The following is a 1047712-nucleotide window of genomic DNA, read 5'->3' on the forward strand; positions in this document are numbered from 1 at the left end:
TAAACTACTCATAGATTTTAAATCACGCAATGTTCTGAGTAGCATAGTGAAATCTTGTTCTGTCTCACTCCATCCTCCCTTTGTCTAGCATACCCATGCCATAAAAGCTACTTACCCACCGGTCACATGGCAACCATCCTGGCGGTCAGATAAATTGTTGCAATATCACGGTGATCGTAGTCAAGTAAAAATTAAATGAAACTTTATTATACATGGAATTACTAATAGCTCTTCAGGATTCTGACTTTCAACCAGAAAGCAAAGAAGAGAGTTATGGTTGCCAGGGTCTGGGAGAGGTTTATCGTAAGTATGTATGTATACGAAAAAACATAGTACATGAGGTTCCATATTATCTGTGGTTTTAGACATCCACTGGAGGTCCTGAAACATATTCCCCATGATCAAAGGAGGATTACTATATTACAAAACAAATAAATGGTAGGTGTTTAAAGATGGCCCCAGGTTTGCTGTAACACACTCTTCAAGACCAACATTTTCATGTCCCTGAGGTCTCAGTTTTCCACTATTGGAGAGACAGCAACCACAACCTGCCCTGTAACTCTACCTTGTCTCCTTGCTTTAAAATTCCTTTCTAACCAAACCCTCTTCCCTGTCCAGGCACATGCCCCTGAATGCCTCTGCCGGTGACATTTCATTCTTCCCACTAGACCTAGGACATTCTGCCTTAGAGAAACCCAAGAGGGACTGGAGTAGGGGCAGCTCCCCTTGGAAGAGATATCCCATCTACAGGAGGAAGAAGTCATTTGAAAACGTGTGTGTGTGTATACGCTGTTTTTATTTGGAAAAGCATAAATTACATACTGTTGTACAATATAAACCTGTATGAAATGTAGTAAAATCATCTTTGGGGTGGTCGGAAGGTCTGCAAGATTGGTGATTTTCAAAGATCAAGGAACTAAGTTCTGATAACAAAAGCTAATTTGTTTTATTTTCAGAACAGCTCTCTTTGAGGTGGGTTCTTCTCCCAGTTTTGGTGCCCAAACTTATCATTGGGGTGCAAATGTTGGGAAGTGTTCCTATAGCTGATGAAGGTGGAGAAGGAAGAGAGACAGTGGGAGAGGGAAGGGAAAAAGTCAAATAAGACTGTCATACACGCCAAGTCTTATTTATGGAAACCTCTCAATCTGTCAGGGAGCTCTGGGGACGGTGTAGGCAGTGATTCTCAAAGGGTGGTCCCCCGAACAGTACATCAGCTTACCTGAGAACTTGCTAGAAGGGCTAATTTTTCAGGCTCCCCCGAGACCTGCTGAATGAGAAACTGTGGAGTGGAGCCCGGTGCATCATCTCTGAACAAGTCCTCCTCAGATCCTGAGACATGCTAAAGAGCAGGTGTAGGGCACCTCAGAGCTGTTCCTCAGCAACTGGTGTTGGTGCTGTAGTAAGAGATCCAGTGGGCTTCGGGCGGTGGGCATTGACTCTTTCCCAAAGGAGTCACTGACACCAGTGTGACTTGACAGAGGTGCTACATGGCCCATTGCTGCCAGTCAAGATTCAAATCTAGGTCCATTTGATTCCAGAACAAATCTTTTAACCAATATACTACACTGCTTCAAGAGGCGCATGGGTGAAAAACATTGAGATGCATATGTCCCTGCAGACTGCTGGGGAGTGGGAAGTTCCCTCTCTTGCTCCTAGGCCTCTTTTCCTCAGCTAAACAAGTTCACTGAATGAACCAATCGCTTATCAAAACATCAGTTACATCAATTTGCATAACCACCAGGCTATCAGGGACAAAGCCGCGCCTTTCATTTAAAGTGCCATCCTCTCTAACCTAACAAATCACTAGAGGCAGAAGGATTTCTTTCTTAGAATTTTATGGCAATTCTACATAGAATATCTAAAAAAGTGGAAAGACCTGCCTTCTAGTCCAATCTGTAGTGGTATCTATTTAGATACTGATGAAGCAGATAAAATGGAGATTATATAAATTGGTTTTTCAAGCAACCCAACAGAATTACTTAAAAAGAATCGTGATCCATGGAAAGGTTTCTAAATAATAACCTTACTTCCATTTTTTTCAGGTGTGTGTGTGTGTGTGTGTGTGTGTGTGTGTGTGTGTCATACTGGAGATTGAACCAAGGGACACTTGATCACTGAGCTACATCCCCAGACCTTTTATTTGTTAAGTTGCCCAGGCTGAACTGGAACTTCTGATTATTCTGCCTCAGCCTCCTGAATTGCCTGGATTATAGACATGTGCCACTGTGCCTGGCCAATAATAGCCATTCTTTTTACTAATGAAGCAAAACCTTGAAAAACCTGGAGAACAGCTACTTCATAATAATTATTTGGTGCAACTCATCTACATACTACCATGTAACATACAGTGGACTATTTCTCAATTTAGGTTTCACAAATAAGATTTTGTAAATTTTATACTGCAGTTCTTAAATTATATAAGCATTTTATATTATCACTTATAATTTTTTTAAATCTGATGATTATAAAAAGGAAAGTAAACTTTGGTTGTTAATTATATTTTCTAATAGATAGTTTAATAGAATTATAGATTAACACAGGTATCTCTTTGGTTAAAATCTTCAAATATATTTCTGGGGGCTCATTGGTTTTTCCCTTTACAAAGAATCCATAAAGTACTCAAACATAAAAATCACCCTTGCTCCTAAAGTATGTTCCTTGGGGTACCTGCATCTCTTGGGGAACTGTTAGAAAATATAGAGTCTCAGACTTCACCCACATCTAATCAATCAGAGTCTACAATGGATTCTTACCCATAGCTTGTGATCTGATTCCAGTGCCAACACTTACCAAAAGTTATTTAACCTTTCTGAGTTTCAGGATTCTCACTGTTTAAAGAAGAAGAAAATATAAATTCTTACTGTATAGGTTTGCAGTGGGGGTGAAATGAAAGAATACACTATAATGTTGTCAATGATACAATGTAACCCCAAGCACTCAGTATAGATTAGCTATTACAATATTTCTGTCAAAACAGTAAGAACAGAAAAATCTTATCATGAAAATAGTTTTCTGTTTCAGCCAATAGAATGATACATCTTGGATGGTTCAATGCTGACATTGCCTTCAATGTTCGGAGAATACACACTCGAATTTCCTACTAATTTGTTAATGGATGATAGACCCAATATTGATTTCCTTAATGGCAATGTGTAACATGAGAGTTTATCAAATTCTCTGTGCAGTGAAAGTAGATTTCCAGAAACAGCGTTTAAGCTCTGCTTGATAGAAAAAAAAAAAAAAAAAAAAAAAAAAACTTCTGTTTGCTACAGAAATGAGGAGAGGAAATTGGAAATGCTCCTACTGGCAGACTTGCATTCAGAAGAGGACTCCGTCCATAGAATTCATATTTACATCTTTTCTCCAAAAACCCTAAAATATTGACTCATATTTTAAAACACAACGTCAAGTCCAATTCAATGTGACTGAAAGAAGCCCCGTGGACAGCCTTATCATGTTGTTATGGCAACTTCTCCTACAACATCCCTTTCAGTCATTGAACAATTGCTAATTTCCTTTCTTTGCAAGGAAGCCCAGTTGCTTTCTCAGAAGCCGCATCCTGATATCAAAAGAAATCTTGCATGATAGTGACAGAAACATTCCCAACAGTAACTTTTGGAAAAATAACATTTTATCATTAGTCCCTCTGCATTTCAACTTGTTTTCCCCCTCAGCATGCTGTTTGTGGTGTCCCTGATTTCTTCCAGATCTGCCGACTTTTATCAATAAAGGGACTGGTTGGAACTTTTCTTTCTTTCGAAAACTCAGGATGGCACAAAAAACCCTAAACCGTCTATAACTGAAAGGGATTTTTAAACAAAAGCTCTCTATTCTCTGTTCTTCAAGTCTAACTAAACATGATTACTGGAAGAATAACAGACGATCACTGAAGTTTTGAAGTGTATTTCTTTGTTATTTCCACCTTTTCCAGAGTGTGGGAGAATCATGTTAATGTCTTACTTTTTCAAGACAAAAATGGAATAATATATGAAACACATCAGATATTGATGCATAGTTGTACCTAGAATTGTGCCTGGAATGAGTGAGGCTCAGTGAAGACGTTTAAAACTGAGACTTTTATTCATGAAACACTAGAGATAAGATAACTAAAGGCACTGTGGGAATCCCAGTTGAATCCTGGATTAGGGAGGAATAAACAGTTATAAAGGATATTATCAGGATAATTGGAGAAATTTTAATAAGGGCAGTATATTAGATAATGATCTTAAGATTAAATGGCCCAAATATAATAATCATATGGTCATACAGGAAAGTTTCTTTGTTATTAGGAGATGATTGCCAAACTATTTGCTATGATGCCTGTAACTAATTATTAAATGGTTTTAAAAAGTTATTATAGCCGGGCACAGTGGCCCATACCTATAATCCTGGAGGCTCAGGAAGCTGAAGCAGGAGGATTGAAAGTTCAAAGCTGATCTCAGCAAAGGTGAGGAACTAAGCAACTCAGTGAGACCCTGTCTCTAAATAAAATATGAAATAGGGCTGGGGATGTAGCTCAATAGTTGAGTGCCCTGAATTCAATCCCTGGTACTTAAAAAAAAAAAAAAGTTGCTATATATGTGTGTGTATGCACACAAAAATTCACAACACAATTATATACACAAAGATAAAGCAAACAAATGTGGCAAAATTGTTAACAATTGATATATTTTGGTGAAGAACATAAGACACTATTCTTGAAATCTTTGTAATAATAAAAAACAGAAGTCCTTTATAATGTCTCAAATCTGACAGCAGAGAAACGGCCAAAAGGTAAAGATGTGAGAGCCAAGACAATATGATAATCTCACAACGTAGGAAATGGTACAAAACCTCTTTGGGGACCAAAAGTTTCCACATTAGAGCCCTATCCAGAGAGACAGCATTTGACCTTAAATGTATAAATAGATTTTATTACACATAAGATCAGACCTTTAAAATAACAGAAATAGAGCAAAATGATCCAAGAGAGCTTAGAAGTGGCAGAAATAGTCATGAAAGCAAGTGATGAAGAGAGAGGAATAGATACCTTGGACCTGTCCTCTTGGATGACAAGCCTGTGGACGGATGACTGGCGGAGCTGGGGAGCCTAGCTTTCAACCACTCACGTGAGTATTGGCATCAACTGTGTGACCTCTTACTGAAGTGAACAGTCCCACTCAAGGGCTGGACCCATCGACTGACAAGCTTTCTAAATGGCCGAAAAGATCCAATAGGCCAATATAGTTTCTTGGATCCATCTTAATAATGGATGCAGATCTGACAAATATGCTTTTTACTGATGTCTATTGTTCTTATCCTGTTTTTAAATTTGAAAAAAAACCCGATCAATCTACTTCTTTCTACATTCTTCAATAATCATTAATGCACAGTGTAATGCACTGAGATGACCAACTGTGAGTACAATGTCTACCATACTGCAGCCACTCAGGAAATGGTAGCTTCAATTGCTCTCATTCAGCCAACCTCCTAAACAGGTATGTTTGCCCAATAATATAAATATCTGTGGATATGTACCAAATTTTTAAAATAACAGTATTTCAAATAGCTTCAGTCATAGTCCATAGCTATTTAAAACGTTACAGCTTCCAGCAAATGACTTTGTAAACACATTGATTTTTTTTTGTTTTGTCTGACTTTTTATAGGGGTATAATCATGCAATAAAATGTACTAATTCTCTAAAGCTCACCAATCACAAGTGCACAGCTTGAGGAACTTGTATACACATGAGTTCTCCTCATACCCGCCACCCAGGTCAAGACATGAAACATTTCCAGCATCCCTGGGATCTTTCCAGTCAAGGTTCGTCCCCAGGGGGAGCCACTTCTCTGACTTCTGTCACCACAGCTCAGTTTGGTCTCTTCTTGAACCTTCCTAAACAGAATGACACAAAGCAGACCCTTTTCTTTTTATTTATTTCCTTATGACATGCAATATGTTCTCTTTCGAGAACATACAAAACTTCCCGTGCAGTTTCTGTTGAGCTAGATTCCTGGGCTCTTCCAAGAATCTTTTCAGTAATTTTTTTTTCATTATTGGAAATCCCTTTTGTTGGTCTTGTATTCACTTTGCTGTTTGTTTCAGATCAATTTTCTAGACATGCTCTGAAATTAATGGACTGTATCCAACCATCTTTCAGGAACTAAATGATTATGACTTGTGTTGTTCTATTGAAAGGAAAAACATGGGTGTGGGCATTCAAGTACATCCTTTTGAGAAAGAACACACAAGAGGCTGCTGGGTGCTGTTACATAACCAACAAGCATATTCTGATATACGAGGCATAAATGTTTCCTGTTGGGGTGTGGGAACAAACATCCAATTGTGGAGTTTGGGGGAGATGAATACTCAGTAGGAAAAAGTCACTCCGGGAAATAGCTGCTACAAGAGCAGGATTAGAAAAGCAAAAGAAAGCAAGAATTTATGGCAAAGGCTTCTAAAATTACAATAGGATGTTATGCCCAGGAAAACAAAGGCTACTTTTGCTCAACAAAATGACGAGAGCATATAATAAAAGATGCCAAATAGACTATAAAGATGGAGGGACTATGTTGTCTCCACTGTTAACACAAAGAACGAAGAAGGCAGGAATTCAGTAAGATAAATATTAATGAGTCCCAGGGAATTTCAAGAAACAGAATTAATATGAGGCAGGTAAAAGAATACTTACACAATTTAAATATTTATAAATCAGAAGAGCTGGGTGAAATTCATTTGAACATATTTGATGAACCGGCTAAGGCAAGGACGCACCTCTGATACTAGTATTTGTTGTAGAGACTTATATACCAGAGAAATTTAAGCAGGCTGATTTAGTGCTGGAAATAAAGCAGCCAAAAGCAGATACGGGAAAAGGTGGGCTAGTTAGCGTATCCAAACTACCAGTCAAAACCATAAATGAAATCATAAATCAGTCCACGAGTACCTTGAGGAAAATAATATGGTAAGTAATAGCCAAGGAGGTTCATAAAAAATAGAGCTTGTCAAAGCAACTTAATCCATTTTTTTTTTGATACGTTAAGAAATTTGGGGAAGGTAATGGGTGTTACAGACATTGCTTAGGGAGTCTTCACCGATGCCACCAGACAATTCATCTGGACCCTTCTTGTTGATGTAATGGTTGCTGCTCTCACCATTTCCAACAGAGAAGGACAATTTCATTTGCACACTTAATATGCAGGAATAGGACTCTCTGTTCATTCCTCATGGCACCCCAGCATGGAATTTAGCTACTGAATAAATCCAGTCAGTGCATAGAACTACCAACTAAATGTTACTCAAATGACAGTAAGAGATATTGATAATTCTGGAGCTAAACTGGACTGATATCTTTTGGAAAAACTCTATGTATGTCTCTGTGTGTGTGTGTGAGTGTGTACAAATGTACATGCAAATAGCAGGATAATTCAGACAGAAACAAATGTTTCTGCTTCAGTTCTCATATTATGAAAAATATGAAAGAATGTGAAAACAAAGATGCTTTTATAAAGTATGAAAACCTGATTATGTCACCAGGTTGTGCCAAAACTGTCCAAAGACTTCCCATTGTTCTCCAGTGAGCACATCTGGCCTGTGCTCACTTCTCTCATTCCACACTCCTCTGCTCTCTGGGCAAGCTGGCTAATCTTATCTTCTTTCAGTTCTTTCAAGACTTCCTGTTGTTGTCACCACTGGGCCTTTGCACATGTTATTCTTCCTTTCACTTACTTAAAATATTCCTTCTTTAGCTTTCTACTTAAATCCTCTTTAATCTCCCATACCATATGATTTCCAGTGTATTTTACCATAATATAAACACATCTCCTTCTCAGATACATTTATTTTGAAGGGCAATTTTACATTCATTTCCCAAAAGAAAAAAAATTAATATATTAAATAATTCCCCACCAGGCTTGAAGATCCGTAAGAGCAGGAACAGACCATGAATTATTTCAAGATTATATTTCCAGAATCTTGCACAGTGCTGAGCACTAGATATTTTGTGATGAAATTTAAAAGCTTACATAGATAGGTTCTGTTCATAAAAGGTTAACTGGTGAGGATATCTCTCCATCCTGGATAATATAATATTCTCTTCAGTTTTTCTTTCAAGTACAATATACCAGGAAAAAGTCTTTAATGAGGGTCTTGTTGACAGAGGTGTAAAAAACATGAGGCAGCTAAAACTTGAATTGTTGAATCCTGCATTTGCACATTATATGTACCTCTGATGTGTTCCAAAATTTCATTTCATGGTGATAATGAATCTGTGGGAAATTAGCATTCTACCGCTCTTCCCATGAGAGTGTTAGTGAAGGTTTTCTAAGCTCGGTATCATGCAGAAAACAAAACATTTTTCAGGTATCCAGCTTTGTAGCTCACCCTTACAGCATGAACACATCTTTACACCTTGCAGATAGCTCAACCTTGAATGGAAGACAGCCAAGAAGTCAGAGAACAACATTTTCCTTCTAAGGCCAGTCACTGACAGAAACTTTCTCCTTTTACTAGAATACTTGGATTATTTTTAAATGAAAATTTGTACATTAGCAAGTAACCAGGTTTTGGTTTTTTTTTTATTTTTTTTTTTAGCAGTAAACAGTTTTATTTGGATGCAGCCAGGTTCAGAGAGCACAAGTAACCAGATTTTGATCCATCTGAGCCCACACAGAAATTTGTGACCCCACAGGTTCTAGAAAGTAGGTTTCTGATTTTTGATCTGTTGTTCTTTTATTAGTTCCTTTGTTTATTCAGCAAAGGAAACCTGAATGGTTCCCATGAGTCCAGTGCTGCATTAGGCACTGAGACAACAAAGGTGAGGACACGGTTCTTGTGGAATTTATTAATTGACAAGAGGAAGCAAGCAAAGACAACTGACTACCACAGGACAGCCTCTCAGCTCACCTCGGATTTCAGCGGTAGTGGTGCTGGACAGTTCCCGTGCCTGCTGCTGGGAGTTGCTCAGCTGTGGACAGGACAGCCCAGCAGGGACTGAAGTGACTTTCAGTCCCTGAGAGCAACCCTCAACCAGAGTAGGTGGGAGTTGGTGGATAAACGCCCAATCCCCATCCTTCAAAAGGACAACTTGAAGGGTCAGTCTACGTTCTGTCCACTTTACTAACCACCTCAAGAAAGTACCTTAACTGGCTACTTCTCCTCACTCCTTCACTACTGGTTCTTAATATCACCTACCAATTAGATTTCTTGCACCCAAACTCTTGTGACATCAACACACCACATCACTGAAGGAATGAATGCAGGGGAGACCCTGGCACCTCAGTTGCAAACTGGAACATCTTTTGTTAATTACCCATGAAGTCACTGTCTGTGGTGCCTTGGTCAGAGTGGGGTTTTGGTTTTGTATTCTGTACTTGAAGATTGTGTTGAAAGTGTTGGGTGTGGGAATAAAAAACTGCGGCTTCCGGGTCAGAGTTGAAGAGTTTCACTCAATAAATAGAGATATAGGGTGTGGGGGGGGAGAAGGATGTAGGAGCAAAAAAATATTAGGCTGGTGCACTTGGAGTCTGGGCAGGAAAGGAACAAAGAGTGGACACAAGACAGGTGGAGAAGATCTGGCTCTTGGGGATTGCTTTTGGAAAAAGGAACATTGGGCTGGTGTAACAAATTCCTCTGTGCTCTCCCTGGGCTTACGCTGAGCCTCTCAGGCTTCTGAGGCTATAGGCACATGAGCATGGTTTCAGAGTCACTTCTGGGACTCTCATCTGAGCTCCTTCTCCTGGAAATGCTGCCACTCACACTCATACACTGTCATCAAGCAATGACAGTGAAGGAGAAGCCAAACAGGAAAGATAGAGTAAAATGTCTACGTAGGGTAGCATTCCTTAGGATGTTCAATGAAAACCAAAACTTATTTACAAGTTATGCTTTACAACGCATGCATAAGGATTTGGAGTAAGGGAAATATCCCCAACCAATGTAATTTAGATTGTTTCATTCTACCATGATGCTTCCCACTGTATGGGGACGACATCTGTGTTGGAGCCTCAGCACCCAGCATAGTGCTGGCTAAACTGGTACTCAGTACATATTTATTAAAGAAAATCAAGAAGGCAAAGGAGGAAAAAAGGGAATTATAATTAGATATTTGATCAATGAGTCATCAAAGATTTTAGCAATGATGTGAATTCAGGATTGGTGCACAGAACCCAGTAAATTAAATCTTCATGAGGATGAAGACAATAACAGAATTAAGGCTCTCCCTGGATCTTTTTGGTTAGGAATGTTATAGGAACTGGGGAGTGGGTGGAGAGAACACTGTGTTCCTATTGAGTAGTGAAAAAGAAAATTTTTTTTCGCCTTTGGAAAACATCAGTGGGTAAGATGATGCTCTCTTAGTAATGAGATATGGGCTTCCTTCCAGAAAGTGACAGAGATTCTTCCAGCAAATCCTGTGGCCTTTGATAGGAGCACTGCTGAGAAAATATCTTCGGCTGAGCAAGAATGGAAGAGAAATTTGAAGAAGGCATTTCATGTTCTTCTCTGCTGTGTCTTTGATGTACACAAAAGATTTGGTCCTAGAAGATAAAGACCTCATTCGTTTTCCTTTCCCCTGAGAAAAGCTTTGTTCCCTAATACCCTGTTGGAACATAATCCCATTAAATAGGTGGCAAATAATAAGGTGGTCTCATTATCCAAGTATTTATTACCCAAGTCCCCATAGGCAACAGGTTGCACAGAACAATAGTTCTCATAACACAAAAATATTTACCAAGGAGTTTGCCATTGAGAATGTTATCCCTGACTTTCAAGTTCCCTGCCAATCACACAAACCTATATTACACTGTGCAGCCAATCAACTGCTAAGAAAAATTGCAATTCTTATAAAGGACACAGTTTCATGAAGTCAATGGCAATGATCTAGGAGAACTGCTCTAAGTACATCTGTCTAAACTTTGGCCAAAGACAGTCTTGCCTAGTTAAACCAGCTACCAGTGGGAAAAGGAAGAAAACCCATAAGAACAATGACATAATGGCCCTTTGGAAAGAAAATGGTCTGAATATCAAACGAACAGATCCTTGGAGAAATTGACAAAGCCTGAATATTTTTCTCAAAATGATTTTTATTATGGATTTCTCACGCAACTGAAGTACGAAGTGAAAGATGTCATTTGACTGCTTCCGTAAAATTTGTGTCGAAAAATTATGGACCTCAAACTCCTGATTCATCCTTTATCTGAAACATTAGTTTATAATTGTGATTATACCCTAAATAATTACTGGTAATATAAAAATGTGGGTTTGAAAACTAATTTCAGCCTATTTTTTTTTCCTGGTGAGTTCCAAACAAGTCATTCACCCTACTACTTACTTGGAAAAAAAATGGCCCCTATACTAAAAGAGTTCATTCACTTTCAGGTGTCTCTTCCAGGTGTCAATCATCCTTGCATAAAGAAGGCCTCTGTACTCTTGAATCTGTCTTCTCCCATCTTTACTGCCACCACCTTTATCTAGAGTCCATATTTCTCATGTGCATTACTACAAAATCCTTCTACTGCCCCTGCCTCTTGGTTCACCATCTTAGTTGTTCTCTCCACTTTAACCACATGTGATCTTCTCAAATGCGAGCAGCCATATCCCTCTCCTACCTGTAATCCTTTCACCAGGCCCCACTTGCCTCAGTGCATACTTTTTAGCAGATCTTACAGGGTTCTTCATGAGTGAACTCCCTTCCAGATTCAAGTCTGTTCTCTTTCCATTGTCCTCAGTCCCTGCTCCTGTACAGTGTCCCCTTGATTTCACCCTCCCATCACTTCTTGAAACCACTACTATTCTTTAGCTCTGGTGTTTGCACCAGTCTAATACCTACTCAGCCCTCAAGTCTCAATTTAGAGGTCACTTCCCACTTCCCCCAGGATCACTGGGGTTAGGTGGTTCTCTGTTGTGGAACCACAGCATCCTTTACTGACTGACTATAGTGAGGCCTTCATGACACAATATTATACCTCTCTCAGGAGAGAGGGCAGAGACTGGGTCTGACACTTCCAGGGTCTCTGGCATCTCACTCAGAACCTGGCCCACAGCAGCTATCTGGTAAACGCTTAATAAAGGAATGAATGAGCTGGGTGTGGTGGCACAGGCCTGTAATCCAGTGGCTTGGGAGGCTGAGGCAGGAGGATCAAGAGTTCAAAGCCAGCCTCAGCAACTTAGTGAACCCCTAAGTAACTCAATGAGACCCTGTCTTAAATAAAATACAAAAAAAATAGGGCTGGGGTAGCTCAGTGGTTGAGTGACTCTGAGTTTAATTGCTGGTACCCAAACGAACAAGAAAGGAATGAATGAATAAATGAATGACTGCAGCATGAAAGAAATCACAGCAAAATGACTATATGTCACTAAAGGAAGGAAACCATACAGTTAGTCAGAGAGGTGTTCAAACCTGATGGGTAAAGAATAGAAAAGTTAAAACATCAAAACTATTCCCACTGGTAATTTCTGAGGAGTGAAGAAATTAGGGGAATATAAGAAAGGAATTCGTTTATTTTACATACCTAACAATTGTTTGACATTTTTTGTGAGTATGCATTGCCATCTTAATAAAAAATATTTTAAAACATAAATTCCTATAACAGAATGTTTACTGTTAATTGTAAATGGCAAATGATTTTAAGCTTCTTAATCACTTTCTTCTTAATTTGAATATTTCTATTTATTTTTTTCTCCCTAAATTGTTTAAATATAGAAAAACTTAAAAACTATCAAAAAATGAGTTGTTCTTAATATTTTCGATTGTTATCTGATGTGTTTACAGGATCTGTGTTTACAGGATTTTTGCTGAGCACAGTGGGACACACCTGTAATCCCTGCAGCTCAGGAGTCTGAAGCAGAAGGATCGCAAGTTCACAGTCAGCCTCAGCAAATTTGCAAGGCCTTAAGCATCTCAGTGAGACCTTGTCTCTAAATAAAAAAATAAAAAATGCTAGGGATGTGGCTCAGTGGGTAAGTGCCTCTGGGCTAAATCCCTGATACCAAAAAAAAAAAAAAAAAAAAAAAAAAAAAAAAGGGTTTTGTCCATCATGGAATCTTAGGATGTTTTTAATAATAAAATCTTAGGATGTTTTTAAATAATAAAAGAATTTAATGTTAGTCCTTCAGTGAAGTGAGACTGGCTGGAGGGAAGAACAGGGTACAAGCGGAGAGAAGGGACATCTAATTTTTACTGTATCTCCTTCTGTACTGTCCAAAAATTTTACAAGAAGCTCATATTACTAATGTAATAAACTAAAAACTCATTAAAAATACAGAAGCAAATATTGGCAAACATTTTATGAGGCTTTAAAAAAATACATTAACATTCTGGTAACAGCAAGGTAGATGCTATCTTCATTTTAAAGATGAAGAAACTGAGACTCAGAAGTTCTATGACTTGTCCAAGGTCCTAAAGTTAATTAGTGGCAGAATGAGAGCTCAAACACAAATCTGATTTTAAGGCTAAGATATAGCCCTTTAAAAATGTAATACACAATGTTTTGTTTTGCTTTATTAAACGGCAGATAGCCGTGTGCTTAGAGGATAAGCATGTTACTTTAGGGATGGAGAAAGATTTATTTTCCTGGTTTAGGGTAGTAATAAAGCTTAGGGATACAAAATAAATGCCTTCCTGGACTAAGGTACCCAAAGAGGAATTATATTAGCTGCCAAATTGAAAAGAAATTTCCTCCTAACACTATTATTAGTATCTTAAGCATTATAATGTTTCCTAAATATTATCTCTCAGCTTTGGCAACAATAAAGCCTTAAACATAGAGCTTTGTACATAGGAAGCAATCAATAGTTATTTTAAATTTGTTAAAGTATCAACGCATGTGTATATTTATATACATATATGTGTCTCGGTTTTCATATTTGTTTTTTACCAGAAAAAATGCACACTAAATGTAACTTTTAATATACTCAATAAGAAAATTATATGAATTATAATTTCTCTGGAATTTTCTACACTGTTTCATTTGCCTAAGATGAATATTTGTTATTTTTGTAGAAATTATTCTAAAAGCTAAGGTGACTTATTATAAAGCCAGAGTGACCATTTGTATTGATTCATGAATAGACAAACTGATCAAAGGCCCAGAATACCATGGATAGCCCAGAAATACACATGAAAATTTTATATATGACAGAAGTAATGGCAACAGTGTGTGTTGGAAGAGTAGGAGATAGGAAGAAAACAAATTCAACAATTTGAAATGGAAAATAGTATTTTGTCTCAGCACTTCAAATAATACTCAAAAGTCAATAATACATATATTGGAGGACTTAAATGTTAGAAGTCAAACTTAAAACTCTTAGAATATTGAGAGAGGGCTAGAGTTGTAGAGTGCTTGCCTAACACATGTGAGACACTAGGTTCAATTCTCAGCACTACATACAAATAAAATAAAGGTATTGTGTCTAAAAAAATTTTTTTAAGTATATTGGGAGAAAGTTATTAAACAAGAGATAAAATAATATTAATCCTTAAAGAAAAAAATTGATAAACTCAACTGCATTGAAACCAAGGATTTATGCTAAGAACACTCTAAACAAAGTAAATAAGCAAGTTACAAGCAAGCAGAAAATATCTGCAAGGGTATGACCCCCAATACGTCACTGTGAAAATAATATAAAAAAATAAAAGAAAGCAAACAAACCAACAGAAAAATGGGCAAAAGACATGAACAGACATTTCAATGAAGAGAAAACAGTGGCCAATTGCAAAAGGAGATTGCCAATCTCCTTAATAATCAGAGAAATACAAATCAGGGCCAACCAAAATGCCACTTTATACCCATTAGCTTGCAAACAAACAAACAAAATAACAAATGCAGGAAAAGATGTGGCTCAATAGGTAGGTTGACATGTTCTGGCAGCAGGATAAATGATTGCATTCATTTGGGCAAATAATTTTACCTGTTGAAGTTAAACTTCCACATAGCTCAACCCAGGAGTTCTACTTCTGAGTTCACCCACAAGAAAAAATCCAGCTCATGTACCTCCATGTTCAAGAAGGTGTGTGGTAGTGTCTCAATAGTGGGACACAAGATGCCCATTGACAAGAAAATAGATCACCATGCCTAAGGTAGTGCCCATAAACAGTCACTAAGCCGTGGTCATTGTTATTAGCCCTGAGCATGGGTTTCTTTGTGTATAATATGGCAATAAGACCTATTGCATGGAAAGTGTAAAGAATTAAATGAGAACCAAATGTAAGCTCTTTTTTTAAATTTTTTTTTTTTTTTTTGATACTGGAGATTGAACCCAGAGGTACTTAACCACTGAGTCACATCCCCAGCCCTTAAAATATTTTATGTTAAGGCAGAGTCTGGCTGAGTTACTTAGGGCTTCACTAAGCTGCTGTGGCTGGCATTGAACTTGTGATCCTCCTGCCTCAGCCTCTCGGACCACTGGGATTACAGGTATGTGCCACCACACTCAGCAAATGTAAGCTCTTGACAGAAGACATTTGATAAAGGATACCGTCATCTGTCAGACCTGAATGAGGGCTGGGACTGAGCCCTCCATTGGCAATGGAAGGAATCATGTAATGCCATGTTTCTAGTCAAGGCCCAGGCTTGGCAGGCGTCCATTGCTATCAGTTTTTATTATGAGTCAACATTTGCATGCCTACTCTCTGCCAGGAAAGCACTTTCTGAGGTGGTATGCTATTGTTCCCATTTTCCACATACGGGAATTGAGCCTTTGGGGGCTGGATGACTTGCCCCAGGTGACCTACTTTGGAAAGAGTAGATCTAGATCTCAACTCAGGTTCTCTGATCCAGGACCCATTCTCAAAATCCCAAAGCCCTCTACTACTTATCTAATGCTACCCAGAGCTCAACATCACCTCTAACAGAAAGTCAAACAAGATCTCAACCTGCAGGGATTCCAGATCCTCATTCTGTTCCCCACTTCTAACTGAGGTGTGCATGTATGTGTTTATGTGCAAGGGTGGGTGGGTGTGTATGCGTGGGCTGGGCAGGGGACACCCAATCCTGACAGCCTTTGGGAGACTTAGGAGCCAACATCAGCTCTGAGGGGCAAAAGCTACAAATGGTTAACAGCAGTTCTCTATGAAGGGCACCAGAAAGTCAAATAAGCAGTTCTTGACCTTTCAGAAGCTATTATGAAGAAACAATTCTGCAGTCTTAATGAAGGAACGCTGGGAAAAGTGTAATGGGCTATTTGTGCACATCTCAAAAGCATCATATAATTTGGCACAATTGGCAGCCTATTCTCCAGCATGGCCAAGCAGGGTGTTGCTACTTAGGCCCAAAGTGCTTTGGCAAAGCCAATCCCCACCTCCATCCCTTCTCTAAAACCCAAGGTGTTTCTCTAGAACCCAAGGTGTCCATGATTTAATTTCCGAGGCTTAAACATCGGTTGCTGAAATCACACATGGCACCGGCTCATTCATTTTCTCCAAGTGCAAAAATATTTTTAGGCTTCAAAATAGAAGTCCTATTTTGATTCAGTTTTTTTTTCCCCACTACAAATACAGAGGTTGTTTTTTTTTTTTTTCCTTTTAATAACATTTTCAGGCCATTAGTTCATTAGGTTGATGCAGCTCTTCATGATTTTGGCGGGGAATGGCGGGAGAGTGAGGTGGTAGAACACTTCATTATTTTTAAAAATGGTTATTAGCCATGTTCGGCTCCCATATTTCATTCCCAATTTCATAAGGGCATTTAGTATGCAGAGTTTGTGCATAAGATCATCAGCTGCTACATTAGCACAATGGCTCTTTTGGAGCCATAACAGTCTACCACGGAAATGATCCGTGGATTATATAAGTTTATAAGGTCCAATACATTTACAAACAAATAATTTTTCCCTCTTTTCTATTATTATTTCCTCATTAGGCCCCCCTCCATTTTTTTCCTGCTCTTTAATATAAATGCAAAAATAACACCCAACGCCAGGAAGAAACATTCCCAACTATGTTTAACTAAAACTAAGAGAAGGCTGAGGAAATGAGTCCACCAAAGCAAAAATGCCAGTTATCTCTGGGCTGCAGCCTATGTTCTTGGTCCTAGAGTTTCTGTTAATCTTTATTGCTTTCCCATACATAAATAAGTGTGTGGCTTTGGGAATCAGCATTTTTTGGGGGTGGTAGTGGTGGTGGTAATGCCCATATTTGGAGGACAATCACATGATTTACACACAATGTTGCTCTATTTGCCATAAAGGACCTGAATCTATTTCAGGTTCTTGATCATGCTGAAACTGAGTGGCAAACATAAGAAGCAAACATGGTAACTGTGCATCCGGAAAATGTGGCATTTTTAATTAATTTATGGAAAGACAAAATTTTTTTTCAAGCCGACAGAGTTCACCAGGCAGAGAGCAAATTGAAATAGCTTCAGTGAGTCGAGTGACTCTGGGCTTAGAGCCGATGATTGGTAAAGTCATAAACAAAAGCACAGCAAACAGAATCTAATGACAACAGAAACGTGCCCTGGATAACTGTCATGGCTCCTGTTTGAGTGGATAATTTCTTACTAGAAGTACAACTTTGCCCTTCACTTCTGACACCAGAAAATAGATTGTTTTCTTAGAAATGGAATCTTCCAGTGAAAGGTATTTTAAATATTAGTAGCAATGTATCCATTTGGAACAGAGAAATGATCATAAGCATTTATTGTCTCTCCCTGCCAAAACCCAATAAATGATAGTAAAAGAATAAACCCATAACCAAGATAGGCATGGAGGGGAGGCCATCAATGAAGAGGGCAATTTTCTGATGGGTGGGTATAGATGAGGAGTTTATTGGTGGATGAAAGAGAGGGCACAAGGAAATAGCTATAGAGTGTGTTGGAGGAGAACACAGGAAGAAGGACACAACTGGCTAGGAGAGCCCTAGAGAAGCTGAGAGTCAAGATGGGCAGATCCTCAGGGGGTAAACATAGGAAAGGGGTTGATAAAAATTACCTTTGGAAAAGACAGTAGAATGAATGTAACATCACTTTCTTTTGTTCATATAGGAATACATGACCAGTGCAACTCTACGTGGTGTAAAGCTAAAAGAATGGGAAGTTATGCTCCATATATGTACGGGGTATCAAAATACAGTCTACTGTTATATAAAATTAAAAAAGAACAAATTAAAAAAAAAAAAAGAAATTACCTTTGGAATTTAGTTCCCTCTCTCACCTTCCCTTTCCTAACTCCAGAAGGTAGCATTTGGTTGATGGGACAACAGTGGCTTTCACAAGCCCCACCCAAGGCCCCAAGCAAGCAAAGCTGGGTTTCACCTTACCGCTACTGCCATCCAAGCCCAGCATGTTACCCCCATGCGGAAAACTAGATGAAAGTCAGAAAAGTCAAGTAAGAAATTCTTTCAGAATCTATTATGAAGAATAAAGCAGCAGAAACAACTGCCTTGGAGAGGAGGGAATATTAGAGTGGATCCAGGTTCTTCCTCAGTACCAGCCCCCTCCTCTGGCATTTGGGAGCCTCCCATCAAGAAACCAACTCCCTGCCTTCTTATCTTGAAGTCAAACCATCTGAGTAGTAATTCTTGCATCCTCAGAACAATCAGGCAGCCTGCCCACTCACAGATTAACAGCATGGAGACCTAGGAGGGCTGTAGTCCATAGTTTGTCATTGCTGTTGTGTTACCATTATCATCATCATCAACCACTTATTGAGTGACGTCACTTCCTGGATCTCTCAAAGGCATTGTATGCTTTTCCACCAAACCGGTAACATTCTCCTCCAATTCCCTCCCTAAACTGCTCAACTTACATATTTCCTCTTTCCAAGAATGGGCCTACCAATCATCATAGTTAAAATCTGTAGAGGACTAACCTTACGCCTAAGCACATCACATATACATAAAACAACTTGTTTAAATCTCACAGCAACTCTAGGTGAAAGAGAAGACCCAGCTGAAATCAACAAGTCTCCCCGATTGATCAGAAAAAGAGATCACTGAAAAGAGATTCAAATCTCTAAAACTGAAGTGATTTGGTGTTATTGTACCTCTGATTCTGCATAAATTCCATACCAAAATTTTTTATGGTATTATTTATGTGTTTAGTTCTACATTATTTTTCACATAAATTTTAGGTCCCTGAATCTAAGATTTAGCCCTGAATCCAAGAACCTGGATACAAAGAATCAGACTTAGGTGAGAATTCTCACTGGCAGCATTGATATGCAAAATGTGTGTGTGTGTGTGTGTGTGTGTGTGTGTGTGTGTGTGTGTGTGTATAGGCTCATGCAATTTTGAAGGCTGAGACCCATGTAATTGACATGAAGATCATTTTAAGCTAAAAATATTTGAGATTGAACAGATGCAGAAAGAAGTCTTCTTGGAGGTCCCTTAATCTGACTAAATACAGAAACTTCTGGAATTGTCATGAATCCCCTCTTCAGGGTAGTTTCACTCCCAGGAAAGAGAATGAGAATGAAATTGACATAAATCCCCTCTCCAGGGGGTTTGTACTAGCCACAAAAAGGATACAGAAGACCACTGCATTTGCATAAACAAACATTATCAAACCTTATCTCTGGTTTTGTTCTTAAAACCCATTTGTCTTTGCTAGAGAAAACTCATTTGTTCTTCCCATAGAAGCCTGTCCTCCCTCCCCACTCCTTTCACCTTCTTATAAAGGTTATAAAGCCCCTATCTCTGGCTGCTTGAAAAGTCAAAATTTCTGTGAATTCCCCTGCACATACATGAATATAAATCTGCTTTTCCTCTTGCTAATCTGTCTATTGTCAAACTGCAAGCTCCCAACCACTGAACATAAGAGGATAGAAGAAAAGTTTTTTTCCCTCTGAGAGTCAGGAAGACAGAAAAAGTCTTGCTCTTATGAAAACTACTAGAGAACATATTCAGAAAGAGAAAATACGATAACTATTTACAGATTTCAATTTTTGCCATAAACCAAACAATCAGGTGGATCAACACAAGCTGCTATTCACTCCGTTAGCCCCAGTTATTTGTTAACACTTTATGCTTTGAATATAGCCCTTGCTCCTTGGCCATCGCAACTGATTTTTTAAATGGACAGGTTTCTTTCTCTTCCTCTCTCTCTGCTCTTCCCTAATCTGCTCCTTTCCCTTATCTCAGGGGAAACAGGATTAGGTTTCTTTCCCATCCCAGTCAGATTTATCTGTCCTTGAATACACACCCACCAGGAATGAGGTAATCCAGACTTTGGGAGATGGTACCAGAAGAACTCAGAAAAGATTATCTCCCAAATTAACAACAGAATAACAACTTCAACAGAGAACACGTAAAATGGAGCCTTTAAATCACCTCCTTAAAAGCCCCCTGTTCCTGCTGTTGGGCAGAATCACAACCTTTGGGACAGGAGTTCCCTGTGTTTCTCCTTTGCTAGCAAAGCAATAAGCCTTCCTTTTCCTTTTTCTCAAAACTGTGTCCTCCTTATTGGATTGGCACTGGGGACAAGGACCCAGCTTTCGGTAACAAAACTATGAGACCAAAATAACTTTTCTTCCTCTAAGTTGTTCTTGTTAGGTATTTTGGTCACAGTAATGAAAACCTACCGCACTGGGGAAGAATGTTCTAGGCAGAGGGAGGAGCACACACGAATTCCTCCTGCCCTTTAGAGCACAAAAGTTTCAAGCATGAGTAGGGCAGAGGCAGGCAGGGTGCAGGGGTGAGGTGAGTCATGTTGCAAGGGACATGGTCCTGCCTCTGTCTACGCAGGATTTCAGAAATGGCCATGGTAGCCACTATAATCATTCTTTGTGTTGGTGTTGCCAAAACTTGGTTCATGTCCCAGATGCCAGTCCAGTGATGAAGGACACGGTTTTGAGAAAAAGGAAAAAGAAGGTTTATTTCTTTGCTAGCAAAGGAGAAACACAGGTGACTCCCATTGTCAAAGGCAGTGACTCAAAGGCTACATTCCTCACTTTCTCTGTTATAATTCACTTGTTAGTTTGGGAGACAGTCTCAGATAGTTTCTGAGATCTCTTACCATCCCCAAAGTCTGGATGACTTCATTCCTATGGGGGGTATGTACTCAGGACAGATAAATCTGCCTGCTATGGGGAAGAAAGGTAATCCTATTTCCCCTGAGATTAGGGAGGGGGGGAGGTTAAGGAAGAGCTGGGAGAGAGGAGGAGAAAGAAACATGTCCTTTTTAAAAATCAGTTACAGTAGCTGAGAAGCAAAGACTACATTTGAAGCATAAATGGATCACTATTACAGGAAGTGGTGGATGAGCTGAATCTAGAGGCAGAAATACAAAACATAGGGCATTTATCAAGTCATGGATTATGGTTCGAAAACCTATCTGACTCACTGTGTTTTAGTTTTCCTTTATAGGAACAGTAAAACAAACAAACAACAAAAAAAAAACAGGGTCACACATTAATTTTTGTACTCATGAGAAAAAATATTAGAAAGATTTATCCTTCATCAAGCAATTGATGGCATGATATCCCCTGGAGATAGGTATCAACATCCAGGCCCTCCGAAAAGGTAGGCAGAGCTGCTTTAAAACAATATTTATTGCAGCAATGAATGGGAGAGTTTCTACATTTACATGACTCTAATATTCTTATAATTCTGTGTGGCATCACTCACTGAGGACTTGGATTAATTTATTTTTTTTCTAAAGGAGAGTAAATTTTATGTCATCCTGGAGGAAATACAGTATTTAAAGTTAACCTTATTACAGGAGGAATTCCTGGAAAGATATAATAGAATCCAACAGTTGGTGGTCACTCTAATTAAGAAAGGAAAGAGTAAATGGAATGCAAACAATCCTATTTCACACTAAACAATTCAACGTGAGGAATCATTTTAACATAATGACTCAAGGGCAGATTACATTCTCGGATGCACCAGCACAGCCCCCATTGACATCCACCGCAGACACTGATGCATCACTAGGAACAGTTTGGGGCCTAGAGGCTGGTGAAATAAATTGTGTGAATCAATTTAAAATGCAGCCAGATGTTTTTGATTCAGAAAATAAAAAGACACAGGATAAAAGGAAGAAAAATCCACAGATAGCCTTCATGGCTAAAGCTGGCAATGGATGTTTTAAAACATCAAGGGAGGGTGGGAAGGGGAAGAAGAGAAGCCCATTGGATTATACAAAGGGGAATGAAGGGAAGGGAAGGGAGGGGAATAGGAAAGACAGTAAAATTAATCAGACATAATTTTTCTATCCTTGTATTTGAATACATGACCAGGGTGACCCTATGTCATGTACAACAACAAGAATAGGATCCTAAGTAGAATAAGTTATACACCATGTGTGTATAATATACCAAAATACATTCTTCTGTCATGTATATCTAAAAGAATAAATAAAATTGAAAATTAAAAAAAAACCACCATTGTTTCTGGGTGCAGAAACAGCCTATATAGATAACAGCCTATAATCCCAGCAGTCTGGGAAGCTTTGGCAGGAGGACTGCAAGTTCAGAGCACCCTCAGCAACTTAGCAAGGCCCTAAGCAACTTAGTGAGACCCTGTCTCTAAATAAAAATAAAAAGGGCTAGAGATGTGGCTTAGTGGTTAAGTGCCCCTGGGTTCAATTGCCAGTACCAAACAAAAAACAAAGAAATCACCATTGTTGATTAACTTAAATTCTTTTCAATTCTTGCTATCCTTTCGCAGTTAGTCCCTTCTTGTCTGTAGTATCACCTTCTGACGTTTCAGTTCCCAGACAACCACAGTCTGAAAATATTTAATGGAAGATTCCAGAAATAAACAATTTGTAGATTGCAAATTGTGCACCATTTTCAGTAGAAGGATGAAAGGTAGCAGTGTCCTATTTCTTCCTTCCTGGGATATGAAAGCACATCCATGTGGTATACTCTACCCACCCGTTAGTCACTTGCCAGCTCAGTTATTAGATTAACTATCTCAGTAATAAGCTGCTTATGTTCAAGTAACCCTTATTTGAATTCCAAAGTGCAAGCATAATGATGCTGACCATTTGGATATGCCACAGAGAAGCAGTAAAGAGCTTCAACTAAAAAGGTGAAGTTTATCATAGGCATATATGCATAGGAAAAAATATAACATAGATAGGGTTCAGTATTACTGATGGTTTCAGGCCTCCACCCCCTGGAAGTCTCGGTAATACCTCCATAGATAAGGGGGGAACACTGTATTCCATTTCAGGAGAGTTCATTCCAATAAATTCTTTCATCTCACAAGCATTTCAGAAGACCTCCTGAGTTTAGAATACCCTGAGAAAGGCAAACATGGATTGGCCTGAATTTAGATCTCTATAAACTCAAGGTTGGGTTAAGAAATGATTTGCACAGCTGGGCCCAGTGTCGCATGCCTGTAATCTCAAGGGACCCAAGAGGCTGATGCAGGAGAATCTCGAGTTTAAAGCCAGCCTCAGCAAAAGTGAGGTGCTAAGCAACTCAGGGAGACCCTATCTCTAAATGAAATACAAAATAGAGCTGGGGATGTGGCTCAGCGGTCAAGTGCCCCTGAGTTCAGTCCTCAGTATCTTCCTCAAAAAAAAAAAAAAAGAAAGAAAGAAAGAAAGAATGAATGATTTGTGCATCTGTAAGCCAACAAGATTATACAAAGTAGGGCTGGGGTTTTGGCTCAGTGGTAGAGTACTTGTCCACCAAGGGTGAGACACTGGGTTCGATCCTCAGCACCACATAAAAATAAAGAAATAAAAATAAAGGCATTTTGTCCACCTACAACTAAAAAAAAAATTAAAAATATTATACATTCATGAAATAATCACAGAGATATGAAAAAAAATGGCCTATATGGATTTTGTGAAAATTGTATGTTTTAAGCATATATCCTAAATAGGGATTAACTAAAAATGATACTTTTCTCAAAAAGTACCTATTAATGGTGATGAAATAATTTGAAATGATCATAAAGGATGTTAGAGAAAATACTTAAGAACTTGGAAAATTGTGGATGAAATATTACCAAGTGAAAAAACAAATAAGCAAATATTGTCTACAATATAATTTCATTTCTGAATAAATAGAAAAATATTTTTACACTGGTCTGTTTGTAGGAAGGAGGGAAATATTTATCAAAATATTTACAATTCTTATCTCCTAGTGTTATAGTTATAAATATTTTCTGCAATAAACACCCACTAGCTTATATAACTAAGAAAGAAAAATACTAAAATGAGGGTTTATAGAGAACAAGCATTCCTCTACAACAAAGAGAAATTTAGAAGAATGTCAATTGACACCAGGTGTGGTGGTGCATGCCTATAATCCCCATGACTTGGGAGGCTGAGACAGGAGGATCACGAGTTCAAAGCCAGCCTCAGCAATTTAGCAAGGCCCTGGGCAACTCAGTGAGACTCTGTCTCAAGATAAAAAATAAAAAGGGCTTAGGGTATGGCTCAATGGTTAAGCATTCCTGGAATCAATCCCCCATCCCAGAAAAAGTAAAAGAGAAAAAAAAAAAGAAGAATGTCAGTTGAGAGAAACTAAAACTAGAGAAGATGGCATTAGAGTTGGTCAATGGAGAAATAATAGAGTTGAAGCTAAAAAAAATATAGCATTGATTTCTTTCACCAATTTCTCACCATTCACTCTGCACAGCCTTACCATAGAATAAATAAGTATACTCAGCCATCGGTATCAGTGGGTTCCATACTTATGGGCTCAACCAACAGCAGGTGAATTTTTTTTTTAAATACAGCTGTACTGAATATTCACAGACATTTTTCCTTGTCATCATTCCTTAAACGATATAGTGAAACAGTGGTTTACATTGTTTTTATACTGTATTAGCTAATATTGATATGCTTGAGTTCAGGACCTCCAAGAGACCACCAGAGACCAAGATTGATGTAAGCAGCAAAGAGGCATTAATTGCGAGCTAGCTGGGTTCTCTGTACACACAGCAACTGGTTACGCTGAGAGGCCCCGAGCCCAGGGTTTGCAGCAGTTTTAAACACTCTTTGGGGAAGGCAGGGACTTCATATTCATCATAGCATCTCTCAGGAAATCATCACACACTTCGGGAAAATCATAAAACAACTCTAAAACATGATTCACTGTGGGCACAAGTTGGGTAAGGGTGATTGGTCAGTACAAGAGGGGGATTCGTTTGAACTAATTGGTTTAAGCCACGAGGGGTGTACGGACTGAACTACATGGTTTCCCAACATGTTATCAACCACCATAAACTACTGGGGGGTCATCTGGCATCCCAGGTATTTTCCCTGTCTCATGCTGATTGGTGGTTGCTAGGTGGTTGCTATGGGTCCTCACCTAGCCTAACTGGATCAGGGACACCTGGTGCAGCAGATCTCTCCTGTTACTTGCAGACAAACAACTCAGCAGGGTGGGTATGTGCCTAGGAGTGCTCTGTGGGTTTTCCAAGGACAATGGCCATGCCCCCTTCCTTGGACAGGCTTTGCTCTGAGGTAGAGGCTGGTTTCTCAAAACTGGAGTCACATCAGTTTCTCAATATAAGTAATCTACAGCTGAGTTTTAAAATATGGGAAGATATGCATTGGTAATATGCAATTTTATATTAGGGACTTGAGCATCCAGAGATTTGGGTATCCATGGGAGGTCCAGGAACCAATCCCTCATGGATACTAAGGGACAAGTGTAGGCCAGGCCACTGTGCTGCGTAATTTTTTTTTTTTTTTTTGGTACCCGGGATTAAACTCAAAGGCACTCGACCACTGAGCCACCTCCCCAGCCCTATTTTGTATTTTATTTAGAGACAGGGTCTCACTGAGTTGCTTAGCACCTCACCATTGCTGAGGCTGGCTTTGAACTCAAGATCCTCCTACCTTAGTTTCCTGAGTGGATGGGATTACTGTCATGTGCCACTGTGCCTGACTTGCTGCATAATTTTTGATGGGCATCATTAATGTAAATGGTGCCCTCTTTGTGTGTGTGTGTGTGTGTGGTACTGGGGTTTGAACCCAGGGGTACTCTACTGCTGAGCTATATACCTCCAATTCTTTTTTATTTTTATATTGAAAAAGGGTCTCATGAAGTTACTGAGGCTGTCTTGGAAATTGTGATCCTCCTCCCTTAGCCTCCCAAGTCACTGGGATTACAAGCACATACCACCATGCCCATCTAATGGTATCCTCTTAAATCCTACAACCTGTCGACTTAAAGGCAATACACTCTTCCCCATGGGACTTATAGACTTTGTTTGTTTGTTTGTTTTTGTTCTGGGAATTGAACCTAGGGGTACTAAACCACTGAGCCACATCCCCAATCCTTTTCGTCATTTTTATTTTGAGTTGGGGTCTTGCTAAATTGCTTAGGGCCTCACTAAATAGCCGAGTTTGGCGTCAGACTTGCAATTTTCTTGCTTCAGTTTCCTGAGTTGCTGGGATTACAGGTATAAGCCACCATGACTGGCTTGTGGTTCTTGCTCAAAAAAGAAAAGAAAAGAAATAGAAAAACAAACCAGGGAAAAACCCCACAAGTTTATTGATCTAGATAAGTAGAGGTGTAGGATTCTACCAACATACCTCCAGAGCACCTAATAAAGACAGGTTTACTAAGTGAGATCCTGGACTTTTCTACCTTCCCTGCCCCATTTCCACAGGCCGTTACATAATTTGCAGTGTCTATTGCAAAATGAAAATATGAGGCCTCTTGTTATAAAAGCAGAAAAGACGTACAAGACACGCGAAGGGATCTAACATAGGTCACATGGCACAAAAAGTGTTCTGTGCTGACGGCATTTGAAAATCAGCAGATGCAAGAAGAGGCTTTGTTTGAATAACCCTTCCTGCCTAAAATCAGAGCTTCATAAAAGAACTTAAGTGCCATAAATCCCCCTTCAAGGGAGGCTTCCTATACCAGAAGAAGAGTGACTCCTGTCACCAGAGATGAGAAACCAATGCCAAAAAGAGAAATTGCATAGACAGACCTTCCCAAAACAAACCTTGACTTCCATTATTCCCCTCAATTATTTTCCTCAATCATTTCTGGTCCTTTCAAATCCTGACCCCTCCCCTCGTTAAGATGGTTTGTAAACCCCTATTTCTAGCTAGTCCTTTGAGTCACATTTTTCTATGAATTCAAGCATACCCACAGGAATTTAAAAAAAAAAAAAATCTGTCCTTTCTCTTGCTAATTTGTCTTTTGTCAGTTTAATTCCAAGGCCCCCAATTAACCAACACAATAGGGTAGAGAAAAAGTTTCTCCTCCGCTGTCAGTATTATAATATATAATTCTTTCCTTTCTTCTGTGATTTCTCTCTTGATTCGTCTCAATGGTTTTTAAATTTGCCTTTCAATGTTGTTCTAGGTAAGGAAAAATTAAAATTTTAAATTATTACCATCAGTTGTACCATTTATCTTTATATTGTGCGATACACAGTTTTAAATGCAAAGAGAACATTTAATTGATATACAAAAAAATCACTGAAATTACTCTAACTTTGTAGCTTGTATATGCACACATATTTTGTTCTTACAAGAACAAGAATGCTGCACAAATCTACCTCAATTGTTTTTTTTATTTTACTTTTTGATATGCACATATTCTTCTAATACTCTTCACCACTGGTTTACAGATGAGTTAGGAAGGACTGCAAGGAAAAGAACTAGAGGTTACTTCTTATTTTCCTTTTCTTCCCCTTCCCCCCACCTTTTCAGCCTAAGTGGTTGGCTGTTAGAGACAAGTAACAGGAATAAGGAAAACTACAATAGAGTTGGGGTTTTAAAATTTTTTTATTATTATTGATTGTGTCAGAATGTCATTTCCTTCTCAGTGTTAGAAGCAAATTCTGGTTTAAATGAAAAGTGTGGCTTCTCTGCCTATGCCCACTCAGTTGTAGATGTGACATATTTATGTTAAGATGGCTTTGAGTCTCCCTAACTCCCACACATAGTGGGTCAACTAGAATTCTATTCTCAGGGGATATTATCCAACTCTGTATGCAATGACACAGCCTTATGCAAATGAGGCAGCCAGGAACAGACAACTCTAATACTGCACCTACTCCTGTTCCCTGAGCATGTTCCATTGGCCCCTAGGACATCTTTATAAAACATAAGTTCACAAATAGAATTAGAAAGGATTTCAGGCAGTAATAGCAGATCTCTAACCTGAGCTTGGGGAACTTCTGAAAGAGGGACCCTGTGCCATTGCCCAGGTCACATACCCACAAAGTCAGCCCCACCCACTTCCACCAGAACAGTTCCACGTGGGATTCCACTTGAAATTCCATTGGAAAAGAAAAAAAATATTAGTCTGGATTAAGAGACAAATTCAAAAACCTATGGAAGTAGGAAGGTAATGGAAGGCCCCTATTAGGAAAGTGCCCTCCTCCTCTTGCTAGCTAATTGAAATTTAACTTTAAATAACTGTCCCCCCTCTTGCTAGGTAACTGAAGCCTAGCTTGTAGTGAGAACTGTCCTTGAACACAAATAGAAACTTACCCTTCCGGAAAGAAACTTCCCAACTATTACAGCCAGACCAAGAATGTTAACCCCACCCTTTGTAGCAATGGCTGTTCCAACTAAAGACTGTCCCCCACTTAAAAACAACAACAACAACAACTTGCTTTATCCATTCATCTATTGAAGGGCACCTAGGTTGGTTCCATAGTTTAGCTATTGTGAATTGAGCTGCTATAAACATTGATGTGGCTGCATCACTGTGGCATACTGATTTTAAGTCCTTTGGCGTATAGACCCAGGAATGGGATAGCTGGGTCAAATGGTGGTTACATTCCAAGTTTTCTAAGGAATCTCCATACTGCTTTCCAAGAGAGGTAAGCCAATTCCCCAAAACCAAAGGCCAAATGTTCTCTCTGATAAGTGGATGCTGCTGATCCATAATGGTGGGGGAGGGGCATGGGAAAAATGGAGGAACTTTGATTGGTCAAAGGGGATGGTGGGGTGAGGAGGGGCATGGGAACAGGAAAAATGGTGGAATGAAATGGACATCATTACCCTAGGTGCACTTATGACAGCACATATGGTGCAACGTTATATCGTGTATAACCAGAAAAATGAAAAGTTGTGCTGAAATTGTGTACAATGAATCAAAATGCATTCTGCTGTCATATATACCTAATTTAAATAAATAAATAAATAAATAAATAGTTAAAAAATATCTTGCTTAAAACCCCCTTGCAAATTTTCTTTTTTAAAAATGTTTCAACATATTTTTTATTTGTTTTAATTAGTTACACATGACAGTACAATGACCTTTACATATCATACATTTGAATCAGATGGGATATAATTTCTCATTTTTCTGAGTGTACAGGTTGCAGAATCACATTGGTCATGCAGTCACATATATGCACACAGCAATAATAATGTCTGTTTCATTCTACTATCCTTCCTATCTCCCCATCCCCTCCCCTGCCTTCCTGCAAATTTTCTATAGGCGCAGCACTCTGCTAGGGGTGTCTGCCTGAAAGTCTGCTCCAATAAAACATTTTATTATATGCAGTGTGGTCTCTTCTCCACAGTTAACCTTACAGCACCAAGCTGACTTTCTCAGTCCCTCTTTTCCCCACTGATGACAGATACAAGAGGGTAATATTATTCCATTTCCTCTTAACTCTACATAAGAAAACAACAATGATCATGCCATGATAACTGGCTTCTGACCCTCAGCTTCACTGTCTGGAGTCAGAACCACAAGGGATTTCTGCCCCTCTGAAGGAGTAGCACTTGCTCAGGGCCAGCAGCTGACCACCATGAAGGAAATCAAGCTCAAAGCTGATGGTGCCTCCAATGTTGTTGTAAAATGTACTGAAAAATCCAAACTCTCAAGTGAAATCTTCCAACTGTTCAATGTTATCCTCTAATTAAACTGAATTTTGCATAGGGGACCTTAACATACAATAACATACCAACAAATCAATGGGGAAAAGATTGCTTGCTAGAGTGTTGGGAAAACTGGCTTAATTTTATGGAAGAAAATAAAACTGGATTCAAAGAAGAATAAAACTACATCCTGAGGCTAGGGTGCAGCTCAGTGGTAGATTAAGTGGTGGAGATCCTGGGTTTAATCCCTAACTGTTGAGAGCCACAGCCGAAGGGGCCCCAGCAAACTTCCAGCTGCCAGCAAACTTCCAGCTGCCGGCTGATGATTGGCTCACAGCGGCCCCAGCAACATCTAGTGATTGGCTCCTCTGTGGTGATGCTCATTGGGCTGTTTCCCTGCCCTTTCAGACCACGGAGCTGCTCATTGGGGGACTTCTTTGGCTCCGCCCACACAACCCAGCCAATCGGCCACAAGAGCAGGAGGATTGTGGGTTGGTGTGAGAGGCTTGTGGGAAGCCGGTGGTGGCATTTGGGCTCTGAGGGTTTTTCCTGAGGAGCTGTTTTGTTTGGCATGTGTGGTTCTAAAAATAAAGTTTGTTTCTTTTGACAAGTGGCTCCTGAATCGTGCCCAGCCAGACTGCGGCACCTAACATCAAAACAGACAAACAAAAAACTGAATCTTAGCCAGGTTGGTGGCACATGTCTGCAATCCCAGGGGCTTGGGAGGCTAAGGCAGGAGGATCAAGAGTTCCAAGTCAGCCTCAGTGAAAGGGAAGCCCTAAGCAACCCAGTGAGACCCTGTCTCTAAATAAAATACAAAAAAGGGGCTGGGGATGTGGCTCAGTGGTTGAGTGCCCCTAAATTCAATCCCTGTTATCACCCCCCATAAAAAAAAGAAAAAAACTGAACCCTGATGTGATTCCATATGTGAAGGATATAAAAGCTAACATAATAAAAATAACAGAAAAAAAATGTAGGAAAAGATCTTTGTGACTTAGGCATAGAGGAGGACCTCTTTAACAAAACTTCAGAAACACCAATCAGAGCAAAATAAGTGATATGTGCCATTACAATATGTCATCACAAAGTTAACAGATGTGCAACATATCAGGGAAGATGTTTGCAATGCATAAATCAGGAGATTTTTATGTGGAACAGCATTGACCAGTAGAAGCATAATTTAAGGCACATATGCAATGTTAACTGTTTGATAGCCACACTAGAAGAGTAATTAAAAACAAATTAACTCAGCCGGGCATGGTGGTGCATGACTGTAATTCCAGCAGCCTGGGAGGCTGGGACAGGAGAATCGAATGTTCAAAGCCACATTTGACAACTTGGTGAGGCCTTAAGCAACTTAGTGAGATTCTGTCTCAAAAGTAATATATAGGGCTGGGGATGTGGCTCAGTGGTTGAATGCTCCCGGGCTCAATCTCTCGTACCAAAAACAAACAAACAAAACCCAGATTAACTTTAAACTGTATTTTATTTCCATCCATCTTTTCAACATGTAATTTCTATAAAAAAATTGTTGAGGTCTGTTAGGTTTCACAAATACTAAATATACCAACCAACATTCGTGTTGGGATTTCACGTTTAGAGCATGTGTTAATTCAGACTAAACACATTTCAAGGGCTGGAAAGCCACATGTGGCTATAATCTCCCATGTTAGACAATACAGGCCTAAAAAAACACACGAGGAATTCCTTCAGATCAATAATAACAACTTCTGGTGTCAATTCCCATAGGAAAATGAAACAAATAATCTGGAAAGACACTTTATTTATTTATTTATATTTTTTTGGTACTGAGTATTGAACTCAGGGGCACTTGATCACTAAGCCACATCCTCAGCCCTTTTTTGAATTTTATTTAGAGACAGGGTTTCACTGAGTTGCTTAGGGCCTCACTAAGTTGCTGAGGCTGGCTTTGAACTCATGGTCCTCCTGCCTCAGCCTCCTGAGTGCTAGGATTACAGGCATGTGCCACTGTGCCCTGCTCGAAAAGACAAATTATGATAGGGGAAATACTACTCAGATATAGAGAGATGCTCAGAATTGTTGCTAATTATAAAACCATCAAAATAAATCTGTATACTCAGAAAAAATCATGACATTGCCTAATGCTAAGAAAGGGTGAGGATATAGGTATAAAGAATTCATCTGCCAGCAGGAGGCTAGACGAGTAGATATCAGGAAGGGTGAGTTCATCAAGACATTTATTTTTTAGTTGATTATCTTCCTCACTGAAAAATAAGCCTCATGAGAGCATGGATTCTGTTTAGCCCTTCTTTGTACCTCCAATGTTATGTTCAGGGCTGGTGCAGAGTAGGTGCTCAGTAAATATTTATAGAATGCATGGATTACATGGTAATCATCACAGAAGCCCAGTGACACATAGATGAGGAAAATGAAACACAAAGCTGCCACCCCACCAACATTGCATCCAGTGGCCAATGGAGACATCATTAACATGAAGTCCAACAGCTCAGACTAACTCCCATGTATCATCTATTCATTATTTCAACACTCCTTGAATGAGCACCTCACAGGGAAAGTCAATCTGTAACTGGAAAGAGCAACTACAGCACTTCAATTTCAAGGTTTAAATTAGTGCATGTCTAAATACATAAAGGGCCATTTGGTAAGATTTCCTTTCAACTCCTTTAGATGTGACTGGGTCATGCCATTTGCATGAGGATTTCTTTAAAAAAAAAAAAAAAAGAAAGAAAAAAGAAGAGAGGAAGGGAAGGCAAAGAGATTGAAAGCTTTTGTTCTGATACACAGATTTAGCCAGTCAGTCACAGAATAGGCAGGCTCAGAGAGAAATAAATCACAGCTTTATTTTACAGCTTGAATGTTAAAAAAGGGTTAACACTTCCCCATTAGCTTGCAGGCTTTTGATTTTTGCCTTTTTTCCTCTTTCTCTTGAGAAGATCATTCTCAGTACTCTTTTTGTTTCCTCGGTTCTTTTTGGCCATCCATTCCTTGGCAGGTTTCACCCTATTGGGGTGTACCGGCTCTCCATCCCCACTCCCATCGCTATTTCATGAATCGAGTGTTAACTAACTTTGTAGCAAAACAAATCCATCTGGAAATTGGCATTTCTACGACGTGTTTTTTAAACTGCTGTTCATCATTCCCGGCGTGTACGCATGTGTGAAAAATTCAGAATACATTTAAGCACAAAGCACTGGAAAGGCTGGGTGTGCATTTAGAAGCCAGACTGTCTGTCACAAGGGGAGGGCATACTCTTGAGCACTCGAGGGCTGACAGCGGATTGCATGGGGCATGCTAAATATTTGGCCATTTTGACTAAATGCTGTTAGTTTGAACACATTCCACCTTCTCTGTCTACTGAAAGATTATTTCCTAATTGTAAAAAAGGATTATAGTTACACAAAGTTAAAACCGAGTGCTTTTTCTTCATTAGTTAATTTATTTATATCCATCTTGGCTTGTTGCAAAAAAAAAAAAAGAAGGATTTAAGGTAGCTCATACATGATTTGAAGGACTGTATTATCTGCGGGGAGGGGGAAATTCCTTTTTTATGCTGATTCCTATTTACAAAAACATAATAGTAATAAAATTCATAACAAAGTAATGATTCCAAATCAATAACATCCTTTGAGTGTCCACCATGCGCTGGATTCTGCACTAGGTATTTCAAGTACATTTTCTCATTAAACTCACACAATAACACTTTGAGGAGACTTGAGTTCTATGCCCATTTTACTGATAGGGAAACATTATAGCAAATAAGTAAGAGGGATGAAGCCAGATTTGGAATCCAAGTCTGTTCCATAAAGTCCCCTCCTTATCAGTTCTTACCTACTTCTTTTCTCATAGGTGTCCTTACTGGAGAAAAAATTCCAATCAGCCACCTGAGTCCAGTCCTTCTCAATGAACTGAGAAGATGGGTGAACAAGACAAAATGTGTGATGATCTTAAGCTGCTCAGTGCAGGGGACAAAACAAGAGTTCCCCCACACTGTTGTGCCTCAGGCTTCCCCCTAGATTTCAGGGCAGTGACCATTTCTATTAATTTACCAGTCTATACCTGTCTATTGCACATGCTTGGCAATCCAGTAGGCAATTACTGAGTATTCTGAAATAAATGAATATACCATTAGGCCACCAGCTCAGGAAAAAAAATATCTAAGGAGGTGAGAATGTCTAAAGAGACCCTGCCTTGAAGAATTAAAGCACAGAGCAGGAAGATAAATGAATTTACCTGTGGTAAGCCACTTCTAAGATGCCTCCAAGGATTATGCCCTACTGTTATGGTTTGGATGTGAGGTGTCCCCCAAAAGCTCATGTATAAGATAATGCAAGAAAGTTCAGTGGAGACATGATTGACCTATGAGAATCTTAACCCAGTGAGTGAATTAATCATTTGATGGGATTAACTGGGTGGTGGCTGGAGGCAGGTGGGGTGTGGCTGAAGGACGTGGCATTGGGGGTGTGGCCTGGGGGTATATATTTTCTCTCTGGAGAGTGGAGTCTCTCTCTGCTTCCTGATCACCATGTGAACCTGCTTCCCTCCACCACACTCTTCCTCCATGATGTCCTGCCTCCCCTCGAGCCCTGAGGAATGGAGCCAGCTGTCTATGAACTGAGACCTCTGAAACTAGTGTGAGCCCTCAAATAAACTATTCCTCTGGTACAGTTGTTCTGGTTGGGTCTTTTAGTTGTAGCAGTGAAAAAGCTGACTAAAACACCTACCTAGCTAATCCTCTCCCCTTGACTGTAGGCCAGACTTACTGATTTGCTTTTAACAAATAGCATCTGGCCCCTAATGATAGGCTATCACTCTAAAAATTAGACAACAAATAGACTGTAGCTTCTGATTTATTCTTTTTCTAGCATGTACATTCTTTCTTCTTTCCTTCTTCTTCTGTTATGCTTGAATTCAGGACCCCCCAAAACCACCAGAGACCCAAGATCGATGTAAGCAGCAAAGAGGTGTTTATTGGGAGCTAGCTCGGTCCTCCGTGTGCACACACAGCAACTGGTGATGCTGAGAGGCCCCGAGCCCAGGGTTTGCAGCATTTTTATACATTTTTTGGAGAGGGCAGGGACTTCACATACATCATAGCAAATCATCACACACCGCGGGAAAATCAAATAACAACTCTAAAACATGATAAGCACATTCACTGGCGGGAACAAGTTGGGTAAGGGTGATTGGTCAGAACAAAAGGGGTATTGGTTTGAACTGATTGGTTTGAGCCAAGAGGGGTGTACGTGCTGAACTACATGGTTTCCCAATATGTTATCAACCACCATAAACTACTGGGAGGGTCATCTGGCATCCCAGGTATTTCCCTGTCTCATGCTGATTGGTGGCTGCTAGGGGGTTGCTATGGATCTCCACCTAGCCTGAGTCAGGGACACCTGGGGCAGCAGATCTCTCCTGTTATTTGTAGATAAACAACTTAGCAGGGTGGGAATGTGCTTAGGAGTGCTCTGTGGGTTTTTCCAAGGACAAAGGTCATGTCCCTTTCTTGGACAGGCTTTGCTCTGAGATAGAGGCTGGTTTTTCATTTCCTCTCCTCCTCCTCCTCTTCCTCCTCCTCTTCCTCCTCCTCCTCCTCCTCCTCCTCCTCCTCCTCCTCCTCCTCCTTCTTCTCTTTCTCTTTCTCCCCGCTCCCTCTCTATCCTACTGTCACTCAGGGAGCCTATGGAGAGGCCCATATGGTGTAAAAATGAAGGCCTGCCAACAACCATGCAAGGAAGCTTAGAAGTGGATCATCAGAAGCCTATCAATAGCCACAGGAGTGAGCTGGGAAATATTCTCCAGCCCGCCCCCCATGAGTCTTGGTTGTAGACAGGTTGGTGGCAGCCTTATGGGAGGCCTGAGCCACAAGCACCCAACTAATCCATGCCCATATACCCATAAGAGCGTTTATTGTTTAAGCTGCTAGATATGGGGGCAATTTGTTATGCACCAAGAAATAGCTAATACAGTCTCCAATAACTCTCAAGAAAATGAGTCAAGCAGTATCAATGAGGAATTGCAGCTATTGCATATATGGTGTAAGAAAATGTAATAAATGGCCCTTGTTACAACCTGGCAATGAGATATAAATATTTTTACAACAGAAAAGGATCATGTTCATAGCCAGGAAAAGAGTGAGAAGGACTGGAGACACTTGGTCTCATTCCACAGCCAGTCCTAGGAAGAGACTGATTTTTTTTAAATTTGTAGTTAGTTGTAGTTGGACACAATACCACTCCATTCACTTAGTTTTATGTGGTGCTGAGGATTGAACTCAGAGCCCCGCACATGCTAGGTGAGTGCTCTACAACTGAGCCACAATCCTAGCCCCAGAGAGGATCTTTAATAAGTTCAACATGGGGTTGTAGGTTTGAAGAGGGAAGACAGGCAGGCATGGGGTACATACTCAAGATTGATAGCCCTGTGGAAAATTCATCTTGGATTCCTGTCTTAATCAGCGTTTTGTTGCTGTGATCAAAATACCAGACAAAAACAACTTAGAGGACAAATATTTTATTTTTGTTCATGCTTTCAGAGGTCTCAGTCCATGGGCAGCTGATTCTGTGGCTCTGGGCTAGAAATGAAGCAAAACACCGTGGGGGAAGGGCAACTGGAGGAAAGCTGCTCCATACACACCAGCCAGGAAGCAGAGAGAGAGGATGGATCCAGGGTCAGATGTAGTCCAAGGCCACACCCGAGGTGATCTACTTCTTCCAGCTGCACCTCTCCTGCCTATGGTTACCATCCAGTAGTTCATTCAGCTATCAACAGAGTAATGCAGCAAATGGTTTCATCACTGATGAAGTCAGAGTTTTACTCATTGCCTAAACCCTCACCTCTGCACTAGCTGTATTGGACACTATGTTTCAACATAAGTTTTGGGGGAACATTCCAGATCTAAGCCATAACAATCCTCAACACTCATAAGGCTGGATTTGAGTGACAGATGAATTGTAATTAGGTTCAGCTGTAAGAAACAGCAAACCTCCAATACCAAAATATTAAAGGAAAAGAAATACTTCTCTATTATGTAGAAAATCATTTGAATATGGATCTGGCTTCTCTATGATGCCATCTGAAGCCAAATTCTTTGCATCCATTCTTGAGGACATGCCTAAAGGGCAGCTCAATGGTTCAACATGGCTGCTTCATATTTGCACTTAGATCCTCATTCCAGCAGTGAGTGGAGAAACAGACAAGAACACATCCATCCTTTTATTTTATTTTATTTTGGTACCAGGGATTAAACTCAGGGGCACTCTATCACTGAGCCATATCCTCAGCCCTATTTTGTATTTTAGTTAGAGACAGGGTCTCACTGAGTTGCTTAGGGCCTCACTAAGCTGCTGATGCTGGCTTTGAGCTCATGATCCTCCTGTCTCAGCCTCCCAAGCTGCTGGAATTATAGGCATGTGCCACCACACCCAGATAACATCCATCCTTTTAAGTAGACTTCTTGGAGTCTCATGAAACACTTGTCTATATCTCACTGACCAACATCTATTCAGAGGCTACACCCAGCTACTAAAGAGGCTGTGTCATATGCCCAGCTAAAATCCAAGGTTCTGTTATTAAAAAAAAAAAAAAAAGGGAAAAGAGTTACTCAGGAGGCAGAGGCATTAGGACTCACAACGGGGTTATGTCCTGATGATCTCATTATAAAAACTGAAAATGTCATGTCAGAAATGCATTTACTATGCCTGACTTATGGAACATGATAGCCTAGCAACACAGTGTCCCAAAGAGTTTTGGGTGAGAATGTGGCTCCCTGAGAACTGCAGCTCTTTGCCAGTGCCCAGCGTTGTGAGAGGTACCACATATGGTTACCTGGGAAAAGATCACAGTTAAAAAATCCTACTGTGGTTCCTACTGAACAAGTATTGCCTTTTTTTAGTATTTATTTTTTAGTTGTAGTTGGACATAATACCTTTATTTTATTTACTTATTTTTATGCAGTGCTGAGGATGATTGAATCTGGGACCTCACACATGTTAGGCAAGTGCTCTACCTCTGAGCCCCAGCCCCAATCCTCAAGTATTGCTTTTGCACCATCAAAAAGTCAAAAAATCACAAATCAAAAACTTAAGTCAAATCACTGATAGTTGGTAACTGTCTGCAGAAACCTCTGCTCTAGGGGATAACATCATTAGAAGCTTTGTCATTCTAAGATTTCCGTGGTCTAACCCGTGTTACAGGCTTCTCTCTCTTTTCCTTCAGTCAATCAGGACTAAAAGCTTCTCTTTGTACTTTCCCATCTTTTTGTTGTTGTTGTTGTTCTTTTTAGATACACATGACTGTAGAGTGTGTTTTGGCATATCACACACACGTGGTATAACTTATTCTAATTAGAACTCCATTCTTATGGTTGTCCATGATGTGGAGATTCACTGTGGTGTATTCCTATATGAACATAGGAAAGTCGTGTCCTGTGCCTTCCTATCTTTAAACCTTTGCTCCTGCTGGTATTGGTGCTGAGGCTCAGTCCTTGCCATCCCTACTAACCCCATTTCAACACTGCATCCTCTGGGATTCTGTGTTCAGCCTCTTTCCTCTGAAAACCACCAGTACTGATTTGCACCTTTGTCCAACTTAATAGAAAATATTATCATATACTTTTCAACTGCCAGACAGTGTGCTTGGAATGCCAATGTGAGCAAAATAAGGACCTGGTCCCCCCAAAATCTATAATAGTCAACTGATAAATGTTTGTTGAATAATGGATGATTAATCTGGTTTGCAGTATGGTATCAAGCTTTTATTATAGATGGTGTTCATAATCATAGAAATAACAAAGGATAGAATGTGGCCCATGCACATCTAATTCAATAGGATTTCCTCCATCCCTCTTGTGTGCTTGCTGTTACGTTTCAGACACGATCCTTCTTACATTCACATACTTATTTAATATCAAGTGTGTTTCTGACATTGTGCAAATCACTGTACATTAAATGACAATCTAGGGCATGCCTGTGATTCCAGCAACTCAGGAGGCTGAGGCAGGAGGATCACAAGTTTGAGGCCAGCTTCAGCAATTCAGCAAGACGGTCAGCAACTTAGTGAGACCCGCTTTCAGAATAAAAATTAAAAGGACCGGGATGTAGCTCAATGGTAAAGCACCCTGGGGTCAATTAAAAAAAATCCAGGTCTTCATTTTCAGAGGGAAAGATAGAAACAGAAAAATAGAGTTTTACAATGCAGTACAATAAAGAACTAGGTTAGAGATGTATATGGAGTGATAAAAATACTAAATCTAGCTGAGAAAATTAAGAAAGCTTCTATTGAGAAGGTGGCACTTGAATGTGAAAGATAAGTTAGAAGTTAGCAGGGCTCAGAGGAGAAGGAATAGCATTTCAGGGCAGAGGAAGCATCATCTACAAAGGGGTAAAAAATAGAACATGGTTTTTGCAGTACATGTAGCATTTCAGTATGGCCAGAATTTAGTATACAAAGTTGGGAAGGTACAGGATGATGTTGGAAGCAGATATGTTTCCATGTGTCAGTAAAGCACTGCATTTGAATATGAACAAGAGATCCCTTAAAAGAGCATCTTAAACACTTAAAAGGCTGTATTTTTCTATTACAACAATGACTCCAAGAGTAGGCAGTTTAGGTCTGGTGCAGACGTCACCATGAGGCACTTAAGGGATGTCCTTCTATTACTCTTTGAAGACACTCTGGGTATATACTTGCCCCTGGTGGTCACAAGATGGTTACTGAATTTTTCAGCATCTTACTTGGATTCCAAACAGGAAGAAAAGGGAGGCCAGAGGTTCACCTTTTCTGTAAGCACATTGTTTGAGTTAGCTTTTGCATTGCCGTGACTGTATACCTGACAAGAACAACATACAGGAGAAAAAAGGTTTATTTGACTAATGGTTTCAGAGATGCAGTCCATAGTTGGCTGACTCGATAGCTCTGGGCCTGAGGGGAGGCAGAACATCATGCAGAAGGGCAAGGCAGAGGAAAGCAGTTCAAGACATGGCAACCAGAAGACGGAGCGAGTACTTTGTACACCAAAGGCACACACCCAGTGAGCTGACCTGCCTATGGTTATAGCCTAGTCAACCCACCAGTGAATTAGTCCACTGATGACATTACATGTCTCATCATCCGATCATTTCACCTCTGAGAATTCGTGAATTATCTCACCCTTGAGCTTCTGGGGACACCTCATATCTAAACCATAGCACCCATCTTATATCTTACTGGGTAGAAGTCTGCCACGTGTCCCCAATAAAGCAACTGTTGCACTGGCTGGTAATCAGGGTCTGAGCTGGACCTACTGCTGCCCCTAACCATTAGGGCTCTGTTAATAAGGAAGAGGGTAGAGGGGATGCTGGGAAGAGAGACAACAATCCATGTCAACCAACCAACAATATATGGAGAACCACAGCTTAAAGACTGTTCCTCTGGCATTGGGGAGGAAGGAGCCTGGTTTAACCAGAAGAACAAGGAAGTAGCCCCGTTTGTATTTCAGAAAGTCCTGAAAATTAAACAAAGGGAGAATTGGGGTTAGGAGGAAGACAAAGTTAGAAATGAAAAAAAATGTCAGGAGGCTTTTCTGGGAAGGAAAAGAATATAGAGTGTGATCATGGGATAAAAAGGCTGGGAATGGATTGAAGAGTACCCCTCACCCCAAGTTCATGTACAATCAGAACCTCAAAATGGGATCTTATTTGGAAATAGGGTCTTTGAAGATGAACTTAAGGTAAAGATCTAGATGAGACCAGACTGGATTAGGGTGGATCTGAAAGCCAGTGACCATATTTTTATAAGAAACATAAAAGACCACACAGAGACACAGAAAAGTTGCTGCAAAGATGGAAAAATACTGGAGTTATGCATGTACTAGGCAAAGAACACCCAGGATTGCTGGCAATCATCAAAAGGTAGCAGAGAAACATGGGACAGGTATTTACCTCCAGAGTTTCCAGAAGCAGCCAACCTTACTCACATTTTGCCTTTGGACTTCTAGACACTTGAACTGTAAGAAAATACATTTCTGTTCTCTAAAGCTTACAACTTTGTGGTGATTCATTATAGTAACTTCAGAAGACGGATATGAAGTTAAAACAAAACAAACAAAGGAGACAGAATCCGTAGGACTGAGTGGGCATGAAGGCAGAGACCTTAGTTTCTGGTTTGGCCATCAGAGCAAATGCTGGTGCTTTCACTGAGATGAGGAGTACAGGAGGAAAGACAGGACTGGGAGAGGAAATAATAGGCTCGGCTATAGACAAGTTGCTTTGGAGGTGCCTAAAGGACATTCAGGGAACAGGTCTGGAATGAAGATTAGACCTAGCAGCACTTGCAAGATCCATTAGAGTGGATCATGCCCTCAAGTCACCTAATATTCTTCCAGGGCAATGAGACTTTCAGATGGGAGACAATTTGGGAATAGTATAAGAGAGTTTGTGCTAAATGGCCAAAATGTGGAACACAACTATTTCAGGAAGCCTGAATTAAAGGAAATTAATGAAAGGTGGACAAGATGACCCACATCTCTATAGTAATGAGCAGGGGTTGCTCCATTTTTATTATTAATTGACACGAACCTGCATTAGCCTCTGACTAAAGAGGTTGTACCAACTCAGAGACTGGTTTTCATTACACTGGTTTTCATTACACAGAATGTTAGAAATAGAAAGGACATATCCTGTCCAACCTCCTTTCATACAGATGGAAAGCAGAGGCTTTGAAGGATAACCAGCTCAAAATCAGTAATGACCAAGTGAGATTCCAATATGGGTTTGGCCTCCACCCTGAAATTCACATAATAAAGTGCACCATGAAAAACCTCATCTAAGGGAAAATGAGGTGTGGTTTGCTCTATAAAAGTCAAATGATGAAGAAAATGAGCAGATGAAAATGTCAGTCTCCAGAGCCAGAAAGACTTGGTTCCAAATCCAAATGCCATCCAGGCGTATCAGTATGGATGCTTTTTTGGCTTAAAAAAAAAAAAAAAAACTCAGCAGGGGTCGAGGTTGTGGCTCAGTGGTGGAGTGCTCACCTAGCACGTGTGAGGCACTGGGTTCGATCTTCAGCACCACATAAAGAAAAAAAAATGAAATAAAGATATGGTGTGCACCCACAACTGAAAAAAAAAAAAGTCTAACAGTGGTGAGGGCTTGCAGTGTGATTGAAGCAGCATTTCAGTTTTGTTTTCACTCTTTTCCACACTCTTCTCTGTTCTTTGCAGCATCTCCTTTGGACTGTTTTCCCCTAGTATCCTTATGTAGGTGTATCTTGTTCCAGAACACAGCTCTAGTACAGAGGTCTACCAAGAACAAGATGGCGGGAGTTGTCCACACTGGGAACAGATAATGGGAGGCATGCTATTTCCAGAGAATTTTTACACAATTATAGAACTGAGAAAACTGGATCAATCATCCCCTGCAATGGCAACCTGACATAAGGTCAGTGATAAAATGCTCCTCTTCACAGCTAGGCCAGCTGGAACCATACCCAATGCTTGGCATGCCAGTGCATCTGTGCTCCAGAATTTCAAATGGAAGTCTCTAGAGCCACACTGTTGGGATAACTGGCTAGATTAAGTCATGTGCCCACTCTTAAGCCAGTCATGGTGGGTGGAGCATGGAACGTGATAACTGATTCTGCTTAGGTTGTGGGCTCATCCTGAGAGGGAGAATCAATTTTCCCAGGCCCCTAGAGGTTTCTAATTGAAACTTTGGATGATGGGATAAAGAAAGATGAGTAGATTTGGGTTAACCAGCCACTAGTTGTTTGCCATTCAGGGTAATGAAGGCAAATTATTGGACCCAAGTCTCAGTTATATGTCAGACACCATCCTAAGCATTCTACATTTAATCCTCATATCAACCATAGGATATAACTCTTCTGGTTATCTCCATGTATCAGCCAGGATCCCAATAGAAAACAAATAGCATTTTCAAGTTGAATCTCTTTGAGGAGGACTTGTTTGCAAAGAGGTTAGTTACAAAGGTGTAGGTTGGGTGTAGGGAACTACAAGGGAGAATACAGGTACCTGAAGCTAGGAGTGATAGCTGATACCATCCCTGGGCCTGCAGGGACATTGAGGTATGTTGTTTAAATATATTCTCAGCAACTTCACAGAAATTATTTGGCCAAATGCACAATCAATCCAAGACCTCTTCTGAGTGAGGAAACATGGGAAATAAATACACTAACCTCACTCTCCTTCCTCCCTCCCTCCAGCTATGGGAAGTGCTCCCTATTGGCCATCCTGAACAGGAAGCAGAGGACACAGTTGCCTGCTGATCACTGCCATCCAGTCTTGGAACAGAAGTTTGGATTTCTAGAAAGAAGTAGAAAGTAGATCTGGAAGGTCATAGAAAATATATCCAACACATCCCATGTGGCAGATGAAGACACTGAGATTTGGAGAGGTTAAGCCACTTGAGTGATCCAGAGCACATGTTCTTAATCACTGTCCTTGACAACCTCTTGGAGCAAGTAAAACACCAAGTGGAGCTCCTTATATACAATGCGTGCTTCACAGAACTTCGTTTCCACTTCATTGCTGCTTTCATTAGCAAAAAGAAACTACGGATAAAATCGCAGTGTCCAGACCCTCACCAGGCACGATGCTCTCCCCAGCAAATGAACAAAGCCTCACCCTTCCCTGCCAAGGGAATAAACCTACATCTTACAGTCCACACGGTTTCATAGCACCCAGGAGACCACGCTATAAATGTAAACGACATGCTGCTCTTCCTCTCTGCCTTTCTAAACTAACTTGAATCACTGGCGGTACCACGAAAATAAATCAAAATGTGAGTCTGTGAACAGTTTCCATTCAAGGTGCAATTGATTTGTTACACAATGCACACGGTAACCAGAGCCACAGAGACTAAGTAAACAGGGTGACTGACAACGTGCACGTAGCCTAGCAGGCAGCGCCTGCCTATCCACTCTCTCCAAGAAAATCAAAGTGTTCGACTGGCTTCCTCTTCATCCAATTCATGCTTGCCTCACTCTTGTCAGAGAGGTGGGTGGCAGATATTATTTATCATTCCAATGTCACTGGTGGGCTCAGAAGGGTGACATGATTTACCTATTGTCAAACGAGTTTTCATAACAGCTAACTCCGTTTGACACATTCTTTTCAGCAAGCCAAATATGCTGTCGGTCCATCCCTTGAATGTGTCAAAATAATTTGCAAGCGACACCCACATCCCCATCCCATTTGATAGAGTTGGGTTAGTCACTTGGGAGAGTTACTAGGGAGGTGGTTCAGAGAGGAAGGATGCTGCAGAGGCTTCGCCTCACCTGGATGAAGGTGGTAATTAATTTGATAATTACAATACTGTCATGTACCGAGCGCTGATGGTGGGTAGGGTGCTGCTGCCAAGCTCTGTGCTTATGTGATCCCCTTTACAGCTCATAAGCACCCTGTGAGGGGCACTACCACTTTACAGAGGAGGAATTGAAGTCTAGAGAAATAAAGTAGCAAGCGACCCTGAAAGGGCCCTGGCACTTGGTTTAATGGTCCCTTGTTGCTAGCTTGAAATTGTAATTTTTACACAAGGGGACCTGCATTTTCATTTTGCACTGGGGACTTCAAATAACAAAGTTGATCCTGCCTGAAGATATCTATTTTACAAACACAGAGTATGGACCGGGTGCTGTTTTAGGCAGGGGGTGAGGAATAAATAGTCACAAGAAGTGCAAGATCTCACTCTCACGGAGCTGCCATTCTACTTAGGGGAGAACAATCAAGGGAACAGAAGTTAACTATAGATTAGGGTGGATGCTAGGAGGCAAATGGGGTGATAAAGTAAATGAGCATGGGGTGCCACTTTCCACAGAGTGCCTTTGTTGGAAGAAATGACACTCAGGTGAGGCCTGAGACTGGGATGGAGCCAGCCTGGCAGGACCCTGGAGAGAGCTCAGGCCAAGGTTAAGGTAAGCAAGGGCAAAGGACACAAAGACAGCAGGAGCTAGAGAGGCTGAAAGACTAGCAAGAGGCTGCAGCTGCTTCATGCGTCTGGGGGGAGCTGAAAGAGAAAGACAGTAAGGGGAGGAAGTCAAGGTGAAGTTGAGAATTAGGCAGAAACCAGACAGCACGGGCTCAGTTAGGAGATTGGATTTGATGCTCCTGATGTGAGAAAAAAGGGCATGACAGGGACTGACGCATATTTTAAGGTGATCACTCAGGTGACCAGATGGAGAACAGATTAGAGAAGGGCAAGAGACTCAGGAGCAAACTAACTATAACCTGAACCACAGAGCATAGTGTCCTGCAGGACACGTTGGGTAGTGTGCAGGGATTCCATGTGGGCATCCAGAGACTCTACACATAACAAATTCATGTCCTGTGTCTTGGTGTGTGTGCATGTGTGTATGTACATATACACATATGTCTATTTATAAGGCATGTGGAGAATACATATATAACTGATTCACATTTCATAGATGTGTATATACATACACATATACACCTATACATAAATTTTAAAAGAGATATTTAAAAAAATATGTGTGCACAAATATATCATATTCCAAGTTTACATTTAATATATGAATTTGTGGAGTCAGATAAACACCTTTCTGTATAATGTAAGATTTAAAATTCCTTTGCCATCCCTGCTTATTTTAAGAGTCTCCTGAGATTGCAGGATGATATCATTAACAATACTGTCACTATTTATTTATTTATTTATTTATTTTTTGTAGGGCTCAGGATCAAATCCCAGGCCTCTTGTACACCAGGCAAGTGCTGTCCCTCTGAACCACACTCAGCCTTGTCACTATTGAAACCCACTTTCAGGCTCTTTCTACTAGGGTACAACAAAGGATGCTGGGACCAATAGTTGTTAACTCTCACCCAACACCCACAATTTCATATTTGGCACTCCTCAGCTTGTCTCTGACAACCTTGAAAGAAAATAAAATGTTATGCATTTAAGAAGGTGTTCCTGTTTTACAGTCTGAAAGAATGATTTGTTTATTTAATGACTATTTTGCAAACCATACTAATAGTGAATATTGATACACAAGTCAGGTCCTTTAAACATATTCACTCATGAAATCCCCGACGACAATTCCAGCAACAGGATTCAATTGTGGGCCCCCTGTTCACAGAGGAAGAAATTGAGCCACAGAAAACTTCATAGCTCCCCATATGAATAACTTAACAATAAGGTCATACTGCTAGTGAGTGGCTCTGCCAAGGTACACATCCCAGTGCTGTAGCTGCAGAGTCCCTGCTCTGAACTGAGTTGGCAGAATGGATTGGTAAACCACAACCCATGGACCATCTCCACTCCTTTGTCTGTCTTTGTGAATAAAGTTTTATTATTAACACAGACATTTCCATCTAGCCAATGCCTGCTTTTGCTACAACCTGAAAACGCTAAAATATTTACTGATTCTCCATAGAAAAACCTTGCTGGACTGCTCTAAACCACCATCCTCTACTGCATCTATGATGTTCCAGACATTGTTCTAGACATTGGGGAGATTGTGATAAACAGAACTTTACAGAAGTTCCTGCTCTCATGGTGGCTATAATTCCATCATGGATTTCACGAGATTTTGTGTATGTCTACAAAGGGGGAAACTTCTGCTGCTAAAAATGCTAAGCATTCAAATGCAGATAATCACTTACTTCTCATTCTTTTGTTTAAAGCAAGTATCTAGTGATAGCAGATCCAACGGTGTCCTAAAATTTCTTTAGAAGGGAAATTGATATCATTCTAGGGGGCTTCTGTTTCAGGCAAGCTACAAAGAGCATGGATCTGACCCAGCAGGGTAAGTCTTATGTATAAAATACACCTGCCTGTTAGAATTCTACAGCTGGCTTGTTCTTGACAAGTATGCCAATAAAAAGATAATTAATAGAAACAAAGATTGCTGAAATTGATAAACGTTTATAAAAATCAAATCTGAGCTTGCAACTAAAAAAGAAACCTGGCTAATACCATAGGAATTAAAATGTTTCTGAATCAAAACTCTACCTGCAATATTTATTTTTCCTCCCACACCTTCCGTTGTCCCTATTAAGAGTTTGTGATTGTCAACATTACTATGGCAACCTGTTTGTAAAGGGCTGCAAAGAGAGGTACCTCGGGCTTCCTTATAGCTGATATACAACAATAATTCCCATCTTTGACTAAATGGGTGTAAACTCTTGATGTAACCAGTAACATCTACCAAAAGGCTTGCTTTTTTTAAAAAAAAAAACAGTTTATCAGATAATTAAGAAATTCATTGCATTCCTAATATGAGTTGAATCCTGGTAAGATTTCACATTTGTAATCAAAACATGGTGAAATCCATCAATAGAGAACCGTTTGCTGATCATATTATCATAATTGTTGATTGAGTGATAGATGACATTAACAGTCTAAACACAGATTTCCTTCTCTTTTGAAAAATTCATTCTTAATTCTAACTTGTGGTCTTATCTCATGAATTTTGAAGCCACTAATTTGGAATTTGTGATTCAAATTCAATCAAAATGTATTGAATGCAGGTGCCTTCACATGCATCTTTCATTTAATTCTTGAAGCTACACAACTATTCTAGAAAGTACATATTATCACATCTATTTTGCAGATGAGTAAACAGAAGCTCAGAGAGGTTAAGTAACTTGCCCAAGGTCATCTAATTTAAAAAAGGAAGGCCAGGCACGGAAACGCATGCTTGTAATCCCAGCAGCATAGAGGCTGAGGCAGGAGGATGGCCGGGTTCAAAGCCAGCCTCAACAATTTAGCAAGGTCCTAAGCAACTCAGGGAGACCCTGTTTCTAAATAAAACACAAAAAAGGCTGGGAATGTAGCTCAGTGGTTAAGTGTCCCTGAGTTTAATCCCTGGTATGAAGAAAAAAGTTTAAAAAGACAGAACCAAGAGTCAAATACTTGTGTGCTTTTGACATTTTCAAACCTAAATTGATATCTACCATTGCTTAGCAATATTTCCCTCATAGATTTGATTATTATAGTATGAAGATAGGACAGGCATTAAGATAAATAAGGCAATTATTTTCAAGTATCTCAAGTTCTTTAAAATATAACATCTATACTCAAATCCCTACAAATTTGATTAGTACAAATAACTTTCTATGTTATTAAGGTAGTTTAGAGACTTTGTAGAAAATATTGGGCTTATAATTAAAATTATTTCATAAGCTTGAAAGAAACTGTGCTGAATATTCTCCATTTGTCTTTCCAACCCCACTTGTACCCTTCTTCATCCTATTCAATGCTCTGGGAGGCCTTCCTGAAAAAAGGAGGTGTCTTTGCCCTCTGCCTTCCTAATGGGTTCAGACAATGGGGGGCCCTGGAGAAGACCCACAAATCAACCCCTGGATCCTCCCTGCAAGCTGGTCAAGATTCTCTATCAATACACCAAACTCCTACCAGACTGTCTTAGCCCAGAGCTTCAGTTCTCACTACATTTCAGCAAAAGCTCCCTGTTCTCAGACTGAAGACCTATTGGTGGCTAACGCTTTCCTTTACTGCAAAACCTGGGTGCACTGATTTCTTTTAATCCTCCTCTAATTTTTTAAATTTTATTTAAATTGATTTTTTAAAAATACATGACAGTGGAATGCATTACAATTCTTATTACACATATAGAGCACAATTTTTTATATCTTTGTATCTAACATGTGTTCATGCCAATTCATGTCTTTATACATGTACTTTGTTTTTTTGCATTACAATTCTTATTACTCATATATAACACAATTTTTCATATCACTGGTTGTATATAAAGTATGTTGACACCCAATTCGTGTCTTCATACATGTACTTTGGATAATGATGTCCATCACATTCCACCATCCTTGCTAATCCCCTGCCCCCTCCCTTTCCCACCCACCCCCCTCCTCTGATTCTTGTTAGTGATCTTCATGAAGCTCTTTTCAATCTAGTCTCTCAAAGTCAGAGTTTAGACTATTGATTTGAGACTTGCCTCTTTTTTATTCCATGTTAAGTTGTTGCTGTACATATTTATGGGATACAAAGTGATGCTATCATTTTTTTTAATACATTGTAGAATAAACAAATCAAGTCAATCAACAAATCAAGTCAATCCATCACCTCAAACATTTGACATCTTCTGGTATGACAGCATTCGGGATCCAATCCCCTCCCCCAGCAATGCTGAAATGTATAGTACTAAACTATTAGCTATATTCACCATGCTGTGCAACAAAGATCAAAATGATTTTTAAAAGAAGGAAATCAAACTTAGGTCTCCTATCAAATTGAGGCCTTTCACCTTTTGATGATCATCCTTATCACTCCTAACCCTCAATCTCTGGTAACTACATTCTGCTCTCTGCTTCTATGAGTCCGATTATTTTAGACACCACATGTAAGTAAAAACCTGCAGTATTTGTCTTCCTGTATTTGCCTTGTTTTTCTATCCATATTGTCACAAATGACAGAATTTCTTTTGTTCTTAAGGTTGACTAGTGTTCCATTATGTATACAAACTGCATTTCTGGATCCGTTTATCCACTGATGGACACTTAGGTTGATTCCATGACTTGGCAATTGTGTTTTCATTCCTTAACTTTCATTGGTAAGATAAAGATTTTCGATGGGTGGTTAATCAGATTGTTTTCTTCTATAGAGTTTATTGAATTTCTTATATATTTTGAATACTAATCCTTTATTAAAAATGTGGCTTACAATTATTTTCTCCTATTCAATAGATTGTCTCTTTTTTCTTTTAAACATCTCGATGTTAGACCAATGTTTCATTTATTTTTATGGGTGCTGAGGATCAAACCAAGTGCCTCACATGTGCTAGGCAACTGCTCCACCACTGAGCCACACCCTCAGGTTATCTTTTATTCTGTTATTTCCTTTATCATATAGAAGCTTTATATTTTGAGGTAAGCCATTTATGTATTATTTATTTTGTTGCTTGTGCTTTTGGGGACATATCCAAAAAAATCATTGCCCAGAACAATGTCTTGTAAATTTTTCCATTTTCTTCTAGTAGTGTTATAGTGTCAAGTTTTATATTTAAGTCTTTAAACTATTTTCTGTTGATTTTTATATGGTATGATAAGATACCGGTCTAACTTAATTCTTTGCCGTATGGCTATCCAATTTTTCTGATGCCACTTATTAAAGAAACTGTTCTGTTTTCATTGTATATACTTAACAATTTTATTGAAAATCAACTGATTGTGTAAGTACATAAATTCACTTCTGGGGTCCCCTCCATTGGTTTATGTGTCTATTGTTATGCCAGTACTTTATTATTGCTTTATATAATGATTTGAAATTAGATTGTATGATGCCTCCAGCCTTCTTCTTTCTTGCTCATGATTACCTTGGCTATTTGAGATTTTTGTAGTTCCATGTCAATTTTAAAATTATTTTTGCTACATCTGTGAAAATGACTTGGGAGTTTTGATGGGAATTTCACTGAATCTGTAGATCACTTTGGGTAGTGTGGACATTTTAACAGTATTAATCCTTCCAATCCATGAACCTGGGATGTCTTTCCATTTGTTTGTGTCTTCATCAATTACTTTCATCAATGTTTTAAAGATTTTCATGTATAGGTCCTTCACCTCCTTGGTTACATTTATACCTGAGGTTAAAATTTATTTATTGTTATTGTTACTATTGTTTTGTTTTCCTTTTGTTGGAGCTATTATAAATGGGATTATTCTCTTGATTTCTTTCTCAGAAAGTTCATTGTTAGTGTAGAGAAATGGTATCAATTTTTGCATGTTGATTTTGTTTCCTACACATATACTGGATTTTTTAAATCAGTTTTAACAATTTGGGGTAGATTTTTTAAAGGGTTTTATATATATAAGATCATGCCATTGGCAAATAATGAGTTTTACTTCTTCCTGTCCTATTTGGAAACCAATCTGACTTCTCTCTACCTCTCACAGTCTTCTTATGTTTGTTTTATATATAACATTCAGGGGTTTTAGTCACATGTAGCCAAAGGAATAGCATAAAGTATGACCATTCATCTTGGAAACAGAAGTGTTCACATCAGGTAGTTTTATAAGTAATATTATATACAGGGAACTAATTAGAGAAGGTTAGATGAGTTGAAAAGACAAATGGTATAACAAGGCAACCCAAAGATCTGCAACATCAGGATGTGGCTATTACTTTAGAGCCAGAGTTAGACAAAGAGTATGTAGGTGGTGTTAACAAAGCCCAGAGGCTGAAGCTCTCTGGTAAGAGAGTCAATGAATGAGGAAGAGATTGTACAGCATTAATTTGAACAATAAAGGCAAAGCAGCCAATGTTGGACTCCTAACCCTAACAACAAGTAGGAAAAAAACATTTTAAAAATACCCTGACTTTTCCCCTCTTCTCTCCCTCTAGTCCGTTTCCAGAGTCTCCTAATGATCAAACACAGCCAAATATCAGTTGGCAAGGATGCCCTGGAAATTTGCAGGGATTGATAGAGACTAGGTCTGAGAGGAAAAAAGCAGAAAACCAGCACATGGATAGATAGTTATTTCAGAGCTGTTATGGATTTGGAATTGAAATGGCCTTAACAGAATTACAGGATAACAGCAATAACATAGTAAACCTATCAGAAGCCACAGGGAAAAAAATGTCTTTATTGGGTGGCCTTGTGTATGCTTGAAATTGGAGGAAGACGAGTCCATCATACACTAAAACATCCAGGTAATTCTCTTAAAATCTAACTACATTTCTCCAGCTGTAAGACTTCACTTGAATAACATCATACCCCAAGTGTTTGTTCTTGTAACTGTACTGTCCTTAGAGTCCAGTGTTCTGATAACCAAGGGGGAAAAAACATAACCCAACATGTGTTAGGAATGCTTCCCTCTGTCATCTTCTTTGTGGGACTAAATTCTTTATAATACATTTTCATTCATTAGTGAAAGCGACTGTCTGTCTAGTGGTTTTCATTTATTTAGGTGATTTGAGTAGAGGTTAGGTGGCCTTCCATTTTCAGATGGATACATGAACTTAAAAAGATCATTATAAGGGACTGGAGGTGTAGCTCAGTGGTAGAGACCTTGCCTAGCATGAAGGATGCCCTGGATTTCACCCCCAGCACCTCAAATAAAACAAGACCCAAACAAACAATAAGATCATTGCACAAATGTTTTTCAAACGGAGTAAGAGAATAAATAGATATTCTACACCTAGAAGTCCCCTGAATAGATGAACCCACACAAAAGAGCAACAGAATTTTAAGGGACACTACCACTGTATCCATGATGCTAATTTAGTAGCAACCCATGTGAAATTTCTGACACGTTGAAAAGAAGTTGGAAGAAAATTTTGTTGGCGGAATCTGTGAAATTAACAATAAAGAATGATGAATAGAAAAGCAAATATTTTAAAGATTGCTTTCAAAGAATCAATTTTAATAAACAAACATTGTGTTCCTGAAAATTCTTTGCCATTTCTTATATTTTGGAAACCTATTTCTAAACCTTAGAGGACTAAATCAATATTTTTATAAAAAATATCTCATAACTCGGATTTGTTAGTATACTTCTCTCAGTAGGGTGGAGGGTCAGTTCTATACCATATAAAGGAGTTTATGTCCAAGACAAACAAGCTGTGTCTATTCTCTCAAGTGAGTAACTTCTTGGATTGACAGGTTTTTCCTAATTAGCACAGCAACCATAGCTGACCATACTAGTGTTAAAAGCCCAGTGCAATAAATTACCCTTCAATTGTCATTCAAAACAAAGTTTGAGAAAGAACTAAACATTGAGTGGTAGGGGGTGTGAGATGCACAGGGTGCATAGTTTATTAATAATGTACAAGGATGGCCAGCAGAGTGCTTGAATGAGATGGGGGTGACAAAAGTCAATTAAAATCTTGAGACAGTTTTTGAGATATGGAATATTAATTAGAAAAAGTAACCACAGCACACTGGCATAACCAGGCACACATTTGAAAATCTTGTTTGTAGTTCAAGAAGCCATTTTTTAAAGAGCACTTGAGAGACTAAAAAGATGCATCTAGAAAAGAAAGCAATTAAAATAATTCAGAGTTAGAAGACATTAGGTCAACTCGGCATGCGTAGTATAAAAGGATTCGGTGGCTAGTTCTCCAGGAAAACTACTAGAACATTTCCTTCTAGGAAAGTCTTTAGTGCTTTTTGCTTTTTTTTTTTTTTTTTTTTTTTTTCTGGCAAAGGCCACTTTATGAGTTTTGTTTGTTTGCTGTTTGTTTTTTTTCAATGCAGGAGACTGAACCTAGGGATGCTCAACCACTGAGATACAACCCCAACCCTTTTTATTTTTATTTTAAAAATTTGAAATAAGTTCTCACTGAGTTGCCCAGGCTGACCTCGAATTTGTGATCCTCTTGCCTCAGCTTCCCAAGTAACTGAGATTAGAGGTGTGCACTACCGTGCCCAGCAAGGCAGAGGCCACTTTGAAAACACAAATGTGGAGAGAGGCAGCCACCAGTGAGCAGAGTTGCAAACTATTATGAATTGCTTCTTTCAAGCATAAGTGAACGAAAGGCCATTTCTGCTCTGGTTAAGCAAATCACATTTGTCTACAATAGGATTAGAGATGCTACAGACTGGGGAGCTTGGCTCTATTTCTGTGACAGGATGTCTGCCCTGCAAAAATAAAAATAACTAACATCTTTTGAGAGGCTTCTCGTGTACCAGGCCCTATAATAAAATTTCTGAAATGGTTTTCTTCCTTCAAAAAGTATGCTACACAAAGGCAGAGAGGTTTGCACGTTTTGAACATTACTGTATTCCCCCTGCCTGCTACATAGTAGAATAGTAGGCACTCCAAAAACATTTTGCCAATGTTTGCTTCTCTAGTGGTTGGATGTGTGTGTGTGTGTGTGTGTGTGTGTGTGTGTGTGTGTATTACTTTTATAATCTGAGAATAAAAAAGAAAGAAATTGGGTTGGACTGCTTCTTGGTATTCATGCCCTTGTGCAAGCCCCTCCATCTGAGGGCAGGCTGGACCTAGAGACTCAGAACTTCATCTTGTCTGCTATTGGTCCCTCACCTGCTGGTTATGATGGTAGTCAGCCACCATCTTTCCAGCTGCCCTATGAAGAGTCCCATGTTGCAAGGAACTGAGGAAGGCCTTTGACCAATAGCCAGTGAGGAAATGAGACCCTCAATTCATTAGGGACAGACTACATCCTGCCAATAACCACGAATATGACCTCAGAAGTGATTTGCCAGCCCAGGGTGAGCCTCAAGATCACTGCAGCCCCAGTCATGTGATCTTGTGAGAGACTCTGAGCCAGGGTTACCCACTCAATCCATGCCTAGATTCTTGGCACACTGCAACTAGGAGATAATAAATAGTTTTTTTAAGCTACAAAATTTGTATATAATTTGTGATACAGCCATAGATAATTAATATATAAATATGCAAGAGTAGGGGCAGTTTTTTATTCTTCTTTCTAATGGCATTATCATTTTCCACTTCCTGTTCTTTATGGGATGTACTAATATTTCTCAGAAATTAACCCTCCTTTGGCTAGTGATCTAGCTGCTTTTTACTGCCACTGGATGGAGATGGAAAATTACAATGGAAAATTTATTGTCCCATTCTATAGGATACCCTGGCATATTGACAAAGGGATCCTTCAATGGTTCCAATAAAATTATAAATTGGGTCAAAGTGGGAAAAAATAATTTAAAATCCATTAGGTTTATTCAACACAGCACTGTACATATCATAACACTAAAATTAGTCTCTGGACACCCTCCTATTGAAGTTAAATGGGCTCTCTATATCTGGCTCCATCTATGAGTCTTATGGATTTCCACCAATTCACCATTCCATTCTTTTATATGGCACCTAGATTCCAATTATATGTGCACATTAAAAAATTATTAATTTAATTTTGTGCTATTTATGTATAAACTTTTAAATTTTCTAAGATGCATCCAATAATAAATGGAAACAAAATAAATTATTCTTTGAAACTTGAAGAGTCCTATAAGCTACCATTATGTATAGCAAGTACTGTTTGAGTCAATTAATATGAGCCTCTTATCATGTAGTTTCATCTTGGCCATTTATTTATCATCTCCTAGACAGCAGATCTCCTGTTTTACCCCTGCAGAGCACCTTGCACACAGCAGGAAGTCAGAAGTCTATGTCTAATGAAATAACACATGAACTCCACCTACATTTATCCATTCAAAGGTAGTTCAGCATGATACTACATTCAAGGACTGATGGGAGGAAGAAGAAATATTAAAATAATCATGATACAAAACAGTAATAAAAATTACTTTAGAAAACATTTCAAATGATATTGGGTATTTATTTTGAAATATTCAGATCCTTGGTCCCCAGGCTCCAGCTGAATATTTAATTTAATATATAATGTTTAAATTTAACTTGGCTTAAGAACCAAGTTATAGATCAGAGGCTGATAAGCTTTTTCTGTAAATGTCTAGATAGTGAATGTTTGGGGCTTTGCAGGTCATACAATCTCTGCTACCATTGTAGTACAAGAGCTGCGGTAGATAATACATAAGTGAACGGATATGGCTGCATTCCAATAAAACCTCAAATATGGACACTGAAATTTTAATTAATTAGTTTCATATCATTTCCCCACATTAAGATATATTCTTCTTTTGATTTTTTTTCAACGATTTCATAGTCATTCTTGGCTCTTGGGCTATATAAAACAGGCAGCCTTCCAGACTTTGCCAACCTTTGGCATAGATAAAAGAACACAGACTACACCTTCTTAAGTTTGCATTCATCCCTACTCTATGTCTTGTAGCTGGTGACCTGAGCAAGGTACTTATTCTATGTGAGCCTGTTTCTGCTTCACTTAAGACATAAAGAACTTCAGTTCTTTCATTCATACCTCCTCCATCCTTGAGGTGGCAAGAATCCTGAAGACCAAAAAAGACAGGGAGACATGGCGGGCAGGGGCAGGGGGGTGGCTGAAATGCCAGTGTGTTAAAACAACAACTGTGCAACTTGAACTATCATAGTAAACATGTTTTCTTCTTACATGCCAATCAGGGAACTAATTTGGACATGGGATTTAATTAAATGCAGTTGGCTGCATCACTAATAGACTCCTCTCTCTTCATCATATTCTATTACACAGTAGTCACTTGGCTTTGGCATTTGTTATTGTAATGTGATGAGACCTCACCATAACGTGTCGTGGAGTGCACCAGGCAGCATCTTTTATTTTTATATGACTAGGTTTTAATGGGATTTTACGATTTAGCTCTAGGACGTCTAGCCTGCCAAATCATTCAGCAAATGCTAAGGAAATTGTCTTAACTAGCACACTGCAAGGAAATGGTTCAATTTAATACATCATAAAAATAATAAAAAGAGGAAAATAAAATGGATAGGGAAAATTATTTTGGGGAAAAAAGCCTGGCTTTCTCCAAAATTAAGATTTTAGGAAATGAAGTTTATGGATTTTTTTTCCTGATGGGGGTTATAGCTAACTGTGATCATGATTTCTCATCACCACCACCCCCAAAAAAGACATGTCCTTAGTTTAATCACATTTACTTCATATGGTTCCTAACAAGTAGTCAGTCATCCCACCTGATTATAGCAACCTGTCCCTGATCAAGGAGGATCATAAAGGAACAATGCCTTAAGCCAAGAGAATGAGTATCTAAATAATATAATAAAATGCATTAGACTAGGGGCAAGTGGGTAGAGGTCGGGAGTTGAAGCAGTAGACTTGTAGATAGAAAATAAGCCTACCCTATTATTTGAGGAGCCCAGGGCTAGAGAACCCACGGTGACTGCATAATATGTGGAAATAGAAGTCAGAAATCAATCCAAATCCTGCCCAAGGCCCTGCAGCCAATATCTGGGAATAGTCCCCCAGACTGAGTGTTAAAAGCCTGCTGAACTGCACGGTGGCAGAGATATGCTGCGCACGGTAGGACGTGAGCTGGTTTTGGGCTTAAGCCCAGGGCTTCTGAGTTGTGACCTCATAATCAAGTCCAGCAAGGTTGCAGGATAAAAGATCAATATAAAAAAATCAATTGTATTTCTAGACACTAGCAATGAACAATCCAAAATCAAAATTAAGAAAATAATTCCAGGGGGCTGGGGCTGTGTCTAGCATGTGTGAGGCACTGGGTTCGATCGTCAGCACCACATAAAAATAAATAAATAAATAAAGATGTATTGTGTCCATCTATAAATATGTATGTATGTATGTATGTATGTGTGTGTGTATATATATTATATATATAATAATTGCATTTACAATAGCATTGAAAAAATAAAATGTTAACTGTAGACTTCAGAAAAGAAGTACCCAATCTAAACTTAGAAAACATTTTTCAAGAAAATGAAAGACCTAAATAAATAGAAACAAATTTCACATTTATATATTGGGAGATTTAATTTATAGATGGCAATACTTGCCAAATTGATCCACAGATTATACACAACCACTATGAGAACTCCAGTTGGAGTTTTATTGTTTCTGTTTGTTTTGTTTCGGTTTTTTTGCAGAAATTGATAAACTGATGCTAAAATTCATACAGAAATATAAAGGACCCAGAATAGTAAAAAAAAAAAAAAAAAGAAAGAAAGAAAGAAAGAAACTTCCTTGAAAAATGGAAAAGTTGGAGTACCAATTTTAAAATTAACCACAAAGTCACAGTAATCAAAACAGTGTGATATGTGTCTAAAATGATAGATGTAGATCAATGGAATAGAAGTGAGAATACAGAATTGAAACCTCACTTTTTTTATTTATTGTCAGTTAATTTTCTGCAAGAGGGCCAAGGCACTTTGGTGGGGGAAACAATAGTCTTTTCAACAAATAATGTTGGGACATCCACCTACAAAATAGAATAACACTTGATCCTTACTATTCAGAATATTTAACTTAAACTGGACCATAAACCTGAATTTAGAAGTAAAATTTAAAAACTCTTAGAAGAGAGTATGGGAGTAAGTTTTCAGATCATGGGTTAAGCCAACCCATCTTAGATAACACACCAAAAGTATAAATGACAAAAGAAATACCAAGTCAATTGGACTTCATCAAAATTGAGACTTTTGTACCTCAAAGATACCATCAAGAGCATGAAAAGACAATCCACAAAATGAAAGAAAACATTTGCCATTGAAGGATGGCAGAATTTGCTATCTTAAAATGTGTCACTTTGGCATAAGGATTATTTTGAACTATAAGCAACTGAGAGAAAATTGATATGCCTGAAAAATGGGACCTAAATTTGTATGGAAGTTAATCCCTGACAACCCTAGACTCTTCTCAGCCCAAATGCTGCATCCCAGGAATCTACATAACAAACTTTACCGACTAGCCCTTATTTCCCATTAGACTCCTATATTTTGACATTCCCATAAATTGCTGCCCTAGAAACGCAGTCATTTTCTATTGTCTTGTAACTTCTCTGAAGATATATTGCTTTTTGTTGAGTTGAGATGCTGCATAAGATCAAGTTTTAGCCACTTCTTTTAGTTACTCATCCCTGAGTTTCTCCTTTGTACAAATGAGATAAGTTTATTTGTTTGTTCTCTTATTAATATGTCTTTGTTACAAAACTCCAGTCAAGAACTTAAAAGAGTACAAGGAAAAGTATGTTTTTTCTCCCCTATACTATATACATCTGATAAGGGACTTATATCCAGAAATATATATATATATATATATATATATATATATATATATATATATATATATATATATATTTTATTTTTTGAGAGAGAGAGAGAAAAGTTTTTTATATTTATTTTTTTTTTAGTTTTCGGCAGACACAACATCTTTGTTTGTATGTGGTGCTGAGGATCGAACCCGGGCTGCACGCATGCCAGGCAAGCGTGCTACCGCTTGAGCCACATCCCCAGCCCCAGAATATATATATATTTTTTAAAAAAACTCTTACAATTGAAACAGAAAAAGAGCAATAACTCAATTTTACAATGGCAAAGGATTTGTAAAAATGTTTTGTTTTGTTTTGTTTTTTTGCAAAGGAACAGTGAGTAAGTTCATGAAAGGATGCACATCATTACTCATCCTTTGAAATGGAAACCCAAATTATAATGAGATATCAATTCACACCCACTAAGAAAGCTATGATTGGCAAGATGATAACAAGTGTTGGCAAAGGTGTGGAGAAAAAGGTACGATGCGCCCACTTTGGAAAACAATTAAAATTAAACTCAGAGTTAGCATATGACCTATCAATGCTACTTTCAGGTACCCAAGAAAAATTGAACTATTCATGCACACAAAAGCTTACATATATTTATGGATAAAAACATTATTCATAGGAACCAAAAGGTGGAATCAACCCAAATGTTCATGAGCTGACTAGTGGATAATGGAATACTATCTGGCAATGAAAAGGAAGGAAGTACTACTCCATTCTATGACATAGATGAACTTTGAAAGTATTATTTGCATGTGGTCAAGTGAAAGAAGCCAATCACAAAAGGTCACATGTTGTATTGCATGAAATAAATTATATGAAATATAATACAATATATATGACAATATATGAAATGTTCAGAACAGGTACATCTATACAGACAGAAAATAGATGAATAATTTCCTAGAGCTAAGAGATTTGGGAGAATATGGGGAATGGCCATTAACAGATATGAGTTTGTTTGGGGCATGATTAAATAATTCTAAGTTTGATTGTGGTGATGGTAGCGTAAGTTTAAAATACTCTAAAATCCATTGGATCATACTTTTTTTTTTTTTTAAATTCCTTCCAGTGCTGGGATGGAACCCAGGGCTTCAAGCATGCTAGGCAAGTGCTCTACCACTGAGTTACACGCCTAGCCCTGGACTGTACATTTGAATAAGAGAATTCAGTAGTATGCAAAAGGGCTGAATGTTTTCTCTAATATGTGGATGCTAATTCACAAAAAGGCGGGGGCACTAGGGAAGAATGGCGTTACCTTAGATTAGGTAAAGGGAAGTGATGGGAGGGGAAGGGAGGGGATGTGGGATAGGAAAGATAGTAGAATGAAACAGACATTATTACTGTATGTAATATATACAGTATATGTGACTGCATGACCAATAGGATTCGGCAACATGTACACTTAGAAAAATGAGAAGTTATATCCCACCTATGTATATCAAAGTACATAAATGTATTCTACTGATTCTACTCTCATGTATAATTAAAACAAATAAAAATATTTTATTCATATATATATATATATATATATATTATATGTGTGTGTGTGTGTGTGTGTGTAAAACTGTTATAAACACACAAAAAAAATTAAACCACTCAGTTATCTGAGGAACCCAGGCTGTGTCTAGACATCTGCATAGGCTGACTAGGAGCAGACACCTTGAAACAAAAGCCACTCTGGTCCTCAGCAGGCTGTGATTTTCTCTCCTGTCTGGCCACTCCACATTTGCATACATCCTCAGGCTTCCATCCTCAGGCTGTGGGGGCTCAATTATGTTCAAAGCTCACTCTTCATTCCTTGCCAGTCACCATTCACTTTCTTATAAAAATGAAAAGAAAGCCTACCTGTATACCTGGATGTTTATAGCATACAGGCATATTATAATATTCTTTAAAAGCTGAGTTCTTATCTTGACCATGTCTAAGGGCAGAGCCTGAAGGGCCTTTTAGAAGGTCCACCACAGCACATGGAGGAGACACTGGACACTCCATGACTCTTGCTTATTTCCCATCTGTGCTCAGACAACCTGAAGGATCCCTTGATGTTCTCATGCGCAAAAAACTGAGCATCACAGAGTGTGATGTAGGCAATTGATTAGTTCCTCTGACCACCATACAATTCACCCATGTACATGGCTAAAGATTGGGGATTTTTATACTCCATGTATGTGTAATATATCAAAATATACTCTATTGATCTGGGGTTGTGGCTCAGCAGTAGAACGCTCACCTAGCACGTGCAAGACCCTGGGTTCAATCCTCAGCACCACAAAAAAATAAAAAAATAAAAATAAAGGTATTGTGTTCAACTACAACTAAAAAATAAATATTTTTTTAAAAATACAGTCTATTGTCATGCATATTTAAAATAATAATAATAATAATAATAATAATAATAATAAGAAGAAGAAGAAGAAGAAGAAGAAGAAGAAGAATAGATTGGGGATTTTTATTTCAATGTTCTTTTAACTTAAATTCTAAATCAACCTCAATGGTCTATCTCTAACTTTCATACTATTTGTTTTCTTCCTTATGAATAACCCAGGAGAGAGTTAAGACTGTCTTTTTAAAAGCCTCAAATTATAAAGCAGTATTATGATCATTAAAATAATAGCTGACATTTTCTAAAAGTTTACTAAGTGCCAGGCATGGTGTGAAGAATGTGACAGTCACTTCAACCTCACCACACGTTTATGTAATGTGACTCATCGTCATTCCCATTTGCTAGGAAATTGAGGCTTGGGCAGATCTGAGGCAGAGACAGCTCTGAGAAGAGCAGGATTTCAATTTGGGAAGTTTTAACTGCTATGTGTATTAGAATGTTAGAATCGGTTGTGCCATTCGTGGTTTTAAAACTGAAGGGAAGGAAAGTATCTGATCCCACGGAAAGTTGGATTCCCCCAAGCCCAGGGGAGTGGGGCGTCCAATGAAGTTCCCATACCCCACTCCCACCTGAACCCCGCCTGGCTGACAAGAGTTTTGATGGAGTGAGTATTTGGGTCCCTTGGGACTGAGTGCCAAGCTTCCTATTGTTAAAAGACGGTATGGAGTCCCCAGAGCCAAGTCTGGCATGGAACAGAAAGAAAAGGAGACTCCAAAACTACATCCACCTCAATGAACTCAGGTTAGGGAGAAACAGAATAATCACCGCGAATGGACACTATGGAGACCATTTTCCAGCCCTGGAGAGACGGGTTCCCCCAAATAACTCTAATGAGACTTGGTTCCAAGGAAACTGGTGAGGTCTGAGTTAGAGGTAGTTTAATTTGGCAAACTAAAGAAATGAGGGGCTGGGAATGTGGCTCAGCGGTAGAGTGCTTGCCTCACATGTGCTATGGCCCCAGGTTCACTCCCCAAAACAAATGTGAGTCTCCTTGTAACTAAGATCCACTGAACAAATCCAATACTAGAGTTGAAGGCGGAGGAAAGGGATGGTAAAAAGACCTTATCTTGGGGTGACCGGACCAAAAACTAGAAAGTTTACGTTTCTTGTTTGAAGTTAGTGATCAGAGGAACTGGTTTTGAAGGATTAAGGGGGAAAGCAATATAAAGAATCCAATTCAATCTTCATGATCATAGTAAGAAATTACTTTAACACAGTTCTAAGAACTCAGACTAAATCTGCTTTCTATTTCTGTGATGAACAATACTGGGACCAAAACCAAATATAGCTTATCTGCTTACTCCAAAGTAGACCCACGCCTGGAAGATAAGACTGGGGACTATCTAAACAGACTAGTATCAACATTTGCTTCAAGATTTCACCTTTTGACCACTGATCCAAATATTGTGCCATTAAACTCAGCCTGGTTTCCATCAGTTTCTGCCTTGCAAAACTTGCTTTAAAATCACCTTCAGCTCTGTAAGGATCTAAAAGCCTGAAGGTGGTCTCCCCACTGCAGTAAATTTTAAAAACCTAGCTTTGCTTCATCAACAGGTTTTTCTGGAGATCTTTGAGAGCTGTTGGCAGTCAGCAATACAAAGCAGATCAATTAATAACTTGTAGAAAATGAATATCATGTAGAGATAATGAGGCAATATTGAAGTAAATACCTGAAAATGAAAATGATTATTTTAAAAAAATGGCCTCCCTCTGGTGAACACAGGGGACAGAGAGAACACACAGAAAACTAGACATCATGATGTTTTTCTGGATGAATTAATTCTTTGTTTCATTTTTATTAGTTCATTTTTGTTCTACATAATGTTGGGGTTCATCTTGACATAATTATAAAAGCATGGAATAAAATTTGCTCCAATTCAGTCCCCAGCTATACCCTTTCCCTCTCCTCCTCCTTCCCTCTGTTCTCTTTTTTCTACTGATCTTTCTTCTATTTATTTATACTTCTATTTAATATTAGTGTTATTACGTATGTACACAAAGGTGAAATTCATTGTAGTGCATTCATATATATATACTGGGGAAAGTTTGGTCAGGTGCATTCCATTATTTCTGCCTTTTCTCTGAACCAATAGTTTTTAAAAATTTGCATGTGTATTCATCTGATAAAAATATCAAACTGTTTAAATATTGTTAGCAGTAATTCAGTGACGCTTAAGCCATTCTCACAAGAGAGCTAACACTCAACTTTTTGTATTTAGTCTAAAATAATATGATACTGAGTTAACAAAGCATTAGAAGTTACATCCTTTCCTGTCACATGGACATAAAAGCCACAGCATAACAGGCATATTTTGCAGGAACTAAGATGAGGCTGAAAAAATGGAAACTATTTCCAGGGTCCACCCTTCATCTGTTTCCATAGGATTTCCTGGATAATGATTAAAACTATAAATTGATCTGCATAACTTTGGGACTGGGTCCCCCTCCACCCTACAACCACCCCTGCCGGCTCCGACACACATTTCCAGACAGCTCCTACTTTTAACTTTCAACAACAACAACAACAACAACAACAAATCACAAGGTAGAAGTCATTTTTCTTGCAGGGGAGACCTTGTTCCTGAGCCTCAATTATTTTTTACTCTTAAACCTTAGAGAGAAAATTACCTTCTCAGATTGGAAATTACCTTTTCAGATTGGAAACCACCATTTCTGCCCAGCTTCAGCTTGAGTTTACCTGTGAAGCACTTTGCTATGAAGGCACAGCGTTCAGAGGGAGTATTTGGAAGATTGATGGGAGAATTTAGAGGTAGGTTATGGAAGTTATTTGAGAGGTCTTAACAGACCAAATGTAGACACATTCTTATTCGAAGAATAAACATGTATTGTGAAAGCTTCTCTTAAAGTACACATCTAGGGATGCAGGTACAGTGCAGTGGTAGAACATTTCCTAGAATGCATAAAGTCCTGGATTTGATCCCTAGCACTGAAAAAAAAAAAAAAAAAAAGAGGTCCTTTGGAAAGTACATATAAAGACACATGCACATACACATAGGCCATGTTCAAAGAGCCTTTTTCTCTACAAAGACCATAATGCATGTTAAATCTGGGGTCCTCTTCCCACAGACCTTAGAACAAAAGAAAGTATCCACTGAATGAAGCCTGTCACCCCTAAACGTTAGAATCCAACCCCAGAGTTGGTCAAGAAAAACTTTTATGACCATGATGTGACTCTAAAACAAAAACAAAACAAAACCCCTCAACCCCTGCTTGGGGTAAGGGTTAGTAGAAATATTAACCAGAGTTCACTCAATAAACATCTGCTGAGCATCTAAAAGCCAGCCACAGTTCCGGGCACTAAGGGTAAGAAATGAATAAGACCATGTCTATGCCTACAGAAACTTTCAGTCTAGCATTTGGCACATAGAAGGCCATCGTAAATACTTGATAACAAAACGAATAGTTTTGTAAGTCCAAAATAAAATAAAAATCACACTTGAGCAGCAGATGTTTCTAATTCTCTTAAACTACATTTTCAATGTCAATAAAGAGTAACTAAATTAGAAAAAAATATACAATGATAGGAATATTGATGATACTACTTTAGGGAGAAAAGACAATGTGAAACTATGTGCACAGTTGTGATGTTAACAAAAAAAAAATTTAAATCTCCATAGGAGGGGGAAAGATTTTTAATAAAACAGTCTAAGATGATAGTGCAATTTTATTTAGAATTAGAAATGATCTGCTTTACATTTTCTATTTTTCCATATTTTCCAATTTTTCTGTATAAACTTACATTTTCTCATAGGTAGGAAATTTATTATTATTTATTTTATTATTATTTTGAGGGTACTGGGGATTGAACCGAGGAGTGCTTTACCACTGAGCTACATCCCCAGCCCTTTTTATTCTTTGAGACTGGCCTCAAACTTGTGATCCTTCTGCCTCAGCTTCCCAAGTTGCTGGGATTCTAAGCGTGCACCATTGCACTCAGCCCAGAAATTTGATCTTTAGCCGAGAACAAGATCAGTAGTAATTTTGCATGTAAAAGCCCTTCAGAAAGTGAACTGGACTGACAAGCTAACTAGTTTCTATCAACTTATTCTTGATACTACAAGACACTTTTATTTTTGCTTCTCAAGGCTTCTCTCTGGGTGGTGTGAGAGTTGCCCAACAAGAGAAAAGAAACCAGAAGCATCAGCTACAGGAAGAAATCAGAAAAAAAACTGCTACAGCTGTGCCATCCAGGAAAACATCAGGAACTCATGTGAGGCAGCCTGCACCTGGTACTAAAGAGCCCTTAAAATGACACATATATGGAAAGGTCGTTAAATCAACTCTTGATATTTTCATTCACCAGTTCCCAAAGTCATGAAACTTGTAATATGATGTTTCATATTTAGTATCTATCAAAGGATATGGTCCTTAAAAAATAAACGGTATCATAGAATAGGAACAAACAATGAGAATAGCTAATGATTTTTGCACAATTACATGTTCCTAAACTTGTGCTATACCTTGTACATGTGTTATTTCATTTAATTCTGAGTCCTAGGAAATGGGTACCATTATCACACTTGAGAGGAAATGGAAGAGATGCTAAGGAACTCACAGAGATCATAAAGCTAGGTGAGACAGGTGGTCTCTAACCCAGGTCTGACAGCATTCTGTATCCCTAAGGAGTACACGTCTGAGTTAATGACTGTTTTTCTTTCCCTGTGCCACCAAGAAATTGAGTGAAATATCTTCAGCTATGATATGTAATTTTTTTTTTCCAAATGCTAGGAGGGGAAAAGATGTGAGGTTTAAGTTTTAACAGCCTCTATTTAGACATTTACCCATCTTCCCCTCCTTTTTTCAAGAAAATAAAGCTTTAGAGAAGGAAACATTCTAAAATGATTTCTTGAAGCCCAGCATGGTGATGCACACCTGTAATCCCAGAGCCTTGGGACACTGAGGCAGGAGGATCACAATTTGGAGGGCAGCCTCAGCAACTTAGAAAGGCTCCAGTAACTTAGTGAGATCTTATCCAAAATTTTTTTAAAAAATTAAAGGGCTGGAGATGTAGCTCAGTGGTTAAGCATCCCTGAGTTTAATCTTCAGAACCAAAAATAAATAAATATATAATTTTTCTTTAAACCTAAAAGAATCAGTCATTACATCCTATATGATCATTTCTATATCACGTTTTGCCTCATATCTTATATTTTTAAAAAAATACCCACCATATCATATTTGTTATTTTCCACCAGTCTCAAGAGGTTCGATAAAGAAAACCATGTAGACAGAATAATAATACTTCTGACGAGTGTATTGCTTCAACTTTATATTTAGAATGTGTTAGAGAGAATCAGTAGGCACATACTCTTCTTGGGAACCATACGTGCATATTTAAACCAGCTCAGTACTTCTTTTGTGGAAACATATCAACAGCTTGCAAGTGGGTAGAAAAGGATCTATTTCACTGAAAACCTCAAGTGAAATAATAGTGAAGGAGAGAGGGATTGTACCAGACAAGAACTGTATGTACACACTCAAGGAGCACGGCTCTCTTCTATTATGCGTGATACGGGTAAACTCCAAACTTGGAAGGTTGGGTTTGAATAAGATGTCACCTTCCTATTCAAAGTCATTAGAGCAAAAAGCAGTGCTTCTTAATCCTCAGGTCCTTTTACAAAAAAAAAAAAAAAAAAAAAAAATGAGGCTCCAATTTCAAATATTCTACCTGCCCCGGCTTCCTGGAGATTTATACCTGACACGATTTGAAGTATGTGGCTCATCACTCATACTTTGAAAAACACTGCTGTGGATAAGTGTGAATCCAAGCATGGATTCGAGTCAGTATAAATCTAAGTTTGAATCATGGCCCTTCTATGAATGGACAAGGCAACTTGTCTATTTCTCCATCTGTGAAATGGGAGGATACCAACTATCTTTTACAGCTGTGACAAATTTTTAAAACACTTTTATATTTTTATAAAAGTGAATTCTTCACCTGCTATGCTTATGAAGTCCCCAAATTTCATAAAAGCCTTATTAGGTATTCAAATAGTCCTCTCTACATTTCAAAATATTAGAACATCAGGAGAGTCTATTGCCTAATTTGGTCTTAGTTGGTATGATAATTGTAACTGGTCTCCCTGGATCCCCTCATGCAGTGAATAAAATAAATCCCAAAGCACAGAGAACCAATTAATTAGTTATCAAAGTATTGTGCAGATGTTTTCTAATAAGAACATTCTATATCGCTATTTGATTTTTAAAGAATACACATATACTAATTAACTATAGTTTGCATTTTAAATCAGGGTGGAAACATGTTTTGATATTAAAATCCAAGTTTCTAGAAGACCTGTGCTTTGGACTCTTTCATGGATCTCTGATGTCCGCACAGTTAAGTGCACAGTCTTCAGGCACACACTCTGGGAATTCTGACATGGCAAATGTACTCCTGTCCCACAGAGGAGATGCACATACAAAACACCGCCAGAGTGACCGCTGGCCCCTCATGCCCCTCCCAGTCACTACCTGTCCCATCTACCTTATCACCACCCATTAGTTTCATCACTTTCAAATTTCAAGTAAATGAAACGATAAAAGTACATGCTGTTTTCTGTCCAGATTTCCCTCTCATCTTTATGCCTTTATGTCTGAGATTCATCTATACATATTGTTTGTAGCAATAGTTTCTTTTCTGTTCTTTTTTTTTAAATTAATATAGAGTATTCTATCATATGCCTGGTCACAAGGATCTATTTATAGACATTTGGGTTGTTTCCAGTTGGGGGCTATGATACATAAAGTAACTGAATATTTTGTCCATGATTTGTAGCCAATGTGTACTTACAGCAGAATTGCTGGGTAGTAAGTTAGGCAAGTGTCTAGTTTTAGTTAACACTACCGTCTAATTTTTTTTTTTTTTGTACCCAGGGATGAAATCATGGAGCCACATCCCTGTTCCTTTTTTGGGGAGTGGGAGTGGTGTTGAGAATTGAATTCAGGGGTACTTGACCACTAAGCCACATCCCCAACCCTAGTTTTGAATTTTTATTTAGAAACAGAGTGTCATTGAGCAAAAAGCTCAATACCTCGCTTTTGCTGAGGTTGGCTTTGAACTCATGATCCTCCTGACTCAGCCTCCTGAGCTGCTGGAATGACAGGCTGTGCCACCACACCTGTCCCTTTTATTTATTTAATTTTTTTTTTTTAGAGACAGAGTTTCACTAAGTTGCTTAGGGCCTCACTAAGTTGCTGAGACTGCTCTTGAACTTTTGATCCTCCTGACTCAGCCTCCTGAGCCGCTGGGATGTCAGGCATGCACCCAGCTAACCCCTAAATTTTAATGCAATAATTTTATCAATTTATACTCCCACCAGCAGTGTATGGGTTTAGATATTTTAACGTCATCAGATTAGCAATCTTGTTATCCTCTATCTTTTCCATTTTAGCTATGATGGAGCATCTACAGTGATGATGTGTTAAAAGTTTTAGTTTGCATTTTTCTCATAATCAATGAAGTTAAACTTCTTTTCTTATCTATACTGTGCATTTAAATATCTTTTTTTTAATGTTCCTCTCAAGTATTTTTGTCCATTTCTCATTTGAGCTACCTATCTTTCTTTCATTTTTATTTTTAATAAATGTTTTAGGGGAATATTTTACACTTACAGATATGCAGGGCATTCCTGTATACCCCTCATGCACTTCTATTTAATGTTTTATATTATGGCACCTTTGTTAAATTTTAGAAACCTACATTGTTATACATTACTAACCAAACTTCAGGCTTGATTTGGATTTTTCTCATTTTTCCACTACAAAATTCTTTTTCACTTCCGTAATTCAAATTAGAATATTGCATTGCATTTAGTCAATATTCCTTCTTAGTCTCCTCTGGTCAAGAACAACTTCTTGGGTTTTTTTCCTTGTTTTTTATGACCCTGACAATCTAAAAAATTATTCACATTAGCCAGATAGAATATCCCTGATAGAATTTATAGAATGTCCCTATTATGGTTTAGATATGAGGTAGACCCTGAAACTTCTTGTTAAGAGTAGGAATGTTCAGAGGTGAAGTGATTAGATTTTGAGGGCTGTGAACTAACTACTAGATTAATTCATTTGATGGATTAATCCATTTGATGGATTAATGATTCTAATGGACTAACTGGGTGGTAACTGTAGGCTGGAGGAGGTAGGTGATGGGGGGTAGCATGCCCATGGGGTTATATTTCTCTGGTGACTTACTTGTGGGTTCTTTCTCTCCCCACCCCCTGTCCTTCCTGGCAGCCATGAGCTCAGGAGCTTTCCTCTGCCCCTCTATTCTGCCTCAAGTCAGGTCCAGAGCAATGGAGCCCGCCGACCTTGGACTGAACCTCTGAAACCGTGAGCCTGAAATAAACTTTTTCTCCTCTTACTTGGTCTTGGGTATTTTGGTCACAGCTATGTAAAGCTGACTAACACAGCCCCTCAATTTGAATGGGAGCATGTGATTAGATGGGAATTACAGGTTTTGTAAAGAACACCACACACAGCCTGAGGGCCCTTTTCATCCTATCCCATCAGGGTTACCGAATAGCCATATAACTCATCCTGATGATGTTATGTTCTTGGTTAAGGTGATGTTTAATCAGGCTCCTGCTCTTCTGTAAAGTCATTATATTTCACTTTCCATACACTATTTCATGGCAGTGAGTCATTAAATCCAGTGAAAACTGGACATCATTACTTTTTGATCTATGGTTTTAATGAACTCAAGATATGGACCTCGAATTGGTCATATACATGTACTTATCTTCTGTATCATCAAAGAATATACTCCATATGATTTTAATCCTTTGACATTTGTCAACACTTGCCTTATGATCCAGCATATAGTTTATTTTAATAAATGTTCTATGTGTCTATAAAAAAGAATGTGGAATGTTTTGCATTGTTTGATACAGTATTATATACCCCCACACATACACACATTTGCTCACTGTATTTCTCAAATATTATATGCTTTACTGAGTTTTTTTTTAACCTTTATTTTATTTGTTTATTTTTATGTGGTGCTGAGGGCCTCGAACGTGCTAGGTGAGCGCTCTACCGGTGAGCCACAACCCCAGTCCCACTTTTACTGAAGTTTTGACAAGAAAGATTTGTTAAAAATCTCTCACTATGGAGCTGGGGTCATAGCTCAGTGGCACAGTGCTTCATGTGTGAGGCCTTAGACTCCATCCCTAAAGGTAAAATAAAATGAAATTTAAAAAAAAAAACTCTCACTATAAAGATTATGGATTTGTTTATTTCTCTTCTTATTTGTATCTGGGCTTGGATTTATTTTATTTTATGTATTAAAAATTTTTGTTGTTGTTATTGGACCTTTATTTTATTCATTTATTTTTATGGGGTACCGAGGATTGAACCTAGTGCCTCACAGATGCTAAGCAATCACTCTACCACTGAGCCACAACCCCAGCCCCTTATTTTATATTTAGGATATTTTATTTTTAACCTGTTCAGGATTTATAGAGCTTCATGACTCTTCAGTCTGATATCCTTGATAAGTTCCAAAAATTATTTTGCCAGTATATTTTCAACTATTTCTGCTGTTTTATTTCTTCTCTCCTCTTCTTATAGAACTTCAAATAAACATTGATTACCCTTACTACAATTTTTATCAAGTTTTATATGATATTATCTGTATTTTCCATTCATTTTTCTTCTCTGAACTTCAAATATAATATTTGCTACTTACCAACTTCCAGTTTCTCAATTCTCTATTTTCAGCTCCCTAATTCTATTCTGTTGTCTCATCTGCAGTTATATTTTGACTTCTTGTTTTTTTCTCCTATAGAATTTCCATTTAATGGTGTTTTTATGCATTCTAATGTTTTGATGACATTCTTTTGTTGTTAATCTACTTTCTTTAACCTACTGATTATATTTAAGATTATATTTCTGTTAACCCCAAATCTATACCAGCTATTTCGTTTTGTTTTGTTTTGTTCCTGTTAGCTTTTGTCATTTGGTCCTGTTTCCTGGCACACATGGTCTTTTAGATTGAGCACTGACATTATGCATTAGAGGTGGCAGAGATTCTGGATGATCTTATATTTCTTCAGAGAAGATGTTACTCTCCTCTGCCTGAAAAACAGGAAACCCTGATAGAATCAGGAATTAAAATAATGGTAGTCTTTTATTGGGAGGGAACTATGATTGAACTCAGGGTTACATCCCCAGCCTTTTTTTTTTTTTTTTTTTTTGTATCTTACTTAGATTCAGAGTCTCCCTAAGTTGCTTAGTGCCTCGCTATTTTGAGGCTGGCTAAGGATCCTCCTGCCTTAGCCTCCGGAGCCTCTGAGATTACAGGCATGCACCACCACACCCAGCAAAGGAAGCCTATTGTTAAGACTTTGTGAAAGCTGATCTATTACTGGTTTATCCCTACCATCAGCCACAACACTTCAGAAGTGTCATCTAAAAGCCGGGAAATTTTACTTTTGGCAGGTTCTAAATTATATTTTTGCTTGTTTGTTTTTTCCCCAGACTGCCAAAAGCTCTGATAAGCTTTTTAGCCTCTTAACATTTTTTTTTTCTGGATTTCTTAGCCTTTTACTCTATTCATGCATGGTTCAGGAATTAGCTAATGCCTTGAAGAGAAATTTTGTAAGGAATTTTAAGAGCACTCCTCTTCAGGATCTCGACTCCCTGTAAGTTCTGTCTCCTTCACTAGCCCTGAAGTTCAAATTTGATCTCTTCATCCTAGTGATATTGCTGCAAGTTCTAGATCTCTGCTTCCTGTTCAATCCTTGCCTGACTAATTACTCCATTTTTCAGAATAAAAATTTCACTGGAATATACAATATGCAGAATAAAAAGGTTTAATTTATAGTAATATGCATATCTTAATATTAATATTTCTTCTGTTTACTTGCATATCTGACATACTACTTTTGGGAAACCAAAGAAACTTTTATTTTTAAAAAAATCAAGATTTGCTCATCTTTAAAACAATTCCAATGTCTACAAACTTATCATGTCATGCATGCAAATGTAATATATATTTGAGTACAAAAAGCCATTCACAAAAGTCAAATATTCTTCTACATATATAATTTTCATAATATCTTAGGGATAGAAGAAATTTTAAGGATGATTAGAGATTATATATGGAGATAGATGGATAGATAGCTATCTTCTCTCAATAAAGACACAGAGCTCCCAAAAGTTATCTTAAGGTAACCTAAAAGATATATCCAACATCATAGGTAGATCCCAAATTCTCCAGACTCCCACTACAATACAATTTCTCCTTTACATACTCCCCAATACATAGTTTTCCTATAGCAAACTCCTGTTCCTACAGCAACAAATACCTCCTGCTTCTATACCCTAGTACATAAGAATTAAAGGATTTGGAAACTCTTTCATACTAAGATCTAAAGGGCAAGATATTTCCTTCTTCTGAATTTCATGTAATAGCCATTTAGATTTTTATTCACTAAGCATTTGTTAGGCTACCTATTAGGTAGCCCCCAAGGATTTGGAGATGCAGATGGTTCATTAGAATTCTTTGTTTATTTCAACTGGAAGAATTTACCGAGTACATGATTTATTAGGTAGCTGCAGCAGACACATCTGGTGCCCCGAGTCATATCCACCTAGCCTTACATTTGATTTTGACCAGATTGGAATAGTAATTCACGATAGTCTTAGATTTGCTTCAAATGATAAGATCTCACCTCTAGTCCCTACTGAATATCTTTACTTTCTGCCCCAAGCCTGTTTTGGGAGCTTGAAAGAATTCTCTTAACACATGCATACATGGAGAGAAAGAACAGAGTCCAATCTTGACCAATGGACAAGAGCTAATGGATATGCACTCCTGCCTCCCAGCCATTGTGCTGAAGATTGGAAGAGGGGGCAGTCTATGTGCTACTTAGTAAGTTCCAATAGAATTGAGCCTTATTGCCCACAGCAAGTTAAAGTGTCAGACTTATGTTTCTCCTTTGTTCCTCTTCAATCTCATTATTCCTGTTCTCTTATGACTACTTCCAAGACCAACTTTTGGAGGAACCCAAACTAAATTCTCCCACTTATAAAATATCCCTATTCCAAAGCCCTCTCTTCTTCAGTTTCACATGGGCCATTCCTCAGCTCCTGTTTCTGTGGCATGTCTTCCTAGACAGGAAAGAATAACTATAACAAATGTGTTCTATTATAGTGCCATCTAGTGGCAAGGATGAATCAAAGCTCATGGCACCTAAGTGGCCTTGGTGTAAATATTAAACTTGAACACTGGCAAATTCACATTACATGAGATAGATAGATGTATTCAACAGCAGGCAATCCTACTACAATTCCACTGAAGGTCAAAAAGATAAATGTTTGTGACAGGATATTAAAAGGTTGGGATAATTTTATGATGTGTAGGTAACACAAGCTAAGACAATGATAAAGATAATCAAATCTCACGCATGAAAAGGCAAAAGCTAATCGCCGACAAGGTCAGGTGGAGCTTTACCTCTGTTTTGATTTAGCTGAGCATGAAGCCATATTAAACACACAAAGTTGTTTCTCACAGTACAGAAATCAGCCCCAATAGCCACTACTAAAGAGATCTTTAGATAGGAAAAGAGTTCTACCATGACTAGCAACTACTATTTAATGAGTACATACTATGTTCCCAGGCTCAGTGCTAAGCATTTTATTCATATGGATTCATTTAATTTTCACTACAAACCTATGAGGTGGTTATCACTGATATCCTTACTTTTTCAGATAAAAGCAAGACTTAAAAAAAAAATTGAAGTTCCCAAGGTCACATACTCAATACAAAGAAATGGGTTCCAAGTCAGGTCTATTTGGCTATAAAGTTGGTTTTTTTTAACCAAATACATAATTCATACAGCATCAGAAATCATAACTAATTTTATGCCAAGTATACTGTTAGTGATCAATGTTGTCTCTAATAGAACCTCTCCATTTTGCAGATGGAGGGCTGAAATAGGGCTGGTTATTCTTTGCCTTGGGTTATCTAGAAAGCAGTAGCTTGCATGAATTAAGTCTTTCTGCTCACTGGACTCCAGTCAAAACATATATTCTTTTTTTTGACTGACTTCTGCCAGCAATTAATTTATATCCTCAAGCAAATTATCTGATTGCCTTATCTTAGATTGTGTAACAGAAAATGCTATTATTAGATAAGATATTCTACAAAACTATGAAAAATCTCTATTCCAGAGAATTTAACTTGATTCCATCTTCTGACAGTGAGTCTCATAGGTTAGTTAAGTTTTGGGCGAATCACAACTTGATGGTCAGCATATATCATCCTGGCTGTTCATTCTAACACAAGAATCAGGGACAAGATATATTGACTACCACTGCTCATATGAGCATCTCTGCAGCTAGAGACATGTCTCTCCCCTTAAGAAAGAAGAAAAAAGCTTTTGGATTCTGTAGAGCAAACTTTAGCAAAACCTTAGATAATTTAATCTTTCTGAGACTTTTCTTTGCATCTTTGAGTAAGAACAATGAAACCAAGTTCAGAATGGTAGGGAGGATTCATCTACATAAATAATCAAGGATGACACATGATACATAGTAAAACAATTTGTTTTTATTTCCTTCTTTTATTTAGTAAAGAATTTTGAATTTGCTTATGAAAATGATCTCCAAAATGTTATCTCTTCCTCCTACCTCTGATCTAGTGAAGAAAAATCTTTATAGCAAGTTGAATGCTGTAAAGGACTTTTAAAATGAATACCTTTGAGATATTTGGGTTTGCCAATGGAGATCAATTTAGCAACATCTAACAACTTACAAATTCAAATACTATTTCATCTAGCAGTCCCATCTATGGGAATTTAACCTACAGATTAAATAATATATGTACAAGGCTATTCATCACAGCATTAATTTCAAAAGGAAAGGAATTTTTAAATCTAAATGTCCATCAACAGAGGATTGGCTATATAAATTATGATGCACAGTAATCCATACAAGGGAAAATATACAACTAGACAAAATTCCAGGAAAAAAATATATATACTTTTTCTTTAGTTGTAGATAAATGCAATACCTTTAATAATTTTATGTAGTGCTGAGGATCTAACCCAGTGCCTCACATGTGTGAGGCAAGCACTCCACCACTGAGCACAACCCCAGCCCCTAGAATATATATATATTTTTTCTTAAATATGGAGTACTTTATGAATTTGTGTGTCATCCTTGCACAGGGACCATGCTAATCTTCTCTGTATTGTTCCAATTTTAGTATATGTGCTACCGAAGCAAGCACCTAGAATATATTTTTAATGGAGAAAAGTAGGATATAGAACATTATAGCCAGATATAGTAGCACATGCCTATAATCCCAGTGATTCCGGAGACTGAGGCAAGAGGATCACAAGTTCAAAGCCAGCCTCAGCAACTCAGCAAGGCCCTAAGCAACTCAGTGAGACCCTGTCTTTAAATAAAATATAAAAAATGAGAGGGATGTGGTCAATGATAAAAACACTCCTGGTACCAAATCCCTGGTACCAAAAAAAAAAAAAAAGAAGAACATTATGTATAATATACTTCCTTAATATTCCAAAAGAGGAAAGATAAATATATTTTAATATTACTTTCATAATCATAAAGAAATTGAAAGATAGCCAAAGAATGTGTGGTTCTGGTGGGAAGGGTGGATGAAACTGAATCCAAGGGTAAGATGGATGGGGAGATTTTACTCTATTTCACATTTTTTTAAAAAATGGAAAATTTTAATAAATGTTTTAAATGTTCAAAAATATTTTAATTGGACTTTTATCTGCTTCCTTTCACTAATGCCCTTTGTTCTCACACAGCTTCTAATAGACAAATGGATATAGTGAACCAGAATCTACCATCCTGTAGACAGAGTTACTGCACCCATGCCTATTTATATTCTTTCAATTTTGGTTACTATTTTCATATTCTTATGCTTTTCCAACAGGACAACATGGTAGCCAATCACAGGTGGAGCAGTTGTACCACTGGCTTTTAGCATAACTAAGAACACATGCCATGTGCCCTTCAGGTCATCTTCAGCAAATTCATGACACTTAATTGGACTGTGAACCACATTACTGATTATTTATTTATTTATTTATTTATTGGTACCAGGGATTGAACCCAGAGGCATTTAACCACTGAGCCACATCCCCAGCCCTTTTAAAATTTTTATTTAGAAGCAGGATCTTGCTGAGTTGCTTAGGGCCTCACTAAGTTGCTAAGGCTGGATTTGAACTTGTGATCCTCCTGCCTCAGCCTCCCGAGTCCACCTCTGGAGTCACTGGAATTACAGAGATGTGCCTCCACACCTAGCTAAGAATGTCAATTTTAACTATAACTTAAAGATCTTCCTGCAATGAAAACTCCAGATCCAAATTATATATATATATATATATACACACACACACACACACACAAATTCTATCAAACATTTAAGGAAAAAAATAACAAACTGAAATTCACAAAATAGAAGAGGAATGAACACTTCACAACTCTCTTTATCAGGCCAGGATTACTCTGATACCAAAACCTAGCAAAGACATTTTGGGAAAAGAAAATCCAGGCCAATATCCCTCATGCCTACAAATGCCAAAATCTTCAACAAAATATAGATGGTCTCTGATAGTTTGACTTAATATTTTTTATTTTGTGATGGTACAAAAAAAAAAAAAGGCTATGCATTCAGTAGAAACCATACTTAGAATTCTGGATTTTGATCTTTTCCTGGGCTGGCAATATGCGGTATAGTGCAATAGTCTTCTGTAATGCTGGGCAGCAATAAGGAACCTCAGCTCCCAATCGGCCATATGATTGTGAGGGGAGATATGGGACATTCTGCAGTGGACCATGTTGCTAATCTGGGATGGTCAGTAGGTTAGAAACAGTAGATGCATTTTCAACTTATGATGGATTTATCAAGACATGACCCCATCTGTATTAGTAAGTTGAATCTAGAAACACATTAAAAAAAAATTCTATGCCAGGCATGATGGTTTACACCTGTAATCCTAGAGACTCTGGAGGCTGAGGCAGGAGAATCGCAAATTCAAGACCAGCCTCAGCAACTTAATAAGGCCCTAAGCAACTTAACAAGATCCTGTCTCAAAATAAAAAAATAAATAAGGACTAGGGATGTAGTTCAGTTCAGTGCCCCTGGGTGCAATCCCTAGTACCAAAAAAGGGGGAGGGGAATTCAATATTCAATTATTAATCCGTTCAATCAATGTAGTTTACCACCTTAACACAAATATAAATCCAATGATCATCACAACAAATATACAACAATTATTTGGTATGATAAACACTCAGAAAATTATTAATAGAAAGGAAATTCTTCATTTTGTAAAGGCTGTCTATGAAAAACATACAGCTCTATTAATATATTGAAATTCTTTTTTTAATAAAGGGTATCTATGAAAAAATGCAGCACATGTTAATATATTAACACTTTGCCTCTAAGATCAGGAAGAAGGCAATGGTTCTCTCGCTGCTTCTGTTAAAGCTAGTACAGAATGTCTTGGTACAATTAACCTACAAAAAGATATAAGCATACAAGTTGAAAAGGATAAAGTAAAAGTCTTAATTTACAGATGAGTTCACCATCTACACTGAAAATCAAAAGCAATTCATTTTTTAGAAAACTAATTAGTAAGTGAAGTTAGTAAGATTATAGCATACAAGGTCAATATACAAAAATTAATTATATTTCTGTATACTAGCAAAAATCAGAAAATTATACTTTGAAATGCTATTTATAATAGCAACAAAAATATAAACATTTAGGAATTAATTTAGAAAAAAAGTAAAATCTTTACACTGAAAACAGAACAACACTGCTAATAGAAATTAAAGAAAATACAAATAAATGGATACAGATCTTCATGGATTGAAAGAAACAGTGATATTAAAATGTCAACTTTTCATTTGGATCTATAGATCTAATGCAAGCTCAATTTAATCTCATCAAGATTTTTTTATACAAATTGACAAAGTAATTCTAAAATTTACATGGAATTTCTAAGGTCTTGGAATAATCAAAACAACAGTTACAAAAAAGAAAACTAAATTGAAAAATTCATATCACCTGATTTCAAGATTTACTATAAACCTGCAGTAATTAAGACAAAAGTGGCAAAATAATTCAAAAGAGAAAGAATTCCTGCAACAAATTGTTCTGGACTAAATGTATATTGTATAAAAAGTTAAATAAAAATCAACCCCTGGGGCGGGGGATATATCTCAATTGGTAGAGTGCTTGCCTCACATGCACAAGGTCCTGGGTTCAACCCCCAGCACTAAAAAAAAAAAAAAAAAAAAAAAAAAAAAAAAAAAAAACTTAGACATGACCAGAAAATCATGACTCACATTATAAAAATTAACAAACTAATTTAAAATTTAAAACATCAACACTTCAAATGACCTTGGAGAGGAATGAAAAGGCAGATGACTGGATAAAAATATCTGATGAAGATATTGAATCAAAAATTTATAAAGTGTCACTGAAATGCACACTTAAAATGATTAAATCATACACTTTATGTTATATATGTTTCTCACAATAAAAAGGTAAAATATATAAAGCACTTTTAAAACATCAATAAAAAAGACAAAATGGGCAAAAAATTTGAACAGACATCTCACAAAAGAAGATATACAAATGGCCAATAAGTACATGAAAAAAGGTATTCCACTGCCAGGTATGATGATGCATGCCTGTAATTCCAACAGCTTGGGAGGCTGAGGCAGGAGGATCACAAATTCAAAGCCAGCCTCAGAAACTTAGTGAGGCCCTAAGCAACCTTGGGAGACCCGTCTCTAAATAAAAAAAAAATACAAAATAGGGTTGGGGATATGGCCACTGGGTGGAGTGCCCCTGAGTCCAATCTATGATATCCCTGCTTCCCCCACCCCCGCAAAAAAAAATAAGTAAAATGGTCTGGGAATGTGCCTCAGGTGGCTAAACACCCTTGAGTTCTATCCTTGGTATAAAAAAGAAAAGAAAGTTCAACTAAATTAATCAATAAGGAAATACACATTAAAACCGTAATGCATTATCTTTGTAAAGTGGCTAAAATTAAAAAGACCAACAACAATACCAAGTGTTCACGAGCATGGGGAGCAACTCTCATGATGTGCCAATGAGAATGCAAAATTGGCTATTTAGAAAACATTTTAGGAGCTTCTTTAAAAATCAAACACAGACTGGTGGTGTAGCTCAGTGGTAAAGCATACACTTAGCATGCATAAGGCCCTGGGTCCAATCCCTACCACCCAGAAAAAAAGGAAGAAAGAAAGAAAATTAAACATGCAACTAACTCAAGTTTTACATCTTCGATGCGGTCGACACTTCAGGCCTGATAGTCTTTGCTGTGAGGAGTGTCCCAGGCGCTGTAGGATATTAAGAAGTATTCCTGGCCTCTACCTACTAGACGCCAGTAGCACCCTCACAGGCATGACTAGGAGAAATATCCCCTAATATTGTCAAATGTCTCAGAGGACCAAACTGCCTCCTGTTATTTTGGAATTTCAGAAAACAGATGCATTGAACTGCATATTTGTGTCCCAACAAAATTCTACGTTGAAATCGTAACCTCCAATATAATGGTGTGAGGAGGTGAGGCATTTAAGTCATTAAGGTGGTATATCCTCAGGAATGGAACTAGTGCTCTTATGAGAGGGAACCCAGAGAGCTCTGGTCCTCTTTTCACCATGTTAGGATGCATGAAAATGTTAGCAGTCGACAACCCAGAAAAATGACCTCACCTTGCTCTTGCTCTGTTGCCACCTTGCTCTTGGCCTTCCAATCTCCAGAACTATGAGAAAGAAATGTTGTTTAAGTCACTTAGTCTGAGGGACATTATTACAGCAACCGGAACTAGGACAGAGACTTTTGCACAAATGTTCCTGTGAATTCTATTCTGGGGCTGGGAATCTAGCTCAGTTGGTACAGTGCTTGCCTCGAAAGCACAAGGCCCTGGGTTCAATCCCCAGCACCACACACACACACACACACACAAAAAAAAAAAAAAAAAAAAAAAGTTTGAATTTTAGTATGAATAACTCAAAAAAGCTGGAAACAGCCCAAATCTCCCTCAAAAGCTAAGTGAATGAACAGATTTTAGTAACTCCATACAATGAAATAATGAGTATATTTTTTCACTTTTCTCACTTGTCACCCCCACCTAATCCCATGCCTAAATGAAACTTCCATAAGAAAAAACATGGCCAGTTTTCTTCATCAGTGTGTGTGCAATGTTCCAGTGGTGCCTGGAACATTGCAAATATTTATTAATTACTGAATGAGTGGATCAGCTATAGTCAGTCGTATGACTTGAGTTAATGCTCTGTCTCCTTCTGGACTTTGTCCCCTCTCCTCCCTCTGCCTAGTGGCTTCATAGTTCTCAAAGTCTTGGGACCTCTGGCAGTCTATAAGGTCAAAAGAATTTTCAGGGTTGGGGTTGTGGCTCAGCGGTAGAGTGCTCGCCAACAGGAGTGAGATCCTGGGTTCAATTCTCAGCACCCCATAAAAATAAAATAAGTGAAATAAAGGTATTTTTTAAAAGAATTTTCATAATAGCAGTAGGACATTTGCTTTTTTTTTTTTTTTTTTTTTTTTTTAACCACATTGATATTGGCCTCGATGGTGGGTAAAGCAGTGGTAGGTAAAGCCACAGGTGCTACTACATGAATTAAGGCAGGGACAACCGTCTACACTACAAATTATTGTATTATTATTCAGTTGTAGTTTTATTTAAAAATACCAGTGTCACTTAATATCTCAGCTGAAAGACCATAAGCAATTAGTGTTATTAAATCTTGATCCTGGACTAGATATCATTTTCATAGTCTATATGACAAAATGGGAAATAGGCACAAAGTACTTTGCATAGCAATGTTGAGTGGCCATGCCCAGGATGGGGAGGTGTCATGGGATGGTTTGAGTTGCAAGGTGATCTAGATGCTCTTCTCATGGAATAAAGTATATAAGTAAAAAATCAGAAATTTGGAAAATTTGTATCCACCACTTAACATCCCTTCTGATGAGATTGATGGTCACTATTTTTATATGTGATTTTTTTTATTAACATGTTAACATTTGAAGGTCTGCAAAAGCTAATGATCTACCTCCCTAATTACTCCATGCGTGATGTTATAAAATTATCAAAGTGCAAAGAAGATCAATGGATTGTAATGGGCTTACAAAAATTGACTGATAAAAATAAGTTTTCGAATCTACAGGACCACTTTTAAAAAACTGACACTTATTCGGTTTTGATATAATACCAAAAAAGAATGTTCACAGCTCTCTGAAAGCCCTCTTTTGCACCCAGAAAAGGCTAGAGTTTCTTCTTGTATTTCCACCAAAACAACATAGCTCAATAAACTGAATACAAGAACCGGAGAAAAGCAACTGGATTAAGCCTCAACCTTACAGAGATTTGCAGAAATATAAAGCAATACCATTCTTCTCATTATTTATTTGTTTTAGAAAACAATTATTTTCACAGAAAATGTTAACATGCAAGGAGTTTATTGAATTTCTTTCTAAGGGCAATAGTAAATTTTTTTTTAAATTTGAATTTTGAATTCAGGCAAATCTTTGTCTAGGCAGGGGACAGAACCTGAGGAAAGGATGTTCTAAGTCCGGGAAGTGATTCTAACTGTGAGTGGGAAAAGACCCTGTAGGAGTGCGCCTGGGCTTGCCTTCCAACATTTAGGGATCAGGAAGACATTCTGAAGAAGTCTAGGGAGTGAAGGCTCAAGATACAAGGCGAGGAAGGAACAGTGACCCCTTGATTAATGGAGGTCTTTGGAGATCCCAAGAGGAATGGAGTACAATTTCATGGGCTCATTTTTGTATACTCCTTAGGCTGCCATGCACTTCATGGCAAAAGCCCTGTGCATACCTGGCGTTGTGTGCTTAAGTTTGTGTCATGCAGGCCAATGTCCTGGCTGAGTCCCTCAAGACACAGGAGCTGAAGTCCAACAGCTCAATGGCACAAGCCATGAAGGGTATTACCAAGGCCAAGAGTACCATGAACAAACGTGTGCACCTCTCCCAATCCCCCTTTACACTCCCATTGATATTGAGGGACCAAACTCACCTTTCCCTAATTCCAGCTGAAATTGCCCCAAATCCAGAAGATCGTGGTGGAGTTTGAATGACAGGCAGAGATGATGGATGTGAAGGAGATGACAGAGGATGCCACTGAAGATGCCATGGGTGATGAAGCAGATGAAGAGGGGAGGTGTGGGGAAATGGGTGGGAAGGTGGGATCTTCTCCTGGTCCTCAACCCTGCATAGCCCTCATCAAGTTCTCCCTCTTCCTTAGGGATGCTGTTGTGTCCCAGGTCCTGGATAAGCTGAACTGAGCCAGACAGTAAGCTATGAAGTGACAGCTCCCTAATGGGTATTTCTGTGAATGATGTTTGTGAATCCTGGTATATCAGAATCTATTTACGTGTGTACTCTTAATTCTTTGGGGTATGTACCTTAGAGTGGAGTTATTGGATCATCTAGTAGTTTTGTTACACATTTTAAGGGATCCTCAGCAAAGGGGGGGCACGTGGCTCTGCGGCAGAGTGCTTGCCTTGCACATTCGAGACACTGGATTCGATCCTCAGCACCACATACAAATAAACAAGTAAAAATAAAGGTATTGTGACCAATTACAACTAAAAAAAAAAAAAAAAAGATTGTAAAGGGTTCCAAGGATTTAAAAAAAAAAAAAGTTGATGACTTATTCTAGAACATTCAAACTTTGCCTGGGTAACTTCTTTTGTTATAAGACAAAAACAGGCATCCTCTATAAAGAAAAACATTTAATTCAGCTCCAGGTTATGAGACTGTCCTAAATATTTATATTTATATTACATTTATATTATATTCATATTTCTCTTTTAGTCAGCTTTTTTGCTGTTGCAACTAAAAGACCCGACCAGCACAATTGTAGATAAGGAAAGGTTTATTTGAGGGCTCAAGGTTTCAGAGGTCTCAGTCCAAGGACTTGGTTCCATTTCTCAGGGCTCAAGGTGGGACAGGACATCATGGCAGAAGAGTGTGGTGGAGGGAAGCAGCTCACATGGTGATCAGAAAGCAGAGAGAGACTCCACTCTCCAGAGACAAATAGAGACCCCAAAGCCACGCCCCCAATGCCCCCTCCTCCAGCCACACCCACCTCCTCCAGCCACCACCGTTAATCCCATCAAGGACTCATTAACTGACTGGTTTAAGGCTTTCACAACCCAATCATTTCTCCTCTGAACCTTCTTGCTTTGTCTTACACGTGAGTTTTTTGGGAACACCACATCTAAACTATAACAAACTCCATCATTGCCTTTAGTACACTGTGTTAAATCCTACTAACTTCTATTTTTCTCTTCCCAAACAGAAAATCCTTTGAAGGCAGGATTCAGATCTCTTGTATTTGGGTATATGCCCAATATCTGGAACATATGGTTCATGGGAAATAGTTGCAACATAGTTTTGAAGGAAATGAAAGATGATTATTTGAAAAGTTCCATAGGAAGATTAAATAAAAATTTCAATTATATGTCACCTCTAATGGTCTATTAAAGCTGCCCTGGAGGGGCTGGGGTTTTGGCTCAGCAGAAGAGTGTTTGCCTCACATGCGTGAGGCACTGGGATCCATCCTCAGCATCACATAAAAATAAATAAATAAATAAAGTTATTGTGTCCATCTACAACTAAAAAAATTAAATTAAATTATTAAATTAAATTAAAAAGCTGCCTGGAGCACTGTGTTGAGAGGGATTCTGAGATCATATAGAGGCTTAGAGGAAGGAGTGCAGGGACTAATTAGCAACATAAGTGGGGTGTGGAAATACCTCTTCCTAGAATAGATGCTAACCCTCTTGTAGTTCTAATATTCCATGTAGGGAAATATAATTAGTTTTGTCTTCAAATCTCTTCTTCAATACTTTATCCTAAAAATCTGATTGCTCTTTTTTAAGTAAATTAGATGTGACTATTCCCCCCTTCAGTCTGTATCCCTAGCCCTGGAATCCTCCAAGATCAAAAGTTCCTTATAGAATTCTTCATGGGTTTTTACAACTACATCAATGCAATTTTATGATAATATGAGGCTGTTATATTTGAAATGACTCACACTGCTTTCATCTGGGGACTCATTTCTTATCCAAGCAGCATTCAGAGGCAAATATATACAGCCCACATTTTCATTTTATTTCTAGTTTCATGTCTTTGGTTTTATTTACAAAAAGCTATACATTGTTCGAAAATGAAAACTGTTCAAACATGTATTATTGCATTATTTTTTCAATCTTTCTTTTGCAAATGGACGGCTGTCTGATATCTAAGAATTTACTGGCTAGGCTTAAAAAAAAATTAAGGATGACTCAGAAGAAAGACTAACAGGATACATTTGAATGAGGCATCTGTAATCAGAACAGCCTCCATCTCAGGAAAAAAGGAGACATCTATAAATTAAGTGCAGGTATATTACTATCCATGTGGGTGACATAATATGTTGGCATATCACTGTATTAATTTACCCACAGATTGATCCATGGAGTTGGAAGTGGACTGCAGATGTCACTCCCAGAGAAATCCTTTCATTTGTGCCGTTTAGATACGTTCAAAGATTATAAGGCCCCAGAGAGCACATGATGTACTTATCTTAAGCCCACCTTGGAAGGTGTAGAAACAACAAATGAGAAATTGAAATTTTTATTAAAATCTAAGTGATACTACCTTCATAAAGAGAAGAAATTCCAATTTCTCGAGGAGAGCAAAAAAAAAAAAAGAACTATGAATGCCCTTTTTCATATGCATGTATGTGGAGAAGAGTCAATAAACAAGACAATGGAAAATAATATTGCAACCAAGGCATACAAAAATACTATGTCGAATTTTATAACACTTTTTTTTTAAACACGCTCATATCCATTATTTCATGCTTTCCTTTCAAGAAACCTATAAGGTAGGTATGTCAGGTTTCATTACTCCAAGATTTATCTCACACTCTTACCGCTACTATTTTATGATAGGGTTCATGGATCCAGAGAGAAATACTATATGTATGGTGGCTATATCTGGTGACTCACAAGAATCAAAAAAAAAAAAAAAAGAATTAACCATATTATGAGAGCCAGGGACACTCTTTCTTACCTTGGCAGTAAGATTTTCTTTATAAATATTTAAACAGAAAAAAAAATTAGCAAAAAATACATTTGTTTTACTAAGTTAAAATGGGCATTTTCAGTCAAATCACTTTTGACCTGCCAGGAAAAAGGGTAACTCTAAGACACTATCCCAATGACTATGTGCAACATTCCACTTTTGTTGTTTATTTTAAAAAATAATAATAAAATCAATTTTTTAAAAAAGAAACTTCCACTGTACCCATTCAAGTTATAATCCACATGGAAGTAAGAACTTTTCTGATTTCCATAGATTTTTTTCACCTTATTCAAAATACTATCTGGTAGAATTTAATAAAATAATACAATATAAATAAGTAAGTAAGTAAGTAAATAAATAAAGCACTGCTCTTAATTTCCTTACCCTCTTATTAACTCTCATATTTAACTCATCTCTGGCCTTCAAAAGATCAAGAGTCAAGAGGAAAGGATAGGGGAGATGTAGACAGAGTGTGTGTTTCTATTTAACTTAAAACTAATACACGTGTGTGACTGGGGTTGTAGCTCAGTGCTAAGGTGCTTGCCTAACATGTGTGAGGCACTGGGTTCAATTCTTAGCACCACCTATAAATAAACAAATAAAATAAACATCCCTTGACAACAATTAAAAATATTTTTAAAAACCTAATACATGTGTTATTTATTCTAGGTCTTATTAGAAATACAAATGAAAAACATTTATTGAATGATAGCAGTATACTCAGCAGAGTCAATAAATTTGCATATAAAGACACTAGCTGGATCTCCATGTGTGTTCTTCTGTTATGGAGTACAGAAGCATCCTCTAGGAGTGAGGGGCTCACACTGGGCCATGATGATCAGGGGAGCCTGTCCCCTGGAATGGACTAACATTCTTCTGACCATCTGATGACTGAAGACGGTTAAATATTATACCTACCATCCTCAACATTAGTGTTTGTTATTTTATTCTCTTTTGTACAAGCTCAAAATCATGTATATGGTGTGTATATTATATGTAAATAGTGTATGTGCATATGTGTGTGTATATATATATATACATGTATGTACACACACACATATATATACACATGCATATTTAAGATAAACGAGTATTTGGAAGCATTTCAACTCAGCTTATGAAATGAAGTGGACACACAGCATCAGGAGTCCCACAAGCTTCTGAACTCCCAAAGCCCCTCTCACCATGTTAAGACCTATCTAGGCTAAGAATCTGGCCTCTGCACTGAGTCTTAAGGCCAAATTCAATTCTTCCAGTCACAGCTGTCCTTTATTTTGAGGCAGTAAGAATGTGAGACAGTATTACTTATTAAGATACAAATTTAAATTTGACAGTATGGCAGGTGCCTCTACTGATTGTTGTTACAGGTAGTAGACCAAACCTGACCAAAAGGTTTTCCTCCTCTGCTCTTATCTTGCGCTGCCATTTTCCCTTTTGATTGGGCAACTGTTTGGGGTCCACTGTGCAGCTAGAAGTATGTTCCATTTATCACCGATTTACTGTTCAATAATGAGAGGGCAACTCCTTCTCCTCTCCTGGCTCCTGGGAGTCACAGGAGCTTGGTATCCGTACCCTAATCCCTCCTTTTTCTGAGTGACCTTAGAAAAAGTAATTTACATGAACAATAGTGTCCTAAAATGTAAAATGAAAGTACTAAAAACCTACTTTAGAGGGCAGTTGTGAGAATTAAATGAGGTAAACTTAAGACACCATGTGTAGAAGCTCCAGTGGAGCAATCGGTTAGCACGCAGTAATCATAAGACACTGTGTGTAGATGTTAAGTTCTCAGGAGATGTTAGGAGGTTCCCATGTTTGTACAGTTATAAAACATTGTACTTGACCATGATTACAGGCAACATTATGAGAGATGAGATATAATAGTCGGGAAGGTGGTTTGTTTCATACCTTCACTAATGATCTTTTCAAACAGAGCCCAAGATAAGTGTACATCTATATTGACTTTCTGAAGTCACATTAAAATATAATATCGAGAGTGAGGGTGTAAATTGGTGGTAAAGGGCTTGCATAGATAGCATGCACAAGGCTCTGGGTTCAATCTCAGCAAGGGCAGGAGGAATACATACATATATATAATATGTAATATATATGTGTATATATATAATATAATTGTATATTAGGTACAGTGGAGGAATAGAGATAGGACATAATTGCATAAGATATAAAAAGGTATCACATTTCCTACCACTATTCCACTATTGTATCTAACATTCACTATGTATCATTCTGCCTTTTTTCTTTCTTTTTTTTTTTTTTTGGTGCCAGGAATTGAACCCAGAGGCAATTAAGGACTGAGTCACATCCCCAGTTCTTTTTATTCATTTAGAGACAGGATCTCATTGAGTTGCTTAGGACCTTGCTAAATTGCTGAGACTGGATTTGAACTCGTGATCCTCCTGCCTCAGCCTCCTGAGCTGCTAAGACTGCAGGTAAACACCACGGCACCCAGCTTCATTCTGCATAACTTTATTGCCTTGTCTTAGAGAATGGGAGCTTGAGAAAAGAAATCTTTAACTTAACATTAGCTCTGGCTCCTCTAGGTCTACTGAGAGATTCTTACCTGGATGGTCCAGGACTCATATGGTGCCCCTGAAAAAACATTCTTCAATCCTGATTTCCTTGGGTCTACTTCTCCATTGCACCTACTGAGGGTCTTCTAGAAACCTCCCCTTTCCAAGATGCTGTTCCTGGCCAATTCTCCTCCCATCTCTCTGAAGATTTCATCTTCTCCTTCCTCTCTGACTTAACCTCCAGACATTTGTTTTCCCATTGCACTGTGGTTTAAAGAAAGATACGATTCTATATTTGCTAATGTAGAAAGATTTTCAAAACATAGTGAAAATTTAAAAGCAAGGGCTTTTACTTATTATCTGCTGTCTTGCTATCATCTTTAAAATTTTTTAAATATTCTTCCCATGGATATGTATGTTAGTTTCCTGGGGCTGCCATAACAAAGTACCATAAACTGGAAGGTCCAAACCACAGAAATTTATTCTGCCCTAGTTCTGGAGACTAGCCATCCAAAATCAAGTCAGTGGCAGGTTAGGTTCCCCTGGAGGCTGGAGGGAGAATCTCCTTCTTGCTCTTCCCTAGCTCCTAGTACTCCTGGCAATTCTTAGTATTCCTTGGCTTACACCTGCCTGGCTTCGGTCTCTGCTCATGTAGTCACATGGTAATTTCTCTGTGTTTCTGTCTGTGCATGACTTTCCCTCTCTGTGTGTCTGTGTTTCAATTTCTCTCACTTTAACGAAGATACCAGTCTTTGGATTAGGGCCCACATCCCTAATCTGGGATAACCTCCTCTGAATTAAGAACATCTTCCAAGACCCCTACTTTCAAATACGATCACAGCCACAGGTTGCAGAGGTTGGAATTTCAACATATCTTTTTGAACAATACAAATCAACCTACAGCATTATGTTTTAAACTATTTTAAGTGTTAACAAAAGAAATCTGAGCAGTACATCATTTTCTTTTCATCTTTATGCCTTGTTTATTTTTCTAAATCTAACAATTGTCACATATACACACAAATATAAAAATATAGATATCAGAAGGCACACAAGCACCCCCAAATATTTATTATATAACTATATAATAATTGTAACTTTCTGTCCTGGATTACTAAGGTCTCTATTCTTGAGTCATGTCCTTCTCTTTCTATCCACCCTGTGTTGTGGACTAACTTGTGCCTTCAAATTTACATATTGAACTGGGGGCAAGGCAAATGGCTTAGTCAGTTTGGGCAACTATTTAAAAAAAAAAAATGGACTGAATGGTTTCAACCCCAAACACATGTTTCTCAATTTCTCACATTCTAGAGCTCAGAAGTCCTCTTCCAGGTGACACAGAGACAATTTCTCCTTAGTGCTTATATAGCCTCAAGAAGATAAGAAAGCTCTCCAGTGTCCCTTTTATAAGGGCACTAATCCCATTCATAAAAGCACCACCCTCATGATCCATTTTTTATTCCAAATGCCCCCTCATAATACCATTGCATTGGGGTTTAAGATTTCAATATGTGAATTTTGGAGGCACATAAAAAAAAAATCAGTCCATTGCAGTGATTCAACAGAGGACCTTTAAAGAGGTATTTCAGTTTAAATAAGGTCAGAAGGGTGGAGCCCTAATGCAGCAGTCCTTGTAAGAAGAGAGAGAGAGGCATGAGTGTTGTTCGCACACAAAGAAAAGGCCAGTTGATGACATAACAAGAAGACAGCCATTTGCAAGCCAAAGAAGAAAGTTGCAGGAGAAACCAATTCTATGGGCACTTTGGTCTTCTAGCCTCCAGAACTGTTAAAGAAAGTAACTCCTTACGTTTAAACCCTTTGCTATGTTGTTTTGCTATGGCAGCCCTGCTGTGTTTGCACGGTTTTATTATTCTCATGAGTTTAATTCCTCCCTCTGTGCTAAAGTTTCCCACATTGACACCTCTAGTCCCAACCTCTCGGTGGATTCAAATGTGCTACCCGATGGAGGGATCATTTAACATGTCCACAGAAAAATATCACGAGCTTTTCCTATTCAACTCCCATCCTGTACTCAGACTGCTCTGCCCAGGAGCACCCCATTTCTGGGAGTCCTTCTCCCTCAGACCTCACATCCAATCACCACCCTGCTGATTCTGCCTCATTAATAACTCTCAATCCAAGTCCTCTTCTCCATCCTACTGCCATTGCTTAAATCCAAGTGCTCATTATCTCTTACCTGGGCCACCACTAATTGGTCCCCCTGCATCCAATCTTGACCCCTTAAGTCCATCACTTCCAGGTAACTGGAGTGATTTATATAAAGTGCAAGTTGGATCTTGTTGCTCTGCTGGTTAAAACCTGTGCCTTGCTACCCCATCCCTCCAGCCCCTCAACCTGCTCACAAGACCATCCCTCATCTGTCTTATCCACTCCTTCAATTTGATCTCTTACTTCTCTTTTCCTTTAATGCTATGCTACTGATATCAAATTGCTTGCAGATACTGGTTCACATGTCTCTTCTTCTGTTGGATTAGTCCCTCTGCCAAGAATGCCCTCTCTCTTCTGCTGCCTAACTTTTATTAACTTTAAGATGCAGTCCAGGTAGACATTATGTCTTCCAGAAAGCCTCTTTGAATCCCAGATGAGGCAAAGTATTCTTTGCCTGTGTGACCCGAGCTCTTTGAGCACTCCAAAGCACACTTAAATCGTGTCTTCCTCCCTGAATCTAAGCACCTAAGTGACAAAGACTTTGTATTTTGAACCATGTATCTGTAGTGCATACCCTAGTCCTTGGCAAGAAATAGTTACTAAAGAAATGCAGGTTGAGTAAACACAAGAAGTCGTCCTTTATGATTCAAGAATTCCTGTAGCTGGGCGCATACCTGTTATCCCAGCAACTGGGAAGGCTGAGGCAGGAGGATCATGAGTTCAAAGGCAGCCTCAACAATTTTTCAAGACCCTATGCAACTCAGTGAGACCTTGTCTCTAAATAAAATAATTTTTAAAAAGGGCTGGGGAGGGGCTGGGCTGTAGCTCAGTGGCAGAGTACTTGCCTAGCATGTGTGGGGCACATAAAAAACTAAACAAATGGGGGCATGCTGTCCATCTACAACTATAAACAAATAAAATTTTAAAAAATTTTACCAAAGAGCTGGGGATGGGGCTCAGTGGTTGAGTGCCTTTGGGTGCAATCCCTGGAACCAAAAAAGAAAAAAAAAAAAAGAGAATGTCCATAAACTGTTCATACATGAAGGAATAAATGACCATTTCTTTGTGACTTAATAACATCTGAATCATCATTTTGTTTGGTAGAGCACAGGGTTTCTCACCTTAGAACTACTGACATTTGAGCTGGGTGACTCTTTATAGCAAAAGCTGTATCCTTGGCCTCTACCCTCCAGATACCAGAGGCTCCCTGCTCCCCTATTTGTGACAATAGAAAAGTTCTCCAAATTTGGCCAAATATCCCCTGGCCAGGTCAGGGATGGAGATGAGAGAGCCGGGGAGGGGTGAGATTGCCCACTGGCATAGACCGATGTTTAACATCAGTTTTGAATTTCATGACAGCTCTAAAGGCAAGGATTCCCAGAACATTTTATTGAATCCCCCAGGATATCAATTATTCTGGGTAAGAACAGATCTGCCATAGTTTATCATATGTTTTTAAAGGCATTTTAAATCAACTATGTAAAACTTTTAAGAGTTTTTCTAATATAATTACCTTGTAAAAAGATGAGATCATGTCATTTATTGTTCTATAAAAATGTAGGTTGTTTAAAAAAAAATATATATATATATGCTGATTCTCATATGGAAAGAAAAGAGGTCTATAATTTAATTTGAAAACCGCTCTCCTTCTGTCTAGGAAGAGAGGGAGGGTTTGAAGGAAGAAGAAAGAGGGAGAGGGAGAGAAAAGAAATGAGGGCTGTTTTAATCTAAATGGGGGGGGAGAGGGCCTTTTTCTGTTAACTCCCTATTTCCTTTGCTCTCTGCATGATTTTTACCCACTACTATTGATCATTGTGGTCAACATTAAACAAAGAACAGTGCACTCAATTACACAGCCTGGTCAGACAAAGGTCAATCCAATATTCTGGTTGACAGAGTTTCCAATATTCAAAGTTTTCTATTAAAACATGAAAACTGAACTAAAATATTTTAGAAATTCTTTGAGACAAAGGGACCGACCACCTCCTCAGTGCCAGGAAGTATGGACTTTTTTTTTATAAAAATGAATCACACAGACATGAATTGTATTCTCTGAAAGTTTATGATCTAGTCGGGGGATATAAAAATTAATGAAATAGTCACACTGATGGGGGTATAATTACAAGTTGAATAAATGCTGTGCCGAAAAGTAATTAAGGAACATGACCCAGACTTGAGGAAGTGACACTTGAATTGAGATCTGAAGGAGGAATCTAAGAAATTAACTAAAAGAGACAGAAGAACAGCCGCCCATGAGGGGCTGCCCTGAGCTTGCGGGGTGCAGAACTGTGAACTGAAGCGAGACGTCAGGAAACCTGATGGATCTGGGGAGGTCAATCAGGATCTAGGGGGTCATGCTAAGGGCAGATGGATGGGCCATCCACAGATGTGCAGTTTAAGAAATCATTCTGTACCGTGGGGAATGGATTGATTAAGCAATAGGGAAGAGATTCAGGGAAACTCTAGCCTCCCCCACTATATCAAGGTCCTTCAAGATCAGGCAAAAAAGAAAAATTCCTTTTGTACACCATGTATGAATTTTGACAATATTATGCTAGGCAAAAGAAGCCAGTCACAAAAAACTCCAATTGGGTGATTCCATATATATGAAATGTCCAAATAGGCAAATACATAGAAGAGCTAGTGGTTGCCAAGGTGGGGGTGAGGAGGAATAGGAAGGCACTATTCATGGGGTATGGGGGGAGACGAAAATTACCAAGATTGAGTAATGATGGTTGCACAACTTTGTTAATATATTGAAAATCAATGAGATGAACACTTTAAAGGGTGAATTTTATGGCATGTGGATTAGATCTCAATAAAGCTGTTATAAAAATAAAAAACTTATTATGCCTTAGGACAAAATGAGCCCTAAATTTCCTAAGTAAAAACAAGGTTAAGAGTTGACTTTCAAAATTCTTCGAGTCGTGTTCTTTAAAACGTTCTTGCATCTTAAAATTCAGTTAGTTAAAAATTTAAAAATTATATTGAATCAGAAGCATTTCAACCAGACCAGCCGATCAGTGATTGAGAGAGCTCCATAATTCTCAAATCATAGTTTTTGTTAAGAAGAATTATAAGAGCACCAACCCCTGGAAATTAGATCAATTGGAATTTTACTATTTTGTCAATTCTGTCAAACAGCAGATTTTAACTCTTAGCATGATTTTCACTTTCTACCTAGACAGTCACTTTGTAGGTATGGGATATCAATCTTGATTTCCAATCTCAGCTTTCTGTTCAAATTTAATGGGGAAGTAATTGTGCAAGAATGTGTTTTAAAACACAAATCTTGACTACCCTGTTATTACATTTACAGATGATTACCGTGTGAACTGCCTTCATGCGATGCTAGAAGATCACTAACACTGTTCTCTGGAGGCCAAGGTATATGGAATAGCTTCTAATGAGAATGACACTGCCTAGTATTTATTCTCAAACTTAAATTTGTTTTAATTTCTTTTTTTTTTTTTTCGGTATGGGGGATTGTAACCAGGAGTACTTAACCACTGAGCCACATCCCCATCCCTTTTTTGTGTTTTATTTAGAGACAGGATCTCGATGAGTTGCTTAGGGCCTCGATAAATTGCTGACACTGGTTTTGAACTAGCGATCCTCCTGCCACAGCCTCCCAAGATGCTGGGATTACGGGCATGCACCACCATAACACCCAGCTAAAATCAAAAAAGAGAGAGAAAGAGAGATTGAGAAAGAGCATCATTATATAGGGTAGTTACCTATGCTAGGACACCTTTGGGTGTGACAGAAAATCCAACTCAACAAAATGTAACTGATGACATGATTTTCTGGCCTACTTAACTGCCAAGTTCAGGGTCGTGCTACCTATAGGCACAGATGATACAGGGCTCTTGGGTCTATTTTCTGCTAGCCTGCCAGGTTTTCATGTTCATACTCAAATGTGTCCCTCCTGACTGTAAGATGGAAGCAGCAGCCCCTCTTTTTCCTCCCCTGGGATTCTTAGCCACACACTCGCTGTGTCTCGGGACTTCTACTTGAGCCTGTGCTCAGCCACAGACCTATTGCCGTGGCTGGGACAACAGGGCAGCATGACTACTTGGGCCTAGGACACATGCTCACCCTGGCAGGACAGAATTCCATTTGAAGCATACAGATTGAGCGGAGGGAGTGGATGGACCCTTAGATGAAAAGTAGATATTGTGCCTAGGAGAAAGGAGAACGGTGGCTGTCAGAAAAACAACAAAGTGTCATTAAAATTTCCAGTGAAAAGACAGGATACAACCAGGGCAGTGAGTCAAACCAGTCCCAATGTAAAGCCCTCTAGAGAGAAGCAATGAACCCCTCTGGGGTATCTTCCCAGCCAATGACCTGTCCTGAGATTTTCTCCACTCACCTGGTGGGTTGACTAAATCTCTTCTACTCACCATTCAGAGCCACTCTTCACCCTTTGAGTCCTGCTTTCTCTCCTAGGAGACTTAACTTGCATGGAGGAGAACATTAGTTCCTGGTCCTTAGGACTTCTGGGTGGATTTGGGAATTGAGTGCATCAAAAGGAGAGGGAGGGAGAAGAGGAGGGAAGGAAGGGTCCCTTCCGGCTAGCTACATCAAAGACCAATCATCACAGCTTATTTTAATATTTTCCTCTCTACTGGAACTTTCATTCATGGCTTTGGGAACTATTGACACTGCTTGATCTTTTACGGGTAAAGAATCCCTCTGTTTTGCAACCTGGGGTGCCCTGCCATTTGTCATGGTTTGAATCTGGAATGTTCCCCAAAGGCCCATGGGGTTCCCAAGCTGGAGCTTTTAAGAGGTGGGGCTTAGCAGGAGGTATTCAGGTCATGGGTGATGTGTCCTTGGAGGGAAATGTGGAACCTCAGTACCTTTCTTCATCTCTCTTTTGCTTCTCACCCATGAGTCACTGGTTTTGCTCTGCCGCATGTTTCCACCATGATGTGCTGCCTTTCCACAGGTCCAAATGTCATAGGAGCCACCAATCATGGACTGGAACCTGCAAAAGAGTGAGCTGAAATAATCCTTTTCTCTTTATAAGTTGATGATCTTGGATATTTGTTATAGCAATAGAAAGCACACTAAAGCATCATTCTTTGTGGGTTTCCCTGAACCCTGCTGATAGCTTTTAAAATAATCCCTTAATTAAACCCTTTATGCATTATGGTAATTTGATTGCACCATCTATTTCCTGCTGGGACTCTGACAAACACACATACGGAGAATAGCAGCCATCCTTTTACTGCAGGCCTTCACTTCATATATTATCTCTAATCCTTTCATTTATCCTATGAAACAGGTACCTAACTTCCCTTTTGGCAGATGAGGAAACTGAGACTCAGAGAGTTTAAGTAACTTGCTTAAGGTCTGATAGCTAGTTAGAACCCAGCTGACAACGGAAATGAGGTCTCATTCCTCATTCTGAGTGTGTCCAAGCTCTGTAATCTCCAGCCTGAAGCATAGCTTCCATTCTTGCCCTCTTACCCATTTTCTCCGCCCAACAGCCAAAATATCATTTGCTCTGTAGATCTGGCAAGGCCAGTATGAGGAGCCAGGGCATAGGCAAAGACAGCTTATAAATGCAACACATTAGCTCATTTAATATCTAGGTAGATCCTCTGGTCACTTTCAGAATTTGATTCCTTGGGATTGGAGGATTTTGAGACAGTAAAAGATTGAATCTAGGGATCTGGTCCCTCTAAACTTAGCTTACCCATCCTCATTTCCAGAATATCTTTCTGATACTCCACATGTCAAGGCACCCACTCTATACTCCCACAGTATTTATCCCTACCATAGTATTCATGCCATGCAATGTTATTCTTATTGGATTTCTCTTCCCTATCCCACATTCTACTCTAATTATCCATTTGTCACTCTCATATGGGGACACCAGTTTCTAGAAGGCAAGAGAGATACCTATTATTCATATGTCCCTCGTGCCTGAAACACACCTGTAGCTAGATGTCAAATGTGTTAAATCAATGACAACAATGTTCTGACCAAAAACCCTTCCTGAAGGGATCCCCTCTTGGCAGTTCCATCCTGCAAGATGGGTTGTCGAGGACAATAATAAGGGGATCCTTCAACAGGAGGAGAAAGGGCCAGAACTGCTGAGATGATACGTTGTTATGGTTTAGATATGAGGTATCCAAAAAAAAAAAAAAAACATGTTTGAGACAATGAAAGAATATTTGGAGGTAAAAAGATTTGATTGTAAGAGCTGTAAACTAATCAGTAGATTAACTGAGAGGTAACTGTAGGCAGTTCGAGTGTGATTGGAGGAAGGAGATCACTGAGGGCACGACTTTGGGGTTTGTATTGTGTCCCTGGTGGGCAGATCTCTGTTTCCTGAATGTCATGTCTGAACTGCTTCCCTCTGCCAGGCCCCTCTCTCATGATATTCTGCCCCACCTTGGGCCCAGAGCTATGGCGTCAGGCAGCCACGGACTGAATTTCTGAAACCATAAGCCAAAGTAAACTTTTCCTCCTCTAAGTTATTTTTGCCAGGTATTTTGGTCACAGCCACAAAAAGCTGACTAAAACACATCCAAAATCTAAAATTCTGTCATTCTGGGTAACCGGGGTATAACTTTACGAGGAAATGAGTTTCTCACAAGGGTATGTGTCAATACATCTTAAACTACCTTAGGTAGTTTCTACTAGCAGTGATCAAATAACTAAATATATCATAGATGATAAGAACCAGACTTCTCACTGTTAGAAATAAAGACTTTAGTGAACAAACTGATGAAAAAGAAGGTCTTTAATCTAATTAATAGCATCCTATCAAGGCCAATTTCTAAGCATGGTCATGTAAGTCGTTCACATTAGGAAAAGAAGGCTGAGTGGTACTAAGGAACTTCTGTACTATTTTTATAATTTTCCTGTAAATCTCAATTTTTTTTAGTTCTCAATGAAGTGGACCTATGTCACAGTCTTTTAAAGCCAGGCTCTTAGAATCTAATATAGTTGGTTAAAAAAAAAAAGAAAAAGAAAAGAAAACCTTCACCAAGAAGTTCAATGGGGTGCAACACATTAATAGCTTGTTGTGTTACAAAGGATCACAGGCTATTTGAGCTTGGATGTCATCTTGGCAGTCACAGTCCATCATGATGCTCTTGAGGGAATCCCCTCAGTATTGTCCCTGACAGCCTGAAGTCATTGCTGGGACATCTTCAGAGGGAAAGTTAGGCACCACACGGCCCCAAAATGAATTGCTAGAAACATCTTTCTCCTTCTATACATCATGAGAAAATGTGCCCCTGGCTGATTCCTCTGGACTCACAGGGTGACCCTTCCAGATGCCCAAGGAGAATTGGCATCGTCCCTCCTGCAGCTTCTCTGCTTCAAGAAAAACAACCCCACCGTCTCTTCAGATGACATAATGATGATTTAATAGGGACTTCTTTGCCTTTTGGAGTTTCCGAATTTTTTCCTTCGTCATAAAACTCGGTCAAGGAAATGCTCGCGTGAGGGGCAGACTGTAAAGCAGATATACCAGCAAAAGGACTCCACCACCGGAAACGGCAGGGAAGGACTATCTGCTCTCTGACACCTCCCTTTCCTTAGGGAAGTACAACCTTACAACCTTAAAACTTCCCAGAATAAAATTCAACAAACTTTCCTCCAACCAGAGGTATGAAAGGACAGGGAGTCTTAAATACCCAAATAGTTTGTAGGAAAAATGTTCTAAGTATATTCCCTCGACTGTCCCCCAGGGTTGATCACATGTATAATTTCTGACATAGCCATTTGTTAGGTCATACATGGGGATAAGCATATCAACAACTAAGATCTAAGATTTCATATGTATTAATTCAAAAACCTTATGATATGGATGTTGGGATCATCTCGTTTTGTAGATGAGAAAACAGAGACCGGGAGGGAAACCAACTTATACTAAGTCAATAGAGACAACAGAGCTGTGCTTAACCTGATACCAAACCCTTAACTACTGTGCTCTCCTGCCCATTGGGAATGGGGCTAGAGAAGAATTGATGGAACGTCAGCCCTCTCACCTGTAGCCATACCTACACTACTTATCTTCCAACCTGGAAATCCTTCCAGAGGAGATTCCCTAGAGAATCTGTCTTAAAACAGTGTGTGTCCCTAAGACCAATTCTCTCCAGATATAATGCCAGCCCTTCCTTCAGATACACCTGAGGTCTCATTTAAACAGCATCACCTGGGAAAGAATGGCTCTGAGGTCCTGAGGATAAAGCATTCTTAAAATGGCAGAGCAGCTCCTGGGGTGGGGTCATCTCCGTACACTCACGCTGCTGTCCTGCACAGCCAGGGGCTGAACTGAGCTGGGACTCCATTCTTGCCTGTGACCTAAGGCTGCTCTTTCCTTCTGTGGATGGCAAATGTTTGGTGAGCCATTATCAGCAGCCTCCATTCTCTAAGTGAGGACTAGGATGGTGGTCATGTGATCACTGTTGGTCCAGCACCTCCCTTTGCTGAAAACCCATATTTCCTTTTGATGGGATCCCTCCTGCTACCTTCAGTCCCTGTGGTTTGGGTTAGCAGAGCTCACTTATATGGGAGGCCACCATGTCTTGGGACCAGTGCTTTTCCTCTCCTGATTGGCTTGAGGCACTGTCAGTCATCCCACCCTCCCATGATCTGGCTGCTTTTAAGTAGTCGTAGACAATAGCCCCTATCTTGATGGTAGAAATTTTGCAACCAAATGTGTCTTCATGCATGGGCGTGCCTTCCTACATTCCCCAGAGATCAAGCTAGGCTCACCTGTTCCTTTGTGATATTACCCCTTTGCCCTATTTGGGATAGAATGTTATGTTCCATGGAAACACCCTTTGTGTATCCCTCTTACTGTGCCCTTGGGTGTGGCCTTCCGGGACGTCAGTCAACCTGCTGACAGCGGACATCATGAAGCTAGACTCAGCCCCCTGAAACCTGACCCCTTGTCTCATTTGAGTGCCCTCTCCTCAATAAAAGGGGACAGCACAGGCTCACTCGCTCTCTCTTTCTGCGGACACCTAAGGTCAGAGGAGCCACCACAGCACCCCCAAAGAAAAAGGTATTTCTGTCTCTTGTGTGGTTATTTCACGCAGCCCAGTTTCCCTGGAGTGGCCCTGAGTGTTTTGGTCACACGCAACGTGACAGGCGGCGTCCCTGGGTGGGCAGGTTTGAGTGTTTAAGTCACTGGGAACGCGACACACTTACCCAGTCCTGACCCGGGAGCAAATACCTGGATAAGCCTGATGATCAGCACATTTCCAGTTTCATGTGATCTAAGTCACATCAGTGAGACTTGTGTTGGAACCAGTGGGGAAGGTGGTCTCTCTTCCCTAGAGATTGCTTGTTGAGCAGTTGCTTGTCACTGGGAGGGAACCAGCCATGGGTTGAAACCAAGGAGAAGAAGACAAAGCCAGGAGAAGAAGAGACAGAGACCAGAGAAGTTCAGTCTAGCCCTTGCATGCAGCTGGCTCTCCAGAACTCTGCTGTTAGCGTGACCCAAGTTCTTCTGCTCTGCTTTTCCCTTCTTCTTCCTTCTTTCTTCTCCTCTGCCTCATCTGTTCGGCACCCTCTCTCCCATCCTTCCATAGCTTCACTAAGTTATTTAAAATTCAATTTTAGAGGCTGGGGATGTGGCTCAAGCGGTAGCGCACTCGCCTGGCATGCGTGTGGCCCGGGTTCGATCCTCAGCACCACATACCAACAAAGATGTTGTGTCCACCAAAAAACTAAAAAATAAGTATTAAAAGAAAAAAATAAATAAAATTCAATTTTATAAGTTTGACATATGTATACTCCCATGAATAAATTGCCACAAACAAAAGAGCATGTCTATCACCCCCAAAGTTTTGCAAACCCTATTTTTTTAATATTTATTTTTTAAATTTTAGATGGACACAACATCTCTTTTATTTTTATGTGGTGTTGAGGATCGAACCCAGTGCCTCATACATTCAAGGCAACACGCTACCACTTGAGCCACATCCCCAGCCCCATGCAAACCCCATTTTAATCCTCTCCTCAACCTTCTCCATCCTGCCCACTGTCCCCAAGCAATTATTGATCTGCTTTTTGTCATTATAGATTAGGTTACATGTACTAAAATTTTTAATAAACAAATCACACAGTATGTACTACTTTCAACTGGTTTCTTTTACACAGCATACCTATTTTTGAGATTCTTCCATGAGATGGTCTGTCTTGTATTCTACTGTTTCATCCTGCTGAGTGGCTGTTCTACCCCAATTTCTTTATCTATTTAATAGCTGTAAATTTTTAAGAAACTGCCAAACTTTTCCAAAGTGGTTGTTCCATTTTACATTGCCACCAGCCGTGTATGAAAGCGCCAAGCACTTCACATGCCCATAAATACTGGGTGTGTCAATCTTTTAAAATTTAAATCATCATATGTTAATAGGTGATTTGCTCATGGATTCAAATTTGCATTTCCCTAAAGAACAATGATGTTGAGCATTGTTTATGTGCTTGTCTGCCATCTTTACAGCTTCCTCAGTGAAGTCTCAGTTCGGATCTTTTGCTCATTTTTATAAGGGTTGTTTGTTTTCTTATGAATGTATTTTGCAAATCCTTTTAGGTATAAGTCTTTTCTAAGTTGTGTGATTTGCAAATATGTTCCTCCAGTCTGTTGGTTTATCTTTTCATTTTTATATCAGTATCTTTTAAAGAGAAGTTTTTAGTTTTGATGAAGTCCAACTTATTGATTTTATTATGGATTATGCCTTTGGTGTTATATCTTAAATTATTTTGCTTGGTTCAAGTTCACAAAGATTTTCTGTTTTCTTATAGATGTTTAATAATTTTGGTTTCATATTTAGGTCTATGATTTATTCTGAACTAACTCTTCTATGTGGCATGAGCTATGAATTAGAGTTCATTTTGTTGCCCATGAATGTACAATTGTTCCAGCACCAATTGTTGGAAAGGACTGTCCTTTAAATAGCCTTTGTCAAAAATCTATTAACTAAATACGTGTAGGTCTATTTCTGGAATCTCTGTTCTGTTCCATTGATCTATTTGTCTCCCTTAGTACTGGTACCAAGCTATTGTGATTACTGTAGCTTTAAAATAATTCTTTCTTAGCATCAAGTAGTGTTATTCCTTCAACTTTGCTCCCCGTTTTCAATTTTAATACATGTGCTGCCAAAGGGAGTCTGTTCCCCATTTTCAAAGTATTTAAGGTTATTAAAAAAAAAAACAAAAAAAAAAAACACCCTGTTGGCATTTTGGTTGAGAGTGTTAGAAATCTATAGATTAACTTGGGAAGAATTGCACCCTAATAATATCAAGCCTTTCCATCTATCTAAGAATATACCTCTCCATTTATTTGTATCTTAAAAGGTTCTCTTATGTTGTTTTATAGTTTTCAGTATACAGGTATCAATTTTTTTTGCAAAGTTTATCCCTAAGCAATTAATCTTTCAGATGTTGTTATAGTCTTACTTAAGGAAAGATTTTATAAAACCAGGAAATCTTTTGAAGTGCTGGCTTGAGACCTTGTCATAGGCCAGGAATCAGCCAGTTCAATTGTCTATAGCTGAGTCCAGAGTCATAGGGCCTAGGTCATGTTCCCACCAGCTAGGATCAGCCTAGAGTCCCCAACCCTCTGTAGGGATGGCCCTTGATTAGCTTATTCACACACAGGGTAAAACTAGCACTGACAAATCACTAAAAGGGTCTGAACCAAATATTCATGTTATGCTTTTAGATTTTGCAGTTAAAAAAAAATTACCTTATCTATGGCTGTGGAGGAGGACCATCAAAAAAGAATCCTGGGATCCAAGATGGTGGGCCAGAGGGAGGCACCATTCTGTGTTGCTCTGTGACCTGGGACTCAAGTAGTGAGAATACTGCTTCTCTGCCAGTGATATTCCTTCTCCCGCACAGCCATCATAGCCACCGTGCTGTCCAGGGCTCCAGGCCTCAGCATCAGAGTGGGTCTCCCACACAGGACTACTAGGTAACTGAGCGGGACCATCAGCATCAGCACCTGCACAGAACTTTAGGCCACACACCTGAGCAGAAATCACCATTGCCACTCCCACACAGAACACCCAGCAGCTTCCCACATGCAGGAACTCAGGCCGCCACTCCTGTTTGGACCCCCATCTACCAATGTGGGGCTTGCCCAGTAGCTGCCATCTTGGGACTCTGCAGTGGCAGAAATAGTACCCTATGTGCACTAGCCTGCCTGCACCCAGGAACCTCACACAGGCTCTGAAGTCAGCCAACAGCCACACACTGCAAGCCACAGAGCTCATCTCTGAACTCACCATCTAATGCCACCACCCAGGTCCCCCCACCCAACCTAACACCCCACTGCTGAAAGCAAGCACCTCTATCTTGGGCCACCTTCATCACCATCTTCAGTGGGGGGAACTGCCAGTTTTGGAACTCCGGCTGGCCAGGCACCCAGTTTGTGACTCCCCCTCTCCCCAGCAGCCACTACCCCAACACAGTGTCACCCTGGTTACCTTCATCATCCTGAGGGCAGAGATACCAGTTAACAACAGATGACCCCACCTCTTGGATGAGAAAGGAAGCAGGAAAGATACTGATCTCTAACCAAAACAATCCCTGTTTTTTCCTTCCAGATTTTCCCCCTCCCTCTCTATTCTCTCACCCTCAAATCCCCAACATATATGAAACCAAGTACTTTGCATGAATTAGGATTTTGAGGACTGGCACATCTGAATAGTATATTACAGTTGTGTTGTATATTCTTTTTATTTTTTCTCTACAATATCTACTATTTTAACATTTTTTATTTTTCCTAATATATATGTGTGTTTGTTTTATGTACTCTAGTGTCTTCCCACTTACTTGTCTACTCAGAATTATTTTCTCTCCCTTCTCCTGCTACTCTTATTCCCTTTAGATTTCTCTTTCACACTTCCTAAGATATAACAACTTTATATCCTCACCTCCTACCTCCTCAGCATATCTTTCTACACCTCACCCTTGGTTCTGTGTCCACCATCAGAAACTGTAAACCCTTTTACAAATCTACTGAGTTTAATTGAATTCACCATTTCTGTACATTGTGACCAAATTGTAAATGACTTACTAGCAAACATTTGTTTGATTGGATAACATTTTTCTTCATCTCAAAGGAGAGATATTGGATTCCTACAGAGGCCCCATAAGCCTATAGGGTAAAAATGGTAATGCCTAGGATCCACAGTGCTAGAAGGAAAGACACAAGCACCTCAAATAAATCAAAATACCACATTATTAGAATCCATGGCCAGCACAGCCCAAAAAATAACAGCAAAAGTTCAGGATGTACATAATTAAAATGTTCTGTGAATTAAAGGATGATGTAAGAGAGCAAATACAGGCAGTAGAAGATGATTTTGACAAAAAGCTAAATAAGCAAATACAGGAAGCAAAAGATTAATTCAATTGGGAGATAGAGGTTCTAAGGAAAAACAAAACAGAAATCCTTGAAATGAAAGAAACAATAAGCCAAATTAAAAATTCAATTGAAAGCAGCACCAACAGATTAGATCCCTTGGAAGACATGACCTCAGACAATGAAGACAAAATATATAATATTGAAAAGAATGTAGACCACACAGTGAAAATGCTAAGAAACCATGAGCAGAACATTCAAGAAATATGGGATAGCATAAAAAGACCAAATTTAAGAGTTATTGGGCTAGAGGAAGGCACAGCATTCCAAACCAAAGGAATGAGCAATCTAATCAATGAAATAATATCAGAAAATTTTGCAAACATGAAGAATGTGTTGGAAAACCAAATTCAAGAGACTTACCAGACACAAAATGTACAAAATCACAACAGATCCACATCAAGGCACATTATAATGAAAATGCCTAACATACAGAATAAGGAGAGAATATTAAAAGCTACAAGAGAAAGGAATTAGGTTACATTTAGGGGAAAACCAATTAGATTATGTACAGGTTTTTCAACCCAGTCTCTGAAAGCTAGAAAATCCTGGAACAACATATATGAAGCTCTAAAAGAAAATGGCTGCCAACCAAGAATCTTACTTACATCCAGCAAAATTAAGCTTTAGATTTGATGATGAAATAAAACCTTCCATGATAAACAAAAGTTAAAAGAATTTATAACGTGAAAGCCTGCATTACAGAACACCCTTGGCAAAATAGTCCATGAAGAAGAAATAAAAAACAACAATGAAAATCAGCAAAGGGAGGTATTAAATTGAAGGGAAAACTAATCAAAGGAGAAAACAAGTCAAGTTAAATACCTAAAATAAACAAAAATGGCTGGGAATACAAATCATGTCTCAATAATAACCCTGAATGTTAATGGCCTAAACTCACCAATCAAAAGACATGGAGTGGAAGATTGGATTTTTTAAAAAATACCCAATAAAATGCTGCCTCCAAGAGACTCATCTCATAGGAAAAGACATCCACAGACTGAAGGTGAAAGGTTGGGAAAAATCATAGCACTCACATGAACGGCAAAAGCAAGCAGGGATTTCCATCCTCATATCAAATACAGTAGAATTCAAGCCAAAGTTAATCAAAAGGGGTAAAGAAAAATATTTCATGCTGCTTAAGGGAAACATCCATCAACAAGACATAACAATAATAAATTTTTTGTGCCCCAAACAATGAAGCATCTACGTTCATCAAACAAACTATTCTCAAGTTCAAGAGTCAAATAGAACACAACACAATAATTTGGGGTGACTTTAACACACCTCTTTTGCCACTGGATAAATCATCCAAACAAAAGCTGAACAAAGAAACTACAGAACTCAATAATACAATTGATAACTTAGACTTAACTAACATATATAGAATATTTCATCCTTCAATGAACAAATACACTTTCTTCTCAGCAGCAAATGGATCCTTCTCTAAAATAGATCATATTATCCCACAAAGCAACTCTTAGCAAATATAAAAAAGTAGAGATACTACCCTGCATTCTATCAGATCACAATGAAATGAAATTAGATATCAATGATAAAATAAAAAAATAATAACTACTCCAACACCTAGAGACTAAATAATATGTTACTGAATGAACAATGGGTTTCAAAAGACATCAAGGAGATTAAAAATTTCTTAGAGGTAAATGAGAACACTAATACAACATATCGAAATCTCTGGAACACTACGAAGACAGTACTAAGAATAAAGTTCATTGCACAGAGTACATTCCTTAAAAGAAGAAAAGGTCAACAAATAAATAAATTAACATTACATCTCAAAGCCCTAGAAAAAGAAGAACAAATCAACACCAAAAGCAGTAGAAGATAGGAAATAATTAAAATCAGACCTGAAATCAATGAAATTGAAACAATTGAAAAAGTTGACAAAACAAAAAATTGATTCTTTGAAATAATAAATAAAATTGACAAACCTTAACCATGCTAATGAAAAAAAGGAGAGAGAAAACTCAGATTACTAACATATGTGATGAAAAAGGAAATATCACAACAGATACTATAGAAATACAGAATGTAATTAAAAATTATATTGAAAACTTGTACTCCAATAAAATAGAAAATATCAAAGGCACTGAAAAATTTCTAAAGTCATATGATTTGCCTCGCGATTCAATCAGGAAGATATACACAACTTAAACAGACCAATATCAAGTGATGAAACAGAAGACGCCGTCAGAAGCTTACCAACCAAGAAAAGCCCAAGACCAGATGGAAACACAGCTGAGTTCTACAAGACCTTTAAAAAAGAACTAATACCAATACTCTTCAATTTATTTCAGAAAATAGAAAAAGAGGGAGCACATCCAAACCCATTCTAAGAGGCCAGTATCACCCCGATTCCAAAACCAAGCAAAGACATCAAAGAAAGAAAACTTTAGACCAATATTTCTAGTGAATATAGACACAAAAATTCTCAATAAAATTCTGGCAAACTGAATATAAAAACATATCAAAAAGATTGTGCATCATGATCAAGTGGGATTCATCCCAGGGATGCAAGGTAGGTTCAACATACAGAAACCAATAAATGTAATTCATCACATCAATAGACTTAAAGATAAGAATCATATGATCATCTCAATAGATGCAGAAAAAGCATTTGACAAAATACAACACCTCTACATGTTCAAAACACTAGAAAAACTAGGGATAACAGAAACATATCTCAACACTGTAAAGGCTATCTACACTAAGCCTCAGGCCAACATCATTCTAAATGGGGAAAAATTAAAGGCATTCCCTCTAAAAACTGGAACAAGATAGAGATGCCCTCTTTCACCACTTCTATTCAACATTGTTCTTGGCCAGAGCAAGTAGACAGATGAAAGAAATCAAAGGGATATGTATAGGAAAAGAAGAACTTAAATTAGCACTATTTGCTGGTGATATGATTCTATACCTAGAAGATCCAAAAAGCTCCACCAGAAAACTTCTAGAACTAGTAAATGAATTTGGCAAAGTAGAACTACAGAACTCAATAATAAAATTGATAACTTAGACTTAACTAACACCCATAAATCAAAGGCATATCTGTATATCAGTGACAAATCCTCTAAGAAGGAAATGAAGAAAACTACCCCACTTATAATAACCTCAAAAATATAAGATACTTGGGAGTCTGCCAAGGCCAATGTCTCGGCTTGGCACCAGAATCACGAGGCACTCACAGCTTTGTAGGTTCAAACAGCAATTCTTTATTCCAGCTCTCACACCACCTCCACACAGGTCCAGGGGCAAACGTGTTCTGCTGTCTCCCGCACCAACCACCTACTCCACGAGGCTCTCTCCAAATCCCATTTTAATCTCACGAGAACTCAATGGGAACAAGCAACAGGAACACCCTAATCCCAGCAATAATCTTCAACTTCCAACTTCCCTAAAACCCATTATCTTAAACTGGCAACGCCTTAAACTCAAGGAGCCAGTTACTTCCTCAAACCTGATCAGCTCTAAACCCGGATCTGCCTTGGTCCTTGAGCAAGGTCACCTCATTAAAGCATGCATGCAATGTTCCATCAAATGTCCTCTAAGCAGCATGGGGTACGCTTGGCAAGGAAATTTCGATGCGTCATTCCTACTTGGTAATGGCCCTCAGCAGGAGTCAACTTAATTTAGAGGTGAAAAATCTATACAATGAAAACTATAGAACCCTAAAGAAAGAAATCAAAGAAGACCTTAGAAGATGGAAAGATCTACCTTGCTCTTTGATAGGCAGAATTAATATTATCAAAATGACCATACTACCAAAAGCACTATACAGATTTAATGCAATTCTGATAAAAATCCCAATGGCATTTCTCATAGAAATAGAAAAAGCAATCATTAAATTCATCTGGAAAAATAAGAGACCCAGAATAGCAAAATCAATCTTTAGCAGGAAGAGTGAAGCAGGTGGCATCACTATACCAGGCCTTAAACTCTACTACAGAGCAATAGTAACAAAAACAGCATGGTATTGGCACCAAAACAGGCTGGTATACCATGGTAAACAATAGAGGACAGAAAGACTAACCCCCAAAATTACAATTATTTTATATTAGATAAAGGTGACAAAAACAGGCATTGGACAAAAGATAGCATCTTCAACAAATGATGCTGGGAAAACTGGAAATCCATTTTCAACAAGATGAAATTAAACCCCTATCTCTCACCATGCACAAAACTCAAAGTGGATCAAGGACCTAGGAATTAACCAGAGACTCTGCATCTAATAGAAGAAAAAGTAGGCCCTAATCTTCATCATGTGGGATTAGGCTTCAACTTCATTAATAAGACTCCTATAGTGCAAGAATTAAAACCAAGAATCAATAAATGGGATGAAATCAAATTTTTAAAAAATTTCTTCTCAGCAAAAGAAACAATCTGTGAGATGAACAGAGAGCCTACATTCTAGGAGCAATTTTTTACCCCTCACACATTAGATAGAGCACTAAACTCTAGGGTATGTAAAGAACTCAAAAAGCTAAGCACCAAGAAAACAAATAACCCAATCAACAAATGGGCCAAGGACCTGAACAGATACTTCTCAGAAGAGGATATACAATCAATCAACAAATATATGAAAAAATGTTTATCATCTCTAGCAATTAGAGAAATACAAATCAAAACTACTCTAAGATTTCATCTCACTCCAGTCAGAATGGCAGCTATTATGAAGACAAACAATAATAAGTGTTGGCAAGGATGTGGGGGAAAAGGTACAGTGATACACTGCTGGTGGGACTGCAAATTGGTGCAGCCAATATGGAAAGCAGTATGGAGATTCATTGGAAATCTGGGAATGGAACCACCATTTGACCCAGCTATTCTCCTCGGACTATACGTAAAAGACTTAAAAACAGCATACTATAGGGACACAGCCACGTCAATGTTTATAGCAGCACCAATCACAATAGCTAACTTGTGGAGCCAACCTAAATGCCCTTCAGTGGATGAAAGAATAAATAAAAATGTGGCATATATACACAATGAAATTTTACTCAGCAATAAAAGAAAATAAAATCATGGTATTTGCAGGTAAATGGATGGTTTTGGAGAAGATAATGCTAAGCGAAGTTAGCTAATTTCAAATAACCAAATGCCAAATGTTTTCTCTGATATAAGGAGGTGCACTCATAGTGGAGTAGGAAGGAGAAGCATGGGAGGAATAGATGGATTCTAGATAGGGCAGAGGGGAGAGAGGGAAAGGGAGGGGGAGGGGGATTAGCAAAGATGGTGGAGTAAAAAAGGGAGTAAAAAAGGTGGTGGAATGAGATGGACATCATTACCTAGGTACATGCATGAAGACATGAATGGTGTGAATATACTTTGTATATAACCAGATATATGAAAAATTTTGTTCTGTATGTGTAATACGAATTATAATGCATTCTGCTGCCATATATAACAAATTAGAATAAAAATTTTTTTAAAATTTTAAAAAGAATCCTTCATTAAAAGTCAAGTATTTATTTCTGTTGCCATCTCAGAATACCACCACGTGGTCCTGGAGGCCAGAGTGTTACAAATTCCACGTACTACAAGAAAGTCTTCATTCCTGGGAGACCACATATCTAACGATGTGTCCCAGCCCTTTAATTCATACTTTGGTCTGTCAACAATTCTGCTTTTATCTGGTCTGCTGAGCATGGAAGGCAGTATAGTTCAAGGGACACTCAGAGAAAATAATAGGTATCTCTGATGAATGCCTGTCTTTGAGGAGAATTGGAATTTTGTGACTTGTCCACCACTCGCTAAAAAATACATCTGAAGTCTGCAGCACTTTTAAAGACTGCATTTGAAAGCTGAGTTTTCTTGGTTAATTATGATGGTGTTCGTATAACTCCCGATTCCTTGATTTTTAAAAAATTTCCTTTCATTCCTTCATTGAACAGGTATCCAGGAGGATTGACTTTGGGTTTTGATGCCAGGGTGGGAGTAAGGATAGAAAGAAATATCAAGATTCATAGTAGAGGATACTAAATGATGGGGGAAAGATACACTTATACACCATATATAACGGTACAAAGTGAGATTAGTTGCTGTGATTTGTAACATATAAAGCACACTTCAATGTTTGTTATGTTATTACTCAAAAGATGAAATGACCCTACAAAGAATTGAGGGTAGCCTCTCAGAGGATAGAGTGTCGGGTGAACAGGTCTTCATTCTTTCACAGGATGAGAAGATACAGAAAGAAGCCTTTGTTTTATCTGTCATCTTCTCCAAAGAGTTTAGTGAATTATAAAGAAGGAAACTGGAGAAGAATATCCGGTAGAGGGTTGCTGTAGACTCTAATTTTCAAAGAAAGCCAGGTTCTCCATCAAGAGAACAGAATCTAACATTGGTAACTTCAGCCAATTGAGTACAGCAGACATAACCGTGCACTTAGACCTTTTTTTTTTTTTTTTTGCCATAATGGAATGGCTGAGACTAGGTAATTTATAAAGAATAAGGGTTTCTTTAGGCTCATGGTGCTGGGGGCTGGGAAGTCCAAGTTTGGTGTCTTGTGAGAGTCTGAAAGCATCATAACTGGCAAAATAGCAGAAGGCCCAGGGGCCACAGAATGGGCATTTTAAAAGACAAAACACAAGGGACAGCCTTACTACTTGGATTCACATAACAAATCCATTCCCGAAAGAAAGACATTTGTCTCTCTTAATCAGTGCTTAAAGACCCCCCACCTCCCAACATAACAATCAAATTTTAACATTATTCTATGATCAAAGCAAAGCATTTTCTTTTTTTTTTTACAGAGTATCAGATAAATTTGAATATTATTATCAAAATATATAATATGTATTGTAAATATACACCTAAAATAAAACTATGATTATAATTATGTCCACCTGAAAAAAAAAATTTTTTTCCAACATGAAATTTACGGGGGACAAATCACAGCAACTTCTGACAAGGTTAAATCATCAAATTCTGTCTTTTTAACCAGAACACTCATGCAGGGGCCTCAAGATACCATGTAAGCATTTCCACTGTCCTGAGGATGTCCTGTTGTGAGGAAGCCCAACCTGGCCCAGGCAGAGACCACACAGAGAAGCCCCAAGCTCCCTAAGAGAGGAATGCCTGGCTAGCCCCCACCTGGCTAGCCTAACCATACTCTGATTGCAAATGCACAAGAGACCTCAATACAGAACTGCTCCGCTAAATCCTTTCCACACTTCTGACCCATGGAAGCCATGCAAGATAAAATAACTATTGTCATCAAAGTCACTGAGTATCAGGATGATTTGTTCCATAGTGACAGATAACCAGAACAAGCAAATGAGAAGTGACTTGGATATTTCCACTTTTCTCATCTCATATCAGATGAGTTTTGGTGTAATCAGACAAGGTCACCTAAATAGAACCTAGAGATGAGCCTCCCCCGTGCCGTGCAAAAGAGGCTGTCAGGGAAAACCCAAGAGCAGAGGCAGAATCTAGGTAAGCGGGCCTGGAGACAGTAGGTGACCAGGCCCTGCCAAGCCTGGAGGTCAAGAGAGAACTGCACTAAAGCAGGCTGCTGAACAGACACTCAAAGCAGGGACCCAAGCACCAGGCAAGGGCAAGGCCCTTGCTCCACTAATAAGGTGACATGAAAATAAATGAGAAGTGAAACTTGAACAGGAACGAGAAGGGTGACTTAACACAGACTTGTGAAGCTTTGTCGCTCCCAACTAGGGAACCCAGAATGTTCTCAGAACCTGAGGTAGGGTGGGAGATGGGGCTGATAAAGCTAGATTACTTTATTCTCTGCCTTCCCTGATAACTGCCTAACCTTTTCACCTGCCCTTTAACAAGAGGAGAGAAAAGGAAACCACCAGAGCCATCTAAAAGAAAAACAAAGTGGGCCCTGTGTGGTGGTGTGTACCTGTAATCCCAGCAACTCGAGAGGCCGAGTCAGGAGGATCTCAAGTTCAAGGGCAGCCCCAGCAACTTAAAAAGGCCCTAAGCAACTTCATGAGACCCTGTCTCAAAATGAAAAAATAAAAAGGACTGGCGGTGTAGCCTAGTGGTAACGGACCCCTGTGTTCAATCCCCAGTACCAAAAATAAAACTAGGAGTGAAAAGATCACTGACGGTGCCCTGGAATTGTTTACATCCACTGAAAAATCACTTTAGGAGCCCTCCCCTAATTTGGCAACATATATCAAAATATGCTTGAAAATATTTTTAAAAGACAGAACAGCATGAAACAAGTAACACAGAAGGATGATCATCCAACAATGTTTACAATAGCTACATCCATCCCAATATAGTATTCTCTAATTCTGAGCAACTGAACTAAAGAATGCTATTCAGCCTGTTTTTTTTTTTTCTTAAATAATGTTTGGTAAAGTGAAGAAATATTGCCAAGATATTTTTGGTAAAGAAAGTTCCTTATAAGCAGGTTCTAGGATTCTGTATCTTTAAACCTAACATGATTATTCTATGATCAAAGCAAAGCATTTTGAGGTCACAATTCCTTGACCTCAAGACATGCTGGATATCCATAAAAAATATTTCAAATGTATTCTCCTGGGGTCTTCTGCTTCTGGATGCATGTTCTCTCCTTACTTAACTGTACTCGTTATGTCTTAGCCCCAATTATCCAGGCATCGTTTGTTATAAATTCATTTATGTCTGTCCAGGAAAAATCTTATCAAGAATAAAAAGGAGAGGAAAATAGAAAAATAGAGGATCGGCCCCCTTCTCAAGAGATTTTGTCTCCTAACACTTCTCAGTTGTTTCCAGCCTCAGTTAAGACCCCCCCCCCCAACTCTGAAGCTGAATTAGTGCTGCGTGCACATTTGCCACTTGAATTGGGGACAGTGCCAGCGAATCGTTATTTCCCTCCCACTCCTCCGTTTTCTCTGACAGCCCTGGGAATTCGGACTGATTTGAAGTGTGGGTGGTGGGAGAGTGGGAGGTGTTAATCAAAAGCCCCCTCCCCCCAACTGCTGCATCACACAGAGCTGCTGCAGAGATCACACCACCCGGGCGGTTCTCCATACCGTCCGAGGCGGGAGCATATGGAGATCCTTCATGTGTTTTCTCTCATTTCTTCCTCCACACTCATGCTCAGAAGGAAATGGGTAAGGTTAGATAAAATTGCTACTTAATAAGGGGTTACTGAGTGTGTAATTGCTCCCAGAGTGTTTTTAGAGTGATAGTCTGCTGGTAAGAGCCAATCTGGCTATAAAGAATCTCACTAAACTGCCCAAAGAATGCAATTCCATTCATTCACGGCTATTTGAGTAACACACCAAAGATTAAGGAGCATCATTTGCTAAAAGGCTTTCCCTCCCACCTCATCTCAAACGAGTCAGCAAATTCAGGAGTTCAAGGTTTCCATCCTTGAGCTGCAGAATGATGAGGGTCCTAAACTTAGTCCTGAGGTGACCCTAGGCTCTTCCTTCCCACAGAAGAATATACTAGCAAGTAGAAAGTGTTCTTTGCTAGGGTAGAAGACAGAATCACTGCACAATAAAATTTTCGTAGAGCTTGAGAGAATCTTCAGGACCATAATCGTAGTCATGGGCTCCATTTCACAAACCCGGTCACCAAGCTGGGAGTAGAAGTTCTGCTGTGTCTAACTTACTGTTCTTCCCAGGACAGAGGTAAGGCCTAACCTGATCTCTGGTGAGGTGGTTCCAGAGCACTGGGACAGTCTGACATGGTAGGTAGTTTCTGCCCAAAGTGCCCGTGATCCTGGTGTTCCCTTTGGTGGAAACTGCCAGTTTTCCACTGTCCCAGAATTGGTGTGAGGTGTCCCCAGCACCATCCACCTCATAGCTAGTCTCCTCAAGTGGCAGGTGGATACTGTCCAAAGCCCCTCCCTTTCCCGTGGGTGCTCCTGGGATCCTGAGCTGCACACTCCTCTCTAACATGGTTCAGTCACAGGAACCCACCTCAGGGTATCCATCAAAAGGGCATCGCCCACCCTCAGATGAACGTGTTCAGATCCTGATATTTTCTCACATCCAGTCTCAGGGTTTTAGCTTCTTCTTCTGGGAGACAGAGGAGTCAAGTCAAAACCAGATCACCTACTTTCCCAGCACCACTTCAAACCTACTGTGGTCAGAAAAGCATCTCCTCTTCAGGCCTTTGGAGATGGAGTTCCATAAGAATTCTTGGGTTTTGTTGTTGTTGTTTGGTTGGTTTTGAGGGGGTGGAGTTTCTGTGGGCTCTCTATTCAGCTTCTTGGGGAGTCAGACAGGTTTAGGGGATAAGATTTCTGCCTGTCCCCTATCCCTTCTTTCTATGGAATGCTCTAAAAATGAACCAAGGACGATACATGCTACAGCATAAGAGAACGGCAAGTATGTCCCGCTGAGTGAGAGAAGTCGGACACAAAAGACCACGTTATTGTATAATCACATTTACAGGAAATGCTCGTAAACACCAAGCCTACAGAAACAGAAAGGAGATCAATGGTTGCCTGAGAGTGGGCGTGGAAAGTGGATGTGACTGCAAATGAACATTCCTTTGGGGACTGATGAAAATGTTTGCAAATTAGATTGTTACTGAGAATCATTGAATGGCACACTGAAAAGGAGTGAATGTTATGGCTTGTCACTTAGACCTCCATAAAACGTTTTTTTTTTTTTTTTTTTAAACCGGTGTAACCGAAGACAACCATATAGATTATCTTAGACAACCAAGACCTCTTCACCCATCCTTGACTTTATTTTCTTCTGTTTAATGAAGAGATTTACACCAATCCGCTATTAGTTTCGCATCCTCTGTACCAGTCAGCTTGTACAAAAATGATCCTCACAGGATCAGAGTGCTCAACCTATTCATTTGGGGCTATGATGAAGAACTGGAATAGAGCTAGAAAATAACACCAGCTAAAGCTCAGGTAGCATTGATTGTGGAAGCCTGTTCATCTGCATGGCTTGCACAACCAGTGAAAACATTCCACCCAATACAGACGACTTACTTATCTGGGGAGGTATTACATACTGCTATGACATGGGCCATTTGCTTGCCTGAGAAAATAGAGCCAGCTGGTCATTTTAGGCATCGGTTAAAACTATAATATAATTGCCTGGTGCGGAATGTAACATCACGGTGTGGAGAATGCTTAATGCAAATTTCTTCGCCCAAACATATCATGATGTTTCTCTAATCTCTGTAACATAAATAATCTTTCCGTGTGGGAGGGGCTGAGGATGACTTGACATAAAGATACAGAAGTAGCCAAAGTATTTCTCAGCCAATAACCTCCTTTTTCTCTGAGTTGTAAAGGAAATATAATACTGAGGAATGGGTGATTTTTAAAATAACAATATCATGGCTAGGTCTTTGTATTTTATAGAAAGTACTCCAACTTAGTAAAAAAAATTTCCTTATATACATTCAAGTGACTATCACTCCAGCCTGCCATTCACAGGGTGCCTGAATGCATGGTTTGAAGCGAGACATCACGAACTGCTGCCCCATCTATTCTTTTCCAAAGAGACAGCTGTTCAAAAACACTTTAAAAAACAAATTTTTAGCTTTTTTGCCAACCTCCAGTATAGCTCATAAATTATGCCCAGGTATGCTTTAAAGAAAACTGACTTCCTTATTTTAAAAAAAAAAATTCCCCTATGAATTTCTTAGGCTGATTGGTTAAAAATAATAACCATTTTAAATGCATATGTATATGTGAAGTTCATATTTGCTTTACACACCTGCTCTGGATGGCTTAATACCTCTAAGATTTTTTTTCTTCTGATTTTTTTTTTCTTCAATGGATTGTTTGATGAGTCCCTGTGTGTCACGTTCTTCGAGACAAAAACACTCAGGGTCACTCCAGGGGAACTGGGTTGCACAAAATAACCACACAAGAGACAAAGATACCTTTTTCTTTGGGGTCCTGTGATGGCTCCTCTGACCTTAAAGAGTCCAAAGAAAGAGAATGCTGAACCCTTTTATTGAGGAGAAGCCATTCAAATGAGGCAAGGAGTCAGGTTTCAAGGGGCTGAGTCTAGGTTCATGATGTCTGCTGTCAGCAGGTTAACTGACATCTACGAAGGCCACACCCAAAGGCAGAGCAAGAGAAGGGGACACACAAAGGGAGCTTCCATGGAACATTCTATCCCAAACAGGGCAAAGGGGTAATATCACAAAGGAACAGGTGAGTGTAGCTCAATCCATGGGGCTACAACCCTACGTCTGAAGACACATTCTGCTACCTGGAGGATCCCAATATCCAGGTCACTACAAAAGTGACTGATAGAGCCTGTCCAGTCACAGGAAGGAGTATGCAAATTCATTCAGACTGGCTGCCCACACCTGTGGTGCACTCCTTCCACCATAAAGTGCAGCCATTTGTGGGTAGGGTAGTGATAGGAACCCATAGGTACTGCTGGTATTGCCAGAGCAGCTATGTAAGGCAATTTTGCAAGGATTGCATCAGATGGGAGGGAGGGGGAGCATAAGCACCAACAAAGCAACCCCACCCCCCCATACCCCCCCCCCGCACCCCACCCCCCCACCCCCAACACTGATGAGAGTCTGTGGATGCTCGGCAAAGAATGGGTTAAGAATTATTTTCATGGAAAAACAAATGATTAAATGTTTCCTAATTAATCAGAGCACCTTGTAGGTATTGATTATAACTTAGGAAAATAATAAACCAGTGCATCATAAATCAAGCAGAACATATTCCTTAGGGCATGATGGATGGAAAACAATGGATTGAACTTATTAAAAGTTCACTGCAAAAATAAAAGGGTTTTGAAGGTAAATTGTTTATACTTCCTATTTATCATATGATCTTCCTAAGTGAAATGGATCTTGAAGCACATTTTTGAGAAGCTGAGATTCTGATCTTACAGCACTAATAGAAAAAAAGGAAAAAATATCAATCACCCCAAAATATTACATGATCCAATGTCTGAGGGACATAATTGGATTATAAATAATGAGAATTTGATGGACATTTTTTTTTTGGAACTGTAAACAAAATAAAGCCTGAAATTTAGGTGTGTGTGTGTGTTTAAGAGTTTATTTGCAAGGTATTTCTTTATTATGATGCATTTAAAAGATACCTGAGCTTAAAATGGAAGACTGAAAAACTCTTATTTTGGGTAAAATAAAGAAAATAACTTTTGAGTAGTGTGTAAACAAAGGAATAAGTATTCAAGAGTGTGTGTACTGTAAAATCACACTACTGTGCACAAGGCCAGTGTATATTAGTAAATTATGAATAGGAAAATATTTGAAAAGAAAACAAATGCTGTTATTTTTCTAGTTCATGCCTCAGAAATTGAAAAAAACAAAAGCCAACAAAGTGCCGGACCTGATGTTAGAGGCTAGTTTCAATGGGTGTATGAGACTTATTTGCACCTAGATCAACAAGCACTCACTGAGCACCTTACTGCATGTCCACCCAGGTGTAAAATGCTGGGAAGGACACCGAAGATACTTAGGATGACTTTATAAATTTGGCTTTCCTAGGAAATCAACAAATTTATTCAAAGCATTTCCAATTAGAGACCAGTATAATTTTTTTTAAAAGTCAGAAACCCTTCATTATTACAAAAGAATGTATTTCATAGAGGGTCATTATGGGGAAATTGGGGCAATTTGTTGTTGCCCTGTCCTGTTATCCCGTGACATTTTCAGTAACCGGTGAGAACAAACAATCCTTCAGTTATTCTTCAACTCAGGATCTGCTTCAAGTGCTGCTTGTAAACCCTCCATAATGACCCTGATCCTTCCATATTTTTTCTTTTCTTTTTTTAATTTGTTCTTTTTCGATATTCACGACCGTAGAATGTATTTTGACATATTATACACCCATTCTTGTGGTTGGACATGATGTGGAGTTTCCCTGGTCGTGTGTTCATAGATGAACATGGGAAAGTTCTGTCCCATTCATTCCACTGTTTTTCCCATTCCCACACCACTTCTCTTTCCTTCATCCCCTTTCACTAATCCAAAGTACTTTTATTCTACCAATCTGCCTTATTGTGTGTTAGCATCAGCATATCAGAGAGAACATCCAGCCTTTGGGTTTTTTTTGGGTCCCTTCTAATTTAAGGCTTATCTTTGCCATTGTAATGGGAAACTTAATCATTATTTTCATTATAATCATTTTCAAGGTGGTAATTATAATATCGAACATTTCTCATGCCAGTTAATCTGCTCAGGTAGATACCTGATTTTTTGCCTACTGGTATCCAATTCCCCTTCTTTGGAAATGAAATCCAGATCTTTGAGGAAGTCCTCCTTCCCTATCTCTCTTTCGTATCTCCTCAACACACGTGGTTTCAATCAGTGGTCCTATGACCAAGGTGGTAGGATTTCTCAAAATGTTCTGTCTCCCTGACTATGGTCATGGGTCAAGATGACACAGACTGATCTAATGAAGACTAGATCTGGTTTTGCTGGAACTTTATACTGTGCTTATTAGTTAGACGATAATAGTGTAGATCTAGAAAGACCTCTTAAGAATCAAGTTGAGAGAGAATAAAGCAAAATAAAATCTTGATACCTGTATTTAGTAATACCCCAAATCCACTCCTAGACCTTTCAGTTACATGAGCACAGCCTCTTTTTTACTTGTGCTATTTTAGGTTCTACTCCTAACCCTTGCAAAGAGAAATATCTGCCTAATAGACATTCCGTTTCATTTGACTTGTATAGAAATCCTCTGGAGATGATACTGGTATTCTCTACATTTTATACGTCAGAAACCTGAGGCTAGCTATAGTCTCAGCTACTGAAGTAAGAGAATCACCTGAACCCAAGAGGATCAGTCCAGCCTGGGCAACCTAACAGGACTCTGTCTCTAAAACAACCCCTTCCAAAAAAAAAAAATTAAAACAATAGTAAACACTCTAAGGATTACAAAGATGAAGAACTTTTTCCTTTGACACAGACATGAAATGATAGAGCTGGGTCTCATATCTATGTTCATCTAACACCAAAGTCTTATCCCCTGTCGTCATTTTCTCCCATGCCTCATTTTTCTCTGTGACCCCACACTTAACACAGACTCCAACACATGCTAGGTGCCCTGTCAATGTTTTATGTCTTAGTTGGCATTAGAAGAGAGAGGAACAGGCTTTCCTGCTCAGTGAATAAAGGCATAAAATCAAAGATCTGGGAGATAATAAACCAGGAAGCGGGGAATTATACCAGGTAAGGGAGAGGAAATGAGGTAAATTTGACTAGAATAAAGGATTTTGGAGAATTCCTAGAAACTGGCCCAGTTAAATCCTTGATAAAAAACAGTTAGTTCTCAAAAGCGGGTTAAACATTTACCTGAAATATCTTATGCATCGGGTGCATTTACTTAGTAACCCATGCTCCATAGATAACACAAATTGTTAAATGTGCTCAGATTCCTAATGAACAAATGCAGATCAACATGTTTTCCACGTTTAAGGCAAGCTTTTCCACTTTGCTACTCTTATCATTTCTTTTTTGAGTCACACGAGTCAGTGATCCCAAAAGGACCCCGCTTCTGTTCATGTTCCAAGAGCTGTGATGCTGATCTGAGGACAAACCCCTTGCAGAGTTCAAAGGGAACCCTACCCTCAGATATGCTCTGTGGAATTGCAGAGCAAGACAAGAAACAGCCTCTTACATGAGAATGCAGACGTGTGTGTCCTAATTAAATAATACCCCTGTGCAACCTCTGACTTAATCATATCACAAAACGTGCCCCAAATATCATCAGCCCAGGCACACCAGGGCCAGGATTGCAGTGTGACACAAAAAATGCACAGTGGAAAAATGGCTGCTGAGTTATATCCATGCCATGGATTTCTGCCAAGGATGGCTGCCAAGCCTCACCTATCTGGTTTGCTCATCCTTCGCAGGTCTGAGTCCATTAGGCAGATGATGGGGGAGTGAGGCTAAAGCAAACCAAAGACATTAAGACTCTGTATGTCCCTGCCAATGGATGACTGCACAGAGATTCCATCCCAGGCAATAGCCCAGGAGGCAAAGAACTCATTGAGAAACTCCATAAATTGTCCTGATTATTTAGCATATGTCAAATATGTGAAATCACCATAATAGCTTCAATTTGCTCAAGGCCTGCTGTAGTTCAGGCACTTGCTAAGATTTCTGCAGTCCTGATCTCATCCTCATAACCAGACCTACAGGGTTTTTCCTACTGTTATGCCAGTTATCAAGCTAGGGAGATGGAGGCTTGGTGAGCTCAGTCACCTGCTCAAGGTTCTACGGCTCCTAAGGGAAGTTCAGTTTTATGGCTGGCCATCTCTGGAATTAGGGCGCTTAACCCAATGCGTTCCACCACCACCAGAGACCACAAGGAACGTTACAGATGTCCTCTGTATTGTTTGATTCAGTTGCCTTTCTTCTGATATTTTTAGGGTGGCTAACTATACATAAGACTAAGTCTGACATTATAGCCATTTTTAAGATCCAGTTTGGTGACATTAGGAACATTCATACTGCTGTGCAACCCTGATCACCAGCCATCTCCAAAACTTTTTCATAGTGCCAACCTGGAACTCTGTATTCATTTAACAATAACTCCCCATTCTTTCTCCCCCTGCCAGCTGCTTGTAATCAATATTCTACTTTCTGTCTCCATAAAGTTGACCACTCTAGGCTCCTCATATAAACAGAAACATAGCACATCTGTCCTTTTGTGTCTGGCTTATTTCACTTAGCATGATGTCTTCAAGGTTCATCCACGTTGTAGAATGTAACAGAATTTCCTTCCTTTGTAAGGCTGAATAAGATTTCTCTGGGCCAGGCGTAGTGACACAGTTGTGATCCCAGTGGTTCAGGAGGCTAAGACAGGAGGATTGTGAGTTCAAAGCCAGCCTCAGCAATGGTGAGGTGCTAAGCCACTCAGTGAGACCCTGTCTCTAAATCAAATACAAAATAGGGCTGGGGATGTGGCTCAGTGGCTGAGTGCCCCTGAGTTCAATCCCCAGTACCCCTTGCACACACACACACAAACAACAAAAAGATTCCTCTGGGCTGATACAACACATTTTGTTTATCCATTTAGCTATTCATGGACATTTGGGTTGTTTCTACCTCTGTCTATTACTAATAATGCTTCTAGGGACACCAGAGAATAAATATCTGTCTGCATTCCCTACTGTCAATTGTTTTCAATGTATACCCAGAGGGGTAATTACTACAGTATATGGTAATTTTATATATAATTCTTTTTGAGGAACCTCCATACTATTCTCCATAATGGTTGCTCCATGTTGAATTTCACCAACAGTGCACAAGGGTTCCAATTCATGCACATCCATGCCAACACTTATTATTTTCTAGGATTTCTTTCATTCTTTCTTTCCTTACTGCTGGGGAGGAATTTTTCATAATGACGATCCTGATGATGGTAGAGTGATATATGGTTCTGAGTTTGACTTGCATTTTCCTAATGATTAAGGATATTGATCATCTTTCCATGTATTTATATGTCACAAATATGTCTTCTTTATAGAAGAGTCTGAGTCCTTTGTCTACTTTTTTAATTGGGTTATTTGGATTTTGTTTTGTGTTGTTGTTGAGTTGCAGAAACTCTTTGTATATTTGGAATATCAATCACTTATTAAAAACATGATTTGCCAGTATTTTCTCCCATGCTGTAGGTTGCTTTTTCACCCTGTCATTATTGTCTTTTGATACAAAAGTGCTAATTTCAATTGCACTTTAATGAAAAGCTGTCACCTGTGTACACGGCATTGTGGTCAGGAAGAGATACCAAGATGGGTGACTGAGATCTTCGACATCAGAGAGAGAAGCACATAAGAGACCGCAGGTGATTAAAGACACAGGGACATTAAAAAGTGCTGAGGACAGAGGGCGGAAGGAGAGGTGGCTCATATCAACAACAGAGACCTGGAAAGATTTCCAAAGAGGAGAATGTGGGAAAGGGACAGAACTAATGATGACCACCCGGAAATTCCTTAAGGGAAAAGGATCAAGACATAGCCGGGAGATTGAGAAGTCAGAGAAAAGGAGAAGCATCTGCTGACTGCTGTAAGATATCGCTAGGTACATTGGGAATTAAAAAAAAAAAAAAAAAAAAAAAGGCCCAAGTGTCAGAAGACCAGCATGAAAATCCCAGCTCTACCCAGGTACCAGATGTAGGATCAGAAATAAGTCATTTAACATTTCTAAATGTCAGTCTGATCTCTAAAACGGGGGTAGAAGGACCTGTCCTTTCTACATTCATATCTGCTGTAAGCGTTAGGTGAGTTCATGTCGTTGTCATAAACTGCAATGAACCGCTCTTGTAGAATTCTAAAAGTCAAGAGATATCAAGCAGAAGGGCATATTCAGCTGTTTAAAATTTGACCTAATATCTGAGAATTTAAGACAAAGATGATGTGGCAATCTGGAGGTCCTCAGTGTCCAAGCAAGTCTCCTGAGGGGCAGGGGAAGAATAGAAGCCATTTGCTGCAGATTGACGGAGAGAGGAGTCATCTCTGCAAAAATGGGGAATGCTTTCAAGTTATTTGACTGGCGATCGGGGAGGGAAAAGGGATCTTGGTAAAGTTGCTTTCTCCCAATAGTGGATGGGTCATCGCAAATCCAACTCAGTTGGAGTTGATAGAAGGACCCTTTTCTTTAGAACAGCTTTCTTTACTAAGGAACAGCTTTACTGAGATTAAAAATTCACATCCAATAAAAATCATTGTTTAAAGTCTACTCCTATACAATTCTTAAAAGAATATTATGTCCTTCTTGCAACCTACTCTTTTTCCTTCCACCACCCCGTCACCAAGGTCATTAGTTCTGATGGGGATGGCAAATGCATAGAATCTGCTCTCCACTGCTATTCTAGAGATAGGTGGCCATAAGACTTAGGGCTGGCGCATTGGAATATCCTGTCCATTTATCCACAGTGGTTGACTCAGGATAAACACACAAGCCAAACCAATCCAGTCAGCGAGGACTGTACTTCAGACACTGGAAGACAGAAGAGGCACTCCTTCCTGAGAGGCAACCCAAGTGGACTGGTAAGACTGTAGTTCTCCCTGTGGACCTCACTCCCTGCCCCTCCTCCACTCACCTGGTCACATGGAGGAAGTCCATCTGCACTGAGCAAGAGGGAGATCAACCAAAAAAAAAAAAAAAATGGACACAGCCGGGTGAGAAAGAAACATACACAGAGACACCAATACCTAATGATCTGCCTCCATAACATAGTTCACCAAATCAACACCCGCTGTGGAACCCAGCCCTGCCCTGTTTTTGCATGGTGAAAGAGCTAAGTGTGGTCTTACACATGTATGTGGCTAGAAAAAAATCAAAAGAATATTAATAATTTGTGACACATGAAAATGATACGAAACTCCTATGAGTCTTGCCCATTAGTGAAGTTTTACTGAAAGACAGCCAGGCTGTCTTTTACTGAAAGCTGAAAACATTTACTGCCTGACTATTTCAGAAACAGTGCGCTGACCATTGCTCTAGAGTAAGGCCAGTACCAGCCCTGAGACCCCCCAAATTCTCTTTATTGTCTATACCAGTAGGGGTTGGATCTCTGCCTGAAAGATATCCTCTTGGCTTTAAGGATGAGGACACAGGCTGGCTTCGTGGATATGTACCCTGGGTAGCCAGCCAGGACCCTGCGCTTAGAAGGGGTCTGTGCTTGGTGTAGTGGCCTCTTATCACAATCTTGAGATTCTTTTAAAAATTTGAACAAGAGTTCTTGCATCTTTGTTTTGCAACTGGGCTCTGCCAATCACTAGCTGGTCCTGGTGCTACCCATGCCATCTCCCCAACCCTTACAAGCCTTTCCCTATTCTAACCACATTCGACTTCAACATTATAATTTTCAATCACCCTAGCACATTAATATTAGAGAAACCAATGTTAGAGTAGCCTCAGTGTTTTAATTCCAATATAATTCATAGTCAAAAGCACACGTTTTCCCACCTTTATAACCAAATGAAGATTCTCCAAGGTTCACGTAAAATAGCTATAATTTTCTTTTTCATGTGATTTAGTCATTCTCCTTGGTAACTGTTTTGTATTTATTTTGTACTTCACTTGTGCCCTGGGAGTGGTGTGACAGTGATTCTGCAAGTTCATAAATTGTGCACAAGATCTTTAGGATGGTACTTGTTATTGAATCATTTGGTTTTGGTGATAATTGAAATGAAACTATATATAATGTGCTTAGATATCCCCAGAACAGAGCCATGTTTGGGTCAAGTAATTTATAACACGGGGCAAACCACATTGTTTAGGTGCTTAGTCCAACCTTAATCTCTGTCCAAAGCAATTTAGTCTGCTAAAAAAATAAACCTAAGAAATACAAGAGGAAGGAGAAGTTAAATCACAGGGGACAATATTGCATTTTCTCCAACATTAATCTATTCAGTTTATGTTAGATTTCATGTTACCTGGGCTCCTCATTTGTCTTAGACCTTTAACTAGCTTTTACTTCCTTCTTTTTTTTTTTTTGGTGATGTTTACTATTTTTATAAATTACCAAAATAATACAATAATAAAATTGTTTATTGTAGGAGATTTTTTTTCGAGGAAAGGTAAGAAAAAAACATGAACATAAAACCATCCATTGTCTTACCACCCAGAGATAACTATGGTTAACATTAATTCTTGTTATTGCTAACATTTAGAATATGTCTTTTCTGATTGATTTTCTATGCACACAGAAAACTTTCAAAATTGGAACCTCGGGGCTGGGGATGTGGCTCAAGCGGTAGCGCGCTCGCCTGGCATGCGTGCGGCCCGGGTTCGATTCTCAGCACCACATACCAACAAAGATGTTGTGTCCGCCGAGAACTAAAAAATAAATATTAAAAAATTCTCTCTTTTCTCTCTCTCTCTCCTCTCTCACTCTCTCTTTAAAAAAAAAATTGGAAGCTCATTGTATACTCTGTTAGGAAAGAGTTTGTGTTCCTTTTCCAACTTTTTCATGAGTATTCTGTATTCTCAGCTTAATGTCTTCATTCTGGGGCATCTGTTGAATAAATCCCTATCATTGGACATTGGTGTTGGATCTAATTTTCAGACATTCAAAACAACACTTCAGAGAATCTCCTGATAGTTATATTGATGCATACACCTGTTTATTTCTTGATTTCATTTTCTATTAGAAACTAAGAAAAACAATCTTTTAAATTCTGTAATTACACAACTTCTCATTTCCATAATACTATTATCAAGGAAGCATGGATAAAAGTGTTTGTGTGTGTGTGTGTGCAGGATCTCAAAACAGTTGTATAACATAGTATCTGCATAGTATCTAGTGCTTGCTCCAAGACAGCATAGCTCCGTGACATCAAAGTTTAAGAGCAGTTTATCTTAGCTACCATTTATAAACCTCAATGCAACCTTTTCAGAGAGATTTAAATATTCGTGTTGTACCTTCCCATAGAGTATAAGTTCTACTACTTTTGCAGCCATATTAAAAAAGAGAGAGAGAATATCCTTTGATCTCACTTATTTTTTTAGTGTGGTCCTCCTTCTATTATTTTAGGATTAGATTAATCCATCTGAACTAAAACTAGACACAAAATTTACAAACTCATAAGGATATATTTATATACAAAGCAGTTCACTATGTTCTTTTCTAAAAAAGTGCAATACTTGTAGAAACAAAGATCCAATTCCAACTTCACAAAAATTAATGAATGGAACCCAAGATTTTCCATTTTTATGTTAAATACATCTAAGCTATTTTATTATAACTGGCAGGTAATTTTAATTTTAAAAACTAGATTAAATACTAATAAAAAGTGGATTAAATTTCTTCCCCACTTGGTTCAATATTCTACACAGCACCAGTCTCTTTTAGACTTTCCAATAACCAAACTTTCAACCTAGCAAATTTTCATTTAGGTGTCAACAGAGATGTCCCGTATATTGCAGGTTTTCTATGAATGTCTAAATAAAATAGTCATCACTCCAAGCACACTAAAGATGGCTTTGGAAAGTGTTGCAGTTGTTTCTCAACTTAGAGCCTGGCATATAGATTATAATAAAGTCTTCACTAATCCATCAATGCCATCAGATATTGTCTCTGTTGCTACCATTCAGGGTAACTTTTACTTCTCTTTCTTTTAATCACCATTGATTCATAACTTCTCTTGGTCCTCTCCCGTGTAAAATGAGAGTAGTTATGGTGCATCATGGAGTGATGGTGAGGATTTAGTGTATGGTGAGCAACTAATGCCAAACAAGGCACTTAATAATTCCTCAATGAATATTAGCTATTCCCACTAAGAGCAGCATGATCGCCATCACCACCAACATCACTAAAAGCAAATGCCAACTGTCCTCTCTCTTTTAAGCAAGACTTCTTTTCCCCTTGAGAATGTTATTCTGCTCTAGTTGTGTTTCTAATATCTTCTTCCCCTGGGGGTACCATGTGGAGAGGAGTCAGGGAGTGGCAACTGAGGGAGAGAAGGTGCCAGTTAATTTGGGGAAAGCAAGATATCCCAGAAAACCTTGGCCTAGCATAGGAGAAAACGGAGTTGGCAATTACAGTTGTTATGAAACTTGTGTTTTATGAAGCCAGAGGCTGGAACTGTACAATGAAACAACTCCAAAATATCCAAAGACCTCTTTGGGTGGCCTGCCAGTGGATTATAGACATGACTTTTATACTGAGAGGAGGTGTCTGGCATTGAATCAGAGGAACTATATGGTTGGAGCAGCAGGATATTGGTAGCCAGTTTGGGTTTAAATAAAAAAATCAAAAGTGGCACATTGATACAGCATAAGCAAAGCCTAAGAGATTTGTTCTGTACGGTGTAAAGAAAGTGGATTCTGTAAACATCAAACTCTGGAGGAAAATGCTGCAGATTTTCCTTATTTCTCTCAGTGCACTGAAACTTTTCATGGACTTAATTGATTTTTAGGAAGACATTTAGCATTACAATCTAGATGAGAACATCCTTCAAGGTAATTTAAGAACAAATTCATCATAAAAACTCGGTTTTTTTTTCTAATTATTGAAGGGAGAATAAAAAAGATGGCAGGTTAGAAAGAGACATGTCAGAAGGGAGTTGCAGTGGGGGGGGCAGGGGGAGATCTCTCTAATTTCCTCACATAAAAGAAGGGAAGGCAAAAATTGTCCTTTGTTGAAAATCATACCTGCAAATGCTAATGGGAATATGGCATCACCATCAACATGTCTGTTTAATTGCAATGACTGAAAAGTAGCTAGTCTTGTCAAAGCTATCTGTTCAACATGGAAACCAAAGCATACATGAGTTTTAGCTCCAACTTGGTCAGACTACAGCTGATTCCAAAACTCAGATGCTTGCTGCTCCCTCCCTTCAAGACAGATTACTGATCCACATGCAGTTCAAGTTCTAAATTCATTTTTGCAGCAACCACCGCCATTTCTCATCTGCCAGAACGCAACATATACCAAATGCACAAGCCCGCAAAATGGAGTTATGTTTTAGGCTGTTTAAGAGCTAAGTCTTCTGTGAAAGCAGGTAAATGATGAAATAGAAGAGAATCCCAGTGCTAAAACTGAATACAAACAATCTATCATTTCTCCCTGGAAACTTCTAGAATATTTTTTTCCAGTGGAGTTAATCCATACGAAGGAAGAGGAGACTTCTGGGTATTATAAATGACATTGCTGTATCTGCAGAAAGCATCTTCCAGAAATGGATTGTTATAATATTAACAGATTTTAAACGTTTGTGTTTGGAGTGTGATCCACGTGCTGGGATTAAAAACAGAAGGCTTCTTTCTGTCACACACTCTGATGCTTCAATGTCCTGCAAACAGGACCTGTTTGGCTGGAGGTCCTGCCATTGGCTTTCCAGTGGTTCTACAGAAAATGTCTGAGACCTAGATTGCAGCTAATTAACTCAGCTCCAAGCAAGGTGTTTAAACGTACCACGGGTGCTGGAGTTCTCTCTCTCTCTCTCTCCTATTTTTTATTGATTGATTGATTGATTTTAGTTTTAGATGGACAGCATGCCTTTACTTTATTTGTTTGTTTTTATGTGGTGCTAAGCTCAAACCCAGTGCCTCACATGTGGTAGGTAAGTGCTCTGCTGCTGAGCTACAGCCCTAGCCCCTAGAGTTCTCTTGTTAAGCTCAGACTGATCTTGCTGCTCTCAATTCAATCAATCCTCCACCGCGCCATCAGAGACACCTTTCTAAAACATAAATCTGATATTGTCATTACCCTGTTTTAAAAATCATCAGTGGCAAACCTCTTTCCTACTGGATTAAGTCCAAAAATTCTTATAATAACCATTTTTTAACTATGTGCTGGACACTTCATAAGCATTCCATCTAATAGTATAATAATTATAATATTTCAAAATTCTTAAAGATTTTTTTTTAAGGTTAGGCATGGTGCTTACAATCACAGCTACTCCAGAAGCTGAGGCAGGAGGATCCAAGTTCAAGGCCAGCCTTGGCAATTTAGCAAAACCCTGTCTCAAAACAAAAAAGACTGGGGAATATTGCTTAGTGGTAGAGCACCCCAGGTTCAATCCCCAGGACTGATAAAATTATTTAATTTCCCTTAAATCATCTACCCTATGGCTTTCATCTATTGAGTATACAGTTCTAATTTTTCCTGAGTAGAGCAGATATACACCATAGTTGTGGTTTTTAACCAGAAACAATTTGTCCTCCAGGGGACATTTGGCAATGTCTGCAAACGTTTTTGATGGTCACACTGGGAAGGGATGACTGACATCTAATGGGTGGAGGACAGGGGTGCCCCTAAACATCCTTACAGTGGCACAGGATAGCCCATTATAACAAAGAATCATCTGGCCCCCAAAATGAATAGTGCCAAAGTTGAGAAACCCTGACATAAAACAATAAAAAAATACTGCTCAATCTATGACCATGAAATTCAGGTTTAGAGTTTCAGACTATAGAAGTGGACCTTCGTGGCTGATAGATGGCTGCTTCTAGGAATTGACTTTGGCTTCACTTAGGGTTGCTGTGAACACTCAAGAAGGAGATGGGATTATATTGCACCAATATATGTATTGTATACCTGGTGGGCCAGACGGTTTAGATGAGTTAGGCAGAGAAAGGGATCAGGATGAGTTACAAATAAAAATAAAAGAATGGCAAAGGAATTTCACCGGCCTATCAGATTTCTCAGCACCGACAATATCATTCATGGCTGGATGCCCCTAGGAAGAATTTAAGGGACCTGAGAAGCCATCCGTCTGAGAGCAAGCAATGACACATTCTGCTCTAGCTAACCATCTGTTTCTATATTCTTTGCCATTTAAGAGTCTCACATCCTCCAACTTCTTCTGTCGGTGGCTCCATTAGACAAAAGCATGTCAGGCAAACAATGATCTTGGGAGCCAGACTGAGTTGAACAAGAAAAAGGAACTGTGATTCTCCCCTTAACATATCAAATATGAATAAGATCTGAATCTGCATATATTTTATCGCAAACCAGGAAATTGAGATATAAGACAATTTCCCACCTTCCCAGACCGCAAGCGGAAGGTGTTTGCATAATAGGGGGTCTGAGAGGAAGTGGCGGTAGGGGAAGGTTAGGTCTAAGGGTAGTGACTTCCCTACAGGCCCAAGAGCCTGGGTGGGGCCTCAGGAGAGGTGGTAAAATAAAAAATGCCCTAGCACAACTGAAACCTTTGGGGATTTAGGATCAATATTCCATTTGTAATTCTGGAAAGGGAGGGCCTTTCAGAATGCCTCTAACAAATATTCAATAATGAAGGAAAAGGAAACGTTGGTGAGCTGGGGGCAAAGAGATAGCCAGGAGGAATCCAGATGTTTCCACATGCACCCAATGAGGAATGCAAAAGTTAGCTATTAGGTTCAGTCAGCAGTTGAAGGAGAGGTGACCTTAGAGTAGAGACTGAGTGGTCAACCAGAGCCTGGGCCAGAAGGAAGGATGCAATTGAGGGTCAGGGGATCTGCAGAGAGAGAGCCCATGTCCACATGGGAAGGAAGGAAACACATCATCGAAAACTAATCGAGAAAATAAATGGTTTGCCATTTCTGAAACCCAGCAGCTCTTGCCAAGTGAAACCAAACACATCTTCGTGAGGTCAGCAAAGACCTGGAGAGACCAGCAGTGCGTCCCAGTGGACCTGGACCGGGTCAGGGACAATACATGTGTATTGTCAATGCATGTCATGGACAATGTAATATGTATTGTAACGGGCACCAGCTTAGGAAGAAGGACAATTTTCTGAGAGAGAGGAAGAATGGAAGGTCATTCAACTTTGTGAGCAAGAGAAAGGAATGGACACTCTTGAAATTGAGACAAGTTCTAGAAAATAAAGAAGCTACCGCATTTTTGCCAACCCAAAGGGTAGTATTTAAATGTTGATGCTCGTTTCAATAGGAAACTCCTAGATACACAGCCTAATGCCAAGGAAACCAAAACACAAAAATAAATGGAACTGAATTCACCCAAGGTCACAGAGCCAAGAAGAGGGGGAGCCCTGGCTCCAAAGACCATGACCTTCCCTCTGTGCCTCACGGAGTCACCACAGAGCAACACACCCTGGACAGTCTGGCCCCACCCTCAGTTACTGGCCAGCTAGGTCATTGCCTCATACTCTCTTTGTTTCAATCACAGGATTAGTTCCCAAACAGGTCATGTTTTTTCCTCCACAGTTTTCTGAACAAGTTTCTCCTGCCCCATCCATGTACTCCCAAGCCACCCTCCCAACTTAACACCTTGGGGTAAGCTGGAGCCCTCTTTGTGGATAGCTAAAGGTGGGAAATACAGAGGAGCAAGCTGGCAAATGGCCTTACCCAAGCCAAATCCCAGAGAAAGGGCTCTATTGTCTTGCCCTGTCTGCTTTTCCTCAGGGCAAAGAAGCTGCCAGGTTCAACAAGCCAGGAGGTGTGAGTTTACACTCCCTTACTTGATTTCTGCTGGCTGCAACCATTTCAGCAGTTACACCAAGAAGCTCTCCAGCTCCAGTCTCTGTTCAACCACCCTCTGTACAGTCCCACCATCCCCTTGATATCCATCCTTGTCCCCTGCCCCCACCCCGGCACACAACCTTCCCCACTTTCTCCCCAACTTTCCTCCACACGGAAGCTAGTCGGCCCTATCCCAAATTTCTGTTTATCTTATTTGCATGTTTTGGCTTTTCTCAGTATCATGTCATTTAATGAAATGAAAATCCCTCTAACCAAGATAATTGGAAATGTTTCTGCCGAATCCTCTGACTCGATTGATTTTGTGGTTCCCAAGAATCTCAGTACCCTGCAACTTCTTTCCTTATTGACTTTCACTAAGGTTTTCCTAAAATTCCAGGTCAATTCATGTTCTCCTGTTGTAGGGACAAACGAGGCAAGGCACCGAAGATAGCAGGAAACAGTTTTATTTGGCTGCATCCAGGTTCAGAGGGCACAGCTTTGGCTGTAATCAATCAATGCCCTGAATCCCAAGTTCAGGGAGTTTCAGAGTTTTATACCCAGCATGTAAGGGGAGGGGCTCAGAAGTTCACAGTCTGCAGAAGTTCACACAAAAGCAGCTTTTTCTTTCATTATTTTGGGCAAGTTAACCCTTCAAGGACAACACCTGAGAAGGGGAGAGCTTCTTCTCCCCTTTCTTTCCTCCCCCTGCCAGCTGTTACCATGGAGCCCATTTGTAACTTATCTTAAAAATGTAGAGACATCTCTGTGAAGCCCAGCTCAAGGCCAGAGGCCTTGTTTGCACATTTCTTCAAAGTACTGTACTGGATACATTTATGAAAAACTAGTAAGGGGGTGTCCAGCACCTGGAATGCTGGTATCTTCTCAGCCAGTGGCCAAGTAAACAGGGCGACACGAAAATAGGAAGTTTATCTACATTGGACTCTTTTGCAGAGACTCTTTTGCTGACAGTCCTAAAATCAGCCATGGTGAAGAGGGCTTTTCTGTAGAGAAAGGGGGTGCCACTTCACTCCTAAAGCCAGTTTAAGGATACTACAGAACTTTCCAATAGGATTTTTAGGTGATGATGGAATATTCTACATCTGCAGTGTCTGACATGGTCCCTGCAAGTCACATGTGGCTACTGAGTCCTTGAAATATGGCTAGCATTACTAAAGAAGTAAATTTAAAATTTTACTTCATTGTAATTCATTTAACTATAAATCATCAAATGTAGCTGGTGGCTGCCATACTGGGCAAGGACAAGATTAGAACATAGTGTTTCTACCAAAGTAATGTACAGAATGTTCTCAAACATGTATTCCAAGTACACCATATGACTATGTACATTAATATATATATGACCACGCACAGTGGTGCATGCCTGTAATCCTAGCTGCTCTGGAGGCTGAGATAGGAGGATCATGAGTTCAAAGCCAGCCTCAGCAAATTAACGAGGTCCTAAGCAACTTGGCAAGACCCTGTCTCTAAATAAAAAAATAAAAAAGGCTGGAGATGTGGCTCAGTAGTTGAGCACCCCTGAGTTCAATTCTGGTATAAAAAAAAAAAAATATATATATATATATATATATATACACACACACACACATACACACACACACGTATACACACTTATATATGTATATGTATAAATATATGCTGATATATTCATATACTACCCACTAACAAAATTCATTTTATATACTAAATACTTAATCTAAAGTACAGTAGATTTCCATTTTGTTCAATAAAAACTACCACTTATTATAACCAAGACAAGTTCTTCCCTGACAAAACTTTCTCTTGTCACCTCTATGGAAGCCATTGTCACTTGGGTGTATTTCTCCCATGCACATCATGGAACCCCTCCCTGAGGATCAGTTCATCATTTACATCTTGATCTCCCTTCCTGTCAGAATGGAAGGAGAGATGGGATTCTGATTCACTTGACCCTCCAACACCTACAGCAAGAATAGTCGTAGGTACATGGTAGTAGTTGTATAAATAAACAGTAGCAGTTGGATAAATAAATGAATGAAAAATAATAGTGGAAACTTGACAGAAAGGTTGCAACTTCTTTTTTTTTAATGAACATAGGAATGATGAAACTCGGCTGGGACAGAGAGGATAAGTGGATTATCATCCGGGGTCTTTTTCTTTCACATTTCTTGTAATGGCAGTAACTGTGATCTATTTGAGAGATGATACAGAATTCTAATTGCTAATAAGGCCTCCATAGAGGCCAGCATTAAGCAGTATTTGAGTTGTCAGTTATCAAATGTTGGGAGACAACATGCCTGGTGGAACAGTTCTCGCCACAGTTGTCATCTGCTACGCACACCAACCCAGGACATATTTCTGCAGGCTTCTGAGTCACAATTACTATGCAGAGTGTTGCTGTCACTCAGCCCCCTCCTATCCTTTGCCAAAGCACAGCTTCGTTTTCTTTTTAAATGCAAATGATGTTGGGTCAAGCCCAGGATTAAAATCCATTTCCCACCCAACTCCTTAAGGTGACCTACAGGACCCTGAGGGCTCTCACACCCGCCCCTACTGCCCAGTACCATCTCACAGCATGCCCTGCTCCAGCCACGATGGCCTTCCCTCCCGACATCAAGGTCTCCATCACGGTCTCCCCCACGTTCCTTCTGGGCCCCAGAGCAGGAGCATTTTCTACTCATGCCCCCTGGAGCCTCTCCCCTCTCTTTATGCACAGTTCATAATGGCAGCTCTCAGCTCAGGACCCACTTAATTGGGGAAGTCTTTCCTGATGTCTGGACAAGGCCAACTCTTCCCTTTATCAACAACATATACCACTTCAAAACACTCATCACAGAGAGTTTTACACCTTTTCATGAGTACTTGATGCATATCAGTCTTCACCCTCAAATGCTGAGCTCCGGAAGGGAGATATGTTTACTTTTAATTACCATGTGATTCCCTGGCCCTTAGCTCTGCCCTGATGGAATATTCTACATCTGCACTGTCAGATATGGTCTCCGCAAGTCACACGTGGCTATTGAGTCCTTGAAATATGGTAGCATGACTAAAGAAGTGAATTTAAAATTTTACTTAATTGTAATTCATTTAACTGTAAATGGAAATCACCAAATGTAGCTAGTGGCTACCATACGAGACAAGGACAGGGTTAGAAAAGCAGAAGATCAATAAATAACTGTTGGATGAATGAGATCATGAATTACTGGTAAAGGCACAAATATTTTTTCTTAAGAGCGTATGCCCAACTACTAAATATTATCAAAGATCACAACTTGCAGTCCCCAAAGCTCACCAGAATTAGGTCCCCAACAAAGAATAAACACATTCATTACAGGCCTGACTTTCTCAACAACAATAATGACTCTCACACAAAAAATAAGGCACTCAGATCAGTTAACAGATTCTTTCTTATTCTAGTGCCCCTATATGGAAGTGACTAAATCGTCACACATATACAATCTGCAGTGACAGGCCAGCTGCGTCCAGGGGTAATTGGAAACAGTGATATTAAATTATACAGAAGCTATCATTGTGAAATTTAATGCAGGGGTCAAGGATGTAGACTTTTTAGCTTAAATGTTTTTCTTATAATTAAGACGAGCCAAGGGAAATGGAGAGTTTCGCTTTGCACATTTTGGGTCTGGTTTTAGGTACTGCCATGGTTTGGATTGTGGCTCATGCCCCAAGGACTCATATCCTGGAGGACTCTTGTGCTGAAGCGGTGGTCCTCAGTTTCACGGTGTAGAGGTGGTAGGGAAAGTTTAAGAGGTGAGACCTCATAGGAGGTCTTAGTTCCTGGGAGGGGCCATTGTCCTCAGAAAGGATTAAGGTAGCTCTCCTGGAACCCCAGAGCTCTTGCAAGAGCATGTTGTTATAAAAGCAAGTCAACCCCTGAGTTGGACCCTCCCTTCCAGGTTTTGGGGTTTTTGTTGTTGTTGTTGTTGTTGTTGTTGTTGTTCTAATTAGTCATACATGACAGTAGAATGCATTTATGCACTTTGATATATCACACATAGATGGGATATAATTTCTCATTTTTCTGAGTGTACATGTTATAGAATCCTATTGGTCATGCAGTCATACATATACATACAGTAATAATGTCTGTTTCATTCTACTATCTTTCCTATCCCCACATCCCCTCCCCTCCCCTCCCATCACTTCCCTCTACCTAACCTAAGGTAATGCTATTCTTCCCTAGTGCCCCCCCCTTATTGTGAATTAGCATCTGCATATTAGAGAAAATATTCAAATATTTGTTTTTTGGGGACTGGCTTATTTCGCTTCCAGTTTTGAAGCATAATCTCTTCCTCCTGCATGTGCCCCCTACTGTTTGTGATATCATCCATGAGTTCCTCACCAGAGCCAGCTTCATACCCTTGAATCTCCAGAACAATGAGCTAAATAAACCTCTTTTTCTTATAAAGTTACCCAGCCTCATGTATTTCATCAGCACAACCAAAAACAGTTTCATGCCAACTTATTTCATAAATGTACAATAAAACATTTTGATTAAAAGCTGATAGTTACTGAGTCATTCGTTGCTTGACTATTTTGTGACTGGCTAATATGTGCCTGGCAATGGTGGATAAACCCAGACACAACATCTGACCTTAGGGAACCCACAATCCAGGGAATAACTATAGCTAATATTGATTGTGTTGCTACTCTTGTGCCAGGCACTGTATTGAGAGTATGACATGCATTATCTCATTTTAATGCTCACAAGAAGCATATAAATTAGTACATTGGGCATTTTTTTAATTTGGGGACTCCACAGAACCAATAATTGTGTGTGTGTGTGTGTGTGTGTGTGTGTGTGTGTGGTGCTGGGGACTGAACCCAGTACATGCTAAGCAAGCACTCTACAAACTAAGCGATAATCCCCGCCCAGAACCCACAATTCTTAACTCACTGTTTTCCCTTGTGCATTGTCCTTCCTGTATGATACTCCCTAGTAGAGACTGTTCCACCAACTCCTCACCTGCCCTAGTGAAGTTCAAGATGTATAAGTGGTGAGGCCAAACCTGCTCCCTGCTGGAATCTGGATATTGGGCAGAAGGAAAGGAGACTGAAAGTGGCATTTAAACCAGACTCCTCTGGCCAGGAGACCCTTTGGGTCGTCCTTCTTCCACACTGCCTTAAAACCTATAAGTCCCTGCTACCCTAAACAAACAAACAAACAAACTGTTCCTGCTTAAGCTAGAGTCTGCATTTCTGATGCTTACGGCTTAATACAATTGTCACTGAAATGATGGTAAAAACAAGTTGAGGAAAAAGATCATAGAATTAGAAAATGGTAGAATTAGGATTAGAACCCATGAAGCCTGATTCAGAGTTGTTGACAAACAAGGTAATATGTCCCCACTAACATGACTCCATTGAGTTAATTCCAGAAGGTTCTCTGCCATCTCACTTGGAACAGGGCTTCATTAATGTGCCAACATCAGCCCCCAAAGTGTCCATGTTTCGTTTTCTTTATTTGAAGGGTTCAAAGGACCTCCTAGAGTAGAAATAGGAGGGTCACTGACAAGTAATGGGTTGGTAGAGGTGCGAACGGAGAATCTGTTCCGGGACAACTACAGCTATCAGCTCAAGCTGGAGACGTAGCAGAAGGGCTGGCCGATGGTGGTTAGAGGTTTTCCCTGCTTAGTACCCCCCAAATGAGCCAACCTGAGTTGGCTTTCAGTTTGAATAGTGTTCCCCTTTTCCCAGCTGGAAGCTTATCTGATTGTGGGAAGTAAAAAAAAAACACACTCGCCTCTCTTGCGTGCCTCTGAAATCTTTGGGCTAGAAGCCTCTTTCAGGGAATCTTCAAGTGAATGTGTGGATGCTTCAAAGTGAATGACTCAGTCCTGGGGGAAGAACAAGTCCCCTTGGGAACAAGTGAGACAGCACAGCGGTAGGTAGGGACACTACCCAGTTGGAGTCCTAACTGTGCCTAATGACCTTGCCCCAAAGAAGCGTACTGATAAGTGTTCCCTTATACATTTTATTCTCCTATTCTTACAGGAGAATAAAATGTATAGAAAGACATTCTTGGGGTCCAGTGAAGAATCAAGAGCATTTCTTTGACTATGTTGGTTATGGATTTCTCACACATACAATAACAAGTTTCTAGCTTCCCCGGCACATATGTTTGAGCAATGTGTTGCAGTATCTCTGACAGTTGGTGACATTTCCTTTGCAGTCAGCAAGACTTGTACAGAGGCTGTTTGTCCAACGAAGAAATTAACATCCTGAGTCCCTCTATTTGTTATCAGTCATCAATGCGCCTCTGTTCAAAAAATTGTCCCTGAACACCTACTATGTGTTCAGCCCCCGCAGACACAGAGATGAATCCCAAGTAGTCACCTGTGCCACGAGGAAACTACACGTGGGCCTAAATAGTCGTATTACCCTGTGACTTTATTAATTAGAACAATTGCAATTGACATTTATTAGAGGACTGACTTTGTGCCAGGAACTGTTCTAAATATTTTGCATGAAATAGCTCCTCTAATCCACTTTAAAGGAAAGGAACATGGAAAGTTTTATATCCCAAAATCATACTAGGACTATGATAACAGGGCAAAGTGCTTCTAGGTTTCAGGAGAAGGGTTTTGGTCCCTCAGAGGCGTGCCAAGAAGGTTTAGCAGCAGAGACAGTGCGTGAGCTCATCTAGCTGCCGCGCAATCTGTGAAGTCTGTCTGAAGGAAAGGTGAGCACGTGTCTTTTTTGAGTCTCACCTTCAGGAAGCATCATTAACCTGCGTCCTTCATCCCAATGTAACTTATGAATCTGCAGGTCCTGATAACATGAAGACCTTGGGCTTATATTGATCTCTTTTCAAAGCTAAAAAAATAAAATAAAATAAAAAATAAAAAAAGTTCATTCTATTGGTCTATTGTGTTGGAGAGCTGAGATTTCAGTAAATCGATTATACACAGGGGAAAAAATAAAACTACTACCGAGTTAGGAGATCAATTGAAGAAACTGATATCTTGATAAGTTACCTATTGGCTGAAAAGGTCATTATATAGTCAAAATTTTTCACATGGGTGAGACCTTAGACATAACATAATCTATCACTTTTGATTTAAAAATGAAAGAATGATCCGGGCACAGTGATGCACACCTGACATCCCGGCCGCTTGGGAGGCTGAGGAAGGAGCATTGCAAGTTCAAAGCCAGCCTCAGCAACTTAGTGAGGCCTAAGCAACTTAGTGAGACACTGTCTAATAAAATACAAAATAGGGCTGGGGATGGGGCTCTGTGGTCGAGTGTTCCTGAGTTCAATTCCCGGTACCCCCTCCCCCAAAATGAGTGTATAAAGATACATAGTGATAAAAAAGGCCTGTCCAAGACTTATCCAAGGGCACAGCTGTCTTTGTATAGGAATCAAGATGGCAACCTCATCTTCTGATTCCTAATCCAATGTTCTTCTTACTTAAGAGAATCATTCTATTGAGCTGAAATTGATTACACTAAATCACATGTGTCTAAAGTATACAATTTAATACATTTAAACATACATATTCAACTGTGAGATCATCATCACAATAAATATAAATAATTTCATTGCCCCCCCCAAATTTCCCTTATGTTTTTTAATCCCTCTGAATACCTCCATGCTTAGGCAACCACAGATCTACTTTCTATTCACCTAAATTTATATTTTTGACAATTTTATGTAAATAGAATAACGCAGTGTATATTCTTTGGAGCTGACTTATTTCACTGACATCATTATTTTGATATCCATTCGTGTTGTGTGTTCCATAGTTCATTCCTTTTTCTTTTTCTCTTTTTTTTTTTTTGTTTAGGTATTTAGTTTTTAATTTATTAGGTACGTAGTCCTTTCTTGTTGAATAGGATAGTCCACTTGTTGAGTTATTTGATCACAGTAGCTACTATTTAATTACCACTGACCACATGTCAGGAATTGTGCTAAGAATTATCATTACAGTTGGATCTAGATGACCCCCACTAGCTCATGTGTTGTAGGTTTGTTCAAAGGTGGGGCTTATAGGAAATGATTGGATCATAAGGTCTCTGACCTCATCAGTGGATGAATCCATTGAGGGATTCATAATTTAAATCGACTATTGGGAGGTGGTGGAAACTGTAGGAGGTGGGACCTAGCTGACGGAGTAGGTCTTTGGGGGCATATCCTTAGGATTTTGGACATCTTGGGTCTTTTTCTCTCTGTGCTTCTCAGATGCCATGAGGTAAGCAGGTTTCCTCCATCCCACTCTCTCCGCCATGATGCTCCACCTTCCCACAGGCCCAGAATCAATGGAGCCAGCAGAAACCTCTGAAACCATGAACAAAAACAAATCTCTCCTCCTTTTAAGTCACCTATGTTGGGTATTTTGTCACTGTGACGAATAGCTGACTAACACAATTTCACATCCGTGATCTCATTTTAGGTCTCATGTAACAATCATTGGAAGTCAGTATTACTAGTTCTGCTTAACACATGAAAAAAAGTGAGTCATAGAGATGATAAGTAACTTGTTCATGATCCCCAAACTGACTAGCAGAGACCTACTTGAATCTAATTCTGTCTGATTTCAAAACCCAAACTAGCCAGGCTTGGTAGCACTCACCTGTAATCCCAGGGGCTTGGGAGGCTTAGACAGGAAGGTTGTGAATTCAAAGCCAGCTTCAGCAAAAGCAAGGGGCTAAGCAACACAGTGAGATCCTGTCTCTAAATAAAATAAAAAATAGTGCTGGGGATGTGGCTTGAGTTGCCCAGTGGTTGAGTGCCCTGAGTTCAATCCCCAGTCTCCTCCTCATCCCCCCAAAATACTATTCACCATTAAACTCTACTACCTTTTGAATAACTGAATATGAATGTGAATGTAAGTGAATATGAAACCCCCTTCAACTCTCAATGAGTCTATCCCATAATATCATGAATTGATTGCAGACATCGCAGCAATTGACATTGAAATAATTCAAGAAATTCCTGCAGTTTTTAAATGTTCCAAAAGGAATAGGTCCTCCATGCTCCTGAGCAAATTCTGGAAGGAAGAGGGAATCCATATTTAGAACTTTGGCTACTAACTCTATTAACTTTTCCCTTTCCTTTTCCTTTTTTGCTAACCCATGCAAGTTAATGTTTCAGCAGTTAATACCCTTTCTCAGAGATATGTAAATGTCTTTATAATTTTTTTCAGAGATAGATGAATATATATATCTACTATGGTTTGGATAAAAGTCTCACAAAGGCCCATGTCTTAAAGACTTGGTCTGTAGCCCACGGATGCTATAGGAAGGTGGTGGAATCTTTAACAGATGACACCTAGTTGGAAGTCTCCTGGTCATTTGAGGGCATGCCCTTGAAGGAGATATTAGGACCTGATTCCTCATCTTTCTGCCTTTGCTTCTCAGCTGCCATGAGAGTAACAGTTGCTCTGCCACATGCTCCTCACAATGATGCACACCTAGCCACAGTCTCAAAAGCAATAGAGCCACATAACTTGGAATCTCCAAAACTGTAAGTCAAAATAAAACTTTTCTATTTTTAAGTTGATTTTCTCAGAGATTTTGGTATAGTAATGGAAACCTGACTAACACAATATTCTTCCCCACCATGTCCAGTGTTTTCTCGCCTTTGCCGTGTACGAGTCTCAGCTTTGGAACTTATTAAAAACAGAACACCAGGGCCTTGCACTCTGATAGTCTGGTTCAGTAACGTTGGTTCTGAGCCTAGCATCTGAATTTTCAACAAACACTATACCTAGAACACACAATTTTTTACCTGTAAGCTGCTTATCACTCATTCTGTGACCTAAAATCAACACAATTTTTTTTTGTAAAAATTGTCCCTCTGGGCTTGGTCCTGGTAGGAGGGAAATTCCAGGAACTGACTTCCATAGAGGCCAACCCCCTCTCCCCACCATCCATTAATCTAGATAAGAAATTGGCATGGGACCTAAGCTGAGACAATTTTATGTCTTCTCCCAAGACATTTTGATGCAGCTCAAAAAATGGCATTCTTTTTCAACCACGCCTACTTTTTGACCACAGGCTTTCCTTGGTACCTACCTGGTTCCCTCAGGATCCAATCTATTCTGCAAACTTTCATTTGACTTGCCAAAATATTTTTCAATAAATATCTTTCTTTCCTCAAGTTAACTGGCCGGTTTTTAAGGCTTGCAACCAAATAGTTGCACAAGGATACCTCAAGCAAATCTGAGGCAAGGGAGCCAAAAGCCAGCCCTGGGGAAACACCAACATTAATTTTTAGTGCTTCCCCACTTGACATCATTTTGGAAAAGGGCTTACTACCTCTGCTAGCTATATCCAGCTATCATTGATACAGAAGAAAAATTCAAATGTTTTGCAAATCATAAGGGAATCCTATTATAATGTTTTATTCTTGTTTATCGCACACGATGCATGTAATCTCAACATGGAATAAGGATCTCTTTTGGACCAGTACATTGGAGCTCCAGAATGCATTTCTTGGGCTGCCAAACCCAGAATCATCCTCACCAGCTTTTTCTTTACGTGTGCACCTCAGGGGCCTCTGTTACAGTGGAAGGAGAGTTGGGAGAACCAAGTAGACATCTGACAAGCCACTAATTAGCTTCCTGGTAGTGTGCTGATGTGGGCCGTGACCTCAGGGAACTGATTACAATGTGAAGATCCATAGGAAAGCATGGAAAAACCAAAAGAGCACCATTATTAGCAACTCCTGATGAAATGATGACATTCCAATGATAACAACAGATGCTAATTGTCCCCTCAAAGGAAGTTTCTATGGTAATAAGCCCTTGGTCACAGATTCGTGGCTAAAGAGTTAGTCATTGTAGAACAAATTATAGCAGAAAAGAATAAGGGTCGTGACCTTCTTTTCCCAACTAAGGCAATCTTTGTGTACTTTGGTGTTATGTAGCGTTGTTAGCAAACTAGTTCTGGATGTAGCCTTTAAGTTGATCTTCAGAAGCATGGACATCTGGTGGGATGTGGACGTCTGAGGCTTTTGACTATCCAGAATCATTATTACCTCCCTTCCATTATTATTTCTCTTTCTAAGGATGATATCCCGATGTGTCTCTGAGAGCCCTCCATTCCCCATGGCAGACGATGTCATTTCAGTGGAATTGACACTATCTCCTTAGTTCAAGGTGGGCACAGAACACATTCCGTTTCCCTGTGCACACTGACCGAGCCAAAGTGGGCATATGAGGTAACCAGACCGGTGAGACTCAGAGCTGGACTTTTTCCTAGAGCTATTGAGAAAAACCTGCTTTTGCTGAGTTGCTTAACTTACTTTATCTAGGCCAGTTTTGCTGCCATTAAGGGAGAGTCCATCTAAGGATCAAGCCAACTCAGGAGAAAGCAAAACCAGGAGACTGAAGAAGACAGATTCCTGATCCCATTGCGGGAGCCCTTGATTCCGGCCATGACGGACACAGCACTACCCACTGGCCTTTTCAATCACAGCAGCCAATAAAGTCCCTTCTGGTTTTACCTAAGTTGTTTCTGAATTGGGTTTCTGTCACTTCCAACCACCAACATCTTGATGAATCCACACAGGAGGCAGGAGATTAACCTCCACAAAGGTGATTTGATCAGTTCGTTAATCCATTCATCCGGAACTTTCTGATCCACTCTTTCTGGCCTAGGAGGGAAAGTGATATAGTCATAAGAAAAGAACACAAAGCTCTTATAATTGAATCCTCCTGTTATAAACACTTTCCCACACATTTCCTAAGCTATGCAGCAAAAATCTTGTTTCCCTGCCTTCCTTCTGTACAATGTTTCCAAATTCAGAACATATGCTGAAACACTCCAAATGAACTTGTCTTCTGCTGTTTCTCTTTCTTCAGGAAACCATTTCAATTTCCAATGGAGTGGCGGGGCCTTTCCTGTCACCTCGATGTCTTTCTTCCAGTTGTGATTTCTTAAAGAGACCCTCCGAGGTCAAGGTCATGAGCTCTCACACTGCCACTCAATATCTTGAGCCTGCTCTCCATCAGAATGAATTCAAGACTGGTCAGGTTTGCCTGCTCGACCCTGTGCACACACTCTTCTCCTTCATGAATTCACACCCAGTGAGGGACTCCAGTCCATTAATATTTAATCACCTTTTGGATGTGATGGGACAGAACTATTGAGTATCCCAACGCACCTCACTAGCATGAAGTTATAAAGTCAATTTGCAGCTTATTACCATCCTTGACTCGTCACAAGCAATTTATTGCCAAACCCTGTGACTTATATCCACAAGGAGCTTAAAAAAATGAAACTCAGATTGGCTAAAAGACAACTCAGGGTTTTCAATATCACCGGGTCAGGGTGTGGATAACCCCATGATCAAGTGCATTCGCTACAGGACAAAAAATAAGGTCTAAAATCTTGTGGAGACTAGCCAGGAACAAAGGAGAAGATTAAGAAAATGTGAATAACAAAAATCAAATCAAATCCCTGGATGGGTAGATTCAAAGGAAGAGACAAGTGGAAAATCATTCTGGAGTTTCTTGCTGAGGAAATTTAGACAGCAGAAAGTAGTAAGAGATGAAAGTCGGCAAGTGAAAAAGTATTACTTTTTTTGTGTGCAAAATAATACTGTTTGATTGTAGAAATGGAAATCACCTGAAACCACACTGTCCAAGTATAAACACAATTTAAAGTTTAATGGGTTTCTTTCATACCTAAATACATGCTCTGATTTAGAAAATCGGCATGACATTGTTCGTACTATTTATTACAACCTGTTTGCTTAGGCATAATATTTTATGATTATTTTGACACATCGCTAAGTATTCTAAACACGATTTTTTAAAATTTCATTTTTCACCTAATTGCTTAATAGTTTAGACATATCAAGAGGTATAAAGAATGAGATAATAGGACTGGGGATGCAGCTCAGTGGTAGTGTGCTTGTCTAGTGTGCATGATGCCCCCGGCGGGAGCGAGGAAAGCATATGAGATAATAAACACCCAGCTCAAGAAAGAAATCATTACCAACACGGCTGGAGCTTTCCATGTGTTCCTCGGGATACATTCTCCTCTTCTCCAGGGGTAACCACTTTATGCATTAAAAGTGATATTGTCCTGGTTGCAAAATGCTTCATCAGAGAAATGTACCGTAAGCTATTTAACCAATTCTTTATAGTCAGGCATTAGGATGGTTTTCGAGTTTTCCATTGTGATAGCCAACACTGCAATAAACATCATCGTATATACGTTGTTGCACACACATCTGTGATTTTTTTTATCCTGAAGACAAATTCCTAGAAATAAAAATGCTCTGGCCCAATGGTTAGCACAATTTAATGGAGGGCAACATTGCCAAGTTGCTTTCCAGGAAAGTTCTAACCAACTGTACCCCATCCCACCCTCAGCCAGGTTTGGAGGGAATTCGTCCAACAGCAGCTGCATGAGGAAGCCTGGGGAAGTGTCATAAAGTGTGCTTCTAATCCACCTTGTCAACAGACAGGCAGGATCTGCTCCTGGCCTTGGGCTTTCTGCCAGGTACTGAGAATACAAAGGCCAGTAAGCCACCCCCTCCTACTCCCACCCCTCGGATCTAACTGGAGATGGTGCTGCTGTGGGAGCAGAACTGTGTGCAGTAGAGACACAGCCTGGCAGAGCACTTTGGAGCACTGCTTCTGGAGCAGGCGTTGACCTTGGCAAACTGTTTCACTTCTCTGTGCCCCAGTTTCTTTATCTGTAAAAATAGGTGGCATGAAACTTGCCCAACTTCACCCATAAATCTGAGGTTCCAAAGGTGCCATGCACAGAGCCAATCACTTGGAACATAATGTCCTTAACTCTCGCTTTTGCATGAAGTCTTAGAAAAGCAGGAAAAGGAGGTCAGATCAAAGAGTCGAGATGAGTCAGGGAATCTGCCCAAGCTCATCTCATGGAAGGGAAGAGTAGAAAAGTGGTTGTCCAGGGCTGGAGGAGGGTGGAGGGCAGGGAGGGATAGGAAGTGACTGAATGAATGATGGAGACAGAGCTATGGTTCGACAGCAAGAATAAGTCGTTGAGTTCTATTGCACAGCAGGGTGACTACAGTTAATGATATCATATCAAATATTTCTAAATAGTGAGGAGTCTGAATGTTCTCACCACAAATAAATGATAAATGTATGAGGTGATGGATGGGCCAAATACCCTGATTTGATTAGTACACAATGCATACGTGCATCAAAACATCAGGATGGGGGTTGGGGATGTAGCTCAGTGGTAGAGCACTTGCCTACCATGCATGAGGCCCTGGGTTCAATCCCCAGCCCTCCAAAAAAAAAAAAAAATTAACAATGTACCCAATAAATATGTTCAATTATTATGTATCCATTAAAAACAAAATTAAAAAATAGAAACAAGGAAGGAAAACAGTTAGGGAGGAGAGCAACGAGATGTGGGCTCATGGCACAGAAATACAATTACCATCCTAAGTAAGAAGGCCCAGTAAATAATCCATGCCAGGTTTCCTGTGTCCCTGCTGGTGTGTCACCCCTAAAACGGATTAACAAAATGCTTCCTGACTGTGATCCACTCCACTAGCCCGAGGCAACATCTGAGCTGTACAGAAGGCCAGTTACTAAGAGGGCCCTGGCTACTACACAAAAGGGTGTGTTTTCTGTGGCCAGAATGGAAAATGCTTTCTCCCCTCATACCCTTCCTTTAGTTTATGTTTATTAGCACATACAAGAAAGCACACTGTGGGGCAGACAGAGGTAGAGGGATCGGAAGTTTGAGCATAGCCTCAGCAACTTAGCAAGACCCTGTCTCAAAATAAACTATAAAAAGGGCTGGGGATGTGACTTTGTAGTAGAGCATCCCAGGATTTAATCCCCAATACCAAAAAAAAAAAAAAGAAAGAAAGAAAGAAAGAAAGAAAAGAGAAGAAAAAGCACACTGCAGAATAGTAGATTGCAAAAGATACCATAGACACAGATACAGCATGCAGTAGTTCATTCAGAAGTATTATTGAGGAGCCAGGCATTGTGGCACACGCCTATAATCTCAGTGGCTCGGAAGGCTGAGGCAAGAGGATCTCAGGTTCCAAGCCAGCCTCAGCAAAAGCAAGCCCCTAAGCAACTCAGTGAGACCCTGACTCTAAATTAAATACAAAATGGGGCTGGGGATGTGGCTCAGTGGTCAAGTGCCCCTGAGTTCAGTTCCTGGTACCCATTCCTCCCCCCCAAAAAAAGAAGTATTACTAAGGATTTACAATTCACCAGGTCTTATGCTAAGTGCAGGGGACAAAACACGAATATGGTCCCTTGCCCTCAGCGAGTTTCCAATCAAGTAGCAGAGGCTGGCATGGGGTATATTTCCTTAGCATTTGACTTTTTTTCCCCCCCCCAAGGACTAGATATTTCTTGTCTAATAAAAATACGTAATTTTTGTTTTTAGAATAGTGAATGAACCAGGCGTGATGGTGCACACCTAAAATCCCAGTGGCTTGGGAGGCTGAGGGAGGAGGATCGAAAATTCAAAGGCATCTTCATCAATCTAGTGAGGCCCTAAGCAACTTAGCAAGACCCTGTCTCAGAAACAACAGCATCAAAAACAGGCTGGGGATGTGGCTCTGTGGGTAAGCACCTCTGGGTTCAATTCCTACCCACCCACCCCCCCAAAAAAACACACACACAATCGTGAGATCCACAACGGCCATAAAGGCAGAGGCATACAGACTAACAGAAACAGAAAAATAACCAAATAAACAAGCTCAAAGAAAGCTGAGAAAGAGCCAGGATGAAAAGGGGAATTAAAGACACTTCGGTACCAGAATGAAACCGTTCTGCTTAATAATCTCATTTAATGATCTGTTGGAGACAGAGGTCAGCAAACGTTTTCTGTCCGGGGCCCAACAGTAAATATTGTAGGCTTGGCAGATCTTCAGGTCCCCGCCACAACTACTCAGCTCTGCCATGGCAGCCTGAGAGCTGCCAGGGACAACACGGAGATGAAAAGGCAGGCTGTGTTACTACAGGACTTCACTGAATGATGGGGGAATTAGAATTTCACAACACATTTTCACCTGTCATGAGATATTATTCTTCGTTTAAATTTTTTTCTTGACCATTTAAAACAATAAAAATTATTCCCAATTCTTGGAGCACATTTGGCCCAGGGGTCATAGATTGCCAACCTTGACTGAAAAAGCTAAAGCTACATGTAAGTCCATTCATGAATATTTCTTTTTTTTTTTTTTCTTTTTCCCCTAGTCCCCAGGATTGAACCTAGGGGCACTCTATCATGGAGCTACATCCCCAGTTCTTTTTATCTTTTATTTTGAGACAGAGGCTGGTTAAATTGTAGAGGCCTGTGTTGAATTTTCAATCCTCCTGCCTCAGCCTCCTGAGTGGTTAGGATTACAGACATGAGCACCTGGCCCAGTATGCTTTTTTTTTTTAAATATTTTTTTAAAGGGGGGGGAGGGAGAGAGAGAAAGAGAAGAGAGAGAATATGAATCTATGAATCTTTTTTTTTTGTAGATGGATAGAACACAATACTTTTATTTTTATGTGGTGCTGGGAATCGAACCCGGGTCCCCACCCGTGCTAAGCAAGCGCTCCACCGAAGAGCCACAATCCCAGCCCCAAATATGCTTTTAACTAATCCCCGGCTGGTGATGTTAAACTGGTTTCTGGATTCTCCCTATAACACACAGTGCTGCGATGAATGTCCTTGTATGTGCAACTTTGCATCCTTGAATGCATAAGCGAGTGTCTTCTATCTCCCGGTCTCAGTCCTCTCCCATGTCCCCAGCACCAGCCTACTGGAAAACATTAGATGAGAGGGCTTCCTGAGACAGTCCCGATGCAGTCCACATGCCGAGGCCCATAATGGCTCTTTTATTCACCACCCTAATAATTCTCTTTTTAAAGGGCTGTCAAATTGCCTGACATGAGTTATTCCTTATGAACCCTGCTGCTTGTTTTCAGTGATTCATCGTCCTCAATATTTACCAAAAGGTTCTCAAGATGGCCTTTGCAGTTTCCCCAGGAGGATGCTAGACTCACTGGAGAGCCATTTGCCAGGCCACCCTGCTTCAAAGAGAGACCCCTCCTCCCAGCGTATTCAACAGGCTACCCGCCCCATTTTTGCTTTAGACACTGAATTTGATGTAAGATTTCTTCCCCCTGCTGCTGGAACTCAGGCACTTGGATAGAGTTTGGGTACATTTGTAGATTTTTTTTTTTCTACGTATGCATGGCTATCTCCAACCTATTTCGTCCCCTTCCCATTTTTATTTTTAGATCATTTTTGCAAAAAGGTATACATACTTATTGCAAGAAAAACAAAAATAAATACAAGCTAATTAAACCCCACAAAGCGGACAGTAAAAGCTTTTTTTCCTATGCCCCACCACTAACCTTATCCAACAGCCCAGTGGCAGCTATTTTTCAGACACACTGAGATCCTAACTGCAGAACTGCCTATCTGTGTGAGCTTAGACAAGTCACTGAACTTCTCTGAGCCTTAAATTCTTCATCTGTAAAGTGAGAATCATGCTTATGAAGCATTTAACATTTAGAAATACAATGTCTAACCATGCTAAATGCTCAATAAACAATAGATGTTAGTACTATTATCAAGAACATTTCTTATCCTTTCTCTATTGCAAATATAGTCTTAATTTTAACATAATACATAAGATAAATGATATCATTCTATGCATAAGTTTGGTATTTTTTGAGTCAATTCATCTTCAATATCAATCTTATTCTTTGTAATGATTATAGAATGCCAAAGTACTGGTACCTTATTATTTGTTTAATAATTCCATTATTGATGGTCATTCCAGTTTTCAATTCGAATTTTGAAGGCTAAAAGGAAAATCCTTGAACATTCAATGCTGGGTATTGATAGGAGTATTTTCATAGGATGAATTCTCACAAATGGCCTTGCTCAGTCAATGGGTATAGATGTTTTGATTTTAATAGTTATAGCCCAAGGTAGGCATCTGCCCAGCTCTAAGAATATTTCCAGTTTTCTGCCTTCCAGAGCCTCATAGAGCTGCACCTCCTTGTCCCCTGGCCAGTAGAAAAGCCACAAAACTCAGTCAAAACATCATGTTTATGAGGGACGTGTACCTTTACCATTTTATTGCCAATTTGAAAACTTCCAGAGTCTCTGTCAGCTTCTACAACAGTGATCCTCGACATTCCAGGGAGTGGCTTCTTAGTAGCCTGAGTTCTGCAGTGATTTCAATATGGACCAACACCTCAGCTGACCTGCCACAAAGACTGAATGAGGAAGAAACACGTTTTAAAGCCACTGTCATGGGGTCATGGTTGGTTACTATGGCCCAACCTGATGGATACTGCCAAAGAGTTCTCCAGAAAAGTTTCTGCCAATTCACGCTCCTGTTTTCTCACATCCCTTTTGCAATTTTTTTTTCTGAATTTTATAGATTTCTCTCTTCTGTTAGACTTATTAGAGATGCTCGGAGAAAAAAGGTGCGTGATGTCTCTGCCACTTACCAAGGCTTTATTAATTCTATACCCCTTATTAGCAAATCCCATTTTCTCAAAAATCTCCCACCATGCTAATATGCAACTAAAAGCCTTTCTCATGCTTTTTAATTCCTTGTCTTTTTTTTTTTTTTTTTTTTTGCAACACTCCTAATTCCCTTTCTGCTGGCCTCCTCTTAGGTCCAATAGTCTTAACAAGTATATTATAATCCTATCCACGTCTCATCTCACTATCTTGATTTTTTTTAACCCCTCCAAAGAGAAATGAGCACTATGTTTTATATGTAACTGTCTTGAACGTGTTGGCCTCCCGAGTGACCGTAACTACAGGTATGATCTACTGCACCCAGTCTTCTACCTTTATTTAACAAGAGGAAACAAGGATGGACATGCATCCTACCCTAACCACTTTCTTTATTTTTTAAATTTGTTCTTTTTAGTTATACCTGAGAGTAGAGTGTATTTTGAAATATTATACACACTTGGAGTACAACTTCCTGTTCTTCTGGTTTCACATGATGTGGAGTTTCAGTGGTCTTGTATTCATCTATGAACATTCATATATAAACACAGGAAAGTCCTGTTCATTCTACTCTTTTCCTATTCCCATCCCCCTTTCCTTTCCTTCATTCCTCTTTGTCTTATACAAAGTACTTCTACCCTCCCTATCCCTCCGCCCTTATTGTGAGTTAGCATCCTCTGGAGCAAGCATCATAACCCAGATCTAATACTGCTGAGAATGGAAGCTGCGAATCAGCCCAGCCATTCTTTAAGGATCAACTAAGTGTCACCTTCTTCGTGGAGATATTCTTTGTCGTTCTCAGCTTAAGTAACAGTTCTCTCCTCTAAAGTCCCACGTATTTATCTTTTTCACAACACTTGCTTTAGTGAATTGCAGCGAGAGGGGCTGCCTTATGAACTCACTCTTCTTCTGTCTGTTTTGCGATCGCATTGTTGGTTTACCTGGAACACATTTTTCTGTTCTTGAATTATCAGTTACATTATTGGGTAGCAACTCTCCCTGGGAGCCAAGGAGGGCGTGTGATCAGAGCACTAGTGTATAAAGCAAGACCTTCCCAAGAAGGATTTGGGAAAGCCTAGAAGCCTTAAAGTAGCTCAAATTCTCAAACCCCAAGTGCATTCTTGTATTTTTTTTTCTATAAGTCATGATTCTTCTACTGACAAAATTCAGGACAAAGGGATTTATGATAACCTTTGGTGTCTGAACAGTCTCTCTGATGGGATGTCTCTGGCTTGGAAGGATCTAGCAGGACAACGTGAACTAACTGGATCAAGCTTGAGTACAACTACTAGGTTTTTTTCTGTTTTGTTTTTTTTTTTTTTTCAGACTGAATGTTCCAAGAAGAAACATAATAGTTGTTCATTTATTGTTGAATACATACTTGGAGGTAAGTCCATGTAAACTACCTCTTCCTTGTCTTGTTGCTATAAAGTCTGGCCACAAAAGCAAGTCCAGCATCAAATTCTATCACACAAACATTTATTGAATAAGCATTTATCAGCAAACAGGTCCAAAAACAGTCACAAGACATCCAAGCTCAACTTCAGCTCAGCCTCGGCTCTCTGATCTTCTGTGTGCTCTGACCATTCTCTGCAGGAAACTTTCCCTTGAGATGGACACACCCACATTCTTTTAAACACTGAGCCACACCTCTAGCCCTGTTTTGTATTTTATTTAGAGACAGGGTCCCGCTGAGTTGCTTAGCACCTCGCTGTTGCCAAGGCTGGCTTTGAACTTGCGATCCTCCTGCCTCAGCCTCCTGAGCTTCTGGGATTACAGGCATGCACCACTGCACCCCGTTCACACCCATATTCTTTTTATTTGTTTACTTACTTAATTACTTTTAGTTGTATTTATTTATTTACTTATTTATTTTTAGATGTAGATGGACAACATGCCTTTATTTTATTTTATTTTATTTTCTAATGTGGTGCTAAGGATTGAACCCAGGGCCTCACACATGCTAGGCAAGTGCTCTACCACTGAGCCACAATCCCAGCCCATGCCCACATTCTCAAGGCACAATTCAGTGAACCTCAGAACCAGCATCAGGCAACCAGAATCATATGTTTGTGGAGAGAGGTAGGACCAGTTTAAAATCATGCCTCAGGTGCCGTTTGAACATCAGAGGCTATAAAAAGCACACTCAAGTGTTATGTCCTGTTCATGCAAGATTGAGAAATGTCTCTAAAATATTTTAACCAATCTACATATCCTGAAAACCAGCCACTTTACAGCTGAAAGCCCACTTCTAATATTTATTATACTAATTAACATGACCTTGGATACTGGTCAAGGATGAATAGAGCTAGGCAACTGTGGTTAAATTCATCAGCATTGTGGTCTTTCAAACAAACAGGTGCAAATGTCCATCTCTGGAACATATTCCCAATCAGACTGTTGGGCACTAGGGTGTAGCTTAAAACTTTCTATCGCTTATTTAGACCACCATCCCTCCACTGGAATAATTTAAGATCAGTTACAATCATCAAGACACAGGTGTTGCTCACATAAGATTCTATAGCACAAAAATTAGGGTAACAAATCCAGCTCTGGAAATCTGGGGTGGCGGCGAACAACAAGCTCCATAGGGATCTCTCTGTCTATTTCCAGTCACATTAACTTCTGTGACAATGTGATAAAATGGAGAATTTGACCCACCAAGAAGACATCTCTCCTGGTACAGTGGGAACAGCTGTCAGGTAAGGCTCAGCATTCCAAATCTATCAGAAAGACAGATGTCTCACCCCAATGCTCCTATACCAGCCTTGGAATGCTTCCAATACATTGTTTTATTCCTTTTATTAAAAAGATTTTCCTCTTGCCAGGTGCTGTGGCACAGGTCTATAATCCCAGCAGCTTGGGAGGCTGAGACAGGAGGATCGAGAGTTCAAAGCCAGCCTCAGCAGTTTAGCAAGGCTGTAAGAAAATCAGTGAGACCCTGTCTCTAATAAAAATACAAAAAAAAAAAAAAAAAAAAAAGGACTGGGGATGTGTCTCAGTAGTTAAGTGTCCCTGGGTCCAATTCCTGGTACTAAAAAACACACAAAATTTTTTTTTCTTCTTTGGAGCAGTTTTTGATTTGTGGAGAAGAAGGTACAGAGGTTTCCCACACATTCCTTTTTTTCATGTGAACAGCCTCCCTCATTATCGAATCCCCCACCAGAGGGGTCCATTGGTTGCAAGTGATGAGCCTGCAGTGACATGCCATTATCACCCAAAGTCCTTAGTTGACATTAGGGGATACTCTTGATTTTGTACCTTCTATAGGTTTGGACAGCTTTGTAATGACATCTACCCAACATGATCGTTTCATACAGAGGAGTTTCACTGCCCTAAAGTCTTCTGTGCTCTGCCTGTTCATCTCTCCCTGCAACCACGAGCAACCATTGATCTTGTTACTGTCATCCTTGACCAGTATCAAATGTCCTGTTAATTAGCATAATAAATATTAGAAGTGGTTTTCATTGGTAAAATGACTAGTGTTCAAGAGATGTAGGCTGTGGTTGAGAATGTTGGTGCACAACTATAATCCCAGTGGCTCCAGAGGCTGAGGCAGGAGGATTATGAATTCAAAGCCAACCTCGGCAATTTATTTTTTCTATTTTTATTTTTTTATTAAAAGTTGCAGATATATATATATATAAAACTATGCTATATATATATATACACATATATATGCTGTAGATGGACACAATACCTTTTATTTTATTTTTATGAGGTGCTGAGGATCGAATCCAGTGCCTTCCATGTGTGAGACGAGCACTGTACTACTGAGTCACAACCCTGCAGAGTTTATTTTTATATATGATTTGCAAAACATTTTATTTTTTTAAATTAATTTATTCTAATTTGTTACACGTGACAGCAGAATGCATTTCAATTCATAGTATACATATAGAGCACAATTTTTCCAGCCTCAGCAATTTAGCAAGATCCTAAGCAAATTAGTGAGACCCTGTATCAAAATTAAAAAAAAAAAAAAAAAGTCTGGGGATATGGCTCAGTGGTTAAGGATCCCTGGGTTCAATATCTGGTACCAAAAGAAAAAATAAAAAACAGATGTAGATTGGCTGAAAATATTTTAGACACATTTCTTTGAAGTCTTTATGATAGAACTGGATTTTAGTTGTAGATGGGCACAATACCTCTTTATTTTATTTCTTTATTTATATGTAGTGCTGAGGGTCAAACCCAGTGCCTCACACATACTAGGCAAGTACCCGACCACTGAGCACCACCCCAGTCCCTTTTAGATACATTTCGACCGTGCAAGATTAGGATGTAATACTCGAGTCTTCTTGGTGTTACCTTTTCAAGAATGACTTACAGTTGGAATCCTACAGTAGTAGTAGCCTTTCAAAACGGGCTTATTTCTTCTGTATTGTTTTAAAGAAGACTGACTATAAAGGAAGTGAAAACTTCTCTTGGACTCTTCCTAAATTGCTCCTACGAGCCCCCAGTCTGCATCTCTCCTCCTCAGTCTGTATGTGGAGGTGACACAGATTTAGACGCAGGTGGATTTGACCATCTTGACTCTCCCCTACCTCTTCCTCATTATCACTCCCCTGTTTATGGCCATGGCATTTTGCACAACATCTTATTGTGTCCCCATTATTCCTCCACCAAGCCAAGGGTCAGCATTTAAAGGTACAAATGATGGTACTTGGCCTTCTATTATTTCTTCAGTATTTACATAATGCCTCTTAAGTGTTTTTTAAATGTGTTTTGGGTCAGTGTTAATGGATAAAAAGTGTTGGATGGTGTGGCTCAAAATATGTATCTTCTTGTACAATAATTCTTATGGAAATAATTTCCCATTATAAGTTCTATGAGTTGCATTTTTTTCTCCCCAGGAAATAGCTTTGACATGCGATATGGACCCCTCATGTTTTCAGGCAAATTTCGTCTCCACATTAGATACTCTAAGGGCAGGATCTGCATCTCTTTAATCTCTGCAGGTCCAGTATTTAGCTCAGAGCAGAGGAACATAACAGGATTTCAACAAGCATTTCTTAAGCAGGTGGATGGGAACTTGGGTGCTCATGAGCAACTGGTGGCTATTTGAGCTTGATTTCACTGTGCTGTTGGCAGTATTGAGACCTACTTTGTTCTGAAATTCTGTTAAAACTTCAGTGTATTTAATTGCATCCTAAGCACATATAAAAGAAGTTTAGAGTCTAACTTATTTTATTTTCCTCTGGAACTAATTCTACATTTTTACAGAAGGATGGTAGGCATGGCGCCAACTCTGCAGAAATTTTGCCTAAAATTAAATCAGTAGTTGCCATTTTTTAAAAGACTAAATTGTGGGGACAAGTGGTAGCTAAGCAATTTTTGAACAAGAAGAAACCTTGGAGATTATTCAATAATTCTGGTTTATGTTTACTGTAGACTTACCATGTGCAAGGCTTGGTGCCAAGTACCTTACAAGCATGATCTCATTTAATCCTTTTCCATTTTTGCCTCAGGCTACAGTATGGTTTGGCACAGCACTGTTACTGATCTTGTCTTTATTGAAAAATGTGGATAGGTTTTTCATCGTGAATTTTTTTGCATTAATTTTGACTTTTTAAAAATATGGTATTAAAATATTATTGATCTTGATTGCTGAGCTTTAGGGCACCTGCCTACATTTTGTGCCCTATTCCCAGCAGCCGTCTTAGGAGGTGGGGAACTTTTTTTTTTCCCCCTTTAGAAATGATGAAACTGAGGGTCAGAGTGGTTGCATTTGCCTGAGGTTTACAAGTGCCAATAATATTGGAGTAAAAAAATCAGAATCCCCATGACCTGGCGTATCATCCCCCAGCACATAATTTCACAGATGGGGGAACTCAGAAGCAGAAGGTCTGGAGGATTTTCAGAGTAACTCAACAGCTTTGGGGCAGAACCATACAAAAGCCCAGGATTCCTCACCTGTTACTAAAATGTAGCAAAAGGAGCCATTCATGGTGAATGTGTCATTCTGATTCTCCAGGCTGCACTAGGCTAAAGAATTCATTCTTTCCATAATTGTATTAATCATCTCCTAGGAGCAGCATACTATGTACCAACTGCTTGCTGATCAACTTCTTGGCAAAGAGGCTTGGGGAAAGGTATTCTTGGAAATCACTCCGTCCTTCATTCACTGTTTTAGGCGGAAATACACAGCAGAACATGATTCTAGGAGGTTCACTGAAAAAAAGGATACAGATATAAAAGATGATAAGCTCACCTGTAAGAAGTGCTCAAAAGTTATAGATCCCCTGTTGCAGATTCTGAAGGCCGAGTAGCTTCAGTTTAGCAAAACAGCGCTATGTGCTGGCAGAAGAGAATTCATAAAAATATAAAGTAACGGGCTGAGGCTGTGGCTCCGTGGTAGCGCACTTGTCTGGCATGTGTGAGGCACTGGGTTCGATTCTTAGCATCGGATTTAAATAAATAAAATGAAGATCTGTCAACAACTAAAAAAAAAAAAAAAATTTTTTTTTTAATATAAACTCCCTTTCTTTGAGGCATTTCCATTCCACTTGAAGAAAAACTTCATACACATTTGACATGTCCAGCACTTACCCAACCTCCTACTTAGGCAGGTGACCCTTTTAGAATTCTCAAAGTATCCAGATTTGTCTGTTGTAAAATCATTCATTTCTTCATTCCTTAAAAATGTGTTGCCTGCCTACCATGCGCCAGGCATTTTTCCAGGTGCTGGAGCGGTATGTGTGTAAAAGGTGGAGCTGATATAAACAAAGAAAATAACTTCATAACAAAAAAGACCTAAGACAGGTTTGTTATCAAAAGATTGGTCCTTAGCCAGGCATAGTGGTGAGTATCCGTAATCCCAGCGACTCAGACAGGAAGATTGTGAGTTCCAAGCCAGCCTCAGCAAAAGCAAGCCCCAAGGCAACTCAGTGAGACCCTGTCTCTAAATAAAATACAAAACAGGGCTGAGGATGGGGCTCAGTGGTCAAGTGCCCCTGAGTTCAATCCCCAGTACCCAAAAACAAAAACAAAAGCTTGGACCTTGTCCCTGATGCCAATCCAATAATAAGGACACCGTTTTGAGAAAAGGGAAAAAGAAGTTTTATTGCTTTGTTAACAAAGGAGAAATACAGGGGACTGACTCTTGTGCCAGAGGCTGTGATTCTGCCTGTCATGGGGAACAGGGGGGTTTTAAGAGATGAATCAAAGGCTACCCTCCCCGTGTTCTCTGTCAGAGTAGTAATTCACTTGTTAACTTGGGAGACAGTCATTTCTGAGATCTTCTGGAGCCATCCCCAAGTCTGAATTCTTCTTTCCCGAAGTGAGTGTGCGAACAGGTAACTCTGCCTAGGATGGGGAAGAAAGGTAATCCTGTTTTTTCAAGATGAGGGAAGAGGAAAGGAAAAGAAAGAAACAGGTCCATTTTTAAAATAAGTCACAGTGGCAGAGCAGGAAGGGCTATGTTCAAAGCGCAACGTGGACCACTGTTGCAGGGTGACTGGATGATGGACAGAGGAAGGTTTCTATCGTGGAGCCAGGCATGGTGGAGCACGTGTGTCATCCAGCACCTCGGGAGGATGAGGTGCATGTCAAGGCCAGCCTCAGCAACTCAGTGAGACCCTGTCTCAAAGTAAAATACAAAATAGGCTGGGGATGTGTCTCAGTGGTTAAGGGCCCCTGGGTTCAATCCCTACTACCAAAAAAAAAAAAAAAAACAAAGATGATATAAAGCCAAAGCACAGGGTAGTAGCAGGTGCAGAAGAGACTCTGGGTGGGAATGACCTGGACTGGGAAGGAAGGACGGTTCAAGACAAGGTCAGAGACAAGCCACACCCAGATCATGTTAAAAATAATAATTTTAATCTAAATGTACTCCTCATGTAATTATTTCACAACTGCCTTCCAAATGAGGAGAGAAGACCCCCAGGGCAGGGGTTTTACTGCTTTTGTTCTCTAGGCCTGGTCCAAATGGCAGAGAATCGGTATTCACTAGGTGTTTTGGAATGATAAGAACTGTAGAAAGAAGCCCTTTAGGAATTGTGTCATTTTGGACACATGTTTCCTTAGAAGTTCATTTTGATGGATTTATTTTTAACATCTTCTTCTTGCCCTCAATCACCAACTTTAATCATCCATCTGTGCTCCGTGGGCACAAGCTATCACAGATAGATGGCAGTGGGATTAGAAAGGATCCCTGATAAGATGTTTGTACTGGAATTTGGCTGAAGTAAAGAAGTATATGGTACCTTCTCCAGATGAGGTGTTCAGCATCTGATAAACATTCTGTCGTGTGGGGTAATGGAATCTAGATTAATAAAGGCCCAACTCTGGTGACTTCTTTAATTTGAAGAATGGATTATTGAACTAGAACTAACTTCAGTGAAGCTGCTTTAGGATGATTATGAGGGTTACCTGGGGTAGGTTTGTTGTTGTTGTTGTTGTTTGTTTGTTTGTTTTTTCCCCAGTGCTGAGTATCAAATCCAGGGCCTCACACATGCCAGGCAAGATCTCTACCCCTGAGCCACATCTCCAAACCCTTGCTTGGTTTTTTGTTGCTGTTGTTGTTGTTTTTTAATAAAAAAACTTAAGACAGATTTAGAAACCATTGCTGGATATATAACCTCAGGGAATCCAAGAGTCAGATTATTTGTAAACAAACCTTTGAAAAGACCATTTTAGAAAGCAATTCAGGGCTTTCCTGTCAGCAGGGCAGACACTAGATAAACAACACTGCTGAACAAAACAAGTAAAAAAGCTGGATTAGAAACATAAAAATGTCTGTTTAAGTGCTTCAGTGGACTGGGAGGGAAAGAAGGATTCCCCAGAGGCCAAGAACAGAAAAGCAAAGTTCCTGGGAAACATTCTTCTGAGATGAGAGACCTTGAACTTGGGCACACACAGCTGCTCAGAGTGGGCACCCGAGCTGTAGGGGTGCAGAGGGTGCTCATCGGACATCTCCACACCAAGTTGAGACCCTCTGTGCAAGACGCAAGGAGAAATAAATCTAGAGTATTGACAGAAACCAAAAGAAAAGAGCTCTGGGCAAAGATAGGGAATTAAAAAAACCTTCCCCTGAACATTTGTAACAAGGCAACCTTCACCTTCCTGGGTGTGTGGTCTGCATTCTACCTGTAGGATCCTAAAATACTTTCAGAATAAGATTTAATACAAAGTAGGACGAGAGAGTTTAAGGTTGTGGCTTTTTACACGTTGAAATGCAATTCTTTAAAATCCTTTCTTTTCTTTATTATACAGGTACATTTAATTATCATATGTGAAAAAAAAAGCAGGAAATGTAGAAAAGAAAAAAAAACAAGAGCAGATTTCAACAAACTCTACATATTCTGAATTAATAAGAAATTGGAGAGTTTTAAGAACCGCCGGCAAGGAGTGCCATGGTAGCAAAATGCTTAAAGATCACACAATCTAAAGAGTGACTTGTTTTAATTATTGGCCTGTCTTTTTTAAATCTTTTTTTTTTTTTTTGGCTTTCATATGAGAAAAAGGAAATGAAGCTATGGGGGGATACGTTGGAACCAGGTGATGGGACAATCCTCTTTAGTTTGCTAAATTAATAACAATCAATAGTTTTTTTAAAATTATATCAATATTCAAGCTCAGGGGGACTATAGTAGACTTTCCCTGGACTTAGTCAAACACTGAACACGGGAGCCTGGTGCAGTGACGCTCGCCGGTAATCCCAGTGGCTCAGGAGGCTGAGGCAGGGGGAAATCAAGTTCAAAGCCAATCACAGCATAAGTGAGGTGCTAAGCAACTCAGTGAGACCCTGTCTCTAAATAAAATACAAAAAAGGGTTGGGGATGTGGCTCAGTGGTCGAGGGCCCCTGAGTTCAATCCCTGGTACCCTGCCAAAAAAAAAAAAAAACAACCACATTTGACATGGAAGATCTAAAAAGCTACTAGATAAATGGGCAAAAGCCTCAGATCCTGGTACATCGTACTGAGATCACTAGGGGAGAAGTAACATAAAGGGAACAATTATCTTGACATATCAGTGTTTTCCTCTGATATTCAGCCTCAGTCTTCCAGATGTTTTAAATTTGCCTTATTTGTCCAAAGGGAACCGAGGAAGTCTACAAAGCACATTGTTTAAATAGGCTCCATATTTTATCCAAATTGATTTGTCCCCTATCCCATTCTTTGCCTGATCTATCTTTCTTCTTGGAAACATCCCTCCTATGTAGTATATCAAGTAATTCAGGCATTGCCATAAATTTAGCTATTGAGAGACAAGGAGATGAGACTGATACTTACCAATGCCTAAATAATTAGTAGCTTGATGTTGGGAACAGGGCTTGGTAGTGAGACTGGAACTATTTTAAATCTCCAATCAAGATGTCTCAGCATGACTCCTTTCAAACTATGAAAATAGGTCTCTATAGTATTTCATTAACCATAAAGGCACTTCTTCTACCAGTCAAAATGATTCTCATTTTTCTGAAGGACGCCTTCAATAGAAAGAGCTAGAGCCCATCTTTTTATTTCCAAGCCAGCCTGTAATAAGTTGGAGGATGATTATTCCTCTAACTCAAGTTCCACTCACCAAAAACTGGTAAAAAAAAAATTATACTGCATTGAAATTTAGAAAATAACATAAAAGAATATGCCTTACATTATAAACATTTTTTGAGAGAATAGTTATTGGCTGCCTGCCCTGAATAAGTTCTCAACCTTATTCCTTTTTATCAGGAACCCAAATTTCTCAGTCAAAAGGTCTGGCTGGAATTGAACTCTCCCAAGAATCCAAGGGTAGGATTATTATCAAGGATTATTAATCAACACTTATTGACATAAGCCTTGACTGGCTTATGTCAATACATCCTTCTCTCAACCATTGTGAACGGCCTTTTGGAGGAATTCTGGGGGAAAAAAAGTATCTTCTCTTTTCTGTGGAAGCTGCCAAAAGAATACATTCTCCAATCTGCTGAAACAGAAAAATAATGGAGCTTCTGTTTCTACCACCAGCCTTTTGAGGTCATGAAGAATTCCAACCTTTAAATGGAACTAATGATAAGGAAGATAATATGGAGAAAGGCAAAAAGCACTCTAGTGATAGGAGTAAACCACTAGATCAATCTACACCTGAAGTCTTAACCTATCATGGAATTTCTTGGTTAAATAAGCTGATGACTTCCTCTTATTGTTTGAGCTAGTCTGAGCTGGGTTCTCTGTTACCTTGTAAACAAATGAATCCAGTCAATTATTAATGGAAGTTGAAATCTCCAAGGTAGGTAAGTGTCCTTTCAAAAGTCCAGACTTGAATATAATTATCCAGGTATCTTAGGGATTCACAACTTAATTAAACAGTATAGGGCATCTTACTCAACTGTAGCCTAGTGTTTAGTAAAGTTGAATCTATTATGAAGAAAAGACTTCTAACACTAACATGTAGAAAAATCTATTACTCCTGCCAGAGTGGCAGATTTTGTTAAAAACAATTCACTGTGGGAAGAGTGAAGGCTCATACCTCTCCGTCCATGCTAATGAATAGGCAATGAAGAAAGAAAGGGAAAAAAAAGACCCAGTATATTATTTCCTTCATTATCTCCATGGTAGCTTTCAAAGTCTCCATCACAAAATGTTTAATCCAAGAACACAGTTGGCTGGTTGATGGAAAGATTGGTTGGTTGGTTGGAAGGTTTGAAGAAGAAAGATAGGAATTCACAGAAATATTCTTTGCACATCCAAGTTAAAGCAAAGAATTCTTTCCCACTTTTCCTTCTGAACGCCAGCAAAAAAGCAGCACATCTAGAGATTTCCTCCATGTACTGTACACTTCTCCGTTTGTCCAGGTAGTGCCTACCCCTGGCTCAGTCTCCCTTTCTTTGATGCACGTGGTAACACTGGATTCCCAACAGCCATGATTATTTACAACTAGTCTGTACTTACTGGCTTCTATTTATTGCACCAGGAAAGAACTCCTATTCCAATGAGCCAACCAATATCTTTTCTAGAAATTTGGATTTGAAACCAAGAGGTTGTCAAATTACTATGTCTACTGAAACTGAACTGGGACATTCAAAATCTATAGGACTGTGCAGGTAGGCTAGGAAGTTAAGAAATCAAGTATTCAGTGGTATATTATAATAAGAAGAAGTCAAAGAGCTATCAGTCACTCTGATCAGCCCTTTTTACATGTGTAACCTGCTTAGGGCTCAGAATTACCTGTGAGGACACTACTGTTATTTCCCCTTTACAGATAAGCATATGGAGTGGTTAAGTAAATTATCCAAGGCCAGAGGGCTAATGTCAGAGCAAAGGTTTAAATTCCAACTATGTGACTTTAGACCATTTGTTTTGAATTTCTAAGTCCCATCCCTGGTGCCATTTTGTGTCTTGAGTTTCAGATGTAACTCGGTCTTTCAATCCTAAAAAAAATCTAGGTTTTTGTTGTTTGCTTTTTGTTTTGTAGACCTGGGGATTGAACCCAGAGGTGCTTTACCACTGAGCTACATCTCCAACCCTTTTAATTTTTATTTTGAGACAGGATCTCAGTAAGTGGCTGAGGCTGATCTAGAACTTCCGATCTTCCTGCCTCAGCCTCCCAAATTGCTGGGATTATAGGAGTGCACCACCCTGCTTGGCACCACCCAGCATTTCTATGATAAAGTTTCTCTTTTAGCATAAGTTGGTTTCTGCTTGGAAAAAAAAAATGTCTTAAGGAGAATATTACTAACAATCAGGGATCCGCATTTATAGTTCCCAGGAACTCAATAAGCAGTGAGCCCCTCTGCAGTGGGCTTCTGGGCATCTTAATTCACGACAACTCCGGACTCTGAGTCGCTGAGCAATGCATCCTGTTTGTGCTCTGTACGCAGCAGATGCTCGGTCCCTGGGCATTTTGGTGGTAGGTGGATAATTTCCTGGAACTGGAACATGTTCGAGAGGAAGCACAGACAATACCCTCCTCTTGGCATTTTGAAGGACAGATGTAGGACTCAGTCAGTAGTTAGAATCCAGGGGAAAATTGCATTGAGATTGAATTTTTGAAAAACAAAGCCATACTACTTATGGCAAGATTAACTCAAGGCTGAGAATCGAACTTTGGAGTCAAGCAAATCTGAATCCCAGCCCCAGCCAGTTCCACTCTGAACAGTTTTGTGACATTGGCTGAGCTTCTGAATGTTTCTCTAAGTTTCATGGATTTTTAATATATTACCTTGGGAATTGAAAAAGTAACCCAAGAAAATTAAAAAAAAAACAAAACTATATTTCCCCCAGGACTAATTGTCATTATATCTCAGCATATTTACCCCTCTGTGCCACTTTTTATTATTATTATTATTATTATTATTATTATTATTATTATTATTGCTTATTAGACTACTTGGTTAGAAAAAATCACACAAAGCTGTTTATAAAAATAATACATGTTCATTACAAGGAATTCAAACAGTGCAAAAATTAAAAGGAAAACTTATTTTTATCACCAGAATTCTTCCATCCAGAAATTACTATTATTTATATTAGAAAATTACAGAAAATTTTCTAGATATAAATGTACTGATAGAGGGTGGACCACATAGATAATTCATTGTTTGATAAATAGATTAGATAGATGGATAGAAATATTTTGCTAAAATCTGATCTGCTTTAGATGGTTTTAAAAATAAAAGGTTGAATTTAATTTTATTTGGCTTTCATTTAAAAGGAATAATATATTTTTAAAAGTGAAAACATTTCAAAAAAAAATAAAATAAAAAAGAACAATGAACTTCAAGGATACTAAGAGCACTAGTACTGAAATTTTTAACTTCTAATTTTCTTCTGTGGTTTTCTTTTTCTTCTATTTTAAGTGCCCATGTCCTGGCTGATGCTTATGCAAAACTTCTCACACTCCCCCAACATCTGGGTTGCTTACATTTCAGAAGGAAGATCCAGAGATCATGCATGTTTTTTAAAACTAATAAAATATGTAGAACATAAAATTTTATCATTTTCACCATTTTGAAGGATACAATTCAGTGGCACTTAGTATATTTACATGTTGTGCAAACACCTTTATCTGGGTCCAAAACATTTCACTACCTCAAAAGAAGATTCTCTATGAGAATAATAAATTCCCTCCTCACTCTCTCCTTCCTCCTTTCTGACAACCATTAGTCGGCTTTCTGGATTTGTCTATTATGAGCATTTCCTATAAATGGAATTATGCAATATGTGAGCTTTTTGACTGTCTTTTACTAATCATGCTTTCAAAATTCATCCATACTGGAGCACATATCAGTATTTCATCTGTTTTATGGATGCATAATATTCCACTGCATGGATATACCACATGTTTATCCCTTCAACAGTTGATGCGCATTTGGGTTGTTTCCATCTTTTCTGCTATTATGAATAACGCTGCTCTGAACATTCATGTACAAATTTTTGTTGGGAGACTCTTCTTCTGTTCTTTTGAGAATATATCTAGGAATGGAATTCTGGTCACAGGGTAATTCTATGTTTAACTTATTCAGAAATCACCCAACTATTTTCGATAGCAGCTGCCCCATTTTTCATCACGGGTTTTGATTTTCATCACCTCAATCCACACCTCTCAAGACTTCCTATTGAACAAGGTTAAAAAATCCCCAAGGCCAGTTCTAATACTTTCCAACCATATTCTGCCCATTGCTCCTACTGGACTTAGAAAGACACAATCATAGTCAATTCAACTGCTATTAACCAAACACATGATCCTTTATCTGACTGCCAGTCCAAAGCACACACTGCCAATTGATCAGCTCCCTACGACCCAGCAACGGCTTCAGAATTCCCACCCTACCCCCACTGCCAATCAACTAATGGGGAAACAATAACTGAGCTTTTTATCCTCCTTGCCTCAGTCTCCCCTGTGTTTCCCTCCAGGTATCTTGCTCACCAGGTATCCCCTTTTCTTGGGAGTCTCAGATGTCTGTTTGCAACACCAGATCTTCACTCTTTTCATGAGGATACCAGTTTCCCCACTGAGAACTCCCAGAGCCACCAGCCTGTGCCCATTGGTGCCCATTTCGCAGCTCTTAGCTTTACACCTTTTGTTTTATTGTATAGATATTTTCTACCAAACAAACATGTTCCTTGCACACTGTGAGTGTGATACAGACAGGCAGAGTGAGCAGAAACCAGGTCATCTGGGTCACTTACAGGCTGACCTCACACTCTGTTATCATGAGACAAGCCCCCTGCCTGTCTGGGCCACCTCTCTTTTCCCTCCTATGAAATTCTGACATTGCATGTTTTCATCCTTAGAAATGATGCCTATGAAATTCATGGGAGGTGAGCAATAATTCCGGAGGGTGCAGAGCAACACCATCTATATTTTTACATCTACCTCTCATCTGTCACTGACAAACACTGCACATAGTAGGAGGTCAGACAAGATTAGACTGTTGCCTTTGCACTACACTCATTCACCACCCTTGGTTGGAGATTCAGAACCAGCAGAGCCATGCATTTCCTAGTTTTTAATATTCATTCATTTTCTTATCTATTTATGCTCATCTCTTGCCCCCCAAAAAAGTTGACGGGACACATCTCTTGTCTAGGTAGGCTTTTTCCCTGTGAACTCTCAGCATAGCCCTGTGACTCCATTCAGCAGGTACTACTGTCATCCCCCTCAGGTGGGGACATTGAGGATCGGGTCAGGGTTAGCCCTACAGCTCCTCAAAAAAAATGGCAGAGACGGAGTTTGAGCACGCTGTCTGACTGCCTGGTCCTCCATCTTAACTCTGACACTATGTTGGGTCCAAAAGGAGCGGGTTTGTAGCATACGGGATTTTTGTCCCATGGAGCACAACACAAACTTAAGAGAAAATACATACACACACAAATATTTTTAAGGAGTAAATAAATAAAAAACAAATGATTTAACTTTCAGGCCCATCTCCCACCAACACATTTCAAACATTAATAAAACCTGATGTGATTATACAGTCTTTAAATCATTTAACCAGCATTCACGGATCATTACTCTGCACTAAGCACTGTGCTTGGTGTGGTATCCTTTTGAAATTGTTTTAAAAAAATTTAGCCCATAAATTTAACCATTAGATGTGCCCTGTGTTTCAGAGAGACTACTGACTTTGCTGTAGGCATTGCTCAGTTCTTCTGAATGGACCTGGTAATTAGTTACTAAGAACAAGATTAAAGAGGAATCTGAGCTTTTATTAAAAATCCTAGCAGTATCTTCATCAATATTATTAAAATTTGACTCATCCTTATCACTTCTGTGAAAATTAAATGTCATTTAAGCCTAAGGATTTCACATAGTTTAAAAAAAAATCAAGTCAACATGGATGATTCAAGCATATTTTTAGAATGAGACCACAAACACTCCATGTTCTCACATCTTTGCTGTGGGAATCAGAATAATGGCCCTTCAAAGATGTTCACATCTTAATCCCTGGAACCTGTGACTGTGGTACCTCACATGGCAAAAAAAGCACTTTGCAGTTGAGATTAAGTCTCTTGAGAAGAAAGATGATCTCGGAATACCTTGGTGAGCACAGTGTAATCACAAGTGTCCTTAATAAGTGGGAAATAGCAGATCAGGGAGACAAGAAAAGAGAGGGTGAAGTGATGTGGGGCCATTAGACAAGAAATGTGGGCAGCCCCTAGAACTAAGAAAGAGGAGGAAGCAACCTCTTCTAGAGCCTTCAGAAGGGATGCGGCTTTGCTGACACCATGATGTTACCTCACTAAGACTGACTTGGACTTCCAGAACTGTGATGTAATAAGTCTGTATAGTTTTAAACCAGGAAAGTTGTGATAATTTGTTACAGTAGCAGTAAGAAACTTACAGACAGACCTTTCTGAATCACATAGTAGATGTTAAGTTACCTCTGAATCCAAGATCTGACACCATAAAATGACATCATTAAAATAAAAAGAAATGCATTCTCTTGCTACTAACCTTTTTGCAAGCTCAAGAAAACTAAACCTAAATTATAGCATTTTCCAGAAAATGGATGGAACTGGAGAATATCATGCTAAGTGAAATAAGCCAATCCCCGCCCCAAAACAAAGACCTAATGTTCTCTCTGGGATGTAGATGCTAACCCAAAATAAGGTGGAGTGGGGTGGGATAGAAGTTCACTGGATTAGACAAAGAGGAACAAAGGGAAGGATAGGGGAATGGGAATGGGAAAGACAGTGGAATGAGTGGGACAGAACTTTCCTATGTTCATATATGAACACACAACCAGGGAAACTCCACATCATGTCCAACCACAAGAATGGGGTTTCTAATTAGAATAAGTTATACTCCATGTGTGTAGAATAGGTCAAAATACATTCCACTGTCATTGTACCTAAAAAGAACAATTAAAAAAAAAAAACACTAAATCTGGGCCTTTTATAAAGGTAAAGGAAACAAAGATGATACAATGTCTAATTTGACCTTCCTCAGAGTTCAGTGTGTCAACTATAAACACAAGAAATAATGGCAATTCAAAAGTCTAACCCACATAAAACCCACACACACCCCTACTGCATGGTCCAGTTTTAACACCAGAGTCACATTCAGAGAAACGACAATCAGATTTAAAAAGCACAATTCAGAGCTACTCAAATCTTGTTTAAGAACATTCTAAAAGGGAAAATTCATACCATCAGCTGAGGAGGCTGAGGCAGGAAGATTGCTAGTTCAAAGCCAGCCTCAGCAATTTAGCAAGACCCTAAGCAACTTAGTGAGACCCTGTCTCAAAATAAAATATTAAAAAAGGGCTGAGGATGTCCTTCAGTGGTTAAATATCCCTGGGTTCAATTCCTGGTGTCCCCAAAAATAAAGAAGAAAATTCACTTTTAACTGATAACTTCTTAAAAGTCTTCTTGAGGTTTATCTCATTCTCTATTTAAAGCATAGCAATGGCTCCCCAAAAGTTTCTCTTTCTTGCTTTCTCCCAGAATTGTCAACACCCAGATTTACCTCCTCTCTGGTCTTGTTCCCCATCCTCTCCAAGTCTCAACCCTTTAATATGTAGATCTGTGATTCTCAAGGAGGGGCTAAAATGCACAGGCCAGCCTCACAACAAAGAACTGTCTGCACAAAATGTCCAAGTACCAGGTAGCTCCCTGACCAATGAGGTTTCTTCCCTGCAGAAATGAAGAGAGGGAAGACATTTACAGTATCTTATGATTTCAGTCTATTTTCTTTTATATCTGTGCCATAAGAATTCTATGTGATAACATATATAAAGTTTCCAGAATGGTGGTTCAAACCATGAATGCTCAAAAAATATTAGTTCTCATCCTTTTTTTCTTGAAGGGAATGAAGAACCCAATTTATTCTAAATACAGTATCCCTAAAATAAAATAGCATCTCACCCTCTGTGGCCTTCCACCTCACGGCTGCCTCAAACTTCTGAATATTTCAATTATAAAAACTATTCACCTACTAAAAGGGAGTAGCACATTCCTCAGGAGAATTAGGTTTGGAGAATAAGAACATCAGAAAAACAACAGATAAGAGGATTATTAAAACCCAGCATTCTATTGCTGAATACTGAAGACTCCAATTAATATGTTTCAAACTTAAAATTTTTATCAAGTAGCATGCCCAATTCATTAGAAAGAAAATGACTTCTACTTGTTTTTTAAAAAATGCCTCATTTTTATTGTTATGACCGGGAAGACCTTTGCATTTTGGTTGGATATATAGAATTTTAATTTCTCTGCATATGTTTTTAAAATTATGGAATATATATATTATTAAAATTACCAATTTAACCATATTAAATCATGCTGTTCAGTGGCATTGAGTATATTTGCATTGTTGGGCAACCATCACCAGCATTATCTCCAGAACATTTTTCAATTTGCAAATCTAAAACTCTGAGCCCATTAAACAATAACTCTCCATTGCCCACTCCAGCAGCTCCCGCTGACCACCATTCTACTCTCAATGCCTATAAGTTTGATTGTTTTAGGTCCCTCATACAAATGGAATCATGCAGTCATTGTTCTTTTGCATCTGGCATATATTATTTAACATGACATTTTCAGGACTCATCCACATTAGCAAGTGCTAGAGTTACTTTCCTTTTTAAAGTGGGATAATATTCCATGGTATGGATGTAGCACATTTTGTTTATCCACTTATCCATCAATATGCTGTTGGATTGCTTCTACTTTGTTGGTTCTTGTAAAAATAATACTGATATGAACATGGGTGTAGCATGTATGTTTTATAAATATTCAAGTCATGGCAACTGAAAGAATCATCTGTATTTACTTTCGTTTGTAATTACTGAATGTATTTGTTAGACAGCTTTGCATTGTGGGAACCAATATGCTGAAAAGAATAACCTAGAGGAGGAAAAGCTTACTTTCAGCTCGTGGTTTCAGAGATTCAGTCCATGGTCAGCTAACTCCACTACTCTGAGCCTGGGGTAAGGCAGAATATCAGGGTAGAAGGGCTGGTGGAGGAAAGCTTCTCAGCTAATGGCAGCCAGGAAAGAGAGAAAGGAATGGATGGATGGATAGTTAGACAGACAGATAGACAGATAGATAGACACACACACTCACGCACGCAAGGGGGGGAAATAGCACATTAGGAGCCAGGAAGAAGATGAAGTCCAATGGCAGGCATAACTTACTTCCTTCGGCCATGGATCACCTGTCTACAGTTACCACCCAGTAGCCCATTCAAATTATTAATTTATCCAATGAATTAATCTAATCATCATTTCCACTGAAAATCTAATCATCTCACCTCTGAATATTCCTGTATTGCCAAACACATGAGCTTTTCAGGGGATCTTAACTGAACCATAAAAATGTGGAACTCAAATTTTACTTTTGCAAACCTGCAAAAATAAACCAGTTAAGGTTTTTGAAGCAAAATTAAACAAAACAACAACAAACTCATTATTTTAAGGACTAAAGGTGCCATGCTCTTTTGTCAACCTAGCCATGTGCTACTTTAGGAAAGTAACTTTGTCTTCCAATAGTAATTTTCATTGAGTGTCTACTATGCACCTAATATTATGGCATACTCATAACAACTCTATGAGAGACAGATCATCACTACCTCTAGCCAGGAATAAGGGTATGGACTTGAGCCTAGCAATTGAGGATATGGACTTGAGCTACATTACTAACTCCTCTATTTACTAGCTATGAGTCCTTAAGCAAGTTAATTAACTATGTATTAATTTCCTCTAATGTAGAATAGAGGTAGTAGTATCTACTTCAGAGTGCTACTGTCAGGATTAAGTGAGATGATATATGTGAACATTTATCTTGGGACATTGCACATAATACTTACTCATAAATATTGCATGTTAATATTTATATCTACTTTTCAATTCAATCCCAGCACATTTCTTTTCTACATCTGATAGTCATATTTGAAAAATGAGCTCAGACTTTACAAACTAATGTTAATATTAGCTTAAGCCAAAAAAATATATAAGAAGTCAGCTTTTCTTTTAAATTATATAAAAGCAGAAAAAGGTGGTATTAAGATCACATTCCAAGTTCAAGTAAAATCAGTTGAAGCTATTCATCAAATTCTTCTCTTCCCTAGTATGGATAATGACTGAATTGAAATTTGAGGGACATCAGTTTGAGATCAAATTGTTTGCCAGTCTTGCAGAACAATCTTGGACAAATTGTTTCAAATACTGTGGCTCATGGTTCTCTTGAACTCCATGTTGGGGGAAGCCCCTTGTCTCTCATTCAGCCTAACAATGAGGACCCTGCACAGGTCAAAGCAGGATTATTTCCTAACTTCCTCAAACCTGTTAACAGAGAAATCAGGTGCCCAGTTTTGTGTGAAGGCAAAATCTTTACATATAGTTTATATTCTTCTGCATGCGTATGCTATTGTTTAATAAAGAATATCTGTCTATTTCCTTAAATGACCCAGGCCCAGTGGTACAGGCCTGAATCCCAGCGGCTTGGGAGGCTAAGGCAGGAGGATCACAAACTCAAAGCCAGCCTCAGCAACAGTGAGGCCCTAAGCAACTCAGTGAGACCCTGTCTCTAAATAAAATACAAAATAGGACTGGGGATGGGGCTCAGTGGTTGAGTGCCCCTGAGTTCAATTCCTGGTACCCACCCCCACTGCCGCAGTGCAGCTGCAACAAAATAACTGGGGGGTCACGAGCAACTTGTGTACATCGATACATCAGGAGTGGGAGCCATTTATTGTAGGACAACAGAGGTATTTATACATTCCACACAGCTTATCTTAATTAACATAAACTAGATACAGCAGTCAACCAATAAGGAATCTCCACACTTAATGGCTCGCTGGCATTACTTCACAAACTGCTTCCTCTGCAAAATGCCAGGCGCCATCTTGACTTGTTTACAGACTCTAACACCCCAACACCAAATTTTTTTTTCTTCAAATGAGCAATTCCTGAGTGGCTCCTGTAACCCATCAACTGCCTCCTGTTTCTTCACTTTTATGAACGAAGTGGCTGGCATAGTGAAGTTTTGCTGACCACAGCACCATGCCTATAGCCCATGGCTTTCTGACTTAGCATGTGCTATTTCATCCATAGGCATATCCTTCCTTCCCAAAGGAACAGTTATCTATTCTTAATGGTCCACTTCAAATGCCATGTTCCCCAACGATATTCCCTATGGTCTGACCATTTGTAATGTTCTTTCCCTTGTAGTTCCAATAGCATTCATATTGCATTAGTTTGTAACTATGGATCTTTATCATGTACTCCTCTGCTTGGTCTGCATATGTGCATCTGGGGACTTTATCTTTTTCATCTTCAGAATTCTCACTTAATGCAGCATATCACAGATGTTCAACAAATATTTGATGCTACCTGTAAACTGCAGCATCCACCAGTAGATGAAAATGAATCTGATAACTCAATGCACGTGACTTGTTTTTGTTCCTGGCCATCCACAGAGTAGACAGTGCTGAATAGATTTGTCCAAACAGACTAATTGTTTTGCATCACCTTGACATTGTCTAAGTCTTCTTAATCAGAAAATGTAAGAATGAGAAACGCAGAAAACCAAAAGGAGCATCTTTTTCTATTCTGGATGGGAAAAGCTTCTTATGCTTGGATTTGGTGGTATTCTTAATGACCTAATGGAAAGAACAACAGGCTTTGGCAGGGATGACTTCCTTAGTATGCTGTGAAGATTCTAGGAGATAAACAATCAAAGAAGAGATGATTTCAAAAGCCATCATGGATAATCTCATTGGATACTAAACTAGACCAAATCTCATCACAAATAAACAACTTTGGGTAGGAATAATGGTTGGAAATATGCAAACATAGACCGATACCAATTTGCAACTTTTGTTAAGACAAAGTGGACGGTCTTTTGTATTTCTCACAGCTATTTATAAAAGTCCAGAGGGCTGTGGATTAAGAATAAAGTACTTGAGAATTGGCAAGGCGTAAAATTCATGGGCTGATATCCAGAACTGAGGTCACCTTAAACGCTCAAAAAGGGCCCTCTGTCTCACTTTGGAGAACTGAGTTATGCGTAATGTTAAAGGAAGAGAAGCCATATGCAATTGAAGACCAGAATCATCAGAGTCAATATGCACAAAGATGTCAATTGGCAAGCAATATTTATCATGAATAATTAAATCTAGGATTGGCTGAAGCCAGACTCCAAGTAATTCCTTAATGTAAAACCAAACCCACTGAATAACCTCAAGGGAAGATGCCCATGTATTCAATGGAAACCTCAGTCCCAAGGATCTGGACCTGGATCTTGGAAAGAGAAGAAACTGGCTATACTTGTGACATTATCACTAAAGAGCCCTGCCCACTTGCTCAGGAACTGAGATGCCCAATTTTTCTCAAATCAAAAGCATATAAGTACAAAATGGCAATTTCTTTTCTTTTTTTTTTTTTTTTACCAGAACTACACTTTTTACCATAAATATTTGTGCTTGTGTTAAGAGACACAGAGATAATTAAGTCATGGTCCCTTTCCACAAAGAGCACACATTATATTAATAATAATTATAGTAAAAGGATGAATACAATAGAATCATAGACAATTCTCATTCAATATATGGAAAGACCTTTAATCTTGTTCTTTTTTAAAAAATTTTTTTAGTTGTAGATGGACAGAATGCCTTTATTTTATTTGTTTATTTTTATGTGGTGCTGAGGATCGAACCCAGTGCCTCACACATGCTAGGCAAGCGCTCTGCCACTGAGCTACATCCCCAGTCCCTCAATCTTGTTCTTTAATTGATTTTGCAATTGTAGGTTGCTTGCTTCTACATTTAATTTTATAATCTGTTCTGTCAGTTTTTACTGAAAAGATGACTGAAATTTAGAATGGAATTGTGTTGAATCAAATATCAACTTAGAGTGAATTGACGTTTAGCAATATTTAGTTTTTCAACCCATGAACATGGTATAATATCGGCTTTTATTTGGATCTTCTTTAAAATTTCAGCCATACTTTCAGTGAAAAAGTATTGGTTGATTTTTAAGTATTTTGTATTTGCAGACATTACTATAATTAAAATTTAAACTTTACTTTCTTAATTGTCGATAGTGTATAAAATTCATCTGACCCATATCTAAATATATTTTATATGTTACATACACATATAAATACATATTGTGATATTTTTTGTGGTTTGTTGATATGAGGGATTGATTCAATTGATTTTCAAAAATTGGATAAGCCTCACATAACTCCAATAAAGCTCCCTGGATATGGTGTATAATAAGACATTATTGAATTGAGTTTGTTAATATTTTGTTGAGAATCTTTATATCTAGATTTATAAGAAATATTGATTTGTAGTTTTTTTTCTTCCTCCTCCCTCCCTTTTTTTAAAAAAATTTTTACATTGTCTTTATCTGCATTTAGTAATAGTAAGAGCCTCCAACGAGTTGAGAAATTTGCCTCTTCTGCTTTCTGCAACAGATTACATACATTTGGGATTAATTTTTCTTCCAGTGTATTTTAGGACTCTCCAAATGAAGCCGTCTAGGATAGAAGATTCCTTTTTCTGAAAATTTTAAAATTATGACCTTAATTTCCTTTGTACTTAAAGGATTAATCAGAATGTCTTTTTCCTGTTGTGACACTTTGGTAGTTCACGGTTTTTGAGGAATTGATTCATTTCCTCTAAGTTGTCGAATTCATGAGGATCAAGGTGTGGACAGTATTATTCTATTACTGTATTTTTAATGTCTGCAAGACATGTAGTGATAGTTTTTTTTTTTCATTCTGACATTGGTGACTTATTTCTTCTCTATTTTTATTTTTTCAGTACTAGAGGTTTATATGTTTATTAATTTTTGAAGGACCAGGGTCTCTTTTTTTCCCCATAGAGATTCTCTTTTGTTTTTCTATTTTCAATTTCAATGATGTCTGCTTTTTTTCTTTGTTATGTTCTTTCTTCTGATTTCCTTTGAGTTTACTTTGCTCTTGCTTTTCTAATTTCCTGAAGTAGGAATGCAGTTTTATTGATTTCAGATCTTTTTCGTTTCTAACGTAATCACTTGTGCCTTCAATGTCCTTCTCAACACTACTTTAGGTGCATTCCATCAATTTTGATAAGTTGTGTTTTCTCTTTCCTTGAGTCCTGGGTATTTTTAAATTTCTATGGAGACTTCCTTTCTGAGTCATGGATTACTTAGGAGTGTGTTTTTCAATTTCCCTGTTTTAGAGATTTGCCTCTTGTTTTTTTCTGTGATCGGTTTCTAGTTGGATTCCTGTATGTTCAGAGAAGACATTATTTAATTTCAATTATTTTCCATTTATTGGTGTTCATTTTAAAACTCAGGATATGGCCTGTCTTGATGAATGTTCAATAGACTCTTTTGTGATTATGTTCTACATATCAGCTGGCTCTGTGGGTTGATGGTGTTGCTGAAATCGCACGGATGGCCTCTGCCAAGATGCATGTAACTGAGGATTTGTCTATTTCTCCTTTCTACCCTGTCAATTTTTGTTTCATGGGTTTTGAAGCTCTGTTCTTCGGTGCATATACATTTAGGACCATTTTGTCTTCCTAGAAGATTGATTGTTTTATCATTCTGTAATGCCCCTTCTTGTCTATAGTAATTTTCTCTAGTTGAAACCTGCCTTATCAGATACTAATAACATTCCTGATATTACTGATTGTTTGCATGGTGTCATGTTCCAACCCTTTCTTTCGACCTATCTGTGTCATTGATTTGGAGTTTTTTACATGCTCCATAAGGTTGGGTCGCATTTTCTTATATTGCTCTAACAATCTGTCTTTCTGTGCATATATTTAGATCATTTACATTTGAGGCAATTCTTATATGATCACACAAATCTGCAGTTTTATTATTCACTTTTATTATTCATTTTATCTATTTCCTCTCAATATCGTTTCACTGTTTCTGCTTTGAATTTCTGTGTATTGGACATATTCTAGGATTCCATCTTGACTTAACTTATTTTGGAATTTTTGAATACATACCTGTGTATATTGGTACTCTGGATATTTTAATACATATATGTGACATAACATTGACCGGTATCATTTAGCTTTTTGTGCAGGGGAGGGGACAGGGGTTGAACTCAAGGTCTTATGCAGGCTGGGCAAGCACTTTACCACTGAGCTACACCCCCAGCCCATTTTTTTAGGTATTATTTTGAGACAGTCTTGGTAAATTGCCCAGACTGGCTTTGTACTCGTGATCCCCCTGTTTCAGCCTCCCACGGAGCTGGAATTATAGGCATGCACCACTGTACCCAGCTCATTTTACCTTTTTAAAATTTTTTTCTCTATTGGAGATTTAACCCAGGGGCACTTTATCATTGAGCTACATCCCCAGCCCTTTGTTAAAATTTTTACTTTACACTGTTGAATATAGACATCTCAAATCCACTTAAATCCTTTGACTTTTCCCACCTGTGCCTTGAACATAAAATGGTGTTATCATTTGGATGTTGATCATTAAATAAAAATCTATTAAATTCATGAGAAAAAGAATATTAAAAAGCAAAAAAAAATGTGTATTCATGTCTTTGCTCTATCTGTTCTTCATTTTTCCTTCCTAACCCTCCAAGATTCTTTCTGTATCGCGTCCTTCCTATTTGAAGAAACTCCTTTAACTAAGAAACTAAGAGTAGCTCTAGCAGTAACAATTTTTTTTTTTTTAGTTTTTCCTATTTCCCAGTGTTCCTGAATAATAGTTCCACCAGATTTAGATTTTATGGTTGGTAGTTGTTTTTTCTTTCAGCACCTCAAAAATAAGGTAACACTTCCTTCTGGCCTCCATGATTTCAGATGAGAAATGTGCCATCATTTGAATAAATGTCCTCTGTAGGTGAGGCATTGTGTCTGACAACCTTCTTCATTTTTTGTTTGCAAAGGTTTAATTATGGTATGTTTTGGCAGGGATTTCTCTGGGTGTATTATGGTTTGGATTTGATCAGCTTCATGGACCTGTTTGTATCTTTAGCCACATTTGGAGAGTTTTCCATCATATCTCTTCAAATAGTCTTTCAGCCTCACTCTCTTTCTCCTCTTCTTCTGGAACTCTGATGCCCCAAATATTAGATCCTTTATTATTTCCTACAGGTCGCTGAAGAGTTGTTTGTTTTTACCTATTTTCCTTCTTCTGTTCAAATTAAGTGAATTCCGTTGTTTTGACCTCAAATTCACTGATTCTATGGGCTGGGGATGTGGCTCAAGCGGTAGCGTGCTCGCCTGGCATGCGTGTGGCCTGGGTTCGATCCTCAACACCACATATAAACAAAGATGTTGTGTCCGCTGATTCTATCCTCCTCACTGATTAAACCTGATCAGCAAGTTCATAATTGAGAAATTGAATACATTATCATAAAACCTTCCACAAATAAAATACCCTCCAGGTCCGGACGGTCTTACTGTTGAATTCTACTAAATATGCAAGGAAGATGCAGAGCCACTGTTACACAATCTATTGGGAAAAGAAGAGAGAGTCCACCTCCATCTATTTTATGACACCTAACCCAGAGGAGAGTCAGTACAAGAAATTATAGGTGGTATCCTTGAGAATACATTATATTTTCCACATTATAAAAGAGAAGATATTGGATTCCCAATATCTTCTCTTTTATAATTTTGATTTCTTTACCGAGATTGTATGCATTTTTCATTGAAGTTTGTTTCATGATAATTTGTATTTGATTGCTGAAACATTTTTATGATGATTGTTTTAAAATCTGACTTATCGAAGTATTGCTATCCCTTGATTGTCATTTCCCATTCAAATTGTTATTTTTCTTCATTCTTGATTTTGGGGTGATTTTCAATTGTATTCTGTATGTATTTCTATATCATAAAAGACTCTGGATCCTATGTAAATCTTCACATTTTAGTGGTCAATCACTTATTTAGCTTTAGAAAATGGATCAAGGATCATGGTCTACTGATCATGGTCCAAACTATGGTTTCAATGACAGTTTAATATTCAGAGACTTTGGGATGTAATTTTGCTCTGCTTGGTTTGCCTACTGACTCCGGTGCCGTCCAAATTGACCAAAGAGTTTTCCCCACACTGGGCTACCAGATGTCTCTTGGTGAGAGCGGAATGAGGTGGGATTTGATTTTAGATCTTTTTCAGCTGTTGCTTTGGTATCTGTAGGTGAGGGAAGAGAGTGTGGGTTTATGGGGACAAAAAAAAAAAAAAAGAAGCTTCTAGACTGGGTCACCTAATATACTACAAGCGCTCCTGTAAGCTCCATATACCCATTTTGGTATCTTTGGGCAGAAATGGATAGTCTCGGGTATGTAATAGAAAAAGAGACGTCAAATGCATTTTTTCTTTTTTTCTTTTTTCTTTTTTTTTTTTTTTTTGGTGGTGTTAGGATTGAACCCAGGTCCTTGTGCATATGAGGCAAGCACTCTACCAACTGAGCTATATCCCTATCCCTATCAACTAAATTTTAGGTGTTAACTCAATCTTGTGTTTCTGGAAGATGGACTCAATTTCCTTAATTTTTTTTTTTGCTCAGGATTTGCTTCAGAGGTTCTCAAGGATACCACCTATAATTTCTTGTACTGACTCTCCTCTGGGTTAGGTGTCATAAAATAGATGGAGGTGGACTCTCTCTTCTTTTCCCAATAGATTGTGTAACAGTGGCTCTGCATCTTCCTTGCATATTTAGTAGAATTCAACAGTAAGACCGTCCGGACCTGGAGGGTATTTTATTTGTGGAAGGTTTTATGATAATGTATTCAATTTCTCAAATAGCTATAGGGCTATTGAGATTTTCTGATTCACCTTGTATCACTTTAAGTCAGATGTATTTTTTTTTTTTTTAGGAAACCTGTCATTTCTGTCCAGTCTGTTAAATTTCTTGGCATAAAGTTGTTTGTGATATTATATTACCCTTTTAATGGGTGTAGGATTTGTAACTAACATATTTGATTCCTGATATTGGTGATGTGTGTTTTGGTTTTCCCTGACAATTCTACCTGGGAGGGTTGTTAATTTTGTTAATTTCAAAGAACCAAAGTTGTAAGTAGTGAATTTTTCTTGTTACGTCTCTGAGTTTCATTTTGTTTTTCTCATTCATCTGCTCTTAATTTTATTATTTTCTTTCTTCTACTTATTTGGGCTTACTCTGTTCCTCTTATTTTAGCTTCTTGTGAATGCACAATCCTGTTTCTTAAAATTTGTTCAAATTAGTTACACATGACAGTAGAATACACTTTGACACATCATACATAAATGGAGTATAATTTCTCATTCTTCTGGTTGTACATGATGTAGAATCACAGGGGTCATGTAGTTATATATTCACATAGGTAATAAAGTCTAATTTATTCTACTGTCCTTCCTCCCCCCATACTCCTCTCCTCCCTTCACTCTCCTCTGCCTAATTCAAAATAGCTTTATTCTTCCCTAGAGCCTCTTTATTGTAAGTTAGCATCAGCATATCAGAGAAAACATTTGGCCTTCAGTTTTTTGGGATTAGTTTATTTCACTTAGCATGATATTCTCCAGCTCTATCCATTTACCCGTAAATGCCATAATTTCATTCTTCTTTGTGGCTGAGTAATATTCCATTGTGTATATATACCACATGTCCTTTATCCATTCATCTGTTGAAGGACACCTAGTTTGGTTGCATAGCTTAGTTATTTTGAATTGAGCTGCTGTAAACATTGATGTGGCTGTGTCACTATAGTATGCTAATTTTAAGTTGTTTGGACATAAACAAGGAATGGAACAGCTGTGTCAAATGGTGGTTCCATTCCAAGTTTTCTGAGGAATCTCCATACTGCTTTTCATAGTGATTGCATCAATTTGCAGTCCCACCAGCAATGTACGAGTGTACCTTTTCCCCACATCCTTGGCAACATTTATTGTTGCTTGTATTCTTGACACTTGCTGTGAAAGCATAATCTTGATACACAATCTTGTGATACATGCCTGTAATCCTAGTGGCTCAAAAGTCTGAGGCAGGAAGATCACAAGTTCAAAGCCAACTTCAGCAACTTAGCAAGTCTTCAAGTAACTCAGTAAGACCCTGTCTCTAAACAAAATATAACAAAGGGCTGAGGATGTGGCTCAGTGGTTAAGCACTTCAGTACCACCCCCACAAAAAAAGTTGGCACCATCATTGATATAAGAATTTAAAGTTCAATCTTTTCATCTAGAGTGATTTTAGTTTCACCTCACAAATTCTGACATATGTGTATTTTTTATCATAAAGCTCAAAAAGCTTTCTAATTTCCCCACTGATTTTTTTTCTTTAAAACATGAAGTTACTTTTTTTAAAAAAAAAAATTAGTTGTAGTTGTTGATGGTCCCTAATTTTATTTATTTATTTTTATGTGGTGCTGAGGATCGAACTCAGTGCCTCCAACTGCTAGGCAAGTGCTCTACCTCTGAGCTACATCCTCAGCCCCTAAAACAAAAATTATTTAGAAACACAATTTCCAGATGTTTCAGGTTTACTTAGATGGTGTATTGCTAATTAATATTTTATTCTTCTGCAGTCAAAAGTAATACTTTATATGACTTAATTTAATCTATGGCAACTCTTTTTATATCCTAGCTTATGCTCTGTTTTTTTAAAAAAAATATTTATTTTTTAGTTTTTGGTGGACACAATAACTTTATTTTACATTTATGTGGAGCTGAGGATCGAACCCAGTGCCTCCTACATGCTAGGCGAGCGCTCTACCACTGAGCTACAACCCCAGCCCTTATGCTCTATTTTTATTAATGTATGAATGAAAAGAAGGTATATTCTGCAGTTCCTGATACATTATATATATATATATATATATATATATATATATATATATATCAGATCAAGTTGACTGATAGTGCTATTGAAATTTTCTAATTCTTTATTGATTTTTTTTGGTCTAGTTTTTCTATCAGTTTTGATGGGGTATTATAACCCAGTACTACAATTATGGAATTATTTTTCCCTTTAACTCTGTCAATTTTTCTTCACGTACTTTGAGGCTCAGAAGTAGTAAGCAGCATGATAGAGTCAGGAAATATAACAACTGGGACTCACAACTGGGCAAGGCGGAGCATAGAGTAATGTTGGAGCTATTAATTTTCATCTTTATTAAATCATGTCTGTGTGGGTAGTAATAACAACATTATCATGCTGTTTCCAGCTCATACTGTAAGACTTTATTACAATAAAAAATAGTTATCAGGAAAACCTCCAGGTGCTTCCAGAATAAAATACCATTAGATGACGTTTAAGTGTAATCCTTTATAGAAATTTGTCTTAAAATACATACACACAAGTAGGAAGCTCCATAATGGTTATCATTATTCTATCAGAGGTAGAGTCCCCTTCTAACCAGTTCCATGCCAGAGAAGGTTGTGTTCTCTAAAGTTTTTTGTACTAAAAAAAGTTCATTAGAGTTGTTTTAAAAACTTTTTATAGAGTCTCTATGGTGTTAGTGAAAGGGAACTCTTTTCTAAGGGAAAAAAAAAAGATTTGGGTGGGAGATAAAAATATTCTGAAAATATGTCTTAATGAAGAAGAATTAAGTCTGTCCATAAGCATATGGAAAAAAAATACTGACCAGGATGTACTGTTAAATGAAAAAGAAAGAAAGAAAGAAAGAGAGGGAGGGAGGGAGGGAGGAAGAAGAAAGAAAGAAAGAAAAAGAAAGAAAGGAAGGAAGGAAGGAAGGAAGGAAAAGAAACTCCACCGGAATTGTCTGTATTTAACAATTTCATTCTTGATCTTGACCTGTGCAAATACATATACACATGTATAATTGCACGCCTTTAAAAATCTACATTATATATTGCTCTATATTGCTCTTTCGGGGGAAGAAAGGGGGCTTTCACGTTTTTTTTTTTTTAGAGTTCTATATTTGCATCTTCTTTTATCATCAATAACTACTGTTAAACAATAACTTCTTTTTTAAGTTTGAGCATCAAATAACTAATCAAAAAATCAGGGCTCAGTATATTAATGGTGGAGCACTTGCTTAGCATGTGCAAGGTCCTGGGTTCCATCTCCAGTAACACATTCGCACACACACACACACAGACACACACATACACACACACACACACACACACGGTATAAATATGGTTACACTTACTAACACTGGGAAAGAACAGAACCTCAAAGAAAGATAAAGAGGCACTCTCTGGTAAGTTTTCTTCTATAACAGAAGACTCTGATAGATACTTTGGGAGTATCTTTTTTCCCACAAACTCACAAAAATAATCTTCTCTGGGATTAATGATAATTATAGATTGTAACTTATTTGATCTATTGGATCTTTAATCAAAATTTAAAAAAAAATACAACTCAACCTCCTGAGCAATGTAGCACCATAGCAGCCCTCTCCTGTGCTGTACTTTATAAGGTTAATTAAATGAAATTGGTTGTTGGGGGTTGCAAATTCTACGGAAAGCGAACGGACAGAGACGCAGGGGGCTCCCCAGCCACTTGGAACACAGGATCAGGACTTGATTTGATGGGCTGGTCACCTGGAATCAGCAGCTTCAAACAATAGCCTCCTTAAACAAATTCATTTTGTTCCAAATAGATATGTTAGGCCACTCAAGTGGGGTCATTCAGAACGCAAAGCAATCCTCTACACCAAGCGGCAATCTGGTTGTGTCACAGACGTTGTAGGTGCCAATCTAATGGCCATTTCCCTATCCTTTTTTTTTATTGCTGGCAGCCCCTTTCCTCAACTTCTGAGAAGCTGAAAATTCAGATACTCAATTTCTTAGCCTTCTTAAGTGAGGGCGTAGTTATGTGGCCCTGTGCTGTTCGATGGGATTGGACAGGAGGAACTTTCCTGGAATAAAGAGATAAAGGAATGAAATGCCTCTCCCACCCCAACTGCTTTTGAACATTGTAGGTTTTTTTTTTTTTTTAATTGGTTGTTCACAACATTACAAAGCTCTTGACATATCATATTTCATACATTAGATTGAATTTGGGGTAAAATTGGGAGTTCAGAACATTGTAGGTTTTTGCTGCTACAGCGGCCACCTTGCAGCTACAGAGGGACACGTGTCATTGATACACTGAGGGTGCCAGAGCCATATGAGGGAAAAGACCTGGGCTCATCATCAGATGGGAACCCCTCGTTGGAGTCGCCTGCCTGTGACTTTCTGTGGGCTTTTCCTTGGGACATGGAGAGGTCTGTGGTCTGCTGAGAAGCTGAGCAGAAAGAGTGGACAAAGAGGAGGGGTCGGTGGCGTTCACATCTGTGGCAGAGATAGGAGGATGGCCGCAGTGTGGCAGAAGTGTTAGGCATGCGAATAGGAAAGGTTCTGTGTTATGCTGCGTGATCTGGGAAGGTGCTAGAACCATGGCGGCTGGAAATAGAGGGTGAAATCCTCCTTGGGAGACTCACGGCTCTCCCCAGAGGGAGCTCTATTTCCCAGAGGGAATCCGCATCCGCCAGGCCGATTCGCAGGCGGTAAAATAGAACCCATTCAGCTGTTCCAAGCAGATACCCAGTCCATCCAATCTGTCTCTCATGTAAGTCATTCATTGTACAGAATTTCTCATTGTTGGGCATCAAGGCCACGTATACTCCATGGTTCTACCAAGGATCCTCTTCAGAGACTTCTATCTATAAGGACCTGAAGAATTCTGTACTGACCTGCTATTCCAACTGAGGACATTAATTCCTAGGCAATAATAATGAAAGAGCTGAAATAAAGAAGATAGTACCATTTTCCTCCATTCTATAGACAGGAGGCTGAGGCATTAGGTAAGTCAGCATCTGACATCTTGTAGGAAGCAGAGCTGGGCTGTGATCCCTGGCACTGTAGTTTCAAACACTGTGTGCCCAACTCTTACGTGAAACTTCCTCCCCCTTCCCATTAGTACTGGGAATTGAACCCAGGGGCACTTTAATAGAAAGAACCAGGGATATTGAGCCATATCCCCAGCCCTTTTTATTGTTCATTTTGAGACAGGGTCTCACTAAGTTGCTTAGGGCCTCATTAAGTTGCTGAGACTGGTTTTGAACTTGTGATCCTCCCAAGCCACTGGGATCACAGGCATACACCGCCATGCTCAGCGATTTTTTATTTTTTTGAGATAGCGTTTTACTAAGTTGCTGAGGCTGGTCTCAAACTTTCGATCCTCCTGCCTCAGTCTCCCAGGTCACTGGGATTACAGGTGTGCACCACTGCACCCACCCGAAACTTTGGAAGTTTCCTTCCAAATCTAAGGTGAAGGCAGGAAAGAAGAATTAATCTGGAGAACAGATGGGTAGAGGACAGCGTAGAAAGAAAGAGAGGCCACAAGTAGAAAAGTGATCAACAACGCAAGTGACTCTCCTGTGTCACCCAGTCATTCCAAGTCCGATACCCTTGTATTTCCTTCTTTTTGGAAAGAAGCAAAAGCATCACTCTAATCAAAAGACCTCCCTCACCAGCTTGCCGAGGTTACTAATCTCTCTTCCCAAAGCTCCTACTTTCACTCTATGCAATCCCTCATTGCATTTTGTTTGTTTAATAATGTGTTTGCCACATGGTAGATCTGAGCTTGACGGTTGCTCTTTTTTGTGGCGGGAGGCACTTGCTTGGAAACCATGACCCTTTTGGTGGCATATGACAAGGATGAAGTTTCAGTTTTCGTAAACAGAGATGAGCCACAGTGTGGAATGATATACAAGAAAAATACCTCCTTTCCTAGCGTTCCTTTTACTTAAGGACACTCACAGCTAACAGAATTCTGGGCTCCCAATACTTCCTCTCTTCGTGGCCACTTTTCCCAGTGAGGATCCCCAGCATCACCGAGACTACATCAGAAATGGTTTAACCAGAACTTTCCCCTAAGACAGTCGTTCTCCTGAGTACAGTTAAAATCACCTGGGGAGCTTAAAAAACAAACCAACAAAACCCCCCAGGAGCCACACTGTGCCTCAAAGCAGTTACATCAGAATGGCCTAGAAGTGCCACCCAAGGAACAGTATCATGTAAAATACCCCCGGTGATCATAATGAGGTTGAGAATCACTTCCCTAACAGAACGTGTGACCTCATTGTTAAAATATCATTTTCAAAAAGGTAAAATCATGACTCCTATGCAAATATAAAATGAATGTGTCAAGTTTGTTCAACTCATCAATGAGTGAGCCAGTAATATGTCAAAACCAGTTCAAAGAGCATTTGGGGAGCTAAATATTTATAGGCGATGTTAGAAAAAGGTTGTTGTATTACATACAAAATTCATTCATGTCACTCCCTGAAGCAAGTTACAGATTCAATGCAATCCCTATTAAAATCCCAATGGTGGTATTTTGTTTTTTGGTTTTGGTACTAGGGATTAAACCCAGGAGCGCTTAACCACTGAGCCACATCCCCAGCCCTTTATGTTTATTTTGAGACAGGGTCTCGATAAGTTGGTTAGGGCCTTGCTAAATTCCTGAGGCTAGCCTTGAATTTGTGATCCCCCGCCTCAGCCTCCCAAGCCACTGAGATTTCAGGCCTGAGCCACCAGGCCTTGCTTAATATTCTTTTTTTTATTTTTTTAAATTTTTTTTTAGTTGCTGATGGACCTATATTTTATTTATTTATATGTGGTGCTGAGAATCGAACCCAGTGACTCACACATGCTAGGTAAATAGGCTACCACTGAGCTACCACCCCAACTCCCCCAATGTCCTGTTTTGAAGAAATGAAAAAAAAAATATGAAATTCCAAGAGACATGAAATCACCAAACAAATCTTGAAAAGTACAAAAAAGTTGACGGGCTCACTTGCCAATTCCAAATATTATTATAAAGCCATAGTGCTCAAAACAGTATGGGACTGGTAAAAGATATGCACACACTACTGGAGTTGAATAGAGTCTGGAAATAGACACACCTATAGACATTTGAAAAATTTTTTAAATTATTTTTTTAGTTGTAGTTGAACATAATACATTCATTTTATTTATTTGTTTTTATGTGGTGCTGAGGATCCAACCCAAGGACTCATACATGCTGGGTGAGCACTCTACCACTGAGCCACAACCCCAGCCCCAGACATTTGAATTTTGGCAAGGCCAATAATTGAGAGAAGAACAATCATTTAAACTGATTAAGCCAAAATAATTGGTTATTACTGCAAAAGAATGAAATTGGACCCTTACCTCAGATCATATACCAAAAAACCCTCAAAATAAAGACCTAGAGGTTGGGGTTGTAACTCAGTGATAGAGTGCTTGCCTAGCACATGTGAGACACTGCATTCAATCCTCAGTACCACATAAAAATAAATAAGTAAAATAAAGGTATTGTGTCTATCCATAACTAAAAATATTTTTTAATAAATAAATAAAGTCCTAAATGTAAGAGCTAAAACTATATAAAGCTTGGAAGAAAATAAGGAAATAAATATTCAAGATTTTGAATTTAGAAATGGTTTCTTATGCCAGGCCTGGTAATGCATGCCTATAATCCCAGCAACTCAGAAGGCTGAGATAGAAGGATCACCAAGTTTGAGGCTAGCCTCAGCAATTTAGCAAGATCCTAAGCAATTCAGTGAGACCCTGCCTCAAAGTAAAAAATAAAAAGGCTGGAGTTGTGGTTCAGTGGTAGAGCGCTTGCCTAGCATGTATGAGGCACTGGGTTCAATCCTCAGCACCACATAAAAATAAATTTTAAAAAAGAAGGAGGAGAAAAGAAATAGTTTCTTATATTTGACACCACAAGAACAAGCAACAACAGTAATAAATAAATAAATAAATAAATAAATAACTCAAGAAAGTGAAAAATAAAATCCACAGAATGAGAAAAAAAAATACTTGCAGATTATATATCTGGTAAGGATTTAATATGCAGAATACATAAAGAATTCCTAAAATTCAACAAGAAAAAGACAAATCAACCCAAGGTAACACTAGCAAGGGATTTGAAAAGACCTTTCTCCAAAGAAGATACACCAGTGGCCAATGAGCATATGAAAAAGTGCCCAGTGTTTTTAATCATTAGGAAATGCAAGTTAAGACTATAAGCACATGCCACGCTATACCCACAGGGGTGTCCATAAACCCTCCACAAAAGGAAAGTAAGTGTTGATGGGATTTGGAGAAGGAGGAATCCCCATACACTGCTGGCAGGAATGTGAAATGATATAGTTGCTATGGAAACAGTTTGGTACTCCCTCCAAAGGTTACACATAGAATCATTGCATGACCCAGAAATCCCACTCCTAGTTATATACCCCCCAAAGAATTGAAAATGGGTATTCAAATACTTTAATGTATCACTGTTCACAATAGCCAAAGGTAGAAAAAACCCAAATGTCCAAACACAGAAGAATGGCTAAACACAATGAGATAGAGCCATATGTGGAGCAAATATTTAGTCATAAGAAGGAATGTAGCACTGGTATATCCACAGGCACCACAGAGGAACCTCGAAAAGGTGGTGCTCAATGAAAGGTACCAGACACAAAAGGCTACATTTTGTATGATTTCACTTATGAAATATTATATTTCATAAGTGAATATAAATATTATATTTTATAAGTTTTTTATATTTTTTACTTGTAGTTGGACACAATACCTTTATTTATTGATGGATTTTTATGATGTGCTGAGGATCGAACCCAGGGCCTCACACAAGCTAGGTGAGCGCTCTACCGCTGAGCCACAACCTCAGCCCAAAATATTATGAAATGTTCAACATAAGTCAATCCACAGAGACAGAAATCAGACTCATGGCTGCAAAAGCAGTAGGGAGATGGTGGGACTGGGATTCCTTCAGAGTGTTGAAAACTTTTTAGAACTGTAGGGAGATGATGGCTGCACAATATTTCAAATCCACAAAGTGGCCCTGTATTATACACTTTAAAATAGTTAATGGAGGGCCAGGAATATAGCTCAGTTGGTAGAGTGCTTGCCTTGGGTTCGATCCCCAGCACCACAATAAATAGATAGATAAATAAATAAACAAATAGATAGATAAAATAGTTAATGGTTGATTTTACTTTATAGGAATTTCACTCGTATTTTATAAAGAATTAGTTAAATGTCCAACAAGACCATAAATGGGAACCTTTATGTTATCTGTTCCACCAGACAGAAACTAATTTCTTCTGGCTAAACTCAAACAGAAAAAAATCTACTCGCTCACCTTTGTCCCTGTGGGTTGACAAATGGCCCCAACAATAGGAAATCAACCCAGCACTGCGTTAAAAAAAAAAACACCTCGTAATCTCTACCCTATTTCCAAGGTTTGGATATTTTTGTTGGCAGAGTCCACGTTACTGATTGAGACTTCATCCTCACCCTTACTGGGGATTACTTTCACGTTTAGAGAAAGCGCCTTTATATATATATATAAAACTTTATTTTATTTATTTATTTTTATGTGGCGCTGAGGATTGAACCAGTGCTTCACACATGCTAGACAAGCACTCTACCACTGAGCTACAACCCCAGCCCCCTTCCTTCTTTCTTTGTAATGGGGATTTAACTAGGTTTACCACAGAGCTACATCCCCAGCAACCACCCTCCTTTTTTTATTATTATTAATTATGAGAAAGGGTCTTGCTAAATTGCTTGGGACGTCACTCAAACTTGCCATCCTCCTACCCTAGCCTCTGGACTTGCTGGGATTACAGGTATGTACCACCATACCTGGCCAAGATTTGTTCCCTCCCCTTTTTGTTTTCTTTAAATCACCTGGTCTCATTCAGAGCCACCCAAGTCCATTTGAAATTTTGTATTTAAAGCAGAAAGGGAAAGTTCTAGGATTTAGATTCTTTTTTCCATAAAGGTTTTTTATTAGCCCCTGTGTAAATCTGCCCTCTCTGGGCAGGTTTATCTATTTACTTATCCATAGCATGTATTTATCTGTGTAGGCCATGGGTCAGGAATAAGCATCTTTCACTCAGCATTTTGCAAGTAAAACAAATGGCAAATCCTACCAAACCCTTTTGCCAAAAGATAAGACAGACAGGGTCCAGGAAGAGGGGCAAGGAGAGGTCAGGGAGAAGGGAGAACTCAAGAGCTCACAAAAGCTGGCAGTCACTAAGGTGCTTCTGTGTGTCGCTTCAAATGTCGCTAAATGTTTTAGGAATGACAGAACCCTTTGAGAATTTAAAGAAAGCTGAGGATATATTTTTTTCTCCCTTGCAAGAGAACACGCATGGGTATATCAGAAGTCTGCAAATAATTTCAGTTGATTTTATTCCTCCAGAAAGGTTTCTAAGAATGCCTACTCTCAGTCCCCCCAAAACCAGCTGAAATGGTCAGGGTAAAGCATTTTAAGTTGCTTTGGTGTGATCTGACTAACCTGTCTGTAGACAAAGCCTCCAGCCTGTAGCTTTCATCTTAAAAAAAAAAAAAAAGATGCACAGAATATATGAAATTGCTCCCTTTATTTGTAGGTTCCTGAAATGAGGTACTGTTTCGAATTGTGATGGAGAAGAAAACATCAAAGAGGAAAACTTCTGCATAGACTCGCTTTCTGGAGCTCTGTTATTTTAACTAATTAGTCAACTGCGGTTAAAAGACATTATTTTGAGAAACGTATTTATTTTGCTCTGCTACATTGATTTGCTCCGTGTTACTCTTCTGTGCATAGATTAATGGTTAATGAATTCCAGACCCACCGTACCCAGCACGCCTTGCCGGTTCAGGTGAAAGTGCAATGAGCTATCTCAACCTCTCACTGAAATTACTCATCCTCACTTTTTTTCTCAGCTGGAATATATTTTTATGGCCCCTTTTGCCCCTCCTTCTCACAAACTCATTATTTTCATCTGCTAATTTACTTTTTAATTACTTATTTCTACCCTCGCAATATTCAGTGGTTCTTAGTAAACCTTGAGCCATTTCAGAGAAAAAAGGGGGAGAAAAAAAATGTCAAAATGGTATTTTTTCAAGGGGTCTAAAGTTAAAAATAAGATTGACTCTGCATGCACCATTAAGTGTGATAAATCTCTCAACTTCAGTTAAGAACATAATAGCATCAAATGTCACAGAAATCCCTTCTCTATGCTACTTATGTCATTATGAAGTTTAAAGTAGAATTGAAGGTCTTTTTTTTTTTTTTTTTTTTGAAATGTCATAGAGTTGATGAACAATGCTTCCAGAAGGATGAGGAAAGAACTATACAACCAGAGCTCGTAATCAGTCGCCATGCATCGGTACCTAGTGCAGGGTTTTCACAGCGAACGTCCCTCTCTTTGAGCCTGTAGTCACTCTGATTGGCAAAGCACCTTGTTTAATCTGGGGTAACCAATTTATCCCTGATTGCCTGGGACTTCTCCCGCTTTAGCACTGAAAGTCTCACATTCCCTCTCAGTACTAGGAAAACTGGGACAGTTGACCACCCTAATTACCCCTTTCAGTAAAACCCAACATTACTAATTTAAAAGCACCTCAAGTCTACGTTTTATAAACAACTGTCCCTCTCCAGGTTTGTGATATATGCCAGAAAAAAAAATGCCTTTAATATACCCTACTTAAAACACATTTAAGACCAGAATGGAAATTACATGAGTATTATGTCAGAAGAGTCTTGTAGCAGAAAGACTAATTTGCATTGGCATTTACAATGGAGGAAATTTACATATTACTTGTGAAATTAAAAATAAAGATCTTAAAAAGAGGCAGATTTGGAAATCTGCCTATAAGATGTTAATCTGAGAACAGTACAGAATGGAATTTTCTTCTATAGCTCAGATGTGTGTTGTTGTTGTTGTTGTTGTTGTTGTTGTTTTAATTGTCAATGGATCTTTTATTTTATTTATTTATTTATATGCAGTGGATCGAACCCAGGGACTCACACATGCCAGGCAAGTGTTGTATCACTGAGCTACAACCCTGGCCCTGTGCTGATGTTTTAAAATCTGAATTGTATTTATTGGAATAGGTAATAAACATATAGAGTATGAAAGTTCAAAAGAAACACTTTGTATGCACCATGAATTATCTCCCTTCCACCCCATCCCTTAGCCATTCAACCATCCAAAGGATTGTTGATTTTTAGGATTCGTTCAGAGGTGATCTATGCAAATATAAACAACTGGAATTTTTGGAGAGTAAAATGATATTTACTGGATGTGGAGTTGGACTTTTACAGAGGGCCTAACCTGGAGCAAGGGTTGGGGAAATCTGCCCTACAGGTTTGCTTTAGAGTTGAAGGGCAGGGATTGCCAAACTGGAAGGGCAAGGAGGTGCAGAGGCACAGCATGCAGGCAGCTTTGGAGCCTGCAGGGAACCACCTTGGGTTCAGAAGGGTCACGGCAAAAGGTACAAAAGCGGTGGGGGCAGTGAGCAATTAATCTGGAGAGACAGGAAGGGCTGGCAAATACTCTTTCCTTTGGTAGGAAAGCAGTTTTTGTTTTAAATGAATGTGAGCCAAAGAAAAGCAGACTAAGTCTCTAGCAGGGGAGGAAAAGCAACAAAAGGTCTTGAGAGACAGTTCTCTTATCAGTTGGGACCAACCTCTGCATGATGTGTCAAATGGCAGAGTGTGGAGGAGGGAACAAAGGGATCCACATTCAAGAGGGTATCTACATTGACATGAAATGGAACCATCATTTCACCCAGCTAACCCACTCCTCGGTTTTTGGCATATTCAAGAGCTTAACTAGGTGGTTTTGACTCAGGATTTCTCATGGGGTTAGTTAGCCAAAGGACTTAAAATCAGAGTACTACAGGGACGCAGCCACATACATCATTATTTATAGCAGCACAATTCACAATAACTGAACTGTGGAACCAACCTAGATGCCCTTCAGTAGATGAATGGATAAAGAAAATGTGGCCTATATACACAATGGAATATTGCTCAGCAATAAAAGAGAACAAAATCATGGCATTTGTAGGTAAATGGATTGAGTAAGCTAATCCCAAGAAACCAAAAGCCAAATGTTTTCTCTAATATGTGGATGCTGATCCGTAATGGGGGGGCAGGAACATGGGAGGAATGGAGGAACTTTGGATAGGGCAAAGGGGAGGGAGAAGAAGGGAAGGAGCATGGGGGTAGGAAAGAGGGTGGAATGAGATGGACATCATTACCCTAACTACATGCATAAAAAACACGAATGGTGTGACTCTACTTTGCATACAACCAGAGACATGAAAAATTGTGCTCTATATGTGTACTATGAATAGAAATGCATTCTGCTGTTATATATGACAACTTAGAATAAATAAATAAATTTAAATTTAAAAAAAAATAAAGGTATCTACATTCAAGACCAGGCTGAGTTGCCTCTAAGACTGGTGTCCATCTCCATGAAATGAACCACAAGGAAAACTCTGACAAAGGTAGGTGACAAAGTTGTTTCAGTAAGTGCCTCCACTTCTCCCTGGACCTCTGGGACAAGCAGGTGGGTGGTACGGGCTGCTTTAAATGGGTCTCATCAGTGCTGCCTCCTTCAATCAGGGTTCAGCCGAAATCAAGGCTGCGATCTTGCTAGGGTATTCTCTATAGGAGAAACAACTGGAAAAGCTTAAGAAACACAGTCCTTCTGGGAACATTCCTCTGCCTATCAATAGGCTTCTGGCAACTGTGGGTATGTTCCCGTCGCTGAACCAATAAACAGGGACTTCTATTCTAGAGAGAATGACCTGCAACACTGCATAGTAATTTCCAAGTCAAGATAATTCTCAAGCAGAGCAAGGCTGTAATTCCTTGACCTGGCTCTGTATTGAGGCATCTTGAGAACTTGGAAAAATAAAAGGTTCAGGGACCCAGCCTAAATGTACTAGGTCAGAAGAGGGGAGGGATGATAAAGGAGTTTGTCTTAAAAAAAAAAAAAAAAAAAAAAAACCCTGTGATTATCATGATAGATTAGATTTGGGACACTCCATCTGCCAATGCAGAATAGGACAAAGTCCTCAACTTGTCAATCATTTGTAAAAATAGAACTTGCTTTGAATTTGCAGGGAGGCTGTAGGAAGGTTTCTGATGATAGTTTGGGGTACTCTTTAACCCCCTGGCAATTTGTCAGCTTCCACAGCAGAGAAGATACTAACAGAAACCCATTGGTGGTGGGTCATTTAACCACACTGGTGTTCCTTAACGCAGATGTGCTTCAGAAACAGGAGTGACTAATCAAATATTTCAAATGGAATTTTTTTTTTAATTATGGGAGAACTAGAGATTTAAAGGGATTTTATGCGGCATTTTTCAATTTTTTTTTTTTTTTGCAGGGATTGAACTCAGGGGTACTCGACCACTGAGCCCCATTCCCAGCTCTATTTTGTATTTTATTTAGAGACAGGGTCTCAATGAGTTGCTTAGGGGCCTCGATTTTGCTGAGGCTGGCTTTGAACTCACCATCCTGGTGCCTCCAGAGTTGCTGGGATTACAGCCATGCACCACCACGCCTTGCCAGTATTTTATTTTAAATGTTAAAATTCACACAAGTAGAGGAGGAAAATAATATGAGAGGTTGAAGTCACTTCTGCCCCTTCTCATTCCTTCAAAATAATCAGTTTTAACCGTTTCTTATTTCCCAACCATTTTTTAAAATATTTTTTAGTTGTCGATAGAACTTTTTTTTTTTTTAGTGAGAGAGGAGAGAGAGAGAATTTTTAACAACATCTTTGTTGGTATGTGGTGCTGAGGATCGAATCCGGGCCGCACGCATGGCAGGTGAGCGCGCTACAGCTTGAGCTTGGAGCTCCCCAGCCCCAACTTTCTTTCTTTTATGAGGTGCTGAGAATTGAACCCAGTGTCTCCCACATGCTAGGCAAGCGCTCTTCCATTGAGCTACAATCCCAGCCCTTTCCAGCCATTTTAAGTGCCTGTCCCATCATGATTTTATCTTTTCTTCCCCACCTATTAATACATGATGGGCACCATTCCATGTTAGGAGACATACCCCGCCTTTCTTGCAGTGACAGAATGAATGCATCATAGTATCTATGGTCTGTGTAACTTGGATCTCTCTCTCATACACACACACACACACACACACACACACACACACACACACACACAAATGTTCCAGTGAACATCTTGGTAAATATATTCTGTGAATATATCTTTATACATATATTAAAATGTATTAGTCTGTTTTCTGTTGCTAAAAACACAATGCCGCAGACTGGTAAGTTATAAAGAAAATAGGTTTATTTTGACCCATGCTTTTGGTCCAAGATCAAATCTATGAATGGTCTTCTTGCTTGGCGGAGTCTTGAGGTGGCCTAGAGCATCACATGGTGAGAGAAAGAGCACACACCCACTATGTATTTGTCCCGATCTCCCTCTGTCTTCTTATTAGGACACCAGAATTTAATCATGAGGACGTTATCCTGATGATCTCCTTTAATCTCGATACCTCTCAAAGGGCGCCATAGATGGATTAAGTTTCCACCTTCTCAATACCCCTTATTGGGGATTACATTTCCATATAGTCTCAGAGGGGGCAAACCATACTCACACCATAGCAACAGATATGCATATATCCATGGGATAATATATAGTATACTCACCAGATAATTGTAAAATTGCTAGGTGGACTATGTGCACATCAAATGCAGTAGACATTTTCAAAATGTATTCTCCCCCAAAATGCACCCACTTCCACTCCCGACAGTATGGGTGATGGTGGCCGCCTGCCCACTTTCTCACCTCCTGTCTGTCCTATCACACTGTTTCCTCTTGGTCAATCTTATCAGCAAAAAACGGCCTCTCATTCTTCCTCAAAGTCATGCTTACTTTACATGGAGGCCGAGTGTATTTTTTCTGTGTTCACCAGCCACTTTGATTCTATGGAGAATTCTCTCGAGAAGGAGAGTCATTTTTCAAAGTGATCCTTCAGCTGCCATGATTTATCCCTTTCTAAGTTTGGGCTGTCACGAATCAGCCAGAACAAGTCATTTCCAAGGGGTAACCATGCACAGGTCACCCTTATTTTGAAAAAGCCATCGCTGGATCTGCTCCTGTCCCAGTTCTGCCTTGCCTCGCTGCCAGGAGGTCGATGCTCATTTCCTCCCGCCCACACCTTCCTTAGTGACCAAGCCCTGGCATCTGTCCCCACCACTCTCCTGAAAGGGCCTTTTGGAAGGTCACCAAGTGCCTCCTTATTGCTAGACCCCTTGACCTCTGCTCTGTAATGATTCTCCTCCGTGTGTGGGAAGCCCTTACAGGGCTCAGCCATTCCCTAACCTCTCCCGGGATAACTCCAGAGACACTAATAAGAATACCCTTCTTGTCTTGGGTTTGATGGGAGTTGTAAAAGAAAGAATATTAGTATACTTTGTAAGTTATAAAACACTACATAGACACAAATTGTCACCATTGTTCACCTGGACCCCCACAGTTCCCAGGACAGGGTTAGGCTTCAAGGAGACAGTTCATTCTTATTGATCAGCTGATGAACTGTCACTCTTTAGTGTACTGTCTCTCTGAAGAGGTTTTTATTGAGTACCTACTACGTGCCAGGTAGCATACCGGGGGAATGGCAGTAACCACTTTCAGGAATATAACCAGTATGTCCCACTGTATCTAGCAAGCCCCCCCCTGCCCTTCCCCCCCCCATTAAGCCCTATATGAATTCTCAGAGGCAAGTGTTTTTACCTGTGTTTTAAAGATAGGAATCTGAAGCCAGCCAGGGTGGTACACACCAGTAATCCCAGCTAATCGGGAGGCCGACACAGGAGGATTGCATGTTTGAGGCCCATGGGGGCCACTGGCCAAGACCCAATCTCAAAATAAAAAAATTTAAAAATGGGTGAGGATGTAGCTCAGTGCTAGAGCAACTCAGATGATGGTTACCTTGATGAGTCCTTGTTTCCCCAACACCAGAGAAGAACACCCAGGCAAGTGGGGAGTAGAAACCGACTTCTCCCCAGAGGAAGAAGGGGACCTGAAATCCATGGGATAGGAAGTCCCTCCCTTTTATATTTAAGGTTTGCTTTGTCCTTCTACATTCCGGTCTTTATCTTACTTGGGATGGGGGATGCAGGAGGGAAGACCAAAGGTGGGAAACAGGTGGGCCCATGCAGCTGGGGGAGGAGTGATGGGGCAGGAAGGGCCTGGGGTGAACTGATTAGCACCTCTCTATCTGCTGGGAGCTGCATCATTAACAGTTCTTTAGGACGGGCCAGGGGGCCTTGGGGACATTAACATTTCAATCTTCCAGATGCAGTTTCTGATTTCCCGGACTCACACCAGACTCCATTTTCTTTATTAGACTGACTCCTTTTTTCTCTCTATTAGACTGGATAGCAGACCTGATTTCCCTAGCTACACTAACTACCTCTCTTTAAATCTGGCTTTACAGGGTTCAATCCCCAGTACTGTCAAAAATACAATCAATAGAAAACTGAAACTCAGAAAGGTTATGTCATTGATCCAAAGTCACACAGGAGAGAAGCTGAAATTTGAACACAGGTCTTGATAACTGCTCCTCCACAAAATGCTTATGGCATGGTACATACACCTGCCTTACAAAGCTGGTCAGAGAGTTCAGTGAGACAAGGTAGGTGCTGAATGAGATGATGTAGCTAAACAGGTGCTTAATAAAGTTCAAGCTCCAGGACCAAGAATGTCAACATGGATAACTCAGGCACACTCAGGTCCTAGATAGGATGGACGCGAGCCAGCGCACTGGGGGGCGGGGGTGGCGGCACTTTGATCTTCCAGATGAGCACAATAATGGCTCTGAATGGTGATCAGCCTGTGCCACAGCCAATTACCCAAGCCCCCCTCCAGCTACAGGAGACCGCTCCTGCTTTCTCTCTCTATGGCCTGTTGTTGGAGAGAGCAACATGGGCTCAGGTGTCATGCTGTCGTGTTAAGCCTGAAGAAGAGCTTTAGGCTCAGGTCTCTGCAGGCAATGAGAGCAGTCAGCTTCCACTGGAGATGAACCAAAGCACTCCTTAAGGATGAGGATAATATTCTCTTGAACAGGGCACCCTGAATTAGTGATCATTGTGGGTCCTTTTGCACATTTATCAGAGCCAAAGAGAGACAAAATTCATTAATAAACCATCATATCAAAAAATGGGCCGGGCGCAGCGGTGCACACCTGTACTCCCAGTGGCTTGGGAGGCGAGGTAGGAGGATCAAAGCCAGCCTCAGCAATGTCCCTAAGCAACTCAGTGAGACCCTATCTCTAAATAAAATACAAAATAGGGCTGGGGATGGGGCTTGGTAGTCCAGTGCCCCTGAGTTCAATCCCTAGAACCAAAAAAAAAAAAGAAAGAAAGAAAGAACAAAATGTCAAGTACAGTGGCGCACACTTGTAATCCCAGCGGCTGTGGAGGATCTCGAGTTCAAAGCCAGCCTCAGCAACTTAGTGAGGCCCTAAGCAACTGTTTGGCAAGACCCTGTCTTTAAATAAAATATTAAAAAGGGCTGGGGGATGTGGCTCAGTGGTTAAGCACCCCTGAGTTCAGTGCCCAGCACCCCTCCCCCCCATACACACACACACAAGTGCCTCTACCGTGCTAAATTGTTCCACCAGAGAAATACACTTGGCCCCACAGGCCGCAGATGCAAGTCCTATCATGACCGCTACGATTGCTGCCATCTCTCACCCAAACTACGACAATAGCAATTGTAGAACATGCCACTTTTTAAAGAACGGCTAAGAAATCAACACTTCCAGCTCAACTATGAAATGCCACCAATTGCAAGAGGCTCCCTCATTTTAAAAATTTGAAATGTGAAAAAAAAAACGTTTCTCAAAATTGGTAGAAATAAAAACCACTAAAATGTGGGTGTTTTCCACCTGCTGGCACTCCTTATATCCTCTCCTATTCATTCTTCAGAACCCCATGAGGTTAGGTTTAACCACCCCCCCCCCACCACCCCCCCCCCCCCCCCCCCCCCCCGCTCTTTCACAGGTAAAGATGTAGAAACCTAGAGACCTCTATACCAGTCACACAGGATGGTAGAAGTGTCCCTGGGTTCTAGATCTGTCACACCCAACCAAGTGCTTTCTGTGACCGCCTGCCATCAATTTGGAAGAGGTCAGCCTGTTCTTGGGCACGCCCACTGGGCACTCTGGAGCCATGGAGACCAAGTTGGAGATTGAGTGTGGGTGGGAATGGTGCCCAGAGCTGCCACCTGCCAAAAGAAGACACGGGAGGCGCCTCTGGCTCCCTGAATGGTTTCACCAAGGTCATCTGACATCAAAGAAGAGGAGAAAAGTTCAAGGCAAGTTCTGAAATGGAGCGTACCACCAGGCCTCATTTATCTCCTGTAGAAAGCTGACCTAGGGAGGGTGACAGGAAGCACAGTGGAAGGGGCTCTCTCCGCCTGCTTCCCTTCACCTCATGTGGCTTCATTCTGGAAAGTTCCCTGCGCCCAGACAAGGCTGGCTGGCCAGGTCAGAAGCAGAAGAGCCCCTTTTAGGCATTGGCTCTGAGAAACCTCTAATGAACATTCGAGAAACACTAGTTTTCTAGTCATATGCCCTTTGATTATTAAATGCCTATTATCAGCCACAGCTGCTCAACCTCCTCACACCCCGGCCCAAGGCCAGCTTACCCCATCTGCAACAGCTGAAGGTCTGAGGCAGGGAGAGGTCATGGTCAAGTAAAAAACTACCCCCCACCCTGCTCCATCCCATTCATACCAGTTTGCCTCAGCTAAATGTTTTTACCAGGTATTGTCAGCCAGCTTTTTGTTGCTGTGACCAAAATACCTTGACAAAAACAACTGACAAGAGAGAAAGTTTATGTTGGCTCCTGTGTTGAGTCCGCGGTCAGCTGACTCCCTGTTGTTCTGGGCCCAAGGTAAGGATGAAACGTCATGACAGAAGGGCGTGGAACAGGTAAAGCTGCTCTGCTCAAGGCAGCTAGAAAGCAGAGATAGGGAAGGAGAATGAACTGCAGGGGAGATGCACCCTTCCAGGACACACCCCCAGGGACCTCCTCCTGCAGCCAGGCCCCACCTGCCTCCAGTTACCCATCAGTCTGTCCATTCAAACTAGGAGGGAAGGATTAGGTGACAGCTCTCATATTCTAATCATTTCACCTCTGAATATTCCTGCATTGACACAGGAGCTTTGGGGAAACACCTCTGCTCCAAACCATAACACAAGGGAAATCAATTTTGTGACTAATAAGGGACAGCAATGTCCTCCAGCGACATTTTCAACAGATAAGGATTGCCTGGGGACTCTCATTAAAACAGGGATGCCTGCCTCTTTCCCCACACTACTAAATCAGATGAGGATCTATATTTGTATTCTAGATCTAGAATTTGTGTGGGTTTTGTTGTTGTTATATTGTTGTTGTTTGTTTGTTTTAAGCACTCTTGGTGAGTCTTGAGCAGGAAAGTTTGGAAAACTCTGCCCCGCAGGTCCTTCTTGTTTTAGTGGCTAAAAAGCCACAGAAACAGGAGGCACTTGGGTTAGCAAGCTGCTGAAATGCAAATTCACTTTTTGAGACAAATGTGTAATTGGAAGAGTCGTGGTTCTTATTATTTTCTTTAAGAATAAAGTTCTCCCAGCTATTTCCTGACGTTGATGGAGATGACTTGTGCTCTTAGTGGCTACAGCACAAGATGGAAACTCAAGAACTGCAGTTCAGGGACCATAATTTTCGTGGCTACTGTTAAACTTCTTGAAAGCAAGAATAGGTGTGCACTGTTATTTTTCCCATTTCACAAGATGAAGATTCCAAAGCTCAAAGAGTTTAGCAGCCTGCACAAGGAGTCAAATAGTAGGAGAGCTAATGGGAGCTGAAGAGATAGGAAGGAGTCTAAGCTTAAAACTGTCATTTAGGTAAATCTAATCTCTCAATCTGGAAATGTCACTTTAGGCCTTTTAAAAATCATTAGATTTTAAGATATGGAATCAAGCTGGGCACGTGGGTTCTTGCCTGTAATCTGTGACTCAGGAGGCGGAGGATGGAGGATGGCAAGTTCATAGCCAGCCTCAGCAATTTAGGGAGATTCTCTGCAACTTGGTGAGATCTTGTCCCAAAATAAATAATAAAAAGGGCTGGGGATGTAGCTCCATGGTAAAGCACCCTGAGTGCAATTCCCAGTAAACACACACACACACACACACACACACACACACACACACACACACACAATAGAATGGGAAGGGGAGGAGTGGGAAACAAGTTGGTTAATGGGTACAAAATTACAGTTGGATGGGAGGAATAAACTCTAGTATTCCATGGCACAATCAGGTGATGATAGCTAACTTCTTCTTTTTTTTTTATTTCTTTTTTTCTTTCTTTCTTTCTTTTTTTTTTTTAAACCAGGGGCACTTTACTGCTGAGCCACATCCCCAGAGTTTTTTATTTTGTATTTTTGAGACAAGGTCTCATTAAATTTCTTAGAGCTGAGGCTGGACTCCAACTTGTGACCTTCCTGCCTCAGCCTCCCAAGTTGCTGGGATCACAGGCCTGTGCCACCACCCCCGGCGAAACCCATTTTTAAAAATAATAATAAGTGCAAATTCATTGCACTTCAGTTGCACCCATTCATGGTTCTAATTGTAAAAGGTCAAATCGACAAAAATGGGCTTTCATTTTGTACAAATGCAAACAAAATTTCTCTTTCTTTGTGCTATTAAAATAAGTCCTTCGCTCTGTGATGGAATGTCAGTGTGCAGAACACCTTTTGCAGCTTGTTTGCAGGGCAGGATCAATTCAACAGATGAGGTCTAGGGTGAGACTGGGACATGTACATATTCATAAACAGCCCATTTGAATCCCAGGGTGGGGATCCACCTATAAGACTCTACATTAGCAAAACTTCTTGGTAACTGCTTTTCATTCTTACTGTCCTCTTTTGCTCCAAGAGAAACAATTTTTTCTTTCTTCTTCTTTTTTTTTTTTAATTTTATTCATTGAATACAGAATTCTCAGAGGTGGCTGAGTTTCAAGAAAAACAGGTGAATTACCAGCAGTGATTTACGAAATGAAATGGCTCACTCATTTAGGCAAATCGGCTCCCCCTGGTGGAACGTCTTCTATGGCAGGTATTGGCCTCGGTTAAGGAACCACAGGTCTTGATTCTGAGCTGCCTGACAGAACTCCACCGATAATATTCTTGTGGTTGTAGAAGCTGGAATTCTGGAAACTCCATTTGGTTTCCTGCCTCCTCCCTCACTTGACTTCTTGCATCTCATCCGATGGTCACAGTTCCTGTCCCACTGATGGTATGAATAGAAATCAATGGACTTACCCTGGGTCCAATGTTTTCACTTGCACAAACCCACTTAGAATTTAATTCTACCGTGTCTTCTTTGCTCCAAGCCCTCTCTTTCAGAGGTAAAAATCCCTAGACAAACAAACCACCAACAAAAAAAGGTTTCCCCTTGGCTATTTCCAAAGATAGATAAGCTAAATGAATTTTACATAATAGCTTCCATCATCATTTCTAAAACAAACATTTTTTTTTCAAACTCTCTTAATTCTATGATAATCTCTTGTAATGTGTGTTTGCCATATTATTTAAGATTATTCAATTCTGCAGTAGAAAATAAGAGACACAAATATATAAGAAAAAAAGAGATGAAGTTAAACATAAAAGCAAGTAGCTTATGAGACTCAGTAGAGCAAGACACAGGTTTAACATACATAGGAGGGGCAGGAAAGATCAACAAATACCAAGTACCAAGTACTTCTTCTACAGTAGAAGTTAGAGACAAGTTTTTGTTGTTATTGTTTTGGTTTGCTTTTTTTGGGGGGGCAGGGGTGTCTACTGATTTAAACCAGCAGTACTCTACCATTAGCTACATTCCCACCCCTTTTTATTTTGAGAAAGGGTCTCCCTAAGTTGCCCAGGTTGGCCGTGAACTTGCCATCCTCCTGCCTCCGGACTCACTGGAATTACAGGTATGCACCGCTGCACCCAGCATTAGAGATGAGCTTTTTAAAAGAGACGTTGTGCAAAAAAAATTGCATTCATACAATTGGACTCCAGAGAGAGGAGGCATTCCGTACTCAATCTATGGGGTCCTAAGTGGGCTCCCATGGGTGACACCCTTTCTAGTCACAAGGTGTATGCCCAAGAAATATCCATGGCTGCTCCCCAGGATTTTTGGCAACCTACAGGTGTTGGCCAGGGGTACTTCCAAGTGTGATTCGTTTTTATTATTATTATTGGGTTTTTTAGTTATAAATAATAATAGAATATTCTATGACAATGATAACAGCATGGAATATAATTTGTTCTAATTCAGTCCCCACTATTTCCCCTCCCCTTTCCTTCTTCCCTCCCGTTCCCTATCCTCTCCTCTACTGATCTCTCTGCTATTATAGTTTTGGTTTTTTTTAATTAGTGTTTGTGGATGTCCATGACGGTGAGCATTTCACCGTGGTATATTCTTATATGAACACAGGAAACAGGTCAGATTTATTCCACTGAATTTCCCTATACCATCCCCTCCCTTTCTTTCACTCCCCTCTGTATACTTCACAGACCTTAGTCTTATTCTTTCTTTTTATACTCCTGTTATTTGAATTAGCTTCTGTGTATCAAACATTCGACATTTAATTTGGGGGGACTAGCTTATTTGGGACTTAGCATGATAGACTGCAGTTCCATGCATTTACCAAATGATACTATAAATTCATTCTTCTTTATAGCTAAGTAATATTCCATTTTGTATAAATACCACAATTTTTTTAATCCATTAAGCTGCTATAAACATTGATGTGGTTGTGTCACTGTAGTATGCTGATTTTAACTCCTTTGGACATATTCTAAGGAGTGGGAAATCTGGGTCATAGGGTGGTGATTTCATTCCTAGATTTTTTTTTAATTATTATTATTATTATTAGTTAAAGATGAATACAATACCTTTATTTTATTTATTTATTTTTATGTGGTGCTGAGGATCAAACCCAGTGCCTCACACATGCTAGGCAAGTGTTCTACCACTGAGCCACAACCCCAAGCCCCTCATTCCAAGTTTTTTGAGGCATCTCCATACTGCTTTCCAGAGTGGTTGTACTAATTTGCAGTTCTACCAAAAATGTACAAGTGTATGCTTTCACAACATCCTCGCCAACATTTACTATTATTTGTATTCTTGATAATTGCCATTCTGACTAGAGTGAGATGAAATCTCAGTGTAGTTTTAATTTGCATTTCTCTAATTGCTAGAGATGTTGAACATCTTTTTTTTTTTTTCATGTTTGTTGACCATTCACATTTCTTCTTTTGAGAAGTATCTGTTAGCAATTGTGAATTAAGCTCCTCTATCCATTTCTTGTTTGGGTTATTAGTGTTTTGGGTGATGAGTTTTTGAGCTCTTTGTATATCCTGGATATTCATGCTCTACCTGAGGTGCAGGAGGCAAAGATTTCCTCCTGTCCTGTAGGCTCTCTCTTCATGCTCTTCATTGTCTCCTTTGCTATGAAAAAGCTTTTTGATGTCATTCCATTTATTGATTTTTACTTTTACATCTTGCACTTTAGGGGTCTTGTTAAGGAAGTCAGTCTTTGAGCTGACATGTTGGAGTGCTGGGTCTACATTTTCTTCTAGAAGATGCAGGGTTTCTGGTCTAATTCCTAGGTCTTTGATCCACTTTGAGTTGAGTTTTTTTGCAGGATGAGAGATAGGGGTTAAAGTTTATTTGACTACATATGGATTTCCAGTTTTCCCAGCACCATTTGTGGAAGAGGCTATCATACCTCCAACATATATTTTGCGCCTTTGTCTAGTATGAGATAACTATATGTATGTGGATTTGTTTCTTTGTCTTCTATTGGATTCCATTGGTCTTTGTGCCTGTTTTAGTGTCACTACCATGCTGTTTTGTCACTATAGCTCTGTAGTATAATTTGAGGTCTGATATTGTGATGCCTCTTGCTTCACTTTTCTCACTAAGAACTGCTTGGTGTGTACTGACCTCTTATTTTTCCAAACAAATTTCATGACTGCTCTTTCTATTTCAGCGAAGAACATTATTGGAAATGTGATGGGAATTATATTGAATATGTATTGTCTTTTGGTAGCATGGCCATTTTGACAATACTGATTCTGCCTATCCAAGAACATGAGAGATCTTTCCATCTTCTAAAGTCTGCAATTTCTTTCTTTCTTTCTTTCTTTCTTTCTTTCTTTCTTTCTTTCTTTCTTTCTTTCTTTCTTTCTTCCTTCCTTCCTTCCTTCCTTCCTTCATTCCTTCCTTTCTTTCTTTCTTTCTTTTCGTAGTTGTAGATGGACAGAATGCCTTTATTTTATTTGCTTATTTTTTTGTGGTGCTTAGGATTGAACCCAGTGCCTCATGCATGCTAGACAAGCACTCTACTACTGAGCTACAGCCCCAGCCCTACAATTTCTTTCTTTAGTGTTCTATTTTTTTCACTGTAGACATCATTTTGCCTCTTTTGTTAGATTGAGTCCCCAGTAACTTTTTTTTTTTTTTTTTTTTGGTGAGGCAATTGTGAATAGGGTAGTTTCATAATTTCTTTTTCAGCAGATTCATCACTGGAGCTTAGGAACATGATTGATTTATGGGTGTTTATTTCATAGTTCGATACTTTGTGAAATTCATTTATGAGCTCTAGAACTCTTCTGGTAGAGTTTTCTTGGGTCTCCTACAGAGAGGATAATGTCACAGGCAAACAGAGATAATGTGAGCTCATTTTTTCCTATTTGTATCCCTTTAATTTCCTTCTCTTGCCTAATTGCTTGTTCAAGTTTCAAGGATTATGTTGAATAGGAGAGGTATCCTTGTCTTGTTTCTGTTTTTAGAGAAACAGCTTTCAGTTTTTCTCTGTTCAAAATAATTTTGGCCTTGAGTTTGTCATATACAGCCTGTCATATATAGATGTTGAGGTAGCTTCCTTCTATCTCTAGTTTTTCTAATGTTTTAAACATGAATGAGCACCAACTTCATCAAATGCTTCTTCTGCACCTGTTGAGATAATCATTGTTTCTTGTCTTTAAGTCTATTTATGTGATGAACTACATTTATTGATTTCTGCACGTTGAACCAACCTTACATCCCTGGGCTCAATCCCACATGATCATGGTGAACTATCTTCTAAATGTTTTTGTATGCAGTTTGCTACTATTAAGAATTTTTGTGGCTGGGTAGGGTGGCGCATACCTGCAATTCCAGCAGCTCTGGAGGCAGAAGGCAGGTGGTTTGTGAGTTCAAAGCCAGCCTCAGCAAAATCGAGGTGCTAAAAGCAACTCAGTGAGACCCTGTGTCTAAATAAAATACAAAATAGGGCTGGGGATGTGGCTCAGTGGTCTAGTGCCCTTGAGTTCAATCCCCACCCCTTCAAAATAAAAACAGGGTTTTTTGCATCTATATTCCTCAAAGATTTTGTTCTGAAGATTTCTTTCCTTGATATGTCTTCGTCTTGGTATCAGGGTTTTGGTGTCAGGGTGATACTGGCTTCATAGAATGAGTTTGGGTAAAACTCGGCTGAGAATCCATCTGGTCCTGGGTTTTTCTTTGTTGGAAGGCTTCTGATGGCTGCTTTGATTTCATTAATAGAAATTGATCTGCATAAGTTTTCTACGTCCTTCTGGTTCTATTTGGGAAGGTCATACATCTCAAGGAATTTGTCCATACTTTGAAGCTTTTTTAGCTTGTTGGTATATAAATCCTGAAAATAGTTTCTGATGATCCTTTGAATTTCTGTAGTGTCTATCATGATATTTTCTTTTTCATTTTGGATTTGGATGATTTGAGGGTTTCCTCTCTCTCTTCATTAGTTAAGAGTTTATCAGTTTTGTTTATCTTTTCAAAAAGCCAACAATTCCTTGTTTCACTGGTCACTTTGTATTTTATTTTTTAAATCTCAGTTTCTTTGATTTTGTCTCTAATTTTAATTATTTCCTATCTTCTACTGTTTTGGGTGTTGTAGTTTTCTTCTTCTTTTTCTAGGGCCTTGAGCGGTCCCGTTAGGTTATTTATTCGTTCTTTCCATTTTTGTATGAGCTCAACGCTATGAAATTTCCTCTTAGAACTACCTTCATATTGTCCCAGATTTTGATATATTGTAACACAGTCCTCAGTTACCTCTAAGTATTTTTTTTTATTTTGCCCTGATTTCTTCTGCTACCCATTCATCATTCAAGAGTGAATTGTTTCGTCTCCAGGTGTTAGAGCGGTTTCTATTTTTTATCTTATTGTTGATTTTTAATTTCATTCCATTATGATCTGATAGAAGTCAAGGTATTACCTCTATTTGTTTGTATTTGCTAAGAGTTGCTTTGTGAACTAAAAAAATGGTCTACTTTAGAAAATGTTCCATGTGCCGCTGGGAAGAAAGGGATGAATAAATTATTCGAAAGATGTCTGCTAGGTTCAGATTAGTAATTGTATTTTTTAGTTCTAAAAATAATCTTTATTTAATGTTTGTTTGGATGATCTACCAAGGGATAAGAGAGGCGTGCTAAAGTCACCTAGAATTATTTGATCTATTGGATTGTTAATAATGAGAAGGGCTTGTTTGATGTATGTAGATGCTCCATTGTTTGGGGCATGAATATTTATAATCATTATAGCTTGTTGATGTGTGATTCCTCTAAGCGATATCAAATGACCTTCTTTGTCTCTTCCGATTAATTTTGACTTGAAGTCCACTTTATCTGGAATGAGAATGCTGACCCCTCATTGTTTAGATGGGTTGTATGTTTTTGTTTTTGTTTTTTTTCTTTTTCTCCTCATCCTTTCACCTTCCATCTGTGGATGTCTTTTCCTATGAAGTGAGTGTCTCATAGATAACATATTGTTGAGTCTTTTTTTAGACCCAATCTGTCAACATATGTGAGTTTAGACCATTACATTCAATATTATTATTGAGAGAGATTATTATTTCTCCTGCCATGATGATTTATTTATAGTGTTTACATTGGATTTCATTCTCCCTTGATTGACTATTCTTCTAATGTAATGCCTCCCTAGGCTGGTTTTCATTTATTCTTCATGAAATATTTTCTGGAGTATGTGTTGTAAAGCAGACTTTCTAGTTATGAATTCTTTTAGCTTTAGTTTATCATGGAAGGTTTTCATTTCATCTTTAGTTTTGAAGTTTCATTTTTTCTGGGCACAGCATTCGTGGATGGCATCCACTATCTTTAGAAGCTTGGTATATATTTTTCCAAGCCCTTTGTACTTTCAGGGTCTGGATTCAGAAACCAGTTGAAATCAGGTTTGATTGACCTCTAAACCTGACCAGTCATTTCATCTTGCAGCTTGTAGAATTCGATCCTTATTCTACATGTTAGGCCTTTTCATAATTATGTGTCTTGGAGAAGATCTGTGGTGATTTTGTAGATTTGGAGTTCTAAATGCCTCTTGTATTTAAATTTCCATTTCGTTGATAAGTTTTGAAAATTTTTCTGACTTTACTTCATTGAAAAGATTGCATATTCCCTAGTTTGTGTTTTTCAGCCATCATCTACCCCAAAGAATCTTAAATTTGGCCTTTTAAGGTTATCCCAGAATTCTTGAATATTCTCTTAACATCTTTTCTCCGTGGTCAATTTTTATTTTCAAGATTATATACTTTGTCCTCAAAGTGGTCTAATCTATTGGTGATGCCTTCCGCTGAATTTGTAGCATGATTAATTGATTTCTTCATTTTGAGGATTTCAATTAGATTCTTTTACCGAATCTCTTTTTATTTAAGTGATCTTTCACTTCGTGTATTTTTCTTTTCGATTTAACTCCCTACATCATCTTTTAGCTCATAGAACAGTTTAGCTATGAATTCCATCCCTGACATTTCTTTTACTGTCCTGTCAATGGAGTCTGTTGTTGAAGCATTATGGGTTGTTTGGGGTGGTTTGTTCCCTTGCTTTTTTTCATACACCCATCTATCAGTATGGTTCTGACTTCTTCTTTTAAGTGAAGGGCTATTATGTGAGCTACTTATTCTTGAGAGCCAGAGGTTGGGTGGATGTCTAGACGAGGATATTTTAATTCAATGTATGACCTCTGCTGACCCCAGCATTAGCTCCACTTGAAGAGACACCACTGAGCCCTATTTACTGTAATCACTTCTGAGCCAAGCCTCATACTATTCAACCTTGTAAGAACAAAAACTGGTTGCAGGTGTTCTCTGCAGTCCCTCAAATTTTGGCATCATAAAGTTCTGGAAGAGGTCAGAAAATTAGCAGTTAAATTTAGTAAGCTTAAACCATAAACCTTAAATGAGTGTTTAAGAGGGGCAGGAAGAACGTTTGGGCAAATGGGGGAGGAAAACAGAAAGAAAGAGAAGACAGATGGAGATAGAGGGAGAGAGAAACTATAATAAGGTAATTTACAACAAGGTAGAAAGGAAAAATAGATGAATGGGTGTTATCTGAGGTTGTAGCAGGATTGTGCAAGAGGATGAGTGGGAGTAAGAGAGGCAGGTAAAACTAGAGTAAGGAAAACAGAGACAGGAAGATTGATTCCAATTAATGCTTTAAACCATTAGATGAAGTACATTCAAATGGGTTGGAGACACACACCGTTGGCTATTGAGTTAACGATGATTATCCAAGTTAAGGAGTTATTTAGATGATCAAAGCTGACATTAGAGTTGTGTATAGTCTTGCAGCGCAGTGAGTTGGCGGATTCTAAGGTTGCCAAAATTTGGGATGCAGACTCTGAAGTGCCCCCCGAGTTCGCTGTGGGTGTGGGGGGGTCTACCTCTTCTGCTCTCTCAAATCCTTTTCGTGGTAGTGAAGAAACTGGTAGCTGTACAGGAACGGTGGCTGTGGGTTTTCCCACAGTCATTCTAGTTTTGCCCCTGCTGCCTCTGCTGTGTGAAGTGCCATAGTGAAGGGTCTCTAGTGGTTCATCCGGATTCTAGTTTCCAGTGCCCCAGGTTATGAATGGTGGATGTTGATTCCCTTTGCTTAGTAAGTCTGGTGCAAGGTCCCACAAGTAACTAAACAATGCCCTGTCGCTTGCCAGTTGCAATCACTGTTCAGGCTGGTATCCAACCCCCTCTGCTGTACAGCCTCTGGCAATTTCCCGATGGGTCTGTAGTCACTGGGTATCCGGGAGTTTCCCACTGGAATGGAGCTGCAATCCCAGAATCCCATGGTGCCTCCCCTGCAGTGCCAGTGGTTGGGACCTGGTGACTCAACTTTCCTTCGTTCTAGTTCAAAGTTGCTTCATTGTGGCTTCTGAGTTGAGGGAACCTATGCTGAACTTTCCACCCTCGCTTGGCCCTCAGAGGCTGAGGGGCACTAGCCCTGCACTTCCTTGGCCCAGGTCCCCACCAGCCCACTCTGTTCCCCTGGTTCATGGTGAGGGGGCTGGTGGACAGGGGACTTGCAAGATTTACAGCCAGTAGTGGTCCTTCTGAGATAGGAAAGGACAGGCAGTAGAGAGTAGGGAAGGGACAGGAAAGGTGGACAAGAGGGCAGCACCAGGACACCCATTGTAACGTGCCCAATATGTTATAAAATAGTTCTTCAGAAGGGGTGTCAAATGCCATCCCGCCAAAAGTGCGTGCACAATCCATCCTCCATCCTCCATCCCGCACCCACCACGGGACAATTGAATTATCAAAACCCAACAAGAGCAGTTTATCAGTCTCCCCTCACGTGCCTTTCTAAGGAGGACTGCTACAAGACTTACCCAGCTCCCTTGCCTCTCGAAGGCATGCTGGACTGGGCTTCTGGATCTTTCTCTCACTTTAATTCTTCGTAAAATTCCCACTCACTTGTGTTTGCGATGTATGTCCTTTGACTTATGGAACCCAATCTGACTCCCGCCAGTCACACTTCAAGATGGTCTTTCTGGCTACATTCTCAAGAAGTACCACTGCAAAGGGCTCCTCTCTGGTTTCCAGTGTGGCTGTCCAGATGTGGGAAGATGCCCAGATGATTCAAGAAGGTGACTGGTTGGCTGTGGCCTGAGGGCCATCTGCTCAGCTTTCTCATCACAGTTTGGTTTTAAGCAGTTTGTGCTCTTTTTAAATTAATTAATTAATTGATTAATTTATTTTTTAATGCGGTGCTGAGGATTGAACCCAGCGACTCACACGTGCTAGGCAAGCGCTCTGCCACTGAGTCACCACCCCAGCCCCCAATGTGTGCTGTTTTAAGGAACCTTCTGCATTTCAAATGTTGCTGTCTTTGCAACGCTTTTCCGACAGTTTTTAAGTGGGTGAGTTTAAGAGAATGTCCTCTCCCACCCACTTTCTTTTTCTCTCTCTGATGCCCTCCCCTCTCCCATCCACAGGTTCAGGTTAGGGCACTCTGAGTTTTATTTCCTCCTCTGGTAACCTATTTTCTAGTCTTTCCAGATCTCCAACTATGTAGCATCGAATCCCAGAGTATTTATCTTATCACAGACCTCTCAATTCTGCTTTTATTCACTGCCTCCTCTCCATGGTGGGCAGAGATCTGGACTTGCTGCCTAGTTTGCTTCCACCATCTTCTGAGAGCAAAGAAAAAAAAAAAAGGCAAATATTTGAATCAAGAATTTGAAGCGGAAAACTCATAATCTAACCAAATACCCTCTTGGTTCGAATCCTGTGATTATATCTACAAAAGTCATTCACTTTCTGAAGCTATAAAAGTCATTTCACTTCCTGTACCCACTCTGCCTCTTGTACAGAACATCAGTCATTGCAATGAGTTCTTATTTAAATTTAAAAGTATGGTGGATCCAATCTTTTTGACTTCTACAGTTTATGTTATTAAGGCAGCATGTTGTGCAACAATGCCATTTCTGTTTCTCAACTGTAAACTGCCAAACGAAAACAGAATAAATAGTTCAGGGGCGTGAAGAATGAATGACCAATTAAGAATATTGAAGCTTATTTGTTTATTTATGGTACTAGGATTGAATCCAGGGCTTTGCACTTGCTGGACAAGTGAGGGCTCTCTACTGTTGTACTGCATCTCCAGCCTGATAGTTTTGGGTTTTGTTTTGTTTTCTTTTGGTGCTAGGGATTAAATCCAGGGGCACTCTACCACTGAACACTGAGCTATATCTCCAGCTCTTTTTATTTTGAGACAGGGTCTGGCTACATTCTGTAAGGCCTTGCTAAATTGCTGAGGCTGGCCTCCAACTTTCCATCCTCCCTGCCTCAGCCTTGGAGCAACTGGTATTAATAGTGTGTGCCACCACACCCAGGTTAGTTCTTACTTGTTAATCACCAAATGCAACAAGCTAGGTTTAGGACATAAATATACCTCCAGTTCTCTATTGCTATTTTATTCACCATAATTGTTTCTCCTTCTCTCCCTTCCTTCTTCCATCCTTCAGTCCTGTTTTCTTCTAAAGGGTCAGGACAAAATGTAATTCAGGATATTGCCCACTTGATTGTGAACTCACTTTACTTAAATGAATACTGTCCTAATTTCCTCCACTATACCATTTTTTTTTCTACTCTATTTCTTTTTTAGAGATCTTTCTTCTTACACTTTACTAAAAATACTAATATTATTTTAAAACATAGGAATCAATTAAAATTCAAGTTTCTCAGTCGCACTAAGACAATACATTTTTTTTTTAGTGTTCGGGGGTACATATCAGGGATTGAACTCAGGGTCCCTCGACTACTAAGCGACATCCCCAGCCCTATTTTGTATTTTATTTAGAGATAGGGTCTCACTGAGTTGCTTAGGGCCTTGATGTTGCTGAGGCCGGCTTTGAACTCACGATCCTCCTGCCTTAGCCTCCTGAGCCACTGGGATTATAGGCATACACCACTGCACCCAGCTAATGCAGCTCTTAAGTGAACTTTTACCTGAGCTTTAATTAATTTATATGAACACTTTATTTGATGTTTGTGTGCAAGGGCTCATCTTTCAGTCCTTAGCTAAGTGTTACCTTACCACTTAGACTTGCTAACAGCTCTGTTATTTTTGCTCACATCATCCTGAAATCTGAGTTTTCTATTTTTGTTTGCTTTTAAGATTAGACACAGTAAAATGGAAAACTTTGGTTAAATTGAGCCTGAAGGTTTTTTTCCCCCCTCATAGTATTTTTGTAAAAATTTGAATTAATTGCTAACTTAAAACTAGGGAAATTTTTGCATATTTGTATATATTTGTACCTTCTCGTAAAAAATCAGAAGGCCTGGAAATGTGCCAGGCCTGTCTCCTCCATCCTGTCCTTCCCCAGGGTCTTCTGTTTTGCTGAGAGATGCATTCCTAATACCCATCACGAGGCCTGGCACATATGAAATACTTGTAAGAGTATTTACAGCAAGAATATGGATGGAATGGGAACAATTCCTTTTAACTTATGAAAGAATCAAGTAAGTGTGTTATGGATGGTTTTTGTTTTTTTGTTTTTTTTGTTTGTTTGTTGTTGTTGTTTTGGTGCCAGGGATGGAACCCCACGGTTCTTAACCACTGAGCCACATCCCCAGCCCTTCTTATATTTTATGTAGAGACAAGTTCTCACTAAGTTTCTTCAAGCCTCACTAAGTTGCTGAGGCTGGCTTTGAACTTGTGATCCTCCTGCCTCAATCTCCCAAGTTGTTGGGATTACAAGCGTGTACCACTGCACCCAACTTCTTATGGATGCTTTTAAATAACACCACAAATTCCATGGGCACTTCTTCCTATAAAAGGTGGAGACCAATCCTCGTCCCCTTGAGTGTGAGACAGAGTGTGCATCACTCACTGCTAATGAGTTGATTGTGGTCGATACAGTGTCTGTGATTCTTGCGTCTATACCAAAACAGATATTAATACTTTACTTTGCTGCCTTGGCTGAATGAAAGGCAGGCTCAGTATCCTGAGGATTGCTTACCTGGGCCTTTAGAGAGATTCACATGGTAGGGAGCTAAGGCCTCCTGCCTCCAATAGCACCATCCTGCCAGGCCTGAGGGTGATCTGCCTTGAAAGCATCTCTGCACCCAACTCAAACCTTCAGGTGACTGTGGACATGGCTGCAGCCTCCTGACTCTGAACCAGGACCTTCCCATGCCCCAGCCACCTCTGAATCCCAGATCCAAAGAGTCTGTGAGAGAATCAATGCTTATTGTCCAAACTTAAGTTTGAGGATACTTTGCAAAAAGCAATAAATCACTACTATCTCTCAAGATAATCTAAGTAAATTTGATTGTTCACAATTCATGGGTTGTATTTGATGGACACATGTCCTAATAGTCTGGGTAGGGGGAGGACTAGCAGTTCTTCCTGACATAATTACTGAATGGAAACAACAAAAGGCGAGGCTGCAGTTTGATTTTTCCAAGCAAACAAGCAGATACAAAACTGTCACACATTCAAGTGTTTGAACTCAGCTGTAGCCCTGTTTTCTGTCATTTCAGGCACCCTGACAGCATTTTGCATGAAAGGTTTGTTCGGAGACAAACTGGACCCTGTTGTGACCAGGTGAAAGTTGGAGCAGATGAAAGAGTCTTCCAGTCAGTAAGCAGACATGACATGGAACTGAACTGAGTCCTAACCTCAGGGTGATACACCCAGGAGGCGTTAGGCTTCTGGACTCAGGCTCACCAGGTAAAGATACCTCAGCCGTGCCAAAGTGAAGACGCTGGGGCAGTTTCCTGCCAACTTCACATCATTCCACAAAAGAAAACTTATTTTTAACACTTCTTGTGTTAATTAATAAAACTTCTGGTGCTGATTCAGATAGGGATATTTGAAGCTCTTGGTGTGCTGATTCCTGATGAGAAGTCTCAGATGCCAACACGTGTAGATTCTTGATCAGGGCACTCTATTAACATTTAATAGGGTGATGGAGTAATGTGAATGTATATTACATGTCGGCTTTCGTTATTTATTTATTTATTTATTTATTTATTTATTTATTTATTGCAGTGCTGGGGAATGACCGAGGGTCTCTCACATACTTGGCAAACACTCTACAACTGAGGTACATTCCCAGCCCTCTTCTGACATATTTTATTCTATATTTTTCTTTTTTTACTTGGGATCAAACCCAGGGGCACTTTACCACTGATCTATACTTCAGACTCTTATAATTTTTTATTCTGATGCAGGGTCTCACTAACTTGCCAAGGCTGGCCTTCAACTTGTGATCCTCCTGCTTCAGCCTCCTTTATCACTGGGTCACTGGAATTACAGTCATATGCTATCATGCCTGACTCCTGATGTACTTTAAGTTAGGCTTTAGAACTGGGGTCATACTTCAGTGGTAGAGCTCTTGTCTAGCATGTGTCAGGCACTGGGTTCCATCCGTAGCACTGCCAACAAACTTTAGACAAAGTAAAATTAAGAGATGTGAGAGAAGTTACTATCATATAATGTAGTTTCAAGTATGCTACCAAGTTAGGTAACTAGGAGGTCACTTACCTGGGAGTCTTCCAACCAAAAGAAGATGTTCAGAGTTGGGCGCAGTGGTGCACGCCTATAATCCCAGCTGCTTGGGAAGTTGAGGCAAGAGGTCGGCGAGTTCAAAGCCAGCCTCAGCAAAAAGTGAGGCCCTAAGCAACTTAGTGAGCCCCTGTCTCTAAATCAAATACAAAATAGGGCTGGGGATGTTGCTCAGTGGTCAAGCACCCCTGAATTCAATCCCCAGTACCCACCCCCCGCCCGGCAAAAAAAAATATGTTCAGATCATAAGGTTCATTATAGTAATTAAAAACATAGTCTCACTTGGGCATGGTGGTGCACACTTATAATTTCATAGAATCAGGAAGCTAAGGCAGAAGGATTGAAATTTGAGGCCAGCCTCAGTAACTTAGCAAGACCCTGTCTCAAAATAATATATATGTGTATATTATATATGTAATATATGTGTATACACACATACACACACACACACATATATATACATATATATGTATATATATATTATTTTGAGACAGGGTCTTGCTGTAAAATAAAATAAGTAAAGTAAAAATACAAAAAAATAAAATATAAAGTAAAATAAAAAAAATATATATATACATATATATGTATATACATATATTATTTTGAGAGAGGGTCTTGCTTATGTGTATATAAATATAAGACTGGGATATAACTCGGTGGTAAAGGGCCCCTAGGTTCAATTCTCAGTACCAAAACAAACAAGTACCCTGCCCCCCAACAAACTAAACAAAACAAAAACAACCACACACACAGTGTCAAGCAAAAGGGAAAAGATAGGGTATGTTAACACTTAATATAGGGTACTGATGGGGTGAAAGGACACACTATCTGAACTCTGGGGATATTTATATATTTTCCCAATCCCCTCTCTCTGTCTCTCTCTCTCTTTCGTTCTCTCTCTCTCTCTTATATCTGTCTTCCCTGAGATAGTGTATTTATGAGGACCAGAAATATGGTATGAACAACGTACCCAACAGACAAGAGATACCTGAGACCCCATCTCACGCTTGCTGAATTAGAAGTACAATCACGAGAACTGGGAGGAGAGCTAGGCAGTGAGTCCCGATCTGACTCTATCAGATCATAATGGAATGAAATTAGAAATAAACAATAAGATAAAAAGTAGAAGCCACTCTAATACCTGGCGATTAAACAATAAACTCTTTTTGCTTAGTTATAGATGGACATAATATATTTATTTTATTTATTTTTATGTGGTGCTAAGGATCAAGCCCAGTGCCTCACATGTTCTAGGCAAGCGCTCTACCACTGAGCCACCTAGCCCCAAACAACACACAATTGAATGATGAATGGAGAGCAGAAGAAATTAGGGCAAAATTTTAAAAATATATTTATTTTTTATACTAAAGTAACTGAGAACTGTGATGCAATATATCAAAATCTCTGGTAGATTATGAAGACAGTTTTAAGTGGAAAGTTCATAGCATAGAACCCATACATTCAAAGAATGGAAAGATTGCAAATATCCAAGGCCCTAGAAAAGAAGAAAAATATCAAATACCAAAATCAGTAGAAGACAGGAAATAATTAAAATCAGAGCCCAAATCAAAGAAATTGAGATTAAACAAGTGACAAATGAAACAAGGAGTTGGTTTTTTGAAAGAATACACAAAATTGATAAACCTTTAGCCAAACTAAAAGAAAGAGGGGAGAAAACCTCAAATTGTCCAAATCCAACATGAAAAAGGAAATATCATGACAGATACTACTAAAATTCGAAAGATCATCAGAAACTATTTTGAAGATTTATACTCTAATAAAAAAGCTTGAAGATATGAACAAATTCCTTGAGACATATGACCTACCCAAATTGAATCAGGAGGACATAGAAAACTTGACCAGATCTATTTCTAGTAATGAAATTGAAGCAGCTAACAAAAGCCTTCCAACAAAGGAAAACCCAGGACCAGATGGATTCTCTACCCAGACTTAAAAGAAGGATAATACCCATCCTCCTCAAATTATCCCATGAAATAGAAAAGGAAGGAACTCTATCAAACTCATTCTATGAAGCCAGCGTCACCCTGATACCAAAACCAGACAAAGAAATATCAAGGAAAGAAGACTTCAGACCGACAGCCTTGTGGATCATAGATGCAAAAGTTCTTAATAAAATAATGGCAAAACTCATCAAGATAGTGTACCAGGACCAGGTGGGATCCATCCCAGGGATGTAAGGTTGGTTCAGTATACCCAAATCAACAAATGTAATTCATCACATAAAGAGACACATAAAGAGGTAGAATCAAATGATTATCTAAATAGATACAGAAAAAGCATTTGATGAAGTCAGCTCTCATTCATGTTTAAAACACTGGAAAAATTAGGGATAGAAGGAAGCTACCTCAACCTTGTAAAGGGTATATATGACAAACCCAAGGCCAACATTTTCCAAATGAAGAAAAACTGAAAGCATTTTCTCTAAAAACAGGAACAAGAGAAAGATGCCCTCTATAACCACTCCTATTCAACATAGTCTTTGAAACTAGCCCAAGCAACTAGGCAAGAGAAGGAAATTAAAGGGATACACATAGGAAAAGATGAGCTCACATTCTCTCTGTTTGCCTGTGACATTATCCTCTGGGTAGGAGACCCAGAAAAACTCCATCAGAAGACTTCTAGAACTCACAAAAGAATTTTGCAAAGTAACAGACTATGAAATAAACACCCATAAATCAATCATGTTCCTATATTCCAATGATGAATCTGCTGAAAAAGAAATTAGGAAATTATCCCCATTCACAATATCCTTAAAAAAAAATACTGGGGTCTCAATCTAACAAAATAGGCAAAAGGACCTCTACATTGAAAAAAAAAATAGAACACTAAAGAAAGAAACTGAAGATGAACTTAGAAGATGGAAAGACCTCTCATGTTCTTGGACAGGCAGAATAAGTATTGTCAAAATGGCCATGCTACCAAAACCACTACACATATTCAATATAATTCCCATCACATTTCCAATAATGTTCTTCACAGAAATAGAAAGAACAGTCATGAAATTCATTTGGAAAAATAAGAGGTCAGTACACACAAAGCAGTTCTTGGTGAGAAAAGTGAAGCAGGAGGCATCACAATATCAGACCTCAAATTATACTACAGAGCTATAGTGACAAAACAGCATGGTAGTGACACAAAAACAGTCACAAAGACCAATGGAATCCAATAGAAGACACAGAAACAAGCCCACATACATATAGTTATCTCAGACTAGACAAAGGTGCCAAAATATATGTTGGAAGAATGATGACTTCTTCCACAAATGGTGCTGGGGAAACTGGAAATCCATATGTAGTCAAATGAACTTTAACCCCTATCTCTCACCCTGCAAAAAACTCAACTCAAAGTGGACAAAAGACCTAGGAATTAGACCAGAAACCCAGCATCTTCTAGAAGAAAATGTAGACCCAGCACTCCAACATGTCAGCTCAAAGACTGACTTCCTTAACAAGACCCCTAGAGTGTAAGAAGTGAAATTAAAAATCAATAAATAGAATGACATCAAAAAGTTTTCTCACAACAAAGGAGACAATGAAGAGCATGAAGAGAGAGCCTACAGGACAGGAGGAAATCTTTGCTACCTGCACCTCAGGTAGAGCATGAATATCCAGGATATACAAAGAGCCCAAAAACGCAACACCAAAAACACTAATAACCCAAACAAGAAATGGATAGAGGAGCTAAAAAGACACTTCTCAAAAGAAGAACTACAAACGGTCAACAAATATATGAAAAAATGTTGAGCATCCCTCTCATTTAGAGAAATGCAAATTAGAACTACACTGAGATTTCACCTCACTCCAATTAGAATGTTAATCATCAAGAATTCAAATAATAATAAATATTTTTGAGTATATGCCTAAATAGTACACTCATATATTGTTGTGGGACTGCAAATTGGTGCAACTGCTCTGGAAAGCGATATGGAGATTCCTCAAAATGACTGTACAACCCAGCTATCCCACCCCTTGGTGTATATCCAGAGGAATTAAAATCAACATACTGGGGCTGGGGATGTGGCTCAAGCGGTAGCGCGCTCGCCTGGCATGCATGCGGCCTGGGTTCGATCCTCAGCACCACATACCAACAAAGATGTTGTGTCCACCGAGAACTAAAAAATAAATATTAAAAATTCTCTCTCTCTCCTCTCTCACTCTCTCTTTAAAAAAAAATAAATAAAATAAAATAAAATCAACATACTGTGAGGCAATCACAGCCATGTTTACAGTAGCAAGTTTCACAATAGCTGAGCTATGGAGCAACCACGTGCCCCTTCAACAGATGAATGAATAAAGAAAATGTGGCATATGTACACAATGGATTATAATTCAGCTATCAAGAAGAATGACTTTATGACATTTGCTGGTAAATGGATGGAACTAGAGACCATCATGCTAAGTAGACGAAGCTAGTCCCAAAAAATTAAAGATCAGTTGTCTTCTCTGATACGTGAAAACTAATTCAAAATAAGAGGGGGGTGGATTTTTTTTTTTTAAAAAAGAATAGAAATAAGATCAGAGGAGTTGACAAAGGGTACTGAAAGGAAGGGAGGAGGGATGGGATAGGGAAATTCAGTGGAATGAATCTGACCAAACATTCTCATGTATGTATATGAACATTAATCTCACCATCATGTACATCCACAAGACACTAAGTTAAAAAAAAATTCTAAGTAAATAGCAGAAAGATCAGCAGAATTGGGGGAAGGAGACAGGGGTAGGGAAAAAGGATGGGGAAATGAAAATACTAGAAACTGAATTAGAATAAATTATATTCCATGCTTTTATAATTATGTCATCGAATATTCTATTGTTATGGAGAGCTAAAAGGAATGGATAAAACCAAAATTAGCCTTTGACCTTAGAGAAGTTATTCCATCTTTCTAAACTTTTTATCTTTTAATCTGCAAAATGAAGATGATTTTGGAGATATATGATCCTTAGTGCTTTGTGTCAGCCGTTGTCATTACCAGGTCACGTGCCTTCCATATGGCTGTCTGTGGAAAGGAGTCAACTCACCCACCTCTTGATTTTTCTTTCCCTTAAAACCACCTGTTCCTTGTAGGCTACAATTTGGTCCAACAGCTACTTTCTTTCTTTTTCTTTTCTTTCTTTCTTTTTTTTTTTTATGGACACTGTACCTTCATTTTTTAAAAAATTTGTATGTGGTGCTTAGGATTGAACCCAGTGCCTCATGCATGCCAGGCAAGCGCCCTTACCATTGATCTACAACCCCAGCTCAATAGCTGTTTTCTTCACTTCTTCTTTAACATCACAAGGTATGTGTTTTTTAAGTCCCTGACAAACTACCCCAACCGTCTTCCCAGAGGTTCAAATCCTGGTCTTCTGTCCCTGACCTCCTCACTTAAGCTCTCAGCTTATTTGCCTGGACAGAGGAATAAAGTCACTTTCCCAGCTGTGATATTAATTAGAACAAGTAAAGTGTTTTGGAAATGCAAAATACAGTTAATTTTTAAAGGGTAAAACATAAGTGTTAAGTTCACTGAAAATTTTAATCACATTGTAGAGGGAATATAACTGCTTTAATGCTTTTTTTTTTTTTTTTTTTTGCAGGAAAACTTTACATGGTGGTGGTAATTCTGAGCTTTCAGAGACCTGGGTTCATATGGAGCACAGCTAAAAAGAGGTTTGGGAGCTGAACCAAGTTCTTAAAAATTGGAATAAAAAGAAACCAGGAATTTTATAGGGTTACTTTCTCTATGAGATCTCCTTAGTTAAAATGAATGTTTCTAGTTTCCAAAAATTTCCACTATTGAATATCTCTAGTTTTAATATGGACATAATAGAATGCAACTTTTCTTCTCTGTGTCACTAAGGGAATCTCGCTCGGTTCAGTCTGAAACTGTTCTTTCCACTTGTGGAAGTGAGGGCCCAGGCCTGAGTCACCAAAGAAGTGTCACAGATTTTATGAGCTGGTTCCTATCCATAAGGTGTTGTAGAATAATGATTTGCTTAGAGAACTGTTTGGTTTTGCTAAATGCAAGTATGATCCCTTTGACTAATAAAATTGACATAGACATTCCTAATGGGGAGAAAAATTGTTCATGACCCACGTAGAAATCAATGTTGATAATGACCAAGGATGCTGGCTCACTTTTATTTTTTTAAAGACTGCTAATTTTTATATATTTATTTATTTTTATTCCAACCTTTGAAGATTCCCCCATGAGGCAGAAGAAGAACATTATCTCCATGGATGGGAGGAAATGGAGGCAGTTGGTTGAGCTTGGTGACTAAACTTTTCCTGAGTTTGGGATTGAAGCTAATGAAAGAACCAAAATTAGATCACTGAGTTCCTGCCCACTGTGCTTGCTCCTCTAAGCCCACTTCATTCCAGGCAAAAGTGCACTCCACTTCACATTTCCTGTTTGGTCTCCAAGGAACTCCACCCCTCCCTGTTCTTATTTTTTTTTCCTTTTGTCTGGCCTTCCAGACAGGAATATTTATCAAAGTCCTCTTTCCAACAGTTCTACCCAACACCAGCCATTTTTTAAATTTTACTTAAAAAACAAGCTGGGGATACCCAGCATTTGTTGAATTGTTTTGAGGGGTACAGTGGTGTGCCTCTGTCAAGGGACAGAGGATGATTAAAAGGGCTTAGAAACAGTGGCTAGGGAGGCTGAGGCAGGAGGATCGCTAGTTCAAAGCCAGCCTCAGCAATTTAGCAAGGCTCTAAGCAACTCAGTGAGACCCTGTCTCTAAATAAAATACTGGGGATGTGGCTCAGTGGTTGAGTGCCCTGGATCAAATCCCTGGTACAAAAAAAAAAAAAAGAAAAAAGAAGAAGAAGAAGAAGGAGGAGGAGGAGGAGGAGGAGGAGGAGAAGGAGGAAATGAGTCCCATGTGATGAGGACGAAATTAGCTGAGAAAAAAAGAAAACAAAATCTAAAGAGGACCTTGAACAGGAAGTATTAAGAAAAAGAAAAATAGTAACTGGTGCTCTACAGTGATTGAAAGCAGAGCTGGAAATCCAAGTCTCAAAGTGCAGGAAAGAGGTTGAAAGAAGAGGAAGTTTTTTGCTTCCTGGCTCTGATTAGAAAGGTGGGTAATTTGATGATGTTGATGTACTCGGGGAGTTTGGATGCAATGCTGCCTGGGAAAGGGAATGGAATAAATGAATCTGTTAGACCTCTTTCTCTCCCAGTGTTTCAGACTGAGAGTCTGAGGCAGGCAGAGGCAAGGCACTTGCTCAGTCAAGTGCATATTCTAGTTCCCTGTGCCTAGATGGGGTTCAAGTTTACATTTCTATCTTTTTTTTTTCTTTTTTGGGTACAGGGCACTTGATTACTGAGCCACACCCCTACCCCTATTTTTTTTGAGGGGGAGTTACCAGGAATTGAACTCAGGGGCACTCAACCACTGAGCCACATCCCCAGCCCTCTTTTGTATTATAGGGTCTCACTGAGTTGCTTAGCATCTTGCTTTTGCTGAGGATGGCTTTGAACTCACGATCGATCCTCTTGCCTCCTCCTCTGAAGCCGCTGGGATTACATGCATACGTCACCGCACCTGGCACACATTTCCTCTTTCTTTTTCTAGTACTAGGGATTGAACCCAGGGGCTCTTTACTATTAACTACATCCCCAGCCTCCCCCACCCCCTTTAAAAAAAAATTTTTTTTGATACAAGGTCTCACTAAGTTGTTGGTGCTAGCCTAGAACTTGCAATCCCCAATTCCTGGAAATCACATGCATGTGCCACTGCACCTGGCTTTCAATTTACATCTCTTTTTCTTTTTTGGTACTGGGGGTTGAACCCAGGGCCACTCTACCACTGAGCCACATCCCCAGGCCTTTTTATTTATTTTTATTTTGAAACAAGAGTCTCACTAAATCACTGAGGACCTCACAAATTGGCTGAGGCTGGCCTCCAGCTGGTGATTCTCTTGTCTCAACCTCCTAAGGCACTGGGATTACAGGTGTGTGCCACCAGGCCCAGTTTTCAGTTTACATTTCTAACCAGCTCCCAGAGGCTGCTGCTGGTCCCTGGAACCCAGTTTGAGTATCGAGGCTCTAGAGTTATGCTGTTAAATAGACATGTGAGGTGAGCCACAAATATTGCTTTCAATTTTCTCATAGCCATCTTCCAAAAAAATAGATGAAAGTAAAGATAATATTTTATTTAATACAACATATCTAAAATAACTCCTACTTACTCTGTAATCAACCTAAGATTATTGATGAAATATTTTCCTTTTTTTTCCATATGGAATGTTTGAGATCTGGTGTGTATTATATACTTACATAGCATCTCATCCGTGTACTGGGTGCGCAAGTCTATACAACCCCAGCAAAAATTTAAGAAAAATACAAATGATATTGGCCAACTGAGGATAACTGTGATTTTAGCACTGGAACCCTTTTGGGTGAGCTCCAAGTCAGTCCAAGTGTATAATGAATTCTCTAGTATACAGCAGAAGCCTTCAAAGTGGAGTGATTCACCAGGATCCCCCAGAAACAGGGTTAAATTACAGATTCCTGGGCTTAAACCCGAGAGATTAAAAAGAAAAATAAATAAATAAAAATTTTGTCATTAAAGTGTGAGCATCTATACCCAAAAATAGAGGAAGAAAAACATCGGACCTCTTCCCTTTCTTTAATGCCACTGACGTGTTTGTTAGAGAAACTGGGTCATTTGGATTATCGGGGTTCTTTGTCCCTCTTTCTCAACTTGGCGTGATTGCTTCCCCATAGTGTTGTTTTCACTCATTCTTAGGTTCCCCATATTTCCTGCAAACTGGCACTTATTGCTGGAAAACTGGTAAGATTCAGAGTCCCTGAGATTCTAATTAGAAAGGGGGTTTTCAACCCTGGCTCCATATGGGAAATGCTTGGGAACGTTACAAATTGCTGATGCCTGGGTCCTGCAGAACTCCGGATTTCATTGGTACGGGGCATACTCTGTGCATCCGGACTTTTTAAAAGCTTTGGGGTGGTTCTGGTGTGTAGCAAGGGTGGAGAACCACTGAATTCCACATGCTGGCTTGAAATAAGGCCAGGGCTTCATATGAGCCTCAAATACAGGCCTTCCCTCCTCCTTATATCATCCTACATCCTTATCCTGAAGGTACCTACCTTCTATTCCCACAGAAGGAGAAATCCCTGAAACACTCCTAGGGCACAGCCTAGAACAAGTTGACAACGTTTACTTGCAAAATAAACTTTCGTTTTCCATTTTAGGATTTGCCTTGCAAAGGAGCTTCAGTCACAGAGCTTTGCTGGGAAGCTTACCCAAAAAAATAAAACCAAGTCCATACTCCACCCTCAGAGAATTTGATAGAATTATTTGGGGTGGTCCCTGAGTTCTGAGGTTTTAATGTCTCCCCTGGTGATTCCAAGGTATAGCAAAGATTGACGTCCAGAACGTGCTTCTCAGTTTGAATGAGCATACGAATCATCTGAGGATCTTGTTAAAAAGCAGATTCTGATTCTGCAGGTCTGGGTTAAGTCCCAGGTTCTTCATTCCCTTGAAACCTTTGGGTAACGCTGATGCTGTTGGTGCCACCCTTTAAGTAGCAAGAGTACAAATGGATAATGCCCACTATTCCTCTGTGGCTAATCAACACTATCCTGTAAGAAAGAACAGCGTTTGATTTCTGCTTTTGCGACTTTCTATCTTGTGTGACTTTCAGCAAATCATTTCAAAACCTCTCTGGTCCTTTTTCCTCACCAGCAAAATAGGGATAGCAATAACGCCTACCGTTAGCCCATCCCATGCCAGGTGTTTAGTAAATGGCGTCCCATTACTGAGGGATGTGAACAGCCCAGGGAGCCCAGTTGGATGTGGGGTCCCTTGAAGTCTTTTCCCAATGATGCTCAATCATTTCCAGGAATCTGTTTGGCTTCTAGCAGATCCCTTGCTCATATTGTCAGATCAGGGCACTTAAAAATAAGTATTCTGAGACCAGCAACCCTATTCCTCTGCTTGGTATCAGGCTCTTTGCTTAGCAAAGCAGAATTTGAGACCATCCATGACCTGCACCGCCAATGCCCTCCTTATCCTCATTACCTCTGATGGGCATCCCACCCACTTTGCTTCTCTCCGGTGCTCTGGATTAATCGTCCTCATGTCGTCATAAATCACAGCCGGCACCACGCATTTCTATGTCTACCTTGAAATAAAACGCCTCTCTTCTCACCACCCGCCTCGCTGGCTCCACATCTGAATCTCAGCCAGTTCTCCAGGTCCTGACTTTCAGTGCTCAGAACACTCGGCCAGAGGAGTACCAACCATAGGTTGAGAAAAAATACCCCTGATTACCCCTGATAACAGGATTTAGGAACTACAAGGTCAGATCCTCTGCATTTATCCATATGGGACAAACTGGAAGTTTATAAATCACACGACTGTATGAACTAAACCAAAACAACCTTTTTATAGTAAAATAAAAATAAAAGTTTTATATATATATATATATATATATATATATATATATATATATATATATATTTTAAGTTGAAAGTAAAAAAAAGTTGCCATGGCTTCTTGACTTGACAAATGCACTGTCCCAAAGTCAGGTGAGGTTGTGCACACCTGCAATTCCAGCAGTTTGGGAGGCTGGGGACAGGAGGATCATGAGTTCAGTCAGCGTCAGAAACTTAGTGAAGCCCTAAGTAACTTGGTATGACTCAGTCTCTAAATAAAATATAAAAAGGACTAGGGATGTGGCTCAGTGGTTAAGTGCCCCTGGGTTCAATCCTTGGTGCCAATAAATAAATAAATAAATAAATAAATAAACAGTGCCCCATTGTTCTTTGTCATCGTTAACCATTCACACGGGAAACTAACACCATGAAGAGTTTTTTAGTTCGATAGCCCTCTCGCATCTGAATTACTCTTAACATTTGTCCATTTTCCTCCCATGCTTCCAATTCTGGTACCTGAGTCTCAATTTCAAGTTTCTATTGTCTTTTGAGGGATCAAATAAAAAGGCTTTGTATTTGTTTCCCGGTGGAGATGTCCTTATGCTAAACAAAGTGATTGGGGGAAAAAAATGTGTTTTCTATTAAAATTAGAGAAGAAGAGATTCGACCTCTCTACATCAGTATTTTTTTTTATTTTTTTAAGTTGTAGATGGACACAATACCTTTATTTTATTTACTTATTTTTATATGATGCTAAAGATCGAACCCAGTGTCTCACACATGCTAGGCAAGCGCTCTACCACTGAGCTACGACCCCAGCCCTCTACATCAGTATTTTAAAGCAGTATTTTATTATCAGTATTTTATTAACTATATTAACTGATTCAATAAGTCATTATTGAGTGTTTGCTGTGTTAAAGATACCGTGCTGAGTACTGTAGAAGGAACCTAAAGTGAGGAGAATATAAAGTGTCTGTCCCAAAGGACTCGAGATTCTAGAAGGGAGAATAATCTACATATATGAGCATCTATAATATGGGCACAATGGGAAAGATGTTTCTGAAAGCGTTCAGGTCCACTGGGAGTTTGCTTGTATTCTCTGTTCACAATGCAAATACTATCCGTCTTGTTATAATTAGTTGTCCACTGCCGGGGACCTTGGGAGGGCTAAAAAGACTGGGAGGTCAGAAACCTTATCTCAGTATCTCTATGGCCTAATTGTGGGTCTGGAACACAATGGGCGCTTGAGGAATGGATGAGAGGAAGGGAGGGAAGTGTGTGTGTGTGGGGGGGGGGAAGAGGCCAAGTTGGAGTGAGTGGACATTAAGGGTGAGAAATGGTTCCTGTACTTCTGGCATTTAAAGCCTGTTGAGGGAGGTGAAATTAAGTCAGGTTGGAAGATTAAGAATTACATTGAGTAGGCCAGGCACAGAGCGCACACTTATAATCCCCATGGCTACCGAGGCTGAGGCAGGAGGATCGCGAGTTCAAAGCCAGCCTCTGCAAAAGCGAGGGGCCAAGCAACTCAGTGAGACCCTGTCTCTAAATCAAATACAAAAAAGGGCTGGGGATGGGGCTCAGTGGTTGAGTGCCCCTGGGTTCGATCTCCAGTACACAACCCCCCAAAAAGAATTATACTGAGCAAACATGTAAAACATATTCAGGCTCTGTAAGCCAAACTCAGAAGGTCAGGGGTAGTGTTTTCTCTCATATGTGGAGGCGAGAGAGGAAACAGGAAAAGAAAAGGGGCTGGAGGCAAGGATCTCATGAAAATCAAGAGGAGATCAATAGAAGAAAGGGACCCAAGGAAGGGAGTAGGGGAGGGAGGGGGAGCCTTGGGAAGTGTTACTGGCCAGCTTATATTGCTATGTGGTGTGTGTAGGGATATGTAACAAATTCCATCACTAGGTACAAACATAATGCACCAATAAAAATGTGGGAAGAAAAAAATAAATAGGGAGGAAATTTCAGGCTCAAGAAATGCTAGGAGAGGTCTGGGGTTGTGGCTCAGTGGGAGAGCGCTTGCCTGGCACATGTGAGGCCCTGGGTTCCATCCTCAGCACCACGTAAAAATAAATAAGTAAAACAAAGGTATTGTGTCCATCTACAACTAAAAAGGGAGGAAGAAAGGAAGGAAGGAATAAATGCCAGGAGAGCTGAGTACAGCAGCACACACCTGTAATCCCAGAGATGGAAGGCAAAGGCAGGAGGATTGCAAGTTCCAGGCCAGCCTGCACAACTTAGTGTGACCCTGTCTTAAAAAGGGGGACAGCAGGACTGGGGATGTAACTCACTAATTGAGAGTCCAGGGTTCAATACCCAGCACCAAAAATAAAATAAATAAATAAGTTAAATGTGATGGCACATGCCTGCAATCCCAGCGGCTGGGGAGGCTGAGGCAGGAGGATCAGGAGTTGGAAGCCAGCCTCAGCAATTGAGCAAGGCCCTAAGCAACTCAGTGAGGACCTAAGCAACTCAGTGAGACGCTGTCTCTAAATAAAATACAAAAAAATGCTGGGGGTGTGGCTCAGTGATTAAGTACCCATGGGTTCAATCTTTGGTACCAAATAACTGAAAATTTTTAAAATCTCCGAAAAGCTGAAACTCTCCGCAGTGAAAATGATAAAAGAATGAACTGGTGAAAGTCCTGGTGGCATAACCACCCACTCTCTTTGGTTCATTAACCCAACATTGAATGCATTGAACCTAATCTTTCTGTGCAGGCTCTGCTCCAGGTTCTGGGGACCAGAATAGTGCGGATGAGGTTCAGGGTGGATGGAGAAGAAGGGACACTGATGGGAGAGAGCAACAGGGTCAGGCACATACATGATGGAGTGAGTTCCTGCGGAGGGGTCTGCGCGCTGGGATTGAAAGTGACCGGTTGGTAGGGTGCTCAGGGACGCCTCTGTGAAGCTGAGCTTGGAATAGTGCAGGTGGAACCACCCAGCGTCAACTCTGGCGAAAACAGTCATCTCCACGGCGCGCATTTTGTCCCCACGGAACATTAGGCAGTATATGGAGACATTTTTAGTTGTCACATCTTGAGAGGAAGGAGGGTGGCTGCTAACATCCAGTGGGAAGCAGCCGGGGACGCTGCTAGACATTCGGCAGAGCACCCGGCAGAGCCACAGCCCTGAGTTATCTGGCCTCAAATGTCAGTGGTGCCTGGCGTGAGAAACGGGGTAACCGCTAAGACCCTGACCGGGGTGCTGGGGATTGAACTCAGGGGCACTCGACCCCTGAGCCCCATCCCCAGCCCTATTTTGTATTTGATTTAGAGACAGGGTCTCACTGAGTTGCTTAGGGCCTCGCTTTTTGCTGAGGCTGGCTTTGAACTCGCGAACCTCCTGCCTCAGCCTCTGCCTGCGCCACCGCACCTGGCCAGAATGAACTACCTCTGACAAATGGGCACAAGGCTAATATGGATGGAAAAGGAGGGAGGGTCTGGGAGGATTGGAATGTGAAAGAGGGGTGGAGAGGCGGAAGGCCTGGGGAGCAAATCATATGGGACATTGTTGGGCGTGAGTGACAATGAGTACACCTCCATTGTGGTAGTTTGGAACAATTAACCTGGATCCCATAATAGCTACAATTTAGGATTTCAGATGGATAAGTTATTTCCTTTTTCTCTTTCTTTCTTTCTTTTTTTCTTTTTCTATTTTGTGGTGCTGGGGATGAGACCCAGGGCCTCGCTCGTGCTAGGCAAGCGCTCTACCACTGAGCTGCACCCCCTGCCCCAGGGTACTTCCTTTAATAACTTTAAAATAAACATGTCATTCTATGCCGGTTGCTATTCCCAGCTCTCTGCTATTCCAATAACAGAGGGAGAAAAAAAATGATTTCAGTACAATTTTCTTCTAAGAGTTTGGGGAAAAAAAAGAACTTGCAAACAATTGGCCCCTTCATTCTGTGGATCAACAAAATTCCTGCAGCAAAGAGGGACCCAGAAAATGGAATCTTGTTTAACCTTGTTTAATCCAATTCTCCAGTCTTCTGTCATACATCTTTATGGCTCTTTCGCCCACCTAAATTGCTAATGTGGAAAGAAAGACACCTTCATTACCGAGAGCTCAGACATGATGGATGATGATGTAATGATTGATTGGCCCTTGTTGGAAAACGGAGCTGTACATGTTAAAACCTCATCGAGAGAAGCAAGATTGAACGGGAACGTAGCTATTAATGTGGTTGCAGAGAAACATGAAATAATGTGCCTTCAGAGGTTTTTTTCGTGTTCACACAAAGATATAGCTTTATAAACATATTCATAAATGCTTGGTTCTCTGTCATGCATGCTGCTAATACTATGGGACTACTACTCTGCGGAGGAGAATGTGTACAGTATTCAAAACTGAAAGGAAAAATAAGGCAGAGTCCTTGGTTTCAAAGAATTTGTGGTTTACGTGGAGGGCATCACAGAGCTGACAGAGCCTCGTGTAATGCAGAATGTAAGAAATGCCAGGTGGAAGCCAGAGATATCTCTAGTTTCTGATCTGTCTAGCACATATTTGTTCTAGTAAATAACAGCTTATTTCTTTCCTATTTGGAACCACCTCGCCCTCACTCTCAGTCCATATAGGTTGGATCCGTTTGATTCTCACTTACCCTTATACCACTGGGTGTGGGCACAGGACCCGAGCCCAGCCAAGAGCATATTCCATTCCTTTGGCCACAGGTGAGCATGGTCCCTGATCCCAGGATGTACACATGACCTACATTGGTCCAAAGACAATCAACCCCATTAAAAAGAAAGTCTCTACCTCCCATGCCCCTCCCTGCCCCTCCCACCCCTCTGCCCTATCTAGAGTTTGTCTATTTCTCCCATGCTCCCCCTCCCTATCCAATGAATGAGCCTCCTTATATCAGAGAAAACATTTGGCTTTTTTTTTTTTTTTTTTGGATTGGCTAACTTCATTGATCATTATTTTCTCTAACTCCATCCATTTACCTCCAAATGCCATGATTTTATTCTATTGAGATTGCCATGTGGTTCTCTTTAAGTCTATTGATGTGATGAATTACAGTTGTTGATTTCCATATGTTGAACCAACCTTGCAGCCCTGGGATGAATCCCACTCGATTGTGGTGTACTATCTTTTTAATGTTTTTGCATTTGATTTGCCAGAATTTTGTTGATAATTTTTGCATCTATATTCATTAGAGATATTGGTCTGAACAAACAGAATCTTTTTGCAAAGGCAATTTAATGTGTACTTATTTTAATTGTGTGTGCATTGGTTTATATTTGCTACAGTGAAGCGCTTACAAATAACCCTTCAATAAATTCATATTGAAAATAAGTATATAAAAAAAGAAAGTCTGTCTTAGACTATAACTTAGAGCAAAAGAGACAAGAGTTGGAGGAGGTTAAGTCTTATTGGCATTGTTTAAGTTCCTGGATTCAGCCATGCCTGAAGTCAGTATCCCATTTTAAAAAAAAAAAATATTTTTTTAATTACATGCAGGAAAGCATCCATAGTTCTAATGAGTTTTAACACATCATATATTCATGTAGCTACCACCACAATTAAGATTCAGAACAATTCCATTACCCTCTAAAACTCCCTCCCTCGTGATTTTATAATCAGACTCTTTCCATAGCCCTAACCCTTCTCGGCTACTGTTCTGCTTCTTTCCTTATAGTTTTATCTTTTCCAGAATATTACATAAATAAAACCATGGAAATTTAACTTTTTGAGACTGATGTCTTCCCCCAAGGATGACACCTTTGAAATTCACCCAAGATCTTACATATATTCATATTCATATCTTTGTATTGCTGAGAAGTATTACATGGGTAAGACATATCACTGTTTATCTGTCTCCCTTTGAAAGGAATTTGGGTTGTTTCCAATTTTTGAGTGGTTATGAGTAGAGCTTGTGATCACATTCACATACCAGGTTTTGTGCAAACATAGGTTTTTCATTTCACTTGGGTAGGTGCCTAGAATGAGATTGTTGGGTTGTATGATAAAAATATATTTAACCTTAGAAAACTGCCAAAATGTTTTCCAGAATAGCTGTGCATACTACATTCCCACTAGCAATGAATAAGAGTCCAATTTACTATGAATCCCAGGCAACCCTGGGCTTTGTCAGTCTTAAAGCCCTTTTCACAGGTGTGTAGTGATACTGTGAATCAGCTTGCCTATATCTATGGAAAGTCCTTCTGGAATATTGTTAGGAAATGCTTACATCTGTAGATTGATTGAAAAGGGACTTTGGAACTATAATGAGTCTTCCAATCCATGAGCATGGTATAGTTATCATTTGTTTAACTTGTATTCTGTGTTTCATCAGCATTTTGTAGTTTTCAGTATACTGATCCTGTGGATGGGTTGCTAGATTTGTACCAAAGTGTTTGATTGAGAGGAGGGAGGGGGTGTTATTGTAAATGTGCTTTAAAAAATTTCAGTGTCAAATTATTTTCTGTTCATAAGTGAACATACAACTGGTGTGTACAGATTAACCTTGTATCCTAGACCCTTGCTAAATTCACTAGGATATTTTTTATAGATTCTTTGGGTTTCTCCATGTAGATAATCACGCCATCTGCAAACAGGGACAGGTTTATTTCTTCCTTTTTAATATATATGTCTATTTATTTATTTATTTGTTTGTTTGTTTATTTATTTAATTTTGGTACCAGGGATCGAACCCAGAGTTGATTAACTGCTTAAGCCATGTCCCCAGCCCTTTTATTTTATTTTATTTTGAGACAGGATCTTGCTAAGTTGCTTAGGGCCTCACTAAGTTGCTGTGGCTGGCTTTGAAATTTCGATCCTCCTGCCTCAGCCTCCCCAGCCTCTGGGATTATAGGTATGCACCAAGCACCCAGCCATATATGACTTTGTAACTTGTGTTATTGTACTGGTCAGCATTTCTAGTGTAATGATGACTAAGAGTAGTGACAGTGGATATCCTTGCATTGTTGCCAGTTTTAGAAGCAAAGAATTCAGTCTTTGACAAATAAATATGAGATTAACTATTAAAAAAAAAAAACAGATGCCCTTTACCACATTAAGGAACTTCCCTTCTGTTCCTAGTTGGCTGAGAGTTTTTGTCATGAATGAACTTTGAATTTTGTCACATCCTTTTCTGTTCTAATGGATATGATCATATAGTTTTCTTTAATCTGTCAATAAGATAGAATAAGCTAGGCACAGTGGTTCATGATACCAGCTACTCAGGAGGTGGAGACATGATGATCACCAAGTTCAAAGCCAGCCTGTGCAACTTAGTGAGAACCTATTGCAAAATAAACTAAAAAGGGCTGGGGAAGGCTGGGATTGTGGCTCAGTGGTAGAGCACGCCCCTAGCATGGGCGGGACCCAGATTCGATTCTCAGCACCACATAAAAAAATAAAGGCATTGTGTTGTGTCCATCTCCAAAAATGATTCTCTCTCTCTGTCTCTCTCTCTCTCTCCTTAAAAAAAAAAAAAAAAAAAAGGGCTGGGGATGCTGCTCAGGGGTAGAGCATTTGCATATATATGAATGATGTAATATATTGACTTACTTTCAAATATTGAACCAACCTAGATTCCTAGCGTGAATCACAATTAGTTATTGTTAATTAATCACAATTAGTTATTAATTCATTTTTTTGTTATATATCGTGAAACTCAATTTGCCATTATGTTGTTGAGGATTTTAAAGTCTCATTATTTATTTATTTGTTTGTTTGTTTATTGTGTGGTGCTAGGGATTGAACCCAGGGTCTTATGCATGCAAGGCAAGCAACCTACCAACAGAGTTAGATCTCCAGTCCTTATTTATTTATTTATTTATTTTTGTTTAAGCCAGTTAAAGTTATATTTCTGTCACTTACAACTATAGGTTCAAGAAACTAGTGTGAGGACTAAGAAGAAAGTAGAATAATTTCTGAATGTTATATTCAGGGATGATTACTCAGAAGAGGTATGTAATACCTGTCACAAAATAGTAGTTGGGTACAGTGGCACATGCCTTTAATCCCAGCTACTTGGCAGGAGGATCACAAATTTGAGGTCAGCCTCAGCAACTTAGTAAGACCCTGTCTCAAAATAAAAATTAAGATGTAGTTCGTGGTAGAGTGGTGGGTTCAATCTCTAGTACTGAGAAAAAAAAAAGTAATAAACAAAAAAAAATGTGATGGAATTAAATTATTGTAGAGTTTCTTATAGTTGTTTTAATTCATATTCTTGGACTTACATCACAAAAGTAAGTTGTTTTTATAATTGAAGTAGCATTACTTTTTGAGATTGTACAGGTCATATGTACAGGCAGCATAAAATGTCCAGAATAGGGAGACATTTCTGTAGGACAGAAAGAAGATTGGGGGTTTTCAGGAGCTGGAGGGTTGAGAAATGGGGCGTGAATACTTATTGGGCATAGGGTTTGTTCTGGGAGTGATGAAAATCTTCTAACAATCTTGTAACTATGTCAAATGCCAACAAATTGTGCATTTCTGAATTTTAAATTTCATAAGTTTTATAATCTGTGAATAATATTGCCGCAGTCTGGCTGGGCAAAACAACCGGGTGGGTGACAAGCAACTTGGGTACATTGATGCAGCAGGAGTGGGAGCCCTTTATTGTAGGACAGGAGGGGTATATATACATTCTACACAGCTTATTTTAATTAACATAAACTAGATACAGCAGTCAACCAATAAGGAATCTCCACACTTAATGGCTCCCTGACATTACTTCACAAACCACTCCCTCTGGCAAAATGCCAGGCGCCGTCTTGACTTGTTTACAGACCCTAACATAATATCTCAATAAAAGTGTTATTAGAAAAAAAAAAAAGAATACAGAGAGATTCCAGGTGTCTAAATGGTAACGTCTCTCAAAAATATATCATGATATCACAACCAGGATATTGACGGGAAAAGCCCATTGGCCAGACGTCTGTGGGGCCTTTTCATGTCTTTTGCCCACTTTCTAATTAGTTTATTGATTAATTTTTTGTGTTGAGCTTTGAGCAGTCTTTAAATACTTTAGATACTAGTCCTTTGTTGGATAATTGGTTTGCAAATATTTTCTCCTACCCTTGTCTTTTTGACCTTTCTATATGAACTTTTGCAAAGCAAACACTGTTGATTTTGATGAGGTAAATTTTATTCAGGCTCTTGTGCTTTGATGTTGATTCTAAGTACTCTTTGCCCAGCTCTAGATCCTAAAGATGTTCTCTCTTTTTCCCTCCAAATTTTTATAACTTTACCTTTGACATTTAAGTATATGATATACTTAGCTAATTTTTTTTATATATTGGAGAAAAATATATATATATATTTATATATTTGTATCAGAGATTGAACCCAGGGACACTTAACCACTGAGCCACATCCTTAGCGCTTTTTTATATTTTATTTAGAGACAGGGTTTCACCAAGTTGCTTAGGGACTCAGCTAAATTGCTGAGGCTGGCCTTGGACTTGTGAATCTTCTGCCTGAGCCTCCCAAGTCACTGGAATTATGGGTGTGCACCACTGTGCCTGGCTATCTGTTTATATATTTAACTGCAGATGCCCAATTGCTCCAGCTCCATTTATTGAAGAAGGTATTTGCTGAGAGCCACAACAGAGTCGGAATGACCCCTGGCATTTTGCCAGAAGTAATGGTTGAGAGGCGAGCCATTAAGATGATGATAATTAAATTAAGCTGTCCATAATTGCTATGACTGGATGATCCTGGATTGAAACAGGCTGTGTATTCAATTGTATATAGACACCTGCTGTCCGCCTAGGGAGCCCGCTACTTTGGAGTTCTCCCCGGGGATTCCTGAGGAGTTTGCATTGGTTGGTGAAGTTCCGGTGGAGGGGGTTCCAGTCGGTGTGTGGTGTCCCCGTATGGGCCACCAATTGCCCAAGTCTGGCTGGACAAAAATCACGAGCCATTCAAGCAGGAACATCATTATTACATCTTTGTGAAATAGTTCTGGGACTGGTGCTATTCAAGAGGACTTTCCTGCAGTAACGGAAACACTCTAATCTGCACTCTCCATTTTGGCTGTCACTAGCCCCTGATGGCTACTGAGCCGTTGGAAAGTAGCTAGGAAACGGAATTTTTAAAAATATGTATTTAGTCACCATGGGTGACTTTGGGCTTCCACATTAGATAGCACAATTTTGGATGTCTTCCCACATCAGAATTTACACCTCTACACCTTAATTTTTTAAATTAAGCAAAAATTGATATATTTTGTGTATTAAATCTCTTTGTCTAAACTGTTCTTCCTAACAACCAACTCTCCATACCAAATTCACTCACTTACTCATTACCACCTGTCTTCCTTCCTTTCTTGCAGTACTAGTAACTGAACCCAGGGACTTGCAAATGTTACACAAGTACTCTACCACTGAGCTCTGTCCCCAATCCCCAAATGTATATATTTTAAAATAGATATTTTTATAAAGAAGTTTTACATTCCAGATAATGGTGGGGAAGGACATGGAAACCTCAGTTTTGAGAAAGATTTATTACATAGCAATTATATCAGAGTTGCTTTGGACAATAACTAACAGAAAACTGTTGCAATAGTAGCTTAAGCAAATACAAATGTGTCTGCTATAGGAATGCTGCTATAGCTTCAACATCACATCCATTTCCAACTGAAGGGAAAGGAGAGAAAGGAAAATATCAGCTAAATCCACCTGCCACGTGCACTTTTAAGACATTCTGGGAAATTTCAAACTTATGCCAAAGTATACAAATAAATATAACAAATTCCATGTATCCATCATGTAGTTTCAAGGAAGATCAACTAATAGGCAAAATGGTCTAATTTATCTCTCTATCTACTTCTCCCACTCCAAAGATATTCTGAAGCAAGTCTGAGCCTTCACTATTATTTCATTTTCAAACATTTTAGTATTCATCTCCAAAACCAAAGGTGAGGCATGAACAAAATGCTAAATATCATCACTACTCTTACAAATTTCATCCTTTTTCTGAATTCGGGGCCTCTGCTAATGGTTGATATGACTCTCAAGTCACTTTTAAATCTACAGATTATATTGTTTTTCTTCCTTCCCAACGAGTTTGCTGATAAAATAAGGCTTTCCCCTGGTTTTCCTTGGTCAGGGTTCTGATGTTATTGATGTGAGGTCATGAAATCAATTTTTCTTTGTTCTGTATTTGCTATAAAATGATAGTTGAATCTACAGGCTCCATCTGATTCACAGATTCATATTTAATTTTTAAAATTTATTTGCTTCACTTTTTGGACTGGGGATTTAACCCAGGAGCATTCTACTACTGAGCGACATTCCTGGCCCTTTTTAATTCTTCTTTTGAGACAGATTCTCCCTAAGTTGCTGACAGTAATCTTGAACTTGAGATCCTTTTGCCTCAGCCTCTGAAGTTGCTGTGTGATTATTACAAGCATGTGTTTCTGCGCTGGGCCAATTTTTTAGAACATTATTTTATAAGTGGGGGTATAGTCTTCTCTCAGGAGGCAGGTTAAACTTAAGCTCCACCAAACACTCTGTCTCTGCCTCTCCTGCCCATCAACCTTCTGCTTCAATCTTATTGATCAGAACTAGATCATATGACTATGCCTAGTTGCAAAGGACACTGGGAAGTCAAATATATAAAGTGAGGTGCTCACAGTAGTGCACACCAGTAATCCCAGCTACTCAGGAGGGGAAGGCAGGAGGATGGCAGGTTGGAGCCCCGCCTGGCAATTTAGCAAGACCCTTTCCAAAAAAAAAAAAATTAAAAGGGCTGGGGAGGTAGCTGAGTGGTAGAGTACCCCTGGATTCAATTCCCACTACCATTAGAAAAAAAAAAAAAAAAGCTGGGTGGGGTGGCACAGCCTGTCATCCTAGCGGCTTGGGATACGGAAGCTGGAGGATCGCAAGTTTAAAGCCAGCCTCAGCAAAAATAAGGCCCTAAGCAACTTAGCGAGATCCTGTCTCAAAATAAAAACTAATGCCAGGCTTGGTGGTGCATGGCTGTAATTCTAGCAGCTTGGGAGGCTGAGGCAGGAGGATCTCAAGTTCAAAGCCAGCCTCAGGAAAAGTGAGGCCTTAAGCAACTCAGTGAGACTCTGTCTCTAAATAAAATACAAATAGGGCTGGGGATGGGTTCAGTGGTTGAGTGCCCTGAGTTCAATCCCCAGAAACACCTCCCCCCCCACACACACACAATAAACAAATAAAGAAAAAATAAAAGGTGTTGGGATGTGGCTCAGTGGTTAAGCATCCCTGGGTTAATCCTTGGTACCAAAAAAAAAAAGGGGGGGGCAAGAGGTGTTGTTTGGGCCATGAACATTTGCCATAACATAAAAATCCAGTATTACCCCAGCGCTGCAAAAACTAAAACTAAATACAGGATTGTGCAATGGTAAGTATTGTTTATAAAGCATGACAAATGACACTTGTAGATGGCCATTAGATGTTAAAAAGAAGAGAATAGTTAAGGTTAATGATAACTTGTCATAGTATTCTTTATTATGTGTCTCATACAAGTCCGCCTATATTTGGTGGCTTATTAAGTACAGTACAAAATGGCAGTTACAGATAATTTTTCTTAAAACAATTTGATTTCCTCAAATGATCCCTTAGTTTCTCACTCTCCTCCTGTTTGATATGCTGAAAGGAATATGTTTCTAGGGTCTTTGAGAATCTTCTAATGAGGGCTGGCTGAGCAGCAAACCTCATATTTTCACATAAAAATAAGAATTAAGTGGGTTTATTGTACAGTTGAAGAGCTGTTATTTGACTTTCTAATTTTCTCTGTTCAAACCAATTTCAAGGCAACAGTCTCTTAAATTTTTTCAAAGTAAATGTTTCTGTGTTAAAATTTTCATTGTAGAAAAGTTAAAAAAAAAAGTAAGAAATTTAAAGAAAATAAAATCACTGGGAATTTCACCACCCTGAGATGATCATTTTTGTAAATATTTCAGTGTTTTTCTTTCTAATGATTTAAATATGCGTGTAGCTTTTTTATAAAACTGAACTACAACCATGTGTTTAAATTTATGCCGTGATTCTTACCTGACAGAGCAAGTTAAGCTATTTTCTCTGTCTTCGTAAACCTAATTTTAATGTCTGTGCAATAGCCTCTTATATGGATAGTAGGTTTTAGTAGGTTTTTCAACATATTGTTGAGCATTTGTAATTTGCTATTATAAATATTGTTGAAAGGAACATCTTCCTAAGTATTTTTGAGGGACTTCCTTTCCCTCCTCCCTTCCCTCCCCCTTAGTAAAGGGAATTGAACCCAGGGCTTTGTGCATATAAGGCAACCTTCCTACCACTGAGCTACACTTCCAGACCTTTTGGTTTTCATTTTGATACAGGGTCTCACTAAGTTTTCAAGATTGGCCAGTAACTTGTGATCCTCCGGCCTTAGCCTTCCAAGTAGCTAGGATTAGAGGCATGCATCACCATGCCTGGATCCATTTGCAATTAACACTATTTTTTAACAAATTTTTTTATTTGTTCTTTTTGAATATACATGATAGTAGAATGTTTTTTGAATATTACACATACATGGAGTATAACTTCCCATTCTTGAGGTTGGACATGATGTGGAGTTTCCCTGGTTGTGTGTTCACATAGGAACATGGAAGTTTCTGTCCTATTCTCTCCACTGTCTTTCCTATTCCCATCCCCTCCCTTCCCTTCATTCCTCTTTGTCTAATTCAATGAACTTCTGTTCTGTGCCCCCACTTGTTGTATGTTAGCATCTGCATATCAGAGAAAACATTCAGCCTTTGTTTTTTGGGGACTGGCTTATTTCACTTAGCATGAAGGTCTCCAGTTCCATTCATTTACTGGCAAATGCCATAATTTTATTCTTTTTTATGGCTGAGTAATATTCCATTGTGTATATATACCATATTTTCTTTATCTATTCATTTATGGAAGGGCATCTAGTTTGGTTCCATAGCTTAGCTATTGTGAATTGAGCTGCTATGAATATTGAGGTGGCCGCATCACTATAGTATATTGATTTTAAGTTCTTTGGGTATACACCAAGGGGTGGGATAGCTGGGTCAAATGGTGGTTCTATTCCAAGTTTTCTGAGGAATCTCCATACTGCTTCTCATAATGGTTGCACCAACTTGAAGCTCTACCAATAATGTATGAGTGTGCTTTTCCCTGCATCCTCACCAACATTTATTGTTACTTGTGTTCTTGATAATTGCCATTCTGACTGGAGTGGGATGGAATCTCAGTGTAGTTTTAATTTGCATTTCTCTAATTGCTAGAGATGTTGAACATTTTTCATATATTTGTTGATCAATGATCAATTGTTTTTCTTCTTCTGTGAAGTGCCTGTTCAGTTCCTTTGCCCGTTTATTGATTAGGTTATTTTATTTATTTATTTATTTATTGATGTTCAGTTTTTTGAGTTATTTGTATATCCAGGATGAGGTGCAGCTGGAAATGATTTTCTCCTGTTCTGTAGGTGATCTCTTCACATTCTTGTTATTATCACTATCTTAAGAGAGTATGAAAAGTATAGTTATTGGGCAAAAACATATGAAGATGTTTGAGGTTCTTGATACAGACTTACTGCAATGATCTGAATATGATTTGGCTTTCTGGATTCATGCAGAAATTTAATCTCCATTGTGATCTATTTAGAGGGTAGAAATTTAATTTGACTGAGATGTATAGAAGCGTTCCCTTCAGGAGGTGATTAGGATTCAATAAGATCATTACAATGGAGCTCCTGTGATTGACTCCTCATGGCTTTGTCTCTTGCCATGTGATGCTCTATACCACTTTTCTGTCAGCAAAAAGACTTGCACCAGATGAGACCTCTAGATCTTGCATCTCCAGAGCCATGAGCCAAAATAAACCTCTTTTGTTTATAAAGTAGCTTGTCTCGGGTATTTTGTTATAGTGATGAAAAACATACTAATTGTTTTTCAGAGCATGTATGTAAATTCATATTCCCCTTTTACTGCATTTTTTTACCAGCATTTAATATTATCAATGAATATTTTGCATGAGAATCCCCCACATACTTTTGTTTGTTTGTTTGCTTGCTTTTTTTCGGGGGGTGGGCAGGTTGTTGGTTTGCAGAGATATTATGTGTTTAGAGATCAATCATTTCAGAAAAATATTTGGGAACCTTCTTTTTCTTCACTAACACGGAAGAAACTTAAACAGAAATCCTAAAAACATTGTTTTCACACACTTCATTTAAAGTCCCCTGATCTTCTGCAATTGTGGAAAGCATTGTTGTGGCTGTGAAAACTGTTTTAAGTTTTAACATGATCAATTTTAAAATCCTCATCATGAATAGCAGCATAATTTTCCACTAAGTGGTTACACAATGATTTGTTTAAACTGATCCCCAATAGTTGGAGACATTTTAGTTTGAAATGCTATGAAGAAGATGCTTCTCTATAAATTGCCACTATATCTGGTCATGCTGGGCCTATGATATTTATGTGCCATGTTTTAATGACTTAACTCTGACTTTAGCGTTGAGGTCTGGTAACTAGGCCTCACAGCTTATTTCTGAGCCTTTGGTATCCAGCAACTGAGTCCCTGGAGATGAATGCTTTCTCTGAGGTGTTGGTGGCAAAGATTTTTTTCTCCAAAGCTTCTCCTTGGAAGCTTCATTTTGAATTACCTAACTTCTCAGTGCCTCAGCTTCCACACCTTCAAAATAGGAATAATAACAGTTCCCACCTCACAGGGCTGATGTCAAGAATTAAATGAGGAGCTGGGGATGTGGCTCAAGCGGCAGCGGGATTGCCTGGCATGAGTGCAGCCTGGGTTTGATCCTCAACACCACATAAAAATAAAATAAAGATGTTGTGTCTGCCGAAAACTAAAAAATCAATCTCTCTCTCTCTCTCTTTAAAAAAAAAAAAAAAAGAATTAAATGAGATCACGGTCACTGTCTCCCATCGGACTTTTTCTTATTCCTTGTCTGTCTAAAGTGCTGAAAACCAGGAGTGAGTTTTTCTTTTGCTACCAGGTTAGCCAATCCTAGGACCTTGGTCCAGGCAGGGTTATAGGACCCAAGATCAATCATGACATCTTGGGGCTGAGGTTATGGCTCAGTGGTAGAGTGCTCGCCTAGTATGCACGAGGCACACGGTTCGATAAATAAAGATATTGTGCCCACCTAAAACTTAAGAATAAATATCTAATGAAAAAAAATCATGACATCTTTTGGGGGAATCAACACTGAAAATATTTCAGGAACAGCAGTCACTAAGAGTCAGGGAAGGAGGGCAAGGAAAAGGATGGTTCAGTATTAGTTTCATGGTGCTGCTGTAACAAAATGTCAGAAACTAGGTTTCTCTAAATGATAGAAAATTGTTTTCTTACAGTTCTGGAAGCTAGGAGTCCAAAATCAAGGTGTGGATGGGGTTCTGCTCCCTCTAAAACCTTTAGGGAATTCTTGATCTCTTCTTGACTTCTGCTGGTGGCTGGTACTCCTTGGTACTCTTTTGCTCCTAGATGCATCACTACAGTCACATAGCTGTCTTCTTTTTGTGTCTTCACTGTGTACTACTGGCTGGTATCTAGGTCCAACCTTTTTCTTTTAAAAGGATACCAGTGATATTAGACTATGGGCCTACCTTAATGATTAACTTAATTACCTCTGTGAAGATCCTATTTACAGATAAGGTCACATTCTGAGAAACCCAAAGTTAAGACTTCAACACCAAAGGTTAGCACTTTCAATCCCTAACAGGCTTGGAAAAAAAGCAGTTAGAACAGGCATTGTGGTGTACGCCTACCATACTAGCAACTTGGAGGCAGAGGCAGGAGGATTGCAAGTTTGCAACCTCTTGTCTCAAAATGAAAAATACATGGCTGGGAATGTAGCTCATTGGCAAAGTCTCCCCAGGTTCCATCCCCAGTACTACAAACAAACCAAAAGCGGTTTTCTTTCTTTCTTTCTTTCTTTCTTTCTTTCTTTCTTTCTTTCTTTCTTTCTTTCTTTCTTTCTTTCTTTCTTTCTTTCTTTCTTTCTTTCTTCCTTCCTTCCTTCCTTCCTTCCTTCCTTCCTTCCTTCCTTCTTTCTTTCTTCTCCTTCTCCTCCTCCTCCTCCTCCTCCTCCTCCTCCTCCTCCTCCTCCTCCTCCTCCTCCTTCTTCTCCTTCTTCTTCTTCTTCTTTTTTCAATGCTGGGAATGATCCCAGGGCCTTGCACATGCTAAGCCCCACCAATTAGTTTTAATAACAGTTGGTAGATAACGGACCTCATTTGCAAAGAAGGTCACTACAATTCCCCCCAGTCTTACAGCCACGTCCCTTTGTGATGCAACTCTGCTATTCTTCCCATCAAGAGCCAGAGTCTGACCTGGTGGTGCAACTTGCTTTGACCAATAGAATGCAGTGGAAGTGATGTCGTACGGTTGCTAAGCCTGGGTCTCCTGATGTCTGGTAGCTATTGGCGTGGATCTCCGTCAGTCCTAAGACCTTTTTGTGAATGGATCTAAGATGGGCTGCTGCAAAGACAAATGATGTGAGCAGCCAGCACCACACTGCATAAACAATGAGCTTTTCTGAAATGATGTGGCCCCAGCGGAGCCTCAGCATGCTGGAACTGTCATTGTACGAATGACCTCAGATGAGGCCGGCAGAACTGCACAGTTGGGTCCCGCTCAAACTCCTAGTCTAGAGCATCAAGAACAAGCAAAACGGTCTTGCTTCAAGCTCCTAAATTTTGGAGTGATTGGTGAACCTGACAATAAGTGATTGACACAATAGATCTGGTGTCAGAAGCTCGAGTCTTCTGTGGTTGACCATCTCAATCACCTCAACTAAATCCCTTAGTTCTATCTGCCTCCTTCTTGGTAACATGTGGGCATTTTACGTACCCGTCACTCTTGGTTCCAGATTTCAGGTTTTTTTGTTTTTAAAACTTCACTCAAAGAGGAATGACCAAGTAAGAGGAATTTATCAGCTCAGGTAATTGAAAAGCCCAGTTGGTTCTGGCTTCAGGTATAACTTAATTCAAGGACTCCAGCGAAGATATTGGGGGTTCCTTGGCCCCCAAATCTGCTCTGTTCTGCTTCCTTCTGTCCATTTCATCTTTAGGCAGCCTCAATGCAGCTGGGTCCCTCCTCTCTGACTTCAAGGCTTAAGTTCATCCATCCTGGCCAACCCAAGAGAAGTTTGACTCTCCTTGTACCAAGTGGAAACAGGGCTGGTCAGGCTGCGGGGCTGAGATGCTTGCTCCCCACAGCAAGTGAAGTAGGGAGGCAGAGAGTAAGGGGTGGGGAAAAATTGGAGGAGACTCACCAAGACCATCTGGGGAGATTTGTACATAGGGAAACCAGGGTGTTATTACTAGAAGAAATGGAGGCCTGCGCAGCTAGAAAATAACAGATGTTCGCTCTCTATCGCATTGCTGGGTGAACAGATAACAGTAATAGCTTACATTTATTAAATGCTTATTAGGTGCCTGGCACCACTTTGAGTACTTTATGTATATTAATTCCTTTTAATCCTCTCAATTTGGAAGTAGATGCTGTTATTTTCCCACTTTACAAATGAGAAAGCCCAGGCACAAAGAGGTTAAGTTTGCTGTTGGCAACACTTAAATAAGCCACACCAGAACCCAGCTAAGGTAGCTTGAGAACCAGTGCTTTTAACCACCAGTCTCTAGAGATGGTCCCTGACTTAGGAGGGCTTGGCTTTATGATGGTGAAAAAAAGTGATCTGCATTCAGTACAAACTATACTTTGAATTTTGAAGTTTAAACTTTGACAGGGGCTAGCGTGAGTCCTTAATTAGCCATGTGATCCTGAAGGGAACTGCTATTCTACAGTTGCTGTGTTGCTGGGTTAGTATGTTCAGTAGGTGTACTAAATGCTTTTTTTGCCTCATGGTATCTGTGACTTACGGTGGGTAAGTCTGTAACCCCACCTGGCTGTAACCCCATATGTTAAGGAGGATCTGTACTCCCCATAGGTCACTAGCAGGATGGTCCCTAAATTTCCCACTGCCTTATATACAATCCTCTTGTCCTAAGAGTGAGTTAGTCGTTCATATTGCAAAAGTGACAGATAGTTACTCTCAAGCCAATCACACGGGGTTCTCTTGCCAGCTTGGAAGAAGGAAGCTGCCATGTTGTGTGTGGAATTGAACTTGTAACGAAGAGCAACCTGGGCCAAGAGCCAGCAAGAAAATGAAGATCTCAGTCCCACAACAACAAGGAACTGAATTTTGCCAGTAATTGGAAGAGGACCCCCAGTTCCTAAGGAGAGAGCCTGGCCCACACTTTGATTTCAGATACATGAGACCCTGAGCAGAGGATCCGGCTGTGCTGTGCCCCAAACTCAGGCTTTTAAATATATATATATATATATATATATTTTAATTGTAGATGGACACAAAACCTACATTTTAGTTTTAAATTCTTTGGTGGTTGTAGATGGACATCATGCCTTTATTTTATTTATTTTTCTTGTATGTGGTGGTGCTGAGAATCAAACCCAGTGCCTCACACATGCTAGGCAAGCGCTCTACCACTGAGCCACAACCCCAGCCCCAAACTCAGACTTTTAGATCTGCAAGATAAATGTGTGCCGTTTTTAGCTGCTAAATGGAGGGTAATTTGCTGTGGACTGCAGCATCTTCTCCTTGAAGCCTTCTCATCTTCCCATCAAGGAAGTGAGCTCCTCTTTCCCCTCCCATCCCCAAGACATTCAGGCCAGTTCTGCTCCCTGGACTGTGCAGCAGCCACATGGGGTGGGGACAGTGCACAGTGTAATCAAGTGGGAGCATGGCAGGGCCACTGCCTGATAATCTTGGGGCACCAGTATTGAAAGAGTGTCTGGTGCTTATGCTGTGTGGTTGGTTGTAGAATGAATGGAAACATATCTGTGTAATGTACCTGTAAAACTTTTTAAAACAAGAACAGATGGGCCCTGGTTTGTGCTTCTGAGAGCAGTTTGAGGTAAACTTCAACCTGGAGCCTGAGGGCAGTCAGGCCTAGACCTACTATGAGATGAAATTTTAGCATGAGGCCCCTGCACAGTGGTGATTCACTCTCCAAATCCGCCCTGGGGTTTTTCTGGGACTCTGAAGCCCTGTCTTTTCATTATCAGAGTTGCGTGTGGTGTTCCCGGCATGCTCTGCAAGGTCAGTGTTCAATAACTTTGTTGAAGCAGCGAACAGTTCATAGAAGGAATTTGGCACGGTGCCTGGTAGACAGTAAGCGCTTCACAAAGGGCAGCTTTTATTATGTCCATTTTACAGATGAGGAAACTCGCCTCAGGATGCTGATCTGAGCGTTCTTTAAATTCAGCAGATTACCCCCATGGTATCACTTAACCTTTAAAGAACTAGGTTCGCTGGGGTCATTCCACCCTGTCTCAAACCTCTACTAACACAGGAACGTCCCTTAAACACAACACTTCCAAGAAAAAGGGCCCTCACAAGCATTCAAAAAGGATTCAGGACTCCAACAAAACCAGGAAGGACCAAATTCCAAAGCAAACAAACTGGCCTCATTCCCCACCCTGCGCAGGGTGTTCACCCCGTTCTGCTAAAGATAGAGCTTGGGCCCTCCGCAGGAACTTCCTGGCTTTTATTAGTTGGTCATCCCAAACCTAACTTTTCAAAGGTTTTGCTTTGGAAGCGTGGGTGTGAAATTGCTTCCCTAATCACATCTTGCGGGAGGATCTCCGAACATCTGTATATTATTTGAAAACCGAGCATCCGGTTGGGACGTTTGGGCGTGTGTGGGACCCTGCCGGGGTGGGATGAAACTGCAGGGGCACGTTAAAAACATGTCAACGGCGCTTTTAAACAGAGGCAGAAGAAATTAGGCAAAAATTACAAATGGCTAATTATCTTGGCTCAATTACACATTTAATCAGAAGCCCGCCTCCCCCACTTTTAGTATTAGCGTAAGAAGGAAAATAGGGCGCTTAGAAGTCTAAGCGATAAAGATCTTCTCACCGAGAGCCAAGGGACAAAACTCATTACAGATAAGCCTAGTCCTCCCATTTCCCCCGGATGCCTCTCCCCATTGCTAAAGAAGCAGTGGCTCCCCGGGTAGCTGCCAGGAAATCAGTCCAGCCCCGCGGCGCTGCTTTCACCCCGCCAGGGGTAAGAGGAGCACTTCCTGTGCCCTCCCCGCGGTCAGACTGGGGTGCACGAACCTGAGGAGCTGCGAGTTGGGAAAACTCCGCCACCTATTCTTAGTGGCTCCGGGAAAGCGGGTGTGGGACTTGGAAGGGCTAGATTTTGTAAGCCTGAGATCGATATCCCTCCCCTCCCCCCTCTCCAGTCGTGGACTCGGCCAATGGAAGCTCGAAAAGGGGGGAAAAATTAAATCTCCAGGCAACCCCAGTGCAAAGGCCGCTAGGCTTTGTTTCAAGGCGGGGGAATGCGCTGGGCTGGGGGCGCGAATAGGGGGCGCGGATGGTGCGCCCCACCGCGGCGCTGTCAAGGCAGTGAAGCCGAACAGGAAACCCTCTCGCCTTAGAATAGGCAGCTGGTTGCCTCTGTCTTTTCCCCAGACTCCGGCCAAGCCACCCCTAACCCCACCCCACGTCCGGGATCAGCGAGCTACGCGGACTAGGGAATCTAGCCAAATGCGCGGAGCGCGCAGCGTCTTTGAGACCTCGCACAACGGGAATCTGGCAGGCACGTCAGCCCCTGAAGGCTGCCGCCCTCCTCTGTCTCCGAGAAAGAGCCAGAGTCACCCCTAGCCACCAAAACTCTTCCCAGTAGAGCTCGCAGCTCCCAGGGTGCGCTTGCAAAGCTGAGCTGTGGGACCTTTGGAAGGCGGGAGCCAAGCGTGGCCGCTTTAAGAGCGCGGAGCGCGCGTTCCCGTCGCCGGCTGCCCCGGGCTGCGCGCCCCCGTCGTCACAGCGCGTCCCCGCCGCTGCGCGCCCCCTGCTCGCTCGCTCGCCCGCTCGCCGGCTTTAAAGTCTCTGCCAGGATCCATGCTCACATGTTACTTCCTGTATGGAGGCATGGCCAGTTTCCAGCCCCGCGCTCCCGATTCCTCCCCAGCCTGCGCCGAAGCCACAACTTTCAGGAGCATGGACTGAAGGCGCCCTCGCCCCAGCGCCCCTCTGAGATCCTTTGTGTTTTCCTGCGTTTCCTCCGGCCGTTTCTATTCTGGGGGGGCCCTTCGATCCCCCCGCCTCTGCCCTCCCCTTCTCCGATCGCAAACATGCCTCCTTCCTTCCCGGGGCCCTGGAAGGAGCTGCCTGCCTGAAGCCCGGAGACACCGCGCCGCGATCAGCCCGCCGCCGCCCGCCGGCTCTCCGGCTGCGCTGTGCTGCCGACTCAAGTTGGAGATCCTCGGCTGCTCGCCGTCGCAGCCCGCGGTCCCTGCCTGCCCCGGGCCCCGGGCATCGTCGCCGTCCGCCCACTCCTCGCCCTGCCCGCTCCGCTCGCTCCTGTTTGAACGGCAACCAGCCCTTCTCCGCTGAGAGGATCGTCCGTCCCCAGCGTGGCTTTGCATCCTCAGTCACTTTTTGAGATTTTCCGGGGGGGCGCTCGGCGGCTTCCCGGATTCCAGGGGGACTCGCCGCTGAGCGTGGGGGGCCCGTGGAGCTGGCGAGCCGGGAAAGCGCCCAGGCTTAGCGGAGGCTCGCAAGGAAGCAAGAACTTATTCAACAAGTTTACCCCCCCTGCTTTCTTCTTTTCGATGTGCGTTTTCGGACATGCGGAGGTTACTGGAACCGTGTTGGTGGATTTTGTTCCTGAAAATCACCAGTTCCGTGCTCCATTATGTGGTGTGCTTCCCCGGTGAGTGCCGGCGGCCGAGGGGACGCAGCCCCGGCCCGCGCGCGCTGGGTATGCCGAGTTGTTGCCGGAGCGCGGAGCTTGGGCGCCAGTCCTAGAGACCCTGGAGAGGGTGGTGGGGGGCCGGGCTCCTCGGAGAGGAAAAGGGGATCTGCTTCACTGGTTCTGGCGACGTTTGGCGGGGCTGGTGGTCTGAGAGGGTGAAAACAGGGGCCAGCCGGGTAGGAGGATTGTAAACCAGGGGTCTGCTCCAGCTCTGGTTTGGGGTGTGGGGGGAGGAGGCTCGGGAAGCTGGAGTCTGGAGAAAAGGGGACTTGCTTTGCTGATCCGGCGCCAATCGGGAGGCTAGAGTTGTAGGACGGTTGGCGAGACTAAGGCCATGAGAAGGATGCTTCTGTAGGTTTTGGGGGGTCCTGGGTGCTTCCCTCGCTCCAATGGGGATTGAAAGAGCTCTTAAAGGGAGCTCGTTTTGCAGTTCTCCGACCCCTTGGAAGCGCTGTGTTCGGGGATAGTAGCTGGAGGCTGGCCGCGTAGCATTAGGATATGGGGAACAGCCCACGTTCTGGTTCCAGGGGCCGGGGGCGCCTCTCCTTACCCCAGCTTGGGTCTGGGGCGCGGGCTACGCCTCGGTGCTGGCGCGAGGCAGTTCTCTGGGCGTGGGGGCCTGGGCACAGTGGGAGGGCAGAGAGTAGGCTGTTAAGGGAGATCGGTTCTCTCCCGTCCCGCGACCCCCTTTCCTTGGCTGCTTTGCCTTGCCCGGCTGCCAGGGTCGGGGCGCAGGGGGCGGGTCGGCGTCTGGGTTGCCGTTCGCGCCAGGGAGGATTTTTTCCCTGCCTCGCACGCCCTGCCTACCTTCATCTTTGCCCTTTTGCAGGCTGTCCGCGGCTGACAGACCCAGACCCGCTCCTTTCTGGCCAGGTTAAGACAGGAACAATATTGGCCACTGGTGACAATAATAAATCACTGCACGTAACGGTGTGCACCTCGGCGACCCTCCACTTCCCCCAGCCGGCAGACACCCTCCCCGCTTCGGGAGGGCAGAGGCCAGCTGCCTTTCTCTCCCTTCTGGCTGGGCCCCCGTGCTGCATCCCCAAGCTCCCTCGAAGCTGTCCAGCTCCTTCCCTGGGGATGGAGGCCACGTCCTCTGCCCTAGCCTGAGGGAAAGAGTGGGGGAAAAGGAGGCGACTCTTCATTTCTCACTCCCCTAAGGACATAGAATCTCCCGTTTTTTTCTGCCTTCTCATCCACCAGTTCTTGGGTACTTGGAGGTGGGGGTTATCTGAATCAAAAAAAAAAAAAAAAAAAAAAAGAAAGAAAAAAAGAGGCTTGTGTCCCGATGTTTCTGCTTTCCCTGGCAACAGCCGCCTGTCCCCGGCAGTCAGAGCGCCAGGTTTTGGTGCAGCGGGTCCCGTAGCCCCGTTGTGCGCCCCAGAGCAGGGCGCGGGCGTCCTGGTTGCCCTCGGGGACCCTCTCCAGAGGGACTGGCTGTGAGTGCACCCTTTGCAGGCTCCGGGGTGGCCTTGAGGGACAGAGAGGCAAAACACTGTCTTTTTTTCAGCACCCCCTTTTTTTTCTCTGCGCATCCTTCAGTCCCCGGAGCTGCACTGAGCTCTTGCCACAGTCCAGAAACCCAGTCCTGAGGCTGAGAGAGGATGTATGTCCACAGTAACCTGGAGGCCTGGTATCTGCCCACCAAAGTCCTGCCTCCACGGGACTGGGGACCATGGGGCATCTCTCCTAAGAAAGAGCCACCCTTTCCCCCTTAAAGGCCACCGGTCAGTGTTTGTATTAGTCGTCTCCCCTTGCTAGGAGCTCCTTTGGCACCGACTTGGTGACTGAGTGGGTTCAGGTACACACAGGGGCTTTGTGAGGGCCACGCTTAAATAGGGGAAGGGGAAAGACAGCGGAGGGCAGCCTTGAGAAACCAATTCCCAATGTCATTTCTGGCCTTCTTATTCGGTGATGGAGTTAATGTTCCTACCGTGATTTTCTTTTTTGTTTCTTTCTTTCTTTTCTTTTCTTTCTTTCTTTTTTTTTTTTTTTTGATGTCTAAGGAAGCTTGAAATCCAAAATGGGACTTGTCTGGGATGCTGCCTTGGTGGGGCTTGGACCACTTTCCTCTTCCTTATTTATTTATTTATTTATTTATTGTGCCCGTGATGCGAGATAAAGAGTCTTTATCCTTGTCTGGGAGCCGAGGGAAGGGGCGGTGGTGGGAGGCATGTTTTGGAAAAGTGCAGCCAGAAGAGTGTGTCGCGGCTTTTAGAACCAGGCAAAGTTAAAATGTCAGAGCCCTGAAAGACACCGGTTTTCGGTTTTCCGAGGGTGCCGCGACGCCGGTGGACCTCAGGGGGCGCCCCCGAGCCACTCATCGTGTTCCTGCCACCTCCACTGGTGGCCTCCGCCACCTCCACGCAGCGGGGATGGGGCTCACCCGCCCAGGTTCGAGGCTGGGGGGCTGCGACGCCCCTGGGCGCCAGGAGGGGGCCACTGCTCTGCTCTGCAGCTCCTTGGACGTCTGAAATCGTGTGTGTGTGTGTGTGTGTGTGTGTGTGTGTGTGTGTGTGTGTGGTGCAGGGTGTCCAGAGTTCTCTGGGGGACTCCCATGATACCTTTGAAGCATTTCAGTGTTTGACCAGAGGGATAAAAATGCTTCTGGTATTGGATTAGGGTCTTCTTTGTGAGATCTTAACCCAAATCCAGTTCGGGATTCAGGGTCTCTGTAGTTGAAGAGGGCTTTGAAAACAGCCCCTGGCATAGGTCTTTCCCCAGGGGATCCGAATCAGCAAAGGGTGGCTTTTACTCTTTGAACAGCAGGGCAGGTGTGGAATCCGCCTCCCCTTTAGTGCTTCAAGTGATGGCTTTCAAAGCGCAAAGCGGAAGGATTATCAAACCTGATATTGTGCATCTTGCATTCTTCTATATCTTTTTTTCAAAAAAAATTATTATAAAAAACATAAATACAGAAGACTATAATGGACCTCTATTATCTCACTGGGCTTCCACAATTGTCAACTCAGTCTGATTTCATCTATGCCCCCTTTGCACCCCACCCCACCCGGTCCAAATATTTTTTTCTTCTTCTCCTTTTTGGTGATTATAATTATACACAACAGTGAGATTCTTGTTATATTTGTACATGCACATAATATAACAGTTAATTTGGCTAATTTCATTCCCAAGTACCTCCCAGTTTCCTCTCTCTGGTCATGCTTCTTTACTCTGCCTGTCTCCGCTCATTATTTTAAAGCAAATCCTACTTACAATTCATTTAAATATCTAGTATGGTATCTTCAGTCACAGGATGTTAAAATCATGTTACCTGGAAGGGTTAACCTTTTATCTCTTTTGCATTCTCCAGCTATTCAACACAAACTCTTTTTAAAAATAGATTTCTCTCTTGGCCCTCCGAGTGAAACTTCTTTTTCATTCCAGTGTTTTGTACCGTGATTCCTTTGCATCCAGGTGGCTGCGTTCGAAATACTTCGGATGGACAAGCTCAGCTGTATAGCCTAATATATCAGAATTGGAAGATCCATGATTGATGTCCTGTGAATCTCAATTTCCCCTAAGCCATCTCTTCCTGCATTTGCATGTTTTTGCATGCTTTAGTCCTGATGGGTGTCCCTCCTGGCCTTCTTAGTAGAAGGCAAAATAATATTAGGAAGTTGGCCATCTTACCCTCAGATACCCTGTGAGGGATCACACAGGGTCTCCCTATCCTCCATGTCAAATGTATCGTTAGAAGATACACTCTTTACTCAGTCTCTAAACTAGGTCTTTTTTTGGACAATGTTTATGAAATAAGTTTTTTAATATTCCCTCCTAGACAGTGTTCATGGGAGAGGCAGGAACATTAATACAAATAGGTGTTACAGGATCTTTTGAAATAGAGGGAGTAAGGGTCCCTGGAGGAAGAAGGGGTGTAGGAAAGGTTTGTTAGCATATGAAAGGTGCTGTCCCATGGTGAAGCTGAGAACAGGTCCCTGTTTTCACTGGACACAAATTATGTTGTTTACGTGAAGCTGTCCAGGAAATGCTGACAATTTAATGCAACAACACAAAAAAACCTTCCAGATTTACTTTTCTTCTGAAAATCTCCTAAGATAAACATCATGCGTATGGGGTTATGATTGTGCACCAATTCCTTGCTGTTCATGTAATAATATCATTTTAAATGCCCTAATGTGATCATTATTACTTGTTCTCTTTTCCTATCTCTCCTCTCCCATTTTTTTTTTGGGGGGGGCAACTTCCTACCCCAAAAAAGAGTCTAGGCATTTGAATTGATCTGATCTGGGTTAAGCACTGGTAGCTAGTAGGTTGTTTTTACAGTTAGCCTTTGACTGTGAAAGGTGGTGGTGGTTGCTTTTCTTTTTTTGGTAATACTATGGATTGAACCCAGGGATGCTTAACCACTGAGCCACATCCCCATCCCCCCCCCCCTTTTTTTAAAAATTTTGAGACAGGGTCTTGCTAAGTCACTGAGGTCTTGCTAAGTCACTTGCTAAGTCATCAAACTTGCAATCCTCCTGCCTTAGCCTCCCAAGCCCCTGGGATTATAGGCATGCACAACCACTCTGTGTGGTGGTGGTTTTTAATCTAATTTGCATCCAGTGTTTTACTAGCAGTATGTGGGGCTATGCATGTTGTTTCTAAGCAGGTTGAAGATTGTGTGTATTTGGAATCTGGAGATTAGAAGTTACGATTGACCCTTTATCCTGGGGGCACACTTTTCTAGAGGTCATATTTTATAATGAGGAAAATTGGAGACATTTGAAGTTCCCTCAACAGTATTTAATGCCCTTCAGTAAGTCCTTGGTACACCTTGGTTACAGGTTGGCTGCTATCAGATGATGAGTGGGAATCCCTTGCGCTGTGTTCTTGGCTGCGCCTGTGTAGGGAATAAAATCTAATAATGTAGTAGAAGCCAAGAAAGAGGGTCCCAACTCTGAATTCTCCACCAGGGCTCAATCTGGGTCAAGCCAGCAGCCACTGCTGAGGTAGAGGGAGGGGCTCAGGCAAGTGAGAAATGTTCCAAGACTGTGAGACCTTCTCGTGGAATTTGGCAACTGTCACTGAATATGTCCCAGAACAATGTGGCCTGGGCACATATTAGGCCAAAGTTGTCTGTGCAGGCTTTTGGCCTTTGGCAAATATTTGCAAAGGATTAATAGATCAAGTAACTCTATTTCCCTGTCTGAGCAATGGGGGCGACCTTCTTGCCTGCAAAGAACCAGATAAGTGCAGGGACTATGAGAATGTTCTTTGCATTTAGGAAAAAAAGATGATTGGCTACTGACTTTGCTTTGACTTATTTTAATGCTGTTTATATTAAGTTGTAACAAACAAAACAATAGTGATCCCAGGGCTGGGGGCTTGGCTCAATGGTAGAATTGCTTAGCATGAGGCCTGGTGTTTGATCCCCAGCACCACAAGCATGCACGTGGGCACACATACAGTCGTTCTAAAAATGATGTGTTTCACCACTCTGTGTTTACTTCCCCCTGTTTTTTTTTTTCCCCTTACAATGCTCCTGTCTCAAATTTCCAGAGCCAAAGAATTGTTAATCTCTTAGAAGAATAAAAATCTGGAAGTAACTCCCGTGAATCTCACTTGGAGGGAAGTCCATGATGCCAGGAGTATCTAGCAGGTGATTCACACTTGACCTCTATTCTGAGAAGGGTGGCCAGCTCTGTAAGCAGTGGCTGTGCAGGATTGGTGGGTTTAGCTAGAGGATGCCATGAACAATGTCCCCCTTTAGGGACACCTGTAATTGGAGGGGCCATTTTACTTGGTGTAAAAAATGTTTAGTGTTTCAGACAGAAGAAAAAAATCAACGGGATATGGCTTACTAGGTCTGTGCGGACTCGTGGTTTTTGATGGGCACGTGATATATGACTAACATTTAAAAAACATTTTAACAAGTGTTCTTTAGACAGGGTAATAAGAGCGCATCAGGTTCTCTCTACACAGTGCTCTCTTTTGGAAGCTCCAATTGGGCGATGTTTCTGTTTATCCTTGGGGTTGGTCCTGTGGGAGGTGATTCACACCAAGAATGAGAACTTTGGTATGTTTCGGCCAGTTTAGAAGAGTCTTGGCCAGCACAGAGCAAGAAGAAATCCTGTAGTAGTTTGGAACTTGTTAATGCTTTTAACTTTTTCTAAATCAGGTTCCCATGGAGAGTTGTATAGATTATTAGAGGACTAAGAACTTGGGCCTTTGGAACCAGCTTGCTTCCTTCTGTCCTAACTAGCTCTGTCACCTTAGACAAGTTACCTAACATCTCTGTGCCTCTCTTTTTGGTTTTCCATTTTGTGAAATGAGATGGTGATCGTATCCTGACTCCTCAGATCATTATGCGACTTGAATGAAAATGCATGTTAAGGATTTATCATTTATAAGTATCATACTTATCATTACATGATAAATAGTGAGTCTCAATACATTCACCATTTTCATTGTATGAAAGAGATTTGGATAGGAGTGTATGGAGAGAGAACGGAGCCAAAGACCATGTAGGTATAAACACATTTTTTTTTTTATTTGTATAATGTACATATAATGGGGTTTTTATGCCTAGCCTTGCTACTGGGGTTGGGAAAGAAGGACTGGCTGGAGATCATCCCGAGCCAAATGAGTAAAACTGTTAAATTTTGAGGTTGAAGAGATGAGATCCTCTGTACGAGGTGTAAGGTACTGGCTCGTCCGCATTGCAAAGAGTGTCTCTGCCTTTTCTGTTTCCAATGGGAAAAATGCTCCGTGTGCGTCTCCCAGGTCCCCTGCAAGAAGAATGGCTTGGTGCTGGCTCCTCTTCTGCGGACCTGTGCTCTGTTGCTGGCATTCTGGGGCTTTAATTTGGCGCCACCGATGGGAAGCAAACAGTACTATTGACTGGCTGCTCTCGCTTTGCGCCTGGGTGACCCTGGAACAACACATAGTGTCCCTGTCTCCCTGTTTTCACAGATCCAGACCTGCCAAGGGGTCTAGAGGGAACCCCCAGGTCCAGGTGCGGCCCCTGTCCTCTGATCACTTTTATTTTTTTCTTTCAGACTGAAATCAGCCTGATGGTTTTCTGGCCAAACAACAAAATGTGATTTTTAAACTACTCGGTTTAGCTATTTTTGGGGCGTAGCAAAGTGACACAGTTGGCTGCTGAAATCTAGCAACTGAAAAGGGAGGAATAAAAGCATAGTTCATGGAATATGTAACACTTCCATGGAAGAAAATAGGACAACTGGTCTTATTTTTGGGTCTGTGATACTATCTTTCTAACAAGGCGAGCGGGGAGCGGTTGTTGTATAATGTAGCGGGTTTGCTTTTGAGGAATTCATATCAGTTACTCTGTGAATCAAAGAGCTGAGTTCTCATGCTGCTGCCGCCTCCCAAATTCCTCGGCACACTTCAATCAGACAAATTCATTAATTTGGAATAATTTGGGTCGGGGGGGGGGGTGGTGCAGCCAGAAGCCATTTACCAAGCAGAGTCTCAATGAGTAGGGGACATGCTGTTGATGTCAAGATTGTCTTTAAAACTTTTTCAAAATTCTTAGGAGGGTCTGTTATGTATTAATAGTCCTGTCCATTTAAAAAATAATACCCCACCTGTAATCCTAGCAGCTCGGGAGGCTGAGGCAGGAGGATCAAGAGTTCAAAGCAATTTAGGGAGGCCCTAAGTAACTCAGTGAGACCCTGTCTCTAAATAAAACATAAAAAGGACGGGGGGTGTGGCTCAATGGTTAAGCACCCCTGGGATCATTCCTCGGTACCAAAAATAAATAAATAAATAGATAATAATACCCTTTTTTTCTGAAGTGTTGCCATTTGGGGACTGTGGAGGCTCAGGGCTGGTGGCTGTTCTTAGTGCTGGCACTGGGTGGCAACACTGCCTTCGGCAAGTGACCCAACATCTCTGGGAAGTGGGATTGGGTGGTGCTGAGGGTCTGGGAATTCCAGGTATATATACCTTTTATTTAGAAACCATACCAAGTCCTCACACCCTGAGGCTGGACTTCTAGGTCCATTGTAGCGGTTGCCTTGGGCAAACACACCTCAGCTTTTTCATCTCTAAAATGGGTGCAGTGGTCATGATAGCCCATACTCACCGAGCATGTGCACAGTCTAGACCCTGTGCCTGGGTTTTTTATATGCCTTTAATTCTCCTTGGAAATTGAAACCATGCCTATTGCCACTTTGGAATGAGCAAACTTGAGCAGGGTTCACTGCCCAGTTCGGGGTGGCTATAGTAGGTTTCTCTAATCATCTCTCAGGATTATTTTGACTTTCAGAGCAGTTGCTGTTTGAAGGCAGTTTGCAGTTTTTCCTAGTTGGCACGGGAGAGACAATTAAAAGACCCAGCTTTACGCCTTCTCCTATATTATTTTTCCTATGTAAGTCAGTCCCCTAAATGCTGGGTAGAATAGAGGTGTCTTCCTGTATTTGCTACAATTAAATAAGGAAGTAATGCAATTAGCATAGGATTTTATTTGGTTACATATAAAGGGACGACCTTTTAGCAAATTACTTCAGCTTCTGAATAAGCAGATAATAACTGTAGATAGAGTGAATTTGTTGGTGGTGAGGTTGGTTTTTTTTTTTTTTTTTTTTGACTCCTCTTAAGAGTAATGGAAATCGATTTGATTTGTCGTTTGAGAACTACTCTTTGGGGGCATTGACTATAGTTAGTTGGTGATAATGTGATATTTTTATTATTCCGTATATCATCTGAGTGCGGGCTACAGGCTCTGAATCATGTGTGACTACAGGCACAGGTCTGAGGGAGCTGGACATGAACTTGGCAAGAGATGGTTTGGATTTTGGAGTTTTTCCTCTGGAGTTTTGTCAAAGTGGCTGACTAGGCAGCTGTGGGAGCATGTGAAGGGTTTTGATTACTTTGGGGATGTTTTCTTCACCCTTAACTAAATAGCTTCTAAAATTCTTTTGGAATTTTAGAGATTATGGACCCTACACTCAGTAGTTTGGCAGGGTTGTGGCCCTTTTGCAATGTGCAAGTCAGGTGCCTGGTGCTTATTGTGATTTGTGAGGTGCACTTCCTGTTCCTTTTTCCTGTGAGTTTGCTTCCTACAGAGCTAAGATCCCTTCCATTATCTTGCTAACCTTGCTACCTCCAGGAAAGCCAGGTGTTTTATAAATCCCAAAGGGAAGAGAATATTGCCTCCACTTTTGTCGATAGGTTGTACAGTTTCAAGAGGGTACCATTGAGCTGAGCAGGTGTTGCACTCTGGTAATCCCAGCAGCTCAGGAGCCCCGAGGATCTCAAATTCAAGGTCAGCCTCAGCTATTTAATGAGCCCCTGAGCAACTTAGCAAGACCCTGTCTTAAAATGAAAACTAAAAAAGTGGGCTGGGAATGTGGCTCAGTGGTTAAGTGCCCCTGGGTTCAATGCATGATACAAAAAAATTTTTTTTTAAAAAGGGGAAAAACAAAATATCTTCAGGGAGTAGTAACAAGATGGTGGGCAGATTCTGGTTAATGGAATGCTGTAAGTTTCCCTACCCCCAGAAACTCATTTATTCAGCAACTATTTATTGAGCACCTATGGGCCAGGAGTAGTGATAGAGTGGTAAACAAGAAGGACTTCATATCTGTTTTCGTAGGGCTGGGGATCTAGCTTAGTTTTTAGAGTGCTTGCCTAGCATGCACAAGACCCTGGGTTCAATTCCCGGTCCCACAAAAAATAATAATAATAAACGGCGTCTACTTTCCGTATCTGCTTTTGTGGCATTTAATTACAGTAGTGAATAGTAAAGCCATTGCAGGGTATAATAGTAAGAGCTTGTAATCCAGGGACCTGACCCTGACTGGGGAACAGAGCTCTTTGTCTTTGAGGCTATAAATAAGCAGGAGGTATTTGGGTTGGTGACATGAATGAGCTAATGTGGGTGAAAAAGCACCAAGTCAACTGCAGAGGGTTAGTTGCGAAAAAGGAGAAGGTGGGTTGGAGTGGTGGTGCACACCTCTAATCCCAGTGGCCCGGGAGGCTGAGGCAGGTGGATTGTGAGTTCAAACCCAGCCTCAGCAAAAGTCAGACACTAAGAAAGTCACTGAGACTCTGTCTCTAAATAAAACATAAAAAAGGGCTGGGGTTGCGGCTCAGAGGTAAAATACCCTTGGGTTCAATCCTTGTTACTGAAAAATACATACATATGTACATACATACATATATAAAACGAAAGGAGTAGGTGACAGTGTGCCCTAAATGTCAGCAGAAGTGCAGATCAAAGGCAGTGACATCAGACAGAGATCAGGTTTATAAACTGATGCTGTTTGTAGGAGTTCAGGGACTCCAAGTTTGCCAAGGAAGGATACAAGAAAAATGCTGCTGTCAAGACCTGGAGATGAGGCATCAAGTCCCATTAGCATACCACTCCTGCCAATGAGGACTTATCGCCCATGATAACTTCCCATGTTAACTCCTGCCACAGGGTTGGGATTCTAAAAAGACTAATGAGGGTAAAGTGGACAGTATTTTATTTTATTTTTTGGTGCCAGGGATTGAACCCAGAGGTGCTTATACACTGAGCCACATCCCCAGCCCCTTTTTAATATTTTATTTAGAGACAGAGTCTCGCTGAGTTGCTTAGGGCCTCCTTAACTTTCTGGGGCTGGCTTTGAACTCGCGATCCTGCTGCCTCAGCCTCCCCGAGCTGCTGGGATTACAGGTGCACCATTGAGCCTGGCAAGTGGACAGTATTCTAATTAGGTGTTCTAAAGTAACCAATGGGGGAAAATTGGACACTCATCTCCTTCAGGTGTCGTAAGGTAATCAATGGGAGCAAACGGAGTAAGGTCTTCTATCAGGTCTCTACAGGGAAGAGAATGCCTCACAGCTCAGCATATGAAGTACCAATTTGCAGACATGGGGCCTTGAGCCTCTCTCTCTTGCTTGTCCCACTCTGCTATACCTTTTGGAGTGCTATTTCTGCCTTTGCCTTCAACTGATCTGTACTTCGCTATTATTTCTGTGTGTCTTGCTCCGTTCTTTGTTCATGACACCAAGGACTCGGATCCCAGCTGCACATCCCAAAGATAACAGCGCTGCTACAGAAGTCCAGCAGGAGTCAGAATGAGTTTTTTTACATTAAAACAAGATAATAATACCTGATTCAGGAAACATGACTACATGTATAATACCCCTCGTCCCAGGATTGCTTTGTTTTGTGTTTTTTAAATGAACATTCAACCTTATTTCTTCAAAACTCCAGATTAATAAATAATATAATAAATTAATAAATAATATAATAAATAATAATTGTGCATGCCAATGAAGTTACAGGATGACTTTTAAAACTGACTTTAAAAATACCCGTTGCTGGGTGGGGTGGCATTTGCCTGCAATCCTAGCAACTCCGGAGGCTGAGGCAGGAGGATCACAAGTTCAAGGACAGCCTGTAGCTACAGCCTGGCTCAAACAAACAAAAAAAAGGGCTGGAGATGTAGCTCCAGGGTTGAGCATTCCTAGTTCCATCCCAGTACTAAAATAAAACAACAACAACAAAAAAATCTAATGGTTGGGGTGGTGAGGAAGGAATCTCTAAAATGAGAAATCAAGGCTAGTTCTGGATTTTTTTGGTCTCAATGTAGAAGAGAGAAGTGGAGAGAGGACAGTTATTTCGATGATCTGGATTTCAGTAGAGGGCATTTAGCCAACGGATGCTCTGTTTGGCCAGACTGGGTTTAAATAAAAGAGAAAAAAAAATGGAGCCTTTCACATTCATGCCTTAGAGTGTCTTCCAAGAACCTCCCATGTGCCAGGTGCTGTTCTGTGCACTGGTAAGACAATGGTGACCAAAACAGATGGAACCTCCTGCCCTCGTGGGAGATTCCCATAAAAGGCTAGGTTACTTTGGAAAAATTGGGAGTTAGGCAGCCTCCTCGTTGGTTGGCAACATCGCTAAGCCAGAATTAAATAGCTGCTGCCCCTTGGGATGGGGTGCGCACCTGGCCCGCAGCGGTTATTTACAACAGTTGCTGATCCCTGGAGGTGTTGGCTGCCCTTGGATAGGTGATTACTACCTGAGAGATAGGTTTTTTTTGTTTTTTTTTTAAAATGCTTGTTCAGGGTTTATACTGCCTGGATTGGTTGCATGTAATGTGCACAGGCACTAGTGTAAGCACACATGGATTGTTGACTGTCAATCAATGGGATTTTTTTTGCTGTCATCTAGCCTATGAATCTGAAACTCTGCTGGGCTAGTTGGGCCCTTTTTTTTTTTGGCTCTGCAAATGGCCTGCTGCTTGCATGTTTCACAGTCACATGTTGACATCTGTTGATGATCTAAATAACTGTTAGCTTGATCAATGAAAAGAAGTGATTCAAATACTCTCTCCTTTGATGGAAGAATTGGCTCTCTTGGGACTTTCTTGTTATCAAAGTATGCAAGAAGGGGATGATGTGGGGGTGTTTTAGTCAGGTTTTTGTTGCTGTGACCCAATGATCTGATGAGAACCATGTACAGGAGGAAAAGTTTACTTTGGTTCATGGTTTCAGAGGTTCGGTTCATGGTTGGTTGACTCTTTAACTCAGGGCCAAAGGTGAAAATCAGCTCAGGATGTGACAACAGGAAGCAGAAGAGCACTGAGTTCACCAGGGACCAGATGTAAACCTCAAAGGCACGCCCCCAGTGGCCTACCTCCTCCAGCCACACCTTACCTGCCTACAGTTTCTGCCCAGTTAATCCATGCCAGTGGATTAATCCACCGGTTAAGACCCAGAGCCTAATCATTTCAATTCTGAAATTTCTTGCATGAGTTTTTGGGGGACACTATATTTCTAAACCATGACAAGGGCCAAGAAAGGAGGCCAGTGATCAGTATGGTCTAATTGGAATAGATCAGTATCGGAGATGCTGTATTAGTGGGTCCCTTGCCACTTAAATTTTTGCACCCCTAATTTTTGTAGACGGATTTCTAAGAAGTGATAGAAGTGTCACATACTTTAAAATTTCCAACACAACCTATGGAAGCCTGTGGTTTGTATTGAGTAGAGTTGCCCGCTTGTGACTTGGACAGACAGAAGACTTGAGGGAATGGATTCCTCATCTATGATTAGAAGGTTGGTGAGGACAGGCCCACGTCCCTTCTCCCATCTGTTGTATCCTCAGTGTCCAGATGGCAGTAGTCACATTTGAGGACTGATGGGATGAGTAGCATCATGCTCTCCAAAAGGACCACAGGACATTTTACAAGACACTGATATATTGCATGTTGTTCCCCGACACCTCACATTTGTGTATCGTGTCCTTTTAGAGAGATGATGATGTCAGAGGTGGACGTCTTCCTTAAGAGAATTTGGAGGGTAGATGTTGTCTTTCAAAACGGAAAAGCTCAATTTGTACCTCCGTGGCCGGCCAGCAAGGTTGTCTGTTGCTGATGACAGGCTGTACTCTAGTTCAAGGTCAGGGTTGTGGGGCTGGATGGTTGCTGTGGTAGCAAACCTTACCCCCCCCCCTCTGGAATAACTTAGGCTACATTCTCTTCTTCTGGTGGTCATTGTGTCACAAACGGCCTTGGCTTTAGTGTTACCTAGAAGCAGCACTTTCATTTCTGCTTTGGTTGTTCTAGAAACAGGACGGTGAGGTATGCAGAGGGCAGCAGAGCCTGCTGCAGCTGACCGGATGGCGGGAAGATGCATGTTCATCGGTTGCTTAGAGATAGCTCTGAGCAGGTCAGTCTAGGAGAAGGACACTACAAGTGACCATTTTTGCTTGGGTGACAAGTACTGACTGGCCTACCCACCTTGGCTAGTGCCCTCAGTTAGATACACGTTGGCCTGTGCGTCAGGCTGATTCCAACTGTGTTTGGGCAGAAACACATTTCTAGGAAATTGGCTAGTCCGTGCCTGGCCTATTTTATTCTTGATCCAGCTAGATTTTTTTATTTTTCCTTTTTCTTGCATGAGTGTAAAGATGTGAGTGGAGGGTGTGGACTATCCCTTGACAGTTTTAGGCATCAGTCCATCATTTTTCAATTGGTCAATTTTAGAAGAAACTGCTGAAATTATTTCGCGTGATAGGAGTTGGGTCAGTCTGGCATTAGAATTCTTTTTGAACTTTAAATTTTTTTTTTTAATTATAGACGGACACACTACCTTTATTTATTTATTTATTTTTCCTATGGTGCTGAGGATGGAACCCAGTGCCTCACACTTACTAGGCAAGCGCTACAACACTAAGCTACAACTGCAACTCTTAAACATTTTTAATGCTTTCTAGAAGAGTAACTTTTTAGCTGCTATTTTAATTTTTTAATTTTTCAGTTTCTTTGGTATTGGAGATTGAACCCAGGGGTATTTTACCATTGAGCCACATCTCCAGCCTTTTTTTTTTTTAATTTTATTTTGAGTCTCACTTAGTTGTTGAGACTGGCCTCTAACTTGTGATCCTCCTGCATCAGCCTCCTGAATCACTGGGATTACAGGTGTGTGCCACCGTGCCTGGCTGTATTTTATTAACTTTTGTCTAGTTACTTAGCCTATTTGGTTTCTTCATCTGTAAACTCATAATGTGAGTTTCAAATTCTTAGGCTCCTTGTGAAGATGAAATGAGATTTGTGGGCAAATCACCAGAAAAGCATTGGGGATACAGAATCTTATAAATTGTACCTGTTTTTAATAGCTGTTTTCAAGATATAGGCAACAAATATTTGCATAAAACACTCTCTTAATGAATGCTATGCAATACCACGAAGAGTCGAGGAGGCTGAAGCTCAGCGAGAGTGGGCAGCCCACAGATATTGAAGTGGCAGAACCAGGTTGGAACTGGCTCGCTGGATGCTGTCATGCTTCTTCTTTGTTAAGAGAGCTGATGGAAGATGAATTTAAGGCCCCCATGGCTACTCAGGAATTTTTTATTGACTGCAATTTAGCAGAGATGACTCTTGTGGGGCTCATTTCCCTTGCTGTAACAAAATACCTGAGATAATCAACTTAAAAGAAGAAATGTTTATTTTGGCTCAGTCCATGCTGGTTTGGATCTGTGGCAGGGCATTCCATCATGGTGGGAGCAGAGAGTGCAGGAAGTGTGTTCACCTTTGAGTGTTTGAGAAGTCACTTCCTAAAGGTTGAACCACCTCCTCAAAGTCCAAAGATTCAGCTACCTCCTCAAGGTCCTACCACAGGATGGTGATCAAACCTTTAACCCATAGGCCGTTGGAAGACACTTTAAATCCAAACTGTAACAGCTGTTGAAGTTTAATCTACTCTGTATGCCCCATAGTTTGAAGAAATGGGTTTATAGGTATAGGTTTTTCTTCCTAATACTGTTGGTATTTTCATTACTGAAATTATCTGGATGCATATGCCTTGTTACATAGCTCTGTGATAAAAATGGGGCCCATCATATCCTCTGGGTGCATAGGAACAGTGCAAGTGAGCAGCGCATGTCTTCTTCTTATTCTTGCATTATTTTGCAAGTTTTCTACACAGGGTTAGAAGTTGGCATTTGAGCCCAGGATTCCCAGTCCCTTAGCCATGGCAGACATTGCTAATCGATCACAGAGTTTTCTGTGCTCTAGTAAAGGCATATTAGCCTACCTTTGAAAATGCTGTTAACAAGGGGAACCACACCCAAAGTCTTTAACATCCTTGGAATTAGTCGTGCTGCTAAATGGGCGTGCTGCTAAATGGGCAATTTTTGAAGTTCTCTGATCTATGAAGTTGGTTTTGTGTTAGACTCACTCATGTTTATTCAGGGTTAAAAAACAAATTCAATCTATCTCTTGATGGTGGTTACATCATATTGTAATTGGTGAGATCTACTCATGGAGTTTTAGGGGATCTAAAATTACTTGGTTATTTTTCTTTTCTTTAAAGCCCTGCGGTTTTGCATCAGATTATGGCACTCCAGGACTGTTTGTATTCCAATGTGACACCATTCTGAATTCTTAGCTAGTTAAGTAAGTGTTAAGTATGGGGTTGGTGACAGCAGTTTTTAAAATTGTGACTGACTTAATGGGTCTCTTTCCTCTTGTTGTTTATACCTGGGTAAGTATCTTGTGCTTACTCTGAATAAGTTCATTGTTACCTTTAGGGTAGCTTGTTTCTCAAAATTTGAGTAGTCCTCTGATGAGTGTTATTTTTTGTAAGGGAATTTGAGAGTTGGGATGAAAGACAAAAGGTATTTTTTTGTGAAACTGACACGAGACCCATTATTAATGAATGGGACATACCAAATACTCAGATGGCATCAGGTTTGGTTTGGTTCCTGGATGTGCAGTTTTTCCTCCAAAATTTTCCTCTGATGGTAACATCTTGACCATTTACCAGGAAATGTCTGTGGAACTGCTGTGTCTACTTTGGTAGCCGCTAGCCTTCATGTGTCTATTACAATTTTGAAATGTGAATTGTCTGATTTTCTTTGTGCTTTATGTATAAATACCCATCAGATTTCAAAGACACAGGAAAAAAAGGTATGTAAAACATCCTATTAAAGTTTTATATTGATTGCCTATTGAAATGATAGTATTTTAGATATAACAGGTAGAAAAATACCATTAAAATTAATATCATCTGTTTCTTTGTACTGTTTTGTGGGACTACAATAAGGCTTAAAGTTTTAAATTAAAAGAAGCTTAAAATGGGGCTCGTATGCACAGCACGTGTCATCCGGGTACACACCGTGTGTTTTTATCTGCGTGATCCTCTGGAGTGCTCCCTTCTGCCTTACCTTATCTTACCTTGTGGATGAGTGGGTTAGAACTATAGTCCTGTGTAACCCAGATGACCTCTTCTGCCATCCTTACCCCCTCAAAACTTAGAGCCAAGAGAAACTCTTGGCCTCCTGGAAGACACTGTGGCTAGCAAACATGGGAGTCTGGGTATCAGGACAGGGTGCTGGGTTATTTAGCTTTGTGTCCTTGTTTATGAAGTGGGGTGATGGCCCCTTTTTCCTGAGGCTGTTTGAGTAATGCATTAAGTAAGGCTCTTAGGATTTAGATATGAGATGTCCCCCAAAAGTGCATGTGGGAGACAGTGCAGGAAAATTTAGAGGAGAAACGATTGGAGAGCCTTAACCTAATCGGTACATTAATCCACTTGAGTGGATTAACTGGGTGGTAAGTCTAGGCAAGCAGGGTGTGGCTGGAGGAGGTGGGTCTTTGGGAAGGGTCCCTTTGGGGCTTATATTTTGTCCTTGTTGAGCACAGTTATCTCCCTTTGCTTCCTGATGGCCGTGTCCTGAGCTGCTTTCCTCTGCCACATTCTTCCGCCATGATGTTCTGCCTCATCTTGGGCCCAGAGCAATGGAGTCAGCTGTCTATGGACCGAGACCTCTGAGCCTGAGCCCCCCAAATAAACTTCTCCTCTAACATCATTCTTGGCAGGTCTTTTGTTCCTGGCAGTGAAAAGCTGACTAAAACCAAGGCCACAGAAGGTGCTGTAACAGGCACAGGGGCACTGCCGGGGACAGAGAAAGCACTTGGAAATAATAGCCTTTATTGTCATTTTACCTGCTTGTGACTGAGCATTGAGCAGAGTTCCTGGCATTGATTTCTCCCTCTGGTTCCTGTTGATGATATGTCATGGGTCTTGTGGGGGATTGCAAAGCACGCTGGCCTCTGCTGCCCAAGAAATCCAGAGGCAGCAGGACACCTTGAGCATTCTAATGGAGTGCCAGTTCCGCAGTGTGAAACGCAGAAGGGACCTTGGAGCTCTTCAGACATTGCAAGTGGCCCACACAAGATCCTTGACAAAAGTGCCCCTGGGTAGCAGCCCTGGTCCCTCCTGCCTGATGGAGGATACTTTGTAATCTTTTCTCATATCCCATCCCAGACCCTGGCTTTTGCTTTCCTGGTTATTTTATTTTATCCAAGCCCAGGTTCCCATGTTTAGTGTCTTAAAGTCCAGAAGGATCTGAGCTCTGGACCCCACGTTGTTTCCAGGGGTCCAGGCTTTATTCAATACAGCAATGGGTTTATTTGGTCAGTAGGATCTGCGTCCCAAACTCCCTTTAAGGATGTTTGTTTCCTTTCTCCAACATAAATGAGTGGCTCTTTCAAGTGGAGTAAATATTCTGTACTTTCCACTTTGCTACAGGTATCCCTTGGTATCTATGGGGATCTGGTTCCAGGACTGCCCAAGGACATCCAAATCCACAAATGCTCAAGTCCCTTAAACAAAATGGTATAATATTTGCATACAAACTCTGTGCATCTCCCGTATACTTTAAATCTTCTCTAGATGACTTCTGATGTTCAATAAAATGTAAATACTATGTAAATAATTGTTATACTGTATAATTGTTATACTTTATTGTTTAGGGAATGTGATAAGAGAAAAAGTTGGTGCATGTTAAAAGAGTTGGAAATTTATTTATTTATAATTTTTTTTCAGATGGATTTATTTCACTTAACATGATATTCTCCAGTTCCACCCACTTACCAGCAAATGCCATAATTTCATTCTTTTTAATGGCTGAGTTATATCCATTGTGTATATGGACCACATTTCTTTACCCATTTATCTGTTAAGAGCACTTAAGTTGGTCCCATAGTTTAGCTATTATGAATTGAGCTGCTATAAACTTTGGTGTGGCCGCATCACTATAGTATGCTTATTTTAAGTCTTGGGTATATGCCGAGGAGTGGGATAACTGGGTCAAATGTGGTTCCATTCCAAGTTTTCTGAGGAATCTCCAATTTGCTTTCCAAAGTGGTTGCACTATTTTGCAGTCCCACCAGCAATCTATGAGTGTATCTTTTCCTCCCCACATCCTCATTAGCATTTATTGTTACTTGTATTCTTTTTTAAAAAAAGTTTCTTTATTTCTGCTATCAAAAATTCTCAAATTATCAAAATTCTCAACAGAATTATGACAGTGTAATTTAATAATCCTAATTGGCCTCATTTTTAATTTTAAAATCAGGTAACACTTCATTCCATAAAACAGAATCAGTTTTCCTATGAGCCAAGCACTCATCAAAAAAAATTTGATGAGTTAACATCAGATTATTTATTTTGCTTACACTAAATAAGGACAAGGGAACTTCTCTATTTCGCCGGTTGAGAATGGCTGTTCTCCCTCCAATCCAGATTTCTCTTGGAGGACCAGATGTGTCAGCTTGGTTTGATTGACTCCATGTTGTTCCCCCCCGCCCTCCAAATATTGTCTCTGTTGAAAAACTGGCTTCACAAAGAAGGTGGCAGCAGGAAAATTTCAGAATCCAAAGCTTAAAAATAAGTCTTGGGCAGTGTGGGGTTATTTTCTGTCTCTGGGAGGGATCATCCGGTGTCTGAGGCCTGGGGATAGAGGCAAAGTCCCCAGCCACCCATCCAGGAGATGTCACTCTCAGTAGCGTCTGGTGTCCTGACCTTTGCTCGCCCAGGATGACAGTGGGTAAGGAGCAGCAGGTCACTGGGGCCCCATGACTCTCTGGGAGACAGAGCTCTCCCTGGGCAGACCCCGGGGCTGAGGGTCAACGGCTCTCCACCTGTGGTCCCTGAGGTCCTGGGGCAGGGATGCAGGAGGCAGCTAGTGCCATAAGACGGGACATCCCCAGCCAGGCTGGGCGCCTGGCTAAGCGAGGAGAAAGTCTGTGTTCTTCCTCAGGGCCTGGCCCCTGCGCTTGGTCTCACTTCCTCCTGGAAGGGGAGGAAGTGACACCCAGGGGAAGGCCGGGAAGTGAGGCCACCACCGTCACATTTAAGTTCAGGGTGCGACAGCTCAGCTCCCCTTCATGGGCCACATCCCTTCTGAGAGTCACGCCCTGCCCTTTATAGGCACAAGGACCCAGAAGTTCCAGGGACACGTCCATGTTTAGGCCCTTGGATCTGGAAGTGCCTCAAGTGTCCATATTTGCCCTCCCCCCCAATCCGGAAGTTCCTCAAACATCCATGTTTAGGCCCCCGGATCCGGATCCAGAAGTTTCAAAGGTTCATGTCCATGTTTAGGCCCCCGGATCCAGAAGTTCCTCGGTCCCACATCCATGTTTAGGCTGTAGCATCCAGAAGTGCCTCAGGTACACATCCATGTTTAAGCCCCCATGTCTGGAAGTTCCTCAGCATCCATGGTTAGGCCCCCTGGATCCGGAAGTTCCTGAGACACACACCCATGTTTAGGCCCCCGGATCCGGAAGTTCCTCAGGTGCACGTCCATTTTTAGGCCCCCAGATCCGAAAGTTTCTCAGGTGCATGTCCATCTTTGGGCCCTCCGATCCAGAAGTACCTCAGGCGTCCATGTTTAGGCCGCAGCATCCAGAAGTTCCTCAGGCGCACGTCCATGTTTAAGCCCCCGGGTCCGGAAGTTCCTCAGGCATCCATGTTTAGGCTCTAGGATCCGGAAGTGCCTCAGGCGTCCATGTTTAGGCCCCAGGATCCCTAATATTTTTGATTCTTAGTTGCAAAACCCAGGGGTAAGGCACTGGTAAGTAAGGAACCCATGGACATAGAAGGCCAACAGAACTGACAGAAAGCTCTGTTAGATTTGTCCAGAAGCTCTGTAGCAAATCTACAGAGCTGTTGTGTTATTGTGCCAAGAATGTGGTCCAGGGTGGCCTGTGCTGGGGAGGGAAGCCAAGGGACAGCTGGGAAAAAGGCCATCCCTCTTTAATTGTTTTGCAGGTTCCCACTGGGAATACTTCCTTTGCAGGGAGATTGGCCCAGTGGATACCTACTCCTTTGTTTGGTGCAGGTGATAAGAATCTGGGTTTCACTTGGAAGTTCTCTTACAAGGAATAAACAAGGATGCTCAAGTCTTCCAGTGAGGGTGGCCGGTGGTGTGGGAGGAGGCTGCCTTGGAAACCCAGGAGAGGGCTCTCCTAGCAGAGCAGCTGTGCTGCCCACGTGGGAGGGGGGAAGAGAAGGAGTTCTCTGAGGACTTCCTCACACTCTGCAGCTCAGCCAGACTTCAGAGTGACTCTTAAAGGAGACTGGTTCCCCTGTTGGGTAGGTGGCAAACCCCTTTGTGGAGAGAGCTGTGTTGGCCTGTATCTTCCCCAGTGACAGCTGCTTTCTTCCCTTCACTGTCGTATTTTCCACTGTAAGCCCTGAGCCATCTCCCTTCCATCCAGCTTGTAGGGTCAGGGAAGAAGTCTTGAAATTCTGCTGCTACTCCTTGCACAGTGTTGTCATAATGCAGCTAAGGGAAACCACCATGTATCGAGCACCTAGTGTGAGCGTGAACCAGTAAAATAGAATGGCCTCCTTTTAGGTCAGGATACATACACCTTATCTGTTCACCCTTGCATTTATGGAAGTTTCTTAACTAAAAGTGCTGGCTTCCTAGCTTGCCATCTTTCAGACACCATGGTGCTTCTGTTCGTACATAGATAACGGTCTACACATTCTTTGTTTGTGAATTGCACTTACTGTTTTAAGCTCTGAGAACTTTGCTGGGGGCTGAGTTCTGAAAAGAGGAAAGGACCGAAGGCTAACTTGGACAGATGTTTTAATTCGGTGGCGCTTGGCCACCATCGGGATCCATAGGGTAGGGTCACGTCATTGAATATGCTTTAGGGGTCATGAAATGCTCGAATGCATTTGAAATTTAGTAAATGACATATATGTTAATAAGAGTTAAGGGAAAAAAAATAAATCTTGCTGGGTTTTTGGTTCCTTTGTTTTCTTGTACTAGTGATTGAACCCAGGGGTGCTTAACCACTGAGCCACAACCCCTGCTCTTTCTATTTTTCATTTTGAAATAAGATTTCACTAAGTTGCTTAAGTCCTGGCTAAGTTGCTTAGGACCTTGCTAAATGACTGAGGCTGGCTTTGAACTTGTGATCCTCCTGCTTCAGCTTCCCAAGTCACTGGGATTACAGGCATGTGCCACCCCACCCCCCTGCCCCCAGCCCAGGTAAGTGTGTTTGGTTCCTGTGTTCAAGAATTAGGTAAAAGGACTTAAAGCTCATTATTTTCTTCTGGCTGCAGAAACCCTTCCAGAGCTCTTAACGCTTTGCCTTGGGTAGCAGATATAATGACACCCTTTGTCTGCAGAGGGCATGTTAGTAAAAGGTATTGTGTGTTTTGGACTGGTTTCCGGAGGCTTCCAAGTAGATATAAAGAAGTCATGTCTTTTGATGGAGAGAAAATATTTGTGTTTCCTTCATTGCCATCTTAGTCAGGGAACACGGCAAACACATGTTCTTGGCCCTCTGACTTTTCTGTTTCTGGGGCTTGCTCCAATCAGGGGCTTTTGCTGATGATACCATGTATCTATAACCAAGGAGGCAACCGTGTAGCCAGGAATGAATTTTGAACTTCTGCTGGCAGTGGATACTTCTGAAGGCTGAATAGGTGGACACTGTTTGAATAATGAATCCCACCTCGGGATGCCAGCAGTTCCTTCTAGCCTGCAGGAGCTCTGTGTTGCAAACCCACACATCAATTCCAAGTGGCCAAGGTTGGTTTGTTTCTTTCTTTCTCGCCACACCTGTTAATTAGTTGCAGACTCTAGTTAATCGGACTGCAAGTGTGAAAGCCCAGGGGTAACTGGGAAGGTCAGACAGGTTGTCTTTCTGCACACACAGTGGAAGCCCTTGTTTTAATAGAAAGGTTTGGTGGGGGCTCCCCCCTCCCCCTGAGTTCCCTAATGCTGTGTGTAATTCACGTCTGAGTGCATCATACTGGCTGTATGGCATTTGTGTCCTGTGATGTTGGGTTTGTGCATACTGATTTAAGAATGTGACAGCGGGATGGGGGGGCAGGGGTGGTGGCTCAATGATAGAGCGCTCCCCTAGCACGTTTGAGGCTCTGGATTTGATCCTGAGCACCACATAAAAATAAGTAAATAAAATAAAGGTGTTGTGTCCATCTTCAACTGAAAAAAGAAAATAAAAAAGAACGTGAGCTGGGGTATCCAGAGGCCAAGGAGGGCAAGAAAGAGATGTGAAAAGCCGGGTTGTTTCTTTACCTTGGCAGCTGCCACACCTTTATTTTTATTTTGGCTGGGAGTGTGGAATACATAATGCATATTTACATGTGTTTGAGTGCAGTTTGAGGATCCATGATCTGAAATGCACACCACTGGCATCCGATCAGATGTCAGATTACCACCCCCCATTTTAGAATATTTGCATATTCATGATGAGGTAGCTTGGCTATGGGATCCAAGTCCCAGCATGAAATTCACAGATGTCTCATGCACTGTACACACAGAGCCTGGAGGTAATTTTTATACGCTATTTTCAGTGCACCTGCATTTTGACTGCGGCCCCTGGCATGCACTCAGGTGTGCACTGTCCACGGGCCACATTGACAGGCAAAAAGTTTCACATTTTGAAGCATTTTGAATTTGGGATTTTTTCAACCTGTATATAAGAGATGAAAATTATAAGGGTAGTAACTAAGTGTGACCAAAATCTTTATAGAGTTTTTTTTTTACACATACATATATATTAGTTGTATATGGACACAATACCTTTATTTTATTTATTTATTTTTACCTGGTGCTGAGGATCCAATCTAGTGCCTCATATGTGCCAGGCAAGTGCTCTATCACTAAGCCCCAGCCCCAGCCCTTGAAGAGTTTTTAATATATTGTTTCTCAGAAGCTGCTTCTCTGTGAGTAATGGGGCGAGTCTAGGGGCTAAGAAGTAGCACTATTTGAACCGAGGACATCTTGCCTATTTTGACAAGAGTGGGGTTAGTGTTGAATTTTGCTGTGGATGATTTTTTTCAGGGTGTAGGGGGGCAGGTACCGGTAATTGAACCCAGGGGCACTTAACCACTGAGCCACATCCCCAGCCTCCTTTTTTTTTTTTTTTTTTTTTAATAATTTTGAGGCAAGGTCTTGCTAAGTTCTTTAGGGCTTCACTAAGTTATTAAGGCTGGTCTCGAACTTGTGATTCTCCTGGCTACCATAGGCTTTTCTGTTTGGATGCTGGGAAGGGAGGCAGAGGATGACCAGACCCACTCTTGGTTGAAGCAGGTGACTTTGGGACACTTCTCTTTCTGGTCTGTACTGACAGAAATGAAGGTCTGAGCAGTCCGATGGGACAGGCTGGTTTTTTGACTGAGGTGACACTTCTCTTGCACATGATTCCAAGGAAGGAATCAGTCCAAGTCAAGTCTTAGTGGAAACTTCATGAATTAGCACTTTGCCTGGGGTGATGGGTGTGTGCAAATTGAGAATGTGTGCAAATTGAGAACTAAGATAAAGGTCCCTAAAACAGCTTGGGTAGCTGAAGATCATAAAGTGCTGAGATACTGATTCAGGTCGGAAAGTGTTCAGGAGCCACAGAGAATTGAGCTCCTATACCTCCCTGAGAGGAGGTTTTGTGAACTTTTGAAGGAACTTTCAGATGTGTGTATGAAATAGGGCAACCAGTAAAGGGAACAGTGGCTCAGCTCACAGAGTTGACCAGTGTGTGAATGCGCTTCCTTCTAGGGCAAAGTCAGATGCCTCTGGGACTTGAACCCCTGACTACATTGTGTCTCTGCTTCTTCTTCATGGAATGAGTCCTTACACAACTAGATTTACAGATGGGTGCTTGCAGAGATTTTTTTTTTTTGGGTACTGGAAGTTGAACCCACTTTACCACTGAGCCATATCCCCAGCCCTTTTTGTTTTTTATTTTTGAGACAAGGTCTTGCTAAATTGCTTATGGCCTCACTAAATTGCTGAGGGTGGCCTCAAACTTGTAATCCTCCTGTCTCAGCCTCTCAAGTCCCTAGAATTACAGGTGTGCACCGCTGCTCTTCCCTGAGATTTGAGAGACTTGGGGACCAGGGTTGGATGCTTTGTATGGCCCTTGACTGAGGGACCGTGTGCAGATCAAGGGGCTGTGTCATTCCTGATCGAGGGTGGTACAAAGCCCAGGCTAGACTGGTCACACTTTTTCTCCCCGGATTTGATTGTTCCAGCCAGGTGACACAAGGATGCCATTATCTCTCTCTCAGTTCCAACTCCCTGAAGCCTCACAACTGCTCTGATCCCTGCCCTTTCCGAAGGCGGCTTGTTGGGCGGATGATTGGATTCTTTGAGATGTCCAGGTTCCTTTCAGTGTATTCTTTCTCTGCCTGTATTATCTCTGGTTGATTCTGGTCATTTTCAATCAAAGGTCCCCAATCTCAACTGGAAGGAACAAAAAGATGAATGCCTGGATGTTGAGAAGGAAAAAGGAACCTTCTTCCTGCCTGACCCAAATAGCCTTTTCATAGTAGTTTTGTTCCTGTCGGCTGGGTGATTCGAGTTCATTCATTTAGACGTTTTTTTGTAAGAATCCAAGGACATTTCTTTTGCTGTTAGGGAACAGCCTCTCTTGAGGAGACACGCTGCTAACACTTAGCCTTAACTGCTTCTGTTGATTTTATTTGAAAATTAGAATCCTAAGGATCTGGAAGGAAATGAGTAAAACTTAATTGAACAACATTTTTGCAGCCAGAATTAAAAAATAATAATAATAAAAAGAGTCTGTAATGGTTAAGAGGCCCTCGGGGGATGAGAGGGACGAAAAGCCATGTGTCACACCTAATTCTTCTGGTCGTGTTTTAACTACTGCTTAGACTGGAGGTCAGCGGAGTGTCTGATTGCCCCCAGAGTCCTCCCTTATCATGTCGGGTCCTCATGAGCTGTTTCCTCTTCCGGCATTATTGGACAGCAAGTGTTCTAACCTAAATTAAAATCAATAAGAAGCAATTTCATTTGTGTTTAACTACGAAGATGAGCGTTTTCAGCTGAGCGCTGTACTTCCAAATAAAGTTCAGTTTGGCAGGGGGTGGGGGTTCGTTTTTATTTTTACTCCTTCTAGCTGGTGTTCAAAATACATTGATTTTCATCCAGGCACAATAGCGCACACCTGTAATCCCAGTGACTCAGGAGGCTGAGACAGGAGGATCAGAAGTTCGAGGCCAGCCTCAGCAACTTAACAAGGCCCTAAGCAATTTACTGAGACCCAGTCTCAAGATAAAAAATAAAAAGGGCTGGGGAGTGGCTTAATGGTTAAGTGCCCCTGAAGTTAAATTTCTGGTACCAAAAGAAAAAAAAAAAACATATATTTTCAGTGTAAACCCTGCTTTGATTTGGTTACAAACTGGGATTGTTGGCATCTGAATTGTTTTTGTGTTTTATAGATCCTTAGCAATCAAAGCACCATGAGGGTTGTGGGGCCCTTGCAAAGCATCTTGTTGGAAATGCAGGAGCCCAGCCCTGCCCTGGCCAGCAGAACTAGAATTTGCATTGCTACTGGCTCCCCAGGCAATTTGGTATACTGCAGAGTCTGAAGGCTTGCTCTCTGAATGGGAATGTTATTTTAATCCTCTTGTTTTTTTTTTCATCATTTCTTCACTGATTATTGAAGTGTAACAAATGTTCATTATAGAAAACAAAAGACTTCTTAAAGATACATGGGAAAAAATAGAAATCATCTGTAATGTCAACACACAGGGATAACTCATGGCTCACCACTAGCTCTGTGGCCTGTTGGTGGGTCAGGGGCATGTTAAAAAAAAAAAGAAAGCTATAGATTCATACTGTGAACATGAAGCTATCTTCCGCATAAAGCTTAATTCTCAGGAAGGTGAAGGTGAGAATTTTCGGGAATTCTCAGAAAGTTCTCTTTTGATCAGTGGCAGAAGATTTTTTTGGAGAAAGCTGACTTGTATCCAGATGTTTAGAGCCAGAATTTGAAACATAATAAAAAAGAGTCCACAGTGGTAAGGAGCTCTGGGGGAGGAGTGAATGTAAATCCGAGTGTCACACCCCATGTTTTAACTACTGCTTAGATGGGAGGTCAGTGGAGTGTGATCACCTCCAGAGTTCTTCTCTCTTTTCATATCTTGTAGTATTTATGGGGGACCTACTATGTGCCAGATGCTTCTCCCTGCCTGATGGAACCATCATGTCAATCAAGTGGATAATCTCAACTTGATTTCTTTAATGGAAATTGAGGCATGGATTGGGATTTCAATTTTTTTTCTTAAAATTCTCTATAATTTTAGTTGTAGATAGACCTTTATTTATTTATTTATTCGCTCATCTATCTATCTATCTACCTATTTATTTACTTACTTATTTTTTTATATGTGGTGCTAAGACTTGAACCCAGTGCCTCATACATGCCAGCCAAGTACTCTCCCACTGAGGCACAACCCCAGCCCCCTAGCGTGCATTTTTTTTTTTTTTTTATGAAGCCTCTGGACAGTTGAGGCATAGGAAATGATTCACATAGTTTGCTTTTTTGTTTAATTTTCCTCCTTTTAAAATCTGTTTATTGCCTTGTTTTTCCTGAATGGATTTTGAATTAATTGCATCTTTAATTGCTTTCATTAGGCGATAGATTCCTCTGATTGAGTAGACATTTTTCATCCCACTATATCCTGGAGTTGAAACTTAAGGTCAGCAAGGACAAGTTCTTCAGCAGGGAAATTGGAAAAAAAGAAGAAGAAGAAGAAGAAGAATATAGTTAAAAAGAAAAAAAAGGTGGTTGTCTTGGTAGCGGCTGCTTGCTAATTACACTGCCTGTTGTAGTATCTATTTATGATGGAGGCACTGGGGACCCAATTAGCAGGTCATGTTCATGTAAGGGCTTTGGGATTGGGCCCTGGTGTATGACGATGATATTGCAACCGGTGATTGCCTTCTCCGGGCAGGGGAGCTGGGGATGCTGTTAGATCTCCTTGCCATCCTTTGCTGACAGGAGACTAAAGCTCCACTGTTCCTTCTCATGGGTGCAGAGTGGGATGTTACTCACTTGGGGGCTGCCAAGGGCAGAGAGAGATTTGTGATGAGGCCACTGTTGAAAGGATGGGAGAAGATGGGTGTGGTGGTGCACACCTGTAATTCCAGTGATTCTGGAGGCTGTGGCAGGAGGATGGAAAGTTTGAGGCTGGCCTCAGGAGTTTAGCGAGACCCTGTCTCAAAATAAATATAAAAGGGGCTGGGAGAAGCACTTTGATTCCTTTTATTTTGCTCAGGGCAGAAATTAAGGGCCTATGGTGACATCAGGCACAATCTTGGTGTTAGCTTATTTGCAGTGTGAATGGCAGATATCACATTACCTGGTTTTATAAGGTAAAAACCTAGAAAGCAAACAGGTGTGCTCTCTCTACCAAGGGCTTTAATATTATTTGTTCTTTGTCTTTCAATTTTGAAATAATTTCAGCTTTCCAGAGAAGTCTCCAAAGGATTCTCCCAATATTAAGTTTCTCATATTTTTTTTTCTCGTTATATACACATATATCTCTCTTATTCCCTCTCCCTCTATCTTTTCTTTATGCATTCTCTCTCTCTCTCTCTCTCTCTCTCTCTCTCTCTCTCTCTCTCTCTCTCTCTCTCTCTCTCTTGTTTCTGGACAGTTTGAAAGTAAGTCACAGATACCACACTCCTGTACCCTTAAATACCAAGGTGTACTTCCTCAAAACCATTCTCTTACATAAGTATAATAAGGATACAGTTCTGTAATCTAATTGATAGTTTTTATTTATATTTGCTCAATCATTCCACTAATGCTCTTTGTATAAAACCAAGAGATTTTTAAAGTTTTTTTAAAATTTATTTTTTATTTTTTAACTTTCTTTCCCTGGGGCTGATGCTGTAGTTCCGTGGTAGTGTGTGTTCCTAGCATGCATGAGGCCCTGAGTTCCCTCCCCAGAATCTGGTCCCGGGGTCACAGCCATGGTCACATCTTCCGTTGCTGTATTTTACCTCTTTGGTCTCCTTCCATCTGGAACTCGCCCCATGACAAGGACCAGCCTCTGACATTTCAGACTCTCTCCCTTTACTGGGTTTGTGGGACACGTCTTCATGATTTGGTTCAGGTTGTGGTTTGCTCTGTACTGCAGTCAGGTGTCCTGTTTGAAAAGAGACACCTAGACCTCCCCTTAACTTTTTTTTTTTTTTTTCCCGTGGCACTAGGGATTGAACCCAGGGCCTTGTGCACTCGAGGCAAGCACCCTACCAACTGAGCTAGATCCCCAGTCCCCTCACCTTAACTTTTGGATCTGATTCTCTTTTGGGGGGGAGAAAAAAGTTTTGAAAGTAGACTCCTAAAATCCTTAATTTTATAAATTATACCTGTACCACTATACTGATATCATACATCATAGAACATTCCCCCAAAGAGGGATAAATTAATGTTTATGTAATGTGTTCATATGGATCTGTACAAGGACCTATGAAACTACCTGTATGTCTGAGCATTCAAATGCTCTCTTTATTTCTTTAAGTAGCCTGGTGCTGGAGGCTTCTGCAGGCACCATCAGTGACGGCTCTCCACATGATGGAAAAGCTTATTATGGGATAGTTTGGTAGTCATTGGTCTCTACCAATGACTCTACTCTAGTCATTGGTTATAGGATTTCTTCTAATACAGGGGTCAGCAAACTATAGCCAGGGGCAAATCTGGCTCATAGACCGTTTTATATAGCTAGTGAGCTAAGATGTATTTACATTTTTGAAGTATGGAAAATAATTAAAATTTATTATTATTAATTATTATTTACTGGGGATTGAACCGAGGGGCGCTTAACCACTGAGCCACATCCCCAGCCCTTTTTAGTATTTTATTTAGAGACAGGGTCTCACTGAGTTGCTTAGGGCCTCACCAAGTTGCTTAGGGCCTCACTAAGTTGCTGAGGCATGTTTTGAACTTGGAATCCTCCTGCCTCAGCCTCCCAAGCTGCTTACAGGTGTGCACTACTGTGTCTGGCTTAAAAATAATATTTCAGTAGAAAAAAAATGATGACATTCAGATTTAAGGCACATCAGGAAAGTTCATTGGAAACCAACCCTGCCCCCTTGTTGAAATGCAGGATCACAATGCTGCATTCCTGCATAGCCCACACCCCTGAAGTTGTTACAGAATAAGATTGCCAGGACCTGTACTAACACCGCCTTGTTCATTAAAGTGACATTTTAAGTGAAAGATGTTTCCAAGTTCTGGATTTGGCCTTTGGCATGTATTAATTAATGGCACTGCAACCCCTTGAGATAGGGGTCTCCTAAGCCAGTTCAATGAGAAATGAGAAAACTTAGAGGCTTCCAGAGAGAAAGGTCTTCCCCTACTTGTACAGCTGGTCATTGGTAGGGCTGTTTGCATTTTGACTCTTGGTGACTCAGCGTCATTGTGCACTGTTGAGAATTCAGGTGACAGGTGGACAGGTTACCGGGAGAAGCCCAGGCCCCTTGGCTGGTCTGCATGGTCAAGATTGCCCAGCCCATGTCTAGTTCCATAGCACTTTGGGTGGATGGCAGGTGCTTGGTGAAGAGCTGACCAATGGATGGATAGATGTCTCAACCCAGCATGAAAATAAAATGTGGAATAGGGCCGTGTGCAGTGGCGCACACCTGTAACCCCAGCGGCTTAGGAGGCTGAGACAGGAGGATCGTGAGTTCAAAGCCAGCCTCAGCAACTTAGTGAGGCCCTGAGCAGCTCAGTGAGACACTGTCTCTAAATAAAATACAAAATAGGGCTGGGGATGGGGCTCAGTGGTCAAGTGTCCTGGAGTTCATTCCCCAGTATAAAAAAAAAAAAAAAAGTGGAATAGGAACATAGGGTCAAGGTCAGCTATTAGATTAGATTAACAGAAAGGGACTAGAGCAAGATACTTGCAATCTCAGGGAGTCTGTGATAAGAGGTGGAAGTTAGGCAATGGAGGTCATGAGGGCCCTGGGATGAGGGAGGGCAGTGAGAAGTGTGGACTCATTAGAGAGAATCCTGAATATAGGATGTGCTCCCGATGAGAAATATTCTCGAGAATCCCATGATATAGTTTCAGAGGAACAGGGGGTGGGAGGGCAGGTGGTGGGCTTTAGAGCTGGGTAGGTAGATTTGGTTCAAATCTTCATTCAATGCACGACCAGACTAGCCAGTCAACTTGCTCTGAGCCTTGACTTCCCTGAGGATCCTTTGAGACTCATTCCTCAAAGCAGACATAACCCAGAAGATGATGGGCATCAAGTGCCACACACGCGCCTCAAACTTAGAGGTTTGTTAGTTATTAGTTCTCTGCCAGGTGTCGTTTACTCAGTAACTAAGACATGCTCTTGCCTAGAATGCTCCTGGTTACAAACTTCCATGTAAGGAGGGTGCCGTGGCACACGCCTGTAATCCCAGTGGCTTGGGAGGCTGAGACAGGAGGATTCCAAGTTCAAGGCTATCCTCAGCAACGTAGCAAGACCCCATCTCAAAATAAACATTTTTAAAAAGGACTAGGGGTGGGTAGGTTGTGGCTCAGTGGTAGAGCACTTGCCTAGCATGTGTGAGGCATTGGGTTTGACTCTCAGCACCACATAAAAATAAATAAATAAATAAAATAAAGGTCCATCAACAACTTAAAAAAAAAAAAGGACTGGGGATGTGACTTAATGGTTAAGCACCTCTGGGTTCAATCCCTGGTGCCAAAACAAACAGAAAACACCTAACACCCCCAAAGTTCCTTGTAAGTCAGAATTACTATTTGATGAGCATGAATTGCAGAATCTTAGGACTGTTTCTTACTGCACCTGTTTGGAGTGTGGTGTCTCCTCTTTGGCCTAAGTGTGGTGGCCAAGGGGACCTGCTGAAGGTGGTTTCCTAGGGAGAAGGATGCTGGAGGTCAAACCAGCAGAGGCTCTGTATGGGGATAGGGCATTCTGGGCTATGTAGTATCTCACTTCTCAGTCTCCACTGATTGGTTGTGTTAGCATCACTTGGGAGCTTGTAAGATGCAGCATCTCAGACTCTCAGCCCCGACACGGGGACCTCCTGGATCAAAATCCTATACTCCAAGTGATTCTTAGGCACGTTGAAACATTCTTCTTTTAACCCAGGGCCTTACTTATGCCAATGCTTGCTGTCCACCATGAGCTACTCCCACTCCACCCCCACATGGGAAATTTGAGATGCACCTGGTTGGGACCAGTCAGGGCCACTCCGCCCACATCCAACAAGCATGTCCCCTGCAGACACTTTGAAAGCATATAACTGTATGTCAAGAGAGACCCCATGTTGGGGAATTGCTTTCAGGTGGCCCATTCAGTGCAGGAATCAGCATTTTCTTTGTTAGCTAGGTAAAAACAATGGCACTTTAAAAAAAAAAAAAAGGCCCACATTTTCCTCATAGTCCAAATAACTGTGGTTTCTTGGGTGGGAATTGCTGCTTGAAAGGCTGCAAGTCTGTTCCTTCAGAATAAGCTGTGTATACAGTTCTCTTCCCTTAGCTAAACAAAATGAAATGGCTTTCAAAAATTGGAGATGAATGAGGTTTTTATAATAATCACTTGCATTTACTCACCAGCTCTTGTGTCTTCATTTCCTTTTCAGATGGAGGCATTTTTTTTTTTTTTTAAACCAGGAAAGGAATTGGAAGGGGGGGGAGGAGAAGAGGGGTCAGGGAAACCAACACACAGAAAGAAAAATTCTGCTGAGCTCCGTAGCCCTTCTCAGTTCTTTAAAGTGTTTGAAAAGTAATATTTTGTTGCTACTAAATCTAATTAATGGCTGGCTGGTACTCATCAAGGCCCCATTTATTTCAACCTTGAAGGCAATTGTAAAGATACACAGTTCTGTGTATTATCACAGCGAACAAATTCTCATTTTTCCTTAATCACTTAGAGCTTTATCAGCAAGGTAGACAGCAGATGGGCAGCTGTGTTTTAAAAAAAATAAAACACCTCTCAGGGTGTTCACTGTGGCATGTAATGAATGTGTATTGATGTGAGAATTACTTTTTTTTTTAAAGTGTGATTTTTTGAAAGCAGAGTCTAAACTATGTACTAAGCATGTTTCTTAAATTGAGTACCCAACGTGCTCCTGAGCATCTGGATGAAATGAACGAGTATTTGGAAGCCGGAACAGACATATCAGAATGTCATGGACCCAGATGGTTTTAAATATAGGGAGAGAGCCAGGTGTCCAGGTGCATGCCTGTAATCCCAGTGGCTCGGAGGCTGAGGCAGGAGGATTGCGAGTTCAAAGCCAGCCTCAGCAGTTTAGTGAGACCCTAAGCAACTTGGGGAGATCCTGTTTCAAAATGAAATATAAAAATGGCTGGGGATGTGGCTCTGTGGTTAAGCATCCCTGGGTTCAATCCCTGTTATTAAAAAAACAAAAACAGTGAGAGGATTAAAAAAAAAAAAACAATGCCAAGTAGATAGAGAACCACCTGGACCCCCTGCATCTTGGCCTGTGCAGGGTGCAGTTGTGAGTTGTTAGTTCTATGGGCATGTGTTCATTTTGAGCCCTCCAAGTGTGAATTGAATTGGTGGCTGAAAGTAGTCTCAATGAAAAAAACAGGTCAGGCCTTTGTTGTGGCTGTTCCACCCTGGGAATCCCAGCAGAAAGAAGCAGCTATTGCAAATGCTGTTTATTTAGAGGGTAAGCAACTTCAGAGGCTGGATGAGTGTATCCCCCCAATCCCCCCACCCCCCATCCAAATAAATTAATTCTGTCCAAGCGCTTAGAACTGAAGTTTCAGTTTGGCGGTTATTTGTTAAGGATCTACTTTGCGCCAGGCCCTGGGTTTGAGCCTCAGATCTGCTGCTGGGGTAGTTTTGCTGGTGGCATGGACATCCACCAACACTTTGCGTGCCCCTAATTTACACGGTGCTAATAATCTGGCAGCCTGCTTTCAAGCTGACTCTTATCAATAAAGCACGACAGGGAAATCTGCACAGTGTGTTCAAGGAAATAGTTTACAGGAAGAAACAAGATGTTGCAACAAAATTGGCCTGATCTAAGCAGAGCCAGGTCTGAAATCCACAGGGAATCGTTACAATTAGTGGTGGTTGTTTTGTTGTTGGAAAATGAAGGCCCTTTTCTTAATCCAGATGAAACGTGAGAAAGCTGGTCTGTTTGCTTACAGATGTTTGTCATTTAGTCAAAACACACAGATGATGGTCTACATTTTCCGGTTTCCATCTGGACATGCTGTTCAGGTCTGCCTACAGACAGCAGCAGTAATCTCCCCATCTCCCTGGACAGAACTGAACAATGTGGGGGTGTTTTCTTTGTACCCTGAAGGTAGAAGCTTTGGCCTCTGTGTGTGCTGATGGACCATTTGTTTCTACGCTGGATGGATGGTAGGGGCCGCCCAGTCATATTAACACTTCAAGATGTTCTGTCTCCTGCATGCAAAGAAGCTAACTAAATAAAACCGTGGGGATTGAAATTCGTGTCCTTATAGTCAGGAATATATCCTCATAGTTTGGGTGTTCTGCAAGACACATGGCTGGAGCAGTGTTACAGTTTCAAAGAAAAGTCTAGATGTCACAACTTGGGCAAAGCAGGCATTTCCTGCAGCTATGGGGGCAGGTGGAAGGTGGTAGAGATCTTCATTTTGATAGTTAAGTGGTTTGATCTTAGGCCTTGATGCTGCTGCTAAATGAAAATACATCATACTCATAACCTGGCAGGCTGGAGCACTGAATATTAATCCATCAGTTAATCAGTCTACATATATGTATATGTGCACATGTATACTTGTGTAATATGGATGTATATGAATGTAAATATGTTTATATGTAAACATGTGTTTATATTTAGGCAGCAGCTGCTAAGCTCTGTTGGGGCTGTGTTTAAGATCTACATATACAGCTGGACTTGAGTCTTTATCAGTTGTACAGATGTAAGTAATGGTTTTTATGATAGGCAAGAAGTCTAGCTAATGTTCACATGTGAGTAAAGGTATAGATAATTCATAAGTTGCTTTTTTTTTGCTTTTGTTTCCACTCATAAATGACGTTTGAGGCAGCGACTGGAAGGTTACCACCACTGTATACTTTTGCAAGATCTGGGAAAGTGGAAAATATTTTTGAAAAGGAAACTGTCCCTTCTTCATTTAATGTATACATAGCCCACCCTCAAGGCAACAACGTCTTTAGGCAGAGGGCAATTCATTTTGAAAATAAATATGAACCATCTCAGTTTGTGGCTGGTTTTAGAAATGGAAAATATATGTGTTTTAAGTCAGTTTTTGGTGACATTGGCCAGAAATTATTGTAGGGCAGAGAATATTCTGTAAGAGTTGCTTCTCTTTCTCTCTCTCTCTCTTTCTCTCTCTCTCTCTCTTTTCGGGGGGTGGGTGCTGGGTATTGAACTCATCAAAACAGCCTGCACTACATTGCCAATACACACACACACGCACACACACACACAACACTCACACACTCTCCCTAGCCTGCCAAGATTTGAAATGCAATGTAAAAATTTATGTTGTCATCTATATTCTTTTTTTTTTTCCAAAAAAGTACAATTTTTATTTTTTTATTTTATTTATTTTTTTAGTAGGGGATAGGAAAGGTAGCAGAATACAACAGTTACTAATTGGGCATTATGTAAAATTGTGGATGTGTAACCGACGTGATTCTGCAATCTGCATTTGGGGTAAAATTGGGAGTTCATAACCCACTTCAATCTAATGTATGAAATATGATATGTCAAGAGCTTTGTAATGTTGTGAACAACCAATAAAAAAAAAGAAAAAAAATAATCATCTGTATTCTTGAACCCTCTAATATCAGGCCCAACTTGTCTTTCTGTATCTAAAGACAGTGGATGTGCACATTTATATTAACATTGAGTGGAATTTTAGGTTATTTTCACATGTGAGTGAGGTAATGTGTACAAATCTGTTTATACAAATAACAGGATTTTTTTTCTTTTGGGAAAAAAAATCTAGATATTACCAGTGGTTTTCATCCTTTTTTTTTTTTCTTTTTTCTCCAAGTATAGAATCCCTTTTTTCCTTTTTTTTGAGAGCGAGGAAGTGGGGAAGGGTGGATTGAACTCAGGGATCTCAACCACTGAGCCACGTCCTCAGCCTGCTATTTATTCATTCATCTATTCATTCATTCATTCATTCATTCATTCATTCATTCATTCATTTATTTATTTAGAGACAGGCTCTTGCTAAGTTGCTTAAGGCTTCACTAAGTTGCTGAGGCTGGATCTTGATCCTCCTGCCTTAGCCTCCTGAGTCACTGGGATTACAGGTGTATGCCACCATTCCTGGTTCAGAATCCTTTTATTAAACCTTATTATTGTTATTAATTGAAACACAGTATGTGAACCACATTGCATCACCTCCCCTTTGACAATGATCTGGCAGCAGCAGAATGAGACCTTCGCTATCATAAGGCTTTAACAACACAGGTTTGTTTTTGAACTAGGGGAAACCGTCTCTCACTCCTGATGAGAGAAAAACTTAGGTCCAAGGAGTCTGAGACCCATCGTAGATCACAGTGAGTTACAATTGGATTTGAAACCCAACTCTTTCAGTTGCTAGCTCATGATTGTTTCTGTGTTGACAGGAAGATGAACAGAAATGGAAATTGCATGAATATGAGTTTAAAGTCTCTTACTTTATAGAAGCAAATAATTTTTCCAAGGTTCATGTAACTCTAAGTAACTGTGTCTTAAGTCCATTTTCTGCTACTATAACGGAATAACTGAGACTAGATCATTTAAGGACCAGAAACTTATTGGCTCACGGTTCTGGAGGTTCAGGTGGCTGGCATCTGGCATGGGCCTTCTCAATGCAGCCTCCCATGGTTGAAAGGCAAAGAGATGAAGGGCAATTGGATCCGTAAGCAAGCATACATGGTCTCACGGCCCTGAACTTGTCCTTTCATTTATTTACTTTTTCTATATTTTAATGGTGCATTAGAGTTATGCATAATGGTGGGATTCGTTGTTACGTGTTTGTACTTACACACAGTAGAACAGTATAATTTGACCAAACCATTCCCCAGGATTTTCCCTTTCCCTCCCGCTTCTCCTTCTGTCTGGTACCTTTTCTTTATTCTGCTGATCTCTGTTCAATTTTCTGAATTTGTCCTTTTATGAGGAACCCATTCCTGCCATCATGAACCCACTTCCAGGATGACAGTGACCCACTCGTGAGAGCAGTACCCCTACGTCCCAAACACCTCCCTTAGGCCTCACTTACCATTGTGGCTCCAGTTTCTATTCCATAAAATGTGGGGGATTCTTTCAAACCAGAGCAATGCATATATGATTGAAATAAATGATGGTGAAGGTTTCCCTGGTCTGTTAGTGTAAGATATCACCAGCTGCCCTTGTTGCCTAGGGTGACCAAGTTATTTGTTAAAGGGTCTGATATTATTATTATTATTATTACCAAGGATTGAATGTGGGGGCGCTTAACCACCGAGCCACATCCGCAGCCCTTTTTGTTTTTTATTTAGAGACAGGGTCTCGCTAAGTTGCTTAGGTCCTCACTAAGTTGCTGAGGCTGGCTTTGAACTTGTGATCCTTGTACCTCGGCCTCCCAAGCTGCTGAGATCACAGGCCTGCACCACTTCCCCTGGCCAAGGGTCTGATTTAATTGTACCATGTACAATTTCATGTCAGGTCCTTGTCTTCAACATAATGGGTTTGTTTTATCCTCTTATGTGTTGCATGCTCACGTCATGTTTCATTTAATCCGTTAAATAATTCGAAAGGACGTTGAAGATCCTGAATTTCTTGGACAGATTTTTGCGAACCCTTTAATGACTTTATTTTTTGGCCGCCTATTGATATTTACATGAAAAGGAAATGGAGTGGTTTGCATTAGTAGTTAGGGTCATTTCACTAATATGAAATTTATCCTCTTAAAGCTTTCATGGCCATTATCATGGAGCATAAAATAAAATAAAAAAACCAAACATCATCCCGGCATGGCCAATCCACTTCACAGGCGCAGTTTGTTGCCACAGTTTTGTTTTGTTTTTTTTTTTTTTTTAAACCACCTGAAGATACGACTTTGAAGATGAGTGGCTTTGGCCTTGGGAGGGAGCCATGGGCACTGAGGGATCGGAGCTTCTGCACAGGCTTGTTGTGAAATTCCACTCCCCTTGTTCGGAGTGGACTCGTCTCAGTGGAAACAAGCTTAAAATGAAATAATGCCCTTTTGCCAACACCATCTCGATTCCTCTTGTATGGACTATCTGGAGCCAATGTAACACATAATGTAGAGTAAAACAAGGAATCGATAAGGCCATTAAGCTGCTCCCTGTCTGGCGAGGAATGTTGATGAATGGGTCCGAGTTTCCCCTTGGGTGTTTTTATTCACCACAGCGAGAAAAGGAGAGGTTCAGCTCAGCAGAGGAATGGAGACCGGCCCTTCTCCACGGACTGGGGCCACCCAACCAGTTTCTCTGTCTTTTTACCTCGTCCTCTTACATGTGGACTTGGGTATGAGGTTGGCTGCCCTGTGCCGTCCCCTCCCTGTCTTCTTATTTTGGGGGGGCTCCTTACTGGATCATGAAACTCAGCCACCTGTGTAGTTGAAGACCGCTTAGGTAGACGGGAACAGTGCCCTAGAACTTGGGTTTGACAGCCATGGTAGACTCAAGCTGCAGAAGAAAGTGTGAGCTTTTAGTGTGTTTCAGGGACCCTGTAACAAGACACAGCCTGGGTGGGTTAGACAACAGAGGGAGCGTTTCATAGTTCTGGAGGCTCCGAGTCTGAGGTCAAGGTTGGTACAGTTGTCTAGGAAAGGCTGTTCTGTGCCTCTCCTTTAGCTTCTAGGGCTTTGCTGCCAGTCTTGGGCTTCTAGAAGTACCACCTCAGTGTCTGCCTTCTTGCTCATGTGACATTCTCCAGATTTCCCCTTTTTGTAAGGACACCGGCCCTTACTGGATGCAAGGCCTCCCTAATGACCTCATCTGAACTCATTGCATTTGTGGTTGCCCCGTTTGCAATTAAGGACAGATTTCAAGGCCCTCACTGAGATTAAACAATGGGAGTTAGGGCGTTGGGAGTTTGGGGGACACGATTCAACTCATCGTGGGTAAAAACATAACTAGTTTTGTATCTCTAAAAATCTACATTAAGAGTGACCCCAGCCCCGTGTGGTGGTGCACACCTGTAATCCCAGAGGCATGAGAGGCTGAGGCAGGAGGATGGTGAGTTCAAATCCAGCCTCAGCAATTTAACAAGGCCCTACGCAACTCAGCAAGACCCTGTCTCCAGGTAAATTTAAAAAAAGTGCTGGGGATGTGGCTCAGTGATTAAGGGCCCCTGGGTTCAATCCCTGCTACTAAAAAAAAAAAAAAAAAAAAAAAAAGAGTGACTCAAGCAACCTACAGATTCAAAATGGGGGACACCTGTGATGTCAGGATTTATTTTCAGGATTTTCACACACCCTGCATTCCTTACTACAACAGTCAACTATGTTCATGTGTCCAGAAGCTGCAGAGGCGTTCTTAGTAGAATAAAAGAGAACAACCCTGTAGGTGAATGGACACATTCTAGAATCTTCTACTCATCTTGTGTTCTCTTCTGGGTACCAAAAAGCAATTCTAATCCCCACTCTTTTACATGAAGCCTTTGATTTTTAATCCAGCTCAGTGGGTGGCAAATGTAGGCATTAAACAAAACATGTACTTTGGTGTGGGCTATTCAAAGGATTCGTCAAGGGTCATTTTGACTGTGACTGAAACCTTGTGTACTGTCTGGCTTTACTAGAGTTTGGTGATGATGTGTCTTTGTTTTGTTTTAAAAATGTCTTCAAGTTGAGTGTTTTCAAGACTGCCTTTAGCAGTGGAACCTTTAGCAGTGGAACGTGTTTTGCAAATAAAATCATATTTGAAATGTCAATATAAAAAACAGATTTTTAAAAAGTGCTTCATTGATGAACTCAGGGTAGAGGCTTCTGGTCAAGCTCTTCCTCCTCTTCATCTTTCCTTGGCAAGCTAGTGAGCTCACTTCATCCAGAACACCCTTGGGGAAGACTTAGAGAAATCTTGAGCTTGTTTGTCTTTGTGTGTGTGTGTGTGTGTGTGTGTGTGTGTGTGTGTGTGTGTGTGTTTTGTGTGTGTGATTTCTATTTTTTTGTTCATGTTTTGGTACTAGAGACTGAACCCAGGGGCACTTTACCACCGAGCTAATGCCCCAGCACTTTTTATTTTGAGACAGGGTCACACTAAGTCATTTAGTGCCTCACTAAGTTGCAGAGACTGGCCTCAAAGTTGGGATCCTCCAGCCTCAGCCTCCTGATTTGCTGGGATTACAGGTGTGCCGCACCAAGCCTGGTTATTTTTTATTTTGGGGGGATACCGAAGATTGAACCCAGAGCTTCATAAATGCTAGGCAAGTACACTACCACTGAGCTACAATCCAGCCCATGATCCAGCATTTTAATACCTAGGGGAAAATTGCAATAAGTACAAATATTTTATGCTTTGGGTTGTTGCAGGTTATTTATATTCTCAAATCAGTGTTCATGGTGTATTCTTTATTCAGCAAAAATTGAATGTAATTTGTGTAAGATGTTGGAGATCTGAAGATCAGTGACAATACATAATCTCCTAAGAGTTCCTATAGTTCATCCATTCATCCATCTATGGAGTGCGTCCTATGTGCTGTAGCCCTTTTTAGGTCACTAAGAAAATGACAAAACCAATAAATAACACCTGTTCTTAAGGGGCTTGTGTTTTATTGGGGAGGGTGGTAAGTGTCAGGAAAAAAGAGAGAAGGATAAGGGAGTTTGGGAGTTCCTGGAGGTAGAGAGTTGGGTAGGTTGTCACCTATTTTAATTAAGCCTCATTGGAAAAAGTTGACATTTGGCAAAAATACGAAGGAGGAAAGTAAAGCCTGTAGGATCTGGGAGCAGAGGGACAGACACCTCCCTGCAAGAGGGGGAAGTGTCACTGCCCAGGCTGAAGTTCAGTTGTCCAGGACCAGGTGGCTAGGAGACAGGGGTGGAATTGCAGCCAGTGGGTGGCTTTGTGCTAGATGCACCTGGCTAATGGGACAGAAGTGTCTGTGACTGTATTGATGGGAGCCTTCTTGGGGCTTCTATTTCAGGCTCTCTGTAGCCTTCTGCCAGGCCCTGTGTGTCAGGAGGACCGGGACTTTTGTGTCTGTCTTGCTCACATGGTCTTGAGGGTGCCTAGATCAGGGTCCTTGCTCACTGTACATGTGTGGATTGACCAAGAGAGATGGAATCCTCCCCATCCCCCGCCCCCTATGTAATTAGTGAGAGGTTCAAACACCCAAGGCAGCAGTGCGAAGAAAACAGTCCCCAGAGCCCCTGGGGAGTAAGCCTGGCTGCTGCCTGGTGCTACCAGTGGAGCATCCAGCTGTGCTGCAGCTGGGGCTCCTGTAGCTGCCTTACATAAGCAGGCCTCTAATTTTCTCTGTGGGTCACACTAAATAGTCCATTGTTCATCAAGGAGAGCGGAAATTGATTTCAAATTACTCCTGTATTGGTTAAAAACCGAACTGCCAGGAATGCTTTATGGGATCAGGGGGAAGATAGGCCCAGGGTTTTAGCTGCAGTAAAACCTGCTTAATTAACCGAACACTGTCTATTACCATGTGACAGCCAGCGTGACCCTCTTCTGCACAGGGGCTTTGTTTTGAAGACCATGTTCCCAGGGCCAGGTGTAGTTGAGTCCTGGGAGGGTGGGGGATTTGTATTGTGAGCTCTTCTTTTCTGATTTTCATCTCCTTGCTGGGGACACTGCTTGGGCTGGCTAATGAGGTCACCAGAGGAGTTTCTGGCCAGGAGACCTGGACTCAGGGCCAGTAGGGTCCTTGGCATATGTGATGGAAAAAAAAAATTCAGTACACACTGGTCAGAGACACAGGTTTATTTAGGAGGCAGATGCACACGTTCAAAGGAGGATGCCAGTCATCTCCAGAGGAAGAGACAGCAACTTCTTTGTCTAGGGTGTTGATATTTAAGGAGAGACAGGAACCCCAGCTTACAGGAGCCCCAGCTGCAGCTAGTGGCTAGGCTAGAGGTGGAATCAGGGTAGAGTTACATAATTTCAGCTCGTTTTTCCTGTGTTGGGGTATTGCCTAAGTGTGTTTTCTTTTGCTTGCCAAGACACCTGCTAAGGACTTGGGCTAAGGAAGGACTGGGCTGGGCTGCTCATGAGTTGCCTGTTTTGCATTTCAAAGGTTCATGGGTGTTTCCTGCAAGGCTTACTGGGCTCTTCCCCAATCCTCAGATTCTTGTCTCAGTGAGAACTGATTATTGCATATTCAGGAATGTTGAGAGCTGATTATTAAATAGTCTTTTAAAAAACACAGAATTGTGTAAACTTACAATTAAATTATATTTAAGAAGTAATGAATACCCCCAAACTCATCACTTTCTAATTATTTCACTACATTTTCTATCATCTGTACTCCTGAGGCTGTCTTGTGTGTGTGTATGTGTGTGTGTGTGTGTGTGTGAGAGAGAGAGAGAGAGAGAGAGAAAAGAAGAAGAAGAAGGAGGAGGAGGAGAAATAATAATAATGCTGTTTGCTACTGCACATCTCTTTCCTGCTTCACTTTGGTTTTTTGGTTTTGGCTTTCTAAAATTTAATTTTCTTGTTTTATTTTATTTTATTTTATTTTTGGTACTGAGGATTGAACCCAGAGTGCTTCACCACTGAGCCACAACCCAGTCCTTTAAAAAAATATTTTATTTATAGGCAGGGTCTTGCTGAGTTACTTAGGGCCTTGCTAAGTTGCTGGGGCTGGCTTTGAACTTGCGATCCTCCTGCCTCAGCCTCCCGAATTGCTGGAATTACGGGCATGCCCCACCACATCCGGCAATACCATGTCATTTTGGTAGCTTGAAATTGACCATGGAAAATGAGCTGCCTTGGGGCTGGAGTTTGTAGCTCAGTGGTAGAGTGCTCGCCTAGCCCAGGCAAGGCCCTGGGTTCAATCCCCAGCACCACATAAAAATAAATAAATAAAGGTAGCCAACTACAACTAAAAAAAAAGAAAAGAAAATGAGCTGCCTTCCAGAGCTGGGTGGTAAACATGTATCAAAACACCACTGACCAGGATCATCTTCTGTGTTCGTTTCCCACGGTGACCATAACAAAGTAGCATGACAGAAATTTGTTACCTTTTTGTTCTGGAGGCCAGAGTCCAAAGTCCAGGTGTTGGCAGGCTTGGCTCCATCTAGGAGGCTCTGGGGGAGGTTCCGTTCTTGTCTCTTCCTGGCTTCTGGTCCTCCCTGGCTGTCCTTGGCATTCCTTGGCTTGTGTGTGTCCCTGTGATCTCTGTCTCTGCCTACTCTTGACACTCCCTGTGTCTGTTTTCACAGGGGCACCTTCCCTCTGTGTCTCTCCTTAGCATGAGGACACAGTGACATTGGCTGAAGGACCTACCACTCTCCAGAACGAACTAAATATAACTATAACGACCCTATTACCAAATCACATCCCTCACATGGTGAGGCATTAGGGATTCGAGTTTTACTGTATTTTTTGGGGGCTGGGCTGCTCATGAGTTGTGCTCAAGGTTAACCTCTTAGATGCCCCTCAGTGGTCTTCAGTTGCCTGTTGGGATACCTTGCCTGTGTAGGAGCCCAGCTCAGGTAAGTAAATGTAAGAACCTTCCATGATAATTCAAGTGGGTTCCTGCACCCATTTACTCTCAAACTCCTGAAAATGAACTGACATCGGTCCCATTTAACAGACTAGGAATTGGGGTCTGGGTAAGGTGGAATAGATATTCTAGGTAGCAAGTGGCATATTAGGTATTTGAACCCAGATCTGTGACCACTATATTATCCTAGAGTCTGACATCAATTTGTCATATGAGGTTTTATTTTAAAATTTTAAAAATTGTAGATGGACACAATACCTTTGTTTTATTTTTTAAAATTTATTTTTATTTTATTTTTACGTGATGCTGAGAATCAAACCCAGCGCCTCACAAGTGCTAGGCAAGTGCTCTACCACCCAGCCCCAGCCTCAGCCCCAGCCACTGTCATGAGTTTTATTTCTCCAGAACCCATTAGTTGTGGCAAGTCCACACGAAGGGCCAATTATGGCAGAATAGGAGAGGTAGGAGTGGTGAGGGAGGTTACGCACACACACACACACACACACACACACACACACACACACTCTCTCTCTCTCTCTCTCACATGCATGTGCATGTATATATACACATGCACACAACATGTACAAATATGTATATATATTTTTCTTCCTTTTAAATTTTATTATTATTTGTTTTGTGTGTATGTGTGTGTATGTGTGTTTGTGTGTGTGTTAGTTACTGGGGACTGAACCCTGGGGTGCTCCACCATGGAGTTCTATCCCCCACACGGGTTTTGTTAAATTGCTGACGCTGGCCTTGAACTTGGTGATCCTCCTGCCTTAGTCTCCTGAATTGCTGAAATTACAGGCATGTACCACCACACCCAGCCTGCTTTTTAAATAAAATTCCTCATACTCTCAGGCAACAAGCTGAGGGCCTAGACATATATATTGCCCGGTTCAGTCCTCATGACAAGCTGAGATGGGCTTCAGGTTTCTCCTGACTCACAGACCCTCCTTATGGGATCCTTGAGCACATTCACATTGACCTTGAGCACATCCCACATCTGATAACCTGGCACCTCCCATTCCTGGTCTTTCTTCTTGGTGGAGGATTTAGCTACACATTTGTTTTCTCATTCTGTTAGTAAGTATTGAAGAAACCCTGTCCGTGTGCTCAGGCTGTTAGGGGATGACTTTTACCTTGAAAAGAAACATCACCAGTCCAAGTGTTAGTACTAGAAAACAGTCCACCACAGCCACATGCCCTTGTGAGGACACCAGGTCCCGCCTCTGTCTCTGCCATTTTCCTGCTGGCTGGCAACCCTCAGTACATCTGGTGTATACAGTTTCTTTTGCTGAGTCACAAGTGTCATTTTCTTTGGAAAGAGAAGTCTTTGCCAAGAGAAGAGGGCAGTATCCTTTTAGCATGTGAACGTGACAGATGCCACTTTAGAGAGACACGCATACCCATGCTTATCACAACACAGTGCACAGTGGACAAATTACGGGATCAGCCTGGGTGTCTGTCAGCAGATGAGTGGATCAAGACAAGGTGGTATATGTTTGCAGTGGAGTTTGATTCAACTATGAGAATAAATTTATTTGCAGAAAAATGGATGGACCTGGAGATCATTAAGTGGAAATTAGCCAAACTCAGAAGGTCAAGGGTTGTATGTTTTATCTCCTATGGGGAAGCTAGAAGGAAAAAATAAATGGTCATCATTAAAGCAGAAGGGAGACCACTAGGGGAGAGGGATTGAGCAGAGAAGAGAGGACGAGAGGATAGGAGGAGTGACTGGGGAGTGAAATTAAATAAATAATGTTAAATGCATGTGTGAGTATGCCACAATGAAAACCCACCATTCTGTATTATGACTATGTACCAATAAAAATGACAGATGCTGCTGGGCATGGTGGTAAATGCCTGTTACCCCAGTGGCTTGGGAGGCTGAGGCAGGAGGATTGCAAGTTCAAAGCCAGCCTCAGCAATTTAGTGAGGCCCTAAGCAACTCAGTGAGACCCTGTCTCTAAATATTAAATACCAAAAAGGGCTGGGGATGTGGCTCAGTGGTTAAGCGCCCCTGGGTTCAATTCCCAGTACCAAACAAAAGAAAGACAGATGCCCGCCTTGGAACCTGGGGTGACTGGCACATCTTCTACATGGACCTGACATAGTTCTATGGGTCTAGAATTGGAACTCTGCCCGTCTGGCCTCTACTACAGCTGGTGAAGATGGAAGCAGTGTGGACAGCCCCAGATGGCTGGGGGTTAAATGTTCATCCCTGCTAGGTGTTTGATTTGGTATAAGTCCTCTGTCTTCTTGACATCGGCATCCTTTTAAATACTTTTGAATATTGTCCTGAGAAAATACCACAGGACTTCAGAAGGCAGATTAAGCTGTGTTCCTTGGGATTCGTTAAATCCAGAATGCCCGGAGCCAAAAGCTAGCAAGATGCATCAAATGCTAAAGTCGATCTGGGCCACATCTCTATGCTGCTTTCATTTCACTGGGTTTCCTTCCCACAGTAAGGCTATCCACTAAGTCTTTACATTTTATTTTATTTTTATTTTTTATTTTTTTTTGGGGGGGAGGCGGGGGTTGGAAGGAGGATCTGAGCAAAGATGTCAGAATGTGGCTAGGAATTTGATTATTAACCTCAATGACCCCTCCTGCCTTTTCTTGGAAGTAAATGCTCCGGAAGGAGACCTAGAGGTGGGAGTTCTAGTTACTGGATTTTCTCTGTTTGAGGGCCCACTTTCTTCTGCAGATCTCTGTGGTCACTAATGCAGGGGTTGCCTATTCAAATAAATTCCGTTGTGTTCAGGAGGCTAAAGACAAGAAGTGAGGTAGGAGAGCAACAAAGAACTGGACAAGACTTGCCTCTTCTTAAAGGTGAGCTCCCTCAGTCTTAGGCTGGTATTGCTCTGTGGGTTTTTGAGTGTGGGCCGTTTTGTTCATTCTAGTACTTTTGTAGAACCTAGAGATCTGAAATTTCACCTAATTTTACTAACAAATTGTTTTTGTTACATCATGATGCCTGAAAATACTGTCTTTGGTTTAGGCTTTTCCTATGGGTAACCAATTTTGATCTCTGGTCTGTGTCTTTCCCAGGTAGGAAGGTTTTGGGGCATCCATTTCTGTTTGCCTTTTCCCTTATAGAGTCTCAGTTGATTTTTTTGGTACTGGGGATTGAACCCAGGGTTGCTCTACCACTGAACTACATCCTCAATCCTTTTTTACTTTGAGGCAGAGTCTCACCAAGTTGCCCAGGCTGGCCTTCGAACTTGTCATCCAACTGCCTCAGCTTCTCCGGTACCTGGGTTCACAGGTTTGTGCCACGGTACCCCACTAGACATTCAGGTTTGCACGGGTGCCCACCTTTCCCTGTGGAGCCCTTTAGCTAGGGAGGAGCCAAACCCCAGTTCTGCTTTGGATTCATTGGGTTAACATCCCTTATTCATGATTGGTTCAGTACTGATCATGTGGTTTGACTCTGTCCAATGAAAGGGAAGGTTTGCTGTTGGGCCGTCCCCTGGAAAACATCCACTTTCCTTGAATCCTGAGAAGCTTGCTCAAGTGGCTGTTGGGAGGTGTCACCTGCAGCTGACTGCCTGACTGATGGAGTCCGGAGTCCCGCCCAGGAAGGGAAGGGAAGGGAAAAACCTGGACTCTTGAGCTGCTGAATCAGCTACCTCTGAAACCTGTCCTCTCTTTGGACTTCTATTTGTGGGAGATAATAAATTCTTTATTGCCCTTCTTTATTGTTGAAGACAGCTGGAGATGACCTCAGCAGCAGACTTGGGGAGAGGTTCCAGTCCACTCCTTGACCTCAGAAACGTTTGTTGATAAAGAATGCCTTTCTTGATGCTGAGTTAGGGGCTAGATGATGGTGGAAGGATTTTTATCTTCTTTTTTTTTTTTTTTTTTGTGTGTGTGTGTGTGTGTGTGTGTGTGTGTGTGTGTGTTTGGTACCATGGGTGCTCAACCACTGAGCCACATTCCCAGTTCACTATCTATCTCTCTTTTTTTGGTTTGTTATCAGGTTCCAGGGATTGAACTCAGAGGCTCTTCACCACTAAGTACAACTCTCGCCTTGAGAGACAAGGCCCTGCTGAGTTACTTAGAGGCTCACTAAGTTACTAACACTGGCTTTCAACTTGAGATCCTCCAGCCTCAGCCTCCTGAGGTGCTTGGATTATAGGCATATGCCACTGCGCCAGGCTAGTATATTTATCTTATATCTTTACGCTGATCCTTTGCTGTTAGCTCTTTGGAAGATGATCCAAAGCAATATTTCATCCTTCTCTTGAAAAAGAACCCACCTTTCTGGACTTGGTGGAGAAGAGGAATATGATCAGTTATATTTGCTTCAGGGGCTCAAGGTGAGGACTGTCAGTGACATCTTGTGTTCACCATCTGTGATTCAGGATCTGGCCAGCCTGATCATGATCCCAAGAACTTGGGTCTCTGCAGAGGATTAGATAAAGATGAATACTAACTAAAAACTGTGACCTTTTCCATTTATGAAAATTATTCGTCAGGATGTCCCTTTATCATGGAAAGAGCCTCTCACCCTTCAAGGGAAGCTGAATTATAGTCAGTGCAATCCAAAAAATTTCAGGTACTTAGAAAAGTTACAACAGAAAAGCAATTCCTGCCTGACCATTGGTTCTCTATGAAAATAAATCAACTTGAAACACCCCACATCTCTGCACATTCCTGTTTCCTAATCTGTGAAACAAAAGTAATTCTGGGACCAACCATGGGGGGATATGAGAATTAACAATTTAATGCCTTAGTACATTTAAAGTCATTGGAACAGTGTCTGGTGCACTCTCTGTGCGTTTGCTGTTACGCATAGTCAAAAAATAATGGTAATAAAATCTGCTGTACTCAGGCTGACTGTATCATCAGTCTCGGTTAAGAGATTTTGGAAGACCCAAATCATTTGGTAGATGTATTGTCACTGTGTCTTAGATTACAAGTGATTTATTGCTATACATAAAAAAATGCCCTGGGGGGTGAGCCTGGGGGAAGGAGCATCCTTGGGACAAGGATACTGGGCTGTAGCCAACTGTCTTCATGGCAGATGGATAAAGAGATTATATAGTGAGTTTTCCTAGGATGGATTCGGCTGTCCTCAGGGTGATAGTAAGTACAGGAGCGAAATGTTACTTAAGAGCTCAACACCAAAGCGTGTGGCATTTAGCGAGACAAACCTTTCTCTGTCAGATGGCCATTCCTCTCAGAACTAGGTGAAGCTCTTCCTTTCATTTACTTATCATTATTCTTCTTCTGTCTCACCCACTCTCTTTCTGAATGTTAAGAGATGTGGAAGTGTGCGGTCACCAATCCTAATCATCTTGTAGTAGAAAAGGTGTGGATTTCAAATAGTAAAACCTGTACGTGAACTGACATCGTGGAGTGCTGTGACCCCGGGAGGAGGTTATTAATCTCTCTTGAACTCGGTCACTTCATCTGTGAAATGGGGACATGCATCTCTCAAGAAGCTTGCTGGACAAATCAAATGGAATCACGTATGTAAAGTGACCAGCACTGTGACATTCTCATTTTTTTCCTCCTCTTTTTTTCTGGTCTATTTCTAACCAGCATCTTTGGCTACCAAGTCAGAGAACCTGAAAACTTTTTTGGAGGACTATTATATGGTGTGCTATTTTTTTTTCTTTCTGATATTTCTGGTAGAGTTCTCTGAGATGGGAGCCTATTTTTAGGCTAAAAAAAAAAGAAAAAAAAAAAGAATCACTTTTTTTTCCTCTCTCATGAGTAACTTCATTTTTATCCTGTCTTTTTTGGAGAAAGGGTCTCACTGTTTCCTAGCAACTCCTAGGCTCAGGCCATCCTCCTGACTCAGTCTCCCAGGTAGCTGGGATCACAGGCAGGTACCTCTGTACCCAGCTAAGTTACTACATTTTTCTAAAGGGGCTTTTAGTGTATTTGGGGTTGTTTCTTGATATTTGTGGGTGAGTCAAGGCAGAGGTTGGCAAACTTTCTGCAAAGAACCCAGAGAGAAGACATTTAGGGCCTGTGGGCTGTCCATTTTATCTGTACCCACTCAGTGGGTTGCAGCACAAACCAAGCCACAGACATTCATCAGTGAGCTGGCCTGGCTGTGTACAAATAAAGCTTTATTTATGTACCCTGAAATTTGTATTTCATGTATTTCATGCTTTTGAAATTTTCAACCACTTAAAAATGCTAAAACAATTCTTCACTTGAGGATCGTACAAAAAGTGCCAACAAGTTGAAGTTTGTTACCTCCTACATTAAAGGGTTTGATAAATGGCATTGGAACCTGTCTAGGGGAGAGGCTGTCATTTAAAGACCTGGCCTGGCCGTGTGCTTGTAATCCCAGCGTCCTGGGAGGCTGAGGCAGGAGGATCGAGAGTTCAAAGCCAGCCTCAGCAACTATATGAGGCCCTAAGTAACTCAGTGAGACCCTGTCTCTAAATAAAATACAAAATAGGGCTGGGGATGGGGCTCAGTGGTGGAGTGCCCCTGAGTTCAATCCCTAGTACCAAAAAAAAAAAAAAAAAAAAGACCTGATGTGGTGAACATCTTGGGTGTAAAGCATCTTTCTGTAATATTTGTAGGGTCTCTGCCATTTGATCCTGTTGAGAAACTGTTTTCTTGGTCAGCCTTTGCCTAAAGTGAGATGCACTCATGCTTTCTTCCCAGTTCAATTCCAGGTAGTTGTGGGCAGAGTAGCATGCAGCGTGTTTCCAGTTACCAGTGCTCACACTGTGAGCCCCAGAAGCTGCAGATGGCCACCCTGAAAAGCTGTCAGCTTCCCCCCCCCCCCAGCTCCTCTGAAAGAGCTTCAGCTTTGTGCCGTCATTCCTGTGCTGGTTTTCTTTCTTTGGCGTCCCCCACCCCTCCCCTCATGCTCGCCTGTCTTCTCTACATTAAAGGTGTGTTCATGTATTCTCAGGGCGACACTTCAGAGTTCTTGGAATGGGCAGAGAGCAGTTATATCCCATAACAGCAGGATAATCAATGGAAAGAGATAGATCGCCAGGTTGTAAGTCATGTATTTGATGATATCAGCTTCGGGTGGTGTGGGGAGGTGGATTGTATTACTCTTTCTAGTTCTGAATTCTCTGGTTCCTGGAATTAATCCCCCCCCCCCCACTTGTAATCATCTGGTAGAACAGCCTTTGCCATGAACCAGAGGATGACTAAAGAACAGATCAGCTTTGTGCAGCACTTTCCCTCCATTTCTCCCTGTCCCCGTTCACTTGAGATGGGCAATGCTTCTGGGTGGCCACAGTCAGCACCGTGAGTGGCTTCTACTTGGACTGTCAAAAAGTAGAAAGCACATTTATTCCTCCACATTTAAAAATGAAGAAAATCACACCCTTCCGACCAGGACACTCAAAAGCCTGGCAGCATCCTAGCAAAATGCAGTTGCTGGCAATAGAAAGTGAAGGGCCTTTTCTGTTTTCCAGTGAATAAACTGTGCTTTTTACTTCCTGACTTAATGCGGAGAGATAAAAATATGCTAAAAACATGCTCTTTTTTTTTTTTTTAAAGAGATAGACCAGAGACATTCTGAAACCTTTTCATCTTGCAAAGCCAGCTTCCCTTTAAGCAAAGCATCAGGATTGCTTCAATATTTAGGTATTAATATTCCCTCGTGGCTCAATCAGCTCTTTGAAAATGAATTTCTCTGCACTGCTGTCACAATTAAAGACAGGCATGCTGAGGTGAATGGGAATTGGTGTGTTTCTTAGATTGGAAGAATGTGTTGAGTCAAATGAACATCCTCTCAAGGTTAAGTTATCTATTTAAATCCCTCCCAATTACAGTGCTAGGGACAATCTCTGATGAGATTCAGGGAGAACAAACGACTTCATCTGTGGGACAGAGATTCTCTTTGTGTGAAGGCGAGGCTATGAAATCAGAATGAACTGGACATTGTTTACTATGAAGGGAAAAATAGTTACATAAATTGAACACGGTGTAGTCCCAATAAGACACGAGCCATTATTGGGTGACTGAAGGCTTCACTATAGAAGGGGGGAAGTAGTGATTTCCTTGCTAGTTGTTAATGGTTTGGATTTTTTTTTTTTTTTTTTTGGTACTAGGGATTGAACTCAGGGGCATTCAACCACATCCCCAGCCCTATTTTGTATTTTATTTAGAGACAGTCTTACTGAGTTGCTTTGGGCCTCACTTTTGCTGAAGCTGGCTTTGAACTCTTGATCCTCCTGACTCAGCGTCCTCAAGCACTGAGAATATAGGCCTATGCCACTGTGCCTGGCTGGTTTGGGTCTTAAATGTCATCCAAGGGCTTATGCATTGAAGGCTTGGACCCCCACCTGATGATGTTCTTGGGAGCTAGTGAACTCCCATGGAAGGTAGTTAGCTCATTGGGAGGGGTCTCCTTGAAGAAGATATCGGGACTATGGCCCCTTCCTCTCTCTGGTTCCCAGCTGCCATGAGATGAACAGGTTTCTTCTGCCATGCACTCCTGCCTTGATTATTCTGCTTTACTATAGGGCCTGAAGCAACCAGGCCAATGGACCAAGGCCCAAACCTCCCAAACTCTGAGCTCAAATACAGTTTTTCTCAACTTAAGTTGTCTGTCTCAGGTGTTTTGTCACAGTGACAGAAAGCTGACCGAAATACTAGTTGTGCTTTTATGGGGGGGCAAGAATCATGAGATGAACAGAACAAAAACCCACCAGCAATCGATACTGTGACCCCTCTGTATTGCAGAGTGTCACTGAAGGAATTTGGTTGGGACTACAGTTTTACTTAAAAGATGATCTCCTGGTGTGACTTTTCCAGAATCATTACCTAAGTCCTTTGACTTTTTCCTCCAAAATAAATCAGGATCTAGGGCTGGGTTGTGGCTCAGTGGCAGAGGGCTTGCCTAGCATGCATGAGGCACTGGGTTCGACCCCCGGAACCACATGAAAAATACTAAATAAACAAAATAAAGGGATGTGTTCATCTACAACTATATTGAAAAAAAAAAAGTCAGGGTCTCTGTGGCCAGTGCTCTTTATCCCTACCACTACTGACTTGGTAGGACATTGTCTGTCCTCTTGTAGTTAAAACATGGTGACTTAAGTATGTTTCTGTATTCATTACACGTGCTAAAAATCTGAACTCTGTGCCAAGGATCTGCCTTCACCTTTTCTTTAATTTGCTCCTGCTCCAGACTTTGTGGCTGAGATGCTCCAATGGATCTGTTTCCATCTTGCCTCAAAATCCTTTGCAGTTAGTGACTTGGGTTTGCCTTGATGGTCCAGTAGTTGCTAGAATGGTAGGTTCATATCTGAGCTGTGCTACTAACCAACCTGTGACCTTGGGTGAATAATTAAAAACTTTCTGTGTCTCAGTTTTCTCATCTTTGAGAGTAATAATAATTCAACTTTAATAATAATAATTCCTCTTTAAGTAAATGATTTAACATACGGAAAGAATTTAAGCCATGGCTTTGTTCTCATTTGTAAGCACTGCTTAGATGCTGCTGCTGATTTGTTATTAAATATCTATTGTAATTATCATCTTTGCCCCTCGAGTTTTTATAGGGCACCTCCATCTCTTGCACATCTTAGCTCAAGTGCCTTTTTTTTTCTTTTTGACTTCCCTTTTTTACCTTCTGGAAAGAACCTCCCACTTCCAAACATACCTTGCATTCTATTTCAGATTAAAAAAGAAAATTAAAAATCAGCTGGGCATTGATGCATGGTGCATTCCTATAATCCCAGTGGCTTGGGAGGCTGAGGTAGGAGGCTCTGATCTCAAGTTCAGAGCCAGCCTCAGCAATTTAGTGAGGTCCTGAGCAACTCAGTGAGATCTTGTCTGGAAGTAAAAAATAAAAAGGGCTAAGGCTAAGTAAAAAATAAAAAGGGATGTGGCTCAGCGGTTAAGTGCCCCTGGGTTCAATCCTTGGTACCAAAAGAAAAAAAAAAAATCACAACAGCATGTAAGAATTCTTTTCTGCTGAACCACTTGGGTTCATTTGCCAACCTGGTGTCTTATCATCTCTGAGCACTTGAATATGTATTTCCTTCAAAGAAAGAACTCACAACGTATCAGTCAAAATTGAGAAATTAGCTGGACACCATACTATCTAATCCCCAGACGCCATTTAAATTTGTGCTGAATGTCCCAATCACAAGAAACGACTTAGAATCCTGTGTCACTTGTTAAGTCTCCTTCAGCCCTGGAGCAGTTTCTCGGGTTCTTCTCGATGTTTATGGCCTTGACACTTTTGGAGCTAACACGCCATTTCCTTGATAGGCTGCCCTTTGGTTTTGGTTTGTGTGTCTCTGTTCTTGATTAGACTCAGGTTGTGGGTCAGGCAGAACGCCACAGAAGGCCTTTTTTATTTCTTCCTGCTGCCTCCCATCACATCATTTTGCTTTTGCCCCTTGCTGGTGGCATTAACTTTGGTCACTTGATAAAGTCAGCATCTGCCGAGTTTCTCCACTGTCAAGTTACTTTCTTTCCCCGCTTTTGGTAAACATTTTGTTTGCAGGGACTTTGAAACCATTCTCTTCCAACTTTCAGTTTATTCATGTATTACATGTGTTTGAACTTAAAGTTATCAAAATATGGTACTCAGTTTGCCCCACATTTAGATATTGGAAATCCCTTTCAGTGGGGTTCTATGTCCTTTGAGACATATCTCCATTATTATTTGAATATTTCTTAGTTTCTGGATCAAGAAGTTCCAGGTTCATGTATCTTGCTGGACAATGTTGATTTCATGGCCAAGGACCTGAAGAGCCAAGGAGCTCTGATTTCTTTTAGAGAAGAATGGTATTGAGTAGCCAAGATGTGGGCATTAGGTATCCTCATTATTCTTGGAATGTTGCAGCTCCTAAACCTTTGAGTGATTAATAAACATGTCCATGCATATCTCTATACACACTCAAATCTGTTTTCCCCCCCTACCATTTTATGTATTAAAAATCACAAGTTCACACTGATACCTCCAATTCAGTTAAACACTGCATAGTTCACTTTGGTATATTCTCTTTTGTAGATATGTGTTTTAGTTAGTTTTTTCATTGCTGTGAGCCTAAGATCTGATAAGCACAGCTTAGAAGAAGACAAGTTTATTTTGGCTCATAGTTTCAGAGGTTCAGTCCATTGTTGGCCAACTCTATAGCTTTGGGTCCAAGGTGAAGCAAAACATGGGGAAGGGTGTGGCAGAGGAAGGCTACTTAGGACAGGACAGGCTGGAAGTAGAGAGAGTGCTTCACTCACAGAAGGACAAAACAAATCCCAAAGGCATGCCCCCAGTGACCCACTTCCTACAGCTACCCGCATCTGCCTATACTTACCATTCAGTAACTGGATTAATCCACTGTTTAGGTCACACCTCTCATAATCTAATCATTTAACCTCTGACCATTCTTGCATTGTCTCACACATAAGCTTTTGGGAGACACCTCCTATCTAAACCAACAATGTAGAAGTCCTTTTTGCAGCAGGGGAAAATCTTTCTTCTCACTGTGTATTTACCTCGTCAGTCCATTGTACCTCATGTTGTGCTACTTCCCTGTATAGACATCCTCCTCAAGTTTGCTAGACAGCAACACTTCACACCAGTTCTTCCTGCAGGGTACAGGTGCCCTCCTCACTCCACTTGGCTGTCTCTTCTGGGCAGAGAATGCCTTTGGGCAGTAAAACCCTTCTGAGTGGACAGCAGCGCCATGCTAATGTGTATTCAGTTTAGCAAGCAAGGTGTGGGGGTTCCATGTCATTTTCCTTAGCTGACCCTGCGTGTTTGTATTCTGTATAAAGCACCCAACTTTACGTGGCAACCCTGAAGACTCTTGGTCCCTGGTTTCAGTTGATTGGCCCATGGCGATGGGCTTCTGACCCACCTTGGGACTGAGATGCCACTGCTGTGGCTGCCATCACTGTGTTGAACCAAGGAGATTGGAGAAACAGCGGCTGGTAGTTGACTTCTTGGTCTTCACGGTGGAAGACAAAAATCTTGGCTCAGTGAGAAAGGAAATAAAACTGATAGGGCAGAGAAGGGACGGAGAAAGAGAACTGTTAGAAGCCTGGGTTTGTGTTTGGATCCTGGTTTGTGTCTGAGGCTCTTGGCAGGAACAATCCTGTATTCTTAAAATACAGTTATCTCGAAGTTAAACTGCCAAGACACATGGAAAGCCCCAAGACAAGGGACAGAGTGGTGCACTGTGTGGGAGATGCTGTGAAGGTACCTGGCCAAGGACCTGGACACAGGGACCAAGTATCCAGTCCACATAGAGAGAGGTCAAGTTGTTTGCCAAAGGCCAACTCTTCAATAAGTGGTAGAGCTAGGAATCCAATGAGGTCTGTTCAACTAGTCGATGGCATACACTCCTGCATGTCTTCTGGATAAAATACTCAGGGACTTGATCTGTATGTGGGTTTCTTGGGGTGTACAAGTGATTCCAAGGGCTTGTGTTCTCTCTCTCTCTCTCTCTCTCTCTCTCTCTCTCTCTCTCTTTCTCTCTCTCTCTCTCTCCCCCCTTTCTCCTGCCTTCTTGTACATAAGGAAGTTTACTTTCAAGAAGATGGTGTTAATCAGATACACATCTTCCAAGAACCAGATGGCTTTCATTTCTTTCTCCCTGATTAGCTATATAAAACTAATTGTCCAACTGAGAAAGGCTTAATTTTAGAGGCTTATAGGGGAGGCAAGTTTATTGTTTACAGCTTTTCGCCCCCTTCTTGCCTCCCTTGCCAAAGGGCTCTGCTCCAGCAGGGGGATCCGCATCTAGTAACTGAAGACTTTTGTTAAGAAGTTGGATTTTTTTTTTTTCAAAAAAAAAAAAAAAAAAAAAAAACGAGATCCTTCAATTCTGTGAAGTTCAAGTTTTGTCCATGAGGTTCTTCTTCCTCCATTCTATGTTCTCTTTTAAATGGCTTCGAGCAGCAGTGGGAGTTCCGAATGGTGTTTTTTTTTTTTTTTTGGAGAATGTCTGCATTCATGTCCTGTAGGCCCAGGCCCAGTACTGCCTCGGACTAGAGTTAGTAATTGTAATATAAAAATTATGCTGCATTGTAAATGTGCAGGAACACATTATTCTAACTAATTATTAAGCTTACAAAGAGGCCAAGTGGTACTTGGTAAATCTGATTATTTAGTGTGGCAGAAAAACCATTTTTTGCATCGTGGAAATATTATGCCAAAGCATTGTGCCTTTTATGTGGAGTGAAGATAATAGTGGCTAGAATACAGGATTAGCCATGTGCTGTGTGAAAGATGGTAGGCTCTAAAAATCCATTTGTATTTTTTTGGCAAATTATCTTAATAGAATCCAACATGCCTTTCTAATTTAAAATACAAAAGTTCCATAAAGTTTATGCCAGAGTTCTATCCATTAAGAAACCGGTAAAAGAGTTAAGTCATAAAGCCTGGACTCTCGAATTTGGGGTGTGTGGTGTGTGTGTGTCCTGCTAACATTTGAACTGTGAATTCACTTCGTATTCCCTTCTAAGGATATGCCATTTTTAATTAAGACTAAAACACGGCGGGGTATTCTAAATTAGGACTGATTATAATTGCAGATGGCAATTGAGCTTTTGGAAGCTGTTTTTTTTTTTTAACTCTTAAATAAAAATTGTCTTTTTTAGTAATAGTTTGCGAAAGTTCAAAAGTAGTTACTGAGGGAAGGATATCTTTCACCTCTATATTTCCAGTCAACTAAATATCACAGCATATCTTCCTACTAAGGTTGTTTGCCTCTGAAAATTTTTTTCTTAAGATTTTCTGAACAATGGATCAAGGAAGAAATCTTGGACCTTAAAACTGAACTTTGGCTGAGTGCTGTGGCACACGCCTGTAATCCCAGCAGCTCGGGAGGCTGAGGCAGGAGGATCGCAAGTTCAAAGCCAGCCTCAGGAACTTAGCAAGGCCCTAAGCTACTCAGTGAGACCCTGTCTCTGAATAAAATACACAATAGGGCTGGGGATGGGACTCAGTGGTAGAGTGCCCTTAGTTTAATCCCCGGTACCCCAAAAAAAGAAAAAACAAACCAACAAAATAACAACAAAGAAAAAAAAAAACCCAAAACCCCACAACTGAACACTTCTGGAGACTTTCTCTTGATGGATATGGAAAATTCATGATAAGTGTCATCCAGATGTTGTTCTCTGGATAATTTTTGAGCCAATGCAATATAAACTGGCAAATTTGGGGGATTGTACTGGGGTCTAAACTCATTCTACCACTGAGCTACATTCCCAGCCCTTTTTATTTTGAGATAAAGTGTCTCTGATTTGACCAGTTTGGCCTTGACCTTGCCAGCCTCCTGCCTCAGCCACCTGAGTCACTGGGGGAATCACTGGGATTCCAGGTGTGAGCCACAACTCGGGGCCTGTTCTTTTTTTTATGGCAAAGAGCCCGCTGGACCATGAGTACCCTAAGGATCACAGACAGTATCTTACTTTAGCCTTCGGTTTAGGGAGACAAACTCTTTGTTCCAGGTTCGAGAAAGGAAATGTGGGCGTGATAGGCTGTTGCCTGGGTATGGAATGGGTTTGTGCATGGAGTTCTCTGGGGATAGAAATGATTGATATACAGCGCCAGTTTCTACCTGTTAATGGTGTGTAAATCCACCAGACCCTCGGTTCACAATTGGGATTTCAGTTTTGTTCTGCCAGCATTTTCCATTGTCAGGACTAGGGGCTGATGTCCCTGGCATTTGCTAGCTAGAGGCTGGGATGCCTGGAATGCCACCAAATATCCTGTAGTGCACAGGACAGCCCCCTGCCTCCTGGAAGAATTATCTACTGCAACACATCCAGAGTGCAGCTGTTGGAAAACCCAGCACTGAACCCTGAGGCTACAGTGCCTCCCCTGGTCTCCACTGTACAAATGGACTTGGAATCACCATGAACCTACTGTATCTTATCCTCTCATTACAGTACCCGTGGGTTGTCTAGTGAATTAAATGTGACTTGATAAGGACTGGTTTTCTGGCTGAGGGTGAAGCTCAGTAGTAGAGTGCTTATTTAGCAGGCTCGAGGTCCTGTGTTTGGTTCATAATACTGCTTCCCACCCCCCAAAAAAGTGTTTTCTGGAAGAAGTCAACAAGGAAGTCAGAGCTGAGCCGTGAATCAGTTTTGAACTGGGTAACTGGTATCCTGGACCAAAGCAGAGGTTACACAGGCCAGGTGGTGGATAGATTTGTGGGCTCTGAGGAAACAGGATGCTTTGATCCCTAGAAGTTGCCTTTTTTTGCGGGGGCAAGGGGTGTTGGGGATTGAACTTAGGGGCACTCTACCACTGAGCCACATTCCCAGCCCTATTTTGTGTTTTATTAGGGACAAGGTCTCCCTGAGTGGCTCAGGGCCTCACTTTTGCTGAGGCTGGCTTTGAACTCACGATCCTCCTACCTCAGCCTCCCAAGCCTGTGGGATTATAGGTATGTGCCACCGCCCCGGATTTAGGAAGTTGACTTTTAAAAAAATTTTATTTAGTGGCTGGGGCTGTAGCTCAGTGATAGAGTGCTTGCCTAGCCTGGGTGAGTAACTGGGTTTGATCTTTAGCACCACATAAAAATAAATAAATAAAATGAAGGTACTGTGTCTATCTACAATTTAAAATTTAAAAAAATTATTTATTTGCAGGTGGGTACTGGGGATTTAACTCAGGGGCTCTTTACCACTGAGTCACATCCCAGCCCTTTTTATTTTATTTTATTTTATTTTTTTAATTTCAAAATAGTTAATCACTAAGTTGCTTAGGTAGGGCCTCATTAAGTTGCTGAGGCTGGGTGGTCCTCCTGCTTCAGCCTCCCTGATTGCTGGGGATATATGCCTGTTCCACTGCACTCAGCAGAAGTCAACTTTTTCATAGGGCCCATCTTGTCCCGGAAACATGAGTTCTCCTGAGTGCTGCATTCTTGCAAAGGTGCTATGAAAACATCCCTAGTAAATAACATCCCACAACTGTGTTATCCTTCACACTGAATTCTGCCTAATGAGGATTGGCTGTGTACGGCCACCACTGCTTCATTTTATTACACTTGGTGTACCCCGCTCAGAAAATTAAGAGACCCAGGGAACCAGTATTGAGTAGAATAATAAAAGGACTTTCTTGAATGGTGGCACTTTGGATACTTCTTTCTGCCTTCCGTGACTGGAGGAATAAGGATGTCATGAGGTTTATAAACAGCTGATAACAACAGGCTTCGTTTACATTTTGTAGCTCGTGTACCCGCCTCCTTCAGGCACGTGCTGAGGGAATTGAAATTGCAGTTTGCCTATTATGTGTTGGCAGTAATCTTTCAAAAAAATTTTTTTATGTTTCAAAATCAGGCAGCCAACAGCAGTAGCCAGTGATCTATGGGGCTATTGATGTGAATTGAATTTGCAGAGGGAAAATGGGATTTGGTTGCAGTATGAACTCATAATGAGGTGGCCCCACACATTTGTAATGGTCAGCCATTGTTTATGCCCAGAATCAGCTAGAAATCAAATATCTTCTGAGCAGAGACTGAAATGAGACTTGAGGGCTTTAAAAGAATTTTTTTTTTCCTTCAATGCAAATAAGTCATTCCAAGTTGATGTCATTTAGTTGGGCTATCAAAGATGTGCAAATTTAACAGAATGACCCCTTTTGATAAGTGAAGTTGGATCAGGGATCTTCACTAATCTCATTATCTTATTGATAAGGAAATGGGCCCCAGGCCCCCAGTATATGTATTCTATAGATATATAAAATACATGCATCATTTGTTGTATCAGTAATGTATATGTGTTCATATGCTGAAATCTTATGTAAAGTAAAAAACATTAAAAAATGCAAAGTCTGAAGGAAAAAATAGTTTTTACTGGTTATGAAGGGTAGGTATCTGTTCTCACGGGCCCAATGCACTTTCTTACGCACCCTTAGGTGCTCATGATGGAAATGACATTCGCTAGTTAATACTGCTTTAGGTGGTGACTGTGGCCGGTGAGGGAGGACCCTGGCCGGGCTGCCCTTCCTATCAGAGTGTAGCAACTGGCTGAGATACACGAGTTCATCCTGAGCCTTTTCTCTTATGATGTGGTGGGAGCTGTAGACAGGGGTGGGTTAGTATTGAAGATTCAGAAGCCATTCTCCTCCACTGTGGAGTGTGGGCTGGGAAGAAATTCAGCCAAAGGAAGTGCACCCACACCTCATGTGTTACCTGGATGCAGTGCCTAAAAAGTTCATTTCCTGATTCATTGCAATATTTTCTTTTTTACTTTCTCCCTCCCTTTCTTTCTGACTCCTTCACTCCTTTTTAAACCTTACTTCTTTTTTGTTGTTGAGGAGACTGGGGCACCGTGTTTCCTGTAAATATATTTCTTCTCTGAGGTCAGAGTTTTGGGTTAAGAGTGTGGGCTTTGAAGTTACAGTGATTGCTGTATTTGAATAAGTTGCATGAATGAATATTGGGATCTGTTCCCGTAGTGCACATTGTGATGCTTAGGCAAGTTGGTAAAGCCCTCTGACTTGACATTTCCTTAATGGTGGGCCATGTGAACCTAGGTGCTTCTCTGTGGGTTTAAGTAAAGGGCATGTGACGTAGCCAGCACAGGGTTTGGCATTGTGTAAAGGCTCATTTAATCTTGGTGGGTGTGATCATTCTCACTTCACGGTGGTTTTGTCCTTCCTATAAGTCTTCAAAGTGTTTCCTTTCTCTTTTATTTTTTTGGCACCAGGGATTGAACCCAGGGGTGCTTAACCAAATCCTTAGCCCTTTTGATTTTTATATTTTGTTTATGGCCTTGCTAAGTTGCTGAGGCTGCCTTTGAACTCACCATCCTCCTGCCTTGGCCTCTGGAGCTCCTGGGATTATAGGCCTGTGCCCACCGTGCCAAGGTTTAAAATATTTTTTAAAGCCTTCACTTAACCTCAGAACATCTTATATAACCAAGTGATAATTGAGACATATATACTGGGCCTGGGACATTCACTTTGGTGTTCTTGGTTTTTGGAGGGTTGGAATTAAATCTTAACTTTCTTTTACGGTTCATGTGTCTTACCTTTTCCCCAACACCAGGCCGAACTGGGAAATCAAACAGCTAATCCTTAGTTGTCAGGTGAAAAGGAATTTTTGATGTTTGAGTATGGCTTTAGATTGGATCAGAGGAGTTGTTTTTAGTATTACAGAAGTTGAATGAGGAAAGGAGGAGCAGGAAGGATCTCAGGAAGGAGATTTTGCTAATTGTAATTAGTGTTGAACAGAAGTTGGTGCATTTCTGTAGTTTTCTGATGTCAATCACTTTCAGTAAGAAAAAAAAATTTTTTTGCTATTATTTTTAAGTGACAGATTGCAGTATGTATTTTAGGACCTGCCACCCATTTTGATTGGAAAAATTATGTTGTTTGAATTTTAGATACTGCAGGTAAAGTCCTCATTTAACTAAATAACAGGGACTTAAGGATCTTAAAAATTACTCTTGTAACTGAAGGTGTTTTTCTCTGACTTATTATTCAGATAAGTGTAAATCCTATAACTGAGCAGAATAAAATTTTTCATGTCCTTTAGAATCTGTTTTCTGGCTTCATCTGAGGCGGTCTTACCTTAATAGGCAAGAAGTACAAGTTTTGTGGATTATTGAGCAAAGATGAAGGGCAGCATATTTTGCTTATTTCCGGTTTGCAGCTGCCTTTTAATGTATCAGATTGAATGCCGCAGCTACTTCCTTTTCTCCAAGTTGTCTTTGGTAAGGCATATTTGCACCTTTTTTTGGGAGGTATGATAAGGACCAGGGATTGAACTTTGGAGGACTCGACTGAGTCACATCCAAGCCCTATTTTGTATTTTATTTAGAGACAGGGTCTCACTGAGTTGCTTAGGGCCTTGCCATTTGCTGAGGCTGTCTTTGAACTCGTGATCCTCCTGCCTCAGCTTCCGGAGCCACTGGAATTACAGGTGTGCACCACTGTGCGCAGCACATTTGCACCTGAAATGCAAGACAGAGAGATTGATATTTTGCTCTTTTTTTAGTAGAAAGCAATAATGTCCTTATTTGTTCATTCTAGAATTCCAGGCATCAACCCCTGAAGCTGAAGGAGAATCAAATTTTGCACCATGTATGTTAATAATCAGGGATGTGTCTCAAATGCACCTCAAGCCTATGACACAGAATTCTTGGTTGCAGACAGAATTCTTGGTTGCAGGCAGCAGAGTGGGTTTTGACTGACTTGGCTTTGGAAGGGTTCTACAGACTTCTCAGGATGAAGGAAAAGAGTAGGATCATCAAACTTTGGAAAGTACAGGAGCTAGTAACAGCAGGGACTGAGGAACAATTGGTATTCGAATGAATTGTTCCCTACTATGTTGCCTTTTTAGGGATGACACTCAGCACCCAGATCCCTCTCTGGGAAAGCTTCTGACCAGCTTGGTGGTGGGGGACAGGATGCTTGCATGGATAACAGAAGGGAACATTGGGAGCTATGACATGGAGAAGTGGGGAAAGGACCATGGAGTTAACTACAGCTGGACCTTCTGTCCCTCCGGGCTTCTGTCATAGAGTGGCTTATCAACCATGGGTGCCAGAACAGGCTCTGAGCCTCCTCACTCAAGCTCTAAGGATGGACTTGTCCGGAAGGCATTGCCAGTTCTGTAACTGATGGCTTCGCCTCGTTTTTTTCTTTACCTTTGCCCCAGGCTAGAGAATTGGTTTCTGAGTGATGCTGTCTCAAAGTGGGAAAGAAAAATCTCTCTTAATTAGCAAAGATAAAGTATTGACAGTGCTATGGAGCAGATGCTTGGAAACATAGGCCTTCTATAATTAGAAAGGAGCAATTAAAGAAGACACATAGAAAACGTCCAGTTGCTGTTTGTAGAAGCCAAGTTAAGGTTTACCTGTGAAAGCCTTCAGCTATTTAAGGATGTTAATGATTCCTTGAACAAGGAGGGCACCTGAGGGCACGGTAGCATGCAGGCCTGTCTATTCCCAAATTTCACTGTCCAGCACCGATCACAGCCTCTCGTATTTAGTTGGAAAAAGCTCTTTTTAAGGTTGAGGCATGGGAGAGGGCTCTGCTCCTTCTATTCCTTCTTTGGACTTGTTGCCAAAAGGTTCTCATTTTACCTTGAAACCCCCAAGGAGAGGCCACTGAGCTCAGAAGCAGCTCTCGGGAAGCCAGACTCTACAACCCCCTTTCACATAGGACCACCCCTTTATACAGGTCTTGGGTTTTCTGGGGATGAAGTACAGTCTGGAGATTCTGAGTGTGTGTTGATGAATCCGACTTTCCCACTAAAGAGCTGGGCATGTTTTTAATCTCTTTGGGTCAGTTTTAGTCAGTTTTGTGGGTTGTGACCAAAAGACTATTGAAGAACAGTTGGGCGGGCTGGGTTGTAGCTCAGCGGTAGAGTGCTTGCCCCGCATGTGAGGCACTGGGTTTGATCCTGAAAATTCTTGCGTTATCTGGCACATGAACTTTTGGGGGACACCTCATAGCTAAAGCATAACTGGGATTTTTTTGCTGGCTTTGCCTAATCAGGAGCCATCACCTCTTTTTTCCTTCTTAATTGAATCAGCTATTGTGATGATAATGAACCCCTAAAAAGAATGATATTCACCAGCTCCCCTGCCAGAAGGGATGGTTGTTGAGTTACATGTAAAATTTGTTGTTTGGGGCATCCGGAAATATTATTTTTGATTTTTTTCACATTTTACATTTCAGATGTGAAACAGATGTAATAACTTGGAGCTGCAGCACCCATTTTGGGACCATGAGGCGAAAGGCCAAAGGAATTACAGAGATTGGGGGTTTCTTCACACTGCTGTGTATCAGTAGCTACTGAAAGAAATCAATCCTTAAGTATTGCATCCCCTATAATGGGCCTCCAATAGGGTTGACAGTAGAGGTAGGAGGGGGAGGGATATGGTTATATAGTTACAAGAGTTGGTTTTGTATTTTCAAGCCATCATTTTATTTTGATGTTGTTGCAGGATGGAAACCCTTTTAGGGTTTTTGAATAAATAAGTCGAGCAGGAACAGAATACAGCTCCTGATACCAAAACTCAAGGTTTCCCATTTGGAAACTGAGGATACCAGCTCTTACCTTCTAGGGTCATTTCTCAGGATTCATAGAAAACATGCAATCCGCCCCTGCACTGACAACCAACAGCTGGTACTTTTCACTTTAAGTTATTGTCACATAGCGCATAGTGACAAGTATTAGTTTGCTAGAGTTGCTGTAACAAAATACCACAAGCTGATGGCTTATTTATTGCTTTGCGGTTCTGGGGACTAGAAGTCTAAGATCAGGGTGTTGGTAGGTTTGGTTAAATTTGAGGACTTGGAGGGAAGGCTCTGTTTTGGATCTTTTTCCTTGAAAGAGATGGCTCACTAAAGGCAGATTACTGTCTTTTCACTCTTTTTACATCATATCCTTTCTCTCCTTGTCTTGTGTCCAAATTGCAAGGGTACCAGTCATGTTGATATAGGGTCCATTCTGAGGTCTCCTTTTAACTTGATTACCCAGACGAAAGCTTATTTCCAAATGTGGTCATGTCCTGAGGTTACTAGGTAGAGCAGAGAACTCCAGCATACCTTTTTTTCAGGGCACAATTGAACCCATAAATTGTACCTATGTAAAATATTGCCAGTGAAGCTTTATCTTTCACTCTTTTTCTGATTATAGAATCTCTCTCTCTTTTTTGGTAGTGAGAATTGAACCCAGGGGCACTTAACCACTGAGCCCTTTTTTAGATTTTTATTTAGAGACAGGGTCTTGCTAAGTTGCTGAGGGCCTTACTAAGTTGCTGAGGCTGGCTTTGAACTTGCAATCCTCTTGCCTTAGCCTCCTAAGCCCTGCTGATTATAGAAACTTTACAAACAAATCAAATACCTGTAATCCCAGCTCCTTGGGAGGCTGCAGGAGGATCACAGTTTGAAGGTCAACCTCAGCAAATTTGGGTGAGACTCTGCCTCAAAAATAAAAAAAAAAAAATTGAAAGGACTTGGAATTGTAGCTCAGTGGTAAGAGTGCCTCTGGGTTCAATCCCTACGATCAGGGGTTGGGGGCAGGATCAAATATCTGTCCATGAAAAATGTCCCTCCAAATGCCCAGTTTTATAAATGACTTTTAAATGTATATCTCTGGATTCTAGAATTTCAGGGCTTGTAAAAAGGCCTTTTATAGTTTTAGGGGTGATGATTATCAGCTTTTATGATGCTCCTGGGTTTGGGCACTGGTTTGAATAGGTTTCAAGCTCACAAGTGTATTTCATAAAGGATCAACACCATCAAAGTCATTCATATGGCCCAGTGGCAGGTGTCCTTGGTGTACCCCAGAGCCTCATGGTTCAGGATGCCCAAGACGGACTACCTCAGGATATTGGACAATGCTACTGAACATATCAGCAATATTACAAAATACAGGAGACTCCACGTTTGGCAGAATTCTTTAGTTCCCATTAAATTTGGAACCCAGGGTTCCTCCAGCTGCTCTCTTTCTCTCTGCAAACATTTCAGGTGTTGAGAACATTACCTCCTGAGTGCAGCACGGTAGCTTTTGCATTAAATAAATAATGTTCCTGTCCCTATTGGCTTTTTTTTTTTTTTTTTCAAAGATCACTTTGAGGCGACATTCTGTATTTGTAGGGGCTTGTCTGCAAATAAAAGGAGTAATTGAAATACAGCTGAATAGGAATCAAGAGTGCGATTCAAGTGTAAGGTAAAACTGATGACATCCCTTATTGCTGTGTAGATGAATTACTTTATGGTGGCCTATTTTCTGATAAAGCTTTTTTTTAAAAAAAAAAAACTAAAAAAGCATTTTTCTTTACTCTAATCGTCCATCCTGACAACAGGAAAAAAAAAAAAAAAAGAAAGAAAGGCTGTTTTCCCTCCCCTCCCTTAGCAACGATAGTAGAAATTGCTTATTGCTTGAAAATCTATATTTGCCTGCTGGTGTGCCATTAAAAAGGGATTTGATCGCCTGGATGACATTTTTTATTTAACATAAGATACAAAGGATTAGAGTTTCCATATTGGCAGAGTGTGGAATGGATAGGTAGGTGACTCGAAGGTTTTCTTTTTCAATTAAGAGAATGTTCAGATCCCACATATGCCAAGGAATTGGGCATGTTTAAATGTGAGCTCCGGAGGTGGCATTTGGGCTCAGAGTCAGGAGCCCAGCCAGGGAGGTAAGGTCACCACTTGCAACTGTTGCTCCGTGTCTCCTAATGCTGGAGTCCAAAGGAGGAAGCCTTTACAAGCCCTGAGATTCTAGAATCTCAGCTTTCTAGCCGTGGCCTGGGATAGGTGTGGGATGCGTGGGGGGTGGGGGTTGGGGGCGGGGAGTGCTGTTTGGCAAGTCATTAAAGGCATTTTACATTTGTTTCCCAATTTCATTTTCATGGCCCATGTGACCAACTATGATGTATTTTTGAGGGGGAAAAAAACCAACTCAAATCAGATCAAACCTGGATCACATGCTGGGAATGGAGCATAAAGTAAAATGAGACAACTCAAATGTAATCAGAAAGATCTAGAAGGAGGGGAATTGTACACTTCAAATTATTCCATTTGGGCTGGGGTTGTAGCTCAGTGGTAGAGCCCTTGCCTCACACATGTGTGAGGCACTGATCCTGAGCACCACAGAAAAATAAGTAAGTTAGTAAATACATAAACAAATACAATAATGATATTGTGTCCATTTACAGCTAAAAAAATGCAATAAAAATCATCTGTTTTAAGGAATTACCACTTTTTAGGTACAGATCAAATGAGAGAACAGTGTTGGCATTCTATTTTTAAAAGTCCCTATCTTTTAGGTAGATGCTGAATTATTTATAGGGGAAAATTTGATATCTAGAGTTTACTTTAAGATAATTTTGTTGTGTAATCCCATCAGCTGGGGAGGATGAGGCAGGAGGATTGCAGGAGCGCTGTGCCCCTGGGTTCAATCCCTAGTACCAAAAAAAAAAAAAAAAAAAAATTCAGTTGGAGTAGGAAGTGGTAGGTCGGGATACAAAAGAAATAAGGTTTGCGGTATGTGGCAATTTTTGAAGGTGTATGAGGACATTCTTCTATCTTTACATACTGGAAATTTTCATGGTACAAAAATTAAAAAAAAATAATCATGACATACCTGTATCCTATTCTTCATGATGACTGCAGATGTTGCAAGACTAACTTCTTTTTAAATAGTCTGGGGGTAATGAATATTTGAATATATAACCTTTCACCTCAGAATACTCTTAAGTTTAAGTCTGGCCATTTACTGCAGCAACCAAGTCTTGCAGAATGGACAGGTTTTATTTAATGACCCATTTTCCTTTATTTGAACTAAGCCCTATGGAATACAGGGGATGTTTTATTCATTAGACTCTTCCCCCCTTTTTAAAAAATTTTTAAATCTTAGCATGCCTTTGTAGGAATTAGCAGGTGTTTAATTATCAATAGGAGGATTCTTTATTTGCCGAATGCAGTAGAAAGTCATTAAAAGAAGTTTAAAATTTGAAAGAATCAGATGGAGGAACTTGGGGGGGAAAAGAATAAATCTGGGTTTATCAAGGTCAGGTGACTTGTGGCTCAGTGTCTTGCAGCTCCCTCATAAAATGAGCCAAAGTGAAATCTTTCTGCCTTTGGATCAAACATTCCTTGTGAAGAGAGACCACCTAGGATGCATTAATGCCAAGGTTTGAGGGTTATACCATAGATCTTAAGGTTTGAATATTTGTGGACAGATTTGTCCCCAGTCTCTGCATGAAACCATTAGTTCCTTTTTAATTTTTTTTGCATTTCATTTCATAGTCTAAGTACATTGTGGACTTCCTCTCCTGTATTCACCTGTGTTCTGGGCCCCCAGGGAAAAATACAAGTAAAAATTATATATATTTTGCCTTCTTTCTTGTTCCTCTTGTCCTGTCTTGGTATCCTTTTTTTTTTCTTTTTCATTTTTTAATTGATTTAAAAAAAATAAATGACAGCAGAATGTATTACAATTCTTATTGCACCTATACAGCACAATTTTTCATATCTCTATTTGTATATAAAATAGGTTGACACCCAATTTGTGACTTCATACATGTACTTTGGATAATGATGTCCATCACATTCCACCATCCTGGCTAATCCCCTGCCCCCTCCCTTCCCCTCCCACCCCTCTGCCCTATCTAGAGTTCCTCTATTCCTCCCATGTCCCCCCTCCCTCCCTTTCTCTTTTTCTAACAGCGCCGTCCTCTCCATTTCTGATGATATAATGTTCGTGTGACAGTTGTTTGGGTTTAGAAGAAGAAGAAGAAGAAGAAAAAAAAAGATGTGGTTAAGTTGAAGTGGTTTGCAGATGGGGTGAGGTAGGGGAAGCTGAATGGCTCCCATTCATCCATTTCTGATCCTGTGCCGTGTGCCTTCATTTATCTCATCCCCAAGTCCTGCTGTTTTATAAGGAAGGAAAGGAAAACTCAGAGCTTAAGCCAAGGCCAAGGTCTCATGGCTCATAAGATTGTTTGATGGTAACTACCAAGTCTGTTTAGCTGTGGGGCGATGGACAGCCTGGGCAGTTTTTAACAACACATCTTCCATTTTACGCCGTGATGTTGCTTTTCATTGATTCCATCATGGGAAGCAGAGAAGGAGGTAGGACGGGGACATTTAGGAAGTAGAGGCATTTGAGCCTTTCAGCAGTTCTCTTAGGGTACCCGCACGAAGTCTAAGATTTCCTCGGTTAGATTTAGAGCTCAAATATTTTCTGAGTAAAAGAAAGATGAACACTGATAGGTTTGGCTACTGTGAAATAACTCTGTTTTTCTACACGCTGCATTGTTTTAACCTCAAAGTTAAAACATCTCCATGATGTAACACAGAGAGATTTTCTGAACAAGTCTCCTTGCAAATCACAGGCATTGATAGGAGCATGCTCTCTCCTCCGGCTTGTAACTGATATTATTTTTGTGGTCTCGGGCAAATAAAGGATCACTGTAGTTTGTCTGGAAGGCGTGTGGAGTTGGTGGTGAAGCAGGTTGCAGCTGGTCCCTTGGAAAGATCTTCATGCTGTGAAGTGTCTTCAGCTTGGAGTTTTCTGCCTTTCAAGGGCCTCTCTGTCAGGCTGTGGGCCACCATGCCAGGGACAAAGTTGGATGTTAAAGCAAAATGTTTGCTAAGCAGTGTTGATGGAGGGTGCATTTCAGGCTAATGGGGAATAAGCCATAGAAGTAGAAGTTACTCAGGCTGCAGAAAAGGGCCCAAAGATGCAGAGCTCATGACAGATGTGCATTGATGTGGTGCTTTGTGGGTCCATGTAAGGTATGAGCGGTAGGAATCAGTCAGCTGGATGTGCACTTCAAATGGATGATACTATTGGTAGGAAATAAAACAGTGAGTATCGACTTGTGTGCTGCACCTTATTCTGGGTCCTCTATAGATTTTGGGTAACCTTTCATTTAGTTAGAGAGGTTATCTTGAGCTTCATTCTCAGGGAGTTGACGTGAGCTAACTTGTGTAGCATGAGCACGCTGGCCTTCCAGCTGTGTGAATACCAAATGTCACCTAGGAATAAGGCATGTATGTTTTCTTTAGTGTCTTAAGCACTAAACTATAAAGTATCTGGAATACTTAAGTATTCTGTGCTTCCTTGTTAAGAGTGACTTTTTTTTTCCCCGATGTCATCCACCTCTAATAAAAAAATTGTTTCTTTCTTTCTTTACAGAGGTCTTTAGGGGGTCTTTGTGTGTGTGTGTGTGATGCTAGGCATCAAACCCAGGGCCTGTCTCATGCTAGGCAAGGACTCTACTCAGGCACCCCTCCAGCTCATAGGGGATCTTTTAAAAGATTGGCTCAGCCAAAGGAGTTTTTCAGTTCAGTGCACATTCTTTGCAATGTGTCTGTGATCTGACGTGGTTCAAAATATTTATTATTTCCAATCTCTGGCAATGAGAATAGAATGAAATATTAGTGAGCTTTCCTCAAAATGTGGTAGTAATTTGTAGCTACTTCAAAATTTATATATCCTTAGTTAATAATATTCAAATCTTCAGACTGTTAGGGGTAGGAAACTGTTATTGGGAATGAGCAATCAAAGCTGGCTACTGACTGGTCTTACTTCCTTGAAATTGTACACTTAAACAAAGAACAAAACAAAAAAAGGCTGGGCCAGGCACATTGGTGCACACCTGAAATCCTACAGAGACAGGAATAAACGTTTGGTAAATAATTGCCAGCCTTTTTCTTTTTTTGTTACCAGGGATTGAACCTAGGGGAGCTTCATCACTGAGCTTCATCCTAACCCAAGTCTTTTTTATTTTTCATTTTGAGACAGAGTCTCCTTAAGTTACTTAGGGCCTCACTATATTGCTGAGGCTGGCCTTAGCTTGAGATCCTCTTGTCTCAGCCTCCCGAGTTGCTGGAATTACAGATACCCTACCAAAAGATGGATATTTAAACAACAATCAGTTGCAGTACAATGGTGTAGCTGTTCTGATTGTCACTTAGAGTCGGGGGTGGGGGAGCCAGTTACAGGGAGTGCTCAGTTCTATAGAGGTGAGATTTGGAGCAAGAATCTGTAGTAGAAGAAATTAGAAGACACATAGACAATGCACTTAATACTGGATAGGGAGTGCTGAGTTAAAGGAGGTAGGCAGGTAAAGTGCTCTTTGTTTCTAGAAAAAGAAATTACAGTCTTCTCTCTGTATCTGTGAGAGTTTGGTTTCAGGAGTCCCTGGGTATTCCAAAATCTGCATATGCTCAAATCTTTTATACAAAATTGTATAATAATTTGCATAGAACCTTCACACATCTACTCATATATTTAAATTATCTCTAGGTTACTTATAATATCTAATGCAATACTATTACTATGTAAATGGCTGTTTTACTGTATTGTTTTATGGAATAAAGACAAGAAAAATGTCTGTGCACATTCAGGACAAATGTGATCATTCTCCACTGGCGCCCCCCCCCTCCCTGCCCTTTTACCTGCCTATCCTCCTTCCCCCCTACTCACCGCCCTCCCCCCCCCATCAATCCCTGGTTTGTCAGTTCTGCTGTTAGTTGAGGCTGCGAATTTGATAGAGGACCACCTTATGAACGGATTATAGTCCCTTAGTCATATGAAAAATGTGGGAGGCAATTGAGATAAATTACTTAGTGGGTTGGAGAGGGAGGAAATAGACCCAGGGCCACACAGTGAGCAAATATATGAGCTTGCACCTGAGTTGAGCATTTCTGACCATTTAGTACACAAAGAAGTGGAGTGATCACCTTATGTCACTTCTTTTCAACTTCGCCTCCCCTATGCCACCCTGCTTCCTGCTCATGGCTTCATATAACGGATGGGGTGCAGCTGTCTCCAGTATGGGCACCCTTGCTTACCCTAGAGGTTAGCTGTTTTAGGAATATACTAAACTTATTTTCAACTCAGGGGTCTTAAGACACCTTGTTCCAGTTGCATGGAAAGCCATCCTGCCACCTCCCTTCCTGATTTGGCTCGTTGTCAGAATGGGTGCTTTTCCTGGCCTTCACATCTAAGCATGCTTGCCTTCTTACCAGTCCCCACCTCTCTGCCCTGCTTTATTTATTTATTATTATTTTGGGGTACCAGGGATTGAACCCAGGGGCCCTTAACCACTGAGCCACATCCCCAGCCCTTTTTTATTTTTTATTTAGAGACAGGATCTCACTGAGTTGCTGAGGGCCTCGCTAAGTTGCTGAGATTGGCTTTGAACTTGCCATCATCCTCAGCTGCTGATTTATTTTGGTTATGGCACTTAGCCATATGAGAAGTTATCATTGTTCATCTATTTGTTATCCCAGCATTTCCAACTATAGGTGAGTTTCATGCTGAGGGTTGACAGGGATTTTGTTTTGTTTAACATTATATATCCCCATTGCTTGGGATATAGGAAGCACTATATAAATCTATTAAATGGACAATTACTTAAATTACACTTTAGGGTAGCTTACCAAGAACCAGAAGTGAAAATCATTGGGAGGATTTTGGGGGGACAAGGTGATGCGAAGCACAAACTATTAATTTCATGATTGGACCATTCACTGCTGATGTATAGAAATGGGAGCACATTTTGTATATTTATCTTTTATCCTACAACCTTGATGTGTTTTATGATCTCGGAGACTGTGAGGGTGAGTGTGTGTGTGTGTGTGTGTGTGTATTCCTTAGGATTTTTTTTTAAAAAATTAAATTTTTTTTTTTTTTTTAGTTTTAGGTGGACATAAGATCTTTTATTTTACATTTATGTGGTGCTGAGGATCAAACCCAGTGCCCCGTGCATGCTAGGCGAGCACTCCATCACCGAGCCACAACCCCAGCCCCTTCCTTAGGATTTTGGATCATGTCATCTGCAAATGGTTTTACTTCTTTCTTTTCCATCTGGATGTCTTTCATTTTTCTCTCTTGCTATCACCCTGGCTGGATCCTCCAGTACAGGGGCGAATACAAGTGGCCTCCAGGAGAGAAAATAGGAGATCAGACAGCCTTATCTTGTTACTGATCTTAGGGGGAAGCAGCCTGTCACCAGTGAGTCTGATGTTAGCTGTGGCTTCTTACAGATGCCTTCTAGCAGGCTGAGGGAAATTCTCTTTTATTCCTGCTTTGTTGAGTGGTGTTGTTTTAAATCATAAAATGGTGTTGAATTTTGTCAGATGCTGGCTCTGTAGAAACCTAAACTTTTAGAGGAACATTATTTTATATATATATTTTACCAAGCACACATCGCATTGTAGAACTTTCCTTCCTGACCTGGGCTCGGCAGAGGTTTGAAAGTTCTGCCCTTGCCTCTGGTGACCTCACTAACCACCTGGAGCGGCATTTGTCTCAGGTTAACTGTCCAAGAAAGATGCTGCCCCCTGGGGAGAACTCTAACGACAGGGCGTTTCTCAGCAACCCCCAGAATGCGGTGCCACATGTGAGGAGCACAGGGTGGCTGTTTGTTTTGCAGGTGTAAGTAAGACTGTCACCACGCTGTTGAGGGAGGGATCTTGAGCTGTTGATATAGTTCAGACCTTGGCAGTGGTCTAATCTCCTTGAAGCTTTAGTGTTTGATTGAATTCGTTTGCCCTGCAAATAGTCAATGGTGTAAGTGATCTCAAAGTGAGACTATATCTAAAGCCTGTATTTATAATAGACAAGGTTCAAAGGAGAGCTGAGACCTTGTAAAATACACATACGTCGGACTTCCTGAGCAAGTAATGAGGACTTCACTTCCACCTGTGAAGTCCTCATTGGAACCTGTCAAACAGTCAGATTACAGGCCTGGCTTGGTTGCATGAGACTCTTTTTTTTTTTCTCCAAATTTATTTTTTTAACTGATACATAAAATTATAAAATTATACCTATTAATGACTCTTATAGTCACTACAATATCATCCATAAAAAAAGATTAGAATCTTAGTATCTTAAAGATAGTTTTTGAGAACCAAATGGAAATAAATCCCTTTGGTAGTATTCATGGTGTAAGTATTCATGACCCAGACTCAGGTAACCCTTACATGGATGCTTCTAGTACTGGGGAGCTCACTATTTCATGTTAGCCATCTTTTCTGTTGGTGGTGGTGGAGGAGGAGGAGGTGGGGGGAGGAGCTGGCTTTGAATTTGGCAATCCTCTGCCTCAGCCTCCTTAGCCGCTGGAATTACAGGAGTGTGTGCCACCACATCCAGCTGAGCATAAAATTTTCAAAGTTTGTCCATTTTATAGCAGGTATCAGAACTTCATTCTTTTTTTATGGGCAAATACTACTCCACTGTATGGATGCACTACATTTTTCCCCCATTCATTATTTTATGGACACTGTATTAGTTCTACATTTTAACTGTTATGAATGAGTGCCAGTATAGGTATTTTTGCAGGTAAGTTTTTTGACTGAGGAGTAGGTCTCTCCCTGCTTCTGCCCTGTTTACTTGTTGGTTCATCTGAATATAATATCATACTTGGTAAAATCAAGTATTGTTGGAATTGGTTCCATCTTGTTAGAAGTATGAAATTCTGGTTCTTTGGCCCGTTCTGTGATGTGTCCATTCCAACCTTTGTGCTATGCCAGTTGGTTTCATCTCCGTTCTCTGTCTTGAGCCAGCTCATAGATCACAGCACTGAACAGAGTGAGGTTGGTTCTCTGCCACATTCCTTGGTACTATGGCGATGGCAGGGTGGCTGTATCCTTCTAACCGTTGGCTTCTGTGCACTGAAGGGACTAGCACTTATTTATGCTGATATGAAGTATTTGCATTCTGGGTCTAGTACCACTGAGTACCAGAATGACCATGGGCAAGTTACTTGAAGCTTAGCTTAGTTAATTTTCTCATCTGGAAAATGAGGACAATAGTAGGGCTTACCGAACAAAGTTATTGAGAGGATTGCATGGAGCAGTCTGTATAATAAAGCTCACATCATGTGCCAGGTTCGTTGCTAGAGGCCGTATTTCAAGCAAGAAAATGGAGGCCAGAGAATTTTCTGTTCCTTTGGAGCCTTGTTCCCTAAAGGTTTCAGTTCCAGAAGGAAGTAAATCTGTTACTGATGCTGAAACACACACCTGTGGGCTCTAAGCTTTCTTAGGGGTTGAACTGGTTTGCTTTACGTGGCTTCCACTCTGCTCCTTCCTCAACATTGTGGTCAGTGGTGGGTTTGAGTGTGTGTGTGTGTGTGTGTGTGTGTGTGTGTGTGTGTGTGTGTGTGTTTATCCTTCTTGGCCATGCACCACAAACAGAGATGTCAGTCACATCTGAAACCCTGTAGGGCAGGGCTCCATTGTGCATACCTCTAATCCCAGCAACTTGGCCAGCCTCAGTAATTTAGCAAGGCCCTAAGCAACTTAGTAAGTCCTTATCTCTAAATAAAAATAAAATTAAAATTAAAAAAATAAATAAAAAAGGGGGGCTGGGGTTGTGGCTCAGTGGTAGAGCACTTGCCTAGCATGTGTGAGGCAGTAGATTCGATTCTCAGCACCACATAAATATAAATTGTCATTGTGCCATTTACAATTTTAAATGAATAAATGGGCTGAAACTCCACAGGTTTCGCCGTTGAGAAATCTCCTGCCCAGAAACATGGGCCAGTGTTTGGAGAACCTCATCTCCCTAGTGAGGTGGATAAATGAGGATAGCCATCTTCTCATTCAAGCCTGTGAATTACTATTTACTTGGCCTAGAATAATCTCGTTAAGAGAACTGTGTGGAATCTCTGCATCATAATCGGATTTCAGTTATCTCTTGGAACTGTGACTGGGTCTTAAGTAATTTTAAGGGCAAAATTTAAAAAAAATGTTGATTGCCTTCTAAAAAAGGGATTTGTTATCCTTAGAGCTATTAAACCTTCGGGCACTGCTTTCCAAATTGTGGTACAGAATTATTACAGGTTGAGTATCCCTTTCCTGAAATGGTTGGGTCCAGAAATGTTGCAGATTTCAGACTTTTTTGGACTTTGGAATATTTGCAGATTTTTACCCATTGAGCAGTCATTAGCTGAAAATCCACAAAGACAAAATGCTACCACATGCAAAACTTTTTAGGTGTCTTGTCAGTGCTCAGAAGATTTTTAGGCTATTTTGAATTTTTGAATTAGGGATGCACAGCTTATATTTGCAGGTATTTTTTATAAAAACCAAAAATGCCGAGGGAAGAAAGGTATCTAATTCTGCTAATTCTCTTCGGATGCTGATATGGAAATGCTCTTCTGTTCGGTATTCAAGAACACCCACCATAAGGATATTTAAATTAGTATATGTATACAGTTGTTTCCTTCTGTGTGGTTTAGAAAAATGTTGAGACCATACTATAGCAGTGTGTTCCTCAAATTTAATTAATGATCAACAGGAAAACACATTGGAAGAACCTGTGAATTTACCCACACCCTACAAGCCTACGGTAGGTATAAACACACACACACACACACTTTTTTTTTTTTTTTTATACTGGGAATTGTACCCAGGGGCATTTAACCACTGAGCCACATTCCCAGCCCTCTTTTTTTTTTTTTTTTTTATGTTTTGAGACAGGGTCTCCTTAAGATGCTGAGGGCCTCACTAAGTTGCTGAGGTTGGTGTTGAACTTGTGATCCTCCCACCTCAGCCTCCAGAGCTGATGGGAATATAGGCGTGCACTACCACATCCAGCCTTCGAAAATACCTTGGCTGCCAGCTTTCAAGGCTCTTCTCTGGTTTGCTCTTCACAAATGGGAGTATTTATTTGATTTTTAGAGTATCATGGAATTGAGAAACTTGAACCTCTGAACTCCAGAGGATTTCCAATCTCATTTTGAGAAACACTGCCCCTGGGAGAAAATGATGACCTGGTGAACCCTGAGGAGGAGAGACCAGGTTGTACCTTCTGGAAGCTTGGGTCAGACTGTGAGATGTTTTTTTTTCTTTTCTTGTGGGATTTGGTAATGTAGGGGGTGCTGGTTTGGAGGACAATTTTAAAAATAAAATTGTGTGAGTGTGTGTGTGTGTGTGTGTGTGTGTGTGTGTGTGTTTCAACTATGTATTTATCAACTTAACATCATGAGTTCTTATCTCCAGCCCTGCTTCCTTGGACCCTCTCTGCATGTAGATCTTGCCTCAGCTGCCTTGAGCTGGACTGCCAATTTGTCACTGTCTGACAGAATGTGGAACCTTCCTGGTTGAGTTTGTGCCTTCTGGATGCCTTAAGGAACAGGAGGTGACTTCTTGACTCTACTGCCTGGACATCCGAGATTCCTAGGGCTGCACGGCAAATTACTACGAACCCAGTAGCAGCGTTAAGCTAGAGAAATTGATCTCTTGCAGTTCTGGAGACCTGAGGCCACAAATCAAGGTGTTGGCAGGCCTCGTTCCCTGGAGCTTCTAGAAGAGAATTTTTTTTTTTTTTTTTTTTTTTTTTGCCTCTTGCAGATTCTGTGGTGTTGGCATCCCTGGGCTTGCAGCTCCCGCTCTGTCTCCTTGGTCCTACTGCCTCCTTGTCTTCTGCCTGTCTCTCAGCCTCCCTCTCTTGGGGGTAATTGTCATTGGGTTTAGGGCCCGCCTGGGCACTCTGGGATAAACTCCTTTCAGAATCCTTAATGGCATCTTTTGCCACGTAAGGAGATATTTACTCTTGTACCATAGAATGAGTATTTGCAAAATTCCAGGCCTCAGGGGCTTGGGAGCCCTGGTAAGCCCATGACCATGACCTCGACTACTAGATTGCTTAGAGCTGGCACGAGCATCCATGAAGACTGCTGTGCGCAGAGGAGAACTTTCTAGAGCTGCCACTTTTCCTTCTCAGGAAGGAGGTGATATTGTTGGGCTACTTTTGCACTATTCTTTGTTTTTCATTCAGTAAAAGTTGATCATGTTCTAGGTCTGGGGGGGCGGCGTGGGGGCCACCCTCTGTGTGCCATGGACACTCTGTGTCTCTTTATTTGAGTTTGCGTTCCACTGGAGAGTCCCAGTCTGTCGTCCCTCCTCTGTCCTGGCCAGTCAGACCTTTCTTTCCTTAGGGCTATCTATCCTTTGAGTCCTACCCATGGCCCATGATTGACAGCCCGGTTTTCTGATCATGAAAATTCATAGCGATTTTGAGGGACAAATGAAGCTCATGTGGTTGGTGGGCAGAGAGGGTGGCCATCCCCGTCTTGTCTTTTCCCCAAATAAAAGCTTCCCTGTGGAAAAATCGGAGAAGGATACGGGGGCATATAGCCCTCTATTTCCAACACTAAAATGGGCTTCTTCTCCAGTGTGGGGTAGGGGTTGACCTGTCCTCCTCTCTCCTTCCTCCTTAGAGGCACAACTTGTTGAATGTAAACCAAGGGTGGGGCTCTGTCCTGAGAGCCTGTATTCCCTTCCCCTATAACCCCCAGAGGGGCCATTATCATCCCATGGGTCAGATGAGGTGCACATCTTGGGGGAAAGAAACCACTGGGCTAGCAAGTGTCTGAGCTGAGTGGCCCGGAGCCTGAGGGTTACCAGTAAACCATCCTGCAAAAGGGGCCTTCAGGATTTAAGGAAACCACAGTTCTTTTAGAGACACTACAGTGACTTACTCAAGATCCACCGGCTTCTGGATATTTTACATTCTCCTTTCTGGTTTCTTCCCAGATCACTTCCTGAATGTGGTGGGTTGTGGAGGAAACAGTGGCTCAGGCTCTGAGAAGTTTTCTTTCCTTTTTGTGTCCCAAGTGTGGGGGGGTGTTGGAACATCAGGAGCTCCTGATGGGTTTGGGGGTGCCCCTTGCCTCCTGAGGGGTTTGCAGAGAACTTGGCATGGAGATGAGGGAACGAGTGTCCCAGCTTTGGCCAGGGGAAGTCCAGGTTGGTTATTTTTGATTTACAGGGAAGAATCTGAAGCTTGCCCATCATCCTCTCCTGGGGGTCCCCTTTTAGTTCTGAAGACCTCCTGCTTTTGGAGAAAGGAATGCACTTCTTCCTCTGTGGTGCTGGGATGTCACAGTGAGACAGCAGCAGGCAAACACCCCTGCCCCCTGGGCGGTTCTCTCTGGGGACAAGGTGGAAACTCCAGGAGGGCAGGGCAGGGCCTGCAGCATGAGTTACCCTGTGGACCACAGTCATGGCGCTCGGATTTGCTTAAGCAATAGTTCCCCTTATTAATCTGGGAAAAGGACAGTTGCCGGGTGTTACCCATTTTACCCAGTGTATTTTTTTTTTTTTTTTTTAGTTGTAGATGGACACATTATCTTTATTTTATTTACTTATTTATTTTTACATGGTGTGCTGAGGATCGAACCGAGGGCCTCACACGTGCTAGGCAAGCACTTTACCACTGAGCCTCAACCCCAGCCCTTACTGGTGTATTTCTAAAGAAAAATCGCAGAGTTAGTTCATACGTCAATGTTTCTAGTTCATCGGAGGCTTATCAGCTTTTGTGTCTCCTCCCCACTGCAGATGGACCATGTGGTTCTGTGGGGAAGATGGGCCTTCAGTACTTACAGGGAAACTTTTAATCCAGGTTTAAGAGTGTCCACAGATGTCCTTGGGAAATCTGACACAAAACAAAACCCCCACAATTCTCTGTGTGGTTTGGGAGGGGCCGGCCCCAATCCAGGAGCAGCCCACTGGCCATAATTTCAGTGCTTATGCCTTTTAGAAAAATTAAAATCAACAAGGAAACCTTGCCTGCCCGAGAGGTCTGAGATTTAGAATGGATGGCTCTAATTTTATTTTGCATTTATATTTAATGGCCTAGGCCCTTTTCCTGTGGTCTGGGACACATTTAGCTAATGAATGCCTTCGGAGGGGACCTTGGTGGCAACAGGGAGGGCCTGTCCCGCCTCACCATCTGGAATCCCCAGAGAGGCCACTGCAGGGTTTACCTGTGGAGTTGTTGTTATGCCTCCCATTTGGCTGGATTGTTAATTTATAAAAATCAAAGGACCAAGGCAGAAGCCCAAGTGCTCACCTTGAGTAATCTATTTATTTATTTATTTGGAGGGGAGTAGAACTGGGGATTGAGCCACATCCCCAGCCCTATTTTGTATTTGATTTAGAGACAGAGTCTCACTGAGTTGTTGAGGGTCTTGCTAAGCTGCTGAGGCTGGCTTTGAACTTGTGATCCTCCTGCCTCATCCTCTCAAGCTGCTGGGATTACAGGCTTCACCACTGAGCCTAGCCTCTGATTATTAACCCAGCCCCTCCAGCGGTCTCTGCTTAACCACAATGCTAGTAATCGGCTCTGATCCTGTGCTGTGGTGTGTGCCTGTCTACACCTCGGGCCTTCAGCCTTCCAGTTTGTAAGGCTGTTGCTCAATCAAGTTGAGACTGTTGATTTCATGTTTCCTGTGTGCACTTTGCACTGTTCACTGTTCTTGTGTGAGGACCTTCCCTGGCCCGCCTCTGGGATGCTCTGTTCAGGTCACCCATGCCTGCCTTGGGTGTGGGGAACAGCTCAGGATCCCCTGATGACTCTGGGAAAGTAATCAAGGTCTGGTCTGGTTCCCCCAGCAGGTGGCTGGGTGGATGGCTAGGTTGGCAACCCCTGGGAGAGGTCGGCATCATGCCCCAGGCAGCAGAATAAGAGGGCCTCCTGAGTTTTCTCCCACTCCACCTGTTTTCCTTACTGCCCTTTGTACCGAATGGACATAGACACATGTGTGTGGCCATCTTGTCTTTTTTTTTTTTTTGGCTGGGGGTTTCCCCCTGAACCTGAGAATTGACTTAAAAATCACAAGGCTTTTGGAGGTGGCTTCTGGTCATACTCCATGTGGTGGAAGTCTGGATGTATGGTATGTATGTATTTAAAAAAATATTTTAAAATAGTCAGAAGACTGAGACAGGAGGATCATGAGTTCGAGGGCAGCCTGAGCAAGACATGTAAAAACAAAACCAAACCAAAAAATCCATTAAGAATAGTTTTTGGAGCTGGGTGCAGTGGCTCACCCTTCTAGTCTCAGGCACTTGGGAGGCTGTGGCAGGAAGATGGCAAAAGCCGGTTTCAGCAATTTAGTGGGAACCTGTCTCAAAAAAAAAAAAAAAATAATAATAATTGGCTGGGGATGTGGGTCAGTGGTTAAGCACCCCGGAGTTCAGTCCCTGGTAAAAAAAAAAAAAGAATAGTACTTGGAGCTCGAGGTGTAACTCAGTGGTACAATGCTTGCCTGGCGTACACTAGGCCCTGGGTTCCATCATCAGCACACTCCGCCCCGCCCAAAAACAACAACCACCACCACCAAACCAAAAACCATACACAGCCTTTTAATTCTGGGTAACCCAAGCTGCAGATGAGGGCAAAGTTTTCTCTATAAAATCATCATAGCTACAAATGAAGACAGAGGATGGAAGAAGAGCCATTTTGTAGCCCCTTAATATAGTGCCCCATGTGGGCCTGCAATTTCCACAGTTGGTAATGTCCCTAAAAGAGACAGCCATGTGCCCCTGGTGGTGGAACACTTGATTATCTCCAGCCAACTGCAATGAAAGAAATACGGAGATAGGAAAACCTATAGACCAAAGATATTTAAGAGACATAGTAACCAATCCCTGTGTGGACCTCAACTGGATCCTGATTAAAATGAAATCAGTAAAGACCAGGCATTTGGAGATTTGAAAACTAATTGGAAATAAGGCCATATCAAAGGAACAATTGTTGAAATTTTTTAGGTGCAACAATGATTTGGTGTCTTTATTTTAAATATTTGTGAATGAGTTGGTGTGGTGGTTCAGGTCTATGATCTCAGCAACGTAGGAAACTGAGGTGGGAAGATCTCAAGTTGGAGGCCAGCCTCAGTGGCTTCTCGGAAACCCTCGGCAATTTAGGGAGATGCTATCTCAAGAAAATAAAACAAGTACTGGGAATGTAGCTCAGGGTTCAAGCGCCCTGGGTGCAGTCCCTTGTACTGCTCCCCCCCTATTAAATAATATTAGTGGATGAAGGTAATTGAGATTTGTTTCAAATTATTTGGAAGGCGAATGTGGGTAGGTATGCCTTGAAACAGGATTGGCCATGAGCTCATAGTCGTGAGGCTGGGTAGTGAGTGCATGGGAGTGGCACTTCTTTATAGTATTTATTTTAGCCTGTGTTGGAAATTTTTCATAATTGAAATGTACAAGGGAAATATGGCAAGGTATAACCAGAAAAGCTTTTATTGTTTTCCTAATATAAAACCACATGTGCCGACTGTAATAAATACAGATAACATAAATCTCTTTGAGTTACTTGCTTTGAATACCTTGATGTGTTTATGTGCATATACATATCTCCGTTTTAAAAAATGACAGCAAATACTATTGTATGCTTTAGTAATCTGCCCTTTTCATTGATCTGTTTATTTTGAGTGTTGTTGTAGGCTATTACATCTCTTTTGAAACCTTTAGAATTGACTGTAGAGAAATGCTTATACCATGATTTTATTTAACCATTCCTTTATTGTTAAGTAAATGGTGCTTACAATTTTGGATGTGATAATGAGCCCTGTGACGAAAGTCTTTCTAAATAAATCTCAACACATATCCATCTTTCTTTAAAATAAATTTCCTGGAAGTGTTAACCCATATTTATCCTTAGTAGCTTTTGCTCATGTGCTTTGCTTATGAGATTTTCTTAACTGCCTCTCGCAAGGATTTCACTTTCTTCCATGCATTGTACCAGTCTGGAAGCCAGGTCCTATATTTTCAAAATCTTTTGTGCTTTGTGAACACCTTGTCTAGATGTTCACTCCATTGCCTGTATTTCCCCGAATCTGCAAGGGATGGAATTCTTACTAGCGATTGGTGATGATGACATTGTTATTAATTGAGTGTGTCCATGTAGCATTTTAAAAATAAAATGAATAGTCAACATTTTCACCAAGCTTAAAAGAAAAATTGGAGACCCAACCTGTGCTCTGACATTTATGAGTCTGAAGGTAAAATTTTCCTTTGTAAGCATGGAGCACCGAAGGTCAATTGGTAAGGTAATGACTCTGCGGTGCTTGTCTCCCATGCATGTTTGAGGGGGGCAAAAACCTTACTAATAAATGCCACCACCATTGTTTAAAAAGCTTTAGTTTTGTTTGGGTGGCTTGGGTGCAGCTAGCTTTGAGGTTGATGACATGTCACAGAAAAATGTGTTTTGTGATCAGAGGGCTGCTCTACACCGCCCAGACGCCTGACCTGTATCCCCCTTTTCCAGTTCAAGACTGGATCATGCTTTATAGATGGACATGGAATTGCTGGTTTGCACTTCCAAATTCCATTTAAGAGCTCATCCTCTCTCCGTGGACCAGGGAAACAATACAATTTGAGCATCTCTAATCTGAAAATCCAAAGTCTGAATTGCTCTAGAATCTGAAACCTTTTGAATGCTAACATGACACCCAACGTGGAACATTTGCACCCCTAACCTCACGTGATGGGTCACAATCAAAATGCCTCAGCTTCCTCACTTGTAAAATGGCGAATGATAATAGGATCTCCTTCACCAGGTGGCTATGAAGGTTAATGAAATAATGAATGAAGCCATATATATATGTTTGAAATGGTTTGAACAGTACCTGGCATGTAATTAATTATTATGTTTACACTGGCTTTCTTTTAAGACATGTTATCTAACACGATGATTGTAAATGGCAGATGCCAGTAAATTCTTGTTAAATCCTTGGTTGGATTGTATGCTATATCATGCGTATTGCAAATGAACTGGAATACCCTTTGTTTTCTGAGTGACCATTGACACCTGTAGAATGGAACAAATGGCTCCTCCGAGTTTTTCTTCCTCTGGGATCTGTGGAACCCAATCCATTATGGACTCAGCACCCACCTAAGAGAGATGATGGTGGTCACACTTAAATTATCCTGAGCACCTCCAGAGTTTTAGCTCGTGTGAATGTCAAATTATTAATAACTAATTGGATGCTAATTGTGTGCCCTGAAGTTCTTGGAGCAGAAAAAGAAGTGTCACCTACTGTGTCAGGCCTCTGTCGTGTTAACTCTGGAAAATCATTTTTGGCAGATGTGCCAAGGTTAACTTTCAAGCCTTAGGTTTTGAATGTCATTTCCCCTAAGTTTTGGTTTTATTATTGGTGCCGAGTGAAACCTTCCTGTAAAACCAATGTACCTTCCCCTAAATAATAATTCCATGCACCATTTTCCAAAGCTGGCGAAGGATGGCCAGGAGTGTTTTATCTCTGCAGAGGGAAGGATTTTGCTGAAGGAAATTCAAGAATGATTCCAAAGCTTGGTGGTTTCTTGGTGGTTTGGTTTACTTAGGAGGTGTCCCCCCAAAGCTCATGTGTCAGATAATGCAAGAAAGTTTAGAGGTGAAGTGATTGGGTTTAGAGCCTTCACTTCATCAGTGCATTAATTCACTTAAATGGATTAGCTAGGTGGTAACTGTAGGCAGGTAGGGTATACCTGGGGGAGGTAGGTCACTGTGGGGTTCATATTTTGTACTTGGGGAGCAGAGCTGTCACTCTGCTTCTTGATGGCCATATTGAGATGGCCACACTCTTCCTCCATGATGCTCAGTGAGCGCCCAGAACAATGGAGCTGGATATCTGTGGACTGAGACCTCTGAAACAGTGAGTGCCGAATAAACTTTTCCTCCTCTCAGATTGTTCATGTCAGGTCTTTGGTCACAGTGATGAAAAAGCTGACTAAAACAGAAGATAACCATTTTTGAAGGGCCTTGAGCTTAGACCTTGCAAGACTTAGTTCCGGCACTAAAAATATGTGCCTCTTATTTGCTCCCTTCTTATTAGTTGTTCTGTCTCTGTCCCAATTGGAAATAGTGTGGCTTTAGTTAACTGGAAGCAATCCTTACTTTGGAAATCCTGGATACATGTTGGGAATGATTCTTCATATTTAAAAATGAAGGAACTCTGTAAAATTTAAAAGAGGTGATTTGTGTAAGATTATCATTGAAAACACTGCCCCCCACCTTCCTTAAAAATAATCTTTAGTTACTTGTAAGCTTTAGATCGTTGGGAATTATTACTTCTTTTTGAATGGGCAGAACATTCATTTGTCTTTAAGCCAATCCAATAAGAGGAGATGGTGTTACTTTATGATTGACAGATATCATTTTTTGCTAGGATGTTTCTAGAATATTTGGGTTGCCTGATTTCCTTTGTTTTTTTTTTTTTTTTTTTTTTTTTGGTACTACTGATTAAACCCAGGGATTTTTAACCACTGAGCAACACCCCCAGCCCTTTTGTAAATATTTTATTTTGAGACATGGCCTTGCTAAGTTGCTGGGGCTGCCTTTGAACTTGCAATCCTCCTGCCTCAGATGCCGGAGCTGCTGGGATTACAGGTGTGCGCCACTTCACCCAACTGCTTTATCTTTTAAAATCAACTTCATCCTAAAAACACACAATGGAAGAGGGTCTGAGCTTGGGTATTGTTATTTTGCCTCCTACTAAATTAAGGGTATTAAAAACTATAACAACAAAAAATGAAGCAGGTCTCACCCAGGAATAAAAATATAGTAAAAGAAATAAGGGAAAACTGAAGAGGAAAGTAAACAGATTAGAAGCCCAGGCTCAGCAAATATTGACAATGATGAACACCACCTCTTAGTGGTCAAGTTGGCAGAAAACCCCGTGTTCAGGTTGAGCCACAGAAAGTAACAGCTAATTCATTTGGGTGGAGGTTCATAGCTTTATCCACATTCCACACACCCCTCCTGTGCTGTGGTTTTGCTTGCTTGCTGTCTGGAACCCCTTCCTGGGTTTTGCCTGGCCTGCTGTGGGTCCTGGTTGGAGGCACAGAGTCTATTTATCTGATGTTCAGATTTCCAGCCTCCCTTGCAGCTATTTGGGCAAGGACCTGGATGCCACCAGTCGCTTGGATCTGCCCCAGAGGAAAAGACACTTTAGCAATGGCTGTATTTTATTGACAGGGACACAGTGGTGACAGAGGGGCCTCACTGCCTTAACTGGCCTGATTCTTGAGCTCCGTTATCTAGCCCAGGGGTTAGAAGATTATTTCTATGAAGGGCCTGATTGTAAATATTTCAGCTTCTGTGGGCCATACAGTCTTTGCTGAAACTACTCAATTCTGCTCTAGTGGTAGAAACACAGTTATAGACAGTACGTAAATGAATGAGCATGGCTGTGTTCCAGTAAAACTTTATTTAGCGGAGCAGGCAGTTGGGCTGGACTGGATTATCATTTGCCAATTCCTAATCTCACCCACCAAGTGAACCTGGGAGCTGGGCTGCTGAACTCTTGTAATAAATTCTTTTTCTTAGATCTGGTAGAGTTGGTTTATTTTCCTTGCCGCTAGGATAATAATTCCTACTTCCAGAGTCCATTGTCTCACTTACTGTGTGTAGAGGTACCTGCTTTATGGTAGAAAAATAGGGGCCACTCTATGCAGAGGTGGTTACTCTCCTAGGTGAAATATGACTCACTCCTGATTCTTTGCAGGGGATAATTTATTTCATTCCTTTTTTCCCTCCCTCCCATCTTTCCCCACCTGCCTGCTTCCTTCCTTCCAGCCCTGGGGATTGGCTACTGGGCAGTGTACTCTACCTCTGAGCTCCATCCCCAGTCCTTTCCCTGAATATTGGAGGGGACTCACTCAAACACACCAGGGCTGTCAGACTATTACAGCAAGGAGGCTTTATTAGGTTAACCATAGCACAGGGTAGTTGCCTTGTATCTTGACTCCTTAGAAATGGATCATCTTATTGTATAGATGAGCAAACTGACAGGAAAGTTTCTGGTTTTTGCAACACGTCCTGTGATAGGTGATAGGGCCTGTAACTGATAGAGGCTGTGTTTGGAGCTTGAACATTGCTTCTTCTTCTTCTTTTTTTTTTTTTTAACATCTCTAACTCCATTATTTCAGCAGGATGCTGTGTTCTAGTTCATCAAAAGCAGACTATAAACAACCCCTTTTATAGAGATTAGCCTGAAAGTCCTAGTAAACTGGCTACATTACTATTGAACTTATTATGAATCATCTCCGATTTCTTTCCATTTTGTCTGTCCTTAATTCCTCGCTCTGTTCTTCCCAAAAGGAAAAATGATGCCCACAAGCATCAGGAATTAAAATGCTTGGTGTTTTGTCCTCCTGTACAATTGCAGCAATACATAGTGAAAATACAAAAACCAGGGCTATACGCTGCTGCTGAGAGAGAGAGGTCTTTGTGCATCGGGGTTGCAAAACAGCAACCAAGAGTGGGGGCATCATGTACCGCAATCCTCAAAACATCGAATGCCAGCGAAGTATCTTGGAATTTGCCATTGCCACACACTGGGAACAGCAACAGGAATGTGTCATACAAGATTTTTGTGGAATGAGACTCCTTTTAGAGTGGCGAGTTCTGCACAAACCTTCTGAGAAGCAGCCAAAAGAGAGCTCGTGAATGAGGGAGCCCTGGCCAGGAGAAGGGGAATTTGGCACCTGGCTTTATTAGGATGCAATAATTATCCAACCTTTGGATGCATCTGCAGTTTTCCTGAAGAGGTGAGGTGTGTGGGATCTAGGATGATAATTGGGGAGGAGGAAGTTTTGTCTTTGAGTCTGTGTGTTTTTAACCAGTAGTGTTCTTTCCCTTGGAATAAATGTTCTCTAGCACAAGTGTGAAAACTGAATCAAATAAACATTTCATCACCAGCCACATAGTCAGGTTTTCGTAGTTGTTATTATTTTGTTTTTGGTACCAGGGATTGAAACCAGGGGTGCTTAACCATTGAGTCACACACACAGCTATTTCTAATATTTTATTTAGATACAGACTCTTGCTGAGTTACTAAGTGCCTCACCAAGTTGCTGAGTCTGGCTTTGAACTCATGATCCTTTTTTTTTTTTTTTTAAGCCTTGATTTTATTTATTTATTTATTTTTATGTGGTGCCGAGGATCAAACCCAGTGCATTACATGTGCTAGGCAAGTGCCCTACCACTGAGCTACAGCCCCAGCCGGAACTCATGATCCTCTTGTCTCAACCTCTTAAGCCACTGGGATTATAGATGTGTGCCACAGTAATCGGCCACATTAATTTTTTTTGAAGTTTTTATTTGTGTGATCATTTGCAAATGCTTCATATATATACTTGTGTGCTTGTGTGTGCATGTGTTATTTACTGGAGATTGAACCAAGGGTGCTTTACCTCTGAGCTATATTGCCAGAGTGCCCCCCCCCACCCCTTTTTTGAGAAAGGTCTTGCCAAATTGCTGAGTCTGACCTTGAACTTGCCATTCTCCAGCCTCAGCCTCCTGAGTGGTTGGGATTACAAACAGGGCCTTTACACTGTGCTAAGAGCTTCCTATTGTTTTAACTCTTAATTTGCAAATGAACTAATTTGTGAGATTTGTGCATCTGGAAGGGTCTTTCACCAGGGGGCTTATAACTTGGTTTTCTTCTTGATGTTGTAAACTAATTTTAACTACCCATAAAAGTTTTAGGAATCCCTTTTACATCTGAACAATGATTCAGCAATTTGAACCTATATTTTTTGCTCTGGAGTTGTCTAGTAAAAAGTTTATATGGCTCTGCTGACTCTAATGGCTCAGATAAATTACACATTTATCTTTGTGTATGTTTATATTTCTTTTCTCTCTGCCTACACTTTTAGAATCCTATTCATCAACCTCAATTATATGGGTGTGTTTGGACACTCTTTCTCTCTCTCTCTTTTTTAGAAGAAAACCATAATTTCTATGTGCTACCAGATGGGTATATTGGCTGTAAGATAAAAAAAAAAAAAAATCCTGAATACTTAACAGGCCATCTGGTACCTTGGTGAGGTTTAGTTGATTAAGTTCTTGGGTCTTGATTTTCAGCCTCAGCAGAGGTAATCTCATCCCATTTGGATTTCAACTTTAAAAAAAAAAAATAAAGGTTGTCATTTATGTTTTGTCTCATGGTTAATTTTTTATTTTTATTTTTTTTGTACCGGGGATTGAACCCAGGGGCACTTTTTAAAGACTCTTAGGCACAAAACTTATTGGTGATAGGTAGTAGTAGTCCTTTGTTCACAGGTTCATGCTGATGCTGGTAGACAAGCTGTAGGTCATTCTAAACAGGCCTATTGAGGCTAGAGAAGGAGGCTCGGGGATATAGCTTTCTTGGGGGGATATGTGAATGTGCCTATTTGGGAACTGAGCTTTTGTAGATTCACTGATGTTAAAGTTGAAACCAAGCAGATTCCATGCTCCAACATGTTGGAAGTCTGTACGTAGCAGATTGCTTCTTAACCTTGTACTTTTTGTGTATGTTGGACATGATTAGAGGCTTGATAGGCATTAACCCACGTAAGTCATTTAAGAGATAAATAAGTAGCACTCATTATGGGGCCCTTTCTGCAGAGGCAGACTGTGCTAGCCAGTGGCACAGTTCCTTGTCCCTTCTTCCCCGCCAAGCTCTGAAGTTGGAGCTGATGTTATTTCAAGAATAATGTTTCTTCTATCATTTATATTTAGGATAGGTAACTCAGACTCCCTGCTTCATAACAATGAATGTTTTTCATTCTTATACTCGCTCGAAACAGGGTTTCTCCTCAACCTCAGCACTATTGGCATTTTGGGGCCAGATAATTCTGCAGCCCTGTGCATTATGGGATGTTTATTTACCCATCCAACTCTCCCTAGACTCCAGCTCCTAGAGTCCCCTTAGGTTAGAACAACCTATTTGGTTGATGGACATTTAATTTAATTTTTAAAATTAACATAAAATTTTTTATGTTATGCTTCTATAATGCCTTTTGGGGGCTACACCCCAGTTCTTTTTAATTTCATTTTGAGACTGGATCTCTTTAGGTTTCTCAGGGCATTGAACTTGGGATCCTTGGGATCCTCCTGCCTCAGCTTCCCAAGTTGTGGGGGTTACAGGCATGTGCATAAATAATGCTCTGATTTACTCCCCAAATATTTAATTTACCCTGTACCGTATGCCAGTCACTCCTCTTGTAAGGCACTCAGGATGGAATGGTGAACTAAATAGATTTCCAGACTCGTAGGTCTTACGGTTTTGCTACACAGTTGTCACTGTGACTTGGCGTACATCTTTTGTTTTGGGGTTGAGGAATAATTGTGCCTTGTAGTTGTCCATAGGTGCTGTCCTGTACCCATCCAACTTTCCTTGCTCTCCAAGGCAAACTCTTCCTATGTAAGGACCCGATCTCTATGAAAAGAAAGCTCCAGAATCTGTTTGCCTGTGAGATTAGAATCAACCTTGGTTCAAAAGGCTCCCAGTTACTTAGTGTTACTTAGCAAGTTACTTCCGACCTCAGTTTGGTGTTGTGCTTCTTAGATTTGGTGTGAGAATTGAATCAGACATGGGAGAAGCATTCATCATGGGGTCAGGGGACTGGGGGCTCCTCAAGAGAACAAGCTCTCTCACCTCTAGATGGTCTTATGAGGGACTCTGAGAGAGAGAGAGAGAGAGAGAGAGAGAGAGAGAGAGAGAGAGAGAGAGAGAGAGAGAGAAATATTTATTGTTTAGTTTTCGGCGGACACAACATCTTTGTTTGTACGTGGTGCTGAGGATCGAACCCGGGCCTCACGCATGCCAGGCGAGCGCGCTACTGCTTGAGCCACATCCCCAGCCCATGAGGGACCCTTTGTATAGGTATCTGCCATGGGCCAGAAACTTGACGTGTGTTCTCTGATCTAATCATCTGAGCACACCTAGGAGATGTAGGTGGAGTTCTGTCAGGTTGTGCTTCCTGTATTTTGGGGCTCTGTTTGGTGAATAGACCTTGACACTGTCTTTCTGGTGTATTGGCCAATGTAGCTTGCATGCATACTGGGACCTCATGGGCTGAACTTCCTCCTGGTGACAAAGAAGGAGATTCACTCTTGCTTTTTGACCATTTTGTCCAGATGTGGGGCAGAGGTGTTCCTGGTCACCTGACGAGTCATCCTACAAGTGAAGTTGCTGAGTCTCTTGAGTGCCATGCACTTGCCTCTCAGTGACAGGAAATAGACATCATCTCTCCCTCTCCCTGTTTCTCCTCATTTCAATCCCTGATGATCATCATCCTGGCATTTAATTATAGTTGCAACTTCAATTCCATTTCTTTGTTGTCTCATTCACGATCTTCCTTTACCCTTTAGATGAAGATCTACAGGAGCTGTTATCAGTTGGTCATTGTCGTATCATATGGTCATAGAAGAGCGCCTGTGTGGCAGGCGCTTGAAAATGTATGTGGAATGAATATTGGGAATAATTGTCAGCTAGACTTGGTTGTTTTGCCTGAAGATGTACTGATTTGTGCTAATAGGTGGTTGTTCCGATTGGCTTTGTCCAAATGGATGGTGCCATTTATTTCATGGAAGTGTTTCCATGGAAGTGAGTTAGTGTTGCCTTTTCATGTTCAGGCTGGGCAATGCAGAAGTGCCCTGGATCTCAGGGATCATCACAAGCAGAGTGGAAATGCTTCTGCAATCCCCAAATTACAGGTGAACAATTAAGAGCTGACATTTCTAGGAAGTGGGATGTAACTGGAATTGCATTTTAAGGAATGAGTCTTAGGATGGGCAGCTTTCCAGAGGAAGGAGGAAATACCGGTGCTCTGGGCTGGGAACCAATGCCATTCACTCTCCTTTGACTACATTATTTAAAAAATCCACTATACAGGCTTCTTCAGGTATATTCAGCCTTGTAACAACGCATGGATACGATTTCTTTTGATGGATCTATTAAGACTCAGAATCTCTAGGATTCTGAAATGGCCAATTTTACCTTTTAGGAAATAGGTTCTCTGGGTATTGTCCAATATCCTTGAGTCTCTGGAATTACAGGTGTGGCCACCACGCCTAGTTTCTTTAATCTGTTTTTTGTGGCATGGAAGCCTCCAAAAATTAAGAGCCAAAGAAGTAGGGAAGCTGTAATTTATGGACCTTCATGAGAGTCTCTGATTGAAGGGCAAAGGTCATAAATCAGGGGTGGGGAGCTCAAGAGACCTTTGTTTAGATTCTTCCTGGCATCTCTGTGTCTCCAGAGATGACGACCCCCGTGGAATAGGGGTCTTATGACTTGTAGATTACAGTGTCAGCGGGGGCAGGGGGAGGGGACGATCACAGAGCCCTACCTATTCCTGCTGTTCTCAGTAACCTCAGTTACCCTATTTTGGGACACTGTGTCCTGGTCTCCTGCATCTCTTGTAGCTCTATCTTGGCATGTATCTTTCCTGGGATTCATTGTAACCTTGCATTTCCTGCATTTCCTCTCCTCTCTTCAACTTTCTTTGCTCACCATATAATCAGTTGATTAAAAATGAAATGGATACAAGAGTCTTTTAAAGTAGTTATTCACAACCGGAGCATTTAGATGTCCCCACTTAAAGAGCACCGTTCACAGGGCCACCCAGAGTTCTGTGGAGGCCGCTTCTCTTTGTCCTGAAGTGGATCGATAGCAGGCGGCCGCGGGGAATGTGCTTTAGAGTTTGCTTGTGAAGAAGAGGGCTTCAGAGCAGCTGGGGCCAGGGGGCCCCTGTCTCCACTGACCTGATGGGGGTGTGTGCCTGTGCTTGTCTAGACTGCGCTCATGGCGCTAGCTTTGAACAAGGGTCAACACAGCTTCATGATGGACCTGCTTGGGAAATCCAAGAGCTATGGGCTCTGGGAGGAAATGCAGACAGGACCTGATTCTGGATCCCAGATTTGGAATTGAAGAGTTTTTTTTTTTGTTTGTTTGTTTGTTTTTTTTTAATTAATGACTGTTCTGACAAGGACTTGGTGGTGTTGTTGTCCTCAATCCCAGAGGCTGCCCAAACTTCTGGGATAGAAGGGTTCTGGCCTGACTCAAGTACCAGTGCCTGTTCTCAGGACAGCTGAACATTGTGAATCTAGGTGGCCCTGACGGGAGTGTCCTAAGACAGTGAACAGGTTCAAGGGGTCAGCTTGCAGTCAGAGGGAGAACTTGGGTTGGTCCTGTAGCCGGGGAGCTGTGGTTTCAAATATCAGCTTGCCCTTAGCTATGTATGTGACCCTGGCCAAGTTGGACAACAATTTCATCTCATCTTTGGTTGTCATATTGTTACTGGGGCTTGAACTCAGGGGTGCTTAACCCCGAGCTACACCCCCAGCCCTATTTTGTATTTTATTTAGAGTTGCTTCGGGCCGCCAAGTTGCTGAGGCTGGCTTTGAACTCGCAGTCCTCCTTCCTCAGCCTCCCAAGCAGCTGCGATGACGGGTGCGCCACCGTGCCCAGCATTCCCCATCTTTGAAATAAGGGTCTGATATCTCACTCAGCTCCCTGGCTTCTGTTCTCTGCCTTCCTCCTCTGTCACCTTTCATTTTTAAACACTGTCTTCTTTCTATCACTCATCCTTGAAATAAGGTGTTTGTTTTGCTCTGTGTTTCACCAGCTAGCATACAGGTTTTTTGAGAGCAAGGGAACTGATTTGTCTTGTTCACTGCTCAGTCCCTGCACCTTGGACTTATCAGGGAAAGTGTTTATCAGATGAAGGATGGGTTCACTGCAAGCTCACGGCCACGATCCTGCCTGTGCACCCTGCCCTATTTCTTGGCCACATCTGGGAAAGATCATATGTACGTGGCACAGAGCAAGTTGAACATCCCTTGTTGGAGACATTTAGAACCAAAAGTGTTTCAGATTTCAGAGGTTCTTGGATTTTCTAATATTGGTGGATTCCTGGTGAGATGTCTTGGTGGCACCCAAATCTAAACCCCAAATTCATTTGTGTTCTGTCAACACCCCATACACAGAGCTGAAGGTAATCGAATCTAGTATTCTTAATAATTTTGTGTCTGAAACCAAAGCTTCACACATGAGCTCAGATGTGGAATTTTCCCCTTGGGGTATCTTGTTGGCTCTCTGTTTGGGATTTGGGAGCATTTTGAATTTCAGAGTTAGGACCTGGGGATGGGCAATCTGAATATGACTGTAAACCTTTTAGACATCGTGGATTCTGCCCCTCGTGGCCTTGGCATTCAACCTCTGTGCCTGTTTGCAGATGAATAATTGATCACTCTTTGTTGTGGCTTGCTTTGGAGGATGTCTTTGGGAATTGTCGCTGACAGCCATCAACTCAGGGGCATGAGCTCTGCTCTTCTCTACCTGCCCCTGTCCTGTTCCCCTTTCTCAGACAGTGCCCCCTGGGCCTGGAAGGGACCCCTCTTGGTATCTCCAGCTTGAAAGCCTTGCTGATCTCTGTTTTTAATGGTCCTGATCCCTGGTCCCATGAACATCAAAGACAGGATACTGGTTGCTTTATTCTGGTAGCCCCAAAGCTGTCAGTCTGATTACGTCTTTATATAGGCATAGAAAAATGTATGTTTTCTCTCATCGACAAAGGCTGTAATTGTGCAAGTCCAAACAGTGCCGCTCAGCTGTGTGTTTTCTAGTTTGATTTTCAGGAGCTCTTGACTGACTGTACTCTGCTCGTTGGAGAGGAGGATGCTTTGGTGAAGTTGCTGTGTGCACCTCTTCAAGTGGAGAAGGCTTTGCAGATTGTGCATGGTGGACTGCTGCAGGAAGCAGATTCAGAATAGAGTCCTGATTTTGAGAGCTTATTCCCCTAAAACACTTAAGCAGTTAAATATTTATTTTTAAGCCTTTGAGGGTCAAGTTTCTTCTTCTTCTTCTTTTTTTTTTAAAGTTTATTAGATTCAATGCAATGCAGCCAATAGACTTCATTTGAGTGTCATTGATGATAATTAGGTAGAGACTACTTGGAACCCTGTGTTGAGAAGGATTCTGAAGTCACACGTGGGCTCCTTGGGAAAGTGTCCTGATGAGACTTATAGGTGACTTATTTACCCAAACCAGATGTGACTAGTTTTTCATTCCTGTATGTGATATAAAGTTTCTTTTAAAATATATTCATTTAATTGAAAGACTTGATGCTGTTTTAAATAAGAGTAAGTTAGAGATTAAGGGCATAGAGATATGGCAGAGATTATGAAGGTCAAATGAGATAGAAATTCTAGAAATGCTAGAGATGAATGTTAACCTGTCCAACAGGATTGATTTGGGGTTTGGAAGCAGGTGGTAGCTTTTTTTTTTTTTTTTAAAGTAGTTGTAGATGGACAGCGTGCTTTTATTTTATTTATTTATTTTTTTATACATTGCTGAGGATAAAACCCAGTATCTCACAACGTGCGAGGCAAGCGCTTTGCTGCAGAGCTTCAGCCACAGCCCATGTGGCAGCTTTTTAAAGGTATCACAGAGATACCACATTGTTGTTAAACAACTTTATTTAAAAAAAATATTTTTTTAGTTGTAGGTGGACACAGTACCTTTATTTTATTTATTTTTATGGGGTGCTGAAGACCGATCCAGTGCTTTAAGTGCTAGACAAGCACTCTTCCACTGAGCCACCACCCCAGTCCCTATACTTCTTTCTTGTTCAGGAGGCACACCTGAAACTAGAGTCTTCTCAAAGCACATGGCATGGTGAGAATGCCTTGCTGTCCTGTGTTCACAAGACCAATAAGTGTGCAAATTCTCCCCTGAGCCTTAGTTTCCTTTGTATTAAACTTGGAATAATAATAATATCCATTTTATGGGTTTTGATGTGAGGATTAAAGGGCTAATTCAGAGGAAGCATCCAGAGTAGCACCTGGTTGGGTGTAACCCAGTGTGCCCCTGGTAGCAACGATGGTGATGTTGGGATCGGGTACCTTATACAGTTCATTAAACAGGTTTAAATATTTCCCCCTCGCTGACGTCCCACACCCCTTTTGGGCTAAGGATTGAGTCCAAGGCTTTGCACCTGCTAAGCACAGAATCTACCATTAGCTGTGATTGCCAGGACCTCTCCCTCATATTAAAACAGAGGTGGTTGACCTTCCTGATGGCTGAGACTGAAGTCTTACTAATATTATCAAATTTGCCCCCTTTATTGTGGGGAGGGAGAGAAGTTATTTCTGGGAGGAGGAGGAGGGGGAGGAGGAGGCGGCGACCTTGACATTGGCGAATATGTTATTTCTTCCCCAGTTTCTATGTGTTCCTTCTTGTGCTGTGTATGCCTTATTTATCTGGCTGCCCGAGGCAGTTTAGAATATATAAGCGTTCATGCAACTGAATATTTCTTAAAATCGCAGCGTCTTTGGTGAATGGCCCCTTCTAGGCTGAGACATTTTATCATGCTATAAATACCCCAAACACTAGGAACGTTTCATTTTCATTTATAAATCCCATCTCTTTTGTTTTAAATAGGGTAAATAATCTTTTTTTAAAAAAAATTATATTTTAGTTTTAGGTAGACACAATATCTTTATTTTTTACACTTATGTGGTGCTGAGGATCGAACCCAGTACCTTGTGCATGCTAGGCAAGCGCTCTACCACTGAGCCACAACCCCAGCCCCCCCGGGTAAATAACTTCTTTTTTAAAAAATTAGTTTTTACTTGTAGATGGACACAATACCTTTATTTTATTTATTTTTATGTGGTGCTGAGGATTGAATCTAGAGCCTCACTTTCCATTGAGTATGTGACTAGACTTAGTGACTGACTCACTTCTAATAGACTCAATAAGGAAAAAGGATTGCACCTTTAGAGATGAGTCTCTAGAAAGACTTGTGCTCTTGGGTCACTCATTTTGGAGAAGGCCACCTGTTGTAATGTGAGGTCAAGCAGGTTGCCCTGTGGAGAGCCCATGTGATGAAGATTTGGGGCCTCCTACTCTAGCCACGTGAGTGAGCCTGGAGTGTGAACCTCTATCCCAACTCACTTATTATAGCCAACCGCTTGACTAACCCCATGAGGAATCCTGAGTCAAAACCACCTAGTTAAGCTCTTGAGTCGGACTGCCAGAAACTGAGATGATAAATATTTGCTGATAGAAGCCCCTCTGTTGTGGGCTCATTTGTTACACAGCAATAGTCATGGGAGTCAAGTGGACAGGAGCAGTCACTGACCAGTGCATCTATAAGATGACTCTCGTTGGTGTACATACCCTATAAATGGACCAACCATGGTGGATTATCTGGGTGACATCTTCCTGGAGGCCGAATAGGGAGTGTTTTCAGATCAAATTTGGTATTTAGCATAAACAAGGAGGATCTGTTCCCATAGCAATTTTAGGAGTTATGGATGGTCACTTGGTACAGACGGCTCTCAGGATGCAGGTTTCGGGGTGAGCAGGGGGATTCAGAACAGGATGGAGAGTTCAAAACCAGGCTTCTGATTCATCTTTAAACCCACGTACCTTCTGATGTGCCTCCTGTCCTAAGTTTTCAAAACCCACTGTGAAGAAGCAAGGATGTTGGGACCCCAGTCGAGTTTTGTTGAGAAATTTGGCTTGGCCCTCTGAATGATTGACGTCTCTGTGCAGGGCATTGGGTGTCTGGTTCATGCCTGAGTACCTGTCATCATAGAATATGGAATGTTCTCTGTAGATCTTTGTTGAAAGAATGAATGGATGTCCTTGCATGATCTTGAGCAAATGACATCCTTCCAAGCCTGGGTTGCCTGATCTGTATGATGGGGATACCTCACCTCTACCTCTTGTGGTCATTGTAAGGCCCGGGAAAAGTGTGTTCAGAGCACCTGCTGCCACGTCTAGCCTGTAGTCGTCGAGCTTGCATTTCCCCAGGTGCTCGGAACTCACTCTGGTTGGGATGGTCAGAGAATGACCATGGAGCCTGGATCATGTTGCACTTTCTGTTGGGGCAGAAATGGTCTGAGTCATTCAGGTCTTAAAGTTGTCAGTGATGAATTCCGAAAAGGAGCAGTTGCCTTTGGCTTCATGGCTGAATCCTGTTAAGTGGATCATCGCCAGGTTCCCACTGTACATACTCCAGGCACTGAGGCTAATGTCACAGACCTCTCCCTTCCAAGGGGATAACTTGACAGCTCTCCAGCAGGAAGCCACATCCCCAGGACCGATTGGTGGCTGAGAATAGAGCTCTTGATCGGATGGAGCCCACTTCTTGTACAGACTACAGTCTTCTGTCCCCAAGCTTGTCATGGTCTTTTATTTCCTTCACTGTGGTTGTTCCAGTAAAGTGACCTAGTGTACATTTTCAGTAAAAACAACTCACTTTGAACTTTGTGCTGAAGATAGTAATTGTGAGCCTTACCTAATGCATGGGATGTCACCCATTTTTAACTTTTTTTTTTTTTTGTTCCAGGGATTGAACTCAGGCCACTCAACCACTGAGCCCCATCCCCAGCCCTTTTTAATATTTTATTTAGAGACAGGGTCTCACTGAGTCGCTTAGGACCTCGCTAAGTTCTTGAGGCTGGATTTGAACTTGTGATTCTCCTGCCTCAACCTCTTGAGCCAGTGTTTCACAGTCTTTCTTTCTTTTTTCTTTTTCTGTTTTTTTGCTAACGTTGACAAGTGGAGTTTGCTGATAAATCTTAGTGCCTCTCCCTGTCACCCTGTAAATAGAGAGTTATGATGGGATTCATGTTTAATGTCAGATTCCTTCTTGTTTTTGCTCCTGGGTGAAATTCTGAGGTAAGGTCATCTTGTGCTCTATGCAGGAGACAACCCTGACCACACTAGCTTCTGCCTGTCTGCCATCGAGGACTGGAGACCTGGATAAAGTAAGAAATGGGGATCCCAGAAATACATCATGGGGCCTTTTGTGATACTGGCCTGTCTGTCCATTTGCTGTCTGTCTCTTCCTGCTTAATGTGGTTTTGCATTTATTGCAGAGTCACATGGACTTCTGTGAGTCAGCAGTTATTTGTTGGGGGAGCAAGGACTGGAGATTGAGCCCAGGGTGCTATACCACTAAGCTACTTGCTAAATGGCTGAGACTGGCCTTGAACGTATGATCAGAGTCCTGTCTCAGGCTTCAAGTAGCCAGGATTACTTGAATCCTGTGTGCCCCACTGTTCCTGGCTCAATAGTTATTTTATAGAGATGTGCCTTCATTTTATGGAGGCTCAGAGTTTCCTTGCCAAGACAGGACCAAGTTAGGACTGAAAAAGTTCAAAGCAAAAGATACTAAGTTTTAAAAATTGAATACATATGTTGGGCATCTGGCTCATACCTGTGATCCCAGCATCTCCGGCGGCCGAGGCAGGAGGATCATGAGTTTAAAGCTAGCCTCAGCAAAACTGAGGCCCTAAGCAACTCAGTGAGACCCCGTCTCTAAATCCAATGCAGAATAAGGCTGGGGATGTGGCTCAGTGGTCTAGTGCCCCTGAGTTCCATCCTTGGTTTCCCCCATACATAAATATATTAATTAATTAAAGATTTAATTTTTTTTTCTAAAAAGGAACTATGCAGATGGAAGCTCTCAGTTTGGAATTTTATATGTGAATTTGAGCAATAGGAAGCTGGAAATGAATTTTTCCCCCTCAAATAAGATGGCTAATTATACTGGGAGTCAGAAACAGGTGGCTGTACATCTTACTTGGGTAAAATAAAGAATGATGTTAACCTTTCCTGAATGCTGGTGTCTGTTGAGTTTGGTGAGAAAATCCTATAAAGGAGAAAGAGCTGCAGCGTGTAATCAGCTCCCAGGTGCTCGATAAGGGCCTGTTCTTCCTGTGCCGGCTGGTCAAGATCAAGGGCGCTGCTGCAGCGCTGTTGAAGGCTCCTTCCCTGTGTTAAGGTGATGAGATCTCTCTTCTGCTATCTGTCTGAATTACTTCTGGGCTTGACAGCGATGGGGACTCATTTGATAGCAGCTCAGAGACTTTGGATATCTTATTTCCCTTCAGTTGAACCTACCAGTCTTGAATTGTTGAATATTTTCCACTTTGGGCCATGTGTGCAGCAAGCCCGCCAAGTTTTGTGTTCAGTTCCTGATGTTAGTCTGGGACTGTGCAGCATGGAACAGGCAGCTCACCCTCTCTGTGCCATCTTTCCTGGTCTCTGTTGATAGACAAAGAAAACAAAACTGTGTTGTAGGGTTGTTATGAAGGTGAAATGAGACGATTTAAAAAAAAAAAAAGAGCTGACAGGTGGTTTTCTTCTCAGTACTTTTCTCCAAATCTAAGACAGTGTTTTCTCAGTTTTAACTCTGTTGACATTTTGATCTAGATGATATCTATGGTGGGGCACCGTCCCGTGTATTGAAGGGTGTTAGGAGTATCACTGACTTCCTTGGCAGATGCCAATCGCACCCCACTCTACTTTGTCACCCAAAGATTCCTCCAGATAAATTTGGCCCTTATCATTGACGAAAACGTGCTTATGAAAACCTGCTGTCAGGTTTTCTCTTTATGAAAACTTGGTATAGAATAGTACTTGGAAGGCATGGGTGATGTGAATTTAATAATTGCTTTTACATGGAATGAATAAATTGTATAATGGCACTGCTTTCCCCACTCCCAATTCATTGGGATGCTGATTGAAAAGGTGCTTTTAAAACTTCAGCCCAGCCATCTCCTCATTCTTTTTGCTGGAAAGCAGCAATAAATGCTTTAGGATGATTTTGAAAACAATAGTGGAAATGGTGTCCTACCTAGATCACAACAAAAGAATTGAGATCCTAAGACAACCACAAATACCCCAGGAATAAGCCCCAAACTTCAGTGTGTCCTCAGTCATTTACATTTGGGGTGCGTGACTTATGTATTTGATTTGACATTTTAGCTTCTATAATTTTTCCTTGTTTGGGAGTGATCAGAATGGAACCCAGGCCTCTTGCAATCTAATGCAAGTGCTCTGCCATTGAGCTACCTCCCCAACCGTAACTTTATAAATTTCTTTAAAAAGTTTTCTGCTTTGAAGATGTATACCCATGGATTGTCAGAGGGATGGAAAGAAAATTTCTTTTTAAGTTTTTCTAGAAAAACTGCATCTTTGACATAATTCTAACAGAAAGAAACATATACGTTTGTTACTGGTTCTTGAGTAATGATATTAGTTATATTAAAAAAATACTGCATGTAGGGCTGGAATTATAGCTCAGTGGTAGAGCACTTGCCTAGCATGTGCGAGATACTGGATCGGATTCTCGGCACCACATATAAATAAACAAATAGATAAATAAGTAAATAAAATAAAGGTCTGTCAATAATTAAAAATATATTTTAAAAATACTGCACGTAGCTGGGTGTGGTGGCACATACCTATAATCTCGTCACCATCGGCTCGGGAGGCTGAGGCAGGAGGATCATGAGTTCAAAGCCAGCCTTAGCAACAGTGAGGCCCTAAGCAACTCAGTGAGACCCTGACTCTAAATAAAGTACAAAATAAGTCTGCGGATGTGGCTCAGTGGTTGGGTGCCCCTGAGTTCAATCCCTAGTACCCTATTCCCCCAAATATACAGCTTAATAATGTAACGGCTACTATTCCTTTCCTTGAACTTTCAGTTTCCTGGCTTCTCAGAATAAGCCTATGGGGAGGTTCTGTTAGGCTTTCTTCTCCCTGTTCATTTATTAGATAAGGAAACTGAAGTGAAGAAGCTAGGTGACTAGTCCAGGACTACCTAGCTCACAAATATTAGTTTGGCTACTAGTCATATTTTATTCAGTTGATTATAAGACTGGATCCACAACATCAGGGGTTGGCAAACCGTGGCCCACAGGCAAACAGCTGACCTGTTCTCTAGTTTTGTAAATAAAGTTTTATTGCAACATGGCCACTCCTTCCTATCAGTGCTGTTCTCTTGCTACAGAGTGTTTGCAGCAGAGCCACAGGACACCATCAGCCTGAACTGTTTACCACTGTATGGCTCTTCACCGAAAACGTCTGCATTCCTCTACAAGAATATTCTCATCCATATGTATGGTCTAGAGAAAATTAAAAAAAAATAATCTCCCAAATTCCATAAATTTAAAAATGCAATTTAGTTAAAATTCATCTTATACATTTTATGGCATGCATGGTGGTATAATGGATGTTAAAACATTTATAGTACAACCCTCTTCCTCAGGGCATTCCCAACAATTCTACCTGAGAAAAGGGGGAAGGAACAGATAAAGTGGAATACATGAAACATGGGAGTGAATGTGGCAAGACAGGTTGATAGACACTTGTCAGAGAGTATGCAATTAAGGTCTTGCAGAAATGGAAAGTGAGGGTGGACTGTCTTACTCTCAGTGTGGGGCTTGCCGTCTTTGCAAAATTTGAACATACTACTCTAAAAGTTTCCATTCTTCCTGCTGCTTTTCTGCAACAGGTTGGGAAAAGTAAGTGATTTCTTTCATAGAAAATGTCCTATAGAAAGCACCCAGCAAGCAAGTCTGGTGGTGCAGGCCTGTAATCCCAGCGGCTTGGGAGGCTGAGGCAGGAGGATCTCAAATTCAAGGCCAGCTTCAGCAACTTAGTGAGACCCTGTCTCAAAATTTAAAAAAATAAAAAGGGCTGGGGATGTGGCCCAGTGGTTTAAGTATCTCTGGGTTCAGTCTCTAGTACCAATAGAGGAGGAAGGGAAGGAAGGAAGAAAAAAAGAAAAGAAAGCAAGCAGTGTATGGGTGTTAGATCACAGCAGGTCAAGGTTGGGAAGGGGGAGACCAAGAAATGAGTTTCTTTTGTCAAATCTGAAATTATGCAAATTCTTCAAAAAGTATTAGAGGAAATGGGTATGGCTTTAATTGGTTTCATGGCTTTATCGCTTAAAAAAAAAATAGTGACTTTGCCCACATTATCCTCTGCTGCCTCTGCTGAACATTGTAGACACTCCCTGAAGTTTAATGAGATCTTGGAGGAGAGTCACCACAAATGCCACTCTTGAATATTTTCGAGAAGTGGTGTTATCTTAGGCTAAAAGGGTGTTACACTAGACTGTCCCTTATTAGGAGGATTCACTCCACCACACAAGCCTCTCTTTATCTGAAATGACTGACAGGTGCAACCCGAAGCCCTGAGCTCACACCGAGTCCGCAGACCTACTTATTTTAGTGTATACTAAACCAGTGGTGGCCTAGTTTTTTTTTTTTTTAAAGGCTCATGTATTATGCTGAACTTTAGTGAAATGGAAATTCTTTATAATTACAGTTCTGTCCCCTGGTAAATCTAATAATACTGTGCACGGCATTTTTATTATTGACATTTCCTTCTAGGCCCTCTGGAGTGAAGAAGTTGGGGCTGCTCCTGGGATCGGTCACCCTGCTCTCTGGCTTTTGTTTGGGAGTGGCCTGAGCTTCTGTGGATCCAGACAGGAAGGGTCTTTTCAGTGCATCATTTCCCGTGGGGTGTGGATGAGCGATGTTTGTGGTTTATAACTTGAGATATAGGATCAGGCCACAAGGACCAATTTCAGACGATGCAGCGTGGGGCTGGAGGTGTAGCTAGAGTGCCCAGGTGAGCCCTGGGTGGCCCTCCTCGCGCTGAAAAATAAATAAATAAATAATACATAAGTTAATTAATGGAAAACTTAATTTGGGTCCTGGGGATTGGTTGTAGAGCACTTGCTTCGCATGCATGAAGCCCTAGGTTAGGTCTCCAGCACACTGGTGTACACGTGTGTGTGTGTGTGTGTGTGTGTGTGTGTGTGTGTGTGTGTGTAATTCATGCACACCACACACACACACGCACATAGTGTACCATGCTTGAATGCTAATAGGGGATTAAGAGCTCGGGACAGTGACATGCAGCACATGACAGTGGCTACACAGTCACACCTGTAGCTGTCCTGTGACCTTCGGGCATCTACCCTGCCCCTCTGACTCTTCTCATTGTAGACTCGACCCCCACTGTTCATTACGGTCTTGTCTATTTCAGACTCAGAGTTAGTCTGGTTGCCTGTGGGACCCCAGCGCCTATAGTGTATTGTTAAAAGAACGGATGTTCTGATATTTCTTTAAGGAATTTCCTGCTTGCAGTTTCCTCATTGCACAGGTTTATCTTAACATTCCAGCTCTGGTGGTATATATTCCCTCCATTGTTGCAAAAAAAAAAAAAAATCTAAATCTATTGTTCTTCAGACACTTGTGGCATGCCATGGGGCTGAGAAGGGACCGGGGCAAGCCCTGGTTGGGTAATGTCATGGTAACTGGTTAGGAGGTTTCAGAGACCAGAGCCTGTGCTGCCTGTGTGTGCAGGTGGAGATCAATGAGTGCAGTCACAGGAGTTGCTGTTGGGGGAAGAGGCAGTTATTTAAGAGTTTCAGCTATGAAGTCTAGAAACTTAGATTTCTCATAGACGCACTTGCTCCAGGAGCACCTTGACCTTGGATAACTTGAAGCCCTTGACCATTCGCCTCTTCGTTCCTTTGATGGGGATAAATACTGGCCTCATGCATAGCTCCTTGCAAAGGTGTTACAAGCCCAGCGCTGGGTCTTGCTGGTCGGTACATTCTAAGTGTTAGTTTCCCCGCATTATATTTGAACTGATTGAATTGCATTGGGACCTTGTCTGCTCTCAGTGGCTAAGGTACAAAAACTTGGAAGACCTAGGATGGGGGGTTTGGCTTATCCTGCCATCAGGTGTTTTTTTTTTTTTTTTTAATATTTTTTTAATTCTTCCCAGCCAGCAAGGTCTCATCTCAGGCTGTTGGAGAATTAACTAGTTCCCTGGGGGTCTTAAAATGTCACTGTGGCTTCCAGACACAACTGAGTTATTCTTAAGAGCACCTTGCCTGGTAGGAATCCATTTTGTTGTATTTGTTTAAATTATGTTACAGTGCATTGTGGACGTGTAATCTGTTTTCAAAATGGTATTATCTGCCCCCATATTGATCAGCGCCACATCTTACACTTGCTTATCTCAGCTTCCCATATGGTCAGACTCCAAAGCCAGACCTAGAAGGGTCTCACTAACTCATTAACCTCCTTGACACCAAATTCAAACCTTCCAGAGGGGAACTCGCTATGGGAGGCTGAGGGTTTAAAATCTCTTTCTGCCCCGTTGCTTTTTCCTGAGACCTGGTGATCGGTGTTAGATTTGGTGCGAGTTTCCACAACACGGGAGGATTTGTCCTGGTTGGGTTTGTGTTGTCATTTGAAAATTATGACTCAGTTCTTTGAGAAATAATTAAGTTGAAACCCAGCAAAGAGCCCTTGATTGTCATCTCAGCCCTCAGCAGGCCTGCCCTGACATGGGGGCGGTGTGAAGCAGAAATTTTGCTAAAACTGGAGCACGCAGGCAGTGCTTAAGTTCGTGGCAGCCAAAACTGTGATTCAACTTGAGAACATGATTGTGTGTCTGTCTCCAGGCTGTGAAGGGGTCCAGGAGAGACCAATGGGGAGAAAAGAAAGGAAAGAAACGCATCTGTAGGAAAATCAACTTTTTCACTATGTCCTCATCCTGACATAGTGTGACCGTTTTGCAGAGAAAACTCTTTGGAAGAGCGCCTCGTATTTGGAGTCTGAAATGTTCCAAGTTGTTCCCACGTAAATCAGAAGTTGTCCTGCGTGATAACCAAGTTCTCTGTGCTTTCTGAAAAAATCATAGAAATTCCTGTTGGATTGACAGCCTGGGCAAAGGTGCTTTCTAAAACTTTAGGTTAGAGGCTTTGGTAAATGACAAAAGTGCTTCAACGTCCCAAGGGATTAAAGTGCCAGATTGAGACTTAGAAAGTTGAGCTCTTGAGATATCTGTCAGTGTGTGGAAGAAGGATGATATGTTGAAGACAATGAAGTTCAGGGCTGTCATTGATTGAGTCCTGGTTTGCCATTGGGCATCAAAATGAGTAGATAATAGATCCCTACAAGTTTTTCTTTTTTCAATAGAGATGAATGGATGAGCAACACTTGAATGATGGGGAAGACTGGAGTAAGAACAACGTAAATTCCTTATGTTAAAACATGGCAGAGGAGGCTGGGGCTGTGTAGCTCAGTGGCAGAATCCTTGCCTAGCATGTGAGGCACTGGGTTCGATCCTCAGCACCACATAAAAATAAATAAATAAAATAATAATAATAAAAAAAGAATTGCTATAAAAAAATAAAAAGAAAAACCAGCATGATAGAGGGGTAGGGGTGTTCAGTGGTAGAGCAGTCACTTAGTATGCAAAAGGTACTAGGTTTAATACCAGTACCCCCTCTACCCTGCAAAAAGATTTGGTTGGAAAAAACTCCACAGGGCTGTGCTTGAGAAAAAGACACATTAATGTTGGCTTCTGTAGAAAGAACTGGAACCTGGCTGGGTACAGTGACACACACAAAACTTCATCTTAGTAGCAACTGGGGAGGCTGAGGCAGGAGGATGGCAAGTTGAAGACCAGCCTGGACAATTTACTGAGACACCCTGTCTCAAAATAAAATGATAACGAAAAGTGTCTGGGGATGTAGTCAGTGGTAGAGTGTCCCCGGGTTCAATCTACACTACAACAATTAAAAAGAATAAAAAGATATGGGTCCTGATCCCCATCTCCCCCACCCCATTATTAGATTTTTACTATTACCTGATGCATTTACAGCCATAATGAGACTCTGTAACTATTCAACATGGGTCGAAGGAGGAGAGGATTCCCTAGTTCTTTAAAAAAAAAAAAGCGAGACTTGATACACTACTGAGTTCTCTTTTGTTTAGCAATGTTTATTGACTACTTAGAGGTCGAATGGATCCAAAAATAAATCCAAAATAATTTTTTCCTCAACCCTTTCTTTTTTTTTGCAATGTTTACATCACCTCATGAGGTCGCTGGGAAAGTCCTGGAATGTATTTCAAACTCTGGGTGGGGAATTACTGTTTAGAAGTTGTCATCCAGTGTCACTAGGTGATAATTCCCCTCTGTGTGAATGTCATGGTTACAGTCTGCTTTTTTTCTTTTTTTTTCCTCTAAAAGAACAATTATATTCCAGAAATTTCCTAGTGCATTTAAAAACAGCTGGGTGAAAGTCATTTTAAATCCCCAAATCCAACACATTAGTTCTTTTATGCATTTAATTAAGCAGAAGTTAAAATAAATTAGAACAGAAGACATTCAGTGCTGATTGTTGAATCAACAAAGCAAGAAACAGCCTAGCATTACCCTACCGCAGATGTCTGTCATTCAGTGCCGGTGCCCTAGAAATTTGCATCAACTCTTAACATTTTTTGAATAATGATTTCTTTTCTAGTAAAAAAAAAAAACTGGCACATGATGTACAGTGGGCAGTGTTCTTTAGGAAACTATTGTATCACTGGGTGTGCACATATGTTTGTTGTGTGTGTGATTTGTTCTCTCTCTTGATACCTTTCCATGGCTGACCAGGATAACTTTGTATTTGGAGGATGGGGGAGGGATAAGCAAGATTGACAAGTAAATTTGGGTATTTTTAATGGAAGTGACTCCCCGTGATGGTTTTGTTTCTTGCGTTCTAAAGGATAGAACGAGTTGGAGTTTAATTTTTAATTTAATGCCAATAATGTACTGTTTGTTGCAGAAAAGGTTGAGTAAAAACACATCATCTCAAAACTGGGCTCTGGGAGCCCATGGATATCATTGTTAGTATTTCTGCGCAAAGACTTTTCCCCTTGCATGTGTGTACTTTTGGCTAGTTTCTTAGGAACAAATATGCTTTCTAGATAGTCCTATGTCTTTTTCCCTCTTTAATATCATGATTGCTTTACTATTTCTTACTGCTTTCCATACAATCAGGGAGAGGACTGAGGGTATGACTACTGTTTTAATTCAAACAAGATTAGCTTTAAGATTAGGATAATTTTGTGGACGTAGCAACTTTGGAGGCTAAGGCCAGGGGATTGCAAGTTTGAAGCCAGCCTCCTCAATTTAGTGAGGCCCTGAGCAACTCAGTGAGACCCTGTCTCAAAATAAAAAATTAAAAGTGTTTGGGCGGATGTGGCTCAGTGGTTAAGTGCTCCTGGGTTGGATTTCTAGTATCCTTTCCTCGCAAAAAAAGATTGGGATAATTTTTGTAGCTGGGCAGTGGGAATATGAGGGTTCATTATATTCTGATTCTTTGGCACACAGTTTGAATTTCCCTTAATAAAAACATTTTGTGAGTCATGTAGTCATGAGCTTCTCCCAAGGTCTACACATTCACATCTATGTCCTTCCTTACTCTAGCAAGCTGTGTTTCCGTCCATTGAGCATGAACCATTGATTCAGTCAATATCCTATAGTCTGATGCCTCTGTCCTCAGACCATTCTTATCAATGGATGAAAATCTGTTGGATCATCTTCTTCAGGAGAACTTGTAGGTTAAAGTTTTATTCTTTCATAACCCAACAAAGACTCTTGAATCCTGGTAACCAAAGAGATTGGCTGGTATTTTACTTACTTAACTGAACAATAATCAGAAAATGTAGGAAAGTTATTAAAGTCTATGAAATTGTTAAAATGTCTGGGTACTTTGTTGTAATTCAAGTGCATCGTGTAGTTTCACTCACATACTCACACACACGCTCATATACACACCCATACGCACCATGCACACACACAGAAGTTTCGTCCTCTTGATGGTTTTTGTTAGCAGAGGTCATGGTGCCTTGGATATATTCTATCATGGGATGCAGTGGCTCTTCTTTAAACATCTACTGGGAAATGGAAATTGGATAGTTCATGTTTGATCTGCCTTCCTGTGGTTTTGTTTATTTACCACCAACAATTAATTCCCATTTCTCAGCAGAGAGCTTTACTGGGCAGTAGAGTCAGAGAGAGATGGGGTGACTCTCCCATCGTGGGCCAGTGATCTCTCTCTGTTATCTCCTTTCATGCGTAGGTCACAATGATCTGTTTTGTAAGACTCAGTCCAGCTTGGGTGACAGCAGTCCATTAATGATCACTACCTCTTACGTGTGTGTAGCATGGGACAGGTGCTATGTCACATCCGCTACCTACTGTATCCAACTGACTCTTTGCAGTAGCCTTTGGGGAGAGGCTGTGGTCTTCTCCCTACTTTATAAGTGAAGAACTAAGACCTAGAGAGGAAAAAATAACTTGTTTAACTAGGTACAGATTTTTGGAGACTGTTAACAACCCATTTAGTGGCTTCGATCAGGATCCTGATGTATCAGTGATAGATTTTTAATAGATGTGCATTTCCTTCTTGATTATAATATGTGCAAATGGAAGTTCTAGATATAGGCCCATGATTAAAATCTGCATGTTGGTGATTCTGAAAGTTTCTTTTCTATCCAAGCCCTCTATAGCTAAATTTTGCCAACTTTCCATTTTCTGTCCTTAATTTGATTCAGAATAAACAAATCTCAAATGCACAGGGTCCTGGGGGCAGTAGAGTGGTTTGCTTATTCAACATATCTCTTAAGTTAGGAATTTCTGAAAATTGGCAGCCCCCTTTGATATAGAAGACTTAGACCATAAGTCAATTATAGAGAACTTACAAAGCTGGGCAAGGTGGCACATGCCTGTAATCTCAGCAGCTCTAGGTCTGAGGCAGGAGGATTACAAGTTCAAGGCCAGCTTCAGCAATTTAGTGAGACCCTGTCTCAAAAAAAAAAAATTAGAAAGGTCTGGGTATATAGCTCAGTGTTAGAGTACCCTTGGATTTAATCCTCAGTACTGGAAAAAAAGAAAAAAAGAAAAAAAAAGTGTGCTTACGAGGGCTGAGAGTGGGGTTGGGAGGGGCAGGGAAATGACTGGTAGAGTTTCCATAGGCTGCTTGTATACAGCCCTTCCTCATGGATTAAAATTTATGAAAGCTGTTTCGGGAAATTCGATACCCAGGGGTACGGGCACTGCTCTTGCAAACAACATGCTGTGTGCAGAGCACAGTTTTGATGTTGAGTAGATTAGGATGCTTTATCATCATTAGGCCAACAGCACAGACCAGCCAGAAGTAGAGGCTGGGCTGGGATGAGCAGGCTCTATTCAAGCAAGCCAGGTAGGTGTGTTGTGTTCAAGGTGGATATAAATGACTATTGCTGCAAAACCAACAGAAAACTCCTCTAAATATCCGGATGGGTAGTTTGATGCGTTTTGTAAAATGAAGGAAGGGCTAGATCTTTAAGTTTGGTCCAGGGAAGACATAATCAATAGGTGTTTGAGCATGTCTGCTTATTTGTCTACAAGCACTGTCATCTGAATACACAAGGGGGAAGAAGACAGGTGTGAATGGAATTGGCACATACACCCTGGTGTTTCCCCTCATCCTCACCACCCCACCCCCTATTTTTAAGAAGTGGACTTCATGGTAGCTTTTCTCTTCTGTCTTTGTATCTTTGATTGCTCCAGCTTAAAGTCTCTCCAAATCAGTTTGCTACCTCCTTGGTAAAAATTATTCAATAATTTGGTGACAGACAAGGTGGCACAGAGCTTATCATCTCAGCTGTTCTGGAGGCTGAGGCCAGAGGATGGTGAGTTCAAGTCCAGCCTGGGCAACTTAGCAAGTCCCTGTCTCAAACAAACAAACAAAAGCCAAAAATTCTTTGATAAGAAAGCCCAAAGTGAATTTCCCATATTGGGTTTCCAGGTTATCTCATTTGTAGAAAGAGTCACAATCCTGTTTATAAACCATGTCCCATTTGGATCATTATCAAAACAACCCCAGATTCACCCGTTTTCTTTATGGTTATTTGACTAAAACATTTTGTTTTCCAAAAGTAGATGCTGATTGTAATAGCCAGTGTCCTCTTTCACACCCCCAAATTTTGGAGGACTTCCAATGCCTACCCCTCACGAAAGATCCTATAAAATACATTCATTTTTCTTTTTTCCTTTCCTGAAGGCTTCTCTGAAATAATGGATATTCCCTCCTCCCTACAGTGAAGACAATCACCCTAAGTTCAGTGTATCTGAGGTGGAAGGGGAGAGAATATCCAGCCTGTGGGATTGCAGACACGAGCCCGTGCCACGGTGAAATTGGATAGTTTGCAAATCGTGCTGCCTTAGGGATAGATGTACATACAAACTCCCAAATGGTACATTAATTGATTTTGATTATATGACGGATTCCAAAGCTGGAGCATTTCAAACTAATGGCCGCTACATTTGGCGAGGAGCCCAACGGCGCGCCGGGTTCATTATAAAAGGAGATCTTGACAGCCCATCAGGGGGACCGAATGCATGCTAGGTTTCTGAGTACTTGCTCAGTTTTGGAAGACTTTGTATTGTTCTTCCTTAAAAGACTCCAGAAATTTAGCATCTCCCGCTCCCGCAAGAGCCAGGCCTGTATAGGGCAGAGTGACCCCGGTAAGAATAGCAAGACCCTTACCATTTGGGCGTCAAGGTCCACTGATTAGATTCCAGCTGAGGTGCAGGGGTTTCTGTGGAATTGGATGGGAAGTCGAAGGTGATCCTCAGGAGGAGTAAAACCTGCGACACCTCGCCTATTTTCCTGTGTCCCACTTTTTCCTGACCTGGTTACTGGGACATTTGTCTCTGTTTTCATTTTTGATTGTCCCCTTCAGCAATTTACTAATTAGACATTAAAACTTCTATCCTCTCATTCCCAATGCCAAGTGGATGAGCACAAACCGGTTGAGCTAGAAAAGAATGAAGGCAGATCTGGTGAGCACAGACTGATAACCAGAGCCACAATGGGTCACCCAGGCAGGGTGGCCGACGTCCGGTGAGTGCCAGCCAGCTTGTCTTGTGAGTGCAGTTATTATCAGCTCCTCTTTCTGTAGTCAGAAGTGTCCATGGACAGTTAAATGACGAGGCCACCCTAGAGCCAGCATCAGTGCAAGGAGAAGAAGGGTGGTTGAGCAGGAGAGGACCTTATCTTACGGGGGTAGCTGGCAGCCTGCTCCAACATCCTTGTCACCAGTGAATGGTGACTTCACTGTTGCCCCAGATGAGTTTCAAAAAGACCAGAAGTCTGGATTTTTAGGTGAATGTCCTGGTTTTAAATGTCCAGATTAAAAAATAAATAAATAAAAGGTTGGCAGTTATCAAGTTTTATAAAAGCACCAGCCAAATATGTCTATGATATTTTGGTTGATTGGAATGAAGCTTTCCACTCATTCCTTTAAAAAAAAAAAAAAAAGGAGAAACCAGGAGATGAAGGGGGGAAATGGGATGTCATGGAGATCCGAGCCTTTGACAAGGACTGGACTGCGGTACAGTGGTGAGCAAGGAGACTGTTCCTATATGATGCTTCTTTTTTTTTTTTTTTTTTTTTTTAATATTGAGGATTGAACCCAGGGCACTTAACCACTGAGCCACATTCCCAGCCCCTTTTTAATATTTATTTAGAGACAGGATCTTGCTTAATTGCTTAGGGCTTCACTAACTTGTTTCGGCTGGCTTTGAACTCATAATCCTCCTGCCTCTGCCTTTTGAGCTGCTGGGATGACAGGCCAGCACCCCCTCCCGCAACCTCTTGTAGCCTTTTCGGATAGTGAGGTGTGGATCAGGGAACAGCAGGGGGAAGGAGCTGGTGGACCCTGCTGTCCCTGGGTTGGTGTTTGAGATCTAACGAGTGTAACTGGCTGAGGAATGGAAATCTGTATGGAGCACATCCCATGTGCTCTGTGGGATGTGTTTAACATGTGGGAAACGAGCAATACAGAAATCATCATTTGCAAATGTGGCCTTGGCTTTTAGGCTGTGAATTTTTGTACATTTCCACAACCAGTTTAGACGAACAGCTTTGGTTTTGAGTCAAGTTGAATTAATCTTATATCTTTATATTCTTCTAAAAAAGAGATGCAATAATGTTCAAGTTTCCTCAGAGCCATTTGTGTCTCTGCAAAATAGGCGATTTAAGGTCCATTCTATCCTAAAAGCTTTTAGCTTGTGCAAAGCTTCTTCTTGTTATTTTTTTCTTTCTTTTAAAACCTTTGCTCTGTGTTTAGAATAAATGGCAATCCTATATCTGTAAAATAGGCAGTTAATAATGCCCTGGAAGCTGCCCACTGCACACCCAACTATAAAACCTGCTTGGAGGGCAAGACATGTTTGGAATATTCTTTAAGGATCAGATGCTGAAACATCACAATCAGCCGTGATCCTCCCATCTGCATGGCTAATTGCAGTCTTCATTTACCGTGGGGTATTGATCTGCTTTTAGTTTGTCCTGAAGGTGACAGGACCTCAGAGATCTATTTGTGCCTGTGGGGACCAGCTTGAACTGAGCTTCTTAGAGGAAACATTGTCACAGGGAGAAGATGTGGCTGTTCCTTTCACTTTGATAGGACTTCCAATATAAGCTTCATTCCTCTCCTGCAGAATGTGGGTCGGGAAGGACTCATGACCCATGGAGTCTTCAAGGGGTTGAGGTAACTCCTGTGACGTGCTTGCTACGGGCACACAGTAAGCTGTAAAGAAACAGGAGCTGTTTTGAGTTTTGTTATGTTTGTTTGTTTGTTTATTTATTTATTTATTTGCCCCGGATTTTAATTTTTTAAAGTTCTAAATTTTGGATTAGCAATGTTATTAACAATGAAGGAAAGTTGACAAAGGATGATGGTTTCTTTTTTGTAATTATTGGGAAGTGATCGGGTCAGGAAAACAAATGGCATAAAAGAAATTTGGGGAATAATTGGTAAAATGCAGATATGGACTATAAATTAGATCACATCGTAGCAAGGTTCAATTTCCTGAATATCATTACGATCATTACATCAGAGCACATCCTTGTTTTAAGACATTCACTCAAGCATTTGGCATGGAAGGGACATGATATCTGCAGCCTACTCTCAGAGGGCTCAAGAAAAAGTGTGTGCCTAGAAATTTTAAAGCAGATGCTGCTAAGTGTTGACAGTAATGGCGTGGAGTTTGTTGGAATATTCAACCTTAAAAAAAAGATTTGGATAAAGCAGGCTGGCCAGGGAAAGTGTACCTGGTAATCGTTCCTTGTTTATTCACCAGGTAAAATTATCAGTTCAGTTCTCATAGAACTTTCTCTCAAAAGACGGGTTTGGCCAGGCATGGTGGTGCACACCTGCAATCCCAGCCTCTCAGGAGGCTGAGGCTGGAGGATCATGAATGAGTTCAAAGCATCCTCAGCAAAAGTGAGGCCCTAAGCAATTCAGTGAGACTCTGTCTCTAAATAAAGTACAAAATGGGGCTGGGGACGTGGCACTGTGGTTAAATGACCCTGAGTTCAATCCCTGGTATCACCACCAACAACAAAAAATAAAAAAATAAAAAGATGAATTTTTCTCAATTAGTCTCCCCATCCTGCTCTTTTCCCAAACCTGCAGTTCTCCATTCCTGGAGATGGTTATTTGACAAGAGGAACTTCCTCACCACAGTTAGTGCCCCTGCTGTTTTCGTTTCCAACTCCCAGCCATAATCCTTTGTTCATGACATTATAATCATCACCACAAGTGGCTAATTGTGATGTCACAAACGGAGGATTATGACTCAAATGAGGAATAAACAGCAGGGGCGGATTAATTCCTAAGCAACGTAGAGGAAGATTCTGTTTGGTGCAAATGCCCCAGGGTAATAAAATTTAAAACAGAAAAAACACAAGTGGAAGAAGACAAAGGCGAACATATGTGATCTATTAGCCAAATTGGCTTTAAGTGGAGGCACCCCCCCACCACCAACCACTTCCTTTTTACTAAATTTTCCACGTGGCAAGAATAACATAGATAAATGGATTTGTTTTCAAAGCTCAAGGTGTCTTGCTAACTAATTACAGGGATGTCACACCTGGGCTGAAAAGTGGGTCACTGTGGAGCCATTGAGGTGTTTCCATTTCCCATAAAGTTGGATTGCTCCATGCCTTCAGCATTGCCAAAGTCAGCCGGTAAAGATCTGCGTGATGGCTGCAGACAGCTGGGCTGATAATTGACATCAGTCCAGACCTGGAAGTCCTGGGTGAGGCCAGCAGTGCCAGAATGACATCCTTAGCTCAGGACAATTTTCTGAATGAAACACGGGTAACAGCTGTTGCTGTGGATTGGCCCCCAAATTAGTAGTCAATTCTCCCTGGGACTATAATTTTCAATTCCAAGTCGAAGGATGTATTTTTCCCCCCCCGTTTTAGGAAACATGTGGTTCCCATACTATTCAGTTAACCAAGCATCCAAATTCTCCTCTGCAAGTGACACTTAACAGCTCCTTTATCCCTGAGGGTTCTTTGGCGGTCTCAGGAGTACTCTTTAAGTTTGTGGCCTTTTTGAAAACCATGGTCTCAGTAGCCAAACTAAATTGGAAATCCCTTGGAGTTGTTTTCCTCTTCCTGGGACATAGCGTCCCCTTGTTCTGTCCATTATATTTAGTTCTTTTCTCATGCTCTCTTGAATTATGACTTAACCCTCCGCTTGGAGCCTTGGGAAACATCCGCCAAGGACTAGGGGCTACGGTCTGGCATTAGCAGTGGAAGAACTAAACCCACATCTTAGAAACATGGTAAATTGAGTTCATCGAGAAGCCTTTCCATTCGAGTCTAGGCATTTAATAATAACCTTTATGCACAAAGTAGAAATTATGTGATTATGATCTTGGGGCTGTGATTAGAATGTGTTGCTATATTGGTAACATTTAGAAATGTGTGACTTTATCCAGTGGCTTAGATAAAGCAGTTCTGTGGTATCGGCAGCATGGCTGGAACATGGTCTTGTAGATGCCTCTAGTTTGAGGTTCCCTGCAGGCAGAACAGCCACGGGAAAGTCATGGTCCCCTTGGTCACTGTTTTCTATGGGAAGAGTCTGGTTGCTCACCACCGTAATACCCCGTGACAGTTGGCTGTTCTCTGTAGTTGAACTTATGTTGAGATTCTCACTTTGGGTATTCTGAATGGAGCATTTGTGGCCCTTTAAAAAAAAAAAAAAAAAAAAAAACCAAAACCAAAACCAGTCATTTTGGTGTGAGTCCAAGCCAGAGGGGCTCTGTCTCAAGACATGATAGGAGCTCTCAAACTGGGTATAGTTTGGTATTGTGGGAAGTCTGTATCACCAGGTGCTGGGAAAAACACACACTGTGACCTCTGATCCTTAGGTTTTATACAACTTCATTCAGGAGCCATCCCTGCTGGCCAAGTCTTAGCAAATGCTTACAATGATTGCATTGCCATGTGTAATAGCCCAGAGCAGTTTCAAAGCCAAGAATGAGCAATGGTGACTAGAATAGAGTGAAACTTGCCTGTAAGATTCCAAGCAGCTTGGAGTTCTGAAGTAGTTAGGTTGGGGAACCAGGTTTTAGAAGAAGCAACAGAGGGTGGTGAATATGACCATGATCTTTGTCATCAGAAGCACTTGGGTGTGAGTTTCCCTGCCTCTGGGGACCTATCTTGTTTCTGGAGATGGATTCATCTCCCCGGACACCCTCTTACTCTTTTTTTTTTTTTTTTAACATTCGAGCACCTACCCACATTATCACATTGTCAAAATTCAGCGAGATAGAAGGGCATGTGAAGAATTGGACAAAAATGTCTGCATTTACTAAATTGAGATTTTGAAGTGATCAGTGGGGGCAGGAGGAATGCCAGGCAGGGAGACAAGCATACGCAGGCAGTCACGTGGACAGGGAAGGATTCCACGCAGGGCCCTGTGATGGATAGGATAGAGTACCAGAAAGGAAGGTCTGGGTCCAGGGATGCAATTCATGGCAGTGTGTGCTTTTAGCATGCTAAGGTCCTGAGTTCATTTCCCAAACATGCACACATGCACATATAAACACACACAAAAAAGAAAGCAAGGCCTCGGGAGTTCTGAGCAGTGAGAAGATTTCATTAAAATTAGGGGTGCTTATGGCCCCCTCAGGGATCCGACTACCCCATCTGTGTCATTGAACCAATTCAAGGAGGCAGGCACTAAGTTAGTGTTGCAGTGTATTTATTGGAGGTTAATGTCTGATACAGAAGAAGGGTTGTGGGGGCTCAGGATCGGGCAGGAGAGACTCAGAACAGGATGCAGATGTAACAGTCTCAGCCCACGCAAGGGGAAGCTCAGGAGCCACGGTTCCCTGATAGATGACTCCTCTGAGTCCACTTAGGCAGCCTTGGGGCTGCGGATGAACTTTGATGTGACCCCAAATGTTGCTTGGATCTTGGAGGCTCCTTACCGTGGAGCAACAAGTTCTTTCTTGAAAGGGAGCAGCAATTGCTGTCCCTCTAGGGCTGCATGTCAGTTGGGGCTCCTAGCTTATCATTTCTAGCACAGCATCATGTTTATTGCTTTTTTAGCATTTTATCAATATTAATAAAAATTTGCATAGTTCATTTCGGTCCCCAGAGTGTGGCGTCTGTCAGTCTCGGATACTTGCTCATGGAGGCACATGGATGGGGCTTAGATGTGGGCATTTCTTGGCAGCCTGCCCGACAATGTGTCAGGTCTCTTACTGCCACCGCCTCTCATTTGGGCTTGGAAAGATTAGATACCACGTGTTGGGCTGTGAGCGGCAATGCAATCGTTGTAAGCATTTGCTAGGCTTTGGCCAGTGCCGTGCATTTTGGTGAGTGGCTAGTGTATGATTTCTCATTCCAGCAGTCCATTCTGGGAAGGGACTGGCTTTTATTGGAAGGATGCATGCATACATTTCCACCTGATGAATGAGGAAACCAACCCTGAGAGAGCTTAAGACATTTAAGATGCTTCAGGAGTGGCAGAGAGGAGACCTCAGCTCTCTGGCAGGATCCCACCATGCCTGCCATCTAAATTGCTCCGCTATCGGGTGGCAGGTAGAAGTGGGAGTTAGTGAGCAAACAGAAGGAAAATTTGACCCACACCTGCCCTCCGATACTTCTCCGTGTTCTCTGTGCCAGAGTTAATGGCCTTTTAAAACTGGCCGGTGCCATTAATAGCTGGTGAGGCTATGGGGAAATGAGTCATCTTAGATGTCACTAGTGGGGACTTCCAACTGGTATAGTGTCTGTGAAGGGACTAGGCTGTGTCCATTGCAGTTGAGCGATATACCCTTTGATCTGGCAACTCTGCCCTCCAGGTGCTTACCTTACGGAGGTGCTTGTCCACAAGTACAAAATGACTCATGTCAAGGTTAGTCGTAGCAGCAGTGTTTGGATTTGGAAAAAAAAAAGAAATTGGAAGCAACCTGACAGCCCATTAATTGGGGCAGTTTTAATAAATTATGCTCTGCTAAATAGCGGCATATGTGCAGCTGTTACAATTAGCAAAGCCTCTCCCTATGAACAGATACATATGTTTACCCATATATCTATCCATATCTATTTCCCCGAGATATCTTGTTAATGGGGGTGGGGAACAAAGCGTACAACAGGATCTAGATGAGGGTAAATTTCTATGGGATTTACATATGCATTTCGCTGAATAGTATTGGGAAAGATGAGGGAAGAGGGTCTAGTTTGTATTGTCCGTCCTTTTCTACCTGTGATGTTGATTTTTTTAAAAAAAATTGTATATGCACGCATCGTCAAGTCAAAACAGGTCTCCAAACCCACTAACCCCAAATGAACCAGTTATTGGTCATTAGGACCCAGAAAAAGATGATTCATAGTTTACCAGTTAGATAACATATACCATAAACCAGCATTTGTTTCTTTCCCACCCAGAGCAGAACACCTGGGAGATTTGCCTCCAAGTTTGGAAGAGATGTTGGGAATGGTTTGACTTGAAAGTCGTATTTGGAATTTCCTTTAGGGCTTTCAGTGACACCCTGTGTAAGTCCTTGACCATTTGCCCTGGAACCCAGATGTGCAATGGTAGCCCTATGCAGGGTAAGAGCATCATATATTCATGTAACTGTGATTGGTGATTCTTCTGGAAAGTGCTGAGGGGGAAGCCCACTTTCCATATGGATTTGTCAAGGTGGTAAATAGTATTATAGATACAGATAAGATTATTATAAAATTTTTATGCAAAAGCAACTGTTTTAGAATACCCTGGGTCCAGACATCAGGGCTCCTGGCCCTTATCTGACTTAATGTGGCTTTGGGACCTTCTTGGAGGTTAAGTGATTGATATTCTTTCCTCCTTCAGAAGCAAATGATTGCCTTGAAAAGAAAACGAAACTGTTATCTTTTATATTCATACAAAAAGTAAGGGAAATAATGAGGAGTAAGGGAAGTGTGCCTTATTTTTTAAGCAGGACTTTGTAGCTTGGCTGGTCATAGAAATCTTTTTATTAACACATTAGACAAATTCTGTAGAGGCCAATTTGCATTCACTTAAGAGAAACGCGTGGGGGTGGTATATAAATGTGCAGCAATACCTGCTTCTTTTTGGGAAATCAATTTGTTAAATAGCCCTCAGAATATGACAGCTTTGTGGTAGGATTATGACTTTTTTTGTTCCCATGTCTGTTACAGGCCTAACAGAATAAGACAGTTTAATCACATGCCATTATGTTGATAGGGGTGTGGGAAGCTCAGACGTGCCTCGGAGAGAGAGGAATTGGATGCCCAGCTTTTGCTTCTTGGCAGAGGCCTGTAATTAACTCCATGGTTTAGGTATGTGCCCACCCAACCCCCCTTCTTCTAAAGGTGTTTGCTAAACTGTAGGTGACATCACTTTGACCACCACAAACAAGTCTGTTAAGGTGGGCTGTTAGGGAAGATGGGCTACCAAGCAAGGACTTTATTTTGAGACACACACACACACACACACACACACACACACACACACACACACTGACTTCCCCATATTTCCAGCCACAGGTCTTCACTTTACAGGGGTTAGGCAGGGACCAGGATTTAGGCAGGTGTTACCCTGGAAAATGGTTTTCGGTTCTCAAGCCAGAAAGGGCTTTGTGCTGGACTAGGGCTGTGTCCAGGCATTTGTCCTCCCGCCAGGGATCTTTGAGGAGTTACAGCTGATAAAGCCAGAGCTCATCAAGGCTCTCTTTTTTTCCTCTTCCCCTCCATCTTTCCGGAGACTCAGAGGCCACCAGCTGTGGCAGCAGGGTCTCAGCTTTGTCAGTGATTAGCTGCACTGCAGGGAAGGCTCTTGGTGTTTCTCTGTGTTCTGGAAAGCTCTTTGGTGGATTGGAGCCCTCTAATCTGGCCCCTCACCGGGCAGGATGCAGGCAACTCAAGGAAGAGAAAGGATCCAATAGCCCACCACCCCCTTGTGTTTTCCATACTAAAGGACTTAGTTTATGTTTGCAAAATTCAATTGTCAGTGCCCTTGTCAGCTGCTGCTTTAAATTCTGTGTCCTTTCCCTGTTTCTGGGTCACTGCCTAGTCCATGGTAAACATTTCCATATCCCAGCTTTCTTTTTCTGGGTTACTTGGTGCGTGAGCCTTGTCCCTAGCAGAAGCTTAGATAGGGAACCTTGACCTTGACCTGTCTGCCACATTCATATTTGTCCTGTCTCTCTTCTCAGCACATCAGGAGAAATAGCTCAACATGTCCAGTGTGATCCTGAACTGGACAGAGAGGCAGAGGTTGAGGAAGTTAGGCAATGATTTTGCCCTGGGCCAAGGAGCTGCTATCTATGAATCACACCTTACTTCTCTTGAAGGACTGTTCTTACTGTAATATTTTATCACTCCAGACTTTATGTTCTAGGAACGAAAATTATACTTACTATTAGCTGAAGGAAAACATTTTTGACAATTCATATTTGGAGCTGCTAATCACAAACATCCCTAACACCATTCCGAAGCCATTTGGTGATTGGAATTACCGATTTTGGGGGCAGTGATTCATGTGTGCAGACACCCATGTGTATAAACCTACCATCTTTTTTTTTTAAGTAGGTCTCACAAAAAATTCTAGAAGGATTTTCAGTGAAATGTGGATACATAGTTATGATCCTCTGAGTTAAAATGTAGCCTGCGTGGCATGTATGAAGTTCATTTTAGAGGGAACCATGTTGGTCAGCTTTTTGTTGCTCTGACCAAAATACCTAACAGGAATAACTGAGAAGAGTGGGCTGGGGTTGTGGCTTAGTGGTAGAGCTCTCACCTACCATGCATGAGGCACTGGGTTCGATCCTCAGCACCACATAAAAATAAATAAATAAAGATATTGTGTCCAACCAAAAAATAAATATTAAAACAAAGATATTATGTCCACCTAAAACTAAAATACAAGTATTAAAAAAAAAAGAATAACTGGGAATAAAAAAATTTAACTTGGGCCCACTGTCTCAGAGGATCAGTCCTTCTCTTTTCCTACATTCTCTGGGCCCAAGATGAAGCAGAACATCATGGTGGAAGGGTGTGGTGGTGGAAAGCAGCTCATGTCAGCAGGGAAGCAGAGCCAGGGAGAAGAGATAATCCCTTGGGACATGCCCCTCCTCAATGACATCCCTCCTCCAGTCATCCCCACCTGCCTACTATTACCACTCAGTTGTCTATTCTCATTATTAATCTATCAAATGGATTAATTCACTGATGAAGTTACAACTCTTATGCTCACTTCTCCTCATCATTTTTTTTCTGGAGACAGCTCACATCTAAACCATACCAAGAGCCCCGGGAGAGTGGGAGGAAGGGAGGGAAGGAAGGAAGGAGGGATTCTCTCGTAGGGCAGCTAAAATTGAGAGTAAGAGGCTGGGAAGATCTAATCTCTGCTCTAGGATGTTGAGGACCCTGGTGTCTCTGGAAACTGAAGCAACACAGCTGGAAGCGTCAAGGGAAAATGTGAATTCTGGACTTGGTTCGTTTCTCTCTGGTGCATTTCTGTGTAGCCCAAGTGCAGTGCCATTAGGAAGAGGACAGACTAACAGGATCATCACAGTGAAGACAAGCACTAGCAGTCTGTCTCTGTGATTATCCCCATCACCTCATTGCATGGATCCCAGAGACTCAAGTCTCTGTCGACTTCTGTTTATTTTCTACTGGAGACATTTCGGGAGTCTCAGCTTGTATTCTGATAATTTTCTAGGTAGGAAGCTCTTTATAGGGCTCAGAGTTATGTTCCTCTCAAGAGCTTTGGGCATACCATCAGGCAAGGAAGGGGCACATCTTCTTGCAAATCCTACTGTACTTTCCATTTGCTGCCTGCTTCCATATCTTTGCCTCCTCTGGGTGCCCTCCAAGCCCTCCCCTGGGTTAGGTGATGAGCCACAGTTTCACCAGACCTCATTCTGGCATTAGCTCCAACCAGGCGGTTGGGCCTTACTTGTTGTGACAGTGTCACCGGCTCTCACTGTAGGCCAGCAGATGGCTTGGAATGCAAAGCAGCGATTCCTGTGGTTATCACTTCTTGGAAGTTCTGAGACCTCTAGGTTCTTCAAGGCTACTGAACCCAAGAAAGGATTGGGGCTGGGATGGCAGAGACTTCCTAAAGGGGAAGCACCACATTCCTTTCTGACTGTTGCTGCTTCTCTCCAGGACAAAAGGTAACTGCCTAGCTGTCCCTGTGCTCCATGGGCACGTGTTTATATAGCAGCTGTTTTGGGACCCTCTCTGCCTCGATTTCCCTCTCCTGGACCTCTGATGCATGCAAAGTGGAGGGAATGTAGGAAAGGGTAGAAGACAGGTTGAAACAACATGCATAAGTTTAAGTAAGGCTTAGGTCCCTAAAACCCTGGAGATGCACCAAGGGATAAATTCATCCCCCTTCCCTATCATCATGCACCATGGCCACCAGAGATGTGCATTCACAGGTTGTACATCCTAAGAGAAAACCATTCGCTCACATCCTTTCTAATAGTTGACTCCTGTTCTCTTTGAAAAGTCCTTCTAAGTATTTGGCCAGAAACAAAGCTCTTTGAATAACAGCAACCCTCTGTTGGCTTTTGAGCATGTGTCAGGCTTTTTGCTAGAGAGTGATTTTTTTTTTTCCTAAGGAAATTAATAGATGATACATTCAATGCCAGACAGTTTTAGATCTCGGAGCCGTCTTCCTCGAAAGGCACATTATTGTGTCTTTACATCTCTCAGATGGAACTGCTTAGGATGGATTGATAGGTGGAAGGAACTGCTGTGTTTTTACATAGACAAAGTAGAATCGTGTCATCTGTCGATGGAGGAAAGGTTGAATTAAAATTATGGCATTCCCAAAATGGTGGAATATTATGTACCCTCAAGTGTCATAAATGTGTATAATGACATGGAAAAATGTCTGATGTGTTGTTGGGAGATAGAAGCAAGTAGCAGAGCTGTGTGGAGATTGATCTCATTTGTGTCTTATAAATGAATTTCAGGACCTGCCTAAATATGTATGCATATCTCTGCATATGTTTGCATATTTATTTTAAAAATTTGACAAAAAAGAGGAACAAAACTGTGTTCCCTCAGGGGTATGGGGCAGCAGTGGCTAGAAGGGGACAGAGGGTGATCACTGTGTTCTCTTAAACCTATGTGTCGTCTTAATCTCTCACAACAGGCGTATATTTACATGCCATAGATATACAAATTCTGGAAAATCTCCCAGCAAGGTCAGTAATGCAGACAGTAAGTACCTTACCTGAGGCTACCATTCTGGTTCTTATCAAGAGCAGATGTTAGCATTCAGTATTTCAGTAAAATGTGAATACTTTAGAAAGCTCGTGGCCTTCTCCAAGATCTGGCAGGTACAGTAGAGTCACATTAACTAAACATTAACTAAAAGGGCTTACGTTTGAATCCCTGATTCATAATGAACTTACTGATGGGAAGACAGAAAGGGATATTATTAGCATACACAAGTCACACAGATGAGCACATCTTAGGTTGTAGAGAGTAGATAAAGTAAGTAGAATGAGTATTCCACCCTGTATTCGCATATATTATTATTTCTGGAGTACATTCCAATTGTAAACATATTATGTATCAATGACAAATATTGAAATTTCTTTTCCTACCATGCCGTGTCCCCTTAAGGATGCAACTGCCCATCGGTAGGTACGGTCAGGTTACTGGCTTGATGAAGAGTTTCATGTTACAATTAAGTTGCAAATAACATTTGTTTTATTTGCATGCCCCATGGAACTGGACAGATCATTGTTCAAGTCTCCATCAGACAGCTGAGGACCAAACAGTACATCCTTGTGTTAAGCTTGCAGCTAGACTTTTCAGCTCTAAAAAGTAAATGACAAAATGACGTAGCACCGCAGAGTTGGGATGTATTAAATGAAAGAGTTCTGGGGGGCTGGGGTTGTGGCTCAGTGGTAGCGCACTTGCCTGGCATGCATGAGACACTGGGTTCTATTCTCAGCACCACATTCAAATAAATAAAATAAAGGTCCATCAACAACTTTAAAATATTTTAAAAAATATGAAATAGTTCATGAGAGTGACGAAAGTACAGTTGGTGGTGTGTCTTGTTGAATGGATATGAACCGCCTTTATTGTGTGTGATACCGTGGAAAAGCAGAGAACTGAAAATCTCATAGCAAAAGGTAGCTGCTTCTATGCAAGTGTGTAGTAAAATTTTTCTTATATATTGTTCATTTCCTTCTCAGCTCTTTTTGGTAATAAGTTGTTTTTATAGCAATTGGATTTGATGTGAGACTAAGAATTTTTATTAATTGGTTTCTATTCTTTGGAATAAAAATGAAAAAAAGATTAACAATGGAAGAATATTAAAAACGTGATTTGGCCATTCATTACATCAGCTGTTGCAGTTTTATAGAGACGTAGGCATCTTATTAAGGTCTAACTATTTAGCAAGATGTATAAATGATTAATATACAAGAAATTGTGAATTTAATACCTGTCCAAAACTTGTTAGAATAAATGATTTTTATGTTTCCATTAAGTTTTGTGATGGGAAATAATATATTTTCTGTGAGAGAAAATTCAAATTCTTCTAATTATTACCCACGATGTGTCTGTAGAGTTGGCACTGTCTTTTTCCCTAATATATTCTGAGCTCTTACTGTTCAACGCCTAGGTAATGTGTTGTAATTGAGTATGCGTTCATATGGGTGGTGTCTGTGAGCCCCTATCCAAAGGACTCAGCAGATATGTTCTGTCCATTAAGGTGTTTGGACTCAGTGCTCATGAGTGCCCTAAGAGGCTGAGACTTTTGCCCTACAAAGGTGTCTTCCAATACTCCAGAGGGAGGGATGAAGTTACAGGCTGCCGCAAAACAAAGGTCTTGAAAGATGTGTGCATACCGACCCGCGGTGCAAGCTAGGAATCCCAGTGGCTAGGGAGACTGAGGCAGGAGGATTTTGAGTTCAAAGCCAACCTCAGCAAGAGTGAAGTGCTAAGCAACCTAGTGAGACCCTGTCTCTAAATCAAATGCAAAATAGGGCTGGGCATGGGGCTCAGTATTCAAGTGCCCCTGAGTTCTATCCCTGGTACTACCCCCCGGCCACCCACCCCACCTCCCACCCTGCCCCCCCCAAAAAAAGAAAAAAAAAAGATGTGTGCATCTGGGTGTGAAAGGAAGAACTAATGAAACCTGACTCTAGGCTTGTGTGTGGAGAGAGATTACGAGAGGTTAAGACCGAAATATAATGGGTATTTGGGTTGAGTGGGGGATTATTCCCAGGCAAATGAGAACCAGCCGTGACATTTCAGAGTGAGGGGATAGCATTTTACATAGAAGACGATCATGTGCTAAGACGTGTGCACAAAAAAATGCCACTTAATTCTTTAATCCATTATATCCCAGCATCCATAGAACCCCTATAGAAAAACGGAGTACAGGTTAACGTATATATTTGTTGTGTACATTGGCCTAGGTGTCCTATATATGGCACACTGGGACATGGTGGTTAAGGAGTGGCTGAAGCTGTAATGAAGATGACTGTAGTTAAGGTAGGCGAGAGGCCAGTTCATGAAGGACCTGGCTGTGTCCGTGTGGTGGCACACACCTGTAATCCCAGTGGCTGGGGATACTGAGGCAAGTGGATTGTGAGTTCAAAGCCAGCTTCAGCAACTCAGCAAGGCCCTGTCTCTAAACAAAATAGGGTTGGGGATGTGGCTTAGTGATGGAGTGCTCCTGAGTTCAATTCTCAGCACCCGCACCGCACCCCCCCCAAAGACTATGGCTACTAATGAGCCCTCATAAGAATAGCAGTAGTAGTAATAGTTGTTGTTTTAAAGTCCCTTACATATCAAAACCACAACATTATTTATCTCATGTTGATTGGCAAAGATGAACACGTTTGACAAAACACTAGGTGGATAAGGATGTGGATCAAAGTACTTTCTTGCTGAATTACTACCAGGCTGCAACCATGCCAGTGGGAATATATATCAGTGATTTTTGAGAGGAAATTTGCCCATTTCCACAGACAGTAAAATTATGTATGCATTTTGATTCAGCGATGCTGTTTCTGGAAATTCATCCTGTGGACAAACCTACAGGTCGGTACCAAGGCTGAGGTTCAGAGAAGGCCATTGCGGCAGCTATTGAAAAAGCATGAGACTGGAAACAACCTAAATAACTGTGATTTTTTTTTTTTAATTGACCATACTTGTGTAATGGGGCATGAGGCAGGCATTTATAGGAAAAAGAGGCATTTCCATGTATTGATCTAGAATGGTTTTCAATCTGCATAATGAGTTAAAAAAAAAAAAGCCAGAGGTCGACTTGGTGTGGTATTCGGTTTGTTTCAGTTTATGGGAGACAGGAACATATTTGTGTGTGCATTCTCTTTCTCTCTATGCCTCATCCTCATTGGAAGGATTTGGAAGAACTGTTACTAAAGGTGGCTTCTGGGGAGGGGATCTACATTTTTTTTAATTACTACACTTTTATTTATAGTCTTTTGAACTCTGTTTTTTTTGTTGTTGTTATTGTTGTTAACAGAAATTCTCATCTCTTCATAATTTAGAAATTACTACATTGACTCGAGATTCTCTGATGTCGTAAAAGCATTGAAATGTGCCAACAGGTTATCTTGAAAGGCCCTGATACATTGGATTGTTTCTGTATCTCAATTTTCTTTTTCTGAAAACAATTCCCTTTAACTGGAAGATCTCTCTGTTCCTTTGCCCCCTGGGAAATCCATTACCTTGCAGGGTCCCACTTCATACCCCCTTGTATTTTAGGCATTTATATGAGATTTTTACAATTTTTTTTTCTTTTTGTGGTGCTGGGGATGGAACCCAGGCCTCACACTGTTTGGCAATTTGATTTCTCAGTTATTGAATATTCAAGAGATGTTTTATTTTTTTTAATTTTTTAAAATATTTATCTATTTATTTTTGCATTACAATTCTTAATACACCACTTATGATAATTTACCCTATAAGGTATGTTGACCCCAAATTATCAAGAGGTGTTTTAAAAATCAAACATTTCTATTGAAATGATGCGTTTTATAGCTAGTGTGATTTGTTCCAGTTCGTGGTGGGGTATCTCAGAAGGGACTTTCTTGTTGATTGAATCTTAATTTTCCTGTTTTTGTCATGTAAGCAATGATTATAATAAGGATGCTATTGATTATATGATGTGCAGAGTCATTTTGGAGATTTAAAAACACTGCTATATTAAATATATATTGATTTTAATAAATACACCCCACGTTCAAAATGTTAGAGAGAATGAGAGGAACGATCATGGGTTAGCAAGGGGGATGGAATGAGACAGGGATTTAAGGAAATGTTTTAAGCACATTTTATGGTGCAGTCAATATGGGGTTGGGCTGATTGGAATATAGCTGCATGAATTTTTTTTTTTTTTTTTTTTTTTTTTTAGCGGTCGGAGCCAGGTGTACCAGGGATTTAACTCAGGAGCACTCGACCACTGAACCACATACCCCTGCCCCCCGTATTTTGTATTTGATTCAGAGACAGGGTCTCACTGAGTTGCTTAGTGCCTTGCTTTTGCTGAGGCTGGCTTTGAACTTGAAATCCTCCTGCCTCAGCCTCCCTAGCTGCTGGTATTACAGGCATGTGCCACCGTGCCCGATTAGCTACATGTTCTTAAAAAAGAAGACATTTAAGATGTTGCCATGAGAATATAATATGGGGTTCTTCTATGTATCAAATTGTCCCTAAATTTCCTCTAATGCTTATGTGGTCCTGCTTTTTATTTTTATTTATTTATTTTTTTTGTAAACCTTCACAAATTGACATCTTAAGTACATATGCATTAAACAGAAAATTCTAACCTCAGGCTCATTTCTAAGGTGAGCCCGGGATCAGCTTTATAAGGCTTCCTCAGTGATGGGCTCCAGGAACATCCTCTGCTGTGTGTCCACACTGTCCAGATACCTTGGGGAGCAGGTAGCTGATGATGCTAGCAGCCACCCGTCCAGTGGAAATGCCTGGACTCCTGTGCTGTGGTCAGTGAGGAGGTTCCTTTCCTGGATTTGGGCAGTATAAATCGGAGTGCAAGAAGGCTTTATGAAAAGTTAACCATGTTTCCTTTTCATACTTGAATTGGCTCCTGGTTGATCTTGGAGTGCGTCTTGCGTTTGCATGGTGTGGACTTGTCCACTGGGACAGCCTTGGGACCTGAAAGCACCTCAACTTTGTGAGCTTTAATTTTTCTTTTTCTTTTTTCCTGTATGTAGTGAAGATGAAGACAGGGTCTCCCTCATGGAGTTATTAGGAAGATTGATTTTGTCGGGATTCAGAATACACTATTCAGAAATCTGGTACCTTGGCATTTGAGAGAACAGCAGCAGCAGAAAGGTCCCTCTCAGCTTTTGCCGTGTGCTTGTCTGGACTGGGTCAAAGGCCCTTGTCTGAGAGGTCTCCTCCCTTTACTCCGAGGGAAGGCACATTCTTACCACCCAAGACACAGAGACTCTGAGAAGGATCTGAGCAGACAGGCTGTGCTTTCTCCCCGTTCTGCATGGCTGTTGGATCACCTCTGTTCGTCCTCCAGCCTGTTTCCTGTGACTGTCACTCCCCGTCAAACCTAGGCATACAGTGTAGGCGTTGACCTGCATCCTAGGGCCGTCAGTTCCGTAGGAAGGTCTCCTTGTCTTTTATGTTTTATGGTGCTTCATCCATGGACCTAGGATGCGGGGAAAAAAAAAATATTTCTTTCACTTGCTATTGGGTCTGTGTAAACCGCCCCTGGCACACAGTGCTTGGCTCATGGAAGATGGCTAATTAGGGTGGCTTATCACCACCACTACCACCTTTATTATCATTTCTTTTTTTCTGGGCTTACCGGGAATTGAACCCAGGGGCACTTGACCACTGAGCCTCATCCCCAGCCCTTTTTTGTATTTTATTTAGAGACAGGGTCTCACTGAATTGCTTAGTGCCTCACTTTTAATGAGGCTGGCTTTGAACTCATGATACTCCTGCCTCAGTCTCCCAGGCTACTGGAATTATAGGTATGCATCCCTGCATCTGGCCATTATAAATTCTAAAAAGAGCCACATAGTCGATATTTAAGGCTTTGCAAGTAATAACTATAGCTATGCCCTTGTAGCAAAAAAAAAAAAAAAGGACAACATGTTAACCCATAGGCGTGACTGTGTTCCAACACAACTTTATTTAAACATACACATTGTATTTGACCCATTAATTGTATATGAAACAAATGTAGTTGTGTGCCAGTACATCCTGTTTTCCAAAATCAGACAGGTTAGATTTGGCCTGTGGGACTGATTCTTAGACCTTTTAATTCCACATTTTCTCCACACTGTTACAAATTATTGTGGAGGGGGCTGGGGCAATAGCTCAGTGGCAGAGCGCTTGCCTAGCATGTGTGAGACACTGGGTTCCATCCTCAGCACCGCATAAATATATAAATAAGGGTATAAGAAGTACAATGATATTTTAAAAAATTATTATGGATGGCTTTGTTGGGAAGTTGAGGCAGGAGTATCACCAGGTTGAGGCTAGCCTGGACAACTTAGGAAGACCCTGTCTCAAAAAAAAAAAAAAAAAAGAATAAATAAAACATGGGCTTGGATGTAGTTCTGAATTAGATGGCCTGCCTAGCATGCATGAAGGCCTTGGGTTTGACCTCCAGGACCCCTCTAAATATATCAATATGTACCCCTACCCCCAAGAGCTTTTGTTTACATGTATTCTATCCATTGATCTTTATCATTTTAAAAATCAAAACCAGAAACTTAAAATTTATTAACTCATTTAAATTAACGATATGAACACCATAGCATGTTAACATAAATGATCCTTTTAAAAAATTTTTATTCTTTTTAGTTATACATGACAGTAAAATGTATTTTGACATATAACATGCATTCATGGAGTCTAATTTCCCATTCTTGTGGTTGGACATGATATGGTCGTGTGTTCATATATGAACATTGGAAAGTTCTGTCCCATTTATTCCACTGTCTTTCCTATTCCCACTGTCCCTCCCTTTCCTTCATTCCCCTTTGTCTAATCCAGTGAATTCCTATTCTTCCCTTCTACCTTATGTTAACATCTACATATCAGAAAGAACATAAGGCCTTTGGTTTTGGGGATTGGCTTATTGAACTTAGCATGATATTTTCCAACTCCTTCCATTTTTCCAGAAAATGCCATAATTTCTTTCTTCTTTATGGCTGAGTAATATTTCATTGTGTTTATATAACATATTTTCTTTATTCATTCATCTGTTGAAGGGAATCTAGGTTGGTTCCATAGTTTAGCTATTTTAAATTGAGCTCCTATAAACATTATTGTGGCTGTGTCACTAGAATGCTGATTTTAAGTCCTTTGAGTATAGACTGAGGAGTGAGATAACTGAGTCAAATGGTGGTTCCATTTCAAGTTTTTCTGAGGAATCTCCATACTGCTTTCCAAGAGTGGTTGCACCAATTTGCAGTCCTATCAACAAAGTATGAGTGTGCCTTGTTCCCCATGCCAACACTTATGTCGCTTGTATCTTGGTAATTGCCATTCTGACTGGAGTGAGATGAAATCTGAGTGTAGGGCTGGGGTTGTAGGTCAGTGCTAGAGCACTTGCCCAGCATGTGTGAGGCCCTGGGTTCAGTCCTCAGCATCAAATAAAGATAAATAAATAAAATAAAGGTATTGTGTCCGACTAAAAATAAATAAATAAATACAAAACCCAGTGTAGTTTTAACTTGCATTTCCCTAATTTTTAGAGATGTTGAACACATTTTTTCATACATTTGCTAACCAATCATATTTCTTCTGTGAAGGGCCTGTTCAGTTCATTGGCCCTAAATGGCACATTTTTGTGAAAAGGATTTATTTGCCAAAACAGGGGAAAGAGTGCCTTGACTTTACAGTTTTTGCACATCTCAACATCCGGCTCAGCAGGAGATGGCTCCATTCTCATAACTGCTTTTGCATCCAGTCCCTTGTGATGTTCCAAGTCATATCATCTCTGGAAAAGACCCCTGTACCTACCTCCCCCACGCGTCTTGGGTTTCCCGACCACAATCCGAGCATCTCTGTTCTGTAGACATGATTAATGGAAATGAAGTGAGCCCTTACTTGGTAAATACCAGCTGCTTCTACCTGCCATTTCAAAGTTCCTTTGTCATCTTTTTTTCTGAGCTGGGAGGGAACCCTGCAGTGTGTTCCCTTGTCTGGTCCCCCCCACCCCCCCCTTCCTGCAGAGGGCATCTGTAGTCCTGTGGTAGGAGTTGATGAGAGCAGGAATGCTCTATTTTCTGAAATGACTGTCACCTTCACTTCCCTTGTCTGTCTCTGCATCACAATAGAGTTTCACTGGGGCCCAGAAACAAAAGCCAGGAGATAGTCTGAATTCAGAGGCCTGTGATGACAAGAGAAACCCCCAAAGAGCGATTTGCATAAAACGGAAACACTGGAAGAGCTCCCAGAAAAAAAAATCAGGTTAAGTACAAAAGACGCTCAACCTCCAAGTGGCGGCTTTTGAAATAACTTTTCAGGATTTTCAAGAATAAATGTTTCACATGGTAGTGTTGAGGGCCCTTGAACCATCCAGGGCAAAGACGTCTAAAATCTGGCTTCTATCTCTGTGGGCCTCTCAGAAGGCATCCTTATGTCACAAGCAGGTGGCTCTGAGACCTGGGGTGTTCTCATAGCGCCTCTGTCTAGACCCCAGGCATTTCCCCAGGCTGGTGTTAACTTGACTTTTCAACCAAGAAATAAGTTGGACTGGGCCTGGCTGAGATCCTGCTGTGAGATCCTCGTGGAAACCTACATATGTGAGGTTTTTTTTTTTTTTCCCCCTACAGAAAGGCAAAAATTATTTCATCCTATTTTCTTAGATATTTGTGAGTAAACAGATTGGGGGATAAAGTGGCAGATCAGTTGAGGTGGTTGAACCCTGAGATTTCTCCTAGAAGTCCTGGCTAGATGGGAATGATTGTTCAAAGTCACTCAGCACAGCGCTAAAAGCTTGTACCTAATTGCCTTTTCTTTGTATTTAGCTTAACTTTAAAAGAAATTTATAACTAAATTGGGCTCAATGAATTCCCTGGTTGACTACTTTTATTACCCATTATAACTTATTTCTATATTTCTGTTTAATCTACCTCATAGAGCCCTGTTCCTTCAGTGAGGATGTGGGGATGTATTTGGAAGATGGTGAAGGGTACTTGATGTATTTGGAGGTTGAATTCTAGGGCCTCTGGAAGGAAGGGAGGAAGGAAATTTGGACCTACAACAGTGGCCCATTTTATGCTTTGAATTTAGCCCCTGCTGCTCTGCCACTGTGACTTACTTTTAAAAGGACATATTTCTATTCCTCTCTCCCTCCTCCTTTCACCCTTTTCCCAACCCTAATCTCACACCCACCACTGGGCGGAAGTAATTCAGACTTTGGGGAGGACACCGGAAGATCTCAGTAATGGCTATTTCCCAAATTAACAAGCAAATTACAACTCCTGACCGAGAACATGGGGATCCTCACCTTTGAATCACCACTTTAAAAGTCCCCCTGTTCCTGCTGAAGGGCAGAGAAAGCACAGCCTCTAGAGGGACCCGAGTCCCCAGTGCTTCTCCTGGGCTAGCAAAGCAATAAAACTTCTTTTTTCCTTTTTCTCAACCTGAGTCCTCTTTGTTGGATTGTCATCGGGGACAAGGACTGAGCTTTTAGTAACAGGTGCAAGTTTATAGTTCCAGTGTCTCGGGAGGCTGAGGCAGGAGGATCACTCGTTGAAGCCCAGCCTCAGCAACTTAAAAGGAGACCCTGTCTCGAAATGAACCAATAAAAGGCTGGGGATGTGGCTCAGTGGTTAGGGCACCTCTGGGTTCAATCCCTGGTACAAACAAAACCAAACCAAACAGCCACAAAGCAACCTCACCTCGTTCCAGAATGTTCTCATTTTGATGTTTTTCTTTTTCCTCCTGAATGTAGGAGAAATGCCCCCCCCCCCATTTTTCTGTCCCTCCGTGTTCGGCTCTGTCATTTTCACCCTGTGTTGTACGCCCCTGCCCCATCTGTGTCACCTGTGACTTTTACACTCCACAGGAAATCCGCGTGGAACAGCAGCACCCCTCGGACTGCTGAGAAACAGATGTGCGCTCCTATCATTCGAGCCACAGCTGCAAGCTCTGCCTCCGTCCAGGTCAGAACATAGAAGGAACCCCAGCCGTGAGCCCCCAAGTGAAGACAGGCCTGTGGGGCGCGCTCCTGCTGTCCTGGGCCCACGCGCACAGGGAGATTCCACAGTCCCCAGCCCTGCTCGCTGGCCCCTTTGTTTGGGTGCCTGCTGGCTGCACCTTTCTGCCTGTGTGTTCCCTGTGCTCTCCCCATGGCACCATCTGGGCTCTTTCCTCTGGTGATTAATCAGGTGGCAAGCTGGGCTCTCGATTCCCCGGGGACCGTGTTTCCTCCTGGTCTTGTCAGAACATGCAGAACATCTCTGCCGCATTTCTCGCCTGGGTCCCCACTGAGGTCCCCACGACTCCTCCGGATCCCAGGGGATAGAAGACCCCGGGAGGCTGCTGGGCTGCGGGGCCTGTTTCATTTTCAGATCTCTAGAAGGTCCGAGTTGGAGGAGGCCCAGGTCTCCCGTTTTCTGATTTCTGTTGCATCTTTAATTTTATGTTGTTATGATACTTATTATTATTTTTATTTTGCACAAAGTGGTGTGGTGAGCAAAGCCTACATGCACGGGCTGATTCCCACCCTGGCGATATATGAACGAAGACAAGTAAAGAAATACAGAAGCATTATTATGGTCGTAGTTGGGCGTGGTGGTGCATGCACGTAATCCCAGGGACTCAGGAGGCTGAGGAAAGAGGACTGCAAGTTCGAGGCCAGCCTTGGCTGCTTAACAAGATGCTCAGCAACTTAGTGAGACTTTTGTCTCCAAAATTAAATTAAAAAAAAAAAAAGGGGGTGTTGAAAGGGCAGAGGATCTTGTTCAGGGGTAGTGTACTTCTGGTTTGAATTCTCAGTACCCCAAACAAACAAGAATTATTATAATGATAATCATGATAGAAAAAAAATAGCAGCCTGCATGCTGTCAAGAGATAAAATTACAACAAATTTAGTTATGAATTGAATTAACTTTTGTTCATGCCTGAACGGGGGCCGCCTCCTTCCTTTGGAATAGAATTCCAGCTCCCACTGGGCAGTGGCAGAACAGTGAGTTTTGCAAGTAGAAACAAGAAAACAGAAGAATAGGGAGGAAAAAGCTACTTGTTTAACATCAGGTTACACTTTTGGGAGTGTTCCAGCAGAAGGGACTTCCTTATCACAGGGACTGGGGTATACTGGAATCTCCTGTTTTCAGGAAGAATTGGCCCGTTTGGGGGTTCAGTTTGATGAGGTGCTGCTTAGCCTGAATGACTCTATCTTGGTTTGTTCTGGTCTGTTTGGGTGTAATGCAGACACTCAGACTTCCCATAATGTACTCCCAAACCTTGTTTTATATTTGTCCACAGGTGGATGTAGTGGCACATGCCTGTAATCCCAGTTGCCGGGGAGTCTGAGGCAGGAAGATCACAAGTTCAAAGGCAGCCTCAGCAACTTAGTGAGACCCTGTCAGTAAAGCAAATACAATAAAGGCTGGGGACTCAGTGACTAAGTGCCCCTGAGTTCAGTCGCCGATGTATTAAAAAAAAAAATTTAACCACAGGTTGATAGGATTAAAAACTATTGCTGTCTTCATTTTAGAAATGTTGAGGCTTAAGAAGTGAAGTACCTGGCCTTGAGTCTTTCAACTGTTAAGTGGTAGAGTCTGCTGGGCTTGGTGGTGCAGGCCTGTAATCCCAGCAGCTTGGGAGGCTGAGGCAGGAGGATCGCGAGTTCAAAGCCAGCCTCGGCAAAAGTGAGGTGCTAACCAACTCAGTGAGACCCTGTCTCTAAGTAAAATAGAATATAGGGCTGGGGATGGGACTCAGTGGTTCAATGTCCCTGCGGTCAATCCATGGTACCTCTCTCCTGCCAAAAAAAGTAGCCGTCACATGGTTTTTTTTTTTTTTTTTAAACAATTAAACTTCTCTGGTAATTGAGTTAACATGTACATATCTTTATCTATCTATAGTAAAGTGCACACATCTGAAGCTTGTGACTGGAGACACTTATGTAGGTGACCATTAACACTGCTATCATCCTAGCCACCTGGCTCAATCAGTGCTCCTTATCACCCCCCCCCCCCCTTCGCACACCAGGGAAGCACTATTGTGATCTCACTCATCATAGATAATACTGCCCATAGAACCTCAAGTAAGGGCAGCTGGCAGCATTTTCTTTCTTGTCCTTATGTCCCCAATGTAACATTGATGGGAATCACTCACTGGGGGGCTGTGGCTCAAAGGTGGAGCGCTGGCCTAGCCTGTGTGAGGCACTGGGTTCCATCCTCAGCACCACATGAAAGTAAATAAATAAAATAAAGGTATTGTGTCCAGCTACAACTAAAAAATATTTTGTTTTACAAGAGTTACTCATAATGTGGTGTGGGGTATTTACTCTTGAGTTGTCGGATTATGTGAATACATAGCCATTCACCCATTTCCTGTTGTTAAGCCTCGGACGTCTTTCTAGTTTTAGACTTTATTTTTATTTTGGTACTGGGGATTGAACCCAGCATTGTTTAACCATGGAGCCACATCCCCAGCCCTTTTTTTTATATTTTATATAGAGACAGGGTCTTGCTAAGTTGCGGAGGCTGGCTTTGAACTCTTCATCCTCCTGCCTCAGCCTCCGGAGCCACTGGGATTACAGGCATGCGCCACTGCACCCAGCTAGTTTTAGGCTTTTAGGAATAAAGCCGAAGAGTGTTCTTGTCAATCGGGTCTGTGCATGTTTGTGAGTGGTTCCCTTGGGTGCGTCCTGTCGGGAATTGCTAGGTAGAAACAGAACTTCACTTGAGCCTTGATTCTGCGTCCCCAAAGGTTTGGTACTTTATCACTATACCCTCAGTTGCTGGCTGTTATTTAAAAATCTGAACTTATCTTCAGCCAGAGATGTTTTGGGTAGTGTGTGAAAGGGTGCATAGATCTGAACTTTGAGGTAGGTGTTTCTTAGCTACTTGTCCCTGCCCCACCCATCATATAGGATGGTTGGTGCTTTGAGTGAGGGAGTGCCATTTCTTTCTACCATTTGACACTTTGTGCCACATAATTGTGGTGGAGGGCTGTCCTGTGCTTGTGGGGCATTTAGCGGCATCCTTGACCTCTCTCGGTACACTCAGTTCCTCCACTGTGGCCATGAAAAATGTCTCTAGGCATGGCCAAGTGTCCCAAGCAGGGGACAGAATTGTACCCCACTTCCCCTTCCCTTTTGAGAACCATTGGTCTTGGGTTCAACTAGCTTCTAAATGCTATGGCCCAAAGTGACTGTTACCCTCAAGAAAATGTCCAGTGACTCTGGAGACTGAGGCAGGAGGGTTGCGAAGTTGAGGGTAGCACCCTCAGCACCTCAGCAAGTCCCTGTTTAAAAATAAATAAATAAAAATAAAAAAGGGCTGGGCACATGGCTCCGTGTAAAGCATGTCTGGTTCAATATCCCCTCCCCCCACCCCCAGTTCTTTGAATAAGCTCCAATTCCCTGCCTGGTTGCCCCATTGATGGGGGGGAAAACCCCAGGTAGCACAGTCTGTTGAATTATGGATGTGCTTTCGCAGTGGTCATTCAGGTAAGGTAGGTACCCACCTCTTTCCTGTCGCTTCTGCTTGGCCCTTGCCCCTGACCTCTGTGACAGTGCTGCCCCCTGCCCATTTACAGTTCTGTTTCCCTGGCTTCCTGTGAACAGGCTCTGCTTTTGTGGTCCCTTCTCCAAGCAGACCCATGACGTCATGTTCAAGCCTGGCAGCTCTGCCAGGAGAGCACTCCCGCTGCTGGAGGTGTGGCGCAGGGGCCTGGCCCTGGGTGGGCCGCCCCCCCCCCCCCCCCCCCCCGTGAGGGTGTTTTTTTTTTCTTTTGTGTACCAGGGATTGAATCCAGAGGTGCTTAACCACTGAGCCACATTCCCACCTCCTTTGTATTTTATTTAGAGACAGGGTCTCACTGAGTTGTTTAGGGCCTGACTAAGTGGCTGAGGCTGGCTTTGAACCCTCAATCCTCCTGCCTCAGCCTCCCGAGCAGCTGGGATTACAGGTGTGGCCACTGCATCCTTTGCTTTTAACCTTTCCCTAAGTAGCTAGCATGACTGCAGCCACCTATCTAAACCTCTCAGTCTGCATCTTGTTTCCTGTTGCTGGCATGTGTCTCAAGGGACAATTATGTTTTCCCCATCCCCAACCTCATCATCCCTATCCCCAGGCCAGAGAGGGGCTGAGGATTGAAATGTGGGGCATGTGATCCCTGCCAACGCAGACAAGGCTAATTGCTTGCGGTCTGTCGACACTTTGAAATGCCTTGCCTTTCAGATTTAAGGAGAGCTTTTGGAATTGGGGGATACCTATTGTTAAAATATCCTATTTAAAAAAAAATATCTTGGGAGAATGCTGTATCTGGGAGAGGTCCCGATGATTAAGTGCCCATTATGAGCTGTGTCTGCAGTTTAAACCAAGGCTCTGACCTATTTTTCTTACTAATCATTGGAAAACATATAGCGATAGAAAGAACATCTATAGCTGGGATATAGCGTAATTTGGTGCTTGGAGAATGACAGTGAAAATTACATCCCCTCAGTTTCTTTGCATTTTATCTTATATGCCAGTATATTAATAGTTTTGTTGGATTTTTTAAATTAAATAAAGTGATGTATGAATACAATGATGTTTGAAAATTTGAAAAATATAGAGAAACACACTAAAATCCTTCTGATTCCAGAACCCTCTCAGAGAAAATTGTTGTGAATTGTGGGCATTTACCTATGGGGAAATAACTAATTTTTATGTTACACAAATAGTATGTTCATAATGTTAGTAAATTTTTTCCTACCTAATATCTCCTGGAAATCTGTGCAAGTTATTGTGTAGATAGTGGATAATAGTTGCATCATAGTTCACTGCTGCATAGTATTCCATAGCTACATAGTATTCCATAGTTTATAGAGCACATGATTGCAGTAGCATCATTCCAGTTCAAGTTCAATAGCCTTAAGACTCAAGTAGAGCTGAGTTTTCAATATCAGTCTGAAGGCAGAGGCCAGGAAGGCTCATAATATGAAGGTGATCAGGCAGGAGGAATTACCTGTTAGGAGAGGATTACCTGTTAGGAGAGGATTAGCCTTTCTGTTCTATCTAATCCTTTAACTGGTTAGATGAGGCCCACCTACACTACAGGTGCTCTGCTTTATTCAGCCCACAGATTTCAAATATTAGCCTCTTTTTATGTGGTGCTGAGGATCGAACCCAGTGCTTCACACGTGTTAAGTCAAGCGCTCTACCAGTGAGCTACAACCTCTACCCCGCCCCCCATTGGATTTTTGAAGAATGTTCTGGAAACTTCTTATTCTTCATGTTTCCACTTCAAACTGTCTTGGAAGGGACTTTCCCTAAGAACAGAAAGCCAATCGAATAATTAAAAAAAATATATCCAAGTCAAGTGGTGTGGCAGGTTTGGATTCTGTCCCAGGGAAGTCAATAGTTATAAGGGCAGCCGGCCCTAGTTCGGTTATTCCGGAACTGTACCTTTCTAGGTCTGGCACTTTCCATGCACCAGGTCCATCCTGGTGCTCAGTCCTTCCCATGGACTTGCTGAGCCAGAGCTATTTCTGTCTCATTTTGCAGCTGAGGTTCCTGAGGTAGTTGCTGCTCATGCACAGCATGTAGAAGGGAAGGTGGGTGAAGCCCGTGATCTGAATGGGCCTGACCCAGATCAACTCTTGGCTAGGTGTCAATCAGGTGGCCACCTCCTGCCTGGTAGAGCCCTTAGCTGGGAATGGCTTTGGCTTTTTTTGGTGATGGTGTTTTTTTCTTGTTGTGGTGCTGGGGATTGAACCCAGGGCCTTGTGCATGTGAGGCAAGCACTCTACCAACTGAGCTATATCTCAGCCCAGGGTGATTGTGTTTTAAATGGTTCCATAAATACCTGCAAATTTGGCCCACAAAGTGAGAGATGTGTACCATCTAACCCTTTGCCAAAAAAAATTCCTGCAGTCCCTCCTGTTGACTGGTGTCCCTTCTCCACTACCCAGGACTGAAATCTTTTGGGTCAGATGAGAAGTCATTGAAGCTGTTGCTTCGTCCACCTTCAGCACAGGTCAGAACACCCAGGAGGCTTTGTTCAAGTACAGAGGGGCAGGTCCAGCCCTGAGGTCTGGGTGGGGCCTGAGAATTGTCATTTCTCAGTGGAGGTAGGGGGCGCTGTTCCCCAAGGCCACAGGCTCCAGGACTGACCTTGGAGGAGGACCTGGGAGTTACCCGTATTTACCAAAGAGCTGCCAGCTCTCCCTCCAGTTTTGGGGGGACTGGGAGTGGCCCCTTCAAATTTGAGCTGTAGAGTAGGGTTCATGCATTAATCATAGAAGGCTCTTTTTTTGACACCAACAAATTCTACAATATGAAAATGGAGGACTTAACTACTTCAGCTTTTCCTTCTTAAATATTTTTTTAGTCACTGGAGTGGTGTAATACATATTTAAGCCTTTTCGTATTTAAATGATGCTCATTGGTGTCGATGATGATACTTTGCCAGCTGTAGGTAACACTTAGGTGCCAAGCTAGACTCTCTGTTGAATCTTTTGCACTGAATACAACAATCCTAATAGACTAGATTTTAGCACCTCCATTTTTGTTGTTGTTATTGTTGTTGTTTTGTTTTGTTTTGTTTTTGGTGGGGCTAGGGGCAGTGCTAGGGATTGAACCCAGAGACACTTAAGCACTGAGTCACATCCCCAGCTCTTTTTTTTGTATTTTATTTTGAGATAGGGTTTCACTGAGTTGCTTAGGGCCTCTCAGTAAGTTGCTGAGGCTGGCTTTGAACTTGCCATCCTCCTGCTTCAGCCTCCTAAACTACGCTAGGATGATAGGTGTGCGCCACCGTGCCTGGCACTACCTCCATTTTAAAAAGTAAACTGGAGCTTAGTGAGATGGAGAAAGGAGTGTCTGTCAGAGTCACTTGTTTATGGACCTTGTTTATGCTAGAACTTTCCCTTCCCTCCCTTAACATCCTGCCTCAATATTCCTCCCCAGCTACCACGTGGATTTATGTTAAGTGCATCCTGTTTGTCTCTTTAAAATTACAAAAGATTCATTCTGAGGGGGGAAAACATGGCTCCTACAGGTACAATATTATCAATGCCATTATTTTCCTAGACAAAGCCTCTACTCTTGAGTTTCACCGTCTTTGTTTTTCTTAAATTCGAGTTTTGTTCAGTTTTTACGTGGAGAAAATGTACCAGGCATGCAAATATTTTGTCACAGTTGCTTAAGAGGTTTTTGTTTTAAGAAATAGAAAGCACTAGAGATTTACTACGTTCCTAAATATCCACACACCCCTTCCTTCTCTAGCCCAGCGTGATCTCTCGTTTTATTTATTGTGGCCAGACTACAGGAGCATGTGTGGAAGATCCTGAGTGGTGGCTTTGGCATGTGATGTCATTGTTGTATGTGTTCACAGATGATGGAGAGAGTCCTTTGTGAGAAGTGATGGGAATAGACCCCTGGCTCTCTCTGCATTGCAATGGAATTTTTAGGCAGCACATTAACCTCGTGCCAACACCTAGAACACTCTCAGGCACCCCTGCCCTGCTGATTTACGTCAGATGGGATTTTTTTGGTTGGTTTGTTTGTTTTTGGTCCCAGGGATTGAACCCAGGACTGCTTAACCACTGAGCCCCACCCCCAGTCCATTTTGTATTTTATCTAGAGACAGGGTCTCACTAACTTGCTTAGGGCCTCGCTATTTAGCCGAGGCCGGCTTTGAACTCAACGATCCTCCTACCTCAGCCTATAGAGCCACTGGGATTATAGGCCTGTGCCACTGTGCCCGGCAGGATTTTGTGGTTGTTAGGTTGTTTTGTTTGGATTTTCCAGTGTCTGTCTGATTCCTACAGTGCATGTCTTTAGGGGTCAGAGCTTTAAGTTCTTGTCAGAGAGTTTGACCAGAATCTTGGAAGCAATAAAAGTTTTTAAATCCCGAGAGGCATACAGTAGAGAATGAGAGCGAGATGGACATCCCCCTTTCCCCCAAAGAAGTGGTATTAAGGTCATTCCAGTTTTCATTCTTTGCCCTCCATTTACTATCATAGGATTTTTCCAGAAGTGACCAATGCATGCAGTCCGAAGGAGGCCCAGGTCTTCTGTGTGGGCCTTGGGGTTTGGCCATGGTTAATGCCATCCTTGTGTGTGGCCGGCCCAGGTGTCCTGATTTTTTTGGTTCATAAAAGGTGGTCACCTTATCTATTACCCAGCAATGAGGCATCCACGCTCTTATGAAATGGCCTGCAAAAACTCAGTGCCCATTTGTTATTAGACATGGTGCTAATTGCACGGGTGATTTAAATGTTAAAAAGGCATTAAAGCATTTGTTGTAATAATTAACAAAGGGATCGGTAGGTCACAAATGAATGATAATGCCATATTTTTAAAATATAGCCTTACATTTCGGCATAAAGTAGGATAGTTATGAAACATTAATATCCAAATGAGAGGTTTGAACTGAATGATCTCTAAAATCCACTCTAGTACGTCCACTCTGGCTTTTCAAAGTACGAGCTGTACAGCTGTGAGAGAAGTCAACTGTGCCCCACTTCTGCACACCTCAAGGAGAACCCACATCTGACCTTTTTTTCATCATACCGCTGCATTAACTGAACCTCGGGCCCTGGTCTAGAGGCTGCTTATTGTCTTTATTTTTATTTTTCAATAATAAAAAAGTCTTTGTTTTTGAGGTGAGCACAGAGTTACCTGGAATAAAGACTAGACTTCAGCCTTTCTTGGAGTTAGCTCTGATTTAAGCTCTGGTTGGTGGATATAAGTGGAAATGACATGGAACTTTCCAGGAATTTTCCTAAAATAGGATAGGAGTGTATCCTTTTTTGCTGCTTCTTATCTGGCTCCGTTAGAATGTGGACTTGGTGACTGGATCTTAGGCAGCCATTTGGGATCATGAGGTTGGTACTGGGTGCACAGTCATAAAATGGAAACAGTTTGGAGAGGACTGTAATATTCTGTTATACAGAAAGACTTGGGGGGTTATATACGAGGGGTTGAACTTTGACCCAGGCTCTGTTTTCCAAGTTGTGTAGTTGGGTGGGAGCTATTTATTTATTTATTTACTTACTTACTTACTTATCTATCTGTCTATCTGTCTATCTACCTATTTATTTTTTGATAAATGAATCATGTGTTTGGTAAACCATGTACCTGCAGGGCTCTGGAGACCTTTTCCTAACTTTTTTAAGAATCTTGATGCTGTGGAATGACCCACCATCCCAAACATCCTACTTCTACACTACGTTGTTGGTAGAGAAAAACAGCAAGAAGGATCTTGTTTTGTCTTATATCGATTCTTTTTTGTCATTTTCTGTTATCCATACCTAGAGCCCAATCCTGATCCATATACCACTGTCTTTATGTTTGCAAGGGTCGCTTTGGGTTGATTTGTTGGTAAATAATAGGAAGCAAATATGGGTTGTTGAAGGCAGTGTAAGTTCTTGTCCTCAGGAGCTCAGGGATTAGAGAAGCAGAGTGAAGAGTCCCTGTTGGTCACAGGGAAGAGACAAAGAAATGGCACATCCCCCAGAACCAGGCTGGGAAAGGTGCTTGGTACTTGGAGTAGTGAAACTCAGAGTGGGGTGGGTCTGTCCACTATCGGCCTCTTCCTGCAGGTCAGCAGTCCCCAGCTCTGTCTAAGGAACCCGTTCTGACTCAGCAGGACTCAGTGATCCCAGGAGGTCATTGTCCACTCCCTGTAGCCTGGACCCGCTGCTGGGCTGGGCAGCGGAAGCCCCTGCCCCTTGCCTCCTGCTTCTGTAGTAAGGTGGCTTGCCTCTGGCTCAGCTGTCTCAGTGCCTGCAGTGGAGGGAACACATTTTCCCCCCAAAAAAGAAAAAAAAAATAGGAGCTGCAGATGGGGGTGGGGGGATGCCTGCCAAGCAGCCCAGAAGGAGAAACAAGGAAAGAAAGAAAATAAGTTGATAAAGATGATATATGTGATCACACCCCTGCAGCTCTAGAGTCAGAAGTGGAAAACCAGTTTCCAACACCCTCTCCCACCCCGATTTCTTTTTCTTTTTTGGTCCTTAATTCTCTACCATCAAGAGGGCAGTTCTGGGCCGGGGCTGGGGCTCAGCAGTAGAGCGCTCATCTAGCACCTGTGAGGCGCTGAGTTTGGTCCTCAGCACCACTTTAAAAATAAACATGTATATATATAAAGGTATTGTGTCTACCTACAACTAAAAAGAAAAAGAGAGGCGAGTGCTAACTCTGTCAACCCAGATCTATTAGTCCGCAGTTCGATCAGCAGATCCTCATCGACTGTTCCCTTTGTATGGGGTGCCCTGGAAGATAGAGAGGGTCACTGTGACAGTCTGGATGGGGTGGGCTCTCCCTGTCCAGTGTGTCTGGTGTCCTGTCTTGCAGAGACCCCTGGAAGCTGCCAGAGTGGCTCTGACCCCTCTGCCCACCTGCTCCTTCCCGCTCCCCTTCCCTTCTAACCTTTTGGGGAATGGTTGACCTGCTTTTGCCCCCAGAGTCTCCAGGATCAGGTCGCAACTCAGAGATTCTAGTCTCCTCCCCAACCCTGCAGAAGTACGGCTCTTGCCTCTGAAGTGCGTTGCGAGGTAATTTTATGGCTGTTCTTCATGAATAATTTACCCGTGGAGTCCTGATACCTTTGTGTAACAGTGGATCCCGTTGTTTATCAAGGATGTATCTCCAACTGCAAGAGCGAGATCAATTTCTTATTACGAAGCAAAACACACAGATGAAAGATCACCTGCCCTCTGGGAAAAACAGGCTGTTTTATAAGCATTTTGGATGATGATTATTTAAGTCTTAAGGCTATAGATATAGGAATAAATTACAATCCTGTGTCATAAAGAAAAGGGCATATTTGCTACTCTTTTTATATGTGTTCTTATGATCTGCTTGTGTTGTTGGGGGATGACGGACCCTGTGTTCCCAGGGTCTCGGGCCCAGTGACAGATCTGTACTCCACATGTTGTAAAAACACTTGCCTTCCCCCCACCCCCATGAAAACGGTGTATCTCTCCATTCATTTAAAAAAAGAAAAAAATATATAATATGCATATATAATATATATTTAATATATTTATATTATATATATTTATTTGTTGATAGACCTTTATTTCTTTTTGAATTTTTTTTTTAGTTATACATGGGCACAATATCTTTATTTTGTTAATTTATTTTTATGTGGTGCTGAGGATCGAACCCAGGATCTCACACATGAGAGGTAAGCGCTCTACCACTGAGCCACAACCCCAGCCCCAGACTTTTATTTTATTTACTTATTTATATGTGCCCCAAGTGCTCTACCACTGAGCTACAACTCCAGCTCCTCTACATTCATTTTTTTTAAATTATTTTTTTGGATCTTTCTATCCGTGCATTACAGTTACACATAATTACAGGGTTCGTTTTGACATACTCATAAATGCACATAACATCACTGGCTCCATTTCAGTGCCCGTACTGCCCATGTCCTTCCCCTCCTCCTTCTCCCAGCCCCCTTCCTCTAGTCTATGGATCTTTCTTCTGTTAATTTAGTTTTTAAAATCGGTGCATTATAGTTATCCATAAAAGTGTAATTTACTGTGATATATTCCAATATGCCTGTGGTGTAATTTGGGCAATCTCATTCTGCAGTGCCTCCCTTTTAATAATCACCTGAATTTTTAAAATAAAAATTTCCAGAAACATTGGCTTCATAAACTGATGACTTGTCTATTTTGCCTTAAGATTTTCTAGCTCTTTCTGGAAAAGGTACATTGATACTCCTGTTCATTGGTTTGTTTGTTTTGTTTTTGTTTTTTTTTTTAAATACCAGGGATTGAAACCAGGGGTGCTTAACCCCTGAGCCACATCCTCAGCCCTTTTTAATTTTCATTTAGAGACAGGGTCTCCCTGAGTTGCTCAGGGCCTCACTAAGTTGTGAGGCTGGTTTTGAACTCACAGTCCTCCTCCCTCAGCCTCCCAAGCTGCTGTTATCACAGGTGTGTGCCACTGTGCTCAGCTTCTTGTCCAATTTTTATAATCAGATTGTCCCTTGACTTGTGATGGGGCTACAGCCTAGGAAGCACATCGTAGGTTGAATATCTTGCCTATTGACAATCTTCCCTAACCTGGCTCCCATCCTCGCTGGGCCAGTCAGCATACTGTAGAAGAAAGATTTTTCAGCTCCTGATCTGCCTGGCTGAAGGGGAGCTGTGGCTTCCTGCAGCTGCACAGCATCTTGGGAGAGATTTACCACTCTGGGGAAAAGATCACAATTCAAATGCAAAAGTGTGGTTTCCACTGAATGCATGTCACTTTCACACCATTGTAAGGTTGAAAAATCGTGTCAAACCATCTTAACTTGGGGACCATCTGTATAGATTTCTTGGAATCACATGCTGCAAAATATGTGCCTCTTAAGCCCAGAAGCCCATAATGTCTGTTTTTCTGTGCCTTTTGCAATTAATCTCTGAATGCCCAAAGGAAAGGAGGCTAGTAATCATAATGATAATGGTTATAAATTTTTGAGTTCTTCCTTTAGACAGTATCTAATCCTGACCACTACCCTGCGAGGGCCATACGGTTATTATTCCCGTTCTACAGATGACGAAACCAGAGCCCATGTAAGTTCTCAGGGCCAAAGGCAAGGACAGATTTGCAACTTGAGAGATCTCTGTCTCTTGGAAACCCATACACTCCTCTGTTTCTCCATTCCTAGTAGATTGATGTCCACAGCACATTTTTACTTGAAGGAGAAATTGCAGATGTAACAGCAAGGACCAAATTATGTTTTTTTGGGGGGAGAAGGGGGATGTGGCATATGATGGATTGAACTTGGGGGCACTTAACCACTGAGCCCCACCCCCAGCCCTATTTTGTATTTTATTTAGAGACAGGGTCTCACTGAGTTGCTTAGAGCCTCACCCTTGCTGAGGCTGGCTTTGAACTCACAATCCTCTGCCTCAGCCTCCCACATTGCTGGAATTACAGGTTACCTGGCCAAATTACGTTTATTGTAGGGACAAGTTGAGCATCCTTACAATACAGGCTGATCCATGTGCTCAAACAGTTTCAGGTTTCAGAGCTTTTCTTTTCTTTTTTTTTAAATATTTATTTTGTTTGTTATACCTGACAGCAGATCCAGAGCTTTTCTGATTCTGGACTTTTGGATTAGGTGTATGCTCAACTGCTCAAGTCTGAAAATATTCCCCCCAATCTGGAAACACCCCAGAACCTGAAATACTCTGGGCCTCAAGCCTTGCAGTGAAGGAATACTCAACCTGCAACAGAATGCGTTAAACTCCTGTTTGACCCAGAGGATCTCCAACTCTTTCGATTGGCCTGTTCATGTCAGGGAAGAATGTGTTATAAAAATTCTTTCCATAGTCTTTCTTGCTATTTGCCTTGGCCAGCTATAATGGGTCACAGAAATTAGTTGGAAAGTGCCAAAGAGGACTCGTCCTGTAGTCTGGAGAAGGAAGGCATGGATCTGCATGTTGTGAATGTATTTTTACTTTAGTGGATTAAAAGAGTAAGAATGGTATGATGGTGTTTTGATATTGAGCTTTAAAATCTGATAATTTTTTTTTTGGGGGGGGGCGGTGCAGGAGTCCTTGGAATTGAACCCAGGGATGCTGTCTGTACGCCAGAGCTACCTCCCAGTCCTTTTTGATTTTGAGACATATCCCTGCCCTGGAAAAAGATCACAATTCAGATGCAAAGTGTGGTTTCTACTGAATGCATATCACCTTAACACCGGTGGTAAAGTTGAAATCTTGAAGCCAGTCTCTGCTACACGGTCACCCTCTGCCTTAGCCTCCCCAGTTGCTGAGATTCCAGAGGAGCACCACTTCACCTGCTAGGGGACTGTTTTATAATGGTTACTGGAGGTGAACACAAAGCGTGGAGAGTAGAATTTTTGCCTCTATCTCCATGGCTTTGAAACAAACTCAGGAATTCAGTGGGTCTCCATGAGCAGCCTGTATACCTAGCTTGCTTGCTATTGAGGTTCAGTAGCTCTTCTTAGGGGTTTAGAAACTGGGGCCTCTGGAAAGCAGAAGAATTTGAAGGGGCCCAGAGACTGAGGACAGGTGGGTAAGCTTGCCAAGTGGAGCCTCTGTGCCCAGGTTTTGATAACCTCTTGGCCTGGGGCTCTGCTTCCTGGAGTCAGTTTTCCATTAGGTAATACAAGCTTGAAATTCAATGCTGTTGACTTTGAATAGTCCTTGAATTGTGAGGCACACAGTGAATTTGGAGTTTGGTTCTTACCTTGAAAGAGCATACACCATCAGCTTTGAATTGTTACCTGTTAGAGCTTTGGTGGCTTCCTAAAATGCCCCCAGTGATCCATCATGAATGGTAGACACACCCCTCACCACCTGGTTTCTCAAAAGTCATAGAAATCCCAGTCCACTCGGCTCCTGCAAAAGTTTTCATGAGCAGCAAGGATTCCATATTTGAAATACTGTGTTGCCTCTCCTGCTGCTGAACCGTAAAAATGCTTTAAACAGGGCTGGGTTTATGGCCCAGTGGTAGAGCGCTGGCCTAGCATGTGCAAGGATCACTGGGTTTGATCCTCAGCACCACGTAAAAATTAGGTATTGTGTCCATCTACAACCAAAAATTAACAAACAAATAGATAAAATCAAAAAATAGCTATCACAGAGACCTGGGAGTGTGGCTCAGTGATGTTGCACTTGCTTATCCTGTACCAGGCTGTGGGTTCAATCCACAGGATTGCCAACAGTCAGACAAACAAACAAACAAAAGCCTGAAACAAAGCAAACTATCAGAGGGAGAGAAATTTTCATTTGATTGTGAATTGTAGAAGTTTAGGAGAGGTTTTTCCCTCCCTCCCTCCCTCCCTCCCTCCCTCCCTCCCTCCCTCCCTCCCTCCCTCCCTCCCTCCCTCCATTCTTCTTTTCAACTTGTGTTATAATGATGCAATTGAAGAATGTTCCTGGGGTTACTTTCTTCAGTAAAAGACTCTGAGCCAGGCATGGTGGTGCACACCTGTAATCCCATCTACTTGGGAGGTTGAGGCAGGAGAGTTGCAAATTTGAGGCCAGTCTCGAAAAAGTAAAAAAGGCCTGGGGATGTAGCTCAGTGGTAGAGCATCTCTAGGTTCAATGCCCAGTACAGGCATTTATCAAGCACCTGCAGCCTTGGGCCTTTACCCCAGGGGCCTCTGGTGACTGTGATGTGCATGTCTTTTCCTACTAGAGTACTGGGGACAGGCCTCCTCTGTGTCCTTTACAAGCTCTTCAGGGTCTCCAGGCCTGCAGTCACCTTCTGTTTACCCAGCTGTGGTTGGCTTCTGGGCTCTTCCAAGTCTCCCTGCTTCCTGACCTCCTCCATGACAGTGGGGGTCTTTGGCAGCTGGTATGGTAGTGTTAGAGACAGGAGAAGGAAGAATGAGCCAGTGGTGGCCTGCTTCCTTTGTTCTGACCTTGATCTTCTCCTTCCCACTCCTGAGCCTGTGTGTGTGTAGAGGGTGGAAAAGTGAAGCTAATGATTGGTTGGGTTCTGTGATGCTGTGGAAGAGAGGTGTCCCCCAAAAGCTCACGTGTGAGACGGTGCAGGAAGGTCCAGAGGAGACATGACTGGGTTGTGAGAGCCTTAACCCAACCAGTGAATGGACCCCTGATGGGATTAACTGGGTGGTGGCTGGAGCAGGTGGGTGTGGCTGGAGGAGGGGGCATTGGGGGCGTGGCTTTGGGGTCTCTATTTGTCTCTGGAGAGTGGAGTCTCTCTCTGCTTCCTGATCACCCTGTGAGCTGCTTCCCTCCATCCCACTCTTCCTCCTCCATGATGTCCTGCCTCCCCTCGAGCCCCGAGGAGTGGAGCCTGCTGTCTGTGGACTGAGACCTCGGAAACCCTGAGACCCCAAATAAATTCTTTCGCCTCTACAATTGTTCTGGTTGGGTATTTGAAAGATGACTAAAACAGTATCCTGATCCTCACTTTCATGGTTCTTTGAGGAATGACACAATGTGTCATGGGTTGGGAGGATCAGCGGAGCCCCCACTTTTTTGCATATTCTTGTTCTTATTTTTCCAAACTCTGAAAGGTCTGTTGTTTTCTGTATCTTGCAGCGTTTCTCTGGGGAGATCTTGTCACCCAGGGGACATTTGGCAATGCCTAGAAACATTTTGGCTTGTCTTTCTGAGGAGGGTTTTGCTAATGGCATCTAGTGGATAGAGGCTTGGGTTGCTAGTAGAATGACCCCCTACAGAGTCTTGTCCTGCTCCAAGCATTGGGGGTTCTGACACTGCAAACCCCCTTCCCCTGAGACATCTCACTGGGCCCAGCAGGAGCCCATCTTGCCTGGCACATGCATTAATTGCTGCTTTAGCTTTCTGAAGTGTGTAAATCTGATTTCCTAAACTGGTAATCATTGTCCTTTTAATTTGTATTGCAAACTCTCTTTTTAGACAAGGCCAATTTAATTGCTTCCCCAAAGGACCACCCGTTCCAAATTAGTGGATTCCAAATTGGAGGTGTTTTCCCCCCACCTCTGTTTGGCGCCAGGGATTGAACTCAGGAGCACTCGGCCAATGAACCACATCTTCAGCCCTTTTTTGTATTTTATTTAGAGACAGGGTCTTGCTGAGTTGCTTTGAACTCGTGATCCTCCTGTCTCAGCCACCTGGGCCTCTGGGATTACAGGTGTGTGCCACTGCACGCAGCTGAACTGGAGGCTTTATACCCTGGGAGTCATGATGCCAGTTATGGGTCATTGACAGAAAGTCTGAATGATCCATAGCGTGGTTGACTCGGGACTGAGAGTAGGGATTTGGAATTACTGGTGTTCCCAGGGTATGAACAATAGCTCAGATTCATCATTTATGCCAAATCATTTTTGTGCTGTGTTATCTTTCCAATCTCCTCTGCACTGTGCCATTTTGGGGTTCACCTTATCTGTCACTTTCCCCTGGATGCCACCTCAGTGCCTCAAGTTCAGCTTCAGGATGTTCATTGTCACTCAAAGTCCTTGAATCCCAGTGGCTTATTTGTGACTTCAAGGGTCAGAGCCTTCCGCCTGTCTTATTTCCCTTCTGCCGGACACATAGTGGAGCCTCTGTAGATACCTGCAGATCGTTGAAAGTGTGCTGCTTAATTGCAAAAGGAATGAAGGTAGGAAAAAATAGAAACTTGGTGTCAAAAAATGTATGTTGAGTCGATTCATGAATCTTCTTGCTTTACCAAGTAAGTGGGCTAAATGAAAAAGTTCTAAAAGGGGAGTCTTTGTGTCTCCTGTAGGCACCCTCACGGGGACAGTACTGTCAACATGAAAGTTGGTTCAAAGACAAAAGGATTCTCTGTCTTGGAAATCCCCGTGTGACCATTACAAGATGAATTCAGGTATTACCACTGGAAGACTTCTTTTTATTGGTCCCAGGGGGCACTTAACCATGAAGCCCCATCCCCAGCCCTATTTTCTATTTTATTTAGCAACAGGGTCTCACTGAGGTGCTTAGGGCATTGCTAAATTCCTGAGGCTGGCTTTGCACTCATGATCCTCCTACCTCAGCCTCTCGAGCTACTGGGATGACAGGTGTGTGCCACTGTGTCTGGCTCAAGCAAGAGTTCTTCCTTAGAGCACCAAGCACGGGGGACATCTGGGCCCCATCAGAGTCTGACTTCTGCTGGATCCCTTGCAAGCTTGGCTCTGAAGCACCCTGTCCCTGTCCCTGGGACTCACATTTCCTAAGCACCTTCATGCCTCAGCTCTTTATGCAGTCATCCTCCTAATCTGCAGGGAATGCATGTTGCAAGACCCCTCCCCACCCCCGTGGCTGCTGAAAAACTCAGTATCAAACTCTCTGCAGTTCATGAATTTTTTTCTCCCTGTACATATTTAACCAACGATCACCTTTAATTTATGCATTGACAGAGTAAGAGATGAACAATAACAATTGTGTGATGAAACTTATTTAATTCTTGGGAATTACTTATTTCTAGAATATTCCATTTAATATTTTCAGACTACAGTTGACCACAGGCACTGAAATCAGGAAGCAAAGCTGGGGAGTCAAGAAGGACTACTGTAATTGTTTTTTCTTTGCTTGGAATGTTCTTTTGCTGAGAGACCTGCATGGCTTGCTTTGAATTGCCTTGTGGCTCTTTGCTCAAAGGCACATTTCCATAAAGCCCAATGTGGCTACTCTGTCGCCAATTACAGCCCCCTTTTTTCTTGTCCTGTCTCCTCTATCCATTTTATTATTATTATTTTTCCCTGCCGAGTGCCATTTGTCATTCTATATATTTTACTTTTATTTTTTAATCTTGCTCCTTGTCTCTGACTTTCTTCCTCTTGAAACTGTAGGTGCCCAATGGCAGAGAGAACTTTTTGTTAATTTTTATTGAATCGTAATATGCCTATGAGAAAAGTGCAGACTTTACAGTGGACAGCTTGATGCAGGGCCGGAGCACACGAGTGTCACCAGCCCCTACAATTTAAAAAAAAAAAAAATATATATATATATATATATATATATATATATATATATACACACACACACACACACACTGGCAGAGAAACCTGCATGTCTGAGGTAGCTGGATTTTGGAAGCTGATCTCTATTTATGGATTAATCTATGTCTTTGGAAAATGCAGTTAGAGGCTTTTGAAGTTTTATCCGATGGCAAGACACCGGCCACTCTAACTCAGGGCAATTAGATTTGTCACTTGTTTCTGCTGCGTTGGCCTTGATTATTTAAGTATTTTACCTGTGATCTCTTTAGGTCCACTCTTCTGGCTCGTAATTTTAATTTATGGTCTATTCTATTTGCTGGGCACTTAATCAGACATCTCTCTGGTGATTGTCATCTTACAGGATTATTTAACTTCTTCTTACCTTTTGACTGCATTGTAAATTTAACAAAGCATGATAAATTTGCACCAAAATTTCCCCTTCGGTCTTGATTCTGTTCTAGCTGAAATGATTGTGCATTTCAGCTTCTGGTCACTCGCCAGTCTCTGGGGCTATTTGAGAGTTGGTTACTGTTCCACATGGCTGCCTGCATTAGAATTGCAACCTGAGTTGTTTTAGTACTTTAAGTAATAGAGTGTCATCAGATCTGATTATATTGCTCACCATTTGAGATTTGATGATGGGTTCAAGGCTGCAGTGGCTTCTCCAGCTGTAAAGTTGTCTGCAGTTTCAAGGATGTGCCATTCACTAGAGTCACTTTGTAAATGATGAATAAAGTTATTGGGCCTTTGTCCTGGAAGATGGTAGAAAAGTGTCCAAAGGAAGGAAACCCTTTTCTAACTCACAAAAAGTTCCATATCAAGTGACTGTGGATGGAATATTATATAGTCAATAAAAATCAAGAAGAAGCATTATATTTTAGGGCCAATTTTTGTCCATCAACACCATATGTCACATATTTTCTTAAGTGGGGAAATGCATTGAGAAGTCAGATTTTTTTTCTCTTAAAACCCCCCAGAGATTCCCCCCAACTCCAAAATCTTTCAACAAGTGCACTTTGATAGATCCATTCAGAACTTCCTAGAGCTCTCAACTGGGGGTAGGGGGCCGGAGAATCCAGGGACTGAATTCACTCTAATCTGGAGGAGGAGGCAAGGTCAGTTTATGGTGGGGAGAAGATACAAGACTGGCATCTGGCCCAACTACTGGTATTCACATAGGGCTTATGCATAAATCTCTCCAGGATTATATTTTAAGCTACTATATGAGATATCAAAGTTAATATCCGATTTCTAGTTCCATTTTTCTTTGATTTCATATTTTAGAGTTAAAAATTGCTATTTTGCTTAGGTAATTTAATAATGGTGAATTTTAAAAATCAATTTCTGTTTGATTTCAGTTGATTTTTTTGCTCATGGGGCGTGGGGGGGAGTACTGAGTATGAAACCTAAAGTTTTGCTTAAACTAGGCACATGCTTTCTTACCGAACTACACACTGAGCCACATCCCCATTCCCTGTTGATTTCTTTATTTTATTTTCAGACCGGGTCTTGCTATATTACTGAGGCTGGGTCTCGAACTTGTGATTCTCCTTCCTCAGCCTCCCGAGTCACTGGGATTACAGGTGTAGCTTGTCTTGTCTTTATAACTCCTCAGGATTCTGCTTCTGTCTAGGTGGAATTATTTAGGACTGCTTATGTGTTCTTTTCATGAAAAGACTTTTGTAAAAATCACGTAATTCATCCTTTAACTGGCATGTGGTTCAAAGGTCTGGTCATGTGTGGTAACCCACTTTGTTTTATATTTCTGTATTTTTGAAGATAATCAATAGTAAATACACATTTAAAGCAAGGTGGCTTTTCTACCCCACCCCAATCACAGCACTATTGATGTTCTTGATCTGATTATCTGTGGAGGTAGGTTTCTAAGAGGTTGCTAAGTGTCAGAAGCCCTCATATCCTCTTCCCTGAACTATCTTTCTATTGTGATCCTCCTGCCTCAGTCTACCGAGTCACAGAGAATATAGTCATGCTTCACTGTGCTTGGCTTATTTACGTGTATGGTTCTTTGCTGCATATTTTATCTCACGCACTGTGTAACCACTACTGAAATCAAGGTTCTGAGTGATGCCATCACCACCATCCCTCTTTCTACTCTGTGGCAGTCACACCTCCCCTCATTCTACTCTCTCCCCGTCCTGGCATCCACTAATCTGTTCCACTGTCTATAATTTTGCTATTTTGAGGATAGTGTATGCGTGGGGGGATCATACAGTGAATGACTTCTGAGATTGACTTTCTGTGTGCATGTGTGTGGTACAGGGGATTGAAACCTGGAGCATTCTATCACTGAGCTACATCCCCACTCCTTTTTATTTCATTTTGAGATAAGTGCTTGCTACATTGTCCAGGCCATCGTTGAATTTGAGATCTTCCTGCCTCAGCCTCCTGAGTAGCTGGTATTACAGGTGTGGGCCACTGCATCCAGAGAGACAGAAAAGTTGTTTTTTTTTTTTTTTTTGGTACCTCGGATTGAACCCAGGGATACTTAACCACGGAGGCACATCCTGAGCTCAATTTTTATATTTAATTTAGAGACAGGGTCTCACCGAGTTGATTAGGGCCTCGATAAGTTGCAGAGGCTGGCTTTGAACTTGAGATCCTCCTCCTGCCTCAGCCTTCCAAGTTGCTAGTCAGCACTTTTTGATTGTCACAACACTCCTCCTCCTCTCTCTCTCTGTTGAGTGTACCAGTAATCTGCAAGCGTCTTTGCGGAATAGGTCTTCATGGTGTGGATATCATACCATTTTTCAACCTTTCACCTTTTGAGCGAAACTTTGGTTGTTTCTACTTCCTTCCTGCTCCGAAGTCAGTGTTTAACAGCGTTATATAGGTTTTTGAGTGGACATAAGAGATTTCACTTCTCTGGGATAAATGCCCAGGAATATAATTGCTGGGCCATACGGTGAGTGTATATTTAGTTTTTTTTTGTTTGTTTGTTCGTTTTAAGAAACTTCCAGACTCTCTTTCAATGTTTTTTACTGGTCTAAATTCCCAATATGTCAGAATTTTCTTACTTTAGCTATTCTTTTTTTTTTTTTTTCTTGGTTCCCAGAATTGAACCCCGGTGCACTTAACCACTGAGCCACATCCCCAGCCCTTTTTGAAAATATAATATTTAGAGGCAGGGCCTCGCTAAGTTGCTGAGGCTGGCTTTGATCTCCAGATCTTCCTGCCTCTGCCTCCAGAGCTGCTGAGATTACAGGTGTGTGTCACTGAGCCCTGCAGATTTTAGCTATTCTGGTCACTTTATAGATACCTCAGGGCGGTCCCAGTTTGTATTTCCCTGAGGTTAATATTCTTGCTTATCCCCATTGCTCACTTTCTTATTGGATTGTTTATTAATTTATTTTTTACTGTTGAGTTTTGAGAGCTCTCTGTACACTCTAGATGGCAGTCACCTGTCAGATACATTTTTTTTTTCTGTTTCTCCTGCACCAAGGCCCTTCACAGAGCAAAAGCTCTAACTTTTTTTTTTTTTAATATTTATTTTTTAGTTCTCGGCGGACACAACACCTTTGTTGGTATGTGGTGCTGAGGATCGAACCCAGGCCGCACGCATGCCAGGCGAGCACGTTAACGCTTGAGCCACATCCCCAGCCCCAAAAGCTCTAACTTTTGATGAAGTCCTCTTTATTAATTTTGCCTCTTCTGCTCATGCTTTATTTGTCGGGGGAGGGGGTGGAGCGGTTGGGGGGATGATGGGGGCCAGCACAGGGGATCAAATCCCCAAACTCTTTCCTAAGCCCCAGGTCCAGATTTATTTTCCTATTTTATTTCCTAGAAGTTTTATATTTTACATCTGTATTTATGATCCATTTTGAATTCATTTTTGTATAAAGTTTAAGGATTAGGTGGAGATCCACCCCACTACCCCTGTTTGTTTTTGTTTTGGATTTTGTTTTGCCTATGGATCAGCCAATTGTTCCAGAACGATTTGTTAAAGTTTTTGCACCTCTTTCAAAAATCTTTGTTTTTGGTACCTGAGATTGAACAGGAGCACCTAACCACTAAGCCACAATCCCCAGCCCTTTTTATTTTATTTAGAGACAGGGTCTCGCTGAGGTGCTTAGGGTCTCTCTAAGTTTGCTGAGGCTGGCTTTGAACTCCCGATCCTTCTGCCTCAGCCTCCCAGGTTGCTAGGATTACAGGCGTGCACCACTGAGCCCGGCCAGGTCTGAAAATTGGACAGAGTGGTTCCTCCTACTTGGATCTTCCCTTTTGATGGTATTCCCCACCCCCCCACCCCCCCACCCCCCCACCCCAAGTTTTTGCTGGGAATGACTCTCTTCCTGTAAATGACCTCAGGGCCCTTTGATGTGGCACTTTTCCTGATGGCCAATTCCAAAGGATTAGCAATGTCTGCTTATCATCTGTTGCATTTCATTCTTTTTCTGGAATCCAATTTTGAGCCACATGGAGAAGACAAGACCCAGTTCAGTGGGAGACCGCTCTGATCCTTGAGTCCTACCTACTCGGAGTTTAGAAGAGGCCCATGGTGTCCACAGTGCTTGGTGTTTAACTTACAGACTTCAAACAAGGCACCGGCAAGTGGTAGCTGGAGAAGAGCCAGAAGTTTCGGACTGCTTTGGAGAGGAGCAGAGAAGGCGTCTTCCCCGCACTTTTAATTTAACCTCTCTGGTTTAAGCATTTCCCATGAATCATCTTCCTGCATGACCCTGTAACATAAATCTGCGTGGAGCTGCAATGCTTATCTTCAGACTTCAGTCAGATCTCATTATGGTGGTTGGTATGCTGTGGCTCTCTCTTCTGAGCCTCTGCTTACCCTGCTGGATGCTTGTTTACCATGTCTTTCAAGTGCAAGGGTCTCTCCATTGTTAACTGCATGGGATCTTTCTCAGCTTGGATAGAAGTGTGTATGGGATCATGACTGAACATGTTCCTTGTTCAGATGTTTCTAAAGCAATGGGGCAAATCATTCAGGAGGAAACAACACATCGGACCTCATTGGTATTGAGAGTTTTTATAATGGAAATGTACGGCCCCTTAATGGATGCCAAAAAATAGATGCTATTAAATAGAACGGTAAGGGGACACTTTCCTACTTAGGGTTTATGAGGTACAGTCAAGGTCATTTTATAATCCATTCCTTCCTGCTGTAGCACACTGTCTACTCCAGTGTCTGTTCTAAATTGCCTGTTTTGATGCCTGAAGTTTCCCCTGTGAGGATTATTATTATGGTATGTTTGCATCCCCGGAAATCTTGTTAGGTTGACAGTTGACCTGGGTTCATGATATAGTAAGCAGTTCCTACCTGAGATTGGACTATTGAATTTACTTTTAATTTTATGTAGCCTTTTTTATTTTTTCTCTTTTTTTAAATGTGCAGATGTTTGGAATGGAAGCGTGGAGAAGGATAGGCCTATTTTGGGAGAATGGTGGCAGTCCCTAACCTTGAAAAATCATGATTTAAAAAAAGTTAAAAACATGGCTTTTATACAAATAAAACAAATACATATCAAATTCAAATCATTAATAAAGAAAATATTAATATGATAAATCTGGCTAAAAGGGCATTTTAAACAACTGGCTGTCTATAGGCTAAAAAGGAATACTGGGATGTGATGAATAGATTCTATCCAACACTGGTTAATGTCTATAGGATAATAAACCTATAACCTGTTTTACTTCAAACTGAACTTAAATCTACACATTAATCTGTATCTTTATCAAGTCTTGTCTTTAATCATAGTGCACAGCAAATCAAACAAAGTCATGTTCTCGGGGGTAATTAAATAATTTGGGGGTAAGCTTGTACAGTTCTGACCCAAATGACATTGAAAGGGCATGCTTTATTCTCTTTATTTCCAATTTTGGGACCCCCCCCCCGCCCCCATCAGCGATTTGTGAATCTTCAAGGCAATAGCAAATGTCTGGATTTGACTGACTTCACCGTTTGCCTTTGGCTGGTACTGAAGGCTGGTCTACCTGTCTGCAGGGTGAAAGTCTGTCCAATCATGGAGCTGACCCATTTGTGAATTTTTTTTTTCTCCTTCTCTGTTGACACTTAGCAAATTCAGTCTCAGCCTTCATCACTTTTGTTCATCTTGATGAGTACTTTATGCCCCTCCTAGTTGCTGAGAGTGCTGGTACCCAAGACTGGGCTACTGGAGAAGACTGAATTCTAGAAACATCCCTCAGGGTCTTTGCTGTCTTGGGCTCAGCCTTGTGTGGACATGCCTCTGCCACCCACGACCTCTGTGACCCAGCCCGTCTCTCCAAATCGCCAGAGATGGGCCCAACACTGGTGCTTATTTTGAAGGGATAACGTGAGGATTAAAGGATTAAAATTAGTATTAAAAGTCCTGCTTAGACAGAGAAAGTTTTCAGTTACGATCATCTCTGAGAGCTCTGGACTGTTATTTGGATCTCTAAAGGAGCATGGAGGTATACTCTAGATTACTCAGAGGATTGGCAGAAGTCAGCAGGGGAGGGGACAACTGCTGATAACTGGAGTCCCCTTTGGGCAGAGAATCTTGCATGCAGGGTGATAGGGAAGGGGAATGGGAAGGTGGCCCACCCCTGGGGCATGTGAGGCAGTTGTCACCTTGTGTTGCAGAATGGCTCCCTATGAAGACTCAATGAGGCTTCGTATGAATTCTCACGTGTTCCTTCCCCTGTGTAAATGTGGACAACTGATAGACATAAAAAATGTGCCAGGTTTGTGGGTGCCCTGTAGTTGGCTTGAGCTTGCTCCATCTGCTCTGGGTTGATTCAACAAAAAGAAACATACATTATTTAACTCAGATCATGTCAGACCTTGAGTGACTGTAACAGTCATTTCCCCAGTATCCTGCTGTGGAGACAAGGATGTGAATTTGGGCAGAGTCCTCTGTCCCATTAGTGGTGAAAGTTAGTCCCACTGTTTTTTTATTTTTATTTTTTTAAAGTTTTGGATGACTGTTACTAGGAAAGTTAAAAGCATCTATGTGACTCAGTCATGTTAATTTCTTTGGAGAGTACTACTGGGAAAAAAAAAGGTGGAGGAAGAACCCACCATTATCTAACATGTCTAAAAGGTACGGAGCTGTGAAAGCCACATGTTTTTATGGAAATGAGCTTTACTCTTACACATCTTTCCATGGGGGGTGAGTTATAAAGGTTGGCACAGACTCATTTTTGGACAGTTTGCCATGCATTTAACAAATGAGCCTATTGATTATTGGAACAGAGGAGGGGAATGCACCCAAATCGGAACAGTGTTTATGGTTATTTTTATTTTCTCGTTTATGCTTTTTATGTACTCTCTTGTCTATTTAATGTACTCTGCTCATTAATGTACTTTGCCTAATGTGCTCCTATCATGAATATTTATTGCTTTTATAATCAGAAAAAGCAATAAATGCTCTTAAAAAAAGAGTTTATCATGGAAATGACTAGATGTGTGATAATATGATTATTGATCAGTTCCACCGCCCCAAGAGTGTTGCCAGCAAATAATGATTCACTATTTCATTTGCTCCAGAAAAATGATAGTGCATCTTGCTTTGTTCCTTAGATATGTTTGCCAGGGTCTTCCTGAGGTCTGCGGTTATTTCTTTGGCAGAATGGGTTTGAGACCACCACAGGGTGACATCTGAGTAGCTGGTGCCACCCCTGGGCAGCCTGCCCGCGGGGGATGCCGTCTGTTGTGGCAGAGCCAGTCCGTCCTGCTGGGCGGAAGCCTGCCAACTGTTGATGCCACAGTGTCCCAGCTGTTGTATTTTTACACTAACTGTTATTAGCCATGCAGACCTTTATAGTTCAAACCAGGCCACATCTGCTGCGAATTCTGTGACCTTCAAAACCCAGACCAAGAAGAAAGGCAAAGACAAACTTTTTTTTTATCTCCAGGCTTTTGGCAAACAAGTCATATAACAGGGGCTTATTAAAAAATATTTTCAAAGATTTTCCCTTTCTTTGTCTTCCTTTAGCAACGTTTTCCCTACATTGTCAATGATTTGAGCCAATGAATATTGCTTGGAATGTGGTTTGTGGACTACTTGTGTCCGATCAGAAGTTTGTTAGAAAATGTACTCTGGAGCCTCAAGAGAAATTTTATTTCTATTCTGGTTCTTGCTACGTTGCCGAGACTGACCTTGAACTTGGGATCCTTCTGCTTCAGCCTCCCGAGTAGGTGTGATTACAGGGGTGCACCATTGCACCTAGCTGCCAGTAGTACTTTATACTAGTCATTTGGGTATTTGGGACTCTGTGCCCATAAGAACTTTCTCTGAGAACGAGACATGAAGGTATAAAGTTGAAAATGAGATGTGCAGTCATGTGTGAATTGGGCACCTCCAGAAATGCCTGGTCTTATTAGAAGGTTTGCTGTGGCTAGGGCTGGTGATGCACACCTGTTACACCTGTAATGCCAATCACTTGGGAGGCTGAGCCAGGAGGATCACAGGGTCCAGAAGGCCTGGGAAATTTAGTGGGACTCTTTCTCAAAGCAAAAAGTAAAAAAGTGGATGGGACGTTGCTCAGTGGTAGAACACCCCTGGGTTCAAAATCAAATCTTTTTTTTTTTTTTTTTTTTTTTTTTGCTTGTGTTTGCATATCACATAATGGAGAAAGTAAGTTTAAAATTCAGGGTAAAGATCCTAAAAATCATGTTACCTGGGAGGTGCTCATGGTCATTGCTTGGAGCACTATATTTCTGGGTTGGGCATATCCATCTGTTTGGTTATGCTTTTCAGAAATAGTAGTGTGTAGTACTGGCGTGGTAGCGTGTGCCAGTAATCCCAGCAACTTGGAGGCTGAGGCAGGAGAAACATGAGTTCAAAGACAGCCTCCGAAACTTACTGAGGACTAAGCAATGTAGTGAGAATCTATCTCAAAATAAAACATAAAAAGGATGGGGATGGGCTTCAGGGTTAAGTGCCTCTGGGTTCCATCCCTGGTGCCCCCCTCCCAAAAAAAGTGTATGTGTGGGGGAAGGAAATAGTAATATCTAAATTAGAATTTTTTATTTACTGTGTGTCCCCTTAACTTGGCTCCCTCTGAAAAACTACGGACACCTTTCCTATTGTTCCCGTATTCTTCAAGACCTATAGAGCTCCTGATGGATTTATAAGCCTTACATTTCAGATGCTAACCCAGTGATAGACCAGGGACCATTTGGCTACATAAAATTCTTTCCACTCTTATGAATTCACAGTCTCCTAATTGTGGAAATAGAGTAAGTGGAAAGGAAGAGTTTGACCAAAGAGCTGTTTTCTAGGGCAGGCACACAAGTAGCCAGTATGTCACCAACCGGTGGCATTGGTAGCTGGCTTCCCTGGTGCCACTCCAGGATTTAGAGCAACAGGTTTTTAGACACATTAGATTAGGAAAGGGTGGTTTCTTTCTTCCACTGCTTTCCTAACTTTTTTTCTAGTGCTTTCCAATAGAAACCTAATGTGAACAAGCTGCACAGATGTGTTTAACTTTTCTTTTCTTTCTTTATTTTTTATTTTTGTAGTAGGGATTGAACCCAGGGATGCTCAACCACTGAGCCACACCCCCCACCACCTTTTTTTAAAAATTTAGGACCGGGTCTCACTAGGTTGCTGAGGCTGGCTTTGAACTTGGGGATCCTCCTGCCTCAGCCTTCTAAGCTTCTGGGATTATAATGCTACCACCACCAGCTGCTTTTAACTTTCCTAGCAGCAGTCATCAAAAAGTAAAAGGAAACAGATGAAATTAATAATTTATTTTATGTGATCCAGTAGATATATATAATCTCCAAAATACCACTTTAACATATAATCAAAATGAAACCCTGTAGGGACATTTCGCCTCCTTTCCTTGCTTAGTTTCGCGTGTTTTCTTAAGCCCTTGTGGCCAGGGGTTCTGTGTGGGATGGTGGGGTACTAGAGACTCCTCTCATCTCCAGGTCTCAGTGACTGTGTGAACATCTACCAGTGTGGAATATTCCCTTCCTGAGTCTTGTGTTCTCTGCAGCTAGTTGATAATTGTCATGCCTCCTGTGTGGGTTGTGGTGTTAGAATTCTCTTTGTGTGCCTTGTAATAATTTGCAGGAATTATCACTTTTATTACAGTATCTTTTGGTGCAACTAGAGGGACTTTACTGTGTGAAATCACTTAAAAGGATGATCAAAAGCACATTTTGTTTCTTCTGGGACATAGGGCTGGGCATCTAAGTGCCTTAGTGGAATCCTTGAGACAGAATATGTCACATTAGTATCATCCGGGAGGTTTCTGGTTTAAAGGTCACTTTGTTACATTTGGTCTGAATATGTTGTTTTGGAATTTTGTGTTTAGGTCTTTGTGTATATTTATTTGAAAAAAATCCCTAGATCTATACCATTCATAGTGGAGCATCAGTGGAGATTTATTTTCTTTTCTCTATCGGTATAGTGTCTGGGTTTGAATTCCTTTCGCATACAAAGTGCTTTGGCAAGGGACTTAGACCTTGGTTGCCTTTTTTTTTTTTTTTTTTTTTTTTGGTACTGGGGATTGAACCCAGGGGCACTTAACCACTGAGCCACATCCCCAGCCTTTTTTATATTTATTTTAAGACAAGGTCTTGCTAAATTGCCTAGGGCCTCCTACATTGCTGAGGCTGTCTTTGAACTCTAATCCTCCAGAGCTGCTGGAATCACAGGTGGTCACCACTTTGACCTGTGTTTGCCTGGTTTTGAACCTGGGAGTGACATTCTGTTGATGTCAGCCTGAGGTCATCTAGTTAAAGGAATCCCAGCACTGTCCCTCCTGTTCCACAGTAATTGAGATAAGAAATCTTATTTGTTCCCGGCATCTTTATAAATTTTAGAAATTTAAGCAGTGTATGCAAGAGAAATTTTAGGAATGGATATACTTCTTTGACATTGAGATGGAGTTTAAAAAAAAAATCTGTATTTCTTCCCCAAACATATGTTAAAAAACCCTTCCTTCTGGCCCAGTATCTTCAATCCCATTTCTCTGTTCCTTCCACTGTTTTATGCTGGAATTGAGTATCTCTTCATTTTGGGTGGATTATTTTAATAAGAACTTCTTGGTTAGAGTATCACCTTTAAAAAATAAAAGTTCCCCAATACATTTCTCCCACTGTGTTTTCTTTTTCTTGCTTTTTCTATAGCACTAATTCTGGAATAAACCTCAGATATCATCCAGGGGCTCTACAAGATCTAAAATCAGCAGAAGGTTTTCTCCAGTTTTGGGTTCCATTGTGTTAAACAACAAAGGATGGATTAACCAAACCTTGAACACACCAGCAGGAAAGAAAACCCCCAGGGTTTCTATTTGCTTCTAGTACCTCCCTGGCTCTTCACTTAATACTCCCTTGCGGATTATGCAGAGGTGATATTTAAGAGCCCATCTGTTGAATAGACCTTTGTAAGTAATATTTTAAAGGAGTGTTGATTTTTCACGATCCACTCAGAATCTCTGTCACCCAGGGCCCTGCAGTCTTAAGCCCACGTGTTGTACCAATTTGTTCCAGAATATTCAACTGCATATGCTACATCCTTATCGGCTGTGCAAAATCAAATGAGGAGTTGGCTTCATTCAATTTTGCCTGATACTGAGGCCCCCCCCAAAAGACATATAAAAGTTGCCTGAATATTTATTTTAAACCAATAGGATAACACTGTCTCTTTATTTCCCCTCCCGTCCCATGTTTGACTGACTTCCAGTCATAAAAAGAATTTAAATTTAGAGTAGAAAAGTCTCCCTGAAATTGATTTCACTATGCTTCTTGTATATAAATAGGTATTGAGGGCGGGGGGTGGAGGAGATATTGAACTGAAACTTTCAATTTTGGAGTTGAGCTTTCTAAAGTCATAAAACGGCTTTTCCATTTGACTCTTGATGGGTCTTGTAATGTAATTGGTCCGAGCCCGAGAAGATTTTAGAAGAAGCAGAACCAGGGAAGGAAAAAGAAACAAACCTTGCTTATTTAATTGCTGCCCTTTCTTCATCGGGAAAAGGACGTTTGGTGAAATAGCCCTTTTTCTAAAAACGGGGAATTTCCACCCCCTCCCCTTATAATTATTTAAGAAATTGCTTTTAGAGCTATCTAAATAGACTTAGAGATAAGTGCTTTAGCCATCTTGATGTGATCTGGTGAAAATTTTTATGTGGTTAGGATTTTTTAATTAAATCGTTTTATTTAAGATCGTAATAGCCCTCTTAAATTATTTTCCTCGAGACTTGTATTGTGTTATTTCAAGTTAATAACTCCTCTTCAAGCAAAGCAAAAAAAAAAAAATGCAAGATATTTCTTCTGAGGATTTCTTTGCTGCAATTGAAGAGAACAAAGCCCACCTCATTCTTGCTGGAATGGAAGCAAATCTAACACTTAATAAAAATGGAGATAACAAAAAAAATGAACTTGTAGCCCTGGGATATTCTGGCTAGTAGCATTAAAGTGGTTGCCTGGGCAATACTAACCCAGTTCCATGGGTTATTATTATTTTTCTTTTAACTGCCAGCGACAGGTGTCAGGCATTGAATCAAAGAAGGCCATCCCCTGGCCTGTTTTTCAGGGTTTCAGGAGGCAGAGAATCCTCCAGGGGGACTCCAAAGGAAGGAGGAAGCAGCCTCTTTGGTCATTTATCTCCCTATCAGTGCCTAGCATGTTTATCCCTGGGTGCATTTGCATGATTATAGATAATCTTCAACAGTTGCTAAAGACAAATCTTCATCATTGTGTAGAGATGAATTACCTTTGATTTCATTTATCAATTGGCCTTTGTCTAAGTTGCCTTCTGTTCCAGTTGCTCACCACTACTTGTGGAAGACTTTTTGTTTTCTTCTTCTCCAGAGCCATTTCTGGGAGAGCTGGGGTTGAGGCCATGCTTTCATTCCTGCTTAAACATAAAATGGGTTTTTAAAATATCTCCCTCTAGGGTCCCTCTGAAATACAGCAAATCAGTTCCTTTCCAAGGATCATACAGACAGGCGCTTATTATCATCATTATTTTTTTACATGATCTTGCAGATATGTAGTTTTATGCAGTAGGTAGCTCTGACAGAATATAGTGAGAAAGATCATTCTTGCTTCTTTCTTTTCCTTATTGTATTTGTAAATAATTGAATCTGCTTTGACTCTCATAACTGCTATCTTTTAAATTGCTATTGCATAAGCAACCCCTCACCCCTTCTGGAGAACTGAACCCAGGGATGTTGTACCGCAGAGCTACAGCCTAGGGTCTTGCCAAGTTGCACAAGCTCATCTTTGAACTTGTGATCCTCCTGACTCAGCCTCCTGACTCACTGGGATTATAGGCACGTGCCACTGCACCTGGCAACTCATTTCTAGATGGTTCTTAATTCAAGTGAAAAGGGTCAAAGTGATGTCCGCAGAAAACAACAGAAAATGTACATATTAGGGTAAAATGTTTGCTCTCCAACATTTAGCTTCTGGGAGAATGTCTCCGACTTGCTTTGCACAAGTGTAAGAACACACTTAGTGAATTTTCTGTCCTGACCCCCCTCTTCCCCGGGGGCTAGGGAGATCAGCTTTAGCTTTGACTCCCACCAGCTTTCCTCCAATCTGCTCCCTGCACTTCAGAGTCATGTTTTAAAAGCATACATGGGTAAAAATGCTCTAAAATTAGATTATGGTAATGGTTGCACAACTCCGTAATTACACTAAAACCCATTATATCTCAATACAGCTGTTTTAAAGGATATGATACACGAGACCACATTGGCTGCCACCATTGAGCTCCCCAGTCTCCCCCGAGGTTCTGGGGGATCCTGCCCTTCTTCTTCCTCTATTTCCCCCTACTAGCTCCCCAGCTGAGAAGCTTCCACCAGACCAGCCTCCTTAGGCCACATTTTACTCCGGTTTTACATCCTTATGTAGGCTGTTCCCCAGTCCACCCTCCCTCCCTGCCAGTGCCCTCCACTAAAACATCTCCTTCCCTGATCATTCTCTCCAATTATATTCCTCCCCCACCTGTGCCATTTGTTTCATTCCATTTTTGCATTCTGTTCACCAGGTTTATAAGTTAAAGCCCTAGAGGGCAGGCAGGAGGGTGTGTAAGTAGATATGGATAGACGCTCCATACAGTAGCATACTACCATGGAGAGATCCCAGACTCCACAGAAACTCTCTTTAACTAAGTGTGAAGGGAGAATAGAAACTTGTTGACCAGTTGTCCATATGTTTGGTGAATAGTCAGTCTCCTGAATGACTGCCCAGACAGAATTTAAAGAATGTCTCCGACCTAGCCCTGGAGGTCACAGGTCTCAAAATTGATTAGATGGATGTATGGAGTGCCTTCTGTATTTGATCCTCAAATGAAAGGCCTGGGCTTATACCTACAATTTACCATAGTTGGGGATTATCTCTGTAGATATTTGTGTTATTGTGAAGGTTACTGTCTTTGTTTTCTGTTGCTATAACTGAATACCACAGACTGGGTGGTTTATAAAGAATAGAGGTTTATTTAACTTACTTAGTGGAGGCTGGAAAGCTCAAAGACATGGCCCTGGCATCTGGTGAGAGTCACCTTGATTTGTAACATGGTGGAAGGGCCTCACATGGTAAGACACAGAGCAAGCGTGCCAGACACAACTGGCTTTTATAATAAAGTCACTCCTCCCTAACCCGTTAATGGGTTAATCTGTCCATGATGGTAGAGCCTCTTGACCCAGTCACTTCCCACAGGTGCTACTTCCCAGCTCCGAATACCACTAATGAATAGATTGGAGTCTTATGGCTCCAAAACATGAAATTTGGGGGACATTTTTCAAACCATTGCACTTACCTGCTCCAAGTTCTGGAGCTGTGAATCACCTGCTTGGTGATGTTGTATTTTGGTGGAGTTGGTGGATGTGGTGAGGTCAGCAAATGGTTGCCCAGCCACTTTTAAGTAGGATTTGTCTACTCTTTGTCCTTTTAAAAAATACTGATTGCATTTCAATATTTCACATAGAATGTGTGTGTGTATGTGTTGACTGGACTCTATAAAAGGCTCAAATTAATGTTCATTTCTTAAGAATAAAAAAAATATATCCGGTAGTCAGTTACACATTTTATGCAAAAGAATATGAAAGATGAGAATTTGTTAATCCATATATCACTTTTGTATTCCTTCCCCAAGTTTTAACAATATGTATTTCCACTTGGTATGGAAGTGGCTTTTTTTTTTTTGGTAGATCATAACCAATAACCAATGTTTGCCTAGTTGTAATTGGAGATCCTCAACAACATGGTAGAAAAAAAAATCACTCTTTTTTTATTTTTCTCCTTCTAGTATTGGGAATTTGCGTTTTTATCTTTGACATTCCCTTTGGTGTGAGGAGTTGTCTAGACAGCTTCCTTCTTTTGAAATTCTTCTATTTTTAGTTGTCTGAGGCTTATGTAGGAACTTACTTGTGATGTTATTTACCTTTGAGCAAGTGGAGTAGCTATTAACTCAAAAGACTTTTTGTGAATGTGAAAAATTCAGTTTTGTGATCAATATCTGTAAGAGGCCAGAGGTGTGGCTCAGTGGTGGAACACTTGCTCATCATGTGTGAGGCCCTGGGTTCCATCCCCAGCCACACACACACACACACACACACACACACACACACACAAATAAAAAGTAAATTTAAAAAGATTGTAATAGTGTTAACTCTCTACAGTCTGTAGAGTAATATCTGGCTCAGGTCTCTGTGTTCTTGGGCAAGTAACATATCTTTTCCAAATGTTGTACGAAAACTAGGATTATTGGAAGAATTACATGAGCTGGTGTATTGATTATACTTTTAACAGTACTCAACCCATGGGCAGTAATTGACTTACTAAATAAATCACAATTGTGCCAGGACACGGGGGCATGCTTAGAGGGCCATAGGTAGACTATTTAAGAAATATAATTGATCAACTGGGACTGGGTGGAGATAGGAGACAGTTGGAAATTCTTGGCTCTTCTCTATGGAGAAAATTCATGTAGCATTTTGTTGCTAATTGGAAATAAGGTCCAGATCTCCTGTTAAAAAATAGAAGACAAACTGGGCTTGATGATGCGCGCCTGTAATCCCAGCGACTGGGGAGGCTGAGGCAGGAAGATTGCAAGTTCAAGGCTAGCCACAGCAACTTAGGCCCTAAGCAAATTTGGGAGACCCTGACTCAAAAAATAAAAAACATAAAAAGGGCTGGGGATGTGGCTAGTGGTTAGGTGCTCCTGGGTTCAATCCCCAGCACCCCCTACCCCATACACACTCACAAAAAAAAGAAAATCCCCAAACAAAGATGACATTCGATTTCTCCCCTGCCTTTTCCTACTTTGGAAATTCTACCTGCTTGTACACACGTACACGCGCACACACACACACACACACACACACACACACACACACACACACACCACAGAGGATAAAACATCTGATGCATGGGTAGGATCAGTATGGTGGCCATGCAATCTCTGGGCTAGATCCCCCACATTTTTCAGATGTTGAAAGAGACGCTGCAGTTGTCAAACTGGAAGTACCTATCCACAGCCCGGGACATTTCCACAATGCTCCCCATGAACATGCTTTAATTTCTGGATAAATAACAGAATCAAGAGACTTGATTCATTTCAAACCACAGGATAAAAACAGACTGTCTCTGTGTGGGTCTGTCTGTGTGTCTATCTACCTACCTACCTACCTACTTAGAATACTCAGTTGAAACCAAGGGCACTTTACCACAAACTACAGTCCCAGGCTTTTTTAAATTTTGAGACTGTGTTTTAAGTTGTGTAGATCCTTGCTAACTGGTTGAGGCTGGCCTTAAACTTGGCAATCCTCCTGCCTCAGATGCCCTAGTCCCTTGGATTACAGGTGAGTGCCACTATGCTCGATAGGGTTGTTATATTTCTATGCGATGTTATACAGTTTTTAGAAGCTGGGGGCATATTTTTTTCTTTTTAAAGATGCTTTCTCTACGAAAGAAAGATATTTTCAGTTTCTTTACAAATGTATAATGAGCCCATTCATTATAAATCAATTTTCTCAGTGTGCTTTTACTAGACCTGTTGGAAATGTGTGTGTGGTGTGTGTGTGTGTGTGTGTGTGTGTGTGTGTGTGTGTTTAATTTCTTAAGTTTTTAAACTATGAGAGTTAAGAGCAGAGGGATGGATTTTTCTTTTTGTGGGGAGGGGTCCCTTTTTAGTCCTTATTTCTTTCAAAAATGGGTTCTACCTTTTTGGGTCTACATTATTTTTTAATAAACTCACAAGAGAAACTCAGTATTTTGCTCTCACACCTGACAACTCATTTTTACAAGGGCAATTTGTGTTTCTTTTGCTCCTTGGGATACAACATTGCTGTCTGATTCCTTTTCCCCTTGCCTCTGAGTTTTAGTAATTCATTTTACTTATCTTAAAAACAAAACAAAAAAGAAAGAAAGGAAGAAATCATGTCTCTATATTAGATCTCTTTATCACTTTAGATGATGAAAAAATTTTCTTAGTTGAGACAATAGAGACATTTGAATATGATAAAATTGGTAATCTACTGTAATATTATCTATTGTATTTGAGGTTAACTCAGTATCACAAACAGCTAGGAGGACTGTTTGTAATGCAGTAGTTGTAGAAGAACACACTTCTTGATCCTACTATTTGGGACACTCACCAAGTACGTTTTTAACACAATTAATTGAAATACAGGCACAAAGGAAATGAGAGGCTGATTGGAATATTTAATTACTTTTAACTATAATTTGATCCTTTTGCCTATTGTAGGCACAAAAAAAAGATAAAGATATATTCATTTCAGACTATTGTGTGGGATTTCATGTTCTTAAATGCTCTTTAAAAATTTGGAGAAAATTGTGCTTGAATGCAGATTTTGCCATCCTTGAGGGATCTTTAATTTGTTTGTTGTATGAGCAATTATAATAGATATAAACAGCCTGCTTCACTGCTTGTCTGCCATTCTGAAAATCTGTATTCCCGGACTCGAAAATGAGAGTGCCTATTGCTTATTTTTAGTGGGCTCGTTTTTTGGCAGTGACTCTGGAGGAAGAAAGAAAACTCCTGATGTGAGTGTGACCTGTCCATCATCCTAAGTAATTCTACATTCTGGCATAGGGGCCTCAACATTTCTGTGTTCTGCTGTTTTCCAGTTTGGTTTCTGGGAGTTGAATTATTCTGCCCAGCTCTTCATCCTGTGGAATGATCTAGAAGTGGCTATGGGGTGAAGTGGAAATAACTTCATGTATTATTGCTGTAGTTGGCTTCGGGCCCAAGATGTCCAGTCAAGGTGTAGAAGGAACTTTGGGATGTTCTGATTATCTGCCTTCACCCATGAATAACCTGTGCCGTGTGCCCACTTTTCCCCACGGAAGATCAAGACAGCAGAGATCAAGTGGATGTTGTGGGTCTGTCCGGGATGATGAAGGACTACAGTGAGTGGTTCTTTTGAAATCTTTGGTGGCCTCTTGTCTTCTTTTCTTGGTGGACATCTTGGACTTCTATTCCCATTCCCGTATACAAATGCACGTAGAAGTGGACCACCTTTGTCAAAAGAAAATAGGGCATTGTACTCTCTAATTTCCGTATGGAAGAAAAACGTTTTCCACCCCCATGTAGTGACTTTATTATAATCTAATCCGGATTTAGTGATTCTTGCTTCTTTCTGATGGGAAAACCTAAGAACTGTATGTCAAGAACATTATTTAATATGCCCAAAGGGGCAAGGCTCTTAGATGGAAAAAGGTTCCCTGCAAAATATCAAAGAGTTAACACAGCTTGAAGTACCCCCCCAACTCACCCACCCCCAAGTCAAAATATCTGTGAAACACTGAGAACACTGACTACACAGAATTCTCCTGAAGATCCAGTTAAGGCATATGGGTTACACATCTGCTTTAATATTCCCAGAATAAAAACATTTATTCTTATAAACTATGTCCGGTAGCTGTGGGAAATTAAATCATGCACATAGGAAGCAGTTGCGTTGATATCTTCAGTAGTAGGTAACTCTGAGGATATTTTTATAGGAAAGGATTGGGCCTTTGGGGCTGGAAACATTTTTATCTTTTTCGCTTCAGGCTGGAAATGAGGTAGGCTCCGTAGAAGTTCTGAGAGGAGATGGAGTTTCTGAAAACTCCCTGATGAAAATACCTGTCACTCATTTAACTCTCTGCCTAGCAACCAGGTTGACTTAAGATTCCTCTTGCTGAGGGAGATGTAAGCATCCCTGGCTAGTTAATACTATTGGTTTTGAAATCTCCGTTTTCATCTTGTTGGAATTGAGAGACCCAGATTCTCCTGGAGGATGGGAGTGGCTGGAATCTTCCTTGCACGTGATCCAACCCTCAAAGGCAACTTTAAGTTCAAAATTCCTTATGCTCTGGTTTGTCACCTCACCAAGGGTGTGTGTGTGTGTGTGTGTGTGTGTGTGGTGGGGTGGGGGTGGGGCACAAATAATACTAGAATTGACCGCTTTGAAGAGATATACAGCTGTGTATACGTCTCCATATATAACTGTTCTTCCAGTAAGTTGCAATGTTATAATATGATAAAAAGTCCTCCTGGGCTTTCCTTTGACAAATGAATTTAGCTCCATAAACCACAGTGGTTTGGTGCTGTAGAACCTGGTCGAATAACATGTTTGCATAACCCAGTCCTCCCTCCCATGATAACCATAGGCAGATTTACGCTTATTTTCTGTTCTGAAGTGAAGCTACATATTTTCATAAGCATGCTCCAGTTTTAATTGTGTAATTAAGTTGCTGACATAAGCAACTATGCAATTTCACATTAAGGTAAGGATTCGTAAAGGCATGCATTTGCATAATTTAATTTTCTGCACAGAAGATATTGAAAATCAATAGCATGATTCATAGCCATACCATATCATTGCCATGCCGCCATCGGTTGGCTGTTTGAGCTTAGGAGGGTACAAAGAGTATTAAAATTGATTGAATTTGGTGTGCTGACTCTGTAGCTTTACTTGGGAACCACAGACTGTTTCTATTTGCAAATCTTCTGTTCCTTGCCAATACAATATGAAGTTGTTTAATATACTCTATATACATTTTGACTGCTTTTCAAATAATAGTTTCTAGAAAATTGTTATTTTTTTTTTTAGAATCACGTTATTATTAACTGAAGTGCATTGAGGAGAGAACTGAAAATTTTGTTTTAATTTATGCAGCAATCCAGTAATACATGATGATGTTTTTATTGGGGGTTGGGGTAAGGAATCACACATTACTGACAGATGTAATAAAAGGGAAAACTAAATATAGACACCTTTAATGAATAATTTATGTGTTGAACAAAACAAATCTGGTGCCAAGTGATAGAGTCCTTGGCTACACTGTTCCTTTCTGCATGGCCGCCCTGAGGGTTTGCTTATTAGGTGGTCAGGATGGTTCCTGCTTCAGATCTTTCTGAAGGAGAAGGTGGCGTTTTTGTTATGTATGCACACACATACACATACACATACACATACACATACACATACACATACTGTTACATCCTCTACCTGCCAGAGTAGTCGCCTTGGACTTTTCTGTCATTCATTCATTCACTCACTATTCATGAACACACAGTATGTGGGGGAAGCTCCATTCTGGGGGTGTGTTGGCAGTAGTCCAGGAAACACATGCGCTTTTCCTGGGTCCCTTGAGTCCTTCAGAACCCATGGAATATGGCTTTCAGAAGCAAGTTTTCCTGCCCAAGCTGCCCTGGTTATGTGAAACACACCTTGTACTTCAGTACTTTGAGGGAGAGTGAGCAAGACAAGGGGGACCCATCTTTCTTGGGGTGGCCCTCAGCTCTTCTGTTACTACTTGTCAGCTGGGCTGTGTTCGACATTACCGCAGCTCCTGTTTTGTCCCAAGAGACCCATCTTTAGACAGGCAGTTTCTGCTGCTCAGCTCAGATCCATGTTCCCTATGTCACTTGGAAGGTGACTGCTCATTACGGGTATTGAGTGCATAGGGGAGGATCTTATGGTGTCAACTTCTCTGTTTCTTCAACTGGATATATCTTTGTGGATTTGCTTTTGCATTAATCATTTAGTTTGCTTCGGGAGCTGGTTAAGGGTGGGACCTCAAACCTGATGGCCTCCATGCAAACTTCTTCAAGGCTATTGGGATACAGGTCCTGATCTAAGCAAGGGGCCTGGAGATGTGGGCTCACCGGACTCAGCTGTGGACCTGCCACTGGGCAGCACTGATGCTCCTCCAATACGAGACCTTCCTGGCAGTCTCTGTGCGCCTTGCACTACCCTGATGATCCCAGAGGTTCTGGGAATCGGGGGTAGTGGGAGTTACGAGTCTGAGTTCCATCAGAGCATGGGGAGGAATTAATATCCTTGAAGAACACCCCATTCCTTCCTTAATTTCCCACCTGGTTTGTTTGTGAGCTTTCAGGTTAGAACTCTGTTCTTGCTCAGTTTGGAGCCATGTTTTGGTCAGTTCTGCAGCAGGCCAGCTCCCCTGTGCTCTGCCAACCCTGCAACAGTGTGAAGCCTTTGGCTGTGAAGTTACAGACCTTGAGGACAAGAGTTGGGAATGTCAAAGATAAGGGCGACCTTAGGCCCAGCTCCCTTGGGACATTTGCTGGTTTTTATCTCTGGCTTCAATGTAGAATCACACAGAGGCAGAAGCAGTATTTCATTCTCACAGCCCCAGCTACCCAGAAGACTGAGGCAGGAGTTTGGGGCTAGCCTGAGCTACATAGCAACACCCAAAACTGGTGTCTTAGCTCCACCCCAGACCAATTAAATCCAAGTTCCAGGGTATAGTTTTGTGTTTTTTCCCCTCCCCTTTTGATATAAGGGATTGAACCCAGGAGTGCTCAACACTGAGTTGCATCCACAGCCCTTTTAAAAAATATTTTTAAAAAATTTGATACAAGGTCTTGCTAAGTTGCTTAGGACCTTGCTAATTTGATGAGGCTGGTGTTGAACCTGGGATCCTTCTGTTTCAGCCTCCTAAGCTGCTGGGGTTACAGGCGTGCACCACCACACCTGGCTTTTTTGGTTAAAAGCAGTTCAGACCACTATTCTAAAAATGGCCCTTTATGAATGGAGAAATTGGCAATCAGAAGTTGAAGCAACTGTTTACAAGACACTGTGGGTCTCACTGGGGTGTCTTTTGCATGTGAGAAAGAGAAAAAGACACTTGAACAGGTAATTGGTTCATGAAGCTATAAAGCCACAGATAGGGCTGGCTTTAAATTGCCTTTGTCCAGGTCATAGACATTATCAAGAGAGTTCATCTATAGGTTTGCCTCCTCTGACTTGGTTCCATTTTTTATCTCCTCTGTTGATACCTTACTTGATCCTTGGCCACTCTCTCAAGGCTCGGGGCTAATGTTATAACACCTCTAGAAGGAAAGAAGAATCTCTGATTGGCTGATATCCCTAGGCCAGGATGCATCAGTGGGAACAGGGAGATGATATAGTGATTGACAGGCTGAAACCAAAGTCTTTCGCTAGAGCTGGCAAGATTGGGGATGACTGGGAGTGGCTGTCCAATCTGTAATACCCACTTAGGTTTATTATTGCAAATGAGGAGACTGTGGAGTAAATTTCTACTGTGTTGTGTTAAAAGGAACATCCTTAGGTCAATTGAATTTAGCAGAGTTTATTTGAACAAAACCAAAAATGATTTGTGGATTGAGTGGGTTCTGAGAACTCCAACCAACATGTGATCCGACGGCATTTGTAGGGAAATGAAGGTGAGACAGAGGAAAAACAAGAACTTAACAGGCTACAGCTTAGTCAGTCACCTGGTTGGCTGGTTACCCATTAATTGTTTGCAATCTAATATTAATTGGCTGCAGGTGCTTCTGCACCCAGCCAAAGCTCAGTTACTGTGGTTAAACTTACATGTTGGTGTGGTCTCTTGGCCTCAGTCTAAATCCAGGGCCACTTACAAAAATGTCATTCTTTACAGGCATTTAAAAAGCATTGTATAATCAGTCGTTTTTACTCCTTTTGTGTGGACACAACGAGAAAGAGTTAATTGACAGAACTTACTTAAAGCAGAGAAAATAGGCAAATAAAAAAGTTTCCCATATGCAAAGAACATAAATAATCCTAATGATTAATAATTCAGTTTTATTTTGTGGAGGGTTAATGGCTTAGGGGACTAGAATGTGAGAAACTTAACCTTTGACCTCTAGAAGCTCAAAATGGCCAACTTCCTGGGGGCTCTGAAGGGTACATCTCTACAATCGCAGGAGACATTGGATGATGGGTACCTAAGCCTTCATTGTAGTTTATGGATGGGTAGTAATTTAATCAGGACCAGTGAATAAATATGGGGATACTAGGTCTACTGTTTGGTTATGTTTTGGGGTTAATCAGATTTCCCCTTTCCTCTAAAGGGCTCATACTCTACAGAATCTCTCTGCTCAGGCATTACTTGTGTTAAAGCTTGTCTGTGCACTTGAAGTGGAAGCATAAAGTACTTCTTTTTCCTGATTTTTCTGTTCCAGCCTGTCACATCCTCATCAAAGCTATATCATAATATTATTATTATTGACGAATTTGGAATGGAAAATGTATTGTGCTTTCTCGTGGCTCTCTTCATCTTAAATTGAATATACAGTTCCTCTCCCCGTTTTCTTTTACTTTTGCAAAGCACTTGATTTTGTTTGGGTGGATTTGAATATTAACATCGTCAGGTGGTGGGTATTGTTGGAGTATAATTCTGTTTCATTTTGGATTCCGGGCACCTGTGATAGTTCTCATCTAATATATCAGTGCATTCAGGTGTGGATTCACAACAAGAGAAATTTGCATCCATGAAGAGGCTGGGAGAAGGGTCTTTGAACGCGGGAGCAGGCAGATGGGAACTCTCCATAATGGGGTTGAATATTTTTGCTTTTGCTTGACGGATCGGATTCATTTCTAGTTTTCCAAAAAATACATCATTAAGTGGTGTTTCTTTTCTGAGATTTTTGTGGGGGGCTTCTTGTTTCGGTGGCTCAGTACTGCAGGTGACTATTTGTGGGCCCAAGGGTGTGGAACACGGGTATTCACCACGGGAGTCATTCTCGTGTCACACTGTGCTTTCTTTGGGTGGCATAGGCCTTGATACCCTGGTCTGCATGCTTACCTACGGGTCCTTGAACCAGTATGTGTTTCTGAGTTTTTTCCTCTACTTATAAAACAAGTAGAATGAGCCCCAGCTCTGTGAAGATCACATAGGCCAGGGGACCTGGGCTTATTGATGTAAGTAGAACCAAAGTCGTAGATTCCAGTTCTACTATTTATCTGACCTTGGGCCAGTGACAGTTACAACCATTTCTTGAAACTTCAGTTGGCTTATTGTTTGTTCTACTGCACGGTGGTGTTTTGCAGACCAAAAAAAAAAAAAAAAAAAAAAAAAATAGTGCATACAAAAGAGTTAATGTCCTGTGCTTTTGCTACAAAGTGAAGGGCTCATGGTAAGCTGTTATATGAGCAGTAGTCATGATAATCTGTGGGTTCTCCAAGGTCTTTGCTTCTCTGAAGTCTCCCTGATCTGTTCATGAGACCCCCTGTGTGTATGTGGTGGGGTGATGACTTTGTCTCACTGTGGGTCTCCTCTCCCACTTGCAGCGTTGACGGAAGGCTACGTCGGGACCCTGCATGACAGCAGACACGGCAGCTCAGTGCAGATCCGCAGACGCAAGGCTTCAGGGGATCCATACTGGGCCTACTCGGGTAAGTCACGCTGTTGGGATTGGCACTACAGGCATCTGGTCAAGTCTGGTTCAAAATCCTGCTTGTATCACGTTCACACCTGAGTTCTGTTTATTGCACCCTTTTATAGTTCACTACTAGTGAAGTTGAAAATCTTCAAACCTGTTTTTCTCAAGGTTGTTAATCTTTCCCACCGGTTTTCTCCCTCAATTTGTGTTTATTTCTGAACTCATTCATGAGTTATTGTACCTAACCTGTGACTTTCCTGAAGATGCGCATTTTCTTTTCTGTTTCTTTGGTGGCTATGTTTTTCAGAGATCACAAATTGTAAGGCTGGTCTTCAGCTGCTTAAACTTCTGCTAAGTATTACAAAGCATTAGATATCTAAAACTAAGCAGAGAAATGCTTTATTTTATGCTTTATCTTTATTTTCGAATCAGTCTTGTTTGTGGAATTTATTGTAGTTCTGTAGACTGCAGTAGTTTTCATTTATATTTTGACTATTAGCCTTTGAGCCAGTGAAATGAGAGATCCTTGTTACAGCTGTGTTGACAATTATATTGGAAATAATTTTCTTTCATTTTAAGTTGGGGGGAATAGAGATATACCCAGTGGAGACATTTTTGCAGCAGGGTCCCCACAGTTAACCAAAATGTGGATTGTGATTTCATAAAGAGATTGCAAAGCTCAAAAATATATGGAAAATGGATTATAGCTAATTAAGAAAGAATACTTGAGGAAGATAGAGCACTTTGGAAATTACTTTGACACTGAAAAATTCGGATTGCTTATATGAAGGAGCTGAGAGTCATAGAGGATTAGTCTTAATAATGAATCTATGCATTATGCAATGTTGTTGCATATAGAGCGGAAAGCTCTCCTTTCATCGTGAATGCTCTGGTTTTAAATTCTGAATTTCCGCCTGCAAATCCTGTTAAATTTGTGTCAGTGTGAAATTTATAGGTCTGATCTTTAATTACACCTTATCTATTGGCTTTTTGCATCCTTTTGTCTATTGATAAATCTCCTGCCCCTACAGGGAGAAAAGCCTATCTGTTTTGTTTTGCTCCTAGCAGATAGTGATTCTGAAGTCTTCCATCACATCCAGTTCTTTGTGATTAGAATTATCTAATTAGAGCCTTTTTGTCACCATTTCTGATAAATGAAGGAAATTGGGAGATGAAGGCCAAAATTACATATATATATATATATATATATATATATATATATATATAGCTTCATGCCAAGAAACCCAAAGAAAATTTATCATTTTATTCTTTTCGGCTCTGATATCAGTCAGGAAGAAGTATAAAGTGGCCAGCTATTTACAGTTCGTCAATTTAGAATGATAATGCTGTTACTCAGGAAATTGGAAGTTATATCCCATCAGCATCTCCAGTTGCCATTGAGGCAAAGAAAGGAAAGGCCTAAAACTTCTCTCGTTATTCAGTTGAGAATGGATAGAAGCGGTGTTATCTTTGGGATGGAGGCATGATTGATGTCCTTCCTTGGGTGGGCTTAAGCAGCCTCTGGTCCCCGTGGAATGCACGGTGTCTGGATGTGGGTACCTCGTCTGGCAGTGGCATAAGTTGAAGCACTGGCACACTTTTTCTGAAAAGACACATCTTGGACTTTTCAGGTCACGTGGTCTCAGTTTCAGCTACTCAGATTGGCTGTGATGGGGTCGGAGCAGCCACAGAGAGTACGAGGCTGTGTTCAGATAAAACTTTATGAATTTGAGTTTTATAGAATTTGTCTGTGTCCTGTTCTTTCAACTTTTCCACCCAACCATTTAGAACTACAATAAAGCAGTCTTTCTTCACAGGCTGTGCAAAAACAGGTTTCTAGTTAGATAGGGTTCACAGGCCACCGCTTGTCAACTCTTGTTTTAATTGATATTTTCTCTCTGAAATTCAGATTAGGATAGTGGATTGAGGAATCCTTCAGAGGCTATGAAGTGGTTTGTTAGGTGTAATAGAGAAAATAAGGAGAGGAGACAGATATCAGATAATGGTACAGATTGATATCCATATATCCTTATCGAAAATGCTTGGGAGTATTTCAGGGTTTTTTTTGGGGGGGGGACAGTTTACCAGGTCAGCAGCACTCAACCACTGAGCCACATCCCCAGCCCATTTTTGTATTTTATTTAGAGACGGGGTCCTGCTGAGTTGCTTAGCACCTCGCTTTTGCTGAAGCTCGCTTTGAATTCGCGATCCTCCTGCCTCAGCCTCCCAAACTACTTGGATTACAGGAGAGCGCCACCATGCCTGGTGATTTCAGGTTTTGCAATATTTGCATATATAAAATGAAATGTCTTGGAATTGAGAACCAGGACTGAGCATGAAATTCATTTGTTTCATATGAACCTTATATAGACAGCTTGAGGCTGATTTTATAGAACATTTTTACTGTGTCCATGTTTTGACTGGGCTATGCCACAAGGTCATTATGGAATTTTTACTTGTTGCATCATGTTGGTTCTCAGTTTTGGGTCATGGAATCTCGTTTAGATTTTTGAGTCAGGGATGCTTAACTTGTATGCGATCATCATGGGTGAGATGGTGCTTGCTGAGAATTCCACGGTCCCAGTGGTTATCACATGCCAAAGTGACTGTGGTACTGATTTCCACAGCAAGAAGATGTGCGGTCCATCAGAGACACTTGGCCAATAAAGAAAGGGCAGGAAGAGTTGGAGCCTGTTGTTTTTTGGCAGTTCAACACCTTAGAACTATAGCACACCCTGAAGTAGGATTAATAGTTGCACATGTGAATTTCAAGGTATAAATGTTGCTTGGCAAATAAGACTGACAAATGAAGTCAGGCTCTTTGCTGGTGGAAATGTTCTTAAATTTAGCTAAGCTGAAGCAGGCCATTCTGAAAGGTTGGATTAATGGTCCATACTTTATTTTCCTGTCTTATTCTCTGATTTCATTTGGTTTCTCCTACGATACTGTCTTGGGTGGCTTTGGGGGGTGTGGTGTGTGAGAGTATGGTTTGGTTCATTGGTTGGTTGGTTGGTTGGTTGGTTGGTGATGCTGGGGATTAAATCCAGAGCTTTGTCCATGGTAGGCAAGTGTTCTTCCAACTGAGCTATATCCCAGCCTTGAGAGTCTAAATTTTGTATTCATATAGAGAGACCACAGTTTTATCAGTTAAGATTCTGCAAGTACATGTAGTTGCTCGATGCCTCAGTTTTCCCATCTGTGAAATGGGGAACAATTAACAGGACTTCCCTCATAGGGTTGTTGTGGGGTTGAGTTTAACATTATCAGTAGGTACCTATTGCTGACACTGTTACACGACTTGGCTGCTGTTGAAGTTGTTCATTGAATTCTCTTTGGGCAGTCGTGATTGACAGTGGGTCAATTACTAGGTAATACTGAGAGCTAGTACCCAAGATTCATTCAGCTGTTATTCACAAGAATTGTCTAGTTGGGATTTGGGGAATCTCAGTTTTTATCAGTTAGGATTTTGGAAGGACACCTAATTGCTCACAGCCTCAGTTTCCCCATTTGTGTTGAGCCTTTTCCACAGCATTCTCAGTGGGTTCTGGTGATCCTTCTGTTGGGATGGACTTGGGAGCAGGGAAGGCCAGTGGAGAGGGTGGTGTTTTGGGGACTGGGTCAAGGTGACCAGTGGTGTTGCCTGGTTTGGGTTACAGTGTTCTGCTCCTTAAGTTACCTTTGTGTGGAGTGAAGCTTGATTGATGTGGACTCTGTTATTCTGATGACATCCCTCCCAGACCTGACAGATGATTGCATGAGGTTCTGATCGTGGATGGCTTGGTTTTGGGACATCTTCCATATCACCCATAGTTCGTTAATATTGGGATAACACTTCACTTCTCACTTTAGGACGAGCCTAGCTATTTCATTTCCCCTGTGTCACTTTAGATAATGGAGACATCTACTTATCTTTGAAATGTCAAAAAAACTTTGCTTTCATAGTCTTATCCAAGTATTCCTTTGTGAACACCTGCAACTTTAGTAGAGGGACTCTGGATGGCAGAACCTGTTCAGTTCTGTCATGGTCATCTATATGGGTCACCTTTGTGGTTCTTAATTTAGTCTCCTATACAAAGGGATCATAATATCAGCTCAGTGGGAGAAAAAAATCATCCATCAGGTAGATAAGAAGATATTATTGTTAACTCTTAGTAATAGGAGTATAATTTCAAGATTGATTTATATGTCCTTGGATTTCTTTTTTCACATGCTAACACAGACGGGGAATCAAAGGGAATGATCCTTTAATATATTTCATGTAGAATGACATCAGGAAAAAATACAATAGTTTAAAAACATATTTCAATGGGAATATTAAAACAATTTCTCTTCTGTTCCTTTTACCCAGCTAAGATGTAGATACTTTTTCTCTGTGACTTGAAGTGATGACAGCTCATGAATTTTTGGAGTTTTCCCAGAACTTCTGTAATTATTACACGAAAAGTAACACATGTTGGGTACGTCACTGTTGCCGGAAAGAGGAATGAGAAACAAATCTGGGACAAGCCAACTGGAAATTCAAGGCATTTTTATAAAGCAGTTTTCTCTCTTCTCCCTCAGATACTTAGAGAAAAACAGGTGTGGTCTCCGCCACCCCATTTCCCCCCACATCTTTAATACTCTACATCTCATGTTCCTTCTGTGTTTAAAGAACTATAAAGTCAGGCAGGTGTGATGGTGCAGGCCTGTAATCCCAGCAACTTGGGAGGCTGAGGCGTGTTTGAGACCAGTCTTGGTAACTTAGCCAGTTCCTGTTTCAAAAAGAAAAAAAATTAGAAAGGGCTGGGGATGCATCTCAGGGGTAGAGCACCCCTCGGCTCAATCCCTAGTACCAAGAAATAAAAATAAATAAAATAAAATAGAAACTTAATCAAGTCATCATTAGAAGAATCCAAAATTGAAGCATGTATTGACCACAACTCTTTGCAAAAGTTCTGGCATTGGGGTTAGATGAAGGTCAAGTGGCCTAAGAGGCATTCCTTCCTAAACCAGGGGACATGCATGGTCCTGAGGTCGATGACTTGCTCAGCTGTCATCGGGAGATAAATGGGCACACTTGATGGGATGACTTGGAGGATTTGATGTATGCCAGCACGTGGTATAATTTTTGGCTTGCACCCAGCCTATCAATTATATGCCACCCCACTATGTGTTCATGTGAACATCTTGTTTTGTAGCAAGATGCAAGTGCGTGTGTTATTGCTCCTGCTAAATGTAGAATCTTTGAGGACAATGGTTATAGTTTAGGATACCTGGCTTCTCCTGCTGTGTCAGAACATCTCCTTTTGTGGATATTCGGGGCACAATTTTCAAATGGACAGAGGGATGGACAGATGGATGAAGATCTTGACAGTCTGTGCTGAGGCACTCACTCTTGGGGGCGGGGAGGTCCTGCCATGAGCTTCTGATACAATAGAGGGTGATTCTCAAAAGCTTTCCCTGTTGGATTCCTTCGAGTAACAAGCTCCCCTGGTGAACTTAAAGATATAATTAAAATTTCTTAAAATTTCATTTCCATACCTATTTTTAAGAAGGTCTGTGCAGGGTAAATCAAAATATGCATGCCTGCAGATGTCTGCCTTTGTCATTAGAAGAATGGAAGGCACGGCAGAGTCCCCAAGGTTTAATGTTAATATTGTCAGATTATTTGCACCCCTCCTAAAGCCTCCTACGAAGTCTCTTAAGGGAATCATTCCCTGGAGAGCTTCTCTTCTTTGCAGTAGACATCTCTGCTCCAATGGAGCCACATCCCTGGGTAGAGATCAGCCTTGCATTCACTCTTGACCATCCCAGCCCCAAAGCTATCTTGGCCCTCCTTGATCCATCTTTCCCGAGTCTCCTTTATATTTTACTTTCCATCTTCTTTCCACGTCCACATTAATCCGATGACACTTTGTAAGTCAGAGTTACTTGTTTGTCATGCTTGTTAACTGCTTATTCTCTGCCAGGTGTGCTATCACAAGAGGTACCAGAGCAGCTACTTTGCAGAATTGCTTCTGCCAAATCTCTACCTTTAAGGGTGGATAAGGAGGCTCACGGGCCTTTGAGACCTGAAACGCTCAGATGGTGACAAGGGAACTGGAAGGAGCTTAGTATATCCAGAGCATGTAGCAGGCCAAGGAAAGTTCAGGGATTAATGCAGAATATTGGATTTGGGATATGGAGAGGGTTGCAGTATTCCAGGGACCTAGAATTTCTTTCCAGAGGTATTAGGGAGTTATGAATGGATTTCATGGACAAACTGTTGCTTTGGGGTAAGAACACCGTTTGAGGATTGGTTGGAGGAAGGAAAAGTGTGAGAAGAAGAATGTTGAGAACTAATCATATCCCATGGGGATTTATTATTGCATGTACGCGGAAGAGAAAGTAAAAGGAATTGTCTAGCCTAATCCCCGAGGGTGACTGAAGATGGTACTGCATTTAATTTAAAATGAGTGAAAGGGAACAGGAGAGTGGGATAGTTGTACAGTTTGGACTTGAACCAATTAAGATGCGTTGTAGTGTTCTGCCCATCCTGTGTTCTTGAGTCTCGTCGTTCTTTGAGTAGTACCTTTGTCTGTAATTAATCTTCCTCGATCCATGTTCCTATCTCCATGTTTTGGGGGTAGGAGGCCCTTAAACTAGGGAACACATTGTAGGACAAACTGTCTTCCTGTTGGTATTCTTCTTCTTTTGTGTTCCATCTGTGTTAATAGGGATAAAAAGAATGAGTCAAAAAAACTACATGGTCCCCTATTTGTCAGGGCTTTCAGTATATAAAGGAAAAAAAATGTGCCAACATTGGCTTTGGGGACCTTGAACTTGTCTCAGTACTGGGCCACTTTGCCTTTTTTTTTTTTTTTCCTTACCATTTGAAAGAAGTTGTTTTCTCAGCTCAGGTATTTTTTCCCTTCCTTCTCCCGAGCTGTATTTGAATCCTTGCTACTCCTGGAGCTAGTTTCATAAGCGTTTGTAAAGTTCACGGATGCTGATGGGTAGGAGGAGGAACTATTGTCCAATGTGGTGCTGGTATCAAGTGCTTTGCGTCCGTGATGATGCAGCGGTAATGGGGCTTTTGAAACACCAGCGAATGGAAAGCTGAGAATTTTGATGAAGCCTTTTTGGAGGACTTTTTGGTAACATCTGTGAAAAAATTAAATATTGATAGTCTTTCCTCCAGCGCTTCTGCTTTTAGGGACTTATCTTTTAGATACACTTGTGCATGTCCCCTAAGTGGCACTGTGTTGAGCAATCTAAATGACCATCAGGAGGGATTTGGGTACTTATAGTACATTCTTATGGTGAAACACTTCCCCAACAGCCACCAAAACAAAGTAGGTCGAGCTAGAGGAGGAGTTAAGATAATATGGGTAAAATGGTCCTGTTCATGAATACAGTCGAGAATTTTGGAGACTGGCCACCAAAGTTAATTGTGGGGGTATTACTGAGAAGTGAGATGTATTGTATCTTTACATTCTTATTTCTAGAATTGTTGAATATTTTATGAAAGTATATTATATTTTATGAAAGTATATCAAGAATCAAGTTTCCTATTACCAATATATCCATAATATGGAAACTTATATATATATATAATTTTAAAAAATACATAATATATTTCATTTTATTAATATATAAAATAAAGTATGTATTTATAGTGAAAAAATTTTTAGTTGTAAATGGACACAAAACTATTTATTTATTTATTTATATGTGGTGTTGAGGATGGAATCCAGTGCCTCACACATGCTAGGCAAGAGCTCCACCACTGAGCTACAACCCCAGCCCCCATGTATTTATAGTTTGTATATATATATAAACTATATATGTGTGTGTGTGTGTGTGTGTAAAATGTATATAATTTTTTGAACAGGGATTGAACCCAGAGGCATTTATCCTCTGAGCCACATCCCCAGGCCTTTTAAAATGTTTTTATTTTGTAAAAGGATCTCACTTAATTGCAGAGGGCCTTTCTTAGGGTTAGGGCTAGCTTTGAACTGTCAGTCCTTCTGCCTCCCAAGCCCCTGGGATTACAGGTGTGCGCCACTGTGCCCAGCTTAAGAGGGAAGCCAGAGGGAAAGCAAAAGCCTTTTTCTCTCTTTAATTGGCTGTATCTAGTTTTTTTTTTTTTTTTTTTTTTTTTTTTAAGGTGGATGTTTTCACCGGCAATTCAAATTTTATAAAACGCTGATACGAACCATGCAGAAATTAATGAACTGATATTGACTCAGTGTGAAAATGAACATGGAGATTTATTGGGCAAAGCAGTAAATATTGACCCAGGCAGAGATAAGGTCAATATTTACTTTGACATTACATAAATCCTTATATTCATTAATCTATAAGTTTAGTGGATCTACAGAAGGCACACAGAGAGTTATATCTAAGTATATATTTTTCATATCTGTGATGGATCAAAGTCAAACATCTTTCTTTTTTTTTTCTTGGTTGTAAATTTGAAATGATGATTTTTCTCTCACCTTTGAAACTGAGTTCTTGGGGAGAGGCCTGGAGGAAGTGTGGCAGGCAGGAGGATGTGATTAATTTACATGTTGGGAGGGAAAGTATACCTGGCCCACTATGTGCCTAACAGATTCCCAAATGCTGTGTGATGTCCTTAAAGGCTGCAGGTCTTACTTTGTAACCTGACAAAATGTACTCGTTTATTGTATCTGATTTGGTTCACAAAACCCACTTTCTGCTGATATAAAACAAAGGAAAATTTTGTCTTTCCCTCCAGATATTGTTAAGCTACCTTTTGTAGAATTTTCTTTTGACAAATAAAATATCATTGGTATGTGTCATGCTGGGTACCACTTTGTTGGTCCTTGTCGAAATTATTAAGTTGAAGTCTTCCTACTTTTCTTGGCAAGGTAGTCTTGGTGGTAGTGTAACAAGTTAAGGGAGGGCCAGCCATAGTGACATACGTTTTTAATCCCAGCGACTTGGGAGGCTGAGATAGTAGTTTCACAAGTCTGTGGCCAGCCTTAGCAACTTATTGAGACCTTGTCTCAAATACAATGGAAGGGGCCTGAGAATGTGGCTCAGGGTTAGTGCTTGTCTAGTACTGCCACGAATAAACAAAATAAATAAAATTATGGGGGAGCTTTTTTACTGGATTGTGAACTTTTAATATTGCTAGAATGTAGCTGGATTAAGCATCTAATGTATGCATAAATTTTTTCTTCTATTTCAATGCAGAAACTAATTCAATCACAAGGTTAAGTTGCTGGGATTAAAAATGTGTCTTACATGGACATTCATCTGTTGAGTTAGTCAGTTGTCTGTTACTGTGACAAAAGGCCCAAGCCAATCAACTTACAAGGAGAAAGGTTAATTTGGTGCATAGTTTCAGAGATTCCTCTGTTGTTCTGGGCCCATGAGTAGACATTGCATCTTGGTGGTGGTGAGTGGTAAAGGAAGCCATCGAGAGGGTCTAGTATTCCCTTCATTGGCACTCCCTTAATGAGATAACTTCTTCCCAATAGATCCCAGCTTCTTCTCAATAGATCCATCCATCCATCCATCCATCCATCCATCCATCCATCCGTCTTTTGGTGACGATCAAACCCAGGGCCTTAAATTTGCTAGGCAAGCACTCTACCACGGAGCTGTATTCCCAGCCCTTAGACCCTCTCCTTTTAAAGGTTTTACCTGCTTACAGCAATGTCACAGGTTAGTGACCAAGCCTTTAATACATCAGCCTTTGGGGGTGTTCAAGATCAAAACCATAGCACCTGGAGTCTTCTTTGAGTGACAGTGCTATGCTCCAGGGGTTTGTTGACTGATTCTAAAATGATCCTCACCTTTACCTCTCATCCGGTGGTACTCTTTTATGACCAAACCTATTTGAGATCAGCAGCCTTCAGACTTGTGTATTTGGGTTAATTTTCATGCTGTTAAAACAGAAATGTTTCTTTTACTTTAAACCCCATTTCCTATTACGTAACAAAGACCTATAGGTAAAAAAAAAAAAAAAAACTCAACATTAGTATGCTCGTAGTTTAGAATCTTCCCTTTTTGTGAAATACTTGGTAGTAACTTTTGGAATACTCACTTTTTATTAATACCTCTCTACCATATATTTTCACTAACTTTAACATTGGATGTGACTATTGTGCTACAAGGATTTGACATAATAAATGTGATACAGTCATTTCTTCTTGCATGGATTTTTAATCAAAGAGAAACTCTGGTAGGGATACATCTTTAGCACCTTGTGATTACTTGCTGATAGCTCTTTCCACCGAAAAGCAATTGGACTGGCTCAGAGTCTTTAGCAGGGAGAGTATGTGAAAGCTTGACCATGTGAATTGCATCAGTTCCTGGTACTCCTTCTATTTAGCAAGCCCTGCTAGTTTTCCATTTTGGGTGTGCTCTGTTTCCTTTTAAAGTCTAGTTAAGACTTTTTAAAAGTGGGCCATTTTAAAGACAACTGTTATCTAAACAGTTGCGCAGCTGGTATTCCAGTTGGGTAGGTATAGGTTTTCTTCTGTGGAAAGTCTTCTCGGCATCCTGGAAGGACTTGGAAAAGCCACCTGTTTCCTGCCATGCAATCAAACTGGTTTGCAATATAAAAAAATACAAAGGGTATGGAGATTCCTTGAATCGGTTTATAAATTAAGGAAAATATTGAGTGTCCTGATTCAGAAACCACAGCTCATTGTAAGTACTGGCTCTAGTATGTGTAAATAGGGAATAGTTACAAATCTTAATAGTTTACATGTGACCCCTCCCCTCTGAATTGCTGCTCTGCCACTGCTCAAGAAAACTGCTTCCTCTATGGTGGGGTCTCCTCAGGGTCCTGTAGTGGACCCCCACAGGCATCCCCACCACCCATCCCAAACCTCTGGTTCCTCAAATGTTTTAAATGTCATCTCTGCATGTCACGATGGAGGGAGTTTCAGCGAGCAATAGGTTGAGGGTCCTGGATGTGTTTCCAACCCTGTCCTCCACGTCTGGGCTTGAGATTGACCAGGAAGTTGGGCAGGTCCTGGATACAGGTTTCTTGTACATGTTGCTTCACATTCTCCCAGTTTGCAGGCCATTCCCTGGGAGGAAAAATAAGCTCCTTTGGAAGCTGTGTGAAACTTTGCTGCTCCCAAAGGTACCATTTAGTAGCTCTGCTGGTTATCACTGGCACTTTTCTCTGTCCCATCCTTTCCTGTAGTTCCAAATATCAGGACGTTGTTCTTCCTTGGAGCAGGGTGTATGTGCCATTAGTACAATCAGTATCGATTGGCTATTGAGAAATTTTTAGCAGGGAAATGAAACACAAACCTCTGCTGAGCTGCTCCACTCACATCTGTTAAGGATGAGCAAAGCCATTTTGGGGCTTGTTTCTGCTTCTGCAGCTCATGGTGCTAATGGGGGGTACTCTTTTCTCACTGTTGTTAAGTACATAGTCCCCACTCTCCTCTTGGGGAGTGGTTTTGACACTTTTTGAAGGTCCTGTGGCTTTTATGTTCTTACACCACCTCCTAATGAGCTGTCTTATAACAGCCTCTTCATGTACAGATTGCCCTTGCTCTCACCATCCACTAGGGTGTGAAGAGGAAGTTTCCACACTCACAGCCAATTGGGCCGCTCACCTGCTGTGCCAGAAAGAACTAGTCGAGGTTCCACTTCCCTTTTGTCACTTGAGTACACTGTCTCTCGCAACGCGACCAGGATTTTTTTTTTCTCCTAAAATCTCACAGAAGTCATTTCCAAGAGCAGGTTCTGAAAAAATAACCCTGACAGATATGGCTTAACAAGGCCGTTTGTTATCACAAGGAAACTCTGGGCCACCTCTTTGTCCTGACTCTGTCATCTGTAAGGTACACTTTCGTCTTCTGGATACTTGGTCCTGCTTTCGCAGATATGCTTGGTCTTTAGGATCACTTGGCTTTAGGAGTTCTAGAAGTTAAGTAGGTGGCTTATCAAGCCCAGCGATAGGAAAGTGTCCCTTTCTTGGTTTTAATTTAAAAGCAAGTAATAAGCACTCCGCCCCCTGTGGAGTCAACCCATTGGCCAGACCCAGATCACCTGCTCAGGCTAACTATACCAGTTTCTGTCAAGAAGGAGGAGATTAGCATGACTGGCTTAGGCTGGTCAGGACTTAACTCCAAAGTCAGAGTAAATGGCTATTGGATAAATACCCTCTGGTTGCTGATACACTTGGCAACTTTTCCAGGTCTTTAAGGTTAGGCAACCCAACAGGGCTTCAGAATGAAGGAAGTTATAAATAAAGAAGCTTGTTTACTTTAGAAATAGAAATTTGATTTCAGAAGGCTGACCTCCTCATTGCAAATAATTTAAGTAGTAAATCTCTGAATTTGGAGTGCTTTATACTGTTCAAGTTTCTCTGTCTACTTATGTAGCCAGGGGTCATATAGGTTGCTATCGAAATTTAAACTAATTAAAGTGAAATGAAATTTAAAATCCAGTTCCCCAGTCACACTGGGCACGTTTCAAGTGGGTACCCGACTGCCCAGCCCAGGTGTAGAATGTTTTCATCCTTGCAGAAAGTTCTGTTGGACAGTGCCGTTCAGAGAATGTAGAAATTACAGAGGAGCCAGTAGGTGAACAGTTACTGAGAACTGACTCAGTCCCAGGCACTGGGCTGGTGTGCTGTTTCTTGTTTTTTCTTTTTTGAGACGGTTCTCTTTATGTTGTCCAGTCTGTTCTGCTACAACCTTGTGAGTAGCTGGGGCTTCAGGCACAGGTCACCAGTCCCTGGCACTCTGTCTAAATTGATGTTCTTATCAATCCCCAGAGCTGTGCTCTTTTTGAGGAAGGGAAAGTGGCTTCTTGGGCAGCAAGTGAGAAACCTCCCACCAACTGTCCACTCTACCTTCCCAATCACCAAGACTGAATTTGGGGAGTGGGACATTCTCCTCAATGGAAAGCATGAGGTCCAGATGTTGCTTTGTGATCTTCCCGAAAAGCTTGCAAAATGCTCCGAGTATGCAAACTTCTAAGATCAGGGTGGCCCACGTTGACCCCACCCCCACCCCCCTTTGTGGGACTCAAGAAGTAAGGCTAAATTATAGCTCCTGTGCATCATTTTCACCAAGGTTCTCCATCTTGGGCTGAATAAATCAGCAACTTAACAGTAAGTAGGGTGTTTTTGGGGATGGCAGTTTCTCTTGCCCATCTTCATTCATTGAGTCATTCACTGAGAAAGTATTGTGAAGCACTGGCCAGGTGGCCAGCTGAGTTCTAAACACGAGATGGCAACAGAGAACATAACATGAATTCCATTTCTACCTGATGGAGATGGACATTGTAAAATACACAAAATCAATGTGCAGTCTCCTCACATAGCGTGTGAAGTAAGTCAGGTCATGCTATAGAGACTGGCAGAGGCCAGCAAGGTGCTCTTGTAACCTGGAGAGATCTCTCTAATGAGAGCAAAGACCTAAATGTAATGAGGGACTGAGCCCTCTTATGCATCCCATGGGGTGGGCATCCCAGGCTAAGGGAAGGGGGACAGACACTGTGACCTTGGAAAGATTAAATGATGATGTACTGGAACCCTCTGTCTCTGGAGTTTGATTGAGCAAAAAGTTTTCTTTTGTGCTGAAGAAGTAGTTCTCAATGAGGGACTATTTTATCCCCCCTGGTAACAAACTTTTTTGTGTGTGGGGGGTGCATACTGGGGATTGAACCCAGGGGTCTCTTGCCACACAGATACACTGCCAGTCCTTTATATTTTACATTTTGAGACAGGGTCTCACCAAGTTGCTGAGGATGACTTGAACTTGCAATCCTTCTGCCTAAGCCTCCCGAGTTACTGGAATTACAGTCATGCTTTATTGAGGCCGGCCCCTGAAAATATTGTTTTTTTTTTTTTTTTTTTTTTTTTTGGTTGTGACAATTGGGGGTGACTGAGTAGGTAACTGGTATTTTGTGGTAGAGGCACAAAATCCTATTCAGCATCTTGAGATTCATAGAACGGTCCTTATTCGAAAGAATTATGTGGTCTCAAATGCCTAGAGTCCCAGGGTTGAGGAATCCTGGTCTAGAAGCTCACCAGAATTCATCCCTTCTGTGCACTTGGTCATCATGATGTTGTGAGAGTTAAACGTTGACTAACCAGTTATTGACCCAGATTTTTCCTTGAGTGAGTGTTGTGTGGCAAGAGCAAAGCAGAACTATATTGTGCAAGAGGGCTGATGCATTACAGTAGCAAGTGAGTGGCCTAGGATTCAGTCCAGTCTCTGGAGAATGGAGAATCCAAATGGAAAGTTGATAAGCTGAATATTGCAGAAGTCACTGCATGAAACCATCATGGCATGAATCACACTTCTGATCACCATGAGAATCCTTCATCTCCTGTCATGTGGAGGTGACAAAGGATGGTAGTGGTGAGATTGCTTTTATCATTGTTGTGTTATTTTTGAGATCCCTGATGACTACTCATGTATCAACTCTTTGATCTAAGAGGCTGTTAGAAAATAATATCCATTTTAGTATCACTAACCATGAAGGACCCTGAAGAATCAGCTGGCCACGTCGTTGCAGTACCGTGAGATAATTTATAGTCATCCAGTGGTAAACCTTGACAAGTCACTTCAGGGCTGTGCGAGGAATAGCCACTTCTTAAAGGATGTCTTTAACAAAGGGGGTGCAAAGGGAAATAGAGCTATGAATGGTGATTGACAGATCATTTGTTTTTTTTGGTCATGTGCCACCACCTTAATATTTGATGAGTTCCGTCAATGTAGTAATGGCCACAGATTCCTCTCAAAATCAAGTTTTCAACATTGTGTCCGGGTTAGACCAAAATTGCATCTTTCTGGGGTTTAAAGGCACGTCTGTTTATCTCTTCCTTTTCTAGTGCCTTAACTTTCCACAGCGCAGATTGGTCGTCATTGCCAGCCCTCTTGTACATGTGTGATTTTAAAGATGAATTCATCTGGTCACTGTTCCCGGAAGCTCAGAGTCTCTTTTCTTCTGAAAGTGAAATTTTATTATCAGTGATAGCCACTGAAGGTCAAACATACCAAGACCAAATATGTTTATCATGCAGTTAACAGATAGACCCATAGGTCTATCTATTTCCAAGAGCTTGACAATGTATAAGATCATTCATATACCAGGGCCACCCAGAAATAAACACACACACACACACACACATTCTCTCTCTCTCTCTCTCTCTCTCTCTCTCTCTCTCTCTCTCTCTCTCTCTCTCTCTTAATTGGAAGGATAGTATCATACCCAAGGATTGACATGTCATCTTAAATTGTATGTAGATGTGTTATTCTAGCTCTCTCTGTTCCTGCAGTTAAAAGCTGAAATCTGGAAAATTGATGATGAAGGTTATAGGAGATGCATCTTTCTCCTGCTCTGGATTTTTTCCCAATGCAAAAATTATGGGACAATTTAGTTTGTGCAATCCATACTGTTAAAAGAGACTTCATTTTTTGGAGACATTTTTACTTTTAAGTTTCTTCTATAGATTTTGAGTCTAACATCCCTATTGATACTGCATTTTCCAGGTCTCCATCTATATAGAAAAGGGGTAGGTTTGGGATATCCCATTTCTCTGATAGAAATAAAGACTGCATTTCAAAAGGAAAGATGGTGGCTGGGGTTGTGGCTCTGTGGTAGAGTTCTTGCCTAGCATGTATTAGGACCCAGGTTCAATCCCCAGCACTGTCTTTCACCTCCGCTAAGAGGAAAACACTTGCTTATCAAGGATGTAGTGTTCAACCCCATTATTATATTAAAACATTTTTTTTTAATTTAAATGCTAATAAAATAGCCAAAGATTATTAAAGCTTGCTATTTCAGAGCAAAAAGAATCACCACACTCCATTTCTTAAATGTTAATTTTTTAGTGGTCTGAGAGCTATCTCATGTTATTTTATTTTCCTCATATTTCCTTTTTGCTTTTTTAAATACATGGTGATTTTCTTGTACTAAATTATTTTTTTAAATTCTCCTCACACTGATGATTCTAAAATGTATAAGATTCCTATGTAAATAATTTTCCTTACGTTGGCTTCCCACGAGTTCTGCCATTTGTAGAATGCTTTACAAAATATTAAGAGCATTTGTAGTGTTCTTTAATATTAATTACATGGTACTTAAGTATTCTATTTTTAATTAGGTAAAGCTTTGATAGAAAAAGTGGAACACACACATTTTCACTGTTCAAAGACACTTTAGTGTATTGTGGAATACTTAACATGGGAGTAAAAAGGAATATTTGATACTTTATTTCTCTTCTCATTACAGAAAAGAATAGATTTATGTGTCAGGACAGGCAATATAATAATTAGAAATATATTAATTGATTTTAGATTTTTGTCTGTAAAATAGTAGTCATAAATACAGTTATTAGAATCCATGTTTATGGTCTTGGAATTTGATTGAGACAGAGAGTTATTCATCAAAAAAGCCGCCAGTCTCACCATTTATCACAACTGATCATGAATTTATATCTCTGCAACTCACAGGTGTGATGTATGTCTTCTTTTGGTAGGGACATTTACGACAGGAATTAATTTCAGACATTGGGAGACTTTTACAGTCATTTTAACTGTTGAGCCACCTAGATTTCAATAATTTCATTGGTTTCTTGGCATTCGTCTCTGGGAGGAGAGTCCTCTATACAAAACAGATATCATTAGTGCAGAATTGAGTCCTCCTCTGATGACCCGCCTGCACTACTGATTCTATGTGGAAGTTTCTGGCAAGGAGCTGGGTACAGGTGGTTGGTTGCTCAGGGTGATTTCCCCAGGTCTGCACCTGAAAGATTAGTGGAGTTGGCTGTTAATAGGCCTTTCATGGAAGGAAAGTTTGGTGACTGAGGAAGATGGGGAAATGCTGAATAAAGACAGTAATGCTGCTTTCTTTATTGGAGGACATCTTGGCGCCTTTATCTGTACTCCTCATACAGAATTTGATGCTCTCCTTCACTGTGCACTTAGACATTCCTTTAAGGAAGAAAGGAGGGCTGGGGTTGTAGCTCAGTGGTAAAGTGCTTGCCTAGCATGTGTGTGTCACTGGGTTCAATTCTCAGCACCACATATAAATAAAATATAAAGGTCCATTGACAACTAAATATTAAAAAGAAAAGGAAAGAAAGAAGAAAATGTGTGTGTGTTGTGTGTGTGTGTGTTCAAGTGTGCAGCAGGTGGGAGGTAGGAGGTTGATTCTCCTGAGCTGGGTCAATGTCTGCTTTCATTAGTGAATTCCCAACAGCTCAAAATTGTCCTACCCTTGAGGAGTGTGGTGACCAGGAAATTTCAGTCTGAAAAGATGAGTTTCCAGTGATTCCTACACTTAGCATAAAGTAGCTATAGGCAAGACTATGCCAGTGTACATCAGAAATGTTTTCCTCTTTTATTTGTTTGAAATGGAGCATTTGTATATTAAAGAATTCCTTGGGGGGTGGGACGCTGTTTAGTTTAATGTGATGAAAATCTGTGTTTAAATCACTATAAATGAAAACATTTACTCGAAATGACTATATTCAAATTTATGGACATGTTTTTATGTATTCCCTTCCTTAAGAGAGTGATGATGTATGAGAGTTTTATTTCATATTGATTTTGGGGATTATAAAATCATCGCCCCAAATGACTAGCTGAAAGGAATAATTCACCCCCCTCACCCAGTTGAATTTCTGATAACAAGAAATTAAAGACTTTAGTGAAGCTAGACCATGTGTGATTGGCTCTTAGTGGTGAGGGTCCCAAGGAAGATTAAGTTTGGAAATTTAATTTTCCTAGGGAAGAAATAGACTTGTAGATTATTTATAGAGGAAGAATACAGTAATGTGATTCTCTAATTTGTCCTTTCATTCTTTGTGACTGTGAAGAGTAGCACTTCCCTCCATTGGGAAAAGTGTGTCTGTTGCCCCATGTCCCCCAGAGAGGTAGGGGCAGAATCCCTCTTGGCGGAGAATCACAGGTATGAAATGCTAAGAAGTAACAATGACACAGGATAGTGTAGAATTTCTAACTGGTCAATGTGGTCATGATGTTTGACCTCCCAAGTTTTTGGAGATAATTGTAAAAAGCTCTTATTACATGTGGGCCAATTTTAACCCTTTCTTATCATTTGTCACAGCAAACGAGGTAGGTTGGTTTTTATTTCCCTTTAATTTGTGCTATGTCAGCTTGGGTGAGGTGGATTATAGTTTAGATGGAAAATGACTTTCATGTCAGAGGTGTCAGTCTGTGTAATTATCGTTTGAGTTTAATATTGTGGGATGAGTGAGTGGATTTGTTTTTCAACATTGGCTATGTTAGCAGGATTGTAGTTGACGGAATTTCTTCCCATTTATGGAAGAAATCTAATATTAATATTACAATATAATTAATATCACAATATAGTTAATATTACAATATAATTAATATTACAATATAATATTATAATATAATTGATATTAACATTACAATCCTGTTTTTTTAAACTATTTGAGTATGTTAGACGGCAGAATATGCATGTATATATACACGTGTGTATATGATATCCAGCTGCGTGTGTGTGTGTGTATGTGTGTTTGTATGTGTATACATACATTTTTTTTTGTGTGGAGATTGGGGCTTATTAGTTGAATGATTTTCTTAATTTTGCATAAATATTCCCTGCCTCCCACATTTAATCTGTTTTCTTTCAGATCATCTCTAATATCGGGAGGAGTGGCTTCTCCATAAAGAGTTGGAAATGAACTGTGACTGGAGATTTACTCTTAAAAATGGAAATTGATTTGTCTGGGTTAGAATTTTATCTGGAATTATAACTAAGAGCTCTTAAATTTATTTTCAAATTCTTATCTATCTCTTTTATCTCTCTCTCTCTTTCTTTTTTGTACTGGGGATTGAACCCAGTACTTAAACAGGGGCACTTAAACACTGAGCTACATTCTCAGCCCTGTTTTTGTAATTTTTTTTTTTTAGAGACAGGGTCTCAATGAGTTTGTTACAGCCTTGCCAGCCTCACCAAGTTGCTGAGGCTGGCTTTGAACTCCAGATTCTCCTGCCTCACCCTCCTGAGCTGCTGGGATTATAGGGATGGGCCAACATGACTGGCTCAAATTCCTATCTTAATGCAATCAAAAGTTAGCTGTTTCAGGGCACAAGGAAAGCTCTCCCCCCCCTCCTCCCGCCACAAACTCTTCTTTGTCTGCCAAGGGGTGCTACCACCTCCCCACCTGGGCATGGCTAGGGGTGCCCTTTGTCAACAATCTTTACTTAGAATCTTTTTGGTGTGCTGGGTCTAAAATGATGTCTGGCACAATTTCTGCTTTCTCCCTTTCTCTCCCTCTGGTGCAGATAAAGTCTGCCTTCCTCTGGCCCCAGATTGTATCCTAGCTTGGCTCCATCTCGCCATTGCTATGGTTGCTTCTGATTCTTCTGGACATTTTTCATTTGGGAGAGTTTGGCAGGTGGGGAGAGTTGAATTCAATGAAAAGAAATTGAACTCTTACCTGTTTTACACTAAGCAATGCCTTTAAAAATAAAAGAAAAAGAAAAGAACAAAGAAAATACAATGCATTATAATGAAGCTTTGGCAGTTTCCCATAACGAAGCTTTTAGTTTCTGTAATGTGGAGTTGAGGTCAGAAAAATCTGCCAAACCTCTTGCTCTTTGTGCAGCTTATGTTTATTCTGGCTTCTAATGGGACAGAAACAAGGGGCTGCAGAAACTTGAGAGCTTTCTCTTTGGGTCCTTTTATTTTTGTTGTTTCAAAAAAAAAAATCTCTGACAAGAGTAAAAAATGTGCATTAATTTTATATTTCAGTAGTTCTTTGAGTTTCCTTTAGACCGTACAAGCTGAGCATTCCATGTGACTTCTGTCTATGTGTTAACTCACATTTAAAGATCATTAACATGCTTAGGCTCATTACTAGAATCCTTTGGCATCCTCATAACTTGTTTTTACAGTTTAATTGCTGCAGAGTTGAGATATACAGCCAATACCAAAAATAATTATTATGCCTCCACATCTCCTATTTCCTCTCTCAGTTTAATGGGTTTCAGTGCGTTGTCTTTGTTTAGAGTAATTCTCCTTCTGAACCCCAGTAGACTGGAGGCAGCTTGAGCAGGTGGGGGGGGGTTGTGATGGCCTCTGAACCATCTTGAAGTTCCCTCTTTCCAGCTTCTCACCGGGACCCATCAGGGCAGAACCAGGATTTGCCTGAAGATTACACAATTGAAAGAGGGCGAGGGAGATAAGTAGGGAGGAGAGAAGTGTTTCCTCCTTCAGAATCCATGAAGCACATCTGGAGTGTTTTGTGGGAGTTGGGGAAAGCTTCTGTTTTATTGCTGCCCATCATCAGTGATAGGATTATCAAAGTGAATTACAAATATCTTCAGCATTACATCACTTCTTTTGCATAATGCCTGATTCTTGGATCTTTAATTTTCCCCCTTTTTTGGGGGGGGAGGGGGTACCAGGGATTGAACTCAGGGGCACTGGACCACTGAGCCCCATCTCCAACCCTATTTTCTATTTTATTTAGAGACAGGGTCTCACTGAGTTGCTTAGGATCTTGCCATTGATGAGGCTGGCTTTGAACTTGCAATCCTCCTGCCTTAGTCTCCTGAGATGCTGGATTTACATTTTTTATATTTTATAAATAACATGCTTCATTTAGTGAATTAATCAGTGGAATAATGGTTGATGAAATTGACCATCCCCTCCTCCCATCCTGCCTTCTTGGGATAGCCATTCTAATCTTGGTTAATGCATACCACAGAGCATGCTCCCTCCCTCCCTTCTTTCCTTCCTTCCTTCCTTCCTTCCTTCCTTCCTTCCTTCCTTCCTTCCTTCCTTCCTTCCTTCCTTCCTTCTTATTTGTTCTTTGATAGCATCATTCTCATATCCATAGAATCTGTAGTCATCAGAGTCAATATATAAAACAATCCTTTTGAAAAAAAATAACTCTGAATATTTCCTCTTGATAGACATTTAATTGTACATAATTCTTGGATATTTCCAAAACTCTGCAATGTGCACTCTCACACACTTTATTTATTTATTTATTGTTTGATTGATTGCCATTGATGGAGAAATGGTCAAAATGAGATTCCTGCATTAAAACGTGTTGCTTTCTCCCCTGCCATTCAGTATTGGGCTTTTCGGATTTGATGATTTTCTCCATCAGAGAATGGGAGGAATGAATGAATGGTACAACTAATATTAGACTAAAAATGGGAGAATTGATCAACCATGAAGGAATTGATTTTATAGGCAAAGGTAACATTTTAAATATCACATGTTGGTGTGCCGAGTTTAAAAATCAAAACACACAGGTGTGTGTCTTATAAAGAAGAGGAGTGAGGGCTGGTGTACATAGGTTAGAGGGCTGGGATGTTTGTCTTTGAGGGACTTGGTTGTACCCCATAAAATCTTAAGAAGGGTATCTGACAGATGTAGTCAGCCATGGAAATTTTTCAGAAGAAACTGACAAAGACTCTGTAGTAACAATTAACTAATTAACTAGAGAGATAGGAGATAGGGTTTTTACGAGAGAGAAAATTCGAGAATTGGAAGAGATCCTCTGGTTTGTTGCGTGTCTTATATGTTGTTCGTCTATTTGAAAAACATTTTTTTTACTTGAACTGAAGGAAACGAGGGAGCAAGAGGAAAGATTAATATATAACTCATGACCAGTGAAAGCAAGGTAATAAAAGACTCCAGTTCGATGGGGGAGGAAGTGGTAGAAAGTTCTAGGGATGCTGTGGATTTGAAAAAATACGATACCATTTGAGTAAAATGAGAGCCTTTTGGGATCAAGGACAGTTATTGGATAAATAATTTATGGCTTTGTGTAAATGTGTTTGAGGTGAATAATGTCTTTTAATATTTTGCAGCATTCTTAAGACAAAGATGTGGAAAAGTAAGACTCATAGAATTAAGAAACCTGCCCAACTATCGCTGCTTTGGCTGAGAGCATTTAGAAGGGCCTAGCACATAATGTGTGCTTAGGGGAAAAAAAAAATTAGTTTGAGAAGGAAGGTTTTATAAAAGCAAAATCCAAAGCCAGAAAAATAACTTGAGCTGGGCACAGTGGCACAGGCCTGTAATCCCAGTAGCTCAGGAAGCCGAGGCAGGAGGTTCTCAAGTTCAAAGCCAGCCTCAGCAACTTAGCGAGGCCCTGAACAACTTTCTCTATATAAAATATTAAAAAAAAAAAAAAAAAGACCGGGAATGTGACTCAGTAATAGAGTACCCTGGCTTTCAATCCCAAGTTTAAAAAAACAAAAAACAAAAAACTCAAAGGTTAATTGCAAATGAGTTTGGTTCCTAGGAATCCCTGAAGTATGAGACATTCATGCTCATCTTGCCAGTGTGTTGGGGAAGTGTACCTGGGCTCAGGTTGTGTGGTTAAGTGTTTGTGTGCTTTGGCTAATCACTTTTGCTGATGATTGTATTAATACTCCATTTAGAGCTTCTTCACTGGCACTTAAACATTTGGCTTCTACCTAAGTAATGTGATAGCGAGGACTGGAACTATCGCTTCAGAGTCTAGATGGGTTATGAAGTCCAGAGTGACACCTGAGGACAGTCAGGCTCTGGGATGCTGGCAGCCTGGATTCAATGCAAATCTGGTCATTTCTCCCTTATTTTCCTATTATAAGGCTGCATGTATCTTGAGTACTCTCCTGGGAGATTCAAAGTTAAAATCATTGTTTTATAATTAGGCAGTGTTAAAATCGTTGTCAATTATAATAGAGTCAGCATAAAAGATGTGTTTTCTGGCTCTGTACTCACAGGCAGAGGGAGGTGAAGGATGCTTGTTGGCTGGTTTCTCTGCCTCACTCCCCACCCCCAGGTGGCTGTTGAGTTGCTTCTCAATTTATTAAGAAAACAGAGCCCTAAAAGAGTTTTTGGTTGAAACAAGGTTAAAATGGGTGGCCAAGTGACCCAGGGATTGCATAGTGTCAGACTTGTCCTCAAAATGGAGAATCTATTCTTTAGTCAATGTCTACTCTGTACAATTCCAAATTAAACCCCTTTCTTGGGCCTTCTCTAGTTTCAACGCCCGAAGAAGAATGGCGTTCCCCACTCCCAGTTAACATGGTTGATTAGTTTGTGATCGTGTGACATTTTATTTCTTAATGTTCTTTCAACATTTTCAAACTTGCAAGACGCTAGCAAACCTCCAAAGCACCGTGGCCTGCCTTCCCTGCTGATGACGAGTCTTGTGTCTTTAGTAGTGCTAAAATAATGTTGCCTGAAAAATATGTTCCTCAGAATAGAAATCTCACTTTTTATCCTTTAGTGGATAGTAAAAATAGTCTTATCAAATGCTCAACCGTCTTAAAAATAGCTTCACATAATAGCTCATTGCTGTCCATGACAGACACTAAAGGTATTGGCTGAGAATTCGAGGTTCCGATACCATCTGTGGATTAGGTTGGTCTGACAACTTCATATCTTCAGATTTTTATCCCCCAGTCTGCATCACGGGGAGTGATGTGGAGCCTCAAGGTCACAATTTGCTCAGGGATTGGTATTGCTGGCCAACCCCAAAGTGTCCTGCCAGTGCTTTCTTGGCAGGGAGGTGAGCCACAAACTGGATTTTACTTCATTAAAAGGTTGGATGACTTTTTAACCCCAAGTTCTCATTATTACTGGGATTTTCAATTTAATTTCCTTGAACAGATTGTTATCAACACAGGTGTTTTCCCCTTCATTGCCAGGCATATTCAGAAATCCAAAGGAAACCCTTCATATTTATGAATCAGTTTGTGTCTTGCTCTTAAATTTTTTGAGAGTCCAGTTCCTCGGGCTCAGAAAATTTAAGTGGAGAGGTTACGATCCATAGGGAACTAGGGAGATACCTTCTCTCCTAGGAATTTACAGGCTAGTATCTGTTATGGTTTGGGTGTGAGATGTCTCCCCAAAAACTCATGGTATGAAATGCAAGAGTGCTTAGAGGTGAAAGGATTAGATTACGAGAGCTGTAATCTAATCATTGGATTAATCCATTTGATTGACTGATTTGAGTGCATTACTGGGTGGTAACTATAGGCAGACGGGGGCATGGTTAGAGGAAGCAGGTCACTGGTGGCATGGTCTTGGGGATTCTATTTTCTGTTTCTTGGCTGTCAGGAGCTGAAAGCTTTTTTTCCACGGCTTCCCTCAGCCAAGATGCTCTTCCTCCCCTTGGGCCCAGAGCTATGAAGTTGGCCAATCATGGAATGAACCTCTGTGAGTGTGTACCCCAAATAAATTTTTCCTCTGCTCAGTTGTTCTTGTTTTAGGTATTTTGGTCACAAGTGACAAAAAGCTGAGTAATACAGTACCCAGTTTCCTGCACAAGAAATTCTATCCTTTAACCAGAGCCTGTTGGAGACTGCCTGGTTACAATGAACTGTAACCTCCTATTTTGCCACAGTTTCTCTTGTACTTCATACTTGAGGACCAAAAATATTTGTCTCTTGAACATTCTTGGATTTTTTTTCTTTTTCCTGCAGCTGAATCTTAACTTATATAGACTTTCTGAATCTTGCATGGCTTCTTATTTTCTGTTAAAACCCTCCCTATCTTCAAGGAGTATCTCAAAAACTGTTTCCTTGCCTGAATGTTGCTAGAATTTTAAGTTTCACTCCATTCTCCATTTTGACTTAATAATTGCTTGTCCTCATAGCTTAGGAACTGGCTTTGTACTGAATTGTTGGTGACTTTTGGCTGGTGTATGGTGCTTTGTGAATAGGTGTGAGAAATTGTTTTTTTTAAATACTGGGGATTGAACCTGGGGCACTTAGCCACCGAGCTACATCCCTGTTCCTTTTTATTTTTTTAAGACAGCATCTCTTTGTGCTTCTAACGATGGCATGGAATTTGCAGTCCTCCTGCCTCAGCCTCCTGAATCCCTGGGAATCCAGGCATGTGTCACCACACCCAGCTGGTTTGTGAAATTCTTGAGGGTCAAGGTCTTACTCCTTGGAATCTCTGCTGGGCCTAATCTGGTGCCGCACATAGAAAAGTTCCTCAATATATGTTTGAAACATTTTTAAGTATCTCTGTGGAATGTTAGAAATAACAGCTCTTCTACGTCAATAACTAATAAAGTGTTTACTTGTGGGTTTATTGTATAAAGATCCATACCAACACTGGTCCAATAGAATTCTCTTTCATGAAGGAAATGTTCCATTCTATGCTAACACCGTAGCCACTGGGCACGTATAATCATCAAGCGCATTCAATATGGCTAGTGTAGCTGAGGAACTGAATCTACTTTCATTTAATTAACTTTAAATACCCACATACTGCTAGTGGCTACCGTGTTAGTGAAGGCAGAGGAGTAAGCTTTTTCGATCTTGATCTTTTCCTGCTTTATTTCAGTAATCTTTATGAAGCACCTGTTAGGTGGCAATTCATTTTCTAAGCCCTGGGGATACTGAGAAGCATTGGTTCATTCCAGGACTGGAGACATGTTCACAGTACTGTAGAGGGATTGCCAAGATTTTATCGCTCCTTAATGTTGGACAGTAAATGTAGTGCTGTCAGGATGGACAGGCAGTTTGGGAGACATAGAAGAGACTCGTTTATAGCCAAGGATTCTTTGTGGTGCAAACCTTGGAACTCAGGCCATGACAGGACAGGTCAAGGAGGTCTTCACAGAGAATAGTGAATACAGTTTACTGGCCATGGTGGCAAAGTCATTAGCTATAGGTTTATGAAACATGGCAAGTGGCAATCCAGTTACCTGTTTGTTTGGAAGAAAGTCTCCTGTAAAAGAGCATTGAGTTGCTAATACTTTGCCCAGTACAAATACCTAAAATCCTATTTGTGCATGGTTTGACTCTCAGCCAAACACTTTTAAATATGCAGAGTTCCAACGATGTTATAGTTGGATCTCCAGTGTCTAGTGCAATACCTGTCACATCCAACTTACAAAGGAAATTTTCATTTACTTATTTCTATAGCAAATGCTTACTGGCCTGCTCATTAGCACCTCGGCTGTACTGGAGAATGTAACCCATTTGGTCCCTGCTGACATGACACACATCTCAGTGAGGCAGTCAGGCAAGAAACTATCGGAACACTGTCAGTTTTGAGTCACTGTGACGTAAAGACCCAACAAGAACAACTTAGAGACGGAAAAGTTTATTTTGGCTCACAATTTCAGAGGTTCAGTCTATGGTTGGCTGACTCCAATATTCTTGGTCCAAGGTGAGGCAGAGCATCGTGGTGGAAGTGCATGGAGGGGAAAGTGGCTCAGCCCATAGCCACCACGAAGGAAAGAGAGCTCCACTCACCAGGGACAAAATTATAAACCCTGAGCTCAGTACAAACATCTAAACCCAATGACCTTATTTGTTCAGTTACACCCTACCTGCTGGTATAGTTACCACTCAGTTAATCCAGATGAGTGGATTAATCTACTGATAAGGCCGAAGCTCTCAAAATATAATCTTTTCACTCAAGTGAGCTTTTGGGGGACAACTCATATCTAAACCCTAACAAATGCATCAATGGATAAAACTCCTGTATTCTAGCCATAAGGAAATGAATGGGTCTGTGATAGGTGGCAGCACTGGGAACTAGTTTTAGATGATGACCCACAGTCACGTGATCAATTAAGGGGAAAGAATTCCAGGCAGAGGGGATGGCAAGTATTAAGTTTTGGCCGTGGTGGGGGAGGTCATTAGCTATAGGTTTGTGAAATATGGCAGGTGGCAATTAAGTGACCTGTTCTCCTCATCTTGGTTCTGAAGAAAGTCTCCTATAAAAGACAGAGCTCCGAAGTCCATGACTTTCCCAGTTCTGTGACTCTCAGCCAAATGCTATTAATTATTCAGGGTTTCCCAAAAAGGCTATATTTATCTGATAATTGCCACCACCGCGGCCATCGCTAAAACTTTTGGGGAAAGCACATGATGTGTTCCAGCATTTGATCGAAGACCAAGGAGGCTGAAGTGTGATGAAGTAGAGGGGAATAGTGGAAGATGATATCTGAGAAGGGAGAGGAGGAAGAAGGAAAGACCTAGGTCTTGCAGAGGACCTTGGAGGGAAGAAAATTCCAAAGTTGATAAACCGTTATTCAAGGTAAGGACCAGAGTTTGCATTCCTATCAAGGATGTTTGCACACACAGGCAACTCATTCTAAGGGAGGAAAGTTTGTAATGTTCTACTTTATCTGAGAAGTTACTGACCACTTCTTAGGGTTAGTCACATTGCTATTTTGAGGTACCCTCATTTTGGCCATAGTTTAAAATCCATTAGGAAACTGCAGAGTGCTACACACTCCTGGGAGTGCTTGAAGCTAAGTATGCTGGGGGGAACATCCGATGAATCCTTGGAAAGACAAAAGTGGAGGAGATAATGCTGCACAAGTAGGTTTTGACTCCAGGTCTAATTTTAAGAGTGAGCCTCCCTGTGAGAGGCAGTAATTGGCCAGAAGAGTGTGATTGCTCCTAATTGCCTTCCTAATTACACATTGCCGGTGTTGGGGGCTGGAGGCCTGATGCTTGGCACTGTACATCATGGTTTACTTGTCCCAGGAGAGCTGAGACTAAAATATCTCCCAAGGATGAGTCTATTTTTGCAACTCTTTGGCCATTGAAGAGGTAGGTAGAGATTGAGAAATGGAGGTTATATAAATATTCTTTTGTACATATGCACCATCCAGCTCTGAGAGGAGACGTCCCATCAAACCTTCTGGCATTAGGCATGGGGACTTCTCTTTTGTTAGCCCTTGCTCAGGGTCACTAGGGTATACCCAGAGTCCACATAGCATATAATCTGTTACTTCCTTACCCATCTTTACATTTCACTATCTTTCTTGTACATGCTGATCTGTTCTGTCTTTGAGTTTTCTGGAAAAAAATAGGAACCTACCATTTTTAGTTTAGGGGGGCTGGGGAGATCCATGTCCCTTGGACGACAACTTTGAACCAGTAATTGATCAGAGTTGGAAATCACTCATTTGCCTACTATTGTGGATTGGATTAGAGGTGCTCTCCAAAATTCTTGTGTTAATGCAGAAATGTTCAGGGGTAGGATGATGGATTGGTGAGGGCTCTAATCTAACCCATTCACCCTAGTTTGAATATATAAATGGTAAGGATAGGAAGATGGGGCATGGATGGAGGAGGTGGGTCCCTTAGAGGTGTGCCCCAGAACCCTGTGTCTTCCCTGTGTTACCATTCTGCTTCCCCATTCTTCCATGAGCTGAAGAGTCTTCCTCTGATGGCCCCTCCCACTATGGTGTTCTGTCTCACCAGTGCCCAGAACAATGGAGTGGCTTCTCTATGCCCTGAGTCCTCTGAAACTTTGAGCCCAAATAAACTTTTCCCTCTAAGTTGTTCTCGTCTGGTGTGTTTGTCACAGAGATAAAAAAGTTGACTGGAACTCCTACCTCGTCTAACCCACCCCTATTGTTTTCTGGGTCATCTCATAATCAGGTACTGGTACTTGAATCTTTGTTTCAGACCCTTTTGGGGGGGGGAATCCTGCCTAAGGTGCTCTACCTCAAGAAAAGTTGATTCAACAGCTTCATGGTCCACAAAGCTTTATTGACAGCCTTGGAAGTCACAAGTGAAGCCTAAGTGTGTTTCTCTGAATAGGACAGCCACGCTTTGTAAGGAAAGTATAATCAAGTGGTGACAAGTGGCTTCAAATCAGTCATTTAATCAGCACCTCTTGGTAATGATGATCACCCTTTGTTTTGTGACGGGATCCTTTTATGAAGGTGGAAAAATATTTTGACTCTTGGATTGGGGACAGGTGGATACTCAGAAGCTCAGTGAAAATTTTGGGAATGCTTAAGGAAGCCGTTGTGAATTTATGCATGGAACTAAATCACTACTGGTAAACTGGAATTGTCTTGAATTGTGGGCTGCATTTGCTCTGCAAATATTTTGTGTGAGAGTGTTTCATGTTTTAGAATTAGTTTCCCACATTTAAAAAAAAATTGGGAATGTTAATTTGAAAGCTCAATATTAATATCTCGTGTCAAAAATCACCGTGCACATTTTCATAAAGGAGATAAAAATCACACAGTCGAACTACAGGGAGTACATTTCTGCATGTCCTCAATTCCTCCTACCCAGTCCCTTCTGCTCAGGAATATTTTGAAGTATGCCATTCATACTATCTGCCTGGCCCCGTGAGACAGTAGAATTTGCATCTGTGATCTCAGAATTTGTTTTCAGTTCATTAACTCTTTGAAAAACTTAATTCTGAGGCATTCCTGCCAATTAGCTTTAAATATGAAGAGAAAAGATTTTTGGAATTAAAATGTGAGCCTGTGTCCATCCTTTTTATTGTAGAGGGTGGTCTACTTGATGAAGTGATATTAGAAGTTAATGGGATTCTGTTAACCAAACACGGATTAGCTTAGAGCTGTCCCTGAACGTGCCCTCCAAGGGAATGGGGAGGAACTTTTATAATTATGTAGTTCTGACTTGGGTCTCCTTAGTTATGTTAGCTAATTTCAGATGGCGTGGAGTATCTGGCGAAATGTTGAGGGGATCCCATAGATTTGAAAAGGATTTGGGTAGGAAAGGCTCATGGTGATCTCGTAGGAGGAAGGGTGCCCCATGACTGTACCTGGTGTGGAATTCAGTATGGATTCCTAAGCTCCCATCCTATTCACCAAGTTCATAAACCTTAGCAGCAGAAGAGCTAATGAATCGCGAATTGTTCCATATAAAATGATTTTAGTTATATGCTCTCCGCAGATGAAACATTGAAGGATGATGGGATATGAACATTTAGTCAATTTTTCTAAAACTCTAATGATAGATAAAAACTCTAACTCCAGTTTGATGACTGTCTGATCGATGATTATTTCTAATCTATTTTTTTTGAAACTCATGGGGAATACTCTATGTTGTGTGGATCGGTGATTTTGAAATAGTTTCCATCCCTTTATGTATCCTGAGCGAGTCCTTCGCTCAAAAAAATTTTCATTCATGATCCTTGTATTGCTTTTTATCAAGCATAACACTAATTCCTACTATAGATAACAATTGATTTTCAGTTCAACTATTATGTTGATTACTGAATGAACTGAGTACATTATGTAATTAGTCATTTTCCTCTATTTCTTTTTTAACATTTATTTTTTAGTTGTAGTTGGACACAACACCTCTAACTATCTATTTATCTATCTGTCTATCTATCCATACATACATACATACATACATACATACATACATACATACATACATACATTTGTGGTGCTGAGGATCGAATCCAAGGCCTCACACGGGCTAGATGAGCACTCTACCACTGAGCCACAACCCCAGCCCTCCTCAACTTCTTAATAAACATGATTTTAATTTGTCAGAGCTTCTGCTGAGCCCATGATGGTCAGCAGCACCTCACTGAATGAGCATCATCCTAGCCCCTAAGCAAAGTATTTTATTTTGGCTCACCATGCATGACATTGGGAAACACCACTGTAGAGTTCGGGTATAATTCAGAACTGAGCCACTTCTTATTTCCATCTTTCCTTGGCTTTCATTAAAGCTTGTGTTAAGCCAGGTTTGGTAATATGTGTCTGTAATCCCAGGGATTTGAGAGACTATGGCAAGAGGACTGCAAGTTTGAGGCCAGCTTGGGCAATTTAGTGAGACCCTGTCTCAAAATAAAAAAAAAAGGGCTGGGGATGTTGCTTGGTGGTAGAGCAGTTCCCAAGAATACCCCCATTCCCCTTCCCCCTGTCCTACCCTCCCCAACAAATGCAAACTTGTGTTAGGGTACTCAAGTGAACCTATCGCATTCAGCAGCTCCTCAATCTTAGGTGCTCTTAGTTTTCCAGGGTGTCCCTGAGGTAATTTGATGAACCTATCAGTGCTAATTTAATAACAGATGAAGACAATGCTCTATTCATTGGTTGAATCATGTGTTAAATCTGTCCATAAATTGAATATGAATCGTCAAGCCCGCCTGATGAATCTGCCTGTGGCAAAACATAGTTTCTATGAAAGACAAGAACCAAGTGAGTCTTGTCCTCATTTGTCGTCATAAAAGTGTGAGGTGTGCAAAGAAGAATTTTGGTGAACAGCTCAATGAGAGTGTTGAGTGGGCCAGAAACTAAAGTCTTCAGGAAGGAAGACATTGATGTGAAGCCAGGCGGCGTGATCCCATGAGATGAACTCAAAAGGAAAGAATGAAGAGGAATATGTAACCTAGTTACCCTCAAATCTTTCTTGGCTGATGTGATCTTTAAATCTGAGGGGTCTATTCAGCATCTGCTCTGTCTTCCCAGGTAATAATTGCATGAGTATGGTTTTATTTTCCTTTGTAATTTATTTTTTAATGTATATATACTTATTACTTATCCACTTTGTGCCAAGCGGTCTCCTGGGTACTAAGGAGCTGAACAGGCAAGAGGAACTCACTGAGGGAAATCTAGGGACAGGGAAATGCATCCAGTAAAGTCAAAAGAGTATCTGGTGAGCCCCAAACTGGCTTGGATGTTTTAAATAGGACTTTAATGGATGGGGTGAGTGGAGCCACACTTCCATTCCATTCCCAGCAGGTGATCTGACCAGCAGCACTGCACCATGGGGCCTGGGATAAGGTTAGGCAGAGCTGGATCAGGCAAGAAGCACCTGTCAATCAACAATTTTTTTCCTTTCTTCCATATTTTTTGAAAAGATAATTTTTTTCTTAATGTCTATGATAATATGTAAATACATTTTGATTCTGTAGAGACCTGTTTTTAACCTTGGGAATCCTGGGGTTTGTTCCTGGAAGCAGTACTGAGATTGAGGACATTGAGGCTGAGTTAGATGCTGGCAACTGATTCTCTCTAAATCCTCCTGAGGCATGTGCTACTTCTAGGTGGTTGTTGGCTTTTAAGTTTCTTGTGCATGGTACTACGTAATTAGGGGCCTGATAATTTCATTCAGTGACCATGATCTGTGTCTTTTGCTTTTCCATCTTCACGTGTAGAAGCAAATATCATTAACAACCAAAATGATCCATTTGCTCTCATTACGCGATACAATTCTTCTCGAATTTAGTATGCATATCCTTGACCTTTTTGGGAATTAAAAATTATCTTGCAAATTTACCTCTACATCTGTAATTTCTGTGGTGTGCTCAAGAACAGCTTAATAGTCTGAAAACGGATGAATTTAAAATTAGAGAGTTGAAGGTCGTCACCCAGCCGTGATAACTCAGCTAATGAAATATTCATTTCCAACTACAAAGTGGCACTGTATATCAATATGTTGTCACTGTCTGTCATCGTTACGTAGAGCACAGGTATATTTATGCATTTATAAATAGCTAAGGGGAGAAAAAAAGAGGCTAATTACATGCAGGAATGTTAAAGAAATTTCCAAGGCCCTGCTTCTCATCGCCAACCACGAACCATTTTTCCAACCCATGTTTATGAATTAAGTATGGGTTCTGCACATTAACCTCTGGTGTATTTGGTTTTAGAAGGTTGCAATTACAGGAAGGACAATTCAGGAGATATACTACTTTTTTTTTTTTTTTCCAGGTTGGGTCCACATCAGGGGTTTGTTTATACAAATATAAAATTAAGTGTGGAATGTAGCGCTTACCTGGAAAAAAATTGAACTGAAAACTCTGATTCGAAAAATCTAGAATATTGTGGAAGAGATATATGTTTATGTAATTAGCTTTACCAATTAAGAATGGATCCACTTTAGCAAAAATCAATGTAATTATCCAGATAATTCAGGCTAATTAAAGTCCTTCTCACATCCGTAGACCTTCATTAGCCATGTGTTTCTGGTAGCAGTCAATTTTTTGGTGTTAAATCAGCTTTATAATTTGTATTTGTCTTGCTCTATTTTGCTGGTGTAGACCTGGGTTCAACGGATAGTGCCTGTTTGATCAATAGATATCTTCAGGGGAGGAAAAAAATGGGAAGTATAAGAGATTGAATATTGAAGGTCCCTGTGGACTCATCTCAGAATATGGGGTCTTTAGATCCATAGACACATTAACCATGATGGAAAATTTTTAAGAAACCTTGAAAACTGGATTGAACGTATACATAGAATCGTGAGAACAATACTTCAATGAACAGTCTGCCTTAGAGATGAACAGATGGACAGATGGACAGACACACACACACACACACACACACACACACACACACACACTCTCATATGTGTATACATAGGATATACTTCAGGGAAGCATTGCCACTTTCACCCCATACCTTCCCTTTCTTTAATCCTGTCCTTTCCCCGGATCTGAAAGTAACCAACCCTTCTCCCCAATCTGACTTTTTGGATAGCCCCCTCAAAACTGAAAGTGACAGCCACTGAAATTATAAATAAATGCCACCTTAAGTAAATGTCATACGTAAGTTCTCTAAAAGTCATATGTGCCTCTGGCTTTTTCTTTACCCTTCACTGTGGGATTTTTAAAGCAATCCGCATCGTACCCCATGATGTGAGGCGGGTGGAGTAGGTGGTGTCAGATGTGTGCGTCACGGTGGTGGATCAGAAATGAAAAGACAATTTGCCTTGGGCAATTGGCACTTCTCATTTGAGCTCCTGAAAATTTCATTCTGCTCCCCCCCCCACCCCCACCCCTTGGCTTGACTGTTTCTGTCTTTTAATGGGAAAAAAAGAACACAGATTATGGTGTGGATTTGCTTTATGGCATGGCTTGATCACAGCTAAAAGATCTGAGTCCACTGCCCGGCTGTGAGCTGACATGGTACCAAGGGCTGTAGAGAGAAGTCTTTCCTTATCAGTCACACTTATGGCTCTTTGTCTTTAGAGGGCTTTGAGAGAAATTCTCAACCAACTAGGCTGGTTATTATAATGATTGTAGGAATTCAAGGGTGGTTGGAGAGACAGGGTAGGAAGGGAGGAAAGCAGTAGATTCCAAAGCAGAATGCATATCACTGGGAGTGTCAAGAACATCTTATTTTGGGGAGGGAACAAAAAAGGCCCCCTTTTACCTTTAGTGACCTTCTATTTTTATTCTCATGTCTCATGATTTTATTTTTAAACACCAGAGATGACATATGTCTATCAAGTTTTGGGACTAATATATTTTAAAATAATTATTCTCTGTCTGATTAGATCATGTAGATTTAGAATATGCTAAAAACTGAAGAAAATTAGCATTGTGTCTTTGAAATGTCCCGCTGGGAATAGAAGCTGTATTCAATGCAACTGTGCTTAAAAGACAGGGACAAAACAGATGTGTTTGAATCCTTTCTGAATTATACCTTGATTGTTCATGTCTCACTGCGGGCCTCCCTGATAATCTAAGTGCACTTAGAATTTTTAACATAGCCCACTATTTCAAGGGGGAAATAGTGATCTAATATGCTTCTTCAAGTGTGCTTTATAAAATAGGCTAAAAGAATCTCTAATATTTTCCTTTGTAAGAATCTGGATCCTTTGTTTGAAAGATTAATTGAATATATATATATATAATATATTTTGGTGCGAGGTTTTACTGGGATTGAACCCAGGGGTGCTTAATCATGAGCTCAGCCCTTTTTCATATTTTATTTAGAGACAGTCTCTTGCTGGGTTCCTTAGGAGCTTGCTAAATTGCTGAAGCTGGCTTTGAACTCAAAACCTCCTGCCTCCACCTCCCTAGCCACTGCGATAACAGGGATAACAGCGTGTGCCACCATGCCCAGCTGGAGAGATTGATCTTTAACCTAAGAAACAAATACCTTGTGGAGTTGACTTTTTAGCACATTTTTTTCCCATTACCCTAGAGGCAAAACACACTAAAAACTTAAACATAATATATAATATTTAACATTGTATGCTAATTAATCACAAAATTATAATAAAATATTAATTGATTGATTAATAATACAACCTCTAGATTGTGATTTCCAACCTATTTTAAACCATTCACGTCAATTTCTTTGAAACATTCATAGAATTTAATACTTGCGGGGGGGGGGGGCTGGGGTTGTGGCTCAGTGTAGAGTGTTCACCTAACATGCTTTAGGCACTGAGTTCAATCCTCAGCTCCACATAAATGTAAAATAAAGTGTTGTGTCCACTTAAGACTAAAAAATAAATATTTAAAAAAAAAAAGAAAACTTGGGACTTAAATAAGTTAAGCTCACCCATGTCCCCTCACCCCCCCCCCTCCTGATAAGGTGATTGGGAAAGAAGGAATTATAGCATTGAATAATTCCTGGTGGCCTCTTAGTGTTCGTTTGTGTTTTCCAAGGATGGTTAAAGTTAAGGAAAATTACTTTGGAAAGGGTCCAGCAAAATGAAAAACACCATACTTAGAATCACTGAATTATTCTCTCAGTTGCTTTTCTGACTTTTTTCTGAATGCATCTAAGGCAGCTGTGTCAAAATTACATTGTCCCTGCTGGAAAAACTTCCCCATGATTAGTTTTGGTGACTGGATCATCTTGTGGATGTTGAAAAGTTGGATCCCAAGTGATGTCCTTCCTGTTCCATTTTTTGGTGGGCTGTGACCTCAGAAGCCCCTGAGCAGCACAGACAGGAGCTCCATCAGCACAATCTGCTTGATTAGGCCCTTCTAGAAGGCTCCTCTGACTCCCATCACTGACCTGGTGGACTTTCAACATCCCTCTTTGCCCGTTCTGCACTTTAATGTCCATTCCTGATTTCCTGAAAGCCTGTAATTTCAGTACGGCGGACATTATATCTCAATAGTTCCCCTGGAGTTGTTAAAGTCAATTTGTTCTTAGAAACTTCTTAAAAGTCCAATTTATTGACTTGATGGGCTGTAAAGCTGTTTCCCTTCATTAAGAGAATTACCTTCTTAGCCAGGCACTCATGGTCACGACGGCTTTCATGATCATTCTCTTTATCCGGTGATGTTCCGTTAAAATTCTCAAAATGGGGCCACCTGTTCCCTAACGAAGGCGTCTCCATGACTGTCCTTTTGTTTTTGAAGACACATCCCAATTTAAGGGAGATTGTGAGTTGATCTTGAGCAAAAGATTGATGTGCAAACTATCCAAGTTTGAGAGCTCCAAGTTTGAGAGCTGCCTGTCCCTTGGTTCTTCCTCTGTCTTCAGGATTAGCATGTTGGTCACCTTGTGTCCCCACCCAGCTGTCACAATGATTTACCCTGATGGTTCAGACTTGCAATTTCCAGCTTCAGCATGCTCCACTTGGGGCCTTGTGAGTATCAAGGCAAGGAGATACACTTCACTGCTAGCTACCAGAAAGGAGTCCAGGCCCTTAGGATTATTTAGATTTATTATAAATATTTTTTAACTGTATCAACTAGAGTACATGGGATTACAGAGGGAACTAATTATATTGAGATTGTTATCCAAACATTTAAAGTTTGTGACCGACAATACATAAATGTTTTATTAACACATTACAAGATTCACTAGCCGGTCTAACAACTAGCCCCACATTGAAGTCATCATGAGCGCCTGTGATATTTTGAGATTCCTGTTGTAACTGTAAAGTAATGTCAAATGAGGACAAATTCTCAAGTACTGCTAGTAGTAGTACTTTGCCTGTTTCTACATTCATAATCTTAAGAAATGCTAATTGCCATAAGAAAAATTAGTCCTTATCTTCAATAACCTCAAATAGGTCTTGTTGAAGATAAAGACTAATTCTTTCTTATTGCAAGTTCATAGACCACTGGAATTTTAACTGCAGTTTGTTCTAGATCAGGAAGCACAAATTTTTTTCGGAAAAGGGCAAGGTGGCAAATATTTCTGGTTTCCTGCATCTCTGAAACTCTGCCCCATGAAAGCAGCCATAGGCAATTCTGAATTGATTGGTTTAGGCCGGGTTCTAATAAAACTTTATTTAGAATCACAGACACGGGGCTGGACTTGGGCCATGGGCTATAGTTGACTGACCTCTTTGTTAGGTGAAGGTTGTTCTTGCCAAGGCTTATTCCATGTCCTGACTTGCACATTCTCATTTGGGGCCTTAATCAGTGTTCTTTTTCAGTCTGCTTAGGCCTCTCAAGTTTGATATTACACTTAATTTAAAAAAACTTATAACTTGAGTACTCATAGGCCTGGTTTCTTAGAATACAAAGGTGACTATGACTGATTCTCTCACCTTGCAGAACCTCATACTAGTTGTGTGGACCAACATAGAAGTGCAATGCGTGGGTAAACAGATTATCATTGCTGTAATAGTTAGGCATACAATGTTTTTGAAACAATGGTGACTCCCCCCCCCCCCCCGCAATGCCCTCATGACGTTCCTCTGTACTTTGCATTCAACACTTTTTATAGGAAAGTGTTTTTCTGTGTTTCTTTCTATGACCCAGTACCCCTGAAGGTCATTATGAGTATATATTGGAGTTAAGTATTTTATTTGAATGGGTAAAAAGCTGAGAAATTCTCATTGTTTAGATTATGATAATACAAGTTTATGTGCAGAAAATCATGGATGTCCTTTCTTTCAAATGAGTTGACCCTTATTTTAAGCTTCTATTGTTAGGTCGATGAGATAAAGATAATGCTCAAAATCCTAGTCCTCTAACCTCAGGGGAGTAGATTTTGTTCTTGGAGGGAGTGTTTGCATCTGGCATGTCTACCCTGGTCGAGCCCTGTACATTGTATTATAAAAGATTTCATTTCCAGCTTCTAGCTACCATCGGGGTGAGCATGCCCAGTGGGTTTTGTTTCCTTGCTTCTTCTAATAGATGATGCCTTTCCCCATGATTGGCGCTTCCTGGCTCGTGATGCGTTTATTGCGTTTCTCATAATTTAGAAAATCCTTACCTGCTAATGTTTCTGGATACACTGCTTGCTGGTGGACTCTTGGAGTCATTGCCTTTGTTTCTTCCCCTTTTTTGTCCCCTCCTTAATCAAGCATGAGGTACACAGGAGAGCCATCTCATCTTCGTAACTGTCTCAGTCACCTATTCATTCTAAATTTGCAGTTGAACAAAAAGTGTTTTAGTCCAGTGGTTTGGAATAAAATCAAACTTGGTGACAAAACTGAAACTGTGTTCTTTTATTGAAAACATCAGTATTGAATTTCTTAGAACTTTGTAGAGCTAAATTATAGAACCATCATGAGCCGGGTAAAGTGGTACAGGCCTAGAGGCTGAGGCAGGAGGATTGGAAGTTTGAGGCCAGCTTCAGCAATTTATCAAGACCCTGTCTCAAAATCAAAAGGGGCTGAGGATGTGGCTCACTTATAAAGCAGCACTGGGTTCAGTCCCCAGTACAAACAAACAAACAAAACCAAAAACTAACCTTTGTGGAGGACATTGTTGCTGTGGGTGGTTTGCTGACCTTCATAGGTAACACATTCTTTTGCTTTTAACTAAGTTTATATATAAGATTATAACTTTCCTTACATGCTCGCCAAAGTGCCGGAGCAGAACCTTTACAGCTATTTACTTTGCCCTTGGTTCACAGCATAACATTACCCAAACCCCACGTGCCAGTTGCAAAAAATCACTCCCTTTTCATCTCTAAAATTCTTTGGTTTTTGAATATTTGGGGAGGGGGGGCTATAAATTTTTCATAACATTATGTATTCACATCATGATTTAATTATTTCATCTAGAAAAGTTCATCTGAATCAGTCATTTCACTCTCTCATAGATTGGTGATTGATTTGTTGATCTACCTTTAAAAATCAATAAGATAAATTATATGTAAAATCAGACTTTTTGAATTATTGTTTATCACCAAGGATATCCTTGGTTAAAATGGATCAGAGGGCCTGGGGACATAGCTCAATGCTAGAGCACTTACCTAGTGTATGCAAGGCCCTGGGTTCGATCCCCAGCACCACACACACACACACACACACACACACACACACACACACACACACACACTCAAATAAAATGAATTATAAATCAGTTCATTTTTCTCCTTTTACTGTGTTAAGATAAGACTTTGGCCATCTATTTAAAAAGATAGTCTAATCAATTGTTGTCATGTTGCTAAGTTATTAACGAACAGCAGAGAAGTGTGGTGTCATTTTTTTTTTTTTTATTTGACTTGACTTCTCCACGTATGTTTACACATAATTGGTCTTCAGCTGGTGGATCTCAAAACTTCGAGGACAGGTTTGGGAAGCCAGAAACCATTGTTTCTCAGTGGGCGTTCAGGAAAGACAGAGTCAACATTTGGCTTGAGTATTTAGAAAGAGTTGTTTCTTAGATTTCCCATGGAGGCTGAGGAATATCTCCCATTTGCAACGATGGGTTCCCAGAGCCGTGGTGTTCCAGCCTTTGATGTCACATCTCCCAGTTACTTTAGGAACAGAAAGGATCCTATGATCCTGTGACTTAGATCCCCTGTTTGAGGTCAAGATTGGTGAGGTATGTGTAACAGTTTTAGGTTCCCAAGCCCGCTCTATTTGCAACAAAATTATTTTTAATACTGAATGAGTGTTCTGTACATTATAAATCTCTGTGCTGAATGTGACATTTTTTTTTAAGGCATTCTTTTGTTTTCAGAGGTATTTAAAGTATCAGGCTTCAGGTACAGCTGGCTCCAGGGGCTGAGTTGATATCATCATGGCTCTCAATCTTTTTTTTTTTTTTTTTTGCCTTTTAGGCTAACACAATAATTAATGGTTGTCATGCTTGTTGCTAAATTATTAATGAAATAGGGGAACAGTGTGGTGTATTCTTTATTCATGAATTATCTAGGAACATATGTCTGAATAAGTCATACATTTCTGTCATGGATAGTTGGTTGATTTATTGATACAACTATGAAAATCAGTAAGATAAAGTATATGTACATTCAGAGTTTTTTGACCTATTGTATATTAGCAAGAATATTCTTGGTTAAAATGAATTTTAGGTGTTGCGGATTCTTTGTATAAATCTCATCTCATGGTTTAGGTTTTGTTAATGATTTTGTAACTTTACGTGCTTTGGGGTTGCACAGCAAGTATAAGATCCACTGCATGGTTGTGAATATTGAGCATGTCAGGACGTTTCTTTGTTGGGCCCTCCTACACCCTCTCAGGTTCCTTGCTGGTCCTCACCCTCCACAGCCCAGGGAGGGCTGTCGATTATAGTGACCACAACAGGAGCCGACCACGTGCCTCGTCTGTTCTCTCACAAGTGGATATTCTCACAAGTGGGTTTTTTTTGGAGTAACAGGCATGATTTCAAGACGGGTCATGTGCCTTGGTAAGGCTAATGAGTATCTTCTCTGAGTTTGCTAATCCCCTTAAACAGAGCATGTATCTTCTTAAGAATTTATGTCTCAGACTGGGGTGGTGGCTCAGTGGTAGAGTACTTGCCTTGTGTAAGGCACTGGGTTTGATCTTCAGCACCACATTAAAAATATATTGTGTCCATCTATAAAAAATTTTATTTAAAGAATTTATTAAATTTATTTATTAAATTTATTAAAATTTATTTAAAAAATTTATTTCTCAGCCAAAGAAGAGTTTGGCTTTGTGAAGGCAGCATATTAGCCTAAAAAAGGCACACAAAAGGGACCTGAGCTGTGGTGACACCAGCTGTACCTGAAGCCTTTTACTTTAAACACTTAAAATGTTTAAATTGATCAATTATTTTTTTCCCTTCTGTATACTTTTTAAAAAAAATTTTTTTAGTTGTTGATGCACTTTTATTTCACTCAGTCCCCCTTCTGTATACTTTTGACATAGATTTATGTTTGTTTTACTCCAAAGAGAAGTAATATCCTGGGGAAGTGGGTACAAAATACTGCTGATGCAAAAAACAGAACACTCTTAACTAACTCAAGCCTTCACCTACACAATAACAGGAGTCTGGATACAGACTTCAGGATGTTGTCTGCTTGAAGTCAATGCCACCGCACCCGCCAATCCCTGGTTCCTCCTACCACCCCTTGCCTGTCTTCTTTTTAGCTATGAAGAGCAAAATTAATTCCCAGATTGGTTAGGTTGTGAAAAAGAAACAGGGGATCAGCTGTTCTGTTTCTCCCCGCCACACAGAAATAAACATCGCCGCCTCAGTTATTCCGTTCCAGCCGAGCTGCTGTTGAGGTTGTTTCCACCGGATCTTTTTGGAGCAAACTGATTTTCCTGTGCAGGAGGTGATATTCCTGTTAGTGGGTGAGGCTACAGGTTTGGTGAATCTGCCTGTAGCTGGAGGCTCACCTCTCTGTTCAGTTGGCTCAGCTGCCCCATCATTTCAGCCCCGAAGATCCTTTTGCATTGATGCTTTTATCTAAATCCCATCTTTTCCACCACTTTCCCATCTTGCCCCCGATTTTGCTTTATAAAAATCCTAATAGTATTTATCACGATTAGTTATTATGGCCTGTATTTGGGTGTCCTTTAAAGGATGTGTTAGGATGACTATTATTTTTAAAAAATCCTCCTTGTCTTTATTTTCCCATTGCCATCTGTTCTTTCAAATATTCTCAGATTGTTTACGGTTGCAGTTTTCCCTCCATACATTTCCTGGCATTTGGCTCTCCTCTTCTGCCACGATAGGTCAGGCTTTTAGAAATCTGGCCCCTGTGTAATTTGACTTTTTTTCCTCCGTCAACACACCGCCTATGCCTTCGGAAATCTTTCATCTCTTAGGTCTTTGAGCAGATGTTAACTGTTTCAATATTTTGTTGTTTTGGTGTAAAGAAAATTGAAATATAAGCCGTCAGTGATAGCATGCGTTGCTTATACCAGACCAGATTGCTGCTTACAAGTGGAATATGCAAACGTCTTTAAAACATGGAACATTCCCTTATGCATTTTAACCATCATCTACAGGTTGTGTGCTCTGAAGATGGAGTGAACGCTCCAGGTTACGGTGACGGTTTTTCTTGAGCCACTAGATGTCTAGAAATGGGCATTTTAATTCTCTGAATTTAATTTTTAATTTTAATTTTTTTTTTTGTACCAGGGATTGAACCCAGGGGTACTTAACCCTGCGCCCCATCCCCAGCCCTTTTTAATATTTTATTTAGAGACAGAGTCTCACTGAGTTGCTGAGGGCCTCACTAAACTGCTGAGGCTGACTTTGAACTCTTGATCCTCCTGCCTCCGTTCTACCGAGTTGCTGGGATTACAGGGGTGCACCACCACACCTGGTTCTGAATTGGTTTCCAATGGTGGAATTTTACTTTGGAATAGACTCTGCCTTGTATATGAGAATGAGAAGGCAGTGGCTCTGTGTGTGTGAGTTATACCCCATAATTTCTGGTTCACATTTTGTCAGTGGTGGCATTTGGAATGGCATGGCCATCATTTTGGTATTGTTGGTATTGAAATGTCGACTAGGAATGTCCCATCGCACTTAGCACCAGCAATAGCAGCAGTGTGTTGGGAGTCGTGGGCTCCAAAGACTAACTTCTTCATCTGCCCCCCCCCAGCCGTCCAATGGTGAGCCCTGCTGGCTCACATGATCCTTACCCACCAATCAGACTAGCCCTGCTGGCTCACATGATCCTTACCCACCAATCAGACTAGCCCTGCTGGCTCACATGATCCTTATCCACCAATCAGAAAGCACCCCATGCCAACTGTCAAACCTTTCAACCGTTAAACTGTCATAACTGTCAAACCACTCCCGGCTCTATAAATATGCAGAGCTGTTCCTCAATAAACGGGCATTTTCTCCGACAACAAGCCTTGTTTGTACTTTCAGCTGGTATTAATGAACAGGTTAATTTAACACTTAGCATTTATTGCTGATCCTGTCCCAATGTCTTATCTAGACTTTCTCTCAGCTCTGGGTGTCCATCCCTATGATGTTTCCATTTTTCAGACGAGGGGACTGAGGCTCAGAGTAGTTAGCAGCTTTCCTAGGACCACAGGGCTTGTTTGTAATGGGGTTGGGACTGCAGTCTCCATGGTCCATGCTCATCACTTATGGGCTTGACCCCTGGTGAAGGGCTTTGTAAGAGTCCAGGCTGTGAAGATCAAGACGATGCATCTTCGTTATTTCCAGCTGTAAATGCAGACAGGAATTGCATCTACCTACGTTGAGAGGTTAAATGACAGAATGCCCATCCCCGGCTGGTAAGTGGTGAGTAAATAACCAGCTGCTGTTATTTTTGAAGCTATCAATTACTGTTCCACCGTGGAACTTTAGGTGTTTGTTACCTTGCCTCCACTATGAGGGGGCCTCTGGACAGTCAAAGTTCATTATGGTGTTGAGTGTAATCATATCTTTGGGCGGGTAATGCTTCACTACCTCTGTCTTACATGATATATTAAATAATTGAAGAATAGCAGATCTCTCCTTCACTTTATTCAGATTTCATTCTAAGCCCTTTCTCTACCAGCCAAAATGAGGAGAAATTTGTAGCTCAGGCCCTCACGTTGAAAGTGGACATTAATATTAGCAAATTCCCTTTAATAATCACCACATTAAATTTGATGACTAGAGGGGACATCCTCATAGCTTATAAGCAGGAAGTAATGTGTGTGGGAGACAAAGGAGCCTTCCTCAAATGCTAAGTCTTGAGCAAGATTAAAGGGACAGAGGACCCAGGAGGCCCAGGGTAGGCGTGTCTTTCCTGTAGTCTACACTTGGTAATTGCTGGTAGGTTTCCTGAGTACCCTGCAGAAAGAAGGTGATAGAAACCCATCCTAGAGCAAAGATCACTGACACTTTTTCTTCTACATGACTCAGAACAAGAGGACTGTGATAAATAATGACTCTGACCTTGGGGTTATTAAATAGGAGTCCTTGAATTTTGCCTACAGTGGAGCTGGTAGTTACCTAGGCAGGAGTCTGGAATGGCAGAGCTTGGTTCCTGGAGATCCAAGCTGCCTGGAAGAGATGAAATCTTGCATAGCACTCAGTGCAGGTCCAAAGGGTGATCTAGAACCAGAGGACAGTGTGGGCAACAGGGGATGGCTCCTTGGCACTTTGTGCCCAGATCTTTTGACCCTGTGAGCATCTTCCCTCTGCTTTCTCCTCCTCCTCCTCCTCCTCCTCCTCCTCCTATACTGCAGCAAGGAATTTGTCCATCTTAGGGCATAATCCAGGACAGGATGGTGGATGGTGGTGGGGAACTTAGTTCCCAAAACCATTTAGAGCATGAACATCAATTGCTATCTTATTCCATATGTAGTTAGGAAATCACTGTCTACATCTCTCTTCTCCCAGGGAAAGGAGTTAGTTTGGGGATCCAACTTGATCAGTTCGAAGAAGCCCATGGAGGGACTCTATGAAAACTTGCATGTTACACACCCCCGGGTGCTGTCAGGTTCTTAGACCCAGGGAGCAGGCGAGAGATCTTCCTCTCCCCAGGGGCCAAGATGGCCCGCATCTTGGAAGTACAGAAAGGGTGCTCCCTGGGTCATCAGTGTCCTCGGAGTCTTCAAGGATTGAGCACATTTTCTTGTTGCTGATTTTTTTGGTTAATACTTTGAAATCCAAAAGATAGTTTTCATTTCATCATGTTTAGGAATTGTTTTATATTTCATATGTTCAAACATTATGGAACTTGGGGCAAAGGCTGAATTCTTGAGATAAGGTAATGGTGGCAGGTGAGGTATGGGTGAGGCTAGATGTTATCATTTTATTCTGGAATAAAGGAGAAAAAATGTAGGTGCAGACCTTGCCCGGAGAAAGAGGACACCTTCCCATGGAGGAGGAGCTTGGGCCTGGTCCCTGAGGCGAGGCTCTTTCAGGTCTAGGGCTGGCACTAACCTCTTGTCATTTTACCTCCCTGTGTCCTCTATAAATCAGGGTTTTGGGTTTCGGGCAAGGGAAATAGGTTTCATTTCGGGTGCTGTTGATTGACAGCTGCTTATTGGAGCCTGGTGTTCAGAAAGATCATGCTGCCAAGCACTGAGGTTGTAGGCCCATGTTAGGATCATTAGTGCCTTGGGGCGTGGCGAGGCACACCTGTAATCTCAGTGACTTGCCAGGCTGAGGCAGGACATTTGCAGGTTTGGGGCTAGCCTGGGTCACTTTGCAAATCGCTGTCTCCAAATAAAAAGGACTGAGGATGTAGCTCAGTTGTAAAGTGCCCCTGGGTTCAATCCCCAGCATAATAACCCTTACCAGGGGGGAAATAAAAGAATAAGAAAAAGAAAAATCTGGAGGAAGATGCAGGGCAGGAGAATGCCTTACATTCCACTCCTGGATTAATTAGGCATTAGCTCCAATTTCCAGTGTTAAAAAGAGAAGAATGAGGAAAGGAAGGAAGGGATGTAAGGAAGGAGGGAGAAAGAATAAGAGAGAGCTATCAGAACAAAGAATCAGTGGCACTCCCTTCCCAGCATAAGATAAAGGAAAGCAGCGATTTTGAGTCTTCCTACTGAATCCTATCACGCAGTCATTCTCTTGGAACAGTTATGGGCACATAATTTTGTCCCTTCTTAGAATACATGTCTGCATTTTAATGGAGATAATTGTATTAATTATCTCTTACAGGAATACACTTTTCCCATAAAGACTATCTATACCCACATATGGTAGGTTCTCCCCCCCCCCAAAAAAAGGGTTTTTTTTTGGCTGTGATGTAGGAAAGAAAATTTTAGTTCCACTGCAGCAGGTTATGGAAGGTAGTGGACACAAATGTAACAGAAATACTAAAATACTAGCTCAACATTTGATCCCTCAGATACACTCCCTCCCCGAAAAATGTTGCAAAATATGATCTAAAATGATATCTAGTTAATTCTTTTGGTAGATTAAGAAAGACTCTTTGGATATTAAAAATAATATCAGGCATGAATTTTTCAGTGTCGTGTCCATCAAAATTGTCTACAACTCATTGCTCTTTGAGACTTGTATACAAAACATTTCCCAGAATGAAATAAATTCTTTCAATGTCACTTGGCTTTAGTAAGCCTGTTTATTACCAACATACTAGGGCATTCAAGTGGTATTTCAGCTGCTGGTTTTCTTTTTTTCTCCTTTCCTTTTTAAATCTCTGTATGATTTGAATCGTTTCCTTTTTACTTTTGCTTTGGCAGGGATGGTTGATGGAGGTGTTTTCATTTCTAAGGGTCTTCCCATGGTTCTTGGATCAAAACAGCTGGTCAGATGACTCGAGAGTTTTAGGAACAGACTTGACTAGTGAATTAAATGATCTGCTTTAATGTTTCAGTAGCAACTAGAGGGTGAAATGATCCACAGACCAAACCAGAAGCATCATGGGATTTTGACTGATGGGTGCCTTCCATTCCCTTCACCGTGAGGCCCAACAACTTTGAGGGTTTCTTAGGTCCCCTCTAGCCATTCAGGGACTTTTTTTTCCCCCCTGTACTAGGGATTGAACCCAGGGGAACTTAACCACTGAGCCACATCTCCAGCTCTTTTTTTTTTTTTTTTTTTTTACTATATTTTATTTAGAGACAGGGTCTCACTGAGTTGCTTAGAGCCTCACTAAGTTGCTGAGGCTGGCTTTGAATTCACAGAGCCTGAATGTGGAACCTGGCATGCTGGAGTGGCACGGGTGGCTTCAGAAGCCAAATTAGATTTTAACCTATCCAGCTATGTATCCCAAGAAGTTAGTTCACCTCTCTGGGCCTCAGTTTCCTCCTCTGTTAATAGGGATCTAATAAAGAGACATAGTGAATAGTAAAATAATAGTCTAGGAATAATCTATGGCACTGTGCTTAGGCCCCTCCCTGTCAAATTAGAACTGCTTATTAATATTGAGCTTATGTAACAAAGTGAATTGGCATGCGGCTTGGGTGGATGTCCTACTGGTTCTCAATTAATTTGTTTTCCGATTGAACCAGTTTTGTAGAAGATGGTGGGTATTCCAAGAGAGTTGAAGACCACTGATACCTGGCTGCAGAACCAATTTCCCAATAGAAACCAAGAAGATGCTGTGGGTCAAAGCTGCCCTGAGCACTGGTAGAAATTAAAAAGTTCCTCTTAGAAGACTAGTGGCTATAAGGACGGAGCAACAGTCTTAAGGATGCTTCTGCATATCTTTGTGGGTTCAGAGGTTGATGCTGGCTCTGGATTAGTTGCCTCCAGGGCCTAACGTTCCCTGTGAGTTAGATGGTGTTCTTATTCCTCTCTTGGGATTAGTGTTTCAGGCTGAGTTTTGCTAGGGTAACAGGAGTGGAGGAAGAAGAGTTAGTGGAGTGGCCACCAAACTCTGTGCAGAGGTCCTTTAGGAGGGAGAAGCCTGCTAGGAAGCAGAATCCATGGGAAAAGCTTTGTTTGCTGTGTTCCTGGGGTGAGGCCCAGCCTCAGGCCCTCCTGCTCCAGCTTTCCTCTGGGAAGTGACTTCCTGGTGAGGGGAAAAGTGTGTAACCAGATGCTTCTGGGAAACAGATGTCCCAGCAGCTCAGGGGAACACTCCTGTGGAGGGAAATGGCTTCTGACTGCTTAATTTTGCTTCAAAAGCACACATACATTTTCATAATTATCCCCCAGGGGTTGATACAACACACTGAGGGACCCACAAAGGACACAGGCAGGGTATCCACATATACCTTCCAGATAGAGACCCTGAAGTGTGTGCTTGTGTATCATTTTATTTTTTTTCACCCATATACATAGAGAGCTGAAGGGTGGAGCAGGGGAGGGGAGTTAGGAGACGAGGGGGATGGTTCTAGAATAATCAATGTCCAACACCAGCAATAGGTGCAGTTGGTTTCAACAATACAGCAAAAGACTTAACTTTGGCCTGGTCTTCCTCTTGGTAGGATTCAGCACCCCACGACTGTTAGGGTCCCTGTCTTCTTTCTGTTCAGGGCTTTGCCATCCATAGTACAAACACCATTTTAACTCTGGCTCTGCTTCCTGATGTGCATGTTGCTGTGTTTTGTTTGGAAGGAAGAACTTTCTTGGGAGCCCTGGGGTCTCAGTGTGTCAGAGGGCATTATGGTGCCATGGAGCTGTTTTGGTGTAGCTGGCCATCTTCAGGGTGAGGTTTGTGGTGCAACCCTCCAGTCTGGGTGGAACCTGAAAATATCTTTTTAAAAAACTTTATAGCAATTATCAGGAAAATATAAAAGTAGTTTTAAAAATACAGTGAGCTCCAATATGCGCAGTGCTCCTTCCCCAGCCTGGGTTCTTTTTTTTTTTTTTTTTTCCTTTTAATCATCAGTCCATGATTCAGACAAAGAATGTATGACCGCCTAGACTAAAATCAGGATTGTGGCCCAGGGATGCTAAAATAAAGCTTCCAAAGATGAGGAAAGAGAAGGTGAAATGAATGCTGGGAATGTAACCATGGTGTTTATTGCTTGGTTGTTTTGGGAGTCCATCCCTGATGGACGTGTTAGAGGAAGGGTTTTTTTTTGTTTTGTTTTTTTTTTGGTATTTATTTAGTGTGCTATAAAGAAAATATCATCTGCAGTTTCCTTCACTGTTGATGTCGGTGTTTTGAGGAAGCTTTATTGCAGATTTTATTTCTTTTATCAATAGTATCATTGGACTCATCCTTGTTGCAGTGTGTTCTCCAGTTATAATCATTAATGAGGCCCCTCCTTTTCTTCTCAAATTTGATTTCCTTTGGAGCATAAACTGTCTGGCCAACATCTTTCTCAGTCCCTGATAGGAATGTCCACGATCAGATTTCCCGACTGCCTGTCACCTTGGGGTGCCTCTTTCTGTACTACCAGCTCTACAGCAGAAATGCTAAGGCAGGCACAGGGTGTATCACTCAGTTTTCTGTCATTGGAACAAATACCTGAGAAAAATTACTTGGAGGAGGAAAGATTTATTAGGGCTCATGGTTTTCAGCGTATTCACTTCGTGGTTGGCTGACTTCATTGTTTTGGGCCAGTGATGAGGCAGACATCATGACAGAAGGGTTCCACAGAGCAAAGCTGCTCACCTCATGGTGGCCAGGAAGCAGAGAGGGAGAGAGACAGACAGAAAGATACTGGGGAGAAAAGGCATTGTCCCTAAGGGCATGACCTCAGTGATCTATTTTCTTCACCATTTACCATTTTTCTCTATCTCCCCAAATACCATCAAATATGAATCTTTCCACTGATGAGGTCAGAACCCCTTTGATTTAATCTCTTCCCCAAACGACCACCTTGAAACCCTGTTGCTTTGGGGACCAAGCTGTCAATACCCAACTTTGACAGACCATCTGGATTTTTTTTTTTTTTTTGAGAGAGAGAGAGAGAGAGAGAGAGAGAGAGAGAGAAGAGAAGAGAGAATTTTTTTTAAAAAAATATTTATTCTTTAGTTCTCGGCAGACACAGCATCTTTCTTTGTATGTGGTGCTGAGGATCGAACCCGGGCCGCAGGCATGCCAGGCGAGTGCGCTACGTCTTGAGCCACATCCCCAGCCCAGACCATCTGGATTTGAACTATCACACACGGCCATTGCTTGGAAGACCAGTTAGTTTTGTGAGTGACAGGCACTCTGGGGACCAAAAACACTAATGCCCAGTCCAAAGGCTTTTCTCATGTAGATTTGTCCAGAACCCAAGCTGGATACAAAAGTGTAGTTGCCAGCCACATTCAGACCATGGATCCCTGGTATGTCCATCTTCCTCTTTGCAGGAAAGTGCTGGTAGACCCCAGGTCAGCAAATGAGGGCACAAAGGCCAAGTTTAGCTTTCAATCCCTTTTGCAAATAAACCATGATTGGAAACCAGCCACGCCCGTTCATTGGCACCTTATCCGTGGCTGCTTTGGCACCATAGTTCCAGACAGAGGCTAGAATTTGTTTTTTTGTCAGATGTTTAGAGGAGATTGCTGACTCCTGTTCTGGAACATTGCTTTTTAATAGCTACATTCTTTGAGCCATCAGTGTGAGTCACAAATGTATTTTAAAATTTTCTAGAGGTCACACTTAGGAAGTGAAAAGAAACAGGTGAAATGAAGTAGTATTTTCTTCAACCCATTATGTCCTGATTATCAATCTAGCCTGCCATCAATGAAACTATCGGCAAGAAGTTGTAGTTCTCTTTTTCCTGCTTGAGTGTTTGAAAATCCAGAATAAACACATCTCAATTCTGACTATGCCACGGGTTGAGTGTTTAAGTGGTCACAGTGGCGAGGAGCCCACTCTGTGGACAATATGGTTTATAGAGATTGGGCCTGAATCATTACTCTGAGTTACTTTAACTTCTATTGGCTTTAAACTCCTATTTGTGTTTTATTACAGACATTAATTTTCTCTCAAATGATGTCTTTTTTTCATTTTATTTTTATTCTTGTGGAATGATGGTGGTTTACCCCACTCCAGTGCTGGGTTGTGAGTGTCTGGAGATCGGCCCGCCTCTCCCACTGGGTGACAAACCTCCATATACGAGATTTCTGGGGCTCCAACTTGTTTCTTCTTCAAGAGATTTAAAATTACCTATTTGTCTTGGCTCTTCTGGGCCTGTTAGAATAATCACCAAGCATTTGAAAAGTTAAAAGTTGCAGCGCCAGGGTCTTTTGTGCTTCCTCTAGGACATAGCTGTCAGGTATAAAAAATCTACCACGGCAAGATCCATTTGTTGTATTAATCACTACCTTTCCCTTAGAGTTGATTTACGGTTCAGTTGGAAATTTTGGAAAAATGCTTCCTGCAAACCACGCTAGGTTCCTTCGTGGACTGGAAAATGCATGTTCAAAGCGAAGGAAAATTCCAATTTCCCTGGGGAGGGAAAAGTTGAAATTCCCATGATAGGCTTTCTGTAAGTTTACCTATTTGCTGTCCTTCCTTGGGTTTCTAGCAACTCACACAGACATGTAAGGGAGCAGTGTTAATTGCACAGGGTCAACTCACTACCAAATGTTCTTTTGGATTAATCTCAGGTCTCTATTGGTATTTGAGGCTGATAAATAAAGACATAAGGTGCAGGATTTCCTTCTCTTATTGGAAAGGTGCTCACTTGAGGGGCAACTTGGGGTAAAGGGTGAGAACTAGTTAATATCCTCTTCCTGGATGTGAGCTATGTCACCTGAGTAGTCCAATTTCTAAGGAAAGGGAAGGTAATTTTAGGTCTTAGCTTTAAAGCTGCCAGACTTGGTTTGCTTTTATATCTCCCAAATGGAATTGGAACCCTCTTTATCCCAATGGTACTTTGCAATAGACTGTATTTGGCAACCTCTCCTGCCGAGGGGTTAAAATAAATCTGTCTCATCAGTGTCTTTTTGTTTAAGGATAGCATAAAAGTGCTGATGGTTAGCTTTACTTGTTCATATGCTCATTTTTTATTTTTACTGCAGGATGTACTGACTTTTCCCCCCTTTTCTCTCTCCCCCAAAAAAAGGAAAGACACACAAAAACCCTTCATTTAATATGTCAAAACCATGAAAAGATATTATAAACATACTTTGATTTTCTTCCGTTTCTTTGCCCTCCACCCCTCCTTTAAAAATAATGTCTCATAGCATTAGACATTTGCCAAAACAGCGGTTTTGAAGCCCAGATTTTCCCCTTTCCTGATGTATAGATGCCAGTTCTCCTTTCCCCTCTGCAAATGCACACATTTTCCACTTGGGGGTTCAAGTATTATGTTAAGACATTATGAAGAGTTTGACGGTGATGGGGAGACAGGTGACAGAAACCCAGAGAGGCAGGACAGATTGGCAACATTCTTCCATACAACATCATCAGGGCCAAACTTAGTCATTTTTAAGGGGCTATTTTCTTTGTCCAAAAGCAGTGCTTTATTGCCTTAGGAGTGTTATCCTCGTGGGGACATTTGGCAATGCGTGGAGACAGTTTTGGTTATTATAACTGGACTGGAGCCAGTAGTATACTAGACCAAGGTTCAGGATGCCACTAAACATCCTTCAGTGTTGAGAATTGTCCTCCCAGCAGAGAATAATCTTCACCAAGTTGTTAATAGTGCCAAGGTTATAAAATGCCAGTATCAGGAGTGCTTTCTAGAATCAAGTGGTGGCTTATATGGCTTTTTTTTTTCTTCCTTTTGCTCTTCAAAATGTGCCACGAAGTCAAGAGCCATCATGTATATTCATAATAAATTGCCTCTTAAAGAAAATCTCAAGTCTACTCTTCCTGAAAATGGGAAAGAAAAATCCAAGTAGTCCCAGGTTGCCAGATGGTGGCATTTCCGGAAGAGGGGGTTTAGCTTAAAACTAAAAGGTAGCAAAGTCTGTGTTCAAGGTTGTCACCGATTCAGCCCCCAGGTAAACTCCTTCATTGGGACGTGGGATGTGTAATTGCAGTTAAATCTCATATTGCTTTTGTGATTCGATAGAAAGGGTTGCTCTTTAGTCGTTCTTACCCAGAACACAACTCATATTTTGTAGTCTTATGTACTTTCTTGTGAAGGATAAATGTTGGGTAGTGAAGGGAGGCGAGTATTGAATTTACAAATACTGTGCTTTGCAAAGTATGACATGACCTTTAGTTTTTATACCTTGGACTGTGTCTTCTATTAAGCTGTCAATCATATTCTCTCTTTGCCATTTAAGGAAAAGAAAACCTTGGGCTGGGGATGTAACTTAGTGGTAGAGCACTTACTTAGCATTTATGAGATTCTAGGTTCATTCCCCAGCACCACAATAAATAAATAAATAACTAGATAAATAAACAGACAGACAGATAAATAAATAGAAATCCCTTTTTGTAAATATTAGTACACGTTGACAAATTTTGGTGGGATGATTGCTAAAGTTCCAGAACAGGCCTTTGGAGCAGATTTCTTTGAAATTGATGAGTATCAAATGAATTAAACAGAATTTTACGTGCTTAGATCTCTATGAGAACTTGATCTCAGGAGACAGGGGAAACTGAAATGATCTTGAGCATTATCATTCTGGTCTTTTAGAGTGGCTGTGGGGGCAGGGGTCAGGCAATCCAATTATTGCAGACGTACTTGATTGATCTTAGAATGGACTTTGTGGGAAATAACGGTGTTGGCGAGAAATAAAGTTGGGTGTTGAAAGGCAGTGAGCCCGTGTGCATCTGTCAGCACAAGCGCATCCAGAAGAAGTCTCCCTGGAATAATTCAGTGGATATTTGTAATGGATGGGTTAAAGACTTCATTTCACCTTCATCTTCTTCCAAGTTCTAAATACACATGCCCTACCTGCTCTGTGGTTCATTTTAGATACAGTAAGTGGAAAATTGAACTTAATTACTAAGTCCCTTTGGTTTCTGAATTTTAGATATTATGATTTTGTGTGTATGTGTGTTGGCGTGCATGCACTTCTGGGTTTACAGGGCATCTTAATGAATATCATTCCCCCCTCCTTTGATTGTCTAAAAAATGTGATAGAGTGTAGGGTCAGTTGTGCCGATTACATCTGTGGGCTAGTGAAGGAACACAGGGTGACAGAGCAAGGTTCCCGTGCGGGTAGGTACAAGCTGAGTCCCAGAGTGGTAATTATTCTTTAAATACTAAAGTAGAGTTCTACTTCTTAGTAAGAAGTCCTGATAAAACCAGGAGCTGCCATGTATCTGATTTCTGCTGTTGATGTAATTTTAGGAAAATCAGATGAACGGAGGTGAAAATGAGGTTTCATGCTCAGTGGCTGGTGTGCCCTTTCCTAAGTTCTGGTGGAATGTCATACAAGTTTTGCTGTGAAAACACAGCAGGATCCCAACTTTTATCACTTCAGAGAGCAGGCCCTTCATAAACAGAGAACAAGAGATCCTGCCTTTTATCTTGCTATTTAAAAATTCTTCATTTCCTGCACCCATGTTATTGATCATATGGTGCAGGGAGGACACTTCAGAATCTTGAGTTTTGAAAAAGGAAAAGAAAAGCTGTTTGAATTTCTATTAAAATGAATTGCGGGCTGGGCTGGGCTGGGGTTGTAGCTTAGTGGTAGAGCACTTGCTTAGCATGTGTGAGGCACTGGGTTTGATCCTCAGCCCCACATAAGAAAGTAAAAAAAAAAAAAAGTTATTCTAAATAAAATATTTTTTAAAAATGAGTCGCACAGGCTGTGCATCACTTTCTGATTTCTGAGGTGACTTGTACATCCTGGGGACAAAAGAGGTGATACCATTGGTCAGGAGGAAAATGGGAAGTCTGTCAAAGACTAATAAGAGAGAACTGCTAGTCTGGGAGACCCTGGCTTGGCAAACCAGTGCATTTTGAAATTCATCAGACTTATAAGCAAAGGGAGAGCTCAATTGAAGTTACTTGTCATTATTCCAGTTTGCTACACTATGGCTGGGACAGAGCGTTTGCTTGCTGGTGACCTTGTCAGAACTTGGATCTGACCTCCAGAGCTGTGTGTTTTTCCTCGACTCTATTCCCATTCCTCTTTCATCATACAGAAATTTGTAATCAATTCTGTGTCACAAAGTTGATCAATAGAAGTCCCAGTGGTTAACTAGATTGTGTTTTTCTTCATTTAAAAAAAACATTTTTTTAAGCCTGTAACTACAAAGTGGTTAAAATAATCTGAGTTCCAGGAAATGCCTGGTAGCATACACTTATATACATGTACGTAAACCCTGTAAATGCACACACCACTGCATATCTTGCATCGTGATTGATTGGTGGGTGTTTGTGTACGTGTGTGTGTGTGCATATATATGAATCATTGAATCTTGTCCAGATGATGGTTTATCCTTTCAAACTCTGAACCATGTCTTGAGACTATTGATGCTTTTCTTATAAGCGAACCCTTTCTTTCCTTCCTTTCTGCAAAGAGGCTCAGAGAGTGACTTTATCTGGGAGATGACATTTTTGATCTTGTGTAGAGCGAGGAGCACTCTGACATCTGCTTCAACAAAGTCTGGAAGGCTTAGGCATCCAGTCCTTGTGCTGCTGCTGTTAACGCCTGTTTATCAGATTATTGAAGGGCAAGCTGTTTGCCTCAGAATGTGCTTGCTGCTCCCAGAGTTTGTGTCATCCTCTCCAGGCCCAGGCCTGATAGCTTTGAACAAACAGAGCTCTCAACAGACTAAAGCTCTCAACCTTTCAGTATGACCAAGTAATGTAGGTGACCTAGTAATCGCAGTTTGCAGCTTTTCAAAACTGGTGGTGTGGTGTTAATCTCAGAGAAGTCGAGTGTAGAGTAATGGTTACCCAAGGCTGGGGAGATGGAGAGAGATTGGCCAACAGGTACAATGTCACTGTTAGGAAGAATAAGGTCTTGTGTTTCTGGTGAATAGGAGGATAACTTTACCTAATAAAGTTATATTTCAAAGAGGTGTAAGAAAGGATTTTGAATGTTGCCACAGCAAAGAAATGATAAGGGTATAAATTGAATATGTTGATTACCCTGATCTCATCCTTACATGTTATATACATTGCAACATTGTACCCAGTAAATACATAGTATTATTTCATGTCAATCCAAATAAAAATAAACTACTTCACTTAAATCAGTGGTAGTTTTGGATGGAGAAGCTAAAAATTCTGAGAATCTCTATTGGATTTGTTATTGTTGTTGTTTATTTGTTGGGTTATTTACAAATGGATGTGTTTTAGAGTCACTGTTAAGGTGTGGTATGAACTAGAATGGACTGGTTCTCAAATCTTCCATCTCACCAGAAAACTCTGGGGAGCTTTGTAAGTGGCTTCTACCTTTATTCCAACTTGGACACCTCTACCTTTTTTTTTTTCATCTATCAGGATAATTTTTGCCAGGTGTGGTGGTGCACACCTGTAATCCCAGTGTGTTGGGAGGCTGAGGCAGGAGGATCATGAGTTCAGAGCCAGTCTCAGCAAAAATAAGGTGCTAAGCAACTCAGTGAGACCTTGTCTCTATCTAAAAAAATACAAAATAGGCCTGGGGATATGGCTCAGTGGTCGAGCACCCCTGAGTTCAATCCTCAGTACCCACTAAGAAAGATAATTCTCATGGGACCTTGGTTCACTTTGGGAATCCTAAAATAGGTTATCCACCTCATCATAACCCATCCAAGTAGGAATCAATTTCCTTGAGCCATTTAAATTTTATGATGCAATATTGGCCCTTACAGCAGATTTTATTATATAGGACAGACGATCCTTGTTACAAAACATAGATATCAAGTGAGGCCTGAAGTTTTTGGAACATATAGTACGTTGGGCACAGATCCTCTGGCCTAGATAATACTGAATTAAACTCCTCCCTTTCCTGCCCTCCCACATGGAACTTGGCAAGAGAACCACTGGGAAGGCTATTCTTAAAACCAAGCCTGTTGTTCAAATCTGGCAGTGAAAAGGGCTTTAAGACTTGGGTCCACTCCTAATGGAGCCTCTTGATCCAAGTGCTTTAATGTCTAGACCTTTTGTGTCTTTGTTGATGAAGATCGAGGTGTAATATGCCATTTTAGAATGTTCTATTCTCTCTCCTGGTTCTGTCGGCTTTGAATCTGTGTTTGCTTCCTATGAGGGAGGGGGTGTGATGTGGAGCAGGTGACTTTAACCTTGCCACACTTTGTTTCTTTATGAGCTGAATGGGTTCAGTGGAATCCATAGAGTTATTGTAGGAATCAATGGAAGCACGCGTAAAGCGTTAGCTCATTATTTCCATTTGGCAAAGGCTCCACAACTGTGGTGTCACATTATCATCGTGGGGGGGTGTTGGGGGGTTACAATGCAAATGGACAGCAGCTATTGTCTTGCAGTGTCAAATTTGGGATAAGGTGGAATTATATACCCTAGCGCTGGTAGGCAGGACGACAGGCTCTCAGAATAGAACAGAAAAATGATTGCATTGTCTCCAAAGGAGATGTGACTGCTGGTGGCCTTTTGCTGACTCTTCAGGGGAGACATTCATCCCCCAAGGAAGGACTTTCTTTTCAAGCTGAAGTTAGAAGGGGAAGGGGCTGGGGTCACTAGAGGAAGAAACCGGAAGAGGAAATGATATGATGTGACAGTATCTGACACACAGAAAGTACCCTGCAAACAATGGCGGAAAAACATGGGGCTTGATGGGGAGAGAAACTAGTCTTTTCTTATAAATTTCTGAAAAATGGTTGTTATGATGAAGACTCCCGAGGGGCAGAAGCGCCAGGTGAATATCATGTGTGATGTACTCAGCAGGATATTTGACACACTGTAAGGCTGAAAAGACATTAATGTCATTATTCTTTGTTTCTATGATGGGGAAGAGAAGATATAGGACTAGAAATAAAAGAGTGGACCAGGCAATGGAAACATTTTAATACTGAGATTTTACTCATTAGGACTTGAGATCCATGGAAGCTCTTAGATGGGCTGTGTAGACAATGAGACTCTGCTCTCTGGTGATTTCAAGGTTACGTCCTCTGGGAACAGCAAGAAGGGACCATGTTCTCCCCCCACACCTCCTTTCCAACAGGGATGTATTGCTTGGGATTGGATCTGTGCCTATCTGATAGGTGCACAGGGATGCCAAGGAGTATCCTGATGAGCCTCTGTAGCTGGTAATGAGCTCTGTGTCCACTTCTTATGGCTCTTGGCTGTGGCCAAGCAACCAGAGACATGTGGGAGTGTACTTTACAGGGATTGCAGAAGATCAGAAAATCCATCCAATTGGCTCAGAGAGGAAGAAGGGAAGACATCTGTGTGGGAGGCTGGGGCTTTTGGCTTGTAGGCTCACAGTGAGTTCAGGTGCAGGTCGGATATGGTGGAGGAAGAGATCCACAGGTAGGAGTAATTTAGGAGCAGAGCACAGGTCTGGAAGTATTATTCTGACTATCATTCACTTGGACGGTTGTCAAAATCCCAACTAAGGAAAGATTATAGAAAAATGAATAAGAAAGGAATAACAAGCCTAAGGAAATAATTTCCCTAATGTGATCTCAGTAAAAGCAGCAGTTTGTAGATGATTCAAAGCCACTAGAAGGCAGGTTCTTGGGTTTGGCTGCCCACCCCACTTCCTGCCCCCATTCCTGTCTCCTTCTCCAAGCAGAAATTCAGTTGCTTTCGCTGGGCCTTTGATGAGAGAGTAACAGAGACCAGTTGAAACGAATCAGGACGAACCAAGCATTTCTTATAATTTAATGTAAGCAAATTCAAGGACGAATGGAGATCTCCATCCACAAGAAGATACTGCAAAGAGGGCGGCTGTTGGGCTTTACTTAACTTTCCGCTATGAAGGTGACACTGCAGGGAGAATGAGTGTCTGATTGGCCACCTGCCTGCCAAAGAATCATCTCCCCTGCATGAATCATCTGCAAGAATCATCTCCTCCTTAGCCTACTTGTGGTGAAGTATGGGTGAGTATTAGAGGAGGGTAGGTTAGGAGGAATTTGGAAGCCAAGGTGTGCTGAACCTGGTGGGTAGATTTGACACTCAGGAATAGTCCTATTATGATTCCCTTATTGGATGACTCTGCCATTCCTCTCACCTGGGCCTACTGAGGACATTTTCCTGGCCTGTTGACCTTGGACTGGGTTCTGTGATTCTCTTTAGTCAGTGGAAAGTTGTGGAAGGCATATGAAGAGAGAGCTCCAACGTGCTTTCTTGGCTTGACTCAGCCTCTCTGCTTCTGCTACCTGCCATGAGAAGACCATGACTTAGGGTCCCTGGTAGCTGCTGGTCCCAGAATGAGAGAGATGTGGAATTTCCAGGACCCAGCCTGTAGCACAGCTGTCAATCACCCCAGCGAATCCAAATACTAGCGAGTAAGAAATAAATGTCGCTTTTTGTCCACTACCAGTGTTGTTTTTTTCTTTGCCCATTCATTTTGGCCACACTGCATTATCCCAGCAGAAATCTGACCTAGACAGCAGCAAGCTGACTCTTCTATCTGCTCTTCAGCCAGAAGACGGAGAGGAGCCAGAATGGGCAGTGACGTGAGAAATGAATCCATCGTGTCTAGGGTCACAGAGCCCACCCTCCACTAGACCACCACTGATTGTCAATCATGCCTGTGCTTAGTATTCAGTGATCATCTTCTTTTCTTTTAAAATAAAACCACAACTTGTGCTTTCATATTCTGATTAACAAAGGCAATATATATCATTAGTGTTAATTTAAAGGTGTAATCAGCCGTGTCAGTCAGGTAAGGGAGAAAATGGTGCCATGGACCTTTTCCAAATTCCCACAGGCTTAAAATATAAAAAACTCCTTCAATAGTGCTGACAGCACACCTTGCCTGTTATTATAGCTTGGGTTTTGTTTTTGTTCCTGTGCCAGTAGGAGAATATCATTAGGTTACAAATCAGATCTAACGGTTTCGATTATTGTTCATCTTGAGCTCTGTGCTTTCTCTCCATTAGTTGTGGCATAACAGAAATAATTTAATTTATTAGTCGGCCCATCTTCAAAAAAGGCTTTTATTACCAAATGTGCTTGAGGACATGGCGGGGGGGGGGCAGAGGGGGGGCGAACCACAGACCTGTCTTCAGCTTCTCAGGAGGGAAAATTGCTACGATATAACAGGTTTGCAGATAGATGTGTGGTTTTGCCCAATGAAGAGATACTTGTTACCTGATATAGCACATCCTTGCTACAAAGAACAGATTTTCTGGCACCTTCTTTCTGGTAGCTGCAGTTGGTTGTTTTCAGCACGTCAAAACCATGATTTTAGATTTATTGTCTCGGGGGTAATTGAGCAATAGTTGCTGGCACTCATGCATCTCTTACCCTTTGTCAATCCGTCGGCCAGCCGTTCAGCAAATATTTATTCTCCATCTTTTCAGGGCATGGCCAATTTTTCTTTTATACCTAATAGTCTTTTACACAGGTTGAAGATTATTCAAAACGGATATGTACCTTTTAGCAGTACAATGAAAACTCACCAGTTGAAGCTCAGATTTGTTACTAAATTTTGTGTTGCCTTCTAGCGCCCGACTTAGTTGCTTTCCATAGTGGAGCCTGTGGCTCTTTCTGAATAGATATGGGGTGCCTATGTATACCAATTTAAATTCAGACTTGTCATTACATTTCCGTAGGATTCAGATAGTTCAAGCTTCTTTTCAAAGTAGAGATTTTGAGGGGATGGCAAGATTAGCTAAATGTTCCCGGGTCTTTATGGGTTTTGTTTATTTCCTTTGAAATACTAAGGGTAGAACCGAGGACCTCTTGCATGCAAGGCAAGTGCCCCACCACTGAACTTCATCACCAGCCCACATCCAAATCTTTAAAGAAGTATAAGCACTCTCAGGGTTTTCCTCATTCCCACTCTCTCCATATTGGCTCATCTGTGAGTTCCTTCAAAGATGTGCAAGGAGTGTGGGAAGTGTGGTGCTGAGGATCAGACCCAGTGCCTCACAAATGATAGGTGAGTGCTCTACCACTGAGCCACAACCCCAGCCCAAGAAGTAAAGTCTTATTTGTGTTTTTCTATGTGTGGAGGGGTTGACGTTGTTTTTTGTTTCTTTGTTTGTTGTTTTGTTTTGTTTTGTTTTTTAGCTATCCTGGTATGAAGAGTTCTGGATGCCTATAATCATGGTAGTTATAGTCGTAGTAATAGTAGCTATTTATTTACTTTTATTTTATTTTGGGGAGGGGGTTTGGTGCTGAGACTCAAACCCAGGGCTCTGTACATACTGAGCATGCATTTTTATCACGCAGTATTTGACTGGGTTGTACTTCCACCACCAATAGTAGGCATTTATTGAATGCGTAGTATGTTCCTGGTTCCTCCCATGGAACATCTTGTTTGATTTAGCCTAGTAGACCTAAGATGAAACAGTTATTACTTTTCTCATGTGGCAAAAGAAGCAAAGTCCATGTTCCAAGAAAGGTTCTGTACGTTCCATTTATATGTTGCTATAACACGCCCTCTTCATGTATTACTTTTTTTAAAAGTTTTATAGCTATAGATGGACAGCATGCCTTTATTTTATTTACTTTTTTATGTGGTGCTGAGGATCAAAGCCAATGCCTCACAGATTGTCACTGAGCTCCAGCCCCAGCCCGTATTACTTCAGTTCTTACAGAAACATCAGATACTATATTTAAAGCAATGACATTCAAGTGCAGTAAGTTTAAGGACCTGTTGAAAGTGGGGGAGCAGTATTTGAACTTGGTTAAGAGCACCTGCTCAGTAACTGTTCAATAAAACTTGTAAATAAATTATCAAACTGAGGGATGGGCTTTGACTGCTTCCACCCCAGACAGCTTATTTGAAATCTACCAGGAGACCTAAGTGTAATGGTCATTTGCATTGTTGGTATATGACCTTGCTGGTGTACAGTGTCTCTAATAAACACACAGTTTCTGCTTGCAACTGATTGATTGATTGATTTATATATATGAAGTGCTGAGGGTCGAACCCAAGACCTCACACATGCTAGGCAAGCATTCTACCACTGAGCCTCAGCCCCAGCACCACTTGAGTTTTTCTTTGTTTGTAACTTCAGAACTGCTATTGAGGTCTCCTCAAACCCCAGGGAAATGTGAGTCACAGAGAAGGTTGCTCACAATTCTAGAAAGTTGGGATTAGATACCTGGGGTGCCTCATCCATAAGCAACATGAAAAAAGTATATAGAAAAATGTGGGTGCCCCTATAGGGTGTGTCTATTGCTTTCTACCCGTGTCTCACTTTCTTCTTCTTTTTTTTTTTTTGTCTAGAGTGAGGGGAAAATTAATTTTCTTCTGGAAGGGCTTGGGAAAATGTGTTTCGTTCCATGGCTCTTCTCTGTCAGGTACATAACAAGAGTGCTTGGCATATCTGATCTCATTTACCCCTGGTGGCAACTATTAGGGAACTAGCAATTTATAGTTTTATAATGTAAATAAAGATGCTGAGGCTTAGACTAGCCAGTGGTAGAGACAGGATTTAAAGTCACATCTGCCTGGCTTTCAATGCGGTCCATTTTCCCCTCTGCAGGTTGGCCTCAGATTCCGATTCTAAGACCCGCCTGCTCATTAGGCAGATAATGGCTACTGCTTTCCTAGATTTAGTTTTGTTTAGTATTAAAAGAAAGAGATTTTTCTGTCTCTATCGGCTGCCACCCTGTTTCCAGTGCAATCTTGGAGATGGAATACATTATGATGGGGATAACCATTTCCCTGTGTCGCCTCTCATTTGAGCTAATCAGAGAATACGAGCTTATATCATGGCAAGATTGTTGGGACCCAGATCATGGGCCTTCCTTGTTTTACTGAGCAAAAGTAGTTTATCCATTCTTTATTGCAAGTGCTTATGGAGAACCATATTGCTCTGTGGTTGCAGTTATTACTGAGCAAGATGAAAGATACAGTAACAATTTATTAGGTTAAAGGAGGTCCATGCAGCCATCCAATACATATTTATAAAGCTCCTGCCGGTCCATGCTGGGCACTGGTATAGGCACTGGAGATACAGGAGTGAACAAAGCTGGTCAGGATTGTGATTTGCTATAGAAGCCTAATTAGTCTTTGGAAATTGTACAGGGGCCTTTTCATCCTATTCATTTTTATTTCAAGTTAGGCTGTTTTATATCCTAAGATCCAGATGACGACTGGCCACCTGGAACCCCTGAAGATATTCTGTCAAGAGCAGAACCCATGAGTGTCCTTGTGGGTGGCTGAACACCTCTTTTAAGGTTGTTGGTGAAGTCTCTAAGGTGACTTCAAGATCATCTTTGCCAAGTTCCCACATCTGTGTGGAGAGCACATTGAGGTCACGTTTAAATAACAAGGCTACTCTGTTCAGAGAAGGAAGGTTGACAGGCTGCTTTGGTAGGTTGACATTCCTGAGCAGAATCCACAATGCAGAACAAATGGCAGACTCCATTGGTCATTTACTGAACATTTGAGCTTTCCCGGTTCTGAAGGTTTTGAGGGCCAACAACTCCTTGGAAAACTTCTCCCCACAGAAATTGCCCCATGAACTCATATATTCAGATTGCTTATACAGTTTTTGAAGGTGGTTTGAAGTGGGATGTGGAGGGTTGTTTCTTTGGTAATTCTAATGAGAGATGATGACAGGTTGAGGATGAGGGGATGAGTGATTAGATTTGAAGTTTGGGTGGTGGTGCTGGAAGAACAGATTCACTTGTAAATTCTCATTGAAATGCAGCTTTTGGAGTAGAGATATTTAAATTTAATGGTAAGAAGCTTGTTGTAGTTAGTGTTTTCAGTGATCAATTTCCTATGTGTCTATTTGGGGATATATTTACAAACAGCTATTGATAATGTGAAATAAAAGTAATGCTTTTATTTCAAAGTAATGCTTTTATTTCAATCACTAACTTTTTTTTTTCATGGAATAAGCTCTTGAACAATTTCACAGAAAACATTGGTAGGTGGTGGGTTTTTTTTTTTTTTGCCTTTTGGAGGCAGTTGAGACATTTTTTAATGTACCTTTAAATATTTCTAAGAAAAATGAAATGTTTAATTGATTGTTTTGTCTTGAGAAACATTATAATTTGAGTTGTCAGTGTTTTCTGAAAAGAGAACAGCCCTGGTGACAGTTTTTCAATCTCAAATTCCTCCGTTAAAAAAAAAAAAATTGAAACAACTAGGGAAGCTAAATTATAAAATCACAAACATATCTGCAATACAACTAGGTCACGAGGGGATGCGGTGGTGAGTCAACGGGAGAGCACTTGCCTAGCAAGTGTGAGGCACTGGGTTCGATTCTCAGCACCACATATAAATAAATAAAATAAAATAAAGGTCCATCAACAACTAAAGACATATTTAAATTTTTTTTTTAAAATCTGGGTTATGAGGTATCTCTGTTCATCTCACAGTACATGTGGATGGGATAAATCACAGTCAGCTATGAGACTGTATGGAATTATCCCTGGAGGGAAGAGACAGAAGACCTGCACCCCCAGATCAGCTGCAGATTACAGGCACCCATGGGAAAGTGTGGTGTGCCCATATGGAATGTTCGTCTGAGACTGGGAGTGGTTCCACAGGATGCTAAGTTCCTGGATCAGGGCAAGGAGACTGTCTGTGGTATACAGCAAGGTTTGCTGATGCCAGGCTTCCCCCATTTCTAAACTAAAAAACTGAATTTCCCTTCTAAGGCAAAACACCCCACCCAGTAGGAACTGTTGGGAGTTGAAGCCCAACTGAACCTTTAGATGGAGGCTCAGGGTCCAGGGAAGGGAGGGTTCTGTCAAGAAGGGTGTTGAGACATTTGTGAAAGCAGAAGGTCACAGGTGTTAGAATCATTTTGTGAAAATAATGAAAATGCAGATGTAGATGTTTGCACATTCAGCAGTTGTTTTGCAATGTTTGTTTTACATTACCTTGAACAAAAGAAAAGGATTCTAATTGGACCCCCAACAAAGCTCCTATAAAGAAACAGTCTCTTAGAGTTGAAAACTACATTCCCTGATATATTAGTCTTAGAGAAGTGAAGAGATAAAAAAAAAGAAAAAAAGTTGGAATTCAGGCAAGGCAGAGAAATAAAAGAAAACAATTTTAGAAAGTGAAGAGTAAACTTGAAAAAAAATCACAAAAGGAAGTAAACACAAGTGGTAATTGCATTAGTAATTTTTCCATTACAATAATAAAATACTTGAGATTGGGGGCTGGAGGTTGTGATTCAGCCATGGAGCATTCACCTAGCATGGGAGAGGCCCTGGGTTCAATCCTCAGCACCACAAATAAATAGATAGATAGATAGATAGATAGATAAGTAAAAAGGTATTGTGGGTTCGATCCTCAGCACCACATATAAATAAATAGATAAGTAAAATAAAAAGGTATTGGGTCCAACTACAACTAAAAAATAAATATTAAAAAATACTTGAGATAATCAGCATATAAAGAGGCATGGTACATTCTGGTGCACAGTTTTAGAGGTTCAGTCTGTGGGTTGTTGGCTTCATTGTTTGGGGGCCTGTGGTAGAGCCCACTTTAGTGGGGCAAGCTTCTCATTTTGTGCTGGCCTGAACTGAAACAAGAAGATAGGAAGGGGTTGAGGTCTCATTATTGTCTTTGAGGATGAGCCTCCAGATGTTCTAAGGCCTCACCGCCTCCCAATAGTGTCAAGATGGGGGCCGGGTCTTTAATACATGGGCCTATTGGGGACAATTTAGATTCCAACAGTAGCACTACTACAAGAAAAGTCAAGGAACTGGTTCAGTAGCTTATATCTGTAGTCCTTGTGACTCAGGAGGCTGAGGCAGGAGAGAATCTGAGACCAGCCTCAGCAACTTGGTAAGACCCTGTCTCAAAAAACTAAAAGGTCTGGAATGTTACCCAGGGGTAGACCACCCCTGGGTTCAGTCTGCACCCCATACCCCTGAAAAAGAAAAGAACAGTAGAGCAAACAGATATAATTTCCTTTTTCTGTTTCCTCTCCCTGTCTCTCTAATTTTGATGGTATATACACTGCATAAGTGAGCTACATCCCAACCATTTTATTTTTATTCTTTTTTACTAACATTTTTATTTACTATTTTTTATGGAATGCTGAAGAGTGAACCCAGTACTTCACATGTGCTAGGTGAGCACCCTATAGGTCTATGCCACCACACCCAATTATGATGGATTATTTTAATAATCAAAGAGAAAATAGGTGCAATAAGACTATTCAAAAGAAAAAAACTTGAAAATAAACAGGAAATAATAATAATAATAATAATAATAATAATAATAATAATAATAATACCCTAAGAAAACCTGATTGGCATAAAAGTCTTTTTTTGGGAGTGGAGTTTGAACCCAAGGGTGCTAAACCACTGATAGCCCCACAAGATAGTTGGCACTATCAGGGTACCTAGCCCTTTTTATTTTTTATTTTGCGATAGAGTTTCACTAAGTTGTTTAGGTTCTTGATAAGTTGCTAAGACTGGCCTAGAACTTCAAATCCTCCTACCTCAGCCTCCTGAGTCACTGGGATTACTGCACCCAGCTGAAATAAAAGTCCTTGAAATCTACATGGAAAGGTTTATTGTATTCCTCAGAAAATCATCTCATATCACTTCTGAGGCAGTATAGTGGAGGGATGGATCTTTAACAAAAGGCAAAAACAAGCAAATCCTCTGAGCATCATGGGAAAAAAGACTATTTATCAGGAAAGGAAACTGAATTCTGATGAATTTTTTTTGACAGTGTTGTAATACCCCCAAAAACAAGAACAATGCAATATCAATTTAGGATGAGCAAGGACGAAAATATGGGCATGAATTTCATAATGGTCCAAGCTGATCTGCAATATAAATAGGCAGGTGATTATGAATATACCAGCAATCAAGAAATTTTATTTCTATGTTAATTTATTTTAAATATACATATTTTTTGTTTAGTTGTAGATGGATATAACACCTTTGTTTTACTTATTTTTTATGTGGTGCTGAGGATCAAACCCAGTGCTTCACACATGCTAGGCACATGCTCTACCACTAAGCCCCAGTCCCTCCATGTGAGTTTTTTAGGGATTAGTAGCAGCTAATCATCATGGACTTTTTGGTGAACTGGGGAGAGGTAGCACTGAAAGCTACATAGTTTTGTAACTATTATGGCGAAAATCATTAAGAGTCACTAGTGTCACCACTAGGGAAATATATATGGATCTTACATATTTCCTGATAGAAATATTCATCATTATCTGTTAAATAGTTCTGCCAGCAAAATGTACATGGTCTGATCCAGCTTCTGAATCTTACCAATTAACAGAAAATAAAATGGTAACATGTTTCTTGATAGGATGGGCAGGCAATTAAGCAAACTGGCAAAATCCTGAACATGGGAAGCTTCACAAAACAACGGGGTATAAGAAGATAAAAAGGGGACTTTTGGGTTGAGAGATTGAAGAACACATCGATTTATCATCATGCATGAATCTTATTTGGATTTTGATTCCAGCTACTGCAAATTGAGAAAATTATATAATTGAGAAAATGTGAATAATAGATTTTAAGGAAATGCTGATTCATATTTTTAATGTACCATGGTTTTTTAGTAGTAAGGCAAAAGAACATATTAAGAAATAATGTTTAGTGTGACCAATTAAAAAGTATGAAATGATGACTCATTCACTTGAGATCTTAGCAGCTACATTAGCCAGAGAAATAAAATTAGCAAAGAAATTTATTGTTCAGGTTAAGCAACCCTGATCAAAAAATCCAAAATCTGAAATGCTCCAAAATCTCAAAATTTTGGACTTTGATATGGTACCCCAAATGGAAAATTCCACACCATGATATTACTTTATGTAAGAAAATTATTAAGGCTATTACATAAAATTACCTTCAGGCTATGTGTGCAAGGTCCCGATAAAGCAGAAATGGATTCTATGTTAGCACTTGGGTTTCATCCCTAAGATACCTAATTATGTACTTGCAAATATTCCGGAGTTTGAAAAAGAAAAAAATTCAAAAATCTTAAACACATCTGTTCCCACACAGTTTGGCTAAGGGATACTAGGTCTGTAGGAAATTGTCTCATGTGATTATGGAGGCTTAGAAGTCACACAATCTGCCATCCTCAAAGTGAACGTATCGGAGAGCCAGTTGTAAGTTCTTATCTGAATTTGAAGTCCCAAGAAGACCAATGTCTCAGTTCACTCAGGTAGAGAGAAGGTGAATTTTTCCTTTCTCTACCTTTTTTTTTAATTCTGGACATTAGGAAATCGGACAATGCCTACCTACATTTGCTTTATTCAGCCACCAGTTCAAATGCTATCTCATCCAGAAATACCTTGACACATACTGTTTAAACCAAATACCTGGGTACTCCAGGGCCCAGTCAAGTTGACATATAAAATCACCCATCCTGGTAGAAAACACTCCATTTTTATTTTTCATTCCTGTGTTCCTTTGGTCCTTGGGGCTATAAGTGATCAAACACTTACTTATTGGTCTTGAATCACTGTGGTCATCAAAATGGAAAAGCAGATTTTACAGTTCAGTAGTGAGGCTCCTGACCACTGGGGATTGTTCAAATAATAGGCTTGCTATTCATCTTCAGTGGATCTGGGTTTTTTTTTTTTTTTTTTTTCACTATCTGTTATTGTGATGGAAAAGTGTATGTGAGTGGAATTTCTTGGGATCCCTTGGACACTCTAGAGAACTTAAGTACTTGTTACCTCTAACACCTTTATTAAACTTGATATGCTTTGATTCTCTGGGAATATTTATGGGATTATTCTGTTCCCTATACCAAGTATTTCAAATACTGCTATCCTTAATCAGGCTTTTAATTTTAATTTTGGGTACCAGGGATTGAACTCAGGGGTACTCGACCACTGAACCACATCCCCAGTTCTATTTTGTATTTTATTTAGAGACAGGGTTTCACTGAGTTGCTTACCACCTTGCCATTGCTGAGGCTGGCTTTAAATTCGAGATCCTCCTGTCTCGGCATTCATAGCCACTAGGATTACAGGTATGCACCACCATGACTGTATGTATGCAGCCTTCATTTCAGTGTCCATTTGTTCTAACTACTGGTAGCTGCTACTTTGTCGACATTTCTGACAGTAAGTAATAGCAACAACAACAAAAATCATACTCGCTGTGACCAGTTCTTGTCTGTATGACCTACCTAGGTTGACAGAAGAATTGTTTTACATGATGTCATCCTGGATCATGGGTAGGCTTTTTGCTTCCCAGTTGCATGCCAGAAAACTGGGGCTAAAATGATAAGTGACATGCTATGAATTATAAAGGCAATGAGGGAAAGCTAGGATGACCCAAAGGGTACAATAAAGAAGAGAAGGGTTAGGAGAAGGATAGACAGGTTAAGGAGGTATGAAGAGCAGTAAGTCATGAGCTGTGAGGGAGATTCATGAACAGCTGTATGAGAAATGACACATTTAACCATGACAGCAACAGCAAACATTCTTCTGGAAAATCGGGCTGAGATTTTCTACATTGTCCAGAGGAGTAAACAGTCACCTGGAGATTTTGTAAGTTGAACTGGGCAGGTGCTACCTAGTCAGTGCAGGGCTGTGACCCTGTAATTGGACTGCCTCTGGAACATACCTTAGTCTATGTCTTACTCCTTCATCTCCCTGGGTTTAGGTAACTGTGGTCCAGAGAGGTGAAGCAACTTGCCTAAGTACTTAAAATGGAGAGGCAGAGCCAAGAAGGGAATCTCTTATGTTCTTTCTGGAAACATTATGACTTTGCTCACTGACTTTTGTTTGTGGAACAGCTTCTGCAAGGCCAAATTCTTGTCCCTTCAGTTCTGTTTCTTTGACTTCCTGGCCTGTTTCTTATTGTTTCACCTCTTGTCTTTCTTCCCACATTCCCAAATGTGAAATAGAGAGATTGGCTTTCATGTTATAATTGGAAAAAGTAGAAGCCGGCCTGAAGATAATTCTGGCCTGAAGATAATTCTGGCCCCAGAGAAACCTCAGTTTGATGTTAAGAGAATTATTTTCTTTCTCATCCCTGAGTTTAGATTTAACTTTTTCATTAAGGAAGACTCACAAGTCAGCATTGCCCCTGAACTTCCTTTACAATAGCTCACTAGTGGAAGCATCCAGAGCCAGTCCTGGTTGTGAATGCAGAACACCAATCTTCTGTAGAAAAGGGGAAGGGGAAAAAAAAAAAAAGAAATTCTGTCTTCGCAGGGATCCTTCTTGTTTGGAAAAACCAAATGGACAAGAAAAATAAATCAGACACTTGAAGGAAAGGAGGGACATCTTTGAGAGCATTATATTCGTGAACATTCTCATTGTCCAGAGATTTCCTTGCCAACTGAAGCAAAGAGGAATTTTCCAGTGTGAGACTATTTTCACATGGCCATGAACAGGATATTTTTGGTGCAAAAGTAGTTGCTGGTCCTTAGTGTAGCAACCTTTTTACCCTTTTGAGTCAGATGTATTGCTCTTCCAGCCACACACAGTAGGAGACTTTTCTCAGTCACAGCCTCTTCAGACCTTCCCCATAGAAGGAGTCACAGGAAAGGAATATTTGTTTTGAGATGGAATTTTCCAAGCCTAATGGTTCTTGAGAATATGTTTTTGCTTCTGTGGACAGTGAAGGGGAAGGGAGCCGTCCATTCTCTGATGCTATTTGGGATAGCATCCCTTAGTCCTTGTGCTACAATCCCTAGTTAAGAATTCCTGAGAGCTTTCAGTCTCTAAGGGTATTTACCACCATCCACCCCAACCCATTATATGGCTTTTGTTATTCCCCCCCCCCCCCCAGTACTGGGGGTTGAACCCAGGGACACTCTACCACTGAGTTACAGCCCCAGTTCTTTCTTTCTTTATTTATTTTTGAGACAAGGTCTTGTTAAGTTGCTGAGGCCAACCTCAAACCTGCCACCCTCCTGCCTTAGCCTCCCAAGGAGCTGGGATTATAGGCATGCACTTTACATGTACTTTTTATCCCAAAGTTGGTTGCATTGGGAAATTAATGAAGGCAGAGTTAATGAATCAGTTGCAGAGGGGTTTTTGGTGAGTGAAATTATTTTTTCCAGTGCAGAGGAGCGAGTAGAACTTAATCATGGCAGGAATATTTGATGTATGATGTCTGTAATTTTTAAAAATGAATTTAATTTTATCTTAACACAATCTCTCAACTTTTGAGAGATTATTATGGCTATTTGTAGTATTTTTATTTGGTAGGGTTAGCTCTTAAGGTAAAGTACCTGTTCTTCGTGCAGGTAGAGTGTATGTAGATTCACAATGTAAAGAGGAATTGATAACAGAGAAACATTTATGTTTTTTAGAAATATCTGTCCAGCAAATGCCCCAATGATAAATATCAGTGATATAATGATGGAGAAAAATTGGTTGCTAATTATGAGATTTGATTCAGAGACCTTTAATAATTTTTGCAAACCAGTCTCCTGTTGAGTTAGTTTAAGACATTTTCCAGGCTTTTTTTGCAGATAAGACTTGTCATATTTATAGATGAACTTGTTAATTCTGCCTGAGAAACCAGGTTGCATTTTTATTCGTTTACTTCTGTGGGTGTTAAGATTTTGCTTCATGAAAGAGTAGGCAGCCTTTACCCATAAACCCCACCGAGGTTTCTGCCATGGGCTTGCTCAAGTAGGGAATTATGTGGAGGAAAACTAAAATTTACATTGAAGACGGCTCTCCTTGCAGCAGGAAAAACCATAGCTACAAGCTGATTCCACGTAAAGATTTGTAGTCTCATGGAATGTAATTTCTCCACAGCCAAGAAACCATGATACATGAGTTTAACCACAACCTTTAACTACCTGCTTGCCATGTTGATAAAAACCATTCAAGGTTCAACTGGATTCCATAGGTTTAACAACCCATGCAAGCCAGCGCCTGTTGGTTTAGCCACATGGGGTCCAGAATCATCCTTTGGATGTGGGTGGGGCAGAATGGGGAGTATCCTTGCAGAGAACAGGGAAGCTGCTTTTAACCCTGATTCCTGTGTCTGCTATGAGGGTGAATTGGTGAGAAAGGCCAGGATGGCGAAGACTTGCGAGTCAACGTATCTCAGGCTGGACACACGTTCCAAGTTATTGGTCTGAATTGGCTTAAACTGCAGTACATCAATATATCTCAGTGCTTTTAGGAATCACCAATGAAGACAAATCAAATAGGCTTATCATCCTCCTAGCTTTTATTTTAAAGGTTGGTAAGGTCATTGCTTCAGGTGTTGAGACTGTTCATATTGCACACCGAATAGTAAAAATATTGAAAAATGCAGATGGGGATTTATAATCTAAGAGATCAGTTTGTTTTTGGTGATGTCCCAGTAAAGACTAGAATATATGCAGGGTAAAAATAGAAATGTAAGTGTTGCATACCTATCGTTTTGGTAATTTTGTAATGTGTACCATAGTATTGAAAAAAGCTACATAGATTCTAGGTATGAAATAGGAGACAGTATTGTAGGAGACAGTATTGTAGGGTAGTTAAAGAAACATCATGAGCCTAGTGTAAGACCAATATTTGATCTCAGATCTATCACTTGCTAATTCCATGATCTTGGTAATAAAATGAAGCTAATAATAAGAATTTTGTAACAGTCACAGAAATCATGCATGCAGTGGGGTTGGCATATAGTGAATGCTCAGAAATCTTTAACCGTAGTTAGAATTAAAAACTATCCCCATGGTTTGAAATGATGTAATAAATATCTGAAATAAAACTCTTTTTTTTAAAAAAGTTTATTTTTTATTGATTTTGCATGATTTAGCTGAGGGAAAGCTTCTTTATTTCCCTTCTGGAAATTTAGTTTGTATTTGCTAAAGACGTTGATCCCCTCTGTCAAAGGGTCTACTGTCTCCCATGGTGCTTTGCATATACAGAATATCAATGCAGATCCACAGAAGTCCTGGAAGCACGGGGGACTGGCCCACGGTGATGCTAAGTGGATCTGACATGGTAATGACATGGAGGTTGTCATGGAGGTTACTGCCGATTAATCCAGGTCACTGGAGAATCATTGGGAAGTGCATTTGTCCTTTCACCTGACCCTCCCACCCCCATAAAAGTGCTTGACAGGAAGCTTGGGGTCACCCTGGCCATTTCTCCACATCTTCCAGAACTTAAAAATGGAATGTCTATACTTTCGGTGATTGCTGCTTTGTTAAATATGTAAGAATGGCTTGATGTTTGTGTTAGTGGCAGCCTGGATCTAGGTATGATCATCTTCTTTCGATTTTCCTATTATAGTTCTCTTCCCTTCCCTTCCTTGAGCTAGATGGTAGATCTTCCAATGTGCCAGGCAAGTACTGTACCACTGAGCTCTGCCACCAGCCCTAGGTGTGGATTTCTTGATGATTATGCAAATTGCTTCTCCCCAACCACCTCCATTGCACATCTCCTATAAAACTTCTTTTCATAAGCAAAGATAATTGACTCCTCTGTTCCTTATCTGTTAAGCACTACAGGTCTAGAGCTCGTGAGACGGAGTGGCCAGGTAAAAAGCATTCTGGGGCTGGGGCTGGGGCTCAGTGGTAGCACAACTGCTTGGCATATGTGAGGCACTTAGTTGTCCATCAACAACTAAAAAAGAAATTTAAAAAAATTATAAAAAATGGACCCTCCCACCACCCCCATTTTTTCCCCCCAAACCTAGTGTGTCCCGAAATCATTGGTGATCTGAACAGTAGTCACTATATTTCAAGAGATATTTGACTCTCCACTTCCACTCCTGTGGTAGCCTTGAACTTGCTATCTCTCCTATTTTGGGCTTGCCTGTCACCCTAGCTTAAGAGAAATGGAATTCAAGCGAGTATAAAGAATGTTATTACCTTTAGGTGGGAGCTTGAAGCCGGATGGTGTGCTTTGGTTGGGAAGACTTTTCTTTTCTCTGCAGATGGGGAAACTTGAAGGGGAGCTTCCCTGGCCTGGGGACCTGATGGAACATTGAGCCTCATCTTCCAAATGGTTCATTTGGAGCATGAAGAAGGAAACGCACCATATTGGTGCAAGTTTCTGTTCTGGATGACTGTTTGTTTTGGCCACATAATCTGGTTCACTCCGGAAATCTTGAGGCCAAAAGAAGACGTTTGTGTTTAGTCTTTCATATAATTTATTATGGTTTTGGAAAAGGGTTTCAGTCCCCATTTCCCACTATCTCTCTTGTGCCTCTCTTGTGCCTCCTCATGCTCTATCTTCTCCCTCTGTCCACCTCCATGATGGCCAAGTTCATTTGGGAGAAGAGATAAGGAAGTGAGAAGTTAGTACTGGCTTTATTCACAGATTAATATGAGAAATCTCTATCTATCAATCAACCAATTATCTATCTATTTGGGCATGTATAACCTTCCCAATTTTTAACTTCATTACATTGTATAAGTATCAAAATGATATAATGTCAGGTAGATAAAATACATTTTTCCCCCTCTTCTAATATACAGGTCACAATTGCTGGCTCTATCCTTACATAGCTAGTTTAGACATCTAAGGACGTAAGATATTATCTACTTTATAAAATTATTTTCAGAATAGAGTGCCTGCTGTGCTCATATTCTAGTACCTTAAAATGTTTATAATAAGACATAATATCATGTTACTTTATACGTACTACTTAAAGTGAAGTGTCTTCTGTTTATTGGTAAATTTGAAGTGCTTTCCTTAACATTAAAATGTGTTTTCTTTAGTCATTTCTTTCAATCAACTGATGATTGTTAGATCAAGTCAATTATTCATTATTGATTTATATTCCATGTTGTTTTGCTGTTAGTCATGAGTTGCAGCTACATTTTTCTTTGCCTTTGCTTCTCAGTATATAAAGGCATTTTTACATGTATTCTGTGTTCCAAGCCTTGCTAGGAGATTATATAAGTGTCATCACATTTTAAAGGTTTAAAATATTGAGGAGACAAAGGGAGAAGTTACTTTCTCATTTGCAGTCGAACCTGGAACCTGTGTGACAGTATGGAAGATAGTATCAGTCTATACCTGTGTCTATCCTTTAACATCTTTGTATTATGCAACTACCCTGTATCGAGTGTCCTCAGAAACATCTAAATACATACAAATTAAAAGGACGCCTGTAGACCAGAACAAGGTAGACAGATCAATTTTGTGCAGGACCTGTCCCCTTGTTTGCACGGCTGGCACATGATTAACACCAAATAGCTAGGAAGCTGGTGTGTGGATCTGGTACCTACAGCTACCCAGCACCACCACCAGGTGCTTCATCTGGATTCTGCAGGAGGTTCTGGGTGAACCCAGGGATGGAGGGACTGCGCCAAGCTGAATGTGATGCATTGCAAAGGATGCAGCTTGGGAGGTTTGGGACCCTAGCAAGTGGGATTGGGCTTGGTGTATAACTTGGGACTGGGGACAGCTTGTGCAAAGGCACCATGGCAAGAATCATGTGGAAAGAGGTACACTGTGGTTTTCATTTCCCTGAGGCATCTGTTTATTTGGACCAATATCATTTCCATTGCTCTGTTAGTTCTTCTTGGTCAAGAGTGACAGATAGTTACCTGTGACTGACAGTTGCCAAAAGAGGTCACATCCAACTACAGACCCCATCTGCGTTGTGTAGAGTGTGTGTTTTGCTGGCCTCTGCTTGCGTCATGTGCAGATCTGTGTTCTTTGCCTGTGGCATGCGTGTACACGTGTGACGGGGGTCAACTGGACTTAGTATGCCACGGGAAAGGAGGTATTCAGTATTTGTTGCGACTCATGTATCCCCACAAAGGAGAAGTAAATGTCGGTGGTGTCCCACATAAAACACAAAGCACTAAATAATATTGAGAGAGCCTTGCGGAGCCCTCCACAAATAGTACATTAATGTCAAGGAAGTGTTGAGGAATTCCCAGAGAGCATTGTCGTTCAATAATGACCGTTATTTATCACAGATGTGCATTCTGTTTGTTCACATTGGGTAATGAATGACCTTTCTGTTTCCACGGCCAGGGCCAAACAGGCCTCTGTTGACACCGGTGCAGGCTGGGGGCCATTTATCATGCCTCACTTAGTGGGATCACTGCCTTAAAGGATGCCACCCTGGAAATGCCCAGCTTAAGGGATCAGGCCAGGGGAAGGCCTTCAGGGGTTAAATACTCCAAAGCAAATACTGACCCTCCCTTCCTGCTATGAGCACCTCACTCTCTCTCTTCCTCTCCTTCTCTCTCATCCACACACCAACCTTGCAAGTGTTTTTTTTTAACTTTTTTTTTTTTTTAAATGGACACAATACCTATTTTTTAAATTTATTTTTATGTGGTGCTGAGGATCGAACCCAGTGTTTCACACGTGCTAGGCGAGCACGCTACCACTGACCCACGGCCTCAGTCCCCAGTAGAGTTTCCGTTAAGACCCTGGACATTGTGGACAGGGAAAGTGAATTAGCGTATTTCTCCATCAGAAAAGTCTATTTCCAATATTGATGCTACTTGTAGGATTTGGTCCATTTTGTTGTCATATGCCATAGCTTTATTTGTTTGTTTATTTATTTATGATATCTTCTATTGTCCTTGAAGTAAGAGACAGACACTTCAGAAATATCACTTAGCAGTGTTTTTTGGTGTATCATGGTTCTGAACCTGGGATGAAAGGACAAAAATGCCTGTGCATGTTGTGGGGAAAGCTGACTACTTCAAAACTCTAAGGGCTCTCAGATTTGCATGGACCTGAAGAGAATCCATGAGGTTTTTTATTTTATTTTTAAAGAATGCCATCAGGTTCCCTGGGGCACAGCTCCTGGAAAGGAGGAAGGAGAGGGTTTAGTTCTGATGATTTAAACACTGCAGTGTGAAGATGGCATCTTTTCCACACTGAGTAGTTGTCCTTAAAAGTTAGATTTATATCAGATGCTGGTCAAATTTATTCACTTAAAAATGCATTTAAAAGCCAGCTCTCGGAAAGGCTGTGATGTCATCTGGCACAACCCTGGGACTTATGCCAGTTCTAGAAACCTGGGTAGCAAATCAGAATTGCCATATTTTTGGAAACTTGACTGTGTGAATTTTGAGACTGTTATGCTTTGGAATTGTCTGGTGTGAATGATGTTACCGTCCTATAATAAAGAATGCTATCATTTTTCAGCTTAAAAATGTTTAATTTAGATGAGTGATTGAATTTCTACCATTAAAATAAAAAAAAAAAGAAATTCCTTTCTTTCAAAATCAGAAAGAAATCTCCTTCCCCTCCTTCCTCTTCTCTCCCACCTCACCTCCTCCCCTCCCTTCTTTTCTCCTTCCCAGGTTTGCTGACGCTTGACAGGTTTATTGACAGTCTTTTCTTCATCTTCAACTGGTGATAGTTCTCTTGATCAGGGTTTCATCATAATGCATGGAGTTAAAGTGAAGTTTGTGCTTCATTTTCACGCATTGGCATCTTTAATTTTGTTAAAGATGTAGTGAGACTATTGCGGGTTCAACACTCAGTGCCGTAGCTTGATACTAAGTATTTGAAGAACATCAGGGGTTTGATGAACATTTAGCTGTATATTCCTTCAGTCACGTGCATGCTTCATCTCTCTGAGCTAAGGCCTTTATGTGTATCTATCCTAGTTCTATGGAAGGATCGAATTCAGGCATTAACCCAAGATGCTCCTATCTGAAGGTGCAGACGTTTCCACCAAAATATATTATTTATACATATAAACATCTGTCTCACAACTTTTGAGAGGGAACATAATATGCATTTATGGTAAAAGAAGGAATTCACTTTTAAGAATTGAAACAGTGAACAATTTTATGTCACGTAACATATAATCATTGGGAGTAATTTTTGCATATTGTAAATATACACAGAAACAGTCTTTTGTTCCAGTTTTTAAATTTTATGTGACACCCCCCCCCCACACACACTTTTTTTAGACCTCTTATTTCTTCCCTTGCTTCATACTTAATCCAGGTGGAAATGAAATGAAACTCAAGCCAGTGTTTCTTTTGGGTCCTGGACGGCATCCATCTCTTATCTTCTCACTGTATGAATCCAGGTGACTTACCTACAGTTGTTTCTGTGTCTTCATAACTTAGGAATTTTAGGAATGGATGAGCTGGGAGAAAGCCAGTGATCATTTGAACAGAGCCAAAACTCTACCAAATTTTGGTTATTTTTTAACCTCTTCTTCTTACGGGAAAGGATGTTTTTGATTCCCACTGGAAATAAAAAAAAAAAAGAAAGATCATTTTGAGTAAGAATTATTGGGTGTCTAGATAAATAGCTAAACCCAAAGGTACATATATCCATGCACACACACCACAGATATTGATGTGATCAAAGTTTCTAATGACTTCAAATGAGAAGACCAGGAAAATGACTTGTTGGTCTTCGATCATAACTATTCTAGGTGGTATGTTTTTTTTTTAAATAATTTAATATTTCTATAATGTTTCTAGATGAGGGATTATATTTATACACCGATTTATACATTTGTATCTTATAAATATCCCAGAAAGAGTCAATCAAGAAATTATATCTGCCAAAATACGTGTAATCATGTTGTTCAGTCAACAAGGAGGAGGAGGTGCTTTGCATGCACAATTCCATGCAAATGAATTCACATTTCCATTTAGCTGTAATGGGCATATTCTTTCCACAGCTGTGCTTTTGGTTTTGACATGGTGATAGAAGCCCTGCTTTCAAATGATTGGATTTGGAAATGGAGTTTGGAATGTTGAATTTGCTGCCTAAAATAATAGCATTAAAAATTTTTTTTAAAAAAAAGCATTATTAGTTGCCAGGCACCACTTAAACCCTTTGCCTGTACTAATTCATTTAATGTTCATTGCCACCCTAGGAGATAGGTACGCTAGAATCTTGCAAAGGAGTCTGCAGACAGAGGGTGCACATTTGGGCCAGGGTCACACAGCTGAGAAGAGACTGAACTCCTACAGCTGAGCTCAGTGGTGTTTTGTGGAGGGGGTCTCCGGCCCTCATGTCATTTTTCTCACCCATTTCCCTCTGCATCCTGTAAGGTGGGTATTATTTTATTTATTTTAGGGCTAAGAAAACCCAAGATTCAGAATCTCTGGGATCAAAAAAAATTTAAAAATATAAATAAAAAATAAAAAGAGTGGGTGTTCTTCATATGTACCTGCTTCTTTTTCTTTTTATTATTTTTATTTTTGCAGTGTTGAAAATTGAACTCAGAGTCTCACACATGCTAGGCAAGCACTCTGCCTCTGAGTCACACCCCAGTTGTACCTGAAGCTTTTTCCTGGGCTGGTGGAATAGAGTGGGCTGGATGTGTGGGCAGAGTCTCTTGATTGAAAGTTTTTTCGTGGCTTCTGCAAATTCTATAGAATGTATACTTTAATGCCTTCAATTTTGTGGGGGCAATTTGGTACATCTGTCAAGTTAAGCATGCCTATTTTTGATATAGCAAATCTGCTTAAAAGCTAGTGGAAGAAATCTCAAGAGCTTTTACTGGTTTAATCGAGTTTATTTCAGAAATTTAGATTTTATGCTTGGGCCAGTGTTTGTGGCAGTGCTAGTCCCATTGGTCCCTGCAAGGACATCCTGAAAACTCATGTCCTACCCTGGGGAATTCCATTAACCTTTGCCATTTCTCTCCCAGTTCTCTACAGCTCATTCCTTCAGCATTGAAGTGTTTTTCAGGATCGCTCAAGGTGGAGTGCTCTGTCCAAATGTTAGATATTCTTATCCACAAGGTTATGGGTTTTCTTTCTTCTCCTCTTTATTACTCTTCAATTAGTCACAGCGCAGTAACTTGATAGGATTAATAACACAGAAGACAGCTTTAGAACTTTAGGAGGTCCTTTTCTTGGGAAGTAAACATCATAGGTCGATTGTTCCTATTTTCTTTCTTTGAAGTTATTTGTCTAAGAAGACATCTGCCTTGAAAAGAAATTATTTGTTATAGCGTCTTCTTTTGACATGTTGCCTCTCTGGAGTTGTTTCTCCACAAAAAAATCTCCTGCAGTTACAGTGTTAGATGAAGCTTTGATAAAAATCCATCTTGGAATCATCTGGAATATTTATACTGTCAAGTCAAGTATGATCCTTTTTTTTTTTTTTTTTGGGGGGCCTTAAGATGATTTTTCTCTCAAAGATATTCTCTTGGTAGGTGGGCAATTTACAGTACAGAACTGTCTTTACTGTTGAGCTTAATTTATTTAAAAATCTGGTTCTGATGTGAGGTGTGAATTTTGGTTTTCATCCTGAATGGCTTTTAAAGTGGACATATTAGAAATCTGGGGCTCAGGATTTAGACAGTTGGGTTTTATTTCAGCTAGCTTGTCAATCCAAGCCCATAAAGGTTTGCTTTTGTGGGCTTGTTATTATTATTTTATTGGATTTGTTTCATATTTACAATCTTTAACTTTGCATTCCATCTTTAATTCGGCTAAACGTATAAGTAAAATCTAAATACACCCGAGATCCGGCAGCATAAATGTCAGGGCATTTGAGAGATGATTTGTATTTGTAGTCCAAATGATGCTGTCAAGTGTGGAGGGTTCCCGGTGTCTCTTGTTCTGGGTGATAGGCCTTCTGCCTTGCTTTAGCTCCTTGTTGTGACTCTCTGCCTCTCAGTTCTTGGGAGAAATGGGCAGCCAGGCTTGCATCCGCTTCTAGTTATCCTTCTACCTCTTGTGTTTGCCTTCTCTGCTCCGGGCTTTTCCATAAATGGGGAAATCAGTATTCTTCCTTAATCAGATCGCGACATTGCCACCATCCATGTTCTTGATGATCAACCTTGTTTGCAACCTCAAGTCAACATCAGTGGTTCTTGAGCCTGCCCTGCCACCAAGATGATGTTGAGCATATGTTAAAAAACAAAACAAAACACACACATGCACACACATGCACCTGGGCCCTGTTTTAAGTTAATCTTTGGGTGACTGGAGCATTGAGCCTGGTCCATGCTCTGGGAACTGTTTGTGGGAACCACTGGCGGGTCTTCACCTTTATGGTCTCTTCTCTCCTTTCCAAACCGTTGGTCTTTGTTTATCATAGAGTGTATCTCTTGTGTGTTTCATATACTTGCCCTTGACCTCTGGGGAGTGGGCTTTCCTCCCCTTTCTCCTTGCTTCCTGAGTGTGTAGCACATTTCACAGGTTTGGACATGATTGACCTGAATATTTTCAAGGTCATTCCATTCGGGGCCATGGTATTAGTGTACAAGGATGCTCCGTTCCTGAACAAGCCCCTCACCTCATTCACCGTGCTCTGCTATCTTACACACACATTGCTTAATGCCTCCAAGACATTACTGAAATCCAGTTTTGACATGAAAGATATCAGATATCTATTGCCATCATTTTGTAGTTGAAGAAACAGAGGTACAGGATGAATAACATGCTCAATATGGTGCAGTTTGTACGTAGGCGATGTGCAGTATGAATTCAGGTGTCTTTGCCTTTATTTAGACCTTGAGGTTTTGACAGTTACCCAGGAAAACCTCCTGAAATGTGAAACAGTGGAAGACAACACAAAGTGTGACTCACAAGAGGGTTCCCATTTGCCCGCATCTTTCAGAATACCAGGGTTGCTCCGGGTACCAGACTGTCAGTGGCTGAGTACAGACTTGCAGTCTGAAAGGAAGTCATCAATCCGGGAGGGCAGGGACATCTTCCAGATCAGAGGAGAGTTTGAGTTTGGCCTTAGATTTTTAATGTGAGGATTGTCAAAAATAAATGAAGGCTGGGTTTGGTGGCACACACCTGTAATCCCAGCAGCTTGGGAGGCTGAGGCAGGAGGATCGTGAGTTCAAAGTCAGCCTCAGCAACTTAATGAGACCCTGTCTCTGAATAAAATATTAAAATACAATAAAAGAAGAAGAAGAAAAGGGGGCTGGGGATGTGGCTTAGTGGTAAAGTGCCCCTCGGTCCAATCCCTGTACCAAAAGAAAAACAAGTGAAAATATTGATACCAGGTATATTCGTCTCCTAGAGCAGCTATGACAAAGTACCACAAACTGGGTGATTTAAAGAGCAGGAATTTATTTCAGAAGGCTGGAAATTCAAGATCAAGGTGTTGGCAGGTTTGGTCTCCTCTGAGGCCCCTTTCTTGGCTTGCAAACAACTACTTTCTTACTTTGTCCTCATTTGGTCTTTTTTCTTCTTTCTCCTTTTATGGAGACATCTGTCCTTTCTGACTCAGGCTCTACCCTTATGACCTTATTAAACTTAAATTTACCTCTTTAAAAACCATATCTCAAAATACAGACGGTTTCTGACTTAAATGGTTAGATTTAGGATTTCGCAAACTTTACTGTGGTGCAAAAGTCATAAGCATTCAGTGAAAACTGCACTTCGAATTTTGACCTAGCCTCATGGTAAATCAAAGAGCATCCATAGATTGATGTTAGGGTCTGTGGAAGTGAAACCTGTGACCAGATAGTGTAGAACTGGGCCAAGAAAAAGCAAGGTTTCTATGACAAAGGATGAAGGTGCCAGAATGATTATTCCGCACTTAGTACCTAAGAAACTCTTGAGAAGTTTTGCTGTTGGGCTGCCTGTCTGAGCTCAATCCCAGAGTTATTTTTGGCATGAAATGATGGATCCTAGAAGTTGGGACTGACTATAGATTCAGGCCACTAAAAATACATGGATGTGCATGCTTTTATTTTTCCTTTAATCCTTTTGAAAAATGCCTTTTGGATGTAATTGCAAAATCATATTGTCAAATTTAACTTTGAATTAATAAGTTTCAGCATGCCTTGGAGATTTCGATGTGCTAGACTCAGTAAATTTAACTTTCTGTAGATGGCTGGCCTGAAGTGAATGAACAGAACCTGCAGTGTCATGTTCTGACCCACATGGTGATTAAACCAGGCTTTTCTTTTAAAAAATTCAACAGAATGGTTTATGGCTTCAAATCCTGTATATAAGTCTGATGTCTTAAATAAGGAATGCTTTCAATCTGTTGTCCTAGACCTTTTGAACTAAAGATCAAGTTAGAAAAACTTAAGAAATATAGGTGATCAAATTTTATCTCAAATCACCAGAATATCCTATGTTAAATGACTGGACCAGAGAGAGGGGACGGGGGGGGGGCACTGAGTGTCCTCACCACTCTTCCTGAGCATTTTCTTCTTCATTTGTTTTCTCCTGCTACAACTGTCATTTGGAATTAGTTCTTGTCTTATGTTTCTGTAAATAAAATTGATAGCATGTTATTACTGTCTTTGTTTCCAGAATTCTGAGAGTTTGCATTTTAAAAGGAGCTATATAAAATCTAAGCTTTTCATGTTTTAATGCGCTGGTCTTTATGTGAACAATAGTGTGAAGTTAGCAGATATTAATTAAAATGTCTGGAAAAACCAAAGCTTTATGAATTCAGTAAGGATCGAGAGAAATGTGTGAGTTTCTGATTTATATGCTATTAACAGAGAATTTTTAATGTTGTAAGCAAATCGCAAACCAACATATCCCTCCTTGAAGATAATGGATAACCTTTCATTTCTGTGCTTTAAAGTAAGAAATGTTGCTGAGAAAAGACATTTTCGAATAAACTATTTTTTATTGGTGGCAAGAGAAGTTCATTTGATGTCTGAAATATGTTTACATAGCTCTTGAGTTGAGTACACCTGAATACTATTTACCTTTAGATAGATATGAGTTTGGCCTTTGTAGAACAAATGTTATTTTAGATGCATGGAAAGCAGTAGGCACGAGAGAATGTTCTGTGGTTTTGTTTCTTTAAAAATATGTCCAGCTGCTCCAGAAAGTCCCAGATCAGCAAGGAAGATAAATGCAAAAACAAACCAAAGTCAAACAGTCAATGTTCTCTGGCTGCCAGGAGAAACTTCTAGGAAGGACCAGCTCTAAGAGCCACAGCCTGAATGACACTCCTTAACCCAGCCTTCACAGAGTTGGGGCTTGAACTACAAAGGCAGGAATTTGCCTTACAAAACAGTACAACCTTTTAAAGGCACATTGCATTCTTTGGGGAAAAAAAGTGCTTTCAAACATTTTTGATGCAATTGATTTTCAGGTTATAGAGGCCACACGTGCTCAGGAGAGAGACAAGTTAGAAAACAAAATTTTTAGAGAAATGAAATAACAGTTCATTAAATTCGGGAAAAAGAACCACTTTTGACATTTTGTGTCTTTTCTTTCTGTTCTGTTCTCCCACCCTCTCAACTTTCCCCCCTCCCCCTTCCCACACAGCAATTTCTTCATTATAAAACTCACAACCCCCGTACACTCAGTTTATTTTGTAATCCAACTGCATCTCAGGAGTTGTTGTGGTTTTATGTGGTACTATTTCTTTTTCTTCCAAAAAAGCTGCTATTAAAATGACTGTGTATTTCAAAATTCATGGAGTCTTACAATTTAGGGAATACAGCACACATTTATTTATGTCTACACTTACAGTTTATATCCACATATAGATTTAGATGTGTCTGCATTTCCCCCTTGATATGAGATCATAAGCAATTTCCTAGTAGTATGAAGGTCTAGGCCCTTTCAATGGCTAGATCACATTATGTGATTTATGTTTTAATTGATAGGATTTTGCTTCCGTCAGTCATCCTGATTGCTTTTACTCTTTTGACTAAATATAGGTAACTTTCTTAAGATTATTCTTGGATCATTTCTATATCTAAATATCCAGAACCCATTTTGATCTATATTCTTCTAGTTACCAAATCTTTAACATGTAAAATAGTGAGAGGTGGGTACCCATCCTGATCTACGAAATGAAAGTCTTACACACTGACTTGAGATCTGGGCAAATATTGTTCTAGGGCAACAATGACAATTTAAAAAAAAAACCAAAAACAATGCAGCTTTCCTCTCAAAGGTGGTGATTTAATAGGCAGGTAATGAGTGTCTAATGAGGATCATTTGGATTTCATTACAAATGATGTCAGAGTGTGAATTGTGTAAGACTTCCTTGCCTGGGTCATGCCAATCTGAACTCTAGGAATAAAATCTTTCTTTATTTGTCAAGGAATCTGTGAGTGACCTGTCACCCCCTCTGTGGGCATGATTGGGATGGGATGTGTTTTATGTTTTGAAGTTTACTCTGGAGGGAGCAAGAGGGCATCTGAACAGACAAGATGTAAGGTATACATGATATAGGTATCGGAGTTATACTTTTTTTTACTCAGTTCAATGTACAGAGACAATTTTAAAAGCATGACTGTTATAAAATTTTAAGCAAAAAAATGTTAAAGAGGTGTTTTATATGTAACTGTTTTATATGTTATAGTTGAGGGAGGGGTCTTGTATTTGAAAAACCTTTTGGCTTTCTAAGTCAGATGATTGTTGGAAAGACAGGAGCTTAAGGTAGGACTTCCAGTAGAGAAGAGACAATTAAGATCCTTTTGCTTTCTTTTCAATGATTTTCAGTGTTGTGAGGTTTCTTTCTTTCTTGTGAAAGAAAGGGAGTGGGGTTGGAGGGGGGGAACCTTTGTCCGGGAGGTATAAAGTCATTACAGGGACTAATGGGGCATTGAACTAACCTGAGGTACAAGGTGGAGTCTTTGTAAGCCTTTTTATTGAATCCTTTTCTCTGTCAGGTCAAACAAGATGTGATTAAACTTAGCCACCTCCACCCCCACACTGCTGTCCCCAAGAATTATTTTCATGCTAAGGAAGTGGCCCCACAAAAGAACCATCATGGCTTCCGTCTATTGGCAATTTACTAAATAAACTAAAAGTAAGGGAGAAAAGAGAAAGCTATGGGGTGGTTAAGTTATTCAAGTATAAGACAAACATGTGAATAAAGAAAGAGCCTTGCATGTGCCAGGTGCCAGGGGCTCACAGAGCTGTCTTCTTCCTGGCCACCTCTGTGTGGACTTGACTCAGGAGACACGATCTTCCTGACAAGCTGTCCTGGGGTGCTGGAGGCAGAGGATGCCAAAGCACAAGGTTGCTTTTAGGGGTGCAACTGGAAGGAATCAGTAGTTTTTGCGGGTCCAAGGAAGAAGTTTGTACTCCCAGGCAAGTGAGAGCCCGCAGCTGTGTCACTGGGGCATGTCAGGAGTCCTGTGGAAGGCAAGGCCCACCGCTGGGAACTAGATCAGAAGGCTGTGGCCCTCTGGATGCCCAGGCCCTCCCTTGGTCCATCCCAGCCTGCTGCTTTCAGGGCTCTGTTGAAATGCACAGTACCAAGGCAGTCAAAGGCAGGAGGTGGTTAGGATGGAAGGAGAACGCACCTATTAGAACCTTTTAAAATTAGATGCCTAGATTCTTGGTGAATCCAATCCAAATGTCAGGACTTTTAAAACTGAAATTTGGCCACCTGACTCAAAATGTGTCAGAAATCCAGATGGTGTAGACAAGCCAAAACAAATTGGCAAAAGAACAAAATTGGTGACTGAACGTATCTCATATGAAAACTTTGCATAAGGCTCCAGGCAACCAAATCACAAGGTCCACAGAAAACTTGTACATGATTGTTCATAATTGGCAGAGATTGGAGTGTCCATGAACTGATGAATAAGCATTTGTGGTACATCCATGCTCAGAAATCCACCTTGGCAACAGAAAGGAACTTGTAATAGGTGAATCTCAAACACATTATGTTTTGTCAAACAAGCCAGACATAAAAGATGATGTACTATGTGATTTCACTAATTCAAAATTCTACAACTAAAAAAAAAAATTAAACTATGATAAGGAAAATCAAATGAGTAATCTCCAGGAACTAGGTATAAGTTGGCATAGAAACTGACTACAATTTCATGGCATCAGGGAACCTGGTGGGGGAGGAGTGATGGGAGTATTCTATATCTTGCTTTTAATGTTGCTTATACAATTTTATTATTTTGCTAAGTAAACAAATTGTGCAATGAAAATGAATAGATTTTACCTTAGGCAAATTAGACTTTAATGAAGTTGGCATAAAATGAAAATGAGAGGTCATCAGGCCTCTTGCCTTGCTTATTCAAGTTATGACTACATGGAGAGTTTGGAAAGCTATTCCTTCCATAGAATATGAATTTCCTAAGCTCTTGATGTAAACAGAAACTATATTTTAATTACCTAAGTTTTGCAGTATTTTCGGTGCATGGAATTGATAACTTGGAAAACTTTTATTTTGAAGAAACATCTAATGTTTAAGAGGTTTTTTTTTGTTTTTTTTTTTTTTTTTGCTGTGCATACCAGGTGTCAACTATCACCACTGGAGAATAATCGTTTTACTGTAGCTGTGTCCGAGAAAGATTTGAGCTAAGATTTCAGAGTTGTAAATGAAAAACCCTTTCTGGTCAATGGAATCTTGCTGATAGAATAAACATTTGGGGTATGGTAATAAAAAAGGAGAAGGGAAATTACCCCAGAGATTTACCTCCTGGATTTGGAAAGGACTGGAGAATCTGAGAACTGCCAAAATTATTAAAATACCTGACATAAATGCTGAGTCAGCTAAATGCCACTTTTTTTTACCAAAACTTTTAAATTAATTTTCCCTATCAACATATTCCCTGAGGGGTAAGTTTTCTCTTACATTCATTCATCTTTCTCTCATTTTTCATTTATACATGAATCTGTTTCTGTATGTGTATGCGATCCTGGGGGTTGAACTTGGGTTTCTCTGTATCACCAGTCCTTTATTTATTAGTTTTTTAAAACTTAATAAATTTATTTATTTATTAGGTGTTGCTAAATTGCTGAGTCTGGCCTTGAACTTGCCACCTTCCTGTGCCAGCCTCCTGAGTAGCTGGGATTACAGTTGTATGAGGTGGTGCCTAGCTTTTATAGTGGTTTCTTTTGGCAAAGCATGCTTCTTCAGATACGAGCTTTAGAGTATGCTTTTTCTTGTAATAAGAACATTAATATTTACATTTGGTTATTCAACTTTTTTTTTCTGATGATTCCTGCTTCTTATGAGCTGTAGACCTAACTTACATATTTCCAGATATTGGTGGTCATGTAGCTCATCAAAATTTAAATCGACATATGCAGTCAAACTGGCTTTTCTTTGCAAAATGAATCAGTGTGAAAGCCAGAAAGAAGAGACTTTTTGCTAGGTGTGGTGTGGTGTGGTGGTGCATACCTGTAATCCCATTGTTTTGGTGGTTGAAAAGAAGGTCAGGAGTTGAAGGCCAGTCTGTGCAACTTAGTATCGCCTTGCTCAAGCTTAGCAAGGCCTGGCTCAGTGGACTTGGGATGTAGCTTACTGGTAGTATGCCCCTGCATTTGATCTTCAGTTCTGCCCAAAAGAAAAACAAAATCAGGAAAGAAAAGGAAAAACAACAACAACCAAAAAACAAAACGAAACAAAAAAACAGAGACTTTTCCTATAAAGTGGGAAGCATTATAGTATCCGGCTGGTGTGATCCAATTCTAAAAGAGATGCAAGTCGATTTATGAAATATAATTTGAGTCTTCATTTGCTTTGCAACGTCTTAAGCATAGGTTGATAATGTCAGTGGCTGGAATAGCTTCTCAGATCTTGATGGTTTAACACAGTAGAAGTTTGTTTCTAATTCATGCAAAGTTTATTACAGGTGTGTCTGTTCACCAAACTCCCCTTCAGGTTGTCATTTAGGGGCTCAGGTCCTATATGGGCTATAGTTCTGTAGCTCTGGTGTCCCTATTTAGCTTCAGAACATTATATGGGTCAGGTCCAGAAGTAGTGCCCATTGCACCACGTGCCAAAATTCCATTGTCCTAAAACACTTTTGCTGTCCACACCTTAACGGCAGTGAAGGAGTTTGGGAAACTGTGTGTGTGTGTGTGTGTGTGTGTGTGTGTGTGTGTGTGTGTGTGTGTGTGTATGTGTGTGTTTCTGGCCCTTGAACCCAGACCTGGGCCTACTGCATGCTGGGCAAGTGCTCTACCACGGAGTTAGACTACCAGCCCTACTTACTTCATCTTTGTCATAGGAAGGAAAAAAACAGATTTTGTCATAGCAGTAGAAGCCTCCACTATAGCATATTTGAAACATCCTGCATATATGTAAGTCAGTTGGCTTGGTTCAGTGTAGACCTGCACAGCTTTCTTCACTAGTCCTTGATATAAACGATGACCCATGTAGTGAATGTAGATCTGCACCATCTTCTCTTGAGGATATTGGTGGCATTGACAGTCCAGAATAAGGACTTGAGCCAAGCATTGCTGGCTCAATATATATGTGTTGCAGGGGATTCACCATCCTCCACGTGTGGCCTTCCTGAGGGATGTTTGCAGAAGCAGGGGGCCGACCTTGACTGTTCGGTACTAAATGTGGCATAGGGTGCGAGAGTCTGAGAGCCCACTGGAATACAGTCTGATTTTTCTCTTGCCCTTTTCAACACAGCTCTGGTTCCTGTAAGTGTATTTATCAAATACAACTAGAAATTGCAGTCTCACAAAGAAAAGTTCAGTTATCCCTTCCTTTTCTTTTTTTCTTTTTTTTTTTTTTTTGTTCAGGGTGGGTGTTTTGTACATCACTGGGGGTTGCCACTCGGAGCAGCTGTCATGGAACCATGTAGTGACCCAGGTTCTCCTGTGTCCCTCTCCCGTGCTGTAAACCGGATGATTTATGAGCTGATTTGCCTGTGGTTATTAATGCATCCAACTCTGGGAGTAAAATCTCTATTTCACATTTCCTTTTGACCAAATGATATGTCAGGCTTACCAGCTAAGATATAGATATGCTCAGTTAAATTTGAATCACAGGTAAAGGACAAATAACTTTTTGTATAAGCTGTCACAAATACTGAGTGGGACATACTAAAAAAATGATCTGATCTGAACTTTAGATTTAGTTGGGTATCTGTATTCTGTTTGCTCTAACAACTGTAGTTTTGAGAGCTGTTTTATCTTGTAACTATAAATAGACATAAAATGGTTGCATCATTTAGGGATACCTACATGAAATAATTGCAGTAGCTGGAAGATCTTATTTATTTATTTATTGGGCACCAGGGATTTAACCTAGGGACACTTCAACCACCGAGTTATATCCCTAGCCCTTTTTATTTTTTATTTTGAGACAGAGTCTCACTAGGTTGCTTACAGCCTTGCTAAATTGCTGAGGTTGGATTTGAACCTGTGATCCTTCTGCCTCAGTCTCCTGAACCTCTGGGTATTACAGGCGTGTGCCATCATGCCCCATAGTTGGAAGACTTATTGGCTCCATATACTAGGATGAGATGAGGCTGCATTGGCTTATTTTGTTGTTCTTGATTTTATTACAGAGTCTGTCACCAATGTCCAATATCCATTTCTTTTATGGATGTTGGTGAATAAAGGGAAATTCATTCATTCATTTTGTCATTCTGTTCGTTTTTATTGTGTCACACTCTCCACAGCAGTTGAACGGTCTTGTCGATGGCGCTTGTTTCCCATTCTTCCTAGTGTTTTTACAGTATTTGTGATTTCAAAGGCACTGGTAGGAGACTTGTGAGTGAAATATTCAATTGTTTTAGTGGGTGCAAGTACACTGAAGGATTATTTGAAAGAGCAGCTTGTGGTTACCATGCTGAAATTTGAAAGAAAGCATTCTAGGCTCCAGAGGAGGACCAACAGCCTCACAGTGAAGATGATTATACTCTCCTTTGCCTCTTGGGGCAAGCAGTAGTGACTGCTGCTTTAGGCAGTCAGAGGCAGATGTCTCCACTGGGAAATTGTCTATTGATCTTATTATCCAGGGACCTGAAATAACTTTTCAATTTTCCTCTTGAAAACCCTTGACGTTGCTTTTAAAATCACATTTTTTATCCTTAAACTTTCATGCAAAGCTATGACTTGTGCTAAAACTCTCTTCCCAGAAATGTCTTCAAGGAACACATTTAGTGTCTTTGTGTATATTGTGGAAGATGAGGGGGCAGGGGAATCCTATGTTGTTGTTGTTCCCAGTGTGAAACAGGTTGGACTCTTTACCAGTTCCCTCTGGAAGCTGTGAAATAATCCTGTCATGTTGCATTTTTCATTAATTTGTTGGTTTGTAAGCATATGTATAAGTTGTCCAAAATCAAATGGCAGAGAGGTCCTGGGAGAGAGGGTTTTTTTTTTATTCTTCCCCTGGGCAAACCCAACCAATGTGAATTTGGATCCTAGATGAGATGGACCAGTCACTTGCTCTGTGACCTGGAGCAAACTGCCTAACCTTTGAAAGCCTCAGCACATCTGTCAAACCAGGGTAACAATGGTAACTGTTGAGAATTGTTAAAAGGTCTATATCAAGCACTCACTTTAGTGTCTAAATGCTCTGCAAACTTGATCTGCTGTATTTTATTACTTCTACAGGTAATGTTTAAGAGATAATTATTGTTACATTGTTGAGACTCAAAACTACAATAGCAAGTAATTAATCCGTATGACAGCAATTAATATCTGAGTGATGAATTGTCTTCCTATAAGAAATAGCTAGGCAGTGTAGTCAACCTTGTGATTATCGTGTGTCCCAGGGCACTTTTAGAGTTAAATTGCAAAGGACAGAGCTAATGGGTGTAGCAGCTTCACATAGTCTTTGGAGTCAAAAAAGACCTACTGGGAATCACATCCTGACTCTGAGCTTGTCACTTACAGGCTTTTGGACCTTGAATGAAGTACAGGTACTTTCCTCCCTGAATTTGAGCTTCCTCCCTGGGTAGCTGGTGGTAGAAATCCTTCTGTGTATAGAGCTTGCCACCAAGCCTGGAACCGACCAAACCGTGGTCAGAGAACACAGTGAAAGAGACCACATGTTAGCCAGATGTGTGCAAATAAAATAAAATTTAAAATTTACTACCTCCTTGGTCGAGATTGAATTTGACCTCCCTTTCCTATATGCATGGCTTAAAGCCCAAATGCCCAGTACCCAGAACCCTAGAAAGGGACCTTATTAGAATAAATAGAGGTATGAAAGATAAAATGAGTTAATACAAAGTGTTACTGGAATCATATGAGCACCTAATCTGGCAACTCTGGTGTCCATACAAAGTGGGCAACTTTAGATGGAGATACTCAGGTAAAGCAGCACATGAACTTGAGGTCAGGGATCAAGATGGTGTATCCACCAGCCAAGACATGTCAAAGACTGCCAGCAAATTGTGAGAAGCTAGGACAGAGTCTTGGAAGACATTCTCCTTAGAGCCTCAGAAGAAATCAGCCTGGTGGCCAGCACCTTGATTGCATAACTGTGAGACTCTACATTTCTATTGTTTAACGCCACCCAGGATGTGGTCCTTGGTTCAGGCAGGCAGCCCAAGAACATTTAATACCCCGAGCCCAGCTAGCTGTATACAGAGGGCTCACCAGCCACCTGCCACTACCATCTTGGAAAGTGAAGACACTGAACTTGAGGATCACTGTAGAAAGTCCCTGTGGGCAAGATTCTTCTGGGGATTCCAGGTTGTCTATAGCCCCTAAAGCTGCAGTTTTTAAAAAGTAGGAAGGATTGGAATGAATTATATGAATTATATTCTTTGTCCTTAAATCCAGAGCAAAAGTAATAAATGGTTAAAAATAAATAAATCAATAAAATCTACCTTAAGCCTAGGGTGGTCCTTGTGGCCCATATGGACAGGGACTGCCTGCTCTGGAGGAGGTAGAGACAGCAGCTGAGATGGCCCTGTCTCCTGTGCGGGATGAATCCCTCATCTGCTTCCAGTGTTAAAGTCTTACATAATTGCGTTCTATATATAGAGCTCTGCTTTTCTCCCCTTGTCTTCTTCAGACTCTATAAAAGTGTTTGCAATCATCCCCCCCCCCCCTTGCTGTGGTTTGTAAATAGGCCCAGGGAGGGCCTGCTCCTCTGGCTAGTGACTGACTGCTCTGCCTTGGGAGACTTATGGAGCCTTCTCTGGTTTTGAGCTGTGGCTGAGGACACATGGCAAAACTCTGGTGCCCCCTTGCTTTTGCTGGAGCCCAGATGTCGCAGAACCTGTCCCCAGAGTGGCTCATGACATATAGCTGGCAGTGAAGGGCCTCCTAGGCCTGGATTTGAGGTGAAACCCTCTAGACTTGGCTGTCCACCTCCTCCTCTTTGGGATATGTATCTGCAGGTGGTCGTGACCTCTGCTGGGATGGAGGTCATGGGCCTTTCTGCAGGCTTGACCCGGTCACTGTCCTCGGTCATGTGTTGAACAGTTTGCGTGTCAGGCCTCCACTTGGCCCTGAAATGACTCTGTTGGCAAACTTGCCCTTTGGTGAGTCAGAATGTGCTACCTTTTCAAGTTCCAGTTGTACTTTTAAAAGTAGGCTTATACTTTAGAGGATCTCAATGTCTTTTATAGCAACTCATGATCTCCAAAAATGGGTCTTGTCTTTTCATGGTAGGAATGTAATTCAAGACTATTTTTACTCATTAAGGCTTTGGCTAAACTGAAGTTGTTTCCATAATGAACAAGGAACCTAAAGAGTTGCTTTTCCCTAAATAGCTCAGGACATTGTTATCTTTGGTTGCTTTAAACTTAATCTGATACTTAAGATAAAACATACATTCACATTTGTATGTACACAGATGTATAAAATAACACCCTACTATGTCGCATACGCACTCTGCAAAATTACATTCATTTTTAATCCTTCCAGTAAATCTTACAAAGAGACTGAAATTAATCCCATGTCATAGATGGGGACACTGAGGTTTGAGGGTCTCCTTAACAGTTCTCCTGGCTGAAGAACAGAATGAAACTTAGCTGACACTCTGGCCACCCCCCACCCTCACCCAGTGCCTGGGAAACAGTGATTTCATTAAATATTGTTCCAACCAAAATTGTGTCTGTTCTCGCAACCTTTGGAGCACACTGGGTCCTTTGGAGTTGGGACAAGCCCATTTCCTTTCTCAGCGGGAAATGCTCCAAAGTAGTCCTCTTGAAACAAAACACCCAGGATTATTTTTACAGACTTCTGTGGAGTCATTTTTGGACAACACCCTGGAACAGGAAACCGCAGTTTCTCCTAAATTTGTACGGGATGGAAATAGATAGCATTCTTCCTAAAACTATGGCCACAATTAGTGCTTTCAGATCAACATAAGGGCAGAGGGTTTGTCTTAGGCATTTTTTAACCTGAACATATTATTGGAACCTGCCTCCTGGGGAAATTTCATGAATCATTTTAGAGAGTTTTATTAACTAGAAATGTAGTGAAAATATACATTGAGTTGTGGAAGGAGAGTGCTATATAACTCAAACTGTTTGAAAGTTTTCCCTGGAAAATGGATTGGACATTAAATGGGATATAGCATGGTAAGTGATGAGGATGGCCCAGCCCTGGTATTGTTCAGTGATACTGGAGAGAATGTGATCAACTTAATGATGTTGAAGCTCCTTGTGGTGACAGCCTGCACAGCAATCAAAAGACACCTGTTCTTACCAGTTGAAGTTTTCTTCACTTGCCTCTAAGGGAGTAGCCAAAACTATTCAAGAGCAAATCCTAGGTACACCCAAGTTCGGATAGAATTGGGGTGCTTATCTTGTTAACCCCAAACACAGTGCCTGTAGTCATTTTTCTAAAACCTCCAGGGCTCCTTTAATTTTAGGCTTATTTTGGCCATGTTCCCATAGCTAAGTTGACTAAAGCTGGTTAAGTGTTTTGAGGCTACTCTATTTTCATGAATAGTTTTTAATTATTATAAGCAATGTGTGGTTCTGTTGTCCTGGTGAGAGATTGAAGGGTTCATACAATCCCGTCTCATTCCTTCTACATGTTCTCTAATCCCAGACCCTTCTTCCTACACATATGCTGGAAGCAGTGATATCAGCCTGTAATCCCAGTGGCCTGGGAAGTTGAGGCAGGAGGATTTAAAACCAGCCTCAGCAAATTAGTGAGGGAGGCTCTAAGCAATTTAGCAAGTTCCTGTCTCCAAATAAAAAATAAATAAATAAAAGATGCTGGGAATGTGGCTCAGTGGTTAAACACCCCGAGGTTCAATCCCTAGTACCAAAAAATCCAGCACTGGGTTGGTTTGTATATTACTTGTTTGCTTTTATTGTGTGTGTACATATCTATGTCCCCAAGGCAGATATTTAATATTGTTTTTCTTTTTAAATGTGGAAATGTTTGTGTGTACATGTGGGTCTGTATGAATAATATGCTTTTAAAAATTGACTTTACCTTATTTGTGCCTTTTCTACAGTAGTTTGTGTCTATTTTCTTCATGTTTCAAACTACTGCTGACGGTTTTCTTACTCTGGTTATTTTATGCTGATTTATTAGTTCTTTGTCATGAGACGTTTACATTGTTTATATTTTATTGACATTAACAGTGATACTTTCCTTAACATCTGTCTCCCTGCCGCCATTACATAAATGACAATGTTTATGGTAATCACATTTTAAATCTCATTTTGTTTTGGTATCCAGGATTCAACTTAGGGGTGCTTAGCCACATCCCAGCCCTTTTTGTATTTTTTCTTGAGACAGGGTGTCACTCAGTTGCTGAGGCTGGCCTTGAGCTTTTGATCTTCCTGCCTTAGCCTCCTGAGTCACTGAGATTACAGGTATGCACCACCATGCCCTACACATTTAAAATTTTAATTGTGCAAATTCGAGCACCATTTTAAAGCAAATCTTAGGGATGCTTTTTGCAAAGCAAAACATGTCTTTGTATGAAATAGGATATATTCAAAGGTGGATCCCAGGTTTACTTCCTTGTATCTGACAATAGATGCATGGGTCCCTGTGACTAGGTATCTTAGAGTGTACACTGCTGTGCAGGTTGTTACCAGGATAGATGGGTTCATAGTACTGCTCCCTTGTTTTTTCTGCCCACTGATAACAGAGTGTTCTGGCTATTGAACAAGCACTATGTGGAACTGAGTCCTCAAACAATAAAAAAAGTTGACATGGATCATTCACTGTTGCAAACAGCAGAATGCTCAGCAGCAGCAGGAATGTACTTTGTTGGAGAAAGATAAAGTAACTGGTGAAACCTGTGGGAAAACGGAAAAATCCAGGTCAGAAGAGATTAGATCAGTGGTGAATCTGACCTGAATTTTTTTCTTTTCCACTTACAAATCTCTTTAGGGTAGGACGGTCCTACTCTAGGGAGAGTGATTGCCTGCTTGAATGAAAGATTCCTACAGAAAGTATCTGGTTGGGAAAGTATTAATGCAAAAGAAAAATCCAACTGCTTTGAGCAGAGTGAGGAATGCAAATACTGAGTCCTCAGAAAAATACACAATAACTGTTTCCCACAAATACATTTGGCCATGTATCTCAAAGCTTTCTGTATCAGAGCTGCCTCACATTTTCAAAATTTGACTTTCACATCTAATTCTTGTTTCTTTGCCTGTTTGGCAAACAGGTTGTTAGGACTGAATTCATATTTACAAAGATTATAAAGTGGCCTCAGGATTTGAAATGTGGAAGTTGACATTAAGATGCAGATTTATGTTTAGACATATCCGCTTGCCCAATTCCGATTTTTTTCCCCTGAAGAGTTTTTATGATTTTATTTTAAGTTAGAAATTTTCTTTTAAAGAGAGAGAGAGAATTTTTTAATAGTTTTCGGTGGACGCAACATCTTTATTTTATTTTATGTGGTGCTGAAGATCGAACCCAGCGCCCCGCACATGCCAGGCGAGCGTGTTACAGCTTGAGCCACATCCCCAGCCCAGAAAATATATTTTTAATTGATTCAGTAGTGGGACATATTTGTGGGAGAGAGGGTGACATTGCAGTACATGTATACAATGGCATCATTATTAGGTCAGTGTCATTGGTATGTCGATCACCTCATTTGTCGTTTCTCTGAGTTGGGAACATTCAAAATATTATCTACTACCTTTTTTGAAATATTGGATTATTGGTTGTCTAATGTAGTTGTCCTATTATGTTTTAAAACATTGGAAGTCATTCCTCCTATCAACTGTATGCCTGAACCCATTAAGCAGACTCTGTTCCTTCCGGCTGCCCCAAACAAAGCCTTTCTAGGCTCTGGTAACCACTGTTTTGTTCTCTGTTTCTTTCAGATTAACCTTTTAGCATCTGCATTGAAGTGAACACATGCAGTAGTTGTTTTTCTAAACCTGATTTATGTCACTTCACATCCTGTGCTCCTGAGATGTTATAAAGTGGGGGTGAGACCAGAGTTATCAAGTATGTTATGTTTTACGTACATCAACGCAAAGTCTCATAGGAGGAGGTGATGAGTCTTCCTTGTAGGGGTAGAATTGAGACCAGAATTGGGCGCTCTTGGTTTCCACAATACTCAGTGCTTCATGGTACCTTTGTTTTTGGTCAAGTTCAGGCTGGCTCCTGAAGACCATGAGCTTTGAATATCACGTGTGCTAGAACTGTGGAACAGTTTCCTTTATGGAAATCGCCTGGTTCCCTCTTGTTTCAAGGTGTCTATTTAATAGTTTTCCTCACACTAGAGTCTAAGGACACGAAGTCAGTGTTTGCAATGGTCCAGAAGGCTGGACTTCTTCAAGACCTTGACTTCATGAGTGAAGTGGACATCTCCTGCTATCGCTCACCTGGCAGCCATTTCCCGTCTTCTCTTCATCTGTTTATCTGACTTCCATTTATTGAATGGCTTCTGCGTGCCAGCTGCTGTGTCAGATGCCATGGATAGAATCTTGAATGGAACATTCAAAAACTGCTGTCCTCGTGGACTTGCATTGTACAGTAAAAAAGAGTTTATGAGTCAAGTGAATGAATAAAATATGCTCCGCAGTGATCAGTTCTAAGGAGAGAAGGAGAAAGCAGAGAAGGGAACTGGGAGAAGGAGAAAGTTGAATTTTGAAAGAAGGCATCTGCTGGCCTTCGAGTGGCCTCCAGTGGGCCTTTCTTCTTGTTATTCATACCTTTCTAGTCTTTTCCACAAAGGATCGAAGCTGGTTTGCGGGATCAATACAATATCTGTGACTCCTGAGACCAGGCTTTGTGGCTTCTAACATGATCTCAGGGATTTTCCCCATGGATCAGGCCAACCATCCAATCACTTGGCCATCAACTGGCACTATTTGGCCCCTCATAGGAATTAATACCGCCAGGGCCAGTTTAGCCTTAGGTAACTTTTTGCCCAGGTGACATCTTTGCTGCAACTGTCTTAGATACCTGGAGTCTCAGCCTGCAACTTGGCCATCACTAAGTTACTGACCAGTGGAGACTGAGATAGATACTAAATATGTACTGAGGTGTTAAGTTACTGAGTTCTGGAGTCTTCTGCTATAAGACACGTGATGACTCAGAGAGAGGAAATCCTTTCTATAAAAAGTGCGTTTGGGGAAATGACTGTACTCCATGTTGATGTATTCTGGAATGAGCCATTTTCCCTCTGTGTGCTCTAGGAATGGACCCAGGCTTGGTCATTTAGGGTGTTAAGATTGCTTTTGTAATGAGAGATGCACTTATTGTGTCCAAGGCCCATTGAGTGAAACTTAGTTCTGTGGTTTTCTTCAAATTACCATGTCCAAGTCCTTTGTATCCTGGGGGAACATTAGCTAGGAGGCATGGGTGGACTATGCAGAGTGAGGTGCCTGTTTGACAGTGTTATCAACACTGGAATGCAGAACTGATGGAATGAGCAGATGAGAGAATCTGAGCTCTGTATTCAACACTATATACACCCAGAGGTGCCTCACCACTGAGTTATGACCCCACTCCTTTTCATAGTTTATTTTGAAACAGGGTCTTGCTAAATAGCTGAGGCTCTTGTAAGTTACTGAGGCTGGCTTTGAACTTGCAATCCTTCTACCTCACCATCTCAGGTCATAGGGATTACAGGTGTACACCACCATGCCCCACCAACCCCTGCATATTTTAGATTTGTTTCACATAGGCCACTTTCCAATAGGTTTGTCTCACTCTCAGCTCATGTCCTGAGTTCTTTGTTTTAATCTAAAAACACATCAATCCTCATTTTTCTCATCTATAAAACAAATGGGTCTGATTTCACCTACTTTTGGCGGTGAAAAGTTATTAGGAAAGGTATGTAGTTACAGAGTGGGGCAGAAAGTTAAGATTGGATGGGGTGTGTAGTTCAGTTGTTTGCCTAATATACATAAGGATGTGCATATTAATACCTAGCTCCACCCTCAAAACAGTTAAGATTTCTGCTTCTTCTTCGATTGATCCTCTACTTTATTTTAAAGAACCGAGACTGTTATTTCTTGAAGTTTCTGCTTCTTAAATGCAAACAGGGCTGGCAATGTGGCTCAGTGGTAGAGTGGTTGCCTAGCATATGTGAGGTCCTAAGTTCAGTCCCTAGTTTGCAAATAAATTAATAAAGGTATACATGTGCATGTTTACATACATACTTTTAGATTTTCCCTAATACACTGTAATGTGTGTGCTGTATTGGCAGTTACCAAAACTGTGCTAGCGGATCAGACATAGATAAAATCCAACAGGGTCTTTTCCTCATTTCCTGTACTTGGAGCAGCCTGCATGGAGGTTTCAAACAGTTGTGAGGGAGGAATATTGGTATTTGAGGATCCAGGTACCTTAACAACCTCTAATGTGAAATGTGTAGAGAAAGTTACTGCTGATACTGTGGTAGGGAGGGATAGTTTCTATTTCTGGTTCACCAGTAATAGGTATATCTCCCTGTTATGCTTCTGAATTTAAGATTCAAAATTCCACATGTTTTAGAATTACTTTTTTCTTTCTGCTGACTGTGTTCCTTTTTAGCATTAATTTTTGTAGTAAAGCTGGAGGGTTGCTGCCTTACTGTGGTATGAAATCTTTTTAGAGATTTAATATTTCTTATTTTCATTGCTTTAGAAGGTGAGCGACTCCTTTGCGGTTCTGTGTGTGACACCAGCTTTTCCTTGCTAGTTTTGTGCCCAGCCCAATTTGGTAGGATGGAAGAAATCAAGACAGGTAGAAAGGAGACGAGGGGCCACACAAGAGTGGCCACGATGTACAGTCCAGATTTAATATCCACTTTGACATGGATTAAAAGTCCATGTATAGCAGAGCATGATGGCCACACATATAATCCCAGTGGCTCAGGAGGCAGAGCTAGGAGGATCTCCTGATTCTGTTGCTGAGTTCAGAGCCAGCCTCAGCAACTTAGCACGGCCCTAAGCAACTCAGTGAGACCCTGTCTCTTAATAAAATACAAACTAGAGCTGGGGATGTGGCTCAGTGGTCGAGTGCCCCGGAGTTCAATCCCCAGTACCTGCCCCCACTAAAAAAGTCCATACTTAGAGGTCACCTACAGCACTATTAAATCAATTATATCTTATCTACAAGGTACACCCATGTAATGCTGTGTTCACAAAGCAGAATGCATCCAAACCAAAGAAGAGGATAGCATCTCATTCCAATAAAGGTGAATTCAAAAGTCAGTAAATGACCCCCATCCTGGTGATGGGCGACATGCCCAGTCACCAGCACAAAGAACTGTAAACAACCCTCTTCAGTGAATGTCTATGAACCTGTGGTTAGTGCGTTCTCTCCAACACCTGAGTTTTGCCCTGTCTCTAGGGGTGTGTTCTTTCTGTCTATAAATTTGGTCTGTGCCTTAAGTTGACTTGTCCTCAACTGACCTTTTTATTTGTACCAGGGATTGAACTCTGGAGCACTGACTACTGAGCCACACCCCCAGCCCTATTTTGTATTATATTTCGAGACAGGGTCTCACTGAGTTGCTTAGGGCCTCACTTTCACTGAGGCTGGCTTTGAGCTCCTGATCCTCCTGCCTCTGTCTTCTGAATTGATGGGATTACAGGCATGTACCACCAGACCTGGCCTCGAATTGCTTTTTGTGGCAACATCAAGGATCCTCGCTGCCTGAATCGAGGTCCCCCTCCCTTCTGGGGGACCTACTTGGAACCCTGTCCCAGAGACACCCCTACACAGGTTCCTGAAAGCATTACCAAGCTTTCTGGGACCCTGGCTGCTAGCCTTAAGTCATAGACCTAGAGGGAGGAATTAATGAGTGTGGAGCTTTTACCACTGTAGTTTGGTTCCGGTTCATCTTTCTTCTCTCCTCCTGAAGGCACTCATTTTCCCCAAACATCTCTCTGTGCCTCGGAGTTTAAAGTCATCTTGTTGGAGTTTACACCTCCAGACTGATAATGAATCCCTCTTTGCTTTCATGGTGTAAAGATGTTCTCACACCCCTTTCGACACAGTAAGACTCTTGCCCAGCCTGCCTGGTTCTTAGGGTGTTTGCGAGAATTCTATGGTTCCTGGGTGTCTTGGGGAATTTTACTTTCTGCATTTGGGACTTCCATGTAAAACTTCACAATGTAGTTGGAAGAAAGACTTAAAATAGGCTTTAAAAGTTCATGTGAATGTAGAGTTGTGAGATGTTTTTCTAGGGTTGTAAAGTAATCTGATCGAGTTGAGGCTTTTAAAGTAGAGCCCTATATGTGATGGTGATAATTTTCTTCCTGAATTCTGTCCTGGCACCCCTAAGTTCTTGGTTGCCTTGTGTGCTGGGCCTAGCATTAGGAGATTTGCAGAGGAAGCAAGGCTCAAGCTGTATGTATGACCACTGTCTTGCTGGGGGTTCTGAGACTTTGGCAGTTGATGGGTTTTAAACCAGGGAAGCTTAGAAAGTGTCTGCCCCTGGGCTTCAAGGAACAATGAAGTCAGATTTCCTTGCATTATGGAAGAACAGGTGACTCTATGACCTCTTGGGTGCATTTCTTTTCTTTCTGCCATATTGTCTTGCTATCCAGGAGTAGAGGTGCCTAGGGATGGTAGTTGATCTTGGTGATCTCAGTCTCTTCTACTTATGTAGAACATTAAGATCACGACATTATAAAATTGTAGACTACGTAAAAGATTTGCCATTTTAACAATTGAAGATGTGCATTTCAGCAGCCATATATTCACAATGTAATGAATGCATCTAGTTCTTCACCCCCAGTGGAGTCCCCATGCCCATTCGGCAGTCATGCCTCATTCTCTGCTCTGCTCAGCCCCTGGATCTATTGACATTAAGCATTTGTGTAGATGTTAAAAAAAAAAAAAGACATTATTTGCCTTTTAAGCTCCAGTGTAAGAATAAGCCAAGAGGAATGCTCATGTGTAGCCCACAGTCTTCTCTACCATGTTACCCTTCTTTTCAGCATTCCTGTTCTCCACCTCCAGCCCCAGTGCCAGGTGTGTGCTGGAATCTCCTTCCATTTTTCTTTTATGAGCTTGTCTCTAGGTCCTTATAAACAGTTCTAGCTCATTTCCTCTATAAAACACTGTATCCAGGTGCGGTTGCAGACTCTTGTAATCCCAGCCACTCGGCAGGCTGAGGCAGGAGGATTGGAAGTTTGAGGCCAGCCTGGGCAACTTACGGAGGCCCTGTCTCAAAATTAAAAAATTAAAAGGCCTGGGGAGGTGGCTCAGTGCTGCCCCTAGGTTCAGTCTTCACCTCACCTCCCCCCATAAAAAAAAAAAAACCCTCTGGTGTTTTATGATGGGAATAGTCCACAAATCTCTCGATCTTGCTGCTCTTGGAGGCCCTTTGAAGAAGTAATCATTAATCAAGGAAAGGTTCTGTGATGACAGCTGGCTCTTGACTATGTGAGGACATTGAACCTGAGAGGGCAAGTCATTTCCCTAACATCACGAAGATAGTAGTACTCTGTGACACTGTCACTCACACTCTTGTCTTCCAAATCAGTTCCTTCCAATTCCAGTGAGTTTTCTCCACACTCTGTTCCTTTGTTTTTAAAGATAAAATGCTGTTTTTCGTTGGCTCTTTGTCTGATTAATTCTGAACCTGCTCTCATATTCCTGCGTGTGTCTAATCTTTCTTCTTTACTCCCTCCAAATAGCCACATACATTTAGTATTTGGCAGTTTTGTAGTTGAGGTACAAATACCTCATTACTTCCCAAATCTCATATTGCAACATCTTATTTAGAGTTAGAATTAAAAAGTCCCCTCGAGGTCTCTTAGTGTCTGATGTTAGAATGTAAAGAAATATACCGAGAGTTGAAGTGACTTGCTCAAGTTCATACAGCCCTCCAGTGGCCATGGCGAGACTTGAACCCACCTCTCATGAATTCATTTCCCATTGTGGATGCCAGATACTGTCTGTCCCATGGAAACTCCTTCCTGTAGAGGGTACCTTGAGTACCATAGGAGAGTAAATCACAGCTTTGGATTGATTACTGATGTCTGCCTTGAATGGAGTCACCCCAAGAGACTGGTATGTGTGTCGTGGGTTGCTTTCACCCCAGCACAGCACATTGACATCTATGATTCTGGAGTGTGGCTGTAGAATTATCATATCTCAGTTAGCCCAGGGACCAAAAAGGTTGAGGTCCTGCATGTCTTAAGGCTATGGGACCAAATAGCTGACATTTTCTTTAATTTTATTTTTAAGTAGTTGAATTATAAGTTGCTAATTTGGTGCCATTATTAGTGTCTTTATATTACCCTCAGGAACACTAATTAGTTACTATTGTGTTTTCTATTTTTTTGTTTTTAACCACTGTAGTGCTGTTGACTATGTTGAGTTTGTGAAACTGGTTCCTTTCTTTCTGCAGTCGAATATGGCTGTCTTTTTTTTCTTTGGAAGAAATGGTATAGGTTGGCTTAAACATGGCCATCACTGTCTGCACCATGGATCTTGGGGCTAGATAAATCTCGATTGTGGGAGGGCTGACCTGGGACTTCTGGGATGTGGCCTCTGCCCACTGGCACCAGTAATATCTTCCTCTTCCCCCCACCTCCCCAGGCTGGGCTACTGAGAATTTCTCCAGACATTGCCCAATACCCCTGTAGGCAAAATCACCTCTGTCATAGAATTACTGGGTTAACTGGATATGTTTTTAATGGGTTATACTAAATGTTTTAAATGATTGTGTTCTCTGTGGTTCTGTTTGTATTTTAAGTGTTGGAATTGGAACAGAAAGGCACAGAGGGAAAATGAATACTCTTTACCATTAGGAAGAATAGCTGGCCTCCCTCCCTATTGGACGAGCAGGAAACCCAAGAATATAGAAGTTCATGTTACAACAATAGGTGGCACACTTCCACCAGAAGCCAAGTTCAGGAGTGGAGGAAGAAGCAGTATGCACAAGGAATGTGTTTCAATCCATTTTTACTAATAGTATTACTGACTCATTCTCTTATTTTTCTCAAAAGAATATTTTGCTTAACCGAATTTTGTTCTGAAAAAAAATGAACACCATTTACCATGTAGTTTACAAAATAAGCCTACAACCAATATTGTATTTATAATGGAAATGTCATTTAATCATGAGATTAAACCAAGTGAACTTTGATGTGCCAATTATTTTCTTAGTGCAGAACAGAAAAAGATATTCCCCCCACCTTTCCTGGGTATGTTAGGTGTTCTGTAGGTAAATTTGTTTGAACAAGTAAATGAATATTTACTCTCTATTAGTACTTTAATTAAGAAGCACACTATTATAATATATGGCTTCTCTAGAAAACAGGTCATGAGATGCCAGTTAGGGGGAACTGAAATTATGGCAGCTCAATGCCTCTGTTCCTAGTAAAATTGCCTTAACTTTTAATTATAATGCCTTTGTGTGTATTTGGAGAGGACTATAAATTGAAATTGAAATTTAAAAATTATATCCACAGTGCTAACAGCTAGCATGATAGACTGCTTCATTACAAACTCTCTTTAATAAACTGTCTACCAATAAATTTTAAAATAAATACTTTCTTTTTCTTTTTATGTATGCAGGGTATGATGAAAGAATTAGGAATTTAAGACCCTTCCCCTCAAAGTTGCTAAATGAACATTTAAAAAATTTTTTGGTATATGTCTTACTTTTTTAGGACTAGAATAAAGCTTAGTCTTGTGGAGAATCACGAATAGGAAGATCACATTTCCTTTGAAAATCATTACAATTAAAATGCATGTTAATATTTTTAAACATTTAGAGATGTGTGGGTTCTTTATCACGTGAATACTATTGATCATTTATTGCTTTCCTACTATATGCCAAATATTCTTGAAGACTTGAGAGACATTTTCTTTATTTCCTACAATGATTTTGTAGGAATGAACAAGAAGGATCATTATGTCCCATTGTTATTAAATCACACTAAAACCAAGATCTAATTTTGAATTAACCCTTTATATAAAGTCAAAGAATGTCATTAGAAGGAAAAATTAGGCCTACTCTTTAACCATTCCTATGTCCCTAACATTCCTATTTCTTAAAACCATATGGAAAGCCCAAGTAAAGTTGACCAAGGTGCTGTTTCTTATTTTAGGTCTTGTGTAATGATCCTTCATTATGGATGCTTGGCTTTGAAGACTTACATTTATCAACCTACTGAACTATTTTGGACTCCTATCTTTTATTTTAAAATAAGCAAAGAAATTTAATTATGGAAGGATTCATGATTGACCAATGAATGATTGAGCTGTTGTTAAAGAAATGACCTGAATCTAATAGTCTTGAAAAACGCTAGGAAAATGACATTTCTCCTGAAGTATTTTGAAATAACCAAACACTGCTGCCCATGACATTTAATTTGTGTGTCTAATTCCTGTCTCTTTACTTGTATATTTCTGAACTACAATGCAGACTTCCTTGTTCAGTGTATATTATTAGCACTTTATATAGTCCATGCCACATAGTATATGCTCAGAAAATTTTTGTGTAGATATATGAGTGTAGCATTAACCCTTTTTATGCAACTGCTCATCTTGGGGCATTCTCAGTTTTGGTCAACGAAACAGATCCTGTATTATGTAATCTTTCCTTTATAATTTAGCAAACTCTGGAAAACACTGAGCTATTCTCGCTTGTATGTCAGTTTCTAAAATCATGTATAATTGCTTAGTCAGGTCATGAAAGGAGGAATACAGGAGGAAACATTGCCATACAGGAGGAAATGTTCTATGTACATTTCAGAGTTAAAAGTTCAAGGTAAGGATCTGAAACTAAAACAGTTGGTCAGGAGTCCTGGACTGTGGAAGAATTTCTTCCCCTAAATCTTCCCATCATCATTTCCTATCTTTCTGATAGTTGGTCTTGTTCTTCCAGCCATCAAAGAGTCCTTTTCTGCCTTAGAAGGTCATTGATTGATGAACAAAATGTGAAGTTTTCCCAGGACATAGAAACATAGCTCACTTTTTACATTAAAACTTTTCAGATAACTATTGTTTTACAAATAGCTGGATGAAATAAGAAGTCTCTTGTAAAATTCTTACATCTCTGTGTGTGAGTGAGTGAGTGTGTGTGTGTGTGTGTTGTGCACAAGTTCATTACCTCTTAGGTTCACACATCCACCACCACAATCAACATCCTAAACAAGTTCCAAGACCCTAAGAGGTGTTGCCTTTCTACCAACCAGGCCTGCCTTCCTCCTGGTTCCTGATCTTTGTCTGTGATCTTGAGCAACCTCTCATCTGTCTTCTGTTTCTAAATTTTTGATGTTTTAAAACATTCCAACAAAAGGATAATAGAATAAGTAACTTTTTTTGCAATTGCCGTTTTTTTTTTTTTTTTTTTAATTCAGTCCAATTTGCTGGAGAATTGCCCAAATTGTTGCAGATGTCAAAAATTCGTTTCTTTTTATTGCTGAGTTTTAAAAATAGGCCTGCATTAAGAAGGTGCATCAGGAAGTGAGCCTCCAGTATGCAAGGTGCAGGGACATAGGTAGAAAGGCAGAATGTTTGTCCTAATTGCTGTTGTTTTAGAGTTTCAGTAGAGTATAGCTTTTAAAATAAATAAACAAATAACATAGGCATCATCCCTGAAAGCTTTTGTCAAACTGGGGGCTGAAAAACCCCATGAAGGTATTGATCAAAGGTATCCCTGTAGGAGTCAGTCCTGGAGGGGAGAGAAAATGCTGTCTTCCTTTTCCTGTGTCACTATTGTTGGCTGTGAGTAGAAGCCTATCCTTTGTCTTCAAAGCTTTGGAGAAGTGCTCCACATAAAAGGAAATGATGCTGGGGCCACCAAAGAGGCCTGTCTTTGTTGTTGTTTATGTGGAAAGTATTGTTCTCTGCTATTGGCAAAGTAATTTTCAGCTCCAGGTGAGCCCAGATCAGTCACAGTGGTTTTCACAAGGCTGATAGGGAGGCCTAGAGTGGTGTTAATTAGTCAGAGGTGGGCGATGGATGGCCTGGGTTGGCACTCTCCACCAGCACACTTCCTTTAAATGGTGTGAGAGCATTCCGCAGTGGTCGTTGGGATGGTAGGGCATTTAATGCATGCTGATGCCTGTGGGTTTTATTGCACTATTTAAATCTTCTGCCATCCTTACTGATGGTAGGAGTGCACTGCTGTTTCCGAGATGCGATCTGAGTTGTGAAATGAAATTGAAAGAACCTGATGGGGGCAGAATTAAGATACGGTACAAGCGGAGGCAGAAGGGGTGAATGTTCTGACACTCTGGAGTTGTAATACTCGATGAATTACTCATCTAGTAAAAAATGTATCGGAACTCTTGGATATTGGCACTGAGAATAATGGCCTCCCTTGGGCTTTAGCCAAAGACCCATAACTAGAATTAAAGGATTATTTTAAATGTGGATCTTTCACAGACCTAAAGAATGGAAGAGCAGCCAAGTGTGGTGGTGCATGCCTATAATCCCAGAGGCTGAGACAGGAGGATCATGAGTTCAAAACAAGCCTCAACAACTTAGGGTCTCGCTGAGTTGCCTAGGGAATCCAGGTCTTTAAATAAAATGTTTAAATGGCTGGGGATGTGGTTCAGTGGTTAAACACCTCTGGGTTCAATCCTCAGTTCCACCCCTTCCTCCCAAAATAATGCTGGGCATGGTGGCATAGGATTGTTATCCTAGTGACGTATAACAAGGAAAAAGACCCTTTAGGAACTGAAGTCTTACTTCTTAGCTAGTCCCATATCCCATTTTTGTTCTTTAGCTGTGGAAAACGTTGGTAAAGTAAAATCATATGGAAGCCCCAAGTACAGTTAACACAAAGGGCGGTTTCTTATTGGCAGCCTCCATTAATGGTCCGTGGTTTTATTTGTGAAACCACAGAACTGGTTCAGACTCCTGACATTTTTATTTATAAATAAGCAAAGACACTGAATCATGGGGAGCTTTGGGAGGACTCAGGAAGAGGATTGTGAATTTGAGACAATTCTCCGCAACTTGGCAAGACCCTCTCTCAAAATTAAAAAAAAAAAAAATTTAAAAGGGTCGAGAATGTCACTCATTAATAGGTTGTGTCTCTGTTCAATACTCAATTCCCCTGGGTGGAAGAGAGTTACCTATCTCTTATGTGGACTTTATTTTCTAGACCTTCTTGTCAATCTCTTAGGGACTTCCCTCCTGTTTGCTTTGCTTCAACCCCATTAGGATTAAGTCCTCTTGTATTTGTGACACTGAGCATGATAGCGAAACTCTCAGGGCCTTCCCTGCCTCTAGGGTAAAGCTAAAGCTTGGATTTTAGTAGATGCCCCCTAAATTCCCCTCATGTTGTAACAGTCTGTGAGATTGGAGAGTATATAATACAAGACCTGGCACCTTTTCTTGAAGAGACTGATTATGCATGAGGTGGCCTTGAATTCCTGGAGAAGACTCTGGCCCTGTGTTGTCCTCAGATACAGGGAATCTGCCTGTGTGTCTCCTGGGGCTGCCAGTACTTGGAGACACTACAGGCAGATTCCCTTTATCTGAAGACAGTGGACTGGGTTATGGTTCAGATCTGGAATGTCCTCACCAAAGCTCATATGTTGAACACTTGGTCCCCAGGGCAGCAGTGTTCAGAGGTGAGGCTTTTGAGGAGTGATAGATCATGAGGGCTCTGACCCATTAATGGATTAATCCCTTGGTGGCTGAATGGACTACTGGGAAATGGTGGAAACTGCAGGCAGGTGGGGCATCTGGCTGAAGCAGGTCACTGGGGATATTGCCTTGGAGAGGTTTATCTTTTCCAGCCCACACCCTTCTGCTTCCAGGCTTTCTTCACCTCTGGCCCAAAGCATTGGAGCCAGCCCAACCTTGGACTGAGACTTCTGCAGCCATGAACCGAAAAGAAATCTTTCCTCCTCTAAGTTGTTCCCTCAGGCATTTTGGTCATGGTGACCGGAGGCGGACTACCACAGAACTGTGTGGGGACTCACTTTCTTTACCTGTCTCCGTCAGTCAGAAGGGGTTTCACCTGCCCTCCTCTCATGCCTTCCTTGGTAATGTTAAGGCCGACATCTGAGTGGTAGGTATGAAGATGTTCACTGTAAAATTCTTTAAACCTCTTAAATATATTTGAACGTTTCCATAATGACAAGTAGAAAAACAATAACAAAGAAAAAAGAAAATCTAGCAGAAATTAAATTGCTTCAACTGGGGGAGGAAGTTAGAGCACGTGTTTATTAGCTGCAGGTTAAGTGACATAGACCTGATTCCTGGCTTTCTTGGACCCACATTCCTTTGGAAGGTCAGTTGTCTGCAGGGCAGGAATTAGTAAATGGGGAAAGGAAGGTTTCATTTTCTCTTTGGCTTCTTTTGCTTAGTTACTATGCAAGGCAATTATCCTGCCCCTCACCTCCCTTTTGGTACTAGGGATTGAGCTCAGGGTCACTAGACCACTGAGCCCCATCCCCAACCCTTTTTTTGTATTTTTTTTTTTTTTTAGAGACAGTGTCTTGCTTAGTGGCTTAGGGCTTCACTAAGTTGCTGAGGCTGGCTTTGAACTCGCTATCTTCCTGTCTAAGCCACCTGAGCCACAGGTGTGCGTCACTGAGCCCAGCCAGTTATCCGAGTTTTCAATGTGGGGCTCAGGAGTACTGTTCCCTCAGACTCTGGCTTTTTAAGAAGGGGTGCTGCCACCCTGCTGCTGTTTGAGGTTTGCATGAGTTAAGGCCCCCCTCCCCTGTCATTATATCATTTAAACTGGTAATAGGAGAGCTGAGCTTTACATGCATGGTGAAAACTTTTCCTTTCTCTAAAAGATTCTTCAGCAGTTTGGGGGGAAAGATTTAGAAGGAACCTCAGTATTGTCTTATGCATGTACAGAATTCACTTTCCTATACCAATTTTAAACAGGTTACCCATGCTTAGTTGGGTTGATGCTGTTTAAGGGAAATAGCAATGGAGCCTGATAGTTCCAGGTCCAAATCCCGATTCTTGCTTGCTTAGCACTGAATTATGGAACTTAGACAAGTCACTCAGCTTCTGAATTTCCAGTGCTTCACATTTATAAGAGTGAAAATACTTAACTTGTGATGTTATTACAACAAAAGCAATTTCTACAAGAGCGTGTCTTTGCACCTGTCTTGATAATTCTCAATCAAGGTGTCCTCTTTCTGTATAAGTAAAGCCTCTTCTATCATTACCCCTATATTTTCCCCCCAGACTTATTTTATTAGAACCCCAGCGGACAAAGACATCCTTATAGCTCATAGCAGTGGGGAGACTTTGTCTCTGGCCATTGATCTCTAGAGGTGATCTTTATATGAAGAATGGATAACTGGGTAGTTACTGTCATTTTGGGTGCACATTGAATATGCGCCTCCAGGAAGTTTGGTCCTCAGTGTTGGTATTGAAGTAAAGGAAACTTAAAGACATGAGGCTTAGTGGGAAGTAATAAGGTGCTACCCTCAGAAAGGATTAAAGCAATTCTAAGCACCTGTTATTCACCTTTAGAAATGTTGTAAAAGAGCAAGAGGGACCGTATCCTTGCTGTCTGGCTTTTTGTTTCATCTTGTGATCTCTCCTCCTCCGACATACTCCTGCCATAACGCCATCTGCCCTAACGCCATCTGCCATAAGACCCTCACCAGAGAACCAACAAATACTGTTGCCTGACCTTGAACCTTGGATTTTCAGCCTCCCAAACTCAGCTAAGTAAATCATTTTCCCCCTACAAATAGTTCAGCCTTGAGTAACTTGTTATAGCAGCGGAAAATAGACTCATACAATGAAATTCTCTAGTCCCTGATTGCAGGGTATGGAGTTTCCCAACCTTCTTATTCTGTCTAGTAACAAGAAAAATAAGTACAACCGAGTACCTTAAGAATTCTGGGACAATTAAAGTAAACTCGAGGGGGATAAGAAAATGAGAGTCGTTTGCTTGTCACATGATCTCTTAATAAATAATCAAGTTCAGCTTTGTAGGCTGAAAGGAATCTTATTTCAGCTCTTAATTTTTTACCTTATAGCTGTCATTCTCTAGTTACTATTGTTGTCTTTAAATTCGGTTCAGCAGCCACCCAATGCATTCAAATCTCCCTGGCATTGTCTCTATAATATCGGGAAATTGAGAGACCAGAATTTAGGAATACAATTGGGAAGTAAGGACGAATACCACAGGCTTCCTCGCCTTGCAACATGTAGTATCTATTTTCTCATTCTTACTAGATGGTTCCATAGTGATTCTTGCCGCACTTCTGTCTAAATGATTTTCCTAACGCTCTCTGATGGTATTTTGGTGTCTTGAAGGGCCTTCTGGTTCAGCGTGTGACTTACAGTTATTCTCTCCCCCTTCCCTGCTCTGAGACCATTTTATATTTGCTCCCTCCAATGTGACATGCTGAAGTGATGGTCTGTCATCGGGTGCCTGGAAATAGGGGGTCATTTGTGCTGATGATTGGGGATGATGGTGCTTTTGTCCTGACACATGCTGAGGAGTCGCTTTTTGTATGTGTCCAGGAGAGAAATGCCTTCAGTTTCTGTGGGTTTAATACCAGGCAAATTAAGAGTGCTATTCTCCACTCCACTGATGCTTGTCCAACCACCTCAACAATGGCGGTCGTGATGGTAATAATGGTAACAGTTTCCAGGCAGCCTGGAGTGAGGCCTTGTTTCAACATCTCATTTAATCCTTCCGAATTCCCATGGGGAATTAATTTTTCCCATTTTCTGGCTGGAGGTGGGAGTAGGACAATAGCACCCAAAACAAAACATGAGCATTAGAGATTCTATTCCAAGGCCGTGTCTTGTAAATGGTGCAGCCAAGACCTGAAGTCAGGTCACAACCACCTAGTAACCCGGTTAATACTGACTGTGCATCATTCACTACTATTATTATAAGCTACTGTGCAGTAGATAGGGTTAGGGGCCTGTCCCCCCTCTGATGGCCTCATACATGCTCATAATAAAATCATCCTGTCTTGGACCTGGTTGCCTCCCATGCTGACAGGACAGGTGGCTGCAAGCTGCTTCCTCCACATGAGTGTGGCAGAGCCCCTTGGCCTTCTCATCAGAAAAAAATCCTCTCTTTCCTTTGTGCACATGTGTCTCCTCCTATTTTAGCCAGATTTTGGTGTGCACTGCCCCAGGAGAAAACATATTTTCCCTGATGGCCACATAGCTGGAGCAGGCACTGATGGCCTGGGGCGTGAACTGCTCTTCATTTTCTGCTGGCTGCATCTGTAGTCTTCTAGAAAATGCGGGGATTCAGCAGTTGTTCAAAAGGCACTGACATGTAATTATCCTGTAGGCTCCTGCCAGAACAAGTCTCCGTAGTTGGGTCGGGGCTAAGACAGCCTTCTTTACAAGTCGGGCGGGTAGGGAGGGGGGTGGGCACTGGTTCATTCATAGGTTTCATCTGCAGCCCCTTTAAGGACCAGTGTGCTGAGGCCAGGGAAGTTCAAAGGTCAGACAGTTTCATAATTGAACTAGAGCGCTCCTGGGTGCCCGCTCCTTTGAGGCAGGGTAACAGTTCACACATTGCCTTGCTCATTGCGTCTACCAAGAAGTGGCTAACCTTCATCTGTCCAGTTTTTATTTTTAAACTGGGGATTCAACCCAGGGGTGCTTAACCACTGATCCACATCCCCAGCCCTTTTTATATTTTATTGAGAGACAGGATCTCGCTAAGTTACTTAGTGCCTCACCAAGTTGCTGAAGCTGGCTGTGAACTTGCGGTCCTCCTGCCTCAGCCTCCCAAGCCACTAGGATCACAGGCATGCACCACTGTGCCTGGCCATCTGTCCACTCTTGAGGGCAGCTGCTTCCAGCCATCTTTACCGGGTATCACTGTGTTATTCTACACTGTCCATCTAATAATGCCTGATTTCCCTTGTTCCTATTTGGATGAAGATGGAATACTTTCATTTTGCCATGGTAACAGGTGCTTCTTTTGGCATACCACCCAGGTCATCTTCTTCAGCATTCTTCCTGCTTCTCACAGAGGAGCAGCAGAAGGTTGTGTTGGTCAGGCTTCGGCAGGTTTTTTACTCTACTGTGCGGGCCAGTGTGGGGCTGGGGCTGTGGTATCCATTCTAGAAGATCTGTGTAAGAGAAATGAACCCAGCTCCTTTCTGTAGAAACCACTTTTATTTAGAGGGGTCCCTGTTTGGAATTGGTGGTTGTTTTCTCCTAACAGAAACTTGTTTGAATGGAAGACAGATCATAGGAAGGCTCAGGCCCTGTTCAGGGCAGGGTTGGCTGGGCATGGCAGGTCTTCTCGTTGGCTGGTAGAACCTCGTCCTCCGAGTCAGAAGTTGTCCTTCATCCCATTGCCTGGGATTGGAAAGGGATCAGTACCAGATGGACTCCGGGCCCCAAAAGTTCCTTCTGGAGCTGAGCAGGGCTTCCTTGTTGCTGTGATTTTGTGACAGGAGGCAGTGATGGTGGCCCCTCCGGGTGCCTGGCATGGCCTCCCACCCCCTGCTTCTCTGCAGCCCTCCTCTATGGCCAAGGAGCAGTTGCATATGCAGCCTTACCAGCGGCCTCCCTGTGGAGCTGACTTGGTTGCCTGAAGTGAGGATGGTTAAATCGTAATTGATGGAAACAAAAAGCCAAGGGAAGTAGGTGCCTGCTGGGTAACTGGTTAGCTTGAGAGGCTATGCACATGTAGTTGATAACCTTTTCAAAGTAGGCCTTTTCTCTCCTTAATAACATTCATAATGCATTACTTTTTTTTTTTTTTTTGGTACCAGGTATTAAACCTAGGTGCTTAACCACTGAGCCACACCCCTAGCCCTTTTTTATATTTTATTTAGCCACAGGGTCTCACTGAGTTGCTTAGGGCCTTGCTAACTTGCTGAGGCTGGCTTTGAACTCGTGATCCTCCTGAGCTGCTAGGATTATAGGCATGCGCCACTGCGCCCATTTAACTCATTACTTTTTTATAAGTCAGACCCTAAGCTCCTTAGTTACAATGACCTTTATATTAAAATTAAGGAATTAGGAAACCAGAGAGGTAAAAGGAAGTGCCCAAGGTCACACACTTTGATTAGTGGCAGAAACTGGGTCTCAGGGCAGGTCCTTCTAATTTGACTATCCAAGCTTCACTCTAACCCTCTTCTCTGTGTCTTTCTTCAGCTCCTTTTTTCCCCCCACTTCTTTAGAGGTTTTCTGAGCTCCTGAAAAGAGTTGTGGGTGGGGTGGGGTGGGGTGGGGTGAGGTGATCTAGTTCCAGAGAGACCTTCCTTTAAGGAGCTCCACATTTCCGATGAGGGGGCAAACAAGTCCTCCTGGCTCCTCATAAGGTGGGGAAACCCAGGGTTGCACAAAGCCCTTTGCCAGGTTTCCACCTGAGTTGGGGGAACTTGGGGTACAATATTAAAACTCAAGTGCTGTATTTCCCCCCTTGCAATCTGGGCTCAGAGCATTTCTTCAGTACACCAAGTATGCCTTAGGAGCCAGAATGTCCCCTTTCCTGTAGCTATCCCGTAGATGCGGTTGAACACATAGGATTGGCGAGTATAATATACATGGGCTCCTGATCTCCTTAAGTCAAGCCCCGAAGTTTCCCCTAACCAAGAAGAATGGGGAGACTTGTCCTGAGCCCCCATTCCGTGCTGGGGTTTGGACTGCATCTTTCCATTGCTAGATATATCATCTCTTCTTGACTCTGGATTCTGTTTTACCTTGTTACTACAGGTAAAACCCCAAGATTAGAGAGTTTTTGGTAGGTGTTATGTCACTTCTGTGCTTCAGGCCCCTCTCCCAATGCCTTGCCTCTCAGAATTGATTCCAAAATCCCTATGTGTTAGAGAAAGGCCTCATAAGATCTTGACCCTGTTATCTCATTGATCTCCTTCCCTGCCACTCAGCTCCAAGTGCCCTGGCCTCTCTGTTGTCCCTTAATACTCCTGTTCTGGCTTTCTCTGTTCATCTCTCCTTCCAGTCTTTTTTTCTGTTGAATTCTTCTTGTGTGAATTCAAATTCAGAGGTTTTTTTTTTTTTTTTTTTGGCAAAGTGAACACATTTGACCTATAGAATTGCCCTGAGGCCAATTTATAGCAGAAAATGTTTGAAAAAGAAGGTTTTTTTTTTTTTCATTGTTGTTGTTTTTTTTAAAGTCACAAATAAGGTGAACAATCCTAGGTTGAAGTCAAATACTACTTTTCCTGGTTTCTAAGGCCAGGCTCTCTAGTTCTTGTATTCTTGTGGACTCCTTTGGGCATGTGTCTTACTACCTGAAATAACCTCATATATTGAATTCATCACACACATTTATAATGAGGTCTAGTTTGATGAGTTGCCCAGATTTTTTTTTTTTTTTAAGAATTTTGGCATAATCATGGGGCCTTCTGGCCTTTTGAGCGTGTCCTCTCCAAGCCCTTTTTTGGTAAAGCAACTCTGATCTTGCCTCTCTTTCCTGATTTTCAGATCATTCGGAGAATAGAATTTCACAGCCTGTCCCTGGCCTTTCCTCCTGCTCACTGAATTTTAGCTCTGAGGGATCTCTGAGGGGTCCACTTAGCTGATCTGTCCCTTGCACCTTCCAACACTGAGGCTGCCCATGAGGGACTGGACTCACCAGAGGAGGATCACCCAGATCTCAATCCAAGGAGATTTTCCTCTTCTCTTGGGTGTTTGCATATAATTCAGAGTTTATTTCTAAATTTTGACCTAAGGGCGTCTTCCTGCCATTCTCTGGGTGTGGTTCTCTCTTTCCCTCGTTCTCAGTAACCTGTCTTATGCTCAGAAGCCATGGGTCTGTTCTGGACTGTGTCACCCAAGTATTCCTTGTCTCCTGTCTTTCTGCCCCTAGTGCTCGCTGTCCTCTTCCTCTCCTGTTCCCTCCACCTCATTACCATCATGGTTTACGGAGCTTCTACTTGGCACAGGCCTGACCTTCCAAGGACCCCACCTCCTAAGGCCATCATGTTGGAGGTTCATTTTCATCACGAATTGGGAGTGGGGGTGCAGCACAGGCATTTGGATTCTAACAGTAAGAAATATCCAGTGCTCCTGTTTCTATGACCTTAGGACAAAAGTGTTCATAGATGCTCTTGTATAAATCTTCATTCTGTTTTCTTTTTGTTCAGGAGACAGTTTTTATACAAAACCTACTTTGATGTTAAATTTTCCATTGCAAAATTGAAAAGATAATTTTTTTTCTTTTTCTTGGGGGGGGGTACCAGGGATTGAATCCAAAGGCGCTTAACCACTGAGCAATATCCCCAGCCCTTTGTTGTATTTTATTTAGTGACAGAGTCTCACTCAGTTACTTAGAGCCTCACTAAGTTGCTGAGGTTGGCTTTGAATTCATGATCCTCCTGCCTCAGCCTCCTGAGCCACTGAGAACATAGGTATGAGCCACTGTGCCTGGCTGAAAAGATAATTCTTTACCTCCCGGCCTTGGGCATCATCACACGGTCATGAAAAATCTAAGAAAGGGCTGCCTGTTGACACCTTCAAGACCCCCTGAGAAGTGTTGGTTAAAACTGAGGCAACCATAGGAGAAATAACTGAACCGTGCTAGGTTTCTGTTTATGCAGTAAGTTTGCCATTTACTGAAAGCTCCATTAATGAATGGTACTAGGAAATTTAAAAAGAAAAATGACTATTCATAGCCAACAGTGGGCTAGAGTCACATACAGATAAATATTCCAATTGGGCAATCTTAAGAATAACTGAGAGTGGTTTTTTGGACGGTCAGGCGGTATTCACTTTCCTTGTGTCGGCCTCTCTCCCCACACTACCTTTTACTGTTAAGAACCTTAGAAATGCTGACCATTCCACCGGTGTCTGATTCTAATGGACGAAGTATCATCCTGTGGGCTATGCTGGATCATGGATGATACTGTTTGGCAGAATCGCTGGTGATTTCCATGAGAGGAGGACAGTTTGGGTGATGTGAAGTTTTGTTGCTCTCCAGCCTTGTATTTGAGAATTCTTCTCGTGCTCTGCTTCCCATTGATTCTGGGGAAGTCGCTTTGATAGTCAGGGCAGCAGGGCCTAGAAATCTCCAAGGCCTTTCGGGATTGCAGCTCCCAAGCAACATTGCCTGCTTGCCTTGCTGTTTGAAGGAGATAAATTGCTCTCTCTCCCTCTTTCTCTTCCTGTTTCTCTGCAAGGCTGTTTAACTTTAAAGGCCCTGGGCATTAAGGATCCACGGATCTGTGTTTCAGTGCTGAGTGCTCTTGCCCAACCTTGTAGAAGCCCAGCTTAGAGCTAAAGCTCTCCACTGCTGAATTACCCCCTTGCTCTATTCATCCCGGGGAGCCAGGCCAGCTTCTAGGATAACAGAGCTTTTCTCCTATCCTCCAGGGACGGTTGAAATCCTCAGTAAAGGAGGCACTTTCCAAAGTGCCTTGTTATGGAAAGGATTGGGCCAAATAAGTGTATTTACTGTGGAAAGTAGTGTGTGCTTGCACAAAAGGGCGGTTTCTCTAGTGCAGCTGGAGTTTGAAATGCAGTCAGAATGTTAGATCTGGTGTTGGGATGAATTGGTGTTAGCGTTTGGCTTTGAGGCACACTTGTATTTATGATCTTGGACAATTTACCTTTGCCCATGTTTCCCCATCTGTAAAATGGGAATCACAGTTGTTTCTGAGCTGGGGTCATGAGGCAGGGGCATGATCTGGCTGTGTTAGCCTTGCCTGGCTTCGAGTCAACGCTCATTCATAAGGACCTGTTTTTTTTTTTTTTAATGACCATTCATATGGTATATGATCATATGTTTGAAAAGGGCCATAGTATCAGGCACGGTGGCACACGCCTGTAACCCCAGTGGCTCTGGAGGCTGTGGCAGAAGGATCACGAGTTCAAATCCAGCCTTGGCAAAAATGAGACCCTGTCCTTAAATAAAATACAAAAATAGGGCTGGGGATGTGGCTCAATGGTTGAATGCCTCTGATTTCAATCCTGGGTACTGCCCTGAACCAAACAAACAAAAAAACGAACAAACAAACAAAAAGAAAGAAAGAATAAAAGAAAAGGGCCATTGTTACTTCTCTTAGGGAGCTTTTAAAGCTATCTGCTGTGTGTGAGCTGCAGTAATATGGTTTTCTTGGGAGCCAACTATCTCTGAGCTGGTTTGGATATGAGGCTGTTGCAGTCCTGTATGCCCAGAATAATCCAGAAGTCACAGCAGAATTAAAGCCTGATGACAGCACTCCATTGATATGGAAAGATGTTGTTAGCATTTGGATATCAGGTGGGCCCCCAAAGCTGCTGTTGATACAGGAATAGTCAGAGGTAAATGATTAGGTGTGTGAAGGTGATTGTGGATCAGGGCCATCCATCAGTGCAATAACAAAAACTCAGAGAATGAATTAAAAGGGTTGTTTTTTTTTTTTTTTTTTTTTTTTAAAGAAGAGCCATTGAGTAGGAATAAATTGATAAAACCACTTGGGGCAACTATATGTAAAGTTGAAACTCTGTCTACATGGAGGATCCATGACACCATTAGTCACTTAGAGAAACTTTTGATACATGCAGCTGGGGTGACAGGTACAGAAGGTTTACAATTTATAATAGCACTTTGGGTGGGGGAGGAAACTGGCTACAACCTGAGCAACTATCAAAGGCAATAGGTAAACGTGCTGTGGTTTATTTATACCTTGGGAGACCACACAACCACTGAAATGAGTAAACAGGACCAAGAGATCAATGTGAGTACATTTTTATTTTACCTGTAAGATTTCATATCTTAAAACAGATCTCAAGCAAACATAGCAAAACATTACATTTTATTAAATAATGGTGACTTTGTGGCTGTCAGTTAAATTATTTCTGGGTATTTGAAACCATTTTTAATTTTAGATAGCTGGTGGAAAAGAAGAAATATTCTGTAAATGGGTTATGAGTTTCTTTTGGCATTGATTTTTTTTAAAATATTTTTTTAGTTGTAGATGGATACATTATACCTTTATTTTGCTTATTTTTATGTAGTGCCGGGATCCAACCCAGGGCCTCATGCATTGGAGGCAGGCGCTCTACCACTGAGCTACAACCCAGGCCCGTTGGCATTGATTTCTATGTTACAATATACTGTTTCCTTGAGGGAAATAAAATGGAGTATGTGTCCCAGGGAATGTTTTGAGGGAATGTGGGTATTTGGGGGATAGGAGATTGATATCACCTGACCCCCATTCTGAACAGTGGGAATGACTAGCCCTCTTTTCTGGGTTTATGTCTTAGTCACTGTTCTTCTTGCTTATGGGAATGGGTTGGGGAGACTCAATCCCCTTCCCACTGCTTGACCTATAAACCTGACCAGCCGAGTAGTGTGGATTGAATGAGATTATCTCTCTGGATTCAAGTACTGGACCATATGACTGTGTTCCGCACAGAATAAAGTCAGCTGGTTTTTATTGTAATGACCTGATATGAGAAAAGGGATTCAAGCTGCTGGCAATAGTACTGAGCTGCCTAGAATATGGAAGGTGTAGATACAGGTGGAAGCCTCCTTCTGTATTCTGGATCACCAGCTGGCACTGGGAAGGGTGTAGAGCCCATTTTTACCCTTTGCAGATGGGCCTGGACTACCTGGGTCCACGTCAGAGGTACTTGGTTCCATCTGAAAAGCAAAATGCTGAGGGGGTGAGGGACTCAACTAAAGGAATCATCATGTTTTTAATGTTAATTCTACAGGCTACTCTATTGATCAGTAAAGTGCCATCTTTCTATATTAGGGAAACTGGGATGTGTCACAAAAGGAAGGTTGCCTAGTGGCTCCAGAGAGATGCTTGCTTTGTATCTGTGTTTTATAGCGTGGGTAGCTTGTCAGATGGAGAGCTGTCCCTTTGGAGGCATGTCTCAGCCATACACACACACACACACACACACACACATACACACACACACACACACACACTCGGCCAAAGCCTTATTGCTTTTTAAGGGTGGCATTGTGCGTGGAGAACAAGGCTTACAGAGCTAGGTGAGTTCCTTTCCTACTCCCACCTTCTTCCTGGAATTAGGGTGAGACATAGGCCACAGTCCATTTGTTATTGTCCTGATTTGGTAAGAACCCAAGGTAAGGGACCCAATTAGCAGCACTGAAATGTTATCCCTATTTTTTTTTTTTTTTTTTGTACCAGGGATTGAACTCAGGGGCACTTAACCCCCAGCCCTATTGTGAATTTTATTTAGAGACAGGGTCTCACTGAGTTGCTTAGGGCCTACTTTTGCTGACACTGGCTTTCAACTGGAGATCCTCCTGCCTCAGTCTCCCGAGCTGCTGGGATTACTGGTGTACACCATTGCACCTGACATGTCCGTACTTTTGAAGGTCTAAATCATCATTGATTTAAAGTGTTTTTCCCCTTTTTTAATAAAAGCCTTTATAAATAAGGACTTTAGGATTTGAGTATTCAATAGCCCATTGTCTGTCCAAAAATAGTGGTTAGGAAAGACATAGGATGATTTCTTAGTGATCTTGACAAATGTACAACCTCACTCCCATCTTGAGACACATTAGATACACCCACATTGGGGCTTGTTCTATAATAATAACCATTAACCCCAATTCTTCTGCAAAGATTCTAATAGACCAGGAGACAGAGGGACTGTTACACAGTGGATGAAGGAGAGGAGAAATTGCAACTAAGACCAATTTGGAGTCGTAGATGGAATCCTGCATTGGACAGAGGACATTAGGGGGGAAATCTAGGACAGTTCAGATCACATCGGACATCCAGTTAATAGTGTCATATTGATGTGGATGTCCTAGTTTTGATCACTGTGCTGTGTTTATGTTAGGTGTCAGCCTTTGGGGACTCTGGGTCAGGGGTATATGGAAACTCTGCTATTGTCTTCACCTTTCTGTAGATCTTGACTTTTTTTCATGGGAATAAATATTCTTTTAAAATCAAGAATTAATGTGTATAATAACCAAATTAAGTTAAGCCATTTCTATTATTTTCTCATCCAGATAGGATTTTAAATAGCATTTCATATAAATAGTTTTCACACCTATTTGTCTTATGAATTGCAAAACTACGAAAGTATTGGTTCCAAATATCAAATGACAGATTAATTTTTAAAATCGGGAGGATACACTAGTAAACTTTTTGATGTTTAGTATCTGACATTTAAAAATGCAAATGTAATGGGCTTATTATCAAAATCTAAATAATGCAAAGTAGAAATGAGAATTCTATTGAATTCCTGTTTTTATTCCTCCTTACATTATCAGTATGCCCCTCCCAAAGGTAAGTTAGGTGCCATAGTTAACAGGATTTTCATTTCATACATGTTTATGTATATAATATATATTAAACAGAATGGGATCATCTCTCACCAGTGGTGATTCAAGGCTTTTTCTAGTACATACATTTCTGCCATAAAACATTACCTTTTAAACAATTTTGTTATAATGTGATTATTTAATTACAGCCCTCTCTTGAGTATTAATTTATAAAGTGTTAACCTCCTTGAGTTCCTCTTTGTCCACCCCCCACATTGAGCCACCTTGAGACTTGAAGAATCACCTTTGCAATGCACTGATATTCTTGTATCAGGAGAGAGCGAGGACTTTGTCTTTTGCAAGCTATACGTTCCTTTTAAATTCTTTGTTGATAAATTTAACTTTCTAGATGTCAAATATCTCGGCCCATCTCTGAGAACATATTGCATTTGAATCTGCAAATAGAAGACCCCCCTATTTAAATTCCATGGTTTTCTAGGTTTTGGACCACTTAGGTCGAATAGGAAGGCAGAATGGTGTGTTGGCATTTGGATATTGAGAATGCAGTTGCTCTGGAGTAATGGAGAGGTGTATGAACAGGCTGGCCTTGTCCTCAGAAGTTAATTTTGTGTTTCTAAACTCTGGTACAAATGCTTAGGCTCCCAGCAGGAGGTTAATAAGTCAACCACAGAGAAGACACAGAGGTGTCTTCCCTAGGGTTGGCTTGTAGTTTATCATTACACCAGAGAGGGTGCTGCAGAACAGCTGACCAGAGGGTTTACAGAAATGTATCATATTTGAGTGGTTAATAAATGCATATTTTGTATTTGCTTACTTAAATCTCAGAAATGTGCTTATAGGATGCCAACATGTTTTTCACAGTAGAACCAATGTCAGGCCAATCAGGATAGTAAATTGGAGGAAATATAAAATGACTCCTAGTTGGTGAAGAAAAATATCTCATCATCTGCAAAATATTTACACTCCAAACAATAAGTGTGTTGTGGAATTTGGGGGGTTAGTCAGGACGACACTGAACATAAGAAAGAATGAGTTGAAATTTTGAATCTAGCAGACTCACACGATTACTCTAAGTACAGTAAATGCCCCTATCGTTCTTTGGGTTTAATCTGAACATAATTAGCTCCCGGCAAAATGGAGTGTTTAATTTGAAATGCTGCCAAGGGTCATTAAGTGAGAGAAGTACTTCCTGAGATCTCTGTTGTTAAATTTGGGCCTTTTTGTATGAGATAATTTTCACTTGACATGTCAGGGTATCAGAATTGTTGCTTGTATGCTGGCATTTGTCACCAAAACTCACTGAAACACTTAACATTTTCAGTTTTATTGATGGAGCCTTTTATGAATATTGGGGAATTTGCTGGATCACATGGAAAGACATTAATTTCAGGAAGCTTGACAGCCCTTCTGAGGTTTAGACCCATTTGCTTCAAAGAGACTTTTGGGTACAATAGTAGTAGCAACTGTGAGCCATAGGATTTAATTCTCTCTTCTTATTGTAGGTTTCATTTAGGTGTTGATTGCCCAGGAATTCGCAATTTGAACACGAGTTTTCTACTTCTGTTTTGGTCAGTACTTGACTTTCCTCCAGCTTTTCAAACACAGTGGAATGGTCCTCCAACTTATAAATCTGATTATATGGTATTTTCACATGCTTCCACAGTCTATAGGTATGCTAAGAGGCCTTCATTGCACATCTAATTATATAAAGATCACTAACCTGTGTGTCTTAGAATCCCTGGGTCTATTCAGCTATGCCCATATAGAAACAGATAGAAAATCTAGTCTAGATCATGAGGATGCAACACTAATTCACCAGGAATACATCCTGTGACGTCAACCTCATTTTCATTTGTGATGAGAGATGAACCAAAGTTCTAAAAATTCCTTGCAAATGTCATCGACAGTGTGAGCTCTAGGACTGTAAGGCCTTTTCCTTTCCATGGTGATCAGACACCTGGAGTCTTGATTAATCACTCAGTGAATATCCTGAGGGGACTCTCTTGTGAGATTCTTAGACTATGTTTGCTCTGTCTCCTTATCGTCAGCTCAGACTGGAATATTGCAGCAATATGAAATCATCTGATAGATGAGCATGGGATAGCTTTCCAATTTATTTACATCTTCCATTCCTTCCAAGGTGTTCTATAGTTTTTCGTATACAATATTTGCATTTCTCTTATTTCTAAGCGTTTTACCTTATTTTAGGTTTTTTCATATTTATGTCTTTGCAACACTGAGGATTGGACCCAGGACAATTTGCATGCCAGGAGAGGACTCCAGCACTGAGCTAGATTTCCAAGTCCTGTTTTATCATTTTTGATGCTCTCTTCAATGGAAAAAATTTTTTTAGTTATTGATTGACCTTTATTTATTACTTACATGCAGTGCTGACAATCGAATGCAGTGCCTCTCACATGCTACGCATGTGTTCTACCAAATGAGCCACAACACCAGCCCAAATGGAATTATTATTTTTTTAAATATTGTTTTTAGTTGTAGTTGGACAAATAGCTTTATTTTATTTATTTATTTTTATGTGGTGCTGAGGATCAAACCTAGTGCCTCGCATGTGTTAGGCGATGCTCTCCCCCTGAGCCACAACCCCAGCCCCCAAATGTAATTATTTTTTAATTTCATTCTTGTATTGTTAATTGATCATATATACCAAAAAAAGCTTAATTTTTTTTATGTTTCTCCTGTATGCTGCAAACTTTGATGAGTTTATTTATTAACTCTAATAGTTGTTGTGGGTGCCTTAGGATTGTCTATATCTAAGATCATGCCATCTGCAAGTCGGGATAGCTTTTCTTTTTCTTTCCCATCTGGATGCCTTATGTTTTTCTTGCCTAATTGCCGTGGCCAGAACCTCCAGCACAGTGTTGAATAAATGAGGTGAGACTAGACATCCTTGATTTCCTAATGTATTCTGGGAGTTGTTTTCTTCTGCAGTTTATGTACAGAGACATTTTTAATTATAATACAGCTCAGGCTATATATACTCTCTTACCCAGTGCTTTTGTAAGCCTTTATGATAGAAAGATGCAAATAAAAATGCACTTTATAGTTTAGGATGTGGAAAATTGAATTGAGGGTTGTCTCTGCTGGTCCTTTTCATGGTCCTTCCCATGGAAAGTGACCCAATGGTAGCTCCATGCCTTTGCTATTCCTCTTTACTGGGCCATAGAGCCCCTCCAGCCTCTGGCTCCATTAATAGAATATTCTCTTCTGGCAAACTAATAAGGACATTTTAATTCATGTATTCATCACACATTTATTGAGTGCCTACCAAATACTGAACATAATTGATGGTCTGAAGAAACAACAATTTGTAGGAAACTTCGAGCCGAGTAACTAGAGGCAAAGTAAAAATGTTATAAACGTAAAATTTGTTTTGAATATTGTCTCCCCAGCACCATCTCTTCTACAGTTTGTGTTTTAAAATTTGTACAGAAATGGAACTATGGTTTGGTTAGAAGCCCTGAAGCCCTAGAATGGGAAGAGGAGTGACTACATGATGTTTAGCCATGCAAGTTGGGATAGAGGAGAGGAGAGAAGGGAGGTGTATGTTATGGTGATTGAGTAGTGGGTGCTCCTGTAAGAGACTGGGATCTCTTTATACCAGAGGATCTCCCGACTCAGTTTTCAATGACCTCTTTAGACAGGGTTTGCGTGCGTGTGTGTGTGTGTGTGTGTGTGTGTGTGTGTGTGTGTGTGTGTGTGTGTTCCTTCGTGACAGTCCCTACCATTCCCTATTGATCTCTTTTTCACTTACCATTATCCTTTTACAGGTGTTTTGTAGCCATTAGTGTTGTCAAAGAGCAAGTTAGTCACAAAAAGCAGCTGTGACTGCCCCATGGAATTGGCTAGATTCCTACAGAACACTTTCCTTACACCACACTCCATTATGAAGAAGTGAACATAGGACCGTCACTTCTGTCCATATCATATCCTCTTGGCTTCTCTTTCATGGTCTTCACTCCTGATGGGGCTTTTTTAGGGCCATGGAACTGATTTGGAGAATCCCTAGATCTGGTTATCTTTTAAGGTCTGCCTTTCTCTATAATCATGTTTCTCAATCTCAGCACTGTGGACATTTAGGGGGACTATAATTCCTTGTTGTGGGGTTTTCTTTATATTGTAGGGTCATCAGCAGCATTGCTGGCCTCTACATACCTGACGCCAGGATCAGTCATGACCATCACAAATGGTTGATGACATTGACATTATCCCCTGTGTGTGTGTGTGTGTGTGTGTGTGTGTGTGAAAATGGGCTCTGATTAAGAACTCCTAGTTCTATGTTAGGGGTTTGCTTCTGCCTTTTCGGTCTTAATCCCATTATATCCCGTCATCCTTAGTATAGGAAACCTTTGAAATTTTATAGGACTTCCCTAAATTGCTCAATAGATATATAGATCCTATACCGAGAAACATCAAAGGACATTTAGTAGTTTTGAATGTTGAAGCTTCAACTTTCGAGATTGATGCCTTTGAAGCTTCTCTGATGTATTCATAAGATGAATTTTAGTCACAACTTCCTCCTTGAAGTAAGTATGGGTGTAGCACGTCGCATTTGCAGATCTTAAAGATGGAATGTAAACAGGACAATGGATGATTTAGATTGTTTGAGAGGGTGTTTATGTCTGAAACTCCTTTTGCACAGCTATTTCCAAACATTCCAGTAACTTCTTTGAAAGAAATGTTTCAGAGATTTAGCAACCGTGCATTGCACCCACCCCTGTAAAGCATGGTCTTGCTGTCCCTATTGCCCCACTGCAGCCTCTGCATATGTGACTAAGCTGCCACTTCCTCACGGGAGCAGCCTGCAGGGGTAAGAGCACCACTTTTGACTACCACCCGGTTCATGGTGTTAGTAGTCACCATGTTTCCCCTTCTCGAGAATGTACATGCCAAGTCTTTCATTTCCTGAGAACATAAACTGGGAACCGTTCTCCAAATGCAAAAATCATTTGGCATTTTGAAACATAATTAAAGAGCATCTGGGTAACTCATAAATTGTGGGTCCGTCCACTGCATTTGTCGTTCATACAATGCCAGCAGAAACGAGTTGGAAAGCTGTTTCCTCTGAACCGAACGGCATGCTCGGATGGATTTTCTTTCCAAAAGGTTGGGATTGTTAAATTGGTTCCTATTCTATTTTCAGAAGCCAGAATGTCCTAGAAAGTATGTGGTTTTGATGGGGCATGTTTGGAAGTTACGCTCCTGCACTTAGTAAGGTATCCTTACTGATGTGAGAGAGAGGAGTCTGAACCTTGGAGAGGATGGTTTGGCTTGGTCCCGTCTTGGTGGCACAGTTAGTATGAGACACTAAGGGCTTTTAAAGTGTATGTGTCAGCTCTCTTATCTGTATTCTTTCTAGAAAAGTCCAGCACATTTTTAATAAAGGTCAACAGTGAAAAGAACCTAACCGTGAATCTCCACATCATATACATCCACAAGACTGGGCCCTAATTAGAGTAAGACATACTTGATGTTTGAATACATACGTCAGTATAGCTGGGCTCAGTGAATTAGGTCTATAATTCCAGGGGCTCAGGAGGCTGAGGCAGGAGGATCACGAGTTGAAAGCCAGCCTCAGCAACTTAGCAAGGTCCTAAGCAACTCAGCAAGATCCTGTCTCTAAATAAAATATAAAATAGTCCTGGGGGTGAGGCTCAGTGGTTGATTATCCCTGAGTTCAAGCCTTAGTATGCCCTCCCCGCAAATATGTCAATATATACTCTACTGTCATGTTTAACTAAAAAGAATAAATAATATTTAAAAGGAAAAGAAAGTGAGAATTCTTATAATTTCCTATCTCAGTTCTCCCCCACCTCAGGCTAGTTGCTCTCCTACTTTCTAGAATGTTCCTCTCTGGATTCAAGGCTGTTTGTGTTTTCACCTCAGAAGCCCTATTACAATGTGTGGAAGCTGCCTGTTCATCCATGTGTCTTTCCCACCTCGATCATTGGAATCCTTGACCACTGACGCAGGCACGGTTCTTAAAGGTGGGTCCCCAGGTTGTATGTCCTTCTTGGTGACTGATTTTATTTGACCCTTCCAATACCATTATAAAGAGAAGGAAAAAGAATTATTAATAAATTATATTCTGAACCCCGTGCGCTATGTTCTGACTAAACTACTCCTGAGCTTTTTAGTCTCTTTTATATATTAATGCGCCTTGCTGCTGTACCTAGCCGAAGCTCCTGGTGTTCCCCGTTACCCTGTGATTTTCTCTATGGTTCTTCATCTGGTAAGCTCCAACCCATCCCACAAGGCCTACCAGGAACAATGTCCCATCCTCCAAAAACTCTTCTCTGGTGGCTGCATGCAGATTAATGTCTTCTCCTTGAGTGTCCTTTTAAAATACTTGTGAAATAACAACCCTCCTTATTTAGTAATTAATAACTCGCCTTGTTCCAAAAAAGGAATTTAAAGAGCTTACAGGGATATGGAGGATTCAATAAGAATTCCATGGGAACAAAGAACTGTATCTCTATAATTAGGATTTTTAAAAAAAGTCCAGAAAGAAGATTTATATAAAAAAAATACACGTCATATATCCTGAAATACCTTTATGGATGATTGTACCATCTCATTGTATTCTGAGTTCTGTGCTTGTTATCTTTGCTTATAAGCTTTTGGTGATTAAAATGGCAGAAGGCAATGGCAAATCCATGACATCTTTAGGACATTTACATTCCCCTCTTTCTTCTCTCCTGTATTAAGTTATTTCAGAACTTTTTCATTGTTTTCTCCTGCCACCCCCTTTTTGGAAACCTTTCCTATATGGTTGCTAAATTAATATCTATATTGCACTCAGAGGCTATGGCAGGTAGAGTACTGATTTAGGAATGGGTTTAAAGTTGATGTCTTTCACTTGGCATAAAAGCACATGGCAGTACCACCTCTGTGAAGGGGATTTTAAGATGATGTGATCCGATGTAGTACATCAATTTAATCAGAGATGGTACCCAAGTCACATTTCTAGCACTGGGGCAAAACACTTGAGATAATCAACTTAAAAGAAGGAAACATTTACTTTTGCCTTAGGATTTTCAGAAGTTTTGCCTCAGAGTTGGTTGACCCTGTTGCCTTGGACTTGTGGCCACCTGGTACATCCTGGTGGGGAACCTGTGGGAGAGGAGGCTGTCATCTCATGCCAGCTGGGACATGAAAGAGAGAGAGGAATGGGTGGAGCATACCAGTGAACCTTCAAGGACCTGCCCCCAGTGGCTTAACTTAGTGCCTCCTCCCAATAGCACCACAGACTGGTGACCAAGCTCTTAAGTCTTGGGCTATTGGGGAACATTAAAATCCACACCATCATAGGGGCACTGCTAAAGGTAAGTAAAGAAGCAGATTAATTAAGTTACTAGAAAACATGTCAGGTATTTGGAGGGGAAGAAATTTGTGTGCCCCTGGATCCTCTAAGAAGGAAAGTTACAGATGGTCTTCAAGATAGCATTTAAACCATCATAAAAAATGGAAATTCTGTTGTGGGGAATAGTTCTTGGTAGGTGGAAGAGTTTACCCAAGGGCTTCAGGGATGCTATTTGAAGAAGTGAGTAATGTCTATGGAATCAGAATAATAATTGAACTTATTTTCCTTTGCGAAATTAAAATTCTCTTTAATGTCATAGGAACTTCGTTTATCTTTGTCCTTCTCTCTCTCTCTCTCTCTCTCTCTCTCTCTCTCTCTCTCTCTCTCTCTCTCTCTCTCTCTCTCGTTGGAAGAAGCAGTGAAGCAGTTGTTGATACAAGGCTGCATCTTGCTCCAAGTTTCTGACTTGCCACTTTTACTAAACTCTAAGAGAGTGATCTTCATATTTGATTCCTGGCAGACTTAAAATGCCCCCAGCTAAAGAAAACCCCAGAGGAAAGACGTGGTTAAAGCATAGGAAAGTGGGATGCTTCAGGTTTAATCAGAATCCTTGCTCTTGGGCCCAGAGTGGCTTCCGAGCTCTGTCCTGCGTATGTAGTCAGTAAATAATCTTGACATGTGGTGTTCGCTTTCATTGCCGGCTGGAGCGAAATGTCATTTATTTCACTCTGCCAAATTGAAAACCATGCTCTTTTATGAAAATACAAGTAGATGAGGTATAGAGGTGGAGTTTCTGCTGTCTTTTCAACCAATTTGTAAATTTCATAGATCATATAACAGGGTACACCGTGACAGTTTTGCTTAGAACCAGACGCTATGCAAAATGTGTTTTGAATTTTACCCACCAATCTCTGTACTGCTCTTTTCAAAAAGCAACCAACACAGAAAAACCAAAATACCTGTGTGGAGGTTTTCTTTCTTTCTTTCTTTCTTCTTCTTCTTTTTTTTTTAAAATACTGTGGGTTACTTGAAAAATACATTAAAGCCTAAATAAAGCAAACATGGTTCCTCATGCTTGTAAGACCAAGACCTAGCCTCTATTGGTGTATGAGCAAACTATCCATTTTATCAGTGATCAGGCAGGGTTGCACAAGACAGCTTAGATCTATAATCGAGGTAGAGCCTTTTTATATCTTTGCACTGAGTGTAAATCTTGGACCTCCTCATGCAGAGATGGAGTGTGGAGAGAAGATCCCTGTTGAGACAGGTACCCTGATGGTCATTTTCTCAGTGTCTCATTGCCTTCAGAGTAGAAGGTAATTAGAAGACACACACACACACACACACACACACACACACACGTAGAGAGATTCTGACCCAGGATAATGAGAGCTCTGCTCTACAGTGACATGTCACATGTCACCTGTAGAAAGAGAACTGGTCACATACAAGTTATTCAAGCAGTTAGAAAATCTGAAGGATATGTCCTGATATCCATTGGATCCCTCCTTCCTGTTTCAAATCAGAAAACCTCCTTGCTGTCTACAGACAGAATAGGCCATGAGGATTGAGATGGAAAATTACTGGGTTTTTTTGTTTTGTTTTGTTTTTCAGGGAGTGTCAGGTTAAAACCATGTATTTCCAAGCCTCCTTGAGGAAAGGCATAAAAGCAAGCCTTTCTGAATTGGATTTTCAGATGGTATTGAAGGACTACCCAATGGTTAATTTAATTTGCCTATAATTGTATATGCTTTTGTGTGGGAGGAGGGTTATTTTGTGTTTTTATTGAATAGTATTCTTTGAGGTCACAAGGAAATCATCTTGGAGATCTGTGACCTAGAGGAAGTAGGAGAGTCATCAGGAGAAGGAATATCTCATATTGGGTGGTCTACGTATTGTCCTGCTTTCGGGTTGGAGCCCACCCTATACTATTAGGATCTGCAGAAGTCAAAGATATGGAGGTAAAGAGCCTGAATCGGGCATAGGGAAGGGTTGTGGCTCAGTGGTTGGAGCACTTGCCTAGCATGTGTGAGGCACTGAGTTCGATTCTTAGCACCATATATGAATAAATAAAATAATGGTCCATTGACAACCAAAAAAAATCTATTAAAAAAAAGTTACTTGATACAAGCTATATTGCTGGGTTTATATTTCCTAGTTAGTTATAACCCAAGACCATTTTGAGCTCCATTAACTAGCCCTTCCTTTTGCTATTTCTTTTTAGATTTGTGTTTTATAGATAATCTTCTTCCAAATAGAAGGGTTTTATTTTCTGCTTAATTGAGTGTAAACAATTGATTACATGTTTGCTTCACTAGCTCTGTTTTTTGGTGTTTTTCTGCTTTGGGAGAATTGATCAGAACAGGACTGGACTTTTTTTTCCCTTAAGTGAAGTTTTGATTAGGAATGAAGACAAACAGTGCACAGTGTTCATGGACAATCAAGCAAACCACTGAAGCATCTTGTATGCTCTGCTAATAACAGGAAAAATCTCGGGTTCCAATTTTCTGATTGTTTTCCGCTGAAACACTATCTGTAAATAGTAGTTTTGAAAATATAACCATAGTATTTTATTTTTAAGTGCCACTATTAAATACTCATTTTCGTCTGGTAAAACAAATTCAGCTATGGGTGAGGAAAGGAAGATAGTTTTGAATAAAAATCTATAGGATGAGACTCTCCTGTGAATTCTAAACCCCTGGAAGTCATTTTCTTGACCTAACGAAGGGTCACTGAATTAATTTTAACAGAACCTCTAGACACAGTGAAAAAAAAAATGTGTGCTAAGAATCCAGCAAGATGTTGAAGATTTTCTCACTTAAAGATTTACTAATCCCCTTCAGTCTTGAAATGTATTCAGATAGGAAAACAAACAAAATCACACAAAATTTACCCCTACACTAGATGGGAAGTTTTTTTTTACCATTTAATGAAACTCTTTCAACTTTTGATGTGAGCACCTGATTGACCTTCTTTGTTCAATTGGGTGGTGGTGTAGAATAGTAAGGGCATTATGGAGTTTGACTACTGTTGTTTTGTGAATCCTAAGCCATATATTACCAGATCTTATTTATGGATATTGGCTTTCAGTAATTAAAAAAAAAAGAGCACATGTTTACATCATCCATATTTATTTAAAGCACAATAGGACCTCAGGATATTTTGCATACGGTCTTCTCTCTTAAACAAAAATTAATACACCATTTATCTGAATATTGCTGAGGTTCATTCCAGGAAATGCAAAGATATTAGAGGAACATTGCTCAAAATCTAATTTTTTTCATAGGGACCATATTATAGATTCAATCAGAGAGTTCTGGAGAATACCAAAATGGATTAAGGTAAGATCAAATAAGGGAAATATGTCTTTTTGAAAATGGAGCCAGGGCTGGGGTTGTGGTTCAGTGGTAGAGCGCTTGCCTAGAACTGGGTTTGATCCTCAGCACCACATTTTAAAAAATAAATAAATGTATTGTGTCCATCTACACCAATATATATATATTTTAAATGGAGCCAAACAGAGTCACGGCTACAGAAAGTTCCATGTAGGTCATTGCCTAATGGTGAATTATCTATGTCTTTCTCTGCACCCTAAGAGTTTTTTGAATGTCTTCATGTTTTTATATAATTTCAAATATTGAGGAAGCTTGAAAGAATAGTGCAAAAACCAACTTCTGATTCAGACTTTCCCGTTTTATATTTCTGTGTTTATCGAGTTATTTATAAAGTTGTATGTCTCCTTACAAATATTTTACCATGACCCTCCTAATACAACATACCCAACAACCATATGACTATGTATATTAGGAAATTGCTGATATGGTACCATCATCGAAATCCATATTCCAGAGTCACCATTTGTCCCTTATAGCAAATCTCTCCTCAATCTAGGCTCTAATGCAGGACCAAGCATTGCATTTAGTCTTCATGTCCTTTTAGTCCCATTCATGTGTCTTCCTTTGAGTTTTTGTGAGGCTGACATTTTTAAGAGTACTGGGTAGTAATTTTTCAGAATGCACCTCAAATGTGGTTTTGCTGATATTTCCTTATGCTTCCATTTAGCTCTTGGGGGAATGCTCAGAGGTAATGTTGTGTTTTTCTCAGTGCATTGTATCAGGAGGAACTGAAAGTCAGTTTGTAAATCATTGTTGTTGACGTTCATAGAAGCTTAGACATTCCCCCAGATTTCTCAACTAAGAAGGGATTCGTCAGGTGATGTTTTGCATATGTGTTAATATTCTGGGTTTTTTTTCCCTTCAAATGTTATTCACCTCTTTAAGGTTTATTAAAAAAATGTTGATGATACTGTGATGGTTGCCAAATGATAATTTTCTATGATTTCTTTGCATTTATTGCTTTACCTTCAGTTGGCATTCTTCTGAATGGAGGTACTTTCTTTCTCCTCTAACCATATATTTATTCATTCATTGACTTTATCATTAGGACTCACATATTTTATTCAGTGGATTATAATCTGTTACTTTATTCAGTGATTATTATGGTTTTGGTGGTTACACTGATTGTCTCTGATTGGGCTAATGGGATCCTTCAAGCTAATTCCTTTGCCAGATGTGATTCGGCAAGTTAAATTTTACCACAATGGGTGTGTGCGCGCATGCATGCGCGCGCACACACACACACACACTCATGTAGGCAGATATATTTATGTTCCATGATTCGAAAACTTGACCATTAAAATGTCTCTCCATTCTTTCTAACAGTATTTTGTTGTTGTTCATACAAAAGGCTCTTGCTTTTATTTCCCATTTGTATGCTTGAGCTGTGAGTTTGTTTAGACATTATAGTCTACTTAAAGTTAATTAATACTATCTTAAGCAGAATCCTCCAATAAGTGGGTCGTTCTTAGGGGGATGGCATTGCACGCTGCCCCAGAAATCTGTCATGCCCTGCTAAACTATTTGCATCATGAATTGCAGATGCCATTGAGAAACTTCTTTTTTGTTTTAATAGTTAGCTTATTTCCCATGTCCCTTCTGAAGCAGGCCAATATTCATAATCTGAATTTAATTATAAAAAAATCAAAGATAGCTCATATTACAAAGACTTACCTATAAACAAGTGAAGAATGTCAGAAAAACTGACAAAGGTGGGGGGGCATTCTCCCTGAAACACATGGAATTCTTTTCACAAGTATTCTGTTAAGAGGCTGCCAAATGGAGAGAATTCTGCACATAACTATTCTCATATTTTTTTGTAGAAAGATATTTTGAGTTTTTCCCACTTAAGCTTTTCTGCAGGGTATATGGGGACAGCTGTTGCTTTTTTTTTTTTTTTCCTTTTAGTAGCAGAGTATGATTCATTTTGCCATCTGAAGGTCAGACTTGAAACTCAATTGTTACCCCGAAGGTACTTAGTGGATGGAAAATAATCCATAGCTTGATATTTAAGGTTAACTGGATTGCCAAATTTAACTACCAGGACGATTTAGCGAAGAGTGTCACCATGTCTTATCTTCCCTCTCCTGGTTTCTCTTTCCTGAGGATGGCCTAGACCTTTGGATTAACCAGGCCAAGCCTTCTACCATCAAAGATGGTGAGTGATGGATGGATTTGTGGTTTTGCTTTTGTTCTTTGTTTTGCCTTTTTTTTTTTTTTTTCCTTTTCTTCTTCAGGTTTTTCAATTGTCTTTTCAGTTCCTAGCTGAATAACTCCATCATCTTTGGGCAAAGAAGCCTGGAAGTTTTGGCAAGAAAATTACAGGCATTCCTTGAAATAGCTGTCCCTGTGCCGTCTATCCCTTTTTGTTCTAAATGTGAAAGGAATTGAAATCAAGTCTTCATCTTGAACTCCCCCAATTTTTCCCCCCAATGTCAAGGGTTGAACTCAGAGGTGCTTCACTACTGAGCCATATCCTCAGCCTTTTTTGAAATTTTCTATTTTGAGACAGATTTTCACTAAGTTGCTCAGGGCCTTGCTTAGTAGCTGAGGCTGGCTTTGAACTTGCAATCCTTCTGCCTCAGCCTCCCAACTTCTGGGATTACAGGCATGCACCACCACATTTGTGGAACTCCTCAATTTAAGATAGGCTTTTTAAAATATAAAAAAAAGATGTTGCACAGAGGTCTGAATCCCACTTGAACTCCACTTCCTGTTTGAAACCCACCTTGCTCCTTGCCTTCTGAATGTTTGTGAACAGATTCTAACAGTTCTTGAATTTCTGAAGGAAGACTGTGTTCACCTAACTCTTCACCCTCTGAAATCTCATGAGCAGATTCCATCTGCTCTTGAATTTCTGAAGGAAGGCTGTGCTTACCTAAATGTGCTAGAGAGTGAGGACACCCTTGTGATTTGCATTCAAGTGTTCCTTTTCCTTGGTAGGAAAAGACAGCTCTTTTTTTTTTTTAAATGTGTAATACATATTTTACAAATGTTGAGTTTGGAAATTGATCTAATGGATAAGAGCTGGTGATTTTAGATGTCTGTCTTAATATGTTTAATATTTTTAAAACTTTAATAATATCAGTGGCCTTTCTTACCATCTGTCCCACCCTGCCTTTCATCTCAGCTGGCTTGGGTTTTGGAGACATATCTTCTGAAATGTGTAGACCGACCTGGAGATTTTTAATGTAGGAAACCTTTAATTTCTGTCTGATGGTGGAAACAGCTGTATAATCTTAAAAGTTGAACTTTTTTAGGTTGTTGAGTCAACCTGGTTAATTGCTTAATAATGGTGAACATTCCCTTGGAATGAAGTCCAAGGGAAAGAATAATAGTTCTAGCTAAGTGTGGTCACGCACAACTGTAATTCCAGAGATTAAGGAGGCTGTGGCTAGAGGATCACAGGTTCAAGGCCAGTCTCAGCAAATTATTGAGGCCCTAAGCAACTTAGGGAGTCCCTGTCTCTAAATAAAAATTAAAAAGCTCTGGTAGAGCTTCCCTGGGTTCAGTCCTCAATAACCTCCCCGAAATTTATATAGTCATAGGGTAACTTATGGAAACCTCATGGGGTAACTCCAGACAGGAGGGATGACCAGAAATTGGTTTTAAAGTGGAAAAGCCCTCCCATTCGTCCAGATTCTCTAGAGAGGCTAAGGTACCCTCTAAGCCATTACATACCTAGCACTTAAAATTCTTTGGACCCTTTTATGTGTTATGGAAATTTTCACTTTCTTACTTTAATGGCAGTAATACACATAAGATGTTCACCTACATGCATGTCAGTCCCTTGGGATGTTATCATTTCACTAATTTGCTAACACAAACTGCTAATTCTTTGAACTGTGAAAATATTCAGCTGAACTTTCACTTCATTGTTGCCACTGTAAGAATATGGCATTTTGGGTCTGTGCTCAGTGGTAGAGTGCTTGCCTAGCACTTGTGAGGAACTGGGAACAATCCTCAGCACCACATAAAAGTAAATAATTAAAATTTTAAAAAGTATTGTGTCCATCTACATCTAAAAAATATACTAAAAAATACTGCATTTTCCTATTTGCTGAAAACATACACTGTTCTTAAGAAATATTTTTTTTTCATTTGAGGTTCTTAATATTTCTATGAAGTACTATTAGTGGCTCCCTTTTGGAGATGAGAAAGGCTATCTCAGCTTATGGAACATTCTCCTGTCCATTCAACTACTTACAGTAGCAGACACCAGGTTGGCATTACTATGTCATAGTAATGCCGACTGAGGTCCTTCTATGCCTCCAGTCGATTCTCAACTTCTGTGTGTATTAATGATGAAATTAAATATTAGGGGCATTTAGTTCAGTTTTTTAAATGAGACCATCTTAAAGATTGAGGTTGGTTAGATAAAGAAAAGGCATAATACAGAATGAGAATGAAAGTCAGATGCATTGGAGACCTCCAATGCCTGCTTGGAACATAGGGCTGTAACAGATGTTCTCACATCTAAACTGTTACCTTGATCGGTGGCACATCATTACCAGCGACTGCTGATGAATCTCGGGCGACTGCTGCTGGGAGCCATGTGCGATCGGGGAGGAAGTTCTGATTGGAACCTCTGAATGTGGAAAATTTAAGAACTTATCAAGGTTTTAGGAGGTAGCATATTTTGGGAAAGTGAGTGTACTTGCAAGCTGTTGAGAGATGTTCGGGTGCACTCAGTGAAAATTTGAGATCTGCAGGATGCAAGGGTAGGAAATTCCAGTTCCTTTGTTAATTAGGATAAAAGCCCCTATTGAGAACTTGGTAGCATTCACGTGCATTAAATGTACTATCTAATTTAATCCTTATAAGAACCCCATGCAGTGAGTTCTGTTAATATTCCTTTTTAATACTCTGAGCATGTAAGACCTAAATGGGTAGATAATTTGCAGCGACTGTAGATGGAAAGAGCCATAGTCTAGATTTCATGTAGTTCTGCTGTCTCTGTGATTTTTAATGGCTCATGCTATTTGGAGACAGGGTGATATTTTCTTTAAGAGAAAAGTCTTCCGTAATCTCTTTAGTGTTCCTGGTGCATCTGGGAATCTGTAGATACAAACATTTCCTTCTAACCCTTGTCTTTATTGCGAGGAGGAGCCACCTCTGTGGGATCAATCTGGACAGCAGTATGGAGATTTCTTGGAAAACTTGGAATGGAACCACCATTTGACTCAGCTATCCCACTCCTCGTTTATACCCAAAGGACTTAAAAACAGCATATTACAAGGTCACAGACACATCCGTGTTTATACCAATGTGGAACCAAGCCAGATGTCCTTTAGTAGATGAATGGATAGGGAAACAGTGGTGTATATATACACAATGGAACATTACTCAGCATTAAAATCATGGCATTTGCAGGTAAATGGATGGAGTTGGAGAATAGAATACTAAGCGCACTGTGCCAATCCCCCCAAAACCAAGGGCAGAATGGGTTTTTTTTTCTTTTTTGATATGAGGATCTAGACTCAAGGGTGATGCAGTGTGAGGGTGGGGGAAACATAGGAGAAATGGAGAAACTTTTAGATAGGGCAAAGGTGAGGGAAGGGAAAGAAGAGAGGGGACAAGGGGTAGAAATGATGGTGAAATGAGTTAGACCTCATTACCCTAAGTACATGTATGAAGACATGAATGGTGTGAAAATAAGTTGTGTACAACCAGTGACTTGAAAAAATGTGCTCTATATGTGTAATATGAAATGAATTTCATTCTGCCAGCATGTATAACAAATCAGAATAAATAAATAATTTAATAAAGGAAAAAAAAAAAAGAAATGACCAGGTTTTATCTGGCACTGGAGGAGCAGAAAGTAGTTAAAAGAGTAATCAAGTTTATTCTGAAAAAGAGGGAGAATGAGAAATTGTTTACTCACTGGACAGCTGAGAAATGAAAAGATCAGTGAGAAAGAAAGAGTCCATTGGTAATAAAGATTCATGTTTATTGTCTGGGATCTACACTACATTCTTAGGTAGATCTTATTTATTTTCATTTTTCTAACAGCTCTCAAAAGAACAGTCCACTTATCTATAAGATAATGCATTCTTGCAAAAGACAATTGCCTTACTTAATGTCACCCATATATTTCGTATCAAAACCTGGATTCCAACTTGAGCTTAATGGTATCAGAATTGGTGTTCTTAAAATGCTTCATGATCACAGAGAAAATCATTGGGATGAATCCCCCTCAGCTTTTACTCCCCTGACATGCTTAGCCAAGTGTCCTTGAAGTTCACCATCACTAAGTAGCTCTAATTTATTAAGCTTGTTGTATTGTCGACTTTGTGTTACTATGATAAAACATCTGAGATAAACAATTTGTAAAGAGGAAAGAAGTTTCATTCCATCTTGGCTCTCTTGCTTTGGGCCAGCGGCAGACTAGCACACCATCACAGGAGTGTGTGGCAGAACAGACTGGTGGCTTTATGGTGGGCCAGGAGACAGAAAGGGGCAGGAAGGAGATGGGGTCCCAGTGTAACCTTCAAGGGTGCACCCCCAATGACCTAACTTTCTGTCATTGGGTCCCATCTTCTAAAGGTTCCACCATCTCCCAGTAGCTCTGGACTTGTGACCTGCTGTTTAACACGTAGTTCTCTGGGGGATACTCAAGATCCAGACTTTTACACTTGCTCTCATATCTTCTGAGTTTTCCTTTTACATCAATGCAAGAGGAAAACTCAATGAAAATATTCTTTTATATCAGGCAGTTTCAACCTCAGCACCACTAACATTTTAGACCCCATAAGTCTTTGCTGCACTGTCAAGTGCTGAGCCGTATCCCCATCCCCTCCATCCTCCTAGTTGTGACAACCATAATGTCCCTTGATAAGCATTCTAAAAGTCTCCTGGGGCAGAATTGGTCCCTGTTGAGAACCACTACTCTAAATGAAGAAGATAACAATAAATCATAAACAGATAAATATTCAAACAGGAGTTCTGAGACGTCTCTGTGGAAAAGTCACTTGATATATCTTGTCCAAGTGGTTCTTCCTGAGCATTACCCTGACTTAGCAAGTATAGGTGGGAGGCAGGAAATCTGCAAAGAGATTGGTAGTCCTGGGCCCTTCTTTGAGAGGAATTGGCCGTGAAAAGCTGAACCTCACATCCTGCCAGAGAAGGCAGCTCTGCTTCAGAGTGCACTACCTTCGTGGGTACCAGAAAGCTGTTCTTCCCCATCCTTTCCATCTTTCTTAGATTTGCTGGCCTGTCTTCTTGCAGTCATTAAGTTTACAGTTCAGCTAATGATTGGCTCCACGTTTCCCAGCTTGTTAAAGCGCGTGCTGTGCATATAAATGCGTAGGATTTTGACCTTATAAACCAAGGAGCAATTATCCATATGTCTTAAGACCTGGGAGCCACCTCTTGACTTTGAAAGTGTCACCAGGAGGGCGTTTTAATTTTAGGAAGTCAGGTTTTGTTTTGCTAAATATCTGTTTATTAGACTTGATGGTAGCAGTTTATAACAAGCTTTTGTAGGGAATAGGGGCTGGCATAATTGATAGAATTGAAGTTTGGGATTTTAGGATGGGATTTGGTTTTTATGTCACGCTGGTCTCCTGTTGCTGCCGATAAGCAAAAGTTGGCTCTCTGGGCGAGTTCTGCCAGTGTTCAGAGGGTTCTTTCCAAATCTCAATTTAGAAGGCATTGTATTAGCAGGTGATTCTTCTAATGAGTTCTTTGTTTTTCAAACACTGCTTTGGGGTTGGCTTTGATAAATTTGAAAGTGAATCCATTTTCTATTTCAGGATCTGTACCAATCAGCCACATCTCTAGCCTGCTCAGCAGCATATATTTTTTTAAACTTATTTTTTTAACTGATATTCATATTCAGTTGTGCAAAATAATGTAGTGATAATACAGAGTGATCCTTTAGATACTTTGCCAAGTTTCCCCCAAGATAACATTCTACAAAACAACAATGTAGCTTATCACAGCATATTGACAATGATATAGTCTTCTGACCTTATTAAAATTCCCTGAGTTTTACTTGTAGACTTATTTGTGTGTTCATTAGATTTTGTCAAATAATATGTATATGTTGGGTGCTGGGGATGGTTCTTAGGGCCTTGTTGCACATGTATTCTTCTAACCACCTGCACCCCCAGCCCCAGAGTTTGTACAGTTTTATCAATTTTTTATCAATCCACCACTGGGGTCAAGATATAATATTGAACACTCCCCATACCTAAGAGTCTCTCATGTTTCCTGTGTAGAAACAATCTCATCCATAGCCCTCTTCTATCCCTAGTTTCTGGATATCTATAATGCCCTGTTTCCATTTGTAAAACTTTCACAACTTCAAGAATGTTATTTACATGAAATCAAATAGTTTTTTGTTTTGGGGGTTTTTTTGGAGGGTGGTGGTACTAGGGATTGAACCCAGGGCCTTGTTATGAAGCAAGCACCCTACCAACTGAGCTATATCCCCAGCCCCAAATAGGATTTATATCTTTCAAGATTTTTTTTTTTTACCCCAATTCAGAATCATTCCTGGGAATTCAGCCAACCTCTATGGATCAAAAGTTGGTTCCATTTTATTGTCAAATAATATACCACTTTGGGGCTACTATCGATGAAGGAGCTGTGGACCTTTGTTTTTGAGTGAATGTTCAATTCCAGTACACTGGAGAAAATGTCCACAAGAACAATCTCTGGGTTATGTGGTAGTTGCATGTGTGGTGTTATAAAAAATGGAAAAATGGTTTTCCTGAGTGGCTGTACCAGTTTTTGTTCCTGCAGCAGCATTTGTGAGATTAAGCTTACCTGTTGTTGATGATGTCATTTTACCCTTCCTCATGGGTGTAAATGATATCTCATGGTTGTTGTAACTTGCTTTTTCTTCATGCCTAGGTAAAGATCTAGTACTCCTTTCCATGTGCTGTTTGCTATCTGTGTATTCTCTTGAATGTTCTGTTAATGTTTTATGTTCACTTTCCAATTTCATATAACTTTTTTCTTTTTACTTCTAAAATTTCACAATTCTTCATATATTCTAAATACTAGTCCTTCCTTGAATCTGTGGCTTGCAAGTATTTTTCCCACTCTGCAACTTGTCTGATTTTCTTTGACTTTGTCTTTATAAATGTTCTCAGAGCAGAATTTAAAAGTTTCATTCAGGCTCCATTTACCAAATTTTTCCTTTGTAGATCCTGCTCTTGAGGTTTAGTTTAAGAACTCTTTGCTAAGCCCTATATTCTAAAGATTCTTCATGATTTCCTCACAGGTTTCTAGCTTTACATTATACATTTAAATTGACGATCCATGGGTTAATTTTTGTCTAAGGTGTGAGGTTTAGGTCAATCGCCTTTTCTCATTTTTGGTCCCTGAGTGTCTTAGATACTTGAGCACCATCTGTTGAAAAAGACTGATCTTCTTTCAATAATTTTAAAACTTCAGCAAAAGGATGCAAGCGCATTTGTGTGGGTCTGTTTCTGAATTCTGTCTTCTGTTCCTTGGATTCCTGTGCTTATCCCTCCACAAGTCATGCTGTCTTGATTTCTGTAGGTAAGTGCTACCTTACCTATGTGGTGAGTTTATTGGTCAAAATTATTTTTAGCAATCCTAGGGCCTGTACTTTTCCATGTAAATATTGCAGTCTAGTTGATTCGTGTCAAATAAATAAATAAACAAATAAACAAAATTAAAACTCCTGGCATCCATCTATCTATCTCTATCTATCTATCTAGATATCTATCTATCTAGATATCTATCTAGATATTTATTTATTTATATTATTTGTGCTGGGGATTAAATTCAGGGGCACTTGACCACTGAGCCCTATCCCAGCCCATTTTTGTATTTTTTTTTAGAGACAGGGTCTCACTGAGTTTGTTACAGCCTTCTAGCCTTGCTTAGTTGCTGAGGCTGACTTTGAACCTGTGATCCTCTTGCCTCCACCTCCAGAGCTGCTGGGATTACAGGCATGAACCACTGTGCCTGTCTTTTTAAAATGTGCTGCTGGCATTTTAATGGGTTACCAGTGTAGATTAGTTTGGGGGAGAGTTGATGTTACTGTGCTGAGTCAGTCCATGAACACTATTTCTCTATTTATTCATTTGAGTATTCTTTGGTTGCTTTCAGTATCATTATAATTTTCAGCCACCATATCCTTAACTTTTTCTTTTTTTTTTTTTTTATACCAGGAATGTAAACCAGGAGCAATTAACCACAGAGCCACATCCCCAGCCCTTTTTATTTTTTATTTTCAGACAAGGTGTCTGTATATTGCTGACGCTGGTTTTGTCCCACCACACCCTGCTTTTTGTTGTTGTTGTTGTTATTGATACCTAAGTATTTAATTTTCTTTGGGATAGTTGTATAAAGAAATGTGAATGGGCTGGGGCTGTGGCTCAGAGGTGGAGCACTCACCTGGCATACATGAGACACTGGCTTTGATCCTCAGCACCACATATTTCAGCCCAGAACAGAAAAGTTGAGGTGCATACTGTTAGGTGGTGCATCAGAACCACCCACGTGCTCCTTCATGCCTAGCTCTTCTGATTGAGCAGTTGAAGCAGGTGACATGTAGCCTTGCCCTGTGTTTCCCTGACACACCTCTCTTCCTCCTCTGGTCTGCCAGTGGATTCTCTTTTGTCATTGGCCAAAGTACAGGGGGGAGAAGTCTCCTTTGGATGGTCCACCTTGCTGTTGAAGAGAATAAGAACAGAGGAACTCAGAAAGAAACAAAGACCAAGAGAAAATGATCTTGGTGCCTGTGGGGTCAGGTTAATCTGGGTTGAAACTTGGTTCTCAGAATTGGTCATAGTGTGTCTGTCCCTGGGCAATGTGCTCCACTCCTTGTGACCTCTCTCAGGGTGGTTTAAATGAAATCATGTGTGTCGCCTACTCTGCCCACTGCCTGGGTGTCTGGTATCCTCATGATCGGTGGTCAGTTTTGATCTCAATCCCTGAGTTACATATGGAGTGTGTCAATAGGGATTTTAGTAGGGATGGAGGATGGAAAGAAGAGGGAGGCTGTAGGATGGAGGCTGATATAAAACAGTTATTATTTTTAGGTCAATGAAACCTAAGAAAAATATTTTCAGAGAAAAAGCTCAAAATGCCTGAAATAGTTGTGTTTCACCAAGAACATATGGAAAACTTACATTGAATCATTATTTCTTACACACATATATATATTTTATGGTCCCTTCATGAGGAGAGCTGTCAGTTTCTGCTTTGTTAAGGTCTCAGTTTGGCTTATAACTTTGCTGTCTTCTCTTAATACTGCCCGTGGGAGAATGTGAACCTTCCAGAAGGCAGTAATTGGTCCCAAGCCAGACTTTCCTGCAGACTCATCTGGGGAACACCTGCTACTGTATTTTCAGAACCTGTTTCTTTATTCTAATTCAATAGATTTGGAGTGGGGTGAGGAATCTATATATTCACTGATACAACCACCCCAGGAAATTCTGATGTGGGGCCAGAGAATGAATGGGAACCGTTGGCGTGACATCATCATGTGGGAACCAGCGGCTGCAGTAACATCTTAAGTTCTGCTACCGACTTGGTGTGTAACCCCAGGAAAATCACTTAACCTTTTTGTACCTTCCTTGACTCAGCCTTTTGAAAGAGAAGACATAAGGGATAATAACTCTGACCTACTTTATATGGTGGTTGTTAAGAATGATGTTTAAAAATGACTGCAAAGCATTTTACAAATAGAAATTGCTCTATAAACGCCTTTTTGGGGAAAAAACCCACATAATTTTGTAACAGCTTTAAACACAAATAGTCTTATGGAGTGCATCTGCTCAAATTACAAGTACCCAGTGACATAGTATGATGGTTTGAACTGGTGTTTTCTTATATTTTTAATACCCAAAGTTGAAGGCAATAAGGAAACAACATAAAGTTGTAATCTCTTCTTTTATCCGTGTCTTTGTTAAAAAATAATGCTGATGCTAACCTCTAACATCCGCATTTTGTTTTGTTTTGTGATTTTAATAGGTTACTCCCACCAGTTTGAGAATTTAATTAGAAAAATAAATGACTTCTACCATTGCTGCTGTGTTGTTAATCTCTCCCCCCCAACCCCCATCCCAGTCTCTCAATTAAAGTCTCGCTCTTCTAGTCACAGGCACATCTGTGGATCTGTTAGAATTCTGCAAATTGGTGTACACCTGCAGAGCTGGCAAAGACACCTTTCATCCCTGTCCTCTGATGTGAAGTGAATTCTCCTGTCACTCATCCATTCCTATTGGAGTGCCTCGAAAGTCAACTCCTAAAATCTGCCAGCACAGATTCCCCCCCAAAGCCCATTCTCTACTACTAAGATGCTTAGAGGCCTATTGATGGTGATGGATGCCATTTGGATTGGGGATAGACAGATCAAAATTTTGTGGCAGGATTGTTAAGGTGATAACAAGTATCTGACAAGTTACAGGGGAAAGTCCGTCAGAGTTCAGAACTGTTTTACTGTAGGCACTCACCATTCTATGTACATATATGTACATATATGTACATTATATGTACATTTTTAAAAAATGTAGGTGGAAAGACTGAATAGTTTTTTCAGGGTTGGATGGGCCAGGTACAAGTACTAGCCCCATTGTGGCATAAGGCAAGCAATCTAATCTCATTCAGCCTCCTTTAACTCATCTTTGATGTTGGGATGCTAGAAGTAAAGATTTCACAAAGTTCCTTGAAGCTTCATGGGAAAAAGCAATGAAAATCCTTAGTTTGGGGCCAGGGATGTATTAAGTGCTCAAGTAGCTCAGCAGTCTTGTTGGCTGACAGAGGCATTGGTGCCCTTGTGGGAAGAGAAGGCAAAAGGGGTAGACTCATAAGTTTCAAAGGTTGTAGCTGTCTGCATGTAAATATCTTTAAGCACTAATACCAATACATTTATTTACACGTACAGCTTACATTTTACTACGTTTTCTTTGAAATTATATTTTGCTATTATCATGTACATATTTAGTTTTCTCTACAGATAACAGCCTCACTCTTGTGGTTTTATGGACATTACATTTCAACTATAAGAAAAACACGTGGGTGTGGTGTTTCAGCTCCCTTGGAAACTATTAATTGGAAGGTTAACTTGTGTGAGGCATGCAGAATGGATATGCTCCCAATGTGAACTGGAGATCCCGCAATCTATGCCGAAGCATTTGCCTTTTGTGCCCTCCTTGAGATGGGGCTGAGTGCTAACAGCATCCCGTACTATCCAGTGCAGCAAGCTTAGAGCCTTTTCACACTGTTCCTGAGATAAGCCAATTTGCCACCTGCTCGCCCTGAGTGACCACCTGCGCCTAGGGGCAGAACCATTCTGTTTTAGACAAATTCAAGATCCCCAGTTTAGGACTGCCTTTTGTTTTACTTGTATTTTGAAACACTAATATCACTGCCAAGGATCTACCCATTTAAAAAAGCAAAAGGAAGCTAATAAATTAAAATGACACTTACAAAGGGCATTAGCTGGTAGATATGATTGCCAATTTATATGCCTACTCCCTCTTTCTTAATGAATTTTTTTTTCTTATAATGAAGCTTGATAATGAAGGGCAGATTGCATGAGAAGGTCCTCCACTGTCCTATAAGCTTGGGATGGAGACAATGAAAACACTGACTATATACCAAATTATTATCATCCAGTGTGGATTTACCTAGTCCCTATATTTTGAGATTAATAATACTTTCATTTAGAGACAGGGTCTCACCGAGTTGATTAGGGTCTTGCTAAGTTGCTGAGGCTGGCTTTGAACCTATACTCCTGCTGCCTCACCCTCCTGAGCCTCTAGGATCACATGTGTGTGCCATTGTGACCAGCAAGACTTACCATTTTTTTTTTATGTACCACAAAGGAGGAAGAGTCATTACCAATCAAATTTTTCTGCATTGCTCAGATACCACCTACTATAAAATAGTTTTGATATCGGAGAGAGAAAGATGTCATTTGACAAACATGGAAGCACTTTCATCATAAATTTATAAGAGCCACAGTAGTTCACACCTGTAAAATGTCTGCTCTATCTAAGCACATTGTGAGCACTCAGTAATCATTTATGTTATTCCGTAAGCCATTTTTCCTCCTGTTATTTTCTTCTTCATTTGTTAGTTTTTTGTACTAGGGATTGAACCCAGGGGCACTCAACCACTGACCCACATCCCTAGCCTTTTCTAAGTTTTCACATATATAGTAGAGCATGCATCACTGTGCGCAGCTGGCTCAGTCTTTTTGAGTGCATGATATGAAGCTGGCATTGTTCTGCGAATTGGGCTGTATCAGCAAACAGAGTAGTCATAGATCCTGGCTCTGCTGGGTCTTATAGTCTATTCTGTTGGCTCACTCCAGACCCATCACAGTAGTAGCCCATATGATGATCCCTGAACTCAGCTCTCCTTTCCCATTATAACCTGTCCTTGGCCCCATTTTTTGGAGTTGAATGCCTGGATCATTAGCACCTGCACGTGGGAGACCTACCTGAATGCCCACAGTCTGAAGACCCTGCCGTCTTTTCTGCCTACCCATATTCTGACGAGGCTGACCGTGCATCTAGACTTCCAAGCCTTTCTCTGTGTTGTGCCTCCCACTCCTCATCTGATATTTCATTCTTTAGCCATAATGCAGCTCTTCCCAGTACTTTCCAGAAGCTGCCTCTTTGCTGATGCCTTTCCTAGCACTTCCACCAGAATTGAATTTACCTCCTGGGCCTTCTCTACCACACTGCTTTGCATTGGTTTCTTGGGTGATGCTTACTGAAAATTGCAGTCATGTGGATGTAGACTTTTCAAGGAAGCCCAGTGAACAATCATTGCAGGCCAAGGATACATGTTGTTATTTATGCACATGCATAGTTTTAAATAGCTTTCTACCTTGTCTCTCTGCCCTGTTCTTGCTTCTGCATGGTCTGTTCTGAATATATCATCCTGGCTGGTTTTATGAAAGCCAACTGTAGTCCCCTCTATCCTCAGGGAATACATTTCAAGACCCCTCCCTAGTAGATGCTTGAAATTATACATAATACTGAACCCTAAATATAAAATGTTTTTTCTCCTGTGCACACCTGTGATAAAGCTTAATTGTATGTGTGTGTGTGTGTGTGTGTGTGTGTGTGTAGCAGATTAAACCCATGGACACTTAACCACCATCCATATTCCCTGCCCTTTCAAATATTTTATTTAGGACAGGGTCTCACTGAGTTGCTTAGGGCCTTGCAAAGCTAAGGCTAACCTTGAACTCACAATCCTCTGCCACTGTCTCCTAAGTTGCTGGATTATAGGAGTGTGCCACCACACCCTGCTATGACATTTAATTTATAAGTTAAGCACAATAAGAAATTAACAACAATAATAAAATACAACAGTTATAAACAATATTCCACCATAAAAATGAACGTAGTTTCTCTCAGAATATCTTTTTGTATGTACGCTGCTTCTTTTAGGGATAATGCAAGATGATACTTAAAAGGAAGCGCTTTATACCTTCTCCTGGGCATATCTGAATTGCCAGTGTCACTGTTCTTCTGCTTCGGGGCCATTATAAAGTGAAGGAAGTGCTACTTGAACACAAGAGCCAGTGGGCCACTATAGCAGATCTGACATCTACTACATGGCCAGTGGGTGCGTGGCATTTGCAGCCTGAGTTTGCTGGATAAAAGACCGATTCACCTCCCAGGGGGGACAGAGTGAGATGGCATGAGATTTTATCATGCTCCTCAGAATGACCTGCAACTTGAAACGTATGAATTGCTTATTTCTGGAATTTTTCATCTAACATTTTCAGACCACAGTTGATGGTGGGTAAGCAACTCCCCCCCTACCCCAAAGAACAGATAAAGGGAGACTATTTTATTCCTTATTTTAAACAAAAGAAGTCCAGGGCCTTCCTTCCATGGAGGCCATACCGCAGTCTGTGCCTACTGAATTATTTTTATGTTTTATTAACTGGAAGCCGGCCATTCAATACCCACAGCTCTTCTCACCTCATGCCTTTTTATATGTATATCTGCTCTGTCTCCTCGAATTGCTGGACTGAGGGGAACTTGTCAGCTGGTGGATGGATGTCACTCAGGCTTTGGCAGGAAGAGGTGCTTCTGTTAATAGGCTCTTTCACATCTGGGTGTTCTTTTCTCCAGTTGGGGCTCAGGGAATCTGATGAGCCTTGGGCAGGAGTTTCCACACCCAGGACAGCTCCAGAGTGTCCCGCTTAGTGCTCTGCTAGGCCCTAACCTCATCCTGTCCTTCTGCGTTTTTAACGCCCAAGTGCAGCTGCAGGGCACTCAGCGGCCTCTGGCTTGCCAGTACCCACCACTTGAAACTGGGCCCTGCTGTGATTGTGATTCTCTATCCAGAAGGAGCCAAGCTTTTCTCCAGACTCAAGAGACTGTGAAAGTCTCATGAAGAGGAAAAAATGTGTGCCAAGAGGAAGGCGTGCAAACACCCTCTGCTTTCCGCCTCTGCAGCAGGGCCAGTGGTTGTGCTGCTGTGTTTTCGTGTGTCATTTGACTAATCATATCCTTACAGGCCCAGGCAAATGTGATCAGTACTGACCAAGCCTCCCAGGACTCTGGGAAGTATCTTGGATGAAGGATTTTCCTGGGTGAGATGTGATTCTAGACTCCCTTTTGTAGGTGTGAATAATCAATCTCCTTTTTTTTTTTTTTTTTTTTAGGTGAAGGGAAGGCAGGGGGTGCTGGGGATTGAATCCAGGGGTGTTTAACCATAGAGCCACATCCCTACCCCTTTTTATTTTTAATTTAGAGACAGGGTCTCACTAAGTTGCTTAGGGCCTCACTAAGTTGCTGAGGCTGGCTTTGAACTCTCGATCATCCTGTCTCAGCTTCCCAAGCTGCTTGGATTATAGGCGTGCCTCCCCCATGTCCAGCCTGTCTCCCTAGTGTTGTGGTCAGCTTTCTAGCTCTTACATAATCCCTAAGCATACAGTCGTGGTCTTTTTCCTGCCTTTCAATTGTTACTCAGAATTTTATGGAGTCTTTATTAAAAAGCTTTTCCCCAGGTAGTTAAAAAAAAAAAAAGGTGTAAATTCAGTCTGTAAAAGCTGTGAATGGCATATATATATATATATATATATGGGTACAGTCAGCATTTAAAAATTTTCAGACTTTTTTTTCCTGATTTTCTACAAAAACTAGCCTAATAATTTTTTCCTGGGTTTCTTCTATTTTACTTCTTCATTTTACTTTCTTGCATTCCCCTTCTCGCCCTCTTGGCCCCCCCCCCTTTATTCTTAAGAGCAGAGTTGTAAATGAATAAGTCATCATTCATTTGGAAATTGTCCTTGGCACTCACCTTTTCCCCCACATGGATGGTGAAGTCTTACCCAAGCCCATAGAAGACCTCCCAGGTGAACCCTATTTTAAAGAAATAGGGTTCTCTCTTTTTGAAAGATTGACACATTGTCAATAATCCAAGATTATATTTAATGATCAGAAAATTATTTTGATGACCTGATTACTCTGACTCATGTAGCTAATGTCACTCTGTCATGTCTGTTAACACATGACAGATATACAGGGTGTTTATACTTCAGTGGGATAAAATGAAGTTACAGACAGGAGGCTATGTGCTTGGGGTCACATGGCCAAGCTCTCAAGTATACTATGGCTCGATTTATCTTTTAAATAACCTTCTTGTGCCCATTTCAGCAATCACATGATAATCTTCTAAGACCACATCTATTACTGAGAAGTTTTTTTATGCTCCCTTCCCCTCTGTCTTTTGACATTGTTGATGCAACCCTTAGGGTGATTTATGTCCCTTCCAAACTTTATTTTCCAGGTTGAAGTTTCATCTTCTCTGGCTAAAGGTGGTATTTTTCCTTTATTTTTTCTTTTTCTTTCTTTTTTGGGGGGTCGGGGGGGGAGTTACCAGGGATTGAACCCAGGGCACTCAACCACTGAGCCCCATCCCCAGCCCTGTTTTGTTCTTTATTTAGATACAGGGTCTCACTGAGTTGCTCAGCATCTCGCTTTTGCAGAGGCTTCTTTGAACTCCCGGTGTTCCTGCCTCAGCCTCTGGAGTTGTTGGGATTACAGGAGTGCACCACCATGCCCGGCCAAAGGTGGTCTTTGACAGGGGCTGGCTGTATCTATTAGTTTGTTCTTTTCGCTGTTGTATATTTAGCATAAGTCCCTAGAGACTGAGAGTGTCTTATTTGCCTCTTCAGAACATTCAGATTGAAGAGCAAACTTCTGAAGTCAAACTTGGCAGCTTCCGATACTTGCCAACTTGGTCATTTTTCACTTTTGATATGGGCAATCAACAGGGATAGCTGAAGGTTCTACTAGAAAGCTCCTATGTGGTCAGTGAAATGGGCAGCAAATGTGGGAGAGTCTGTGTCCATTTGTCTTCCAAACACTCCTCTTCTTTAGGAAATAGGTTCATGTAAAGGGAGCGGTAACATTAAATACGTCCTATCAGGAGATCTCTTGTAGGTTCATCTCTTTTGAAGGAATCCTATAAATCTGACTGTTTTCATTAATACATTCCATTTTGGAGAGACAAATATATTAGGTTTTCCTTTAACTTTATAGTTGCATGTGACATCATTAAAGGTAGAAGACTTCTTTTGTTTTTCCATGAAGAAAATGAGGTCATATTTGAAGAGACTGACACCTTAATATCTGAATATGGGAAAATGATGGGGTTATATTCATGTAGAATATGTGATAGATATGTTACTGTTCTGGAATTGAACATATTTGGGTTAGGTTTTGAAAGCTCTGTCTCAATACTATTGCTCCTGGCTCTGAAATTAAGGAAAATTTCCCAGATTTCTTTTTGGGAAAGAGCAACATATAGGTTTTTTTTTTTTTTTTCCTTTTTCATAGAAAACTGAGTTAGTTGAACCAATAAATGAATTTATTGAATATTTTCGATGAGCAAAGTAAAACACACATGGTTGGAGATTTTTAAAGCCCTTTCTCAAAATGCATTGTCTGGGATATTTTATATTTCTTACTTTTTCTTTTTCCTCCCCAGTTTCTCCCCATTCTTTTTCATATTATTGGTATTTCATAGGAAATATTTATTATAGAATATAACACCGACTGGTCTGGGTTTGCTGCATGCCTTATTTGTATTCTTGTAAGAGAAACTAAAGGGTAACTCCCAAATCTCAGACTATAAGAAGCATTTTGAGCACTTGGAAAGCCTTCATTCTGGACCTGCAGGTGCTTGGTGAGTCTCTCTGGTTCCATGATCCTGGAAGACATCGATCAGGCAGTCTTCCCAGCAGAGCCCAGAAATGCCTGCCTGTTCTTCCCAGCACTCCTGTGCAAACTGCCTCCGTCAGTCACATTGAATTGGTACTCAAGATGAAGTCTGTTAGTCCCCCCTGAATGAAATGTTTTTATTGAAAGTCCTCTGATAGGCAGAACTTGGCACTGAAAGAAAGTACAGAAAATCTTTTCTTTTACGAATTTCTATTTCTAGTAAGGAAGATTACTCCCACACTCCGTAGAAACATAAGCAAACAGTAGATAGATGCTCCTATAATGAAGAGGCCACAGACACGGATCCTAGGAAAATCCTCTATTGCTCTGATATAACTGAAATCAGCCTGTCAGTGATTCTTCTTTCCTAATCATGGTGAAGGTGAAGTATTTGTTTCCTGTATAGCTCTCCAGCAGAGAGACCAAAGCACAAAGCAAATCAAGGTTTTAAATCAGTGTTTTGGGAGCAGAAATCTTGTAAAATATATGCAGGGAGGCCATTGGCCATTTGGCCCCAATTCTGAACCCACATAAGCTTTGGAGGACATGGTTAGAGTTTGAGCAATTTAGGATTCATGGTTCTATCTTGCATAATTTAGTGACTCGACACATTAATAAACCTTGGAACCTTCTGCTTCAGTGTTTCTTCTGGACAGAAATTAAGGAACAAGAGAAAGAAAGCAAATGTAAATTAATTTGATATTATACACTTAAGCAGACATAATGAGAACCTGTTGGTGAAGTAGAAGTTCCCACCATTCTACATAAAAATGAATAATATGGACATTAAAAGAAGAACATCAATTATGTTGCTGTGATTGCAGATCTAAATCACTTCCAGACTTCTGCTTACTCTTAAGAGTCTTAGGTACCTGAGTTTGTTGGACATGACATGGAAGCCAAGATATGGTGGAGGGATCTGGAATGCTGTCCTGCCTATACCAGGCAAGATGTGTTGTTCCTTTAAGTGACTTTCTTATTCATTAAATAGCCCTGCCTCAATTGGGAAAGCTAAACAGACTTTTATGGCTTTTCATAAACTAAGAATGAATTGGGTTTTTCTATCCCCTTTGATAACCAGGTAATTTTAATAGCAAGTTTATACTTTGCTTCATTTCTTGGCCAGTATGGAGATGATTTGGGGGGGCACAATAGAACCCACATACATTGTCACAGCTCCTCAGTAGAAACTTCTAAGATTACAGACAAAGAATCCAAGATTTCTTATTTTAAGAGTTCAAGCAAGTAATACAAGTTACACAATTATTTCTAAGGCTAAGTGGACCTCTTCTGGCTAACTAATGCAAATCCCTGTTGTTTTAGTCAGCTTTTTTGTTGCTGTGATAAAAAGATCTGACCAGAACAAGTTTAGGGAAGAAAAGTTTATTTGGAATTTCAGTTTCAGAGGACTCAGTCCATAGACAGCTGGTATCATTCCTCAGGGTCAAGATTAGGCAGCTCATCATGGAGGAAAAGTGTGGTGGAGGGAAGCAGCTTACATGGTAATCAGGAAGCAGAGAGACTCCACTCTCCAGAGACAAATAGACCCCAAAGCCACAGCCCCAATGTCACTTCCTCCAGCCACACCCACCTGCCTCCAGCCACCACTTAATTAATCCCATCAGGGATTCATTCATTAATTTGGTTAAGGCTCTCTGGACCCAATCCTTTCTCCTCTGAACCTTCTTGTACTCTCTCATATGTGAACTTTTGGGGAACACCTCACATTCCTAGTCATAACACCTGTCAATGTGGGTTTTTTTAAATGTGTGAAGAAATGTGATTAAATGTGAAGGGGAAGAAAATAACAATAAGAATGTATACCCTTTGTTTGAAAAATATAGATGCTGATGTTACTTTCATGATGTTCCGATCTGATAAAATATCAAGTGAGATTTATATTGATGAGAAAGAACGGTTTCCAAATTACTTGGATATTTTATTTAAAAAATGTGAATGCTAGGTTCTGAAAGTTAAGTCAGTATTTTTCATTTGTGAAGGGACCCTTGTACTTGTGTTTTACTTCTTTATGTTTCTCTTTCTCTCAAATTCCTTTCATTTCCCCCCAAAGATATTTACTACTAGTGTTTTTAATTCACCCAGTGGTTTTATGTTATAGAGCCTCATCTCTTCCTGCACATTTTAATGCAATAAATACCATCTTTCAACAGCTGAGTTGCCTTCTACACATCTCTTTCATTGCATTTGTTTGTTTACTTACTCATTTAGAACTGGGGATTGAACCCAGGGGCACTCAACCACTGAGACACATCCCCAGCCCTTTTAATTTTTTATTTTGAGACAGCATCTCACTAAGTTGCTGAGGCTGATCTCAAAATTTAAGTCCTCCTGGTTCAGCCTCCTGATCCTCAGGGATTACAGGCCAATGCCCTGCCCACTCCCCTGCCCCAGAGCCTGGCAAGTTTATTGCTTCTGATTGCCCTGTGGAATTCCATGCATCTGTTCTTCCATTTTACTTACTTATTGCTACAGATAAGGCCACCTTGTTTTTTTTTTTTTTTTAACAAATCAGATATCATATATTATTGATAATTCATCTTTTAGTTTTCAGCAGACACAACATCTTTGTTTGTATGTGGTGTTGAGGATTGAACTCCGGGCCGCATGCATGCCAGGCAAGCTCGCTACTGCTTGAGCCACATCCCCAGCCCCCACCTTGGTTTTTGAACTCAGTACTGCCATTCGTATCTTCACACCTACAGATCTTTACATATGTGCGTGCACACACACGCCCACACATTTGTGTATGTAACCATCTATTCTTGCATCCATCCAAAAATGGGTTTCTCGAAACCTATCCAAAAATGGCTTTTGGTGAATTGATGAAATTCAGTCATTTGGGTGGCTAGTCACAAACATCTGCTTTCTCACTTTCTGAAATGACTTTTTTTTCTTGGTCCAATATTCTTTGTATGTGAAGATTCATATGAGCATGCCAGTGATTGACATATATTGATTTCAGACAACTCAGTGGATATAAGATGGTAACTCAATGATGTCCTTTTTCTTCTATGCTTGTTGTACCTTTTGATATCCCTAACTACTAAATTTTCCCTTGGGAAATTGCCTATTCCATTCTGTCCTGTTTTAAAATTGCATTTTCTTGCCAACAATGACTGTTTTCTTAAATTTGTGTATGAAGTCTTGTGTGAGAACATCCTTCAGACTTTGAGGCTGTGAAATACCACCTGAAATTTTCTCCTCTTGTTACTTTTTATATTTTCATTTGTAGATGGACATAATACCTATTTTATTTAGGGTTTTTTTGGGGGGTGGGTAACGGGGATTGAGCGCAGGGGCACTGAACACTGAGCCCCATCCCCAGCCCTATTTTGAATTTTATTTAGAGCCAGGGTCTCACTGAGTTGCTTAGCACCTCGCTTTTGCTGAAGCTGGCTTTGAACTCACGATCCTCCTGTCTCAGCCCCCGTGCAGCTGGGAGTGCAGGCGTTTGCTCCTGTGCCAGAAAAAGTTATTATTTTTTAATGTGGTGCTGAGGATCAAACCCAGTGTCTCACATGTGCTAGACAAGAGCTCTACCACTGAACCACAGCCCCCTCTCATTTCTTTTTAAAAACCCAAAGTCCTGCTTGCACCTGTGCTCTTATTAGCCTCCTGCTTTCCCCAAATAGCTTCCTGCCTCAGGTGCACAAACCCTACAGGCTTCACTCTCTGAGCCACCTCCCTTGGTGCTTGGTGCCTGGTCTGAATCTTTGCAAGGTCTGGAGACCCCTCTATTCATGATTTCAGAGTTGTCTCTGATTCTGTTTCCCATTCCCAGTGTCTTCTCTAGAACCAGCATTCCCTGTTCCCTCTCTGTGCACTCTTTCATCTGGATAATGTCTACTCTTTGGCTTCTGGAAGCATCTTCAGGAAAGTCCTCCTTGGTCTTTATATTGGGTTAGGTCTCTCTGTGCTCCCTACCCCAATGGCAACCTTTACTGACTTTTTTGAAACATTTTCTATACTTCATGTTCATCAACTAACATTTAATATGTTGGAAAGGGGACAAAGGAGTTGAGGTTTCCTTTTGGGGGGGGTAAAAAAAACATAAGGTCAGTTCCTTACATGTGCTTCATTTCTCCCTACTGTATCCTAAGCATCCGGTCCACAATTAGGGTAAGATGAGCACGTAATATGTGTTAACAGGGGATAAAAATGTGGGCGCATGAGCTGAGTGCCGTGGTGCTTGTCAGAAATCCCAGATGCTCCAGAGACTGAGGCACAAGAATCACAAGTTCAAGGCCAGCCTGGCCAATAGAGAGAGACCCTGTCTCCAAATAAAACAGGAAGGGATTGGGATATAGCTCAGTGGTAGAGCCTGGCAAATGCAAAACCCTGGCTTTCAATCCCCAGTTCTGCAGAACAGCACACAACACCCATCCCCCCAAATGTGAGCACACTAAATGGTAATTTTCTCATTTTGTCTTCCTGTCTAAAATTTAGATTATTTTGTCCGATTGGACCTACTTTTCATTGTCTTTTACACTTATATATATGTCTATCTAATTTTATTTTTCATGCTGTGAACATTGTTTACATCTTTATTATTAATAGGGACAGACTAAGCATGTCATTAGAATAAACATTATTATAGACTGAGATGCTATATCATGTTTTTTATAATCATTTTCCTATTTGGAAGCACGAAGGTGTTTTAAGTTTCATTATTATTATAAGAAAATATGATATTTCTTGGTGTAAGTTAATTTCTTTCCCTCCCCCAGTTATTTCTTTGGGGTAACTGCTGTTCTTATAAAAGGCTGCTCCATGGTTTAGGAAGATTGAAGTTGGTTTCATTGCTGCAGTGTATACCTGTTTATCTAGAGCTCCATCAAAATTGATGTTTATAATTTCATTGTATTTTAATAGCTCTGAAGTATAACTTTCAAATTGTTTCCATTTGTGTTTCTTTCCCTGCTGATAAATCTGTGCATTTTTTCCTCCAGAATGATTTACGCCCTCAATTTCCTCCATTTAAATAGTCAAGGTGTGTTTTCTGATGTCCTCCTCATGCAATTAGATCTTTTCTTCTTGTGAGTGGGTCTAAAGAGCGAGAAGTCAGGATCTTATTGCACTGCACACTATTTTTTGAAGTGTGTTTGGAACCTCACAGGATTGGCTTTGCAGAGTGTTCTGTGATACTCTTAGAAAATATATATGAGATTCGAGTCAGCCTTCAAGTCTCCCTTCATTTATAAATAATTCCTGTTTAAATGTAGTTGTGGCCCCTACTACTTCTAAGACCCAAACAGTACAAAGAAAATGATTTCTCTCTTCATCTGATTGAGAAATGTCCCATGGAAAAGATAGGCATTTGTAAGTAACAGAGACTGTGTTCTTGGTTTACTTTTAAGTTCAAAAGTTATTTATGGGTTTGCATTCCACCAGGGCCTTGGCATCATTTAGAATTAGGCTTTGGTTACTGAACTCCAACTGCAGACCTCACTTTAGCATGACTCAATTACTCTTTCATGTAAAGGGAAAATAAGAAAAAAAAATCCATTGGAATTTGTCATTATGATTGATTCTTGGGCACAGAAGACTGGCAGTCTTTTCCAGAACTTTCATGGCTGATTTTGATCTCTTGCCTTTTTTGTTTGATATACTTGAATAATCTGCATAGTTTTGATATTTAATTCCCCTTATTCTTGTCATTTGGGATCTAGGTTTGGGAGGTTGGCATTTCTTTATTCTCCATGCAGTTAGAGGTTTCCTCTACAGCATTTAAATTATGTAAAACCTAGAAGCATTTCATGAGTGGTTTGATGTGGGTAGTTTGGTTTACTGGGAGGTATTGGGCGGCATGGATTTCCATCAAGTGAAAACAATGTTTAGGTATTAAATCATTTTTCTGTCATTGTTTAATTTTGTTTCCTTCCCATTTCTTTTCTCTTTATGGGCCATTCTCTTTTACAAGTGAAAGACTACAGTGAACAGCTGGGCCAGATGTTCACTGTGCAAGAGCACCAGCCATGAGGTGCAATCCAGAACAAGGGACACTTTTTTTTTTTCTCACTCACAGAAATGAACTCTGAGCTGGTAGCTTCCTCCTGTGGATGTGACTATAGCTGTCACTCAGTTTTCTGGGTCCTGCATTTCTATGTGGGGTTCCTTTCCTTGATCTCATTCCTGTTCTTGCCTTTGTGGCCTTTTGAAAGGGAAATGCAGTGATCCCTTTCCCCAAAATGGTGAGTTCCTTAGTAATCCAGTACTCTTGGCTGCATCCTTGTTAACCCACTCATTTAACCTGAAGTGAGGGCCCTCAGTTATGTGACTCATCTCTAAGGGAGAGCTCCTCAGCTGTTGGAGCTTCATATAGCTTTCTTCTCCCCAGGGAATGTCTGGTTTTACAAAGCTGTGTAAACAGAGACACAGGGTCTTATGGAAGACCCCAGCTTGCAGGGATTAGTACAAGTTGGCTAAAGAGACCTCTTTTGTGACTGTGCTCTAACAGAAGGACCCCCCACCCCCTTTCAGCCTAATTGAGTGTGAATCACAGTGGGAGCCCAGGAGCTCTGGTGTTATTTCCCACCTGAATGGAAACCTTGGGTCATGGAGTTGCCTTTATTCTCATACCCAGTTCCTCTGTAGTTCATATTTTGAGTGGAACAAGACTCCAGGTGAATGATCCCACCGTTAACATCCCCATCCCCAGTTAGATGAAGGTCAAGATCAAGATTCCATTGGTCTCCAGTTTCCTCCCTTTCATGACCCACTTTTTCTGTGCTAGAAAGGGTTCCTTTTACTTAATTTCTGTTTGCAATCCCATGTTGGCAGCTGGAGTAAGACAGGAAGTTTATTGATGTTCTTCTATCTACATCTTCTACTTTAAGCCTCCGGTTAAATCTGCCACACTCACCCCCTCATGGGGAGGGGGTTCTGCTCATTTTGAAAGAAATGTGCTGGGGACTCTCAGCCATATATGGTGGCCACTGGCCTCCTAATAGTTATTATCAATTATTTGTTTATTTTTATTTTTATTTTTTTAAAGAGAGAGAGAGAGAAAGAGAGAATTTTTTTTTAATATTTATTTTTTAGTTCTCGGCGGACACAATATCTTTGTTGGTATGTGGTGTTGAGGATCGAACCCGGGCCGCAGGCATGCCAGGCGAGCGCGCTACCACTTGAGCCACATCCCCAGCCCCTCAATTATTTCTTTTTCGTGCTAAGAATACAGTAAAGTGGGCAGTGGAGGCTTGCCCATCTGCTTGAATAAAGATGTTCTTCTGAAATAACATTAGTTTTTCTTCTTTTTTCTTCCAGTTTTTATTAGCTCAAATTTCTTCCTAGCACCTGACCAAGGATGTTGATGGTAAAGGGAAGGTATGATCAACCCAGCAATTAAGTTAGTTGAACTTAGGACCAGAAAGATATGTGAAAACCCAAGAGTCATTGTTACCTCTCCTCTGGTGAGGAGAAGCCCTACCTGGAGGACCCTGTGAGCTCTCTGTAGGATGCATTTTCTATTTCTCCAAACTTAATCTTAATGTGTGACCTATACAGTGCCAATCTATTAGTTATGTAAGAACAAAGAGAACAAGATTGTGAAAATCACTTGAAGACTTTATTTCCTTAGCCTTTGCACCTTCTGAAACAGGGCAGTGTTTCTCACCCACTTTTCCTGTTCTGTGTTTTCTGAATATTTCAGGACTTCGCTTTCACTTCTCTCCCATGCAATGTGGCAGTGGCGGGGGAGTAGAGCCGAAATCCTGATGAATGTGGAAGTGTTCGTGTGTCTTTACTGTTTTTAGCAAGAGATGGCTCCGAGTTGGAGGAAGGCGTTGTTGTTCTGTAATTAGAGCTGCAAATGCATCTTATTTGTCATTATTTTATTTCTCCGCCTGTTTCTAGTGCAAAAAGTTTGTGAGCCCGCTTTCAGAAGCTGTGGCTCCAGGCTTTTACAGAGGGAGGCCTTAGAAATTTTCTTCCTTATTGGGGGGACAGAAGTTCAACAAGCATATGCGTCTGGTTATTTTTCAGATACTCTATGTAAATGGAAATTAATTTTTCAACAAGAGCACTAAATCTTAGGAGGTATTATTGAAGTTTGCAAAGCATCTCATTATCACTTGATTTAAAATCAAATACCTGAACTTGAATAATATGGGAAATTGCAAATAGTGACACCCGGATGTGAGGCAGCTGGGGTTGCATTTATAACTCCTAGCCAAACAGCTCCAATAATTGCAGCCTGTTCCTGAATTAATGTGTCTGAGCCCGTGACTTAGCACCTAGGAGGGAAAAGTCATTTGGGAGGCCCCTGGACTGTGTTAATTCTCATGGATGGAAGGTATACATGGGTCTGTACAGTCAGGCAGGATTCTTTTGGCACCTGAATGCCTGAACCCCACCAAGGCAGTTGCATTTGCCACAGGAGAAAATTTAATTTGCCCTTGAGTCGGGACACTGAAGAAATACTCTCCTCTTGAGCCATTAAAAGTTGGCTGTGTATTTTTCTTTGTTGGCTTTTGCAAATTGAGTTTTTCACAGGATTCTAGACTTATTTTTGGCTGTGTGTATAGAGTCATAATATTTAATGAAAATATGGTTTGATTCAGACGTTGGGCAGTGGTGCTGGAAATTATTTAAGTAACCAGGTTAACATAGTTTAAACCTATTTTGCAAATCCTAATTTCAGTGCTAGAGAGTACCAAGAGACCATCTATTTCATGCCTTCCCCTGAACTATTTTAAATAATTTTTCTTTCTTTCTTCCTTTTTTTTTGGGGGGGAAAGGGGTATTGGGTACTGAAATTGGGACATTCAACAACTGAGCCACATCCTGAGCCCTATTTTGTATTTTATTTAAAGAGAGGGTCTCACTGAGTTGTTTAGTACCTTACTTTTTGCTGAGGCTGACTTTGAACCTGCCATCCTCCTGCCTCAGCCTACTGAGCTGATGGGATAACAGGCTTGCATCACCATGCCTGGCTCCCTGCACTGTTTTAAATAAATAATCTCTAAGGCTAGGGTGTAGCTCAGTGGTAGAACATGTGTTGAACTGGGTTCAATCCCAGTGCCAAAAACGAAAAAAAATAATAAAGATATCTAGACGCTATGGCTAAACTATGCTGAGAATAAAATCTCACTTTCAAATCAGGTATATATGTATTCTGATAGGAGATGGTGGTCATCTAGTTTAAAGGGGAATTTCATAGATGCCTGTTTAGTTATAATTTTTAAAACCTGTTGTAGAAGAAAACTTAAAAGCTTACTTTATTGTTGTTATTAGAGATCTTTATTTTATTATCATATATGTTTATTGCTATCTTGTTGTGAGTTCGAAACATGTACAAAATCCCTATAGAGTATGAGTTCTTAATATCCAGTAGATATGGTCTAAGGCCTCTATCAGATGCCTGTAAACCAAGGATAGTACTGATCTTGTATATACTATTGTTCCTATACATACAGTCCTATGATGCAGTTTTATTTACTGTTAGACAAAGAAATTATCAACAATAGCCAATGGCAAAATAAAGCAATCAATAGACTGTCTTAAAATTGCCATTATCACTCTTTTTGGAATTTTGGAGCTTGTATTAGAGAAAATAAGGATTACTTGAACACTGTGTCAAGCTGGTAAATGCTACAACTATTAACTGACTTTAACAGGAGGGTGGTATATCCAGGATGGATATCGTGGACAATGGGAGCGATTCATGTTTCGGGAAGGATGGCGTGGGATTTCATGATACTACTCAGAATGAAAATAATTTTTAAACGGTATGGATTGTTTCATTCCAAAATTTTCCATGTACTATTTTCAAACATGGTTGGTGATGGGTAACTGACACCTTGTGGCTAAGAGTGGCTACTGTGAATACTGACATCTCATAACAGAGCCACATGACTTACAGGTACTACTGTCTTTTAAAGAAACTAAGGTGTAGGAATATTTACAAAACCCTAGCCAGTTCTTTCTTTTTATCCTGGTTTTAGGGATTGAACTGAGGGGTACTCTACCTCTGAACTCCGTCCCCAGCCCTTTTTATTTTTTTTATTTTGAGACAGGGTCTTACTAAGTTGCTGAGGCTGGGCCTCATACTTGTGATCCTCCTGTCTCAGCCTTTAGAGTCATTGGGATAATCCGCAAACCCCAGCTAGCCAGCTTTATGTTTGAATATAATAACATTCTGAGAACGTCTAAATAATGGGCCTTATGGGGACAGTGAATGAGACTCTTCTGGTTAGTTCTTTCCATGTACTCTGAGCCATTGACTGAGGAAGCCTCTGACCTGTCTTGGTCCTGGTGATGTAGGGACTGGAATGCTGTGGAATCAGCTGTCCTGGCTGGTGGCAGATGCATTTTGGGTCAAGGTGGCAGCCAGTGCTTTTTGGGTCTCCCGCAGCTGTTGCAACAGGATGAATCTGCGCCATGGAGGTCTGCCAAGTGAGACTCGCAGCTTCTCATTATGCTCTGGAACTCACACTTTCCACAAACCTCCTGCCCTGCAGTGGCTCACATCAGTGCATTGCTATGTCAGGCTGAATAATTCGCAGCATTTAGCACTTAAATTGGCTCATTGCAGACAATCCAATTAGAATAAAGTCTATTATCGTTTTGGTACCTTGGAACGAAATGGGGTGTTTAAGCGATGAACATGTCACGTTGCCTAGCGGTTGCCGCACGTCTAACTCATCTTCGTCTTGCAGGTTCTTTGCGTCTAACTAAAATGACACCCTGCCGCCTTGTGAGCCTTGCATGAAGTTCAGTGACACACCTTTTCTCCGACAAGCTTTCTTGGGATGCGTCACTATCTGGAGGCTTCTGAGAGCAGGATGATCATCCAATGATCATTAAAATGATAGTTACACATCCTGCTAACAAGGGTCATTTAATTAAGGTGGCTTTTCGGATCAGAGTCAAGAATCCAGGTGCACTGATAGAGGAGGTAACAGCATCCTGTGAGGAACAGATCATGCAACTTAGTAAATTAGAAGTTGGAAGAGAGAAGCAACTTACGGTGGTTCTTGTATATGTTTCTCTTATAACTTAACCAGTGATGAGGGGGAAAGGGGAAGAAACTGGGAAAAAGTCATGATGGGGGAGAGATAATTTAAGGATGATAGTGAATAAAGACTTCCTTGAGCCCCAGGTAGAAACATGGCAATTCTGAGGTCTGTGTGAAAGCTAGGCATTCTTGGGAGACTAAGTCAGAAAGAAATGGGAACTAAGTACATCATTCCTAATTGATATCATAAAGACTCAGATATACTTAGACTGCTTAGGTTAATCAGTAAGAAAAAAATTCTTTATTGAATGGAATACACATGTTGAATATATGTGTATGAGCATTTTTAACTACCCAGGGATGGGTCATGGTGCTCTGAAAATATCATCAGGTGTTGTGATCGGTAGAGCGGGATATGATATTGACCTCTGTCGTTTTCTAGTTGTGTGACCTTAAGGTAGAGCAGTTAATCTTTCCAATCTTCATCGTAACCTGAGCATCATATCTTTCCCTCTGTACAAATGGTACTAAAGCAGGAAGAAATATGGAAAAGCAACTTGTATTTAGCAAAATTTATCTGCTCGTTTCATCTATAAGCTCTAGAGTCACATGGACAAGAACGGTGCTTTGAATAGCTTCCTTGCCACTTTGACTCTGAGTTGGACCCTGTGTAGGGATCATCAGGAGCAGGGCTGGGGAATGCCCTTGCCATCCCTTCAGTGTGGTGGCTATGTAGACCACTTCTCTTGATCGCGCCTTCCTTTTGATCTGATATAACTTTCTATTGCCTCTTAGATTTATTTTGTGCTATGATTCAAAAAGCCTGCCTCGTTTCCTGGGGACAGTGTTGTTCTGCAAATGCTTTTCATCCTTCTGTAAATGCTGTTAATGGCCTCTTAAGAAGTCTGCAGTTGTGAGAAGGGTACCGGGAGAGCTCTGTAAGTCTGCTGGCACGCTGTAGTGAGAGTTAGTTTTTAACTCTGTTCCATATTTCTGCAGTGCTTCCACAGGTTGGACGTGCCCTTGTGATCCCTGTATGTAAAGCCAGGGATTGGCATGATGCTCATGTTCTCCTTGGGAAGCACTGGGGTTTGAGCTGGAAAGGGAGTGCTGTTTTACATGGGGGGAATTGCCTTCTGATTTTTGTTCATCTCTGCTTCATCCAGGTGTTGTGAAGAGGGTTAGAGTGCAGATGTGATTGGTCACACACAGTTGAGTAGGCGAGTGTATGGGGTCTTTCCAAAAAGAAACAACAGTAAGTTTGGAGAATGGGCAAATGTTTGCTCTCTAATACTCAGAAAGCAGATTTAACACGTGCGTAGTATCCAGGTGGTCATCTGCAATGTGTGTTGCTATAGGTGGAATTCCTGGGTCCAAGTAACTCCACATACCTGTCCCCTTATGACGTCTCCTGCTTGATAATGGGCATGAACTTGGAACCCACAGCTCTTGTCAGACAGTAGGGGAAATTGCTCAGTCGAGGGTTGTGAACTTAGGTGAACGGGAATGGTTCTGAATCGTCCTGTTCTGTTCCCTGGGGGATCCCAGTGGCATGCAATCATGGAAAGAATTTTCTCTATTTCATGTACCCCTTCTAAGCAGCAAACTCCTGTCCACAGTGTGTTTAAATGCAGTCTTCAGGGATTGGATAAAGAGTGCTTGCCTATGTTCTCTTCCACCCTTCCCTTGAAAGTGCAGTCACCAGGGGCTCCTGTCTACTAATCCTGTTCACTACCCAGGAGAAGAAGAAAAAAAAGGATCTCAGGCATGGGGTAGGAAATTCTCTTGATTCTCACCATAACCAGAAGTGTGAAACGAGAGCCTGTTCCAGCTTCAGAAGTGATCTTAGGAGGGTGTGACAGTTCTGACTTGGGAAAGGAAGGTGGTCCTGGGGTGAGATATTTTCCTCTGGAGGGAGGTGACTCCTGGCTTTGCATCTCAGTTCTAGAGCAACCCTTGTCTCACTTCTCAGGGGTGCATTCCAGAGTCCATGCTGGTGGGAGGCCATGTCCAGAAATTACCCTGTTTATCGTTCCCAGGCCCCTCCCCAGTGTTTTAGTGCTACAGTTTGTGGTTGGATGAGCTTCTGCAGAGTGTTTTGATAGTTGCTAATTCTCCATTTTCAGGTAGACATTTTTTTAGACTTCCTTTTTTTTAAAACCATAAATTTAGGTCCAGTGAACAGCTGAGAGAAAGGCACAGAAATATCTTGTATGCCCCCTGAGATAGACATTTCCATCTTTCAACATTTTTAAAATTTGGCTTGTTGTTTATTGTAGGACTAGCAATATTTAAGACATTTTAATGTATATTTGATGAAGGTGAATTTCAAATTGGTAGGATCTTAGGTGAACGGTGACTTCTCTTGTTCAGTTGTAAACCTCCCCAAATAAAGAGCTTTGTTTATTTATTTTCTATTCAACATCCCAAATTTTGCCTTACGATAGGTACTTTATATTGCATCAAAATGAGGGTATCGTTATAATAAAAATATTAATATTTCTATTATTATTTTTGCAATGCTGGGGAGGAAAGAGACCCAGGGTCTCTCGCATGCTGAGCAAGTGCTGGAACCCTGGAGCTACAGCCTATTCTTGCTAAAATAAAATCCTTGAGCTGGTTCATTTCACTTCTCTCTTCTCCTCTTTTCCGAATTCCATCTCTCTCTTCTTCTTTCTCCTTGCCTGATTGAGAACAGCTTAGAGAAAAAGATTGGACAGATGTCTCATTTGGCTTTAGGAAGTTTGTATTTCCTTGGAATTAATTTCATCATGTGGATAGTGTGAAGAGAAATCTTGAGTTGGAGCTAAGTGCCGAAAACACAAGGTTGAAGGAAAGAATGTCAGAGGTGGTGGCGGAAAACCGAAATGGAAAACACTGTGCTGGAGTGCAAAGATTTGTGAGATGGATCGTTCGCCTTTGCTTAGAGGTTTTCCTGGCTTCTGTGCTTACAGGAGAGGAAATTGGTTTCCTTCCAGAATGTCTTCATAGGAAGCAAAAAGCCGAGTCTCCATGTATGTGGAGTTTAATTAAACTGCATCTCAACATTTGGACACATCGCACATCACTTGCGTTCCTATAGCCTCTGTGTGTTTAATATGATAAATTAAGCATCCAGATCTGTTTTTAATTGTATCAAGCATGACCCTCACCTTTAGTGTAAAGGAAGCTCTAAAATGTAAATGTTGCCCAATTAATTGAGCAGGATGTGCTGCAATCAAGCTGCTTACTTTCCAGGTGATCTTTTTTCCCCCAGCAACATGATGATTCTTCTTTGCCATAAGCAACTGAAATTCCCTTAATGGCTTTGAATCTTGGGTAAAATGTAATTTACAAATAATTGTGGAAAACATTTTCCTGGGATCCCCTTTCTGCATAGGGATCTGGAAAGTTTGCTCGGTCGTTCAACAGACATTTGGGTCTGTGTTGGAGTTGCATGATAGCATACAGGCTTTGTGCCTACAGAGGCTGTGGTCTAGGGAGGAAAATGGCTAAGCAAGGTGGAAATAGCAGACGGATACCCTGAGAACCAAGGGAGCTGGGAGGTGCATACACTTGAGCTGGTCTGTGTGTGTGACCCAAGAAGAAGCCTTCTTTGGCACAGGCTCTGGAACTTGCCTTGTTCTTGTCTGTGGCCTCTCTTAAAAAAAAAAAAAAAAAAAAAGAAAGAAAAGAAAAAAGAAAAAAATTCTACCCTGCTTTATATCTTTCTCCCATCTTTTAAAAAATATTTTTCATAACAGTTTTCCCACAGGCCTTGGTGTACCTGTTGTCCCACTCCTATAAAAATTAACTCTGTATACCCTGTTGTTTTCCCACTGCCTAGAGCTTGGTAGGTACTGATTGAAGTTTATTAAGTTAATTAATGCTGACAGAGCAGCTCACTCTTTACCATAATTTGAGCCCTTTAACTATTTGTGTCTGTTTTCCCCAAACATGGCAAAACTAATCTGGGTTTTTGCAGGTGTGTAGGTGGAAGCCCTGAGCTGTATGATATGCAATGACTTTAGAACAGTGCTGAGAGTGGTCTTACAGATACATGATATTTTCTGCTCCTTGGTATTTCTTTACTTGCTGAGTGATGTTGCTAGGGTTTTCCCAGAAGCAGAGGTCTCCCCTTGAAACTGTTTCTCAGGCATGTCTTTCTGGGGGGGAATGCCCACAGACAGTCTATAATAGATTATTAACTGATCCTATTATAAGTAATATTGTTTCTGATACAGGAAAGCGGGCAGGGAGAAACAGGAGGACGAAAATGCGAGTAGAAACACCATTTTAGAAATAGCAGAAATAACTGGGCGCAGTGGTGCACATGTAATCCCAGCAGTTTGGGAGGCTGAGGCAGGAGGGTCACAAGTTCAAAGCCAGCCTCAGCAATGGCAATGCCCTAAGCAATTCAGTGAGACCCTGTCTCTAAATAAAATACAAAATGGGGCTGGGGATGTGGCTCAGTCTTCCAGTGTCCCTGAGTTCAATCCCCAACTGGGTACTCCCCCCACCCCCGCAACCAGAAAAAAAGAAAAAGAAATAGCAGCAATAATGCTTTGCTGCCATATGATATTCATGCCATAATTTTATAAGGGAGTGCTCTGTTGTGAATGGTCCCCCTCCCCCAATCAATATACATGTCTGGGCCTAATTCTTCAATGCTGCAGTATTGAGAGGGCGGGCTTAGTGAGAGGTGTGGTCATAGCGGTGGAGCTTCAGAAATGAATGGATGAGTGCCTTTCTCCAATTTCTGCTTCTCTAGGACTGAACTGGTTACCACCCGAGCAGGTTGATATAAGGCAAGACCACACTCCTGTGCTCTTACCTATCGCACTACCTGTTTGCCCTTCTCCTCTGCACCATGATTTGAAATAGCACAAGGCCCTCACCAGATGCAGCCAACATATGTTTGGACTTCACAGCCTCTAGAGCCATGAGCCAAAATAAAGCTCTTCCTCTTACAAATTACCCAGACTCAGGTATTCTCTTATAGCAATAACACATGGGCATGGTCAGAAAGGTGGGGGTTTTTTTATGGCTATGTTATGGAATAGAAAATAGAGGCTCTTCAGAGCCCACATGATTTACCCAGGTCCCTTTGAAGATAGTCTAGCCAAGTTCTTACTGCACTGCCTGTTTTGTTTTGCTTATTTGTTTGTTTTTGTGTTTAATCTCTGTGATATTATTCTACAAAATTTAACAGGTACATTAACTTCTTCTTTAATCCCAGTGGCTCAGGAGGCTGATGCAGGAGAATCACAAGTTTGAGATCAGACTCAGCAATGTAGCATGGCCTTGAGCAACTTAGGAAGACCCTATCTGGATATTAAAATTCTAAAAAGACCTGGGGATGTGGCTCCTTAGTTAAATGGTCCTGTGTTTAATCCCTGGGGCAAAAGAAAAAAAAATACACACACACACACACACACACACACACACACACACACACACACATACATTGAGTCTTAATTTTATCAAGGAAAAATTTGTCTTTGAAAACAACTGGTAGATACTGATTTACAGCATTCTGTTTTTTCTACAAGACAATCTTATAAACGTCTATAGAACTCTCTTTAAGATATCCTGCAGTGACTCTCATGTTGCAGGAAGCTGGGACTTTGACCATCCTTGGATCTCCTGTTTGGTTTTCGCTTCCTTCCTTTCTCACAATTTATGTTTTCTCTTGGGCTCACAAGAGGCTGTCTGCTATTTTGTGCTCTTGCTGTGCTGTGGACTTGAGTTGGCTACATCTCAGGTTGCTGGTCCTACAGTTGCTGACCTATACTTCCAGGTCATAGGGAAAACTGCTTCTGGATATGACCAAGTCCAAATTGGAAAACTACACAGGAAGGAAGTGGGGTTTGTGGAGGATGAAATGGAGGCTATTATTATTAACAGGAGGTTATATTAAGACCAGTCATTTTTAGCCCTTTCTAAGTGCCTTATATCAAAGAGCTAAAGAAGGGAACGGAAACTGCAAAACAGTCTTTGATAAAACATAGGAGCCTAATTGCAATTTGTACACGTTTTCTGTCATCTTCTATGTGCCTTGCATTGTGCTGGGATCTGGCATATAGGACTGAGCTAGAGAGCTTTGGAGTTCACTCTCCAACATGGAAGATGACCGGATAAAATAATCATTCATTCTGGGAATCCTACAAAGGTTAAATGGGAGCGGCCATGAGGAATCTGGGTAGGTAATTTCATACTCTATGCCCAGGACCAGCAGAACATTTATTTATTTATTTATTTATTTAGGTGCTGAGGATTCAACTCTGGGAGACTTGACAGCTGGGCCACACCCCAGCCTTCGTCTGTATTTTGTTTAGATTCAGGAGCACAATGAGTTACTTAATGCCTCCATTTTTCTGAGGCTGGATTTGAACTCCTCATCCTCCTGCCTCAGCCTCCCATGCCACTGGGCTTATAGGTGTGTGCCACTGCGCCTGGCAGCAGAGCTTTAAAAGTTCCAGATGGTAAAAGTGTTGGACTGCCATGGCCATGTGTTCTGTTACAGTTACTCATCTTTATAATGTATCTGCCATGACTGAATATTGTGTAAGTCCTGAAAGTCATGTTGATGCCTTAATCCCCAATGCAATGATATTATGTGGAAGGACTTTTGGGGAAGGTCATTAGGTCATGAGGGTGGACTCTCAGGAATGAGATTTATGCCCTTTTAAAGAACAATTACAAAGGAGATGATCTCCTTCCCAGCCATGTCTGGGTCCAGCCAGAAAGTTCTCTCTCTTCTCCAGCACCTCTCCAAACATGCTGACATCTTAATCTCTGACATCCCAGCCTCTAGAACTTTCTGTGGTTTGAGCCCCTGACATGGTTTGGTTTAGTTTGTTTGTTTGGTTTTTGCTGGAGTAGCCTGAGCTAAGATAGCAACCATAAACTGGTTCATCAAAAAATGGCGCATGGGACTGGGGTTGTAGCTCAGTGGTAGGTCACATGCCTTGCAAGCATGAGGCACTGGGTTTGAATCTCAGTTTTACATAAAAATAAATATATTATGTCTATCTACAACTAAAACAATATTTTTAAAAATAGGACATGGCTGTCCTCTAATAAAACTTTATTGACAGAAACAGTTGGAGGCTTGGATTTGACCCCTGGGCTGTAGTTTGCTGATCTTTGATCTTGGCCACTTTTCTTCTTCTCTGCTGTCTCCCTCAGTGTGTGCCCTTTCACCTCCGTCCTTGCCATCTTGTGGTTCTATGATGGCACCTCAGCTCCTTGGAGCCTCACCTCACATGACCAATTACAGAGGAGGGACTAAGGGAAGAGCAGAAATGATATTTGCATCAAAGCAAGTCTAGCCAGGTTCTCCTGAAAATACGCTGTCCTACGTGGAATCGATCACCTGCACACTCTACACCAGTGTTTATCAGAGAGAATCGGGATGATCAGGATGGTGGGGCCAGGGTTGAGCACAGTTTGCTGTTCCCTCCAAAAAAAAAAAAAAAAAAATCAAAATTCTTTCCTCAATAAGAAAATGGATGGCTGCCAATGGGGCTATTGATGAGGTTTCCATAGGAACTGAGCTCCTGGCTACTCCTAGCATGGTTCCTGACCATCAGCCTCAGCATCACCTGCCATCTCATTAGAACTGCAGAACCTCAGAACCCCTGGGAGAACCCATCAGTTCCCCAGGGTGTGTGCACACGCAATCAAGTTTTGAGAACTACTTGTCTAGTGGAGTCAAAGCAGGCCATTTTCAGGAAATCCCTGGCGAAATCCAGGCTCCAGGAGATTCCACTGGCCAGCTTTGACTCCCATTCATGTAGTGTCATGACAGTTTTGTCAGTTTCCAATGGCATTTCAAATTGAATCCAAATCTTAGCACACTTGATGGTGTTTGATGTTCAAAGTGGACCACAGATATTTACAGGATCCTACTCATTCCATGTTGCCTCCAGCAAGTCCTAATGGTATTAGAGGTTGAAAATTCAAAAAGGAACTCCCCCTTTACAAGGTCCAGGGGGAGGAAAACAAAAGTCCATAAACTTCTTTTTTTTCTTTTTACTTTCCATAGTATTACAAGGTTTAAGGGTGACATGGAATTTCTTTTATTTAGAAAATAATTTGCTGTCCTTCCTGATGTGCCACTTCATGAATGCATGAGAGTATCAAGTGTCTGGATTCTATTTTCGTTTACAGGAGAACTCCACAGTTAAGCAACAGAATTCTATTTCAGAATTCCACTTCTGTTTGTTTCTTCTGTTCCTTTGATCCTTTCCATCAGCACACCTCCTACACCCCACACCCCCTGCCGTCCACCTGTATGTTCTGCTCAAAACACTGAAGGCTTCTCCTAGAAATAACTGCCTAGCTAATTGGAAATGGGGTTGATCTTAGGGTATATCTTCAGGTCCCAGAGCAAAGCTCTGTACCTCTGGGTGTCTTTGTGACATGGTCCAAGGTAGCGCTCTTAACCGTTCCTTGGAATTGCATTATCTGGCATGCAATTGTGAGCTAAATACAGGGAGAGGCCTATTGGAGATTTTCCCAGCCAGCTGGGCAGGTCTCCCACTTGGCTGGTTTGAGAATGGCTGCATCCTGTACTGTGGAAACAGGATGAACTTGGCCATGCGCGTGGGCCAGAAGCCCTCTCTCCTCTTTCTGTGCCCTTGCTGGCTGGTTCTGAGAAGTGCATGACTTCATTTGGAAGCTCACTGTGGTTTGCATCTAACCATCTTGACTCTGCAGAATGATGTCTTTTAAGCATGACAGGACAAGGTATCCCGGGGGCTGTATGTGGTATGGTTCGTCTGGAAGGTTTTAAAAGCTCATGATAGGATTTTCTTGCTTGATAAATTTGAAGCCTCCTTGAAATGTGGTGTCATTTCTCTGGTTTGGAAATAGGATTAGCGTCTGCTGGTAAGGGTAGTCTTTTCTCCAGAAAGTGGAAATCAAATTCCTCCAGAAAGATTTCATAATTATTTGTTTGGTAAAGTTGAACCTTTCTCCTGTCTCTTGGTGAAGTGGACTTGTACTCAAGGAGGTGTGGAATGTGGGTGTGGATGGCAAAGGTGTTGACAGTGTTGAGCTATCCTGTGTGGCTCAGGGGTTTTCTTTTTTTAGCCTATTGTGTGCATCAAAGGACAGTTTTCTGTGGAGGTGTGGGTGAAGATAAAGTAGGTGGATGATGGGAGTTTGGACATGTGGTATCCCCAAAACTCCTGTGTGAATGCAGAGATGATCAGAGGTGAAACAATTCGATAACAAGAGCTATAACCTAACCAGTGTGTTCCTTGTCGCCTTGTAAGATCTGGATGGTCAGTTTAAACTCCCAAGTGAATGTAGAATGAAATCCAATTACATTTTCCAAATCATAGTTATTATTTTACCTCTGTTTCTATTTTTTAAAAAATCCCTTCCTTTCTACCTGGAAAAGAAATTACATGAATTTACTGAAAGAAAAAAAAATATCATAGCAGTTGACAGATTGTATGAACTGGGGATTTATTCCTTTTTCATGGATAAGGTCAACATTTGCTAGACCAATTTGATGAAGTTTGTTTGCTTTTGAATTTTGGGATGCTGTTTGAAAGTCTCTATCCAATGAATATGTTAACACTGCTGTGATAATAGGAACCCGAGAAGACAAGGATATTGGTGATTTATTTTATTTACTTTTTTATCATTTTGCTTTTAACTGCTATATTCAAAGTTTTTAATTAAATTTCCAAAGATGTTGGAGACACAAGGTTCGAAAATATCATTTCTCTTTTTTTTTCAGCTTGATATGTTTATATAATAATATTCAGTATAATCCAACAGTTTCTAAATGTAAGAAATTGTCATTTCACTAACAAACAGTTGATTGGAGAGGTCCATTGGTTCTCAACTACAGGAAAGTTTTCTTTCACCTCTCACAGAGAATCTGCAGGGTCCAGAGAGATGTTTCATTCATAACTAGAAGATTGTTACTATTGGCACCAAGTAGGTAGAGGCCAGAGATGGCGCTAAGCATCCTGTGGTACACAAGGCATAGTACAACACACAATGCAGATTTTGTTGTTTTTACTTACTTAGTTATTTAGTTACGTTAACTTAGTAAATGGTACTGGAGATTAAGCCCAGTGAGTTACATCCCAGTTCTTTTCATTTTTTAAAAATTTGAGACTGAGACTTATGACGTTGCCCTGGCTGGCCTTGAACTTGTGATACTCCTACCTTAGCCTCCCAGTAGCTGGAATTGCAGACACACATCACCACGCCCAGGTGAGCACCATTTTTTAAAATAATAAATGTGAAGTTGATGTGCAATACTGTTTCCTAGAGGTAGCTTTCTCTTTGGGATTGAAGACTAAGGTGCTTTTTCACCTTCTAAAATTCTAATGTGCGTTAGAATCGGGTATGATTCTAAAAATTATACTGCTTTGACTTTTTTATTCTGATGATTTCCTTAATACAATTTCTCTTTTAATCCAGTAATTTTTCAAATCACCCAATGTGTAGTACTTTGATTCCTTTCCTAGATTGGAACTCAATATTTAATTTATAGGTTCCATATGCTTTTCATTCTATATTTCCTTTGAGAAAAGCCCATTAATTGAGCTAGCTTGTCCTTTTGGATGTTAGCTCTTTATTGTGAATTTCTACCTAAAAGGTGATGAATTAAATCATTAAACTCATTTTATTTGTGACCTGAGATTAATGGAAGTATATTAGAAAATACAGCCTAGATTTTTCTAGAAACAGGGTATCGGCATTTCCATCAGAGTTAGTGTAGATGTGTGGTTGTGTAGATGCCACTGCTGTGGGCTCCAGGGTACAGTGTTGAGTAGCAGGAGCTGGTGGTAGATTCTGTGCAACATGATATCCTCTTGACCTTGAATGGCATTAAAGGTTACATGTGTAAAGTTTTAGCTTCAAGATTTTTATTTTCCTTCAGCTTTGTGATTTTTATTTGCCTCCATTGTATTTTATGAACAGAATCATGGGTACCACTTCAACTAGATAAAGGGCATCAAATTGTCAGTAATGAAATGTCAGGTAGGCTTTAATTAAAATTATTAGTAATGTCCTTTCTCGCCCTGGGTAGTTGGATATTGACATGATTAATAATAGAATAACAGAGAATGTGATTTTTTTTTATTTTTAATTCCTACAAATTGCTTTTCAGTTCTCCATGATCTGGTTGACAATTGCAAGCATAGTATTTATAGAGAAAGATAAAGCTGGAGCTACCTACACGATGTCTATAAATACAGCTGTACATACCAGTGAGAAGATGACAGCCATCTTGTTTATATCAAATGTGTAAGATTTTAGGAAGATTTGAATATAGATTAGTATTTATTCAAGTTGGGTTTTTTTAAAAAAAAATTTCATGTAGCTTTCTACTTTCCAGGGTGGATTTTTTTTTTTTACGTTTTTTGTTCTTTTTACTTATATTTGGCAGTAGAACATATTTCGACATGTTATTCATGCATGGAGTCTAACTTCCCATTCTTGCGGCTGTACATGATGTGGACTTTCCCTGGTCATGTATTCATATATAAACATAGGAAAGTTATGTCCACTTCATTTGAGGGTTCATGGTGATTTTGATGCAAGGACACCAGTAAATTTGTGCCAATAACTTCTATTTGGGAGAATGGCAGTGATTTTCTGCAGGTTAGAGTTGTAGCTCCTTGGGTCCCCATAGGCGTGAACTCAGCAGCTCTTTACACACGAAGGGTCACATCCATTCATTCCGGTGCAGGACTGGATCTTACCCATCACCTCTTACTTGTGGCCTCTGTGAGCAACTGTTTCCTTTAGCAGCCACTTACGCACCAATTGCATGCAGGAAGGGAGAGAAGACTGAAAAGCTATGTGAAATCCACATGACCTCAAAGCTCTGGATGTTTGGTGGCCTGTGGTTCTGCTTTGTGAAGGCAGGCATCACCCTGGGTGTCATCCATGGGTGTTCCTAAAGGAAAATTATAACTGGAGAAAGAATCCTGGTGATGGTGCTATTGAAACCATACAAAAGGCAGCATGCAAAAATGGGTTGACTGTGACCCATCACTTAGAGGGTCCACAGCCTCTGCCTACCCCGTGTGCTGTGCGCTCTGGCTGCCCATGACCTCTCCAACTTGTTGCCTTCTGCTCTCTTGCTCTGTATGCCCCTGCAGCACCTGCTGCTGTGCCAATTTTCTCTCTCCTCTCCACGTTACCCTTGCTGACTTTTCAGTTGCTCTAGAATTGCTTTTCTCACTTCCTCCTCACAAACGTGAATTCTTAGAGGAAGAGACCCTGTCATCTTTCCTTTGCCCTCATGTTCTTCTACTCCCCTCCACAGAGTTCGCCATAAGAACTTGTTGCATGAATGCATACTCTTTTTTTTTACCCTACATTATTTAATTAAAGGTAATTTTCATATTTAAAGGGTAGCATTCATGTTTCTGAAATGAATTCTTGGAGATAATGATGAGTGGGATTTTGCAGACCAAAGGCTTTCCCAGTTTAATTTAGACTGAGATGGTGAAGCTTTGGGATTCTTGCTAAATTTTGACTCAGTTCCCTCCATGCTTCTTCCAGAATTCCGTGACTCTCATGGAATCTTTGAAATGCCCCTGCAGGCACAAGCACAAGCCAACCCCTCCCAGTCTGCTGGTCCTCAGCTTTCTCCACCTAGAGAGTACAGCATTGAAGCTCATGATCCACTGAGGTTATATTTTTGGGGTAGACTCAAATTAACCATGGAATCAATGCTGTTTATTTTCTGGTGGCTTATTAAAATAAGTAACCACTACTAAAAAGAAAACAAAATGCTAGTAGGTTTTTCAAGAATGATGATTATGTCATCATTTGGCAATAATAATTCACGTGAGGTCCCAGGTAGATATTAGCATGAACTTTCATCTTGGATAACAACTCAGTATTCCTATATTTGGCTCCAACTTGAGACCTATGGGTGTAATGTTTTGTAAGCTTATGCATGAAACATGGCCATTTATGTTGTCTTCCTTTCTTATCATCCAGCAGGGTTTCCTGTACCCCCATAGACGACATTTATTCACTATTTCTAATTTCATTTTATGAGCTTTATTTTTTTTGTTATTGAATAGGCGAGTTAGTTGTGGTTTAAAAATATTTTCCCCTATCAGTATCTGATAACTGTTTAAAAATGATGATCTGATTTACTCCATAGTTCAGCAGAATATCTCCTACTGAGAGCATGTAAGATGTAGTCTCCAGATGTGGGACTCACTTGCTTAAGCCAATGGTCTGGTAAATCCTTGCTGGCCTGAGTGCTGCATCTTTGGCTGGGGTATTGCCTGGATTCTTGTTATACAGCACGGCATGGAATTATCCTACTGTGGGCATCAGTGTTGAACACAGTGGACCATAAAATTCCATTTCATTTCTGTTGCATAAACATAGGATCACAAATAGTGTGATTATTTCTGGCCGCCTCGGGCGCCTTAGCCAAGAGAGAGATGTAGGAGAATATGAATACTTAAATATATTATAAGCTTCCCTGTGATAGCTGACCGAGTGCCTTTGGCATTAGCCTTTAAAAGGGTCAAATATAAAAATCTCTAATACTGTCATTTTCTGAGTTCTTACCACGTGTGCAAGGCACCATTTTCTTGATTCTATTTCTGTTGTCACAGGTAGTCTTCAAACCAACAGCATAGTCTGTTCTGTTCCCATTTTACAGCTAAGGGAATGGAAACTCAGAGAGCTCATGAGACTTGGCTAAAGTGTACCGCAAAGAAGAGAGATGGGCAGGGAACCCATGTGTTTGGACTCCAAAGCTTGTATCCACCACACCCATGCATATGTTGGTCTCATAGTCAGAAAGAAAGGACTTCTTTTGTCACTTTTTGATTTTGATCTGTTTTCCCTGGTGAATTTTTCAAGTGTCACCTGCTCATGTTCTCCCTATTACCATATCCCAGGGATTAGGCATGGCTTGGGACTCATAAGGGTCTCATATGGATCAAGAGAAGAGCAAGAAGCAACCAAGACCCCCCACCCACCCACCCACACACTCCTTTTACTTTTAGCTAAAGAAGCTGAAGTCCAGAATGGCTAAGCTGGCCGTCTGGAGAAGGACTGCCAATTAAGAAACCCATATGGCTAAGAATTTGTGGTCAGACAAGCAAAACTGAACACAGCCGCTGCTGCAATCCTATAATTGGGGTCCCTGAAGCATTATAAATATGTAAAACAGGGAAGGTGTAAGACAGAGGGAAATGAGGGTGCCCCAGTCCACATGGAACCATGTGTTCCCTCTTCACCTTCAGGTTTAAAAAGGAAAAGTATCAAGTGACAACTTGGTGGTCGGTCATAATGTTGCCAGGATATATGAGTTTGTGCCTTCTGCATTTTGGATGCAGGACTTCAAAGGCAGAGGCCTTATGTTTTGTTATTGTGCTTGGTGCTTGGCTGGCACTTCTTAAATATGTTGAGTAAATGCACCTTGGTTTCCTCATCTATAAATTAGCCACCATAACAGTTCAACACCTTAGTAGAAAAAAAATGAGACTCTTCTTGCTCTGTAGCAATGATGGTGGAATGTGATGGACATCATTTTCCAGAGTACATATAAGAAGACATGAATTGGTATTAATATACTTTATCTACAACCAGAGATATGAAAATTGTGCTCTTTACGTGTAATATGAATTGTAATGTACTCCACTGTCATGTTAAAAATCAATTAAAAAATGAGATTCTTCCCAAAGTACATTGGCTTATAGTCTGGCAAGTGTAGGTTCCAGCAGAAGTGTTGACCATTGATAATAGTTCGCACAAGTTGAATAACTGATTGCTATTGTATCACTCCTTTTGCTTTTTTTTTTGGAAGCAAATATCTTTTGGAAGAGATCATTAAAGTGTGATTCATATTGACATTGGAAACAGTCATTTATCTTTGGCTGTTTTTTAATTATTTTTGAAAGGTTGAAGATTGAACCCAGGAACTTACTTATGCAAGGTAAATGCTCTACCACTAAGTCACATCCCTGGCCCATGGCCACTCTTAATCCCATTGTTTCTCTACATTTTCTAGAGTGATTTTTTTTTTTTTTAAGGCGCTGTATCTCCCCAGTAGCCACAGAAAATGACAAGATAATCTAATTGATTTCCCCCTTGTCTCCTCAATGACACCAGTCTTTTCTTTCTCTGGCATTTATATCAAACATATAATCAGTAGATCAGCTAGTTTGAAAATAGTCTCCACTCTAGAAATTCACCCTGTTAGATATTTGTGCCATCGAGCCCAGGGAAAGCAAATTTCCTCTCTGCAAGGGAGCCACATGTGGGTCGTGCCAGGCCCAGTCTTTCAATCCTGCACCTGGGCTTCTGTGTCTGAATATTTTATTGACTCAAAGATGCAGTTATAATTACCTTGCTTTGTGAGAACATTTAGCTTGTTCAACTGGGTGTTTAGATTATCAGTGGAAGGGGGGATGCTCATCTAAGTTATGTATCCTAGCAGGAACCTCCTTTAAACAGGTTGTCACATTCAGTTCTATATATGCATGCATAGCGGTATGTGTGTGCAACACAAAGAAAGTGAATACACACACACACACACACATACTGTGAATTTGAATCATGGAAGGTGGAAGCTTAAGTAATCTGAAGATTAGATTATATTCTCGAATTTGCTGTAAAACTTGGATTTTTAAATATCAGTTTTGTCACAAATACGAGTATTTTTTTTAGGTAAGGATAATTGCAATGCTATACATCTGCTGTGATAATCCAAGGAACACTGACTTAACCAATATGGTGAATTTTGTTTTCATAGAATAGTCTGCAGCAAGCCATTCAGGGCTGATCTGGGAAATTTTTTTTTATTTTATTTTATTGGGTTTTTTTGTAATCCTGACTCTCCCTATCTTATTATTTGCCCATTCATCAAGTAGGAGTCTCAGTTAGAAAATGCACAGTATATGGTGTTTCCCATCCCTTTAAGAACATGTGCTACCCCCAGTCTCTTCCTATTGGTCAGAATTTAGTCACATGTATATACCTGGTTGCTAGGAAAGCGACTATAGAGCCTGGGTGGCCATTAGTCCAGGTAACATTTCAAAGTTCTGTTAGTTATTTCATCCAAATGAGTTGTTGTGGTTTATAATCTCACCCTGATAAGCCTGTTGGTCCTCTTGAGTGTTGGCTCCTGGATATTCCTATCATTGGGAGGCATATCATCGATACTTGAAATAATATTCCTTAAATAAATGAATGAAATGGAGGCCATTTCATCTTTGGAACTTCCTGAGTGTGGAGTTCCCAACAAATCCTGATTTCACCTCCTTTTCATTACTCTTCTTTCTATGCCATGGGTTTACACAACACCCCCCTCTTCCCACGTCCGTGCTTAACTTAGTTTGAAGACAGCTGCCATGTGCAGCCTCTTCCTCTCTCTGCCCCCCCCACCAGGCCCTGCACCCACATTCCCTGTAACTGTTGTGCACTTTTGTAAACTGAGGTCCTTCCCCCATCCTTGTCTCTCACTTCCAAACACATTCCAGTTTGCTCATTTCTCGTTTCAAAGTGTGATCTACAGAATGAAGCACAGCTTCTCAGTTTTGCAAGTTAACAGATGGACAGAAAGCAGTCTGCTCCATGTGCTTTTGATGGACACCCTGTCTTCTCCAAATTCTTGATTGCAGCTTCTCCCTGTGTGTCTTGGAGATTGGCAGAGATACACACATGCGAGCACACCCACCCTCACACCCTGCCCACTGAAAACACATTCAGTGAGCCTCCCAGGAGGTGGAAGCAATGAACTTCCCATGTGTGAGGGAGAGCTGGTCCCTGGTGCGTTGTGTGTCACTCTTAGCGTGTTGGGATCTGTGGAATTTCCTTTTGACTCCTGACTTAGCCTCTAATGTCATCTTTCTTTTCTTACTCTCATTCTCACTTTTTAAAAATAATTTTATGTTCTACTTTCTGCACATTTATAAAATGTCTCAAATCCAAGGAAGGGCTTTGGCTACTTATACATGTCTTTGAATTATTTTATCAGTAGCCACCCTCATCTAATCTTTGATCTGTCCTGGGCACTTTTTTGAAGAACTTTATATAGACTCTTTAATTGAAGAACCCTGTATAGTGGAAATCATTTTCCTCTTCCTTAAGAAAACTGAGGCTAAGAGAAGCAAGTAACTTGTGCAAGATTCCTTTGCAGAGATTCGATTCAGTACCAGGTGGACTGATTCCAGAACTTATCACCTTGAGCCATCATTGAGCGCTTCTGTATACACTTGTGACCTTGAAGTTCGATGTTAACCTAGGCTCGCTGTAACTGTTGTCATAGTTCATTGTGCATAAAGGAAATGAAAGTTGGGCTCGGATTGTGGCTCAGTGGCAGAGTGCTTCCCTCGAGCATATGAGGAAGTGTGTTTGATTCTTGGCAACACACACACACACACACACTAAATAAATAAATAAACAAAATAAAGATTATGCCCATGTATACATTAAAAAATTTAAAAAAGAAATGAGTTCCCTATGCACACATTCATATACACAAGCAACTGTGTACACACACGTACATACCCCAAAATAGAACTGTGCCCAGTAGAAAAAGGACCAATATCAGAGCTGTGTGTTTGGAAGGGCTGATTTGTATGGTATCTACATTGCGCCAATCATGCCTCTCTTTGCTTTTCCTTAACATGCCTGCTGTGAAATGGGGACAATCAATTGCATTTCAGGTCTTCTTAACACTGTGGGGATTCTGGATTGTATCTCAGAGTCTCATCTTCTGGATGTGGAAATTGTATGGTATTTGTAGCTGACACATGAAGAAAATTACCAGAAGTGGTAATGAGGAGGGAATACCCTTTGTGGTTTTACTCCATCAAAAAACAACCGCTGTGCAAACACCTCCTTATAAAAGCCATCCGAGGGAATAGGATAGTTGGCTCAGAAGCTTTATGATCCTTGAACTTCAGAAAAGTGATGTACACGTAAATGCTTTTAACCCTCAATTCCAATGACCGGACCAACAAGGCTTTCTTTTGAGACATCTCCCAGGATACAGTCGGCTAAAATAGGAACCGTTTTCTCTAAAAATAGTGCACTTTCATTTAGATGAGAGGTAGTATCCAAAGAAAGTTCTCATGATATTGCATTGGCTAAACTCTTTCCTGGAATGTTGCAATCCTGGAGGGGGAACCTAGCGTACGTGACGGGGTGCTTTCTGGGATGTCAGGCAAGGTAAGCAAAGAGATTGAGTGGGGATGCCCAGCAAATTTGGCTTCCCTGCCTGCTCCTCTTCATGGGAGAATCACTGGCCATTTCATTTTCACTCAGATCTTGTGAGTATTGTAAACTGGCCTTTCAGATCTCTGGTGAGCTTTACTACATTCATTCACATTCCTGGACATTTATGAGAGGCAGGTCTCTTACAGTTGAAACCTGTTTCCTGGGCCAGGATGTCTGTACATGTTGGTTATCAGATCTAGAGACTGAGAAGCTGTTTGAAACACTTAGGATTTAAACCCGATCGTATTTCCATTATTCAGCACAAACATTTAAAAATCTAAGACCAACTTGCTTTTGAAGGAGGCGGCTAAAGCACTCAGAGTTTGCCCTTCTCTTTTCTGAGCCCGGGAAACATGGAAACAATTTCACAGCTTCTTGCTTATTTTAGAGGCAAGAAACATGCAGTCAGAGAGGATGGCATTTTTAGATTTATAACAGGTGACGGCAAAAGGAGAACATTGTGCTCATGGTATTCCTAGTGCCACTTCCAAGTCCTGGCTCCCATGTATTTATTAACATCTTTTTGAGTAAAGTCTTAAAATTATCTATTAAGCACCATTTTTCACCCTTTCTGACAGATTACCAGTGCTGCCAAGAAGCTTTTAAAGCTGTAAATGAAAAGGAAAAACAATCTTGCATTTGATCTTGGACGCCCCCTCCCCTTCTGCAGTGAATTATCTTGGAATAGAATTGTGCCCTGAGTGCTTTTTATTGGAATTTAAAACTATAATGCTACCCTTTTTCTTCTGTCTGGACTTCAGATTTCCTACTGTTCTAAGACTGCATTTGAAGTTATCTATCTTATCTTAGTAAAGGTTTTAAAAATACTCTTCCTTTTCATTTAAATTTCTTTTCTCTATAGTTAACCAAATCTGAATGATTGATTTTTATCAAAGCTTTAATATGTATCCCTTTTACCCCCAGACACTTTTTTTTTTTTAACATTTTGCCCCCTTTTCTGTCTTTTTTTTTTTAAAGTTTTTTACTTTTATAAAACTTTCCAGATTTGGTTGGATTACCATATGGTATATGGGTGTATAAACTTTTTCTGTATGGCTATAAACTTTGAAAATGGGTTTTAAGGAAACATTTGCACCCTCTTATCCTGCAAATTAGAAACTTTCTCATCTGGAAAAGGATTTAAGGAATGTCTCATGTATTTCCCTGGAGTTTTATGTAAATTAAAATTTATTATGAATCAGATTCTATTTTAGGTGTTCTTGAGGAATCTGTAAATGCCAGTAGAGAAGGGAAATTGATTTAGCATTCAACACTTCGTGTTTGAAATGTGTAAGTTCTTCACTTACATTAGTTATTTTTCCTATAACCTTTCAGAAGAGTCTACTAATGAAAGCCGTTACCAATTGTTCATGGACAGTGTGCTCAATTGTAATATTTGCAGTTGCTCTAGACATTATACAAAACCAAGTCTAAAGTGGAAAATGAAACTTTTAATTACAGTTGTCCGTGTTTCTAGAGGAAATAAACAGATCTTTTGGAAGGAGATACCATTAGCGTTGCTTAACGTCTTCATCATCCAATAACCATTGGTCTTTGAATTTTTGCATTTGGGGTGATAACTTTTTTAAGTGGCTATTAATCCCCTTCAAAATTAATGGGAAAAACTATTCTTTATAAATGGAAAAACCAATTCAGACATCAGTAACATTTGCTGGAAATGGCCCACTGCACTTCATGGTAAATGTGTCATTTTAATTATCATAAGTAGAAATTCCTCAAGCAAGTGGGACCTGAACTTGGTTGAGAACTTGGGAAAGTGGTAACGTCCACACACAGGATTTTGACAGTTGTTTGGATACTGTGCAGAGGAGAATAAACTGGTAGTCACACTTACAGTATATTTTGGAGCAGTTTTCGCACAAATTAGGGAAACTTTTAAAATACCACTGTTTTATGACACAAAGCAGCTCTACATAAACTCACACGAGTTCTACAAAGTGCAGTGGAAAACTTGACATCTTGCACTTATAAGCAGACATCAGAGAATCTCTTCACCTCCAGTAAGTATCAAAAGAGGATGACTACAGAGCAAACTTGAGTGAATATATGCAAGACTCATAAAAGTCATAAATGGTGGACCCTAAAGAAAAAGACAATGTGTGATCCAATTGCATTGTGAGGATACATTGCTAAATCTGCCATCATAGGAAAACACCAGACAAATACAGAGAAAATGCTTGAAATATTATAAAGTTTTTCAGGCTTAGCCTGCATTTTGGAGAAGGCTATCCATACTCTAAAATGATGCACCTCTAGTATTTGTTAATAGTACAGGAAATATTTTGAAGGTTATGTTTGACTGTATTTTCTTGCTTTAATCTAAAAATTTTGATAACATGCTGAATTTTATTATTTGAAGAATACCGGTTACCTGTTTTGAAAAGCCGAATGGGAAACTCTATGTCTTTCATGGAGAGTGTTGAGTTTCTGAACCTAAAACTGCATGTACAGTTTCATTTGGGGCCTTCTGACCACAGTGCATTTGGTGGGTGTGCACCCATGTTAGATGCAGAGCTAGAGTAAAGCAAATTTCTATAAACCTTTTAGATTGACTGGAAAAAAGTCTGCACTGATTTCAGTTCTTGGCTTCATCAATAACTTGTATTTAATGCAGTTGCATGCATTAATTTTTTTTGATTTCTTGTAAAGAAAAGGCCATTTTCTAGGAAGAAGCCAATTAATCAGTTTATAGTTTTATGGCAACAATTGCAAAGGTTGTACACGAATGAATGAACTGCAAGAAATGATGTTGAACCTAGAATCTCACAGCCCTGAGAATATTCTAGAGGAATTTCCAAGATCTTATTTTATTTTTCCAACTTCACCAATTGCTAGTTTGTGCCAGGGATGTTTCTGCATCTGACCTGGGGTATGGGCTTGTGTGAATTATGATGATTTCAAGATTTTTTCCATCAGTAGGATTATATGTTTTTCTAGGAATGGGACCAAGTTGCATTCTGGTTTTCATAGATTTCTTTCTATTCAGTAGGTTGTTATTATTTGATGGTAGAACATAGGCTTTGAAGGGAGAATTTCTCTACTTGGGTGGATGGATTGACAGTCAGATTGCAACACTAGCAAACAGTTACTGTATTTTCTTAAGCAAAACGATAGCCCTGTCCAATCTTCTAAAAGTCCCATTTCATAAATATGCAAATCAGAACCCTGAAGTAAACACATATTTTCTCCTTGCATCTGTTAAATAAGAGGAAACAACAGTCATCCTAATAACATCCAGTATTTTCTTCAACACTAATTAAGTTTACTGTATGACTGCTTTTTTTTTTTTTTTCATTTTGACTTTATTTTGGGGTCAAATTCAGTCCCAGGACACACGTTCCTCGTCTACTCTGTGCCAAGAATTGTGCTGGGTACATTTTAATACCTCATTTAATTCTCTCATCCAATCTCTGAGATGGATGATAATGAGTATTATTTCATTTTTTCTGAGAAATGAAGAAAATGAGTCTCAGAGAGGTTGGTGAACCAACATTAATTTATACAGCTATTAAACAGAGGAACTAGGCCTTCACCCAGACCTAGGCAGACCTTATTTATTTATTTATTTATTTATTTATTCATTTAAATTTCTCTGAATTTTTGTTTTAAATTTATTTCAATTAGTATATATGACAGTAGAGTGCATTTTGATTCATTGTATACAATTGCAGCACAACTTTACATTTCTATGGTGTATACAATGTAGTTGTTGTACCATATGTGTAGTCATACATGGACCTAGGGTAATGATGTCTAGCTCATTCCACCATCTTTTCTACCCCATGCCACCTCCCCACCCCTTCCTCCTCTTTGTCCCATCAAAGTTTCTCCATTTTCCCCATGTCCCCCACATTATGCATCAGCCTTCACTTATCAGAGAGAACATTCAGCCTTTGGGTTTTGGGGATTGGCTAAGTTCACTTAGCATGATATTCTTCAACTCCATCCATTTACCTGCAAATGCCATAATTTCATTCACTTTTAATGTTGAATTATATTCCATTGTGTAGATGTACCAGAGTTTCTTTATCCATTCATCTATTGAAGGGCATCTAGGGCATCCACAGTTTAGCTATTGTGAACTGAGCTGCTATAAACATTGATGTAGCTGTTATCATTGTATACTATTTTTAAGTCCTTTGGATATAGACTGAGGAGTGGGATAGCTGGGTCAAATGATAGTTCCACTCGAAGTTTTCTAAGGAATCTACATACTGCTTTCCAGATTGGTTTAATTCTACGAAGCTAGTATCATCCTGATACCAAAACAAGGCAGAGTCACATCAAGGAAAGAAAATTTCAGACCAATATTCATGATGAACATTGATGCAAAAATTCTCAATAAAATTCTGGAAAATCACATACAAAAACATAACAAAAAATAGTGCACCATGATCAAGTGGGGTTTATTCCAGTGATGCAAGTTTGCTTCTACATATGGAAATCAATAAATATAATTTATCACATCAATAGACTTAAAGATAAGATTCATATGATTATATCAATTGATGCAGAGAAAGCATTTGACAAAATATAGCACCCTTTCATGTTCGAAACACTAGGAAAAACTAGAGATAATAGGAACATACCTCAACATTGTAAAAGCTATCAATGCTAAACCCAAGGCCAACATCATCCTAAATGGAGAAAAATTGGAAGCATTCCCTCTAAAACTGGAACAAGACAAGGACGCCCTCTTTAACCACTTATATTCAGCATAGTCCTTGAAACTCTAGCCAGAGCAATTAGACAGATAAAAGAAATTAAAGGGATATGAATAGGAAAAGAAGAACTTAAACTATCATCATTTGCTGATGGCATGATTCTATACTTACAGGATGCAAAAACCTCTACCAGAAAACTTCTAGAATTAATTAATGAATTCAGCAAAGTAGCCAGATATAAAATCAATACCCATAAATCAAAGGCATTTCTATACATGAGTGATGAATCCTCTGAAAGAGAAATTGGGAAAACTACCCCATTTACAATAACCTTAAAAAAAAAAAAGAGGTGAAAGACCTCTACAATGAAAACTACAGAACACTGGAGAAAGAAACTGAAGAAGATTGAAAGATCTCCCATGTTCTTGGATAGGCAAAATTAATATGGTCAAAATGGCCATAGTATACAAAGCTCTATACAGATTCAATGCAACTCCCATTAAAATCCCATCGCCATTTCTTATAGAAATAAGAAAGGCAATTGTGAAATTCATTTGGAAAAATAAGGACCCAGAATAGCAAAAGCCATCCTTAGTAAATAGTCAGAAGCAGGAGGCATTAGAGTACCAGACATTAAACTATACTACAAAGCTATAGTAACAAAAATGTCATGGTATTGACACCAAAATTGACATGTAGAGCAGTGGTACATAATAGAAGACACAGAGACAAACTCACAGTTCACTAGTTGTAGAGACTGACTTCACTTTGCAACATTCCATACTACAGCTGTGCCATTGGGTTATTCCAAAGTTGAAGGGAGTCACATGTAAACCCTTGTTTTCCTAACAAATACTTTTACTCATTTAAGGCACCAGATGTTGTAAAATGCCTGTATAAAACACAGATACATTATTTGTCATATGGAACAAATTGAATTCCTGGTTGGAGTTTTGAGGTTCATTTTATTGTTGACAGCCTGCTTTTCCAAAATCCTAATATGTAAATGATCATAAAAATACATCTACGGGTCTCAGTGATAGTGTAGTTGTTTAGCATGAATGAGGCCCCGGGTTTCATTCCCACACTGAGGGAAAACACACACACACGCACTGATTCTTACAATTCTTACCATTTAGGGTTGTAATGCTTGCATAGTACTGAAGAACACACTGCAAGTGACAAGATATATATTCAGCCAGGTACAGGGGTACATGTAATCCAGTGACTTGGGAGACCAAGGCAGGAAGATTGGAAAGTCATGTCCCTCCTGGGCAACTCAGTGTCTCCAACCATCAAAACAACCACAGCAATGAAAAATATTGGTCTGTGGTTGTGGCTTCATGGTAGAACACTTGCCTAGCATGTGCTAGGCCCTACCTTAGATCCCCAACAACAAACACAAGTGAAAACATTATCATTACAGGGGAACTTTCAACATGCCATTGATTTACCATCATTATTATCTTGAACTAAAATATTCTCATTCTGTTAATAAGAATAACTGAGAGGAGGAAAAGTTTATTTAGGCTCACTGCTCCAGATGTTCAGTCTGGGGTGGGCCAACTCCATTGCTCCAGGTGTAAGGTGAAGCAGACTGTCATGGTGGAAGGGTGCTTAGCTCAAGACAGCTGGGAAGCAGAAGAGAAGGGGCTCCCCAGAAGATGCACACTTCCAGAGCATGTTTCCTCTTCCAGCTGTTCTCACCTACCTACAGTCACCACCCAGTCAGTCCATTCAAACTAGGATGGACCGAATAGGTCACAGTTCTCACAATCTAATTGTTTTACCTCTGAATCTACCACAGGTGGTTTAGAGGGACATCTCACACAAACTAGAACAGACAGCAAAGGACATAGCTAAGTTTAGGATCAGGAAGTAGAATATCAATCAATGTATGTTACAAGGGGTGCAGACCTGGCCAGTGAGTTTTATGCACAGTACCAGGAACTTCCAAATCTAGTAGGAACTTTTATATACTTTTGGCAAACTTCTGTTCCAGCTGACACTGAAAGCCCTTCACTCAAGGAAAACTTAAATCAGGGCCTTGCAAGAAGATTTCATGAACTCATCTGAGCCAGAAAGGATGCGCCTACAAATCATAAAAAAAAATTGATTTAAATGAACAGATGGAATTTTTCCGGAAAAGGATATTGATGAACAGCAAACAATAATTTATCATCTCTATTCAAGAAATGTTGCTAAATTAATAAGATCAACAAAGGCTGCCATTTATTGAGCACTTAATGGGTACCTAGGCATTGTCCTGAGATCTGTAAATGTAGAGTAAAAACTGAGGGCATTAGCCAGGAAGACCAGCATTGCAAGAAGACAAGATTGCTCTTTTTATTGTATAGAGGGGAGAAATGAAGCTCAGGAAGATGAAGTGGCTTGCCCAGACTGTAGAGTTATTAAGCATGGCTGTCGAAGAGTGCTTTCTTTGGCTAAGTCAAGTTTCCTGACTGATTCCTTCAATCTTCATCATCATCATTGTTTTTACAATTGTTTCTCACTGTTTATTTGATTTGCCACTTATAATACTTTGCTGGAAGGTTATTAGCACCAATTGGGGAATCGTTTTTCTTTGTTGTTTTTTTTTTGGGGGGGTCATCATCTTAGAATTCCATAGTACATTTCACTTTGCCTAGCAGTGAATAAAATCATCCTGGATAATAAGGTTCACATTTTCTTTCTGTCAGATGAATGGTTAAGGCTGGGCTCTGCAAACAAATAACTCCACAATTGGCAGAAGCTGAGGAAACAACGTATATTTCTTAATGCAATAAATAAAAAAAAATGTTAATGCCTGCTATGCCTAAGAGGTTTGGATCTGGGAACAGAGAAGGATTTAATTTAGGGAGCACAGAAGGATTTAATTTGAAAATGATTTCATGAAGACTTAGGTTATAATTAAGAAGACTGAAGGAAAGGATCAGGCCCTGCCTGCCCCCCCACACACACTTTTTGTGGAACTGTTCGATAGTGAGCTGACTCCCACCTTCAGAAGGTGTCCTCTGAACCCCATGAACTGCTGTGAGCATATTTGAATCCAGATGGGATGCTTACCCACAGGTAAGCCAAGCACAGATACCACAGTCCGTGGCAGTGGATTTTAGCTGTCTTGATTTTGTAAATGAGAGGCCCGAAATACCTGTGCTCAGTAATTAGTGTCGCTTATAGCATCAGTGTTCTATTTTGGCACCCCACTCTTCTGTTGCAGAAATTCGAAGACATCTGTTTACTTTCAACTCTCAGAGACCTTTTTAAGCACCCTCAATTGGTAGGACATGAGCTTGTTCTTACATTAGAGTTCTTTGCGGTATCTTCTCTCTTCTAGAACATTTTTCCTAAATTGTCAGAAAATTAGTGAAAACATTTGAGCAAATTTAGACATAGCATGATGAGAAATGACAGCTTCTAATAATGGAAAGAGTGTTCTGCTGTGATCCTTGCTTGGGGGATGTGTGCTGGGGGTTAAGTAAGGAAGAGTCGCAGAGGGTTTTCAACAGAGATTCAGTTATCTAATAGAAAAGGCCCCTGTTGCCTTCCAAAATCACCCAAGTGGATCCACCAGGGTGACAGTCCTTTTATTAGCAAAGATAATTAGCCCAACCTAATTGCGTCTGCATTTGAGCTTTTGATCCCATGCTAATTTGTGAGCCTGCAGAAGGAGAGAGACTCTGGTGGGCTAAAGGTCAGCTTTGTGGTTGCCTGTGAAGGAGCATCCATTCCAAGCATAGAGGGTGATTATTTAATCACGAACAACAATTTATGAAACCATCTTAGATTGGAAAGGACAGTACATGATTTGCACCCTAGGAATTATACATAGAAAATACATGACACAGGGAAGGAATCATTTCTGCAGTTGTGGTTCTGACATGTGCCTGGGCACCGTGTTAATGATGGATTGAGGTGAAATTCAAAGAGATGCTGCGCGAGGGAATGTCACTGACCTGGGACTGAAGCACAGGAGGTTACCCAGATTAAGGTGAGGAGGTATATGTCTCTGTTTATTAGGACCCATCTGGAGCATGTACTAGAAAATCCAGGACAAACTGGATTGAAGCAAAAACTGAGATTTATTAACTAAAGTAACTGCAAAGTCTGAGGCGATTTCTGCCTTCCCCATCCCTGCACCTGCAGGGTTCTGCCTGATTTGGCTTTATTCCTAGCCAGCTCTTTCTTCATGGTGGCTTCCAGCATCAGTGGGCTTAAATCATCCTTAGAGCTTACAATGTTAGTGGAATGAGAGCTCCTTGACCTATACTTTCCTGCAGAGGTCTGATCTCTGGACCAGTCACACTCTACACCTGGTGGTCGGATGGAAATAGATAGTTGCTAGATCTGGATTTCCACCGGCTTCAATTTTCAGAGGAGACCCCTGACACCCTGCTTGCCTTTCAGAAAAGCTGAATATGGATTAAGGGAGTCACTTCCAAAAGGAATCTCAAGCATGTCTTGAAAAGAAGAGAAATTGATGCAGGCCATGAAGAACACCTGTCTCCCAGGGAATCAAAAAGCAATCTGTTCATCCATTCATTCGCTCTCTCCTTTCACCAAAGAAAAATTGAGCACCTACTATGGCCAGGCATTGTTCTAGGTGCAGGGAGTTCAGCAGTGCACAAAACACCTGCCGCCCCTTTCTTCTTGCAGCTCATAATGTCTTCATGCTATTATTGGGGGGTCAGGAGTGGGGATTGTTCCCAGATATTGAGTGGTTGGTTGCTATAGCTACAGAAAAGGGCAGAGGGGTGGACTAATTCTGTGAAATGAAATCGAGGGAAGAGGAGATGGACATGTTTAGAAAACAAGGATGGAGAGAGGTTTGAGGACTTCTGAAGAGGAAGCAGGCAGTGGGTACCTGGTGTATTTTATCAAGCACAGAGGGGTTTAACTTGGGTGCATAAAAACCTTTCTGGTTAATTGGGAGTGGGAGAGTTAATGTATTTACTTTTGAAAATGCAGTCATAATACTGTATTATTTTAGATGCTTCGCCTGCCCTGGAAGAAGCATGAGTTGGTGATCAAATAGCTTGTTACCACTGTTAATGTCTATGATTATCTTTGTCACAGTGGGAATATAGCTGTCAGGGAAAGAGAAAGGCATTTCTCCTTCACTATCAGTAACGCAGCTCAACTTGCTAAAGCAAAGGCACTTAGTGGAAAAAACAGAAGCTAAAACCTGCCTCAGGACCTTGACACATGGAGGCTTTTAATTCAAGTGTGCAAATGGTCTCACTAATACCTGGAGTTTTTGTCCCCAAAGGTCTCAGCTTTTCAGAGTGTGACCTGATGGCTTATAAGGCAAACAAACACAAAAACCTAAACCAGAGAAAACAAAAACAGGTGTGACGGGGGTATTTATAACTGAAGGAAAAACAGATTTAAACGAACAGATGGGAAAATAAAAATAATGCATTTCTTGTTGATGGTAGCAGAATGAGGATTTATTTTTTGAGGGATACCAACGGGAAGGAGAGCATCTGATTAAAAACTGTCTGAGGGACATCACAGCAGAAATCACAGAGGACAGGAGAATCAGGGACTGTCCCTGGTTGGCAGAATCCATTATTGAGACAAGGCTTTGGTGGGGCATTCATCACATGCTGCACCCCTTCACGAGGGTGGGATGTCTTACTGTTTTTATAACTCACCAGGAACCAGTATTGTCCCAATTTCACATGTGAAGAATTTGTGATAGAGGTTCAGGAACTAAGTTTGCTCAGTTGGCAAATGCTAACTCACAAGGTCACATTTTTATCCTACTTCTTGAAGCTTTTGATGTGTTGTTATGGTTATTGTTGATTTTTTTTTTTCTTTTTTAACCAGGGATTGAACCCAGAGATGTTTAACCACTAAGCCCCATCCCCAGCCCTTTTTTGTATTGTATTTAGAGACAGGGTCTTGCTGAGTTGCTGAGGGGCATCGCTAAATTGCTGAGGCTGGCTTTGAACTCACGATCCTCCTGCCTCAGCCTCCTGAGTTGCTGGTATTATAGGTGTGGGCAAATGTGCCAGTTTTTTTTGATTGTTTGTTTGGTTGGTTTTTTGCTTCTGGTTTTCCCCCCAATGCTTTCAATGCCATTGTCCCTTGGTATCCAGTGGGAATTGAGTACCAAGGATGGTATTCTATGATCTTTCACACATAACAAAAGATGCTCAAACGCTTTAAATAAAATGGCATAGTATTTGCATATAACTTGTGCAATTCTCCTGTATACTTTAAATCATCTCTAGATGACTTGTAAAACCGAATAAAATGTAAATGCTATGTAAATAGTTGTTATACTATATCATTGAGGGAATACTGACATAGAAAAATGTTCAGTACATATGGAGTTTTTAAAAAATATTTTTTCTGGCCATGGTTGGTTGAAAATGCTGAGGTATCATCCGTGGATACAGCGGGCTGGTTGTACTTCAAATTATCTGGTCACCATAGCAAATGAGGTCAGGATCCTCCAGAGAAACACCCTGGATGGCCCGGTGGAGCTGGTAAAATGGAGCCTTCCATTGCATGGATTACAAGATGCTTTCTGAGCCTGATCAAGCTGATGATTGACACTCCTGTTCTGAACCATTTCCTCTTTTCCATCTCCCACCTGCTGGTGTCTGTCTGTCTTGTGTCCATGCAATTTTGCTTATACCTGTGATGATATTTTTGCCTCCAAATTGCATTTTTTTCTTCTGAATGCTTGACTGCAGGAACTCTCAGATGTTCTGGTCTTGCAGAAATTGTATCTTCTATTTTTTAATCACCTTCATGTTTTACACGTGGTAAATGGACAGTGAAGTGAAGGCTGGAGGAAAAGTGCAAATGGAGGGTTTGAGAGGCTCATTAGTTATTGGTATCCCCCCCCAACACACACACACACACACACACACACACACACACACACACACACACACTGAGGATTGAACCCAGAGGCGCTTAAATACTGATACACATCCACAGCCCTTGTCTTCTTCTTTTTTTTTTTTTTTTTTTTTTTAATTTTGAGACATGGCCTTTCCAAGTTGCTGAGGTTGACCTCAAACTTTGGAGCTTTCTGTCTCAGCCTCCTAGATCACTGCGATTATAGGCTCACACCCAGCAGTTGTTAGTATTTCTTTTCGGAATGAAGTTCCAAGATGAAGTTTAGTAGGAGGAACAGTGCCTTAAATGATTTCTATTAATATTTTGAAAAACTCATTGGCTATAAGTTCTTTCTGTATGATTGTTTGAGGGAGAGTGGGTATCCTTGTGCCTCTGGTAGTTGGATGAAAATGTGTTCATTCACTTGGGAAGTTTTGATTCATAGTTCCACTGGCTGATTCAAGCCCCTTTTATTTTATCATATTTATGGTTGCCAAAGGATATGTGAAAATTACTATTTTTAGATCACTAGTTTGAAATTATTAAGATGAGGCATAACAACTGGGAAGAGGGCTTGGTTGCTACATGACTTGCTGTATTCACAAACAGTCTCCTATTAAAGAAAAAAAAAATTCTAGGTTAAATCGTGGTAGCTTGATAAGGATATAAGCCTTTTAAGGATAAATCAAGGAACTACGTAGTTCCTTCTCCTGCAATATGGAAGAGTCCTTTTTGTGTAGGTGAACCCTGGCATACCCAGGTTCTACCATCTCTCCCTCCAGCTCACTGCAGAATTTTCATTGCAGGAAATTGGAACTGGTTAAATGTAACTTTCCTGAGTAGCGCAGGAAGCCAAAGATTGTCCCCAACTTTGAGAGAGACAGCAGTTGGTGTCAGATGTGATAATATTTATCTGTATGTGCATTCAGACTTTAGAAATGCTTCTGAGTCTTTTAGCCCCTCCTGGTCATATATTTTATATTTGAAAAGAACCTTCTGCTGTCTAATCCCTAATTGTACTCTTTTCTCCCAGTTAGTAAAATTGGAATTGACAGTCAATTCTTGATTTTTTTTTTCTTTTTCTCTTTCTTTCTTTGCGGTCCTGGGGGATTGAACTTAGTGCTTCACCCATGCTAGGCAAATGCTCTACCACTGAGCTCCATCCCCCTGGGCCAACTTCCCATTCAGCTGCTGCAGTGTTTCCTGAGGTCTCTGCTGAAACTGTCCTTTTCAAGCAGATCAGAATACCTGCTTGACCTGCAGCTTTTATTAGTCTGAGTTTCATAAGAATTCAGTTTTTTCAAAATTTTCCTTATAGTTCTTTAGCCCACGGTGGATGATCATCTGCCTTTGTGCTGATTGAGCAAGATATTTCTCTCCATGTGGGAAATGTGGTACCAGGTAGTGTTACTTTGGGAGACTTTTTTTTTCCAGGAACATTCTTCATATTTATGTGTGCATAGGAAGTCTTCCCATGTTTGGTCTGGATTATTGGGCAGCATGATGTCTTCCAGTCTCCCCTGCTGGTCTTCTTAGGGCTGAGGATTGCCCTCCTTTTTATGGAGTATCTCCAGTTCCCCTTTCAGAGCTAGTCTGCAAATAGTGATGCTTGGGAAGGTGCAAGGGTTTCACCCAGGGAGCAGTTGAATGGCTCCTGCTGTCTTACTGAGCAGACAAAGAGTTGTTCATTTGGTTCTGTGAAGTCCTTTTTGTCTGCCTGAAATTAACATATAACTCAAACCCAAATAAGAATTGGTAGACTCCAGTGGAATCATACTATTCCTCAAACCTGCAGGCAGTGAATGCTTAGTAGCCCTAAGGGGTAAGATAGCACAGGGCTGCAGGGACCTGTTGATTATCACATAGAGCCCAGTGACACCCAGTCTCTAAGCCAGGAATCTGAAACTTCTGTGGGCAATGTTGCTTTAAGCAGTGGAGGGGCATACTCTGTAGATTTGTGATCAAGGAATGACAAATCATTAACCAAGTGAAGGCTTTGAATGATAAGAGGGTCAAATCATCCTCTTTCATTAAGTTCTTTAACTGTTGGAATTCCTCTAAGGATCATCTGGGGGCCCTTCTCTTCTCACTCTGTTCACTTCTTTCCCCAAGCTGCCTCCTCATGGCAAAAATTACTGTCTGTCCCAAGAGCACTCTCAAATTCTGGCTGAGATCTCCCTGATCCCTCCTTGACATTGGGGTTCTCAGGGTACTTCTAAATCTAACTCAGTACCTGCCCCTCCCCCTTTCTACTTCCTCATGTCCAACCTCCTCTTCTTCCTGTTCCAGTGAAAGGCAGAATCCAAGGTCCATTCCCTGTGAGCTAGTTCCTGTCAGTTTTCCTTCTCAGTTCCCCACCCCCAAGCCCACCTTTCAGTAATGGTCTCTCCAAGTTTACTCTTGGGACCTGCTGTTATCTGCACCGAAATCTGGAGGATTTTTTTTTTTTAATGGACACATGATGGTGTCAGTAACTGTTATGGTTTGGATCCCCCAAATGCTCAAATGCTCACCTGTGAGAAGGCTCAGAGGAGACATGACTGGGTTGTAAGAGCCTTAACCCAACCAGTGAATGAACCCTTGATGGGATAAACTGGGTGGTGGCTGGAGGCAGGTGGGTGTGGTTGGAGGAGGGGGCATTGGGGGCGTGGCTTTGGGGTCTCTATTTGTCTCTGGAGAGTGGAGTCTCTCTCTGCTTCCTGATCACCCTGTGAACTGCTTCCCTCCACCACACTCTTGATGTCCTGCCTCCCCTGGAGCCCTGAGGAATGGAGCCTGCTGTCTATGGACTGGGGCCTCTGAAACCCTGAGCCTCCAAATAAACTTTTCTTCCCCTAAAATTGTTCTTGTCTTGTCTTTACATCACAGCATGAAAAAGCTGACTAGGACAGCAACCTTTCAGGTGAAAAAGTAAATAAACAAATACCCTGTCAGTTGATTCCCATCTGTCTCGGGGTGCATTCCAGCATGGCCTAGCCCTGCTACCTCTCTTGTACCCTCTCTCCATGCACTTGGTTTGCATCTGCAGCCACCTCTACTGGGACCCTCTTTCACTCTTCCCAAGCTTCAATGCTCAGGTTAAATTCCTTCTTTAGGAGGCTTCCCTAGCCCCCAGGTAAGCCTTAATTGTTTGTTCTTCTTTGCTCTGCTATAAAACTGACAATGAAGGATGACCTGAAAGGGGCAGAAATAGAAGTGAGGTTCTGGCACAGGCATTCAGGCAAAAGGCATGGTTAGACCAGGAATTGAGAGGTCAACTTGCTGTAGTTGACTTTGTCCCTTGGTCTTTGCAAACCTGGGTAGAACACTGAATGTCGGTGTCCTCTGCTCCTGCAGAGGCACCTCTCCATGCCAAGTTCACTTCTAAAGCTTTCCCTAAGAGCCCCCTAGGAAATTGATGTCAGATGCAGTGGCAGGTATGCAGTGTAATAAATGGGGTTGTTAAGGTTATTCTGTGGGGCTAGAGAGACTCTTCCCACAAGCTGGGCTCCTTTCCTGCTGCTCCTCTCATTAACATAATTTCTTGCCTAGGGCCCATTGCAGCATTTCTCCTCCAGTATAGAAGGACATCAGATGGGTGCCATTTTTTTTCTTTAGCCCATAATATGTACTCTTATTATAAGGGGAAAGGAGGGAAAGGAAAACCCGCCCATAGATACAGTGCTCATAGTTGTACTGGTCTCTCCACCCTGAAGTACATATGCCCCAGAGAAAGTTCAGGGGACTGATAAAATCAGTCAGATATTGCAACCTGTTCATCCAGTGAGTTCCATGATTCTTCATTTCTGGCTACATCTATTTCCTACCCATGGTTAAATTGCAAGCCAGTTGCTGTCTCTCATACTTCCCTGGGCAGAAGGTTGAGTTGGAAATCTGGAGAGAGGGCAGACTTATGTGTCCTTCTGAAGGACTTTGGAGGGATAATTTTGATGATACTCTGCTTGGTTTAATAGTTTATTGACATCAGCACCGGATTCCATCCATTCCCAGCTCCCCTCCTCCACCAAATACCCTGGCCTTTGGTTAAGGTGGGAGGGTCTGCAGAAATCCCCATTAGTTCCTCTTGTATGATGCCCATTTCTGTATAACTCGGATGTGCTGGGAAGCCGGGTAGTGGCAAATTTGCCCATGATTTTTCACAAGCAAACGCAATGTTGAGAGAAACTGGGCAGGGAAGGGTGATAAAACACAGGCTCCCACACTTGGAGTGTTGGGGAAAGCTATAAATACCATCTGCTCCCATCACCTTGATGGTCTGTATAAGATAAAATGATAGATAAAGACAGGGTTGGCTTGTAGAGCTTTTCTATTTAATGAAGTAAGCAATAGGGACCTGCAGAGATTCACGGGGGAGATGTTTATTGCAGCCCTGAAAAATTGCACCATTTGGACAGGCAAGATTGGAGTGGGGAGACCGGACTTAAGAAAAGCAAGCAGGAGAGTGGCAGATGAGACTCAGCAGGAAGACACCTCCCTTTTAATCCCTTAGTAAATCTCAAACTACATCCATGATTCTTTGGTGAACTAATGTATCTCAGGGGTCCCCTGGAAATATTTTGTGGTGAAATTATGGGAATTTGGTGCCTTGAAGAAGGAAGATCAGGATGTACGGTGAGAACATCTCAGTGAGAGGTGGAATGCAGTTTAAGAAATCAGATGGGAAAGGAGAAGCTTGAGGAGAAATCAATGGAGGTGAAAGGAATGGTGTGCATCTGAGTTTGATTGAACAGCACCAACTTATCCTGGGGAAGGAACAGCCTTGTCTAATACTGATCTGATGAATTAACTCATGATTAATAGTTATAATCATAGTATTATTTTAATTTAATGACCTTACATAATAGCATCTCCCCACAATTAATCTAACATTAACCCCCACCGTAGTTCCTGGACATAAAGTATGGTTTAGGCTGAAAACATGATGGATAAGAGTCATTGGCTGCTCTGGTACTCTGGACCTATATATAATGTGTCATATCCTTGGACTTCATTTATTTATTTTTTCAGCTTCAGTGTTTTCAGACCTTCATCCCCGAAACTGAGTCTGTTATTTGTGGCTCAATAGGATGTTAAATGTTTTTAACTGGAAAATGTTAACCGCCACCTCCCCCTGACGCTTAGGAGAAGTAAATGAACTTTAATGCTTTTATGGTCCCAGAGGATGATAAAAAACTATTAGCTAATGATGGTGATATTCAAATTGTTTTTAATTGTAAAATAATTTTTATAACCTGCAATGCTATTCTGTTGCTTTTCAGACTTAGGAAGAATTTATGAACATTTACATAAATGTATGTAAGTTAGGCACCAGGCATAAAAATGGCTTAAATCTCTTCCTATGTGTGTTTGCATCCCAAGCAATATCAGTGTCTGGCTAAAAACCCGCCTGCACCAATTATACAAAATGTCAGATTCTCCTACAGTTTCCCATTATTAAAAATATCTGTGTCTTAAATTTACTTTGTCAGGGGAATGTGCTTGGTGATTATCATTTTGTGTTACTCTAGGGAGTTAAAAAATTTTATATTATATTTCAGTTTCACTAAAATAATGACATTCACCACCACACACATATCTACATGTATACATAAATGTATTTGAGACAGTTCCCCTTTAACAAAAGATGGTTCTAATATTGTCTGAAATAAACTTTTTTAAAAAGCTTTGTTTCCTATCACTGAGTAGTGTCATACCATTCTTATTTTTTTTCTGCACTCCTGAAATAGGTAAGACAACATAATATGTTATGCTCATTAAAGAACAGAGTTTCAATTTCAGGGATGAAATTGCCACGTTCATTATTTCTGGGAAAGGAACAAATACACCAACCCACTCCCGCAATGAAAGAGCATGTGAACAAATGAAATATATCTATTAAAAAATGGAATGTTCTGTCTTTGAGTTTCGTTGTAGTTATTTTCTTGCTTTTTCTTCTCCCCACAGCAGATGTTGGATTCCCCTCCTTGAAATGGGCCATGAGGAATTACTTTTAATTTTCTTTTCATTAATTATTTATATACTGTATATCAGTGTAATACCCAGCTCTTGAACACCCCCCCCCCGGCACACCCCCTCCACCACCCCATTACATCCTCATCTGTTTATTCTGCCAAGAAGAGATCACAGAAGGAACACTTCTAGAAAGTTCTATTCCAGCTATGTGGAGAACCATGTCAGAACATTCTTATCACATCTGTGGGTTAGAGGTAGCACTACTGCCCTTGGAAAAATGTTTCAGAAGGATGGAGTACGTCCCTGTCTAGTTAAAGAGACCAAGAAGGACCATCTATTTATTTACTAATTCCTATCTCAAAGCCAGGTCAACATTTAATTCAGTAGCTCTACCAGACAGTCAATCTACAGGGTAATGTAAGGAAATTGAAAGACAATAAAGAAGATGAAGCAGGACAGAAAGGATCTTACGAGGCGGAGTGACCTGTGCATGTGGTTCTAGCTTCTGGAGAGGCTGATGGGGGAGGATTTCTTGAGCTCAAGAGTTTGGAGCCAGCCCTGTGCAATATAGTGAGACTTTGCCTCTGTTTCACAAGAAAAGAATTACAGGGCTGAGGGTGGAGCTCAGTAGCCTTGGTTTCCATCCCCAGCACCCTCCCCACACCAAAAGAAAAAATTTTTAAAAAGACTTAGTATTGCTATAATGAAATGAAAAACTACACTGCCTTCTTATATCCATGTGTTGGGATTTTTCACTTGTCAATAGTTGAAGAAGACACTTTCATACTTCTTTTCAAAACCATTTTTGAATATAGTGTCCTTTCTCATTGACAGTGTGACATCGGAAGGAGTCTTAGTTATTCATGTCATAGCTATCTTTTTTTCATCCTGGAATAGTACCACAGTGTGACTCTTAACCTCCTTAAAACACTCATTAATGAAATTGCATTGGAACGTACCATTCTTCTGATTTTTCTCTTTTATTCTGTTGCCTTGTTGAGCATATACAGAAAGTTGAGTTGAAGACTTGTTAGGATTCCACATTAATATTAACTCGAAATCTCCCCCTCGTATCACTGAATCACTACAAATAAAAACTGGTACTGTGATGCATGTTGCTTGTCTATAAATACCACCTGAAAAAAGAGAGCAAATAAAACCATGTATGTTTAACTGGGAACAGTTGAGAATTAATGCTAAATTAAAATATTGTCACACAGATTAGTAGAAGCAGACACACACACAGTCAAGTCTCCGATGCCTTTCTCTTTACTGTGAACACTGAATAATAATTATTTTACGAAGGTAGTGCATTGTAAATATTTATAAACAGAAATGTAAAACAGTGAGACCACAGTGAATAAATTATTTTGAAATATTTTAAAATCCAGTTTTTATATGCTTTTTAGTAAAAAATTATTCATGGTGATCAATATTTCTTTCGCACTTGCCATCTGCTCTGCTTCTTTGGCTGTGCAGTTCTAGGTGAATGATGTACTGTGCTGTATAATTCACTCTACAAATTTATTGACTTGGATGCAGCATTGGTAGGGAGAGCGTGCAAACATGTAATCACTGAGCAGAGGTCTTCTGGTGTTGATGATTGCCAATTCTTTCCCATCCAGTGGACAATTAGGTGATGCTCTCTCTTCTCTTAGTTCTGGTGTACTTCCGTAATATCTATCAGATGGGAGGAATTTATTCCACTTCATCTGGAAACACTACTCAGAATATCATCTTGTGTCCTGCAGGCAATTTTTGTACTTTTCTGTTATATCTGTTTCATCTAAAATAGAAGATGTAAAGAACTCCTTGTCATATCAATTCCTTTTTTAAAATTTATTGATTGATTGGTTTTGACACCAGGGATTGAATTCGGGGTGCTTAACCACTGAACCACATCCCCAGCCCTTTTTATTTTTATTTTGAGATAGCAATGCCCTCAGCAAATTAGCAAGACTAACTTGCTAATACTGATTTTGAACCTGGGATCCTCCTGCCTCGGCCTTCTGACCTGCTGGGATTACAGGCTTGCACCTCTGCACCTGTCTTCATTTCCATTTTAATTGATTCTCAGCTGCCAGCCTTATACCCTGGATTCCGCCCCCTCCCACCTGGAAGCCTCAGTTAGGGTCTTTGGACTGAGACAATGGCACTTAAGTGGTTTGGCCACTCCTTGCTTCATCTGAAAGCAGTGTGTATAGCTGGTTAATAATCTGTGACTCTTTGTTTCTGTTGCCTGGCTTGGAGGACTTGCCTTAATGAGGTGTTATATGTTTCCTTGTTTTGTTGAACATCCTGTCCATCCTCCCAAGCAAACTATTATGGACTTTATTATTGTTTTAAATTTCACCCTGTTCAGGCTGAGGTTTTGGCTCAATGGTAGAGCGCTTGCCTAACAGGCCCTGGGTTCGATCTCCAGCACCACATAAAATAAATAAAATTTAGATATTGTGTCCATCTACAGCTAAGAAAATTTAAAAAAAAATCTGCCTGTCCTAGGAGGGTTACTAATAGTCAAGAACTTTTTTTGAAACTGGTAAGATGATAGCAAGGGAGTGGTGTTGATGGTATCTCTAAGGACTGATGAGGTTCAAAGGTCTTAATGAGGCCACTCTTGATTTTGTTCTTTAAATTAATTGCTGTCTTTGGTATGCATCCATTGTTAGAGTTTTTTTCCTCCCCTTTTATATGCTGCTTTACATACATTGCTGTTATGATCTGCTTCGCTGCTGGAAGGCAGAATCTACAGACACAGGAATGGAGTCCTTCTCATCTCTGTTTCCTGCTGCAGAGCATAGAATATACAGTTGATAATTACTTGTTAAGTTGGAGACAATCAAGTTCTTCAAGTCTAAATACCCTCTGGACCCTCATTGTATCAGTCAAGGACCATTTGGTGTTGAGAATAGAAATCAGTAGAAAGTTTCTTTAAAGCAAAGGCAGGAGTTTACTTGGAGAATACAGGAGTGGGTCTGTTGGATTCAGCTGGGCAGCACATCCACCCAGGACTCAGGGAAAGAGACAGTTTATGCCAGAGTCCTGAGATCCCTGCACTATCGCTCATGGACTGTCATGTGATTCATGATCTGTTGTCTCAGCATCTGTCAGTCTACGGAGACAGCATCTTTCCTTGTCCATAGAGCTCTGTCCTTCTGTCCCATTAAGTAAGGATCTATCCAGATGGCTGTGTTTCTTTCAGTTTCTATAAGCCTAACTTCAGATTCCCTGTAGAGACAATACTATGGGTTTTCTGTGAATCCGGAGTTTTTTGTTTTGTTTTGTTTTTTGTGTTTTGTTTTGTTTTGTTTGTTTTTTGGAGGGCAGGGTGGTGGATTAATCCAAAGCCTTGGGGAAAGAAAGACATCTAACAGAGGGTCATTCTAGCTGGGTGCAGTGGCTCACGCCTGTCATCCCAATGTCTTGGGAGGCTGAGACAGGAGGATTGTGAGTTCAAAGCCAGCGTCAGCAACTTAGTGAGGCCCTAAGCAACTGATTGAGACCCTGTCTCTAAATAAAAATGTACAAAGGTCTGGGGATGGGGCTCAGTGTTAGCATGCCTCGATTCAACCCCCAATACCAAAAAAAAAAAGGTGTCATCTGTTTTGGAGAGCTACCTTGCCCTCAGATAGATGGGTTCTCTAAGGGGTGACTATAGATGGACAGAAGTCATTGGTGAAATCATGTGCTCGGTATCTACAGTACAGTTCACCAAAGACCTTGGGCAGTGAACATATTCAAAGGGAGAAAATAATGCCCATGTTTGTTTTTTTTCCCTCAAATTTTTGTATCCTTGCCAAAGTCATGTTTACTTCTCTCAAATGTACCACCTGCAATATTTGATCCATATGCCATCCTATATAAGAAACCCTTCTGGAACACTGGAGCCCAGAGTGCTCTAGTTTTTTCTTTATGCTTTTAGAGAATGACCTATTCCTATTTGTGAGAGTCACAAATGCTCGGCAAGTGCATCCCCCTGAGTTTCCAACCCTGGGCCATGTTGCCCCTTGTTCCTGTTTTCCATGTGGCCTTCATATAGTCATCAGAGCTGGGCTGCAATGTCACTTCTCCAGATCCCCTCTGCTGTTGTGGATTCTCCCAGATAGTTACACCTCCCATTGTGTTATTTCATTTTCTTTTTCACAAGTTGGAGTTGTACAAATGGGTGCTCAGTTAATCCATTAATGCCTTTCTCTTTCTCTAGACTACAAGACCCTGAAGTCTCTTCTGCCTTGTTTCCCTTGGGGCTAATTGCTTGGTATACAGTGGGAGCTCCATATATGTTTCTTTCACGTGCATCTGTGTGGTTGTCATTCATCTCCCAGGGGCTCATCCTTTTGAACAACTGACACTGAACCCTCTGTTAGGCCATCTACATGACAGCGATTAATTCTCAGTCTGCTGCCCTGCCATGAATGTGGCACTCCATTATGAGCCTAATACAATCATTGAGCTTTTGGGGTTGTTTTTCTGCATCATTGGATCAAGTCATAAACCTAAGTTATGAAGTCTACTCTGGAGACTGAGTCTAAGTAAAATAGATCAATGCGATCTGTCTCGGGAAAAAGAAATTTAATATACTCTGCCTGACAGCTGACTAGAGTCATTGTATTTTGCCTCCTAAATGCAGGACTAATGGTCCATATATGACAAGGGATGGGGTTTTTATTTTTACTTTTTGAGGAGTGAGAGAGACAGTTTTGGCCTCCTTGTTTTGGGATCAGAGGACAAGCTGGTTTTAAGCTTGGCACTTTGGGTAGTGGAAGAATCAAACTTTTAGAGTGGGACTCCTCATGGAGCCTGGTGATGGCCAGTGCACAGGAAGTGAGAATCCACCAACACAAAGAGAAGCAATTAAGTGAGTTTGTTTATTGGAGGATGAGAAGCTGCAAGGTAAACACATCTGTGGGCTATTGCAGACTGAACTTGGGCTTTGAAGTTTTCCACAGTCTCCACTCTGCCCCGATGCCTTGCAGTAGTAAGCTCCTATCATTGAATTAATTACCTTCCTGGTGCCTGGAGACATTTTTGTGTGAGGTCTTAAGGATTTTAGGGTTGTGATATACTCTAGTTCTTTTGAGTTCTGCCTCAGTAGGTCTGATGCCTTAAGCTTCTTAACTCCTTTAAGCTCCTCTTAGCCCAAGTCAAAATACATGGTGGAAAGGACATGTCTCCAGGAGTGTGCTTAACACCCCAGAAGATTGTTGACAGGTATGCTGGCTCTCGGCATATACCCTGGACGGTGGACTATCTCAAAAGAAGGTCCTAATTTTATTCCCTAAAATAAAAGGTAATTACCTCTTTTTTTTCTAAACATACTAGCAAATTATAGGATGTGGAATCAGGTTACCTGTTTGCAAAGTCTTTGTTCCTGAAATTGCCTGGTTCGAGGAGCATTGTTATCGTCTCTGAGTATAACTTTCCTCATTTATAAAAGGGGTATAACACAACTCATCTTGGGGCTAGGGATGTGGCTCAAGCGGTAGTGCGTTTGCTTGGCATGCATGCGGCCCGGGTTTGATCCCCAGCACCACATACAAAACAAAGAAGTTGTGTCCGCCGAGAACTAAAAAATAAAAAATATTAAAAATTCTCCCTCACTCTCTCTTTAAAAACAAACAAACAAACAACAACAAAAAAAAAACACCACAACTCGTCTCAAGGAGAAATGTGGAGATTTAAGTGGTGTAAATAGAGAAACCACCTCCTTGGCTGGAAGGTTCACTTTTCCTATCTATAATCAAATTTATCAAAGTTTCTGAAGAATAAATGCACATTTTAGGAATCATAGACGAAAATGAGAAGCTTATTTGTAGATTATTTTAAAAAAACATATAGTTTGTCCTATATCAATCATGTGTATACTACATATGTCATGAATCATTTTGGGTTGTTTTGTTTTGTTCTGTTTTTGATAATAAGGATTGAACTCAGAGACACTGTACTGAGCTATTTTTACCACTTTAGTTATTTTTATTTTCCTAATTTTTTAATTTTAAGGCAGAGTTTCCCTAAATTGGTTAGGACCTCACTAAATTACTTAAGCTGGCCTTGAACTTGCAATCCTCCTGCCATAGCCTCCCGAATCACTTGAATCACAGATATAAACTACTGAATTGGGTAGGTAAATGGTTTTTGATGCTTAATATTTATGAGGCGCTGCTCTAGATAGGGGTGGGGACATCACAGAGGGCTACTTAGGAAAGATCCATGCTTTTTTGGTGCTCCTGTCCCACTTGGGAGATGAAGAGAAGAGACGATAATAAATTGTATGAGAAATTGTAGTGCATGCCTGTAATCGTGGAAGCTCATGAATTCATAGTCAGCCTCAGCAACTTAGCAAGGCCCTCAGCTACTCAGCAAGACACTGTTTCTAAATATTTTTTTTTAAAGGGCTGGGGATCAGTGGTTAAGCGCCCCTGTATTCAATCCCTGGTATCCCGTCCTTACCCCCCACCATGCCCCCCAAAATCAAATGTAATTCCATATGTTCTTTTAGATAGTATTCTATGTAGTACCTTAGTAACACTTACTCATTTAATGCCTCCAGGTAGCGTTCAGCCACCTGGAAAAGTATCAGTGGAATTGTAAGCAGTGGTGTGAAATGTGCTCAGTGCTTCTAACCCACGCTGTCCTGTGGGACAAGTTGGTGGGGCCTTGGGCACATGGTGCATTATCTTTTCCAGGAATGTGGAACTAAATTGATGGGACTGAGAGAACCATTTTATTCTATCATCAGTAAAGCAGTTTGGAGACTTTCCCAAAGATACTGCAGAAAGGCTGTATAATATCAACCATGGCTTAGGATAAAATTAGCCCTCTTCACTAATGTGGGGAACAAGGTAGGTAATGCCATCCTTTCTTGCCCAGGGGGGTATTGCTCGGATGGCTCACTCCTGGACAGTGTTGCCACAGTCCACATTTATTTATGGTGGGTTACAAGTTAATGACCCCCCTGCACCCTGATTCCAGAACTAAAGGTTTAGGAGAGATCAAAACCCTCCGTCAAACAAGAGTTGAATTCTAAATCGCTGCACTTCCCTTCCCTGGAGGGAAAAGCGATAGGACCTGTTCCAATTTTCTCCAGGAACCTCTAAAGCCAATAATTCTGCACTCACATGGATCTCCTCTTGTCTTGACTGCCTTGGCCCCTCTTTTCCGCTCTTGGTTACAGTTTCTTTGTGTCCGTGACTTCCCATGCATGGCTCAGCTTGAGCTTCTGACTTTATTCCCTCTGCTCTTTTTAAAGCCTTTTTGATGAGGTGCTCTATCCTCCAGCCCACACTATTGTCATCTGATTACGTGTCATCTCAGTGACCTAGAATTTCAGAAGGAATGCAGTAGAGATCAGTGCCTGAATTATGCAGCCTTTTCTTAAAAAAAAAATTAACTAAAAGGTAATGATTGTGTAGTTAGTAAAGAAAGAATCCACAATGACAATGTTCACTGAGAACCTTTGGGGTGGGCTGATATTATTAATGAATGAAGAATGTTTGAGTTATTGAAGTGGGTTTTTCTAAAGTCCCTGCAAGGATAGTTTTCGGTGTGCTCAGTCATTCCGTCATTCTTCCATGGGTATTTATCATGGTCCGACTGTGTGTTCAGCCTTGGGCAATAATAAAGCTCTGTTTTCGTCCACTTTGTGTCCCTGTGACCAATATAACTGGCCAAGAACAATGTAGAGGAGGAACCGTTTATTTTGGCTCTTGGTTTCAGAGGTCTCAGTTCATGGTCTGCTGGCTCCATAGCTCTGGGCCCAGTGTGAGACAGAACCTCATGGTGTGGAAGGCTGCGGTGGAGGGAAGTGGCTCGGGATATGACAGGCAGGAAAGGGGGAGAGAGAGAATAAGAGCACATGCATGCGCTCAGCTTGCCAGGGGCAAAAATATAAAAATATTTATATAAACAGTTCTGCATTGTCTCACATATGAGCTTTTGGGGGATACTTCAAAATCCTAACTGTATGCTCCAATTAATAACAGCTAATACTTAACCATATAGCATGCTGTTTGCAGGGTACCATTTAAAGCACTTAATCTCATCCATTGCTATGAGTTAGGTACGGTTATGAACCCCATGTTGCAGACAAAGAAACCGAGGTGCAGAGTATTTAGGTAACTTTCTCAGGGCTGCTTATACCACTCTAACTCCTGTATTCATGGTCATATGGCATATAGCTATATGATGCTTTTATTTATTGAACTTATCTGGTTGAACTGGATCTGTGCAGTTTTATTTTTAGGATTCTCGAAGCAAACCTGCCCTCTATAGCATAAAAACAGGTCTTTATTCTAGTTCTGCCTGTGTTGTCACAGGATTCAAATTAACAAAGTTTGAAGGAAAGTGATTTAAGCACGGTTACCATGCCTCTCCACCTGACTTGTGACTTGCATGTCAAGAAGGTCTTCCATATTGACTGGCACTTAGCATGTGATATTTGGTTATGGGCAGCACCTTGCATGCGTAGCTACCTGCTGGCGAATACTTTGATGCCCTGGGACGTGTCCGAGCCAGTGGAGCATTGCAAGTTAATTACCAGTGAGCACAGCAAGGTAGTGCTGGAAACAGGCAACCACAAGCAATTCAGGGATGTGATATTACTTGAGACATCTGATATTGGGTTGTTAATGAGTCATTTTGATGAGTGGGAAATAGAGAATGTGAAGAAGGCCAAGTACAGCTCTGATCTAAAGGAATGTTGGTTCTGATGGAAGGTGGATTGGCTCTGAACCAAATCATTGTTTTAAGCTCTGGCATGCTGCTGTGAGGGTGTCATGTGGTGGCACCAATAGGACAGGGATTCAGTATTGATAATGCCTCTTCCATCCCATATGAAAAGCATCTGTTAAAGGGATCAGGCACAGTCACTTAGTTTTCATTTATTTATTAGTTTTTGTTTGTTTGTTTTATTTTTTTACTTTATGAACTTGAGAAAGATCTATTGGCTATCTATTTAGACGTCCATCCAGATATAAGGGGAACAAGTGGGAGCAAAAAGGACAGGTGGCTCTAGAAGTTTTATTTAAGGTTTAGCTACTACAGTGTGGAAGTTACAGAATGTGTCTTGATTCAGCAGTGGTCTAGCAAGCAGTTTGCTTTTACTTACTTGCCTAATTATTATAATGCCATTTAAGGGTAGCCCCGTTAGCCAAAGTTCTCTCCTAGCTGTAAGAATTACAGTCAGGCCGGTAGGAGGTAGGAGTTGTGGCAAACTCAAAGGCTCAAAGGCTTTCAAGTGAATCAAGGGGATTAACAGTTTCAGAGGAAAGTGATAGTTTTCTGAAGCTTATGACAGAGTAGACTGATCTAGGATAAGGGTTCAAGGAAGTTTCTTGAAGAAGTGAAACTTGGGCTGAGATGTGACATGGATCCTATACCTGACCTGGGATGTCACTGGAGACCCCATACAGGGCTGGTCAAAGGAGGACTGTGGCTACTTGTCTCTATATTCCTAGTGGGGAGATGGAGGGGCCCTGTTAACGAGGGCCTCTGATTATGATTGGATATCTTGTATTGATCATAGAGGCTTTTTAACAAACTAGGGAGACTGGCGTGTTAAGACCTCCATTAGAAAAAAAAAACAACTGTTCTTAACTCATTTTTATCATCAAGACCTTCAATTCATTTCAGCCTTTTCAGTTCCCTAATCTCCTTGTCAGAAGTGGTGAGAAATATTAACCCACCCTAGGAATGGTCTCAAGCCTCATTTCAAATGTTAGTAATGCTTCAAAACCCTGAGTCTTACATTAGCTGCATTTCAGATGTCTTGATTCATTCCCTTCTTGGGAAGGAAAGGTATATACTTAAAAGCAGAAAAGGGCTAATGACATAATAATTTATAATCATAGCCTTCAGATCAGAAATGGGTGACATTCTGCCAGATTCCGTGCACAGAGCTGCCACTGAACACAGATTATAAATTTGGCTAATTTGAGCAGATGCTTCTCTTGCTGGGCTAAGATTGGCCATGCCTCTTTGACAGGTTATAGAAATAGTGGCTATAATGTTGTAGGAAAACATTTTTTAAAATAGAATTCCTGGGACAAGGAGAATGGATTTAAAAAAAAATTTTTTTTAAAAACACATTGATGGGCCTTTATTTTTATGTGGTGCTGAGAATCGAACTCAGTGCCTCACATGTGCTAGGCAAGTGCTCTACCACAGTCACAACCCCAGCCTGAGAATGGATGTTTTTAAACATGGTTGATGGATGTATGTCTAAGCAAAATGTTATGTTTTTGGTAATATGTATATATAAATTGATTTCAGATTTTTCTCTAAAGAGCATGCTAAACAAGCATTTTCCTAATAATGATGATATGAATAATTTTTAAAAAATTTCTTGCACTTCTATGGGGAGATAAAAGAGGAAGTTATATTCATTGTAAAATATATAAAGCAGTCCCAGTTGGAAGTTGAGTCAGAATAATGAAAAACTGTTCACAAGAACATGTTTATTTCTTCCATGAAATAATTGGTGCAGACTTTAAGCAAAGTGGTTGCTGCCTTTTGGATCTTGAACAAGTACTACATTTGACTCATAAAATGGTCAGAACCCTTAAGCATAAAACATATTTTATCAAACATTTGTAGAGTGGTGATTTTTACAATCGTGGATATATAATTTCATGCTCTGATTTTCTTCAATGGCCTTCACCTCTATATTTCAGAGCTCTGCTGGTACCATCCCACGAGGTATACCCTCTCATTGTTGGGACAGGCAGTCTATTATTCCCCTTTTCACATTAAAAATAGGGGTAGGAAGGTTATCTGGGCATAACTGCTCCTTTGCTTAATTGCATTTTCTTAGATTCTTATATTCCTACATGTGGACTCATCGGATGGAAGTGTGAAATTTGTTAAAAAATCTTATATACATATTATGACTAACTAGTGTTAGTCAGCATTTTGTTCCTGTGACCAAAAGGGGCGGGGCGGGGGGGGGGAGAATCCTAATAACAACATAGAGGGGAAAACTGTTATTTTGACTCATGGTGTCAGAGGATTTAGGCCAAGGTCAGCTGGCTCCTAGTTAGAAACATCATGGTGGAAGGACCTGGTGGAAGAAAGCTTCACCTTCATTCAAACCCTGAAGTTCTTTGAGAGATGGTGTCTGCACTCTGCATATTTTACTGAAAAGATGAGGTCATGTAGGATTAAGATCAAGAGCAAAACCTTGAGTCTTAGATTCACTAGGATTTGTATTCTCACCACATGTGCTATATTGCCTTGGTGCATGAGTTTACATACTTGTGTAATGGGAAAGTGATACTAGATTTGACTTAGGACAGAGTGAGGAATAAAATCAACAATGCAGGCCAACTACCTGGGTCTGTGAAGGGTTCCTGGGAGGTAGTGAAAACCACAGCAATGGTAGGAGCTGTGTGCACAGGAGTGTTCTTCATGAGCCAGAGACCATTATCCCTCATAGTCTAATGTATCCTGGATGCAGGTCCCAAGAAATATGAGGCCTGCCGGTTGTAATGGCTTGGGAAGCTGAGGCAAGAGGACCCCACGCTAGTCTCAGCAACTAAGTGAGGCACTTAGCAACTCAGTGACACCCTGTCTCTAATAAAATATTTTTTAAAAAAGACTGGAGATGTGGCTTTGTAGTTAAGTACTACTGTGTTCAATCCCAGGCACCAAATAAATAAATAACTTGAAAAATGCTTTGAATACTTGGATTAATGAATATATAATAAGAGTGGTAACAAATAATTATGTTGCAAATGAATTGATTATTTTCATGGGGAATGTTATTGAATTAGTAAGATAATTAAAAAGTTGGGCAAATAGTAATCTCATGTTGAATTGTGTGAATTATGTGAATTATCTTTCTCAGATTGATGAAAACAGGGTAGATGTCGTTCAGGGAAGCAGGGAGTGGGTGTGGTGGATAGTAGAGGATGAATGGGACTAAAGCAAGGAAGTGAGATGGCTCTGGGTTTGGCAAGATGAACCTTGGTAAAATCCCCCCCCACCCTGACCCTGGAAATACACTTCAGATTCAGGGTCCTCCACTCCCTCTATCTTGCGTGTGTTTTATGGACCCTGGTGTGCACATCTGGCTATTAGCACAAATACATTTGGCATCTTGCACCTGCCAAGGGACTGCCTGGGGAGCCTCTCCAGGGGTAACAGGAGAGGAGGAACACAGGGATCGTGATTTTCACCTTGGAAAGTGGCCCTGGATGGGTGGTACGTGGCTGTGTGCCTTCTCAATCACACCGGTGGGACAGATTAATTTATGTGGGAGAGCAAATTAATATGAAACCAATGAGGTTGTTTTGAGATTAATGCATTTCAAAATGAGCTGAAGATCATTCTGAGTTGAATTTTGAGGCAGAACCATCTTCAGTGGTAGATAGATTCCTATCATCCCTTTTAGCAAAGATAATTGTTCATTTGACTTTGGTCGTAAATATCCTTAAGCGAGGTAGTGAAGTGCTACTTTTTTTTTTTTTTTTGGAATGATGTGAGATCCATCTTCTGATTGTTTGTGTTTATCATGTCAACTCAAGTTATTTTAATTCACCAGCATAGGCTACCTGGGTGGCATTTTAAATTGTACTGAGAAACTCCGCATCTCAAGAGGAAGAGGAAAGAATGCTTTTAACTTCTATCATCTTCTCATCTGTATCTGTGTTTTATGTTGGGAAGTCTATATATTAGTCCATGTTTTTATAAATGACCACCAAAGTAATGAAGAAAACTGAGGGAAATATCTAAAGTGGCCTGAAGAAAACACAGTTGCCTTTTCAAATTTGTTGTTGCTACATTTGGAAGCTAATGTAATGTCAGAAATAATATCAAGTAGATCTTCATACCTTCATTACTCTGGGCCTGAGAGAGAAAGTCTTCATGTTTGGAAGTGGTCCTGCTCCAATCATGCCTGCATGTTCCTCCTGAGACTGGGGCTGAGTAGAGGTCTCACAAGCACTTGAGCCTGCCAGGAACAAAGAGCCAGTGGAGTGGTTTGATCGATTTCTCTTGGTGTCCTGCAATTTGCTTCTCTTTTGGATCTCAGAGAGAGGAACAACCTATACCGTATCGATCCTTATAGAAATTCCAAGTTTAATATTAAGCACAGTATTAAGTGATGCTTCTTTATGTGACCTGTCTCAGTAAACATGGTTCAGAGGTTCCTGCTCAAAGAATTGTCTGTTCTTTACCAAATATTTTTTTTTTCCTCTTGGTTTTCTGAGATGAGTGTTTTGGAAAAAAGTTACTGAAAAAAATTTGATGCTAATAAATAAAAACAAACTTGCCTAATTGAAATGCTCGAAAGGTCTCGATTTCCCCTTAAAAAGTAGTCCTGCAGTTGAACACCAAGGTTGCAAAGAGAATATAAACTGATTATAGCATGCTTCCTCCTCTTTCCAGTATCTTCTGAAAATGGTTATTTTATATTGAGACTTTGTCTGCATTAGCAGTTTTATCTGCAAGGAAAGGACTTCTAATTTGCTAATTAGAACACTTGTTTTTTTTTAAAAAAAAAAAAAGCAGGATCCAACTGTTTTGGAAATCACTAAGCATTTTTGGGGGGACCAGAGCTCTTGAACTAAAGAATTTCAGCTAGGTTCATCAATGTGGTGGACAGGAATTGACATATGCTTGCAGCTCTCGATGTTCAGTTCTAGGATCTGGAAGGAAAAAAAAGTATATTCTGCCTCCTGCTTAGTCACAAACTTAGATCTTCCCTATTAATCCTATTTTTTAGATCCATCTTGCCAAACATGTTTCTTCCTTGTATTGTCTCAAACAATTATTCCTTTCTGATATTTAACTGTCTTTTCTTTCCTTTTTCTTCTCTGTTTTAAACATAGAGAGATCACCATGAAATTGTCGATTCATGGTGTCAAAAAACTGTCGCCAGGGACAATTTTTTTCTTCATGATATTAGTGATACTTAAATAAAAGATTGAAGGATTGCAGAACCACACTATAGAGTCACATTTGAAGGCCACATTTTTTTCTCATCAATTCTAGTCAGCATGTTTTGACTGCAATTACTGACCATAATCCCTCATAACAGTCTTCATATAATTGGGTTGGTATTGTTTCTTAAGGATCTTATTCCCTTAAATTGGACAGAACCTGTTAGTACACAAAAGTCTATGATATTAGTTAATTTTCATTAAGGTAACATTTCCATCAATTTTTCCTTTCATCTTAATCTCTCCGTGTTTGTGGCATGAGTCTTCTCAAAGGTGGTGTGATAATTAGGGAGTATGTGTCTTTCTGTGGCTGGTTGTCTTCAGACAACAAAAACAGTTGCTAACTCACTTGTTTCTTTTGTTCCCCGCCTACAGACACATAGTTTTATTGAAAATACTACAGTGTTTTCACAAGTACTTGGGTAATTATCAGCGTCTTCTTATTTTCAAAGGTGCAAATAGGTGATTCTATCCAGTCTTTGATGTTGCTGAGTAATGGGCTCAGGTTTCAAACCTAATAAAGATCCAGAGTTGAAATTGACCTCTAGATTTAACTGACACCAGAACAGCCCAGAAGGACTTACTCATTTAAATGGGACTGTAGTAGGAATGTTAAGAGGACATCTGGAGCCCTCTGAGTTTGAATCTTGCCTCTACACTTTATTTATTTTTTTAACATTTATTTTTTTAGGTGTTTTTTGGTGGACACAACATCTTTATTTTTTTATGTGGTGCCAAGGATCGAACCCAGTACCCCGCACATGCCAGGCAAGTGCGCTACCACTTGAGCCACATCCCTAGCCCCTCTACACTTTCTTATGGTCTGATGTAAATACTAAAGAGCTTGATCTTTCTAGGCTATGGTTTCTCCATTCATAAAAATTGGAGATAATTTTTTGGCGGGAGCAATTAAGATCGTCGGTGGACCTAGACTATTATCACTGGCCTGTATATATTACCTGTTAATAAAGAATGGTTTTGGAGGGGTGGGGACTTGACACCTGTTTACTGGGGCAGAGACGTTGGACAGCTTATTCAACCCTCATACCCTCACATGCCCCATCTAAAACGCAAAGGTAATAGTGGAATTTCTGGCCTATAGTTGATTTGAGAATTATGTGAGATGACTCTTTTACTTTGCACAAATGTCTGCTAACAGTTAGCACTCCATGTCAGCTCACAGTTTCAAGGATATTTTCACTATTCTTAAGGCACATTTTCCTTTACCTTAACTGTTGGTGATGCTGATATGAGGCCTGAGGAATGTGGACTTTGTTGTAATGAAGTTCCCGGGTCCCAAACACCAAGCAACAGGCTTTGGTTCAGTGTTTAGAACCCTGTCTTCCTTATCCCCAGCTATGCTCAGTGTCTTGCCATATAAATCCTAAACAGAAAGTGTGTTTCACTTACAAATAAAATTTCAACTGGTGCATGCCTGTAATCTCAGCAGCTTAGGAGGCTGAGGCAGGAGGATCGTGAGTTCAAAGCCAGCCTCAGCAAAAGCGAGGTGCTGAGCAACTCAGTGAGACCTTGTCTCTAATTAAAATACAAAAAAAAAAAAAGGGCTAGAGTTGTGGCTTAGTGGTCAAGTGCTCCTGAGTTCAATTCTCAGTACACACACAAACACACACATACACACATACACACACACACATATTCCAGGGTTTTTCTCTATATGATACTTAGCAGAAAAGTGTTTAACTTTTTTCTGTATCAGTCTTCTATAAGTCTTGTAATTGAATTGTTTTTTTCTACAATGATCTGTTTAGCCCTCCTGTATTGGATGCCCACTCCGCCACCTGTTGGTCAACCAAAGCGAGCAGATTGAAGTGTCTGGTCCTTGGAGAACAGTGTTCTGATATTTCACTCGGGAAGTCTCTGTTACCCACTGCTTTGGAACCCTGCAGTGTGTTGAAAACACGACTTGATTTTCCAAGTTCAGCCGACATGGGTGTCTGGATTTCAACAAGAACCTTGACAGATTCTCTCTTGATATTCTTAGCATTGAGAGGGAGACGGGAGGATTCATAACAGATTGAAAAATCCTTCCCAGGGAATTCTGGAAAAAGCACCACTCTCATGATGAAGAGTTCTATCTTTGACCCTGGCCTTTTGAGAATTTTTTTTTTTTTTTATCAAACAACTTGACAAAGGAGATGGATTTATTAAATTTGCGAATGGCATGTTGCCGGGAGGGATGGGTCACAAATTGAAAGACAAAATCAGGATCTTCCCAGTTCCTGAAGGATGAGAATGATGACTAAAAATGAAATGTAGTAGAGGAGGGCAGCAACAGGCAGTACAGCAGACTGTGCTGCTGTGGGTTCAGATCACAGCCTCAGCCCTTGTTCAGCCCGTGAGGGAGGCCCAAGTGCACGTTTCCAGTAGTCTGTGAATAGGGAATTTGTCAGGTCTTCAGGTGGGATTAAAGTACAAAGCAAAAGTGAGCACCCTGTTGACCTCTCATAATTGTGGATTCCTTTGTCTCATATTTAGGTTAAAATATGATCCCACTTGACAGTCACATAAAAATGCCCAGGGTGCCTTTATGTCCCCACATCATTCCACAAGGTATTATTCCTCAACCCTGTGTTTTAATTTTTGCCTTGTCAGATACAGCTTTCCTAATCCCTGCCCCGTCTACTGGCCCAGCACATGAAACTTTGGTATCACAGGTAGATTGTATATCTGATGATGTACTCCAGATTTATGTGCTTTAAAGGTAAAAAATGGTGAGCTCTTTTAATGGTGCAAACTTCAACTCCATTAGAGACAATGCTACCCCAGGAGAGTGCATGCTGGGATGAAAGCAGAGTTTCAGATTCCATCCAGAGTGCTCAGGGGTCAAGGTCTGGCAAGTGTATTTTCCCACATTTTCAAACACTTTTTTTTCTTTTGGTTAATTGGGGAAATAACATATGTATCCTCAAAATGAATTGAATATTCACAGTTGGACTCAGGACTTTTTTTTCTACTTGAGAATGGTGTCAGATACTCCTATTTCCATTTTAAATTTCTGTGTACTGTTTAAAGTTAAACAGTGGGAAAAATGTTTATATAGTTCAGTGTTCAAAGAGTATAAAAGAATAAGCATTGAAAAATTGCCCCCCCTAGTTCTTCTTCATTGGTGGTACAGTTTTTTAAATATGCTTGCAAAGTATTTGATACATCTGTAAGTAAATACTTATGGTCATTTATTCTCCTCTTTTTTCATCTTTTTCCGTTTCATCATGCTAGGCAGTGAAACCTGGAGGTTTGCACTTACCTAGCAAGTTCTATCACTGATGTCATCTATTTTTTCTTTTTTCTCATTTTAAAAACAAGCAACAGCGTATTATAATACATGTTGGGTTTTTAACTTAAGAATATAACTTTTCCATTTTTAGCTTAAACAATTATCTCCTTTCCTCCCTCAAGTTTAGATTTTCATTGAATTGATTTGCCATAGTTTAGTTCACCAGCCCTTTAGTGACATGTATTTATCATGTTTCCAGTCACAAAAACTGATCTTACTACCATTATTAACTTTAACCTTATACAAATGCAAACATTTCTATAGAATTAACACCTACTGGGTCTTAAGTAGTTTATATTTTTAATTTTCATAGCTAGTACCAATTTTCCTTCTGTGAGGGTTGTATTAATATCTGGGTAGTGATAAATGAATGTAGTTATTTCAACACATCATTGCTAACTATGTGGAATCGAAAGTCTTGATGTTTGCAAATTTAGTATGCAAATTTTTTCCTATTAATTGTAGTATATGTTTCTCATTATTCCTCAGAACCAATTTCACCCTATGAAGAGATAATTTGTATTTCCTTTTTTAAAATTTTCCTTTTTTTAAATTATGGGTTCATATCCTTTGCCTACCTTCATATGAGGTTTTGGATTTATTGATTTCTGTAATCTCTTATTACAGTAAAGAGGCTTTTATTCAATAATGTGATATTTCCTTTGGTTACAAATATATTTTGAGTGTCGTTCACTTTTGTAATGTGTCTTACAATAGTTTTTGCAATGCAGAAATTTAAATATTATTTAATGTGTTTGATTTTACTAGTTGTCTAACTTTAGGGTTTAGGTAACATGTAGAAATGCTTTTCCTCCTCCATATTTTCCTACAGTTTCTTCTTGCATTTTTATTTATTTATTTTAAATATTTAAATGTGGATTCATTTGGAATTTTTCCCACAGTAAGCTTATCTACTTTTGGACGATTTGTATAATGTTATGTACTGAGCACAATCAGTTTAGCAAATCCCTTCTGGTGAATATTTACATATGTTCTATTTCTGCTAGAGAAGCAACATTTTATGGTATTCTAAAGCCAGGGAAAGGAAGCATTTCTTTTAAGAGTCAGAGGCTAAATATTTTCGTGTAGTATCTCTTTCATGACTACCCAACTCTGCTATGACAATTTGCAGCCACACACAATATGTAAATGAATGGAATGGTTGTGTTCCAGAAGAACTTTATTTACAAAAAACATGTGTTAGACCAGATTTTTGCCAATAAGCCATAGGTCGCAACCCCATTTTCTAGAGCAGATGAGACTTCCTGATCTGTCACTTACTACAGGAGGGCAAGTTTCTTAGCTTCTGGAAGCCTCCGTTTTCCCATCTGTAAAATGAGAAAAATGTAAAATATAGTGAACATTCCCAGTGAATATTCTGTCCATTGATGAAGCATGGTTGATGTCATCCTATTGCTATCTACTTTTAACTATCAGTCTCTCGATCAGTTAATACCAGGACTATGACTAAGGTTGCCAAACCTCGGTCATCAAGGTCAGTTTTATTTTAGAGCAACATTTTTAATTCCTCATTTTCTCCTTTGGCCCCAGACTCTTAATTATCTTTATTTAAAATTTTGATATTTTGCTTATAATAGATGTTTTTCACATGTGTTTTACAGTTTAAAATATAGTATATAATGTTGATAAGTAGGATTATGATAGGTGCTCTACTCCTATCCCAGTTGAGCAGATATGTATTGAAAGTGAACATGTCTGTGACCTCAGGGACCTTCTTTGCTACTGGTCCTTATACCAGGAAATGGAGTCAGATGGTGAAGTAAACAGAGAGGGTGGGATGCGATTTTAGTGGTCAAGGGGAGAGGCCCCTTCGGTGGCTGGGTTTTATCCCTACAACTTTGACTAATTTTCTCTAATTTTCTTTCTGTATCTCAGTTGTTGGAAGTTGCTTATACTATGAATTTATCAAAATAGAGAAAAGAACAACTTAACATCTAGTCCTCACCTGTGAGAGTGACACAGGGACTCCCTCATGTTGTTCTGGCTTCACCTGGTAAATGGGACACTTTGTTTCCTGTCATTGCCCTGATGGTGTTTAATAGTTAAATGTATTTTGGAACATACATCGCTTTTTTTTTTTTTTCTAGTTGACACAGCAAAGGTGTCAATCATCCTGTGCGCACCCTCAGCAGTGGCGTGGTCCGTATTTTTAATTTTCATTTCTGATGGGTTGGTATAAGACTTTCTCTTCTCCCAAACTCCCAAATGATGTCTCTGGGAATCCTCGCCCGCATCCCTGTCTTATTGTGAAGGAATTTCTGATGACCGAGAGTGACTTAGAATAAAGAAAGTATTGTGGCATAAGATATTGATGGTAGAGAAGCCGTGTGAAAAAGTCCTTTCTGAGAAAGACAAGAATCCCAGCCATGTTTAATCCAGACTCAACTACCACGTTTCATTTTGCACTTTGGGCTGCAGTTCTGACCTTGCAGAATAATTCATGGTCACCTTAACGGGTCTTCCCCACATAATAGCCTGAGCTGTGGCTGGTCTCTAAGGTGAAGAATTTCAGTGAGATACAACTCTTCCTATTTAGTCTCTCATGGGTTCTTATCCCATGACCCCAGTGTTACCTGAGTAAAAATTTATGGCAAGGGACCCGAGAGCCTATTTCCTATCCTTTTGTCTAAATGAGATCTTTAAATCCTTACCCTAGTTTATTCTTCTCTTATGGGGAAAGAGGATAGGAAGAAAGAGGAAGCAGGAGATGTTATCTGTGTATATTCCATTCAGCACACATTCCTGATTTTTATCTTTATAATTTGACATTTTCGTCTTTGTGATGAATGAAGAAAGCATTGAATAACTTAACTGTTGGTCTCTTAAACCAACATTCTGTTTACACCCTATGTTGTTAGTCACAAATACAGAGAGCTTACTCCAGTGGGTTTGAATGCAAAGACACTTGAAATAGAAAACTATAGAGATCACATTTAAATTTGAAGTATGGTTTCATTGGGTCCCTGCCTCCATTTCTTTTACCTTCCTTATGTTCCTGACTTTGCACTTGACAGCTGATTTAAGCTGATTCTCTTCTGTTTTCAGGTGAGTTCCTGCCTATTGCAGTCAGGTTTTTTGTTTTGTTTTTGTTTTTTTCTATGCTGTGACCAGAAGACTTGACAAGAACAATTTTGGAGGAGGAAAAAGTTTATTTAGTTCTCATGGTTTCAATGGTCTCAGTCCATAGATGGCCAACTCCATTGCTCTGGGCCCTAGGTGAGGCAGAATATCATAGCAGAAGGAATGCACCTCAGGACATGCCACCGGGAAGCAGAGAAGGAGGGGTATCAATCTGCAGATCTGTTCACCAGAGACAAAATATATACCCCAAAGGCACACCCCCAGTGACCTGTCTCCTCTAGCCACACCCTGCCTTCCTGCAGTTACCACCCAGTTATTCCACCAGTGGATGAATTCACTGATTGTGTTGAGACTCTCCTAACCCAATCACTTTGCCTTCTAATTTTTCTTGCATTGATTTCACTGCCCATTCTTCTTTATGTACCTCCTGGAAAGTAATTTCCTCCCACTGACTCTGAAAGTTCTCACTGCCTTGTGAATATTACCAGCCCAAAGTAGTTTCTCTGAGCAGGGAAATCTCAATGGATACCATACACTGTATGGACATGATATTGTGCCCCCATAGGGTTAGGCCCACGCTAATGCACTTTCCTGGCTCAGTCTCCCATCAAGAAGGATGATATTCTGCTAATTGCCAAATGCTATAGTGGAGATGGGTCAGGGTCATGTCTTTAAGACATAAAGGTTTAGAAGTGGTTATCCTAGAGGAAAATATAGAGAAACCTATTCATTGAGCATTTACTATATGCCAAGCACTATTGCCTAAGCTTTCTATATAATTATTTAATACTCATCATATCTTTGCAGTTAACTTTTAAGAAAGAAAGAGGAAGCAGTGGCGGGGTTTGGAGATTGACTGGAGACTATCCACAAATATCTTACATGCCTGATTGATTCTTCCGGTGTTACTGGAAATGCTTTTATAAAATTGGGAACTCTCAGGAGTTTTGGAGATGAGGTGATGTAACCTTGTAATTTACATATAAAGAAACTGAATCATTATTGAACTTGACTCCTTCCACTGTCAACTGCACTCTCCAGAATTGAAACCTGAGGGGAAAGAGCAATTGTGTGACATGCTGTCCCCACTTGTCCCTTGGTAGCCACGACAGGCATTGCTAGTGTATTGTGGCCCTCATGATGAAGGAATCCTTCAATCTGGGAGACATTGAGAGCCAACGAGTTAGTCAAAACTCACTTGCTACTGTTGAAGATGAACTCTAGTTGCTAGCATCTTTGACTGTTGCTCTTTTCTCTATGCTCTATGACTTTGTATGTGGGCGATTGTTATTGTTATGGCTTGTATAGATAATTAGAATTTTTAAAAAATTAGTTCTGTTGTCAGATACAAGGCAAGGATTCCTGAAGATGTACCTCCCTTGAAAGTTGAAAGCTTTAGATCTGGAATTTGCTTAGCTCCATTTTATACAAAAATATAATATGTTTGGCATTGGGACAATAAAACATGTGATGACCCTGTTAGTAACTCAGAGGCTTATTTTAACCAATTTCATGTTGCAAATGGAAGATGTAACAGTAAAGGCGCCCCAACTTGAAACCATAGTAGTTAAATTTTGAGTGAATAAATGGTCTGAATTAATGGTAGGATTTTTAAAAAATTTTTTTATTTGTTATTTATTCATTTTTTTTGGTTCTGGGGATTGAGCCCAGGCCCTTGTGCATGTGAGGCAAACACTCTACCAACTGAGCTATATTCCCAGTGCTTGGTAGGAACTTTCATTAAATATTTGGATGCAGGGTGGATGCAATTTAAAGTTACATCTATTTGTCTGAGATGGATCTGATAGTGCATGCTTTTAGACTATGACTTGGAAGAACCGAGAGTCTTTGGGTGTATGAACTGCAGGCATGTTCATGGTGCAAGTTTTACTACTCTCATCTACCCAGGTAATCAACTCATGGAGCCTCCACATAGGCTCCTGGTGGCTTCAACCTTTCAACTGACCCATCTTTAAGATATCCTCATTTTTCAAAATAGCAAAATAGAATCCAGAAAGCCTTACGATTAGAACTGGGACACACCCCCCCTTTCCTGCCCCCGCCCCCCCGCATTCCCTGCCCTGATTTTAAGGACTGTGTAACTAGGAAAGTCACACAGTATGGTGAAAAGAACACTAGGCAAAGAAGATAGCAACTCGGATCCTAGTTCAAGGGTGACACATAGCTGTGATTCACAGGCTATCTCTAGATGACTCACCTATCCTAGGATCCATGAAAACTAGATCTGTTAGCAGTGCCTAATATTAGGGTTAGGATATGTGGTGTCTCCCCAAAGCTCCTGGGTTAATGCAGAATTATTCATGTGAAATGATTAGAGTCTGAAAGCTGTAACCTAATCCGTCCATCCTAGTTTGAATGGACTGACTGGGGGGTAACTATAGGCAGATGGATTGTGGCTGGAGGAGGTGGGTCTCCCCCTGCTTCTTGGATGCCATGAAGTGTTCCTTTGCCACGCCCCTCCACATGATGTTCTGCCTTATCTTTGTCCCAGGGCAATGGAGTCAGATGTCCATGGACTGAACCTCTGCAACCCTGAACCAAAATAAACTTTCCCCTTCTCTTGGTTCTTGTCATATATTTTGGTCACCGCCCCCAAAAGCTGACACACACATGTCGAAGGTGAAGAGGGGCAGTTGGTGACAGCCAGGTCCTGCATTTGCTTTTTCCATTCCTATTTTAACTTTCTATAGAAAGAGTGGAGTCGAATGTAGAAGTTGTCAAATTTGATGGTCCTATATAAAATTTTACCTGAAATTACTTTTAACATCCAGCCCTCAAATAGGTACCCTGGGAAATTAGACAGATAATGGTGGTAAAAAATGAAGAAAGGAGCTCTCATTTCTGGTGCTATTGTCTGCTGGTATTTCTGGTATTATGGATAGTTATCAGTAGTTTCCTCAAAGCGCACCATTGATGTGGAATGGGAGAATGAAGTTTTCATACCTGTAATTTCAGAACCTCAAATTTTGGAAAATGTGATTTGTTATCTGGGGTCACTGTAGATTTTTTTAATTGATTCAACAGTTAACAATATTCCTATAAACAAAGTTGAACAACTTCATAATCATACATTAATAAAGTAAAAAACAGTGGAGAGTAACAGGAACGTGTTTTAGTGCTTTTCCCATTTTTCATTTGTATAACAATAAATGCATAAAGGAAATTAACCTACCAGTACTACAATATGCAAAGGAATTGTAAGCTAAATCCCATAAAGGAGTTTAATTAAAAAATGGAATAGTTTAAAGATGTATACTAGATTGGGAGAAAAAGCATTACTTATAATGCTAGGTAAAAAATGAATGCACATATTTTTTGGATTGTTGATGTTGGTTAAAAGTAGATTCCAGGATGCAGAGTAATAAGCCTAGATCCAGGTACTATTTTTAATAAAAGTTCCCTGAGGTGGGCATCGATAAGCATATTTGACTAGAAACAGCACATAACATGTATATTAGTTTTGTTTTTAATTAGATTTGGACAGAATTCATTATTTTTAATGGCTTTTCATTAGTGAATAGAAACCATTATTTGGATGTATTATGGTAAAATAAATTCAAGATGCATGCTTATTTTCAGCAAAATACCTCTTATGTATTTATAGAAAGTATTGTTTGGAATACAAATCATAGGTGGGTATTTGAAATTCCTTGGTCTTAGACAAAGATATGATTAATATGTTCAAAAAATACTTTTTCTTAAATTTTACAAAACTCTTGTTGCTGACTTTTTAAAAAAAAAATTTTTTGTACCTAGGATTGAACTCAGGGGCACTCAACCACTGAGCCACGCCCCCAGCCCTATTTTGTATTTTATTTAAAAACAGGGCCTAATTGACTTGCTTAACACTTTGTTTTGCTGAGGCTGTTTAACCGAGATCCTCCTGCCTCAGCCGCCCAAGCCGCTGGGATTATGGGTGTGCACCTAGCTTCTGTTTTTATCTGGACTTTTAGGAATGCTTCAGGGTATGGGTAGAGGTGGAGGTGGAACAAAATTTAGATGCTTCTCTCATACATGGCAACCAGATTCCTTGGGCTGAATCTGCCTAAGGAAAAAATAAAACATTGAGTATCAAATTGACTCTCAGACATGAGCCCAGATTTATAGTATTTGCTATTATTTCTGCATGGAGAATTGTGTCTGCCTTAAAGAGGCCAGTTGGAATTAATCTTCAATTGCATGATTTATGCTCCATACTATAGAAATATGTCTTTCTGATGCTAGTCAACTAAATTGTAGCTTCTCAAAATGAGAAAAACCACAGTGACTTGTTAATGGCACACCGAGGAGGAAAAGTGGGTTATTTTAAGGCACAAATGAGCTATAAATTAAGCTCATAATGTTGTTTCTTAACTACAATTTTTAAAGGTGAATTTCTCCAACTTTATATATTATACAATTTTATATAACCTTAAATAATGAAATATCACCTACCAGCTCAGTGGATTTTTTTTCTCTAGCTCAGTGGGTTTTTAATTTTTTTAAATTTTTTTCCTCCCTTCCATCTTTCTCTGTGCAAATTTCTTTCCTGCAGGAAAGGTGCTGTGATATCATCTCTCGTTTATCCCCCACCTGTTATGCCCTAGACACAGTCGCAAATTCATACTAACAAATGCAATCAAATAGGCATATTAAATTTTAAGTCATTTAAAAAAACGTACTTGGCCTCTGTTCAATTTTTTTCTTTTATTTATTTATTTATTTATTTTGGCAGGGGGGTGGGGTGGGGTACCTGGGATTGATCTCAGGGATACTTGACCACTGAACCATATCCCCAGCCCTATTTTGTATTTTCTTTAGAGACAGGGTCTCACTAAGTTGTTTAGGGCCTCGCTGTTGCTGAGGCTGGCTTTGAACTCGCCATCCTCCTGCCCCAGCCTGCCGAGCCACTGGGATTACAGGGGTGCACCACTGCACCAGTCTCTGTGCAATTTTTTTTTTCTAATATCATTTTTTTAGTTCTAGATGGACACAATACCTTTGTTTTTATGTGGTGCTGAGGATCGAACTCAGTACCTCACATATGTTAAGGAAACACTCTACCATTGAGCTACAAGCCTAGTACCTGTGGACGATTTCAAAAGTAGTTTTTCATTTTGTTTGCAGAATAGCCACTAAAAATAACCTTTGGACCGAGATCGACTGGGAAATCAACACTTGTGTTTTATTAACTGAATTTCAAACTTCATTCAGAGCTCATGAGTTTTTCCATTAATTCCCATTTTTGGTTTGACCCTTCAATCTTGAACAACACATTGTATTTATGATTACAACACCTTATTCTTCTCTGGTCTGGGACAGGGATTTACTCTTTCCATGTTTCCCATCATCTTGATGTTTTTGAGGAGGGATGGTGAATTGTTTTGTGCATTGTTCCTCACTTTCGGTTTATCATGTGTACTCCTTGTGATTGAGGGGTGTCTATAGACTTTTGGAAAGAGTACCACCCAGGTTAGCATATCCCATCAGGACGGCCACACTAGCATCATGATCTCGTCAGTGATGTCTCCCTTTACCTTTAGTTGAGCTGACATTAATTAGTCAGGCTGCTTCATTTGAATGAAGTTACTGTATTTATCTTTTCCTGCTTAAATCTTTGCAAGCAAGTCACTAACTAGCTGAAGCTGGGATTCAGCTCCATTTCCCAGTGGAATCAAGTGGCCTCTCCCCAAGTGGGAAATCCTTGAATTAAATGACCTGAGCTTTGTAAACCTGGGTGCACTGGAAGTAATATCATTCAAATGTCCCTTTTCTGCTTGTTCCCACTTTGGGAGGTGAGGCCCCTCCTCTTTCTTTGTATACCCCAAAATACCTGCATCCACCTCGAGAGCCCTTGGTTGGACTTCATGTCCATTTCTTCTATGGAATACAGCCTGCGGTATATTTTGTAACCCAGCAATAAAGAGCAATCACTTGGTGACATTTTGTTGAGTGATACTGCATATGAACTTGACTTACATGATTATCTTGTTTAATCTGCACACACAAGCACCCTCTGTACAGATAAGGGGCCTAAGCCACAGAAGGCTTAAGTTGGCCAAGGGAACCTAAGGAATCTGGGGCAGCCCTGTTCTCTAAACCCATTTCTCAGGATCATGCCTGGTACTATGCAACCATCCAATCAGTGTTTGAATGGAAACACTGATGGATTGGTTAATAAGACTAAATTTCCTCCTCAGTTGACCTTCTTTGATGAGAGAAGTCTTTGAAAGAATACATGAAATAAGAGAAGTTGAAATATGACTATGTTCTACAAAAATGTTGCAAACTAAATAAAAAAGAAAATAATAAGTCACCCTTGTTCAAATTATTAAATTTGCACATAGATTTGGATACGTGTATCCCATCTCCTCAGATAATGTTCTGACTCCCTGTAATAGTGAAAAAAAAGTTGCATTTTCTTCAGTGACGTGTCCTCAGAGAGATGGGTAAAATTAACACCAAATCACGCACAAAGAGGTTTCCGTAGTGCAGTTAGAAGACAGAGCTTGGCCACTCTTTGATCTCCTCCTGTAATTATCATTCATGTATGTAAATTGTTTTAGGGCCTTACTATGTGGAAGACCCTGTGTCAGGCATTGAGACCAAATTGAACAAAATATTAAAGGAACCACTTCTCACAGAATTTCCCTCTAGTGGGCAAGACATATATTTCGTACATATATTTATTAGTGTATAATAAACACTAAATTGCAACGATGATATAACTAGGCTCACAGGAAACCCACACGTCTATGCCAGGATAGCATACCACCCCTCTGTTCTCTGTGTCCCCGAGAAAAGGACATTTACCCTGAGATCAAAGGAATATTTCTCATCATTTGTTGAATATGAATCCTTGTTAGATTCCCCTGGTATTGAACGGTTGGCAGAATGTCTGTATCCAGATCTCATTCCTGCAAGGTTTATTTTTTGATTCTTTTTGATTTTTTGATTTTTGGATACTGGGGATTGAACCCAGGGGCACTTAACCACTGAGCCACATCCCTCGTTTTTATTTTATATTTTGAAACGGGACCTCATTAAGTTGCTTAGGGTCTTACTAAGTTACTGAAGCTGGCCTCAAACTTTTGTTCCTCCTGCCTCAGCTTCCTGAGTCTCTGGGATTACAGAAGTATGCTTCTGCACTGGCTCATTCTTGCAAGATTTGTAACAGTTGGATGGGAAATGGCTTTCAGCATCCCCAAACTGCCTCTAAGGTCCTACCTCTGCCCTCCCCTTTTCCTCTCTGAGAATGTAGGCTTGTCTATCAGGTAGTGAAGTCAGAGTTGGTTAGCTGTTCAGAATGAGATGGGCTGCCAATGTGCAGATATCCTGTATTCTAAGAAAGCTAGTAAGAGGAAACTAAAGTGTAAATGACTTCTTCTATTTTAGATGGATAACATCATACCTAAGGAAGGAAGGCTTCTTGCTGGGTTTTTTGTTTTGTTTTGTTTTGTTTTTGGTCCCCCATCCCTACTCCTAGATTTCAGCTAACCACAGTCTTTATTTAGTGTCATGTTTTTTACTTAGAAACATTTATTCAAAGTTCTCAAAAACAAAGCATTCAATACTAGGAGTCTCTGCGCAAGTGCAAATGATTAATGATGTAATTCTCAGCCCTTTATAAAGTGTCTTAACACCAGAGAGATTTATACAGTGTGCAATGGTGGTAGTGCTTGGATGTGAGAATAGGTAATCAATATCTGCAAGCTTGGAGAAACGGCTTCTATTTCCTCCACTAATGACATAGGGGTTTTTGCAAGGCAGGGGTGTCTGGAGCATGACGCGCTCCAAAGAAGAATTAATTTAAAATCTGAAGTGGAAGATCAGTTTCAATTAAATTGCACTTGAACGTCTATTGGTGCAAGTGTGAAAGCAAGCATGGCGTCAGCTTAAACCTTCAGATTGTTACCACTGAATAAATGAAACCCGTGAGTCCAAGCCCTGATTATACTTTTATAGAATGCTAAATTATATCTCACTCATATCTGGAAGGTTATGAGAAATGGCATGAATGGAAGTCCTTTCTGATACTGCAGATTATTGTTGTTGGTGGTGGTAGGATCATTATCAGGTATCTGTGTTTTTGTAAAGGATTACTTGCATTTATTGTTTCTTTGGAGTCATATGTGTTTGGGTGTATTTTACTATCTTCTGTTCCTTTTTTCCTCATTGAGTGTGATTTTATTATATTAGTAAATTCCTGTAAGGTATTATTTATTTATTCTTTTTAGTTGTACATGCCAGTAGAGTCAATGTTAGCATATTTATACAAACAGGGAGTATATGTTATTCTCACTAGTATCCCACTCTTGGGGTTGCATATGATGTGGACTTTTACTGGGTGTATTCATATATGAACATAGGAAAGTTATATCAGATTCATTCTACTGTCTTTCCTATTTCCCTTTCCCTTTCCCTTCCCTTCATTCCCACTTGTCTTAATCCAGTGAACTTTTATCCCTCCCCCCTTATCGTGTGTTAGCATTCACATATCAGAAAGAATATTTGACCTTTGGTTTTGGGGGATTGGCTTATTTCATTTTGCATGATAGCTTTCAAATGCATCCGTTTACAGGCAAAAGCAGAATTTCATTCTTCTTGATGGCTGAGTAATAGTCCATTGTGTATATATACACCACACATTATACACACATACAATATTAACAAATGAGTTCCCATGTTTTAGACGTACAGGCCCAGTTATAGCTAACTAAAATTTGTATTTCTGTCACCTTATTTGATTGGTTTTCGTTTGTTTAGTCTTTGGACATGTGGAAGAAAATTTAAACTTGTCCCTGTAATCGGAGTCCATCTTCACATTCTCTCACCCCACCTTTTTCTTAAACTATACAGATGCATGGGGCTGGAAATGTAGTTCAGTTGTAGAGTACTTGTGTAGCATGGGTAAGACCCTGAGCTCAATCCTCAGTACCTCAAAACAACAAAAAGAAGACAGAAAAGTGTGTGTGTGTGTGTGTGTGTGTAAGGTGAAAGTGAAGTTTGGGTAAGACATGGAAATGCACAGACTGTGCTTCACCTTCTTGGAAATTCCAGCAAGAGGTGATACAGCAGGAATAAAATGCTCATGATGTTTCCTAGTTTAGTTGGAGTGCTACTGTAAGGAAAGTTGACTTATTATGGCATTTGCAAATGACTTACAAGTGTCCCAAGATCGTCCATCTTTGCCATCCCCTGGGGATGTTCTTTATATGTATTTTTTTTTTCTTACTGTTTGGGATGATAATGAGGGGAAATTTTCAAATAGCACAAGCTTGGATGTGTACTAATGCACAGAAATATCAGTGGATGAGCGAGTTGATTCCCCTGGCTCTTCTTCTCTTCTGTCTGATCTGTGAAGTCATTTCTATGAGTGTCTGCATGTTTACATATATTAGCTTGTGTATTGACATATACTCAACATTCTTATCTGAAAACCTTGGGTTTTATCTACCTAAAGTTGTCCAGGTTAGACTTACTCTATGTCTCATTCTCAAAAGGAGATTCTTCCTAATCTCTTTAGCAAAGATTGTGTCTTTCCCTGCTTTGTTATATTGACAAGGTTAAAAGTAGAATGCAGAAAATCCTAAGAGCTCATTATCCACTTAACAGACATTGACCCCACAACATTTCATTTCCAAATAGGGCAGAGAAGAAAATATAGGGGTTTTTCTGTGTTCGCGTTGGATTGGGACCTATAAGAATCATACTGTATAATTGTACCTCATCCTTTATTTTTATGGCATATGGTTTCCCCAGGTTGTTTATTATTTCTATGAGCCCCGAATCCAATCTGAAGGCAATCTCATACTTCCCTCTCTGAAGAGAGAGAGGTTTGGAGAAAAAGAATAGTTTAACATCTGAGACCACAAACTAATCAAACTGGGAAATCTGTCACAATTCACCAAAAGAAAAGCCTGCCTTATTGTTTATATCATTTCTAATAAATCTCATCTAGTTTTCTGTGACTTACTTTATTTATTTGGTTAGTCAATTATTTTTGAGTGCCAGGGATTGAACCAAGGTGCACTTAACCACTAAGCCACACCCCCAACCCTTTTTTGTATTTAGAGACAGGATCTCACTTATTTGCTTATGGCCTCACTAAGTTGCCAAGGATGGCTTTGAACTTGCAATCCTTCTGCCTTGGGCTCCTGAGCCGCTGGGATTACAGGTGTGCGTTTCTGTGACTTTTAATTTTGATATTTTTTTTCCTTTCCTTTCTCTGTTTACAGACTTTGGTGTTAGAAAAAAATTGTGGTTCGGATACTGTTCACATCAACAAAACATGCTAAGTTGATTAAGTCAGTTCCTTGTGAATGAATGCTCTGCTTATTTTAAGAAACTTGTTTCAAAATTGTCAAAAACGTGAACAACTCTTGACAGCCCTTCTGTGCAACTCCCTGAATCTGATTACAGATTAAGTTAGCAGGGTTGTAACTTAGTGATAGAGCACTTGCCTAGCACATGTGAAGTATTGAGTTCGATTCTCAGCAACACATTAAAAAATAAAGATATTAAAGTTTTTTTAAAAACATAGCAAATGTTTTGATTGCATATCAGGAAGATAAACTATCTTGGGTCATACATCTTTTCTGAAATCAAACCAATGACATCAACCTATAACGTGTAATACTGCACAATACGATCTCTTTAGAGTTGGCATGTGTTGGAAAATGTAGTTTGGTAGATGTGGGGTCCATCTTCCTGAGTCTTATTCATTCCATCTCTGATCCTTGAGCCCTGAAGATTGAAGTGTTGCTTTCTTTCCACAGGTGCCTATGGTCCTGAGCACTGGGTCACGTCCAGTGTCAGCTGTGGGGGTCGTCACCAGTCCCCAATAGACATCTTAGACCATCATGCACGTGTCGGTGAAGAATACCAGGAGCTACAACTCGATGGCTTTGACAATGAATCTTCTAACAAAACCTGGATGAAAAACACAGGGAAAACAGGTAGGCATCTTTACTTGTCTGTGGATCAACAGGAAATATTTTGTAATCGCTTGTGTTTACCTTTCCCGGAATTTGCTCTTAAATAGTGCACATGGCCATATGGAGCCTAAATTAATCTTGTGACTTTGGGCAAAGAGCACAGCCACTCTGAGATTCAATTTTATCAAAAATATATAAAATGTGGCTGGGCGTGGTGGCACACACTTGTAATCCCAGCTGCATGAGAGGCTGAGGCAGGAGGATAGCTAGTTCAAAGTCAGCCTCAGCAAAAGCAAGGCACTAAGCAACTCAATGAAACCCTGTTTCTAAATAAAATATAAAATAGGGCTGGGGATGTGCCTCAGTGGCCCAGTGCTCCTAAGTTTGATCCTTGGTACCCTCCCACACAACAACAACAACAACAACAAAATATATATATATATATTTGGACAATGACATTGTTTTACCCTCATAGCATTGTAATGATTCAACGAGTTAAAACATGTAAGGTACATAGTATGATCTTTCCGATACCTATCCAGTGCGGTAGCTCCTGGCCACATGTGGCTATTTAAATTCAAGTTTTAATTAAGAATTAAATAAGATGGAAATTCAGCCCCTTGGTTGTACTGGGCACATTTCCAAAGCTCAGCAGCCACATTTAGCAACTGGTATCGTATTGCAGATATGTCAGATAGCACTGGGTCCTATGTGCAGATGGAAATAAAATGATTTTCTTTGAGGTTTGGCTTTGTTAACATTTCTTATGAAAGCGTGGGTGAACTTCTCCTCCCTTGGTGTGTTTTCTGTGTGGTTCGATCCCTCCACTTTCTTTTTACCTCTCCGCCTTGGCCTTTGGGGATCTGTGAGTAGGTGTCATCGTCTTTTCACCATGGCTAATGTGGAGAGTGGCCTCCCAGCTCATTAGTGTTGGGTAGCTCTCAGCTTCAGGATTTCCCTGTAAGTCGCTGTGTCCCCGGTGTCCGATCTGAAAATAAACACTGAGATGTGATATTATACTCCTGCTTTCTGCTGCCTGGGGTTACGTTGATGGCTAAAGATATTTTCTACATCTTCTTATTTCACTTCTTACAACTTTAACCCGTTGAAACACATTCTCTTTTCCTCCATTTCTTCCTTTCCCTGTACTTGCACCACTTTGAGCAATCCCTTTTAAATCCTGGACAGCCTGAGGCCCCATGCTGGGCTAAAATGACTTCACTTTCGACTCTTTGGTTTGAAGCATGTTGTGTGAGCCGCAGAGCTGACTTTTCTCTTAACCTGACTGGCTGCCCATGCAGCTTGGGGGATCCATTTTCTTCCTGTGTGCCCGCCATGGCCTGAGATCGTTCATGGACCATAGCCTGGCTTGTTTGTAGAATTGCTTCCCATTCAGAACAGTGATTCCTGAGTTTGGGCTTTTTCATAAACAGTTCTTCCCATCTACCAGCTGGCTACCCTCTCCTCTACCTTCATTCATCTGTTTCAGTAGCTGCTGTGGAAAAACTTTGTGCACCTGCAGTGTTTGCTGTAACCACTTGTCATCCATTCACCTCTGCTCCTCAGCCTGGGCTGTGCGCTTATCATTAGATTTCACAGTATCTACCCGTGCTCCTGGCTTATATGTCAGATGTAGCTGTCCCTTGAAGAACTGCAGTGGGAACACTCCTTTTTGACCATCTGATCATAGCGGAGGAGAGCTTTGCCACAATGGGTGTGATCAGAGCTCAGATCTCCGAGCCACCTCAGTGGCCCATTCTGGGGGCCTGTCAGTGGAATGCGCTGGGCTTTCTGATGCGGTTTTCTACTTGATTTACCACGCTTGACAGCCTTCTGCAAAGATAGCAAGTTTCACTGACAGCTGGGTATCACCAATGAAAGGTTTGAGACGTGCGTAGGGTTCACTCAGTGGAAGTTGATTCATGACCCTTGGTCTTCCAGATGCTGATTATCAATCTCTGTCACTCGGCTGACTTTCTCGAGTGATCCACAACTTGCTGCCTCTCTGGGAGTGCATGCTTCTGATTTAAAAGTCCAGCTAGCCAGATCCGTGCACATCTGTCTCAGCAAGCTCAGAAGCTCAGCGCTGAGCCGCAGGAATAAATCCCTGCTACTGTACTGATTCCTGTGAAAATTCTTGAAATTCCTGTGAAAATTCATACTACCTAGGCCCCCATGTCATAAATACTCTGAGATGGCTTTAGAGGAGGGGTTTTTATAAAGTGACAGCCAGTTATATGCAATTTAAAACAAGAACATGAAATTGTTTTCTTCATTTCACAAAGTGTCAATTCTCAGTCGTTTAGAAAGTTTGATGCAGAAATCAACTTATGGGTTTTTTTTGTTGTTGTTCTTTTTTGCTTTTTTTTTTTTAATATGCAGAAGGCTAGGAAGCTTTCCTTCTGTATATCTTGAAATGCCACATTAGCTCATCAATATTTGAGTATTTAAGAGAAACGAGAATTCATTTAATATATTAAATGAAGGCAACCTCAATAATTGCAGTCTTTTTTTTTAAGCACACATATCATTATGTGTTTTGAAAGATGTTATGAGTGAAGGAAATAGAGCTGTAGGAGCAAGGTGTTTCATACAACTGCACATGAATCTACAATTACCAGAAAAATTAAAAGTTTAAATTTTTAAATAACGCATCTGACAGGAGCCACATGGTCTTGTCTTGGCTGCAATCATTCATTTTATATCTGCCTCTCATACCTTGTTATAGAAAATGCTTCTTTTGCTTAAATCATTAATTTTTAAGCAACACAGATTTTTTTTCTCCTCTCCAAGTATTTTTGTGAACTTCATCTTTCCAGAAAGTAAATTCGAGAGGGAGTATTTATTTATTTATTTTTCCCTGATGGAAATTTACAGGTCACTTATCTGTAAAATAGACTCTGTCTTTGGATATTAAAATATGAATATAGAAAGTTAATATTTAAAGCAGCCTATTACATACAGACAGTAACTTTCCCATAAAACAGTTTTAATGTTCAGATCTGTCTTCACCCCCGAGACTGCTATATATCCCCATCCGGCAGAATCAATAGAGCGACTTCGTTTCACCTCGCCCACTTCTCGAAAGTTGTCTCAAATATCTTTACAAGACAGATAGCGTCTCTCTATTTCTTCCCAAGGAGCTATAACTAACTGTCCGTTGTGCCAGTACTCATTTCATTTTATCTAAAGTTATTTCTCTCTTTCATTTTCGAGGGATGAAAAGATAATGCATTCATCAGGAGCACTTCAAGATGATCTTGCTGTTGCTACCATTAGCTTCTTGCTAAACGCTTAGAATTGAAGACTTTGATGGCATTTTTTGGATGTATGTTAATAACCATGGTCCGTAAATTTTAACTATTAGTTGTGCTTTTTGATACACACACACATATATTGGTGTATATATATATATATATATATATATATATATATATATATATTTTTTTTTTTTTTGTATCAGGCACTGAACCCAGTGGCGCTTAACCACTGAGCCATATCCTCAGCTCTTTCTTATATTTTATTTAGAGACAGGGTCTCGCTGAGTTGCTGAGGGCCTTGCTAAGTTGCTGAGACTGGCCTTGAACTCGAAATCCTCTTGCCTCAGCCTTCTGAGCTGCTAGGATTATAGATATGTGTCACCACACCTGGCTTTCTACGACTTTTTCTTAAATTCTGCACTAAGGATAAAGAGGAAATGTTCTCCATGAAGTACTTCCCCCACATTCTGTTGGTTTGCTGTATTTCTTGTTACCTACATTCTGTTTTTTATTTTTAATTTATTATTTTTTATTTTATTTGTAGATGGATGCAATTCCTTCATTTTATTTTATTTATTTTTATGTGGTGCTGAGGATCGAACCTAGTGCCACACACAGGCTAGACAAGTGCTCACTGAGCCACTCCCCCTAACGCAGCCTACATTCTTTCCTATTGGAGTGCAGAGACCACAGTTCTATTCCAGAAATAGGTGTTAATTTAAAAAGGATGGATGGCAAAGAGCACGGGTGTAGATAGTTAGATCAGGAGCCATTTCCTAGTATGTTCCTCATAAAATTCAGATGAGCATCCGAAGACCACTGTACTCACTTTATTTCACCTGGCCTTGGAACTTTTATGGGAGAGTATCCGCACAAGAACATACACATTTATGAACAAACAAATTGCTGGAGAAACACAGAATCTTACTCCTGGTTATTTCTATACACTGTCTTCCCAAGTGACTGTGTGACCCAGGTTGAGTGGCAGAGAAACATGCGGCTTTACTCTTTTGCCCACACACTGCCCCACGGAGCAGTGAGAGTCTAATGCTGAAACTTGCTCCGTGGTCAGGTTCCTGCAGTCCTGAGCTGGAGCTCCTCTATTGCCTCTGTGCAGCCTAAAGGGTCACTGTTCTCTTCCAAGTTTCGCGGAGACACCGATCCAAGCCTGGCTCTTGAGTGTTAGCACTGGGCTGCCACAGTGGGCGCCCAACTGGGTTTTCAGGTGCATTCTTCATGATACATGAGCTCCCTCCCAAATTCCTGGGCTATGTTGCTTAGCCCCACCCCACCACCATACCAGCCTGGTCACCCTCATGTCACTTGCAGGCAAGAGCCTTTGCCATCTGGAGATTGGAAAGGAAGTGTTTTAGTCAGTTTTTTCACTACTGTGAGTAAAGGACCTGGACAGCACAAGTGTAAGGAGGAAAAGTTCATTTGGGGGCTCAGGGTTTCAGAGGTCTCAGTCCACAGACAGAAGGCTCCATTCCTCGGGGCTCGAGGGGAGGCAGGACATCATGGAGGAAGAGTATGGTGGAGGGAAGCAGCTCACATGGTGATCAGGAAGCAGAGAGAGACTCCACTCTCCAGAGACAAATAGAGATCCCAAAGCCACGCCCCCAATGCCCCCTCCTCCAGCCACACCCACCTGCCTCTAATCCCCACTGGGGGTTGGTACCCAGGGCCTTGCACACTCCAGGCAAGCGCTCTACCACCAAACTACACCTCCAGCCCCAAGAATCAAAGTTTTTTTAAAAAAATATGTATTAGGGCTGGGGCTGTAGCTCAGTGGTAGGGTGCTTGCCTAGCATGAATGAGGCACTGGGTTTGATCCTCGGCACCACAAAAATAAATAAATAAAATGAAGGTATTATGTTAATCTACAACTGAGAAAACTGTTTTAATTCATAATACCTATGGAGCAGAGATTTTGGTATTGACAGTACCCTAAATTCATTCTCATTTCAATAAGAACTATCTTTTTTTGTTTCTGGGTTTTTTTTTATTAGAATTGTTATTTATTTATGTGTACACAAATGGAGCACAGCTTTTCATTTCTGTGTACACAATGCTAAGTCGTACCAGTCATTCCATCATACATGTACATAGGATAATAATGTGAGTCTCATCCACCATGTTTCCCACTCTCTTTCCCCTCATTCCCCTCTGCCCAATCCATAGTTCCTCCATTCTTCCCTCATCCACCCCCATTATGCGCCAGCATCCACGTATCTGGGAAAACATTTGGCCTTTGGTTTTTTGGTATTGGCTTATTTCATTCAGCATGCTATTCTTTAGTTCCATCCATATACCTGGAAATGCCATAATTTCAAGCTTTAAGGCTGAGTAATATTCCATTATATACGATATATATATATATATAGTATACAAATATATATATCCATTAATCTCATTAAGATCTATCTTAACCCTAATAATCCTCTTGGCTGACCATGACCTGGATCATTTCAGTATTTCCTTAGGAGTTCCAACTTGCTTTGTGCCAAATCCTTACCTTTATTTTTATGACAACATCCCCAAACCCACTTCAATTCTTTAATGTCCATTAATTGGTATGAATGTGGGATATGGAAGAAAGACCAGTTTGGGGTTCATAATTCCTCATTTCTTTTTATCTCCAAGTTCTGTTGGTGTCGCTACAGATTGATGGCTAAGTAAGCTGCCAAGCTCCTTAGCCATCAATCCATATCGAAACAAACAAAAATGGATTTTTGGAAAAATCTCTGATTCAGCATCATTTGTACTTGGCATCCCTGACCCTGTGTGTGTATTACACTGGGTCATCTCTGCTTAGCTCAAGGTGGCCCAAAAGAGAAAGTTTAAGATTAAATTTTTGTAAGTCCATTCATGGATTAAGAAATTGTGACACACACAGACACGTGCACACACACTTGCAGTGGAGTTCTACTCAGTCCTAAAGAATAAAATTATGGCATTTGCTGATAAATGAATGGAAACAGAATATCATGCTAAATTAAATAAACCAGACTCAGAAACTCAAAGGTTGAATGTTTTCTCTTGTTATGTGGAAGCTAAAATAAAATAAAGGACAGAAGGGTTGATGGAAGGCTAGGGTCACATTCAGGCACAGGGAAGATCAGTGGTGTACAAGAAAGTGATCAAGATGGAGAGGTGAGATAGGAAAGGGGAGGTTATGCAGAATGAATTCTTTGAAAATCAAGTGTGCATCTATAAATATACCACAGGGAATTTTTACCTTTATGCATAAGTAGAAAGACCCAATCAAAAATATATAGACAGGCCAGGCTTGGTGGCATCCACGTAATCCCAGCAGCTCAGGAGGCTGAGGCAGGAAGATTGCCAGTTGGAGACCAATGTTAGCAACTTAGTGAGGCCCTCAGCGACTCAGTGAGACCCTGTCTTAACATAAAAAATCAACAGGGCTGAGGATATGACTTAGTGGTTAAGCACCCTGGATTTTATCCCCAGTACTAGTTAGGTAGACATACAGACAGACAGACAAAAGGAAGACTGGTAGAGTAGAGGAAGGATAACGGGGGTCTGGGGAAGGAGAGCAGGGGTCTGGCAGATGGCAAATGGGGTTCGTGAACTGAAATTGAATTCCATGCATGTGGGATTTTGTTGGGATGAACCCATTTACTATATGTAATTCTAATACTCTGATATAAAAAGTCATCCTCTGGTATACAAAAGGACTCTATTCTTTTGAGGAATACTAGGCATGATTTGGCTCTTAACTTTATAAATTATTTTGTTCCAGAAACCCCAAATCATTGTTTCCTTCTGCTTATTAACTATCTCATCTTAACTGAATCCTGGGATTCAGTTAGGACTGATTTCCCCGCTTTTCTGTTGAGTGAGAGGCACCACAAGCTCTGTTTCTTGTCTGCTAAGCTCCATTTCCTTTTTTCTTGTCCCCTCGGCCCCATACTCTGCATTCAGGTTGTAGGTTAGAGTAGCTGCAGAGACAGAAGCACAGTTAACCACTTGCCCTGAAATTCGAGGTCACTTTGGAAGTCCCCTTTCTTTTTTATGGTGCAGAATCTTCTGCGAGACTCCTCTCTGTCATATCCTCCATGGTCAGAGGGTTACCAAGTCCATGTTGTTCATCTGTGCTACATTTACTAGTGAGTTAACTGAGACCTAGGATAATCCGTGGCTTGTCATCTCTTGGATGTCTGTTGTTCCAACACAGCATGTCCAGTGTCTTTTCGAATAACTGCAGGAACCTCTTTTTTTGTTTTCTACTGACCAATTTTGGTTTCCTCTCAAGCCTTCTCCATAGCGTAGCCATAGGAATCTACCTAGTTCTCTAATCTGATCTTGCTCATCTCTCTTTCCTTTTCTCTTTGGTAACCATATCAATGACTTCCCATTATTCTTGGGCCAGAGACAGGTGGCTCACTATATCTGCCTCTTACTACATTCTGCTTTCTGGGTAGAAGTCACTCTGGCTACCTCCTCCTTAGTCCTACTCCCACCACTTCCACTACCACAGGACCTTTGCATAAACTCTCTCTCCCTTGACTTGGTCCCTTCTTGTGAGCATTTCCCCAGGGAGCTCTCCTGGTCAGGCAACTCCTATCAAATCTTGACATACCCTGAATTAGATGCCCATTTGCTAGTACCTTTGCTTCTGCCATCTGTTTAGTCCTCAGTGCCTGTCATTCCAATTGACCTTCAGCTCCACGAGGGCAGGAACTATGTCTGATATTCCTGACTTCTCTTCCTCAGCAATTATTCTGTAACTATTTTTTGAGTCTGTACAATGGCACACGCCTGTAATCCCTCAGGCTCAGGAGGCTGAGGCAGGAGAATTGCAAGTTCAAAGCCAGCCTCAGCCACTTAGTGAGGCACTTAGCAACTCAGTGAGACCTTGCCTCAGTGGGAGGCTGGAACTAGATCCCAGGCCTCCTGGCTTTCAGACCCTGGCCCTTCCTTTTCACCAAGAGCCCCAGGACAATACAGAAGTCAGTATGTTAGAGGGTGGTCTGTGGTCCTGTGTTCAGATCCAGTTTCGCAGGCTTTGCTGGCTGAACAGAGCTGCAAATGGGAGAGGGGGTTCAGATGGCGAGCAGTTGGCATGCCTCCCATTTATTTTTCTTTTAAATTTTAGCACCAACTGCTGTTTACATAGATTTGTGGTGTGAACATTTGCTTTAGCCCAGCATTATATACACACATTCAACTTCAGTTATCAACTCTTGCTGGATATCCTGTGAAAAACTGCCCCGAATGCCAGGGCCGAGGTCATCCTTTCAGAGATAGAAGGAAACCAATGCAATTCTGTCTTCACCCAGCAATCTGACTCCCTCACTGACCCTCGTTCCTGAGCAGAACCTATGGCTTCCTTATATTATGGGGGTCGCCAGACCCGGGGACAATCTGGGGAGAGCCATGGATCCTCTCCCTAGGTTAATTACTTGACAAACAGCACTTCCCTGGAGCCGGCTGTCGGCTGGGACATCCGTGTGAATGGCTTTTCTGAGTATTCTTCTTGTGTCCACCTTTGTGATCCTCTTTCGGAATCTGTGAAGTCCTTGCTGTCTTATTCCAGTCTTACAGAGCAGAGGTACCAAAAGATGCATTTTTTTCTTAAAACATGGACTATGTGCAATCTAGGTTTCCAATTCCGACTCCTGGATTCCTGAAGTGCAGCTGTGCTCAGAATGTGACTTCTCATTTCAAGGGTCATGGATCCAGAGCGCTGTAGGTGGCTGCCACCGTGGGTTTTTTGACCTCTGGGTTACGAGGCCCTGACCTGAAGCTCCCATCTTCTTCTGCTTTCTCCATCCTACTGCTTCCATTTTACCATAAGCCGTGTTAGTCCCCGGGGCCCGTTCTAGACAATCAACTCTCATGTACACATTTCCTCCTCCTCCTCCTCTCTCCCCATCCGTCCTGGACAGTTCAGTCTGCCATCTCAAAATGCCATTTCAGTGAGTTGGCTTCCACCAGAAATAATCCGCAGAGTTCTGGAGACTGGAGATCCCAGGTCCAGGCAGTGGTAGACTCTGTCTGGTCAGGACCTGCTGAGAAGAGGGACCTTCTCTCTGTGTCTTCGATAGGGAGGTCCTCTTTCAGGTCCTTGTGAAGGGCACTAATCCCATTCATGAAGACCCCACCCTCATGACCTGATCCCTTTCCCATGAGCCCCACTCCCTCCTAATTCCTTCATGTTGGAGATCAGGCTCTGAGTTTATGAAGTTTGTGTGTGTGTGTGTGGGGGGGTATATTAGTATATTAGTATATTAGTATATTTCTCCTGATGAGAACATTTAGAGGAGGGAAAGTTTATTTGGGGCTCATTGTTTTGGAGGTCTCATTTCATAGTTGGCCAGCTCCATTGCTCTGGGCCTGAGATAAGGCACAACATCATGGCGGAAGGAGGAACGCAGCTCAGGACATGGCACCAGGAACAAAGTATATACCCCCAAAACAGGCCCCCAGGGACCCACCTCCTCTAGCCACACTCTAGCTGCCTATGGTTCCACCCAGCTAACCCCCGAGGGGATTAATCTATGGATGAGGTTATACCTCTTATAACCCAGTCATTTCACCCCTGGACTTTCTTGCACTATCTCCCACATGAGCTTTTGGGGGACACCTCCTGTCTAAACCATGACAGGGGAGCTCGATCACAGGCTGTGAGGCCAATCTTGGACCCTCTTGCATATCTACGTTCAGCTGTTATGGCCCTTGTTTTAAAATCTGCTTTTGTTTATTATTCTTGTAATGTTATATACTCGCTTTTATTTTTCAGTTTGCTTATTTTGTTTTCATGAAGTCAAATGGATTTTAAAAGAAAGCTTTTTATGAGCATCATCCGTAGGAAAGAACCCCCATGCTCTTTGACATAGATAGAGTTACTGTGAGAAATTTTATGTGCATGGTTTATGGAAAATAAATCAGCTTCCCATGTTATCAAAATCTAGTTTAATACTTTCAGGGCAAAAGGGAAGGGAGTGTGTGCCAAGGATTTGTAGAGCACCAAACAGGAGATTTTCTTTTCCTTTACGTGATCCAAGGGATAGAAAGAATCCATAAGAGCAAATATCTTTTTAACAGCTGTGTTTTAGTGAACTAGAAGTATCAATCACCCCTTAAGTTCTGCTCCAAGAGAGTATTTGGGCTATACCTGGCCTTAGTGGTGGCCCTATGTCATGATGCCTCTTATTTTCTTTCTTTTTTTGAGTGGGAAGGAGAGAAGGGGATGGTGGTACTGGGGATTGATCTCAGGGCCACTAAACCACTGAGCCCCATCCCCAGCCTTATTTTGTATTTTATTTAGAGACAGGGTCTCACTGAGTTGTTGCTTAGGGCCTCGCTTTTGCTGAGCCTGGCTTTGATCTTGTGATCCTCCTGCCTCAGCCTCCCCAGCTGCTGGGATTGCAGGCATGTGCCACTGCAGCTAATGTGATTCTTATTTTCTTCCAAGACCATGTTGCTTTCATGCTGAACTCTATCTAAAGGGACAGTTCCACCTGAGTGGCCACCCCACTCCCTGTGCTGTACCCACGTTCCAGGCTTGATTCTAGAAATAGTTGACAGATCCCCCATTGCTCACATACCTTCCAGATTCCTGGCACTATACTCAGCTCTTTGGGAATGTGATTGCCTCTAAGTGTCAAAGGAGCCTCGAAGCGCAGGCAGGCAGTGTTGGTACTGCCATTTGATCAGTGGGGTAGGATACCTGCCTGAGGTCACGCCCCTGCCAAGTGGCAGGATGAGATGCCAGTCCTCTTGGAGCTGAAGCTCGTAGGACATACTGTGTTCTCCAGTAACTACCTTTGCTCCCTTCTGTTTTGAAATGATGGCCATCCTCAGGGGTCATTAGAAAATTGTTACAGGATAGCCAGGATGATGCCCCCTCCCCAGTTTTATAAGTAAACAAATATAGAATCCATTCTTGAAAGGGGCGAATGTGCATGAGGCACGCTGTGTGCTCTGGTGAGAAATACAAAAAAATGAAAAATGAGATTAATGTTTCAGATTGTACAGTTCCCTAATTATGCCTTTAATTATTCATATAAAACAAGTAAAATGACCCCTGACAGAGACATAAATGATTTAGGATAAAATCAAATATTTATAGGATGACGCTGTACTCCCTGTGTGTATTGTAACAGATGCACTCAGAATCTTTGCCTTCGTTCTCTGGATGTAAAATTTTATATATTGAATTTATAGCAGCATGAAAATAAGCAACAGTATTTAGGACTCTATTGAGTTAATACCTGGGTGTTTGACATTGGATTGAAAGGTATGTGCAACGTATTATCTGATATTTTGGAAGCTACATCTTTATATATATGTCATTTTAGATATTATCTTAGCTAATATTTTATCTTCCAAGATATTACATTTTCCAGGTCATGGAAGGATAATCTCTTTGCTTTTGTTTACCTTTTAATGTTTTAATTTGAGACAGTGTCATGCCAAGCTGCTTAGGGCCTCACTAAGTTGCAGAGGCTGATATCCAACTTTTGATCCTCCTGCCTCAGCCTCCCAAGTTGCTTGGATTACAGACATGCACCATCATGTCTTGCTGTGTTTTTTTTTTTTAATTTATTTTTTAGCTGTGGGTGAACACATACCTTTATTTTATTTTTACGTGGTACTGTGTATCGAACCCAGTGCTTCACGCATGCCAGGCAAGTGCTCTACCACTGAGCTACAGCCCCAGCCCACGCCTGGCTGTTTTGTTTCTGGTGTATCAGGGATTGAACTCGGGCATTGCACCACTGAGCCCCATCCCCAGCCCTATTTTGTATTTTATTTAGAGACAGGGACTCACTGAGTTGCTTAGCACCTTGAGTTTGCTGAGGCTGACTTTGAAGTCAAGATCCTCCTGCCTCAGCCTCCGGAGCTGCTGGGATTACAGACGTGCACCACCACACCTGGCTTGTTTATCTTCTTAAGTGGTTAGTAAATCAAAAGGAGGAAGCACTCTGTGAAAATCATATCAAATTCAGATTTCCATGTGGTTAAGCAAGGCTTCACAGGAGGCTGGCCTCAGTTATGTCATTGGGTAGGCCTTTGGCTGCTTCTGTGGCATAAAGCCGAGACCTCATAAGTGCACCAGAGAGGGCGACTACTCTGTTAAGCCTAAAATATTTACCAAATGCCTCTTAACGGGAAAAGTGTGCCAACTCCTGTTCTAAAACATGACCCAAACAGGAAAAAAAAAATTAGAATAATACCCTAGCGTGTTTAATTGGCACAAGAAACACTTGCTTTTACTTCATTTCATCCTTTAATTTGCTGTCCCGCTAATTGAACGTTCCCTGTATATTTTCTCAGAAGTTGGAGAAAAACTGCCTTTTGAATGCAATAAAAAGGGATTTATATGACTAGGGTTCCTTCTCTTGCGTTTAATGCTTCCTTTATATAGAAGAAGTACTGAAACTAATTGCCCTGTTTTAGAAATGGGTCATTAGTCTAGTCCCTATCTTTTATGGAGACCTCATTTGCATGCAGGGTTTTTCTCTGAAGCTCTAACTGGGATCTCTTCAGCAAGAGGAGACAAAGAGGATCTGAGAGCTTTCCCATGGCCCACACAAGCTTGGTTTTTGGTCATAAGCCATTCGGTATATTGGTTGGCATCTTACATGTACTTAGTAAGGATGTGTTAAATGAACTAATGGATCCACTTTAGGAAAAAGAAAATGTATCCCTTTTAAAATAGAAACTAATATGTACGCATTTAGATATTAAGATTCTTTTGCCAAAATAAATTTCTCCAAGAGCCTTAATCTAAGTTGTTCTCCAATTTTCTTTCTCCTTGTTCAAGAAGGAAAGATGTGTTTTTGCAATGAAGGCTGTGATCAGGTAGAGATCCCCAATGTTGTGCATGCTCTCACGATTTTGTTTTCCCTCGTGGACTAAGGGAAGTATTCATGTGTTTAGAATTAAGAGTAGAGAAGTTCTAATTTGCAATGTTCGAGTGACTTAATAAGTAGATTTTTCCACTGCAGTTTCCTGGGCATGTTTATCAAATGTCAAGACTGCCATTGCCAGTCCTAATTGTCTTCTAATTTTTGCATTAATATTGGGAAAACTTGCAAATTCCCTCCCTGATATCTTTCCTGTGTTTTCTGATCAAAGAAACATGCTTCATGCATCTGGCTCAATGTATACATTTCCTGTCTCATTTTCAAACCTTGAGTCTTGGGGTAGCCCCAGGAAACAGTGCTTAAAAAGAAACATCTCACTCTCCTGATAGTTTTGATTATCATGCTAATTTAGGAGACACTGTTGCAGACCAACTTAGTTTGTCATATATTCTCTCTCTCTCTCTCTCTCTCTCTCTCTCTCTCTCTCTCTCTCTCTCTCTCTCATATGTTAAATGGATAAAAAAATTCTGAGATTTCTCTCTCTGGGAATTGTCATGATGGAGAACCTACGGGTGATCTAAGCGTGTTCTGCTGCTAGAATGTCCTAATTTCTTCATGCCGGTGGTTTTGACTTGTTGTTTAATAGGTTGGTGAGGAGATAATTCCCACCATGACAATCATGAACTTTATTAGAAGCAACAGAAACAATCCTTCCTCAGGGTGTGAAACTCACAGTGTGTTCCCCTTCTCTTTTAGTGGCCATCCTTCTCAAAGACGACTATTTTGTGAGTGGTGCTGGCCTGCCTGGCAGATTCAAAGCCGAGAAGGTGGAGTTTCACTGGGGCCACAGCAATGGCTCTGCGGGCTCCGAACACAGCGTCAATGGCAGGAGGTTTCCTGTGGAGGTGAGAGAAGATCTCTAGAGATCTGCAAGCATGGCTGTCCTTTGAATGTTGATGTTAATCACATGCTCTTTCCTTACCTTAATTTTTTGTACAAATCAGACTGGATAAAAAGAAACATTTCTGCCAAGAAATCCTCCATAGGCTGGATATCGTGATGCATGCCTGTAATTTCAGTGGCTTGGGAGGCTGAGGCAGGAGGACCGCAAGTTCAAGGCCAGCCTCAGCAACTTTGCAAGGACATTTGCTCAGCAAGACCCTGTCTCTAAACAAAAATATCAAAACAGGGCTGGGGATGTGGCTCAGTAGTTAAGTGCCCCTGGGTTCCATCCCTAAGTACCAAAAAAAAAAAAAAAAAAAAAAAGCCCATATCTATAGCATGTTATCTGGATGCTTCCTACCAGGCCTCTCCTCCTTTGTTCAAGGGGAGAAATAGGGTAATTGCAGGCATCCTGGTTTGGTGGACTCTCCCCTGGTCAATGCAATTGATCATTTGTTGATTTGACAGTCTCTTTTCACAGTTCATTTCTGAAACGTTCTTTGCTCTCCGAAGCCAACATTTTGTGTGACACTTGGGTGACTTTCATTGTCACTCTTTGGAAAACTAGTGACATATGAAGAAGGGTCTCAAAACCTTCTTTCATTTGTGAAGTTGTTTGGAGGGTTTTCTGCTCCTGGTTGCTGTTGAGAAAGATGCTCTGCTAGTGGCCTGCATCCCTGTTAACTTTGCCTGGATGGATGGTGACATTTTGCTTTAGTCCTGACATACCTTACACCTTTTTACAGACCCTCGTTGCTGATGTGCAGGGAGGAGAGGGATCTGGTCACCAACTCCGTTATTAAGCTTAGCTAGGGATGCGACTTCCCTTCTGTGGCTGACTCATTGTTGTGAATATTCTTCTGCTATGATAAACGTGTTGGTTGGCTCCCGATGTGGTCAATCTTACAAGTGTATGGAAGGTCTAAAATGAATGTATTTCCTGTCTGTGATTCTACCCAACCATGGAGTGACTCTGAACTGGTAGCATGTTATCATCCAAGGAGCCAAGTGGCCAAGGACTATTTCCAACCTTTAACATTTCTTGTCCTGCTCTGTGAATCCAGTGAATATGGTACCACCTAGGGGTTCTGGGTTTATTGTCCCTGTTCAACAAAGAATTGAAGAACAGACACAGATAGCAAGCAAGAAGTAGGTTTATTGCAAAATTGACAGGGATAGACCTCTCCCAAGGGAAGGGGCCTCGGAGCTGGGAATCTAGTGGGGGAGTTCTGGCCTGTTCTTTTTATGGTCTCTGAAATTTCCTCCTTTCCTTATCTCCTCCCCTGTCCACGTGTGCCCCCCTGTCCATGTCTGTTTTAGTTTTTCTCTTGGATCCCTGCTTAGGAGCACGAGTACGGAAGTGTCTGTCTGATTGGGTCCCTGCTTGTGTCCAAGAGCACTTTGGTCCAGCAGGAGGCTGACCTCATCAGAAGACCCTCTCTGTGCTCCTCTGTTCTGGCCCCGCCCCAACCTCCTCACTCACCATCTTGCCCTGGCCTCCTCGGCCCTTCTACATCTCCCTCAAATACTTGAGGCTCCCTTCACAAAGAAAATACATGTGCGAATCCACATAGAGGTGTTCATTTGCTTCTAGTTGCTGTGAGCCTTTGGGGCACGTTCCAGATCCAAACCCTAACCACATAGACTTGCATGTAATTTCTCGGGTTTTATTATTCAGCCCCGCGCCTTATGTCTGTGTTTGGACCTTCTCTGTATCCTTGGAGCTTAGGTGAACGTGCCCTATAAGATGGGGAAAATCTTTGTTTATAGAAACTTTCAAAGATAATAGGGGGAAAAAATTCCAGGTCAGTTCTGTGATTCCCCAAATCTGTGATCCCAAAAAAATTACATAATCATTTTTGCAGCAGATTCTAGATCAGCATTCTCTCTATCAATTCAGTTCTGACACCTTCTACCTGATAGAGCTTCAGATCCAGTCTGGAGCCTAGATCTCTGGAACGTCTGTCCAACCCAAATTGGGGCTCCCTTAACCCACTCTTTGCATCCCATTAACTTGCTTGAGTGGCTCACAGAACTCAGGAAAATAGAAATATTTCCTTGTTTATTTTGAAGAATATCTTAAGGGATACACACAAGAAGGCAGATGAAGAGATACATAGGGCACCATCTAGAAGAGTCCTGAGCACAGGAGCTTCTGTCTCCATGGGGCTGGGGTGTGGCACCCTTCCTGCACATGGTTTACTCCTTGTTCACTTTCTTGTAAGATGCCAGGGATCCATCTGTCTTAGAGATCTCCATGGTCAGTTTTCTGTCACTCTGACAAAATACCTGAGAAAATCAACTTAAGACAAGAAAAGGTTCCTGGTTTTTTGTCCATGATCACTTGCCTGCATTTTTTCTGGGCCTGTGGTGAGGCAGAGCATCATGGCAGGGAAGTGCCTGTTGGAGCTTATCTCCTGGTCACTAGGAAACTAAAGGAAAGAATTAGAAGAAGGGACCTGGAATGAAAGGGTACATCTGCAGTGATGTGCTCCCTCCAAGAAGGCACCACCTCCATAGTTTCCACTACCTCCCACTAGGTCATGAAGTTATGAATGCATGAATGGATTAATCCATGAATGAGGTCAGAACCTTCATGATCCAGTCTCCTCCCCCAGGGCCCACCTCCGAATACTGCTGCCATGGGGACCAAGCTTTTAACACATGAGCTTTGGCAGACACTTTAGATCCAAATCCTAGCACTCTGCAAACCCTATCCCTTGGGATTTAATAGAGGATCCATTTAAACACGGACAGCCCTAAGGAAAGGTAACTGGACAAAAGGAATGTGAACCATTGCTGATCCTGTCTCTGTGCTCCTCTGCCTCTCTGTGCAATATTCTTTCTGCCTGGGTACAGAAGAGGTGTCTTAGGATCTATTAGCATACAAGGCAGGTTTATTAGCTCTTCATTTCTGTCACCAAACTACCTGACAAGACCACCTTAAAGGAGGGGATATTTATTGGGGGCTCATGATTTCTGAGGTCTCAGTCCATAGATGGCGGAATCAATGTCTCTTGGGTCCCATGTGAGGCAGCATATCAAGGTGGATGGGTCCAGAGAAGGACAGCTGCTTACCTCATGGCAACCAGCAAGCAGAGAATAGAGGGAAGAGGGGAAGGGGCCGCAGGGAAGATGCACCCTTCCAGGACATGTCTCCAGTGACCCATTTCTGCCAGCCACACTTCACCTGCCTACAGTCACCACCCAGTGAGTCCCTTCAAACCAGGGTGAGCTGAATGGTCAGGTTACAGTTCTCATAATCCAATCATTTTACCTCCAAGTATTCCTGCATTAACATGCCAGCTTTTGGGGGGACACCTTGTATCCAAACCATCATAACAGGTTACAGAATTTCTCCATGGGCAGCTCCAAGGCAGAAAGGTAGAGTTTCTCCGACTCAACTTGGGGAAGGGATTCTAGTTTCTGTGGTCTACCTTGGAGAAGGGATAAGGAATCCTGGATGGAAACCAAAATATGCATATCTTAAGACCACATGCTCATACTGACGCACAAAGAGATCTTCCCACCCACTGTTCCTTGAAGAAACCAGCGATTGCTACTCTGGGAAAACAGTTCATACTCTTTCTCATTGAGCTGACAGATTCTCAGTACCCAGATCCTCTCCCTGCACTGGGAGTTCTCTCTCTCTGGACTTCCTGTCCTAGTCACACTAATTATATATGTCTCCTGTGGAGGGATTCTACTTCTCCTCCCTTTGAATGGGATGAATCATTTCTTAGAAGTCTTGCTTTATTTATACTTGGAAAACTTGATTTCAAGAAGCCAAATGACATCATGCTTTTCTAAGTGTGGGGTTTCCCTTCTGGTCTTGCTGTCGGGTTCCCATTGGCAGTGAGAGTGGAAGGGGCAGTCTGGGTCCAGCCAGCTCTGCTCAGAAGCCTCTTTGTCTTCAAATTGGGTTACCATTTGTTCCATTCATGTTTTTCTGGACAAAAGACCTGTGCTTGAAAGCTTGAAAAAACTTAATCGGGCAGCTACCTTGGCAAGGAAAAAGTCTGTGGAGCTAGGAACTGGGAACCCCAACTTCATTTGTCACCACCTCCTCTAATACCTAGACAGCCCGTCTCCTCCTTATATTTTATTGTGGAAGAATGCACAGAATAGATGCATACTTTCATGAAATCTTATTACTTATTTTAAAATAAGCGTCTCAGTTTTCCATTACTTAAAACCATTGCATTCAGAAGCTAATCCACAGTGGCATCTACGACTGATTGTTTTGACCAAGTCGCTTAAGGTTTTTTTTTTTTTCTTTTTATCAGATGGTAGGTAAGGATGCCCATATTAATTGGGTTTCTCCTCCAAGCCCATCAGGTTGCACGCTTGCTTTCTGCAAATGTGATGATCATGTTCAATTTCTTAGTGGTATCTTTGGAGGAACTCAAATTTCAGAGATGAGAGGTAACGGAAGCAAATTTAACTTTAAAATATGCACAACCCAGTTGCTCACTTTTGTCCAAAATGTGTCTGCAATTTTTTATGTTAGGTTGCTTTATATGAGCTCTTTATTAATGCTATTTCTTTCTGAAATTTTTATACTGTTTGAACATCTCCGTGTGGATTATTTCTTTTCATGTAACTACATCATACTTCAAGAAACTAGAGTGAAAGTTTAAAAAAAATAATTAATGTGTGATGGAATAATTTAGCAGCATTGAGGATAGTATTTATCTTGTATGTACTGTGCATGAGGGCTAGGGGACAGTCATTGCAGGAGATTTCACTGGGACTGGTAGAATAATTCAGTGGTGGCTCTCAACTGAGGGTGATGTCCTATCCACTGTCACCCTGGCCAAAGTCCAGGAAGCACTGTCTGGAGACATTTTTGATCACACCATGTTAGTAGGGATATGCTATTTGATTCTAGTGTGTAGAAGACAGGGATGCTCCACAACTTCCCAGTATCCACTGCATATGGTACCCAGATGTTACTCGTGTTACCACTATGAGCCACAGGATCAGAGAGAGCAGGGTGTTGAGTGGAACTGAGTCTTTTAAACACATTTGGAGACTGAAGACTTGATGGGTGCAGTGGCACATGCCTGTAATCCCAGCAGCCTGGGAGGCTGAGGCAGGAGGATCATGAGTTCAAAGCCAGTCTCAGCTACAGCGAGGCCCTAAGCAACTCAGTGAGACTCTGTTTCTAAAAAAAATACAAAATTGGGCTGGGGATGTGGCTCAGTGGTCAAGTGCCCCTGAGTTCAATCCCCGGTACAAAAAAAAAAAGAGGACTTGTCTCTTGTGATGGTTAAGAGGAATCGTTCTTTGCCTTGTGCCCTAATAGAATGACTGGTCCTGCCTGTTAGACTCTACTGTTCATACAGTCACAACCTTGGGAATTTCAATAGCTGGCTCAGTCCTTCAGCCCCTACAGGCTGAATTTGAAGCTTGTGCCCCACATGAAGCTGGAGCCGCTCCCTGGGGGTAAGTGGCAACAAGCCTGCCTTGTAGGTTTTGATGCTTTCCAGGAATGCTCTCAGGTCATCTACAACGTGGGCATTCAGAAATTGGAGCGCTCCACATTTTCCTGGCTGAAATCCTGGATTTGGTTTTGCAGGGGCAACACTTAGAAACTTCCAGTTTGATAATTAACCAAAGACAGTCCCGTAAAGACGAAAGAAAACAAAAACTCGTCCTTTGCCAGTGTTCTGGACAGCTCAGTTAAAGTCAGAAAAGAGAGCCTCAGTAATTGCAATGCCGAGCCTCAGAGACTAGACCCTATTTGGGTCCTGAAACAGCCTCAATGCCCTAACTTTTTTGAGCTTGATTCTCTGCCTGAAGGTGAGCTTTTCCTGAGTCTTTTGTTGTGGAGGGGTGGGGACAGAAAGGTAAACCAGAAAGTCACAGACCATGCCTTTAGACTATTTATACATAGTGATGCCATAGAAATTGAACAGTCATGTCAATGCCTATCTAGTTCCAGGTTGACTAGTCTTAGAAGCAGAGGGACATTTTGCCACAGATGAAAGATTGTTTCATATGTCAAGAGCTTTGTAATGTTTTGAACAATTAATAAAAAATAAATAAAAATAAAACATAAAAAAAGAAAGATTGTTGTTGAGTTAATAATATTTACACAGATGGAAGAGATGGATTGGAGCCTTTTGGTAGGACAGGGATGTCCAAAGGCCCTGGGGCTGACCATGCCTGGTGGGTTTTGGTAAAAATCCAAAATATTTACTTGTTAATTCCTAGAACCTGTGAATATGTTCCTTCGCATGGCCAAAGGGAATTGTAGATGTGATTTAGCGTCCTTTAAGATCATAAAGCTTAGAATAAGATAGTGGTGTTATAATGGTAACTGTAAATGAAATGTTCCAGTTCTTTCATGACTGCTGGACGTTTCTGTGATATCTCCCACCACAGTCATCTCTGATAGCTCTTTTGCCCATGTGAGTCTCCTACCCATTCCTTGCTCTGTCCCTGTTTTGTGGTTGGTGATCTCAACACGGGTTCATATAGTGCTAATTGGAATTGAATTAGGCCATGTTTCCACTAATAACTGCAGTTGGATTTAATTCAAGGAGAAACCTCCAGGTAAGACCTCTGAGCTCCATTAAAGTAGAGGTCCTATGGGTGTGTGTTGACTGAGGTAATTAAAATCTTATTGATTATAATAAGAGATTGCAGGAGTTGTTGATTCAGACTTACTGGCGCTTATGTCTTCAGTAAGCCTCAATGATCCAAAATGATTGTGCCCTTTCCAGCAAAACCCACCAGTGGCTTATTTCAGCTCTGTTGAGAGCATCTTATCAAGTGAAAAGCAGCGGAGATGTTTTTCTTAATATATACCATGTACACATCACCATATGGTTCCGATCTAGAAGCCCTTATCTGAAACCTCAGAGGCCAGATGTTTTCGATTTCAGAATCTGTTTTTGGAAAGGTGCTGTCGCCTACATGCTTGGCTGTAGTGCAGAACACACACACGAGGGTCTGCAGACACCCATCTTAAAGGATTCACCATTTCACGTGGCCTGAAGACTGTAAAAACATCTTGACGTGTTAAAAAAGAAATAGTTGTTGAGTGTCTTTGTGAACTAGATGCTTGTTATTAAGTTGGGGGACTGGGCCATTTTATTAAAAATAACATTTGCGGTATTCAATTTTTTTCTTCTCATACGTTGTATACTTTTTGGGTCACTTTCTGAAATTGTTGCAGGCCACCTTGGCCAGCCTGGGTTCACAGAGCCCTTTGACAGTGGAGATGATGACCAGGCTGGTTGTTGACCTGCACCTGTCTCTTCATAGGATCTTTTCTTGCAGGTGTCAGAGAGGGTCCCATGGCTCTCTGGTGTTTGCTATCTGGTGCTGCATGGTTTGCTCTGTATTGACTTCTGTCAAATGGCCAAGGAATGAGTTGAAATTGAGTCAGCGACTTTATTGAAATAAAGATTCTATTTTGGAAAAGGGTGTTTCAGCCTTTAGTAGTAAAACATTTAGTTTTCATCTGGCTGATCTTTCATGCGCACGTCCTATGTTGATAAGAGGCACATTTGAGGAGGTCCCCCTACTCAGGGTGTGCTCCAGGAAGATGTCCCTGGCTGGTTGTGCAAAGGCAGGGAGCAGGTTTTTGTGAGCTAAAACCTGCCTTGGCCCTGTGTGGTATCTGACAGTCCTCACAGGTATCTTTAGATGTGACCTTGGCTTGGCACCGTTTGATGTTCTGTCCCTGACATTTGATATGTTGATAGCGGATGGAATTGTGCTGAGGACTGGTCAAAGAGATGACACTTTCTGAAAGGGACATTCGGTAAATTGGAGGTAGCCACCAAGGTAAAACCTGTGCACCTTCAGATAGCCCAAGAGAAGGCATTGGGTGGGTACTACAGTTGGGGTGGGGCAGTGACGGTGACCATGTTGTAGACATATCTTAACAAGCACTGCTTGGTCTAAAACTTTCCAGACGTTTGCTCCTGAGGTTTTCACATCAGTCTTATAAGCAAGGTGCTCTTACTCACTGAGTTTAATTTTTGCTTCTCCAGGATCCAGGCTCTGATACCTCCAATACCCGAACCACAATTTTTTTGTGATAAATAATCTCATTGTTTTTCTTTTTGGTGTTCAAGGCTATTTTGTTATAAACACCCATGCAATGGAAATAATTTTATTAGAATCTTAACTACTGTTTATTGTATAATAAGCAGGCAAGGAAAAAAAATAAACCCAAAGGGCTTTAAATGCTCAGACTGCTTAATCATAGAGAGGGGGCATGAAGGGGACTGGAAGTATTTGTCAGCTCTCTGCTTAGAAATATCTACTGAATATACTGGTTTTTTTTTTACCCAATCTCATCACTTAGAGCAGCTATACCTGAGAGCCAAGATGATGTTAGTCACACATTCTACTTCTGCATTTTATATGTATGTGTATATATATATATATTATATATTATATATATATAATTTGCTACTTCTAAATTTTTATAAGGAACATTAAAAGAGATAAAAGGAAACAGGTCGTTTTATTTGAGTTTTACAATTAATTTTATTTTCTATTTAATTTATATGATGCCATAAAAATACAGCTTATGCACACACTAATAATTGATCATCATGAAAGCAATTAAAATTGAACTGATTTTTAATCCATTATATTTACCTTAATGTACTCAAAATACGATGCCAACAGAAATTGAATATAAAAAGTTATTACTGAGATACATTGCACTCTGTTCTTGTACTAAGTCTTTGAAATTCAGTTCATATTTCATGCTGACAGCATGTCTCTCCTTGGACTGGCCACCTCCAAATTCTACACGTTTAGAAGCCACAAGTGGGTATGGGCTGCCATATGGAATCCGGCAGACTTATGGATTCCAGACATCACTAATGGAATTTAGATGGTAGACTCGCCAGGAGATGAAGAGAAGCTGATTTTTCTTGTTTTTTTTTTTTTTTTTTTTTTTGGTAGTTTTCCACTTCCAGCACCAACAAAAAGCAGGTGAAAGGATACATGATAGCAGGTATGGAAGGTGAATGATTTTAAAGATCTCATGTACAACATGAAGACTGTACAGAATTTTGTGTTATGCTCAGGATTTTTGTTAAATGAACAGACTTTAGTTGCTATTGGCCAATGGGGAAAAAAAATGGGGACCTATGTGAGATGCTGGATGTGTTAATATGATTCACTTTTGTGACCATATATGTGTGTGTGTGTGTGTATTCATTCTCTATATTTATCTCACAATGTCACATTGTGTACCTTAAACATACACAATAAAATCTGTTCACACCCACCCACATGCAATAGTTCAACTTTCCATTGGAACCACAAAGTGTTCACCTAGGTATATAGCAGGGTTTTTTTTTTTCTTTTATAAGTTTTTCATTTTTTTTCCCCCTTATTTTTTCACTTTTACAACATTGATTCCCAGAGCTTTGAACACTATTCTTCTCAGAATCCATTTCCAAGCTGAAGAACTCAAATAAAGCTGGCCAGGCAGACCTTTATACACGGAAGGTAGAGACCTCAAGCAGCTGGATCAGATGTATTGTAAGTTCAGGTCAAGAGGATTTATGGGCATGTGGTTCAGCAACACCCCTCGCCCACCGTCCACCCCCTCTTTTTTTTTGTCCTGTCAAGATTTGAGCAGAAAGGTTTCAAACCATCTTAAATCTAAAGCCTTTAGCAAGTTCTTTAGTGCCACCGTCACTCAGAAGGGACAGTCAGAAAGATTTACAAGGAATAGAAAGAAGGCAAGTTTAAAAGAAAGTCTATTTCTTTTCTCTCCTTTAAATCTCTCTGGTACAGAAACTCCCAGCACCCTCTTTATTGGAATGGGAAGAAAGTTCCTAATGTGTATCCATCTAGAATATATAGTGTTCTGGATACATTGACTGTGATACACAGAAGCCAGCCAGGCAAATCACCAAAAACCTATTTTATGTAAAAATATAAATTTCACCTCTTAAATATTTGAGGATATCTTAAAAGACAGGACTTTAACACTCAAGTTAATACATGGAAGATTTGGGGGGTTACTTGCAAAATAACTTCTTAATTTCAGCTTCAACTTCTGATTCTCCTTATTTAATCCTCTACTGCATTGGGTTAGGAAGTTCAGTATTTCAGGGAATTTCCTTAGTTTATGCCTCAGTATTTATTATTCCATGGTCCAGGTAGCCATTTTTCAGGCTCCCTCTGTGTTTGCTGTTGAATTTGCCTCTGTCTCTCTTTTCTCTGTTTATCACTCTTTGTCTCATTTATTAGTGGGCCTTGTGTGAGCTGAAATGACAGAACTAGGCACAGGAAAATACCTTTAAATAAGTGTGGCTCCTGTATAGTTTCTGAATTCTCATTAGTCTCTTTCATGGGTCTACATGAAATGTGAGCTGTGGTCAGTTATATTTAGGAAATTCTGCATAATATGTCTTTCTCTTACAGCTGGATAATGAGCTAACAGAAGAGACATCTTGAAAAATATTCTAGGAGAAAGAGGATTTTAAGGGATTTTCATTTGACTGGGACTTGCTCAAACCGAATTGACTATAGAACTTGTTGTGGTTTGGATGTGAGGTGTCTCCCAAAAGCTCACGTGGGAGACGATGCAAGAATGTTTTTAGATATGATATTCAGTGATTGAATCCTCTGATAGGGATTTACTGAATGGTAACTGGAAGCAGGTACGGTAGAGGTGGGTCATTGGAGGCATGCCTTTGGGACAACATATTTTATCACTGGAGAATGGCATCTCTGTTTCCTGGTGCCATGTTCCCAGTTGCTTTCTTCTGCCACATCCATCTGTCATGATGTTCTGCCTCCCATCAGGCTCCAAGGAATGCAGTTGACCTTCTGTGGAATGAGACCCCTGAAACCCTGAGCCCGCAAATAAACGTTTCCTCCTCCACGACAGTGCTCAGTAGGTCTTTCGATCACAGCTGGGAAATGGCTGACTAAAACGGGACCCTTCTTATTTGTCTATCTTGTGAGATTACTGTTGAGGAGAATACCCTCGGGAATGGCCGCCCCCAAATCATTCAGGGCAGGGCTTTTCCTTGGTTGACGTGACAGATATTTAGATTGTTTGTGAATGCTCTTCTTTTCCAGGTCCTGAATCTTCAACAGGGTTTCTTCATTCAGCAGGTTGAGGAGTCTTCTTTGTGTGGGACCCATAGGGTCCTGCCCTCAAGGGACTTTAACTTCAGTAGGTGCTGAAGGCCTGAGGCAGAGGTTTGCCCAGACTGTTGGTAGCACATCCAGGAGGACAGTGCTCCTGAAGGAGAGGCAGAGGGGATAGAAACAGGAAATGCACTCAGGCAGACCCTCTAAGTTCCCAGGCTGTGAAGCCTTGTGCATCAGGGGAAAGTCCTGGCCTGTACTTTAGGCTAGTTTGAAGCAGCTAGAATATTCTCAGCAGAGGAGTGATGTTATCTGGCTAATATTTCGGAAGCATCTCTCTTGTTGCACTTCAGAGTAGGAAATATCTGTGGATGTTTAGTGAAAAGATAATGGTGATCAATAGAAAGGTGACTGTTTAGGCCAGGAACGGCCAGCAAGAAGCCCAGTTTGGACTATTTTGAGTGAAGAATGTGCTCACTAAGAGGGAGATAGGATAGTATTGTTATCACAGGTGATCAAATTTGTATTTCTTGGTTACCAAAAATATATATAGTAATTATAATAATAATAATGTACAATTTGAAGCAGACTTCAGGATAACTAATCAGTCTAATACTTTGCAACATTTCATGTAGGTTTAAAATAAATCTTTAGAACTTTTGATTATGTAATATTCATATATATTATTATCTATTACATACGAGTTTTATTGCATAATAGATGCTGTATGCTGAAGAAGAATGAAACACAGAGATGTGATTGTTCAACCTAATATAAATAAAGCAAACCTCCTCCTCACGGTGTAAATTTCAGTTAAATCGAGTGCTTTGAGCCAGACCCCACATCTTCTCAGAGCTTATTCACTACAGATGGTCCCCATTTATGATGCTTTGATTTGGAAGGAAAGCCTGGAGAAAACATACCTCACATTTTGAATTTTCATCTTTTTGGAGGTATAGCCCTTTCTCTTCATGCTGGGCAGCCACAGCGGGCCACAGCTCCCAGTCAGCCCATGATCATGAAGGGACCAATAGCCACTCTGCTGTGGACCTTGTTATCAAGCTAGATGATTGGTGCATTAGACATATCAAATGCATTTTTTCACTTTTTGTTTTTGGTACTGGGGATTGAACCTAGGGGTTCTTAGTCACTGAGCCACATCTCCAGCCCTTCTTTATAGTTTCTGTTAAGCAGGTTTCACTGAGTTGCTTAGGACTTCACTAAGTTGCTAAGGCTGGCTTTGAACTCACAATCCTCCCACCCTAGCCTCCTGAGCTGCTGGGATTACAGGTGTTCACCACTGCGCCCATACATACAACACTTTTTGACTTATAGTGGATTTATTTGAATATAATCCCATTCTAAATTGAGAAGCCTCTGTAGCAGCCATTAGCATTACCTTGATTGTCTTCTCAACATGCTGATCTCCAATTCATCTATTCCCTACCACCACACTTTTCCCATCATTTCTACCCTGGCTCCAGCCATTACCATCTCTGATTTTCATTTTGTTACTCATTCTTCAAAGGTCTTTCTTGCCGCCAGCAAGTGATTCTATACAGTAATGAGAGGTTACTTTTAAATGCTTGGATTGCTTTAGCTTAAATTCTTCTAGTGCTTTCCAATCACATCTTTAATAAAAAGTTCATACTTTGACCCTCAGTGCCCTCTTGACCTGATTCCTATACCCCCACTCCCTTCCTAAACTCCTCGACACCCTGTGTTCATGCATTCTTTGATTGCAGAATGTTCTCTTCCTGTTTATTGCATCTCCTGGCTCATTCCTGTCACCATCTTGCCAGGTATAACATAGCATGCTCTCTCCTCCCAACTCAGTCCTTTCCAGTTACTTAGTTTTATTTTCTACATAGCAACTGCCACTGTTTATAATTACATATTAATTTGTTTACTAGGTTTTTTTAAACTCTCCTACCCCTCAACCACCCCCACTCGATGTCTATAAACCTATGGAGGAAAGGAGTCTGTCTGTCTGTTCACTGCTAAATCTCAGCTACTAATGAAGACAGTCCCGTCACAGCATAAGCAATCATATCTATTAGGAAAATAACATTCTTGTATTCTATCCTCATCTTGTGGGCACACTGGTTAAAGAGCAAGAAATGAATTCCTGAGAATGGAAACTTTTAATTCATTCATTATAAAGATATTTAAAGAAGCAAATCCTCCCCCTAAACTACCTCTTGTATGAAGAATGAGAATGACCCAAATAAGTTAGTTACTCTCAAATAAACACATTCATCCTCTTGCCTCATGCCGTGAGGCTGAGGGTTAGTTATGTGGCTCAGAAAAGGATCTTTTTAAGGTCTGTACTTCTAGAGTGTAGCTCTTCTATTAACAACCATTACGCCCAAGTATCAAGACAGATTGTTCCAATTAGTCAACGAGGTCCAGGTTTTTGAGAGCTGTTAATATGCGCACGAGCAATTACTGTTCAGAATTAAAAGGCACAACTTTGGGAATTTTAGATTGAGATTATCAGTTTGGGTCGAGAGCTAAGGCAGAAGCCATAAGAATGGTGTGCTGCCTTTTTCTGCAGCTCTGTCATGGGACGGTGCTCTGGTGCCCACACACAGAAGGTCCTGAGGTTGCTACATTCTCATGCCATACCAGATCAGTGTCTTCCTCTGTATTCATTGAGAATCAGTCATGGCTGTGTCAGAAGGAACAAGAAAAACCAGCCTCTTGAGCTCATGGAACCTAAGGGACCAGCAGAATGAATCTTAACCAGAATTCACATTAAAAAGAAGTAGACATTTTTTATCTTTTAAAAGCACATTCGAGTTTTGTTTTTTTTTTCCTGGTAAATGAAAACATTCTCTTCTTTCTCTCCTCCTCCTCCTCCTCCTCCTCCTCCTCCTCCTCCTCCTCCTCCTCCTCCTCCTCCTCCTCCTCCTCCTCCTCCTCCTCCTCCTCCTCCTCCTCCTCTTCTTTCTCATCTGCATTTCCATGTTTTAATAAAATGCATACATTTCCTATGAATGCCTCTCCATTGTTCTATAATATGCACTACCTTCTTTCCAAAATTTACTAGAATCCCACAACGTAAGCTGAAACTGGAGTCCTGGAGTCAAAGAATATGTGATTTGTAGACTTTGGAGGTGACACTTTCTTTTTCCAGTCAGTTTCCTAGTCAATCCCAAAAGTGCTTGATAATCTGCTCTTGGAGCTAAGGTATTGCTGCTTTTTCAGAGTCTCACCTAAGGAGGGAATGGAATGTGAGTTCTTGATGGTTTGGAAACATTAGTAGGATTCATCCCATAATGCCCCAGTGGAGCATTGTCAAGAGCAAGGCATCTCTTGGGAGAAGGTGCTTAGGACATCAATTGTGATAAATAAAGGCAGGCAGGCCTGGGTGAGTCACTTCCAGGAAAGGAGGACCCAGATAAGTTATGAATGAGGGTATGGATTGCAGAGAGTGAGCTGGCCTCATCTCCAGAGGAAGTGATTGGAATGGACAGCGGTGTGCAGATAGAGGGTTTTGACATTTTTTGAAGGGATTCGCTTAGAGAAACAATCTGCTTGGTCATTGATGTCCCAGAGGGAACCAAGATGTACAGAAGTGGTCTCTGCTGAAGAATCCGATTACAGTTTGTGACACAGCCCCTGGGTCAACAGCAGCTGTTAGCCATGGGACTTGTCCTGCTAGGGACCTACTCTATCATGTGTGGAGAATTAAAAGATATTGCCCAAAATGGTATGAAAAACAGCTCCTTGGAAGAGGAAGAAATTCAGGTCTATTGCACAACATGGTCATTGTAGTGAATATGTGAATATGTGAAATTTGCTAGGAGAAGGGGTTTTGTTTTATGGCCTTAAAACCAGGTCCTTGTGCATTCTCACGCCATCCCAGAGCAGTGTCTTCCACCACCAAGCCACACCCCAGCTCTGAGAGAGTAGATTTTAAAATGATCCCAGAAAAAAATAAGATAATAAATGAGATGATAGATATACTAACTTGATGTAGTCATTCCACAGTGTATGCATATATAAGAATATCATGTTTTATAACTAATTGTTTTAGTCAGCTTTTTTTGCTCCTGTGACTCAATGACACGACCAGTGCAGTTGTAGAGGAGGAAAAGTTTGAGGGCTTACAGTTTCAGAGGTTCCAATTCTTAGAAGGCCAGCTTCATTCCTCAGGGACTGGACATCATGAAGGAAGAGTGTGGTGGAGGAAAGCAGCTCACATGGTGATCAGGAAGCAGAGAGAGACTCCACTCTCCAGAGACAAATATAGACCCCAAAGCCATGCCCCTAATGCCACCTCCTCCAGCCACACCTTACCACTTCAGTTACCACTGAGTTAATCCCTATCAGGCGATTAATTCACTGATTGGATTAAGGCTCTCATGACCCATCATTTCTCCTCTGAATCTTCTTGCATTGTCTCACAAGTGAGCTTTTGGGAGACACGTCACATGCAAAACACAATACTAATATATGTAAAATTTGTCTTTGTCAGTTAAAAATTAAAAAGAAGAAACAATTCTTGAGATAATGATGATAGTTGACCTTCCAAAAAGTACTTGACTATGGTTCCTTACAGTGCTCTATATACATTCTGTCATTGAATTATCATTTATTAGGAAAAATATTAGAAAATAAAAAAGCACTTAATAACCAGTATCTGGGGGTGGAGTTGTGGCTCAATGGTAGAGCGCTCTCCTAGCACATGTGAGGCACTGGGTTCGACCCTTAGCATCACATAAAGACAAGTAAATAAAGGTACTGTGTCCATCTACAACTAAAAAATATAATTTAAAAAGTAACCGATATCTCTACTTTATGAATTTAAAAACAAAAATAAGGTAAAGGGATCATCCTGATAGACATCTCTGTATAACCTAATGTGGACCTGCTAGAAATCAGATATGGAGCCTGGTGAGTTAGGTGACATTTCTCATTGATCACAGAGTGATATGCTGTCATTATGGTGCATTTCCAGTATTTTGCAAAGGACAGGGGCCAATGTATGTAGAGCCATTAGCAACAGGAGTTGTGTTCCTAGCCTACTGTGTGACTTCAAATCTTATTTCTCTCTTCCATCTTTGTTAAAGTTCTCAGAACTTCTAAAAATTATATCTAATTTTCCTGCTTACACCTTACTGCATGCTACAGATTTTTTTTCCCGCAATTAGTGCATTTTACTTTTCAGAATAGGAAATAAAAAAAGAGAGCAGAACAATGAGTCTAATTTAATGTCATTTCTAAGACCTTATTTTGCTAAGCAAGAACAAGTACAATATAAAATCATAAAAGCAAATTGTCCTTAAAATGCAAATCATTCATGGCCTTCAGATTGTCAAAATAATATATATTCAGTATAAAATAATTTAAGCAAACTTGTGAGGTAAAGAAAGCATGTTTTTCTTGCAGACAGATAACGCTTTTATAAATGCCCAGATGCTGTACACAGTTTTATCATACCTCTCTGATGGGAGTTTTTATGGGAATTAAAATTGTAGTGTTTATGAAGTACTTAGTGTAGTGTCACATAGTAGGTAATCAATACATTTTTTGCTTCTCTCCATGGAATGCATGCAGCATAATTTATTTTTTTGCCTAACATTGTTGGTGGACATTTGGGCTCCTTCCATTGATCCCTGTTAAAAATGTCACAGCTGGGTTAATCATATATTTTGGATGAACCCAGGTCTTGTAGAGAGGCCTGGCTTAGGATGCCAGTGTGAAAGGTAGGGATGTCCTACAATACTATTTGACTCATCAATATTTGGAAAGATTAACCAACTTAGTCAGAACTTTAAACTTTCAAACGAAACTGGGAATATATTTGAAAAAGCCAGGAATTTATATTTGTACAGACATAGCCCCTTTCTGTTAATATGTACTGCATTGGTCTTCACAGGTTACCTATGGGTCTTTGGGGATCCCTTAGGGTTTCATATCTAGAACATTTCCTCTCAGTTGTAAAGGTTTTTGTCTTACAGCTGTCTTTGTTTTCCTTTACTTACTTAGGAATGTTTGGGATGCTATACTAAATATTGCCTGGGGTGATACTATATGATATAACTGTTATGGTTAAGCTATGACCCCCCCAAAAGCTCATATATGAGACAATGAAAGAATGTTCAGAGGTGAAATTATCAGTTTATGAAAACTCTAACCTACTCAGTGGATTAATCCACTGACAGGTTTAACTGGGTGGTAACTGTAGGCAGGTAGGGTGTGGATGGAAGAAGTAGGTGTATGTCTTTGGGGTTTATATTTTGTCCCTGGAAAGCAAAACTCTTTTTCTGTATTTCCTGATGGCCATGTCCTAAGATGCTTTCCTCTCCCACACCCTTCCACCGTGAAGTTCTGTCTCATCTTGGTCCCAGAGCTAGAGAGTTGACCTACCATGGACTGAATTTCTGAAACCAGGAGCTAAAATAAATCTTTCCTCCTCTAAGTTGTTCTTACAGGCCACAGCAATGAAAGATTGACTAAAACAATGGTGGATTTATAGGTGAATTCTGAAACTCTGTATAATAGCTTTTCTTCACCAGGATACCAAAGAAGGACACCTAAGAGAAGACTAATAAATCTCCTCTATTCATGTATGAAATTTTGTGCATATGCATATCTTTTTTTTATTGTACTGTATGAGAGGGGATCTAGTGCTTCATTCAGATTTCAATATCATTTTCAGTTTCTCTTCTGCAAGCCTCCCTCCAAAAATAAAATATCTAGAGAAAAAGGAACAGATCCTTCTTTTCTTTGGGACTAATTGTCTTTCTAATGTACAGAATATATCAAACTTACCTATAATTTAATTCAGCACCTCATTACTGATGTGAAATTTCTGAGCATTAAAGAGTCACAGGCAGGCTGCTGTAGGTGACTTTTCTAACAGCATCCTATGGGCAGGGAGGACCACGTCTGTCTCATTAATTTCCTTAACCTCAGTGCCAAGTAGAGTGGCTTGTGTGTTACAGGTGACCTATTTCAAATTTCCATTAAAAATAAACCCATTGCTTTTTCTCCTACTTCATTTCGACATTTGAGGAGTGTTCCAGCTGTGGTTTGGGACAATTGGATCATAAAATGTCGATACCCTATCATGACATTTAGGTCCAGCACGGGCACTTGGCATACCAGTACCCGTGCTAATGGGCATTTTGTTTTGACATCACTGAATGACAGGCCCAGTGCTTGTCACCTTCTGTTGGTTCAGGAGAGGGTAGAAAGTTCAGGAGGTCTTACCCAACAGGCTTTGTTCAATTTAAGTAGATTATGGTGTGAATGATGGAAGAAGAGATGAGAACTGGCAGGGAACTGGGATTTGAATAGGACCTTCAATTTATTTGACATGTCTAATGTCCCTATGAATGGGGACGGAACCCTGGTTTTTAGTGATAGGTAGAAAGATTGGCTCCAGGATTGATAGAGTCTTGGGTGGATTAGTGAATCGATTTGCTGCTGGAATGATATGCCTTGGGGGTCTGAAATTCACCTAGCAGTAGCTTAAGATAACAAACTGAGTGCTACTTGCATTTCAAAGGTATTTTGTGCATGAGCTATTGGTGGCTTTTGTGTTGGAACTATTTTTCTACAAAAAATAAAGGCTGTTATTTTACTTAGCAAAATATGTAATTAATTTCTTGGTGATATATCATTTATCTCAAGGTTTTTGTATTCCTTGGCTGTTCTTTTTTTTTAAGAATGTGTTCGTCACCTGTTGATTAAAATAATATAATAAATAAATTCAAAACAAAATGAACTCATTACTTAAGAAAACACTTCACTAATTAATCAAATTTAACCTCGAAAGGCTGCAGCTTAACTTTATACTGTATACTGTTACATATGTTATGATTAAATTACCCGTTGTAAATATTTAATAAAACGGGGGGGGGCAGTGAGCAGTAGGAATGCATATTGTCTTGCCAGTAAAGTATGCTTCACACACAACCTCACATCAACCTCAGATGTTGTGGAGATGTTAATAAGCAGAGAGTGTGGTTCACACCCCCATGGTACTAATGAACACCTCAGGAAATCACAACTTGTCCTTGGCTTAAAGATGGGATTGATCAACATCAGAATTACAAGGACATTTCCTCAACTGTGTTGAGTACTTTTAATGTGTTTTCCAAGGTATGTCTCCTTGGAAATTTCCGCCAAAGACCCTGTTTCTTTCAGTCTCTTTACACCTTCCTGCTGGGATTTCTCCAACCATTTCTGTTCTAATGTTGCTAGTAAGTGTTCCATCTGCTTTGGAATATTTCTTATCGCTATGCATTCCTCCAAGGGTTATTTTTGAATATGCATTACTTTCTATGTATCATCCCTATTTACTCCTAAACAAACAAACAAACAAAATTTTTTTTCCCCTGCACAGGTGCCAAAATGGTGTAACTGCCTGAATTAGGGATGTATATAAATTCTGCCTGTTTTGTTGATAGGGAATCCACAGTCAATTGAGTGAACATTCTGAGATCCCAGGGCCAACCTTGTCAATGCCAGGCCTTGAATACAAAGAAGTTAAGATGCAGGTCCCTGCTTTGTGGCAAATGGTGAAGGAGTTGCTGGTTGTGACAGTGTTTTGGAATGTAGTTACTGAACCCTGGGTAAATATAAGTTTATATAAAATATGAATAAGATTGTGAGATGCTGGACAATAATCCTTCAATAACTGTGTTATTAACCGTGATAATAGTGTTGTTAATTATTGGTGAATATGTGAGTCCTTAATGAAAAGCTTAGCTTAGGACATATCCTTTTTCTCAGACAAGGAGGGATTCAAAGAAGCCTAGCTTTCTGTCACTATTAGAAAGTGATGAAATAACCCTGTCCTTTTTTTTTTTTTTTTGAGAGAGAGAGAGAGAGAATTTTTTAATATTTATTTTTTTTGGTTTTCGGCGGACACAACATCTTCGTTTGTATGTGGTGCTGAGGATCGAACCCAGGCCTCACGCATGCCAGGCGAGCGCGGTACCACTTGAGCCACATCCCCAGCCCAATAACACTATCTTGAGGGTATCTGTTTACTGGTTCCTCCTCCCTCTCTCCCCCACCCCCTTCAATTTTACTTTTTGAATTTACAAATAAAGTTGTATATATTTAGGGTGTACATAATGTTTTGATAGATGGAGACATTGTAGAATGTCCAAATCAAGCAAATTAATAGATCCATTGCCAATTCTTTTCCTGAACATCCCATGTCACCCTTTCCCACGTCCGTTTTGCATTAATTCAGTCCTTTGGTTTCCCCCAACCTGGTCGTCCAGATCTCTGTACAAAAATGCTTTTGGAGAACTCGCAATACTTTGTTGAAATAATTTCTTTTGGAAGGAGTAGATAAAGCCACTACTTTATCTTTGTGAGGGTTTTTTGGTTTTTATTTTTATTTTATTTTTTTTTTTTTTAAATAAGGTATAGAATGTAGGTTCGGGTTTATTTTTCTATGCTGAGGATTGAAACCAGGTCCTTGTGCATACAAGGCAAGCTGTTTACTACTGTTCCATTCCCAGCTCTGAACATAAATTTTTTTTTTAAATACCTGGCAACTTCAGAAGAATATCTGAAACTGTTATTGTAATGAACTAATTAGGATTATTCCATCAGACGTAGGTAGTCTGTTCTCCTTCTATTTAAGTACAGATAGAATGGATACTTCAAATCAGAAGGGATCTGAACTTCATTGGCTATGAGTGGTTTACCCAGTTCATTCACTACTGCAGAAATTTTTGTTCATTTTATTATTATTACCCTTTATATTAAGTGGATTTTTGAATGAAGTAAAAAAATTTGGAGCCTGGCAGGTTGGCACATGCCTGTAATCTCAGCAGCTCAGGAGGCTGAGACAGGAGGCTTTTGAGTTTATAGCTAGCCTCAGCAACATAGAGAGGCCTTAAGCAACTTAGCAAGATCCTGTCTCAAAATAAAATATATAAAAAAAGGCTAGAGATTCATTTCAGTGGTTAAATGCTCCTGGGTTCAATTCCAAGAACCAAAAAAAAAAAAATAAAGGGGGGGTGGGGATACAAATCTTCCTTCTAACTCTAATGCATTATCCCATCGATTTGGATTGATCAGTTGATGAATTAATTTAAATTCCATAAATCAGATAAATGCTTTGGATTTGAAATCATTGTACTGGTTTTAGGGTCATAAATAGAGCTTTGTTTTATGGCTTTTGACATTCGATGTTTCTGTCCACCAGATAATGCAAAATGACCACATTTTCCATAGTAATCATTCTTGAAAAGCAGGACGATACCTCTTTCGTGTTGTGCTAACCTTAGCAGTTTCTCATTGTTCATTACTCCAAGAGTTATCTTTCTTGAGTCTGAAAGTCAAGCCTGTGACCTTCCTTAGAAGGGAGATCCTTATGTAATAGGCTGGGAGTTGGACCAGAAAGTTTTCATATGTGGGCAGTGAAGTCAGAGCTAGTGTAAGAAGGAGTAGGAAGAAGCACTAAAAATGTTAATATGTGGTGTCTTTGTTGTCACTACCCACCTCTGCACTCGAGAGATTTTTATTGTTTTTAAAAATTATAGCATCTGAATGCCTATGTAGAGAGAGCAACACTGTTTATTTGCCTTGCTTTCTTTGCTGGTGCTGGGGATCGAACCCAGGGCCACCTCCTTGCTAGGCAAGTATTCCAAACCTGAACTGCAATCCCAGTTCCAGTTCACATATTTGTGATGCGGGTGTGTCCACATTAAGTTGTGAAACTTTGCTTTTTCCTTTTTCATTGGTGTTGAAGAATTTAGTTTTGCAACCACAGAAGTCCTCTGAAAGTTTGCTGTTCCCTTGATCTACAACTGTAGATATTTTTTTAGGGATTCCACTTTGTTTGATGAATACTTTTCCATTTTTACAATAATCAACCTTATATCTTTTCTTTATTTTGATTGAGTGTTAAGGACCTCAAAGAGCTGCAAGGCTTTTGTTTCATTGAAAACTGTAAATGGGAACCAATTGTGAAATACTCTGTCTTGGAATTCTTTTCATGTGATCTCATTTTTTCTAATTTTTTTTTCACCTCAAGTATCTAGTTGTCCTTAAAAGCCACCAAATTTCAGAACAGTTGTCTTGTGAATTAATGCAAAAGTTATAAATGTTTTAGCATAAAGATATAGTAAAAATAATCCGATTTGAAAAAAAAAATTGATGGTATGGGCCATGCCTACTCTAATCTTTAATGATGGCCTAACCAATTTTTATCAAGTTAAGAGAGAGAATCTCTAGCAGTGGCTTCCTCCGTTACTGGCATTTAGAAGGCAAAACCATTTTTATATTCTTTCTCATATTTTACTGATACATTTCTAATCACAAGTTTTTCAAAAGGTTAATAGAAATTGCAATGCTTTATTGTCATGATGCTTAAATGATTTCTTTTTCAATAAAGGGTATGTTATTAAAGAGAAAAATGATTTTGCAACCCGTGCATTCAAGTATGCACTGCCATCTTTCTTAAGCCTGGGTAATCAATGGTGTAAGTGAGGCCAGTTTATTTCTCATAGATTTACTAGCATCCCTGCATAAGTAGCCATAATGGAATTGATTTCTAGGCTGAAGCAACTTTTATCATATACAAGGATTTGATGATGACTATATTAAGCATTGTCCTTTGATTAGTCTTGGGCTTTCTTGGATACAGAGGTTTCAGCAATTTTATACTTAAATATTAAAAGTGTAATATTTTGCACATTTGAATATGTTATATATTCACTACTTGTCCTTTTTATTTTTTTTAATTTCCTGTACAAATCCTTTATGCTCCATGATCTTGACTTTTCTATATCTCAAATTACTCTGGTTTCTTCCCATAGACATGTCCTTGATGCTCATCTCAAGAGACACAAAAGAATAAGGTAGCAAGTTAGAGCATGAGGGATACATGTGTCTGGGACCCTCTGCTCCTCTGGAAAGGCCTGAACATGTGACTTTACTTGTGCAAGCCTCAGTATTCTCATTTCAAAAATAGGTATAAAAAAAACCCCACTTAGATGATAGTTATGTAAAGCAGAATCAGTACTATGTTGATAGAACTTGGCAGGGTGCCTAACATGGGCAAATGAATGGTAGCAATTTTTACTGTCATCGTCTGCTCTTACTATTGTTACTACTGCTGAGTCAAAGCAACACTCTTTTACAGGAATCAATGAGAGTCCACATAGATAGTCTCTGAGCAAAAGGGCCCTGTACAGTTTAAATTATTTTCTCCAGAGTACCCCCACATCCCTCCACATGCCCAGGACTATTTAATAGGGCAAATTAGGGATGAAGCTCATTATATTAATCTAAAATGATCTTTCTGCAAATGATTTCAAAAACCACCAATGCATAGAGCAAAGAGGACCTCTAGGCAAATACAGGTATGGAAAACACTGTGAGGCTAAGGAGATCTGTGTTTCACCCAGCATCCTACCTGCCCCAGAACTGTCTTTCTTATCTGAACTCCACTACTAATGCTTTGTTCTGATTTGGGTCACAGATGGTAACTGGCAGTGTCACCTCTACTTGGAAGTCACAGCATTCCTTGTAACCCCCTCCCCCCTGCCTCTCCAAAATGCAGTGGGCTGTGGTCGGATCAGTCATCCCTCAGAGACCCCATGTGACAACTACAGTCCTACATGCCCAGGGTCCTGGCTCAAAGCAAGACTGGTTAAAAAATAATTTGTCACTTACCTGGAAAAGCCTGTATGCCGTGCTAAATCGAATTCGTCCAAATATTTTCAAGTGCCGACTCGTATTTTAAACCAAGCAGCTGACAAAAATTTACCTGTAGGCTTGCTTAATCAGATTTCACCCTAGTCAGAGCCTAGCCAAAGAAATAAACTTCCTTCATGAGCACAGATTTCCAAATCCATCAAAAAATATGCCCCAGAGCCAACATGACTTTTTTTTTTTTTTTTTTTTTTTTTAAGAAGGTTTTGCTAAATGATCACCCAGGAAATGTGTGTGTTCATCTATAAGACAGGGCCAGGGGTTAGGAAGAGAGGCACTTTTTTTGTGTTTCAGTAAGTAATTTTCCTTGTTACAATAAAAAATCACATCACTTGTTGGAAATCTGGTTGGTACCCAAATGCTCCGGGCAAGTGTTTGCAATTCCTGATTATTTATTCCCAGATCTTTTTAGATGTGCTATGTGTGAATCAGCCTAGCCTGCATTTAAGACTTGAAAAATGTTCTTTAGGACTCCTTGGTATCAAAGCATCCATTAATTACTGAAAGGATGAGACAGTAGTTTACTGGAAGTCAGAAGCCACATATTCTTTGTTCTAAAAGGGATAAAAAGAGTCTTCCATATAAAGGAGAGCCACTTTTTAAATATACCCTTTTAATATCCTGCTGAAAAATAGGCATTTTTTTCCCTATCATAAAGAGCTCTTTCAAAATGGTCTTTCTGTGGTGACATCCACATTCCACTAGAAAATATTCTCGTGTTTCTGGCAATGATACACTAATTACTGACTATACATTTTTAATAGTTTAATCTGTCATATTCTGGGAGAGGAGTGATTCTGATTCCAAACAAAACTGCAAGGCATGACCAAACGCATTATGAAATGTGTGGTTTCACAAGATCCTATTGTTAATTCAGTCAGAAGAAAATTGTTTAGTACAGATGGAAAAGGAGTGCTGAGATATTATGATCACTTTTCCAAGAGCACACGTATCTTACTTTTCAGAGCAAGTTTCCCTGCCATATTATGTTGGGAAGCATGTTGGCCATCCAGAAGAAATTCAGGTCACAATTTGAAAGCAGATTACTTCATATACCTGGCTTTGTTAGCACTTCTGGGTTGCTTGTAACAGAAACTCATTCAAGTCAGCTTAAGCAGATGAAAGTTTATTATAAAGATATAGGAGGGTCTTGAGGAGCTCAAGGAGACAGAAGCTAGAAAGTAGAAGTCTTTTTTTTTTTTTTTTTTTTTTTTTACATCTTTAGTTCCTATTTGTATCTGCATGACTCCTTCCTTTTTCTTTTAAGTGTATTGAGGGCTGAGCCTAAGGGTCTACTTTACTACCTCTGGGTGAAAGATAGGCATTTTTTATGGTATTCATAATTTATATTTTATTATTACTTGTAATATACAGCTTAAAGTAAATACAAAGTCTCATAAAAGAAGACCTGATCTCACTGAATAAAAAGGAGGAGCTAGATCAGAATTTGGACTACATCCTTAGTATTTCTTCTTCTGCTATAAACAGGCTCCTTCAGTCTGTGCCATGGCTGGTTACTGATACTGAGTTTGCAGGTTAAAGATTGATACTCACTGACATGACAGTCTCTTGGACCTAAAGCCAAAGACCCTGGTCCATCCTTGGGTCAGGTGGCTCATACCTGGTCTGGTTGCCTGTGGCCTTGGGATACAGAACAAACATGGCAGACACGATCTTCTACCTGTGGTCTCTCTGTGTGAACATTTCCTTAGAAAAAGTGGCAGGGCAGATTCCTTACCACATTCCCTTCTCACACACTAAAAAGGTTCGTATTCTAACTTCTGAAAGGCCAGATGCATCTGGGCCAGCATCAGCTCTCAAGAGGATGGTATTATAAGAGCTTCTATTCATCATCTGGTCACAGTTTAGTGTCTGCAGGAAGCAGGGCTGACAGAGGTGTGAGTTAAGAGTCTTTTCCGAGACGCTTCTTACTTCATTCGCAGGAATACACCTCTCACTTTCATGGGCTTCAAAGTTGCTTCCTAGAACAAGAAAATGTCTGTTATTTAAAGATGGGCTCATTATCAAAAGGTGACCAGGGGTGTCCTCGTCTTTCCTAGCATGTCCTTTAAAGACGGCTAAAACCCTAGATATTATTTATGAATGAGTCAAAATAGCAGCATGTCATCTGATGGGATGCTTGGGTTATTTATTTATTAATTTATCCCTCTCTATTGGAAAACTTACCATCTGGATGCTGTCCACACTTAACAAACCCATAAATTAAAACCCAAGGCAAATTGACTACATCAGGGGCGACCTTCAAACCTCCTCTTATTCCAACCAGCCATTTCCCATCCTTCCTGCACTAAAAGGAGAGAGGAAAAAAGCAGAAATATGCACAAATGCTGACAAACCTGCTCCTCTTTTATTCAATGAGATCAAGTTTTCTTTTATGAGACTTTGCATTATTTTCAACTGTATGTTACAAATGACAATAAAATGAGAATTGCCAATACTGTCCAAGAGTAGCATTCCTAAAATAATGCACCTCATTTCATATTGCCTGGACACCTTCCACCTGTCACAAAGTATTGTCCAATCTGATTTTCCAACTTGCATTTTTCTGGCTGCAGTCGAATGACTTCATAAATTGCTTTCATGATTATCCTCAGGTTTCCATGAAGGATATAGGTTTGATGAATAAATATATTGTTTACAATTTGCCACTATCACTCGTGTGTCCTGAGTTACTCAAGTTTTAAATTGCATGAGGCTTTTAGTGAAATCATGTATATCCAAACACAGGTTTAACTGTTTGCTGATATATATTCTCCATATATACACAATTCTAAAGTGATGGGGAAAATGTTTCTTGTGTTTTTAAAATTTAAGTTGCTTTCTGCAATTTTTTGAATGAAGGTCATAATGACACGTGACCACACAAAAAAAGGGGAGTATGGTTTGTTTAAAAAAAAAAAAACGGAGCTGGGGTTGTGTTTCAGCAGTAGAGCTCTAGCCTAGCATGTATGAAGCACTGGGTTCAATCCTCAGCACCACATAAAAATAAAATAAAGGTTTTAAAAAAAACTATGTTATTGATCTTTGTTTTTTTTTTTTGGTACCTGAGATTAAAATCAGAGGCACTTAACCACTGAGCCACATAGTCAGATATTTTTATATTTGATTTACGGACAGGATCTCACTAAGTTACTTAAGACCTTACTATAACTTGCTGAGACTGGTTTTGAACTTGGGATCCTCCTGCCTCAGCCTCCCAAACCGATGGGATTACAGGCATGGGCCACCGCACCCAGCCTATTATTAGTATGTATCTGGTGTCCCAAGGTCAAACTGTCAGATTTCTCACAAATGAGTTGCTTCTAAAAATGGTCTAATTGAAATACTGCCATAAGGAATTTTTAGTGGGAGGGATTCGGACAAAACATAAGACTAATTAGTAGTTTTGAACAGATGATAGAACATTTCTATTAATTAAAACCTCAGCCTAGGGATTTATTGTAGAATTGTGGTTCAGTGGGTATTAGTCAGCTTGAGCATGTTTTACGGGTAAAGGGGATCAGGCTTTTACTGGAAATGCCCTCATTGATCAATCAGTTGACCAGCAAGTGAGGATGGAGGAGGCGTGGGTCCTGGAGAGGTAGGGGACGCATAAATCACAGCATCCAGTTTGGGAGGCAAGATGCACTCATGCACGGTTAATGAACAGCATATACTACGAAATGAGGAATTATTGAGTTGCAGACAAATCTGAGGCTATGACATGATTTTCTATAATGGAATTAATTGCGCAAGATGCTAAACAAAACACAGAATTGTTATCTGCTTCATTTAGGATGAAGTGTGATTTGCCTTTGGAATGTACCAGAATGTACTGTGATTGACCCCAGCTATTTAACAGTCAAGAAATAGGTGTCGAGCATTAATATATTCCCATTTAATGAGCTAGGTGTCCGAGGTACGACTAATACCCTAACTGCCATTGTAGCACACTAAGTGACTTAGAGACCAATATGGAAGGTAAGGAAATACGAAACTTACCTGATTGGGAAGCTCAAGGACTTTTTTCTTAGAGATGCTATATATTCCCTGAAACAGAACAGAGAGAGAATTGGAAAGGAGAAATGGGGAAAAGTTTGTCCCAGGGAATCAAGGACAAGAGTTTGGGAGAGAATAGCATATTTGAGAAAGAGTCTTAGATGGCTGTTGGGCAGATTGGCATGATGAAAGAATATAGACAGGTAGATAGAGAATGTGACAATAATGAGCCTGGATTTTATCCTAAGGGAAATGAGACTCCTTTCCAACATTCTGATCAGAATGCTCCCTGAGGAAGATGACTGGACCGTGGATTGGATCAAAGAAGCCCGTGGTCTACAGTTACCTTGGGAGGCTCGGGAAGCAATACAACTAAGTGATGATGGTTAACTTCTCCAGATCTGACCCGAGGCAGGGTCCTGGAAAAGAAGTTGACAGATTTAGGGGATATTTAGCAAATGAGGTTGGCATGTCTTGGGGTTGGGTGTGCATGGAAGATATATAAGATGTGAAGGTTTTGTGGTTTGTGCAGTTGGCTCCAAGGTGCTGCTATGAGCAGAGAGCACTTGGAAGAACTGACACGGGAAGAGCAAGGTAAAGTGTACTTTAACATATGCAGTGTATCTAGTTGTCGAGGTCTAAGAAGCCAGTGGTGTGGATGGATCTGCCACTCAAGGACAAGTCAGAACTGGAAATGAAGATCTGAAAGGCATTAGCACCCACATAGGAATCCATGACTTAACACTTTTACGCTGTTGGCAAGTCATAAATTAGTTCAACCACTAGGGAAATCTGCAGGGCGATTCCTCGAAAGATTAGGCATGAAACCATCACGTGACCCAGCTATACCACTCCTGGGTATTTATCCTGAAGAACTGAAGTCATCAAACTACAGTCGTACACACATACCTATGTGTATAGCAGCACAATTCACAATAGCCAAACAGTTGAGCCTAGGTTTCTTCAATGTATAAAGAAAATATGATGTATATACACCATCAAGTTTTATTCAGCCATAAAGAGGAATGAAATTATAGCATTTGCAGGAAAATGGATGGAACTGGAGAATATGATGTTAACCAAAACAAGCCAAACTCAGAAGGTCAAAGGTTGTCTGTTTTCTCCCTCCTATGTAAAAGCTAGTGATGAAAAGGGAAATAAAGGCAGGGGGATCTCATGAAAATCCAAGGGAGATCAGTAGAGTAGAGGAATGGAACCCAGGAGAGGGAGGAGTGGAGGGAAAAGGGAAATACTGGGGAATGATACTGGCTAAATTATTATATTGTGTGCATGTACAAATATGTAACAACAAATTCCATTATTATGTGCAACTATAATGCACCAATAAAAAATATGGAAAAAAGGAATTGATGTCTTAGGGCTGAGGAGAGTGACTAGGGACAGTTGGGTTGAGTGTGTACTGGTACCCCTGAGTTCTGTAACCTTCAGGAGACACTTGGGGGACCAAGGAGGGAGCAGAGGCTACAGAGATGGGATTGCCAGAGAAGCGGAAGGACAATGTGTGCTCACAGAAGCCCAGGATCCATTTGCTTGGAGAAATGCAGGAATAGTCAGCAGGGCTGGGTACACCCTCCACATCACGTGGGGATAAGAAATAAAAAGAAACTCCCAGATACAAGCAACCTTACCAGTGACCCCTGCCCAAGCAATCGCTGTACATTTCGTCAAAATGGATTAGAATAAAAGTATTCAACACCCCATTGGCTGCACAAACCTGAATACCAAATGCAGTGTTATAGGAAATTCTCAAGTTTCCAGTGGCTGAACCGGCAACCCCAATAGAGCCTTTGTGGCCAAGGGAGGAAGGCAACCACTGGATTTTATTGAAGAACATTCCAATTTTACCAAAGTATTGAAGGAAGGAGGGAAGCAGCAAATCTGATTTAGTGAAGACATTTTCTTTGACAGCAAGATTTACTCCGGGGTTATAAATTTGCCGTGATCGAGACTAAAATGCAGCGAAAGTTAAATTTCACCTATATCTCATTCAACGCCTAACGTGATTTAAATGACAGGATTTCAGAAGTGACAACGTAGCCTTGGATCTAAATATATTTTTTATGGTTGGAAATTTTAATTTCAGATCAGTGAAAAATCATGACGCCTCTTCATGTGGAAGCGACTTAAAGAGTGGAGTGTGGGGCCCCGTGCAGATGGTTTTGTCAGGCAGAACTATTAATGCTGAGGGGAATCAGATGGCAGAATTTGCACAGGCTTATCTATAAATTCGCTCCCGCAAGATAATATTGAAATGGTTGAATGACCGACCTAGTTCTGAGATAGAGACACGATGAGTTCATCTTGTTTTAATCTCACATTGGATGTTCAATTTGCCTGTGACATGCTGGCATGGATGCCCTATAAAAGTATTATCCGTGCACAACCCAGCTCCTGCCTCCTATTCCAGCTGCATCTGGAAATATTCTCAATTTTTTTCTCAGCTCAGGCTCCAGCTACCACCTTCCTTCCAAAGCCTTTGCCTCTTTCCACCTCAGGACATTTGAACCTTCTCTCTCAGCTCATTCTGCCTGTGAGTAGACTTCCTGTCATATGCTACTTTTGGAGAAATCCTTTTCTCACTTTCTTGTTGACATCTAATTTCCTTGTTCTCTACTATCATTATCTCCTGTCCCCTGTATTTTTTTAGTAACAAGAATTGAACCCAGGGGCACTTAGTCACTGAGTCACATCCTCAGCCCTTTTTTATACTTTATTTAGAGACAGCGCCTCACTGAGTTGCTTAGGGCCTCACTAAGTTGCTGAGACTGGCTTGAACCCACAATCCTCCTGCCTCAGCCTCCCGAGCTGCTGGGATTACAGGCTTGCACCACCGCACCCAGCTCCCTATACTTTTTTTGAGTGAATGGAAATGAGGCAGGAGGTGAATGGACTAAACACCACCTTAGTACTGTTTTAGGTTTCCAGAGATCATGTTGACTACCGATTCTCGCAGAGAAAATGTTAACACAGGTGAACGTTCCATTCCATGTTTCCTGAGTGTGTTTGCTGAGTATATGGATGGTTTGAAAACTCATGGGAAACCTGAGTTGTCAGTGTTATCTCTGTGCCCATTACATGAGGATCCAGTGCTCATTCTGGCCATCTATTTGCGATGGGAAAACAGCCTGAAGGAGTAAGAGTGAAGGGGTACTGGCAGGGGTGCCAGACACAGGCACAAACTTAATTCTCCTCGAGGGCATGAGGAGTCATCCCTGTTCACAGTGTCAGGATCACATTCGTCATCTCAACCCATTAGGGCCAATTTGTGCCCACTTATATGAGGCATAGAGAGATCGAATCACCTGGGGTCACCCAGCCAGTTGAGTCATCTAGAAGAGCCGATGGAGCTCAGCTTCTCAGGGAGGTCTGATGGTGGGATGTTTTTGAAAGACAGCTGATCAAAGCCCTGTGTTGAATCTGCAGGTTGAATGTCTTTCACAGCCTTTTTCTTTTTTTTTTTTTTTTCTCTCTCTCTCCCTTCCTAGTTTGTCAGTTACAGTTACTGCCAGGTATGTATCTGTTACAGTTCTTACCAGGAACTGGGGCACACGCCTGTAATCCCAGCGGCTCAGGAGGCTGGGGCAGGAGGACTGGGAGTTCAAAGCCAGCCTCAGCAACTTAGTGAGGCCCTAAGCAACCTAGTGAGACTTTGTATGTCAATAAAATATAAAAAGAGCTGGGATGTGGCTCAATGGTTAAGCACCCCTGGGTTCAATCCCTGGTACCAAAATAATCATCATAATAATAATTATTAAAAAATCTTAGGAGCTGGGGTGCATTTCTCTGTTTTGATGATTGAAAAAGGTGGGCAAGTATTTGAGGGAAAGGTATTACAGCAGTCCTAAATCAGCATCCCCTGCAAAGAAATTTTCTTAGTGACTGTGCTAGCAGAAGAAAATAATGAATAATTGAAAAATAAATAAGAGCAAAGCCGTAACTTGGATGGGCTTTCTGTATGATCCTGTTTCATCGACTTGGTCTCAACGGCAGGTGCCAGATCTGTAATGTAATGGGAACAGTCACATTCTATTACTTTTAAATTAACTCGGTCCATGCAGCTATCATCATCCATAGCTCCTCCTTGGAGAGGAGGACTGCATCTCTGATTCCAGATGGATGAGAGTGTCCTGCACCCGGGGCTCCAAGGAGCGGACCCCCAAACCTCTGAGTCAGGTCCATTTAAAGTGCAAATCTGAACATCAAGGCTGTCTTGGGGCTTGAGAATGGCCCTGTTTTCAGACTGCATTCCGAGACCAGCAAAAGACAAAGCTAGGAGAGAGTGACATGAATTCATGGTCACCAGACCCTGCTAGTAGCTCAAAACCCTTAGCGTCCCCTGAAAGACGGAATGACACCTTGCAACATAAAACCAAACAGAAAGGTGACAGTTCTGCTTGTCAGCCCTGAAAAGTGGATGTGGTGGCATGGGGTGGGAAACTGTGAAGATTCTTCCAGGACATTTCAGAATAATTGTAACAATAATGCATTAAGGTGTCAGTCGGCAAAATGATTAATTGAATTTCCCTTCGTTTTTCTCACTTATTTGCTTTTGGTCCTGTCTTCAGTGTCCCCTATTTAAAAAATACAACGCATCCTGTTCTGCCCAGTCCTCAGAACTCTCTCTCTCTCTCTGAAGTCCTTTATTATTGCAAAGTGACATATGTGAAACCTTCCCACTGACATTCATAGACTTATAATCCTACTCCTTCAATTGCTTTATTAATGCTTTGGCTTTCAGCATAAAAGCCAGCACATTGAAAACCACAGAAAATTTCTGATTATGACAGTGACATTTATCATTCTCTAATGGAGAAGCTGTAGCTTCTAGCCAGGAAGTTGGCAGGTGCATCCAATGCGGAATTCCTCATTTTAAATGCAGCCCTTGCTGAGAAGAGCTGTGCTCCCAGGCTCTGGATAATTCTTAACCCTCAGAGAGATGTAGGCCTATGTCCAGTAATTGGCAGAGGCACTGTGTGTTTTTAACTGTAGTTTTTATGGATAAAGAATTGATGTCTTATTAATGTAGTGATGCCTTTAACACATCAAATGCCTTCTCTGTTTCAGACACTGCTTAACCCACTTGGTATGTATCAGTGAACAGAATAATATTCTGGCCACCATGGATCTCATTCTAGCAAGGGGGAGATCAGCTGGAAAACATTAGAAATAACTGTCTGTCTTGTAAAGCATAAAATTCTTTTGGGGGGAAAAATATTGTGTCCTTTCAGGTAAGTCTTTTGAGTCAGAGATTTGGAGAGGTTGTGGGTTATAGATGAAGAGACTGAGGTTTAAGCCCGGTCTCCAAAGAGGTGAGTCTCGTTTGGCAAATCACAGAAATCCATCAGGCATTCCAAATTAGGCATATAAAAAAAATAATAAAACCTGGGTTATTACAAATTAAACATGCTTTTTTTTTTCTTTCCAACTTTTGAATCCTCTTTTCTGCTATCTGAGCCCTGGCATTTGGGGGACCAGTGGCCTACCCTCATGCCACTCCCCCCTCTAGTGAGACTTGGATTGAGTCAGGAGAATTCTGAATGTGACATCTGTGTGTGACGCCGACAGCATGTCGTGAGATCTGTTCAAGAGTTAATAAGTGTGGGTGCTGGCTTGAGGCAAGCTTTCGCTTTACTTTCATTGCTGTTCCAAGTGATTCACTGACCTGAATCAGTTTTAAAGGTTCACTTATAGATGCAACTTCTTGAGAAGGAAAAAAAGATTAAAATGTCCCTAGAGCAATTTTACTGAGATTTTGGTCCAAAAGGAAACCGTGTAAATAAACAGCAAGAAAAAAGCAAGAGCTGAGGCAGCGGCGCTGCAGAACAAGCCAGAAGACAAATGCTGGGTAATTTGTACCATCCTCTGATTAAATGGCCATGAGCAAATCATCCGGGCCTCCGGGGCACACTCCATCGCTCTTTGTTGTGGCGGTGGGATGACACACGCCTGTACAGAGCTCTGCACTCAGATAACTCACACCCGATTGCCACCACGTCCCCATCACCCTGAGTGCTCCGTACACAGTGTTCCCTAGGAGTCAGGGATGGGCATTATTTAATGGAGGATCTAATCTCTCAGCAGCCTTATCAGCAAAGTGCCTATTTTGTCCTCAGTTTGCAGGTATGAACCAGGGAGGGGCCTTGCATGATTAGTGATGCCCAGGATATGCAGATAGTTGGGTGATAACAGGTGGGGTGGGAATGCCAGGCAGTACAAGAGGTGATACAAGAATATTCCATGTCTATACTGATAGGTCATTTCTAATTATTTGATGCCAGATAACAGAATTGAAGGTTTTTTGGGTTTTTTGTTTTTTGGTTTTTTTTTTTTTTTTGGTACCAGAGACTGAACCCAGGGGTGTTACCCATTGAGCCACATCCCCAACCCTTTTTATTTTTTGAGACAGAGTCTTGCCAGGTTGCTTAGGGCCTCCCTACATTGCTGACACTGGCTTTGAACTTGCAATCCTCCTATATCAGCTTCCCAAGCCTCCCACCCAGCAGGATTGATGAAATTTGTGTCTCATTATTGTCCTTCCTGATGGGCTAATGGATGTCTCCAACCCTCACCTCCTGTCTCTAATCTACCTCTCCCAGTGCATGTGTCCTGTGCACCTTGGATATAGGGCAACATCCCTCTATATGTCAGATGCCTGGAGCACCTTGTCTTGGTCATGACAACCAGGATGCTCTCAATATTGCCAAATACTCCCCGGAGGAGCAAAATCTCCCCTTTTGAGAACATGTAGTCCAGATGGTCAAGTAACACACACCTCCTCTCAGGTGTCCAAATTGAACTCATTGTCTCTACTCATCTTCTAATCTGTGTAGCAGCAGTTGTCTGTGGCTATGTGTATTACTCTGCCAAGAGGGCTGTGACCAAAGACCAGTGGCTTAACAATAAAAATGTATTTCAAGTGGTTCTAAGTGATCAAGACCATCCAAGGTCAAAGTATAGTTCAGGAAGGTAACTTGCCTTGTCCTCTTTCTGCACTTAGGGAGCTCGAGGGAGGGCAAGGTCTGTGGTACCTCTATTCAAAGTGCACTAACCCCCCCTGTGAGGTCTCGACCCTCCTGACCTCATCTACCTCTCACTTCCCCCCAGAGGTCCCAATTCCAGATACCATGAGGGTTAGGGGATGACATCTGAGTGGCAGGGAGAGGCCCAAACGTTCAGTCCATTGCTGAGCTTTGATCCATTGGAAGGATGGAACAGACAGTCCAGCTCTTTTAGAGTCTTTGGAAAAATTATTTAACTTTTGTTAGTGCATTTAGTGACTTGCTAAATTGGGATAAAATCAGTTGCCTCGTTGGTTGGTTTTGGAGATTAAATGAAATAATCTATCCCAAGATGTGTAATTTTTAACGTGAAATAAATTTTCTCCTATATTTTTGTTCCTCTAGAAGTCTAACGCCCCCTATGTGGGTGATGTAGGTTCACTTTAAAGATAGAAAAATATATTAATTTTTATAGTCTAATAATGAAGAAATACATATTTGGAGAGAGAAGGCGATTAAATTAAAAAACAAAACTATTTTTGGAAAGCCACTAAGAAACCTCTGGAAAGTTTCTTATCATCTCTGGTAAGAATTAAGTATTTTCCTGCAATAAGGACAAAAATCCTTTTCTCTAATAAAATTGTGGAAACAAGATGAGTCATAGCAATGAAAAAGCTTAGAATGTTCTCAGAATACCCCTGTACATGTTTTGTCCCACATTTCTCTCAAGGCCAGTCATGGTCTCATACACAAATGACAACTTCAGATCCCAGATTTTGATGGATCTGAAGATCCTCTATATACAGAATTACTATTTGCCATCCCGACACATTCTTTTCATAAATGATTGGTTAAACAAATGACCACACGTGAAATTGGACATTTGGTTGGTTTCTTTGGTACCAGCGATTGAACCCAGAATGCCTACATCCCCAGCCCATTTTATTTTTTATTTTGAGACAAGGTCTTGCTAAATTGCTGGGCTGGCCTTGAACTTGTGTTCCTCCTGTCTGGGCCTCCTGAGCCTAGGGGATTACAAGCATGCACCACTGCTCCCTGCTGGCTGTGTGTTAAATTTGATTTAAGAAGGATTTTGAGTGATCAGCCGTGGAGGGACTCCTGCAGCTGGTGAGCCTTAAATGTGCTTTGCAAGGATGTCACCGCACTGCCAACGCAGCTGTAAACACTTGGCGCCTTTGCTGGTAACAGTTACAGTGCTCGCCTTTCCCCGAAGCCTTACGAACAGTGCTAATCATTAAGTATGTTTAATAAAAAATATCTTCTCAGCTTGCGAGTGACTCTCTGTGTTAAATATTTTAAAAAGTTATTCCACACAGTGAGACACTCTTGACATTAAATAGATTTAATAGGAAATTGTTGGTTTCTGATGGTTTTCAGTGTTAAGTGTTTTTTATAGGTAGTTACTTTTCCAGCCGACAACCAGCTTTTTGTCTTTAATATTTTAAAAGTTGCTTTTATAGATTCTTGGTACATCTGTGTTTAAAATACAACGTGAGGATTGCCTCTCCATTTTGAAAGACGTCTTCCTAACGAACGTGAGAAAGAAAGCATTTTCATTTGCTAAGCATATTTAATTCAGAGACCAAAGGAGATTCCAGATTTCACAAATTGGAGACACCCCCCCCCAAAAAAAATATCAGTTTCAATGTCTTGTGAGATGCGAGATACCAAGGTGCACTTGGAGAAATATGTTTATCCAGCACTGAGCGCCTATGGAGAATGTGTTGATTAAGATGTATAATGCTTTGTCCCATTGAAACTCTCTTGAGACCTTGCAGAAAAGTCATTTCATCTTCATAGAAACCGCTCGTGGTTCTCCTAAGTAGTTTTTAGTTGTGTGTAAGGCAGTGACGTGTAAGAGTTTGTCAGAGGTTTGTTAGTGACATCAGGTAGATCTGAGAATACACCTTTATTTCTATATTAGGAGAACCCTTCTGTAAGGTATAGATCTGAAAGCCTGGGTTTGGGTAATTTTGCCATCTTAGATTCTTATGGGGGCTAAGCGCTGGGGTGGGTGAGCTGCACAGGCAGGTATAGAGGTGGACACAGGTGACGTTAAAGGGCCCCTGCATAGAGTCATGGCTCCTTTGCTTCTCTCATGCATTCTGGGTCATGCCCTTGAACCTCTTGGCGTCTCTGTATCTCCCTGTGTGATGTGGGCACCAGTGTCTGCTGCTTGTATTGGGAATCAGATAAGCTGATGCATATTGAATTCTTTGCACCCACAATCTATTCATTGTTCGTTCAATATTTACTGTTAGTATATTATTCTTCTGTGTAATTGAAGAGCAGACTTAATCCTTTGCAGAGAATGATTGACGTGGAGACTTAGAAGCCTCTCTGGAGGCTGAATTGGGTAATTCCAGAACTCTGAACATTGTCTCTTCCCTTGCAGCATCCAGTGAACAATGGCACATTTTTCCAGGGCTGAGAAGATTGTTATCAAAAGGTTGAGATGACATGGTTCTGAATTCTAGAAACTCCAAGCTGTAACTTTGAGCCTGAAGTTGACAGTGAATCGAGGGTGTCCTGGAATTTCTCCGTCTTTGTCACCATGGAAATTCTGCAAACATTCTTCCTCCAGATACAACTTATATCAGACCCCTGACTCTGATGTCTCCCACTTGTGGCTCTCCCTCTTCTGCCTCCAGACAGGTGTTCTGGGAGATGACCCAGGATTAAAGTGGAGACAGAAAGGAGCTTCTCATTTCTCCTAGCAAAATCTTCCCCCATACCCCATGTGCCCAGACAAAATGGTAACGATAGTTATGATGGTGACAGTGAAGGTGATGCTGCTGCTGTTGTTTTTAGATTTTAATGACAATGTTGTTGGTGGTCGTGGTGATGAAAATAGTGTTTGTGGGGGTGGCAGCTCCCTTGTGCTGACAACCATATGACCAGCCCAGAGCCTAGTGCTTTGTCTGTAATATCTCATTTAACCCTCATGGATGCTTCTTAATTCTGCATCATAACCCTTCCTCTTTATAATGGACAAGCTTTAGTTTCTGCATAGGTTACCTAGGAAATGATGAACTGAGGTCAGAACCTAGTCCTGCCTCTTGCTTTTAAGTGATTTTTGCTGCCTCTCAAGGAGCTTGGGAGATCTAGCAAGGCCAGCATGCCAGTTCCTTCAACACCTCATAGGTTTGGGGGGACCTACTCAGAGTCAGACCAGTTTGACTGGGACTGTCCACAGCAGTTATAGAGTCAGGGATGTGGGCAGTGTTTCCAACCTTGGTCTGACCTCTCCTGAAGCCATGTTTAGAGACCAGCATGGGACAAACCTGGGCTTCAAAGGCAGAATCCAGGTGTCTGTGTGCATCAGAGCAAGTCTCAGGGTAGCCATGTCCATGACCTGTGATTTTTGCCATGTGTCTTTATTATGCTGAAACCCTTTCCTAATTGAGCTTTTCTGATCTTCTGACATTTCCCAGGTCTCCTCCTCTTTCTGTACCACTGATCTTTTTAAAAATTTATTATTATTATTTTGTGTGTGTGGTTATAGATGGACAACATGTCTTTACTTTGTTTATTTTTATGTGGTGCTCAGGATTGAACCCACTGCCTCACACTTGCTCGGCAAGCACTCTACCTCCAGCCACAACCTCCAGCCCTCCCTGGCCATTTTTTTTATTGTTAATATCCCCGTGGGAAATGACCCTACTGGCTTCATCCTATAAGAGTTCAGATTTCGTTCAGCTTCCTCTCTGGGTGTTCTGGAAACTTCTTCCATGTCCTATACTTCCCTGTGTCTGTCATGAGCATTTAGTGTCTACCTTGGTGCAGGGTTAGATGTTCAGTAAAGATTAATTTCCTGCTTGAATGAATTCATGTTATGTTTGTATCTCAGAAACACATGAAGAAGTCTAGGATAGGATTAGGGTTCTGACCTTTACCTTTGACCCACACCTTCAAGGGGATCCAACTCTTTACTTTATGTATAATTAACCACTTGTAGTAAAAATAAATTCCCAACTTGAAAGATGCTTTTCAGGTTTTGTTTGTTTGTTTGTTTGTTTGTTTGTTTGTACCAGGAATAGAACCCAGGGGCACTTAACCACTGAGCCACGTTCCCAGCCCTGTTTAGAGCCAGGGTCTCACTAAGTTGCTGAGGCTGACCTTGAACTCATGATCCTCCTGCCTCAGCCTCCTGAGCCATTGAAAATTTCATTTTTAACAGAAGGCATAAGGAAAAGTAAAAACATTTTCCTATTCTAATTTGATCATATGAAAGTTATCCTAACAAATACAAGGAAACCCAATTTTTTTTCCATTCGATTTCTGTATTTATTTTGTAGAATCAGCTCTATAGACTCACTTTTAGTGTTTTGTTCTCCAACATACAATATTGCTTGTTCTCATATCCTATTTACTGTCTTCAGCTGCATCCATCAAGACTTTTTTTTTTTTTTTTTTTTTTTTTGGTGGTGCTGGGAATTGAAGCCAGGGCCTTGCACATGTGAGGCAAGCACTCTTCCAACTGAGCTATATCCCTAGCCCCACATCAAGACATTTTAAATCAATATTAATTGTCACTAAATGATTTTTCTATCATTTATTTCAAAACGATTTTAATGTGGTCGTGTTTATTTTATTAAGAATTTTTCTCTCTGCTTTGGGACAGTGCAATAAGAATATTTTCCACCTATGCAAACACTAGAGAACCCTGTGCATGAGAGAATAAAAGAGGCCCACAAAGAATGAAAGTTGTTGTGTTTTAAAAGGATGAGGAAACTATTATTGTGTATCTTTTGATTCATAAGGCTTTTTCCCCCCCCTTTCTGTTAGAGATTAGGTAATTCAGAGGATTACCTCATATGCATCCTGGCATCTCAGTTTCCATATAGAAAAACAAACTTTTATCATGGGTTGTGTTTCTTCTTAAAACTTCTCATTTTAATGACTGGGACCAGGATAAGCTCTCTTGGGTTCCAGTGGGTTCCAGAAATATTGAGAACCCAACCCTGGTCGTAATCTGGTTAGTTAAGAAAGAAATATGTAAATAAAGAAACCAAGTTGAGAGTGAAAGCAAGTTTGAAATCTCCATCAAAGGGCATTAGAAAGCAGAGCTGCTTATTAAAATCATAATGGCCCAGTGGTGAAGGTTAGGTTTTTTTTGAGGGGGCGGGGACTGGGAATTGAACCCAGGGGCACTCAACCACTGAGGCACATTCCCAGTCGATTTTTATGTTTTATTTAAAGACAGGGTCTCTCTAAGTTGTTGGGGCTGGCTTTGAACTTGCAATCCTCCTGCTTTGATGATTAGTATTTTGAAACCTCTAGTTGAAACGTGGAATATGAAGGTGGCAATTTTCAGTTTTCTATGCATTTGGAAGATAACTTTTGCTTTGATGACAAAGCACTCAATATCATCTACCATATTTTTCATTGTCTTTTGCTGCCTTTTTCCAGTGTTCCCCATATACAGAGTGCAATCATGAGATTGCTTTTGTAGGATTAAATGAGCTGCTGGGCGCGGTCGCACATGTCTCTAATCCCAGCAACTTGGGAGGCTGAGGCAGGAGGATTGCAAGTTCATAACCAGCCTCAACAATTTGGGGAGGCCCTAAGCAAGTTAGCAAAATAAAACATAAAAAGGGTTGGAGATGTGCTCAGTGGTTAAGTGCTCCTGGGTTCAATCCCTGCTACCCAAAATAAAGAAAGAAAGAAAGAATGATTAAATGAACTGTTACGTTCAAAGTAGTTAGCTGTGGCTATTAATGAAAAATAAAGAGAATCAATAACATATGTTTTGCCGCAACATTTTCCTTCTTATTAATATCCTCCTAATCTCAGACATGTCATTGCTCAGCCCAAATGCCAGCACTTCCATTAAAGCTTTTCCCCCGTCACCCATCAGAATTAATTGCCCTTCTATATTCTTATTTACTTTTCCCTATATGTTTATTATAGCCCTTAATACTTAATGGATTTTATTATGTATGTCCTGGAAACTTGGGACCATTTCTTACCCATCCTTTTAATCAAACCCTAGCATGGTAATTATTTTAAATTAAACAGCATTGTGGTGGAGGAGAGGATTTAAAAAAAAAAAAAAAGTGTGACCCTGATAATGTGTTTTAGTTTTCTTTTATTATCGGAAAGTGTGGGGTGAGGCCAGGGATCCAAGGAGGTGGTCCCAGAATCCTAGGATTCTTGGCTAGGCCCTGGGCTATGTGTTTGGAAGTAAAGCTAAGATTTTGGGTGCTGCTTTTCACAGGATGCAAACTCTGTCTGAGGTCGAATATTCGTTATCCAACTCACAAAGAAGTCTCCCCAGATGGGAAGCCTTGAATTATTTATGCAGTGTTTATCTCTGAGTTTACTTCCCATCACAACCAATTAAGGCTATTTGGTTTCATTAAAAATAGCATTTTCTCATTTGGGAAAACATTTATCTGAAGGAAATTTAAATTTACCCACTCAGAGGCTCGAAAGCTGGTGTGGAGTTAGCTCTTCCACCCTTAGCCAAGAAACAGAAAAGGAAACCCATGCCGGTTTTCTCTGCAATGGACATATATATATATATTTTTTTCCCCTTCTTAAATCTTTAACAGATACGAATTAGTAGAATCAAGCTTCATTTTTGTCCAGATTCTAGATTTAAATCTCTGCACATCAGAAATACATGTGGCACCTAAAGTAGATTGCATTGCTTCGTCCATCCTTCCTTCCCCCTCTCGTTTCTTTCTGTTTTGGTACTTGGGATTGAACCCACGGGTGCTTTAGCACTGAACTACATTTGCAGTCCTCTTTCTCTACATTCCTGAGGCTGGCCTCAGTCTTGCAATCCTCCTGCTTCAGCCTCCACTGGGATAATAGGCATGGCCAATGCCCCAGGCTGCATTTCTGATTTTTATACCATGGCAAGTGCCTTTAGTAATTAGTTCAAGTAGCTTTGTATACAAGGAATGGTGCCTGTCACCCAAGGCCATCATGACTGCATGAAATATGTTCTGTCTTCTTTTCACCAGCCTATAATCCATGTTTCGGAGCCCCTGCCTCCCCCGGCTGTGATGGGATTCCATTTATACCATGCTCTAGTTTTGCCAGATATCACACAAGGTTTGCATAAAGTCATTGATGCCATTTTTGAAACAAGACTTACATTGGATGGGCAAAGGGGACGACATTAAGGGCCAGGCAAGACTGAGTGACCTCTCAGCCAGGATGTCTCAAAAGCATTATTCTGGCAGGCTACAGTGGGTGAGACTGTGACCGTAGCAGGTGGTTAGCCTTTGCAAGGTGTATTTGCTGCTCCCTTCTTCCTAGAAGCTAGTTTTAGAAGGCAGCATTCACAGTCTTTCTTAGCTAAGAGTGAGGTCCTATCAAACTTTGGTAGTTATGCTTACCCTCTCCTCCCCGAGCACTCTCTATCTACTCTGAGTTTCATAAAGTGCCAATTATAACCCATTAGGCAAGAATGAAATTGGAACAAGCCTTATAAAACTGGCTGACACTGATGGATGATGACTCTAGTCTGTCCCCTGCCTCCCAATGTTAGGGAACAGACAGATGAGGATGGTGGGAACATGAGTTAAGAGAGTTAATTCTATAAAATGGGCCCTCGGTGCTGAGCCCCACATGCTTTCTTTTCAAGGAGCAATTCCCCTGCAGCCCTGCTGGCCTCTGTGGACAGGACATGTCACATTCCTTAGCAAACTACTTGTTCACTGCAGGAGAAACACAGGCCCAAGATAATGTCAATGGGAAGAACCCAGGAGACCAGATCCTGAAGCCCTGGGAGATAAGAATAGTTCCTCCTAACCATAAAATCTTAAGTGTATATAATTAAGAATCCAATTACAACTAGTCAACATGGGCCAGGGTGACCTAGAGTTGCCATGACAGTGGGGACTTGAAAGTCTGGTGTCACCTCCATCAGTCAAAAGCCAAAGAGTGGACCTGGGTGGGACTCTCTGGAAACTTCTCTGGGATCCTAATAAAACTGGAGTGGCGGAGACTTATGATCCGTCTCCTCTCTGAGAGGACCCACTCTCTGCCTTGAGAGTGTCCCCTTTCCCTTTTCGTGTATCTTCAATAAACTCATTCCTGTTACTCTGAGCGACATGTCTGAAAGTTTTCTGACTTGGTCATGAGAATCAGGGTTTGAAGAGGGGTCTTCATGCTGCCTCAGTTTCTCAGAAGGCCCTAGCTCTGTAATATCAGGATATCCTTGCCTCTTCTCCTCCTCTCTGGCCTACCATCTTGGAAAGCACCTGGAGGGGTGAACCCTCTAAGTTTTCTTCTGTTTTTCTCCCCAATTTTGACTCTCTACCGACCACTGACCTCTTTCTTCAGGGGAGACAACAGCAGATGGAGAAATAACAGTTGCCTTATATATTACCCCCTAAACGCACACCAGCTCTCACTCACTGATCCTAGAGTCCTTTCCCCTGAGTCTAATCAGATTTCTGAATCCTTGTCAAGGATTGGAGCCAAGCAGCCACCCCCCATTAGTCATCACTCCCATGCTAGATTAAACCTGTTTGCTGCCTTCCATTTACATTAATGTCTTACTTCCCTTTCACCTGGGGATCTTTCTGTCTCTTTACTATTCTGTGCCGATTTTTTTAAAAATCAAAAACTTTTAAGAGTTCACACACCATCTGCAGTCTGAACTGGTCACATTTCCCCACACAAACATCTTGGTATGCTTTTATTAGGAGCCAGGGTATCAAAAAACCCTTTTGGAAAGATATTAGATATTTCGAGGTAGATGTTTGCTATCTATCTGGATGGCCTGAGACTCTTTGAATGGCAAGAACCTGCACAATGCATGGAAAATAATATGCTAATGGCAACCACTGTCCTTCACTGGGCACTTGCAGGATACAAGATAGTGCACTGAGCTAATTAGGAACTTAATGCCACTTAATTCTCACCAATGTGTTAAGTAGGTAACATAAACTGCATTTGAAAGGAGTTTCTAGAATGCAGAGATTTTTTTTTTTGGATTCTTTGCTTCACACACCCAGCTTCCTATGATTTAAATAGTATTCCTGAATGCCTTGCTCACAGTTGCAACTTGCATGAAGTTCAAATATTATGTAAGCCTCCTCTACCCCATTCAGCTGTGACTTTATGTAATATGTATTTTCCCTCTTGTTGCATTCCTGGATGTCACTGCTGAGATCCTCAGAGATAGTACAGGCCTAGGGATGGGAGGACCCCTTTAACTTAGATAGAAATCATTCCAGCAGAGGCCTTTGAGTTCATAAATGAAGTAAGCTTTCCTCTTTTCCTTCCTTTATTATCCTTCCACCCAGCCTTTTCAAAGCAGATTTGAAGTTTAGACTTACATGAATGCAAAAAAAAAAAAAAAAAGCCAGCCTAGTTATTTAGCTCCAGTCTGCAGTTAAAACAGTGGGGTACATAGCTCATTTCACTCCTATTTTGTTTTTTTAATGTGCATTAGTAACCTGACACTCCATTAATTACTGTATTTCATATTGGGAAGTGAAACTTGCTTTTCTGAGAAACCTGCTGAAAGTAAGACAATTACCTCTGCAAGCTCCCTCCGAGTATTTCATATTTAATATAACATGTTAACATAATAATGCTGTTTTATGGAGAAAAACAGGTAAATTGTATGCTAATGAAAAAAAAGCCTAGTCCCATTTATGGTTTGAGTGTGAGGTATCCCCCAAAAGCTCATGTATGAGTCAGTGCAAGAAGGTTTAGAGTTGAAGTGATTGGATTATGAGACCCTTGCCCTGGGGTGTGCCTTTGGGGTATATATTCTGTGAACTGAGTTTAGTGTGCATATTCTCTCTCTCTCTCTCTCTCTCTCTCTCTCTCTCTCTCTCTCTCTCTCTCTCTCTCTCTCTCCCCCCCCCCTCCCCTCTCCCTCTCCTCTCTCCCATCTTCCTTCCCTCTCCCCTCTTCCTCCCCTTTCCTCTCTCTCTCCCCTCTCTTCTCTTTCTCTCTCTCCCTTTCTGACTTACCTCAGGCCTCAAAGAATGGAGCCAGTCATCTATGGACAGAGCCCCCGAATAAACATTTCTTCCTCTAATTGTTACATATTCATGTTTATTTATAAGTTGATGGACACCATACCTTTATTTTATTTATTTTTATGTGGTGCTGAGGATGGAACCCAGGACCTCACACGTGCTAGGCAAGCACTCTACCACTGAGCCACAGCCTCAGTCCCCCTCTAATTGTTTTTGTCAGGTCTTTTGGCCCTACCAGCAACAGAACTAACTAAAACATCCCCCCTTGCACCCCCCCCCACCCCCCAAAAAAGAGAATGACCAGAAATGTTGTTGTTAGAATTAGAGGAACTACACCTATGGGAGAAGCGGTATCCACAGATGCCCAGAAGAACACCCTTTCAGTTTCAGTGGGAATTGGATGTTGTGACTTGCTTACATGTCAGTCCTGAAGTTTTCTGCTACTTCCCTCTGAGTTTTTGAGGGGAGAAACCAGTCTAGAAGGTATCTTTATTTCTTATAAGATATGTATTTTGTGCCCTCTCTAAGTGCAGGAAAGATAGAAAATAAATGCCCCTTCTGAGCCACAGAGAACTGCAGCAGCGATCAGCAGTAGTTCGCCTCTTGCTCAGTCAGGATGCAAGGAAGCTCTAGCGTTATCACCAGCAAGGACAGTCTTTCTTAGGAAATCTTTGGCTTCTTATCACCTAGTTCACCACCGAGTCTTTTTCACTGTGAAAAGATCCCCAGAGTACTTGCAGGCTAAAAACTTGAACTACATTATGAGCAGTCTATTGCCATCATCAGAACATGTTGGTGGTCCTTCTTTGTCCACCTAGAATCCTGCAGGTTGCCTGCAATGACATCATTGCTGTGGCATCCCATTTTATTTGATCTCTAAAGGTGAGGCCGGTCTTCTCCCTTCCTGCCAGGAACAAAGCCGAAGAATATGTATAATTCAAAATTGGTCCAGCAAAGGCACATAAGTCTCATTTAATTAAAGAGGCTGAGTTAAAAGGAGTTTGAGATAAGCTTGACCAAGTGGCTCTGCTGCCTGTTTCCCTCTGGCCTTTTCAAAAGGGACACAATATAGAAATGAATACCTTGTGAACCGAATGAGAAGACACCAAGAGAAGAAATGACTTTGACACACATTTGAAGTTGATAACCTTGAATTTAGAGAAGGTGAAGTTCCTAAAAGTATTTTTTAAATCTTTTTTTAGTTGTAGGACACAATACCTTTAATACCTTTATTTTATTTATTTATGTAGTGCTGAGGATCGAACCCAGTGCCCCAGGCATGCAAGGTGAGCGCTCTACCACTGAGCCACAACCCCAGCCCTTAAAGGTATTTTTAAAAAAGGAAACACAGAAACGGGACGTTGACAACCCCTCTGTGCAGTTCCAAGGTACCCTTTTGTTGTCTCAGAACTGGAGCTGTTCCCTGTCCGTTCAAGGTCTCTGCTCCATTTTGCTTTGGAGATGAGTGGAACACACCATTTTCTAATTAATGAATGAATTGCTTTGCCATTGGTGTATGGGTAGAGAAGAGTTTATTCAGGAATAAATTTGAAAGTCCCCACCTGGTAAAAATATCTTTCCTGCTTCAAATAATTAAATTGCGTGTTTGATGGAAGTCTGCTTTGAATGGTGCTTGCTGTTGTCTGTAATCAAATGCCTCTTGACTCAGTAACATTCCAAGTGGTGTGTAGGATTTCATTGTCTTGCACCCATTGATATTATTGATTGGAGTGGAACAGCTAGATAAGTCGCAAAAGATGCTGGGAGGTGACTTGTACCTGTGGTTTTTGGAACACTACAACATATTGATGAGAAAACTTCTAGGGACACTTCCATGTACAGCATTTTATGAATTCCCCAAATACTCTGCCTCTGTGGCCAGTCAAAGGGCATTTAAAAGGAAAATATTACTGACCTGTCCAGATGAATTTTGGGAAAAGATAGAACTTTTCTCAAAAAGTTGAAATAAAGTGATGTTAGGAAGTAGTTTTTTATGTGGCTGTATGTAGAATTTCTAACATTTGTTGTTTCTCCTAGGCTCTGAAAAAATAACTAAAAGTAGTATTAAGTTGGGGGAAATAATTAAAAATTATTGAAATGAATGTGTGATTACAGTGATACAAGGGAGGTTTTTTAAGCTGTCAGTGGATGGGGAAATTAAGTTTGTTGAGTTTTTCCTTAGAAGTCAACAGTAACAGACAATATCTGAACAGGGAAGTTGTTAAAAGAGATTGCAACAGGTCAAATGGAATAGATCCGGGAATAAAAGAAATGCAGTCTTGGAACGGGCTTGAGAGGCAGCTTAGTGGGACACTGAGAAGCAGGTTTGTACAGCAGGCTCTCTCCTTGGGCTTGATTGGAATCCACTGGAGGAGAGGATTCTATACTTCTCTGAATGTTTCCAGGAAAGTTGCCATATAACCTCTGCCTTGTCAAAATGGATTCTGTTTACTCCTTGTAGCCCCAGGCTCTGCAGGCTGCTTTTCTTGGAAGGGTGGAGAAGGAATTGTTATCTATAGGATATCAGAACTTGATTATTGGAGATGAGAGTCAAACAACCAAGTGTCCTTTGTACAACACATAAAGCTATTTAAGACCACTTCCAGGTTTCCTGGCTACTTGGTCAACTACTATTTTTTTTTCCCCATCTGGACCATTAATCCAACAAATATTCACTGAGTATCATACATAAAGAAGATGCAGAAAGTACCAAAAGTCTCACTCTCAAATTGATTCCAGTGTGAATTGGAGAGGTTCTACATGCCAGGGTCCAAGTCCAAGAGCTTTCTGAATCATTTGGCATAGCTGTCCTGGACCTCCTGGATCACAGTTTCTGTCTAGGAGCCCAGAAATCTGATCTTTAAACAGGTCTCCCTGTGATGCTCTTGTACAGCCAGTTTGAAGAAAGAATGTGCAAGAAAGAAGCACTCCAAACATGAATAAATGTCTTTCGAAAAGGCTTTGCACATCATTTCTGTCACTCTTGAAAACCAAGTTAGAGTTTCTCAAAGCTGGGGCTGCAGAGCATGAGATATGGGATTGTCATGTCAAACTATAATGATCCCACTGCCCCAGTCAAAACTATTCACATTTCTTGTCTCGGATTTAGAAATCTATATTTTCTTCAAGCTACCCGTGTGAATTCTGATGTATGATCAAATGATTCTTCAAATTGGTGTGTACAACATTGAACCGTTGAGGCTCAGGGGAAAGTGTTTGTTAGAATGCAAGTTTTATGTTTCTTTAATTAAAAGAAAGCTCTGTTAATATTCAATACGTGCCTTGCAGCTAGCATTCTCATGTCATCTGAGAGCCAGGGGGTCACATGTCTTGTTTGCTAGGTATTCAATGGAAAGAAAGGGATTAAGAATATTTGAGCATCCAGTTGCTTTCTGCATATTGCAATCAATTGCATTTTATGTATGCCTATTATAAATAAATCTATTAATGTAATGTTTGTAACTAAACTGCTACTCCCCAAATAGACAAATGGCTTAATCAACATGCTCTCTAGTCAGCCATCTTTGGGAGGAGTATGTGGGGGGAGCTGGGAGACAAGAAGAATCTAATCAGATCTGACATGAAGCTGGCATGAAATTATAAATTACCAGTATGTCTTGATATGTTTGCATGTGCCCTGTTATTAACCAAGAACCTCACTTGAAGTCAGTTTTGTGTATTATTACCAAATAATGATGTAAATATGAGTATGATATTTGGAAATGATATTTTTTCCTGAATTACCATATCTATTTTTTGTTTTTATTTCTGCATGTAGTTTGAATGAATGTGCTATTACTGCAATGATATATGTATCCAATTTATCAGTAAACAGAATAAGTGCACATACAAACTGATACAATGATACATGTATCTGACATGTCAGTAAATAAAAAAATGTTGGGAATGCATGTACATACACAGGAATTGGTAGGTGAATGATCTAAAAGGTTTGGAGACCACTGCTTCATTAAATAGAAAGAAAGGACCAGTCTTTGCAGTTCTTATGCTGGAACATTTGATTAGCCTTTTATTTCCTTGTCACTTGACTTTAAGAGGACAAAGAGGAGCCCCAGCTATAACTGAATTTTAGAAAACCTTCCCTGGGGCTGGGATTGTGGCTCTCCTGGCACATGCGAGGCCCTGGGTTTGATCCTCAGCACCACATAAAAATAAATAAATAAAATAAAGGTATTTTTAAAAATCTTTTTTAGTTTTAGGTGGATACAATATCTTTATTTTATACTTATGTGGTGCTGAGTATCAAACTCAGTGCCTCACGTGTGCTAGGTGAGCACTCTACCACTTGAGCCACACCCTACCCCCCAAATAAAGGTATTCATAAAAAAAAAAAAATAGAAGGCCTTGGGTTCCATCTCCAGGTCTGCTTAAAAAAAATAGAAGTAGTAGTACTAAACTGTCATTTAGTGTTAGTTTTAAGCCCTAAGGAAAATACCCCATATGTATTTACATGTTAGTAAATTGCTTTCTTTTCTGTTGGTCAGATTCATTTACATATTGCTTTGTTCCTTGAAAGTGGGGAGATGTCCGAGTAGCCTGGACTCAGCTCTCACCACACATTAATTTTTAAAATACTTTTTATCACTCAGTCTTTGAATCCATTTGCTTTTTCCAGTTTCAATACCATTTGATAAAAGGAATGTCTTAGCGTGCATTCCTCTATGCCTTTGGGGAAAAAAAAAGTTTTTTTTTCCCCTAAGGGTACATCAGACTCTTGACAGATATTTGAGTGTCATTTTTCATGGTTTAATATAGACTGTATTCATATTTATAAATGTAATTGCTCTCCAAAGGAAATCAGTAATTTGTAAGTGATTATCTGTATTTTGAACTTGGCTGCCTGGCTTTTAATGCATTTGAAACTTCTTTGGCTGGTGCTTAATATTCTGAAGGCATGAATTTGTTTGCTGTGAGAGAGATAAGCGTGACATCTGCCTCACACCTGTGGCGCTGAGGATAAGGAGCAAGCAGTAAGTTATACTCAGAGCTGTTTGTAGGATCTTCAGAGAATGGTCTAGGTCTGATATTTCTTCTCAATTCAGTGTAAACTAAAGCATGGTCTTCCTCCATTCCTTGGGTCTTGAGGCCCAGTTTCTTGGCCTCAAACTGATGGTTAAATCACCTGACTTCTAGCTCTGCCCAGCTAGCTGAATAAATAAAAATAAATAATAAAAATAAATAAAAAATAAATAGTAAAGAATAAATACATATTAAAAATTAGCAAGTAATGCATGTATTTATTCTTTTTTTTTTTTTTAGTTGTAGTTGGACACAATACCTTTATTTTATCTAACTATGTGGTGCAGAGGATCAAACCCAGAGCCCCGCATGTGCTAGGCGAACGTTCTACTGCTAAGCCACAACCCCAACCCAGCATGGCTAATTTTTAAATCTCTCTGTTGATGTATAAGCTACATGGTGTTAAAGTGTTCAGATGTAAAATGTAGGGCCTGATAAATTTCTCATGTGTGTACATTCATGGACCCAACATCCACAGCAAGATGGCGAACATGTCCTTGACCTTGGAAGGCTCCTCCAGCCTCTCCCAATCAGTAATCTCGCTGTTACTCCAAAGCCAAGCAGACTTGAATCCTCTTTTGGCCCCTTGGGACAGTTGAAGATCAATGAAGGATGCCGCTGTTATTGTTGTGCCTTGTTAGAATATTATTCTTGAAATACTTGCAGAATAGTTCTCCAATTTCTTTAGCTTGGAAAGGAAGACCTGGCTCCCTCCAGAATCTTCTGGTGGATGGACCTTCAGAAATATTCAGGGGCCACTGTTATTCAGCTACTACTTGAAACAATTCTGTTCTTCCATTTGATCTTGTCTGTCTAGTTGGTCTTTAGGGTGTATGTTGCCAGTTCAGAGAAGCTTAAGATAGTACAGTCTACTAACCCATTTGTAAAGATAGTTGGATCTTCACTGTTTGCTGTTTCCTAACCGTGGGTATTCCAAAGGAGAGAGTCTTTGACCAGGTAATTTTATGCAAAGAAATCATCAGGAGGGGCTCAGGATATGGCTCAAGTGGTAGTGCGCTCACCTGGGATGCATGCGGCCCGGGTTCGATCCTCAGCACCACATACAAAGATCTTGTGTCCGCCGAAAACTAAAAAATAAGTATTAATATTCTCTCTCTCTCTCTCTCTCTCTCTCTCTCTCTCTCTCTCTCTCTCTCTCTCTCTCTCTTAAAAAAAAAATGAAAGAAAGAAATCATCAGGAAAAGTAGTCATGGTTCTTTCAGAGTCACCTGACATCACCCGCTCAGTAGGGAAGACCCTTTAGGAGGAAGAGAAAGTTAATATAGAGATGGAGGCAGCTGCCTGGCCAAGTTGGGAAATTTTAATTCATTCCAGCATGTGGAAATGGAAGCAAAAATGAGAATCCCTAATGTCTTTGTACTTTAGGGTCACATTTCTCAATCTTAATAAAACTGCATTAAGCCTTCACTTATGAACTGTGCCATAGCATGTGACAGGACTTTCAAAAGATGTGATTCAGACCAATACACAGGAGAAGCTATGTGGGTCCCAAATGAGTTTACAGGCCAGTTAGGAAAGCTGAATTGCCTGCTTTCCTTGGGGCAAAAAGTAGCCTGGGCTTCTAGCATTCCTTGGGGGAGCCATGGCAGGGGAGTGCTGGAACATTGGTCAATAAATGCTTCAGGTAGCATGTAGCACTCAATTTGAATCTTGAAAGATGTTGGGTGGGAGCATTCTAGGTAGAATTATATATTAAGCTTTCCTGTTTCTGGTTGTTCTGAACTGACACACTCACATCATAAATTGCTATTGTGGTTAATATTGTAATTAAGTCTCAATTATGTTTCAAGTATTAGCAGAATCGAGTCCATGCTTTCACTGCCTTGCAAAATCTAAAGCAATCATTATTATGGGACTATTATTACAGCATTATACTCATTTTAAAGATGACACCTTACTTAATTTTTTTTTATATTTTGGATTAGAATTGCAAAACATGTTAGAAACAAGAGCGAAGTTTCCTTCTGCAGAAGGAAAGCTAAAACGGCTTAGATCTTTCCTAATGAGGCAACAGCTACCATTTCTTGAGCTTCTAATGTGGATTAGTTGCTCTGATTCACTTTATCACAGTTACTTTTCTCAGCAATCATGAGCACTAAGCACGACTATATATAATCCTGTTTTTCAGATGTAGACAACTAAGACATGAACAGTTGCCTTCACAAACCACCACCAAAAGGAGATTTACTGTCCCATGCCGCCGGAAGCTAGAAGTCCAAGGTTGAGGTGTCAGCAGGGTTGGTTCTTCCTCAGGGCTGTAAGACAGGATCTCTTCTGTGGTCTAGTAGCTTCTGGTGGTTTGTCAGCAATGTGTGACATTTCTTGGCATGGGCCTGTGTGGCTTGCCTGTATCTTTGCATGGCACTCTCCCCGAGTCTGTCTCTGTATCCACATTTTTATTTTAAAAAATAAGGACTTAGTCATATTGGTGTAGAGTCCATCCTAAGGGCCTCATCTTCATTTGATCACCTGAAAAGACCCTGCTTCCAAGTAAGGTGATAATCACAGGTAGAGAGGGGTAGGACTTCAGTGTCTTTTCAATGGTGGCACAATCCAGAACTTAATGTTGCCCAGGCTGGCCTCGCTGGTAAATACAGGAGACTGAATGTTAACTCCAGTCCATGTGACCTTGCAGCGCAGGGTTCTAGAGACTGTGCCATCAATCATTAGGAAAATGAATTCAGATTCAAGAATACTGCACACTTCTTAATTCAGCAGTGAGTATCCTGATGTGAACTTCATGTCCAGATGGGATTGATTAGAGAGTATGTCCTGGTACAGACGGTTAATCTCGTTGTTGTGGAACTGAAGTTTTAGACATGCACCAACATGTGTTATGTGCCCTGTTTAGAGGGCAGAGTGTGTTTGCGATAACTCTTTTATGTGTGTGTCCCGTGTATTGTAGGATGTTTAATAGCCTTCTTTGCTTACCCTAAGATAGAATAGATGTCAGCAGTACCCCTGCTGCAGTTGTGACAACCCAAAATGCCCCCAGGCATGAGATAGAGTCACCCATGTTTGAGATCCACTGGATCAGAAACTGAAGAAAGGCATTGTGGCCAAACTGGGCCTGCCTGCCACTTGTCAGGCTCTGCCAGGACTTCATGTCTCTTCAGAGTGGTAGCTGGCAGAGTGTGAGGATGACATACTTGAGGCCAGGTGACATCCATGGACATGAAAAGGAGGCTGACAGGGAGCATGGAGAGCTGGAGACTGAAAGCACATTATGAATGCTCTTTGATCAACTTGATTTTTTTCAAAGCAAAGCAAGACAGTGATTTTTGAATAAATATAAAAGTAAAGATGCTGCATCTGAGCAAGGGATCATCCACATTTCCAAGGAAAAAAAATCAAACGCGTGAATGTTTGTGCTTGCTGTCTGGGGGAATATTTGCGGTTGCAATCAGGGTTTTAATATACTTTAGGTTTTAGGGAAAGAGCGTGATTGGCCCTGGTTACCCCTGCAGGAGTCTGAGATTGTTACTTTCACCTTTAAGGTGAGACGCCACTGTCATTCTCAGCCGCTGGAACAGTGTCAACAGACTCTGACTTAAGGCCACCCATGTTCTTCATCCTCCAATTCATCCTGTTTTCTACTGTCCACCAAGATAAGGGAGTATCCTTCTGCAGATGGCTTGGCTGGGACTACCAAACTAAACCATTTTCTCAGGGGTGCCTAGGTGTCTGCACCTTTGACAGTGTTGTTATCACCTCCCCACATTGGTCCCTATGTATTACCCCAGCCCTAGCCAGGAATGTGGTGATGGACACTGGTCACAGCTCAAAAAACTGAAAAATCAACTCAGAGTGTCTCTGCAAAGAATGCCAACTAGCGAAAATACCTCTGCCAAAGCAGTACCCAGACACGTTTGTAGCTCTATCAGCCAATGCTGATGGCCTCACTGCCCAGGAGAATGCTTTAAAAAAAAAAAAAAATCAATTGCCTGTTTAACATTCCAAAATGGTACTGAGACACAGGGAAGGGTAGATTCACAGACAATGGAGGGTAAGAGCAAAGTGTAAGAATTTATTTTCACAATGGACAGGAAGCATCTCTCTGACCAGGGAGGGGCACCCAGGAGGTTTCCCTTGGGTTTCTGCCTTCTAGACTTTATATGGTGTTGCTGCAGGTGACCTTTGAAGCTATTGGCTGATGACATATAGGGTGGGGCGATCTTATGTCCAATCAGAAGGAGACGCTCCTCAACCCTGCGCAGCCTGTCCAATCAGGATGTAGTGCGTGTGCTCTGCCCTGCTTGATCACATGTCCATATGAGGAATTGTTGCAGTTGAGGTCTTTGCCCTGCCTGCTTATGGCATTTCTGGTTCTTGCTCTCGGTATGAAGCCTGAGAACTGCCAATGAGTCCTATTGTGTCTTTGAAGACTCGGAAATCCCAGAAAGCTCTAAGTTCTGCATCCCTCTGTGCTCCTAGACTGGGAACAAAAAAATCAGGGTGTCTCCGTGAAGTGCAAATAGACCACCGTGTGGAGGAATCCGTGGGTAGGAATTATTGAGCCAGCGTGTCATAAATACTTGAGGTGTAGGCGTTTGAAGAAATAATAAAACCCAGGACTCCAGCCTTTGGGCCAGGGCTCATGCTATATTAAGATGGAATACAATGCTTTGAATAAAAATAAAACCCTCCACCAGAGACCCCTTTGAAAATACTATAATGCATGGTCAGATGTGTTTCTCCTAGCGTGAAAATTCCCAGAGATCCAGCCTTCCTGCCTTTCTCTACCCAATTTTGAAGGCAGGACAGAAAATTGTGTGTAACCAGCCAAGATTCTCCACTGTGTTTTGTGTCTTCATTGTGTAGAGTCTGGTACAAAACCCATTCCTAACCTCATTTTATTAAGTTTGTAATTTAATGTTTTAAAGTTACAAATTTTTTAAAGTTGTGCAAAGGGGCTGGGGTTTTGGCTCATGGTAGAGTACTGCTTTGCACCTTGTGAGGCACTTGGTTTGATCCTCAGCACCACATGAATATAAAATAAAGGTATTATGTCCACGTATAACTTAAAAAAAATAGAACTCTGGTAGGTTTTTTTTTTTTAAGCTTTACAAAGTTCTGGGTTACCAGGTGATATTTCAATACATGAGTATACTGTATACTAAATAATTTTTGAAGGGAGGATACATTGCTTTATGGCAGGAAGGAAGAGCATGATGTTTGGATGTTCACTTTAAATGTTGCAGTTCTTTTATTCCTAAGTCCATATCTCCATCCTTCTTTGTGTTCATGTCCAAGTAATATTGCCTATGGACTGTGCTGACCTCTGTTCTTGCCCTGCATTTACGGATCTGGGAAATCGATGTTCCAAGTGTGCTGATAGCAGTCTGTCCTGGGCTGAAGAAGGGTCAGCTGGCTTCTTAATGGGACCCTAGTAGACAGAGGGACTTGGAGTTTGGAGTCAGTATGAACATCCCACAGGTAAGAGTTTTATTCTGCCCAAAGTTGTTGAGACAAAAATGATCCAGGCCAAAAAAGAGAGAAAACAACCCCCACTTGTCAGAACTCATTGCCGTTGAGCTCTGGGTCCAGGGCCAGGCTCTTGCAACTTCTGAACTGCATCCTTGTGTCTCCTGGTGCATCCTGTCACCTGCCCATGAGTGGTTATCAGACCAGAAAGAACTAAGGAATCCCAGAACTCCATCCTTGATGGGCAGAGTCACAGATGAGCTTATAGTGTCTGACAGGCCTGGTGAAGTATGGAATCTATAGGGAAGACACAGCCTGTAAAAGGGCCCTGACTTCACCAGCATGTTCTTGCCTGTCTTCAAACTCAAGGTAGCAACAGTGCCCCCTAGTGTTGTCGTGGAAGTAAAATTCCCTAATCTTAAAGCACTAGTTCTGTGCGCTATTGCTTAAGTGAAGTGCACACAATTCCAGATGATGGTTTTGAGATTTGAGTCTCTTGAATTCTGTTTCCTTGGAACCCCCATTTCATCCAACTACTAGTAGTCATCTTGAAAATAGCTCTCACGTTTGTTTTCCAAGACTTTTATACCATTCCCCAGGTCCTAATGTTGGTAAAACAGGACAGGGAGTAAGAACCCAAGTTCTGATCTTACAGCTGTCCACCTTATTTAAAAAATGTGGACTGAGGCGTGGTGTGAAAGAGGATTTAAAGCATCATAGAATCTCATGTTTAGAGTGAACTTCAAAGTTATCTGGTCAGAATGGATCTCTGTGCTGAAAGTCAGGAAAGGTGATTCAAGGTTGGGGATATTGATGGTTGGGGATAATGACCAGATGAGAGCACTTGGTACATCTTGTGGACCAGAAGTGGCCTATCTCCTGTTCTGGATGTTGGTTACATGGGCTCTGAAACTTCACTGAGGTTACTCACAATTGCGCTTAGAACTGTGCACTCTTCTGTCAGTATTTAGTTAAAGTTGAAAACAGAACTTACTACTATCCAGGTGCTGTTTGGTTCCTGTTTCCATCCTTCTTTGAAGTTGTTGACTTATATTTATTACTTCAAATATTTATGAAGAAATTCTTTTTATTGACACATGTTTACTGAATTTGTGGAGTAAAAGTTGAAGTCATTGTTTTATCTCAGTCTCTGCATTCTTTGTTCTCAGAGATAACTGCAGTGAAATCTCTTATACATTATTTCAGGTTTTTCCGTGTGTGTGTGTGTGTGTGTGTGTGTGTGTGTGTGTTTTCTCATGCCTTTACTGGAAAAGTAGGGTGAGCATGTGTATACTCTTTCATAACTTGCCTTTTTTTGTTACTGGGGATTGAAGTCAGGGGCACCTAACCAACGAGCCACTTCCTCAGCCCTTTAAAAAAATATTTTATTAAGAGACAGGGCTCCATTGGATTGCTAAGGGCCTTACTAAGCTGCTGAGGCTGGCTTTGAACTCATGATCCACTTGCCTCAGCCTCCTGAACCTTCAGGATTATAGGCATACACCACTGTGCCTGGCTCATAACTTGCCTTTTAAATTTCACAATTTATCATGTGCCTCCTTACATATCAGATACAGAATTGACATCTTTCTTTTGTAACAGCTGCATAATATTTCACAGTATGGATGCCCCTTAATTAGTCTAGTCATTCTCCTATTGATAGTGAATCTGCCTGCAGTCTTTTGCTGTCATAAATAATGGCTTTTGAACTTCCTGAATCGCTCCTGTAACATCCACAGCACTGCTTGAAGCCCAACTGAGTCAGCCAGTTTTTAGCATCTTTTGATTTAAAATAGCTTCTTCATTAAGATTTTGGGCAGGAGGTTTTGTGAACACGGCTCTCAATGGTGGATGATTCTCAGGTTTATAGATAATGAACCAGGCCTGCTTCCTGGGCAGACTTTTGGGCGTGTTCACTTTTACATTATGTATTATAGATCCAAGACAAGTAAAAGAAACAAGTGTTTGAGCACAATTATTTAACATGCAGTCTTTTTGGATGTTTTCTATATTAGCTAACCAGGATAGGTCATGGATGGAGCCAGTCAATAACATGATTATTGGCTGACACTGTCTCCTGCAGATTCTGGGTTTCATAAAGCATGGCTTTGATATTTTCTTGTTTTTAATCCTCTCCCTGAAACTCTGTTTTTATTCTAAATTATTAGCAGTTGCCTGCTGAGATTTATCTATCAGAGTCTCAAGACGCCCTCATTAATAGAGTTATTAACCCCTTTACACTCCAGCAGTGCATCCTCTGGCTGGGACCCAAACCCTGCTTGGCTTCCTCTGGATGCCAAGGTTACTAATTTGGCACCAACTGGATGTTAGAATGTTAGAGTGCCAGTGGGGTCCACCCCACATACTAAAATTCAGTGCCCGATTAGATGAATGGGTAAGGGAATGAACTATTGTTTGAAAACCAAGTATATTAAAATGTTAATGGTGGAATTGATGTGGTAAATGTGTGTGTGTGTGTGTGTGTGTGTGTGTGTATGCGCACGCGCGCCTGCGTGTGTTGGCAGATGTTGCTATATTTAAAATTGTGTCACAACAAAATGTTGGAGGGGGAGAACATGAATCAGATTAAGAATAAAAAAATAAATATGACTTTAAAGTCATGTAATATATGATTCAGTATCAATTAACTGATTCCACAAAAATATATGTGTTTGTTTTTTTTTAAGATTTTTTAATTTTTATTTTTTATTTTTTGGTACCAGGGATTGAACCCAGGGGTGCTTAACCACTGAACCACATCCCAGGCCCTTTTTATACTTTGAGACAAGGTCTCTCTACGTTGCTTAGGGCCTTGCTAAATTTAAAGCTGATTTTGAACTCACAGTCCTCCTTGCCTCAGCCTCTCAAGTGGCTGGGATTACAGGTATGTGCCACCATGCCTGGCTTAAAAAATTTTGATGACAGTGTATTTTCAACTCCATCGTATGTTTTCTCTGCTTATGAGGTTCTGAAACCCAAAGTCCAATCTAAGAGGAATTCTTGGAAAGGAGAATCCTTTAGCCAAGAATATTTTGAACTATGTTCAAAGGTACCGTGATGGCAGACCTGTCCTCCAAACCACTAAGGTCTTCTACCACTTCTTCCACAGCCTGCTTCTAAATCATGTCTTCCATGTTTTACCCGCTTGCTGTGGATTAAAAATGAGGTGTCTCCCAAATTCTTGCGTGTGAGGTGAAATGATTGGGTTATGAGAGTTGTAACCTAACCAGTGGATTAATCCACTTAAATGGATTAACTGGGAGGTAACAATAGGCAGATAGAGTGTGACAGAGATGACTGGAGAAAGTAGGTCAGTGGGGGTGTGCCTTTGGGGAACTCCCTTTCTGCTTCTTGGTTGCCATGTCCTGGGCTGCCTTCCTCTGCCACACCCTTTCCCCATGAGGGCCCACCACACTCAGGCCCCTCTGAAACCATGAGCAAACATAAATTTCCTCCTATGAGTTGTTCTTCTCAGATCTTTTGGTCACAGCATCAGAAGGCTGACTTCAACACCCGTGTACTGGCAACACTGATGCTCTGCCCAGCTTTGAGGGGCCTTGTTCTGCTCCCTGATTCTCTAGTGTCTTTCTGACCAGAGATGTGGCTGGATAAGTAACCAGTGATTAGGCTAAATAAATAGACTTTTCAACAGAGTCAGTGTGTCAAAGGAATTAAACAGCCTCCGTGGATCAGAAATGGTAGCTCCCTCTTTTTCTCTCATTCTGCCTCCTTTGCAGTTTCAGTGTAGTAGTTATGTTTCATTGCAGTCAGAAATAAATGAAGAGTGAGTCGTGTCAAAGAGAGATCAGGAATAAAGGAAGATCACACTCCCAGTGATGCTGAGCTGTGTGTCACTGTGGCTGACAGATTCATTCTTTGGGAGCACTTTGCTGATGAGGCTGGTGCTCTGAGCCGAGTCCCCAGTTCCATCTATTAGCTTCACCTTCTCTCTCTCTCTCTCTCTCTCTCTCTCTCTCTCTCTCTCTCTCTCTCTCTCTCTCTCTCTCTCTCAATTTCAGTGTTCTTTTCTTTTTCAATTTCTCTCTCTTTCCTTTTTCCTCCCTTCTTCCTTCCTTCCTTATTCTTATTTCAAAAGGATTTTTTTTTTTAAACTAATGAGCTGTTAGAGCCAGCAGAGTATTTTGGGTTGTGATAAAATAAACACCTTTTTTGGACTCAAACCAATCCGCCTCTCCTCCCCTGAGATTTCTCCCGTTTATTTGTGTCACTTTCTCAGAGCCAGGCTCACCTCGCTTTAGCTCTGTCTGTGCATATGTGTGCTCAATGATTATGGCATTATCATGCTTGGTATTTCTGAAATCAGATGTGACCACCCAGTATTTATTTGGTATGTTGACTTCTCCATTTATGATTTATCTTTTAGAATTTTTCTTTCAATGTTAGCACCTGTAGTTCATTCTCTTTTCCCCTTTGATAAGTTATTTCATCAATTCTTTCTTTCTTCCTTCCTTCCTTCCTTCCTTCCTTCCTTTCTTTCTTTCTTTCTTTCTTTCTTTCTTTCTTTCTTTCTTTCTTTCTTTTTTTATCATACATACTGATGGTGGGTTGGTGGATTGGTTGGTTTTTTTTTTTCATTAGACCAAAATGATGGGGCAAAAGTATTTGTATATTTGCCTTTGTATTTTCAGCTTTGTGGCAAATCATTGATTTTTCTAAATAAATAGCCTCCTTAAACAATGGAAGGGGTTATCATTAGAAGAAACTTAACAAAAAAAAATGAGTTCTGGTTTTTATACCTATTGGTGGTTTTTATACCTATTGGTTGTTTTTAGGAAAATTTAAAATGAAACAGAAGTGTTCATCCAGTGGATGAAAATAAGAAGTTTATAAATTCAGTGTTATGGTTTAAATATTAAAAAGTCCCCTGAAAAAGTGCTTATGTTGCTGAATGAATGTTCAAAGGTAGAAAGATTTTATTCTTATCACCTAATCAGGGGTTCATGCACCTGATGGGTTAATAATTTGAATATAGTACTGGGTGCTAACCATAGGCAGGTAGGAAGTGGTTGAAAGAAATAGGTCACTAGGGGGCACGTCCTTGGGGACTTGATTTTCTTCCTGTCTCCTTGAGCTCTCTCTTTGTTTCCTGGCTGCAAGGAGCTGAGGAGCTTTCCTTCAAGATGCCTTTCCACCATGATGTTCTCCTTCACCTCAGGCCTGGAGCAATGGCATCCACCCACCCTGCACTGAGAAACCATGAGACAAAATAAACATTCCTCTCACCTCTGAGTTGTTCTGGTTGGGTATTTTGGTCCCTGTGATGGAAAACTGACTAACACAGGTGTGGGAAGATTGGCTTTTCCTTGCATTGTTAATTGAAGTGTACAAGGTGCATATTTTTCAGGAGATGGTTTGAGCCACGTCTGTGTATGTGTCCTAGAGAAGGACTTTTGTGCTCACTCTGGTTTTTTCAGAGCGTTTAACAGTAGTGATTCATAACTTTTCTGGCCTTGAAGATTCCAGGGAATGCCCCAGACCTTATGAGATCAGGGCTCAAAATGTATCTTAAAGGGGATCAGCATGTGGTCATAGACTCGTACATCTCTCGGATGAAAAGTGATAGATGATATCCAGCACACGCGTGTACCGCAGTGTGGAATATTTGGGGGGATGTGCAACCCTGCCGGAAGCCAGATCCAGAGCTCAATAAAGAAATTGCTCCTCTGACAGTCAGCTACAAATATTGCTTATGATATGGGAAACCGAATAATGAAAAAAAAGGACAAAATGGAGAAATGAGATGCATTTCCTCCTGTGTGACAGAATACCTCCCATTCACACATTCCACTGTCATTAAATGAGTTCTTACTGTGTGCTTGACTCTGAGGCCAGTGTCATTGAGCTAGTACTCAGAAAGGTCACAATACCGTATCCAGATGAGCCCATAATGAGGGGACCTCCAGAAGAGATAAAAAGATGACCTGGGGACCAGGGAGCTATTTTAAAGAACAGATGCTCTAGATTGGTTGACCCACCTCATCTGAATAATGCTTCATGGTGGAGGTTTTCCTGAGGACAGCAGAGTGTGTGGTTTAGATTTATAGAATTCAGAAGCCTTTGGGAAGCCTCCAGGTTGTCTTGCGTGTGTGTTCTCAGAAATGTTCTGCATAAACCTGTTTCTCATGAACACTGTAATTTGGCAATGTTCAGCAACACTGGGAAAAATTCAACTTTCTGGGTATCAGAGCACCCCTGGTTTTCTGAGCACACAAGCTTTCTCGGAAGCCTCAAGCTGGGAGAACGGGAGGGGATACAACCAGCTCGACACCTGTGTTAATTTTATTTAGCTTAATTGCAAATTGATGGCCTTGCCGTTTCCCCCAGAACCTCTTATGGGGTAGAAAATACAATATCGGAAGTGAGGAAAGAACTATAACGGGAATTTGGGTGAGTAAGTAAAAAATAAACTATATTTCAGGTTTCTTGTATTTCAAAACGGGAGACATATTGCTGATTCCTGGTTGGTTTTGAATGATTTGTAACCTTTTATTTGTGGTTGAGTGTCGAAGTCTATGTTGTCATGGAAATTCTATTGAATTTATAGGTCCATTTATCCAAAATGATTTTCCAGACTTCATTTCATGGTGAATCATGTGGCTGTTACTCCCAAGTACAAAGCAATTTCTAAAAAGTTTCATATTACAAAGAGCACAAACACTGCGGTGGTGATTTTTGTGTTTTTGAAATACAAATAAGTTCCAGATGCACCTAGAGAGCCCTCCCCAGCACGGTGTCCAAGGCAGTAAGCTCTACCACATTCCAGAAAACCAGGGGTGCTCTGATACCCAGAAAGTTGAATTTTTCCCAGTGCTGATGAACGTTGCCAAATTAAAGAGAGAGAGAGAGAGGTGGGGGGGTAGTGGGGGAGAGAGAGAAGTTGTGCAAGCACAGAAGTGTGGCTTGGATAGAAAAGAAAGTCTTCATAATAATCTCAAGAATTAGGTTTTTACCTCCAGGTAAAAGTCCTGTGAAGTTACTATTTTATGGATAGGGACAAAATACTCTTGATGTCTGTGAGCCCCATTATAGATGACTTGTTCCTCCCTTTGTTTTAATCAGAGTTTTCACTGCAGTGACTAAAAGACCCAACCAGAACAATTTTGTAGGGGTAGAAAAGCTTATTTAGGGGCTCATGGTTTCAGAGGTCTCAGTCCATAGACAGCAGGCTCCATTCCTTGGGACTCAGGTGAGCCTGAACATCATGGCAGAAGAGTGTGGTGGAGGGAAGCAGCTCACATGGTGATCAGGAAGCAGAGAGACTCCACTCTCCAAATACAAAATATAGACCCCAAAGCCATGCCCCCAATGCCACCTCCTCCAGCCACACCCACCTGCCTCCAGCCACCACTCAGTTAATCAGAAACTCATTCATTGGTTGGGTTAAGGCTCTCACAATCCAGTCATTTATCCTCTAAATCTTGCATTGTCTCACACATGAGCTTTTGGGGATATCTCATATCTAAACTATAACACACCTCAGTAGTAGTGGGAAGGGAAAGAGAAGCATAGTGTTTTAACTATGTGCATTGAAGATGTTTCATGTGACAGCATAGGGCAGGGTTTCTGTACCTCCGCACCATTGACATTTGCAGATAGATAATGATTTGCTTTGGGGGGGTCTATCCTGTGCATTGTGCAATGCCTAGCAGCATCCCTGACCTCTTCCCACTAGATGCCAGTAGCACTCCCCATAGCAAAAACCCACGGTATCGCTAGACTTGGCTAGGCGAATTTCTACTGGTCTATAGAATCGCCCCTAGGTTAAGATAACCACTCCTCTGGAAGCTTTGGGCTAGGATCCTAGAGATAACTTATTGGTAGTTCTCATTGTTGAAGGATAATTCTGAATAGGATGTTGTTTGGTAGAGCAATGTCAGTGAATTAAATGCTGGCATTCAAATCCCAGTTTTGTTACTGCTCAGACAAGACAGAGTGGTTCAGGCTTCATATCCTTTCTATAAACTAGGAAAAACCGTAGGACCTCCCCCTGAAAATGGTGATAAGGAATAAAGAAATTAATTGATGTAAAGCAATGTTAAGATTTAGGTTACATTAGCTGTGGGGGGGGGTGCACACCTGTAATCCCAGCCACTGGGGACACACTGAGGCAGTGTGACTGCAAATTTAAGACCAGCCTCAGCAACTTAGAGACACCCTGTCTCTAAAAGGACTGCAAGTGTCACTTGGTCAGAGAGTACTTGCTTATGCCTGAGCCCTGGGTTTAATCCCCAGTCTTTGGGGTGGGGTTGGGATATTTAAACAACCTCTTGGAATGTTTTAGGAATGAAGCTGCCTCTAGTCTTCTTCTGTGGTGTCTGCCTCCAAGGGAAGGGTGGACATGGGCGTGCCTGGTGCACATAATAGTTAGCTGGGTCCTCAGCTGGAACGATTCTACACATGGTGACCCGTCACTATAACTTGCTCTGCCAAGCAGATAAATTTAATCTAGCTCTACCCTTAGGTGTAGAGTTGCCTAAATCAAATAGAACCGGTGCAGAAGCGGGAAGCAGACCCTCTGGCCTTGCTCTGTTATCTGAGACGGCTCTGTTTTGTTTCAGAAAGCACAGTTTTGCTAATTTTGTTTACTCACTATTGAAGTGTCATATGCATGGAGGAAATAATACGTGTAAAGCTGAATGAGTGCTCATACCCTCATAGCCAATGCCTAGATCAAAGGAACTTATTAACAGCTCCAGACACCTTCTCTAATTACTGACTCTGTTGGGTTAACCACTGAGTTTTCCTCGTGCTGCATGAGTTTTTCCTGTTGGCCCACCTGCCTCTTTCAATCTCTCCCTTCCATCGGTTAAGGCTTGAATATGAGGGGGTCCCCCAAAAGTTCCTTTAAATGCAGGAATATACAGAGGTGAATGATTCAGTTGTAAGAACTGTAACCGACTCAGTGCATCCTAGTTTGAATGGACTCACTGGATGGTAACTGTAGACAGATGGGAGGAGTGGGTCAGCGGGAGGTTTCTGTGGATGGGGGTGGCCCCTTCCCATCTCTCTGCTTTCTTGCCGCCATGACATGGAGCCACTTTCCTTTGTCACATTGTTCTGCCATGATATTGTGCCTCAGTTTAGGCCCTGAGCAATGGAGTTGGCCAACCTTGGACTGAATTTCTAGAACCATGAGCCAAAATAAATCTTTCCTCCTCTTAAGTTGTTCTTATTAGATATTTTGGTCACGATGACAGCACATTGACCAAAACACCATGTATCCATGTGGCTTGATTCACTTTTGTGAGATTCATCTGTGTTCACTATATGTAGGCCAGTGTCTCTTTTGACCTTCTATGGTAAAACTGTTGTAATTTATTCAGCCGTTTGGTTGTTGGCTCTCGTGTGGATTGATTCCATTTTGGGCACATGGCTTATGGCCCTTTCACTAATTTATTTGTAGTTGAACAAACTGGTGACTTAGGGTGTGCCAGACAGACGTAGTGAATTGTGCTTTACTTGACTCCTTTTACATTCAACTTACTATAACCCATTGATAGAGTTTTCATTTGGTTTGTCATGGGGTTGATCAGGCTCAGAGAGGGTAACCAACTGGGAAACACGCTGTTAAGTGGGAGAACTGTAGTTTATTGTCCCCTTTCCTAAATACATGATATGGGAATATGGTCATGATACAGCTATACCTTGAGCCCCCACCCCCACCCCCACCCCCCGTATTTGTATCCAGACTTAGGCTGAACTGTAAGAAGTGACTTAAGTATCAGAAATTTGTGAATTCCCGAAAAATGTAACCTACTGTTGGAGTCAACAGCCTGAACTCTTCTGTATCAAAGGAAGAATGCCAAGATTAAGTATTTATTTGATTAATCAGATGCATCACTGAGGCAGAAATTCTGAAAATCAACTATTGAATAGACATAATGAAATAAACAAGTTACACACAGAGACTTTGTGAGGAATCCCCACATTGTCCCAGCACCAGTTTGTAGGGTTCATAGCCCTGGTATGTACTTTGGGTTCTTCCATTCCAAAACCTTGGATCCATGCTCTCAGGTAGTTGAAGATAATTCCACAGTACAGGGCAAGTGGAAAAAAAAAAAAAAAACGGAAATAATTAAGGATCCTTGCACTCTGTGATTAATGGTATTGTATAAAGCAAACCTTTCAGAACGTTTATTTAAATGCTGCATTGCCTGCAAAGATGCCAGATACCTACTGTTCTCAGGAGCTTGGTTCTTCTAAAATTACTCTTCCGATGAAGACTGCATGAAACCCACACTTGGTTTCTTTGCTGCTTGCCCTAGCATGACTTGGAACATTGGCTGGCCCGTGGAAAGGGATTGATTTCATCTTAATTTACATATTCCTTCTGCTCATTAAGTCATCAGGATCCATAATAATAGGAAAGGAAAGCTGTTTTGTTTGCTGTATCAAAAGCATGTGCTTGGTGTAAGTTTATTACAGGAGAGCATGACCTTGATTTGCAGAAGGGGACACTGAGCTCTAGAGAGCTCAGGCATCTTCAATATACAAATTGGGTGTGATCTTCCTTTCCTAGAATCCAATTTTGCCTACTTCAAGGCATTATTCCATAGTGTATAAGACAGTGATCTGGGTTGTAACAGGGGTAGTGTTCTCTAGGAGAAGCCTTTAGAAAGAGGAGACTGCAGTTGATAGAGATCAGAGCTCAAAGGAGCTCAGAAGATAACTGAGTCAGAATCATTTTATCAGGTGATATGCAGATGGGAGTATATATATATATCATTCTGGCTTGATTGCCTACTTTCAGCAGATGAGGTGAGACCCATCTACATCATGAAGGGTAATCTGTTCTCAACTTATAAAGTCAGCTGATCCAGACATCAATCACATCTACTGAATATGAGGGGGTCCCCCAAAAGCTCCAGATTTTTCGCTGCTGTGACTAAAAGACCTGAGAAGAACAATTTTAGGAGGAAACTTTTATTTGTAGGCTCAGGGTTTCAGAGGTCTCACTCCACAGACAGCTGACTCCATTTCTTGGGGCTCAAGGTGAGACAGAACATCATGGCGGAAGGGTGTGGTGGAGGGAAGCAGCTCACATGGTGATCAGGAAGCAGAGAGACTCCACTCTCCAGAGACAAATAGAGACCCCAAAGCCACACCCCCAATGCCCCCTCCTCCAGCCGCACCCACCTCCTCCAGCTACCACCCAGTTAATCCCATCAGGGGTTCATTCACTGGTTGGGTTAAGACTCTTATAATCCAATTATTTCACCAAAGCCTTCTTGTGTTCTTTCACACATGAGCTTTTGGGGGACCATGACCTCTACAAAATATTTTCATCAAATTCTATCATAATAGCAAAGATTCTTTAAAAAGGTGATAAGGAATTTTAAAAACTTCATATCATCTATTGAAGGACACCTAGGTTGCTTCCACAGTTTAGCTATTGTGAATTAAGCTGCTATGAACATTGATGTGGCTGTGTTACTATCCTATGCTGATTGTAAGTCCTTTGGGTATAGATGGAGGAGTGATCCCATTCAAAACAAATGGGTCAAATGGTGGTTCCATTCCAAGTTTTCTAAGGGTGGTGTATATAATATATATATATGAATATTATTCAGCATTAAAAGAGAATAAAATCATGGCATTTGCAGGTAAATAGATGGAGAATATCATGCTAAGTGAAGTTAGCCAATCTCCAAAAATCAAAGGCCAAATGAATGTTCTCTATGAAAAGTGGACACTGATCCAAAACGGAAAGGGGAAGGGGAAGGCATGTTTAAAATGGAGGAACTTTGATTGGGCAAAGGGGAGGGAGAGTGGGGAGGATGGGGGCGCAGGAAAGATGGTGGAATGAGATAAACATCATTACCCTAGGTACATGTAAGATTGTACATAGGGTGCCATGCTACATCGTGTACAACCAGAGAAATGAAATGTTGTGTTGCAGTTGTGTACAATGAATCAAAATGCATTTTGCTGTCATATATACCTAATTAATATAAAAATTTAAAAAACTCTAAAAAGTCCTGAACTCATGTTTATATTATGTATCTTCATGTAATGAGTGTGTTTTTATCATTTTCTCCATAAGTCAAATGGGCAAATCTTTTTTGAGCATTAAAATTTTAGGCCACAGGTCATCAGAAAATGGCTTGAATTTCTTGTAATTTAAAGAGAAAGGAAGAAACTTAATCTCTGTTTAGCAGAACCAAACTTGGGGTCACCTAGCCATTTCACAGTGATCTGAGCCTGAGTTTGTATCTTTGCAAGCATTCACTGCAGTAGTTTAAATTTCTCTGTTCTTTCAGTCTCTTGATGGCTCCTTGATTTGTGTTTTATTTCAAAAGATGGCAAAGACTTGCCAGGCATGGTGGTACATGCCTCAATCCCAGCGGCTGGGGAGGCTGAGGCAGGAGAATCGCAAGTTCAAAGCTGGCCTCAGCAACCTAGTGCAGCCCAAGAAACTCAGTAAGGGCCTGACTCTAAATAAAATACAAAAAAAGGGCTGGGGATATGACTTGGTGATTAAGCACATCTGGATTCATTCTCTGGTACCCAGAAATTAAAAAAAAAAAAATAGCAAAGTCTTAATAAAGGTGTTTGTGGGGTCATTGTTTAGGTATCCTTGCTTCAAGCCACACAGAGCCCCCATTCACTTTATTCTTCCCAGAAATAAACTAGTAGTACTGGTAATGAACACTACTGTGCCAGGAACATATTCTTGAACTAGGCAGACTTAACCCTGTGTACATAGAAATCCCTGTCTGAAGGCTTGATCAGAATTAGGGTGTAGTGTCATGTGCATGTGTGATCTGGCTTAATATTATTAAAGTTCCAACATAATTGAAAAATAAAGTTGGCTTAAGAGCTTATTTCACAAAGCCTGAATTCTGACATCACCCGATGCAAATCATCCAGAAAATGAAACCAGCAGATCCTTGACTGGGTGTAGACGTACCAACTGGCTGCCCACAGGTCACCACCAGTCATGATCTGGAAAATACGGTTCACTTTTTCAGTATGGTTACCTGCTGCCTCCTGCATGATTTTTAAATCTGTTCTTTACTTTTTTTTTTTCATCACTCTCCTTATCTCCTCCTGTGTATGCCTTGTCTCTAGCCGTTCTCTTCTGGAACTTTTGCCTGTGTCTTCTTCTTTGTCTTAAAACATCCCAGTAGCATCCTGGAAGGATCTGCTGGATTATTCTGTTAGATTACTTTTCTGCTGAGCTGTCTGTGTCCTGTTTCCTTACTTAATTCATCATGACTTTTTCTTGGGCTTTGTGTGGGGTGTGTGTGGGAGACATAAAAGTTTTCTAAAGAAAATGAAAATGTAGCGCTTTCTCAATCTGCAGAGAACACTGTTGGTTTTTCCAGTATGGCACTGAGAGCTGACTCAAGAATACAACCACAGACATGTACTATTGCACAAGCCTGAATCCCACCGACCTGGGAGGTTGAAGTATGAGAACTGCAAGTTCAAAGCTAGCCTCAGCAATTTAGTGAGACCTTGCCCCACAGAAAAATATGGAAAGAACTGGGGATGTGGCTCAGTAGTTAGGCACCCCTGGGTTCAAACCCTGGTACCAAAAAAGCCCACAAAAATCCAGAAAACAAATAAACAAAAAACTCTCATAGCCATGGTAGTAGAAAATTGAAAAATCACCTTTAAGAGAATATCCCTTTTTGCCCAGCACCTGTATTAATTCAGTGGTTACTAAATGTCTGTCTGTGTTGAGCATGGCCTTTTGTGATACATTTAGTCAACTTTGGTATTCAAAGAAAAAGTAAACCTTGTCTCATTAATGATATTTTAGCCTTTCTGAACATCGACTGCGCCTTCCTAAGTCATGGTATCTTTACGCCAAATAGGCAGTGAGCAAATATTCTTGCCGAGTAGAAAGACGCAAATTTTGGAAATTGTAAAATTTGAAAATCCTTTGCCTGTAAAATGAACAGTATCATGGTACCTACTTCACTAAGATTTTTATTTTTTGGATTGGGGTTGGTACTGGGGATTGAATCTGAGCTATATCCTCAGCTCTTTTTTAATTTTTGAAAAAAATTTTTGAAATGGTGATCTTGCTTCATTGCCCAGGCTGGTCTCAAACTTGTGGTCTTCCTGCCTCAGTTTGGACTTATGGTCATGTGGCCCTGCTCCTGGCTGCACTGACTGTTAATGAATATTAGTACAATACCAAACAGGAAGGAAGGAAGGGAGGGAGGAAGGGAGAGAGGGAGGGATATAGATATATAGACATGTCGGTATATAAGCATATGATATTATTTTAGTCAGCTTTTTGCTGCTGTGACTAAAGGACCTGACCAACACAATTATAGAGGAGGAAGAGTTTCTTTGAGGACTCTTAGTTTCAGAGGTCTTAGTCCATACAAGTCTGTTTCCATTCCTTGGGGCTCAGGTTGAAGCTGAACATCATGGTAAGGGTAGGTAGCAGAGGGAAGCAGCTTATATCACAGTGATCAGGAAGCAAAGAGAGACTCCACTTTCCAGATACCAATATATAGACCCAAGTCATTCCCTGATTCCCACCTCCTCCACCCACACCCCACCACTTCAGTTACCATTCAGTTAATCCCTATCAGGGGATTAAAACACTGATTGGTTTAAGACTTTTACAACCCAATCATTTCTCCTCTGAACCTTCTTGCATTGGGTTTTAGGGGGACACCTCACATCCAAACCATAACAGATATATGTATGTATATATGTGCACATAAATACACACACATAGTGTATACATATGCACATATCATTTGCTTATAAATCTGTATATTTATAGACTCTAATTTTCAGATTGGTTGCTTTGTATTCATTCAACTTGACATGGATGGTTACTCAAATTAGAAACTACATAGATAGATAGACAGATAAATACATAGATCTAGATATTGACATGCAGATATGGATATAGATATATATGATACACAGGACTCTATTGGCAATCGATAGATATATAGATGTATAAATATATACATGTATATCATATGCTTATATATCTATATATCTATCAGTTGCCAAAAGAGTCCTTTTACATATAAGGGGGAAACTGTACTCACACAAGGAAAGAGATGGGCTTTTGTGTGACTCCGCAAATGTCCCACCAGCCCCTCACCCTGGAGCACGGGCAGCACTGCCCATTCAGCCTCCTTCCCGGTTCTTGGTGGCACTGTCCTTGGGAGGGCATTCCCTCTATCTGTATTTTAGTCCACGCTTCCTGTTCAGCAAGGAGATGTCAATGTGATTTGATGTTCCCCTATGAAAGGCTTATTTCTAGCTATCAGCTTATGCTGTGGGAGACTCTACTTTTTCCATCACCTTGATCTGGCTAGAGAAATGCCCAGAGGGTTTTCTGGTCCAGCTGTTCCGGCAGGCCTAAGGGGACGATCCATACAGGCCTGTGGTCTTCACTAATGACTTGGAGAATGTTGGCAGAGCTGGTCTCATGGCTGAGCCCTGCTGTGCACAGCCTGTCGGTGGCTTTTCAGTTGAGCTGCCCGTAGCTGGTGTCTGTGGGCAAGGGGATGCACCTCTCACGGAATGCTGCATGATCCAGCTGTCTTTCCTCGGCAGAGAGGTTCAGGTTAGGATAGATTCACTGACCTTAAACTGTGGTGTGTTTTTAAACAAACAAGGACCCAAATCATCTATTCCCAGACATTTTTCAAAAATAGTGACTTAAGACTTTAAATAGCACTTCCCAATAAAAGGAACCAGGACTCCCTCGGATGGCTAATACTAGGTCTGGGGCAGGGAAAATACAAATTGAGTCCAGCACATCTGTGCCTGATGGTAACCAGATGCTAAAATTAAAAAAAAAAATTGATAGGAACATTATAGAATAACGGAGGAATCTTTTTAAAGACTTTGCTCCTGGGCAAGTCTGGGGCAATTTGAGCATCCGTGTTAATAATGGATATAATAGTGGCTTGAATAAAATAGAAACAAAAGGCAGTGAGTCCATATGGATATAAATAAATGAATAAATAAACTGTGGAGAAGGGAAAGCTTCTCCTTCTATGAAATGGCATTGATGAATAGGAAAGAAACAGTGGAGTTTAAAAATCACCACGGATGCTAAAACTAGTGGCTGAACATTGAAAGAGGATCAGGATGTTAGTGTCATCTGAAGAGTTTCCCTACAAAGTCCTTTCTAATTTCAAAAGGAAAATTAATAGCTTTACAGTGGAGAAGTTTCCAAATGTTACCCTAACTGTGTGGTCAAGATAAACACCCTAAATTCTGGGATAAACCCTCACCATATGCCTCTGATAAATGCAGCAAGAAGACACAATATTACTGCTGGGGTGACCTGCTCAAAAAGGTACCCCTGAATCTAATCATCAGAAACCATGAGATATGCACTACCCGTTGCAAGGGTAAGGAAGGACATCGGCTGAGGCACTGTTCTAGGTAAAAGCAGGATGTGGGAGAGGCCAGTATAAAGAAGGAGACCACCCAGTGCAAAGTTTAACCCTTAGTTGGATCCTGGACCCAGAACCAAGCAATGACCTCTAATGAACTTCCTCTGGGCACCTACCAGAATTTGACAATGAACTATGAATTAGATGATTGTATTACATCAACATGAAATCTGGTAATTTTAATAACTATACTACAGTTCTCTAAGAGAACATCATTATTCATAGAATTGACACACATATATTCATTGGTAATGGGATAGAGCATTTCCCAAATGATTGAGGGGGAATAAGGAGTGAGAGTGAGTGAGTGTGTGTGTGTGTGTGTGTGCCCACGCGTGTGTATGAGAGAGAGAGAGAGAGAGAGAGAGAGAGAGAGAGAGAGAGATACGATGGTACCAAACATAAATAGTTGACAATACTCAGCATGCGCTATATGGACTAGTTAATAAAACTTTACTATTGTATTCGCCAGATCTTTTTTTTAGTTTTGTTTAGCAGTTGGGTTATTTGAGAGTAATTATGACAGTGGCTTTTACTACTTAAGGTCTCTAACAGCCAGCCCAAACACCTACCAAAGATGGCTTTGAAAAATATATTTCCTGCCTCGGTCTGGATTTCTCTTTATCGAGAGCAACCAAATAATGCCAAAGTCCGGTTCACTCAGCCAAATCTCATCTCCTTATTTACTTTCATATTTCTGAGATAGCTTCAAATGTTAACATAATTCAGCAGGCTACAACTTGAGAGAAACAGCAAGGAAAATTGATATTTCCGACCTGTGCTTCTGTTCTCTTGATGAGACATTTTATTATCCAGGTGGGTGGAGCCCTGGCTCAAACATATTTTCCAAAAGTGCATTTCCTTACCTAGTTGTAAATGAAAATGCCCTTGAAGAGGTCTTAAAGTATTTTGTATCACACACTATTCAGGTGATGCATTAAACAACGCCATCCCTGTTCAGGGGAAAAAGCATAAGAAAGCCATCTGTGAACCTACTTAATTTGAGAGCCTGAGTTTTAAAAGGAAAGTGAAGTGTAATTTTCTCAATATACTTGTGTGAAGTTTCTTTCTTGGGTGACTAGCATTGTACCTAAAGCAATTCACCCAGTATTATGCTGTTTTAATCTGTACCTCATCCAGTGGAATCCATCGAATGGATTCATGATGTCTAAAGCTGTCCAAACCTACACACAACACATTTGTAAGAAACTGCCAGAATAGGTGGGCACAGTCTTAAGAAAAAGAATTTGCTTTAAGAAAAAGAAAATCTCCCAGAGGAATTAACCCGTTGTCGTTTAGATATGAGGTGGCCTCCAAAAGCTTATTTGGAAGACAATAAAAACATTTGCAGAGGTGACATGTGATCAGTGTATTAATCCTGATACGGGTTAACTGGGTGGTAACTGTAGACAGGTAGGGTAGAGCTGGAAGAAGTAGGTCCCTCAGGGTTTGTATTTTGTTGATATAAGCAGAGGTCACTCTTTCTACTTGCTTATTGTCACATTCTGAGCTGCCTTCCTCCACTACACCCTTCTGCCATGATGTTCTGCTTCACTTTGAGCCCAGAGCTATGAAGTCAGCCATGTATGGACTAAGACCTCTAAAACTGTGATTCCCCAAATAAACTTGCTCTCCAAGTCATCTTGTCAGGTCCTTTGGTCACATTGAAGATAACCCTGAGTAAAACACTAACCTTATCTACTGAGGTACCCAAATTTCCCTGGAAACATACCAGATCTGGGCTACCTGATTTCACTCTTTGGGGGGGGGGGGAATAATGATATTATGTTCCTAGCATCTTGGTTCATTCAGTCATCAGGACTCTATTACCCTTGGACCTGTGCCTCACCTAGTCACTCTGGGGCATATTTGCTTTCTGGGAATTTGTTGTCTAATGTCAAATCTCCAAATTCCCATCTAGGATGAGGTTGTTCAGCCAATTACAGAAGATGAAATCATGTCATTTGGAAAAGTGGTAAAATATTTAACGAGAAAGGAGATCTGCTTTTGTGTTAGGAATATGGTCATCCTGGAAGATTCATTAGAAACCCATTCTTATTAGAAATTTCAAGATGTCTGCCATATAGTCACTGTAACCAACAGCGGCCATGTTGGTGGCCTGTGGAACACTGATGAGATCCACCTGTGGTGCTGTTGTAGGGGACAGATGAGGCAGGGCACTGAAGATAGCAGGAAACAGTTTTATGTGGGTGCATCCAGGTTCAGAGGACACAACTTTTGCTGTAATCAGTTAATACCCTGAACCCCGAGTTCAAGTAGTTTCATAACTTGATACCCAGCATATAAGGGGAGAGGCTCAGAAGTTCCCAGTCTGCAGAAGTTCACATAAAGCAGCTTTTTCTTTCACTGTTCTGGGCAAGTTAACCCTTCAAGGACAACTCCTGAGAAGGGGAAAGCTTCTTCTCCCCTTTCTTTCCTCCCCCTGCCAGCTGTTACCATGGAGCCCATTTGATAGCTTCTCTTATCTTAGAAATGTAGACATCTCTGTGAAACCCAGCTCCAGGCCAGAGGCCTTGTTAAAGGATCTGCCTTATTATTATTATTATTATTATTATTATTATTATTTATCATCATACTTTGCATTTGCAAACACACTTTTACAAACTACTATACTGGATAAATGTTTGTGTAAAACTTAGTAAGAGTGTGTTCAGCACCTGTAGTGCCGATTTCTTCCAGGCCAATAGCTAAGTAAAATAGAGAAACAGAAAAATAGGAAGTTTAACTACATTGAACTCTTTTGTAGAGACTCTTATGCTGATAGTCCTAAGAGCAATTATGGTGAAGATTTCTGGAAAAGCTCAATTAAGATTTTCTGTGAAAAAAAAAATTTAAAAAGATTTCTGTGAATAAGGCAGTGTCACTACAGTGCTATATGTGACACCAACATGTTGGAGTCTCACAACCACCCTACCAAGTGGAGATACTTGACCTTATATGGAAGGAACCAGATACTGGCAAAATGGCTTTCCTAGGGCAAGCTAGACCTTTCATCAAATAGTTGGTCTCAGGGCAATGCTCTGTGCTCCACTGTTGTACTTGAAACCTTTTTCAATATCAAGGTATATTCAAGCATTCGACTTAGTGATATTAAGTTGATCCATTTGTGTTTTGCTTTTTGAATAAGCAGCAAAATATAAGAAGAGGTATTTTATTTTATTTATTCTGAGAGCCCCTAGAATTTACATTGTATCTGATGTTTAATCTTAGGCAACAACTTACTGTCAGATTCCTGAACCACTGTTTCCTCGCCTCTAGCTGAGTATAGTAGTGTCTGCCTTATCTTCCTAGGGTTGCTAAAATAATTAAGTGAAATAATATCTCAGGTAGCTTTTTGCAAACTATAAAATATAAAGCCTGTTGTTATCATTCCTCTCATATTTCTTTGTGGATTTACTGGAATATACGCTTTAGGTGATTTCTCAAAGCTACTGAAATACTCCTTCAAATTCCCATTTGTATATATGCAAGTTATTTATAAAAGGTGGCCCTATTTGAGTATGAAAATTTTAGCATGTGACTGAATCTCACAAACTTAGTTTTCTGCTTCAAGGTATTTAACTCCATTAAAAATTTGCATCTGATTAGGGAGATTGACCATGACCTGGTTAGTAGGTAATGAGAAGGCATTGGTATGATTTGTTTTGGAGCAGTGTGAATGCATTGTAGTTACATGAGAAGATGTGATGCATATGGAGGGGTAAAATCACACAGTATCTGGTCTCTGCTCTCAAATACTTTAGCAAAGAAAAATATGAATAAATGGCTAAATCTTAATGGGGAATATGGGTCCATCACACGCTTCTCTACTTATGTGTAAGTTTGAAAAATTTTCCTAATATATTTTTTAATTGTTGTTTTACAGATGCAGATTTTCTTTTACAATCCAGATGACTTTGACAGCTTTCAAACTGCAATTTCTGAGAACAGAATAATTGGAGCCATGGCCATATTTTTTCAAGTAAGTTAACAGTGGCTGAAGTACTTCAACCAAAGAGTTCTCTGAGTATTTTTTTTTAATTCGTCGAATTGTTCCGTGTTTAATGAATGCATCTGTTTCCTAGTTCACACCTGTCTAAATGAAAGATATTTCATATTGTCTAATGTGTGATTTAAAATGTAAATAAGTATGTTTAGAAACATAATGAAAATTTTTGCATGAATTATTCTGATTTTATTGCTACTTGACTGGTGCACAGATTGAAGAACACATTTATCATCTAAGTTACTTCTCTGCTGAAGCCTTTTGAACAGGTTCCTCCAGCATATTAAAAGGCTGCTGTTAAAAAAAAAAAAAAAGGTGGTTTTCTTGTGTTGTGAGCAACTTTAAAACTTGACATTACTTGCGACTAGATTAATAAATAGCATCAGTCACTTCTCTAAAGAGACCCCTTTTCTTTCCCTCCCAGAAATCACCATGGTAACCCAAGTTTTTGTTCAGACTCTTTCCGAGTTAGTACATTGGTGAACTCCTAGCCTTCCTTTCTCTTTTAATGTGCTTATGGTGATTAATGCTCATAGCTCATAAATCGATTATGCACATAGAAGCCAAATCTGATGTCCTGCCATAGGTGGTGATGCCCAGGTTTTTAATAAGTTAAATCTAATTAAAGGACTGTGGATCAGTGAGTGTCTTGACCATGTTCTGCTATGAGACATGATGCTTTTTTGTGTGTGTGGAAGGTAATTTCAGTAGTAGCCACATGATTTGTTCTTCCATCTTAAAATGTGCCTAAATTTTTAGAAATGCAGAGTTTTTCTTTTTCTTTTTCTTTCTTTCTTTCTTTTCTTTTTTTTTAAATTTTTATTTTAAAGCAGGGGCTCACTAAATTGCTTAGGGGCTGATTTCAAACTTGTGATCCATCTGCCACAGCCTCTGAAGTCACTGGGATTAGAGAGAAGTCCTGCACCCAAGCAGGTGTTCCTTTTACCAGGGATCAGTGTTGGAAAACTGTGTCTTCCTGACAGTTCAAAGGGACATTCATTAAAGGCCTCAGACTTTCTCCCACATAGGTCTTTCAGGTCTGCCTTTTTGAGTAAGCCTTTCTTGAGATGGGGGCATTCTAGTATATTAATTTTACTGCCCTTTCTAATGGGTGACACATGATTGACAAGTCTCTTTGTTGCTCACCTCTCCCTCCTAACTACCTCTCTCCCTTCCCTTGGAAGAAAACTCCAGTGGGAGATTTTATGCAAAAATGTGAGAAGTCTAGTATTGTGATGTCAGAAACTTTTGGTTCTGTTATGGCATCAAATTTTAAATGTTGGGTTCAGTTCTATTGATGGGCTATGAAATCATTTCATTGACTCCTGACAAGCATTTTAAATATAATGAAATAGAGAACATAAAATGGGTAAAAAAAAAAAATTTGGAAAATAGCAACATACATTTCACATAGTATGGATAATTTTTTAAATTAGTTTTTTAGTTGTTTAACATAGTAATGCATACCAGGTATGTTCTGGGTCATGATATAATGTTTTATTTTTTTAAAAAAATAATAACAAGGTGTTTTATTTGCTGTGGGTCTTGGAAGTTTGGGAAGTTCTCTGTTTATGCTGTATCTTGGGGTGATCTTCCCATTGTTCTTGAACGCATCTCTTTTCTCTTGACTTTCATGAACCACCGTTGAGTATCATGTTGAAAGAGATTATTTTCTTTGGGGTAGAAAGTATTTGCTTCTGATTCTCACCTCTTTCACCTAACAGCTGCATAAAGGTAATGTCATTTAACCTTCCCAACCTCAGTATTCTCATCTTTAAAGTGGGGATGACCACTGGCACATCATGAAGATTATAATGGTAATTGAACGAGTTACTGGTATGATTCCTGGTACATAGTATGCTCTTGGTAAATGCCACATGTTCTTTATCACACCATCCATCTGTTTCTGTGGGCTGGGGACCCTAAGATGTCCATGTGTTCTTTTCATGAGCAGAAGTATATTCTGGCACTACCCTGTTGGGAGATGGCCTGGATTCATCAGCACCCTTCTTGTTCCTAAACCATGATTGATTTGCCTTTGATAATACTGGCATCGTCTAAGCCACTTGAAAACAGTTCCCACTTACCTACCTAACCCGAGTTTTCTGTCATTTCCCTCTTGCATTCTGCTTTTTATGTAGCTGAGCCTCTAATCACCTCTCCCCTTTCTCTGTCACACCCATCTATGTCCAGACCAACCACGTCCTACTTTATCACTTTTCTTATACAAAAAATAAAAATTTTAAATGTTTTTACGAGTATTGGAAGGACTATTTCACAGCATGCTCTACCCAAGTGCTTTCTGTTTTTTTTTTTTTTTTTCCAGCTCTATAAACACTTGTTAAATATAAGACCAATTAACAGTCTTGGACAGGCAAACCAGCGAAATACTTCACTGTGAAATCTGGGTTTTGAATTTTTAAAGAATTTCTAGGACAGGCCTTCTAGTTTGCATATGAAGAAATTTTAATGTGTATTTCACTTGTTTGGTCCTTTTCTAAAATTTGGCTTGCTATTCTGTAGACACAAAATAGAGGGCAGATAATAAAAACTAAAACAGAATTTTATTTAGACAGCAGCTGTGTTGAGCTACTCCCTTTGTTTTCCTTGTAAGTCAGTCCACATGTGTGTTTATACACTTGGGTTCACACTGTGTCATGCAATGGAAAGAAAAAAAAGTATTATTGTTATTTTAATTTGGCAGTCTACTTAGTTCCCATATTTTAAGATCTTTGTATTTTGAATCTTTCTGTAAGAATAAGTTTGAGAGTTTGATATTTCTCTCCAAAGTAAAGAAATCTTTATATGCATGTATGTGTGTATGTGTATGTGTATATATTTATATATTCCAAATTCAAACCTGGCATCTTAAGTTTTGGCATTAAAGAAGTGTTTATTGTCTATTCAGCACAGGGTCTGTGCCAGAAATGGTGGTAGTTGCTACATTAAGTGTAATGAACATAACAGTCTACTAAGACCTGTCACAATCCCTTGTGACAATGACTGAAAGGAGGCAACAGAGACCTTCCTTTACCTCTAAAGCGGCTGGAGACTGACTTGGTGTTCAAAAACCTACATGTTCATTGCCCAGGGTTTCATGATGCAAATGGCCCTCAGATACGTGTCCAGGCAAGCCCAATTTCCATGGAGATCTTGGAGTCCAGGTGTTGACTGACACCATACCCAATAATGATTTTTTTTACACTTTCAGTTTTTCATTGTTTCTATTTTCTTCCTCCCCCCACCCAATGTATATTTATTGTTTGGGGTAATTTTGGTGCTCTCTCTGCCTTTTCTGTGATGAGAGATGATGAAGTTAGTCATGTTACCTGAACACTTTAAAAATCACAAACCTGGTGGGCACATGGTCGACAGAGGAACCTGATGTTGGCCTAGACTCGAGGTCGCCTGCTTGTGGCTTATAGGCATGATGTGTGGAACCTCTTCAGTGTTTAAAATTCTTTTCTTCAGTTAAATATGGGAGGTTTGACCTAAAAGGATCTTTATGATCTAGCAGTGACCAAGATCAGAGTGCTGGCTGCGTATGGTGGAGGGGGTGAGGTCTCCAAGTGGGCTTCTTCATTCAGCATGGACCTGGCATGAACCCTGGCTACTGTGAGTGGCAGCTGACATTTGTTGGAAACAGAGTTGAAGAGCGGTTGCAGTGTGGAAAGGTGGTGAGCCAGGATCCCTGTGTGAACACTGGGACGGAAGGAAGGACCCCTCCTGTGGTGGAAGGTGGAGAATCATGGCAGCCACATAGGGTTGTACACCTCTTGGCCCACAGCTATAGAAGGTGAACTCAATTCATAGCCTCTGTTGAGTGGAATATTCCTAAAGTATGACAGTGTGTATGGAGGAAGGGTCACCTTTAAATTTTTTTTTTCAGTTGTAAATGGACAAAATACCTTTATTTTATTTATTTATTTTTATGTGGTGCTGATGATCAAACCCAGTGCCTCACACATGTTAGGCAAGCTCTCTGACACTGAGCTACACTCCCAGCCCAAATTGTCACCTATTTCTAGTCTACACAAATCAGCTTTGTTCTATCAGCCCTCTTAAAGTAGGATAGGAGATAAGAGTAAATTTAAAGGATTTTTAATAAGAATTAAATTTGAAATAAACAACTGGCAAGGAATCGAGGCATTTGTTGTTACGCTACTCAAGAGAATGAAGGCACGTTTAGGTGATTAATATGTGTGCAAAAATTAAAATAATTGTGTTTTTTTTTAAAGTAGAGTCTCCATTATTCTTTCCTGTTAACTTGATTTGCATTCCTTTAGAAATGGAAAATACCAGAAGCTAAAGTGCTCTTTGGAAATATCCTATTATTCTAATATCCTACATGGTTAAATACAGAAACTGAGGTTTACATGAAATTCAGTCAGTGGGATAATTAAGCAATTTGTGGAAAGATGTATTTTGCTTTTAACATAATTCACAAAAAGATTTAGTTGTCTCTAATTTAGTTTATAGAATATCCATTTTCAAAATGGCCTTCCCTTTTAATAGGCCTATATTTTTTAGACCCAGGCATGATCGTCATTCTTTGAATTGAGTTCTGATTGTTTCTCTCTTCCAATCTGTTTCTTTTACCATTTCTCATTTAACACTCTTTTGACCATGACGTCTGACCATGCCACCATGTTGATGGGTTTGAAATCTGTTGCTTGTAGAAGTGTGGCATCCCTGTTCTACAGGTTAACATATCTGTGTTTCTTCATGAAGAATATTGATTATCACTGAGTTCATGATTTGGGGGGAAGGTCCCATCTGTTTCATTACCCGATTGTGATATGAGTACTCAACATTTATATTCATGGAATACATGAACCTCTGGAATAATAAATGCACAATTGTTTCAGATCATCTACATTAAGAGATTTTTCTCATGTGACCTTCTCTCTTTTTGGGTGTAGTTACTTCTGTATCTTTGATTCATATGCAAAGATATAAAATTATTATGATATCTGTATTTATAAGCATAGTTAATAAGTCCCTCCTTCCCCCACACTTTCTTTCTTTCTTTTCTGGATTGAACCCAGGGGCACTCTACCACTGAGCTACATCCCCTCACCCTTTTTTAATTTTTAATTCTGAGACAGGGTCTCACTAAATTGCTGGGGCTGGCCTTGATCTTGCTGTCCTCCTGCCTCAGCCTCCCTACTCACCAGGATTACAGGTGCGCCACCACACCCATCAACAGGTGTATTCTGACACAATTCAGAAATAAATAAATTGCATCTGCTTATAGATCACCTTTTTTAAAGTCTATCTTTTTAACAACCCATCTCCAGCAACTCCGTTGATCTTTTCATTTCTCATTAGTGTTTCTGGTTCTACTGAGCTGAGCCCCTTTTTGTTAGTATTTTTCCCTTTCTTTTAAATTCTACCCAGAATTTGACTGCAGTCCATTGGTTTTCAGTAAGTCTCCAGAGCCGCTTGCCCTCTCTTCATTTCTGTCATTATGTTGCCGTTTCAAGGAAACTTGAAGACTCAAATGTCTCACAAGTTGCTAACCTATTCTTTATACCCCGTTGTCGCTACAGACTGCTTAATTCTTTTCCTCCATCTGGAGAGGCTTCGTAATTAAATGAAATGGCAGCACCTGGGATTATTTATAGACATGGAGAAGGCAGGAGGAGTTCTCGATGACTCATCCATCCAGAGCTGGCAAGGGAACCTCGGTCCCCACTTCCCTGCCTTCCCCTCTTCCACACCCGCCTCTCGAGGTAGATGTGATTTGTCCTTCCTTTGACCTCTGCTGACTCCTAGCATCTATCTGGCACTGAACCTGTTACTGTTCTTGCCTTCACAGCCTTTATCCTCTGAGATCACTGAGGACCAGGTTTGCCTGTCACTGTGTCTTTTGCTTGTCCTTAACACTGTGACTTGATTGTGCAAATACTTAACTGACCTTGGTGGAAACATGTTTAGACTCTTTTCACCTGAGTTGGACTGAGACATGCTGATAGCCTACCCATGAAGGAGTTTTCGAAACAGGGACATGGAGAGGTAGGACCTGAGAAGGCTAGAACTTAGAGGTCTGCATCTTGCTCCTCTTCCACCCACATTTCCCTAACCCTCACACAATGGCTTGCTGTAAGGGTTCCTCGGGAAATATGTGCTCAGGAGGCTGGAGTTCAAGGAAACTTCTCAGGGTCCTGCCACACCATGAATGACGTGTAGTTTTGGAAAAGCACCATCTAGATGGATATGCAAACATCATCTCCCCCCCCCCAAAAAAAAATGGTGGTTTTCTTGAGATGGGTAAGGACATTAAACATGAAGGTACGCATCTGATGAGTCATTAGGATCACTGTGACCCAGGACTTCATGAGGTCTAACATTTTGAAGGAATGTTTTTCCATATTTATGTTTGTAATTGTGAAAAAGCAACAGGAATTTGGGGGGACTGAACCCGGGGGTGCTTTACCACTGAACAACATTTCCAGACCTTTTTAATTTCTATTTTGAGTCTTGGTGAGTTGCTGAGACTGGCCTTCAACTTGCGATCTTCCTGTCTCAGCCTCCCAAGTAGTTGGGATTACAGGTGTGCACCATCACGCCTAGTGAATTTAACAAATCTTAAAGTGGTATGGAATATTTTAGTGTCAGGAATATCTGGGTAAAGCCAGGTACTGCAGTGCATGCCTGTAATCCCAGTGGTGAGGGAGGCTGAAGCAGGAGGATCGCCAGTTCAAAGCCAGCCTCAGCAACTTAGCAGGGCCCTAAGCAACTCAGTGAGACCCTGTCTCTAAATAAAATACAAAATTACAAAATAGGGCTGGGGATGTGGCTCAGTGGTTGAGTGCCCCTGAGTTCAACACCTGATACCAAAATAAAAAAGAATATGTGAGTAGAGGCCCTAATGAAATAGTGTTCTCTTGAGAATATTTGGGTGTGTCTGAGAATGTTTTTATAAAGTTTCTCACATGTTATCACTTATGGGTACTTAATTCGTCATGAGCAAAAGACTGAGGGCTTGCTGCATACTATGTGATTTATTCCTCCCCGGGACCCTTCAAGATATTCTTTCATTTTACCAATGTGGAGGCTGATGCATGGATTTTCAGTAGGCTCATTTGCTAGTTCATTTGCTCATTCTTCAGTATCTTACAGGCACCAGGCTCCGTGAAAATTGCCACGGTACCCTTAGTCTTGTATCCTGCCCTCAGAGTAATTGGGAACCAATAGTGTTTAGAAGGGGTGGCATTTGAATTCTTTTTTTTCAGAGGTGGCCATCATTTTGTCACTGGGAGATGTGGAGGAGGATAGATCAGGTCAGGCAGATAAAATATCAAGAGAAGAGTGTAAGAATTGTACCTGGTGTATATTTTTACAATGATAAAAATTTCATTCGGAGAGCATGAAGTTGCCTCATTGAGAATTTAAAAATTGGACTCTCTCCAGTTTTCTTCTGTCTTCCCCTCCCCTTTTTGAAAAAGCAAAACACAGCATGAAAGCAGAAATTATTTCTTTTATTCATGGTGATCTATTTTGATCTTTCAACTCTTTACACCTTCCCCAAGAAGTCTTTTCTTGTTGTGTTTTTTTTAATAAATAAACAATATACATTTCATGATTGTTATATATAGCTCTAAATTCCACCTGCTTCTGGTGGCGTTGTGAAATCAGGGCCATTGGGCAGGGGGAGAAGGAAACGAATTTGTAATTTTACCCATTCCCCCCCCCCACAAAATACACCAATATTTTTGATTCTCAGAACCTGTGAGTCTGTGTTGAAGAGTGGTGGCAGATTATGTATTCCTTTTTAGACTGCTTTTCAGGATAATTGCAGTAAACTAATATGATCTTAATTTATTCCCTTCCAGTTGCTGCTATTTGAATATCAACCATTCCCACATTTTCCCCATCCTTGGTTTTATCTAGTTATAAATTCAATTCTTTCACTACATTACCTTGAAGTGCAATTTCAGAATGTTTGGGGCTGATTAAGAAGACTTTTTTTCATATACACACACAAAAATTAAAATACATATGTTCCAATTAAACTATTTTAACAGCTAATTGATTTCCTAGGATTTACCATTAAATGGAGGCCAGAGCTCCATTATATTCATCTGAATATTCAGATGCAATTTTGGAATAGATCTGTGCATACGCAACACCAAATTTATTGCCTATCAGGTGTTTCCATCACATCTCCTGTCTACAAATGGCCTGTATTTCAAATTTCCTCTCAGTGGACATTTCAGAGGACTGTTTAATTATTGGCGAAGCATTACATAATTAAGAGACTGTGAGTTCTTTGGATGTGACCATGTGAAAATCTATTTTAATTAAATCATTGCACTTCAAGGGCAGTTACCAAGTACTTTGCTGCTGTATATCCTTGGGTGTAGTTTAGAATTCTTTTCGTCTTTAGCTCTAACGCCTATCAGATTCTGACTGTCCTAGTCTTGGAGAAGATCTTAGGCACTCTGTAATAATCCACCCTACGACGACAGCTAATGAACCTGGCTAGATGGTTAGATGGTTGACCAGATCCTCTAGCTCTTTGCAGTCTCCTAAGCCAATAATTTGTATTTTGTAACTCCTGGTACAGTTGTGGCTTCTTCCTAAGCTGTGACCTCCCTGGGGCATGATTTTGCAAGCTGTCTAGCTGATGAGAGTCTTGAGAGGACTCCACACAAGCCTCCCACATTTAGAGGCGATTGGCGATTCTTCACACCCCAACTCTCCTCTCTTCTTAGTAGAATGTAAACACTACTGATAAGTTATCACTTATGGGGATTTAATTTGACATGAAGTTAAAACTGAGGGCCTGCCATATACTCTCTGATTTATTTCTCCCTGGGATCCTTCAAAATATTATTTCTCTCATTTTACAAATGCAGAAGTAGAGGTATGGATTTTCAATATAAATTACTCAAAATTAAACAGGCCAATAAATATGGGAGCCAACATTTCAAAGCAGCAGTGTGTCCCCAGGGTATGTGCTCTCTATGGAGAACTGAATCAGACAGTTGGATTTTCTGTTGAAGAGGGTGAGGGAGAAGTATATCGGGTTGTACCCTTATTGTCATGTTTTTATAAGCGCTTTAGGGCCTCTTCATTTTGCAGATACTAGAAGAGTTACTTTCTTATAACTTAAAATTATGTTTTTGTTCTTTTGTCCTTAAGTGAAAATACCTTTGATCCTAAATTCTCTTCTGCTTGTGCAGGTAATTATTTTATGTATTTGATGACGGCTTTTTTTCTTGAGCTTCCTTCTTTTCATGAAAAAGACTATAAAGAGTATAGACAGAGTGGTGTGATTAGATAAGAATAGCAAACGAACAGGGTAACCATTGCAATGGTCGTTCATTAACTTTTTTTGTGGCCATGGTTCTCATGGGGGTGGGGATGGGACAAGGGGTTTAGTTCCCCAGGGGACACATGGTCATGTCTGGAGGTGCTTTTGGTTGTGACACCTAGAGCAGAGGCGCTCCTAGCATCTGATGGATAGAGATTATGGAGGCTGCTGTGCCCTGCAGTGTGTCGTAAAGTCCCTGCAACACAGGATCACCAGGCCCCACATGCCAGTGACGGCTGAGAGTGACAGCCTCTGCCTCATGGTCATCTGCTGCATGAACGAGGTCACTAGAATGAGAGGGACTTAATCTACGCTGTTTGGTTTATGTTGCAGTTTAATGGGACATAGGACGAGCCAACCATCCCAGACCCAAGAAGTCCACTGGTCCCCGCAGCCAACTTAGACAGTAGGAAGTTCAATGTAAAGTGCAAAGATTCACCTGCTGACGTTTTTAAATCTTGTTTTATTTCTGAGGATCCTTGTTTGTCTCTATGTCCTTGAATCCCAGAGCCCAGGCGGTATCTGTTCCCAGATTGCAATAATTTTTGAAACCAGCACCAATATAATAGACAGTTCACGTAGGTTTGGAAAAGTAAGCAAAGGTAAGAGCATGTGCAAATGCTTTTGAACTTGGTATCAGGAAGAACCAGCTTTGAAAAATTCAAGGAAACTCTCTTATGGAGTTGCACGATACTGTTCCCACCACATTATAGAATTTTCCTAGGGCAGGACTTTAAAGCTGTTAATGCTGGTTTATTTTAGGGGTTTGTTATTGACTCTTCTGAACTCTTATATTTCCTGGCCAGGTAGACATTAATGGCCATAATAATAATAATAATAATAATAATAATAATAATAATAAATATTATTATTGCTGCTGTTGTTGTTGTTATTATTATTATTATTTGTACCAGAGATTGAAACCAGGGGTGCTTAACCACTGAGATACACAATATCAGCTCTTTTTGTTTTTATTTTGAGATAGGGTCTCTCTAATGTTGTTCAAGGTCTTACTAAATGACCCTGGCCTTGAACTTGCAATCTTCCTGCCTCTGCCTCTCAAACTATTGGGATTACCAGCATGCATCACCGTGCCCAGCCAGGGTTATATTCTTTATAATTTTGTGTACATCCTGATACTACCTTCCTTCAGTGCTCTACACAGCATTGACCATTTGAGAAGCTTGCAGTTCTCTTCTGATTTTATATTCAGGGTTACATTGAAGCTACTTTGTTCTCTCTGTTGCGTCTTTAGTATGTATGGTATGTTTTGAAGTCATCTGAAACCCAGAGCTTTTGTTTTCGGTATGTTCCAGGTGATGTCTACCTATCTCTGGGTGTCCCTATAGCCCATGTTCCAAAAGCAGATGTCACGTGCACCACATAGATTATATTTTAAGACGGGTTTACAGAGATCTTTCCAATTGAGTAAAAATCCATTCAACCATTTTTTTAATTGGTTGTTCAATACATTACAAAGCTCATGACATATCATCTTTCATACATTTGACTCAAGTGGGTTATAAACTCCCATTTTTACCCCAAATACAGATTGCAGAATCACATCGGTTACACACTCACATTTTTACATAATGGCATATTAGTGACTGTTGTATTCTGCTACCTTTCCTATCCCCTACTATCCCTCCTCCCCTCCCCTCCCTTCTTTCCTCTCTACCTCATTTGCTGTTGTTCAATTCTCTCCCTTGTCCCCCCCGCCGTTTCCCCTCACAACCTCTTCTATGTAATTTTGTGTAACATTGAGGGTCTCCTACCATTTCCATATGCTTTCCCTTCTCTCTCCCTTTCTCTCCCCCCCCACTCGTCTCTGTTTAATGTTAATCTTTTCCTCATGCTCTTCCTCCATGTTCTGTTCTTAGTTGCTCTCTTTATATCAAAGAAGACACTTGGCATTTGTTTTTTAAGGATTGGCTAGCTTCGCTTAGCATAATCTGCTCTAATGCCATCCATTTCCCTGCAAATTCTATGATTTTGTCATTTTTAGTGCTGCGTAATACTCCATTGTGTATAGATGCCACACAGGAGACTTGGGGAGAAACTGCATTTCATTCATGCATGTGTGTCTTAGTCCATTTTGCAGTCTATACCAAACTGCCTAATACTTGGTAATGTATAAAGAAAAGAGGTTTATTTGGCTCATGATTCTACTAACTAGAATGTCCAAACGATGTGGAACTTGTGTCTTGTGAGGGCTCCTGGCTACATTGCAACATGGCGGATGGCATCCCATGGTGATAGTGTGTATGTGAGAGTATCACGAGGCAGCCTGCTGAAGAGCTGACATGTTGAGGGGAGCCAGACCCTGTCTTTTATAAACAACCCATTCTTGTGGGAACTAATCCACTCCACTGAGAGGAGCATGAATCCCTTCACAAAGGCAATCATCACCTAGTCACCTCCTACTGCACCCCTCCTCTTAGCGCTTTTGCCACCTGTCATTGTGATTGCATTGGGTACCAAACCTCCAGCACATTTTGGGGGGCAAACCATATACAAACTTTAAATCACTCTTTATGATTCTGATCCCCAGGATCCCACTTGTTCTGGAACACCTTGATCTGGGCAGCACCATGTTGCCAGCTGTGACGTTTTTTAAAGACTGCATCTCCTGTGGTTTGTGATGGACTGGGAGACGGAGTCTATTGGGAGAACTCCCGTACTAGAAATACTTCATTCTTCTGGGCTTTTAATGTGCCATCAGTAAGCATCTAAATGTGGCAAAGGCACAGGGTTGGGGCTCACAACATTTCTTTATTTTAACTGTACAGATATCTTTAGAGGGAATTATTAATATCAAATTCCCCCCCACGCCCCATTTTGATATTTGTGGGAGCTTTCAAACCTACTTAGGCAATTGATTTATCTGGATACATGAATCTAGCAGATTCTATTTTTCTTAGCTCATGTGTTCTTGGAAAAGATACGTACTATGTGTATGCTCGTGCATCCGCCCGCCCGCAGGCAAATTGCTCCATAGCTATATATAAAATGATACAATAGAAGGGGCCGAGAGGTAACTCAGGGGTAGAGCGCACACTCAGCCTGAACCAGGCTCTAGGTTCCGCCCCCAGCACAAAAACAGAAACAATACAACTAGCTAATGTAGATCTTGTGTGTTTGGAATTTTTGCCTGAGATGATTCTGAGTTCTGTGCCCCTGGTAATTCAGATCTGGGGACATCTTTATCTGTATTACTGAGGTCCTGCTCCACTTGATGTTCTGTTTTCACTGACAGTTCGGCGTCCTTGAACGCCATTCTAATGAGGTTTCAGTAAAATATTTCTATTTTTAGGCACTCTTTAAAGGTGGCTGCCAGGCCACTAGTTTATTTATTTTTTTTAACTGAACCAATTATAGGATTTAGTGCCAGATGCTTGAAAAATACAACAAGCTGACTAACACGAAGCCACTTCCTAAATCTTTCAGGAGAGGAAATGAATGGTTAGGGTCATATTTGAACTTGGCAAGCCCAGTTACCACTACCCACCTTTTTTTCTTTTTTCTTTATTGGTAATAAAGCTGAAGTATTGAGGCTACTTTATATTTTGAATTTTACAGGTAAATGATGTCCTCCTCTCACTAAAACAGACCAGACAGGTAAAACTGAAAGTCCTTTGAAGAGAGGCTTTCAGTGTCTGATTCTCTTTGGATAATAATTTTACTGATAATAAGATATGAAGCTGGGTGTGGTGGTGCACACCTGTAATCCCCGAGGCTCGGGAGGCTGAGGCAGGAGGATCAGGAGTTCAAAGCCAGCCTCAGCAACAGTGAGGTGCTGAGCAATTCAGTGAGACCCTTTCTCTAAATGAAATACAAAATAGGGCTGGGGATGTGGCTTTGTTGTCAAGTGCCCCTGAGTTCAATCCCTGGTACCCCCAAAAATAAATAAATGAAATAAATAATAATAATAATAGTTGATGTGTATGAACTGTGCTCTCGTGTCAGGTTCTATGCCGATTCCGCAAAGCATTGTACGTAAATTATCCTATATAACACTCATAACAGCCCACCAAAAAGGGAACTTATGATTCCAGAGCCTTCCCCAGATCCTAAGAGTCCCTTTGATTATGAAATTGATGTCTGAGGATTTGGAGTGGTATGTCTGCTAAAATTCTGACTTAGTACTTCCTGGCTTGGTCCTTGAATCCTCCCCTCTGCCTCCATTCCTTTATCCCTAAAATAGAAATATTCATATCAGATTGATTGCTTGTGAATTTCACATGAGAAGGTGCATAGGAAAGCACTGTGGAAAAGTCTTTGAAGCACTTAATAAAAACTGACAAAATAATAGTAGTTTGGATATTGAGAAGACAGTGACAAGAGTCAAAATGCCCAAACAGAAGGGCTCACTTTTGAACCCTTCCTTTCCCCTGTCCTGAGTTTCAGCCTCAAATATAGCCACTGAAATAAGCACATCGCTCTGGACTGTCACATATACAGTGCTTTCTCCCAGATAACCTGAGATTAGGAGGAGGGTGCTTGAGGTCTCTGATTGCCTTGGCTGGGAGACAAGGTCTTAAGTGGCTGTTATTGGTGCTATAACTCACTAATTCAGGAGGAGGTAACCAAATTCAAATTTCCTCAAGGAACATCTACATGTCTCTTCTAGTGCTTTAAAGAGACGCTAAAGTAATTAGACGCAACACCTCGCATGGTGAAATAGATAGTTATCTAATTGAAGCAGCCAGTTGACTGGAAAGGGGCGAGTGACACACTGGTAGGGACCCAGATGCCTGCAGACGATCGTGAGGTCCCATAAGATCTTCCCCTCGACCCAAAGGGATCGTTTAATTCCTAGTCATGGGTGTGTTTGAAAGTAATAAACATGAGGAGTGGTGATGGTCAGATTATGTTGTTATATTGTGAGCATGTATGAATATGCAACAGTAAATCCCACCATCATGTCCAACTATAATGCATCCATAAAAAATGTGGAAGAAGAAAAATGTGTGGGGGAAAGAAAGGAAGAAAACAGAAGTCCTTCATGAGGTCTTATCTGTGCTGGGAATAAGGAATCTGTGATCTCTGAGTCACTGCTTGTTCCAGTGATGGATTTCATGAGTCCCAGTGTGGATGTGGGTGGAAGGTGGGATTGAGGGTACGAGAAGTGATGCCCTTCTGCTGGTGACAGTTTTGACTGTCTTTCCCTAGTCTGGAGGAACAAGATTCCCCCATCCACACACCCCTCTGTGCTTCTCTCTACATCCTTTCTCTTGCTTTTTTTCATATCTATGGTGTCCCATAGAGAGTGGCCAGCCAGCACAGCCACCAGAGAATTACTAGCATGACCCCTGTTACCATGGAGCATCCCACCCCATAATCCCTGGCCTGAGACAGACAGGTAGGCACATATGCATGCTCTACGCCCCTTAGGAAGAGATCTTTCCTTGTTTCATGTTGAGATTCTCAATCACAGAGACGGTAAATGAAAATAAGAGATAACTCAAGAGTCAACTTGGAGGAGAACATGGACTCTAGACCCCGATGGCTTAACTGAATCGCAATTCTGTTCATATAGAGTAGTAGAGATTGGTGAAATTCACTTAACCTTTGTGTGTGTCCATCTAAATGAGGATGCATCTGAAAAATGGGACCGATAGTGAGAGACCTTCTTGGGAAGGTTATTTTAAGGTTTGTGTGAGTTCAGACTGGTGAAATGAACCTGTGCTGAACCAGGGTCCTCAGTAACTGTTAGCTGTCATTACAATCTAAGCAGTAGTATGTATTGTCATAAATGCAGTGATAAAAATCAGTTACCAAGTACAGCCCTTGTGCCAAGGGAGAATCATTAACCTGCCTTGTGATAAAGAGGAAACGCATTTTCACCTGACAGTTTGTGATGTGCTGTCTGTTTTTTTTTTCTTTTTCCCTCTCTTTTTTCTTTTCCTCTTCCTCTCCTGAATCAGTGGGCTGAAAATGTATAAAATGATTAATCTCAACAGTGGCTCCACACTGGAATCACTGAGCAGATTTTAAATAACACTAGAGGCCCACCCGCTGCTGACCCTCCCTATTGGTGGGTTAAACATACCGTTAGTCCAACCAGAGATCAGAGATACTTTAAAAAAAAAAATCACATCTGCATTGAACGTGTATAGACTTTTCTTGTCATTAGTTTTAAAACAATGCAGGATGGCGACTATTTACATAATATTTGCATTTCATTAAGGCATATAAGTACTCAAGAGATGATTTAGAATGTGCAGGAAGATCTGCATAAGTTGTATGCCATTTCCTATAAGAGACGGGAGCACCCATGGATTTTTTTATTCCTTGGAGAGTCCTGGAGTCAGTCCCCCACAGAAACTGAGAAGCAACCGTAAATAACCTGGAGGTCCCCTGAACATCACAACCTGGAGGTCACCTGAACATCATGATTTTTTTATACCCAGGTGCATAGTGCCAAGTTGCGGTGCAGGTTGAAAATTCCTGGCACAGCCCTCTGCTCCTTCTCTACCCCAGCTAGCTCTATGGTGACTGAATCAGGCCTTGCTCTGGGAGTTTTGGTTTCTTTGAGACCGTGTTCTCAACTCCTGAGACCCTGCAGATCCTCCTTCCTGCCACATTTTGGAGTAACAACAGTGACCCATCCATTCTCTTCATTTTGCTGTGGACAGTTCCGGAAACTGATGGCAGGAAGTGCCAGTGTCTGTCTGTTGACCCCACTTTGTTTGATTATCAAAAATAGTAATAATCTCATAGGTGTCGGGAGCCTCTTCATGTCATTTGTCCTACTTCCTGGTTTGAGTTAGAGGAAACTCAGACATAAGATTTGATCATGATAAGGTGGATGGAAGGATGTGACAGGGACCTGAGGCCCTTTGTCTTCCTGTTCCTTCTTTGAAGATGCAGAACAGCCTGAGAGGGCCAGCCTGAGCCACTTAACCAGGCACAAGGGGTGAGGATTCTGGTCTTGACCTGGCCTCCTCTGGGTCTGTGGGCCTGGGTGTGACCTAGGAACTGGAGACACTGCCCTATCCTCCCCCAGAGGACTGCCTGGTCTGCTTTTGAGCAACTTAAGTACTAGGATGAACATAGCCTTGCCCTAAGGAAAGGCCTGTGGGGTGGGGGGAATGGTGTCAGGCAGTTGGAGGAAGGAGAGGGAGAGGATGCTTCCTGCCAGCCATTTGTAATTCCCACTTCTGGGGAGCCAAGGAGGGAGGGCCTGCAAGAGAAGAAGGGCTGACTCTGACCCCTCCTGGTCCTCTCTAAAGATGAGGAGGGGCAACCTGTGAAGTCACAACTTCTCTCCACAACTAACAAGTGAGGAAACCATAAAGCACAGGTGTTCTGTGATCTGCCAAAGCCAAGCAACCATAGAATGGCAAGATTTGAAGCCAAGACTTTCTTATCTAGAGACTCCTCCTCTTTTCTCAAGGTCAACATTAAGCTGCCTCCTATGATCCTCTAAATGACCCATCCAGAGCCCCTTTTTTCTTCCCCATTGTGGAGCTAGGAACCTAAAAGTTTTTATAATTGCTTTGGGGTGGGCACCATGGTGACCATACTGGGGATTTAAGCCCATTCTGAGGACTTTGAGGAAAAGTCTTTGGTAGGGGGAGAACCTGGTTTTGAACTATTCCCTCTGCCTATAGCTCCCTCCTGAAATTTGGATGATGCTAAGGTTGTAATGGCTTTTATCTAAACCTGCCTCCAGATTGCCACAATGTCCCATAAAAATTGGGCATTGAAGGCTGTCCACACATAGCCCCCGCAACACCCTTTGTCCCAGTGCTTCAGTAAAAGATGTCAGATACCTTGGGCTGCAGTGTTCCAGGCACTGGTGATATCTGCAAAGCAGCATAGTACCCAGAGCTAAGACATCCCAGCCTGATGTCCCCACTGAGGCCATCTGGAGCAGATGCTAAGAATCTATGCCTTTCATTCATTCATTCATACATACATTCATTCATATATACTGGGGATTGAACCCAGGGCTGCTTTACCACTGAGCTATATCTCCAGCCTGCACAGTTACCCTACATTTTTTTTTCTTGAGACAGGGGTGTTGAATGTCTTGCTAAGTTGATGAGGCTAAACTCAAACTTAGATCCTCCTGCCTCAGCCTCCAGAGTCGTTGGGATTACAGGCATGTGCCACCTTGTCAGGCTCTGAGAATTCATTTCTGTTCTGTGCTATGAAGGACATTTGTCTTGTGAGACTAGAGATTCTCAGGCCTCTCGGGAGGCAGGTGGACCCATTATCTGTTGAAACATTTTGGAAACCCCAAAATAGTTCTCCTCATCTTGGACTGCTTTCTGCCAAGAGGCTTTGTATTTTTTAAAAAATTTATTTATTTATTTTTTTAATATTCTTAGATCAGGAAGTCCAAGGCCTGCCACAAAGGGGCACTTCTAGCCACACACTAACTGAGCAGAGCACAATGGCAGTCCACTTTCTGTGTCTTTGTCTTCCCATCCCCAATTTAATCATCTTCTCTCTGGCTTTATAAATGATGCACCGGTGCACAGTGTTCCTCTGTTGAGCACATGTTTAAAACAAGGCCGGATACCCAGCCTTGTCCTGTGCCTTCAATTATATCCTTGTTAAAAAGCTTCCTTCAGAAATGCTTGGCTCATCAAGCTGTTTCCCATCAGCAGTTTTTGAGCAAACAGGCTCCGTGTCAGAGGGGACCCTGTCATGCATCGAAACTCTCAGTTTTGGAGGTTGTCAGAATTATATCCCTGGCATGGCCTTCCATGTACAAAGGATAGACGTCTAAAAGGAGATTTTTATGACTTGTTATGAACCTGACTGAGGAAGCACCAGGCTCTTTGGGGTACAAATGAAGATAGTTGCCTATTACATGTGCATGTGGGATCCTGCGCTCTTGATGAAAGAAGAGTGTTACCATCTACATCTGTCCAGCTAAGTTTAAGGTATAACCTGACCTTTTCCAGTATTCATGTGCCACATATTCCTTGTAGCCAAGTGTGCACCTGTGCTGGCACAGAGTGCACAGGTAAGAACATAACCATGTGGTAGTTGGCTTTGTGGATGTCCCAGTCTGTTGCAGGAAGAGATGTTAATCACAGAAATGTGCCAGTGGCCATCTAATTGATCTTGTGTTAAGTCCAGTGAAGGAAAGAGACAATTAGTCTTTTGAGAGCATGGGATGGAATCCAGTTTGGGGTCAGGCAATTCCAGCAAGGAATAAACAGTTTTTTGTTTGTTTGTTTTGGTACTGTGGATTGAACCCAGGGATACTCAACCACTGAGCCACATCCCCAGCCCCATTTTGTATTTTATTTAGAGACAGGGTCTCACTGAGTTGCTTAGGGCCTTGCTGTTGCTGAGGCTGGCTTTGAAATGGAGATCCTCCTGCCTTAGCCTCCTGGGCTTACAGGCATGCACTACCACACTTTGCTGATCAGGAGGTAGAAGCTGAGTGGTGCCAGTTTTTAGTCCCCAGGGCCTAGCACAAGCAGTAGCCCAGGGCAGGAGGGCTGAGTGATCCTAGGCCTGAAAGAAAGCCACAAGGATTGGATGGAGCTGCAGCATTGACCTGAACAGCATTGAAGGCCATCAAACTTGGGCTTTTCTGGGGAAGTCACTTGAGGGACAAATGTGGTTAGCATTTTGAGCAGATCAGGAGCCCTGGTGAGAGGAGAGGGCTGAGCTGGGGAGAAGCCAGGAGGATGCACTGTCATCCCTTTGTCATAAAGAGAAGAGATGGTAGTAGTTGGGACCTTGGGAAAAATGATCTCTTTCTATTACCAAGACTGTAAGAATTTTATGTTCTTATGTAGGAGGAAGAAAATTAGTTTCAGGCTCTGGGAGCATGCATTTGAAGCAACTTGGTGACTAATGAAAATAGCACTTCAGGAGTAGGGAAGCAGGTCAGACAGGCTTTATAAACGCTGCTCACGATCCGGCTTGTGGCAACATTCTTATTGTTGTTTTGATACTGGCAATTTTTCTGAGCTCACTTTTTACCACTTTTCTCATTTGATGTTTTCTCCTGTTGTATTTATTTCTTTCCTTGTTTGTGTGTGTTGCATGGTGTGTATCGAATAGGCCCTCTGTCTTCTTTTGGAGAGCTGGACAGAGGCAGGATTAGGATGATCTGTTCATGGGTGTGTTCTGCAGTGCATTATCTCCACAAGACAAAGTAACCAATCTCCATTGGAAAGGTTAATTTGGGGCTGGGGTGGTGGCTCAGTGGCAGAGAGCTTGCCTAGCATGTGTGAGGCACTGGGTTCAATTTTCAGCACCACATATAAATAAATAAAATAAAGGTCCACTGACAACTAAAAAAACAATTTTTTTAAGTTAATTTCACAGCCATAGGTTAAAACCCAGGAATTAAGCTTGTTGGGGATTTCATTAGTATATTTCTGTGAATAGATGTAGATGTCTAGTACATAAAAATTATAATTGTCATTCACAACATCATATTATCTCTCCACCCTCTGTGTTTCAGGACAGATTGCTAACCAGGCTGAGGCCTAAGTATAAATATCTGCACTAAAGAACAAATTCGGCCAGTTGGTATCTACTTGCCATGGCCCTTAAAGCCAGACACATTTCAGACTTGATTGCAATTCACAGTTTCAAAGACCTTCCATCTTGATTTCATTTCTAGTGCAGAAGGATTTTTAAATGCCATCCTAAAAACACAAAACAAAAAACTAACCATCTTACAGGTGAAATTATGGGCCAGGGCAGGTCATACTACTGTTTAGGAAACTGAGGCAGGAGGATCACAAGTTCAAAGCCAGCCTCAGCAACTTAGGAAGGCCTTGAGCAACTCAGCAAGACCCTGTCTCTAAATAAAATATGAAAAAGGGCTGAGGATGTGGCTGAGTAATTAAGCACTCCTGGATTCAATCCCCGGAACCAAAGCGAAAACTGAAATTATAGGGCCTGAGTATCTTAAGCCATACATGACTGCTATCACACACTTAAGCAAAGGACAAACTCAGGAGTCTTTCTGTAATTGATTGCCTCCTTCCACTTAGCACCATGGAGGAGAAAATGGTTGTAAAATCTCGAGATATAGAACAGGCCTTCACGGTTCCTGTAGCTCCTGCTCATGTGCTCTTTCAGGTGAGAAGTGAGAACAGGACTCCTGTTAAATGCTGTTCAGGATGTTCTGCCAAGTATGCCCTTACTTTAGACCCCTGACCTGCCCAGCCAATGGACATGTCAGTGACATTTCCAGGACAGCACTGGTGGACAGACTTCTGGTCTGAGCATTTCCATGGAAATCAGTGAACACTCATGAGTAATGGTGTGATTGGATTTACCCACTTGACTGATATGAGACTGTAAATTGAGGGACGCTCCCCTTTGGAGGGCAAAAGAGGACCTACCCTCCCCTAAATTAAAAAACACTACTGCACATAGTCCAAACCCCCCCCCAAATTCTAGATAATATACCTCATATGAAATAAACTTAAGGCTTTATACTGACTTTTCTAACATGATTAGAAAACACACCTTCCAAGAGTCCTAATAGACCCATAGTTAAACACATTGAATTATGTATATTAAATAAAAAGGAAATAATATTAAATTACCCATAAAGGGGTAAATACACATGAATGATCAAAAAGCACCTTAGACTACAAATTTATTTTCCTAAAAGATCTCTTCTGTAGAATTTCTGTTCCACTGTAGTCTTTTCTATTTTGAAACTTGGGTTAAATCAGATTATGCATTTTTAATACAGAAAAAAATGGTGTTTATTTTCCTCTTTGATCCTCATTCAGTTTTCTATTATAAGGCACACAAAGTATATTATTTATGTTTTTAGAAGTCTTTTAGTAGCATGACAAAGAGGCAAGCATGATCTCACGTAGCCCTTTCTAGGAGACGTGGCATTTGGGATTCTGAAATGTTTTTAGATGCACCATATCATAGTGATTGTGACATTCTAGTAAGCGATAAATATCTCAGACTAATAACTACCAGTCGTGCTTTATTTACCAGGTTTGAATGTTTTAGTAATTACAGTTTGAGATGCTGAAGAGATTTACTGATCCTGATTAGAGATTATCTTTGTAGATACAGAATTTTTGAGAGACTATACTTCTAATAAAAGAATAAAAAATATTGTAATATCGAGTTACTCTTCTATGGGGCTCAACAGTTATCAAGTTCCTTTTACTTGTTCTATTATTTGATCCATAGGATAGGTGGGCACGCAGGCATTGGGGAACTCCTCCCACCCTCTACCCTGACCCCAGAACGTTTCATGGTCATCTTTTCTAATCATTTTGAGGGGAAAGATCCTAGTTAAGTGAGACTTGCCATGATCTCGAAGTTGGAACTGGTATCTAGACTTTTAACTTTTATTCCTGTGTTGTTTATCATCTTTCAGGAAACTTGATTTTTCTATAGCTGTTGGCTTTCTCTCAGGTTTCACGAGTGGACAGGATGAGTGAATATTCTAGAAAACGTGCTAAGTATTTTTATATTGATTCTCCGGAAGATAGCCAGCAACATTTGGTAGCGCCCAGCCATTTGTGCTTGTAGGTGGTGGAAATATTTGAATCCATGAACTCGAAGGACCACAGCCCCTGAATATATTCTGACTCTCGGAATAGGAGCTTGAAAAACAGGACGTTTTAGGAACAAATGTGCTTATGACAGTGTCGCTGGACAAACAAAATCCGAGATGATAAATTTTTATCCTACTTAAGACCTCAGAGTGGGGGCCCAAAGTGCAGTGAGGGCCACCTGCTTACACACATAGCTGAGTTTTCTGATTTGCTCTTAAAAATCCTACATTTAAGAATTCTCATCATTGTGCCAGAATTAAGGTCCTTTTCTGGGATTTGACTATGTAAGGAGGATTTGCCTGCACTTGTGATTCAGAGTCTAGCACTAAAATCCAAAGTTGGATTAGTTTAGGATTTTCATATCCATCTATTTCTGCTTTCACCACAAATTATGGTTTAAGCAGACCTTTACTGTGAATCTTGATTTTTTTTTTTTAATTCCTTACCACCCATCACTACTTACTAGTCTTTAAAAATGGTATTTTAGGCCTGGAAATTAATCTTAATAACTTAAATGTTGGAAAAGACTTGGGAACAGAAATATTGATTCCATTATTATGATAGTGAAAATTAGCAGAAATTGCCCAAATATTTGGAAATGATTACTATCTTCGCCCTGTCCTGGAGTTTGATTATTATGTAGCCATTAAAAGCCCTGCTTTGTGGAACTTTTCATGATATGAGTCACATTATAAACTAATGCTGTTATTGATAAAACATTAGGATGATAAGTGAACATAGCAATTATGAATAGCAAATCTATACACTCCTACATTGCTGGAGGGACTGCGAACTGAATACACTCTGGAAAGCAGTATGGAGATTCCTTAGAAAACTTGGAATGGAACCACCATATGACACAACTATCCCACTTTTCAGTATACACCTAAAGGACTTAAAATCAGCATACTACAGTTGTGCAGCCACTTCAATTTTATAGCAGCTAAATTTCCAGTAGCTAAGCTATGGAAGTAAACTAGGTTCCCTTCAACAGGTGAGTAGATAAAGAAAATGTGGCATATATATACAATGGAATGTTACTCAGCCATAAAGAAGGATGAAATGATGGTATTTGCTGGTAAATGGATGGAAGTGAAGAATATCATGCTAAGCAAAAGAAGCCGATCCCATAGAATCAAAGGCCCAATATTCCCTCTGATATGTGGATGCTAATACACGACCAAGTGGTTAAGGGAATAATAGAAGCTCATTGAATTAGACAAAGGGGAAGGAAGGGCAGGAAGATAGGACAGGGAATAGGAAAGACAGTGGAATAAATGGGACAGAACTTTCCTAGGTTCGTATATGAATATACAACCAGTGAAACTCCACATCATGTCCAACCACAAGCCTGGGATCCTGATGAGAACAAGATGTACTCCATGTTTGTATAAATGTCAAAATATATTCCACTGTCATGTGTAACTAAAAAGAACAACAAAAATTAAGTGAATACAATAATTCATAACCTTTAAAATAAAGAATAGCAGACATGCATGTAATTACACAGACATACGCTTCTCCTTAACATCTCTCAGGTCACTTCGAGGTCAGCAGTCATAATGGCTCTGTGACGGATATACTTAGTGACTTCCGGTTCACACAAAGATCCTGGAGTCTAGCTAGTAGATCACATAGTTACAGAGTGGTGAAGTGGGGATTTGAATCCCTGAACTCAGTCCCTCCTGCTGTTTTGCCCAATATAAGGTCTATAGCAAATGTTTCATCCATGATGCAGAGTGTGGTTTAGGTATGTGTTCTATGTGGTGGGAATTCCGGTAGGTTCTTCCTGCCCTGGCCTTTTCTGTATCTTATAAAAAGCATATGTTCCTTTTGTTACTTGAATATCATGCAATTTAAAATAAGGAAATGGAAGACTTCCTTATGCCCTCCCAGAATTCCCTTGTCACTGAGTGCACGCCCACCCTCACCCTGTTATTCACCAATCTTCATTTCCTGTGTGGTCACACCACAGTGAAGGCTTTTCCTACCGCTGGATACAAACCAGATACAGACCAGATTTACTTGATGTTTTTCCAGGGGTGGGGGGGAACCAAGAAGCATATGGGACTGTATGATCCCAAGTCTGTTTCCCTCAGTTCCATGTCATAACTTTTTAGTTGTTTTGGCTAAATTCTTGGGCCTTTAGCCAGGGAATAAATATTAGGAAAGGCATCGTAAAATAAATAATGAAGAGAATGTTCAAATGGTGCACTGTTTCCATTGAGCTGTGGACAGATGGGTTGTTTATAAGCTGTTTCAAATACAACTCATTTTGGGGTTTTTTTGGATTTTTGTTTGTGGTGGTATTTGTTTCTTGTTCATTTTTTTGCATGGACCAGTAGCACCAGGGTTCTATGGGTGTTTTTTTTTCCTCCCATCTCTCTATGCTAAACCTTCCACCATATTTAAATGTTTGCCTGTGTAAACTCTTAATTTGAAATGATAAAGTGATACTCAGAAATGCTTAGGGAGCCTGATCAAAAAAACAGTTGAGAAGAATCTTTCTTATAGAAATACATAGGAAAATATTTGGTTATATGGCTGAGGATTTGCTTCAACCTGATTGGAGGAGTATAAAGATGCAGATTAAAGTACATCAGGTCAGATCAGGTCAGACGTGGTGGTGCACACCTATAATCCCAGCAGCTGGACAGGCTGAGGCAAGAGGCCACCCTCAGCAACTCAGCGAGGCCCTAAGCAACTAAGCAAGACCCTGTCTCTAAATAAAACATCAATTAGGGCTGGGGATGTGGCTCAGTGAGTAAGCACCTCTGGGTTCAATACCAGGTACCAAAAAAAAAAAAAAAAAAAAGAGAGAGAGAGAGAGAGAGAGAGAGAGAGAGAGGGGAAGTAATATCTCACCTTTCTCCATGATTTTTTGGTTCTATAAGATCACTTTTGTAAATAGACATTCTCCCATAAATTTCCCTTATTTTGTGTCCCTGGTATTGAACATTCTTCCTTGGGGCTGTGATCTTTCTGTAGCATGGTGTGACTCCCTCCTAACAGGAGGAAGCCCAGTGTTTGTGTGGCCTTGGTAAACGTCCATTAAATCAAACACATTAAATCAAACTCTTAAACGTCAGAGTACTCCACCCTCAGCGACTCTCCACCAGGTATCCTGATGAACAGAATTTCGCCTTCTTTTCCTCCATGCTCAACCAGAATTCTTCTAAAGGAGTGAGATAACAACAAAATAAGAGTAGTCCAGCTGAAACTGGGCACAGTGGCACACACCTGTAATCCCAGCAGCTCTGGAGGCTGAGGCAGGAGGATCATGAGTTCAAAGCCAGCCTCAGCAATTTAGCGAGGCCCTAAGCAACTTCAGTGAGACCCTGTCTCTAAATAAAATGTTAAAAAAAAAAAAACGTAGTCCAGCTAAAACACTTGAGATGCCACTTCCATACTTTTTTCTTTTCTTTTCAATTTCTTTGTTGTTTCTGAGGCTGGAAAGGCCAGCCCAAGAATGGAGCATATAATTACTCTCCACTGGGTTCCATTTCCTCAGTTTCCTGTGAAGAAACTTCAAGCCTGTGATGCCTTCTCCTGCAGATCCTCTTCTTTTCATTCTGTAGTTGTTTTGTGACAGATGGTAAATAGAGCAGGAAGCCCAAGCCAGGTGGCAGAATATCTGCATTTTGATGGCACCTGTCACTAGAGAACCTAGGTGCACAGGCCAAGATGGCATCCAGGGACCGGGCAGAAAGGGGTCACCTGGAAATCTCACCATCTAAAGAGCCTCATCATGGTCTCAATGGCCCAGAGTTTTGATAGAAGTGTACAGGTAGACCCAAATTTTACATCTACCTGCTCATAATTTGAACCCTAAGTTTTTCTTACTGTTCTCACCATCAGGTGCAGAATCCTGTTGTAATAAAATCATATATAAATATACAGCCAGCATTATGTCATTCCTCTAACTACCCCACACTGCTAGCTCTTGCACTAGTATATCAGGTGTATTTTTTTTCATATTTAACTGATTCTCCAGTATACCTGCTCAGAAGCTGGGCAAAGAGAAAGGGTTGGAGCTCTTTCCCACAGGTGTGCCTGTTCTCAAGTCTCTGTGTCATTTCCAGTCAGTTTGTCTGTCCAACCTAAAGCAGTCCACTAGCAAAGATCTTACCCTAACTTCTTGCCAAGATCATGTTCTAGAAGGGAGTGCAAAAGCACAAGAGCTTATAATTGCAACCTCTTGACATTACAAGCTTTTCTGATGCAAGACAAAAGGAAAAAATAATACACTTAAATGTTTCTGCAGTCAGCATTTTCTTTCAGTCAGCCTATTTACCATTGGCTCTACCTGTTTCTCTCTGTATTATACTCTGTCTCCTCATATGTATTCAGCATGTGAATGAATGTATCTATCCATTCATCTTTAGATAATTTTAGATACTTAAACTCACTTGAATATCATTAATTGTATTAATCAGCTTCCTGTTACTATAATGAAATACCTGAGTTAATGGACTTAAGAAGAAAAAAAAAACTTAGTGGTTCAGTCCATAGTCAGACATTCTCCTGCACGGGAAGGAGCCCTGGGCACTGCACTTCCTGTCAAATCACAAAATGCACAATGCTGGGTTGATGGTTTCCAGGGACTTTTTTTTTTCCAGTTGCAGATGGCAGAAGGACACTGTTACAGTGCCGTTTTGTACACCTTGTAGACCCAGGCACAGTGTCATGGTGAAATGACAGCAGCACCATTTACTCTCTGTCCTGGGCTTTGCTTTGTCAGTCATTTGTGAGATGTAGACATGACATCCTGCAGCTTTCGAAATTCCTGAAAACTTCTCTAATAGCCAAAATTACCTTGCCACACTACCTTTTACTGAGACATCCAATCTATAGGGCTTTCCATCCCTTGCCTTGTTATGTGGAAATTGGTTTTCTCCTGGTCATGACCTTAACTTGACTTATTTACTCATCCAGTCATTCACTTAGTAAATATGATGAAGTCCCCAGTGTGCACCAGGTGCCATTAAGCTTTCTTGTTTCTTTTTCTTTTTCTTTTTTTTTCAATCTCAGTGTCAATGTCCATTGGAGAAATATAGGCTGGTGTTTATAGTTACAGTGTCAAGGACCTTTTACAATATTGAAATTGAAGTTATTTCTCTGCTTCTTTGTTACTTCTTCCTTTTGGTGATGAAGATTCAAAATTCACTTGAAGTTCCATTGGGAAAAGCCCTCTCATACACCACCAGTGGGAATCAAAGCTGAAACTGATAATATAGAAGGCCGTATGTCAAAAACTTGAGAGCTTTGCAAATTTTTAATAAATCTAGCGTTATTTCATTATTTTAGAATTCTTGTATTGTTCTAGGATTATTGCATTAAAAATCAAAAAACCAGCCAGGCGTGCTGGTGCACACCTGTAATCCCAGGGGCTCAGGAGGCTGAGGCAGAAAGGAGAGCAAGTTCAAAGCCAGCCTCAGCAAAAGCGAGTCCCTAAGCAACTCAGTGAGATCCTGTAAATAAATAAAATACAAAACAGGGATGGGAATATGGCTCAGTGGTCAAGTGCCCTGAGTTCAATCCCTGGTACCACCCCGCTTCCCTCTCCTACCCCCCAAAAAAGAAACACTAGAAGTCTATTGATCAAAACAGCAACTCTGTTTATATGTGGGAATAGGATACATTTTTAGTTTTGTTTTTTGAGTTTGCCTATCAGTCTTTTCTAATTTTCTGCAATTAACTTGTCTTAACAATAGGGAACTTGTCCATTACAATAGAGAACTCATCATTATTTAAACAATAGTGTTCAGGGGAGGAAACATCTCAATTAAAAAAGCAAGGGCATTATGGAGCTGTGAATAGCTATGTTTTCTGCTAATGGATCTGGGAACTTCTTTGGTAGAGCATGATATCAGGGGGGATGAAACAGTTGTCCACAGAAATTTATGACTGGAGCTCCACTAGGACAAATAACATGTTTTAGTCATCGTCAAGGGGGAAATTCATTGTATTTCCAGGGCATCTGTATTAGCAGCCGTGGCCAAATAGCTATATTAATGTTATGGTGTGTGATTTGGGTTAATTACTGTCATAGTTTTATTAGGCTTTGACATAATTTCTTTTCTAGCATATAAAACTCAAGAAAATTCAAGATCACTATTAACTGTGTTGCCGCAAATGAATTTCTAATATAGACAACTAAAATCAACAACATAAAACCACACTGTCAATAGGAGAGTGAAGGTCTCGTTATGTAACGTAACGTAGCGAGGCTCACTTTGGTTTTCACTTCCCTTTAGATGTATGTTAATTTGTTTACCTAGAGAGGCAGAAAAAAACAAAAACAAAAACCCAAAACTAGAAGTCTCCCCTTGGAGTAAACACTGATGACGTTGTCTCTGGTTGGAAACCTAGAGTCAGAGCCTCAGTATAGGTGGATTCTGGTGTTTCTGGTTTGGTCAATCGACAGACTCCAAGTCACAGCTTCTACAACTCCTAGAGATAACGTGGAACCCTTGGTGTGGGATTATTGTGTTACTATTACCCATTGGGAGAATTGGGAGTCCATTACCCAGTAACGTGTCACCTAGCATCCATCGATCAACGGGAATGTCATGGTCTCTTGTCAAGTTTATTAACTCATTCAATTGATAAATGTTTAATGAACATTGCACGAGCTGCTTAGGATGCAGCAATGAACTTGATGAATACCATCTCTGCTTTAATGTGAGGATTTCTAGTAGAATTATTTTCCATAGTAGCATACATAAATTTAAAATTGTTGTTGTTGGTGGTGGTGATGGTTACTGGGGATTGAACCCAGGGGTGCTTAGCCACTGAGCCCCATCCTCAGCCCTGTTTTATATTTCATTTAGAGACAGGGTCTCACTGAGTTGCTTAGAGACTCACTAAGTTGCTGAAGCTGGCTTTGAACTCACAACCCTCTTGCCTCAGCCTCCTGAGCCCTTGAGATTATAGGTGTGTGGCATCATGCCCAGCAAATTTGGAGATTATTGTTATCTTTTTCATAAGTCTGTTTCACATCACAATAAGAGATCTTGTATAGTTGTTATCTAAATTAGAACTCCCCAATTTTTCTTTTCATAGTAGCCCTACTAAATCTGATTGTGTGTGTGTGTGGAGAGAGAGAGAATATATATATATATATATATATATATATATATATATATATATATATATATATAGAGAGAGAGAGAGAGAGAGAGAGAGAGAGAGAGAGAATATCCAACATTGTGACTCTTCCAAAATTCAAAATTGCCTGAACACCAGCCTGACACCACAGGAGGAAAATTCCACATCTGGCCTCATGTGTGTGACTGGTCATAGTCAAAATGCAGGCGTATTAAACAAACATAAAATTACCTTCAAACTGGGCATGGGCAGTATCTGAGCCATAAATGCATTTCATGTTTGGACTTTGGTCCCATCCCCAGGATATCTTTTTATAGATATGCATATATTTTGACAATTGAAAAACCTGAAACCTGAAACACTCCTGGTCCCAAGCATAAGCATTTCCTATAAGGAATACTCAACCTGAGTCACCTCTTAGGTAACAACTGTATTGTCTATAGCAAAAGCAAAAGGAGCCCTTAAGGACAGATTCCCTACTGATACCATCATTTTTCCATTGTGAAGACAGAGGTAAAATCACAAGAGGCTCAGGGATGTGCCCCCCAGGTTGAGCTGTGTTCCTCTGTGTTACTGGACACTAGCTTCAGAGTCAGGTATCACTTTGTTAAACATCTCAGCAGATACCACGTACTGGATGTCCTACCTTGGGCAGGAAAGTGAGATGAAAAAAGAGAGGACTGTTGTCAGGGATCCAATAGCCAAAATGTTGTTGGTCCTAGGGCATCAATATATAATTCTCTTTTAGTCCAATCTTTTCTTTGGCAGTCATGAGAACCAAATCCAGGGTGTGTAATACATGCTAGGCAAGGGCTATCCCTGTGATCTACACCTCCAGCCCCCTGTGCAACCAACCTCTGAATGACATTGGGATGTTTTTAGTGAAACGCTTCTTTCCAGTAACAACAAGAAGAGATACTCGTGTGTTTCATGGAGCAGTACATCTTAGCAGTTATTTAGCTAAGATCCTTTGAACCTTATCTGATTCTGTAGCCCTGGATATCTTTGGGTGCCTATGTCACATCCATTTTCATTTCTGAGGGTCTGAGGGATCATGTGGTTTGCATCAGATGAAATTAATCCTTTGTATTATCACAGGAAACTTAACAAAAAGAAAAGTGGTAGCTGTCTTTTCTTGATTATCTTCTGGAAATATCAATGTCAGGCTACTCTCTACATTAAGAAGTTGATTTCTTATATTGAACCAGAATCTCTCTAAACCTGTAATTTAGAGGTGTTCAAGGTGTTCCAATTAAGGCTGAGAACAAGAGAAATGTGAAACAGTTAGTTGTAGAAATAGAAATTACAGACATATGGTTGGTTATATCTCACTTTCACAGTTGGCATGGCTATGATGGATTGTGTCTCAATTGGAATTTTGTCAGTAGAATCAGATTCTTAGGGAACCAACTGTTACAAAGACCTATATGGTAAATCACGCATACAATGAAGCATACTTCTGTAAAATGATTAATCGCCTCCCCATTTAGGTAGAGGTGTGTGTCTCCTTAAGTTTTCATAGAAAGGAAGCTTCTGAGCTATTAAAGGTACATTGATATGCCTTCAGCATAAAAAAAGTGTATGAAATACCATTACAACAGATAACATGATGAAGATAACTTTTTATTACACAACCAAAATGTGTCTAAGTCCCAGAAGATAACATGCTCACTCCAAGAAATGTTTATATCTGCTATAAATACCAGTGCATAAAATAGATTAAGACCTCACTGGGGATTTTTTTTCATACAAATTGAGTTTTGAGTAAAATATGTCACATATTATAGTGAAAGTTTTCTTAACTGATCTTGTAAGAAAGGAAATGTGCAGGATACATATTCTGTCCTAGCTGGGCCTGCTGATACTCTTTTGAGAAAGGGGCATGCTAACCAGAGTCCTAGCTTAAGATAAATCAGTAAAAACATTGATCTGTTCCTTCATTCATTTGTCACCTTTTTATTGAGCACTGACTTGTGCCACCCATCATATTAAGTGCTTATTGTTTTCACATTCTTGAGTAACAGAGGGAAAGAGATTTTAATCAATGGCTTATAAAAATTTTTAGCACCTGCTGGTGATAAACCAGTGGAAATCTCTACCTTCTCCCTCAATGCCTCCCATGGAAAGTATTCCAGTTGAGCAGTTACAAATTTGCCTTTTTTTGCCCAACTTTGTGCCAGTCTTTTTTTAGCATCGGATGCAGTGGTAGGCTCTGTCAGCAGAGGGCGGTAGGGAGCACTGCAAAGGACAGTAGGACTGGGGCTGCCCTTCCTGCAGTGGTTAAGCAAATGGGGGTACTTGGTTAAGAGGGAATTGAAGTGGGTCTCATCTTAGCCTCTCTCACAATAGCCAGACCTTCCAGCAACTTCTTCCTTAAAGGCGGGCTATCCCTGTGAGCAACTCCAGTGCACCAACACTGGACCTGCTAAGACCTGTGCATTCTGGTAAATTTCTCTCCAACCACATGAAGCACTTTTCTGTGGTCAGTACCCACTCCAGCAGCCTTCTTGACTACCTACAGGGTCATTTCTATAGGCCAGCGCCAGTCCATCCTTTGGCAGTTTCCTTGTCTTGAGCTATGTGTTCCTGTGATGTTCTCATCCTCTCCAGAGGTCTGAACGTCAGCCTTGAGGAAGGGCCACTTCTGACCTCTGAGAGCCCTTCTTTTTCAATCGTCTTGATCTTGCAGAGGTAATAGCTGCTTTGTGCATTAGCATCCCCTCTTACCGTCCTCATTCCTTCTCTTTTAGATGTTTACTCCCCCTTTTATCAGTTATCAGTTCTTTGTATTAAATCTTCCACTTTCAAATCACGGGTGTGGTTTCCGTCTCCTGATAGGACTCTTAAGGAGAAGGGTAAGAGAAAAAGCCACCTATGTAAGAAAAGAATTAATTGCCACTAAACTGCCAACTCACCACCAAGTACCCCGTTTGCTTTCAGTGTGCTCCATAACAGATTTTATTTTTGTATAGATGACATCAGACATTCCATAATCAGGTACTGAATATTTTGGCCATCATGACTGCATTGAGCACAAAATAAGTAAATACCCTTTTATGCCTCTGTAATATGAAGGCATTTATCCACTCAGCAGAGATATATTCAGCAGTGTCTGTCTGTTCGGTTCTGGAGTAGGTGCTAAAAAAAGGAATGATACTCAAGCCCTGCCTTGCAAGTTTGTCAGGGAGACAGAACCTGTGTGTGTGTGAGAAGTTAACCAACAATGCAATAGAGTTTGCAAGGCGGCATACGGTCCCATTAGCATTTGTATTGCTTCATATTTCTTGACTAAGTAATGTTGCAGAACACCCATATTCTGTTCTGTACAATCCGTTTGCATTTCTAAGCGCCGGGGCGTTCATTTATCTTTTCAATTGTTTCCCATTTTATCTACATACACAGTACTTGCTGGTAGGAATTGCAAGGGCTATAAATTGGTAGATCCTCAGTAATCAATGAAAATAAATAGTTTGTGACACCAGATTTTTTGAAGTGGCATCTGAATATGCACACTCTGGGGCTTTAGGAAGCATCTCTTGTACTATATAAAATCACTGGAAGGCAGCCAGGAGAGTGAAGCAGCCGCGCTCCAAGGAATGGCGTGATTTGGAGATCGTAGGGCTCCGTGTGAAGCGGTTCTGGACTGGGAACATTTGCACACAAGTTTCTTGGAGCCATCCTGGCTGATGCGGTGGCACACACCTGTAATCCCAGTAGCTCGGGAGGCTGAGGCAGGAGGATTACGAGTTCAAAGCCAACCTCAGTATCTTAGTGAGGCCCTTAGCAACTCAGAGAGATCCTGTCCCTATATAAAAAAGGGTTGGGGGTGTGGCTCCATGATTATGAGCCCCTGGGTTTAATTCCTGGTACTCTTCAAAAAATAAATAAAATAAAGATTCTTGGAGCTAGCCTGAGGACGCCTTGGTGTCTCTTCATACATGTACACTCTGAAGAATCATATTTAGGATATCATCATCCTAGAAACTTGTGTTCCCTGCAGTTCTTAGAGAGAAGTTCTATCACGTTGGTGGGCTTTGCCTTTGGAGTTCTCCAGAATTGTTCTAGCAAATCGCTCAAGTGAAACTGTACCTATAGTTCTTATAAACAAGTTTAATCACATTGGTGGCCTGTGCTTTTGGAGCTGAGGGAGTTGCTCTGGAATTCACTAGAACGGCCTTTCCCAGGGCTCACCTTGAAGAGCAGGACTCCTTAAAGACACTTGACCTTGACCAGCTCATGACAAACGCTGTCTATCAAGCCTAGTGGGTCTTCCTGGTTGTGACTGACAGCGTGGTGTGGATCCATGTGATAAAGCCTCACGGTTGAGTGAGTCCCGATGTGAAAGGACCCTGTAATTGTCTAACTTCGTGTTCCTGAAATAATATTCACTCTGAGTCCTTATTTTCCCTCAATTACCAGTTGTCCCACATTTATCTCGCTTTCCTACACTAATTAGTGTAGTAATCTGTTGTTTTGTCTGTTCTCTTCAATGCACTCACCTACGTGTGTGTGTGTGTGTGTGTGTGTGTGTGTCTGTCTGTCTGGATTTTTTAACAACTTTTCTGGTAGTCCGTGCCATCCTTCAGGATTTGAAAGACTAGAAAAATGATCATAGCCCTTGGAAGTGTTACCATCTAAGACAGCTGGGTTTGCTGTGGATGCTCAGCAAAGAATTGAAGAGCAGGACATCGAAAGAGCAAGCAAGCAGCAGGTTTATTGCAAAAGCGACCAGAGACAGACTTCTCCAAAGAGAAGGGGCCCCAGAGCTGGGAGTCCAGTAGGGGAGATTTGGCCTGTTCTTTTTATGGTCTCTGGAATTTCCTCCTTTCCTATCTCCTCCCTGACAATAGTCTCCTCACTGTTTTTGATTGCTGCCCCCTCTGTCCACACATCTGTTTTAGTTTTTCTAGTTTAGGTTTTCTCCCCCGCTTAGCAGCACGAGTATGAAGTGTCTGTCTGATTAGGTCCCCGCTTGTGTCCAGGAGCACTTTGGTCCAGCAGGAAGTTGACCTCATCAGATGACCCTCTCCATGCTCCTCTGTTCTGGCCCTGCCCCCACCACCACCACCTTGCCCTGGCCTCCTAGGCCCTTCTAGATCTCTCTCAGAAGGAAAATGCGGCTATGAGGGTGAGGAATTGTGATGAGGTCCGCAGTGGCCCACACAGCACCAGAAACACCCTGGTCCTAGGTTGGATCCACACCACCCCCGTGTTCTAGCTGTGACTGTCACTGAACCTCTTGCTCTGTCCAAGCCGTGCTGCCAGAGCTGATGGGCCAGGAGGAACGTGTTTTCCTGTGATGGGTCATTGGGGGTAAAGGGAAATGGATCTAAAGCTCTTAGGATAGCGTGCTGTGTGGCCTCTGAGAGCCCAGGCTACATATTAGCTGTTGGGACTCAGAAAAAGAATAGATTGCTGCCAGCACTGGCTTTGTCCTGCCTGGACATTGAGTAAAGCCATCTGAGAGCCGGGGCAGCAGAAGCCCTGCAGGTGCAATGAAGGTGGTTGTAGCTAATACCAGGTTAAACTGGAAACAGCCCCACCAGGTCCCTAAGGTGTGACTGTGTGAGAGGAAGGGCCCTGGAGACCCCTTTATGGTATCCGATGTCCACGTTTGATACTTGTACGATGACCCCTTCCATTGGTCACTTCGGGATGCATTCCTTAGATCTGGTCTGCCTGTCACTTCATTCCATGTCACCTGAAAGCCTGCTGCAGTATAGAGAATCACATGCATCCCAATTCACAGATTAAAAAAAAGAATCCCTGTTGGACAACTGATTTCACTCAGGACCTACTTGGGAAAATTGCTTCTTATGTTTAGTAAATATATGTCTGTGTGTTCCTTGCCCGGATCGGGGTGAGGCTGGGCTCTCTGCAGTTCAGGGAACCCGCAGTCTTCTGTCCCGGGCCAGCTTCACATGGCAGAACATATGAAAGATTAGTTGTGCGGGAATGTAGCCTATTACCAGCGGCCGGAAAATCCGGCTCTGGATTTACAATGTCTGACAGTGCCTCAGAAACACAGCCACACCTGGACACCAAGGTGGCTCGGTTCCCACCACCAGCCTGGGGTTGGTCTTTGCTATAATGCCTGCTTACTGCAGTACTACCATATATAAATCAATAGATTTAACATTAATATATCTAATAAAGGTATGCCAAATCTGATGCATGCACAGGTCCAAATCACAAAATTCACATGTAAATTTTGATGCTTATGCCAATATAAATCTATATATAAAATATAGCAACATATGAATACAATATGTTTTTCAGCATGCAATAACTTCTTTATGTTCTAAAAGTAATGACGCTCACACAAATGTCAAGCCACATGAGCAGCTTTTAAGGAGAAGAGGAAAGTGGATGCCCCTTGATCCCACCCCCTCCAGAGGGAACCACTGATGTTTACTCTCTCTGCAGTCAGAAGTTTTAAAAGCATTTATACAAACATCTAACCTAAGAGGGGTGAACAACTCTTGAAGTGATTTTGACCCCAGCGATATGCCATGATCACATCTGTGTGTTAGCAGTTAAGAGATGTTTCTTGTCCTTGTTTAACCACTTCACATTATACCAACAGTGATGTCTTTATTTGTTTAACTAATTAGTGATCAGTGGTACTTTGCATTTTTCCCCTATGGTGAACAACCCTAAATAGCCACAGATATAGATTTCCTGGCTCAAGAGTATACCTAGTTTAAATTTTTTTTTCTTGGTTCTAGGGATTGAACCCAGGGGTGCTTAACCACTGAGCCACAGCCACGGCTCTTTTCCTATTTTATTTAGAGACAAAGTCTCACTGAGTTACTTAGAGCCTTGGTAAATTGCTGAGGCTGGCCTCTAAGTTGCAGTCCTCCTGCCCCAGCCTCCCAAGTTGCTGGGGTTACAGGCGTGTGCCATTGCACCTAGCCCTAGTTTTAATTTTAAAAGTAGGTGCACATTATACCTTCCTTAACTAATTGGCCTGACACTCTCTTGACCATGAACACGGGGCATTTTGATTTGAGAGCCACTCTAGTAACTGTAGCTCATCAGGTTGTGCTGTTCTAAAGTTTCCATCCTCATTTCTGGATGTAATCAGTGCCCCTCATACACTGCTGAACATGTGAAAGAAGTCAGAAAGAAACAGAATAAGACATGTTGGCCTACAAAGTTATATTAATTTTAAAAGCAACTAATTTTTAAATACATAAAGTAATTGATAATCTTGATACTCTTGAGCTTGCACTAGTGGACTTAGCCTTATTAAAGTGGGATTTGGCTGAATGCTTCTCTTGAACAGAGGCCCAATCAAAGCTTCCACGTTTCCAGGGCATCGGGAAAGTATAGATTTTTCAGGACATCGTCACGTTTGTCTCTTATCATCCTATCCCCTGATTATTCGGTGCCTCGTGGCCTGACCACCAACCAGGCAGAATTTTAATCTCCCTCGGGTTTCATGAGAGGGGGTATACAGAGTATCTAAAATCCATAGATAACCTTCCTATTGGTTTATCTTCTCAACTTGAATGCAGACGATGAAAAATCACACACAGAAAATTTCCCTTTCCCTCAGGAGATTCAAAAGAGAGTTTATCTTGGATGCACACTCCCCAATAAAATTGTGTTCGGTGGTATGTATCAACAGATTTTCAAGAAGTTGGGAATATAAGCAGGTGGGTTACTTCTCTGAGAAAAGGGAGGAAAGACGGTGAGATTTGGGTTTGCTCTCTACTGTCAGTGAAATCCAAAGATAGGAACGAATATGTCCTTTATGTATGTGGTCAGTGATATTAATTTGTTATCTAAGAATTTCAACTAAGATTATAGAGTGTAGCTGCACCACGCATTGATGTACCAGGTATTGATGGATCCAAGGCACATTCTAAATTCTAACAGTGGGAGAGAAGTAAGGAGGGCTGTTCAAGTAAAGTTAAGTTTGCAAAGTTCAACACTGTTATAGTAAAGCTGGGGGTGTTGCTCAGCAGTTAGAGCATGTGGTTAGCATGTGCAGGGCCCTTAGTTCCATCCCCAGCACCCTTCCCAGCAAAAGAGTTTGCTACAGTGTCTTCAACTTAGCTGATCAAGATTTCCGTATGTCAAAAGCACCTATTCCAATTAAAGTAATAGTCAATATTTTGAGAGGCTGAGGCAGGAGGATTCCAAGGTTAAGGCCACCATGGGCAATTTAGCAAGATCTTGTCTCACAAAGGGCTGAGAATATAAGCCTGGTTGTAAAGCACCCCTGAGTTCAATCCCCAGTACACTCCGTTTCCCGCCAAAAAAAGGCAGATCACAGTTCAGAAGTCACCTAGGGCCTCCATTTCTATGAAGCTGGACTAAGGCCCTCTTGAGTTTTCTTATTGCTGTACATCTTAAGTGTAGTTCTGTTACCTGACAACTTTGAGAAACTGATAGGCAACAGCTCTAAAATAATTCTGAAAGTTCAGAGGAACCAATTTACACATCAGTACATTTGTTCTCTATAGCACTTGCACCACATTGAGCAGAGAACTCCACATGTCATTCTTTCTGAGACCCTCAGCATGGGTGGGTGCCTATACTCCAAGATTTGCTTTATGAGAACCTAGTCACCCAATTATTATTCAAAAGCACCATCTTTAGTCATTTACAGAGGCTTAAATTATGTCTAAGAAGGCAATGAAGCATGTAATACATTCTGTAAAGCTTTGATCTGAAGCGATAAGAATTGTTTGAAATCTTCACAGGATCTTCTCTGAGGTGGCTGACAATCTGCTTCCGCATGGTCACCTACCAGCAGGACTGGTGCACAGCGCACCTATAACAGTGTTGAACTTTGCAAACTTACCATTCTAAGTTCTCCCACTTCCCAGCGCCCTCTTAGTCTTTCTAAATGACTTGCAGTGATATCAAAGTCTGAATAATACAACTTCTGTGAAAAGCTGTTTCTGGGTGTTTGGATATTTTCACATGATATTTATAGGTGGACATGGTTCATCATGCCATAAGACTTCAGCAGATTCTGTGCCACCATTGGGACTTTCTCTCTGTGGTAGTCAAACCAGTGAGACAACCATCAGTCACTCATTTATTGAAGATTTTTTTGAAGACTGTTCTGCAAGGGGCACTGAGCTTGTTTTTATAGTGTATTTCCCAATATATTTTTTTCTTTTTTCACTTTCTGGGTTTGGGGTTGTTAATTATTGCTTTCGGTTTTGTTTTTGTTGGCTTTTGTTCATCTAAAAACCTAGTAGATTTGTCTGGAGTAAAAAATAGCTTACTATAATTGTTGGTATTTATTAGGTACTTAATAAATATATGTTGAATGTCTGAGTTAGTGAATGGGTAGATTTTAGCATAACAATTTTAACACCATTTAATATTTAATTGAATTCTTCGTACATACTCGGCACTAAACTTGGTATATTTTTGCACCTTATCTTAGTTGACCCTCTATAGCCCTATGAGGGAAGTACTGTTAGGATCTCCATTTTATAGACCGAGAAATCTGAGCAAAGTCACAGGAGTTACTGGTATAAAGCAGGATTAGCAGACTTTGCTGTTAAAGGCCAGAGAATAAACACTTACTGGCTTTGTAGGAGAAACTTCAGTTTCTGTCCCAACTGCTCAACTCTGTTGTTGGAGCACAAAAGTAGCCACAGTCAATATGCAAATGAGTGGACATGGCTGTGTTCCAATAAAACTTTATTTACACAAAGCAGTCAGTAGGTGGGAATTACCCCAATGTCTACAGTTTGCCAACCTCTGTCACTCTTTGGCAGTTTTGGACTTGGATTGGAACCAAGGCAGCATGACTTGGAATACTTGTGTCCAACCAATTAGGAGAAAATTTTTGATAAAGAAAGAGGAAAAAGACCAAAAAAAAAAAGGTCCCTTGCTTTAGTGGTCTTTTTTAATAGTCAGTCTTGTGCATGCATGGTTTTACACTGATTAAAGATGGGCAATCAGGATGAGAACCACTGTTCTATTATTCGAAGAAGGAATTGATGGCACAGCATAGAGTAGGGACAAGAGTTAACCAAGAATGTCGGAAGTAGTTTCAGGTTATGATGATTGTGGCCCAGGATGGAGTTAAGAGTGGAGGAGCTAGAAGAAAAGTTCAGGGAAAGTTTAAGATGTGTTTAGGAGGCAGAGTCCTCCAGGATTTCTGAAACATCATATGTGGGTATGCCAGGGAAGAGAGGAATCAAAATTATGTTAGCCAACTTTGTATCCCTGTGACCAAAATGCCTGCTGAGAATAACTTAGAGGAGGAAAAGTTTCTTTGGGGCTCATGACTTCAGTGGTTCTATCCATGGTCATCTGATTGCATTGCTCTGGAACCAAGAGAGGCCTCATGGTTGAAGAGTGTGATGGAGGAAAGTTGATCAGCTCTTGCCGCTGGAAAGCAGAGTGTGTGTGCTGGGAGCCAGGGAGAAGATAACCAATTCCCATGACACCCCCTCAACAGCCTACTCCCTCCAGGTATGCCCACCTGCCTGCAATGACCACCATTCAAATTATTAATCCATCAAGTGGATCAATTCACTGATTAGATTATGCCTTTCATGATCTAATCATTTTGCCTCGTACAGTAACATAGGAGCTTTTGGGGGACACCTCATATCCAAACCACAACAAAAATGATTCCCAGGTTGGAAAATGTGGTCTGATGGTTGCCATCTTATAAAAAATGAAATAGAAGATGAGAGATTAGTGTGGTGTCATAGGGATCCGGACTGACTGAATTTATCTCAGGACCCCAATGTAGTTGGTCTGTCTGTAACCAGAAGTAAGGGTGTATTGGGGGGTTTGTTTGTGGTGCTGGGGATTGAACCCAGGGCCTTGTGCATGGGAGGCAAACACTCTGCCAACTGAGCTACATCCCCAGCTGTATTTGGGTCTTTGTGTGTGTGTGTGTGTGTGTGTGTGTGTGTGTTTCTATACCTGGTTGCATTACCTGCAGGGCATACTGTCTTTTGGTGGGGGTGAGGGGCAGAATGGCTGTGTCTTCAGTTTTTAAGAATCTTAGGTGAGTCAGAAACTGTGCTAAGTACTCATATAACCATCTCACCTGTCCTATAAGGTTGTGTCCAAGAATAATCCCCATTTTAGAGATGAGGAATTTGAAGTTGTTACTAACTTTCCCATGAAAGTCCAGCTGTTAAAAGAAAGGAGGAGATGGAGGGAGGGGGGGTTGAACCTGAGTCTATTTTCAAACACCCTGCAGGTAACCACTAACTGATCTTATACTCCCAACTAGCTGTTGAAGATGACCTAATTGCATTCAACTGTAGAAGATACAGCTGCATTTGTTTCCCCTAAGGAGTTACCTAGCCCCAGGTTATTGTCAATGACAGTTTTATATAAGATAGGCTGCCTCCTGGTTAAATGTTTCCTGCACTCCCTCTTTCCTCCGCCCTGTGGAACCAGCCATTTTTTCCAACTGAACTGCTGGAAGAATTGAAAGCGGCTGAGCACTGTTGCTTAAATAAGTAGACTACATGCTCTATGAAGAAGTCATATTATTTTCTCAAAGGAGGCAGAGTTGGCCCAGTGAGGCCGTGATTGCTACGAACAAACTTTCTGGTTTTCCATTTCGTTCTGCTACAAATGGTGTGTTCTATCAATCAAGGCCTGCTGGGAAAGATTTTGTCTTCTCCTTGTTGGAATTTAATTTTATCCTCTGTTGAACTCAGGTGCATTTTAAATACAAAGCCCAACTGTTTGGTTAGCATAAATCCAGGTCCTCCCTGAGATGGGGCTGGATATGCTTTCAACGACCACTGGCTAGAAAGGAATGCCCCTCATTGGTGGCTGTAAAGATGTTTGTCCACTTAAATAATTGATTCGTAACCCCCAAAAACATGGCTTAACAAAAGCTTTTAAATCAGATGCTCAAACAACTTTCAGGCAGGAGGGAGCTCCCGAAAGCAGTGTTAGTGAACCAAGTGGGATGTTTAGATGAGTTAGCAGGTTTATTTCAGAGGACAGTGACAGGGAGCCGATGTCTCTCTCATATCATCAGGCAGCAAGCCATTGACCTGAGAGCATGGCTGGGTGTAGGGAGCAGCCTACAAGGCTGGATTGATACTTAATCAATCTTCAGAGGCTGCATTCAGGGATCTGTCCATCAGTGTTCCATGATGTGGTGCCTGATGTGTTTGCACATGGTCACTGTGAGCTCGAGACAGCAGGTGCCTTGCTGCTGTGTGGTGGCCTGGGCTTTGCTCAGGGACTCTTTTCATGATGGACACCTTAGGTTCCATGCTGCCATTTATTGGTTTTCTTTCTTTTTTTGAACATAAACACTACTGCAAACTTGGTCCCAAAATCGATTTTTGGCGTTCATTTTCTCCATTTGGGGGCCTTCTAGTTTTTGCCAAGTTGTTCTGGTTGGAACCTGGCTTCCAAACACATTGCTCCTTACTCAGCTCGAGAAGCTGTGATGTCACATAGCCGCTGAGGGTCCCTCAGGTCCACCATGTGGCCAGTGCAATGGTTTCATTAATGAGGTTCTTGGCATAAAAGTTAGCTAGAAGAGATCGAAATAAAACACACAGACTCAGTTACCTTATTTCTATTGCCAGGTCCGAGACGGCTCCCCTCTCTGGTTCCCTCCTCTAACCGCCCAGCAGGGCAGCGAGGATTACTCAGGGCTAGCAGGAGAGAGAGAGCTAACACACCAGGGACTAGCCTTTTATTGGGGAACAAGAGATTCAGGGGAGAATTCCATCCAATGAAGGTTGAGGGGGGACTGCACTCCAAGGTCAGGGTCAGTGATTGGGCCCCCGGGGTCAGTGGTCAGGCACACCCCAACACGGATGGGCTCTCTCATCAGGAAAGGGCGGGGAAAGTTCCGACACAGCCAGAGCGCCTCAGACCCTTAACGAGAGCCACCCAATCATGTGTCAGGATGGCTCCCCACACTCAGGGGTGAGAGCTCACTCAGAAAAATGGGAAACTGCTTTTCGATATTTCCAGTATAAAAAGATGGTGACGTGTGAATTCTTTATGGAAACCTGGACTTCATTCCCTTGGTGACATCCAGCTACACTCTGGTTCTGTGGGCACACAGGACTTGCTGGGATTTACAGAATTGCATGAGCTGCTCTGCTACCCAGGTCCTGGCACATGGTTATCCACCGCTGGATTAGAAATGATTTTATATCTGGCAACTTCAGGCAGCAGGCATGGATCTTCTCATGGCTCGGTGGGTCTTCTGATTCAAGGTTTCTCACAGGGCGGCCACCAGGATGTCAGCTAAGCTGTGGGCTCATATGGAAGTTCTGCTGGGAAACAACCCATTTCCCAGTGCACTAGGGTGTTGGTAGAATTCAGAAGCTCAAGGGCTGTTTGACTGAAGAGCTCTCCCCCCCTTAGCTCTTGGCCAGAAGCCCCCTTCAGGTACTTTCCTGTGGGCATCTCCCGTGGGACTGCCTACTTCCCCAAAGCACACTTGGGCAGTAAGGGATACTGATGGGCTAGCTAGACAGAAGTTAGAATCCTCTGAAACCTAATCCTAGAAGTGACGTCTCATCACCTTGGCTCCAAAAAGCCACCCCATCCGGCCCACCCTCAGGGGGAAGAAATGACACAAGGGGTGCTCAGGTTGTGGCACTGAGTTCAATCTTCAGCACCTATCAAAATAAGTAAACGAAATAAAAGTATCATGTCCGACTACAACTGTATTTGAAAAGTTTTGTTTTTGTTTTTTTAATTACACAAAGTCTAAATACCTGGAGCTGCAGCCCACCTCAGCCTACAATAGATGCTTAGTCCAAATTACAAACATGCAGTGCTTCAAGCTCAGCCACTCCACAAATATATACTAAGACCATTATAGCATGTTTCCCCCCTCTTTATACAACTAGAAGATGAGTCAGGTCATTTCGATATTTATTTATTTACTTATTTTGCAGTGCTGGGGGTCAAACCCAGGGCCTTGTGCATGCTTGGCAAGTGCTGAATCCTTGAGCTATATCCCTAGACTAATTTTACTCCCTTTGAATGTGAAACCTCTAATTATGGAGAACCGTGACCTCACCGACACCTAAGGAGGAATTTTTTTTTTTTCAACCAGAGGATCCACCTGGCAAGCCCTTTGATCCAGTAATGTGCGGGTCTGTCTCTCTCATGTTTTTCTTGCTGCATACCTGGAGGGGACTGAAAGCAGTCCCCACACAGATGCTTTCTGGCTTCGGAGGCTTTTGTCAATGCAGTGCCCGGAGCAGCATTTTGCTTGGAGGGAATGAAAAAGCAAAGGTGAGAGGTCACATCCAACATCGTTCTGTTGAAGTCACTTGCTACGCATGGAAACAGCCAGCTCTGCTTTCTCCCCTAAGCCTTTGATATTGTTGGGGCTTTTCAGTGAGTGGTGGGATTAGTAACAAGGGAAAGTCAAAGTTGTCCAGCGCTGCAGGCAGTGGGAGCGAGGGAAACTTGCAGGCGAGTCACTGAACCTGAAATAAGCTTTTCTTGCCCCAGGCTCCACCACATCTCCTAGTTTTTTTTCCTCTCTTTTCTTTTTAAATTCAAAGGTCACGACAATATTGCTGTGAAATAGTTTGCATTGTAGCTTAAGAGTCCAGGCCTTGCTTGGCCGGGTTGGAATTTCTTCTTTGCTTCTTTCCAGATCAGGAGCAGCCTTTTGCTTGCAGAAGACTGACAGGGGTGGGACATGTGGCTGTGGGCCCCCACTCTTGAGTGGCTATAAAAGCTTCCCGCCACTTTCTTGGCTCTGAGACACAGCATTAAAAAGAGAACAGAATCCACCATGTGGCCCCTCTGGAAGCACATTTGCCAGATGCCTCTGCTGGCCTGCACCCTCCCTCCCCTCTGCTTTGGCTTTGGGTTGAAGTGTTGGGTGAATCCAAAGCCAGAGGAAATGGAAATTGCAGATGCAGCCCAGGGAACACTGTGATTCGCATGAAAATGAGAAATCTCCTGTATGGACAAGGATCCAGCCTGCTGCAGCCTTGATCTGCACCTGTGCAGATCTGCTCCTGGTCTCCCTGTCGCCTTGCAGACATTGAGTTTTCCAGTAATAGACTCCTCCGAGCCACATCTGACAGCTACACGGCCCATACTCCAGTGGTGGGGCGGAGGGGCCGCAGAGCACCGTCAGTTTCTGTAGACCAAGAGCACAAAATTCATTTCCTCGGAGACTTTCTCTGGCTGTGAATCTCGGTTCTCTGGGGATAACAAGCCCTAAAAAACAAATGTCAAATGTCTTCTTTGATATAAAGAGAGCCACTAAGAATAGAACAGGAAGGAAGAGCATGAGGAAAAGACAAACAGTAAACTAAGACGAATGGGGGGAGAGAAAGGAAGAGAGAAGGGAAAACATATGGAAATGGTAGGAGACCTTCAGTGATACACAAAATTATAAGAGGTTATGAGGGGCAAGGGGGTGGGGGGAAAAAAAAGGGGAGAGAATTGAACAACAGCAGAGGAGGTAGAGAGGGAAGATGGGAGGGGAGGGGAGGGGGGGATAGTAGGGGATAGGAAAGGTAGCAGAATACAACAGTCACTAATATACCATTATGTAAAAATGTGAGTATGTAACAGAAGTGAGTCTGTATTATGTATTTGGGGAGTTCAAAACCCAATTGAGTCGAATGTATGAAAGATGATATGTCTTGAGCTCTGTAATGTTTTGAACTATCAATAAAAAAAAAATTGTGAATTGATGAGTTTCTGCTCATATTGGGAATTAACAGTAAGTAAGCCATGTCTGTAAACTCAAGCTGCATTCATAGGGAGGAGGGTGAACCCTATTAGCATTTATAATTGTGTTTCCTTTTCATATGAATCCTGCCCATGGTTGTGGAATTAGGGGTTTTCTCATCTGCTGATGGAAACCAGTCCCTTTTCCTCTCTGACTCTATCCCATGGCAGTTTGGGATTCGACATACACCCACACCTCTGACTCAGGCCATTGATAATCCCCTTGCTGAAATGATGCCCAATAGAGAACAGAAAATGATGTTGGGGGGCTGGGGTTGTGGCTCAGCAGTAGAGTGCTTGCCTCGCACGCATGAGGCCCTGGGTTCCATCCTCAGCACCACATAAAAACAAATAAATTAAAAAGAAATTGTGTCCATCTACAACAACAACAATAAAAAAATTTTTAAAAAAAGAAAATTATGTTGGGGTGTCAGAAGGGAAAAATGGGAATTTCTACATGCCATATTGAGTCTTTAGACTATTGAAGAAGAAAAGCAATATTTGTGAGTCATAAAAAGAAGAGTTGAGAAGGAAAGGGTATTTCCAATAGAGCTCAGCAGTTCGTGGTGTAATGCTACCGTTGCCTTCTTGACACATGGTAGACACATTTTGCCTAAATTATTGACAAGTGTTTAACTTTTTAATAAAGGAAACCAGTCTGTGCTTGGCTCTGGTGGGGAAGGAATAAATGAAAAGTAGTGGTTCCCAAGGAGCCAAGTTATAAATATTTTGCCAGGAACTTCTTGACAGCAACTTGAACTGAGATTCTAGTGAATGGTAACCAAGATACTCCAGCCAGAGTGGAACCGACTACAACATCCTCGCCTCTGTGGCTCTCGGGGTGAGAGTCACGGAAGGAGAGCCATGGATGGATAGGAAACTCGGAAGTGAAATCAGACCCCAGGAGAAGCACTTGCCCTTGTGATGATCACGTGGTTTTATTTATTTATTTTTTTAGAGAGAGAGAGAATTTTTTAATATTTATTTTTCAGTTTTCAGTGGATACAACATCTTTATTTTTATGTGATGCTGAGGCTCGAACCCAGCGCCCCGTGCATGCCAGGCGAGCGCCCTACCGCTTGAGCCATATCCCCAGCCCGATCACGTGGTTTTAAATCTCAATACATAGGAACCTGCTAAACCTTGGTGTGGGTGAATCATCATCTCTGTGATTCGGAAAGGCTGTGTGGAATCTCTGGTCCCACTGTCCATTCCTTCCCCTGTAGCCATGGTTAATGATGTGGCCATCCACCCACAGCAGGCATAAATCCTTTTTCCCACAAGAAGATATTGGCTGGATGTGAGGTTTATGGGTCTAATGGAGCAGCTGGTAGTGTCGGATTCAAGGCAAGTCAGTTCTCTTGGCCGTCCTATTTAGCAGATGGCCAGGACTTGATAGATTGAAAATTATTAGGATCCCAGATGAGGGCCAAATGGCACAGGGGGCAGGCAAAGGAAATGGCATGCTCGTGCGGTCTGATGGGGCCTCCCTGTCTGTTTTTCACTGGGCTCTAGTGGAAATAAACACAAGCCCTCCCATAGGTTCTGGATTGTGAGCGTGTCTCTAGAGGTTATTGATAAGTTTGCTACTCATTTGATAGTTGGTTGAATCCATACGGTGAGCTGTGATGTGGAAAGAATTTTTATGAAGTTTCAGTTTCATCCACATGTATACACATTTGGCCTTCAGCAGGGCACGGTGGTACACGCCTGTAATCCCGGTGGCATGGGAGGCTGAGGCAGGAGGATCGTGAGTTCAAACCAGCCTTAGTGATTTAGCAAGGGCCCTAAGCAACTCAGTGAGACCCTGTCTCTAAATAAAATACACAGAAGGGCTTGGGATGTTGCCTAGTGGTTAAGTGCCCCTGAGTTCAATCCCTGGCACAAAAAAAGAAGGAGGGAGGAGGAAAGAAAATTGGCCTTTAGTCGAAACCTACATGTCCTAGTTTTCTCTATTGCCGTGTCTCTGTGCATTTGGGGTATATCTAAAGACTGAAGGTTTTGGGTTCAAGTTTTCCAACTTGAACCCAAAACCTTCAGTCCTGTCTGTGTGCCATCTCTTTGAAGATGACTCATGTCACAGAAATCTGCTCAAACATGGAAGTGGCAGGAGCTAAGTTTTGCAGGGAGAGGGGCGTTGCCTGTTTCTCCCCCACCATTTTAAGCTCATTTGTGCAATTGCTGCCTTCTCGGGATTACTGCATAACTCCTTTGATCTTAAAGTGGAGGAGGCAAGTTTCAAGAGCCAGGAAAAATTCTCATGTGGTTTTAAAAGGAGCAGCATATTACAAAATCGAGTGGATGTCAAATAAAACGTAAATTCGGATCTTTTGAAATTGGAGCTCAAAGAGGCCTCACTTTGAGAGCCAAGCATGCTGAGAAGCTCAGGGACAAAAATGCTGTTGTTTGATATTCGTTTAAATTTGACAATTTAGGTTAACCTGGTGCTCGATGTTATCCATCCCTGGGCAGATGCTATCTTTCTGTTCACCATTATCCTGAGTATATATATACCTTATATATATACCTTATATTTCAGTCTGCATGAGAATGGGGTGAGATCTTGTTCCCATTGTACAGATGAGGAGCCTGAAGCTCCCCCCAGATGTGTGCCTGATTAAGGATTCCATTTTTTTCTTCACTCCCTTGCCCTGTCTACCCTGGGCAGAGAACAGAATATAAATGTAAACGCGGGTTGCTAAATCTGCTTTCTTTCTGTCGCCGTATTTAAAAGCTGCCCAAATGGCTTAGCTTATGTCCACAAATTTTTAAGTGGCAAATTGATTGAAACAATAAGTGGAAGGGATTATTTCTGTTAGGGTTGTACCTTACTGGAACAAATCTACTGATTAGCATGCTATTTGGATTCCCCACCCAGAGATTTGGAACCAAGACACTTGCCTGGAGAATGAGCTCAGTATTATCAGTAAATGTCTTTGACCAGCCAGTTATCTTCATTTTCTCTCCTTTTCTCCTCATCCATCTTTTCAACTCCAACCAGATGAACCAGAAGTTGAGGCTGTGAGGCAGAGTGGACAGGGTTGAGGGCTTTCCATGGATGGGTTCGCTTAGAATCTGGGGTCAGGCCTCTGAGCTCAGATGAGGCCACATCTGAGTGTTGTACAAAGAATGAAATGCTGTAAGCACAAGTGAACTGAAATTGAACTTGGATTGGGTTGCCTGGTTATTTTTCTCTTGCATGGCCTACAAATGTTATCAGCGGGTGTCAGTCATGGAGGATTAGGGATACTTTTCTTTGAGACTTCATATCATCAGACAAGACTAAATGCATTCAAGTGTCCCTCTAACTATAATACATCCCCTCTCATTTTGTATGGATCATCCAACACAGTAATCTCCCTTTCTCTGCAAAGGATATATTGCAAAACCCCAGTGGATACTTGAAGCCACATAGTACCAAATCTAAATATATATATAATGTGTTTGTATATATATATATATAGATAGATAGATAGATAGATAGATAGATATAGATATAGATATAGATTAGGCATAGTAAGAGTCTAACAATAGTAACTAATAATACACTTACAAAATATACTCTAACAAAATTGCCAGCATGATTACTCTTGCACTTTGGAACCATTATTAAGTAAAATAGGGTTATTTGAACACAAGTATTGTGACAGCTAATCTGTTAACTAAGAAGGCTACTAAGTGACTAATGGGAAAGTAACTGATACAGTGTGGATACACTGGGCAAAGGGATGATTTACATTCCAGACAGTTTTGAGTGGGATGGAATGAACTTGCTACTCAGAGCAGTATACAATTTAAACCTTCAGAATTATTACTTTTTAGAATGTTCCATTTAATATTTTTTTGACCAGAGTTGACTCTGGGTAACTGAAATTGCAGAAAGTGAAAACATGGATAAGGGGAGACTACTGTATCTGAGAAAGGTCACCATGGTAGAGGAAGGGTAACAGTTCTGGAGGAACACCTGAGTTGATCAGGCTTATCGTATAGAACCTTAATGAGCTGTCTCTGTGACAAACCATAGGATTAACTTAAGAAAATTGATATTGCGTATCCCCCAACCTCTACCTTTATACACAGATCTAGAAGCTCCAATAGCCAAGTTTTGCTCTGTAACAAATGATCCCAGTTAGTTAAACAAGTTATTTTATTATTTTCATGATTTGATAGGCCAGCTGGTTATTTGTGGTTGGGGTCTGCTTTAATGACCTGGAGTGACTCACTCACCCGTCTGGTAGTTGGTAAACCGGTGGGTCTTGAAGGACCTTGGCAGGGACTGTCTCTGTCTGCTCCCAGGGCTCTGTCTTCCTCCAGGAGATCAACCTGGGATTCTTCCCTTTGGTGGTCTGAGCCCGTGTGTATGACAGTCAGTAACTTCACCTTAGCCAAAGCAAGTCATGTAGACAACTGGATTTCAAAAGGGAGGAGAAATTGATATACACTCTTGACGGAGGAAAATCAAAATCAAACTGCAGCATTGCCTGTGGCCCGGATGGGAAGAATTTAGAGTGACAGATATCAGTGTAACTACAGGTAGTTAAATTGGCATGAATATCTCCACCAGACTGAGTCAAAGAGACCACCTGGGTTAGTCAGCTTCTCATCACTGTAAAAATACACCTGAGATAATTCACTTAGGAAAAAAAGGTTCATTGGGGCTTACAGTTTGGGAGGTTCAGGTCCATGATTGATTGGCCCCGTGTTGGGGGAACTGAGGTGAGTTAGCATATCATGACAGAAGTATGTGACAGAGCACATCAGCTCACCTCATCTGCCAGGAAGCCAAACAAGAGGAAGAAGGGGACAGTCCAGTTCCCTTTAAGGCCACATCCCTCACCAACATCCTACCTCCTAACGGTTCCACCAGTCTCCCAGTAGTGCCACATGGGGACACTCGTCCCAACCTAATTATGGTTCTGTTTTTCACCTACAACTTCGACTTGACACGGGATCTTTCTCTGGGATTTTCTTGTATTCAGGACTTTTGAAATTTGGCCACATTCTCTGGTTAGAGTTTCTTCTCTTGCATTCTTGAGTTGTAGTTCTATTTTGGCCAAGTATTTGAATTTCAATGGCTAAGGTGCAAATTACAATATTTCTTCAAATACAGTTTTGATCTGGTGTATTCTGTGCATGTTCACCTTTCACGAATGTTGATGCTTCAACCCGTACCAACCCTGGCTTGAGCTTGTCCTCAGGCAATTTGGAGGTACACTCATGCCAACTCCTAGAATCCTACATTTGTGACTGCTACACTGGGTCCCTACTTGTTGATCTTTTTTCTTTTCCCCATACCTGTAGTGTTTATGATATAGCACAAGGTCCACATTATTTTATTAGTGTATAAATACAATTCTGTGCATAATAGCACCTCTGTTTTGAATTTAGGCATAACTAAGACATTAGAGTGTGATCACTGTTCACTCACACAGCAATTATCTAGGGCTTCCCACCCTCACCCCCTGCACCAGGGGTATCTCAGGCCAGGTGATTCTGTTACAGGGGTACTATTCTGAGCACATGGATATTTAGCATAGTCCTGGCCTCTCATCACTTGAGGCCAGCAACATTTTCTCCTCCTTTTCCCTGTCCACCCTGAGTAGTGACACCTAAAAATGTCTTTGAGCATGGTTGGTGTCCCCTTAGGAAGGTATAATTGGGAAGACATAGCTCTTACCTAGTGATGCTAAAGCACAGAAGAGAAGGAAATGTACCAGATATAGATTGTTATCAGAGAGTGCAAACTAGTTCCCCACTGGAACATCTGTAAGAGGAGGAAAGAGTGTGGGAAATTGGCAGTCAGTGTAGAATTCCATCTAGGGATGGATCTGGATTCCTCTGAATTAACTAACTTGAAATATCAAATTGGATCTTGCCACACACTGAAAGGTTCTTTATGACCGCATAACTTCATTATGTAAGAAATGGATTAATGGCAAATACTATCCCTGGAGGGAAAAAAAGTTTAAAGAAAGAAAAAAAAATTTAAAGACCAGAACTGTGCTGACCACAAATAATGAATTTTGAAAGTTCTTTATTTTGGGAAAAAAAATTAAGCATACACAAGAGTAGAGAGAATGTCTTATTGCCAGATGCAGTGGCACACGCCTGTTATCCCAGCATCTCAGGAGGCTGAGGATCACAAGTTCAAAACCAGCCTCTGCAACTTAGTGAGGCCCGGAGCAACTTGGTGAGACCTTGTCTCAAAACATGAAAAGAGCTGGAGACGTGGCACAGTCGTTAAACGCCCCTGGGTTCAATCCCTGGTTTAAAAAAAAAAAAAAAAGGTCTCATTACCCATCTCTACCCATCACCCAAGGTGAAGGTCAGTCTTTTTGCATCCGTACCCTGCTCGCTCTGCCTGCTGTCTATTCTTGGATTGTTTTGAAGTACCTTCAAGACATCATTCCATTTGTAAATATGTAATGTAATTCTAAGGAAAGTACCTAAAACTTGGAATATGCTGGTAAAATGTTAATTTTCTAGAAAGGGCAAGATTGAGAATTTCTGATGAGGGGCAGTAAAGGGGAAGAATGAAACAAGTCCAAGGAGGGCTTGGTATTGGGAGCATTAAGTTCACACAGGGAAACAGGTAGAGTCACTGCCTCTTGGAGCTCTTTCCTCTGCCTTCTTGCTTTGAGTAACTCTGACAAATGCCCCGTATGCCGTGACATTTTTCCAGGGCCTGGGGTCCTTCTCAAGGAGAATCCATTGGCAGGGAACAGATGCATTTTCTAAGGAGAAGGAAAAACCCCAGAAGGTATTGAAATCCTCAGTTGATGATGGATGGCTCTCTTTCAGTGACTTTTTAGCCTATCGGGGGCTACCTTTAATAAAATGAAGCAGAAAAAAGTCTCGCAGTTGCCTTTAAGATTTTGCTAGGACTATGGTATGTCTCTCTGGTTATTATGTATTCTGCGAAGTTTCTTTCTTTTGATTTAGACCTCCTCGCTTGATTTTATTATGTCATAAATATCTTGCATTTGGTGCAAGCCAGGGTCTACGTGAGACCTAAGAGCCTCGGTAGATCACATCTGTTTCCCCACCTTCTTTTTAGAAGATTAAACTGAGGCTGTTATATCTGATGCCAGAATAGATTTAACCAATCATGTCTCCTTTACATGTAGGTCAGTCCGAGGGACAATTCTGCACTGGATCCTATTATCCACGGGTTGAAGGGTGTCGTCCATCATGGTAAGTAAAGCCAAATCTACTTCCTTTTGCTGGAATGTGTAGGGCTCTGAGTCCCCCACTAGAGGTAACAGGTTATCTTGCAGAGGACAGAAGGTGACACCCATTTCTCATCCCCTGATATTGAAGGGCATTAGAGCTATTATTTGATGGGTAAAGGGCACGCCCATTTATTACCTGCAAATGGGTCTGGGTTAACAGGAATCCATTTGTTTCTCTCCGGGCACCACTTTTGAATGCATACGTTATAAATCAAAACGCCTTAAGGGATGCTATTCTACTGGGTCACACCTGTCTTTTGTCTCATCTCTCTCCTAAAAATATTCTTCTTGGAAGCGTCTTCCCACTTATAAATTTTTTTGATCTGCCTCTTAGGTTTAGGGTGGGACAAAAATAAGTCGCCAGGATAGGTCATTAAATTTCGTAGAGTGTGAACAAGCATGATTTAGTCGCTACGACTGCAAAAGGCTAGACTGATGTTGTGCAGGACGTGCATCTTCTCCCCAGGCATAAAAGTGGAAGAGAAAGCAAGATGAATGGGTTCTGTCTTTTCCAACTGGTTTTTATTGGAGGAATTTCCCTGCAGTTTTATTATGGGCAGTCCATCATTACCTGTGACATCGAGATCCTCTAATTTCAAATGTACCCTTGTCTCGGGGAGGTGTGGAGTCTTCATCTAATGCAGTGATTTGCAAAGTTTTAATAATCTAATTAGAATTCCAAAGACATTGGCAGAAATAGCATTAGGAACCCTAATAAATCTCTCCTTCCCCCTCCCTACCCCCAGCCCACTGTGACAAAAACGTGTCTCCACACCCTCTGAGAGGGTTGTCATTAGACCTACACCAATGCTGTAGAGCTTAGCAAACATTCTCATTCTCTCTCTCTCTCCTCCCTCTCTCTCCTCTCTTCCTCCCTCTATCTTTCTCTCTCCCTCTCTCTCTCCCAAGGAAAGTAGAACCAGTTATGAGGGTTCATTTAAGTGGGATTTAGGAATAGCTGATCAGTTCTGCCAACTGTTCCATTGTATAGCTGGTAACAGTGATAAACCAAATGCAAATGGAAGTGTAGTGTCTGAAATTATCCCAATCTGGGATGTTTCCATTGATTCTCCCCAAGTTTCAATTTCAGGAAAGGGTACTCATCTCATTTATGAGGGCTCTGACCTCATGACCTAATCTCAGATCCACAGGTCCCACCTAATGCCCTTGCTTTGGGGCTTAGCATTTCAAGGATGGATTGAAGGAGAGATACAGACTTTTAGCAGAAGTTGTTCCCTTCGAGAATCCTTCACTGGCTGTGGATGGTAGCAGAGTTGCCTGGGTTGTGCCTTTGACCCTGCTGTCTAGCTGAGAAATTGGGAGACTTGTAAAGAATAATTCCCAGCCAGGCATGGTGGCACTCACCTGTAATCCCAGTGGCTTGGGAGGCTGAGGCAGAAAGTTCGAAAGTTCAAAGCCAGCCTTAGCAACTTGGCAGGATCTTGTCTCTATTTAGAGAGGATTTAAAAGGATTGCGATGTGGCTCAGTGATTAAGCACCCCTGGGTCAATCCCCAGGACCAAAAACAATAATAATAATTCCCTACAAAGTAAGTTCATTTATTTATTCAGCAATAATAGGTTGCTTTGCCCCCATACTGTGCAGATGTGGAATTAGAGCAAAGATGAAGGCAGACCGAGGCCAGCTGTCACGGGAAGGGAAGGGAAGGAAGCTGCAGACCCCTCCTCCTGTTACCTCCCAGCCGTGGTGGCTTCCTCTGTGGGGACAGAACTCCCCTCACTTGTACCCAGTCTGATCTCACTTTTATGCTTTCAGGTCTTATTTGAGATGTTGCCTTCTTAGTGAGTTCTTGGTTATTCTGTCAGATTGCCTGCCTCTTCCCATCTCCTTCACTGTCTGTTATATCTTCCAAGTTTCTTTCTTCAAAGCACTGAAGTACATCTGGAATGTTCTTGCTTGTTGATTGGTTTACTTATTTATTTTGGGGACTAGAGTTTGAACCCAGGGTGCTTTCCCACAGAGCCACATCCCCAGTCCCTTTTTATGTTTTATTTAGAGACAGGGTCTCACCAAGTTGCTTAGGGCCTCACTAAGTTGCTGAGGCTGGCTTTGAACCTGAGATCCTCCTGCCTCAACCTCCTGAGCTATTGGGATTATAGGCACGCACCACTATGCCTGGCCCTTGCTTGTTTATTAATTCATTTCATACCTACATAAGTATACCATCTACAGTGTGCCATATACATAAGTATATGGCACACTGTATCTGGTAGAGAGTAGGTGCTCAGTTAACTATTAGCCAGAGGAATGTCAAGGAAACATACAAACTCCTCAATAAAAATCCCAAAATAGAAAAGCAGATTAAGAAGAGGGGGACCAAAGCCTCCTTGAGTTCGGCTTCCATTGAGAAGAGAAAGGCGTATGAATTTCTCACTTATCTGAAAGGGAATAGACATTTAAAATAGCTTAAAAGAACTTGCATTTGCCGTGGAAGTTCTGTGAGGGATTTGTATGATCTGTTAATTTGAAGGAGCATAAATAATTGTGCCCTTCGAAGAGACTCTGGCTTGGGAATGATGATAGAGATGTTGTAAAGAGGGAAAAGAAATCAATATGGGTTTCTGTCGCAGATCAGAAATAGCTTTTATTTCTTCAGCTCTGGGAGTCATATCTCAGAATGTTAATTTCTCATTAGTGATTTTTTTTTAAAAAAGAAAAAGAATCTAATATGTTCCTTCAACTGAGAGCACCATGAGTAATCTGGTCCTCGCAGCCAACTGTACTTGGTGGTTGGTCATCAGAGTCGGCCTTGAAGCAGGTGCCAGGTTGGGATTTTTTAAATGCAAGAGGGAGAGAGAAAGGGGAGAGGGACTAGGAGGAGGGAGGGAGGGCGTCCAGACTCATCGGCAGGTGTGACCACCCTGAAAGGGAGGGAGGCAAGTGAGGAGAAGGAGCCAGAACCAGGCTGCCCCATCCCAGTCGGACAGGAACAACCCCGTGTCTATTCCTCACTGTGTACGGTCCTGGACTGGAGCATCCTGGAGATGGGCCTCAGTGTGAGCACTGGGGGTCAAGAAGGTGCAGCTTGTCTGCGAGAAAGATCTCAGATGCACTCCCTTGTCGGGTACAGAGCTCTGTCCAACTTCCAGAGAACCTGCCTGATCGCACTCCTGGAGGGTTTTCTCCTTGATACTTGTTTTAGACAGCTTTTCCGCTGCTGTGACTAAAAGACCCAACCCACACAACTATACAAGAGAAAAGGTTTGTCTGGAGGCTCATAGTTTCAGAGTTCTTAGTCCATAGACAGCCCACCCCATTCCTCAGGGCTTGAGGGGAGGCAGGACATCATGGAGGAAGAGTGTGGGGGAGGGAAGCAGCTCACATGGTGATCAGGAAGCAGAGAGAGACTCCACTCTCCAGAGACAGATAGAGACCCCAAAGCCACGCCCCCAATGCCCCCTCCTCCAGCCACACCCACCTGCCTCCAGCCACCACCCAGTTAATCCCATCAGGGGTTCATTCACTGGTTGGGTTAAGACTATAACCCAGTCATTTCTCCTCTGAACGTTCTCGTATGAGCTTTTGGGGAACACCTCACATTCAAACCATGATACTCCTCTCTTCTCAAATGCTCAGCAGTTCTTATAAATGGCGCTGGTTGTTCTTTCCAGAGTTACTAATGTACACACACCACAAACCTGGGCACAGGAGTGTACAGATCTGCCCCAAGCTGCACCTTCTTGACCCCCAGTGCTCACACTGAGGCCCATCTCCAGGATGCTCCAGTCCAGGACCGTACACAGTGAGGAACAGACACAGGGTTGTTCCTGTCCAACTGGGATGGGGCAGCCTGGTTCTGGCTCCTTCTCCTCACTTGCCTCCCTCCCTTTCAGGGTGGTCACACCTGCCAATGAGTCTGGACGCCCTCCCTCCCTCCTCCTAGTCCCTCTCCGCTTTCTCTCTCCCTCAACAGACTCTTGAGGAAGAGCCACAGTTAAGCAGGTGATTAGAGTGGGGAGCAGCTGACTTCACTCAGACTTGGGTCAGTAAGATCTACAGAAAGCATAGAGCTGATGCAAGCAGGAAGGGAAACTTAGGTAGGGTTCAGGCACCACCGGCATGGATGATGGTGTGTGCTGGTGGGTCGGGCTGTGGTATGTTTGGGGCTCTGAGCTCTGTGACCTTGCTTCTCTGGTGCTGGCTAGAGGTACCCTAGAAGACTCTTGGCCAAATGAAGTGCTGTTCCTTATGGTTCCTTTTTTGTGAGTAAATTATGAACATGACCGACTTGAGCACCATGCAGAAATATGGAGAGAGTGGAATGAAGTAATTTGCCCTTGGTTCTCTTTTTATCTTTCCATCCACAGAGGAAGAGATGGAAACCCTAAGATGTATTTTTTATTTCCTTTGTCCTACCACCGCCATCCACTGGAGAGGAGAGATTTAGAGACAAATTGTGAATGCAGTACAGTGCAGTCAAATTCAGCTATTTGTGCTGTCTCTCTTTTGCAAGCCCTTATGAATGGCCACATCTGTGTAAACATTGTTTCCCCAGAACTGAGTCTAGTTCCCCCAATTTGCTTAAAACCCATTCTTTTGTTGTTGTTGTTGTTGTTGGTGGTGGTGGTGGTGGTGGTACCAGAGGTTGAACCCAGGGTGCTTAACCACTGAGCCACATCCCATCCCTTTTTTATATTTTTTTAGAGACAGAGTCTCACTGAGTTGCTTAGGGCCTTGCAAAGTTGCTGAGGCTGGCTTTGAACTGATGATCTTCCTGCCTCAGCCTCCCAAATCACTGGCATGCACCACTGTGCCCAGCTTAAAACCCATCCTTAAAAAAAGAAAATTTAAAAGCAACCTGTATGCAACAGGCATGGAATTATTGTCTTTCTTTGTTACTAGTGTTACCCAATTGGACAGTGCTAAGAAAGGTGTATTTTGTTCAAGGTCATTTAAAAGTATAAGTATCTATTTTTTTTTCTTTCCAGTTTTTGGATTACATGCTTTCTAGTCCTCTTCCTAGCACCCACCCAGAGAACTCCCAGGGATCTGTGTGCAGGTGTGTGTACTCCCAAATGTAAAATGACCACTTTCTGTTTCTGAAAGGAAACTCAGTAGCGGTGGTGATTTGGTTGAGCAGCTTTGCCTATTTGTCCGTTTCTTCCCAGCGGCCCTCCTTGCCGTCCCACTCCCCTTCCACTGGACCTGACACCTTTATGAGTTGGAGGCAGCTTGCTTTCTCCCTCAGGGAATGGGGGAGGGGGGGACAGCAAGAAATTGTCTCCAAAAAGGCCGAATCCCCCACTGGTCATTTTGAACAGCTGCTCTTCCTGCTCTCCCTCCTTCCCTCTCTGAGCTTTTCCAAGAAAGCCATCACTGAAAGAACAAATAAATTGTCACTGAAAACACCCTTCTGATAATGTCCCCAAATGAAGCTCTTGAGAGCTTTTCCTTTTAAAAATGGAAGTCAGGGCCTGGACAAGATCAGAACTTACAGAAGAGTTTCTCTGACTTACCAGTTTATTACCTGGGCTCACCTCGGAGGTATTTCTCCCATCCCCCTCCCCCCTGCCCCTGCCCTGGGACACTGACCATTTCCTACCAAATCTATGGACATAGCCTTGGGGTGGCTGGCGTTCAGCACAGGCCCCTGTACAAAGGGAAGGGAAGCAAGAAGGTCTATTTGCAGATCTGTATCAGCTGTTCCACCAAGTTCTTCTGGGTAGTGGTAAGAGTGGGTGCTTCTCATTTCCTTCCCCCCACCCCCATCCATCACACCAGCCAAGACTGAGCTTCCTACCATAGAGAGGTGGGGTGTCTGCAGACCTGGCCATCCTCTGAGTTCTACTGAAGAGCCAATAGGCTTCTTGTCACATCATGGTAGTGGCAGGATGAACTGTTTCGAAAGAAACCAGCCCTGTGCTGCAGGTGCACATGATATAGTACCTTTGACAGCCAGTGTTACACATCGACCTTGCCATCCATCCTGGCTGGCAATGCCATATGTAGATCCTATCAAGAGACATGTCCACCTAGCCAAAGACTCATGCATGTGAACTTTTTTTCTTTCTACTGGCCCAAAACCACATCAGAGAGATACAGGTTGTGGTATATTCATACAGTGGAATACTATGCAGCAATTAAAAGTAATGAACTACTGACTTACCCCAAAACAAAAACACCCATACCACATAGCCCCATTTATGTAAAGTTTAAGAACAGCCCAAACCAGCCCATGGTGTTAAAGGTCAGAATAGTGGAGTACAAAAGGGACTCAAGGAAATTTTCTTGGAGGGTAGTGATAAAAATGTATCTTTCTTTGGCAGGAAAGGGTAACTAAAATTGAACCCAGGGGCACTCAACCACTGAGCCATATCCCTGGCCTTATTTTGTGTTTTATTTAGAGACAGGGTCTCACTGAGTTGCTGAGCACCTCACTTTTACTGAGGCTGGCTTTGAACTTGCAGTCCCCCTGCCTCAGCCTCCCGAGCTTATTTTTAAGTATTCCACTCCGCTTAAAAATATATCTTGATCCAGAAGATGATTACATTGGAGTCATAAATCTTTACCACACAGTCCCATTCGATTTGTGATTTGATTATTTTTAAAATAGTTAAAGAGTAGCCCATATATATGTGTTAAACATGGATTTCTCAAAGCTCTTTCATGTATGAAGCTTAAAAAAAAACCCAGCAGCATGCATGAGAGAGTCAAATATTAAAAATGCTAAACAAGTCAAGCACCAGCAAGTATGTATGTGCCAGGCACTCTCGTGGTGTCTGTGAAATCAGTTAGGGAGACCAGGCTTTGGAAACACTTGGTAGTATCCAGCTCTTTTGGTCCAAGAGTCCTGCTCCATTAAAAAAACTCAGATCTAACATAGGTATACCCAGAGATGTGTCCAAGGATGTTTGTGGCATTGTTAATTTCTAATTTCCCAAATATAAAAATGCCTTAGAAATCCATCATTCGAAGACTGGATCAATACGACTTCCTATAGTCATACAATAGAAAGGAACAGAGAGCCTAATGTTATGATGCACCCAAGAAACACTCTGTTCAGCATGTGAGACTAGATCCTGAACCGTACATTTTTGCATGTTCTTCAACATGAGTTTGAAAATGAGGAAACGGAAGCTATAATGTTTAGGAGTCTGGGAGGGAAAACTAAAAGGAAAGTCAATAATGATTATTTCAAAATGGGAATGGTGGTTATTACTTGGGGGTGGGATGGAATAGGAAGGACTGGCCCTGTAGGGGAAGCCAGGTCCCCTCCAGTTCCAAGTGGTCACCCCACACTAGGTTTCCCTGTAAGATTATTTGACAGTGCTACATGTTGGGGGTATTATTATTATTATTACTTTTTTTTTTTTTTTTGGTACCAGAGATTGAACTCAGGGGCACTCAACCACTGAGCCACATCCCCAGCCCTATTTTTGTATTTTATTTAGAGACAGGGTGTCTCTGAGTTGCTTAGGGCCTCGCAAAGTTGCTGAGGCTGGCTTTGAACTCACGATCCTCCTGCCTCAGTTTCCTGAGCCACTGGGATGACAGGCGTGTGCCACCGTGTGCCGGCACTACATGTGTGTTTTGCATGCCTTTCTGCCTGTGGATTCCGTTTCACAGTTAAAAGAGGCAAAGATTAGCACAAGAAAGTGAGAGACGCAGACAGCGTGCCCTTGTGGGACACATCGAGTACCAGGTGGCCTCACAGTGAGCAACGCAGCAAGAGCCACCGCACTTTCTTAAAAACTTGTGCTGTAACAGCCCTTGACAGGCTGTTTGTTCTCTCTGCTAATTGATTGCAGGCCAGTGAGAGAGCTGCGGCTGCCTCGGGATTGTGTCATTAAAAGATGACTTTGAATGCCAGCATCTCCTTGTGGAGTTGAGAAGAAGGAAATGGGCAGCAAAGGGAGGGGGTGGTGACAGGTCTGGAAGCAAAAGGCCCCTCGCTGCTGCAGTGCTGGTGTGAGCTTGCCCTGTGAGGGGAAGGGCTGGATGAGCTCTAGCTAGCATCACGGAACCTTCTAGAAGCCTCTGGTCTTGCCTTGGTTTACATGGCAGAGACAGGCACACAAAGCAGGCAGTGGCTGGCAGCTTGCCCCAGAGTCACACCTGGAGAAGCCACCCAGCCCAGGCTCAACCAGACAGTCCATCTCCCCCTCTTCCTTTGTCAGGTCCCCACACTTTTTTCAGCACTGACTGAGTCACATCAAATGGTCTCTTAAAGGAGCAAGTGAAAAAGTACTTTTTCTCTCTCGATCACTCGCTCTCTCTCTCTCTTAAATGGGACTGGAGATTGAACCCAGAGCCTTGTGCATGCCTAGCAAGTGCTCTACCACTGAACTATGCTGTCAGTGAGGTCATAGGACCTTCCCCCGTGATTGTTCGTTTGTCACTATTGTAACTGTCACCAGTGATTAAAAAGTCTGTCTGAGACTAAATGGCTAGAGTTCCTGAAAATATATTGAAAGGACTTTCGAAGAAGAGGACAGATTCTGGAACAGGGGACCTGCAGGGAAAAAACTAACCTAGGAGACAGACATGGTAGCCTGGGTTGTATAATCCAACAGCAAGAAGATTCGAGCAAAGAGATGAGTTGATGTTGTTTGAGGAGTTCTTCCCTGTTCTTCGCACATGAACTTTAAGCTTCTTTAACCATAGAGTCTGTTATTCCTTTCACCCATCAAGTGCCCAGTAAGTATTAGTCAGTGTACTGAGGGTGAAAGGAAGATCCCCCTTGCTCTTGGGAAAGTCTTATTAGAATCCTTTGTTTTTCTTTTTTTCTTTCTTCTGTCCTGGCTGTTCTTAGTACTCAAAAAATCAATGTTACTTGTCTGCAAAGTAATTTCATGTATTCACATCTTCATGGGCCCACGTCTTTTTTAGTGAATAGAGTTTTATTGCTCAGCCACACTCATTTCTGTATGTATTGTCTGCTGTTACTTTGATGGCAGCGTTAGTAGTTGTGACCTAGAGACTCTCTGGTGCAAAGCCTTCAATATTTTCTCACTGGCCCCTTTACAGAAAAAGTCCACCGCCTGCCTCATCTGTCTGGTAGCTGTTGTGCTTGCTCTGCTAAACAGTATCACCCTCCCCAAGTGGTTTGTTAATGTTGGGACAATGAGAATACCCATTCAGGCCATGGCTCCTCTCTGACAGACTCCACAGAGATTGGCTTCAGTTTTGATCTTGATCACATCATGGTGTAAATTCTGAACAAGTGAATGAAGGGTCCATTTTCATCTTTGTCTTAAAGAAGGAAACTCGGGAAATTGTTTTCTCCCTTTTTATGGGAAAACCAATACTAAGCCATCTACAGAAGACTGGTAATTTCAAATGCAATAACACACAACAAAATTTCCCGTTTGAAGTTTATGCGTGCAGCATTAATTACGTGGAACTTTCCTGAAGTGTGCTGTAAATAGGCGGTACCTGGTCTCCAATGCTTTGGCTCTTACCCTTTCAAACGGATCCAGGAAGGACTGATACTTATCGGAACACTTTTGATCTCAAAATCTTCTAGAAACAGGCAGACCTAAGCCATTTCCACAGTTTCCTGGATTTCGGTGTATCAGAATCATGACCATACTTGTGAGCTATTTCCAGTTCTTTCCTTAGCCAAGGCCAGGAAATAGGATGCTGTGTAACTTCTATTATCATTTATAGCATTGTTCACAGTAACGTCAAGACATAAAAAGACTTCAGAAGTGATTCCTTTTAAGTTTGATTTGAATCTGGGGCCGGTTCTCACCCATCCAGCATTCTTTGTTAATAGTTTATTATTTGAACATGGTTAGGGGAGGCCAGGAAGATGCCTTCTCCTGTTTGCTTTAACAAAATGTGAAGCACAGAGGATTTTAAAATACATCTTCAGGAGTCTACTGCAAAGGTCCTCGCTAAGTACTTGGGGATACAGAGATGGTTTGTTTCCTTGATTTTATGCTCTCTTTATGTCACCTTGGTATAGGAGAGGCACTGTCCAGTGGCCCAGAACATAGGTTCTGGTTTTCAATATCATTCCTGATCTGAACTAATGGTACAGTCCGCACAAACCGCTTAACCTCTGTGTGTTTTGCCCACTGTAATAATAGTGCAACCTTAACGGCTTATCCTGGGGATTTCTCTTCTTTTGCTATCCAGGGAAAGAGCAAACAAAACAAGAAAGTGGGTGAAAGGAAGAAGCAGCCCCCCAGGTGCCCTGTAAACAGGCCTGTCCATCCCAGCAGCACACAGTGAGATAAGCATTCTCAGTCCCGTTGTGTCGATGGGTGAACTGAGATTTCAGTGAGATGAGCTCATTTCCCTCAGCTCTTGCAATGTAGCCACGTTTTGGATCCAGTTTTTTTTTTTTTTTTTTTTTTAGGACTTGGAGATGTATTATTTTCTTTCTCCTCTGCTGCGCCAGCATCGACTGGCTTCCAGGTTATTGTCAAAATCACTTGATTCTTGTGCATCTTAGGTCTCCTTTGTGAATTAACTCATTTGGTGTCAAAAGTGAACTGAAAGAATGCACACATCATGTCCGGGGTGGTCGCCAGAACCTGGTCGGGCAGAGTGGGGAAGACCCTGGAACTGCTCCGTGGGGATAGTGGGGTTGTGACCATGTAGGACTTCATGTCATTTAAATGTCACATTCATTTCCTTAGTTGTTAACAAGATGGTGACCTTCGTGTGCTTTCTCCTTGGAAATATTGATGCTAACCTATATTTTATTCACATACCAACTCTCATATGAAAATGCCACACTTGGTCAATGGAAACCATTAATAAAGTCGGGGAAGCTCGATGTCATTGAAATTAGCACAATGGGTTATGTCATGACTTGGACTGTACTTCTGGGCACTTGAATTTGGCTATCTGATTTTTTATTTTTTGGTACCAGGGTTTGAACCCAGGAGTGCTTAACCACTGAGCCACATCCCAGCCCTTTCAGCCCTTTTTATATTTTGTTTAGAGACAGGATCTTGCTGAGTTGCTTAGGGCCTTAGCCTCCCGAGTGGCTGGAATTATGGGTGTGCACCATTTCACTGGCCAAGGATTTGATTTGTCAGGAGGGCTTGCTCTCCCCAAGACCCTTGCCTAGACCCATAACCACACTAGTTATTTGTGCCTCTGGAAATTTTCTCCAGACTGTAGCTGTGGAGAAGGTGAGAATAGAGTTTCAATTCACTGCACACTGGTGGAGACTTTCTTAGAAGCAAAAGCAAGTTCTAGGCTTCTCCCTCCACATATAGTTTGCCCTATGGATACTCAAATGACATTTCTTTCTTCTTTATATTATTATTGTTGTTGTTATTATTATTATTATTATTATTATTATTATTATTATTATTATTATTATTATTTTGATACTAGAAATTGAACTGAGGGGCACTTAACCCCTGAGCCACATCCCCAGCCCTGCTTTGTATTTTATTTAGAGACATGGTCTCCCTGAGTTGCTTAGGGCCTTGCTAAGTTGCTGAGGCTGGCTTTGAACTCACGATCCTCCTGCCTCATCCTCCCAAGCCAGGGGACTTACAGGCCTGCACTACTGTGTCTGACTTCAAATGATATTTCTGGTTGCTGCCTGCTCTTTGTATAGAAGCAGGGATCAACAAATTTTCTCTGAAAGGGACTGATAGCAAATATTTTAGACTTTGCCAGCTGTATATTTCTCTTTTTTTCCCCCAACAACTCTGTGTTTCTAGTCCCAAAGCAGCCAGACGATACATAAACAGGCATGGCTATGTTCCAATAAAACTTAATTTACAAAAATGGGCATGAGGCCAAATCTGGCCCATAAGCCATAGTTTGCCCGCTTTTGACTTAAGAGTTTCTTAGCGCTTTGGTTCGATTCATTTCTTTCAGCTCTTATAAAGGACCTGCTCTATAAAGCACTATGCTGGGTGTCAGTCAGGAGATGTGCTCCTGCTGTATGTAATAGAGCCCCGGCCTGGTAAGAGACCGCTATTAACCACTTCCACAGACTACAAATTAAGCCTGGGTCTGTTTAGCCGTGACCTTGAGGGAGTTCTCAGCACCTCTGAGAAGATTTCGACCTGTTCCCTAAGTTATGAGACCTCATGTAGAGAAAGGTCAGGGCAGGGCCTGGCACCCAGTTCCTGCACCAGAAGTATAAACTGGGCAAAGGAAAACTGCTGTGTATTCCACTGTGTGGGATGGAGTCCTGGGGTCCAGGCCAGTGAAGGGTAAACTGAGGCTGGTGAACCCAGTCTTTTTTTTTTTTTTTTTTTTTGGTGTGTGGTGGTGGGGGGCATGCCAGGGATTGAACTCAAAAGCACTCTACTATCGAGCCACATGCCCAGCCTATTTTTGTATTTTATTTAGAGATGGGATCTTACTGAGTTGCTTAGGGCCTTGCTAAATTGCTGAGACTGGTTTTGAACTCTCAATCCTCCTGCCTCAGCCTCCTGAGCTGTTAGGTTTACAGATGTGCACCACCACACCCATCTTGGAAAACCTAGTCTTTATCAACAGATGAGAATCAATGTGTCTGCCTGCTCCTGGGAGCATCTTTCACCACAGTCACATAGGACAAGCTCTGGACCCCACTTCTTCTAGACTTATAAAAGCAATGAGACCTTAGGTCATTAAACCTTTTGAATCCTATCCTTATATGATTCTCATCTGTCCTTGCAAGTCTTTCTCTTCGCAGTTCTAAAATCGGGATGCATCTTTGAGTTCCTATCAAGTCATTGTTTAATGAGCAACTTTTATCGATGAATTTTGAAATAGCGAACCATCTTGTGACTAGTGTTGACTTAGATACTGAAGAAATGGAGGATCTTGGATTTGGGGTTATTTTAAATGCACCAACTGCTACTATGTGCATTTTCTTCCCCTCTCTTATGTCGGTTTGGTACCTCCTTTGTTCTAGGAACAGAGTATTTTAGCTGCTAGGTATACACAGAGGCCTTGGCCCTGGTGCAGTAATTGGGCTGTTGGAGTAGACAGTAAACAAGTTAATGGAAGCAGCAAAGGAAATGAATGGAGTAGGTGGACGTAGGTAGTTGACAGCAGAGGGGACATCCCTCGGGTGGATGTTCAGGCAGTGGTGAGCAGAGACCCAGATGCTAAGATGTCACCCATGAGATGGTGGGAGGGAGAGCCCTGCAGGCAGAGAGAGCAAGTGGGCAGCCACGGGGAGACGGGGAGAGACCCTGCACAGAGGTAGACAGGACCTCAGGGCCATGGTGAGGAGTTTAGGTTTCATCCTAAATGAACTGAGAAGGCTCTGCAAGACTTCAAGTGGAGCAGTGTCAAGATTCATTTTCTGGTTTTGTTTATTTGTTTGTTTGTTTTGTTTTTTTAAGTTCTAAGTCTTCACTGAGCTGATCATGTTTACATCTTCTGCAGATGAGCCACCAAGAGCCCAGGGGTCTAAAGTGAGGCACTAGAAAGAGCCCAGGGCTGGGCAATGGAGACCCAGAATCCTTCCTCAGGCCGCTGTGTGGTTTGGGGCAGTCTCTTTCCCTCTCTAACCTCATTTCCTTTGTTTCTAAAATGAATTGGAACCAGTATCCTTTGAGGACACCAAAGTCCCAGTCTCTCCTGACTCTGTTTATTCCCTAGTCCCTTTGACATCCTCCACTTCTCTGTGACTCTTGGGGGATTTCCCGAGTGACACCTGGTCATGACCTAAGCCTGGTACCTGTTCCTGGTACCATGGAGCCTTATAGAAGCCTGCTCCTTGGACCCGGGACAGCCCCATTTTCCCTCCCATCTCATGCTCCTTAGGAAACACGCTCTGATAATGAGCAACCAGTTACACAGACCCGACATTGTTGCTTGTATGTAGATCATAAATTCCCTCCTCCCAGGCTCCCCTGGGGGGGCCCCTGCCCCATCTTAATTACAATCTCCTATTTTCCAGCCTCCCCAGTGCCACGATCCTAAACCCCAGGTTCTAGTCCTCAGGCCCTTGTGTCCGTATTTCCTGCTTCCTGTCTATGCCTAGCCTGCCCTCCTGTCGCCAGCTGTCAGCCCAGGACTGCCCCAGGTCACACAGTGCGTGAGTGGCAGGTCTAGACTCAGCCTAGAGCTGCCGACCCGTGTCTAGTGTATTCTCCCCCCCCCCCCATTCCATGACCTTTTCACGTTTTTTAGCCAAATTATCAATTATACTTACCCAGCTGGTGATTAGCATCCTTGAACCTGTTCAGTTGGGGGTTTGAGACTATTCCTTCTCTCTTTCCTCTGACTTGTGGCTGCCCAGCCACACACAGGAGGAGCGAGCTCTGTTCACTAGCCTTTCTCTGCCTGTTTTCCCAGGTGGCTACAGGCCCTCTTGCTTCCCCACTGCAGCCAGGATTTAAACCAGAAGAAAAGTGACATTCACATACCAAGATGTTGCCAGCAGCAAAGGTGCATGAATCCTGACCCCAGCCATGAATGGAAGAGGTAGAGCCAAGAGCCAGTGCAAAGGCCCTGGGGTAGTACACTCATGGAACCCAGAGGCCAAGTTGGCTGTACCTAAGAATCAGAAAGGAGATGTGGACGAGCCTGAATGATCTTAAGCCTTTAAGGAAAAATAAATTGCTTTTTCTTTAAAAAAAAAATAAATAAAAATCCACACATAAAAAGCAGGGGCCAGGGAGGAGACATTGATTAAACTAAACAATCCTTGTGCTAAAAACAGAAGCTTGGCCTCCAATGCCATTTCCCGAAATTGAGAGTGATGTTCATTTTCTCCACTTGGAGTGCCCATATTCTGTCCAAATCCCTTCCAGGGTACTACATTGATGACTGTGTATGCATTTGTATTGGGGGTCTTAGCACATTCTTCATGACCCTGCAGGTTCTTCTGTATATCGACTGTGCACCGCGTTTTATCAAGAGCCTTCTCTTTGCCTATTGCAACCAAAGCATTGAGAATATTAAGTTATTAACACACTGGAAAAAAAATGCAATCAATCAGATGATTATCATCTAATGTTTTAATGATCACATTTTTAATCCAATTACGCATGTTTGAATCTTTCAAATTTTCTTTAATTAAAAATTGCCTCCTGGCACTGCTCTCAGAAAGAAGATTGAACAGAATCAGCCAGATAGAATTTAATGTGGAAAGGAAACTGCGGAGATAGCAGGGCCGAGCTGGGTGGAAGGGTTGACCAACGACGTTGAAGCCCTCAGACGGAATTTCCTAATTGATAAGAAAAATTTAATCATCTTCAGATAGACCCCGTTTGCATTCAAATAAGGTATTCCTTTGCCAAATAAACCTCCCCTGGCTGATTATTCACATTGTCGTTCAAAATGCTTAAAAATGAAAGAAGGAGTTGGGTGAGTCTCAGACTACTTCATACAGTGTGTATTTAATATAAAAGCCATGCATTATTCATCCTCATAATTTGAATAACTTTGAATTTAACGTCCTCGTTCCTCATCTTTTCCTTTGATGAACAATTAATTATTAAAATATAATATTGTCTGCATACAGCACCCAGGATCCTCGAACGTGTGGAAGATGAGATTCATTCCTTTTCAATTCTTTTATCTAGGAATGCACAGTACCTGCTAATTATGGCATAATGCATGAATGGTGGTATAAGTAGAGTGTTTCAAATATTTTTCCCAACTGGTAAGTGGCTGGAATAGGCATGTTTGGAATTCGAATTGCTAATTAGGATTGGGGGAGGAATGCTCTTATCTGGATGGATATGGAGACCCACTAGCCTTTTGTAATGGGAATTATTTACTTATTTACTCTCCTGGGTGCTGGGGGTTGAATCTAGCTCTGTACCACTGAGCCCCAACCCCAGCTTTTTTATATATTTTATTTAGAGACAGGGTCTCCCTCTGAGTTGCTGATGCTGACCTTGAACTTGGAATCCTCCTGCCTCAGCCTCCTGAGCTGCTGGGATTATGGGTTTGCACCACCACATGCAGCATAACAGGATTTATTTAATACAGCACATCTGTACATGTACTCCCTGCCAGGTACTCTCCTAATGTCTCCTAACTTATTTAATAGAACTTCCCTAGGAGGTGGGTATTGCCATCCCATTTGACAGGTGAAGAAAAAAAGTTACAGAGAAGTTTGGTAACTTATTGTAGGTCAGACACTTTTTTTTAAAAAAAAAAAATTATTTTACTTGTAGATAGACACAATAACTTTTATTCATTCATTCATTCATTGATTTTTATGTGATGCTGAGGATCGAACCCAGTGCCTCACACATGCTCTGCAAATGCTCTACCACTGAGCCACCCCAGCCCTGTAGGTCAGACCTTTAAGTGGACTGGTCAGGATTCAGATCCACAGGGCTTGGCTCTAGCATCTCTGTTTTGTAATGTCTACGTTTATGACGATGATCTGCCTTAAGCATTGAAAGGTTGTTCCTCCTCCTTCCCTGGGCCTGTCCTCAGAGGTCTCCGTCTTGGGTCCAGGTAGTTGAGCAGACTTAATGGGCAGTACTGGGAATTCAGGGCTACCATTTCAGAAGCTGCCCCTAATGTAGAGTGAGGCCTCTGTGTACCCCAGCAGGACTTGGAATTTTCAGAAAGATCACCACTACACACCGATGTCCTGCTTGCACTCAGAAAAACCAAGGAGCAGAAACACCTCAAGAGTTAATTCTGTAATCTTAGTATGTTGTTCTCAAAACACATGATCATTGAATGACCACAGAGCCCAGACAGGTGGCCCTCCTTCCCTTGCCCCCAAGACTGGCTGTGGCTTATCAAGGTGACCTTTGAACATCTGACACTCCTTCCTACCACACTCAGGTTGAAGTAGGTATGGGCCTGAAGCCCAGATCCATTCCACAGCTTATTTTTATATGACTCTGAGCTAAGAATAATTTTGTTTTGTTTTGTTTTGTTTTTGGTACCAAAGAATGAACTCGGTGGCGCTTAACCACTGAGCCCCATCCCCAGCCCTATTTTGTATTTTATTCAGAGACAGGGTCTCGCTGAGTTGCTTAGCGCCTCGCTGTTGCTGAGGCTGGCTTTGAACTCTCGATCCTCCAAGTCTCAGCCTCCTGAGCCGCTGGAAAAGAATAGTTTTTACATTTGTGCCCTAGTTAAGTGAAATGCTTTTTCCCCAAAAGAATTCTATTCTTCTTCTTAAGGGGACATGTATTTTGAAGATTGCCCTCAGTTGTTATTAGCGTTTTGAATATTGTTAATATTATAGAAGTGGGTTAGTTATGTAAGTACCTACACAGCGTCTTTGATTTTTGCCTCTTGCCTGCAAAGCCTAAAATATTTACTATGTGATGCTTTACAGAAAATGTTTGCTAATCCCTGGTTTAAAACAGAGCAAGCCAGCTTGTGATTCATCTGGGCTTGTTCTCAGGCGCGCGCTTGCCTTCACAAATCAAGGCTTACAGCGAGCCAGGCACTGTGTTAAGCCCCTTACATCAATTAGCTCCTTAATTGGCACAGGCACCCTAAGGGATACATGTTCTCATCATTGCCGTTTTGTACAGATCGAAGAAGAAGCTCAGAGATGTTAAGGCCTTTGCCTAAAGTCACACAGCTGTTAAATATCAGTTGGTTCCAAAACTCTTGCTAGAGATTTAGCAAAGAAAACTCCCACCAGGCCTGCTGAGGCCGATGGAGAATATAGCAGACACAGTGTGTGTGCACTAGTTATGCAGTTGATAAAAAATACATACTCACAAAGCAAGCAAGGAAGTACAGGGCAAGACCTTGTTGGATAAGAGGAAGAATAATTATACATAATTAGGATAGGAATGAGGTCAGGTGGTGGCTAGACTCCACGTGCAGCTCTGGGTGACATGGGCCGCTGGTCCCGTGTTCCAGGTCCTCAGTGGTTTCCGTAAAGCAAGAATTCCATTCAAGTCTGCATTCTTGAATTTCTGACGTTAGGTCTGTTAGTTCCCCCTGGTCTTTTATTCCCAGCTCCAAAGTTAAAAGAATTTGACTAAATTGGTGCTTTTCAAAGTGTCCCTGGGTCCCCAACTGAGCCTCAGCCATAGTGGCTGTGCCCTGAGCTCTTAGAGGTGCTGGACTTCTAATGTGGGCTCCCTGGGGCAGCGCAAGCCGTTTTGTGAATCACAGAGTTCTAAAATCCATACTAACAATGGTGGTGGTATGAGGAAGCATTGAAGCCAGGCCCTCTTCCTCTCCCCCAGTCTGGGTCTCCCATCCTGTCACTCATCCATCTGAGCTTTTTTTTTTTTTTTTTTTTTTTTGGTCAGAGGGGTGGTGGGGGTAACCAGGCATTGGAACCCAGGGACGGTTAACCACTGAGCCGCATCTCCACCCCATATATATATAAAATTAGAGACAGGATCTCCCTGAGTTGCTTAGGGCCTCAATGAATTGCTGAAGCTGGCTTTGAACTCACAATCCTCCTGCCTCAGCCTCCTGAGCCACTGGGATTGCAGGCACAAGCCATGGTGCCCAGCCTGATTGCACTCAATGAGTGGAAGCCTGTACCTTGCCTCCAGAGCTCTCCTGCATTCACACAGGGGTCTCACTTCCTGTTTCCTGCCCAGTGAAGGAACATTATTTGCAAGTCTGATCCTGCTGTACCCACGTTCCCCTTTGAAAGGGAGTCTCCCCTGCTGATGCTCTTCAGCCTGGTGGCCTCCTGGAGGGGGGTGTGGTCCTGGGAGCTCTGCTGCAAGCCCCCGCCCTCTGCAGGGGTTGTCTGCTGCTTCTGGAGGGCTCACCAGGGCTTGTGGATGTGGCCCTGGGGGAAAACACCTCAGATTGTTCTGCTCCTTTGGTTTGGAGCCACGGACCCTAAGGCAGATTTGTGTGCTGCAGTGTGACACCAGCTTCACCTGCCACCAGGGAGATGGGAAGGTTGCAGGTGTGCACTCGTGGTGCCAAGCCCCCTGCACCCTCTGAGAGCTTCAGGATTCCTGTTGGCTATTTACACAGCCCTGGAAGTACGGAGGCTTTAGCTAAGGCCAGAATATTTTCTTCTCCCAGCCAAGCCATGTGCGCTCCTGGAGATTCCCCCCTCAGTAGGCTGCTGGTTCCAGGGTTAAATTAAAGCCCAGCCTTGCCAGTGGGTGGAGGCATAGTCCCGCTGTTTGCAACCTTTGATCCAACAGAAACTGGCGTGGTCGTCCTGATTATGGGCCCCTGTGATTTGAAGACTTTTGCATCTTTTAGTTAATACTTAAATTTTCCTTTAAAAAAAATGTAGCAAAAACCTCTACAAGAATCAGCTTTGCTTTTGAAGGTTTGTGAATCACAGCTATTACTACTCCACTGCTCACGTGTGACCATGGGCCTCATTGTGTCACTTTTCTGTGCCCTAAAGCCCACATCTGGAAAGTTGGAGAGCATAGTGATGTGGATTATGAAGGTCAGGGATTGTAAACATAAATACCTGGTTTTGGGCTCTGTGAATTGGGAATGATCCTAGGACAAACTTGGTGAAGTTATACTGAATATCAAATAAGTTAAAATGTAAAAAGCTTTTACAGTGGGACCTGGCTCATATAGAACGTGCTGTTTAAAGCCACATGTGGTGGCACACACCTGTGATCCCAGTGGCTCTGGAGACTGAGGCAGGAGGATCACAAGTTTAAAGTCAGCCTCAGGAAAAGTGAGTGAGGCCCTAAGCAACTCAGAAAGACCCTGTCACTAAATAAAATATAAAAAGGTCTGGGGATGTGGCTCAGTGGTTGAGTGCCCTTGGGTTCAGTCCCCAGTACCAAAAAGAGAAAGTACTGTTTAAATGTTTGCGGCCAATAAATAGAATCATGCCTTAGCACATATAGTAAAGTGCAAATCAACCTTAAGTCTTGTCCTGTCCAGCTCATCTCTTTCAAAGGGGAATTACAGTCGTTCTGATAGAGTCGATTTCTATTAGGGTTTTTGTATCATCCTCCAGTTACATAGACATCTTTAGCCTCGGGACGCATTGGGCCAGATACCTGCGCTGATTCATCTGCATGAAAGATGGAAGATGAGGGAGAGGTATGAAGCTTGGAAAAAAAATATTCCAATAGGCACAGGTACAGAAGTACCTGTGAGGTCCCCCGGGAGAGTCCTGGGAGCTATAGTAGAAGCTGTTTAGGAGCCAAGGCAAAGCATTAGCAGGACTCTAATAGTCTTAATGCATTTTTAACAGGCATGAAGACAGAGTCACAGATTTAAATTTAGGATTCCATCTCCAGAGATCCAAGTAGGAACTAGAACTTTCTCTGAGTTGTGAAGGAAGCTGGATGATCTACTGAGCCTGCTTGGGAGAATTATAAGATAGTGCCCAATCTTTATTACACAATTCCTATCTGCCTCGGGGCCTTTGCACATATTGTTACCACTGTCTAAAATACTCTCCTTCACTTTTAGATTTTCTTCCAATTAACTTTATTTAGCTCCTTTAATCAGATCAGTGCAGTCCTGGGTATTAAAATACCTGGCTTGTAGAGAACTTTGGGTAGTATCGCCATTTTGATGATGTTAGTTCTGCCTATCCATGAACAGGGTACATTTTTCCATCTTCTAAGATCTTCTTCTATCTCTTTCTTTAGGGTTCTGTAGTTTTCATTGTATAAGTCTTTCACCTCTTTTATTAGGTTGATTCCCATGTATTTTATTTTCTTTGAGGATATTGTGAATGGAGTGGTTTTCCTCATTTCCATTTCAGAAGTTTTGTTGCTGATATACAGGAATGCCTTTGATTTATGCGTGTTGATTTTATATCCTGCCATTTTGCTGAATTCATTTATTAACTCTAGTAGTTTCTTTGTAGACCCTTTTGGGTCTTCTAGGTATAGGATCATGTCGTCCGCAAATAGCAATAATTTAAGTTCTTCTTTTCCTATTTTTATGCCTTTAATTTCTTTTGTCTGTCTAATTGCTCTGGCTAGTGTTCCAAGAACTAAATTGAATAGAAGTGGTGATAGAGGGCATCCCTGTCTTGTTCCAGATTTTAGAGGGAATGCCTTCAGTTTTTCTCCATTTAGGATGATGCTAGCCTGAGGTTTAGCATATATAGCTTTTACAATGTTGAGGCAAGTTCCTGTTATCCCTAGTTTTCCTAGTGTTTTAAACATAAAGGGATGCTGTACTTTGTCGAATGCTTTTTCTGCATCTATCGAGACGATCATATGGTTCTTGTCTTTAAGTCTATTGATGTGGTGAATAGTATTTATTGATTTCTGTATATTGAACCAGCCTTGCATCCCAGGGATGAATCCTACTTGATCATGGTGTACAATTTTTTTGATATGCTTTTGTATTCGATTCACCAGGATTTTATTGAGAATTTTTGCATCCAAGTTCATTAGAGATATTGGTCTGTAGTTTTCTTTCTTTGAAGTGTCTTTGTCTGGTTTCGGGATCAGGGTGATGTTGGCCTCATAGAATGAATTTGGAAGAGCTCCTTCTTTTTCTATTTCTTGAAATAGCTTGAAAAGTATTGGTATTAATTCTTCTTTGAAGGTTTTGTAGAACTCCGCTGTATACCCATCCAGTCCAGGGCTTTTTTTGGTTGGTAGTCTTTTGATGGCTTCTTCTATTTCTTCCTTTGTTATTGGTCTGTTTAAATTGTGTGTGTCTTCCTGACTCAATCTGGGCAGATCGTATGACTTAAGAAATTTATCGATATCTTCACTATCTTCTATTTTATTGGAATATAGGGTTTCAAAATACTTTCTAATTATCTTCTGTATTTCTGTAGTGTCTGTTGTGATATTGCCTTTTTCATCCCGTATGTTAGTAATTTAAGTTCTCTTCTTCTCTTCGTTAGCATGGCTAAGGGCCTGTCGATCTTATTTATTTTTTCAAAGAACCAACTTTTAGTTTTTTCAATTTTTTCAATGGTTTTTTTTTGTTTCAATTTCGTTGGTTTCTGCTCTAATTTTAATTATTTCTTGTCTTTAACTACATTTGCTGTTGTTTTGCTCTTTCTAGGTTTAATTCGATGCCAATTAAAATCCCAATGGCATTTCTTGTAGAAATAGATAAAGCTATCATGAAATTCATATGGAAAAACAAAAGACCCAGAATAGCAAAAGGAATTCTAAGCAGGAAGTGTGAATCTGGAGGTATAGCGATACCAGATTTCAAACTGTACTACAAAGCAATAGTAACAAAAACAGCATGGTACTGGTACCAAAACAGGCAGGTGGACCAATGGTACAGAATAGAGGACACAGAAACCAATCCACAAAATTACAACTTTCTTATATTTGATAAAGGAGCTAAAAGCATGCAATGGAGGAAGGAAAGCATCTTCAACAAATGGTGCTGGGAAAGCTGGAAATCCATATGCAACAAAATGAAATTGAATCCCTGTCTCTCTCCATGCACAAAAGTTAACTCAAAATGGATCAAGGAGCTTGATATCAAATCAGAGACACAGCGTCTGATAGAAGAAAAAGTTGGCTCCAATCTACATACAGTGGGGTCAGGCTCCAAATTCCTCAATAGGACACCCATAGCACAAGAGTTAATAACTAGAATCAACAAATGGGACTTACTCAAACTAAAAAGTTTTTTCTCAGCAAGAGAAACAATAAGAGAGGTAAATAGGGAGCCTACATCCTGGGAACAAATCTTTACTCCTCACACTTCAGATGGAGCCCTAATATCCAGAGTATACAAAGAACTCAAAAAATTAAACAATAAGAAAACAAATAACCCAATCAACAAATGGGCCAAGGACCTGAACAGACACTTCTTAGAGGAAGACATACAATCAATCAACAAGTACATGAAAAAATGCTCACCATCTCTAGCAGTCAGAGAAATGCAAATCAAAACCACCCTAAGATACCATCTCACTCCAGTAAGATTGGCAGCCATTATGAAGTCAAGTAACAATAAGTGTTAGCAAGGATGTGGGGAAAAGGGTACACTTGTACACTGCTAGTGGGACTGCAAATTGGTAAGGCCAATTTGGAAAGCAGTATGGAGATTCCTGGGAAAGCTGGGAATGGATCCACCATTTGACCCAGCTATCGCCCTTCTGGGACTATTCCCTGAGGATCTTAAAAGAGCGTACTATAGGTATACTGCCACATCAATGATCATAGCGGCACAATTCACAATAGCTAGACTGTGGAACAAACCTAGATGCTCTTCAATAGATGAATGGATAAAAAAAATGTGGCATCTATACACAATGGAGTACTACGCAGCAATAAAAAAATGACAAAATCATAGAATTTGCAGGGAAATGGATGGCATTAGAACAGATTATGCTAAGCGAAGCTAGCCAATCCTTAAAAAACAAATACCAAATGTCTTCTTTGATATAAAGAGAGCAACTAAGAACAGAACAGGGAGGAAGAGCATGAGGAAAAGATTAACATTAAATGGAGACGAGTGGGGGGAGAGAAAGGGAGAGAGAAGGGAAAGCATATGGAAATGGTAGAAGACCCTCAATGTTACACAAAATTACATAGAAGAGGATGTGAGGGGAAAGAGGGGGAAACGAGAGAGAATTGAACAACAGCAGATGGGGTAGAGAGAGAAGATGGGTGGGGAGGGGAGGGGGATAGTAGGGGATAGGAATGGTAGCAGAATACAAAGGTCACTACTATGCCATTATGTAAAAATGTGGGTGTGTAACCGATGTGATTCTGCAATTTGTATTTGGGGTAAAAATGGGAGTTCATAACCCAATTGAGTCAAATGTATGAAAGATGATATATCATGAGCTTTATAATGTTTTGAACAACCAATAAAAAATATATTTAAAAAATAATAAAATACCTGGCTTGTATCCCAACTGTGCTTCTTAATTGCTCTGTGACTTTGGCCAGATACTAATCCAGACTGTACCTTATTTTCTCATAGTTTTCATGAGGCATCATTGCTGGGTCTCACCTTAAGTGTCATCTCTTTGCAAATTAAAACTGTACTGAGATTTCATCCCACTCCAGTCAGAATGCCAATTATCAAGAATACAAATAACAATAAAAGTTGGTGAGGAGGCTGGGATTGTGGTTCAGGGGTAGAGCGCTCGCCTAGCACATGGGGAGCCCTGGGTTTGATCCTCAGCACCACAAAAAAATAAATGAATGGAATGAAGGTATTGTGTCCAACTACAACTGAAAAATACATATGTTTTAAAAAAAATGTTGGTGAGGATATGGGGGAAAGGTTCACTTATGCATTCACTGCAAACTAATGCTACCACTCTAGAAAGCAGTATGGAGATTCCTCAGCAAACTTGGAATGGAACCACCATTTGATCCAGTTGTCCCACCCCTCTTACTAAGTTGCTGAGGCTGGCCTCCCTCAAACTTGATCCTCCTGCCTCTGCTTCCCAAGTTGCTGGGATTTCAGGCGTAGGGCCACTGCACCCAGCAGAATCTATTCTTTACGAAGCATAGCGTGGTCCTTATGTCCTCAGAACACACTCTGGGAAACGCGGCCTTGGTGTCTGAGGCCCCGGCTGACTCCAGAACCAATGCTTCTCAGGGCTGGTGACGTGGCGCCAACCAGCCGGGGGGCGTGGCCACCTTGGTGTGGGGGTGGCGCCAACCAGTGGGGAGGGCGTGGTCACCTTGGTGGGGGGTGGCGCCAACCTGTGGGGAGGACATGGTCTCCTTGGTGGGGGGGTGGCGCCAACCAGCGGGGAGGGCGTGGTCACTTTTGTGGCATGGCGGCTCTCACCATCTCCTGCCTCTTTTCCACAGAGAAGGAGACCTTTCTGGATCCCTTTGTCCTGCGAGACCTCCTGCCCGCGTCCCTGGGCAGTTACTATCGCTACACGGGCTCCCTGACCACCCCGCCCTGTAGCGAGATCGTGGAGTGGATCGTCTTCCGGAAGCCCGTCCCCATCTCTTACCACCAGGTGGGTGTCCACCCCGGGGTCCCCTGTTCCCCTCTCCTGTACCCATGTGGCTGCCCGACGTCCTTGCATGTCACCAGTCAGGACTTTTTTATTTTCTTGTTTCTTTTCTTTTCATGGATTTTTTTCGTTATTTCAGTCAGACTTGTTTTTGAAACCAAGGAAAGTCAAATGTAAAATATGGTTTCTTGGCTGCCAGTGAGGGGAGCTTGGGAAGAAAGATGGCCGGCCTGAGATCTGGAAAGACGCAGTTACCATCATCCAAAATGATCTCTGGTTTGGATTTGGTAGCCGGGACTGAACTCGGGGACGCTCGACCTCTGAGCCCCATCCCCAGCCCTAGTTTGCATTTTATTTAGAGACAGGGTCTCACTGAGTTGCTTAGGGCCTTGCTTTTGCTGAGGCTGGCTTTGAACTCATGATCCTCCTGCCTCAGCTGGGAAAACAGGCGTGGGCCACCGCGCCTGGCCTACGAAATGTTTTTCCAGAGTCTCTTAAATTTTTTGTTAACCCAATTAAACTTCATGAACAACAGCCTTATGCAAAGGATCCTCTTTGCACCTCATTGTTCAGAGGAGACTTTGCAGATATGCCTTGGGTCACACAGCTGGTAACCCAGCCATGGTATCTGTTCCCCAAGTTCTGACCACTGAGCCTACCCATAGCTCAGAGAGATGAAAATACCAATTACATAAAGAAATGGAATAAAACTTCCTTGACTAAGTGCTTTCTGAATGCCATGGACTTCAGTAAGCACTTTACATATTTCAACTTAGCCTGTAGCAAAGCAGCACTGAGAGATGGACCCCACTCACGTGGCACACAAGGTCATGGAGGTACAGGAAAGGTCAGGTGACATGCTCGAGGAATTATGGTTAATGAATGATAAAGCCAGAAGCCAGGCTTGGCTTTGTCGGATTCCAGAACCCCCAATGTTTCTGACCTCTGTCCTGTCTTGCCTCCCTCTGTGATTAGCACACATCTCACAGGAAGGGAGGGTTAGGCTGAGTCGCCAGCTGCAGGTGAAAATGGATGAAACAGAAATGGAGTTGGGGCATTGCCCGGAGAATGAGAGCCATAGGCAGAGAGAGGGGCCTTTAAATTACCTCATCAGGATTAATAGATAGAAGGTGAGAATTCTTGGAAAGCACATGTTGTTAAAAATTCAGCATGCACCAAGACAGAAAAAGAGTGGGATTTCTTGTGCATAATTCTGGAAAACAGAGCTAGGAACAATGGGTGGGATTTGGAAAAAAGTGAGTTGGACTTTCAGCAACCAGGACTGTCTAAAAATGGAAAGTTCTTATCAGAGCCCTCTATAGAAATGAGTCCCTCATCCTCACCCTGTCAACTTTGCAGATAAGAATAGGGACATTGTGGAGAGGAGGGGGAAATTCTGGAATTCTGCAATAATACCAGTCATGCAGCGACAGACACAGGCGGCAAGATCCCTTGCAGCCTGGCTGGTATTGGGGACAGTCTAAAGATTCTCCTAGCCAGGGCAGAGGGCAGGGAAGATGTAATGGGAGACAGAGGGTTGGGGAGGATTCTGTTTGGGCCTTTTTTTTTTTTTTTTTTTGAAAACGTACAACTTAAAGTAACTCAAATAAGAGTTAATGAAACACTAGGAAAGCCATTCTGAGATGAAGCCAATTGAGTCTCATCCTGAGCAAGACCATAATCACAAGGTGAAACTCGAGGTTCTGTCTTACAAGGACCACAAGGTGTGTGTCTGTCTGTCTGTCTGTCTCTCTCTCTCTCTCTCTCTCTCTCTCTTTCTCTTTCTTTCTCTCTTTTTTTGGTACCAGGAATTGAACCCAACGGTCACTTAACCACTGAGCCATATCCCCAGCCCTTTTTGTTTTTTACATGAGACAGGGTCTTGCTAAGTTGCTAGGGGTCATTGGGAATTACAGGCCTAGTTCATGGGGCCTCTTAAACCTTGGAGTTTCCAATGCAGTTTTGTGATTCATTCATTACTTTTGCAAAATTCAGGTCCCTGTTTCTGAGTTTGTTCTCTCTCTCTCTTTTTTTTTTTTTTTTTTTTTGTGGAGGGGGGCGGGTACCAGGGATTGAACTCGGGGCCGCTTGACCACTGAGCCCCATCCCCAGCCCTGTTTTGTATTTTCTTGGAGACAGGGTCTCGCTGAGTTGCTCAGGTCCTCACTAAGTTGCTGAGGCTGGCTTTGAACTCTCGATCCTCCTGTCTCAGCCTCCTGAGCTGCTGGGATGATAGGCATGCGCCACCATGCCTGGCCCAGCTTGTTCTCTTTTGATTCTATGGGCCACTGTGATTGCCCTAATGTCAGTTGACCTTTAAACTCAAGATTTAGCAGCTACTAACTCGTTTGGGTCTGTGTGAAGCAATTAAGAAGATGATGGCCAACCAACTAGTGGGCTGGCCTTGGGTCCTGTGACCATCCTTCAGTGAGTCATCCAGGTTACCAGGTAGTGTCCCAAGACATCTAGCATGGCTATACCAGGGATGAATGAGGCAGGTTCTGTAGCTGAAAATGGGGACAGGAGAGTTCTTTACCTTCCCAATGAAATTAGGTGGTGTGGCGCCCATTCCTTTGTACTTTCTGCCATTGGAGGTCCTTTGCACTTTGAGAGTTGTTGTCATTTTCATTTCTCTCTGATGAGAAAGGAAGGCCTGGCAATTTGACTTCCAAACAGGATCTTCTAGCCATAGGGAGATAATGAAACAAGAAAAACAAGTTTTCTTCCTAATGGTGAAGCCATCCTTGTTTTACTTAGAAAATAAATGAATAAATAAGATTATAGTGCAATATTTGCTTCTGCAAGGGTGGGAGAAAAGAATTTTTTTAAGAGAGAGAGAGAGAGAGAGAGAATTTTTTAATATTTAATATTTATTTCTTAGTTCTCGGCGGACACAACATCTTTGTTGGTATATGGTGCTGAGGATCAAACCCGGGCCGCACGCATGCCAGGCGAGCGCGCTACCGCTTGAGCCACATCCCCAGCCCAAGAAAAGAATTTTTTAAAAATATTTTCTTTGTTGCCAGTGGACCTTTATGTATTTATATGTGATGTCGAGGATCGACCCCAGTGCCTCACACATGCTAGACAAGTGCTCTACCACTGAGCCACCCCCTAGCCCCAGGAAGAATATTTTTTAAGGGATCCTTTTTAAAAGGATAAAAAAAAAAATCTTCAAAGATTTCAAGGCTTGAGATAAGGAAGTTAAAGAAATGCAGTTTGGCACTTGCCTAGCCTGTGCAAAGTCCTGGTTTAATCCCTAGATTGCAAAGAAAGAAAAAAATGAAGGAAGGAAAGATGTATTGAAGAAAAGAATCAGTGAAGGAGAGAAAGATTTAGCTACTTTTTTGGTAAGAGTTGAGGTAAAGGATGAGGTTTAAAAAACAAAAAGTTGAGGTAAAGGGTTCCTTGACAAGACAGAATTGAAGAGCACTAACACATGCTATCGTAGATATTGAACAGGGGCAAACTTAAGGCACAGTTTGGGGCTTGGCCTCCTGGTTAAATATTCATCATTAGAAGCATTTTGGCATCTGGTAGCTGGAGCTCGTAGAAAGCTCTTTGTAAATACCTGTTTACCACTCCCATCCACCTCCACCACCGTGATACTCAAGGGGGAGACATATTGGAACTTTCTTTGCCTTCCAATACATGACTTCTCTAAGGCATGCTGTTTCAAGGAAACAAAAGAAATAAAGTAGTCATATTTTATTTCCAATTTTTTTGGGGGGAGTGAACTCGAGAGCCCTCGACCATGAGCCATTGCCCCAGCCTTATTTGGTATTTTATTTAGAGACAGGGTCTCACTGAGTTGCTGAGGGCCTTGCTAAATTGCTGAGGCTGGCTTGGAACTCGCGATCCTCCTGCCTCAGCCTCCTGAGCCGCTGGGATTACAGGCATGCACCACTGCACTCAGCTCCAATTTCTTTACTGCAAATTATCCTAATTTAGCCTCACCGGGTACTACCTCAAGCATCCCTGTTTCTCTCCCAAGAGTTGAGATACCTGTGTTCACGTGGCCTAACTGCTGGCTACCTTCAACGAGGTCCCAGCTGTGCCAGCCCTTGGACAGGGAAGCATTAGCCATCCACGTATATGGCTTCAGGCCTTCCCACCCTGACATGGCCGGTATTCTTTCTGAAGTTTAGCACAGAATGTTCATTTCAGAAAGGCAAACGGCCAATTCAGAGAAGCCAAGTAGTTAGGAATTCCCTGTCTGCTTCCATCAGAAAGAAAACATCCCTAGACCTTCATTCCTCTGTTCCCCTAAAGCCTCAGTCCCCTCTCTTCTGTCTCTTTCATCCCTGGGGGGTGCCTGCAAGTAATCGAGATGAGAGTTAGTGCCCCTTAAGATACAGTGCTTGCACAGGCTGGTGACACCTATGACGTGACTTTCTTTGAAGCCTTGCAGAGTATACTTATCTGTCCTCTTTCATTCTCTTTTGTGAGTCAAGTTGGACACTTAAATCAGCTCTAGTCAGTGAATTTTGCCTCTCTGGGTTGCGGGATTATCTAGTCAGAAATTACAGGATTGTCAAGGGAATCCCAAAGTGGCTTGGCTGGCCAGTGGACAGCATGGGCTAATATGACCACACTAACCATCAGCTGTAAATACCAGGATGAAATCATGCTGTGACCTTGGCACCCAAACAAAATGGCGGCACCCTCAGTGTTGGTATGGGAGGTCAAAGGACCAGGACAAGCACCTGGGTCTTGTGGTATCAGTCAGAGAAGAGGATTGTCTTGGAGTCCAGTGTTCTAGGATTTGTTTGATTCTAGAACAGGGGTTCTTAAAGGATGGCTCTTGGCCGGTTGGCAGCCTTCCCAATGCATCCCACCTAGGGCTGGGCTATTGCTTCTGTAGGAAATGTGACATGGTCTGTAATCTCCTCCAGCATGGATTTTAAGTGCTGTTTTGGTTGCTATCATAAAGGTAGTAAGAAATCTGAACATATCTAATTTGTTTGCCCTTGAATCTTTGATTTTTCTTTTCCCCTAATGGTAAGCTGAACTAGATAGGAAAGGTTTATTTACATGACCCCTTTTAAACCAGTTATCTCTGTCATAAGAGTAAAGAGGTTTTCAACAAACTGCCTGCTCTCATTCCTGGACCTGATCTTTGGCCAAGTGACTCATCTTCTCCACTATCCCATGCCTCATTTTTCTTATCTACAAAATGGTGAAGTGGAGGCATTAGAAAGATCAAATAGGCCAGGCACAGCGGCACAGACCTGTCATCCCAGCAGCCTAGGAGGCTGAGGCAGGAGGATTGGGAGTTCAGCCTCAGCAACTTGGTGAGGTCCTGAGCAACTCGGAGAGACCATGTCTCAAAATGAAATATTAAAAAGGGCTGGTTATATGGCTCTGTGGTTAAGTGCCCCAGGTTCAATCCCTGGTACAAAAAAAAAAAAAAGAAAAGAAAAGAAAGATCAAATGTTGATGTGTACATAAAATACAAGTGCTTGGATCCAGAGGATGTATCTGGAAAATAATTAGGTGAATTTTGTGTTTTGTTACTGTTTTTAAATGATCCCCATGCCTGTCGGGCAGCCTGGCTCAGTAGAAGTAAAGCAAACCACATAATTTTATTTTCTCTAAGAGTCATGTTGAAAAAAATATAGACAACAAGTGAAATTAATTTTTAATAATATATCCCAAATATTAATATTTCAATGTAGACTAGCCACATTACTAATGGAATGGCTGTGTGTGGCTGAGGATTGTCACACTGTAAGGTTGACCTCAAGGCCGTGACAACCAGCGAGTCCCTTAATTCAGGAAGCTTCTCTTCCAACACTGTGTGATGTGTGGTGCATATGAACAAAGAAGGTTTCTGAACAGTGGCATGAAGATTCCATTTTTAATCCAAAAGAGACAGCTTTCTTTGTTAATGATGGTGAAGTCCCTTTCTTTCTATAACTATCTTCTCGGAAAACACTCTGGGGCCACAGGAGGGACCTGGCTCCTCATGTACCTGGCTGTTGTCAGATATCATTTTTGCAGCTAGCTGTGGTTCAGTCAGTAAAACTTTGGGTGCTCCAGGCTATGGGGAATTTAATATCCCATCCTTCCTGTCTGGTTTAATAAAGGGACACAAAACAGGACCTGCCCTGTCTTCCCTCAAATGTGTTGAGAAGCCAAAGTGTCTCTGTGACCTTGGGTGAGACATTTCAATATCTTAATGTTTATCTTTGAGTTTCTTACCATCCTAATAATGGACTCTGGTTTTGTTTAATTGACACTATACACCCCTCCTCTTAAAGGATTGTGCTTATCGTTCTTTTAATGGTTCATAATTCTGTTACCTCTGTTTCTATCCTTTGAGCCACAAGGTCCCCTCCCCACATCTTGTGCACAAGGACTCTTTGCTGCACAGGAATGGCACAAATAGGTTTCAACTTTTCTTTGATTTGAAGCGACAGATTAAAAACTAATTACTCCCTGTAATACTTTTATAATAAAAACTAAGTTGAAATGATTTATACACACTTCCAGCCAACCCATTTGCAATTCAAGGTTAAAATTGTTCTCGAAACAGCTCCAGTTAAAATGCAATTACAACTCCCCAAGCAGGGATAAAAGAAAGAAATGTTTTACACATTCCCTTCAAAAGTTAAAAAGTCCATTTCATATTATAGAAATAAAAACTTTCATTTATTTTTTACGAAATGATAAAGACTTCATTAGTTGTGTTAAAGCAAAGATAAATCTGAGTGTTTTAATACCCACCTCTGGGCCAGGGCACAGTGAATGAAGGAGAGAGCTCGGGGAGGGGAGGCGTTTGATTTTGCACCTGCCTTTTGCTCATGGCACCCAGCTCCTTCTGAGATGGGCCACACTGGCTTCTTTTCAGAGTACAGAAGAGGATAAGGAGATTCCTGCTGCCCTTGCTTGGTTCCCTTTCTCTGGTACCCTCAGGGTCAGCTGAAGAGAGTTGTTTGGTGACTTCTGCTTTCTCCATATTCAGTCATAATGAGGGCCTGCAAAGGGCGTGGCATGAAGTGGCAGAGAGCCAGAGAAACAGTCACACAGACCTGGGTTTGCTTTTTTTTCAGGGGGGAAGGCTATTGGGGATTAAACCCAGAGGTGCTTGATGACTAGTCCATGTTCCCAGCCCTTTTTTATATTTTATTTAGAGACTGGGTCTCACTGAGTTGCTTAGGACCTTAGTAAGTTGCTGAGGCTGGCTTTGAACTTGCAATCCTCCTGCCTCAGCCTCCTGAGTGCTGGGATTACAGGTGTGCGCCATCATGTCTGTCTAGATCTTGGTTTTAATCCTTACTTCCTCTTCTGGTTCCTGTGTAGCCTTAGGCAAGTGACTGAATGTCACAAAGGCCAATTTCCTTATTGGTCAATCCTGATGACATTATTAGTTATAACAACTCCACCAATCTCTTGGGATTTCTCTGGTGGTTGAGTAACAAAAACTACATATCACTTGTTTTGTTGTTGTTTTTTGTTTGTTTGGTACCAGGGATTGAACGCAGGGGTGCTTAACCACTGAGCCACATCCCCAGCTCTTTTTGTATTTTACTTAGAGACAAGGTTTCACTGAGTTGCTCAGGGCCTCACTAAATTTCGCAGACTGGCCTTGAACTCTGGATCTTCTTGCCACTGGGACTACGGGTGTGCACCACTGTTCCCAGATACATACCACTTTTTGCACAAGGCCTTGCACGTAATAGATGCTTAATAAATATCAATTAATGTTATATTGTAATAATAGCATTAATAATGTTACTATGCCGAAGTTAGAAACATAAATAATGTCTTTAAAGTGCATAACAAAGTGTCTGGCACATAGTAGGTTTAATAAATATATCCTATAAATTGGTCATTATTCCCAGTGGTTGGGAGGCTGAGTCAGGGGGATTCCAAGTTCAAAGACAACCTCAGCAATTTAGGCAGGCCATAAGCAACTTAGTGAAACCCCTGTCTCAAAATAATTCTTCTGTTTTTATTACTGGGGATTGAACCCAGAGGCTCTTAAGCCCTGAGCTAGCACCACCACCCCCATTTTCTCAGACAGGGTGTCCCTAAGTCACTAAGGCTGGCTTTGAACTTGCAATTCTCCTGCCTCAGCATTCTGAGTTGCTGGGTTTACAGGCGTGTGCCACTGCACCCAGTTTCAAAAAAAAAAAAATTAAAAAGTGCTGGGGATGTGGCTCATTGGTTAAGTGGTCCTGGTTCAGTCCCTAGGACCAAAAAAACTAAATAAATAAGTTAAATAAAGAAGAGAAGGAAGATAACAGAGCACTTTATAATGGTTGTAACCACTCAATTCAATCATAGTTGCCATGTTCTTTGTAAAAGAATAACAGTGATAGTAATACCAATACTTACTGAGCACCTACTGTTCATCAGAAATTATTCCAAACATTTTGTATCTAGTAACTCATTTACTGGAAAAATTACACAAGGGATAAGTAATGCTGTTATCTCTACTAAACAAATAGGGACACTGAGGCATAGAAAGTTTAAATAAGTTTCCAAGGTCACACCCTTGTGCAGCAGAGTCTATAAACAAGATTTTGAACCCAGTTAGCAAAAGTAAAAGTTTTGAAGTTGGAGAATCAGACCCAGTCCACATCATCAGGGGCCCACAGTTAAGAAGGGAGATTGGTCATAAAACTACTTAAAAAGAATTTTAAGGGTGGGGTACAGTGGCTCATGCCTGTAATCCCAGTGGTTTAGGAGGCTGAGGCAGGAGGATCACAAGTTCAAAGCCAGCCTCAGCAACTTAACGAGGTCATAAGAACTCAGTGAGACCCTGTCTCTAAATAAAATACAAAATAGGGCAGGGGATGTGGCTTATTGGTTGAGTATCCCTAAATTCAATCCCTAGTACCCACCCCCAAAAAGAATTTTAATGATGTAAGGAGATTTCCACAGTGAAATCAAGTGAATAAATTGTATTTACAATTTAAAAAAAAAGAATGGGAGACTGAGCTGGTGTTGAATGGAGGCCTACCCTATCTTGTATACATTATTAAAGAATCATCGGAGTCCTTTACCCAGATCTGGAAGGGTCAAGCACATGAATGGCCGCAGATGTGCACTGTGCAGGAGACACAGCTTTGTCTGCGTTGCCCTCATGGGCTCCCATACTGCAGAGCTCTGGAGGCACCTTCTCATTGTGGTCTCGTGCTCCACCCCGGGAACTGAACAGAATGGAAGATCAAGGCAGGGGTGAAAATCCAGGCCCAACCTGAAGTATGCATCTGTAGATTTCTGGCCCAGGTCACGGCCACTCATCTGCCAACATGCAAAACCTAGACTACCCTCAGCAGACCAAGAATCATGGCAGTATCCACTCTGTGGCCTAGCATGCCAGTTACCAAAGAGACAGGCTACTGGCAATCTTCATTCCATTTAGAGGAATGGCAGGGTTTTGTGGATGCTGCCAACCTACATAAGGGCATCTGACGAGTCTGCTAAGCTTGTGCTCCTCCTGGAACCGCTCTGTGTGACTGTCAGGCAAAGCTGTGATCCAGTTGACAATATAATATCATTCAGGTCATCCGTTCTCTCTCAGAAGCATCACATCCTTCCTTCAAAATCTGGGCAGGTTGAGTTAATGACCAGGAAGCAGCCCGAGCTTTTAAGCTGGATGTAGGATGTCATTAAGCCCTAAGTGCAATTTAAGTGAAGGCATTTTGTGTGTGTGTGTGTGTGTGTGTGTGTGTGTGTGTGTGTGTGTGTGTGTTAAATTCGGAACCTGCCTCTTTTTACAGTTAGGTGACTAATTCCCTTTGGAGGCATCAGAAATAAACTTCTTAAGAGCACTATAGGCTCGCTGTGAAAGAAGCAAGCATTGTAGAGAAGAAACCAACTTTGGAGCCATATTGCAAGCCCGTCTCTCTGGCATCTCAGAGATGAGCCTATTTCAGGACCCACTGCGGTCTCTTCCAGAATATTTCCAGTCTAACTCGCCCAGTCCATGTTTTTATAAAAAGCTAAATTATATCATCCTGAGAGTTAAAAGAGATTCCTTCCCTTATTCAACTCACATCTGTGTGGCTTTAATTTGAGCCAGTTTCCTTTTATTCCCCCTTCTCTGGACATAGGAAAGATCTGGTCAGCATCTTCCACATACAAGGGCCTTTAATCAAATTACTCCTTAGTTGCCTTTTCTTCGGGCTAAACAATTCCACTTTCTTTAACCTTTCTTCGCAGGATTTATTTTCCATCCTTTTAATCATGTCGGTTGGTCTTGCCCTGGACCATCTCCAGAGGGTCTTTGTTAATTCCTTCCATATAATTTTAGAAAGTCATTTTGTCTAACAAAACAGAATCCTGCGCTTTTTTTTTTTTTTTTTTTTTTTGTAGTGGGGATTGAATCCAGAGGCACTTAACCAGTGAGCCCCATCCCCAGACCTTTTTTGTATTTTATTTAGAGACAGGGTCTCACTGAGTTGCTTAGGGCTTTGCTAAATTGCTGAGGCTGGCTTTCAACTAGCAATCCTTCTGCCTCAGCCTCCCAAGTCAATGGGATTACAGGCAAGTGCCACCACGCCCGACTAGACCTTTCTTAATGGTATGAATGTACAGAATCCCTTTTGATAATAAAAATGTGATCCTAGAGTTCTGAATTTTTTTCTTCATTTTCACTGAAAGTTTTGCTAGCATTCTTGTGTTTCTTAAGATTAATAGTAGCAGCCGATCTTCTGGATGGCTTACTATGTGCTAAGAAACTTACTAAATGTGATCTTTTCAAGAACTTTAGAAGATAGGTTCTACTCTTACAGATGTTGTACAGATGAAGAAACTTGAGTTTTAGGAATCTGGAATAGTTTGTCTATGACTAGCCATTGAGTAATGTTGAACTTGGGCAGTTCAACTTACCTATGCATTCGGTGATTAGCTGAACTTAATCCTAGTGCATCAGAAGAGGCTTATTAATAAGAACTAAATCATTAATATTCATCAAGCTCTTATTGCGTGCCAAGAACTGTTTTGAGCACTGTACCATGAGTGTTGTGTCATTGTCTCATATTTACCAAAACCCTATCAGGTAGATCCTCGTACAGTTATTACCATTTTATTGAAGGGCCTAGAGGCTCAGAGAAGTTAAGCAACTTGCTAGGATCACAGAGCGAGTGAAGAATGAAGGCAGAATTCACATCCAGGCTCTTTGGCTCCAGGATCTACCAGATTTACCTTAAATCTGTTCCTCATCCTATAGTTCTTGGCAGGGAACATTGTAGAAAGGATTCTTATCTGAGGTAGACTCCAATAAGTCCTGCACAGCCCTTAAATGGAGAGTGGCCCAGGTTAGCTGAGAGACCATAGCCATATAAGCCCCTGGGAGATGTCCTTCGGGTTCATGATGAGTCTTGCCAGCAGCTCTTCCTACCCTTCTGTGTCCTTATAGTCCCCACCTGCTTTGGATCACAGAGCATTTTTCATTGATGTGGATTTTTTTTTTCTCCCCTCTCTGGTTCTCTGTTCAGCTGGAGGCTTTTTATTCCATCTTTACCACGGAGCAGCAAGACCACGTGAAGTCGGTGGAGTACCTCAGAAATAACTTCCGACCGCAGCAGGAACTGAATGACAGGGTGGTGTCCAAGTCTGCCATCCGGGATGCCTGGAACCATGACATGGCCGACTTCTTAGAAAACCCACTCGGGACAGAAGCATCTAAAGGTAGAGTTGGAGAAATTGTCCTGGAGGAAGTTACTTTAAATTCAAAGGAGTTCAAAGCCAGCCAAGAATTGGAACTTGGTGTAAGAGTGTATCATTCTCTGCTAGCAGAAACTGGCCTTGGGTGATAAATAGAAATGGCTGTGGGAAAAACGTGGGTCACATAGATATGTTACAAATTGCCCTTTTGGAACCCTGTGTGGTGATGCACGCCTGTAATCCCAGTGGCTCAGGAGGCTGAGGCAGGAGGATCATGAGTTCAAAGCCAGCCTCAGCAAAAGCAAGGCCCTAAGCAACTCAGTGAGACCCTGTCTCTAAATAAAATACAAAATAGGGCTGGGGATGGGGCTCAGTGGTCGAGTACCTCTAAGTTCAATCCCTGGTACCCACCCCTCCTACCCTGGAAAAAAACAATTGCGCATTTGGGCCAGATGAGGTGGTGCATGCCTGTTATCCCAGCAGCTCAGGAGGCTGAGGTAGGAGGATCACAAGTTGGAGGCCAGCCTCAGCAACTTAGCAAGGCCCTACGCAACTCAGGGAGACCCTGTCTCTAAAATATAAAAAGGACTTGGGATATGGCTCAGTGGATAAGCACCCTGGGTTCCATCCCCAGTATTACACCACGCCAAATTTGCCCTTTGGACAAGTAATAAATCAGTCATTCTCTCTGCATTTTTACCTTGTACTTCAAAACTAATGCCATTTAAAGAATACTTTTGTGGAATTTCTCCATTTTTCTCTGAGCTCAACATCATTGCCTTTGTATTACTCCCAACCCTTCGTGTGTGCAACTTTCCTGTTCCTGTTCACAGCAGCAAATGCTCCAGGTCCGCCTCTGCACCCCTCACTGGAAACCCCTTGCTGCTTAACACTATTCAACAGCTAACTCCCATATCTGATAAACAAAAATTTATCTTCCCGAGCATCTTGATATTTTCCATTTCAGCTTTCTCGCATGAAATGAACATGTGTTTCCTTTGGTGTGAAGAGAGGGGCATGTCCTAGCTCAGTGCTCCCTTCCTTCAGAACTGAGTGACCTGGGAAGAGCTTTGCATTTATCAGTGTGGGTGTAAACTGTGGTGTTTGGTGTGATCAGTTAACTGGGCAGATTTTGTTTCAAGAGCATCTCCACACCCAGCTAAAGGACCAATTTTTAAGTATGCGAATTCTATGGGAACCAGTGGGTCATTGCTTGAACACACCTTTTTGAGAACAAGGATCCCATTTCCAGACTCTTCTATCTGAACATGAGCTGGAAGAAGAGGAATTGGAAGTGGGGGCATGTGACCCTTCCCTTCCTGCCTCTGATTTTTCTCCTAGCCAGCTTTCCTCAATTTCAACTTAAGATCCAAGTCATCAGAGCTGACACTGTGTTGCCGGCATTACTGTGTTGGGGCATTGGGAGAATTCAGAAAGCTTAAAAACCGTAAGAGGTTTCAGGTCAGGTGGGCATGGAAAACCTCACTTGGGATACTTTTTTTTTTTTTAGCTAAAAATTAAAAAATAAATAAGCTCAAGAGACTTTCTCCCAAGGGAACTTGCTTGGGAGAAGGAAGACTCTTAAGAGATATATAGAAGGTGAAGAATTTATATCTCAAGTGAGTACCAGATTTGGTGGCTCAGAATTGCTGAGGCTGTGGCACTGATGTATCTCAACAGATACATCTGCTGTGTAGAGAGAGAGAGAGTGGCCTTTATTAGCCAGGACAGAATGGAATGGTTTTCCTTGCATTAAAGTGTCAAACTGGGCAAGATCTTCTACCAAATAGGCCTTCTCTGAGTTTGGCCCGTGCCATGGACCCGTCCTTAAATGTGGAGAATTATGTTTTATAAGGCTTATTCCAAATGTCCTTATACCCATTGCTGACTCTTATGTTGTATGAATATTAAGATAATTTCTTCTTTTTTGTATTTTCCAGGTTATTTTATTTAATTAATTTATTTTTTATTAGTTGCTCATGACAATACAATGATCTTGACATATCATACATTTGATTCAAATGGGGTATGGATTCTCATTTTTCCACGTGTACAGTTTGCAGGATCAAGGGACAGAAAAAATAGAGATCCGGGACACAGTTCTGTTTTTTTAAACCACTGGGGAGTGTAAACTTTCTCTTTACCCCCCTCCCCCCAGGTAACTGAGTCAGTGAAATAAACTATAGGCAGATTCATATGGGGAAAAGTCTACTAATGTATTGGCCATACAGCCACATCACTCTGAAGAAGATTGAGTATCCAAATATGCAGTGGGGTCTGGGAGCTTGTATACTCCCCTCAGATGGGAGAGGGGAGAGGAAATGATGTCTGGCAAAGGCAAATATGTCCTCAAAGAATAGGTAACAGCCTGTGACGAAGTCTGTTGGGCATGTTGCCAACCCCTAGTCTCCTCCCCTGGGGTACAAGTCAGTCTTTGCTGGCTGGTGAGATTCCCAGGGAGGGTATGCATGACCATGGAATTCCTTCTAGAGTATATGTCTGCATGCAGATAAGGAGAACCCAGGGAAAGCAATTTGGCATCCAATTTGGAATCCAAAGTAGCATATTCGGGAATGTCATTTCCTAAACTCCTTTGATATTTTATTTTGTTTTGTTTTGATACCAAGGGTAGAACCCAGGGGTGCTTTAACGACTGAACCACAATTCCAGCCCTTTTTTTTTTTGGTGTTTTTACTTTGAGATAGGGTCTTGTTAAATCCTTAGAGCCTTGCTAAGTTGCTGAGGCTGGCCTCAATCTTGCCATCCTCCTGCCTCAGTCTCCTGAGTCGCTGGAATTATAGGTATAATCCATGCCCAGCCTTCAACATTAGAGTGTCCCGCACACACAGAAAGGTCACATGGAATATGTGCATACCATGATAAATATCCCCAAACTTAACACACGTGAGTCACAAGTGCCCAGATCAATAAATCAACATCCCCAGCCCCTCAGCGAACTCACAACCACCTGATCCTGATGTAACCACTGCTATGAAGTGGCTTGGCCTGTTTGTACATTTCATGTACCTGGAATCACCTAGAGGTTCCTTCGGTGTGTCATGCTGCTTTGGTTGCCTGTTGGTTTTGAGTGTCCCTGTGTCGTTGCCTGTAGATGTGGTTCTTTCTTACTGCTGAATTTCTCAGTGTTGACTGTTCTAGAATTTGTTTACATCTTACAGTATACACGAAATCCTGGATCATCCCCAAGTTTTAGTGATTATGAAAAATTCTTGGGCATGCTTTTTCATGAACATAGAGACTCAACTCTATTGGACATATATATATATATCCGGGGGTAAATGGCTGCATCCTAAACTGCACATGTTGATATTTGGTTAGGTGTTGCCAGACCGTTCCAAAAGTAATTGTGTATATCACTTTACACTCCTCCCTGCAGAACAGGAAATCTGCTTTTTTTTTTTCCTCCCCAGTTCTGAGGATTGAACCCAGGGCCTCCTGCATGCTAGGCAAGCATTCTACCACCAAACTGCATCCTCAACTCTCCTTCTTTTCTTTTTTTTTTTTTTTTTTTTTGTACTAGGAATTGAACCCAGGGCTACTAACCACTGAGCCAAGTCCCCAACCTTTTTTTTTTTTTTTTTTTTTTTTTTTTAAGAGACAGAATCTCACTGAGTTGTTTAGGGCCTCACTAAGTTAATGTAACGAGACTGGCTTTGAACTTGCCATCCTCCTGCCTCAGCCTCCCAAGCCACTGGGATTAAAAGTGTGCGCCATGTGCCCAGCCCCCTTCTATTTTTTTTTTTTTAAACACGCTTTTCGGGAGAGCATGATGTACATAAAATTCAAGTATCACAAATATAGAGTCTGGTAAGTTTTAGTAAATCGATAGCCGTGCCGCCCTAGCTATTGTCTAGGTATAGGGCATTTGATGGCCACGGACAGTTGTGCATGCCCACCCATGGTCAGGGCTTCCTCCTGTCCTCAACCCCAGCCAACTTCTGGTCTTGGTCTTTCACTTGGTGGTAGGATTTTAGAGTCAGCCTCGTTGTGGCATATAGGAGTAGGTCATTGTTTTTATTTCTGAATAGTATCTCTGCTTGTGGTTTACTGAGAGCTTTATTGAGATACAAAGGGTACACTTCAGTGGTTTGTAGTGTATTCACAAGGTTGTATAGCCATCACCAGAAACATGTTCATCACCCCAAAAAGTATCTCTAATCCCATGAGCAGGTCACTCCCTCCCTGTTCTTCTTCCCCTCAGCCCTCCCCTGCTCTCTCCCTCAGCCCTAGGCATCCACAATGTATTTTCTATCTAAGGATTTCTGTGTTAGGCAGCTTTTCATTTCTGTGACCAAAATACCTGACAAAAACAACTTAGAGAAGGGAAGTTTATTGGGGGCTCACCGTCTCTGAAGTTCAGCCCATGGTCAGCCTACTCCATTGCTCTGAGCCCAAGAGAGAGACCATGGTGGAATGGTGTGGCAGAGGACAGCTGCTCAACTCATGAGCCAGGAAGCAGAGAGAAAGAGATTCAGGCACCAGAGTCAAAAGTTAAACCCTGAAGGGATCAGGTGACCAGTGACCAGATTCCTCTAACCATGCCCCATCTGCCACTAGTTACCACCCCATACAGTAGTCTTTTGAAATTACTAATCCATCAAGTGGATTAGTCCACCAATTCAGTTATAGCTCTCATAATCTCATGTCATCTCCAACATTTAACACAAAAGCTTTTGGAGATACCTTACATCTAAATAATAACAATTTGTTTATTCTTGACATTTCATAAAAATAGATCATAGAATACTTTAATCTCAGGGTTCTTTCACTTAACAATTTTTTTATATCCATGCACATAAGAGCATGTATTAAAGATTAGTTCCATTTTTACTGCCAAATCATGTAGCATTATCTGTATATACCCCATTTTGTTGATCCTAAGATTTTGAAGAAGATTTCAAAATTTTGTTGATCCGTGTATTAATTACTAGGTATTATCTTGTTTTCTTTCCACTTTTTTTCCTATTATGAATAATTTGCTCTGAACCTTCACATTCAAGTTTTTGTGTAGATATGTGTTTTTACTTCTTTTAGATATAAACTCAGGAAAATTGTTAAGTCCTGTCATAATCTTAAGTTGATAGTGTTGAGGAATTGACTGTTTCCAAGTTGGTGGCACCTGTTTATATTCCCATCAACACTGTATGAGGGTTCCAGTGTCTTTGCCAACACTGGTTATTGTGCATCTTTTCAAATTCAGGTGTCCTAGTAAATGAGAAGTACTTTTCTTCTATATTTCCCCCGCCCCTTTGGTACCAAGACTGAACCCAGGGGTGCTTAACCACTGAGGCACATACCCAGCCTTTGTTTGTAAGTTTGATTTTTTTTAAGAGACAGGGTCACCATGAGTTGCTTAGGTCTTTGCTAAATTGTTAAGGCTGGCTTTGAACTCACGATCCTCCGCCTCAGCCTCCCAAGCCCCTGGTATTATAGGTGTGTACCACCATGCCTGGCTGTTATGTACTTTTTAATTTTACTCCCTTAGTGATTAAGAATACTACTTTTTGCTTCAAATGTACCTGTCACGGACCCCTTCCTGACCAAATGTTCTACCTTCCCCCTCTCCTCCAAAGAAAACTGGAGTAATTCAACAGGGCTGTAGGTCAAAATCCCTCCACAGATGCTAATAGTCTTCAAGAATCCTGCAGGACTCAGATGACTGACCTTAGAGATGGAAACAGTAAAGATGCAACACAGCCTGCTACAGAAAACAAAAGATTTTGAAGAAGATTACAAGAAGACGAGGGTGGTATTCTGCAATCTTTGGGTAATTCAAGATGAACAAAGCTTATTGGATTGACATTCTCTATTAAATCATTATGGATAGCTTTCAGTGCTCAAGAAAACTATGATGTTGTATACATTTAGTGGGCTGCTGTCACAGAAGAAAGGAAGATAAATTAATGATGGAAGGCTTGAGTTATTTAAAAACTGTCTTGGCTAAGGGCCAGATAGTGAATATTTTAGACTCTCTGTAGGCCCAGTGGTCACTGTTGCCATGATTCAATGTAGCCATAGCGGCAGGAAGGCCGCTGCAGACACCTTACAGATGAATAGGTATAGGAAAAGTCTTCCAGGAGAACTTGAGTTACACAAATAGATACAGAACAGATTTGGCCTGGGAATCCCAGTTTACAGACCCCTGCTCTAGGGAGGGGGTGGTCAGACTAAGATGAAGAAATCATAGGTTTTTTTAAGGAAAATGCTTCATGTCTTACAGGTAGTCATGGGGCTGGGGCTGCAGCTCAGTGGTAAAGCACAGGCTTAGCATTCTTGAGGCCCCATCCTCTGCATTAAGGGAAAAACAAAATGGTGGTAGTGCCCATGACGGAGTTGATCCGTTTTGCTCTTCGATTCCACCGCAAGACCCTAAGAGCAATTAGAGATTTTTTTCAGCTTGGTCATGGTCTACCTACCAAGTCCCCTTATCACTTGATCATCTTTCATATCAGAGGTGCAGCCAGAGCCACAGAAGATGGAACGTAGTCCCTCACCACCCTGTTCATTCCCCTGGCTCTGACCATGAACTACAGCACAGTTGTGGTGGGCGCCTGAGGAAATGCATCCCCATCCTGCCCTCTGTCAGGATCATGGAAGGAACTGGAAGAGAAGGAACAGGATCCAGCCTTTCGGTGCCAAGCAGGAGAGACGTGGGCACCTAGGATACCAAAGGGAAAGGAAGAAAAAGTCATCTTAATATTGGATTGTTGATGAAGAAAGACATAATGGGTGTCATCCGAAATGCTTTAGTTTCCAGTTAATGGAAACAATATTTAGACTCTGTGGGTTGTTTGAGGGACATCCAATCTGCCACTCTGCCCTTTGTCGGTAAGGAACTTGGACAGACTTTAGGATTTAATGGGCTGTCATTTCGGTTATTCTGCAGCCTGTCCCAGGCACGTGGAAGAGCATTCTGTGATTAAGTGCTGAATACCGTCCATTGTGAAGATATTTGAAACAGTGAATGGCGAAAAATAACTTTGCTTCCAACAACATGAAACATATGGTTTATTAATTTAACGAAACCTGTTCAGCCCACAGTGGAATCAGAAGCACTTGATCTGATAATTTGATTTGATGGCTTAATTAAAGTGACACTGTGTAATGTAATAAAAGCAGAGGAAATAGAGAGGACACTGGGCTGCCTGCATACCCTTCAGTCTCGTAAGTCCGTGCTAGTTTTTTTGGAAAATGGTTTTGGCTTCTGCTGATGGATGTCTTTTTTCAGCTCCATTTTTCAGTGCTAAAGATTGCCTCTTGTTTTGTCTAAAAGCAGTTCTTAAGGACACACACCTCCATGTGAGAATGCCTGAGTAACTAGCCAGTTTTAAATCAGAATACATTGAGGAAGAGTGTCACGTTTTCTACCTAAATTAGCAAACAGAGAAGTAAACCCATGATTGCTTTAAAAAAAAAAATGAGTTTGACATGAAATCATCACTTTTTTTTTTTTTTGGTATTTTTGGAGAAAATACTAATGTTGTTCTATTTTCAGGTGAATCATTTTTAATATGCTGGGGTTACTTTATCTTACTAAAAGAAGCTCTGATATAAATGCTTCATTGCTCTATAGGCAACTTCCCACCCAGAAATTCTTCCCCAAAATTGTCTTGTTACTTCCAGAAACTTTCAGGACAGGAAAGTGAGCATTATGACCCTGAATATTCCTAGTTATCTTACTTTTGAGGATTCTGTCCCTTTAAAAGAAAATGGGGGTACTATAGATTGAACCCAGGGGTACTTAACCACTGATCCACACCCCCAAGCCTTTTTCTATTTTATTTAGAGACAGGGTCTCGCTCAGTTGCTTAAGGCCTCATTAAATTGCTGAGGCTGGCTTTGAACTCACAATCCTCCTGCCTCAATCCCCAAGTTGCTGGGATTACAGACATGTGCTGCCATGCCCGGCTCCTTGGATAGTTTTTTGTTTGTTTGTTTTGTTTTTTTAATATTCATTTTTTAGTTTATGGTGGACACAATATCTTTATTTTTATATGGTGCTGAGGATCAAACCCAGTGCCTCATCATGGTAGGTGAGCGCTGTACCACTGAGCCACAGCCCCAGTCCATCCTTGGACAGTTTTAAGCAGTGCTACAGAATGACCTGAACAGGGATGTGAGCCTATCACTTTGTGTGGACAGTGTTGGCAGAGGATTTGGAGTCCACAAGACCAGCTGGAGACTGCCAGGGAACATTCTAGGTCCCCTGAGGATTACCATGATAGAGACAGAAGTGACCTGCTAGGAAGGGATGTTGGAGCAGAGCATTTGGGCAGGGATGAGTGGAGTAAGCTAAGAGAGAAGTGAAGTCTCAAGTCTCTCCCTAACAGCCGAGGGGTCGAGCACCCACAGAACATGGTGAACTCACCCGGAGCCTCTCAGCCAAGTGGTGGTGAACCAAGATCCTCTACATTCCTTCCATCACCTGCAGGACAGAGGGGATCCAAGGGCAGTGGCCTCTTTGTTATAGATGTCATCAGGTGGCTTGAGCAACATCATATATTACTCCTGAATGAAGGGGATTTGGAACTAAACATACTGCTGGGATCTAATGCTCTTTCCTTCCTAAGAAGGGACCACTGGCCTCCATCATTATCTACTTGGCTTTATCTGTTTTGTCAAGTTATTCTGGGGGCTCAGAACACTGATCACTGAGGCCTTGGTCAGGGGTTCAGTATCTGGGAGGCAAGTGCACCTAAGTAGGGATTTGGACAGTGAGACCTTCTAGGAGGGGGAGCTTGTGCAGCCTCGAATCATCAGAACACAGCCGGGTACAGCCATCGTTAGTGACTGATGGGCCAGTACAAGGCAGTGTTAGAATATAGATTGGGGCTGGTCGCAGTGGCACACACCTGTAATCCCAGCAGCTGGGGAGGTAGAGGCAGGAGGATGGGGAGTTCAAAGCCAGCCTCAGCATCAGTGAGGTGCTAAGCAACTCAGTGAGACCCTGTCTCTAAATAAAATACAAACTAGGGCTGGGGATGGGGCTTAGTGGTCAAGTGTCCCTGAGTTCAATCCCAAGTACCAAAAAGATATAGGGAGAGATTTGGGAGTCAGTCAAAGCTGGACTCCAGTCCTCAGCCAACCATTTACTCCTACTCGGCCTTATCCAGTTGGCATCTAAGCCTTTGTTTCCTTGTTTGTAAAATAGAAATACCTCGAATCAGCCTCTGACCTTTTAAATGAGGCAGTCACAGGACAGACAGTGCAAGGTCTGGGACATGGAAACTAGTCTGCAAATGATTGTACTTTTTGGTCTGTTGAATAGTGGTGGCCTCTTTGCACACTCAGAGCCACTATATCACACAGACATTGGAGAATGCATTTCAGAAGGAGGGGACCATGCTTCCTCAAGGAAGAGTGAAGCCAGGCTCTTTGCCCTTGTGGCAGCCTACCAGGGAAATCCATGGCCCCTAATGTGATCTACCAGCTAAATCCTGCCCGCTGCCCAGACCGTCTTCCTCGTCACTTCCCTTGGCTTCCTCTGCTGCAGTCCTCAGTGCTCAAGAGCCTCATGCTCTTGTCCCATCTAGAATTGTCCCCTCGCCCCGCCCCGTCTCTTGGAAAAAGGGTACTATAATCACTGGTGATCCTTCAACAAATATTGTATTGAATAGATGAATGGGAAATGGATGGGTTGATGCATGGAGGTGTGGGTGGATGGATGGATGGATGAGTGGACGGATTTTTAACTCTTGCATGGCAGGTGACCAGGATTAGAAGATTATTGCCACAAGAGTTGGCACAACCAGGGCATTTGACGTTTCGCCATGCTAGGCGCTCTTGTGGGGAGAACATAGCTAGGCATTTGGAATTAGATTCCATGCCATTTCTAGAACCTGCAGTCAGAGGCATCAGCTACTTGAGAAGCTGTCTTCCACTCGGGCCATAAAACACTTTGGATGGAAACATTCATCCTGAGAGGGCTTTCCCTGCTATCCCAAGGAATAGCCCAAAGGCAGAGAGTTGAAGACACCTAGGGTGACAGGGACCATTGTCAGGATACTCCCAGGTACACTGCTGTCATGACTTGGGAGTTGTTGAGCTGAGGCAGGGAACCCACAGGAGGGGCTGTCAATCATTTTCAAACTTTATACATATTACCTCATTACTTAATCCTCTGTCTCCAGGCAGGTGGGCAGAGTTTGATGCTCAAGGCCAAGGTAGCACCCCTCCTCCTGTTTCTGCTTTGCTTTGCTCACCAGAATTTTCTCTGACATTGGATTTATTTGCATGGGCACCTGTGAACAGCAATCTGAAATTAATAAAGGCCAATAGCATCCTTCCTCCCAGAGTGACATGCCTTCCCTTCCTTGCTAACTAGCATTCACAGCCCACGAAGCATGAGGCTCCGGGATGTTTGCATGGCGCTCCTCAGAGCCACAGGAGGAATGAAGCCAGGAGACAAGACTATTTATCTTCCCCATTCTTCCCAGTTTTTATTCTGAAGCTGAGGCGATTGAGGTTGTTTTTTGGTCAGGTACTTTCCAAGAATACGGAAAGAACCTTGCTTTCTTGTAGCATAAGAAATAGTCTCACCTGCCTGTCCCTGAGAATCAAGGAACATCTGTGACCACCTAGCAGAGGGGACCCTGGCCAGTGGTCCTTTCCTCTTAGCACAGGCAGTGGCCCGGTGTTTTACTCTTGGGCAGTCTCATGGTTCCAAAGCCCTGACTTGAGCTGGAATGAATGTCTTGGCTGTCACATTTCGAATCTGTGCCTATAGAGAAAAGCCTCGGCCTGTATATGACACTAAATGCTGTCAGGTGTTATCAAGTGCACAGACACGTGTGGTTTCTGCACTTCCCAGAAGACAGAAGCCTTCTCAATGAGAAATGTGCTGACCATTTAAAGTGGCAGGTTATCATCTGCCAGCCACAAAGCCCAACTCCTCCAGCTAATGGACCTGTTTGCTAGAGGCAGCCACTGGACAGCTGTGCCTCTGTCTCTTCCTTGCTCATCAAAATCTGCTGATTTCCAGCCGGGAACACTAGAGGGCGCTGCCCATTCCTAGTCCAGTCTCCATGCAAATGGCTTCCTGTTTGCTTCTTGGGACCCCTTGACCAAGGTCAGTTACCTGAACACACACACACAAAAACCTAAAACAATACAATGTAGGGCCATCCTTACCAAATGACAAGTTGATGGATCCAAATGTCCCATTAGAGGGTTGCAGTGAGGTTGGAATGTTCCTACCACTTCACCCCACTCAGCTACAACTGAGAGCAGCAGGTAGCTAGGAAGAATCAGAGCTCCAGAGCCAGTCTGGTGAATGTGTGGTGTAGGGTCAGGTATTCCTTTCAAGTACAGTAGGTACCAAGCCTGTTTCTAAGAAGGAAATTATTTTAAGGGCCAGATGGAAAACAAATGAGGACATCTTGACCAATTCAATCATAATCATGTTAAATAAGTTATTTAAATGAAAGACTAGCTTAGCCCATCTGTGTGAGTGACTAGCTGATTTCTTGCCATGGCTGTTGGGATCACTTAGCCGGCTTATAGGCTCTTGGATCTTGGATAGTGTTTGGATATCAGTCTCGCATCGCTAAGGGCAGCTTTCGGGCTCTATTTTAAGTGACCCAGCTGCTTCTTTACAGTTTTAATATCATCTTAGCGCTGCCACTCATGTCATCCCAGCAGCTCAGGAGGCTGAGGTAGGAGGATCAGGAGTTCAAAGCCAGCCTCAGCAAAAGCAAGGCACTAAGCAACTCAGTGAGACCCTGTCTCTTAATAAAATACAAACTAGGACTGAGGATGTGGCTCAGTGGTCAAGGGCACCTGAGTTTAATCAGGAGTCTCAGCCAGGGGAAACCCCTGTAATACAAGGGTGCTGGGTGTGTGCCTGCCGTTGCCTGGTCTCTGGTACAGATCCCATGACACAGCCAGGCAGGGGGAAGCAGAGGAAGGGAAGAGACACTATGCAGAGGATGCTGCATTCAGTCTAGGTGGGGCCTGTCCACCTCTTCTCTCTTAGCAGGCAATCACAGCATTTTAAAGTTGAAGGCAGGGAAGGCCCCGAGAGCATGGAATCCCACTTCTCACCCAGAATCCAGGACATGGCTGTTAATGTCCATCGGGGCTAGGAAGATGCATTGTTATGAACTTTGTCATCCCCCTAGCACTGAGCTGAACAATGCTTTTATTTTCCTGCTTAGGACAGGGTCACCTCCCATGGCCTTTAGCTTGCAGAGGAAGAGAGACATGGTGTAGGGAAAAAAGACTGGAAGGCTCTGGGGTGTCAGGAATAGCGTAATGTGGGAAAGTCTAAAGCACAGGCCCAGAGCGCAGGAGAATCGCATTTCTGCCTCTGCCTTCCCCCGCAGTGCCTGGTGCTGCTAGGAGAGGCCATTGCACGGTGTGGGAGAAAATTCTCGTGCTACAGGTTACATCAGTTAAGACACCAAAGACTTCAAGCTCGAAAACAATTGTCCTAGTGCTTGGCAGAACTTGGGGCGACTGAAACCAAGGTCTCCCACATTGCAAAGTGGACATCCAGCACAGTCTGGCCTCCAGAGTCAGACCCACCCTAGGAGGTACCCTGGCTCCCCACCTGCTGGCCTTGCGACCTCATCTCTACCCAGTCCTTCTCTTTCTGTGCTCCCAGACACACTAGCTTTCTCTCCAAGTTTCCCCCGCGGGGTCTCTGCAGCCCTTCTCTTTGTCTGACCCACCCAAGCTTCTTTCCCTGTTCACTGTATTAACACCAATTTATTGTTCAGATTTATCATTATTTTTTTGTGTGTTTGGGACCGGGGATTGAACCTGGGGCCTTGTGCATGCAAGGCAAGCACTCTACCAACTGAGCTAGATCCGCAGCCCCTCATTGTTCAGATTTCAGCTCCAAAATCCCTCTGCTCAGCGTGACTTCCCTAACCCACCCTGCCAAATCTAGATCAGGGTCCCTTATTAAATTCTAATACAGAGCCCCTATAACATTTTCCTTAAAAGCATGCGTATTCCTTAGTGCCAGGAACGTTTACCGTATTTCCTTGCATAATCAACACAGATTTTACCCCAATTTATTTTGGCAAAAAAAAAAAAAAAATGGGTGCCACCATTATGTAAATATTTTTTCAAAAAATTCTGCCAGTTATTACTTAAAAATAATTTATTACTAAACCATCTGTGGTGCAAGATCAGGATGTGTGGAATGTTGGTGAATATATTCAATGCAGTGGCGAGTATCCTGTGTGTCAAATATGGTAAGCTTTCGGGTACCCTTGTAGCCATTCCAGTGGATCCCATGGTCCTTTTGACATATTCATCCATTTTATGTGCATAAAGTAACATGACTGGTTGTATGGGAAGCCGATTATCCTGAGATGTGATCGAATTGTTTTAAGATTCTGATGTACTAATTTATCTGCTTCTTGATGAAGACATTTAAATTACAAGATTTAGCAGCAGGTCTCGTAGCTGTTAGACTCAACTAGTGATGACACACTGACCTAAAGCCACTAAATCTTGTTGACATTTGAAATGTAAGAAGATGCTACATTGTAGAGATTAGTGAATACCTGTGTGCTTCTTCCCCATCTAAGTTCCTAGAATGGGTGAATTCTCCCCAGAGACCCTAAGGAACCTAACGTTAAGAAGGTCTGTTTTAGCTGGGCTTGTGGCGCATGCCTGTCATGCCAGCAGCTCAGAAGGCTGAGGCAGGAGAATCTTGAGTTCAAAGTCAGCCTCAGCAACTTAGTGAGGCCCTAAGCAACATAGTGAGATCCTGTCTCTAAATAAAGTACCAAAAGGGGCTGGGGATGTGGTTCAGTGGTTCATTGCCCCTGAGTTCAATCTCTGGTACACCCGTGCCCACCCCCTGCCAAAAAAAAAAGGAGATTAAAATTAAATGACTGGTATCTTTTCTCCTGCTAGACAGCCATTTGCAGGAGATCAAGGGCCACACCGGCCTATATTCACTTTTATCCCACTTCCAGTTCCGAATGCTCCTTCTACTGTGTGTCCTTGGCCCCACTCAGCGACTTGGTCTCTCTGGACCCCAGTGTCTTCATCATTATTGGGGAAGATACTCGAACCCACCTTTTGGAGTCAGTTACTGTGGGCATGTGTTACAAAGTCGGGGCTTCTGAGAAACTGAGGCAGCACAAAGACCCCCCTCTTCACACCCCGATTCTTGCTATCAAGTCAAGATTTCAGATATGTCACTCAGAGTAGCAGGAATGAGTTTATTGAAGAGCTCAGAAAAGGGAAAAGGGACACTCTCAAGGGAAAGAGCAGGTCCTCTCAGAAGAGAGGGAGAATGTGTCTCTCCTGCACTCCAGTTTTATGGGGAATCCCACAGAAGTTTCCAGAGATTCCTGCTCAGGTCCAGCTCTTAACTTTTGACTGACAGCAAAATGTCATCAGACTTTCAAGTCCCTGATGTTAGGGCAACTCTAGGTCACACATGCTCACCAGTTCTAATTGGATTCTTAACCTACATTCTTACAGATTTTATGGTTAGCAGGAACCATCCTTATCTCCAGAGTTTAGGGATCTGGTCACAAAGCCTCTCCCTTCAGTGTAACTTGGGTGTCTTATCAGGTTACCTTGGGCCTGCATTTCTCCTGCAGTGAACAGGTAGCTTGCTGAGGAATGTGACATGTCCTGTCCTCTGAGACCAGGCAGCCAGCACTGCAGGCAAATTGCTTCTTGGAAAAGAAAGTGTGTGGGGCTCAGCACCATGGGCCCACTTTATGGAATTACTCTCCTACCTTCATGTTCCCCCAACCTCACCACTCTGATCCTAACACGTAGGTTACCTGACATGCCTGCTCAGAGCCAGGCCAGGCGGACGCACTGCGTGCACGTGGGAGCTAGATAACTATCACTCAATCACATCTGGAAATTGTACATCCCAAAAGTACCCGAGGTGGGGTTCTGCTTTGATTCCCTCCTTTCTGATTCCAGCACCTTCCTCAGGGCAGTTTGCCCTTCATGAGCTCTTGGACAGTGAAAGAGGTGACACCCCAGAGCATGGAGCTTCCTGATTTGAAGTCCTACAGTGGCCCACTGTTGGGGACTTTGTGTTTACCCAGATGTCTTTGATACAGTCCTTCAAAAAGAGAAATCCTTCCCTGAGGCCATTTCTTTGCAAAGCTCCCAGGAAGGACTTGGGTTCCTGAGCCACAGAAATGACAGACATCAAAACAATCTGAAGTAAGGCTCCCAGCTCTGTCCCACCCTGTTCCCCTCTGCTCTTGGAGGAGGAGACAGCCTGCTCCCTCTTGGCCTGAGCCAGGCAGGCCCCTCCCCCACAGTGCTTGCCAGCTTGGGTCCAGCTTGTTCCTCAGAGGCCATTCCTATGTGGTGGCTGATGTCACAACCCCCCTTCACCATAGTGGTTTCGTTTTTTTGTTGTTGACAGCATTGTGAAATGGGAAATGAAGGCCAAACCACTTTGTTTAAGCAGCCTGGCTCTCTGTCTTCTGGTCCCTAGTAGGCCTGAGGCTTCAGGTGTGAAGCTCGAGGGGCCAGATGCTGGGAGGGGTCGGGAGGAGCCTTACACTCCAGAGTTGAAGGCACTTGGAGATGACACTGACCTTCAGACGCAGGGCTTACATAGTTTATCTAAAGCCCCAGATGAAGAGCCTGGGGTGGGGTGTTGGGGGGAGACTTAGCATTTACTTGTGGAACTGCTGAGAAAATATCCTTGACATTGATTTAGAATCAGAGGACCTTGGGTGCTCTGCTAGAAGCCTCTTCATTGTTTAACGAAGCCTGGGATCATAATTAAAGGTGGTTCAGAGTGCAGACAGAAATCCTCAGAGCTGGCAGCTAGCGCCATCCCAGATGCCTGCAAAAAGCAATCAGACCCTGGTGAGACTGTAATCAGGTCTTTGAGAAGGGAGGTGTCAGGGGCACCTCATGGGGGATATCTGTGTAGTGAACTGGGTGTGGCACCTTCTGCATAGTTAACAGTCTTCAATTTTGTGCATGATTTAGGCCAGCAGAAAACCCACCCGGCCCTGGGTACCAGGCAGCTGCAGGTGAAGTGAGCTGAGAGAGGCGATAGGGAATAGTGGGGACTGTGACAAACAGGAGGATACACCCTTAGTCTCAAAGAGATGATTGTTCTGCTGCTGCAGCTCAACACTGCTGCATGTAGATGCAGACTCAAATTACCCGATGTATATATAAAAGATACCAGTTTTTTAAACACTGTGTGGGCCTAGGAGCTTGCTGCCCCGCCCCCATGCCTGAGGCCCACAACCTCCAGTTTATCCACTCACAGTTCTTGTAATCCTCACCCTGACCCTTTGAGGAAGACAGTGCCTCATATACTCACCCACTTTTTAGAGAACACAAGGGGCTATCTTATACCAGCTCTTCCGAGCCAATTCATAGTCTCTCATGCCAACCACATGCAGTGGAGCACGGCTGTAATCCAGCAATTCAGGAGGCTAAGGCAGGAGGATTGCAAGTTCGAGGCCAGTCTGGGCAACTTAGTAAGACCGTTTCTAAAAATAAAAGGTCTGAGGATGTAGCTCAGTAGTGGATTAACCCTGGTCTCAGTCCCTCGTAATGCAAAACTCTCTCATGCTTCTTTTTTCTGCTTTATATTTGAAATTTTGAGGGAGGCTGTTTTGGAAGGAAGGGTCTCCATTACTGAGCAAGCAAACAGGACTTTAGAAGCAAGCTGCCTCTTTCTGCCTTCTTTGATGGGCATATCTGGTCCCCTGGCAGTCTGACCCCAGCTGCTGAGCATTCTGGGATTTTTGATGCCTCCATAGACAGAATAGAGTTCCTAATTAGCAAACATCCCTTTGCAGAAGGTGTGAGTTAATAATGACTGGGGGCATGATCTCCACACAAACTACAGGCTCCTGAAGGTGACCCCCCAGCAGTGAATTGTGTGGCATTAATCCTGGAGATGGGAATATCCTCTGGGTGCTGACTGAAGAGTGATATCTCTTTTTCTGAAATGTGAGCTCTTCCCAGGGCACTAGCGACCAAGAGCTTGGTCCCTGCCCTGAAGGGTGCTTCCAGCCCAGTGAGAGGAACAGATGGTGAGGACACAGTGTACTGGACACTGTGAACAGGGCAGAGGGGCCACATGACGTTCAGATCGTCCCTGAAGCTGGGGTGGGGCTGACCAGAGATCAGCAAGTGACAAATGACCTGGAAAGCTGCGGGGATGGAAGCAGGAAGGGGGGTCACAGAGGCCTTCTCCATTAGGAGAAGGACTAAGATTTCTTTTGCCACATTTTTTACTGGTGCATTATAGTTATATATAATGGATTTGTTGTTTCATATTTGTGCATGTGCACATCACAGCAATCTAATTTGGCCAGTATTAAACTAAGATTTTTATTGCATGTACAATTAACACATCATTCAGCAGATTTGTTCTAGTGAGCCTACTATGTGCTGGCCTCTGCTGTAGATTCAAGAAATATGTATCAAACAAGGCAGAAAAGGAACCAGCCTCGGGCACTTCCACTCCAGTGTGGGATTGCTCCAGTTCATTCCACAAAGTCAGTAATTGAATTCCCTGTAGCTATAAATTCTATCAAGAATCTGAGTTCCATGGAGGAGCTAGCTTGTCAATCTGGACTGAGGAGTGGAGTTCACTGCCAAGAATATAGTTGCAATTGAGCTGATGTGGTGGTGCACACCTATAATCTCAGCTGCTCAGGAGGCTGAGGCAGGAGGATCACAAGTTCAAAACCAGCCTCAGCAACTTAGTGAGGTCCTAAGCAGCTTAGAAAAACTGGCTGGGGATGTGGCTCAGTGGTTAAGGGCCCCTGAGTTCAATCCCTGGTCCCCCCCCCCACACACACACACAAATAATAATATGCAATTGATAAACTTGTTTCAGTTAATAATTTAGCCTCTCCCATTATCTTCTAAGTCTCACCTGCCACTATCTTTTGATAAACATGGGTTTTATATTTTTGGACAGTAGGAAAAAAAGTCACAAAAAATTTTGTTTCACATGAAAATCATAGGAAATTGAAATTTAGTGTCCATAAATAAAATTTTCTTGGGCATAGTCACACTGGCTCATTTTTACTTAGTACCTTTGCAGCTTTGTGCTTCAAAGGCAGAGTTAGTAGTTGAAATCTGGAAACCAAAGCAGAAAATATTTACTATTTGGTTCTTCATGGGGGAAAAAAAAAATATTGCCATTCTCTATTCCTCCAAATGTGTCCCAATGTGCCCATAAACATTCTCCCTGTCCAGGAAGGTGAAGAAAGAGACAGCTAAAGTGAAGCTTCTGTTCCTACAGTGCTTCTCATAGATCCCGGGCAGGGGCTCCTTAGCCTAGAATCTGTGGTTCCCTCTGGCCTGAGACTCTTCTGTTGTGTTGTCTGGAGCAAGCATGGTTTTGCAAGACCTTAATTACAGAATTCCCTTCCTGGCAGGTGATTCCCATTAGAGAATGGCCACACCTGCTTCCCTGTAGATCTGAGCTCAATATTTTCTCATAGGTTGAGGCAGTGGGATTCTTCCCTTTCCTTCAAAGTGATGATAATCAAGCCCTATGTATTGCAAGGAAGTATACCCATGGCTTATTGGACAAAATGCAGCAACAGCAAATTTGCTTACAAATCACATGCTTCCATTTACATCAAATGGTATTTATGGACTTCCCCACATGTATGAGCGATAGAGCTCTATCTGGATATTGATCCCCAGAATGTTCTCCAGGGTTATCTGAGGTTTGCATTGAGATTTCGGCTGATTTTTAAAACTTTCTTCTTACTTTTTTGTTCTCCATGTGTGTGTGTGTGTGTGTGTGTGTGTGTGTGTTTAATTAACATGAATCATCTTAATCTGCACAGAGCACCCCAGTTATTTTCATTTCAAGAAATAAATAAGAAGGATGGCTGCATCCGCATGTGGGTGAAACAATTATTTGTGTGGTTGTGATGTAACTGCTAGAGAGAGATGTCGTTTTCCTGCAGCTCACCTCTTGGAGTGGGGAAGAGCGTGTCTTTGGAAAAAGGAAAATAATTAAGAACATGGTAGGAGGTGAGGGAAGATATGGAAGTGAGGTCATCATTCTGAGATGCAGAAAGCTCCCCATATATAAATCTCCCCGGTTCACTAGTAGTATTTGGAAAAGGGTGCAGGCAGGTGTGTACCTTTTCTGGTCCTTTCCCCCCACTTCTAGGAGCTCTTGAGAAACAGCCTCTATGAAGTGTTTAAAAAACAGTAGCTTGGCGCCACCTAGTGTCGGTGCTCTGTCACTTCACCCTGAGCATCTGAGAAGCTTCCCTTTAGATTCTTTGTTTGATGTCCCTGCCCTGGTGGCATTTGCACTGCAGGCAGCGGTGATGCTTCCCTGGGGTTCTGCTGGGCAGTAGGGAAACCTCATTAATTTATCCCTTCCTTCCTGTCTCAGTCACACAAAGCTACTGGCCTGGTGTGGTTCTGCAGTTGAAGGGGGAAAAGGATGCCTCTGTCAAAGCCCATCCCTGCCTTTCTTCAGCAGAGCACCCTGAAAGGTGGCCCACACTTCTCTGGCTGGAACACAGTCCTGCTCCCCAGAGCTTCCTTGGGTTTGGGGCTCTTGGTGGGAATAGGAGGGCCTGGCTGGTGGTAGGCTGCTTAGCTGTCAGCTCCACCCACAGTCAGAACTGAGTTCTCCTTCCCCACTCCAGCAGGCTCACCTTTTAAAATTTTTTTTAAATACCAGAGATTGAACCCAGAGGCACTTAACCACAAGCCACATCTGCAGCCCTATTTTGTATTTCATTTAGAGAAAGGGTCTCACTGAGTAGCTGATGCTGGCTTTGAACTCAGGATCCTCCTGCCTCAGCCTCCAGAGCTGCTGGGATTACCAACATGCACCACCTGTGTCTAGTGCTCACCTCCTTCTTACCCACCTTCTTCACCCCATGCCTGTTTGTCCTCCGTTTCTCATCCTTCTGCTCACCTGGTCCCTCACTAGGTCTCACAGCTTTACCAGCTGTTAGCTCTAGAACCTTCCACTCCTCCATGAACAGCCCCTCTTTCATTCTGGGACTTCTTCACTTGCCCAGCACATGGAACTTTTTGTCAAGCAACAATCTGATTATCATTCTTGGGTTCTGATCTTCTTAGTGGCTTCCAAGGTCTCATAGGAAAAAGATCAGATTTGGAGTCTGGCCTCTAAGACTGCTGTCCACCTGAGCCGGGCCCCTTGCTGGCTCTTCTTCTCTGCCTTGCTCCCACCTGCTAACCTCATCCCTGTTGACGCTTTCTCTGCTCTCCCTTCTTGCCCAATTTCCCAGTTAATTTCCTTGGGCCCACAGTTCGAGTCAAGTGCTCCTCAGATATACTTAGAAAACACTCATCTCTCCCCTGCCTCCATCCCGTCCTGGCTCTCAGGATCAGCTCTGCCCCCATGATCTTGTCCTTGGATCTGTTTCCCCTTGTAGATCACTGGTTCTGACCTGGGGGTAGATGGTCCCTGCCGGGGATATATTCATCTGTCTCTGGAGATACTTTGAGTTGTCACAGTAGGAAGGGGAGGGAGCTCTTGGCCTTTAGCAGGTGGAGCAAAGAATCATCTGGTTCATGAGGTCCAGTGTGGACAGGAAAAAAGCCTGCCCCAGACATGTAAAGGTTCCCTCAATGCTCTCAGCCCTTTCGTAGGCTTGTGTGTAGATGTAGATCTTGCCATGTCTCAAAATCTCCCAGGCACCAGGAATAAATGGAAGAATTATCCTCGCCTGCCCTCCTACCCCACATCAGGATCGTTAAGCAGGGTACTGCTGCTGCCCCAGAGAAAGTCACCCATTTTGTGTGTGCCTTTGGTTCAAAATTACTTAAGGTCTCATGCTAAATTGTACTTATTTACACTCTGATCTGTTGACAGTAAAATCTCACCTACATTTGTAGTTGGGACATTCCGTAAGCCCCAGCTTCTTCAAAAAGTTTACCACGGGGGCTGGGGATGTGGCTCAAGCGGTAGAGTGCTCGCCTGGCATGCCTGCGGCCTGGGTTCGATCCTCAGCACCACATACAAACAAAGATGTTGTGTCTGCCGAAAACTAAAAAATAAATATTAAAAAATCCTCTCTCTCTCTCTCTCTCTCTCTCTCTCCCCCCCCTCCCTCCTCTCTCTCTCTCTCTCTCTCTCTCTCTCTCTCTCTCTCTCTCTCTCTCTCGCCCCCCTCTCTCTCTCTTAAAAAAAAAAAAAGTTTACCACGAGGGCCAGGGATGTGGCTCAGTGGTAGAGTGCTTATGTGAGGCCCTGGGTTCAATCCTCAGCACCACAAAAGAAGGAACAACAACAAGAAGTCAATCATGAGAAAGGGTCATTTGACTATGCTGGATTAAAAGAGGATAAGGGGAGGGAGCAAGAAAAGATTTTTGAGACAATGGGAGAAATTTAAATATGGACTATGTATGAGATAGGACTTCTGAGTTATTAGTATGTGGGTTTATTTTTTTTTTCTTTTCTTTCAGTATTGGGGATGGAACCCAGGAGTGATCTCTCACTGAGCTACATCCATCCATCCAATCATGTATTTATTTATTTGTTTGTTTATTCTTGGAAGATTGAACCCTGGAATGATTAATCACTGAGCAACATCCCCAGCTCTGCACATCCCCCTCCTCCTTTTTTTTTTTTTTTTTAATTTTTAATTTAGAGACAGGGTCTTGCTAAGTTGCTTATGGCCTTGCTAAGTCGCTGAGGCTGGCTTTGAACTTATGATGCTCTTCCTCAGCCTCCTGAGCTGTGGGGATAGCAGGTGTGATAACAGATAAGCCACCATGTTGGGCTTATCCTAGTATGTGATTTAGGTATGACAGTGGTATTATGGTGATGTGGGAGAATGTCCTTATTCGTAGAGTATTTAGGGTGGAAATGTCAAAATGATTGTAATTTGCTTTCAGTGACTTAGCTGAGAAGCAGGTGTATGTGTATGTGTGTGTGTATGTACGTGCAGGTGGAAAGAGAAGAACAGATGAGGCCAAATCTGTTAGTAGTAGGTGGATTTCAGTAAAGGGAGTCTGGGTGTTTGCCGTGTTATCAGTTCAACTTTTTGTGTTTGAAATCTTTGGGGGCACACAGTGGAATGGCATACTGTGCCGGAAGCCCCCTGAGCCTGGCCGTCTGTGTCTTCAGTTTGCAGCTCTCCACCCATCCACATGAAGGTGCAGCCTCTGAACCAGACGGCCCTCCAAGTGTCCTGGAGCCAGCCAGAGACCATCTACCACCCACCCATCATGAACTACATGATCTCCTACAGCTGGACCAAGAATGAAGACGAGAAAGAAAAGACGTTCACAAAGGACAGTGACAAAGACTTGGTAAGGACCCCTGTTTCCAGATTGAGGAGCTGCAGCCCTTGCAGTTTCAGAGGGGCCTGCTGAGCTTAGGGTCTGCCTTGGGCTATGCTCCCACATACTAGCCACAGGAGGGGACTGTGGAAGGAGTCTGGCTGGGCTCCACCCTGACCTCGCATCTGTGAACTCCGACCTGGAAGAGCTAGTTAATTGTTCTTTGCAGTGGCCCTCCAAGACTGATTGCTTTAGCTGCCATAAGTAACAAATAGAAAGCTTCGAATAGGCCCTTTTCATCCAATAGGATTACTGTACAAATTAAATGCTTAGTGCATTTAAGGATTCCCCCAGGTTCTGGCTTACAGCAAGCGCTACATAAGTATTCACTCTTATAATCACAGTTACCCCACCTCAACCTCTGCCTCCTTTTTTCCTTCAACTTCCTGCTGGCACATCACCACCCCCCTGACCATAGTCCCCACCATTCCCTTCTGTCCCATTTGTCCTATCTTACATGCTCCCATTTCCTGTGGGAAACTTGTGGCCATGGAACTTCAGCTTCTGTTCTGTAGCTCCCAGGTCCCAGATCATCTGACCCCACTGGGAGAGACCTGGGCTCAATCCCCTCCAACCCCCAGTTCCCCAACCCCACACCCCATTTCCATTCTCACTGGGCACCCAACAAGGCCCCTCCTTAATCGTGTATGCAGAAGCTACCTTCTCAAAGCAAACCCTCCAACAAGCAGTAGTCTTCACTTGCACAGAAACTCAAAGTGACACATTTGCTACATTTATCCTTAATCAAAGGAAGCCGTTGGAATAATGAAATCTGTAATTGTATATGCGCATGAAAATGTGGGGCACCTAGTGGGATTCTTAATGACTGTTATCACCTTTTTTTTTTTTCCTCCCTCTCCATACAGAGTCCTCGGGGCCCATTCAATCAGTTATAGAATAATACTTTTCTTATTTCTTTCGATGGAGAATCTTTCACTTCATTTCCATTTATATTTTCCATTTCCCCACTAGACTTTGTTATCTGGGTCACATTAGGGAATGACGAGCCCTCGTGAAATCAGAGAGGAATCTGTTGAAAGGCACCCAAGGTTACAATGTGTTTTAACCTTTCTCTTGTCACCACTGGATGCCCGTAAGGGATTTTCCCCCTCTCTGAAGTAAAGCTGCCTTGCATTAATCAGCAGAAACTATCTAGGCGCTGGCTTAACCGGTTTCTTGTTCTAAGTGGCAAATAATTAAACATGCAAAGATGAACAGATACTGGCTTGGGGTGAATTCTAATAAATCCCTGCATAGATGGAGTGAAGATTTTGTGCTCTGAACAGAAGATGGGTCAGAAGATTAGGGAATGAGGCATAAATTAGGTTCAGAGAGAGAGAAACACACTTTGACAGCCAGTTTTGATCCCTAGGAATTTCTAGGGGTGGTTATTTTCTTTGGGGACACACAAAATTAATTTTCTTAATTTCTCAGTACATCTCGAGAGCAGACTTGGTGGCCAGAAAGCTGTGCTCCCACCCCTGGTTCCAGAAACCTAAAAGCAGAACCTAACAATTATAGCATTCTTCAGTCTAAGGTCCCTTCGCCACCTCCTGTCCACAAACTTGGGAGCCACGTGTGTCACACCACCTTTTCCAAAAGAGATAAATGAGGCCTTAGTTAAATAACAAGACCCTGCCCTGCTGCTCCCATCAGGAAGCTGTGTTCTAAGCAAAAGCAGCAGCCATCGCCACAGTGATGTTCATACCCATCAGAGGTGTGCAGTGGCTGTGCCAGGGAAGCGCCCTTGTTGGGGAGGCTCACGGGGCAGCTCTCTGTGCCCAAAACATACAGGTCAGTGACGTCTCATCCACTGGGAGGAGTGTATGGAAATTGCTTGCTTCTGTTTATTTCTTGGGGAAACAAATACTATCTGCTTTTTAGGTAGGTTCCATTTTCTCATTTACAAGGGCTCTTAATCACTAAGTCTCATCTCCGGCCCTTTTTATTTATTGATTTTTTTTTTTTTAAATACATGCTAAATTGCTTAGGGACTTGCTAAGTTGCTGAGGCTGGCTTTGAACTCACCATCCTTCTATCTCAGCCTCTGGAGCCACTGGTATTACCAACATGCACCACCAAATCCAGCTACAAAGGCTCTTATAATGACACTTTAGGAATGGTGACTTGGATTTGCCTGGTGATACTTGATCAGAGTTTCACAAACAATTTTCTAGAATGGGCCAGATGATGAATATTTTAGGCTTTACAAGTTATACAGTCTCTTCTAACTATCATCTGGGCCTTTAAAGGATGAAAGCAGCTATCAGCAACATATAAATAATTGGGTCATGGCTGTGTGCCAATCTGGCCTGTAGGCTGGACCTGTCCACCTCCTGTATTAGACCAGTGGTGCTCTGTCTGCTGTTGAGTGTGGTACACCATGAACAAGGTTTGCTTGACCTGTGTTACCCAGTTCTCAGAAGAACCCATGAGGTAGCTGTTCCTCTTCCCACTTGACAATTGAAGGTAGCAGAGGCTGAAAGCCATTGAGAAACAGCTAGTGAGTGGTGTGATGACTTTATGTCTCACGACCTGTGGCCTAGTGTTCTTCCTTGCCTCATGCTCCCTGTCAGGATACGACAAGACATTCAAACTACAAAGGAACAGAGAATTTCTTATTGATGTTCTGCACTCTGCATGGCTCTGGAGATTATTTGGTTGATAACTCTAGAGGCCATCTAGGACCAATAATTATAGCTTACATGGTACAGTAATTGTGACAGAAATTCAGACCTTGTGAACAATAAAGAGGACTAAGTCCTCCAAGTCAAGAGTGATACTGTCAGGCTGGGGCTGTAGCTCAGCAGGAGAGCTCTTGCATTCCAGGTCCAAGGCCCTGGGTTCAATCCTCAGCACCGCATAAAAATAGATAAATTAAACAAAGGTATTGTGTCCATCTACAACCAAAATATTTTTTAAAAAATAAAAAAGAAAGAATGATGTTGTCACTTCTTCTCTTCTTAAGTGCTAAAGACAGATTCCTGGGGAAGGTCATTACAAGGTGATCTTTGCTGCCAAAGCAGGCTGTGGTCAGTGGGGAACACCACGTCTGCCAGGATTTGCCAGGGTATCCAGATTTACTTTTGAGCACAAAGTGTGCCTGGCTTTCAGAAGAAACTCACTGCCTCCTCTTTCTTCCCCTGCAGAAAGCCACCATTAGCCATGTCTCACCCGACAGCCTTTACCTGTTCCGAGTCCAGGCCGTGTGTCGGAATGACATGCGCAGTGACTTCAGCCAGACGATGCTCTTCCAAGGTAAGGCTGGTTCCCTCTCGTTCCCACCTGACCCTCTGTTCATGCTTTGTCCTTTTCCTGGAGGGGTTTGGGCACAAGAACACACAAACCCAGTCTAAGGATACACGTAGGCATTTAAAGCACACCTAGAAAGCCCCAGGAATTTGTATCTGTCTTTGAGGTTGGACATACCCTAGGTCAGAAGAGGGGAAGAAAAGCAAAGCAGTTTGGGGTTTATTGATTTTATTGTTATTTTCCAATTGTGAAGAACCAGGCATGTGGGCTTTTCCACTACCCATTGTCTAGCCCTGTGTCAGAGTGTGTTGGCAGGTGTCCTCTTTGGATTTCCAACATGATTCTGTCTATTGTTCCCTCAAGAACTGTAGCCAGGGCTCAGATGCAGCTTGGTGGAAGAGCACTTGCCCAACATGCATGAGGCCCTGGATTCCATCTCCAGCACCACACTTAAAAAAAAAAAAAAACCTAGAGCCCCAAATATGTGATTCACCTTTCCCACTTGCAAGCCACAGACAAGCCCTTGCGCTTTTTTGTATTTTTTTATTTAGAGACAGGGTCTCACTGAGTTGCTTAGCAGTACACTTTTGCTGAAGCTGGCTTTGAACTCATGATCCTCCTGCCTCAGCCTCCTGAGCCACTGGGATGATTGGCATGCACCACCGTGCCCAACAAGATACATAACTATTTAATGGGATTTTTTTTTTTTAAGAAAACAAAATCAGTACAAAGAATTTTAAATGAAGATGAGGGGCTTGGGATACTGTAGCTCAGTGGTAGGTAGAATACATGCTTACCTTGCCCTTGGTTTAATCGCTAGCACCAAACATATAATAATAAAAATTTAAAAATAAAGATAGATGCATTCTGTCTTACTTGCCCCAGCCTAATCTTGGTACTGGTTCCAAAAACAGGCAGCCCTATGGGCCAGAGGTTGTGGATTTGGTTTTCTGATAGGCACTCTGAGCAGTGTACAAGTAAGGACCAGGGCATTGGACGGGACTCTGCCAGTCTGAGGCCCTTCCTGTTCAGAATCTTTATTTCTTAGGGGCCTCAACTTTCCCATTTCCAAAATGAGAAACCTACACCCTAGAATACTGGTTTTTAACCTTTTTGAGTCCCTGAAAAATGCAGAAATCCTCTAGAACATATCATAGGTCATAGATGAGCAGCATCAGCATAGGGAGATGGTCACAGGCATCTGAGTTCTAACAAGGTGCCCCTGGTGACTGGCACACACATTAAGGGCTGGCAAATGCCAGGTTGGAGCCGGGGATCTGGAGTGAGGGTCTCCAATGAGTCCTGGCTGCCAGTTAGCCACTGTGCCACTCTTGAGAACATCTCTTATCTTGGAGCTACATATAGCCTGCCAATCCAAAAAGTGGTGGTATTGACAGTACCAACCTCACTGGGTCCTTGTAGAGTGACAGGTGAGGCATATTAAAGAACTAGCATAGTGTTAATTACTGGCAGTGCTGTTGACATCTCCTTAATACAGGTTGAGTATCCCTTATCTGAAATGATCAGATGGGTTTCACACTTCAAAGTTTTGTTTTTCGGGGGTGATTTTGGAGTATTTGCATAGACTTTACCAGTCAAACATCCCTACTTAGTAGCTAAATGATTTTCTCCTTGTGCATCCTGAACACATCCTGAGCATCCTGAATCATTTTGGAACACAAACTCAAGATCCAAAATGATCCAGAATTTAAAACCATTTCTTAGTGCTTATAAAGCTTTGGACTTTGAATTTTGGGGAGGATTTTTGGATTTTTAGATTAGCAATGCTCAATGTGTATTTTAGTTTGATGTAAAAAAAAAAAAAAAAAAGTAATGAACTCAGGGCAAGAGGCCCTCTGGCCTAGATTTCTTTCAAGGCTTCTTTCTAGCTCAAAAATTTTGCATGTAGTATTTATTCTTTGCTAATGATCTCATCCTTTCTATTTAAACTAGTCAAAATTAGCATGATTGCAGTTTTACATAAGTAAATCTCACTCACTCTGTCTATCCATACGCTGAATATATTAACCCTTTCCCAGTGTTAAGATCATGAGCCAAGGGGAGAGAGAAGGGAGGGCAGACTGGGAGCTTGCTACGGCCGGCCTAGGAACTTCAGACATATCAGTCATGATTAGGCCTCCCCTGTGCTCCATCCAAGAACTCTAGATCTACAGAGCTGCCTCTTCTGATGAATAGCCCTTGAGCTGCCTGGCTTTCACGCTGACTTTGAAAAATTAAATGTTTATAATATAATGCAATTCAAAAGGCCCTGTCAGCTGTAAACTCAAAGCAAAGAGTGTTTTAAATGTCTGATCACAGTGACTTATTAAAAATGGCTGGTGTCTCCTTTGTCTACCAATATCTTTGCTCAGAGGTGGACAGGAGTTTGCTCCGTGTGCCCTGGTGCTTACTCCTGTAGGTGCGTCAAGGGGCGGGATCTTTCTTTACACCTGCCCAGGATAGCTTCAGCATTTTTTCCTACAACACATGTGCATAGTGTAAAAACCTAGATCTTGATGCGGGTAAGCTTACTTAGCTTCTCTGCTGTGCCAGGTGTAGGCAGTTAGGAGCAAGAGAGGCCAGGGTACCAAATTCATCAATGTGAACTTAAGATTCAAAAGGAAAGAAAAATTTTAAAAAAAGGTTAGGGAATTCTATAGCAGCTTTGTTCACAGTAATAAATGTGCATATAATTTGGGAACTCGAGAAAGTCACATGGAATATTTTACCTTATTGTAGTAACTATTACAATATTTATGTATAGAAGATAATCAGTATATTTACCTTACTGTGGTAAATATAATAGCCATAATACTAACAAGCAGTATTTTTGAAGTGGCTCACCATTACCAGGCATTTTTACATAAATTACTTCATCTGAACTAATCACTTGGTGGCAGCCACTAAGGTTATGTGTTTTATAAATGGGAAAATAATGTTCAGGATGCACAAGGAGAAAATCATGTAGCTACTAAGTAGAGTTTCCTCCTCCTCCTCCTCTTTTTCTTCTTCTTCTTATTATTATAATTTGTTTTTGGTATCAAGGATTGAACCCAAGGATACTTAAGCACTAAGCCACATCCCCAGCCCTTTTTATATTTTAATACTTTATTTAGAGATAGAGTCTGCCGGAGTTGCTTAGGGCCTCACTAAGTTGCTGAGGCTGGCCTTGAACTTCTGATCCTCCTGCCCTCAGCCTCCTGAGCCACTGGGATTACAGGTGTGTGCCATCGCATCTACTTCTTTTCTTATTCTAAAGCCCAATCATTGTTGTGCAGCCATGGACCACCCTAAAGAGTTATGACTCAGTAGCCCAGCTGTTCAGAAAGGATAAAACAATAGCTGACTAAGTATTCCAAGCCATTTCCCAGTTCTCAGCAGTCACAGGAAGAGGGCTGGGGGCGGGGCGGTTCCTGAGCTTTTGCTTTGAGTCACAGACCCCAGGAGACAGCCTGGAGAAGCTCACAGATCCTCCCTCAGAATGGTTTTAAATCAGTGAGTAGAATACATAGCAGAGGAACCGATTATGTTTAAATACAGTTGTCAAAATATTTTAAACCAATCCGAGATTGAGCAGTATATGCGCTAACTGTAGTAAAATTTTAAATGACAAACAGCTGTCCTGTGAGGGGCTGTTATTTCTGAGCATTGATGAACATCAGTGATATTCCCAAATAACCGCTATAATGCCAAAGCAGTGTGAAAACAATGGATCCTGAGAACGCAGCTGAGATGGCCTCCTTCACGACAGGAGATGCACAACTGCAGGGAGCTTAGCCAGAGTACAGATATCACAAACACACCCACCCCTCATCCCTGCATTCCATTAGGCCCCTGGTCCAGGTTTAAGGACTCCTGATCTGAGAGTTCTTGAAGAAAGTTCCTGATCACCAGAGCTACCACTGACCCTAGTAAAGACTGTGCAAGACTAACAAAAATCTGGCACGCAGCTGGAGTGACTGTTGAGTTTGTTTGCCTTCGTTAGAGCCCTTTCTAGAGGGCAGGAAAGGCCAGTCTCCTGAGAACTTTCCTTCCTGTGTTAATGGAGGGAGGCGTGTTCACCTGACCAAGCAGTTGAGGTCTGGATGCCTGGGCAACTCCATGATCATGAAAAGACACTTGTAGTCCCCGTGAGACCCACACTATTTGTTCCATGGCTGCCTTGTTGGACCTACTCAGTTGCTTTGCCTTCCATCTCTTCCCCACATGAGCCTCTTTACATATTTCAGTATCCAACTATGAAAAATGAATGTATCTTTAGGTCAAGGGGTTGCACGCTCAGGTGCCTGGGGTGGGGGGCAGGCATGGGATAGGTTGTGAATGAAGGGAGGGTTCTCCATGGGAAATGTGAGACCATGCGCCCAGCTAAAGGGGGTGACAGATCCTTGGCCCCAGCCAAGTGTTGCCCTTATGGAAGTCACCCAGTTTTGCCAACATCATAATTTTGCAGATCAATGTTCAACTGAGAGTTTTTGAGGTGGAAGCCTTTACAATGTTGGGAGAAGATTTGATTTTTTTTTTTATATACCAAGGATTGAACCCAGAGGCACTTAAATACTGAGCCATATCCCCAGACTTTTTTGTTTTATTTAGAGACAGGTTGCTGAGGCTGGCTTTGAACTTGTGATTCTCCTGCCTCAGTTTCCCGAGCTGCTAGGATTATAGGCTCAATTTCTTAAAGAGGCTTACAAGGCAAACAAAATTATATGTAGATCACTTGACATTTTTGATGTAGTTGTAAAAACTGTAGCAGGCACAGGGTATTTAGGTAATTAGCATTTGGGGGCTAGTTATTCAGTGCAGTGTATGTAGGAGGCAGATTTTTCGATTCTTCCAGCACTTTCAGTTTTTGCAATAACCACAATGTTTGATGTTTTTAAGTTCTGTTGTTTAGCATTATTCATAATAGCAAAAAGGTAGAAGCAGATGAATGGATAAACAAAATATGGTATATATGGCTGTCCTTGAGGAGATTATACTAAGCAGAATAAGCCAATCACAAAACCACCAATACAAAGGGTGACATTTATATTAGATGTCCAGAGAAGTTCAATTTATAGGAATGGAAAGTAGAGAGGTGGTTGCCAGGGTTGAGGGAAGGAGGAAATGAGCAGTTGTTTCAGGTATGTAGAGTTCCAATTTTCCAAGATGAAGAAGTTCTAGAGAGAAATGGTAGTGGTGGTTGGTTGCACAATAACATTCTTAACATTACTGAACCATAGGCTTAAAAATGGATCACCATGCTGGGCACGGTGGTGCACACACCTGTAATCCCAGTGACTCCAGAGGCTGAGGCTGGAGGATCACAAACGAGTTCAAAGCCAGCCTCAACAATTTAGCAAGGTGCTAAGCAACTCAGTGAGACCCTTTCTCTGAATAAAACACAAAATCAGGCTGGGGATGTGGCTCAGTGGTCGAGTACCCCTGGGTTCAAACCCCGGTACCCACATCCCCACAGAAAAATGGATCAAGTGGCAAATTTAATATTGTGTATCTTTTATCTTAAAAAAATTAAGTTACACTGTTTAATTATAACCATATGGGAAAACAAAACTACAGGAAGAAATGAGCACCACTGAAAGGATAATGAATGCTAAATATCAGATAGTTTGACCATGTGAAACAGTGGCACTGTCTTAAGATTTTAAAACACAAGGAGAAATTAAATGAATAATAATATACAAAAGGGGTAAGATGCCTGGCATGGTGGTGCACACCTGCAATTCCAGCAGCTCAGGAGGCTGAGGCAGGAGGATCATGAGTTCAAAGCCAGCCTCAGCAACTTAGTGAGACCCTAAGCAACTCAGTGAGACCCTGTGTCAAAATAAAATCCAAAATAGGGCTGGGGAATGGGGCTCAGTGGTTGAGTGCCACTGGGTTCAATCCCCAGAACCCCTCCTCCCAGAAAAAGCGGGGTAAGACAAAAAAATAGGCTTTGTTTAATTTTTTAGATGATAAAAATATTAATTGAAGAGAGGCATATTAGAATCCCAATGGATGATACAGGAAATGATGACCAAAAAGATCAATTGAGAAGAACAATGGAATAATATAATTTCATTTAAATACTGTTCAAATATTGGCAAAATTCTGACAGAGTAGAATGTGGGCTAACTTTGGGGCTGGGTGGATATTATCTGGGTTGGGGGTGCAAGAAAACCTTTACAGCAGCAAAGCACCAGAGAATGTCTAGATCTTTTTTTTTATGATTAAAAACATCATTTACTACATGTTCAAATGATAATAGTTTGGTCATATTGGGATACATAAATAAATACATTTTTAAGATTAATTTTTCTGTCTTTTTTTGATATCTTAAAATGGGTGTTACACAGGTGTTTACATATGTAAAAAAAATTGAATTGTGTATTTAAATCTTGTGTACTTTACTGTATGGAAGTTGTTCCTCAATATTAAAACAGAAAACTATCCAAAAATTTTTAAATTTTAATCAGCACTTTAAGACAGGGGACAGCAAACTGTGGATCATAGTCCAAATTTCTGCATGATTTTGTATGACTCGAAAGCAAGAAAGGATTTGGGGTTTTTTGGTTGTTGTTGTTGGTGGTGGTGGTGGTTGTGGTGGTAAATTTTTTTTTCTTTTCTAAACGGTTGAACAAAACCTGCAGAGGAATATTTTATGACATGTGATCATGTTATAAATATGTAATATATAATTTATATGTATGTATAAAAATCAGATTCAGATTTGTGTTCACAATTAAAGTTTTGTTGGAAATTCCCCTCCCCCCAAGAAAATGGTCTGTGGTTTACATTGCCATTCCTTTATTTTTCAGCTAATACCACTCGAATATTCCAGGGAACCAGGATTGTGAAAACAGGAGTGGTAAGTAAAGAAATAGTGGTTGCTTTGTCCTGGGTGGCTGTTAATTTGCATGCAGTTATGAGTGTTACCACAGGGTGGCAGTATGATATTGTTGAATTGTACAATCTGAAGAGGTTAAAATAAAGAAAAATTATATTATTCACTCTTCTATACGTTTTGAAAAAGAGCTGTGCAAAGTGTTAGAGGTTTATATTGTATAATTTTGTAATTATTTTTGTTCCCTGAGATCAGATGATGCAAGGGGGTTAATCTGTTCTGAGCCCTTCATCTGACATAAAATAAAATTAAAGACTTTGTCACCTGCCCAGAGTTACAGAGATTTGCAGATTTCGGGAGCCTGAATTAATATCTCTGTTTCCCCATTCCTGATACAACTAATAACCATGGTGGTTATAACAATAATAGCCTGAAACTCACTAAGCACTTCTGAATTTCAGGCACAGGTTATTTTACTCACTTCTCAAAACAGCCACAAAATTGCATTACTATTCTCCTCATTTTACAAATGAGGAAAGTGAGGTTCATCGAGTTAAAGTAATGTGCCCAGCATCACCCAGAGAACAAGGAAGGGGTCATCAATCTGGGCCCAGGGAGCCTGACCTGTCTGTATCAAGTCAAGTCTCAGGTGATATTTTGTCTTCATTAATGAACTTCAGAACTCAACTTTGCTAACCCGGTCTTCCTTAAAGTACCAAGTTTTCACTTGACAATGAAGTCAAGAAACCTGAGTTGCTCCCGTTATTGTATAAATGATGGGATGAAATTTGGGATTCTAGCTTGTGAGAACTAAACTATCTCAGAAGAGAAAAATTTATTATTTTCATAGATACCTTATATGAATAAAACTCCGTAACTGAGCCTCAGAGTACAGTGATCAGGATGAGCTGAGATTTTCCAGTAGGTAGCCATGCCTCTGATCTTCCTAGCTGTGTACCTGGGGTAAGCTCCTGGACACTGTCCTCACCTATCAGATGGGGTGAGGATCAGATCTGCCTCCAGGGTAGTATGGAAAACCTTGGTACACAATTGGTACTTGTTGAGTGCAACTCTTGATATTGTTGTTAATGTTGTTGTCATCTACATGGGCATAGATTTTGACATGGACCAGCCCAGAGACTCTGAAAGGTACCATGTCCATGGGCTCAGTGTAGAAAGATAGAAATATAAGCCAGTTCCCAGAGCTGGCAGTGGAAAGTGTGACTCCTGCTCCTGACTGTGTCACGGTGCCCCTGGCCAGGCCACTCTCTCTCTCTCTCCATCCATTCCCTCAGGGCAAGATGGTGGAGTTGGACCTGATTCCTTAGGGCCCTTCCAGACCTAAGAGCTACGTGTTCACCAGAATTTCCAGTGGTTGACATAAAAGCATGAAACTCATGCCCTTTGTCACCTTGAGAATAGTAGACTATCTAATATTGCCAAGTTGTCGATTTTCACTATCTTTAAGTCAACTTGAATGCCATGTTTAACTTTTGTGCCACCTAGCCTCATCCTGAGCAACATCAGTGACATTGTGTTTGCTACACTAGTTAAATGTTTTAATGCATCCAAATTATTTATAAAACCATGGTCAACATGTGTACCAAGCATTGGGGGACCACATGGATGGATGAGTCAAACTCTATGAGGTTTTGCAATCCAGAGTCTCATTCTCAGTCTAATTACTGATGCTTGTCTGCTTTTTCATTCCTCTGCTGCTTCTGCAACCTCCCGGTGACCTTTTTAGCCCACAGCCTCTCCTGCCTCTTCAGCTGACATGGCCCCCATCAGCTCGGGATCTTCCACCTGGACGTCCTCTGGCATCCCCTTCTCATTTGTTTCCATGGCAACCGGGATGGGCCCCTCCTCCAGTGGAAGCCAAGCCACCGTGGCCTCAGTGGTCACCAGTACGCTCCTTGCAGGCCTGGGGTTTGGAGGAGGGGGCATCTCCTCCTTCCCCAGCACCGTGTGGCCCACACGCCTCCCCACCGCTGCCTCCGCCAGCAAGCAGGCGGTGAGGCCAGTGCTTGCGACCACGGAGGCCCTGGCTTCTCCAGGACCCGACGGTGATTCGGCACCCACCAAAGACAGCGAGGGCACAGAAGATGGGGAGAAGGATGAGAAAAACGAGAGTGAGGATGGAGAACGGGAGCATGAGGAGGAAGGAGAGAAGGACTCAGAGAAGAAGGAGAAGAGCGGGGTGACCCGTGCCACCCAGGAGCAGAATCGGGTCATGCCCACCCCGACCCCCTTGTCTCCTAACAGGACTACGGAGGAGGGCGGGCATCAGACTATACCGGGGCGCAGGCAGGACCATCCTGCCACCCCTACAGAACAGCCAGGCCGGGCAGGGGATGCTGCCCCAGGCCCGGACTCGGACGTGGTCACCCCCACCCAAGTGCCCCCCACAGCCACAGAGGAATATTATGCAGACAGCGATCCCAAGAGGCCCGAAGTACCATCTAAAAAGCCTGGGTCCCGAGGGGACCGATTTTCCGAGGATAGCAAATTTATCACTGTCAACCCAGGTAAGTGGGGTGGTCCTCCTTTGAGGTTCTGTGCTGCTGGGACCCAGTCTAACCCTTTTTATAAGAATCCGGGGTGGAAGATGAAAATTCAGAAAGTAGTAGAGACTCTCAGTACTGTGTGTGCCCCTAGAGCAAGAGGAGTATGTGTGTGTCCTTGCCTGTGCTGACCGCAGGTGTCTCCCTGTTCTATTCCTGTAAAAGAACCTAGCCTCTGATCTTGGCTGAAATAATCCTCTTCTTGATACTTATGTCCTTGCCTTGGAGTACCTCCCAAGACTTCATCCAGGCAGTGAGAAAAGTGAATTAAAAAGACAGTAATCCTAAGAAGTTTACCCATGAAGATTTCATCCCTTAACCCTTTAATTAGCACATGGGCAGTCAGTGTTGTGTGGGGCACTTGGCTGGATTCTGCATCCAGGACTCCCAGAGCCTGCCTCCTGGGATAAAGGGAAAGACAGATGATTGGCAGCAGCTCCCTAGAGCATAAGTCTGGAAGCTGGGTAGCAGGAACAGTAGAGGGCCATCCACTTAGGTCATTAGGTAGCAAGCCAGAAAACTGCCTAACTATAAAGGGTTTTTTTTGTTGTTGTTGTTTGTTTGTTTTTAGTATTTTTTTTTTAGTTGTAGATGGACACTATGCCTTTATTTTATTTATTTATTTATTTTTATTGTTTTAATGTGGTGCTGAGGATGGAACCCAGTGCCTTTCACGTGGGAGGCAAGCGCTCTACCACTGAGCCACAACCCCAGCCCCCTAACTAAAGTTTTTGATATTTATAACAGAGAAAATAATAACAGTGTCATCAAAGAGAATTAGGAGGACAGGGACCTACTCCTGAAACCTTATTAGTCCATGGTCTTGTACCACAAAATGTGGCCCTCTATCCCAGAGCTGCCATTGGCTGTGTGAGTTACCCAGTGTCCAGACCAGGGCGTGGCTGGTCTGGCCTCTGCTTGCTGTGACAATTTTTTCCTTTTTTGATTTATCATATGCTCAACTCTTAATGAACCATTCTGATAGTTTCCACAAGGGAGCTATAGCATGAAGGGTTGTTATTGTTGTGGGTTTTCTTAATAAGAAATTATTCGTTTTGCCAGACTACAAGATGTTTAGCAACAATTTTTTTTCTTTCTTTCTTTCTTTCTTTTTTTTTTTTTTTGCGTCTAAGCTGTTGTGGAGTTATAAGAGTGCAAAAAAAAAAAGGCAACTGGTAAATATTTATTTGCTTTTGCACTTGTAAACATTAAAATTCATCTAAAGCTGAGATCTCGTATGTTAAGATACAACTTAGAATAAATTTTCATGTTTTGAATTACTTTCCTCTTAGAAGCTGGTATGAACTAATTTTTTAAAGTAGGGGTCTCCCTATGGATGTTGCTCAGTTTGTTACAGCTTTAGGGAAAGGTACTCAGGAGCCTCATGTGGAATTAAGTGAAGGAAATATGGACCCCTTATGAAGCTGTTCCTTGAGGAACATGACTTTCCCTCTAGGGATTGCTGGGAGAAAGCTGAATTTCTTGCACTTGAAGACATCATAGACAAAAATGAGTGCCCACTGTACCCCTGGCACTGGACTAGGCATTGGGATGAGACCCTAGATCAAGACAGACTTCTGTTCTCCTGGGGTTTAGAGTCTAATGGGGGAGCTCAAAACTATTGCATTAAACAAATGCATGACTTTTAAATAGTGTTCATTGCTGAAGTCAGGGAGAGGGACAGTATAACCCTGAGTCACCAAGGATGACATTTGAGCAGTGGACCAAGTGCTGACGAGAAGCCATGTTGAGATCCACAGAAGAGCATTGTAGGCTGCAGGAACAGCAGGTATAGCAGGACCCTAAAGTGGGCATGAGTTTGGATGGGTTGAGGAGCTATCAGAAAGAAGGCCACTGGAGTGAGAACATGGGGGAAGAAGGGAAGCGTGAATTCAGAGGCTGGCACAAGTCCTGTGTGGGAGGGGTTCATTGGCCATGCTAAGGATTGGTTGTACTTGAAATGGGAAACCAATGGCAGAGTCTATCTCGTTAACTTTTTTGAAAGATCACTTGGGCCTTTGCATGGAAATCATAGGGAAGCCCTGGTTAGGACTCACTGGTTATATGGCGAGGACCAGCCATTGTATTTTCTCCCAAGACAAGGGGTGGGTTTGGAACTGTTCTTTGAGCTTGTGTGGTTTGACCTCTAGACTAAAGGTTCTGGCAAATAGTGTCCTCAAACCTTTCTTTGACTATAATTTTGAAAAATAGGGCTGCCGAGAGCTTGGTTGGGAGTAGTCACAGCTCTAGAGGCTGGGAGTCCAGGATTGCTCCAGGTGGGTGGCAATGAGTTCCTGCCACTGGATTCGGATTCCAGGGAAAGGGGAGAAAAAAAACGAGGGACAACCTTGGGGATTTCCAGCTCCAGATATGGGGCATGTGCATCTCTAGGTATTAGAGAGCATTTTATAGTCTTGAGGAGAGTGGCTTTTGGAATCAGATCATCTTAGCTCAGTCTCTTATTCACTCCATGTCCTCATCTATAATGTGGAGATTATACTAGCCCATTGGTGCAAAGGGTGATGTGGATAAAGGAGGAGCCATGTTGAGATCCACAGAAGAGCATCCACCTCCTTCTTGATGATAAGGAAGGAGGTGCTCTCAGCAGGAATAATGGCAACTATGAGGAATCCCCCTGTGTGTGTGTGTGTGTGTGCGCGTGCGTGTGCGTGTTTGGTATAAGGGATTGAACCTAGGAGCACTTAACCACTGAACCATATCCCAGCCTTTTTTTTTTTTTTTAATTTTGTGGCAGGGTCTCACTAAGTTGCTGAGCTTGGCTTTGAACTTGTAATTCTCCTGCCTTAGCTCCCACATCATTAAGATTATAAGTGTGTGCCACCATGCCCGGCACAACGTGTCTTTTTTGCAGACATCCATGGACATTGAAGAGCATATCAAGACTGGTCCCCAGTTAGCTGGCTTTAAAAATGACCTCCAGGGCTGGGGTTGTGGCTTAGTGGTATAGCGCTCGCCTCGCACATGTGAGGCCCTGGGTTCAAGCCTCAGCACCACATAAACATAAATAAATAAAAGATATTGTGTTCAATTACAACTAAAAAAAAAATGACCTCCAAGAAGAACTGTCCATCCTGGGCACTGGTAAATCTGGCTTCTCCATGCCAATGGGAAGATCCACTCCTCCCTAAAGCCAAAGAGGTGCTTCCTTCAAAATTTCAGGCAATTTGAATTTGAAAGTGGTGGTGGAGATTGTTTAAGCCAGGGTTTGGCAGACTTCTCCAGCAAATACCAGATAGTAAATATTTGTAGCTTTGCCATAGGTGTTGGTTGCGACCACTCCGTTCTGCCTCCTAGCAGCTTCAGCAGCCACAGAAAAGACATAAATAAGTGGATGTGATTGGAGGCCAGGAAACTTTGTCTACAAAAACAGGCAGTGGGCCCAATGGGGCCCATGAGCTGTCATTTGCTGGTTCCTGGTTTAAGCAGAAATAATTGTGTGTGTGTGTGTGTGTGTGTGTGTGTGTGTGTGTGTGTGTGTGTGTGTATGTGTTTGTTGTTTAATAAAGGATGTAACTTGAAGGCAAAAATGGCAAGCCCACATGGGTCCATGATCCCCAAGGACTCGATACATCTCCATCCATCCATCCCATCCTGCCCCCCATCTGCCTCCTCCCACTTGATGTTTGTTTTTTCAACTGAAATAATGGTTGTTTTAATATTAGTGGTGATTAATTTAAAAGACTTTGGACATTTGCATTCGGGAGTGGTGAGGTCTGCAGCATGCTAGGGAACTCCTGCCTTTTCTCAAGAGGGCCTTCTCAGCTGGGCATGGTGGTTCTCAGCTGAGCATGGTGGTATACACCTGGAATCCCATCAGCTTGGGAGGCTGAAGCAGGAGGATTACAAGCTTGAGGCCAGCATGGGCAATTTAGCAAGACCCAATCTCAAAATCAAAAATATAAAGGGCTGGGGATGAGGCTCTGTGATTAAGCACCCCTGGGCTCCATCCCTGGTACCAAAAAATTAATAATATCAATAAAAAGAGGGCCTCACAGTTCCATCTGATTCTTGCTTTGAAAATGCCTGGTGAGTCAAATGATTCACGTTTTATTGCAGAATCCTCCAGCTTTAAGTGACTTCAAATCTCAAAACCAAGTTTTTTTGTTTGTTTGTTTTTTTCCACGTATGCCAAAGACAAACGCATCCCTGGACCAGTGCTCCGCTCCTGTTACAGTGGTGACCGCTATGGTTTGCCTCACTTTGGATGCCCGTGTGTTGCAGTCATCTCCTCCTCTCTCACCAACCTTTTTTTTGAACATCTATTTAGTGCAAAGCCTCAGCCGGATGTGTGCTGCGTGGAAATCCAACAGATGGTCCCTCCTCAGGAGCCCCTGCCTGAGTGTGGAGGCAGACTAAAAACCCATCTGATGCAATTCTGGGTTCTTGGGTCGGCGTGGGGGTGTGGCAAGCCCCAGCAACACATGTGGAGAGCACAGTCTACAGACTCATCATTTTGTGCTAGGATTTGTCCACGTTTGTTTGCTTGAATGAAGGAAACTCAGATTAAATTTGGTTCAGAACTGCAACATATTCACAGTGTTTTGTGGATGGTTTACCAACCACTTCTTCTGGTCAGCCCTGGGCAGATGCTAAAGGGATGGTCCAGCTCAAGTCAGCAAACTGCAGCCCACAGGGCCAGTCTAGCCCATGGCCTACATTTATATGGTGCATGAGTTAGAAAGAGAGAGTTAGACAAAGATCCTGGCCTGCTCTTCTTATTTGAGCCAGAATGAAGGGTGCTGAGCTCTGACTACCCTGCTTCTTTGGGGGAAACCTAAGGCATCTCTTTAGAGGCCTCAAGGTCCAAAGAATCCAATTTGAAAATTTGATTATCAAAAGACATCGTTAGCCTGAGTATGTTAAAGCATTTCCTGCTGACTGTGCCTGTGTTAAAGACCAACTACCGGTGTCACTTATCCTATAGCAATCCCTTGCACTCTGCACTGTCATTATTACTGTCACTCCAGTGAGGAAACCGAGGCTCATCAGGGTAAGAAGCATGCCCAGGTCACATAGCACAGGGCAAGACAGGATCTGAGCACGGGTCTGGCTCCACAGTGCAGGGGAGCCATTCCTCCACCTCTGCGTCCTCCCTGTTGGCTTTGGCACTAGTTCCCAGAGCAAGTGACACAAGATGATTTCAAGTGAAAAAATAATATGGCTCTTTAAATGTATATTTCCAAAAAGCTATGAGTTTTCCATATACATCAAAGGTTCTATATCAGGGTGATTTTTCTCCTCACCCCAGGGACCTTTGGCAGTATCTGGAAAAGGTTTTGGTTGTCATGACTGGGGAGGAGGATGACACTGGCCTCTGGTGGAGAGAGGGCAGGGATACCATTAAATGTCATGGAACACATAGGACAGCACCACACCAACCAATTACCAGGTCCAAAATGTCTATAGTGACGAAGCTAGCATTAATACAGCTTCTGACCTATAGTATTATTATGAAGTTTCCTTTTGAAAAAAAGCTGGCGACAAAAGTCGATCCTAGTGCAGGTTTATAGAGTTAGTGCAGAAATCATGAATATGGTACCCAGCTTGTTGGGAACAATGTAGTGTATGTTATTGAAAATAAATTAAGACAGGAACTTGTATGGACTACCTGAAGTTGTTCTCAGCCAAGTCTAGTTACCATCAGATTGATTTGGGGGGAGATGCTTTTCTTAGAATTCTGTTTGCCCCTACTTCAGGCTGTATTTTCCTAGGTGTGATGGGAGGGATCCACCTGAGGCATCATGAAGAGATCATTCAGCTGCCACATATGGTTTAAATTCCTTTCATAAAGTATGTGTGTCCTTGGAAGTTTCCTTTCCCCAAAGTGATCATTGAACTGGGGTGGATTGTGCATTTCTTGGTGTGGAAAACTGAGGAGACTGGATTGAGAAATTCAGATTGTGGAGGACAGTGCATTTGACATAAGATATTCTAAGGCTTCTGTCTGTGACTAATTTCAGAACCTCAGGATGCTGCCACCAAGCGCCGATGGTCCCAGTTGTCGATGGTGGCAGTCTGGTGGGTTAAGGACCGGCTGTATTTGTGAGGCTTGGAATTAATTTAGGAATTCGCAAAACCCTCACTTTCCCAGCATCTAACTGAAATAGAAATGGCAGGCTGTCACTTGGTTATCTAGGTCTGGTGAAACAGGCCCTGTGGGAGATGGTGAGGAGTCTGGCTCAGGACAACTCCAGACTCCAATAAGTGGAGAAAATAGTGGCTCAGTTTGGCTCACGTGGAAATGGGCGTGGGATCAGGCCTGGTTGCAGCAGAATATGTGCATCTGCAATCAATAAGCAACCATTTCTCTGTAGTAGTTGGCTTAGGTAAGCGCATGGCTTATGCTTTGGATATGAGGTGTCCCCCATAAACTCCTATGTTAATGCAGAAATATTCAGAGGTAAAATGATTGGGGTGTGGGAGCTGTGACCTAATCAGTGCATCTTAGTTTGAATGGTCTGACCGGGTGGTAACTGTGGGCAGGTGGAGTGTGTCTGGAGGAGGTGGGTCACTGGGGTGTGCCATGGAAGGGTTCATCTTCACCATGTCCCCACCTCTTTCTGCTCCCTGGGTGCCACCAGTGGAGCATCTTCCTCTGCTGTGCCCTTCTGTCATGAAGTCAGTCACCCATGGCCTGAACCTCTGGAACTGTGAGCCCCAAATAAACTTTTCTGGTCAGATATTTTGGTCACAGCAACAAAAAGCTGACTTATGAAAAAAAAATAGATAAATAGATAGATATGCAAACCTACAAGAGCCCTGTTTTTTAAAAAAAACAGCTGCTTTATCACTTCATACCTGTTAGAATGGCTTGTAGTCAAACAACAGAAAGTAACAGTTGGTAAAAATGTGGAGAAGCCTTTGTGCTAGTGGGAAGGTAGAATGGTGTAACTGCTCTGTAAAACAGTACAGCAGTTCCTCAAAACATTGAAAATATGACTATGTGATCCAGCAGTTCCACTTGTGGGTACAGAGACCCAGAAGGATTGACAGCAGAATCTCAAAGAGAGATCTGCACATCCGGGTCCATATTGCTCTACACAATAGCCAAGAGGTGGAAGCAACTCAAGTGGCCTTCCATACATAAGTGGACGAACAAAATGTGGCATGTATATATCCAGTGGAATAGGATGCTCCCTGTGAAGGGAAATCCCATTGCATGGTGGGGCATGGATGAGCTTGAGAACATCATGCAAAGAGAAATAAGCCAGTTGCAGGAAAGACAAATCCTATACCATTCCATTTCCAGAAAGTGCCTGCTGATTCGTACAATGAGAGTATAGAATGATGTTTGGTTGAGGCTGGGGGAAGGAAGAATGGAGAGTGGTTTAATGGATATAGTGTCCGTTCTGTAAGATGAAGTTGTTCAACCACGGATATATTCTGAACACTACTACACTGTGTACTTAGAAGTGCTTAAATGGTAAATTTTATGTTATGTTTTTTTTTTTAATTTTTTATACTGGAGATTGAGCCCAGAAGTGTTTAACCACTGAGCTACATCCCCAGCCTTTTTTATATTTTATTTAGAGGTGGGGGTCTCACTGAGTTGGTCAGGGGCTCGCTAAGTTGCTGAGGCTGGCTTTGAACTAGACATCCTCCTGCCTCAGCCTCCTGATGCTAAGATTGCAGGTGTGTGCCACTGTGCTCAGGTTTTGTTTGTTTGTTTTTTTTTTTAATCACAGTCAAACAAAGAAGCAGCCATCCTCATTTCCAGTGGGTGGCTATTAATGACAGGTGCTACTGAGAGCAAATGCGACATTGCCCGGGATGGAAGCAGACTATAGATTCACAAGTGTGCAAACTGCCCTTCTCTTCATGTCTCTGACACAGAAACGTGCTTTTCCCTGCTCTTGACAGTGCCCTCTCAGATCCAAGCTATTTTTATCCCCGACTCACAGAGGTCCTTGCCCTGTGGCCCAGGCTGAGCCCTTAACCATGGGGCAGGAGATGGTTCAGTGGGTCCATCTCGCATCGCCACCCAGAGCATCGACAGTACATTGTACTCCATTTTTATTTGCTTCTACTGGGATGAGAGCCAAGCCAGTAAAAGGCAAACAACATTAATTCAGTGATGACATATGCCACTGAAAACTGTTTTTCTTTTCTCTCTTTAAAAAAAAATTTTTTTTTTTTTTTTAAAGCAGAATAGAAGCACTTCACTGGGTCCTGCCGGAAGCTGGGAATGAAAACTGGGAGGAGGCGAGGCTGGGGGGAGGTCCTCGAACCTTGCCTGCCTCCCTCAGGCATGTGGTCAGGGAAAGATATTTCATGTTTTGCTTCAAGTTTTGTTTGGACACATTTCTGAAGCAGGCCCATTCTCTTGAGTCCAGGCCTCAGGGACAGATCAGTGAGATGCGGGCCTGGAGAGAGAGTAGAAAATGTCACATTCGTTGAGGAGAATGCACCTTATTGGATAGGCAGAGAAACAGCATGGTTAATTTCCTATTGGTCAAAAATAAAATCTCTTTCAAAATAAATTGAGGTGCTGTGTGCAGAAACAGCCTCTTGTGTTGAGCCAAGTTAATGTCAAGGTCAAGGTCAGGAGTTTATTAAACCATGATGTTTGCTTTTGATCTTGAGGCCTTTTATTTAAAAGACCTGAGTTATTGCTTTTCTGCTGATTGATTGGGTCCGGGTACCATCCTGCACCCCAAAGGTAGGCCAGCTAGAGTGAGCTGACAGTAAGAGTCGGGGATAAAGAATGCCTATGCAGCAGGTGACGTTGGAGAGTAGTGGGGACTACAGCAAACTGGCTAGAATCCCTGTCTGAAAAAAGAGAGTAGATTGCTTGGTTCCAGCATGTGTTTGCCGTGTGGAAATTCAGGCTCTTGTTGTCAGCCTTCAGCATTTCCAATAGAAGCGTCCATTGCTGATAGTTAAGTAAATTCATATTTAAATGTCAGCAGGTAAGTCACAACTTGAAAATAATTACTGAAGCCAGATGTCGTGGCCATGCCTGTAATCCCAGCAACTTGGGAGGCTAAGGCAGGAGGATCTTGAGTTCAAAGCCAGCCTCAGCAACAGTGAGGCCCGAAGCAAGTCAGTGAGACCTGTCTCTAAATAAAATACAAAATGGGGCTGGGGCTGGGGCTCAGTGATTGAGTGCCCCTGAGTTCAATCCCCGGTATCCACCCACCCCCAATATAATAATAATTACTGGGGATAAATGTACTTGGTACTGTGCCAAACACATCTGTGGGTTGTCATTTCACAGTGTGTGGCACACAAGAATTGAAGGACTAGTCCTGCTAGGGAATCTGCCTAATCCAGATGAACTAGAGAAGACTGTTCAGGCCAGGGCTTGGGCATTATGAAGGGAGACGAGTCATATAGTAACTGGGAAGCCCAATTACTGGACCCTGCAGGAGACAGCTAGATGCCGCAGGAAGATCCAAGTCTAGGCATGTGGGGTGGGTATCAGCTGCTACCGCTTTCCCCATTCTCTTCCTGGCAGTGGGTGAGATCCTATCATTCTCTCAGGACCCTTGCTTGGATCTGTGGAAGGGTACTGAACCTGACAAGTCAGGAGCAGCTTTGTGACCTGGGCACTCACACTGGACTCAGAAGGGCTCTGTGTTTGTCTTTACACCATACTGTCCCCTTCCCGAAACTAATAACTTTGAACAAGGACCCCATGGTTTTATTTTGTATCTGGCCTTATAAATCATGTAGCCATAAATTACAGTCATCTTCACATAAATTATCTCATTTAATCCTCATGAATCTCCTGAAACGTAACTGAATCTGTGTCTCCCACTGACAGAAGAGAAACCAGACACTCCAAGATGGGAAGTCATTAGCTCAAAACCATACACAGACCTGAGTCAGAATTTGTGCCCAGGTCTGCCTGACTCTGAAGTACAGGATCATACCCTCATGGCACACTATTTCAGTTGTACTGGGAAAGATTTATACAAGTGTCCCCTGACTTACCCACAGTTTCATTTTCCATAGTCTGAAAATTTTAAGTGGAAAATTCTAGAAATAAACAATTTTAAATGGGACACAATCTGAGTAGCCTCAGGAAATCTCATGCTGTCCTATCAGGCCAGGGGTAGGAGTCGTTCCTTGCTCCAGTGTGTCCATGCTGTATATACTATCCACCTTTTCATTAGCCACTCGGTAGCCATCTTGAATATCAGAATGACTGCAGTACCGCAGTGCATGTGTTCAGAGAACCCTGATTTTAGTAATGATCTCAAAGCACAAGAGTAGGGAAGTTGGCCATTCAGATCTGCCAAAGGGAAGCTGTAAGGTATTTCCTTCAGAAATTAAAGTTCTCGGTATGGGGGGAAAAATCATATGCTGAGGTTGCTAAGATCTGCTTCATAGTAAGATACTTCAAGAGAGAGGGCGACCACATTCATATAACTTGTATTCCATGATGTCATTGCAAGTCTTCTGTTTTTTCTTACAGTTATTGATTTCTTGATGTGCCTTATTTATAAATTAAACTTTATCATAAATGTATCGGTACAGGGTTTGGTGTTATCTGCAGTTTCAGGCATCCACCGGGGTCTTGAAATGTATCCCTACAGATAAAAGGTGGGGGATGCTTCTGGTACATTCAGGTCTCTGGAGGTGTTGACGTGGGGACAGCTGGGGGCAGGATTGGGCCACAGCCTGTGCCGCAGACAGACGTTTCCAGTGCAGTCTTATCTGGGGCCAACTTGGAGGTGCTAGCATTTCACTAGCCAGGCAGCCCCTGAGTTCCTGGCCCACGCGTCTGAAGTACTTCTGACTGTCACTTATGCACTTGGCGTTTCAGGGAGCAGTCAGATGCCATAGACACCCGGTGAGCACCGCCATCTGCCTGTTGCCATGCTAGGATGTTGGTGAGGAAGAAAGAGAGCAGTGACGGAGGCAGCGGTGACGATGATCATGCTGCTGCAGATCACAGGGTGACATGGGTGATGACAGTCACAACAGCTCACGTTATCCAGGAACTGGCAAGAGCCAGGAAACCTTCTGAGTGTTCTATACATACTCTCTCCATCCTCACACCACCACGGTGCACCGGGCTGTAGTATTCTCTGCTTTTACAGAAGAGGAAACTAAGGCACAGAGAGGGTAGGCTGCTTACCTAGAGTTGCACAGTGAGTGGGAGGCAGAGGTATATTACTGTTCTAAATACAGATGCTAATCAGCCCTGCTCAGAGGACCCATAGTAACAAAAGGATAGTCATGATGGAGTGTGGCATGTACAGTAAGAGCAGCGTGAGGCGATGGTGATGGTGGTCACATGCTTATCTTTTGCCTTTGGCCCAGCACCCTTCTAAGCATTCTCTGTACATCTTCTCATTGAATTTTCCCAATTACAAGAAATAGGTGCTTTTAACCCCATTTTATAGGTGACAAACTTCAGGCCCTGGCTGGTTGGAGTTATAGGTCAGAGGTCACACAGAAAGGGGCAGAGCCAGAGACTGACCCTGTGATCTCAAGTCTCCTGGGCTGTCCAGAGATAGCACAGCCTGAGGACTTAGTGAGCCCTCACAGAGAAGGTGACTCTCAAGCCAGGACTGAGGGGTCATTAAGAGCCTCCAGGGGCCAGAGGGCAAAGTCATTCCTGGCAGAGGAAATATCAGGGGGCAAGGCAGAGGGGAGACTGGAACACAGTGTGGTCACCAGCGTGGCGAGCGTGGCTGGAATACAGCAGGTGGGACAGGAGAGGAGGCCAGGGTGGGATGGCAGGCCTTGCTCTCCCTGTCCAGGGACTCAGGGTCTTCCTGAGGCTATGTGGAGCTCGTCAAGAGGGACAGAAGCATTCTAGTAGTGGGTCGCCTGGAGATGGAATCCAGTTTCAGGCCCCTGTTACCACGAGCGTAAAGCAATGCTGTGAATGTGGAAATAAAACTGGCTTCATCACGTCCCACATGGAAACCCAGTAGCACCCCTACTATGCTCTGGCCCTCGTGCCAGCAAATCCAGCGCCTGCCATAAGGCAGGGTCAAGATCCAATTGTTAGGCTGCGCAGGAGGACCGCAAGTTCAAAGCCAGCCTTAGCAACTCAGTGAGGCCCTAAGCAACTTAGCAAGACCTTGTCTCACAATAAAATATGAAAAGGGCTGGGGATGGGGCTCGGTGGTTAAGCACCCCCGGGTTCAATCTCTGGTACCACAAAAAAAAAAAAAATGCAACTGTTGTCAGATGATTTCCTTAAGTTGCTCACACTACAAATTGTTGCCAACTCAAGGCCTCCTCCACTGCCATTTGGACAGATGTGTGATTTCAGGGACAACATACCATGCCCCTGATCCTCACAGCAGATGCTTTTAGGATGGCCAAAATAACATGGAGCCAATACGTCCAAAGAGTGGAAATTGTGTGAAGGGTGATTTGGGCTGAGAGTCCTTTTCTGTGGTTTAGGATGTAAAAGAGGGAGTTTGCATCTCCCTCTACCCAGCAGTAGCACAGGCAAGAATCCTCTGTAGGGAGTGGGAAAGACCCTGCGAGACCTCTTGCACCTGAGGGTGCCCAGGGTAGATACTGAGCTAATTGGACCTGTGGCCTATGTCGTCAACCCTCCTGACATTTTTTTCCATTATCAGAACCTCCAGGTCTTGGAGACACCCCCACCTTCAGCCAGATAATTGTGTGGCTGAGCCGACCCCTACTAGGGCCCCACAAAATTATTCTCATTTGCAACTGTAGTTTCTCTGGCCAGTCGCCATTGCTTTGCAAAAAAAAAGCATTAAGTGGCCAGGAGCTGTGTGTTGCCCGGGCTTCATGCTCTGCTGGAGCGTCCGCCTCCCTTGGGGCCAAAACCAGTTCCCTCCGAGGCCCTGGCTCATCTGGCTTCTCAGTCTCCATCTGGGTTCCCCTCCTCCTACTGGCCCTCCTTTGAATGGCATGCTCTCTCCGGGACACCTCTACTTCCCGACATTCAAGCTGACTGGCGCCCTTCATCCTTCAGATCTCACCCTCACTTCCTGGAGCCCCTGAGGGGACATGGTTTCCCCTGGTGCCACATGTATTGTGTCTGGCTATAGTTCAGAGGCCCACCCCCTCTCCTTCAAGTGACACCTGCCTCATGGGCACAGAGGTGCCCCCTGGGTCCCTAGAGTATAGCATCCTGACCGACAAACAGGAGCCTGGCAAATGTGTTTCTAGTTTAAAATTGGAGTTGACCAAAATGAGCAGCCATTTGTACTTTTATTTTGTTTTTTAGGCATTGGTACTTTTATAAAGGTCCTGTTGAGTAAGGTGCTCTTGGGTGGCTTATAATCAGTGTGTTTCACTCCCTAACTCTATCTTCTTACCTGTAAATAGAACCCCAACTGAATCCTTGAAGGTGTTGGGTGTGAAGTAACTATAGGAACCCCGGGAATCGCTGCAATGCATCTCCTGTGACTCAGGAGTCTTGCTCTTTAAGTCTTTGCATCTGACACCAATTATGTCTTTCCCGCTCAGCCCACCTTCTCTCCCTTGGAAACCCAGCCTGATTAGCCGTATACTTAGTCTATCCTGCAGGGGGACACCGCGGGCTGGTGGCGCGCTGGCCTCATTTTTGCAGAGCAGGTGGAATCTTTGCGAGCCCAGGTCAGCCGGCAGGCAGCTTAGGGATCCTGAGGGGGGCTTCTCCCTGCGGGTCCCGGTTAACCTTTGCTTCCTGGTTAACCTTTGCTTCCTGCCGCCCGCCTGCGGGGGGTGGGCTCTGCGCACCTGTGCTCCTCCAATCCCGCATCTGACCTGCACTGCAGACACCTGGCCACTCCCAGGCCCTGCCCTTCAAAAGAGCATAGGATTTCCTGCTGAGCTACTGGAGAGGTGGAGGAAGGAGCTGCCTAGGTAGGAGGTATCGCCTGAGCAGGGAGAACCCTGAGCCAGTGGGTAGACCTCGAGACTGCGGCTGCTACTTAGAGATGGTCCTGTGCTGCGAGGAGAGCAAGGGGTGCCTCCCCATCTTTCATTGTGTTGGAGCCCTTGAGCGGAACGCGGGTAGGTGCAAGAACTAGGGAAACGTTGGGAAACAAGATTTGGGGAGAGACAGGAGTGCTGGGGATCTGGGTGGTGGAAATCAACAGGACGAGATATCGCGGTGCCCCAGCTCCTCAGGGGTGCTGTCGGTCCGTCTTTGGGACTGGTCGAGATTCCAGGGCCAGAGTGCCACACACACCCTCAGCCAGGGGAGTAGGGAGACCCATATTTACCTGGGACGCCCCACCATGACTGCTAGGGAGAGGTGCTTTCCCAAAATAGAATCGGGGTATAGTCACCTTAGGAAAGGGGAGCGAGGTGGCCCTGTAGTCCCAGCTGCCTATCCTGGTCCCAGTAGCAAAACCCATGGCAGTGTGGTGTTGCTCCTGCCCGCATGGGGAACCCCGGAGGCGCTCCAGTGGCCCTTTCCTGTCCCTTCCTGGAGACTTCACCGCTTTTGCTCAAGTGTGCCAGAGTCCCCTCAGTATGGGTAGCACTCTTTGAGTCCAGCTGCATATCCCTCTCTTTAAAAACATCCTCAGCTCCACCAGCAGATGCGTCCCTCTGGCCATTGGAGAATACACCCTGCAGGTGAGGCCCGGCTGTCCTGGGGCTGGGACAGGAGAGGAAATGGAGAGAGGTGCACGTTCTCCTCCACCTCACCCGCCTGCCACAGGGCAGCCCAGAGCAGGCCACCCAGCTTTCCGGAAACCAGACAGAACTGGATGTGGAACTCCGCACTGTGTTCTGGCTGCCCAGCTCCGCTGGCCTCTGTCCTCTAACTGGGATGGCTTCTCTTTGCAGCAGAGAAGAACACCTCAGGAATGATCAGCCGCCCTTCTCCTGGGAGGATGGAGTGGATCATCCCTCTGATTGTGGTGTCAGCCTTGACCTTCCTGTGCCTCATCCTCCTCATTGCTGTCCTCGTTTACTGGAGGTAAGTGGCCCAGTGGGCGCTGGCCAAGTGTTCCTCACTGGGGAGGAGAACCCCGGGGCCTCGGCATTTAGAAAACTTGAGACAGCTGCGTTGTTTCTAGTGTTCTCACCTGGGAGACTCTGTTGACTCTGGGAGACAGTAGGGGCCAGAGCCACTTCTCGGGGTGAGAGACTTAGGGTACACTTCTGGGACTTTTTGCCAAAGACATTTTGCTGGAGAATCGGGGAGATTCCTGTTCAAGCCCCAGCTCTGCTACTTGCTGGATTCAAATCCCATCTCCACTTTGAGTCTGGGTTTCTGAACCTGCAAAATGAGTTAAGTTTCAGGGTATTTCTGGTGTCTCTGAGACCATGCTTTATTTTGTTATATCCAGCTAATAAAAATTCTTTACATTAAAATTTTCTTTCTAACTTTTTGCCAAAAATTACACTGGGTGGGGGGGCATTAGGAAAATATTCAGCACGGTATGTGACATTTGACCTAGGAGATTAAAATGGCGGACTGTGTAGCCAGGTGCGGTGGTGCACACCTATAATCCCAGCAGCTCTGGAGGCTAAAGTAGGAGGATTGAGAGTTCAAATCCAGCCTCAGTTTAACAAGGCCCCGAGCAACTCGGGGAGATCCTGTCTCTAAATGAAATGTTAAAAAATGGCTGGGGATGTGGCTCTGTGGTTAAGCACCACTGGGTTCGATCCCCAGTACCCCTACCCCCAAAAAAAGGTGGATTGTAAACCATCCTTCCATTTTTGTCTTCTTTTAAGTGATTTCTGATGCACCCTGTGGAGCCAGCTTGCAAGTTATGCTGAAGTTCTGGTTTTTCAGTTGTACAGCCTCAGCCAGCTCAGCTGAGGCAGGCTGGCCCACTTGGCACTTCTCAGATGAATATAGGCAGCTTCTGCCCTGTACCTTAAATGTGTCTCCAATGACAAACAGGGTTATATTTTCATCCCTCCCTCTCATTCATTTGGTTAATTTTGAGCCCTTTCCATGGGCAGCTAGTCCTCTAGGCCCTGGTGGTACAAAAGCAGAGCCAGACTAAATCCCTGCGCTCACGGAGCTTGCATTTTAATGGAAAAGACAGGTGATAAACCACGCAAATAATTAAAACATACGGTTCCTGAGCTGTTAGGCCTGTAATGGAGAAAACTCGGGAAAGAGGAGGGGGCATGCTGGGGCATGGGGTGAGTGTTCAGAGTGGTCGAGAGCAGTCTAACTGGCCAGTGATACCTGAGGGAAGACTTAAATGAGATCAAATGAGCTCCATCTGGAGCACATTCCAAACTGAAGAAAGAGAAGTACCTGAGGCAGAAGCATGGCCGGCATGGAGTAGGACTACCCCAGTGGATGCACATAGCTGGAGCACTTGAGCCCAGAGGGAGAGTGGTAGAAGAGGGTGTCAGAAAGAGGCAGGGCAGAGGAGGATCAGGTTACAGGAGGCCTGGGGACCACTGTCTACACATAGGCTTTGACCTTGACATAAGTGTGATTGGGTGTAGAAGGGTATTGTGATCTGACTTCAGGATTGCTTGGGGGCTGTGCTAAACATAGATTGAAGAGGAGCCAGGGGAGAAGCAGAGTCCATCAGGGAGACCCTGCAGTGGAGGACATGGCCAGGGCCCTGGTGAGATTGTGCAAGTGGTGAGCAGCAATGACACATAGATATATCCTAAAGGTGGGATCAACAGAATGTGCTGACAAGGCTGGCTGTGTGTCCTGGGGTCTGTTCTCAGTCACTGAGAACAGGGGGGTAAGAAAAGGATCCTCTCGGGCCTCCCCCCGATGTCCAGAGTAACCTCAAGGCTGCTAGTGCTGGACTGTGAAGTGCCTGGTGTCCAGGGAGCACAGGAAGATAAGACTCTCTGACATCCTCTCTCCAGCAAATAGTGATTTTCTAACAAATATTTGTCTGGAGGCTGCTAGTGCATCCAGGTGAGTGTGGGAAGTTAAAGATCCGCATGCCCAGCTCCCAGCTCTGCGGCTTAGGTCTCAGCCTCTCCCTTTGTGCACAGAGATCCCGCAGCAATCTGCCACTAGTGACCCTCGTTTAGCAATTTGAGCTTAAAGGAAGCATCTTGTACACAGTACTTTAGCAAATTCTTCAGGACTGTTTCTGATCAGCCCACCTTGGGTCTTCTGCCTATTCCTGAGCAGATCACAGGGGCCAAGGAGGACCAATAACCTAGCAGGCAAAGGTCCAAAAAACAAGCGTTTATTGCACCTCCTTCTATATGACTATGGACATGGTGAAGACGGCTTTAAAACCCTACTGCTCAAGGTGTGCCCTCCCTTGAGAAAACAGTTGTTGAGACTCCTGAAAACCTCAGTTAAAATGGAAATTTTATTAACAGCTCCTGCCCAGAATATTTTTATAACGGGGTATGTGAGCACATGCTCACGTGTGCATGTATGTATGTGTATACACAAGTTTTCTAGGGAAAGATTACATACATAAATATGGGGGAAAATCATATTCATACGCCTGTATTTTTCCAAAATTATATACATAGCTTGGTTTCAGCTTGGTTTCAACTAGCCAGAGCTTTTGCCCCCATCAGTAGAGTCTGGATTGGGGCTTTTACCAAACTTAGAGCCAGTAGCACAAAAATCAATGTAAAAACAGAAAAATTCTTACACAAAGAAAATAAAACTGAATTAGTGTCAGGATGGATGTGTTGGCTAAGCCTGGAGGAGACAAGGGCCCTTTTTTTCTGTCCAACTTTTTCCTTATTAATGTGGAAGAAGCGGCGCTAGGGAGCTCACGTCGAGAATTGGCACTTGCGGAAGAGACATGCGTGTCCCTTTGGCCGTGCATTGTTGAAGCTGGAACTGCACTGTTTCCCTTCTGCCTTCTGAGGCCCAGTGAGAGTGGGTGATTGGCAAGTAGACTTGACATAAGCAGAGCATGGAGGCAGAGCAAAGCCTCCTGGGTCATTTCCTCGGGTGGCAGGTCTGGCACCAGCTGCCAGCGACAGCAGTTTCTACCGCAACCAGGGCCTGATCGTTTGCGGCTGGCATTCCAGAATGCTGGGTGAGTTCACTTGGAGCCGTTGACACTGTGATTCAATGGGAGAAGCAGTGAGAAATGAAACCCAGGCTCTCTAAATTCTGTCTCCCCACCCGTGTTCTACTGTATGAGGATGTCAGTGCTCGCTGATGTTCGTTCATTGGGTCCTTTTTGAGGGCCAAGCACTTGGATGGTACCATCCCATGTGGCTCTTACGAATCTGTGTGCAGGGTACAGTGTCTAACCCTTTTCTTTGAACTGGGAAGAGAAAGGGAACTGACATTTGTTGAATACCTGCTGTGGACCAGGCACTGGGTAGTACTGTCTCATACCATATTGCTCAGAAGGAAGGAACCCTTTTCTGTTGCAGTCTGACAAAAATCCATTTCACACTGCCTTAAGCACACAGAATAGGATAATGTTGGTTGATTCATGGAGTAGGAAGTTTCAGGAATGTCAGGCCTGGTTGGAATTGGGAGGCTGAACAAGAACAGGAGGCATTGGCTGGTGTAGTCTGTTTCTGGAATCTGTTCTCTGAAGCAGGCCTCGGCCTGTTTCAACACATGGTGAGCTCTGGCCCATGTGCGACTTACATCTCTCCATTCCCGTGGAAAGAGATGTTTCCTTTGATAGTCCAATTAATAGGAGGCTGAGGCAGGAGGATCGTGAGTTCAAAGCCAGCCTCAGCAACTTAGCAAGGCCCTAAGCAACTCAGCAAGACCCTGTCTCTAAATAAAATATTAAAAAGAGCTTTGGGTGTGGCTCAGTGGTTAAGTGCCTCTGGGTTCAATCTCTAACTCCACCCCCCAAAAAAGGTCCAGGTAAGTCCTAAGATGGCATCACTCAGGAATGACTTACACCATTTGTCCATCCCCAAAATCGGGCCTCTGTGCTTGTTGGGCCTAATCTTAAATTTAATTCTGCCCCAAAATGTGTGTGTGTATGCATGTGTGTCCAAAATGAGTCAGTGCCATTTCCATGAAAACCAGGGACTTAAAACTGGAGAAGGGGTTACAAAGGACCTTCCTGGCCCAGAAAGGAGGCTACTTTAGAATGTTTGGCTCAGTATTTTGATATTTAAGAAATCATAAAGCATTTTGTGCTATTGCATGAGCATGGACCCATTTTCAACCTTTTATTATTTATACAATCCTTAGAAGTCCTGCCATACATTGTGCTGGGCCTGGTGATTCAGGGTTGATGTCCCTTGGCCCTCATAGTCATTGGAAGACATGGATGAGTGTGAAGAGTTTTTGGAAAAGGGCTTCAACCCAGCCTGGAAGATGTAAGCCAAGGGAGGAGCACATAAAGAGGTGACACTGGAGAGAGCCTGGCCTTCTACAAGCAGATGTGGGTCATTGTCACGAGAGCAGAGTGTGGGACAGCAAGGGTCAGATCAGGAAGGCATTGGATGCTACCCAAAAGGATGTATGCCTTGCCATGAGGATGATTGAAAGGCACTGAAGGAGCCCAAGGTACAGGAAGGCAGATCAGAGAGAGGCCTTGCCTCATGTTTAAGGGGGAACATGGGTCCTGAGTCACAGCCTGGATTCAGAGACAGTTTGTACCACACTCATCACCATGTAGCCAGAAAGGGTACATAATTGGAGCTGCCATCCCCAAAGGGGAGCAATTGTTCTAGGAAGGTTAAAAAAAAAAAAAAAACAACTTGCTGACTTGGAGTGTAAAACACAGATACAGATAAAGCACGCAGACAGATATGCTGTGTATTCTTGGTGTTAGTATTGCCTGGGGTTGGGCAATTGGGAAATGATGCCTGAGCAGAGCATTCTGAGAGGTGCCAGTAAAAATCAGCCTCAGATGAAGGCTCCTTCACCAGCTTCAGTTTCCACCTCTGCAAAATAGATTTAAGAAATGTGCCACCCAAGTTCCCACGGGGACCTTGTGTTTGCTGTGGGAAATGCCTCTCCTGGTGCCTGGTAGATGGATGCACAGACATTTGCCACCAGAGCAGATGGAATTCTGGGTCATGAGGTGCGTAAAAGTTTTTAATAAAATGAAATTTACAGTTTTCAAGAAATGCCATCCCTCAAATGTAATCACATTGTGTTACTGTACACAATTTCTAGTAATAGGACCATTCCATAAAACAATAGTCAGGAACTTCTGGAATTTCCTTCCAAGTGTATTCTTTGGAATGCTCAGCTGAACAGAGCATCCTAGAAATTGTGAAAAGTCATCCGTTTAGAGCTAAATATAGTAGAAATGTAGGTTAACCAAGTGAGCAGATTCATTTTGGGCCAAAAAAGGAACGTGTGACAGTCAAGTTAATGAAGTTGGTTTGGGTGATGCTCCTGATGGGGCAAAGGCAATTGCAGAGGAGGACATGCCTGAGTAACTAGGTTGAAGATGTGACCCCAGCCCCCACCTCCACTCGGGGGTAGGACTTTGAAGCCCAGAGGGCAGCCTCGTGAATTCAGAGCTGGCTGTATTGAGTTTACTCCATCAGCCCCTGCAGAAGACCCGTGGCCCTACTGCACACCCTCTCAAAGACTGATGGGGCTCTGAGGTCCTCCACGGTGGCTCCTCTGCTGGGAATGTGTGGCCCCCACATTGCAGCTGGCTCTCGACTCCTGGGCCTGGGAGTGGACATTTTGCTCTCATTCACACATCACTAGCTCCAGATGGCCACACACCTAGGGATACCAGATGAGGTAGGAGAGTGCCCGGTGTTTGGGAAGCACTGCAGCAGAGAGCCTTAAACACTGAGGCCCATTGACGTCACTGCATTCAGTGTGTTTCCTGAAAGTGACCATGTTGGGGGCCAGTCATTAATCTCCTTATTTCATACATGGTCAGAACCCAAAAGTATGGGTACAAATCTCAGGTATTCCTATATCTGAGAGATTTCAGGCAGAGAGTCCCCTGGGGGACTATTTGAGCATTATTTTGACAGGTAGCAATGTGGGTCTATAGGAAGAAATGGATTTTCTTTAATTTTTTATTCTTTTTAGGTATATGTGGCAGTGGAGTGTATTTTAACATATCATAGATGCATGGAGTATAGCTTATTCTAATCATTCATTCTACTCTTTACTGTTCCCATTCCCCCCACTTCCCTTCATTCCCCTTTGTCTAATCCAGTGAACTTCTGTTCCCCCTCCTCCTCATTGTGTTAGCATCTGCATATTAGAGAACATTTGGTCTTTGATTTGTTGGGATTGGCTTATTTCCCTTAGCATAATGCCTCCAGTTCCTTTCATTTATCAGCAAATGCCATGATTTCATTCTTCTTTATGGCTAACTAATATTCTATTGTTCTACCACATTTTCTTTGTCCATTCACCTGTTGAAGGAACCAACCTAGGTGCCCATCACTTAGCTATTGTGAATAGAGCTGCTATAAACATTAATGTGGCTGCATCACTGTTATGTGCTGATTTTAAGTCCTTTGGGTATACCAAGGAATTGGATAACTAGGTCAAATGGTGGTTCCATTCCAAGTTTGTTAAGGAATCTCCATACTTCTTTCCAGATGGGTTGCACCAGTTTGCAGTCCCACCAACACTGTAGGAGGGTACTCTTCCCCCAGAGAAATAATGTATTTTCTAATACTTTGGGCAGGGATGTTACAGGTAGCCTGCTGCATTTGTCTTTTGAATGGTCCTTGCAAAGGTCTACCTTGAAGAGATGTAGGATCCAGAATCCATAATGAGGAAGAAGTTTCAGTGAAGCTAGGAAGAAATGTGGTGGGTAGCTAATAAAAATAAAATAAACAAACAGTTAAAAGTGTTTGCCTCATTCTGCAAATACTGCCCTGTTGTGTGCCTGGTAAATATTGTAGTCTACCTCAGTCATGCAATGTTTCCAAGCTATTGCAAATGATTCAGAGCAATTAGAAAGCATTCAGAGCTCTTAAAAATGAAGAAGAAGTCAACTCAGTAGTTTCTGAAGTGTGCCGTTGTGGCCTTACTATTCAAGATGGTAACCATACACCTTCTAAATTAATAGAAAGCATATTCCAAGAGTTGGATCCCCTGCCTTATGAAGACAAGCTGTTTCTGTGGCATTAATGTTCCTGAAAACACTTGGAGCTGCGTAGCTGCTGCCACTCAGAGATGAAAGTTCCTTTTTGATCTGCTTTCATAATTTGAGGTAGATCCTGGTAGAGGAGCTAAGTGCCTGGCGTACACGCCATGTGCTTGAGTATTCATTACCAGCATGCTGTAGAAGAGTTTTAGCTGCTATGAAAAGGGCATTTGTGTGCACTTAGAATTATGCAGTTTGCAAAGATTTTTTTTTGTTGTTTTTTCCTGGAACCCTAAAGGAAGTTGCATCCAAGGTAGCTCTTTTCCTTATGGTGAGCCAAGTTGTGCCTTTGAAGTGGCTTTGTACATCTTAAGACCTGGCTAGCCAAAAACCTTCGATTGAATTTTCACCATCCTAGACCTGTGTTTAGCAGATAATATTCCCACCTAATTGGCATGCATATCTTAGGAAGTGGTTAGTATTATGTCCATTTTGCACATTGGAAGATTAATGCTTGGTAAAATAAGGTGATATGCCCAAATCGCAGTATTAATCTCTGGATCCTGGGCTTGAACTCAACTAGTCTGATTTTTTCCTCGCCCGCTATCTTTCCCATCACATTATCTTGCCTCAGATGAGGGAGTAGCATGCCTGGGGGAAAGCATTCGGCATTCGCTTCATTCCACAGCCAGCTCCAGTTGTTTGTGTTCGCCTGTCAAAAAGATGCTGCAGGAGTTTGGAAGGCTGGATTGCAAGTTCAAAACCTGTCTGAGGAGCTGGGATTGTGGCTCAGTGGCAGAGCCCTTGCCTGGAAAGTATGAGGCATTGGGTTTGATCCTCAGCACCACATCAAAATAAATAAATAAATTAAATAAATGTATTGTGTCCATCCACAGCTTTAAAAAAATAAAAGTTAAAAAAAAAAAAAGGTGCCTGTCTCAGCACTCTAGCAAGGCCCTAAACAACTTAGCCCTGTCTCAAAAATAAAAAGGTTGGGATGTGGCTCAGTGGTTAAGTATCTCTGGATTCCATCCCTGGTTACCCGCCCCCCCCCCAAAAAAAAAAAAAATCCCTGCAGGAAGATGAACTCACTCCTGCGCCACCTTCTCATTGTGGTGGTCACCAGTATGTACTTGGGGTTTAGAATTGCCAAGATCAGTGGAAGAAAACCTCAGGGACCAACTATGTCCTTAGGTATTCTGGAAGCTAAATAAGGATGTATCTACTCAGTGACATCTTCATTAGTCTGAGAAGGTTTTGATGTTGTATAATATAACCTGTTTGGTCTCAGTTCCAGCTGATCAGTTTCCTTGATGATAAATTTAGTATCTTATTAACCATAACTTGGAAAAGGACTTCCCAAAAGCATAAACCAGCTTTACCTTTCACATAAGTATGAGCTAACTACATGGGTCCTGGGACAGAGAACTGGAAACTCTATGTGGAAATTGTAATATCTGACACCAAGTTTTTTAAAATTTGATAACAGAAAGGTTGCATGCTCTGAGCAAGGTAGTGCACACATGTAATCCCGGCTACTCTGGAAATCACGGCAGGAGGATTGCAAGATCCAGGCCAGCCTGGGCAGCCTTGAGGTACCCTGTTCCCCCCCAAAAAAAGTTTCATGCTCTACTATGATCCGGAAAATGCACGTCCCACTTGAGCCATCTGTAAATCTGACAAAAATCCATCAACACCAGGTTAGCCACACGAGCCCATAGAAAAGGGTTTCTTTTAGTCGAAGTCCCTTCTTTAGACTTTTAGGGAGTTTTGTTATGCATGGTGCCTCTTCATTAGGAATGCTGTTTGTGAACACAAGTGAGTTCTGTTGACACTGCAATTTTTTTTCTTTCCTGGATGTTCAGTGGGAGACGGAGTGTAATAAATATGAAGGGATACAAACCGCAAATGTGTGGGGGATTCGTGTGGGCATAACAGAGACTTGGGCAAACAGATGCTCGAGGAAGTGGAGTGTGGGCATGTGGTGACACGCCTCTCGGGCCCGAAGGATGACTGACCACAGTGCCTCACTGGAACGAAGATCCCTCCTGTATTCCCACAGTAGCAGCAGCGACACCCATCTGCTCTGTGGCTGAAAATTCAAACGTCGGCTTGCTGATGAAGGGGTCTGGATTAGATGTTTCCTCCCATTCCACCCCAGGAAAGCCTGATTATTCTTCATTTGCATACAGTGCAATAAGAATGGCTTTCCCTAAGCAGGTGACATTGGAGGGATAGCAAAGGGGAAACGCTGCTAATAGAAATCACTAGTGATGGTTGAATTAACACAAAGCACGTGCTATGTTACTGAATCTTGGAGCAGCCACGGGCGGTGACAAGCCATCAGGGAGCCCTTCACCCCTGTCCCCCTAGAGAGATGTAGGTCATTTCTCCTTCTGGGAAGGTTTTGGAGTTCCTCGAGCCTGGGGTTTTGTATTGTGTGGCTGGCCTGTTTAGTCCTCCCTTTGTTCATTCATCCACCACTTTTTATGAATCTCGTTGTGCCAGGCACCGGAGGAGATTCATTTGAGGGACCCTTTCTTGCGGGGGGTTATATGTATAGCTTGAAGGAGTAGATGAGTAAGTAAATAAAGATCATCCCAAATAAAGGTCAAAAACTCCAAACCAGTGGTCTCCCAGCCAGTTTTATTCAGCTGATCATTTTAAGTTTTGAATTATTTTAGAAATAAGACTCGACTTGAAAGCCCAGCTTTGAGGGTTCATTTGGCAAATCAGAAGGTCAGGCAACATAGTCCTCATTGCCCCTTCTGGCACTGTTGGGCTGGCTGGAGCAGAGTGTGTGGCCCCTTTGCAGGGGACACTGGTTCTTCAGTCTGCCAGCCTCTGCCCTCACTGCTCTTTGACACCTGGCCCCTGTGGGTGGTTACATTCGACTCACCTGGCTGCCGTGGTGATAAGGGAAACCATGTGCTCCTGGATGTTAACTACAGCCAGAGTGTGGTGGGAAGGAGTGGGAGTCAGGGAGGGCTTCTTGGAGGAGTGGCTGTTTGGGTTTTGACTTTTGCAGAACAAAGAAAAAGGACAAATGTTTAGTCAGGCAGCTGTGAGCAATGACCTGGAAGCACTCAGTCCTGGCACATTGAATATCACCAGGGGCCAAACTCCTCTAGACGCCCTTCCTCTATGCAAAGCAAAGGCTACTTCCACAAGAATGATCGGGATCTTTTCCAGGGGATTCTGTGCGTACACAGGCACAGGGTTTTCAGTTCCAGTTGCCCAGTGTCATCTTGTGCTGAGAGAATAAGAATGGAAAGGTAGGTCTTCGTAAAACTGTTTTCATGTTGAGAAAGATCAGACTTTCTAAGAATAACTTTTGGTGGCTTTACGTGATCACGTCTATCTTTTCAGCATAAGACTTCATTCAGTGACCCATGGATGTACTGGGCATCTCCCCTTCCAACTCTCTGCCCCACTTTTAAAATCAGTGGCTGCCTGTGCAACCCCTCTCTTCCTGGAACTTGAACTTGTGGCCATATTTCAAGACCCTTTTTTTTTTTTTAAATCATTAGAAATAATTTTTTACCATTCAGCTCTTCAAAGCCTGATAATGTGTCAAGTCAGTAAGGAGAACTAGAGCACAGTTTATGATGCCAGAAGATGGCTTGCTCGGAGGGTTTGGGTTTGTGATGACACTGGTGTTAAACTGTCTTGCTCTGAGATGCTAACCAGAATGGGGGAGGGGAGCCTTGGAGGTCCCCAGCTGTTCCAGGAGATGGCTCCTTTTTTTTTTTCCTCCATACACATGTGCACGGAGATTGCGGCAGCTAATGCCACAGATCCCAGGCAACTTTTTGCTCAGTAACTGTTTCCCAAATGGCTACTGGGGGCCTTTCAGAATTCAAGAGAGCTGTCAGTTGTTATAGTAACCGGCCCCCTGCTGTCGAGTTGGCCCTGAGATGCCAGTGGAAGCTCTTGGAACAGGCTAGCACACAGTCATTAGACAAAAGCAGGGCAGGAGACACAGCTGAAGGCTGCTGTTTAAACATAGCTCCATGATACTTAAAAGACTGGACCCACTCTCTTAGGGAAGATGGATAACATTCTTGAAGCAAGCTCACTTTTCAGGAAAGGGGAAACTCCCTGGATGTTGTGTGGTGAGCAGCCACCGCTTTGAATTTCTCAGAATCCCATGCCTTCTCTCCCAGGGTTGATGGTTCACATTTGCTCAGGTAGCCCCCGTGATCATTAGCTATTGATGGTGTGGCATTTGCTTCTCCGCGAAGTGTTGTCAGTTTGCGGGTGGTGGTTTGAAGCGCCTGTGATTGTATGTGAGGAAAAGCTGCGGAGATAGCCGGCTCCGCTCCAAAACTCCCGAAAGAGTGAATCTGGCAGAATTCAGAGTAGGGCTAAGGGTTGAGAAAAAGTCTAAATATTTGAGGAAGCTGCAAATTTCAAGTTTTTATGAAAATTTGTAAAAACATTCCAACACACTCGTGATTTCTTCAGATTAATGTTCGGAGCCACACAGCATATCCGTGACGTTTAGGGGGACAGTGGTGTAGTTCCGGAATGTTCTCAACAGAGGGAGACAAGAAGTTCTGAGTTACAGCAGTCCCTCCCCCTTTGTAGTCATACTCCCAAGTTTTGGCTTCTCCAAATTCTGGTGCCTGTGCCAAGTGCTTTTACCCCATGCACAATTAATAATTATCAAAGAAAGGAAAACATTTATGAAGGGAAAAAAACCTAATATGGAGTAACTAGAGGCTGTTTGTTCCTCGAAGTGAAAAGCTGCTAAACAGCAAGAAGTGACTCAATATTGCATCTACCTACCTGATGCAAGATTCAGCAGAGCATCCAAAAAACAGAGCATCCATTATAGCTGATGAACTTGGAGAAAGAATAGGAATTATTGTAATGTGAAATCCTATAGCCCAGGTGGTTTGGGGTATCAAGTATAATTGAACAGACACTTTCAGGTATTCTGTGGAATATGTACTTCTTTCAAAGTCTGTAGCTCAGTGTCATATGCTATGGTTATTTAAATTTTAAAGGGAAACTAAATATAGGATTTTATATATAGTAATATCTTGCCAATTGCTGTCCCCATCTCCCTGAGATGCGTCCCTTATGTATTCTACAATCTGTATTGTGAATCTGGAAGGTGGCCAGAGACGACAGGAACGCATGGGGAAAAGATGAAACCCCAGACCACTGGTCTAATGGTATGAAATTGAGAGGGAACCGTAGCAGGAAGGAGGCCCAAATGGTCCCCAGGAGATTCCGGCAAGGTTCTGTTCATTCCCATGGAATTCTGAGCCATCCTGTTAGCCAGGGCAGCTGCCAAAGGTGGAAGAGGAGGTCTCTGAACGACATGGTCATGATGGTACTATCCTTGCCTCTGTTAATACCAGGATAATGCTGCCTGGTATTAACATAGATAAGATGGATATTAGAGCAAAGATAGATAAGATAAGATGCTATTAGAGCAAAGTTTGCATTTCACATTTCTGTCTCAGCATCAGAGATCTTCCTCAAACACACCATCTTTGTCAGCTTCCTCCTTCGGTGGGGGGAATCCCAAGGAGGCCTGAAAACCAGGATCTTGGTGTAAGAGAGAAGGGGAGGGCCTGTGTGGGGCTTATAGTGGCTGACTGGAAATACTGTCTTCTACACCTGTTCTCTTTTGTTTTTGTCTATTTAGAGGGTGTAACAAAATAAAGTCCAAGGGCTTTCCCAGACGTTTCCATGAAGTGCCTTCTTCTGGGGAGAGAGGAGAGAAGGGGAGCAGGTGAGGGGCGGTCAAGCTTAATGGGGGTCTTGATGGCTGGGACTGGCTTGTGGAATTTTTGTTTTGTTGCCTTGGGGATTCAAGTCTTCTAGCTGAAACTCCCCTGTTGTATTCCAACCCTTGAAAGTAAGCCTTGTAAATATGAGCTCAGCCTGCCGGTAGCTGGTAGCAGTAGAGTAATGCGTGCGCTTGCTTCACTTTGTTTGGCAGTGGCGGGGGGTGTCTCTAGACGGGTATATCCTGGGGTGCCCTGTGTTTGTGTGTCTGTGTGTGCTGCATCCATTTTCTTTCCAAATTTTCAGATGTTTGCATGTTTGAGAGCTATTTTTAGTTTTTAAAAATGCATGTATTTAGCTGTATAAGAGAAAAATATCTTTTTGAAACCTGAATTTATTCATAAGTAAGGAATGAAGAGTAGGAAGGGGGGGAGAGGGAAGCAAATGTGTGTGCTTTTTCATAAGAAGGCTGAACACTTTTTTATAAGCAAAAGTGCATGTGTTCTAGACAGTTTGAATACTTTGAAAATTCGTTGTCCTGGAGAGACTTACAACAAATGTTAAGAAGTCATGAATTCATGATCTTACTACACTTGAGTCTCTTGATAATATTTATGTAAGGCTTATCTTAGGCAAACTGTATACTATTAATATGATAATCTTTTAATATTGATAAGTAGGCTAATTCACTAGTATTATGTCATGAGTAGTATCTTTACTTTCAATTTAGAGGACTTACATTTGGAATTTTACATGGATGATTTATGTCCACTGGTAGTAGATAAATCAGAATATTGAGACAAAATTTCTATGCATTATAATCAGATATATCTATGATATTTGAGACCATATAATAAAGGAATTGTGACAGATTAATGAGAAAGTCCATGACCTATCTTCTTTCAAACAGTACAGTGCAGTTTTGGCTTTATAGAGAAGGAGTGAATGATTACTGGCCCGGGTAATGTAACTATTTTATTATGTTTACTTATTTCTAGGACATTTTCAAAATGGAAGGATAAAAACTTTAATAGGTACCCCTTCCCTTTTATAGCTTTAGATTCAAAGAGTTCCTTTTTTGGGGGGGGGTACCAGGGATTGAACCCAGGGACAGTTGGGCCTGGGATGTGGCTCAGTGGTTTTTTTTATATTTTATTGAGAAGGTCTCACTGAGTTGCTTAGGACCTAACTTGCTAAGGCTGGCTTTGAACTCATGATCCTCCTGCCTCGGCCTCCTGAGCCACTGGGATTACAGGCGTGCACCACCGAGCCCAGCTATGCAAAGAGCTCATCTTAAGAAAGGGACTCTTGAATATCACTTGAATGTTTTATACTTAGTCCATTATAAGGTGCCTTTTTTTTTTCACTGTAGCATCAATAAACGGCATGATTTCATGATTTCTAAGATACATGCCCATTCAATCTCTCCAGAAACGATGCTGTAGCCTGCAAGACTACCTCACTTATGTACCTGGCCCCCAGTGTGGGACTGCGCTTGTTATGGTCACACTGCAAATTGTAAGAGACTTGGTGACAGCTTCTGTTATAGGGCACTTGGTCTCCTGAGTGAGAGAAGAACAGGTCAGCTTCAGCTGGGTCTAGGAGCTGGGAACCATCCTGGGAAGCTATGAGTATTTAAAGAAACCCTCTGGCTATGGATCACGCCGGTTAGTGCACTTTGGTTTGCAGGGTGGTAGCTACGAAAGGCAGGCTTTGCCTGTGCTTCCACCTAGCTGTTCCACCTCCTGGCTTTATACCACAAAGTCTGTTACAGAGCCTCAATTTCCTCATCTGGAAGATGGGTCTCCTGATAGCTCCTTTTTCTAGGATTGTCATGAATATTAAATGAGGTAGCATATACAAAAGGTTTAGTGTACAGATTACATCACCCTGTTGAGAAGATGAGGAAACAGGCTCTATAAAGGTAAGGCAAGACGACCTGCTTAGGTGGCTGAGCCTGTTCCTCCCTGCTCCATCCTAGGGTTGCTCCTCCATGAGGAAGTGATGAATAGAGATCCAGGGGTCCAAAGTCTCTGTTCTTCCTGTCCTGGCCACTCTGCCATGCTCTGTCCCTCCAAAAGCTACAATTCCATGTACCTTCAACCACCAGCCCACGCCCCGCTCTGTCCTGTCCTACTGTGTCCCATGGTGCTCTGGGTGCTGCCTGCTGACCCAGCTCTCCCTTGCTGCCCATCTGTGATAGCCTTCTGGAGGGCGGAAGCCCCACTAAAGCCTGGCTTCTGTGGGAGCTGGAATGGACCAGGGCAGTGCTTCCCTCAGACTCTGTGTCCCACCTGTGCCCCCTCTCTCCCTCTCATTTCCTCCCTTGGCCTGCATATGCATCCAAAATGCAGCCAGGAGTGGGAGGAAAAGCCCCCCAAAATGCCTGAAATAGAACCCTCCAAACAGCTGCAAGAGCTATTGGAGCTCCTGCTCTGGAACTTACCTCTCTCCTCCGCGGCACTCAGTAGCCCTTGATGTGGCAGGAGAGGGAACCCTGGGTGCCCATTAAGTCGCAGGGTAGAGAGGATTGCTCAAAGCTTAAGAGGGGAGAGCTGATGACTCTCTCAGAAAGGTGAGGACGAAAGTATAAAAATCGGAGCCCAGTGTTCAAGTTTTCAAAAAAGCCAATTTAAATTTTGAAGAGGTAATATTGACACAGTTCAAAACCAAAAAGCTTAATCATATACACTTCTTCTCTCCAGCCCGTTGCCGACCCACACTGTTCCTCCCCCCTCCCAGAGAGGTAGCCACTAGTGCTAGTCAGTCAGCTGTTCTTCCCAGAATTCTCTTACACAGGAACAAATATAATATCCCTTTTGTCCCCTTTGACACAGTAAAATACTGCATATTCTACCATGCCCCTTACTTTTTCTTTTTTTCTACTTTAACATGATTTTCTCTCTCTACATATATAATTGGCTTATTCTCAATTCAGAAGCATGGATTTTTTTTTTCCAGTATAGATGAGTCATGGTTTTTGTTTGTTTGGTACCAGGGATTGAACCCAGGGGTGCTTAACCACTGGGCCACATCCCCAGCCCTTTTTTATATTTTATTTAGAGACAGGGCTTCATGAGTTGCTTAATGGCCTTGCTAAGTTGCTGAGGCCGGCCTCCAACTCGCAATCCTCCTGCCTCTGCCTCCCAAGCTTCTGGGATTACAGGTGTGTGCCACCATGCCCAGCATATCGTGATTTCTTTAAGCAGTCCCCAAGGCTGTATTTGACGTTGTTTCCATTCTTTTGCTATCACAGACAATATTACAGTGAATAACTTTGTTTAGGTCATACTGCCAGTGGATACATGTAAATGCAGGGTGAATTCAGTAGATTGGCAGTATCACAGGATGGGTACGCTGTAACATGGGTGATGTCATTTTGACCTCCGTGGTGGGATACCCATGGATTCCTGTTCCAGTTACAGCCTGTTCCTTTACAGCCTCCCAAACAGTGTGCTGGCTGTTTTTTCCTAACTTCATCTATGAAAAAGAGGTGGTATCCTCCTATAGTTCTAATGTGCTGCCTTTTAAGGGAGGTTGAACTATTTGTTTTTCTATAAAATTTGCTTATGTCTTTAACTTATTTTTCCTTTGTATTGTTGGTCTCTAATTAAGAGAGTCTCTATTAGTAATATGGATTGCAAATATTTTTCCCCAATTAGTACTTTCTTTTTAACTATGTTGATACTCCTTTGATTTTTATATTATCGAATGTATCTATATTTTTACTTCTGTTTTCCAAATTTTGAGTTAGTTAGAAAGTGTCTCCAATTCCAGGGTTGTTGGTTTTTTTGTTTTTTTTTTAATATTTTTTACGGGTTCAAGTTTTAATAGTAAATTCTGAAAACATTGGAATTTAATCTGGTCGATAGTGTGATCAACATTCTCCCCCACCCTTGGTAGTCCCAAATATTTCAGGAATACACTAGTAAGATACTATTTAGTAAAGAGGCACATGGTAACTTAATAATTCTTAAAATAACACTTTTATAGCAAATCAGTTCATCATGATGGTAATGAAATAAGCAGTTGCCAAAAGGCTTTTCCCAGACCATTTAGATTATAAATACTGAAGAATAATGTGCAGTAAATAAAATGAGAATTCATTTTCTACCTCCTCCCCAAAATGAGTTGGGCCATTGCATGAGCATGACTGTTCCCAAGTCAGTGGGTGTTGCATCTGTGCCCTTAGCACAATGGCAGATGGGACAGAGCCTCAGTCCAGATGTTCAGAACGTTCCAGGCTCAGGTCCAAAGGGTGAGGTGGCTGCTCAAAGCCCCAGATGTCAAGCCATCTTTTCTAGGTGACTCCTGGGGGCCTTGGGAAATACCCTGCAGGGCTCACTTCTTGAAGCCAGCTGCGGTACAAAACTTGTTAGGGTTCTTGTCAAAATGTGGCTTAAAAAGTGGCCTCTGCTTTCTGATCTACTGAAAAGTGTTGCTTCGACTTCAGTCATTCCTACCTATCTTCAAAGAATTTCTGGGCTAAGCTCATGTTTAAGAAGAGAGTTCATTGTCTTGACCACTTTCATGTCTACTGTGAATCTTCTCCCACCTTCATAAAGACATTAATGACAGGCAGCCTGAATCACCCAAAACAATTCTCACTGCGGAAACCAGATTTTTATCACTTCCACCTACAGCAGGAGTTGCCTGGCACACTTCTCTACCCAAGTGAAATCCAAAATATCTGGAAACATTTTTCTCCTCATTTAATATCTGCATCCCCAACCACACCACCATCCATCTGTCTGAGGATGTCATTCTTTTTTCTCTCCCTTTCTGGCTTTCCTCCCCTCCTCCTATCTGAGAAGCCCTACTTACCCAAGCTGTGACAACCATGTGCCCCAGGATTTCCAGGAAAGCCCTGATGTGAAGCACTCTGTTAGATTATCCTCAGAAGTGCAGTCCCGTTTGTCAATCTCAAGTCCCCTTTTATGGTTTGGAAAATCTGCCAAACAGAAGTACGTTTTGATTTCTGAATTTGTCTTTTTGGAAGATCCCTTCTGAGGAGACACCACCAGTGTAAACTGAGTGGTATAAACTGAATCACTTAACTTGCAGTACAGAAAACTCAACAGCAAGCAAGTTGTTGTGTATGAAAGATCTCAACTTAGAACTTACGTTGGGCTCCTTTCCAAGTGGAACCCCAGAGTCACTTCAGGCAGATAGACACTCCTGTCTGAGGGAAAGCCCAACGATGCTCACAGCCTTCTCCTCCTCACTGTCGCTTAAATGTTTTGCCCTGATAAATCAACCATGTCTTTTTAACACAGTTCTCAATCATCTTCCTTGAAGGCACATGAGCGTTTCCACCTTTCTGTGTCTGAGTGGCTCTTATTCATACAACAGAGCCATTTGCAAAAGTAATGTGATTTCTGTTCTTGACAGCACAAGAATAAATGGGATGATTAGCGGACGTGCCACTGTCAATTTAAATGACAGTCTATAGATCAGTTAGGATTGCTTGATTAATGTTCATCAGCCACTCAGCCAACTGCCCGCTGTAGTCTGCAATTAGAATTTGAAGCTGCATGCTGCTAATAAGCGCCTTTTGTGATTATCAAACCATTGAGCTTAGTTTGAAGATAGTGACTTGACTTCTAACCCTGTCAACAGTTGGTTTGTTCATGGGTCTGAGTTTTCACACAAGTCTGGAAACTGGGTGAAGATCCTCCTCCCAGCCCGGGCCCTAAACAGTCAGTGTTGATGGAGAACAGTGTTGTTAGGCTAAGCCAGGGACCCAGGATAGGACTAGTTGGACATCTCACACTTGTTGAAAAGAAGTCGATAGACCTTGAAAGCCCCTTGTCATCAAAGCAGTTTTGGATGCCGACTCTCAGAGGAGCTTTGTGATAAACAGGAACCTTGAGTGGAATTCAAGACCTTTCTGGACTCGGTGTCAGCATTTTGCTTGTGTAAGTCTTGGTTACAGGGTCAGAGATTTAAAAGAGATTAGTTCTGCGAAAATGGTTAACCCGTATCAGAAACTGTCTGAACAGGTCCTGGAAAAACAAACAGAAAGGCAAAGTTTTTGTGTAGAAATTTGGTCATTCTGGGTGTTAATGCCTTAAGAAAGAAATGGGGGAGGGCATTGAAGTCATGAGATTTTCGGGTTATCTTTATTGTTTGAAGGATAAGCCTCTTGAACTGGAATATGTATTAATACTTACAAAGCACTATCAGAGCAGATGTGTGTATGTGCATGTGCGTGATTAGTTAAGAGCACCAGTTAAACCCCCAGACCCTGTCGTGTGCTGGCGGTGTGTGTGTGTGTGTGTGTGTGTGTGTGTGTGTGTGTGTGTGTGTGTGTGTTTCAGGGACTTGAAATTAACAGCTAATTTGGGTGGATGCTTCCTGCATCCTCATTAGAAGATGCATTCTGCCTTGTAAAGAGTCAAATTTTTTGTTGCTGTTTCTGGAAAGCTCTCCATCCTCAAGTATCTTCTTTATTTGAAAGGATAGAAAGTTATTTCGAGGAATTTCAGTCCAGGAGCAAATGCTCATGACTGTAAGACCATAAGTCTCCCATGTCCTGTGGGCTTTTAGAAGGTAGATTCATACATCCATGCACAGTCCTACCATGAGGCCACGGCCCATCCTCCACATCTCCCCACATGGGTGGGGTGTGGGCTGGGAACCAAGGGAGCCACTAGCCTGAATCCATCAGCTGTGGCAGAGGATGCTATACACACACTCTTGACTTCTAGTTGAACATTTCTTAGAAATATTTTCAAAATATATGTGCTCACATTGGTTTTTTAAGAAGGGATATGAATGAAGAAGAATGTAGGCAGCTTGTTCCCAGTCTACTACTTGAAACTTCCTGTGGAGTCGTGCATAGATCTAACATGTGACCCATCCGTGATCAAGTATCAGATGCTTTCAGGTCGTATGCAGGGGTAAAGTGGAAAGATACATACCATTAAGCAGAAGACCCACTCTGTGCAGCAGGGTGCTCACTCTGTGGGAGGCATGAGAGTGTGCCCAGTTTAGGGACCACAGATTCACGTCACCCACTTCACTTTCATTCTGTCCTGTTGCATTTTAGGAAATAACGTCTTCACAGTGGGCTATTGTCTTTCTCCCATCTGAGCATGTTCCACGGACATTTGATGTCACTCATTCTTTCTTGGTTGGTACTTTGTTGATGGGGTGGATTTTATAAAAGTCAGGACACTTGGGATTCAGGACATCCTGAACCACTTAAAATTGGAGTAGACACTGACAACTTGAATTCCTTTATAGAAACAAAAATGAATTTTGCTCTGAAAATTATTGCACAAGTATGGTTTCACGGGTAACTTTAGGAGAAAAGGTTTTCATTTAAGAATCATAAGTCTCTTCTGTAACCTGAGAAAAGACATTCTGTGTGGGTAGCATAACTGATTGCTCTAACTTGAGAGATTGCCATCCTGATTCTGAAAACTCGGGTTCTAACAGGAGAGGAGCAGAAGATCTTGAAATTCCTATTCAACTTCTACAACTTTTCTTTCTGTATTTGAGATCTTTATATTAATACCCTTCAAGTCTTGATGTCTGCAGGATCCCATATTGGATGAGAAACAAATTCTCGTTTGCCTTTTTTGGGCACTTTAATGGTATCAGATGCTTTCCAGATTTTTTTCCAAATGGCTTCTTGGTGGCAGTGCTGGAGATTCTCAGGAATCATATTCTCTTTGTCACAGTCATTTTGAACCAGGAACAGTACACACCAGACTCCTTGGGAGTGGGGGGTTCAGAATACATAGGGCTGTGCCCATCCCCCAGGCCTACTCTGCTAGAACCACCAGGAGTGGAGCTCAGCCTACATGAATATTAGGAGGATCATGAGTTCAAAGCCAACCTCAGCAATTTAGGCATTTAGCAATTCAGTGAGACTCTCTCTCTAAATAAAATATTAAAAAGGGCTGGGGAGGTGGCTCAGTGGTTAAGCACCTCTGGGTTCAATCCTCAGTACCCAAAAATAAAAACTCCCTCAACCAAAGACAGATGTTCTGCTGGTTAAATAACCCCTGCTTGACTGAAACTTGGATGTGGGAGAGATTGATTATTAGGATCCTAAAAACTTCAATTGTGAAACTCAACATCAGAAAAACATATAGTGCAATTATCGGTTAGGGAAAGCAGAAGAAAACTAATTTGGGTACTGAATAGGGCAGTCAGGGTCAATGAAATTAATGTTGCCTGACCTCAGTTCCCTAAAGGGGACAGAAAGTACCCTGGAGGGATGGGAAGTTAAAAAAAAAAAACAAAAAAAAAAAAACAAAAAAAAAACAAGCTATAAATATAGAATGCATACTGGAGACCCTTTGGATTACACCTTGTTAAACTTATAAATGCATTTCTTTGTTCCAAACATGATCTATTTCATCATTTCCCCCTTGGTGGTTTAGTTTTTGGTGCTGGGAATAGAACCCAAGGCCTCGTGCATGCCAGGCTAGCACCTTCCCCCCCAGCCATATCCTGAGCCCCATCATTTTCCCTGTTGATGATACTTTCGTAAACGTGCTCACTGGAAGTAAGGATCATTTTAGACAATTGCTCTTGGTGACCCAGGAACTTGTTTCACTTGAAGGAACTTCTAGGGGTAAGCTAGTTGAAAGAGAATTAGATCAAGATAAATAGAAAATTGGAATTCCATGCACACTGGAGCCATTTCAGAAATTCTGTCTCCATTCCTCTGAATTTGGAATTGGAGATAGTACCTGCATGTTGGAACTTGTCACAGGTTAGAAGTTCTAGAGGCACTAAGACTTGTGGATATTTTTCCTGTTCTCCAAAATCCCTTTGTTGGCTCTTTTTTTCTTTCTGTTTTCTTAAGACACTTCTAATGGTCAAGAAACAATTTTTTTCCCCCATGGGACTTCTCAGAAATGAGCAAATTAAAATGCAATGTCCAGCTGCTTTTCTAAAATATTAAACTCGCTGTGGGGAATTGGAACATGCAAAGGGATCATCACAGTGTTGTGGGGTAGTGAAAAACCCTCATCAGTGCCTGGGTCAGAGTGGACCTCTAAGCAATAAATTAAATACCAACATTGTAGTATCTCCATGAAATGGAAGATTAAGAAAACATTAGCAATGAGGATGCCAACTGTATTTGTTATCAAGAAGATGTGTATAGTTCGATTGCACTTTGTTATTAAAAAATTGAAAAAGCAGAAAACAGCCATCTGTCAGAATTTGGGTGACATTACAACAGCAGCCCTCTGATTGATTTCCTAGTTCCATTCTTGTTGCCAAATAATCCGTTCCTCACAGAGCAGCCCAAATGAGGTTTTTAAAAGAGGTGAACCAGAATGTATCCCTCCATGGATGAAAGCTCTCCCTGGCCTTCTATTGCCCTTAGACACCAGCTAAGGCCCTTTGGAGGCTCCTGGCCCTTGCATGATAAGCTCCCACCCTCCTGTCCAGCCTTTTCTGGCTGCCTTTCCATTCCTAGATCTTCTGGCCCTACTTTGCTCCTAGGTGCTGCCACTAGCTGCTGGATCTGCCAGAGTGATCTTCCGTTGTAACTCGAGAGTTCATCCTCCAGCTCCAATGCTGCCTCCTTGGCAGAGTCCCTTCCTTCACCCCATAGTTCTTTTTTTTTTTTTTTAATAGTTTCTGACTATTTGCAAGTATTGGTTTTCAAATTTGTGATTGATTCCTACCCCTGCTGTTTTCTGCAGGAAAACAGGATGGTCATGAGGACAGTGCCTTTTGTCTTTTATCATCCTGGTCTTTATTGCACATGACCAAGGAGCACGCACTCAATAAATGAGGACAAGTGGGGAAGGATATGCCCCCAGTATTAACAGTGATGATCACAAGGAGAGGGATTGGGGGTGATTTTAAGTTTTTTTTTTTCCTTTTGTTCATTCCTGTTTCCTAATTTCTCTGCCAAGTTCATCTGATCCTTATATAAATCTTTATAAATTACTCCAGTGCTTCACCAGGTTTAAGGCAGTGGTTTAGGATTGCAGGCAGTAGAGAATGTTCTCTGCACACCCAGTGTGGTGCAATGGATGCTGAATGAGAGTTTCCTGAATGCATTGAAACCGTCATTCTTACAGAAGCCCTCACCTGCCAAGTTCTGCCTCGAGCTGCCCACCCACGTCTTTTTTATGGGAGGAAAGCGGGCGCAACGTGCAGCAAGGTGCAGATGTACAGAGCTTTGTCTGGGAGTTTCTGACCCTCATCTGCAGTTGTGTGCTTTTTCTCTGGCAATCACAGAGTTATTTTGCTCCAGGGAAAATCCATTATAAACAGCAACACATGGGACACTGGAGTGTGATGTGCTTCAGTACACACTGCTTCCCCCCCCCCCCCCGCCCCCAAAGATAATGTGAATCCTTTCGTTCCACATGTAACTGAGAGACCGGCTGGACTATGTGTCTGTTTTTCCAGAAAATAAACAAAGCTACTGTACTTTAATAGTGACTTGGCCTGCCGTCACGTTATGTTTTAGAAACTGAATAGACATGGTAATTATGGTCTTAAAATAGAAATTATTTTAATAATTTCTGGCCTGGTAAATTGTGTGCCCCTCATTCCAGTGACTTAAGGCACTTTTAGGGGCTACTGAATGGTGAGGCTTTAACTCTTCAAAAGCCGATTTTCCTTAGCTAGACACCAGTCACTTATGGTTCCATCTCACTGTGAAGTCCATGGCCTGTGTTTTCACTTCAGTGGCAGTTTCTGGTTGTCTGTGCTCACTGGGGAGGTGAGTGAGGCAGGAAGGAAACAAAAAAAACTTTATAATTTAGAAACAGAAAAAAACTATTATTTCAAACAACAGAATATGTTTTTGACATGTTTCCATCATTATTCATTTAATGGATGTGGCCACACCAGAGTTCTTTCATGCCCATTTCATACCCATGTAGCTTAAGTCTGGCTAGTGCTAATGCCAAATTTAGGTAAAGATAACTAAGTGAAGAGAGAGAAACTCTTTTCTTAACTGTTTGGATTACAAGTGCCATGTCATTCTTGGAAGAAATCATTGTTCCTCAGCTACAAGAGTGGTCCTGAGTGACATGTGCCAAGAGTTGGTGTTGTTTATGTTCAGGACCCCCTAAGGGTATGGAGGAGGAATCTGGTTTGATTCTAGAAGAGTACCGACATGTACAGTTGGCTCGAGCTACTTTGTCAGAGAATAGCCACCACTTCAGAAAAGCACATTATACTGTCACATTTGATCATTTCCAATTGGAAATGGTTACAATAGCCCAGTAGAAAGTGGAGATGGAGAAATCTGTATGAGCTCTTTTTTTTCTTCTTACCCTCTAATTCCCTTTTTCAACTTTGTAGAAACACAGTATATCCAGCAGAATCATCCCAGAATGCTTTTGATTAGACAAGCAAAGACACTCCAAGGAAAAGTTGACTTACTCTAGTAGTTGAAATTTGGATCCAATACAGAGAAAGAAAAAACAAAAATTGTGTGTGTGTGTGTGTGTGTGTGTGTGTGTAAATGTTGCTTGGTGTGAGACACCAGAGGGGTGGGACAGATCCCAGTGACACAGAGCACCAGAAGGATGCCGCCTGCTTGGCTAAAAGACCCAGCAGTAGGGCCTGCTATTGTAAAGCCCCTCCGCCAGATGAACAGGGACCCTTCTCTGGTCACAATAGCCATTCACGCTGAGCAGCCTCATTAAATATTCAGCCTGTGCTTCCGGCAGCTCATTAGGGCCGCAGTGAGCAGTGACGCGGATGCTGGGAGGCTGAGGGCCAGCCAGCATCGGTGGGCAGAGACTGAGCAGGCTGCCGATGGCTTTTCTGTTTGCTGCCTGTCCTGTGATGACCAGCGTGTGCTCCCTGCTTTGCTTGAAGTACAGGTAAAAAGAAAAATAAGCAGAGGACACTGGAGGGCTTCAGGCCCTTGTCTTAGACGCCATCTAGTAAGGGCCTCAGATTTTGGCATGTCTGCCCACTGGAAGCCCTGTGACCCCTTTAGAGAGCTGTCTGAGGCTTCAAGAGCCTTGGCTTAGCATAAACAATGTGGTGCTTTTGTGGAGTTGGGCTGTTGGATGACTACTACGTGGAGGGCATCTGAGGTGTGGTTTTGAACTTGATGCTAGAGGTTTAGAATAGGTCAAATCTAAAAATAACCTGGGGGTGATCCTGTGGTTTGTGCAGTGAGTATGCCTTGTCCAAGTCAAGTTTTCACATATTGGAGTGGTTGGCTACCAAGTCTTTCCCCTTTTACTCCAGGGCTGGATGTGGCTATGATATAAACGGATATTTATCTGCTTCAGTCCGCTGAATGTTGTGCTGCTTGTGTCTTGCAACTTTCCCATGGGCTTGCCCCCAGGGCTATGAGATGCAGGAAACTGGGGAAATCTGTGAAATAATTAAAAAACCAACTCCAAGTGTGTTTCTCTGATTGCACTATTAATGTGTTTTTCTGTTTTCCTCACAGAAAATGTTTCCAGACCGCTCATTTCTATGTGGAAGATAGCAGTTCACCTCGGGTGGTCCCCAATGAAAGTATTCCTATTATTCCTATTCCGGGTAAGTAGGACACTGCTCTTACTTCCAATGGGTTGTTTTCTCTTTTGTTCTTGGTTTTTGCAGTAGCCATGAAAAAAATATTATTTTTATAACTTTTCAAAGCTTGTGCAGTCAGAGATCCTTAAATAAGGGTAATTAATGCAATTTTAGCTCCTTTTGCATATCAAAACAAAGTAATAAATTCCTCTTTAGAGGAATGCATAACTATGAGTTAATATTAAGCACTGAGGCACCATGTAGGAAAGGAAAGTAACAGTAGAAAAATGTAAATTCATACAAAAATCATTTGTAATCTACTCAGGCTGTCTCATGTGGATGAACAATTTGTGCTTTTATCATAATTCATGATCGTTTTTTAAAATTTTGTTATATATGGCAACAGAATGCATTACAATTCATATTACACATACAGAGCACAATTTTTCATATCTCTGGTTGTACACAAAGTAGAGTCAGATCCTTTGTGTCTTCATACATGTACTTAGGGTAATGAGGACCATAGCATTCCACCGTCTTTCCTACCCCTATGCCTCCTCCCTTCCCCTCCCTCCCCCTTTCTCCTTTGCCCTATCTAGAGTTCATTTAATACTCCCCCCCACAACCCCGCAGCATATTATGAATCAGCATCCTTAAATTAGAGAAATCATTCGGCATTTGGTTTTGGGGATTAGCTAATTTCACTTGGCATTGTATTCACCAGCTCCATCCATTTACCTGCAAATGCCAAGATTTTGTTCTCTTTTAATGCTGAATAATATTCCATTGTGTGTATAGACCACATTTTTTCTTTATCCATTCATCTACTGAAGGGCATCTAGGTTGGTTCCACAGTTTAGCTATCATAAATTGTGCTACTACAACATTGATGTGGCTGTGTCCCTGTAGCATGCTGTTTTTAAGTCCTTTGGGTATAGATGTGATAGTTTTTTAAAGGCAAGTTTTCACCTAAGATTCCTAAATCTGAGAATAATTTCTCTTCATATTGGACGTTTTGGTTCTTGGGATGTGATATGGGAGTCTAGGGATATGTTGTCGGTCTGGTGTGTGTTTCATTTGTCCTCAGGATAAAACACTTGGCTATGTTAGGAGTAGGATTGGTGGGGTATGAGTCCTAGAAAATGCCATAGATACTTAAAAGTTCAGTGGTAGGTTAGTTGTTATAAATAGGATGTGGGCTTCAGAGATCTCACCCACCATTTTTTATGTGGTATCCTTTCCCGTTTGCCAGATTGGAACTTTCTGATGCTGAGTTTCATTATACATCTATTCAGATGTCTTATCCATCTTGACATTTATTACTGCTTTGTAGACAGAGGCCGTGCTTTTATTATGGTGCCACCCTCATCCTGCTTATCTGCCTCATGTCTATATACTTCCACCTAGGAATAGATTTAAAGTTTGCTGTCCCTTCCCTCTAGAATGAGAGCTCTGTAAGGGCAAGTGGATAGATTCTCAGTGCCAGAGTAACACTCTGCACACAGTTAGGCACTCGATTTGATGGATGCATGCATGAATGAGTATCAGCCAAACTTCCTTCAAGTTCTCAAAGGCCAGAGTTGAGAAGCTTTGTTTGCAGAGTATCAGTAGTTGTCATTAGGATAGGGAGCTTAACTGACCTTTTAAGTGTTTATAAATGTTCACTCCTTAAATAATGCTGAGATTGTCTGTGTTTTCCATCCATCCTGGTCAACTCTTCTCATCAAAACTTGTCACAGGGCAAGAAGGAGAACAGAAAAGTCTCATTCCTATCAGACCATTCTGTGGCTGCTCAATGATTGCCATACAAGTGGAGCTAGGTTTTGTGCTACCATGTGGTCCTGTCCATGAACCTTCATCTTTGGGTGGAAATGCCCTCTTACCTTGAGAGGAGAGGAGGCAGACAGGAATAGGGCTTCATCACCATGGGATAAGCCGTTTTGTCCAATCCACCAGATTTGCACAATAATGTGCATATACTTACATGCATATACTCTTGCATCATCTAAAATTTTGACCACTGGGAAGTTTCTGGGAGTCTGGTTTGTTGGATAAATATTGCTGTTGAATAGCTGTGCAATTAAAGTTTTGTTGTTTTTGGTACCAGGGATTGAACCCAGGGGCGTTTAACTACGGGATCATGTCCCAACTCTTTTTATTTTTTGAGACAAGATCTGGCTCACTAAGTTGCTGACGCTGGCTTTCAATTCTCAATCCTCCTGCCTCATCCTCCTGAGCCACTGTGATTATAGGCATATGCCACCACACCTGGCTAAAATCCATTTCTAAAAGGATAAATAGTGAAATACTTCTTGAGTTGTTTTTTCAGTTTTGTTTTGTTTTTTTTAAACACTGGATTAGAAATCACATCACTTAGGCTCTACCATGAATCTTGTGGTCCATGTGTGAACCCCCTGGAGCCTTAGTTTCCAGAATCTATGAAATGAACAGGGTGCTTGCCACCTGTGGCAACTGGAAAGGCCACATGAGATGATGTGTGGACAAGTGCTTGGAAGCATGCACAGCGACAGAAGTGGGAGCTCTCCAAACTTACAGACAGAGTGTTTTCACGGCCGCTGTGTTAAAATCCTCCCTGACTCGAAACTGCACCCACAGGGCATGGCCTGTCTCTAACTGCTTTTCCTTCTTTGGGGCTTTAATCTCCTGCTCACTAGAGTCCTCTGACAATGCCATAAATTCTGCCTGTCTTGCCGCATCTTTTGAGTAGATGTCCTAGGCCAGAAATTACCTTTGAATGTTTTCCTGCTGTATTTGCCAGCTACTGGTTTAATTACCATGTTAAGTACTCAGCAACCCCACACGTCTTTTTCTCCCCTTTCAATGTGAGTTTCTCCTAACTGATACTCACTGATAATATGTGTGAGTGTATGGAAAGAAAATTTCTTTGAATTTTAACTGGTGTTCAGTTGTGCTTCACTTGACTTGGGAGGTGCACTCTTGAAGAAAGGTAACACATTTCTGGAAGTGAGTTACTTTAAATGTTGTACAGCCGTGTGATGTCACAGGGCTCACCCAATGACATCATGAGGTCCATCTTTCTGATTCCTTTCAAGTTTTCCTAGAGGGCAGGGTCATTAATAGGGGCACATCTAGACTAATGAACTGCTGGCAGAGTTACCCGAGTATCCTTTTCTTAAAGAGCTTTCAACTTCACCACAATCTCTTTTTCTTAAGTAAAACCCCCACAGTCCTGTTCAATAGCTATATTCATGAAACATCGTAATTTTATGAAGCACTTTTAACAATCTCTCATCCTATTTATTTTCAGTTTCTTCTGCTTATAGCAGTGCAACTTTGTATAAGAAAATTCAGTGTAAGAAAACTTACACTTAAACACAGTGTTTAACAGTTATTTTCATTCTGCTAAAGCCTTTACCACAGCTTTCTCTCATAGAGACCTTCATGGGGTCATTTAGAATGCTTTACCTTAGTAGTCCATTGTTATGATTCTAAAAATAGTGAGAGACTTATAGAGCTTATATAGAATGCTTATTCTTATCTCTCCTTTTCACTACAGTCCTGGAGCAACAAGCACAGTTGATATCCCTATTTTACAGATGAGGACACTGAGGTTAGGAGACATTGTTTAGTTGGCCCAAGGTTACATCTCTAAATAGGGGAGCTAGCATTGGAATTCGTGGTGTGACTTCAAAGCACAGATACTTAGAAATGGCTCGGCATGCTTCTTGGTCAGAACTTGCCTCAAAACTTTAGAGCCCCTCATTTGGATGTGGCCTCATTAAATCAAGGCATTTGCCAATGCAGGTAATGTTCTTTTTAGTTTTTTCCTGAGTTCTTAAACCTTTTCATATTCTCTAGCAGACACTGGCCATTCACTTCTCCATTATATTCTCTTTTATCCTCCTGAAGGGAGTTCCATAATTCTTCTGTTGAAGTTTCTTCCATATTAAAAAAAAAAAAAAAAACCCTCCCTCGCATATCTGCTCTCTAGTTATTTTTGTACTCTTCCTTTCCGAGAAAAAGACTTCCAGCCCAGCAATTGCACTTCCATTCCTTTTGCAAACACAGGTCTGTGTGATTTAAATGACTCAGGGAGCAATTCACAGACATGTTAAATATTGAAGAAATTTAGACATTAAATCAGCAACTTTTGGATGATTCTGCTGTGGTTAAAATTCATAAATACACAGCTCAGGATTTAAATCTCAAACCACAAGTGGAATCAGTAAGTCATACTGTTAGAAGTATTGTAAAATAGGCAAATGATTAAGGAAAGCTTTGCAAACTTTTGATATGCATCCCTTGAAGGGAGCAGTTTATAGTCATTTTTGAAGAACTTTGAGTTATCAGTTTTACTAATTCTAAATGAAAGGTAATTTAGGACCCTCGGCATGTTCTTTTGGTTTAATAGAGCAAAGACAGTCTTTTAAAAATGGAGATATTTTACAAATGGCCAAAAAAATATATGAAGATGTTCAACATCCTTAACAATCAGGAAAATGCAAATGAAAACTACACAGTTTTTCTCTTATTCCTGTTAGGATGACAGTCATCAAGAATACAAATAATAATAATTGCTGGTGAGGATGTAGGGAGAAGATACACTGATACATTGTTGGTGGGACTGCAGATTGGTACAACGACTTTGGAAAGCAGTGTGGAGATTCCTCAAAAGACTAGGAATGTCCAGGTGCAGTGGTGCACACCTGTAATCCCAGAGGCTCGGGAGGGTGAGACAGAAGGATCATGAGTTCAAAGCCAGCTTCAGCAATGGCAAGGTGCTAAGCAACTCAGTAAGACCCTGTCTCTAAATAAAATACAAAAATGGTCTTGGGATGTGGCTCAGTGGTCAAGTGCCCCTGAGTTCAATCCCCAATATCAAAAGAAAAAAAAAAAAAAACAGACTGGGATTGGAACCACCACATGACCCAGATACACCAATCTGCAGTATTTATCCAAAAGAACTAAAAGCAACAGACTATAATGATACATGCATAACCATTTTTACAAGAGCCAAGTTATGGGACCAGCCTAGGTGTCCATTAATCGATGACCAGATAAAGAACATGTGAGAATACTTATACAATGGAGTTTTACCCAGCCATAAAGAAGAATGAAATTATGTCATTTGCTAGTAAATGGATGGAACATCATGGTAAATGAAATGATCCAGATTCAGAAAATAAAGGGTCAGATGTTTTCTCTTAAATGCAGAAGCTGGAGAGAAATAAAGAATCTTTTCTAAAAGAAGGATTTCATAATAAGAAATCAGTGGAGTAAAGGAAGGAGAATAAGGGAGAGGGAGGAGGGGTGGGAAAGGGGAGGAGCAGCAGAATAGAATTAACCAAACCATTCATGTGCCTGTATGAACATATCACAATGAATTCCTCTTATGTATAACTAAAATGCACTGATTCAAAATAAATCAATGAAGAATACCCCACTATACTCAAAATAAATATTGCAAGCTTGGAAAGCTACCTCTAAAGAGGCAGGATCTTCCTAAAAGAAAGAAAGGAGGTATTTTTTTTTCCTGACCTCACTACCCTCGGATAAAATGTGGAAAATGATGAGCACTTTAGCAAAACTTAGACACAGTAGAAAGAATGTTTATCCAGGGTAGAAGTCTTTTGAGGCTAGTCTCCAGTCACCATGAAATCCACATTATCTTTCATATTGGGAAGATTCTGAATTATAGTGCCTTTTCTTAGGATGTATGGGAAAAGTGGGAGTGGAGGACAAATTCAAGTGTATCTTATGCAAGAGAATGAAATACGTTTTGACCCCTAATATTTTTCATGAATGGTTTTTGAAAATCAAATATCCTGTGGTTACTTGTTTCCCATTGTTAAAACACTGTGAAGATGAAGCATAATTGAACAAGATAACCCAGCTGTTGGTCATCTCTGATGTTTTCCATCTTCTAAGATACTGAAGTCACAAATTTCTGTCTTAAAGAACTGTACTATCTTTAAATTGACAAGTAATTTTTAAAAATCTGGTGATCTAGGAATATTCTTTTGAAACAACAAACTTGAATAATATTCTTCCTACAGTTATTCCTAAAGCATTCCCTATACCTGTCAACTATAAACTGTATACATTATTCTTTTAGACTTTAATTACATATTAAAATTTTAAGATTAGGGCTTAGCTCATGAAATTGATCTTTTAGTATATCAAAAGTTTTCCAAATGTTCTTACATATGCTTTTCTGTGGAAATTAGAAAATCTAACTTTCTAATAAGAACATTACAAAACAAAATGTTGCTACCCAGTGGCTTAGAAATCCAGAAATGATTCGTGCCTTTCCAGCAGTTAAAATACATCTTAATAATTTGAAGGTCACTGGCTTCAGCAGGGTGCCAGCATAGAAAGGGGCTTTAAACCTGCACTTTAAAACCCTTGGGATTAAACCAACCTTGTTGGCATATTTTATTTATACAGAGATTATCTTCAAAGGAGATTCATTGGTCTTTTGAATATAATGAAGCCCTTTCTTATGGACTTCATTGTGCCATAAATGAAAAAGAGATTTCTTTTTATGTCAGGAAATAAAATGTCCCAATCTCCACAACACTCCTTGTATCCTAAGAGACTGATTTAGACAAAAATCTATTTGTTGTGCCCTAGCTCAGGAATGAAAATCTTGGTAATATTCCTTTATTTCCTGTTTGCTTTATCTTCCTACGTTGACACAGAGGCATTACTGAGCAGAGGCCTGCACTTGGGCAGACAAGAGGGGAAATCCCAACTTCTAGAAACTAAGGTCTACCCACTGAGGGAGTGGTTAACAATACCTGATGGTAGCCCCGGGTATGGGGACTGACTGGGGTGAGGGATAAGGGGACAGAGGAAATCGGAGCAGCACTTCTCTGAGGCAAGCACCCTACTGTGCTAGGGCCTCCCATGTGACCCCAGGTGAACTGGACTGTGGGATAGCGTTGAAGATCTGCTGAGGGTTAAATGAACTTTACAGGCATTGTTTGCAAAGCAGGGGACTAAAGGACCTCTGAAATCTTTATGGTATTTATGTGTATACCCACGTACTTCCTAAGCAAGCAGGTAGGGATCTTTGCTTGAGTAGACCTTAAGCCAAAGATAGCAAGGTAACTATTTACTAGTTACCTTGTAACTAGGTAATTACCTGGCATCATGAAGTGACCAGTCTACCAGAGTGAATTCTCCAGGTAACTGAAGCTTAACTTTAAAGCATGTCATTTCAACCTTCTGTTTTTCCCCTAGCGGGAAGTTCCTTTGAAATGTAGGTAGGGTAGGAAGGTAATGTAGTATGTCAGCCTGGTCCTATTGGTGGACGGCGGCAGTGGGCCTTGGGCAGGCTCCCGTGGTCTCTGTCAGTTTCCTCATCTGTGGAGTAATCACAGCCCCACGTCATTGAGTTCAACTGAATGCAAGTGGCACCTGGCAAGGAATCAAAGCTGTTAAATATTCACTAAATACCAAGCGCTCTTACAAGTACTTTTTTACTTTGCATAACAACGTACGAATCAGGTATTGTTGCTGTTCCCATTTCACAGCTAAGGGAAGGGAATCCCTGAGAGGCAGAGTCACCACCAGGTACTCTGGCCTTTCTGCTCACACCATTGCCTCTGGCTGCCTAATCCCAGGAAGTAGTCCATCAGTGGGGGCTGAGAAGAGTAACAGATACACAAATTCTTATGAGGTCCTGGTTAATGGCCCTTCCTTTTGCTGGACAGTGCACTGAGGGTGGGCCCGCATAGCTCCTCCCTGTGGTGTACATGCAGGATCAGCCTCAGCTGCCTATTTTTCCTTTCTAATAGCAAACCAAAGATTGCATAAAACAAAGTGTTTCTCTTTATTTCTCCTCTTCTCTTTAAGATGAAGAGAAAGCAAATTTAACCTATAGGAGTACATTAGAAGCATGAAGTATGGGTGATCTGCCTCTTGCAATTCTGAAGACGCAAGTACAGGAGAAAGGCACACATAGATTACAGAAACAGCTTTGTCTTCTGTTTATTAGCTTAGTTCTTTATTACCTGCAGCTTTGTGTGTTGAGGTCAACACTGTCTGAGCTCTGGTGCTTTCCTTTCTGAAGAAGTTACTGTCTTCACCTCACCCTCTAATGCTCTGCTTTTAGTACTCCTCTGGTTTGAATATGAAGTGTGCCCCCCAAATCTCCTGTGATGATGCAGGAATGTTCAGAGGTGAAATGATCAGACTGTGAGAACTGTAATCCAATCAGCCCATCATATAATCCAATCAGTCCATCGTATTTTAATAGGACTAGGTGGTGTAGTAACCATGGGCAGGTGGACATGGCTAGATGAGGTTGATCGTTGGGGACATGGCCCTGGAAGGAGTCATATTCGGCTCCTTCCCTCTCTCTGCTTTCTGGCTGCCCATGAATGGAGCAGTGCTCCTCTACCACAACCTTCCACCATGGTGATCTGTCTCACCATGGGCCCAGAGCAATGGAGTTGGCCACCCATGGACTAACTCTGGAAGAGTGAGCAAAAAAACCCCACATATTTTGTTCACAGTGATGGAAAGCTAACAGAGGTGTCTCCAAATCAGAGACTTATACAGGAATTTTTGTTGTGGATTGACTCAAATTAAAGGCATTTACCTACAAGCTTAAGTCTACCCACAAAAAGCTAAAATCTTGGAAGTAAGCATAAATAATTCTGTTTAATAGCAGTAAGCTCACTCCTCAGATACCAATTGTCATTTGAGTATTTCAAGTATTTTATAATGGGGTGACTTAGTAGTAACAAGTTGTAGACCTGCTTTTGCCTAACTTAACCCTCAGATATCTGAAACTTCTATAAATAAAAACATTGGCACAAAATTATAAAGTAATATTTTGAGGACGTTAACCAAGATATCCTGTTCAATGTTTTGGTCTTCCTCCAAACTGTGGTACTTTGAGACAAGGATCAGCAAGCAGTATGTTATGGTGCATAGGGCTGCAGGCTGAGTTTGGTAGACTTGGCTTCAGATCCTAGCTCTGCCATCTAAATGTGTCACTTGGGACAAGTTGGCTTCAAGTTTTCTTTTTTGGACTGTGAGGATACCTGTGTTTGCATCACTTGGCTCTTGAACACCTGAATGTATAAAAAGCCTTTCCACGGTCTCTGGAAACCAGTAAGGGCTGAATTAGTGGGAGCGCTCTTTCTTTACCCTGGGCTTTGTTATGCCATACATACCCAGCTCCTGTCAAGGCTGGAGTTACTAACAACATGTTTGCTTTGAGTCCAGCCTCTGTTTTCTATATGCTTCGACCACCACATCACTGACCTTTATCCTTCCCCAAGTCATCAAACCCATCTTCCTCCTGGCACTCAGCGTTCACCATGTCTTTGCACACTGTGCGTGCCCTGACATTCTTGTGTTCATCTCTGCTCCGACACACATGCAACACCCTGAGCAGAGACCATCTCCCTAATATGGGGTGGAGTTCTGAGAGCTCAGTCAATGCTGTGTCCAGTCGTTTTCCATCCACTGTGGTCAGACCACAGCCATTTGCTGTCTTAATTGGAGCACTCTTTCCCTTTGGATCTGCAACTTCTTTCTTCTGCCATACTTCAGCCTTCGGTTATTTTGGACCTGTTTTCTCACAGCATGGTGGGTTTGAAAACTGTGCCTGTCTCTTTGCATATTAATACACATAAAGTGCATCCAAAGTACATGGTCACTAGTTAGCACTGCTGCTGGTTCCACAACTTTGAATGAAACTCAGACATTTGTCTATAAAGAACACTTTCTGCATGGACATTTTCTTATAACATCCAGGATCTTTCCAGATAAAAACTGCAAAGATGAGGCCTATGATGCTGCCCTAAACTGCTGACCCTTTTGCTAGTCATATTAACTTGATAATCTCCTGACAAACTTAATAGAAAAATGAGAGGAAAATAATTGGTACTTGTAATTGGTCATAGCCTTATATTCACCATAACATGGAGGAAAACAAATTATAACTCAGTTACTTGAGAAAAATGATGTAATATTTGGGTAGCTGAGGGAGGTCAGTACAAAAGCATTTGTATGTGCATCTGTCTGTCTAGTAGTTATATGACGTTATTGGCAGTGCCTAGAAACCCCAGGGGTGTGGCTAGATTTCCTTGGATAGAGACACAAATTGGAAAAAATATTCATAGTTCCACAATTACCATAGTGAGCTCTGCTGGATTTTACTGCTTCTAGCTATGGGGAGTAGCGGGCAAATTCATTTCCGGGCATGTGTAACATGAGCTTGGATGTTATTGTTGAGCACTTTGCAGGGGCCAAAAAAAAAATGGTTAATCAGAATGTCAAGATTTGAAGTGGGCTGTGACTTTTCATTGCCATTGATTTTACCCTAGAATCCTGTAATATTTAAAATCTTTTATGGGGAAAAATGGACATTTTCCTGTTATAGACTATAACTCACATCCTTAATCATGGCTTACAGTTTTATTGGGAATCAAAAATTCCAAAGTAACATTATGGAATAAATATTGCCCTCTCTATGTTGCACTGTTAACTATACCCATTGTATCTCATTTCTAAATAGATAGGGAGAGAACTGATATAGTTTATAAACTTGGGTGTTTTGGGGATTGGGCTGTGTCTTCAGCCGTTTTGCCTCCTGTCCAAAGATGAATTAGTCCTTGTGCAAATCCCTGAGAGACTCCCTAACTCTTTGCATATTAACCCTTTCCTCAACTTGATCATTACTGTGGAATCCGCTTACTTCTAAACATCTCTTAAGTGAAGTGATCAGATAAATTTGGAAAATTTTTTTTTCTTGAACTGTGCGATCTGCTAAATATTCTGGGGAAACATTTTGGCTGTGCTTAGTCTGTTAATGCTGGTTACATCATGGGAGCTATAGATTTCTTGGGCGTACAAAATGATTGCATATTCATGAACATCTTCAATCCTGAAATATTTGTAAATAACTTGGCAATTTTTTTTCATAAGGTTGCCTATTAAAATGATCAGGACTTTAATTGTTCACACAGAAAGAAGTTGTGCTTACAAAGGAATGCCTCTTTGATAAGTAACGTATTTATAGGCTAAGCAACTTGGACTATGGACATACAAATCACCTTTCTTAAACAAAGTATAAGAGATGCTATTTTCTGCCTAAGGATGATTCAAGTTTGAAAATGTCAATAGATGCAAAAAGCCACCCTAGAGCTTTGCTCTCTCAAAAGAAAGTAGAGAAGGAATGACATAGTCAATGTTAACTGTCACCAGATGAAGAGAAATCAGATTGTCAGGCCTGGATCTATAAAATTCTTGCCAAAGTAGGACTTCATTTACACATACAGATCTTCATACCCTTTGCTAAGAAAAGCATCTGTGGCAGTTTAGATGTTTGTGCGTTTGCCAAAGATCTTTCACTCTGAATAAAGTAAATGTCATGTCTGTTGTTTATCTCAAATTCAGCGGAGTATTTTTAAAAGGAAATATTTGCGGGGGAGGGTCGAGGGAGAAGGGAGGCGGAGGCGGGAGCTCCAAGGAGGTGGGTGTGGCTGTTGTTTAGGAGGACCAGAGGGGGTCTCCGGAAATAAGCCTAAGACATACTTGGGGCTCCTGAACTGAAAATGTCCTTTTGAAGTGACAACAGTACAGCAAGTTGGAATGTGGAGTCTTCCTGAATCTATACCTAGTCTGTCAACACCCCCCAAATCCAGTTAATTTAGTCAAACTGATTATTTGGCATCATGGAGACACAGCTGTCTTGAACTAAAATCCTGAACACGTAGAGATGGCATTGTACCCAGAGCCAGCCAGTACAAGGGGATCTGTGTACAAAGGCTCACGCAAACGTCAAAGATTGGAAATAGAAGTTAATTGCTCCAAATTTAAGCTAGAACCCCAATGAACAATTAAAAAAAAAAAAATTCTTGTGGTAAATTTTTTTGGCAAACAGGTACCATTGGTAAATTAAGATTCAGTTAAGAGTATGATGTCATGTAACTTCGCAAATTGCCTTTAATATAAAAAGTAAAGAGAATTATCTACTTCTTAAAAAACTACTATTTACCTGGTTTATTGGTACTCAAGGTCCTAATGGGAAATATTTCAGATAATGCAGTTATTACTCTTTGGAAAAGTCAAGTATTTGTCTTAAATGAGTATGGTTTGCTCCGTGGAAGTATTCTGTGTGACCCTGAATTTCGCTGTCTTCCCCCAGATGATATGGAAGCCATTCCTGTCAAACAGTTTGTCAAACACATCGGGGAGCTCTATTCTAATAACCAGCACGGGTTCTCTGAGGATTTTGAGGTATGTTTCAAAACTGGAAGTTTCTAGAAAATTAATTCTTCAGAGATTATTGTCAACCTGAGTTTATTTTCGGCATAACAAAACAACTGACCATTGGAGATTATTTTTTTCATATGTGATTTTTACAGCCATTCTCTTCCCAGAAAAATCATGTGAAAGGGAATTGGTTGCACTGGTCCTGAACATGTGCTTTTGTGAAAGAAAGAACAGACTTAATGGTTGAAAAGAGGCAGATAGTGGGGGTTGATTTTGGATGTTCTTTCTTCACCTTCCTTCTAGTGGGGAAATCATAGTTAAGTGCCCCAATTCCCTGTCGTGTCTGCGCTGCATGTGGTATAGTGGAGACAGCAGGTTGGCGTGAGGAACTGGGTGCTGGCTGCACCAGTAGTGAGCTTCACAGCCCGTGGGCCAATCACTTCATCTCTGATCCCTAGTTTCCTCATTGAAAAAAAAAAAAATGCTGCTAATGTCGCCCACATCCTAAAGTTGTTACAAAACATACATGATAAGCATCTTTGAAAGTGCTGGGTTAATTATTAAGAAGCAAGCAAATCATTGATGGTGGTTGTTTGCATGATTATTAATCCTTGGAGACAAGACGTGGTTAACACAGCCTTCTGATTTTAAGAACTGGTGTATAGGAAACAAGGTAGAGCGCGGCACGTGCTATCCTGCCAACTCTGGGTTCTGTGCCAGTTCAGCAGTGACAGGGTGTCAATGAGGAGCTATTAAACAGACTGCCCTTTTCTTCACTGAGGCGCTTAACTAAGGCACATCTCTGGCAGCAAGAGTTGTGCCGAGGAGGCCAAGTTTTCATGGCAGCTCAGCTGTCTTCTAGCTTTGTGGGTAAGTCGGTTCCTTTCTCGTTCTCATTTCTACTTTAAAATGGAAATGACGGTGATGACGCTAACCTGCCCATCTCTTTTTCTACACAATTGGTTCTGGGGCTCAAGTGAGGGGATGGGAGGTAAGTGCTTGGGGAATCATCCGGGAGCCACACAGCTGGGAGGAGTAATCATCCTACAGGAACAATGAGAAATAGGACAAAAATCCTCTATGCAAATGTGGAATCCCCAAAGGCTACCAGAAAGGCAATTATATTGACAACTCATTTTAAATTAAGTCTTTCTCTTAGTTTTTGTGTCATCTCTTTGAGCAGAACAGGGGCAAAGGTGGTAGAAAGGACTCTTGTGATTTATTCTGCAAAGTCGTATGTTTCCTGGAACAAACAAAAGCATGTCAGGTACTTAATGCTCCTATTAGATGCCGACCCAAAAAGGTGCCTATTCAACTACAGTGAACATGGTTTAAGTCAAACATTTTGTATTCATGAGGACAGCAAATGTGTGTGGTGTTAAAGTGATTTAGTTCAATTGACTGTTGGCTGGATGACTGAGCAAGAATATTGAGGCATTTAACAATGTTGATGGTATTCAGGACAAACATTTATCCTCTAGAGAGCAGAACTTGATCAGGATGATCAAATGCAACTCTGGTTTCTCAATTATTTATGATTTGAGACCCCAGTGCTATTCATCACAGCTGGTTTTGACACCATTTAATTATTCAAAATAATCAGCTATACGTCTGTGTACTTAGTCTGACTTAAAATAGGCTTTGCTGCATCCAAATCATGACAGTTAACAAATTCTGGGCATCTGTGCCCTTAAAAATAAATAAATAAATAAATAAATACATTGACTGAGAAATTTAGCCCCCTTCCCTGAACTTTGTAGTTTAAATATTGTTTGCTGATATTTATAGGACTGGAACAGGGAATGCAGGCAGGAAGGACATATCTTTCTACTGTTGTCACCTCACAATCTTTCCTGGCTTCAAAGATTGAAAATTGAAGCTATTCAGATTAGGAAGAATATTCTCTTTTTCTAAAGAGAACAGTAAGGGGGAACGTAAAGGGCAGAGTAAGTACAAAATCTTGCCTTCTAATTTAGTAAAATTTGAAAGATTTTAAAAGCATTTATTCCTTTTTGGTAATGAGCTACATTTAAAAAAGAAAACACCTAAGGTTGTTTCATAAACAGTTAATAATAGGCTCTATAAAGAAAGGCAGAAAAAAGATTGTAGTGATTAAAAAGTAAAGGGTTTATTTTTAATTATTTTGATAGTAGTACTCTCACCTTTGGATTTCTAGATCCATATAAGAAATATTGATGGCTAGCATTCACTTAGCACTGTGAATCCACTGTTTTACTCCTTCAGAAATACCCTCTGAGGTAGGGCTTATTGACCTTACCTCTCAAATGAGGAAACTTTGCCCATGAGATAACTAAGGCATTGGGTGTCTGTTTTTGGAATGGCAGCAGCAGGGTTTAAGACTAAGGCTGTCTTGGTTCAAAACTACCTGGTTAATTCTGAGACCATCCACATTCTCATTAAAGTCACACTCATTATATAATGAGCCAAAGTGAGAAGCAGAACTAGCCAAGATGGCAAGTGACATTCTGAAACTGGCCATGAAGCTAGGACTTGGCAAAAAATAAAAAGAGCCCCCTCTTAAGAATACTATTTGGTCCTGGTGATCTAGAGCCTGTACAGCTAGCTCATATTTTGATTTTCAAGACAGGAACAGTGGCACACACCTGTAATCCTAGCAGCTCAGGAGTCTGAGGCAGGAAGATTCCAAGTTCCAGGACAGCCTGGGCAACTTGGCAAGACCCTGGCTCCAAAAAGGCCGAGGATGGAGCTCATTCGTAGAGCACTTGCCTGAAACTGGGGAAGGTCCCAAGTTTGAGCCCTAGTGTCCCACAAAAAAATCAGATGTTATTAACAAAACTCTCACCCAACATCTGAATAGAGGCCTAGAATTAGTCATCGTTCCAGTCATAGAGTAAAAGAGAATACCACTTAGTAACTACTAGATGAGTTGTTTTGTTGACTAAGGACTCGCCAGAGACCACTCTCTGGACATAAGGTACAATGGTGAATTGAGTCTTCACCATAGTGGCCAAGGTTGTAGCTCTATGGCAAAGCTCTGTGCACCAACAGAATTATTAGGCAAGGTTTGGAAGAATCAGAAGTTTAAAGACTGGGTACAGAGATGAAACCAGAGGTCCCAAGCTCCTTGACAAGATCCTCTGGGGGATGGCCCCTGTTACATCAACCAGCTGAGGTAAATCTGGGCTGGCTGATCTTCTTAAATCAAGAGAGCATGAGGACCTTTTTGGTATTGAGCTACATTAAGAAACAGCCTTAGTTAACCGTTAATAATAGGCTATATAAAGAAAGGCAGAAAAGGAGAAGAAGAAAAAAATGCAGAGTCCTTGCCCTAAATAGTTTGGTCTGATGGGGAGACCAGAGTGTTTACACAACTATAGTAAAACGGGACAAAGCAAAACTCAGTGCTAAAATGCAGGTCTGGAGTTCTGAGGGACTGAGAGGAGAAAGGCACCTAGGAATTCTGATTAGTTATTTCAGTGAACATTCTTTCTGCCCCATGTGGTTTAAAAATCTTGGAAGTAAAAAAATTTGGTGAATAGCTGTCATATTTTCAGAGCTCTGCAACTTCAGCAAGAATAAGAAAAACAACTTCAGTGGGAATATTGAGTCTTTGTCTAGAGGTGATGCTGAAAGCTAGCATTTTGTCCTTGTCAGATAAATTTTGGACACTGTGAAAAGCTGGTGACATTGTACCTCTAGAAGATTTTGCAGTCAGTGGCAATAACATCAATCCTTGTCTCAGGGTAATATTTGATGATTCCAGTACCCAAGTTCTCTTCACCCTCACTGTCCTTCCTTTTCATGAAATGGCTTCCAAGGGTGGTTTTAAGGTATGAGCAGCCACTTTCCTGGCCCCCACCATCATAATGCACGACATCTCCAAAAATGCAGTGGCAGCACTCTCCTTCAAAAGGAGGGAGCTCCAAAGCTCTGTGCACCAAAAAAAATTATTAGGCAAGGTTTGGAAGAATCAGAAGTTTAAAGACTAGGTATAGGGATGAAGCCAGAGGTCCCAAGCTCCTTGACAGGATCCTCTGGGGGATGGCCCCTGTTACATTAACCAGCTGAGCTAAATCTGGGCTGGCTGATCTTCTTAAATCACCTGAGCCCATGCTCTGAGGGAGTAGTGGCCACAGTCACTTTGTGTCTCGAAAGGACACTACCAGGGTTGCCGATGACATATGACAGAGGTGTAATGCTGCCTCAAGACTGCTGCCTGCAAGAGGGCAGAAATTGACTCTGTGATGCTTTTGTGTCAGAATGCCAGTTTAGACTTGGATATCAAAAACATTTTAGACCCTTTTTATGAAGAAAAAAACACAACTGTTTAAGAGGAGGCACTCTGCAAAGAAAGTGAACTAGCTAAATTTCAAAAACTGCACATGGAAAAAAAATTATTCTATGTCCTAGGCCAGCTACATTGTGCTCTATGGAGACAGAGGGGAAAGGCAGTCATTTTAGGTAAAGACACACAGATTTGGATAGGGGAAGAGAAGAGGCATTCTTAGCAAGGTAAATGGCAGGGAAGCCAAGAGCAGGGAACCATCATCTTCCAGAGGGCATGGGAAGGCAGTTTGTGGAAGATGGCTGGGACCTCAAAAGGCTGGTGAAGAAATTGGAGGTTTCTGAGCAAGTCAACACAATGGAAGGTGGCCAGGCTGGCAGCACTTCGTGACCTGAGTGAAAGAGGGCAAAGGTGGGAAGATGCAGAGTATGTGGCACCTGTCAAGCACTGAGCCACAATCATGACCTGAGACAAGCAGTCCTCTGTAGATCAGGTCCTGTCCCATGGCCGTGGGCCTCAATGGTCATATGCTCAGTCCAATACGGGGTCATCAAGTCCACGTATTTTCTTCCAGTCTTGTCTTGGTGAAAGATTTCAGATGTGTTTTGTTCAGCTTTATTATTATTATTATTATTATTATTATTATTATTATTTTTAAATGGAAGCACAGAAGGCAAAGCAGCAGGTCTTGAAGTATGCTCTAGCCAGCATCTCCCATTGACAACTCCAGGCAAGAAGTAATCTAGCTTCTCAATTCGTAGTCTTGCAAATGAACTATTTTTGTTGTGTTAGACCTCCTTTTCTCCCCACTGGCCCTCTCCTCTGGTTGTATGACTGTTCATATTAAGACTTGATTCTTACATAGAGAAAATGCAAACAAATTTAAAATATCAGTGCTAATAAATAGGTTACTTTACTATATACACTCCATTGGCCAGTGTCATTTTAAATGGTTTTAATACCTATTATAATCAAATTAACTCTGAAATGCCAGTTTTGATGGAGAAAAGCCACTCTAGGATCAGATGATATTATCTGCATCTAAATGAGCCACACAGTCCTGCGAGGAATTACAAATGACATTATTACCCACAAGATAAAAATCAGAAGGCCTTCGGCAAACCCCATGAATTCTAATGAAATCAGATTTAACATTATTTATGACTATGTTTTTTTTTCTGTCATTCACATAATTGGAAAAGTGAAATAGAGGCAACAGATTAGACCGAGGGTTTTGGATAACAAAAGAGTTTGGCCATATTGAATGACTGTTTTAAACCGTGCAGACAGCTGCTCCCAGGCTGTCCTGGTCAGTTGCAGTACATTGTAATAGAGGCCCAACCTCAGTGTGTAGTTCGGGCTGTCAGATCCACACAACAGGGAAAGAAAAATCAATTACAAAAAGAATGAGACTAAAGGACTAAAAGCAAAAATCTCTCAGAATAAAATCTCTAAACGGCTCAACTCATAGAGGTTCAAGCCAGAGGTATGACTTTCCAAACCCAAGGATGTCAGTTTGTTTCTGGGATTTGTAAGTAGAGGAATTAATACCATCCAGAATACAAATCCACTTGCAAAAGCTTCCTTCCTTTGAGACAATTCTAAAGGGTGTTTACAGTAGTTCTAAAAGAGAGGTCCCACTATTTCAAGTACAGTTAACATTGCTTATGTTCTTGTAGATGTTAACCAATCCAGACTCATGACTTTTTGCCTGTGCTTTGAAAAGAAATGAGCCAAAGGCAGCCTTCAGGCCCTTTAAACTAGTGTTTGCAAAACCATTAGTTTATGAACTATCGTAGAATAGAAAGCAGCAGAGCTTATCACATTTAGTAAGGATAAGAAACAGTAAACACGTCAAAAACATTCCCTAAAGAGGCAGGTTGAATTAATGTTGTGGGTCTTTTTTGTAAATGGGCAGCTGGGAAATTCCACAAATATGAAAAATTCAGTGTATAATTTCCAAGAATCATCGAGTCCATAAATATAGTTCCTTTGAAGAGATAGTAACCCTTTGTTATTATACTTGACATTCTTTGACTATAGTGAGCCCCTCCTTAAGGGAGAAGGGGGACTCCTTTCTGGGAAGTACTTTGTGAATATAAAAGACAACCAGTTCCTTGTTTTCATTATGCTTAATGTAAATGCTGTGGAAAACATCCGTAATTGCTATGCAACTCCTTTGTGAAAAAAAGTCGGCACACTCCTAAACTCTGTTACATCTGCTACGTGTAAAACATTTCTCCTGATAATTTTGTGTTATTTTGCTCCTGCTCTTTGGAGCAGCTGTGCAGTGCTAATGACTTCCCTTATTAGTTAACTCCAGTCCTTTCCTGGGTTTGAAGCATACAGTGTGGAAAAACTTGGCTTTTCGGCAACCTTGTATTTGGCTAATGGATAATGTTTATATCCAGGGCCAAGACGGTGGTCGAATTGTTTCTGCCACTGCTGTTTTTCTAAAGAAAGTTCACTTAGATGAAATGAAGTGTTCACAAATAATTTCAGGGCCACGCATATCCAAGCCAGACATGACAATTAGACTACAGATTAGTGTCATTTCAGGACTGAGTCTTCATAGTCAATTTGCAGTCTCATAAAATGAGACCATGAGGCCTATGAATATATTTCAAATCATGATAGAAACTGTGCTTCTTGGGAATACCCATTATCTTCTGAGACACAAGTAAATTGTTGTCATCTCCTGGTTTAAGCTTTCCCCTGTTCCTCTGTCTTTGCTTCCATCCTCCTTTTTTTCAGGCCTCTTTTCTGTGGTTCACATTTGGTAGCTACAGAATCTTTTTCTTGTAGACTACAACATAGTCAGAGAGATTTTTTTTTTTTTAAATCCCAATGCATAGGTCAAAAGCTGGAATAAGGAGATGGATGAATTCATAAATGAAAACATTATACCTTAATATTCTACATTTGCTTGTTACAATCATGGCTATAATTATATCAGAAATTAGGATTGGGGAGGTTCTGGTGACTGTCAGTGCGAGGCAATAAAATATGTCTATCAGTGTGTGTGTGGTCATTGCTTAAAAATAAGGACAAGTTCTGAGAACTGTCTCATTCAGCAGTTTCATCCTTGTATGAACAACATAGACCTGATGATCTTGGTCACTTAGCATCGCCTCTTGATGCAAACCAGGCACGTGGCACTATTGCAGTTATTAAAATGACAGTGTTTTACACTAAACTTGTCTTAGGTGTATGTTATAAAAGAATGATTAAAATATAGTGCACAGTTAATTATCATCATCTCGTGTGCTTAGGTATATATGCTGGTCCTTTGTGTGACTGGTATGGCACAAGGTTTGTATCAGCATCGCCACAAGTACATGAGCCATGTCCTGCTCTGGTATTACCACGGTTTCAACTTTTCCAGGTGATGAGAATTTTTCAGCTGCAGTAGGGATCACTGTGCATGCTTTGCAGAGCATAACTATAACTCCTTTGTTTTTTAAAGGCTGTTTAAAACCTTACTGTTCATTCTCTTCACTAGGAAGTCCAGCGCTGTACAGCTGATATGAACATCACTGCAGAACATTCCAATCATCCAGATAACAAGCACAAAAACAGATACATCAACATTTTAGCATGTGAGTAACAGACTTTAAACCATCTTTGACTCTGAGGAGATTACATTTTCATGCTGGGTTTAAGCTGACAGGCAAGCAATCAGAAACAAGGTGCCAAGAAAGAATGATATTTGTAAGCTAACCTCTCCTTAGACCATCTTCAGTAGTGTGGGGACATGTTTGGCCCCCTTAGCCTCTTGTTAGGCTGTCACCATGTGAAATGTTCCAAGCCTATTTTCATGTGAAGTGATAGCACAGCAGATGTTGGGAGTCAAAGCTTGGATGTCACTTGGCTGTCTTGACCTTGATTTTAACCTACTCTTCTGTATTCTTTTTATACCTTAATTTTAATGTGGTGCTGGGGATCAAACCCAGTGCCCCACACATGCTAGGCAAATGCTCTACCACTGAGCTAACCGCAGCCCTTAATCAACTTTTTTTTAAAATATTTTTAGTCGTAGGTGAACATGTTACCTTTATTTTTGTGTGCTGAGGATTGAACCTAGTACCTCATACATGCTAGGCAAGTACTCTACTACTGAGCCACAAACCCAGCCCCCCAAATTTTTATAATACAAATAAAAATTGGTGGAATTAAGTAAATTTCCAGGCAGTCTCTATAAGACTTCCTAACTGGCCTTTCCTTAAAGGATGAGCCTCCAGTCCTTTTGGCCCATGCATTTAGGCCTATCTTCAGGGCCAAGGGCATGCTGGAGATTAGGGATTCAAACAAACAGGCATTTTTTATATAGAACCTCAAAGAATACTCTCAGACTTTAGGCTACTTCTGTGCAAGGCCACTTTTCATGGACACAGAGGACTTCGGTCATTGGACGAATACAGATTGTTAGTAATATGAAAATCTGGAACTCTTTGAAGCACTGACATGACAAAAAGTTTCAGACTAGGGATGCTCAGCCAGTACAGTCTATGCAAACTATTACAGAATGAGGGGAGAGGGGGAGATCTTGAACACATCTGGTCCCAAACATTTCAGATAAGGATACTCTAACATATAATAAGGACCACATTATATAGAATTTTATATAATAGAGTTTGCATCGCAAAACTTAAAATTTGAACACAACTGTTAAGTTTTTGTAATAAAGCTTTTGGGAGATATAATTCACATACTGTATGTATAAATTTTACCCATTTAAGTTTACAATTCAGTGGGTTCTGGTATATTGCAAGAGTTGTACAGTCACCACAATGCAATTTTAGGGTATTTTTATTACCCCGAAAAAGAAACCCAATATCTGTTAGCTGATACTCCCATATCCTAGCAATCTCTTGTCTGTTTTTTGGGGGGGACTTGCATATTCTGGCCATTTCATCAATATTCATCCAGGCTGTACCCATATACATATATTCATCCACTGCTTTTTTATAGCTAAAAATACTGCATTTTATGGATATATAAGTATTGGTTATTCATTCATTTTCCCTACTTTTTGGCTATAATAATGCTGCTGTGAACATCCACACACAAGGCTTTATATGGACATGTATTTTCAGTTCTCTTGGGTATACATAAGAGAAGAATTGCTAGGTTCTCTGGCAACTCCCAAGTTTGACATGGTGAGGAACTATCAAATTTTTATCCAAAGTGGCCGCACCAGCAATAGGTGAAGGGGCCAGTATCTCTACATCCTTACCAACGTGGATTTTTATGTTTTACATAACAGCCTCTGGGCGTGAAGTGTATCCCATTTCTCTTTTGGGAGAGTTTTGTTTGTGGGTATTGGGGATTGAATCCAGCGGCGCTTAGCCACGCAGCCATATCCTTGCCCGTTTTTATATTTTATTTAGAGACAGGGTCTGGCTAAGTTGCTGAGTCTGGCTTGGAATTCATAATTCTCCTCCCTCAGCCTCTGGAGCCACTGGGATTACAGGTGTGCCCACTGCACCTGACCCCATTATAGTTTTGATTTGCATGTATTTATTGGCTACTTGTATATCTTCCTTGGAGAAATGTCTGTTTTTGACCCTTTACCTGCTTTTTGGGGGAAAAATGGATTATTTGTCCTTTTACTGTTCAGTTGCAAGGTTTCTTTACAAATATCCTAGATCCAGGTTCACTGTCCACTATAAAGATTGCAAAGTTTTTCACCATTATCTTTTCAGTTCAATGGTGTCTTCTGAAGCACACATCTTTACATTTTGGTGAAACTCGGCTTACTTTATTTTTTTTACTAGTGGCCAGGGGTTTTGGTCTCATATCTAAGAAAGAATTGCCTATTCCAATATACCATCAAGGTTTTTATTTTTTACATAACAGCCTTTGGGTGTGAAGTGGTATCCCATTTTATCCCATTTGAGCACTGACATGAATTTTATGGTTTGGGTTTTTATATTTAGGTCTTTGATCCACTGTGAGTTAATTTTTATGTGTGGTCCGAGGTTCTTTTCAGTGAATACATAGGAATAGATTTGCTAAGTTACATGGTGACATTCCACCTTCATTCTTTTCATGTCCCAGAACCATTTGAGAAGACTTTCCTTTCCCCATTGAATTGTCCTAGTACTTTTATTGAAAATCAGCTGGCCATGAAGGAATGGGTTATTTCAGGACTCACAATCACATTCTGTCAATCTTATGTCTATCCTTTTGCCAATACTGTACTGTCTTCATTACTGACAGCTTTGTGACAAGTTTTGAAACTGGAAACTGTGAGCCCTGAAAGACAACTTATGAGTCCTTTTTTTCAAGATTCTTTTCGTTTTTCTGGGTCTGTTGTGTTTCCATATGAATTTTTATGATCAACTTGTCTATCACTATAGAAAGAGCTAGGGTTTATTTTGATGGAGATTGATTGCACTGAATGTGCAGATTAATTTGGGTATCCCTGCCATCTTAACAATATTATCCTCCAATCCATGAACATGGTGGTCTTTCCACTTATTTAGGTCTTTTATTTCTTTCATCAATTGTAGTTGGCTGTGTATTTCTTTTGACAAATATATTCTAATTGTTCACTTTATGGTAGTTTCAGGTTGTTGTCTACTGACAATTTATAAAAATAGTTGATTTTTGTATATTGATCATGTATACTACATCCTTGCTGCACCCATTTATTCTAATAGCCAATTTTGTGCATTTCTATAAAGATATTTCTATAAAGATACTTTTACTACCTCAAGTTTTGTTTTGGTAGATGGACACAGTACCTTTATTTTATTTATTTATATATATATATTATATATATATAATATATATATAATATATATAATATATATAATATATAATATATATATAATATATATATTATATATATAATATATATTATATATATAATATATATTATATATTATATATATAATATATAATATATATATTATATATATAAATATTATATATTATATATATAATATATAATATATATATATTATATATATAATATATATTATATATATATAATATATATATAATATATAATATATAATATATTATATATATATGTGGTGCTGGGGGATCGAACCCAGTGCCTCATATGTGCCAGGTGAGTGCTCTACCACAGAGCCACAACCCCAGCCCAAGTTTTAAAAGAACTACTTTACTTTCAAAAATTCAAATTAGAATCTTTTATTTTGACAAGTCCAGACAGCTGGGTTTTGTTTTCTTGGTCATTTGGACTCGGGGCACATCACCTGTCACTTTTGTCTACCCTTAATATGAATGCCTTTATATAGCAATGTTGTAGAAACAGGACATCGGAAAAGCCTTTTCCCTCAGAGCTATTATAATTTTCAGAGTACATGTGGATGTCATCAAGCCACCTCTGTTTGTCAGTCTAAGAAATAACAATACAATGGCTAGTGAGGCATAAGCTGCTGTTATCCAGGTGCTGTAGAACAAAATTTTCATTTGCATTTTATGTCAACTGTACAGTTTCTTAGAATAACAAAGTAGAAAAATTCAAAGCTTTCCAAAATGTGCTTGGTAGAATCTGAGGTCATTTATCCCTAGGCTAATCCCTGAGTTGACTTCATTTTGAGCTAGCCTTTTTTCTTTTTGATGATGACTAGGGGGAAAAAAAAAAAAAGAAAAAACATCAACCTTTGCCCTTTGTGTTCCTTACTAGAGAAAATTTAAACTTCAGCTTCCCTTCACTACTTCTGTTCTCTTGAAACACTTAAGCTCGCTGTTTTGGGTAACTAGACACATGATGGTCCTCCCCACTCCAAACCGTTTTATTCCTAAACTAAAAATAGTGGATCTTAAGATCTGACCTCAGATTTTTCTTAAAATAACTGGTTTCTTTAGTTGCTTAAGTTCTGTGGAGATGACAGGGAATGGTATCAACTGAATACAATTGTTCTGTAACAGTCACTTTTTTCTGTCTGTTAATGGGAAGGAGATAGGTGCATAGTTCCCCAAAGGCCTTGGAACATGCTACAGGTGACAGCATGAGGAAGAAGTAGCCCTATGTTTATTTCTGTTTAATAGTTATTCTGCCACAGTTTTCTCAGGACATTCTGATAAATGGCACCTCACCCGATTGCCTTGTCTTTTATTTAGAATGCTACCGGGTTTAATTATAATGCTGTTTTTGCCTTCTCTCCTCCACAGATGATCACAGTAGGGTGAAGTTAAGACCTTTACCAGGAAAAGATTCTAAGCACAGTGACTACATTAATGCAAACTATGTTGATGTAAGTCAGAAAGATTCTTATAAACTCATTTCTGAACAGTGAAAGCTGCAGACTTGCATGTAGTTGAGTACCGCACAGAGCTTTCACTAAGAATGCAGCCTGCACAATGTGGAAGGGACTTGAATTATTAACCGGTCTTCCTTGACACTTCCTTCATCTCACTTTGTACTGTCATCTTTGAAGGGTTACAACAAAGCAAAAGCCTACATTGCCACCCAGGGACCTTTAAAGTCTACATTTGAAGATTTCTGGAGGATGATTTGGGAACAAAATACTGGAATCATCATCATGATTACAAACCTTGTGGAGAAAGGAAGAGTAAGAGCATCTTGGCTTATTATCTTAATAATGCACCATCAAAATATTTTAAGAGTTCTTGCTGTACTGTAGGAACATGACCAGGTATAAAGAGTTACAGAAGAGAGATGTGTTGGCTTTGCTCTTATCATAAAAGTGGTCTGGTGGAAAAGAGAGCTAGGGCATTCTAAGTATGGATTAAATGTGCTGATAGAGGTGTGTTACGAGATTGCTGTAACATGAAGGAATGCGATCTCTGGTGCGGAGGCTTTCAAAGAAGTTAATGTTTGAGGTGAAAGGACATTCAACAGAAGAGCAAAAAGCAGGAAGATGCATATGGTAGCAAAGAAAGTACTAATAGGACAGGATTGTAGAGGAGTGAGAATCAATGAATGCTTAAACACCTGGCCCTCATTAAGACTTTAGCAATTTTTTTTAATGTAAAGCAATAAATAGAGTGTACTGGATTACAAGCTTGGACAATAATAAGGTAGGCTAGAATTAAAAGCTAAGCCTCTAGTTCATTGCTTAAAAATCTACTAGTGCTTCACTTTGACTATGGGATCCCTAGTTTTATCTTTGATGGACTCAAGTTGTAACAGAAAGACCTCCCATAAATCCAGCACAGCCTTCCAAATGACATTTAAATTCCCTTTATAATACATCCTATCCACATGTCTCATAGGTTCAATGAATAGGTTTCTTTCTTAGGCCCTCTTTAAAGTTCTTCATGTATGGAGAGATGATCATAAATACTAGGCCCATTTCTCAGATGATCTTGCCCACACTTAACACAATTCATTAGCTTCTTCAGAGATCTCTCTGCCTTGACACATTCAGCCCATGCATTTCTTTTTTTTTTAAGGGAGAGAGAGAATTTTTTTTAATATTTATTTTTTAGTTCTCGGAGGACACAACATCTTTGTTGGTATGTGGTGCTGAGGATCAAACCTGGGCCGCACGCATGCCACGCGAGTACCCTACCGCTTGAGCCACATCCCCAGCCCCCATGCATTTCTTTTTCAGTTGAATAAATGAATGTTTTAAGGTGATCGTTTGAAATTCACAACTTTTTTCTTCTTACAGAGGAAATGTGATCAATATTGGCCAACAGAGAATAGTGAGGAGTATGGGAACATAATTGTCACATTGAAGAGCACAAAAGTACATGCCTGCTACACTGTTCGTCGTTTTTCAGTCAGAAATACAAAAGTGAAAAAGGTATCGAGGGAACTCGGTGGGCTGGCAGGATGTCTCTTTTTAAAAACCAAGTTGGTTTTCATATAACAAGTATTTTTCGTATAAAAAGTATTTTTGAGACATTTTTTCACAAGTCTCTGGATATACCATTGTATGGTGGGAGAGGTACTGGCAGAGCACTTAATAGAATGTAACTGGCACAGCCGGTTTGTTGATCTCTCAAGTTTTGGTAACACTCAGCAAATACAGTAGCATGTATTTGTTGATGTCACTTTTTAATTCCAATTTCCTCACAGCTTCAGAGCATTGTTTCCCAAAGAGTGTTCGATTCGTAGTCCCATGGATGCTTATGAAAAACCAAGTTCTACTATTCAGTAAGAATGGGAGATGAATGCTAGCTCACATATATCCCATTTTAGAAATTTACAGAAATTACAAGTGACTGGAATGATGGAATTAAGAAACCTGTAGAACCGATTCCTGGTGTGACTTACCCATAAACTCCTTTCTATAAAACTACTAATAGCCTGAAAAGTCACACTGCATGGAAATGCTGCTTTTGAGCTGTTTCAGTTTCCGGCTGAAACTCCTCTGTCACAACAATATTTGGTTCTTCAGATAGATAGCTCAGTAATACGGCAATCGTTTGTAGCAGTGGGACCTTTTTTGGCATCTTGGACATGTTTAGAATGTTATAAAATAGTAGCCTCCTTGTCCCAGAAGAATGTACATTTACTCAGACTTTATATACATTTTTGGGTGGCTCTGAAGCCCATCTGTGATCCAAGATTAACAGTCCTTTCTATGTCTAGTTATTTCCAAAAATGGCAGAAATACACGAAAATCGACAGCTCTGTATCTGAGTTCTCTATCATATAGCTGTTGGTCCAAGTGAGCCAGAGCCAATAGACAAAGCATATTATGCATGGGAACCCTTCAGGTGTTTAAACAGGCCCACTGTACCTTCTTCTAGAAACAGCTTAAGTCAGAGATATCAGTTGGAAATTCAGGTATTCTGTATCCTGATAAGAAAAAGCAGAAAAATGAAAGTTTACACACAATGACCTATCAGAGGAGACTTTTCATTCTAAAGGGTTTGTTCCTTAAAGGAAAAGTACTCTGAGAAAGTGGCAGATGCATGAGACCTTGCCTCTGATTCTAGAGATGGAGAATCATCTGACACTTAATATTTTCCCTTCACTTCCTGGGGAATGCACAGCACAACCTGTGCTCCAGAAGGTCTCCCCTTCTGGAGACAATGGGCAAAGAGTGAGAATCATGGCCCATGATCTAGTTGGGCAGATAAAAGCTAAGTGAGGCAGCATTTAGAAAATGGAGGCCTTGCAGGAAGTTGACCAGCGCTCTGGATAGTTCTAAGACTATGGAGAGTCCAGAAGACCAGAATTAAATGTTCATTCTTGGGATTTTTTTTTTAGTTGTAGATGAACACAATATCTTTATTTATATATGGTGCTGAGGAGTAAACCCAGTGTCTCTCATGTGCTTGGCAAGTGCTCTACAACTGAGCTACAAACCCCATTCTTGAGACAATCTTGGGGGGAATTTTTACAACCTAGAGTTATGCTAGAGTATGACTCCATTTCATGAAAAACATGGCTCAGCACATGGGGGAATGAAAACAGAGGGCATGGGTCCTAACACCCTTACCTTGTTTCCAGAATGCTCATATGCAGATTAAAGAGGTCTTCTTACACCATTCACAGGGCCAAAAAGGAAATCCCAAGGGTCGTCAGAACGAGAGGGCAGTGATCCAGTATCACTACACACAGTGGCCTGACATGGGAGTTCCTGAGTATGCCCTCCCGGTCCTGACCTTCGTGAGGAGATCCTCAGCAGCTCGGATGCCAGACATGGGCCCTGTGTTGGTGCACTGCAGGTACAGCCAGCGTCCTTCTGTTTTTTCTACCTGGGATTCAACACATGAAGGGGGCTGAACAGGAGTTTGGGCCTTGTGAACTTGGACCTTGGAAACTCTGCTACTGTTTTGATTACTTGGGCCAAATCTTCCTCTAAAAATGGGATAAATAAACCTGTTAGTCTTTTCAAGTAGCTATATTTCCAGCACATTAAGAAATCATTTGCAATTCTGAAAAAAAAATCTGCTCAACTAGATGAATCTCTGGTTTTAATAAAATGATCTTATTAGTAAAAGTTCCTATTGTAAGAGCTTTCCACACCAGAGATTATGGCTTTTCTGTAAGGTTCCTCCTAATATTTACAGTACATATGAAAAGATGTTTTTAAAGTTTCTGGTTTATACATGCCGTATAAAATATCTTTTAAAAGGCACTTGGGCTTGGGAAGTCCAGTCAGGAGGATAGCAAGTCGAAAGCCAGCCTTAGCAAAAGCAAGGTGCTAAGCAACTCAGTGAGACCCTGAGTTCAATTCCTGGTTACCCCCCCCCAAAAAAAAAAAAGCACTTGGAGCACTTGTAATCCCAGCTACTCAGCCTTGAGACTGAAGAGACAGTTTCAGCAACTCAGTGAGATCCCATCTCAAAAAAAAACCAAAGTGAATCCTATTTTTTTTTCCTTCAACTAAAATAATTTTAGTATGGCTGTTTAAAAATGCTTTGATTACATTTCATTTGCTATTGCATTCTTGACTTTTTGGGTTTTTGTTTGGCTTCAGTATTCAAATGGATGTTACTTATTCTGTGACTGATGTCATTTTCTCAGCATTTCTTTTGGGCTGTTCTTATAAGATTCTTTCACAAAACAAACCCTTTCCACAAGTTAGAACATATCTTCTACTTGAAATCCCATGAGAACTCTAGTTTTTCACTCATCCATTTAGGAATCACTAAAGTGGAGATGAGTGTCAAACAGCCTAGGTATTGTGCTAGACAGGAACCTTCTGGGGCATTCTGCCCAAACAAGCTTGTTATTCAGTACTGCAGAATTCAGATCTTCCTGGCTATTTATTTAAATCACAATTAAGAAATGCAAATATAAGAAACCAAATTTTCTGAATGTACCATTCTCATTCTACAACTGATTACTAAAGAAAAACATCCCTTATTTAAATGGGAACTGTCTAATAATGAGATCATTAGTTTCTTAGATGTATGCAACAGAGGCAGACGCACAGAAAAGGGGTTTATTAAAAGAATAATGCATACTCAGACTTCCTGGGAGAGTTGGAGAACCAAGCGCAAGTTCAAAGGCTGCCTGCACAGTGCCTCAGCAGGCCAGTCGTGGTGTGGAGATTGCTGCTGCCATGAGACGCCCCTCAGTTCCTTTGCTTGAGCTGCAAGGGGGGCTGAGTGCACACCCTTTGTCTCCCAGCTCCTATGGGAAAGTCTGTACTCCTTGTCAAGATCGTTCATAGTGAGACATGTCCTAGTAAAGTTTTGAGGTGTAATCTATGTGAATATCCTTTGTCATTTACACTAGGTTATCTAGACAAGAGGGTTATTTCTCACTTCATTAGATACTTGCATTGTGACCATGGATTGGGGGGGGGGGGGAATGACAAAGTCCTAGTTGAGTGCCTTCATTTTTTACAGCGCTGGCGTGGGCAGGACAGGCACCTACATTGTGATAGACAGCATGCTGCAACAGATCAAAGATAAAAGCACAGTCAACGTCCTGGGATTCCTGAAGCATATCAGGACACAGCGCAACTACCTCGTCCAGACGGAGGTAAGGAGTGACCACCAGTGCCCTCTTGAGATTCCAAAAGTTGAGCCACACTGGAGAGACAGATTCATCCTCTTAGGGCTCGAAGAATTTACAGTTTATATTAGAAGATACACTGACCACAATTCCACTCTTTGGATCATAGGATTCTGTTTCGATGTGGATCTTAACATCTCAGTAATCAAATAAAGTTGCATCATGAGCTGTGTTAGATGCTTTGGGAGTTAAACATGTTTTCTGGCCTGAAAACATGGTAGATGATGGGTCTTAAGCCCTTCATTAAGCACACATTCTCAATTGCTGGCTGCATTGAACCACCTGTTCCAGGCATGGTATGGAATTATAATGGAAAAGGAACCACCTAGTGGCAAATGCTTGAAGGAGCTCACTAGGAAGTCCCTTATGGGAGCAGAGTTAACCTAAGGCTGACTTCGTGAACAGCTGGCTACCTCCACATCTCTCACTGGTGATCACCCCATATCGTACCTTTCAGGAGCAGTATATATTCATCCATGATGCCTTGTTGGAAGCCATTCTTGGAAAGGAGACTGAAGTATCTTCAAATCAGCTGCATAGCTATGTCAACAGCATCCTCATACCAGGAGTAGGAGGCAAGACACGACTGGAAAAACAATTCAAGGTAGTGCTCTGAAAAACTTCTTGAGCAAGGAAGCGAAAAACACCTTGCGTTAATGTATAGAAGGAGTATCTATGTAAACACCACCATTATGTATTGGTGGTGTTTAAGAAGACAGTACAGTGCTGTATTGTCTTCTGAGTAATTTACAGCTTTATCCAAACAAATATCATCCTTTGGCCACAAGGTACAGAAGACTTGAATGGTTTGTTCTGGTTCAAAAGAGTATTCAAGATGTTTCTTCTGAACTATGCAATGATACCTTTATGCACAGTGGTTATTTGTAAATATATTGTCCTCAAAAATATGCCTTTTTAGAAAACTAGACCAAAAGAATTTGGAAACTACAAGAGTTACTACTATACTAAACAATACTATAGAAATTTTAGGGAAAGTTAACTTTTCTATTTTTCTTTGATGGGAACATGGTGAAGTTCAAAGGCAGTTAAAGTTTATATGGACTTGACAGAACTAAAGGTGGAAAAGAGGGACTGTGAGGGCAAATAAATTTAGACCAGAAAAGCTCAAAGAAGTAACTGTAACTTACTAATGCCTCCTGTCTTTCCAACTACTGAGTGTCTTCCTATTTATTAGTCTATTCAAATTCTATTTTTTACAGTGTTCCATATGTAATTTCTCATTTTGTGTCAAGAAAATTAATCTGCAGTTTTCAATGGTAAGGTTTTCCAGAGTCTGAAACTTTCATTTGACTCTTAGCTGAAGAAATGAGACAGCCAAGCAAATTATTCCAGGTGATATGAAAAGAAAATAGGAATGAATTCAATGAAAGTAATCTAACAATAATTTTAAATTTCTGGCTCTTAATGTTCCTACTACAAAACCATTTGAGGCAATTAATTGTGAGGACACAATTTATCATTTTAAATGTTTAAAATGAGTTCTTACAAAATATTAAGTACCAACATTTCATTTGAATCTTTTTTGCAGAATTTAAGAAGAGTTCCGAGATGGGAAAGTGTTAGCCGTGAAAACTAAAATTTTTGCACAGATTCATCTCATTATTTGCATCTTGACACAATATAAGAAATCACATGTAGAACTATGTGCCAAAAAACAAAAATTGAAAAGACTAATAACAGCATCCTTAATTGAAAAATCTGAAATCCATAATGTCACAAGTAGAACCATGAGCCTTGTTTAAAATTACCTTCAGGATAGATATTATACACAGACACATTTCAATCCTAACAATAATTTTAAATTTATAGCTGTTAAACATCCTGGCTATTGTAAAGCCATTTGATTCCCATCTTTAAAATGCAAATTTTTACATATACACAGAAATCTATTCCAAAATCCTAAAGAATATGACACTATGTTAGTTCCACCCATTTTTGGATAAGGGAGACTCCACCTGTATTAGTTTGCACATCCCTTTAAAAAAAATTCTCCAAAGAAATCAGCTCAATTGGAATCCAGGTTATTATAGGCACTAACCATTTTAGAACTCAAAAGGAAACATCGGAAACTAAATCATGAAAATTACCTCTAAGGTGTATGATGGTAGTAATAAAGCACTTGAAGACTGTTCCCATACACTCATTAAGGTAGACCCATACAAAACAGATTGGTTCAATCAAACTACTGATTTTTTTTTTTTAATATGGGAGAGTGAACATAGGGGCGTTTAATCACTGAGCCTCAGCCCTTTTTCAATTTATTTTGAGGCAGGGTCTCGCTAAATTGCTGAGGCTGGCTTTGAACTCCTGACCCACTGGGATTACAGGTGTATGCCACCAAACCGGGCTGATTCTTAATAACGGCTTTAGAACAATGTCAGTTTAACAGAAATGTACCCAGAATTTAAGTTCTTCTAGAGTCACTTGAGTCTTATGGGCCGCTGTGGAATTATGGACAAAATGCACAATAGCAGTAACCTATGCAACAGTAAAACTCCACACAGTTCAATCATTACTACACACAGTCCCTGCCAGAAGCCTAAGGCTGACAGTAGAACTAAGACAAGGACACAATCAAGGTCATAGAAAGATGTGCTACTAGTGAAGCAAGAGAGCATTCTTCAGGGCATAAAAATGTGGTTAGTAATCTTATTGATATTGTTCCAAACTGCCTACTAGGTACTATTGGTTATACCCGTGAATGCAGACTAAATTGTTGCTTTTCTTTCAGCTTGTCACACAGTGTAATGCAAAATATGTGGAATGCTTTAGTGCTCAGAAAGAGTGTAACAAGGAAAAGAACAGAAACTCCTCCGTCGTACCATGTAAGATCTTAACAATCAGTTTGATTAGTTCAGTGTGTTGGTATCTTTTTAAATTGGGTTTCATATAATCTGTAAAGAGGCAAATGTTAAGTTGAACTGAGGCAAAGTGGAAGGGTGGCTTTGGTGCCAGCAGTCATCCATCTGATGTGAACTCTATCTTCTACTCACCGAGAAATGTTATCTCAGGACACAGTAGAGGACATTATGGGTGTGCGCTATAGACACAGGCATGGCTGCTCATTAGAGAGGTGAAGAAGGCCCCTGCTTTTATAAGCCTTTCATGAAAAAAAGAGCAAAGTATACTTTTAGGAATACCAAATCTCAAACCCTCTCGCATGTCTGTACTGAACAGTCTCTGAGAGATCTGCTATGAAGACCTCTTGCACAGTAAAAAAAAAAAATTGATTCCTAAAATGTTTATCCTGAGCATGTGCAGTAAAATTTCATTTTACATTGTTTTAGCTGATAACACATAGGTATAAGTCTTGGACAGGGAGCCAGAGGATAAGTAAATCTCAGAAAGAGCTGTTGGTTCCTATTTATAATATGGTGTTATTTTTTTCCATATGATAGCGGAGCGTGCTCGAGTGGGTCTTGCGCCATTGCCCGGAATGAAAGGCACAGATTACATTAACGCTTCTTACATTATGGTGAGTCAACATCCCATTAGACATAAAGTCCATTAAACTGAAAGGTGTTAAAAGAACAGATACCACCTATGCCACAGATTCTGGTTTTGAAATATTCTGTGTAATATCAGACAATGGGGACAACAAAAATAACTAAATGAAGCAAAATGCTTCTTAAGGAATTAATGTCACCCATCTAACCTTTGAATAAATGTTGAAATTACAGTTAAAACAGCAGGGGTAATTTGAAGTGAATTGCACTTGGAGAGAAAATTGTATCATGTTAGCCGAAGTACATCATTAGTGGGGTCAAAACAGTGCTGTTTTGTTTCAGGAGTATATTTTGTCATGTCATAAAGTTAGAAGCGAACCCTCATAACCACTGATTTTTCCCTCTTCCCAACTGAAGGGCTATTACAGGAGCAATGAATTTATTATAACCCAGCATCCTCTGCCGCATACTACGAAAGATTTCTGGCGAATGATTTGGGATCATAATGCGCAGATCATTGTCATGCTGCCAGACAACCAGAGCTTGGTGAGTACGGTACATCTGCTATATATTAATGAGCCCGGGAGGCTACGAACATACTTTGATACCTTGCCACAGGGCTGTACTGTCTGTAGGTGCTAGGGAGGAAACTTAGAGTTTCTGTGGGGGTTCACTTCACTTATTCCTGTGTGTTCTATTACTTCTCTAATGCTGATGACATTACCCTTCAGTTGTACTCTATGGGGCAGCATGGTGGAAAGTTTCAGAAAAAGGTGACTTTAGACGGCTGAGCTGGTGTACGTCATATTCCATGTATGCAATCTGTAATTATGCTTACTCTCGATATATTAACCCAGTGAAGCCTCATACCATCTTTAATGACATAAGTACAACTATTCTCGTCTAGTAGCTGAGAAAATAACTGACTTGTCCAAGAGCATGCACGAACAGTTGGAGCCAGGATTTGGATCTAAGTCATCTTGCCTTCAGAGTTCATGCTTTCAATTGATTATTTTTTTGCTCAGAAACAAATAAAAATCATATCAGAAGTACTACTAATGTATCAGGGTCCCCCCTACTCCATGGGTAAGTCAGACCCCCTGCAGGGAAGAGAGGCTTTGGGGGTCCCACTTAAGATCTTGACTAAGCTATAATTTCTTTCCCTACTTTAGTCATTCCCTATGGAAGCCTAAACTCTGTAAGAGATGGGTGAACAAATTTACAAAACAGATTTACACATTTCTGCTTAGATCTCCTACATACTTAACTTTCAGAATTATCTGGGTCTTAAAAGGTTACTATGTAAACCCACAAGATAAAAACAATGAGGCTCTGCCTCCATGAGTGTCAGATTAATGAGTTTTTAATCAAGAAAGAACAGCCTGTGATTGAACCCCTAGTCTCCATGACATGCGTTTGACTGTGTGCCCAGTCAGTAGGAACTTCTTCACTTTGTCGCATTTTGCTCCAGCTTCAGAATACCAAGGCTGCTTCTGTATGGTGGAATGGCAGCAAAGTTGAGAATCAAAAGCTGGAGTGTAAATTTTCAAATTAGCTGGCAACAAGGGTCTATTCAGTTTGGCATGTGGAAATTGGAGGCTTTTAGGGTTGTTAAAACAGTCATTTGTTGGATGAGTCAGTATTTTCTTATTGTCACTTAACAGAGGACAGGCACCATAAAGTATCTACCAGGAGCTCTTTTGTATGGACTGGACCCAATAAGGGGTACATGTTCTGTGGACAGCAAGGGTACAGGAACCACCATCGAACGCATCTATGTCTCCGGGAGGCTGGGCTAGAATAAGTGTCTGCTCTCAATTGTGAGATTAAGAGTTTCATCATTGCACAGTTTTTCTAAAAACGAGCTCTAGATGATTCTTATTATTGCTACTTGTCTCTACCAAAACTATTTAAGACAATAATCCTGTAAGTAGCCCAAAAGTCACTGGTTCCTAACTCAAAGCACTGTTATCAAGGCTTAGACATCTTTGAACTGTATTTGACAGCAAAATAATGACTCCAGAATGCCTGCTGAATTAAGAAGCAGCACTTGATTTCTTAGTCTTTCAGGATGAATAATTATTCCCTAGTTTGATTTCTCCATTCCAAAGTTTTCTTCTGCCTTTCCTTCACCATAGTTAAAATGTCTTTAATGTCCTTTAAACTAGTTAGGTAATTTACTATTCCTGTTTCTTTGAGGTATGTAGTTTTTTTTATTCCCACTTTTCAGACATGGAAATTAAGACTCAGAAAGACTAACTTATTTGGGATCACATCCGATCTTAGTCCTATGCTTAATCTGTGTACATTGTTTAAATTTAGATGCCCTGCTCATCATTACTTTATACCAGGAATATCTGTTTATGGGGCCATACTTCCATTTCCTTGGACAGAAAATATAAACCCACAACAGTTACAGACTTCTTTTGTATAGACTAAACCCAATTGCTAATCTGTTTCCCCTTATGCTGAGCTTTAAAAATAAAAATGTACTTGGCAATAAGCTACATTGAAACTTGAAAGGGTGATAAGTCTTATTGGACTGTTGGCTCATTTCTAATGCAACCATGTAGGATTAAACAAAGCCTTCTTTGTTTTGAACATTATTCAGAATTATTTTTGACTTCAATGAGAGTAGCTAGGCATTTTCAGGAATATGCCCATAAATATGTACATAGTACAGACAAACTGGAATTTGTCGAATTGTTACATAGGTTGGAGAAGATGATGTGTGCCTGTCTCCATTTTCTTAGGCAGCTAATGTAAAGTTGAAGGACTTTCTGTTTTATCCCCCTTGAAATGCTGCTGGAACTAGAGATCAGAATAGCTGTTATGGAAAACAACACAGAGAGGTTCTAGTAAGAAAGTGAAAACTACCACATCACCAAGAACCTACCCAAAGGAAATGACATCACCACCATCTAAAGATATCTGACCTTCCATATTCAAAATAGCCAAAACATAACGCTACCTGAAATGGTGTTTTCCAGCCCCCCAAAAAGACAGATCATGCAATCGCCACATTGAGCTTGGAGAACATTATGTTAAGTGAAAGAAGCCAGACACAGAAAAATATTGCACACTCTCTAAATGTTTGATTTTAAAAAAAAAATAGAGGTCAAAGGATACAAAGTAGCAGAAATGTGGAATAGATAAGTCTAGGAACTAAAATTGAACTCAATTTATGCTGTTGTCACAAAAAAAGGTGTTAATGTTTTTGACCATAGTAACCTTTTTACTGTGTGTATCCCATAACATGATGTTGCATTCTTTGTAGAATAAAATTTATTTTTAAAACATTCTTTATCATCTACCATATTGTCAAGATAATGCTTGTGAACATCCTTTACAAAATATTCAACTATAGATTTTTTTAATAACAATTCTTAGGAACTAACAGCATGACTTGGTACTTAACCAACTATAAACTAATAAAATTAACTGGCCTACATCCCCAATGGAGCCAGTGTTTGGGGATTGTTACAATGACATGTGAGAGGTGCTGGGAAATGTCTACTATAAAATACATTTTAAGAACCTACAATCACCACTGAACTCAGCATGACTAGGAAGGGATATAATTCTAACTGGAAAGGTATGGGAAATGGCAAACTTAAGAAATCATTTTGCAAGACAATTTAAAAAAACAAATGTTTGACAACACTGCAAGATGGGGGAAAAAAAAACGTTTTTCTTTGTTTCCAAAGGCAGAAGATGAGTTTGTGTATTGGCCAAGTCGAGAAGAATCCATGAACTGTGAGGCCTTTACTGTCACCCTTATCAGCAAAGACAGACTGTGCCTCTCTAATGAAGAACAAATTATCATTCATGATTTTATCCTTGAAGCTACACAGGTAACTGAAACCTCAGTTCCTCTGTAATAGGCATACCTTGGCCCTGGATCATTCTTTTAAGTAATAACAGAGTAATTTGCCATCCTCAAGACAGGCCCAGGCATTTGAGTAAGACAGTTTTATATATGTACATTTCCCTTTTTGATTCCTTCAAATACGTGCTTTTTCCAGTGGGCTAGGTGGAAAGTAACAGTGCACACTGCAAATCTCTGTTGACCTGATTATAAAAACAATTAGAGCTCAATATTTTCTTTGCCATCAGAAATGTAAGCCTTGCAATGTGTTACAGAGCCAATGATGGATTTTTTAGTAAACAACCTTTTTTAGTGTATAATAAGTACTTTCTTGTGAGAAGAATGGGAGGCTCTTACAGTAGCATTTTCAATAATGATCACTTAAACCCATTTTTCTTTAATTTTACAAATTAAAGAAAAATGGGTTTAAGTAAGAAATAAAGCCTCTTATAATTTACTGTCACTTGAACAATGATATTCTAGCATGATCTGTTCAATTTTTTTTTTTTTTTTTTTAACCAGCTACAGTTTGGTCAACCTGACATTGGTTCAGAGTAACATAGCTTTTCAGTGAGCAAGTTTCATTCAGTTGACTGATAGGAAACAATAGACAGGCTGTGACTCATGTCATATTGTTTACAGGATGACTATGTCCTAGAAGTGCGACACTTCCAGTGTCCCAAATGGCCCAACCCAGACGCCCCCATAAGCAGTACCTTTGAACTGATCAATGTCATCAAGGAAGAGGCCTTAACAAGGGATGGCCCCACCATTGTTCATGATGAGTATGTATCTGTTGTTTATTTTAAAATCCCAGACCCTGTTGAATTGCTATGTATGTTAAAAAGGAAAGCAGAATTTTTAAAAGCTACCCTCCCTCTGGGATTACTTTTAATGTGTACTTGCACAAAGTGTTATGGTTCTGTTTACATTTCAATAATCACATCATTATTTATTAGCTATTTACATTGGTTGAATAGTTGCATTTATTTTAAACTCCTTAGACTGAATTTCAGCAGACATTTGTCAGAGAAGGAGCCTTTTAAAAGTATGATTTAGTTATTTAATAGTGATAGAAGCTGAGGTAGAATGATCCTAAGTTCAAGGTTAGCCTGAGCAATTTAAAGAGACCCTGTCTCAAGATAAAATTTTAAAGTGCTGGACATGTGGCTTGGAGATAGAGTGCTTGACTAACATGAAGCCTCAGGTTCAATCCTCACCACAAAAATTAAAAATAGTGACTTCCAATTTATTAGCAAGATTAAAAAAGCATCCTAGTTGAAGTGTTAACTAAATAACACACTAAGATCCATCCCCGGAGATGTGATAACCACTATCAGTGTTTAAACGAGGCAGCTGCTTTGGATCTAAGAAGCTCTGTCCTGTAGTTTCAGCATGAAATTAGGGCTGCTTCTAGAGCCCCACCCATCTAGGTCACAATACATTTGAAAAGTCAATCTAAAGTCATTAATGCAGTTAATCTTATATATCATGATGGGGAAAGACAACCAGCAAAACACTAGACAGAACCATTTGATTCACTTGTCTGTTTAGCTTTTATGTCACCTCTGGAATTAATCACATGAAGCTTACTCTTAGCCCGAAACAAGCAAAGAGCTAATTAATTTCTCTATCATCTATGGGGAGATTCATTCATTCAACAGATATTACTCAAGAGCAAACTTAGAATTTTTCAACAGTTGCTAGCACTAGTGCAGTGTCCTAAAACACCAGATAACTTTCAGTTTCCACCTTATATACTTTGGAGGAATGTGCACGCCACCAGGAAGGGATGTTTATAGGTACCCAAACTCATCATCCCCACTCCTGTTCTCCATTCACTTAGCTGCACAAACCAGAAACCCATCAGAGCCCTCTTGGGAGTCTCCCTCGCCCCCACAAATTATCAATATACATTCTTTTAAGATTATTTTCAACATCTTTTGACAACCTAGTTTACGTATACTTTTCCATGTGCCATCCCAGTCTTCCACTGAAGACTTTCCTACAGACCACCTTTTATTTAACCAAGACTCACTTTTCGAAACCATCCCCACAGCTGGTAATGTCACATTCTCAGTCATAGGAATAACTCTGAGCACTATTTGTGTACATGGCCTGTTGCTCTAAAGGGCAAAACCCAATGCCTGGGACATAGTGGATGCTGGATAACTATTGTATGAATTCGTACTTCACATTAAGTTATGACTTAAACTCTTAAGAATACTTGCCCCTATGGGAATTATATCCACAGAGCCTTAAGTCATTTTTTCTGCAACCTATAAGATCAATTTACAGGATGTTTTTAAGCTCTGTCCAAAGTAAGAATGACCACTCTTGCCTTGCACGCATCCAAAGAATCGACCTTATTGTACATAAACATTACAGTACTGATTTGTTCTTCATAGACATAACACCTGTTCTCAAGTTATAGACCAGATGGAAGGCATTTTTCAGAGGATAAAATTCCTCACCAAAAGTCAACTTTTAGAGAACAAGTGAAGCTTAAAGGCAAATTGTTGTACTACTCAGCATCCTCTATTCACTATCATTCCTGTAAGTTTTTAAATAGCCTATGTAGATAGTTAATTGTAGATTAGACCACCAGCCATATCATCCCCTTTACTCACAGAATGAGAAATAGTTTCCTGTGTAAGTACTCGACATTGATTATTCACTCTGGAGGTACATCCATCTTCCTACTGGATGTCACAACAGTTCCCAAAGTGTGAGTTGAGGACCACTGGGGGAAGGGTGGTGGCTTCAGGCCTTTCCAGAAGACCCAGGCAGTCAAAACTCTTTTCCTATTAAGACACTGGCTGCCCTCACAGAGCTACTTGACATATGATAAGATCTTCATTCCATTCTCAGGATTAGCAGAATGTGTGCATGTTCTTGAATCTTAACATGTTTTCAACATAAATTTCTAGTAGAGTAAGCACTGACTTATCTAGCCCAGATAAGCAAAAGCTCAGTAAGTACCCTTTGGATTTGGTCCTGAAATCAAAGAGTATGTTTGAATACTGTTCTATTTTGTAAAAAATGCAGATTCCTCTCTGTACCCACTAGTGCAAGGATACACACAAATCACAGCACACTTATTTCCATAATCTCAAAATCATCTAAGAAATTTTATGATCTCCACCCCACGTAAACAGGTTAGAGTGAATTGCCTAGGAGCTGTGTAGACTTCTAGTGTCGGGCAGAACCAAGTCCATAATTAGTAGGTTCTAGCATAATATAGAGACCCCTTGCTAAAAAAATGAAGAATCTCCACATGGCAAATGCACAGCATTACACCAACTGCAGGACCAGGTCCATTGAGACAAAGGGCCCTACAGTTGCATAGGAGGCAAGCCAGGAAGCTAACCCTAGGCATATGCAAAGTCACACATTGAGTGAAATATGGCTCAACGAGGGAAAAGCACACTCCATCACAAAGATAAGGATTGTTATCCAACTTTTCTGACTGGCTCTAAAGAGCTAAAGGTGGGGGCCATTGAGTTTATTACACTAGAACAAGTGAAGTTCAAATACTATGCTAACATAAGGTCAACTCAATACAATTTGAAATCAGGAAAAAGAACATCATGACTAGTAAACAAAAAACAACAAATCAAAGTTCACGGAGTTAATTAAAATAACATGCTCAGGGATCTATAGGAAGGTTTCATGAAATAATTAAGAATATGTGTTATGAAGCAGGAAAAAACATTATTTGTAAAATTAAAACCTAAGAGATAGGCTCGTAGTGGAATATGCTGAGCTAAAAATCAAACCAGGATATGGAAGCTAAATACAGACATCCTAACATATGCCTGAGAGGTGATCTGCAGAGAGACAGGACAACAAAGAAGTAATGACTGAGGTTTTCTAGGCATTGAGATCTTCAACTGAAAGATCGGGATAGGATACTTTTCAAAATTAACCTTCTGAGAGACTTGAAAGCCACAGCTATTCTGATAGCATCAGAGAGAGGTCTGTACCCAGAAGAAATTGTAAGGAGAGACTTCACAGTCTTTTCAAACACTTTAAACAACAAAAGCAAAATTTGTAATTTCAGTTCATTCCTAAAAAATTGGATGCCATACATGGCCACACTTGTTGATTACAATGCATTAATATTATTAACCCACATTGAAATAAGATTCCCCAATCCTTATGCCTAGAAGCTGAAAGTCTTACACCTATAATTACTTATAAATAATTCATGGGTTAAAGAGGTAACCAAAATAGAAATTGCAAAATGCTTAAGACTACATGAGAAAGGGAGGATGAAACCAAAGCCTAAGTTTTTGAAATGCAAAGTACATTCTGGAGAAGGAAAAAAATATGTGGCCCAAGTTACATCTATTAAAGATAAACGGCTTTCAACTAAAGAAGCCCCAAAATACAAGGAAACAGACTTAAATTTTACTTGCTCCTCCTCTTTCATTACTAATAACAACTTTGGCAAATGTGGAGATAAATTAAGGTTTAAAAAATAAAACCACCATTTTCTGTAGTTACATTTGAGAACATTTGAGAATTGTTAATAGTTTTGTACTAAAATAATTATGAATAAAATACCTGGACTGTGTCAACATGGGAGGGGAGGAACCAGATGAAAGTGGAGCATCCCTAAGCCAGGTGCGACTGAATGATGGCTACATGAAGGCCACTGTACTGTTGTACATTTGTATATTTAAAAAATAGATATTTATTGACAACTGTGACTTTAAGCCTTGATGATATGCATATTAAGATAATGTTTGCTGAACACACAGTATTGCCCACCTCTGCTCTTAGCCATTGACACGCATCAGCTGAATTTTAAGCTCTATTTAACTATGAGAGCTTAACCAGCTCGTGTACCTGAACATGCCCTGCTTCTTCAGCCTCGGGTCAGGATAATAATAGTATCCACACCATAGTGTTATTGAGAGGAGTAATTTGGTACATGTAAAATACCTAGAGTACCACCTGACACATAAATGATTACAATTTGAAAAACAAAAAGTTGTTATCCAATGTTAGAACCCACAAAGTCCTAACTGAGGCTACATCTAAACAGTAACAGATAAGACTTTATGCAAACCTGATTTAAACAGACAAGGCTGGCACAAGGAAAAACAAAGGCTAATCTTACATATTTGATTATGGATATGAAACTTTAAATTGTCTAATAAAACCCAAATAGTCAGAGAATGGCATATTATAAAGATTTATTCTGATGATGTACTGCTGGTTAAATGTCACAAAAAATCTATTAGTAAATTCAGGACATTATGAAAGGGATTCCAAAAAGTCAATAGGAAGCATTCAATACTTTTGGCTAACTAAAAATGGTAAGTATTTATCAAAAAGCCTAGACCAGTTACTTTTATTTTGTAGTGAAAACTTAGGCTCTGTGACTGAATACAAGCTCAACTATAAACCAGGATGGAGTGGGGTGAAAGGCTGAAAATACCTGTAAGTGAATGTATAAGTGAACATCATATATGGGCTTGGGGCATAGCTAAAACACGTTTAGCATGCATAAGGCCCCAGGTTCAATCCCTAGCACCAAAAACAGAAAAAAATTTGTAAGATATTTAAAACACTAAAAACAATGTGAAAGAAATTATTATAGAAAGCGATCAGATATAAAAATTTAAGACCTACAGGAATTCAAACATGGACCAGCATAAAAAATAGAGAACAGAGTTCAGAAACAAGCTGCATAAGTGAGAATGTAATATCTGAGAAAAGATCAGAGTATTTAATAACAAATGTTGGAAAAGAAAATAACTAAAATCAGATCATCAAGACTGATGAATTAAGTAATTAAACAAAATAGGAAATACAGAATTTTTAAAAAATATTAGTTGTAGATAGCCACAACACCTTTTTCTTTGGCGGGGGGGGGGGGGGGGTGTGAGAGGGAGACTGTGGCAGTCAACCACAGAGCCAAGTCTTACCGAGTTGCTTAGTGCCTTGCTTTTCCTGAGACCAGCTTTGAACTCGCAATTTTCCTCCTGAGCCTCTGGGATTACAGGCATGTGCCAACATGCCTGGCTCACAATGCTTTTTTTTTTTTCCCCTGTGGTGCTTCCACATGCTAGGCAAGCACTCTACCACTAAGCTATTAATCCCAGTCCCAGGAGAATACCTTTAAAATACTGGTCCAGGGAAAGCATTAAAAATGTCAGAAGTTAAAAAATTGATAAACTTGATTGTATCAAAACTATATACTCCAATATAATAAAAAAGAGCACAATGGTAAGAGAATGGGGGAAAAATAGTGGCAACATATACTACAGACAATATAAAATGACTCCTATAAATACATTTTAAAAAAAAAACTAATAGAAAATTGTCCAAAGTATAGTAAGCCATTTCAGAAAAAGAAATACAGATGGTCAGTAAAAAACATTCAGCTCTCCTAGTAATCAAAATGTTCATTAAAAAAAAGTTAAGAGGGGCTGGGGTTTTGGCTCAATGGTAGAGGGCTCGCCTTGCACACGCAAGGCCCTGGGTTCGATACTCAGCATCACATATAAGGTTTTTTAAAAAAGGGGTGGGGGCGGTAGAGTGCTCGCCTAGCACGTGCAAGACCCTGGGTTTGATGCTCTGCACTACATTAAAAAAAAGTATTAAAAACAAAAAGATTAAGATACACTTTCTCACCTAAAAGACGGTCAAAAGGATGAGGAAGCAACAAGTATTCTCACCGTGGCAGTATCTTTTAAAACTAAAAAATGGGCAAGCCTTTGCTCTAGCTGTCCTACTCCTGGCATCTGCTCAAGTTCACAGACACAAGTTAAACATCCATCAGTAGGGAAGTGTGAGCTGGGCCAGCATGTATCGAAGCACCTAAATCTGGAAGGCTGTACCTAAGATTTTTGCCTCTGGGTGACGATTAAACTGGACTTCATTCTTATGACGTAAACATCATAATATTTTCATCTCATTTTAAGAATGATTTCAGAAACTCTAGTTAGTAGTTCTTCAGAGAACAGGAGCATGGGGCATCTAAACACTGATCTTCTGCTGTGAACAAGCAATACCACCTTGAACCGTTTGTCTTCTCATTACACACATGGAAACACTGTGCCATCACAGATTCCTAGGCTGATCTTTTTTGTGAATCAGAACCAAATTTATTTTTCTAAGGATCTTATGGAATCTCCTCTCATTTGGAATGTTCTTCTTCATTGTCCCAAATAATTTAGATGAAACTAATTTTGAAAATTCAGACTTTGAGCCATGTTCAGTCACATGTCACTTAATAATGGGGATCATTTGATTACATCTGAACTTTCACATTTTTTACATTTTATTACATCTGTCTGATGACGGGGTGGGGGAGGGAGAATATCCAAAAGCACTGTTAGGCGACTTGGTTGCTGTGGGAACATCACAGAGTGTACTCTCACACTCCTAAGTGATGAAGACGAGTATTTTTGTACCGTGCACAGTTGTCTGTGCTATACTTCTATATGTGATGGCAGCACAGTGGGTGTGTTTACACCAGTTTCAACACACACACACGCGGAACATGTTCCATGAAGATATTATTACAGTTATGACATCACTGGGCAAGAGGAATTTTATAGCTTCCTTATAATCTTAAAGACTGTCATTGGTGTTGTCTGTGGTTAACTGAAATGTCTTTATCCAGTACATGACTTATTTTTTATTCTTCACATCTATAAGTTCCATCTAACCATTTGAGATTGTTAAAAAGCAAAATTTTTTCCACAGCCCTTCACCACTTGCTAGTTATCCAATAGCCTAAACTTAAGGATCTCGTATTGTTTTTACTATTCATCAAATCTATAGCTCTCCCAAGTTACGTTTGAAACTCTTATTTCATATTAGATATCAAACTAAGCATCTGATGAAGCAGTTTGGGAAATTTCATATTCAAAAACATTATGTCACCTTTATGCAAGCTTCTAAATCCCCCTGTCCAGAGTTCACCCATTTTTGTCTTCTAGAATAGATGTGAATAACAGTCTAGTTCGTTTCTAAGAAAATACATGATGGTAATTTTGTTCCAGTAAATTCAGTCTCTTAGTAAATCTGAGTGTCTTTTTTCCCCCTTCCCCAGGTATGGAGCAGTTTCAGCAGGAATGTTATGTGCCCTTACTACCCTGTCCCAGCAACTGGAGAATGAAAATGCTGTGGATGTGTTTCAGGTTGCAAAAATGATCAATCTTATGAGACCTGGAGTATTCACAGACATTGTAAGTAGTTTGCATGTATGTAAAACATTTACAACATCAATTGAAACTCCAACTTATGCCTGTAGAGCAGGGGTTGTCAGCTAGGGGTGATTCAGCTCCCAAGGAACATCTGGCACTATCTGGAGACTGTTTTTGGCTGTTGCAGCTGTGGACAGAGAGGTGCTCTGGCATTGAGTGGGTAGAGGCCAGGGATGCTGCTAAATATACTCAAGTGCCCAAGAAAACAAAGGAAGAATTATCTAGCCCAAAATGTTCATTAATGCTGCCATTGAGACCCTGCTTTAGAGTACAGAACGCTTTGTTGTAAGATGTAGATATTCCACTATTCTTGTGAACTACCAGACTAATAGAGATCAAGAGGAGATGATATAGATCTTAATTTTATGTAAGACTCAAGTGCTCTTTAGGTTTGGGGGGTAGTACTAAGCTATATCCCAGCCTTTCTGGTTTTTTGTTTATGAAAGAGGGTCTTTTTAACAAGGCTCAAGGCCTTGAACCGAGATCCTCCTGCCTTGTCCTCTCAAGTAGCTGGGATTACAGGCAGGTGCCACCATGCCCAGCCTCAAGTCAGTTTCTTTTTCTTAGATAGCATTTTGCTATTCCTATGCCTTTTTAGTATATTTTTCACAATTACATTTTTCATTGGTATTTTCATCTTAGGTGAAATGTCTAAGCTCTTTTGGCTCACAATGTCTTCCTCTTACTTTTCAGGAACAATACCAGTTTGTCTATAAGGCAATGCTCAGCTTGGTCAGCACTAAAGAAAATGGAAATGGTCCCATGACAGTGGACAGAAATGGTGCTGTTCTTATTGCAGATGAATCGGACCCTGCCGAGAGCATGGAGTCTCTGGTGTGACTGGAATCCTGAGAGGGCACTTAATTTGTAAACTTCTGAAGACAGAGAACTTTTTTGAGGCCTTTTTTGCCAGACTCTAGGTTATACAATAACCCAGTTACTTTTTTACACTGATAAAAGTTTTGATATTTATTTTTTGCCATTTTATGTCTTAATGGTATCCTACTGAGCATTTGCACCTCTGTTCATTTCACACAGTGAAACGCAATTTTACCTAGTTTGCACTATATGATCAGTGTTACTGCCTATAATCTAATATTAAAGCAAACCCTGATGTGACATTCCATGACAACATGCAAGTTTTTAGTTCAGTACAATGAAGGTCTTTGTTGTGACAGTGAATCTTGATTTTGTCATTGTTGCTAACGCAGTCATTCTACTAGCAGGCAATGCTGTGCTTCTCCCGGTCCTCCCCTCCTGTTCTTCAGGCACTGTTCAATGCTGAATGCCTTCTGTATTTTAGTGGAGTGGATGAACATTGTTTTCTTTTCTAGAACTTCAGGCTATTGGGAGCTACTAAGAAGGTCTGTCAACATTATGGCCTTGAAATTGTTCCATTTTTAATGGTTAAGAGAGCCATTAAGAAATGAGAAGGCTTAAGAGTTGCCTCTTGTGAACATCTCTTATTAGTTTTAAAGTTATATTCACAGCTTACAAAAATGTGTCAAAATAAAGGATAACTCTGTATTACAGCTTTCCTAGTAGCTATGTGGACAGTGTGTGTTCTTTCCTTTTTGACTCTTGGAAATAGCTACACCCTAAAATCTGGGCCCGTCTTTTACTGTATCGAGATGGCAATGTTCTCCACAACTCAGTTATGAGAACCTTAAGTTAATCCCTACTAATGTAATGCTTCTTGGTTTATAATACCATACCTCACAATAGGTAGGAGAATGAGAATTAGTGCAAGTATGTGATTTTTGAAACTAGTTCTCTAAAAATCCCCCCTACTCATATAGCAATGTAATAAGAACTACCTATACAGTTAACATTCTTTCCTTTTTTTGCCAAATATTTCACAATAAATCCCTTAAGTACATACATTCTTCTATGGAAGGTTAAGTTGAAAATACTGTATTAGCCAGTGTCTTGGGGACTATTTAAATTTCCACACCTAGATAAATCTTATTGGGAACAAGACAATTAGAATCTTGAACAAAAGGTGATGTCTACATTTCCAAGTCATTTTAAAAGAAAGAGACCGCTTTGAATGCTTTTGTGTGGTTTAGTCTCAAGAACACACACATACTTCAGTAAAAGATGCTGATAAACCATTAGAGAGCCCAAGGAAGTTATTTGTCCACACTACATAACGGGAAATTTAGTCAGAAAAATAAGCTACTTGTTGAAATCTTTTCTTCCATTGCATGTTTGCTTTTGAGCATCAGCTTCTATCAAACTTGAAATCATCATCAGAACCGGGCCTATTAAAAACAGCTTGGCTTATTTTTAGTGCCAATAAACTTGGACAGAAAGACCACAATGACTGCTATCATATTTTTCAGGGTGGGCATTAAAACATAGATGTTTAGCACTGAGGTTCTACTCACCTTGAGTTGGCCTACATGGAGTTTGTCATAGTTGCTAAGAAGAGAGGGTCTCGGAGCCAAGTCCAAGGGTTTCAATGCATAGGCCAGGACAACAGTTTTCATGAACTACCTAATTATCAGGGTTAATCTAAACTTCTCATCACATAGATTCAACCACAAAGAGTAGTCTACTTTTGAAGAACTATATAGGCTATCTTGAGTAAAAGTGTTCCAGTGAACAAAGTTTGCTAAATAGTGTGTGCTAGAAGACATAGGCACTTTCACAGCCCTCTGCTCCCACCAGAGGTGACTCTACCTGACACAAGGAACACTTGAACATTGGTACCCTACAACTCCCTGGAGGCTGAAGGGACATAGGAGAGGAAAAGTTTCAGATCATGGCAAGAACTAGAGATTTTTAGTGGGGTATTTTAGTTGTGCAGGGCATTGATATGAGCTAATGTTTTTCAGTAGATAGTGCAGTGGTTTTGACATTCAGAAATAACATTTGAATTGGTGTCTCAGTAATTTTTCTTAATAAACACTGGTTAGGAGGCAAATAGCAAGTATTCCCTTCTGTGCTATTTATAAAGAGCTCAGTGCATTGAAATGCATACCCCCCAACATAGTTCTGTGACTCTTACATGCACATCAGATTAATGATAAAACAGCTAGTGAACAGGACAGAAACATGATAAAAATGGTTTAGAAGTTCTCTGGGCAACCTGTCTCTACAGCAGACATGAACCAAAGTCTGTAGACCTGAACTCACTGAACTGTGAGCAACACCTATTTGCCCATCTTGCCAAAGTGGTCCAGACCCACTACACGGAGTCCAGTTATCTTTAGTCCCTCACCCTTCACCAGAGTGTATCCTCAACTGTTAGTCATTCCTCACTGGCAAAAAAATAAACTTAGATCTTTTCTGGAGGCACAGAGTTCCAAAGACAGTGTCTGAACACATTGCTTAAGGACATAACAAAGTTTTTACCACTTGTCTCAAGGGGAAAGGAAATAGTTCTTGGAAGTCAGTGTGTGCTATTGAAAGTAAGCTGTGTGTTTGAATTCAGCACCAGGTAAACAGAATGCACACATCCTATAAAAAAACTGAATGACTATAGTCAGACCAGCTGTGCTGGACATCCAAGACATCTCATTGCCACCAGGAGACCATTCTTGTACCTGACAGCCACAATACCAATCTTTTACACTAAAAAAAAAAAAAAAAAAAAAAAAAAGAATGTCTGAATTTCAAAACAATTTGAGAGTAGCTCACTGGTTTTCCTAATTTTTTATGGCTTGGAGTCCATTTCAAATAAGAGTCCAGCAAGGGCAGAGAAGGGTTATGATGTTCAAGGTCTAGCTGCTTGAGTGTTTAGCCCAGAGTGACACTGAAATCCATAAATAACTTTAATTATTATTTTTAATGACAGCACAACTGCCTTGTTACCACTTTTTCCTTAAATGCATATATACTATATTTAAAATTAAAATATAGATACCAATTTACCAAAGATACATATTACTAATTCTAAGCAAAAAAAAGGGGGGGGGGACCCAATCTCATCCTAATTTAAGAGAAAATAATCAAAATGTAGTTGTCTTAAGGATTTAGCAGTTATACTGGAAAATGCATTTTCAACTCCTATGTTCCAAAATTTCTGTTCATGTGGTGCCAGTGAATTTTTATATGAAGGGGAAAAAAATGCCTGCTTTTTTTTTTCCCCCAGCAGCTGTAATTTCACTTTACCCTTTGCGCTTTCTCCCTTAGTTGCCATTTAACATACAATATTGGCTTTCCTTATCTCTAGAAAGAAGGCATGCTAAAAATAGAAAGGAATTGTAATAATGGTATTTGGCCTCTACTTTTTGTCTTAGCTGTTAAACTGTTTTTAGTATTTTTGTTAAAAATTTGCAAAAGGAAGCATTTTCTACAGAGGATAATTAATTTCAAGAAAAATATCTTGAGTTTTAAGAAATAAACATCTCCAAAAAAGGAGACAGTCAATTTTATAAAATGTCGCAACTCTCCAACATTTGGGGTAGTGACTCCTTTTTTTTGTTAGAATATTTGAAACTAGCAAGCAGCCATTGTTTCTAAAGAATCCACCCTTCATGTCGAACCGTGTTTCTTTCACTTCATTTTGAAATAGCTAAAACCATTAAAACTGTAAATATTTTGTTGCTTGGGTAAGCATCTTCTGGAAACTTTGTATCTATGGTATATAATCATAGAATTTTATATTTTCATATAAAGCTAATTTTTTTCTAGTTTCAACTCCGTCGTAGTTTTTCTTTCTTTCTTTTTCTTTCTGTGGTGGATATGTGAATTCAACTTTCTGTGTATTGAAGTAGCAAGAACCATCTCTGCATTCCAAAAGAATCCAACGTGTTATTTCTTTGAGGCAGTGATTGTGAAAGTTGGGCTTTCTTTTTAATTCCATTGAACATTTGTGCAATAGGAATTAGACATAATTAGTCACTGAATACATTCGTTGCATTGACCCATTTGGAAAAGTGATTTTTTTTTAATTTGTTCTGGGGGGAGGGGTTTTGTAACCTGAAATTTTTCTCTTTTTTCTTCTGTTTAAAACTATATCAAATCATTCTATTATAGTGTTATTTAATATGTAAATTGTATTGCTATACATAAAATAAAGTATGGTTTTTGATGTATTCATTAGTGCTGAGCATTTCTGTGAGAATGTCTACTCTCGATAAAATCAGCTTTCTAGATTTCCTTAACAGCACATTAATACCCAGTAACCCTCTGTCTTATTTTTCATGGCAATGAAGTGAACATTAGTAGTCATTGTTACACAGGCAGCAAACCAAAGGAAGTGGCTTTGCCGAGGTGATTTATCCATTTTCTTCCTCCTTTAAAAAGTAAACAAATGTGCTGGACATGGTAGTGCATGCCTGTAATTCAGTGACCTGGGAGGCTGGAATGGCAGGATCACAAATTCAAGCCCAGCCTGGGCAATTTAGCAAGACCCTGTCTCAAAATAAAAAGGGCTGGAATTCTGACATTTCCAAACAGGTATACACAAGTCCTATGGGCTACCATTCTATCTTCTAGTGATTCCACATCCAGTGCTCAACTCTTTCTAATAAGGACCTACTTTTTCTTTCCATATAAGAGCTGGTATTTAATTCTCCCCAAGTTATTGAGAATTTAAAAAAACAGTATATTAATCCCATCTAGGAATATATGGAAGAACAATTCCCCAAAACAGAAAGCATCTCTCAGGTGACACGACCCTAGTCTCCCTCACACTATACCCATAACGACTCTAACACTGTTATCAGAGCATATATATACCAACGGTCACAAATTGGATAGTCTGTAGATCCTGGTTGTTCTATGAATCACACTTGATTTTGCCCTGTGGTTTTCTTTTAAATTCATATTAGTTGCTAACATTTAAAAAATGAAAACCTTTACATTCAAATTCCAAGCTCCTTTCAAACAGTTCTCCCTTTGCGGTTGGGTAGGGACTCTCCAGATCACATCTCTCCCTGTCACCTTATGTCTGGCCATCATCCATCACAAAATCTGATTGTAATTTGCCAATAGCCAACTCGTGGTTCCCATCTTCTAAGTTCTTTTATTTGATATTCCCAACATAGGTAGGTGAAAATATGAAAAAAGGGATCATCTTCCATCTCTGGCCAGTAAACTGACCACCAAGGGCAGCAGAAGTGTTTATACTGGTCTTGCATCATTAAAGTCCCAATAGTCAGAGCAAAGCAAAGGGTTTCCTACGTTCCTAACTCACTGAATCCACCCAAAATGATGTCATTTAACAGCAGTTACAACTGTTCAAAATTAAATCCCTTTTCTAATTACATCGTTTTTACTATACTGCATGTAACCCTAGATGAGGAAGCTCCACTTCCACTACTAAGAACAGGCAAAGAAATAAGAGTGCAAAAGCACTGCCCCAAAACTCCAGTTTTTAAACAGCTAGTTGTGGAACTTAGGAAACGTCCTAGGATTTAGGAATAAGTCAGTGATGATCATGCCTGGATTCAGAGACTGGCTTCATATTTTCACCTACCTATGCTGGGAATATCAAATAAAAGAACTTAGAAGATGGGAACCACGAGTTGGCTATTGGCAAATTACAATCAGATTTTGTGATTATGAAGTGAAATTTGGCAAGGAAGATCGCAAGAGCTGCAGTTCATCTGATTCTAACAATTATCTTGCTCAAAAATTGTAAAAGAAGAAATTAACATAACTTATGTGTTGTAATTTGAAATCATTTGACTTGTTGCTGCTACAGGCCTATACACTAACTATTTTCCCTTCCCCACATCCTACATCATCTGCAAGGTGTAAAGCCAGGTTTTGTGGTAATATCCAACAGACCTTGCAAAACTTTAGAACATTCTAAAACAGACATCTTTAACATGATGTTAGAATCCATTCCACGAACATCCCATAAGTCATCCCATAACTATACTACTCAATTTACATTCTTGTTTGCGGATATCTTTCAAGTCAGACAAGGCAAAAATAATTTAGTCTTAAAATGTGTTTTCAATTTATTCAGAAATATTTATTTGGCTCTAGGTTTTTAGAGAAAAAGTGAAAAAAAAAAAAAGTACATCACACTTTGTACCAGCATGAGCAAACAAGTAAAACTAGTAACTACAGACATTCCTATTATATACTGTGATCATGAAATTCTATTCATTCTATATTAAACTAGGTATTTGAACTTAGAAAGCACCTGTCCATAGGGGGAAAATGGCTCAAAAGTAAGAATCATGGGATCAAAACAGCCAAGGTTCCAGTTAATTCTGCCACTTACTGACAGTAACTTGGTCATGTTACTTCACCTACGTGCCATTTTCCTCTTCTGTGAAATATAGAAACTCAAACTGTTAAGTAAAGGATACGTGCAAAGACCCTGAGACAGCAAGTACTCAATATTAGTCATTAGTATCTTATAATCCCGTTTTACTTAATTGCTTAGCAGACCCAACATCAATCATGAAACAAAAAGTCAACTAGTGGCTGGCCCATTTAAATAGTAATATTGTCCTTGGCACACACCTGTAATCCAGAACTCAGAAGCCTGAGGCAAGAGGATTGCAAGTTCAAGATCAGCCTCAGCAACTTAGCAAGACCATGTCTAAAAATAAAAAATTAAAAAGAATTGGGTTCTTTATTATTATTTATAGTTTACTGAAAAGCACCCCTGGGTTTAATCCTCAGTACCATAAGTAAATAAGAAATAAGTCTAACACTAAGAAATTTCCACAGTGAAGTGCTCACCAAATGACATCATATCCAAGGGAGGTAGATGGAGATAAAGGTGGACAGTGGAAATAACTCCTATATCCTAGTATTCAGAAACAAAAGTGAGGGCAGAAACAGGAAATGGACAAAAATGCATGATACTTTAAAGCCCATTTCTCTTATTAAAGTTTCAATTTTGGTACATTCCAAGGTTTATTGTCGTCGTTTTTTGTTTTTGTCTGTCTATAGTACTGCAGATTGAACCCAGGGAGTGCTCTACCACTGTGCTACATCCCCAGCCCTCTTCTTTTTTGAGACAGGGTCTCACTAAGTTGCCTAGGCTGACTTCAAACTTGGAATCTTTCTGACTCACCCTCCAGAGCAGCTGAGATTATAGGTTCGCCACTGTGCCTGGCTCCAAGAAGGAAAAGCTCCCTAATTTCAGAAAAGAGAAATAGGAGGCTACGTGATTCTTGCAAATGTTAAGCCCCAACTGCAGAATGTTGCACAGTAATATGAAAAAGGTGTATGCTGTTTCTATCACTAGCAGCAGAGCTCTTTCTGTACCCTCAGGATCCTATAAATCAACATAAACAGTGAGATTGTCTATATGCTCAGTTGATTTGTTTTAATCTTCCACATCTCTCAGTACTTTCTACAGATCACTCTCATTATCATCACCTTCATCATCCCTCATCCTGGATGCATGGCCTGGTAAGCCACTCACTATTATATTATGATGAACTAGCTGTAAATGAGGGCCAACTCCTGTTTTAGGAACATATTTTTAAAGCCAATAAAGTCTATCTTTTTAGAATACCTCACCAGACAAATGAGATCATCTGTTCCTATGCCAAAACTTTAATGACTCAAAGAAGAATAATGAGATATAACCAAAGTTGTGATTATTTTTCTTATAATTCCTGGTGTTTTAACAATAAATATCAAAATATATTCCAACACTTAACATTTTCATGACTCTTGAATCCTGACAATGTTTTACAGTGACTGTTTAAAAGCTAACACAGGATGGGGTGTTGTAATAGGATTATAGGGTATGAACATCATTTTTTCATGGAAAGACCACGATCACATGAACTTAAACAGAAAATGATCAATGATATTTATCAATATACCTTTTGTTGGACAAAATTCTCATATTGCCTAAGAATATGTGAACTGAACTTTGCAATAGGACATTCCAGTAGACTACCCAGGGTTCTTCATTTTTTAAGCTTTTCCTGGGCCAACTCAAAAACCCTCTCCTAGACAGCATTTTCTACTTTTCCTCTTTTGTTTTTCTCACTTCTTAAATGCCTTATGTGGGTGCGTGCATGTGTGCACCCAGGCTGTATAGTTCCAAACCCATCCTTTGGTTTTACAAAATTATCCCAGGCTTTTTTTAAAAAAACTATAAAGGAGTTCCTGCCTATTCTCAGAAGTATGTGGGCCTAAATATTCCCTCAAATTCTGAAAAGGACTAAGGAAAAGCAGGTGACCCCACTCCATCTCCCTCAAGAGCTCCCTTTTTACCCACTGTTCTGAAAATGTTCTGGGTTAGACTCACAGGAAACCATGTCTCTCAAGACCATGTCACTGGAGTGGGTAGACTACAGATTCAGCTGGCAATTGCTCTAGTCTCTTATTAAACATCCCTTACCATATTCTTCTGCTTATAAAACATGAACCCAAATGGATGGTACAGTACTATATACTGCAAAAAATACTCCAAAGAAAAATATGGACAGTTTCTATAATATATTATGGCACCACCATTGACAACTGGGTAAGAAGTTTACCTAAAGAAGTTTCAATAAAAAACTTAGTTGGCTTTTGCCTGAAGATAGCCCTAAGATCTCATCAACCTCCCTGCATCTATAATCCACATCTGCCTCCCCCTTGTCACAGTGGAAGAAGGATCCCTGTGACTTCGGAAACTCTTCCATCTTCCATCTTCCACCACTCATAGGTGGCCCATTCTTTCGTGTCCTCTCAAGAATGTCATTTGTTTAACGTCCTTTTCTCTTACTTGAGCCTTCCCTCACTTGAGCCTTCCCTCACTTGAATCAGATATATCCTTCTCTACAAATATACTCTGATTATTACTAACTTACAATACTTTCTCTTGATGCCGAGAATCCTCTGACTAATCTTATTCTAACTATTCCCCCTCATGGTAAAACTTCTTAGAAAGGGCTGGGGGTGTCTCTCCATGGCAAAGCACATGCTGAGCATGCACAAGGCCTAGATTCAATCTTCAGGGCAGCAGCAAAAATAATGACAAAACACAGCTTCTTGTAAGAGTTATCTACAGTCATAAGATCCATTCCTTTCTTCCACTCTCTCAATCTTTCACATCATCCCACAGTCTTCTTGACTCTTAACTCCACTAGTTTGTCAGCAAAACAGCATTTTCTTTTATTTTTTTTCCCAGTATTGAGATGAACCCAAGGCCTTACTCATGCTAGGCAAGCACTCTACCACTGAGCTATATCCCCAATCCTTTTTATTTTATTCTGAAACAGCATCTTGTGAATTTGCCCAAGCTGGCCTTGAACTTGCAATATTCCTGCCTCTGCCTCCCAAGTAGCTGCACCTGCAGTCATGCATCACTGCTCAGCATACCACCTTCCTCTCCAAACATTCAACAAACATTTACCAACTATTATGGTAAGAGCTGGTACAGGAGGCATTCCAGGTGCTAGGGATAAATTAGTCCACAAAGTAAAATCCTTGACTTCATGGAACTTAGAGCTGTTAGGTAGATAACAAACACAAAGTAAATATTTAGCAGGATGACAGTTAGTCATGAGGGATGATAAAGTGATCAGACCTATCTACAAAGATAAATGAAGTTTGGTAGTTGATTTCTGTGCTTTTCTTGGAATGCTTCTTTAGCTCATTGGTAAGGAACATTCTGAGAATCATCTGGGGTCTAACAAGTCCAGCTCCCTTAATTAAGTATTTCTGCTGAGAAAAAATTGCTCAGGCTTTGAAGAGATTTCTCTGTACCTCAGCATCTGCTATTTCTCAAGTCTTCATTATCAGATTCATCTCATATCTTTAACATGTGAGCACTGGCATGCCTCACATTCCCATTAAAGTAGTCCGCCCCTACTTATTTTTTAAAGCTTCACTTTCCCAGAATTCCTTCTTTTTTCTTCTTCTTCTTTTTTTTTTTTTAAGTTGCCAATGGACCTTTTTTTTTTTTTAAATGAAATCCCTAATTTTTTTAGTTGTAGGTGGACACAACACTTTTGTTTATGTACTTTTTTTTAATGTGGTGCTGAGGATTGAACCCAGTGCCTCATACATGCCAGGCAAACTCTCTGCCAGTAAGCCACTACCCCAGCCCCAAAGTAACCCCTTTTTATTTTTGTATATTGATAGTCTCCCTATGAGATGGATTTCATTCCATCCAATCTCATGGAATTACATACAAGATATATGTCAATAACTCACAAAGTCTACATCTAGCCCTAGTCTATACCATGAATTTCAGATTCACATCTAAATGAATATTTTTTTAATTTTAATTTCAAGTCATAGTTTTTAGTAAGCATCCCAAACTTAACATGACAAAAGTACAACTCAAATTTTTCTAACCTTTTCCTTCTCCAGTCTCCTAACACCTAAAAAAATAGCAATAGCATCTATTCAAGTAATCAAATTAAAAACTTAGTAATCATCCTTATTTCTCTTAATTTTCTGCAATTTTTAAATTTTTATTTTTATTTAGGAGATGTACATCTCACTATTTTGCCCAGGCTAGCCTTGAACCCATGGGCTCAAGTGATCCTCCCATCTCAGCTTCCCAAGTAGCTTGGAATACAGGCATCCAACACTGCACCTGGCTCCTGCCACATGAGAAGAAACAATGTTTGAATGTAGGCAAAATAGTTGAACCGGTTCATCAAAGATAAAAAGAGTAACAGGTAAGAACATTAAAAAACTCAAAAACCTTTGTCAGGTAAATGCAAAAATAATATCACAATGTCAACTTATTAGAATCAGTGAACTTGAACGCAGGTTAATATATATAAATCAAAATGAAATTTAAATAGGAAAAGAATAACCAGAAAAGCAGTATAGAGAATCCAAGTGATGTGGAACAGTATCTAGTGACATAGAGACATATAATTGGGATCCCAGAAGGAGAGGGGGGGAAAAAAATCAAGAAGCAGAATATCTGTGGACATAATATCTACATTTTCCAAAACTAGTGGCACCAAATCACAGATCAAAGGAGGTTAGAAAACACAAATCAGGGAGCCCAAAGATATCAATGGCTTCCGGCAGGATTGCAATGAGGGCTGCCACCACTGGCTGGGTAAATGAAGCCCCCCAAATTCTGGACAACATAGGAAACTGGCTCCAGGACATCTAATGCTTTGCCATGACAGGAATGATTTCCAGAGGAACTTGATCCTCAATTTGGGACTTTGCTGTGGGAATGCAGTTGGCCAGGAATTTTAGTGACATGGACCTAATGGCACCTCAGCTAGGGGTGTAGCCAAGTAGAATAATGGGACTCCTGTGCTGTCCTTAAATCTTCCAAAAACAGAGCCCTACAATCTGACCACCGTGAGATATGCCCCAGCAGTAGCTGATATGGACTGTCACTGCCAATGGCAGCACAAGATATGCCCCCTTCCCTTTCCCCACCTCAGCTCCAGTCTCTGGTCAGAGGCCTGGTTCAGCTCAAGTGCTGCCTCTGTTCTGTAAAGTTCTGTACACAGTTCTTAAGATTCGGCAGGGGTGATCATTATCCCTGTGGTAATAAACAATAAGTGATAAGTATTTGAAATAAAGACTTCACACAAAAAAAAAAATGCAAGAAAGAAAACACAAAGCAAGCTAGGCCTAGCAGACACACTGCTGAAAATCAAACACAAAGAAAAATTCTTGAGGACCACTGTAGGGATTCATAAAAACATCACCTAGGGGCTGGGGATGTGGCTCAAGTGGTAGCATGCCCACCTGTCATGCGCGAGGCACTGGGTTCGATCCACAACACAACATAAAAATAAAATAAAGATATTGTGTCCACCTAAAACTAAAAAATAAATATTTTTTTTAAAAAATCACCTAAAAGGAAAGAAAAACCACATCAGATTTAGTATCATGACCAAATAAACCAGAGAAAAACAGAGTAACATATTTAAAGTGTTGAAAGAAAACTTGTCAACCCAGAATTCTACATCTAGTAAATAGGAAGTCACTCTTTGAAAATGATATAAATATGTGACTGGACAAAAATATTTTCTACTATAAGCTATACCCTTACAGACTGCTTCTATTTTCCAAATGAAAGTCAACATTTGGTACGTATGGCTCCCAGGTGATGTGATACGCTACATGTACAATTTAATCACAGCTTTGTTAGAAGTTATTAATGTATTTGTTGATGGAAAGACTTAGGTCAGTAAATCAGTTTTTATCAAGTAAAAACTGAGTTGGAGCCATGTGCGATGGCACACGCCTATAATCCTAGCAACTCAGGAGGAAGAGGTAAAAGGATCACAAGTTCAATGCCAGTCTCAGTAACTTAGCAAGCCCCTGTCTCAAAAAATAAAAATGGGTGGAATGTAGCTCAGTGGTTAAGCGCCCTCAGGTTCAATTCCCAATACAAAAAAAACCAAAAAACTGAGTTATAATTGGGAAAAGGAAAAGCTACCAAATTATTAAATTACATCATAATATGCTTTTAAAATAAGATCTCATCGCTTTGTTAATGAAATCCACTGGGACTATTCTGAGATTCACATCCACATTAAAGAGGTAGAAAAACAAATTTAAAAGGCAAGATTAAATCCACTATTAAGGAATAACCAGTGTATCTTTAAAACAACAGTTTGGTTGAAAGTCTGAAGAAATGAATTTGCCTCGCTTGGGCTACTTGCAAGCCATACCAGATACAGGCAAAAGGGATACAAGCCAATGTCTTCATGGAGATATCTGACAATCATTTAGCTAACCCAAGTACAAAGTTCTCTTAATTTTCCTTAAACCAATTCACTTCATCTCATTAATCCTTCTTAGAACATTGATCAGTTCTGTCTGAAAATGTCAATTCTTGTCTTTAAAAATATCATCATCTCCCCCTTTACTACTTCCATTTATCCCATCTCTATCTCCTCTCTTCTTCAGCTCACACCTTGGCTCCAGGTAGGTTCACTCTAACCACACACTGACCCAAATGCTCACTGCTTCACTCCTACAAGCCCTCCCATCCCTCCTCTTCCTTAGAATGCCCTCCCCTTTGCTCTCACGCAACATGCAGGTGATAACTTTCTCTTGGAAACAGTTTCTGACTAGTTAACATGAAAACTTTTTTTTAAACAGTAAGATGAACCCCTTGGTTCTTAAACTCTTGCTACAATGGCAACTTATTCCAGATCTGTTCCTCAACTAGTTAAGCAGAGGCTGTCCTGGAAAGCTAATGGTGAAAAATGAAGACCTGAGCTGTCTTACCTTGCAAGAGAAACAGGCACTAAGACATCAAGTGACCAATGCACACATGAAAAGCCTTGGGCAGAATGGTTTTCCTTTAACATGAGAAGTTGACAGAGACATAATCCCTTGTGTAGGAGTATGTGAAATGAGGGCTTTCAGTTACTGACAACTCTATAAAGAGAATGTATGATGACTAAATAGTGTTCATTTTCCTAAATGATGCTTTAAACACTCGTGTGTTTCCAAAATGGAAGTATTGTTCAAGAATGCTGTTAGGCTAAAAGAATCCAAACCCTAGCTTCTATGAATAAACTGAGGTCAGCCCATCCTTAAATGTTAAACCAGTCTTCCAACTAAGAAATACAACACCAGAAAGGTTAACTATCACGATCCCTTTAACATTTATTGAACATGTTTTATATGCCTATCTCTATATATTCTAAGTCCTGTAAGAGTTAGAAACGATGAAAATACATGGTCTCTATTCATAAACACACAAGCACACACATGAAATAGATACAGACCTGAAAACTCAATAACAATACATGGTGTTTTATCATGGGTCCCAAGTCGACAGATATTAATAGAAATAAATGCTACAGGCGTTCAGACAAAAAGCTCCAAGAAGGCCATGATACTTCAGCTGGGCATTAAAAGATAGATACATCTTTGGTAACAAAATAATAATAAAGGACACTCCGTCTGTGTGAAAGTTAGAAAAAGCCTTGCAAAAACAAAATTTGGTTTGGAAAAAAAAAGAGATGAACTTGGAAAAATAAGTGAAGTGTATACCATGGAAGAACTTGACTATCAACCTAAAGAGTTTAGACTTAGTCTGAAAGTGACAGTCACTGAAGACTGTCTCACCACTGAACCAATGTGTGGTTAGTGTGATGTAGGTACATCACCACGGTGACTCTTAAATAAAGACTAAAACGGACTATTTGTCTGAGTCAGTACAGTTTTCTCAATTTTCTTCCTCAAAAGCATATTTCTTCTTCCCAAAGACAGGTAACAATTTTCTTCTGCTGCTTTAGGTACAACTCACTCTACTTAAAAATGTGTCCAACAGAATGATTGCAAAATTCAAATACAAATAGTACAGCTCTTTTAAATATCTTGATATATTCAAAACAGATTTAAAGATATTTTGCTGAGTAAAGGAAGGGATAAGACATAAAGGGTTTTGGTTAAAAAATAAAAAACATGGATGTCACTTATTTGTATTATGTAACAAAGTCATTACTTTATAAATGTATGACTTAGGGAAAGTTGTTGGGGTTTTTTGTGAGTGGAACACTCATTGGGAATATCTGCAGGGCTGGGGATATACCTCAGTTGATAGTTTGCTTGCCTCACATGCACAGGCTCTGGGTTCAATCCTCAGCACCATGGGGAGGGAATACACACACACACACACACACACACACACACACACACATTCATACACATACATACACAACGTAAAGAGAAGCAAAGGACACCTTCTGACCTAATGGAAGTCAAATGGGGAACTAAATACAGATATTTTAATAAGTTTAAAAATTCAGTTCATCCCATCTAACACAGATTCTTTCATTATTAAATCTCTACTATGTATATCTGTCATAGTCAAAGAAAACCAAAACGGAATGAAAGAATAGTATTATACTTTTTCTTGAAGATTATTAAAACAAAGAAATTTTTCTTAATTAAAAAAATAAAGAATAAGTAAAAAAATAGTGGAATCTGTTTCATACATCTGGGGATTAAACAGTATTATTATTTTGTGCTTTAAAGAAATACATAAATAGATTTGTGAATTCTACATTCTGGGGAAACTCAAGAGTTTAAAAGAGTTTTGAAATTAAGTTGAGATTTACTTATCAGTGACTTTTAAAAATTTGTTTTCAACTTTCCAGAACAAAAGATGAGTCTAAAAGACATGGGAAAATCAGTTCACAAAACTCAATCAAAAAAGTAAAGCTCACGGTTTGCAGGTACAGCTCAGTGGTAAGAGCACTTGCCTGGCACAAACAAAGTCCTGGGTTTGGTCTCCAATACCAAAGGATAAAAGAAAAGGATCATGGAGAGAGAAAGAGGGAGAAAGGAAGGGAGGGAGGGAGGGAGGCAGTGAGGGAGGGAAGCAGGGAGGGGAGGGGAAAATACAAACTAGAAATTCATATAGTAAATCAGAAACAAACACCCCAGAGCCTTATAATCAAGGGAAACTGAGTCCATGGCGAGATCCATGTTACAAATTAAATAATCTATAAGGTTTTTACACTAACTTAGTACTAAAATGTGTGATTAGTCTAATAAAATAGATCTATTTTTCCATTAATGCCACTTTAACATGAAAACCTTACATTACAGTGCCTTTCAATTCTGAAAGCACTTTCATATTCATTTTCTCATTTGGCCCTCATAAGTATCCTGCAGAAAAAAAAAGCAATATTTTCCTTCAGTGAAACTGAGTTCTAAAGTAGCAAACCCAGAGCAGAACCCAGGAGTTCTAATTTGGCAATACTGTTATTTCAACACACTGCCTTTCTACCAAATACCAGTGAAGTATGCCCTCACATTTCAGTTGTGAAGGTCACACCTCTTAGTTCTAATCACAGCACAAACTGGGATACAATTTCTATTACGTCTAGGATAGGAAGATGAGTTTACTACTTCAGTATTTCTTTTCTTATACATGCTTTGATTAAGTGTGGTCTACCCTTAACCAATCAAGGTAGAAATTTTTATAGATTAACTATATTTATATATTTAAAAAGTTGAAAGAGAAGCATTTTCTTCCCTCACAGACTTTTCCATAAAATCACATAAGCACTCAACAGATAATAAAGCTATCATGGGGGGGGGGAGTGATCCTAGAAGAAATTATAACAACAAAAAATATTCAAGAAAAAATCAACAGGCTGAACTATTTTAACCATATAACACATTTTTCTGTGCTGTCTCTACTGTGAAATGCTTCTTTATCAAAAGTTTACCCATATTAAGGATAATATAAAGCAAAGCAAATACCACATCAGTAATTTTAAATCTCTGCGCCTTTGTAGTTCACATGCAAAACTTAAAAGTCACTTATTTTAATTTAGTTCTATAAAGCATGTCTGACACCATTTTTAATTCTGTCATACAATATAGGAAGTCAAATTTCTAATACTGAGAAAAAGCTTTGGGGGGTTTTGGGGCAAAAGGTCTATTGTACCACATTGAGGCACCTGGACCATAATCTGTAGTGTCCCCCGTCCGAAGCCCTTCCCAATCTTGAAATCTCTCTTCTGCTACACAACATCACAACAGCTATCTAGACTATTAATTTTGCAATTGTTTAAGCATTATAGGACTAGGTCCTGTTTTAGGTATTAAGGATACTGCTATCAAAGATGGGCAAGGCTCTAGCCCTCCTAAAATGCATATACCAGTTAAAAAGACAAGTAAGCAAACATTTATCAGGTAAAAGTTAGTGCTATTAAATATTATAAAGCAGCTGGGCACAGTGGGGCATGCCTATAATCCCAGAGGCTCAGGAGGGTGAGGCAAGAGGATCAAATCCAGCTTAAGCAATTTAGCCAGGCCTACGAAATTCAGCAAGACCCCTGTCTCTAAACAAAATGCAGAAAGAGGTCTAGGGATGTGCCTCACTGGTTAAGTGCCCCTGCGTTCATCCCCAGTTCCCCAGTTCGAGGAAAAAGAAATGATAAAGGTAAGAAATTATGATAAAAGAGATTATTTTTGGTGAAGTGGGCAGGACCTTTCTTAAGATGTGACCTGTGTAAAGTTCTGTGGAAGATGTTCTAAGGCAAAGGGAACACAAAGTGCAAATGTGCTTGAAATGAGACTAAGCATGGCATGCATCAACAAGACCACATCGAACAAGGCAGAACCTGGACAAGAGATGACTTTAGAGTTAAGAGGGACCTCTGATCAAGCAAGGACCTGCAGGAATGTGGGTTTTACTCCTGCCATGGAAAGCCAGTGTGGAGGTTGAAGAAGGGGACTTTACCAGTTCCGATTCACATTTTTGTAAGTTTACTATAATCATACAAAAGACTGTAGAAGAAAAAATAGACAAAACTAATAAAGAAATGATCACACAGTCCTTTAGTACTTAAGCTTTTGGACACAAAGTAAGTAGCACACAGTGACACTCCCAAAACTTGAATTTAAGGTAAATCTTCAACCCCCTCCCACTGGGCATAAAGTTCAAAGAATTTCTAGCTTCTCTGTACAGAGAATGATTTGGGAGATAGCTCCTCTGAACCTTGCAGTCAATAAACCTGCTTCCTAAAAATGCCTCAGGTGGAGAAGATAATGCTTAGTGAAGTTAGCCAATCTTCCCCCAAAAATGCAGAATGTTTTCTCTGATATAAGGAGACTGACTCATAATGGGGTAGGGAGGGGGAACATAGGACTAATAGATGAATTCTAGGTAGGGAAGAGGGGAGGGAGGGAGAGGGAGGAGGCAAGGGATTAGCAAGGATGGTGGAATGTGATGGACATCATTATCCAAAGTACTATGTATGAAGATATGAACTGGGTGTCAACCTACTTTATATACAGAGATGTGAAAAATTGTGGTATAAATGTGTATTAAGAATTGTAATGCAAAAAAAACAAGTATATGTATAAAGATGTGAATTGGTATGAACATACTTTATACAAAGATATGAAAATTTGTGCTTTGTATGTGTATTAAGAATTGTAATACATTCTGCTGTCATGTATTTTAAATAAATAAATAAATAAATGACTAAAAAAAAAAAAATGCCTCAGGTGTCCAGGCTCTTCTATCCTACATCATATCCCCAAAGAAGTATGATTGGATTGCAAAAAAGATTTTAAGAAATCAATTTTAAAATATAAAAATGAGCTAAAATGAGAATTCTACATACTAAAGTTTACAAACTGTCACTCCACTGGTATGTTTTAAAATCTTTGCTTTGTAAATTTTGGCTTATTTACTAATACTAGGAATTAAGATGATTTCCCACAAAAAGTCATATTTTTGTCTGAACTTTAAAAATCAGCAGCTCTGGTATCTTTTATTCTTGCAAGGCAACAATCTGTGGGAGGCGAGCAGGAATTCTATTTATTGTTATGCAGATGCTAATTCACAATGGGGGGTCATTAGGGAAGAATAGAGTTACTTTATTAGAGGAGAGTGAAGGGAGGGGAGGAGATTTGGGGATAGGAAAGACAGCAGAATGAAACAGACTTTATTACCTTATGTACATATATGACTGCATGACCAATGTGATTCTACAATATATGCAATCAGAAAAATAAGAAATTATATTCCCTCTATGTATAGTATATTAAAGTGCACAAATGCAATCTACTGTCATGTATAACTAATTAAAATTAAAAAAATTAAAAAGTTCTAGCACAAGCTTCTCTAAAAGAAATGGATAAATTCTTTCACTTCAGTATTTGGGTAACATAAGACTTTTTAGTTGTGCTTTTTAAAAAGAAAACAGCATTATCATTATATCAACTTTAAATGGGTATTTATCAAGAACCTATTAGGAACCAAGAACTGCTACAAAAAGTATAGAGCCCAGAGAAATGGCTTCAGTCTGTCACAGGAGCTCTCCAATGTGATTACAGTTCTTGGAAATTCTACTCAACATGTATTCTACAAACAACCTAGAAGGTAATCACTGATTCTAAGATCTGAAGTGTTCAATGAGGTTCTAGATTCTACTCATCTGTACTTCCACACCTTTGTTTCTTGAAAGCAACATTCCTTACAACAACTTCACAAGGTCTACAAGAGTGAGGACAGTGAGGCCCCCCAACATGGGCATTAGTTGAGGTCTGTACAATAATTCACCATTTAGACAGACTCAAAACATAAATTTGTAACTACAAGAAATGAGAATCAAATAAATCCTTTCAACGAGAGTCAGTTATTTCCCATAAAGTCTAGAATAAAAATGTTTAGAGCTAAACTTTTCCTTTTCTAAGCCATCTGACAAGTCAGATGAGACACTTTAGGCCTCTCCTTAGTCCTTTTTGTACTATGTGCTAGACATCCTATGGCATATGGTAATCATAAACGAGACAATTCCATTCTACAAGTGTATTGAAAAGACACTCAAAGAGCTGAGACTATGAGATGAGAACCACGATCCAGCAATTTTCCTTTCCCTTATACATATGCTAGAAACACAATTTTAGTACCCTGAAGCAACAAGCCAACACTGTGAATTAAATACTTACATGTAAAAATGTTTTTAAAACGCAAAGCAAAGGAAAAGAAAATGCAATCTCAAATAGACATGCACGGATATCTATGCTAGATTTCTGAGTTTTTAACAGCACACATTTTTTTTTTCATGAAAATGGCTTTGTTTCCATCTGAACATTTCAAGTATTAAATATGTAATAATCTGTGGGAAAAGAATTACAAAAGAAAATACAAGCAATGCACAGGTGTATACACTATTACTAGCTCAAAAAAAATTGCAGTTACAGGCCTCCACCATGTATTTCACTTGTGTATAATTACATTTTATACATGTTTATTTAGTATATCAATGCAAGACATCACATTGAGAATATAACTAACTGGATGGTAAGACAAAATGCACGTTTATGTGTGTGTTTTACTATTTTTGTGTTTCTGTGTTTCAAAAAAAGTTGGTCTTTGTTAGTTGTGTTTAACTGCCATCTAGAGTTAAAATGAATCCATTTCTTTTCCCCTCTAACTATTCTTCTTCAAAATTTTAGGCATATAAGCCAACACATTTAACCTCTATTTCATGTCAAGTATTTTTTTCGGACAACAAAATTATAAAATTAAAACCATTATTCAGCTTTTCAAATTAACAATTGTACCTGCTGTAAACATTTTAAGTTGAGTGAAAAGTAAGACTTGCATTTAATGTATCTAAAACACTACTATTGATTATGTAAATAAGACAATATAAGCAATCTAATACACATTTGGACTTAAGAAAATACATTAAAAATAAATTCATGGTCTGTTTCTATGATCTCCAATTTGTATTTTTTTCAGAATCCAGAAAAGGCAGACCCCCCCCTAAAAAAAAAGGAGTTTTTTTCATGTTTTTAACCCCTGAAAAATTTGATAACTATCCAAATCCCAAGTATATATTAAACCAATTGAACTTTTAAATACCCCGACATTAAAATTAGCATTCAAAACCAAACTGGAGGATTTTACAAGAATAAAAAATCAGTACATTGGGCTGGGGATGTGGCTCAAGCGGTAGCGCGCTTGCCTGGCATGCGTGCGACCCAGGTTCGATCCTCAGCACCACATACCAACAAAGATGTTGTGTCCGCCGAGAACTAAAAAATAAATATTAAAAATTCTCTCTCTCTCTCTCCTCTCTCATTCTCTCTTTAAAAAAAAAAATCAGTACAATCACTCAGTTTTCAATTTAAGAAATAATGGGAATCAAGAGATACTTTACAAGAAAAAGATTCGAAAATAAGACTCAGTGCCCTAGAAGCAATGTATTCAGAAGTGTTTAAAAAAAAAAAAAGAACATTTTCTTCTTGCTGTTTTCACATTAAAAAAAAAAAAAATACTTATGTCCTTCATTTAATTAACTATCCCAAAGGCATTAAACCACAACATTTTCTGACTATATTTTTCACATCATTAGATCCTAAAACAAAGAAGTTGCAAAGCAGTAAAACTGCAACTTGCATTCTTTCAAAGGAAGTCATGTGAAAATTTTCAAGGGGATACATACATATAGCAAACAAAAATGAAGCTGGCTAGTACAAGATAATTGACTGTTTTCAACAGACAAGACATTTCGCAATAAGCATTGCAAAAAGATAGGGGAAAAGATAGGAATGGCGGCAATGCTTACCATTCAAACATAGTTTAAGTATGCTTTTAAAACTTTCTTAGTTGCTTAATCAATCATAAATAATAAAGTTACAAGATTATAAGAGCAAAAGGGAAAAAAATGGAGAGAATAAAGAACCAAGCAGGAAGGACACAATGAGAAAGTGCCTACTTCAAGACTGCTGGGCACAGTGGCACATGCCTGTAACCCCAGCAACTGGGGAGGCTGAGATATGAGGAGCACAAGTTCATGGCCAGGGGCAAATTAGTGAAACCCTAACCAACTTAATGAGACCCTGTCTTAAAATAAAAAATAAAAAAGATTGAGGATGTAGCTTAGTGGCAAAGTGTTCCTGGGTTCAATACTCAGTCCAAAAAAAAACAAAACCTCAACAGTCATAGACTAGTGAATATAGTAAGAGTGAAAAATCAAAGAGACAGGATTGCAAAATAACACAACTTCTATAAATTATACACAGCTAGAAAGGCAACAGTATAAAGCAAAAGGATTGTGCAAGCTTTTTTTATTTTTATTTTTAGATGTACATAACAATAGAGGATATTTTGACATATTTGTGAGAGCTTTAAATTACTGAAATATGAGAAGTATATATATTTACCATGCATACAAAAATGATTTCCAACAATTATGTGTGCTCTCAATGTGAAAATTTTCTAATTTTTTCTAAACTCAATTTTAAAAGTGGTGAGGTTTTCATTTACTTTCCTAAGGAAGGAAAAGGCACATGCAAATTCTCATTGGAAATCTGTAAGGTTAAGCATAGTTTTATCAGCAAGACCTTGTTAGCCAAAAATGTCTATAATGTATGCACCATCTGTGATAATGATTTCTCTACTGCAGTGTTTTATCTGATTGTGAGATAGTCAGGGACCACCATGGAGGGACAAAAGGCTGGAATGATGAAATAAACCCCTGAGCACAATGAACTATTATCCCTTGTGCATGGCATGTGGCTTCTCTACCTTTGTGCTTTTCAGCAAGCCTGTCATGAGAACCTGATTAAAAAAAAAAACAGAAACAGAATGTTACCAGGGGGAAAATCTAAGTACACCTCTAGCTTCGCTTGTTCTTAGTTACCTACAAAATTAGTGACTTTTAAAGTTAACAAAACTGGGCAATACATTATTGGTTTCCTACTAGTTTTGTTGCAGATAACATCTCTGACATGTAGGTTATGGTGACAGAAGTTTCCTACGTTAAGCCTGCTTTTACAGAAAAAAGATTCTTCACTTGGACCTGCAGATGTCTGATCAGCTACTGCAATGTAATAAAAAGGCTTGACATCTCTGTCTTCATATTGTCTCTCTCCTTTGCAACTTTAACCTCTGGGTCAGAGTCTACTCAGGTCTGCACATAGATATTTTGACTGCCTTCAATATAGACATATTAAAACTGATTTGCGTTTTCTACTACCCAGCTCTTGGGCTTTTTCAGCAGATACAGCAGCCCAGGTAATCAAAGTTCATCAGCCCTATCATAAGTCCCAGATTAAGCTATAAGGCCAGGATGTTTGCACAGGATAATGGCACCAGTTGCAAGAGTAACTCAGCAGTTCCTGGGATAAACAGACCATGACTGTTCAATGTTCAAGGCTCTCACAAGACCACCATCTTTTGGAAGTGCCCCAGTTAGTGGAAAATTACTGAATTTTAGCCAACTCAAACAAAACAACACAAGTTTACATCTTTTGAGGAAACAGCCTGGTATTCCACTCAATGCTGTCTCCCTACAGGTGGAACCCCAGTTAAAACCTTGCCTTTGTGTATTCCCCAAACTTGGCTGGTTTCATTTCTACTGACCCTGAGTTAGAAGTTCCTCTCTTAGATAAACCATGGCATTTGCAGGTAAAAATGGATGCCATTGGAGAAGATAATGCTAAGTGAAGTGAGCCAATCCCCAAAAAACAAATGCTGAATGTTTTCTCTGATATAGGGAGGTTGACTCATAGTGGGATAGGGAAGGAAAGCATGGGAGGAACAGATGAATTCAAGATAGGGAAGTCGGGTGGGAGGGAAAGGGAGGGGGTAAGGGAAGTAACAAGGATGGTGGAATGCGATGGTCATCATACAAAGTACACATATGAAAGCTTGAATTGGATGTCAACATACTTTATATACAAACAGAAATACAAAAGCATGGTATTTATGTGTATTAAGAATTATAATGCAAAAAATAAATAATGTTACCTTAGATTAGGTAGAGGGAAGTGAAAGGAGGGGAAGGCAGGGGATGTGGGGATAAGAAAAATAGTAGAATAAAACAGACATTATTACTTGTATGTAACTGTATGACCAATGTGATTCTACAATATGTATACTCAGAAAAATGAGAAATTATATTCCATCTATGTAAAAATTTAAAAAAAGAAAAAAGAAACAGCACATGGACTCTGAAATCCTCCAGAAAAAAAATGGGGCAGGTCCTGGGGAACTGAGTTATTCTTGTTAATAAAGTGAACTGAGTCATGACCAGCAAAAAAAAAAAAAAAAAAAAAAAAAAAGTTCCCCTCTTAGGTAACAACTGGACCTAGAATGATACTTGGTTCACTAACAAAAACTTCTAAAGAAGTATCTGGTTATAAATTATTTCTGATTAAAATCCACCAATTTAAAACATTTCAGATATATTGAGTGTAGAATATTTTCCCACAGCCAAATGATCAGAGTACAAATATGAAACAAGCTGAAATTCTAATGATTTTTATCAAAATAAAGAAAAGCAGACACACAGGCAATTGGATTGCTTTATCAAATTCCTGAAAGTGTTAAAAAAAAAAATCAGCTTCATTTCAGCTATAAGTTCTTGATGTTCTTTGTACTTACCTACCCAGAAAAACACAAAAGATGGCTTTCTATAGCTTGGTGTGGTGGCACACATCTATAATACCAGTTACTCAGGAGGCTGAGGCAGGAGGTTAACAAGTTTAAGGACAGCCCAGGCAACTTAACAAGACCCTCTCTCAAAGTAAACCAAGGGCTGAGAATGTAGCTCAATGGGTAGACCATCCCTAGGTTCCATACTTAGTACTGCAAAAAAATAAAAAAACAAAAAATGGTTTCTATGTAAACTATAACAGAATTTACTATAGCTTGAAGTCTTTTTTTTTTTTATGTTTATTTTTCAGCTTTTGGCGGACACAGCATCTTTGTTTGTATGTGGTGCTGAGGGTCGAACCCAGGCCGCAAGCATGCCAGGCGAGCGTGCTACCGCTTGAGCCACATCCCCGGCCCCATAGCTTGAAGTCTTTGAAATAGAAAGAAATAAAATAATCGCTGAATCTGGCTAAGTTTGTCACTTCTTTTTCCATCCTGAAGCCTTTCTTGTCTGTCTGCATTTTTATACTCAGGAGTTTACCTTCTCCAAATATTTCTCCCACTTCTTACTGTCAAGACTCCATTTTTAAATACCCTACCCACCAGAAATAAAACCTTCAAAACTAGTGAAAACTATGAAAAAACACTGTTCTCAATGCTCTTCCCAGACATACTCTCATGTACACATTTCTGTGCACACTGCTTCATAGCATACTGCTATGTCACAAGGAGAGTTACAAAAGTAAATTTCTATGGAATGCTAGAAAATATAAATTATAGTAGTCTATCTTGATAACCTTTAAGTCTCTGTTATTACTTTTGGTTACTGTTTTCCTAAATGTCACAAGAAATTTTCCAAACTTTTCCTCGCTAAGACAATGACCTCTGAAAAAGCTGTCCTCAAAGGTGAAAGACCCCAGTTTGTCCCAACCATGCTGCTATGAAAACATATGCAAAGCAGGGACAAAAGCAAAGTCTGTCTGAAGTACAAATGCTTTAATGCGCAGTCTCTCAGTATTCTGTTTCATGTAACTTATTACCGACTTAAAGAAAAGTTTTCATTTACCTACTCACATAAAATATAAAATGTCTGTAACCATGCAAAAGCCCTGATTCACTCCTGGAACCCAGAATGTTTGTCATCTTTACTAAGTGTTAAGGGTGTGGAACAGACCTACCAACTGAAGACAGAGCTCTGGAAAATTGTTTTTTTTATTGGTGCATTAGAACTGCACAGTGGGATTCGTTGTGCCATATTTTCATATGCTCATAATGTGACCAGTCTCAATCGCCCGTACCTTCCCTTTTCCTCCTGAGCCATGAAACAGCTTTAGTGAGAATATTTCACCCATTCACTCAAAAATACTGAGCACCTACAGCAGTTCTAGTTGCTGAGGAAACAGCACCCCAAGAGACAAAAGTATCAGTTTTTAAGGGGTTTGGATTCGAGTGGTGGGTGTGCTCATAAACAAAAAAGCAAGTATATGGAACGTTACTGTGTGGTGCAGAAACATAAGTAGGAAGAAGAGGATAGGGAGCCAGAAGGTAGGGATTTAATACTGGGGTTGCAAACTACAGACAGACAGCAGACAGTGCTGGGACACCCAAGGTAGGGTGCTTCAGGCTACTCCACAGGTATTTGCTGAATAAACTCTGCGGGAAGTTCATTCCAACACTTAGGACTACTTTGCAGAGCTTTACTCCACAAGCGGTTCCTAGGAAATCAGCTCCACCCTCTGAAGTATTTTTAACATATGCAAATTCCAGTATTAAAGAGTTTGAAACGCAGCCATCACCAAAAGAAATTTCTCCCCCCCAAGTTCCTAAGTACCCGTTTGGGCACCTCCCGCGCACTGCCTACCAGACACGAACCTTCTCCTCAAAGCAGCCACGCGTCACTAACCTACTCAGGCAACACGCGCCTTTTATAAAGCTGTGGTGACGTCGTGGCGCATGTGCGTGCATAAAGATGGCGCCCCGTCCTCTGCGCCTGCGCAGTGCGCTTTCCCGGAAGAGCTTGTCGGTGGGCTCCTTGAGTGAAGTCCTTACGGTGGTGCGTCGGTGCGTGACTATCAGACCACCGCATAGGATGTCTGCAGGGCCGGTGAGGAAGAGGGAAGAGCCGGGTGATGAGAAAAATTCTTGAGTATTTCAGGAAGAAGGGGGAGTTGGGACGGGGTGTCCAAGGGCCAACTTGGAGCGAATCTTGGTTTAAAACGCGCGATTTGCCCTGTCTGAAGCGCCGTAGCGGTACCGGTACCGAAAAGTTGCCGTGGACCGACTTTCTGGTCTTGCCTCAGGGCTGCATCAATCAACTCTAGTTTCTATGACGCTAGAGAAGCAGCGACGAGGAGAATTAGCCTTAGCAGGAAAATATCTGTAATTGGACCTTGGCCGGCTAGCGGGCGACTGAATGCCGTCCTCGGTTCTGAGGAAAGTCAGCCAGGCCTTAGGAGGGAAACCCCATGAAGGCAGGCCGGCCGCCGGCTTCCCTTGGCCGGGCTCAGCGCTCTACCCTCTACAGCCAAAGCTGTGTGTGAATGAAGAGTTCAGACTTTGCCTGGATGTTGGTCAGTCAGGCAGCTAATTCATGATCAGTGTTTAATTTAGGAAAAAAATCCTCATTCCAGGAAGGAATTTTCTCTTTTCCTTTCTTTTACCCCACCCCCCCTTAGGTCAGGCACCTTCTGGTTTTACGCCCATCCAGATGTGTCTTCAGGCTTGGGCTCTTGAAAGCTTTGTGCTAGAGCTCTATCTGCACTGATCCGTGCTTTTTAACCAAGGTGAACCAAGTGTGTCTTGAAAATGAGAGTTCTCAGTGGCCAGGGTAAGGTGAAGGTACTAACTTGTGCTTTTCCTTACAATTACACATGAAAAAAAAAATACTTTCCTATTTGGAAGAGGCGTGGTAGAACTGGGCAGTCTTCCAGTAAAGGAAAGACCATGAGCTTCCAGTTGGTTCTCATACTTGTTTGCCTGTCTATGTGTGTGTTTGTGTGTGTGTGTGTGTGTGTGTGTGTGTGTGTGTGCACACATGCAATAAGGAATGGTATTCCTGCCTTGAATTTTACACTGGATTTTTTTTTTTCTATCTGTTGATACAATAAAATGTTCATTCGTTTTAGTACCAGCTGCTTGTTTTTAATTCTGATGAAGGTTAGAGTTTGAAAAAAGAAAAACAGGGGGACATGTTAAGTATGTTGAATTCACCTGACTCATAGTGTCCTTAGATGGATCTGGCATATGAAAAACTAATCATCTTGAATAAAAATGTATTTAAGTGCAATTCTTTGATTTTATACATTACTATATCTTAAGTTTCCATTTCTTCTCTGAAAGAACCAATGGGTTAAGATACTAATCAAATACTGCATAGCTGAGGATGTGGTAGAAGTAACTTTAAATGTTTTTATTATTTTAGAAGAAAGCTTATGCCACAGCTTTGATTAAAGATGACTTCATTTTTCGCTCAAGAAGTTCGCCTTTCTAAAAGACATGAGGAAATGTAAGTTTTTTTAAAAAGTATAATGCAAACATAGAAGTTATACTGATTTCATTAGCGAAACACAGTGAAGATTAAAATTTTGAAAGTGTGTCATTTTAATTTTCTGACACCTAAGAGATTTGCATATGGGCTGGGGTTGTGGCCCAGCAATAGAGCACTCGCCTAGCACGTGCAAGGCCCTGGGTTCGATCCTCAGCACCAAATTGAAAAAAATAAATAAATGAATAAAGATATTGTGTCCAACTACAACTAAAATATAAATATAAAAAAAGAAAAAAGATTTGGGCATAAGGAATTTTCATTGTTTCTTAAGAAAAACTAGGATTAAAAGGTATAATTCTTTTCTATCTTTTTTACTTTTTGTTACTAATATCTAGATAAATTCACTCTTTTTCTTCCCCTTAGCTCCACAATGACACTTAACCCAGTAAGTCCCCAATTTTCAACTCTGCAAATATGTCAGTGAAATTGGAAAAGGTGCATTAAAATTGATTCAAAATCACAGTCTATATTTTTATTATTATATTAATTTATATCATTACATAATTATGTACTATGTAACTATGTATAAATATAAACTTACTATACTTAAGTTTTTAATAGGTGTTCCACATCTGAGACGAGGGGACAAAATGGGTTCATGGGCTTCTCTAAGTCTCTTACCAGAGGACCTTCATGGGTATGTGACCTATACAGTCACTGGCCCTGAACTTGGTTTAATACCCTGATGTCACAATCCTTAATCATTGTGCACCAGGTCCTACAAATTGTGCAGCCAGTCTTGCTCTTATATTTAATATTAGTCCTCTCCCTCCTCTGACTATGGGCTCTCAAACTTTCATTTACTTAATTACCCAGGTCCTTCTCCTTGGCTTTCTAAAATAAATTTCTAACCCTGTCTCCCTACTCACTCCCCAACAAAATGATTGTTCAAAGTCCTTAGTTTTTAATTCTACCTTTAAGACACCTGTGTGAAATGGTGTTTCTTGAAAACCTCCACAACTATCTGAAAATGGCTAGACTTTTATGTGTTTTTAATCATCTGACATATTTTCTTATCATTTAAGACTAAATGAGCACTTGAGCAGCAAGAAAATTTTAAGTATATTATATATAATGAAGTAGTTTCAGAATTTAATTACTTTTTACATCTTCCTTCAAGTACTGTTTTACCTTGTTGTCAGCATTCATACATACACACTGCCTCTCACTCATATATCAAACCATCATCTTTCTCTTGGAAAAAGAGGGAAAAAATATTTTTATTGCTTCTTCAAACATATGGAAGTTTAGCACAATTCTAAATGTGTAACATGAGATTCAGGGGTACTGAAGTGTTAAGCAGAAGGTTTCATATAGCAAGTTATATCAATGTATGTGTGTGGGGAGGTATATATAACTATGTGTACAAGGAGATAGATATGTTTTAATTTTTGGTGAAAATGCAAACTGTAATACATATCTTCAACACTCTAAAATAATTTCAGAAGACCAGAGGCTAAAAAACAGAAGCATGTACTTACAAGCATATATAAAGAATATGTTAATGAAAATAAAAAATAATTTCACCCAGATTGACTTAAGACTTATTGAACTACTTAAGTTACTCAATGCCCATTAGTTGACGACATATCTGACTTTCAAAACAGGTTTGAGTTGAGATTAGATGCAATTGAGAAATGAGCTTTGTATACTGGGCAGGCAATAAAATGTTTGCTTTTTAATTTTTTTCACTCTTTCTACTCTTCACTTTTTCTAGAGTATCACAAAGATTAATATTACTTCAACAAATGCAGAATAAATTTGGAAATCAAAACACAGAAAAGGGATCACAACTGCAAGCAGCTGAGACTGCTTTTAAAAGGAATCTTAGTCTTTTAAAGGTAAGCTTCCATGACTTAAGTACAGAGATGTTTCCCAACTTTCCAAAAACATTTTACATGAATTTCATTATTTTCATTTATAATGAAATGAATAATAATGAGTAATAGGTAGAATTAATGGGAGAGTATCTTGTTTCAAACCCATGTTCATCAGACAGATAACATATGGGTTCTCATTTTTCAAGATGAAAAAAAAAAATTCATGAAAAATGAATGTTTTCAAACATCCAGAAAAATCAATAACTACACAAGGAATATTAAAGTCTCCATTGGGCAAGAAGTAAGAAACAGAAGGTGTCCCTTTCCATTTTCCATCTTCTACATTTGAAAGAAGATCCTGAAAGACCTTAAAGTACCTACATTGTGCTTAGATCCAACTCAAAACCATTAAGCATTATAAAAATAAGAACAATTTGATTTTGCCCTCTTGGAACCACAGTCAACACACAAAATTCATGTCTACTATAGCAGATTTCCCAGATCCTTTTGATGGTTATGGAGGAGGTGGTCAAAGTGTATGATTGCGCAGGGCCTCACCATTTGGCCAATGTGCCCATTTGGAGTAAAATCATATGTGTAACATTTTTGGCTGCTTGCTATACTTTGCTTCCAGAATTGTGGCTTCATCCATAATTAAAACCCTAAAGTTTGCTTCCATTCAAGCTTCCAAGAGATCCTATGACTAAAACATTTGGTAGTAAGACTATATTATTTAAGTTATAAAGCAGTGTTTTCAGTTTTTTATTGTTAAATATTTTCATCGATAGGCATGATACAGTTATCTTCTATCCTCACTAGAGGATAAAGGAAGAGGAAAATTCAGTTATCTTCTCAGCTTCTGGCAGTTTGATCCACAGTAATTTAAGTCACAGCCATAGTGCTACCAAAGCATTCTATATTGCCATATGTCTTACTTGCCCAATGGTGTTAGCAATATTTATTTTTAAATGGAAATATATAGGGTATTCTGGAATTTGCTGTGAAAAGTTAGAAAAACTAAATTAGAACGCTTGATTGCTACCTACCTGAAGCAAATGATGTGATATTTGGTTCTCAAGTGGTGTCCTTTTAATGAGCAAGTATTTGATGAATGCACAGAAGCTGAAAGTGGAGACAATGAAATAACTGTAAATCATAGTTCTTGATATGAAGGTAATTAGTTGATCATCAAGGCTTAGTTGATGATAAAAGGTTATAAACTCCCTAATATCAGGAACTCTGAGACTTCATGTGATTAAACACTAAATGATATGAAATATGATAATAGGTACATAACGATGTTTGAGAGGAAGAATATTCTGAGAGGTCTCAGAGAGGAAGCAAGGCTTCATTTATATTTGAATAGGCAGAAAAAAAGGTATTCCATTGGATTCTTAGCAAAAAGAGCCAAGAGCAGAAAAAATAAATGGCCTTATGAATGTTCATGGTACTACAAGCTAACTAGTGTGCAGATTCACAGGAAACAATGTATGTTGTGGGACAAAAGTTGAGATTTAATATGCAGAGATAATATTGTAGAGATAATAAAGTAGTGACAGTGTCTAAGCAAAAGAAAAATACAAACTAATATCAGAAACATATGAGTGGGTGTTTAAGAAAGATTCATTTACTATTTAGATGCAAGGTGATATCAAGAATAGAAAAACTGGAGTTAAGAAGAAAAGCTAAGAGCTGGGATTATGGCTCAGTGATAGAACACTTGCCTAGCACTTGTGAGGTACTGGGTTTGAACCTCAGCACCACATAAAAATAAACAAATAAAGGTATTGTGTTCATCTACAACTAAAAAAAAATTTTTTTTTAAAGAAGCAAAGCTAAGAAATTGTCATGCATGGATGAGCCCCTACTTACAATAGTTCAGCTTACACTTTTTTGTCTTTAGAATGTTGTGAATTTAATTGACACCCAGGCTAACAATATGCAGTAAGCTACTCTTGGGATGCTGGGCAGCAGCAGAACTAGGCAGCTCCCAACCAGCCATGCAAGATCACAAGGGAAACAAGTGATTTTCTATAGTGTGCTGTGTGGCCAAGCTAGGATGGGTGCTTTACATATTTTCACACTGTAGTCTCAAATTATGATTTTTTTTTACATAATCCCATTATAAGTCAAGGAGTGTTTGTAGATAAGAAAAATAATGAACCTGGTTTTATAATTGTGAGAAACTTCAGTTTGGTATGGCATTTTCCCCCTGATTACCAAAGTAATATATTCTCATATTTTAAAAAAAAATTAAAAGAAAAAGATGAATCACTATATATCCATACCATCCTACCCATCTGGACTTAAGTACACTTTTGTATATTTCCTCTCAGTCTTTTAGTAATCACTGTTTGAGCACCTATTACATCAGACATAGTGCTTGTTGCTAAAAGTAGTCTTCCCTTTTCTTTTCATACTTTGAATAATTAGACAATTTTTATCCTGCTTTCCCCCATTTTTTTTTAAATTTTGGAAATAATGTTCATGACTCTACCATATAAGTCACTATAATAAATAGGAGTTAATTATAGAATTTTGAGATGGATGAGAACTTTTTCAGGGGAGGGGACTCATTCCACCACTGAGCTACTTTAGCTCTCAGAAGAAACTTTAAATGACAGATATTACATTAGAGTCTCATAAAAGATTTAAAACATTTTTAGCATTAAAACTTTTTCTAAAGACACAAAATAAATAAAAATGGACTTGATTTGGCCCAAAGTCCCATCCACAGCCTTTCTTTGATGTGTGGCTCTTGCACTAAAAACTGAAAAACTCTAATCTGGGCCAATTCTTTCAAGATGAGGAAACCGTAGGGTAACTATCCTAATGCCTCTTGTCAGACACAAGTTAAGTTACCTCTAGGATAGGTATTTCTACAGTACTGCACACGCTTTAAAAAAATGGTACCATTAAAATCTGTACTGTAATGATAAGAACAAATAAAGATGGCTTCTATTATCATCCATCATTTGACCTCTTAGATCTTGTAACCAATATAATAAACATTAAAAGTTAATGGCCTTTAACTTTTGAAAAGGAAGATACAACAGCAGCATTTTGTATTATATGGTTATATACTTTAAAAAGCTAAGTTTTGGGGCTGGGGATGTGGCTCAAGCGGTAGCGCGCTCGCCTGGCATGCGTGTGGCCCGGGTTCGATCCTCAGCACCACATACCAACAAAGATGATGTGTCTGCCGAGAACTAAAAAATAAATATTAAAAATTCTCTCTCTCTCTCTCTCTCTCTCTCCTCTCTCACTCTCTTTAAAAAAAAAAAAAAAGCTAAGTTTTGTGAATTAAGTCAATTAACAGATTAAAAGTACAAAAATAGCAATTCTATTTATACAACCAGAAAAGAGATCAGATTCACATTAACAATAAAATTCTAAGATATTTGGATATGCTCTTAACAAGGGTTATTCAAAATACTATAAAACTACTTATTACAGATTTAGCAGAAAGCTTAAAAGGTGACATATGCCTTAATCCCAAATAGGGAGACTGTTGTTTTTCTAAAGTCACTTGTCACAAAGTTTTTTATAGATTTTTTTTTTATTCCAAAACTTTGCATTGAACTCAGTAAGTTTCTGAAAATTCATTTGGAAAAATAAATTGTCAAGAATATCAAAGAATAAGAAACATACTAATCCCGACTAATATCTGACCATATTAGTGAATATATGGCTGTGAATATAAATAAGGAAGAAACAATCAGGGTCCAGTCATAAATGTCATAAACTGAAGTTAACTTGGAAAACACAGGCTGAGACATTTTCCTCTATTAGAATTAGTTAAGTGGAATTTATCTGCCTTTTATAAGTATAATTAGTGTGAATTTCAAGAGAAACAGGATTTTGTTACAATACTTGTATGATACAAACTGTAATTTCTACCCATCACCTCCCCAGAAAAGTTAGTTTTACACAGAAAGGCAGTTCTGTGGAAAGTAATGTCATCTCATGAGAAAGCCAGAAGAATACACCAGAGGAAGAAAGAAGAGGAAAACACTCCACTCCTACAGATCAGAGATTCAATGAGTGCTTCCTCTGAAGAGTGATCTGGAAGGACAGCTGGCAGTTAAATGGGGCCTTTGACCAAACTGCCACCCAGGATGGCCAGTTACTTAAGTTTTCTACTAACCACCTTTTAAGACAAGAAACAGATGAAATGTATTATTCTAAAATAATTTTTTAGTGAGGCATATACAAAATATTTCAAATGTTGGCTATAAAAATGTTTTCTGAGTCTTCAAAATTCCATGTATATTTTATTTTTTTGTATATCTTAACTCAGACTTGCCACTTCTCAAGCATTTGGTAGCCACAGGAGGCTAATGGCTAGTGTATCAACAGGGCGGATCAAGGGGCCTTGGCAGACATAGGTTTGAAGTTTAGGGAACGAAAACTTCTACAATGGATGGATGTCTCTCCTTTTATAATTTGGCAATCATTGAGCACTGCCTTGCTATGTTAGAGGTTGCACAGAGTGGTATTCAGATTTTTTTTTTATTCCTTCTCATTCAATTGCTGATTATTTATATGAAGGGAATCTTTCCCTCTTCGATTACTTGGTTACACTGATATCCAGGAAAAGGTATGCAGAGTATCTGATCTTTCCCTATTTTTAATGGTGTGACTTTGTGCACACATGTGTGTATTTTGTTTTTGTAGTTCTGGGTTTTGAACCCAGGGTCTCACACATGCTAAGCTACACCCCCAGCCCTATATTTAGTTATTTTTAATTTTTTTTTGTAGTTGTAGATGGACAGAATGCCTTTATTTTATTTGTTTATTTTTATGTGGTGCTGAGGATCGAACCAAGAGCCTCACGCCAGCTAGGCAGGCACTCTGTCACTAAGCTACAGCCACAGTCCTATATTTAGTTTTTAAAATAATAGATTGTTTTTTCAGCAGTCCTCCAGAGGTGATCACTGAGGTATTATTTTGTTTTAAATTTATCTGGAATTTGAAAACCTAAAAAATTACAATTTTTAAAATTCTTATTTATGCTTAAATTATGGCACTTTTACAAAGTAGAAGCCTCTTCAAGTTAGCTCCTGAATGTCTTTGACATGATCTCGATAGTCTTTAATAAAATTATCTGAAAGAAAGTAATCTATCTAAGCTTACTGGGTATATTTGCTGTCCACACCAGGAATTGGTCATTGCTTCAGGGAATCTTGGCTCCTTTTGGCAGGGAATATATTTAGAGCCCTCAATCTGGGCACTAGGACTATTTATTACAACTTCATTTGATCATTTTTTAAAGATAAAATACAAGAGCGTCTATCAGTACTTCCAATTTAATTATAGGATTGCAGGTTTCTTAACTTAAAACCTTGCACCTATAGATTTTTTTTTTCTCAAACCCAAAATTCCATTTCCCAAAGAATTTTCCAATACCAACATAACTACATATAGTACTTCCTTACCTGTGGGACATATGTTCCAAGACCTCCAGAGGATGCCTAAAACTGCAGATGATGCCTAATCCTATATATGCTATTTATTTCTACACATAAAAACTTGTTATGAAGCTCAGCCTATAAATTAGGCACAGTAAGAAAGTAACAACAGCAAAGAATAATGAAACAATTATAGCAGTATATCATAAAAAAACTGAATGTTTTCTTTCTCTCACTCTCAAAATCTTATACTAACTCACCCTTTTTATGATTATGTGAGCTGATACAATGCCAGTATGATGAGATGAAGTAAAGTGACTGACAGACATTGTGACATGGCAGCAGGCTACTACATGAGGATAACTTAAACATAAGCACTGTGATACTGTGGCAGCTAAGCTGATAACCCAGATAACTGCTAAGTGACTAACAGGCAGATAGCATATACACTGTAGATACACTGGACAAAAGGGTGATTCATGTGCTAGGATGAATGGAATTTCACAAGGTTTCTTGCTACTCAAAATGACAGACAACTTAAAACTTGTGCCTTGCTTACTTCTAGAATTTTTTTTCTTTTTCTTTCTTTGTGTATATACCCATGTGGGCATGCTTGTGCTGGGGATTGAATCTAGGACCTTGAGCATGAGAAGCACACACTTTTTAGAACATTTAAGCAGTTTCACAACAGGTGTGGATAGAAGTGAAATGATATATACTCTTGGCATAAGTCAGAGGACTTTGTAAGTACTTGTTAAGTAAGGAATTCCCACCAGCACTCATTCAAGTGGGAAAAAGATGAGCCTCCTTTCATTCGGTTGAGAAGTAAGGGTTAGGATGCCAGGTTGGCCAGTCATCTACAGACATACCTGGAACTAGATGAGACATAATCTTAAAAGGATATGGGGTAAAAATATGAAGACAGATATCACAGTTCTTAAGAAACCCACACATAGAAGCAAGGAAAGGAAAAGAAGCCAGCTAAAGAGGAGGTAAGAGAGAGGGGTCAGGGAGAGGGAAGTGAACAAAAAACATCTATGTAAAATATCACTAAATATAAGAAAGAGGCTTTTCTGAGATGTGGTAATCTTGGGGTAGACATGAAAGGCTGTCTCATCATAGTCCTGCTTTCCCAGCCCACGTGCGTCTGCCCATATCTGCTCTTTTGTTTGCAAATCTGCTCTTCTAAAGAGATAATCAGCATCTTAATTTTCTGGTCTTCAAGAAAAACATTTATAATACTGTCTACAGTGCTAGTAACACCTAGATCTACAACTAACAATAGCTTTATAAACTGTTCTTAGAATATTGGCACAATTGAAGGTGTGATTATTCTCTTTGTGTTTTGGTGACTGGATTTCTAAAAGTAAGAAATAATTTTCCAGGACCTTGTAAAATCTGAGCATAATCACAGAAGAGTTAGGCTTCCGTGTCTGTTGTGTTGGCATCAGACACTCTTCAGTGTGCAACTTAGATGTAAACTTCTGAGATGGGTTAGTCATGCTATTATTTAGATCAATTTTTTAAACCCCAAATTGATGTTGTTTTGCTCCCCCCCCCTTTCAAATCACCTTCCTCTAGACAGCAGGTGCACTAATGGTTGTGCAACTTTGGGGAGTCCCTTTAGGGAATTTCCTGTTTTTCCCTTTTACATTTCACACCCATTCCTTGCTCCCGCCGATACCATCTGCTATCTTTTTTCTCCCGTTCAGCTTTGGCTTCTTCACACCCCACTCCCACGCCCTTTTCCATCTCTCTCCGTCTGTCCAACAGCCCTCTACTTAGATTGCTCCAATGCGTGCATGGGGATCAAGAGAACTTCCTCTTTTCTATCAATTCACTAAGCTCCAAGGAGAAACAAAATTTGCATGGCCTTGAAGCCAGGCCTCTGTGACCTTGATAAATATAGTAAGTGGACACCAGACAAAAATAGGTGCCAATTTGGGGAGTGTTTTTAAACGAAGTTCAAAGGTCTCAGCAACAACTTGCAAAATCCTACAATAACTGGGCAAATGTTTCATGCATGTATGAAGCTAAAAAAATTGTACCAGGTTATAAGTTTAGTTATCCTGGTGTTTTGACAACTGTGAGAGAAAATACACGTTTCCACAAGTGAAGCTACGAATTAAAGCACAGTGTAACTACAAATTAAAGCACAGTGTTTGAATGCCATCAGCTGAATAATACACTACCTAGCAATAACATTTATCATTGAAATTAACATCGAAATCTAGTCCTCAAAATCTGGATAGCTTAGTAAGAAGGTCTTGGCAAAAAGTACTAAGGCACCTCACTGAACTTCTTTTAAATATGTGAAATGTTTGCATCAATATAAAAAAATTAAAGATGAAATGCTGAACCAACAAAATGTGTGCCACTAATTAATGTACCATTTGCATCATCAGGAGAGACTAGAACTCATCATTTTTAAAGTTAGCACTGTGTGGACCCGAGTATCTGTTTTTGTACCTGGATTCTTGAGTATTTCATTCATCTGGCTGTTTTTAGGTCATCTTAAAACTAAGTTAATGCTCTGAGCATTTTTAAAGGAAGTTCTTTTTGCAAAAATTACTGGCATTTACCAGCTATTCAAAGTGAAAAGGCAGAATGTAAAAATACCACCCCTTTCTTCTATTTTAAAATCAGAAACCCTGCACTCTTTAGTAGAAGCTGGTTAATTGAGCTACAATCAGTTCTCCTACCTCAGTGTCCCTCCATCAGTTAAAACTGTGGGTCTAGAGAGGAGCTGAGGTGAGATACTGGTAGGATAGGTGTCATTTGTATTACATAAATACACTTTGATGATAAAATGTTCTCTCTATATACAGGATATAGAAGCAGCAGAAAAATCTCTGCAGACCAGGATTCACCCAGATCCACGGCCTGAAGTGGTTTCTCTTGAGGTGAGACTCTTAAGGAAACAAAAGTAACCGAGACCTCACCCTATCAGTAGGGTACTGTAAGGTAAACAGTGGTTACATGTGTGTATTACCCAGATTTATTTATTCATCAAAATAAGCAAGATGTGTTCAATTGATCTTTTTATATCCACAACACCATGTTTTATAGGTAGTGAGTAATTAGGAAGGATCTTGATGAAAATAACTTTTTTTTTTTAATCTAATGGAATTTTTTTTAAAGGTCTTTACCCCTCATCCCTTAGAAACAACAGTCCTGTTAAATCATAGAAAACATGATGTAAACCTTAAGGCAGCAGCATGCCTAACCAGAGTGCTTTTCCTGTTAGAACTCTTGGAAGTAGCAGTTCTGTCCCTTCACCAAAATTGAACCAAAGCTATTTAAGTACACATTATCATACATGACAGTGTGGCTTTTGTCTGTTTGATTTAGCTCAGTTCAAGAGCAGGGTGAGAAGATGGTTGCAAAAATGAACCATATTTGGTATATGAATGTGTTTGTGATGAATGGGAATTTACTACATGTAGAATAGGTTCTATTATGTACTTTTAATAACCCTTTTCAAATGGCAATTTTGATTTCTGCCCAACGGGGGATATGAATGGACTCAAAATTAAAGGATGAGAATTTTGCCCTCAATTTTGTATGTCATCTAGGGTAATAAGAAAAGGCAGTGATCGAAGAGAGAAAAAGCTGTGGTACAATGTCATGCTCCAAGCGTCTCTTTCTTTGTTGAATTCTCCAATACCTTACCCTGGCAAGCACAGGGCCCACACAATAGGGGTTAATCCAGCCGTGAATGGCAGAGAAACTCCCAAGCACAGGCCTTGGATGGTATTTTTCTTGGCTAGTCTTGCACAGCAGGATGACCCTTTATTTTAAAAACGTCAGGCTGCTTCTGAGACCACAGGCATAGATGTATAGACATGGAGAATCCCTCAGCATTTTTAATTGTCAAAGCCACTGTACATTTTTAGTGATCAGTGTAAATAATTATGTGTTCCTAGTGCTATCCAACTCATTGGATGCATTGCCCCAAATGGGACTGGTAGTGTTGATCTCATAGAAAATGGTCTCGTATGATGCAGGAATTTTTGCACAGTAGCTCTCTTTAGTTTCTTTAGGACGGTTACCCAAGAAACCATCACAGCTCCTAGTCACAGCAATGTTACATGAACTTCTAAAGCCAGACGCTACTAGAGTCAAACCAATAAAAATATAGCATCTCAAATTTCCAGCTATGTGTATTAAAAAATGGTTAAGCTGTATTGATAGTATTTGGTCATACAAAAAAAATTTAAGACAAATTTCAATTTGAAGTGTCACGGATTTGTAAAAGGTAGAATGGATACATATCTCCCATATACCTAAGGGGCCAATCCATCTAACTCATAGACTAACATACTAGTTAGAGTTCCGTTCCCGATCTCATTCCAGGTCAAATCATTTTATGTAATTCTGAAGAAAGTATTTCACGTTTGACCACTTCACTATAATCATTTTGGTATCATTTAGTATGAGATCTGGAACATTAAGCTAACATATTTAATGATTTATAGCCATAAATGACACAACTGGCAATAATCACAAGGTTGGCCACAAGAGGGCGTGTAAAATCACAATAAAATTCTAAAACCTGTAATTCTGCCAGGCTCTGGTTTTACTGAGAAATTTGAAAATTAACACTAGTAAGTAGCCAGATTTTTTTTCTAAAATTAACATAAAATATTCTGTAGAGGAAATTCATTCTATGTATATGTGTGTGTGTGTGTGTGTGTGTGTGTGTGTGTGTGTGTGTGTGTGTATACACGCACACACACACTTAAGTGAATAAACATTTAGACTATTATGAAGAGCCAAGTTCAATTGCTTGATATGCTTTTTACTTTTGGATTTTTTTTTTCAGACTCGTTACTGGGCATCGGTAGAAGAATATATTCCCAAATGGGAACAGTTTCTTTTAGGAAGAGCACCATATCCTATTGGTGTTGAAAATCAAAATAAAGCAGAAAACACCCTTCAAAATGAGACACAGCAATAACTTTTTTACATCTTGATTTTTTAATTATTTAATAAAGCTGAATAAAGAACATGTAGGTAATTGCAAGAACTTTGGGAATTGAACATGGTTCATATTGTTCAATTAACTCCTAAATGACAATGAATACAGAAGAATTTACTGAGAAGTCTCTAGTTATCATCTATTACTATCCCAAGGTCATGAATTTGCTTTCTACTAAACCCCTGAAAGTGTTAAAAACTAATATTAAAGGTGAACTATTTATTAAACAAGTTACTAAATCTGCATTGTGTGTGCTATTTTAAATATTTACATCACTCTCATCTAAATAGGTTGGTTCTAAGTTTTCTAGAATCTTTTCTATTTATTACTTTATTATGGGGACAAAAGTAGAAGATTAAGGTAGTTGCCTAATTTTTTTTCTTTAACGTATAAACAGGGACACTTAGCTACTTTTGTATAATACTTATCAGTAGATAGATTTACAGAATTTCATGCTTCACAGGTAATCACATCTTCCAAAATTCTGGAGATGGAAAGAAATGAATTGTAAAATAGTGGATAAGTAGCCAGTTTCAGGAAGGCTCAGATTTGGTTTTGAAAAAGGAGATTCATCAGAGCTGGAAATGGTTTTGGATTTTAACTTGGTTATTTAAGGATTGCCAACCTGTGACTACAAATAATCCCTCCCTAATATTTTCATTTTTAAACTGTCCTTCTGTCTCCCTTCTATTTTCATTATTTCTGAAAAGATTGTTATTCAAGACAGGGGCAGTGATTAACCTCTATAATCTCAGCTACTCAGGAAACTGATGCAGGAAGATTACAAGTTCAAGGTCAGCCTGGGCAACTTAGCAAGACCCTGTCTCATTATATAAAATAGAAAGTGCTGGGGATCTTGTGCAGTGGTAGAGAACCCCCTGGTTCACTCCCCAGGACAGTAAAGGAAAAAAAATAAATAAGTGTCAGAAAGCTTTAGGTCACAACCCAATACAGCTTTGAGATTCTTAGTATACCAAGTACTTGAGCACTAGAAAGAAAATGGTAATTTTCTAACTGTAGAGGCAGCCTCTGCTAGTAAAAGATCTATGCTACATTACAATTAACTTAAATTGTAAAGTATTGTTTTTTTTAAAAAAAAAAAAAAAGGACAATAGGACAAACAAAAAGGAAAAAAAAAACTATTGAAATGTCCATCCTTCTACTAAGTTCCTTTAAACTACCGTCTTGGAAATATCCTGATGAGTGGGTGTTGGTGTGGGTAACAATAACGTTGTTTTCATAATATGTGCTGGCAGATTAGCACACTTCTCTGCAGTGTTAACAGTTGTAATTAAGGAATAAACAGCACAGAGTGTCAGTCCGATAACAATTTCATCTATGGTGTCACAATACAAAATGTCACAAAATATTAGAACTGTTATATAACTATAAAAAGTATCAGCTTAAAAGCCAAAAGCCTTTTAAAAAAATAAATAAAAAGGAAACAGAGAAAGGAAGAAATAAGAAAACTGGTACAGCGGCCAGAACAATTTTATACCTTCTCGAGAATGTTCTGTCATGAAAATAAATTGATAAATTTTTTTGCTGTTACATTACAGTTTGGTTTCTAGCCATCCAGTTGATTTAGCAGGAGAATGCAGGTTTTTTTAGCAGCTTTGAATTGGTAAACAGATTTAGATGTAGTAGGAAGGAGCATGAGGAAGTTTTTTTTTCTTTTTTTTTTTTTTTTAACATCCAATCTTCCCCAGCATATGCACATAAGAAGGTGAATGAAATGGAGCAATATGAAACTTATTTCTCTTTAGTCAAGTGAAAAAAAAAAAGACTAAACATTTGTTAGCTGGTAAAATATTGTGTCAAGCAAGTAGGCACATTCCAAAATTAAACAGTGGTTGATACGTTAACGTCCTCAAATATTTGAGCGTACACTTCCTTTGAGATCTGTAAATTAAATCACCAGTAGATTAGATTAAAATACAAAATGAATGGCAATGTAACCATCTCAGAAAAGGTTCAGGTTTTTTTTTCTCTCCTAAACTGATTAACTTGCTGGGTGTTTTTTTGTTGTTTTGTCATTGTATCTAAGTCTAATATACCCTGAATTGCAATTTAGGGCAGAAAGGAAGGTATTTTCAGGTTTCAGCTTTACAATTCCCCCCCCTCCCCGATTTTAACTAATAACTCAAAAACTCCCAGAGACGACTTTATTCTTGGCCCTTGCAGAGCTCCCCCACCCCACCCGCCTTGTAGATGGTAACAGATTGCACCACATGGTGTCTGTATAAAAAAAAAAAAAAATTCCCATAGGGACCTGGATATCCCATTAAAGGGCTTTGTACTCTTAATGGCAAATTAGCTTTACATAGGAATTTCCAAACATTGTTTTCCAGGGAAGAAGGGTGGAATACCATATATAAAAATATATATATATTTTTTTTCTACAGTTGGTAGGAATATCAAGAAAAAAGAAATTTCATCTACTTATCCCCTCCCCCATGGAATCAATGTACTTATCATACTCTACTCAACCCACCATTCTCCATGAAAACTATGAATCTGTATCCCCCTCCCTTTTTTTTTAAATGGGAGTTTTTAAAATACAAGCCATTCGAAGAAATTTTTTAAAGCCTTTCTTGGATTGTTGCAAATGCATAAATATTCAAAGCTCAGTTTCTGCTGAGACACTTCTGGTCTATGAAATTATTAAACTAGAAAATGCTAAAGATCAGAAGGAGCTGCAGTTTTCTTTCAAACTTTAAAAACGTAAATTTTAAGTATTGAGGAAAAATGCCTAACATTGTGGAAAACAAACATCTGGTTGTCTTTGTGAGGGGACAGTGTCCGTGGAACTGAAATCAAATGGACAGTTTTTTCTCTGCTTAGGTTCAGGTGTTTTAGCTGATCAGCTTAAGACTTAGGTGAGGATAAAGATCTATTTTAGACTATCTTTCCTTCTTTCCCACAAAAAATAATAAAGTGGATGTGTGGGCATATTTATTTTTAATAAAAAACTTATTATGTTATCATTTTTCACAGAATACAAGAACTGTGTGTGTAAAACCAGGGTTTGCAATCACCAATTTCAGAGGAAGCTACCAGGTTTTCTATCCATTTAAGTTCTAGTGCATAAAATTTAGTGCACTGTCCATGAATTTCGCTTACATACAAAATACATTCTTCCATTTTCCTTTATTGCTGTATTCATTTGTCTTTTTACTCTAATTTATAGCCTTTTCCTTTTGTTAAAGAAAAAAAATGTTTTTAATTTAAAATAAAGTTGTTGATCCCCCCCCCCCCATGGAATTCTGCCCCTTTTCAAGAACTGGCCAAATATGCTACATGTCCTAACACACTCTTCAATTAGTCATCTAGTTTTTACCGCTTCCATTTTAATTAGGAAACCAAGATAATCTTTCCCCCCCCCTTTTTAAGAGTTTCAGATCCAAATCTACCCTTCTGAGAAGGTAGTAACCAGGTAATGAGTGCAGAGGAAAACTTGGTCTAGGGGGAGGCGACTCAAAAGAGGAGACAGATTACTGTGAGAAAACGTCATCCTGGAACCAGGGGCTCCGCCCCACCCCCACGTGTGTTTTTGTTTGTTTCTGTTATAATTTAGAAGTTAATTTGTGTACATAGGAAATTTAATTCCCCCATTGCTAATAAAAGCTCGTTTAGAGTTTTCTAAGGCCAACATGGGACGTGTCAAGCTTTGGCAATTAAGGAGAGGATTGATTTGTGGATTTGACATCTGGCATTGTGATCGCCCTTTCTAACTGGAACCGAGATTACATCCTTGCTAAAATCCAAGAAAAGGAAAGGCGACTCCAACAAAGCCAGAGGCTCAGAATGCTTCCGGACCTTATCTTGCCTGGCAGAGTCAGGTTTCCTTGCTCCCTCCTAAGTTTATAGCAATGTTTGAAAGTCTTTGCAATTTTAAAAACCCAAATTCTCAGACAAAGACCGAGATCTGTGAAAGTGGCATCTAGACTCACCACAGGAAGAAAAAGAAAAATCAATTTCTAGTTGCAGTAAGAGGAAACCATGAGATGCACTTATGTTGAAAAGTGATGATTTAGTGCGTTTCTTTTTATGATACTTGGTCTTTTGACCTCCACTGTTCAGGTTGAAATGTTTTTCATTTGAGTCTAGGATATCAATGTAGAAGTTTCTGGATATTTTACACAGTACTATTTTAGGGACAGTACAGTCAAATTAAAAGAAGATTACAGATTTATAGTATACGTCTCTATCTTCTCTCCCAATACCACTTATTGTTCATACTTTTAGACATTTAGAAGGTAACACATATAATTTGGGGGGTTACTAGAATGCTCTACTCCAGGAAACGAAATACTGAAATATGCCAAAGGAACTCAAATCTAGCGCCCTTAAAATCATAGCCAGTCAACACAAAGGTGGGCAAAATTTGAGTTCCAGTCATTCATTCATTCAACAGATCCTACTGACTGTTTACTGTGTCAGACACGGTTCTAAATGCCAAGGATACAGAAGCAAACAAAACCAAACACCCATCCTCACAGAATTAACATTCCAACAGAGGCAACAGAGAGAGGGGTTGAAGATATAGATAAACACATAAAAAAGAGTATGTGGTGTATTAGATGGTGAGGAAGGGGTAATACAGTATGAATATCTAACACAGCCTCTCAATGCAAGAGAACAAAGCAGACTTCATCATTTCTCAGATATCATGACAGTAACAAAGTTCTTTTTCCTATTCAAAGATCTGGAGTTGGGGTTTCCCAATGTAGCAACACTTTTGTGGCTACTAGTTTGGAAGTTGCATGATCAACAGGTTTATGAAAAAAGAATGAAAAGCAAAAATCCTCACTACTTTAACCGGTATTTGTAGGCAATGCTTATAGCAGCATTATTCAGAAGAGTCAAAAGGTAATTCAAATGTCCATCAATGGGTAAAAGTCTAAAAAGCTGGCTATCTGGTGGAATGTTAATCAGCTGTAGAAAGGATTCTGCCAGGCCTGGTGGCAGAAGCATCGAGAGTTCAAAGTCAGCCTCAGCAACTTTCCAAGGCCCTAAGCAACTCTTCAAGACCCTGTTTTTAAATTTTTAAAAAAAATTTATATATATATATATATATATATATATATATATATATATATATATATATGAGGTGGGGAGCTGGGGATGTGGCTTAGTGGTTAAGTGCTCCTGGGTTCGATCCCAGTATCAACAAAAAATAAATAAATAAAGCAAGGAAATTCTGACACAAGTTGTAACCTGAATGAACCCTGAAGACATTATGCTATGGACATAAACCAGACACAGACAAATATTGTTTAATTCCACTTTCACTTGACGTTCCTAGAATAATCAAATTCATAGAGGCAGAAAATAAAATGATGGTTGCTATGGGCTGGGGGAAAGAAACACAGGGAGTTAGATAGCATTTAATGAACACAGATTTTTTTTTTCAATTCGAGAACATGAAAAAATTCTTGGAGATGCACAGAGGATGGGTACACACAATGTGAACATGCTTAGTGTCACTGAACCATATGTTCAAAGACGGGTAAAATGGCAAATTTTGTGTTATGTGTTTAGTTGACTGTAATAAAAATGTCCCTTACTAAACATGACCTGAATACACCCACAGTATAAGCTATTTTGTTTAAATCTTGTTGGTTTTTTTTTCCCCTGACAACCCAGTACATACAAGCAAGGTTGATTCCTTGTAGAAATAAGCACAGCCATGCAATGCACAACTAAGTTCCAATCGGTGACAAATTGCATAATGATGGTGGTCCTATAAAATTATAATGAAGCTGAATAATTCCCATCACCTAATGATTCTGTCACACAAGGCATTACTCAGGTTTGTGGGATGGTGGTGTAAACAAACCTACCGTGCTGTCAGACATACAATAGTAGAGCCCATACAATTTTGCACAGTACTTAATACTCAATAATGATAAAAAACTATGTTACTGGTTTATGTATTTACTATACTATATATATTTTTTTCTTTTATATCTATGAAACCCCTTATAAAGTTCTAGTCCCAGGTCTACCACTGTTACTCAGTTTCCCCACTGAGTTGAATGTACTCTTTCTTCTTAAGAAGAGTTCACTGTAAAACAGCATGCCATGTATCACCAGCAGCAGCCAATAGGACTCCTGTTTACCGTGTCTCTCTTTTGTGTGTGTGTGTGTATGTGTGTGTGTGTGTGTGTGTGTGTGTGTGTATATATATATATATTTTTTTTTTAAGTTGTCAATGGACCTTTATTTTATTTATTTATAGGAAGTGCTGAGAATCAGATCCAGTGCCTCACACATGCTAGGCAAGCCCTCTGCCACTGAGCCACAACCCCAGCCCCTACCGTATCTCTTCACTGTGTTCATTATCTTCTCTTGGGCTTGATGAATCTCAATGTTTTGTTCATTAAAGATGTAGGAGCAACAATCTATAATCTATATTATATTATTATACATATATTATATATGATATATAATATTATTACAAATAATATATATTATAGACTATTATACATATACATTTACACACACACACACACACACACATATATACATACATATAGGGAGAGAACACATACACACCCCATAAGCCTAGGTGTGCAGTGGGCTGTACCATCTAGGTTTGTATAAGTACACTCTGAAATTTGCACAATGACAAAATTGACTAATGGCAGCTTTCTCAGCAGCAAGTCCCATCATAAGCAATGGGTGACTAATTAATGCATTATACGCCATGTTTTCAAATTCATTTGAATGCCTGCCACTTGAAAGGCTGATGTTCTGGGTAATTTTTTTTTTTTAATCTATGAAACCCTTTATAAAGTTCTAGTCCCAGGTCTACCACCGTCACTCAGTTTCCTTACTGAGTTGAATTAGACCCTCATCATCCAGCAGGACTTTTTGTGAACAGCGGAAATGGTCTACATCTGCACTGCCCAATATGGCAGCCACCACCATATGTGGCTATTGAGCACTTGAAATGGGGCCAGTACAACTGAGAAAATCGAATTTCAATTATTTTAAGTATGGTTGGGACAACTTGGGTATGTGGGTCTACTTTTTTCAACTGTAAATTTTATGAAATCTATATCGATAAAAGTATTTCCAGTGAAAATTTAGCCTCTTAAAGGAGATATGCTGCTATAAGTGTAAAATACATATTGGGTTTCTAAGACAGTATAAACACAATAATGTAGCTGGTTAATAATTTTTGTTTCAATTACACATTGAAATATTTTCCATGGATTAATACAAAATACATTAAAATTAATTTCACCTGTTTCTTTTTTTAATAAAGTAGCTACTAGAAAATTCAATACTACTACTGTGACGCACCTTATATTTTACTGAACATCATTAAAACTAGACAATGCCTAACAGCCTTTGCAATTCTGAGTCAGTAACTTTATAAGCATTCATTAAATCCACTTTAATATTTAACTGAGTACTATAGTTGATGAATCTGGGGGGAAACTTACAGTTAAATATTTAACATATTTTCTTACTCCACTTTCAACAGAATGCAAAAAATATATAAGTGAAAAGTTTGTAGGTCAAGGATTGCTTTGTCCTCAGAGTTGTATTCTGAGGCGTGCTCATTTTTAGAATCCCAAATCCAAGCACAATGCCTGCCTACAGGGTATTAGATGTTCAATAAATGTTTTTTGGAGGGATGGTAAAACCAGGCTTTGCATTTTGACCAGACTCTTAAAGTACTTTTGATGAGAAGACTTATCAAAAGTGAGACAGTGTGAGGCGGCAAGCCAGATAAAATAATTTGGCACTCATTTTCTTATGACACAAGATAAAAAAGAAGCTGGATACCAAAATCAAAGGTTTATTTTTTTTCCTTGGAGGACTTGGATAATCCTTGAAAAGCATGTGATTTTCATGATTGCAAAGCATCTTTTCCTGATTGCAAAGCATCTTTCTTTCCCAGGAAACATACATTGTAGATAAATACCACACATCATCAAATTACAGATGGTGAAATGGAAACAATGTGACATCAAGTCACCATTGGGATCACACCAGGGATCCCTGGGCACTCAGCATTCTTAGCTTCCTGTCTCCCCTGTTCCCACTACCACACCCACAGGCTCTCTAGGAACCACAGAAAAGCAATTACCAGTTAAAATTAGGTTGAAAGCAAACATTGCTCTCAAATCATATATTTTAACTTCTTAAACTTAACAGGCTGAGAGACTAAAATGGAATTAACATCATCCCTAACTAGTGGAAAGCTCTGAGTAAAGATCTTTACATTAACCTTCTATCAAATTAAATTAAAAACAACAACAACAACAAAAAGATATACCAGGGATTCCAAGTGCCCTGGCCTGCTGCTATTAACAACATAAGCATTACAAGAAATGGTGCCATTTTTTGCATCAAAGGGATGATGATTCCTTGCTTGTCTGATCACTCCTACTTTATTTACTCTCCTACTTGTTTGTCAGATTCAGAAGCTGTTATGGTGTGGATGTGAGGTGTCCCCCAGAAGCTCACGTGTGAGACAATGAAAGGTTCAGAGGAGACATGACTGGGTTGTGAGAGCCTTAACCCAACCAGTGAGTGAACCCTGATGGGATTAACTGGGTGGTCGCTGGAGGAGGTGGGTGTGGCTGGAGGAGGGGGCATTGGGGGCGTGGCTTTGGGGTCTCTATTTGTCTCTGGAGAGTGGAGTCTCTCTCTGCTTCCTGATCACCATGTGAGCTGCTTCCCTCCACCACACTCTTCCTCCATGATGTCCTGCCTCCCCTCGAGCCCTGAGGGATGGAGCCTGCTGTCTATGGACCCAGATCTCCGAAACCTCAAGCCCCCAAATAAACTTTTCCTCCTCTACATTTGTTCTGGTCAGGTCCTTTGGTCCCAGCAGCCAAAAAAATGTAAGACAGGGGGCTGGGGTTGTGGCTCAGTGGTAGAGCGCTTACCTAGTGTGTAGAGTCCCTGGGTTCAGTCCTCATAAAAATAGATGAATAAAAACAAAGGTATTGTATGCAACTACAACTAAAAAAAAAATGGCAAGACAGAAGCGTAGCAAGAGAACAAAGCTACCTTTTACCACATCTTCCCTCTTCAGGGCCAATTCCACAGTACCTGTTACCTAGACCCAGGACAGACTAGAAATTGTGCATCAGGATAAAGTCTGCCTGCCTCAGGGCTCTTGGCTGATGGGGGTGGGGGGGTGGGGGAGGAGTCAGCAGACTATACAGGTAAAGTAGAATGTTCTAGAAAGACCAAGGTACAGCTTCTAACCCAATCTGGAAAATGGCAGTGAATGGGCTGGGGAGATAAGGAAGCTGGGAATGAAGAGAAACCTGGGCTGCATTTTAAGAGATGAGTAGAAGTCAGCCAGGAGCGTTTAGCTTCAACATGGCAGAGAAGCAATACCAACATCTCCCTGTCTGCACCCCTTATAAATGAGTGACTCCATCTCCTGACCTCTAATTTTCTCTACCATTTTCTCTACTGAGACTGTTCAAGTGGAGGTCATCAATACCTTCTATTGCACTAAGACCAATGTCTGTCCTATGTACCGATTTTTTCCCTCAGTGATTAAAAAAAAACAAAACAAAACAAAAAAAACGAGGGAGTCATTAAACAGTAGAATGCATTGTGACAGATAGTACACAAATGGAGCAGAACTTCTCATTCCTCTGAAGGAACATGGTTCAGAGTCACTCCGGTAGTGTAATCGTACATGTATAGAGGGTAATAATGTCTGTGTTTTCTACCACCCTTCCCACTGCCACAACCCCATCCCTCCCCAGACTCCTCTCTACACAAACCAAAGATCTTTCTTCATTCTTCCCTACCCACCTGCCCCACTATGGACCAGCATCTGCTTATCAGACAAAATGATCGGCCTTTTCTTTTGGGGGATTGGCTTATTTCTCTTAGTGTGATATTCTCTAGTTCCATCCATTTGCCTGCGAATGCCATAATTTCATTCTTCTTTAAGGCTGAGCAATAAATGGGCCAAGGACCTGAACAGACACTTCTCAGAACAGGATATACAATCGATCAACAAACATGAAAAAAAAATTCATCATCTCTAGCAATCAGAGAAATGCAAATCAAAACTACTCCAAGATTTCATCTCACTCCAGTCAGAATGGCAATCATCAAGAATACAAATATCAAGTGTTGGGGAAGATGTGGGGAAAAAGGTTCACTCATCCATTGCTGGTGGGACTGCAAATTGATGCAACCACTCTGGAAGCAGTATGAAGACACCTCAGAAAACTTGGAATGAATCCATCATTTGACCCAGTTATCCCACTCCTTGGTTTATACCCAAAGGATTTAAAATCACCATTCTACAGTGATGCAGCCACATCAATGTTTACAGCAGCTCAATTCATAACAGCTAATTTATGGAACCAACCTAGATGCCCTTCAACAGATGATTGGATAAAGAAAACATAGTACAAATGATTCCCTGGTTCTTGAAGTGCTCTCTCCCTTCTTACCAGCTCCTATTCCTTCTCTCTGAATATTTTCTCCCAAATCATCAAGTACCTCACAGCTCAGTGTTTAACCCTCTTCTCTTTTCTAGCTATTCCTTCTATGGTATCATCCAGATTTTCCCCTTGAGTTGAATGTCCGTTGTGCACTTAGATATCTAATAACATGTCAGATTTAACATGTCCAAAACAGACCCCTAATCAGCCCTCTAACCCATTCTTCCCACAGTCTTCTCCATCCTTGAAAAATGCCATCACTACCCCTCCAAGAACTGAGGTCAAAATCTTGACACTAACCTCAAATCTTGTTCCCCTCCGGCAAATAATCCATTAGCAAGTCACATTGGCTCCACTTTCAAGAAATGTCCCATATCTGTCCCTCACCAACCCCATCACCATGATCCTGATACCGTAATACCCACTTGACTGTCGTCTATGTTTCCATACTTTAAAACACAAAGCAATCAGAGTCATCTAAATGACACTCTCTTGCCCCAAAACCCCAAGTCTCCCCATGACCCTTGAAAGAAAATAGACACTCTTCATCACTGCCTGGGAAGTTGCACAGGGTCTAGATCCTGGCTACTTTTGCAATGTTCTTTCTGACCACTCTTCCCTTTGACCTCCGAGTTCCAGCCACATGAACTGTCTTTTGCTCCCGTCTGACTCTGTGCTCTGTGCCTGCTAATCTGTAGACTGGGAAGTCTCTTCCTTCCTTCACTCCATTCAGATCTCTGCTCAAACCTCACCTTTTAGCACAGTCCTCCTTGATGACCCTTTCCCAAAATAAGATTCCTCTTCCTCAGGCCCTAGAACTCTACCATCTTACAGGTCTTATGTTCCTAGGGCGTGACATGGCATCTCTGTACCCATTTGTTAATCTGCTGTCTACTTCTCCCTCTGAAACATCCACGATGGCATAGATCTGTCTTCTCACCACCCTTCTCATCAGCCTCTATCAATATGTGGCATTTGGAAGGTGCTCAATAAATGTACTTACAATAAATTAGAAAAGAAGCAAGTACTACATAACCCTGTTTAAAACGAGAAGGGCTAGGCATGGTGCAGCACGCTTGTAATCCCAGCAGCTCAGGAGGCTGAGGCAGGAGGATAGTGAGTTCAAAGCCAGCTTCAGCAACTTAGTGAGACCCTAAGCAACTCAGTGAGATCCTGTCTCTTAATAAAATATAAGAAAAGGGATGGGGAAGTGGCTCAGTGGTTGAGCATCCCAGGTTCAATCCCCAGTACTAAAATAAAAGGTTACAGAAACTTGGTTTGTAATATTTAAAAAATAAGAAACAACTTGGATTCCCTCCAGAGAGAAATGGATAAAAAAAATCTCATTGTCTAGTCATACAATGGAATATCATAGAATACTTAAAAGCCATGAAGTACATCTACATGTGACAATACAAACATCTCTTCAAAACACTTTTAAGTGAAAAAGACCATCTGCATAATATATATATATATATATATATATAATACATGTTTAAAATGTATAATATATTTAAAATTGGAATTAAAATTTATAAAATAAAATACACACTAAAATTCATTTGTACAGTATGACCATTACATCTTACAAGGTCATGCATATTTATAAGTTGAAAGGCACAGAAGCAGGTAGATCATCATAAGAGACCTCATCTTTATAATGCTTCAGTATTTCATGATAATACACAAAAATCTGTGAGTGTTTATATTTTCTATAAAGTATAAGGAAGCTAGGCGCAGTAGTGCACACTTGTAATCCCAGCAGCTCTGGAGGCTGAGGCAGGAGGGTCACAAATCAAGGCCAGCCTCAGCAATTTAGCAAAACCCTCTCTCTAAATAAAAAGGACTGAGAATGTAGCTCAGCAGTAAAGTGCCCTGGGTTCAATACTCAGTACAATATGATAATGATGATGATAATATTTATTAATAAATGATAATAAAGTATAAGAAAATTAATTTAGGGTCAATAATCAGAACAGAGTTAACAGCAAGAAACATGAAATTGTTTAGCTTTTTTTGGGGGGGGGGCATTGGGGATTGAACTCAGGGGCACTTGACCACTAGGCCACATCCCCAGCCATATTTTGAATTTTATTTAGAGACAGTCTGTGTTGCTTAGCACCTTGCCATTGCTGAGGCTGGCTTTGAACTCAAGATCCTCCTGCCCCAGCCTCCCAAGCCACTGGGATTACAGGCGTACACCACCACACCCCGCTTCAGCATATTTGAAGAATAAATAAGACTGCCTTGCTAGAGCATAAAGATAGAAGCAAATGCGGACCTGAAATCCTAGCAACTTGGAGGCTGAGGCAGGAGGGTGGCGAGTTCAAATCCAGCTTCAGCAACTTAGGGAGACCCTGTCTCTAATAAAATATAAAAATAACTGGAGATGTGGCTCAGTGATTAAGCACCCCTGGGTTCAATCCCTGGTACAAAAAAAAAGATAGAAGCACAGAGTGACAGAAATACTGGAAATGACTGCCTGAGCCAAGTCTCATTCATGGACTGTATCCAACGATTCCACGGCATTCACCCACCAAGTCATAACTTTGGGAGTTATGGGGAAGTTCTCCATGATTACAGTTTACCTTGCACATAGTTTAAGTATTTCTTAAAACACTGAGTGATCTTGCAGTCTTGAAAAATAGTCATTATCTGTAAGCTCCTTTCACAACGTATTAAAGTTCTCTCATTAAGACCATATTATACATTAAAAAAAAAACCCAACAGAGACCGACTATGGAACCTAATAAATTATCTATATCCTGCTTCTTCAGGACCTCAGGATAAGAATGAGACTAAAGAAGCATAATGATGCTTAATCATAAAGATGTTTTCAGTCTGCATATTTAACTTCTGTACAAATGACAGCATCCGGTCCCTCAACGGCCCCATGTGTACATCAAGTATTTGAATCCTATGGATTAAATGCTGAGGCTCAAATGATAAGCAAGGGCAGCCCTCCGCTCCATGGGGTTTGTACTCTAGGCAGGGAAAGAGATATGGGATGAATTGCTGGAATGAATGAATTAATAAATAAATAAATATAAATAAATATAAATATAAATAAATATAAATATAAATATGCAACACAAATTAGGGGGGTTTTGTTTGTTTGTTTTTGGTACCAGGGATTGAACCCAGGGCACTTAACCACTGAGCAACATCCCCAGCTCTTTTTTATATTTCATATAGAGACAGAGTCTCACTGAGTTGCTTAGGGCCTCGCTAAGTTACTGAGGCTGGCTTTGAACTTGAAATCCTACTGCCTCAGCCTCCCAAGTCATTGGGATTACAGGCATTCGACACTACACCCAGCCACAAATTAGCTTTAATACCCACGGAGGTTTAGGCACATAATGGATAAATGACTTAGGGAAGTCAGAGAAGGCTTTGCTAGGGAAACAGAGATTGAATTCAAAGGAAAAAAAATGAAAAAGTGTAAGTGGCAGTAGGTAAGGAAATTCATTCTTCTTGACACATAGAATGGCATATGGAAAGGCCCTGTGGCTGGACAGGTATAATGCTGATATTTCAATGGACCTTTTGGAAAAGAGTTGCTAGGAAAAACTCTGTCTTACTGTTCCTTAATTTGTTGAACTGAAGAGAAGAAAAAGAGTAGAAATAGATTACAGTCCGAAACCCTTGGTCTTGTCATCTTGCCCACAATTTTTTTTTTTTTTTTAATTTGGCAGACAAGGGGCTGGGGTTGTGGCTCAGTGGTAGAGCCCTTGCCTAGCATTGAATGAGACACTGGGTTGGATCTTCAGAACAACATAAATGGAAAATAAAGATATTGTCTCTACCTTTAACTAAAAAAATAAATATTTAAAAAATTTGGCAGACAAGGCTCTATAAATTCATTATCTGAGAATGAGGTAAACCTGATCTTACCATCCTCTCTAGTCTTAGTTACTTGATAAATACATGAATAATTAAATAAGCAACCTCTAAGGATGAATGTCACAAGTATTCATAAAATACGTACATTCTAATATGGAAATACAATGAAGTCAAAGTATTTTTGAACTTAGAAGAATTAAGACATTGACTGCAGAAGTTTTAAATATACTGTATTCTTTTGGTGCCTATAGAAACTGCCTGTTAAAAGAAGCAAAGTTTGGGCTGGGGTTGTGGCTCAACGTGCGAGCGCTGGGTTCAATCCTCAGCACCATGTAAAAAATAAATAAATAAAATAAAGGTATTGTGTCCAACTACAACTAAAATATATATATTTTTTTTTTTAAAAAACAAAGTTTGCTCCTCTCTCCCCAAACTAAAAATTGTCAATACCTTCAGTAAAAACTTTCCAAAATATTTTTTGACTGCCCCATTAAGAAATGAACCCCAGGGCTGGGGATGTGGCTCAAGCGGTAGCGCGCTTGCCCGACATGCGTGCGGCCCTGGTTCGATCCTCAGCACCACATACCAACAAAGATGTTGTGTCCGCTGAGAACTAAACAATAAAACATTAAAAATTCTCTCTCTCTCTCTCTCTCTCTCTCTCTCTCTCTCTCTCTCTCTCTCTCTCCTCTCTCTCACTCTCTCTTAAAAAAAAAAAAATGAATCACAGGGCTGGGGTTATGGCCTAGTGGTAGAGCACTTGTGTAGCATGTGTGAGACACTGGGTTTGATTCTCAGCACTGCATATAAATAAATAAATTAAATAAAGGTCCATCAGCAATTAAAAAAAAATATTTTTAAAAAAGAAAAGAAAAGAACCCTATGCTCTGTACAAACAGATGTATAGACACATAAATAAAGCAAGTTTAAAAGTTTCAAATAAAACAACCTTAAAAATGTTTATTTAAAAGAGTGAAATGGAGGAATTGGAATATAAATTGGCTATTATATGCTATCAAGTAATTATTGATTTCAATAGCAACAATAATACTTAGATTGTGATTATTTATAAGAAAATGTTATCCAAATATAGCGGCACACTCCTATAATCCCAGCTACTAGGGAAATTGAGGCAGAGCACAAGTTCAAGGCCAGCCTCAGCAACTTAGTAAGATCCTGTCTCAAACTAAAAAGGGCTGGGGATGTGGCTCAGTGGTAGAGCACCTGCCTAGCATGTTCAAGGCCCTAGGTACAATCCCCAGTGCCTCAAAAGAAAACATCTGTCCTTTTAAAAGATACACACTAGGGCTGGGGCTGTAGCTCAGTGGTAGAGCACTTGCCTAGCATGTGTGAGGCTCTGGGTTCAATCCTCAGCACCACATAAAAATAAATTAAATAAAGGTATTGTGTCCCTCTACAACTACATTTTTTTTAAAAAAAAGACACAGACTAAAGTATGAAATAAAGTGACATCTAGTATTTGCTTTTAAACATATCAGGAAAGAAACAGCAGCTTATTTAAAAAAAAAAAAACAGAATGTAAACAAACCATTGTGGTCAAAACTCAATTGTTGTATCTGGGTGACAGTGTGTGGGACTGATTATACAGGTCGAATATTGCTCATCAGAAAGGCTTAGGGTCAATGGGGGATTGGGGATATAGCTCAGTTGGTAGGGTGCTTGCCTCGAATGCACAGGCCTTGGGTTCAATCTCCAGCACCACCAAGAAAAAAAAAAAAACAGAAAGGCTTAGGATCAAAATTGTTTCATATTTTAGATTTTATCTTAGAATATTTACATATACATAATGAGATATCTTAGGGAAAGGACCCAAGTCTAAACACAAAATTGCTTTGTTTCATATATACCTTCTTCACATAGCATGAAGGTAATTTTATGTGCCTGTGTTTTGACTGTGATCCGTCACAGAAAGACAATTGTGGGATTTTCTACTTATGGCATCCTGTCGGGATCCCAGGAGTTCGGGATTTTTAAAGTCATCTGGATTTTCAGATTAGGGACGCTTCAACTGTGCTGTTCTTTCTACTTTTGTAGATATTTAAAAGTTTCATAATAGAAAAAATTAAGTTCAAATGAAATATATCTGTTCTTCCCTTACTCTATGCAATGCCCTCTGATATTTTTCTTATCATTTGAAACTAAATAATAGAAGGAAAAAAGAAAGCCGAGGGTCAACCCCTCATTGAACTCGTGGTCTCTTGCTTGTGATGCGTGATTTGAGCCACCAGCTACGGTCTCTGCTCTGCCCATACAGAAAGCATTCTAACAACAACAACAAAAAAGACACTCTCTGGTCACTTGAATGCAAATTCAAAACAGAAAGCCCAATTCTCCCGTGTTTCCAACTTCCAAAAATGTAATGCTTCTTGACATTTTCCATCGTTGTCTCTTTAAGTTCAATGTAAATAGCTGCTGCTACTTTGAGAGTGCCTGCTAATGTCTATCACAGTACAAGGATGTATGTCTCTCTGGTGACATCTAAATGTTGATCTTGTAAATTCTGCAGCAACACATAATGTAGTACAAAGACATGCCAAGTAGCATCAAAAACATTTTTTTTTTCAAAATCTGGGTTTAATCTAAATGTCAAATCAAATTTAAAGGAAAACAAATTACAAAATGTATTTAGATGACTTCAGCTAATTAATTTTCCCCATTGAGAATATTCTGAACTTTGGACACCAAGGTTAAATGTTGGATTTCTGTTGTTACTTAGAGTGGCTAATTTACAAAGCGAGTTAATTATATAAACTGAAAAGAATTTTTTTTTAAAGAGAAATTCTATTTTTGTACTAAGTGGGAATTTCCAACATTAAAATCTATCTATATTGAGTGCTTTTATTATGCTGAGATGTAAATTTCTTAAAACCCTGTAATCCAACGGATAAATATATCACTTTCTACCTTCCTTTTGCTAACCTGGGGGAAAATTTCCATCAATTCTGAAAAGTCCCCCCTGACTCTTGTGAATCGCTTCCTCTTTCCCAGAGCCAAGATTAGCAGACACTTTAGACTGGCTCTAAAGCAGTCTATCCCAGCTCCCACCCACATCCCCCTTCTTACTACCACTCCACTTTATTCCAATATCACCTTCTATTATTATTATTATTATTATTATTATTATTATTATTATTATTATTAAGCCACCAAAGGCTTCAGGAAAGCTGTCCCACCCCAACTGGTAATTCCAGGGGATTTATGGCAACTGATCTAAACAAGTCATGCCAATTTCCTTCTCTTTGCCATTTCATGTTTTAGGAATGAACACGTGATACCATTCTGGCCAATGAGTTAGAAGAGCAAGACCACTGGCAGGATTTCTGAGAAAGGCTCTCTTGGTCCAAGGAGAAAGACTTTGTTCATCTAGAAATTGCTGGAGCTGCTCCTGAGGTTGTAACTTCAATAGCTTTTTTTTTTTTTTTTTTTTTTTTTTTAAACCAACCTAAAGGCAAACTTGGCGGAGAAGGTGGCCAATCTGAAAGAATCTCACCTCTGCCTCCGGGTTTCTTGTAATATGAGGTGCTCAGTGTCCTTACATGCATGCTACTTGTAACTAAGAGTTCTAAAGGACACATAGGCTTTATAGTTTCAGGCACAACTTCAAATCCATTATTTGTGAGCTTCAACTCAGAATGGATCTATGCAAAATGATTAAATATCAATTTTTTTTTTTAAAGAATGGATCGATGCAACTCTAAAATAGCTGGTCATCTCAGTTCAAAAACAAAAAGATAAATGTATGAGTCCATGTGATGTCAAGGGAAGCGTCTAAAGGCACAAGTCTCTGGAAAGTTTTGAAGTATATTAACAGAGTTGAACACAGAGGGGGGGAAAAAATAGACAAAGGAGTGATAGGTAGGTTAACCCTATTAGAACAAACGGGAAGGACCTCACACACCTCCACTTCCCACATCATTATTTCTAATTCATTTAGAGGCAGGCCTGTTAACTTGTCAGCTGCTACCAAGAAAGATCTCAGCATTCTGGCTTAATGAGGAGACAAGCTGTACTCTCAAAAGGCTGTCCAAATGGCTAAAGTTCTGAACACATCCATGAGATGGTGTGACCCATGTATTTCCCCACATGGTTCTGCACAGTGGAGAGGAGCCAGCCATTTCTGCAGTTAAGTATCAGCAGAGGAAGAGATGCTGATCCCATCTCCTGCTCGGAGAGACAGAGAGTCTAAAGAGAAGATAGAGATTTGGCAACAGTTCTTTTTATGGTTAAGGGGAGAGTAAGCCACCTTCCTTTTACCACTGGGTAACACCAAGTAGAACTATCCCTTGCCGTCTTCACCGCGAGTGTCTAAATCAATTCTTTTCCATTTCTAATGTTTGGAAAGGCCTGCCTGGTGGAAGGAGAGGTGGGTAGGACGTGGTTTCCGTTTTTCAGAGGGGTAATGTGAAGATAATGTGTTTTGACTCTAAAAACATCTTGAGCTCCTTGAAAGAAAGGAACTATGTGATTTTAAAATGAGAATAATGATATATTTTATGTAAAAGAGTGATATGCTTGGCTTATGATATTTAAAGCAAAATGATCACAGCATATGTTTGTTTTCTGTGATCTGGGAAGTAATCTTCGATTTCAGAACAGTGCCTGGCCCTGCTGATACAGGTTGAAGGACTATTTGTTAAGCCGTGGCTGGGAAAAATTCTAAAAAAGTTTAAAAGGATGACGACATATTATTGTTTCACCTGAACGACGGGGGGAAAGGCTTATTATTATTTCATCTGAATAGGGGGAAAAGGCTTTTTTAACTTCTAAAACTTCTAAATAAGCCTAAAGTCTTGTTGCATGCTATAACATTAGAATAAATTATTTCTATTATTACCTTGGAGGGTTTTTTTAAAAAGCTGACAATTTTTTGAACTAGCAAATATATTTTTAAACAGTTTCTAAAAACTAAATTAAGCTTGATAATTAGGTGTAAATGGTGATGTGAGTGGCAATTCTATTTAAACTCTAAAATCTATTCTATAATTGTCAGTATTCTTAATACAACATTTGAATTTTAGAAGAATTTGAATGGAGATAATGTTTAAGTATATCTGCCTGCCATGGAAGCTTCTCTGGGTTTATTTCACATATGCTTTTTGCTTTTTTTTTTTTTTTTTAAATCTCATCCAATAAGTCTAGGAATGCAACAGGACTTTCATTTATGGGACAAGATCTCAGAACCCCATTTTGAAACCGTACAAAGTACATTTAATTCTAATCTGACCCACACACGTACTCTTTCTTAAAAGCTTATCAAATCCAAGCCTTTGAAAATGCATACACTGTAACAGATTTTTTAAAAACATGACAGAAAATATATACCACCCAGCTAAACATGCTCCTGATTTAGAATCGAGTCCTATATGTTTCTATTTCCATAGTGACTATTGCTGTGGAATCGACATGTTTTAATTTAGATATGAGATTATAAACATCATTTGGAGACAGAATTTATTTTCTTCTCCTACAATTTCTGAAAACTGATCAGTCGAACTGCTGAACAGAAGCAAATTCTGGAGTGGGATTGAGAAAGTATTTGGCTTTCAGGGGCATCTGTGACGAACAAAAGGTGAGTTTTCACAGAAACTCATGGTTTTAAAATTCTTTTTAAAACCCACAATGCATTCCCATACTTGATAAAACAAACCAGTGCCGAGATTCCCAATCAGACCTCTCTCCGGGAGCACTTAAATCATGCTAACATCTAACTGTCTAAGAAAGAAAACATTAGGGCGACCAGAGAAGTAGAGATACTGCAGACATTTTTGCCCTACATTTCTTTAAAAAAAAAAAAATGTTGACATGAGACATTTTATGCTCATCAATTATCTAAGAAGTGCAGTTAGGGTGTGACTCACATTTAGGTCAAGCAACCCAAATCACGAATGAAGAAGGAAAGGGGCACATTATATTCATTCATTAAGTTTTTCAATGAAATCTTTGGAACCCCCCACTAACCACGAGCTAGTGAAGCTCAGAGCTGAGGGTGGGCAGAACCAGGAGACAGGCAAGTGCAAGTCTTGGAAAACGCAGGGTAGAGAGACCCAGGAGGTACTGTTGGAGGCACAAAGAAAGCAGTCGTGAGTGGTGAAGAGGTCCTTTGTATAAAATATCTATATATGATAAAATGATTTTTTTTTCTCCTTGGTACTGAAGATTGAACCGAAGGGTACATCAACGCAGAGCCACATCCTCGGCCCTTTTTATTTTTTATTTTGAGAAAGGGTTTCACTAAGTTGCTTACACCCTTGCTAAGTTGCAGAGGCTGGCCTCAAAACCTGTGATCCTCCTGCCTCAGCCTCCCAAGCTGGTGGGATCACAGGCGTGTGCTACAAAAAAATGATTCTTCTCACACACACACACACACACACACACACACACACACACACACACACACACCATGCAAAACCCTCAGACACATCTGTTGAATATGGTGGACTCACACAGCCCAGTTGGCATATAAAAACTGAGGTTTTTTTAACCTCAGTTGTTAAAAAACCATGTTTATTAAGGCAACCCTTGAGCTCAGCTTTTTGCTTTCGATGAATGACATTATTCATTCTCTCACTGTTCAATCTCTCAACTTTCTCATTGCTTTTTTTGTTCCCTGTCTTAAGAGTGGAGCTAAACCAGAAGTTCGTAGAATTCAAGGAATGCTAGAACTGCCCCCACTTGCAGAAGCCCGCCGGCTCCTTAGCCCAGAGATGGTCTATAATGAAAAGTGATGGAGTTTGCAGAGAGGAAGTCGTGAGAGGTGTCAGGGGTGAGAGGTGGGAAAGATGGCAGGCAGAGACATCATTTTGTTTCATTGGTGACCAGCTAGATTCATCAATTCCAGCAAAAGGCAAAGAGCTACAGCTTTGCAGTATTATTTCAGGCGTGGCTCTTCTACGTCCCCAAGTGTTTGCTGAAAATCTTCACCACTTCAATGCAATAGGCCTGACATTTTTTTTTTCTTTTTGTAATGCTGGGGATTGAGCCCAGGGCCTGATGCATGGCAGGCAAGCACTCTGCCACTGAGCCACGTTCCCAGCCCACCAGCATACTCTTTGAAGGGACCATATTGTAGTGTTGCATCTGGTCATTCTTTGAAGCGATGTTTGATGAAGGCTTGCTGAGACTTAGGAGGAAGAATAATGGGGCAGATCAGAAGGGACAAGATAGCCATCCATTTAATATGTATCAAACATCTACTATGTGACAGGTACTATTCTGGAATCTGAAAAAATGCAGCAGGGAAGAGAACATCTGAAGATCCTTGCTGATGCTCATCTAATAGGGGAAGAAATACAATAAAAAAAACAGGGAGGGGCAATAAGGAATGTGTGTGGGAAGGAGAAGGAAAGGAAGGAGATTATAGGCATCATAGGTAAAAGTTCTGCATTTCAAGTAGATTGCTAGGGGAAGGCCTTCCAAGATACTAGTATTCAGGCAAGATGTAAGCATAAGAGAAGGATGAAAAGGGATGGAGAAAATGGTTCCAGGAGAAAGCATGGCAAATGTAAAGGTCCTGAGGCAGGAACTTGCTTGGTACACAAGAGGCCAATATAGCCCATATAGCCCAAGAGGCCAATATAGGTGGAGTGAGGGAAAGAAGGTGGATGAGCTCAGAGACATAGGTGGGAAGGGATGCTGTAGGGGCCTCATAAGTAACAACATGGCTTTCACTCTGAGTGTTCAGTGGTAAAGCACTGGATAGTGTGAGCAAAAGAGTGACGTGAACTGAAGTTTCCTAACAGATATTTACTGAACAGCTAGTGTGGGCCAAGCACTGTGCTGGTGATATACTAATGAACAAGACAGATTCAGCCCCTGCCCTCAGGGACTTTATATTCTAGCAGGAAAGAGAGAAGTAATAGCCACACAGCTAGTTTCCAGAGCATAGGAAGACAGAGGTAGCTGAGTTCATAGCCAGAGTCTGCAGCCAGACCAGCCTGTTAAAGGGACCTATATATGAAATTGGTGACACAAGGTACAAGATGGCAGTTTTAACCCAACTAGAAATCCTTTTCATGACATCACAAAAGAGGTATAGATAAAGTTTGAGAGCTGAGTGTGGTGGTGCACACCTAGGTTCCTAGTGACTCAGGAGGCTGAGGCAGAAGGATCGCAAGTTTGAGGCCAGCCTCAGAAACTTAGTGAGACCCTATCTTGAAAAATAAAAGGGGCAGATGATATGGCTCAGTGGTTGAGCAACCCTGGGTTTGATCCCTGACACAAGAAAAAAAATTAAAATAAAAGGTTTGAGTTTTAAAGACAAAAAACTGGGGCACCTGGAAGGAAGCAGTGTTGAGCTACACTTTGAGGGTGCATCAGATCTGGCCATGTCCAGAAGGGGAGAAGACATCACCCGGAGGTGAAAAGGACACAGTTGGGGACTTGCATCTGCTTCACATGCTTATACTGCCAGGCACGGCTGGGGTCAAACTCGAGCCTTTGGATATCTCTGTTCACCCCCCAACTAAAATGATGACACATGCAATTTCAAGTTTAGGAGAATTGAAATAACATTCAACTGGGCATGGTGGCATAAGCCTGTCGGCGCAGCTACTTGGGAGGTTGAGGCAAGTTCAAAAGCATCCTCAGCAACTTAGTGAGATCCTGTCTCAAAATTTTTTTAAAATACTTTTTAATTGTAGATGGAGACAATACCTTTTTTGGTTTATTTTCATGTGGTGCTAAGGATGGAACCCAGTGCCTCACACGTGCATGGCACATGCTCCACCACTGAGCCACAACCCCCACCCCCACCCCCGTCTCAAATTTTTACAAAGGGCTATGAATATACAACCAGAGATATGAAAAATTGTGCTCTATATGTGTAATATGAATTGTAATGCATTCTGCTGTCATATATAACAAATTAGAATTTAAAAACTATCAAGAATAGGTATTCATTCTTTAAAGAAACAAAAAGAAAGCACTGAGCAGCAAAGCACTTACGGAAAAAAAGACATTAATAATAATTTTGTCAAACCTTCCTCAACTGATGGAAGTAGATTTTTTTCAGGACAGAGTGTTGTTCTCAAATTTGAAAAGTGACCATTTTCTTATTTCTCTTCATATTCTAATCATAGTATTCAGAGGCAAGGGGATATTTTGCAATATTAAGCAATTCATATTAAAAAATAAATTTTAAAAAATGGGCTATGGATGGAGCTCAGTGGTACAGTGCCTCTGGTTCAATAAAATAAAAACAACATTCATCAGACTCCCTGTATATAGCAAATGCCAAATAAACTAGTTATGACAGAATAGAAGTTCTGCTCCTTTGGGTTTCTGCTCCCCAGTTTGAGAGCATGGAGCCTGCAACAACTACAGTCTGAACTTTGTGATAAATACTATGAAGGAAAAGAGTGGAAGAAATGTGAAATGAGTTGGGCGCAGTGGCCCACACCTATAATCCCAGCAGCTCAGGAGGCTGAGGCAGGAGGATCCTGAGTTCAAAGCCAGCGTCAGCAAAAGCGAGGCGCTAAGCAACTCAGTGAGACCCTGTCTCTAAATCAAATACAAAATAGGGCTGGGGATGGGGCTCAGTGGTTGAGAGCCCTTGGGTCCAATCCCCAGAACCAAAAAAAAAAAAAGTAGTGAAATGAGGGAAACAGAGGAAATCTAGGTTGGGCAAAGAGGAAGTAAAGACTCCTCCAAATATATGTCTCTTTGTAAGTCAAACTTCTAGCAAGCATTGCCACACCATCAGGATTACTGAACTCCTGGCCTTTCCAGGAAAGGCTTTTCTGAAATATGCTACTCCCAGGACAAAAAGGAGAGATTCAAAGGAAGAGAGAAATAAAGAATACCCATCCCTTGGGCAGAGTAAAAGTGGGCAAGACCAAACCTAGGAGGAAATCAGCTACCTCTCAAGAACTCACAGCGAGATTCAAAACTCCCAAATCTCTCCTCTCTCGCAGACACGTTGGTATTTATTCTCCCAGAGGGTGAATGTACAACACTGACTTCCCAAGCTATTGATTTCGCATGATCTAACCAGAAGCAATGAGGAGTTGAAGCTTCGAGCAGCCACTTGTGAGTTCTAAAAAGCCTCCCTCTGGGGAGGCAAGTGCAAACACCGCTACATTCTTTTTCCAACACAATATTCCTTTGCAGTAGATAGTCAGTGGTCTTATGTCAATTTTATAGATTTGAGAGTAAACCATAGAGACCCAGTGCACCTTCTTCAAATTAATCCTAGGCCCACAGTTGAAATCCCATGTTTATTCTGGCGCACTCAGAACATCCAACTCACTCTGCCTTGCTCCCCAGAGAAACCCTGTACATTTTTATGACAGATGTATAAGATGAGAAATTGATGTGATCGTACATTCTGGTCAAGAAGACAATTTTACTAGAAGACAGGCATTTACACGATTCGGCCACAATCATCAGATAAAGGAGACTCCCTGCATACCCCCCCACCCCTGCAAACCCCAACCTCTGCACATAAATTCTGTGCCAGGACAGAACTTGGTGGTATCTTCTAGTTGTTACTGAACAACCAAACTGATGCTAACCTGTAAGAGCTTGATCTTATAGGTTAAGATTTGCAAGCCCCTATGAGGAGTCATAAGCACATACTTCATAGTATTCAAGATGGAAGAAGTATGGGCTGGGGGTGTGGCTCAGTGGTAGAGCGCTTGCCTAGCACGTGTGAGGCCCTGGGTTCAATCCTCAGCACCACATAAAAATAATAAAGTTGTTAAAAATAAAGTTTAAAAAGGAGAGATTGAAAGAAAACCTGAGAGCAATCTGATTCAGGAAGTTCTTTTCTGGTGTCTCTCAAATAATATCAGGACAATAGAACCCATTTGTCCTTACCATTTTTGTCCTAGTTACCAGGAGATTCCATGTTTGTGGAAGCAAATCCTCTATCTCAGTAACCCTCGTAGACAAGTGTATTTTTCTAGTATTTTTTCCTTTGGTTTTCTATTTATACTGACATCCTTATAGAGCATATGTAGTTCTAGGTGAAATTATATGAATTCATTTTTGGAAAGGAAAAAAAAGGAATAATAAAACTTCTTGCCCCAAATGTGCACCAGTTTTTAGCATTTGTATTCTTCAGTTAACAAAGCATACTGAGGCCGGAGGATGGCAAGTTCAAAGCCAGCCTCAGCAACTTAGCAAGGCCCTAAGCAAATCAGTGAGACCCTGTCTCTAAATAAAATACAAAATAGGGCTGGGGATGGGGCTTAGTGGTTAAGCACCCCTGGGGTTCAATTCTCAATACCAAAAAAACAAAGCAGAAAATTGTTAACCAAACTCCTAGAAACCAGACCTCATCCCATTACACATCCCATTACACAGTTGTTCCTACATCATGAAAGTGATAAAGGGGGAAAAAAATCACCAGATTGCTCCCTACTCTTAAACTTTAGATGTCCCTTTAAAAAAAAAAAAAACACATTTTTTAACCTTTATTTATTTTTACGGTGCTGAGGATCAAACCCAGTGCCCCACACAAGCTAGGCAATTGCTCTACCACTGAGCTACAGCCCCTGGCCCTTACATGTTCCATTTCTAAGGACCCTAAAGAGAAGGTGGGTCATGGGTAGAAAGATTATTAATACTAATCTTTGGTTACAAACCACAGAAAACAATTCTGGCCAAACTGGGAAAGAAACTCACAGGAATGACATGGCAGTGCCCACGTCACAAAGGGAAGGGCAGCAATGAGAGCCATTCTGGATATGTCCGATTCACATTCTCCTTGGAATGAATGAGCTTCAGTTGTTCTGCAGCTTCAGCCTTCTGCTCAAGGGTCAAATTCCACAGAAAGCACCTATATGACCCAGCTGGGGTCCCATGTGTATCCCTGGGCAGTGGTCAGAGAGTGGCATGCATTCTTTCACAGTTGCAATGATTTGAGTTCAGTGGACAAGGGCGGTTCTTCCAAAGCAGAATCAGAAGGCTGATAACCAGAAGAAAGTGGAGGGTGAACATCCCCAAACCACCAACTGAAGCATCTTTCCGCTTCGGAAGGGTTATTAGTGGCAGTCACTCGCACCAAGACATCCTCCCAGCCCCAGCCCTTCTCAGAGCTTGTGTAACAGTTCACTGTGTCGTTCTCATCTCCTGACACCCCAGCTAGGTCTCTGACTTCTGTGACTTCAGGAAGTGTGAGAGAAAGAGTGGTATCCTGGAAAGCTCTCACCCAAAAGTCTGTTAAGAGTCTCGGGTTCCTAAGACAAGCAACCACCTCCTTGTAGAAAAATATGGCCTACCCAATATAACTGTTAAACAGTCACATTTAAGTCAAGGATGTGTTGCTTCGGTGATTCCATCTGGAGACTTGGCTGGGAAACACACGGTTGAAAAAACATGGCAGCAGAGCATCTCTTTCTATAAAATTTTTCACTTTGATCAATTACCATTCCATTCGGTGGGAAAATGGTAAATGGGTCAAAGACCTATACTGCTCTTTGTTTTCCGTGGTATCCCTTGGGAACCTTCTTTGCTGAGTCCCGAGCAGATGTGAGCTGGACCCACCCACCAATGGGCGATGGAGGGCTGTGGGGGAGGGGAAATTTTTTAATTTAAATCCAAGCAGATCCACGTGAGGGACCAATTGCAATTGCATCCATACTTCTTTTAGTTCCTGGGTGCATCAGGCACTTGAAGTGCCACCAAGCTCGAGACTGACCTCCTATTTCTGATAGGTCATGTCTGCGCAAAGGCTATCTGGTCACCCTTTTATTTCCTTACTGGAAATTATTATGTGTCTTGGTTTGTTTATCATTAGTCATCCATCAGAATGCATGATCCTTCAAGTTAAAGGTACTGTGTTTACATCTGTATCCCCCCTACAACAGTTCTCAGCACACAGCAAGCCTTCTATACATGTTTTAGGAACAAATTCCTACAGGATGGAGCATGAGGTAGCTGCTAGGAAGACTGGGCTGGGTAACCTTCTCACCCAGGGGGAGGAGTGAAGGCTGACACCCAACCCTTAATTTCAGTGTTACCTCCTACAAGTCAGGCATCAGGCACAAAGCGGTCAACCCACAGTCCCTGCCCTTGTAGCCCAACAGCACTTTACTTGCTAAACAACTCTGGAGTCCTATTGCTCTGCAGACCAACTGTCCCAGGTTTATTTAAGTAGTCATAACAGCAGCCCTAATTAGCAAGAGTAAGTAGCTCCAATGTATTCAATACCCACCCAGGTGACACGCATGTTACACTTTTTTATCTCATTTAAATTGAGCACACCTCTTCGTTCTAAAGGCTATAAAGACTAAGCAAACAGGTCTCACAATATTAAGTGGAATCACCCACAGTCATACAGCTGGGGAGTGTTGAAATCTGCTGCTCCCCGTGACTCCAAAGCCTAGGATAGTTCATCTACAATCCCACTAGAGTAAAACAGCCCCGGGTGGGGGGGGGGGGACACGGGTATGGGTACTTTTTCTGCTCCAAGATGTCTCCAGCTTCTAAAGACCACTCCAATGGACCCATCAAGGAATCTTAGCCGGTCAGTCACTCCCTGTTACCGTAGGTATCTAACTTTCCAGTTATGATAATTTCCGTCACTTACCTGAATGCCTGGAAGGGTTCAGGTGGTTAACTGGTCCCATTGCACAGAATGGACCAAACAGCCTCGGGTGGTGGATTCCTTGCTGTTCCTCACGAGTTGCAAAGAAAGCAAGCCTCTAGCTGGTCCAGGATCCCACAGCTACGCAGAAGCGGAACTCGGTTTCAAAGTCAGATCTGTTGATATTGCACTTAGCCACAGCAATGGCATCTAGGTGCCATCAACTCGCCACCAGTTATTTCTCCTCCTAGATTTTCACGTCGGCTGCCCGAGGTATCTTCTTCTCCACACGGTTAAAAGCTGCTGCTCTTTGACATCTTAGATATCTCTTTCCCTACAGAGGCACCTGGGACTTCTCCTGCCCAGTATCAAGAGTCTCAGGGAGGCTACCAAAGGAGGTTCTTGCAAAGTCCCCCTGTGCATCCAGTTTGCATCACGGGGGTCCTCAATTCCTCTCGCCGTCCATCTCTAATACTGAGGCCCACACCAGAGTTCCAGATCAACAGTCAACCTACTTATAAAGCCTTCTCCTCAGGCAAAAGTCCTGGCTTGGCATCTCATTGGCCCGATTTGGGTCAGGTGCCCAATCCTGAGCCTTTGCCCCAGGCTAGGAAGATGCTTTGCTCTGATTGGCCCGGCCCGGGTCACATGTCCTCCAGGGAGGGAAGAAACCGCTCCCACCTTAACCATATGGACTGAGAGTGGGGGAGGGGTGGCTTCGCCAAAGGAACTGTTGGATGTTGTTACCAGACGGGAGAATGATGATCAGCAGGCAAAAATAACAGATGTCCACTGCACACACCAACCCAGACTGGATTGAATGCCCAATTTCATCTTCATAACCAAGTACCCTGCTGGGATTTTTGTTGTATGTGTTTTTCTCCTCTGCTAAACTATAAACTCCTCCAGGGCAGAGGCTGTGTCCTCCTCCTCTTGGTAACTTTCAGTGCCCAGTAGAATGCCTGGTGCATAAGGGTTATTCAAGCCATGTTGGTTGAATGAATGATCAAGTGTGTTAATTGATAAGGGGTCAACGAAGTTATTTCATCAATTAAAGGCAGCATCCTGATGAGTTGGTGGAAAGGACAAGGGTGTTCAGTGTTTTGGTTTTTTGTTGATTTGTTTGTTTTTGAGACAGAGTCTCACTAAGTTGCTGAAGCTGGCTTTGAACTTGCAATCCTCCTGTCTCAGCCTCCTTAGTCACTGGGAGTGAAGGACCTCATCTAGCTCCATCAGTATTTTTCTAAGTCGGGGAACTACCTGCATCTGTTAGGATGCAGGTTCCTGGGCTACAGAGAGATTTGTTGACTTAACATTTTGATAAAGGAGGTGCAAGAATGTGCATTCTTAGCAAAAATGTTGTGATTATCATGTACATTCCAGTTAGAGCTGTGTCAACCTACTCACAGGCATCTGAAGGTAGATCCCAGCTCCATTCTGTTCCACTTCTGTGACCTAAAGGGAGTCAGACCTGTCAACCACTCAGTTTGCTGCCCTTCAAACTGGAGGACTGGGGTTCAGTGGTAGAGCATGTGCCTAGCATGCAGAAAGCCCTGGATTCAGTCCTCAGCAAGAAAAAAAAATGATAAAAATGGGACTAAGGGACCTACCCAATTCATATATAAACAGTAATGAACAAGATAATATAGGTGGTTTCTTTATAAAGTGTTCCATTAAAGTTTTACTGATACCAATCTGGTGTGCTGAGGCATGCAGGAGCCAGCTGCTATTCTAAGACTCCAGTGATAAATGTTGACTTATTTCATCTTCACTATTGCCCTGGGAGCGAGGTGTTCTTAAGAACCTCATTTTGCAGACAAGGAAACAGAAGAGTGATTTTTCTGGGTAAGTGACGCAACAGGATTTGAACTCAGCTGCTCTGGGATCAGATCTCAGGATCCAAACTACATAGTTTCCTTTATTCTTATAGATCATTTATTATGCTCCCTAGGTAATTCACCACCAGCCACTTTGGGGACACTAAAACTCTGAGGAGAAAGAACTGCAAATAAGACTCAGGGCTGAAGAAGACTTAATGAGGGGAACAATAATGAATAGGTCAGGTCTTATGGTTTAGACACGATCCTTTGAGAAAGAACCAAATATATATATATCAGACTCTGGTCTCCCTCCAACGGAATCGTTCCTTTTCTTCACCCTTTCCTGACACATGCCTTCTAGATTCTATCACACCTCCGTGCTTTGAAAGCCAGAACTGGTCCTTAATCTTAGATGACTGTTTTTATTTTGAATTGGTAGACTTCTTCCCCTTCCTTACTTCTAGACACCAATATATATTTTTTTCTTTTTTTCCACGAAGCATGAGCAAAGCCTGGAGTGTAAGCCAAGCCCTCAGAAATGTGACAACTGCTACCAAGTATTTGAGAGTAAAAATACAAAACCTGGAATCAAGATACAAATGCTATACTCTAGTACCTGCAATGCCATCCTTCCCACCTCAAAGATGGGATGGATAGATAAAGGCATTAAGAAAACACAGGCAAAAAAAGAAAGAAAACACAGGCTTAGCACTCACCTGGGCACAGTGGCACATGCCTATAATCCCAATGACTGAGGCTGAGGCAGGAGGATCACAAGTTTAAGGTGAGCCCCAGAAACTTACTGAGACTTTGTCTTAAAAACTAAAAAAAAAAAGGGCTGGGGATGTGGCTCAGTGATAAAGTGTGTCCGGGTTCAATCTCCATACCAATAAAATTTTTTTTAAAAATTAAAAATTAAAATTAGAAGGGCTGAGGGTGTAGCTCAGTAGTACAGCACCCCTGCGTTCAATTCCCAGTATCTTCCCCATGGGGACAGAACCAATGCGGGGCACACAAGGAAAAGAATCACAGGCTTTATTCTGGATTACTTAGCTAGGAGACTCACCTTGAACACTCATCTCACCTCTGAATTCTGTTTACCTGGCTCTTCTCAACAGGGTTGGTAAAAGAACCTCAAACACTGGGGCTGCTGGGGCTGCATTTATAGCTCAGTGGTAGAGCGCTTGCCTAGATGTGCGAGGCACTGAATTTGATCCTCAGTGCCACATAACAATAAATAAATCTAAAAATATAATAACATTTAAAAAGAAGAACCTCAAATGCTTCTGACTTTGGAACACCTGGATGCTTAGGTTTAATTAAAGTATAATGTGTCTCACATGGACATACACCCTTGGCCTACTTTGGTCAAAAAGGAGACATTAAAATAAAGCTATTCTTCACCCAGATGCACAATTATGAGAAATAATTTAAATCCATGATGCCTGGTTCCACAAACCCAAGTGCCACCAATGTCCTCATTTCCTGGCCACCTGTGCTTCATGCAGGATTAGGAAGCCAACCACTTGAGGGTCAAAACTGTGAATGGTCATTAGGAGAAAGGAGAACAGAGAACCACCTGAGTGTGTGCTGATAGCACAGGGTGTCCCCTGGGGCCAAGGGGTCTAGAAGAGAAGGGATGGTTTGGCACATGGCAACGGCTAATTACCAGAGACCAGAACTTTTGGAGGGGAAACCCTCCAGTGCTGGCCTGATAGATTTTTAACTTATGAAAGAAACATCCAGAGGGTGGGTGGGGGAGGGGGGGGCGAAGCAAGAACTTCAAATCAGCACCTCCAGAGGTCCCCCCCCCCCCCACGACGGGAGCTTGCTCTACGCTGGAGAGCTCATTTCCTGGCTTCTTTCCTAACTCTTGGCCTGTTGAGTTCTTCACACTGTCTGTCCACTGTCCACCAAGGGGCCTGGCCGCGGCTCCTTTTCTTGAGCTATGTACTTTCAACCAGTTTTGAGCAGCCCCATTTCAGATTGGCCTTTTTATGTTTGATATAAAGAATAGTTGTTGGCCAATTTCATCTTTTCATCGCTGTTCTCTAGGCCTGAATCCAAGCAGTTTGTCAGATGCTCATTAACTCCCCCTTTGGCTCTTTCCAGTGTGTCTCCTAAGCTCATTGTGCCAAGAACTAACGCTTTCTTTTACACGATTCTCTTTCTCTGCTCCATCAGGGAGACAAATTACTTTCCAAAAGGGATCGCCAGGGATGGTTTAATGAGAATTTCTTTGGGGCTAGGCATGGAACGCAATGTAGTTAACATTCGGTGGACTTAATTGGACTTTTCTTTTCTGCCTCTTTTTTTTAAAAAAAAAAATCTGAAGCTATCCTGTTAATCTCTCATTTGTAATCAATTGTGTTGACTAAACAAAAGTCTAGGTCGTCTTTTCTTCCTGTCCCAGACAATCCTTTGTTGCCTCTAAATGCCTCATTCTTGAGTGATCCTGGTCTCGTAGATGGGCCCGATTGTTGACAGTTCATTATTGCGCTTTTGTCCATTTAATCTTTCTTGCTGTGTTTTGCATGTGCATGCCTTAATGAGCTCCGTTGGCAATTAACATGTTTCTAGGAGCAAACCGGTTGCTCAGACGTTTGAGAGGCAAGTGCAGGGAAAAGGGCAACGCAGCTGCCTTGAGGTTGTTTATTTCCCAGCGTTTTCTTAAGACTCCTGTCCCCTCTTTGGCAGCACCCCCCCACACACACTTCGTCCCATCCCTTTCCCTCCCCGAGCCCATTCACCACCTGCACACCTGGACACGCCTTCTTCAGTAACTTGCAGCCTGACTCAGGCCACCCCCTACCTTCTCCTGAGCCAAACAGCAAAATGGGGAGGGAGGGGGCGGCGGGAGGGGCTTGAAGACCCACCTCTGCAGCCAAGGCAAGAACGGTCGGGTCGCGGTACCCCCCAAAATGTGTCTGGATCTGGCAACTTCTCCGTTTCGCTCTTTGCAGAGAGGAACCTCTAACCCGCCTAAGGCAATGGGATTGTACAATCTGTTATGTACAAGGCTGTGGCTTTGGAAGAGGCTTTTTTTTTTTTTTTTTTTTGAGTCTTGCTGGCAAGATTGCTGAAGTGTGAGCAGTCATGGACAGAACAAACATCTTGTAGGGGAAAAGATAATTGGAGTCTTTTTTGTGTCTGTGACAGGATTCCCCTCCCCCGCAACTAGATTTTTTTTAAATATTTTTTTTCAGGGTGGCCTCTTCAATTTAATCAAGGTTAGAATATTAATATGCAGCTGATGACTACCTTGTTTAAGTCATTTATTAGTATTGTAAGCTACAAGTCATGCAAACAGTTTAATATTAAGAAAGGGAAAAAATCAGAAAACACAGCCTTTCACCCATTAATTCCGATGCATAGTGAATAACTAAGAAGAATCCCAGCTTAGATTGTTATTGAAGAGGCTTAGCATTGGCTTCAGAACTGGTGCTGGCAGTGAAAGGTGTGTAGTAATTCAGGCACAAGGTTCCTTCTCTCCCCTGCAAGGCTTTTCAGGTGAAGGAATCCTTTCCTGCACCCCATACCAGAAGGGAATCCACACGTTCAAATCCGGGAGTGACTTCAAACCCATGGAAAGCAGAGCTAAGCCTTATAGATGCAGAAATATTCTGTTTATCTACAATTACAGTCAGATGTGAAATAACACCTTCTCAGGTGAGAGCGATTGACAGAAGCTGGTGTGAAGGTTAAGAAGCAATCAAGTTACAAGGGAACAACCTCAAGGAGATTGGAGGGTGCAAGGAACTCTGAGCAGGTATACCCCTGAGCCACAGTAAGTCTTCCAGACTGCAGAGATGAGCAGTCCAAGAGAGAAATACCTCCTAAGACACCTACGAGTTTTATCTTATTTGCTGCCTCCTTTACAAGGAAACAATCCCCACCCCTCTTCAGAACTGCCAATCTGGAAACAATTCTCTCTTCCTTAGGAGATGGCTGACCCTTTTAGTTTCTCTCCTGTAGAAACTTATTACAGAAGGAAGACTCTCTCAAAGAAAGTTCTCTCACTTGACGGGTTAGAAAGTTATCTCTCTGACTGGCATGCTCCGGCTTCTTTATTTATCTTTTTCTTCTTAAAGAGAAGAACTTGACCATGATTTTCATGTGCAGGCCAACTTCTCCCTTTGCATTCGAAATCCTGGTGTCTGCTTTGCCCAAAGTTCTGGAGCTATTTAAGGAGGTGGGCTTGATGTCCTCCGATCTCCAGAAGTCATTTCAAAAGGACCAGCTCCAGAGAATGGAAAGGATTTTGGTTGACTATCAGAGTACTCAAGATGTCCCAGAACTTAGGGGGCTGTGGGAATGTCAGTTAAGGCTAATAAAACATTGTACGACAACAAGTGATAGAGCTGACTCCCTAAACCCCACGCAATCTGCACGGGTAATGCTTGGGGAAAGTAAGACGACCACATCCGAAAGTAAGTCGCCAAGTCCTCCTCGTCTGCCCATGCTGGGGTTTCCTGAGGTTTATAGCATGCACCGAGATTTGGGAGTTTTAAAATCTGCATATTTCTTTGGGTCCCAATCTCCCCTCAACAAACTGTAGCCAGAACGAGATAACATTTAAAATCCCCCTGGTTTCCTCGTCCCCCCTCCCCTGGCTGCGTTTTCCCAGACTTGGGGTGGGGGGAGGGAGGAGAGAAATACAAAAAAAAAAAAAAAAAAAAACGAGGACGCTCTCCTTTCAGGAAATGGAATTCTAATGTACGCGTTCCTATTTCTGAATCGGAGGTACTAAAAATACCCCTGCGACAGCCTGAGGAAGCTGTCGCCGTCCTCTGTGCAAACAAAATCGACAATTCTCCTTCCCTGCGCAATGGGTCTTCGAAATGGGCGGGGGCCGGGGACAGAACCGTCCGCTGAGACCAGGACGGATCTTCTACCCTGCCCTGGAGCGTCATTCCCTGGAACCCCAATCCCCAGATTCCTCCTCCACCAATTAGGACTCAAGGCAGCGTTGGTCTCCTAGAAGCTCGAGTTTGAATCCTTCCTACCTAGCCCGGTGACTCTGTGTGTCTCGTTTAGATGATCTCTGCCTCAATTTCTTCGACCGTAAAGTGGGAATAATCAGCGCCAGCTTACGGGTTATTGTCAACAACCGAGAGAATGGATCAGGTTCCTGGCTGGGAACCAGTGCTCGGGACAGGAGGTTTTTTCGCTCGTTGAAGCCACTGGAGCTCTCAACACTGAGCACCTACTGTGTACCACGCATTGGGCTCTCACCAACACTCAAGTCACTTTCAGAGATACTTGGTGTGGGGGGGTGGCCCTTTGCATTAACCATCTTTCCCTCCAAATAGGTGCCCCCGCAGTGGAAATCCGCGTGGGGTCAGCGCCCAGCTGTCCTCGCCCCCTCAATGGGGAGGCTGCGTGGAAGCACACTCCCGGGCCCAGTGCCGCATTTCTTGCCGGCGCTGGGTAACATTGTTCCAGAAGACGTGGGCTGAATCGCGGCGCGGATATTAAAAGTGTGTGGGGAGGGTGGAGGGCAGGCCCGGCGCGACGCGCCAGTAATCCGAGCTCTTGATTATCCAGATTCGGATCAAACGGGGCAGCGGCGGCCGGCCCCCTCCTGGGAATGATTAGATGATTAATGTAATGCTGTTTGAAGGGTCTCTGTTTTCTCTCTTAATTTGGGTCATTACTTAGAAAGCAAGCGTGAGATCATTTCATCAGCGTGCTCGGCCGCGGAGATAGCTATTCAGGAAATGGGCTAACTGCGCAGTAATCGGGACCCAGGAGGCGGCAGCGGCGAGCTTGGGGAGCCCGGGCGCGCCCTCCCGCGGCAGGGCGCACGGCACCGGGAAGCCAACCCCAGCCCCAGCGCGCAGGCTAGGGAGCCCGGAAGCTCTCGCATCCCTTATTCTCCAGCTCTAGCCGCCAGGGGAGGCTGGGAGCAGTGATTACCTTCCTTAAATTACCTACAGGAAGGGACGTGCCTAGAAGCACCACAGTGAGGCAGTGTCCTGGCCTTTAACCCTTACACTGCGCGCCGCTTTTTACTGGAGCACCCAGAAGCTGCTCCCTAAATTCAGTCACTTTAACCCTTTAAATATTTTTCTCACCCAATTAAAGAAACACCCAGAATCCCAAGCGTCTGACCAGTCACCAAATAAAAACTTGGCACCTCCTGGAGGCGGATGTAGGCCTTTTTGCCCTTGCTTCTGGGTGCTTTGGTACACAAGCGCCGCAAGAACACCAGTTGGGCCTCACCTTGGGCCCAAGTGCTCCAAAGGAAGTCGTATTGGGGCAGGGAAAGGTTACAAACGTCTATTTCGAATTCGTTCTTTGGAGTTGCTGAGTTCACCTTTCGAGGAGGGGATGGGGGAAAGAAAACGCGCACTAATGATTCTGTTTATTGAGTCACATGTGTATATATTCCGTGTTCGCTTGTACAGGAGAAATTACATGGCTGTATAAAGATGGCTGGGAACGCCGAGCTCTTCTGGGGCGCTCACGGTGACAGGCTGAGGTTAAAAACCTGCTGCCCGAGGAGAAGCCGAGGCCTGGAATTAAATACGTTTCGGCGCACTGGATTTAAATAAATTTCCTGAATATACAAAGGTGGGAGCCACGCGTTTGCTGCCAGTCATCGAGGAAACGTTTAACTTTCCAAAAATATGCTGGTTTTGATAAATAGATATTAGCCTCTCTGCTATAGTTTTTTTTTTTTTCCTTTTAATTTTAGAAATAAGTTTATACGTGTGATCTGTTTTTGGGGTGGTACAGGGCAGGAAGGGAGGACAAGGCAGTAGCTCTCAGCTCTGCACTGTCCTAGTCAGGTCCTTTGCGGAGGGGGCGGTGGGGCCCACGCTGTCGTGGAGTTTGCGCACGTGTTTCTTTAAGTCAAAGTTTCTGCAAAAACCTTTGCCGCAAGTGGTGCACGTGAAAGGCTTCTTGTCATTGTGGGTGTGCATGTGGAAGGTCAGATTGTAGACCTGGTGGAAGGCCTTGTTGCAGATGGTGCATTTGTACTGTTTCTCGCCGCTGTGGGTCAGCTTGTGGTTCTTGTAGTTCCCTACAGGAGACCAAAAACAAAAACAAAACAAAACAAAACAAAAAAGTAGGGGTATGCAGTGGAATGAGAGGGCCCAAGGCGTCCCGGGGGCGGCTCAGGTGCCCGCGCAAAGAAGGCGACGCTTGGCTAGGCGGGCGCGACCTCTTCGAGTGAAGAAGTTGTCAAACTTCGTATGCGTCAAGCCCGGGGCACTCCCCAAAAGGACCAAGCACTGAGTCTTGCGGAGCTGGCCCGAGCCCCTACCCTGCCCCGCACAGGGGCCGGTGAAGCGTCCCTCCTGCCGCGCTCCGCCGGCCGGAAAACTTTCGCAGCCCAGACACACCGTGTCCTTCTCCTAGCAGATGCCTCGCTCGAAGAAATTCGCACGAACCCAGGCTTCCTTCGCCCCCCGCCCTGTCTTTTTTTCCTTTATCATTTTTTTTAAAAGTCACTCCCTCTAGTCTCCTAATAACCACCTGGAGATCCAAAAGTGCCTTGGGAAATCTGAGAAGGACACGGGGCCTGGGGAACTGGGAATCTTACATGTTTCCCCCCAAGTCTTAAGTTGTTCCCAGGAGGCAGATATTCCCTAGATATATATATATATATATATATTTTTTTTTCCCATTTCAAAAGGGAGAGCCGAATACAAAGGGAATCTCTTTCTGGAAGGCTTTACTCTCTCCTTTTCCTACGTTTACCCCTTCTGCCCTCTTCCTTCCTTCCCACCTCCCAAATTCAGAGTCTCCCGGTGCATCCGGCTGGAATACAGGGAGGTCTATTAACCCTGGCCGGAAAGCTTCCACCTACACCCATCAAGACCCGATTCCAAAGAATCGCTCGGCTCTACTCTTCGGCTTTTGTGCTGCCGATCTCCAGATCCCTCTTTGCCGTCCCCCCCACCGGCCGCAACCCGCAGAGTAAAGTCTCGAGGTGAGGTGGGGAGAGGGCCTCGCTGGGCACTTTACCTTTTTGGTGAAAGCCTTTGCCACAAAATTCGCAGACGAAAGGCTTGTAGCCCGCGTGGATGCGGATATGCGTGTTGAGCGTAGAGCTGCGGTTGAAGGCTTTGCCGCACTGGTTGCATTTATGCGGCTTTTCCTGCGGAGAGGGGCGCGCGCACAGTAAGACTGAGATCGCCGCCGGGCAGAGGCCACCTCCCGGACACCTCAAAAGGGACACGGTTTTCCCCCGAAAGGGTAAGGGGGAAATCTTTGGCCATCCTATCCCCATCGCTCAGACTTGGGGTGGGAGGTTGCGCGCGGGCCAGGCCTGACCCGGGGGCCACATACCTGGGTGTGGATAATTTTGTGTCTGCAGAGCGTGCTGGCCTGGCGAAAGCCTTTGCCACAGACTTTGCACACGAACGGTCTGGCACCGGTGTGGACCGGCATGTGGCGGGTGAGGTTATAGTGAGCGTTAAACACCTATGGAAGGACAAGAGGGGGCTTTGTGCCGAGTTCCACAGAGGGCCTGCTACCAATCCCAGGAGGCCACACAGCCAACCTCCCCCAACCAACACCCCAGTTCAGAAACCAGAGCCCTTTAGCAAAGTGTTTCCCAGTCTGCTTCCACCAAGTACCGTGTGACTGCTGACAGCGGCATCCCCATTTTACAGAATAGGAAACTGAGGCCCAACCAGGCACCCAATTTGAGTACGCAGCTACTGGAGAGCTCCTCAACTGGAGAAAGGGGTGATCAAGGCTGCCCCAGGGAAGCAGCCTTCGCCGGTCGCCCCTCCCGGCCCCCAGAGGACCTTGGGCCTCACCTTGCCGCACACCTCACAGGTGAAGTTTTTGGGCTTGCCGTCTGCAGAGCCCCCGGGTAACTTGCTGTGACTCTTGACGACCCCGCGCTCAGCGGTCAGGGCCGAGTTCTCCTTCAGCACCTGTTCCAGCGGCGCGGGCAAGCGCTCCTTATGGGGATAGGGAGCTGGATGGGGGAACTTGTCCGCAGCCAGGCCGGCCAGCTTGGCGTTCTCCAGCAGAAAGAGCTTGGGATGCGCAGCTAGAGCTGTGGGAGCCTGCGCGTTGAGGAGGCCAGAAGGGAAAAGGTGGCCGCCGAGAAGCTCGGAAGGTGGGTATGCGGTCGAGTCCAGGTAGTTGAAGTAGTAGAGCGAGCCGCTGGCCGGCAGCCCCACGGCTTGGTTGATGACCTGCGGCTTGATGACTCTGCCCGCGGGCAGTGCAGACGGTGCAAGGCCCAGCTCGGCCTTGCAGCACACGCCACAGTTGGTTTTGCACAAGCCGCTGGCGCCGCACACTGGGGCCCCCCCGCCGCCGCCGCCGCCGCCGCCGCCTCCTCCTCCTCCACCGCCGCCCGCCCGGAGGCTGCTTTTCCAGAGCTCAGAGTAACTGAGCAGTGTCTTGGACGGCACCTCGTAGCCTAGGGGCTGGAGGGGGATCATACAGGGCAGCGGCGAGCAGAGGTTGAGCAGTTTCTTGCTCTGGCTGCCGTCCGCCTCCAGTGCCCCAGGCCGGGGCTCAAAGGGCGCGCGGGGTTCCGACGTCTTGGCCATGATGCGCTCGATGGAGAAGGCCAGCGTCTTGGAGGTGGCCGGCGACGCTCCGGCGCGCGGACAGGCCGGGGGCACCATGGTCTCCAGGGAAGCCGAGCTGGCCATGGCGCACGGAGCCGAGCCGAGCCGGGCTGGGCCGGGGCACAGCCTCTCTCCTCTAAGTCTGCATTCCGGAAAAGGCGGGGGGGGGGGGGGAACCGCAATTTAATAAGCACCTAGTTGGGCCGGGTCACCCATTTGCATTCAAATGAACAGAGGCAGAACAAAGTGCACCCAAGGGTACCAAATTACCGCCCATTAACCCGGCGCGCCAAGGAACCCACCAGCCCCTGCCCTGGGACTATGAAAGGGGGAAGGGGGAGGGTTTACAAAGGAAAGGGAGAGAGGGGAAAAAAGAGAAAAGAGCCTCAAATTAACCCCCCTGAGCCCTTCCCTGGACCCAGGCCTCCGCCACGCGTGCTGGGAGCTGGACAGTGAAGGGGCAAAGTTAAAGAGGACCGGGAGAGCCACCTCGCTTTTACCTCTTTCCCCCACCGCCAAGGAGATGCGTTCCGAGCCATGCAGCGTGTCTCTTCTGTCACATTTTGATGGCAAACATCTTCCCCTCCGCGTGAGATCACTGTCTTTTACATTCAGCTGACATCACATGAAGTCACTTGAAGTGGAATGACATGGGCGGCGGCGCGGCTCCCGTAGAGGACCCTGAGTTCCCCCGCGCCTGCCGGCCGCCGCCGCCACCGCCCCTCAAACTTTAAAAGGAGGCAACTGGCGCCCGCGCTCCCCTCGGGAAAGTGCGAGCGGTTTGCGAATCGGGAAGGAGGGAAGAGACGGGAGGGGGGAGGGGGAAGGAATCGTGATGGTTTTGCCGGTGGAAGGAAGGGGGGGGGAGCCCAAACCCAAACCTAGGCAGAGTTCCGTGCGTGATTCACAACTTTGGGGGCCTACGGGTTTGGGGGCACGCGGGGAACGCAGGGAGTCCCGGACGCGCTGCCCCAAAGGGCCCCCGTGTGCCCGTCTAGTCACCGAAGTATCCCTTAGCCCTCCGCAGCCGAGCTGGGCATCGTGCTAATAAACTGCCATTTACCCACGGAGCCGGCGCCAGCCCCGAACACGCGCAAATGATAATTACCTCATTAGGATGTGGCGCATGGACGCGGGCGTCGCGTTTGGAGGGGGGAACTTGTTAATGGGGAAATATTAATTTATGCAAAAGCAACGAGCTCGCCTTGGCTGTCGTCGGAGGTCGGGAAAGAGCTCCCGCCGCCTAAGGACGACCTCGAAGCGTCCGAGAGAGCCAGGCCGGGATCCCCGGGGCCTCTGCGCGGGGCGGGTGCGCCTCCGGCTTTCTGGACTCCCCGCCCGAGGCCGGGGGTGTCTGCCCTGAGAGCTAGAGGACTGTTTGAGATCCTAATCGATCCGAATTGCTGATTTATGATCGGGTTTCCAAGGCAAACCGGGCTCTGAGGCTGGTTTAGGGCTGCGTGCGGGGAGGATTCGGAGAGCAGCTCTCCCCGCTGATGGGTACTTACTGTTTGTATAATTGAGAAGGTCCAATCTCCACCTGTTTAAGGAGCAGATTGAAACAGCAGAACCTCCCCTGGATCCTATTAAAACGTTTTTCCTCCTAAGGCCATTCAGTCGAACCAATTTTCCGAAGTGATTCATAGAGCTGAATTCTGCCAAGGCAGCTCTTTCACTTTTAGCCACTAAAGCACCGCGTGGAACCGGGTTTTGTGTTTTTCTAAAATAAAGAGAAGGATTATCAGAGGGGAGAGGGAGGGGGCCTGAAGGGGGGCGGGCAGAGACTTAGTGTGGCCAGAGGTACAGGCAGAGGGAAGAAAAGGCCCTTTTCTAGACAGGCCCCAAGTAAGTTCGGAGGAATTCAGCGTTTTGTGCCTAGCGCACAAAAGCAGCGCGCTCCGCGCTTGGTTTGGAGGGGCTGAATTCATCTGTTTGCAGACCATTCCACCTGCGTATCACAACAAACTGCTCAAAGACGCTCCAGCACTTTCAACAGGCCGGGTGCTCTTGGCGACAACAAAAGTGGTCGAGGCTGAGGGTTCTTGTGGGGAGGGGTGGTGGCTAGCAAGAGAGCGAGCGAGAGAATTAGGTTTAGGAAAGGAGGAGGGGTGGGTGCAGGGGTTTTTGAAAACTTTTGGCTGGTTTTGTTCGCGGGACAATTATATCTTGCCAGCCGGCTTTTGCAAGACCACGAGCTTTGTAGCCGCAACCACAGTTTAAGAGGATTACGGTGGGTATAATATGAGCAAACAGCGTTGAGGGTTTGATAGTGAATTCCATCTCCAAAGACACACGATCATGTGGAGCTGGAGAAAGTGCTGGTGGAGGCAGATCCTTTCCTTCACTCAGGAACAGGTCTTGAAGGGCTGAGTTCCATTCCCATCCCAGGCCCCACAGCAGTGCAAAATACCCACCCACCCCCAAACCACCAAGGGACGGGGCAAGGAAAGCTAGTTTTAGCTGCTGGCAAATAACTCCCTTTTCCCCTGTAGAACTTCTCTTTCCTTCTACCATCCATCCAGTTGTAGCTCCTCTGTCTGCTATTTCAGACCAGATATGGACAGGTAGGGAAGGGAGGAACAAAGAGAGGTCTTTGAGGAAAAGTGGCTTGGAGGGAGGCTACAGGAGGTTGATGTTCTCATTTTGCCAGGCTCAGAAACTGCCCCTAAATTCAGCAATCTTAAGTCTGTTCCCTTAACATCACCCGCCCCCCCACCCCCGGCAAATTCCAGATTTCCAAGCTAGAGAGAGGCTTGCCCGTCTGGAGGAGAACATTTCCATACAGCCCATTTAATTTAGGACATGTTCAGAGAGACTGAATTTCAGCCCCAGTGTACTCCCTTCCCTATGTTAATAGGAACACAAGAGCCCAGGTTCCTCTCCTCTCCCACCAAACAGGAAGCCAACCACTCACTCCAACATTGAAACAATATCAACACACCCGCAACCTCACAAAACCTGAATTGCTATCCGACTTTCCTGTGGATCCTGTTCGCCACCAGCATCGCACCCCAACCCTTTTTCCAAATTGGGTAATTGTTGATCTCCGCAGCAGCTGAAAGATCTGCTGGTTTGAAAGCTCCATCAGGCTGAAAGGCTTCCAAAGGCTTCCCGTGAACCTGCCTTGCCATCTCTAGTGCTTTTTTTTTTGTGGCTGTATAAGCCATCTCTCTCTCCCAGGCATCACAAATGAGTGCTACCTCCACAGAAAGAAAACATTTGGGTAAAAACAAGTTGCCCCTAATGTGCCTCTCTTTCCAAATGTTGGGTGAATACACTGGCTTTTATGAAAGTATTTAATTAGCTTCCACAAACTTCTCCTTCCCTCGCCTGCAGATTATATTGAAGTGGAGGGTTGGAAACTATTTTACACCTTGCCACTCACATGTTAATTAATCTCTATCTAACCCTAATTGCAGTTTATTCAAGCACCGCTCAACAGCTCACCCACACAATAAACACTGATCCTACTTTTATACATATTACTTCACGTTAACACATTGAGTAATTAACTCCAGTACCAACTAATAGTGCAAACAAATATTTTCTGTAAACGAGATGATTTCAGGCAGAATAATAGAAGACTGGGGAAACGCGGTGAATGGTGGAGAGAGAGCTGAGATTTCCACTTGCTGTCCCCCCAACCCTCCAAATCCATTCTCCTAGGAAGCATCATTTTTTTTTCTTTTCTGAGACTGAAATGTTATCTTCTTTTTTTTTTAAAAAAGAGGGATGATAGAAATTAAAATCTCACAATTTGAGGGAGTTGGAGTTCTGTGGGTTTAGGGGGGTGACGTTTTTCCCTGCCTACATATTTTCAGTGTGTATGTTGTGGGGGAGGGATCTCAGATAACCTGACACGGAAGGTTACACCAGACTCCAGGACTGAGCAGATGTTTCAGGGACTGAAAGTTTCCCAGAACCGCCCCTCTAATGATGTCCTGTCATTTAAAGCAGTGATTTTTCTAACCAAGTGGGGGCCAGGGCTCTGGTGACCTTCTGGAACTTGAGTCTCTCTGCAAACCAGGATAAGCATATAAGTCCACTTTGGGAGTGCTGGTGCCCTGGGATGGAGAGAGGGACACAGTCTGTTGCCTGAGCAGGAGGTAGGTAGTCGCAGCCCAAGGGAGACCTACTAGGCCGCAGTATGCTCTCTTCCCCTGTATTCCCAGACATCCTGGGGCCAAACATGGACACCTAGGCCTGTAGGGTCCCGCCCAGTTCTACTGGGTGTGCCCATCGCACAGGGCCACCAGGCCTAGGCCTCAGCTGCAGGCCTGCCTGGTTGGAAGAGCCCCCATCCAAATCCAGTCGCGCTTGCTTCTTCGCCATCTGTCCTTCTCTGGGGCTTCAACACCCAGCCTCGGTAGGAAAACGCCAGAGTTAAGCCTGAGGCCCTTCTGCAGCCTGTTCCCTTCCCACTCTGCAGAGCCTGCGGCTCCGTGGGGCCTGACCTGGGCCTCGACCTCTGGGATTCGTGGCCTTGTGACGCGACACTCAGGCCAAACAACTCGCACACCCCTGATTGGGGATTTGGGCGCAACCCCAAGGACCCGAGCTCGCAGGGCTTTAATTGAAATCGCAGTATTAAGCACAGCTGGCGGCTGTCTATTGATTTTACAGAAGCTTCTATTGTAAGAAGCATATTAAATATGACTGGCCCGGCTAGAGCTGAGCTTCTCCTCCCGCCCTTTCTCTCTGGCCATTTTATGGTCACTAACCCGAGCCACTGTTAACGATGACTTTTTTTATAAAAAAAAAAAAAAGAAAGAAAGAAAAATACTTTCAAATGCCAGAAATCGCTCACACTTTAGGACAAATTACTTAGCTGATGCCTCCCTGCGGTGTAGACAACCTCAGAGGAAAAATCCCTTTCTTGTGCAAAAGCTCACATATTTGGGCCCCTTCTGGCATCACGGAAGGTAAAGACCACTCCAAAAGGATGTTGCAATGTCATTCTGTGTCTCTTGGTTCTGGATGACAAGGGACACTTTTCATTCTTTCAACCATTATCATTTTGTCATTTGATTTAATAATATCGTCCTCTTGCTCACCTTCCCAGGGTGTCAGCTTTTGGTTGGGGGAGATGGTGCACTCACCTTCTGAGTTTGGGGAAAACACACACACACACACACACACACACACACACACACACACACACACACGGGGGTGGACTTGATCTTCTTCCATCCCTCTTCCCCGTGAGTTGTTTGGGGTGGTGAGGAAAAGCCAACCCAAACCCAAACAAACTTTAGGGTTTAAGTATTGCTTCCCTCTTTCCTTCCTTAACCCCTTTCCTTCCTTCCTAAGGATCTTTTAAAATCTGATTTACTTGGTGCCGTGCTTGCGCTTAACCGCTACTGAAAATAGATTAACTTCTGAAGACAAATTCTTCTGCGACCCTCTTTCCCCACCCCCCCCCCAACACCAGGAAGCATTTTATTGAAAACATTGGACCAGACTTGCCCGTGGCGGGTTTGTCCAAGGCACAAGGGCCCTCCGCCTTCCCTGAGCGTTGTTCTCAAGATTAGAGCTGTCGAGAGACAAAGAGCCCTAGATATCCTGGCCCAGCGAGGCCCAGAGCGCCCGGAGAATTCCCGGGTTCGGGAAAGCACTCAATCCCAGGCCTGGGCCCCTAAGGACAGATGAGCCACAGCCCTTTGCATCTCTTGGGAGGCTGCTCCGCTCGCAGCTAGGGTGGCAGAGAGCCTGACCCACTGTACCCGCTGCTGTTTTGCAGTTCTGGTTGCTTTCAGGGACTAGTCTGCAAATCTCAATGCACCCACAGACTGGTTTTTACCCTGGAGCAGGGGCCACCGGCTTTGCAGCCTGGGGCAGGAGCGGGGGCAGGGAGGGGCGATGATACAAACCTATCATGATTTCCAGGATCCTCCCAACACCCTACGCGATCACATCAGAGGACATTCGCAGTGTCTTCGGAAATCTGGGCAGTGTATGTGCTCCTAGGCCAGAGGGAGTCTCCCACAAGAGCAGATCTGCAGTCTCTACCCTTGCAAGTTTGGTGCGCTCTCCTCTCTGCCCTGGATGCATATATAATCACAAACATATATATGCATATCGTATATATGCATATGTATGCCTATCGTGTATATGCATGCAAGTATGTGTATATATATACTATCGACAATCTAGAAATGCCATTCAATTAGGAATCTGATCCAATACTCCCAGCGAAGCAATTCACGTGTCAGTTATCCAGGCACAGACAAGGAAGGAAGGTGACCAGGGCACCTGGATTTTCCACTTGCACCCGATTTGGGGTGTGAACACAAAGGAAATGATCATTTATAAGGAACAATTATGTTTTTCTAATGCTATTATATATACATACACATATGACATAAAAAGGCATTTTGGTGAGTGTCGGGCCCTTCGTATGTGGGAGACGTTGATTTGCGACTCTCTGGGAAGATGGTTTAGGATCCTCTGCGTTATTTAACTTGGCAGCTGGTTAAACTCCGCGGTGGAGCCTGCCCAAAGGTATTAGCGTTAAGCCGGCAGGGAAATGGAGGGACCAGCAGGGGCCAAGGGTGAGATGAACCGATTTCAGGTTCCCCCAAACTTCTGTAACTTGACAGGGCAGTGCAGAGCAGAATTGCCTGGTGTTTTGCAGAAGAACCCCAAACGTTGCGAACGATTGAAGCGAGTACCCGGCTTCGTTTTGCTTAGTTTTGGAAAGCACTTGCCAGTGTGTGTATGCAAATGGCAAAGGTCTTTATTGCTCCTAACTCTGGAGCTCACACATCTTCAACTGAAATCCATCTTTTCCTTACCTGGGTAAAGATCTCTGATTGTTGCTGCACCCTGGGAATTTCAAAGTTTGACTTAGGTAAACACAAATGGAAAACTACAAAAATGTGGCAGGGGAGCTCTTCCAAGAATGGGTGAATCTGGTTTTTGCCTCCCTAGCACACACAGATCCTTCCTCTTTGGGGATATAGCTAGGGTAGCGATTATCAGATGATTATTTGTAACTATTGTACACAGGAAGAATATTAAGTTAAATACTGCAGTCAATTCTCACATTGAGGCCCTGAGAGGCTAGTAACAAACACAAGCTCATAAAACTGGTTAAAAGAGGTGGTTTTTAGAGCCGTTACTCCTAAGCACCATGCTACAAACCTAGAACCCAAATCTAAACAACTAGGTTACACTTCTGGTGCAATGTAAATTGAGACACTTTGGAAAAATGAGTTGGCAGTAGCTACCAAGTTTGAGTATTTCCATTATTTACAGCCCAGCAATTCCACTCCCAAGTTTATACCCAGCAGAAATGCGCATCTATGTTCACCAAAAGACAAGTACTAGACTGTGGATAGCAGGACCATTATAGGCCTACATTGGAAATTGAATAGCCAGTATGATTGGAACCCATAAATAAATAGCAGTGTGTTCAAAAAGTGAAATGCTAAATACATCAGTAAGGGTCAGCTCACTACAGTTATACTCAAGGTCATGAATGAGTCTCACAAATATAGTGTTGAGCAAAGGTAGTCAGATCTAAATACTTGATACCACATGATTCCTTTTTGAAAAAGTCTCAAATAGGCAAAATAGCGGCGAGGCGGGGCGGAATGTGTGGGCATAGTGGGCATTGATCAAAATATGTTTCCTGACCTGGGATTTAGTTTATGAATGTTTATCAAGCTGTGTATGCTTATTTGTATACCTCTCTGTATATGTTATACTACTTTGTTAAATACACTTTTTCGTTTACACTTCTATGTATGTATTGTAATATCAAGGTGCCTGTTAAATAAATGAATAATCAACATGAATATGTTCAATTGCACCCAGCCACCAACTCTGCAAAGAGACACTGCCCCTCTTCTGGCTCTTGAGCAATGCTTCTTTAATTTCTTCCTTTTGATAGACCCAATAACCATGGCAATTCATTGATCTCTCAGACAAACTTTTAGAAAACCACCTGTATCCAAACTTCCAACGTGGTTGCCTTTGGAGTTGCACAGTTGATCCAACTTCCAACGGAACCTTCAATGGGCTCAAGTATGTCTAATTGGGGGAGTTCTTTTGAAGTGTCCTCACCCACAACTTGAGCAGAGGGGTAGCAGTTGTAAACTTGTACCTTGCCCTTGGTCTAGGGCTCCAGATGAATGGTCTAGGAACTGCACCAAACTTCCCAGAGACACGTCTTTTTGGTTGTCTTGAGAGGTGAAGGAGCTGGTTGACAGCAGGAGGACAGGGTATGAGAGAGTCTGGCATTAATAGAAAGCTTTGGCAAATTCTTAGACCTCAACTCAATGGGGCTTAGCCCTTGACAAGACCAGGGGGGGAAAAAGACAGGATCTTGGCTCTCTGGCAAGTGACCCAGTTAACAAAACTAGCTGTTTTGCTCTGGGAGAGAGTGGGGAAGTTTATTTTAGAAGGAAAAAAAAAAAAAGGAAAAAAGAAAAAAAAGGTTTGGAACACAAAACCAAATCAAATACTCGCCAGTGACTCCAGTAGCAAATCTGACCTCAGCATCTCAAGACAGATAACTAAAAACCTACAACTAAAAAAAGTATTAAGGCAGGGATAAGGAGTGCAGAAGGGCTGATGCCCTAATTCAGATAGACTCAAAAGATAAATCCTTTCTTCTGAAAAACTGAGAGGGGGTGGGACCTAAGGCGAAAGGATTCCTACATTAGTTAGCCAGCATACCTGTTGTGAAACTTTCTACACTTGGTACAATCTAGCTGCCTTATGAAGGTTCACACAATTCCTTCCCTTAGGGAATATACATTCTGCCATGCAGCCAATAGTCATGCAGAGCTGCCTTCTATAAACCAACTGATGTGCCAAGTGTTGGAGGCTGGGTAATGGACACAGGGTGATACAAACTCTCAAGTGGTGGAGTTGGGGGGGAAAGTAAAAAACAAACAAACAAATAGAATAATTCTCTGGTAGTGAAGTTTACAAATTTAAGAAACTTCATGCTCTGGCAGAAGTTCCAGGCCAAAATAATAAGCAGTGGGTTTCTATGGGCATTCCAGTGATGGGCAGGCAGACTCACCCTTTGGCAGCTCCTTACCTGGCCTGCTTGTTGCTGGCTTTCTTGTTTTCTTTCTTTCTTTTTCTGGGAATTGAACCTAGAGCTTTGCACATACAAGGCAAGCAACTCTACCACTTGACCACATCCCCAGCCCTTTTAAATTTTTCTCTTGAGACAGAGGCTCACTAAATTGCCCAGACTTGGCCTCAAACTTGTGATCCTCCTGCCTCAGCCTCCCTAGTCACTGGGAATGATAGGTATGTACCACCGTGCTCAGCTCACCTGGCACTTTTTCTAGAGATAGAATTCTGGAGTGCTTGGATTTGAGTATCCCTGGGGCATAGAGTTTCTTGAGATAAAAAAGATACAATATCAAATTCCTCCCTGAGCTTGGTAGGGTTGTCTTTGAGGGAGTGTTTTCTGGAATCAGATCAAATTAGAAGCCTGATTCATTAGTTAGCTGTGTATCCACAGTCAAGTTAATCAACTTCTCTGAAAGCCCAAGGAGCCTGACTTTCACAGGAGATGAACACCTATCTGGCCACAGAGTGATGAGGATTAAATGAGAAAATGCACAGCAATTACTTGGTGATGGGTCAATGGAAGCCCTCAGCAAGAATGTGCTGTTTTTACAATAATTACTAATAAAGGAGAACAGTGATCCTTTAGGAAGAGGAGAGGGGAAAAAACAAACAAACAAACAAACAAAAAAAAAACAAAATGAACCAAGAATCAAACCAATCAACCAACCAACAAAAACCTCCAAAACACTAAACATAACAGAACAACCACAGAACCCCCTCAAAACCAAATTCTTATTTTGTTTTTGTTTTTGTACATATGGAGAATTTTTCCCCCTGATTTAAAAAGTAACCAATGGAGAAATTTGGGGGAAAGAAATTTGGGGACAAGAATTACCAAAGAAAAAATTGGGAAAGAATTGCAAAGAATAAAATGAAAACTGCACGTCATCTTACTCCCCAGGAATCGCAGACAATTCATTGAGGTAGGTTCTTTCTTTGCATTCACAAGATTGACATCGTATGAGACTTACAGCTTTATCGTCTGCTTTTTCATTTGATCTAGCATGAACATTTTCCCGGACTTTAAGTATGCTAATAAGACATGATTTTAATGTCTCTGTAGTACTTCACTCTATGTCTTCAACATGAGTTAAATAGTCCTTTGCTGTTGGAGAGTGAGGTTGTTTATAATTTTTCTGCAATAGCTCCATCAGGAACATTCTCACACATGATTTCTGTGCATAGCTAATTCCCGTAGGATAAATTCCCAGAAGTGGAATCACTATGGCAAGAGATACACACATTTTTAAAGCCTTAGACACCAACTGACAAATTGCCCTTCAGAAAGGGGGTACATATTTATCCCCACTCCAATCAGCAGGACGTGACAATTTCTTTTCCCAGAACCTTTTACACACACTAGGCATAATCTTTTTTTTTTTCTTTTTTAATCTTTTGATAGGTCCCAAATGGTATCTCATTGCTATTTCTGCCCATGTGTTCTTGCCCAGGGCAGATTCAGTTGCCAAATCGTGGAGAACTTGGAATGTACAAATGATGGTGCAGACCTGGGTGACAGAATAGAGGAAGACATATGGGAAAGGATGTCCCAGAAAGAGAACAGTCCAGAGAAAGAGGAGACCAGTGTCACATCACTTTTGGCATCCAAATATTTCCCAACTGCCTTAGGCTTTGAACATTTCCTTGAGAAGCATCCTTACTCTCCTTGGCTCAGAACCCTGCATCAGAAATGGGCGGCCGAACTTTGCACAGGTCTAGAGCTTCTGTCCTAGGTCCTACACGTGGGTGCTGACTTGCAGCTGGAGATCTAGCCTCAAGCGGAAGAAACCAAGGTGATCTGTGCCTCTCCCATGGGTTCCCAAACAACTGTGTTTGGGCTGGGCCAGATGTTTTGCAGATGTGAGCTGGCTGCCAGGAGGGAAGAGTGCTCTGAGAACAGCTGGAGCCATCTAAACCTCTCACCGTGCCTAGAAAAAGAATCAGTTGTACTAGAAAGGAGAACAGAGGTCCTGCCTCTACTTACAGTACAAGAGAAAGATGATTTCCTTGTTAAAGCTCCATCTTTCAGGGAACCACATTCTTTCCTTACTACTCTGATTTCTGCTGAATCTCATCCAGTGATTAAAAACCCAACCAAATCTTAACTACAAGTCATTTTGAACATACAAAAGAGAAGTAGAGAATAATATAATGAACCCATATTCCATCACCCAGTCCCAATAAGATCATCCATGGCTAATCCTGATTCATACACAATCCAATATATCCCCCCCCCCCGCCCCGCCACCTCATATTATTCTTTTTTGTACCAGGGACTGAACTCAGGGGTGCTTAACCACTGAGCCACATCCCCAGTCCTCTGTTTAAATTTTTTTTTTTCTGTAGTTGTACATGGACAACATGCCTTTGTTTAGTTTGTTTATTTTTACATGGTGCTAGAGATCAAACCTAGTGCCTCACACACGCTAAGCAAGCACTCTGCCACTGAGCTACAACCCTATCAACCCAGCCCCCTGTTTAAAATATTGTATTTAGAGACAGGGTCTCACTGAGTTGCTTACAGCTTCGCTAAGTTGCTGAAGCTGGCTTTGAGCTCACGATCCTCCTGCCTTAATCTCCCAAGCTGCTGGGATTACAGGCGTGCACCATGGTACCCATCTTCCCTCCCCATGTTATTCTAATGCAAGTTCCAAACATAATACTTTATCATTTATATGTAGATTAAGGAGCTAAAACACTAACATTAATTGTCTAAAACACTAACATTAATTCCTTAACATAATCAAATAGAGTCTTTGAATTTCCAATTTTCTTATAAAAATCATAATTAAAAAAAACCCTTTGTTTAAATCGTGATCCAATTAATGTCCTATAATTTATAGGTTCCTCAGTATTTTTTTTTCTTTTATTTCCCCTTGCAATTTACTTCTTTCAAAAAATCAGTTTTTCTCCAGACCTGTAGAGTTTCCCACAGTCTGTGTTTTGTGGAGAGCATCCCTGCAATGTTGAGAATTTTAAGGATTTGTTGCTTCTTTGGATGCTGTGCTTCTCTCTTAAACACTTCTTTGAGGGTAAATCTTTGCTTTATAAGTCCTCTGGCCTATGAACTCCTGGAGGGTAGGGGCCTCTCTTGTTCAGCTCAGCGTCCCTGCTGTCACACCCACCACCTGAGCAGCAAGTATACTTGGTTTACTGAGGCATCAAAAGACTGAAAGTGGTGGTGGTGCACGGGCTGGGGATGAGGCTCAGTGGTTAAGCATCCCTGGGTTCAATCCCTGGTATAATAATAATAATAATAATAGTAATAGTAATAATAAATACAGACCTTGCCTCTAATGCACTCTTAATAATTTAGCTCAAACTGATTGTTAGTTTCTGATGGTCATTCACAGACTGGGTTTTTATACTCTACAGTTCCTAAACATACTCTGGTACTTTAGTTCTCCCTATTAGATGTTAACCAAAGAGGAGGAATCTTCTCAGACTTTTCCTTGGATATTGAGAAAAACACTTATTAATTTATAGAATAAAAAAAAGAGCTAGGTGTGGTGGAGCACCCCTGTAATCCCAGTGGCCCGGGAGGCTGAGGCAGGGGGAGGATCGTGAGTTCAAAGCCAGGCTCAGCAATTTAGTGAGGCTGTAAGCAATTCATTGAGACCCTGTTGCTAAATAAAATACTCCAAAGGGCTGGGGATGTGGCTCAGTAGTTAAGTGGCCCTGGGTTCAATCCCTGTACCATAAAAAACAAACAAATAAAAAAACCCCAAAACAACTTCTTGTAGAGTCTCTTCTGCCTCCCACCTCTACCTCCTCCTCCACAGGTTCCTCTGGGGTGACCATGGAGTGGTACAGAGAAACGAGGTAACGAGAGCTTGCTTGGAGAAGGAAGTGGAGCTACAGCTAGTGCTTTGTTATCCTTGTGGTTAGGCATCTGTTTATTTCACATACTTCGATGTGCTATTTTCTTTTGATTTGTGTTTGCAGATTAATCTTTCAACTAGAGAGCAAAGGAGGCAGTAAAATAATATTGGTCAACTCTGGGCTTATTAGTAGATGAGAGTGTGTGCTTTCCTACTTCTCAGATGTAGTGATCATAATTAATAACATTTAATTGAGTTCAGGCAACATAATACAGTATGTAATGAAAATGAAGCTCCCCTGCCATTCTCAATCTCTAATCTCTTTACCCAGAAACTGTTGTTAGTTTCTTGCTATGTTCCAGGCCCAGTAAGCTTATTATTATTATTATTATTAGTAGTAGTAGTAGTAGTAGTAGCAGTAGTCAAATATTTTTAAAAATTTGCTATTTTTTTAAAATTCAAGGGACAATGGAAACCAATTAATTCAATTAACATTCTGCAATCCTGAGATGCTTTACTAATAAACTCTTCTATTTTTATTTTATTTATTCTTTCTAAATATACACTAGAGTGTATTTTGACATGCTATATACATATAAATAGAATAAGTATAACTTGTTCCAAATTAAGATCCCATTATTATAGTTGTATATGCTGTGGAGTTACACTGGTCATATGAGCTTAGTAATTATTAGCAGGAATTATTAATATATCAACAAGGTGGCCTTATAAACAGGTAGACCAGTTATCCTCACTTCGGGTGGAATGAATGAGGCTTGGTGAGAATTAGCAGTTAGTCCAATGCCACGGGTTCAGTTGAATGGCAGAGTGGAAACTTCTAACTGGCCAGCTGAGACCCTCAAGCCCCCTGGCTGTTAACTATCTCACCCTATCTATGAAGAAAAATGTGACCATTTGGTATTCCCCAAAATAAAGTGTAGACTGATGGGTTGAATTGTTTGGGCCAGTTTGAAGGTTTGATTCTCTTTTAGGAAAATGTGTTTGACCAATGTGGTTTTTTGTAAAAAGGGAAAGGGGAGGCTGAGGCTGAGAGTGTAGCTCAGGGATAGAGCATTCACCTAGTGTGTGCAGGGCCCTGGGTTCAATCCCAGTTCTGCAACACACACACACACACACACACACACACACACACACACACAGAAAGGATACTATCAAACTCCCAATTTTGTAGCTAAGGAAATTGGTCAATGAGGGCTGGGGTTGTGGCTCAGTGGTAGAGCACTTGCCTAGCATGTGCGAGGTGCTGGGTTGATCCTCAGCACCACATAAAAATAAATATAATAAAAGTATTGTGTCCAATTAAAACTAAAAAATATATTTAAAAAAAGAGTCAGTGAATGAAGGAAAGCGTGAGATGGAGAAAAGGAAGATCATTGGCATAGAAAGCTTCTTGACCTTGTTATGTGAGCCTGAATGCTTGATTATGCATGTGGCACTGCCCCATGGAGCCTTCTGACAGGTTGGCAAGCCTGTGGACCTCTTAGAATAATGCTTTAAAATGAAAAAGATAGCTGGGTGTGGTGGTTCATGCCTGCAATCCCAGCAGCTCAGGAGGCTAAGTGGGAGTATCACGAGTTTAAGCCTCAGCAACTTAGCGAGGCCCTAAGCAACTCAGCAAGACCCTGTCTCTAAATAAAATACAAAATAGGGCTGGGGATGGGGCTCAGTGGTTAAGCACCTCTGGGTTTCATTCCTGGTACCTAAATAAAGAAATAAAATAAGACAAAATATGTAATATTTCAAAGGATACTCATCATTTTAATGCATAGTTATCAAAATATTTAAAAAATAAATGTGTGATACAAGTGCTTCTCCTCCTCTTCCTTTGTTTAAAGTTCTGGAAACTTCTGGAAACTATCCATCCTGTGTTCCTGACACTTACCAACATTGTCCTATTTTCCCCCAACCCCTAGCTTCTGGTAACCATTGTTCTACTTTCTGCTTCCATGAGGTCAACACTTATAGATTACACCTGTAAGAGAGATCATGCAGATTTTGTCCTCTGTGACTAGTTGATTTAACTTAGTACAATGTTCTCCAGATTCATCCATGTTTGTTCAAATGACATGACTTCCTTTCTCTTTAAGGCTGAATAGCATTCCTTTGTTTTACACACACACACACACACACACACACACGCACACACACACACACACACACACACACACACAAACAGAGCAGTTTCTTTATCCATGTACCCACTGAGGTTAATTCTTAGCTATTGTGAAAAATGCTGCAAAGAATGTTGGAGTGCAAATATCTGTGGTATGCTTCTTTATTTATTGTTTTGGTATAAGGGATTGAACCCAGGGATGCTTAACCACTGAGCCCTTTAAAAAAAAATTTTTTTTTTTTATTATTTTGAGACAGGGCCTCACTAAGTTGCTTAGGGCCTTGCTAAATTGCTGAGGCTGGCCTTGAACTTGCAATCCTCTTGCCTCAGCCTCCCAAGCTGCTAGGATTATAGGCATGCATCACCACACCTGGCTTGCTTCTTCCTTAATGCATTAAATAAACCAAATAAGACCTAGAGGCAGGTCTAATAACTAAGTCAATTTAGAAACACTAATAACTGTAGTTTTGCAAATGTAGTGTGCTATAAAATTATCTGTGGTTTCTGTTTAGTGACAAGGTCACAAATACTAATACAATTTGAAGCTTCCTCTCACCCCCACCCCCATGGGATTCATGGATCTACCTAGTTCTACCTAGCCAAACACTCCAGGTAAAGGACCCTTCTGAGGGACTGAGTGGATATCTCAGTGGTTAGAGCACTTGCCTAGCACACATGAGTGCGTCCTGGGTTCAGTCCCCTGCACTGCAAACAAATAGACAAACACTCCCAACTCCTCCCTGATAGGAGGACCCACACAGACATTGGAGGATGATACTTAACCTTTTATCCTACACCTGTATTAGTAATGTACTTTATTCTACATTTCTTTCTTTTCTTTTTTTTTGGTATCATGGATTGAACTCAGGGACACTCAATCACTGAGTCACATTCCCAGCCCTTTTTGTATTTTATTTAGAAACAATGTCTCATTGAGTTCCTTAGTGCTTTGCTAAGTTGCTGACGCTGGCTTTGAACTTTCGATCCTCCTGCCTCAGCCTCCCAAGCCGCTGGGATTACAGGCATGCACCACCATGCCTGGCCTAGAATCTGCTCTTATCCTCCTCCTTCTAATTGCTCCTGCATTATCTGTCACTCGATTCCCTACAGATCCTGCAGCTCTTTGCTTTTATCTTTATTCCAATATTCTACAAGAAGTGGCTCAAGCCCCTGTGCTTTGGAGTAAGAGGGTATAAGTCTCGCCCACATCAAGGGTCATCTTTCCCTCACGTATTGGGGGAGGAGTAGGCCTTACATAATGTCCACTGATGAGTCCATCCCTAATTCTGTTTTTGCCATCAGCCCTCTTCCCTGGCTTCTCAGGCTCTTTGCTGGGACAGACATCTCGTGTTCTCTTTGTTGTTGTAGTTTGCATTACCCAAAAGAATATTAACTGAAGCCTGTGTGTATAGCAGCCTGGTTTCAGAGCTTTGTGATAACAGAGGGTAGACGGTTTGGCTTCCTTACAGTGGAAGGATACAAACCACCTTAGAAAACCTTAAAAGTGAAAACAGGTTTTGCCTTAGTATAAATGAAATATAAGAATTGAATATAAGTTGGAAAAGAAATGAATCAGAGATGGTTTTACTAGCTACTGATGTTAAAAGAAACCCATTTCCTTCCTTCCTTCCTTCCTTCCTTCCTTCCTTCCTTCCTTCCTTCCTTCCTTCCTTCCTTCCTTCCTTCCTTCCTTCCTTTCGGTACTGGGGATTGAACCCAGGGACATTGACTATTAAGCCACATCCCGAGTCCTTTTTATTTTTTTATTTTGGGACAGGGTCTTGCTAACTTACTTAGGGCCTCACTAAGTTGCTGAGGCTGGTTTAGAATCAATGATCCTCCTGTCTCGGCCCTCCTGAGCCATTGGGATTACAGGTATGTGCCACTGTACCTGGCAAGAAACCCATTTTCTTGACATTTCTTGATGGGTGGGGGAGGTCATTGCTTGATTTAATCTCTCCAGAATAATTCTGAGGGAATATTTTCTTTTTCAGTACTTGGAAATTGAACCCAGGGCCTCATGCATGCTGGACAAGGGCTCTACCACTGAGCTATATCCCCAACCTCTCCAGAATCATTTTATCAAAACTATTCAAGTCCTTTGAGTTTTGGAGAAAACTATATCTCTTTATCCTGCCAGAAATCACTTCATACAAGTTCAACATCCACTATCACAAAATCAGAAATTGTTGTTTAATTAAAGCTCTGAAGAGTTCAAATTTTCCAAATAAATACTATGTCAGTACTCTCCATATGCTCTGGAATTTTTAGTCTATAATCTTCATGTTTTCTTTTTTTAAAGGATACTTTTATTTCCAAATCAACTCGTGGACCCACGAAATGCTGCAGAGGAATTTATTAGGCTCAAAGCCCTATTCTGGAAGGTGTTTGAGGAGACCTAGCAAGGCATATAGTTTGGTGGTCCCTTTTATAATAATACGGTGGCATCAGAATGTGACACATAGCCACAGCTTCCACAGAAGCTCTACTTTGATTTACACCAAATAGCACGAGTGTTTGTCTTCTGATTGTTGCCTTCGATTTTCTTTTAGATAAATTCCAGATTTTCCAGCACTATCTTTGAGGATTGTACTGTCTTTACCACATATTTCCTGCCTCAAGCAAAAGCCTTGTTTATTCTTTGCAATTGTGTTCACCTCCCAGGAAACAAGCCAATTTGCTTCTGATGGACACAGGGAAATATGCCAACTTAACCATGTTTACAATTGCTTTTTGCCGTTCCCCCATCCATTCTTAGGAAATTAAGAAAAATAATTTATTTGTGTACTTTTGACTTATGGTTCGCTTTGCATTTCCCTTATTTCGTAGTTGTGTGATTAATTGTAATCGTTTCATCCCTCTGCTAGCTGGTGGCGGTGATTAATTCGTTGCTCAGTGTTTTTCTGTGACCTTCAATGTACTGTCATCAGGGTAGAGAACTCTGCTGGCAGATGGCACTGTGGTTGGACCTTCTCTTGTGTTTTGCTTAGTTACAACCAATGCAGATTTACAACTTTAGATGAAATGCATGGTTTCAGAAGGAGGAAAACAGATGATAATTTTAGTATTTAGATGAAGAAGCAAAACAACCTTGAATAAAAAATGAATATTGATTTTTAAAAAATTTTGTTTACCAAGAATTACAGAATGGTGCATAATTTGATTTCATTTGAGATTTGTTCATCATGTCTCCGATGGAAATTGGCCACAAAGAACCCACATACTTTGGATCTTAGAATTTAAACAAAGTGAACTTATTCAATGTTGTGCTTAAGTCATTAATGATACAACTTTGTGGTTTGGTTGACTTTCTGAAATTCTTGCAGAAACCCAAACTTATGACGGCGTTGATTGTCCTTGCCTGCTTTGGAAATCCAGGTCATTGTGATGTAGAGGTGGATGGCTTTAGAAAAGCCATCCTGGTTCTCCACTCTCTTTTGGAATTCTTTTATAGGTGGAACAATTGCAATATGTTGATTTTATGCTTTTTTTTTTTGGTACTGGGGATTGAACCCAGGGGTGCTTAACCACTGAGTCCCATCCCCAGCTGCTTTTAATATTTTATTCAGAGACAGGGTCTTGCTGAGTTGCTTAGAGCCTCGCTAAGTTGCTGAGGCTGGCTATGAATTCATGATCCTCCTGCCTCAGCCTCCCAAACTGCTGGGATGACAGGAGTGTGCACCACTGTGCCTAGTTTATGCTTTCTTGGTCAAGATCATGTCTAGATGTGCCTGCCTGATGTTCACCCATTCAATTCCATCAACATTTATTGAGTGCCTATTGTATCTCAGGCTGGTATGCACAAATGGATACACAGTCCCCAACCTCAAGGAGTTGGCAGAGAGGCAGAGACAGACACGTGAACAGACAACTGTAACGCAGTGCACTCAGCCTGCGAATGGATTTAGGGTGTTTGAGAAATTCTCCAGTCACACATTTTCAAACAGTCTCTTGGGTCACTTCCACAGATGGCTCATTTCCTCCATTATGTTTTGATCCATCCTAACTTCATCTTGGATTTTCAGTTTACCTTACTTTGCTCCTGTTTCTTCTTTGACCAGAAAAAATCTCCTTTAAATTCATCACACTCCTGGCTCAAGTAGACATCCCATTTATGACCAAAATAATATGGAAAGTCTCTGTGCGCAGACATACAAATAATCCTACACTGAGAAGTAGAAAATGCAATTTGCCAATAGTCGGTCCAGGATGATTTCCATTCTTGTAAAAAAAAAATATATAAGATGTATGTGACATATATTTGTATATGATTTGAACATATTTGGAAGACTATTTGCCCATCTGTTAGCAATGGCTACTTATGGGAAATAGGTTGGGGGGGGAGAGGCTTGAACTTTTGTCTCACAGAATTCTGTCCTCTTTGTTTTTTTTTTCACTTAAAATTTTTTTTAAATGTGTGGAAAAAAAATAAAAAAAAATATTGGCTAGCTCTTGGCTGTGCAGATCAACAAACCCAGACTAGAAGAAACTAAATGCCCTCCAAGACATCTCCTCTTCCCATCAAACTTCCTCCTGTGCCTCTGTGTACATCTCTCCATGAAGCAGCACACCCCAGACTCACTGAGAATATTCCTTAATGCCTTCGGTCAACAGGTATTTGTTGTGCATTTACTATGTGCACCGTGGATTCATGAGAGAAGAAAACAGCTTCTTGCCTCTGTGGAGTTTCAGCCTGGTGACACAGTCCCTTTTCTGGCCTCTCGACGTGTTCTTTAAGGCTCAGCTCAGGGAGTCTCCCTTTCCTTCTTCCTCTTCTGCATCTTATAACGTTTAATCTACAGGAGGCTTTTGAAGATTCAAACCACCTTGACCACAGGGTCTAAAAGAAAGGCAACTGGATGGGTTCCATTTGTATCTGCCTGGCCTTCATTTGGTGGTTTGCATTTTTAAGTGAACTGGGTACAGATGGGGGAAGCTGGTACCTCCTGGACCTTTTTTTTTTTTAATTTTTTTGGTACTAGGGATTGAACTCAGGGGCACTTGACCACTGAGTCACATCCCCAGCCCCTTTTAAATATTTTATTTAGAGACAGGGTCTCACTGAATTGTGTAGGGCCTTGCTAAGTTGCTGAGGCTGGCTTTGAACTCACAATCTTCCTGCCTCAGCCCCCCACCCACACCCCAAGCTGCTGGGATTACAGGCATGCATCACCATGCCCAGCTCCTGTGCCTTCTTGAAGCGTAGAAAGGTGACAGGAAATGCTGATGATGTGAACAACCACTCATATAGCATAATGAACACTATAGAGAAGTACAGAATTTATAGGGCTAAGTACTAAAAAAAAAAAATAGATGCTGAGCTTAGGGTGAGGTTTGCAAAGGCTTTGAAGGGAAGTCTGAGTTTAGCTGGGATTTGAAGGATGAAATAAAGTGGTTCAGGGGACACAGCTCCAGGTGGGAAAATCCAAGGTGCACGGCAGGATGATTCCGGAGAGTCTGAGGAGCAGAGTGAACTGAGCAGGCTGGAGAGGTAGGTGAGGGTCAGATACTGCATGGTTCTGTGTAACCTGTTTCAGTCTGTTTTTTCACTGCTGTAACCAAAAGCTCTAACCAAAACAATTTTAGGGGAGGAATGTTTTATTTGGGGGCTCGAGATTTCAGAGGTCTCTCTGTCCAGAGACAGCAGGCTCCATTCCTCGGGGCTGGAGGGGAGGCTGGACATCATGGAGGAAGAGTGTGGTGGAGGGAAGCAGCTCACATGGTGATCAGGAAGCAGAGAGAGAGAGACCCCAAAGCCACGCCCCCAATGCCCCCTCCTCCAGCCACACCCACCTGCCTCCATCAGGGATGAATTCACTGATTAGGTTAAGGCTAGAACCCAATCATTTCTCCTCCAAAACCTTTTTGCATTGTTTCACGAGTGATCTTTTGGGGGACACCTCTCATCCAAATCATAACAGCAAGCGCCAGGTCCTGTATGGTTTTGTACACCACCTTAAGGAGTTTGGGCTTCATTCTAAGAGAAGATTGGGGGTTATAGAATGCTTTTAATTAGTGACAAGATAACACTTGCTTTTTAGAAGGGTCCTCCTGACTGATGAGTCAGGTAACAGAGGGCCTGGTGTTTCTAGCTCAGTACTCGACCAGAGTGTACACAACTATGCACAGATTGAGTGTTAGCAGAGCAAAAGCTTTTCCATCCGGCCACGGGTTCCCTTGACCTCTTCTCCATCCATCTGACATTTTCTCCTCTGGCCTCTTCTCCATCACCCAGTTGAAATAGCTTTAGAATTTTTCTCTTTCCAGAAAAGGGGTGGGGGAGACCTAAACATACACAAAAGAGGCTACCCAGATAACTAATCCATTGCTTTAAAAAGGCAAATCAACTTTATTTTCATGATCAGTGAACTAAAATCATAAACCACCACACTGACCAGAACGGTGAACAGGGAAGACGGACAGTACCTAAATGTCGCTGAGAATGGGGAAACGGCAGGGACGTTGACAAGGGAACAAACTCTGTCCACCTTCTGTGGAAAACCGGCAGTGTTTTCTAAAGGTGAACAGACCTTTTGCTCTATGGCCTGGCAATTGCACCCAAAGAGCTATACAAGGGCATTTATCGCAGCAACTCCAAGTGGAAAATGGCACCTTAATATAGATACATCAGTTATGGTATGTTTATGTATC

General features: G+C 41.1%; 3 protein-coding genes, 3 long non-coding RNA genes, 3 other non-coding genes and 1 pseudogene across 18 annotated transcripts; 5 read left to right on the top strand and 5 right to left on the bottom strand.

Moving 5' to 3' along the window:
- Nucleotides 1–74829: 74829 nt before the first annotated feature.
- Nucleotides 74830–74936, bottom strand: LOC144375544 (U6 spliceosomal RNA). The gene has a single exon (XR_013435611.1). It is a non-coding gene; the product is annotated as a U6 spliceosomal RNA (small nuclear RNA).
- A 68993-nt stretch (nucleotides 74937–143929) lies between these two features.
- Trnag-acc (transfer RNA glycine (anticodon ACC)) lies at nucleotides 143930–144004 on the top strand. The gene has a single exon. It is a non-coding gene; the product is annotated as a tRNA-Gly (tRNA).
- Nucleotides 144005–243962: 99958 nt separating this feature from the next.
- Ptprg (protein tyrosine phosphatase receptor type G) lies at nucleotides 243963–951355 on the top strand. 4 transcript variants are annotated; one of them, XM_078038562.1, is made up of 30 exons: nucleotides 243963–244829; nucleotides 420081–420185; nucleotides 647698–647877; nucleotides 661712–661860; nucleotides 737466–737561; nucleotides 789368–789434; nucleotides 814027–814184; nucleotides 825635–825827; nucleotides 847888–848072; nucleotides 851252–851360; nucleotides 858152–858201; nucleotides 859925–860705; nucleotides 875487–875619; nucleotides 888276–888362; nucleotides 900765–900856; nucleotides 912984–913075; nucleotides 920821–920917; nucleotides 925470–925552; nucleotides 925736–925870; nucleotides 926936–927070; nucleotides 928774–928946; nucleotides 930579–930714; nucleotides 931205–931351; nucleotides 933500–933593; nucleotides 934167–934243; nucleotides 934632–934760; nucleotides 937922–938068; nucleotides 938725–938867; nucleotides 946157–946292; nucleotides 947004–951355. In XM_078038562.1, exons 1-30 carry the CDS (start codon nucleotides 244745–244747, stop codon nucleotides 947148–947150), a joined length of 4341 nt encoding a protein of 1446 aa, XP_077894688.1. In that variant the 5' UTR covers nucleotides 243963–244744; the 3' UTR covers nucleotides 947151–951355. The 4 variants fall into 4 exon arrangements, with proteins under 4 accessions (XP_077894688.1, XP_077894689.1, XP_077894690.1 ...); XM_078038563.1 differs by lacking the exon at nucleotides 888276–888362 and having other exon boundaries at nucleotides 243964–244829; XM_078038564.1 differs by lacking the exons at nucleotides 243963–244829; nucleotides 420081–420185; nucleotides 647698–647877; ... (2 more) ...; nucleotides 789368–789434; nucleotides 814027–814184 and adding an exon at nucleotides 815806–815905.
- Trnag-ccc (transfer RNA glycine (anticodon CCC)) lies at nucleotides 777328–777401 on the bottom strand. Its single transcript has one exon. It is a non-coding gene; the product is annotated as a tRNA-Gly (tRNA).
- LOC144375081 (uncharacterized) lies at nucleotides 830139–836220 on the bottom strand. Its single transcript, XR_013434502.1, has 2 exons — nucleotides 835929–836220; nucleotides 830139–832482 (listed from the first exon to the last, which is right to left on the bottom strand). It is a non-coding gene; the product is annotated as an uncharacterized LOC144375081 (long non-coding RNA).
- LOC120891400 (uncharacterized) lies at nucleotides 877939–931335 on the bottom strand. 2 transcript variants are annotated; one of them, XR_013434501.1, is made up of 5 exons: nucleotides 931198–931335; nucleotides 930192–930624; nucleotides 928718–929079; nucleotides 928013–928071; nucleotides 877939–878672 (listed from the first exon to the last, which is right to left on the bottom strand). It is a non-coding gene; the product is annotated as an uncharacterized LOC120891400 (long non-coding RNA). The 2 variants fall into 2 exon arrangements; XR_013434500.1 differs by lacking the exon at nucleotides 877939–878672 and adding an exon at nucleotides 898832–899058.
- A 6760-nt stretch (nucleotides 951356–958115) lies between the features above and the next one.
- Nucleotides 958116–958443, top strand: LOC101962423 (mitochondrial import receptor subunit TOM6 homolog pseudogene; annotated as a pseudogene).
- A 14549-nt stretch (nucleotides 958444–972992) lies between these two features.
- Cep15 (centrosomal protein 15) lies at nucleotides 972993–987050 on the top strand. Of its 2 annotated transcripts, none has more exons than XM_005335338.5 (5): nucleotides 972993–973150; nucleotides 974468–974551; nucleotides 976311–976434; nucleotides 984653–984727; nucleotides 986650–987050. In XM_005335338.5, the coding sequence occupies exons 2-5, from the start codon at nucleotides 974499–974501 to the stop codon at nucleotides 986782–986784; spliced, it is 387 nt and encodes a 128-aa protein (XP_005335395.1). In that variant the 5' UTR covers nucleotides 972993–973150; nucleotides 974468–974498; the 3' UTR covers nucleotides 986785–987050. The 2 variants fall into 2 exon arrangements, with proteins under 2 accessions (XP_005335395.1, XP_040145575.1); XM_040289641.2 differs by having other exon boundaries at nucleotides 973011–973172.
- Nucleotides 987051–994256: 7206 nt separating this feature from the next.
- LOC144375082 (uncharacterized) lies at nucleotides 994257–1005947 on the top strand. The gene is made up of 2 exons (XR_013434503.1): nucleotides 994257–995354; nucleotides 1004373–1005947. It is a non-coding gene; the product is annotated as an uncharacterized LOC144375082 (long non-coding RNA).
- A 16876-nt stretch (nucleotides 1005948–1022823) lies between these two features.
- Fezf2 (FEZ family zinc finger 2) lies at nucleotides 1022824–1028691 on the bottom strand. 5 transcript variants are annotated; one of them, XM_021733298.3, is made up of 6 exons: nucleotides 1027519–1028691; nucleotides 1026511–1026625; nucleotides 1025240–1026152; nucleotides 1024764–1024898; nucleotides 1024440–1024572; nucleotides 1022824–1023492 (listed from the first exon to the last, which is right to left on the bottom strand). In XM_021733298.3, the coding sequence occupies exons 3-6, from the start codon at nucleotides 1026092–1026094 to the stop codon at nucleotides 1023233–1023235; spliced, it is 1383 nt and encodes a 460-aa protein (XP_021588973.2). In that variant the 5' UTR covers nucleotides 1026095–1026152; nucleotides 1026511–1026625; nucleotides 1027519–1028691; the 3' UTR covers nucleotides 1022824–1023232. The 5 variants fall into 5 exon arrangements, with proteins under 5 accessions (XP_021588973.2, XP_021588972.2, XP_077894694.1 ...); XM_021733297.3 differs by having other exon boundaries at nucleotides 1026511–1026644; XM_078038568.1 differs by having other exon boundaries at nucleotides 1026511–1026738.
- Nucleotides 1028692–1047712: the final 19021 nt, after the last annotated feature.

This window comes from Ictidomys tridecemlineatus, chromosome 2, assembly GCF_052094955.1.
Source record: "Ictidomys tridecemlineatus isolate mIctTri1 chromosome 2, mIctTri1.hap1, whole genome shotgun sequence".
NCBI classification, from domain to species: domain Eukaryota; kingdom Metazoa; phylum Chordata; class Mammalia; order Rodentia; family Sciuridae; genus Ictidomys; species Ictidomys tridecemlineatus.

What these genes read in the sequence shown, in the direction of transcription:
- Ptprg (XM_078038562.1), top strand. Translation starts at nt 244,745, where the DNA reads ATGCGGAGGTTACTGGAACCGTGTTGGTGGATTTTGTTCCTGAAAATC. An exon ending in AAACTCCTCCGTCGTACCAT is followed by an intron (nt 933,594 to 934,166) that starts GTAAGATCTTAA and finishes TCCATATGATAG; the next exon opens with CGGAGCGTGCTCGAGTGGGT. An exon ending in TTAACGCTTCTTACATTATG is followed by an intron (nt 934,244 to 934,631) that starts GTGAGTCAACAT and finishes TCCCAACTGAAG; the next exon opens with GGCTATTACAGGAGCAATGA.
- Cep15 (XM_005335338.5), top strand. Translation starts at nt 974,499, where the DNA reads ATGACTTCATTTTTCGCTCAAGAAGTTCGCCTTTCTAAAAGACATGAG. An exon ending in TCTAAAAGACATGAGGAAAT is followed by an intron (nt 974,552 to 976,310) that starts GTAAGTTTTTTT and finishes CACTTTTTCTAG; the next exon opens with AGTATCACAAAGATTAATAT. An exon ending in GGAATCTTAGTCTTTTAAAG is followed by an intron (nt 976,435 to 984,652) that starts GTAAGCTTCCAT and finishes CTCTATATACAG; the next exon opens with GATATAGAAGCAGCAGAAAA.
- Fezf2 (XM_021733298.3), bottom strand. Translation starts at nt 1,026,094, where the DNA reads ATGGCCAGCTCGGCTTCCCTGGAGACCATGGTGCCCCCGGCCTGTCCG. An exon ending in CCTGTGAGGTGTGCGGCAAG is followed by an intron (nt 1,024,899 to 1,025,239) that starts GTGAGGCCCAAG and finishes GTCCTTCCATAG; the next exon opens with GTGTTTAACGCTCACTATAA. An exon ending in ACAAAATTATCCACACCCAG is followed by an intron (nt 1,024,573 to 1,024,763) that starts GTATGTGGCCCC and finishes CCCTCTCCGCAG; the next exon opens with GAAAAGCCGCATAAATGCAA.